This window comes from Triturus cristatus, chromosome 10 (assembly GCF_964204655.1).
Source record: "Triturus cristatus chromosome 10, aTriCri1.1, whole genome shotgun sequence".
Taxonomy (NCBI): domain Eukaryota; kingdom Metazoa; phylum Chordata; class Amphibia; order Caudata; family Salamandridae; genus Triturus; species Triturus cristatus.
Genome location: NC_140593.1, coordinates 3729369 through 4882801, shown reverse-complemented (window position 1 = coordinate 4882801; position 1153433 = coordinate 3729369). Strand labels below are relative to the sequence as shown.

General features: G+C 49.1%; 1 protein-coding gene, 2 long non-coding RNA genes and 1 pseudogene across 5 annotated transcripts; 2 read left to right on the top strand and 2 right to left on the bottom strand.

The window, feature by feature from the left end:
* Positions 1-269183: 269183 nt before the first annotated feature.
* On the bottom strand, positions 269184-270917 carry LOC146788705 (uncharacterized). 2 transcript variants are annotated; one of them, XR_014969700.1, is made up of 5 exons: positions 270869-270917; positions 270199-270314; positions 269951-270080; positions 269762-269860; positions 269184-269510 (listed from the first exon to the last, which is right to left on the bottom strand). It is a non-coding gene; the product is annotated as an uncharacterized LOC146788705 (long non-coding RNA). The 2 variants fall into 2 exon arrangements; XR_014969701.1 differs by lacking the exon at positions 269762-269860.
* Positions 270918-272503: 1586 nt separating this feature from the next.
* LOC146788704 (uncharacterized) lies at positions 272504-274237 on the top strand. 2 transcript variants are annotated; one of them, XR_014969698.1, is made up of 5 exons: positions 272504-272552; positions 273107-273222; positions 273341-273470; positions 273561-273659; positions 273911-274237. It is a non-coding gene; the product is annotated as an uncharacterized LOC146788704 (long non-coding RNA). The 2 variants fall into 2 exon arrangements; XR_014969699.1 differs by lacking the exon at positions 273561-273659.
* A 142990-nt stretch (positions 274238-417227) lies between these two features.
* On the top strand, positions 417228-1069802 carry LOC146788702 (fatty acyl-CoA hydrolase precursor, medium chain-like). Its single transcript, XM_085630085.1, has 14 exons — positions 417228-417418; positions 417693-417728; positions 431280-431418; positions 509958-510091; positions 642805-642958; positions 857158-857262; positions 883503-883607; positions 907519-907659; positions 908431-908511; positions 983296-983325; positions 987123-987270; positions 991178-991327; positions 1068876-1068948; positions 1069571-1069802. Exons 1-14 carry the CDS (start codon positions 417228-417230, stop codon positions 1069746-1069748), a joined length of 1665 nt encoding a protein of 554 aa, XP_085486211.1. The 3' UTR covers positions 1069749-1069802.
* LOC146788703 (5S ribosomal RNA) lies at positions 722429-722549 on the bottom strand (annotated as a pseudogene).
* Positions 1069803-1153433: the final 83631 nt, after the last annotated feature.

Below are 1153433 nucleotides of genomic sequence, written 5' to 3'. Positions count from 1 at the left end.
GTTTACGATGTGTTTATATACATGGTACGGTATTACAGTGCAATATAAGGGGATATATCTGTGTGTAACAAAAACTAGATATGCCCATTGTCCCTACCACTACATGTTTATATTTCTTTCCCCAATCTTGCACTAGGACCTGGTGATTGCTAGAAGAGAGGTGGGTCCTCCATATATCTATCCTGGTATCCCACACAAAGAAATGAGGCTTACGGGCTACAGATATTCAGCCCTGATGAATGCCCGAGACCTCCTTTAGGCTGCATTGAAAGGGCAGAAACATGTTGGCGCTGCGCCTCAGAGGAACGTGAGGGTTATAGTGACCAGGACGTCCCCTGAGACTACCTTATGGTATTTTTATCTAGGCCTAGGGTACCAACGGAATTAAGGATTCATTGTGCTTTACCCTAAGGTTTTTTTAAACACTAACTGGATACAAGTATTTTATCAAGAGAAAAACCTAATTTCTAAGAACTCTCTCAAGCTGGCCCCCCCTTGAGGTTGAGCCCGCCCTGGTGGTACTACGTCACCAGCGTGGGTAGAGGTGGCCTATGATGAAGTGTGTCACATTATGTGAGTGAGCCCACCTCGCCGAATTCTTGGAATTTGCTGTTCTGTTAATTGAGGACGGTAGCAGTAGGTAGGTAGGAATACATAACTAGCATTAGGGATACTGGTCCCTATGCACCTTAACAGGTCATCATGCCATTTTTAGGTCTCGCCTGCAAATGCAGCGCATGCGCTGCTTCGCCTCGGCGAGATCGATTGTTGTTGCTTCTGTGTCTGGGTTCTGTGGAAGTGAGGTTGGTGTCCGCCCTGTCGGCATTAGGCCCCGCTCACCCGGACAGGAGATTTCGCAAGCCTTGCTCGGGCTTTTTACTGTACAGCATTCTCAGCGCTTGTAGCTTTTTACTGTACAGCATTCTCAGCGTTGTAGCTTTTTACTGTACAGCATTCTTGGCGCTTTGTGCAGCACTTAATCTCACCCTGCATGTTAAGGATTCATAAGGCACTGCTCTAAAAAGGTATGCCTACTACTCGGCTTCTCGTGTTCTCATTCATAAATGATCGTGATACCTTAAACACAACTTGCTTGATTTAAACACTACCGCATTTGAAAAGTGTTATGTGAACGCTGCCTCACATTTAAAGTTAATGCATGTTCTGGAGAAATTGAAGAGCCTTCAGCGACACGTTCCTCATGAAGATGTGCCACTTTCAAATATACATGTTTACACTACACTCGGATAGGGCTTTTGCCCACTTTTATGAGATGCCAATCTAGTAGATGCAGCCATAAAAGAAACACAAACCATCACCAACCACCAATCTCCAGGGACCCAACTTTTCACCTGGTGGTGAATATGCTATAACATTGAAGTGGCATTTATAACAGCACTTAGTACCCCGGTGAGGCAATAAAGTGCTACTCTGGAACCAAAGGTGATCGGTAAGACCGGTTGTTTTTGATTATTATTAGATAGTGGAATTAGGTCTTGGAGGTATTTCTTAGAATGAGACTCAGATAATCGCTAGACTAATAATTTGTTTCTGTTGGTGTGCAGATTTGGTGCATGCTCTGTCCAAAGCACATGTAAGTCAGTTGCCGGTGACCAACTGGTTAACCAGTCAGTCCCAAGGCGCACTTTCAAGGTAGGCTGACAGGCTTTTAAATGTAAAAAAAATGTACGCAGATTTTTGAATTTCTTTTTGAACAAGGGACATGATTGTTTTGGAATGCACAACTTTTATTTCTGAGGCAATTTCAATCTGGCATGTGCTTTAAGCACATCTTTTTCAATGCGGATTTCTGCACTCTTGGATCTCTTACGACAGTGCATATGCATTCCCTCTTTACATATTGAACATTTACGCTATTTAAAAGTAGGGACCAGATACCATGTGGTGATGTCCATCTGTCGAGTCTTAATATATGCAAACGAAGTTCACTTGACACGGACATAACCTGAAACAATATGAGGAACGTCGACATTTCAAAAATCATTGGTGTTATTTTCTATTAATACCAGAGACTCCTGACTCAAAGCCCATTCTCCTGAATCCAACAGCAAACATTTCTTTTAAAGAACATTTTTAACTAGAGCATCCAGCAATGAAACAAACTACCTGAGGAGAAGTCTGATTCATTTTTACATGTAAAAAGCATAGGTTTGTACTATAAATATGTATTGCAATATGATGGTCCTTATATGCAGCACTTTCCATCCCACGTAGGAAGCATAAAGCACTTTCCGAATTGTTGAGTAAGTGGCAATTTTGTGTGTATCATTTATACAGTAGTTCATAGCCCTCATGAGGTCACCAAAGCGCTCTAATTTTCACTGAATTCATTGGTTCCCTTTGGTTGTGTGGTTGAAAAGGATCCTGGTTGTAATACAACCCACATACACCTGGTTCACCGACGAGCTCCAGACCTCCAGACCTCCAAACGTGCATGCCGGAACCTGGAGAAGAAATGGCTTCACTAACGCACACCGGACAGCCACGCAGCCCACAAGGACGCCACCCGCAGACATCACCACCTCATCAGATTAGCCAAGAGATCTTCCTTCAAAGACCGCCTGGAGAACAACGCACACGACAGCAAAGAGCTCTTCAGCATCTTGAAGGAACTCTCCAACCCCAGCGCCAACACCAATGACATCCTGCCCTCACAAGAACTGTGCGACTCACTGTACACCTTCTTCCACCGCAAGATCGCTGACATCCACGACAGCTTCAACACCACGACCGCCCCGACTATGCCAGAACCCACCCAACCTGCGAACACCACCCACACTTCCGCCTGACCTCCTGGGCCAATGTCAATGACGACGAGACACGCAAGATCATGAACTTCATCCACTCAGGATCTCCGTCAGACCAGTGCCCACACCATGGGGCAGATCTACAAGAAAGTGACGCATCTGTACAGATGCGTCACTTTCGCTGCGCCACACTTAGAAACCCTTGCGCCACCATAGATGCGCCGTATTTACTATACGGCGCACTATGGCGCAAGGATTGACAGATGCGTCAGAAATTCTGACGCATCTGTTGGCGGAAAAGTCACGCATTTGCTGGAGTCATGTCGCAAGCACGATGCAACTCCAGCAATGCGTGTTGAGGCCTATTCCCACTACACTGCGTCACTACTTACGCCTGCTTGAAGCAGGCGTAAGGTTTTGACGCAGTGGCGTCCTAAAAGTGGCGCAGTGAAATCTTGTAGATTTCACTGAGTCACTTTTACGAGGCCTTCCTGCGTGGGAACGCCCACCCTGCATACATTATACCTGACGCAGGTATAATGTGACGCAGGGCTTTACAACGTGACGCATCTCCCTAGATGCGTCACGTTGTAAATAGGCCGCATTGTTTGCGCTGCTGTTGCGTCAAAAAAGTGACGCAACTGCAGCGCAAAAGTCACGCAAGGGGCTTGTAAATCTGCCCCCATGTATTCAACAAAGCAGACACAGCCATCACACCCCAACTACGAAAGGTCATCAACACCTCCTTCGAAACAGCGGAAAGCTGGAAGCACACCGAAATCAGCGCCCTCCTCAAGAAGCCCAAGGTGGACCCCAAGGACCTCAAGAACTTCAGGCCCATCTCCCTACTCCCGTTCCCGGCGAAGGTCATCGAAAAAATAGTCAACATACAACTGGCCCGCCACCTCGAAGACAAAAACATCTTAGACCCCTCCCAGTCCGGATTCAGACAAAACCACAGCACAGAGACAGCCCTCATCGCCGCCACAGACGACATCAGGCGCCAACTAGACAACGGTGAAACATCAGCCCTCATCCTCCTGGACCTGCCAGCTGCCTTCGACACGGTCTGCCACTGCACTCTAAAGACACGCCTCCAAGAAGCTGGAATCCAAGAGAACGCCCTCGACTGGACCATGTCCTTCCTCTCTGGCAGAACCCAGAGAGTCCGCCTCCCACCCTTCCGATCCAAAGCCACCGACATCATCTGCGGTGTCCCCCAGGGCTCATCCCTCAGCCCAACACTGTTCAACGTCTACATGGCCCCCCTCGCACAAATGGCCCGCCAACACGACCTCCACATCATCTCCTACGCCGACGACATCCAGCTCATCCTCTCCCTCACCAAGGACCTGCACACCGCCAAAACCAACCTCCACGAGGGAATGAAGGCCGTCGCCGACTGGATGAGGAGCAGCCATCTGAAGCTGAACTCGGACAAGACGGAGGTCCTCATCCTCGGACCCACCCCCTCAGCCTGGAACGACTCCTGGTGGTCGACCATGCTGGGAACAGCACCGACACCCACCGACCACGCACGCAACCTAGGATTCGTCCTCGACTCCTCCATCTCCATGTCGAAGCAGGTCAGCACTGTCTCCTCCTACTGCTACAACACCCTCCGCATGCTCCGCAGGATCTACAAGTGGATCCCGACCAAAACAAGAAGAACAGTGACACAGGCCCTCATCAGCAGCAGGCTGGACTACGGCAACGCACTCTACGCAGGAATCCCAGCCAAACACCTGCGTCGACTTCAACGCATCCAAAATGCCTCCGCCCGACTGACCCTCAACGTCCCCCGCCGCAGCCAAATCACCCCCCACCTGAGAGACCTACACTGGCTCCCCGTCGACAAGAGGATCACCTTCAAGCTCCTCACCCACGCACACAAAGCACTCCACAACGCCGGACCAGCCTACCTGAACAGCAGACTCAGCTTCTACACCCCCACCCGCCAGCTCCGCCAGCCTCGCCCTCGCCGCTGTCCCCCGCATCTAACGAACGACCTTCGGCTGCAGATCTTTCTCCTACCTCGCCGCCAAGATCTGGAACACCATCCCGACCCACCTACGGCAGACCCAAGACCTACTCACCTTCAGAAGACTCCTCAAGACCTGGCTCTTCGAGCAGTAGCAGCCCCTCCCCAGCACCTTGAGACCCTAACGGGTAAGTAGTGCGCTTTACAAGTACTTTGATTGATGCAAAACAAGCATTTGCAATGCAATAGGTCCCGCATTTACGTGAGTTTAAGCTATTGGCATTGTAAATGACAATGCCTATTATGTATGTTTTAAAAACCAAAATTTAAATAAAAGGCATTGTCATTTATAATGCCAATAGCTCAAACTCGTGTTAATGCGACACCTATTGCATTGCAAATGCTTGTTTTCTGATGTTTACTGTGGTTTCTGTTATCGTCTGGCTAGGACTTTGCTAATCAGGGCCCCAGCCTCTCTGTTCTCTCTAAACTACATGGAGTCCATATTATGTGCACTAGTGATTGGATACTGTGGTGCCTTATGAATCCCTAGTATAAGGTACCTTAGGTACCAAGAGCATAGGTACTTCACAGGCCTACCAGGGGCTGCAGCATGTATTATGCCACCCCTGGGAAGCAGACTAAATCCGACACCACAGGCCTGCTACTGCAGCCTGGGTGAGGTGGTGCTAGCACTCCTCACTGAGATATAGGTTCACTATATCTCTCCTGCACACACATTTAAACCTATCAGTCACCCCTAAGGCAGGCCCTATCAATCATGAGGGCAGGGTGCTTGATTTCCATGTGAAGGGGTGCCTCTTCCTGAGCAGGGCCCCTCTGCAGCTCTCAGAGTCCATTCTCTGGGGCTCTTTGTGAATGCGGTCAAACCATATACTCTTAAGTGCATTATAACCTCGCAGTAAATGCTAACTTTGGAATGGCTGCATCAAAACATGTCGTGTTTGGTGTCAAACGCTTTGGAATCATACCTCCACACCAGTAACCGGTGTGGGAGTATGATCCCACCCTTCTAGAGGGATAGACATGTACCTACTGTGGAAACGCGGTAGAATCCTAAAGAGCCTTGGCATCACAAAATGAATGCCACCAGTCACAGACACTGGGCTGCCCTCCTGCTGATGACCGAAACTCGCAGTGGAGGAGTCCCAACAATAGGCATCCTGTCTCAGAGAGGTGTAACTACCTTCCAAACAGAATTTAGTGTATTGAGGCTGGGTGGGTGCACTCCTAGAGTGCTTTGAAGTCCTGCAGTGGGGAGCAGTAGGCTCCTCTGTGCATACACCAGTTCAAACCGCCTCAGGGGCTACCTGCCCCTGCTCTGGCACGAAACTGGACAAAGGGAAGTGGGTGTAGTCACCCACTCCCCTGACCCTCCCATAGGTGGGGTCATAGAGCTAGTACCGCCCTTCCTTCCAGTATAAGTTAGGGAACCCTTGCCATTGCAAACTAAATACCCCTGGACGACGCTCTGAAGATGAATCCCGGACCTTCGACGTTCCACTACCTCTGGAAGACTGAAGAATCTCCCTTGGAGTCAAGGAGTGACTCCCCTGCTTGGCAGGCACCAAAAACTGCAATCCACGGTTGCAAACTCCACCGCTCCCGCAGGAGCCCAAAGTTCCTGCAGCCCAGGAAGAGGATTTCCTGACTTCTTCAAGGCCATCATGAGTCCCCAGCGATGCTGAGGCAAGTGGACCCCACGACTGATGAGGAACCGCAATCCCTGGGAACAGTGCACTATTTTCGAGTGCAAGCCCTTCACGACGTTCTACGAACCTGTGCATTGGGCCACATGTGGTCCAAGCCTCTTGCATGGACCCCTCCAGAGATCAGAGGCTTACCCCATCCCAAGTGACCGTGGGCCCCTGTTGAGTGGATCCTCCTGAGGCGTCTTCGCGATCCCTTGCCGGTTGGCTTGTGGGCCCCCTGAAGACTTTCATACAATTCCAAAGGGCTCCCCTGGTTGATCCAGGACTGCTCTGACTTACCCTCACTGGGTGAGTCCCGCAGACCTTGCTGGTCTGCACCGCTGACTTTTTGTCCTTTCCACGAGACTTGCTGGTACCAAGGCTTGTTGGCTCCAATCTGGTCACCGACACTGCAGTACGCTGCGTTCATGGGACACGCCGAATCCAGCTCCTGGTCTTCGTCGACACCTCCTGGACCTCGTGGCTGAAGAGTCAAGACACCTGTGAACTACCTGAAAACACCCGACAACTGTGGGCATCCAGCTTCCTGGCCCCGTGTCACTGCCAAGGGACTTTGAACATTGTCCCCTCTGCTTTCAGGTCTTCCTTCTTCTGAATCCAGGCTTGGATTCCACCGGACACTTCTTCTGTCTTCACAAGCAGCAAGTCTTCATTGGCTCCCATTGAAAATTACGCCACAACCCGACACCAAAAGACACCTATGCACCCGGCTTCCCTGGGTGAGGTAACTCCAGCACTGCAGTGATCCTGTGGGTGTTGGCTCTAGAACTACTTACCCTGTAAGTGACTTGCTTGTAGACTCTCCCGAAGTATCCTAAAACTCCTAATTTCCAACCACGACTTGCGCCATTGAAGTCAACGGGGATTTGCGGCTGTGTTAACACACTGCATGCTTCCCCCGTGGGTCCTTTACTTACCTGCCTTGGGTGGTTTTGTGAGGCCCCAACGTTTCTGAAGGCCCTAGGCCTTGTCCCTTTGCAAGTCGTTGTTCTTAAGTCTCTTTTTTAGTATATGGTCTGGTACGCCCCTAGGGCTTCAGCCATATTTGTGCTTAATTTATAGTGAAACGTTGATTTGTGCATATGTTCCTGACTTCTAATCTCATAAAGAGATTAGTAGAGAGTTATTTAGTAATAAATACATATATATTTGATACATATACCTGTCTGGTGTTCTTTCATTTGGTAATTCAAGATATTATATGGGAAAACAAGCTGCTTTATATTCCTCTAAAGACTTAGCCTGAAGGCTGCTCTCCACAGCTACCACTAGGATAGCTTTCTTTAAAGGTTGTCTTTAACCTACTACCATAAGAGCCGAATTGTACTGGTGCAAGGTGTCCACTTTAATTAGTGAACAGCATATACCAGGCCAACTTCTCACATTGGTGGCAGCGTGTGGGATTCCAGCTTGCCATTGTTTTACCAGAAAATCTCTATTTGAATTGCTAACTGAAAACCACTTGAGGTACTCAAGGTACATATAAAGTCAAGCTTAGTATCAATAAGTTCTACTGAACTTAGAGCTGTGTACCAAGGGATAGCACACCCTTTCTACAGCTCAAGCTAGGATCAGTAGGCCACAAACTAGTGTAGGTAGTACAACACTGCACAACACTAGAATGTCCTTAAGGGTTGGAACCAGTGGGTCCACCCAGCCTCAGTATAAGGGCATGACTTTCTCTGACTTGAAAGCCATGTGTGCTGCAAGGCACCTGAAGCTAGGACAGAGTCCCTCCACACGACACCTGATAGATCTGCTGACAGCAGATGATCTTAGATTAGCTCTAGGAGCTAATGGGTCTGAATCAGGGGCTGGGTCAATTACAGTGTCTGGGTCAGATGATGAACATCAAGATGACCAAGACTCTGTGGTTGAAGGGCCAGATCCCCAAGGGTCTGAAAAGGACAAAGGAATTCTCCCTAAGAGAACTGACAGAGTGGGGGAGAGGCCTAGGACCCTTTCTAGGGAGTCTGACCACTCCTATCACTCTGGCAGGGAATGATGATTCTCCAATTTTCATGCAGAGAGAATCTTGATTTCATAAAAGACATACGGAGGCTAACATTATGCAAATACTTTTATTTGCTGCCCAACATGCAGCCCTTTAAAGAATGTTAATACATCACAATAAATAGAACTTTAACAATAACATGACAGGACTGCGTACACTCTAATCTTCCTCTTAGGCTGCGATGACACAGGAATAAAACGAGAAATTCCACTTTTTCTTAGACGCTGTTATCTGAGAAAGAATCAAAAGAAAAAATTGTGTAGTGAATAAAATAAAGACCTTCTTTGATAAATATAAAATTGGATGAACAATGTATCAAATAACAATATAGATAAATATACTTAAATAAACAAATACTCCCAAACCCAAAACCTCTCAGGGAGAGGCGGGTGGGATGATGTGGCCTCCGTATGTCTTTAATGAAATCAAGATTCTCTCTGCATGAAAATTGGAGAATCGTCATTTCATTACAAGACCAGAGGCTACCATTGTGCATGTTTAAAGCCATGTAGAGCTACACTGCTAACATGCTCAATTGGTCTCAAATAGAATTTTAAGAAGGTGCCTGCATAGACCAATCTGCGGCTTTAAATATTTCAGGCAGGGATCCCCGTGCCCAAAATACTTTGCTAGCCATTGCTCCTCTCGAAGATAGCTCTAGAAAGATCAACACCAGCCTCAGACATAATCAGTCGGACCCATCTGGCTAGGGTGGCTGAAGAAACAGGTCTAAAAGAAATAACATAAGACAGGATAAGTTGATCAGTACCGGTAGGTCTAAACCCTTTGGGCCCGATTCACAGAACTAACTTAAGACAAAATCCTAAACTTACTACCATTTTGGTATTCACAGAATGCACTTACTGCTTTTGGTATTCACAGAATGCACTTACTACTTTTGGTATTCACAGAATGGATTTACGACTACTAACTTTACGTCCGCACTCAGGCTGGAAATTCCGGCCCGAAGGCGGGGCTTCCGGGCCGGAGGCGGAGCTTCCGGCCCAGAGGTGGAGATTTTGGCCATGGCTAAATCTCCGCCACTGGCCGGAATCCCCACCTCCAGCCCGGAAGCTCCGCCTCTGGCCCGGAAGCCCCACCTCCATGCCGGAAGCTCCGCCTCCAGGCTGGAATTTCCGGCCCGAGTGCGGACGTAAAGTTAGTAGTTGTAAATCCATTCTGTGAATACCAAAAGTAGTAAGTGCATTCTGTGAATACCAAAAATAGTAAGTGCATTCTGTGAATACCAAAAGTAGTAAGTTTAGGATTTTGTCTTAAGTTAATTCTGTGAATCAGGCCCTTTCAATTTTTTCGTTACAGCATTTCATACAGTTCACAACACATAACTTCTCACAATCATGAAAAAAGGGATAGAAAATAGATTCAGACATTGTCTTAGTTCTTTTCCAAATATCAAAGTGAACACCATTTGAGGAGTAGAATCTATTAGAGATTTCTAAAGCTTTAATATCTGAAACTGTACGAAATGAGATTAGGCACAAAAGAGTTGTTAATTTCATATAAATCTTTTTAAGTGAAAGTAAATCATTAGCTGGCCAGGAAGTGAAGAGATTGAATATTAAGTTAACGTCCCAAAGTGATTCGTAACGAGCCTTGGGAGGTCTCTTCAATCTGATACCTTTCATAACCCTTTTAATTAAGGGGTTGCTACCAATAGCAAGATCATTAAACAAAGCATGGCCTGAAGAGATTGCTGACCTGTAGCAGTTGATGGTTCTATAAGAGAGACCTAATTCGCAAAGCTGAGCAAGATAATTAGCTACTTGTTCTAAAGAGCTATGTACGGGATCCAAACTCCTTTCGATGCACCAACAAGACCATTTTCTCCAAGCACCCTTGTATCTTTTCCTGGTTCCAGGTTCCCAGGAGTCTTCCAGGAGGCTTTTAGCTTCTCCTGAAAGGTCAGAATATCTGTCTGAACCCCTGAAATCCTCCAGACAAAAAGGTTCATCTTGCCCTCTAGAACCAAAGGATGTTCTTCTCCGTCCGGACCTAGCAGAAGTCATTGAGAGGAAGGGATCAAGCCAGGAAAATCTACTGTTAGTTCCATAACTCCTGGGAACCAAACTTGAGATTTCCAGAAAGGAGTTACTAGAATGATGGAGTAATGTTCCAGTCTCATTTTCCAAAGCAGTCTCTGAATCATTGAGAAAGGGGGAAAGGCATAAGCTCTCATCCCCACCCAAGATTGGAGAAAGGCTTCTACCCCTGATGCGAGCGGGTCCGGTCTCCAACTGAAATATCTCTGAATCTGATGAGTCAATCTGCTTGTTAAAAGATCTATCTGAATCGGGCCCCATAGCTTTTGTATTAGAGCAAAAAATATTGGATTCAATTTCCAATCGCTGGAATCGTGAAGGAAACAGGAATTCCAATCTGCTCTTAAATTCTGAATCCCCGGAATGAATTCTGCTCTGAGAGTAATCTTTTGATCCCAACAAAAGTACCAAATTCGTTTGGCAATATCCGAGAGGTTCTTTGATCTTGCGCCACCTAGGAGATTTATATATGAAACCGCCGAAAAATTGTCTAGGCGGATTAGGATATTGGAATTCTTTTGAGATCTTTGAAGCTCATAAGAGCATTCAGAGCTGCCAACATCTCCAGAGAATTTATGTGGAGGGATTCTTCCACTAAGGACCAACTCCCTCCAGTCTCTAAATTGTTTAGGCGAGCACCCCACCTTCGGTTGCTCGCATCCGATTCTACAGTAAAATATGTGATGTTCCCGGAAATAGCTTTCCCATTCCAGGCCTGGAGGTTCTTCAACCACCAGAAAAGATCCTCTTGAGCGTCTTTCGATAGGGGAATTGATTCCTCGTACCAGAGACCTTTTCTCAACTCATGAGCTTTCAATCTCTGAAGCCCTCTGTAGTGGAGAGGACCGGGGGAAATAGCCTGGATAGAAGAAGATAGCAGACCTAAAACCCTTGCCAGGTCTTTCAGACGAATTAGGTCCTTTGATAAAATAAGAGAGACAAGTTTCTTTATCTTTGTAACTTTTTTGTGAGGGAGGGTTAGGTTGGTAAGGATTGTATTTACTTGAAAGCCAAGAAATTCCAGTTCTTGAGTGGGGACCATGAGAGATTTCTCTGTATTTATGATAAACCCTAGATCCTGTAAGAGGTCTACGGTCATTTGGAGATGATTCAAAATCTCCACTTTGTCTTGAGACATAATGAGGATATCGTCTAGGTAAATAATCAGACGAACCCCTCTTTCCCTGAGATAACTGACCACTGGTCTGAGGACCTTGGTGAAACACTAGGGAGCTGAGGACAGGCCGAAGGGGAGACATTGGAACTGATAGAGAGTCCCTTTCCATGTAAAACGAAGGTATTTTTGAGAGTCTACGTGCATGGGAATAGTAAAATAAGCGTCCTTTAGATCCAATTTTACTAGCCAATCCTTGGCTTGTAAAATATCCCTTAACAGATGGATGCCCTCTATCTTGAAATGTCTGTATGTTAGGAAGTTGTTTAGATATTTCAGGTTTATTACGGGTCTCCAACCTTTCTCTTTCTTTTTGACCAGAAAGATATTGCTTAAAAACCCTTCTGTGATATTGGAAGAGGGAATCTTCAGGATGGCGCCTTTGTCTAGCATTTGGGAAATCTCCAACTCTATCATTTTGGTATTCTCCGAGTCTAGTGATAATTCTCTTGGAATTCTTTTTTGGGATGGTTGTTGCCAGAAATCTATCTTGAACCCAACAATAGTTTCTAGGACCCAGGGATCTTGAGTAACTCTCACCCAATTGTGAGCAAAGTGTTTTAGTCTTCCGGCCACTTTTAAGGGGAGAGAAGACTTTGAACTTACCTTGCAAGGTTTAATTTGAAGCTCTGGATCTGCCACGAGATCTTGCCTCCCTTTTTTCTCTGGGGATAAAAGTTTGAATTATAGCGGTAGCCTCTTGAACGAAAGGAGCCTCTGTCATCTTGGGGATAGAATTGGGACCGATAGAAGCCACGGCCGACAGACCGTCCCTTTCTGTCAGCCCTTCCAAAAAGTTGTCGTCCTCCGAAGACTCTGCGCATGCTAGACTGAGCTCTGCTAAATGCGTTAAGGGTCGAAACGTAATTGCCCAAGGATTTTACAAAATTGTCTCCAAAGAGGAGGCCCTTGGTATCACTCAAATCTTCCTTAGCAGATAAGTCTGCAAGTTTAGGGTTCATTTTGAGGAGAACCGCTTTTTTACTTTCAGCGATGAGATTGGCATTCGCGTTGCCTACGAAGCAGATTGCTCTTTGTGACCAACCTCTTAGTAGGTTGATGTTCACTGGAGTATTGTTGGTCCAAGCCTCTTCTGTCATGTCCAGGTTCTTGGACAGAGGTCCAAGTACGTCCAGCAATTTGTCCTGGCATTGTTTCAGGCATTTTTCGATCCCTTTCCTTGGGTCCCTTCCAGATTTAAATAGGAAGGTAATCAACTCTGGACCCAGATTGGGGGTGTTGCAAACTTTATCCTCCGAAGAGGGGCGAGGGCATTCGTTACGTAATAAATTATGAGTTTCCCTATCTAAGGGTTTCTTAACTCTTTGAGACAGATATTTCCCCACGTGGTCCATAGGCCACCATTCAGTGCTCCGGGGATGGCGAATAGAAGATGGGTTAAACATCTCTCCTCCAAGGGGTCTTTAACAATGCCAGTTGAGGTAGAGGGTTGTTCCAGATCCTCAACAAGAGCCTCCAAGTTATCTTGAGGATAGAAAATAAATTCATCAAACTCTGAGTTTTCAAAATCGTGAAAATTATAGTGAGTAATTGGAGGATTGTACCGTAAAGGTTACTCAAATCTCTCATGCCGCTAAGGGCAACTCTTCTCTCTGTCCCAAGAGAATGGGATCTCTCTTTTGTGTTGCTAAGAACACCAAGATCTATTGTAGCGCGAGGGCTACCATACTCATTGGCATGAGTTAATGCTTCATTCGTATGTTTCCTTTTTTGTGAAACTTTTTTATGTCCAGCGGTAGAGGGCGAATCGCCATCTGAAAGAGAGAAATAAATCTCTTCTACAGGAGAAGTCCTCTTTCTTTTAGTTAGTGCGGCATTGACAGCTTCTTTGACAGAAGACTTAAGTTCTTGCCCCAAAAATGTCTTCAAAGTTTCACCCAGGAGCTCCTTAGGGGGCTGTTGTGGAACTAAAGGATCAATATCCATTTTTATAAAGAGGATCTTTCAATATATATATATATATAAAAAAATATATATAAATGTAAATATAATCAGATATAATGTCCTTCGGGACTACTTACGTTCGCAAGGTTAAGTTAATATCAGAGCGAATGCTGAAAGCTCTCTTGAAAGAAATATTGCCTGCGATATGTAAAGGGGCCACCGGGTGGTGTAATAATCTCAAGTAAACTATTTAAAAGTTCAAAAAATGAGGCAGGAGAGGCTTCGACTCGACAGGCACCGTTACGCGATTTCATTCATAAACATGATAACCTGCCACGTTTGGAAACAAAGCCTCGCGTCTCCAATCCAGTTGCTATCCGGTTGCTAGGAGACGTGAGAGAGAGGCGAGGGGCGTAATGTTTACCAAAATAACTTCCTGTTGTTTGGGGACTTGTGACTTCCCTAAGCGTACCGTTTTTCCCTTACGCTCAAATTAATTCAAGGGATAGGAGGGGCAAGCCTTTCTGTGCAAGAGGCAAATCACGCTCCGTTATGAAATTAATATCAGCGCGTAGGAGGGACTGTGACTCGATCGGATAGCGATCGAGAGGGCAAACATGAATAAACTATTCCCCGCCATAAATTGGAGAGAGAGGGAGATGGTACCTGGAAGAAAGGTTAATTGGTTAATTAACAAAGCGAAATACATAAAGATATCAAGTAAAACGGTACTGAAAAACCAATATCTATAGAATTAAGTACAAAATATTGATGATAGTATTGTCAAAGTGTATAATTAAGTAAAGTGACTGTCACTATAAAAGGGAGTACTTAGCTGTGTCAGGAGCAGCGAATAAAAGAGGAAGATTAGAGTGTACACAGTCCTGTTATGTTATTGTTAAAGTTCTATTTATTGTGATGTATTAACATTGTTTAAAGGGCTGCATGTTGGGCAGCAAATACAAGTATTTGTATAATGTTAGCCTCCAGTCTTGTAATGAAATCTGTCCACCAGAGGACCTCCTACCTTCCTAGAAGGGAGACCTCCTCTGAAAGAATGTACAAACTGCTGCAGTATGAGGAAGCAAGATTTGCCCTCAGAACCAAGCAGTTGGCATTAGATAGAGAAGCCTTTAAGCTCCAGAGAGCTTCTAGAAGAGAGGGGTTAGAACCCCCTGGTGGCAGCAACAGTGTCCCTAGAGTCAGAGAATATATTCCAGACCATAGGAACATGAGCAAGGTTGTTCCTCCCTACCAGAATGGGGATGATATCCACAAGTGGACAACTGCTATGGAAAGGGCCTGTAGAGTGCAACAGGTCCCCCAAAAACAGTGGGCAGCAATCTTGTATCTCTCCTTTTCAGATAAAGGTAGAGACAAGCTCCTCACTGTTAGAGAAGAGGATGTGTCGTACTTTAATATTCGGGACCGCGTAGGGGACAGGGCCCTACCCCTGTCTATCTTGGTATTAGCGAACCGCAAATGGTAAATGCGGCATGTACGAGTGCTTTATATACCGTTCTAGCTATGAATGCACTGTGTACACGTTATTCTGCTTCACTACGCGGGTTCCATTTTGGAAGCAGTGGCCATCTTGTCATTGCCCTCACATAGGCTATAATGGAGTAAATACGGGCCTCACAGTACATGGGCTTTCCCTCTGACTTCTCTGTGACCTGGGCAGCTGGCTCTGCTGCCCCGGGTCAAACCGGTCTCACGAGCTCCCCTTCCTCCGTCCACCTGTGATTAGCATCAGGGCTTGACCCGTCATAAAACCCTTTCATTCTACACAATCCCCCGGCTAATCTCTTCCACACCTGCTTGTTCCTGCTTTATGACTTGTTTCCCAAAACAGGAGATGCTCATGTTTATTGGGGGGTCTATTTACATCAAACGTGGGATCTGAATCTTACTGTGTAAATCATTGTGGGCTGGCCGAACTGGAATGTGGGATGGTCATCATGACTCTGCTTCTTCGTTTGTAATGTATACCTTTATATGGCCATATCGTAAACCAAGGAATGTGTGCCTGGAGCATGATATTTTGTATTTAAGATGAAGTCCGTTCCTATGATTTTCAGCAGTCTCCTGAGAACATACACGCTGTTGTACTTCTAGGATACCTGTCATTGGTCTGCAGCCAATAAACGATTCTTTGACTTCACCCAGAAGACTCTGTGTTTCTGTAGGTCCGGAACAGGGTGAACCCAGAAGTCATAGGGTGTGTGCCCCTGCACCGCTGGGTCTAAAATACCCAGTACTTCAGTTTGGCGCCCAACTCGGGACGATTTCAGCGGTACCAGTCCAAGCCAGAGGTTCGTGAGGAGCTTCGTGTGGAAATTCCGGAGGAAGGCCGCCACTTCATCGACCCCTGCATGTCGACGTGGTCCGAAAGTCTTTTCTGCGAGGTTCTCCGCGTCCCGACGGCTACGAAGGACTGCTGCCCTGATTAATCGACCTGTTTTGGACCCTTGATGAGTTTTGAGAGAGCGAAACAATCGAGAGAGTCTTCTGGTGACGCCATCGATCAGCAATATTCAGTTAAGTATAAGTGGAGCGTCTCCTATTTGTTTTTGGTATCCTTCGGGATCGTTTGCTTTGGTAATTTGATACTTTGGAGTTTGCAAACGCCAAAACCAGAGGACTCGTGTATTCACGAGGCTATCGTAATCGATAATCCTTTGACGTTTGGATCTAGACTAGTGAGCGAAGATGCCTGGTTCTGGACTATTTGGTAGAATATTCTGTTTGGGTTGTGGAAAAGATTTCCAGCTAGAGGAATCATGTCCGGTTCCTCCGGTTGGAACTCCAACTTATGAACTCTATGTAAAACATGGCGTAGGCCCCATTGCATATAACGAAGTGTGGATCCACTACACCAGGAAAGATGGTGTTTTAAAATGGCCCCAAAATGGTAGTTTTGATACCGATATTTTAGATAATTTGGAAATTAAATTGTTTAAGAAGAAAGCCCGGCCGGCGATGTTTGACTCTTTCCGCTTATGGCGTAAGGAAGCCAAACAAAAGGAAATTAAGTTAGCGAAAAAGAATAAGAGAGAGAGAGGTATGTCAGTAATGCAAGCAGCTGTACAATTTAAAGACAATGAAGAGGAGCAGATGAGTGAGCAATTGCACAGGCAGCGTAAGTTAGGGATTGACAAATGTTACCCAGCTTTGCCGCATTCTAAGCAGAATGAGTCCGAAGAAAAGGAGAAAGATCCGCTGATGTCACATTTATTGAGTTCGCCACCCCCGTATGCTCAAACTGCCACGGCGCCTCCCCAGCTTGTAAATATGCCGCCTCCAGTGCATGTACTGCAAGCCTTGCCGCAACCGCCAGTTGCTTTGCAGCCAGTTCCTATTCCTGTAGCGCAGCCCTCTCAAGCGCCGCCAGTTGTGCTTCCCACTGCCCCCGCACTTCCTGCGACTTTGCCTAATACAGTAACTGCCTCCCCTAACACTCTTCCTTCCAACACTCCAGTACCTGTCTCTACATCCTCTTTTCTTCCCTCTGTTTTTCCCCCTGTTCTCGCTTCAGCTTCTCCTTCAGCGCGACAGCGCTTAGCTAATGTGGTTACTACATTAATGTCTCCTCTCTTTGGGTCATCTGGTGCGACTCCTGGTTTACAGCGTAAGCAGTTGCGCAGCCAATTGCCTAACCCCGATGAGAAAAAGGTAATAGATCACATGGCGCGTAGATGGATCGTTTTTCCTTCACTGTATGATGTGGAATCAATTGTCAACACTTTCCATCAATGGGATGCCCCGAAACAGAGATATGTGTTTGAGAAAATGTGCGAAATTCTCTGTGAAGAATTGGAGGATAGTGGTAAAAATCCGAACCCGCAGGAGTTGTGTAGAGTGAGGTTCGATTTTGGAACTGGTATAATTGTGGACCGCGAAGTAGATAAAGCAGTTGCGGTTGTATTGTCCTTTAGGAATGACGATTGCCAACAGTCATTGTTTGAACAAGAGGTCCTTGTGGGGAAAAAGGCAAAAGCGCGACAATACCCTATGAGAGAAGTTCCCCCGGTATGGAAGGAAGCGGTCGCAGCTGCCGGTGGTAACCCCGCTGTGGCAGCGCATTTCCAGCGTGTTTGGGTGCATGTTCCATGGAAGCGCTCTGAGGTGTTAGCGCTTAAGCAGTCCTTGCCTGATCCCCGTAAAAACCCAGCAGGTTATTATAAAGAGTTGTCACAGACGGCAGGGTCATGCATTATGAATCTGGCCGACATAGACATGTTGTTCGGTAATGTTGTTCCACAGCCTCTATGGGGATCAATTCGTAATGTAGATCACAATGCAGAACTAGGGGATACATGGACTAACATTGTTGCTGCTGATGCTAGACAAACTGGTGGTGCGAAACCAGAACCTTTAGTAGCTGAATTGCCTGGTAGAATCATCACGTATATGAAGACAATAATGCCTGCGATGCGCGTAAATTGGGACAAGTTATCTGCATGCAAGCAGAAGAAAGATGAGACAGTGTCAGACTTCTTTACTAGGTTTGAAGAAACATTTATTGATCACAGTGGGCAGGATATGAGTACTGAGGGTGGCCAACGGTTGTTTGTGGACAAGTTTGTGCAGAATTTACTTCCTGACCTGTGTAAAAAGTTAAAAGATTCAGAAAGTTCTTGGGCTGTTTCTTCTTCAGCACAGATACTGGCTACTGCACAGTATTATGAAAATAGAGATAAGGACGAGAAAGATAGAACAGAAAAGAAAACGAAGGAACTAAAGACAAAGGTCCTTTTACAGCAGGCCTATCCGCCACGTGGAGGTCAGAATAATTATAGACAACCCCAAGGTGTCTATCACCAACCCCAACAGTTTCAGAATAACCAGCAAATGACCGGGTATTATCAACCACGTATCCCTGTAGGTCCCAACCAATGTTCATACTGCAAAGAGGAAGGTCATTTTAAATACAGTTGCCCTAAATTAATGCAGCGGAACGGTAATGCGTATGGCGCAAGAGGTAGGGGTGGTCAGCAAGCTCCTAGAGGCCGAGGGCGTGGAAATGCTCCCCAGAACGCGCGTCCTCTGCCGCCTCAAAATACCATTAATAGCTTTGACCAGCAAGCTAACGCGACTAGTAATACGGCCCAGTATTATAATAATGATTATTATGCAGAGGACGGTGATGCAGAGAATAATGATTACTAGGACAGCCATAGACAAAGAGAGGGAGTTGTTTCAGTGCCAGTGGATCAGAGTGGACCGTATGTTGAGGTGACTACAGCAAATGTAACGGAGCCTTTTCTGCTAGACACTGGTGCTGCAAAGAGTTCAATCATGCATTCAAAACTCCCTGGCGCACCTTTGTCTGGCGATATAAATGTTTCAGTAGGTTTTTCTGGCGCCCCGGTTAGGAACCCGATTTCTAGTCCCATGTCACTTTCTGTTGGACCTTGCGAGCTGAAAGCACCCCTGATTCTGACAACAGGTTGTGGTGAGAATTTGCTGGGGTTAGATTTGTTGAAAAGATTGCACGCTACACTGTATTGTTCTCCTTCAGGAGTACAACTTACATTAGGCAAGAAAGTGGTTTCCCCAATGTATTTGTCTAAAAACACGATGCCACCTGAATTGTCATCCCTTCCGGATGCCCTTTGGGCTACTGGTCCCAATGATGTGGGCCTCTTGGAGATACCGCCATATGTGGTGACTTTAAAGGCTAATGTCAGACTACCACGTATTCCCCAGTACAAGATCTCTAATGAAGGGCAGAAAGCATTGTTAGACATTGTCAGCGACTTGATTAATAAGGGTGTGATCGAAGAGACAAGAGGCAACGTTTGCAATAGTCCGATTTTACCTGTCTTAAAAAGAACGGACCCTTCACAGCCACCTGTTTACAGATTTGTGATCGATCTTAGAGAGGTTAATAAGATTGTTTTGCCACAGTTTCCGGTTGTCCCCGATATAACTGCCTTGTTAACGATGATTCCAGCCTCTGCTGCATGGTTTTCGGTGATAGATTTAAAGAATGCTTTCTTTAGTATCCCAATTGCAGAAGAGAGCAGAGATATTTTTGGCTTTAGTTTGGGAGGCCGAAGCTTCCGCTTCAAACGCGCTCCCCAGGGCTACTGTGAGAGTCCATCAATATACAGCCAAGCTTTGAAAGCGCAGCTTGATGCACTTGTTTTACCTAGTGGCGCTATCCTGATTCAGTACGTGGACGATTTACTGATCGCCGCGGATACGGAAAAGATCTGCAAAGAAGCCACATTATCACTGTTGCGCCATTTATCCGCTTTCCATCACAAAGTGTCTCTCTCTAAGCTGCAATATTGTCGACAAGAAGTGACCTACTTAGGTCATCTCTTATCGAAGGAGGGAAGGAAACTGACCCCAGAAAGAATTCAAGCCATTGCACAGTTGAGTGTGCCAAAAACACAGCGGGAAGTACGTGCCTTCTTGGGCATCACTTCATACTGTAGGCATTGGATCCCTAGTTTTTCATTATTGGCAAAACCTTTGTTAGCCTTAACATGCAAAGACACACCGAATCCTATCCCATGGTCTGAAGAGTGCCAGAAAAGTTTTGTGGAATTGCGTAATGCATTATGTTCAGCACCTGTGTTGGGTACTCCTGACTACAGTAAGCCTTTTACATTGTATGTTCACGAGAAAGATGGATGTGCGTTGTCAGTGTTAACACAGCCTTTTGGCGACAGACCGCGCCCATGCGCATATTTTTCATCTACCTTGGACCCTGTAGCGAGGGCATTGCCAAGCTGTCTGAGAGCAACAGCTGCTGCAGCGATGTCTATCCGACAATCTGCTGGTTTGGTAATGGACAACACATTGATTGTCATGGTTCCACATGCTGTAGACACATTATTAAATAGAACTAAGACACAACACTTGACTAGTGCACGATTATCGGGCTACGAACTTACACTGTTAGCTAATCACATACACATAAAGAGATGCAATACGTTGAATCCAGCCACATTGTTGCCAATTCCAGCAGACTCAGATGAGATTGAGCAACATGACTGTCTGTTCAGAACAGAAGAAGAGACGAAAGGGAGAGTAGATCTAAAAGATACTCCCCTGACTGAGTGTGATGGCACTTTATGGGTAGATGGGTCATGTTTCAAGCTCCCTAATGGTGACACGACTGCTGCATATGCTATTACGACTTTGCACACGGTCGTGGAAACTGCACGAGTGCCACATAATTCGGCCCAAGCAGCAGAATTAATCGCCCTCACGAGAGCATGTGTGTTGTCTGAAGGAATGAGAGTGAACATATACACAGATAGCCAGTACGCCTTTGGCGTGGCTCATAATTTTGGGCGACTGTGGAAAGAGCGTGGGTTCCTGACGTCACATGGAGCTAAAATTCAGAATGGTAAGTTGGTGAATGATCTCCTTGAGTCACTGACCCTACCGTTGCAAGTTGCGATCATGAAATGCAGTGCGCACAGGAAAGTCACAGATGATGTTGGACGTGGGAATGCGTTTGCTGATGAGACCGCGAAAGAGACAGCACAGAATGTGAAGACTAGAATGTATGTTGCAGGTCCCGCAAGGTGGGTTAATGATGTGGGAATGTGTGAGAACACAATAGAGAGTGTGAAGTTGCTTCAAGCTGAAGCCACAGAGGACGAGTTAAGCAAGTGGAAAGAAAGTATGGGTAAGTTGGATGAGAATGGTTGTTGGATTGATCTGACAGAACATAGGCGTTGGTTGTTGCCTGATGCATATGTGCTTCCAGTGGTTACTATGGCACATGGAATGGCACATATCGGTACGAAAGGTATATGCAAGTTGTTGGCTCCAGTATGGCAGAATGCTGGGATTCCCAAGTGTGCAGAGAATGTGGTCAAGAATTGCATAGTATGTTTGAAGTACAACCCTGGTAGGGGAACCCCAACTCCGGCTGGTCACTTTGCACCCCCATCATGTCCATTTGAAGTTTTGCAGCTGGACTTTATTCACATGGAAAGATGCAACAACCTGAAATATGTACTGGTGGTTGTTTGTGCTTTCTCAAAATGGATTGAGGCTTATCCTCTGAAAGATAACACTGCCCTATCCACAGCCAAAGCCCTTGTGAAAGAATTTTTCCCTAGGTTTGGGATGCCAAGAATGGTGTGGTGTGATAACGGAAGTGAGTTTGTGGGTAAAGTGATGAAGAATGTATGTGAAGGGCTAGGGATAAAGCAGACGTTCCACGCTGCAAATCACCCCCAATCAGCTGGATTAGTAGAACGCTACAATGGAGCATTAAAGCTCAAGCTGGCCAAAATCCAGGCGAGCACCGGTCTTAAATGGCCTGACGCTCTGCCCCTAGCACTCCTATCCACCAGAGTGACCATACACTCACGAGTGGACTTAGCCCTTATGAGGTCGTCTTTGGCCGCCCGGCTAATGTATGGGGCGTGCCAAGACCGGCGAAATTTAGCGAAATAGAACATCCAGTACTGCTCGATTACCTGTATGATTTGACTGTTAAACTGCGTGTTTTGCACCAACAGGTACATGATACTCTTCCCCAAGCCTCTGAACCTCCTGGACACCCTATCAACCCTGGTACGTGGGTGCTAGTCCGAAATTTCCAGCGTAAGAGCAACGACGAGCCTCGCTGGATCGGCCCTCATCTTGTCCTTCTTTCGACAAGATCAGCAGTGCGAGTGAAAGGGAAGAAGCACTGGATTCATGGTACTCACTGCAAAGTAGTCCCCTTGCCTCTGCCATATGACCAGTGGGTCAAGGAGGGTATCGCCGACTCAGAGACAGACATTGTACCTCGTTTTGCACCATTCAGTGACGCACGCATAAGAGGCACAGTTTCAGACCAAGAGAGTGACGATATTCTGCAGGAAGCTGTGCCACCATCAAGTCGACTGGACACCACTGAGCCTGAACTTTTGTTTCAAGACCAAACAGCACCTGGCCGTCTCCGCTATAATTTGAGACCTAGGTCCATGGACAAATAAAGATTTCCTCACTATTTTCCTTTTGACATTTTTGCTCTCCCATCTGAAGGACTTTCTTGATTTTTGTTTTTCGAACCACCATCCGGGTTCTGCCGCAGGGTCGCGGTGCCAAGACTTTGGGGTACAGGCCGAAGACGCTAGGTCGACGGTTCTGGTTGGTCTAGGGCGTTTCCCTGGACTGACAGGCATACTCCTTAGCAGAAGAAACTCATCCACCGCGAGCGGCCCGAGTAGAGGATGGAGTTTTTTAAGATGGAGAGACCAATTGAGGAAATGAACTTTAACGCAAGGATGTGTAAAATTATGAAAAGTAAATGTTTTGTCTTTTTGTGCCTTTTTACACTGTGTAGTATCATAATGTTTATTGTAGGATTTGTGTTTTTCTCCGCTCAAAAGCCCATTGAACCCACTCAACAGCCTATACCTCTTTCTACTGCCTCCTCTCACTCTTTTCACCCTTTGCCTGAGCACGAACAGACCAGACGATCAGAGTTCGTAAATAACTCGTTTATCCAGCTCTTGCACCAGCACCAACTGGTAATGAATACGACCAATTGCTGGGTGTGTGGGTTAATGCCACATACCATTAACAAGGGTATTCCCTACCTGGTGCTGCCGTATAGTTACAATGGATCATCATGGGCATTCCAAACCATGTTTCTCTATGCTCTAGATACATACTCCCCTCGCCAGCCGCGTTCCATCAGACCTATCACCAATAATAAGGCTTTGATGAAAGGAGTTGCCGATATGAGTAGGGATATTAATGCATACTCATCTATTCCCAAAGAAGAGTTGAGACCTTATGTAGGATGGAACGCGACGGGGTATAGTATTAGTCTGGGTGAAAGACAGCGAAAAATCTCATCTCCAATCTGGGTCGTACCCCACATGGGTCGGTTCTGCTTACAGGGTAATGGTCAGAATCCTAGAGCTCAACTGGGAAGAAGTGACTGTACTGAAACGTACACCTTCCCGTCACAGTTTTCCCCTGCGTTTTTGGCTGCCAAGGGCACATATTTCATCTGTCATGACCGAGCATATACATGGCTGCCCCCTGATTTCTCGGGCACATGTTATATTGCGAACTTGCTACCGCCGACATTTACTGCTGCCTCTGACTATCACAAGACCAGAGTTGTGAGAGGTGTGATTAGTAAGGAGGATACTGCCGGTCAGGAAGCAGGAGACTTCTTCTTGGGTTTCCTGCCGTTTTGGGGACCTATGGTCAATAGTAGGAACCTGAGACAGCTGACACGTGTGGTTGAATCCACTGTCAATGTAACGGCTGGTGCCCTAAGTAATCTGACAGCTGAGCTCCAAGCGGATCGCCTTATGACTTTGCAGAACCGCATGGTTCTAGACGTTATTCTTGCAGACCGCGGTGGAGTATGCAAGGTCATCCAATCCAGTTGCTGCATTTTCATACCAGATAATGCTCCAACAGTGTATCAAGCCATCTCCAAACTCCATAAAATATCTGAAGCCATACACGTGGATAAGGGAGATTGGTCACTGGTGGGGTGGTTCTGGGAATTGATATCTGCCTGGGGTTGGAAAGTTCTGATGGTCATTGGAATGATCTTAGCCATTCTTTTCCTGTTCTGTCTGTGTATACAGTGTGCTCCCGCGATATGTGGTCTCTGTACTACCTTATGTGTAAGGAAACCTGTATCGAGGGACGAGCTAAGCAATAGGATGATGCTACAGCAACATCTCCATGACTTCGTGAACATTGACCTAGACTCGGATTAAGATGAGTATAGTGATTGCCTATGTAAGGGCAAAAGGAGGGTCTGTCGTACTTTAATATTCGGGACCGCGTAGGGGACAGGGCCCTACCCCTGTCTATCTTGGTATTAGCGAACCGCAAATGGTAAATGCGGCATGTACGAGTGCTTTATATACCGTTCTAGCTATGAATGCACTGTGTACACGTTATTCTGCTTCACTACGCGGGTTCCATTTTGGAAGCAGTGGCCATCTTGTCATTGCCCTCACATAGGCTATAATGGAGTAAATACGGGCCTCACAGTACATGGGCTTTCCCTCTGACTTCTCTGTGACCTGGGCAGCTGGCTCTGCTGCCCCGGGTCAAACCGGTCTCACGAGCTCCCCTTCCTCCGTCCACCTGTGATTAGCATCAGGGCTTGACCCGTCATAAAACCCTTTCATTCTACACATTCCCCCGGCTAATCTCTTCCACACCTGCTTGTTCCTGCTTTATGACTTGTTTCCCAAAACAGGAGATGCTCATGTTTATTGGGGGGTCTATTTACATCAAACGTGGGATCTGAATCTTACTGTGTAAATCATTGTGGGCTGGCCGAACTGGAATGTGGGATGGTCATCATGACTCTGCTTCTTCGTTTGTAATGTATACCTTTATATGGCCATATCGTAAACCAAGGAATGTGTGCCTGGAGCATGATATTTTGTATTTAAGATGAAGTCCGTTCCTATGATTTTCAGCAGTCTCCTGAGAACATACACGCTGTTGTACTTCTAGGATACCTGTCATTGGTCTGCAGCCAATAAACGATTCTTTGACTTCACCCAGAAGACTCTGTGTTTCTGTAGGTCCGGAACAGGGTGAACCCAGAAGTCATAGGGTGTGTGCCCCTGCACCGCTGGGTCTAAAATACCCAGTACTTCAGATGCTGATGACTAAGATGTCCTGAAGAGTGCACTGATAGATGGGTTTGGCTTAACCACTGAGCAGTACAGGTTGAGGTTCAGAGACACCCAAAAAGCACAGAATCAGGACTGCACAGACTTTGTAGATTGTGCAACCAAGGCTCTGGAGGGTTGGCTGATTGGTAGTAGATTTACTGATTTTAAGGGATTGTATAATCTTATGATGAGAGAACAGACCCTTAATAATTGCCAAAACCAGTTGTTGCATCAGTACCTGGTGGACTCTGATCTGACCTCTCCCCAAGAATTGGGAAAGAAGGCAGACAAATGGGTCAGAACCAGGTTGAGGCAGAAAACCCAGAACCAATGGGGTGACACCAAGAAGCAGGATTCTAAGGGCTCTGAGAAAGGTGGGGATAAGTCAAAAGACCAGAAGTCTTCACAAGGGCCCCAAAAATCTGCATCTGGTGGGGAGTCACAATCCAACAAGGGAAAAGGCCAAAAGAAGCCCTGGGGCAAATTCTGTAAACAGAACGGGCACTGGACTTCTGATTGTAACAAGTCCAAAGACCAAACCACCACCACTCCAGCCCCTAAGGCATCTGTTCCCCCTAGTTCAGCTACTGGTGGAGGTGGTACACAGAATAAGGGTGTAGTAGGGTTGACCCTGGGTTCTGAAGTAGACTCTGGCCTAGTCAGAGTACCCATTCAGGCATTGCTGATTTGTGATGGAGACATTGATATGTCCTTCCTAGTGAGCCCCAGTAACCTTGGCAAATACAAACAGCAGCCTGTAATAAATGGCAAACAGGCTTTGGCATTCAGGGACACAGGTGCTAGTGTCACCATGGTGGCAGAGGATCCTCTGGACCCAGGACGGATCACCCTGGGCGAAATGTACCAGGTGACCAAAGCAAGCAATGTCAGGACCAACCATAGTCTGGCAGTTGTGAGTTTCCCCTGGGGAGGGGTACCTGGCCTCAAGAAGGTTGTAGTCAGTGCAGACCTCCCTGTACAATTTCTATTGGGCAATGATCTTGAGACTTCACCCTGGTCTGAAGCAGAGTTATGGACTCATGCTGAGATGTTGGGCATCCCTGCAGAGGTATTTGCTGTGACCAGGTCACAAGCCAAAATGCATAACACTGAACCAGCTCTGGATCCTGGAACCATGGACCAGATGCTTCCCAAAAAGAGGAGCAGTAGGGTTAAGGCAGTGCCTTCCCCTCTGTCTCAGATCACAGATTCCCCTCTTGAGGGAGGAGAACCAGATCCTGAAGAAGGAACTTCCCCAGAGGAGGGACTTGAGCCTGATCAGGTTGAGTTCTTGGGGGCAGGGGGCCCTTCTAAGGAAGATCTGAGTAAGGAGCAACAGTGCTGCCCCTCTCTTGAACCCCTCAGACAGCAGGCTGCTGCTGAGGCTGCTGGGAGTGCTAGTGGGTCCCATAAAGTGTATAGGTATGAGGGACTCCTTTATTCTGAGAGTAGAGATCCAACCCCTGGAGCCACCAGGAGGTTGGTAATACCTCAGAAGGTTAGGGGGTTCCTCTTGACCCTAACACATGCTATCCCTTTGGCAGGTCATTTGGGCCAAAACAAGACCTGGGACAGGCTTGTTCCACATTTTCATTGCCCACATATGTCAGAAGACACAAAGGAGTTTTGTCACTCCTGTGTCACTTGTCAAGCCAGTGGCAAAGCAGGTGCCACAAGAAAGGCCCCCCTGATACCACTAGCTGTGGTGGGGGTAACCTTTGAAAGGGTAGGGATTGACATTGTTGGTCCCCTTGACCCTCAAACTGCATCTGGGCACAGATTTATCCTGGTGGTAGTGGATCATGCCACCAGGTACCCAGAGGCAATTCCCCTGAGGACCACCACAGTCCCTGTGGTGGCAAGAGCCCTCATTGGAGTTTTCTCCAGAGTGGGTTTCCCAAAGGAGGCCATCCCTGACAGAGGTACCAACTTCATGTCAGGATATTTGAAAGCAATGTGGAAGGAGTGTGATGTAACTTATAAATTCACCACCCCTATCACCCACAATGCAATGGGTTGGTTGAACGTTTCAACAAAAACCTTAAGGGAATGATTAAAGGACTCCCAGAGAAGCTTAGGCGAAAATGGGACGTTCTTCTTCCCTGCCTTCTGTTTGCATACAGAGAGGTTCCACAGAAGGGGGTTGGCTACAGCCCATTTGAGCTTCTGTTTGGAAGTCCTGCAAGAGGTCCATTATGTTTGGTAAGAGAGGGCTGGGAGTTACCTCTCAAACCCCCCAAACAGGATGTGATGGACTATGTACTTGGTCTCCGCTCCAGGATGGCCAAATACATGAAGAAGGCAACCAAAAACCAGGAGGCCAGCCAAGAATTACAAAAAGCTTGGCATGACCAAAAGGCTGTGCTGACTGTGTACTAGCCAGGATAGAAAGTGTATGTGTTGGGGCCTGTGGTCCCAGCAGCCCTCCAAGACAAATGGAGTGGCCCCCATACAATAGTTGAGCAAAAGGGAGAAGTCACCTATCTGGTGAATCTTGGAACTCCCAGGAGCCCCCTGAGGGTGCTCCATGTCAACAGATTGAAACCATATGTTGACAGGGCTGACATGGGCTTGCTCATGGCAACTGATGAGGAACAGGAGGAGGAGAGTGACCCTCTCCCTGACCTGCTCTCACAGACCCCTGATGATGGGTCAGTAGCCTCACTGAACATCAACAAACTGAGTGCAGACAAGTTCTGCAACAGTACAGACATATGTTTAGCCTGACCCCTAGTCAGACTACCTGGTGAACCCATGAGGTGGACAATGGGGACAGTCTGCCTGTCAAGAGTAAAATCTACAGGCAACCTGACCATGTCAGGGACTGTATCAGGACTGAAGTCCAGAAAATATTGGAATTAGGTGTGATTGAGCCTTCAGATAGCCCATGGGCTAGCCCAGTAGTCCTAGTACCCAAGCCTCATACCCAGAGTGATAAGAAAGAAATTATGTTTTGTGTAGACTACAGAGGCCTCAATGCAGTCACCAGGACTGATGCCTATCCTATACCAAGGGCAGATGAGCTGATTGATAATTTGGCCTCAGCCAAATATCTGAGTACATTTGACCTAACAGCTGGCTACTGGCAGATCAGGTTAGCTGATGATGCAAAAGCCAAAACAGCATTTTCGACCCCTAGTGGGCACCACCACTTTGTGTTGATGCCCTTTGGATTGAAAAATGCACCTGCCACTTTTCAGAGGTTGGTGAACAAAGTTCTGGCAGGGATGGAAACGTATTGCTCAGCTTATCTAGATGATATTGCTGTCTTTACTTCCTCCCCTTAAATGATCTTACCTCAAGGAAAATGCCAAAAAAGGTTCAGTGGACAACTAGCTGTCAAAAGGCATTTGAAGACCTAAAGCAGGCTGTTAGACTTGGGGGTCTCTAGTTGGCACAGGTATGCACTTGTGACAAATAGGGACCCTCGCCTCTAGTCAGGGTAAGGGGGCACACTCCTAAAATAACCCCTGCTCACCCCCTTGGTTGCTTGCCACGAGCAGACAGGCTTATCTCAGAGGCAGTGTGTAAAGCATTTGTGAACACATACAGTAACCAAGCGACAACACTACAAATGGACACCACATAGGTTTTATATAAAAAATAAGTATTCTTTATATAGATTTACCACAAGACCATTAAACGACAAAAACACACAATACTGTTACTTTAGATGGTAGAATTTGGCTTAGTTCTCTTAAGTTCTTAGATGCGACACTTTAAGTCAATGTACCTTTTAGATGCGACACGCAGGGCAAGGAAAGTGTTGCAACGATGTTGATGCGATGAAGATTTTGGTGCAAAGAAATAAAGATGTGAAGATCTTCCATATGCGGTACGCTTCTCCGATGTTGCGAGAAGACTCGAGTCGATGCTTCAGCTGCAGCGGCGACACCCTTTACGCGATGCGACAACAGCGGCACTCTTCTCCGACGTTGCGAGACGCTTCCGCTCGATGCGACGTTGCAGCGGCGACACCCCTTTACGCGATGCGACGACAGCAGCTCCGACGGCGGCACGCTTCTCTGTGGATGCGAGGCGCTTTTCTTGATCCGGTGCAATGTGACAACTACGATGGCTGCGATGGCGACACGCTTCTTCCTCGATGCAAGACTCTTCTCTTGATGCGGTGTAATGCATCAGCTACAATGGCTGCGATGGCGACACGCTTCTCCCGCGTTGCGAGACACTTCCTGGATGATGCGAGACACTTCCGCTTGATGCGATGCTGCAGCAGCGACACACTTTACGAGATGCGACGACACCAGCTCCGATGGCAGCACGCTTCTCCTTCTTGAGTCGCGCTTCCAGTTCCTTGCGACACGCAGTCCCTCAGAAGGCCCAACAACAACAGGAGGCACTTCCAAAGAACTCTGGGAAGCTCGGGGTGAAGTCTGTTGATCCTGAGACTACAGCAGGAATCAAGCTCTTTTCCAAGCCCTTGGAGATCCTTCACAAGTTGAGCAAAAGTACACACAAAGTTCCTTTCTCCTCTCTTTGGCAGTAAGGCAACCACTGCAGGCCAATCCCCCAGGTTCAGGGATAGTTTCCTCCTCAGCTTCTTCTGGTTCCTCCCTCAGCAGAGGTTCTTCTTGTTTTCCCAAAGTGATCTAAATTCTTGGGATCAGGGTCACAATATTTATACCCCAAAATCCTTTGTCCTCTGAGGGCAGAGGGGCCTTTGCCCAGTCCAAACCAGTTCTGGAGCACTCTGTTTATATGACTCCTTCTTTCCTTTCACAGTGCAGGGCAGAAACATCAGACGCCCCACAGGAGGTGGAGCCAGCATTGTGGAAGGCAAGTACAGCCCTGGAGCACTTTGTTGACAGGATTCCTTCTCTTCATTCACTGTGCAGGGCAGAGACATCAGCTGCTCCCCAGGAGGTGGAGCCAGCATTGTGGAAGGCAGGCACAGCCCTATTCAGGTCCCAGGTGCCACTGCTCCCACCCATCTACATGCAGATTTCTCTATTCACCACTGGGACACCTCACCCTGTCTAATGGAATTCCCCCAGCCCTGTCACTCAAACTCCAGACAAGGAATACACAACCTAGCATAGGCAGGTTTGAATGGTTAGACAAGAAAATGCCTACTTTCTAAAAGTGGCATTTTCAAACACAGAATGTTAAAACCAACTTCACTAAAAGATGTATTTTATCATTCTGAGTTCAGGCATACTAAATTCGAATTTCTATAATGTTCCCTGAGTCAGTTAGGATTATAAAACGTAATAACCAAACTGCCCATTCTGGCCTATGGAGAAAAGGGAGCCTTACAATAGTGAAAAACGAAAATGGCTGTAATTCACTATTAGAACATGCCACACACACCAGGGCATGTTCTACCTTATCCTTACAATGCACCCTGCCCTTGGGCCTACCATAGGGTTGTCTGATATGAAGAAAAGGGAAGGTTTAGAGACTGGCAAGTAGGTGCACTTGCCCAGTCAGCATGACAGTACCAGACTGCACGCAGGCTCTGCAATGGCAGGCCTTAGACACACTTTTACAGGCTGCTTCTGTGGGTGGCACAACCAGTGCTGCAGGCCCACCAGCAGCATTTGGATTTACATGCCCTGGGAACTCCTGGTGCACTGTACTAGGGTCTGACAGGTAAACCAAACCAACCAATCATGGACTCACAAATTCATACATTAATTTACAATAGGTCGAGCATTTGCACTTTAGCACTGATCAGCAGTGGTAAAGTGCCCAGAGTCATAAAACAGCCAACAGCAGGTCAGAAAAAATATAGGAGGAAGGCAAAAAGTTCAGGGATGACCCTGCAAAAAGGGCCAAGTCCAACACAGGCCATGTGCACTGCCCCCATCTTACAGAGTCCAGTCTACACCAAAAAGTTCATTGTCCAAACAGATGCTTCTGTGCTGGGTGTGGGAGCTGTACTGTCTCAACTGAATGATGAAGGTCAAGACCAGCCAGTAGCTTTTATTAGCAGAAGGCTGACCCCTAGAGAGAAACGTTGGTCAGCTATAGAGAGGGAGGCCTCTGCTGTGGAATGGCACCTGAAGAAGCTGAGGCCATACTTGTTTGGCACTCACTTCATAGTTCAGACTGACCACAAGCCCCTCCTATGGCTTAAGCAGATGAAAGGTGAAAACCTAAAACTTTTAAGGTGGTCCATTTCCCTACAGGGGTTGGACTATACAGTGGAACATAGACCTGGGACCCAACATGCCAATGCAGATGGACTCTCAAGGTATTTCCACTTAGAACACGAAGACTCAACTGGTCAAGGTTAGTTTAGTGTCCCTGCGTGTGAGGGCGGGTTGTGTAGGAGAGTAGGATCTGCCTCTTATGTTGCCCCCACTTTTTTTCTGATGTTTACACTGGTTTCTGGCTATAGTCTGACTGGGACCATGCTAATCAGGGCCCCAGCCTCTCCGTTCTCTCTAAACGACATGGAGTGCATATGAGTTGCACTAGTGATTGGCTACTGTGGTGCCTTATGAGCCCCTAGTATATGGTACCTTAGGTACCAAGGGCATAGGTACTTCACAGGCCTACCAGGGGCTGAAGCATGTATTATGCCACCCCTGGGAAGCAGACTAAATCTGACACCACAGGCCTGCTACTGCAGCCTGGGTGAGGTGGTGCTAGCAGTCCTCACTGAGATATAGGTTAACTATATCTCTCCTGCACACACATTTAAACCTATCAGTCACCCCTAAGGCAGGCCCTATCAATCCTGAGGGCAGGGTGCTTGGTGTCCATGTGAGGGGGTGCCTCTGCCTGAGCAGGGCCCCTCTGGAGCTCTCAGAGTCCATTCTCTGGGGCTGTTTGTGAATGCGGTCAAACCATATACTCTTAAGTGCATTATAACCTCGCGGTAAATGCTAACTTTGGACTGGCTGCATCAAAACATGCTGTGTTTGGTGTCAAACACTTTGGAATCATACCTCCACACCAGTAACTGGTGTGGGAGGATGATTCCACCCTTCTAGAGGGATAGACATGTACCTACTGTGGAAACACAGTAGAATCCTGAAGAGCCCTGGCATCACAAAATGGATGCCACTAGTCACAGACACTGGGCTGCCCTCCTGCTGATGACCAAAACTCGCAGTGGAGGAAGCCCAACAATAGGCATCCTGTCACAGGGAGGTGTAACCACCTCCCAGACAAGGTTTAGTGTATTGGGGCTGGGTGGGTGCACTCCTCGAGTGCTTTGAAGTCCTGCACTGGGAGAGCAGGAGGCTCCTCTGTGCATACACCAGTTCAAACCGGCTCAGGGGCTACCTGCTCCTGCTCTGGCGCGAAACTGGACAAAGGGAAGTGGGTGTAGCCACCCACTCCCCTGACCCTCCCATAGGTGGGGTCATAGTGCTAGTCCTTCCCTTCCTTCGAGTATAAGTTAGGGAACCCTTACCATTGCAAACTAGATACCCTGGATGACGCTTTGAAGACGAATCCTGAACCTTCGACGTTCCACTACCTCTGGAAGACTTAAGAATCTCCCTTGGAGTCAAGGAGTGACTCCCCTGCTTGGCAGGCACCAAAAACTACAAACTATGGTCGCAAACTCCACCGCTCCCGCCGGAGCCCGAAGTCCCTGCAGCCCAGGAAGAGGATTTCCTGACTTCTCCAAGGCCATCGTGAGTCGCCAGCGACTCTGAGGCAAGTGGACCCCACGAGTGACGAGGAACCGCAATCCCTGGGAACCGTGCACTATCTTCGAGTGCAACCCCTTCACGATGTTCTACAAACCTGTACATTGGGCCACATGTGGTCCAAGCCTCTAGCAGGGATCCCTCTAGAGATCAGAGGACTATCCCGTCCCGAGTGACCGTGGGCCCCTGTTGAGTGGATCCTCCTGAGGCGTCTTCACGATCCCTTGCCGGCTAGTTTGTGGGTCCCCTGAAGACTTTCATGCAATTCCAAAGGGCTTCCCTGGTTGCGCCAGGTCTGCTCTGACTTCCCTTGCTGGGTGAGTCCCCCACACCTTGCTGGTCTGCACCGCTGACTTTTTATCCTTTCCACGAGACTTGCTGTTACCAAGGCTTGTTGGCTTCAATCTGGTCACCAACACCGCAGTAAGCTGCAGACTTTGTGGGACACGCTGAATCCAGCTCCTGGTCATCGTCGACGCCTCCTGGACCTCGTGGCTGAAGAGTCAAGACACCCGTGAACTACCTGGAAACACCCGACGACTGTGGGCATCCAGCTTCCTGGCCCCGGATCACTGCCAAGTGACTTTGAACACTGTCCCCTCTTTCAGGTCTTCCTTCTTCTGAATCCAGGCTTGGATTCCACCGGACACTTCTTCTGTCTTCACAAGCTGCAAGTCTTCATTGGCTCCCATTGAAAACGATGCCGCGACCCGACACCAAAAGACACCTATGCACCCGGCTTCCCTGGGTGAGGTAACTCCAGCACTACGGTGCTCCTGTGGGTGTTGGCTCTAGAACTATTTACCCTGTAAGTGACTTGCTTGTAGACTCTCCCGAAGTACCCTTAAACTCCTAATTTCCAACCGCGACTTGCACCATTGAAGTCAATGAGGATTCGTGGCTGTGTTAACACACTGCATGCGTCCCCCGTGGGTCCTTTACTTACCTGCCCTGGGTGGTTTTGTGAGGCCCCAACGCTTCTGAAGGCCCTAGGCCTTGTCCCTTTGCAAGTCGTTGTTCTTAAACCTCTTTTTTAGTATATGGTCTGGTACGCCCCTAGGGCCCCAGCCATATTTGTGCTTAATTTATTGTGAAACTCTGATTTGCGCATATGTTCCTGACTTCTAATCTCATAAAGAGATTAGTAGAGAGTTGTTTAGTAATAAATACATATATATTTGATTTATATACCTTTGTGGTATCCTTTCATTTCGTAATTCAAGAGATTATATGGTACAACAAACTGCTTTACATTACTCTAAAGATTTAGCCTGAAGGCTGCTCTTCACAGCTACCACTAGGATAGCTTTCTTTAAAGGTTGTCTTAAACCTACTACCATAAGAGTTGAATTGTACTGGTGCAAGGTGTCCACTTTAATTAGTGAACAGCATATACCAGGCCAACTTCTCACAATAACACAGTGCCTAGGTGCTCTTTTCATCTCTCAGCCCCTGCCACTCCTGTTGCTGCATTGGCACTTTCACACGCTGTGAGAAGTTGGCCTGGCATATGCTGGTCACAAATATGGCTGGGGCCCTAGGGGCGTACCAGACCATATATTAAAAAAGAGGTTTAGGAAAGTCGACTTGCAAGGGGACAAGGCCTAGGGCCTGTAGAATCCCTGGGTCTTCACTAATCCACCCAAGGCTGGTAAGTAAAAGACCCACGGGAGATGCGTGCAGTGTGAGAACACAGCCGCGGGTTCCCTATTGATTTCAATGGAGCAGGTCGTGGTTGGATTTTTAAAGGTTTAGGGTACTACGAGGAAGTCTACAACCAAGCCACTTACAAGGTAAGTAATTTGAGGGCCAACACGCACAGGAGCACCAGAGTACACGAGTTACCTCACCCAGGGAAGCCGGGTGCATAGGTGTCTTTTGGTGTCGGGTCGCGTCGCTGTTTTCTATGGAAGCCAAGGAAGATTTGCTGCTTGCGAAGACTGAAGAAGTGTCCGGTGGAAGCCAAGGCTGGATTCAAGATGAAGATGACCTGAAAGCAGAAGGGACAGTGTTCACAGTCACTTGCCAGTGACCCGGGGCCAGGAAGATGGATGCCCACAGTCGTCGGGTGATTTCAGGTGATCTCAGGTGATCAAGGGTGTTTTGACTCTTTGCTCACGAGGGCCAGGAGGCATCGACGATGACCAGCAGCTGGATTCAGAGTGTCCCATGGCGTCTGCAGCTTACGGAGGTGTCAGCAACTGGATTGGAGCCAACAAGCCATGGCAAGTCTCGTGGAAAGTGAATAAAGTCAATGGTGCAGACCAACAAGGTCTGAGGGACTCACCCAGCGAGGGTAAGTGAGGGCAGGCCTGGAGCAACCAAGGGAGCCCTTTGGTTTGATCAGAAAGTCTTCAGGGGAACCACAAGCCAACGGGCAAGGGATCACAGAGACGCCTCATGAGGAAATGCTTTACAGGAGCCCACGGTCACTCGGGATGGGGTAGGCCTCTGATTTTTGGTGCACAGCCTGCTGGAGGCTTGGACCACAATTGGTCCAATGCACAAGTTTGTAGAACGTCATGAAGGGGTTGCACTTGACAATAGTGCACGGTACCCGGGTATTGCTGTTCCTCATCCCTCGTGGGGTCCACTTGCCTCAGCTTTGCTGGGGACTCACAATGGCCGTCGAGAAGTAAGGAAATCTGCTTCCGGGGCTGCAGGGACTTTGGTCTCTAGCGGGAGTGGGAAAGTTTGCGACCGTTGATTCAAAGTTTTGGTGCCTGCCAAGCAGGGGAGTCACTCCTTGACTCCAAGGGAGATTCTTCAGTCTTTCAAAGGTAATGGAACATCGAATGGCCAGTAATCTTCTTGAAAAGCATCGTCCAGGGATATCTAGCTTGCAATGGCAAGGGTTCCCTATCTTATACTAAAGGTAGGGGAGGGACTAGCTCTATGACCACTCCTCTGGGAGGGTCAGGGTAGGGGGTGGTTACACCCACTTCCCTTTGTCCAGTCTCGCACCAGAGCAGGGACAGGTAGCTCCTGAACCGGTTTGAGCTGGCATATGCACAGAGGAGCCTACTGCTCCCCCAAAGCACTCTAGAAGTGCACCCACCCAGCCCCAATACACTAAATCCTGCCTGGAAGGTGGTGACACCTCCCTGTGACAGGATGCCTATTGTTGGGTCTCCTCCACTGCGAGTTTCAGTCAGCAGAAGGAGGGCAGCCCAGTGTCTGTGCTGGTGGCATCCATTGTGTGATGCCAGTGCTCTTTCAGATTTCTACCGTGTTTCCACAGTGGGTACATGTCGTCCCCTTTAGAAGGGTGGGATCATACTCCCACACCAGTTACTGGTGTGGGGGTATGATTCCAAGTTGTTTGACACCAAACACGACATGTTTTGATGCAGTCATTCCAAAGTTAGCATTTACCGGTAGGTTATAATGCACTTAAGAGTATATGGTTTAACCGCATCCACAAACAGCCACAGAGAATAGACTCTGCCAGCTGCAGAGGGATCCTGCTCATGCAGAGACACCCCCTCACATTGTAAACCAAGCACCCTGCCCTCAGGATTGATAGGGCCTGCCTTAGGGGTGACTGATAGGTTTATATGTGTGTGTATGGTGAGATATAGGAACAGGTGAGGAGTGCTAACACTACCTCAACCAGGCTGCAGTAGCAGACCTGTGGTGTCGGATTTAGTCTGCTTCCCAGGGGTGGCATAATACATGCTTCAGCCCCTGGTAGGCCTGTGAAGAACCTATGCCCTTGGTACCTAGGGTACCATATACTAGGGGCTCATAAGGTACCACATTATCCAATCACTAGTGCATCTAGTATGCACTCCAGTCATTTAAGGGAGTAAGCAGATAGGCTGGGGTCCTGGATAGCAGGATCCCAGCCAGACTAGTCAAAAAACATTCAAACACCAGGAAAAAAGTGGGGGCAACCATGTAGTCAGATTCCACCCTCCTACACACGCCCAGTAGTCGGGTGCCATGGTCGCCAGTTAGTAAATCTACCTGTTGCTGCTCTTGACACTTTCACACGCATTAGCCGGGTGTCAAGGCTGCCAGTTAGAGGTTGCCTGGACTGCAGTCCTATACCTCTCCACCCCTTAACCCTGCAGCCCCGCTAAGTAGCCTGCAGGCCTCTCACACAGCGCCCCCTGACTCCTGCTTTTTTCATCCTGCCTCCTTTCCCACATAATGTTTTCCTTGTTTCACCACACCCTATCACGGCGTTTTTTTCTGCCATGTGCTTTGCAACTGGTAGCCAAACGGGGGGTGGTAGTATTCCTCCTTCGCTCCTTGCCACCGTCACCGCACCCTCTCTGACCATTTTGTCCAGCACCCCCCACGTATCATCAATTTCACTATCCATTTAGTGCACGGCACTGCTACAGCCGTACATAACTCTACTTTTAATTAACTAATTCCCTTTACAGAACATCACCGCGACATCCTCTGCCACTTGGGAAATTCTGGGGGTCACCTTCACCCCCAATACTCAGGTCGCCTTCTCTACGCTATCCTTGACTGACTTATTTGCCGCCCAGGCGTATACATCTCTCTCGCCATCTCCGGACACCACTCGCCCTGGCCTGCATTGGCCTGACCACTTATCTAACTCTTCCACCCTATCCACCCCCCACTCCGCTCCTGAGTATTCCACCACCTCCCCGATTGTGATTATCACCGACGGGGAATCTTCACTAGACTCCACACATTCTGTGGCCCTATGCGAAGCAGCCCTCTCCCACACCTCGACGCCCCTGCCTCCCCCACACTCTCCACCTCCACCTCTTGCATTTCATTGTAGCGCGCACACTCTCTAGATAACCCATCGCCCCTCTTAAGAGCACTCCTGCAGGATTATTCACAAGACTTTGCGCCCTTGCCTGCCCTTGCAAGCCCACCCCCTTGCTCCAACTCAATATAAAGGGATGACCGACAACTCCCACAACGATACACCACCTCAACTCACGGTATACCTAATTAACAATAACGTTGTGGGCCATCCAGACGGTCACCCATCTTGCTTCATCCACGTGACACCCTTAACAAGTACTGTCCTCCTCACTATATTCCAAGTATTAGGCATTGACTACACTCACACATGGCAGGTCAAGCTCATTATAGCTACGGCATTTGCTTACCCCATTGCATCAAAAACTTGCGCACCAAGCGCAATAAGAAGTAATGCCTAGTCCTGGTATACCTCTTCACCACCTGCCCTTCGCGACCAAAGGTCTCATGAATACAAAATTCGAAAATAGAATATTGGGCAATTCTGTGCATAAAACACCGGATTACATTTACGTCCATATTCGCCTGATATCTCAAGGCTGAGAAATTAAGCCTGGGCAAAGCACTACGCTACGCTCGCGTAGTTTGCGAAGTTCGCGCTACTTCGCACTACGCGAATTGCACGTAGCACAGTGCGAACACGTGTAGCGTAGTGTTGCGTAGTGCTGCGGTCATTTTTTGCTTGCTTGCGGTCCACAACGTCAAGTTGGCGACCGCGAGCAAGCAAAATGACATCCCGGCGAGACTTTTTCCTTGTACGCGATCAGCAACATCAAGTTGGCGATCGCGAGCATGGAAAATAAACCTCCCGGCGAGATTCCCAACGCGAGGAGGTGAGGTTTCTCATTGCGAGTGGTCGCGTATGCTCGCGACCGCTCGCGATGAGAAACTACCAGTTCGCGTTGAGAAAGCTGCCGCTCGAGTAAAAATCTACTCGAGCAGCAGAAAACTACAGCTCGCACTGTGCAAGATGCCATTTTCAATGATTGCACAGTGCCGGTTGCTTGTCCGCACTGTGCAATCATTGAAAACGACATCTGGCACAGTGCGAACAAGGTACTACGCAGTTCGCGAAGTGCTACGCGTAGCTCGCGTAGTGCGAAGTGCACTTTGCGTAGCTTCGCGAAGTGCTACTTCACGAACTACGCCCAGGGTTAAAAATACCGGCCACATTGACCACTTCGTGGCCACGGAACCCCTTACAAAGTAAGATTATTATTTCCCTTTCCCGCAACAATTTTGAATTCCCTGATTTCTCCCCTGAGGGAATATACACCAGACCAGAGGGATTGGATTTAAGACTGATAATCTACCTTATCGTTATTGACGCCATCGGAGACGAACCAATAGATGACCTACATCCCAGCACTTCCGATATCTAGTCTGAGAAAGCATAAACAGGGTGCGCCTCTCCCCGCAGCACCCACATTGTTCCCCTCAAACTTATTCCGAGCCTCTCTCACACTAGTATCCCCATGAGTAGGATATTGAGCTCTACAGTATATAAAACAACTGTCGGTTTTCACATATATTTTATCTTACAGCTCCCAGGCTGGGAAGGCCCTACCATACTATCGAGCTCTTGGCCAAGGCACCCACTTTAGACTAAAATTGCTGAAGCCTGTTTTGGAGGCCTGCTCCACTTCCTTGGTTGCACTCCTGCACAGGAGCATGAACTACAGGACGGTGTATATCTCCTTGTCCTTTAAGGTGTAGGAGAAGAACTTATACGAGATCTCAACACCAGCCACTGAGGAAGGAAAGCACAGGTAGAGTATATTCGTACCGCAACACCCTTGTTCCATCAAAAGCACTTATCTGGCATTTACGCATCAAACTACGCCATCATGGCCACACCACTCCAGCACATATTGAAAACCTTCGGTGGGCAGGAACAACGCATACTTAAACACTGTAGAGAGCTTCACAAACTCACTAAAAATATGAGCCACCCATGGCCATCAGAAGATAGTTTTGATAAAATTATATTAGATCATGCTAACACCTTCCTAGACACTAAGTACTCCGGCACCAAGCTACAGAAGAGGAAGGCTACCCTAGATCTCTGGCGTATTTTCAAAGACAACACACAGGACCTCCCTACAACGATGCACGTGGTCATGCCCACTGCCCCTCCACCTGCGTATCATATAGGAGGAATGTACCTTGGCAAAGGTTCAGACGTAGAAATAGCATCAGATGTCGAGGACCCAACTAGTCCTGAAGATTTACAACCCACCATCAATAACCTACCAGCCGTCGGGTCCCAACAACTCCCAGATAATACAGACTCCCCTCCACATACATGTAACACACCCCCACTCGCACCATCCTTCACCAACAGCGGTCCAACTATACATGCCACAGTACCAGGAATGTCAGGACAGATAGATGCGCAATGTACCCTGAAGCTCACTCCATGCCTACACCACCACCTGAACAAGATGCTGAAGATTCTGACACTGACACTCACACATCATCTCACCATTCACGCACTTGTACCAACCCCTTTATTAATACAGATGTCTCACAACTCCCTGGGCAGCACCCCGGTCCCCAAGATAGGTTGCCATTCGCAATATAGGCACCAACAACACACCGTTGACATTCTCAACAGTCCAACAGCAGTATAGGGACAGGGAATAGCCGCTCCCCCCAGCCTAGGACCAAGCCCATTACGACAAGTGGAGAACGTCCATCCACACTAGCAAAAGTTTGGAGAGCATTCCGGATGCGGACCCCAACGCGGACGTATTCAATAGAAGTGCATCACCCAGTTCAGATCCCGGTGATCCAGTTAACACACTCATTAAAAATAAAACAATTGCATGACACGCTCAATAACAGCTACAGAAGGATGAGCCTAGGACAATTGGCTCACCAGGCAGCACAAAATACCCCACTCCGACAAACATTACAGACATACATTTCTGGGAATACTGAGGGAAATGGAAGATTGCACAATAGTGAACGCCCCATCAGTATGAGGCCGCTGTGACAGGACTAGCGCATGCAGCTGCCACAACTACTCAGGCCCACACCACGCAACAAGCAGCATCCTCAGAAAAGGCCACAACTGTGAGAGACCCATTCGCCCCACTACTTGCCACAACTATGACAGACCCATCCCGCCCACTACGCAAGGAACACCAAAGTGCAGGTGACACAGGAGCGAGAAGGAAGACTAGGCCAACGGAGATAGAGACGCTCAGGGTACTAGGGTCGCACGGGCGCTCGGACAGCTACATGATGTATGACGTTTCCGGCTCTGCCTCTATGCGCACCACTAGAGCGAGAGACAGCCGCAATATGTGTCTCAGCAGACCATGTGCCCCCCAAAATACCAGTCTAACGCTCCCAATGAAATTGTGATACTTGGGGAAGTCTCTGACTATGCCGTCGATCCTTTCACGGACGAATTGGCAGGCTGGACAGAGGCTAATGCACCACAGATGCTCCCATGGCCAAGAGAGGGGTCTTTCGAACCCCAACATATGGCAACAGCAGGAGAATGCACCCTAGAAGGTGTAGGAGATGAAGACTGGGACTATGACTACATGCGGGCCAGTCTTAGGATTTGGCAGAAATACGCCAGACAATATGACCACACGCGGCCAAAGGAAAGAGGCACAGGAATGAAACACCAAATGCCACTGTTGTATGAAAATACCACTGACCTGCCCCTATAAGTCCCATGGTCTCAGATGGACAAAGAGAACCTCAGAAAGCTTCCACCACCCCTCACGGAGGGTGCTGGCAAATGGATAGCGGCCCTGGAAAAAAGCACTGCAGGTGTCAACCTAGGGATAGGTGATATGAAGAGTCTGCTCATATCCGTCATGGGGGAAGAAGGACATATTCAGAAGCGTCAGTGCTACCAAAATTACTATGACTGAAACGCAGTATGATGGGGAAACATTTAACAAAATCAGGGCACAGGGCTGGGCCAAATTACGTATAAAATTTCCAGATGTCCCGGATGTTGGGTCCCTCATGTCACTGACAATGCACGCGAGTGGGGACCCAATTTACTTTATCTCAAGAAGTAAGGAAAAATGGCATCAGGAGTTAGGAGACAAGTGGAACGCGACAGGAGGGAATAGTAAGCTTTTCTACCACATGGTTAAGAAAGGACTGCCTGCTGACGTACAGGACAAATTGGATGGAAATGTAGCAATGGAAGCAAACCCTTGGCCTGAGATGCAGGATCACATTATACATTACTGCAAAAAGAGGCAAGAACAGGAAAAGAATAGACCGCTAGCTATAGAGAATGACGCTAGCTGCACCTGTCAGTCAGATGACGGCAGTCACCACATTTCCCCAGACTGCCATGAATGCACTCGCAGGCAACATACAGCCTGCCCCCCTACAGATGCAGCCACAACCTGCCGTACAATACGCACAGACCCAGCCACAGCCTGCCGTACAGTATGTGCAGCCACAGCCCCTCGTACAATACATGCCAGCACAACCTGCTTACATGCCAACACAACCTGCTTACAGCATTGGCCAACAACCTTATTACAACAACAGAAACAATATCAATAGGAACTCAGGCATGCAGGGAAGAGGTAGTGGAATGGGACAGCAGAGGTTCCAACCCCAGTCAGTACAGCATACATACCTGTTTCTATTGCCACAAAAGAGGCCACATGCAAAGGGATTGCCGTACTAGATTTAGAGATCTAAATCAACAGTCCATGGGTCTCACCCAACAAACACCACCTCAATTCCAGCAACAGCAGATGCATCCACATCCCCAAATGACATACTCCTATGTCCAACCAGTCCAGCAGCAAAACATGCAGCAAGCACAGCTCCAAGCAACAATGATAGCCCAAGCCCAGCCACCACTCCTGCAGATGCCAGTTCCAATGCAACAGCAACCGCAGGCCCTGACGTACCAGGTGATGCCCCAAACACCCAATGCTGTGCCCCAAGGGGGCATGGTGAGCACCCCCAGCAATCCTTTCACACAAGGCACCATCCAGCAATACCAAGCAGGAGGATGCACTGGTTAGGATAGCCCACAGATAACTCTTGTGTGCCCAGTTTTGTCATGCACCATGGACGGTGAAGACGACCCCACCGTCCTGGTCACGATAAACAATAAAACATACAGCTTTCTCATTGACACAGGCGCCACGTACTCCTGTATTTCAGGCGGACCACTGCCCATTTCAGATCAGATAGTGGACACACAGGGATTCTCTGGGGCAATAGCAAGGGTCCCTTTCACTAAACCAGTACCCATAGAGATAGGATGCCATGTGGTGGAGCAACGACTACTCTACTCACCATGGTCTCCAGTGAATCTCTGAATTGAACATGACCATCCACTTCGATGAGAACAGAACAATGATCTGTTCAATACCAGGTACACCACTGGCTAGAATGATGGCAGTCACAGTAGACTCCTCCTTGAACAGTCAGGTTAGAGCACCCCCAGTGGATGAGCACGCCTTTTCTGTGGCAGTCCACACAATCATTGCCACCACTCCAGAACTAAAAGGTCGCACCATTCAGCTACCAAAAGAGTTCCTTTTCAGGCCCCAAGCATCAGGCTTGCAAATAACCGAACAGCACCTGACTCTTGAAGTATGAATCCTCGAAATAACACCTATATACGGAGCATTTCAAGCGTTTGACGACGATGCTCATACTTGGGCTTGAGTCATCTTCATCGAGCGAGGAGGCTTAGTCAGGGATATCTCAGATGACCAACTCTTTGGACCCTCTGAACACTATTCAAAGAGTGAAATAGTCTATCTGAACTAAGTGCCCCTCTCAGTGACAGTGGAAATGAGAACACCCACTGTCGTAAGAAAATATGACTCTGTACGTAAAGCAGATTTGGCCCAGGTTCCGGGACAACTGTGAACTACAGGTCCAAATAACGTAGGCCTTATTCAGTCGCACCATTCAAAATAACACTGGTGCCATCCTACTCAGAATAAGACAGTATCCGTTATCCAAGGAAGCAGAGGAGGGTATTGCCCCCACCATACAAGCCCTGCTGGAACAGGGAGTCATATACCCATGCATTTCTACTTGTACCACACATGTTCTTCGCGCTGTTAACAGCATAGTCATATCAGAGTTTCCCATCGTCCCAGACCCCTCTGTCATCCTCACAAATGTCCCCCTGGATGCCCAGTACTTTTCCGTCATTGATCTGTAAAATGCATTTTTCAGCGTACCCCTACACCCAGACAGTCAATACCTACTGGCCTTCACGTTCAAAAATGTGCAAATGACATGAATGACGATTGTCCCTTAGCAATATCCCGTTGGGGGCCACTGACAGTTCCTATTTCACGTGCTTGAAGGCAGCGAGATCATTTTTGTCGACCGCACTGTTAGGATCCTCAACTTCCAGATGTCTCCACTCATCGTTTTGCATTCGTCGCTTCACTTCCATCAGCGTGGCATCCTCCAGAGTAGCATCTATGATGGCGTCAACAGGGACAGCGGGTGGCCGGGCTTGATCTGCCACAAAGCATATGTATTCTTCTGCCACAGATGATTTGCACTGTGTTGTTACCTTGGGGTGACATGACATGTAGTCGTCGGGATTCTCCGCTTTTCCCGGCTTGTGCACGATTGTATATGTGTACTCTTGAAGGCGAAGGCCCCAACGTTCTATTCTGGGGTGCATTTTGGCCCGTGGATTGCCGAATATGGTGATGAGGGCTTGGTGATCAGTAATTAACGTAAAGTGCTTGCCATACACAAAGATGTGAAAGTGTTCACAGGCCTAAGCTCTCTTTCTCGGGTTGTGAGTACGCCTTCTCTGCCTCCGTCAGACTCCTGCTCGCGTATGCGATTATATGCCGTTGGTCACCCTCTGATTCGTATTGAGCGAGTATTGCCCCCAGCCCGACTGGACTGGCATCCACCGTGATCTCTGTTTTCTTCTTTTGATCAAAATATGCCATGTTGTCGGCAGAATCCACAGCTGTTTTGATGTCCTTGAAAGCTCGTTCACACTCTGCTGACCACTGAAATGGATAACCAGCTGCCTCAGAGGGTAGCTGATGGTCGCGTAGTTTTGGATGTAACGCGAACAGTAACTGGCCATTCCTAGAAAGGACCGAACGTCCCCTACATCTCGGGGGCTGGGAGTGTCATTCAGCGCCGCCACCTTCTCGGGGTCCGGTCTCATTCCCACTTGCGAGAAGATATGGCCAAAGAACTTTAGCGTGGATTTGTGGAACTCACACTTAGCTTTGTTTAAGGTGAGATTGCCTTCCAGCAACGCGTGGCAAACTCGCTCCAACGCAGTGTCATGCTCCTGTATGTTGGACCCATATACAAGGATGTCATCACTGTAGTTGAGAGTGTTGGGAATGTGGCGAATGACCCTCCTGATGGCTTCCTGAAAGATTTCAGCCGCGGATGAAACGCCAAAGCTGAGCCGCTTATGCCGGAAAAGGCCGACATGAGTAGAAAACGTTGTTATGTATCGTGATTTTTCGTGTAACTTGAGTTGATGATACCCCTTGTTTAGATCCAATTTGGAGAATATCGTGGCTCCATTAAGTGACGCAATCATGTCACTGATGTGCGGCCCTGGGTGTCTCTCTCTCTCAGTGGCGGTGTTGGGCGCCCTCATGTCTACACACAACCTGACTTTGTCAGGTTCGCCCTTCTTTGGCACTACCACCACCGGAGAGACCCATGGTGTAGGTCCCTCTGTCCGTTCGATGATGTCCGCATCGAGCAGATCTTGTAGCGCTCGTTCCACAGCCTGTTGCAAGTGGAAAGGAATCTGTCGGTGATGTTGGGCTATGGGGGCTACCTGTTCATTGATATGTAATCGAATCTGGCAGCGAGTCATCTTCCCCAGGCCAGTGAACAACTTCGGAAATTTCAGTGTCACATCAAGTTCATCATCCACGCGATACAGGATATCCACCAGGCGTAGTCGTTCCGCAGTTGGAAGACTCAGGAGGCAGTCAGCTTCCGGCCCTTTGATGACGTGAATGTATGCGGGAATGGTCCGATCTCTGTATGTAAGCTGCGTTGAGAATTTCCCCAAGCATGGGAGTGGCTTTCTCGACATCCATGTATATACTTTTACATGGGCAGGGCGCAGTGATGGACGAAGCTTAATTTGCTGGTATTCTGCCACTAGCATGTAGTTTAAGGAAGCTCCACTGTCCATGACGAACTTCGTTTGGTGTCTTCCTACTTGTATGCGGAGTCGGGGGTACTTTCTGAGTTGGTCCGGATCCGCTACCATGCAGACATACTTGTCACTATCTTGCGAGATGGGCGATAGTGACCTGGAGTCTTGAGATGACGTGTGCCTTTGTCTGTGGCTTTTGTATGATTGACAGCTGGAATGAGAGGAACCTGTTGAAGAGTCCCGGCGATCCCGTACTGCTTTGGCTTGATGTCTTGTGCCAGCCGATCGAGAATTCCTGTCATGATCTCTTGGTGTGCTTCGTCTGTGATTTCCGCAGACATTTTCAAAGTGATTTTCCCCTCCACACTCACGGCAGTCTTGACCCATGGCGGGACACCCATCGGTGTGAGGAAAATCATACCCACAGCGATAGCACTTGAGATGCCGATCTCTCCGCCTGTTGTTGCGATTGGAGCTGCGATGTCTCCGACGCACTGGCTGTTGATCCCTCTTGGCTCTTGACGACCTGTGTTTCGCCGGTGAGCGTCTACGACCATTGTGGGACTGAATTCTGAAGGCTTGCTTGCGCTTCTCCCCTCTCCCAGCTTCCATTTTTTTGGCATGGTCTTCTGCTTGGTCATGAACACGCGTCATCTCTTCGATCTCATCGAGGGAGTAACTCTTTTTCACCAATTTCCTTCTCAGCGATTCGGATTGACACCCTTCAATGACCCTCAGACGCAGGGCATCCTCTGTCGAGAAAGAATCAAATTCGCAGTAACGGGCCAAACGTCTAAGGCGGGTGATGAATGTGCACATGGGCTCAACTTTTTCCTGAGCAGCGAGATTGAATGTGTACCTCTCATAGTCTATGTTTCATTTGTGAAGGAACTTTCCGTTAAGCGCCGCACACACAGAGGCGTAAGATGCCGCATCCGCAGCCGGTAGTTCTTTTATTATTTGCCCAACGTCTTTGCCTATCAGGTTGCGCAACGCTATTAGCTGTTGGCCGGATCCGCCACCTGCGACCCTTTCATAAAATCTTCGAAGTCCTCGAGCCATTCTTTCCACCGGAGGCCCATGCCCCCGCCAGTTTCAAGAACCAACTGTTCAGGTGGGCGCAGGAATGACACACCAAGCATGCCCATCTGCCCCGCAATGGACGACGTAGACCCAGACGGGCGGACTGGTGACGTCGCCATGGCAAAGACCCAGACTCCAGGCCTGCCGTGAAGATTAGCACAGTGGCGTGGATACAGTTATTCAGTGCTAGTCCGCTTCATCTTGTCGATTTATTTATCTATTTATTTATTTATTTATTTATTTGGGCTGCCACTTGCATGCGGCAATGCTTATTGCCAGTTTCACCTTTTGCCTGACTTAAAGATGGCCGCCGGGGTAGCCTCGCAGGGGATTGGTGCAGGCGCCTGACTTAAAGATGGCCACCTCACTTGCACACACCCTCCAGGCTCGATCTCCACACTCAGGCCACAGCTCTCCAGCCAGTCCACAAAATGCTCCACACGTGTCACTCTCGGGGAAGGCACTCACCACGAGTCCTCAGTGCAGGCAGCACACGACTGGGGTGGGCACCCAGATTGTTATCTCTTCTTCTGGAGCAGACTTCCACACAGCGACTCCACCGAAGGGGGGGCACCTCAACGACCCTCCACTCGACAGCCACTTCGGAGCGGGCAGCACGCAACTGGGGTGGGCTCCCAGATCGTCGTCGCTTCTCTCCACGCGCGGGACCACCACACGGAGTCTCACCCGGAGGGGAGGCACTGCGGCCGCTCACATGCAGGCCGGCTGCACGTTCCACACGCGCCGTCACAGCAGGCAGCTGTCCATGAGTGACCGGGGTAGACACCCGTGTCGCGGCCCTCACACACAGACGCGATCGGGGTAGGCTCCCGACTCGCGCCGAACCGCCGCCCAGAGCGCTCCACACTCACGTAACAAGTCCAGGCAGCTTCTCGTACCGGGCAGGCACCACCCGCTTCGTGGCCAACCCTCGTCGCCAGTTGTAGTGTCGGCGGAGGTATGACGCAGACATGTGTGAGGGTTCACTAACTCTTTATTTCCTGCGACTTACTTCGTCGCTAGCCTGCCTCTAACTAACTTCCTTTCCCAGGCATTTCCTTGCCCCTCCTCAGTCCCGCCCCTCCACGCCTCCCATCCGAGGCAGTCCTAGTGCTCGTCTAACCCAGCACCACATTACACCCGTTTGGCACAAGGTTATTGTGAGTCTCCCAGCGTCTTTAACAGAGTTGTCAAAGAAGATTTATCAAATTTCCAATGTGACAGCACATTGCTGCAATATGTCGACGACATCTTGCTCTGCAGTACCGCAGAACATCAATGCAGGAAGGACACCATTTATCTACTTACTACCTTGGCACAAAGAGGTTACAAAGTAGACAAACATAAACTTCAGTACTGCCAAAAAGAGGTACACTATCTTGGCCAATTACTGTCAGCGTCAAGAAGACGCGCCACGCCAGATAGAGTTGAGGCAATAAAAAGCACCCCGAGCCACAAACAGTCAAGGACATGCAGAAATTCCTAGGACTGTGTCAGGGCTCCAAAAGGTGCCTTAACAATAATAGGCACAGTGTCAGGCGGAAGTCATGGGCCAGGAGAAAGAATACGGGCCAGAAGCAATGGCTGGACCAGGCTGAATCGGAAATGGAACCTAAAGATGGCCGCCGCTTTCTAATCATCGCGGCGGTCCAGTTTATTTTTTCCCCACAGGTGTTCAGAGGCAGTTTGAGGCGCGCGCGCTGGAACAAACGCGCACTTCACCGAAGAATTTACGAAGTACGCAGGTTTAGTCTTAGGCTCCTCAGAATTAGTGCAGAGTATTACCCCGTCGGGTTTCGTCCGGAATTCGTTCGCTACCTCCGCCGGAAGTAGACAGAAACAGAGAAAGCAGTTAAGGATCGTACCTAGTTTTTGACAAGAGGAGAAGTTTACTGAAGTGACAGTTGGTGGCGCCTCTTCCTTAGTAATCTACTTCAGCTGATGAAAGCAACTCGCCGACGAATATCCAACGCTGACAGAAACTGAAGGAAGAAAGAAGATATAAGCTAAGTGACCAAAAGAAATGATTAGTATATGTCAGAACTAATTGTAAACCATTGTATATAGTTAGAGACTTAGACAGTACCTACCTGAAAATAAGATATACGGCAATATTCCTGCAAGGAAGGAAAAGAACGTTAAAACACCCAAAGAGAGGATATTACTGAACAGCTAAGAAAAGACATAGACTTCTACATGTTAGGAAATTAGATACAATTTAAGAAGAGTTCTTTCAGAAATAAAAGCACCACACTCAAGTAAGTAAGATAGACTTATCAAAAGAACAAGAGAGTATAAGGGGTAAATCAGGAAATAAATACATTAAGTGATATCTTGTTTGACAGGTGAATTCCGGGGGTGTTTTCAAAAGAAAAAAGAAAAGAAAGAGAGACAGTAACAAGAATAATAGAGGAGAGGCAGAGTACTTGGAACTAGGGGTAGGTAAAGAACATAGGAGCAGTATAGAATATTGGAATACAGTTAAGTGTAAGAGATTATAACTTAATGCTTGATTTTTAGATTCTCTCAGTTGACACGCAGTCTGCAGATTGAATGAAGAAGCAGACGAAGGAGAGAAGACAAGTTTCGGGACCAGTCTCTTCTTGGTTTATTATTTTATCCACTCCTCCTTCCCCCTTGAGGGTAGATTTGAGGGTCTAGGGGCCTCATTTATGAAAAGTGACGCATCACTGCGTGAAAACAGTGATGCGTCACTTTTCACTGCGCCCTCCCTGCGACTGCAATGATGCGTCATATTTACAGTATGACGCATCATGTCGCAAGGAGTCACAGATACGTCAGTATTTCTGACGTATCTGTAGGCGCAAAAGTGACGCATTGCTGGAGTGTGTCACAAAAGTGACGCAACTCCAGCAATGTGTCCTTTCACATGGGGCAAGCCCCATGTGAAAGGGCCTGCGTCAGTCTTACGCCTGCTGTGAGGCAGGCGCAAGATATTGACGCATTTGCACCCTAGAAGTGGCGCAGTGAAATCTCGTAGATTTCACTGCGTCACTTCTACGATGCTTACTTACGTGGGAACGCCCACCCTGCATACATTATACCTGACGCAGGTATAATGTAGCGCAGGGGTTTACAAAGTGACGCATATAGGTAGATGCGTCACTTTGTAAATATGGCGCATCATGGCGCATGTTTTACGCCACTGGTGCGTCACAAAAAAAAGTGACGCACCGGTGGGGCCTTTGCCCAGCCAGAACCAGTTCCCGAGCACTTTGTTGACATATCTCTGACTTTCCATTCAGGGTGCAGGGCAGAGACATCAGACGCTCCACAGGAGGTGGAGCCAGCATTGTGGTGGCAGAGCACAGCCCTATTCAGAGTCCAGGTGCACTCCTCCCACCCATCTGGATGTAAATCTCTCTATTCATCACCAGGCTACCTAGCCCTGCCCTCTGGAATCCCCCAGCCCTGTCACTCACAGAAACCAGACAGCAGATACACATCATAGCAGAGGCGGGCTGAAATGGTTAGGCAAGGAAACACCAGCTTTCTAAAAGTGGTATTTGCAAACACAGAATATTAAAATAAACTTTACTAAAAGATGTATTTTATTATTCTGAGTTCAGGCATACTAAACTCGAATTTCTACCATGTTCCTTGGGTCTGTTAGGATCATAGAATGTAACAATTCTAACAGCCCATTCTGGCCTATGGGAACAGGTAGCCTTGCAATAGTGAAAAACGAAAATGGCTGTAATTCACTATTAGGACATGCCACACACATCAGGGCTTGTCCTACCTTATGCTTACAATGCACCCTGCCCTTGGGCCTACCATAGGGGTGACTCACATGAAGTAAAGGGAATGTTTAGGGACTGGCAAGTGGGGGCACTTGCCCAGTCAGCATGACAGTACCAGACTGCACGCAGGTTCTTCAATGGCAGACCTTAGACACATTTTACAAGGCTGCTTCTGTGGGTGGCACAACCAGTGCTGCAAGCCCACTAGCAGCATTTGGATTTACAAGCCTTGGGCACTCCTGGTGCACTTTACCGGGGTCTGACAGTAAACCAAATAATCCAATCATGGAATTCAACCAACACAGCAATTTACAACATGGAGCACTTGCACTGTGGCACTGGTTGGCAGTGGCACAGTGCTCTGAGCAGCTAGCACCAGCAAAATACATGAGGCACCGCAACAAAAAGTGGAAGGGAGACTCACGCCAAGGTGCCAGGTTTAACACGTGTCCCCTCCAGCTGAAATGTGGGGAGAACTACCCTACCCCAGGGAGTTCTCATCACTAAGGCGGCAAAATCTGGACAGACCGTCAGCATTGGCGTGATCTGAACCAGGGCGATGTTCCACCGTGAAATCCATTCCCTGTAGGGAGATGAACCACCTCAACACCTTAGGATTCTCACCCCTCATATGCATCAACCAGCTGAGGGGCCTGTGGTCTGTCTGAACCCGGAAGTGAGACCCAAACAGGTATGGCATTAGCTTCTTCAGTGCCCAGACCATAGCAAATGCCTCACGCTCAATAGCACTCCATCTCTGTTCCTGTGGAAGTAACCTCCTGCTAAGGAAGGCTACAGGTTGATCTAGGCCCTCCTCATTAATCTGTGAAAGAACAGCCCCCACACCATGCTCTGAAGCGTCTGTCTGAATGATAAACTCTTTGGAGAAGTTGGGAGCCAAGAGCACGGACGCCGTGCACATAGCAGCTTTCAGGGCCTCAAAAGCTTTCTGACAGATGTCAGTCCAAATCACTTTCTTGGGCTGCTTCCTGGAAGTCAGCGCTGTCAAGGGGGCAACAATGTTGCCATACCCCTTGACAAACCTCCAGTAGTACCCGGTGAGACCTAGGAAGGCTCTCACCTCGGTTTGGGTTTTGGGCGACTCCCAATTCAGGATGGTTTCAATCTTGGGTTGTAGGGGTGCCACCTGGCCACTCCCGACTTGGTGCCCCAAGTACACCACGGAACCCTGCCCGATCTGGCACTTACTTGCCTTGATCGTGAGGCCTGCCCTCCGCAGCACCATCAACACTTCCCAGAGGTGGTGCAGGTGTTCTTCCCAAGTGGAGCTGAACACTGCGATGTCATCCAGGTAGGCAGCATTGAACGAATCCAGTCCAGCCAACACCTGGTTGACCAACCTCTGGAAGGTGGCAGGGGCATTCTTCATCCCAAAGGGCATAACCCGGAACTGGTAGTGCCCATCTGGGGTGGAAAATGCTGACCTCTCTTTGGCCCCATCAGTCAAGGCAATCTGTCATTACCCAGACGTTAAATCAAACGTGCTGAGGTACTTGGCAGCCCCTAGCCGATCTATGAGCTCATCAGCTCTGGGGATGGGGTGTGCGTCAGTCCTGGTGACCGCATTGAGTCCTCGGCAGTCCACACAGAACCAGAGTTCGGGTGTGGCACCCGGCGCTGCAGCCTTTGGGACCAAGACCACTGGGCTGGCCCAAGGACTGCTTGAGGACTCAATTACCCCTAGGGAAAACATCTTGGAGACCTCCTCCTTGATGCAAGCTCTCACCCTGTCAGTCACCCTGTAGGCCCTGTGCCTCACAGGTGTACTATCCCCAGTGTCCACTTCATGGACGCACCAATCAGTGACACCAGGAATCAGGGAAAAAAATCAGAAAACTGTCCCAGCAACTGGCGACATTCATTCTGTTGCTCAGGGGTCAGAGTAGAAGAGAGGATGACACCATCCACTGACCCATCTTGTTCCTTGGCTGACAGGAGGTCAGGAAGAGGCTCGGTCTCCTCCGCCATCCCAGCATCTGTTGCCAAGAGCATGCCCACTTGGGACCTCTCCAAGTGGGGCTTCAGGCGGTTGACATGCAGGACCCTCAAGGGGTTCCTGGGAGACCGCAAGTCCACCAAATAGGTAACAGGACTCTTGTGCTCCACAACCTCAAAGGGACCGGTCCACCTATTCTGGAGTCCACAAGGCTCCACTGGGGCCAAGACCCTCACCTTTTGTCCAGGCTGAAGCTCAACCAGAGTGGCATTCTATTCGTACCACCGTTTCATCTCCTCCTGGCTGGCTTCCAGATTCGCCTCTGCGAGTTCTCTGAAACGCCTAGTCTGGTTCCTGAAGGCCAGCATGTAGCTAAATACATTCTGGGGAGGTTTCCTGGGATATTGCTCCCAGCCTTCCTTGACCAGACTTAGAGGTCCTCTCACTGGGTGGCCATACAGAAGATCAAAGGGGCTGAACCCTAGAGACTTCTGTGGCACATCACGGTAAGCAAAGAGTATGCATGGTAAGAGGACGTCCCACTTATGCCTCATGGGTTCCTCAAGACCCATTATGATGCCTTTAAGTGTCAGAGCTCACCTTCAGCTTCTCGCTGGTTTCTTTAGTCTTGCACAGGAACAGAAGTCGCTAACTTCCCAACTCCCACTACCAACCATTCAGCTCCAGAAAGAATACTTGGCGCTAACTGATCAGTGAGGGGGAAGGGGGAAAAGTGGATAAAATAACAAACAATAAGAAGAGACCGGTCCTGAACCTTCTGGTTTTCTGTCTGGGGATCTTCTTCAGCCTTTGATCAGCCTACCGAAGTCTCCTAGGAAAACTAAACACACAACAATTATATGTTTTCCCTTCTCTACTCTATCCTACTTCTCATTCCTTATTATTTCTTGTGATTAGCTACCTACCCAAGATCCTTAAACACCTTGCCTCTCTTCTTGGCCTGACGTAACTTTTTTTCTTGTTAGAATGTGTCTTTTAACATCTGTAAAACATTTACATAGATTAATCACCAATTCTATTCCTTAGCTCTTATTATATGACTTCTCTACTCTGTAACCTACCAGGTGTGGTTTTATTGGCTAACTTCTTGTAACCTCGTCGGTATTTTTTTTTACATATAGCGATTGTCTACTTAAGTTGTTTCCTTATGCTCTTAATATTTTATTGTTCGCTTTCTCTCCACAGGAATTCTCTGCACAGATATGACTCTGGTAAGTTTTCTGCACAAGTCGTATTTCTCACTCTTTAAACAGGTTTTTTTTGATTTTGTGCCTCTTAAAACTTGCTCACAAAAGTTGTTAATCTTCTCTTACTGTCTTTACAGGTTCCAGTGTATTTTACAACTGCTGTCAACGGTAAGTTTATCTGCTCTCACGATATCGTATTCTTTAACATTTACTTGTCATCATTTACAATTCCTTAAACTCTCTCTGTAAATCACGTAGCTCTTTTTTCCGTTTCTTTTCAGGTGCCAAATGAATCACTGCTCAGCACCAACGTGAAGAGAAATGAAGCTCCGAGCACGGCTCCGGTATTTTCTTCTGCACGGAATTCCGAGTGCTTCTTCTTTCTTTAACTAAATATTTATTGCGATTCTGTGACTAGGAAAGGTCGCTAAGGTTAAGGCTCTCAATACTTTGGACTCTAGGGGTTTTAAACTTCAAAACACTACGGGCGCTCTAATTATCAACCTCCTCTGAGAAAACACGTTAGTGAAGTGCGCAATACTTCAGGTGTGCGCACGTCGCATCAGCCCACTCTAGATTTGCAAATCAACTAGACCACTGACCCCAGCACCTTAGCGGCCATCTTGGAGTTGCGGACATGCCACCAACTCGACCACTGATGCCTGGTTTTCGACCCTGTGAACCCTGTGGCCCCGCAAGAGTCTATCTGATCGCGAACCTCTTTGGGACTTAAGCTAGGGATCCTGACAGTACCCCCCACCAAAGATGGTCCTCCCACTCTGGGTTTGGTTGGATAGCGTTGATAAAAAAGTTTTATTAATCAAGGAGCATGTACATCCGAATCTAGTTCCCAAGACCGCTCCTCTGGACCGTAGCCTTTCAGGGTTGTCAAACCCCAATTCAGGAAAACATTGTTGATAAACACCGTAAGATTAAAATCAAGAGGAAGAATAGGGAAGACTAAAGACCAATGTAAAAGATGGCCCAAGACTGATGCTAAGATGGCCGCCAAGGATCTCCTATTAGGACAGCGAGTTGGCGCTCTAGTGTTTACTCGCAATCAGGTAGATCCAGGTGAAGCGCCCGCTCTGTGGCGCACTTCACCTGAGCATTGAGGGAGAGGAGGTCGCTGAAGGTCGTCGCGGAGTTTCTCAGGGAAAACTTCGTCACGCCTAAGTCTGCTTGTTCCCTGTCCTGGAGTTTCCAGAGAAGAACGTTTGAGGAGAGTTTCGAGCCAGTCCGTGAGGATTCATGTTCACAGAAGAGTGAGGTAAGACTGTTCCGTGAGGAGCAGTGGAACGCGCACTAGTTAAGATAAGGCGGTTGTTTAGACCTCGGCGCAGCTGTAGAGAAAACGCTAAGAGGTTGTTACCAGCAACATTTTCTGTAGTAAAATTTCAGTGAAGAATTTAGCCATGCGCTAGTAAACGAGAGGCAAGCAGGTCATTCTATCTGCAAATTCACAAGGGACGCTTTTGGAGAAAATATTAAGAAGTAAATTTGCATTGAGTATTCCACAACGAATTTCATTCTCAACACAAGGTGTAGACAGTGTCAATACCCAAACAGCAGAGAACTACTAAATATTAGAAGGAGAAGCAAGCCCAAGGACACTTACCTTCACAGAATCCCAAGTATCGCCCAGCTGTAAATCCAATCGATGAGGAACCTGTAAGAGTAGAAAATAGAATTAGAAAGAGAAAATTCCAATAAGAAATTAACACACTATAACTTCAGTTACAGCACATTGAAGCAAGAAAAAGAAAAGATACACAACAGAAGAGAGGCAAGGGTCACACTCAGACAGGGTAGGTAATCTGATGAAGGGTCTAATATATAGAGAGAGAGAGGAGCTAACAGACTTAGGACTAATTGTGTTACTTATATTTACAGTCCCTAAGCTGTCGCGCTAGCCAGAAGAAGACAAGAAAAAGAACTCAGAAGAAAGAAAAAGACGCAGCAGTGTGGCGGTCTCTTCTCTGTCCAATTCCCCTTTCCCCCCTTGGGTTAGTTTGGCACTTGTGCAAATACAGTGCAGTGCTGGAGAACCTAGGAGGGGCATTGGGAGCCTGCGACGTTCTGCTCCTGTGCATTGAATCGAGCGTGGTCTGACACCTTTCCAATCAACTAGATAATACAGTTTTCCTCTAACTAGTTTTGAGTCTAGAATCTCTTTTACCTCAAACTCCACTCCTGTGTCTAGCTGAATTGAGTGTGGAATTGATTCTTTTCTCAGATTTGGAACTGCTTTCTTCAATAGAGAAACGTGAAACACTGGGTGAATTTTGAATTTGGAGGGCAAAGTCAACTTATAAGTCACTGGGTTAATCTGCTCTGCAATGGGGTAAGGACCAATGAATCGGGGTTGGAATTTTCGGTTCCCTTTTAATCTTAGATTTTTAGTATTCAACCAGACTTCATCTCCTATTTCTAAAGGGGGGGGGGGTTCTTTCTCTTCTTGACTGCGTACATCTTATACTTTTCCTTAGCCTGTTCTAGGTTCTTTGATGCTAATTCATGTACTGAACTTAAATGAGACACCAAGTCCTTAACAGCTGGGACTGAAAGCTCAACATCTTGTACTGTGGAATTTGGATGTCTCCCGTAATTTAAATAGAACAGAGAGTACCCAGTGGACACATTCTTCGCGTTGTTGTGAGCAAATTCTGCTGTCCACAAGTAGTCAGGCCATTCCCCATCCTGTTTCAAGGAGAACAATCGTAGATATTGCTCCAATTCCTGGTTCACTCTTTCTGTTTGCCCATCCGTTTCCGGAAGGAAACTGGTGGAATACCGGGTTTCTACTCCTAACCCTTTCATAAAAGCCTTCCAGAAATGTGAGACAAATTGAGTTCCCCGGTCCGATATTATGACCTTGGGTATTCCATGCAATGCAACCTTACAATCTGTGTACTAAAATGACTGGCTAACTGTTTTGCTGTAGGAATTCCTTTTAAGGCCAAAAAATGTGTCATTTTCGTGTATGCATCTACTACTACTAGAATTGTCTTTATTCCATGACATGATGTTAAATCTGTAATTAAGTCTAAGGTGATTGTGTGCCAAGGATGGGGAGGAATGGGCAGGGGTTGCAACAGCCCCTGGGGAGCGTGCCGTTCTGATTTCCCCTGAGCGCATATCTCACAGGTTTTCACATATTGTTCTATATCCTTATTCATTTGTGGCCACCAATATTTTCTTTTGATTAAATCTGCCATCTTGAACTCTCCCTTGTGCCCAGCTAACAGATGATCATGACATTCCCGCAAGGCTTGCTTCTGCAACACTGTAGTTGGCAAATACAATGTACCTTCTTTGTAAGGTAATTCATCTCGAACTTCTCTTCCATCCTCGTGTTGAGCCCAATCCAGCATTTCTTTGGGGGTCAAAGCTTGGATCACCTGCTCCTTGAAATTCAGAATATCTGTGGCACACATAATTTTAGTATCTGGTATGATCGCTTGAGCACTGATTGGATTCTTTTCTTCTCCGGTTCCCATTCTGGACAAGGCATCCGCCTTTCCATTTTGTGTACCCGGCCGGTAAGTTATCACGAAATCATAATCAGCAAAATACAGTGACCAACGAAGCTGGCGAGGTGTCAGATTTCTGGCGGACTTCAGGAATTTTAGATTGCGATGGTCCGTGTAAACTGTTACCACATGGTGAGCTCCCATAAGATAATGTCTCCACTCCTTGAAAGAGTCTTTTATTGCCAACAATTCTTTTTCCGTAATTGTATAGTTAATTTCAGCTGGCGTCAAATTTCTAGATCGATAGGCCACTGGATGTAATTGGCCGGTTTCTTTATTCCTTAGGGAAAGTACTCCACCAACCGCAAAATCAGAGGCATCCGTCTCAACATAAAAGGGCTCCATCAGATCGGCATGAAGGAGGATGGGCGCAGTGGTGAACTCACACTTCAATTCCTTAAAGGCTTGCTCTGCTTCTTCAGACCATTCGAATCGTGTCCCTTTCTTCAGTAATCGCGTCAACGGTAGTATTCGTCGAGAATATTCTCCAATAAATCTCCGATAAAAGTTTGCAAATCCAATAAACGCTTGGACTTCTTTGACACTGGTAGATGACTTCCATTCAAGAACTGCCTGAATCTTCCGTCTGTCCATATGAATTCCTGTTGGCGAGATCACGAAGCCCAGAAATTCAACCTGCAAAACTCCAAAAGCACATTTTTCCAACTTAACAAATAATCTGTTCTCTCGAAGTTTCTGTAGGACTCCTCGAACTTGTGTCTGGTGCTCCTGTGTATCTACTGAGTAAATCAGTATGTCATCAACATACACAATAGAGCATTGATCAATGAATTCACTGAGTACATCATTTATAAAGTGCTGGAACGCTGCAGGAGCATTACACAACCCGTAGGGCATCACTTGGTATTCAAACAGCCCCAAACGAGTCCTGAAGGCCGTCTTCCACTCATCTCCCTCTCTTACTCGAATAAGGTGATACGCTCCTCTTAAGTCCAACTTTGTAAATATCTGCGCTCCCTTGATTTGGTCCAACAAGACGGAGATAAGAGGATATCTGTTCTTTTTTGTTATTCGATTGATGGCTCTATAGTCGATACACGTTCTCAGCTCACTCTGCTCCTTCTTAGGCACGAAAAATAGTGGCGAGGACACAGGGGATTGGGAAGGACGTATAAATCCATTAGCCAAATACTTGTCGATATACTCTCTCAGGTGATGATTCTCTTGTTCTGTCAAGGCGTACACCCGACTGCAAGGCAAATTCGCCCCCGGTTCCAGGTCTATCTTGCAATCGTAAACACGATGAGGTGGCAATTGCTCGGCTTCCTGTTCGTTGAAAACATCTTCGAAATCTTGATATTCCGGTGGTATTGATTGTGTATTGATTACACACACTGAGACTTCTGCCGAACATAAGGCGTGAGCCGGGTTCTGTTTACTCATTTCCTTTAAAGTTCCAAAACAGTTCTCTCTACAATACGCTGAATTCATTTTGATTGTCCTGTCATTCCAATTTATAGAGGGATTATGCTCAGTAAGCCATGGAAGCCCCAAAATGAGTTGAAATTGAGGGGCATCGATTAAATTAAAGTGAATAGCTTCTCTATGCCCATCTTCTCGAATCAACTCTACCAATTCAGTGTGACTTGTTATTGGCCCTGAGGATAGATTGGTACCATCAATTGCTCTAACTGGTTCACTTTTTGCCTTGGCGATTGCTTGCAACCCAATCTTTGCCGCAAATTTCAGGTCGCAGAAATTGCCCGTGGCTCCTAAGTCCACCATAACCGCTACTCCATTCATTGTTTTTTGACGGAATCGTATTGTCATGGATAGAATCAAATGCGGTGAAGATGACTGCAAGGTATTCGCCAACCGATGTTCCTGGGGAGTTGATTTCTGATTCGCATCCACCTGCACAACTCCTTCTACAGGTGGTGCTGCGAGTTTTCCTTCGGCTTAAATGAACCCTTTGACTTCTTTGGACCATTCCGCACAAAATGCCCACTAGAACCACAGTACATACATAAGTTGCTGACTCGTCTTTTCTCTTTTTCTTCTTTTGTAAGTGGGCCCTGAATAGTTCCTATTTGCATTGGTTCTGATCCAGAGGAACTTTCTGAGCCCTTCCAAGCTTCCGTCTTTGCTCTGTCGAAACGTGGAACCGTACCTCTGAACTCTCGCTTTTTCTCTCCTCTCCGCTCCCCTTGCCGGAAATCCAATTCTAAAACCAGGTCTATAAGGGCGGAAATTTCAGTTGGACAGTTCGGTATCTGAGCCAAACCGTCTTTTAGTTCATCGCGCAGGCCTCAATAGAAAATTGCTGTCCTCTTACTTTCTGGCCAATCAGTTTCCATTATAAGTTTATTGAACTGGGCCAGGTAAGCCAAAAGTCTCTATTTCCCTGCTTCAGCTCCAATAGTTCATTATCCACTGCTTGAAAGATCCGTCTTCGGTCAAAGATTCTCAGAAATTCTTCCTTGAACTCGTCAAAATTCTGCAACAATGGATCATCTCGTGAGACTATCGGCATAGACCATGCCGCCACATCTCCGCTTAAGTACCACAAAATAAAGGCTACCTTAGATTGCGAATCAGGGAAGATAGAAGGGCGACACATGAAATGAAGTGAGCATTGCGTGATAAACACCTGTGCTTTTTGTGGGTCCCCACTGAATCTCTCGGGTGCTGCCAAAGGTATAACTGGTGACAAGGAATGTATAACTTGTGTTGTTAGCTTATTTGTGTCTCCCATAGATGTGGTTGGACCCTCCCTTCCAGCAGAGTATGGTTGCCTTATTCTCTGTGCTAGTTCTGCCGTCTCTTTCCGTGAATTCATGACCTCCTGCCTTAGACTTTGATTCTCTTCTTTAACCGCTACCAGTTCCTTTTGTATTGCCTCTAGGACTGACCCTAAGGTCTGCAAATTTATTCCCTCAACCATTTTTCTGTTCGGGTGCAAGATTTAGGACGTGGGCACTTCACTCTGTCAGAGCTCACCTTCCGCTTCGCGCTGGTTTCTGTAGTCTTGCACAGGAACAGAAGTCGCTAACTTCCCAACTCCCACTACCAACCATTCAGCTCCAGAAAGAATACTTGGCGCTAACTGATCAGTGAGGGGGAAGGGGGAAAAGTGGATAAAATAACAAACAATAAGAAGAGACCGGTCCTGAACCTTCTGGTTTTCTGTCTGGGGATCTTCTTCAGCCTTTGATCAGCCTACCGAAGTCTCCTAGGAAAACTAAACACACAACAATTATATGTTTTCCCTTCTCTACTCTATCCTACTTCTCATTCCTTATTATTTCTTGTGATTAGCTACCTACCCAAGATCCTTAAACACCTTGCCTCTCTTCTTGGCCTGACGTAACTTTTTTTCTTGTTAGAATGTGTCTTTTAACATCTGTAAAACATTTACATAGATTAATCACCAATTCTATTCCTTAGCTCTTATTATATGACTTCTCTACTCTGTAACCTACCAGGTGTGGTTTTATTGGCTAACTTCTTGTAACCTCGTCGGTATTTTTTTTTACATATAGCGATTGTCTACTTAAGTTGTTTCCTTATGCTCTTAAAATTTTATTGTTAGCTTTCTCTCCACAGGAATTCTCTGCACAGATATGACTCTGGTAAGTTTTCTCCACAAGTCGTATTTCTCACTCTTTAAACAGGTTTTTTTTTTATTTTGAGCCTCTTAAAACTTGCTCACAAAAGTCGTTAATCTTCTCTTACTGTCTTTACAGGTTCCAGTGTATTTTACAACTGCTGTCAACAGTAAGTTTATCTGCTCTCACGATATCGTATTCTTTAACATTTACTTGTCATCATTTACAATTCCTTAAACTCTCTCTGTAAATCACTTAGCTCTTTTTTCCGTTTCTTTTCAGGTGCCAAATGAATCACTGCTCGGCTCCAACGTGAAGAGAAATGAAGCTCCGAGCACGGCTCCGGTATTTTCTTCTGCACGGAATTCCGAGTGCTTCTTCTTTCTTTATCTAAATATTTAGTGCGGTTCTGTGACTAGGAAAGGTCGCTAAGGTTAAGGCTCTCAATACTTTGGACTCTAGGAGTTTTAAACTTCAAAACACTACGGGCGCTCTAATTATCAACCTCCTCTGAGAAAACACGTTAGTGAAGTGCGCAATACTTCAGATGTGCGCGCGTCACATCAGCCCACTCTAGATTTGCAAATCAACTAGACCACTGACCCCAGCACCTTAGCGGCCATCTTGGAGTTGCAGACATGCCACCAACTCGACCACTGATGCCTGGTTTTCGACCCTGTGAACCCTGTGGCCCCGCAAGAGTCTATCTGATCGCGAACCTCTTTGGGACTTAAGCTAGGGATCCTGACAGTACCCCCCACCAAAGATGGTCCTCCCACTCTGGGTTTGGTTGGATAGCGTTGATAAAAAAGTTTTATTAATCTAGGAGCATGTACATCCGAATCTAGTTCCCAAGACCGCTCCTCTGGACCGTAGCCTTTCCAATCAACTAGATAATACAGTTTTCCTCTAAATAGTTTTGAGTCTAGAATCTCTTTTACCTCAAACTCCACTCCTGTGTCTAGCTGAATTGGGTGTGGAATTGATTCTTTTCTCAGATTTGGAACTGCTTTTTTCAATAGAGAAACGTGAAACACTGGGTGAATTTTGAATTTGGAGGGCAAAGTCAACTTATAAGTCTCTGGGTTAATCTGCTCTGCAATGGGGTAAGGACCAATGAATCGGGGTTGGAATTTTCGGTTCCCTTTTAATCTTAGATTTTTAGTATTCAACCAGACTTTGTCTCCTATTTCTAAAGCGGGGGGGGGGGTTCTTCTCTTCTTGACTGTGTACATCTTATACTTTTCCTTAGCCTGTTCTAGGTTCTTTGATGCTAATTCATGTACTGAACTTAAATGAGACACCAAGTCCTTAACAGCTGGGACTGAAAGCTCAACATCTTGTACTGTGGAATTTGGATGTCTCCCGTAATTTAAATAGAACGGAGAGTACCCAGTGGACACATTCTTCGCGTTGTTGTGAGCAAATTCTGCTGTCCACAAGTAGTCAGGCCATTCCCCATCCTGTTTCAAGGAGAACAATCGTAGATATTGCTCCAATTCCTGGTTCACTCTTTCTGTTTGCCCATCCGTTTCCGGAAGGAAACTGGTGGAATACCGGGTTTCTACTCCTAACCCTTTCATAAAAGCTTTCCAGAAATGTGAGACAAATTGAGTTCCCCGGTCCGATATTATGACCTTGGGTATTCCATGCAACCTTACAATATGTGTACTAAAATGACTTGCTAACTGTTTCGCTGTAGGAATTCCTTTTAAGGCCAAAAAATGTGTCATTTTCGTGTATGCATCTACTACTACTAGAATTGTGTTTATTCCATGACATGATGGTAAATCTGTAATTAAGTCTAAGGTGATTGTGTGCCAAGGATGGGGAGGAATGGGCAGGGGTTGCAACAGCCCCTGGGGAGCGTGCCGTTCTGATTTCCCCTGAGCGCATATCTCACAGGTTTTCACATATTGTTCTATATCCTTATTCATTTGTGGCCACCAATATTTTCTTTTGATTAAATATGCCATCTTAAACTCTCCCTTGTGCCCAGCTAACAGATGATCATGACATTCCCGCAAGGCTTGCTTCTGCAACACTGTAGTTGGCAAATACAATGCACCTTCTTTGTAAGGTAATTCATCTCAAACTTCTCTTCCATCCTCTTGTTGAGCCCAATCCAGCATTTCTTTGGGGGTCAAAGCTTGGATCACCTGCTCCTTGAAATTCAGAATATCTGTGGCACACATAATTTTAGTATCTGGTATGATCGCTTGAGCACTGATTGGATTCTTTTCTTCTCCGGTTCCCATTCTGGACAAGGCATCCGCCTTTCCATTTTGAGTACCCGGCCAGTAAGTTATCACAAAATCATAATCAGCAAAATACAGTGACCAACGAAGCTGGCGAGGTGTCAGAGTTCTGGCAGACTTCAGGAATTTTAGATTGCGATGGTCCGTGTAAACTGTTACCACATTTTGAGCTCCCATAAGATAATGTCTCCACTCCTTGAAAGTGTCTTTTATTGCCAACAATTCTTTTTCCGTAATGGTATAGTTAATTTCAGCTGGCGTCAACTTTCTAGATCGATAGGCCTCTGGATGTAATTGGCCGGTTTCTTTATTCCTTTGGGAAAGTACTCCACCAACCGCAAAAACAGGGGCATCCGTCTCAACATAAAAGGGCTCCATCGGATCGGCATGAAGGAGGATGGGCGAAGTGGTGAACTCACACTTCAATTCCTTAAAGGCTTGCTCTGCTTCTTCAGACCATTCGAATCGTGTCCCTTTCTTCAGTAATCGCGTCAAGGGTAGTATTCGTCGAGAAAATTCTCCAATAAATCTCCGATAAAAGTTTGCAAATCCAATAAACGCTTGGACTTCTTTGACACTGGTAGGTGACTTCCATTCAAGAACTGCCTGAATCTTCCGTCTGTCCATATGAATTCCTGTTGGCGAGATCACGAAGCCCAGAAATTCCACCTGCGAAACTCCAAAAGCACATTTTTCCAACTTAACAAATAATCTGTTCTCTCGAAGTTTCTGTAGGACTCCTCGAACTTGTGTCTGGTGCTCCTGTGTATCTACTGAGTAAATCAGTATGTCATCAACATACACAATAGCGCATTGATCAATGAATTCACTGAGTACATCATTTATAAAGTGCTGGAACGCTGCAGGAGCATTACACAACCCGTAGGGCATCACTTGGTATTCAAACAGCCCCAAACGAGTCCTGAAGGCCGTCTTCCACTCATCTCCCTCTCTTACTCGAATAAGGTGATACGCTCCTCTTAAGTCCAACTTCGTAAATATCTGCGCTCCCTTGATTTGGTCCAACAAGACGGAGATAAGAGGAAGAGGATATCTGTTCTTTTTTGTAATTCGATTGATGGCTCTATAGTCGATACACATCCTCAGCTCACTCTGCTCCTTCTTAGGCACGAAAAATAGTGGCGAGGACACAGGGGATTGGGAAGGACGTATAAATCCATTAGCCAAATACTTGTCGATATACTCTCTCAGGTGATGATTCTCTTGTTCTGTCAAGGCGTACACCCGACTGCAAGGCAAATTCGCCCCCGGTTCCAGGTCTATCTTGCAATCGTAAACACGATGAGGCGGCAATTGCTTGGTTTCCTGTTCATTGAAAACATCTTCAAAATCTTGATATTCCGGTGGTATTGATTGTGTATTGATTACGCACACTGAGACTTCTGCCGAACATAAGGCGTGAGCCCGGTTCTGTTTACTCATTTCCTTTAAAGTTCCAAAACAGTTCTCTCTACAATACGCTGAATTCATTTTGATTGTCCTGTCATTCCAATTTATAGAGGGATTATGCTCAGTAAGCCATGGAAGCCCCAAAATGAGTTGAAATTGAGGGGCATCGATTAAATTAAAGTGAATAGCTTCTCTATGCCCATCTTCTCGAATCAACTCTACCAATTCAGTGTGACTTGTTATTGGCCCTGAGGATAGATTGGTACCATCAATTGCTCTAACTGGTTCACTTTTTGCCTTGGCGATTGCTTGCAACCCAATCTTTGCCGCGAATTTCAGGTCGCAGAAATTGCCCGTGGCTCCTGAGTCCACCATAACCGCTACTCCATTCATTGTTTTTTGACGGAATCGTATTGTCATGGATAGAATCAAATGCGGTGAAGATGACTGCAAGGTATTCGCCAACCGATGTTCCTGGGGAGTTGATTTCTGATTCGCATCCACCTGCACAACTCCTTCTACAGGTGGTGCTGCGAGTTTTCCTTCGGCTTAAATGAACCCTTTGACTTCTTTGGACAATTCCGCACAAAATGCCCACTAGAACCACAGTACATACATAAGTTGCTGACTCGTCTTTTCTCTTTTTCTTCTTTTGTAAGTGGGCCCTGAATAGTTCCTATTTGCATTGGTTCTGATCCAGAGGAACTTTCTGAGCCCTTCCAAGCTTCCGTCTTTGCTCTGTCGAAACGTGGAACCGTACCTCTGAACTCTCGCTTTTTCTCTCCTCTCCGCTCCCCTTGCCGGAAATCCAATTCTAAAACCAGGTCTATAAGGGTGGAAATTTCAGTTGGACAGTTCGGTATCTGAGCCAAACCATCTTTTAGTTCATCGCGCAGGCCTCAATAGAAAATTGCTGTCCTCTTACTTTCTGGCCAATCAGTTTCCATTATAAGTTTATTGAACTGGGCCAGGTAAGCCAAAAGTCTCTATTTCCCTGCTTCAGCTCCAATAGTTCATTATCCACTGCTTGAAAGATCCGTCTTCGGTCAAAGATTCTCAGAAATTCTTTCTTGAACTCATCAAAATTCTGCAACAATGGATCATCTCGTGAGACTATCGGCATAGACCATGCCGCCACATCTCCGCTTAAGTACGACAAAATAAAGGCTACCTTAGATTGCGAATCAGGGAAGATAGAAGGGCGACACATGAAATGAAGTGAGCATTGCGTGATAAACACCTGTGCTTTTTGTGGGCCCCCACTGAATCTCTCGGGTGCTGCCAAAGGTATAACTGGTGACAAGGAATGTATAACTTGTGTTGTTAGCTTATTTGTGTCTCCCATAGATGTGGTTGGACCCTCCCTTCCAGCAGAGTACGGTTGCCTTATTCTCTGTGCTAGTTCTGCCGTCTCTTTCCGTGAATTCATGACCTCCTGCCTTAGACTTTGATTCTCTTCTTTAACCGCTACCAGTTCCTTTTGTATTGCCTCTAGGACTGACCCTAAGGTCTGCAAATTTATTCCCTCAACCATTTTTCTGTTCGGGTGCAAGATTTAGGACGTGGGCACTTCACTCTGTCAGAGCTCACCTTCAGCTTCGCGCTGGTTTCTGTAGTCTTGCACAGGAACAGAAGTCGCTAACTTCCCAACTCCCACTACCAACCATTCAGCTCCAGAAAGAATACTTGGCGCTAACTGATCAGTGAGGGGGAAGGGGGAAAAGTGGATAAAATAACAAACAATAAGAAGAGACCGGTCCTGAACCTTCTGGTTTTCTGTCTGGGGATCTTCTTCAGCCTTTGATCAGCCTACCGAAGTCTCCTAGGAAAACTAAACACACAACAATTATATGTTTTCCCTTCTCTACTCTATCCTACTTCTCATTCCTTATTATTTCTTGTGATTAGCTACCTACCCAAGATCCTTAAACACCTTGCCTCTCTTCTTGGCCTGACGTAACTTTTTTTCTTGTTAGAATGTGTCTTTTAACATCTGTAAAACATTTACATAGATTAATCACCAATTCTATTCCTTAGCTCTTATTATATGACTTCTCTACTCTGTAACCTACCAGGTGTGGTTTTATTGGCTAACTTCTTGTAACCTCGTCGGTATTTTTTTTTACATATAGCGATTGTCTACTTAAGTTGTTTCCTTATGCTCTTAATATTTTATTGTTAGCTTTCTCTCCACAGGAATTCTCTGCACAGATATGACTCTGGTAAGTTTTCTCCACAAGTCGTATTTCTCACTCTTTAAACAGGTTTTTTTTTTATTTTGAGCCTCTTAAAACTTGCTCACAAAAGTCGTTAATCTTCTCTTACTGTCTTTACAGGTTCCAGTGTATTTTACAACTGCTGTCAACAGTAAGTTTATCTGCTCTCACGATATCGTATTCTTTAACATTTACTTGTCATCATTTACAATTCCTTAAACTCTCTCTGTAAATCACTTAGCTCTTTTTTCCGTTTCTTTTCAGGTGCCAAATGAATCACTGCTCGGCTCCAACGTGAAGAGAAATGAAGCTCCGAGCACGGCTCCGGTATTTTCTTCTGCACGGAATTCCGAGTGCTTCTTCTTTCTTTAACTAAATATTTATTGCGGTTCTGTGACTAGGAAAGGTCGCTAAGGTTAAGGCTCTCAATACTTTGGACTCTAGGAGTTTTAAACTTCAAAACACTACGGGCGCTCTAATTATCAACCTCCTCTGAGAAAACACGTTAGTGAAGTGCGCAATACTTCAGATGTGCGCGCGTCACATCTGCCCACTCTAGATTTGCAAATCAACTAGACCACTGACCCCAGCACCTTAGCGGCCATCTTGGAGTTGCAGACATGCCACCAACTCGACCACTGATGCCTGGTTTTTGACCCTGTGAACCCTGTGGCCCCGCAAGAGTCTATCTGATCGCGAACCTCTTTGGGACTTAAGCTAGGGATCCTGACAGTACCCCCCACCAAAGATAGTCCTCCCACTCTGGGTTTGGTTGGATAGCGTTGATAAAAAAGTTTTATTAATCTAGGAGCATGTACATCCGAATCTAGTTCCCAAGACCGCTCCTCTGGACCGTAGCCTTTCCAATCAACTAGATAATACAGTTTTCCTCTAAATAGTTTTGAGTCTAGAATCTCTTTTACCTCAAACTCCACTCCTGTGTCTAGCTGAATTGGGTGTGGAATTGATTCTTTTCTCAGATTTGGAACTGCTTTCTTCAATAGAGAAACGTGAAACACTGGGTGAATTTTGAATTTGGAGGGCAAAGTCAACTTATAAGTCACTGGGTTAATCTGCTCTGCAATGGGGTAAGGACCAATGAATCGGGGTTGGAATTTTCGGTTCCCTTTTAATCTTAGATTTTTAGTATTCAACCAGACTTTGTCTCCTATTTCTAAAGCGGGGGGGGGGGGTTCTTCTCTTCTTGACTGTGTACATCTTATACTTTTCCTTAGCCTGTTCTAGGTTCTTTGATGCTAATTCATGTACTGAACTTAAATGAGACACCAAGTCCTTAACAGCTGGGACTGAAAGCTCAACATCTTGTACTGTGGAATTTGGATGTCTCCCGTAATTTAAAGAGAACGGAGAGTACCCAGTGGACACATTCTTCGCGTTGTTGTGAGCAAATTCTGCTGTCCACAAGTAGTCAGGCCATTCCCCATCCTGTTTCAAGGAGAACAATCGTAGATATTGCTCCAATTCCTGGTTAACTCTTTCTGTTTGCCCATCCGTTTCCGGAAGGAAACTGGTGGAATACTGGGTTTCTACTCCTAACCCTTTCATAAAAGCTTTCCAGAAATGTGAGACAAATTGAGTTCCCCGGTCCGATATTATGACCTTGGGTATTCCATGCAACCTTACAATCTGTGTACTAAAATGACTTGCTAACTGTTTCGCTGTAGGAATTCCTTTTAAGGCCAAAAAATGTGTCATTTTCGTGTATGCATCTACTACTACTAGAATTGTGTTTATTCCATGACATGATGGTAAATCTGTAATTAAGTCTAAGGTGATTGTGTGCCAAGGATGGGGAGGAATGGGCAGGGGTTGCAACAGCCCCTGGGGAGCGTGCCGTTCTGATTTCCCCTGAGCGCATATCTCACAGGTTTTCACATATTGTTCTATATCCTTATTCATTTGTGGCCACCAATATTTTCTTTTGATTAAATCTGCCATCTTGAACTCTCCCTTGTGCCCAGCTAACAGATGATCATGACATTACCGCAAGGCTTGCTTCTGCAACACTGTAGTTGGCAAATACAATGCACCTTCTTTGTAAGGTAATTCATCTCAAACTTCTCTTCCATCCTCTTGTTGAGCCCAATCTAGCATTTCTTTGGGGGTCAAAGCTTGGATCACCTGCTCCTTGAAATTCAGAATATCTGTGGCACACATAATTTTAGTATCTGGTATGATCGCTTGAGCACTCATTGGATTCTTTTCTTCTCCGGTTCCCATTCTGGACAAGGCATCCGCCTTTCCATTTTGCGTACCCGGCCGGTAAGTTATCACAAAATCATAATCAGCAAAATACAGTGACCAACGAAGCTGGCGAGGTGTCAGAGTTCTGGCAGACTTCAGGAATTTTAGATTGCGATGGTCCGTGTAAACTGTTACCACATGGTGAGCTCCCATAAGATAATGTCTCCACTCCTTGAAAGCGTCTTTTATTGCCAACAATTCTTTTTCCGTAATTGTATAGTTAATTTCAGCTGGCGTCAACTTTCTAGATCGATAGGCCACTGGATGTAATTGGCCGGTTTCTTTATTCCTTTGGGAAAGTACTCCACCAACCGCAAAATCAGAGGCATCCGTCTCAACATAAAAGGGCTCCATCGGATCGGCATGAAGGAGGATGGGCGAAGTGGTGAACTCACACTTCAATTCCTTAAAGGCTTGCTCTGCTTCTTCAAACCATTCGAATCGTGTCCCTTTCTTCAGTAATCGCGTCAAGGGTAGTATTCGTCGAGAAAATTCTCCAATAAATCTCCGATAAAAGTTTGCAAATCCAATAAACGCTTGGACTTCTTTGACACTGGTAGGTGACTTCCATTCAAGAACTGCCTGAATCTTCCGTCTGTCCATATGAATTCCTGTTGGCGAGATCACGAAGCCCAGAAATTCCACCTGCGAAACTCCAAAAGCACATTTTTCCAACTTAACAAATAATCTGTTCTCTCGAAGTTTCTGTAGGACTCCTCGAACTTGTGTCTGGTGCTCCTGTGTATCTACTGAGTAAATCAGTATGTCATCAACATACACAATAGCGCATTGATCAATGAATTCACTGAGTACATCATTTATAAAGTGCTGGAACGCTGCAGGAGCATTACACAACCCGTAGGGCATCACTTGGTATTCAAACAGCCCCAAACGAGTCCTGAAGGCCGTCTTCCACTCATCTCCCTCTCTTACTCGAATAAGGTGATACGCTCCTCTTAAGTCCAACTTCGTAAATATCTGCGCTCCCTTGATTTGGTCCAACAAGACGGAGATAAGAGGAAGAGGATATCTGTTCTTTTTTGTAATTCGATTGATGGCTCTATAGTCGATACACATCCTCAGCTCACTCTGCTCCTTCTTAGGCACGAAAAATAGTGGCGAGGACACAGGGGATTGGGAAGGACGTATAAATCCATTAGCCAAATACTTGTCGATATACTCTCTCAGGTGATGATTCTCTTGTTCTGTCAAGGCGTACACCCGACTGCAAGGCAAATTCGCCCCCGGTTACAGGTCTATCTTGCAATCGTAAACACGATGAGGCGGCAATTGCTCGGCTTCCTGTTCGTTGAAAACATCTTCGAAATCTTGATATTCCGGTGGTATTGATTGTGTATTGATTACGCACACTGAGACCTCTGCCGAACATAAGGCGTGAGCCGGGTTCTGTTTACTCATTTCCTTCAAAGTTCCAAAACAGTTCTCTCTACAATACGCTGAATTGATTTCGATTGTCCTGTCATTCCAATTTATAGAGGGATTATGCTCAGTAAGCCATGGAAGCCCCAAAATGAGTTGAAACTGAGGGGCATCGATTAAATTAAAGTGAATAGCTTCTCTATGCCCATCTTCTCGAATCAACTCTACCAATTCAGTGTGACTTGTTATTGGCCCTGAGGATAGATTGGTACCATCAATTGTTCTAACTGGTTAACTTTTTGCCTTGGCGATTGCTTGCAACCCAATCTTTGCCGTGAATTTCAGGTCGCAGAAATTGCCCGTGGCTCCTGAGTCCACCATAACCGCTACTCCATTCATTGTTTCTTGACGGAATCGTATTGTCATGGATAGAATCAAATGCGGTGAAGATGACTGCAAGGTATTCGCCAACCGATGTTCCTGGGGAGTTGATTTCTGATTCGCATCCACCTGCACAACTCCTTCTACAGGTGGTGCTGCGAGTTTTCCTTCGGCTTAAATGAACCCTTTGGCTTCTTTGGACAATTCCGCACAAAATGCCCACTAGAACCACAGTACATACATAAGTTGCTGACTCGTCTTTTCTCTTTTTCTTCTTTTGTAAGTGGGCCCCGAATAGTTCCTATTTGCATTGGTTCTGATCCAGAGGAACTTTCTGAGCCCTTCCAAGCTTCCGTCTTTGCTCTGTCGAAACGTGGAACCGTACCTCTGAACTCTCGCTTTTTCTCTCCTCTCCGCTCCCCTTGCCGGAAATCCAATTCTAAAACCAGGTCTATAAGGGCGGAAATTTCAGTTGGACAGTTCGGTATCTGAGCCAAACCGTCTTTTAGTTCATCGCGCAGGCCTCGATAGAAAATTGCCTATTCTCTGTGCTAGTTCTGCCGTCTCTTTCTGTAAATTCATGACCTCCTGCCTTAGACTTTGATTCTCTTCTTTAACCGCTACCAGTTCCTTTTGTATTGCCTCTAGGACCGACCCTGTAGGAAGGTGGATATCTGACTATGGTTACCCCCCAATTTTTGCCTAGTGTCTAGCTGGTTTTTCGACTTAGTTGGCCTGAGATCCTGCTATTCAGGATCTCAGCCTGGCTGTTCTCTCTTTAAAATGGACTCCATGTACCCTAGGTACATACCCAATTGGTTGGATCACCCTGTCAGCCCCTGTACCAGTGTACACTAGGTACCCAGGGCATTGGTGTGCCCAAGGCCTGCCAGGGGCTGAAGCATGCATTATGCCACCCCAGGCTTGGCCTAACAATTTGACACAACCGGCTGATCACTCAGCTGGGGTAAGTTGGTGTAATCACCTCTTACTTAGGTGTAGTATACCTATACCTAACCTTAAATGGGACACCTGGTAACCTATAAGTCACTCCTATGGCAGGCCTTAACAATCCTGAAGGCAGAGTGCTTGGTTCCATGTGAGATGGTGCTCTGGCATGAGCTGAGCCTGTCTGCAGTGGTCGGAACAACTTCCTCCTACTGTTTCCAGATATCGTCACACCATATACTCTTAAGTGCATTATGAACCTCGCGGTTAAATGCTATCTTTGGTTTGGCTTTATCAAAACATGTCGAGTAAGGTGTCATACGAATTGGAATACTAACCCCTCGCCAATTCTGGCGACGGGGTTAGCATTCCACCCTTCTAGAGGGACACGACATGTACAGTACCTGAAACCCGGGTAAAATCAGACATAGCCTCAGCTCCACAAAATGGATGCTGCCACCACAGACACAAGTCTGCCCTCCTGCTGCTGGGAGTCCTTCCAGCTTGGGAGGTGTGGACAAAGGGTTTCCTGCCAGGGGAGGTGCGTGCACCACCCCAGACAGGATTTTGTGTATTGGTCAGGTAGGGCTTGAAAGAAACCAGACATGCCTGTGGCTCACAAGGAGCCTCGGTGCATATGCCAGTTCAAACCGGTCCTGGGGCACACCAGTCCCGGGCCTGGGGCGAGCTGGACAAAGGATTGGGGGTGTAACCACCCCCCTTCCTGGTCCCACCCATAGGGAGGGACCTAGCAGGTAGTCCGGCCCCTAGAATCCGCTTAAAGGTAGGAGCTGTGTCCTAAGACTTCAGACATCCTGAAATCAACTTAACACTAAGAAGAAGACGGGGACTTCGACGCTCTGCTGCACAGAGGACTGAAGCCAATCTCCCCTGTGGTCAGGGAGTGACCACCTTGCTAACGCAAGCACCATCCAGCGAATCAACGTCTGCTTTGCCGCCGCCTCCCGCCGGAGCCCGAGCCCAGAGACTGACAAGACCTGGACCTCCAGACCTCTCACCGCCCGATCCACAGTCCCTGAAAAGAGGAGACCCGTGGAGGCACCGAGACACGTGGAGCCAGCCATCTTGGATCGACTACGACAAGCTGACAAGTGCAACAACCGAGGCTCCCTCCAAGTTGTGCTTTGGGATCTGAGAAGCCCAACTCTCGAGCAGCATTTGCACCAAAGGTGAGCCCTCCAGCATCTCCACGATCTGCGTGGGGCCCTTCTGCATTTTGCCACTCGACGCGCCTAACCGGTTGCTGGCCCGCTGGCTAGTGGCCATCTTGGCGACGAACTCTACGAAAAACACCGCTGGTCTGGTTGCTCCAGACTGGCCCTTGCTCCTCTCCAAAGGAGCAATCCCTCTGACCTTGCTGGTCAGAACCAACAGCTAATTTCCGAATCCTCCTGCAATTGCTTTTGCCAAGGCTTGTTTGCTTCGACCAAGTCGCCGACACTGCCGACAGCGAGAGCCTGCGTGGGACAGCTCCTGAGCCAACTCCTGGACATCGTCGACCTTCAGGGACCACGTGGCTGCGGAGACAAGCTACCCCTCATCACCTGTTTGCACCCGACATCGCCTGGTACCTACCTGGTGCCACGCCGGTCACTGGCTAGTGACTGTGAACACTGTCCCCTCTGCTTTCAGGTCTTCTGCAACTCCGATCCACCCTTGGATCCACCGCATCTCTCCCGGACCGACCGCCTGCAGCATCTTTGTCCCAGGCTCAACGGAACAGATAGAAGAAACCCGACGCACTTTGAGGCCTATGCACCCGCTTCCTGTGGGTGAGGTAAAGCTGGTACTCCGGTGCCCATGTGTAGTAATACATCTCTAGTGCCTGTGTTCCAAATCTTAAGTTCCTAGTCAACCCGGAAGATCTCCTTTGCAGTAACTTTGTACTTTTTACGCACCCATTGAAACCTATGGGAGCACGCGTGTGACTATTTGCTCTGCACACGCCACCCGTGGACCTCCTGGTCACTAACTGACGTTAGCTCCTTGTAGGCCCAGCGATTCTAGAGGCCTTAGGCCTTTTCCCTTTTCTGTTCGTGGTACTTATACCACTATTTTAGTATATGGTTCGAGTGGCCACCAGGGCCTATCCATATAAAGTGCAACTTCTGTGTATTCTGTGATAATCTTGTTTGACGATTTGTGCTCCTGTGCTCATAAAGAGACTAGGGGTTACTTTGAGAAATAAATACATATATATTTTGAATATATATCTGTGTGGTGTCCTTTCATTGGTATAAAAGGGGGTTGCATTTGGTAAAACAGCTGGCTTAACACGCTTCACGAGTTTAGCCTCAAAGACTGCTTAGCCTACGCTACCACTAGGGCAGCTAGTCCGAAAAGGTTGACTTACAACCACACCATAAGGGTTGCTTGGCATGGTACAAGGTGATCACTTTAACTAGTGAGCATCATATACCAGGCCAACTTCTCACATTGGTGAGCAGCGGTTGGATTTGAGCTTGCTGTGTTTTACCATTGTAATCTCTTGGTTACCAATTGAAAGATCACATAGGTACCTGTAGGTACATATAAAACAAGATTAGATATACTTAAGTTCTACTGAACTTAGTTGTTGTAGAGCAAAGGGAGTAGCACACCCTGACTACAACTGCTAGATAGGTTTAGTAGGTAAACCCAAGTGTAGGTAGATTGCAACACATCCACCCACACTTAAGAGCAATGGCCGGGGCAGAGGGGTCCACTGTACCCATCTCTGTTGAGAGTGACCCCCAGAGGGCACCATCCAACTTTGCTACCCTTAATCAGAATGAGCTCAGGCATTTGGCAACTCTTAGAGGCCTTAAACAGCCCAAGAACCCTACCTCTGCTGAGCTCAGAGAACTCTTACAGAATGATGAGAATCAGAGAGAACTCAAGAAAGCTTCCCAGTTAGCCCCCTTAGGGTCAGGAACAGGAGGCCCCCCTTCTGAAGATGCTACAGAGGTACCCAGTTCCAATAGCCATCCCTTAGATGAGAATCATACTACAGGGGAGGAAAGTGGTGAGGATACAGAAAGTAGTGATGATGAAGGGAGAACTAGCCCAGTGCCAAGTATTATACTTGGCCCAGCTAAACTAAGGCTATTGGGGACTGACAATGGGTTTACCCCATTGGATCTCCCCAGTGGACTTAACACAGGGCTTGGGAGGCAAAGGAATCGCTCAGGTGACTCCAATGCTTCTCATGGCTCTAGAGGCTCTCAAGGTCACTCCAGGAAAAGGATGACCACCCCTCAGAGGAGGGAACATGAGGCCAGAATGCAGGAAGCCCAGCTGAGGATCAGGAAGCAGGAGCTAGAAGTAGCCCTGATGGAAGAAAAACTGAGGAAGGCTAGGCAACCTAGAGAGAGTGGGTCTATACCCACTGGTGGCAGCATTGTCCCTAAGGACAAAGATAGGGTCTTTGATAATAGGAACCTGTCTAAGGTTGTGCCCCCCTACAAAAGTGGGGATGATATCCACAAATGGATAACTGCTCTTGAGAGAGCCTGCAAAGTACAGCAGGTTCCTGAAGACCAGTGGGCAGCAATCCTCTGGCTCTCCTTTGAAGGAAGAGGCAGAGACAGACTCCTCACTGTTAGGGAGGAGGATGTTAGAAACTACAGAGTCCTGAAGAGTGTCCTAGTTGATGGGTTAGGCTTAACCACTGAACAGTACAGGTTAATGTTCAGAGACACCCAGAAGACACAGACTCAGGACTGGTCTGAATATGTTGAATGTGCCACTAAGGCTTTGGAGGGTTGGTTGCTGGGAAGTAAGGTATCTGATTATACAGGATTGTACAATTTGATGATGAGAGAACAGATTTTAAGTAACTGTCAAAACCAGCTCCTCCATCAACACCTGGTAGACTCAGATTTGACCTCTCCCCAAGAATTGGGAAAGAGGGCAGATAAATGGGTCAGGACCAGGATCAGGCCTAAGAATCAGGGTGGTGACCAAAAGAAAGATACCACCAAACCTCAAGAGAAGGGTGGGGATAAAGCAAAAGAGAAATCTTCCTCAGGGCCCCAAAACTCCACACAGGGTGGTGGGTCCCAGGCTCCCCCCTCTACCACAGGTAAAAAGCCTTACTGCCATGAGTGTAAAACTCCTGGGCATTGGAAAACTGACAGCAGTTGCCCAAGGGCTACAAACAAAACTGTTCCTCCAATTACTCCTGTCACACCACCTATTACTGTCAGCAGTAATCCCCCAGGTGGTGGGAGTGCCCCCAAAAATTTGGGTGGGTTTACTTGGGGAACACAGGGGGACCCTGGCTTAGCCAATTCCCCTGCAGCAGATACTCTTGTCTGTGATGGTGGCATGGGGTTTGCCAACTTCACTGCCTGTCCCAACACTTTGGGTAGGTACAGACAGGAGCCCTACATCAATGGTACAAAAGCTGAGGCCTACAGAGACACTGGAGCTAGCATCACAATGGTGGCCCATTGGCTAGTTCCCTCTGAGCAGCTTTTGCCTGGTTTCTCCTACCAGGTGACCAACATTGATGGCAAACAGAACAGTCACCCCATGGCAGAGGTATGTCTCAGCTGGGGAGGTGTCACTGGCCCTAAAAGGGTGGCAGTGTCCCCAACCTTGCCTGTAGACTGCTTACTGGGGAATGACTTAGAACTCTCAGCTTGGGCTGGAGTTGAACAAGACACCCATTCTAAAATGGTAGGCCTTTCACAAAAGGGTAGTGGGGTTGTGCCATTCACAACCCCTGTCCAAATAGATTTCCTCCCTGGAAAGGTTGGAAGGGCAGTGGTAGCCACAGCCCAGGCACAGACAGACTTCCCTGTAGAGACTGGCAGAGCTGTGACAGTCACAGCTCAAACACAAACTGAGTGCCCCCCTGAAAAGGTTGGCAAGGCTGTAATGGTCTCAGCCTATACTCAGACTGACATAGGTGTAGTGAAGCCTGAAACAATGGATCACTCCACACAAACTGAGAGTAGTGGGGAGGAAGAAAAGTCTCCCTCTCCCCAGACATTAGGAAAAGGTCAGCCTCCTCAGGGATCTGACCTCACCCCTTGTGAAGGAACTGCCCCAGAGGTAGCCAGGCCTGGCCTGGCAGAGCCTCTGATGTCAGTGGCCCCTTCCAAGGTGGGACCCAGTCTGGTGCAGGTAGCCTGCCTCTCTCTACCCTGCCTCAGTCAGCCCAGGGCTGCAGAGGTCAGGGAGGCCAGTGGACCCCCAGAGGGCCCCTGTCCACAAGAACCCCCCCATCAAAAGAATGAGGATTGCCTGGCTAGTAGCCCTAGTCAGGTGATGGGTAAAAACATTCCTGAGGGATCTCCTTTACAGGTAGTTAGGGACCTCCCCCAGAGGGATTCTGTTGGGCACAGGCAAACCTGGGACCTTAGGGCCCCAAACCTGACCTGTCCCTCCAGTAAGCCCACAAAAGGGACCCAGCCTCCAGCTTTAGGTAGCCAGAGGCTGACCCTGAGAGCACAGTGCAACTCAGTTAAGGAAAGAAAGGCATCCATGGTGGAGGGGGATTGGAGGAAGGTGAGGCCTCACTTTGAGGACACTCACTTCAGTACTCCATCTCAGCACCAGCCTTTTACTTTGCAAAGACACACCAAAGGTAGAGATTCCCTATGGTGGAGACCCTATGATATCTTTAGGATGAGGGATTGCTTAGTGGACCATGAGACAGGGGGTAACCATGCCAGTGCTGGTTCCTCCTTATATGGCCACTTGGGCAATATAGGCTTACCTGGTCAAGGTCAGCCTTATCTCCCTTCGTTTGGGGGGGGTTGTGTAGGAAGGTGGATATCTGACTATGGTTACCCCCAAATTTTTGCCTAGTGTCTAGCTGGTTTTTCGACTTAGTTGGCCTGAGATCCTGCTATTCAGGATCTCAGCCTGGCTGTTCTCTCTTTAAAATGGACTCCATGTACCCTAGGTACATACCCAATTGGTTGGATCACCCTGTCAGCCCCTGTACCAGTGTACACTAGGTACCCAGGGCATTGGTGTGCCCAAGGCCTGCCAGGGGCTGAAGCATGCATTATGCCACCCCAGGCTTGGCCTAACAATTTGACACAACCGGCTGATCACTCAGCTGGGGTAAGTTGGTGTAATCACCTCTTACTTAGGTGTAGTATACCTATACCTAACCTTAAATGGGACACCTGGTAACCTATAAGTCACTCCTATGGCAGGCCTTAACAATCCTGAAGGCAGAGTGCTTGGTTCCATGTGAGATGGTGCTCTGGCATGAGCTGAGCCTGTCTGCAGTGGTCGGAACAACTTCCTCCTACTGTTTCCAGATATCGTCACACCATATACTCTTAAGTGCATTATGAACCTCGCGGTTAAATGCTATCTTTGGTTTGGCTTTATCAAAACATGTCGAGTAAGGTGTCATACGAATTGGAATACTAACCCCTCGCCAATTCTGGCGACGGGGTTAGCATTCCACCCTTCTAGAGGGACACGACATGTACAGTACCTGAAACCCGGGTAAAATCAGACATAGCCTCAGCTCCACAAAATGGATGCTGCCACCACAGACACAAGTCTGCCCTCCTGCTGCTGGGAGTCCTTCCAGCTTGGGAGGTGTGGACAAAGGGTTTCCTGCCAGGGGAGGTGCGTGCACCACCCCAGACAGGATTTTGTGTATTGGTCAGGTAGGGCTTGAAAGAAACCAGACATGCCTGTGGCTCACAAGGAGCCTCGGTGCATATGCCAGTTCAAACCGGTCCTGGGGCACACCAGTCCCGGGCCTGGGGCGAGCTGGACAAAGGATTGGGGGTGTAACCACCCCCCTTCCTGGTCCCACCCATAGGGAGGGACCTAGCAGGTAGTCCGGCCCCTAGAATCCGCTTAAAGGTAGGAGCTGTGTCCTAAGACTTCAGACATCCTGAAATCAACTTAACACTAAGAAGAAGACGGGGACTTCGACGCTCTGCTGCACAGAGGACTGAAGCCAATCTCCCCTGTGGTCAGGGAGTGACCACCTTGCTAACGCAAGCACCATCCAGCGAATCAACGTCTGCTTTGCCGCCGCCTCCCGCTGGAGCCCGAGCCCAGAGACTGACAAGACCTGGACCTCCAGACCTCTCACCGCCCGATCCACAGTCCCTGAAAAGAGGAGACCCGTGGAGGCACCGAGACACGTGGAGCCAGCCATCTTGGATCGACTACGACAAGCTGACAAGTGCAACAACCGAGGCTCCCTCCAAGTTGTGCTTTGGGATCTGAGAAGCCCAACTCTCGAGCAGCATTTGCACCAAAGGTGAGCCCTCCAGCATCTCCACGATCTGCGTGGGGCCCTTCTGCATTTTGCCACTCGACGCGCCTAACCGGTTGCTGGCCCGCTGGCTAGTGGCCATCTTGGCGACGAACTCTACGAAAAACACCGCTGGTCTGGTTGCTCCAGACTGGCCCTTGCTCCTCTCCAAAGGAGCAATCCCTCTGACCTTGCTGGTCAGAACCAACAGCTAATTTCCGAATCCTCCTGCAATTGCTTTTGCCAAGGCTTGTTTGCTTCGACCAAGTCGCCGACACTGCCGACAGCGAGAGCCTGCGTGGGACAGCTCCTGAGCCAACTCCTGGACGTCGTCGACCTTCAGGGACCACGTGGCTGCGGAGACAAGCTACCCCTCATCACCTGTTTGCACCCGACATCGCCTGGTACCTACCTGGTGCCACGCCGGTCACTGGCTAGTGACTGTGAACACTGTCCCCTCTGCTTTCAGGTCTTCTGCAACTCCGATCCACCCTTGGATCCACCGCATCTCTCCCGGACCGACCGCCTGCAGCATCTTTGTCCCAGGCTCAACGGAACAGATAGAAGAAACCCGACGCACTTTGAGGCCTATGCACCCGCTTCCTGTGGGTGAGGTAAAGCTGGTACTCCGGTGCCCATGTGTAGTAATACATCTCTAGTGCCTGTGTTCCAAATCTTAAGTTCCTAGTCAACCCGGAAGATCTCCTTTGCAGTAACTTTGTACTTTTTATGCACCCATTGAAACCTATGGGAGCACGCGTGTGACTATTTGCTCTGCACACGCCACCCGTGGACCTCCTGGTCACTAACTGACGTTAGCTCCTTGTAGGCCCAGCGATTCTAGAGGCCTTAGGCCTTTTCCCTTTTCTGTTCGTGGTACTTATACCACTATTTTAGTATATGGTTCGAGTGGCCACCAGGGCCTATCCATATAAAGTGCAACTTCTGTGTATTCTGTGATAATCTTGTTTGACGATTTGTGCTCCTGTGCTCATAAAGAGACTAGGGGTTACTTTGAGAAATAAATACATATATATTTTGAATATATATCTGTGTGGTGTCCTTTCATTGGTATAAAAGGGGGTTGCATTTGGTAAAACAGCTGGCTTAACACGCTTCACGAGTTTAGCCTCAAAGACTGCTTAGCCTACGCTACCACTAGGGCAGCTAGTCCGAAAAGGTTGACTTACAACCACACCATAAGGGTTGCTTGGCATGGTACAAGGTGATCACTTTAACTAGTGAGCATCATATACCAGGCCAACTTCTCACAGACCCTAAGGTCTGCAAATGTATTCCCTCAAACATTTTTCTGTTTGGGTGCAAGATTTAGGACGTGGGCACTTCACTCTGTCAGAGCTCACCTTCAGCTTCTCGCTGGTTTCTGTAGTCTTGCACAGGAACAGAAGTCGCTAACTTCCCAACTCCCACTACCAACCATTCAGCTCCAGAAAGAATACTTGGCGCTAACTGATCAGTGAGGGGGAAGCGGGAAAAGTGGATAAAATAACAAACAATAAGAAGAGACCGGTCCTGAACCTTCTGGTTTTCTGTCTGGGGATCTTCTTCAGCCTTTGATCAGCCTACCGAAGTCTCCTAGGAAAACTAAACACACAACAATTATGTTGAATTTAGACATCATTTAGGGCATGGATGGCATTGGATTGAGTTGGGGAAGTGTGTTTTTTGGGGTGGCCTTTGTTATGTTGTTGGGCCTGGCCATGTGGCTGGTGGCCATTTTGAAGCCTAGGCCTGCAAGCTTGCCTGGCCTTGTCTGCCAACAGGCCTGCTTTTTCATCCACTAGGATCAGAGCAGGCAGCCACAGCTTTATTAATCAAGTGTTTTCTGTGTGATCTGTTGAATTTAGACATCATTTAGGGCATGGATGGCATTGGATTGAGTTGGGGGAGTGTGTTTTTCGGGGTGGCCTTTCTGATGTTGGTTGTCTTAAAGACATGCTTTTGTTGTATGTGTCTGGTGTGTTGGTGTGCAATGCATGCACCCTGCAGAGCTTTTTGGGGCCTGTGAATGTTCGTATTTACATTTTGTTGCATTAATAAGGCAGAGCAGTGTGCTTTAGCAGGCATCCTTTACCTGGCTTTTATAGGCCTTATGTCAGCTCCTGGTGTTTCCCAGGCCCCCGGCTTGTTTGTGATTTGTGTGTATCCATGTGGGTGGTGGCCTTTTTTGGTGTTTGGACTGTGAGTTATTAGTGTCCTGCTTTTGCCATAGGGCTGCATGGTTTTCCTATTGGCTCTTTGGCTTACTGCTTCCATCCATCCACCCCCTTTGCCAGCAGCAGCTCCATGGATGCCGAGATGCTCAAATAATGCAATGGTCTACCCCACTTCCATTAAATTTTTATTTTGTTGTTTATTATTAACTTTCCTATCCTTCCTGAGAGTGTAGTGTGTGGCTGTACACAGTACTAGTAGTATAACATAGCTCTAGTTTAAAAAAAAGTCATAAATGGCTAGACTATCTTTTGTTTGCACTAGTACAGTACTAAGTAACTGAACCACAACAACAAATGCAACATTTCACTGATGTTCTTCTCCTGTCTTATTTGCTTTTAGGTTCACAAAAGACAGAGTAGGAGGTGTCATCAGCATCACCCGGCTACCCGTTGTACTGCCAGCCAGACAGAAGTCCTGCTGCGCATCACGTCCACGTGAGACCAGAATTTGTTGTGCATCTGCATCCTGCCTGACATCTGAAGAAGATGGCCCCAAAGAAAGGTACCAGGTCCAGTACCAAGAAAGTTGCCGGTGAGAAGAAGGAACAGAAAAAGGAAGTGCCATTAACCACGACTGGTGGTGTGCCGGCCAATGTTTTTTTGGCACCAAAGCGTTGTCCGGGAACCAAGCTGGGAGCAGCACAGCGGTCCAACCCCACCAACCTAGGCCCAAGGGCTTTAGTGTCGCAGAGGTAGCAAGTCTACTAACGAGCAGCGATGTTGAAGAAATGTCATTACCGCAAAGTAGTACACAATCAAGTTCAACGCAGGCGCAAATTCAGCAGATCAGTGTGCAGCCGCCGCAACAAGAACAGCAGCAGCCGCCGCAACAAGAACGGCAGCAGCCGCCGCAACAAGAACAGCAGCACCCGCCGCAACAAGAACAGCAGCACCCGCCGCAACAAGAACAGCAGCACCCGCCGCAACAAGAACAGCAGCACCCGCCGCAACAAGAACAGCAGCAGCTTCCGCAACAGCCCACCATAGTAGTTGTTGCTCCTGACGTAGGGGCATTTCAGGAAATCGAGCTTCCTGCAGACAAAGTGGAGCAAAGTCAAACCACTGTTTCAGAAGATCTATTGTCTTCCAGACCACCAGCAAGGAAAAGGAGGCTTAGTCCATCATCTTCTTCTTCAAGCCCCGCTTCTGATGATCGTGATGACACTTGGGTCCCACCAGCTCGGTCTGAGAGTGATATACGCCACAAGACAATGCTTCTGAAAAGGAAGGTCCCAGAAAAACTTAGAGTTATGGAGGTAGATGTAGAAGAGGGGGGTGATGATGTTGATGAAGACGAGCCAGTCATCACGCACATTACTCCCGCCCCAAAGGGATTGGAGAACGACATTCTCACCCTATCCAGAAAGGCTGCTACTGAGCGGGATGTAGCACGGATCTCACCAACACAGGTTACACCACCACTACCTCCAGCTGCCATATTTTCCAAGGCCCGGCAGGGACCTACATCCAGCTCAACCATCTCAGTAGGAAGTTGTAGTAAAAGTCACAGTGTAGGTGGACAGGGTCACATATTTTCAAGCACCCCCTCAAGTTCATCTGGTGTTGAAAGTGGCACATCCAGCAGTGCCAGAAAGTTCTCCTCCCCAGTTTGGGACTTCTTTTCTGTTAGCGCCAAGGAGGAGAACGTTGTTATATGCTCAATTTGTCGGCAAGGTGTTCGGCGTGGTAAGCTTGGTACAAACTATGGTACAGGAGGACAAGCAAGTCATCTCAGAATACACCACACTATCGTGTGGGAGGATCACCTACTTAAGTTAAAAGAAAGTAGAAAAACTAAACCCATTGAAGTTGGTCAGGATTCAGAATCAGGGAGCGATATTATTGTGGTGGCAGGTGAAGAACAGGGAGGCATTTCTAGCCCTGTCTCCAGTAGTGCAGTCACTGCAGTGGTAACGCCCACATCCTCCTCAGTAACATCAGAGTGGCACCGCAGTAAGAGCCATACTCAGAGTGTGGGTGAGACACCAAGGCGACCGGCGAGTACCTCAATGAGACAATCTGTGTCATTGAGCCTTAGTGGGTTAATGAAAACAGCACCACTAAGGAAAGTAAGCCAGCCTACCATTGAGAGCATGTTTAGGTTGGAGGGGCAGTTCCAACGCAAACACCCAACGGCACAATTGTACAATGCGAAGCTGGCTAAAATGTTAGCGCTGGACCTTCTTCCTTTTTCATTTGTGGAAGGGGTGGGTTTCCTTGAATTTGTGTCTGCCATCTGCCCAAAATGGAAAGTTCCCAGCCGGTCCTATTTCGCAAGAATTGCTGTTCCGGCACTACATCATGATGTGCTGGAATTGGTTGGTCACGGTTTGCAGCAGAGTGCTGTGCACAATATCCACCTGACAACAGACATGTGGAGCAGTTGCCAAGCCACAGATTACATGTGCATCACTGCACACTGGATCTCTTTTGTGGGGGTTAGAGATAAACTATCTGCACGAGGTGTTGTTGACACAGATGCGATTTTTGAAGGTACTCGGAAACATGCAACTGTAGCCATGTTCGCCATGGAGAAATCTCATACGGCTGAAAACATTTTAGAAGAGTTTCGCACCAAGGTTTTGGAATGGCTGCTTCCCAGAGGGCTTGGTATTGGTTTTGTTGCCACAGACAATGGCAGTAATGTACTTAAGGCCATGGAACTTGGTTCCTATTTCAGGGTTCCGTGTTTGGCGCACTGCATAAACATTATAGTGCAAGACTTTCTGAAAAAAGAACCCATAGTCAGCAATTTACTGGCCATCTGCCGAAGAATATGCACTCATTTCAGCCATTCTTTTAAAGCTCAGAAGCAGCTGAGGATCATCCAACGTGAATTTAGGATGCCAGTCAAGGCACTCATCCAGGAGGTGGCAACACGTTGGAACTCAACGTATTACATGCTTTATCGTCTGTACGAACAGCACAGGTCACTCCATGAATATGTCTGGTACAGAAGCAGTGATGCTAGTGTTAAAGGCATGACCCTTCAGAGGGAGCAATGGACCCTAATTAAATGCCTGACTGAGATGCTGTCTCCTTTTGAGGTCTTCACACGTGAAGTCAGCAAGGAGGACTGTACAATGGGCCAAGCTATCCCATTGTTGCAAATGCTAGAGCATGAGCTGAATAATGTGTCTGAATCCTACAAAGGTGTAGAGGACAGAAGGCAAGCCCATGACTTGGTGGAGAGCTTATCCAGGCGCTTAACTAAAATGTAAGGATACAAAATAAAATTTTGTCACAAGAACATTACATTTGTGCCACAATTCTGGATCCACGTGCAAAATTAGGACTAGTGAAGACATTCCTTGCTTTTTCCGACAATGATGTTGCCCGCTACAAAAGTTGTATAGCTGAAGCAGCCATTAAGTTTGAAAACGAAGGGCTGCTAATTAAAAGCCCGCCACATCAACCCACAACAAGTATTGATACTGAAGCAGGCCATGCAGAATCAAGTGCAACTTCGTCGGCTGAGGGCAGTGCGGTTGGCTCACAATCACAACACTCACCATCACTATCGACTACAGAAACAAAAACTGGATCATTAGGCCGAGTACAATCATTATCATTACAGGATTGGTATGTAAAGATGGGCTATTGTAAGCACAGTGCTGATGCACAGAAAAAACAGCACAAAAGCTTACCATCAGCAACCCTGAACATTGAGCGGATGGTCCAGGCCTATCTGGACGACCCAACAGAGGTGTACGTTGATAAAAACCCATTGCAGTATTGGTATAGGAAAAGGTCTGAATGGCCACAGCTCAGCAGGCTGGCGATAAGCTATCTGGCTTGCCCTGTCGCAAGTGTCTCTTCCGAATGTGTTTTCAGTGCTGCTGGTTCCATTGTAACATTGAGAAGGACCAGTCTATCTCCAAAAAACTTGGAGAGGTTAACAATGATCAAAATGAATCAGCACTTCATACCACCGAATTACACAATACATGAATCAACAGAGGAAGATGAGGACAGCGGCTCAGGTGACGGAATTATTGTGTCAGATGATTACCTACTACTGGAAGAACCCCCAGAGTTTGAGGACGAGCTATACTTCCCTGACAATTAGGCTCGCACTTACTGTCTTCCTCCCTTTTTTCCCCCTTTGTTTATGTGTCTGTCGTTCCGGTCATAAACTTGTGAATCGCAACAAATCCATTATCACCGTCTTCTACTCTTCTAATTTAATATACAAGTTTCAGGTGTCTGCCATTTGACAGTACAGTCCTCCGAATCCAGATCCTCCGCTCGATCATACTGAATCTCCTGCTCAATTCCATTTCCCTCATGAATGATATTTGGATGATGGTAACAACAAATTCAAACTTTCCTCATCCCTCCAAAACAAGTGGACCATGAATCAGATGACTACTATAGCTATCCTCCTTTCAGAGCCGAGAGAGACTGGCCATTAACTGAAAAAGTGAAAATTAGATGGAACAGGTAATGATTGATGCCATGCATTGGCCGCAGAGTCGCAGACTGAATGATGTAGATTTTGTTGTGTTTGTTGTGCATGAATTTATGTAATTGTGCACTGCCACTAATCAACCTCCTACAGAACATACTATTTTTCCCCTTCTTGCAAATACGAAATTTGTACTTCTCCTGCAGCTTGGTGATGCATTGCTTTTAATTCAATACAGGAAGGGGACTCACTCAATCTACGCAATGCGTATGACTGTGACACAACAGCACCGTCCATGATGATGATGGCGAAATAGACGGCCCGTTAACAAGATGACATGGAACAGGTAATGATTGATGCCATGCATTGGCCGCAGAGTCGCAGACTGAATGATGTAGGTTTTGTTGTGTTTGTTGCGCATGAATTTAGGTAATTGTGCACTGCCACTAATCAACTTCCTACAGAACACACTATTTTTCCCCTTCTTGCAAATACGAAATTTGTACTTCTCCTGCAGCTTGGTGGATGCATTGCTTTTAATTCAATACAGGAAGGGGACTCACTCAATCTGCACAATGCATATGACTGTGACACAACAGCACCGTCCATGATGATGATGGCGAAATAGACGGCCCGTTAACAAGATGAGATGGAACAGGTAATGATGGCTGCCATGCATTGGCCGCAGAGTCGCAGACTGAATGATGTAGATTTTGTTGTGTTTGTTGTGCATGAATTTATGTAATTGTGCACTGCCACTAATCAACTTTACAGAACACACTAAACTTAACTCAAGGTGAATTCAATTTTCCCCTTCTTGCAAATAAGAAATGTGTACTTCTCCTGCATCTTGGTGATACATTGCTTTTAATTCAATACAGGAAGGGGACTCACTCAATCTGCGCAATGCAAATGACTGTGACACAACAGCACCGTCTATCATGATGATGGCGAAAGAGATGGCCCGTTAACTTAAGATGAGAAGGAACAGGTAATGAATGATGACAATTAATGGCATGCATTGGACACCTGACTCTGAGCTATTGGTCTTTGTGTTTGCGTTGTTTGTTTGTTGTGCACAAAGTCATGTCAAAGTGTACTAGTAGTAATCTATCTTTCTGTACACAATAAAGAATGACTCAAGTCAGTAATATTTATATTTCTACTCTTGTTGTGTCATAAAAATTATACTTATACTGCAGGCCGATCTTCAGTCAGTCAGTAAAAGTATCAGAGATGATGATGAAGTCAGGAGGATGTTTCAGGAGTGGCATAAAATGGAAAAGCCTAAAGGTAAACACGTCAACAACAACCACAGCAGACCCAAATGTCTGTGTAGAAGTTGAATAGAGTGTAGCGGTGGGATGACTGCAATGCATTGATTTTACTAACTGAAACTGTAAAATGCTATTTTGGAATGGATAATGTGCTTTGCGTTTGTCCAACTCTTTGAGAGAAAAAAAAGGACTCTAAAGTGTTAACGTAGGATGTGCTAATGCTAAGCACTCTGGGCCTGCTCTCTCCTGTTACTGTTGAAGGTCAATGCTGGAAACAGACTAGAGTAGAGATGATGCATACATGCCACCTCGGAAAGTGATCTTGTTGCACTACACCATCACTTGTGCATTTGTTTTTACTTTCTTTCTCAATATCCCCTTTGGTTTTCCATCTACAATTACAGGCCGGGCCTTGCCCAAAACTTTGTAAAACATTACAATGCATATTAATTACCAATCAATCACCTATTTTTTTCCAGCCGGGCAGTGGCGAGTGGCGAGGCGACACACCCAAGATTGATGGACGAGAGGAGCAAAAGGAATGCCGAGATGCAAAAATCCAGTCCACCTTTTTGACCAGGATAAGACAGTAACAGTATCCACTTTTAACTTCTTTTAAATAATTTGATTAATATCTTGTATACAATCTTTACAACAGTGTGTTCTTGGAGTTGTTATTATCAATCATCATTAGGTTTGCTCTGTGTTTACGATTCTTCCCTACCAATATTTAAAATTTCTATTTGCTATCTGTTAAAGTATTAAGGCCGGAACAACAGAACAAGAACTAGAAGTGTATGTAATCCGGGTCTCTCATCATCATGCATGCATTGCCTTTTTCTCCCTTAACATATGGATATGGTAGTCTTCAATGATTGTCGTTTGTTTGTCTATGTATGCATACTGTTTTTCTATGTAAAACCTTTCCCAAAAACCCCCTTCCCATCCATTCAACAAACCCTAACCCTCTTCCCCCGGGCTGTGTGACTTAATGTCGAGGTGTAACTAAATTAAATGTACACCAATACTTAATCACACACTTGCTGGGGCGGATGTGGGGAAAGCAACACTACTTCAATTTCAAGGCAGAGCGATGATCTTCTTCTGCTTGGCCACCCATGAGTAGGATATTTCAGAGGTTATTTTATTTAACAAAGGAACATATACCTCAGCATGAATTGCCGGCATTGATTAGATTTGTTTGTTGTCATTCCTCATATACAGCACTAACTGTTAGACTGTAGGCATAGTCAAGTGACTCGACACAACTATAGTTTGTAACTCTGTCTAGTAGGCTATCCTCCTAACCACCATTCAGTTTTTTGGTCAAATATTTGAGCATATTATTGTTGCTCGGTAAGTTCTGTACTGTACTTCATTCAACTACTCCTCTAACAGTCTCTCAAAGGCGATTGACTGTCTCCTTTTCTTTTTTTGGAAATGCTGCCGCCCTGCCAGTGTATACTACCACCACCACCACCCCAATCATGGCAAGTATGAAAAAGGAAACCATCTTCACCATGCAGCCAGTGCTGTGCCACAGTTGGACATAAACATCAAGCACCGGTAAGAGACAAGTTTGGGGGAGGCAGAATCAATAATGGACATGTTGTCAATGATATCATTTTTACACACCACTCCAAAGAATGCATAGACTAGAGGACAGACTGAAAGTACTAGAAGGACCAGTCAATGAGTGAGGTGTGTCGCATCTATCTGTTTGTGTCTTATACAGTCAGCAAATTATTGAAATCAAACACAGGCTATGGGCGGCCATGCACCAGCAAGGAAACAGTGTGATGTAAAACAGTTACCCCACCTACAAAACATTAACAACATTGCATGTAACATAGAAAAATATATTTAATTTACCCTAACAAAAATAAACTAAACCCACAAAAGCTGACCCACCCCCCTCCCTAACCCCAACCAATGTCCATAGAAGTCCGTAACACCCAAACAAGTTCCCACCCACCCACCCACCCAAACAAGAATTACAAAAGGGGCAGAACAGGTTGACAGGGACTAAGTGGTGGGGCGGGACTGAAGGAGGACACGCATCTGGCGCATTTCGTCCTCTAAACGGGCGACGCGGCGTCTAAGGCCGCGGCAGTTGCAGCCACAGTGGGGGGGGGCACCGGAGAGGGCATGGTGGCGGCGGGTAGCCGCCAGACGGTGGCGCCGTACCGCTGGAGGGCGGTGGCTGGGGCCCGGGGCACTGGAGGAGGCTTGAACAATTGCTGCCGCAGTCTCCTCCTCCTCGGCTAGGACCACCAGCCGCCGGTATTCCCGCTGGATTGCCTCCAGCTTCCGGCGCCGTGCCATGGCGGCCAACTCCTTCCGGTTGAGTTTCGGAGTAGCTGTGTATCAAAAAGAAAAAAACAAGACAATTGTAAAATATAGTCTTAGAAAAACAGTAGGACAAGGTAATTATTTATACACATAGTGGCATGGTAGAGTAGCACTATAAAATAAAGCACAGTAGTACATAACATTTTAAATGTCGCCCGTCCTTCTTCCTTCCACCCGTCTTTCACTTTTTAGTTGAACAGTGCACTAGGTGCTCTTCTCCATTAAACTTTCAAAGCGGAGTTGAAATCAGATAGATGAGGCCATTGTTCACTCAATACTCTGGCTCCTAGTCCTATGCCAATTAAAGGGAATTCTAGTCTTCTAGTTCACTCTTCAAACGTCCCCAACAACTCATACTTACTTACGACATCAGATAGCGGGTGGACTTTGTCCGCCCGCCATCCTCCTGCTAAAAAGGGTGGGGGTCCCGTGGGGACAATTAATTAGGATGATGCGCCCGGCACAGTGGCGGGCGCACCCTGTTTTTTTTTACATTCTGGTTGGCTTTGCTGAAAGCAATGCTAAAATGTTGTGCTGCTTTTCCAAGCACAACATGACGGGCCCCACACGGAGCCTGTCACGTTTTGCTTTGAAAGGCGGGGGGGTACCATAGCATAGGTAGGTACCCTCCATGGGGGCCCCCAAGCATACTCTGCAATGTCTGCATGCCTTTCCGTGGCGGACGGCAATGCCGCCACGCAAAGGCATTCCAAAATGCAGATTATATGGCTGGCGGTGTGTTCAGAGAGACACCACCGCCATATTGAACCCTTTTCCGCCTGGTCGACATGTGGGGGGTCTGAATATTTTCTACAGGGATGGCGGGAGGTTTGCCCCTGTGGTGTCGGCAGTGAATTCCAGCCAGCCCGGCGGGGGCAATACGCCCACCATCCTAATGGGGCCCTAAGTCACAACTGTACCGTATACATATACATACAGTACACCCTTGCAGTGAGTGTGCTGTCAAGTTCAACAATAGTTAAGGATTATGAATCTAACTTACCACCGCCTGCCACTGGTGCTGCCACTCCCCCTACCGCTCCATCGTCGGTATCGGCAGCAACTGCCGCATCCTCTCCCTCCGCGTCGCCTTGTTCGCTGGCCCCGGCACTGGTGTTCGGTAGTACGCCTAGAAAACATTACACATTTATTGGGCGTCATATACACTTCCCCCCTATTGATCAGTTGCAAGGTTGAAAAATGAGTTAATACTAACATACATCACTAGTACAAATCAGGTAGTAGTAGAGTAGACACTATTAGTTATATATGATCATTGTAGCCTTTGCTTAATTAGCCCTAGCCATACTACCATTTTACCTTTGTGGCTTTTATTTTTGCACATGTGACGTTACCTTTACCTTGCAGCTTCTTAAGACACCTTTGAGCCCACATGACCTGCCTCACACTGCTACTGTCTAGTCTACGCGCTGCGTACAAGCGGTCCACAAATATTAACAAGCCACTTTTTTAGGAAGTACTGGTGTACTACTGTTACTGTTAGTCCATATTGCTTATCCATAGATGCTACACTTTTTGGCACGGCTGAGAAATGCTTGCAAGTTGCAATATACTAACGCACACCATTTCTTTTTTCGCATTACAGACGCAAGATTCCCTTCTACGAACCAGAGCTTACTAGGTTCTTCTAAGGTGAGGGGTCCCTTCACTCACATCTTCATTTATAAATTTATATAAACTAAATTGCTATGGGATGGTGGTGCTGCCTTCCACCACTGTTCAGTTATCATGATTTAATTCCCAACTGTATAAGTGTAACAATGTATATTGTTTTAATGTTATTGATTTTCCGGTTGGTGCTGCTAAGAAAACAGTGTACAGACCTTCTCAAATTGAAATAAACATTTTGAACTTACATAGACTTGGTGGTATTTTGGTGTGGACTAACTTAAACGAGTGAGCAAATTAAAGTAAGGGTGTGCATGTGAATTGCTTCCACGACTGAGAGGTTGGGTGTGTTATGTTCTGGGTTGTCTACTTGTTGGGTATCTTGGGGGGAGGGTTCCGAGACCTAATAGTTATGACAAGACAGTACTATAGTCAAGCAGTGGAATTGTGGTGGGTGCGGAATTTCTGATTGAGGTGTGCAAGGAAGGTCCAACCTACCATCACCAACATCCTATTTTCTGGTGCAAATGTATGTGCAAGATCCCTACAACAGTGGTATGTCCTATAGGGTATCATATCAAAATAGTAATACATTTGGTAGGGCTGTTGTTGCTGTGAATTTTCAAAGCCTCAAGATCAATAAGAGTAAAAGTAGTACAAGACGACGACCCAACGGATTGGACTCAATGGCTCGAGCTACTGGTGAAGATGGGTTTTATATTACAACCTTTCACAAAGAGTGGCACTGGCCAACTGGGCAAGACTAGCTACTACAGTACAGACAGATTGATAGGATGTAGTAGTACTCAGAGTCATCATAGCGGAGGCAGGGATAAGATTTTTGAAACCGTACAGATCGAAGGATAATTGGTGGTAAAAAAATAGCATTTGGAAACCAACAATAGTTCAGAAAAAATATGGGGCAGTAAAAGTTATGGAATAAGAAATAATATTAAAAACAAGAAGACTTACTGGGGCCAGCAGAGGAGCCCTCAGCGGTGTCCTCCTGGTGGTGTTGTTCCTGTCCCGCCGACTGCCCAGTCCCTGTCGGTCTGCCCCTGGGTGCTGATGAACAGGAAAGATATAAGAAAGAGACAAACATTGATGGATGGTGTCAAACAAATACAATATTTTTCAACAACGGTCAAAAAACACTTATGTAAACAACAACTGCAATAACTACATTGACCGATCTCATCTGGTCAACATGTAATATCGGGGGATTCGCAGTTCGACTACTTAAGTTACTATTTATCAACAGTAATCCAGTCTTCCATTCTGATTCCAGAAAACTAAGTTACAACTAAGCCTAAGTACAACGTACCACCCAACCTAGCCCACCTATTCCAGGCATGCCAATTGTACATTAAGTATGCATTTCCACTGTATTCCTCAACAATGCGTATGGTCAAATCATGGAGGACACATGAACATGACTACATTTTTTGTATACACCAAATTTTGGTTTGATTGATGCTGATCTGCTACTGCTAAGTAACTGCTAAGCCTACCACCACTCATTGAACAAACTAGAAAAGGTTCTAAAGACTGCCGTACTAGCAGCACGTCACGTAACTGAGTGAGGGGGCATCACGCATACCACTAACAAATTAGAAGCTCATACAAAGTAGTGTACCTAAACATCAATCCACCCCTATCTATTAGTGACGGGACAAAGTAAGGAGTGGACTAGAGTCACTGTAGCATTACGTAACTTAATTTCTCTAAAATAAACTCGTAAAGAATCACGCTAAGCAAGCGCAAACGCTAAGCTGCAAACAAGTAAGATTAGTAGTAGCGCAGAAGAGCACCATAATCACAGAAGACTTTTAAACGTTATTAACCTGGAATGTATTGATTTGTAAGCAGCAACATTCTAGCTGGTTGGAAGGAAAAAAAATATTCGCAATATATAACACAGAGCAGAAGAACAGACACAAAGTTGTAGTAATTAAATATGTACTCACCAAGCCCCGGGACCTCCACTCCTAGCAGGTCCAGCAGGTCCTGCTCACGGTCCAGGATGTCGGACCACCGGTGTGTCAGCTGTGCCTGGGTGCGCCGGTCCCCAGAGATGCGCGACACTGCCCGGCGCACCTTCCTCCACCGCTGCCGACGCTCCCGGAGGCCGTACCCGGACCCAGGCCTGCCACCTGCTGCCAGGGTTGAGGGGAGGTGGCGCTGCACAAAGAAAATTAGTGCAGCCAACTCCTCCTCCCCAAATAAGGCCCGTGCCTGCACCCCTTGTGGGCGCCGCCTTCCGCAAGGAAGGCGGTCGCGGCTCTGGCTGCGCTGGCGAACAGCCCTACCCTTGGACATGGTTCTGGGGACGGGGCGGGAAAGAAAAGGTAAAATAAATAAAGGAGTAAAGGAAATAAATAGCAGGCAATAGAAAGAGAAAAAGTAGCTAAAAAACAAAAAGAAAGTAGACAAAAACCAAAAATATAGAAGCAGGAAAATAGTTAGAGAAATAATAAGTAATAAACATCCAAAAAAAGTGGCTATAAACAAAGGATTGAAAGGATTTTGGGAGGATTGAAAATCAGGCCCCAGAACCATGCAATAGAGTGAAAAACAAGATGGCCGCGCCCATTGCGACCACGTGCGCAAGTTCGCGCGATAGTTTCTCCCCGAGCAAGTAAAAAGCAACGCGATCAAGTAAAAGCGGTCGCGAACAGGAAATTTCGACCGCGAACGGGCGCGAACTTGCATTGCGCGACCCGGAACAGGAAGTAAGCATCGCGAGAGGGCGGGACAAGTGAAAACAAGATGGCCACGCCCTTGAGCAACCGCATGGGTAAGTTGACGACCCGCGATCACGCAAAAAATACCGCGAACAGGCGGGAAAAAAACTTCCGCGTCTTCGCGATATTTCCGGCGGGTTTGCGGAGATTTTTAGCATTTTCGCGATAATTTGCGAAAGTTAATTTCGCAAATTCCGCCCACCCCTAGTCTGTAGCCTGCTGTCGCATACCCACGAGAGAAGGGCATTCTTTCTGCACCTTGCAGAATTCCCCCTGGAGGGGCCTCCTTCTTGCTGCCAATGGGTCAGCTCAGGCAGGTCCCCGAGTTCAGCTATCTGTTCCCCTGTAGGCTCCAGGGCATCCCCCTCAAGGTCTGCCTACTCCTGGACCGTGGGAACATCAGGGGCTGGTTTCCCACTCCCCCTGCCTCTTCTCTCTAAGGCTGGTCCCTGGGCCTCCCTCTCAGGCTCCAGGACCTCTTGAGCACCTCTACTTGCTGCCATGGACCATGTGGTGACACACGCCCAATCAGGCCTACCCAACATCTCCAGGTGAGCACTCCGCTCCACCTTAGCCCAAGGTGAGCTCTACAAATCGTTCCCTAACAGACAATCTACAGGCATGGCGGGCCTCACAGCTACCTGAAGAGTACCAGAGACCCCCCCCCCTCACTCAAAGGGAACCTGAGCCACCTTGCAGTGACTCTCTGTGTTGTCAGCGGCAACAACTGGATAGAATGCTCCTGGGACCACCTGCTCTTGAGACACCAGGTGACACTTGACAGCTGTCACACTGACTCCTGTATCTCTCAGAGCTTCAACTCCATGGCCATTGATGGTCACCCACTGCCTGTATTTTTTAGTGTTATCAGGCAGCTGGGTCTTGGGGACCACCTCAGAGTCTCCTAATGAGACAAGGGACGTCTCTGTGGGACCCCACCCACCTTGGTTGCCCTCTCCTCCCCCAAGGCTACACTAGCCATCTGCCGGGGCGGAGCACCAGGGGGTGCTGGTTTACCAACTAGGGGACACTTGGGATCAGAGGCAAATGAAAATGACCCAGGTTACCACACTTGTAACATTTTAGGGGCCCTCTTTGAACAGGGGGACCTGTCGGGCCCCGGTCGGCTTCTGGTGGGGAGGCTGAGAACCTTTCCCTTGGTTCCCTTGGGGATTACTTTGGGGCCTCTTTTGGAACTCCCTCTGTTTACCCTTGTTCCCTCTTGTTCCCCCTTGTCCTTCTGCTGGGGACCCTGCCCACCTTTGGCGGAGTGTCCCACGTGACCCTTGTGGACCCTGGTACTGACCCAGCGGTCCGCCTCCTCAGCAAGATTCCTAGGGTTAGTCAGCCTACTATCAATCAGGTGCTGGCGTAGCTCAGGAAAACAGTTACTGGACAAGTGCTCTCATGCAATTAAATCAAGAAGCCCTTGAAAATCATCAACCTTGCTACCCTTCACCCAACCATCCAATGCTCTGCAGAAAAAATTTACATACTCAACATACGCACTGTTAGGAATCTTTGTGCAACCCCTGAACCTTTGCCTATACAACTCAGGAGTTAACCCATACCTAGACATCAAAGCATCCTTCATATGGGGATAAGAATTATAAACATCTGAAGGCAAGTCTAGCAGTGTGTCCCACCCCTCACTAAGGAACCGTCCCCACAACCCTGCTCCCCAGTCCTTCTCAGGGACCCGGTGGGAAGACATGGCTACCTCATAGGCCTTGAACCACTGCCCTATGTCATCATTTTTAAAGAATTCCTTTACCACATCTTTTGGTATGTACACCCTTGATTCTACCTGCACTGGCGGTGTGCTGCCACCAGAGGGAGGGGGCTCTACTCTCTGAGCCTTCAGCTCTATCTCCCTCAACCTTGCTTCATGCTCCATTTGCATTCTTCTCTCTTCCAGAGCCAGTTTTTTGCTTTCCAGCTCCAGTTGCCCATTCAATTTAAATTTTGCCATCTCCATTTCATGTGCTCGGGTTTCTTTCCTGTCTGCCAACTCCTCTGGTGACAGGCCTCTGCCAAACCCACTAATGCTGTCTGCTTGTTCAATTTCCACCACATCCTCAGGTGCTCTTGACTCAATCCAGGCCCTCAGCGCCTTGTGGAATTGGGACTTGTTTCTTCACCCAGACTGGGAAACTCCAAACTTTTTGCAGAAGCCCTTCAGCTGGGCTAATGTGTAGTCCTCTAGTTTCTCCTCTTCCCATTCTACTCCTTCATTGTCAGAGACTACAGATGCTGCCCTCTCCCCACTGACTGAACCAGGCATGACTTTCAAAAATGGAGATTTCTTGGCAAACAAAAAATCAAAAAGTATGTAGCTGCGTTATGGTCTGAACTCACTAAGTGGTGTTCACCAATCACTGTAGATGAACCACAAATGCAAATTCAGGATCCCACCGCTGACCACCAATGTTAGAATTGGGGATCTCTGGTTGGCACAGGTAGGTACTTGTGACAAGCAGGGACCCTCTCCTCTAGTCAGGGAGAGGGGGTACACTCCTAAAATAACCCCTGCTCACCCTCTAGGTAGCTTGGCGCGAGCAGACAAGGCTTATCTCAGAGCGTTATAGGTTAAGCATTTGTGACCATATACAGTAACTCAGTGACAACACCACAAATGAACACCACACTAGATTTATATAAAAAATAGTGATCTTTTATATAAAGACTTAGCACAAGACCAAATAACGACAAAAAGGACACACAATTCAAGAATATGATTTCAGAAAGAGTTCTTAGGTTAGCAACAAAATCATTCACCTTAGCGTCAGTTTTAACCCACAGTACCTGGTGATGCGATAAAAGTTTTTAGCGGAGCTCCGGCGTTGAAAATCAAGGCGTAGCTTATCCGGTAGAAATTTACTCGCTAAGGCACGATGCGACAAAATTCAGCCCGCTAACGAGTGGGGCGACAATTTCACCAGCGATTATCTTGGTTGGGTCTGCGACGATTTTCGCAGCGATAAAATTCCTCACGCTAACGAGCGGTGCGATGATCTTGGCTGTTCTGCGACGATTCCACACAGCAGCGGCAGACTCTGCGACGAAGTTCGCAGTGATAGATTTCTTCCCGGTAACAGGCGGAGCGGGGATCTTGGCTGGCTGTGCGGCGATGTCCGCAGCGATCAAATTCGGCCCGTTAACGAGCGGGGCGACGATTTTTCCAGCACTGATCTGACTCAGCGTCAGCAGGCTCAGCGACGATGTTCGCAGTGATAGAATTCTGCCTGCTAACAGGCGGAGCGGGGATCGGGGCTGGTAGTGATCAAATTTGGCCCGCTAACGAGCGGGGCGATGATTTTCCCAGTTATGATCCGGCTCAGCGGCAGCAGGCTTGGCGACGATTTCCTCAGCGATAAAATTCTGCATGCTAATGAGCGGTGCGACGGAAATTTTCTCGCTAAGCTGTCTGTGCGTGAAAAAGTGGAGATCTTTGGTTTCTTTCTTCTTGGCCAGCTTCCCAACAGCAGGCACAACTTCCAGAGGCCCCACAACTGGTTCCAGCACTCTAGGAAGGGCAGAACTCACACAGCAGAGTTCAGGGGGAAGCTGGGGGTGAAGTCCTTTTGTTCCTGGGACTTCTTAACAGGAGGTCAGCTCTACTCAGGCCCTTGGAGATCTTTAAGCACAAATTGAAGTAAAGTCTTTTGTAGTCTTTCTCCTCTCCTTCAGCAGCAAAGCAACCACTGCAGGCCAATCCCCCAGGTCAGGGACAGTACTCCTCCTTACAGCTTTTCCAGTTCCTTCTCCTCAGGCAGAGGTTCTTCTTGTCAAGCAGGATCTAATTTCTTGGGAGCAGGGTCCCAATAATTATACCCCTAATTCCTTTGTTCCTCTGGGGTAGAGGGGCCTTTGCCCAGCCAGAACCAGTTCCTGAGCACTTTGTTGACATGTCTCTGACTTTCCATTCAGGGTGCAGGGCAGAGACATCAGACGCTCCACAGGAGGTGGAGCCAGCATTGTGGTGGCAGAGCACAGCCCTATTCAGAGTCCAGGTGCACTCCTCCCACCCATCTGGATGTAAATCTCTTTATTCACCACCAGGCTACCTAGCCCTGCCCTCTGGAATCCCCCAGCCCTGTCACTCACAGAAACCAGACAGCAGATACACATCATAGCAGAGGCGGGCTGAAATGGTTAGGCAAACAAACACCAGCTTTCTAAAAGTGGTATTTGCAAACACAGAATATTAAAATAAACTTTACTAAAAGATGTATTTTATTATTCTGAGTGCAGGCATACTAAACTCGAATTTCTACCATGTTCCTTGGGTCTGTTAGGATCATAGAATGTAACAATTCTAACAGCCCATTCTGGCCTATGGGAACAGGTAGCCTTGCAATAGTGAAAAATAAAAATGGCTGTAATTCACTATTAGGACATGCCACACACATAAGGGCTTGTCCTACCTTATGCTTACAATGCACCCTGCCCTTGGGGAAGGTTTAGGGACTGGCAAGTGGGGGCACTTGCCCAGTCAGCATGATAGTACCAGACTGCACGCAGGTTCTGCAATGGCAGACCTTAGACACATTTTACAGGCTGCTTCTGTGGGTGGCACAACCAGTGCTGCGAGCCCACTAGCAGCATTTGGATTTACCAGCCCTGGCACTCCTGGTGCACTTTACTGGGGTCTGACAGTAAACCAAATAATCCAATCATGAAATCCAACCGACACAGCAATTTACAACAGGGAGCACTTGCACTGTGGCACTGGTTGGGAGTGGCACAGTGCTCTGAGCAGTTAACACCAGCAAAACACATGAGGCACCGCAACAAAAAGTGGAAGGGAGACTCACGCCAAGGTGCCAGGTCTAACACATCCCATATTGATTATTAGGGCTACAAGAGCTACAAGAGCTTGCAGGGACACCTCAGATAATGTATAGTTAATGTGTGTGACAGATAGCAGAATGGACCAGCCAATTCCAAATTATGCATAGGTCAACATGCCCCACAGAGCATTGTACAGATATGTTGTCGAACCTGATTCACAGGTGAACATGACATTGTTGCTTTGAAACAGCAAAGCAGCACTTTGCATGTCACATTTCTTGCAAGAGCAAAGCTACTGATGCCTGTCAGTGCAACCAGTCCACATGGCCTGGAGAACACGCCATGCTTTTGTATGAGACCCAGGTGGCTAGACACAGATACTGCAGAGTTTCAGCAGACTGACGTTGACGTCAATGCCTGAGTTGTGCATGAGATGGTGGGCCCTGGCTCTTGCCATCGGTGCGTCAACAATGACCATTACCTGGTGACAAGGATTGGCATGTTATAGGTTAAAACATTGCTGACATGAGAAGTACCTTTTTGTGTTGATCATTCAAGGTGCTACTGATCGGGTACAAAGGGTGGTCTGCATTGCATGACACGCACCAAGAGGAGTCTGGAATGACAGGGGAGACTTCCTCAACGTCATTATGCCTGAGTAGGTAGTGCTGTCCATCAAAGTCGAGGATGAGGCCCCTCTACTCTACAAGACTTGTGATGCAGGGACCTGTGAGTAGGCAACTAAGAGGGTCCATTTGCATCTCCTGTTTCTGTAGTTTCACATCCATTCTTAGAGTACCATGCTGTACCCAGGCTTGTATGATCTGGACTGACCAAGGTCTATGCTGGCTGAGTCAGTGACTCGGAGAGGATGTTGTGATTTGAGGCATGGTGTACTATTCAAGTTTGGGAGATGGTTGTGTGTGAAGCAGAGGAGGCCTAGGGGTTATATCTGCACATTAAACGTGAACAAACTGCTTGTGCCAAACGGTTATCCATGGACAGTATGGAACATGTGATCTGCTTGCCAATGTTGCCTTTCAAGAGGCAACCATGGGCTACAGCCTTTCATCCCCACATGTTTTGGAGCTCTTGGGTGTATGTGGGATTTCCCTGGATGCTATTGGGACAGATATTTCTGTCAGGAAATCTCCGGACTGGAGTGGAGTGGCTTGTTTTCCACACTGGACTGCTACATGAACCAGACATGACGGCTAGCCAGCTTGCCCAACACTGTTTCATGAGGAGTATTTGCTTGAGAGATACAACATTGTGTGACATTAATATTTATTTTAGAAGCATGTTTGTCTATGTGTTTAACTGTGCCTGCAGATGTGGGGCTTTTTTTGTTGTTGTAGTTGTGCTAAAGAGCAAAATTGCACACATCATGCAATTGACATGATTAAACTTGTAGTGATAATCCAGTTCTAGGTGGTGCACCCTCTGGGGGCAATAATAAGTCCTTTCATGTCCGTATGACCCAATACAATGTCCATTCAAGTTGTCATAGGGTGCATGTTTGGGCTGTACTTTTTGTATTCACTGTAGCACTTCACTCATGTGTATGTCTGTTCTCTGTCTTGGCGGTGTGAACACAGACCAAGAGTTATTGGTTCAGGATGTAGCCCATTCTACCCCTTCATTACCATGACACACTCATGTTGTTGTGCATGTGACATCAACACTTTACTGACATTGCTTTGGCAGGTACATGGTCTTACATACACGTTGTTGTGTGCTGCTGTCTCGTCACTTGGTCCATGGCTGACCTATGTGTCATTGTTTGTGCTTATGTGACTATATTTTTGTCGGATCAGTGCTGTGTTGTTGGACAACTAATGCAGAGTGTTAGTAATGCATGACATGCGCTTATTGGTCAGTCCAGCGACAGGTGTCGTCTAGGGAGGTAGTGTCACATTCTAATGTTAGATGAAGGGGTTTGCTTGGCGTTCAAATCATTCCCTGCACGGTATTGATACATCTGTTATTCTTGTGGTACTATCCTCTGAATCTTCATCCTCCACACCCACACGTGGATGCAGTCCACATTAGTCATGTGCATTTGTGATAGTTGTCAGTTACCTTTTTTCCTGTGGCATGGAATTCACAGATATGTTGTATCTCAGCTATTTTGATGGTCTATACCTATGTGGCCACAGTTACGATGATGCATCAGACATCCAGTGTATGCTGTACGGCACTCATGTACGAAAACAGACCTGTAGGTGCTCAGATGCCCAATACGTTGATCCATTCCCACTCTTCCTTTAATTGGTGTCATGTCCCCTGCTAGGTGTGAGAGCTGTGTGGCACAGTTGTTTCATTAACTGCTTAACTGCGGCGAGAATTCCGCCGCGGTGCGGAGGTTTGAAAAAGTGGGCGGGGCGCGTCAGCCAACGGACGTGCGCAGCACTAGCCAGGTAGTGCTCGCGGCGGCCGTTGGCCGACGGGAGCACGGAGTGGGATAACTTTAACTTACCAGAAGGATCAACTTCAGAAGTCACAAACTAAGTATACAAGACATTGTTGTGGTGATATTTTATTTACAAAATAACGATCAGTGGACTTTGGTTTTAAGAAATGCTTGTGATGAGACATTTGTTAATGGGAATTAGGTAAACAAATTGCGGATGATGACATTCCACCTTGCTGTTCCAGCAACAGAAGCAATGGTGTGTTTGTCTGTACACAGATGTTGTGCAAAATGCAACAAGCCATTATAATTTTACAGACCAGTTCAGGACTGTACAGGAGTCTCACCCCCCCAAATGTCAATGCACTGGAACGTTGATTTGAGGACTCCAAAGGTCCATTAAACGATGCCCCTGTGTGTCCTAGTGCAACATAATAGTCTGTCTGGGCCAGTGTGTGGGTAACTTTGATGGTGGTCATCAGCCATTGTGGCAGTGCATATCCTTGATCACCTGAAACAGATAATGGAGGGAAGTGTCCATTAGTATGTGTGACACTCTGTGATTGCAGAGCTGCGTGCATTGTGAAACTTTGTACATTCTGCTTTGTCATGTGGTGGTACAGACAATTAACCTGCATCACTGAAATTGACTTGCTTGTACTTAACAGCCTACACATCCCCATAATGCCCTTGGCCAGGTCCTGCGTGTTACCTCCATATTGTGACTGTCAGGAAGTCTGGGGCACTCAAAAAAGATCTGAGTGTTTTTTACAGGGCAGTTACACCAACAGTACATCACTTATGCACAGATTGTTTTGGGGCGCATCATTGGCACATGGGCCTAGTGAAGCAGCCACCGTGACTTTTGGCAGATTCCTATGTTTGAACATCAGCACGATACATCGTTGGGAGTTACTGTGATGAGGGTAGCTGAGAGCGCAAATACTTGGCAGCTAAACGTTGCACTCATTGTGGGTTCTTTACATCCACCTAGCCCCTCAGGTGGGTCAGTGTTTGAGTGACCGCAGCACTGCTACCTGGTGCACTTGACTCACTGGGATCCACCTAGCCCCTCAGGTGGGTCAGTGTTTGAGTGACCGCAGCACTGCTACCTGGTGCACTTGACTCACTGGGACCCACCTAGCCCCTCAGGTGGGTCAGTGTTTGAGTGACCGTAGCACTGCTACCTGGTGCACTTGACTCACTGGGATCCACCTAGCCCCTCCGGTGGGTCAGTGTTTGAGTGACCGTAGCACTGCTACCTGGTGCACTTGACTCACTGGGATCCACCTAGCCCCTCAGGTGGGCCAGTGTTTGAGTGACCGCAGCACTGCTACCTGGTGCACTTGACTCACTGGGATCCACCTAGCCCCTCAGGTGGGTCAGTGTTTGAGTGACCGTAGCACTGCTACCTGGTGCACTTGACTCACTGGGATCCACCTAGCCCCTCAGGTGGGTCAGTGTTTGAGTGACCGTAGCACTGCTACCTGGTGCACTTGACTCACTGGGATCCACCTAGCCCCTCCGGTGGGTCAGTGTTTGAGTGACCGTAGCACTGCTACCTGGTGCACTTGACTCACTGGGACCCACCTAGCCCCTCAGGTGGGTCAGTGTTTGAGTGACCGTAGCACTGCTACCTGGTGCACTTGACTCACTGGGATCCACCTAGCCCCTCAGGTGGGTCAGTGTTTGAGTGACCGTAGCACTGCTACCTGGTGCACTTGACTCACTGGGATCCACCTAGCCCCTCAGGTGGGTCAGTGTTTGAGTGACCGTAGCACTGCTACCTGGTGCACTTGACTCACTGGGATCCACCTAGCCCCTCAGGTGGGTCAGTGTTTGAGTGACCGTAGCACTGCTACCTGGTGCACTTGACTCACTGGGATCCACCTAGCCCCTCCGGTGGGTCAGTGTTTGAGTGACCGTAGCACTGCTACCTGGTGCACTTGACTCACTGGGATCCACCTAGCCCCTCAGGTGGGTCAGTGTTTGAGTGACCGTAGCACTGCTACCTGGTGCACTTGACTCACTGGGACCCACCTAGCCCCTCAGGTGGGTCAGTGTTTGAGTGACCGTAGCACTGCTACCTGGTGCACTTGACTCACTGGGATCCACCTAGCCCCTCAGGTGGGTCAGTGTTTGAGTGACCGTAGCACTGCTACCTGGTGCACTTGACTCACTGGGATCCACCTAGCCCCTCAGGTGGGTCAGTGTTTGAGTGACCGTAGCACTGCTACCTGGTGCACTTGACTCACTGGGATCCACCTAGCCCCTCCGGTGGGTCAGTGTTTGAGTGACCGTAGCACTGCTACCTGGCGCACTTGACTCACTGGGATCCACCTAGCCCCTCAGGTGGGTCAGTGTTTGAGTGACCGTAGCACTGCTACCTGGTGCACTTGACTCACTGGGACCCACCTAGCCCCTCAGGTGGGTCAGTGTTTGAGTGACCGTAGCACTGCTACCTGGTGCACTTGACTCACTGGGACCCACCTAGCCCCTCAGGTGGGTCAGTGTTTGAGTGACCGTAGCACTGCTACCTGGTGCACTTGACTCACTGGGACCCACCTAGCCCCTCAGGTGGGTCAGTGTTTGAGTGACCGTAGCACTGCTACCTGGTGCACTTGACTCACTGGGATCCACCTAGCCCCTCCGGTGGGTCAGTGTTTGAGTGACCGTAGCACTGCTACCTGGTGCACTTGACTCACTGGGACATGTATATTGATGTCCGTGGGCATGAGTTGACTTGGGCTCTGCTTGTGCGCATGTTGGGGTAATACCCATAGATATTGCCGTGTGTGTTCCCAATTGACACACATTTATTTGGCTACATTTGTGCGTCAGATTGCTACACCTCACTAGGGGAGTCATATGGATACACGTCATGTTGTGAGATGTAGATTTCTTTTGGTTTCATGCTCTTTCTATGTCTGCTACATTCTGACATGACCCAGACTGATGTTTAGTCAACGTCTGTGATTTTTTGTGTGCAGTTGGGGCTCCTTTCATTCAGCAATACTAGCACCCCATGAGGCAGACACCCCCTCTACTTGGTGCATGGCTGACTGTGGTTTTGCCTGTCAGCTAATTGTGCACCATTACGGGGGAGAGCAGGGTGATCTGTCAACTTGTTGTATACATGGCACATGTGTTTATTTTCGGATGGATGTGGCCTAGCAGAAGCACATGTCTTGTGTAATGTCCTGCATTGATTAATTTCATTTTTTATCTGAAGAGTTTTGCAACATCTATATTCCGGGAGTAACATAGTGGTTTGTGGGAGATTTTCTGGGCTACTTCCTTGTTGGGCCTACTTACATATGTCTTGATTGTTTGCCATTGGGTGCTTGTGTATTGTAGGTGTACTGTTACTGTTATATTCCATATAGGTACCATTATATAGAACCCAGTAATCTCGTTACCCTTCACCTATATTCTCTCCCTACATTACACTTGTCACGGATTACAGGGACTGACCTTTTACCTAGATATTACACTGCATTCAGAACGCAGGTTTTTTCTAGTTCGAAATCTCATACATTATGCTTGAGGATTCTTGGAAGCACAGCAGGACTACCAGCTCCTGTATAAAATCTATGTGCAAAGTTCATGCCCAATGTCATCCTTAGGCCGACACAGTAACCTCTGGGGAGACCTGTGGGTATATATACATCACGTCTTGCTTTAGAAAGATAGAGGAGACAGTGACTTCCCGGCTGACACACTGACCAGAGACGCTGAGGCTACTGCATGCAGACACTCCAGCTCGCAGTGATCTAACATCCCTTGCGAGGTGTCCAACTCGAGACCAGGACGGGGTCCCATTGTCTTTCACTTCACGTAATGGGGATGACTAAATCCTAGAGGGATTCTTGGCTTAACACCTACACACTGTCTAGGTACACTTAGGTACATCTAGTCAGGGAGGCATCGTAGGAGTACGCATCTTTTATCATGTGTTTTATATATTCATATGTATTCATGATTATTGCAAGATGGTAGAGATATACCATCCGTTTACCTTTATCGTACTGCTAATCATATATATCTTATACGGTTCAGTGACTTAATATCGAGAGACAAAATATCGACTACACAAAATATCGATGCCAAAATATAGAAGGACAGAATATCGACTCCCTATCTACAAACAGGTCAGTACTAAAATATCGATTCCAAAATATAGAATGTTAAAATATAGTTAGCTAAAATATCGAATTTTTTAAATGTATTAATAATAACATAAAAGTAATTAAATATTAAAAACAATTAAATAAAACATACATAATATAATATAAAAAATCTTAAAATGTAAACATAATAAAAGTAATGTAAAAAAAGTAGAGATTTCGTTGGATAGTGAGAGCGTAAAAATTACTATTCCCACTCCAGTGAGTGCAACAGTAGGAAAAGCGTAGGATAGCGTAGGGGTAAAAATTACTATTCTCACTCCAGTGAGTGCAACAGTAGGGAATGCGTTGGATAGCGTAGGGGTAAAAATTACTATTCGCACTCCAGTGAGTGCAACAGTAGGGAAAGCGTTGGATAGCGTAGGGGTAAAAATTACTATTCCCACTCCAGTGAGTGCAACAGTAGGGAAAACGTTGGATAGCGTAGGGGTAAAAATTACTATTCCCACTCCAAAGAGTGCAACAGTAGGGAAAGCGTTGGATAGCGGGAGGATAAAATATACTATTCCCACTCCAGAGAGTGCAACAGTAGGGAAAGCGTTGGATAGCAAGAAGGGAAAAATTACTATTCCCACTCCAGTGAGTGCAACAGTAGGGAAAGCGCTGGATAGCGTAGGGGTACAAATTACTATTCCCACTCCAGTGATTGCAACAGTAGGGAAAACGTTGGATAGCGTAGGGGTAAAAATTACTATTCCCACTCCAAAGAGTGCAACAGTAGGGAAAGCGTTGGATAGCGGGAGGATAAAATTTACTATTCCCACTCCAGAGAGTGCAACAGTAGGGAAAGCGTTGGATAGCAAGAAGGGAAAAATTACTATTCCCACTCCAGTGAGTGCAACAGTAGGGAAAGCGTTGGATAGCGTAGGGGTACAAATTACTATTCCCACTCCAGTGATTGCAACAGTAGGGAAAACGCTGGATAGTGTAGGGGTAAAAATTACTATTCCCACTCCAAAGAGTGTAACAGTAGGGAAAGCGTTGGATAGCAGGAGGGTAAAAATTACTCTTCCCACTCCTGAGAGTGCAAAAGTAGGGAAAGTAATCATTTATTTTTAAAATAAGATTACATTAATTATCAATACCAATAAAAAGTTAATTAATAATTACCAATTAATAACAAATAATTACCATTGAAAAAAATTAATTAGCAATTAATAAAAATTAATTACCAATTAATACAAATTAATTACCGATTAATAATTAATTATCAATTATCAATACACATAAATAAAAAACATATTATTTACTTTATTACAATTAATTTACTTCCCGCCCAATTCCCCTATAAACCCACAACCCACTCCCATTAATAAAAAATACAAATAACATTATCAATTAATCAATTAATAAAAATAATTTTGCAATTAATAAAAATGAATTAGCAATTCATACAAATTATTTACGCATTAATACATATTAATTACCAATTAATAATTAATTATCAATTAATTATCAATACACATAAATAAAAAAAATATTATTTAGTTTTTTACAATTAAATGACTTCCCAGCCAATTCCCCTACAAACCCACAACCCGCTCCTAATAATAAAAGATACAATTAACATAATTATCAATTAATATAAATTAATTACCAATTAATAAAAATTTTTACCAATTAATAATTAATTATCAATCAATTAATTATCAAAACATATAAATATAATTAATATTTAATTAACCATAATTAAACTACTTCCCACCCTATTCCCCTATAAACCCACAACCCGGTACGGAATTAAATTACGCAAAAATTAAATTACATAACATTCATTAGTTTAAATAAATTAAACATACATTACAAAAATAATACATAATTTTAACACATATACTACCATACATAACGCAATTTTTTTCTCGATATTATGGTAATCTATATTTTAAAATTCGATATTATAGAATTCTATATTGTTAAATTCTATATTATGGACATCGATATTTCGTACCCCAATTTCGATATTCTGACCTATCTATATTTTAATAATTCGATATTCTGTCCACTCTATATTTTAACTTCGATATTCTGGGCAGTCGATATTTCGGAATCGATATTTAGGGTGTTCACCATCTTATACTGCCTAATGGTTGTTGCACCTCATCTATTCCAAAACAGAACAACAACTGTTCAATAAATTCTTATTGAAAACGCCCAGCCTATTTATTCTGTATATTTCTCTCAGACAGACTAGGTAAGCACGAGTGACTGAGCGAAAGGTAGTATATTGTTTCTACACTCGTGAGGGATCAGGGATGTCACGTTCGATAGTTGCCAAGAACTATTCTCTCCTTGGTAAGAGGAGGCTCTAGTGGCACGGTGAGCGAGCTGGTACAAAAAGAGCCAACTTACCCGGTGGGGTGATCAGAGTTTGTCTGACACCAATCCTAGTGTATGTTGTCTAAATGCTCAGATCCTGAATATTTCTTACAGGAACTACAAGACATTACAAGGTATGTTGTATTACATTTGCTACATGTGCATTCGCACATATTTGAGCTACAGGATTAGGGACTTAAGGTGTGTGTTGTGTTCAGTTTGTATTAACCAACAAGCCGCCCATTTCCATATGTGCCATTCTCAAACCGCTGGTTGATGATCGGTTGGCGAAAGATGTAGGAGTCATGCACACTCCCTGGAAACTTGGCGACAATATTGATGAACAGGCCCAGGAGGTCCACAATTGCCTGCACATTCATTGAGTGAGTGTGCTTCCGGTTCCTGTATGTATGTGCAGTGTCTGCAGGAGGTGCAAGCAGAACATGGGTTCAATCAATTGCCGCCACACATGCCGAAAACCAGCAATGTCATAGAAGCTTTGCTTGCAGTCAAGTTGTTCCTGCGCAGTGTTGGGGAAGCGTAGGTGCTGTGGTGTCAGGCTCATGATGGCATCCAAGAAAGTGGGGAGGATACTTGAGAAGGATGCCCGGAAGATTCCAGCCCCTCTGGCAGTGGTTTAATGGAAGGTACCAGAGGCCAACATGTGCAGCACTGCTAGGAGCTTTGTCTGTGGAGGGATGTTGGTGCAGCGCTGTGTTGGTGCCTGCAGCCTGGGGGCTATCTGGGTCAGCATGCGGGATGGAGCTCCTTTCCAGCTGTAGTGGGCTATCACATCCTCTGGCGTGCGGTCTATCAGGGTGATGCATTGGCAGTAGACACACTCTCTTCTGCAGCACCGCCTCTATGGTGGTGCCGGTGGAGGTGGTGGAGGTGGAGGAGGGTGTGGTGGTCTTCTTGGAGCGCCAAGTTGCAAGAGTAGTACCTCCATAGCATCCTGGAGAATGCCAATGTGGTTCTGGGATTGTCTCCCTTATATACAGGTGTGTTTGCACCATTTTTTAAACAAGCTATTTTCTGGTCTTAAAAACCTGCCGCTAACTGGACTTAGCAGCAGTTTTTGGGGTTATCGCCGGACAGAAATTTCTTTGTAAATATCGCAAAGTGGGTTTTGCAGCAGTTTTTTTACGGGAACGCCCACCTTGCATCTCATTTTCGTTAAGTCCCTCAAACAAAAGCCATGAACCAGAAAATTCAGGTTAACACTGTAAAAGTGCCACTAACTGCAGTTAGCGGCAACTTGTAAATACAGTGATAAAAAAAGCCGCTGTAACGTCAAAAAATGTACGCTATGGTGGCGTTAAGTTTTTGCACATATGCCCCCCTGTGCTCCAGGACACATTTCTTCTATTATAAACATTTATGTGCCAAGTGTAATGCAAATAGCTAAATCCCACTAGATTAACAGAAGCAACAATCACCCTCCCTCCGTCCTTCACGTGTACAGCGCTTCTTGCTCCCAACCTTGATTTGTGCTATGTAAGGGCAACATCTACATGCAGATTCCTAAGCAAACTTCAGACAATTGAAAACGCTCCACCTTTACAATAAGTTATTTTATATAGCGCTTCATAACGCACTCCGCTGTTTCTGTAAAACAGGCGTTACCGTGAACCAATTAGAATGAAGGGACATATTATCAAGCAGCAGCGATAATTATCGCTGGCCGCTCTTAGCGTGAGATTTGTTATTGCCGGCTATCGCTGGAAATTATCGCCATGCTAGCACTGTATTAACAACACACAGCGCAATGGCGATAATTTTCCAGCGATAGCGGTGTTTTCCATGGAACATCGCTGGTTTTCCAGCGATGTTCCATGGAAAATGGTGATAACCTTGCTGATACGACCCTGTGGTCGTATCAGCATAATCCACCCCCAATGGTAAGTATAGCTAAGTCAGGATTTTAGCAGTCGTTAGTTTTTGGCGAACACCGCGGTTTTTGCCAAAAACCTAACGTCTCCTAAAATCGTGAGAGCCACCTTGTTAATATCGCGAAGGCCCATTAGCGATATTTTACAAAGCGGTATTACGTGGAACGCCTACCTTGCATCTCATTAGCGATGCAAGGCTAGGCAGAAAGAAGCCGGGCGCTAAGGCAAGGAAACACGCGCTAGCGTGTCCTTGCTAATAGAGCAATAACATTATCGCAGCTTTTCACCCTAAAACGGACGCTAAAGCGGCGATAATTTTATCGCGGCCCCTTGATGATATGCCCCAAAATATTTTGCTTAGGATGTAGTCCTCAGCTCTGCGGGAGCTTTCTTGAACCCCAACATGTCACAGTGTCTTCACGGATCTCCCATTTTGGAAAAGCAGGCCAGCACACTACCATGGAGACATCCTTCTTGGACGCCTGCGTGCAGCCTTTGTGGGCACTCGGGCCGCTTGCAGAGCAGCTGAACGAGGGGGGCTCATGCAAGTAGGAAACGCTGTGTTCTAAATCGCAGCGCCTCCACCCACGTAAACATGTGATCTTCAGCGGATTGCATCAGCTCAGTGCCACTGTGTAAAGCGCTCTAAGGCCGTTGATCTAACTTCAAACGCAGTGAGGTGCCGCTGGAGACATCTTTGTTTGACCCCAGGTTGCAGGTTTACATCCGGACATGTCCTCTCAACCTTTTATCATTCCGAGGTCTATAAGTAAGTAACATCGGATAACATTTAACATCTATCTTTTGATTTCTTTTTCGGTACTCCCTGTGGCGTGTGCCGATTTGGCGAACAGACATTTTATTGTTTTTATAAAACTGCCTGTTAAACTTTCTGTCATCCTCTATACATCTACATTTTGAGCTGACCACTGATAACCATGTGGGCTGTCTCCAGCTCCAGACTCACGCCAGACTCATATCTAAGTGCACGGACAGGGTCCTACTGGAACAGGAAATGACACAAGCACCAAAATAAAAGTAGCCACTTAGAGAATCAGATGGCTAAAACACCAAGCCCAATCTCCATTAAAAGGAAGCCCAAAACCAGAAGAATATCCTACCAACAAAAAGTTCATGTGATGGTGGACATCGAAAAGTGAGAAAAGGTGAAAAAAAATGCAGGCAATGGAGTTGGAGACATGGGGGCAGATCTATGTCGGAGATGCGCCACTTTTGTGACGCAGCGGCGGTGTAAACCCTGCGCCACGTTGCGCCATATTTACATCGTGACGCATCTATGGAGATGCGTCACGATGTAAAGCCCTGCGCCACGTAAAACCTGCGTCAGGTTTCACGTGGGCGTGTCGACATAGGGGGGGGCGTTCCGTCGCAGGAACGCCCCTGAAAAGTGACTCAGTCAAATCTATAAGATTTGACTGAGTCACTTTCCCAACGCTGATGCGCCAAAACCCTGCGCCTGCTTGAAGCAGGCGTAAGGCTTGACGCACCATGTTAGGGATAGGGTTGGTTGGAACAGTGCTGGAGTTGCGTCGCGCTTGCGACGCAACTGAAGCACTGCGCCAACCTTACACCATTGGATGCGTCACGCATCTGTTTATCCCTGCGCCATGATGCGCCGCATTATAAATGCGGTGCATCATGTGTGGCGCAAGGGTAAACTTGCGTGACGCATCATTCCTGGCGCATCCTTGCTGATTTGCAGGGATGCGCCAGGCAACATAAATCTGCCCCATGGTGTGCGAGGCTGCACTAACACAACTGTGGCAATAAGAGTAGGTGGAAGGGAGGAATGCTATATTTACATGTAAGCAGCTATGGTGCTAAACCTCAACATAGGCAAACAGTAACAGAGCAGGAAACAAAGAAAGAAATAGACCCTCAAAAAACAGATAAAAACCATAGCGGAATGAGACAGTACTTAGTCCCTGCTCTCCTGGGAGGAAGGGAAAAGAAAATAAATGACAAGGAGGCAGGACTAATCACTAGCAAGAAATGATTTTCAAAGCACACTGAAACAAACAGCTCAAAAGCAGGGGGATGGCTTCAATCTCGCAAGAGATTTATACTAAAGTATACAAGAGATTGTACGCTTACGCTCAACCTACCAACACAGCACTGTAACTGTTTGCATATTGTAAATCTCACATCTGTAGCCACATCTGCTGATTCATGCATTAGCCATGCCAGCTCGAAATCCAGCTCTCTGTCTGTCTGAACCTGAGCAATAGGAATGCACAGGTACCTCACGCCTGCCCGGAAAGCGCTTGACAGAGTCTCCCCCTTGGGAGGCGCGCAGAGATAGGAGCAAGGAATTTGTCCTGCCTTTTTGTTAACTTGTCAACGTTTAGGACCTGAAGCATATCTTACATGTGGCTCCTCGAGTCCTCCATCTACCAAAACAATATGTCATTTTGTGGTGTCAACGTTCTGGGGCTCCTCTGTTCCCAAGTGCGGTTGACGTGTGCTGTGGCAGCGCCACAGCCACAATCTCATCCACAGATAGAAGGTGCGATGCACGCATCATTTTGTTTATAGGTCTTACTGTGAGAGCCTCTCTCCATGGGCTCCTCACACTGCCCAGCAGCAGTGCCACCTTTTCATACTCTTCTGCAGTGAAGGTGGCCGCAACCTGTTTTACCATCCTTAAATGGCTTAACAAAATCATCTGGATGCTCCCTCGTTCCACCCAGAGAACCGTAGTCCCGGCTCTTGTCACCTCGAGACTGGACGACGGTAACATTCTTTACCTAGGGTCTAACAGGGATGTGATCGAAGCTTCAAGTGGTGCTCCGCTGCCAGGCTGCTTTGCCAAGTTCCCAGAGCGGCCTCCATTTCCGGCTCTCTGCGTGATCTTCATTGGCTTAGGCTAGAGATTCAGATTAAATTCAAAGCCTTCTCAGAGTCTGATTAAATTCAAAGCCTTGATTTAAATGTTTAATATCAAATCTACCTCGGCTCCTCAATACCTGAAAGCATTGGTCTGCCCTTACCTGCCCTCCCACTCTCTTCACTCCATCACTCAAGCTAAATTTTCAGTTCCTAGGATCAGACTGTCGCGGATGGGTGACCGATCCTTCGCTTGGTTGGGTCCTTCCTTGTGGAACTCCCTTCCTATGTCACTCCGTAACAAAACTGTGTTTGGAAACTTTCAAAAAAGTGTAAAAACCTGGGGCATATTATCAAGGGGCCGCGATAAAATTATTGCTGCTTTAGCGTCCGTTATCGGGCGAAAAGCGGCGATAATTTTTTCGCATTAGCATCAAGGACACACTAGCGCGTGATTCCTTGACTTAGCGCCCGTTTTTTCACACGCCTTGCATCGATAATGAGATGCAAAGGAGGCGTGGGTGTGAAAACAACATGGGATAATATCGCAAAGGCAGTGGTGGAGCAGGTAAAACGAAATTTTGTATACCTTCTCTATTTTGCATGATAAAATATTAATTACATAACTATTCTAATAATTTACCTTTATTTACTGTTTGGAGCGTTAATACTAACCAACCTTACATTTTTATTGATAAACACGAATTACACGCGGGACTAAATTGCTAATTGCATGGCAAATCATTCTAATGACTAACTGTGGTACGCATGTTAACCGTAGCATGTGTTGTGATAGAAATTGCATGATTTATGTTGCTTTGTAATGGTTTGCGTTCCTGGTATGGCAGAATGGTGAGTATTGTTGCTTTAAATGTTGCTATAAACTAGGAAAATACTAATAAATCATGGGATTAGTGTGGGTTTAAACATTATAATCTTCATTCCCGTATATTAATTACTTTTATGTTTGTTTTGCTAAAGTTGTCATTCGGGCCTACTAGGCCACAATATTCAAAATGGAGTTGAGGAAGTGGCCACCGTCGTGTGAGCGTGATGCCTACTGCGCAGACTCGGGTGGCTCTGAAGATCTCCAGGCGTCCTCCGAGCAGAGCACAGTGTTCCTCGTCACGGATAGGAACGTGGAGGACTGCCAGAATTCAGCTAGCGTGAATGACAGAAAAAACAATACCCACTTATACTCAGAGGTCAACATGTTGATACTTCGGACCCTTGCGCATGAGAACTATACAAGCCAAAGGATGACATATTAGTTTCCCTGAGAACCAAGGAACATGGGAATAACGTACCATATTACAATTTTGAAGGGCTTAGTCAATCGGAGTGTTTAGATTTTTTTAGAAATTGTTGCAGATTATCTTAGAATTTATTATAAAAGGGGAACTTAGACGAGAGTAGGTGTGTGCGTTTCAGGAGTGCGTTTCCGAGACTCTGTCGGTGACTGCTGATCAATTTACTTGCACGATTGCTGGGACTGAGGCATGCCGAGCGAAAGAACTTTTCCGGACTTACTTGGGGTTTAGCCTGCATTCGATTGAGAATTTTGCCAGAGGGAATTGATTTATGCAGGGCTGACAGGTTTTGGAAATGGTCACCAATATCAAAAATTAGGTAAATATACTTGTATGTCAATTTGTGTCAAAGGTTCAATGAAATTATGCACATTTGATTAAAAGCTGACAATGCCAATAAAAGTGAATTAATTAGATAAACTAAACATTGATTAACAGAAAATGAGTTTGTGATTCTTTAAATTAGGTATTGATTAAAATTCCGAAGCTTTAAATGTGTTTTAGCGGGTTCTAAATCACCATTAACCAGTCCAACTAATTGGTCCATCGACCAAGTGGTGGAGTGCCTTGATCTTAAAGTTAGGATTCTATAGGTACTAATGTAAATAATGTATATATTGTAAAGAACTTTCCTCCTATAGGTAATAAGGTACCCCCCCCACATGTCCAGCGGTTCTTTCCTCCTGTGTGCAGATTCGAGTGAGACGTATGAGTGTTGGTGTTATCGGCCCGCCAATGAATGCATGTGTGAATGAGTTAGTGTGGCAACAGGTCTGTGACGCAGGGAGGATATGTAAATTTGCCATTTCCGCTGGAGCAGCAGCTTCGCGATATTATCAACGAGGGGTAGCGATATTTGAAATTGCGTTAAGTATGGCTTAACGCAGGAATTTAACGTCTGTTAAATTCGTAACTAAGGCCCGCTTCGCCTGGTGTGTTACTGCTGCTGAGGAGGTGCTTTCCCTCGGTGTCATCCAAGAAGGGGCTGCCTGTTACCGCTACTGTCTACAAGGAGCCGAGGAGGGCTGTAGCACGACGCGGGACTCTGTGTCCCAGGATCCCGTGCTCTCCAACACCTGTGCTCGCTCCCCGCCCACCCGACCTGGACAGTACTTAAAACCTCGCGGAACCCGCTGGCGCGGGTCCCGCTTCGCCTGGTGTGTTACTTGCTGCTGAGGAGGTGCTTTCCCTCGGTGTCATCCAAGAAGGGGCTGCCTGTTACCGCTACTGTCTACAAGGAGCCGAGGAGGGCTGTAGCACGACGCGGGACTCTGTGTCCCAGGATCCCGTGCTCTCCAACACCTGTGCTCGCTCCCCGCCCACCCGTTCTAGCCCTCCCACCCCTCATAAAGGAGGAGGTGCCATCCGCTACGCGGGACGCGAGCGGGACGCGCCGGACGAAGCCCGGACAAAGGGCGGGCCGTCTGTGGCCGTCAGGGGCTGAAGGAGGCTGGGCTGGGCCACGTCCTTCTCCTCTGCAAGAACTGTGAGTACATATCCCGGCTTTGTATCCAGAAAACCATGTCTACCCGCTCTGGCAAGTTGTTAAGGAATGAAGGCGGAAGGGGGCCAAATGCGGCAAGCCCCATCATTGGAACCATGGACCGCTTTATTACCAGGGTGACGGCGGTGATTGAAAAAGAGATTGCCATGTCTGAGCGGCGTCTGTCTGAGGTTTACCTCCCCTCAAGACGTTCATCCCTGGGGGTCGACGCTCAATCATCGTCCATAATGGCCAGTACCCAGGTTCAGGCCGCTATTTCGCCTAGTGTGTCTAGTACTTCTATAGACCCACCCCAGCTGGTTGGCATTGAACAAAATATAGGCAGGTTAGAAAGTTTGGCTGCTCTCTTTCCAGCAGTCATCGTGGAGGCCGATGGCCTTGGTAAAATGACTACGCCATCGTCCATTAATACCCCAAGTGAAGTCATTAATGATCTGGAGCCCTTAACATTGTCCACTTCGCCCTTGGCTTTACCAGAAGGGGAGATAATTAGGTCCCCCAAAAACCCCCAAACTCCAATCACGAGACAGGAGATTAGGCCCTTAAGTAAAAAGGCTCGTAAACGTAAAAAGGGCTGCCCAGTAAGACAGGCCGCTCTTTACCAAAGCTTAAGAAAGCCTTTTGGAGTAGGAATGAGAACTACAAGGGGTAAAGCTACAGTGAATAAACCGGTCATAGCTGGGGATGTTCTGAACCCTCCCGGGGACTTATACCCTGGTGTAAATACTGTGAAGCCTCTAAAGCTTCCTGACTTAGCAACGGCAGAAAATATTTTTGAGAAGGTTTATAGTCTCTTGAACCCGTTGCTATTTCAAGTTAAAGGCCTTGGGGAAAGGATAGACAAACTCGAGCAATCAACCCTTGACGGCTTTCATTCACTTAAAGCAGTAGTTAAACAAATAAGTAGAGTGACCAATGCTACGGACTTGGTTGCAAATGGGAACGTGCCTTTATCCCAGCGAGTCCCTAAGCACCCAATATGTTTTGATAAGGGAGTTTCCAATAGTTCATTAATTTCAGCTTCCACATCTCCCCCAAGCCCCAAAGCAGGACCCCAGCAAAAGGGTTCTCTATCCCACATAGAGCCCGATAAAAATAAGCTTAAGTCTTCCCAACAAAAGCAGCCACAGGAAGCTAGCGGCATAAAGGAAGTCCCCAAAAAACTAGGGGCATGCACCAATTTTAACAGGTTACCTCTCGAGAAAGCCCCTAGGCCCGTCCCCCATCCTACCATTACATCTACCCCCTCGCTGGTCTCTAGTAAGCAAGTTCGACGGATCCCTCCAGTAAACCTTCCACCAGACTGCCAACCCTTTGTGGCAGTCATGGTTAATGTGCCCCCCTTAAAGGACGGCCAGTTGGAAAATCATCAATCACTTAAGAATAAGTGTATCCACTGGCTAAAGGCAAATAAGCCAATCCCGCTAGGTGTGGATGGAATTATACTAAGTGTCCGTAGAGTGGACTGGGTTGGACAGGGGAAAAAAACGCAGGAGGGGGACTGTATAATTATAAATTTCCGAGATCCAAGAGTGGTACCATCGATCTGCACCCCTATTCCTAACATGGGGGCTCCGGGGGTTAAAGTGGTAGATCTTTCCTTCTTTTACCCCAGGCAAATCGTTGATTTTACCGGTGGAAGCTTAAGTCCCCCGGTCCTTGGCCTGAATTGGGATGAGACTTCAGGGGATACTAGGGAGAATCATTTGTGGCCAGCAGGACCTATTTGACTGGAAGTTGGGCATAGAGCAGATTCAGTGGATCCATTATCACTCAGTAAAAGTAATCCTACATGTGGGATAGATGACCCTTTACTCACCTTGTATGACCCTCGCTCCCCTCACGTTTCCCCGAGGGGCTCTACAGGTGGGGGCATTCCGGCGCCCTGCGACACTCCAGCTGTGGCGGACCCTGTCTTTAAGGTTTTCAGCTGGAATGTCGCAGGGATCGCAGGAAAACTGGCTCTGCCTGACTTTATTGCCCCGGTTGATGAACACTCTCTGTGCCTCTTCCAAGAGACATGGAGTTGTGTGCCGGTCCACAGGGTGGGTTTTTCGTCTTATTTTTCCCCTGCGCAGGTTTCGTCTTCAGGGAGGGGGCGCCCAGCGGGTGGCCTCCTTATTTGGGTTGCGGCATCTCTAGATTGCAGAATTATGGAATTCCCCACAGGTTCTCCTGACATTCTAAACATCACCCTAATAGACCAAAGGGGGAGAGTTGTTTTAAATGTTTATAATGTCTATGCCCGGGGAACTGTGGGCGGGAGAAAGTCTCCTGTAATATCTCTCCTCGAGACTTTGTTAAGTAATACTCCATATAAGCCTCGTATATTGGTTGCTGGTGATATGAACTGTACGTTCGAGCCCTTGGGCTCGGACGTTTCCCTCGACCAAGAAGAGGAGGATACGAGGTGGGGGATTCCGACTCTGGAAATCCCACCGATTAGAAGGTGGTCAGAAGTGGCGCTTCAGTTATATTCTCTGAGCCTTGAATTCAATCTAAGGGCTGCTAATGGGAGGACACCCTCGGATAGGTTGGGCGTCCACACGTACAATAGGCCAGGACATACCTCTAGGTTAGATTATTTTTTAGTAGACGTATGTCTGTGGCCCCATGTAAAGGACATGCAGGTGGTCCCCTCGTCTGAAAGTGACCACAACCTGCTTTCTTTAAGTATGGCCCAGTGGTGGCGACATTCAAGTAAGGATACTATAAACCGGGTAGCAGCACCACCGGAGGTCTCGGAAGTCTCCCCTTGTGGTAGGCGAATCAAATGGGCCAAATTGGTTTTATCAGAGGGGAAGCTAGAAGAAATACAATATCACCTAAACCACACGGTACTAAACCTTGGAATATCCACGGAAGGTGTGGGTAGAGTGAGTGGGCTCTTTGTCTCCCTGACAGAAGCCTTAACTAACGTCTTTACTTTACACCATAACAAATTGGGTAACAAACACTCTAAAAAACCCGCCGACGGCTGGTATACCCAATCATGTAGGGTTTATAAGGTTAAGCTAGTTGAGGCGATTAAAGCTAAGTCCCGTCCTGTGATACAGGAAGCAAGGAAGGCCTACAACAAGTCCCTTAAACTAGCCAGGAGGGAGTGGGAAGACAAATACTGGGATGACCTGCTCCAGGCCAGTAAAACTAGGGACTCAAGGGCATTTTGGCATCTTATAAGTGCACGGAAAAACCCCGATGCACTTGTGAGACCCTGTAACATCCCGCCTCAAAGCTGGGTAAAGCACTTCGGGTCCCTATACCTCCCTCCAGTTGGGGATTGTAATGTGGGGTTGGACCTCACTCGAATAACTGAACCTCATGCCTATGATCTCTTTACTCCGCTAGAGATTGAGGGGGTTATAGGGTGGGTAGCCCCACGTAAGGCTGCGGGCCCCGATGGCCTCCCGGGGGACCTTATGAGGGCATATCCAGCGGAATGGGCACGGGTCATATCAGCACTACTTAATGATATCATGATGGGAGGGGCAGTACCAGAATCCTGGAAAGGGGCGGTGGTGGTCCCGATATATAAAAAAGGGTGCAGGGAAACACCGGGGAACTACCGACCCATAAGCCTGATCGACTCCACCCAAAAGATAGCTGGTAAAGCTATCCTTGGAAGGATTCTCCATTGGGTGGAGGAGAACAAAATTCTCTCAGACTTTCAGGCAGGTTTTCGGGTTGGAATGGGGACAATAGAGCAGGTGTTTAGGTTGGTATTATTGGGGTGGAAGGTGGTGGAACTGGGTAAGGGCAGTCTCTATTTGGCCTTTATAGACCTGAAGACTGCCTTTGACCTAGTCCCCCGGGAAGACCTTTGGAGGGTACTCTATGAGCTGGGTTTACCCCCTTACATCTTGTCACTTCTCATCAGCCTTCACGCCCATACCTTTGCTCAGGTCCGTTGGGGTAAAAACGGTGAACTTACTGAGAAGATCCCAGTCTCTAGGGGCGTAAGACAGGGCTGTGTCTTGGCACCCACCCTATTTTCACTTTATGTGAATGGGGTGGTAAAACATCTTCAACAAGAGCCAGCCGACGCCCCTTGTCTCGGAGGAGTCCGTATCCCCACCCTGCTTTTTGCGGACGACACGCTCCTGATTTCGAAGACCCCTCAAGGCCTCCAGAAATTATTAACGCGATTTCAGGAGTTTTGTGGTGGAAGAGGATTAACAATAAACGTGGATAAAACAAAATATCTAGTCCTAAATCCTCCTAAGAAACTGGGCCGCCCACCGACACTAAACTCGATCCCCCTAGAGAAAGTAGCCGAATTCGATTACCTCGGTATTCGGATTACGGATAGGATGTCTTGGGCTAGTCATATTGATAAAATGGTTCTCAGCCACAAGAGAGTGGGAGGTGCTCTAATGAGGGAGTTCAGGGCCTCTCAAAGAAGATCACTCACCCCAGTAGTTGATATCTACAAGGCTAAAGTAGTGTCATCAGCCTTGTATGGGGCTGAATTGTGGGGCCACTGTTGTTTGAACGCCCTAGAGTCAGCGGAGAGCAAGTTATTGAAATCCCTTATCTCCGTGCCCCTGAGTACTCCATCCGTACCTGTCCGGTTGGATATGGGCTGCAAAAATATTAAAGACCAGGCCCAGCTTCGCCCCCTTTTGTTATGGACACGAATCTGGAGGGGTGAAGAACTAAAATCTTACGCTGATGCCCTGGGGGAAATAATGAGCTTGGGGGGTTGGGCTAAGTTAAAGTGGCTAAGAGATACTAAAAAGCTTTTGGAGAATATCGGTCTAGGAGGCTGTTGGTCATCACGTTCAGCCCCTCCAAAAGAAGTTGTCAAGGCGCTTTATTGGAACTGGTGTGCGGAGCGTTTAATCACAAACTCTAATCACTGCAAGTCGACTGTCACCTTTCTGCAAATCAAGGACACTGTGGCTTTTGAACCCTACCTGGACTTGATAACTCTCCCTTTTGATCGAGCCCTTTACTTCAAATTTAGAGTTGGATGCCTCCCCCTAGGCGCATTGGTATCAAGTTGGTCACCTCTGGCCCGTATTTCTCCCAACTGTGCGTGTTGCCGAAGCAAGGCCGAGACCATTGTACATGTCTTGTTTGTTTGCCCGGATTATGCAAGGCCTAGGAGTGTTTGGTTGAAACCCCTTTGTCGCAATATGGGCACACGCAGCTACCTTGAAGCCCTTCGTATCCTAACTACGGACACTTCCCCCCCTTTAGTGTGTGGAATTGCAAAATTTTTAAAGTGGTCTTGGCTTATTCGTTGTAAGAGACTGTCAGTAGCTGTTTAATTCTCTTTCTAGTTAATTTATTAACGGGCAATTTATGTCCTTTTTATCTTTTTACGAATTTACTACTGGCATCTTGTAGCTTGTGTTTTTATGTATCTATTGTAATCAATTGTATTTTTTATGTGCTTACAAGATATCTTGCATATCGAATAAAAGCTTATGACTGACTGACTGTAACTAAGGCATACCTAACATGCGGGGTGGATTGTGTGGCTAAGACCACAGGCCCTATCATCAAGGATATCGCCGTTTTCCATGGAACATCGCTGGAAAACAAGCGATGTTCCATGGAAAACATCGATATCGCTCGAATAATTATCGCCATTGCGCTATGTGTTGTTAATACAGCGCTAGCATGGCGATAATTTCCAGCGATAGCCAGCGATAAAAATCCTCACGCTAAGAGCGGCCAACGATAATTATCGCTGCCGCTTGATAATATGCCCCCTGGTTGTTTAACCAATAATTCGACTCTCTCTTGATTCCTCTCAGGCTGGCGCCGGGAAACTCTTGTTGGGTAACATAACATAACATAACAATCGTTGATCGCTGTGTTCGCACCGTTTTGCCTGGTTGTGTGAATTATTCCAGAGCACGCACTGCCCTGCAGGAGGTGGGACTGGGCAGGACAGACAGCTTCTGATGCGCACCGACATCAAGGAGCTGAGCGCCGCATCCACTCGAAGCCGAATGAATGATTCATTCAGATGCCCTTCCTCAGTGATAATAGACACATTAATCAGAGTCAAAGGAGACATGGGTCTGAGTCTTTGCATGTGTGCATGGGGCTGTGGGTCGGAGCACGAACCTTCGCTGCCAAATGCTACAGTAGGGTACAGCAGAATCCACAGCTCAATGTTGAAATACCTTCTGATTGAAAAAGGTCTTTGGGGAAAAATGAAGGGGATATGTATGTTTTTATAGGATGCGTAGATGACTTGAAGTGCCACCACCGAGAGCTCTGGAGCGAAGGCTGAAGGTAGTGCCAATTTCTCACAGTTCCCGTCAGCACCTCAAAAAGGTGTCCAGAATACTTGGTCATCCAATCCTTGGCCTCTCCGCTGAACAAACAGAGCAATTGTCACTTATTCCAGTCCCAATTGTGATTCTGTGCAACTGTGTAGGAAGGAGGTACACAGTAGCACATATTTTGAGAAGGCAAAAGTGAATGAAAACACAGTGCCTACAGGTGAGTTTGGGGGTTGGGAGTGAAAGGAGCTGCTTTAGATAAGATTTGCAGGTGGACGAGATGTGGAGAGAAAAGGATGCGCGTGTCTAACATAGAATGAACATAACAGGCATGACTGAGACACCCTGAAGACCACCACCCCCTCCAAACGGCTCAGCAATCTTAAATTCTGAGGGGCATATTATCAAGAACGGCGTTAAAATTATCGCCGCTTTAGCATCAGGAAACTGTCGCTAAAGAGGCGATAATGGGCTTGATAATATGCCCTTGAGAATTCCAATAGAAGACCAGATTCACACCAGAACCTGGGCTTCTATGGGAATTCTCCAGGGCATATTATCAAGCCCATTATTGCCGCTTTAGCAGCAGTTTTCTGCCGCTAAAGCGGCGATACTCTTAACGCCGTTCTTGATAATATGCCCCACGGTCTCACAATGTCAGAAGTGGGACATTTTGAATATGATTTACAACAAAACCATTGTCACTCATTTATCTTAAACAGCAAACAACCATTGACAGAGCCAAAAGTCCTGTCGGGTTTGAGATGTATGTCAGGTGCTGGGTTATTACCTTTTATGTCAAATAACGGAAAACGTTTTGCTCAAACTACATTGTCATTGTTACATTATAATGGAAACATTTTTATCGAAATATGGTTTTAACATTGGCTTGCTTGTTTTATCAAAACCTTTTGCATTAATGTCTTGTTTCTTGAAAAAGTCCATTTTATTCAGTGTCAAGTATTTTCTGCTCCTGCAGGTAAAGCAGCTGCTTAAGTGTTAATCTTTCCTCAGCTCAGCTGTCCTTCTCACTGGAAACCAGCAGAGGGCGCAGCACCACAAGGCTTCTGTTCGCTTGTCAGTCACACAAAAGGAAAAGTTAACCATTTGCTGACACAAGTCTGCTCTCACCAGTGTTCCTTTGCCTTACATTATCATACATGCCAACATTTCAGAAGAGCAAAGTGGGAGATTTAAAAAAAAAAAGGGAGAATGACACCTTGAATCGGGTTACTGTCATGTATGGGCGTTGGAAGCGTGCTTCTGCAGGATAGGACATTTGAAACGCAAATGCACGTTTATTTCTTACCTTTCAGAAGCATGGAGCGCAATGGCTGCAGAGAGAGGGCGATGCAAGTGTTGTGCACTGGCCTGGCAGGTTGCTGGCAGTGCATACAACACCCCCGCTGCCCCCACCCCTTGTGTGTGTCCAGTAGCGGTCCCTGGAGGGAGTTCGGTGGGGAGTGAGGCGGGGCGGGGCAGGGAAATGTAAACACCGGAATATGGATGAACGGAGGTAGGTACACATTTAAATAAATAAAACGAATTTCGTTGCGCGCACTACATCTCATTTTGCGCTGTTTCACCCCGGGCTGAAACAGCTTCCCAGGCACACACGCAGCCGCCCGAGTACTTCACAGGTCTTTAAAAGACCATTCGCTTGTTAATGGGGCTTTGTTGGTTTTTCACCCCTTCTAGAGCCCCTGCATCGCCACTCTGACTATTGCTGGACGAATTAGCACGTTACACAATACAAGCCCTGCCTGCTGAAACCACAAGGAATCCATTTTTTGCTTGCAGGAATCGGGAGGCGGGAGACCAGCCTTGAAATTGGTAGTCTCCCGCCTGAATCGGGAGGGTTGGCATGTCTGCATTAAATAAAATAGGCCCGATATATCATTTGTGTTCTAGTCCAGTGTCAACAGCTCTGAAAAGAAATGGAAGTAAAATATATCAACTCTCAGCATGGTAAACTGTTGTTACCTACAGGAGGGTACACCTAGCGCAGAGAGAAAAGTTACAAAGACAGTGGGGTATATTCACAAGAACGTGTGATAACTACCGCAAAGAGTAGCCTAACGCAACTCTCAACATCGCAGCCTATTGCGGGAAAATTACGCTGTGCCAACCAAGTATTCACAACGCGGCGTTACCATGCGATAGTAACCAGACAATGTGTCAAATGGAAGCGCAAAAATCAACGCCACACCACAAAAATGCGAAAAGCGAACACAAAAAATCATGCAATGAGGCCAATCGCAGTACAAAAATCAGCAAAAACCAACCACAGGCCTGCAAATCCCACGCGTCTGGCAGGAAAATGCACTATAAAAAAAAGAAAAAAAAACACCAAAACCAATTCAAACTGCGTAGCACCATGGATGCACCCGGACCGAGTGCAGAGGACAAGCCGAACTCCACAAGCCCCACGGAGGACCAGCATGGAACCCCGGGGTCAGGGAAGGGCAAGGAGCAGAGGAAGACGGGGTTCAGTGCCCAGGAAGACCAGAGCATCGTCATGGAGGTGACCCAACACCATCAACAACTGTTCGTCACCTCCACTGCGGCACTGGCAACCCAAACGGAAATATGGCAGGCCATCTACACCAACGTCAATGCAGTCGGAGTGTCGAGGAGGTGGCATGGTGTGCAAAGCCAAACCAAGGAGAAACTCGCTGCCAACAGGAAGGCAGCAAAGGCGACTGGAGGTGGGAGTACTGCGCAACAGAAGGAGCTGGATGAGCTGGAGGAAATGGTGGACACAGTCAGCAGTGTGGAGACAGTGCAAGGAGTTGGGGGCCTGGACACAGCTCGATATGACCTGACCCAAAAGCAACAGGGTGAGTAATGACCATAGACTGGGGGGGCGGAGGGATATGGGTACAATGGCACACATGCACAATCATGTGGAGCACACGGCACACCCACAATGACCGTGGAACATGTCCCTGATAGCCTTGGCTCACTGCAGCAGACATAGAAACACCAAGTAGGCCCCCATCCACAGTGTGCACAAAGGGGCTCCTCTCCACATCACCAACATCACAACCGACCCATGCACATGTGCTGAATCCAGCAAAGCAGCGGGTCTGTGACCCACACTGACAATGCAACTGACACTGCATGGCAAATAACAAGGCAGCAGCCAAAAAGCATGACATGGCCCACAAATCGACATGGAGGTGGCCCAGTGCAGATCACATCCGTAAAGGAGCACGTCACACTCTGACATATCCACGTGCACCCACAACCCATGCTGTACAATACACACAGCAGATGAACAATGCACCAGGCCACAAAATTTGTCCGAGAGCACACATGACCCAAGTCAAAAACACTTCAGCCCCCAAAAAGCACACAATTCAAAGCCCCCCCCCCCGCCTCAAAGGGAGAAGGCTACACGAAATCAGAGCTGCAGGGGCAACTTCCCCACAATGCAGCACACACACATAGCAATCTTAGAACATCAGCAATGACGGCAATGTGATACAAAGTGCAACACCAACACCATAGGACAGGGCTTAAAACAAGTTCCGCACGTGCGTAGCAACTGTCCACTCACATCTGGCATTGCCTGACACTGTGTGATGATAATGTACTGGTACTACCACACATCCGCCACACACTGACTGCCATCAAATAGCCAGCTCCATCAAAACAGCCACTGTGAGAAGTTGGCCTGGCATATGCTGTCCACTAGGTCTAGTGGGCACCTTGCCCAGTCCAAACAACCCCTTATGGTGATAGGCTAAAGACAACCTTTATTGAAAGCTATCCTAGTGGTAGCTATGGAGAGTCTTGAAGGAATGTAAAGCAGCTTGGTTTACCAGATTATAACCTCCTGAATCACTAAATGAAAGTAGAACCACACAAGGTATATACAAAAAATGTATGTATTTATTTCTAAACACTCTCTACTAATCCCTTTATGGGATTAGAGAGCCAGGCACACAATAATACAGTTCTAAAACGACAGTAAATAGCACAATATACAATGGACCCTTGAGGCGGACCAAACCATGTATTAAAAAAGTGGTATAAGAACCACGACTTGACTAGACACAGTGCTTAGAGCACGTAGAATCGCTGGGACCCCAAGGACCCACCCAAGGTAGTGACACAGGAGACCCACGGGGGACGTGTGCAGAGTGAGAACACAGCGCGAGCCCCGTACTATTCTATTGGAAAGTCGCGGTTGGAATTTTAGAAGTTAAGGACACTTAGGAGAGGACTTTGAGCAAACAGCTTTAGACTTAGGGGGTTCTCGGGCCAGAACCCACGGGAGCACCGGAGTTCTCGAGGTACCTCACCCAGGGAAGCCGGGTGCATAGGTATCAAATGGTGTCGGGAATCGTTGTTGATTTCAATGGCGATCTGCTGCAAAGTGCTGCTGCCGGGAAGGAGAGAAGTGTCCTGTGTGATCCAAGCATGGATCAAAGATCAGAAGAACCTGAAAGCATAGGGGACAGAGTCTGTGTCACTTGCCAGTGACCAGGGGCACGATAGATGAATACCCACCGATGTCGGGTGTTTCAGGTGCGAAGAGGTGAAACTTGACTCTGCAGCCACGAGGACCAGGGGGTGTTGACAATGGCCAGGAGCTGGATTCGAGCTGTCCCACAAAGGATGTCGAGTGCTGCGGTGTCGGTGCCAAGTTTGGACCAAGCCTTGGCAACAGCAACCCACGCAGGAAGAGAAAAGATGCATTAGGTGCGGAACAGCAAGGTCCTGGGGACTCCCCAAGCAGCGGAGAGTCAGAGCTCATCTGGAGCAACCAGCTAAGCCCAATTAAATATAAAGTTACCTTCACAGGGACCCACTAGTCGACAGACCAGGGATCGCAAAGGGACCTCGAGAGAAAACTCCAAGGGCCAGCTAACGGAAAACTCATGGAGTGTAGGCGGGCAATCTTTGGTGCAAATGCTGCTTGGGGTCAAGACTACAAGTAAACCAAAGCTCAGCTGTAGGAGTCGTTGTAAAGCTGATGCTTCTGCAAATGGTCACGATGTCCAGGGGTTCGGGTTGTACGGTCTTCCACGAGGGATACAGACCTCAGAATTGCTGAGTGCACAGATCGACTTCAGAGACCACGGAAACCCACCTCCTGTGTTGCAAAATTCTTCGGAGTCCGGCGGGAGCTTCGGAGATGCAAACCGGACAGATGCGTCTTTCGTGCCTGCCAAGCAGGGGTGTAACTCTTTTACTCCAAGGGAGATTCTTCAGTCATCTAGTTCAAGGTAGATTGTCGAAGTTCCAGGATTAAGTATTAGAGTTTTGTTTAGGTGTAATCTAAAGTCCTGTAGCCAGGGATTTCTTTCTTATACTCAAGGAAAGGGTTGGACAAACTCTAGGGACCCACCTATGGGAGGGTCAGGAAAGAAGGGTGGCTACACCTATTTCCTTTGTCCAGTTTTGCGCCAGAGCAGGGGCTGGTTTGAACTGGACTATGCACAGGGACACCAAATGTGCCCCCAGTGCTGAACTTCAAACTCTTGGAGTGCACCCATTCAGCCCCAATACATTAAAGCCTGTCTGGGAGGTGGGGGCACCTCCCTGTGACAGGAAACCTATTGTGCAGGCCTCCCCTGCTGGAGTTTCGTCCAGCAGCAGGAGGGCAGGCTCGTGTCTGTGACTGGCAGCATCCATTTTGTGATGCCAGGGCTCTGTTAGCTGGTACCGGGTATACCGATGCTGTCATGTCTCTCCCGCTAGAAGGGTGGGATCATACTCCTACACCAGTTACTGGTGTGGGGGTATGATTTCAAGGTGTTTGAAACCCAACACAACATGTTTCCATGCAGCCATCCCAAAGTTAGCATTTACCGTTTGGTTATAATGCACTTAAAAATATATGGTTTGGCTGCATCACAAACAACCCCGGAATAAAGGTTCTGAAGGCTGCAGAGGGGCTCTGCTCATGCATGGGCACCCTCTCACATAAAACCCAGCACCCTACCTTCAGAATTAGTAAGGCCTGCCATAGTGGTTTATATGTGTCGTGATATGGGGAGATATAGTGAACCTATATCTCAGTAAGGGGTGCATGCACCACCATACCCAGGCTGCAGTAGCAGTCCTGTGGTGTCATTTTGGAAGGCTTCCCAGGGGTGGCATAATACATGCTGCAGCCTCTGGTAGGCCTCTGGGGTACCTATGCCCTGGATACATAGTATACCAGATACTAGGGAATTATAAGGGTACCCCAGAATCCAATCTGGAGTGTAGCTAAAGTACTTGTAATCAATTTAAGGGAGAAAGCAGATAGGCTGGGGTCCTGAATAGCAGGATCCCAGCCACACTAAGTAGAAAACCAGAAAAAAAACAGAAAAAAAGTGGGGGCAACCATGCAGTCAGATTCCACCTTCCTACATAACCCCCCCTCCAAACGAAAGGAGATAAGGCTAACCTTGGCCAGTTGAGCCTTTATTGACTAAGTGGCCATATAAAAAAGAGCCTGCACTAGCATGGCTGCCCCCTGTCTTATGGTCCATTAAGCAATTCCTAACCACAAGGGTATGGGATGATCTCCACCATGGGCAATTACTACCTGTGGTGTGTTTTAGCAAAGTAAAAGGCTGGTGGGGTGTCTGAGTAAAGAAGTGAGGCCCTAATAAAGTTGGTCTCAGCTTCCTCATATCACTGGTCACCATGGAGGCCTTTCTTTCCATGACTGAGTTGTATCTGGCCCTAAGGGCAACCTTTGGTTGTTTACAGCTGGGGGTTGGGTCCCTTTGGTTGGAACATTGGGGGGACATGGTAGGTTTGTAACCTTTAGGTCCCAGGTTTGCCTTTGCCCAACAGAGTCCATCTGGGGGAGGTCTCTACCCTAAGGTAAGGAGGATCCCTCAGTGTGTTGAGGAATTTTCACCTGGCTAGGGCTACTAGACTGGGCAACCCTTATCTGCTGATGGGAGGGTTCCTCTGGACAGGGGGCCCTGTGGGGTCCACTGACCTCCCTGACCTATGCAGCCCTGGGCTGACTGAGGCAGGGTAGAAAGGGGCAGGTTACCTGTTCCAGACTGGGTACCACCTTGGAAGGGTCCTCTACCATCAGGGGTGTGGCCGGGCCACACCTGACTATCTCTGGGGCCGTTCCTTCACAAGGGGTAGGATCAGTTCCCTGAGGAAGCTGACCCTTACCTATAGTCTGGGGAGAGGAAGACTTTTCTTCAACCCTTGTGATCTCTGGTGGAGGAGAGTGGGCCATTCTTTCACTCTCCATCACTCCCAAATTTTCCCTGGATTTGGGCTGTGGTCATCACGGCCCCACTAACTCTCTCAGGGAGGCCTAACATTCTCAACAGAGTCTTGCTGGGGGAGGTCCCTACACAAAGGTATGGGAGATCCCTCAGTGTGTTGAGGAATTTTCACCTGGCTAGTGCTACTAGACTGGGTGCCCCTAATCTGCTGATGGGGTGTCCTCTGGCCAGGGGGCCCTGTGGGTTCCACTGACCTCCCTGACCTCTGCAGCCCTGGGCTGACTGAGGCAGGTTAGAGAGGGGCAGGTTACCTGTTCCAGACTGGGTACCACCTTGGAAGGGTCCCCTTTCATCAGAGGTGTTGCCAGGACAGGCCTGACTACCTCCTTGGCCGTTCCTTCACCAGGGGTAGGATCAGTTCCCTGAGGAGGCTGAGCCTTACCTAAAGTCTGGGGGGATGAAGACTTTTCTTCAACCCTTGTGCTCTCTTGTGGAGGAGAGTGGGTCATTCTTTCAGGCTCCATCACTACACAATTTCCATCAACCTTCTCAGGGAGGCCTAACATTCTTAATTGGAACTGTATCTCAACTTCAGCCCAGGCTGAAATTCACCGACCATTGCCCAACAGGAAATCTACAGGCAAGTTTGGGGACACTGCCACTCTCTTTGGGCCAGTGACCCCTCCCCAGCTGAGATTGACTATGGCCATGGGATGATCTGTCCTGATACCATCTATGTTGGTCACCTGGTATTTAAACTCAGGTAAAAGCTGTTGAGGGGGGACTAGTTTCCCCGTCACCATGGTGACACTAGCCCCTGTGTTCCTAAATGCCAAAGCTTTTTTTGACCATTGATCAAGGGCTCCTGTCTGTATTTGTCCAAAGGGTTGGGGCCCATGGTAAAAGTGGTAAATCCCATAAAACCATCACAGACTAAGGAGGCTTGTGAGGGGGACCTGTCTAAACTAGGGCCCACCTCTGTTGCCAATGAGAATGCACCTAACTTTTTGGGTGCAATACTACCGCCTGGGGGATTACTACTAGTAGTACCAGGAAGAGTGATAGTATTAGTTGGAGTAACATGTTCTTTATTGCCAATCCTGGGGCAACTAGCATCAGTTTTCCAGTGGCCAGGCTTTTTACAAACATGGCAATATGTTTTCTTTTTAGGGGAGGAAGGAGTTTGGGACCCACCCCCAGGGGAGGACTTTTGGGGCCCTGTAGAGGACTTGTCTTTAGATTTATCCCCACCTTTGTCTTGGGACTCGGTAGATACTTTCTTCTGGTCACCACCTTGATTTTAGGCCTTACCCTGGTTCTGACCCATTTGTCTGCCTTCTTTCCCAATTCCTGGGGAGAGGTCAGATCAGAGTCCACCAGGTACTGGTGTAAGAGCTGGTGTTGACAATTATTAAGGATCTGCTCCCTCATAATCAAATTGTACAATCCTATGAAGTCATTTACCTTGCTGCCATTTATATAACCTTCGAGAGCCTTAGTAGCACAATCCACAAAGTCAACCCAGTCTTGAGTCAGAGCATTTTGGGTGTCTCTGAACTGCAACCTATACTGTTCAGTGGTTAGGCCTAACCCATCAATCAGAGCACTCTTCAAAACCTTGTAATCAGCAGCATCCTCTTCTCTAACAGTGAGGAGCTTGTCTCTACATTTGTCTGCAAAGGAGAGCCATAAGATTGCTGCCCACTGAAGGGGGACCCTTTGAACTTTACAGGCCCTTTCCAGTGCAGTTATCCATTTGTGGATGTCATCCCCACTCTGGTAGGGAGGGACAATCGTATTCAGGTTTCTATGGTGATGAGACCTCTCCCTATCTCTAGGGATGTTGCTGCCACCATGGGACTCTAGTCCCAACTTTTTTCTAGCTCTGTAGAGCTCTAGGGCCTCCTTAGCTAGGGCTACCTACTTTCTTCTGATTTCAAGCTGTGCTTCCTCATACTTAAGCAGTCTCTCCCTCCTCTCCTGAGCGGTTTCCCTCCTATGAGAAGAGATAGAGGTCCCTATAGATGAACCAGAATGGTTAGACTCCACTGAGGGAGATCTAGACCTTGGAGGCCCACCACCAACTCTTCCAGAAGGGACAAAGAGGGGGCTGGATTTTCCAAGTCAAAATCATTGTCATCTTCCTGGTCAGCATTAGAGGTCAGGTCGTGGGGAATTTCACCACTAGGCCCTTCCTCATGTGCTGCCTACCCCTTCAGACTCTATATGTCTTCTGAGATCATCCAGCCCGAGTACTTCCATGAGATGCTGGGTGGTTGGGCTTTTGCCTGTCTCCAGTTGCCTAGTTGTGCATAATGTTCTCAATTCCATGTATGAGAGGTTATCATACTTGGAGGGAAGAAGCCCATTGGCTTCTGGCAGGGACCCACTGGTTCCTGGCCTTGAAGACAACACTAGTGAGGTGTGGTGTATTGCACTACCTACTCTAGTGTGGCCAACTAAACTCTCTTGAGTTGTAGAAAGGGTGTGCTAAGCCCTTAACACACAACTCAAAGTTCAGTAGTGTCTGTGGCAGAGGCATCCATTTTGTGATGCCAGGGCTCAGGAAAGTCCTACCGGGTTTAGCCAGTGCGAACATGTCTCTCCCTCTAGAAGGGTAGAATGCTACCCCTGCCACCAGAATTGGCGGGGGGTAGTATTCCAAAGCGTTTGACACCAAACACGACATGTTTTGATGCAGCCTTTCCAAAGTTAGCATTTACTGCGAGGTTATAATGCACTTAAGAGTATATGGTATGGTTGTATCACAGAGCAGCCATAAGGAAGGATTTCTGAAAGCCGCAGAGGGGCTCAGCTCATGCTTGGGCACCCTCTCACACAAAACCAAGCACTCTGCCTTCAGGATTGTCAAGGCCTGCCATAGGAGTGGCTTATAGGTTTATATGTGTCTGTATAGGGTAGTGATATAGATAGACTATACCACAGTAAGGGGTGCAGGCACACCCTTACCCAGGCTGCAGTAGCAGACCTGTGGTGCCATTTTGGAGTACTTCCCAGGGGTGGCATAATACATGCTTCAGCCCCTGGTAGGCCTCTGAGGTACCTATGCCCTAAGTACATAGTATACCATATACTAGGGGCTTACAAGGCACTCCAGAATCCAATTAGATATGTACCTAATGTACAGGGAAAACATTTTAGAGAGGAAGCAGCTAGGCTGTGGTCTTGCTTAGCAGGGCCACAGCCAGACTAAGGTCGAAAAACAGTGAAACACCAGCAAAAAGTGGGGGTACCCATGTGAAGCAGATCCTACTCTCCTATACAACCCCCCATCCCCAAACACAGGGACATTAAACTAACCTTGACCAGTTGAGTCTTCATGTTCTAAGTGGAAATACCTAGAGAGTCCATCTGCATTGGCATGGTTGCTCCCAGGTCTATGTTCCACTGTAAAGTCCATCCCCTGTACGGAAATGGACCACCTAAGCAGTTTGGGGTTTTCACCCTTCATTTGTTTTACCCACAAGAGGGGCTTATGGTCTGTCTGAACAAGGAAGTGAGTACCAAACAAGTATGGCCTCAACTTCTTCAGAGCCCAAACCACAGCAAAGGCCTCCCTCTCAATAACAGACCAACGTTTCTCTCTAGGGGTCAGCCTTCTGCTTATGAAAGCTACTGGCTGATCCTGACCTTCATTCAACTGTGACAGTACAGCCCCTACCCCCAATTCAGATGAATCTGTTTGAACAATGAACTTCTTGGAGTGGTCAGGACTCTGCAGAATGGGAGCAGTGCACATGGCCTGCTTCAGGTCATCAAATGCCTTTTGACAGCTAGCTGTCCACGGAACCTTTTTGGGCATCTTTTTAGAAGTTAAGTCATTCAAGGGTGTCACTATTGATCCATACCCTTTGACAAATCTCCTAAAGTACCCAGTCAGGCCTAAGAAGGCTCTGACCTGAGTCTGGGTAGTTGGAGCATGTATTATGCCACCCCTATTAGGACATGCCACACACATCAGGGCTTGTCCTACCTTATGCTTACAACGCACCCTGCCCTTGGGCCTACCATAGGGGTGACTCACATGAAGTAAAGGGATGGTTTAGGGACTGGCAAGTGGGTGCACTTGCCCAGTCAGCATGACAGTAACAGACTGCACGCAGGTTCTGCAATGGCAGACCCTAGACACATTTTACCAGGCCGCTTCTGTGGGTGGCACAACCAGTGCTGCAAGACCGCCAGCAGCATTTGTATTTACAAGCCCTGGGCACTCCTGGTGCACTTTACTGGGGTCTGACAGTAAACCAAATAAGCCAATCATGGAATCCAACCAACATATACATTTTATTTAGGGAGCACTTGTACTGTGGCACTGGTTGGCAGTGGCACAGTGCTCTGAGCAGCTAACACCCGCAAAAACACATGAGGCAGAGCAACAAAAAGTGGAAGGGGGACTCACGGCAAGGTGCCAGGTCTAACATCTCCTATAGTACCCAGTCAGGCCTAATAAGGCTCTCACCTGAGTCTGGGTAGTGGGAGCAACCCAGTCCATTATGGTCTGGATTTTGCATTGCAATGGTTGAACCTGGCCTCCACCTACAAGGTGGCCCAGGTACACAACCTGACTCTGCCCTACCTGGCACTTAGTAGCCTTGATAGTGAGGCCTGCCCTTTTCAGGGCCTCCAAAACATTCCTCAGGTGGACCAGGTGATCCTCCCAGGTAGAGCTAAAGACAGCAATGTCATCTGGATATGCTGCACTAAAGTCTTCCAGGCCTGTAAGGACTTGATTCACCAACCTTTGGAAAGTGGCAGGTGCATTCTTCAAACCAAAGGGCATTACCACAAATTGATAGTGCCCATTAGGGGTAGAAAATGCTGTCTTTGGCTTTGTATCATCAGCTAGTTTGATCTGCCAGTAGCCAGCTGTAAGGTCAGATTTGCTTAGAAACTTGCCTGAGGCCAAAGTATCTATAAGCTCATCTGCCCTGGGGATGGGATGGGCATCAGTCCTAGTGACTGCATTGTGACTCCTGTAGTCTACATAAAACCTCATCTCTCTTTTCCCACCACTGGTGTGACGTGTTGGTACCAGGACTACTGGGCTAGCCCAAGGGCTAACTGAGGGTTCAATCACACCCAGATCCAACATCTTGTGGACTTCTGTCCTTATACTGTCCCTGACATGGTCAGGTTGCCTGTAGATCTTATTCTTCACAGGCAGACTGCCCCCAGTGTCCACGTCATGAGTGCACCAGGTGGTCTGACTTTGAGTCAGAGAAAACATATGGCTAAAATGACTGAGAAAGTTTCTGCAGTCAGTTTGTTGCTGGACAGTGAGGTTGCCTGCCAAGGCTACACCATCAACTGACCCATCATCAGGGTTCTGAGAAAGCAGGTCAGGGAGTGGGTCACTCTCTTCCTCCTGTCCTTCATCAGTAGCCATGAGCAAGCCCATGTCTGCCCTGTCAACATATGGTTTAAGTCTGCTGACATGGAGTACCCTGTGGGGACTCCTAGGGGTTCCAAGGCCTGCCAAGTAGGTAACCTCCCCTTTTGGTTCAACAATAGTTTGGGGTCCACTCCACTTGTCCTGGAGAGCTGCTGGGGCCACAGGCTCCAACACCCACACTTTCTGTCCTGGCTGGTAAACAGTCAGTACAGCCTTTTGGTCATGCCAGGCTTTTTGCAGTTCCTTGCCAGCCTCAATGTTTTTTATTTGCCTTTTTCATGTACTCAGCCATCCTGGAGCGGAGACCAAGTACAAAGTCCACTATGTCTTGCTTTGGGGGCTTGAGAGGTAACTCCCATCCTTCCTTCACCAAACACAATGGACCCCTGACAGGGTGACCAAACAAAAGTTCAAATGGGCTGTAGCCAACCCCTTTTGAGGCACCTCCCTGTATGCAAATAAAAGGCAGGGCAAGAGAAGGTCCCATTTTCGCCTAAGCTTCTCTGGGAGTCCTTTAATCATGCCCTATAAGGTTTTGTTGAATCTCTCAACTAAACCATTGCATTGTGGGTGATAGAGTGTGGTGAACTTGTAGTTCACTCCACACTCCTTCCACATAGCTGTCAAGTAACTAGACATGAAGATACTACCTGCTTAGGAAAGCCTACTCTTGAGAATACACTCAAGAGGGCTCTTGACACTACAGGTGCTGTAGTGGTCCTTAGGGGAATTGCTTCTGGGTACCTGTTGGCATGATCCACCACCACCAGTATAAACCTTTGCCCAGATGCTGTTTGGGGATCCATGGGACCAACAATGTCAATCCCTACCCTTTCAAAGGGCACCCCCACCACAGGTAGTGGTATCAGTGGGGCCTTTGTAGGGCCACCTGCTTTGCCACTGGCTTGGCAGGTTACACAGGAGCGACAAAACTCCTTGGTGTCTTCAGACATGTGAGGCCAGTGAAAGTGAGGAACAATTCTGTCCCACGTCTTGTTCTGGCCTAGGTGTCCTGCTAGGGGAATATCATGGGCTAGTGTCAATAGGAAACCCCTAAACTTCAGAGGTATAACCAACCTCCTGGATGCACCAGGCTTGGGGTCTCTACTCTCTGAGTATAGGAGTCCATCATCCCAATAAACCTTATGGGTGCCACTAGCATTCCCTGCAGCCTCATCAGCAGCTTGCTGTCTGAGGGTTTCAAGAGAGGGGCAGGTTTTCTGCTCCTGGCTCAGATCTGACCTGGAAGGGCCCTCTGTCCCCAAGAACTCAGCCTGGTCAGGTTCAAGCTCCTCTGGGACAGTTCCTTCTTCAGGTTCATGATCATCTCCCTGAGGAGACTGATCAGCGTCCTGAGACAGGTGGGAAGGCTCTGCCTTAACCCTACTGCTCCTCCTCTTGTGAGGCACCTGGTTCATTATTCCAGAATCCAGGGCCTGTCCAGTTTTAGACATTTTAGCCTGTGACCTAGTCACAGCAAAGACATGAGCTGGGATCCCTAACATTTTTGCATGTGTCCTGAGCTCCACTTCAGCCCAAGCTGAAGTCTCTAGATCATTGCCAAGCAAGCACTGTACTGGTAGGTCTGCACTTACCACAACCTTCTTAAGGCCAGTAAACCCTCCCCATGAGAAGTTTACAACTGCCAGAAAATGGTCTGTTCTGACATTGCTAGCATTGGTCACTTGGTACATTTCACCAAGTATAATCTGCCCAGGATCCACAAGATCTTTTGTCACCATTGTGACACTTGCTCCTGTGTCCCTGAAAGCCAAGGCTTCTACTCCATTTATTAAAGGCTGCGGTCTGTAAGTTACTGGGACTCACAAAGGGGGACATATCCATGCCCCCATCACTGACAAGCACAGCCTGAGCTGGTACTCTGACTAGGCCAGAGTCCATCTCAGAACCCAGGGTCAACCCTACTACACCCTTATTCTGTGTATTCCCACCACCAATTGTAACTGCACTAGGGGGAGCAGGTACCTTACGGGCATTGGTGGGGGCTGGAGGATTTTCTTTGGCATTGGTGCAGTCACTGGTCCAGTGAGTTTTCTGTTTACAGATTTTGCACCAAGGTTTATTTTGGCCTTTTCCTTTTCCTGACTGTAAATCCCCACCTGAAGAAGATTTTTGGGGCCCTTGAGAAGACTTCTGGTCTTTACCCTTGTCCCCACCCATGTCAGAGTTTTTGGAATCTTGCTTCTTTGGGTCACCACCTTGGTTATGTACCTTCTGCCTCACCCTGGTTCTGACCCATTTGTCTGCCTTCTTTCCCAATTCTTGGGGAGAGGTCAGATCAGAGTCTACCAGGTACTGGTGCAACAGCTTATTTTGACAGTTATTAAGAATCTGCTCCCTCACTATCAGATTGTACAATCCTTTGACTTTACTACCCAATAACCAACCTTCCAGAGCCTTAGCAGCACAGTCAACAAAGTCAACCCAGTCTTGATTTTGTGCTTTTTGGGTGTCTGAACTTTAACCTGTATTGTTCAGTGGTTAGGCCAAACCCATCTATGAGAGCACTCAAGACCTGGTAATCATCAGCATCCTCTTCTCTTACAGTAAGGAGCTTATCTCTACCTTTGTCTGCAAATGAGAGCCATGAGATTGCTGGCCACAGCCCTTGGGGGACCTTCTGTACTTTACAGGCCCTCTCCAAGGCAGTTAACCATTTGTGGATGTCATCCCCACTCTGGTAGGGAGGGATAATCTTACTTAGGTTTCTATGATCATAAGACCTCTCCCTATCTCTAGGGAAATTGCTGCCACCAAGGGACTCTAGTCCCTCCTTTTTACTAGCTCTGTAGAGCTCTAGGGCTTCCCTATCTAAGGCCATCTGCTGCTTTCTGAGGTTGAACTTGTCTTGCTCATACCTCAGCAGTCTCTCTCTCCTCTCCTGGGAGGATTCCCTCCCTCTGTGAGAAGAGACAGAGGTCCCTATAAAGGAGTTAGACTGGACAGATCCCCTTGACAGAGACCTATCCCTTCTAGCCCTACTTTCAACTCTACCTGGAGGAATAAAGGAAGGAGCATTGTTGTCATCCTCCTCATCCTCATCCTGGAAGTCTGTGTTCACCAGAGTCTGGTCATTGTCACCAGTCTGGTCAGCATGAGAGGTAGGGTCAGGGGAATTGATACCCCCAGGCCCACCCTCACCTGCTGCCCCACCCACACTGTGATCCCATCGGGCCCACTAGACCCTGTGATATCATCCAGCTTACGTATCTTTATGAGATGCTGGGTGAATGGACTTTTGCCTGTCTTCAGCTTCCTAATGGAACATAAGGCCCTAAGCTGAGCAAAGGAGAGATCCTCATATTCATAGGGAAGGAGCTCACTGGTTCCTGGTAGGGACCCACTGGTTCCTGGCGGTTAGACATTACTAATGTGGTGTGGTGTATTGCACTACCTACACTAGTGTAGCCTACTAAACTCTCTTGAGTTGTAGAAAGGGTGTGCTATCCCTTAACACACAACTCTAAGTTCAGTAGAACCTATTGTAGCTAAACTTGATATTATATGTACCTCAGGTACCTTTAGTGGTTTTCAGTTGATCAATTCAATGGAGATTATCTGGTAAATCAATAGCAAGCTGGAATCCCACACGCTGCACACCAATGTGAGAAGGTAGCCTGATATATGCTGTCCACTAGTTCTAGTGGGCACCTTGTATCAGTCCAAACAACCCCTTATGGTGATAGGTTAAAGACAACCTTATTGAAAGCTATCCTAGTGGTAGCTATGGAGAGCAGCCTTCAGGCTAAATCTTGAAGGAATGTAAAGCAGCTTGTTTTATCAGTCTATAATCTCTTGAGTCACTAAATGAAAGACAACCACACCAGGTATATATATATAAAATAGATGTATTTATTCCTAAACACACCCGCCAAGTCTCTTTATGAGACTAGATGTCAAAACACCTAAGTTACACTTCAAATAGTACAGTAAAATAGCACAAATACACGTCAGGCCCTAGGGGCTAGCAAAACCATATACTAAAATAGTGGTATAAGATCCATGACTTGACTAGACACAAGGCCTAGAGCCTGTAGAATCGCTGGGACCCCAAGGACCCACCCAAGGTAGTGACACAGGGGACCCACGGGTGCCGTGTGCAGTGTGAGAACACAGCCGTGAGCTCCCGTTGGCTTCTATGGGGAAAGTCGCGGTTAGATTTTTAAAGGTTAGGGACACTTAGAGATGAGCTAGGACCAAACCCTTTTGGACTTAGGAAGTTCTAGGGCTAGCACCCACAGGAGCACCGGAGTACTTGAGTTACCTCACCCAGGGAAGCCGGGTGCATAGGTGTCTTTTGGTGTCGGGTCGTGTCGTCAATTTCAATCGGAGCTGGCGAAGAAGTGCTGCTGCCGTCAAAATGCAAAGTGTCCGAAGAGATCCAAGCCTGGATTGAAGATGAAAAGAACCTGAAAGCTGAGGGGACAGAGTCTGGGTCACTAGCCAGTGACCAGGAAGGCGATGAGCAGATGCCCACTGATGTCGGCGATTTCAGGTTAAAGAGGTTAAGCTTGACTCTTCAGCCATGAGGACCAGGAGGCATCGAGGACAACCAGGAGCTGGATTCGAGCTGTCCCACAAAGGATGTCGAGTGCTGCAGTGTCGGTGCCCGGATTGGACACAACAAGCCTTGGCAACAGCAACCCATGCAGAAACGAGAAAGGCTTCGGTGCAGACCAGCAAGGTCTGTGGGACTCACCACTTGGTTGGGAGTCAGGGCATGTCTGGAGTAACCAAGGAAGCCCAAGGAAATACAAAGTTACCCCCTCGGGGACCCACCAGTCAACGAAACAGGGATCGTGAAGGGATCTCAAGAAGAAACACAAAATGGTGGCCCACGGGTCACTCGGAATGACCAGGCCAACAATCTTCAGTGGATTCTGTGCTCGAGGTGGGGGCTACAAGTCAGCCCAAGCACGACTTCAGGAGACATCGAGAAGTCAATGCGCTTGCAAAAGTGCACGGTGACCAGGAGTTCTGGTTCCACGCTACTCACGAGAGCTGCGGGTCTCAGCTTTGCTGGGGACTTGGGTTGGCCTGTGAGATGTCTGGAAAGCCTCTTCCTGGGCTGCAAATGCTTCGGAGTCCGGCGGGAGCTTCAGAAATACAGACCGGCAAATTGTTTCATTGGTGCCTGCCAAGAAGGGGAGTCACTCCTTGACCCCAAGGGAGATTTCTTGCCTTACTTATACCTAAGGAAGGGGTTGGACTAGCTTTGGGGACCCACCTATTGGAGGGTTTGGAAAGAGGGCTGGCTACACCCATTTCATTTGTCCAGTTTCACGCCAGAGCAGGGGCTGGAAGCCCCTGAACCGGTTTGAGCTGGACTATGCACAGGGACACCAAATGTGCCCCCAGTGCAGGACTTCAAAGCACTCTGAGAGTGCTCCCACCCAGCCCCAATACACATCAGCCTGTCTGGGAGGTGGTTACACCTCCCTGTTACAGGAAACCTATTGTCCAGGCTTCCCCTGCCGGAGTTTTGGTCAGCAGCAGGAGGCCAGACCCGTGTCTGTGGCTGCAACATCCATTTTGTGATGCCAGGGCTCTGTTAAGTTTCTACCGGGTATACCAGTGCTGCCATGTCTCTCCCTCTATAAGGGTGGGATCATACTCCCACACCAGTTACTGGTGTGGGGGTATGATTCCAAGGTGTTTGACACCAAACACGACATGTTTTCGTGCAGCCAATCCAAAGTTAACATATACCGTTTGGTTATAATGCACTTAAGAATATATGGTCAGGCTGCACTACTGACAACTCCGGAGAAGAGATTCCGAAGGCTGCAAAGGGGCTCAGCTCATGCCTGGGCACCCTCTCACATATAACAAAGCACCCTACCTTCAGGATTGATAAGGCCTGTCATAGGGTTGACTGATAGGTTACTATGTGCAGTGATAGGTGAGGTATAGTCACCCTATACCTCAGTAAGGGGTGCATGCACCACCTTACCCAGGCTGCAGTAGCAGACCTGTGGTGTCATTGTGGGTGGCTTTCCAGGGGTGGCATAAGACATGCTTCAGTCCCTGGTAGACCTCTGGGGTACCTATGCCCTGGGTACATAGTATACCATATACTAGGGACTCACAAGGGTACCTCAGGATCCAATCTGGGATGTACCTAAAGTACAGGGAATCAATTTATAAGAGAAAGCAGATAGGCTGGGAATTTGAATAGCAGGTTCCCAGCCACACTAAGTCAAAAACCATCAAAACACCAGGAAAAAAGTGGGGGCAACCATGCAGTCAGATTCCACCTTCCAAAAGTTACCCCCTAAGTGACCCACCAGTCGACGGACCAGGGATCATGAAGGGACCTCGAGTGGAAACACAAAATGGCGGCCACGGGTCACTCCAGGTGACTAGGCCGACAGTCTTCGGTGGATCTGCTGCTCGAGGTGGGGCTGCAAGTAACCCCAAGCACGACTTCAAGAGACGTCGAGAAGTCAATGCACTTGCAAAAGTGCACGGGCACCAGGAGTTCCGGTTCCCCGCTTCTCACGAGGGCTGCAGGTCTCAGCGTTGCTAGGGACTCGGGTCGGCCTCTGAGATGTCTGGAAATCCCCTTCCTGGGCTCCAAATACTTTCGAGTCCGGCAGGAGCTTCGGAAATGCAGACCGGAAAAATGCTTCGTTGGTGCCTACCAAGTAGGGGAGTCACTCCTTGACCCCAAGGGAGATTTCTTCAGTCCGCTAATCTAGAGTAGAGCGTCAAAGTTCCAGGATTCACCTTCAGTATTTCGTCAAGGGATATCTAAAGATCTGGTTACAGAGGTTCCTTACTTATACCTAAGGAGGGGGTTGGACTAGCTCTGGGGACCCACCTATGGGAGGGTTTGGAAAGAGGGTGGCTACACCTATTTCCTTTGTCCAGATTCATGCCAGAGCAGGGGCTGGAAGCGCCTAAACCGGTTTGAGATGAACTATGCACAGTGACACCAAATGTGCCCCCAGTACAGGACTTCAAAGCACTCTGAGAGTGCTCCAACCCAGCCCCAATACACATCATCCTGTCTGGGAGGTGGTTACACCTCCCTGTGACAGGAAAACTATTGACCAGTCCTCCCCTGCCAGAGTTTCGCTCAGCAGCAGGAGGCCAGACTTATGTCTCTGGCTGCAGCATCCATTTTGTGATGCCAGGGCTCTATTAAGTTTCTACCGGGTATACCAGTGCTGCCTTGTCTCTCCCTCTTGAAAGTTGGGATCATACTCCCACACCAGTTACTGGTGTGGGGGTATGATTCCAAGGTGTTTGACACCAAACACGACATGTTTCCCTGCAGCCAGTCCAAATTTAGCATGTACCATTTGGTTATATTGCACTTAAGAGTATATGGTCAGGCAGCACCACTGACAATCCCGGGGAAGAGATTCCGAAGGCTGCAGAGGGGCTCAGCTCATGCCTGGGCACCCTCTCACATATAACCAAGCACTCTGCCTTCAGAAATGTTAAGGCCTACCATAGGAGTGACTGATATGTTTGTATGTGCAGTGATAGGTGAGGTATAGTGAACCTATACCTCAGTAAGGGGTACATACACCACCTTACCCAGGCTGCAGTAGCAGACATGTGGTGTCATTTTGGGTGGCTGTCCAGGGGTGGCATAATACATGCTTCAGCCCCTGGTATGCCTCTGGGGTACCTATGCCCTGGGTACATAGTATACCACATACTAGGGACTCACAAGGGTACCTCAGGATCCAATCTGTGGTGTACCTAAAGTACATGCAATCAATTTAGAGAGGAAGCAGCTAGGCTGGGGCCCTGAATAGTAGGGTCTCAGCCAGACTAAAGTCGACAAACAGTGAAACAACAGCAAAAAGTGGGGGTAAACATGTGAAGCAGATCCTACTCTCCTACACCAGGCTTGGGGTCTCTACACTCTGAATGAAGGAGTCCATCATCTCAATAGATTTTATGGGTGCCACTAGCATTCCCAGCAGCCTCATCAGCAGCTTGCTTTCTGAGGGGTTCACGAGACGGGCAGGTTTTCTGCTCCTGGCTCATATCTGCCCTGGAAGGCCCCCCTGTCCCAAGAACTCCACCTGGTCAGGTTCAAGCTCCTCTGGGACAGTTCCTTCTTCAGGTCCAAGATCCCCCTCAGGAGACTGATCTGTATACTGAGTCAGGGGGGAAGGCACTGCCTTAACCCTACTGCTCCTCCTCTTGGGAGGCACCCGGTCCATTCTTCCAGAATCCAGGGCCTGTTCAGTTTTAGACATTTTGGCCTGTGACCTCGTCACAGCAAATACATGTGCAGGGATCCCTAGCATTTCTGCATGTGTCCTGAGCTCCACTTCAGCCCAAGCTGAAGTTTCTAGATCATTGCCAAGCAAGCATTCAACAGGGAGGTCTGTACTTACCACAACCGTTTTGAGGCCAGTTACCCCTCCCCAGGAGAAATTCACAACTGCCAGAGAATGGTCTGTTCTGACATTGCTAGCATTGGTCACTTGGTACATTTCACCAAGTATAATCTGCCCAGGATCCACAAGATTTTTTGTCACCATAGTGAAACTTGCTCCTGTGTCCCTGAATGCCAAAGCCTCTATTCCATTTATCAAAGGCTGCTGTCTATATTTGCCCAAGTTACTCGGACTCACAAAGGGGGACATATCCATGCCCCCATCACTGACAAGCACAGCCTGAGTTGCAACTCTGACTAGGCCAGAGTCCACCTCAGAACCCAGGGTTAACCTGACTACCCCCTTATTCTGAGTATTCCCACCACCAATTGTAGCTGCACTAGGGGGAGCAGGAGCCTTAGGGGCAATGCTGGCTGCAGTTGAGTCTTTGGACTTGGTGCCATCACTAGTCCAATACGTTTTCTGCTTACAGTTCTTGCACAAGGGTTTCTTTTGGCCTTTTCCTTTATTAGATTGGGATTCCCCCCCCCGGAAGAAGATTTTTCATGACCTTGTGAAGACTTCTGGTCTTTACCCTTCTCCCCACCCTTGTCAGAGTTTTTAGAATCTTGCTTCTTCTGATCACTACCTTGGTTCTGGACTCTATCGCTAGTGATGAGATTGCACGAGTCAAACTCCACAAAGATCCAGTGGGGGAGACATGGGCAAATATCTGATGAGTTCCCGGTAGAACGGGGGATCCGCCAAGGCTGTGCCATGGCCCGATGCTCTTCTCCCTTTACATTAACGGAGAGTATGTTGTCTGCTTCTGTAGATGCTCCAACACTGGATGGAGTGAAAACGCCAATCCTATTATTCCCAGACGACACGCTCATTCTATCCAAAACTCCCAGCGGTCTGCAGCGCGCCCTGAATATCTTTGAGGGCTTTTGTATTGATGAAGGCCTAGAAGTAAATGTAGCTAAAACAAAGCTCATGACATTTAATCCCCATTCCAGCTTTAGAGGGAACTTCCTCATGGATGGCCAAAAGGTAGAAATGGTTTCGGATTTTGTCTATCTGGGTATCCACATAGCCAAGGGCGCAAAGTGGGGGAAACACACAGAAATGGCGGCTCTTAAATTTCGCCAAAACACTGGTGCTATAGGTGCTGAACATAAAAGGTCTTTGACCAAACCTATTGCGCCAGCACTTCAAGTATATGAGGCCAAAGCCATAAGCTCGGCGCTCTATGGCTCAGAGCTTTAGGGCTATGGCAATTTAGCACCACTAACGCTCGCCGAGAACCTCATCGGCCTCCCCAAAAGTACACCCATGAGGCCTCTGCGTTGTGAGTTAGGCAGGAAAGCCATTTCAGATATGGCTAGACTAAGACCCATTTATATTGGCGACGCATCTGGGTCACCCCTGAACTCGCTCACTACGCAAGGGGCTTCCTGGATTTAATTAACTGCGATAAGTTCCACAAGATAGGTTGGCTGGGGGATTTGCGTAGAATGCTGGGGATTCTAGGCATGAATGAGCTATGGGAGAATCCAGAGGAGGCCCAGTTCCCAACTAAAGCAATTATAAAAGCAAAGTATTGGGAAATGGTAGAACATCGGGACTGGAATGAAGCCGATCCTTCTACCATGGAGGGACTATTTCTTGAAGTAAAAGCTTCCCCTTTCCTTGAGCCCTATTGGGACACTATAACCAAACCCCTGGACAGGAAGCTATATTTCCAGCTTAGAGTGGGGTCTCTCCCAATTAGATCACTAACTGGAAGATGGGCAGAGGGTAGTTCTCAAGCCTGCCCAGTCTGTAAAACAAGTACTGAGACCATTGCTCACTTACTCTTTGTGTGTGGGGCTTATTCAGTCCCCCGACGTGTCTGGCTGAGGGCTATGTGCAAACAGCTAGGCACGAGAGAGAGTGATATGGCTCTAAGGATTATCTGCACCAGTCCTTCAACATTCATTGCTGTGGCAGTTGCTAAATTTCTGGGTTGGGCTTGGGCCATTAGAAGGAAATCTCTTGCCCAATAGCAGGCTAGGTGAAAAGAATTTAGACCATTGCCCGCTCTCCCAGTCAATGAGAATTTAGTTTCTTCGTGTTTATACTGACTAAACAACTGCATGAACTTTAGTTTTTATTGATGAATTTTAATATCATTGATGTCATGATGTTTTATTATTTTAAAGATTTTTATAAGAGATTATAAATATGTTATAAATGTTTCATGCTTTTATGAGTTTTTACCTCGAATAAAGCAATAAACGAAACAAACCTTCTGCCTCACCCTGGTTCTGACCCATTTGTCTGCCTTCTTTCCCAATTCTTGGGGAGAGGTCAGATCAGAGTCCACCAGGTACTGATGCAACAGCTAATTTTGAAAATTATTAAGGATCTGCTCCCTCATAATCAAATTGTTTAATCCTTGGAAGTCATGCAACTTGCTGCCAAGTAACCAACCCTCCAGAGCCTTAGTAACACAATCTACAAAGTCTACTCAATCATGATTTTGTGCATTTTGGGTATTTCTGAAATTCAAACTATGTTGTTCAGTGGTTAGGCCAAACCCTTCAATCAATGCACTTTTCAGACTGGCATAATCATCTGCCTCCTCTTCTCTAACAGTGAGGAGCTTATCTCTACCTTTGTCTGCAAAGGAGAGCCATTAGATTGCTGCCCAATGCTCCTAGGGGACCCTTTGAACTTTACAGGCCCTTTCCAGTGCAGTAATCCATTTGTGGATCTCATCCCTGCTCTGGTAGGGAGGGACAATCTTGCTTAGGTTTCTATGGTCATGAGATCTCTCCCTAACATTAGAGAGGTTACTGCCACCATGGGACTCTAGTCCCATCTTTTTCCTAGCTCTATGGAGCTCTAGGGATTCCCTTTCTAGGGCTATTTGCTCTCTCTTAATCTTAAACTGAGCGTCCTCATACTGGAGCAGTCTCTCCCTCCTCTCCTGAGAGGTTTCCCTCCTATGAGAGGAGACAGAGGTCCCTATGGAGGTGTCAGAATGGTTAGACTCCTGAGAAGGAGATCTGGACCTTCTAGGCACACTCCCAACCCTTCCTGGTGGAGTAAAGAGAAGACCATCATCTCCATACACATCATCCTCAGGACGAGTTGCATTTTCCAGGTTAGGATCATTGTCATCCTCCTGGCCAGCTCCAGAGGTCAAGTCAGGGGTGTCTGAACCTGTAGACCCTTCCTCATCAGCTGCCCCACCCACTCTACCAACCCCATTAGACCCTGAGGTCTTTCTGAGATCATCTAGGAGGAGTGCCTCAATGAGGCGTTGGGTGTTTGCACTTTTGCCTGTCTCCAGCCTCCTAGTACTACACAATGCTCTCAATTCCAAGAATGGGAGTTTGTCATACTTGGAGAATAGAAGCCCACTGCCTTCTGGCAGGGACCCACTGGTTCATGGCCTTGAAGACAGACATTACTAGTTAGGTGTGGTGTATGTACTACCTACTCTAGTGTGGCCTACTATACTCTCTTGAGTTGTAGAAAGAGTGTGCTAAGCTCTTGACACACAACTCTAAGTTCCATCGAACTTACTGTATTCTAAGCTTGTATTATATGTACCTTAGGTACCTTTAGTGGTTTTCAGTTAGTCACTCAATTGAGATTATCTGGTAAAACAATAGCAAGCTGGAATCCCACCTGCTGCACACCAATGTGAGAAGTTGGCTTGGTATATGCTGTCCACTAGTTATAGTGGGAACCTTGCACCAGTCCAAACAACCCCTTATTGGTTAAAGGTTAAAAACAACCTTCATTGAAAGCTATCCTAGTTGTAGCTGTGGAGAGCAGCCTTCAGGCTAAGTCTTGAAGGAATGTAAAGCAGCTTGTTTTACCACTCTATAATCTCCTGAATGGCTAAATGAAAGGAAACCATACCAGGTATATATATATATATATTCACTGAAAAAACATAGGTTTCAGGGGCGTTATAGTTAGCTGGACTTTTCACTCGTACAAAACCATTGAAATTCTGCCGTTATAGTTAGTTCAGCTAACTATAACTCGCGCGCACGCAATGCACTGCTGATGACGTCACATATTACATCACTCATGACATGGTCAGTGACATCACTCATGACATCACTGATGACATCTCAAATGACATCACTGATGACAACATCCTTGTGATAGCGTGGCAGACCTCCTCTCCCCCTAATATAACCTTTGATACACACATTCAAAAATAGAAACTAAAATTTTCAAAACAATGGACATACCAATATCAGTTTCAACAACCTATTCAGTAATTCTAAGATCCACATACACATCCACTCATTCACCAACAGTCCTATACAGTCACTCATACATGTACTCACTCATCATATGTACTCATACAACTATACATCCTGTTACACAATGCCACTCATCCATAGAGTTACTCACACACATAGTCACTCATGCTAATAAAGAATCAAACATCCATTTACTTGCATATACAGTTATACACACACCACCACACTTACTTCTACAGAAACTTACACATACTTAGTCTTTTAAACAATCACTTATAGAAACACATACTTATTCATACAGGAACTCTTCCAATCTCTCACTCTCACATATACTCACTTATATACACCAATAGTCACATATACTACTTTAAAACATATGTAGTTACTCATAAAGACACTATTGAGACAGTCATTCACTCACTAACACACCCATGCACACACTCATCCACCCATACAGTCCTGCACACATGCTGTCTTCAACACATACAAACAGTGAGTCACTCATTCATGCACCTATGCACTACGTAATACCACTCATACTGATACTCAAAAAAACAACTAATAACCTATATAGACACTCATGTAGCTACTCACCAACCCATGCAGCCACTTATATGCAAAGTGAGAGACTGATACAGATATTTACATATTTAAACATTGCTCACTAAGCCATGTATTCACTAAAATACACTTAATCCGTCAGTTATACAATCAATTTTTCAACAAAAAAATCATCCATTTAAACACTTATATACCCATTTATTCTTCCATCGACCTTGAGATATACATATATAAAACATATGTAATTTTCAGAAAAACACACATTCACTTGATGATGTCATCAGTGATGTCATCAGTGATGTCATTTGAGATGTCATTAGTGATGTCATGAGTGATGTCACTGACCATGTCATGAGTGATGTAATATGTGACGTCATCAGCAGTGCATTGCGTGCGCGCGAGTTATAGTTAGCTGAACTAACTATAACGGGGGAATTTCAATGTTTTTGTACGAGTGAAAAGTCCAGCTAACTATAACGCCCCTGAAACCTATGGTTTTTTCAGTGAATTTCTAAGGTTTTTTAAATGCTAATTCCTAACTATAGCGTGCCTGAAACCTATGGTTTTTTCAGTGAATTTCAAAGGTTTTTTAAATGCTAATTTCTAACTATGCCTACAGAGATAGGACATGTGAAGAAAGAAGAAAAAATGTACAGAAAGAAAAAAAAGAAGTGCAAAAAGAAGCAACAGAAGTCCTCAAAGACGAAGAAAAGTGCAGGAAGAAGGATAACGTGCAGAAAGAACAAAAAGAAGAACAGAAAGAAGCCTTGTTGCAAAATCATCCTGTACCCTCAACTTTTTCAGACGGATACTGGTGGTAAGGTAACTGAGTCTGTCTAACCAGTCACAGAGCCAGTGCTATATTAAAAGACACTCAGAATACAGTGAAAACACCTACATACACTAGGGAACACTATGCGTTGGGGTCCCCCTGTGATCAGCATGACCTCCTCTGTAAGCCCCTAGTATATAATAGGGCAGGGGATTAAAACTACCTCTTAAAACGCGCCACAGGGCGTGTTTGCACTCGTCACCTCAGGCCCTGTCCCCTCACTTCCCCACTGTGTAAACACGCCCTGTGGCCGTTTTAAGTTGGGAGATTAAGTCTCCTTGAATCCTGAGGGTCCCTAGGGTCCAACTAGCCAACCAGGTGCTTCCAGTAAGCGCCACAGAGCTGCGTTGCAGAGAGGTGTAAAAAGTGGCACGGCCTGGACCACCTCTCTGCAACGCAGCTCAGTGGCGCTTACTGGAAGCACCTGGTTGGCTAGTTAGCCCCCAGGGGCCCTCAGGATTGAAGGGGAATTATTTCCCCAAATTAAAACGCGCCATAGGGCGTGTGTGCACACGTCACCTCAGGCCCCGTCCCCTCCCTTCACCACTGTGTAAACGCACCCTGTGGCCGTTCTAAGTTGAGAGATTAAGTCCCCTTGAATCCTAAGGGTCCCTAGGGTCAAACTAGCCCACTAGGTACCTCCAGTAAGCGCCACAGAGCTGCGTTGCATAGAGGTGTAAAAAGGGGCGTGGCCTCAGAAAACCTGTCTGCAACGCAGCTCCCTGGCGCATACTGGAGATACCTGTTGGGCTAGTTGGCCCTCAAGGACCCTCAGTATTGAAGGGGAATTAATTCCCCAACTTACAACTGGCCAGGGGGCGCGTTTGCAGAGTGCTGCACGGAGGGGGCGTGGCCTCCGGCACGATGCCGGTCTTTTATTTATTTTATTTTTTTAAGAAGGAGGGCTGTGTGGCCCCCTTCTTTTTCTAATTTACTGGCCCTGGGGACCCCATACCCCAGGGCCTGCACCCTAATTTTTTTTGTTGAAAAAAATTAACTTGGCCCTCCCAAGGCCTTATCAGCCCCGGGGACCCCAACCCCTGGGTCATGGCCTTTTTTTTTTATTCTTTAGGCGGGGGCTGCGTTGCCCCCCTCCTCAGGCCACTTATGGCCACGGGGAACCCATCCCCCGGGGCCGGCCTTTGTTTTTTATAATTTTTTTAATAAATATATTTATAGAAAAACCTAGGACATGCTGGACAAACCGTATGTACCTATCACCATGATGATTTGCGTGATATTCATTAAAAGGCGACTATGCATAGAATGAATCCACATGGAATGTATTTACACCGCTAGTGAAGCTCTGACGTGTCTGACACCCTACCGTGCCTAATCCCGGCGCCCCCACCTGGGTACTCTCCAAGTAGACACCCTTGTCCTTTATTTATACAAACATGGGTAGCGATTGATGGGCACATTTAATATACACGCACACCAAGCCATTTAAAGCGGATTCGACAAAAATTCGACCAAACTATGCAAGAAACCCCCCTCACGGTTAATAAAACACACATCCACCGCCGGATGTGTAATACTTTTTAATTTACTCTCTGGAAAGGAGACAAACCTCATTTGAGAGTCACAGCGTGCTCCTGGCTGAGCCCAATGCTGTGTTACACCCACCAGTGCCCGCCGAGTGCCTCACACCTCTGTGTTGTATTCCACCAGCTAGTGCGTATGCTATGACACTCTCTAGCCCATGTGCACTGTAACACCACCCCGTGAATATGTCATGCCACACTTGCCTTCGCACGGGTTATATTGCCCCATCTAACGTGCCTTCCTCGATGCCTATGTTATAACGCACAGCGCTATGCCATACATATTACAATCTGGGATCCATATCGTTGTCACAGTGCATATGCAACCTTACACTCCCCAGCACATATTTTATATTACAACTTTAGAGACTACTTAGGTTACACAACACTGCCCTGTGCATATTACACTCCAAGGCGCATAACGCATAGCAAGCGCTAGTGCCTGTGCTATCTCGCGCTCTCCAATGAATCTGTCATTGCGCACAATGTATTGCATATTATATTTCACGCCCCGGTTCATCTTATATCACACTTTTTGATGCATAGTTTATACCATATACTATATCTTGTTTTCATTTTCAATCGTGCTCTCAGGACTATCTTCTATATAACACTGCGTCCACCTACCCTTTTCACGGGCATTACATTTTGCGATGGGGAGTGGAGGGTCAGGGGGTGTTTCTGCCAAGTGAATCCGGAGTCACAGTCACAAACGTCCTCTTCTTCCTGAATAAAAGTGAGATTATGCTGCATACTTGATTATATTTTAAGTAGTTCGCACAGACACACATTTTAAAAACAATAAAGTTCCTAATACCCACCTTCTCTGAACAGTTAGCCTGCTGCCCCATCCACCTCCTCCCTATCCTCTGTTGTCTGAATCCATGGACTAGCCTCCTCCGTCCTGCCATGCATGGTCTGATGTGCTGCCACTGCCCTCCATTTAGCATGATGTACCAGTCCACTCCTCCTGTCCTCCATTGCCCAATTCTATGGCCCATCGTTGACCTCCTGCTTAGCCTCTGTGCTTAGCTTGCTGCCCCTATTCTCCTCCCCCCTGCCCTCCGATGTCTTTGTGCATGCCCCTGCTCCATCCTTTTTGCCCACCATGTTCCATGGACTTGCCACTCCTATCTACTCTGAGTGTTCTGTTGAGCTGCCACTCCCCTCCCACCTGCCTAGCATTGTCAGATGACTGTAACCTTTCCCTGCCACCTCCACACTGCCTGTCCACATGCCATGCCCCTATTCCCTTCCTCCTGTCCTCCATGGTCCATTTTACTGCCACACCCTTCTGCCCTCCCTGGTCTATGTGCTGCAACTGCTCCTCCTGCCTGCCCCGCGTGGTCTGTTGTGAGGCCCCTTCCCCAGAACTCTCTTGTCTGTGCCCAGGTCCTGACCCTCCCTTCTATCCTCCATGGTCCTTTGTGCATGCCCCTGCACCCTCCTTCTTGCCCATCATAGCCATTGTGCTGCCACTAACCCTCCCGCTTGCCATGCATGGTCTTCTGTGCTGCCATGGCCCCTCCAACCTTCCCTGTGTGGTCAGCTAGCTGCCCCTGACCCCCTCCCATCTTACCTCCATGGTCTGTGTGTATGCCATCATAGTCTCATTGTTGCTCTCCATGGTGTTTCTTGTTTCTAGTGCCCATCCTGCCTGACCTCCATGGTCATCTTGCTGCTCCTGCCCTGCCCCCTTGCCCCCAGCCCTCTTTTTCCATGTGCAGACCCCTATTCCCTCCCCCCTGGCTTGTCTTTTCCATTGTAATGCCCCTGATCCGTCCCTCCTGCCCTTTATGGTCTGTTATGCTGCAGCTTTCACTCCTGTCTGTCCATTATGGTCAGCTAGCTACCATTGCCTCTTTCCCCTCTGTTCTCTGTTGTCCATGTGCATGGTCCTGTCCCCTCCCCATTGCTTTCTATGGATTGTTGTGCTGCACTCCCGTCCTGCATGCACTGTGTGGTGTATTGTGCTGCTGCAAACCCTGATGCCTGCCCTGTAGGGTCAGTTTGGTGCACCTCTCCATGTCCCTCCTGCCGTCTGTTATCCGAGTCCATGTCCCTACCCCAATTTCTCCTGCCTACCATGATCCAATGTACCATGCTTGCGAACATTTTGAACTTGGTAAGAGGGAGATTTTGAAAAAAAACTGGGGTATTGATTTTCCCCTTTGAGTTACATTGAAAAAGAGGAGATTGTAGATAGGAGACAGATCAAATAAAGCCCATTTGAGCTTAAAAACATTGGACGTTTCCTGGCTGAAACGGGTCTGTTGGCATGTATGGTTGTACTACCACTGCCTCTTCCTTCTGCCCACAATGGTCTATTATATTGCCACAGCCTCTCTTGCCAGTCCTGTATTGTTGGTTTGTTGCCCCTACCCCCCTTTCCACTGCCCTCCATAGTCTGTTGTGCTGCCACTGCCCTTCCTGCCTGCCCAGTGTGGTCAAATTGTTGCATCTGCACTCTCCTACCTGCCTTCAATTTTCAGAGTCCGTGCCCCTGGCCTCTGCCTCTCAACAGTATCCCAATGAACAACTAGATTGCTAACATTCTATATTTATTACAAAAGTGTGGAACGCCTGACGTCATCTTGATGTAATCAAAACTGTAATACCTAGAGGATTTCCTTTAGAAATTACATATATGAGATTGTCTTATTTGCATCAACATTATGGTTAGTGCTTTAAAAAACTAAAATGAGGACATATTTTCTGAGTTTTCAAATAGCGACAAAGAACTTTTAAATTATTTGTAATTTTTATGTTTTTTTATCCAGTTGACCACTTGATTAAATGTTGCACCTAGGGGAGAGGATGTGGTGTTACTTCCAGAACCGCAGACTTTGCAACTGGGGAACCAGGTTGGAGTTTCTGCTTCAGCTCAACATTCTGTGATTCTGGTCAAATCACTTAATCTCCCCATGTCTACAACCAAAATGAATTTGATCTTGTGTGATGTAACCAATGCTCATGTAAAGCACTCCCAATACCTGACAAGTCTGCACTATATAAAACTGCAAATACACAACAAATAAGTGTTTTGCACACTTCTGTCATTGGGCTATATTTGGGCTACATCTGGGTGATATTTGGGCTACATTTGGGCTCTTTTGTCTCTGGTGGCCATCTTGGGAGATTTATTGTTATGAAGTTTCCTAATTTCCTCATTCACTGCAGTCTCCTCAGGGGAATACTTTCAGTTTTTTATTTTGGTTCCATCAAGAAGGCATTCAGATGTGTCACACATTTGCCATAAATTCTGAATGTTAGCACTCTAGTTGCTCATTAGATCACTGTAGTAAAACTACTGCTCACCAGGGAAGTCTGCTGCTGGTATTCAAAGTGCATGTTTCAGTCTGCATGTCAGAATTTTTTTATGAAATAGAAGAAGATTTGAGAAGTCAAAATGTGCCCTAATTTTTCTTTCTGCAGAACTAATCATAATTTCTATGGCAAAATAAACCCCCCCCCCCCCCCCCCATTTTGTTCCTTTGTAAATTAAATGTTGTAAGTGTTACCACTTTATTCCAATCAAGATGGCTTCAGGTGTGCCATACTTTTGTCATAAGTAAGACTGTTAGCGCTCTAGTTGTTCGTTAGAACACTCTGGGACATTCTGTCATTGGGCTATACTTGGGCTACATCTGGGTGATATTTGGGATACATTTGGGCTCTTTTGTCTCTGGTGGCCATCTTGGGAGATTTATTTGTTTTGAAGTTTCCTAATTTCCTCATTTACTGCAGTCTCCTCAGTAGGAAATACTTTCAGTTTTTTACTTTGGTTCCATCAAGAAGGCATTCAGATGTGTCACACATTTGCCATAAATTCTGAATGTTAGCACTCTAGTTGCTCATTAGATCACTGTAGTAAAGCTACTGCTCACCAGGGAAGTCTGCTGCAGGTATTGAAAGTGCATGTTTCAGTCCACATGTCAGAATTTTTTAATGAAATAGAAGAGGATTTGAGAAGTCACTCAAAATGTGCCCTAAATTTTCTTTCTGTAGCACTAATCCTACTTTCTATGGCAAAATGAACCCCCTCATTGTGTTCCTTTTTAAATGAAATGTTTTAAGAGTTACCACTTTATTCCAACCAAGATGGCTTCAGGTGTGCCATACGTTTGTCATAAGTAGGACTGTTAGCGCTCTAGTTGTTCTTTAGAACACTCTGGGAAGCTGCAGTAGAACACAAAGGAATCAACTGACAATCTCTGCCCTTGTTGGATGTACATGTTTTACTGAGAATGTCAGACTTCATTCTCACATGACTGAGAAAAATAATATGAATTTACAGAAAATATGCTCTCAGTTTAGCTTAAAGATCACCTTCCAAACCTCTGTGGGAAAAGCATGAGAAAATTGTTTTCTCGCAAACATGATTCATGATATCACAGCAGAAGGCTTTTTCACATGGTAAAATCACTTAGAACACACCACAATTCCTAAAATGGGTATGGTACCATCAACAAATGATTTATAATGTAACTAAAGTCTTAACCCCTTGCATGCCCGCCCCTTTCCCCGCCCAGTGCCGCGCTTTTTATTAGCGGGCGGAGTTCATGACGAGCTGGACTCGTCATGGGCACAGCGCCACCGCAGCCCATGACGAGTCCAGCTCGTCATGGGCACTGAAGGGGTTAAAACCTTCTATTACCCGCAATGCTTTTTAATGAGGTGCTATCATGTATATTGATCCCAAGATGGCTGCCAACACTTCTTGGATAAAGTGCTGACAGCCAATCAGATCTCACGATGAGATGTGTGGTTAGGCTCCGCCCAGATATATATGTGATTTTACTTTTGATTTTCTCAGGAACTACTGAACGGATTTACACCATTTAAGCAAAGGGCACGAGTGTGAACCAAGGGCTACCTTTTTGCCACATTCCGTTCAGCCGTTCGGGCTGTACCTTCAACTAAAGGTCCTACGGGAAAATGCATGGGGAAAACGTGTTTTGGGACCCCCTTTTTTCTCAGCCCCCGCTTGACGAATCACCCCGAGACTTTCAGGGTAGGAGCTGATCTGAGCGCCCCATTAGTTTTGAAAATTTCACGAAGATAAGTCAACCGGCGCCAAAGTTATTCAAAATAGAATTTTCATATTTCCTATGGGAACTCGGTCCTAACTATAACTATCTACTGGCGACCGCCAGTAGATAATATATAAAATATATGTATTTATTACTAAACACACCCCTCTAGTGTCTTTAAGAGGGTAGAGGTAAAAGCACATGTTACACTTAAAAATAGACAGTAAAGTAGCATAAATACACTGTAGGCCCCAGGGGCGAGCCAAACCACATACTAAAATAGTGGTATAAGAACCACAACTTAACTGGACACAAGGCCTAGAGCCTGTAGAATTGCTGGGACCCTAAGGAACCACCCAAGGTAGTGACACAGGGGACCCTTGGGGGCCGTGTGCAGTGTGAGAACACAGCCGCGAGCTCCCGTTTGCTTCTATGGGGAAAGTCGCGGTTAGATTTTTAAAGATAAAGGACACTTAGAGATGGACTAGGACCAAACCCTCTTGGACTTAGACAGTTCTAGGGTCAACACCCACGGGAGCACCGAAGTACTCGAGTTACCTCACCCAGGGAAGCCGGGTGCATAGGTGTCAAATGGAGTCGGGTCACATCGTCAATTTCCATGGGAGCTGGCGAAGAAGTTCTGCTGCCGGGAAGATGCGAAGTGTCCGAAGAGATCCAAGAGATCCAAGAATGGATCGAAGATTTGAAGAACCTGAAAGCAGAGAGGACAGAGTCTGGGTCACTTCCCAGTGACCTGGGGCACGATAGATGTATGCCCTTAGATGTCGGGTGTTTCAGGTGAAGAAGGTGAAGCTTGGCTCTTCAGCCACGAGGACCAGGAGGCGTCGAGGACGACCAGGAGCTGGATTTCAGCTGTCCCATGAAGGATGTCAAGTGGTGCAGCTTTGGTGCCAGGATTGGACACAACAAGCCTTGGCAACAGCAACTCACGCAGAAAGGAGAAAGATGCTTCAGTGCAGACCAGCAAGGTCCGAGGGACTCCCCCAGCGAGGAGGAGTGAGGGCACGTCTGGAGCAACCAGGGAAGCCTAAAGAAAGTCAGAGTTACCTTCACAGGGACCCACCAGTCGAAAACCCAGGGACCGCGAAGGGACCTCTAGAGGAATCACAAAATGGCAGCCCACGGGTCACTCGGGGTGACTAGAACGGCAACCTTCAGTGGATTCTCTGCTCAGGTTCTAGCTACTAGTAATCCAATGCACAGCCTCAGGAGACGTCGAGAAGGTGATGCACTTAGAAATGTGCACGGTGTCCAGGGGTTCCTTTTCCACGGTACCCATTAGGACTACAGGTCTTAGCTTTGCTGGGGACTTAGTTCGGCCTTTGGGAAGTCTGGAAATACATCTCAGGTGTTGCAAAGTCTTCGGGGTCCAGCGGCAGCTTCGGAGTTGCAGACCGGACATATGCATCTTCAGTCATCTGACGTTGAACAGATCGTCGAAGGTCCAGGATTCTTTTGCAGAGTTTCATCCAGGAATAGCTAAAGTCCTGTTACCAGGGGTTCCTATCTAATACCCAAGGAAGGGGTTGGACTAACTCAGGGGACCCACCTATGGGAGGGTTTGGAAAGAGGGGTGGCTACACCATTTCCTTTGTCCAGTTTGGCGCCAGAGCAGGAGCTGGTAGCCCCTGTGACCGGTTTGAATTGGACTATGCACAGGGTCACCAAATGTGTCCCCAGTGCAGGACTTCAAAGCACTCTCAGAGTGCACCCACCCAGCCCCAATCCACTAAAGCCTGTCTGGGAGGTGGTGACACCTCCCTGTGACAGGAAACCTATTGTCCAGGCCTCCCCTGCCAGAGTTTCGGTCAGCAGCAGGAGGCCAGACTCGTGTCTGTGGCTGCAGTTTCCATTTTGTGATGCCAGGGCTCTTTTAAGTTTATACCGGGTATGCCGGTGCTGTCATGTCTCTCCCTCTAGAATGGTGGGATCATAACTGGTGTGGGGGTGTGATTCCAAGGTGTTTGACACCAAACATGACATGTTTCCGTGCAGCCAGTCCAAAGTTAGCATCTACCGTTTGGTTATAATGCACTTAAGAGTACATGGTCAGGTTGCATCACAGACAACCCCAGAGAAGAGATTCCAAAGGTGCAGAGGGGCTCTGCTCATGAATGGGCACCCTCTCACATAAAACCAAGCACCCTGCCTTCAGGATTGATAAGGCCTGCCAGAGGGGTGACTGATAGGTTTCCATGTGCAGTGATAGGTGAGATATAGTGAACCTATATCTCAGTGAGGGGTGCATGCATCATCTTACCCAGGCTGCAGTAGCAGACCTGTGGTGTCATTTTTTAGGGCTTTCCAGGGTTGGCATAATACCTGCTTCAGCCCCTGGTAGGCCTCTAGGGTACCTATGCCCTAGTTATGTAGTATACCATATACTAGGGACTTATAAGGGCACCCCAGAATCCAATCTGTGGTGTACCTAAGGTACTAGGAATCTATTTAGAGAGGAAGCAGCTAGGCTGTGGTCCTGAATAGCAGGGGCCCCAGCCAGACTAAAGTCGAAAAACAGTGCTACAGCAGCAAAAAGTGGGGGTAACCATAAGAAGCAGATCCTACTCTCCTACAGGGAGATGTAGTGAACCTATATCTCAGTAAGGGGTGCATGCACCACCTTACCTAGGCTGCAGTAGCAGTCCTGTGGTTTCATTTTGGAAGGCTTTCCAGAGGTGGCATAATACATACTGCAGCCCCTGTTAGGCCTCTGAGGTACCTATACCCTGGGTACATAGTATACCATATACTAGGGACTTATAAGGGTACCTCAGAATCCAATCTGGAGTGTACCTATAGTACATGTAATCAATTTAAGGGAGAAAGCAGATAGGCTGAGGTCCTGAATAGCAGGATCCCAGCCACACTAAGTTGAAAACCAGCAAAACACCAGGAAAAAAGTGGGGGCAACCATGTAGTCAGATGCCACCTTCCTACAGTCACAATGTACATTGGCATGCAGTCTGAATGTAAACATCTGCAAATCTTCAACATACATGTGTGACTCTGTTAACCTGCATCTACCCTTTACATTGCAGAGGGACAAACAGCACCTCCTGCAGAGCACACCACACTTCCCATCATTGATGATGAAGAGGACAACCTGCACATATGTCAAGACACCCTCCAGCGGATAATGGTCAGCCTCCGTACCCCATCCCCAGGAGCAGGGCAGGCCAGCTGCCCCAAGGTGACCCCACCACCTGCACAGACCACACAGCAGGAAACACACACCACCATGGCTGTCTACCAGGACCCCCATGACCAATACATGGAGTTCCAACAGCGCTTGTGGGGTTACCAGGTGAAGTTGGCTGAACAGCTACGGGTGGGTTTTGAGCTCATGGCAGCCAAACCCAATGCCATAGGTGGGTGTCTGAGTCCCATCAGGGACCACATACAGTTCCTATCGGACACCCCCGGTACTCACCATGCTCCACCACAGACCTTGGCTGACCTCGCTGGGGCCATTAATCGAATACAAGAACTGTCTGGTCAGACAGGCACCGGCGATGACAGCACAGAGTTGGCACAGATGCGGAGTTCAATGGAGACCATGGAGCAGATTCAGGCTGGAAGTATGGCTGCAACGGCTGGACACCTGCGAGTGGTAGCTGGGAACTTCAATGCCCTGCAGTTCATCATCTTGCCATTGCTGTCACTGAGCCTGTCCCAGATGACTGAAGCGGGAACATCAACACACACAGCTCCGATCCCTGATGTGTCAGTTGCACACAGTGATGCTGCCCCATCACCTTTGTAGTCTGATGTGTCAGTGGCACACAGTGATACAGCCATTACCCCGCCACACACACCGGACACACCGGACACAGAACCTGTATCATGGGAGTAAGATGGGGATGGTAATTACTGTGTGAGGAGGGAGGCAGTAGCATCCATCTCCGCCAGACGGCCTGTCCCTGCCTGGTTCTGCCCTATGCCTCATGCCCTGGGACAATACCCCCATTAACCCTCGGAACACTCTACTACTTTCACCCGGCCACGACACGGACTGCCATATCTTCACTGCTGGACAATTACATTGCAATCCTGGTGTGGACTGCACTCTCCCTCTTCCTAATGACTTTTCAATCCCCAAAGGACTCTGTTTGGCCCACCACTGGGCTTCCATGTAATGTGGGCTTGGATGGCCATGTACAGCTCCAGCTCCGTCAATCACCTGAATGTGAATAAAACATACTAATTCACACAGATGTGTCATGACTATTGTTGGACTTCGCCCTTTTTGCAGGGCCATCCCTGAACCTTTTGCCTTCCTATTGGATTTTGTCTGACCTGTTTATGTTGGTTTTATGACTCTGGGCACTTTACCACTGCTGTCTTGTGCCAAAGTGCATATGCTCTCCCTATTGTAAATTGATGTATGGATTAGTGATTCCATGATTGGCTAGTTTGGTTTACCTCTCAGACCCTAGTACAGTGCACCAGGAGTACCCAGGGCTTTTAAACCAAATGCTTCTGGTGGGCTTGCAGCACTGGTTGTGCCACCCACAGAAGCAGCCTGTAAAAGTGTGTCTCAGGTCTGCCATTGCAGAGCCTGTGTGCAGTCTGGTTCTACCATGCTGACTGGGCAAGTGCACCCACTTGCCAGTCCCTAAACCTTCCCTTTTCTTCATATCAGACACCCCTATGGTAGGCCCAAGGGCAGGGTGCATTGTGAGTATAAGGTAGAACATGTCCTGGTGTGTGTGGCGTGTCCTAATAGTGAATTACAGCCATTTTTGTTTTTCACTATTGCAATGCCACCTGTTCCCCATAGGCCAGAATGGGCAGTTTTATTATTACATCTTATAATCCTAACTGCCTCGGGGAACTAAATAGAAATTCGTGTTTAGCATGCCTGAACTCAGAATGATAAAATACATCCTTTAGTGAAGTTGGTTATAACATTCTGTGTTTGAAAATACCACTTTTAGAGAGGAGGCAAGATGGCGTCTGCGCGAGCTTCCGCGCCGGCTGTGTGAGCTGACTCTCCTCTGTCCCGCAGCTCTACAATGAGTTTGCTGTGTACCGCCCGCGATCTATGAGAGCGGATGCTTACTCGCTGAGAAAACGCTTTCAGAAAAAACTATCGCTTTATTTACCTCTCGAGCCCGGACTTACGGTTATGCTGAGGGTTTTGTAAAAACGCTGATATCCTTTTAAATGTTGATGCTGGAGGCGGTCACCGCTGTAGCTGCGCTGTGGAGGCTGCAAAGAGCGTGGTGGGCGGTGACCAGCACAGGTGTACCGGCTTGGCTTCGTGGCGAGTATTTCGCCAGTATCGAGACGGATTTGCCGGAGAAAGGTGAAATGGCTCCAAAACAAGCTCGGAAGGGCCGTGGACAGGAACTAAAGACTTCTATCCCTGCAACAAAAAAAGGTGAGAGTGATTCCAGCGTTCATTCAGGGAAAGTTAAACAAACAATTATGACACTGTTCTCCAATACCAACACCGAGCAAAAACGTTCAGTGACGCCGACTAATGAGCTTTTATCGGTAAATAACCGCTCTACACCTCAGCGTGATGCTTCCGCCGCAGACGAAGTTCCGAAAGATGCGGGAGATAACAACATATTGAAAGCGGTGGGCAGAGAAAGAGCCTAGTTGTTTATCACCTCTTGAAGCCTTAATTGTAGCTGACGACTTAATCTTTGAAAAGCCTGTCAGGCTTATGCCACTAGAGGCTGAATCCGGAGATTTTTATTCCGTCTCAGAGAACTCAGCATCCTCGTGCGAGGACTTGGTTACACAATGTACGAGTCAGATGTCTTTTGAGGGGGAACGCGAGTCTTTTGAAGATGAGGTGAATGCTAGTGGCGAGCTTGGGGAAGAGGATACCCCCATCACAGTAAGAGGCCGTGATACACCTTTAGCTGTTGATACCGCCGATTTTCAAGAAACCCAAATGGCGGACATCACTCTCACCACAATTCATCAAACAATTTTGAGTCACATGGACAAGACCGCACTAGATAGTCAGAAGATACAAAACTCCTGTCGGAAGCTACAAGGCTCGATTAGGAGGCTTGTGAAAGCACAATCCGATTTTGGCGAACGATTTACAGAAGTCGAAACACGTATATCCAATATTGAAGATGATATGTCCAAGCAAAAAAAAACTACCGAGATCTTGAGTAGCAACAGAGATGATGTGCTTTGGCGAATGGCCGACTTGGAAAACCGATCCCGACGCAACAACCTAAGGATAATGCAGATCTCGGAAGGTGACGAAGGGCAAGATCCACGGAAGTTTGTGGTGGATCTTTTTCAGAAAGCTTTTCCTGGCTTAAATAAATGGGATTGGGACCGAGAAATTGAAAGGGCTCACAGATTCCCTTTTAATGTTCAGTCTCGACCCGGGCAAAGCATAAGATCTAGACCGAGACCGATCCTGGTCGCTTTTAATAGCTTTCGAGCCAGAGAAGATGTTTACCTGCAAACTCGACTAAACAGCAAATCCATGGCAGAAGGATATACTTTTTTCACGGTGCCTGACTATTCAAAATACACAATGGATATTCGCTGGCAATTGCGACAATTGGTGGATTCATTTAAAAAAGAGGGTGCGCAGGCCTACATCATGAATCCTGCAAAACTTAAAGTGACTTATAAAGAAAGATCAAGATTTTTTACTAATGTCGCTTTAGCAAAAGAGTATTTACATTCTTTGAAGAACCCTTAAACGAACTCTTTTTTTTTTCATTTTTCTGACAAGAAATATCTTGATATTACTTGTGTATGTACGTGTTCATCAGATTACTTATATTTTGTAACATTTAGTTATGCTTCGGGGGGTAAGCATCTGTCTAGGAACGATTGCAAAGACTAGATTAGATAAGATTTCGGGGGGTGCATAGCAGGAAGGGGTTTGTTTCCCCAATACCTGTTTTTTTTTTAGAGTAGATAGAGCTGGTGGGGTTGACAGAGGGGCTGACGCTCACTCCCATCCTCAGGAATGGGTCCTAAAGCCTCGTTTAAGGGAGGGGGGAAGGGGTTACTGGGGTTGGGGAGGGGAAGAGGGGGGGGAGGGGCAGGGGAAGGTGGTGGGGGTAGGTGGGGAATAAGGGGAAAAAATTCCTTGGCGGTTCCAAATGACAGCTTTGAAACGGATATTTTTGAACGATGTACGTATGTCAAGAGCTTATGTTTGTTTAATCCTCTGCTTGATTGGAATGATATTGTATTATGGATATTGATTATTATATTGATTTTGAGAATAATTCTTAATGTCTCGAAGTATAAAAATTTGCTCTTTTAATGTATCCGGGCTTAACTCCAGTAATAAAAGACGACAAATAGCTGCAGAAGTCCGCTTTATCCAACCTGATATCCTCTGTTTGCAGGAAACACATCTTTCTTGGGATAATAGGTTTTTAATAGCTGATCTAGGTTATAAGTTGAATGCAGCTTCCCAACACGTTAATAATGCCAGAGGGGTTATGATTTTATCTAGACCTGGTGTTCTGCTCGATTTTCCCGGCCTTCTTGTGAGGAAAAGTGAGTGAATGTGACTTCAGTCTCTTACCATTCAAGTCTAAAGGGTTAGAGTAGTGAATGGAGCCTATTTACTAGGCACTTCGACATGATCCTGTGCTCTTCCCCATAGATCAGGGCTTGCACACATAGCCTAGGGGATAGATTCGTTAGTATTAGGGATAACCTGTCCTGTAGTGAGGGTATTTCATGGAGCCGTGCTGAATTCAGGCCTGGTAGGCCTCAAACGGGAGAGACTCCATCTTTCTTTCTGCTCCGGCAGCTTGGGATGCTTCTAGGTCAAATGTAATGTTTTAGTTATGAGGTGTTATTCGCTTGGAGAGAACCGGTTCAGGCCGGCCCTTATCGAAGGATTGTATTTTTCTTCATGCCGAAGACACTACATCAGGCCGGCCGGCTGGGAACGTGTCCTTGGTACGGGGAGGTACAAGAATTTGGTGGGCGGCAGGTTACGGGCCGGAATTTTCCATGAGGAAACGCACCTCTATATTAGTGAAAGTCTGAGGCAGTTACATGTTCAGTCCGTAGGCGGCATCTAGCCGTTAGCAGTAAAGCTACTACTTATTCCAGGGAAGACAGACGCCATCTTGAAGGCGGAGAAGAACCGAGAAACAGATACTCTCCTAGCAGAATAGCCAGAGAGGAGAGAGTAGCCGATAAGGAAGAGGTCCCAGTGACTCGGAGAAGGGTGAAGAGAACAGCGCATAGTGGTGCAGACATGTATCCGTGACTGCGGAGGTGTGACTTCCAGGCGAGCCGAGGCACAGACGAGAAGGGAACCTAGATGGCCACTGAGTGCAGGCTACACACTACTAAGGTGATGTCGACCCTTTCTTATTAGAGTGTACAACTTAATCTTTCACTTTTCTTTGCAGGTTATGTGTTATAATGTAATGTTATGTGATTGCGTATGTAATGAGTAATAAAGTACCCAGTTTGTAGTGAACCAACATGTGCTGCGTGTTCTTGTATGAGAGGGTAGCCTATTCTTCTAGTCAGCTGCGGCTACATGAACAGATGTTAACCCTGATCAGGTAAGTGGTAGCTGAATAAGGGAAAGAGGAGCCCCTCGAACCGGAGAACAGGCTATGCTCGAACTGGCAGTCCTTGTGTGATCTGATGAATAGTGAGACTGATTCCCTTTTTGTATGTTATGGTGATCATAGGATGAACTGTTGTATAAGACTGCCGTCTGGGTAGAGAGGTCTGGATTCGTATGGGATCGCGAGCCCGCCACTTGTGATACTGTCGTATGGGCAGAGAGGTCTGGATTCGTATGGGATCGCGAGGCCGCCACTTGTGCTGAGACTGCCGTCTGGGTAGAGAGGTCTGGATTCGTATGGGATCGCGAGGCCGCCACTTGTGATACTGTCGTATGGGCAGAGAGGTCTGGATTCGTATGGGATCGCGAGGCCGCCACTTGTGCTGAGACTGCCGTCTGGGTAGAGAGGTCTGGATTCGTATGGGATCGCGAGGCCGCCACTTGTGATACTGTCGTATGGGCAGAGAGGTCTGGATTCGTATGGGATCGCGAGGCCGCCACTTGCGCTGAGACTGCCGTCTGGGTAGAGAGGTCTGGATTCGTATGGGATCGCGAGGCCGCCACTTGTGATACTGTCGTATGGGCAGAGAGGTCTGGATTCGTATGGGATCGCGAGGCCGCCGATTGTGCTGAGACTGCCGTCTGGGTAGAGAGGTCTGGATTCGTATGGGATCGCGAGGCCGCCACTTGTGATACTGTCGTATGGGCAGAGAGGTCTGGATTCGTATGGGATCGCGAGGCCGCCACTTGTGCTGAGACTGCCGTCTGGGTAGAGAGGTCTGGATTCGTATGGGATCGCGAGGCCGCCACTTGTGATACTGTCGTATGGGCAGAGAGGTCTGGATTCGTATGGGATCGCGAGGCCGCCACTTGCGCTGAGACTGCCGTCTGGGTAGAGAGGTCTGGATTCGTATGGGATCGCGAGGCCGCCACTTGTGATACTGTCGTATGGGCAGAGAGGTCTGGATTCGTATGGGATCGCGAGGCCGCCGATTGTGCTGAGACTGCCGTCTGGGTAGAGAGGTCTGGATTCGTATGGGTTCGCGAGGCCGCCACTTGTGATACTGTTGTATGGGCAGAGAGGTCTGGATTCGTATGGGATCGCGAGGCCGCCACTTGCGCTGAGACTGCCGTCTGGGTAGAGAGGTCTGGATTCGTATGGGATCGCGAGGCCGCCACTTGTGATACTGTCGTATGGGCAGAGAGGTCTGGATTCGTATGGGATCGCGAGGCCGCCGATTGTGCTGAGACTGCCGTCTGGGTAGAGAGGTCTGGATTCGTATGGGATCGCGAGGCCGCCACTTGTGATACTGTCGTATGGGCAGAGAGGTCTGGATTCGTATGGGATCGCGAGGCCGCCGATTGTGCTGAGACTGCCGTCTGGGTAGAGAGGTCTGGATTCGTATGGGATCGCGAGGCCGCCACTTGTGATACTGTCGTATGGGCAGAGAGGTCTGGATCCGTATGGGATCGCGAGGCCGCCGATTATAAGAGGTCTTGGTATGTATAGTAGGAATTCCCTGTCCTTAGGTGGTAGATATATGTGGTTGCACTCTTGTAAATAGGCCCTAGGGAGAGGGTAACGTTCTGGCTGGGTTAGTGAGGCTCTGATGAGCGGGTTCTATCTGATCCGAAAACCCAAGCAGAACATTTGGCGTCACGAACTGTTTACGAAACCTGTGTGCGTTGTGGTTGTATCGTGTTTGCTTTCGGCGCGTGCGTGGTTTCGTTTGTATATTATTTTTATATAATTGTGAGTGTAGTTTTTTTTCTCTTTTTTCTCTTTCTTCTTTCTCTTTTTCTCTTTTTCTTTCTTTTCCGAAATGTTTTCTAGAAAGTCGAAATCTACTTTTAAATTGCCCGTTGATATTCCCGGCTGGGATTCTACGCCTTATGAAGCCTTAGCCCGTGAGTGGGCTGATTCTACTGGTTTGAGTGAGAATTGGAATTCTTTTTTGGAGCTGGCGGAGCCGGCTAATGTGATTACTTGTTTACAGAAGGCGCCGGTATCTAAGGGTGATGAGCTTCCTGTTTTGGGGCGCAGAGGTTGGATTGTTCTGTCTGCGTACAGGATTCTGCATGAGAGGTTGTTGAAGTTACAGAAATTGCATAAGGATGTGGAAGCGAACTTTGTTGAGATTCAGAATGCTCATACCTTGTTGCGGTGTCAAAATAAGTTGCTTGCTGACAAACTTGAGACGTACCAGACTATTGCCGAGAGGGCGGCTGTGCGAATTGCTCGTTATAAATACAGGAATCGGCGTGGTCGGGTTTCGACACGAAAGGTGCGTCTGGTCGTGGCGAAAGCCGGACTGGATTGGAATCCTGATGAATGGGATGGTAATATCTGGAACTCGAGTGATTCTCCTTCCTCGGGTGAGGAGTCTGCCAAGCGCGAGTCCTCTCGCTCCGGCCGTGATTGTAAGTCTGCTTCTTGCGCCTCTGATGGTGCACCCCATGATTGCGCTCGTCCTTCGAGTGGAGTCGATGCTTCTTACACTGATTGTTCCTCTATGTGTACTGGTCGAGCTCCTTGTGTTGCTCGTCCCGCGGTCTCGGTGCATCCAGTTTTTCGGCGGAAGTTGCAGCAGGCTCCCGGTGCTCCGAATGGTATTGCTTTAGACTCTTTGGAGGATTTTACTCAACAAGAAATTTGTGATATTTTACAGAGATTTCGGCAGCGAGCTGGTGAGACCTTACTCACATGGATGGTGCGCCTTTATGAACTGGGCGCTGCTGGCATTATGTTGGATGCTGGCGATTGTTTGAAGTTTTGTTCCTTGAGTTCGGATTCTACTGTACAGGATCATTTTCGTAACTTTAATGTTGGTGGTCAAATTTCTTTGCTTCAATTGGCGACTGAGGGTTGTAATCAAAAATATCCTACTGAGTCTGACTGGCCTGTGTATGACAAACCGTGGTATACTTTGCGCGATGCTGCACAACGTCTCAAAGAGGAGGTGATGAAAACGGCAATTTTTCTGAATACTGCTGACAGGTTGCTTGATGGTTTGTTGACTTCTTCTTTGCGGAATCGTATTATTCGTTCTTCCCCTATTGCTTATAAGCAGGTCATGATGACTTTATTGATTAATCAGACTGGTAACATATTGTCTATGGTGCTGGAATCGGTACGCCAACTCGGTGAGTTGGGTGAGTGGTTTAAACCTGAACGGCAATCCCGGCCTGACACTCGTACTCCTGGTGACATTAAACTTACTAGACGTGATATGTTTTTTGGTCTTATGGCCGATGGTGTGCGGATGGAGGACATTGACGGTGAGACTACTTCTCGTTTGTGGGAAATGTTTCGCAAACGTGGCTTGGATCGAAAGGAGGGTGCCCGGCGTGTTCGGACGACTGAGTGTGATCGTGGTTTTTCTGACGGTAGCGGTGATGACGACCGCCGTGGGCGCTCTGATCGTCGTGATGATCGACGTTATGTACGTGATTTGTCCCCCCGTCGTGAGAGAGACAGGGAGAGAGAGGGGGAAAGAGAGAGGGGGAGAGATGATTATGTTAACAGCAGACGTAGAGATGATAGGGATCAATCCCCTGAGTTGAGAAGGAGAGAGGATCGACACAGATTGGCCGATCGAAACCTGCAGTATGATGCAGAGGACAGGAATCCATTTCGTAATGGAGATGGATATGAACAGGAGGTATCGATACCTGGGAAACGTGAGAGTCTTTATCCTGATATATCCTGGTACACAGAACGCAGTAAAAATGACTAGGAAATAGGTCAAGCTCCAGTACACAGATGGGCTCACAGAGATAATAGACCCTATGTAGATATTGATATTTATTGGAGACATCGTAATATCCAAAGGGCCCGAGCATTGGTAGATACAGGAGCGGAGGCCAATCTTATTCATGGAAAATCAAAGAAGTTTAAAGGTCAGCCTTTTACAATTACCGGATTAGGTGGAAAGGAAACTCCCGCAGTTCAAACTTTACTTGAAATGAGAATAGGTAGAATTCCTAGAAAAGAATACTCTGTATTAGTGGTACCACTCTTAGAATTCATAATTGGAATTGATATTTTGAAAGGAATGACTTTGCACTTAGATGATGGATGTTACCAATTGGGAACTAAACATTATATATCGTCCAGGCCTGTACGGGTTGGTCGTTTAAGAATGCCCCCCATAAAAGTTCCCCAGGCGACAAAAGTGGTTCGTCAGAAGCAGTATCGTATTCCAGGTGGTCATGAAGAGATTAGTACCACTATTCAGGAGTTGGTGGATGCAGGAGTTATAACCCCAGTTACTTCTGCTTGGAATAATCCTGTTTGGCCTGTACGTAAGAGTGATAATTCTTGGCGCATGACTGTTGATTATCGAGAATTGAATAGACACACACCCTCTTTGACTGTTGCAGTACCGGATGTTATTACCCTAATTGAAAGAATCCAAAAACATCCAGGTACATGGTATGCGTCCATTGATATTGCTAATGCTTTCTTTTCGATTCCGATTGCCCCTGAGTGTCAGGGACAATTCAGTTTTACGTGGAACGGGCGTCAGATGACGTTTAGAAGTCTTCCTCAGGGCTATGTGCATAGTCCTACGATATGTCACCGGCTGGTGGCAGAGCATTTGGCTGAGGTACCGGTTCATCCGCAAATTCAGATATGTCACTATATTGATGATATTTTGATCCAAGGCGAAACACAAGAAGTAGTTCAGACCCAATTGGACAGAGTCATTGAGTGCCTGCGTGAGAAAGGTTGGGAAATCAACCCGGACAAATTACAAGGTCCGTCTCAGGCTGTGAAATTTTTGGGTATTAATTGGCATGAGGGGCACCGAGAAGTGATCCCTCAGGTTAAACAGAAAATTCTTGATTTTGCAGTTCCGAGGAATAGGAAAGAAGCCCAAAGCTTCATTGGTTTGTTTGGTTTTTGGCGCCAGCATATTCCTCATTTGAGTCAAATATTGGCCCCTTTGTACCATGTCACTCGTAAAAAGAATGCATTTGAATGGGATAAACCACAGCAAGATGCGTTCAGTCTGGCAAAAGAAGCAATTCAGCATGCTCTGGATTTATGGCCTGTATGTGATGGTGACGTGGATTTGAATGTGTCTGTACAAGGCCTTTATGCGAATTGGAGTTTGTGGCAGAAACAAGGCAAGAGTAGAGTACCGTTAGGTTTCTGGACCAAAAAGTTACCTGATGCTGGTGAGCGTTATACACCTTTTGAGAAACAGTTACTTGCATGTTATTGGGCTCTGGTGGATACCGAGCAATTGACTTTGGGACATGGTATAGTTTTGCGACCTGAAATTCCTATCATGCAGTGGGTTATGAGTTCGCCGAAAACTCACCGAATTGGACACGCTCAAGAGGCGAGTGTGATTAAATGGAAATGGTATATACAAGACAGGGCACGTGTGGGACAAAAAGGAGTTGCATCTTTGCATGAGCAGGTGGCACGGGCGCCATCGACTGAGAATGAGAGTGAATGTTCCGTACCTTTAGTACAGGAGTCTCCTGTTAAGTGGGGTAGACCTTTTGATGATTTGTCCGCGGAGGACAGAAACCATGTCTGGTTTACGGATGGTTCAGCAAGGTTCATAGGGACGAAACGGCATTGGAAGGCGGTGTCCTATAATCCGATCACACAAAAATTGCTGAGTACAACTGGTGAGGGTAAGAGCAGTCAATTTGCTGAACTCTATGCTGTTTATCAAGTTCTGAAACAAGAGTTACCTGGCACATGTCATATTTTCACCGATTCTTGGTCTACTGCCAATGGACTGGCAGTTTGGTTACCGCCTTGGCATTCCCATAGTTGGAAATTGCATTCAAAAGAACTGTGGGGAAAAGAATTATGGCAGGAGATTTGGGAAATGCTCCCACAGAGTACTGTTACAATCTTCCATGTGGATGCTCATACCCCGATAGACTCTCTTGACAAATTTTTCCATAACATTGCAGATGAGGAATCTAAAATTGCTGAGGCAGTGGTGGACAGGCAAGATTCTGATATTGCGGGATTGGCGAAATGGGCCCACCAGAAAGCAGGACACTTTGGAGAGAAAGCCACTAGCAGGTGGGCTGCTGATCGAGGAATTTATATTCCCCTAGATTTAATCAAAAATGTTATTCTACATTGTCCCATTTGTCAGCATATCAGGCAGCGCAAAGTGCCCCAAACTGTTAAAGGTCATTTACATCGCGGGAAATTACCCGCTCAAATTTGGCAGATTGATTACATTGGTCCACTTCCTATGAGTAGGAATTGTCAATATGTTTGCACTATTGTTGATACATACAGTGGCCTGTTGGTGGCCCTTCCCTGTAAGCAAGCTACCCAATTGAATACTATTAAAACAGTGGAATTGATTATGATGTATTATGGTGTGCCATTCCAAATTCAATCTGATAATGCATCCCATTTTCGTGGAAGATTGGTACAGGAATTCTGTGTGGAAAACAATATTGAATGGGTGTTTCATATACCATATTATCCACAGGCCTCGGGTCTTGTGGAGAGGTTGAATGGCCTGCTGAAAGATCAGATACGTAAATTAACAGATGACAAGTATAAAAATTGGCGAGACTTTTTGCCTCAAGCGCTATTGATTTTGAATAACCGTCCTTTTCTAAATGCTGAATCCCCACTTATGCGTTTGTTTCCTCCGAATGTTGATGCTAAGCCCAATGAAATCAGAGAGACTGTGATGTACTGGGAAATTACTCCCGGAGCTTTGGCTCCATGTAGAGCGACCCCAGGGTCGGCAGGTTTAGACTTGCATGCCATGGATGACACCGTTATAAAAAGTAAGGATCGAGTCATCATTGAAACTGGTGTTGGTGTTCATATACCAACTGGGAATTTCGGATTAATCGCCCCTAGATCGGGGCTGGCTGTAAAAGGTGTTCAGGTGCTTGGAGGGATCATTGACAGTGATTATCAGGGAGAGATTAAGGTGCTCCTGCTGAATAGCAGTGAGTTTGACTTACTGATACATCAAACTGACCGAGTGGCTCAATTGCTAATAATGCCTGTTTTCAGTGGTGAGATCACAAAAGGCACTGCCCCAACGTTGCTAACTGTACGAGGCCAGAAAGGTTTTGGCTCCACAGATAATCCTGGGGCCAGAGTTTGGGTGCAGTCGCCTAAGAATCCCCCTGAACAAGCAGAAGTCATTGCAACCGGTCAAGACAACACCATTTTAGTGATGAGACCAGGGAAAGATAGCTGGGAAGCAGTCCCGGCTGACAAATGTTACTTACGAGAATGAATAATGCCTGTATTTGATTCTCTTTCAGATCATTCTTTGGACTGTTGCTGCAGGATGTGTCGGCGTTGGACTCCTTTTGGGCTGGTACGACGAGAGAGAAGGGATCCCATCAACCCGGGCTGAGTTGAGAACCCGAGTGTCGCGTTCCTTCGCTGCGTGGGATTCGTCGTCGAACTTTTGGATTACGTTGGCCAAACGAGTGACTAAAGCCCCTCATTTCTGCTTGACACCGATGAGATCGGTGACTGACATTCTAGCGACTTGTTTAGTTGCTGTCCCTGCTTCATTGGAGACTTTGACTCATATTTTTAATATATCGAATGCTCGCCCCAATGTTCTTCTGGGCGATTTTGATACCCATGAGTATTGCCCCTTGTGTACTGTACTGTCAGACCCGATACCCCCCATCCAGTCCCAAATAGTTACCTATAATATCACACAGGGTGATTTGTGTTTTTTCCTTACTTGTGATCCTAGTGCGATTTCTGAATGTATGCGTTTAAGATTGAAAGGTGCCACTTCATTCACCGCTCATGAACGAACTTTGTGCCTTCAAAGGACACCGAAAACATGTACTTCTGTTCAGAATAACATGACTTGCAAGAGTTTGGTAGTTACCCCCAGTCATTATCGCACGATGTTACTACCTGCCGGATGGCTTTTCTCATGTGGTAATACCTCCTGGCCATATATCCCCGCAAATATTTCTGGAGGCCCTTGTGCCATTACTAGACTGAGCTTGTTGATATTTTCATCACATCCGAATGCCAACTCTCGTGTGATTCGAGATACAGTGAGGTTACAGGAGGATTGTGACTCATCTTTACATTTATATTCCAAGTCTGAATACCTTAGCCTGGCTATTTCAATTGTTGGTGTTCCTGCTTTGGCAGTTTATAATGCCAAATCTATTGGGAAAATGGCCTGCTGGATGGTAAAATCCATTAATGATACTTCTACAGTCCTGTCTGACATGCTATTAGACGCCCAGGGTGAACGTAGAGCTATCTTGCAATATCGAGCGGCCATTGATTATCTTTTGCTTAAACATGGACACGATTGTTCTGATTTTGAGGGTCTTTGTTGTTTTAACTTGTCGGATCATACAAAATCCATTCAAGCTCACATTGATAAACTACATGACTTGACAGAAGAAGTTAGAAAACACATTGACCAGGGCTGGTTTGACTGGCTCTTTAATTGGTTACCTGATTTGCATATGTTACGTCAGATATTAGGAGGTATTCTGATTACTATCGGCATTTTGATTTCTATCTGTTGCTTTATTCAGTGTATTCCTTCACTATTTCAATTCTGCACACCTGGTACTAGACATAGATCAGTTAGTCTTGTTTCATATTATTCTTCCACAGATATTAGTTCTGTTTAATGAATGTATAATAGACTGAAGTCAAGGGTGAAATGTTCTGCTCGATTTTCCCGGCCTTCTTGTGAGGAAAAGTGAGTGAATGTGACTTCAGTCTCTTACCATTCAAGTCTAAAGGGTTAGAGTAGTGAATGGAGCCTATTTACTAGGCACTTCGACATGATCCTGTGCTCTTCCCCATAGATCAGGGCTTGCACACATAGCCTAGGGGATAGATTCGTTAGTATTAGGGATAACCTGTCCTGTAGTGAGGGTATTTCATGGAGCCGTGCTGAATTCAGGCCTGGTAGGCCTCAAACGGGAGAGACTCCATCTTTCTTTCTGCTCCGGCAGCTTGGGATGCTTCTAGGTCAAATGTAATGTTTTAGTTATGAGGTGTTATTCGCTTGGAGAGAACCGGTTCAGGCCGGCCCTTATCGAAGGATTGTATTTTTCTTCATGCCGAAGACACTACATCAGGCCGGCCGGCTGGGAACGTGTCCTTGGTACGGGGAGGTACAAGAATTTGGTGGGCGGCAGGTTACGGGCCGGAATTTTCCATGAGGAAACGCACCTCTATATTAGTGAAAGTCTGAGGCAGTTACATGTTCAGTCCGTAGGCGGCATCTAGCCGTTAGCAGTAAAGCTACTACTTATTCCAGGGAAGACAGACGCCATCTTGAAGGCGGAGAAGAAACCGAGAAACAGATACTCTCCTAGCAGAATAGCCAGAGAGGAGAGAGTAGCCGATAAGGAAGAGGTCCCAGTGACTCGGAGAAGGGTGAAGAGAACAGCGCATAGTGGTGCAGACATGTATCCGTGACTGCGGAGGTGTGACTTCCAGGCGAGCCGAGGCACAGACGAGAAGGGAACCTAGATGGCCACTGAGTGCAGGCTACACACTACTAAGGTGATGTCGACCCTTTCTTATTAGAGTGTACAACTTAATCTTTCACTTTTCTTTGCAGGTTATGTGTTATAATGTAATGTTATGTGATTGCGTATGTAATGAGTAATAAAGTACCCAGTTTGTAGTGAACCAACATGTGCTGCGTGTTCTTGTATGAGAGGGTAGCCTATTCTTCTAGTCAGCTGCGGCTACATGAACAGATGTTAACCCTGATTAGGTAAGTGGTAGCTGAATAAGGGAAAGAGGAGCCCCTCGAACCGGAGAACAGGCTATGCTCGAACTGGCAGTCCTTGTGTGATCTGATGAATAGTGAGACTGATTCCCTTTTTGTATGTTATGGTGATCATAGGATGAACTGTTGTATAAGACTGCCGTCTGGGTAGAGAGGTCTGGATTCGTATGGGATCGCGAGCCCGCCACTTGTGATACTGTCGTATGGGCAGAGAGGTCTGGATTCGTATGGGATCGCGAGGCCGCCACTTGTGCTGAGACTGCCGTCTGGGTAGAGAGGTCTGGATTCGTATGGGATCGCGAGGCCGCCACTTGTGATACTGTCGTATGGGCAGAGAGGTCTGGATTCGTATGGGATCGCGAGGCCGCCACTTGCGCTGAGACTGCCGTCTGGGTAGAGAGGTCTGGATTCGTATGGGATCGCGAGGCCGCCACTTGTGATACTGTCGTATGGGCAGAGAGGTCTGGATTCGTATGGGATCGCGAGGCCGCCGATTGTGCTGAGACTGCCGTCTGGGTAGAGAGGTCTGGATTCGTATGGGATCGCGAGGCCGCCACTTGTGATACTGTCGTATGGGCAGAGAGGTCTGGATTCGTATGGGATCGCGAGGCCGCCACTTGCGCTGAGACTGCCGTCTGGGTAGAGAGGTCTGGATTCGTATGGGATCGCGAGCCCGCCACTTGTGATACTGTCGTATGGGCAGAGAGGTCTGGATTCGTATGGGATCGCGAGGCCGCCGATTGTGCTGAGACTGCCGTCTGGGTAGAGAGGTCTGGATTCGTATGGGATCGCGAGGCCGCCACTTGTGATACTGTCGTATGGGCAGAGAGGTCTGGATTCGTATGGGATCGCGAGGCCGCCGATTGTGCTGAGACTGCCGTCTGGGTAGAGAGGTCTGGATTCGTATGGGATCGCGAGGCCGCCACTTGTGATACTGTCGTATGGGCAGAGAGGTCTGGATCCGTATGGGATCGCGAGGCCGCCGATTATAAGAGGTCTTGGTATGTATAGTAGGAATTCCCTGTCCTTAGGTGGTAGATATATGTGGTTGCACTCTTGTAAATAGGCCCTAGGGAGAGGGTAACGTTCTGGCTGGGTTAGTGAGGCTCTGATGAGCGGGTTCTATCTGATCCGAAAACCCAAGCAGAACACCTGGATACTGCACAGTCGGTCGTAAATTAGCTGATAAATGGGGTAGATGGGTGATTGCAGAGTTCACAGTGCGGGGTAGGATCTTTACAATCTGCTCCATATACGGATCTAATATGGATGAGGCTGAAGTTCTCGAGTTACTAAATATAGAGCTAGCCAATTGGAGAACACCGTTAATCTTATGCGGAGATCTGAATATTAACTTAAGTACCACGGAACTAATGAGAGGCTTAGCAGACTATCAGGGACGAAAACCTCGAGTTTTTAAAGCTTTATACAATCTAGTTGAGGATCATGGTTTAGTGGACATTTGGAGTAAAAAATACCCCTCTCTTCCAGGATACACGTATTATTCTGCACCTCATAAGAAACTAGTCCGATTAGATTACTTTTTTATATCTTCAACCATTCATACACAGACAAAGATACGGACTTTCTCCAGAGTCACTTCGGATCATTCTCCTCTTATGATTGACTGTTCAATCCTGGCCGAGATAAATATTGTAAAAAGCTTTTCATTTGATAGGAAGCTTTGTCTTGATATACAATATAGAAACCATATAACCGAATGGATGACAGAATTCTTTAGTATTAACTTGGGATCGGCTAATATTGCAATAGTTTGGGATACATTTAAGGCCTGTTTTAGAGGAGAAACGACAAAATTTGGATTATACCATCAAAATAAATTACGATCACAAATGAGAGAGTTCTATCAGCAATTAGAGGCAGCAGAAGTGGGTTTTGCTAAAGCTTTGACAAAAAAAGATAATTTAAATCAGATATTGCTTATGGAAGAAAAAATTGCACAATGTAAGGCGACCATCACAGGGGTATGGGCCGAAGAGATATCGCGTAAATATTTGGCAAATAGAAGACATATGTACGAATATGGTGAATCTATAGGCCGCTCTCTAGCTCTGAGACTAAAAATGAAGTCCACCTCTCGGGTGATTTCAAGAGTTCAGGATCAAGCCGGGGTGGTTCGGGAAGCCCCCTCGGAAATTCTAGAAGTATTTCAGCAATTCTATTCGGAACTTTATACTCGGCAATCAAACTCTACCACGGCTCAGATTCCTGATTGTGCCGTGATAAACCAACTAAACAAGGTAGAAGCAGATATTCTAGATAGCCCCTTTACCATGGAGGAACTAGAGGCGGCGGTTAGTCAAATACCTAATGGGAAGGCCGCTGGCCCTGACTTCATTCCTGGGGAAGTCTATAAATGCTTCTTTGAGCCACTAAAGAATGTACTGTTAGCAATATTCAGGACGGCACAAAAGGGAACAGCACCTGCTACATGGAACGACGCTTCCATAGTCGTCTTCAGTAAAAAAGGGAAACCTCCTGAATTACCTGGATCATATCGTCCAATTTCCTTACTTAATTGCGACAGCAAGCTATATTCCAAAATGTTAGCCAATCGTATGTCTAAAGTCATATCTTCATTAGTAACTATAAACCAGCATGGGTTTATACCAAAAAGAGGAACGGTCTCTCATATTAATAAAGTTATCACCTTATTCGACTATGCAGATGTGAAAAAGAGGGACTTAGCCCTGATACTTCTTGATGCTGAGAAAGCTTTTGATCGCGTGGAGTGGGTTTATTTATGGGAAGTGATGAGACGGATGGGTTTTGGGAGTGCTTTTCTAACGGCAATTCAGGTATTATACACCGCACCAATTGCTAGAATCACGGCCATGGGTTTAAAGTCAGAGAAGATTAAAATCACTAGAGGAACAAGACAAGGGTGTCCTTGCTCCCCTTTACTTTTTGCCTTATATATCCATCCTTTTATTATAAACCTACAGGATTCTCCACGCATCAAACCCTTCTCAGTTGCTGGCATTTTATTTACAGTATTTGCATATGCAGATGATATAGCCATAGTGACTACTGATCCTAGGGAGGCAATGGCGGAGATCGAATTATTAGCCAAAAATTTTGGAATTATGTCAGGATATAAGTTAAATGTTGAAAAAACCCAAATTCTTTGCACAAAGAATATACACTTTAATGACTCTCAGGTTACAAACGAAGTCACTTACCTAGGCATTCAAATCAAAACCCAAATGCAAGAAATTGTTGAAAGTAATTGGGAAGCGAGTATAGCTCAAATTAAACACTCATTAGATAAATGGAGTAGACTTCAATTATCCATAATCGGAAGGGGGAATATAGTCAAGATGAATATATTAGCCAAGATTTTGTATTTATTTCGAAGTATATCCTTGGAATTTCCTTTTAAACATATACAGAATTTACAAAATATTTGTGGGAAATTTGTATGGGCTCCTGGTAAACCTCGTAGAGCCATGAAATGGCTTACATTACCGGAAGAAAGAGGAGGTCGTGGTCTACCTGATTTTCTTTCTTATTATTATATCTGTTTTTTACAAAAAATGGGCTATATGTTGACAGGGGAACCTCCAAAGAACGAGGCGGATACTCCATCTATTTTTTTTTTACTTTTAGGTGAACAGGCAAAAGGCTGTTTATTAAAAGAATTAGAGGGCAATTATTACAAACACACACGATTTAAGGTACTAGCCTCAGCATTTAAAGTGTGGAGAAATGTTAAGAAAATGATTAAAATAGGTAAAATTACATATTATACTCCTTTTGATGCTTACAAAATACTCCCCTCTGTGTTTTGGGATGACAATGCTAAGATATGGCTTAAAAAAGGGATTTCAAAAATCGGGGATTTATATCATAAAAATGCTATATTCGTAACATATGCAGAATTATCGGATAAATACCGGCTTTCACAGGTGTTTTTTTTTTAAATACCTTCAAGTTCGCGATTTTTGTTTGAAAAATCAGATTGAGGCTCTTCCTAATGACTTAATCGAGGGAATCCGTTTTCAAAAAAAGGATTGGTCCATTACATGCGATCTTAAATGAATACAGAAATGATGACATGCAAAAACACAACCAGTATTGGATCACCCAATTGGAAGACCCTCAAATTGACATAGGGGAATCGTTATGTCTCGCAAAAAAAATTTGTTTGGCAGCTAATTTAAAAGCTCAAGTTTATAAAACTATTTTTAGGTTATATTATACCCCTAAACGTATGGCGACCTGGGGTGATAAATACGATGGTAAATGTTTTCGGTGTGGAGAACAGGAAGCAGACATGTTACATATTTTTTATAATTGTACAAAATTGGCGCACTTTATTGCTGAGGTTGAAAGATTTATATCATTGGTATTAGCTTGTCCCTTAAAGATTTCCCCGTCACTGATGATATTGGGAAGATGTCAAAAAATATATAGCCATCAGGTCTTAAAAGAACATGCTTATTTTCTATTTCTTGTAATGACGGTCGTCCGGCTATGTATTGCAACAGAATGGTTATCACCTGAGCCTCCGACTTTTGAATTCTGGAGAGCCAAGCTGTATCGTATGTATGAAATTGAAATGCATCTATATGCCTTAAAAGGAATCAGGAAGAAACGTTTAGGCATATTAATTTGGGGAGCCCTTATGAATTTTCTTTCTGATGATATGGGTACATCGTAGTTTGTGTGATCTGCCTGTTCTTTTTTTTTTGCTTTCTGTTACATGAACTCATGTATGTTTATAATTGTGGAACTGTCTTGGAAACAATAAAAAAAAAAAAAAAAAAAAAAAATGAAAATACCACTTTTAGAAGGTAGGTATTTTCTTGTCTAACCATCCAAGCCTGCCTCTGCTAGGTTGTGTATTCCTCGTCTGGAGTTTGAGTGACAGGGGCTGGGGGATTCCAGGAGACAGGGTGAGTCAGCACAGGGTTGAATAGAGAGATCTGCATGTAGATGGGTGGGAGGAGTTGCACCTGGGACCTGAATAGGACTGTGCCTTCCCGCCACAATGCTGGCTCCACCTCCTGTGGTGCATCTGATGTCTCTGCCCTGCACTGTGAAAGGAAAGAAGGAGTCTTGTGAACAAAGTGCTCCAAGATTGACCAGAACTGCTTTGGACGAGGCAAAGGCCTCTCTGCCTTCAGAAAACAAACAGAATATGAGTATGAATACTGGAGCCCAGACCCCAAGGGCCCGATTCACAGAACTAACATAAGACAAAATCCTAAACTTACTACCATTTTCGTATTCACAGAAGGCACTTACTCATTTTGGTATTCACAGAAGGAACTTACTCATTTTGGTATTAACAGAAGGCACTTACTCATTTCGGTATTCACAGAAGTTAGGAGTCCTAACTTTAGGACTCCTAAATGCCTTCTGTGAATACCGAAAGTCTTAAAATTAGGATTTTTCTCAATTTAGGAGTCCTAAATCTAAACTTAGGACTACTAAATTACTGACTGAGGAGAGACTACCCCTAAGCTTGAGGGATTGGCCTGCAGTGGTTGCCTGACTGCCAAAGAGAGGAGAAAGGAAATGTATATGTACTTTATTCAACTTGTGAAGGATATCCAAGGGCTTGAGAAAGAGCTTGCCTCCTGCTGAAGTCTCAGGGACAACAGACTTCAACCACCAGCTGCCCAAGAGTTCTTTGGAAGTGCCTACAGTTGTGTTGGGCTTTCTGATGGACTGCGTGTCACAAGGAGCTGGAAGCGCGACTCACGAAAAAGAAGCGTGTCACCGCCACAGCCGCTGTCATCGCATCACTGAACAAGGGTGTCGCCGCTGTAGCTGTCGAATCGCATAGCAGAAGCATCTCCCAACACCGAAGAAGCGTGTCACCGCCACAGCCGCTGTCATCGCATCACTGAATAAGGGCGTCGCCGCTGTAGCTGTCGCATCGCATAGCAGAAGCGTTTAGCAACACCGAAGAAGGGTATTGCTGCCGCAGTCACCGCATCACTGAACAAGGGTGTCACCGCTGTAGCTGTTGCTTCGCATCGCAGAAGCGTCTCGCATCACCGGAGAAGAGTGTCACCCCTGCAGCCGCTGTTGTCGCATCACTGGACATGAGTGTCGCTGCTGCAGTTGTTGCATCGCCTCGCCAAAGCATCTCACAGCAACGGAGAAACGTATTGAAGGGCCTGTCACGGCTCAGAAGAATCGTTGAGTCACCGCACGGCCGTCGGGCGTACACGCATCGTGTCGCAACAAGAAGAAGACGCCATCTTTGTTTCATTGCACCGGATCTTCATCGCATCACAGCGTTGCGGGCCGCATCACCACGGAAGCGCTGTAAGAAACAGACGCATCACCATTCCTGCGTGTAAGGAACCGACGCATCACCTTCCCTGCAATACTTTCGTTGTATAGCGTTACGCATCCAAAGGTACATTGAACTCAAAGTGTCACATTTTAACATCTAAAGAGAACTAAGCTAAATCTACCATTTTTAGTACAGTATTGTGTATTTTTGTCATTTGTGGTCTTGTGATAAGTCTATATAAAGAATACTTATTTTTGATATAAAACGTGTGTGGTGTCCATCTGTAGTTTTGTCACTTGATTACTGTATGTGTTCACAAATGCTTTACACACTGCCTCTGAGATAAGCCTCTCTGCTCGTGCCAAGCTACTAAGGGGGTGAGAAGGGGTTATTTGAGGAGTGTACCCCCTTACCCTGACTAGACGCAAGGTGTGAGAAAGTGCCATCTTTCTTGCATGGTATGCCCCCACTTTTTGCTAAATTGCTGAATGTACTTTGACTGAGTGTACCCTGGGTTCCTGCCAATCAGGTGCCCAGGGCCTATGTTCCTTCCTTAAACCACACAAACTCCAAATTGGCAAACCCTAGCCACATGTCAGCCCCTAGTAAATGGTACCCCTGGTACCCAGGGCCTTGTGACCAGGGAAGGCCTCTAAGGGCTGCAGCACTCATTGTGCCATCCTCAGAGGCCCTGTACCCTTACACACACACACACTGCCCTTGCAGGCTGAGTGTCTGGGTGCAGGACAAAACAAAGAGTCGACATGGCACACATCACTGTGTACCATGCCCATCACCTACACTGCCAAGGCATATGTCAGCCACCCCTCTTGCTGGGTGCATTACGCCTATGGTGTGGGCACAGGAGCAGGAGCCCTGTGCCCCTACAGTACCCGGGTCCATTCCTGGGCGCTGTAAGTGCAGTGCTGTCATTTAAGAGTACATGGTGCTGAGAGCTCGTCAAACACGAGCTCCACAGCACCATCTTGGCAACACTAAAGCCTGGGAAGTTTGGTATCAAACTTCTCAGCACATTGAACCCACACTGATGCCAGTATGGGATTTAATGTACTAAGCACCCCAGAGGGCATCTTAGAGATGCCCCCTTACAGCTAACTTACAATCCACGTCTGCTCTGAGGCTGCCCAGGCTGCCACACAGCAGACACGTTGCTGGACCCCTGGGTGGGAGAGCTCCTGCTCTCCCGGGCCTGCAACAATGCACATCCTGGGTGAGGTGAGAAATCTCCTCCCCCAGGGCGAGCAAAGGGAAGCTTCAAAGGCATGCCGCCATTTGGAGTTTCCCCAGGCCACTGCAACCCCCCACTCTGGCGGGAAGCTTGGCCGGAAACCCCATACAAGGACAGGGGATGTGCCAGCCTGCCCACCCCACCCCTCAGGTGGGGGAGGCTAGGTGAAGCACATCTCCGGGCTCTCGCCATCTTGAAGATGGGAGGCCCTACCCTATCAGGATTAGGCTACTGCCCCCCCTCCCACAGGAGAGAGGCAGGATAGGGGGTGTACCCACCCCAGGGCAAGGACCCATTGGTCCCTGGCCTTCACCTACCTGTAACGACCCTAAATCAAGTATTTAGGGGCACCCTGAACCTTCCTTCCTCAGATTCCAGATAGAAAACTACAAGAAGAGCAAGAAGAACAAGGACCTGCCCTGCAGCTGCTAAAAAGAGAAGAAGACACCAACTGCTTTTGCCCCAGCCCTACCGGCCTGTCGACTCTCGAACCTGCACCTGGCCATCTCTCGTGGCCAGCAACCTCACCAACCCCGGAGGACCTGGCTACCTTTTGGCTCTAAGCCCCTGGGACTCCCATGAGTAGAGGCTCTACTCAAGAAACCTATTTTTAACCCCTGGCAGCAGCCCGGAACCGCGGACCCAACACACTCTGCACCAGCCAAGCCTGGCCAGTGCCGGAGTGGACAAAGACCCTGAAGACGACCCCACGGCGACTGTGACCCCGAGTCCGGCACCCAAGGACCCCCCTCGACATTCCGGAAGAAGCCTGCAGCCTCGGAACAGAGTGCCACCCCAACCGCGATGAACCAGAGGGTAAGATTTCCGACATCAAAAGGCACCCCTGCACCCGGCGCCCTGCGGCCCCCTGTGCCCAATCCCGGAGTACCCACCTAACCTACAACTATCCGACTTACCTCTCGAAGTGGTGGTGGCACCTGAAGCATCCTCGTCCCCGAGCTTGCAGCCTTTTTCCAAACCGGAACATTCCCATTGATTTCCATTGAGCGCCCGAAGGCTCAAAAGCACCCTGCACCCAGCCGCCCGAGTGGCCCTGGCAGTGCCCTCTCTACACTAACCTACTTCCCCACTTGCCCTGAGTAAGTGACCAGGAGCCCAGCTCCCACAGCCGCGTGGCTTGCCAGACAGCAGCCACCAACCAAGGCCCCCCTATCCCTCATAGGATAACATTGGGCCTAACTCTCTCTGCACCCGGCCGTCCTGAAACCGCTGAGGGTGAACCAACTGTACCTACCTGACACTGGGGGACCCCTGAGTCTATGCCCGGAATTTCAACTCTGCCAGTCGAGTACTTACCCTTAAACCGCTAACTTCATTTTCCTCATAGGGTAACATTGACTGGCTTTTTCTTCAAAAATCTTCTAAGTGTGAACTTTTCAAAACTGCAAATATTCACCAAAAATCAGCCAAGTGACAAAAACGAATTTACTCACCTGTTCCTAGGTGAGCTCCCAGTGCTGGATCTTGGTGCCCAGCCCTGACTCTGAAAAGTGTCCACAACTATACTTACCTCTAACTCGTTTTTCTCCCATAGGAAACCATTGTCTGCTTTTCTGTGAAATTTCTTCTAAGTGTCTACTTTTGCAAATTTGAAATATTCTTTTAAAATCGTACCATTTCTGCAAACAAAATTACTTACCTGTTTTTGATAAGGACCCCAGTCCTGGGTCTAGGTACCCAGTCCTGGATTACTAAAGTAACGATAAAGTACTCTACCTGCAATTTGAATTTCTTGCCATAGAGATCCATTGAATGTTTTCCTTGAAATATTTTCTAAGTGCTAACTTTTGAAATAGCTAAATATTATTTAAAAATCATTACAGTTATTAAGTCGACTTTCATCACTTGATTCTGAATACTGACCCAGGGCTGGATCTAGGAGCCAGACCTGGAATTCCAAAAGTAATCTGAAAAGTAATTTATTACAAATAACCTGAATTTACCATTGAGCTCAATGCATTGTTATGTTTAGGAAATAGGATTGTTTATTGCAACCAACTGTGACTGTTTACAACAATTTATTGCTCAAGACACAAGTATTTATATTCAACCTCTCATTCTGAGAAAGTATATTTTTATCCCCCTTGTGGTTCTAAAAATAAAACAAGCATATATTTTATATATATAAACCATTGACCTAGAGTTCAGTTATTGAGTGTGTGAAACCATTTGCTGACTGAGTGTGTACAATAAATGCTTTACACTGTCCTCTGGTACTGCCTTACTGCTCGACCAAGCTACCACTTTTGTGAGTAAGGCCATACCTAACTTTGACCTCTATCAGCCTCTGGGGGACTGTGGACTCTGTACACCCTGTACCTATTAGGGAACAGTATATACAGAGCCACTTTCTCATATTGGTGGATCAGCAGTGGGATACAAACTTGCATTTGTTGGACTACTTGGTTACCATCTGATCACACGATAGAACTCTTAAAAATTGCCTTTAGAATTCTGATTGGTTTTTCCAAAATTACTAAAAGTCTTCCTTGCTTAAGTCCCATTAGAATTTTAGAAAAATAAAAGTCACTATAGTCAGGGTAGAGGGTTAGAACTGTCAGGTTATAATGTCTCAAACAAACCCAGCTATTAGTGATAATAATAACATGGACCTGGTGGAGGAGCTCGACCTCACACCTTACTTGCACTTGTCTTTCAAGGAATTGAGGTCCTTATGTAAACTCAAAAATTTACAAATGGGTCTGCATCCAACCAAACAAGGGCTCCAGGAGCTCCTGGCTGAGTATGCTAAAGACCACCCATCTGAACATGGTGATGACCAGTCAGATGAGGAGAGGGAAACAGGGGAGGTAGACAACAGCCTCCCCATACTATTCCCTAGGGAGGAGATGGCACCCATACCCTCCCACTCAAGAATTAGCATCTGGGCACCTAGAGACCACACAGGTGGCTCTGGTCCCAGAGACAACACTGGGGGACCCCCCAGTGAAGAGGACAGCCTTGTGAGGCTGGCCAAAAGATTAGATCTAGAGTCCAGGCTCCTGGCTCTAGAAAAGGAAAGGAGAGAGATGGGTTTAGCACCCATCAATGGTGGCAGCAATAATAAAAACAAGGATAGGGAGGAAACTTCTGACCCTAAAATCCCAAAAGGGATTGTCCCTAAATTTGAGGAAGGTGATGATATCACCAAATGGTTCACAGCCTTTGAGAGGGCTTGTGATATCAGGAAAGTAAAGAAACCTCTCTGGGGGGCACTCCTGTGGGAACTGTTCTCTGGTAACTGCAGGGACAGGCTTCTGACTCTCTCTGGGCCAGAAGCAGGATCCTATGACCTCATGAAGAAAGCTCTGATTGAGGGATTTGGATTCACCACTGAGGAGTATAGAATTAGATTTAGGGGGGCTCCCAAAACCCAGACCCAGTCCTGGATTGATTTTGTAGATTTCTCAGTGAAGACACTGGATGGTTGGTTAGCTGGACATGGTGTGCAGGATTTTACTGGATTGTACAATTTATTCATGAAGGAACATATTTTGAGTAACTGCACAAATGAAAAGTTGCATCAGCATTTGGTAGACCTAGGTCTAATTTCTCCCCAAGAATTGGGAAAGAAGGCAGACCACTGGGTCAAGACTAGGGTGACCAAGACAGCCACTGGGGGTGACCAAAAGAAAGTGGTCACAAAACCTCCCCAGGGGAAAGGTGGTGAGAATCCCCAAGATAAAAAGTCTGAGTCTTCCAAAGGGCCCCAAAAACCTGTTCAGGTGGGTGGGACCCAAACTACTCCCTATGTGCCCCAACCATATAGGGGGAAGAACTTTGATCCCTTAAAGGCCTGGTGTAATACCTGTAAAAAGCAGGGGCACCTAACTGTAACTTGCCCCCAAAACAAAGCCCCTAAGGCACCCAGTACAGCTACTCCTGGGGCAGCAAGCATACAAATGGGATCAGAAGTGTACCCTGAGCAAATCTGGGAACACACTGAAGCAAGTTTAGTCTCCTTGGGAGAAGTGGAGTTTGCCACTGTAGCTGTGTGGCCCCCCAACTTAAAGAAATACTTACAGTACCCCTGGGTGAATGGAACTAGGGTAGAAGCTCTGAGGGATACAGGTGCCAGTGTCACTATGGTGAAAGACACACTGGCTTCCCCTGAGCAATACTTGATTGGGAAGTATTACCCAGTCACCAACGCTGACAGTGTCACCACTAGTCATCCCATGGCCATGGTAACATTAGGCTGGGGGGGAGGGTTACTGGCCTGAAACAGGTAGTGGTCTCTCCAAAGTTGCCAGCTGCATGTCTGCTTGGAAATGATCTGGAAACCTCAGCCTGGGCTGAGGTTGAGTTAAAGGCCCATGCAGCCATGCTGGGCATCCCTGAATTGGTGTGTGTGCAAACCAGAGCACAGAGCAAGAGGAAGGGTGAAAAAGTAGGTTTGGAGCCTGGAATAATGGCCCAACCAACCAAGAGGAAGGGCAAGAAGACTGGGGAACCAGCTTCTGTACAGCCAAACACTCAGAACCCCTCTCCCCCTGGAGAGGATGTGGATACCCCTGAGGGAACTGAGTCCATGGAGCTTGACCCTTACCAGGTTGAACTCTTGGGCCCAGGGGGACCCTCTAGGGAAGAGCTGTGCCAGGGTCAGCGAGACTGTCCCACTCTTGAAAGCCTGAGACAACAAGCTGCTTCAGAAGCCAGGGGAGATGTCAGTGGTACCCACAGAGCTTATTGGGAAGAGGGATTACTGTATGCTGAGGCAAGAGACCCCACTCCTGGAGTTACCAGGAGGGTGGTAGTGCCACAGAAGTACAGGGAGTTCCTCCTAACTTTGGCTCATGACATCCCCCTAGCTGGACATCTGGGGCAATCCAAAACTTGGGAAAGGTTAGTGAGTCACTTTTACTGGCCCCAGATGCACCAAAAGGTGAAGGAGTTTGTCAGCTCCGGTGTTACCTGTCAGGCCAGTGGCAAGACAGGTGGCCACCCAAAGGCCCCCCTCATTCCACTACCAGTGGTGGGGGTCCCCTTTGAAAGGGTAGGTGTGGACATTGTGGGTCCACTTGAACCTCCCACAGCCTCAGGGAACAAATTTATTCTAGTAGTAGTGGATCATGCTACTAGGTACCCTGAAGCAATTCCACTTAGGACTACTACAGCTCCTGCAGTAGCCAAGGCCCTCCTGGGTGTCTTCACCAGGGTGGGTTTTCCTAAGGAGGTGGTTTCAGAGAGAGGTTCTAACTTCATGTCTGCTTACCTAACACACATGTGGAAAGAGTGCGGAGTGCAGTACAAGTTTACTACACCCTACCACCCACAAACCAATGGCCTTGTTGAGAGGTTCAACAAGACATTGAAAGGTATGATCATGGGACTCCCTGAGAAACTCAAAAGGAGGTGGGATAACCTGTTACCATGCTTGCTTTTCGCTTACAGGGAAGTGCCACAGAAGGGAGTAGGTTTCTCACCCTTTGAACTTCTGTTTGGTCATCCTGTAAGGGGACCACTGTGTCTTGTAAAGGAGGGCTGGGAGAGGCCTCTTCAAGAACCCAAACAGGACATAGTGGACTATGTGCTTGGCCTAAGGTCCAGAATGGCTGAGTACATGGAAAAGGCATCCAAGAACCTTGAGGCCAGCCAGGAGCTCCAGAAGCACTGGTATGACCAGAAAGCTGCACTGGTTGAATTTCAGCCTGGGCAACAGGTGTGGGTTTTGGAGCCAGTGGCACCAAGGGTACTCCAAGACAAATGGAGTGGCCCTTACCCTATCCTAGAGAGAAAGAGTGAGGTCACCTATCTAGTTGACCTGGGCACTAGCAGGACACCCAAGAGGGTCATCCATGTGAACCGCCTTAAACTCTACAATGATAGGGCTGACATCACCATGCTGATGGTGACTGATGAAGAACAGGAAGCAGAGAGTGAGCCACTCCCTGACCTCCTATCCTACAGCCCAAAAGATGGGTCAGTAGATGGTGTGATTTTCTCAGACACCCTCTCTGCCCAACAGCAGACTGACTGCAAGCAAGTCTTGCAACAGTATGCTAGCCTCTTTTCCCTGACCCCTGGTCTGACAAGCTGGTGTACCCATGATGTGGACACTGGTGACAGTGCACCTGTCAAGAACAAAATCTATCGACAGTCAGATCAAGTCAAGGAAAGCATCAAAGCTGAGGTCAGCAAGATGCTGGAGTTAGGGGTCATTGAGTCTTCAGAGAGTCCCTGGGCTAGCCCAGTGGTTCTGGTCCCCAAACCTCATCAACAGGGTGAAAAGAGAGAGATGAGGTTCTGTGTGGACTATAGAGGGCTCAACTCTGTCACCAAGAAAGATGCTCACCCTATCCCAAGAGCAGATGAACTGATAGACAAATTGGGGGCTGCCAAATTTCTCAGTACCTTTGACTTAACTGCAGGGTACTGGCAGATTGGCAAAGCCCCAGGAGCAAAAGAAAAGACAGCATTCTCCACCCCTGATGGGCATTATCAGTTTACTGTGATGCCCTTTGGGTTAAAGAATGCCCCTGCCACCTTCCAGAGGTTGGTGAACCATGTCCTGGCTGGGTTGGAGTCATTTAGTGCAGCTTATCTTGATGATATTGCTGTCTTTAGCTCCACCTGGCAGGATCACCTGATCCACCTTGGGAAGGTTTTAGAGGCTCTGCAAAGTGCAGGTCTCACTATCAAGGCATCCAAATGCCAGATAGGGCAGGGCACTGTGGTGTACTTGGGCCACCTTGTAGGTGGAGGCCAGGTACAGCCCTTACAACCCAAAATCCAGGCCATCATGGACTGGATAGCTCCAACAACCCAGACCCAAGTCAGGGCATTCCTTGGCTTGACTGGGTACTACAGGAGGTTTGTGAAGGGGTATGGGTCCATTGTGACCCCCTCACAGAACTCACCTCCAAGAAAATGCCCAAGAAAGTTAACTGGACAGTTAGTTGTCAAAAGGCTTTTGACACCCTAAAAGAAGCAATGTGCTCAGCACCAATTCTAAAAGCTCCAGATTATGCCAAGCAGTTCATAGTGCAGACTGATGCCTCTGAGCTAGGGATAGGAGCGGTCCTATCCCAGACCAATGATGAATCCAAGACCAACCTGTTGCTTTTATAAGCAGAAGGCTACTCCCTAGAGAGCAGCGTTGGAGTGCCATTGAGAGGGAGGCCTTTGCTGTAGTTTGGTCCCTGAAGAAGCTGAGGCCATACTTGTTTGGCACTCACTTCCTAGTTCAAACTGACCACAGACCTCTCAGATGGCTAATGCAGATGAAAGGGGAAAATCCAAAACTACTAAGGTGGTCCATCTCCCTACAGGGAATGGACTTTGAAGTGGAACACAGACCAGGGACTGCCCATGCCAATGCAGATGGACTCTCCAGGTTCTTCCACTTAGACAATGAAGACTCCATAGGACAAGGTTAGTCTCATCACCTTTCGTTTGGGGGGGGGGGGGTTGTGTGAGAAAGTGCCATCTTTCTTGCATGGTATGCCCCCACTTTTTGCTAAATTGCTGAATGTACTTTGACTGAGTGTACCCTGGGTTCCTGCCAATCAGGTGCCCAGGGCCTATGTTCCTTCCTTAAACCACACAAACTCCAAATTGGCAAACCCTAGCCACATGTCAGCCCCTAGTAAATGGTACCCCTGGTACCCAGGGCCTTGTGACCAGGGAAGGCCTCTAAGGGCTGCAGCACTCATTGTGCCACCCTCAGAGGCCCTGTACCCTTACACACACACACACTGCCCTTGCAGGCTGAGTGTCTGGGTGCAGGACAAAACAAAGAGTCGACATGGCACACATCACTGTGTACCATGCCCATCACCTACACTGCCAAGGCATATGTCAGCCACCCCTCTAGCTGGGTGCATTACGCCTATGGTGTGGGCACAGGAGCAGGAGCCCTGTGCCCCTACAGTACCCGGGTCCATTCCTGGGCGCTGTAAGTGCAGTGCTGTCATTTAAGAGTACATGGTGCTGAGCGCTCGTCAAACACGAGCTCCACAGCACCATAATGGCAACACTAAAGCCTGGGAAGTTTGGTATCAAACTTCTCAGCACATTGAACCCACACTGATGCCAGTATGGGATTTAATGTACTAAGCACCCCAGAGGGCATCTTAGAGATGCCCCCTTACAGCTAACTTACAATCCACGTCTGCTCTGAGGCTGCCCAGGCTGCCACACAGCAGACACGTTGCTGGACCCCTGGGTGGGAGAGCTCCTGCTCTCCCGGGCCTGCAACAATGCACATCCTGGGTGAGGTGAGAAATCTCCTCCCCCAGGGCGAGCAAAGGGAAGCTTCAAAGGCATGCCGCCATTTGGAGTTTCCCCAGGCCACTGCAACCCCCCACTCTGGCGGGAAGCTTGGCCGGAAAACCCATACAAGGACAGGGGATGTGCCAGCCTGCCCACCCCACCCCTCAGGTGGGGGAGGCGAGGTGAAGCACATCTCCGGGCTCTCGCCATCTTGAAGATGGGAGGCCCTACCCTATCAGGATTAGGCTACTGCCCCCCCTCCCACAGGAGAGAGGCAGGATAGGGGGTATACCCACCCCAGGGCAAGGACCCATTGGTCCCTGGCCTTCACCTACCTGTAACGCCCCTAAATCTAGTATTTAGGGGCATCCTGAACCTTCCTTCCTCAGATTCCAGATAGAAAACTACAAGAAGAGCAAGAAGAACAAGGACCTGCCCTGCAGCTGCTAAAAAGAGAAGAAGACACCAACTGCTTTGGCCCCAGCCCTACCGGCCTGTAGACTCTCGAACCTGCACCAGCGCGGCATCTCTCGTGGCCAGCAACCTCACCAACCCCGGAGGACCTGGCTACCTTTTGGCTCTAAGCCCCTGGGACTCCCATGAGTAGAGGCTCTACTCAAGAAACCTATTTTTAACCCCTGGCAGCAGCCCGGAACCGCGGACCCAACACACTCTGCACCAGCCAAGCCTGGCCAGTGCCGGAGTGGACAAAGACCCTGAAGACGACCCCACGGCGACTGTGACCCCGAGTCTGGCACCCAAGGACCCCCCTCGACATTCCGGAAGAAGCCTGCAGCCTCAGAACCGAGTACCACCCCAACCGTGATCAACCAGAGGGTAAGATTTCCGACATCAAAAGGCACCCCTGCACCCGGCGCCCTGCGGCCCCCTGTGCCCAATCCCGGGGTACCCACCTAACCTACAACTATCTGACTTACCTCTCGAAGTGGTGGTGGCACCTGAAGCATCCTCGTCCCCGAGCTTGCAGCCTTTTTCCAAACCGGAACATTCCCATTGATTTCCATTGAGCGCCCGAAGGCTCAAAAGCACCCTGCACCCAGCCGCCCGAGTGGCCCTGGCAGTGCCCTCTCTACACTAACCTACTTCCCCACTTGCCCTGAGTAAGTGACCAGGAGCCCAGCTCCCACAGCCGCGTGGCTTGCCAGACAGCAGCCACCAACCAAGGCCCCCCTATCCCTCATAGGATAACATTGGGCCTAACTCTCTCTGCACCCGGCCGTCCTGAAACCGCTGAAGGTGAACCAATTGTACCTACCTGACACTGGGGGACCCCTGAGTCTATGCCCGGAATTTCAACTCTGCCTATCGAGTACTTACCCTTAAACCGCTAACTTCATTTTCCTCATAGGGTAACATTGACTGGCTTTTTCTTCAAAAATCTTCTAAGTGTGAACTTTTCAAAACTGCAAATATTCACCAAAAATCAGCCAAGTGACAAAAACGAATTTACTCACCTGTTCCTAGGTGAGCTCCCAGTGCTGGATCTTGGTGCCCAGCCCTGACTCTGAAAAGTGTCCACAACTATACTTACCTCTAACTCATTTTTCTCCCATAGGAAACCATTGTCTGCTTTTCTGTGAAATTTCTTCTAAGTGTCTACTTTTGCAAATTTGAAATATTCTTTTAAAATCGTACCATTTCTGCAAACAAAATTACTTACCTGTTTTTGATAAGGACCCCAGTCCTGGGTCTAGGTACCCAGTCCTGGATTACTAAAGTAACGATAAAGTACTCTACCTGCAATTTGAATTTCTTGCCATAGAGATCCATTGAATGTTTTCCTTGAAATATTTTCTAAGTGCTAACTTTTGAAATAGCTAAATATTATTTAAAAACATTACAGTTATTAAGTCGACTTTCATCACTTGATTCTGAATACTGACCTAGGGCTGGATCTAGGAGCCAGACCTGGAATTCCAAAAGTAATCTGAAAAGTAATTTATTACAAATAACCTGAATTTACCATTGAGCTCAATGCATTGTTATGTTTAGGAAATAGGATTGTTTATTGCAACCAACTGTGACTGTTTACAACAATTTATTGCTCAAGACACAAGTATTTATATTCAACCTCTCATTCTGAGAAAGTATATTTTTATCCCCCTTGTGGTTCTAAAAATAAAACAAGCATATATTTTATATATAAAAACCATTGGCCTAGAGTTCAGTTATTGAGTGTGTGAAACCATTTGCTGACTGAGTGTGTACAATAAATGCTTTACACTGTCCTCTGGTACTGCCTTACTGCTCGACCAAGCTACCACTTTTGAGAGTAAGGTCATACCTAACTTTGACCTCTATCAGCCTCTGGGGGACTGTGGACTCTGTACACCCTGTACCTATTAGGGAACAGTATATACAGAGCCACTTTCTCACACAAGGGCCCCTATTTGGTCAAAGGTACCTACCTCTGCCAACTAGAGAACCCCAAATCTAACAACTATATTCACTCACATATGGAAGTATGGCTGGATATAGGGACAATGATTGCACATGAAGGTACACCCTAGTAACTGACATCTATGCGCATGTGTATCCCTGAGACACATGGCCAATTGGATGACTGTGAAGGTGAGTACTAGCTGTGTCCCCATTGCACATCAACAACAATCTCACAACCCCCAACGTAGGCACACGTCCATGTATTGAATAGGTCTGTGTGTAGGAATGACCAAATTGGTAGCAGGCCAGGAGTGGTGTCCTGCATCACATGTGACAACAGAACTTCACATCGCATACCTACTCACACACATCTGTGTGGACACATTCTGTTATGCTATATGACATTGCTCCACATGGTCAGAGGTTGGACACCATACTCACATTGCTGAAGTCACGTAAGTGCACAGGTCAGCCAGCAACTATCCCAAAACAATGTCTGGCTCACAGAGGTGGAGCTTGCAAAAGGGAGCCACCCCCATTGCACATGCGTCAGTCAGTTCCTCCCTGTGTAGGGATGATGCTCATTGTGGCACACAAGTGGGCACTCTACTCAACACACATCACAGTTAGACACCAGTGGAGTGGCATAGACTTTATTGGCATGTGCGTGTCAGTACGGACAAGGCAATGGCCACAACAAGCAGGGACATGCTTAAGATACTTACACGCAGCATGGGAACATGTCGAGGTGCAGAAAATGGTGAGGCAAAAATGCACAACAATCATCACGATGGCAACGGATGGTAACCTTGCCGTGCTGGATGAGTCATGTGTTGTTTCGCGTCTGCCCTGCCCCGTGTGAGGGGGCACGACTCACTGCTCATGGGATCTGCATAGTGCTCTGCCAACGGAGTGCGCCGATTGTCTGGTCTGCTGACAGTGATCAGGTGAAAGGGTCCGACAGGTTCACATGTCGTGCTACAATGCCATGTTTGTACTCTCCCCCCAACAGAGTGTACGAATTGGTAACGTTGCTAAACAACGCTGTGTTAATCCGACCATGGACCTGCATCACCTTGCACAGGTGTGTTTACACACGCGTAGTTCCACACACATGCATCCAGAGTCCTGAGGATGGCAGACATGTCCTCTGTTGTGGTGGGATATGTGAGCATTCCCCACCATGCAACAAGTTGTTGGGACCTGTGCTGTGGGTGACAATCCAATGTGGCTGCAGGAACGTAGTTACTCGTTCATGAATGCATGTGCACCGTCATGTGCAATGTGTTCCAATAGTACGTCATTGTCGTGTTCAAGGAACACCAGTGTGAGCCAATCCATCAACTGGTCCGGGCAGGTGTGCTCAGCCCACACCGTTTCACCAATCCGCAACACAGCCCAATAGGGGAGCCCCTCGATGTGGCCACTGCACATGAGGAATTGTTCAATCTTCCATGCACAACTGCTGATACATATACAGTATGTCAAGGCATCCCATGCATGGCTGTCTCGGTTACACTCCAACGTGATCCAACGGGGGCGTAGACAAAAGTCATAGTCCAATTCATCTACGGTTGTCTTGGATAGGCAGACATCCATGGGACACTCAAATGTGCATGTTCGGCAGTGGAACCAGGGCTGGACGCAGGTGATGTAAGCAAGGCGGAAGCTCAGCCGGTAACTGATCCGCACCACTGACAGTGGCAGTGCGCCCAGTAAATGCAGCATACGTGCACGGTACTCTTCCACGTGACGGGGGTTGTGCATGTGCCCGGGATGGCCTGCCATTGCGTTGATGTGTCTCGTGGAACCGGCACTCTTCTGAACTGTGGCAGTTGTTTTGAGGATATGCCACAGCTCTGAGCAATGATTCAAATGTGTGTGCCACGTTGCGGAGAATGGGTTGCTGTTTCTGTGAGTGTCAAGGGATTCCCATGCGGGGGTACCTTAGGCAGTGGCTTCTGTGTGTGGGGTGTGGATAAGTCGGATAGTTCATTTGCGCAATGCGTGGTGTGGGAGTCGTCCCCATCTGCCATGGCATCTCTCTCAGGGTGTTCCAGCCGCGTTCTGGACCAAGGTCAGAGGTGCAGGTGTCCTCCTGCCTTCTGGATTGAAACAATGGAGCTTTCATCCCTGATGTTTGTCTGACTACTACTTGCGTTTTTGGAATGTGATGTAGCTTTGGCGCTGAGATTGGGACAAGGCCTTGGGCTCATGGTGTACGGATGGCGATACACACACACATGTTGGCATGTGGAGCCAGGTGCCCAAGAGGCCTTGCGCTGCTTCTGCAATCTCGCTCCGCCTCTCTTCCTTGCTCTCTCCCTCTCTTTCCTTTGTTGGGCACATGACACACCTTCTTCTCTTAGATTTTGTCTTCCAGGCTGTGTCCTACAGATTGTCCAGTGAGGAGCCGCTAGGACTCATCTGAATGGTTGTTTTGGTTTTGTTTGAATGGTGTTTTGTGTTGGTGATTGCATTGCTTTTTGACTGATTCTCCATTTTCTGAACACGCATGTATGTTGATTTTCCTGCTTGTGCGACATGAGGCAAAATATTTGTTTTGGGATTCGTGGTGTTGGTGTGCAATTTCTTTGTACGGGTTTGGGGGTGGGCCCGGGGGGGGGGGTGGTGTTGCGGGCCTGGGTGTGGAGTCAGTGGGTGTTGTTGTGGCCCTCTTGGGTGTCTGCGCTGCATGTTCAGTTGCTCGGGGGCATCTGTTGTTCTTCATGTGTGGCTCTGGGCTGTGCTCCCTTGTCTTGTGCAGGTTGTGGTCCGACTTTGCACCAGATCTGAGCAGATGTTAATTTCCTGGTGCTAACACGCCTTATCGCCTGTTTTGTGTTCTTATCGCAGATCTGGCTGGTCGTTGAGAATGTTGCAGAGTGATGTTGTCGCTGCTTTTTGCTCGGGAACGCCTACTCTCCATCTCATTAGCGATAGCTGCCGGGGTCATTCATGGCGATGTTTTTTGCCAGAAAAGTGGTGCTGTAGGCTGTTTGCACCGTCTTGTGAATGGGGCGGTAAATGTATCACGACTTTGGCTGCGCTAAAGTGCCGTTAAATCGGAGATAGCTCCTTGAGAATATGGCCCAATGTTTTCTGGAAATTCCCTCAACATCAAAGGGCAAACTGTAGGGGACGTGACTGCACTGTTTTAGAAAATTAATGGCGTTGCATGTGAATTTCACCTGTTGTTTTGTTGCTTAAAATTCAATAAATCACTAATGACAATAAATATTTATTCTACTGTTGTTTCAATTGAACTGTGTTTTCATTTAATAGCACCTTTACACCTTTACATTTTCTATTTAACTGGATTTCCATTCAAATGTTTCTACTAATTATCAATGTTTTGGTGTTTCGTTATAAATGACTTTCCTTAAATAAGGTTTTCCATGACTTTGCTTCCTCCAATATGCTTTCTATGTTTTTTTTTTCTATGAATTCCAGAATATATATTTGCATGCAAAAACTGAAATCTCAGACAGAAATCGAGACACTGTTAGGGTGGCACACCATAGGAATGACAGAAATGTAGTTTTGTTGTTTAAGCCATGCCCCAAATTACATAGGTTGCACCCCTCTCCCTCTGGAAGAATCATTGCGGAGACCCAAAACCCCCTCAGCTTGGAGGACTGGAGCGAACTCACCCAAAGCGCGGTATGCATTACCTTGGCACTCTATGGCCCTCTTCGCCACTCCACTCTATGCTGCTCTATGTCTTTTCTACTCTAAACCACTCTTCTCTATGCTACTCCATTTAACTTCACTCTGCACCACTCTGCTCCACACAATGCTATTCCATGCCAGTTTACTCTATGCCACTACCCTCTATGCCACTCAACTCTACGCCATTCCTTGTCACCCTATGTCACTCTACTCTGCTGTACGCCACTCTATTCGTTGCCATCCCACTTCACACAATGCTTCTCTATGCCATTTCACTATACACCACTCTACACCCCTTTTCTCTACTGCACTATACTCTATGATACTCTATGCCACTCTGTGCCACTCCACTCTATGCCACTCTAATCCACTCTGCTGTACACCTCTCCACTATCCTCTCTGCCGCTCTCAGCCACTCCACTCTACTCCATGCCACTTTACTCCACTTCACCCCCGTCTATGCCTCTCTACTCTATGCCACTCAACTCTATTCCACTCTGTATGAATCAAATCTATTCCACTCCATGGTATGTCACTCTATACCACTCCACTCCACAGCACCCCACTTCACTCCAGCCTACGGCACTCTACACCACTCTACATTACGCTATTCCCCACGTTGCATTCCACTCTACACCACTCCACTGCACTCCACACAATGCCACTCTATAGTGCTCTACACCACTCCACTCTATGCCACTCTACACTATGTCACTCTTCTCATGCCACTCTACTCTATGCTACTCTACTCTATGCCACTCTACACTATGCCACATATGCCACTCAAATCTATTTCACTCCATTGTACTCCACTCTACTCTATGTCCGTCCATGTTACTGTACATCACTCTACACCACTCTACGCTACTCTATGCCACACTTCTTTACGCCACTTCACTCTCTGCCACACCACTCTATGTACATCTACTCTACGCCACTCTACTCTAAACCACTTTGCCAATGCCACTCTACTCTACTCTTTGCCTCTCTACACTACTGTACTCTATGCCAGTCTACTCTGTGCCACCCTACTCTTTGCTACTGTACTGTGCACCACACTCCTGTATGCCACTACACTGTATGCTGCTCCTCTTTGTGCCACTCTATGCCACTCTGCAATACTACGCCATTCCGCTCTATGCCACTAAGCCAAGCTGCTTTGCCGCATGAATAGAGCACATTGGACTCTGCTAAGGTTCTCCAAACGTCCAGCGATGTGTGGCAGATCTCTTCAGTGATTTTATGCTTGTTCATTTGTTTAACATATCGAGGTGTGAAAACTGTGCAATGTGACGAGTAATTCGATGGGCACACAATGGAAGATGTGCCTGTTGCTGTCACCAAATGTCTAGTCTGTTTTAGGACCCATTCGCTGCCCTTGCACCTACAGTGATCGGAGACATCTGAGTCCTCATTTATGGGGTTTTGGCATAGGGCAGCACAGCAGGTCACCTTGCAGCACTGCCCTACATAAAAGTGAAAGGGCAGGCATGCGCCGCATTGATATAACACGGTGCATTCCTTTCCTTTTCGCAGCCCAGCACCAGTGCAAGCGCCGCTGCACCATGGCGCAAGGGTGCCTGTGTCGTAGGCAGGATTGTTTTTGTGACGGGAGGGGCACCTTCCTGCACAAAACCAATCCTGGGAAGCTTTTTCCTCTTTCTCTATGTGCTGCAGAATGCAGCTCACATGGAAAGAGGAAGAAACGAGGAGAAATGAAGTTATTTCTCCTCGTTAACGCCTCACCTCCAGAGGTGTAAGGTCGTGGCGCATATCCAGGTTTCCATTTGTAAATCTGGGGAAGCGTCAAAATCCACGGGTGTTGCATGGGACGTCTCAACTCCCATGGAACACCTCCCTAATGCAGAGTGAGGCAACGCAGCGTTTGCACTGCGTTGCCTTACTCCATATCTATGAGGCCAGGCAAAGCCACATAAAGTGGCTTTGCGTGACCTCATAAATATGATTTTGTGATTTGCACCAACGGAGCATCACAAAAAGGGAACTTATAAGTGTTCACTTATGCAGCACATTCTCCTGGGGCAAATAAAATACGAAGTAAATTATGTCATAAAAAAATATATAAATGTGGCCACCTAAGTTCTTTGACATCACCTCTATGAAGTACAGTCCATCTGATTCCCAGTCCCCTCCTTGGCGCTAATATCGGCAACCCAAAATGCACAAGACGAGTCCTGGGCATGTAAACAAACCAATAAAGTCACGCTTTGCCAAGAACTCTATTTTCCCAAAATAGTAAAATAGCGGCATGGTTGAGAAAAAAAACCTATAATGAACAGCAGAGTTTGTGGCTCAGTGTGAGTGAATGCAGGAAGACGTAAAGCAGGGCATTCACTCACAAGCCATGCTCTATGGAGCTCATCAAGTGAACTTGCGCGGTCCTTGCGGGCGCAATAAATGTGGTCCTTTGGTTCTGACCCAATCTGTAAAGGAGTCCGGATACATGGACTCCAGTGCTTCCAGCCAGTTGTGCTGTTCCTCCCGGGAGTTGGTCATGTGTGTGGCTTCTGTCCATGGGGCACGAGGCAGGTGGTGGTGGAGCCCGGCAGCTACTCACAGAGAGAGTGACTGGCAGGCAAGCAGGCAGCATGGGACAAGCGGCCATCACCACTCAGGCATGAATTGCCTTGGCCTGGCCTGGTTAATATGTCACTTGGAATTCCACAAAAACATGAAAATTCAAAATTTGTAAACATTTGTGACAAGAATTTTCATTTCTATTAGGACATGGAGGCGAGGATTATGCTCCTCTTTTCATTACTACTTTATTACATCAGCCAATCACAATATAGTTTTGAAAACACTACATATCCCATGACACCGTATAATCATGTGACCAACCATAGAGCAGGTGCGCTACATAACTCCTTCATCACGGACACGTATCCTCTTTCTTTGTAAAGATCTCAGAAGAAACAGTTAATGCAATTAAAAGCCATCCAACGCTAGAAACATCAAGTCAAGATCCTGTAACGACAGGGAGCCCTTCCTCAGGTACGGCCAATGTAAGACCCAGCGTGGGTCTGCATTATAACTCCGACCAATGGGAAGAGAAGAACATCCAGAATCAAGATCCAGTAACAACAGGGAGCCCTTCCTCAGGTACGGTCAAGGTAAGACTCAGCGTGGGTCTGCTTCAAAACTCCGACCAATGGGAAGAGAAGAACATCCAGAATCAGGATCCTGTAACGACAGGGAGCCCTCCTCAGGTACGGCCAATGTAAGACCCAGCGTGGGTCTGCTTCATAACTCCGACCAATGGGAAGAGAAGAACATCCAGAATCAGGATCCAGTAACAACAGGGAGCCCTTCCTCAGGTACGGCCAATGTAAGACCCAGCGTGGGTCTGCATTATAACTCCGACCAATGGGAAGAGAAGAACATCCAGAATCAAGATCCTGTAACGACAGGGAGCCCTTCTCAGGTACGGCCAATGTAAGACCCAGCGTGGGTCTGCATTATAACTCCGACCAATGGGAAGAGAAGAACATCCAGAATCAAGATCCAGTAACAACAGGGAGCCCTTCCTCAGGTACGGCCAATGTAAGACCCAGCGTGGGTCTGCATTATAACTCCGACCAATGGGAAGAGAAGAACATCCAGAATCAGGATCCTGTAACGACAGGGAGCCCTTCTCAGGTACGGCCAATGTAAGACCCAGCGTGGGTCTGCATTATAACTCCGACCAATGGGAAGAGAAGAACATCCAGAATCAAGATCCAGTAACAACAGGGAGCCCTTCCTCAGGTACGGCCAATGTAAGACCCAGCGTGGGTCTGCTTCAAAACTCCGACCAATGGGAAGAGAAGAACATCCAGAATCAGGATCCTGTAACGACAGGGAGCCCTTCTCAGGTACGGCCAAGGTAAAACCCAGCGTGGGTCTGCTTCATAACTCCGACCAATGGGAAGAGAAGAACATCCAGAATCAGGATCCTGTAACGACAGGGAGCCCTTCTCAGGTACGGCCAAGGTAAAACCCAGCGTGGGTCTGCTTCATAACTCCGACCAGCAGGAACCGAAAAACATCCGGACGTCGATCTGACCTCTCCATGGAGAACCATGTCTTCGCCAAACCAGGTTGCCCATAGCCCCAGAAGCTCCGTCACTCCAGAGATCATTTTCCATCAGAATCCGATAAAGGTGAAAGCAAGCCGTAAAACTGATTTCACCAACATGTCACAAAACCAGGACATTCAAATTAGGGTGGGAACATTTGGAACAGATCCATTACATACACGAGCTGTACGACACATTACACATTGGGTGGGATACTCCTCGCCTCCGTGTCCTTCATAGAATTGAAAATTCTTGTCACAAATGTTTGCACATTTTGAATTCTATGTGAGGTCCGGAGGCTCCGATTATGCTTGGTTAAAGCTTAGCTACCACCAGAGAAGCCACAGCAGCATTAGGTTTACAAAAGGATGTTTTAAAAGGAGACACTGCCGGCCAGTCAGCCCCTTTCAAAATCTCAGAGAGAGTAGAGCCTAAGACGAAAGATTTTGAAACCATTGCACCATGTGCTGAATGGGCCCCAAACATGGATACATCAATGCCTGCTTTGCCCATAAGCCAATGAACCCATCTCGCCAGCATGGTTGGGGTCAGAGGGCGAAAGGATTTCAGCAAGGCGATCAACAATTGCCCTTTTATGTCAGAACGAAACTCAGCAGCACTCAGCAGTACTCGCCAAACATTGTACCATGCACAGCTTGGGATTATCCAGAAATGCAGGATAGGAAACTGAATCAGTATTGAAAATGGAGAAAGTGACCTCTTCAGGGGAGAATGTGCGCCCCGCCAAATCCAATGCACGGACGTCAGACACTCACTTACATAAAACATGAAAAAAAGCATGGTAAGCTTGGCTGACAGCTGCTTCCCCGGCATATACTTATTGTTTGGACACGACTCCAAGAATCGTAGGACAATGGACACATCCCACAACACCGAATACTTAGGACAAGGCGGACGGACCATTTGTAAGCCCCTCAAAAGCTTGCACACTATTGGTAGCTCCTGTATCTGTTTACCATCCACTGGAGCGTTGTCCCGCCGAAATGGCTGATCTAAAGTTATTAATCATCCTGTATGCCGTACCTGCAGAGTTGAGGGAAGATAGAAAATGAATCGTAAAAGAGTAATGTGCTCCAACGGGATCAGTGTCCCGTTCATGGCACCAGCTACCCCATTGTTTCCAAGTGGAGCAATACTGTTTCTGGGTGTTGGCAGACCAGGCCTGACTGATGAACTCGTTAGCCTCTGATGAAAGACCTGGGACACTCCATCTGTGCAGGAAACCCTCCAAGCCACTAGCAGAGGTGTCATGACAAGATCAATGGATATGGAAGTCCCCCTGGATCCAGAAGGAGATTCAAATTAAATGAATCAGGATTGGGCAGGCACAAGTCAGTTCCAGGAGAAACGGGAACCAGGCTTGTGCTCTCCAAAAAGGTGTCACCAACACTAGCTCCGCTCGTTGATGACACACCTGCACCAACACCCTGGGAATCAAGAGCGGGAGGAATGCGAAACACAGCTTGGAAGCCCAATCTTGAAGAAAGGCACCCATGGCCAGGGCTTCTGGGTCTGGGCGCCAACTGAAGAAGGCTGGGATCTCACCATTGAGCAGTGAGGCACACAGGTCTATCATGCAAGGGCCTCAGAGACAATTCAATGCATGGAAAACTTCTGGAGAGAGTCTCCAGTCACTGAAATGCAGCAGACGTTGGGACTGCCCATCCGCCACTGTGTTGCTCTGGCCCCGGAGATATTCTGCCACCACTGAGATCCGATGCTGAAGGCAAAACTGCCAAATGTCTTTGGCAATCTCCACTAGAATGTGAGATTTCGCCCCCCCCCAGCTTTTTCACATAGCGAACCGCTGAGACATTGTCAATGCGCAGCGGGAGGCAACAATCCATCTTTACTGGCAAGAGACTGCGAATGGCAAAGGAGCCCGCCAGGAGCAGAAACAACTGATATGTAGAGAAAGTTTGTCTTGAGATCAGCAGCCCCCATGGAAACTTGCCCCCATCTAGCTCCCCAACCCCAACGGCTGCCGATCACAATTTACGGAGTTGAGCCAAAGATCGCTCTCCATGTGATCCAACCACCAAGACATTCCCGCCCTCGACTCCTATGAGAGGAAAATCTGTTCGGCATAGCTGAGGCCTTTCCAGAGATGCCGAATTTTGAGTCACTGCAGCGCACAATAGTGAAGGGGACCATGAAAAATGGCTTGTACCGATGAGGCCAGCAACACCACTGCCCGGGCAACCGATTGCAATGATACAGTCTGCTTGTTCAGAATCGATCTCAAATTCTTCTTGATATTCTTGACCTTTTGAGGCGGAAGACTCAGGTGGCAGTTGAGAGAGTCTATCTGAAACCCCAGAAACTCTATGGTTTCGGCCGGGGTCAAAAACGATTTCTGTGCGTTCACAAGGAAACCAGATGAGCGACCACTAGACAAGGGCATGATGATGATGATGTCAAAAGGTAAAAAATTAGTCGGACACCCGAGCCTTCAATGACTCTACTACCCGGCGTAGGAGCTTTGTGAAGCACCACGGATTGGAGGACCGGCTGAAGGGGAGGACTTTGTATTCCTAGCAGACGTCCTGCCACATAAATTGCAGAAAGTGTTGGTGGGGCTGGAAAATGTGGACGGAAAGATGCACGTCCTTCAAATCCAGCCAGACCATCCAATCCCCTAGTCGGAGAAGATCTCGCAACACACGGATGCCTTTCATCTTGAAGTGCATGTATACCACCCCGCCATTGAACTCCTTGAGATTTAGTACCAGTCGCGAGCCGCCCTCTTTCTTCTCTACCAGGAAAACACAACTGAGAAACCAAAGAGATGAGGGTCCGTGATTACCAACGCCCCTTTTTGTAGGAGGGCCTGAACCTCGGAGAAGATAAAATCTTGCTTGTGACGGGGAAAAAGACATTACAGGATGGAACAACTGTTCTAGTTTGTAGCCCTGCGCAGTCTCTTGGACCCAAGCATCCTGCCTGATTGCTTGCCAAGCCTGCAGAAAAAACTGAATCCTGCCCCCCAACACCACATCTGAACATAGAATCAGTCTCACCTGTGGTTCCTGAATCCAGAATGGCTCCTTGGGGCCCTCCATAGCAACCCTTCTTGAAGTGGTTTCGGTGGGAGGCTTGGAAGGTAGGGTTGTTCGGGCCCTGATACGCTCCATGCTGTTGTTGATAATAACCCCTCTGAGGGCCCCGCTGCCGCCCACGGCTGAACTGATGCCCTCTAAATCATCCTGCCCTGCCGAAAACCGGTCTGAACACCTCACGAATGGATCCCTGTGTTTGTCCAGGTTGCTGAAGGTAGCAACGAACCTTGAGAGCACCTTCAAAAATGGCTGGCCAAACAGCAACCCCTCCACAATCGGATCGGGCATGCCTCCAAGGATGCTAGCTCGGTGAGCTTGGGGTCCAGCTTCAGTAGAATGGACCTTCGTCTCTCGCTGGATATGGCACAGTTGACATTGCCCAATTGACAGACCGCACGTTGTGCCCACTCCATGAGCTCGTAAACATCAATGGCCTTGGCCAATTCCTTTGCGCGAAATCCTCACTCCAGGATCTTTGTCAGAAGCCCAGACATATGCAGTAACCTGTCTTGGCAGGATGCCCAGGCCCTGTCAATCCCCTTTTACGGGTCCTTCCTAAAAAAAGTTTTAAGATATGTGACCAGTGTAGGGTCTACTTCGGGAGTTTTTGTGACTTTCCCAGGTAAATCCGGTCTGTGGCACTCGGAGCGAAGCCTCGTCCGCTGCACCTCTTTGTTGAAGGCCTGGCACAAATGCACCTGCACATAGTCCACCACCTCCTGAGGCGGGAGCCAGGCTGTGGACTTAGGGTGCACAATGTCGGCTGGCTCAATTGTCAGCAGTTTCGGTTGTGAATGGGCCTTGGCGTGACACGTTTTGTGTTTCCACTTGCTGAGTCCAGGGTGTGGTGACCTGGGGCAGGCCACGTGTGCAGGACACCTTCGTCTAAAAGACCACAGGATACCGAGGTAATTTGCTATACCAGAAAGACCCCGAGCGGTCTTCCGTATCTTTATTTATACCCCGAGGCGAGCCCGCCTCAAGGGGTGGGGAATGCGTGTACAGTGTATGTACATTGTATAGTAGTGGCCGAGTGGCTCCTTACACAGTGGTCTCCTCCTGGTCTGAACCGTGGCTAGATGAAAATGTAGCTTCATTCTCCCGTAAGGGGTACAATACTGATGGTTCACTAGGGGCACTATATGCATGTTCAGAGGTCAGTGAATCGGTCAGTCTTGCAAAGTCCACAGCATGGGGGTGTTGGGGGACTTGCCACTGGACTTGGCAACCACCTTTGCTGCTCTGCATAGACATGGAGGTGACGTCTCAGAGGTCCAATGGCTTTTACCAGTGCCTTTTTTACTGAGTGCTGTACCTCCATTTCTAGTGCCTCAACTAGGCCTTGCTCCAATGACTCAGTAGGATCATCGTAATAAAAATGTTCCTCGTAGTATTCTGCCATTATGCCTGGCGCTGCAAAGCAGAGAAACACTGTCCCAGGAGGTAGATATGTATAGTCAAACCAGCCCCCCCAAAATGGCCGCCGCGCATGCACGGGGATGCCCAGCGTGTAATAATAGAAATAGAAGAGAACCGCGCGTCAGCCAGACCTGCGGCCTTGCTCCCAAACTCCCACTCCAGTCAGATTAAGGGCGGGCTGCAAGTCCCTCTCCAGTCACTCAGCGAAATCCCGCAAAGTGTAAAATTAACACGGTAGGGTCGCGCCGAGTCTACACAAACGAAAGGTAATAAAGTTTGAAGTGCATATAACTGGCTGCGAAAAAGCAAAGAAAGAGGATACGCTTAGGGGTGAAAGGTGCTATGTAGGGCACCTACTTTATGGTTGGCCACATGATTATAGAGTATCACGGGATATGTAGTGTTTTTTCAAAGTTTATTGTGTTTCACTGAAAATAAAGTGGTAAAGAATAGAGAAGCATAATTGGAGCCTCCGGTCCTGACAAAGAATTCCACAAATCACATGAACTTTCAAATTCCACGCAGGTGGGACATAAAATGACAATTGATATTTCTGGGGTGAACTTATTGGGTCTGAAATAGGGAGTCGGATCCAACATGGATGCACTCTTCCCTCAAGCAAATAGAGCACAGCAAGGTCCGCCAATGAATGAGTCCGCCATTTTGGAATGGTGAGGTTTCATCATGGACCTTTGATGCCATCGGGCACAGCCGGATTGCCCTACAGGCCAGTCCGACTTTGAGCTCGGCATGTGCGAGATGTGCTTTTAGCCATTGTCTACATTAGAATTCTGCATAGAACTGTGTTGTGCCCATGTGTGCTTGCGCGGGACACACAAGGGGGTGCACAGGTAGCACATACTACTGCTCCATGCATGTATGTGCTGTGCACACGAGGAGGTGTACAGCTATCACTTACAGCAATGTCATGCCTATGTGCACACAAGATCTGCAGGTAGTGCATAGAACTGCGTGGTGCATATGTGCGCTGTTCACATGAGGCGGTGTGCAGGTAGCACATGGAGCTGCGTCATGCATGTGTGCACACAAGGAGATGTGCAGGTAGTGCATAGAGCTGCGTGGTGCATATATGCCCTGTGCACATGAGGCAGTGTGCAGGTAGCCCATGGAGCTGTCGGAATACGGTGCACCCATGTATTATCCCCAGAGCTGGCGATAAAAAAGCTGCCTTGCGCCAACGCAGACACCCTTGCGCCATGGTGCAAGAGTGCCTGCATTGCAATGATGATTGTTTGGGGCATATTCACAAAGAAATGATGCAACGCGGCAGTGCAGGCAATTTAGCAGCGCCCCGCAGCGTCATTTAAAAAAGGCAGGGATGTGCCGTAGTCACAAGAATATGGTGACACTCTGTGGGGCATATGAACAAGCCCCTATCACCACGGGGACGTGCCTTATGTACAAGGCAGCGTTAAGCCACTTAACGTGGCTTAACACTGCCTTGTACATAAGGCCCCCTTTCACGCTATGGTTAGCGTGAAAGGGGCGTGCAGTGGGTGTTGCGGTAGGCGTTCCACCACAACACCCATTGTATTTGGCAATGCCCCCTATATACAAGGGTGGCGTACATAAGAGGCAGCTCCAAAATGATAATCCTGGTCTTAAGTTGGCGAAACGAGGAGGAATGCGTTATTTCTCCTCATTCTTGCTTTTTCCATGTCTGCTGCCTTGTGCAGCACACATGAAGGTTACAAAATGGCATTTTAGGATTGTTTATGTGCAGGAAGGGACACCTTCCTACACATAACCAATCCTCCCCTGCACACAGACACGCTTGCACTCTGGTGCAAAGGTGCCTGCATTGGCGTTAAGTTGTTATACTTAGCGCCATCACAGGTGGAAATACAAGGCTACACCACATTCTTGTAAATATGGTGCAGCTCTGCATTTCCGCAGTGGCATTGCGTGCCCTTAAGCCCAGGAGGCTAACGTCACGCTCCGCCACTTCATTGTACATATCCCCCTGTGTTTTCCCTAGTGCCTGTGTTAAAAAAGTTGCTGAGCACCAATGCAGACACCCTTGAGCCAGCCATGGTGCAAGGGTGCTTGTGTTGCAGGGAAGATTGTTTATGTGCACAAAGGGACACCTTACTGCACATAAACAATCATTAAAGACAATTGTCTCCTCTCTGAAGAGCACAACATGAGGAGAAATAGAAGTATTTTTCCTTGCTGCACCACTCTCATGCCTGCTTTTCAATGGTGGTACTTTTTGCCTCTGCCTCAGAGTTACACCTCCTTGTAAATCTGGGGCAGCATCAAAAGCAGCCAGTGTTGCAGTGGAGCGCCCACAGCAACACCCATTGCAGCCCCTTTCTCAAAAAGGGATGCATGAAAAGGGTCCGTGTCTACAAGGCCATGAAAAGCCATGCAAAGTGCGGCTTGGTAAATATGGGCATCCGCAGAGCGCCACAGGGGCATAAAACAAAATCACGCTCCAGTGGCGCTAGGCACTTGGAAATATGCCCCAAAGAGTTAAACAAGACTCCTTCCTACTGGAAGACAGGCATGGGGTCACCCAGGGACGACCCCTGTCCTCTCAGTGATACGATCATCAGCTCCATCATTAGGTCGAGCCTACCAGGCTGCATACGCAGTTTGGCTGCGAAAGCCCTATTGTGGGCTTGCCAAGAACTTTAAGTGGGCTTGCAGCCGGACTATTGCTTCCCAAAGGATGGGACATTTTAGAAAGAAATAATAAAGCGTTGTGCTGCAAGCAATTTAGCAGCAAGTCGCTGCATCATTTAAAAAACAAAGGGATGCACCGTATTCACAAGAATACGGCGCACCCATGTGTTTTCCCTTGCGCCGTTGCAAAAAAAAGGGATGATTGTTTATGTGCAGGAAGGGACACCTTCCTGCACATAAACAATCAATGACGGTGATTTGCTCCTTCTGTGTGCGCTGCAGAATGCAGCGCATAGAAAGAGCAAAAAACAAGGAGAAATAAAAGTATTTTTCCTCCTTGCACCACTCTAATGCCAGCTTTTCAATGCCGTTAGTTTTTGCCTCTGCCTCAGAGTTACACATCCTTGGAGTGCCCAGAGCAACGCCCATTTCTCAAAAAGTGATGCATGAAAAGGGTACGATACTTACAAAGTGGAATTAAGCCAGCCAAAGTGACTAGGCGCCACTTTGTTCTTATGGAGCAGGGTATTGCGCCACTGGAGCATCGTAAAAGGGGGCACTCCGCTGGCGCAGTGCCTTGCAAACAGAGAGCAGGGCATCGCGCCACCGGAGCGTCATAAAACGTCACGCTCCTGCAGCACAACGCCATCATGTGTTTATTGTCACTCCTGTTCGCTTGGATCTTTTTCCTTGGCTTGCTTTTCTCTTCTTGTGTTTGTCCCTTCCCGGGAGCATGGCTTGCAGCCTCCAATGCTCACTTTTAGGGAACACATTTTTAGTTTTTGACCAGGCTCTCGATGGGAGTGAATGTGTGCTTCTGCCCCACTGAGTCCCTGGAATCTCTGTTTCTCACTGCCTCCTGTGCTGCCTCGACCCACCTTCCCCTAACTGGCTTTATTTTTATTTTGTTCTCTGGCCACTGCCCTATCTGCTGCTCTGGTTTCCCCCATCCACACTGCAGTGCTGTTTTCTGTTTGAACGACCAGGCAGCAAATTCTCGTTGGGCCCCTTCACCCTAAAACAAAGTACTTTCACACTACCTTAGGGGCATATTAACAAGGACCAGCGATAACTATCTCTGGCCCCACATAGCGGTAGAAATATTATCGCCGCTATCGCAGAAAATTATCACCATGATAACGCTATATTAACAATACATAGCGCTGTGGTGATAATATTTCAGCGATAGCGGTGTTTACCATGGAACATCGCTTGTTTTCCAGCGATGTTCCAGGGAAAACAGCGATAACATTGCTGATACAACCCTGTGGTCGTATCAGCATAATCCATCTACCATTATTAGTATGCCTTAGTCTGAAATTTAATAGACGTTAAATTCCAGCGTTAAGGCTGAGGTAGCGCGATTTTTTTTATCGCTGCACCTCCTTGTTAATATCACGAAGCTGCCTTCACGATATTTTCATTTGTTGTTTTCACAGCCACTCCTTCTTTGCATCTCATTAGCGATGCGAGGCGAGGCTGTGAAAAAACGGGCTCTACATCAAAGAAACACGCGCTAGCGTGTCCTTGATGATATTGCGATATAATTATCGCCCCTTATCGCCCGAAAACGGACGCTAAAGCGGCGATAATTATTTCGGCAGCCCTTGCTAATATGCCCCAAAGTTGCTAGGCGCTTGCATCATGACACAGTAGCAGCGGCATGAATGCACCCTTTTGTTTGTTTTTGTCATACTGCACAACATCAGCAAAACTCGCATTTGTCCAGTGTTGTACAGCATTGCCAAAAGGCATTGTCAAAATCAATAGGTCCCAAAAGTGAGACCCTTTGGCTTTGCCAAAGCTTGTTCTGTCCTGCTTCTGGTAGCCATTTGCAGGAGGGGTGTGTGTTTTGTTGTGGGGGTGGCATCAAGTAGGACAGCCGCTTCAGAGGTGGCTGCTGTATTGCTGACCACAGGTGAAGATTGGAGAAGAGTGTGTCTCACTGGACACTTCCATTGTGCCTGCTCCTTCCTGTAAGCCTGGGCTCCCTGGATGCATGTTTGTAAGATTGTGCCGTGCCGTGAAGAACCTGTCCCCCTTGCTATGTGTGTCCTTGTCCAGTTCACATGATACACTGGCATGGTGATATGGGCAGAGGTGAAGGGAGGCACGCAACACTGACCTTTGGTAAGGACACAGCTGCCTCTACTCCTGACTATCCTGTGTATGGAGTCTGAGGTCCCGAAGTGAAGGCATGACTTAAATCGATGTAACTAGTCTTACTACCGTCAATGGCACAACTGACCTCCTCCCTCTCTGCCTTCATCAAACAAAGGACGGCTCGATAAACATGCACAGGACTAGATATGGCTGAAAGGTGAACCTCTGATATGGAAGATGAGAATAACAGCACTGAGACAAAGGTCCAGAAACTGAGCAGTCAATGCACAATAGGTGTAGGAGAGTAGGTTCTGCTTCACATGGGTACCCCCACTTTTTGCTGGTGTGTTAGACCTGTCAGCCCTAGGGTGGGCTCCCCCTCTATTTTTGATCGTGCCTCATTTTTTCCACCCTCATTTTTAATGTTGCACTTAGGTCTCCGGGCGCCTTTTCATTGACAACCAGTGTTAAGGTGCAGGTGCTCCCTTCTCCCAAGATGGCTGCCACAGGCCCCTGCTACTGCAGAGTGGTCTTTACTAGTAGCACCCTAGCTGCCAGGAGCTGGCTGGGACCCCACAACAATGTTGCGACACCAGCCCGCCTTTTTTTGTCCCATAGGTAGAATGGGGAAGCTCCTGGAATGTGCTGGAACCTTCTAGAAGGGAGGTGTGGTTTTTACTTTTGCTGCCTTGGATAGTGGTCACCTGACCTAGGGCTACTTAAGTGAGGGAGGGAACTTTTTTCTAGTCAGTTGGCCAGTTGGGGTAAAGCAGAGCTGGAGAATCCACGCAGGAGTTTTAGGCGGTAGGGCCTAGCCAGGGACTTATGCCTCTGAAAGTGACGGGACTTAGGTACTGCCTTTTAAGTGAGTGAGGGATCCTGTACAGCCCACTGATCTAGCCCAGCGGTAGGAGAACCCAGGGACCCTCTGCCAAGCTTGACTAGGAGGGAACTAGTCCCCAACTCAATCCCTACCCCCAAGGAACAGAACCCCTAAGGGCGCCGGAGACACCTGCGCCAGTAAGACTGCTAAGACTGAATGCTGAAACTTTATGCTGAACCTTCATGCTGATACTGAATGCTGAGATCTAATGCTGAAGCTCCTTATTGAAACCTAAACTGCAACCGACTGCTGGACTGCTGGGGATCAACCAGGTACTAGCGCTGTGACCCCTGCGCTCTCCGACCTGGCCTGGGATCCCCCGAGTCAGTCCCACGCTGAGCTCCGAGCTCGCTGTCATCCCGCTTAATTTGTAACCCCCCCTGGCGCGGGGACCGGAAGTGCGCTCACCGCCGCGGCCCAGGGACCAGAAGGTGCTCGGCGGGGGACGTCGAGGATGAGTCGGGCTGAGGCGTTCTGGATGCGTTGGAGTCGTCTCAGACGCTTGTTTGTAGTTCCTGAGTAGAGGGCGTTCCCGTAGTCGAGTCTGTTGGTGATGAGGGCCTGGGTAACGTTTTTTCTCCTGTTGAGGGGGATCCATTTGAAGATCCTGCGGAGCATACAGAGGGTGTTGAAGCGGGACGCGGAGATGGCGTTGACTTGCCTGGTCATGGAGAGAGTGGAGTCGAGGATGACCCCCAGCAACAACACTATCTTCCTGGTCCTCCTTGAAGTTGTGCTTTGGGCTTCAAGTAGCCCCTGCCTTGAGCACCTCCTGCACCGCAGATTGTTGGCCTCCACTCCACGAGTGACCCATGGGCCAGCTTCAAGTGCGACAGCTTGAGGCTCCTTCGCGATCACTAGCCCGTTGGCTAGCAGGTCCCCACGAAGGCAACTCCTTTTCTGATTGGGTGTTCCTGGTTGCTCCAGACTTACCCTGACTTACCCTTGCTGGGTGAGTCCCCCAGACCTTGCTGGTCTGCACCGCAGTTCTTTCTATGAATTCCAGTGACTTGCCATTGCCAAGGCTTGTTGGGTCCATTCTGGTCGCTGATACAGCAGCACTCGACAGACTTTGTGGGACAGCTCGAATCCGGCTCATGGACTTCATCGACGCCTCCTGGACCTCGTGGCTGAAGAGTCAAGACACCCATCAACTCACCTGAAGCACCCGACATCTGTGGGCATTGGTCCATCCTGGCCTCGGTCACGGGCAAGTCACCCAGACTCTGTCTCATCTGCTTTCAGGTTCCTTCCATCCTAGATCCGGGCTTGGATCTCTAGGGACACTTCCCCTCTTCACAGCAGCAGCAGTTCTTTGCAGGCTTCCATTGGAATCGACGACGCGACCCAACACCAAAAGAACCTGCACCTGCCTTCCCTGAGTGAGGTAACTCGAGTACTCCGGTGCTCCCATGGGTGCTAGCCCTAGAACTTCTTAAGTCCAAAAGGGTTTGGTCCTGACTCGATTAGAAGTGTCCCCAATCTTTAAATTTCCAACCACGACATTGCCCATAGAAGATAACGGGAACCCGCGGTTGTGTTTACACACTGCATACAGTTCCCGTGGGTCCCCTGTGTCACTACCTTGGGGGGTTCCTTGGGGTCCCAGCGATTCTACAGGCTATAGGCCTAGTGTCTATTCCAGTCGTGGTTCTTATACCATTTTTTTGGTATATGGTTTGGTACGCCCCTAGGGCCCAAACGTGTATTTGTGCTATTACTGATAATTACTCACTTGTAAACAAAGTAGTTCAAACTCCAGTCTCATAAAGAGACTAGAGGGGTGTTTTTTATCTTAAATACATATATTTTGAATATATACCTGGTGTGGTTGCCTTTTCATTTGATCATTCAAGAGATTATAGACTGGTATATCAAGCTGCTTTACATTCCTTCAAGACTTAGCCTGAAGGCTGATCTCCATAGCTACCACTAGGATAGCTTTCAATAAAGGTTGTCTTTAACCTAACACCATAAGGGGTTGTTTGGACTGATAGAAGGTGCCCACTAGAACTAGTGGACAGCATATATCAGGCCAACTTCTCACATTGGTGTGCAGCATTTGGGATTCCAGCTTGCTATTGTTTTACCAGATAATCTCAATTAACCCTGGGCGTAGTTCGCAAAGTAGCACTACGCATAGCTGCGCAAAGTGCACTTCGCACTACGCGAGCTACGTGTAGCACTTCTCGAACTACGTAGTACCGTGTTCGCACTGTGCAAGATGCCGTTTTCAATGATTGCACTGTGTGGACAAGCATCCGGCACTGTGCAATCATTGAAAACGGCAAATTGCACAGTGAGAGCTGTAGTTTTCTGGCGCTCGAGTAGATTTTTACACGAGCGGCAGCTTTCTCAACTCGGACTAGTAGACCACTCGCAAAGAGAAACCTTACCTCCCCGCGTTGAGAATCTCGCCGGGAGGTTTATTTTCCACGAGGAAAAAGCCTCGCCGGGATGTAATTTTGCTTGCTCGCGGTCGCCAACTTGACGTTGATGACTGCGAGCAAGCAAAAAATAACCGCTGCACTATGATACGCTACCCTACGCTACGTGTGTTTGCACTGTGCTACGTGCAATTCGGGTAGTGTGAAGTAGCGCAAACTTCGCAAACTACACGAGCGTAGCGTAGTGCTTTGCCCAGGCTTAATCTCAATTGAATTGATCAACGGAAAACCACTAAAGGTACCTAAGGTACATATAATATCAAGTTTAGCTACAGTAAGTTCTACTGAACTTAGAGGTGTGTGTTAAGGGATAGCACAACCTTTCTACAACTCAAGAGAGTTTAGTAGGCCACACTAGTGTAGGTAGTGCAATACACCACACCACATTAATAATGTCTAACCAGCCAGGAACCAGTGGGTCCCTACCAGGAACCAGTGAGCTCATTCCCTATAAATATGAGGATCTCACCTTTACTCAGCTTAGGTCCTTATGTTGCATTAGGAAGCTGAAGATAGGCAAAAGTCCATCCACCCAGCATCTCATAAAGATACTGAAACTAGATGATATCACAGGGCCTAGTTGGCCTGATGATGGAGACAGTGTGGGTGGGGCAGCAACTGAGGGTGGGTCTAGGGGTGGAAAGTTCCCTGACCCTAACTCTAATGCTGACCGGACTGGTGACAATGACCAGACTCTGGTGAACCCAGACCTCCTGTATGAGGATGAGGAGGATGACAATAATGCCACTTCCTTTATTCCTCCAGGTAGGCCTGACAACAGGGCTAGAAGGGATAGATCTCTGTCAAGGGGATCCATCCAGTCTAACTCCTCTATAGGAACCTCTGTTTCTTCTCACAGAGGGAGGGAAACCTCCCAGGAGAGGAGAGAGAGACTGCTGAAGTATGAGCAAGACAAGTTCAATCTCAGAAAGCAGCAGATGGCCTTAGATAGGGAAGCCATGGAGCTCTACAGAGCTAGTAAAAAGGAGGGACTAGAGTCCCTTTGTGGCAGCAATTTCCCTAGAGATAGGGAGAGGTCTTATGACCATAGAAACCTAAGTAAGATTGTCCCTCCCTACCAGGTGTGGGGATGACATCCACAAATGGATAACTGCCTTGGAGAGGGCCTTTAAAGTACAGAAGGTCCCTCAAGGTCAGTGGGCAGCAATCTTATGGCTCTCCTTTGCAGATAAAGGTAGAGACAAGCTCCTCACTGTAAGAGAAGAGGATGCTGTTGACTACAAAGTCTTGAAAAGTGCACTAATAGATGGGTTTGGCCTAACCACTGAACAATACAGGTTAAAGTTCAGAGACACCCAAAAGGCACAAAATCAGGCCTGGGTTGACTTTGTTGACTGTGCTGCTAAGGCTCTGGAAGGTTGGTTATTGGGCAGTGAAGTGTGTGACTTCAAAGGATTGTACAATATGATAATGAGGGAGCAGATTCTTAATAACTGTCAAAATCAGCTGTTGCACCAGTACCTGGTAGACTCTGATCTGACCTCTCCCCAAGAATTGGGAAAGAAGGCAGACAATGGGTCAGAACCAGGGTGAGTAGTAAGAGGCCTGGATGGGCACAACTGCCTCATTTGAAAAAAAATGGGATTTTGATCAGCCCTATCGTGAATAACAAATAAGAAAGAAAGAAAAAGCATTGATGAATTTGGTTAATAAGGAATAAATCAAGTTTGAAGGAAACAAGTTTGCAAGCAATTCTTTATGGCAGTGCGATCGGTATATGCAGCCTAGTTGCTGCAAAAGGTTGTACATCCAATACCAAGGGCAGATGAGCTTATAGATACGTTGGCCACAGCAAAGTACCTTAGCACATTTGACTTGACAGCTGGCTACTGGCAGATCAGACTAGCTGATGACGCAAAGCCAAAGACAGCATTTTCAACCCCTAGTGGGCACTATCAATTGATGGTTATGCCCTTTGGTTTGAAGAATGCACCTGCTACTTTCCAAAGGTTGGTGAAGACAGTTCTCACAGGCCTGGAAGCCTTTAGTGCAGCATATCTAGATGATATTGCTGTCTTTAGCTCCACCAGGGAGGATCACCTGGTCCACCTAAGGAATGTTTTGGAGGCCCTGAAAAAAGCAGGCCTAACTATCAAGGCTACTAAGTGCCAGATAGGGCAGAGGCAGGTTGTATACCTGGGCCACCTTGTAGGTGGAGGCCAGGTTCAATCATTGCAGAGCAAAATCCAGACCATAATGGACTGGGTTGCTCCAACTACCCAGACTCGGGTGAGAGCCTTCTTAGGCCTGACTGGGTACTATAGGAGATTTGCTAAAGGGTATGGATCAATGGTGACACCCTTGAATGACTTAACTTCTAAGAAAATGCCCAAAAAGGTTCAGTGGACAGCTAGCTGTGAAAAGGCATTTGATGACCTGAAGCAGGCCATGTGCACTGCTCCCATTCTGCAGAGTCCTGACTACTCCAAAAAGTTCATTGTTCAAACTGATGGATCTGAATTGGGGGCAGGGGCTGAACTGTCCCAATTGAATGAAGAAGGTCAGGATCAGCCAGTAGCTTTCATAAGCAGAAGGCTGACCCCTAGAGAGAAACGTTGGTCAGCCATTGAGAGGGAGGCCATTGCTGTGGTTTGGGCTCTGAAGAAGTTAAGGCCATACTCGTTTGGCACTCACTTCCTTGTTCAGACAGACCATAAGCCCCTCTTATGGCTAAAACAAATGAAGGGTGAAAACCCCAAAATGCTTAGGTGGTCCATTTCCTTTCAGGGGATGGACTATACAGTGGAACATAGACCTGGGAGTAACCATGCCAATGCAGATAGACTCTTTAGGTATTTCCACTTAGAACATGAAGACTCAACTGGTCAAGGTGTGTTTAATGTCCCTGCGTTTGGGGGGTGGGTTGTGTAGGAGAGTAGGATCTGCTTTACATGGGTACCCCCACTTTTTGCTGGTGTTTCACTGTTTTTCGACCTTAGTCTGACTGTGGCCCTGCTAATCAGGACCACAGCCGAGCTGCTTCCTCTCAAAAATGGTTTGCATGTACATTAGGTACATATCTAATTAGATTCTGGAGTGCCTTATAAGCCCCTAGTATATGGTATACTATGTACCTAGGGCATAGGTACCTCAGAGGCCTACCAGGGGCTGCATCATATATTATGCCACCCCTGGGAAGCACTCCAAAATGGCACCACAGGTCTGCTACTGCAGCCTGGGAAAGGGTGTGCTTGAACCCCTTACAGTGGTATAGGCTACCTATATCCACACCTATATACAGACACATATAAACCTATAAGCCACATGGCAGGCCTTGACAATCCTGAAGGCAGAGTGCTTGGTTTTATGTGAGAGGGTGCCCAAGCATGAGCTGAGCCCCTCTGCAGCTTTCGGAAATACTTTGTTGTAATCTATGAAGATAAACACCTGGAGCCAGGAAGTATTGTTAAGTCTTCTTTATTCAGTCTCCAGTACAGGTCACATCTGTCTTGACCCCAGCCAGCCTAGTGTGGTACCAGCCCCACCAGGAGCAGCCTGCCTAGCTGCTCAGCCCATCTCTAACTGCCAACACTCATCCACTCAGGCACCCAGGCTTCCACGCATCACAGGCACACCAGCATTCCATGACCATCTCACGCTCTGGCTGAGCAGCTAGAGGCAGCAGGGCTGGAGTACATGTTGTACAAATAAGTAGGGTATAACATACTTCCTTATGGCTGTTCTGTATACAGCCATACCATATACTCTTAAGTGCATTATAACCTCGCGGTAAATGCTAACTTTGGAATGGCTGCATCAAAACATGTTGTGTTTGGTGTCAAACACTTTGAAATACTGCACTCCCGCCAGTTCTGGCGGCGGGGCTAGCATTCCACCCTTCTAGAGGGAGAGACATGTTCACACTGGTCTAACCCGGTAGGACTTTCCTGAGCCCTGGCATCACAAAATGGATGCCTCTGTCACAGACACGGGTCTGGCCTCCTGCTGCTGACCGAAACTCTGGCAGGGGAGGCCTGGACAATAGGTTTCCTGTCAAAGGGAAGTGTGATCAACTCCCCAGACAGGCAGATGTGTATTGGGGCTGGGCGGGAGCACTCTCTGGTGCTTTGAAGTCCTGCACTGGGGACACGTTTGCTGTCCCTGTGCATAGCCCAGTCAAACCGGTAGGAGGGGCTACCTGCCCCTGCTCTGGCATGAAACTAGACAAAGGAAATGGGTGTAACCACCCCTCTTTCCAAGCCCACCCATAGGTGGGGCCTTAGAGTTAGTCCATCCCCTAAACTTACTATAAGTATAGGAATCCAGTCCCTAGGACTTTAGATTACCCTGGACAAAACTCTGCAACGTACCTCCTGGACCTTCGACGTTCTATCCTGACTAGAAGACTGAAGAAATCTCCCTTGGGGTCAAGGAGTGACTCCCCTGCTTGGCAGGCACCAAAGAAGCAATTGACCGGTCTGCATCGCTGAAGCTCCCGACAGACGCTGAAGTCTTTGCATCACCAGAGTGGATTTCCAGACTTCCCTGAGGCTACCCTGAACCCACAGCAAAGCTGAGACCCGTGGCTATCGTGGGTGACGTGGAACCGTGAACCCTGGACACCATGAACTTTTGCAGCAACACTATCTTCCTGGTCCTCCTCGAAGTTGTGCTTTGGGCTTCAAGTAGCCCCTGCCTTGAGCACCTCCTGCACCGAAGATTGTTGGCCTCCACTACACGAGTGGCCCGTGTCCCTGCTTGAAGTGCGACCGCTCGAGGCTCCTTTGTGATCACTAGCCCATTGGCTAGCAGGTCCCCACGAAGGCAACTCCTTTTCTGATTGGGTGTTCCTGCTTGCTTCAGACATGGCCTGACTTACCCTTACTGGGTGAGTCCCTCAGACCTTGCTGGTCTGCACCGCAGTCCTTTCTCTGAATACCAGTGACTTGCCGTTGCCAAGGCTTGTGGGGTCCATTCTAGTCGCCGACACCGCAGCACTCGACAGACTTTGCGGCACATCTCGAATCCAGCTTGTGGACTTCATCGATGCCTCCTGAACCTCGTGGCTGAAGAGTCAAGACACCCATCAACTCACCTGAAGCACCAGACATCTGTGGGCATTGGTCCATCCTGCCCTCGGTCACTGGCAAGTGACCCAGACTCTGTCTCCTCTGCTTTCAGGTTCCTTGCATCCTATGTCTGGGCTTGGATCTCTACGAACACTTCTCCTCTTCACGGCAGCAGCAGTTCTTTGCAGGCTTCCATTGGAATCGATGATGCGACCCGACACCAAAAGACACCTATGCACCCGGCTTCCCTGGGTGAGGTAACGCGAGTACTCTGGTACTCCCGTGGTTGATAGCCCTAGAGCTTCTTAAGTCCAAAAGGGTTTGGTCCTGACTCGATTAGAAGTGTCCCATATCTTTAAATTTTCAACCGCGACATTGCCCATAGAAGATAACAGGAACCCACAGTTGTGTTTACACACTGCATACAGTCCCCGTGGGTCCCCTGTGTCACTACCTTGGGTGGTTCCTTGGGTTCCCAGTGATTCTACAGGCTATAGGCCTAGTGTCTATTCCAGTGGTGGTTCTTATACCACTTTTTTGGTATATGGTTTGGTACGCCCCTAGGGCTCAAACTTGTATTTGTGCTATTACTGATAATTGCTGACTTGTAAACAGAGTACTTCGAACTTTAGTCTCATAAAGAGACTAGAGGGGTGTGTTTTATCTTAAATACATATATTTTATATATATATATATATATATATACCTGGTATGGTTTCCTTTCATTTGATCATTCAAGAGATTATAAGGTAAAACAAGCTGCTTTACATTCCTTCAAGACTTAGCCTGAAGGCTGATCTCCATAGCTGCCACTAGGATAGCTTTCAATAAAGGTTGTCTTTAACCTATCACCATAAGTGGTCGTTTGGACTGATACAAGGTGACCCCTAGAACTAGTGGACAGCATATATCAGGCCACCTTCTCACAATAGGGCCTAACCCGGCCCACTGCCGGAAACTGAAAAATGCAAAAGCTAAATCAAGTGTAGTGCCAAAGCTCTGAAAGGGTCAGCAAACAGTATTAAGCTCCAAGATAAGTATTAGAAGAGAAAGGGAACAGTGACATTTGCCAAGGAAAAAGCAAAGACAGCAAAACATGATAGGCACATGTATCTTCTGCCCGAGCAGCAAAAAGAGGACGTGTGCACTGTCTCTGGACTGTTGATAGGATGGCTCTGACATCATGCAGACTCTTGTGAAGTCATGGAGTTTGGATGGATAGCATGTGTTGCCTCTGAAAGATAAAGCAACACTGGTAGAAAGCTGCAAGAAACGGAGAAGCTTTGGAGCTACTTGGGCTAGGTCTGAAGACTTGAGAGGACAATCAAGGGGAAATAACATTTGGATCCTGGGGGTCACAAAGGCAGCTGTGGACTGGAAGATGGAGATATTTGTAGAATATCTCGTGGCCACATTGATGGGGCACAAATCTTTCTTGGCTATCTTTGTGTTTGGGAAGGCCCATTGGGCACTCCCGGTTTGACCTATTCCTTCCACCTACTGCAGCTCAGTACTGAATGATCAAGACCACAATGTGACACTAGAAATGTTGAGACAAACATACCTCACCCAATATGAGGTGGCTGCTGCTTCCTTTCACACTGATTTTATCTTTTCAGTTCATGATGCTGGACAGTCCTTTCTGCAAGTCCAGAAATGCTTACTGAACCAGTACCTAAAATATGCAATGCTGTGTCCTGCTAAACTTCACTGCAACATAAGGGGACGGGGTTCTTCCTGATGCATCTGGACGGCGCACCTGAATTTGTGATGCTCATTTCAAGAATGGGCAACATGGGGAAGGAGTAGGACAATGAGTGTAGGGTCAACATTGACTCCATAATGAATGATTGTTGTGTAGTTCCTATAATCTCCATAGAGGACCTGCATGTTTGGAGAACATAAACTGTAGGTTTGGTGTCAGATTGACTATGAGCACCCCCACCAAGAATGTTAGCCAGTTTGCTTGAGCTAGCTCACAGTGCCACTAGAATCTCCTCTTATAGGGAAGAGAATAGTTTCTGGCAACCTCAGAACAAGACAACCCTGATCCCTCAGGATCATGGAAACAATATACTACTTTTCGTTCAGTCTCTCGTGCTCACTTATGCGGTCTCAGAGAGTTACACAGAAGAAACAGTTGGGCGTGTTACAATAAGGATTTATTGCAAAGTAGTTCTTCTAGTGTAAAGTATATGTGCTGCAACAACCATTAGACAGTAGCAGATATATATGATTAGCAGTACAGTGAATATAAATGGATAGTACAGTTCTACCATCTTACAATAAGCATGAATAAAATACATGAATATAAAATGCAGGATAAAAGTGCATGTACTCCTATGATGCCTATCTAGAAGTACATAAGTGTCCCTAGCATATGGGTAGGGGTGAAGCTAAGAATCCCTCTAGGATCTAGTCGAACCCCATTACCTGAAGTGTGAGAATGTAGGAGCCTGTCCTGGCCTCGAATTGGACACCCCACAAGGTATGTTTGGACCACTGTCAACTGGAGCGTCTGCATGCAGGAGCCTCAGAGTCTCTGGTCAGTGTGTTGGCCTGGAAGTCTCAGTTCCCTCTAGCTAATACTAGCAAGAGATGCTGTATTTAAACAGAAAGTATCTAGGGTTCCTTTGTTCCTTGTTTCTTGTGTTAGCTATTGTTGGATCTGAGGATGACGTATGGGATGAACTGTGTACGTAGATATGTAAATAAGTAAGTAAGGGCATTTTATTATGCTTGATTAATTGAAACCATATCATACATTAAATACATGTTAAAATCTGAACTCCTTGCTCAAATACAATAAATTAAAATGATGTTAAGAGTATACACATTATATTACACATAAATCAAGTTAAAAGATTTTTGCATAATTGTTTTTTTTCCAATCTACCCAGTTAATACTTAATCTATTAAGACTCACATCAATGAAAAATTAACAATTGAACTGTCTACCCAACAGAAAATCCTTCGCAAACCTTGCTCGTGGGTATGTTAATAGGCTGTTACCAAGTGGTATTTTCCTAGACTTCAGTTAACAACTTCAATACATGTCCGGTTTTAACGTCTTAGGGCCAGATGTAGGTAAAACCGAAATACCGAGTCCTTAATAGCGAATTTTACCGATTCGTAATTAAGGACTCGGTATTTCAGATGTAGATAAAAAATCTGTAAAAATCACCGATTTGTTAAAAATCTGTAAAAATTACCGATTCGATAAAAATTTGTTAAAAATAATACCGAATCCCCATTACCGAATCGGTATTACCGATTCCTTAATACTGATTCGGTAATTAGCGAATTCGGTATTTTGAAAAATCGCTAATTGTTGAATCAGCCAATCCTGTGCTACCTCATTACCCCACAACCAGTAAGTGGCCACACCCATGCAGCTGCACTGATCCTGAAGCTGTTGTAGAGGCAAGAAGCACAGCAAACAAGCCAGGAGCAACTTTTCCAAATTTTTGCTGACATACAAGACCAGAAATGGACAATCAGGATAAGGATAAGGAGGCTGGAGAGCGCAAAAGGAAACACAAGTTCAGTGAGAGGGAACTGGAGGTCCTGATTGAGGAGGTTACAAAGGACCATGATAAACTGTTTGGAAAAAATTCTCTGCACGTCCCTGAATCACAGAAGAGGCAGATATGGCTGGTTATCCAGGAAAGGATTAATGCCATTGGTGTCACCCAGCGCTCCACTGAAGAACTTAAAAAACGCTGGTATGACCTCAGGAAGCGAGCAAAGGAGAGGTTGGCAGAGAGAATGAAGCAAGCCAAGCAGACAGGTGGAGGGAGATACACAGCACCTGCACCAGCTGCCCTGGATCTCCTGGTGGAGTTCACCCTCCTGCCGGAGAGTGTGAGTGGGATTGGGGATGCAGATAGCTCAGCCAGAGCTGGCAGCAGGCAAGGTAAGATGCATGCACAGCATGCTGTGTCCCCCACTCCCTTACCGGCAGAAATTTGACAACTACACTAAGGTGGTGAACCGCCTCTCCACTGCCACCTCTGTGCTCTGCAGGCGCTTGGTGGCCATGCAGGAGGAGATGGCGCACAGCGCTGCCACAGAATAGACCGCCAGTGAGGACAGTGTGCCCAGGGAACGCAGCAGTGCTGCTCGTGGGTGCAGGAAATAATGCCAGCCATCACCTGGTATTGTGAAATGGGTGATGTAACCCATTTCGCCTTTGGAAATTCCATTGCATATTGGCCTGGCATGTTGAGGCCTTCATGTTGTGGCAGTGTGCTATGCTAATGCCTGAGTTAAGGTTAATAAAACACTGTCACTCAATTACAGTAACTGGCTGTGTCTCCTTACTTACTCAGAAATAGTTGCGTGTGATCTCAGCCCATCTGTGTCTCCCATCTGGTGCTGCTGCCACACCTGCTGCGCTGTGCTCTGGCTGTGCTCTAGCTGTGGACAATCCTCACCCTCGTCCTCGGAGTCAGTTAGTTCCACTGCTGGTCCTTTCTTTGTGGCGAGGTTATGCAGCATGGCACATGTTTTAATTATTTTACAACAGATGATGTGCACCTCCACTATTGTGGAGGCAGCGGAACCTGCTTTTTAAGAGTCCAATGTGCGCTCCACAACGTTGCGCGTAGTTCTATGTGCCACATTGTATCTTCTCTCACTTGGGGTGGAAGGGTTGAGATATGGAGTCAGGATAAATGCCCGCACGGCATATGCGCTGCCACCTGAGTGTGAAAGGAAGTGCCATTAATAAGAGTCACCAACACATTCATCCAAGGTGTACATCAGGGTGTGTCACATTGATTTACCTAGCAGGTATCCTTCTCCAAATTAGCCCCCAGCCAGATGTGTGTAGATCCCACTGTTCCTGAATATGTAGGTGTCATGGGTACTCCCTGGAAATTTGGCCACAATGTCAGTGATGATGTGGTTCGCATCGCATATTACCTGCACGTTGATAGAATGTGTAGATTTGTGGTTCCAATATATGTACTCTGTAGCTGCAGGTGGGAAGATTGGTATGTGTGTCCCATCAATGCACCCTATTACATGTGGGAACTGAGCCTTTTGATAAAAATCCATCTTGGTTTTTTTTCAGTTCCGCCTGTGTGCTGGGGAAGCGTATGTAGTGATGCATTCTTTGCATCATGGCATCCAGGAAAGTGTTGAAAGAACGGGACAGGCAACTCTGTGACACACCACCTGCCACAGCTATCACCCCCTGGTAACTACCTGATGCAAGTAGGTGCAGGCTACAAAGCACCTGGACATGTGTTGGTATAGCGTGCGCTCTTGGTGTCTGATGCTCCAGGAGTGGGTGCAGGTCCCGTATCAGGTCTAGGATGGATTGGGGGTCTAGCCTGTACCTCTCATGGATTTCAGCCTCAGTCAGTTGGAACAGTGTAACGCGCAGTCTGTAAACGCATTCCTCCCATCTCCAGATCCTCAGTCCTGCTGCTTGCATACGAAGCCACCTTGCATTGACATAGAGGGCCGCCATTGTGTTCACACTGTTGCATTTTGAGGCTGTTAAATGCAGTGCACCTGATTACCACCTGCTTTAAATCAGTGGTAATTTGCGACTCCTAAATGCAGAAAAATTGGTATTACCGAATTTTGGTACATCGATTTGCAAGTTTTAAAGGATCTCTTATTTAGCGATTCGGTATTTGGGGTTTCGGTGTCTGCTAATCGCAAATTAAGGATTCGGTAACTGGTGTCCCTTATTTTTACCGATTCCTTATTTGCGAGGGCGTTTGGTGTTACCTTCATTGTACATGGCTAAATTCCGGTCGGTAACGCAGAAATTCTGCGATTTTCTGTGTTACCGCCCAGTATTTACCCCCCTACATCTGGCCCCGAGTGCCATTGTTAAAAGGTCTAGTAAGATTTAACAGGCCTGTTTGAGGTGATGCTCAAGTTCGTTGTTGGGGAGTGGTTCCTAACCAAAGGAGAAAGGTATTTTAGGCTCTGTGCTGTAATATCAAGACATTTTATGAAACAGCAGTTTAACTGCACTGACGTTGGATTGAAGCCTGACTCCTTGCTGGTTAAAAAGAGGTTTAAATAGAGAACTCCTTATGTCCCTTAGTTGTCATGAGAGCCTCTGTTCCACAGCCACACAGGCGGCAGGGTTGATCGCCTCCTTTTCTCTCCCAAGGGGGTAAAAAAGGGCTGATTGAACCAACACCCAACGAGCTTTTTTAAAAAAAATTCCTTTGTCGCTAACTTGGTTCCTGCTTTAAGGTAAGGTTGGTGTTTCAGTACGTTGTAATTGTTTAGCACAACCCAGCCATGCGCTCGTTTTGACAGAGTCGTGTTGTCCTTGTGATTTTTTTTTTAAATACCTGAGTGAGCCGTTGAGGTATTCCAGAAGTCTGTCAGGCCTAGGGACTGGATGGATTCCAGAAGGTATTCCTTGGCTGGCGTTTCTACGGCGGGACAACTCAGCCCAGACATGGTTGTCCAGGGTCCCCTCCTCGGCTGCTCTGATCTTATGCCAGCATTTTACATAAGCCCCCCTTCTTTCTATTAATTGATTTTGAAGGCCGAATTCCAACCTTATTTAGTCCGGAGAGACATATTTGGGGAGTTCGAAAATCGCTCGGACAGTAAACCACCATAAGAAGAGGAATTGTTTTTATCTAGCAGAATGCCCAGATAGGTATAACTTGTTACTTGATGTATACGCTTCACGTCCAGAGACCAATTAAAATTCCTCTTCTTATGGTGGTTTACTGTCCGTAGCGAAAAGTTTTGCTGCTTTCAATCTTTGTTTTGGGTGCACATAAACATTTATTGATATTACTGTGAGAAGGTGGCCTGATATATGCTGTCCACTAGTTATAGTGGGCACCTTGTATCAGTCCAAACAACCCCTTATGGTAATAGGTTAAAGACAACCTTATATGAAAGCTATCCTAGTGGTAACTATGGAGAGCAGCCTTCAGGCTAAGTCTTGAAGGAATGTAAAGCAGCTTGTTTTACCAGTCTATAATCTCTTGAATGATCAAATGAAAGGACAACCACACCAGGTATATATTTAAAATATATGTATTTAGGTTAAACACACCCCTCTAGTCTCTTTATGAGACTGGAGTTCGAAGCACTTAAGTTACAAGTGATCAATCATCAGTAATAGCACAAATACACGTTTGGGCCCTAGGGGCATACCAAACCATATACCAAAAAAGTGGTATAAGTACCACGACTGGAATAGGCACTAGGCCTATTGCCTCTAGAATCGCTGGGACCCCAAGGAAACAGGGGACCCACGGGAGCTGTATGCAGTGTGAAAACACAGCCGCGGGTTCCTATTATCTTCTATGGGCAATGTCGCGGTTGGAATTTTAAAGATTAGGGACACTTCTAATCGAGTCAGGACCAAACACTTTTGGACTTAAGAAGTTCTAGGACTAGCACCCACGGGAGCACTGGAGTACTGGAGTTACCTCACCCATTGAAGCCGGGTGCATTGGTGTCTTTTGGTGTTGGGTCGCGTCGTCGATTCCAATGGAAGCCTGCAAAGAACTGCTGCTGCCGTGAAGAGGAGAAGTGTCCGAAGAGCAGAGGTGACAGAGTCTGGGTCACTTGCCAGTGACCTAGGGCAGGATGGACCAATGCCCACAGATGTCGGGTGCTTCAGGTGAGTTGATGGGTGTCTTGACTCTTCAGCCACGAGGTCCAGGAGGTGTCGATGAAGTCCACAAGCCGGATTCGAGCTGTCCCACGAAGTCTGTCGAGTGCTGTGGTATCAGCGACCAGAATGGACCCAACAAGCCTTGGCAACGGCAAGTCACAGGAATTCAGAGAAAGGACTGCAGTGCAGACCAGCAAGGTCTGTGGGACTCACCCAGCGAGGGTAAGTCAGGGCACTTCTGGAGCAATCAGGAACGCCCAATCAGAAAAGGAGTTGCCTTTTTGGGGAACTTCTGGCCAACGGGCTAGTGATCGCGAAGGAGCCTCAAGCGGTCACACTTGAAGCTGGCCCACAGGTCACTCGTGGAGTGGAGGCCAACAATCTTTGGTGCAGGAGGTGCTCAAGGCTGGAGCTACTCGGAGCCCAAAGCACAACTTCGAGGAGGACCAGGAAGATAGTGTTGATGCAAAAGTTCACGGTGTCCAGGGGTCACGGTTCCACATCACCCACAATAGCCACGGGCCTCAACTTTGCTGTGGACTCAGGGTAGCCTCGGGGACGTCTGGAAATCCCACTCTGGGGATGCAGAGACTTCGGCGTCCAGTGGGAGCTTCAGAATTGCAGACCAGTCAGTTGCTTCTTTGGTGCCTGCCAAGCAGGGGAGTCACTCCTTGACTGAAAGGGAGATTTCTTCAGTCTTCTAGTCAGGATAGAACGTCGAAGGTCCAGGATATACGTTGCAGAGTTTCGTCCAGGGTAATATAAAGTCCTACAGATTGGATTCCTATACTTATACTACTAAGTTTAGGGGGTGGACTAACTCTAAGGCCCCACCTATGGGTGAGCCAGGAAAGAGAGATGGTTACACCCATTTCCTTTGTCCAGTTTCGTGCCAGAGCAGGGGCAGGTAGCCCCTGCAACCGGTTTGAACTGGAGTATGCACAGGGACACCAAGTGTGCCCCCAGTGCAGGACTTCAAAGCACCAGAGAGTGCTCCCGCCCAGCCCCAATACACATCAGCCTGTCTGGGGAGGTGGGGACACCTCCCCTCGACAGGAAACCTATTGTCCAGGCCTCCCCTGCCCGAGTTTCGGTCAGCAGCAGGAGGCCAGACCCGTGTCTGTGGCAGAGGCATCCATTTTGTGATGCCAGGGCTCAGGAAAGTCATACTGGGTTTAGCCAGTGTGAACATGTCTCTCCCTCTAGAAGGGTGGAATGCTAGCCCCGCCGTCAGAACTGGCGGGGGGTAGTATTTCAAAGTGTTTGACACCAAACATAACATGTTTCGATGCAGCCATCCCAAAGTTAGCATTTACCGCAACGTTATAATGCACTTAAGAGTATATGGTATGGCTGTATCACAGAACAGCCATAAGGAAGTATTTCCGAAAGCTACAGAGGGGCTCAGCTCATGCTTGGGCACCCTCTCACAAAACCAAGCACTCTGCCTTCAGGATTGTCAAGGCCTGGCATAGGAGTGGCTTATAGGTTTATATGTGTCTGTATAGGGTAGTGATATAGGTAGCCTATACCACAGTAAGGGGTGCAGGCACACCCTTACCCAGGCTGCAGTAGCAGACCTGTGGTGTCATTTTAGAGTGCTTCCCAGGAGTGGCATAATACATGCTTCAGCCCATGGTAGGCCTTTGAGGTACCTATGCCCTAGGTACATAGTATACCATATACTAGGGGCTTATAAGGCACTCCAGAATCCAATTAGATATGTACCTAATGTACATGGAAACCATTTTAGAGAGGAAACAGCTAGGCTGTGGTCCTGATTAGCAGGGCCACAGCCAGACTAAGGTCGAAAAACAGTGAAACACCAGCAAAAAGTGGGGGTACCCATGTGAAGCAGATCCTACTCTCCTACACTCTCCTTTGCAGACAAAGGTAGAGACAAGCTCCTCACTGTTAGAGAAGAGAATGCTGACAATTACAAGGTCTTGCAGAGTGCTCTGATTTATGGGTTTGGCATAACCACTGAACAGTACAGGTTGAAGTTCAGAGACACCCAAAAAGCTCAGACTCAAGACTGGGTTGACTTTGTGGATTGTGCTACTAAGGCTCTGGAAGGTTAGATACATGGCAGCAAGGTAAATGACTTCATAGGATTGTACAATTTGATTATGAGGGAGCAGATCCTTAATAATTGTCAAAACCAGCTTTTACACCAGTACCTGGTGGACTCTTATCTGACCTCTCCCCAGGAATTGGGAAAGAAGGCAGACAAATGGGTCAGAACCAGGGTAAGGCCTAAAATCAGGGTGGTGACCAGAAGAAAGATTCTACCAAGTCCCAGGAAAAAGGTGGGGATAAATCTAAAGACAAGTCCCCTACTGGGCCCCAAAAGTCCTCTTCTGGGGGTGGGTCCCAAGTTCCTTCCTCTCCTGAAAAGACACCCTATTGCCATGTCTGTAAAAAGCCTGGCCACTGGAAAACCGATCCCAGTTGCCCCAGGATTGGCAATAAAGAACATGTTCCTCCAACTAATACTATCACTCTTCCTGGTACTACTAGTAGTAATCCCCCAGGCGGTAGTATTGCACCCAAATAGTTAGGTGCATTCTCATGGGGAACAGAGGTGGGCCCCAGTTTAGACAGGTCCCCCTCACAAGCCTCCTTAGTCTGTGATGGTTTTATGGGATTTGCCACTTTTACCATGGGCCCCAACCCTTTGGACCAATACAGACAGGAGCCCTTGATCAAGGATCAAAAAGCATTGGCATTCAGGGACACAGGGGCTAGTGTCACCATGGTGACAGGGAAACTAGTCCCCCCTCAACAGCTTTTACCTGAGTTTAAATACCATGTGACCAACATAGATGGTATCAGGACAGATCATCCCATGGCCATAGTCAATCTCAGTTGGGGAGGGGTCACTGGCCCAAAGAGAGTGGCAGTGTCCCCAAACTTGCCTGCGGATTGCCTGTTGGGCAATGATCTGGAAATTTCAGCCTGGGCTGAAGTTGAGATACAGTTCCAATTAAGAATGTTAGGCCTCCCTGAGAAGGTTGATGGGGCTGTGGTGGCCACAGCCCAACCCCAAGGAAATTGTGTAGTGATGGAGCCTGAAAGAATGACCCACTCTCCTCCACAAGAGAGCACAAGGGTTGAAGAAAAGTCTTCATCCCCCCAGACTTTAGGTAAGGCTCAGCCTCCTCAGGGAACTGATCCTACCCCTAGTGAAGGAACGGCCAAGGAGGTAGTCAGGCCTGTCCTGGCAACACCTCTGATGAAAGGGGACCCTTCCAAGGTGGTACCCAGTCTGGAACAGGTAACCTGCCCCTCTCTAACCTGCCTCAGTCAGCCCAGGGCTGCAGAGGTCAGGGAGGTCACTGGACCCCACAGGGCCCCCTGGCCAGAGGACACCCCATCAGCTGATTAGGGGCACCCAGTCTAGTAGCACTAGCCAGGTGAAAATTCCTCAACACACTGAGGGATCTCCCATACCTTTGTGTAGGGACCTCCCCCAGCAAGACTCTGTTGGGCAAGGGCAAACCTGGGACCAAAATGTTCCAAACCTGCCTTGTCCCTCAAGTGTTCCACCCAAAGGGACTCAACCCCCAGCTGTAGGCAGGCAAAGGTTGACCCTTAGAGCAAAGTGCAACTCAGTCATGGTGATCAGTACAGGGTGACCAGTGATCTGAGGAAGCTGAGACCAACTTTATTAGGTTAATTGGATATAACCTGAAGCACACCCTTCGTTTTTCCTTTGTTTGAAAACCTTCAACTTTATCTCTCATTTTTTTCTTTTTTAGCGTGCAGAACTCCAATGCGCTCCGTCCCAAACAAGCGCCAACATTCTCATGAATTCATAGAGTGGCACTGCAAGTCCGTGTCACTAAGGAGTTGCACAGCAGTATGCACATCAGTGAACTAGTATTCACAAGTATACCACGATTTACACAAGTTTGTCCAGATTTATGCGTTTTTTATTCCAAAGTTAGTCAGTTTTTTTCAACCATCACGTCAAAGACTTGAAGTTTCTATGTTTTATGCATATTTATACTCTGAGATCGCCAATCCAGGCTTATTCACAGGCAAATTTTGAAACTTCATGATTTCCAGCCGTTTAATTCTACCCAATGCATTTCGGTCCTCACGACCTTCTTCGGGGGTATCTATGGTGTTGAAAAATATTTCAATGAGTTTACCCACTAACAGTTCCTATGCACATTGATTTTACATTGAACATTTGACCCATCCACCCCTTTGTGCCCACCAAAAAATATAATTTATGTGACTCTTAAACGTTATGTTCACCACCCCTTGTTGCACATTGTTACACTTCCCTCCCCAGTTCTCTCTACTCATCATTCAATATGCCCCTCTGGTAAACAACACGCTTGATACCCTTTACAAAACAATGCTAAGCTTAATAATATTCTTATTGTAACCAGTGTTGATTGTTACCCCCTTCTCCTCAACAAAAATTCTCTTTAAACTGCACCCGTATACAAAAACATCATGTCTCCGTGCATACCTGCTAAAACGTCCTGATTTTAACCTCACGTAACACCCTTGCCTTCCTCCTTCATGTTTTCCAATCAAAATGTTTCTAACGGAACGGTTTTTAAACCCAGTACTCCCACCTGTGTTCCAAAGCTATCACGTGCTATCTGCATCTCGCCTTTCTTCTTAAAGTGCACCCAACCGCTAAATCCCTCAGTCGGTGAAAACAAACCCGTTATGCCATAAACATCTCACCCCCTTCATTGAACACAAAAGGAACAGTGTAAATAATCGCATCTCCCCATCATCCATGAAAAATTGTTATTCAACAGACCCTACTGCTGAAACGTGATGCGAACAAAAGTAAATGTGAATTGAATATAAAAGGTCATAGTTCATTGCGAAATCCTCCGTGGTTAGTGCTCCTTCAAATTTGGTGAAAAAGTCTCTGACGTGAAGACATCATGGTAACGATATTCTTTTGTATCCAATTTTGGAGCGGGGTGCTCTAACAGGGTTTGGAACAGAGTTAATATAGGTTAATTGGATATAACCTGAAGCACACCCTTCGTTTTTCCTTTGTTTGAAAACCTTCAACTTTATCTCTCATTTTTTTCTTTTTTAGCGTGCAGAACTCCAATGCGCTCCGTCCCAAACAAGCGCCAACATTCTCATGAATTCATAGAGTGGCACTGCAAGTCCGTGTCACTAAGGAGTTGCACAGCAGTATGCACATCAGTGAACTAGTATTCACAAGTATACCACGATTTACACAAGTTTGTCCAGATTTATGCGTTTTTTATTCCAAAGTTAGTCAGTTTTTTTCAACCATCACGTCAAAGACTTGAAGTTTCTATGTTTTATGCATATTTATACTCTGAGATCGCCAATCCAGGCTTATTCACAGGCAAATTTTGAAACTTCATGATTTCCAGCCGTTTAATTCTACCCAATGCATTTCGGTCCTCACGACCTTCTTCGGGGGTATCTATGGTGTTGAAAAATATTTCAATGAGTTTACCCACTAACAGTTCCTATGCACATTGATTTTACATTGAACATTTGACCCATCCACCCCTTTGTGCCACCAAAAAATATAATTTATGTGACTCTTAAACGTTATGTTCACCACCCCTTGTTGCACATTGTTACACTTCCCTCCCCAGTTCTCTCTACTCATCATTCAATATGCCCCTCTGGTAAACAACACGCTTGATACCCTTTACAAAACAATGCTAAGCTTAATAATATTCTTATTGTAACCAGTGTTGATTGTTACCCCCTTCTCCTCAACAAAAATTCTCTTTAAACTGCACCCGTATACAAAAACATCATGTCTCCGTGCATACCTGCTAAAACGTCCTGATTTTAACCTCACGTAACACCCTTGCCTTCCTCCTTCATGTTTTCCAATCAAAATGTTTCTAACGGAACGGTTTTTAAACCCAGTACTCCCACCTGTGTTCCAAAGCTATCACGTGCTATCTGCATCTCGCCTTTCTTCTTAAAGTGCACCCAACCGCTAAATCCCTCAGTCGGTGAAAACAAACCCGTTATGCCATAAACATCTCACCCCCTTCATTGAACACAAAAGGAACAGTGTAAATAATCGCATCTCCCCATCATCCATGAAAAATTGTTATTCAACAGACCCTACTGCTGAAACGTGATGCGAACAAAAGTAAATGTGAATTGAATATAAAAGGTCATAGTTCATTGCGAAATCCTCCGTGGTTAGTGCTCCTTCAAATTTGGTGAAAAAGTCTCTGACGTGAAGACATCATGGTAACGATATTCTTTTGTATCCAATTTTGGAGCGGGGTGCTCTAACAGGGTTTGGAACAGAGTTAATATAGGTTAATTGGATATAACCTGAAGCACACCCTTCGTTTTTCCTTTGTTTGAAAACCTTCAACTTTATCTCTCATTTTTTTCTTTTTTAGCGTGCAGAACTCCAATGCGCTCCGTCCCAAACAAGCGCCAACATTCTCATGAATTCATAGAGTGGCACTGCAAGTCCGTGTCACTAAGGAGTTGCACAGCAGTATGCACATCAGTGAACTAGTATTCACAAGTATACCATATGCATATTTATACCATGGTGTTGTAAACTCATTGAAATATTTTTCAACACCATAGATACCCCCGAAGAAGGTCGTGAGGACCGAAATGCATTGGGTAGAATTAAACGGCTGGAAATCATGAAGTTTCAAAATTTGCCTGTGAATAAGCCTGGATTGGCGATCTCAGAGTATAAATATGCATAAAACATAGAAACTTCAAGTCTTTGACGTGATGGTTGAAAAAAACTGACTAACTTTGGAATAAAAAACGCATAAATCTGGACAAACTTGTGTAAATCGTGGTATACTTGTGAATACTAGTTCACTGATGTGCATACTGCTGTGCAACTCCTTAGTGACACGGACTTGCAGTGCCACTCTATGAATTCATGAGAATGTTGGCGCTTGTTTGGGACGGAGCGCATTGGAGTTCTGCACGCTAAAAAAGAAAAAAATGAGAGATAAAGTTGAAGGTTTTCAAACAAAGGAAAAACGAAGGGTGTGCTTCAGGTTATATCCAATTAACCTATATTAACTCTGTTCCAAACCCTGTTAGAGCACCCCGCTCCAAAATTGGATACAAAAGAATATCGTTACCATGATGTCTTCACGTCAGAGACTTTTTCACCAAATTTGAAGGAGCACTAACCACGGAGGATTTCGCAATGAACTATGACCTTTTATATTCAATTCACATTTACTTTTGTTCGCATCACGTTTCAGCAGTAGGGTCTGTTGAATAACAATTTTTCATGGATGATGGGGAGATGCGATTATTTACACTGTTCCTTTTGTGTTCAATGAAGGGGGTGAGATGTTTATGGCATAACGGGTTTGTTTTCACCGACTGAGGGATTTAGCGGTTGGGTGCACTTTAAGAAGAAAGGCGAGATGCAGATAGCACGTGATAGCTTTGGAACACTGTGGAAATATGGATTTTTCTGGTCAGTTATGTCCCCTATCTTGGACCCCAACGGTTCCATGTGCATGTTACAAGTACATGAATGTTTCCTCCAGTTCCAGTTATGAAGACGCAAATACATGTGCGTCCACCGTCAACATGTCCTCTGTCAGATCCGCCATGAATAGGCCGGATATTCCATTCCTAAATATGAAAGGCCACCGGCTTTATATGGTTCACTTATGCCATTTTACAGTCCAGGCAAGTAGGCCCTGATTCTGTCATCAAACTCCTCTTGCCTTCTGCCTCTGAAAGCTCGAGTCTGAGCCTGCAACTGTGACCATGAACTTTGTCTCATTCTCTGCGCGGCTCACAAAGCCTGACATCAGCCTATTCTCTGCCAAGAACTGTATTTCACCTTCGAGTTATCTGCTTCCCCCTCAGCCGATGCATTCCTGCCTAGTAGTTTAAGTAAACATTCTTCCAGCTACCAAGCAAAAGGCCCGGCTTCTCTGCCCTCATGCAAGTAATTCATAGTCCTGTTACTATGGAAGATTCCTGCCCTCGCATTTAGTGTAGACACTTAGACGCTTGTACACGCACGCACAGTCAGTATAGAATAGATTCTGTCCGAGAGTCCTTCTTTATGGATAACATAGTTCTTTAAACATAGGATGTTAGATATGATTTGGGATTAGGTTGACTTGACCCCCCAGACTTCTTGTCTCCACATGTAGAGCTAAATGTCAAGTCCCCTTCACCCCCTAGTTACACGTCAATTACACGTCATGCTGCTGCGCGCGCATCTATGCCAAGTATTATCTTATAGATCCACCTATATGTGACATCATAACCAATTATGTTCCTTTTTATTCCTTATTACACCCATTTTTGGTTACACAGATAAATCGTCATTTTCCTTATCAATTGTTACGCCTACTGCATTCGCTTCATTGTAATGTATGATCTATAAAAGTCATTTCATGTCAATAATGTATGTACTTCACTTCCTGAACCTCCGTGGTGATGGAACTTGGAGCAACCGATTATAATCGTTCATTGGAATAAAGCCCATTCCGAACCTCTAATACCACGGATTCTGCCTCTCATTTTACTGAGCTGTTTTATTATGTTTCCGTATCAAATTAAGTCCAGGTAAAGGAAAATTATTTACCACATGAATGGCGCCCGAATAGGGACACTTTCTCATCTCACGCGCCGGCGGTGAGTTGCAGGCCCGGTCTCCTGCCACAGCTGGACGGACAATAACGCGTACCAGCAGGATTTCCTGTATCTCCCTCCGGTCAAGCGGGGGCGACTGAGACTGCGATCAACACCCAGACGAGGCGGTGAGAAGTGCGAAGTATCCCGACCAGAGCCTAGCTGAGAGAGCAAGATCCGAGGTATACAGAGGCCCACCAGTTTCCGAAGTCCCAAGTCGAGTCCAGTTTCCGACGAGTCGAGTCGAGTCCAGTCCGGTCCAAGTCCAGTTTCCGAGGCCTTCCGTTTCCGAAGCTACCCGGTGAGTACCATTACTGGGGAGGCATTTCTGACGTGCACATAGGTTGTGAAGGTCAAGACGGGTTTGGGTACACAAATCCGGTCTGCACTGTTTTAGCAGTGTATATGTACTGTTTTAGCAGTATATCAAGTATTCCGATCATCATTGTTGTTTCAGTTAAAGGTTTAATGTTAAATGTTAAATGTTTTAAGTACGTTCTGCATATTGTGGTATGAATGACTGTTCATTATCGTGTTTATTGTATTAAGTCTGTTCAAAATCAAGTATCAGGTCAGCTGGTCAAAATTGAGTATAAGGTCAGTTCTCAATATGCCGTTCTTTTCGAAACTAAGACAGATCACTACAAGAAAAGGGGTACTCGAAGAAGCCGTTCCTATTCCTCCTAGGGACACTCCAGGGCACTTCATGTATCACAAACATGGCTTAGACGCTATATTATTTCTTGATCTATGGGTAGACTACACCAAGGGATTACCAGAAAGTCAGAGGTGGCCCGCAGCGGGAACCTGGGATGCGGAGTGCATCATGAAAGTCGAGGAAGAGTTATGGAAAAGGAAAGTCAGACAGTCACAGAAAGATGCCGTTGAGTTATGGCGTAAAGAATCACATAGACGAACAGAAAAAGCACGTAGACAGGAGGAGAAGAGTAAAGAGAATTCCAATAAAGTTCAAGAAAATCTATTAATTGAGGAAGGTATCCGAGTGAAATCAGAACAAGTAGACAGACAAAGAAATGCCCTTATGAATGGTATGTATCCCCTTCTGGCCGAAGGATTACCTAAGGCTACTCCAGAAATACCGAAAGACTTGCCACCCCCATTGTTCCCAATAAAGGTACATCCTAAGGGGCATCCTAGAACCGCAGAAGATGTTTTTCTTTCCTCATATTTAGATGACGCAGCTCCCGAGTATGCTAATTCCGCCCCGCATAGACCGCATACCAGGGAGATCCAACGCCAAGATCCAGTACCCGTATCCCTACAGCAACAAATCGAGTCACAAGTTCCGGCAAGCACATCTGTTTCTGCATCCGCTCCTACAGCGACTTCTATAGCTGTGTCCACACCTGTAGTTGCTGTGTCACGTTCAACGAATCCTTTCACACCCGACACCCCAGATGGGGCCACGGGAGGTGCTACCAATATTTTTTCTACACCACCCAGAATGAATAAACTTACTTTTCAAGAGTCAGCACATTCACGTACACCCAAACTCATAAGTGCCCGTACGCTGAAGGAACTTCTTGTAGATTGCAGATATGACCCTGTGCCCGGCAAAGAGGACGAAATGACCCTGACATCATTGCGTATCAGACGAGCCGCAGTGTATTTAGGGAAGTTACCAGGAATGACTGCGCATCTAGATAAAATATATCATTTTGTCCAAACGGGGCGAGATCCAGAATGTATTAGCAGAGCTATGGAATACCAGAAAGTAGAGATACAGGGGGAACTGTTACGTTTCCTCATAAATTGTGTGATCAGAAATCAAGACCGACCGGGGGTAGACCCGGAAGCAATGCAAATTCTTACAAGATGGAGCCAGAATATATCAGAAGGGAGACATGATAAGCAAAATTGTATAATAGCCATGTGCCGAAAGATCCGTAAAGAAATAGAACGCCTACACGAAGAGAGATTAGAGGTAGACGAGTTCGAACAAAGTGAGGAAGAAGGGTCAGGACTGCCCGTGGGACAGTCGGACACCATAGCCTATGTAGGTAGAGGAAGATCTTGTAATAGTAATAGATGTCTTACTGACTCGATACGTCCGATATGTCCAGATAATAACAGGAATTTCCAAATACCTATAATTAATATAAGGTCTAACGAGCATTCGTTCCAAACCGCCGACAAACTACTCCGAGAACGAAGGGGTTATCATTTTCTCGATTCTATGGATGAACAAGATTTAGCCAGGGCAGCTGTCCATTGGGTGGACAGTCCCGGAAAATATAGTGATGATACAGTAGTACGCACATTTTTGAATCTCACCCCAGATGAACAGAGGTTAGCTGGGATTTATATGATTCAACAACTCATTATACTATATCGGAGTCAGCATTCGGACCCTGGTCCCTTACCTGACATATTGACTGAATTGCTTATGAATAGATGGAGAGGTTCAGGTACTAAATTAATTAAAGAAATTCTAGAATCAAGAAAGCAGTATATTCTTTTTGTATGTTCAGACCGTGTCTCATTGCCCGTCAAGGAAAGAACCACGTATCACATGGATAGACAGAATCCCTTACGAGAAGTGCACCCAATAAAGGGCGAGGACAACGAGTTTAAGCGCGTATTTGTATATACGCCCATATCAAAAATAGAATTGTTACAAATGAAGAAAGTGGTACCCAGTCATGACAAAGACCCAGCGGGTTTTCACCGAGAAATTAAAGACATGTTACTCATGGGAGAGTATACCTATCCCGACATTATGACAATATTAAAGGTATTGATGCCTGCTGGCATTTACGAGAAACTCAAGGAAAAAGAGTGGGAGGTAGGAGACCAAAAGATAGAATGGTCAGCATTGGAAGCAGAAGAAAAGGCCCGAGGTCCAGGTTCGGGGCTTGGGGATAGAACTAAAGCACTACCAGGTTTATTAGTACAGGTACTGCCACGTTTATTAACTACGAAAAAGGAAGATTGGGGTACAATTTCAGCCTGTAAACAGAAGCAAGATGAAGACACTAGTGATTACTATGCCCGATTCGAAAAATGTTTTGGTATAAATAGTGGCATAAAAGCAAGTAGCGAATCATACCCGCATCTGTTCGTAACAAAATTAGTAGAAAATGCCCTGCCCCAAGTAAAGAATAGAGTATTAAAATTCGAGAGTACGTGGCAAGGTAACACCCCATCACAAATGTTACAAATGTTACAGTACCATCACAATAGGATTAGAGAGGAACAAGAACATGAACACAGACGCATGAAAGACACGAAAATGAAAATGCTAGTTTCCCAGACAGTTCCAGCTGAAGGACATAAAAAGGGTATGACACATTCCGATTCAGCAGGACCTGTAAAAGGGACATGCAATTATTGTAAAAAGCCAGGTCATTACGTACACGACTGCCCAGTTTTAAAACATAATATCGCCATAGGTAAAACACAAGAAAGATCACGGCCACTCAGACAAGATCAGAATGAACAAGGAGCTCTGCAGCATGCCCAGGCCATGCCAGCCGCACAACAGCCAATACAGTTTGTGCCAGCTGCACCACCGTTGCCTGTTGCTGCCACACAGACAACAACACGACAAATGTATCAGACCGCACAGTATGAATATCCTGAGTACCAGCGTTACGCATGAAAAAGCCTAGAGAGGGAAGTTGACTTACCCCTTATCGAGATCCCTGTAGATCAAGAAGGACCTTATGTACATAGTGAATTATTAGGCCAAGATAGAAACTTTTTACTCGATACAGGGGCAAGTCGAACAACTATAAAACGTAGTGAAGTTCCAGGGGCACCCCTCTCAGGCTCACAGAATATTTCCCTTGGTTTTTCAGGAAAACCTATTGTTAATGAAGTGTCACAACCTCTGCCACTTACGATAGGACCTCTGACCCGAACTACAGATTTATTGCTTACTAAATCATGTCCAGAAAACTTACTAGGAATAAAAACATTGAAAGCTCTAGGAGCTATAATATGTTGTTCTCCGGAAGGAGTAAGGTTGTTTTTACGTGATTTTAAAGGTCACTATGTGTCTAGAGACATGGATCCCCGACTGCAGACTTTACCTACACGTCTATGGGCACAAGGCCCTACTGATGTTGGTTGCATGAATATTACACCATATCGAGTCACATTAAAGGCAGGAGTGGTGCTACCACGAATGCGACAATACAAGTTACCACCAGATGCTGTAGTGGCTTTACTACAAATCATTGACGAGCTCCTTGCCCAAGGAGTAGTTGTAGAAACAGACTCCAATGTATGTAATTCACCGATAATTCCGATTCTTAAACGAACAGATCCAAAGGCCCCGCCAGTATATCGATTGGTTATTGATCTGCGCGAATTAAACAAGTGCATTGTGCCACAATTCCCTGTGGTCCCGGATATCTCGTCATTACTGACAGCTATTGATTCTGAAGCAACATTCTTTACTGTAATCGATCTCAAGAATGCCTTTTTCAGCGTCCCAATAGATCCGGAAAGCCAATATTTGTTCGGATTTAGTTTAAATGGACGTAGCTTTAAATTCTCACGCGCACCTCAAGGATTTACAGAAAGCCCCAGCATCTATAGCCAAGCACTGAAACGAGAACTTGACAGTATCCACATGCCAGTTAACACTGCTCTGCTCCAATATGTCGATGATCTGCTGATCACCGCAAGAAGCGAACCGGAATGTGAAAAAGCATCACTGACAGTTTTACAATTTCTAGCCGAAAAGGGGCACAAGGTGTCCCCTTCTAAGCTGCAATTCTGTGTTCAGCGAGTTGTTTATCTTGGACACTCGCTGTCCAAGGAGGGAAGGCAGCTTACACCGGACCGCATTCAGTTAATAGCTAACATGCCAATACCCAAGACACAAAAGGAGGTGCGGGCTTTCATAGGTCTCACTTCATATTGCAGGCAGTGGATCCCGCAGTATGCATTTCTAGCAAAACCACTCATTCAATTAACAACACAGGAGGCAGCCACATCGACTGTTCTCCCTTGGACTCAGGAACATACACAAGCTTTTGAAAGCCTAAAGAAAGCTTTATGTCAAGCACCTGTCTTAGCAACACCATGTTACAGAAAACAGTTTACACTCTTTGTTACAGAACGCGAAGGTACTGCTTTGTCAGTACTCACACAGGAACAAGCAGGAGCACACAAACCATGTGCTTATTTTTCTAGTACATTAGATCCCGTAGCTCAGGCTTTGCCTGCATGCCTGAAATAAGTAGCAGCGACAGCTTTAGCAATCAGACAAAGCGATGCCATAGTGTTAGGACATCCATTGACAGTACAAGTACCACATGCAGTAGAGGTTCTTGTAAATAGAACGCAAACACAACACTTGACTATAGCGCGACTTACAGGATACGAGCTTACATTGTTTCAGCCACACATAGAAATCAGACGCTGTAACACATTGAATCCTGCCACACTTTTGCCAGTAACCGGAACAGACCCACTAGCTCATGACTGTATTGAAGTTATTACTATAACGACAAAACCCAGACAAGACTTAACCGATGTCCCATTGTCAGATCCAGACCTGACATTGTATGTAGATGGTTCATGTATGAGAACAAGTACAGGAGAGTTAGTGGCCGCTTACGCAGTCACAACAGATACTGAAGTCATTGAAACTAATCGTATAAATACTTTGTCAGCTCAAGCCGCAGAGCTCATCGCTCTGACACAAGCCTGTATTCAAGCCACGAATAAAAAAGTCAACATATACACTGATTCACGTTATGCATTCGGAGTTGTACATGACTTCGGCGTGCTGTGGCGAGAGAGAGGTTATTTAACTTCCCACGGTGCCCACATTCAGCACGGACCCCTCATTCATGCCTTATTAGATGCAATACATCTACCCACTGCAATATCAATTATGAAATGTAAGGCTCACACGAAGGTTACTGATATCATTTCTCAAGGCAATGATCTAGCCGACAGAACAGCTAAACAGACTGCTCAAACACAAACATCCGACATGACAAAGACAATAGTCCCGACACCGACACAGTGTATGACAGTTAAAGATCCTACTCTTGACGTAATTGACATACAGACACATGCTACACCAGACGAAATAAAGAAATGGACTGAATTAGGAGGGATCCAAACGGACCAAGGATGGATGATGAAGGAAAAGTCTGTATGGTTCCTTCCTGATTCAATGGTCCAAGTTATAATTAACACTATACATAGTCCAGCGCATCTAGGAGAAAAAGCTATGCTAGACAGCATTCAACACATTTGGTTCAATAAACATTTACGAGCAGCAGCTAAACAAAAAGTCCGTACCTGTATGATCTGTTGCCAGTTCAACCCAGGAAAAAGCGTTCCCGTAGAACAGGGTGGATTTCATCCTCCTGATCACCCTTTTGAAGCCCTCCAGATGGATTACATCCAGATGGAACGATGTCGAGGATTCAAATATGTTCTCGTAGTTGTCTGCGCTCTGTCCCGCTGGACGGAGGCATACCCGGTTTCAGATTACACTGCCCCGACTACTGCCAAACAGTTGGTTCGAGAATTCTTCCCACGATACGGTTTACCACGTGTTGTTTACTCAGATAACGGCCAGCCGTTCTCATCCGAATTAATGAAACATGTTTCACTTCTGTTGGGATATCAGTGGAAATTCCACTGTGTCCGACACCCCGAGGCAGCAGGTCTCGTAGAAAGACATAATCAGATACTGAAAATCAGATTGTCCAAAATATGCAGAGAGAAAGGTGTCGACTGGATAGTAGCATTACCAGTTGCACTCTTTTACATGAGAATGGTAGCACACTCTCGAACAGGGCTATCCCCGTATGAGGTGATCTTTGGTAGACCACCAAATATGTGGGGGACGCCTATACCACGCAAAATAACTGATGTTGACTGTAATATGCTGACAGATTACTTGGCTTCCTTGATGTCTGCACTACAATCTTGTCGTTCACAGGTAGCTGCAGCCTTTCCCGACAACACTGAGGTGAAACCCCATGACGTAGTTCCGGGTGATCTCGTATTTGTGAGAAATTTCGACCGAAAGACTCAGCTGGAGCCCAGGTGGAGGACACCCAAGTTGGTTCTGCTCACCACAAGGACAGCCGTGAAGATCGAGGGCCGCAAGGGCTGGATTCATTCAAGTCATATCAAGAAATTTCATGGACTATCCTCGGATATAGACATTGTGCCCTGCACTCCCTCACAGACTGATTCAAAACTTCCTTTGGTTGAAAAGACTAAAACGGAACTCTATAAAGTAAAATTGAGGCCTAGAACGTCAGACAATTTGATTGTTTAAGTCCTCTCCAAGGTGAAGCGGTTGAATTTGTCTCTGACATGTATCCTCTAGACCTGAATCATGGACAGTCGCGAAAAATGATGAAACGACAGGCGTATTGTAAATCACTGCGTAGCCATTGCATAGTGACATTAATAATCTTGTTTTTCTTAAGTCTTTTAATAATTACTGCAAGTATATTGTTGCACATATATTACCCTATTGCCAGAAATGTTTACAATGTTACCGCAGAACATTCTTTTAGTGACCTACCGCCGCATGAATTGTCTTATAGACTTGCGCTGCGCAATAACACTTTCATTAGTATGTTACATCATTCCCATCAGACTAGTAATGCAACTAATTGTTGGGTGTGTGGCCGACTCCCTCCCTATCAGAATTATGAAGGAGTCCTGCCATTCTTTCCACACCCATTTACACATAATGGCTCCTGTGGAGCATGGTTTAGTTTAATCAATTCCATAGACTCAGACACAGCAGTTTACCAAGATCATTGGGTATGGGGAAACCTGAACCTAGTTTTACTCAAGGTCTGCTACCCTGACAAGGAGGGTCGCCCCAAAAGAACAGGAACTGATCTAGAAAATGAAGTATATGGATTAGGTAATTTTACACCTAATCTCATGATTCTAAATGTCGTATCCGAAGTTGAACTAGTCTTACCCACCATGTCAGTATTCCCAGCGAAAGGTGAATTGTGTGTAAGAAAGGTTGGTTCCATACATATGGGCCATAGTAAATGCACTACTACAGTAGAATTCAGTGATCAAGGCAAATCTTCATTTAGAGCTTATCGCCACTCCTACTTTATATGTGGTCAGACTGCATATATGCGTCTACCTCTAGATTGGGATGGTACCTGCTACATTGCATTCCTTTTGCCACCTGTTTTCCTAGCTCCTCCTGATTATTACAGAAATATTCATTTAGTACACAACAGAGAGCGGAGAGATCTCCCAATTGTCGATTACACTGAAACAGCATGGGAAAAATACACAGATTTCAATAAAGGCATCTTTCCTTATATAGGTACTGTTACAAATAGTAAGCTGATACGTAGATTAACTAGAACCCTTGAAGCAGTAGTGAATGAGACTATTTCCGCCTTAGGCAATTTAACAGAAGAGCAGTCTGCTATGCGGATTGTTGTGCTTCAAAATCGTCTTGTCCTTGACGTCATCCTGGCTGATAGGGGCGGAGCTTGTAGGGTCATCGGATCAAGCTGTTGCATTTTCATACCAGAAAATTCGCCATCTGTATATAAAGCTATAACTCGCCTTCATAAGATTGTAAGCCAGATACACCAGAATCCAGGCACCTGGACTTGGTCCGGTTGGTTTTGGAGTGTATTATCTACCTTTGGATGGAAGGTCCTATCTTTCCTAGGTATTGGCCTTCTCATACTATTCAGTTGCTGTCTATGTCTACAATGTGGACCAGCGATCTGTGGTCTGTGTGCCACATCGTGTATTCCACCACCAAGATTTCATTCGTCACGGAAGAAGAAAGAAGAACAAATGATGCTATATGAACAGATCAATGGATTAATGAAGATTGATATCTCTTGACGGGCAAGTAGGGGACAAGGAGGGAATGTGGAAATATGGATTTTTCTGGTCAGTTATGTCCCCTATCTTGGACCCCAACGGTTCCATGTGCATGTTACAAGTACATGAATGTTTCCTCCAGTTCCAGTTATGAAGACGCAAATACATGTGCGTCCACCGTCAACATGTCCTCTGTCAGATCCGCCATGAATAGGCCGGATATTCCATTCCTAAATATGAAAGGCCACCGGCTTTATATGGTTCACTTATGCCATTTTACAGTCCAGGCAAGTAGGCCCTGATTCTGTCATCAAACTCCTCTTGCCTTCTGCCTCTGAAAGCTCGAGTCTGAGCCTGCAACTGTGACCATGAACTTTGTCTCATTCTCTGCGCGGCTCACAAAGCCTGACATCAGCCTATTCTCTGCCAAGAACTGTATTTCACCTTCGAGTTATCTGCTTCCCCCTCAGCCGATGCATTCCTGCCTAGTAGTTTAAGTAAACATTCTTCCAGCTACCGAGCAAAAGGCCCGGCTTCTCTGCCCTCATGCAAGTAATTCATAGTCCTGTTACTATGGAAGATTCATGCCCTCGCATTTAGTGTAGACACTTAGACGCTTGTACACGCACGCACAGTCAGTATAGAATAGATTCTGTCCGAGAGTCCTTCTTTATGGATAACATAGTTCTTTAAACATAGGATGTTAGATATGATTTGGGATTAGGTTGACTTGACCCCCCAGACTTCTTGTCTCCACATGTAGAGCTAAATGTCAAGTCCCCTTCACCCCCTAGTTACACGTCAATTACACGTCATGCTGCTGCGCGCGCATCTATGCCAAGTATTATCTTATAGATCCACCTATATGTGACATCATAACCAATTATGTTCCTTTTTATTCCTTATTACACCCATTTTTGGTTACACAGATAAATCGTCATTTTCCTTATCAATTGTTACGCCTACTGCATTCGCTTCATTGTAATGTATGATCTATAAAAGTCATTTCATGTCAATAATGTATGTACTTCACTTCCTGAACCTCCGTGGTGATGGAACTTGGAGCAACCGATTATAATCGTTCATTGGAATAAAGCCCATTCCGAACCTCTAATACCACGGATTCTGCCTCTCATTTTACTGAGCTGTTTTATTATGTTTCCGTATCAAATTAAGTCCAGGTAAAGGAAAATTATTTACCACAACACAGGTGGGAGTACTGGGTTTAAAAACCGTTCCGTTAGAAACATTTTGATTGGAAAACATGAAGGAGGAAGGCAAGGGTGTTACGTGAGGTTAAAATCATGACGTTTTAGCAGGTATGCACGGAGACATGATGTTTTTGTATACGGGTGCAGTTTAAAGAGAATTTTTGTTGAGGAGAAGAGGGTAACAATCAACACTGGTTACAATAAGAATATTATTAAGCTTAGCATTGTTTTGTAAAGGGTATCAAGCGTGTTGTTTACCAGAGGGGCATATTGAATGATGAGTAGAGAGAACTGGGGAGGGAAGTGTAACAATGTGCAACAAGGGGTGGTGAACATAACGTTTAAGAGTCACATAAATTATATTTTTTGGTGGGCACAAAGGGGTGGATGGGTCAAATGTTCAATGTAAAATCAATGTGCATAGGAACTGTTAGTGGGTAAACTCATTGAAATATTTTTCAACACCATAGATACCCCCGAAGAAGGTCGTGAGGACCGAAATGCATTGGGTAGAATTAAACGGCTGGAAATCATGAAGTTTCAAAATTTGCCTGTGAATAAGCCTGGATTGGCGATCTCAGAGTATAAATATGCATAAAACATAGAAACTTCAAGTCTTTGACGTGATGGTTGAAAAAAACTGACTAACTTTGGAATAAAAAACGCATAAATCTGGACAAACTTGTGTAAATCGTGGTATACTTGTGAATACTAGTTCACTGATGTGCATACTGCTGTGCAACTCCTTAGTGACACGGACTTGCAGTGCCACTCTATGAATTCATGAGAATGTTGGCGCTTGTTTGGGACGGAGCGCATTGGAGTTCTGCACGCTAAAAAAGAAAAAAATGAGAGATAAAGTTGAAGGTTTTCAAACAAAGGAAAAACGAAGGGTGTGCTTCAGGTTATATCCAATTAACCTATATTAACTCTGTTCCAAACCCTGTTAGAGCACCCCGCTCCAAAATTGGATACAAAAGAATATCGTTACCATGATGTCTTCACGTCAGAGACTTTTTCACCAAATTTGAAGGAGCACTAACCACGGAGGATTTCGCAATGAACTATGACCTTTTATATTCAATTCACATTTACTTTTGTTCGCATCACGTTTCAGCAGTAGGGTCTGTTGAATAACAATTTTTCATGGATGATGGGGAGATGCGATTATTTACACTGTTCCTTTTGTGTTCAATGAAGGGGGTGAGATGTTTATGGCATAACGGGTTTGTTTTCACCGACTGAGGGATTTAGCGGTTGGGTGCACTTTAAGAAGAAAGGCGAGATGCAGATAGCACGTGATAGCTTTGGAACACAGGTGGGAGTACTGGGTTTAAAAACCGTTCCGTTAGAAACATTTTGATTGGAAAACATGAAGGAGGAAGGCAAGGGTGTTACGTGAGGTTAAAATCAGGACGTTTTAGCAGGTATGCACGGAGACATGATGTTTTTGTATACGGGTGCAGTTTAAAGAGAATTTTTGTTGAGGAGAAGGGGGTAACAATCAACACTGGTTACAATAAGAATATTATTAAGCTTAGCATTGTTTTGTAAAGGGTATCAAGCGTGTTGTTTACCAGAGGGGCATATTGAATGATGAGTAGAGAGAACTGGGGAGGGAAGTGTAACAATGTGCAACAAGGGGTGGTGAACATAACGTTTAAGAGTCACATAAATTATATTTTTTGGTGGGCACAAAGGGGTGGATGGGTCAAATGTTCAATGTAAAATCAATGTGCATAGGAACTGTTAGTGGGTAAACTCATTGAAATATTTTTCAACACCATAGATACCCCCGAAGAAGGTCGTGAGGACCGAAATGCATTGGGTAGAATTAAACGGCTGGAAATCATGAAGTTTCAAAATTTGCCTGTGAATAAGCCTGGATTGGCGATCTCAGAGTATAAATATGCATAAAACATAGAAACTTCAAGTCTTTGACGTGATGGTTGAAAAAAACTGACTAACTTTGGAATAAAAAACGCATAAATCTGGACAAACTTGTGTAAATCGTGGTATACTTGTGAATACTAGTTCACTGATGTGCATACTGCTGTGCAACTCCTTAGTGACACGGACTTGCAGTACCAACTTTATTAGGGCCTCACTTCCCTACTCAGACACCCCACCAGACTTTTCCTTTACCAAAACACACCACAGGTAGCGATTCCCCATGGTGGAGACCCTCTCATACCCTTAGGGTGAGGGATAGCCTAGTGGACCATAAGACAGGGGGTAACCATGCTAGTGCAGGTACTTGCTTATATGGCCACTTAGTCAATAAAGGCTCAACAGGCCAAGGTTAGCCTTATCTCCTTTCGTTTGGAGGGGGGGTTATGTTGAAAGGTGGAATCTAACTACATGGTTGCCCCCACTTTTTTCCTGGTGTTTTGATGGTTTTTGACTTAGTTTGGCTGGGAACCTGCTATTCAGGTCCCCAGCCTATCTGCTTTCTCTTGTAGAGTGAGTCCATGTACTTTAGGTACACTCCAGATTGGATTCTGAGGTGCCCTTATAAGTCCCTAGTATATGGTATACTATGTACCCAGGGCATAGGTACACCAGAGGCCTAAAAGGGGCTGAATCATTTGTTATGCCACCCCTGGAAAGCCCTCCAAAATGACACCACAGGACTGCTACTGGAGCCTGGGTAAGGTGGTGCATACACCCCTTACTGAGATATAGGTTGACTATATCTCATTTAATACTGCACATAGAAACCTATCAGTCACCCCTATGGCAGGCCTTATCAATCCTGAAGGCAGGGTGCTTGGTTATATGTGAGAGGGTGCCCAGGCATGAGCTGAGAGCCTCTGAGCCCCTCTGAAGCCTTCGGAATCTCTTCTCCGGGGTTGTTAGTGGTGCAGCCTGACCATATACTCTTAAGTGCATTATATCTAAAACGGTCAATGCTAACTTTGGACTGGCTGCACGAAATATGTCGTGTTTGGTGTCAAACACCTTGGAATCATACCCCCACATCAATGCCTGATGTGGGAATATGATCCCACCCTTCTAGAGGGAGAGACATGACAGCACCGGTATACCCGGTACCAACTTAATAGAGCCCTGACATCACAAAATGGATGCTGCCAGCCACAGACACGGGTCTGGCCTGCTGTTGCTGACCGAAACTCCGGCAAGGAAGGCCTGGACAATAGGTTTCCTGTCACAGGGAGGTGTAACCACCTACCAGAGAGGCTGATGAGTATTGGGGCTGGTTGGGAGCATTCTCAGAGAGCTTTGAAGTCCTGCACTGGGGGCACATTTCTCCTATTGAGGAAATATGAATTTTTATGGTCAATTGTGTCCCCTATCTGGACCCCAACGGCTCCATGTACATGCTACAAGTACATGTATGTTCCCTCCACTTCAAGCTATGAAGACGCAAATACAATTGTGTCCAACGTTAATATGTACTCTTTCATATCTGCCATGAATGGGCCAGATATTCCGTTCCTAAGTATGCCTTGCCACCGTCTTTTATGGTATACTTTTCACGTTTTCCAGCTCTGTCAAGGTAGGCCCTGAATTCTGCCATCGAGCCTTTTCCTGCTTCTGCCTCTGAATGCTCCAGCCTGGACCTGCATCTGTATCCATGAACTTTGTCTTACTTCCTGCGCGGCTAACGGTGCCTAAGCCCGGCCTGTTGCCTGCCAAAACTAAATTCGGCCTTCAAGTTATCTGTTCCGCTCCTCAAGAAAATGCATTTCTGTCTAAATAGCTTAGGTAAACATCCCTCTAGCTGCAGAGCAAAGGGCCCGGCCTTACTATCTCTGTGCAAGTAATTCATGACTCTCGTTACCATGGTAGGCCCATGCCCCCTCGCATCTTATGTAGACACTTAGACGCTTGTACACGCACTAGCAGTCAGTATAGAATAGGATCTGTCCGAGAAGACCTTTCCTTCCAGATAAAATAGTTCCTTAAACACAAGATATTAGATATGATTTAGGACTAGGTTGTCCTGACACCCCAGACTTCTGTCTCCACATGTAGGGCTAAATGTCAAGGTCCCTTCACCCTTTAGTTACACGTCAATCACACGTCATGCGGCTGCGCGCGCATCTCTGCCATGTATTTTCGCTGACTTTGCAGGATTCTCTTATGGATCCACCCATTTGTGTCATCATCATAACGACGTTTTTAGTATACGCCTCTATGCACGCCTACTGTAATACCTCTCTATTACGTATGTGTATTCTTATCAGTTGTTACGCCTCCTGTATCTGTCTTTACTGTAATGCACTTCAATATAAATATGACAACTTGTCAATAATGTATTGCTGATCCCTTCCTGAACCTTCGTGGTGACGGAACTCGATTGCCTGGTTCGAACCATCATTCCTTTGTAAGGAATAAATACCCTATTATACCCTCGAATACCACGGATTCTGCCTCTTATTTTTACTGAGTTATTCATATTGTATTTTACCGCATAAATTAAGTCTAGGTAATTAAAATTTACCACATAATTGGCGCCCGAACAGGGACACCTCTCACACCCCACGCGCCGGAGGTGCGTTGCAGACCCGGTCTCCTGCCACAGCCGGACGGACAATTACGCGTACCCGCAGGATTTCCTGTATCTCCCTCAGGCCAACGGGGGCGACTGAGGCTGCGATCAACACCCAGACGAGGCGGTGAGGAGTGCGGAGAATCCCGACCAGAGCCTAGCTGAGAGAGCAAGATCCGAGGTATACAGAGGCCCACCAGATTCCGAAGTTCCGAAGTACCTAAGTCACGAGTCGAGTCCAGTCCAGTTTGGTCTAGTCCAGTCCAGACTTCCGAGGCCTTCCGTTCCGTGCTTCCCGGTGAGTACCGTTGCTGGGGACGCATCTAGACGTGCACATTAGTTTATGCCGGTCAAGACGGGTCTGGGTACACAGACCTGGTCTGCACTGTTTTAGCAGTGTATCTGTACTGTTTAGCAGTACATACAGTATATTTAGTATTATGCAGTTAACTAGTTTCATTCTAATTATCATTGTTCATTCTAAAATGTTTCGATATGTTTTAAATGTCGTGGTATGAGTGATTGTTCGATCTTCATTATTGTGTTTATTGTGATTGTTTGTGTTCAAAAGCCGAGTAAGAATTAAGTAACAAGGTTCAAGATGCCGTTATTTTCAAAATTAAGACAGATAAAAACTAGAAAAGGGATACTCGAGGAAGCTGTTCCTATCCCACCTAGGGACACTCCAGGGTACTTTATGTACCATAAACATGGCCTAGATGCCGTATTATATCTTGATCTATGGGTGGACTACACCAAGGATTTGGCAGAGAGTCAGAGATGGCCCACTGCTGGAACATGGGATGCAGATTGCATCATGAGAATAGAAGAAGCGTTATGGAAAAAGAAAGCCAGACAGTCACAGAAAGATGCCATTGAATTATGGCGTAAAGAATCGCATAGGCGCACAGAGAAAGCGCTCAGAAAGGAAGAGAAAAGTAGGGAAGATTCAGAAAAGGCCCGGGAAAACATATTAATTGACGAAGGCACCCGAATAAAAACAGAACAAGTAGACAGACAACGAAACACTCTTATAAATGGTATGTATCCTCTTCTGGCCGAGGGTTTGCCTAAGGCCACTTTGGAGGTACCAGAAGATCTGCCACCTCCGTTACTCCCGATTAAAGTACATCCCAAGACCGCAAAGGACATTTTCCTTTCTTCCTATTTAGACGATGCAGCCCCCGAATATGCTAATGGTGTGCAGCCACGCACACCACCCGTTAACGACACTCAACCCCAAAATCAGCTGCACTCACCTCCGCAGCAACAGACTCCTACTCAAGTTCTAACAATTCCATCTGTTTCTACAGTCCTTCCTGCACCGACACTCTCTACCCTGCACCCAACAAATCCTTTTGGACTTGGCACCTCAGGGGGTGCGACAGGAGGTTTTTCCACACCACCACCAAACACTAGATTGACTTATAGAGATTTAGCATATCGACGTACACCCCAAAGAATATCAGACAGTATATTAAACGAGCCTCTTTCCGATTGTAGATATGATCCCGTGCCAGGAAAACACGACAGAATGTTGCTGTCTTCAGTACGTTTGCGACGAGCTGCAAACTATTTAATGACGTTACCAGGAATGGTTGAACATCTAGACAAAATATACCGCTTTATCCAATCAGGGCAAGGTCCTGAAAGTATTGCCGAAGCCATGGAATACCAGAAAGTAGACATACAAAAATTACTGTTACGTTTTTTTATAAACTGTTTGATCAGGAATAGAGATAGGCCAGAGGTAGATTCGGAGGAAATGCAAGCACTTACCAGATGGGGTCAGAATATAACAGACGGGAGACATGATAAACAGAAGTGTATAGAAGCAATGTGCCGAAGGATCAGAAAAGAAGTAGAACGAATACATGAAAGCAGAGTAGAAGCAGATAAAACTGAATCAGAGGAAGAGGAGGAGGAACAGTCAGAAATGAACACAGGACAATTTGAATTACCAGCTAGACAAGCGATAGCTTATGTAGGAAAAGGAAGATCCTTTAATAAAACAATACGTCCGATACGTCCAGAATGTAACAGAATTTTTCAAACAGTTATTACAAATCCAAGGACCCCTGAACACTTATTCCAGGCTACCGATAAATTACTTCAAGAACGAAGGGGGTACCATGTGCTCGATTCTATGGATGAACAAGAATTAGCCAGGTCAGCAGTACAATGGGCTGACAGCCCTGAAAAATATAGTGATGATGCGCTAGCACACACGTTTCTGAATCTCGCCCCAGACGAACAACGTTTGGCTAGTATATACATGATACAACACCTCCTTATAATATATAAAGGCCAACACTCCGATCCTGGTCCCCTACTTGATATATTGATAGAACTACTCACGAATAAATGGAGAGGTCTAGGTACCGATCTAATTAAAGTAATTCTAGAATACCGACATAGATATAGTGCCTTTTTGGGCCCAGAACATGATCCAGCTCCTTCCATGGAGAGAAACCAGTATTACATAGACAGACAGAATCCCTTACGCGAAGTACACCCAGTCAGGAATGATGACAATACGTTTAGACGCGTGTTTGTGTACACGCCCATAACCAAAATAGAACTATTGGAAATGAAAAAATTAGTGCCCAGCCATGACAAAGATCCAGCAGGTTTCCACCGTGAACTAAAGGACATGTTACTCATGGGTGATTATACCTATCCTGACATTATGAAAATATTGAAAGTATTATTGCCTGCCGGTATTTATGAGAAACTCAAGGAAAAAGAATGGGAGGTGGGAGACCAAAAGATTGATTGGACCGCATTAGAAAATGAAGAAAATAACAGAACTGCAGGCGTAGGGCTTGGGGACAAAACAAAAGCATTGCCAGGTCTATTAGTACAAGTATTGCCACGTTTATTAACTACGAAAAAGGAAGATTGGGGAGCAATCTCAGCCTGTAAACAGAAACCCGAGGAAGACACCAGTGATTTTTATTCCCGATTTGAAAAATGTTTTGGTATTAATAGCGGCCTGAAAGCAAATAGTGAGTCATATCCACATCTTTTTGTAACAAAACTATTCGAGAATTCTCTGCCGCAGGTTAAAAACAGAGTATTGAAAGTTGAGAGCACTTGGCAAGCTAACACTCCTTCACAAATGTTACAAATGTTACAGTATCACCAGAATAGAATTAGAGAAGAACAAGAACACGAAACAAGGCGTATGAAAGACACGAAAATGAAAATGCTCGTCGCCCAGTCAGTTCCAGCTGACGGTCATAAAAAGGGTGCAACACAGTCCAGTAATTCAGCGGTTCCCGTTAAAGGGACATGCAACTATTGTAAACAACAAGGTCATTATATAAACGATTGTGCAGTTCTGAAACATAATATCGCTACGGGTAAAACTAAGGAGAGACCACGTCTGCCTAGACAGGATCAGATCCAACAACAAGCACCTCAGAATGTACAGCCTATGCAAGCTGCACAACAGATCGTACCACAGCAACAGCCACAGCCTATTGCTGCAACACAGAACACGACACAGCAGATGTACCAGTATGCACAAAATGACTATCCAGAGTATCAGCGATACACATGAAATAGCCTAGAGAGGGAAGTTGGCTTACCCCTTATTGAGGTTCCTGTAGATCAAGAGGGTCCCTATGTGCAGAGTCAAGTATTAGGAAAAGACAGAAAATTTCTACTTGATACAGGGGCAAGCAGAACAACTATAAGTCACGATGAAGTTCCAGGGGCACCCCTCTCAGGCTCACAAAATATTTCCCTTGGTTTTTCAGGAAAGCCCACTATTAACGAAGTATCACAACCACTTGCATTTACAGTTGGTCCATTAACACGGACTACAGATCTATTGCTTACGAAATTATGTCCAGAAAACTTGTTAGGTATAAAAACATTGAAAGCTCTAGGAGCTATAATATGTTGTTCTCCGGACGGAGTACGACTATTTTTGCGTGACTTTAAAGGTCACTACGTGTCTAGAGACATGGATCACCGGTTACAGAATCTACCTGCACATTTATGGGCACAAGGCCCCACTGATGTAGGTTGTATGCACATTACACCATATCGAGTCACACTCAAAGCAGGAGTGGTATTACCACGAATGCGACAATACAAATTACCTCCAGATGCTGTAGTGGCTTTACTGCAAATCATTGACGAGCTCATCTCACAAGGAGTGGTTGTAGAAACCGACTCCAATATATGTAATTCTCCGATTATTCCGATTCTTAAACGAACCGACCCAAAAGCACCCCCAGTATATCGATTAGTTATTGATCTACGCGAATTAAATAAATGCATTATACCACAATATCCCGTGGTCCCGGATATTTCTTCATTACTGACAGCTATTGATTCAGAAGCAACGTTCTTTACTGTAATTGACCTCAAGAACGCCTTCTTCAGCGTCCCAATCGATCCGGAAAGCCAATATTTGTTCGGATTCAGTTTAAATGGACGAAGTTTTAAATTCGCACGCGCACCTCAAGGATTTACAGAAAGTCCTAGCATCTACAGCCAAGCACTGAAAAGACAACTTGACAGTATCCACATGACTGTTAACACTGCACTGCTTCAGTATGTCGATGATCTGCTGATCACCGCCCGAAGCGAATCCGAATGTGAAAAAGCATCACTGACGGTTTTACATTTCTTAGCCGACAAGGGGCACAAGGTGTCCCCTTCAAAGCTGCAATTTTGTGCCCAGCAAGTTGTGTACCTAGGGCACTTGCTGTCCAAATGGGGGAGACAGCTCACACCTGATCGCATCCAGTTAATTGTAAACATGCCACCACCCAAGACACAAAAGGAGGTACGGGCCTTCATAGGCCTCACTTCGTACTGCAGGCAGTGGATCCCCCAATATGCATTTTTAGCTAAACCACTCATTCAGTTGACAACACAGGAGGCAGCGACATCGACTGTCCTCCCTTGGACTCCAGAACATACACAAGCTTTTGAAGACTTAAAGAAAGCGTTATGCCAAGCACCTGTCTTAGCGACACCATGTTACAGTAAGTCTTTTACACTCTTTGTTACAGAACGTGAAGGTACTGCCTTGTCAGTACTCACTCAGGAACAAGCAGGATCACACAAGCCATGTGCTTACTTTTCTAGCACGTTAGATCCCGTAGCTCAAGCTCTTCCTGCGTGCCTGAAATCAGTCGCAGCGACAGCTCTAGCGATTAGGCAAAGCGATTCCATAGTATTAGGACATCAATTGACAGTACAAGTACCACACGCAGTAGAGGTTCTCTTGAACCGGACACAGACACAACACTTGACTATAGCACGACTGACAGGTTACGAACTCACATTGTTCCAGCCACACATAGAAATCAGACGTTGCAGTACATTAAATCCTGCCACACTTTTGCCATTAAGCGGAACAGATCCACTGGCACATGATTGTATTGAAGTCATTACTATTACGACGAAACCCAGACAAGATTTGACAGATGTCCCATTACCAGATCCAGACCTGACCCTTTATGTAGATGGTTCATGTATGAGAACAAGTACAGGAAAGTTAGTGGCTGCCTATGCAGTCACGACAGACACCGAAGTCATTGAAACAAATTGTATCGACACATTATCAGCTCAAGCAGCAGAACTTATTGCTCTAACACAAGCCTGTATTCAAGCCAAGAATAGAAAAGTTAATATATACACAGATTCACGTTATGCTTTCGGAGTCGTACACGACTTCGGAGTCCTTTGGCGAGAGAGAGGTTATTTGACTTCTCACGGTGCCAACATTCAACACGGTTCCCTCATTCAAGCTCTATTAGATGCTATACATCTACCTATTTCAATATCTATCATGAAGTGTAAAGCTCATACAAAAGTCACCGATATTATTTCCCAGGGTAACGACCTAGCAGACCGAACAGCTAAGCAAACAGCACAGAATCAGACTCATGCAACTGACTTGACAAAGACAATAGTTCCGACGCCGACACACTGCATGACAGTTAAGGATCCCGCTCTTGATGTAATTGACATACAGACACATGCTACACCAGAGGAAATAAAGAAATGGACTGAATTAGGAGGGATCCAAACCGGTCAGGGATGGATGACGAAGGGAAAATCTATATGGTTTCTCCCCGACTCAATGGTTCAAGTTATCATTAACACAATACATAGTCCAGCACATCTAGGAGAAAAAGCTATGTTAGACAGTATTCAACACATTTGGTTCAACAAGAACTTACGAGCCGCAGCCAAACAGAAAGTCCGAACTTGTATGATTTGTTGTCAGTTCAACCCAGGTAAAGGTGTACCTGTAGAGCAGGGTGGATTTCAACCTCCCGATTACCCTTTTGAAGTCCTCCAGATGGATTATATCCAGATGGAACGATGTCGAGGATTCAAATATGTCCTCGTAGTTGTATGCGCTCTTTCCCGTTGGACAGAGGCGTATCCTGTTTCAGATTACACTGCCCCGACTACTGCCAAACAATTCGTTCGTGAATTCTTCCCACGGTATGGTTTGCCTCGTATCGTGTACTCAGATAATGGCCAGCCATTCTCATCCGAGCTAATGAAACACATTTCACTCTTGTTAGGCTATCAATGGAAATTCCACTGTGTCCGACATCCCGAGGCAGCAGGTCTCGTGGAACGTCATAATCAGACCCTGAAAATACGACTTTCAAAAATCTGTAGAGAGAAAGGTGTCGACTGGATAGTAGCCTTACCGGTTGCACTATTTTACATGAGAATGGTAGCACATTCTCGCACAGGGCTATCCCCGTACGAGGTGGTCTTCGGTAGGCCACCAAATATGTGGGGGACGCCTATACCTCGTAAAATAACTGATGTTGATTGTAATATGCTGACAGATTACCTTGCTTCCTTGATGTCTGCACTACAATCTTGCCGTTCACAGGTAGCTGCAGCTTTTCCCGATAACACTGAGGTGAAGCCCCATGACGTGGTTCCTGGAGACCTAGTGCTTGTAAGAAACTTCGACAGGAGGAGCCCGCTGGAGCCTCGTTGGCAGTCACCCAAGCTCGTTCTTCTCACCACAAGGACAGCCGTGAAGATTGAGGGTCGCAAGGGGTGGTTACACTCGAGTCATATCAAGAAATTTCATGGACTACCATCGGATTTAAACGTCCAGGCCTGCATTCCCTCACCGACTGACTCAAAACTCCCCCTGGTTGAAAAGACAGAAAAAGAGAACTATAAACTGAAACTAAGGTCTAGCAAGTCAGACAATTCGATTGTTTAAGTCCTCTCCAAGGTGAATCGGTTGAATTAAGTCTTTGACATGTATCCTCTAGACCGAATGAGAGAGAAAAATAGACAGAAGCAGCTCAAGAAACATGCATACTGTAAATCACTTCATAGTCACTGTATAGTGACATTGTTGATTATGTTTTTCCTAAGTCTTTTTATTATTGCTGCAAGTATGCGGTTACATATGTACTATCCTATTTTCAAGCGTGCTTACAATGTTACTGCCGAACATTCTTTTAGTGAACTACCTCCACATGAGTTGTCCTATAGATTTGCGCTGCGCAACAACACATTCATTAGTATGTTACATCATTCCCATCAGACCAGCAATGCTACAAATTGTTGGATATGTGGCCGACTCCCTCCCTATCAGAAATACAAAGGAGTTCTGCCTCTCTTTCCATATCCGTTCACACACAATGGTTCCTGTGGAGCATGGTTTAGTTTGATTAACTCTTTAGATTCAAACACTGTAGTATACCAGAGCAACTGGGTATGGGGAAACCTGAACTTAGTTTTGCTTAAAGCCTGTTATCCTAACAAGGAGGGACTTCCCAAAAGAACAGGAACTGATCTAGAAAATGAAGTATATGGATTAGGTAATTTTACACTTAACCTCATGATTCTAAATGTTGAATCTGACGCTACACTAGTCTTGCCTGCTATGTCAGTATTACCAGTCAAAGGTGAATTCTGTGTAAGAAAGAATGGTTCAGTACACCTGGGTCATAGTAAATGTACCACTGTGATCGAATTCAGTGATAAAGGAAAGTCTACATTTAGAGCTTCCCGTCATTCCTACTTCATATGTGGTCATACCGCATATATACGTCTACCTCCAGACTGGGATGGTACCTGTTACATTGCATTCCTTTTGCCACCTGTTTTCCTAGCCCCTCCTGATTATCATAGAAATACCAATCTAGTACACCATAGGCCCCAGAGAGATATCCCGATTGTTGACTACACCGAAACAGCATGGGAACAATATACAGACTTCAATAAAGGTCTCTTTCCTTACATAGGTGTTGTCTCAAACAGTAAACTGATACGCAGATTAACTAGAACCCTTGAAGCAGTAGTGAATGAAACTACCTCTGCCCTAGGCAACTTAACAGAGGAGCAGTCTGCAATGCGGATTGTTGTTCTTCAAAATCGTCTTGTCCTTGACGTCATCCTAGCAGATAGGGGCGGAGCTTGTAGGGTCATCGGATCAAGTTGCTGTGTTTTCATCCCAGAAAACGCACCATCCGTATATAAAGCCATAACTCGTCTTCACAAGATTGCAAATCAGATACATCAGAATGCAGGCACCTGGACATGGTCCGGTTGGTTCTGGAGCGTGTTGTCAGCCTGGGGATGGAAAGTCCTATCCTTCCTAGGTATTGGCCTTCTCATAGTATTTAGTTGTTGCCTATGTCTACAATGTGGACCAGCGATTTGCGGCCTGTGTGCCACATCGTGTATTCCACGTTCAAGTTTTTATTCAAGATCCCGGAAGAAGAAAGAAGAGCAAATGATGTTACATGAACAGATTGATGGATTCCTGAAGATCGATATTTCATGAGGGTCCGTAGGGGACAAGGAGGGAATGAGGAAATATGAATTTTTATGGTCAATTGTGTCCCCTATCTGGACCCCAACGGCTCCATGTACATGCTACAAGTACATGTATGTTCCCTCCACTTCAAGCTATGAAGACGCAAATACAATTGTGTCCAACGTTAATATGTACTCTTTCATATCTGCCATGAATGGGCCAGATATTCCGTTCCTAAGTATGCCTTGCCACCGTCTTTTATGGTATACTTTTCACGTTTTCCAGCTCTGGCAAGGTAGGCCCTGAATTCTGCCATCGAGCCTTTTCCTGCTTCTGCCTCTGAATGCTCCAGCCTGGACCTGCATCTGTATCCATGAACTTTGTCTTACTTCCTGCGCGGCTAACGGTGCCTAAGCCCGGCCTGTTGCCTGCCAAAACTAAATTCGGCCTTCAAGTTATCTGTTCCGCTCCTCAAGAAAATGCATTTCTGTCTAAATAGCTTAGGTAAACATCCCTCTAGCTGCAGAGCAAAGGGCCCGGCCTTACTATCTCTGTGCAAGTAATTCATGACTCTCGTTACCATGGTAGGCCCATGCCCCCTCGCATCTTATGTAGACACTTAGACGCTTGTACACGCACTAGCAGTCAGTATAGAATAGGATCTGTCCGAGAAGACCTTTCCTTCCAGATAAAATAGTTCCTTAAACACAAGATATTAGATATGATTTAGGACTAGGTTGTCCTGACACCCCAGACTTCTGTCTCCACATGTAGGGCTAAATGTCAAGTTCCCTTCACCCTTTAGTTACACGTCAATCACACGTCATGCGGCTGCGCGCGCATCTCTGCCATGTATTTTCGCTGACTTTGCAGGATTCTCTTATGGATCCACCCATTTGTGTCATCATCATAACGACGTTTTTAGTATACGCCTCTATGCACGCCTACTGTAATACCTCTCTATTACGTATGTGTATTCTTATCAGTTGTTACGCCTCCTGTATCTGTCTTTACTGTAATGCACTTCAATATAAATATGACAACTTGTCAATAATGTATTGCTGATCCCTTCCTGAACCTTCGTGGTGACGGAACTCGATTGCCTGGTTCGAACCATCATTCCTTTGTAAGGAATAAATACCCTATTATACCCTCGAATACCACGGATTCTGCCTCTTATTTTTACTGAGTTATTCATATTGTATTTTACCGCATAAATTAAGTCTAGGTAATTAAAATTTACCACACTATCATCAAGCCCCACGCTATGAAGCATAGCACCAGGAAAAGTAGCGATAACCCCTGTTATCGCTACTTTCCTTACGCCTGCTTCAGGACTGACTTAGCCGTGATATCCTATGGAAGGTGGATATCATGGCTAAGTTTGTGAGTCCCTATCAACAAGCTAACGCCACACTTCGTGAGATTATCGCTGGGTTTCCAGTGATAATCTCACGTTAGGCAGTTAGCGCCAGGATTTTTATCGCTTTTGAGATAAGCGTTGCTAATAGCACGCTATCTCAGCGATAAAAATCCACGCTAGCCGGCGATAATTATCCTAGCTCTAAGTGCGCTTAGCGATAGTTATCGCCGGTTGTTGTTGATGTGCCCCATAGTTATGCAGCACAATATCCTTGGTGCAACAACATCAACTGTTACATGGATAAACACTTCTAAGGTCCCAAATGCGAGACCTATTGGCTATGCCAATGCTTGTTTGGCTTAGGGCCCGCCACCCACACGGTTCGTGGCAGGCCTCGGAGCCTTTATTTTGTTTTCAAAATAGCACAATAAAGTGCGAGAAAAATGCCACAAAATGCATATTTGTGTCTCGATACCCTAGGGTCTGATCAGATTTCAGTGACAGCATTGGAGCTTGACGTGCCTGGCAAACAAGCAGGGCGATTGGGAGGCCCCGATTTCCATCTGTAATACCTGATCCCCCGGCACATTATGCAAACATCTGGTTTCATCCACCTATATAATGTGAGCATCTGGTGAATGAAAGTGAGGTCAGAGAAGCGGTCTGTCCACGCGCAGCCTTAGGAGCGAAACCAAGGAGAGGCCGACCCAAGACACATAAGGTTCGCCCCAAGCACGGTGTGACTCCACTAAACCAGCAGTAACCTCACACGCTTACCAGGGAAGGACCATGCTGGATTCACCGAACATTGGAATCTAAATCCCGGCACAGATAGTGGGAACGAATACCTGTCTTTGGGGTTCGTGCCTCAATCTTCAGGCTTTTAAGGATTGGAGAGATGTTACTGTGAGAGGTTGGCCTGGTATATATAGTTCTAGTGGGCACCCTGCACCAGTCCAAACAATCCCTTATGGTGACAGGTTAAAGACAACCTTTATTGAAAGCTATCCTAGTGGTAGCTATGGAGAGCAGCCTTCAGGCTAAGTCTTTAAGGAATGTAAAGCAGCTTGTTTTACCAGTCTATAATCTCTTGAGTCACTTATTGAAAGACAACCACACCAGGTATATATAAAATATATGTATTTATTTCTAAACACACCCTACTAGTCTCTTTATAAGTCTAGAGGTCCAAACACATAAGTTACACTTCAAATATTGCAGTAAACTAGCACAAATACACGTCAGGCCCTAGGGGCGAGCAAAACCATATACTAAAATAGTGGTTGAAGAACCTCGACTTAACTAGACACAAGGCCTAGAGCCTGTAGTATCGCTGGGACCCCAAGGAACCACCCAAGGTAGTGACCCAGGGAACCCACGGGGACCGTGTGCAGTGTGAGGACACAGCAGCGAGCGCCCGTTAGCTTCTATGGGGAAAGTCACGGTTAGATTTTTAAAGATTAGGGACACTTAGAAATGAGCCAGGACTAAACCCTTTTGTACTTAGAGGTGTCTAGGGCCAACACACAGGAAAGCCGGGTGCGTAGGTGTCAAATGGTGTCGGGTCGCGTCATCGTTTTCAGTGGGAGCTGGCAAAGAAGTGCTGCTGTCAGGAAGATCCGAAGTGTCCGAAGAGATCCAAGCCTGGATCAAAGTCGAGAAGAACCTGAAGGCAAAGGGGACAGACTCTGGGTCACTAGCTAGTGACCAGGAGCACGAGAGGCGAATGCCCACCGATGTCGGGTGATTTCAGGTGAAGAAGGTGAAGCTTGACTCTGCAGCCACAAGAACCAGGAGGCGTCAACGACAACCAGGAGCTGGATTCGAGCTGTCCCACGAAGGATGTCGAGTGCTGCAGCGTCGGTGCCCGGATTGGACCCAACAAGCCTTGGCAACAGCAATCCACGCAGAAAGGAGAAAGATGCTTTGGTGCAGACCAGCAAGGTCTGAGGGACTCACCACTTGGTTGTGAGTCGGGGCACGTCTGGAGCAAACAGGGAAGCCCAAGGGAAATCACAGATGCCTTCACAGGGACCCACGAGTCGACAGACCAGGGATCGCGAAGGGACCTCGAGAGGAATCACAAAATGGCGGCCCACGGATCACTCGGGGTGACAAAGCTGACAATCTTCGGCGGATTCTCTGCTCAATGTGGGGGCTACAAGTAACCCCAGGTATGACTTCAAGAAACATCGAGAAGTCAATGCACTTGCAAAAGTGCACGGTGACCAGGAGTTCCGGTTCCACGTTACTCACGAGGGCTGCGGGTCTCAGCTTTGCTTGGGACTCGGGTCAGCCTCTGAGAAGTCTGGAAACACTCTTCCTGTGTTGCAAGGTCTACTGCATCCGGCGGGAGCTTCGGAGATGCAGACCAGCAATTGCTTTGTTGGTGCCTGCCAAGCAGGGGAGTCACTCCTTGACCCCAAGGGAGATTTCTTCCGTCCTCTAGTCTTGAGTAGAGCGTCAAAGTTCCAGGATTCAGTTGCAGAGTTTCGTCCAGGGATATTTAAAGTCCTGTAGTCAGCGTTTCCTTACTTATACCTAAGGAAGGGGTTGGACTAACTCTGGGGACCCACCTATGGGTGGGTTTGGAAAGAGGGGTAGCTACACCCATTTCCTTTGTCCAGTTTCGCACCAGAGCAGGGGCCGGACGCCCCTGAACCGGTTTGAGCTGGACCTCCTGTCATGTCAGGTCAGGAACGCCCACTTTGCATCTCATTAGAGATGCAAAGCTGAGCGTTAGGAATCCTGACGCTAAAGCAAGGTTTCACGCGTTGGCGTGGCCTTGCTGATTAGGCGATAAAATTATTGCCGCTTTTCGCCTCCTTGTAAATATGCCCCTAAATACTTAGAAGGTCCCAAAAGCGAGACCTATTGACTATGCCAATGCTTGTTTAGCTTTCTAATCACTTATGGGAGCTGCTTTTATTTTGGTTCCAGGGCCTATTTTCTGTCCCGGTCCGACCTTGATACTCGTAGATTTTTAAGATTTGTAGGTCCCTCTTATGAGTGTGAGTCAGGATGTGGACTGTAAGTCTGCAAAGTGCTTCTTCTGCAATTGAAGTAAGGGTTTATGGTTGAACCCTGGTTTGGGAGGTGATATTACTGGTTCACCTTCAAAAGGAAAAGTCATGAATTTAGGTCAAAGGACATGAAAAAAGGAGTGCAACAATATGGGAGGTTTAGTGTCACAAAGGAAACTGCAGCCACGAACATCGATCAGTTTACCCCCAAGTAAGAATACATTTGTACTTGGCAGTAACACCCACGTTCCCACTTGGTGTCATCAGGATTACAGTACTTTTAGAAACAGTGGAGCAGATTTACGAGCCCCCTGCACCACCAGTACGTCACTTTTCGTGACGCACTGGTGGCGCAGGGGGCTCCTCCATATTTACAAGGAGAGAAAAAGCCACCCTGCGTGACTTTTCCTCTCCTTGTAAATACGGCCCCTTCACACGCAGCACTGTGCGTTGAAGGGGCGTTCCATGGGCGGTGCTGTGGGTGTTCCCACGCAACACCCATGGAGCAAGACACATCTCCAGATTTACGAGAAGCCTGTGCAATGGAATTTTTAAAGGAATCCACCCGGCATGATAGCCGCCTTATCCCTGGAGGCACTGTTACGCTAGTTGTTGCCCAACCAGGAGCAATGGAGGCCAAAACCCCTGATGGCATCGTGAAGCCACCATTAAAACAAAACATTATGTGGAGACAGACACAATGGGAGCCTAACCCTAGGGGCACCTCTGAGGGTACATTAACAAGCATCGTGGCACCGACGCTTTACTTTTAAAGTTAAGGCTAAGTCTCTGAGGAATGTAAAGCAGCTTGTTTTACCTTATAATCTCTTGAATTACCAAATGAAAAGACACCACACAGGTATATATATCAAATATATATGTATTTATTTCTAAATATACTCTACTAATCTCTTTATGAGATTAGAGCCAGGTAAACATTCAAAAGATCAACAGTTCTCAATAAATTAAGCACAAATATGGCTGTAGCCCTAGGGGCGTACCAGACCATACACTAAAATAGTGGGTTAACAAACTCGACTTGCAAAAGTAAGAGACCTAGGGCCTTGGGAATCGCTGGGGCTTCACTTCTGCAGTGTTAGCAGGTAAGTAATCAGCCCACAAGAGACGCGTGCAGTGTCTAAACACACACGCGGGTTTTCAATGCGTTTCAATTGCAATGTCGCAGTTTGTATTTTACAGTTCTAGGGCACTTCGCAAAAGTCAACAAGCAAGAAACTTACAGGGTAAGTATTTCGAGAGCCAACACACACTTGGGCACCGGAGTGCACGAGTTACCTCACCCAGGGAAGCCGAGTGCATAGGTGTCCTTTGGTGTCGGGTCGCGGTGCTGTTTTCAATGGAGATTCTTGAAGACTTGCCGCTTGTGACGACTGGAGAGGTGTCTGTTCGAATCCGACGATGGATTGGAGTTGCAGAAGACCTAGAAATTGAGGGGATAGAGTTCAGAGTCACTTGCCTGTGACCGGTGGCCAGCGAGATGGATGACCACAGCTGTCGCGTCTCTTCAGGTCGATGATGGTGTTTTGTCTCTTCGCTCACGAGGTCCAGGAAGGCTCGACGATGTCCAGCAGCTGGATTCGGGAGGTCCCACAACGTCTGCAGCTGTCGACTGTGTCGGCACCCGGATTGGAGCCAACAAGCCTTGGCAGCTGCAAGTCTCGTGTAGAGTGAAGATTGGCAATGGTTCAGACCAGCAAGGTCTGATGGACTTACCCAGCAAGGGTAAGTGAGGGCAGGCCCAGAGCAACCAGGCAAGCCCTTGAAGTTGATGTGGAAGTCTTCAGGAGAGTTACTAGCCAACGGGCAAGCAACCGCAAAGACGCCTTTACAGGAAAAGTTTAACAACAGCCCACAGTCACTCGGGACAGGGTAGGCCGCTGAATTTCGGTACTAAACCAGCTAGGGACTTGGACAACAAGTGGTCCAAAGCACAACTTCGTTGGACGTAGATTAGGGCTTGCACTGGAAATCAGTGCCCTGGTATTGCTGTTCCTCGTCACTCGTGGGGTCCAGATGCCACAGCTTCACCGGGGACTCAAAATGGCCATCGAGAGGTCAGGAAATCTGCTTCAGGGGATGCAGGGACTTCGGCGGGAGCGGTAAAGTTTGCAACCGTTGTTGAAGAGTTTTGGTGCCTGCCAAGCAGGGGAGTCACTATTTGACTCCAAGGGAGATTCTTCAGTCTTCCAGAGATAATGGAACGTCGAAGGGCCAGGATTCTTCTTTGTAGAGCGTCGTCCAGGTGTAATCTAAATTGCATTGGCAATGTGTGGTATCTTATAGTGAAAAGATGGGAGGGACTAGCTTTATGACCACTCCTCTATCAGGGTCAGGGTAGTGGGTGGGTACACCCACTTCCCTTTGTCCAGTTTCACGCCAGAGCAGGGGCAGGTAGCCCCTGAACCGGTTTGAGCTGGCATATGCACAGAGGAGCCTACTGCTCCCCCAGTGCAGGACTTCAAAGCACTCTAAGAGTGCACCCACCCAGCTCCAATACACTAAATCCTGTCTGGGAGGTGGTGACACCTCCCTGTGACAGGAAACCCTTTGTTGGGCTCCCTCCACTGCGAGTTTCGGTCAGCAGCAGGAGGGCAGCCCGGTGTCTGTGCTGGTGGCATCCATTTTGTGATGCCAGGGCTCTGAAAGATTTCTACCGGGTAGTACAGTGGGTACATGTTGTCCCCTCTAGAAGGGTGGGATCCTACTCCCACACCAGTTACTGGTGTGGGGGTAGGATTCCAAGTTGTTTGACACCAAACACGACATGTTTTGATGCAGTCATTCCAAAGTTAGCATTTACCGCGAGGTTATAATGCACTTAAGAGTATATGGTTTAACCGCATCCATAAACAGCAGTAGAGAATAGACTCTGCTAGCTGCAGAGGGGTCCTGCTCAGGCAGAAGCACCCCCTCACATAGTAAACCAAGCACCCTGCCCTCAGGATTGTTAGGGCCTGCTAGAGGGGTGAATGATAGGTTTATATGTGTGTGTATGGTGAGATATAGGAACCTATACCTCAGTGAGGAGTGCTAACACTACCTCACACAGGCTGCAGTAGCAGGCCTGTGGTGTCAGATTGTGAATGCTTCCCAGGGGTGGCATAATACATGCTGCAGCCCCTGGTAGGCCTGTGAAGTACCAATGCCCTAGGTACCTAAGGTACCATATACTAGGGGCTCACAAGGTACCACAGTATCCAATCACTAGTGCATCTAATATGCACACCAATCATTTAAGGGGAGTAAGCAGATAGGCTGGGGTCCTGGATAGCAGGATCCCAGCCAGACTAGTCAAAAACCATTCAAACACCAGGAAAAAAGTGGGGGCAACCATATAGTCAGATTCCACCTTCCTACATCAAGTTTCTGTAAATTTGTATTAAATCTTTATATTGTTTGAGTAAGTCTCCTTGTGGCATTGTGTCAATGTCAGGATGTGGTGTGTAGGCCGCTAATATCGGCCATGTTGCCCCTTCTCCTCTGAGCAGGCCGAGTCTTACTTTTCTTCTTATGTGGAGTAGGGCACCTTTAAACCACTATAAGTGTTCCTAGTACATGACAGAATTTCAATGTACTCAAACGGACAATAATCCGCTGGTGCATCTCCTTCTGTGTAGGAGTGAAAGGTTTTTGTTCTTGCATTTGCTGCAGGGAATGTAACCCACAAATAAAATACCTCCGTTTTTTTTTCATTTGTGTGCCTTAATCATAAAAGCTACTATGCCACCCCTGGTTGTAAAACCATGCTCTAGCAGTTACAGGGTGACTGTATTTCTGATTTTTTCTGCAATCGGAATTGCGTCTGCATCTTCTTCTCTGGCTGAGAGGTGCCGATCCACTACTGTCTTATCTCCTGTCTCAGTCATTTTTGTAAAGGAGAAGTTTTTTCCAAGAGAGCTAAGATAAGTTTTTTGTGCACAATTTTAGGAACAGGAAATATGTACCCAACCAATGTTGGCGGTGCCATGTCGTGTGGTTCCTATATTACCTATACAGGATCTGCACGTTTGGATAACATAAACTTTGGGATTGGTGACAAACTGATTCTGTGAACTCCCATGGGATACGTTAGCCTGTCTGTATCAGCTAGCCCACAGTGCCACTATAATCGCCTCATACCAAGGAGAGAATAGATGCTGGCAACCTCAGAACATGACAACCCTGATCCCTCAGAATCGTGGAAACAATATACTACCTTTCGCTCAGTCACTCGTGCTCACTTAGTTTGTCTCAGAGAGATACACAGAATAACCAGTCTGGGCGTTTCAATAGGAATTTATTGAACAATTGTTATTCTAGTGTAGAATAGATGAGCTGCAAAAACCATTAGACAGTAGAAGAGATATATGGGGGCATATCAGCAACAACCGGCGATAATTATGTCTAAGCGCACTTAGCGCTAGGATAATTATCGCCGGCTAGCGTGGATTTTTATCGCTGAGATAGCGTGCTATTAGCAACGCTTATCTCAAAAGCGATAAAAATCCTAGCGCTAACTGCCTAACGTGAGATTATCGCTGGAAACCCAGCGATAATCTCACGCAGTGTGGCGTTAGCTTGTTGATAGGGACTCACAAACTTAGCCATGATATCCACCTTCCATAGGATATCACGGCTAAGTCAGTCCTGAAGCAGGCGTAAGGAAAGTAGCGATAACAGGGGTTATCACTACTTTCCCTGCCGCTATGCTTCATAGCGTGGAGCTTGATGATAGGAGAAGTGTCGCTTAGCAACATTTCTCCTGTCATGTCAGGTCAGGAACGCCCATTTTGCATCTCATTAGAGATGCAAAGCTGGGCGTTAGGAATCCCTACGCTAATGTAAGGTTTCACGCATTAGCGTGACCTTGCTAATTAGGCGATAAAATTATTGCCGCTTTTCGTCCGAAAACAATCGCAAAAGCAGCGATAATTTTTTATTGCCAGGTTGATGATATGCCCCACGATTAGCAGTACTATGAAAGTAAAGGGATGGTCCTATCTTGCTGTCTTACTGTGTCGGCCTGAAGGATGACGTCTGATCTGAACTTTATACAGAGATAATATACAGGAGATGTTAGTCCTGCTGTAAGTCCTACTGTGCTTTCAAGAAACCTCGGGGCATATTATCAAGACAGGTGATAAAATAATCGCCGCTTTAGCGGAAGAAAACTGCCGCTAAAACAGCGATAATGGGCTTGATAAAATGCACTTTGGAATTCCAATTGAAGTCCATGTTAGATGCCCTTCACATCTAACCTGAGCTTCAATTGGAATTCCATAGAGCATATTATCAAGCCCATTATCGCCGTTTTAGCAGCAGTTTTCTGCCGCTAAAGTGGCGGTAATTTTATCGCTTGTCTTGATAATATGCCCCCTCATGCTTAATGTATGAGATTTGAATTAGGGAAAACCCGCGTTCTGAATGCAGTGTCGTATCTAGGTAAAAGGTCAGTGACTAAGAACCGTTAAGTATGTAATGTAGAGAAGAATATAGGTGAAAGGTTGTGATGTTACCTGTGCCTATATAAGGTACCTATATGGAATATAACACCCTATTTACAAGGGTGACGTAAATAGGAGGAAGTACCAAAATTAAGACTAGGGAAAACCTGTTCTTAACAGGGCGCAATGAGGGGAAATGCTTTACTTCTCCTCGTTTTTGTAGTTTTTATGCGTGCTGCATTTAACATTGTTTATGTGCAGGAAGGGACACCTAGGGTGCCAATGTAGGGACCCTTGCATTATGGTACAAGGGTGCCTGTGTTGGCGCTAGGCAGCTGAACTTAGCACTAGCACAGGGGAAACGCAGGGCTGCACCGTATTGTTGTAAATACAGTACTGCCCTGTGTTTCAGAAGTCTCAGAGCGTGGTGTTAAACCAAGAAGGCTAACGCCAATGCCCCATCACTACTTTGTAAATATGTCCCACAATTTTAAAGTCCCTTGTGCCGCTCATACATCACTTTTTGCCAGCTCAAATGTGAAATGCCAGCAGCGCGAGGGGCTTGTGAATAAGCTCCATAGTTTGACAGAGGGTCCCTCAGTTTGGTATGTATCTGTCTACATTGTCACTTATATGTTATGACCAGGTACCATACTTATCTGCACACACTGATGTCAACCAGATCCTACATTGATTGACATGTGCCTAGAACTACAAGAACGTGCATGGGCATAGCCAGACACTTACATGGCAGCCTGTATTAGTTGGCCATTGGTTGAGTGGTACCCCAAATGGTATAGGGGTTGGACATTTACCGAGTAAGGTTTAGCACACTACAGGGTCATTCAACTGAGGCTTCAAATCATCCCTTCCTCAAGGGCTTGGTGGTGACACACTGGGGCATATGTACAAGAACTTAACACTGCCGTAGTGTCGATTTGTTGACGTTACGGCTGCTTTTTTCATTGACTTATTTGCAAAGTGCCGCTAACTGCACTTAGCTGCACTTTTCCGGCATAAATGTGAACTTTTAAGATCGCCACTTCTGTTAGCGGGACTTAACAAAAATGAGATGCAAGGTGGGCGTTCCTGTGCAAAAACTGCTGCTAACCCCACTTCGCGATATTTACATATAAAATTTAAATTTATGATTATATGTACTTATTGCGGTTCTTTATACCCACAGACAACGGCTGTCAATATTGAACTCTGTACCTTTTGATGCTGGACATCAAGCTAGGCCTTGAAGTTTTGGTTCTCTGAAAGACCACTCAAATAAGCCCTGAAGAAGGAGCTTGTAAAAGCTATATAGGAAGTTCCGAAACGCGCGTTGGCGCTGGTCTTATGTTCATACTTCATAACCTATGGTTTTAACTATCACTATATTTTTTTCTTTGTTTATTTTTAGGTCTATTGTCTAAACTTTCTGTAATGTATTTTGTATATATGTCTTTCACTTATGTCATTGTGTTGTGGATTGTTGAAGATAAGTTATAATTGTGGTTTATTATTGTGATGTAATATGCACTTTATGTATGAAAATATACAGTCTCAAATACACATGTATATGTTTTCTAAATAATGAAAAAATGAAAAAAGGAGTAAATAAATGAACTAATGTAATTTTTGTACACCGTTGACTGTGGGGTCTACTTTATCATATTGACATATTGCCTTATATTTAAACTGACTAGTGTAGGAAGTTCTGTTTTGTGTATAGCCTGTATTAGTTGGCCATTGGTTGAGTGGTACCCCAAATGGTATAGGGGTTGGACATTTACCGAGTAAGGTTTAGCACACTACAGGGTCATTCAACTGAGGCTTCAAATCATCCCTTCCTCAAGGGCTTGGTGGTGACACACTGGGGCATATGTACAAGAACTTAACACTGCCGTAGTGTCGATTTGTTGACGTTACGGCTGCTTTTTTCATTGACTTATTTGCAAAGTGCCGCTAACTGCACTTAGCTGCACTTTTCCGGCATAAACGTGAACTTTTAAGATCGCCACTTCTGTTAGCGGGACTTAACAAAAATGAGATGCAAAAACTGCTGCTAACCCCACTTCGCGATATTTACAATGAAATTCCCATTCGGCGATAACCCCCCAAAACTGCCGCTAAGTCCAGTTAGAGGCATTTTTTTGAGACCAGAAAATAGCTGGTCTTAAAATTGATGCAAAGACTTGGGTCCACATATTAGATGTTTGGGTGCTGGACAGCGCTGCAAGGAACATTTCTGCGCTGCCCTGCACCAGAACAAAAGGACAGGGATGCGCCCTATCAATAAGATACGGCGCATTCCTGGGCCCCATTTAGGAAAAGTGTTGCATCGCTACGATAAAACAGTGTTGCAACAATTTTCAGTGTGCCCTCCTTGTGACACCATGGATGCACCGTATTCAATGTATGGCGCTCCATGTCGCAATCAATGACAGATACGTCTGGAATCCTGGCGTATCTGGCAGCACTAAAGTCACGCATTGCAACATTTGTGTTGCAAGCATAACTCAACTTAAGAAATGCATGGGGCCATCCTATCCCTATGGCATTGCACCACCCTCATGGCAGACATAAGGTTTTGACGCAGTGACACCCTTGAATTGTCGCAGTGAAATCTGAGAGACTTCACTGCCCCAATCCTACAAGGCTTTGTTGCGTGGGAACGCCCACCCTGCATACACCATAGCTGATGCAGGTATAATGTGGCACAAGGTCATGCACATACCTAGATGCATCACTTTGTAAATATGGCACAATGTGGTGCAAGATTCATGCTGCAAGTATGTCAAGAAAATGACGCACCAGTGGCGTTAAACTGCCAGAAGGTGCCCAGGATTTAGACCCCCTGTCTTTTTCCCCTACGATGGCACACAATGGCTGCCATGCGCCAATGCAGGTACCCTTGCGCCATGGTGCATGGTTGACAGTGTTGCGGAGTTGATTAATGTTGTGGCTCCATCTCTCCTCGAGATGTATGGAGGTGCGTCTGGACTAGTGAAGGGTGGGAGTGAACTAGTTGGCCTTCTTAGAGTGCTGTTTGCCTGGTCTTTTCTTGAGGGGAGCCAGAGTGTTAGCGCCGTTGGAGATCTATCGGTGGAGGTTGCACGGTGCGGTGTTGTCATCTGTATGCGTTGACAGAGTGGTGTTGCTGAGGGACTTGACGAGAAGTTCTTCAGTGGCCTTGATCCAGCTGCTATGGTGCGATGATGGAGGTGGTGTATGGTGGGCGTGGTGAAAGCATGATGTATACAATGATGGTCGGTCCAGGAAAGTTCTGTTGTGTGGCTGTAGTTGAAGTTCCAAATAAATCTAAGCAGAAGGCCCCCCTTAAAATAATTTGAGGTCCAAGAGAAAGGGGGAAGAACTGAAAATATTAGAGAAAGGCTCTTTCAGGACCTATATTATTTTGTTTGAGACTACAAAGAGTTCTCACCTGCCAACAGCGGAAAAATTAAACAAAGAAATACATATATTTATTAACAATTTTTATTTATATTTTTTTTAAATTTTATAAGCATTCATTGAGAAATTTTCTCCATTGTTTTCATAACTTATCACATATATATTCATTTAATAGTATCCAAAGCCCTAACACATGATCCCGTGGCTAGTCATATAAAAGACGATTCATACTCTCACACATACATCAGTCATACTCATGTTAAAATATAGCACTAAACATTTGATTGTTTGGCATAGTCTCCAGGACAAAGAAATAACAGCAAATACAGTTATATCAGGTAGTATTGAGTCTCTGGGGACCTCTCCTCTGGATGGAAAGGGGCCTACGCGCGTTTCGGTGACAAGACACCTTCTTCAGGGCCACCAACAGGAGGGGCAACAAGCCCTAAATGATGTGGGGGAATCTGTAAGGGGTTAAATATGATAATTATAAATAAGGCAGGTAATGTGTTTTAACAAAATTTATAGACTTCATACTGTAATTTTGGATCTGGGATCACTCGAAGATTTTACAAAGGACCAGCATGATTTAATTCTATGTGTATATAGCTTACATCTTTAGAGTGACTAAAAGGATAGCCCCTACACCAAAAAAATAAGTGAAATTCAATAGTGAGTATTAAAAAAGGAAAAAGGTTTGTAAACAGCAAAGTACCTTGATAACTAGATGCTTCAGTTATGTATCAATCAAAAAGATATATTTTATGACAAAAACCAATCTTGTTCGGTCACTGCTTTTCAGGAACTTCTGCGTCTGTGCAGAAAAAATGTTTATAGTTGGTATTCTGACTAGCTCTGAGTAAGCATAATGTTATACATACTCTCCGTAAAGGGAAATACCTACCTTTACATAAAGACGATACTCTTGGCTTCGCTATTATAAAAGACATGTAGAGGTGCGGATAAGTTGCTAACACTTCTGCCTTGGCGCAGCATCCCAATTGGTCCGAAATATGGGTGTAGTTTATTTGGTTCTATGGTGAATGTCAGAAAATAAGGTAGAATCGGTTGCACCATATAACTTGTCAGCCTGATGTCTTACTTAGCTACGCAGCAGGTAAGCAAATAGTTCAGCTGTGTCTGGTCTCTTACCTCTATGTGGGCTTCATACGTCCCAAATAAAAGTTTCTAGTGGGTCCTTAAAATGTTTATCACTGCGGAGCACTGTTTCCGTTCACTCGGTTAACTCTGGCTGGTAGTCTTGATGTCTATAGGAAAGAAACACATATGTTTGTCACTACCCAAGTCCTTTCGTTTCTAATTGTGGAAATCGGTTGGCTCTTGCTAGTAATCTTGGTGTCTATAGGAAAGAAACACATATGTTTGTCACTACCCCGGTCTTTTCGTTTCTAATTGTGGGAAGATGACTCTTTTATTTAATTTGTACTACTGATGCTTAAATTCTACGCACATTCTGAAGGGCACAGCCTCTATAGGCGCAGAACTTTTCATGCGAGAGACACGTTCCTGTTTAAAAAAACAAGATTATAACAAATAAATACGGTTTGGCATCGGCGAACTACATTCATCACGGATCAGAAGTACATGAGATAGAGTTCTTCACCGCGCCAATAAATCTGGCAACAATGTGATGCCAAATGTTTGGTATATCTTATTGACGAAATCGGAATTTACACTAGGCACCCAGTGTCAGACGCTAAGAGCATTTTACAGCGCTTGCTCGATAGTTACGGAGTAACGACCTCGCTAGAATATCTACGAACTATTGAGTCTTATTAACGAAATGCGTCTTAAGGCTTACCCGATACCCGCAGAGTACGGACCTCGCTAGTACATCCACTTCCGAGAAACAATCGGGGTGTGTGATGTTAGCGCGAGTTTTAAATGAGATACTAGATGGCGATAGGTCAGAGGATGAATCACGTGGACCTGACGATTAAAACTATTGGTGATTGGTCTAACGAGAGATCACATGATATATTACGCGATCGCAGCACAGGTACTTGCAATCTAATACAAAATCTGGTTTGTTGGCGCAGCCATTTTGTAATGTGAGACTGGCTATGCTATAACTGCATCTATTAACTACTTTTAGCGAGTATAATGATTATATAATCTTTACAGATGTCGAATAACGATAACCCCGTTTTTGCAGATATTAGTACACCAGCCAAACAAATTATGTTGTTTGGTGAGACATTTCATAGTTTCTAAGTTTGAATATAAGTACTGAAGCATAGCGAGTATACCGTCATCTGACTCAGGCTTTTAAGAGGATGTGAGTATCCCAATATCGATATTTTTGAGCTCACCACATAGGCAGTATATGTACACAGCCACATATGAGTATATATATTATACTATATTGGTCATCGCAGCTGGTGAGCCATAGGTTATGGGACTGTTCAGAAGATATATGGATACGGTGAAAAACATATCATCCACAGTCGGTAGGGCTCAATTAGATACAATAGCGTAAATGAAGATTAGGTTAGTGGCTCAGCCATATGTCTAGTGAGCAAACTAGGTGACTAACCATATAATTTCTTCATTAAGCCCATGTCGTACTGTTTCAAAATAGAAGATCCAAAAGGATTCTCGTTCTTTCCTTATCTTCTCTGTGTCCCGTCCCGCTTTTGGAGTGATCTTCTCCAATATCAGCCACCAGAGAAGATAAGGAAAGAACGAGAATCCTTTTGGATCTTCTATTTTGAAACAGTACGACATGGGCTTAATGAAGAAATTATATGGTTATTCACCTAGTTTGCTCACTAGACATATGGCTGAGCCACTAACCTAATCTTCATTTACGCTATTGTATCTAATTGAGCCCTACCGACTGTGGATGATATGTTTTTCACCGTATCCATATATCTTCTGAACAGTCCCATAACCTATGGCTCACCAGCTGCGATGACCAATATAGTATAATATATATACTCATATGTGGCTGTGTACATATACTGCCTATGTGGTGAGCTCAAAAATATCGATATTGGGATACTCACATCCTCTTAAAAGCCTGAGTCAGATGACGGTATACTCGCTATGCTTCAGTACTTATATTCAAACTTAGAAACTATGAAATGTCTCACCAAACAACATAATTTGTTTGGCTGGTGTACTAATATCTGCAAAAACGGGGTTATCGTTATTCGACATCTGTAAAGATTATATAATCATTATACTCGCTAAAAGTAGTTAATAGATGCAGTTATAGCATAGCCAGTCTCACATTACAAAATGGCTGCGCCAACAAACCAGATTTTGTATTAGATTGCAAGTACCTGTGCTGCGATCGCGTAATATATCATGTGATCTCTCGTTAGACCAATCACCAATAGTTTTAATCGTCAGGTCCACGTGATTCATCCTCTGACCTATCGCCATCTAGTATCTCATTTAAAACTCGCGCTAACATCACACACCCCGATTGTTTCTCGGAAGTGGATGTACTAGCGAGGTCCGTACTCTGCGGGTATCGGGTAAGCCTTAAGACGCATTTCGTTAATAAGACTCAATAGTTCGTAGATATTCTAGCGAGGTCGTTACTCCGTAACTATCGAGCAAGCGCTGTAAAATGCTCTTAGCGTCTGACACTGGGTGCCTAGTGTAAATTCCGATTTCGTCAATAAGATATACCAAACATTTGGCATCACATTGTTGCCAGAATTATTGGCGCGGTGAAGAACTCTATCTCATGTACTTCTGATCCGTGATGAATGTAGTTCGCCGATGCCAAACCGTATTTATTTGTTATAATCTTGTTTTTTTAAACAGGAACGTGTCTCTCGCATGAAAAGTTCTGCGCCTATAGAGGCTGTGCCCTTCAGAATGTGCGTAGAATTTAAGCATCAGTAGTACAAATTAAATAAAAGAGTCATCTTCCCACAATTAGAAACGAAAAGACCGGGGTAGTGACAAACATATGTGTTTCTTTCCTATAGACACCAAGATTACTAGCAAGAGCCAACCGATTTCCACAATTAGAAACGAAAGGACTTGGGTAGTGACAAACATATGTGTTTCTTTCCTATAGACATCAAGACTACCAGCCAGAGTTAACCGAGTGAACGGAAACAGTGCTCCGCAGTGATAAACATTTTAAGGACCCACTAGAAACTTTTATTTGGGACGTATGAAGCCCACATAGAGGTAAGAGACCAGACACAGCTGAACTATTTGCTTACCTGCTGCGTAGCTAAGTAAGACATCAGGCTGACAAGTTATATGGTGCAACCGATTCTACCTTATTTTCTGACATTCTCCATAGAACCAAATAAACTACACCCATATTTCGGACCAATTGGGATGCTGCGCCAAGGCAGAAGTGTTAGCAACTTATCCGCACCTCTACATGTCTTTTATAATAGCGAAGCCAAGAGTATCGTCTTTATGTAAAGGTAGGTATTTCCCTTTACGGAGAGTATGTATAACATTATGCTTACTCAGAGCTAGTCAGAATACCAACTATAAACATTTTTTCTGCACAGACGCAGAAGTTCCTGAAAAGCAGTGACCGAACAAGATTGGTTTTTGTCATAAAATATATCTTTTTGATTGATACATAACTGAAGCATCTAGTTATCAAGGTACTTTGCTGTTTACAAACCTTTTTCCTTTTTTAATACTCACTATTGAATTTCACTTATTTTTTTGGTGTAGGGGCTATCCTTTTAGTCACTCTAAAGATGTAAGCTATATACACATAGAATTAAATCATGCTGGTCCTTTGTAAAATCTTCGAGTGATCCCAGATCCAAAATTACAGTATGAAGTCTATAAATTTTGTTAAAACACATTACCTGCCTTATTTATAATTATCATATTTAACCCCTTACAGATTCCCCCACATCATTTAGGGCTTGTTGCCCCTCCTGTTGGTGGCCCTGAAGAAGGTGTCTTGTCACCGAAACGCGCGTAGGCCCCTTTCCATCCAGAGGAGAGGTCCCCAGAGACTCAATACTACCTGATATAACTGTATTTGCTGTTATTTCTTTGTCCTGGAGACTATGCCAAACAATCAAATGTTTAGTGCTATATTTTAACATGAGTATGACTGATGTATGTGTGAGAGTATGAATCGTCTTTTATATGACTAGCCACGGGATCATGTGTTAGGGCTTTGGATACTATTAAATGAATATATATGTGATAAGTTATGAAAACAATGGAGAAAATTTCTCAATGAATGCTTATAAAATTTTAAAAAAATATAAATAAAAATTGTTAATAAATATATGTATTTCTTTGTTTAATTTTTCCGCTGTTGGCAGGTGAGAACTCTTTGTAGTCTCAAACAAAATAATATAGGTCCTGAAAGAGCCTTTCTCTAATATTTGTAGTTGAAGTTCCCACTGGCAGAGAAGATGAGCTTGAGTGTGTGTCTGGCTATGTGGGTTGGTGCTGTGACTAGCTGCTCGAGTCCAATGTTGGCGAGGTTCCCCAGGAGGGTTGTGGTGTTCTGGTCACTGTGGTTGTCCAGGTGGAACTTGAGGTCTCCGAGTAGAATGTAGTCAGTTAATGGGAGAGCCTGGAGTGCGATGAGGTCTACAATGGCATCAGTGAATGGAGTTCATGTCCTGGGGGGGCTGTAGACGAGGGTGCCACGGAGGGTGGTGTTGGGGTTGGTCTGGATCTGGATCTGGAAGTGGTGGTGTTCCATGGCAGTTGTTGGGTCATTAGAGTGTGTGGTCAGTTGGAGTGTACTTTTGTGACAATGGCAATGCATCCTCCTGGATGGTCGAGATGGTCCTTGCAGTTGATTTTGTAGCTAGACAGGGATGGTGATGGCGATGTCCGGTCCTGAGCAGAGGTTGGTCCAGGTTTCCATGAAGAAGGCAATATCTGAAGAGGTGGCATTAAGGAGGTCTCAGATTTCTGTGGAGGGACCACACATTGAGGAGAATGCAGTTGAGCTAGTACGGTGCACTGTTGGTCGGCTGGGCGGCAAGAGACACTGGTGTGCTGATGTGGCAGGAGGTGCGTTTGCAGTTTCGGCAGGCGCAGGGTGCAAGGGTATTCTCCGGTGATTGATTGCAGGTGGAATGGCGCCCGGGGTTGAGGGCGAGAAGGGTGCTCGCGTTGTAGCGGTGGAGTGTCAAAGAGGCAGGATCCCTGGAGCTGGACGAGATACAGGGGCGGAGGGACGCAGACAGGCTTGTCTTTGGATTGCCTTCGGTGCACCAGTGGCACGCCTGCTGCACATGGCCTAACAGAGTCTGCCATTAAGTAGTGCTGCAGGAGGCCTGGAGAGCTGGAAGGCGGGGGCACGTGGGAAAGGGCACTGGTGGGGGCGGAAAAGTGGGGGATCCAAGCGGTAGGAGGGAGAGGAGAGGGGAAAAGAAACTGCAAAAAAACACAGGAAAAACAAAGCCAAACAAAGCCAAGATAAAAAAGACAAAGGTAGAGAAGCAACGAAAAGCAGAAAGATTAACAGGAACAACAGAAAAGAGGGATAGGAGGGCAGTCAAGCCGCAGAGCAGTGACGCTCTATTTATTCATTTATTTATTTATAAAGTTTTATATAGCGTGAACGTGACCCACAAGGGTATCGGAGCGCTTTACAATATACAGTTATTAAACATTAGAAGGTTGAGGTAGTAAACAAAGATTTGGTATTCGTCATTCCGCACAAAAGAGGTGTATAGTAGTATATGGAAAACAAAGGTGACTAGTAGTCAACAAAGAATGATCCCCGAGGGAATCAAAACTCACAGTATATACATAGTTATTAAACATTAGGTGGTTGAGGTAGTAAACATACATTCGGTATTTGCCTTCAATACAAAAGAGGTAGGCAGTAATATGTGGACCACTGGACTACCAGGAATGAGGCGCAGAGGAACCTGCAGCATCAGATTGGAACAGCAGCAGCAGCAACCAGATGGACAGTGCTGTGGGAAGAGGGTGTTCACTAAGGGTTAGTCTCCCGTACACACAAAAGTAGCCAAGCAGGGGGCACGGAAAGGCAACACCACCCGGTTGCCTCTTTTGATCTAACAGTGGCGACCAGATTCTGTGTTCCCCGGCAAGAAACAGCGGATCAAGCTGCCTTCCCAAGGGCCTTGGCCAAAACCGGACCAGTGCGCCTGGCACCCACTGCTATCAATGCCCGATCTCAGTGACTTGAGCCAATTAGTGGAGTCCCCCACCAGTCTTGTGCAGTGCCCTCTGTGATATAGGTCTGCCGCAGTGCAGGGATTGCTCAGGGCATGGTGTGTGTCAACCACAGGTGCTAGGCTTGAGACGAACTCACCCCTAGGCCTCCTCTGCTACGCATCAATCAATCAATCAGACCATTTGTAGAGTGCACTACTCACCCTTGAGGGTCTCAAGGCGCTGGGGGGTGGGGGAAGGGTGCTGCTACTGCTCGAACAGCCAGGTCTTGAGAAGTCTCCTGAAGGTCAGCAGGTCCTGGGTCTGTCGTAGGTGGAGGGGGAGTGTGTTCCAAGTCTTGGTGGCGAGCTGGGAGAAGGATCTGATGCCGGCGGTCTCTCATCAGATGCGGGGGATGGTGGCAAGTGTGAGGGCAGCGGAGCAAAGCTGGCGGTTCAGGGTGTAGAAGGTGAGTCGTTCGTTGAGGTACGCTGGTCCGGCGTTGTGGAGTACTTTGTGAGCGTAGGTGAGGAGCTTGAAGGTGATCCTCTTGTTGACAGGGAGCCAGTGCAGGCCTTTCAGGTGGGCTGTGATGTGGCTGTGGTGGGATATGTCGAGGATGAGGTGTGCAGAGTGTAGGAGAGTAGGGTCTGCTTTCTATGTTCACCCCCACTTTTTGCTTTTGCTTCACTGGTTTTCGACTTAGATGTGGCTGTGGGCCTGCTAATCAGACCCACAGCCCTGCTGTTCTCTCTCTAAATTAATACTGTGTACTTTAGGTGCATAACCCATTTGGATAGGATCACCTTATTGGCCCCTGTACAGTGTACCCTAGGTACCCAGGGCATAGGTGTACCCTAGGCCTCCCAGGGGCTGCAGCATGTATTATGCCACCCCTGGCTTGGCCTTCCATTTTGACACAACTGGCTGATCACTCAGCTGGGGCAAGGTCGTGTAATCACCCCTTGCTTAGGTGTAGTATTCCTATACCTAACTTACATATAGACACATGTGTACCTATCAGTCACTCCTATGGCAGGTCTTAACAATCCTGGAGGCAGAGTGCTTGGTAACATGTGAGATGGTGCTCTAGCATGAGCTGAGCCTGTCTGCAGCTTTCGGAACCATGTCCTTATAGCTGTTCTATGATATAGCCTACCATATACTCTTAAAGTGCCTTATAATCTTAGACGGTTATGGTAACTATGGTTTGGCTTTATCGAAACATGTCTTGTAAGGTGTCTAACACTGTGGAATAATACCCCCATGCCATTTCTGGACATGAAGATATTATTCCCCCCTTCTAGAGGGAAAGACATGTTAAAATCATACTTCACTGTTAGCCTCTGACCAAAGCCTCAGCATCACAAAATGGATGCTGCTGCCACGACACAAGTCTGACCTCCTGCAGCTGGGAGTGATCCCAGCCAGGGAGGCCTGGACAATAGGTTTCCTGCTTGGGGAGGTGCTAGCACCTCCCCAGACAGCCTTTAGTGTATTGGGGCAGGGTGGGCTGAAAGGAATGAGACATGCCTGGGGCACACAAGGTGTTCCTTGCATAGTCCAGTTCAAACCGGCGCTGGGGCACTCCAGCCCCAGCTCTGGCGCGAAACTGGACAAAGGGAAGTGGGTGTAACCACCCCCTCCCAGGTCCCACCCATAAGGCGTGACCTAGCAGGTATCCCAGCCCCCCAGATTAGTATAAGAGTGGGAGTTGGGCCTCAAGACTTTAGATTATCCTGAACCTGCAAACTTGAACAGAAACTCTGGACCTTCGACATTCGACAAAAGAAGAAGACTGAAGAATCTCCCTTGTGGCCAATGAGTGGCTACCCTGTGCAAACAGGCACCATCAAGAGACTACCCTTTGCTTTGCCCACGTTCTACGAGGAACCGACTGCAGAGCCCGACCAGAGCCTTGACTTCCAGACTTCTCCGACCCTGATCCACATCCACAGCAAAGCTGAGATCCGTGGAGGCGACGAGCGACGTGGGACCGGCTACCTGGGAAAAGTGGCTAGTAACTTCAAGCGCAGCTTCTGAGGCACCCTCGAAGTTGTGCACCGGGGATTGAGAAGCCCCAACCCCAAGCACCATCTGCACCGAAGATCAGCCCCCCACACTCCACGAGTCCTGCGTGGGGCCCTTCTGCATTTTCCTGCTTGCCGCGTCTGTCCGGTTGCTTGCCCACTGGCTAGTGGCCTTTGTGACGACGCACCCTGAAATCTTCTGCGCTGGTTTGGCTCCTCCAGACTGGCTCCCGCTTCTCTGCAAAGAAGAAGCACCCCAGACCTTCCTGGTCTGCACCAGAAGCAAGTCCTCCGTTCTTTGTGGGTTCCGCTTGCCAAGGCTTGGTGAGTCCTAGTCCAACTTCGACGCCGCCGACAGCAAGAGCCTTCGTGGGACAGCTCGCCTCCTGGTCCTGGTCATCCTCGACGCTTCCTGGTCCTCCTGGCTGCAGCGACAAGCTTCACCTTCACCTGCAATCTTCACGACATCGCCTGGTTCCTTCCTGGTTCCACGTGGTCACTGGCTAGTGACCTTGACTCTGTCCCTTCTGCTTGCAGGTCTCCTCTCTTCTTGATCCCAGCCTTGGGATCCACCGGACACTCTTCACTGACTGCCTGTCAGCATCTTTCTTCAGGCATCCATAGGAGTCGACGACGAAAACCGACGCAACTTCACCCCTATGCACCCGCAGCCTGTGGGCTAGGTAACTTGGGTACTCCGGTGCTCATCAGGATAGTGACTATCCTAGTGTCTAGTTTTCCAGTCTCGACTTCCTAGCTACTCCGGAAGTGTCCTAAATCTATCGTTTTCTAAACTGTACTATTGCTAGTGACTTTTACGCATTACGCGTGAGTGTTTCCACTCTGCACACGAATCCCGTGGGCCTCCCACTTCCTAACTAACGCTAGTGTAGTGTAGCCCCAGCGATTCCCTAGGCCTAGGCCTATTCTATTTCCGTGACAGTGGTCCTTATACCACTTACTTAGTATATGGTTTGCGTGGCCCCTAGGGCCTAACTGTATTACTTACCTGTGTGACTTAATGTATGCTTAAATAAGACTGTGTTGTACTTACCTCTAATCTCATAAAGAGTGCTGAGGGTTTGACTAGAATAAATACACTTTATTTTATATATATATCTGTTGTGGTGTCCTTTCATTTGGTATTCAAGGGATTATATATGGTATCACAGCTGGCTTCACATGCCATTCAGAGTTTAGCCTAAGACTGCTCTTGTCCATGCTACCACTAGGATAGCTGGTCTATAAGGTTGACTTTACAACCAATCACCATAAGGGTATTTGGACTGATATAAGGTGTACACTAGAACTAGTGACATCATACATCAGGCCAACTTCTCACACAGAGGCGTTCTGTATGCCTTGCAGTCGTTTATGGAGTTTGGCTGAGGTTCCCGCGTAGAGGGTGTTGCCGTAGTCCAGCCTGCTGCTGACGAGGGCCTGGGTGACCGTCCTTCTCATTTCGGTGGGGATCCATCTGTAGATCTTGCGGAGCATGCGGAGGTTGTTTAAGCAGGAGGAGGAGACGGCGTTGACTTGCTGGGTCATAGACAGCGAAGAGTCCAGGATGACCCCCAGGTTGCGTGCGTGGTCGGTGGGCGTCAGTGCAGCTCCCAGTGCGGCGGGCCACCATGAGTCATCCCAGGCGGAGGGGGTGGATCCGATGATGAGGACCTCCATCTTGTCCGAGTTCAGTTTCAGGCGTCTGTTCTTCATCCATTCGGCGATGGCCTTCATACCTTCGTGGAGGTTGGTTTTGGCAGTGGTGGGGGCCTTGGTGAGGGAGAGGATGAGCTGGGTGTCATCGGCGTATGAGATGATGTTGAGATCGTACGATCGGACGATCTTGGCGAGCGGTGCCATGTAGATGTTGAAGAGTGTCGGGCTGAGGGACGATCCTTGGGGTACGCCGCAGATGATCTTGGTGTCTTTAGATCGGAATGGAGGGAGGCAGACATTCTGGGTTCTGCCAGTGAGGAAGGAGGAAGGAGGAGGTCCAGTCCAGGGCTTTGTCGCGGATCCCTGCGTAGTGGAGGCGAGTGCGTAGGGTGTGGTGGCAGACGGTGTCGAAGGTGGCCGAAAGGTCCAGGAGGATGAGAGCCGCGGTTTCTCCATTGTCCATCAGGGTTCTGATGTCGTCGTAGCGGCGATGAGGGCTGTTTTGGTGCTGTGGTTGCTGCGGAATCCGGATTGGGACAGGTCCAGGAAGTTGTTCTCTTTGAGGAAGGAGGTCAGTTGCTTGTTGACAATCTTCTCGATTACTTTAGCCAGAAACGGGAGTAGGGAGATGGGGCGGAAGTACTTGAGGTCCTTGGGGTCCGCCTTGGGTTTCTGGAGTAGTGCGTTGATCTCGGCGTGCTTCCAGGTCTCCGGGAAGGTGGCGGTCTTGAAGGAGTCGTTGATGATCTTGCGGAGATGGGGTGTGATGGTGGAGCTTGCTTTGTTGAAGATGTGGTGCGGGCAGAGGTCTGATGGTGAGCCGGAGTGGATGGTGTTCATGATTTTTATGGTGTCTTTGTCGTTGACATGGGTCAAGGAAAGCAGGGGGTCGGTGTAGCTGGGGGGTGGTGAGTCTGAGGTGTCGGTATCTGTCGGGTGGGCCTGGTTGTTGAAGCTGTCGTGGATGTCTGCGATCTTGCGATGGAAGAAGGTGGCTAGGGAGTCGCAAAGGTTTTGCGATGGCAGGATGTCATTGGAGTTGGCGCTGGGGTTGGAGAATTCCTTTATGATGTTGAAGAGCTCTTTGATGCTGTGTGCGTTGTTGTCGATGTGGTCTTTGAAGTTGGTCCTTTTGGTGGTTCAGATGAGTTGGTGGTGTCTGCGGATGGTGCTTTGTAGGCTGCGTTGCTTTCCGAAGTCTGTGTGTGGTGCTACTTCTTCTTGAGCCTGCGACAGGCCTGCTTGGAAGGCTGGAGGTCGGCAGTGAGCCAGGTGGCCTTTCTGTCGGTGCATCTGTTAGAGGGTTTGTTGATCGGGGCAAGAGTGTTGGCGCAGTCGTCTATGCATTCCCTGAGGTTGCGGGCAGCCGTATTGGTGTCGGTGGTGTCAGTAGGTGGGTTTTGGGCGAGGGTGGTGTTCAACTGGTCGGTGACTTTGCTCCAGCAGCGGTGGGGGGGGCTGTTGAGTGTGGTGGTGCTCGGTGGGCTTCTTGAAGGTGAAGTGGATGCAGCGGTGGCCAGTCCAGTGGGGTTCGGTGGTGTGGCTGAAGGTGACGTGGTTGCTGGCAGGGAAGATGAGGTTGTTCGTGTGTCTGGCGGAGTGGGTGGGAGTCGTGACAAGTTGTTTGAGTCCGAGGTTGGCGAGGTTGTCGAGCAGGGTGGTGGAGTTGCTGTCATTGGTGTTCTGTTCTCGAGGTGGAAGTTCAGGTCACCGAGGAGGATGTAGTCTGTGGACTAAGCCTGGGCAAAGCACTATGCCACGCTCGCGTAGTTTGCGAAGTTTGCACTACCTCGCACTACGCGAATTGCATGTGTCACAGTGCAAACACGCGTAGCGTAGTGCAGCGGTCATTTTTTGCTTGCTCGCGGTCCTCAACGTCAAGTTGGAGACTGCGAGCAAGCAAAATTACATCCCGGCGAGACTTTTTCCTCATTCGCGATCAGCAACATCAAGCTGCCGATCGCGAGGGTGGAAAATAAACCTCCCGGCGAGATCCTCAACGCGGGGAGGTCAGGTTTCTCATTGCGAGCGGTCGCGTATGCTCGCGACCGCTCGCGATGAGAAACTACCAGTCCGTTTTGAGAAAGCTGCCGCTCGAGTAAAAATCTACTCGATCGGCAGAAAACTACCGCTCGCACTGTGCAAGATGCCGTTTTCAATGATTGCACAGTGCCGGATGCTTGTCCGCACTGTGCAATCATTGAAAACGGCATCTTGCACAGTGCAAACAGGGTACTACGGAGTTCGTGAAGTGCTACTTCGCAAACTACGCCAGGGTTACTGTGGACGCAAGGGCGTGCGTGCTGACGAAGTCGGCGATGGAGTCGCTGAATTGTGACCGGGGGCCGGGGCGTCTGTAGATGAGGGTTCCTCTGAGGGTGGTGTTGGGCGCGATGTGGATCCGGAAGTGCAGGTGTTCGGCGGTGCTCAGGGTGTCGTCGGTGCTGGTCGAGATTCTGAGGGTGTTTCTGTGGATGATGGAGATTCCTCCTCCTGCTCCATTAGTGCGGTCACTGCGGGTGATCTTGTAGCCATCAGGAATGGCTATGGCGATGTCGGGTGCCGAGGAGGGGTTCATCCAGGTTTCCGCCAGGAAGGCGACGTCTGGGGAGGAAGAGTCGAGTAGGTCCCAGAGTTCGATGGCATGCTTGCGGGCGGAGTGAGTGTTGAGAACTATGCACCAGAGGTTATTGCGGCCTACCCCGGTGGGTGTTGTGGGGGCTTGGAGGCTGGGGTAGCTGCAGTTCTGGCAGGAGAAGGGTCCTTGGTTGCGCTTCGGGGTGGACTGTTAGCAGATGTATGAGCGGCCTGTGTTGAGTGGGTGGAGAGTGCTGGCGTCGTAGTGGCAGCGGGCGTCGTGGCGTTCACGGGGGCCAGGGGGTCTGGCGCTGGGCCGCGGTCGAGGAGCGGACGGGCGCAGATGGGGTTGCCTTAGGCGCGCCAGCGGCGCAGCCGCACAGCGGCTGCCATAAGAAGGGGAGTTGGGAGGGAGGAACAGCTGGGAGGCGGGAGCGATTGGGCAAGTGAGGGGGCGGGGCTGCAGGGGACGCAGCGGCGGGAGAGGAGAAGGCTGAAAACACTAGGAAGGGCTGAAGGGGAAATACGGACAGAGAACGAAATACAGGGACAGTAGAAAACAGACTACAGTGCAATTGTGGTAAATAAAATTCCTTTACCTGGACTTAATTTGATACAGAAACATAATAAAACAGCTCAGTAAAATGAGAGGCAGAATCCGTGGTATTAGAGGTTCGGAATGGGCTTTATTCCAATGAACGATTATAATCGGTTGCTCCAAGTTCCATCACCACGGAGGTTCAGGAAGTGAAGTACATACATTATTGACATGAAATGACTTTTATAGATCATACATTACAATGAGGCGAATGCAGTAGGCGTAACAATTGATAAGGAAAATGACGATTTATCTGCGTAACCAAAAATGGGTGTAATAAGGAGTAAAAAGGAACGTAATTGGTTATGATGTCACATATAGGTGGATCCATAAGATAATACTTGGCATAGATGCGCGCGCAGCAGCATGACGTGTAATTGACGTGTAACTAGGGGATGAAGGGGACTTGACATTTAGCTCTACATGTGGAGACAAGAAGTCTGGGGGGTCAAGTCAACCTAAACCCAAATCATATCTAACATCCTATGTTTAAAGAACTATGTTATCCATAAAGAAGGACTCTCGAACAGAATCTATTCTATACTGACTGTGCGTGCGTGTACAAGCGTCTAAGTGTCTACACTAAATGCGAGGGCAGGAATATTCCATAGTAACAGGACTATGAATTACTTGCATAAGGGCAGAGAAGCCGGGCCTTTTGCTCGGTGGCTGGAAGAATGTTTACTTAAACTACTAGGCAGGAATGCATCGGCTGAGGGGGAAGCAGATAACTCGAAGGCGAAATACAGTTCTTGGCAGAGAATAGGCTGATGTCAGGCTTCGTGAGCCGCGCAGAGAATGAGACAAAGTTCATGGTCACAGATGCAGGCTCGAACTGGAGTTTTCAGAGGCAGAAAGCAAGAGGAGTTTGATGACAGAATCAGGGCCTACTTGCCTGGACTGTAAAATGGCATAAGTGAACCATATAAAGCCGGTGGCCTTTCATATTTAGGAATGGAATATCCGGCCTAGTCATGGCGGATCTGACAGAGAGCATGTTGACGGTGGACGCACATGTATTTGCGTCTTCATAACTGGAACTGGAGGGAACATACATGTACTTGTGACATGCACATAGAACCGTTGGGGTCCAAGATAGGGGACATAACTGATCGGGAAAATCCATATTTCCACATTCCCTCCTTGTCCCCTACTTGCCCGTTAAGAGATATCAATCTTCATCAATCCATTGATCTGTTCATATAACATCATTTGTTCTTCTTTCTTCTTCCGGGACGAACGAAATCTTGGTGGTGGAATACACGAGGTGGCACACAGGCCACAGATCGCTGGTCCACATTGTAGACATAGACAGCAACTGAATAGTATGAGAAGGCCAATACCTAGGAAAGATAGAACTCTCCATCCCCAGGCTGATATCACACTCCAAAACCAACTGGACCAAGTCCAAGTGCCTGGGTTCTGGTGTATCTGGTTTACAATCTTATGAAGGCGAGTTATGGCTTTATATACTGATGGCGAATTTTCTGGTATGAATACGCAGCAGCTTGATCCGATGACCCTACAAGCTCCGCCCCTATCAGCCAGGATGACGTCAAGGACAAGACGATTTTGAAGCACAACAATCCGCATAGCAGACTGCTCTTCTGTTAAATTGCCTAAGGCGGAAATAGTTTCATTCACCACTGCTTCAAGGGTTCTAGTTAATCTACGTATTAGTTTACTATTAGTAACAGTACCTATATAGGGAAAGATGCCTTTATTGAAATCTGTGTATTTTTCCCATGCTGTTTCAGTGTAATCGACAATTGGGAGATCTCTCCGCTCTCTGTTGTGTACTAAATGAATATTTCTATAATAATCAGGAGGAGCTAGGAAAACAGGTGGCAAAAGGAATGCAATGTAGCAGGTACCATCCCAATCTAGAGGTAGACGCATATATGCAGTCTGACCACATATAAAGTAGGAGTGGCGATAAGCTCTAAATGAAGATTTGCCTTGATCACTGAATTCTACTGTAGTAGTGCATTTACTATGGCCCATATGTATGGAACCAACCTTTCTTACACACAATTCACCCTTCGCTGGGAATACTGACATGGTGGGTAAGACTAGTTCAACTTCGGATACGACATTTAGAATCATGAGATTAGGTGTAAAATTATCTAATCCATATACTTCATTTTCTAGATCATTTCCTGTTCTTTTGGGGCGACCCTCCTTGTCAGGGTAGCAGACCTTGAGTAAAACTAGGTTCAGGTTTCCCCATACCCAATGATCTTGGTAAACTGCTGTGTCTGAGTCTATGGAATTGATTAAACTAAACCATGCTCCACAGGAGCCATTATGTGTAAACGGATGTGGAAAGAAAGGCAGGACTCCTTCATAATTCTGATAGGGAGGGAGTCGGCCACACACCCAACAATTGGTGGCATTACTAGTCTGATGGGAATGATGTAACATACTAATGAAAGTGTTATTGCGCAGCGCAAGTCTATAAGACAATTCATGCGGCGGTAGGTCACTAAAAGAATGTTCAGCAGTAACATTGTAAACATTTCTGGCAATAGGGTAATATATGTGCAACAATATACTTGCAGTAATTATTAAAAGACTTAAGAAAAACAAGATTAATAATGTCACTATACAGTGGCTACGCAGTGATTTACAATACGCCTGTCGTTTCATCATTTTTCGCGACTGTCCATGATTCAGGTCTAGAGGATACATGTCAGAGACAGATTCAACCGCTTCACCTAGGAGAGGACTTAAACAATCAAATCGTCTGACGTTCTAGGCCTCAATTTAACTTTATAGAGTTCGGTTTCAGTCTTTTCAACCAAAGGAAGTTTTGAATCAGTCTGTGAGGGAGTGCAGGGCACAATGTCTATATCCGAGGATTGTCCATGAAATTTCTTGATATGACTTGAATGAATCCAGCCCTTGCGGCCCTCGATCTTCACGGCTGTTCTTGTGGTCAGCAGAACCAACTTGGGTGTCTTCCACCTGGGCTCCAGCTGAGTCTTTCGGTCGAAATTTTTCACAAACACGAAATCACCCGGAACTACGTCATGGGGTTTCACCTCAGTGTTGTCGGGAAAAGCTGCAGCTACCTGTGAACGACAAGATTGTAGTGCAGACATCAAGGAAGCCAAGTAATCTGTCAGCATATTACAGTCAACATCAGTTATTTTGCGTGGTATAGGCGTCCCCCACATATTTGGTGGTCTGCCGAAGATCACCTCATACGGGGATAGCCCTGTTCGAGAGTGTGCTACCATTCTCATGTAAAAGAGTGCAACTGGTAACGCTACTACCCAGTCGACACCTTTCTCTCTGCATATTTTGGACAATCTGATTTTCAGTATCTGATTATGTCTTTCTACGAGACCTGCTGCCTCGGGGTGTCGGACGCAGTGGAATTTCCACTGATATCCTAACAGAAGTGAAACATGTTTCATTAATTCGGATGAGAACGGCTGGCCGTTATCTGAGTAGACAACACGTGGTAAACCGTATCGTGGGAAGAATTCTCGAACTAACTGTTTGGCAGTAGTCGGGGCAGTGTAATCTGAAACCGGATATGCCTCCGTCCAACGGGACAGAGCGCAGACAACTACGAGAACATATTTGAATCCTCGACATCGTTCCATCTGGATATAATCCATCTGGAGGGCTTCAAAAGGGTGATCAGGAGGATGAAATCCACCCTGTTCTACGGGAACGCTTTTTCCTGGGTTGAACTGGCAACAGATCATACAGGTACGGACTTTTTGTTTGGCTGCTGCTCGTAAATGTTTATTGAACCAAATGTGTTGAATGCTGTCTAGCATAGCTTTTTCTCCTAGATGTGCTGGACTATGTATAGTGTTAATTATAACTTGGACCATTGAATCAGGAAGGAACCATACAGACTTTTCCTTCATCATCCATCCTTGGTCCGTCTGGATCCCTCCTAATTCAGTCCATTTCTTTATTTCGTCTGGTGTAGCATGTGTCTGTATGTCAATTACGTCAAGGGTAGGATCTTTAACTGTCATACAATGTGTCGGTGTCGGGACTATTGTCTTTGTCATGTCGGGGGTTTGAGTTTGAGCAGTCTGTTTAGCTGTTCTGTCGGCTAGATCATTGCCTTGGGAAATGATATCAGTAACCTTCGTATGAGCCTTACATTTCATAATTGATATTGCAGTAGGTAGATGTATTGCATCTAATAAGGCATGAATGAGGGGTCCGTGCTGAATGTGGGCACCGTGGGAAGTTAAATAACCTCTCTCTCGCCACAGCACGCCGAAGTCATGTACAACTCCGAATGCATAACGTGAATCAGTGTATATGTTGACTTTTTTATTTGTGGCTTGAATACAGGCTTGTGTCAGAGCGATGAGCTCTGCGGCTTGAGCTGACAAAGTATTTATACGATTAGTTTCAATGACTTCAGTATCTGTTGTGACTGCGTAAGCAGCCACTAACTCTCCTGTACTTGTTCTCATACATGAACCATCTACATACAACGTCAGGTCTGGATCTGACAATGGGACATCTGTCAAGTCTTGTCTGGGTTTTGTCGTTATAGTAATAACTTCAATACAGTCATGAGCTAGTGGGTCTGTTCCGGTTACTGGCAAAAGTGTGGCAGGATTCAATGTGTTACAGCGTCTGATTTCTATGTGTGGCTGAAACAATGTAAGCTCGTATCCTGTAAGTCGCGCTATAGTCAAGTGTTGTGTTTGTGTTCTGTTTACAAGAACCTCTACTGCGTGTGGTACTTGAACTGTCAATGGATGTCCTAACACTATGGCATCGCTTTGTCTGATTGCTAAAGCTGTCGCTGCCACTGATTTCAGGCATGCAGGCAAAGCCTGAGCTACTGGATCTAATGTACTAGAAAAATAAGCACATGGTTTGTGTGCTCCTGCTTGTTCCTGTGTGAGTACTGACAAAGCAGTACCTTCGCGTTCTGTAACAAAGAGTGTAAACTGTTTTCTGTAACATGGCGTTGCTAAAACAGGTGCTTGACATAAAGCTTTCTTTAGGCTTTCAAAAGCTTGTGTATGTTCTTGAGTCCAAGGGAGAACAGTCGATGTGGCTGCCTCCTGTGTGGTTAACTGAATGAGTGGTTTTGCTAGAAATGCGTACTGAGGGATCCACTGCCTGCAATATGAAGTGAGACCTATGAAAGCCCGCACCTCCTTTTGTGTCTTGGGTGTTGGCATGTTAGCTATTAACTGAATGCGGTCCGGTGTAAGCTGCCTTCCCTCCTTGGACAGCGAGTGTCCAAGATAAATAACTCGCTGGACACAGAATTGCAGCTTAGAAGGGGACACCTTGTGCCCCTTTTCGGCTAGAAATTGTAAAACTGTCAGTGATGCTTTTTCACATTCCGGTTCGCTTCTCGCGGTGATCAGCAGATCATCGACATATTGAAGCAGGGCAGTGTTAACTGGCATGTGGATACTGTCAAGTTCTCGTTTTAGTGCTTGGCTATAGATGCTGGGGCTTTCTGTAAATCCTTGAGGTGCGCGTGAGAATTTAAAGCTACGTCCATTTAAACTAAATCCGAACAAATATTGGCTTTCCGGATCTATTGGGACGCTGAAAAAGGCATTCTTGAGATCAATTACAGTAAAGAATGTTGCTTCGGAATCAATGGCTGTCAGTAATGACGAGATATCTGGGACCACAGGGAATTGTGGCACAATGCACTTGTTTAATTCGCGCAGATCAATAACCAATCGATATACTGGCGGGGCCTTTGGATCTGTTCGTTTAAGAATCGGAATTATCGGTGAATTACATACATTGGAGTCTGTTTCTACAACTACTCCTTGGGTAATGAGCTCGTCAATTATTTGTAGTAAAGCCACTACAGCATCTGGTGGTAACTTGTATTGTCGCATTCGTGGAAGTACCACTCCTGCCTTTAGTGTGACTCGATATGGTGTAATATTCATGCAACCAACATCAGTAGGGCCTTGTGCCCATAGACGTGTAGGTAAAGTCTGCAGTCGGGGATCCATGTCTCTAGACACATAGTGACCTTTAAAATCACGTAAAAACAACCTTACTCCTTCCGGAGAACAACATATTATGGCTCCTAGAGCTTTCAATGTTTTTATTCCTAGCAAGTTTTCTGGACATGATTTAGTAAGCAATAAATCTGTAGTTCGGGTCAGAGGTCCTATCGTAAGTGGCAGAGGTTGTGACACTTCATTAACAATAGGTTTTCCTGAAAAACCAAGGGAAATATTTTGTGAGCCTGAGAGGGGTGCCCCTGGAACTTCACTACGTTTTATAGTTGTTCGACTTGCCCCTGTATCGAGTAAAAATTTTCTATCTTGGCCTAATAATTCACTGTGTACATAAGGTCCTTCTTGATCTACAGGTATCTCGATAAGGGGTAAGTCAACTTCCCTCTCTAGGCTAGTTCATGCGTAACGCTGATACTCAGGATATTCATACTGTGCGGTCTGATACATTTGTCGTGTCGTTGTCTGTGTGGCAGCAACAGGCAACGGTGGTGCAGCTGGTACAAACTGTATTGGCTGTTGTGCGGCTGGCATGGCCTGGGCATGCTGCAGAGCTCCTTGTTCATTCTGATCTTGTCTTAGTGGCCGTGCTCTTTCTTGTGTTTTACCTATGGCGATATTATGTTTTAAAACTGGACAGTCGTGTACGTAATGACCTGGCTTTTTACAATAATTGCATGTCCCCTTTACAGGTCCTGCTGAATCGGAATGTGTCATACCCTTTTTATGTCCTTCAGCTGGAACTGTCTGGGAAACTAGCATTTTCATTTTCGTGTCTTTCATGCGTCTGTGTTCATGTTCTTGTTCCTCTCTAATTCTATTATGATGGTACTGTAACATTTGTAACATTTGTGATGGAGTGTTACCTTGCCAGGTACTCTCGAATTTTAATACTCTATTCTTTACTGGTGGCAGGGCATTTTCTACTAATTTTGTTACAAACAGATGTGGGTATGATTCGCTACTTGCTTTTATGCCACTATTTATACCAAAACATTTTTCAAATCGGGCATAGTAATCACTAGTGTCTTCATCTTGCTTCTGTTTACAGGCTGAAATTGTACCCCAATCTTCCTTTTTCGTAGTTAATAAACGTGGCAGTACCTGTACTAATAAACCTGGCAGTGCTTTAGTTTTATCCCCAAGTCCTGCTCCTGCAGTTCGGGCCTTTTCTTCCGCTTCTAACACTGACCATTCTATCTTTTGGTCTCCTACCTCCCACTCTTTTTCCTTGAGTTTCTCATAAATACCAGCAGGCATCAATACCTTTAATATTGTCATAATGTCGGGATAGGTATACTCTCCCATGAGTAACATGTCTTTAATTTCTCGGTGAAAACCCGCTGGATCTTTGTCATGACTGGGTACCACTTTCTTCATTTGTAACAATTCTATTTTCGATATGGGCGTATATACAAATACGCGCTTGAACTCGTTGTCCTCGCCTTTTATTGGGTGCACTTCTCGTAAGGGATTCTGTCTATCCATGTGATACGTGGTTCTTTCCTTGACGGGCAATGAGACATGCTCTGCGCATACAAAAAGAATATACTGCTTTCTTGATTCTAGAATTTCTTTAATTAATTTAGTACCTGCACCTCTCCATTTATTCATAAGCAATTCAGTCAGTATGTCAGGTAAGGGACCAGGGTCCGAATGCTGACTTCGATATAGTATAATGAGTTGTTGAATCATATAAATCCCAGCTAACCTCTGTTCATCTGGGGTAAGATTCAAAAATGTGCGTACTACTGTATCATCACTATATTTTCCGGGACTGTCCACCCAATGGACAGCTGCCCTGGCTAAATCTTGTTCATCCATAGAATCGAGAAAATGATAACCCCTTCGTTCTCGGAGTAGTTTGTCGGCGGTTTGGAACGAATGCTCGTTAGACCTTATATTAATTATAGGTATTTGGAAATTCCTGTTATTATCTGGACATATCGGACGTATTGAGTCAGTAAGACGTCTATTATTATTACAAGATCTTCCTCTACCTACATAGGCTATGGTGTCTGACTGTCCTATGGGCAGTCCTGACCCTTCTTCCTCGCTTTGTTCGAACTCGTCTACCTCTAATCTCTCTTCGTGTAGGCGCTCTATTTCTTTACGGATCTTTCGGCACATGGCTATTATACAATTTTGTTTATCATGTCTCCCTTCTGATATATTCTGGCTCCATCTTGTAAGAATTTGCATTGCTTCCGGGTCTACCCCCGGTCGGTCTTGATTTCTGATCACACAGTTTATGAGGAAACGTAACAGTTCCCCCTGTATCTCTACTTTCTGGTATTCCATAGCTCTGTTAATACATTCTGGATCTCGCCCTGTTTGGACAAAATGATATATTTTATCTAGATGCGCAGTCATTCCTGGTAACTTTCCTAAATACACTGCGGCTCGTCTGATACGCAATGATGCCAGGGTCATTTCGTCCTCTTTACCGGGCACAGGGTCATATCTGCAATCTATAAGAAGTTCCTTCAGCGTACGGGCACTTATGAGTTTGGGTGTACGTGAATGTGCTGACTCTTGAAAAGTAAGTTTATTTATTCTGGGTGGCGTAGAAAAAATATTGGTAGCACCTCCCGTAGCCCCATCTGGGGTGTCGGGTGTGAAAGGATTCGTTGAACGTGACACAGCAACTACAGGTGTGGACACAGCTATCGAAGTAGCTGTAGGAGCGGATGCAGAAACAGATGTGCTTGCCGGAACTTGTGACTCGATCTGTTGCTGTAGGGATACGGGTACTGGATCTTGGCGTTGGATCTCCCTGGTATGCGGTCTATGTGGGGCGGAATTAGCATACTCGGGAGCTGCATCATCTAAATATGAGGAAAGAAAAACGTCTTCTGCGGTTCTAGGATGCCCCTTAGGATGTACCTTTATTGGGAACAATGGGGGTGGCAAGTCTTTCGGTATTTCTGGAGTAGCCTTAGGTAATCCTTCGGCCAGAAGGGGATACATACCATTCATAAGGGCATTTCTTTGTCTGTCTACTTGTTCTGATTTCACTCGGATACCTTCCTCAATTAATAGATTTTCTTGAACTTTATTGGAATTCTCTTTACTCTTCTCCTCCTGTCTACGTGCTTTTTCTGTTCGTCTATGTGATTCTTTACGCCATAACTCAACGGCGTCTTTCTGTGACTGTCTGACTTTCCTTTTCCATAACTCTTCTTCTACTTTCATGATGCACTCTGCATCCCAGGTTCCCGCTGTGGGCCACCTCTGACTTTCTGGTAATTCCTTGGTGTAGTCTACCCATAAATCAAGAAATAATATGGCGTCTAGGCCATGTTTATGATACATGAAGTACCCTGGAGTGTCCCTAGGAGGAATGGGAACGGCTTCCTCGAGTACCCCTTTTCTTGTAGTGATCTGTCTTAGTTTCGAAAAGAACGGCATATTGAGAACTGATCTGATACTTGATTTTGAACACACTTAGTACAAAAGCACAATAATGAACAACCATTCATACCACAATATGCAGGACGTTTAACACATTAAACATTAAACATTAAACATTCTTAACCTTTAAAATAACCAACAATGATGATCGTCTGCATAACTAATCACCAAGCATAATTCTTTGACAATAACTAGATACTTCGGAGTACTTGATATACTGCTAAACAGTACAGATACACTGCTGAAACAGTGCAGACCGGATTTGTGTACCCAAACCCGTCTTGACCGGCACAACCTATGTGCACGTCAGAGATGCCTCCCCAGTAATGGTACTCACCGGGTAGCTTCGGAAACGGAAGGCCTCGGTAACTTGAACTTGAACCGGACTGGACTCGACTCGACTCGGTGGAAACTGGACTCGACTTCGAACTGGTGGGTCTCTGTATACCTCGGATCTTGCTCTCTCAGCTAGGCTCTGGTCGGGATACTTCGCACTTCTCACCGCCTCGTCTGGGTGTTGATCGCAGTCTCAGTCGCCCCCGCTTGACCGGAGGGAGATACAGGAAATCCTGCTGGTACGCGTAATTGTCCGTCCAGCTGTGGCAGGAGACCGGGCCTGCAACTCACCGCCGGCGCGTGAGATGAGAAAGTGTCCCTATTCGGGCGCCATTCATGTGGTAAATAAAATTCCTTTACCTGGACTTAATTTGATACAGAAACATAATAAAACAGCTCAGTAAAATGAGAGGCAGAATCCGTGGTATTAGAGGTTCGGAATGGGCTTTATTCCAATGAACGATTATAATCGGTTGCTCCAAGTTCCATCACCACGGAGGTTCAGGAAGTGAAGTACATACATTATTGACATGAAATGACTTTTATAGATCATACATTACAATGAGGCGAATGCAGTAGGCGTAACAATTGATAAGGAAAATGACGATTTATCTGCGTAACCAAAAATGGGTGTAATAAGGAGTAAAAAGGAACGTAATTGGTTATGATGTCACATATAGGTGGATCCATAAGATAATACTTGGCATAGATGCGCGCGCAGCAGCATGACGTGTAATTGACGTGTAACTAGGGGATGAAGGGGACTTGACATTTAGCTCTACATGTGGAGACAAGAAGTCTGGGGGGTCAAGTCAACCTAAACCCAAATCATATCTAACATCCTATGTTTAAAGAACTATGTTATCCATAAAGAAGGACTCTCGAACAGAATCTATTCTATACTGACTGTGCGTGCGTGTACAAGCGTCTAAGTGTCTACACTAAATGCGAGGGCAGGAATATTCCATAGTAACAGGACTATGAATTACTTGCATAAGGGCAGAGAAGCCGGGCCTTTTGCTCGGTGGCTGGAAGAATGTTTACTTAAACTACTAGGCAGGAATGCATCGGCTGAGGGGGAAGCAGATAACTCGAAGGCGAAATACAGTTCTTGGCAGAGAATAGGCTGATGTCAGGCTTCGTGAGCCGCGCAGAGAATGAGACAAAGTTCATGGTCACAGATGCAGGCTCGAACTGGAGTTTTCAGAGGCAGAAAGCAAGAGGAGTTTGATGACAGAATCAGGGCCTACTTGCCTGGACTGTAAAATGGCATAAGTGAACCATATAAAGCCGGTGGCCTTTCATATTTAGGAATGGAATATCCGGCCTAGTCATGGCGGATCTGACAGAGAGCATGTTGACGGTGGACGCACATGTATTTGCGTCTTCATAACTGGAACTGGAGGGAACATACATGTACTTGTGACATGCACATAGAACCGTTGGGGTCCAAGATAGGGGACATAACTGATCGGGAAAATCCATATTTCCACACAATTACAATACAATTACAATTAGAAATACAGTACAATTACAGCTAAGAAATACAGAAAGGAAATAAAGAAAAACAAACAAAGGGACAGAGTGAGCAGACAGATACTTGCGGCTCACCACTGGGCCACCAGGGATGCGGGTGGAGGAGGGCCTCGAACTCGCAGCAGCAGCGAGATCCAGGTGCAGGGACACGGGCGCAGCAGGTGGAGCTGTGCGGTGTGGGGAGTGACCTGCCTGGAACCCACCTTCTCCTCACCTGAAATTGACACCGGGGCTCAATGTGCTGCACTCTCTCAAAATCTGTGACTCAGCCAGCAGGAGCCTCAGGCAGGTGGGATTTCACAAGCCTGGGTACAGTAGTCACCGCCAAGTCCGCTGGGGGACCTCCCCATGCAGGTGATGCAACAGGGAACCCTTGAGCTTGAAGTTGCAGCGCTACCACCACACAAGTTGGGCACAGCTCAGGGTCCTCACCTTCCACAGCATCCGGCCAGCGCTACATCCCCCGGCCTGTGATGCAGAGAGGCACAGCCCACCATTGGTAATCTCCTCTGTGCACCCCTATGTAGTGGTGGCGCCTAGTATGCGATCCAGACCTCCCTACATTGGTGTGCAGGAGCGCCTCTACCGTTCACAGCTCAAAAGGTGCGCCAGGTGGTCTTCTCATACAGGTCAGCTACGTGTCTCCATGCGACCTGCCAGACTTCACCACCAGGTAAGGGCGATCGCCGATGCCTCAAAGTCTACCGCTATGGGCCAGCAATTCCACAGCACCTCTGCCTCCTACTCTGGGTCACAGATGCAGGCCCAGCGAGGCCTGCCATCGTGTTGCAAGGAGGGCGCTATGATAAGTGATGCATCACAGGTTTTCCCCAGCGATGCGCCTCGTTTCATAACTGTAGCCCTGAATCTGCATTTCCTCTTCCCCTGGGACTCTGGCTGGTCATCCTGGCTGTTGGGAGGATTGGGGGGTTTGTTGATCTGTGCTGCACTTGGCTTTGTCTACTCCATTCTGCATTTCATGGGTTTGTTTCATTGGAGGTGGACTTATAGGCTATTTTTGCCTCTAGAGGCAAAAAATGTCACGTTGGGCTGACTAATATGAGTTTTTTTGCCTCTGATGGGCCTTTCGTCACATTTCTCTCACTAATGTCAACATTTTTGATCGTCTTGACGCTAGTGCTAGCAGCAGTATTTGCTGCAGCTAGCTGTTACCATTGCCATGTAGCGACGTATTATAAATACATCGCTAACAGGGTAATGGTTTCTTGTGATAGGCTGCGTTAAGAAAACTGCTGCTAACTAACGCTAACACTAGTTAGCAGCAGTTCTTGTACATATACCCCACAATTTCTTAATGAACCTTGCTTAACCCTGTTTCACAATATCCAACGTTGACATATGTGTCATGGTGAAAATGTTAACCTACAGGCTCCCTCCTACTATATGCCTCATTTGCAAACTAACACGCCTCACATATATGATATGTTGGCCCAATGGACTTTTATCTCTTATGACTTGCCATGTACATCAAAGGCTGACTCTGTCAGACACAACATTGTATATGTTTGTGTGTGGCAACCATGCTGCCCACTTATGCCTTCTCACAACCTTCCTATGCAATGTCTCCACATGCACACACACAGGCCGTTGGATGTGTTCTACCTGCACCTAAAGTACACAGCACTTACTGGAAACCCCAGGGTCAGCAACGTGGCCTCACATACATGGTTTTCACACTGAGCTGGCGATCCAGCTGTACTGCCCTGGGGTAAAAGGAGAAGTGATGATAATGCCTTATGTATGTGAAGGTTCATGTTGTACTCATTTTCCCCTGCACTGGCACACACTGGTGTTACAAGCACAAAAGCAGGCATTCCTGAACCATGGAGTAAGGGTGTCTGTGTTGTAACGGTATTGTTTCTGGATAAAGGAGGGACACCCTCTTACTCAACATAGATTCCCAAGCAGTAATTGAACATTTCTATTTGTCTTGCAGAACGCAACACACCTTACACATAGAAAATCTGGAAATGTAGATATCTCTCTTTGCTACACATCCTTTACAACTTTCCTGGGTCAGCATAGGAATTGTACGCGTTGCAAAGTTTACCACACCTGGTAAAACTTGATTTGCATCCAAATTCATGGCTTTTGTTGTGGGGCACACCTAGCAACACACACAAAAATCACATTTCATACAGTGTAATGCTTATTTGGTGGCAACTGTTACGGGGCGTAACAAACCACAGAGGGTGTCCTTGCATTGCAGTACATATTTTTTTTAGAGGCATAGACCACCAAGATGTGATGAAATGCAAGGTTCACTCAGCACAAGTGTCAGAGGGATGGACGGAAACAAAATCTAGGAGGTCTGATATGTGGCTTAATTTTGGCGTAATTTATTAAAACGTTATTGACAAAGTTATGGGAATATTGAATTTCACAGGGTAGGTATGGTCTTTGATATTTCCACTAGCCACTCTTCTCTTTTCTTTCATCCTTTTCCTGTGGTCTTCTGGTGTCTTTAGTCACTGTGGTCAGAATGATGCCAGGATGATGGTCCCCCGAAGTCGCTCAAAAGAGAATAAAGTAGTGTTAAGTCGGATGTCCTTACTTTTGCACTGTTGTGTTCCCGTCACCACAGCAATTGTGCAACTATACCAGGGTGGATAAAAAAAAAAAATAGCAGTGTTGCCTATACTAGGCAAAATAATGGATGCTGGGTAAATCTTAGGTTCCCGTTCGGTAGGGGCGCTTCTATCCCTTGAATTCAGGGACAATGCTATGCATCCCGTGACGATTCAAGATGTTAGGTTACCCGAACAGCCAAATAGAAGAAAAAAAGAAAGACCACCGTAATAACCCGTGAAACATCAGAAAATGTCAAGGAAAATAACACCACTTTGCACTCATAGTTTTTTTTTTTTATGTTGAGTCCATTCATCCCCATCTTGTATGGCACGGCCTTCTTCCTGTGTGGAGGAGGTGGGGAGCCAGGTTAACTCTTTCTCTCCCATTGGAATCTCACAGTCATCGAAATATAGGAAACCACGGGATACGATGGGTGAGTGTTCGGCTTTGCTCTGATTGTCCCCCTCACATCCCCCTTCCCTAACTTTCTTTCCTGCAAGAAATTAATCAAGGGGATATCGGAAAAGATACTTTGCATTGGTTTGGTCTTTTCCCTTTCGGTGAAGGGTGGTAAATTGAAAGGGTTGGAGAGTAAGGACCCATCTCATGATTCTATCATTGTGACCCTTATTCTTTGAAAGCCATTCCAATGGGGCATGATCAGTAAATAGGACAAACTCTCGACCTTCCAAGTAGTCCGAAGAGATTCAATGGCCCATTTGATGGCTAATGCTTCTTTCTCGATTACTACATACCTCTTTTCTCAAGGGAACTATTTTTGACTAACATACAAAATGGGCCTCTCCTGACCTTGTGGATCCATCTGTGAGAGGACAGCACCCAGCCCATGTTCCGAGGCTTCCATCTGTAAAATGAAGGGTTTGGTGTAGTCGGGACTAAGAAGCACAGGTATTGTGGTTATAGCTTGTTTCAGCTGCTGGAATGCTTGAAAAGCTGAGGGGGAAGGTTGTTTTAATTCTCTTTCTGTTTTCGCTTCTTTTCTAAGGAGATCTGTTAGGGGATTATTTATCTGGGAGGAGTCAGGTATAAATCGCCTGTAGTAACCTAACACACCCAAAAAAGCCCTTAAAGTGTCTTTTAGTTTAAGGCCACTCTCTTTTAGGGTTTGGACAACTGCCTTCAAATGGTGTAGGTGTTGTTCCCAAGTGTGGAAATTTAGCTTGCCACTGAACATTATCTGCGCCATCTTGTCTCTCCCCAGCGCCACACACAGAAAACGCATGGCAGCCATTTTAGGTACCCTGGTCTCTCTCCCCGCTCATTGCCGATCGCCAGCGCGTCCCTCGGGCGCTGCGAACATCCCCCGCACGCTGACCACCCCCCCGCTCTCTCATACATGAGCCATAAAACCTCTCCTTCTGCGCGACCCTGCCATGGAACCGCATCCCGTGCCTGACCAACACCTCCTTTCATCCCATACATGGTCACACATCCTCTTGATAACCCCCTTCCTCTGCACACGATTGTCCGGATCGATCCCAGGCCACCACCTAGCCCTGCGGATGCTGTTTATTGCCCCTACTGTAAAGGAAACACCTCACATCAAAGGGATTACAGTAGATCAAGGCCCCCACCCCTTAGACCCGACCAGTCGCACACACCCCCGGGAATTGGCGGAATGTCCTGCTGTGTGATAGCCATCTCCTACTGTGGGTGGGGTGGGGACTTCCACTGTAGTTATGTGTGGGAGCGGATCCGAGCCAGGGATTCCGAGGATGTTCTTTCATGTATCAAAGCAATCTCAAGAATGTGCCATGTACAATAAACCGATAATAAAACAATAAACCTGTGTATAAGAGACCAGGTCTCAGAGATGCAGTTAGAGCACCTCGTGACGATACCTTGCTGTCTGATCTGATGTGTTCTCCTCCGGAGAGAATAAAAACTTTGTTTTCCTGCCTTCCAGTCTCCGGCGCCTGCCTCTTTCTTGGTTAATTCTCGAATGGTATAAAGGCGATTACCGCCGGGCAATACTTGAAGGTTATCGACTGGAACTGCCGCTACCATTTAACAATTGGCGCCCAATGCGGGGCCCATCAGCGACACGTGGATCCAGTGGGAGAGGTCCTGACGACAAAGCGAACGACTGCAGCGATCAGGAGAGCTCCTGCCTGATAAACCCTCGTCTGGCAGCCGATCATCCGAACTTCACTGGTTCCGAACAGACCTCTCTCGAGTGATCTACGGTCCTGACTGGGAACCATCAGGAGTGCCGCGGCAAACACGGAGAGTAGAGGACGATCGGGCGCTGGAGGCGGAAGACGAGAAACTGTCCATACGGTCCGGGTAAGGTCGTGTAACACGACGAATTACGAAACGATTGATTGATTGATTGAAAATACTAGTATTACTTATTTGAATGTTCTCCTTGAGATATTCGCTGTCTACAAACGGGGAAAAGTAGAAATACTCTCTCTCCCGTTGCAGATAGCGAAGGGTAGGTAACGCGGACTTTTGTCCCCCATTGTAATCTGTCGTGCCTATCTTTCTCCCCACTGATTGATTGTCCGAACATTGATTGTTTTGAAGAGTTGTTCCTCTTTGAGGTATTCGCTGCCTACAAACAGGGAAGAGTAGAAATACTCTCTCTCCCTTTGCAGATAGTGAAGGGTAGGTAACGCCGACTTTTGTCCCCCATTGTAATCTGTCGTGCCTATTTTCCTCCCCACTGATTGATTGTCCGAATATTGATTGTTTTGAAGAATAGTGCTTCTTGAGATATTCTCTGTTTGCAAATAACGTAGAATAGAGATATTCTGTCTAGTCTTTGCAGATAGTGAAGGATAGGTAGTGCGGACTTTTGTCCCCCATTGTAATCTGTCATGCCTATCTTCTCTCCACTGATTGGTAGTTGGTTCTGCCCGGACCGCTTATTAGAGGTGAACCATCCGGCTCCACTGGAGGGCACCCCTAATAAGGACATGTTCACTAAATATGGACTAGTCGCTGTAGCCTATAGCAAGCTATGGCATAAATATACAAAGAAGGACCCCGAGAGTCAGTGGCCACTGATGGGATCCTTTGATGATCATAAAATAGAAACGCTAGAAATAGCTCTACGCAGTAATAAAACGACGCCTACTATGCTTGACAGTATCGGCATGTGGCGCAAAGAAGCAACGCAACGGAAAAAGAGGGAAGAAGTAAAAGCAGAAAAGGAATTGCGTAAGGCAGCTCACCTTGCCGCTAGAAAGTTAGAGGAAGAGATAAAGGAGAGAAAGGAAACTAAACTAAACCAAGAGTTTGAAACATCAGGCCAGTGCCCTGTTAGGACCCCCTCTATGCTCTACCCTGAGTTACCTTCCAAGCAACGAGCGAATGACGAATTGCTATTAGGTCCCCCGATCATCTACATGCCCCCTCCATATGCTCCCTCCCAACCTATAGTGCAGCACCCGCAACCCCCGAACGCAAGCGAAAGCAGTACCAGGGCCTCGGTCCTCACGGCCTCCGCGCCGGCCGAGCCTCTTGTACTGAACACAACGTTAGCAATAACGTTAGATGACCCTGAGATGAGAAAGAGGGATTCCGCCAGAATGAATCGACTAACAAAGGATGAACGAGCCAAAATCGATAAGGTAGTAAGAACACTAGTAGAATGGAAGGAAAGTGAGGAATATGTAACAGACATGTATAACTCGCATGCCGACAACCACAGACGACACTTTGTCGTACGACTTTGTTATCACACCCTGAATGCCTATGAGGATAGGTACCAAGATCGAGGTCCCGAAGGCTTAGCGACCTTGTATAGGAAGGTAGATATTGGGGAGGGGGGAGAGAGCGATGTAACGGACCTCTTCACTCGTACACTCGAAGTCTTCCGGCATCTTAAAGAACACAGACAGACAACCAAGGCAGAGACCCCCATAGCGACTGAACCCCAGGCAGGAAAAACTGATACCATGATGCCCATCAAAGAAGCCGCTCCCTACTGGGTCCCCCCACGAGGTCAGGGAACACACGATGACATCAACCACCAAGATGCGAAGGGAAGGGTTGTATATAACTGGGTCTATCAGCCATGGGACCGACAAGACATCTTGACCTTTAGAAAAACCCTACCCGACTTAAGAAAGAACCCGACTGCCTTTTATACAGAACTAGGTACGGCCTTAGGTTCAACAATAATGACCTTAGCGGATATCGATTTGTTCTTCGGGTTATGTCTGCCGGCTGATGTGTGGAAGCAAATCCGGAAAGTCGACCACGCTGAGCCGTTCGGATATACCTGGGTACAACTCGATACCATTGATAAGCAGCGAGAACCTGGGCAAAAACCCCTAAAGGCCATATTGGAGCTCCCAGACAAGATTGTACAGAAATTAAAGACCCTAATCCTAGAAAGAGAGGTAGACTGGTCGATAGTGACGGCTTGCCGCCAGAAACCCCAGGAGAATGTGTCTGAATACTTCTCTCGTTTCGAGACAGTGTTTTCCGATTATAGTGGCCAGGACATGACCACTGCAACCGGACATCACCTCTTTGTCCAGAATTATGTGAAGGGTCTGTCACAAGAAGTCTCCCAGAAGCTACAGACCAGCGAAAGTAGTTGGGCAGCCTCCAAACCTGCGGCCATCCTCCAGATGGCCCAATACTACGAACACCAAAAGAATGAGAACGATAGGGCGTCCGAGAGAAAGAAAAAGGAACTGAAGGAAAGGGTAATGATAGCACAGTTGCAAGGGGTGACCATAGGAAGGGAGCCTCCCAAAGGAAATTACCAACCGACTGCCCCTAGAAAGCTACCCTCTAGAGACCATGCACCCACACCCTACGCTGGACGAAGGGACTTAGACGAGAACCAGTGTGCGTTCTGTAGAGGGTTCGGACACTGGAAATCCCAGTGCTCGGTCCTTCTGGAAATGAACAAAAATAGAGACACCAGAGACATAGCCTATGGCCCCAGAAGTAGAGGACAGGGACGAGGGTACACGAACGAGGCCACCAACGACAGGCCAGGCAGACCAAACACCTTTGACCGCCCCCGACAGAACCAGTGCCAGCAATCCGACTACGAAGACACCCATGACTTTGCATAGGACCGCCAGGGGCAAGGGAGGGATCCAGTCGAGCTCCGTGTTGACCAGCAAGGTCCTTACGTCACTGCTAAGGTCTTGGGCACAAAGTCTCCATTTTTGGTAGATACTGGGGTGACACGTAGTGCGTTATCTAAACGACTGATTCCTAGGGCACCCTTGTCTGGCTCACACGTAACCTCAATAGGCTTTGATGGAACGCCCTCTACTAACCCCTTGTCCGCGCCGATCTCCTTTGACTTAGAAGATAACACCACTGACACGACATTCCTGCTCTCCTCCAACACCCCTGATGCCATTATGGGCCTCGATTTGCTAAAACATTTCCGAGCCACCATCAGATGTTCCCCAAACGGAGTTCGAGTCATACTGCACGATAATCCAGATCTGTTCAGGCCTTGTCTCACACGACGTATGTTCTCTATAACCGATGCTGACTTGTCCCTACTCGACACGTTACCCTCACACCTATGGGCAAAAACCGACTCGGACGTAGGACGCATGGTGATCGACCCTGTACACATAACTGTCCGACCGGACGCAGTGCTCCCAAAGCTTCCACAGTATCGGATATCGCCCGAAGGCGAGAAGGCATTGGGGGAAATCATCCAGTCCCTAGTCGATGCAGGAGTGGTAGAAGAAGTAGTCAGTAATGTTTGCAACAGCCCTATCCTACCCATTGTAAAGAAGCAAGGCGAGGGAGATGAGAAAGCATACCGCTTCATTGTTGACTTACGAGAGGTTAACAAAGTAGTCATACCTCAGTACCCCGTGGTCTCAGACATCACCACCATCCTCACCCTGATTCCATCCACTGCCACTACCTTCACCGTTATTGATATCAAGAACGCATTCTTTTCCATCCCCATCCACCCAGACAGCCGCTACCTTTTTGGCTTCACCTTAAAAGCCCGTTCGTACAGATTCTGTAGGGCACCCCAAGGCTACACTGAGAGTCCCAGCATTTATAGCCAAGCCCTCAAGAGACAACTAGATGCAGTCCAACTACCAGATGGAGTGGTGTTAATACAGTACGTCGATGACATTCTTTTGGCGGCCGACACCACTCCACTTGCAGTCACAGCCACCATCCACCTCCTCCACTTCCTCGCGGAGAACGGTCACAAGGTCTCCAGGAAGAAGTTGCAATTCTGCCAACCCAAAGTGACATACCTAGGCCACCTCCTATCCAAAGATGGGAGGAAACTTACTCCTGACCGAATTCAGACCATCCTAGAAACCCCTGTCCCCAAAACTCAGAAGCAGGTGCGGTCCCTGGTAGGCCTCACCTCCTTCTGTCGACAGTGGTTGCCAAACTTCAGTCTTATTGTAAAACCTCTGCTTTCCCTGCTAGCTAAAGACGTCCCCTTTCCTCTCCCCTGGACACCCGAATGCCAGTCCTCCTTCAAAGAATTGCGGGATGCCCTTTGCTCAGCACCAGTCCTAGGAACCCCAGACTACACCAAACCTTTCTCCCTCTTCACCCACGAAAGGGAGGGATGCGCGTTGTCTGTTCTAACCCAGTCCATAGGTCCCAAGCAAAGCCCTTGTGCCTACTTCTCTGCCACTCTTGACCCTGTAGCCAGAGCTTTGCCCGCCTGCCTTCGAGCAGTAGCCGCCGCTGCTGTCTCTATCCTACAAAGTGAGGGGATCGTGCTCTCGAACCCCCTCACTGTGCTAGTACCCCATGCAGTTGACACCCTCCTGAACCAGACCAAGACTCAACACCTGACTAGCGCAAGACTGACTGGTTACGAGCTGACTCTGCTTGCACCCCATATCACGCTGAAGCGAAGCACCACTCTGAATCCAGCCACTCTGCTACCTCTCCCTGACACTGACTCCAATGCGTCCCCTATACATGACTGCGTGACCCTCACCGACGAACAGACCAAGAGTAGGGTTGACCTCCGAGATACTGCCTTCCCGGACCCTGACAGAGAACTGTGGGTAGATGGCTCATGCATCAAGCTCCCCGATGGCACCACCTCAGCTGCCTATGCAGTCACCACGGCCCGAACAATTGTTGAAACAGCCCGCATCACACAGCGATCCGCACAGGCGGCTGAACTGATTGCTCTCACACGAGCGTGCATCCTAGCAGCAGGGACAACCGCAAACATTTACACCGACAGTCAGTACGCCTTCGGGGTGGTTCACCACTTTGGACTCCTATGGAAGGAGAGGGGATTCCTGACTTCCCATGGCACACCCATCCTACATGGAGATCTAGTCTCTGCCCTGACCAAAGCAGTCCTCCTCCCCGCACGGCTGGCTGGGATCAAATGCCAGGCACACAAGAAGGTGACAGACATTATAGGACAGGGAAATGCTCTGGCTGACATTACTGCCCGAACCACAGCCGAGAATAGGTCCACGAGACGCATGTACGTGACCAGGTCACAAACTGAGAAATGGAAGGATGCTAGGGAAACGATTAGGGACATCCAATTAGCCAGCACACCACACGAATTGACTGAATGGGCACGGGTAGGATTGAAAGACGATGAAGGCTGCTGGCAAACTAAAGACACGAACAAATGGTTGCTACCTGACTCATACCTGATTCCCATGCTGCCCATGACACACTCCCCCGCACACATAGGGTCTGCCCCCATGATCGAATTTATCTCCAAAGTTTGGCACAACGACAAGATCCCAGACTCAGCTAAACGTCTGGTCCAACAATGCCTGGTATGCCTCCAACACAACCCTGGTAAAGGAACTGCTGTACCCCGGGGAGGGTTTGGGGTTCCTAACCATCCCTTTGAGGTCCTGCAGATGGACTACATCCAGTTAGAAAGGTGCCAGAGCCTGAAGTACGTACTTGTCGTTGTGTGTGCCTTCAGCAAGTGGGTGGAAGCCTACCCAACCCGCGACAACACTGCTATGACTACCGCAAAAGTACTACTGAAGGAATTCTTCCCCTGTTACGGTCTTTGTCGAATTTTATGGAGCGACAACAGCCCCCACTTCGTAGCCGAAGTTATCCAACTCATCTTAAAGGGGTTGGGTGTAAAACAAAAGTTCCATGCGGTCTTCCACCCCCAATCTGCAGGCTTGGTTGAGCGACATAACGCCACATTGAAGCTCAAAATAGCCAAAATAGTTGCCACCACAGGATTGAAATGGCCAGACGCTCTCCCGCTAGCATTGCTATCAATGCGTTCCACTCCCACCAAACACCACTTAACCCCCTACGAGGTCGTCTTCGGGCGGCCCATGAACCTTTGGACTGCACCAAAACCGACATCCATTCGCGACGTCCCGGACGTCCTCATGTCTGACTATTTGTACAACCTAACTAAAACGTTGTCTGTTATCCATCAGCAGGTGCTGCAAGCCATCCCCGATGCTTCCAGGGGCCCCGGACACGACATCCAACCTGGAGATTACGTCCTAGTGCGTAATTTCCAGCGTGCAAGGAGTCTGGAGCCCCGGTGGACGGGCCCCCTGCAAGTCTTGATCACCACCCGAACAGCTCTTCGAGTGGAGGGGAAGCGCAACTGGCTGCACGCACATCACTGTAAAAAGGTATCACCGACCCTGACGACAACCGACAACATCACCGGCCAAGGAGAACCCCCGGACAAAGACCGACCATCCCTGAGCTGCTACCAGAATACAGAGACACTTGAGTTAACGAAATATCCCGATCCCACTGTGCCATCCAAAGAAGGGTATAACCTGCGACGAAAGGAGGGAACTTCGGCTAAGCAGACCACAAACTAAGTTGAGATCTCAGATCGGTAGCCTAATCACCTCAAAGGCTTCCAGGAGAGAAACTAAACAAAGCCAGTGGTCCTGCCTGCTACCGAGTCCCTTGAAGATGATGGAAGCGCCCGACATGAAGGTGATGGAAGCAACCGGACGTCCGAAAATCCACTATCAAAACCCAAAGACTGACAAGATGCACAGCTCAAAGACTATCGCGCTTTTTATTAACCTTCTCTTTTGCCTTCTCCTCATGGTCACCTTCTGGATCATGGAAGAGAGCGCACCCGCTCATAAGACATTGCTGACCACTGTTCAACCTACCACCATGAAAGAACACCATCTGATCTCACTTTCACCCCAACTCCGAGAAAGGCGTAAGGAGTTCTGGAATAACTCTTTCGTGCAGTTGCTCCACCAACACAATCTTGCCGCCAATGCCACTAATTGCTGGATCTGTGGATTGCTACCGCATGCCACTGGACACTCTATCCCTTTCATCCCCTCACCTTTCTCTGTCCATGGCTCCTGCCTCGCTTGGCTAATCCTCCTACAAGAAAGCTACAAGGACAATGCCACTTCCGGCAAAACAGTGTCACACTTCTACCATGGGTTCTGGCTGAACAAAACTGGAAAAACTTCTGCTCCCTTCTCTCCTCTAAGATCAAACACTTCCTTTCATATGGACATCCCTGCCAAAGAACGAGTTGAAATGCAGGTGTTCAACAACCCAGCCAGACCCACCTTCTCTTACCTCCGGAAGCGAGCGCCCGCCACCTTAACAGTGGCCCTATCCGTCGTCAACATCACAGGTCTTGTGTGCCTCGAAGGCCTGGGGACACAGTTGGTGGGCCACAGTTCCTGTCTCATCACCCGAACATTGGACTCAGTTGATCCACCCTCCTTTGTTACATCCCCAAATATGTACTTCGTCTGTGGTACCAAAGCCTACACCTGGCTTCCGAAAGGTTGGGGAGGCACCTGTTACATCGCTTTTATCCTTCCTCCAACATATGTGGCTCCAGCAAACCACCACCGGCAGAAGCGTGCCAAAGACATTGTACAAGCCGACTCCACCGGGGCACAGTTCATGGACGCAGTAAAGGGACTTGTTCCACTTTGGGGTCCGATGGCAAACAGCCGTGCCATCCGGCACTTAACCCAAGCAGTCGAAACAACAATGAACATTACGGCTGGCATCCTCACCAACAACACCGCCAAGCTTCAGGCCCTCCGCCTGGTGGCTCTCCAGAACCGCCTCGTTCTAGATGTGGTTCTGGCTGATCGTGGAGGAGCATGCCGCATCATTGGGTCCGGCTGTTGTACCTACGTACCGGACAACTCACCCTCAGTCTACAAAGCGATCGAACACCTCCACAGACTTTCCTCAGAGGTGCATCAGGAACAAGAAGGATGGTCGCTTGGGAATTGGTTTTGGGACTCAATAAAGAACTGGGGGTGGAGGTTGTTTACGTTTATCCTAATGCCGATTGTGATTCTATGTGGATGTTGCCTGGGGATTCAGTGTCTGCCACCTTTATGTTCACTTCTCACGAACGGCATCTGCCCTAAGACTCTGAACTTTGAAGCAGAGCGAATGAAAGCTCTGTACGAGGTAGAAGTACGTGGTATTATGGGGATAGATCCAAACTAAACAAGCTGACGAGATATGTTCAAAGGGAGGACTGTGGAAATTTAGCTTGCCACTGAACATTATCTGCGCCATCTTGTCTCTCCCCAGCGCCACACACAGAAAACGCATGGCAGCCATTTTAGGCACCCTGGTCTCTCCCCGCTCATTGCCGATCGCCAGCGCGTCCCTCGGGCGCTGCGAACATCCCCCGCACGCTGACCACCCCCCGCTCTCTCATACATGAGCCATAAAACCTCTCCTTCTGCGCGACCCTGCCATGGAACCGCATCCCGTGCCTGACCAACACCTCCTTTCATCCCATACATAGTCACACATCCTCTTGATAACCCCCTTCCTCTGCACCCGATTGTCCGGATCAATCCCAGGCCACCACCTAGCCCTGTGGATGCTGTTTATTGCCCCTACTGTAAAGGAAACACCTCACATCAAAGGGATTACAGTAGATCAAGGCCCCCACCCCCTGAGACCCGACCAGTCGCACACACCCCCGGGAATTGGCGGAATGTCCTGCTGTGTGATAGCCATCTCTTACTGTGGGTGGGGTGGGGACTTCCACTGTAGTTATATGTGGGAGCGGATCCGAGCCAGGGATTCCGAGGATGTTCTTTCATGTATCAAAGCAATCTCAAGAATGTGCCATGTACAATAAACCGATAATAAAACAATAAACCTGTGTATAAGAGACCAGGTCTCAGAGATGCAGTTAGAGCACCCCGTGATGATACCTTGCTGTCTGATCTGATGTGTTCTCCTCCGGAGAGAATAAAAACTTTGTTTTCCTGCCTTCCAGTCTCCGGCGCCTGCCTCTTTGTTGGTTAATTCTCGAATGGTATAAAGGCGATTACCGCCGGGCAATACTTGAAGGTTATCGACTGGAACTGCCGCTACCATTTAACACAAGTATTACTATGAATAACAATATCATCTATATAGGACATCGCAAAGGCAGCGCAAGGCTTGAGAACGGTGTTCATTAATCTTTGAACATGGCTGGGGTCCTGTGCAGCCCAAAGGGGAGGACAGTAAAATGATAAAAACCCTCTGGAGTGGAGAATGCGATCTTCTCCCTGTCTTAGCATTTCAAAGGGACTTGCCAATACCCTTTACAAAGGTCTAGGGTACTTATATAGCGGGCTTTTCCCAGCCTTACAATCATCTCGTTGACTCATGGTAATGGGTAGGAGTTGAATTGTGAACTTTTGTTGACTTCTCTAAAGTCTATGCAGAACCTGATAGACCCATCAGGTTTTGGTACTAACACAATAGGGGAGTTCCACCCACTGTTGGAGGGTTCTATTATGCTCATTTGGAGCATCTGCTGAACTTCTTTCTCAAATGTCTGTCTGCGTGATTCAGGGATACGATATGGACGTAACTTTACTTTTTTTCCTGGGGTGGTATTGATTGCATGTATCATCACCGATGTTTTACCGGGGTTGAGGGAAAACACTTTTTGTAAGGTTTGCAACTGCCTACACAGCTCCTGTTTTTGTACTTCTGATAGTTCTGGGTCTATGCTCTGGTGGTATAGGGGTTCTGTTCGTTTGGCCAATTCTAAAAGAGCTGGTATTGCCCCTTCTCATTTTTTTAACAAATTGATTTGGAATATTTGTGTGTGCGATTGCTTTTTAGGATCCATCTCTAAATGATAGGTTACTGGAGCCACTTTTTCTATTATCTTGAACGGGCCCTGCCACTGTCCTAATACCTTATGATCAGATGAGGGCATCATCAGTAAGGTGTAGTCTCCTATCTCCAGGGTGCGTTCTTTAGTTCTTTTATCATATTGGACTTTTTGAGAGGTCTGGGCCTGTTTCAAGGTGGGTTTTTATACTGCATATTTATTGCAAATGGGTTTTTAAGTTAAGAACTTACTGGCACATGCATCAAGCCAAAATGTGCTCGCAAAATTAGCGATTAGCTAATTGCAAGCGCATTCAAGCGAATCCCCATGCATCAATCAAATAACCAATATTCGCTAAAATACCGACTCGCAAATACCGGGAATCCAGATATAGCGAATTGGAATTAGCGCAAACCTGAATAGCGGGAGCAAATAAGGAGTCGCAGAAAATAATCGCAAATGGATGCATCAAAAATCGCTAATAGCGATTTCCTCAAAATTCGCATTTTAGCAAGTGCAGATTAAGGAGAATCAGAAGCAGGTGGTAAAAATATTTTTCTGCCATTTAACTGCAATACAAATGATGGAGCTGGGGAGGGCCATTGCAACTTACCAATGAGTCCAAAGAGGATGCACACAAAGGCAGCACACTACTTGTTTGAGAGGAGGATGAGGACCCATGCCCCAGGCCAGAAGGAAATTCCAGGAGAGGGCACTCTGCCTGCGCATCACTCAGATGTGACACACCGATGAGGACATATATGAGTAGTACATGATCAATGCTGCCATACAACTCAACCACATAGCCGAATTGGAAACACCAATGCAGCGCAAAACACGTAGGACACATGCCAACAGTCCCCATGTCCAGGTGTACTGTTGCCTGCACCTATGTGCATCAGGAGGTGTCCAGGGGGTAGTGGCATTAGTGGGAGGGGTATCACTAGGCTCCCACTCACGTGTCTAGAGAACCTTCCTGGCTGCCATGATGACTCAGACCCATGACCACATCAGCCTCCTCAAAACCCAAATGGAATTGAACCCACCCAGACTCCATTCATATTGAATTGCACTGTTCCCTAATGTGATATGAATGCCTAGATTGCACACACGACCCATATGTCCACCATCAGTCAATGAGTAGAGCTTCCGTAACCGGAATTGTTATCACTCCATCAACGTCCAACCAATGTGCAATGTGAATGACATCATGTCGGACATCGCAGCGCAATATCCTGGGAGCATCAATGATCGATACATCTTCCGATACATTGGCATACACACACGCCTGCTCAGGGGGAGATATGGTGAGGGACACCTGCTAGCTCAGACAATATACTCATGCACACTAAATCATTCTGTAATGGCAATGCAAACCTGACACATACACATTCCACACTACCCTGTAGGTGACAGTGCACGCGCCGTGAGGAACTATATCATGACTCCATAGTTGAACCCAGGCGCCCAACAGGAGCAGCGGTACAACGCAGCACACACCAGGACAGGTAATGTGATGGAAAGGACATTTGGATAGGTCAAGAGTCGCCTCCACATCCTGCACAGACCTGGTGGTGCGATGCAGGACTAGCCGGTGACCTGCTGTCGGATAGTGGCAGCATGTGCAATGTAGCCCATCGTAGCTCCCACGATACGCATACCCGTAGATGGCCACGGCACTGCGGACAATCAGCCCAATGTACACCCACCACACCCGCATCCTGCAAGCTCTGCGGAGGGGCATTTGATACGTGCCCACATCACCCAACATCACTTCAAAGGTACATAATCATGAGACAGAAACGATCATTCTTCAAATGCAAAGTTTTTATTTGCACTTGCACATGGACTCTTGTGTGTCTAAACATACACGTAGCCTAAGGATACATTCGCGTCATGTACCGAGGCACTATTAGGAATAAGGTTTGGGACTCCATTACCAGTCCCTCTGTATGTCCTGACCATGGTTACGCCACCATGGCCAATTGTCCGGAGGGATGTGAGTGCTCAGCGCTTCCTCCCACGCATACCGAGGCGTCTATCTCCTGCAGCACCATCCCCACCCATTGGTGGAATTGTAGGTGTAGAACGGCGTGCACTACACCTTCTACCGGTGCTGACTGGCGCACACATGCTGCTCAAGCTGGATGCCGCCTCACTCCCCTCATCTCCAGTGGCATTGCTGAGGCCACCTGCACCAGCCTGGATCTGCTGAACAGCTGTGGTAACTTGGCCAAGGGCCCTGGCCACGTCCCCACAACAATGCCCCATGTCAATCTGCATTGCCACTGACCAACGTGACAGCAGTGCAGTGGCGTTGCACAACTTGTGGTCGGAGCGTGTAAATCCAGCCAGGCGCCCCATGAATTGCCGATGCCTCCTCCGTTCGGTGTTCTGTCCCACCTGCATCACACGCACGAGCTCGTGCAATGTGGCGTTGGTGTCCCTGTTGCCCTCCACAACTGCTTGAGTGAGGTCACTCATGCGATCTGCCATGGTGGAGAGGTTTCTGTTCAATTTGGCCATTTGCAGACTGATGGATCCCATGTGGCGTGCCTGCAGGCGCTACACCCTTGTCATCTGCAGCTCAACGGCTCCCCAGACATTTGGAGTCGATGCCTCCTGCGCAGTTGTGTGGCCCCTTGCCCTGCGTCTTCGCATCGTCGGGACGGGTGTCTGCGGGGTGGTGGTGGTGGACCTGACACGAGGCTGGCCTTCTGCAGTTGCTCTTTCAGGTTCAGGAGGGCACTCCATTGGCTGCATGGGAGGGACTGTAGCCCTGCGTCGTGAGCGTGCCTGGGATGTGCTGGTAGGTGTGACTGGTCTGGCAACGGCAGGCTCTGCGGTGGACTGGGTGCTCTCCCTGCATTCGCTCCCATCACTGTCTCCTTCCTCAGCACCTGTGGTGTGAAACAGTGCAGGTTTAAAATTTCATTGGGTAATGTTTTGCTACATGGTGATTATGTCTGCTCTTACGTTCTCTCTCTCTGTATTCGCTGTCTGTAATGCATATTGGGCACAATGGTCACACAAAGTGCTATGTGACTCACTAATTGGTTCAGGGGACTACAACTCCCAGGATGCATTAGTAACTGTATATGGACTGTGGACTGGGGTTGGTTACAGCTTCCTGCCTTCTTATTACTGTATGGGCGCTATTATAATGTACATTGATGGGCATATCATAGTGCCTCTTACCTTCTGTACTGCAGGCTGCGCCGGATGTATCCATCTGCGTCACTCCCACTGCAGCTTCTGGCAGGATTGTGCCCTCTACCAGGTCCTCCAGGGCTGTGTTGTCCGGGACTGTCGAGGGTCTTCCTCCGGTGCTCTTTGCCTCCCTCAGCCTCTGGGCAGTTCGCTCCTTGGCACGGCTCCGCAGATCGTACCAGCGTTTCTTTAAATCATCAATGCTGCGGTGTGTCACACCCACAGCATTGACCCTTGACTTGATCTTGTTACACAGGGGTCTTTTCTCAGCCTCTGGGACTTTTAGGGAGAGCTTCCCAAAGAGCTTGTCATGGCTCTTCACAACCTCTTCAATGAGGTACTCCAGTTCCCTCTCACTGAACTTTATTTTTCTTTTCCTGGCACCTGCCCCCTCCTCTGCTGATGTGTTGGCCATTTCCGGTGTTTGCCGTGGTCTGGATGCCAAGTCTTCCTCTCCACAGCTCTCCACAGGCACTCTGCTTCCTGCTCTGGCTTCCTATGGACACAGACTGCACCATGAGAAGAGTTACTTCCTAGTTGTAATGTCATCAGGCTGTTCCCAATGGGACTCGGTAAAAATGCGAACTCGCAATTAGCCATTTCGCTAATTGTGACCTCGCTAATAGCGTTCTCGTTAATTTGTGAGTTTGCAATATGTGTGTTCCAGTGAATAGCGATTTTTGGGGTATTTTCGCTAACGCGTTTAGCGATTTTTACCGATTAGGTGTATTTTCGGTATCCTTAAAATTCGCAAATAAGGACTCGCTATTTCTTAGCTTGATGCATGTGTACCTCAATCAGGAAGGGGCTTGATCCCATCATGTTGTTCTTCATATTCTCCTCTCATCTTTTTAAGTAGGGTTTGGGGGTGTCTGCCATACAACAGTTCAAAGGGTGAATACCCAGTACTTTTTTGTTGTTTATAGCGGATGGCAAAAAGAGCCAGAGAAAGCATGCCCTCCCATTTGCATGTTTCCAGGTCAAGGAGTTTTTTAAGGGTGATCTTAAGGGTAGTATTGTATCATTCTACCAATTTGTCAGTTTGAGGATGATAGGCGGATGTGCTAATCTGTTTAATGGCACCTTTTGGCAAACTTGGTTCGTCAGTCGGTTATGATTTCCTGAGGAAACCCTACCCGGGCGAAGATGGTTATAGCCTTGGCAATTTGAAGGGCATTGGGTTGTTTGCCTCAGGGAATCGAGTGGCATAATCCACCAGGACAAGTACATACCGACATCCGCTACGAGAGGGAAGGAGGGGTCCAACAATGTCCATCCCTACTCTTGTGAAAGGTTCTTCGATTATGGGTCAGGGTTGCAGAGGTACTTTAAGGGAAAGGGATCGGCTATTCTTTTGACATATAGGGCATTCCTTACAATACCTACGAACCGGTTGGTATATTCTAGGCAAGTAGAATTTTTCAAGAATAGCATTTTCAGTTTTTCCACTCACAAAGTGACACCCCAGCAAATTGCTATGGGCTAGAAACAGTCTTTTTTCTCTATACTTCTGGGGCACTAGTAACAGTGGCGTAGCTAGAGCTTGTGGCGCCCGGGGCTATCCCTCAGATTGCCGCCCCCCCCTAGGGGGGGGGGTGGCATGCACTTCAAAGAGGTCCGAGAGACACCAAGTATCGCCGCTAATAGTTACCTTGATCATGCAACTTACATGCACATACATGACACGGTCCAAGGCTACACAGTTGAATACAGCGGTGACTGGCAGTACAAAAGAGAACACACAGACTGCATGATCTATCTAGGGACTCAGAAAAACCGCATGTGACATCCATCAGAGAGCTGCGTGAACAATTACCTGGTAATCCCCTCAGCACAATGCAAACATGCACATACATGACACTGTTCATGTAACCTTCATCTACAGCTGACATTAAATGACCATACATCATGGTCCCCCCCCATTAAAGCAGTGGGGACCTGCACAAACGTGATGTGCTCTGTGGACCCAAAACTAACTTAACAGTGTCGAAGCCTGTGATTCTTTATCTTTCAAAAACAGCAAATTAATTATTCACAGGGAATGACTCACTGTGTGCCCTTAAAACTAAACGCAGCACAAAGGGGTCAGTCAGCTCCACCTTTCCAACATCCTGTGCTGTTTGTTACGGCTCTCTGAAGGCAATACACACATTCACAGTGACAATTTCATCTAATTTTGGTTGCTATAGAGATGGGCCACACCGAATGATAATGCACACTGACCTGATTGTTTCCTTTCAAATGTTTGGGGAGTCTGAATTTGACTGGAAAATTGTAGTTCTACCAAATGTCCCAGAACAGGATATAAGCTGGCCTCTGAAGCATACCCAGTGTTCACCTTCCAATTGAAGAAGACCTGCAAGTAAGAGGAGGGAAAGGCAAGGGCCAGAAGCAGGATTCATGGCTGCTTCACTTTGAGGTGTAGGGACTATAGCTCTAGGAATTCTAGGAACATGTCCAGTTGTCCCCTGTACTGCCATGAGGCAAGCAATGGGTGTTAGCTTGTTTTTTGAGGGAGTTAGTACTTAGAATCAGTTGTGTTTGTTTACTCTTAGCCCTGATGTAGTCGCAGGCAATATGCCAGTATGACAAAACATGTGCTTGCTATAGGCTAGATGTTTGAAGATTTAATTGAAGGGCAAATATTGGAATCATTCACTGTGTACTCTGATTTTTTGTGCTCAAAGGCATTCTTCAATATTGACTGTTTTGACTTTGCAACTCTACTCAGTTCAGAGCTGTTTTATCCTAGACCTTATTACTTTCTTCAACCTCAGATGATTATTTCATTTGATAAGATAGGTCTCCCATCTGATGGCCCCCTCTCCTTGGTCATCTCTATAAACATGAGAAGGTGTTCAACACATTTTAAGTTTGGGTGTAGATGTGTGTGGTCCTATATGAAACGGGCTCTAGCCCAATGGCAATGGGCTGAATATGTCTCTTGTAAGTATAGGTGGAGCTGGTTGCACATGTGCACACCTGAGCAATGATCTGAAACCAATGGTTGGAAACTAATGGTCGGTGGAACGTGCCAAGAGGCACAGCTGTCTCCTATCGTCTTTGTTGTTCAGTCTGGCTATAGAACCTCTGGCTTGCAGCATCCATCACAGGGGATTCATATAGGGCTTGAACGTAGCTGGTCGACAGCATCTGATATCTCTAGAAGCCGCTACAGATGATGTGCTGCTGTATGTTAGGAAGCCTGGGCTGACCTCTGACTGGTAATAGAGATTGTGGAGGGCCTCAGACTGCTATCTGGTATACAAGAGGTGCAACTTGACCCAGTTAATCCTGCATCATACGTTACAGCTGGAACTGTATTTAGGGCACTTTCCTGTCAGGTCTGAGTACTGCTTTCCTTAACAAATTTAGGATTTGGAAATAACAAAGAATAGGAGTTCCTTCATTGTGGTATTGCCAAAGCTTCAGAAGGCAAGCGTAAGTATTTTTTGTAAGAGGCCTGCCTCTGAGTTACCAGAATTGCGCTAGTCAAGGCGGTGATCTTTCTTCATCTCTTTTTATGTCGTTTCCTATTCTTAATTTTTTTGTCCAGAAGAGAGATACCAAAAATAAGTTCTAGTAGTAAGAAATGTGTAAAATTACTAATTGTCTTCAATCCACTTCTTAGTGCAATAATGCCTTTCATTCCGGCCAGTTGGATGACTGAAACTGTGTGCTATTCTTCTGTCTCTGGTTCTGCCTCCCACAATCTGTGTTGTCCTCTACATTTGATTGGAGCCACTTTCATTTCACACTAACACTGCTACTTAAAATGCATGTCCTTTGGTCCCAGATGATTATTATGGGGCAACTAAAGGACATACGAAAATGGATGCGTTGCCCGTTCTTTTATTGAAAAAAGGACTTTGAGCCTTCACATCACCTGAAATAATGCACTCATTTGGCTTACAAATGAGGTCAGAGTTGCCTGAATTTTAATGTGGCTGGTGTCCCTATTTCTCTTAATATTATACCAAGTACTTCACTGTTTTTATATCTGCTTCTTATTGCTCTTTTTAGTTCGAGTCTACTAGACAGCGCAAGTGCTTTCGGTTGCGAGGCATATTGTGACTTAACCAAAAAGATAGAAGGGCTTGGAGCCTGCCCATTGCTCACCAGTCACTCTAATTTGCATGTTACGTATTTGTGTCCCAGCTTGTCAATCTTGTTGTTGACACTCTCATGGATCATCGTCTTTTTACAATCTCTTTGATTGGCTAGCATCTCTGACTTTGAAGCACTACTTTTTTTCTTTTCTGTTAAGCACTCCATGTGTTTCCAAGCTGTCTTCCTCATGTACTTCTCCCCTGCTGCAGTCCTGGTGCTCTCTGGCGCATGAGTGCTTCTCCCCACCCACTCTGTTGCGCTCACATATGTGCTTCTCCGCATTGCCTCCTGTGCCTTCCGTGTTGCTTGCCCCCACCTCCTGCTCTCTCTTTGTTGTTCCTTGCCCCGTCTGTGCCTCTATGTTGCTTTCCCCTACCACCTCTCTCTCTCCCTGTGCCACTTTAACTTCTCTTTCAACCTCCCCTGTGTTGCTTACGCCTTCCTCCAATCCTTTCCTTGTTGCTACATCATTTCCCCATCCTCCCCTGTGTTGCATTGTCAAAGTCGTGCAGCAATAGGTTAAACAGATGAGACCCATTTCCAATGTTTGTTTCTCCATGTTTACTCTGCTGAGCATTGACAGTGTTTGTGTTCTACCTACACAGCAACTTGGTCTTGTGGGGACCAGTATTTGTGAACTGTGATTTTTTGACCTGTTAAGATAGATATTTTCTTCGCTGAACTCTGTTTTCCTTTCATAGCTACAGAAGCTATCAGAAGTTTCCATTTTCCAGAAGGAATGGTCTCTGATGCCTTTAGTAGCATCCCTCAGGCAGAGGTGTACCAGTAAAAGTGTCATGCAAGGTCCCACTTCTCTGTGTAAAAAATATCTACAAGTTTGTAAACTATGTGGAGCAGTGCTTAATTTGTGAAAGATCAAGTGCTGGTGCCCGAAGTTCTCTGCTCAGGAGCCGGCGGTGGGAGCAATTAACTGTCCGTGCCCCGAGTACCAAGGCTGGCAGTCTGTACTGTAATCCGCTACTAGACACTTTCTGCCGCTTTTTTTCGCCCTTGCAGGTTTCTACTTTCTCCCCTTGTGATGTTTTCGTGGTCTTTCTCATCCCCCGTCTTCCAGATCTGCGTGTTTTTCCCTCTCATCCACTCAGTAAAAATCTGATGTGGAAAAATAAGTGCTGAATCCCAAAAATTAGTGCCGGCAACCACCGTCTCAAATGAATCACTGATGTGGGGTTTGGTGACTTTGCTGATCGAAGCAGCTGTGGGTGTTGGATGCAGCATTTGTCTGCCTGGGACAGCCCTGTTGCAAACACACCACTCTTACTGGTGGAGCCACTGCTGAGACCTCTTTGTCAATGGCGGTCAAGTCTTGATGCAAATCTATACGATGAAGGGCTAGGACCGGACACTCCTGTTTACTCCAATTGTGCAACTTAGACCCAGGTAATAGCTGGGTCTGAACTGGGGTGACAAAGTGAGCTAAACTGAATGATGATGGATTCAACCCCCTAAACTGTTTAAATGAAGCGCACAAGTACGTGTCCTGCTGGGCCTGCGCGCATATTTTTAAAAAAGAAAAGAAACATTCTCTAACCTACTACTACTGCTGCAGCTGCACTGTCTAAAAGGATTTATCCACGGCGGTGACGCTGTGCAGCAGAGACTGCCCGTGCCCCAGGCCACAAGGTCGTCACGAGACTAGAGTGCGTAGCGGTGAAGCGCGTGACGCGTCACCGCTCCGCTACGTTCTCATCGCGACGCGAGGGCCGGGCAAAAATGTAGCCAGGGCCGTCATTGGTAGCGCTGGCGCGCGCCTTCCAGATTGACGGCCCTGGAGCAGGCTGGGGGATGGGCCAGCCGCCAGTCAGCAAGCAACGTATACGCGGCACCGCGCCCGCGGGCAGAGATAACGGTCAGTGAGTCAGTCATCATCATGTGATGTCATGTGGCTGTGGCAATGACGTGTTATTTCAAATTGCAAGTGCAGCAGCAGCGCGCGCAGTGCGCAGCGCGCTGCTTGCACTCAAACGGCCGGGCCGCGGCGGACTTTACAGGGACTTACTTTATTATAATTTATTTTAGTACTGTGTGTGTCCCACTCCCTAAATAAATTATAAAGGCCGCCGCAGGCAGCCGCCCTAAATGTAGTGCCGCCTGGGGCGGTCTGCCCCCACCGCCCCCCCCTAGCTACGCGCCTGACTAGTAACTGAGGAGTTTGGTTCTTCCCTCCCTTTCTGTACACCAGACCTTTCTTGATAAAGAACTGGGGATCTACTTGATCTTCAACATCCATGGCCCTATTCCAGGCCTGCCTTAAGGTCGAATCTTCTCTCAGGGCTGCCAGAACGCCTTGGTAATATTTCCTCATGTTATCTTTCTTGAGCTGAGTTAATGCTACTTGCATCCAGTCTCTCTTGTCTTTTCTCTTTTGATTTTTGTTTTTCCGGGGTTTTCCATGGGGAAAGCTGGCATCCTTTTCTTGTACAAAAAGAGACGGTTTTCTCCACTTGTCTCCATCGTCCCAGTCTCCTTGTAGTAAATGATTCATGTGGGGGTAGTCAGTTCCCAGGACAAAGGGTTCGGGTAACTTAGGGATAAGATCTACTCGCATGGGAACGGGTCTTACCGATGGTGTGTGTTGTATCTGTACTTCCGTGGTGGGGTACTGTTTGTTACCCCCATGAACGCATTGAATGTTTACAAGTTCTGTGGGTTGGTCTCCCTCCTGGAATGGCCTATGGTCTCATGACACCATGTACACAGCCTGTGTCAAGCCTGTGTCAATCAAGGCTGATCTATCCTTCCCATTCACCCTCACTGTTCTAGAGGAGCTTGCCCTTTTGGGGTACAGTGGAAGGAACGAGTAAGCCGTACTTCTATCGGCTCTTCCTTCTGTGGACATACACGTGCTATGTGACCAAATGCTCCACAATTGAAACACTGGGGACCCGGAGGGGGTGGGAGACCGGATAGGAACCGACAATGGTTCAGGCATTAACATAACAGTGTTTTTTTGGGGAGGAGCTGCCTACTGTTTTTGTCTGGAGCTCCCCCTGCCTGTTTCCAAATAGTTTCTTCCCTGCCCCTTTGTAGTTCTTGTGCCCTATTGAAGACGTTAGCTATCTCAGCCGCCCTGGCCAGGGTTAGTTGGGTGTGTTGGCGAACCCATTTTTATTTGGGGGGGTGTAAGGACAGTAAATGCTGCTCCAATACATTTTTTCCATGATCTCTTCTTTGTTAGAACACAAAGGCGTTAACCACCTGCTATATCTATGACACAATAGGAGAGGGCTTGGGAGTTTCCTGGGGCCCCTCCTTAATTTGTCTCAGTCTAATGCGATAATTTTCTTCATCCACCCCTAAACTCTCTATAATATTCCTTTTGATTTCATTGTCAGGTGTGATCCCCAGTGGATTGGTTGCCTGAGAGGCTGCCTGTAGATCCCCAGAAAGGAGTGGTCCGAGAAAATGCCCCGATTGTCCAATGGCCACCCTGCTGCTCTGGCCATCCTTTCGAAATTGAAAAAGAAAAAATCGGGGTCCTCCCAGCTAACATACTTCTGTAGGACCACGGAAGGAAGGGTGGTATGACCTTGTTGCTGACTGAGGGTGTCCTCCAATTTCCCAATCACTGTCTCCTGGGTTGGACTCTGTTCAGGTTTTATGGAGTTTTTCTCAATCTTCTTCAGCCACCGCCAAGAATTCCTCCATAATACTTCCCAATTTTTCCTGGATCTCCGACATTTTCTGCAACTGCGGCCTCCATTTCCTTGGGTTCCACTTCTGACACCGCTTGTCTGCGGGATGGGTGGAAGCAAAGTCTAGGAGCCTGATGTGCGGCTCAATCGCTTGTCTGAGGGATGGGTGGAAGCAAAGTCTAGGAGCCTGATGTGCGGCTCAATCGCTTGACTGAAGGATGGGTGGAAGCAAAGTCTAGGAGCCTGATGTGCGGCTCAATCGCTTGTCTGAGGGATGGGTGGAAGCAAAGTCTAGGAGGCCTGATGTGCGGCTCAATCGCTTGTCTGAGGGATGGGTGGAAGCAAAGTCTAGGAGCCTGATGTGCGGCTCAATCGCTTGTCTGAGGGATGGGCGGAAACAAAGTCTAGGAGGCCTGATGTGAGGCTCAATCGCTTGTCTGAGGGATGGGTGGAAGCAAAGTCTAGGAGGCCTGATGTGCGGCTCAATCGCTTGTCTGAGGGATGGGTGAGAGCAAAGTCTAGGCGGCCTGATGTGCGGCTACATCGCTTGTCTGAGGGATGGGTGGAAGCAAAGTCTAGGCGGCCTGATGTGCGGCTCAATCGCTTGTCTGAGGGATGGGTGGAAGCAAAGTCTAGGCGGCCTGATGTGCGGCTCAATCGCTTGTCTGAGGGATAGGCGGAAACAAAGTCAAGGAGGCCTGATGTGCGGCTCAATTGCTTGTCTGAGGGATGGGTGGAAGCAAAGTCTAGGAGGCCTGATGTGCGGCTCAATTGCTTGTCTGAGGCATGGGTGGAAGCAAAGTCTAGGAGCCTGATGTGCGGCTCAATCGCTTGTCTGAGGGATGGGTGGAAGGAAAGTCTAGGAGGCCTGATGTGCGGCTCAATAGCTTGTCTGAGGGATGGGTGGAAGCAAAGTCTAGGCGGCCTGATGTGCGGCTCAATCGCTTGTCTGAGGGATGGGTGGAAGCAAAGTCTAGGAGGCCTGATGTGCGGCTCAATCGCTTGTCTGAGGGATGGGTGGAAGCAAAGTCTAGGAGCCTGATGTGCGGCTCAATCGCTTGTCTGAGGGATGGGTGGAAGCAAAGTCTAGGAGGCCTGATGTGCGGCTCAATCGCTTGTCTGAGGGATGGGTGGAAGCAAAGTCTAGGAGCCTGATGTGTGGCTCAATCGCTTGTCTGAGGGATGGGTGGAAGCAAAGTCTAGGAGGCCTGATGTGCGGCTCAATCGCTTGTCTGAGGGATGGGTGGAAGCAAAGTCTAGGAGGCCTAATGTGCGGCTCAATCGCTTGTCTGAGGGATGGGTGGAAGCAAAGTCTAGAAGGCCTGATCGGCGGCTCAATCGCTTGTCTGAGGGATGGGTGGAAGCAAAGTCTAGGAGGCCTGATGTGCGGCTCAATCGCTTGTCTGAGGGATGGGTGGAAGCAAAGTCTAGGAGGCCTGATGTGCGGCTCAATCGCTTGTCTGAGGGATGGGTGGAAGCAAAGTCTAGGAGGCCTGATGTGCGGATCAATCGCTTGTCTGAGGGATGTGTGGAAGCAAAGTCTAGGAGGCCTGATGTGCGGCTCAATCGCTTGTCTGAGGGATGGGTGAGGCAAAGTCTAGGAGGCCTGATGTGCGGCTCAATCGCTTGTCTGAGGGATGCGTGGAAGCAAAGTCTAGGAGCCTGATGTGCGGCTCAATCGCTTGTCTGAGGGATGGGTGGAAGCAAAGTCTAGGAGCCTGATGTGCGGCTCAATCGCTTGTCTGAGGGATGGGTGGAAGCAAAGTCTAGAAGGCCTGATGTGCAGCTCAATCGCTTGTCTGAGGGATGGGTGGAAGCAAAGTCTAGGAGGCCTGATGTGCGGCTCAATCGCTTGTCTGAGGGATGGGTGGAAGCAAAGTCTAGGAGGCCTGATGTGCGGCTCAATCACTTGTCTGAGGGATGGGTGGAAGCAAAGTCTAGGAGGCCTGATGTGCGGCTCAATCGCTTGTCTGAGGGATGGGTGGAAGCAAAGTCTAGGAGGCCTGATGTGCGGCTCAATCGCTTGTCTGAGGGATGGGTGGAAGCAAAGTGTAGGAGGCCTGATATGCGGCTCAATCGCTTGTCTGAGGGATGGGTGGAAGCAAATTCTAGGAGCCTGATGTGCGGCTCAATCGCTTGTCTGAGGGATGGGTGGAAGCAAAGTCTAGGAGCCTGATGTGCGGCTCAATCGCTTGTCTGAGGGATGGGTGGAAGCAAAGTCTAGGAGGCCTGATGTGCGGCTCAATCGCTTGTCTGAGGGATGGGTGGAAGCAAAGTCTAGGAGGCCTGATGTGCGGCTAAATCGCTTGTCTGAGGGATGGGTGGAAGCAAAGTCTAGGAGGCCTGATGTGCGGCTCAATCGCTTGTCTGAGGGATGGGTGGAAGCAAAGTCTAGGAGCCTGATGTGCGGCTCAATCGCTTGTCTGAGGGATGGGTGGAAGCAAAGTCTAGGAGCCTGATGTGCGGCACAATCGCTTGTCTGAGGGATGGGTGGAAGCAAAGTCTAGGCGGCCTGATGTGCGGCTCAATCGCTTGTCTGAGGGATGGGTGGAAGCAAAGTCTAGGAGGCCTGATGTGCGGCTCAATCGCTTGTCTGAGGGATGGGTGGAAGCAAAGTCTAGGAGCCTGATGTGCGGCTCAATCGCTTGTCTGAGGGATGGGTGGAAGCAAAGTCTAGGAGGCCTGATGTGCGGCTCAATCGCTTGTCTGAGGGATGGGTGGAAGCAAAGTCTAGGCGGCCTGATGTGCGGCTCAATCGCTTGTCTGAGGGATGGGTGGAAGCAAAGTCTAGGCGGCCTGATGTGCGGCTCAATCGCTTGTCTAAGGGATGGGTGGAAGCAAAGTCTAGGAGGCCTGATGTGCGGCTCAATCGCTTGTCTGAGGGATGGGTGGAAGCAAAGTCTAGGAGGCCTGATGTGCGGCTCAATCGCTTGTCTGAGGGATGGGTGGAAGCAAAGTCTAGGAGGCCTGATGTGCGGCTCAATCGCTTGTCTGAGGGATGGGTGGAAGCAAAGTCTAGGAGGCCTGATGTGCGGCTCAATCGCTTGTCTGAGGGATGGGTGGAAGCAAAGTCTAGGAGCCTGATGTGCGGCTCAATCGCTTGTCTGAGGGATGGGTGGAAGCAAAGTCTAGGAGCCTGATGTGCGGCTCAATCGCTTGTCTGAGGGATGGATGGAAGCAAAGTCTAGGAGGCCTGATGTGCGGCTCAATCGCTTGTCTGAGGGATGGGTGGAAGCAAAGTCTAGGAGGCCTGATGTGCGGCTCAATCGCTTGTCTGAGGGATGGGTGGAAGCAAAGTCTAGGAGGCCTGATGTGCGGCTCAATCACTTGTCTGAGGGATGGGTGGAAGCAAAGTCTAGGAGGCCTGATGTGCGGCTCAATCGCTTGTCTGAGGGATGGGTGGAAGCAAAGTCTAGGAGCATGATGTGCGGCTCAATCGCTTGTCTGAGGGATGGGTGGAAGCAAAGTCTAGGAGCCTGATGTGCGGCTCAATCGCTTGTCTGAGGGATGGGTGGAAGCAAAGTCTAGGAGGCCTGATGTGCGGCTCAATCGCTTGTCTGAGGGATGGGTGGAAGCAAAGTCTAGGAGCCTGATGTGCGGCTCAATCGCTTGTCTGAGGGATTGGTGGAAGCAAAGTCTAGGAGCATGATGTGCGGCTCAATCGCTTGTCTGAGGGATGGGTGGAAGCAAAGTCTAGGCGGCCTGATGTGCTGCCAATCGCTTGTCTGAGGGATGGTGGAAGCAAAGTCTAAGAGGCCTGATGTGCGGCTCAATCGCTTGTCTGAGGGATGGGTGGAAGCAAAGTCTAGGAGCCTGATGTGCGGCTCAATCGCTTGTCTGAGGGATGGGTGGAAGCAAAGTCTAGGAGGCCTGATGTGCGGCTCAATCGCTTGTCTGAGGGATGGGTGGAAGCAAAGTCTAGGAGGGCTGATGTGCGGCTCAATCGCTTGTCTGAGGGATGGGTGGAAGCAAAGTCTAGGAGCCTGATGTGCGGCTCAATCGCTTGTCTGAGGGATGGGTGGAAGCAAAGTCTAGGAGGCCTGATGTGCGGCTCAATCGCTTGTCTGAGGGATGGGTGGAAGCAAAGTCTAGGAGGCCTGATGCGTGGCTCAATCGCTTGTCTGAGGGATGGGTGGAAGCAAAGTCTAGGAGGCCTGATGTGCGGCTCAATCGCTTGTCTGAGGGATGGGTGGAAGCAAAGTCTAGGAGCCTGATGTGCGGCTCAATCGCTTGTCTGAGGGATGGGTGGAAGCAAAGTCTAGGAGGCCTGATGTGCGGCTCAATCGCTTGTCTGAGGGATGGGTGGAAGCAAAGTCTAGGAGGCCTGATGTGCGGCTCAATCGCTTGTCTGAGGGATGGGTGGAAGCAAAGTCTAGGAGGCCTGATGTGCGGCTCAATCGCTTGTCTGAGGGATGGGTGGAAGCAAAGTCTAGGAGGCCTGATGTGCGGCTCAATCGCTTGTCTGAGGGATGGGTGGAAGCAAAGTCTAGGAGGCCTGATGTGCGGCTCAATCGCTTGTCTGAGGGATGGGTGGAAGCAAAGTCTAGGAGCCTGATGTGCGGCTCAATCGCTTGTCTGAGGGATGGGTGGAAGCAAAGTCTAGGAGGCCTGATGTGTGGCTCAATCGCTTGTCTGAGGGATGGGTGGAAGCAAAGTCTAGGAGGCCTGATGTGCGGCTCAATCGCTTGTCTGAGGGATGGGTGGAAGCAAAGTCTAGGAGCCCGATGTGTGGCTCAATCGCTTGTCTGAGGGATGGGTGGAAGCAAAGTCTAGGAGGCCTGATGTGCGGCTCAATCGCTTGTCTGAGGGATGGGTGGAAGCAAAGTCTAGGAGGCCTGATGTGCGGCTCAATCGCTTGTCTGAGGGATGGGTGGAAGCAAAGTCTAGGATTCCTGATGTGCAGCTCAATCGCTTGTCTGAGGGATGGGTGGAAGCAAAGTCTAGGAGCCTGATGAGCGGCTCAATCGCTTGTCTGAGGGATGGGTGGAAGCAAAGTCTAGGAGCCTGATGTGCGGCTCAATCGCTTGTCTGAGGGATGGGTGGAAGCAAAGTCTAGGAGGCCTGATGTGCGGCTCAATCGCTTGTCTGAGGGAAGGGTGGAAGCAAAGTCTAGGAGCCTGATGTGCGGCTCAATCGCTTGTCTGAGGGATGGGTGGAAGCAAAGTCTAGGAGCCTGATGTGCGGCTCAATCGCTTGTCTGAGGGATGGGTGGAAGCAAAGTCTAGGAGGCCTGATGTGCGGCTCAATCGCTTGTCTAAGGGATGGGTGGAAGCAAAGTCTAGGAGGCCTGATGTGCAGCTCAATCGCTTGTCAGAGGGATGGGTGGAAGCAAAGTCTAGGAGCCTGATGTGCGGCTCAATCGCTTGTCTGAGGGATGGGTGGAAGCAAAGTCTAGGAGGCCTGATGTGCGGCTCAATCGCTTGTCTGAGGGATGGGTGGAAGCAAAGTCTAGGAGCCTGATGTGCGGCTCAATCGCTTGTCTGAGGGATGGGTGGAAGCAAAGTCTAGGAGCCTGATGTGCGGCTCAATCGCTTGTCTGAGGGATGGGTGGAAGCAAAGTCTAGGAGCCTGATGTGCGGCTCAATCGCTTGTCTGAGGGATTGGTGGAAGCAAAGTCTAGGAGCATGATGTGCGGCTCAATCGCTTGTCTGAGGGATGGGTGGAAGCAAAGTCTAGGCGGCCTGATGTGCCGCTCAATCGCTTGTCTGAGGGATAGTGGAAGCAAAGTCTAGGAGGCCTGATGTGCGGCCCAATCGCTTGTCTGAGGTGTGGAAATATGGATTTTTCTGGTCGGTTATGTCCCCTATCTTGGACCCCAACGGTTCTATGTGCATGTTACAAGTACATGTATGTTCCCTCCAGTTCCAGTTATGGAGACGCAAATACATGTGCGTCCACCGTTAACATGTCCTCTGTCAGATCCGCCATGAATAGGCCGGATATTCCATTCCTAAATATGAAAGGCCACCGGCTTTATATGGTTCACTTATGCCATTTTACAGTCCAGGCAAGTAGGCCCTGATTCTGTCATCAAACTCTTTTTGCCTTCTGCCTCTGAAAGCTCGAGTCTGAGCCTGCATCTGTGACCATGAACTTTGTCTCATTCTCTGCGCGGCTCACGAAGCCTGACATCAGCCTATTCTCTGCCAAGAACTGTATTTCACCTTCGAGTTATCTGCTTCCCCCTCAGCCAATGCATTCCTGCCTAGTAGTTTAAGTAAACATTCTTCCAGTTACCAAGCAAAAGGCCCGGCTTCTCTGTCCTCATGCAAGTAATTCATAGCCCTGTTACCATGGAATATTCCTGCCCTCGCATTTAGTGTAGACACTTAGACGCTTGTACACGCACGCACGGTCAGTATAGAATAGATTCTGTCCGAGAGTCCTTCTTTTGTGGATAACATAGTTCTTTAAACATAGGATGTTAGATATGATTTGGGATTAGGTTGACTTGACCCTCCAGACTTCTGTCGCCACATGTAGAGCTAAATGTCAAGTCCCCTTCACCCCCTAGTTGCACGTCAATCACACGTCATACTGCTGCGCGCGCATCTATGCTACGTATTATCTTATAGATCCACCTATATATGACATCATAACCAATTATGTTCCTTTTTACTCCTTATTACACCCATTTTTGGTTACGCAGATAAATCGTCATTTTCCTTATCAATTGTTACGCCTACTGCATTCGCCTCATTGTAATGTATGTACTATAAAAGTCATTTCTTGTCAATAAAGTATGTACTTCACTTCCTGAACCCCCGTGGTGATGGAACTTGGAGCAACCGATTATAATCGATCACTGGAATAAAGCCCATTCCGAACCTCTAATACCACGGATTCTGCCTCTCATTTTACTGAGCTATTTTATTATGTTTATATATCAAATTAAGTCCCGGTAAAGGAATTTTATTTACCACATGAATGGCGCCCGAACAGGGACACTTTCTCATCTCACGCGCCGGCGGTGAGTTGCAGGCCCGGTCTCCTGCCACAGCTGGACGGACAATAACGCGTACCAGCAGGATTTCCTGTATCTCCCTCCGGTCAAGCGGGGGCGACTGAGACTGCGATCAACACCCAGACGAGGCGGTGAGAAGTGCGAAGTATCCCGACCAGAGCCTAGCTGAGAGAGCAAGATCCGAGGTATACAGAGACCCACCAGTTCGAAGTCAAGCCCAGTTTCCGACGAGTCGAGTCGAGTCCAGTCCAGTTCAAGTTCAAGTTACCGAGGCCTTCCGTTTCCGAAGCTACCCGGTGAGTACCATTACTGGGGAGGCATTTCTGACGTGCACATAGGTTGTGCCGGTCAAGACGGGTTTGGGTACACAAATCTGGTCTGCACTGTTTTAGCAGTGTATCTGTACTGTTTAGCAGTATATCAAGTATTCCGAAGTATCTAGTTATTGTCAAGAATTATGCTTGGTGATTAGTTATGCAGACGATCATCATTGTTGGTTATTTCAAAGGTTAAAAAAAAATGTTTAATGTTTAATGTGTTAAACGTCCTGCATATTGTGGTATGAATGGTTGTTCATTATTGTGCTTTTGTACTAAGTGTGTTCAAGATTAAGTATCAGATCAGTTCTCAATATGCCGCTCTTTTCGAAACTAAGACAGATCACTACAAGAAAAGGGGTACTCGAAGAAGCCGTTCCTATTCCTCCTAGGGACACTCCAGGGTACTTCATGTATCATAAACATGGCTTAGACGCTATATTATTTCTTGATTTATGGGTAGACTACACCAAGGAATTACCAGAAAGTCAGAGGTGGCCCACAGCGGGAACCTGGGATGCAGAGTGCATCATGAAAGTAGAAGAAGAGTTATGGAAAAGGAAAGTCAGACAGTCACAGAAAGATGCCGTTGAGTTATGGCGTAAAGAATCTCATAGACGTACAGAAAAGGCACGTAGACAGGAAGAGAAGAGTAAAGAGAATTCCAATAAAGTTCAAGAAAATCTATTAATTGAGGAAGGGATCCGAGTGAAATCAGAACAAGTAGACAGACAAAGAAATGCCCTTATGAATGGTATGTATCCCCTTCTGGCCGAAGGATTACCTAAGGCTACTCCAGAGATACCGAAAGACTTGCCAACCCCATTGTTCCCAATAAAGGTACATCCTAAGGGGCATCCTAGAACCGCAGAAGATGTTTTTCTTTCCTCATATTTAGATGACGCAGCTCCCGAGTATGCTAATTCCGCCCCACATAGACCGCATACCAGGGAGATCCAACGCCAAGATCCAGTACCCGTATCCCTACAGCAACAAATCGAGTCACAAGTTCCGGCAAGCACATCTGTTTCTGCATCCGCTCCTACAGCTACTTCTATAGCTGTGTCCACACCTGTAGTTGCTGTGTCACGTTCGACGAATCCTTTCACACCCGACACCCCAGATGGGGCCACGGGAGGTGCTACCAATATTTTTTCTACGCCACCCAGAATGAATAAACTTACTTTTCAAGAGTCAGCACATTCACGTACACCCAAACTCATAAGTGCCCGTACGCTGAAGGAACTTCTTATAGATTGCAGATATGACCCTGTGCCCGGTAAAGAGGACGAAATGACCCTGGCATCATTGCGTATCAGACGAGCCGCAGTGTATTTAGGGAAGTTACCAGGAATGACTGCGCATCTAGATAAAATATATCATTTTGTCCAAACAGGGCGAGATCCAGAATGTATTAACAGAGCTATGGAATACCAGAAAGTAGAGATACAGGGGGAACTGTTACGTTTCCTCATAAATTGCGTGATCAGAAATAAAGACCGACCGGGGGTAGACCCGGAAGCAATGCAAATTCTTACCAGATGGAGCCAGAATATATCAGAAGGGAGACATGATAAGCAAAATTGTATAATAGCCATGTGCCGAAAGATCCGTAAAGAAATAGAACGCCTACACGAAGAAAGATTAGAGGTAGACGAGTTCGAACAAAGCGAGGAAGAAGGGTCAGGACTGCCCGTGGGACAGTCGGACACCATAGCCTATGTAGGTAGAGGAAGATCTTGTAATAGTAATAGATGTCTTACTGACTCGATACGTCCGATATGTCCAGATAATAACAGGAATTTCCAAATACCTATAATTAATATAAGGTCTAACGAGCATTCGTTCCAAACCGCCGACAAACGACTCCGAGAACGAAGGGGTTATCATTTTCTCGATTCTATGGATGAACAAGATTTAGCCAGGGCAGCTGTCCATTGGGTGGACAGTCCCGGAAAATATAGTGATGATACAGTAGTACGCACATTTTTGAATCTCACCCCAGATGAACAGAGGTTAGTTGGGATTTATATGATTCAACAACTCATTATACTATATCGGAGTCAGCGTTCGGACCCTGGTCCCTTACCTGACATATTGACTGAATTGCTTATGAATAAATGGAGAGGTGCAGGTACTAAATTAATTAAAGAAATTCTAGAATCAAGAAAGCAGTATATTCTTTTTGTATGCGCAGAGCATGTCTCATTGCCCGTCAAGGAAAGAACCACGTATCACATGGATAGACAGAATCCCTTACGAGAAGTGCACCCAATAAAGGGCGAGGACAACGAGTTCAAGCGCGTATTTGTATATACGCCCATATCGAAAATAGAATTGTTACAAATGAAGAAAGTGGTACCCAGTCATGACAAAGATCCAGCGGGTTTTCACCGAGAAATTAAAGACATGTTACTCATGGGAGAGTATACCTATCCCGACATTATGACAATATTAAAGGTATTGATGCCTGCTGGTATTTATGAGAAACTCAAGGAAAAAGAGTGGGAGGTAGGAGACCAAAAGATAGAATGGTCAGTGTTAGAAGCGGAAGAAAAGGCCCGAACTGCAGGAGCAGGACTTGGGGATAAAACTAAAGCACTACCAGGTTTATTAGTACAGGTACTGCCACGTTTATTAACTACGAAAAAGGAAGATTGGGGTACAATTTCAGCCTGTAAACAGAAGCAAGATGAAGACACTAGTGATTACTATGCCCGATTTGAAAAATGTTTTGGTATAAATAGTGGCATAAAAGCAAGTAGCGAATCATACCCACATCTGTTTGTAACAAAATTAGTAGAAAATGCCCTGCCCCAAGTAAAGAATAGAGTATTAAAATTCGAGAGTACCTGGCAAGGTAACACTCCATCACAAATGTTACAAATGTTACAGTACCATCACAATAGAATTAGAGAGGAACAAGAACATGAACACAGACGCATGAAAGACACAAAAATGAAAATGCTAGTTTCCCAGACAGTTCCAGCTGGAGGACATAAAAAGGGTATGACACATTCCGATTCAACAGGACCTGTAAAAGGGACATGCAATTATTGTAAAAAGCCAGGTCATTACGTACACGACTGTCCAGTTTTAAAACATAATATCGCCATAGGTAAAACACAAGAAAGATCACGGCCACTCAGACAAGATCAGAATGAACAAGGAGCTCTGCAGCATGCCCAGGCCATGCCAGCCGCACAACAACCAATACAGTTTGTGCCAGCTGCACCACCGTTGCCTGTTGCTGCCACACAGACAACAACACGACAAATGTATCAGACCGCCCAGTATGAATATCCTGAGTATCAGCGTTACGCATGAACTAGCCTAGAGAGGGAAGTTGACTTACCCCTTATTGAAATACCTGTAGATCAAGAAGGACCTTATGTACATAGTGAATTATTAGGCCAAGATAGAAAATTTTTACTCGATACAGGGGCAAGTCGAACAACTATAAAACGTAGTGAAGTTCCAGGGGCACCCCTCTCAGGCTCACAGAATATTTCCCTTGGTTTTTCAGGAAAACCTATTGTTAATGAAGTGTCACAACCTCTGCCACTTACGATAGGACCTCTGACCCGAACTACAGATTTATTGCTTACTAAATCATGTCCAGAAAACTTGCTAGGAATAAAAACACTGAAAGCTCTAGGAGCCATAATATGTTGTTCTCCGGAAGGAGTAAGGTTGTTTTTACGTGATTTTAAAGGTCACTATGTGTCTAGAGACATGGATCCCCGACTGCAGACTTTACCTACACGTCTATGGGCACAAGGCCCTACTGATGTTGGTTGCATGAATATTACACCATATCGAGTCACATTAAAGGCAGGAGTGGTGCTACCACGAATGCGACAATACAAGTTACCACCAGATGCTGTAGTGGCTTTACTACAAATCATTGACGAGCTCATTGCCCAAGGAGTAGTTGTGGAAACAGACTCCAATGTATGTAATTCACCGATAATTCCGATTCTTAAACGAACAGATCCAAAGGCCCCGCCAGTATATCGATTGGTTATTGATCTGCGCGAATTAAACAAGTGCATTGTGCCACAATTCCCTGTGGTCCCAGATATCTCGTCATTACTGACAGCCATTGATTCCGAAGCAACATTCTTTACTGTAATTGATCTCAAGAATGCTTTTTTCAGCGTCCCAATAGATCCGGAGAGCCAATATTTGTTCGGATTTAGTTTAAATGGACGTAGCTTTAAATTCTCACGCGCACCTCAAGGATTTACAGAAAGCCCCAGCATCTATAGCCAAGCACTGAAACGAGAACTCGATAGTATCCACATGCCAGTTAACACTGCCCTGCTTCAATACGTCGATGATCTGCTGATCACCGCAAGAAGTGAACCGGAATGTGAAAAAGCATCACTGACAGTTTTACAATTTCTAGCCGAAAAGGGGCACAAGGTGTCCCCTTCTAAGCTGCAATTCTGTGTCCAGCGAGTTGTTTATCTTGGACACTCGCTGTCCAAGGAGGGAAGGCAGCTTACACCGGACCGCATTCAGTTAATAGCTAACATGCCAACACCCAAGACACAAAAGGAGGTGCGGGCTTTCATAGGTCTCACTTCATATTGCAGGCAGTGGATCCCTCAGTACGCATTTCTAGCAAAACCACTCATTCAGTTAACCACACAGGAGGCAGCCACATCGACTGTTCTCCCTTGGACTCAGGAACATACACAAGCTTTTGAAAGCTTAAAGAAAGCTTTATGTCAAGCACCTGTTTTAGCAACACCATGTTCCAGAAAACAGTTTACACTCTTTGTTACAGAACGCGAAGGTACTGCTTTGTCAGTACTCACACAGAAACAAGCAGGAGCACGCAAACCATGTGCTTATTTTTCTAGTACATTAGATCCCGTAGCTCAGGCTTTGCCTGCATGCCTAAAATCAGTAGCAGCGACAGCTTTAGCAATCAGACAAAGCGATGCCATAGTGTTAGGACATCCATTGACAGTTCAAGTGCCACACGCAGTAGAGGTTCTTGTAAACAGAACGCAAACACAACACTTGACTATAGCGCGACTTACAGGGTACGAACTTACATTGTTTCAGCCACATATAGAAATCAGACGCTGTAACACATTGAATCCTGCCACACTTTTGCCAGTAACCGGAACAGACCCACTAGCTCATGACTGTATTGAAGTTATTACTATAACGACAAAACCCAGACAAGACTTAACCGATGTCCCATTGTCAGATCCAGACCTGACATTGTATGTAGATGGTTCATGTATGAGAACAAGTACAGGAGAGTTAGTGGCCGCTTACGCAGTCACAACAGATACTGAAGTCATTGAAACTAATCGTATAAATACTTTGTCAGCTCAAGCCGCAGAGCTCATCGCTCTGACACAAGCCTGTATTCAAGCCACGAATAAAAAAGTCAACATATACACTGATTCACGTTATGCATTCGGAGTTGTACATGACTTCGGCGTGCTATGGCGAGAGAGAGGTTATTTAACTTCCCACGGTGCCCACATTCAGCACGGACCCCTCATTCATGCCTTATTAGATGCAATACATCTACCTACTGCAATATCAATTATGAAATGTAAGGCTCATACGAAGGTTACTGATATCATTTCTCAAGGCAATGATCTAGCCGACAGAACAGCTAAACAGACTGCTCAAACCCAAACATCCGACATGACAAAGACAATAGTCCCGATGCCGACACATTGTATGACAGTTAAAGATCCTACCCTTGACGTAATTGACATACAGACACATGCTACACCAGACGAAATAAAGAAATGGACTGAATTAGGAGGGATCCAAACGGACCAAGGATGGATGATGAAGGAAAAGTCTGTATGGTTCCTTCCTGATTCAATGGTCCAAGTTATAATTAACACTGTACATAGTCCAGCGCATCTAGGAGAAAAAGCTATGCTAGACAGCATTCAACACATTTGGTTCAATAAACATTTACGAGCAGCAGCCAAACAAAAAGTCCGTACCTGTATGATCTGTTGCCAGTTCAACCCAGGAAAAAGCGTTCCCGTAGAACAGGGTGGATTTCATCCTCCTGATCACCCTTTTGAAGTGCTCCAGATGGATTATATCCAGATGGAACGATGTCGAGGATTCAAATATGTTCTCGTAGTTGTCTGCGCTCTGTCCCGTTGGACGGAGGCATACCCGGTTTCAGATTACACTACCCCGACTACTGCCAAACAGTTGGTTCGAGAATTCTTCCCACGATACGGTTTACCACGTGTTGTCTACTCAGATAACGGCCAGCCGTTCTCATCCGAATTAATGAAACATGTTTCACTTCTGTTAGGATATCAGTGGAAATTCCACTGTGTCCGACACCCCGAGGCAGCAGGTCTCGTAGAAAGACATAATCAGATACTGAAAATCAGATTGTCCAAAATATGCAGAGAGAAAGGTGTCGACTGGATAGTAGCGTTACCAGTTGCACTCTTTTACATGAGAATGGTAGCACACTCTCGAACAGGGCTATCCCCGTATGAGGTGATCTTCGGCAGACCACCAAATATGTGGGGGACGCCTATACCACGCAAAATAACTGATGTTGACTGTAATATGCTGACAGATTACTTGGCTTCCTTGATGTCTGCACTACAATCTTGTCGTTCACAGGTAGCTGCAGCCTTTCCCGACAACACTGAGGTGAAACCCCATGACGTAGCTCCGGGTGATCTCGTATTTGTGAGAAATTTCGACCGAAAGACTCAGCTGGAGCCCAGGTGGAAGACACCCAAGTTGGTTCTGCTCACTACAAGGACAGCCGTGAAGATCGAGGGCCGCAAGGGCTGGATTCATTCAAGTCATATCAAGAAATTTCATGGACTATCCTCGGATATAGACATTGTGCCCTGCACTCCCTCACAGACTGATTCAAAACTTCCTTTGGTTGAAAAGACTAAAACCGAACTCTATAAAGTAAAATTGAGGCCTAGAACGTCAGACAATTTGATTGTTTAAGTCCTCTCCAAGGTGAAGCGGTTGAATTTGTCTCTGACATGTATCCTCTAGACCTGAATCATGGACAGTCGCGGAAAATGTTGAAACGACAGGCGTATTGTAAATCACTGCGTAGCCATTGCATAGTGACATTAATAATCTTGTTTTCCTTAAGTCTTTTAATAATTACTGCAAGTCACCAAGTTCGTCAGAAGCCGCCAGATTCCTTGGAAGCAGCATCTTTCTTCGTTTCCATCCTGAAGGAGAGTGTTCGCGGTGAGCAGGTTTGCTCCTGGCCGGCCGCGTTTTCCTTCGCCTCTTCCCGAGTCCTGCCATCGCAGCCTGCCTGTCTTTCCACATGCTGTGGGAAGGGCACATCCTAAGCCACCTGAGGTTTCAGGTATTCGCGGTAGGATCAAGAAGTGGTGGCGTGGAGCTTTGGTCATTTTACCGTGGCCGAGGAGAGTGTGAGGCGCTTTCAACAGGGGCCAGGACTGCGAGACCCAGGGTTCCGCGCAGGATCAACGCAGCGCACCTGGAGTCTCTTCCCGCCCCCTGCTCCTCCCCGTTTGCCTTGCCTGGCTTGCCCCTTCATAACAGCTCGCGGCCCCCGCTTCGCGGGAGCAGCTCGCAGCTGTGTGCAGAGTTCGTGACTTTGACCTTAACACCCTGTTCGTTTGCCTACAGAAGTGGTGGCGTGGAGCTTTGGTCATTTTACCGTGGCCGAGGAGAGTGTGAGGCGCTTTCAACAGGGGCCGGGACTGCGAGACCCAGGGTTCCGCGCAGGATCAACGCAGCGCACCTGGAGTCTCTTCCCGCCCCCTGCTCCTCCTATAAAATCGTGCCCCTGACGCATAGCGGGACGCGTGTGCGGGACGCCGGACGAAGCCCGGACAAAGGGCGGACAGTCTTAGACAGTCCGAGACAGGCTGAGACTGGACTGGACACGCTACTCAGCCCTTACTGTCTTCGTTTTGCGTGGTTTGCAGTAAGACTATTCATACTTGTTTCTACTTCTTGGATATACCGTCATTCATTATAACACTGTTGTTATTTGGTTATTATTACTAGTTCAAGAAGAATGCCTAAAAAGAATTTAGCGGCGGGAGGTAACTCAATAGAAAACTATATGATACAAGTAGTCTCTAAGATTAACAACGAGAGGCGCGAATCCTTAGGTCTTAGCCTGTCCCCTAACTTATCTCCCCTAAGCCCTTCACCTGATTCACCCTGGATTGATAAACCTTCTCAGGTCGAGGGAAGTGCAGTTTTAGACTCTGATACCTTAGAACATGGCATTTCAAACCTGAGTACTCGTACAACACAGGGTCAAGACATAGCTCGGGCTAATGACTCGGAATGTCAGGTAGTTGACACTGATCAAGACCAAGATCAAATTGTGCAGGAGAGTGAGCAGCCAAATAATGAAGCTGATCCCCCAGTTCTAGATCATGCGCCACGTGCCATCAGAAAATGTAGAAAAACTCAATTATACCGTGGTGGAGTTCTTTTAGGGAAGAAGAGGGTTGCGTCACCCGTGAGAAGTAGGGACAAAAGCAGGGGGAAAGTAGAAGAACCCGAGAAGTATAATGTGGATGAGGAGTTATTATCAAGATTAGCTGATTTAATTGACACTAAACTTAAAATCTTAATTAAACCAGTAGTGACCAAATTGGACAAGCTAACTGCTGATATAAAGAAACTAGGTGCAGATCAAAAAAAGTTAGTAGAAGCTGTGTCTAATATATCAGACACAGTTACCAGCCTAGCTCTACCCGTAAAAGAGGCTCTTTTTCCTTCATCTGAGGGAGGCACTACCTCAAACACTATACACGCAAATTTACAGGAACAGTCCTCAACTACAGCGACACATCATTTACTGCCAGGAGATACATTACCCCCAATTCCGCCTGTAATACCTGCACCTACTACAGAAGAAGTTACGGTACAGTTTCTGGAAGATGCGGCTCCATTAGTACTGGTATTGGCTAACGTCCCCCCACTAGCCCCAGACCAATCAGAATCCCCCCCGGCAGTAACAAGTAAGGCCCTGCACTGGTTATCAGGCAATATGCAGCTGGCCCCGTGGGGGAAACAACAGCTAGCTGGTGACATTAAGTCAGCCAGAAGGGTCCCATGGATAGGTCAAAACCCTAAAAAATTCAAGGGTGACTGCATTATTATAAATTTTGCCAATTCTGCAGTTTTACCAAACATCCTGCCAAATATTTTGCCGCCGCAGCGCAGAAGAGGTACCATCATTCCTCTCACCCTAGAATTTTTCGGCAAAAAACAGCGGAGCATGTCCTATCCTAAGCCTACCCATAATTTCACCAGGCCTATATGGCCAGCGACATCTAATGGCTGGGGTTTTGAGGTACCAACTAATAACTGGGGGTATAGTCAGGATAGAAGGGAACGTCCAATACGTCCACCCCCTCCAGATCAATATTACTCTACTCATTTTAATAATCACTTTAACATCCCCATCTCCAATAGGTATGGCATTTTCTCAGATGAGGGGGGACTGGATGGGGTGGAATGACTACCTGACACATCTTCTAACCTCCTCCCCACCGACCGATTGCCAGAAGTTACAGACTTTGGAGATATTCTTCAAGGGTTAGAACCGCAAGGCAGTAAGGATGGGGGTTTGGTTGGCTGGAATCAAATAGATATACCAGGTTTACCCACTGATATAAACCCAGCCTGTCCTCAAGCTTGTTCTTCGGCTAATCCCGGGACAGATGGGGTACGCTGCTGTACAGGCTTAATACCTATTACTCAAATTGTATGTGGAAATGTGGCTATAATACAACACGAACCAATTAAATATAAGGAGGGGCTATTATCCTGGAATATAGCTGGACTGCAGGATAAATTGTTTAATATAGATTGGTTATCCTTTGTTAAAAATTACCCCGTTATATGCCTCCAAGAAACCTGGGCAGTGGGGAAAAATATACACATTGACGGTTATGAGAGTTTTATAACTTCGGCAGTTCCTTCACCTAGTGGTAGAGCTAAAGGGGGTTTGGCAATCTTTGTTAACTTATCACTAATATGCCTTAAAACTGTACATCACTCTGGCAATAATAATATTCAGGTTGTCGAATTTAAGAGGGGCAGTACAAGTTTTGCTCTGATCAACTTTTATAACGCAGTGAGTCAGTCTGGCGATTGCAATATGGAGTCATTGCGTGAATTCCTAAGGGCCAAAGATGATTCCCTTCCCCGCCTTAAGATAATAGCGGGTGATTTCAACACTCATTTATGTGGGAATCCTAGCCTGAGTCCTGTTGGTCATTTGGGTTGTAACAATCTGGAGGGAATACACTTTGATCACTCGCGAAGGGGTTCATGTTTAAATGACTTATTGAATGAATATAACCTTTTCACTGCTATGTCAATAGTTGAGGAACAAACTGTATTTTCAACCCCTACTTTTAAAGGGCACGCAACAGGGTCATATATAGACCATATTCTATTATCGGCAGAATTTGTTAATTTTGTTGGGGATTTTTCGATTATTTCAAGCATTTTTAGCGATCACAATCCTTTATGTATTACTATGGGTGTGAACTTACTCGAAAAACATAACCCTCGAGAGGACTGTGGTACCACCAAATGTATTAATGGTAAGCGACGCTTAAAGTGGTCAATGGTGGACTGTAAGCAATTTTATTCTTCTATCAACAATGTATGCCATCATGATCTGATAACATGTACATCTACTGCTTCAGCACCATTACAAATTTTGACGTCTTTTAATGAGATTGCTAAAAAGGTGGAGTCACTTTTAACGTTACCTGCTAAGAGGATAGCTAACTCATCCAATAATCCAAAATGGTTTGACAGCAACTGTTCGAAGGCCAGTCGCGAGCTCAAGAAAGCATTAAAAACATACCAGAGAGATCCTTCAACCATCAGGGTGTTGCGGGCTGAGTACAAAAAGTCTCTTGCCATTCGCAAACGTGCTGTCAAGAAAAGCGTTTGGGAGTCCTTGTTAGATCCAGAGATACTAAAAAATAGCTCTAAGTTCTGGGAGATCATTAACAAGCCCTTATTTGATCATCCCAGTATTTCAAGTACAGGCACCAAAATCCCAGAAGAAGTTTGGATTAACCACTTCAGTTCCATTTTTAAAGGTAATGGTTCCCAGGTACAATGCAGTCCAAAAGAAATTAGTGAAAAATCCCTGTTCTTCACAACTGATGAGGTAATAAAGGGCATAGAAGGCCTATCAAACAACAAGGCCCCAGGACCTGACGGTCTCCCTCCTGATCTTTTTAAATCTTGTATAACACTCTGGGCACCGGTCCTTACAGCTGTACTTAATGCTGCTGTGCTTTGTGGATGCCCAAAATCATGGGGGGTATCCACTATTGTGCCTATTTTTAAAAAAGGAGACCGCAGTAGCCCTGCCTGCTATCGACCAATATCTTTAATAAACTCCGTGGTTAAAGTTGTGGGAGGAGTAATATTGAACAGATTGATCAGATGGTCAGAAGAAAATAATATAATATCTTCAATCCAGTATGGATTCAGGCCTGGTCATTCTACGATTTCACAATGTTTAAACTTATACCTCATCATCGCGAAGTATACTAAGGCTCGAAGAGGAACGATCCATATGGCGTTCATGGATCTTTCCTCGGCTTTCGATTGTGTGAGCCGGGGGAAGCTCTGGGACGCCATGCTAAAAATGGGTGTGGATCCAAACTTAGTTGATTTGTTAGATGATATGCACTCGGACACCAATGCAAATGTCAGATTCACCCAAGACCTGAATGTGACCAAAGACTTTGGGGTGCATCGTGGTGTCCGACAAGGCTGCATCCTGGCCCCATTCCTTTTTAACTTATACATAAATGATCTGGAAGAGCATCTTTTAAGCACCAATACGGATTATCCGTACATAGGCCGTAGGGGGCTGCCAGTCCTTTTATATGCGGATGACGCAGTTCTCCTGTCAAGAACAGCAAACGGACTACAAATCTTACTAGACTCCTTCCATTCTTTCATGACCTCAAGAGAGTTAAGCATTAATAACTCTAAATCATACATAATGAAGGTCGGACAGGGAAATAAAAAAGTAAACTGCCTAAATGTAAATGGTGTACGTATTCCTACTACACATACATTTTCCTATCTCGGGGTCCTCTTTGACAGTCAATTAAATTGGGGACCCGTGATTGAAAAAAAGAAGGGAGAAGTCACTAGGGTAAACGCGGCAATAATGGACCTTTCTAAGAAAGTGGGCAATAGTCCAGTTGCCGCCTTGCTCCAACTTTACCAAGCAAAAAGTGTCTCCACAGCGTGCTATGGAAGTGAAATTTGGGGTTATGTTCCTCCGGATCCCTTACAGACTGTTGAAAATAACTTCTTGAAATTAGTATTAAGGGTTCCCAGGGGCACGGCCAACTTCTCCGTGCACGAGGAACTGGGGGTTTCCTTCGTAAGTGACAAGATTGCTGTTAATCCCATGTTATGCTGGATGAATTGTTGGTTAAATGATAACATTCCACTAACCCAGCTTATTTTAAGAGAGTCACTCACATGGGACAACAGGATGAAGGTTCCCTGGTTAAAGTATCTTTTTAAGTGCTTTTCTGATCTAGGTCGCCCTGAACTCTTTTTATCCCCTGAATCGATCACTAAACAGGATGTTATAACGGTCAAGAAAGCTTTTATTGATCTTAGAATCCAAGATAGGGAATCACGTGAGCTAAAAAAAGAAAGTGTTCGTAATCATGTATTAGTAAAAAGCACCTTGCTCATGGAACCCTTTTTATCCTGGCAATTGTCCAGTTATGACCGTTTCTTACTGATCAGGTTCAGGTTTAATCTGTTTCATTTTCTGCTGGCTGTACCTAGGGGATCTCATCGTGGACAAGTGTTGCCGGCTTGCGGCTGCGACGATATGTCTCCGCAAGACCTGGCACACTTTTTTTTCTTTTGTCCCTTTTATACTGTACCGAGGAATCTATACTTAAAACCCTGTCTGAAAAAACTAAATTTTATACAATATCGTCCTGCACTGCACTTCCTACAGCTATTAAGTTGTGAATATACCTTGTATCTATGTAGTTTTTTAAAATTGGCAGTAAAATTTAGAAATAGTATGGAAGGATAAAAATAATATATGAATTGCTATTATCTCTTTTTTATAATGGAATCCACAAAATACTCTGAATGCTTGTTGTATATTTGTCTTCATCTGCTTATCTTACAACTGTATTTTATCTTTATGTATTAATGTGTTCTTTTTAAATGTAGTGTAAATGCTTTTATGGTTGTCAATTCGCACAACCGAATAAAGTTTATTGACTTGACTTGACTACTGCAAGTATATTGTTGCACATATATTACCCTATTGCCAGAAACGTTTACAATGTTACCGCAGAACATTTTTTTAGTGACCTACCGCCACATGAATTGTCTTATAGACTTGCGCTGCGCAATAACACTTTCATTAGTATGTTACATCATTCCCATCAGACTAGTAATGCAACTAATTGTTGGGTGTGTGGCCGACTCCCTCCCTATCAGAATTATGAAGGAGTCTTGCCTTTCTTTCCACATCCGTTTACACATAATGGCTCCTGTGGAGCGTGGTTTAGTTTAATGAATTCCATAGACTCAGATACAGCCATTTATCAAGACCATTGGGTATGGGGAAATTTGAACCTAGTTTTATTCAAAGTCTGTTACCCTGACAAGGAGGGTCGCCCCAAAAGAACAGGAACTGATCTAGAAAATGAAGTATATGGATTAGGTAATTTTACACCTAATCTCATGATTCTAAATGTCGTATCCGAAGTTGAACTAGTCTTACCCACCATGTCAGTATTCCCAGCGAAGGGTGAATTGTGTGTAAGAAAGGTTGGTTCCATACATATGGGCCATAGTAAATGCACTACTATAGTAGAATTCAGTGATCAAGGCAAATCTTCATTTAGAGCTTATCGCCACTCCTACTTTATATGTGGTCAGACTGCATATATGCGTCTACCTCTAGATTGGGATGGTACCTGCTACATTGCATTCCTTTTGCCACCTGTTTTCCTAGCTCCTCCTGATTATTACAGAAATATTCATTTAGTACACAACAGAGAGCGGAGAGATCTCCCAATTGTCGATTACACTGAAACAGCATGGGAAAAATACACAGATTTCAATAAAGGCATCTTTCCTTATATAGGTACTGTTACTAATAGTAAACTGATACGTAGATTAACTAGAACCCTTGAAGCAGTAGTGAATGAAACTATTTCCGCCCTAGGCAATTTAACAGAAGAGCAGTCTGCTATGCGGATTGTTGTGCTTCAAAATCGTCTTGTCCTTGACGTCATCCTGGCTGATAGGGGCGGAGCTTGTAGGGTCATCGGATCAAGCTGCTGCGTATTCATACCAGAAAATTCGCCATCAGTATATAAAGCCATAACTCGCCTTCATAAGATTGTAAACCAGATACACCAGAACCCAGGCACTTGGACTTGGTCCAGTTGGTTTTGGAGTGGGATATCAGCCTGGGGATGGAGAGTTCTATCCTTCCTAGGTATTGGCCTCCTCATACTATTTAGTTGCTGTCTATGTCTACAATGTGGACCAGCGATCTGTGGCCTGTGTGCCACATCGTGTATTCCACCACCAAGATCTCATTCGTCACGGAAGAAGAAAGAAGAACAAATGATGCTATATGAACAGATCAATGGATTGATGAAGATTGATATCTCTTGACGGGCAAGTAGGGGACAAGGAGGGAATGTGGAAATATGGATTTTTCTGGTCGGTTATGTCCCCTATCTTGGACCCCAACGGTTCTATGTGCATGTTACAAGTACATGTATGTTCCCTCCAGTTCCAGTTATGGAGACGCAAATACATGTGCGTCCACCGTTAACATGTCCTCTGTCAGATCCGCCATGAATAGGCCGGATATTCCATTCCTAAATATGAAAGGCCACCGGCTTTATATGGTTCACTTATGCCATTTTACAGTCCAGGCAAGTAGGCCCTGATTCTGTCATCAAACTCTTTTTGCCTTCTGCCTCTGAAAGCTCGAGTCTGAGCCTGCATCTGTGACCATGAACTTTGTCTCATTCTCTGCGCGGCTCACGAAGCCTGACATCAGCCTATTCTCTGCCAAGAACTGTATTTCACCTTCGAGTTATCTGCTTCCCCCTCAGCCAATGCATTCCTGCCTAGTAGTTTAAGTAAACATTCTTCCAGTTACCAAGCAAAAGGCCCGGCTTCTCTGTCCTCATGCAAGTAATTCATAGCCCTGTTACCATGGAATATTCCTGCCCTCGCATTTAGTGTAGACACTTAGACGCTTGTACACGCACGCACGGTCAGTATAGAATAGATTCTGTCCGAGAGTCCTTCTTTTGTGGATAACATAGTTCTTTAAACATAGGATGTTAGATATGATTTGGGATTAGGTTGACTTGACCCTCCAGACTTCTGTCGCCACATGTAGAGCTAAATGTCAAGTCCCCTTCACCCCCTAGTTGCACGTCAATCACACGTCATACTGCTGCGCGCGCATCTATGCTACGTATTATCTTATAGATCCACCTATATATGACATCATAACCAATTATGTTCCTTTTTACTCCTTATTACACCCATTTTTGGTTACGCAGATAAATCGTCATTTTCCTTATCAATTGTTACGCCTACTGCATTCGCCTCATTGTAATGTATGTACTATAAAAGTCATTTCTTGTCAATAAAGTATGTACTTCACTTCCTGAACCCCCGTGGTGATGGAACTTGGAGCAACCGATTATAATCGATCACTGGAATAAAGCCCATTCCGAACCTCTAATACCACGGATTCTGCCTCTCATTTTACTGAGCTATTTTATTATGTTTATATATCAAATTAAGTCCCGGTAAAGGAATTTTATTTACCACAGAGGGATGGGTGGAAGCAAAGTCTAGGAGCCTGATGTGCGGCTCAATCGCTTGTCTGAGGGATGGGTGGAAGCAAAGTCTAGGAGGCCTGATGTGCGGCTCAATCGCTTGTCTGAGGGATGGGTGGAAGCAAAGTCTAGGAGGGCTGATGTGCGGCTCAATCGCTTGTCTGAGGGATGGGTGGAAGCAAAGTCTGGGAGCCTGATGTGCGGCTCAATCGCTTGTCTGAGGGATGGGTGGAAGCAAAGTCTAGGAGGCCTGATGTGCGGCTCAATCGCTTGTCTGAGGGATGGGTGGAAGCAAAGTCTAGGAGGCCTGATGCGTGGCTCAATCGCTTGTCTGAGGGATGGGTGGAAGCAAAGTCTAGGAGGCCTGATGTGCGGCTCAATCGCTTGTCTGAGGGATGGGTGGAAGCAAAGTCTAGGAGCCTGATGTGCGGCTCAATCGCTTGTCTGAGGGATGGGTGGAAGCAAAGTCTAGGAGGCCTGATCGGCGGCTCAATCGCTTGTCTGAGGGATGGGTGGAAGCAAAGTCTAGGAGCCTGATGTGCGGCTCAATCGCTTGTCTGAGGGATGGGTGGAAGCAAAGTCTAGGAGCCTGATGTGCGGCTCAATCGCTTGTCTGAGGGATGGGTGGAAGCAAAGTCTAGGAGGCCTGATGTGCGGCTCAATCGCTTGTCTGAGGGATGGGTGGAAGCAAAGTCTAGGAGGGCTGATGTGCGGCTCAATCGCTTGTCTGAGGGATGGGTGGAAGCAAAGTCTAGGAGCCTGATGTGCGGCTCAATCGCTTGTCTGAGGGATGGGTGGAAGCAAAGTCTAGGAGGCCTGATGTGCGGCTCAATCGCTTGTCTGAGGGATGGGTGGAAGCAAAGTCTAGGAGGCCTGATGCGTGGCTCAATCGCTTGTCTGAGGGATGGGGGGAAGCAAAGTCTAGGAGGCCTGATGTGCGGCTCAATCGCTTGTCTGAGGGATGGGTGGAAGCAAAGTCTAGGAGCCTGATGTGTGGCTCAATCGCTTGTCTGAGGGATGGGTGGAAGCAAAGTCTAGGAGGCCTGATGTGCGGCTCAATCGCTTGTCTGAGGGATGGGTGGAAGCAAAGTCTAGGAGGCCTAATGTGCGGCTCAATCGCTTGTCTGAGGGATGGGTGGAAGCAAAGTCTAGAAGGCCTGATCGGCGGCTCAATCGCTTGTCTGAGGGATGGGTGGAAGCAAAGTCTAGGAGGCCTGATGTGCGGCTCAATCGCTTGTCTGAGGGATGGGTGGAAGCAAAGTCTAGGAGGCCTGATGTGCGGCTCAATCGCTTGTCTGAGGGATGGGTGGAAGCAAAGTCTAGGAGGCCTGATGTGCGGCTCAATCGCTTGTCTGAGGGATGGGTGGAAGCAAAGTCTAGGAGCCTGATGTGCGGCTCAATCGCTTGTCTGAGGGATGGGTGGAAGCAAAGTCTAGGAGGCCTGATGTGCGGCTCAATCGCTTGTCTGAGGGATGGGTGGAAGCAAAGTCTAGGAGCCTGATGTGCGGCTCAATCGCTTGTCTGAGGGATTGGTGGAAGCAAAGTCTAGGAGCATGATGTGCGGCTCAATCGCTTGTCTGAGGGATGGGTGGAAGCAAAGTCTAGGCGGCCTGATGTGCCGCTCAATCGCTTGTCTGAGGGATGGTGGATGCAAAGTCTAGGAGGCCTGATGTGCGGCTCAATCGCTTGTCTGAGGGATGGGTGGAAGCAAAGTCTAGGAGCCTGATGTGCGGCTCAATCGCTTGTCTGAGGGATGGGTGGAAGCAAAGTCTAGGAGGCCTGATGTGCGGCTCAATCGCTTGTCTGAGGGATGGGTGGAAGCAAAGTCTAGGAGGGCTGATGTGCGGCTCAATCGCTTGTCTGAGGGATGGGTGGAAGCAAAGTCTAGGAGCCTGATGTGCGGCTCAATCGCTTGTCTGAGGGATGGGTGGAAGCAAAGTCTAGGAGGCCTGATGTGCGGCTCAATCGCTTGTCTGAGGGATGGGTGGAAGCAAAGTCTAGGACGCCTGATGCGTGGCTCAATCGCTTGTCTGAGGGATGGGTGGAAGCAAAGTCTAGGAGGCCTGATGTGCGGCTCAATCGCTTGTCTGAGGGATGGGTGGAAGCAAAGTCTAGGAGCCTGATGTGCGGCTCAATCGCTTGTCTGAGGGATGGGTGGAAGCAAAGTCTAGGAGGCCTGATGTGCGGCTCAATCGCTTGTCTGAGGGATGGGTGGAAGCAAAGTCTAGGAGGCCTGATGTGCGGCTCAATCGCTTGTCTGAGGGATGGGTGGAAGCAAAGTCTAGGAGGCCTGATCGGCAGCTCAATCGCTTGTCTGAGGGATGGGTGGAAGCAAAGTCTAGGAGGTCTGATGTGCGGCTCAATCGCTTGTCTGAGGGATGGGTGGAAGCAAAGTCTAGGAGGCCTGATGTGCGGCTCAATCGCTTGTCTGAGGGATGGGTGGAAGCAAAGTCTAGGAGCCCGATGTGCGGCTCAATCGCTTGTCTGAGGGATGGGTGGAAGCAAAGTCTAGGAGCCCGATGTGCGGCTCAATCGCTTGTCTGAGGGATGGGTGGAAGCAAAGTCTAGGAGGCCTGATGTGCGGCTCAATCGCTTGTCTGAGGGATGGGTGGAAGCAAAGTCTAGGAGGCCTGATGTGCGGCTCAATCGCTTGTCTGAGGGATGGGTGGAAGCAAAGTCTAGGAGGCCTGATGTGCAGCTCAATCGCTTGTCTGAGGGATGGGTGGAAGCAAAGTCTAGGAGCCTGATGTGCGGCTCAATCGCTTGTCTGAGGGATGGGTGGAAGCAAAGTCTAGGAGCCTGATGTGCGGCTCAATCGCTTGTCTGAGGGATGGGTGGAAGCAAAGTCTAGGAGGCCTGATGTGCGGCTCAATCGCTTGTCTGAGGGATGGGTGGAAGCAAAGTCTAGGAGCCTGATGTGCGGCTCAATCGCTTGTCTGAGGGATGGGTGGAAGCAAAGTCTAGGAGCCTGATGTGCGGCTCAATCGCTTGTCTGAGGGATGGGTGGAAGCAAAGTCTAGCAGGCCTGATGTGCTGCTCAATCGCTTGTCTGAGGGATGGGTGGAAGCAAAGTGTAGGAGGCCTGATGTGCGGCTCAATCGCTTGTCTGAGGGATGGGTGGAAGCAAAGTCTAGGAGCCTGATGTGCGGCTCAATCGCTTGTCTGAGGGATGGGTGGAAGCAAAGTCTAGGAGGCTTGATGTGCGGCTCAATCGCTTGTCTGAGGGATGGGTGGAAGCAAAGTCTAGGAGGCCTGATGTGCGGCTCAATCGCTTGTCTGAGGGATGGGTGGAAGCAAAGTCTAGGAGCCTGATGCGCGTCTCAATCGCTTGTCTGAGGGATGGGTGGAAGCAAAGTCTAGGAGGCCTGATGCGCGGCTCAATCGCTTGTCTGAGGGATGGGTGGAAGCAAAGTCTAGGAGGCCTGATGCGCGGCTCAATCGCTTGTCTGAGGGATGGGTGGAAGCAAAGTCTAGGAGGCCTGATGTGCGGCTCAATCGCTTGTCTGAGGGATGGGTGGAAGCAAAGTCTAGGAGCCTGATGTGCGGCTCAATCGCTTGTCTGAGGGATGGGTGGAAGCAAAGTCTAGGAGCCTGATGTGCGGCTCAATCGCTTGTCTGAGGGATGGGTGGAAGCAAAGTCTAGGAGGCCTGATGTGCGGCTCAATCGCTTGTCTGAGGGATGGGTGGAAGCAAAGTCTAGGAGGCCTGATGTGCGGCTCAATCGCTTGTCTGAGGGATGGGTGGAAGCAAAGTCTAGGAGCCTGATGTGCGGCTCAATCGCTTGTCTGAGGGATGGGTGGAAGCAAAGTCTAGGAGCCTGATGTGCGGCTCAATCGCTTGTCTGAGGGATGGGTGGAAGCAAAGTCTAGGAGGCCTGATGTGCGGCTTAATCGCTTGTCTGAGGGATGGGTGGAAGCAAAGTCTAGGAGGCCTGATGTGCGGCTCAATCGCTTGTCTGAGGGATGGGTGGAAGCAAAGTCTAGGAGCCTGATGTGCGGCTCAATCGCTTGTCTGAGGGATGGGTGGAAGCAAAGTCTAGGAGGCCTGATGTGCGGCTCAATCGCTTGTCTGAGGGATGGGTGGAACCTGATGTGCGGCTCAATCGCTTGTCTGAGGGATGGGTGGAAGCAAAGTCTAGGAGCCTGATGTGCGGCTCAATCGCTTGTCTGAGGGATGGGTGGAAGCAAAGTCTAGGAGGCCTGATGTGCGGCTCAATCGCTTGTCTGAGGGTGGGTGGAAGCAAAGTCTAGGAGCCTGATGCGCGGCTCAATTGTGGCGTAATTTATTTACGTAAACGGAATATTGAATTTCACAGCGTAGGTATGGTCTTTGATATTTCCACCAGCCACTCTTCTCTTTTCTTTCATCTTTTCCTGTGGTCTTCGGTGTCTTTAGTCACTGTGGTCAGAATGATGCCAGCACGACGGTCCCCCGGAGTTTCTCAAATGAGAGTAAAGTAGCGGTAAGTCGGCTGTCCTTACTTTTCACTGTTGTGTTCCCATCACCACCTATTAAGCACCTACCCCAGGGTGGATACAAATAAAAACAAACCAGCAGTGTTGCCTACACTGGGCAAAATAATGGATGCTGGGTAACTCTTGGGATCCCGTTCGGTAGATGGGCTTCTATCCCTTGACTTCAGGGACACTTCTATGCACCTGTGAGGATTCAAGAAGTTAGGGTACCCGAACAGCCACATAGAAGAAAAAAGAAAGACCACCCTAATAACCCGTGAAACTTCAGAAAATGGAAAGGAAAATAACACACCTTTGCACGTATAGGGTTCTTTTTTTGCGTCGAGTCAGTTTTCAGCGTAACGTTAAGGTAGACATAAACACTTTACCAGGGTGAAGTCCCCTCCGGACCCCTCTCCAACCATGTGCCGGACCCTTCCCGTCCCTCCCCACTACCCAAGTCACCCACCGCCACTGCCACCAGTCTCCTGAGCTTTGGGGGCGTCGAGCAACCTTCCCACCGCACCTCAACATCTCCGGTGTCCTCCAGCTCTTTCTCGGCATCAGCGGGCTCCCTCCTCTGTCCGCGCGGCGTCGTCTCTCCTCGTTGCTGTCTCGCTCCTCCGCGGCTCCGGTGTCCTCCAGCTCTCTCTCGGCATCAGCGGGTTCCCTCCTCCGTCCGCGCGGCGTCGTCTCTCCTCGTTGCGGTCTCGCTCCTCCGCAGCTCCGGTGTCCTCTAGCTCTCTCTCGGCGTCACCGGGCTTTCCTCCTCCGTCCGCGCGGCGTCGTCTCTCCTCGTTGCGGTCTCGCTCCTCCGTGGCTCCGGTGTCCTCTAGCTCTCTCTCGGCGTCACCGGGCTTTCCTCCTCCGTCCGCGCGGCGTCGTCTCTCCTCGTTGCGGTCTCGCTCCTCCGCGGCTCCGGTGTCCTCTAGCTCTCTCTCGGCGTCACCGGGCTTTCCTCCTCCGTCCGCGCGGCGACGTCTCTCCTCGTTGCAGTCTCGCTCCTCAGCATCTCCGGTGTCCTCTAGCTCCTCCTCGACGTCACCGGGCTTCCCTCCTCCGTCCGCGCGGCGTCGTCTCTCCTCGTTGCTGTCTCGCTCCTCCGCGGCTCCGCGTCTTCCTCGTCCTCTCCTCCTCCGGGAATCCGCGCTCCTTGCGCAGTGCTGCGCCCTCATTCTTAGTACCTGAAGTCGGCGCCCATCTGTCCCCGTCTTGACTGGCACATCCTTCTTTCTGTGTGGAGAAGGTGGGGAGCCAGGTTAACCCTTTCTTTCCCATTGGAATCTCGCAGTCATCGAAATATAGGAGATCAAGAGTGTTCGGCTTTGCTCCGATTGTCCCCCTCACATTAGGTCTCTGCTGAGAGTAATACTGGGGTGCGCAGCTGGAGAGCTAGTCTTCAAACTGCACTGCCTTGTGGTAATGGCAATGAACAAGAATGTGCCATCAATACAAGATATGGTACATGTTAGACGGACCGGGAGGGTCGGCCGAGGACAAGGGGAGAGGTCTCCGGGGAGAGCCGTCTCCAGCGATCGTACAGACGAATAACTTCCCCCCCACAGAGGTACACCACACAATGATAAGGTTTTGACGTTCTTTATAAGCAATCTTTAGGTACGATAGAATGGTACAAGGAGGTCAGGACTCAGGGGTCCCCTCGATTCTAGTCTCTTGGTTGGGAAAGGGGGTAGCGGGACAGTCTTGTTACCAATCTGGTAGCGGAGATGGTATGATGAATAGCTCACAATCCTCGAGCTCGGCGTTCTAGATGGACGGGCCGCGGCGGCGCCAGCAGGTCCCGGTGAAGGTGGTCGTTACAACGGTCCGCGGCAGCGCCAGCAGGTCCCAGTGAAGGTGGTAGTTACAACGGTCCGCAGCAGCGCCAGCAGGTCCCAACGAGGATGGAGGATGCAGAAGGCCGCGGCAGCGCCAGCAGGCAGGACGATAGTTCGCAAGGCAGGGCTACGGCAGCGCCAGTAGTCCGTCAGGGATGAGTTCTTCACGGTGTCTCTCGACTCCAGGATACAACTGCCTTCCTGCTCTGGAGCTGCCCCAGTTATAGGTCTGGCGCCCTTTGATGTCCGGACCCTCGCACTTGGCGGTCGGGAGGTCCGGGATGAGGGAGTCCAGACACCCAGCAGGGGGGTGGAGCCAGCGCCCGGGGGAGCTGGGGGGCGAGCGGCACCTGGCGGGGGAGAGCCATCGACACTTCTTTCTCCCATCGACCTGCCAAGTGGTCCGTTCACCTCCTGGGTGGATGGTGGTGCCGGGATGTCGGGGCCTGGCCAGGCCCAGGGTTAGGGTCGAGCTGAGGCCACGCGGCCTCGTGGTGCCGTGTCCAAGATGGCGGCCGGGCCGGGCGAGGGAGCCGGTAGTGGTTCGGCCCCATGATACAGAGAGGTCCGGGGGCAGGAGTCCCGTCTGGGGACGGGGTGCGGGTTGTTTCTGTGGGTAACACCTGGAGGGCCGGGGCTCGGGCCCTGTCATGCGGGGAGGGAGCAAGCCCTTCACGTGGCCTGTCGAACATGCGTCCACCCCAGCTGAAGGCGGGGAGAGTCACCCATTCTCTTGGGGACTCTCCTCGTCGAGGCGGAAAAAGCGTGACAGACCATCTGCGTTGGCGTGGTCTTGGCCCGGTCGATGTTCCACAGTGAAGTCCATCCCCTGCAGGGAGATGGACCAACGCAATAGTTTGGGGTTTTCCCCCCGCATCTGCATTAGCCACTGCAGGGGTCGATGATCTGTTTGCACCCGGAAGTGGGTACCGAAGAGATAGGGCCGGAGCTTTTTGAGGGCCCACACCACTGCGAAGGCCTCCCTCTCGATGGTGCTCCAGCGCTGTTCTCGGGCCAGGAGGCGTCTGCTGATGAAGGCCACCGGTTGGTCAAGTCCCTCGGAGTTCAGCTGGGAGAGGACCGCCCCGATGCCATGGTCGGAGGCGTCTGTTTGTACGATGAATTCCCGACTGTAGTCGGGGGCCTGGAGCACAGGGGCAGTGCACATGGCGGCCTTCAGCTTCTCGAAGGCCGCTTGACAGTCTGGGGTCCAGTTGACCTTCTTCGGGTGGTTTTTGGATGTGAGTCCCGTGAGGGGCCCCACAATGCTGCCATAGTCCCTCACGAACCGCCGGTAGTAGCCGGTGAGCCCCACGAAGGCTCGGACCTCGGTCTGCGTGACTGGAGGCTGCCAGGACTGGATGGCAGCGATTTTGAGTTGCAGAGGGGCCACCAGACCGCTTCCCACCTGGTGTCCGAGATAGGTCACGGACCCCTGACCAATTTGGCACTTGCTGGCCTTGATGGTGAGGCCGGCCCGTTGGAGGGCCTGCAGGACCTCTCGGAGGTGGTGGAGGTGGTCGGACCAGTGGCGGCTGTACACAGTGATATCGTCCAGGTAGGCGGCGCTGAACTCCTCGAGCCCCGCCAAGACCTGGTTCACCAGTCGCTGAAAGGTAGCTGGGGCATTCTTCATGCCGAAGGGCATGACTTTGAAGTGGTAGTGGCCATCGGGGGTAGAAAAGGCGGATCGTTCTTTGGCCCGGGTTGTGAGACCGATCTGCCAGTAGCCCGCTGTCAGGTCAAAGATGCTGAGGTAGCGGGCAGCCCCCATGCGGTCGATCAGTTCATCCGCTTGGGGGATGGGATGAGCGTCGGTTCTGGTGACAGCATTCAAGCCCCGATAGTCGACGCAGAATCGGAGCTCAGGAGTGGTGCCGGGGGTAGCAGCTTTGGGGACCAGCACGACCGGGCTGGCCCAGGGACTGTCCGAGGGCTCGATGACCCCGAGCGTGAGCATCTTTGATACCTCCTCTTGGATGCAGGCCCGTACCCGATCTGGTACGCGGTACGCCCGGTGTCTGATAGGGGGACTGTCCCCAGTGTCCACGTCGTGCAAGCACCAGGGGGTGACCCCTGGGGTGAGGGAAAACAAGGTAGCAAACTGCAGCAGGAGGTCCCGGCAGCCTTGGCGCTGTTCCGGGGTGAGGGCATCGGAGAGCCGGACCCCGTCCACGGAACCATCTTTCTCACGAGTCTTCAGGAGATCAGGGAGAGGCTCGGAGTCTTCTTCCGCTCCACTGTCTGTAGCCATCAGGATGCTGAGCTCCAAGCGCACAAAGTGGGGTTTGAGTCTGTTGGTGTGGAGGACCCGGAGGGGGTTCCGTGGAGATTCCATATCGATGAGATAGGTGACGGGGCTCTTGCGTTCGACCACTTTGAAGGGCCCCGTCCACTTGTCCTGCAAGGCACATGGTTCGGTGGGGGACATCACCCACACCTGTTGGCCAGGTTCGAATTCGATGGAGGAGGCATTTTGATCGTACCATTTTTTCATGTCCTCCTGACTGGCCTCAAGGTTCGCTTTCGCCATTTCTCTGAATCGCCTGGTCTGATTGCGTAGGGTCAGGAGGTACTTGAAGACGTCTGGAGGGGTCTTTAGGGGGGCCATCTCCCAAACTTCTTTGACTAGGCTGAGGGGCCCTCGCACAGGGTGCCCGTACAAGAGTTCGAAAGGGCTAAAGCCGAGGGACTTCTGGGGAACTTCTCGATAGGCGAAGAGGAGGCATGGAAGTAGTACATCCCACTGGCGACGGAGGGGCTCTTCCAATCCCCCAATCATTCCCTTGAGCGTGCGGTTGAACCGCTCGACTAGTCCGTTTCCTTGAGGGTGATAGGGGGTCGTGAATTGGTAGGTGACCCCGCACTGTTGCCAGAGGGACTTCATATACTTCGAAATAAAGTTTGTGCCTCTGTCGCTGACGACTTCTCGGGGGAAGCCCACCCGGGAGAAGATCCCCATTAAGGCCCGGCCGACCACCGGGGCTGTTACAGTTCGCAGGGGCACAGCCTCGGGGTAGCGGGTGGCGTGGTCCACCAGTACCAGGATGAACCGATGTCCTTGTGCTGTACGGGGGTCCAGGGGCCCCACAATGTCTATTCCCACCCTCTCGAACGGGGTGGTGACAACTGGGAAGGGTTGCAGAGGTGCTTTGAGTTTGCGGCCGCTCTTCCCGCTGGCCTGGCACGTGGGGCAGGACCGGCAGTGGTTGAGGACGTCGTTTCTCATCTTTGGCCAGAAAAAGCGGGTCACCAGGCGACTGTAGGTTTTGTCCTGGCCCTGGTGTCCAGCCAGAGGGACATCGTGGGCCAAATTTAACAGGAAGTCTCTAAAACGGAGGGGCACCACCAGCACTCGACTGGCCCCTAACTCCGCGATTCTCTGTTCACTGTACAATAGGTCGTTGTCCCAATAGATCCAATGGGCTCCGGTGGTGTCCCCCGCGCTCTGGGCGAGGGCTTGCTGGCGGAGTCCCTCGAGGGAGGGACAGGTCTTCTGTTCTTGACGGAACTGTTCCTGGGTGGGCCCCCCTTCTTGACGCCACTGAGCCAGGTTGGGAAGGTCCTGGGGCTGAGCGAGCCCTTCGGGGGTTTGCTCTGGGGGGTCGGTATGGTCGGTGTCCTCTACTGGAGCGATCGGGGGAGGAGGTGCTGGCCATTCTGGTTCTTCTGGTCGGGGGATGGCACGGGCGGCCATGGACCGGGTGGTTACGCACGCCCAGTCCGGGAGGCCCAACATCCCCAGGTGCTCTCTTCTTTCTACGGCGGCCCACAGGGAACTCTCAAGATCATTCCCCAGGAGACAGTCCACGGGGGCATCATCTCGGACCGTCACCTTCAACATGCCGGAGACTCCTCCCCATTCGAAGGGGACGCAGGCCATCCGACATAGACTCTCCGAATTGTCGGCTGAACGGACGGGGCAGAGAATGTTCGGCAGGATCTGCTCTGGTTTTACCAGGTGACAGCGGACGGCCGTCACACTGGCCCCCGTGTCACGTAGTGCTTCGGCCCGGCGTCCTTTAATGTTCACCCACTGACTATATTTTCTGGTGTTGGCGGGTAGGGGAGCCCGCGGGACCATGTCTCTTCCCCCTAGGCACGCTAGAACCATGGCGGCCGGTTCCCACTCTTAATGTTCTTGCTCGTATTCTTCCCGTTCTGCGGAGATTTGTTCTCCCCCCAGGGCGGCGGCAGCTACCTGGCGGGGTCTCGGAGTTTGGTTCTGTGGACAGTTCGGGTCATTGGCGTAGTGGCCGACTCGCTGGCATCGGTGACACGTGACATTGGCTCGGAACCCCGGGCGCATCGGGGGGTTGCCCCGGCTGGCCGGGGGCGGGGTGCTGGCAGCGGGAGCGGCCGGGACGGTGTCTCTTCCTCGTCCCTGGCCTCCTCCTCCTCCTCGGGGACGGTGCTGACCTTGGTTGTTCCGGTTCTGTTCGTGCGGCCCTCTCCGGCCCACTCGGGTGCTTTCCCACCGGTCAGCTTCGGCGGCGAGTTGCCGTGGGTCAGTCAATTTACTGTCGAGGAGGTGCTGCCTGAGCTCGACGAAGCAGTTGTTAGAGAGGTGCTCCCACACCATGAGATTAAAAAGTTGCTCGTAGGTCGTTACGTGGCTTCCCTTGATCCAACCCTCGAAGGCTCGGCTGAAATAGTTGACATATTCCACCCAAGTTGTACCCGGGATCCGGGTGCAGTCTCGGAACCTCTGGCGGTACATTTCGGGTGTGAGCCCATATCGGGTGAGGAGGGCAGCCTTCATGTGGTCATAGGATGACATCAGATGGTCTGGGAGCTGTAACAGGGCATCGCGGCCTTCATTGACGAACCTCCCCCATAGACCGGCTCCCCAGTCACTTCGATCGATCCGGTGGGAGGTGATGGCGATCTCGTAGGCCTTGAACCACTGTTGTATGTCGTCCTCTCGGACATACTCTCGAACGACATCCTTGGGGATGTGGACTTTCTTTTCTGTCGCTCCCGGGGTGCGCGGTCGCTCGGGCACCTCCAGTTGTTTGTTCTGCTTCCGTAGGTCTATTTCTGCCAGTTTGCGTTCGTGTTCGTACGCTAATCTCTTTTCTTCGAGCTCTCTCTGCCTCTGTTTTTCTTCCCGTTCTTCTCGGAGCCGCAGATGTTCTAGGTTCAGTTTTTGTTCGGCTAATTTCAGTTCACCGTCCATTTTGAGCCGTGCCATTTCCAGCTCATGTAGTCTGCTTTTTTCTCTCTCTTGGATCTCTTCCTGCGAGAGACCCGTTCTTCGCTCCTCGGGAGCCGTGGTGTTCCTCTCTGATGCTGCAATGTTTTGGTCCGGGGATCTGGCGGCCCCGGTTTCTGCCCACGACTCAATGGCGTGCTTGAAATCATCTTTGGTACTCAGGCCGGTGGTAGCAATGCCTAGTTCAATGCAGAATTGTTTCAATTCACGATGGCTGTACTCTTCCAATTTCTCCATCTGGAATTTCTCGGTGGATCCGCTCTCTTTGGTTGACATTGTGGTTTCGTCGTGGGGTGAGTTACTCTCTGTACGATTACGCGTTGATTCGGATCGCGCCGCTGGCCACCAATGTTAGACGGACCGGGAGGGTCGGCCGAGGACAAGGGGAGAGGTCTCCGGGGAGAGCCGTCTCCAGCGATCGTACAGACGAATAACTTCCCCCCCACAGAGGTTCACCACACAATGATAAGGTTTTGACGTTCTTTATAAGCAATCTTTAGGTACGATAGAATGGTACAAGGAGGTCAGGACTCAGGGGTCCCCTCGATTCTAGTCTCTTGGTTGGGAAAGGGGGTAGCGGGACAGTCTTGTTACCAATCTGGTAGCGGAGATGGTATGATGAATAGCTCACAATCCTCGAGCTCGGCGTTCTAGATGGACGGGCCGCGGCGGCGCCAGCAGGTCCCGGTGAAGGTGGTCGTTACAACGGTCCGCGGCAGCGCCAGCAGGTCCCAGTGAAGGTGGTAGTTACAACGGTCCGCGGCAGCGCCAGCAAGTCCCAACGAGGATGGAGGATGCAGAAGGCCGCGGCAGCGCCAGCAGGCAGGACGATAGTTCGCAAGGCAGGGCTACGGCAGCGCCAGTAGTCCGTCAGGGATGAGTTCTTCACGGTGTCTCTCGACTCCAGGATACAACTGCCTTCCTGCTCTGGAGCTGCCCCAGTTATAGGTCTGGCGCCCTTTGATGTCCAGACCCTCGCACTTGGCGGTCGGGAGGTCCGGGATGAGGGAGTCCAGACACCCAGCAGGGGGGTGGAGCCAGCGCCCGGGGGAGCTGGGGGGCGAGCGGCACCTGGCGGGGGAGAGCCATCGACACTTCTTTCTCCCATCGACCTGCCAAGTGGTCCGTTCACCTCCTGGGTGGATGGTGGTGCCGGGATGTCGGGGCCTGGCCAGGCCCAGGGTTAGGGTCGAGCTGAGGCCACGCGACCTCGTGGTGCCGTGTCCAAGATGGCGGCCGGGCCGGGCGAGGGAGCCGGTAGTGGTTCGGCCCCATGATACAGAGAGGTCCGGGGGCAGGAGTCCCGTCTGGGGACGGGGTGCGGGTTGTTTCCGTGGGTAACACCTGGAGGGCCGGGGCTCGGGCCCTGTCATGCGGGGAGGGAGCAAGCCCTTCACGTGGCCTGTCCAACAGTACATTCCTGGCCATCACCCCTGCAGCCGTACACCAGTGGTGGCGCCCTTATGCCATGGCGCAAGGGCGCCTCAATTGCAGGGGGATTGTTGTTGTGCAAGGATAGACACCTTCCTGCAAAATACAAGAACAATGATGGGGTTTGTGTATTCTGATGTGTGTTGGAGATTGCCGCTCACATTCAGGGCCTTATGGTGCAGATCAGTGCCACAAAGAATCTGGCTGCGCTGACCTGTGTCAGGACAAAAGGCCATGATTGTGCCTTGTCAATAAGATACAGAGCATTCCTGTCCTTTTCCCCTGCATCAGTACGCAATGGGCTGCCGTGCAGCAAGCCAGGCACCCTTGTCCCGTGGTGTAAGGGTGCCTGCGTCGAAGGGAGGATGGATTCTGTGCAGAAAGAAAGACACATTCCTGCAAAAAAAACCATCAAATCAGTTTCCTTTTTCTATGTGTGCTGCAGGGGGATATGTAAACATTTCTCCTTGTTGTACCTCAGTAACGCCACCCTGGGGATGGCTTTAGATTCTGAGGCATTCCCAGATTTACAATACCTCCTAAATCTGGGAATGTGTCAGGTTCCATGGTTGTTGCATGGGAACAGTCACAGCAACACCCATGGGAGGCCCCTTTCACGCAGTGTTCTCTGTGAAAGGGGCCATATTTACAAGGCCATTAAAAGCCACGTAAAGTGGCTTTAAGTGGCCATGCAAATTTGTCACTGCACATTGTGCCACGGTACATGTAGAAAGAATGACGTTCAAACGGTACAAAAGTGCTGCAAGGGGCGGCGTAAATGTGGCCTTGAAAGAGGCATATTCATGGAAAGAACCACCTTCTGAGCCTCTTTTTCCCACTCCTCAGCCTGCACAGGGGGCTCTGGGAGTCAGACCCATTTACAGGTTTACAAAGCATTGGCATTGGAGGTATGTGTTGTAGACCATGGATGTTGTGTCGAAACACCCATAGCAACACCCATGGTACAACTCACTCCCACATTGTACTGCTTGGAAGGGAGCCAAGATTGCAAGGCCACAAAAAAGCCACACACGGCGACTATGCATGGCCTTGTAAATGTTTGCTGGACCATTGTGCCCCCGGTACGTCTCCTGAAGGGGTGCACAAGTGTTGATGTGGTATTGTTCAAGAGATGCTATGGAGCTTATTGCCATGTGAAAAAGTAATGTACCAGTGGTGAAAGGGGCTCTAGCTCCACCCCAGGGGATCTAACACCACCCCAGGGGATCTAACACCACCCCAGGGGATCTAACACCACCCCAGGGGATCTAACACTACTCCAGGGGATCTAACACCACCCCAGGGGCTCAAACACCACCCCAGGGGATCTAACACCACCCCACCACCTCAGGGGATCTAACATCACCTCAGGGGATCTAACACCACCCCAGGGGATCTAACACCACCCCAGGGGCTCAAACACCCCCCCAGGGGATCTAACACCACCCCACCACCTCAGGGGATCTAACACCACCTCAGTGGATCTAACACCACCCCAGGGGATCTAACACCACCCCAGGGGTGGCGTTAGGGAGGCTCAATGAGGAGCCTCCTCGTTCTTTCCTTTTTCCATTCTGCAGCACACACAGTAAGAGGAAAGTGCCTGGATTTAATGATTTTGTGTAGGAAGCGGCCTGGCCCTGCACTTCAAACATGTATTTGAGTTACATGATGGATTTAGAGTGAGCTGGGCAACATCTGGCTGTCCAGTGTACGTGACATTTATGTGATACTTCGCTGCGATTGACACACATGGTGTGCCCTTTGCCCTGCACATGGCGTTACGGAGGACTGGTATAGCTATTTTCACTGCACATTAGCATGTTACTCACATTGCCCCTTGTTGTGACCTACCCTGTGGGGCTTGCAGTTCATCATGCTCAGCACTGTCCTGTCCTGGAAGTCCTGCCACCAACTCCTCTGGGATGACAGCTGCCACCCACTCCTCCAGTACATCCAGCTCCTCCTGTTGTGCTGGGCTCCCTCTGGCCTGCATCGCTGCCACCCGCTCCGCCAGGGCATCCAGCGCCTCCTGGTGTGTTGAGCTCCCTCCTACGGCATGCATTGCTGCCATCTGCTCCTCCAGCGCATCCAGCTCCTCCTTTTGTGCTGGGCTCCCTCCTCCGGCCTGCATCGCCTCCACCCACTCCGCCAGGGCATCTCGCTTCTCCTGGTGTGTTGGCTCCCTCCTGTGGTCTGCATCGCTGTCGCCCGCTCCTCCAAGGCATCCCGCTTCTCCTAGTGTGCTGGGCTCCCTCTGGCCTGCATCGCTGCCACCCACTCCGCCAGGGCATCCCGCTTCTCCTGGTGTGTTGGCTCCCTCCTGTGGTCTGCATCGCTGTCGCCCGCTCCTCCAGGGCATCCAGCTCCTCCTGGTGTGCTGGGCTCCCTCTGGCCTGCATCGCTGCCACCCACTCCGCCAGGGCATCCCGCTTCTCCTGGTGTGTTGGCTCCCTCCTGTGGTCTGCATCGCTGTCGCCCGCTCCTCCAGGGCATCCCGCTTCTCCAGGTGTGCTGGGCTCCCTCTGGCCTGCATCGCTGCCACCCACTCCGCCAGGGCATCCCGCTTCTCCTGGTGTGTTGAGCTCCCTCCTATGGCATGCATCGCTGCCACCCGCTCCTCCAGGGCATCCAGCGCCTCCTGGTGTGTTGAGCTCCCTCCTAAGGCATGCATCGCTGCCACCCGCTCCTCCAGGGCATCCAGCTCCTCCTGTGGTGCTGGGCTCCCTCCTCCGGTCTGAATTGCTGGCTTCAGCGTTTTTGTCATTTTTTCTTTGGTCCTGCGCTTGATGTCATGCCAGCATTTCTTCAAATCTGGCACTGTCCTCTTGGCTTGAGTCACACAATTGACCAGTTCCCCTGGGTATCTGACTTGACATCCTACCTGGTGCGGGTGTTGTTCTCTTGAATTTGAATTTGAATTTAAAAACATTTATTGAGCGCACTTATACCATGCGGTTTCATGGCGCTTTAAGTGATGCAGTAGCAGTCGGCAGTAGAGGCTAGACAATGTAGGCTTGCTCAAATAACAGGGTTTTAAGATCTTTCCGAAACTGTATATATGAGGGAGAAGTACGGAGAGTGGCAGGAAGAGAGTTCCAGAAGAGCGGGGCGAGAACAGCGAATTTCGCTCCGCCAGATTTCTTTTTCTTGAAGCGAGGAGTGGTCAGGAGAGCCATGTGGGCAGAGCGGAGTTCGCGACCTGGGAGGTACGGTTTTATGGCAGCGCATATAAACTCGGGAGCTGTACCCGATCTGGCCTGAAAAGTGAGGCAACCGAGTTTAAAAAGAGCACGCTCCCTCACCGGGAGCCAATGCAATGCTTTAAGCAGGGGAGTGGCACGATGGTATTTGGGTAAGCCATAAATCAAACGAGCCGCTTGATTCTGAATGAGCTGCAAGCGATAGAACGCATAGGCTGGAGCTCCATTGTAGATGATGTTACCATAGTCAACTCGCGACAATACCATGGCCAGCACAATAATTTTTAAAGCGGAAAGGGAGAAAAAGCGGGATACTTTCCTAATTAATCTTAGTGAAAAAAAACAAGCAGAAACCACTGAACCAACATGTGAGTGGATAGAGAGTTGTGAGTTAAGAAAAATCCCAAGAGTTTTGACCTTAGGGACGGGAAGAGGGGGAACACCAAGTGACAAGGGCCAATGGGAGGGGGTCCATGGACTGCAACCACCTCCGGTCAGGACTAGCTCAGTCTTGTCCGGATTGAGTTTGAGGTGGTTGCAGTTCATCCAGTCCTGAATGAATGTCATTACAGTCTGAACATTGGAGGCAGATGAAGGGGAATTAGAAAGGTTAAAGATTAGCTGGAGATCATCGGCGTAATTAAACACCGTGACCTCCATCTGCTGTAACGAAAAAATGAGGGGGTGGATGTATAAATTAAATAAAAGGGGGGAAAGTGATGAGCCTTGAGGGACCCCGCATTCCACCTTACGAAAGTCCGCGGTGAAATTGGCCAGATGGACAGCTTGGGCCCTCCCTGTGAGGAAGGACTCAATCCACGAGAAGGCTAAGCCTTCTATGCCCGCCGCCCTGACACGATTGAGGAGAATGGAGTGATCCACCGTGTCAAAGGCGGCGGACAGATCTAATAAAATCAAGGCTTGCGGGAGGTTGGTGTCAATGCCTTCACGTAGCGCATCCATTACCGAGATCACCACTTTCTCGGTGGAGTGCAATGGGCGAAAACTGGCTTGACGGGGGGAGAGACAGTGATTGATGTCGACATGAGTACTTAGGGTGGTTGTGACATGAGTTTCCAGAATTTTTGCTAGGTAAGGCAGTAGGGATATAGGACGATAATTGGAGGGGGAGGAAGGATCAGCGTCAGATTTTTTAATAATAGGTATTACAACCGCTGATTTGTGTATGCCAGGAACATTTCCTTTCCTTAACGAGTCATTAAGGAGGGTCAGAGGGGGAGTGGGGGAGGTTAAGTAGATTTTCCTAAGGATATGGGCTGGGGCAAAATCTAAGGGAGAACCAGATTTGACTCGGTGAAGTAATGGGAAGAAGGTGTCCTCAGTTAGTAGTGGAATGAGATTGAGTTTAGGGACAGTGGGTGGAGGGGAAGGATTGACGAATGTGAGGGAGGGTGGGGGAATGTTAAGTTTAATTTTGGCTACTTTGTCAATAAAAAACTCATTGAGCGAGTTACAGAGGGACTGAGAGGGGGGAATGGTGGCCGTGGTTCTACTGGATAGCGCTAGTTCATGGACCGTGGTAAAGATTTCCTTTGAGCGAGACTCAGCTGCCATAATCCTGCTGGTGTAGAATTCAGTTTTAGCCGTAGGAATGCCCTTTTTATAAGTTTTTAAAACAGACAGATACATTGTCTTTAGCTCTGGACTATAGTTTTTCCTCCAGGCTCGCTCGGCTCTTCTGGCTGCTAATTTCTGTTCTTTTAGTTCTGAAGTGAACCATCGATTGGCTGCATGGGCCCGCTTAACAGTGAGTCGCCTCAGGGGGGCGAATTCGTCGCCCGCCAAAGTCAGCCAGTTGTCAATGGCGGCCAGTTGAGAGGTAGCAGTGAGGTCTGTAAGATCGGGAGCAGTTTTGGCCAGAGTAGAACAAAAGGAGGGCATGTCCGTTTTTCCCCATTTCCTGACCCAGATGTTTTTGGGAAGTGGAGGTTTGACCGACGCGGTCAGTGCAAGGGAAAAGGAAATGATAGAATGGTCGGACCAAGAACACGGGGAAATTATGGGGGATGTAGATGGAATATTTAATGCCCAAATTTGATCCAACATGTGACCGTGTGTATGTGTGGGGCCATGAGTGAGCAATGAGAAATTTAAAGAAATCATAAAGTCTGTAAATTCTTTGGATTGAGGGCTCTCAGCAGGTTCATTGGGCCAAAAGTTGAGGTCCCCTAGAACTAGTACCGATGAGTTGTTAACCACCAGGGTGGCTAAGAGTGCCTGAATGCTAGGAAGGAAGGATGGGGTAGGCTGGGGAGGACGGTAAATTAAGACAAAAGTGAATGGTACCTGATGGAAGGTTGAACGAGCTACAAGGTAATCTACCTCAGGAATGGGTAGGGAGGGGAGAATCTGAAAGCTGAAGTCAGTCCGGGCTATTAAGGCTACTCCACCACCCCGTTTGCCCTCAGGCCGGTCTGCTCGAATGGCAGAGTATGATGGAGGCAGCGCGGCTAATACGTTGGGTAGGGAGTCAGCTTTGAACCTGGTCTCAGTTAAAAATATAAGATCTGGGTTATGGGAATCAATATAGTCAAATAGATCGTATTGATGACTAACCGCGGACCTAGTGTTTAGGAGTATTGCTGTGGTATTGCAAGTTGGTGCTGGGGGGGCTGATGGGGGCAAAAGAGTACAGGATGGTGTTTTGGGTGAAGGAACTAAGTATGGGCCGGTAATGGGAGGACAGTGAGATGGGGGGGAGTATAAATCAAGCTGTCTCAGGTGGGTACTGATCAGAGGGTCAACCGCTCCAGGGACCCAGTAGGAGAGTAGTAGTGCTGGCGAATACGTAAGTAAACGAGTAGCCTTTCGTGCCCCTAGCCCCGGTCGGCCGCGGACGGCCGCAGACGGGCTTAACTCTGGCGCAACTCCGGCGCGCCTACGTCGCGCCCGCTGCGCTCGTCCGCTGCGCTGACACATGCTGCACGATTAAGTAGGGGCGGGGCGGTGGAGGAGGGGCAGGGCTGGGAAGGAAGGCAGCCCGATCAAAGATGGCGCCCGCTGCTGCTAAGAGCCCGCAAATACGCCAACCCGCCCTGGCAGCCCAACTCTGAAACCCCAATAAGGTGAGAGACCTGCACAAACTTTAAAAACAAGTTAATAGCAGTGAAATACAGTACAAGTAAGCATCGCCTGCGCTAGTAATCAGCGGGGGCGGAGAGCAGGGAAATCGCGACCAGTTGTCTAAGCGTTATACCAGCCAGCCCACTGCCACCGGGCTACTAGCAAACACGATAGGAGAACAAGTCCAAGCTCTTAAGTAGGGGCGGGGCGGTGGAGGAGGGGCAGGGCTGGGAAGGAAGGTAGCCCGATCAAAGATGGCGCCCGCTGCTGCTAAGAGCCCGCAAATACGCCAACCCGCCCTGGCAGCCCAACTCTGAAACCCCAATAAGGTGAGAGACCTGCACAAACTTTAAAAACAAGTTAATAGCAGTGAAATACAGTACAAGTAAGCATCGCCTGCGCTAGTAATCAGCGGGGCGGAGAGCAGGGAAATCGCGACCAGTTGTCTAAGCGTTATACCAGCCAGCCCACTGCCACCGGGCTACTAGCAAACACGATAGGAGAACAAGTCCAAGCTCTTAAGTAGGGGCGGGGCGGTGGAGGAGGGGCAGGGCTGGGAAGGAAGGCAGCCCGATCAAAGATGGCGCCCGCTGCTGCTAAGAGCCCGCAAATACGCCAACCCGCCCTGGCAGCCCAACTCTGAAACCCCAATAAGGTGAGAGACCTGCACAAACTTTAAAAACAAGTTAATAGCAGTGAAATACATTACAAGTAAGCATCGCCTGCGCTAGTAATCAGCGGGGGCGGAGAGCAGGGAAATCGCGACCAGTTGTCTAAGCGTTATACCAGCCAGACACCAGCCAGCTCTTGTCTGCTGGTGTCTCCTCCCTGCTCCATGGATGTCTTCTATGCCTCAGAAATGACTTTTATCTGAGTTGCATGTATTTTTTAGCAATTTTTTTCATCATGACGCAATGAAAAATGTTACAAAGCTAGTTTGGCTTGTGCCCAAATTTACGATTCTGCAAAAACAACAATTGATGGACAGAATGCAGAACAATGTCATACATTCACCCCAGTACAGAGATCTGGGCCTAAATCCATCGTTTTTTTGCTCACCATGCCGTTCCAGCTTGAACCCAGCCATATGCAAATCAGTCTTGACCCTGTGCCTCATGGGTACAGTCCAGCCCGAACTGCCAAGCCAGGTCCTCCCTGGACTGGAAACAAGCACCCTAGGACCGGTTTCGGGGTTTCACCCCTCTTCAGCCAGGATAGCTTGATTCCAGTGGCATGGAGAGCAAGGGACCCACGTCTGGGTATACCCTTCCCACTCGCGGTGACAAATGCAAAAACAACAATTGATGGACAGAATGCAGAACAATGTCATACATTCACCCCAGTACAGAGATCTGGGCCTAAATCCATAGTTTTTTTGCTCACCATGCCGTTCCAGTTTGAACCCAGCCATATGCAAATCAGTCTTGACCCTGTGCCTCATGGGAACAGTCCAGCCCAAACTGCCAAGCCAGGTCCTCCCTGGACTGGAAACAAGCATCCTAGGACCGGTTTTGGGGTTTCACCCCTCTTCAGCCAGGATAGCTTGATTCCAGTGGCATGGAGAGCAAGGGACCCACGTCTGGGTATACCCTTCCCACTCGGGGTGACAAATGCAAAAACAACAATTGATAGACAGAATGCAGAACAATGTCATACATTCACCCCAGTACAGAGATCTGGTCCTAAATCCATCGTTTTTTTGCTCACCATGCCGTTCCAGTTTGAACCCAGCCATATGCAATTCAGTCTTGACCCTGTGCCTCATGGGAACAGTCCAGCCCGAACTGCCAAGCCAGGTCCTCCCTGGACTGGAAACAAGCATCCTAGGACCGGTTTCGGGGTTTCACCCCTCTTCAGCCAGGATAGCTTGATTCCAGTGGCATGGAGAGCAAGGGACCCACGTCTGGGTATACCCTTCCCACTCGCGGTGACAAATGCAAAAACAACAATTGATGGACAGAATGCAGAACAATGTCATACATTCACCCCAGTACAGAGATCTGGGCCTAAATCCATAGTTTTTTTGCTCACCATGCCGTTCCAGTTTGAACCCAGCCATATGCAAATCAGTCTTGACCCTGTGCCTCATGGGAACAGTCCAGCCCAAACTGCCAAGCCAGGTCCTCCCTGGACTGGAAACAAGCATCCTAGGACCGGTTTCGGGGTTTCACCTCTCTTCAGCCAGGATAGCTTGATTCCAGTGGTATGGAGAGCAAGGGACCCACGTCTGGGTATACCCTTCCCACTCGGGGTGACAAATGCAAAAACAACAATTGATAGACAGAATGCAGAACAATGTCATACATTCACCCCAGTACAGAGATCTGGTCCTAAATCCATCGTTTTTTTGCTCACCATGCCGTTCCAGTTTGAACCCAGCCATATGCAAATCAGTCTTGACCCTGTGCCTCATGGGAACAGTCCAGCCCGAGCTGCCAAGCCAGGTCCTCCCTGGACTGGAAACAAGCATCCTAGGACCGGTTTCGGGGTTTCACCCCTCTTCAGCCAGGATAGCTTGATTCCAGTGGCATGGAGAGCAAGGGACCCACGTCTGGGTATACCCTTCCCACTCAGGGTGACAAATGCAAAAACAACAATTGATGGACAGAATGCAGAACAATGTCATACATTCACCCCATTCACGATTCTGACATGACATTTTTACAGCAGTTGCGTCACTTTTTTGTACGTCAGGACGGCAGCGGCAACGTCATTTAAAAAAAACTTTACTCACTACTTGTGACATGGTGCGGCAAACCATAAATATGACGCATCCATATCACAAAAAAGTGACACAGAGTTTCGTAAGAAATGTTGACGCATCTCTGCTGCATGCAGAGATGCACCACTTTTCAAAAATGAGGCCCGAAGAAGGAAAACGCCATCAATTATTGTTTTTGTGCAGGATTCAACACAGACACCCTTATGGTGCCTACGTTGGGCCTAGGCATCCAATTCTGTGCCAGCGCAGAGGACAGCACAGGGATGCGTCGTACTGATTTAAATTTGATGCATCCCTGCACTTTCCTAATGATGCAGCTCAGCGCAGCAAGATGGCTGGTAGCGCAGTGCCACGTTATTATCTTGTAAATACACGCCAAAGTCTGGAAGAGACCCCGCCAAGGATGTCAGCTCTAACACTAAATGTGGCTCCGATGAAGCGATCAACTCGCGAAACTCGTGTGGCCTGAAGTTGAAATAAAAGTGTTTGGATTTAACTGTGGATACTGTGTCCTTGAAGAGTTGTACAGAAGCTGATTGTGACATTACACACAGCCAGGCAGCCTGGTACTACCTGGGCAGGAAGGTGGGTGCCCAACAGAGAAGTCCATGTGAGGTTTGGTGCAGGGCCGTGGTTGCAGATAGGGCCAGCTCTAACTGTTAGGATTTCATGGTTAGGTGTCTCTCGGGATCCCGGCTGTCTGTTGCATGTGAGGAGGATGTCTCTTGGGATCCTGGACATCTGTTGCATGTGAAGAGGATGTCTCTTTAGATCCTGGCAGGCTGTTTCATGCGAGGGGGATGTCTCTTGGGATCCTGGTGGTCTGCTTCATGTTAGGAGGATATCTCCCGGGATCCTGGCCGTCTGTTGCATGTGAGGAGGAGGTCTCTTGGGTCCTGGCTGTCTCTTGCATGTGATGAGGATGTCTCTCGGGATCCTGGCCATCTGTTGCTTGTGAGGAGGGTGTCTCTTGGAATTCTGGCTGTCTCTTGCATGTGAGAAGGACGTCTCTCTGGATCTTGGCCGTCTGCTGCATGTGAGGAGGATGTCTTTCTGGATCCTGGCCATCTGTTGAATGGGAGGAGGATGTTTCTTGGTGTCCTGGCCATCTGTTGCATGTGGGGAGGATGTCTCTCTCGAGCCTGGCCATCTTTTGCATGCGAGGAGGATGTCTCTCTGGATCCTGGCCATCTGCTGCATGTGAGGAGGATGTCTCTTGGGATCCCAGCCATCTGTTGCATGTGAGGGGATGTCTCTCAGGAGCCTGGCTGTCTCTTGCATGGGAGGAGGATGTGTCTAGGCATCCTGGCCGTCTGTTGCATGTGAGGAGGATGTCTCGCTGCCTCCTGGCCATCTGTTGCATGCAAGGAGGATGTCTATTGGGATCCTTTCCATCTGGTGCATTTGAGGGGGATGTCTCTCAGGATCCTGGCAGTCTCTTAAATTTGTGGAGGTTGTCTCTCGGGATCCTGGCCGGCTCGTGCATGTGAAGAGGATGTCTCTCTGGATCCTGGCCATCTCCTGCATGTGAGGAGGATGTCTCTCTGGATCCTGGTCATCTCTTGCATGTGAGGGGGAAGTCTCTTGGGATTCTGGCAGTCTTTTGCATGCAAGGTGGATGTCTCTCGGTACCCTGGCAGTCTTTTGCATGTGAGAGGGATGTTTCTCTGGATCCTGGCCGTCTTGCATGTGAGGGGGTGTCTCTTGGGATCCTGGCAGTCTCTTGCATGCAAGGGGGATGTCTCTTGGGTTCCTGGCCATCTCTTGCATGTGAGGGGGATGTCTCTCAGGATCCTGGCCATCTGATGCATATGAGGAGGCTGTCTCTCGGGATCCTGGCAGTCTCTTGCATGTGAGGGGGCAGTCTCTAGGGATCCAGGGTGTCTGTTGTATGTGAGGAGGATGTCTCTCAGTATCCTGGCCGTCTCTTGCATGTGAGGGGGATGTCTCTCGGGATCCTGGCTGTCAATTGCATGTGAGGAGGATATCTCTCTGGATCCTGGCCATCTCTTGCATGTGAGGTGGATGTCTCTCTGGACCCTGACCATCTCTTACATGTGAGGGGGATGTCTCTTGGGTTCCTGGCAGTCTTTTGCATGTGAGGGGAATGTCTTTCTGGATCCTGGCCATCTCTTGCATGTGAGGTTGATGTCTCTTGGGATCCTGGCAGTCTCTTGCATGCAAGGGGGATGTCTCTTGGGATCTTGGCCATCTGCTGCATGTGAGGGGGATATCTCTCTCGATACTGGCCCTATCTTGCATAGGAGGGGGATATCTCGTGGGATCCTGGCAGTCTCTTGCATTCAAGGGGGATTTTTCTCAGGATCTTGGCTGTCTGCTGCATGTGAAGGACTTCTCTCTGGATCCAAACCATCAGTTACATGTGCGGAGGATGTCCCTTGGGATATTGGCCATCTCTTGCATGTGAGGGGGATGTCTCTCAGGATCTTGGCTGTCTGATGCATATGAGGAGGTTGCTAGGGATCCTGGCAGTCTTTTGCATGTGAGGGGGATGTCTCTAGGGATCCTGGGCGTCTGTTGCATGTGTGGAGGATGTCTCTCGGGATCCTGGCAGTCTCTTAAATTTGTGGAGGTTGTCTCTCTGGATCCTGGCCGGCTCTTGCATGTGAAGAGGATGTCTCTCTGGATCCTGGCCATCTCCTGCATGTGAGGAGGATGTCTCTCTGGATCCTGGTCATCTCTTGCATGTGAGGGGGAAGTCTCTTGGGATTCTGGCAGTCTTTTGCATGCAAGGGGGATGTCTCTCGGTACCCTGGCAGTCTTTTGCACGTGAGAGGGATGTCTCTCTGGATCCTGGCCGTCTTGCATGTGAGGGGGAGTCTCTTGGGATCCTGGCAGTCTCTTGCATGCAAGGGGGATGTCTCTCGGGCTCCTGGCCATCTCTTGCATGTGAGGGGGATGTCTCTCAGGATCCTGGCCATCTGATGCATAAGAGGAGGATGTCTCTTGGGATCCTGGCAGTCTCTTGCATGTGAGGGGGCAGTCTCTAGGGATCCAGGGTGTCTGTTGCATGTGAGGAGGATGTCTCTCAGTATCCTGGCCGTCTCTTGCATGTGAGGGGGATGTCTCTTGGGATCCTGGCTGTCAATTGCATGTGAGGAGGATATCTCTCTGGATCCTGGCCATCTCTTGCATGTGAGGAGGATGTCTCTCTGCACCCTGACCGTCTCTTACATGTGAGGGGGATGTCTCTTGGGTTCCTGGCAGTCTTTTGCATGTTAGGGGAATGTCTTTCTGGATCCTGGCCATCTCTTGCATGTGAGGTTGATGTCTCTTGGGATCCTGGCAGTCTCTTGCATTCAAGGGGGATTTTTCTCAGGATCTTGGCTGTCTGCTGCATGTGAAGAACTTCTCTCTGGATCCAAACCATCAGTTACATGTGCGGAGGATGTCCCTTGGGATATTGGCCATCTCTTGCATGTGAGGGGGATGTCTCTCAGGATCTTGGCTGTCTGATGCATATCAGGAGGTTGCTCGGGATCCTGGCAGTCTTTTGCATGTGAGGGGGATGTCTCTAGGGATCCAGGGCGTCTGTTGCATGTGAGGAGGATGTCTCTCGGGATCCTGGCAGTCTCTTAAATTTGTGGAGGTTGTCTCTCGGGATCCTGGCCGGCTCTTGCATGTGAAGAGGATGTCTCTCTGGATCCTGGCCATCTCCTGCATGTGAGGAGGATGTCTCTCTGGATCCTGGTCATCTCTTGCATGTGAGGGGGAAGTCTCTTGGGATTCTGGCAGTCTTTTGCATGCAAGGGGGATGTCTCTCGGTACCCTGGCAGTCTTTTGCACGTGAGAGGGATGTCTCTCTGGATCCTGGCCGTCTTGCATGTGAGGGGGAGTCTCTTGGGATCCTGGCAGTCTCTTGCATGCAAGGGGGATGTCTCTCGGGCTCCTGGCCATCTCTTGCATGTGAGGGGATGTCTCTCAGGATCCTGGCCGTCTGATGCATATGAGGAGGATGTCTCTCGGGATCCTGGCAGTCTCTTCAGGGCTCGAGAAATCTACTCGACCGCTCGCATTTGCGAGGTAAATTTAATGAGGTTGAGCTATTTTTAGGTCCTACTCGCCCTTTCTGGCAAGTAGGAAAACATACTAACTTTTGTCCTCTGTCTTTGAAAACGGAGAAAATGTGACAAGATAACAAGATTTAAAGGCCTTTTTATTGCTCACAAAGCAAATGAGCAATAAAGATGCCTTTAAATCTTGTTATCTTGTCACATTTGCTCCGCTTTCAGAGACGGAGGTCAAGTAGGTTACTGTTAGGTCGAGGACATTTTTCAAGGTACTGGACCTGCAGGACTAGTACAATTTTTCAGATTTTTCGAGCCCTGCTCTTGCATGTGAGGGGGCAGTCTCTAGGGATCCAGGGCGTCTGTTGCATGTGAGGAGGATGTCTCTCAGTATCCTGGCCGTCTCTTGCATGGGAGGGGGATGTCTCTCGGGATCCTGGCTGTCAATTACATGTGAGGAGGATATCTCTCTGGATCCTGGCCATCTCTTGCATGTGAGGAGGATGTCTCTATGGATCCTGACAGTCTCTTACATGTGAGGGGGATGTTTCTTGAGTTCCTGTCAGTCTTTTGCATGTGAGGGGGATGTCTTTCTGGATCCTGGCCATCTCTTGCATGTGAGGTGGATGTCTCTTGGGATCCTGGCAGTCTCTTGCATTCAAGGGGGATTTTTCTCAGTATCCTGGCTGTCTGCTGCATGTGAAGGGCTTCTCTCTGGATCCAAGCCATCTGTTACATGTGAGGAGGATGTCCCTTGGGATATTGGCCATCTCTTGCATGTGAGGGGGATGTCTCTCAGGATCTTGGCTGTCTGATGCATATGAGGATGTTGCTCAGGATCCTGGCAGTCTCTTGCATGTGAGGGGGATGTCTCTAGGGATCCAGGGCGTCTGTTGCATGTGAGGGGGATGTCCCTCAGGATCCTGGCAGTCTCTTAAATTTGTGGAGGTTGTCTCTCGGGATCCTAGCCGGCTCTTGCATGTGAAGAGGATGTCTCTCTGGATCCTGGCCATCTCCTGCATGTGAGGAGGATGTCTCTCTGGATCCTGGTCATCTCTTGCATGTGAGGGGGAATCTCTTCGGATTCTGGCAGTCTTTTGCATGCAAGGGGGATGTCTCTCGGTACCCTGGCAGTCTTTTGCATGTGAGAGGGATGTCTCTCTGGATCCTGGCCATCTTGCATGTGAGGGGGTGTCTCTTGGGATCCTGGCAGTCTCTTGCATGCAAGGGGGATGTCTCTCGGGCTCCTGGCCATCTCTTGCATGTGAGGGGGATGTCTCTCAGGATCCTGGCCGTCTCATGCATATGAGGAGGATGACTCTCGGGATCCTGGCAGTCTCTTGCATGTGAGGGGGCAGTCTCTAGGGATCCAGGGCGTCTGTTGCATGTGAAGAGAATGTCTCTCAGGATCCTGGCCGTCTCTTGCATGTGAGGGGGATGTCTCTCGGGATCCTGGCTGTCAATTACATGTGAGGAGGATATCTCTCTGGATCCTGGCCATCTCTTGCATGTGAGGAGGATGTCTCTCTGGATCCTGACCATCTCTTACATGTGAGGGGGATGTCTCTTGGGTTCCTGGCAGTCTTTTGCATGTGAGGGGGATGTCTTTCTGGATCCTGGCCATCCCTTGCATGTGAGGTGGATGTCTCTTGGGATCCTGGCAGTCTCTTGCATGCAAGGGGGATGTCTCTTGGGATCTTGGCCATCTGCTGCATGAGAGGGGGATATCTCTCTTGATACTGGCCCTATCTTGCATGTGAGGGGGGATATCTCTTGGGATCCTGGCAGTCTCTTGCGTTCAAGGGGGATTTTCTCAGTATCCTGGCAGTCTGCTGCATGTGAAGGACTTCTCTCTGGATCCAAGCCATCTGTTACATGTGAGGAGGATGTCCCTTGGGATATTGGCCATCTCTTGCATGTGAGGGGGATGTCTCTCAGGATCCTGGCTGTCTGATGCATATGAGGAGGATGTTGCTTGGGATCCTGGCAGTCTCTTGCATGTGAGGGGGATGGCTCTCAGGTTCCTGGCTGTCTCTTGCATGTGAGGGGGATGTCTCTCTGAATCCTGGCCATCTCTTGCATGTGAGGGAGATGTCTGTTGGGTTCCTGGCAGTCTCTTGCATGTGAGAGGGATGTCTCTTGGGATCCAGGCAGTCTCTTGCATGCAAGGGGGATGTCTCACGGGATCCTGGCAGTCTCTTGCATGTGAGGAGGATGTCTCTAGGAATCCTGGTCGTCTGCTGCATGTGAGGGGGATGTCTCTCTGGATACTGGCCGTCTCTTGAATGTGAGGGGGTTGTCTCTTGGGATCTTGGCAGTCTCTTGCACGTGAGGGGGATGTCTCTCAGGGTTCTGGCCATCTGATGCATACAAGGAGAGTGTCTTTTGGGATCCTGGCAGTCTCTTGCATCTGAGGGGGATGTCTCTCGGGTTCCTGGCAGTCTCTTTCATGTGAGGGGCATGTCTCTCAGGATCCTGGCTGTCTCTTGCATGTCAGGAGGATGTCTCTCGGGATCCTAGCAGTCTCTTGCATGTGAGGAGGATATCTTCCAGGATCCTGGCAGTTTATTGCATGTGAGGAGGATGTCTCTCAGGATCCTGGCTGTCTCTTGCATGTGAGGGGGATGTCTCTCGAGATCCTGGCCATCTCTTGCATGTGAGGAGGAGGTATCTCTGGATCCTGGCCGTCTTTTGCATGTGAGGGGGATGTCTCTTGGGTTCCTGGCAATCTCTTGCATGTGAGGGGAATTGCTCTTGGGATCCTGGCAGTCTCTTGCATGCAAGGGGGATGTCTCTTGGGATCCTGGAAGTCTCTTGCATGTAAGGGGGATATGTCTCTGTATCCTGGCCATCTCTTGCATGTCAGGAGGATGTCTTTCGGGATCCAGGCAGTCTCTATTATGTGAGGAGAATGTCTCTCGGGATCCTGGCAGTCTCTTGCATGTGAGGAGGATGTCTTTCGGGATCCTGGCAGTCTATTGCATGTGAGGAGGATGTCTCTCGGGATCATGGCTGTCTCTTGCATGTCAGAAGGATGTCTCTCTGGATCCTGGCGGTCTGTTGCATGTGAAGAGGATGTCTCTCTGGATCCTGGCCATCTCCTGCATGTGAGGAGGATGTCTCTCTGGATCCTGGTCATCTCTTGCATGTGAGGGGAAGTCTCTTGGGATTCTGGCAGTCTTTTGCATGCAAGGGGGATGTCTCTCGGTACCCTGGCAGTCTTTTGCACGTGAGAGGGATGTCTCTCTGGATCCTGGCCGTCTTGCATGTGAGGGGGAGTCTCTTGGGATCCTGGCAGTCTCTTGCATGCAAGGGGGATGTCTCTCGGGCTCCTGGCCATCTCTTGCATGTGAGGGGATGTCTCTCAGGATCCTGGCCGTCTGATGCATATGAGGAGGATGTCTCTCGGGATCCTGGCAGTCTCTTCAGGGCTCGAGAAATCTACTCGACCGCTCGCATTTGCGAGGTAAATTTAATGAGGTTGAGCTATTTTTAGGTCCTACTCGCCCTTTCTGGCGAGTAGGAAAACATACTAACTTTTGTCCTCTGTCTTTGAAAACGGAGAAAATGTGACAAGATAACAAGATTTAAAGGCCTTTTTATTGCTCACAAAGCAAATGAGCAATAAAGATGCCTTTAAATCTTGTTATCTTGTCACATTTGCTCCGCTTTCAGAGACGGAGGTCAAGTAGGTTACTGTTAGGTCGAGGACATTTTTCAAGGTACTGGACCTGCAGGACTAGTACAATTTTTCAGATTTTTCGAGCCCTGCTCTTGCATGTGAGGGGGCAGTCTCTAGGGATCCAGGGCGTCTGTTTCATGTGAGGAGGATGTCTCTCAGTATCCTGGCCGTCTCTTGCATGGGAGGGGGATGTCTCTCGGGATCCTGGCTGTCAATTACATGTGAGGAGGATATCTCTCTGGATCCTGGCCATCTCTTGCATGTGAGGAGGATGTCTCTATGGATCCTGACAGTCTCTTACATGTGAGGGGGATGTTTCTTGAGTTCCTGTCAGTCTTTTGCATGTGAGGGGGATGTCTTTCTGGATCCTGGCCATCTCTTGCATGTGAGGTGGATGTCTCTTGGGATCCTGGCAGTCTCTTGCATTCAAGGGGGATTTTTCTCAGTATCCTGGCTGTCTGCTGCATGTGAAGGGCTTCTCTCTGGATCCAAGCCATCTGTTACATGTGAGGAGGATGTCCCTTGGGATATTGGCCATCTCTTGCATGTGAGGGGGATGTCTCTCAGGATCTTGGCTGTCTGATGCATATGAGGATGTTGCTCAGGATCCTGGCAGTCTCTTGCATGTGAGGGGGATGTCTCTAGGGATCCAGGGCGTCTGTTGCATGTGAGGGGGATGTCCCTCAGGATCCTGGCAGTCTCTTAAATTTGTGGAGGTTGTCTCTCGGGATCCTAGCCGGCTCTTGCATGTGAAGAGGATGTCTCTCTGGATCCTGGCCATCTCCTGCATGTGAGGAGGATGTCTCTCTGGATCCTGGTCATCTCTTGCATGTGAGGGGGAATCTCTTCGGATTCTGGCATTTTTTTGCATGCAAGGGGGATGTCTCTCGGTACCCTGGCAGTCTTTTGCATGTGAGAGGGATGTCTCTCTGGATCCTGGCCGTCTTGCATGTGAGGGGGTGTCTCTTGGGATCCTGGCAGTCTCTTGCATGCAAGGGGGATGTCTCTCGGGCTCCTGGCCATCTCTTGCATGTGAGGGGGATGTCTCTCAGGATCCTGGCCGTCTCATGCATATGAGGAGGATGACTCTCGGGATCCTGGCAGTCTCTTGCATGTGAGGGGGCAGTCTCTAGGGATCCAGGGCGTCTGTTGCATGTGAAGAGAATGTCTCTCAGGATCCTGGCCGTCTCTTGCATGTGAGGGGGATGTCTCTCGGGATCCTGGCTGTCAATTACATGTGAGGAGGATATCTCTCTGGATCCTGGCCATCTCTTGCATGTGAGGAGGATGTCTCTCTGGATCCTGACCATCTCTTACATGTGAGGGGGATGTCTCTTGGGTTCCTGGCAGTCTTTTGCATGTGAGGGGGATGTCTTTCTGGATCCTGGCCATCCCTTGCATGTGAGGTGGATGTCTCTTGGGATCCTGGCAGTCTCTTGCATGCAAGGGGGATGTCTCTTGGGATCTTGGCCATCTGCTGCATGAGAGGGGGATATCTCTCTTGATACTGGCCCTATCTTGCATGTGAGGGGGGATATCTCTTGGGATCCTGGCAGTCTCTTGCGTTCAAGGGGGATTTTCTCAGTATCCTGGCAGTCTGCTGCATGTGAAGGACTTCTCTCTGGATCCAAGCCATCTGTTACATGTGAGGAGGATGTCCCTTGGGATATTGGCCATCTCTTGCATGTGAGGGGGATGTCTCTCAGGATCCTGGCTGTCTGATGCATATGAGGAGGATGTTGCTTGGGATCCTGGCAGTCTCTTGCATGTGAGGGGGATGGCTCTCAGGTTCCTGGCTGTCTCTTGCATGTGAGGGGGATGTCTCTCTGAATCCTGGCCATCTCTTGCATGTGAGGGAGATGTCTGTTGGGTTCCTGGCAGTCTCTTGCATGTGAGAGGGATGTCTCTTGGGATCCAGGCAGTCTCTTGCATGCAAGGGGGATGTCTCACGGGATCCTGGCAGTCTCTTGCATGTGAGGGGGATGTCTCTAGGAATCCTGGTCGTCTGCTGCATGTGAGGGGGATGTCTCTCTGGATACTGGCCGTCTCTTGAATGTGAGGGGGTTGTCTCTTGGGATCTTGGCAGTCTCTTGCATGTGAGGGGGATGTCTCTCAGGGTTCTGGCCATCTGATGCATACAAGGAGAGTGTCTTTTGGGATCCTGGCAGTCTCTTGCATCTGAGGGGGATGTCTCTCGGGTTCCTGGCAGTCTCTTTCATGTGAGGGGCATGTCTCTCAGGATCCTGGCTGTCTCTTGCATGTCAGGAGGATGTCTCTCGGGATCCTAGCAGTCTCTTGCATGTGAGGAGGATATCTTCCAGGATCCTGGCAGTTTATTGCATGTGAGGAGGATGTCTCTCAGGATCCTGGCTGTCTCTTGCATGTGAGGGGGATGTCTCTCGAGATCCTGGCCATCTCTTGCATGTGAGGAGGAGGTATCTCTGGATCCTGGCCGTCTTTTGCATGTGAGGGGGATGTCTCTTGGGTTCCTGGCAATCTCTTGCATGTGAGGGGAATTGCTCTTGGGATCCTGGCAGTCTCTTGCATGCAAGGGGGATGTCTCTTGGGATCCTGGAAGTCTCTTGCATGTAAGGGGGATATGTCTCTGTATCCTGGCCATCTCTTGCATGTCAGGAGGATGTCTTTCGGGATCCAGGCAGTCTCTTGTATGTGAGGAGAATGTCTCTCGGGATCCTGGCAGTCTCTTGCATGTGAGGAGGATGTCTTTCGGGATCCTGGCAGTCTATTGCATGTGAGGAGGATGTCTCTCGGGATCATGGCTGTCTCTTGCATGTCAGAAGGATGTCTCTCTGGATCCTGGCGGTCTGTTGCATGTGAAGAGGATGTCTCTCTGGATCCTGGCCATCTCCTGCATGTGAGGAGGATGTCTCTCTGGATCCTGGTCATCTCTTGCATGTGAGGGGAAGTCTCTTGGGATTCTGGCAGTCTTTTGCATGCAAGGGGGATGTCTCTCGGTACCCTGGCAGTCTTTTGCACGTGAGAGGGATGTCTCTCTGGATCCTGGCCGTCTTGCATGTGAGGGGGAGTCTCTTGGGATCCTGGCAGTCTCTTGCATGCAAGGGGGATGTCTCTCGGGCTCCTGGCCATCTCTTGCATGTGAGGGGATGTCTCTCAGGATCCTGGCCGTCTGATGCATATGAGGAGGATGTCTCTCGGGATCCTGGCAGTCTCTTCAGGGCTCGAGAAATCTACTCGACCGCTCGCATTTGCGAGGTAAATTTAATGAGGTTGAGCTATTTTTAGGTCCTACTCGCCCTTTCTGGCGAGTAGGAAAACATACTAACTTTTGTCCTCTGTCTTTGAAAACGGAGAAAATGTGACAAGATAACAAGATTTAAAGGCCTTTTTATTGCTCACAAAGCAAATGAGCAATAAAGATGCCTTTAAATCTTGTTATCTTGTCACATTTGCTCCGCTTTCAGAGACGGAGGTCAAGTAGGTTACTGTTAGGTCGAGGACATTTTTCAAGGTACTGGACCTGCAGGACTAGTACAATTTTTCAGATTTTTCGAGCCCTGCTCTTGCATGTGAGGGGGCAGTCTCTAGGGATCCAGGGCGTCTGTTGCATGTGAGGAGGATGTCTCTCAGTATCCTGGCCGTCTCTTGCATGGGAGGGGGATGTCTCTCGGGATCCTGGCTGTCAATTACATGTGAGGAGGATATCTCTCTGGATCCTGGCCATCTCTTGCATGTGAGGAGGATGTCTCTATGGATCCTGACAGTCTCTTACATGTGAGGGGGATGTTTCTTGAGTTCCTGTCAGTCTTTTGCATGTGAGGGGGATGTCTTTCTGGATCCTGGCCATCTCTTGCATGTGAGGTGGATGTCTCTTGGGATCCTGGCAGTCTCTTGCATTCAAGGGGGATTTTTCTCAGTATCCTGGCTGTCTGCTGCATGTGAAGGGCTTCTCTCTGGATCCAAGCCATCTGTTACATGTGAGGAGGATGTCCCTTGGGATATTGGCCATCTCTTGCATGTGAGGGGGATGTCTCTCAGGATCTTGGCTGTCTGATGCATATGAGGATGTTGCTCAGGATCCTGGCAGTCTCTTGCATGTGAGGGGGATGTCTCTAGGGATCCAGGGCGTCTGTTGCATGTGAGGGGGATGTCCCTCAGGATCCTGGCAGTCTCTTAAATTTGTGGAGGTTGTCTCTTGGGATCCTAGCCGGCTCTTGCATGTGAAGAGGATGTCTCTCTGGATCCTGGCCATCTCCTGCATGTGAGGAGGATGTCTCTCTGGATCCTGGTCATCTCTTGCATGTGAGGGGGAATCTCTTCGGATTCTGGCAGTCTTTTGCATGCAAGGGGGATGTCTCTCGGTACCCTGGCAGTCTTTTGCATGTGAGAGGGATGTCTCTCTGGATCCTGGCCGTCTTGCATGTGAGGGGGTGTCTCTTGGGATCCTGGCAGTCTCTTGCATGCAAGGGGGATGTCTCTCGGGCTCCTGGCCATCTCTTGCATGTGAGGGGGATGTCTCTCAGGATCCTGGCCGTCTCATGCATATGAGGAGGATGACTCTCGGGATCCTGGCAGTCTCTTGCATGTGAGGGGGCAGTCTCTAGGGATCCAGGGCATCTGTTGCATGTGAAGAGAATGTCTCTCAGTATCCTGGCCGTCTCTTGCATGTGAGGGGGATGTCTCTCGGGATCCTGGCTGTCAATTACATGTGAGGAGGATATCTCTCTGGATCCTGGCCATCTCTTGCATGTGAGGAGGATGTCTCTCTGGATCCTGACCATCTCTTACATATGAGGGGGATGTCTCTTGGGTTCCTGGCAGTCTTTTGCATGTGAGGGGGATGTCTTTCTGGATCCTGGCCATCCCTTGCATGTGAGGTGGATGTCTCTTGGGATCCTGGCAGTCTCTTGCATGCAAGGGGGATGTCTCTTGGGATCTTGGCCATCTGCTGCATGTGAGGGGGATATCTCTCTTGATACTGGCCCTATCTTGCATGTGAGGGGGATATCTCTTGGGATCCTGGCAGTCTCTTGCGTTCAAGGGGGATTTTCTCAGTATCCTGGCAGTCTGCTGCATGTGAAGGACTTCTCTCTGGATCCAAGCCATCTGTTACATGTGAGGAGGATGTCCCTTGGGATATTGGCCATCTCTTGCATGTGAGGGGGATGTCTCTCAGGATCCTGGCTGTCTGATGCATATGAGGAGGATGTTGCTTGGGATCCTGGCAGTCTCTTGCATATGAGGGGGATGTCTCTCAGGTTCCTGGCTGTCTCTTGCATGTGAGGGGGATGTCTCTCTGAATCCTGGCCATCTCTTGCATGTGAGGGAGATGTCTGTTGGGTTCCTGGCAGTCTCTTGCATGTGAGAGGGATGTCTCTTGGGATCCAGGCAGTCTCTTGCATGCAAGGGGGATGTCTCACGGGATCCTGGCAGTCTCTTGCATGTGAGGGGGATGTCTCTAGGAATCCTGGTCGTCTGCTGCATGTGAGGGGGATGTCTCTCTGGATACTGGCCGTCTCTTGAATGTGAGGGGGTTGTCTCTTGGGATCTTGGCAGTCTCTTGCACGTGAGGGGGATGTCTCTCAGGGTTCTGGCCATCTGATGCATACAAGGAGAGTGTCTTTTGGGATCCTGGCAGTCTCTTGCATCTGAGGGGGATGTCTCTCGGGTTCCTGGCAGTCTCTTTCATGTGAGGGGCATGTCTCTCAGGATCCTGGCTGTCTCTTGCATGTCAGGAGGATGTCTCTCGGGATCCTAGCAGTCTCTTGCATGTGAGGAGGATATCTTCCAGGATCCTGGCAGTTTATTGCATGTGAGGAGGATGTCTCTCAGGATCCTGGCTGTCTCTTGCATGTGAGGGGGATGTCTCTCGAGATCCTGGCCATCTCTTGCATGTGAGGAGGAGGTATCTCTGGATCCTGGCCGTCTTTTGCATGTGAGGGGGATGTCTCTTGGGTTCCTGGCAATCTCTTGCATGTGAGGGGAATTGCTCTTGGGATCCTGGCAGTCTCTTGCATGCAAGGGGGATGTCTCTTGGGATCCTGGAAGTCTCTTGCATGTAAGGGGGATATGTCTCTGTATCCTGGCCATCTCTTGCATGTCAGGAGGATGTCTTTCGGGATCCAGGCAGTCTCTATTATGTGAGGAGAATGTCTCTCGGGATCCTGGCAGTCTCTTGCATGTGAGGAGGATGTCTTTCGGGATCCTGGCAGTCTATTGCATGTGAGGAGGATGTCTCTCGGGATCATGGCTGTCTCTTGCATGTCAGAAGGATGTCTCTCTGGATCCTGGCGGTCTGTTGCATGTGAGGGGGAGGTCTCTCGGGATCATGGCCGTCTCTTGCATGTGAGGAGGATGTCTTTCGGGATCTTGGCCGTCTCTTGCATGTGAGGGGGCGTCTCTCAGATCCTGGCTGTCTCTTGCATGTGAGGGGGATGTCTCTCTGGGTCGTGGCAGTCTCTTGCATGTGAGGAGGATGTCTCTCTGGATCGTGGCCGTCTCTTGCATGTGAGGAGGATGTCTCTCTTGATCCTGGCCGTCTCTTGCATGTCAGGGGGATGTCTCTATGGATCCTGGCCGTCTCTTGCATGTCAGGAGGATGTATCTCTGAATCCTGGCTGTCTCTTGCATGTGAGGAGGATGTCTCTCTGGATCCTGGTCGTATCTTGCATGTGAGGGGGATGTCTCTCTGGATCCTGGCCGTCTCTTGAATGTGAGGAGGATGTCTCTCTGGATCCTGGCCGTCTCTTGCATGTAAGGAGGATGTCTTTCAGGATCTTGGCAGTCTCTTGCATGTGAGGGGGGTGTCCCTCTGATTCTGGCCGTCTCTTGCATGTGAGGGGGATGTCTCTCTGGATCGTGGCCGTCTCTTGAATGTGAGGAGGATGTCTCTCTGGATCCTGGCCGTCTCTAGAGGAGGATGTCTCTCTGGATCCTGGCTGTCTCTTGCATGTGAGGTGGATGTCTCTCTGGATCCTGACCGTCTCTTGCATGTGAGGAGGATGTCTCTCTGGATCCTGGCCATCTGTAGAGGAGGATGTCTCTCTGGATCCTGGCCGTCTCTTGCATGTGAGGAGGATGTCTTTCGGGATCTTGGCAGTCTCTTGCATGTGAGGGGGGTGTCTCTCGGATCCTGGCCGTCTCTTGAATGTGAGGAGGATGTCTCTCTGGATCCTGGCCGTCTCTTGCATGTGAGGGGGATGTCTCTCTGGATCCTGACCATCTCTTGCATGTGAGGAGGATGTCTCTCTGGATCCTGGCCATCTCTAGAGAAGGATGTCTCTCTGGATCCTGGCCGTCTCTTGCATGTGAGGGGAATGTCTCTCTGGATCCTGGCCATCTCTTGCATGTGAGGGAGATGTCTCTCTGGATCCTGGCCGTCTCTTGCATGTGAGGAGGATGTCTCTCTGGATCCTGGCCGTCTCTTGCATGTGAGGGGGATGTCTCTCTGGATCCTGGCCGTCTCTTGCATGTCATGAAGATGTCTCTCTGGATCCTGGCTGTCTCTTGCATGTGAGGAGGATGTCTCTCTGGATCCTGGCCGTCTCTTGCATGTGAGGGGGATGTCTCTCTGGATCCTGGCCGTCTCTTGCATGTGAGTTGGATGTCTCTCCGGATCCTGTCCGTCTCTTGCATGTGAGGGGGATGTCTCTCTGGATCCTGGCCGTCTCTTGCATGTGAGGAGGATGTCTCTCTGGATCCTGGCTGTCTTTTGCATGTGAGGAGGATGTCTCTCTGGATCCTGGCCGTCTCTTGCATGTGAGGGGGATGTCTCTCTGGATCCTGGCCGTCTCTTGCATGTGAGTTGGATGTCTCTCTGGATACTGGCCTTCTCTTGCATGTGAGGGGGATGTCTCTCTGGATCCTGGCCGTCGCTTGCATGTGAGGAGGATGTCTCTCTGGATCCTGACCGTCTCTTGCATGTGAGGAGGATGTCTCTCTGGATCCTGACCGTCTCTTGCATGTGAGGAGGATGTCTCTCTGGATCCTGACCGTCTCTTGCATGTGAGGGGGATGTCTCTCTGGGTCGTGGCCGTCTCTTGCATGTGAGGGGGGCTGCAAACATGCCAGCACCGCAGACAGGAGTCTGTCACAGCTTCAGGATCCGGTGGGACCTGTTTGTCCTTGTAGTTGTGAAGCCCACAAGCCTGGCATGGACGGGTGGCGGGAAGGGTCACACCGATCCCAGAGTCCGCTGCTGATCGAAGGTGACCCGGGGACAGAGGACTTGGAACTCGCTCCAAAATAAACGAGTGTCTCCAGTTGGAGGCGGAGCGTGCGTCAGGAGAGGGCTGCCGGAAGGGCTGGGGCGGCGTAAGATGTGAGAACGGGCGTCTCATCCCTTGCATCTGCCTGACGCCCGAGGTGAGACACAGAACCTGTCATCTCGTGCCCTGCACGGCGCTTCACCAGGGTGTGACGGCACTGGAGCTCCGTCAGCTGAAGGGGCCGCCCTTCTGTTTATCTTGGCCTTGAACGCCCCGTGACAGCGATGCCAAACCCCGCCTCCTTCTTCCAAGAGACTTTGAGCTCCTTGGTAAACATCTTTGACTCAGGTAGCGCCTTGAAGAAGCGCTGCTCTGGCTTTTATTGGGAGGGGGGGCACCCCTCCACAGGTTAAGGGGGGGGCCTCCAGAGGTCATGGGGAGCCCTCCAGAGGTTCTGGGGGCGCCCACTGGAGGTCAAGGGGGCCTCCAGAGGTCCAGGGGGCCCTCCAGAGGTGCAGGGGGACCTCCAGAGGTTCTGGGGGCACCCACTGGAGGTCCAGGGGGCCCTCAAGAGATCCAGGGGGGGGCCCCTGCAGAGGTCCTGGGGCGCCCACCAGAGGGCCGGGGGGGACCCTCCAGAGGTTTGCCAGTAAGCATGGAAGCACAGAAGCATGGAAGCATGGAAGCATGGATGCATGGAACCACAGAAGCACGGAAGCATGAAAGCATGGATGCACGGAAGCATGGCAGAGTGGAAGCATGGAAGCATGGATGCACGGAAGCATGGAAGCACAGAAGCATGGAAGCATGGATGCATGGAAGCATGGAAGCGTGGATGCACAGAAGCACGGAAGCATGGAAGCTTGGATGCACAGAAGCACGGAAGCATGGAAGCACAGAAGCACAGAAGCATGGAAGCATGGATGCAAGGAAGCACGGAAGCATGGAAGCGTGGTCTAAGCAGGTGCAGGGGAAGGAGGGTCTTCAAGGTTACCATAGATAGAAGTCATCAGAACATCCTAAAGAGGGTCCAGTGAGCGTGAAATGTCACTAAGATGTTTATTGGATAGCCACATTTTGAGTCACTGTAGGAGAGTAGGATCTGCTTCTTATAGTTATTCCCCACTTTTTGCTGATGTTTCACTGTTTTTAGACTTTAGTCTGGCTAGGGCCCTGCTAACCAGGACCCCAGCCTAGCTGCTTCCTCTCTAAATTGATAACCAGTACTTTAGGTACACTCCAGATTGGATTCTGGGGTGCCCTTATAAGTCCCTAGTACATGGTATACTATGTACCCAGGGCACAGGTACACCAGAGGCCTACCAGGGGCTGCAGCATGTATTATGCCACCCCTGGGAAACCTTCCAAAATGACACCACAGGACTGCTACTGCAGTCTGGGTAAGGTGGTGCATGGACCCCTTACTGAGATATAGGTTCACTATATCTCTCCATATCACTGAACATATAAACCTATCAGTCACCCCTATGGCAGGCCTTACCAATCCTGAAGGCAGGGTGCTGGGTTTTATGTGAGAGGGTGCCCATGCATGAGCAGAGCCCCTCTGCAGCCTTCGGAACCTTTATTCCGGGTTTGTTATTTGTGATGCTGTCAAACCATATACTATTAAGTGCATTATAACCAAACGGTAAATGCTAACTTTGGGATGGCTGCATGGAAACATGTTGTGTTTGGTGTCAAACACCTTGGAATCATAACCCCACACCAGTAACTGGTGTGGGAGTATGATCCCACCCTTCTAGAGGGAGAGACATGACAGCACCGGAGTATCCGATTCCAGCTAACAGAGCCCTGGCATCACAAAATGGATGCTGCCAGCCACAGACACAAGTCTGGCCTCCTGCTGCTGACCGAAACTCCGGCAGGGGAGGCCTAGACAATAGGTTTACTGTCACAGGGAGGTGCCACCACCTCCCAGACAGGCTTTAGTGTATTGGGGCTGGGTGGGTGCACTCCAAGAGTGCTTTGAAGTCAGCAGTGGGGCACATTTGGTGTCCCTGTGCATAGTCCAGCTCAAACCGGTTGCAGGGGTTACCTTGAAAAGACCTCCGGCATCGGGCTCATTCAGGCCACGGTGTACCGACGGACAGAGCGGTGCACTCTTTCCTGAGCAGTTGCCAGTGAGAGGTTGGCTGACTTACCCAGTATTCACGGGTGGTCTTTTCTCATGATGCACTTGACTTAAAGTGTTGGACCCAGAGTATCCTTTTCTGGTTGTTTGATACGCAGCAGCTGTTTCGAGTCCTGACGAAAGCCGTGCCATATCTGTAGGCTCTAAGGCTGAAACATGTTGACAACTATCACCATCACCATGGTCTAAAAAATTGTTGACTAGTGGTGCACTTACGTTTTAATTGTAGCCAAGGACGCACTATGAACAAAGCGGTGCTCTGACGCTCTTGAGCTATTTTTAAGATCACTTTCACTTCATATCACATAAATTATAAATAACAAAAATATTTTTTCCTGCGCTGCGCCCTCACTTATATCACTGGCTCGCCATTGTGGATTTAGTACATCCCATTTATCTGAACAACAAAACATCCGTGTGCTCCTCCCTCACAGTGAGGGAGTTGTAGCCCCCAGAGGAACTAGGGGTTTCCTCTGGGATTGGAGAATCCCAATGATGAAGCATGTCACCTCTGGTGAGTGAGGGATTTCGTCCTTTCAAGGGATATGCCCATTAGCATTATTTTTCTTAGGCGGTGTTTCACTTGTTTTACTTGTGTATCTGGGATCTTTTGACCCACCAATGATATTGTAGTTCTTTACATTTTATAAAACTTCAGCGTAGACCCCAGGGTTTCACTTGGTTGTTAAGTATTCGTTGGGGGAACAAACCCTGTGTGGTCTCTATAAAAACTTTCCCTCAGACCCTCTGGTTGTCAAACCATTTTTTGTACTTTGTAATTGAAACAAACTCTGATACAGCGAGTGAGGGAAGATCTATAATTAAGACTTGTTTTTTTCTGTCAGCTCCCCTTGCACAATGCACAGACCCTGTAGAAGGCTTGCGATACCCCAGACTATGTTTAAAAGACTGTCTTAGGCTTGGCGCACAGCAGGCACGCGCTCTTAGGGGAAGATTTATAATAACTGGCGCATCCCTGCATATCAGCAGGGATGCGCCAGTTATTTTGCGCCCCAGCTCTGCCATCATGAATGCGCCGCATTTATAATGCGGCGCACCATGGGGCAGAAACGGCACAGATGCGTCACGCATCTGTGCCGTAAAAGTGCCGCATTGCTGGAGTTGCGTCGCAAGCGCGACGCAGCTCCAGCAAGGCTCTGGGGGGCCCTATCTGCACAATGCTGCGTCAATCCTTACGCCTGCTTCAAGCAGGCGCAGGGTTTTGACGCAGCATGGGCTCAACAGTGACTGAGTGAAATCTTGTAGATTTCACTCAGCACTTTTAGGAGGCGTTCCTGCGCCGGAACGCCCCACCTGCCCTGGAACGCCAACATGTGGCGCAGGGCTTTACAACGTGACGCATCTCCCAGATGCGTTACGTTGTAAATACCCCGCACCATGAGGCAGGATTTGCGCCGCTGCTGCGTCACAAAAGTGACACAACGGCGGCGCAAAAGTGGCGCAAATGCAACATAAATCTGCCCCTTAATGTTTAAATGATTTGTAGATTCAGACACATGTGTTGGAGCTGTCTGCCCCGGATCTGGAGCACTATGTATAACAGGGCTTATTACAAGCACCTTGCGCCGCTGGTGCGTCACGTTTGGTGATGCTCCGGTAATGCAGCAGCATGCTCCATATTTACCAGGCAGCACTAAGCCTGCACATGTCATTAGATTGGTCCTCTCCTTACCTTCCATCCTGAACATGTAATTCGATTGGTCCTCTCCTTACCTTCCATCCTGCACATGTCATTAGATTGATCCCCTCCTTACCTTCCATCATAGACATGTCATTCGATTGATCCTCTCCTTACCTTCCATCCTGAACATGTAATTCGATTGGTCCTCTCCTTACCTTCCATCCTGCACATGTCATTAGATTGATCCTCTCCTTACCTTCCATCCTGAACATGTAATTCGATTGGTCCTCTCCTTACCTTCCATCCTGCACATGTCAGTCGATTGGTCCCCTACTTATCTTCTGTACTGCACGTCTTCTATTTCTGAGTATAGATTAATCCCCTTCTTACCTTCCATCCTGCACATGTCATTAGATTATTCCCCTCCTCACTTTCAATCCTGCACATGTCAATAGATTGGTTCTCTCCTTACCTTCCATCCTGCACGTCTTCTATTTCTGAGTATAGATTAATCCCCTCCTTACATCCCATCCAGCACATTTCTTCTATTTCTGAGTATAGGTTGATCCTCTCCTTACCTTCCATCCTGCACATGTCATTCGATTGATCCCCTCCTCACTTTCAATCCTGCACATGTCATTCGATTGATCCCCTCCTCACTTTCAATCCTGCACATGTCATTCGATTGGTCCCCTCCTTACCTTCCATCCTGCACATGTGATTCGATTGGTTCACTCCTTACCTTCCATCCTGCACATGTCATTCGATTGGTTCACTCCTTACCTTCCATCCTGCACATGTGATTCGATTGGTTCACTCCTTACCTTCCATCCTGCACATGTCATTCGATTGGTTCACTCCTTACCTTCCATCCTGCACATGTCATTCGATTGGTTCACTCCTTACCTTCCATCCTGCACATGTCATTCGATTGGTTCACTCCTTACCTTCCATCCTGCACATGTCATTCGATTGGTTCACTCCTTACCTTCCATCCTGCACATGTCATTCGATTGGTTCACTCCTTACCTTACCTTCCATCCTGCACATCTTCAGCCTCATTTCAGTCTCATGCTAGGCCTGGGTCGAATTTCACTCACGCCGGAGTAATCAGAGTAATTTTGGTAATTCCATGTTACTCTTTGATGTGGAATTACTGATAATTACTCAATTATGTCGGCTTGCGTAGTAAAAGAGTCATTTGTGGGAAATGTTCTACTGCAAGAGCACATTTAGCGAGCACAAGCAGCTGCTCGCTAGTTGTGTTCCGCTGCATTCAGCACTCTTTCTTATAAAAGAATACACCCTCACGCCCATTTTGGATGCAAGGGTGTATTCTGCGATAAACAAACAGCGGTAAATGCCAGTAGTAAGTTTGAGGAAAATCCTACCCCAAGAGCACATTTAGCAAGCGTGAGCAGCTGCTCGCGCTCGCTATTCAAGTTCTGTAGCATTTAATGCCCCCTCGTGTCTAACCTGGACACGAGAGGACATTTCTGTGCTAAGAAATAGCGCAGAATGCAGAATTTCTCTTCTTGCGTAACTCTGTGTAATCTCACACAATTAGATCATTCAGCGTGATTACGCGACACAGAATTACGCAAGATACACACATGCCTGTCTCATGCCTCTCTTCCTTACTCTCTCGTTGTAATTCTGCAAAAGGTTCACACGTCATTTCATATACAACAACTTTTCTTTTTACAAACGTATCCCTTCAAACTCCGCCAGCCTACTTATCTCAACAACCATTGGCCTGGTACCAAGTAGGGGCCACTTATGATGAAACCTAACTGATATTAACTTTAATCTGCCACAGAGCAGCTGGAATAAATGCATGGATTTATTTTTCTTGAGGACACATGGCTACTCCCAATAGCCATAGATCCCACTAGAATAAGCCCTCGGTTCCCCCGGCTGGGGTGTATTACAAGGCAGGTGCACAGCTCACCTGACCCCTCATCCAGGAATGGACATTCCTGAATCTCCGTCTGGTCTGTGGTGATCTAGAAGCGTCACCGCTAGAGGAGTCAATCCATTTTAGAGTGAGACAGGTGATGGGCACTTTAGATCCCGCCTTCTTGGCTGAACCTGTGGAGTTCTTGCTGCTGGTACATATCATTCTTGACTAGAATGGACTGATCACCACTTTACTTGACAGAGGTGAGTTGAGCATGTGGTGAATGTTCATTACCAGAAGTAGATTTTATGTGTCTGGCATGGAACTGACCAGAAGTTCAGGGCTGTTGGAGGATGATTTTAAGTTCTAGACTCAAATCTACACAGGGTTCTCTTTCTCCCTCTCAGTCACCTTTAGTGCTGGGGGAGGTCAATGATCTCACAGACCAGTGCAGAGACTGACAGCCATGCTCCTCTTCGAAGCTAAAGGACCACTAGCGACGCCGTGGTTTAAGGAACCCCCAGTCAACAGCACTCGTTGAGTCTGCAGATCCCATGGGGTGAACTCTTGGTGTGCAGTCCATCCTTCCTTGGGTATCCAGTGGGTGCTGCCCTGGATCCCTGGATGTGATCCCTGGGTGTGATCTCATCTGGTGAACTCATTCTTTGCAGTCCATCCTTGCTTGGGAATCCAGTGAGTCCTGTCTTGGATCCCTGGGTGTGATCACATCACATGAACTCACTCTATGCAGTCCTTCCTTCCTTGGGGACCCAGTGGGCACTGTCCTGGAACCCTGGGGGACATCCCTAGGGGTTAACTCATTCTTTGCAGTCCTTCCTTCCTTGGGGATCTTGTGGGTGCTGTCCTGGATCCCTGGATGTGATTCCATCTGGTGAACTCTGTGAGAAGTTGGCCTGGCATATGCTGTTCCTAGTTATAGGGACACCTTGCACCAGTCCAATTCGACTCTTATTGATGATAGGTTTAAGACCACCTTTAAAGAAAGCTATCCTAGTGGTAGCTGTGGAGAGCAGCCTTCAGGCTAAGTCTTGAAGGAGTGTTAAGCTTATTGTTTTACCATAATAACCTCTTGAATAACCAAATGAAAGAGTAGCCCACACAGGTATATATATAAAATATATGTATTTATTCTAGACAGAATCCCACAGTCACTTTATGTGGCTAGTGGCAAAGTTACAATTCAAACTAGCATTTCTAAACACAATAAATAGCACAGAAATCAATGGGCCCCAGGGGGGGACCAAACCATATACTAAAATAGTGGTATAAGAACCACGACAATTCTACAGGCAATGCCTAGGGCATTCAGGATCGCTTGCCCCTTCAGAATCCACCCACAGTTAAGAGGAAGGGGACCCACGGGAGACGCGTGCAGTGCAAAGAGCTGCTATCGAGATCGCAATGATAGCCTATGGAGAATGTCGCGGTTGAATATTTAAAGTTTAAAGACACTTCTAGCAGTAGTACAAAGTTAAGGCTTGAGACTTAAGGCTTTGGAGAGCCCACCACCACGGGAGTACCAAAGTACCACTGTTACCTGCCCCAGGGAAGCCGGGTGCATAGGTCGATTCAGGTGTCGGGTCGCGGGCTGATTTTCAATGGAAAAGTAGTCCAAACTGCTGCTAGCTGAAAGCGTCGATGAAGTCGTGAAGATCTAAGATGTAGAAAATGTAGAGAAGAACCTGAAAGCAGAGGGGACAGAGTCTGGGTCACGGCACAGTGACCAGGGGGCTCACAGCAAGGAGCCCTTCAATGTCGGGTGCTTCAGGTGAGGAAGATGCAGCTTGGCTCTGCAGTCACGGGCTCCGGGAGGCGTCAAGGAAGGCCAGCTTCTGGAGGGCGACTGTCCCACGTCGGATGAGGGGCGCTGCGGTGTTAGTGTCCCGATTGGATCCACTAAACCTTGGCAACCGCAACCCACGCAAGATGAACAAAGCAGCTGCTGGTGCAGACCCACGAGGTCTGAGGGTGCTTTCCTTTGGAGAGATCGCAGAGCAGGCCTGGAGCAACCAGGGGAACTCTTGGATGTGAAGATTGTCCTCCGCCAGGGCCCGCAAGTCGAGAGACAAGGGACCGCGGAAGGCAGCAAAATGGAGTGCTTAAAAGGGCTCCCACGGGCCACCGGAGCGGACTAGGGAGCTGAGATTTGGCATGGATGCTGCTTGAAGGTTGGCTCAGAAATGGGCCAAAGCACAACTTCCCCACTGGTCGGGGTCGTGTGCTATGCAAGAGGTGGCTGGGGTCTCGGGGTATGCAGGGATCTCGGCACCCACGTGGCTCTGGGGCCAGGTTATTCACATATATCCCCAAGATTAGGGGATGGTCCCAACAAGAGCCTACCAATCAGAGTAGAGGCGGGAAAGGGTGGCTACACCCACTCCCCTTTGTGTGTTTCCCGCCTGGGCGAGGGGCAGGATGCCCCTGAACCGGTTCCAGGCGGTGTATGCAGAATTGGGGCTCTGCAGCTGCCTACGTGCAACTCTGAAAGGACATTTGGTGCACCCACCCTGTTCCAATCCACATATCCTGTCTGGGGAGGTGCTGGCACCTCCCTGCCACAGGAGCCCTATTGTCCAGATGGCGAGGCTGGGGTTTTCCCCAGCAACAGCCAGCCAGAGTCGTGTAGGTGGCGGACAGTAGCCATTTTGTGGTACATGTGCACTTTTAAATTGGTGTCTAAATTCTACCGCTTTTCCCATATCACCCTCCTAGCAAGGGGGAATCGTACCCTCATGCCCATGGCTGGACTGGGGGTATGATTCCTTCATGTTTGACACCAAACACGATATGGTTCTGTGTAGCCATTCCCAAGTTACAGCGATGACGCGATAACTTATAATGCGGTTAAGAGTATATGGTATGGCTACACTACAAACAACCCAGTAATGATTTTACGAAGGTTGCAGAGAGGTCCTACTCACATAGGGGTCCCCCCTCACACATACCTCAGCACCCAGCCCTGTAGGATTACCAGGGCCTGCCATAGGGGTGACCTATGAGAGTATATGTGTTGTAATGGTGTGGGATATAGGGTACCTACATCCCTGTAAGGGGTGCTAGCACCACCTTACCCAGACTACAGTAGTGGTCTGGTGGTGTCAGTTTGTGTGGCTGTCCCAGGGTGGCACAATAAGTGCTGCAGCCCTGGTAGGCCTACTGGGGGACCCATGCCCTGGGTACCTAGGGTACCATCTACAAGGGACTGGTAGGGTATGCCCAGCATCCAATTGGTTGGTACCTAGGGTACTCACATCGTTTACCAGAGGAAGCAGATTGGCTGGGGTCCTGGATAGCAGGATCCCAGCCAGACTAGTCAAAAACCACTCAAATACCAGGCAAAAAGTTGGGGGCAACCATTAGTCAGATTCCACTCTCCTATATAACCCCCCCCCCCCCCAAACGAAAGGAGATAAGGCTAACCTTGTCCAGATAAGCCTTTATTTCCTGAGTGGCCATAGAAGGAAGAACCTGCACTAGCATGGTTGCTCCCTGTCTCATGGTCCACTTGGGAAATCTTACCCCAAGGGGTTCTAGAGTTTCTCCAAAGTCTAGGGAAATTACCTGTATTGGTTTTTGGGTCAGAGGTGGGCTGGTGGGGTGTCTGAGTTTGGAAGTGAGGCCCTACTTGGGTTGGTCTCAACCTCCTCAGATCACTGGCCACTATGGAAGCCTTTCTGCCCATGACTGTGTCATATCTGGCCCTAAGGGTCAACCTCTGGCTGCCTACAGCTGGGGGTCGGATCCCTTTGGCTGGAATAGTGGAGGGCACTGGAAGGTTTGGGGCAACTATGCCCCAGGTTTCCCTGTGCTCAACATCATCCATTTGAGGGGTGCCTATACCTAAGGGTAAGGGGGATCCCTCTGCGGGTTGTCCCTAATCTGCTGATGAGGGGGTTCCTCTGGACAGGGGCCCCCTAAGGGTCCACTGACCTCCCTGACCTCTGCAGCCCTGGGCTGACTGAGGCAGGGTAGAGAGGGGCAGGATACCTGCTCCAGACTGGGTACCACCTTGGAAGGGTCCCCTGCCATCAGAGAGGTGGGCAGGCCAGGCCTGTCCACTTCTGGGGCAGTTACTTCACAAGGGGCAGGATCAGTTCCCTGAGAAACTTGACCTTTACCTGTAGTCTGGTGGGGGGAGGACTGTTCCTCTTCCCCTATGCTCTCTGTTTGGGTAGAGTGATCCATAGTTTCAGGCTTCACTCTTTCTATTTTCTCCTGGGGTGGAGGTGAGGCCCTCAGGGTCTCATCCACTCTCTCAGGGATTCCTACCATTTTCAAATGGGCCTTGTGGTCAACCTCAGCCCAGGCTGAGATTTCCAGATCATTCCCCAGTAGACAATCTACAGGCAAGTTTGGGGACACTGCCACTCTCTTGGGGCCAGTGACCCCTCCCCAGCTGAGATTTACCACTGCCATGGTATGGTCTGTCCTGATTCCATCTATGTTGGTCACCTGGTAGCTAAACCCAGGTAAAAGCTGTTCTAGGGGCACTAGCCTCTTGGTCACCATGGTGACACTGGCCCCTGTGTCCTTATAGGCCACAGCCTTCTGACCATTGATTATTGGTTCTTGTCTGTACCTGCCCAAGATATTGGGGCTCATGGTAAAGTTGGCAAACCCCATGCCACCATCACAGACCATAGTTGCTTGAGTAGGGGACCTGGATAGGCCAGAGTCCCCCTGAGTTCCCCAAGAAATCCCAACTAAATTTTTGGGTGCACTCCCACCACCTGGGGGATTACAACTAGTAGCAACAGGAGGTGTTGGAGCTCCTTTTGGAGGAACATTTTCTTTATTGCCATTCTTTGGACAGCTGGAGTCCGTTTTCCAGTGGCCAGGTTGCTTACACACATGGCAATAGGGTTTCTTGTTATTAGAGGAAATATTTTGGGACCCACCCCCAGCACTGGGTTTTTGGGGCCCTTCAGAGGACTTTTCTTGTTTATCATCCCCACCTTTCTCTTTGGGCTTAGTGGAATCCTTCTTCTGGTCACCAACTTGGTTCTTAGGCCTAATCCTGGTTCTGACCCATTTGTCTGCCTTCTTTCCCAATTCTTGGGGAGAGGTCAGATCAGAGTCCACCAGGTGCTGGTGTAAAAGTTGGTTCTGACAATTATTAAGAATCTGCTCCCTCATTATGAGATTATATAATCCTTGATAATCATTAACTTTACTGCCATTCAACCAACCTTCCAGTGCCTTGGTTGCACAATCCACAAAGTCTACCCAATCTTTGATTTTGTGCTTTCTGGGTGTCTCTGAACTTAAGTCTGTATTGATCAGTGGTTAAGCCAAACCCATCTATTAAAGCAGCTTTCAAGATATAGTAATCATCTGCATCCTCTTCTCTTACAGAGAGGAGCTTGTCTCTACCTTTATCTGAATAGGAGAGCCACAGGATTTCTGCCCACTGCTCTACTGGGACCCTTTGCACTCTACAGGCCCTCTCAAGAGCAGATATCCATTTGTGGATGTCATCCCCATTCTGATAGGGGGGCACAATCTTGTGGAGGTTCCTATTGTCAGGGACTTTCTCTCTAACTCTAGGGGTTTCCTTACTGGCACCAGGGGTCTCTAGACCCCACTTCATTGAAGCTTTCTGAAGCTCCAGGGCTTCCCTGTCCAATGCCAACTGTTCTCTTTTAAGCTGAAGCTTAGCCTGCTCAAATTTGATCAGTCTGCATTTCCTCTCATGAGAGGATTCTCTTCTCTGAGAAGAGGCAGAGGACCCTTTGGATCTCCCAGAATGGTTGGATCCTCCTGAGGGGGATCTGTTCCTTCTTGGACCCACCACTCTCCCTTTAGGGATGGGGGGAGTACCTTTTGGGATGGGGGGAGTACCTTTTGGGCCATCACCTCCATGCTGTGAGTGGTTTGTTTCTTCCAGGTCAGGACTTTCATCCTCTTCCTGGTCCTCATCAGAGTCCCCCACTGGAGGGTCCTCTTCTGATGGATGCCCACCCAACCTGTCTACCCCACCAGACCCTATGGTCTCCATAAAGTCTGCTATGAGCAGGATTTCCCTGAGGCGTTGGGTGTTGGCACCTTTGTTTGTCTTCAGTTTTCTAAGGGTGCACATCTCCCTAAGCTCAGCAAAGGAGAGATGATCATACTTATCGACTGGGACCCTTTGGGGTCCTTCCAGAGCCTTAGTGGCACCTGCACCTGAAGACATGTCTAGTGTAGTGATAGTGGTGTATCTACCTACACTAAGTGTGGCCTACTGAACCCTCTCTTGAGTTGTAGTCAAGGTGTGCTAAACCCTCTACACACAACTCTAAGTTCAGTAGAACTTATTGTATTCTAGCTTGAATTTATATGTACCTTTGGTACAAAGTGGCTTTCACTTTAGAAATTCAATTTGTTATCTGGTAAAACAATGGCAAGCTTGAATCCAACCGCTGCACACCAATGTGAGAAGTTGGCCTGGCATATGCTGTTCCTAGTTATAGGGACACCTTGCACCAGTCCAATTCGACTCTTATTGATGATAGGTTTACGACAACCTTTAAAGAAAGCTATCCTAGTGGTAGCTGTGGGGAGCAGCCTTCAGGCTAAGTCTTGAAGGAGTGTTAAGCTTATTGTTTTACCATAATAACCTCTTGAATAACCAAATGAAAGAGTAGCCCACACAGGTATATATATAAAATATATGTATTTATTCTAGACAGAATCCCACAGTCACTTTATGTGGCTAGTGGCAAAGTTACAATTCAAACAAGCATTTCTAAACACAATAAATAGCACAGAAATCAATGGGCCCCAGGGGGGGACCAAACCATATACTAAAATAGTGGTATAAGAACCACGACAATTCTACAGGCAATGCCTAGGGCATTCAGGATCGCTTGCCCCTTCAGAATCCACCCACAGCTAAGAGGAAGGGGACCCACGGGAGGCGTGTGCAGTGCAAAGAGCTGCTATCGGGATCGCAATGTTAGCCTATGGAGAATGTCGTGGTTGAATATTTAAAGATAAAAGACACTTCTAGCAGTAGTACAAAGTTAAGGCTTGAGACTTAAGGCTTTGGAGAGCCCACCACCACGGGAGTACCGAAGTACCACTGTTACCTGCCCCAGGGAAGCCGGGTGCATAGGTCGATTCAGGTGTCGGGTCGCGGGCTGATTTTCAATGGAAAAGTAGTCCAAACTGCTGCTAGCTGAAAGCGTCGATGAAGTCGTGAAGATCTAAGATGTAGAAAATGTAGAGAAGAACCTGAAAGCAGAGGGGACAGAGTCTGGGTCACAGCACAGTGACCAGGGGGCTCACAGCAAGGAGCCCTTCGATGTCGGGTGCTTCAGGTGAGGAAGATGCAGCTTGGCTCTGCAGTCACGGGCTCCGGGAGGCTTCAAGGAAGGCCAGCTTCTGGAGGGCAACTATCTCACATCCGATGAGGGGCGCTGCGGTGTCAGTGTCCCGATTGGATCCACTAAGCCTTGGCAACCGCAACCCACACAAGATGAACAAAGCAGCTGCTGGTGCAGACCCACGAGGTCTGAGGGTGCTCTCCTTTGGAGGGAACACAGAGCAGGCCTGGAGCAACCAGGGGAACTCTTGGATGTGAAGATTGTCCTCTGCCAGGGCCCGCAAGTTGAGAGACAAGGGACCACAGAAGGCAGCAAAATGGAGTGCGTAAAAGGGCTCCCACGGGCCACCGGAGCGGACTAGGGAGCTGAGATTTGGCACGGATGCTGCTTGAAGGTTGGCTCAGAAATGGGCCAAAGCACAACTTCCCCACTGGTCGGGGTCATGTGCTATGCAAGAGGTGGCCAGGGTCTCGGGGTATGCAGGGATCTCGGCACCCACGTGGTCCACTGTGCTCAGACTCGCTGGGCACGCTCACAGGACTCTGGGATGCTCTGGAGACCCACCTCAAGGTTGCTGGAAGACGTTGAAGTTCATGAGAGCAGCGAAGTTCCAACCGGGTATCTTGCAGTCTTTCAGGTGCCTGCCAAGCAGGGGGATAACTCCTTTATCCCAAGGGAGATTTCTTCAGTCAGCTGGGCAGCAGCTCGTCGAAGGTCAGTTCTGTAAAGTTCTGGATTAATCTGAGGCTCTGGGGCCAGGTTATTCACATATATCCCCAAGATTAGGGGATGAACCCAACAAGAGCCTACCAATCAGAGTAGAGGCGGGAAAGGGTGGCTACACCCCCTCCCCTTTGTGTGTTTCCCGCCTGGGCGAGGGGCAGGATGCCCCTGAACCGGTTCCAGGCGGTGTATGCAGAATTGGGGCTCTGCAGCTGCCTACGTGCAACTCTGAAAGGACATTTGGTGCACCCACCCTGTTCCAATCCACATATCCTGTCTGGGGAGGTGCTGGCACCTCCCTGCCACAGGAGCCCTATTGTCCAGATGGCGAGGCTGGGGTTTTCCCCAGCAACAGCCAGCCAGAGTCGTGTAGGTGGCGGACAGTAGCCATTTTGTGGTACATGTGCACTTTTAAATTGGTGTCTAAATTCTACCGCTTTTCCCATATCGCCCTCCTAGCAAGGGGGAATCGTACCCTCATACCCATGGCTGGACTGGGGGTATGATTCCTTCATGTTTGACACCAAACACGATATGGTTCTGTGTAGCCATTCCCAAGTTACAGCGATGACGCAATAACTTATAATGCGGTTAAGAGTATATGGTATGGCTACACTACAAACAACCCAGTAATGATTTTACGAAGGTTGCAGAGAGGTCCTACTCACGTAGGGGTCCCCCCTCACACATACCTCAGCACCCAGCCCTGTAGGATTACCAGGGCCTGCCATAGGGGTGACCTATGAGAGTATATGTGTTGTAATGGTGTGGGATATAGGGTACCTACATCCCTGTAAGGGGTGCTAGCACCACCTTACCCAGACTACAGTAGTGGTCTGGTGGTGTCAGTTTGTGTGGCTGTCCCAGGGTGGCACAATAAGTGCTGCAGCCCTGGTAGGCCTACTGGGGGACCCATGCCCTGGGTACGTAGGGTACCATCTACAAGGGACTGGTAGGGTATGCCCAGCATCCAATTGGTTGGTACCTAGGGTACTCACATCGTTTACCTGAGGAAACAGATAGGCTGGGGTCCTGGATAGCAGAATCCCAGCCAGACTAGTCAAAAACCACTCAAATACCAGGCAAAAAGTTGGGGGCAACCATTAGTCAGATTCCACTCTCCTACAAACTCACTCTATGCAGTCCATCCTTCCTTGAGAATCCATTTCGAGGTGGTGGCCACGGGGATCTGCCAGCCGGGATCTCTGTGTGGGGTGGCCACGGTCATCAGAGCGTGCCGGCACCCCGGAGGCCCAGGCCCAACGTTCTGCATCCAGACCCTGTAGGTATGGGGGCCGCAGTGGGATCTCTCTTATTGGCTCCCCCCACCCACCAACAGAAATAGTACTGAGGTGGCTGCCGCAGGGATTAAATACCCCTCGACAGCCTGGGACACGGCCTCACATCTCCTGATCCGCCTGCCGCTAAGCGGCCCTGTCAGAAAGTAACAGGCAGGGCCCCAACCCAGCACTCAGTCCTTAACGTAGGGCAGAGAGCCCGCACGACTTGCAGTCTTCAGATCGGAGGCCCGGGACCTACATGATCGATCGGCCTAACGGCAGTGGACCAGCCTGGCAGACAGGTGAGCCACACTGCGACGCAGCAGCTTAATCTGCTTGGGGGGCAATATAACCATGCTACATTCTCGTCAGGCAGCACTCAGGGCACAGCTGGCCCTGGTCCACAACCACAGGGGAAGTGGCACACGCACATTGGGGACGATGCCTCATGGTTGGTAGCCACCGGCTGACATATGCTTCATGGGAAGGAGTTGTGCTTACTGACTAACCCATTTCTGAAACGCTGAGGCCAGGGCACCCTGCGGTTGACAACCATAGTGCGACGGCGCCCTGCTGGCCTCGCGAGTGTTTGACCCGGTGTGCTGTGTGCGAAACCTGAACCACGGGTGCACAGTGCTCCAGGGCGACACTCTGTTTCTGCCGCTCATCATGTCAGGACCAAAAGGATAGCAATCTACACTCCAGACGAAACTGGATAAATGCACAACGCACAAAGGGTGCGAGCAGGGGGGAGACCGGGGGAGAGCCGGAGAAATTGTTGATGCTGTCTGAGAGAGAGCCAACACTGGCGGACGTCATGGCAGCAATAGTGGGGGTGCGTACATCCCTGGAACACAGAATGGACACCATCTCCATCGGAATGGCATTGCTCAGGACCGATTTGAAAAACACCAGTGTTAGAAATGGAGATTTCTGGTTGGCTAAGGCTTGCGCCAAAGTCAGGCAGAAACCACCACTCTAGTCAGGGCAAGGAAGTTACACGCCAAAGATAACCCCTGCTCACCCCCTTGGTAGCTTGGCACGAGCAGTCAGGCTTATCTCTGAGGCGATGTGTAAAGCGTTTGCGCGCGCACCCAGCAACAACACCCAAGGCCCACCACAAAGGAAACTCCACACAAGGTATTCTATAAAAATAACCTTTGTATTATACACAACACATTAGATAAAAACACACACTTTACAAGGTGCCAACAGGCACGGGCAGAATTTACAAGGGATTATGTACAAGACAGGGCCACCTGGACCACTGTCAGGAATTAGCACTTTTTAGATATTTAGCACACAAAATATATAAAATCACTGTAGCACAAAAATAATCTGTATAGCACACAACCAGTACTTACTGGTATCGGGGAAGTACCACCTACGTAACCCTAACTACTTTAGGAGACTGTCACGCAGGGAACCAGAACCTCACTAGCACCACCTGTACTAGGAGAAAGCAACAACCACCTATGTATCACAATACCTGTAGGGGTAATAGAACGTTACACATGATGCCTAAAACATTCAGAGGTGTAGAGCAGTGGCACATGACGCATCAAAACACATTCAGAGGTGCATGGAAGGAACACACATGATGCATAAAACATTCAGAGGTGTAAAAGCAATGGCACATGATGCATCAACACACATTCAGAGGTGCAAGTAGGAACAACTGCGCAAGACTCCACCTGAGCCACCACCTGTGGCAGTCCCTGGGCCAACTGGCCTGGAAGGGGCTAGGACGCCCTGCGTTTAGTCAAGCTGCGCCAGTCAGAAGGTCAATTATCCCCACCTAAACGTTGCAGCTGCCCACTAAGTGCTGGGCAGCTGTAGAACTGAGCGTGGGCACCACTGTGCCTGGGAAAACAAATATGGCCTTTGTGGGAGCCTCGGGGCTCTACACAAACCTTCTCCCACTGGAGCGCACTCGCGCTCGGTTTTGATCAATGAGGGGCACGTTGGAGCCTCACAGGCTCGAGAACCAACGAAGAGTACTGACCCCAATTATGTTGGAGCGGCCCGCTGCCTTCCGGGGCCGCTCTGGTCACACAAAAAGGAATGGCCCCCGTATACGGTGGAGCCTCGTAGGCTCTGGGACCCAATCACTGCCCCCTCAGAACGTTGGAGCCTCACGGGCTCGTAAGCACTGCCCGGGTGCTTTGCGCAGGCACGACAGAGATGCCCCCACTGGTGGAGCCTCACGGGGCTCGTGGACACTGCCCCCGCACCCCCAGCACGCGCGGAGTCCCCCAGCCCTTTTAAACACTCACCGGGCTGTTGCTCTGGGGACTCCCGCGTCGTCTCCTCGTTCTCTCGGCTCCGGGCACAGGAGGGCTCCCGCTCCTCGGGAGTCCTCTTTACTCGCGTCAGCACTCCGGTCGGGGCAGCAGCGTCTCGCTGCCTCGCGTCCTCCTTCCTCACGGTCCAGCGCGGGGTGGGCTCCCGCCTGGATCTTGACTTCCCCGAGCAGACTGCAACCGCGGCGCTTGGTAGGAGGCGGGGTAGGCTCCCGCCCTCCTTCTTTAAGTTCCGGTTGTCCCGGAGGTCCGCCCTCGGCCGCCTGACTTCCTGTTTCGCCGGGGCCGCGGCGGTGACGTTCCCAGCGGCAGTGAGGGGTAGGCTCCCTCGAAATAATCGCAAATAAGCGGGGTGGGCACCCGCTATCAGATTCCAAACGCTCACAGCGCTATAAAGCAAAACAGCGCTCCCAGCGCTATGAAGATAGCAAAGCCCAGAAAAACAGCGCGCACAGCGCTACTAAGTCCAGGAAGCGCTCCCAGGCGCTATAAGCAAGGTCCAGCACCCAAAAAGGTCCTTCAGAGAGCAGGGGGCAAAGGCTGGGCCCAGAGCCAGCTCACAGGGCCCTCCAGCAGGGAGGCAGTCCCCAGTGGCGGTCTCTCCTGGCGCCCAGCAGCAGCAGGCCCCCCCTCAAGTGGATCCTGGAAGAGAACAAAATGTAAGGGGACACAGCCCCTTTTTATACAGTACAAGGCTTTGTCTAAGGTGCAGGGAAGGGGCGAACCAGTTCCAACAGGTTCCTGAGCACTTTGTTTTGCTCAGCCCCTCTCCCTATTCACTGGCAGGGCTAGGGTCATTAGACGCACCACAGGGGCCGGCGCCAGCATTGTGTGGGGGAAGCCCTGTCCTATTCAGGACCCAGGTATACTCCTCCCCAGCCATCAACATGCTAACTCCCCATTCACCACTGGGTGACTCCTCCTGACTCTGGGGAATTCCCTAGTCCATCACCTGACCTCACCAGCCAATCGCCAGACAAGCCACACATTTCAGACTGCACACTGAAGTGCCCACTTCTAGAAGTGGCACTTCCACACCAGGTACATGCACGCCGCACACATCAACGCGCAGCATTCACTCACACGAGTCCGCACATACCAAACACGGGCCTGCACACCCCACGCATCAGGAACTACCGGGACACATACATCCCCCCATGCATTCCTATGGGAGGGCAGGCCAACCTCAACACACGCACGCACTTTACCCTGAGACACAGCGGTAAAGTGCGCAGAAACCAAAATCCATTACACCAAGTCACCCATAAAAAGCAAAAAGTCTCGGGGGTGAACCTGCCAGAAGGGCCAAGTCCAACACGACCCCCTTCCAGCCAAAACGCAGGGTAGACCAATCACCACCGTGATGGTCTTCCCTGCTTGGGGCGATAAAACACGGACGCAGGCCCGCAACGGCAGGGACACTCTCCGGTTTTACGCCACTCTGAACCCACAGGGTTTCCTCTGAAAAAACTCGGCGGACCAACTGGGCTGCCCCCCTGGTACTCCTCAGCTGTCCGTGGCCAGGACCAGGCCCTAGACCACCTAGGCGCCACTGGTCCTTGCCTAACCACAGAGTGGGGGGTAGTAACCCCTGGCACATAGTGACCATTTTCCACTCTACCCCTCATCAGGGCAGTTCTAAACTGCCACTGATCCTCCAGCCTCGGGTCCGTACCCTCAGACTGACCAAAAGTCACGGGTGAGGCTCTCCTCCCCCTACCTCTTCTCCTAGGGTTCCGCCCTCTCTTCCTCTGAGAGGCGACCCCGTAACATAACTCACCAACCAGCTCAGGACCCCTCCCTGAGAACTGGTCTCCCAACCTAGGGTTTAACCCCTCAGGTTGCACCGGGGTCAGAGGTGGGCTCTCCCACCCTCTGCACCCCCTTCCAGAGTCCTGCTCCCCACCAACTGGGGCGGTACCTCTGGAAGAAGAACCGGTCAGGACACTTGTTACAGTAGTCCTACCCTTCAGGTCAGGCTGCTCCTGAACCTGGCCTTCCAACCTCCGGTCTAAAACCTTCGGTGGAATAATTGCCTGGCACTCCAGGACTTCTGGGGATTTACACACCATCCCCCCGAGAGTAACATATGCCTCATATGTTGCATGACCGTCTGCCTGGCGCAGATCTCCCGTCCCCTGTCCACCTGACAGTGCGTGAAGATCCCCCAGGCCAGACGTGTAGTCGCCATGGTCACTTCTAGGAGACTCAGCCCTCCCGGCTGGTCTCTGACCCACTGGCTCCTCCACCGGGGAACACAGCCCCATGCCACTCCTCTCGCTGGACTTCTGTACCCTCCCTACTGGAGCGGTACTGCCAGACACTAGAACCACAGGAGCCCTGTTTACAGGCGCTCCCGGTCCTCTACTCACTAGGTGATCCTCCTCAAATGGGCTAACAGGACAGCCTAGGTCCCCAACTTGGTGTTCCCTCATGAAACCACCCAAGTCCTGAGGCAGGGTTTCGTACGTCTGGGGACCCTCAGTCACCCACTTACTCCCGCTCCACTGAGCCAGGCCGTAAGCCCCTACACCCTCCTCGCTATATTGGGACCTAGCTGGGCTACACGGAGCCTCTTCCACCACGCTGGGCTGGAAGATCCCTGAACCACTACTTTTGGAGTCACACCCTAATGACTCTAGCGAACCTTGGGCCCTTTCCCAACGGTCTGCTTCCTCTGCAAGGTCCCAAGCATCCAAGGCGTCACACCCCAACAGGTGTTGGCGCAATCCGGGATAAAGACTACGGCATAGCTGCTCTTTCATAACCAGACCCAACAGTCCGCAATAACCACCTCCCGGGCTGGCCCTCACCCACTCAGTCAGTGATTTATCGCAATCATCCAAAAACTTCTCCCAAGACTGGTGAGACAGTTTCCTACTGCTTCTGAATTTCAACCTACATTCCTCCTCTCGGGAACTAGGTACCAGACTGGGGGAACTGGGACTTCCTATACTGAAATCTATCTCGCTGCCACCACTGGACTCAACCCTCCCTGGGGAGCCCAGAAAACTACGACTGCGCGCAGGGGATAGTCTACTCTCCAGCGCTGATTTCTCCCTGGTGAAGGCCCTCTCAGCCTCCTCTATCCTCTCCTGCGCTAAGACCCTCTCGGTCTCCAGCTTTTTCTCCTCTATAGTCAGCTGCGCCATCCCCCAGGCATGCTCTAACCTGAGCTTCTCCATGGCCAGCTGATGCTCCCTCTCTTCCCTCCTATCTACCCACTCCTCTGGGGACAGAGAAAGGGATGGGGTGCTGCTCCTGACACTGGACCCAGCAAGGGACTCCCTATCTATGGGGTCTTCACTCTCTACTGGCGTCCCTGTCAGGTAACCTTCCTCCTCCTCAGATTCCTCAGGGCTCCCCTCAGACCCACCACCCTCTCGGCGTGCGGCCCGGGCCCTATCTTCCTCGCTGCGCTCTCGCTCCCACTCCTCCTTTTGCCAAAGGATCAGGTTGTCCCTCAGTTTGGACTGGGTATCTGACTCACCCACCTCTATGTGCCTCTCCTCACAGAACCCTACCAGCTCCAACCTACTGTACCTAAACAGACTACAGAAGTTAAAAGCAGGCTCCATTTTGGCGGACGTTCCTGAGAAGAGTTTAACACAAGGAACCTGGGGGTCGGAGCTAGCACAGGAGTACATGATTCACAAAGGACACCTTTTGGAGAGGAAATAATGGAACTCAAAAACAATAATCCCTAAAATGTGATTATCTAATGCAGAGTTTTGTGGTGTAGCCAGTCGCTGCTGCGGTACAGCGCAAACGCAAGTCCAAATCCCACCGCTGCCACCAATGTTAGAAATGGGGATTTCTGGTTGGCTAAGGCTTGCGCCAAAGTCAGGCAGAAACCACCACTCTAGTCAGGGCAAGGAAGTTACACGCCAAAGATAACCCCTGCTCACCCCCTTGGTAGCTTGGCATGAGCAGTCAGGCTTATCTCTGAGGCGATGTGTAAAGCGTTTGCGCGCGCACCCAGCAACAACACCCAAGGCCCACCACAAAGGAAACTCCACACAAGGTATTCTATAAAAATAACCTTTGTATTATACACAACACATTAGATAAAAACACACACTTTACAAGGTGCCAACAGGCACGGGCAGAATTTACAAGGGATTATGTACAAGACAGGGCCTCCTGGACCACTGTCAGGAATTAGCACTTTTTAGATATTTAGCACACAAAATATATAAAATCACTGTAGCACAAAAATAATCTGTATAGCACACAACCAGTACTTACTGGTATCGGGGAAGTACCACCTACGTAACCCTAACTACTTTAGGAGACTGTCACGCAGGGAACCAGAACCTCACTAGCACCACCTGTACTAGGAGAAAGCAACAACCACCTATGTATCACAATACCTGTAGGGGTAATAGAACGTTACACATGATGCCTAAAACATTCAGAGGTGTAGAGCAGTGGCACATGACGCATCAAAACACATTCAGAGGTGCATGGAAGGAACACACATGATGCATAAAACATTCAGAGGTGTAAAAGCAATGGCACATGATGCATCAACACACATTCAGAGGTGCAAGTAGGAACAACTGCGCAAGACTCCACCTGAGCCACCACCTGTGGCAGTCCCTGGGCCAACTGGCCTGGAAGGGGCTAGGACGCCCTGCGTTTAGTCAAGCTGCGCCAGTCAGAAGGTCAATTATCCCCACCTAAACGTTGCAGCTGCCCACTAAGTGCTGGGCAGCTGTAGAACTGAGCGTGGGCACCACTGTGCCTGGGAAAACAAATATGGCCTTTGTGGGAGCCTCGGGGCTCTACACAAACCTTCTCCCACTGGAGCGCACTCGCGCTCGGTTTTGATCAATGAGGGGCACGTTGGAGCCTCACAGGCTCGAGAACCAACGAAGAGTACTGACCCCAATTATGTTGGAGCGGCCCGCTGCCTTCCGGGGCCGCTCTGGTCACACAAAAAGGAATGGCCCCCGTATACAGTGGAGCCTCGTAGGCTCTGGGACCCAATCACTGCCCCCTCAGAACGTTGGAGCCTCACGGGCTCGTAAGCACTGCCCGGGTGCTTTGCGCAGGCACGACAGAGATGCCCCCACTGGTGGAGCCTCACGGGGCTCGTGGACACTGCCCCCGCACCCCCAGCACATGCGCGGAGTCCCCCAGCCCTTTTAAACACTCACCGGGCTGTTGCTCTGGGGACTCCCGCGTCGTCTCCTCGTTCTCTCGGCTCCGGGCACAGGAGGGCTCCCGCTCCTCGGGAGTCCTCTTTACTCGCGTCAGCACTCCGGTCGGGGCAGCAGCGTCTCGCTGCCTCGCGTCCTCCTTCCTCACGGTCCAGCGCGGGGTGGGCTCCCGCCTGGATCTTGACTTCCCCGAGCAGACTGCAACCGCGGCGCTTGGTAGGAGGCGGGGTAGGCTCCCGCCCTCCTTCTTTAAGTTCCGGTTGTCCCGGAGGTCCGCCCTCGGCCGCCTGACTTCCTGTTTCGCCGGGGCCGCGGCGGTGACGTTCCCAGCGGCAGTGAGGGGTAGGCTCCCTCGAAATAATCGCAAATAAGCGGGGTGGGCACCCGCTATCAGATTCCAAGCGCTCACAGCGCTATAAAGCAAAACAGCGCTCCCAGCGCTATTAAGATAGCAAAGCCCAGAAAAACAGCGCGCACAGCGCTACTAAGTCCAGGAAGCGCTCCCAGGCGCTATAAGCAAGGTCCAGCACCCAAAAAGGTCCTTCAGAGAGCAGGGGGCAAAGGCTGGGCCCAGAGCCAGCTCACAGGGCCCTCCAGCAGGGAGGCAGTCCCCAGTGGCGGTCTCTCCTGGCGCCCAGCAGCAGCAGGTCCCCCCTCAAGTGGATCCTGGAAGAGAACAAAATGTAAGGGGACACAGCCCCTTTTTATACAGTACAAGGCTTTGTCTAAGGTGCAGGGAAGGGGCGAACCAGTTCCAACAGGTTCCTGAGCACTTTGTTTTGCTCAGCCCCTCTCCCTATTCACTGGCAGGGCTAGGGTCATTAGACGCACCACAGGGGCCGGCGCCAGCATTGTGTGGGGGAAGCCCTGTCCTATTCAGGACCCAGGTATACTCCTCCCCAGCCATCAACATGCTAACTCCCCATTCACCACTGGGTGACTCCTCCTGACTCTGGGGAATTCCCTAGTCCATCACCTGACCTCACCAGCCAATCGCCAGACAAGCCACACATTTCAGACTGCATACTGAAGTGCCCACTTCTAGAAGTGGCACTTCCACACCAGGTACATGCACGCCGCACACATCAACGCGCAGCATTCACTCACACGAGTCCGCACATACCAAACACGGGCCTGCACACCCCACGCATCAGGAACTACCGGGACACATACATTCCCCCATGCATTCCTATGGGAGGGCAGGCCAACCTCACAACACGCACGCACTTTACCCTGAGACACAGCGGTAAAGTGCGCAGAAACCAAAATCCATTACACCAAGTCACCCATAAAAAGCAAAAAGTCTCGGGGGTGAAACTGCCAGAAGGGCCAAGTCCAACACCCAGCGAAAAGGTGAGAGTGACCAAGGAACTAAGTAGCGAAACCCACTGAATGGGTAAAGAAATCTCCAGTTGGCACAAAAAAGGTTAGATGCCCAACTGGACAACTATGAAGGAAGCGCAAGGCGTAACAACGTCAGAATTATTTGGGTCCCCGAGCCAGCGGAAGGGCCCGCCGCAGACCTGTTTGTTGAAGACCTAATTATGAACCACCTATGTCCCAAAACGCTGTCAAAAGTTTTCACAGTTGAACGGGCACACAGAGTGCCAGGGGAAAAACCTAAGCCCGGTGCCCCTCTGAGGCTGATCCTAGCATGACTCCTTAACTTCAGAGTGGGACAGTATTTTACAAACAGTACGGGCTGACCCCCTGCCAAAGATTGACAACAGTGAATTGTCCTCTTTTCTGGACTCTACTATTGCGGTTCAACATCAACGTCACACCTTCCTAGATGTTAAAAAACTGATGAGAGACAAGGGCATTCATCATGCGATGTTATTCCTGGCTAAACTGCGAGTAGAAGCGGATGGCAAGACCTGGTTTTTTGACTTGCCGAAAGCAGCACACAACTGGTTGGTGGGCTGGAGTGGAGACCAGCAAATATTCACGACGTCAGATAAGACGTCTGCAGTGGAACTGACCAGGGACTGTTTTGCCAAGCCCAAAGCTGTTACCAGAGGGACTTCTACGTCGCCATCACCCCTACTGACATGGGATTGCCCGAGACGCTGCGATGAGCAGGCCAAGCGAACATTTTCTGCATAATTTGATTGTATTTGTATATGGTGCATGTCCACATATGGGTAATGGCGAGCACAAGATAGTGGTGAGAGGTCCATCGGGCGGGAGACTACTACCTTTCCCCCCCCCCCACTTTCTAGTTAAAGTTTTCTTTTTGGTTATGGCGACAGGCACTCTGCACTATTGGGGTCATGGGCAGTTTCGAGCCCAGAGTGCGGGAGAGCAGGGAGGGCAACAGGGAGGGGGGTGTTGTGAGGTTCGTTCTTGCAAGAATATTTTTCGTTTGTCACAGAATTGTATTTGTCGAGTCTAAGCATGGTGTAGGACGGTGGAATCTGACTGCATGGTTACCCCTACTTTTTTCCTGGTCTTTTGCTGGTTTTCTGACTGGGATCCTGCTAATCAGGACCCCAGTCTATCTGCTTTCTCCCTAAATTGGGTGTTCATGTACTTTAGGTACACTCCAGATTGGATTCTAGGGTACCCTTATAAGGCTCTAGTATATGGTATACTATGTACTCAGGGCATAGTTACCCCAGAGGCCTCTCAGGGGCTGCAGCATGTATTATGCAACCCCTGGGAGACCATTCAAAATGACACAACAGGTCTGCTACACCAGCCTGTATAAGGTGGTGCATGCACCCCTTACTTAGATATAGGTTCACTTTATCTACTTCATATCAGTCACCCCTATGGCAGGCCTTATCAATCCTGAAGGCAAGGTGCTGGGTTTTATGTGAGAGGGCGCACCTGCATGAGCAGAACTCCTCTGCAGCCTTTGGAACCTATATTCCGGGGTTGTTTGTGATGCAGCCAACCATATATACTTAAGTGCATTATAAATGCTATCTTTAAAACGGCTGCATGGAAACATGTTGTGTTTGGTGTCAAACACCTTGGAATCATACCACCACACCAGTAACTGGTGTGGGAGATATGATTCCACCCTCCTAGAGGGAGAAATATGACAACACCAGTACACCCGGTACCAGCCTTCTTGACCCTGGCATCACAAAATGGATACTGCCAGCCACAGACACAAGTCTGCCCTCCTGCTGCTGGACGAAACACCGGCAGGGGAAGGCTGGACAATAGGTTTCCTGTCACAGGGAGGTGTGACCACCTCCCAGACAGGCATTGGTGTATTGGGGCTGGGTGGGTGCACTCTGAGAGTGCTTTGATGTCTGCACTGGGGGCACATTTGGTGTCCCTGTGCATAGTCCAGCTCAAACCGGTTGCAGGAGCCATTTGCCTCTGCTCCGGCGTGAAACTGGACAAAGGATATGGGTGTAGCCACCCCTCTGTCCTGACCCTCCCATAGGTGGGTCCCCAGAGTTTGTCCCACCCCTTCCTTGGGTATAAAGTAGGAGCCCCTGACTACAGGACTTTAGATTTACCTGGATGAAACTCTGCTACAGAAACCAAGTACTTCCACTATCTACACTATGCTGGATGACTGAAGAATCTCCCTTGGAGTAAAGGAGCAAGGCAGGTACCTTAAACACATCTGAGCGGTTTACATCTACGCAGCTTCTGAAGGACTCCGAAGATTTCTGCAACACAGGAGGTGGGTTCCCGTGGTCTCTGGGGTTGATCTGTGCTCTCAGCAATTCTGAGACCCGCATCCCTCTTGGGGACCGTGAACCCGAACCCCTGGGCACCGTGTACATTTGCAGCAGCATATGCTTTTTGTAAACCCCTGAGGCTGTGCTTTGGGCTGCTTGTAGTCCTGACCCCCTGTAGTATTTTCACTGAAGATTTCCGGCCCACACTCCACAAGGGTTCCGTGGGCTGGTATTTTGTGATTCGGCTCGAGGTCCCTTTGCGATCCCTGGTCCGTCGACCTGTGGGTCCCTGTGAAGGTAACTTTGACTTTTGTTGGGCTTTCCTGGTTGCTCCAGATGTGCCGTGACTCTCCATAGCTTGGAGAGTCCCCAGGACCTTGCTGGTCCTCACAGAAGCATCTTTCCTCTGCTCGCGTGGGTTGAAGTTGCCAAGACTTGTTGGTGTTCAATCCGGACACTGACCCCCCAGTACTCTACATCCTTTGTGGGACAGCTCACCTCTGGACTTTGGTTTTCGTCGACGTCTCCTGGTCCCTGTGGCTACACAGTTAAGCTTCACCTCTTCTCACCTGAAACACTCGACATTGGTGGGCACTCGTCTATCGTGCCCCTTGTCACTATGAAGTGACCCAGACTCTGTCCCCTCTGCTTTCAGGTTATTCTCAGCTCCTATCCAGGCTTGGATCACACTGAACACTTCTCATGTTCCTGGCAGCAGCACTTCTTCACATAACGCCATTGAAATCAACAAGCGTTTCCGACCCCACTTGACCCCTATGCACCAGGCTCCCGTGGGATAAGTAACACAGGTACCTTGGTACTCTCAAGGGTGCTCGCCTTAGAACCTTCTATGTTCCAAAGGGTATGCTTGAAGTCCTCTCCTAAATTTCCTTAATCTTTAAAATTCCAGCCGCAACTTTCCCATAGAGTTGTACTGAGCTCGCGTACGTGTTCTCACACAGCACCTGTCCTCTGTGGGTCCCCTGTGTCACTACCTTGGGTGGTTCCTTGGGGTCCCAGCGATATTGCGTGCTCTAGGCACTGTGTCTAGTCAAGTCGTGGTTGTTATACCACTTTCTTAGTATATAGTTTGGTCTCCCCCTGGAGCTCACAGTGTATTGTGCTATTTACTGTCGTTCTAGTGCTTTTATATTGTGTGCCGTGTTCTCTAATCTCATAAAGAGGTTAGTAGAGAGTGTTTAGTAATACATACATGTATTTGATATATACCTTGTGTGGTTCTCCTTTCCGTTGGTCATTCAGGAGGTTATAATCTGGTCAAACAAGCTGCTTTACATTCCTTCGAGACTTAGCCTGAAGGCTGCTCTCCATAGCTACCACTAGGATAGCTTTCAATAAAGGTTGTCTTTAACCTAATCATCAATAAGGGTCGTTTGGACGGGTGCAAGGTGCCCACTATAACTAGTGGACAGCATATACCAGGCCAACTTCTCACATTGGTGTGCAGTGGTTGGGATTCAAGCTGCTATTGTTTTACCACATAATCTCATTGAGTGACTAACTGAAAACCACTAACGGTACTAGGTACATATAAATCAAGACTAGAATAAAGTAAGTTGTACTGAACTTGAAGTTGGGTAAGTCAAGGGTCTAGCACACCCTTTCTCCAACTCAAGAGAGTTTAGTAGTTCCCACTAGGTTAGGTAGGTGCCACACCACATAATACTAGTATGTCTTCTAGGCCAGAAGCCAGTGGGCCTCTGCCAACTAAGTATGACCATATCCTATTCCAAGAATTGGGAACTATCTGTACAGCTAGGAAACTGAAGACAGGGAAAAACCCACACACTCAACGCCTCATGGAGGCTTTGCTTTTAGAGGACCTCAGAAAGACCCCAGGGTGTGATGGGGCAGGCAAGTTGGGTGGGATTGTAGAAGAGAAAAGGCCAGGAGGTGAAAACCTCTATGACCTGGACTCTGATGCTGACCAGGAGGATCAAGATGATTCTAACCTGGACAATCCAGTTCTTCCTGAAGGTGAGGGAGAAGGCCTCAGTGGCCCTCTCTTTACCCCACCTGGAAGCTTTAACAGTTTATCAAAAAGATCAAGATCTCCTTCTCAGGAATCTAATCATTCTGGTACTTCTGTAGGGACCTCTGCTTCTCATAAAAGGGAGTCCTCTTATAAGAAGAAGTGCCGACTGCTTGAGTTTGAGAGAGCTAAGCTCAGGATCAATAGAGAGCATTGGCCTTAGATAGGGAATCCCTGGAGCTTCAAAGAGCTTCCAAAAAGTTGGGGGTAGAGCCCCATGGTGGCAGCAACAGTGTCCCTAGAGGTAGAGAACATACTCATGACCATAGGAACCTGAACAAGATTGTCGCTCCCTACCAGAGTGGGGATGACGTCCACAAATGGATAACTGCACTGGAAAGGGCCTGTAAAGTACAGGGGTTCCCTCAGGAGCAGTGGGCAGCAATCGTGTGGCTCTCCGTTGCAGAAAAAGGTAGATGCAAGCTCCTCACTGTTAGAGAAGAGGATGCTGATGCTTACGAAGTCTGGAAGAGTGCACTGATAGATGGGTTTGGCCTAACCACTGAGCAATACAGGATTAAGTTCAGAGACACCCAAAAAGTTCAGACTAAAGACTGGGTTGACTTTGTTGATTGTGCTACTAAGGCTCTGGAAGGTTGGATACATGGAAGCAAGGTGCATGACTTTTTAGGATTGTACAATTTGATTATGAGGGAGCGGATCCTCAATAATTGTCAAAAACCGCTTTTACACCAGTGCCTGGTGGACTCTGATCTGACCTTTCCCCAAGAATTGGGAAATAAGGCAGACAAATGGGTCAGAACCAGGGTAAAGCCAAAGAATCAGGGGGTGACCAGAAGAACGATTCCTCCAAGAACCAAGAGAAAAGTGGGTATAAATCAAAGGATAAATACACTACAGGGCCCCAAAAGTCCTGTTCTGGGGGTGGGCCCCAAACTCCTTCCTCCCCTGAAAAGAAACCTCATTGTCATGTCTGTAAGAAGCCTGGCCACTCGAAAAATAACCCCATTTACCCTAAGGTCAGTAATAAGGAAACTGTTCCTCCCAGCAATACTACCACTCCTCCTGGTACTACAATTAGTAATCCCCCAGGTGGTAGTTGTGCACCCAAAAAGTTAGGTGGGTTCTCATGGGGAACGGAGGTGGACCATGGTTTAGAAAGGTCCCCCTCACAGGTCTCACATTGCCCACCCTACTCCACCAGAGAGCACAAGGGCTGAAGAAAAGTCTTCTTCCCCCCAGACTATAGGTAAGGGTCAGTCTCCTCAGGGAACTGATCCTACCCCAATTGAAGGAACTGCCCCAGAGGTGGTCAGGCCTGTCCTGGCAAGAACCCTGATGGCAGGGGACCCTTCCAAGGTGGTACCCAGTCTGGAGCAGGTAACCTGCCCCTCTCTACCGTTTCTCAATCAGCCTAGGGCTGCAGAGGTCAGGGAGGTCAGTGGACCCCCAAGGGCCCACTGTCCAGAGGAACCCCCTCATCCACAGATTAGGGGCACCCAGTTTAGTAGCCCTAGCCAGGTGAAAATTCCTCAACACACTGAGGGATCCCCCCTAACATTGAATAGGGACCAACCCCAGATGGACTCTGTTGGGCAAAGGCAAACCTTGGACCAAGTGGTTCCAAACCTACAATGTACCTCCAGTGTTCCAACCAAAGGGACCCAACCCCCAGCTGTAGGACCAGCAGGCATGAGGTGGAAACTAAAGAACTACTGGCAGAGATTCGTCTGCCAGTACTGGCGGATGCTGACATAACTTTGGTGGAGGGGGACATCACCCCAGACGAAATAGCACAGGCTGTTCATTCCCTCCAGACCGGAAAAGCTATGGGCCCTAACGGCCTCCCAATAGAACTGTACAAATGAAGACCGGACAAGATAGCCCCATACCTTAGGGCAATGTTCGATGAGAGTCTTGAGGGGGAGTCCCTTCCCCAGGACCAAGGACTGGCCACCCTGGTAGTGATACCTAAGGAAGGGAAACCAAGAGACAGCTGTCAGTTGTATCGACCCATATCACTTCCGAATGCTGAAGCCAAAATACTGGCTCAATTGCTTGCCACCCGATTGACTAGCATTGTTCCGGAACTTGTTCATCCGGATCAATCCGGCTTTATGCCGTTGCGTAACACGTCCCTGAACTTGAGGCGGGTGCATGGCGTTATGGAAAGGGCTGACTGTGAGAAGGTGGCCTGATATATGCTGTCCACTAGTTCTAGTGGGCACCTTGAATCAATCCAAACAACCCCTTATGGTGATAGGTAAAGACAACCGTTATTGAAAGCTATCCTAGTGGTAGCTATGGAGAGCAGCCTTCTGGCTAAGTCTTGAAGTAATGTAAAGCAGCTTGTTTTACCAGTCTATAATCTTCTGAATGATCAAATGAAAGGACAACCACACCAGCTATATATTTAAAATATATGTATTTAGGTTAACACATACCCCTCTAGTCTCTTTATGAGACTGGAGTTCTAAGTACTTAAGTTACAAGATAGCAATCATCAGTAATAGCACAAATACACGTTTGGGCCCTAGGGGCGTACCAAACCATATACCAAAAAAGTGGTATAAGAACCACGACTGAACTAGACACAAGGCCTGGAGCCTGTAGAATCGCTGGGACCCCAAGGAACCACCCAAGGTAGTGGCACAGGGGACCCACGGGGACTGTATGAAGTGTGTAAACACAACCGCGTGTTCCCGTTATCTTCTATGGGCAATTTTGCGGTTGGAAATTTAGAGATTAGGGACACTTCTAATTGAGTCAGGACCAAACCCTTTTGGACTTAAGAAGTTCTAGGGCTAGCACCCATGGGAGCACCGGAGTACTCGAGTAACCTCGCCCAGGGAAGCCAGGTGCACAGGTGTCTTTAGGTGTCGGGTCGCGTCATCGATTGCTATGGAAGCCTGCAAAGAACGGCTGCTGCCGTGAAGAGGAGAAGTGTCTGAAGAGATCCAAGCCTAGATCTAGGATGTAAGGAACCTGAAAGCAGAGGGGACAGAGTCTGGGTCACTAGCCAGTGACTGAGGGCAGAATGGACCAATGCCCACAGATGTCGGGTGCTTCAGGTGAGTTGATGGGTGTCTTGACTCTTCAGCCACGAGGTCCAGGAGGCGTTGACAAAGTCCACAAGCCGGATTCGAGCTGTCCCACAAAGTCTGTCGAGTGCTGCGGTGTCGGTGACCAGAATGGACCCAACAAGCCTTGGCAACGGCAAGTCACTGGAATTTAGATAAAAGACTGCGGTGCAGACCAGCAAGGTCTGAGGGACTCACCCAGCAAGGGTAAGTCAGGGCACATCCGGAGCAATCAGGAAATCAAAAGCAGAAAAGGAGTTGCCTTCGTAGGGACCTGCTAGCCAACGGGCTAGTGATCACGAAGGAGCCTCAAGCGGTCGCACTTGAAACTGGCCCACGGGTCATTCATGGAGTGGAGGCCAGCAATCTTTGGTGCAGTAGGTGCTCAAGGCTGGGCTACTCGGAGCCCAAAGCGCAACTTCAAAGAAGCCCAGGAAGATGCTGTTGCTGCAAAAGATCACGGTGTCCAGGGGTCACGGTTCCACGTCACCCACGATAGCCACGGGCCTCAGTTTTGCTGTGGACTCAGGGTAGCCTCGGGGAAGTCTGGAAATCCACCTCTGGTGATGAAAAGACTTTGGCATCCGGCGGGAGCTTCAGCGATGCAGACCGGTCAGTTGCTTCTTTGGTGCCTGCCAAGCAGGGGAGTGACTCCTTAACCCCAAGGGAGATTTCTTCCATCATTTAGTCATGATAGAAATTCGAAGGTCCAGGATATATGTTGCAGAGTTTCGTCCAGCATAATCTAAAGTCCTAGGGACTGGATTCCTATACTTATTCTAAGTTTAGGGGATGGACTAACTCTAAGGCCCCACCTATGGGTGGGCTTGGAAAGATGGGTGATTACACCCATTTCCTTTGTCCAGTTCCGCGCCAGAGCAGGGGCAGGTAGCCCCTGCAACCGGTTTGAACTGGACTATGCACAGGGACACCAAGTGTGCCCCCAGTGCAGGACTTCAAAGCGCCAGAGAGTGCTCCCGCCCAGCCCCAATACACATCTGCCTGTCTGACAGGAAACCTATTGTCCAGGCCTACCCTGCCTGAGTTTCGGTCAGCAGCAGGAGGCCAGACCCGTGTCTGTGGCAGAGGCATCCATTTTGTGATGCCAGGGCTCAGGAAAGTCCTACCGGGTTTGACCAGTGTGCACATGTCTCTCCCTCTAGAAGGGTGGAATGCTACCCCCGCTGCCAGAATTTTCGGGGGGTAGTATTCCAAAGCGTTTGACACCAAATACAACATGTTTTGATGCAGCCATTCCAAAGTTAGCATTTACTGCGAGGTTATAATGCACTTAAGAGTATATGGTATGGCTGTATCACAGAACGGCCATAAGGAAGTATTTCCGAAAGCTGCAGAGGGGCTCGGCTCATGCTTGGGCACCCTCTCACACAAAACCAAGCACTCTGCCTTCAGGATTGTCAAGGCCTGCTATAGGAGTGGCTTATAGGTTTATATGTGTCTGTTTATATATGTGGATATAGGTAGCCTATACCACTGTAAAGGGTGCAAGCACACCCTTACCCAGGCTGCAGTAGCAGACCTGTGGTGCCATTTTGGAGTGCTTCCCAGGGGTGGCATAATACATGCTTCAGCCCCTGGTAGGCCTCGAGGTACCTATGCCCTAGGTACATAGTATACCATATACTAGGGGCTTATAAGGCACTCCAGAATCCAATTAGATATGTACCTAATGTACATGGAAACCAATTTACAGAGAAAGCAGATAGGCTGTGGTCCTGAATAGCAGGATCCCAGTCCAACTAAGTCATAAACCAGCAAAACACCAAGAAAAAAGTGGGGGCAACCACATAGTCAGATTCCACCTTCCCACACTGACACCATAAAAGAAGATGCAGTTATGGTGTCTCTAGATGCCACCATGGCATTCAATACCATCAAGTGGCCATACCTGTTCGCCATCTTGGAAAGGGTGGGATTCATTCCTAAAATTATCGGCTGGGTCTGGCTCTTATACACTGACCCACTCTCACAGGTAGAGGTCAGTAACAAACATTCAGCTATATTCCGCCTCCACAGAGGGACCATAGAGGAATGCCCCCCGCCCCCTCTGCTGTTCGCTCTTACATTGGAAACCCTGGCCTGCTGGATCCAACGAGACCCCGTAATAAGAGGGCTGCGCTGGGCTGATGATTGGGAGGACCGGATATCACTCTTCGCAGACAACATTTTGCTATACCTGGCTCCTCCAACCAGATCCCTGCATGGAGTCCTTAATATCTTCACTAATTTTGGTACACACTCCGTGTGTACTATCAACTGGTCAAAATCATACATTTTTGTGCTTCATGGGAAGCCGCCGGTCCTACCAAAGGAATATCAACTTAAGGTAGTAAGGGGGGGGCTTTAAGTATTTGAGGATTTTTATTACTAGGGATTCCAAACTATTTTACAATGCTAACCTCCTACCGCCGCTGCAGCGACTGAAGTCTGACGTGGAACATTGGCAGTCTCTCCCCTTGTCATGGATGTTGCTAACTCGGTTTTTATATGTCCTCCAAAATTCACCTGCCCTGATTCCCACATCACGGGGCATATTAACAAGCAAGGCCATAAAATTATCGCCGCTTTAGCGGCAGAAAACTGCCGCTAAAACGGCGATAATGGGCTTGATAATATGCTCTATGGAATTCCAATTGAAGCCCACGTTAGATGTGAAGGACGTCTAACATGGGCTTCAATTGGAATTCCTTAGAGCATATTATCAAGCCCATTATCGCCGTTTTAGCGACAGTTTTCTGCCGCTAAAGCGGCGATAATTTTATCGCGTGTCTTGATAATATGCCCCCATATTTCAAACAGGTAGAAAGCACACAACGAGCTCTGCTCTGGGGGAGTGGTAGGCCGAAAATCGCGTTCTCGAAATTGGTGCGTTGCTGGTATGATGGCGGAATCGGTTTGCCGAACATTAAGAATTACTACAGGGCAGCACATCTGGCTGCTATCAGCCACTGTATATACCGGCCCCCTACGGATCCTGGCTATGCCAGGGATAGACGGCTCCTCCCAGGGGGAATTATACCTGAGCATTGTATCCCAAACTGGCCGAATTCCCCCTGATGGGTCCTACAAAGCATTCTGTGCAGGTTTGGCACCAGGTCCAGAAAGACATGGGATGGGCAAACACCATGAGGCGGTTCACCCCGCTATGGGACTCTGAACGCTTAGAAGATCTCTGGAAGTCTAAGGGGTTTGATAGGTGGGACATGATGGGGATCTTCCAGTGGGTGATCTCTGGAAAAAAGGAGTAATACCCTTCACGGCCCTCCAACATATGTTCAAGCTCGCAGACACGGAAAGATTTAGATACTTGCAGGTGCGACACTGTTATCCCAAAGGGGGCGACTCCTCTTGAGGCCTCTCCCCTCGAGGACAGCCTTCTGGACGGCTATATGCCCAAAAAGGCAATCTCCCTGATGTATCTAAAACTTACAAACCATTCACATGATCCCCTCCCGCGGCTCCATGCAACGTGGGAAAGTGACTTAACAGAACTTGATGAAAAGGAATGGATGGAGGCGCTGGCCTCCCCGAGGGAGGGGGCGATATCCTCAAAGCTGAAACTGGTGCAGCTGAAAATACTGCACAGGATAAATTTTACTGGTCTGGCCTTGGTCAGGATGGGGTATGGAAATGACGTTACTTGTAGACGGGGATGTGGCCAAGAGGGCCCTTTTTAGGTCGAGGACCACCGGTCTGCCGAAAGGCAGAACCGGAAGTCGGAGATTTAATGACTTGGAGAAGAGGGGCTTGAAACCGCCCCTCTTCTCCCCTGTTCTCCATTGGTTGGCCTCGTAAATGCTGGCCAGCCACTGGAGAAGAGGTCAGTCACTCCGATTAGGCCCCGTCCTTTTCGGATCGGGGGCGTGTTTTTTAAAGAAAGTCTCATTCTCTCCTCCAGCCAATGGCTGGAGGAGAGAAAAGACAAACACGCCCCCGAATCCGAAAAGGACACTGCGTTTCTCCGAGGCATTTCTGCTCTGTCTCGGAGAAAGGCAGTGGTGTGCTTGCCTTTTGCTCTGCCTTGTTCTCCCTGGAAACGCTCAGAGAGAGGGGCATGTCTCCTCCAGCTGAATAAGGCCTGGGGCTCACTGGGTGAGCAAACAGGGTCTTTCAAAACAAGCATTTACAATGCAATGGTCTCGGCATTGGTAAAATTAGAGCTATTGGCATTGCTCATGACATTATTTTTGTTTATGGTTTTGATTTTAAAACATTTAAAGAAACGGCATTGTCATGAGCAATGCCAATAGCTCTAACTTTAACAATGCCGAGACCGTTGCATTGTAAATGCTTGTTTTCCGTTGGCTCTGGGGAAAGAAGGGGTGGGCAGATCAGAAGGGAACTCCGACTGACGGCGTTTGTTTCCACCAGTGCAAACTTATATAACAGATTTCCTAACTTATGTTTGGAATATATGTGGCGCCCACGGGCGCTTCCCATTTCACTTCATTCAACGTTTCCTTAAGAATGGGATTGATACAGAAAGGAACACGTCATGTTGGTATTTTACATGCTAACTTGTTTTTTTATGTTTAGACGCACTCAATGTAATGCTACACACAGACAGCAGTTAGGTAAATTAAGGACTGGTATCCATTCTTTAGATGCGGATACTTCGAGGAAGATGTGAGCAACCCATTGGATGTTTTTGGGGTACGGAATATTTAAGGTAAGGGTTAGATGACAGTTTCCCTTTTACAAAAGTAACTAAACAGTATTAAGCAATGTTAAAAAAAAGAGACGACGGGGGAGAAAAAGTGAGCAAGAAGAGAGAGAGACAGCCTTACATAGAGAAAGTGATAGAGAGATAGAAAAAGACAGAGTCGAAGAAATCGAGAGGGGGCTACATAAGGAAAGAGAGGCAGAGAGAGAAGGAGGAGAAAAACGAGACCGACAGACAGTTAAAAGAAGGTAAACAGAGAGAAGTTGGGAATCAAAGCCACAGAGTTCTAAGCGGTGTGTGCATTTAGTACATAGATAGACAGACAGACGGGCAGACTGACGGTGGGGCGGTCCTGTATGGCATGGGCACGGAAAGTGTTTCAGTTCTTACAAAATGTATTCTCGGAAAAGATCGGCGTCTTCTGATTGGGCCAGAGAGCCACAGTAAAACACCGACGTCACCTAGTGAAGATGACTGCAGGAAGGGGGTGCGATATTCTATCTTTGAGACGAAAAGGTCTCGTTTGCAGGTCGGTCTCTTCAATGCCCCTTGGTTCGGCCCCCCACTCCCCAGAGGGAGGGGGATAGTGGCGGGACCGGGGGCCTCAGCGGAGGCCACCCCGGGGAGCAGAGCCCGAACACCAAGGACCGGATTGGGTAGAGATAAGGGAGGGGAGAGAAGGAAGCAGGAACACCATAAGATAGGGCTGGTAGTAGGGCTGGCCCAGATCAGCCGTAAATCTAGGGTAGGAATGTGTGAGGGAGGCAGGGGTATTTAAAGGTGGGCACCGGGCACAAGGCCCTCTTTCTCCTGGGAAATTTGTAAGGAGAAGAAGAGAGGTGCTGCTGCTACAGAGTGTGAGGTGAGGGGGGGGGGGGGGGTTCAGGGAACAGTGGGCCTTGAAAGGGATGAGGTGCCGTTGCCCAGGGGAGAGGGTGGGAGAGATGTGTGGGGCAGCTGGCGGGGTATTAATATTACAACTGAAATGGTTAATAAACGACAAGAACGTTATGGGGCATTAATAAAGTGTTAAAGGAATTCGTTACAGGATATTTCTGGGTATTAATGTATTCGTCTAACTCACCTTTCACCAATTATTGGCCGGAGAGCGCACAGTGGCTCGTCTAGCGAGGTCCCCACCCAAGGGTGTATTTCCTCCTCGAAGCACATTTGTGAAGGTTGGTGACAAAGGAAGGTTTCCAGAGGTCAGCGGGAGCTGCTTAATTGCCGATCTAGGGTTGGTGCGGTGTTAAAAATGCACGCAATGACTGGCATTGTCATTGCTTTGACCTCTTAATAACTACAAAAAATTTAAAGCCGGAATGAAATTCGGGCGCGGAGAAGATCGCCGGAGGAGCGGGCAGAATTCGAAAATGAAAGCAAGGCGACGCGAGAGGGACAAGGGTGTTGTTCTGGGGATTAGGCGGTATGGGATAGTTGGGTGAAAGGAAGAGGGGAGGCATTATGAGTTTGGGGAATTGAAAGTCAGAGAACTGCCTGAGAATGTCCGAAATGAGGCGTGATGGGGAGGGGGCGCACGATCGGGTCGCTTTGAAGTGTTTGGGATGGGCGTTCTCAAACAAGTCATGTCTGAGCAAATACTGGGAAAGGGCTTAGCGGCAATTTAAGCACAATTCAGAGAGGATGGATGTTTTTACCGGGATAGGATCGGCCTACTAACATGTCACTAGCTGTGAAGGATGAGAAGCAGTACAGAAGATTTAATGTAGGATGGCCGGAATGTCGGCACAAATTTCCATAAGTGGGTAATGTGTGAAAGTCACATGGCACGCGAAGGGGTGCAGGAAGGTTGGTTGCAGGGGTGACGAGTGGGAAGGGAGACTGTTTCTCGGAGGGCTGGAGGCTCACTGTGGAGGTTGCGAAACGAGGATCGGAATGCTATTAAGCAGGCAATAGTAGGCAAGATCGGGATCCCAGGGGGAAGCGACGGGCGGTGTGGGCAAAAACTGTCAACTTTGGGCCAGTTGGACAAGGTGCGGATTTTTTGGTGTGGACTGGTATCCGGTGGTCCTGGGCAAGTTGTTCGATATCCGGCGGAGCTACAAGAAAGGTCGGCCTCCCGTCATGCTGTGCAGAGCACGAGCACGGTGGCGCCTTGATGGGGGGGCGCAGATGAAGCGCTTTTGGCTTGAATATAGTGGTTGTGTTGGAAGGCGGACCCCGAGGAGTCGGTGAGACCACCAAGGGGGGGGCCCTCTCACTGCACGAAGTAGCCGAGCGCTGCCGAGAAGTCTCCTGAGAGATCCTTCTCCTATCCCGTACTAGCACAGTAACACCACCACACCGGACTCAAGGAGGTTGTCTCAAGACAAGCAATTCTTTATCATCAATAAAAGGTTACGAGTTCAATATTTACACGAAGGGATCGAGGGATCCACCAAAAGTCTCAATGTCTCTTTGGAAGGGTAGGGGTAGCGGGACAGTCTTTGGCCGGAATGTGGTACGAGGGTACCTGGGGCCCAGTTCTTATCCTCACGCTGGAGGACCTCCGATCTCGGAGGGGTCGAGCCGCGACGGCGTCAGCAGGGCTCTGGCGTACAGTTCGTGGAGAGCCGCGATTCAATCAGCAGGGCTCTCAAGATGGTTTCTGCTCAGCTCGAGCCGCGACGTCGTCAGCAGGGCTCCGAGGAAGGTTCCAGCGAGGTTGGGCCGCGACAGCGTCTGCAGGGCTCCGATGTTCCAGGTGGTTCAGAAAAGGGTTCACAGGAGGGAGCCGCGACGCAGTCAGCAGGGCTCGTGATGGTTCCGGCAAGAGTTCGTCTCCGTAGGGTCAGCCGCGATTCGATCAGCAGGGCTCTCGACTCCGGGATACAACTGCCGAGCTGTGGTGGGGTCGCCCCAGATATAGGTCTGGAGCCCTTTGATGTCCGGACCTATGCGCCCGAGGGGGCGGAGTGGCCGGGTGCAGGTGGCCAGACGCCCAGCAGGAGAGGCGCCAGGCCCATGGGAGTTTGCAGGGCGATCACACCTCGAGAGGGGAGGACAGTTGGGGGTCCCATCGATACTGTCCTCCGCCGGGGGCGATGAATGGTTCCTGCGGCACCCCCTGGCCAGTTCGTGGTGCCTCGATGTCGGGGCTTCGCTGGGGTCGAGGCTGGGTTGAGCGGGGTCGCGCCGGCTGGGGCACGGTGTGACGTGGATGCCAACAAGATGGCGGAGCCACGAGGAGTATGCGACCACGTGCAGCTCCGGGTGAAGGGCCTTGGTGCAGTCCAGACGGGTGGCCCGTGACGGCCGGGGCGGGGAACGGCCACAATCCAGGGGGTTAAGGACCACGCCACGAGGCCAGGTCCAACAGGCGTCCCCCCCAGCCGAAGGCATGGAGAGTCACCCATCTCCTTGGGGATTCTCCTCGTCAAGGCGGAAGAAGCGGGACAGGCCGTCGGCGTTGGCGTGGTCATTGCCGGGCCGGTGTTCGACGTCAAAGTCCATCCCTTGTAGCGAGATGGACCATCGCAGCAGCTTGGGGTTCTCGCCCCGCATTCGCATTAACCATTGCAAGGGCCGGTGGTCGGTCTGGACCCGGAAGTGGGCGCCAAAGAGGTAGGGCCGGAGCTTCTTGAGGGCCCACACCACAGCGAAGGCCTCGCGCTCAATAGTGCTCCAGCGTTGCTCCCGGGGCAGTAGTCGCCGGCTGATGAAGGCCACTGGTCTGTCGAGCCCCCGTTCGTCAGTTTGGGAGAGGACGGCCCCGACCCCATACTCGGAGGCGTCCGTCTGTACCACGAACTCCTTCTGGTAGTCCGGGGCTTGCAGCACCGGAGCAGTACACATGGCCGTTTTGAGGGTGTCGAAGGCTGTTTGGCAGCGGGGTGTCCAGTGTACCTTCTTGGGCTGTTTTTTGGACGTTAACTCTGTGAGGGGGCCAACAATGCTCCCATAGTCCCGGATAAACCGCCGGTAGTATCCGGTGAGGCCCAGGAAGGCCCGGACAGCGGTCTGGGTAGTGGGGGGTTCCCAGGTCTGGATGGCATCTATCTTCGCTTGGAGGGGGGCCACCTGCCCGCTCCCCACTTGATGGCCCAGGTAGGTCACGGATCCGTGGCCGATTTGGCATTTGCTGGCCTTGATTGTGAGCCCGGCCCGCTGGAGGGCGGCCAGGACGGCCTCCAGGTGGAGGAGGTGCTCGGCCCAGTGGTTGCTGTACACGGCAATGTCATCTAAGTAGGCCGCGCTGAAGGCCTCAAGCCCGGCCAAAACCTTGTTCACCAGTCTTTGGAAGGTGGCCGGGGCGTTCTTCATTCCGAAGGGCATCACCCGAAAGTGGTAATGCCCATCCGGAGTCGAAAAGGCGGATCTTTCTTGGGCGCCGGGGGTGAGCTGGATTTGCCAGTACCCGGCGGTGAGGTCCAGCGTGCTCAAGTAGCGAGCGGCCCCTAGGCGGTCGATCAGTTCGTCGGCCCGGGGTATCGGGTGTGCGTCCGTCTTGGTTACTACATTCAGGGCTCGGTAGTCCACGCAGAATCGCAACTCCGGGGGGTGACCGGGAGCTGCGGCCTTGGGCACCAGAACGACAGGGCTGGCCCACGGGCTGTCGGAAGGCTCGATGACCCCCAGGGCCAGCATCTTCGCTACTTCCGCCTGGATGCAGGCCCGCACTCGGTCAGGCTCTGTGTCGTATGGGGGGGTTCTCCCCGGTGTCGACGTCGTGGACGCACCAGTGGGTCACCCCCGGGGTGAGAGAGAAGAGGGCTGCGTAGTCCCGCAGTAATCGCTGGCAGTCGTTGCGCTGCTCCGGGGTCAGGGACGAGGCGAGTTGGACCCCTTCGATCGATCCATCGTGACTGTCGGATTGCAAGAGGTCGGGCAAGGGCTCGGAGTCGTCCTCGCCCCCCTCGTCGGTCGCCAGCAGCAGGCTCAGTTCGGTCCGGGCGAAGTGGGGTTTTAGCCTGTTCGCATGTAGGACCCGGAGGGGGTTCCGGGGGGACTCCAGATCGACCAGGTAGGTGACGGGACTTTTCTTCTCCACCACCTTGAAGGGCCCGGTCCACTTGTCCTGGAGGGCGCCGGGTTCGACCGGGTCCATGACCCATACTTTCTGACCGGGCTCGAATTCTACCGTAGAAGTGTTGCGATCGTACCACCGCTTCATGTCCTCCTGGCTGGCCTCGAGGTTGGCTTCGGCTATGGCTCGGAACTTGCGGGTCTGGTTTCGGAGGGTCAGGAGGTATCGGTAGACGTCAGGAGGGGCGCCTCGGGGCTTCATCTCCCAGCCCTCCTTGACCAGGCTGAGTGGTCCGCGGACCGGGTGCCCATACAATAGTTCAAACGGGCTGAACCCCAGGGACTTCTGCGGGACCTCCCGATAGGCAAACAGGAGGCAGGGCAGCAGGACATCCCATTTCCGCCTGAGGGGTTCTTCCAGGCCCTGGATCATCCCTTTCAATGTTCGGTTGAACCGCTCAACCAGCCCGTTCCCCTGAGGGTGATATGGGGTCGTGAACTTGTATGTGACCCCGCATTGTTGCCACAGGGACCGCATGTACCTGGAGATAAAGTTCGTGCCACGGTCGCTCACCACTTCGCTGGGGAATCCCACTCGGGAGAAGATCCCCATCAAGGCCCGGCCTACCACAGGGGCCGTTATAGTTCTGAGCGGGACCGCCTCCGGGTACCTGGTGGCGTGGTCCACGAGGACCAGGATGAAGCGGTGGCCCAGGGCGGTTTGGGGGTCCAGGGGTCCCACAATGTCGATTCCGACTCGTTCAAACGGGGTGCTGACGGCGGGAAAGGGCTGGAGGGGGGCCTTGACCCGACCCCCCGTCTTTCCGCTGGCTTGGCAGGTCTGGCAGGACCGGCAGTGGTTGTCCACATCTCTCCGCATCCGGGGCCAGTAGAAGTGGGTCACCAGACGACTGTACGTTTTGTCTTGCCCCAAGTGTCCGGCGAGGGGCACATCATGGGCCAGGTTGAGAAGGAACTCCCGGAAGCGGAGGGGGACCACCAACACGCGGCCGGCCCCGAGTTCTGCCACTTTCTGTTCACTGTACAACAGGCCCTCGGCCCAGTAGATCCAGTGGGTGCCGGTCTGGTCACCGTTGGCTTGCGCGGTCGCCTGCTGTCGGACCCCTTCGAGAGAGGGACAGGACTGTTGCTCTTGCTGGAACTGCTCTCGGGTGGGGCCCCCTTCATGTTGCCATTGCGTCAGTTCTGGTAGGGCGCTCGGAGAAGCCATCTCTTCGGGGGAGGATTCGCTGGGCCCGGGGTCGGTGTCCGCCTCCTCCTCGCTGCTGGCGGGAGGGGGTGTGAGCCCCTCGGGTCGGGCAGTCCCGGAGGTCGAGGAGGGCGGTCATGGACCGGGTGATGGCGCAGGCCCAATCAGCCAGTCCCAACATTCGGAGGTGCTCTCGTCGTTCTACTTGAGCCCAGGGGGAACTCTCCAAGTCGTTCCCCAGGAGGCAGTCGACCGGGGCGTCGTCGCGCACCGTCACCTTCAGCAGGCCCGTCACCCCTCCCCACTCGAAGGGGACCAGGGCCATCTGGCATAGGCTTTCACTGTTGTCGGCCGTCCGCACAGGGCACAGCACATTCGGTAGAATCTGTTCAGAGGTCACCAGGTGGCAGCGGACAGCGGTGATACTGGCGCCGGTGTCGCGAAGGGCTTCGGCCCGTTGTCCGTTGACCGTGACCTGCTGCCGGTACTTCTGGGTGTTGGTTGGGATGGGGGTGCAGGGTACCATCTCTCGGCTACCCAGGCAGACCAGGGACATGGCTGCCGGCTCCCACTCAGTGTTTTCTCGGTCGAGGGCCTCTTCTTCCTCCTCTCCCCCCAAGGCGGCGGCTGTCAGCTGCCGGGGCGGGGGCCCGCCGGCCCCGTTTCTTCGGTTCAGGGGGCAGGCCGGGTCGCTGGCAAAGTGTCCGGTTTGTTGGCAGCCATAGCAGGTCACTGGTGGCCGTGGTCCGGGTCGGGCCGGGCCCACCCTTCGCGCTAGGCTCGGGGAGAGATGTGGCTGCGGTGGCCCTCGAGGGGGGCTCCTGGGGGCCCCAGCGGGAGGGTCTCGGTTCCTGTTCGGCCCTCCCCCCCCACCGCGCTGGCGTGGGGGTCCGTTGGGGTTCCTCTGGTACTCCCCCATTGAGCTCCGGGGGACCCGGGAGTTGACCCATCGATCGGCCTCGACGGCAAGTTTTCGCGGGTCGGTCATTTTGCTGTCGAGGAGGTGCTGTCTCAGTTCCACGAAGCAATTGTTGGAAAGATGTTCCCAGACGATGAGGTCGACCAGTTGTCCGTAGGTGGTTACTTTGCTGCCTTTGATCCACCCTTCTAGGGCCCGACTGAAAAAGTCCACATATTCCACCCATGTGGTACCCGGGATTTTCTTGCAGTCTCGGAACCGCTGGCGGTACATCTCCGCTGTTAGCCCGTAGCGGGTGAGCAGGGCCTCCTTCATGTGATCGTAGGAGGTCATCACCTCCTCCGGTAGCTGGAGCAGCGTGTCCCGCCCTTCACTCAGGAATCGCCCCCACAGGCCTGCGCCCCAGTCTTTTCGGGGCACCCGATGGGAGGTCATGGCCACCTCGTAGGCCTTGAACCATTGTTGGATATCGTCATTCTTGTAATACTCCTTGACGACCTCCTTCGGGATATGCACCTTGGCCTCGGGGGGCGGTAGAGTGTCTCTAGTACTGGGGGTGTTGGTCCCTCCGTTCTTGGCCTTGATCTCGAGCTCCTTGAGACTGCGCTCGTGCTCAAGAGTTAGTTTTTTTTCCTCCAACTCCCGGTGTCGTCTCTTCTCTTCTATTTCTTCTTGAAGGCGTAGCTGCTCGAGGGCCAGTTTCTTTTCTGCCAGCTGGAGTTCGCCGTCCAGCCGCAGTCGGGCGAGCTCTAGTTCGTGGCTCCGGACCTTTTCCCGCTCTCGTATTTCTTCCTCGGAGAGGCCGGTTTCTAGGCTCTTTCTTCCTCCGGTTGCCGGGGTCAGTGCGGTTGCTGTGGTCTCCGTCAGGGGCAAGGGCCCTTCTTCCTGGGAGGGGCCTGCCCCAGCCTCCAACCATGCCCTCAGAGCTTTCTGCATCTCTTCCTTGGTACCGAGGCTGGTGGTTGCAATGCCTTTGTCTCTGCAGAACTGTTTTAATTCTTTGTGCGTATATTCTTCCAGCCGTTCGGGCTGGAACTCCATTGTCGCGTTGTTTTCCTGGCTGCTCATGATGCTATTCGTTTGGATGGGTAGCTAGTGGGTACTGGCTGGTACGTACTGCGTTCGGCTCGGATCCCGTCGCTGGCCACCAAATGTTGGAAGGCGGACCCCGAGGAGTCGGTGAGACCACCAAGGGGGGGGCCCTCTCACTGCACGAAGTAGCCGAGCGCTGCCGAGAAGTCTCCTGAGAGATCCTTCTCCTATCCCGCACTAGCACAGTAACACCACCACACCGGACTCAAGGAGGTTGTCTCAAGACAAGCAATTCTTTATCATCAATAAAAGGTTACGAGTTCAATATTTACACGAAGGGATCGAGGGATCCACCAAAAGTCTCAATGTCTCTTTGGAAGGGTAGGGGTAGCGGGACAGTCTTTGGCCGGAATGTGGTACGAGGGTACCTGGGGCCCAGTTCTTATCCTCACGCTGGAGGACCTCCGATCTCGGAGGGGTCGAGCCGCGACGGCGTCAGCAGGGCTCTGGCGTACAGTTCGTGGAGAGCCGCGATTCAATCAGCAGGGCTCTCAAGATGGTTTCTGCTCAGCTCGAGCCGCGACGTCGTCAGCAGGGCTCCGAGGAAGGTTCCAGCGAGGTTGGGCCGCGACAGCGTCTGCAGGGCTCCGATGTTCCAGGTGGTTCAGAAAAGGGTTCACAGGAGGGAGCCGCGACGCAGTCAGCAGGGCTCGTGATGGTTCCGGCAAGAGTTCGTCTCCGTAGGGTCAGCCGCGATTCGATCAGCAGGGCTCTCGACTCCGGGATACAACTGCCGAGCTGTGGTGGGGTCGCCCCAGATATAGGTCTGGAGCCCTTTGATGTCCGGACCTATGCGCCCGAGGGGGCGGAGTGGCCGGGTGGAGGTGGCCAGACGCCCAGCAGGAGAGGCGCCAGGCCCATGGGAGTTTGCAGGGCGATCACACCTCGAGAGGGGAGGACAGTTGGGGGTCCCATCGATACTGTCCTCCGCCGGGGGCGATGAATGGTTCCTGCGGCACCCCCTGGCCAGTTCGTGGTGCCTCGATGTCGGGGCTTCGCTGGGGTCGAGGCTGGGTTGAGCGGGGTCGCGCCGGCTGGGGCACGGTGTGACGTGGATGCCAACAAGATGGCGGAGCCACGAGGAGTATGCGACCACGTGCAGCTCCGGGTGAAGGGCCTTGGTGCAGTCCAGACGGGTGGCCCGTGACGGCCGGGGCGGGGAACGGCCACAATCCAGGGGGTTAAGGACCACGCCACGAGGCCAGGTCCAACAGGTTGCAAGTAGGGTGCCGCCGTAATTCAACTGGTGCAAGGAATAACGTTTTTTGTTGCCCAAGCTGTTGTTTTGCTGCGTCTTTGACACCGGGATACCCGTGGCACAGCGCGATGGGGTGCAAGAGGGAGCGAGGATGCAGTGCCATCGAGTGGGGGGGGGGGGAGGGGAGTCGTCGCCTAGTGGCTGGCACAATTGGGCGATAGGCCGGTGGGACAATGGGGGCAGGGTTGTCGGTGCTCCGCCCTCGGGTTGAAGGCCGGGCTAGCTTTGCTTTGCATGCGGAGTGGATTCGGGGACCCGCTGGTTCCTCGGATGGGAATGGCGGGTGCAGGACCAGTATTTCTTCCCCGGCCTTGCATCCATCCGATGCAAATTATCTGTGTACAGCTCGTCGCCAGTGGCTACGAGGCCACGGGGCCTAGGGTGGCGCACGGGAGGGCTTGTCTGAGGAGGGATGATGATGGGGGGGGGGGGGATGGAGGTAGGAGGGGGTTTGCGTGGGTGGCTGGGGAGCGGACGGTCGCTTGGGGGTGGTGGTGGGGGGCGAGGCTGTGGTGGCTCTGACCCGAAGGGGAGAGGATTCAGGGAGCCACTAGTGTCCTTCGATGGAGGTTCGAGGCCCAGTCTGCATACACTAAGCCTTTCATCCTCCTGAGGCCAGTAGATAGGTTGCACGTCCTGTCAGCTGCGGTGCCTGCGGGCTCTCAGGTGACATGGGCTGGGGGTCGGGCGATGTCTGCAGGAAGGGGGTGCGATATTCTATCTTTGAGACGAAAAGGTCTCGTTTGCAGGTCGGTCTCTTCAAAGCAGTCGGGATGTAAATAGTTCACTCAAACTTCCCCGGCTGCAGCTGAGTGACTCTTCCTGACACGCGAGGCTGCCAGAGAGACGCCTGAGGCCGAGCATTCTGAGGAGTGAAAAGACCTTATCTAAATTGGTCTCATTAAACTCACAGCTATCTTCCCTGCTCCCAGGCGGCCGCACCGATGACGTGTGGGACGGAGGCTCGTTTCTAAGACAGGACGAGCTCACTTGAGTGGTGGCTGGTGAGTCCGAGGCAGAGCAGAAATGCGTCCTTTTCGGATTCGGGGGCGTGTTTTGCTGTTGTCTCCTCCCTGAGACTTCTCGCAAAAAACATGCCCCCCGATCCGAAAAGGACGGGGCCTGTTTGGAATGACTGACCTCTTCTCCAGTGGCTGGCCAGCATTTACGAGGCCAGCCAATGGAGAACAGGGGAGAAGAGGGGCGGGTTCAAGCCCCTCTTCTCCAAGTCATTAAATCTCCGACTTCCGGTTCTGCCTTTCGGCAGACCGGTAGTCCTCGACCTAAAATAGGGAGCCCTCTGTGTCTTCGTCCCCACCTCAAACAAAGTTCTAACAACAATGCTGCTACTTCGATTGGGGGTGGGCAGGCCACGCCAACAGCCCCACCTCTGGTTTCTTCTCTAAATGTTCGCTGCCAAAGTGGCCCTCCTGACATGTCACTTCCTTCAGAGGGGATCTCGCCACACATTTCCTGAAGTCTCAAATCTGCCTGAATTGACAAAGGGGGAAAAACAGCGGCACAAACCGTGCCTGCAAATTGTCTCACTCCGCCTCATGTTTCAGAACCCACAGAATAAGTACATAAAAGCTTTTTAAACATACACGGGAGGGATATATTGAAGCTCGGTACAACTCAAAACTCTCAGCCAGTACAGCGGCTGCCCATGCTGTGCACTTTTATTACAACTGGAGGGAGACAGCAGCACAGCTGGCCGTGAAAGTCGGGCGCTGGAAGCCTGCCTGCCTCGAAAGAGTAAAAGCATGAAATATGAGTACCCGGCGACTAAAGGCGCGCGAAGGGCGAGCAGTTTAGAAGGAATGCTTCTCAAGAGAGGGGTGGAATTACCATACGTGGCCCAACTCTCAGCCCACGCTCCGGCATGTCACACCGGCTACAAGGGTGCTCAGGCCAGGCCACACCGCTGCAAACACCAGCACACCACATTACAAAATGAGCAGCCAGGCGCGCTACACCCATTGGGCTCACCGGGCTTCAGCCCCCCCCCACCCCGCGTTATGTGTGTCAGCCCGGCTGAGACAGCCTCGCGGGCTGGCGTCCATCTAATTGCAGCCAGACCCGATTACTTCACGGGTCTTTAAAAGACCATTTACTCGTTAATGAGCCTTTTGTTGTGTTTTCACCCCTTCTTACAGCCATTCTGCCTATGGCTGGAAGACTTAGCCCCCTCCCCCCCCCGAAATCTTTTTCAGCCCCCCCCCCCGAAATTTGGCTCTAGTTGCCTGCCTGATACAGTCTACATTTCAGCAAATAAGTTGAATGCCATGCTACCTTACCATTTTTAGATAGCGCTGCATTCCCATTAGTATCGCCTCACAGCGCTGTAGGGCTTGGGAGAACCCTAACGCCCGTCTCTTCTCTCACTATTAACAATACACCAGTGACACACCATGGACCTGTGGAGCTGTGTTTCCATGGCAACCAGTGCACTTTATATTAATTAGACAGTTTATTTCCGGCATATTTCTGATACCTTCTTTGCTTTTTTTAATCACCGGTAATTTCTGGTTGTCAAGAAGAAACTTGCATAGACCTGGAATGAAGACGTGTGATGTCTTTTGAAAATACACTACAGTACAATGCACACTTCTTGTGCTGGACTTACAGCTAGAGTCTGTCATTAATAATAACGCACTCTTAATTCCTCATGCTTTTCGGCGTAGCGGTGGTATTCAGTTTTCATAAAAGCAGGAGGCATGCACATGTACAGGGGTCTTTCAGAGAGGCCTGGTCGATTTAATTAAGGGCGTGGCTTAAAACATTTAAGTGAAAAAAATCTGTGCTTAGCATAGTGTGCTTCCCGACTTGTATTTTGTCTCTTTTTTAATTGTATCTAGATATATAATACAACATGTAACTTACACCTACAACAAGCCATGACTATTGCCTTTGTCAATGGTTGTTAGTTGCATAAGATAAATAAGGAACAACTATGGCTTCGTTGTATATAATGTTGAAAATGCTTCAGTTCTGAAAGGATGAGGCTGTGGAAGAACTATAACAAGTCTCTTTGATGTTACATCACAGACAGTGAGGGATGTTCCTGCTGCAGAGTTATGATTTTGTTTCACCCTGATGGTGAGGGCAAACATGGAGAGCCCGATAGCCTTGCCTCAGCATCTACTGTTTAAAACTACTTGTGCTGACCACCGGCAGGACCTGGCCCACTTAAAGCCCTGCGCTTAGTACAGTTATTGGCAGCGGAACACATAGGCCAATATGTATTCGTAAAGCTGAAGAGGTGACCTGCTCAGGGTGTGATCTTTGCGGTGGAGGCTCAATGTAATTGTTAATAGAGTGTAGCAGGCTGCATTTACTGGAACGCACCATTTGAGAGAGATTAAGCTATTGACATTGTAAATAACAATGCCGTTTCTTTAACCCCTTCCCTGCTCATGACGGAACCGTTCCGTCATGAGCCACGGTTGTCGTGTGCTCATGACGGAACGGTTCCGTCATGACAATCCTGCCGGCGGCCGCTCCGCCTGCGCGGCGCTGTTTCCCCGCCTGTGCGGGGCGACAACGCAAATGGGCGGAGTCATGACGGAACCGTTCCGTCATGAGCACAGCTCAACTGTGGCTCATGACGGAGCGGCTCCGTCATGAGCACAGGCCCGCCGCGCTGCCCCCCTGCCCCCCCCAGCGCTGCAGCGGAATGTCCGCAGCAGCGAAGGGGTTAAATGTTTTAAAAACAAAAACATAAACAAAAATAATGTCATGAGCAATGCCAATAGCTCTAACTTTACCAATGCCGAGACCATTGCATTGTAAATGCTTGTTTCATAATCATTGGGAATGCCCTCAAATAGCGCATTATTGGATTGCAGTCACCTCATGTATGGGGGAAGTTCTGGGGCAGACGATCACAGTGGTGGCCAAGCGATGCCTCCTAAATATATGGGAACCGACAGACTTGAGCAATGAAAAAAAAACCTGGGTGGCACTAGGCTTGATGGTGGCTAAAAGGAACATAGGAAGGGAGCCCACACAGCCCCGACGCTGAGGGAATGGGAAAGAGACATGGACTGGTCCATGTTTCGAGAAAAAAACAGTGTGTGTCACAAGAGGATGTCCTAGAAAATGGATACAAATATGGGGGAAATGGAATGACTATAGAGGTTCCATATATGAGCCACCCATGTTACAGACAGAGCCACCCATAGAGAACCTAACAACTTAATGGTCTAGTGTGAACTGTGAAATATGCATTGCCAGTTACTGTGGAATTGTATATAACGTGTCAGTAATTGCCATGCTTTTTAATCTCTGTTTCAGTATAACTGTGACAGTGCTTTGGTTTAACAATAAAAAGAACTTAATAAAAAGATAAAAAAAGATTTGTGCTGCCAGTCACAAAGGTGAAGGATTCCCCTTCCAGTTTGCGTGTGGCTTACCGCCTAGTTGAAGTAGGTGGTAAACTGCGAGTGTGGTCACAAAACACGTACATTGAAGTGAAACTCGCTATTAGGAAGGGACTCCCTTGGTACACCCCTTCCTAATAGCGAGTCTCAAACCTTTTTTTGCGGGTCGGTAATAGGTTACCGACCCGCAAAATATGTTTTGTGCCTAGGGCAGACCTATTTTGTGGTTGCAAACGTGCCAATTTCCTGCTGGCGACCGCAAAAAATGGTCATACATCTGGCTCATCATATTTACAGGATTACCTCCAGCATGGGATCCCCTGCTTAGCATCGGCCTCAGGGCCGGAAGAGGTTTGTAAATAGGACATTTCTAAATGCAATCAGCTAAAATGACAGGAGGTGTTCTTGTGTACGCAAAGTATTTGTTGGGATGGAAAATGACAAATTAAATAATAAAAAGTCCTCATAATTCATGCAGTAGAGAGAAACCCCCATATCAGAGTGATGGGCCAGAGTTCAAAGGTCACCCTTCTGCTGTGACTGACGCAGTCCTGCCTGGATGATGTGTCGATGTGTTCTTTCCATAGATGCCCACAGACGAGGACGGCGGATAAGATAGTAGAAGAATTATTTAAAACCAAGATTCCAGCTGCGCCTGTTTCTGAAGACTGTCTATACCTCAATCTCTACGCCCCCTCTAATGCCAGCAGGACCTCAAAGCTGCCGGTGAGTGACTTTGGAGTAAAGCGTCCTTCGTTTTACCGCTGCCTACTGGGTGGAGGCTGCCGGTGAGTGACCCTGGGGTCAAGCTCCTCAGCCTTACCTCTTTCCACTGGGTGGAGGCAGCCGGTGAGTGAGCCCTGGAGTAAAATGTCCTCAGCCTTACCACTGCCCACTGGGTGGAGGCTGCTGATGAGTAAGCACTGGAGTAAAGTGTCCTCAGCCTTACCGCTGCCTACTGGGTGGAGGCTGCCGGTGAGTAAGCACTGGAGTAAAGTGACATTAGCCTTACCACTGCCCATTGGGTGGAGGCTGCCGGTGAGTGACCCTGGGGTAAAGCGTTCTCAGCCTTACCTCTGTCCACTGGGTGGAGGCAGCCGGTGAGTGACCCTGGGGGAACAGCGTCCTCAGCCTTACCACTGCCCACTGGGTTGAGGCTGCCGGTGAGTAAGCACTGGAGTAAAGTGACATTAGCCTTACCACTGCCCATTGGGTGGAGGCTGCCGGTGAGTGACCCTGGGGTAAAGCGTTTTCAGCCTTACCTCTGTCCACTGGGTGGAGGCTGTAGGTGAGTGACCCTGGGGTAAAGCATCCTCAGCCTTACCATTGCCCACTGGGTGGAGGCTGCCGGTGAGTGAGCCCTGGAGTAAAGTGTCCTTAGCCTTACCACTGCCCACTGGGGGAAGGCTGCTGGTGAGTGACCCTGGGGTAAAGCGTCCTCAGCCTTACCTCTGTCCACTGGGTTGAGGCTGCCGGTGACTGACCCTGGGGTAAAGCATCCTCAGCCTTACCACGGCCCACTGGGTGGAGGCTGCCGGTGAGTGAGCCCTGGAGTAAAGTGTCCTCAGCCTTAGCACTGCCCACTGGGTGGAGGCTGACGGTGAATAAGCACTGGAGTAAAGTGTCCTCAGCCTTACCACTGCCCACTGGGTGGAGGCTGCCGGTGAGTGATCCCTGGAGTAAAGTGTCCTCAGCCTTACCTCTGCCCACTGTGTGAAGGCTGCCGGTGAGTGATCCCTGGAGTAAAGCCCTTTGGGTGAAGGCTGCCAGTGAGTGAGCGCTGGAGTAAAGCCCACTGGGTGGAGGCTGCCGGTGAGTGAGTGCTGGAGGAAAGTGGCCTCAGCCTAACCACTGTCCTCTGGATGAATGCTGCCGTCGAGTGAGCGCTGGAGTAAAGTGTCCTTAGCCTTACCACTGCCCACTGGGTGGAGTTATGTGTCAATGGGGTAACCCGAAAGACCACTGGACTCAGGTAAATATAGTGGTACACAATGAAAGCTAACGTTAGCTGTCAGATGCTTCGACGCTGCCCTGGAGCCTTGGTTACGTTTGAACCATTGTCCTCCCTTCTGAATGATCAGACGCCCTTAGCCAATCATCTTCTAAGGTGCTTGACCCACCCCCTAAATTGGAGCCATGGTGGCCCATTTTCTCATTTTCCAGCTCGAAGTCTTCCTGCTGATGCTGGTGCGCTAGTAACCCCCCCCCCCCCTTCATCCCTTGGTCCTGATGAAGACCCCGCATCTAAGACATTCACTTTGTTGTTCCAAACAGGGGTCGAAACATCGACTTTCTCTTTTTCCCTCCATCAACAAACCGGATTGACACTGATTCTACAACTGCTTTCTCTGTTTATGTTGTTACATTGATTGTTTATGCCACTAAACCGGCAGGATAGGTCCCTAAATGTATTGTGGATGTATCTATATGCACTACCTTCCCCTTGCACATCACTTGCACTGATCCCAACTCTTGCACTTGTCACCTTACCTGCACCTGTTTTAACTAAAATGATGATGTTGACATATGTTCGTTGAACTGTTGATCTTTTGACCAAAAACTTGTGTAACTGATTAAATTACAGTCATTCATCGCATCTATTGGGTGTTGTCCTAAATTTATATACATTGCCGACATATGTATTCTCTTACATTTTGCAAATCAATTCCACTGTGACCTTTCATTGTGTACCACTGGGTGGAGGCTGCCGGTGTCGCAGTCCAACGTCCTCAGGGTCGCACGATGCTGTAAGGGGTCCACCTCCCGATAGCCCCTTGGTCTGATGTATATATCACAGACACAGAAGGGTGATCAGGCGAGGGAAGGAAAGGAAGGGAACTGCGGGGAGGGAGATCTGAAAGAGAAAGCACAAGCGTTTTGGTTAGGACAACCCCAAAACCCCCACTATTCCAGGTGATCCCTATTTTCCCCTGGTGTACCTGTAAATTAAAGAGGGCACTCTTGCCTGGCGGACCCGAAGAGCCGAGGATCAGACTGTTCAGAACCTAGAGAAAGGGACACGGATTAGCCTGCGATTACCCCCCCTCCAAGCCACGGCCCTCTGGTTCGCTCCCAGAACAAACTGACATACCACAAATCTGGAACCTCGGGTATCACAGGGGGAGGGGATGGACGTATGCCAGAAGTCTCCTCTCCGCCCCTGTTTATAAGATAAAGAAACAATTGAGGTGCAGCTAAGCGTCAGACCATAATGCTGCCTGTTGCTATTCCCACCGTTTCTGCACGCACTCAGAGCGCTAGTCCCATTCTCCTGGGAGGCGCTAGCCAAAGACAAAATCCCTTCAGCTTTCTCGGGGAGGCACTTCCTCCGAAAATCCAGCGGGCGTGCCTTGCACGTTTCCCCTGGAAAGGTTCTCGCTGTTGCTTGAGCAATAAGCGACTCGGATCCTGCGAGTCACTACGTACAACAGAACATGACCATGATCAAAGTTTACACCGCCACAGCGGTTCCGCAATGCCAAGGCAGGCGTCCAACGGAACCGTAGCGGTAAAGTCTCAACTTGCACTCGCAAGGACCGGAAACAATACTGTTCGTTAATAGGTAACACAATCAGCGCAAAAGCAAAGTGGTGCCGAGCACCCCTACCAGTACGCCAATCGTCCTCTCTCGAACACGTCCTCTCTGGAACTGGAACCAAAATAACCGGCACCCGCTCGATGCCGGAAGTTCCCTTTTCTGCTTCTTCGCTACGTGCGTGATGACGTTGGAGCGTCATCACGCAATGCGCACCGGGATTTGTAGTTCTTTCTCTCCCGTGTGCCTCGGACTGTCAGTGCTCTCCTGTGAGCTACAACAGTACATCCCTCCCCCGAAGAGCACTGACACAAACAAGGCTTTTTGGGATGTTTTTTGTGGAACAGGGCGACAAGCCTAGGTGCGTGGATCTGGGATGCAGGTTCCCAAGAGTTTTCTTCCTCACCGTATCCCTCCCAAGCCAGAAGATACCATAGCCTGTTGCGGTATATCTTGGAGTCAAGCACCTTTCGCACTTCATACTCTGCTTCGCCCTGCATTACCTCTGGGGCTGGTTTACGAGTGGGCCCCACAAGAGCAGGTTTCACCAGGGAGACATGGAATGCAGGATGTATGCGTAGCGTAGAGGGTAAAGATAGCTTCACCACCACCGGGTTCACCAGTTTAAGCACTCGATAGGGACCTATGAACTTGGGATTGAAAATGCTGAAACGTTTGAAACGTATGTACTTTATGGACAGCCACACATAGTCCCCCACCTTATACCTAGGCCCTGACCTCCTGTGCTTGTCTGCGAATGACTTGTAGCTGTGTTTTGCGGCCCTTAGATTGCTCTTTGCTATTCGGAGATTTGTCTGTATGCGGTCTATCCTACTCTGCGCCTCAGGTACCTTTGCAACGTGTGCTGGGTTCAGGAAGGGGGAAAACCAAGGATGAAACCCATAAGAGCAAAAATAAGGCGTAAGTTTGGTGGACGTGTGCGTAGCGCTGTTATATGCCACCTCCGCTAACCATAGGAAATCCACCCACTCGTTATCCGAAGCGTTGGAGTAACACCTCAGGTACTGCTTGAGGGTTTGGTTAACCCGCTCTGTTTGTCCATCCGTCTGCGGGTGGAAGCTGGTGGATACGTTGGATTCGATTCCCAAGGCTGAACACCAGGCCTTCCAGAAATGGGCCGTGAACTGCCCGCCTCTATCTGAGACAATCTTCCTTGGCAATCCGTGTAAGCGAACCACGTTCTCCAGGAGCAAGTGTGCCAACTGACCTGACGTGGGCAGCGTCTTACAAGCGACGAAGTGCGCCATTTTAGTTAAGTAATCCACCACCACCGTGATCACGGTGTATCCTTTATCTCGAGGCATGCCCACTATAAAGTCTACTGAGATGTTCTCCCAAGGGAGGTCAGGCGTGGGGAGTGGTTGCAGTAAGCCAGCTTGTTTGGTATGGGTTGCCTTCATTTGATTGCATACCCCACATTCCTGGACCCATGTGGACACGTCTTTCCTTACCGACGGCCACCAGAACTGTCGTAGGATCCTGTCAAGGGTTTTGTCCCGGCCATTGTGTCCCGCGCAGGGCAGGTGATGGCACCATTTGAACGCTTGCAGCCGTAATGATCTGATGGGAAGGAGCAATTGCTTTCCTCGTAGCGGGAGTCCCTGTACCCGTTTCCACTCTGGATTGGCGTGCAGCCAGGTCTTCCATTTAGTTGTTCTACAGTTCAATGCTACACTCCGTAAGAACGGATCCGTGCACGTAGCCCCTATTACATGATCGGGGCTAATGATGGGCCCTGTTGTACCCGCTACGGTGCTGTCCTGGGATGCTTGTCGGGTTAACGCGTCTGCCTTCCTGTTATCCTTTCCGGGTCTGTAAGTGACAACAAAATTGTACCCTGCAAAAAAGAGGGTCCATCTCAGTTGACGGGGGGTGAGATGTCTGGCAGCCGTCATAAACTGTAAATTCCTGTGGTCGGTGTAAACTGTAACCACGTGTCTGGCCCCCATCAAGTGATGCCTCCATTCACTGAAGGCGTTTTTGATGGCTAGCAACTCCTTTTCAGCAATGTTGTAGTTGCATTCAGCGGGGTTCAATTTGCGGGACATGTAAGCCACCGGATGTAATCGTCCTGTTTCGCAATGTCTTTGTGACAAGACGGCTCCCACCGCTGTATCGGACGCGTCTGCCTCCACTATGAATGGGTATTCTGGATGAGCATGAGCCAACACAGGGGCTGTCGCAAAGGCTTCCTTTAGCTCTTCAAACCCTTTTTGAGCATTGGCAGTCCACTGAAACGTCGCCTGTTTACGCAGGAGCAAGGTAAGAGGGGTTGCCAAGTCCGAGAAGTGATCAATAAACCGGCGATAAAAGTTAGCAAACCCCAGGAAACATTGCACATCCCTAAGGTTCCGGGGGATTGGCCATTCTCTTACCGCCAGCACCTTCCTTTCCGACATTTCCTGGCCCCAGGGGGTGAGGTTTACACCTAGGAACTCCACCGTTGTTACCCCAAATTCGCACTTGCTGATTTTGCAGAATAGGTGATGTCGTCTCAGGGCCTGGAGAATGGTCTTGACGTGTTGTGTATGATCTTGCGTATTCGTAGAGTAAATCAATATATCGTCTATGTAGCAGATGACGAAATGGTCCAGGTATTCCCGTAGAACATCGTTCAAGAAGAACTGAAAGGCCGCGGGGGCGTTGCACAGCCCAAACGGCATCACTAAGTATTCATAGAGACCGAAGCGTGTTTTAAATGCTGTCTTCCACTCGTCTCCTCTCCTCATACGGACCAGATGATAAGCCCCTTTTAGGTCAAGGCGCGTGTATATCACCGCCTCCTTTACCTGCTCCAGCAGAACATTGATTAAGGGAAGGGGGTACCGGTTCTTCACTGTTACGGCGTTTAATGCCCGGTAGTCCACGCACGCGCGCAGTTCGCCGTTTGCCTTAGGGATAAAGAAAAGAGGTGACGCCGCGGGAGATTTTGACACGCGTATAAAGCCCAAGCTCAAGTATTTTTCCAGGTACTCCTTGAGATGTTTATGTTCGGGCTCCGTCAGGGCATAGACCCGTCCAGCGGGAATCACTGCTCCGGGAAGTAAATCGATTTGACAATCGTATGATCGATGCGGCGGTAAGACCTCGGCCTTGTCTTCATTAAAGACGTCCTCGTATTCCTTGTATGCCTGTGGCAAGGTAACAGCATGTTCCACTGCAGTGGCCACTTGATAACCGATAGCCAAGGAGGTGGCTGGATTCGAAGACGAGACGTAGCAATTGGATAAGCAATAGGCTGAGGAATATAACAAGGTCTTCTCCTGCCAGTTGATGATCGGGTTGTGAAGACATAGCCACGGCAATCCTAGAATTAATCCGTAATGGGGTGCGGGTATGACGTTGAAGGAAAGAAGTTCCTGATGCGCAGTCCCCTGTCTCATCGCTAAAGGTCCCGTATGGTATCTTACTGGACCGGAATCCAACATCTTCCCGTCCACTGCGAAAACCATCTCAGGCGTGTTTTTCTCCTGCAAAGTGATTCCAAGCCTTCCTACCTGGGCTTGGTCCATAAAACACCCCGTGGCCCCTGAATCCACCAGTGCCTTAACCGGGATCCACTCGTCGTCCACCAGGAGGTGCACTTGGACGAAGAGGTGGTGTTTGTTGTGTGATTGTTCGTCGTCCAAAGAAGGGATATGCATGACGCTCAAAGGACTCCCTTCTTCTACCTTTAAGCCAAGTCGTTTCCCGCAGGGAAGCCTTGTGATCGGGTGACAGCGGCCTTTTGTTCTGGTCGGGAGACCTTAGGCCTTAGGCCACACTCCTGTATGAAGTGTCCTTTTCGCCCACAGTACAGGCACAGCCCTCTCTTCCTCCGGTAGTCTCTTTCTTCCGCTGAGAGTGGAGATCGCACCGCGCCTATTTCCATGGGCTCTGTTTTGTTCGGCATCGCAGAGTTTGTTGATCTGGAGTATTCTGCAATCTGCACGGGTTTCTCCCTCCTTCTGTTTTCCCCTTTTCTTTCGCTCATGCGATGATCCAATCTTAGGACTAAATTAATGAGGGCTTCACAGGAGGTGGGTTGTGGGTCGATCTGCGCCAACACATCCTTCATGTTCTCACTCAACCCCTGGTGAAAGATGACTGCATGTTTCTCTTCCGGCCACTCAGTTTCTGTGATCAGTCTCCGAAAGTCGTTGAGATAGGAGATGACATCCCTATTGCCCTGTCGCAACTCCAGGAGATCTCTATCGGCCGAGAGCGTGGCCGCTCGTCGATTAAAGGTTTTCTCGAATTCAAACAAGAAGGCATTCCAGTCATATAAAAGCTGGTCGTCTCTTCTCACCAAGGGAACAGCCCATTGTGCAGCGTCTCCGGACAAATAAGACAACAAGAAGGCGACTTTCGAATGGTTAGTGTTGAAGGCTCTGGCCTTGCAAGTGAAATGCAGCATCACCTGAGTGAGAAAGACCGGTAATTTCCCGCTGTCCCCACTATACCTTTCGGGGGTGGCTAGTGGAACAGGCGTGGGGATCTCAACTACCACAGGGGCGGCTGGAGATGAGCGGGGGGGGCCCGCGTCAAAAGGATTACGCTCCAAGCGGTTAACCTGCGCCTGTAGTGTGGCAGTTTCTGTTCTCGAGGCGACTACCTCGGCCTGTACTAGGGCCAAAGAAGCCAACACGTCCTCTAAGGTGGCCATCCCACCGTGCGACTGGGAGGACTACTATTCGTGGGCCGGTTATTTTGTCGCAGTCCAACATCCTCAGGGTCGCACGATGCTGTAAGGGGTCCACCTCCCGATAGCCCCTTGGTCTGATGTATATATCACAGACACAGAAGGGTGATCAGGCGAGGGAAGGAAAGGAAGGGAACTGCGGGGAGGGAGATCTGAAAGAGAAAGCACAAGCGTTTTGGTTAGGACAACCCCAAAACCCCCACTATTCCAGGTGATCCCTATTTTCCCCTGGTGTACCTGTAAATTAAAGAGGGCACTCTTGCCTGGCGGACCCGAAGAGCCGAGGATCAGACTGTTCAGAACCTAGAGAAAGGGACACGGATTAGCCTGCGATTACCCCCCCTCCAAGCCACGGCCCTCTGGTTCGCTCCCAGAACAAACTGACATACCACAAATCTGGAACCTCGGGTATCACAGGGGGAGGGGATGGACGTATGCCAGAAGTCTCCTCTCCGCCCCTGTTTATAAGATAAAGAAACAATTGAGGTGCAGCTAAGCGTCAGACCATAATGCTGCCTGTTGCTATTCCCACCGTTTCTGCACGCACTCAGAGCGCTAGTCCCATTCTCCTGGGAGGCGCTAGCCAAAGACAAAATCCCTTCAGCTTTCTCGGGGAGGCACTTCCTCCGAAAATCCAGCGGGCGTGCCTTGCACGTTTCCCCTGGAAAGGTTCTCGCTGTTGCTTGAGCAATAAGCGACTCGGATCCTGCGAGTCACTACGTACAATAGAACATGACCATGATCAAAGTTTACACCGCCACAGCGGTTCCGCAATGCCAAGGCAGGCGTCCAACGGAACCGTAGCGGTAAAGTCTCAACTTGCACTCGCAAGGACCGGAAACAATACTGTTCGTTAATAGGTAACACAATCAGCGCAAAAGCAAAGTGGTGCCGAGCACCCCTACCAGTACGCCAATCGTCCTCTCTCGAACACGTCCTCTCTGGAACTGGAACCAAAATAACCGGCACCCGCTCGATGCCGGAAGTTCCCTTTTCTGCTTCTTCGCTACGTGCGTGATGACGTTGGAGCGTCATCACGCAATGCGCACCGGGATTTGTAGTTCTTTCTCTCCCGTGTGCCTCGGACTGTCAGTGCTCTCCTGTGAGCTACAACAGCCGGTGAGTGACCCTAGAATAAAGCATCCTTAGCCTTACCACTGCCCACTGGGTGGAGGCTGCCGGTGAGTGAGCGCTGGAGTAAAGCGTCCTTAGCCTTACCACTGCCAACTGGGTGGAGGCTGCCAGTGAGTGCGCGCTGGAGTAAAGGGTCCTTAGCCTTACCCCTGCCCACTGGGTGGAGGCTGCCAGTGAGTGACCCTAGAATAAAGCATCCTTAGCCTTACCACTGCCCACTGGGTGGAGGCTGCCGGTGAGTGAGCGCTGGAGTAAAGCCCACTGGGTGGAGGCTGCCGGTGAGTGAGCAGTGGAGTAAAGTGTCCTCAGCCTTACCACTGCGCACTGAGTGGAGGCTGCGGTGAGTAACCTGAGAGTAATGCGCCCTGAGCCTTACCACTGCCCACTGGGTGGAGGCTGCCGGCAAGTGAGTGTTGGAGTAAAGCATCCTAAGTCTTCCCACTGCCCACTGGGTGTAGGCTGCCGGTGAGTGAGCACTGGAGTAAAGCCCACTGGGTGGAGGCTGCCAGTGAGTGGAGTAAAGTGTCCTCAGCCTTACCTCTGTCCTCTGGGTGGAGGATGCCGGTGAGTGAATCTAGAGTAAAGTGTCCTTAGCCTTACCACTGCCCACTGGGTGGAGGCCTCCGGTGAGTGAGCCCTGGAGTAAAGTGTCCTTAGCCTTACCATTGCCCATTTGGTAAAGGCTGCCGATGTGTGACCCTAAAGTAAAGTGTCCGTAGCCTTACCACTGCCCACTGGGTAGAGGCTGCCGGAGAGTGACCCTAGAGTAACGCATCCTTAGCCTTGTCACTGCCCACTGGGTGGAGGCTGGCAGTGAGTGATCACTGGAGTAAAGCGTCCTCAGCCTCACCACTGCCCACTGGGTGGAGGCTGCCAGTGAGTGAGCGCTGGAGTAAAGCCCACTGGGTGGAGGCTGCAGGTGAGTGAGCGCTGGAGTAAAGCCCACTGGGTGGAGGCTGCCGGTGAGTGAGTGCAGGAGTAAAGTGTCCTCAGCGTTACCACTGCCCACTGGTTGGAGGCTGCCGGTGAGTGACCCTAGAGTAAAGCATCCTTAGTCTTACCACTGCCTACTGGGTGGAGACTGCCGGCGAGTGACCCTAGAGTAAAGTGTCCTTAGCCTTACCACTGCCCACTGGGTGGAGGCTGCCGGTGAGTGGGCGCTGAAGTAAAGTGTCCTAAGCCATCCCACTGCTTACTGGGTGGAGGCTGCCGGTGAGTGAGTGCTGGAGTAAAGTGTCCTCAGCCTTACCACTGTCCCCTGGGTGGAGGCTGCCGGTAAATGAGCCCTGGTGTAAAGTTTCCTTAGCCTTACCCCTGCCCACTGGGTGGAGGCTGGCGGTGAGTGACCCTAGAGGAAAGTGTCCTTAGCCTTACAACTGCACACTGAGTGGAGGCTGCCGGTGAGTGAGCCCTGGAGTAAAGTCTCCCTAACCTTACCACTGCCCACTGGGTGGAGGCTGCCGGTGAGTGCGCCCTCGAGTAAATTGTCCTTAGCCTTACCACTGCCCACTGGGTGCAGGCTGCCGGTAAGTGACCCTAGAGTTAAGCGTCCTTAGCCTTACCTCTGCCTACTGGGTGGAGGCTGCTGGTGAGTGACCCTAGAGTAAAGTGTCAAAACCTTACCACTGCCCACTGGGTGGAGGCTGCCGGTGAGTGAGTGCTGGAGTAAAGTGTCCTCAGCCTCCTCAGCCTTACCACTGCCCACTGGGTGGAGGCTGCTGGTGAGTGATCCCTGATGTAAAGCCCACTGAATGGAGGCTGCTGGTGAGTGAGCCCTAGAGTAAAGCCCACAGGGTGGAGGCTGCCGGTGAGAGATCCCTGGAGTAAAGCTCACTGGGTGGAGGCTGCCGGTGAGTGACCCTAGAGTAAAGTGTCCTTAGCCTTACCACTGCCCACTGGGTGGAGGCTGCCGGTGAGTGACCCCAGAGTAAAGCATCCTTAGCCTTACCACTGTCCACAGGGTGGAGGCTGCCGGTGAGAGATCCCTGGAGTAAAGCTCACTGGGTGGAGGCTGCCGGTGAGTGACCCTAGAGTAAAGTGTCCTTAGCCTTACCACTGCCCACTGGGTGGAGGCTGCCGGTGAGTGACCCCAGAGTAAAGCATCCTTAGCCTTACCACTGTCCACTGGGTGGAGGCTGCCGGTGAGTGAGCACTGGAGTAAAGCCCACTGGGTGGAGGCTGCCAGTGAGTGGAGTAAAGTGTCCTCAGCCTTACCTCTGTCCACTGGGTGGAGGATGCCGGTGAGTGACCCTAGATCAAAGTGTCCTTAGCCTTACCACTGCCCACTGGGTGGAGGCCTCCAGTGAGTGAGCCCTGGAGTAAAGTGTCCTTAGCCTTACCACTGCCCATTTGGTAGAGGCTGCCGATGTGTGACCCTAAAGTAAAGTGTCCGTAGCCTTACCACTGCCCACTGGGTAGAGGCTGCCGGAGAGTGACCCTAGAGTAACGCATCCTTAGCCTTGTCACTGCCCACTGGGTGGAGGCTGCCGGTGAGTGATCACTGGAGTAAAGCGTCCTCAGCCTCACCACTGCCCACTGGGTGGAGGCTGCCGGTGAGTGATCTCTGGAGTAAAGCCCACTGGGTGGAGGCTGCCAGTGAGTGAGCGCTGGAGTAAAGCCCACTGGGTGGGGGCTGCAGGTGAGTGAGCGCTGGAGTAAAGCCCACTGGGTGGAGGCTGCTGGTGAGTGAGTGCAGGAGTAAAGTGTCCTCAGCATTACCACTGCCCACTGGTTGGAGGCTGCCGGTGAGTGACCATAGAGTAAAGCATCCTTAGTCTTACCACTGCCTACTGGGTGGAGGCTGCCGGCGAGTGACCCTAAAGTAAAGTGTCCTTAGCCTTACCACTGCCCACTGGGTGGAGGCTGCCGGTGAGTGGGCGCTGGATTAAAGTGTCCTAATCCATCCCACTGCTTACTGGGTGGAGGCTGCCGGTGAGTGAGTGCTGGAGTAAAGCCCACTGGGTGGAGGCTGCCGGTGAGTGAGTGCTAGAGTAAAATGTCCTCAGCCTTATCACTGCCCACTGGGTCAAGGCTTCCGGTGAGTGACGCTGGAGTAAAGCGTCCTCAGCCTTACCACTGTCCCCTGGGTGGAAGCTGCCGGTAAATGAGCCCTGGTGTAAAGCGTCCTTAGCCTTACCACTGCCAACTGGGTGGAGGCTGCCAGTGAGTGCGCGCTGGAGTAAAGGGTCCTTAGCCTTACCCCTGCCCACTGGGTGGAGGCTGCCAGTGAGTGACCCTAGAATAAAGCATCCTTAGCCTTACCACTGCCCACTGGGTGGAGGCTGCCGGTGAGTGAGCGCTGGAGTAAAGCCCACTGGGTGGAGGCTGCCGGTGAGTGAGCAGTGGAGTAAAGTGTCCTCAGCCTTACCACTGCGCACTGAGTGGAGGCTGCGGTGAGTAACCTGAGAGTAATGCGCCCTGAGCCTTACCACTGCCCACTGGGTGGAGGCTGCCGGCAAGTGAGTGTTGGAGTAAAGCATCCTAAGTCTTCCCACTGCCCACTGGGTGTAGGCTGCCGGTGAGTGAGCACTGGAGTAAAGCCCACTGGGTGGAGGCTGCCAGTGAGTGGAGTAAAGTGTCCTCAGCCTTACCTCTGTCCTCTGGGTGGAGGATGCCGGTGAGTGAATCTAGAGTAAAGTGTCCTTAGCCTTACCACTGCCCACTGGGTGGAGGCCTCCGGTGAGTGAGCCCTGGAGTAAAGTGTCCTTAGCCTTACCATTGCCCATTTGGTAAAGGCTGCCGATGTGTGACCCTAAAGTAAAGTGTCCGTAGCCTTACCACTGCCCACTGGGTAGAGGCTGCCGGAGAGTGACCCTAGAGTAACGCATCCTTAGCCTTGTCACTGCCCACTGGGTGGAGGCTGGCAGTGAGTGATCACTGGAGTAAAGCGTCCTCAGCCTCACCACTGCCCACTGGGTGGAGGCTGCCAGTGAGTGAGCGCTGGAGTAAAGCCCACTGGGTGGAGGCTGCAGGTGAGTGAGCGCTGGAGTAAAGCCCACTGGGTGGAGGCTGCCGGTGAGTGAGTGCAGGAGTAAAGTGTCCTCAGCGTTACCACTGCCCACTGGTTGGAGGCTGCCGGTGAGTGACCCTAGAGTAAAGCATCCTTAGTCTTACCACTGCCTACTGGGTGGAGACTGCCGGCGAGTGACCCTAGAGTAAAGTGTCCTTAGCCTTACCACTGCCCACTGGGTGGAGGCTGCCGGTGAGTGGGCGCTGAAGTAAAGTGTCCTAAGCCATCCCACTGCTTACTGGGTGGAGGCTGCCGGTGAGTGAGTGCTGGAGTAAAGTGTCCTCAGCCTTACCACTGTCCCCTGGGTGGAGGCTGCCGGTAAATGAGCCCTGGTGTAAAGTTTCCTTAGCCTTACCCCTGCCCACTGGGTGGAGGCTGGCGGTGAGTGACCCTAGAGGAAAGTGTCCTTAGCCTTACAACTGCACACTGAGTGGAGGCTGCCGGTGAGTGAGCCCTGGAGTAAAGTCTCCCTAACCTTACCACTGCCCACTGGGTGGAGGCTGCCGGTGAGTGCGCCCTCGAGTAAATTGTCCTTAGCCTTACCACTGCCCACTGGGTGCAGGCTGCCGGTAAGTGACCCTAGAGTTAAGCGTCCTTAGCCTTACCTCTGCCTACTGGGTGGAGGCTGCTGGTGAGTGACCCTAGAGTAAAGTGTCAAAACCTTACCACTGCCCACTGGGTGGAGGCTGCCGGTGAGTGAGTGCTGGAGTAAAGTGTCCTCAGCCTCCTCAGCCTTACCACTGCCCACTGGGTGGAGGCTGCTGGTGAGTGATCCCTGATGTAAAGCCCACTGAATGGAGGCTGCTGGTGAGTGAGCCCTAGAGTAAAGCCCACAGGGTGGAGGCTGCCGGTGAGAGATCCCTGGAGTAAAGCTCACTGGGTGGAGGCTGCCGGTGAGTGACCCTAGAGTAAAGTGTCCTTAGCCTTACCACTGCCCACTGGGTGGAGGCTGCCGGTGAGTGACCCCAGAGTAAAGCATCCTTAGCCTTACCACTGTCCACAGGGTGGAGGCTGCCGGTGAGAGATCCCTGGAGTAAAGCTCACTGGGTGGAGGCTGCCGGTGAGTGACCCTAGAGTAAAGTGTCCTTAGCCTTACCACTGCCCACTGGGTGGAGGCTGCCGGTGAGTGACCCCAGAGTAAAGCATCCTTAGCCTTACCACTGTCCACTGGGTGGAGGCTGCCGGTGAGTGAGCACTGGAGTAAAGCCCACTGGGTGGAGGCTGCCAGTGAGTGGAGTAAAGTGTCCTCAGCCTTACCTCTGTCCACTGGGTGGAGGATGCCGGTGAGTGACCCTAGATCAAAGTGTCCTTAGCCTTACCACTGCCCACTGGGTGGAGGCCTCCAGTGAGTGAGCCCTGGAGTAAAGTGTCCTTAGCCTTACCACTGCCCATTTGGTAGAGGCTGCCGATGTGTGACCCTAAAGTAAAGTGTCCGTAGCCTTACCACTGCCCACTGGGTAGAGGCTGCCGGAGAGTGACCCTAGAGTAACGCATCCTTAGCCTTGTCACTGCCCACTGGGTGGAGGCTGCCGGTGAGTGATCACTGGAGTAAAGCGTCCTCAGCCTCACCACTGCCCACTGGGTGGAGGCTGCCGGTGAGTGATCTCTGGAGTAAAGCCCACTGGGTGGAGGCTGCCAGTGAGTGAGCGCTGGAGTAAAGCCCACTGGGTGGGGGCTGCAGGTGAGTGAGCGCTGGAGTAAAGCCCACTGGGTGGAGGCTGCTGGTGAGTGAGTGCAGGAGTAAAGTGTCCTCAGCATTACCACTGCCCACTGGTTGGAGGCTGCCGGTGAGTGACCATAGAGTAAAGCATCCTTAGTCTTACCACTGCCTACTGGGTGGAGGCTGCCGGCGAGTGACCCTAAAGTAAAGTGTCCTTAGCCTTACCACTGCCCACTGGGTGGAGGCTGCCGGTGAGTGGGCGCTGGATTAAAGTGTCCTAATCCATCCCACTGCTTACTGGGTGGAGGCTGCCGGTGAGTGAGTGCTGGAGTAAAGCCCACTGGGTGGAGGCTGCCGGTGAGTGAGTGCTAGAGTAAAATGTCCTCAGCCTTATCACTGCCCACTGGGTCAAGGCTTCCGGTGAGTGACGCTGGAGTAAAGCGTCCTCAGCCTTACCACTGTCCCCTGGGTGGAAGCTGCCGGTAAATGAGCCCTGGTGTAAAGTTTCCTTAGCCTTACCCCTGCCCACTGGGTGGAGAGTGGCGGTGAGTGACCCTAGAGGAAAGTGTCCTTAGCCTTACAACTGCACACTGAGTGGAGGCTGCCGGTGAGTGAGCCCTGGAGTAAAGTCTCCTTAGCCTTACCACTGCCCACTGGGTGCAGGCTGCCGGTAAGTGACCCTAGAGTTAAGCGTCCTTAGCCTTACCTCTGCCTACTGGGTGGAGGCTGCTGGTGAGTGACCCTAGAGTAAAGTGTCAAAACCTTACCATTGCCCACTGGGTGGAGGCTGCCGGTGAGTGAGCGCTGGAGTAAAGTGTCCTCAGCCTCCTCAGCCTTACCACTGCCCACTGGGTGGAGGCTGCTGGTGAGTGATCCCTGATGTAAAGCTCACTGAATGGAGGCTGCCCGTGAGTGAGCCCTAGAGTAAAGCCCACAGGGTGGAGGCTGCCGGTGAGAGATCCCTGGAGTAAAGCTCACTGGGTGTGGGCTGCCGGTGAGTGACCCTGGAGTAAAGCGTCCTTAGCCTTACCACTGCCCACTGGGTGGAGGCTGCCGGTGAGTGACCCCAGAGTAAAGCATCCTTAGCCTTACCACTGCCCACTGGGTGGAGGCTGTCGGTAATTGAGCCCTGGGGTAAAGTATCCTCAGCCTTACTACTGTCCAGTGGATGGAGACTGCCGGTGAGTGATCCCTGGAGTAAAACCCACTGGGTGCAGGCTGCCGGTATGCGACCCTAGAGTAAAGCGTCCTTAGCCTTACCACTGCCAGTGAGTGACCCTGGAGTAAACCTGGTCACTAGTTATAGTGGCCACCTTGCACCAGTCCAATTTGACTCTTATGGTAGATAGGTTTAAGACAACCTTTTAAAGAAAGCTATCCTAGTGGTAGCTGTGGAGAGCAGCCTTCAAGCTAAGTCTCAGAGTAATGTAAAGCAGCTTGTTTTACCTTCTAATCTCTTGAATTACCAAATGAAAGGACACCACACAGGTATATATATCAAATATATATGTATTTATTACTAGACACTCTCTACTAATCTCTTTATGAGATTAGAAGTCAAGGACATGCACAAATATCAATGTTTCACAATAAGTTAAGCACAAATATGGCTGGGGCCCTAGGGGCGTACTAGACCGTATACTAAAAAAGAGGTTTAGGAATGTCGACTTGCAGAGGGACAAGGCCTAGGGCCTGTAGAATCGCCGGGGCTTCACTAATCCACCCAAGGCAGGTAAGTAAAAGACCCACTGGAGACGCGTGCAGTGTGAGAACACAGCCGCGGGTTCCCTATTGATTTCAAAGGAGCAAGTCGTTGTTGGATTTTTAAAGTTTTAGGGTACTTTGAGGAAGTCTACAAGCAAGCCACTTACAAGGTAAGTAATTCGAGGGCCAACACACACTAGGGCACCGGAGTGCACGAGCTACCTCACCCAGGGAAGCCGGGTGCATAGGTGTCTTTTGGTGTCGGGTCACGTCGTCGTTTTCTATGGAAGCCGAAGATTTGCTGCTTGCGAAGACTGGAGAAGTGTCCGGTGGAATCCAAGGCTGGATTCAAGATGAAGATGACCTGAAAGCAGAAGGGACAGTGTTCACAGTCACTTGCCAGTGACACGGGGCCAGGAAGATGGATGCCCACGGAAGTTGGGTGTTTTGACTCTTCAGCCACGAGGTCCAGGAGGCATCGAGGATGACCAGGAGCTGGATTCAGACTGTCCCACGATGTCTGCAGCTTACTGAGGTGTCGGCAACCGGATTGGAGCCAACAAGCCTTGGCAACAGCAAGTCTCATGGAAACTGAAGAAAGTCAGCGGTGCAGACCAGCAAGGTCTAAGGGACTCACTCAGCGAGGGTAAGTGAGGGCAGCCCTGGAGCAACCAGGGGAGACCTTTGGTTTGATAAGAAAGTCTTCAGGGGCCAATGGGCAAGGGATCGCAAAGACGCCTCATGAGGATTCACTTCACAGGAGCTCACAGTCACTCAGGAAAGGGTTACACTTGGCAATAGTGCACGGTACCCGGGTATTGCTGTTCCTCGTCACTCGTGGGGTCCACTCGCCTCAGCTTTGCTGGGGACTCACAATGGCCGTCAAGAAGTTTGCGACCGTTGATTAGAGTTTTTGGTGCCTGCCAAGCAGGGGAGTCACTCCTTGACTCCAAGGGAGATTCTTCTATCTTCCAAAGGTAGTGGAACGTCGAAGGGCCAGGATTCTTCTTGTAGAGCGTCGTCCAGGGATATCTCATTTGCAATGGCAAGGTTTCCCTAACTTATACTAAAAGGAAGGGAGGGACTAGCTCTATGACCCCTCCTCTGGGAGGGTCAGGGTAGGGGGTGGCTACACCCACTTCCCTTTGTCCAGTTTCGCGCCAGAACAGGGGCAGGTAGCCCCTGAACCGGTTTGAGATGGCATATGCACAGAGGACAAAATACAAGAAAACTGCAGGTCTAGAATTATATACAACCGAAATAAACAAAGACTAAACAGGATGTGGAGTCTTTGAGAAAAGGATGAGATCCCATCACCCACCAAAGGTGGCTTGCTTCATCATCTGGGGCACTCTCAGTGAAGCTAACTCTCATATAGAAATTGAGAGTTCTGGTTCAAAAGAGACTGGTGAAAATGCTTCTCACCTATGATAGAGCAAAATAACTGTTTATAGGGTGATGGTTGCAGTGCTAGTGAAAGTGTGTGAAAAGGTGATTTAAAATTGGCTATCAAGACACAAAACAATTTTATTCAGTGCTGTCTTGGTGTAAAAAATAAAAACAGTGTGTCTACAGTTTGAACAAATAACTGTAGGATGGATAGGTCTACATGTTTCAGCCCTTGGATATTAGAATCCGGCTTTCGTCAGGACCTCTGAGTTTTTAGCTACTGCAAAGAGTTTAGTGCTTAAGTGCGAGATAAAACAAAACAAAATACGGTTGGTATTAATACAACGTGATCACTTCTGTAAATCCAAAAATGGAACAGTACAGACAGTAGAACTGGAAAACTACCTAATGGAAAAAATGAAAAGACTTGCGTGAAACCTGGTCTGTATTTCTAGATACATTCACTTATAGTCATTATAGCATTGGGTTGAATAATTCAAAATATGATACTCAAACTGTATCAAAGCACCATTAAGTGTACTGCAAAAACACAAATTAAAATCAATTATAGCACTTACCCGGCTTTGTGCGGGTGCGCACCTCACCTCAACTGGCATCCGCTCTGGACGTGAGGCACCGATCTATATATATAACAAGCATTGAAAATGCAATAGGTCTCGCCTTTGACTAAGTTAAAGCCATTTTCTTTGCTAATGGTATTGTATAACAAAGCAAATGGCTTTAACTTAATAAAAGGCGAGACCTATTGCATTTTCAATGCTGGTTATTAGTGGTGGGTGAAGCACTCGCTTGCACTTTGCGGTAGGTATATAAATCGATCCTAAACCGATGCCCTTGAGCCCTCTGTGCAAGCACTGACCTGAAGACACTCAGTTAACACCCTAACATAACTACACTGTAGTGCTAGGTTATTAATTATACTAATATTTCCCATGCACAGATACAGCTTCTTTTTTGCGTTTAATAGTAAGCATTTATTACTGTAGTATTGTTTACTACCTAATTCAATAGTACTCCGCTTCTTACCCTCAAAAGAATGAAAGCTTCGGTTAGCGCTGTATGCGCGTAAACGTTTCCATGCACAATAGTCCCAGGTCTTTGTGGAGGCTGCATAACCCTCTGATGTGGACTGGAAACAGTTACCTGTGGGTTCCATCTGGAACACAATATTAAATGAATGAACCTACAGACCAAAGTTCTAGGGTTTGGATCTATGACCTGGAGATGATACCTGGTGCTCTCGGCAGCAGGCACATTGAGCACCTGAGCTATTTTATTAGTACTGGAAACTGTGTGCTACTGCAAAACAGACTCACCACTGTGCTAACATACTAGCTGACACGCCTAGTCACCAGATAACCGCATAGCTCAGTCTACTGAACCTCCTACTGTGGAAATCTTAAAGCATTTTAAAACTTTTACAGCCAATACAGCGTCCGAGCCTGCCGACTTGGGAGACTGGCAGCTATTATTATTATTTCTAGTGCAACTGAACAGCAAGACTGGGGTAAAATGCATCATCTACAAAAATATGTAATGTATACACCTATATGTGCATGTATATCGCCCTGGTTGGTTTTTAATTCTGTACTTGCACTGATAATCGGAAAACGAAAACTGAACTAACCACAGCAGTTAAACATAAAACCAACATTCAAAATAATTAAAAAAGAAAATCACCATAAAAATGCTAACAATTGCTGAAAAGGAAAATCAAACCTGAAACTTAAATAGTTACGGCACTTAAACAGAAAACCAAAATTAAAGAAGGTTACCATAAAAATACTAAACGCGTGAGGACGAAAATCAACCCGCGCATTCGGCCCCGGGGTGGAGCAGCATCGTTTGCAAGTTTCTGGGCAGGGCGGGTGCGCCTCTACATTTTCCGGCTGCAGATCCCTAGGTGTTAAGACCAGGATGGGTCGCCATGGCGACCCAGGGGCCTATCGGACGTTTGCATAGCGCGTGGCAGGCAACAGACTAGCCCCAGAGAGGCGGCGCATGTGTGGTGGCCCCCTCAGAGGTGGGTGCATCTGCCTTCTACACTGATCTGTACTGGTCAGCACTTTTGGGGCGCTCAGGAGGGAGGGGGGGGGGGGCGTTCACAGAGGTAGACCAGTCAGGCGCCCCTCCCAGCAGTGCACAGAGGTAGAGAATGCCATGGGGAATATGGAAGGGAATCCGTGCCTCGTGCTGACCCTGCAACCCTGGGTTCGTAAATCTAATCCCGGCATTGCAACTGACTGGCACATCTTGTGATTCTGCGCAAACCAACTGAGGTGCAAATATCTCTAACAGAAGAAAGCACTGTGCGGTGTGCTGCCTAATTCTGCCCAGGTACATATGCCATGCCTCGCTGCCCACTGAACTGTTGATACATATGCCATGCCTCGCTGCCCACTAAAAGGTTTTCTGTGGTCTACTTTAAACAGGACCCAAACTCCCTGCTGCTTCTGCATAGTGACCACACCGTCATCCGCTTCAGTCAACACGCATACACAGACGTCACCCAAAGATTACACTGACACTTTATTTGTGGGTGAAGAACTGCTGCAGGTTTATTTCATACAACACAGTATGATAATAAAATTGGGTTATCTTACGGGCGATCCAGGGCAGGCAGCCCCTTGCTGCTCCGCCCGCCTGGTGAGCCAGCACACACGGTGGGTCGATGCCCGGCAGTGTGGCACATAATTATTTACAGATCATCCACTGGGTCACGTGATCTGTCTCCTACTCCCGCCCCTTCCGGCAGGGGCGGAGCGTGTTGTGGCACACCCCCGGTTGGTCAGGCCCCCCAACCGCCCGAAGGACTAACGGGGCGCCGTCGCGGTCTTCCCAGAACCCCCTTCGGCTCCTGGATCTTGGCTCGGGCACCCTTACTGTGCCGGACAGGGGTACCCTTACTGTACCGCCTGTCGCAGAGGTACCCTTACTGTACCCGTCTGCATCCAGATCGCCCTGTAACTCCGCCTGCAACGCAAAAAGAAAACATTAAAGCATTCCAATAACGCGCTGTGCCTGACACGTGGAGTAAGTGGAAAGGGTGGGAAAACGCGTGTCCAGGCAGGAGCGGCGCGCAGGAAACAGAGGAGGAACTGGGCGAGAGGGCCCCCTAAGTAGGGGGGCAAGCCGCGCCCCCCCCCCGCCCCCAACGGCCCGCCTCCAGCTCGACACTATAGGGGGTCATAACCCAGTGGGCGTAGGCCTCGCGCGCGAGGCAGCAAGTGGGGGGAAGGCTCCGACGGGCGGCCACTAAAATGCTGCCCTGCTGATGTCCCACTGCTTGGGACGCGGGCAGCGGCATAGTGACCACACCGTCATCCGCTTCAGTCAACACGCATACACAGACGTCACCCAAAGATTACACTGACACTTTATTTGTGGGTGAAGAACTGCTGCAGGTTTATTTCATACAACACAGTATGATAATAAAATTGGGTTATCTTACGGGCGATCCAGGGCAGGCAGCCCCTTGCTGCTCCGCCCGCCTGGTGAGCCAGCACACACGGTGGGTCGATGCCCGGCAGTGTGGCACATAATTATTTACAGATCATCCACTGGGTCACGTGATCTGTCTCCTACTCCCGCCCCTTCCGGCAGGGGCGGAGCGTGTTGTGGCACACCCCCGGTTGGTCAGGCCCCCCAACCGCCCGAAGGACTAACGGGGCGCCGTCGCGGTCTTCCCAGAACCCCCTTCGGCTCCTGGACCTTGGCTCGGGCACCCTTACTGTGCCGGACAGGGGTACCCTTACTGTACCGCCTGTCGCAGAGGTACCCTTACTGTACCCGTCTGCATCCAGATCGCCCTGTAACTCCGCCACAGCTCTGGGGAGGCTACCGTCGCTGCCAGAGCCCCCCTCTCCTAATAGGTGTTACTGATGTCCCTTGCTAGCCAGTGCCTCCTGTACGTCAAGCAGGAACATGTCCATCCCTACCCTGGACAGGTGCACCCCGTCCAGGGTACTGACTGACTGAGCTGCCGAAGCATACATCTCTCAGCTCGAGGACTAAATTTGTGAACGTATCCCACCTCCCTGGCTCCAAGGAGAGCTGAGCGAGAAGAGCAACACCTCAATCTGTTTCTCAGGCTGGAAAATATGGCATGGGTAACAAGGCGTTGGTGAAATAGGCGCTCGTGGACCTGCAATCCTAATAAGATTTTTCAATTGGCCAAATTAGGTGCCTTCCTGGCTAGGAATTGTGTTCCCAACAGCTGCAGTACAATAAGCAGGGTGAAGGTAACGTGTGAGTTAACCACTTTACCTACGTATATAAACACAAGCTGGCATCACCGGTGTCTCAATTTCTTCCTTACCCAACTTATTATCCTATTGTTTATTACAAACTGACCCATATCTCTAGCAACATCTCCTTGTTTTAGCCTTTCTACTTGCAAATTATGTTACATTGAATTCGACGATAGCGTCTCATACTAGTCCCGCTGTGTATCCCAATCTTTTCTTACTCTCCACTGGGACAGCGTAACCACTTTCCTTGCCTGTTGGATAGAAGCTAGCTTCGGGACTTTATCGCTGCTGAAAGGAGTTAATAGGTTTGCCTACAGTCCATGTTATACCGTTGTTGCTGTACTATAGGTAATTCGTTGCACCGACATCGTGGCTTGAAAATGAAACGTCTTATTTAATCAAATAATAAGTTGTGAGCCCCAGTGATGATTTCGTTCATATCTTCATAGCAGGCAGTGCCTCTATCACGCCAATACCTGGGTCACGTCCGCCTTAAATGACGACAATACATCTGGCTTTTCCGCCAGCCTTGCCCATTAACCTGTCAAATGTCTGTGGAGAGCAGCACATCTCTGGTCATGCTCATTTCAGAAGGTGTTAAGCCCTTTCCATTACTAGAATGTTTAAGTGCACAATTCAAGAAGTATGGTCGCTCTCTGCTCTCTCAATCATCACCATGTAGCTGAGGGCATGCCGTTCACGGAATCTGGTTGAAGTATGCACAGGTCATTGCCACTCTCCCACGTGCAGTGCCATGAACCATTTGAAGTAGTTCATCAGATTCAGCCAGCCACCCCCTAGGTGGAGGCTTGCACTCCCACACTTCTGCTAGTGTAAAACCCGGCCACACCTCCAGTTCAGTGAGATTTAGTGATTCACGACACTGACAACCCCAGGGGCGATATACTGGGCTGTGTAAAAGCGGCCCAATACCACCAAGAACAATTAGCTTGGAGTAGATGGGTGTTAACCTAGGCTGGCTGAAGGCAGCCAATCTCTTGACTTAAGCGTGGAACTCACAAAATACCTTCAAGACGTTATGTATGATACACAAAACCCAGGCCTACAACTTGCCTCAACACAGCACCGGCTGCTGACTTTTCTATAATACTAAGCTGCTACTATGACTAATTTGCGTGAAACCTTACCCCCAGCTGTTTTTAAATAGCAAGGCAAAGATGAGAGACAGCAGCATCTCTTGACTCAAGCGCTGAACCTACAATAATAACATTGGTCGCTCAATTTCTGTGTTACACCTTTACACAAGCTGACCATTGCATCATGGTTGAGACTGGGTTTTAGGCTGAACCTTGACATATTTGTACACCTGCTGCCAGGGAACATATATCTACATGTATACCTTCCCTTATCCTGTTGCCCCACTTGGGACACAGCTTCGTCCCTTTGTACCCACCGGCATGGAACTAATGCCCACGAGATTCCCCCCTAGTACCGGATAATCCTAATAAATGCTGCATTATGGGCCAAAGATACCAGGGAATAAATGCAAAGGGGGGGGCTCTCGAGTGCGTGTGAACCCATGTCATTGCGATTAGTAACAGTTGCTCTGTTCGAGCTAGACCATGCGACTTTAATCCTTTAATCAACTAATCGGCAAAGCATGCCATTCCCTAACTTGGACATACACACAACCGCCTCTAGTGTCCTGCAATACCAGCTATTCCGAATCTGGCTGACAAAAACTACCATTGGCCCAAAGCTAAACTAGTAACAACTATCACCCTGGCCCCCCCAAACCTTTCCCAGGGAACTGGAGAGAAATGAACTCAAATGAACTTGCACTGCAATTTAGGATTGCTTTTGTTAAACAATGTAACCTTATCTCACCTTTAACCATAACTATCCGTCCAACATATCGTTAAACTTGTTGACTTCCATTCAATTAATTTCAAAATAATGTAAATTCTTTTTTCGTTATTTGTTTATTCCCACAGTACGGCTTGCTGTCACCTTGTGAAACATCCTGTGTGGTTACACAGCTGTTTTCGAATCTCTCAGTTTGAGCAACAAACACATTATGTTCTGCTCCTAAAAGATTATGAAACCAATCCAACATTTGTTATGTTATCCAAATTTGATGGGCCCCGTACCAAATTGGTTCCCTGGCGCTACTCTGAAACCGGTTAGGGTGGTATGTTACTCATGTACCTGTCTAACTAGCCATGTTGTAAAGACTTTGCGGGAAGTCATGAGGTCTGTGCGGACCTAATCTCTGGAGGTGGGGGGTTCCAATATAGGTGACCTGGTGCGCTAAACCTTGTTCCACCAAAGGGTGTCCCTGTAGAGGATCCCTGGGGAAGCCACATGTAGTTTTATTCTTGTGGGTCGTGACGTGGCCAAGGTGAACATTTCACGTCAACACATTAACATCGCTGAATGTATAAGTTAGAGCAGTATTGGTGGGTTACCTAACAAATTGACTTTCTAGATTTTGCACCAGGACCCCTTGATGTGCCATTGGCTTGCCTATTCGGCAATGTCCTATTCGCAGGAGTAAAACTCTCAGATATCATTCACCCCAACACAGTGCATCTCATGAGTGACACCAAATATTTACCGCTCCCCGTGCATACAAAATTGGACCCTATCCTTGGTTCCCAGGACACAATGCACTGGAATGTCATCTGGCCCTGGTGCCTAACCAACGACCGTGTATTTCAAATCCAACCTTTACTAATCTTTGACCACATGTGAAAAACTTAATCACAATCAGCCTGGGCCTACTCCCCTAGTCAAATGGCGAGTGGGCCGCAAAGGAGTACATTAGAAATATAAAGCCATGCATTTTCAACATGAAGCCAGGAACCAAAGGAAAGCTTGGGGACGGGGACAATAGTGTGAATAGTGATGGTGGCCTCTGGGAAAAAACTAATCTGCCGGGCTACCCAGCTTGCTCAGGCACTGACTATGGCATTCAGCCCCGTGGACACCTGGTCGCTCCGCCCTCACTAGCATTAATCTAACGCACATTGTGAGTTACCTATCTATTCTACAAATGTAACGTGTATGTAGATGTCAAGGCATTGAAACGCTACGCATGAGCCCAGGTACATTACATATTCATCGCAGCCATTGCGTCCCTATATTTACTACAAAAAAGGGGGGGGGGGCACTACCTCCAACAAGCCCAATTATTGGTTGATCCCCAACCTGCGGATAAGTAAACAATGCACAGGAAACCAGTGCGCCATGGGCCCGAAGGCCTAGGAGCGCTTGACATATCGCCTCATTTGCACTTACACTCATAGGCGAGGAGGAATATAATTGCCCCCAACAATCATTGGCCCCACATAGTTATAACATCAACACACTCCGCTGCGCAATGTGCTTGTTGTGGGTGGAATGACTCAAGTGTTGTAGGACTCCCGCGGTGAGCGGTGATGCCGACCTGGCGAAAGCGCCCTGTGTAACAATGTTCGTCGCCGCCTCCACCCCAGATTCTCTCACTGTCCCCCTCTACCGTGACCAAGTCTTCATAACCACACTCTCTGATGCACTGAATTCACTGTTGACTATTGGGCTTTAAGATCTACATTGCAAGTCACAAAAGGATGCCTCTTTTGAACACAGTAACCTGCTGGCCCATTTGCATCATACGCACTGCACTCTGCTATCTACTTGGCACACGTTCTTTGCAGCAGGCCTCTTAACACTCTGAACTAACTACACCGAAGTCAAAAGACCTCTCAAATTGTTGATCTCAGAAGAGGTCTAAATCAATGAAATGTATGTGAATTGAATAGAAATGATACACTATACAAATTCCTGGTCTCTCTCCAGGAAGATCACAAACTATCTTGACATTTATGTGTGGCCTGGCGTGAGCGAGATTCGGACAGTTAAAACTGGGCTCTACAAGGGGCCAGCTACCAACTCAAAACCCTCAGTTAAGCGCGGGGGGATGTTCAATGGGACCAAGCTCCCGGATGTCGAACGGCTCTGAGCTCGAACCTGGACTCTCCGATCTAAGGCAGCAGCACACTCACTGCAATCAACCTAACCTATGGACACGGCAGACTGGCGTAATTACCTCATTACCCACGCAGAGTCCCTAATGCATCAGTACCTCTTTTGATGACTGACTAAGAATCATTTCCCCCATTCTAAGTCTTAGGGATCGGGGAGGACTGGGCAATACGGCGCATGTAGTGACTGCCCTCTACAGCGTCCCTTACTGAAGCTGAGTCATCCCGGTCCTCAGGATACAGTATGCTGAACACGGACATAAACATTCGCCTTATCCCTCCGTGCAACCAAAAGTGTACAAAGAACGGAGAAGCCCTAAGATGTCAGGCATTATCGTAAAATTGATAACATTCTTAAAACCCTTCAGGTGTAGCCAAACGTCCACTGACGATGTGTGCTGCCACATCACGGAGCGCGTTGCTTGGCGCCGCATTTAAACTCGCAGCACGCCGTCGCATCTGGGACCTTAAATCAAAAATTTGTATCTGTCAATAACAAGGATGCCTCTCTCACAAGCAACCACCCACTGACCCCCGTGCATGACACGAGCCCAACTATAACCTGCTCGGCACTCATCTCAGCAGGCCCGTGCACAATGCACCCCTGGCTCGACCATCAACCTTCTAAGCAGCCAACCCCTACATGCTGCCTGTTTATTTAGCGCGAATTTGACCAGAAGGTATTGGCCGCTTTACGCCCGCGCCGTATCAAATCTCACATCCCGGCACTAGGAGCTTAGCATCATGCAAGATATATAGCGCGCATTCAGCCGGAAGGCCACAAGGTGTTGGAGCGCTACGCGGGAGCGCCGTATAGAAATCCCCCATCGCGGCACTGGGGGATTGGCATGCTGCATGTTTCGAATGCGCGGAATCGACCAGAAAGGCATCGGCGCGTTTTGCGTGAGGGCCGTGTTAAAAACGCACTTTACAGCACTGGGGGCTGGGCACCACCTCCAATGCTCGAATGTCCCGATCGTAAAGAAGAGATTTGCCAACTTATGACCCACGTGACTATCGCTGTTCCCGCAGCCAGATGAGACCGCTCGCAAACAAAGGCCATCCGGTAGCTTTTAGACGCAGTGCTCATTCCACGGCCATAACAACCCTGTCCCGTCGAACTCCACTGCCACATGGACCCCAAGTCACTTCCTCACCTCCGAGGCAAGCGCGGCTCCGATGGGGAGGCAGCCCGCAGTCGCCAGCAAGTGCCCGGCGCAGCTGCATCCCGCCACGCACAGCTCCCACGCAGGCCCGCTCAAGGCCTCCAGGCGCAGCCGCCGGCCCCTCGCCGGCACGAGGCGCACCCCGGAAGCACCTCCGCCGAACCCACAAACACAAGCCCAACAGCACAAAGAGACATCAGGAACAGGGCTCCACAATGTGCGAGAAAACCACTGCCTCGCTGCGCTAGAATGAGAATGACCAACATGTGCACAGTGTAAACTCAGAAATCTGCCGGGTGTGCCCCTGCACTACAAAAACACGGCGGGCTTGATTTACCTACAGCCAATTCATAATTGCATGGCAGAACACCCTTGGGGAAAACAATGGATAGACTTGTCCAACAAAAAGATGCCCGACCAACAACAAATGCAAGCTGCGCCGTCACACCACTCAACCGTTTCCGCAACCAAGAAGGGCTCCACGTGGCGAGTGATTCCGCCGAAGCCAACGGCGACCAACAACGCCACGGGGTGAGAAACATTCTCCGTGTGGGCGTCCCAAACAAAATGCACAGTAGGCCCCATGACACGCATCGAGGATGTGGGAGTGGGCATTTAGCTGGAGTATATTTACAGCCTCATGTTTGAAACCTCTGTGCTGCCTGTGACTCATTCGGGATTTTACAGGCTTATCAGGATGCACACCTAGATGCCTTTATGCTATTTCTGAAGAGCTGGCACACAATTCCCGCGACCCTGCCTGTAGCCAACACACCCTGCCATGTCTACACTAGGCACCGGGCGTTCATCTCACGGCGCATTCCACAGCATCTACACTATCACAGGTGCTCCAGATCCTCTGTCGATCCCTACCCAAAGGCGCAAGCCCTCTCCGGAAACGACGCCCAGCTGCTCAGCAGAGCCGGGTATTCACCACTAAAACACGCAGATAAACAATTAGCTCGCGGGTCATACAAAGTCTCTCTGCACCGACCCGACGACCACCCCTGCAGTCAACAACAGGGAAGAAATCATCCCCTATAAATATATGCGATCAAACGTGTTCACGACGCACTGGGGGGGGGGGGGCGGTCGAAAAGCGGGCCAGCCAGCCACCAGATGGAGCCTCCAACGAGCACATCACCACGCTCGAACCGGGCGATGTGCCCACCAAACTCCGGACTCACGGAAACCCCTGCATACCCGAGGGAGGCGCCAGACACCGCTGCCCAGGGAGCGCACACAACCACCGGCACCTAGCGCGGGGAAAGGCAGGCCGAACAAAGCATACACGCCTCCCTGCGCCAACCACCGGCAGCGACCACACGCTCCCCCGGCCCCAGACACCTCACCTCGGGATCCCGTTCCGCACCACGCCCCGTCGCACCAACTCTGCCGACCACAATCAAAACGCGACGCCGCCACAAAGGAGACCATGATCTCGCGTGGCAAAACGCGTGTCCAGGCAGGAGCGGCGCGCAGGAAACAGAGGAGGAACTGGGCGAGAGGGCCCCCTAAGTAGGGGGGCAAGCCGCGCCCCCCCCCCGCCCCCAACGGCCCGCCTCCAGCTCGACACTATATGCCGCTGCTATTGGTGGAGCAGGGGATTCGGCCACCCTGCTGCCGGTGTGGGTTTGGCTGTTTGGGGGATGTTGAGAACCGTCATGTCCGAAGAGGCAGCAGCGGCGCTTAGAGCCGTAAGGAGCAGGGTACAAGCGGCGGAGGCCCGAAGACCGCGGGTAAGATATTGAGGTGACAGAGGGCCGGGGATATGGGTAAAATGGTGTTTTGAGATATCAGGCGTTATACGTAGTAAGTGTTCAGGATTAGCGGGGGTAGTGAGATCCGAGAGTTATAAGCAGCGGCCGCGGTGAGACCAAGGAGAACGTTAGTAAAGTGTTAAATGACTTAAGATACTTGAGGATTAATAAATACCTAAGGTATGGCTGTCGAAAAGCTTTAGAGACATTGAGGCGTAGCCAGCATGTTTTGTACTTTGGAATACCCGCCACCTTCCTGCCAGGAGCCGAGGATATTCCGGTGAAGAAGGCGGGGTGATGGGTGCTTCCAAACTGACAAGTGGGATTAGGCCTAGTATGGCACCTTCAGCTAGTTTAGGCAGCCGCGGATGCGGTGAGGGGGGTCGGCAGCGGCGGGGTGTGTGTGCGCGCATGTCTGTGCGTGTGCGTCTGCGCAAGCGCGTCTCAGAAGCGCGTCCACAGACCCCGATCGCTGCGCGTGCCCCGGTCTGTCTCCCTTGAGAGGCATTACGGCCACAATAGTTCTCGTTGGCGGCAGCGCTTCGCGCTGCAACGCCAGCGAGACCTAAAAAAGAGTAACAAATAACCAAGATCACAGTGAACATCGTCTAATCATGGTAACGGTCCACTATATATATTTATTAATCTCTAAGTCACATTGTTAACAACCAATGGCGAAAAAGGAAAGAAACACAGGAGTGCCCGAGTCTATCTGAGGACGGCTGCAAGAAGACTCTCGAATGTCTTGATCAGGACTTGAAATCAGAGCAGAATAGACAACGATTTGAATCGATGTCTACTAAACAGAAGTAGATACATTTAGGCTACTATTAAATTAGGAGACGGAAAATATATCTAACTATGTTAGAAATGGTTCATGAAAAATATGCACGCAATCAAACAATGGTCGCCGGTAAAGTGAAAAGGTAGGCTAGACTCTTTCAAGCGCTCTAGCGTCTTTAGCCGATTGTACTTGAAAGAACATGTTCTCATAATAGTCAGACTTTTCAAGACGTGCCTCTATACAAAGCCAAGTGCAAGAGCAACCCACAGCATTGCGATTATCCCAATCGAAAAATAGATGGGCCCCATAACTAAGCTTTCTGAAAGCGCACTAGCGTTTTAGTCGAATTTCTATCAAAGACATACCCATCCTTTTAAAGCTTCTCTAAACATCCTAAAGTGTCCTTCGCCTTACCACTGCCCACTGGGTGGAGGCTGCCGGTGAGCAACCCTAGAATTAAGCGTCCTTTCCTTACCACTGCCCACTGGGTGGAGGCTGCCGGTGAGTGACCCTATAGTAAAGTGTACTTAGCCTTACCACTTCCCACTGGGTAGAGGCTGTCGGTAAGTGAGCCCTGGGGTAAAGTATCCTCAGCCTTACTACTGTCCAGTGGGTGGAGACTGCCGGTGAGTGATCCCTGGAGTAAAGCCCACTGGGTGGAGGCTGCCGGTAAGTGACCCTAGAGTAAAGCGTCCTTAGACTTACCAGACCTACTAGGCAATGGGCTAGCGATCGCAAAGGAGCCTTGAGCGAAGGCAACTCATTCGCTGCATGGGCTTTCCTGGTTGCTCCATACGTGCCCTGACTTACCCTCGCTGGGTGATTTCCTCAGACCTTGCTGGACTGTACCGCAGTCCTTTCTCTGAATTCCTGTGACTTGCCGTCTCCAAGGATCCAATCTGGTCGCCGACATCGCAGCACTCGACAGACTTTGTGGGACAGCTTGAATCCGACTCGTGGCCTTCATCGACACCTCCTGCACCTCGTGGCTGAAGAGTCAAGACTCCCATCAACTCACCTGAAGCACCCGACATCTGTGGGCATTAAACCATCTGCCCTTTGTCACTGGCTAGTGATCCAGAGTCTGTCCCCTCTGCTTTCAGGTTCCTTCCATCCCAGATCCAGGCTTGGATCTCTTCGGACACTTCTCCTCTTCATGGCAGCAGCAGTTCTTTGCAGGCTTCCATTGAAATCGATGACGCGACCCAACACCAAAAGACACCTATGCACCCGGCTTCCCTGGGTGAGGTAACTCGAGTACTCCGGTGCTCTTGTGGGTGCTAGCCCTAGAACTTCTTAAGTCCAAAAGGGTTCGGTCCTGACTCGATTCTAAGTGTCCCTAATCTTTAAAATTCCAACTGCGACATTGCCCATAGAAGATAACGGGAACCCGCGGTTGTGTTTACACACTGCAGACAGTCCCCATGGGTCCCCTGTGTCACTACCTTGGGTGGTTCCTTGGGGTCCCAGAGATTCTACAGGCTCTAGGCCTTGAGTCTAGTTCAGCTGTGATTCTTATACCACTTTTTTGGTATATGGTTTGTGTTAGACCTGTCAGCCCTAGGGTGGTCTTTCCCTGAGTTTTTGCCCTTGCCTCATTTTTTCCACCCTCTTTTTTGTTGGCCTTAGGTCTCCGAGCGCCTTTCCATTGCTAATCAATGTTAAGGTGCAGGTGCTCTATTCCCCCAAGATGGCTGCCACAGGCCCCTGCTACTGCGGAGTGGCCTTTTTAGTAGCACCCTAGTTGCCAGGAGCTGGCTAGAACCCTACAACATTGTTGCGACACCAGCCCGCCTTTTTACCCCATAGCTAGAGTGGGGAAGCTCCTGGAACTTGCTGGAACCTTCTAGAATAAGGGTGGGGTCTGCTTTTGCCGCCTTAGAGAGTGGTCACCTGACCTAGGGATACTTAAGGAAAGGAGGAAAACTTTTCAGTCAGTTGGGGCGACGCAGACCTGGGCAAACCTACGCAGGAGTTTTAGGCGGTAGGGCCTAGTCAGGGACCTATACCACTGGAAGTGACAGGGCTTAGGTGCTGCCGTTTAAGTTGAGTGAGGGATCCTGAACTAGCCCAGTGATCTGGCCCAGCGGGAGGGGAACCCAGGGACAACCTACCAAGTCTGACCAAGAACTCTCTTCAGTCACCAACTCAACCTACCCCCCCCCCCTCGGGAAACTAACCCCAATGGCGCAGGAATCAACAAGCACCGAAGAAGATCTTTTGAACTCACTACAGAACTGCTGGGGGATCAACCAGGTAATAGCGCTGTGACACCCCTGTGCTCCCTGGCCCCACCTGGGATCCCCCCACCCTTTACCCAAGCACCACCGTCATGTAGCCTGCCCCCCTGGTCTGTCCAGCCTGTAACTGGCGTGCTCGCCCGTGCTGGGCACCAGGGAGCACTGGGCACCAAAACGACACCCCCAAAGACTAAGTTCTAGGCCCCACGGAACTCACCTCCCGGGGCCGCTGCCGGTTACGGGGCCCCGCCGACGCCAGCGCGTTCTGGGCACGATTCGTGCCTCTCGTGGCCGCCCTCAACAAGGAGAGGGCCGCCGGAATCCAGCGGAGGCCTCGTTAGGCCGGAAGACTCCCCATGAAGGCCTCGTTAGGCCTGAACCAGCCAGCGAGGGCCGCGCCAGGCTCCGAAGCCAAGTCTCGTGTCACCTGACGGGGGCGGACTCCTCAACGCCGCCCCCGCCGCTCCGGGATTTGTTGTCCAGGCCGCGCCCCCGCAGGCCGCGCTTTCATTGGCGGCTGCGGGTGTGCCTTCCCGGAACCAGGAGGAATTTCCAAGTCCTGATCGGCCCGGACATCGGCGGGAGACTCGCGTGGCTGGCGGGAGGGGCTTCGAGGAGCGTGAGCCCCTGCCCGGCAGTGGATCTACGCAAGGGCCTGCGGAAGGCCGAAGAGCCAGGTAACCCCCAGGGGAGGAGGGCGGGAGGCCCAAGAGAGGCCCGGAGCTCGCCCTTTCCCCAGGGTGGTCCATCGTAAGGTCTGCTGGGCCCCCTGCTGCCCGGAAAGGGGCCCGCACCGGCCGACGGCCGTAGGATCTCTTGCCCTGTGAGGGGCTCCATGTAAGCCAGTCCCAAGGCGTATTTTGGGCTTAGGGAACGACTGGGGATCTCCCCACCGTATCGAAGGCCTCAGGCCACCGTAACTGAAAATAACTGTCTCCACGGCCAAGACGAGTACTTCAAGGAGGTGCCAGGGTTAATGTCCCAATGAACTGCTCTGAACAAGTACGATGTTTAGCGCTTGGATTCCTTGATTAAATGCCATGTTTGAAGCGCTGTATCGAAGTGCAATGTCTCACGCTCTAATGAAATGCCCAGTTTAGCGCTGTAATGACTTGAAATGTTTAATGCTCTAATGAATTACCCAGTTTAGCGCTGTAACGACTTGAAATGTTTAATGCTCTAATGAATTACCCAGTTTAGCGTGTCCCGGAAATGCAATGGTTAGCGCTTTGCTTCAATGACCTGCAATGTTGAATGCTCTTACGAATTGCCATGTGCAACGCTTTGCTTCAATGCCATGTTGGATGCTTTAATGAATTGCTATGGGCAGCGCTCTGCTTAAAATGCCCTGTGTGACGGTTTATTGAACTGCCAAATCTATTTCTAATGGAATGCTTTGAGCCTAAGGTGGATCTAGATAAAGCTGATTGGTTTTATTCAACCTACCGGTGTGGTGTCAATCATTGCGTGCGCTTCCTGTCTCAGTGGATGTGTGTGCTGTATGGTCACTTTACACGTAAGCCTTTGGATGCCTACCTGCTCGCGCCACGCTACCCCCAGAGGGCCTGGTGACCCCCGGTCCTACATTGGTGGCAGCGGTGGGATAAGGACCTGTGACTATACAGCACCCTCCAGTGAGACGGTGGGCGCCGCAAGTGGACGCCTATTGTGTATTGTATTGCTGCATTAATTGACCCCCACTGTCTAGACTGAGTGTGTGGAGGCCTGGTTAGCCCAGTTCTGTCACCTTCATCCTAGTATTTTTTTTCCTTGATGTCGGGGTCCCCACCTGTCACAATGGAGTTCCAGTTAGCCAACCTGGAAGGGTATACAGTAAGGCAGCTGAGAGAATTCAGGCAGGGGATGGGGGTGCCTGGGGTGCGGAGAGCCCAAGGACCGGAACTCCGTGCAGCCTTGAGGGCATGGGTAGAGGCCCACCCAGAGGGGAGAGGGGATGGGGAACAGGAGGGGCAGGGTGCACCTCAGGAGGCGAGCGCGCAGGAGGAGCTAGACCTACTGTAGGTGGATGTTTCTGAAAACTTGCCGCCAGGGAGACGTTCCGGGGCAAGCAGTAGGGCAGGGTCTAGGAGGAGTGTGTCGCCAGAAGAGTATGAGGACAGGAGGGAGGAGAGGCAGTTGAAGTGGGAGCTTGCTAAGCTGGACCACGAAAGGGAAAGTAGAAAATTTGCGATGGAGGAGAAGAAGCTGGCGCACGACCTTCAACATAAAGAGTTGGAGCTGCGAGCACTACAGTTGAATGCGCCAGGTAATGCTAATGGTGGCAGCGTACCTAAGGCTCAACAGGAGCCTAAATTTTATCTAGCCAAGGATGTGATTGCGAGTTACACGGTGGGGGATGACATCGCCAAGTGGCTGGAGGTGTATGAGGTGGCCTTGACAGCCCATGGGGTGCCTGAAAGCAACTGGGGGGGTGGCCTGTATCGTTACATACCTCCCAATGTCAGGGACACCCCGTTTGTACCTAGCAAAGGTGGACCAAGTCAAGTATGCCCCCATGAAAGAGGCGCTGCTTAAAAAGTTTGGCCTCAACCCTGAAAGGTATCGTCAGAAGTTCCGTGGCAGCCATAAGCTGTCCACGCAAAATTAGGTGGATTTTTTTGATTATGCCCGTAAGGCTCTAGATGGTTGGGTGCGTGGCAGCGAGGTACATGATTATGAGGGCTTGTACAATCTATTTTTGAGAGAGCACCTCTTGGATAAGTGTTTTCCAGAGCTGCGTCAACATCTGGTGGACCGCAAGCTGACCGATCCCCGTGAGCTTGCGGAGGAGGCGGACATTTGGGTTAGCACCCGGGTGTCTCACAAGGGCCCCGGGGGAGATGGCCCGAAAGGCGGACAGGGTTTCCCCCTGAAGAAAGAGGGGGGAGATAAAAAGGTGGAGTTCTCACGAGGCCCACAAACTAGACAGTTTGGGAAAGGAGTAGGTACCCCACCTCAGTCCAATTCCCAAAAGCCCACTTACCCTGACAAGCAGCCAAGGATTGTGCGGTGCTATGAATGTGGGGAGATTGGACACTACAAGGGTGATCATAAGTGTCGCAAGAGACCCCCAGCCCCCACGGGCGGGAAGAGCCCCGGGGTGGCTAGTGTAGCGCTTGGGGTGGAGCTGCCCCTAGATAGGGAAGGGGAGTGGACAGGCCTGACCCTGGATAGAGAGATGGACCCAGTGGCGTCCCTACCCCCTAACACTGCTAAGTACCAGCAGAGGGTGAAGGTTAAACGGGGAGGAGGTGGAGGCTCTGAGGGACACAGGTGCCAGCATGACCACCGTAGTGAGGCGGCTGGTGTCCCCTGAGCAGGTGATCCCTGATGAGTTCCATCCGGCCGTGTTGGCTGACGGCAGTGTGAGTCACTATCCAGTGGCTCAAGTTCCCTTTGAGTGGGGAGGAGTCCAAGGCCTGTTGAGAGTTGCGGTGAGCCCTGCCTTGCCGGCGGAGTGTTTACTAGGAAACGATCTAGAGCACACCATCTGGAAAGAAGTGGAGTTTAGAGCCCATACTGAGATGCTGGGGTTACCAGGATGGACTTGCGTAGTCACGAGGTCAATTGCTGCCCGGCATGGTACTCAACCCGGGTTGGAGCCTTGGATAATGGCCCAACCCAACGCCGATCTTGGAGAGGAGAATGTGGTGGAGGACACGCCTCGTGTGATGGATGGGGAGCCCGCGGAGGTACCCCCGGAGTCCGCGGAGGTGGATGTCGTTCCCGTGGGGGACTTGCCGACCCTTGCCGACTGGCATGTGGAAGGAGGACCTACCCGGGAGGAATGTTGTCGGGCGCAGAGGTAGTGCCCCACGCTTGAGGGCATGCGGCGGCAGGCTGAAGCCCAAGCGGCCAATCAGGAGACAGGCAGCTATCACATATATTGGGAGGATGGCCTCCTTTACAGTGAGCCTAAGGTTCCGGTGCATGGATCTTCGAGGGCCTTAGTGGTCCCTCAATGCTACCGGGCCTTCCTATTGGAATTGGCGCATGAAATATCCTTAGCCGGACACCTGGGTCAGGACAAAACCTTTGCGTGGTTGGTCCCACATTTTTATTGGCCCAGGATGAGAGTTGCCTCTGACAACTACTGTAAGACCTGTAAGACTTGCCAGGCTAGTGGCAAGACTGGGACTAAACTGAAGGTCCCTTTGGAACCGCTCTCAGTGGTCGGGACCCCTTTTGAGCGGGTTGGAATCGACATTGGTGGGCCGTTGGACCCTCCGACCTCAGCGGGACACCGGTTCATTTTGGTATTAGTGGACCACGCCACTCGGTACCCGGAGGCTATTCCTCTGAGGACCATCACTGCACCGGTGGTGGCGCGGGCCCTGTTGGGGATTTTTACCGGAGTGGGATTCCCCAAGGTCGTGTTGTCAGACAGGGGCACGAATTTCATGTCGGCCTACATGCAGGCCATGTGGAAGGAGTGTGGGGTGACCTATCGGTTCTCCACTCCTTACCACCCCCAGACTAACGGGCTCGTAGAGCGCTTTAACAAAACCTTAAAAGGGATGATCCGGAGCCTACCAGAGGACTTGAGGCGGAAGTGGGACGTCCTCCTCCCTTGCCTGCTGTTTTCATACCGTGAGGTGCCGCAGAAGGGAGTCGGGTTGAGCCCTTTTGAGCTGCTCTATGGCCACCCCGTTAGGGGGCCCCTCAGCCTGGTGAAGGAGGGGTGGGAGAAGACTTCGAAGAAGCTTCCCCGTGATGTCGTCAGCTACATGCTGGCATTCCGCAGCCAGATGGCCAAGCTGTGGAAGGCAGCCTCAGATAATCTGGAGGCTAGCCAAGCCGTCATGAAGGAGTGGTATGACCGCAACGCTCGGACGGTGGAGTTGGACGCTGGACAGAAGGTGTGGGTCATGGAGCCTGGGGAGCTTAGTGCCCTCCAGAACCGGTGGACTGGTCCATACGAGATTGTGGAGCGATGAGGCCAGACTACCTATGTCGTCGACTTGAAGACCCCCCGACAGCCCCATCGGGTGCTCCACGTCAACCGCCTGAAGTCACACCCTGAGCAATCTGTGCTTGCTCTCCTCATGGTGACGGATGGGAGCGAAGAGGAAGAGAGTGAGACTCTTCCTGACCTTCTGGCGGCCCAGGAGAAGGATGGATCGGTGGAGGGCGTGATCCTCTCCCCATCCTTGACCCCAGAGCAACAGAGGGACTCCCGCCAGGTATTGGGGCAGTACGACTTGTTGTTCTCCCTCACGCCTGGAATCACTCATCTGTCTACCCATGATGTGGACACAGGGGACAGCCCACCGGTAAAGAACAAGTCTTATCGGCTATCGGACAGAGTGAAGAACAGCATCCAGAGTGAGCTGTCGAAAATGCTGGAGCTGGGGGGTGATCAAACCTTCCAGCAGCCCGTGGGCTAGTCCGGTGGTGTTGGTGCCGAAAGCGGCCCCACCGGGCACCACACCAGAACTTCGGTTCTGTGTGGTCTACAGGGGATTGAACTCTGTCACGAAGACAGACGCTCACCCGATCCCACAGGCAGAGGAGCTGGTCGACCGGCTGGGAGCAGCCCGGTACCTCAGCACCATCGATTTGACATCAAGGTACTGGCAAATTGCCATGGCCAATGGAGCAAGGGAGAAAACAGCGTTCTCCACCCCCGAGGGCCACTTCCAATTTAGAGTGATGCCCTTCGGGCTCAAGAATGCTCCGGCCACTTTCCAGCGGTTGGTGAACCAGGTGCTGTCTGGCCTGGAGTCCTTCTCAGCGGCATATATGGATGACATAGCTGTCTTCAGTAGCACCTGGGAGGACCATCTGCAGTATCTCCAGGAGGTGCTGCAGGCTCTGCAACGTGCTGGTCTAACTATCAAGGCCAGCAAGTGCCAGATTGGACAGGAATCTGTTGTTTACCTGGGACAGCTGGTGGGTGGGGGTAAGGTGCAAACCCTTCAGGCCAAAATTGAAACCATCATGGCCTGGGAGCCCCCAAGACCCAAACTGAGGTCCGAGCTTTCCTCGGCCTCACTGGATATTACCGCCGGTTTGTCAAGGGGTATGGTACCATCGTAGCCCCCTTGACAGAATTGACGTCCAAGAAGCAGCCACAAAAAGTGATCTGGACGGCTGCTTGCCAAGAGGCATTTGAGACCCTAAAGCACGCGATGTGCACCGCTCCGGTGCTTGCAACACCTGACTTTACTAAAGAATTCATTGAGCACACGGACGCCTCTGAGCACAGCATAGGTGTTGTGCTCTCGCAACTCAACGACGACGGCCAAGACCAACCTGTGGCCTTCATCTCTAGAAGACTCCTCCCTCGGGAACAACGATGGAGCACCATCGAGCGAGAAGCCTTTGCGGTGGTCTGGGCCCTGAAGAAGTTGAGGCCATATCTTTTTGGCTCTCACTTCCTGATTCAGACGGACCACCGACCCCTTCGCTGGCTCATGCAGATGAGAGGCGAAAATCCCAAGTTGCTAAGGTGGTCCATTTCCCTACAGGGGATGGACTTTCGGGTGGAACATCGGCCCGGAGTTGACCACGCCAATGCTGACGGTCTCTCCCGGTTTTTCTGCCTTAGCGATGAGAACTCCCTAGAGGTTGGGTAGCTCTCCCCTCTTTCGGCTGGGGAGGACGCGTGTTAGACCTGTCAGCCCTAGGGTGGTCTTTCCCTGAGTTTTTGCCCTTGCCTCATTTTTTCCACCCTCTTTTTCGTTGGCCTTAGGTCTCCAAGCGCCTTTCCATTGCTAATCAATGTTAAGGTGCAGGTGCTCTATTCACCCAAGATGGCTGTCTCAGGCCCCTGCTACTGCGGAGGGGCCTTTTTAGTAGCACCCTAGCTGCCAGGAGCTGGCTGGGACCCTACAACATTGTTGCGACACCAGCCCGCCTTTTTCTCCCATAGCTAGAGTGGGGAAGCTCCTGGAACTTGTTGGAACCTTCTAGAATAAGGGTGGGGTCTGCTTTTGCCGCCTTAGAGAGTGGTCACCTGACCTAGGGATACTTAAGGAAAGGAGGGAAACTTTTCAGTCAGTTGGGGCGACGCAGACCTGGGGGAACCTACGCAGGAGTTTTAGGCGGTAGGGCCTAGTCAGGGATCTATACCACTGGAAGTGACAGGGCTTAGGTGCTGCCTTTTAAGTTGAGTGAGGGATCCTGAACTAGCCCACTGATCTGGCCTAGCGGGAGGGGAACCCAGGGACAACCTACCAAGTTTGACCAAGAACCCTCTTCAGTCACCAACTCAACCTACCCCCCCCTCAGGAAACTAACCCCCAAGGGCACAGGAATCAACAAGCACCGAAAAAGATCTTTTAAACTCACTACAGAACTGCTGGGGGATCAACCAGGTAATAGCGCTGTGACACCCCTGCGCTCCCTGGCCCCACCTGGGATCCCCCCACCCTTTATCCAAGCACCACCGTCGTGTGGCCTGCCACTCTGGCCTGTCCGGCCTGTAACTGGCGCGCTCGCCCATGCTGGGTACCAGGGAGCACTGGACACCAAAACGACACCCCCAAAGACTAAGTCCTAGGCCCCACGGAACTCACCTCCCGGGGCCGCTGCCGGTTACGGGGCCCCGCTGACGCCAGCGCGTTCTGGGCACAACGTTCGTGCCTCCCGTGGCCTCCCTCAGCAAGGAGAGGGCCGCCGGAATCGAGCGAAGGCCTCGTTAGGCCAGAAGACTCACCGTGAAGGCCTCGTTAGGCCTGAACCAGTCGGCGAGGGCCGCGCCAGGCTCCGAAGCCAAGTCCTGTGTCACCTGACGGAGGCGGACTCCTCAACGCCGCCCCCGCCGCTCTGGGATTTGTTGTCCAGGCCGCGCCCCATCAGGCCACGCTGTCATTGGCGGCTGCGGGCGCGCCTTCCCGGAACCAGGAGGAATTTCTGTGTCCTGATCGGCCCGGGAGACTCGCGCGGCTGGCGGGAGGGGCTCCGAGGAGTGTGAGCACCCGCCCGGCTGTGGTTCTACGCAAGGGCCTGCGGAAGGCCGAAGAGCCAGGTAACCCCCAGGGGAGGAGGGCGGGAGGCCCGAGAGAGACCCGGAGCTCGCCCCTCCCACGGGGTGGTCCATCGTAAGGTCTGCTGGGCCCCCTGCTGCCCGGAACGGGGCCCCGCGCCGGCCAACGGCCGTAGGATATCTTGCCCTGTGAGGGGCTCCGTGTAAGCCGGTCCCAAGGCGTATTTTGGGCTTAGGGAACGACTGGGTATCTCCCACCGTATCGAAGGCCTCAGGCCGACGTAACTGGAAATAACTGTCTCCACGGCCAAGACAAGTACTTCAAGAAGGTGCCAGGGTTAATGCCCCAATTAACTGCTCTGAACAAGTACGATGTTTAGCGCTTGGATTCCTTGATTAAATGCCATGTTTGAAGCGCTGTAACGAAGTGCAATGTCTCACGCTCTAATGAAATGCCCAGTTTAGCGCTGTAATGACTTGAAATGTTTAATGCTCTAATGAATTACCCAGTTTAGCGCGTCCCGGAAATGCAATGGTTAGCGCTTTGCTTCAATGACCTGCAATGTTGAATGCTCTTACGAATTGCCATGTGCAACGCTTTGCTTCAATGCCATGCTGGATGCTTTAATGAATTGCTATGGGCAGCGCTCCGCTTAAAATGCCCTGTGTGACGGTTTAATGAACTGCCAAATCTATTTCTAATGGAATGCTTTGAGCCTAAGGTGGATCTAGATAAAGCTGATTGGTTTTATTCAACCTACCGGTGTGGTGTCAATCATTGCGTGCGCTTCCTGTCTCAGTGGATGTGTGTGCTATATGGTCACTTTACACGTAAGCCTTTGGATGCCTACCTGCTTGCGCCACGCTACCCCCAGAGGGCCTGGTGACACCCGGTCCTACAGTTTGGTGTGCCCCTAGGGCCCAAACATGTATTTGTGCTATTACTGATGATTGCTATCTTGTAACTTAAGTACTTCAAACTCCAGTCTCATAAAGAGACTAAAGGGGTGTGTGTTAACCTAAATACATATATTTTAAATATATACCTGGTGTGGTTGTCCTTTCATTTGGTCATTCAAGACATTATAGACTGGTAAAACAAGCTGCTTTACATTCCTTTAAGACTTAGCCTGAAGGCTGCTCTCCATAGCTACCACTAGGATAGCTTTCATATAAGGTTGTCTTTAACCGATAACCATAAGGGGTTGTTTGGACTGATACAAGGTGCCCACTAGAACTAGTGGACAGCATATATCAGGCCACCTTCTCACAGTCTGTACTTTCTCCAAGTGTGTCTGGAGTCAAGGGGTGATGTGGGTCCCGCGGCACCGGTAAAATCTCAGACTCTGTACTTTCTCCAAGTGTGTCTAGAGTCAGGGGTGATGGTGATCCCGTGGCACCTGTAAATCTCTCACCCTGTACTTTCTCCAGTGTTTCTGGAGTCAAGGGGTGATAAGGGTCCCGCGGCAAATGTAAATCTCTCTATCTGTACTTTCTCCAAGTTTGTCTGGAATCAAGGGGTGATGTGAGTCCACCGGCACCTGTAAATACTCTCACTCTGTACTTTCTCCAAGTGTGTCTGGATTCAAAGGGTGACAGGGGTCCTGCGGCACCTTAAATACTCATAGTATGTCCTTTTTCCAAGTGTGTCTGGAGTCAAGGGGTGATGTGGTGCCTGCGGCACCTTAAAATACTGGTAGTCTGCACTTTCTCGAAGTGTGTCTAGAGTCAAGGAGTTATGTGGTCCCTGTGGCACCTGTAAATACTCTCACTCTGTACTTTCTCCATGTTAGACGGACCGGGAGGGTCGGCCGAGGACAAGGGGAGAGGTCTCCGGGGAGAGCCGTCTCCAGCGATCGTACAGACGAGTAACTTCCCCCCCACAGATGTACACCACACAAAGATAAGGTTTAACGCTCTTTATAAGCAATCTTTAGGTACGATAGAATGGTACAAGGAGGTCAGGACTCAGGGGTCCCCTCGATTCTAGTCTCTTGGTTGGGAAAGGGGGTAGCGGGACAGTCTTGTTACCAATCTGGTAGATGCGATGATATGATGGATAGCTCACAATCCTCGAGCTCAGTGTTCTAGCTGGACGGGCCGCGGCAGCGCCAGCAGGTCCCGGTGAAGGTGGTCGTTACACGGTCCACGGCAGTGCCAGCAGGTCCCGATGAAGGTGGTGGTTACAACGGTCCGCGGCAGCGCCAGCAGGTCCCAACGAAGGTGGTAGTTACAACGGTCCGCGGCAGCGCCAGCAGGTCCCAATGAAGGTGGTAGTTACAACGGTCCGCGGCAGCGCCAGCAGGTCCCGACGAGGATGGAGGATGCAGAAGGCCGCGGCAGCGCCAGCAGGCAGGATGATAGTTCACAAGGCAGGGCTACGGCAGCGCCGGTAGTCCGTCAAGGATGAGTTCTTCTCGGTGTCTCTCGACTCCAGGATACAACTGCCTTCCTGCTCTGGAGCTGCCCCAGTTATAGGTCTGGCGCCCTTTGATGTCCGGACCCTCGCACTTGGAGGTCGGGAGGTCCGGGATGAGGGAGTCCAGACACCCAGCAGGGGGGTGGAGCCAGTGCCCGGGGGAGCTGGGGGGCGATCGGCACCTGGCGGGGGAGAGCCATCGACACTTCTTTCTCCCATCGACCTGCCAAGTGGTCCGTTCACCTCCTGGGTGGATGGTGGTGCCGGGATGTCGGGGCCTGGCCAGGCCCAGGGTTAGGGTCGAGCTGAGGCCACGCGGCCTCGTGGTGCAGTGTCCAAGATGGCGGTCGGGCCGGGCGAGGGAGCCGGTAGTGGTTCGGCCCCATGATACAGAGATGTCCGGGGGCAGGAGTCCCGTCTGGAGACGGGGTGTGGGTTGTTTCTGTGGGTAACACCTGGAGGGCCGGGGCTCGGGCCCTGTCATGCGGGGAGGGAGCAAGCCCTTTGTGTGGCCTGTCCAACATGCGTCCCCCCCAGCTGAAGGCGGGGAGAGTCACCCATCCTCTTGGGGACTCTCCTCGTCGAGGCGGAAAAAGCGTGACAGGCCATCTGCGTTGGCGTGGTCTTGGCCCGGTCGATGTTCCACAGTGAAGTCCATCCCCTGCAGACAGATGGACAAACGCAATAGTTTGGGGTTTTCCCCCCGCATCTGCATTAGCCACTGCAGGGGTCGATGATCTGTTTGCACCCGGAAGTGGGTACCGAAGAGATAGGGCCGGAGCTTTTTGAGGGCCCACACCACTGCGAAGGCCTCCCTCTCGATGGTGCTCCAGCGCTGTTCTCGGGCCAGGAGGCGTCTGCTGATGAAGGCCACCGGTTGGTCAAGTCCCTCGGAGTTCAGCTGGGAGAGGACCGCCCCGATGCCGTGGTCAGAGCCATCTGTTTGTACGATGAATTCCCGACTGTAGTCGGGGGCCTGGAGCACAGGGGCAGTGCACATGGCGGCTTTCAGCTTCTCGAAGGCCGCTTGACAGTCTGGGGTCCAGTTGACCTTCTTCGGGTGGTTTTTGGATGTGAGTCCCGTGAGGGGCCCCACAATGCTGCCATAGTCCCTCACGAACCGCCGGTAGTAGCCGGTGAGCCCCAAGAAGGCTCGGACCTCGGTCTGCGTGACTGGAGGCTGCCAGGACTGGATGGCAGCGATTTTGAGTTGCAGAGGGGCCACCAGACCGCTTCCCACCTGGTGTCCGAGATAGGTCACGGACCCCTGACCAATTTGGCACTTGCTGGCCTTGATTGTGAGGCCGGCCCGTTGGAGGGCCTGCAGGACCTCTCGGAGGTGGTGGAGGTGGTCGGACCAGTGGCGGCTGTACACAGCGATATCGTCCAGGTAGGCGGCGCTGAACTCCTCGAGCCCCGCCAAGACCTGGTTCACCAGTCGCTGAAAGGTAGCTGGGGCATTCTTCATGCCGAAGGGCATGACTTTGAAGTGGTAGTGGCCATCGGGGATAGAAAAGGCGGATCGTTCTTGGGCCCGGGGTGTGAGACCGATCTGCCAGTAGCCCGCTGTCAGGTCGAAGATGCTGAGGTAGCGGGCAGCCCCCATGAGGTCGATCAGTTCATCCGCTCGGGGGATGGGATGAGCGTCGGTTCTGGTGACAGCATTCAAGCCCCGATAGTCGACGCAGAATCGGAGCTCAGGAGTGGTGCCGGGGGCAGCAGCTTTGGGGACTAGCACGACCGGGCTGGCCCAGGGGCTGTCCGAGGGCTCGATGACCCCGAGCGTGAGCATCTTTGATACCTCCTCTTGGATGCAGGCCCGTACCCGATCTGGTACGCGGTACGCCCGGTGTCTGATAGGGGGACTGTCCCCAGTGTCCACGTCGTGCAAGCACCAGGGGGTGACCCCTGGGGTGAGGGAAAACAAGGAAGCAAACTGCAGCAGGAGGTCCCGGCAGCCTTGGCGCTGTTCCGGGGTGAGGGCATCGGAGAGCCGGACCCCGTCCACGGAACCATCTTTCTCACGAGTCTTCAGGAGATCAGGGAGAGGCTCGGAGTCTTCTTCCGCTCCACTGTCTGTAGCCATCAGGAGGCTGAGCTCCGAGCGCACAAAGTGGGGTTTGAGTCTGTTGGTGTGGAGGACCCGGAGGGGGTTCCGGGGAGATTCCATATCGATGAGATAGGTGACGGGGCTCTTGCGTTCGACCACTTTGAAGGGCCCCGTCCACTTGTCCTGCAAGGCACATGGTTCGGTGGGGGACATCACCCACACTTGTTGGCCAGGTTCGAATTCGATGGAGGAGGCATTTTGATCGTACCATTTTTTCATGTCCTCCTGACTGGCCTCAAGGTTCGCTTTCGCCATTTCTCTGAATCGCCTGGTCTGATTGCGTAGGGCCAGGAGGTACTTGAAGACGTCTGGAGGGGTCTTTAGGGGGGCCATCTCCCAACCTTCTTTGACTAGGCTGAGGGGCCCTCGCACAGGGTGCCCGTACAAGAGTTCGAAAGGGCTAAAGCCGAGGGACTTCTGGGGAACTTCTCGATAGGCGAAGAGGAGGCACGGAAGTAGTACATCCCACTGGCGACGGAGGGGCTCTTCCAATCCCCCAATCATTCCCTTGAGCGTGCGGTTGAACCGCTCGACTAGTCCGTTTCCTTGAGGGTGATAGGGGGTCGTGAACCGGTAGGTGACCCCGCACTGTTGCCAGAGGGACTTCATATACTTTGAAATAAAGTTTGTGCCTCTGTCGCTGACGACTTCTCGGGGGAAGCCCACCCGGGAGAAGATCCCCATTAAGGCCCCGCCGACCACCGGGGCTGTTACAGTTCGCAGGGGCACAGCCTCGGGGTAGCGGGTGGCGTGGTCCACCAGTACCAGGATGAACCGATGTCCTTGTGCTGTACGGGGGTCCAGGGGCCCCACAATGTCTATTCCCACCCTCTCGAACGGGGTGGTGACAACTGGGAAGGGTTGCAGAGGTGCTTTGAGTTTGCGGCCGCTCTTCCCGCTGGCCTGGCACGTGGGGCAGGACCGGCAGTGGTTGAGGACGTCGTTTCTCATCTTCGGCCAGAAAAAGTGGGTCACCAGGTGACTGTAGGTTTTGTCCTGGCCCAGGTGTCCAGCCAGAGGGACATCGTGGGCCAAATTTAACAGGAAGTCTCTAAAACGGAGGGGCACCACCAGCACTCGACTGGCCCCTAACTCCGCGATTCTCTGCTCACTGTACAATAGGTCGTTGTCCCAATAGATCCAATGGGCTCCGGTGGTGTCCCCTGCGCTCTGGGCGAGGGCTTGCTGGCGGAGTCCCTCGAGGGAGGGACAGGTCTTCTGTTCTTGACGGAACTGTTCCTGGGTGGGCCCCCCTTCTTGATGCCACTGAGCCAGGTTGGGAAGGTCCTGGGGCTGAGCGAGCCCTTCGGGGGTTTGCTCTGGGGGGTCGGTATGGTCGGTGTCCTCTACTGGAGCGATCGGGGGAGGAGGTGCTGGCCATTCTGGTTCTTCTGGTCGGGGGATGGCACGGGCGGCCATGGACCGGGTGGTTACGCACGCCCAGTCCGGGAGGCCCAACATCCCCAGGTGCTCTTTTCTTTCTACGGCGGCCCACGGGGAACTCTCAAGATCATTCCCCAGGAGACAGTCCACGGGGGCATCATCTCGGACCGTCACCTTCAACATGCCGGAGACTCCTCCCCATTCGAAGGGGACGCAGGCCATCCGACATAGACTCTCCGAATTGTCGGCTGAACGGACGGGGCAGAGAATGTTCGGCAGGATCTGCTCTGGTTTTACCAGGTGACAGCGGACGGCCGTCACACTGGCCCCCGTGTCACGTAGTGCTTCGGCCCGGCGTCCATTAATGTTCACCCACTGACTATATTTTCTGGTGTTGGCGGGTAGGGGAGCCCGCGGGACCATGTCTCTTCCCCCTAGGCACGCTAGAACCATGGCGGCCGGTTCCCACTCTTGTTGTTCCTGCTCGTATTCTTCCTGTTCTTCGGAGATTTGTTCTCCCCCCAGGGCGGCGGCAGCTACCTGGCGGGGTCTCGGAGTTTGGTTCTGTGGACAGTTCGGGTCATTGGTGTAGTGGCCGACTCGCTGGCATCGGTGACACGTGACATTGGCTCGGAACCCCGGCCGCATCGGGGGGTTGCCCCGGCTGGCCGGGGGCGGGGTGCTGGCAGCGGGAGCGGCCGGGACGGTGTCTCTTCCTCGTCCCTGGCCTCCTCCTCCTCCTCGGGGACGGTGCTGACCTTGGTTGTTCCGGTTCTGTTCGTGCGGCCCTCTCCGGCCCACTCGGGTGCTTTCCCACCGGTCAGCTTCGGCGGCGAGTTGCCGTGGGTCAGTCAATTTACTGTCGAGGAGGTGCTGCCTGAGCTCGACGAAGCAGTTGTTAGAGAGGTGCTCCCACACCATGAGATTAAAAAGTTGCTCGTAGGTCGTTACGTGGCTTCCCTTGATCCAACCCTCGAAGGCTCGGCTGAAATAGTTGACATATTCCACCCAAGTTGTACCCGGGATCCGGGTGCAGTCTCGGAACCTCTGGCGGTACATTTCGGGTGTGAGCCCATATCGGGTGAGGAGGGCAGCCTTCATGTGGTCATAGGATGACATCAGATGGTCTGGGAGCTGTAACAGGGCATCGCGGCCTTCATTGACGAACCTCCCCCATAGACCGGCTCCCCAATCACTTCGATCGATCCGGTGGGAGGTCATGGCGATCTCGTAGGCCTTGAACCACTGTTGTATGTCGTCCTCTCGGACATACTCTCGAACGACATCCTTGGGGATGTGGACTTTCTTTTCTGTCGCTCCCGGGGTGCGCGGTCGCTCGGGCACCTCCAGTTCTTTGTTCTGCTTCCGTAGGTCTATTTCTGCCAGTTTGCGCTCGTGTTCGTACGCTAATCTCTTTTCTTCGAGCTCTCTCTGCCTCTGTTTTTCTTCCCGTTCTTCTCGGAGCCGCAGATGTTCTAGGTTCAGTTTTTGTTCGGCTAATTTTAGTTCACCGTCCATTTTGAGCCGTGCCATTTCTAGCTCATGTAGTCTGCTTTTTTCTCTCTCTTGGATCTCTTCCTGCGAGAGACCCGTTCTTCGCTCCTCGGGAGCCGTGGTGTTCCTCTCTGATGCTGCAATGTTTTGGTCCGGGGATCTCGCGGCCCCGGTTTCTGCCCACGACTCAATGGCATGCTTGAAATCGTCTTTGGTACTCAGGCCGGTGGTAGCAATGCCTAGTTCAATGCAGAATTGTTTCAATTCACGATGGCTGTACTCTTCCAATTTCTCCATCTGGGATTTCTCGGTGGATCCGCTCTCTTTGGTTGACATTGTGGTTTCGTCGTGGGGTGAGCTACTCTCTGTACGATTACGCGTTGATTCGGATCGCGCCGCTGGCCACCAATGTAAGACGGACCGGGAGGGTCGGCCGAGGACAAGGGGAGAGGTCTCCGGGGAGAGCCGTCTCCAGCGATCGTACAGACGAGTAACTTCCCCCCCACAGATGTACACCACACAAAGATAAGGTTTAACGCTCTTTATAAGCAATCTTTAGGTACGATAGAATGGTACAAGGAGGTCAGGACTCAGGGGTCCCCTCGATTCTAGTCTCTTGGTTGGGAAAGGGGGTAGCGGGACAGTCTTGTTACCAATCTGGTAGATGCGATGATATGATGGATAGCTCACAATCCTCGAGCTCGGTGTTCTAGCTGGACGGGCCGCGGCAGCGCCAGCAGGTCCCGGTGAAGGTGGTCGTTACACGGTCCGCGGCAGCGCCAGCAGGTCCCGATGAAGGTGGTGGTTACAACGGTCCGCGGCAGCGCCAGCAGGTCCCAACGAAGGTGGTAGTTACAACGGTCCGCGGCAGCGCCAGCAGGTCCCAATGAAGGTGGTAGTTACAACGGTCCGCGGCAGCGCCAGCAGGTCCCGACGAGGATGGAGGATGCAGAAGGCCGCGGCAGCGCCAGCAGGCAGGATGATAGTTCACAAGGCAGGGCTACGGCAGCGCCGGTAGTCCGTCAAGGATGAGTTCTTCTCGGTGTCTCTCGACTCCAGGATACAACTGCCTTCCTGCTCTGGAGCTGCCCCAGTTATAGGTCTGGCGCCCTTTGATGTCCGGACCCTCGCACTTGGAGGTCGTGAGGTCCGGGATGAGGGAGTCCAGACACCCAGCAGGGGGGTGGAGCCAGTGCCCGGGGGAGCTGGGGGGCGATCGGCACCTGGCGGGGGAGAGCCATCGACACTTCTTTCTGCCATCGACCTGCCAAGTGGTCCGTTCACCTCCTGGGTGGATGGTGGTGCCGGGATGTCGGGGCCTGGCCAGGCCCAGGGTTAGGGTCGAGCTGAGGCCACGCGGCCTCGTGGTGCAGTGTCCAAGATGGCGGCCGGGCCGGGCGAGGGAGCCGGTAGTGGTTCGGCCCCATGATACAGAGATGTCCGGGGGCAGGAGTCCCGTCTGGAGACGGGGTGTGGGTTGTTTCTGTGGGTAACACCTGGAGGGCCGGGGCTCGGGCCCTGTCATGCGGGGAGGGAGCAAGCCCTTCGTGTGGCCTGTCCAACACTCCAAGTGTGTCTGGAGTCAAGGAGTGATGTGGGTCCAGCGGCACCTGTAAATACTCTCACCCTGTACTTTCTCCAAGTGTGTCTGGTGTCAAGAGGTGATGTGAGTCCTGCGGCACCTGTAAATACTCTCACCCTGTACTTTCTCTAAGTGTGTGTGGAGTCAAGGGGTGATGTGGGTCCCACGGCACCTGTAAATACTCTCACACTGTGCTTTCTCTAAGTGTGTCTGGAGACAAGGGGAGATATGAGTCAAGCAGCACCTGTATATACTCTCACTCTGTACTTTCTCCAAGTGTATCCTGGAGTCAAGGGGTGACAGGGTGTAGGAGAGTAGGATCTACACTTATGTTGCCCCCACTTTTTTTCTGATGTTAACACTGGTTTCTGGCTAGGTCCCTGCTAATCAGGGCCCAAGTCACTCTGTTCTCTCTAAACATCTTGGAGTACATACTAGATGCATTAGTGTTTGGATACTGTGGTACCTACGAGCCCCTAGCATATGGTACCCTAGGTACCAAGGGCATAGGTACTTCACAGGCCTACCAGGGGCTGAAGCATGTATTATGCCACCCCTGGGAAGCAGACTAAATCTGACACCACAGGCCTGCTACTGCAGCCTGGGTGAGGTAGTGTTAGCACTCCTCACTGAGGTATAGGTTCTCTATATCTCACCATACACACACATATAAACCTATCAGTCACCCCTAAGGCAGGCCCTATCAATCCTGAGGGCAGGGCGCTTAGTTTACAATGTGATGGGGTGGCTCTGTGTGAGCAGGGCCCCTCTGCAGCTGGCAGAGTCTATTCTCTGTGACTGTTTGTGGATGTGGTTAAACCATATACTCTTAAGTGCATTATAACCTACCGGTAAATGCTAACTTTGGAATGACTGCATCAAAACATGTCACGTTTGGTGTCAAAGAACTTGGAATCATACCACCACACCAGTAACTGGTGTGGGTGTATGATCCCACCCTCCTAGAGGGGACGACATGTACCCTCTGTGGAAACACAGTAGAAATCTGAAAGAGCCCTGGCATCATAAAATGGATGCCACCAGCACAGACACTGGGCTGCCCTCCTGCTGCTGACCGAAACTCGCAGTGGAGGAGGCCCAACAATAGGCATCCTGTCACAGGGAGGTGTCACCACCTTCCAGACAGGATTTAGTGTATTGGAGCTGGGTGGGTGCACTCCTAGAGTGCTTTGAAGTCCTGCACTGTCAGAGCAGTAGGCTCCTCTGTGCATATGCCAGCTCAAACCGGTTCAGGGGCTACCTGTCCCTGCTCTGGCACAAAACTGGACAAAGGGCAGTGGGTGTAACCACCCCCTACCCTGACCCTCCCAGAGGAGTGGTCATAAAGCTAGTCCCTCCCTTTCTTTTAGTATAAGATAGGGAACCCTTGCCATTGCAAACTAGATATCCCTGGACGACGCTTTACAAGAAGAATCCTGGTCCTTCGGCGTTCCACTACCTTTGGAAGAATCTCCCTTGGAGTCAAGGAGTGACTCCTATGCTTGGCAGGCACCAACACTTTGAATCAATGGTCGCAAACTTTCCCGCTCCCGCTGGAGCCCGAAGTCCCTGCAGCCCCAGAAGTAGATCTCCTGACTTCTCGATGGCCATTGTGAGTCCCCAGCAGAGCTGAGGCGAGTGGACCCCACGAGTGATGAGGAACAGCAATACCAGAGTACCATGCACTATTGTCAAGTGCAACCCCTTCACGATGTTTTATGAACTTATGCATTGGACCATTTGTGGCCCAACCCTCCAGCAGGTTGTGCACCGAAAATCAGAGGCCTACCCCATCCCAAGTGACCGTGGGCTCCTGAAAAGTATTTCCTCATGAGGCATCTTTGCGATCACTTGCCCATTTGCTTGTGGGTCCCCTGAAGACTTTCTGATAAAATCAAAGGGCTCCTCTGGTTGCTCCAGGCCTGCTCTCACTTCCCCTTGCTGGGTAAGTCCCTCAGGCCTTGCTGGTCTGCACCATTGACTTAATTCAATTTCCATGAGACTTGCTGTTGCCAAGACTTGTTGGCTCCAATCTGGTTGCCGACACATCAGTAAGCTGGAAACTTTGTGAGACACTCCGAATCCAGCTGCTGGTCATCGTCGATGCCTCCTGGTCCTCGTGAGCGAAGAGTCAAAACACCCTTGATCACCTGAGGTCACCCGACTTCCGTGGGCACCCATCTTCCTGGCCCCGGGTCACGGGCAAGTGACTGTGAACACTGTCCCTTCTGCTTTCAGGTCATCTTCATCCTGAATCCAGCCTTGGATTCCACCGGATACTTCTTCAGTATTCGCAAGCAGCAAATCTTCTTTGGCTTCCATAGAAAACAGCGACGCGACCCGACACCAAAAGACACCTATGCACCCGGCTTCCCTGGGTGAGGTAACTCGTGCATTCCGGTGCCCTAGTGTGTGTTGGCTCGCGAATTACTCACCTTGTAAGTGGCTTGCTTGTAGACTTCCACGAAGTACCCTAAAACTTTATAAATCCAACCGCGACTTGCTCCATTGAAATCAATAGGGAACCCGCGGCTGTGTTCTCACACTGCACGCGTCTCCCTTGGGTCCTTTACTTACCTGCCTTGGATGGATTAGTGAAGCCCCAGCGATTCCACAGGCCCTAGGTCTTGTCCCTTTGCAAGTCGACTTTTCTAAACCTATATTTTAGTATCTGGTCCGGTACATCCCTAGGGCCCCAGTGCTTAACTTATTGTGAAACTTTGATATTTGAATGTGTTCCTGACTTCTAATCTCATAAAGAGATTAGTAGAGTGTGTCTAGTAATAAATACATATATATTTGCTATATATACCTGTGTGGTATCCTTTCATTTGGTAATTCAAGAGATTATAAGGTAAAACAAGCTGCTTTACATTCCTCAGAGACTTATCCTGAAGGCTGCTCTCCACAGCTACCACTAGGATAGCTTTCTTTAAAAGGTTGTCTTAAACCTATCTACCATAAGAGTCGAATTGGACTGGTGCAAGGTGGCCACTATAACTAGTGACCAGCATATGCCAGGCCAACTTCTCGCATTGGTGGGCAGCGTGTGGGATTTCAGTTTGCCATTATTTTACCAGAAAATCTCTATTTGAATTACTAACTGAAAACCACTAAAGGTACTCAAGGTACATATAAAAGTCAAGCTTAGTATCAATAAATTCTACTGAATTTATGGGCATATCAGCAACAACCGGCGATAATTATCGCTCAGTGCTCTTAGCGTGAGGATAATTATCGCCAGGTAACGTGGATTTTTATCGCTGAGATAGCGTGCTATTAGCAACGCTTATCTCCACAGTGATAAAAATCCCAGCGCTAACTGCCTAACGTGAGATTATCGCTGGAAACCTAGCGATAATCTCACGCAGTGTGGCGTTAGCTTGCTGACAGGTACTCACAAACTTACCATGATATCCACCTTCCATAGGATATCATGGCTAAGTCAGTCCTGAAGCATGCGTCAGGAAAGTAGCGATATGTTAGAAATGAGGGGGCTCTGGTTGACGCAGGTGCGAACCCACAACAAGCAGGGACCCTTTACTTCTTGTCAGGGCGAAGGATGACTCCCCAGAATAACCCCTGCTCACCCTCTAGGTGCGTGGCGCGAGCAGTCTAGGCTAAGTCTCAGGCGTACACGGTTAAGCAAATGCAATTACACATACAGTAAACCCCTTGCATGCACCACAAACGGACACCAATCAGGTAGTATATAAAAATAAGCTTTTATGTAGTTTCAGCAGAGTTAAATACAAGGCCCAGTAACGTTGAACTGATGGGGCCACAATTCTTAGGAGTACGGTAAAGTTCTCTTTGTACGGAAAGTTCTTTAGGCGGGCACAAGGTGACTGCAGGCCTCAGCACACTCCGTGCTGAAGCGGCGACCGGGAAGCACACGGCAGATGACAGGGAAATCAGAACGTTGCGGACCCTGGATCCGATGCGAGCTCGCGGTCGAGGTCGTAAGTACAGTACCTTGTTTCTTGACGCGAAGGTGGGTGCGGGATGTCAGCGGCTCTTCAACCGAAGAGCGAGGCGGCGTCCGGGGCTCCCACACTTCACGATGGGTGTCTGATCTTCAGGCTCACGACAAGAGCGGGGTGTTGCAGGTGGCGGGTGAACAAAGCGGGGCAGCCAGGCACGCAGATACGTCCGGGCCGTCCGAGGCTTGGAGATGCTCACAAACGCCGATTCCGGCGGGAGGGTGAAGGTGCACAGCGAGCCTCCAGCGAGCGAGGTGACAGGGGCAGCCCAGCACAGCGTAGGGGGAGCGGCTCCGATCGAGCGAGGCTCTTCCCAAGGCGGGGGCGGCTAAGCAGTCCTGGTCACGGCTCAGGGAGGGACTGGGCACGAGGGTCACAGCTCCGGCGAGGGAAAGGACACCACAGTCCAGCAGCAGGCGAGTGAAGATCAGGTAGAGCCCAATGGTCCTGGGGCTCAGTTCAGGGGGCAAGCTCAGTTCCAAGCCCTTGGAGATCGTTTTGGAAAAGCACAAGTCTTGAAAGTAAAAGTAAAGTAAAAGTCTTCAGCAACAGTTTCTCTTCTCTCCTTTGGCAGCAAGGTCACCACTGCAGGCCAATCCCCCAGGATAGGGACAGTCTTCCTCCTACAGCTTTCCCGGTGCCTCCTCCTCAGGCAGAGATTCTTTTTGGTCAAAAGCGGATCTAGTTTCTCAGGAGCAGGGCTCCTCCATTTATACCACCAATCTTTTGTTCTCCCAGGCCAGGGGGGCCCTTGCCTAGTTCAGTCCGGTTTCTGAGCACTTTGTTTACGTGATGCAGGCTTCTTCTTTCAGAGCGCAGGGCAGAGTCATCAGACGCTCCGCAGGGGGTGGAGCCGGCATTGAGGTAGCAGAGCACTGTCCTATTCAGAGCCTAGGAGCACTCCTCCCACCCATCTACCTGTCGATCGTCCTATTCACACCAGGCTACCTAGCCCTGCCCATCTGGGTTCCCCCAGCCCTGTCACTCACACCAGCCAGACATCAGATACTCATCACGCAGAAGCGGCTGAATGTTTACGCAAGCAAAGGCCAACTTTCTAAAAAGTGACATTTGCAAACCCGGAATATTAAAATAAACCTTGCGAAAAGATGTACCTTATTATTCCGAGTTCAGGCATACTAAACTCGATCTCCTACCATGTTCCCTGGGTCGGTTAGGATCATAGGGTGTAACAATCCAGGCCGCCCATACTGGCCTATGAGAACAGGGTAGCCTTACAGCAGTGAACAACAAAATGGCGGTCATTCACTACCAGGACATGCCATGCATCTAGGCTTGTCCTACCTCAGGCTCACAACGCACCCTGCCCGTGGGCCTACCAGAGGGGTGACTAACATGCAGCTAAGGGAAGGTTTCAGGGACCGGCAAATGTGGGCACTTGTCGGTCGGCGTGTCAGTACCAGACTGCACGCAGGTGCTGCGATGGCAGACCTTAGACGTATTTTACCGGCCGCTTCTGTGTGTGGCACAACCCGTGCTGCAAGCCCACCAGCGGTGTTTGCCTTTACCTGCCCTGGCGCTCCTGGCGCACTTTACTGGGGTCTGATAGTAAATCAAACAATCCAATCATGGAATCCAACCAACATATACAATTTACAAAGGGAGCACTCGCACCGCGACACTGGTTGGCAGTGGCACAGCGCGCTGAGCGGCCAACACCATAAAATCACATGAGGCACAGCGACAAAAAAGAGGGAGGGAGACTCACGCCAAGGTGCCAGGTCTAACACGTGTCCCCTCCAGCTGAAAAGTGGGGAGAACTACCCTACCCCAGGGAGTTCCTCATCACTAAGGCGGAAAAATCTGGACAGACCGTCAGCATTGGCGTGATCCGTACCAGGGCGATGTTCCACCGTGAAATCCATCCCCTGTAGGGAAATGGACCACCTCAACAGCTTTGGATTCTCACCCCTCATATGCATCAACCATCTGAGGGGCCTGTGGTCCGTCTGAACCCGGAAGTGAGACCCAAACAAGTAGGGTCTTAGCTTCTTCAGCGCCCAGACCACAGCAAATGCCTCCCGTTCAATAGCACTCCACCTTTGTTCCCGTGGAAGTAACCTCCTGCTAAGAAAGGCTACGGGTTGATCTAGGCCCTCCTCATTAATCTGTGAAAGGACAGCCCCCACACCATGCTCTGAAGCGTCTGTCTGAACGATAAACTCTTTGGAGAAGTTGGGAGCCAAGAGCACGGGCGCCGTGCACATAGCAGTTTTCAAGGCCTCAAAAGCTCTCTGACAGGTGTCAGTCCAGATCACCTTCCTGGGCTGCTTCTTCGAAGTCAGCGCTGTCAAGGGGGCAACCATGTTGCCATACCCCTTGACAAACCTCCTGTAGTACCCGGTGAGACCTAGGAAGGCTCTCACCTCTGTCTGGGTTTTGGGCGCCTCCCAATTCAGGATGGTTTCTATCTTGGGCTGAAGGGGTGCCACCTGGCCACTCCCAACTTGGTGTCCCAAGTACACCACGGAACCCTGCCCGATCTGGCACTTACTCGCCTTGATCGTGAGGCCTGCCTTCCGCAGCGCCATCAACACTTCCCAGAGGTGACGCAAGTGTTCCTCCCACGTGGAGCTGAACACGGCGATGTCATCCAGGTAGGCTGCACTGAACGAATCCAGCCCAGCCAACACCTGGTTGACCAATCTCTGGAAGGTGGCAGGGGCATTCTTCATCCCAAATGGCATAACCCGGAACTGGTAGTGCCCATCTGGGGTGGAAAATGCTGACCTCTCTTTGGCCCCCTCGGTCAAGGCGATCTGCCAATACCCAGACGTTAGATCAAACGTGCTGAGGTAGTTGGCAGCCCCTAGCCGATCGATGAGCTCATCAGCTCTGGGGATGGGGTGGGCGTCAGTCCTAGTGACTGAATTGAGTCCTCTGTAGTCCACACAGAACCGGAGTTCGGGTGTGGCTCCCGGCGCTGCAGCCTTTGGGACCAAGACCACGGGGCTGGCCCAAGGACTGCTAGAAGACTCAATGACCCCGAGTGCAAACATCTTGGAGACCTCTTCCTTGATGCATGTCCTCACCCTGTCAGTCACCCTGTAGGCCTTGTGCCGCACAGGTGGGCTATCCCCAGTGTCCACATCATGGACGCACCAATCAGTGACACCAGGGACCAGGGAAAACAGATCAGAAAATTGTCCCAGCAACTGGCGACAATCATCCTGTTGCTCAGGGGTCAGGGTGGAAGAGAGGATGACACCATCCACTGACCCATCTTGCTCCTTGGCTGACAGGAGGTCAGGAAGAGGTTCTGTCTCCTCTTCCATCCCCGCATCTGTGGCCAAGAGCATGCCCACTTGGGACCTCTCCAAGTGGGGCTTGAGGCGGTTGACATGTAGGACCCGTAAGGGGTTCCTGGGAGTCTTCAGGTCCACCACGTAAGTAACAGGACTCTTGCGCTCCACCACCTCAAAGGGACCGGTCCACTTATCCTGGAGCGCACATGGCTCCACGGGGGCCAAGACCCATACTTTCTGCCCAGGCTGAAGCTCTACCAGAGTGGCATTCTGGTCGTACCACCGCTTCATCTCCTCCTGGCTGGCTTCCAGATTTGCCTCAGCAAGTTGCCTGAAACGCCTAGTCTGATTCCTGAAGGCCAGCATGTAGCTATATACATTCTGGGGAGGTTTCCTGGGAGATTGCTCCCAGCCTTCCTTGACCAGACTTAGAGGTCCTCTGACGGGGTGACCATACAGAAGCTCAAAGGGACTGAACCCCAGAGACTTCTGTGGCACCTCACGGTAAGCGAAGAGAAGGCATGGTAAGAGGACGTCCCACTTGCGCCTCATGGGTCCTTCTAGGCCCATTATCATGCCTTTGAGGGTTCGGTTGAATCTCTCAACCAACCCGTTTCCTTGGGGGTGGTAAGGTGTGGTGAACTTGTAGGATACACCACACTCTTGCCAAAGAGATTTCATGTACTTGGACATGAAATTGGTACCTCGGTCAGACACCACCTCTAGAGGGAATCCCACTCGGGAGAAAATTCCCATCAGTGCACGTCCCACCACGGGGGCCGTCACTGTCCTCAGAGGAATGGCTTCCGGGTACCGGGTGGCATGGTCCACCAGGACCAGGATGAACCTATTGCCCATCGCTGTCCTGGGGTCCAGTGGCCCTACAATGTCAATCCCCACTCGCTGGAATGGAGTACCGACCACCGGGAATGGCTGGAGTGGAGCCTTCTGCTTCCTCCCACTCTTTCCACTTGCCTGGCAAGTCTGGCATGTCCTGTAGTGAGTATCCGAACTCCTGCGCATTTGAGGCCAATAAAAGTGGGTGACAAGCCTTTCAAAGGTCTTGTCCTGCCCCAAATGCCCTGCCAATGGCACATCGTGAGCCAGCCCCAGTAGGAAGGCTCTGCAGTCCTGGGGTACCACCAGCGCACGGGCTGACCCAGGCTCAGCAACCTTAGGCTCTGTATATAGGAGGTCGTTCTCCCAGTAAATGAAATATGATCCTGACTGATCACCTGCGGCCTGGTCTGCAGCCTGCTGCCGCATACCCACGAGAGAAGGGCACTCCTTCTGTGCCTTACAAAAGTCCTCCCTGGTGGGACCCCCTTCCTGCTGCCAATGGGTCAGCTCCGGCAGGTCTCCCAGTTCAGCTATTTGTTCCCCTGTAGGCTCCAGGGCATCCCCCTCAAGGTCTGCTTCCTCCTGGACCGTGGGAACTTCAGGGGCCGGCTTCCCGCGCCCCTTGCTCCTTCTCTCTGAGGCCGGTTCCTGGGCCTCCCTCTCAGGCTCCAGGACCTCTTGAGTACCTCTACTGGCTGCCATGGACCGTGTGGTGACACACGCCCAATCTGGCATACCCAATATCTCCAGGTGAGCACTCCGCTCCACCTTAGCCCAAGGTGAGCTCTCCAAATCGTTCCCTAACAAACAGTCTACAGGCATGGCGGGCCTCACAGCTACCTGAAGAGTACCAGAGACCCCCCCCCCACTCGAAGGGAACCTGAGCCACCTTGCAGTGCCTCTCTGTGTTGTCAGCGGCAACAACGGGATAGAATGCATTGGGGACCACCTGCTCCTGAGACACCAGGTGACACCTGACAGCTGTCACACTGGCTCCTGTATCTCTAAGAGCTTCCACCCTATGGCCATTTATGGTCACCCACTGCCTGTACTTCTTAGTGTTCTCAGGCAGCTGGGTTGGAGGGACCACTTCACGGTCTCCTAGCGAGACCAGGGACATCTCTGCGGGACCCCACCCACCTTGGACATCCCTCTCCTCCCCCAAGGCTACACTAGTCACCTGCCGGGGTGGAGCACCAGTGGGTGCTGGTTTACCAAACATCGGACACTTCACATCAGAGGCAAAATGCCCCAAATTGTTACACCTGTAACATCTCACGGGCCCCTTCTGAACAGGAGGACCTGTCGGGGCCCCGGTCGGTTTCTGGGGTGGGGGAGGCTGAGAACCCTTCCCTTGGTTCCCTTGGGGATTATTTTGGGGCCCTTTTTGGAACTGCTTCTGTTTACCCCTGTCCCCCCCACTCTTCTGCTGGGGACCCTGCCCACCTTTGGCGGAATCTCCCACGGTACCCTTGTGGACCCTGGTACTGACCCAGCGGTCCGCCTCCTCAGCAAGCTTCCTCGGGTTAGTCAGCTTACTATCTATCAGGTGCTGGCGTAGCTCAGGAAAACAATTACTGGACAAGTGCTCCCATGCCATTAGATCAAGAAGCCCTTGATACACTAGCAGGCGGCTGACCCTGTGGCAGGGGGTCCGCGCCTGTAGCTAAAGGAAGCTGCACTACCTGACTTGTTTCCCAGGAAGAGACGCTGTTTTAACTAGCGCTCCTGCATAAAGCGCAGAGGCGCGCTTTTAATCTTCTCTGCTCATCTCTTCCCCCACGGAAATCCTGACGCTCACCTTCCACTCCTTCTGAGTGCACCGGCACGGCACAGCGCTGAACACAGCGGCGGCTCGCAGCAGCTGGGGCCGACATCTTGGATTGGGCTGCTCGGGTGAGGCGAGGCCACGGTCATCTTGGCCACACCCCCACGAGTACCGCCCCTACTTAGGAGCACTGTTCATTGCAATCCTTTGGCACTAGCAGGCGGCTGACCCTGTGGCAGGGGGTCCGCGCCTGTAGCTAAAGGAAGCTGCACTACCTGACTTGTTTCCCAGGAAGAGACGCTGTTTTAACTAGCGCTCCTGCATAAAGCGCAGAGGCGCGCTTTTAATCTTCTCTGCTCATCTCTTCCCCCACGGAAATCCTGACGCTCACCTTCCACTCCTTCTGAGTGCACCGGCACGGCACAGCGCTGAACACAGCGGCGGCTCGCAGCAGCTGGGGCCGACATCTTGGATTGGGCTGCTCGGGTGAGGCGAGGCCACGGTCATCTTGGCCACACCCCCACGAGTACCGCCCCTACTTAGGAGCACTGTTCATTGCAATCCTTTGGCACTAGCAGGCGGCTGACCCTGTGGCAGGGGGTCCGCGCCTGTAGCTAAAGGAAGCTGCACTACCTGACTTGTTTCCCAGGAAGAGACGCTGTTTTAACTAGCGCTCCTGCATAAAGCGCAGAGGCGCGCTTTTAATCTTCTCTGCTCATCTCTTCCCCCACGGAAATCCTGACGCTCACCTTCCACTCCTTCTGAGTGCACCGGCACGGCACAGCGCTGAACACAGCGGCGGCTCGCAGCAGCTGGGGCCGACATCTTGGATTGGGCTGCTCGGGTGAGGCGAGGCCACGGTCATCTTGGCCACACCCCCACGAGTACCGCCCCTACTTAAACGGGCCATCATGTGTCAGCGCAGCGGACGAGCGCAGCGGGCGCGACGGAGGCGCGCCTGAGTTAAGCCCGTCTGCGCCCGTCCGCGGCCGACCGGGACCCGAGCCCACTCCTCCTGGCCATTTTTATAAATACTCATCTCAGGAACTCCTGCTTTTACGCCCTCACAATCCTGATGGTCCCTGTAAGCACTCCCTAGCCCCACGCACATTGACTTGCATTCAAAGCCTAGGGCTTTCCTCTTCCATCAATGCTGTGCCTCATGCTCAGCCTTTAAAACAACCTTTTCCTGAGCCTCAAACTGCACCCTCTGTAAAACACAGCTTGCGCTGCTACTACCTCAATACTCGGTCCCTGGTCAAAAACCAGATAGACATTTTTCTTTTCCTGAAGGAGGTAAAACCTGACATCTTCTTATTAGCTGAAACTTGGCTAACCCCTCACTCCCTCCCCGACGTACTCGTGGCTCTTCCTGCAGAATACTATATTCTGACGGCCAACCGTACACCTGGGAAGGCCGGAGGTGGAGTAGCAGCTATAATCTTGAAATCCCTTCAGGTCAGGCAACTGCCTTCTTTGATCCTTCCGGACACTGAGAACTTGGTGATTAATCTCGACACTGAAAGTGGGTCCCTCATTCTGGTCCTGATTTACCGACCCCCCCAATACATGGCCAAATATCCATCCATTCTGGCAGAGCAGCTGGCTTCATATGTAGTCAGCTACTCTAAAATCATCCTTATTGGGGACCTAAATTACTGGCTTGATAGCATAGGCACAGATACTCAAGCTGCTGAATTGATAGATTTGCTAACAGACCTGAATCTAAATCAGCACATCCATGTACCCACTCACCAGAAAGGTCATAGCTTGGACCAGATATGGACGCATAATCTATCTTTATCCAATCCAGTCATCAGCTCATGTATCTGGTCGGATCATTTCATCATCTATTTCACACTAGAAGTAGGCGGAAATGTCAAACCCAAGCCATGCAAGAGCAAAGAATTCCGCAAATGGAAATCTATGGACCTTCCGGGATTTATTGACATTTTAAACAAAACCGTACCACCACCGTACGATGATCTGGACACTAGCGAGAGAGCGCTGTCTAACTGGTTACTTAACGCAGCTGACCTCTCAGCCCCCTTAGTACGGGTCCCCAATGTTAGAGGAAATGAAGCACACAAATGGTTCTCCCAAGAACTGAAAGATCTTAAACTGGGAGTTCGACAGAAGGAACGGAAATGGAGACAAAGCTACTCCCCTCAAGCCAGGACAGTGTACTGTACCGCAAGAAAGGAGTTCCAAAAAATCTTGCTCCAACATAAATCTGACTATTTTTCTCAAAAAATTTTAAATTCCTCAAATAAAACTAAAGATATTTTTAACATAGTCAACGAACTCTGTGACGATGATAGGACAGCCCCATCAATAGCCCCTACCCAGAAGTTGTGTGACTCTCTGAATGATTTTTTCAGAGAGAAAATTGTAAATATAAAACGCAACATTGCTAGCTCTCCTAAATCGTCTCCTTTAGATGATATTTTTAATAACCCCACTACATTAGACACCCTTCCTGCTATAGATGCTAAAACTTTTTCAACTCTCCTGGCACGGGTTAAGTCTGGATCACCCGATGACATCTGCCCACCCCACATTTTTACAGAGATTGGGCACTCTATCCCTCACGGGATCCTCTCTCTGCTTAACGACTCACTTAACCAGGGAAAGGTACCGGCAGGATTTAAGCATGCTCTATTGATTCCCCTGATCAAAAAACCCAGTCTTGATCCTCACGATCCATCTAATTACCGCCCGATATCCCTGCTGCCATTCCTATCAAAAATCCTGGAGGCACACGTTGCTAGCTGTCTTTCTAGCTTCGTTGAAACCACTGGATATCTGGAGCATAACCAAGCTGGGTTTCGACCAGGGCATTCAACCGAGATGGTGACACTGGCGGTCCAGAATGTACTAAGAAGCAATGCAGATAGGGACATTCACCAAGCATTGGTACTTCTCGACCTATCGGCCGCATTCGACACGGTCGACCACACCATCTTGGTCGACCGTGTCGAACAGGCTGGCCTGAGAGGCTCGGCACTTAGATGGCTGAAGTCATTTATCTCGGAGCGTACCCAGGCAGTGAGATTGGGAACTTTTACAGCGCCCAAAATCAAAAATGAATGTGGAGTCCCCCAAGGCTCGTCCCTGTCCCCACTTTTGTTTAATTTGTACTTACGACCCTTGTTATTTTCATTAAAAAAGTTTAGCGCCTTAATTTTTAACTATGCAGATGATCTGCAACTGATCTTCTGTCTGGACTCCCCTGGCGCTGCCACCGAATTTCGGGAGGTCATGGTTCACATTCAGAGATGGATGGGCCTAAATCATCTGAAACTCAACCCAGGCAAAACTGAACTGATTTTGCCTGGGAAGAGTGAACTGCATTGGGGACCACACTTCTGGCCTCCAGAAATGGGAGATCCTCCAGCTAAATCCCAAACAGTTAAGAGCTTAGGTATCACTTTTAATGAAGATCTTTCGCTCAAAAGCCAGGTAGGGACTGTGGTATCTGCAAGTTTCTTCCAACTTTGCAAGATTAAGAAGATCGCCCACCTTTTAACCCACCCTGCTCTGATTCAGGTCATCATTGCTCTTGTGCTGTCCCGTTTGGATTATTCCAATAGTTTATATCTGGGCCTACCGGCGGGGCAGCTCAAGAGACTCCAACTGGTTCAGAACCAAGCGGCCAGGTTGATCTGTAAAATTCCTAAGTGGCAGTCTATTAGACCTGGACTGGCCAGTCTCCACTGGCTGCCTGTAGCGCAGAGAGCAGCATTTAAAGCGGGATGCATTATCTTCAGGGCTCTACAAGGTAAGGGCCCTGGATTCATTAGCTGCCTGCTGGTCAGTTACACTCCCTCCCGTGCTCTCCGTTCTGGCCAAAAGAATTTGTTAGTCGTGCCCCGGATCAGGAAACAACGTCAGGGAGGAGGATCTTTCCACTTCCTAGCTTCCTCCCTGTGGAACTCCTTGCCACTGCCACTAAGACTCCACGAAGATCTGTTAGCCTTTAGACAGGCTTTTAAGACTTGGCTCTTTAAGCAAGCTTATCCTTAGTTAAATTTTCTTTTTTTCTGTCACATGTTATGTTTTGCTAGTCTTCCACAGCGCCATGAAGCCTACGGGCGTACGTGCGCTTAATAAATTTAATTTAACATAACATAACATAACATAATCATTCACCTTACTACCCTTCACCCAACCATCCAGCGCTCTGCAAAAGAAAGTCACATACTCCACATACGTACTATTGGGAATCTTAGTGCAACCCCTGAACCTCTGTCTATATAACTCAGGGGTCAACCCATACCTAGCCATCAATGCTTCCTTCATATGGGCATAAGAGTTACGAACATCAACAGGTAAATCTAACAGTGTGTCCCGCCCTTCACTCAGGAACCTTCCCCACAACCCCGCTCCCCAATCTTTCTCAGGGACCCGGTGGGAAGACATGGCTACCTCGTAGGCTCTGAACCACTGCCCGATGTCGTCATTCCTGAAGAACTCCTTCACTACATCCTTGGGAATATAAACTCTTGGTTCCGCCGGTACTGGCGGTGTGCTGCCACCAGAGGGATTAAGCTCCAAACTTTTTGCTTTCAGCTCCAGCTCCCTCAGCTTCATGTCATGCTCTAATTGTAGTTTCTTTTCTTCCATGGCTAATCTTTGTTTTTCCATATCCATCTGCCCATGAATTTTTGCCATTTCCACCTCGTGTGCCCGGGTTGCGGCCCTGTCTGCCAACTCTTCTGGCGACAGGCACCTGCCAAACTCATGGACACTTTCTGGTGGGACCACTTCCACCTGATTCTCTGGTGCCTTTGACTCATACCAGGCCCTCAGCGCCTTCACAAATTGTTCCTTCTTTTTCAATCCAGTTTGGGCAATCCTGAACTTGGAGCAAAGACCTTTCAAGTCTTCATTGGTACGATTCTGAAGTGCGTCTTCCTCCCAATCTACGTCTTCAAATCCAGAGATTATGGAAGCCGCCCTTCCGGCTGAGAGTGAACCAGGCATGGCTCTAACAACGGAGATTCTTGGCAAAACAAAAACAAATGTTAGCCTTGTGGCTGTGTTACTGGTCTGCTCTCACTACGTGGTGATCAGTGATTCACTATACGCAAACCACAAATGCAAATCCGTAAATCCTCACCGCTGCCACCAATGTTAGAAATGAGGGGGCTCTGGTTGACGCAGGTGCGAACCCACAACAAGCAGGGACCCTTTACTTCTTGTCAGGGCGAAGGATGACTCCCCAGAATAACCCCTGCTCACCCTCTAGGTGCGTGGCGCGAGCAGTCTAGGCTAAGTCTCAGGCGTACACGGTTAAGCAAATGCAATTACACATACAGTAAACCCCTTGCATGCACCACAAACGGACACCAATCAGGTAGTATATAAAAATAAGCTTTTATGTAGTTTCAGCAGAGTTAAATACAAGGCCCAGTAACGTTGAACTGATGGGGCCACAATTCTTAGGAGTACGGTAAAGTTCTCTTTGTACGGAAAGTTCTTTAGGCGGGCACAAGGTGACTGCAGGCCTCAGCACACTCCATGCTGAAGCGGCGACCGGGAAGCACACGGCAGATGACAGGGAAATCAGAACGTTGCGGACCCTGGATCCGATGCGAGCTCGCGGTCGAGGTCGTAAGTACAGTACCTTGTTTCTTGACGCGAAGGTGGGTGCGGGATGTCAGCGGCTCTTCAACCGAAGAGCGAGGCGGCGTCCGGGGCTCCCACACTTCACGATGGGTGTCTGATCTTCAGGCTCACGACAAGAGCGGGGTGTTGCAGGTGGCGGGTGAACAAAGCGGGGCAGCCAGGCACGCAGATACGTCCGGGCCGTCCGAGGCTTGGAGATGCTCACAAACGCCGATTCCGGCGGGAGGGTGAAGGTGCACAGCGAGCCTCCAGCGAGCGAGGTGACAGGGGCAGCCCAGCACAGCGTAGGGGGAGCGGCTCCGATCGAGCGAGGCTCTTCCCAAGGCGGGGGCGGCTAAGCAGTCCTGGTCACGGCTCAGGGAGGGACTGGGCACGAGGGTCACAGCTCCGGCGAGGGAAAGGACACCACAGTCCAGCAGCAGGCGAGTGAAGATCAGGTAGAGCCCAATGGTCCTGGGGCTCAGTTCAGGGGGCAAGCTCAGTTCCAAGCCCTTGGAGATCGTTTTGGAAAAGCACAAGTCTTGAAAGTAAAAGTAAAGTAAAAGTCTTCAGCAACAGTTTCTCTTCTCTCCTTTGGCAGCAAGGTCACCACTGCAGGCCAATCCCCCAGGATAGGGACAGTCTTCCTCCTACAGCTTTCCCGGTGCCTCCTCCTCAGGCAGAGATTCTTTTTGGTCAAAAGCGGATCTAGTTTCTCAGGAGCAGGGCTCCTCCATTTATACCACCAATCTTTTGTTCTCCCAGGCCAGGGGGGCCCTTGCCTAGTTCAGTCCGGTTTCTGAGCACTTTGTTTACGTGATGCAGGCTTCTTCTTTCAGAGCGCAGGGCAGAGTCATCAGACGCTCCGCAGGGGGTGGAGCCGGCATTGAGGTAGCAGAGCACTGTCCTATTCAGAGCCTAGGAGCACTCCTCCCACCCATCTACCTGTCGATCGTCCTATTCACACCAGGCTACCTAGCCCTGCCCATCTGGGTTCCCCCAGCCCTGTCACTCACACCAGCCAGACATCAGATACTCATCACGCAGAAGCGGCTGAATGTTTAGGCAAGCAAAGGCCAACTTTCTAAAAAGTGACATTTGCAAACCCGGAATATTAAAATAAACCTTGCGAAAAGATGTACCTTATTATTCCGAGTTCAGGCATAATAAACTCGATCTCCTACCATGTTCCCTGGGTCGGTTAGGATCATAGGGTGTAACAATCCAGGCCGCCCATACTGGCCTATGAGAACAGGGTAGCCTTACAGCAGTGAACAACAAAATGGCGGTCATTCACTACCAGGACATGCCATGCATCTAGGCTTGTCCTACCTCAGGCTCACAACGCACCCTGCCCGTGGGCCTACCAGAGGGGTGACTAACATGCAGCTAAGGGAAGGTTTCAGGGACCGGCAAGTGTGGGCACTTGTCGGTCGGCGTGTCAGTACCAGACTGCACGCAGGTGCTGCGATGGCAGACCTTAGACGTATTTTACCGGCCGCTTCTGTGGGTGGCACAACCCGTGCTGCAAGCCCACCAGCGGTGTTTGCCTTTACCTGCCCTGGCGCTCCTGGCGCACTTTACTGGGGTCTGATAGTAAATCAAACAATCCAATCATGGAATCCAACCAACATATACAATTTACAAAGGGAGCACTCGCACCGCGACACTGGTTGGCAGTGGCACAGCGCGCTGAGCGGCCAACACCATAAAATCACATGAGGCACAGCGACAAAAAAGAGGGAGGGAGACTCACGCCAAGGTGCCAGGTCTAACACGATAACAGGGGTTATCGCTACTTTTCCTGCCGCTATGCTTCATAGTTTGGGGCTTGATGATAGGAGAAATGTCGCTTAGCGACAGTTCTCCTGTCATGTTAGGTCAGGAACGCCCACTTTGCAACTCATTAGAGATGCAAAGCTAGGCGTTAGGAATCCCAACGCTAATACAAGGTTTCACACGTTAGCGTGGCCTTGCTAATTAGGCGATAAAATTATCGCCGCTTTTCGGCCGAAAACGGACGCAAAAGTGGCGATAATTTTTTATCACCAGCTTGTAAATATGCTCCTTAGAGGGGCATATCAGCAACAACCGGCGATAATTATCGCTCAGCGCTCTTAGTGTGAGGATAATTATCGCCGGGTAACGTGGATTTTTATCGCTGAGATAGCGTGCTATTAGCAACGCTTATCTCCTCAGTGATAAAAATCCTAGCGCTAACTGCCTAACGTGAGATTATCACAGGAAACCCAGCGATAATCTCACGTAGTGTGGCGTTAGCCTGCTGATAGGGACTCACAAATTTAGCCATGATATCCACCTTCCATAGGATATCATGGCTAAGTCAGTCCTGAAGCAGGCGTAAGGAAAGGAACGATAACAGGGGTTATCGCTACTTTTCTTGCCGCTATGTTTCATAGCGTGGGGCTTGATGATAGGAGAAATGTCGCTTAGCGACATTTCTCCTGTCATGTTAGGTCAGGAACGCCCGACGCTAAAGCAAGGTTTCACACGTTAGCGTGGCCTTGCTAATTAGGCGATAAAATTATCGCCGTTTTTCGGCCGCAAAAGCGGCAATAGTTTTTTATCGCCAGCTTGTAAATATGCCCCAGAGTTGTTAGTGAAGGGATAGCACACCCTTGCTACAGCTCAAGCTAGAATCAGTAGGCCACAAACTAGTGTATGTAGTGCAACACTGCATAACACTAGAATGTCCTCAAGGGATGGAGCCAGTGGGTCCACCCAGCCTCAGTATAAGGACATGACCTTCTTTGACTTGAAGGCCATGTGTGTTGCAAGACACCTGAAGCTAGGACAGAGTCCCTCCACACTAGGCCTGATAGATCTGCTGACAGCAGATGATCTGAGGTTGGCTCTAGGAGCTAACAGATCTGAATCAGGGGGTGGGTCAATTACAGTCTCTGGGTCAGATGATGAAAATCAAGATGACCAGGACTCTATAGTTGAAGGGCCAGATCCACAAGGATCTGAACAGGACAGAGGAATTCTTCCTAAGAGAACTGACAGAGTAGAAGAGAGGGTTAGGTCCCCTTCAAGGGAATCTGACCACTCATCACTCTGGCAGAGAATCTGTTCATCAGAGGAGCTCATACTTTACTAGAAGAGAGACCTTCACTGAAAGAATGTACAAACTGCTGCAGTATGAGGAAGCAAGATTTGCCCTTAAGGCCAAGCAGTTGGCATTAGATAAAGAAGCCTTGGAGCTCCAGAGAGCTTCTAGGAAAGAGGGGTTAGCACCCCCTGGTGGCAGTAACAGTGTCCCTAGAGTCAGAGAATACATCCCAGACCATAGGAACCTGTCCAAGGTTGTTCCTCCCTACCAGAGTGGCGATGATATCCACAAATTGATAACTGCTATGGAGAGGGCCTGTAAAGTTCGACAGGTCCCCCAGAAACAGTGGGGAGCAAGCGTGTGGCTCTCCTTTTCAGATAAAGGAAGAGACAAGCTCCTCACTGTTAGAGAAGAGGATGCTGATGATTATGATGTCTTGAAAAGTGCATTAATAGATGGGTTCGGCTTAACCACTGAGCAGTACAGGATGAAGTTCAGAGACACCCAAAAAGCACAGAATCAGGACTGGACAGACTTTGTAGATTGTGCAACCAAGGCTCTGGAGGGTTGGCTGGTTGATAGTAGAGTTACTTATTTTAAGGGATTGTATAATCTTATGATGAGAGAACAGATCCTTAATAATTGCCAAAACCAGTTGTTGCATCAGTACCTAGTGGACTCTGATCTGACCTCTCCCCAATAATTGGGATAGAAGGCAGACAAATGGGTCAGAACCAGGGGGAGGCAGAAAACCCAGAACCAAGGGGGTGACACTAAGAAGCAGGATCCTAAAGGCTCTGAGAAAGGTGGGGATAAGTCAAAAGACCAGAAGTCTTCACAAGGGCCCCAAAAATCTGCATCTGGTGGGGATTCACAATCTACAAAGGAAAAAGGCCAAAAGAAGCCCAGGTGCAAATTATGTAAACAGAAAGGGCACTGGACTTCTGATTGTACCAAGTCCAAAGACCAAACCACCACCACTCCTGCCCCTAAGGCAACTGTTCCCCCTAGTACAGCTACTGGTGGAGGTGGTAATCAGAATAAGGGTGTAGTAGGTTTGACCCTGGGTTCTGAAGTGGACTCTGGCCTAGTCAGAGTACCCACTCAGGCATTGCTGATTTGTGATGAAGACATTGATATGTCCTTCCTAGTGAGCCCCAGTAATCTGGGCAAATACAAACAGCAGCCTATAATAAATGGCAAACAGGCTTTGGCATTCAGGGACACAGGTGCTAGTGTCACCATGGTGGCAGAGGATCTAGTGGACCCTGCACAGATCATCCTGGGCGAAATGTACCAGGTTACCAATGCAAGCAATGTCAGGATTAGGGGTGGGCGGAATTTGCGAAATTCACTTTCGCAAACTATCGCAAAAATGTTAAAAATCTCTGCAAACACGCAGAAATATTGCGAAGACGCGGACGTTTTTTTCCCTCCCGTTCGCGGTATTTTCTGGGTGATCGCGGCTCGCCAACTTACCCATGCGGTTGCTCACGGGCACGGCCATCTTGTTTTCACTTGTCCCGCCCGCTCATGTTCGATATGACGTGCCCGCATCCTCACGCACTCGCTCGCGGTGGAGAATGACGTGTTCGAGATCTCAAGCATCTCATACTCTCGCGGTGCATGATCGCGAGAAGAAAGACGTGATCGCGCGACGAATGACGTGGTCGCGCGACAAATGACATTAATGCGGGCGCGAACTGTCGCGAGACAGCGCAAATGGCTACCAACAATCCAACATCTCGTGGAGAACGCGACCGGATCGGGAAAACTTGTCGGTGAACACGGGGATTCAGGTAAGGCGATCGCACGCATGCGAGAATGTACTTTTTTACAGCGCGAGCAAGAAAAAAAATTCTGGTAAGATGCGAATTGCGGATATTTCGACATTTTCGCGCTCTCTGCGGAACGCAAAAATGTCAAATTATCGCAATTTCCGAGAGCGGAACGGAATTTTCGCCAGGGCCTAGTCAGGATCAACCATAGTCTGGCAGTTGTGAATTTCTCCTGGGGAGGGGTAACTGGCCTCAAGAAGGTAGTAGTCAGTGCAGACCTTCCTGTCGAATGTCTATTGGGCAATGATCTAGAGACTTCAGCCTGGTATGAAGTGGAGTTATGGACTCATGCTGAGATGATGGGCATACCTGCAGAGGTATTTGCTGTGACCAGGTCACAGGCCAAAATGCATAAAGCTGAACCAGCTCTGGATCCTGAAACTATGGACCAGATGCAATCCAAGAGGAGGAGCAGTAGGGTTAAGGCAGTGCCTTCCCCTCGGTCTCAGATCTCAGATTCCCCTCCTGAGGGAGGAGAAGCAGATCCTGAAGAAGGAACTGCCCCAGAGGAACTTGAGCCTGGTCAGGTTGAGTTCTTGGGGGCAGGGGGACCTTCCAGGGAAGATATGAGCAAGGAGCAACAGTGCTGCCCCTCTCTTGAAACCCTCAGACAGCAGGCTGCTGCTGAGGCTGCTGGGAGTGCTAGTGGGTCCCATAAAGTTTATTGGGATGAGGGACTCCTATATTCTGAGGCTAGAGATTCTACCCCTGGAGCCACCAGGAGGTTAGTAATACCTCAGAAGTTTAGGGGGTTCCTCTTTACCCTAGCACATGATATCCCACTGGCAGGACACTTGGGCCAAAACAAGACCTGGTATAGGCTTGTTCCACATTTTTATTGGCCACACATGTCAGAGGACACCAAGGAGTTTTGTCGCTCCTGTGTCACTTGCCAAGCCAGTGGCAAGTCAGGTGGCACAACGAAGGCCCCCCTGATACCACCTCCTGCGGTGAGGGTTCCCTTTGAAAGGGTAGGGATTGACATTGTTGGTCCCCTTGACCCTCCAACAGCATCTGGGCACAGGTTTATCCTGGGGGTGAATGTTTTGATTTGTTCTGCATTCCGTCCATCAATTGTGTGTCTTTTGCTTTCTCGCCCTAAGTGCACCAGGTATGCTCAGACGTGAGTCCTGGGCTCACTGTGCCATTGGAATCAAGCTATCCTGGCTGAAGAGGGATGAAACCCCGAAACCGGTCCTAGGATGCTTGTTTCCAGTCCAGGGAGGACCTGGCTTGGCAGTTCGGGCTGGACTGTTCCCATGAGGCACAGGGTCAAGACTGATTTGCATATGGCCAGGTCTAAACTGGGGTGGCATGGTAAGCAAAAGAATGATGGATTTAACCCAGATCTCTTGACTGGGGGTGAATGTTTTGATGTGTTCTGCATTCCGTCCATCAATTGTGTGTCTTTTGCTACCAGGTACCCAGAAGCAATTCCCCTCAGGACCACCACAGCCCCTCTGGTGGCAAGAGCCCTCATTGGAGTTTTCTCCAGAGTGGGTTTCCCTAAGGAGGTTATATCTGACAGAGATACCAACTTCATGTCAGGGTATCTAACTGCTATGTGGAAGGAGTGTGGTGTAAACTACAAGTTCACTACTCCCTATCACCCACAATGCAATGGGTTAGTTGAAAGGTTCAACAAAACCCTAAAGGGAATGATTAAAGGCCTCCCAGAAAAGCTTAGGTGAAAATGGGACCTTTTACTTTCCTACCTTCTGTTTGCATACAGGTAGTTCCCACAGAAGGGGGTTGGCTACAGCCCTTTTGAACTTCTGTTTGGGCACCCTGTGAGAGGTTCATTGTGTTTGGTGAAGGAGGGCAGGGAGTTACCTCTCAAACCTCCCAAACAGGATATGATGGACTATGTACTTGGTCTCTGCTCCTGGATGGCTGAATACATGAAGAAGGCAACCAAAAACCTGGAGGCTAGCCAAGAACTGCAAAAAGCTTGGCAGGACCAAAAGGCTGTACTGACTGTCTATCAGCCAGGACAGAAAGTGTGGGTGTTGGAGCCTGTGGCCCCAGCAGCTCTCCAAGACAAGTGGAATGGCCCCCATACAATTGTTGAGAAAAAGGGAGAAGTCACCTACTTGGTGGATCTTGGAACTCCCAGGAGCCCCTTTAGGGTGCTCCATGTCAACAGATTAAAGCCATATGTGGACAGGGTTGACATGGGCTTGCTCATGGCAACTGATGAGGAACAGGAGGAGGAGAGTGACCCTCTCCCTGACCTGCTCTCACAGAACCCTGATGATGGGTCAGTAGATGGTGTTGCTTTGGCAAGCAGCCTCACTGACCATCAGCAAAATGAGTGCAGACAAGTGCTGCAGCAGTTCAGACATATGTTTAGCCTGACCCCTAGTCAAACGTCCTGGTGCACCCATGAGGTGGACACTGGAGACAGTCTGCCTGTCAAGAGTAAAATCTACAGACAACCCGACCACGTCAGGGATTGTATCAGGACTGAAGTCCAGAAAATGTTGGAATTAGGTGTGATTGAGCATTCAGATAGCCCTTGGGCTAGTCCAGTAGTCCTTGTGCCTAAACCTCATACCCAGAGTGGTAAGAAAGAAATGAGGTTTTGTGTAGACTACAGAGGCCTCAATGCAGTCACCAGGACTGATGCCTATCCAATTCCCAGGGCAGATGAGCCCATTGATACTTTGGCCTCAGCCAAATATCTGAGTACATTTGACCTAACAGCTGGCTATTGGCAAATCAAGTTAGCTGATGATGCCAAGGCCAAAACAGCATTTTCAAACCCTGGTGGGCACTACCACTTTGTGGTGATGCCCTTTGGTTTGAAGAATGCACCTGCCACTTTTCAGAGGTTGGTGAATAAAGTTCTGACAGGTATGGAAACTTATTGCTCAGCTTATCTAGATGATATTGCTGTCTTTAGTTCCACCTGGCAGGATCACCTGGTCCACCTCAGGAATGTATTGGAGGCCCTGCAGAAAGCAGGCATCACGATCAAGGCCACTAAGTGCCAGATAGGACAGAGTCAGGTTGTGTACCTGGCCCACCTTGTAGGTGGAGGCCAGGTTCAACCTTTGCAGAGCAAAATCCAAACCATCATGGAATGGGTTGCTCCAACCACCCAGACACAGGTGAGAGCCTTTTTGGGCCTGACTGGGTACTATAGGAGGTTTGTTAAGGGATATGGATCTATAGTGACCCCCTTAAATGATCTTACCTCAAAGAAAATGCCAAAAAAGGTTTAGTGGACAGCTAGCTGTCAAAAGGCATTTGAAGACCTAAAGCAGGCCATGTGCACTGCCCCCATGTTACAGAGTGCAGACTACACAAAAAAGTTCATTGTCCAAACAGAGGCTTCAGAGCTGGGTGTGGGAGCTGAACTGTCTCAACTGAATGATGAAGGTCAAGACCAGCCAGTAGCTTTTATAAGCAGAAGGCTGACCCCTAGAGAGAAACGTTGGTCAGCTATAGAGAGGGAGGCCTTTGCTGTGGTGTGGGCCCTGAAGAAGCTGAGGCCATACTTGTTTGGCACTCACTTCATAGTTCAGACTGACCACAAACCCTTCCTATGGCTCAAACAGATGAAAGGTGAAAACCTAAAACATTTAAGGTGGTCCATTTCCCTACAGGGGATGGACTATACAGTGGAACATAGACCTAGGACCCAACATGCCAATGCAGATGGACTCTCAAGGTATTTCCACTTAGAACATGAAGACTCAACTGGTCAAGGTTAGTTTAGTGTCCCTGCGTTTGGGGGGGGGGGTGTAGGAGAGTAGGATCTGCACTTATGTTGCCCCCACTTTTTTATGATGTTAACACTGGTTTCTGGCTATAGTCTGGCTGGGTCCCTGCTAATCAGGGCCCCAGTCTCTCTGTTCTCTCTAAACAACTTGGAGTGCATACTAGATTCACTAGTGAGTGGATACTGTGCTACCTTATGAGCCACTAGTATATGGTACCCTAGGTACCAAGGGAATAGGTACTTCACAGGCCTACCAGGGGCTGAAGCATGTATTATGCCACCCCTGGGAAGCAGACTACATCTGACACCACAGGCCTGCTACTGCAGCCTGGGTGAGGTAGTGTTAGCACTCCTCACTGAGGTATAATTTCCTATACCTCACCATACACACACATATAAACCTATCAGTCACCCCTCAAGTAGGCCCTATCAATCCTGAGGGCAGGGTGCTTGGTTTACAATGTGAGGGGGTGCCTCTGCATGAGCAGGGCCCCTCTGCAGCTGGCAGAGTCTATTCTCTGTGGCTGTTTGTGGATGTGGTTAAACCATATACTCTTAAGTGCATTATAACCTACCGGTAAATGCTAACTTTTGAATGACTGCATCAAAGCATGTCGTGTTTGGTGTCAAACAACTTGGAATCATACCCCCACACCAGTAACTGGTGTGGGAGTATGATCCCACCCTTCTAGAGGGGACGACATGTACCCACTGTGGAAACACGGTAGAAATCTGAAAGAGCCCTGGCATCACAAAATGGATGCCACCAGCACAGACACTGGGCTGCCCTCCTGCTGCTGACTGAAACTCGCAGTGGAGGAGGCCCAACAATAGGCATCCTGTCACAGGGAGGTGTCACCACCTTCCAAACAGGATTTAGTGTATTGGAGCTGGGTGGGTGCACTACTTGAGTGCTTTGAAGTCCTGCACTGCTGGAGCAGTACGCTCCTCTGTAAATATGCCAGCTCAAACCGGTTCAGGGGCTACCTGTCCCTGCTCTGACGCGAAACTGGACAAAGGGCAGTGGGTGTAACCACCCCCTACCCTGACCCTCCCAGAGGAGTGGTCATAAACCTAGTCTCTCCCTTTCTTTTAGTATAAGATAGGGAACCCTTGCCATTGCAAACTAGATATCCCTGGACAACGCTTTACAAGAAGATTACTGGTCCTTTAACGTTCCACTACCTTTGGAAGACGGAAGAATCTCCCTTCGAGTCAAGGAGTGACTCCCCTGCTTGGCAGGCACCAACACTTTGAATCAATGGTCGCAAACTTTCCCGCTCCCGCTGGAGCCCGAAGTCCCTGCAGCCCCGGAATTGGATCTCCTGACTTCCAGACGGCCATTGTGAGTCCCCAGCAGAGCTGAGGCGAGTGGACCCCACGAGTGACGAGGAACAGCAATACCCGGGTACCATGCACTATTGTAGAGTGCAACCCCTTCACATTGTTCTAGGGAACTTGTGCATTGGACCATTTGTGGCCCAAGCCTCCAGCAGGTTGTGCACCGAAAATCAGAGGCCCACCCCATCCCGAGTGACCGTGGGCTCCTGAAAAGCATTTCCTCATGAGGGATCTTTGCGATCCCTTGCCCGTTGGCTTGTGGGTCCCCTGAAGACTTTCTGATCAAACCAAAGGGCTCCCCTAGTTGCTCCAGGCCTGCCCTCACTTAACTTTGCTGGGTGAGTCCCTCAGACCTTGCTGGTCTGCACCATTGACTTAATTCACTTTCCAGAAGACTTGCTGTTGCCAAGGCTTGTTGGCTCCAATCTGGTTGCCGACACCTCAGTAAGCTGCAGAAGTTGTGGGACACTCAGAAGTCAGCTGCTGGTCATCGTCGATGCCTCCTGGTCCTCGTGAGCGAAGAGTCAAAACACCCTTGATCACCTGAAATCACCCGACTTCCGTGGGCATCCATCTTCCTGGCCCCGGGTCACTAGCAAGTGACTGTGAACACTGTACCTTCTGCTTTCAGGTCATCTTCATCCTGAATCCAGCCTTGGATTCCACCGGACACTTCTTCAGTCTTCGCAAGCAGCAAATCTTCTTTGGCTTCCATAGAAAACAGTCACGCGACCCGAAACCAAAAGACACCTATGCACCCGGCTTCCCTGGGTGAGGTAACTTATGTACTCCGGTGCCCTAGTGTGTGTTGGCCCTCGAATTACTTACCTTGTAAGTCGCTTGCTTGTAGACTTCCTCGAAGTACCCTAAAACTTTAAAAATCCAACCGCAACTTGCTCCATTGAAATCAATAGGGAACCCGCGGCTGTGTTCTCACACTGCACGCGTCTCCCGTGGGTCTTTTACTTACCTGCCTTGGGTGGATTAGTGAAGCCCCAGCGATTCTACAGGCCCTAGGCCTTGTCCCTCTGCAAGTCGAACTTTCCTAAACCTCTTTTTTAGTATATAGTCTGGTACGCCCCTAGAGCCCCAGCCATATTTGTGCTTAACTTATTGTGAAACGTTGATATTTGAATGTGTTCCTGACTTCTAATCTCATAAAAAGATTAGTAGAGTGTGTCTAGTAATAAATACATATATATTTGATATATATACCTGTGTGGTGTCCTTTCATTTGGTAATTCAAGAGATTATAAGGTAAAACAAGCTGCTTTACATTCCTCTAAAGACTTAGCCTGAAGGCTGCTCTCCACAGCTACCACTAGGATAGCTTTCTTTAAAAGGTTGTCTTAAACCTATCTACCACAAGAGTCGGACTGGACTGGTGCAAGGTGGCCACTATAGCTCGTGACCAGCATATGCCAGGCCAACTTCTCACACAGGGGTACCGCGGCACCTATAAATATTCGTAGTATGTACTTTTTCAAGTGTGTCTGGTGTCAAGGAGTGATGTGGGTCCCGCTGCACCTGTAAATAATCGTACTCTGTACTTACTCCAAGTGTGTCTGGAGTAAAGGAGTGATGTGGGTCCCGCGGCACCTGAACATCTCTCACCCTGTACTTTCTCCGAGTGTCTCTGGAGTCAAGGAGTGATGTGGGTCCAGCGGCACCTGAACATCTCTCACCCTGTACTTTCTCCGAGTGTCTCTGGAGTCAAGGAGTGATGTGGGTCCCGCGGCACCTGAACATCTCTCACCCTGTACTTTCTCCGAGTGTCTCTGGAGTCAAGGAGTGATGTGGGTCCAGCGGCACCTGTAAATACTCGTACTCTGTACTTTCTCCAAGTGTGTCTTGAGTCAAATGGTGATGTGTGTCCAGCTGCCCCTGTAAATACTTGTAGTCTGTATTTTTTCCAAGTGTGTCTGGAGTCAAGAGGTGATGGGGGTCCTGCGGCACCTATAAATACTCTCACCCTGTACTTTCTCCAAGTGTGTCTGGAGTCAAGGGGTTATGTGGGTCCTGTGGCACCTGTAAATACTGGTAGTGTGTGTGAGAAGGTGGCCTGATATATGCTGTCCACTAGTTCTAGTGGGCACCTTGTATCAGTCCAAACAACCCCTTATGGTTATCGGTTAAAGACAACCTTTATTGAAAGCTATCCTAGTGGTAGCTATGGAGAGCAACCTTCAGGCTAAGTCTTGAAGGAATGTAAAGCAGCTTGTTTTACCAGTCTATAATCTCTTGAATGATCAAATGAAAGGACAAGCACCGGAGTACCCCACCCAGGGAAGCCAGGTACATAGGTGTCTTTTGGTGTCGGGTCGCGTCGTTGATTGCAATGGAAGCCTGCAAAGAACTGCTGCTGCCGTGAAGAAGAGAAGTGTCCGAATAGATACAAGCCTGGATCTAGGATGGAAGGAAACTGAAAGCAGAGGGGACAGAGTCTGGGTCACTAGCCAGTGACCAAGGGCAGGAAGGACCAATGCCCACAGATGTCGGGTGGTTCAGGTGAGTTGATGGGTGTCTTGACTCTTCAGCCACGAGGTCCAGGAGGCATTGACGAAGTCCACAAGCCAGATTCGAGCTGTACCTCAAAGTCTGTCGAGTGCTGTGGTGTCGGCGACCAGAATGGACCCACCAAGCCTCGGCAACGGCAAGTTACAGGAATTCAGAGAAAGGACTGCGGTGCAGACCAGCAAGGTCTGAGGAACTCACCCAGTGAGGGAAATTCAGAGCACGTCTGGAGCCACCAGGAAAGCCCAAGTAGAAAAGGAGTTGCTTTCATGGGGACCTGCTAGCCAACGGGCTATTGATCGCGAAGAAGCCTCAAGCGGTCGCACTTGAAACTGGCCCACGGGTCACTCGTGGAGTGGAGGCCAGCAATCTTCGGTGCAGGAGGTGCTCAAGGCAGGTGCTATTCGGAGCCCAAAGCACAACTTCGAGGACAACCAGGAAGATGCTATTGCTGCAAAAGATCACGGTGTCCAGGGTTCATAGTTCCACGTCACCCACAATAGCCACGGGCCTCAGCTTTGCTGTGGACTCAGGGTAGCATCGGGGAAGTCTGGAAATCCACCTCTGGTGATGCAAAGACTTTGGCGTCCGGCGGGAGCTTCAGCGATGCAGACCTGTCAGTTGCTTCTTTGGTGCCTGCCAAGCAGGGGAGTCACTCCTTAACCCCAAGGGACATTTCTTCCGTCTTCTAGTTGTGATAGAAAGTCGAAGCTCCAGGATATATGTTGCAGAGTTTTGTCCAGGGTAATCTAAAGTCACGAGGACTGGGTTCCCATACTTAAACTAAGTTTGGGGGTTGGACATACTCTAGGGACCCACCTATGGGAGGGTTTGGAAAGAGGGGTGGTTACACCCATTTCCTTTGTCCAGTTTCGCACCAGAGCAGGGGCAGGTAGCCCCTGCAACCGGTTTGAGCTGGACTATGCACAGGGACACCAAGTTTGCCCCCAGTGCAGGATTTCAAAGCACCAGAGAGTGCTCCCGCCCAGCCCCAATACACATCTGCCTGTCTGGGGAGGTGGTTACACCTCCCTTCGACAGGAAACCTATTGTCAAGGCCTCCCCTGCCGGAGTTTCGGTCAGCAGCAGGAGGCCAGACCCGTGTCTGTGGCAGAGGCATCCATTTTGTGATGCCAAGGTTCAGGAAAGTCCTACCGGGTTTGACCAGTGTGAACATGTCTCCCCCTCTAGAAGGGTGGAATGCTACCCCCGCCGCCAGAATTGGTGGGGGGTAGTATTCCAAAGCGTTTGACACCAAACCCGACATGTTTTGATGCAGCCATTCCAAAGTTAACATTTATCGCGAGGTTATAGTGCACTTAAGAGTATATGGTATGGCTGTATCACAGAACAGCAATAAGGAAGGATTTCCGAAAGCTGCAGAGGGGCTCAGCTCATGCTTGGGCACCCTCTCACATAAAACCAAGCACTCTGCCTTCAGGATTGTCAAGGCCTGCCATAGGAGTGGCTTATAGGTTTATATGTGTCTGTATATATATATGTGGATATAGGAAGCCTATACCACGTTAAGGGGTGCAAGCACACCCTTACCCAGGCTGCAGTAGCAGACCTGTGGTGCCATTTTGGAGTGCTTCCCAGGGGTGACATAATATATGCTGCAGCCCCTGGTACTGCCTCTGAGGTACCTCTGCCCTAGGTACATAGTATACCATATACTAGGGGCTTATAAGGCACTCCAGAATCCAATTAGATATGTACCTAATGTACATGTAAACCATTTTAGAGAGGAAGCAGCTAGGCTGTGGTCCGGATTAGAAGTGCCACAGCCAGACTAAGGTCGAAAAACAGTGAAACACCAGCAAACCAGCAAAAAGTGGGGGTACCCATGTGAAGCAGATCCTACTCTCCTACAGTCTGTACTTTCTCCAAGTGTGTTTGGAGTCAAGTGGTGATGTGGATCCCGGGGCACCTGTAAATACTCTCACCATGTACTTTCTGAAACTGTGTCTGGTGTCAAGGAGTGATGTGGGTCCCGCCGCACCTGTAAATCTCTCACCCTGTACTTTCTCCTCCGTCTCACATGCAGGTGATGGTGTGGATGCATGGCGGAGGCTTTACATTTGGATCAGCTTCTTCGTTTGATGGGTCAGCATTAGCAGCCACTGAAGATGTGATTGTGGTTTCCCACCAGTACCGGCTGGGAGTTCTGGGCTTCTTCAGGTGAGCTGTCACTTGCTATGTTTCAAGAACATATCAAGAAAGTAATATGTGATCAGAAGTGACATCATGCATCATTATTTGGAGCTGTGTGTTGGATGTTCAGAATTCAGCAGTCAATAGCCGAGCATGAAATGCGCTGACAGTAGACACCCAATATTGAGGGGCATCTCTTCAGGGGGTGTTTGGGGTGTGACAACCCCCAGATTAATGTGCGAGCCAAGAATGACATATCAAACATTGATGCAAAGGGTCGAGAGGGAAACGAGGCAGATACCCACCGGGGCCCGGTTTACAGAAAGTGCCCCAAGGGGGCGCAATGGGCATGTGCACCTCCTTTGGGAGCCCCCGGGCACTTTGGTGTAACAGAGGGGGTTTCAGACGCTTGAGGGGCCCTTTGTGTCATACTGATAGCACTGGCACACATGTGGACTAGCGCTATCTGAAGAGCACCTTCCGTCACTTCTGTGGGGGTGTGGCCTCTTTGTCTCTGTGACTGCACTGTATTATGGACGTGGGCGCAAAGGCAAAGAAGCTGTCAGGGGGTGCCCTGAAAGTGCGTCACAAAAAGGTGGTGCACTGTCAGTGCGCCCAATGTGGGCAGCTCTCTGGCCGGGTGCGAGGGGGTCCCATGGACCCTTCAGACATATCCCTGCAGGCGAGTAGTCATGTTCTGCACCTGCCTGCAAGGGGATCTCCAACGCCTCTCCAAAGTTCAGGCGGGTTTCGACTACACTGTGAAACACAATACAGCTTTAAAGCAGCCGCTCTGTTTGTCACGTGAAGGGACTGCCCCCAGCACAGGATGAGTTTGTGACTGCCCTGAGGTCAGTAATTCCCTGTAATAGAGTGGACTTTTCCTGTTTATGCACAGCCCACCTGTTAAAAGGTGCGCCATGGTGAAAAACAGCAAAACAACATCCTATGTGTAATGAGGCCCTGATGGAAGAATTTCAAAACGTGAAACCAGATAACCTGGAATGATTCCAACTTCCCCACTTGTCCAAATTTTGTGATCCTAGGCAAATATTTCATTTCACAAAGCCCCCTTTGACTTTATTATCACATATGAGTGCGTTTTTAAATACTTGAGTTCAGGATATGCGATATACAAGTATCTCTTATGCTTAATATTAAAATCTATAATGTTGCTTCTTCTGTAATTAGAATCTCGGCTACATTTAGGGTTTATAGGACTACAGCACGGACTCTTAGAGTCAAGCCAGATCCATGGCTTAGCTCTGGCTTGGCTCGCCCTAATCATTTGCTAGTGTGCCCTCCTTTGATTGTGACTCGGAGTTAATAAATGGGACCATCAGTCACTTGAAAAAATGATTTGTAATAGATGAGGTCTGAAAACCTGGAGCCATGCCCACATGCACTGATTTGGCAACTCTACCATCAAGGCTTCTTGTAGCAGAGATGAAGAAGAGGGTGTGCAGTGAAAATACATTTAAAATAAGTGACCCCAGAGCAGGGTGTGCGTGACCATAATCATGAGCTCCCAAAGAGAACGACCTGGCCCAGGTGGGTAGGGCAGGGGCGTAGCTTCGGTGGAGTGTTTGGGGTGGGACACAATGCATTCCTGGTTTGGTGGTTGGGCTGGGAGCCCTGAGTCGGTCTGCTATGTCAGTGCTTGTTTTCTCATCATTCTCATTTCACTAAGAGTTTTTAACTTGTCAACTTGTTCATTTTTTGCATCAGGATCTTAAATATATATATATAGTGAATGATTTACCTCAAAGGTAGTAAATCGGCACCCATAGATGTACTTGTTGAGGGGGTGCAAATTTACTACTATTTGTAACTCACAAACGTAGGCAGTGGTCATCCCAGCCTTGGCCATCCCAGCCTTGGCCATCCCACCTTGTCCATCCCAGCCTTGGCCATCTTAGCCTTGGCCATCTTAGCCTTGGCCATCCCGCCTTGGCCATCCCAACCTTGGCCATCCCACCTTGGCCATCCCAGCCTTGGCCATCCCACCTCGGCCATCCCAGCCTTGGACATCCTAACCTTTGCCATCCAACCTTGGCCATCCCAGCCTTGGCCATCCCACCTTGGCCATCCCAGTCTTGGCCATCCCAGTCTTGGCCATCCCACCTTGGCCATCCCAGCCATGGTCATCCCACCTTGGCCATCCCCGCCTTGGCCATCCCAGCCTTGGCCATCCCACCTTGGCCATCCCAGCCTTGCCCATCCCACTTTGCCCATCCCAGCCTTGGCCATCCAACCTTGGCCATCCCAGCCTTGGCCATCCCACCTTGTCCATCCCATCCTTGGCGATCCCAGCCTTGGCCATCCCACCTTGGCCATCCCACCTTGGACATCCCAGCCTTGGACATCCCTGCCTTGGCCATCCCAACCATGGCCATCCCACCTTGGCCATCCCAGCCTTGGCCATCCCACCTTGGCCATCCCAGCCTTGGACATCCTAACCTTTGCCATCCAACCTTGGCCATCCCAGCCTTGGCCATCCCATCTTGGCCATCCCAGCCTTGGCTATCTCACCTTGGTCATCCCAGCCTTGGCCATCCCACCTTGGCCATCCCAGCCTTGGCCATCCCAACCTTGGCCATCCCACCTTGGCCATCCCAGCCTTGGCCATCCCACCTCGGCCATCCCAGCCTTGGACATCCTAACCTTTGCCATCCAACCTTGGCCATCCCAGCCTTGGCCATCCCACCTTGGCCATCCCAGCCTTGGCCATCCCACCTTGGGCATCCCACCTTGGACATCCCAGCCTTGGACATCCCTGCCTTGGCCATCCCAACCTTGGCCATCCCACCTTGGCCATCCCAGCCTTGGCCATCCCACCTTGGCCATCCCAGCCTTGGACATCCTAACCTTTGCCATCCAACTTTGGCCATCCCACCTTGGCCATCCCAGCCTTGGCCATCCCAGCCTTGGCCATCCCACCTTGGCCATCCCTGCCTTGCCCATCCCACTTTGGCCATCCCAACCTTGGCCATCACACCTTGGCCATCCCACCTTGGCCATCCCACCTTGACCATCCCAGCTTTGGCCATCCCAGCCTTGGCCATCCCACCTTGGACATCCCAGCCTTGGACATCCCTGCCTTGGCCATCCCAACCTTGGCCATCCCACCTTGGCCATCCCAGCCTTGGCCATCCCACTTTGGCCATCCCAGCCTTGGACATCCTAACCTTTGCCATCCAACCTTGGCCATCCCAACCTTGGCCATCACACCTTGGCCATCCCAACCTTGGCCATCACACCTTGGCCATCCCACCTTGGCCATCCCACCTTGACCATCCCAGCCCTGGCCATCCCGGCCTTGGCCATCCCAACCCTGCTCTTCTCACCCTTTCACTCTGCCGCCCACTGCCTTTTTAGTTGGGAAATGTGAGATTTCACTGATTACTCTCCGCCACTTCTTATATTCCTAAACTATCAGTGTCATATGAAATAATCACAGTTTAGGAGCGCCTTTTTATAGGAACAAGAGCACGCTTCAGCTCTGTGCATCTTGAGGGGCACCGCCTGAGTAATGCTGTTTGTCTAACAGTGCCTGAGGTACAAACTCTTTACTCCACTTTCGATCCGCCTTAGCGGTTGGCTTCTGTATCAACAGATATTCACCTGATGATGGTGTTAAAGGGGCTTCCAGCCTGACCTGAAGGAGATGAAAGAATAATGCATGTGCTCCATGAAGCCTGTAACACAATGCAACGTTGTAGGGTTGAGCCCTGGTATGCAGGGGCACTTGTAGGGTGAATGTGGGTAGGAAAGAAGGCTCTGGTAGGCACAGGTCTTTGTAGAAATATGTTCAGTGATGACAATCCTAGTTAATGTTTATGGGTCTGATTATGCTGGTTTCTGTTGGTTTGGGGAACCCTGAGACATGGGGAACTGTTTTAAATGTGAAAAGTTTTGGTTTAAGTTGGGAGTGTTGTATCTAAAAAAAAGGGGCCTAGGTGGCTTGTAGTCTGAGAGGGCTCAATGGGGAGTTTACTCTTGGTAGACCTTGTGTGCCCTGTTGCTTCGCTCCACGGTGAGGGTCACATGTTGGACAGATGTTGGACACCTTGATACAGAAATGGCTCAATGAGTTCATCGTTCACTGCTGAGTTCTGTATGTGACCTCGAGGTCAAGCACTTGAATCCTGGCAGGGCTCTCTCAGCCTTTCGTCCTAGGGGTCAGCTCTTGAATCCTGGCAGGGCTCTCTCAGCCTTTCATCCTAGAGGTCAGCACTTGAATCCTGGCAGGGCTCTCTCAGCCTTTCATCCTAGAGGTAAGCACTTGAATCCTGGCAGGGCTCTCTCAGCCTTTCATCCTAGAGGTCAGCACTTGAATCCTGGCAGGGCTCTCTCAGCCTTTCATCCTAGAGGTAAGCACTTGAATCCTGGCAGGGCTCTCTCAGCCTTTCATCCTAGAGGTAAGCACTTGAATCCTGGCAGGGCTCTCTCAGCCTTTCACTCTCGAGGTCAGCACTTGAATCCTGGCAGGGCTCTCTCAGCATTTCATCCTAGAGGTCAGCACTTGAATCCTGGCAGGACTCTCTCAGCCTTTCAGCACTAGAACCCTGGAAGGGCTATCTCATCCTTTCATCCTAGAGGTAAGCACTTGAATCCTGGCAGGGCTCTCTCAGCCTTTCAGCACTTGAATCCTGGCAGGGCTCTCTCAGCCTTTCAGCACTTGAATCCTGGCAGGGCTCTCTCAGCCTTTCACTCTCGAGGTCAGCACTTGAATCCTGGCAGGGCTCTCTCAGCCTTTCATCCTAGAGGTCAGCACTTGAATCCTGGCAGGGCTCTCTCAGGCTTTCATCCTAGAGGTCAGCACTTGAATCCTGGCATCCTCTAGGATGAAAGGCTGAGAGAGCCCTACCTCGAGAGTGAAAGGCTGAGAGAGCCCTGCCAGGGTCTAAGTCCTGACCTCCAGGATGAAAGGCTGAGAGAGTCCTGCCAGGATTCAAGTGCTGATCTCTAGGATGAAAGGCTGAGAGAGTCCTGCCAGGATTCAAGTGCTGAAAGGCTGAGAGAGCCCTGCCAGGATTCAAGTGCTTACCTCTAGGATGAAAGGCTGAGAGACCCCCGCCAGGATTCAAGTGCTGACCTCGACAGTGAAAGGCTGAGAGAGTCCTGCCAGGATTCAAGTGCTGACCTCTAGGATGAAAGGCTGAGAGACCCCCGCCAGGATTCAAGTGCTGACCTCGACAGTGAAAGGCTGAGAGAGCTCTGCCAGGAATAAAGTGCTGACCTTTCGGATGAAAGGCTGAGAGACCCCTGCAAGGATTCAAGTGCTGACCTCTGTGAGAAGGTGGCCTGATATATGCCGTCCACTAGTTCCAGTGGGCACCTTGTATCAGTCCAAAAACCCCTTATGGTGATAGGTTAAAGACAACCTTTATTGAAAGCTATCCTAGTGGTAGCTATGGAGAGCAGCCTTCAGGGTAAGTCTTAAAGGAATGTAAAGCAGCTTGTTTTACCAGTCTATAATCTCTTGAATGATCAAATGAAAAGACAACCACACTCGGTATATATTTAAAATATATGTATTTAAGATAAAACACACCCCTCTAGTCTCTTTATGAGGCTGGATTTCGAAGTACTTATGTTACAAGATAGCAATCATCAGTAATAGCACAAATACACGTTTGGGCCCTAGGGGCGTACCAAACCATGTACTAAAAAAGTGGTATAAGAACCATGACTGGGATAGACACAAGGCCTAGAGCCTGTAGAAACATTTGGGCCCCAAGGAACCACCCACGGTAGTGACACAGGGGACCCACGGGGACTGTATGCAGTGTGTAAACACAACCGCGGGTTCCCGTTATCTTCTATGGGCAATGTCGAGGTTGGAATTTTAAAGATTAGGGACACTTAGAATTGAGTCAGGACCAAACCCTTTTGGACTTAAAAAGTTCTAGGGCTAGCAACCACGGGAGTACCGGAGTACTTGAGTTACCTCACCCAGGGAAGCCGGGTGCATAAGTGTCTTTTGGTGTCGGATCGCGTCGTCGATTGCAATGGAAGCCTGCAATGAACTGCTGCTGCCGTGAAGAGGAGAAGTGTCCGAAGAGATCCAAGCCTGGATCTAGGATGTAAGGAACCTGAAAGCAGAGGGGACAGAGTCTGGGTCACTTGCTAGTGACCGAGGGCAGGATGGACCAATGCCCACAGATGTCGGGTGCTTCAGGTGAGTTGATGGGTGTCTTGACTCTTCAGCCACGAGATCCAGGAGGCGTCGATGAAGTCCATGAGCCGGATTCCAGCTGTGCCACAAAGTCTATCAAGTGCTTCGGTGTCGGCGACCAGATTGGACCCAACAAGCCTTGGCAACAGCAAGTCACTGGAATTCAAAGAAAGGACTGTGGCCATCCCTGCCTTGCCCATCCCACTTTGGCCATCCCAACCTTGGCCATCACACCTTGGCCATCCCACCTTGGCCATCCCACCTTGACCATCCCAGCTTTGGCCATCCCAGCCTTGGCCATCCCACCTTGGACATCCCAGCCTTGGACATCCCTGCCTTGGCCATCCCAACCTTGGCCATCCCACCTTGGCCATCCCAGCCTTGGCCATCCCACTTTGGCCATCCCAGCCTTGGACATCCTAACCTTTGCCATCCAACCTTGGCCATCCCAACCTTGGCCATCACACCTTGGCCATCCCAACCTTGGCCATCACACCTTGGCCATCCCACCTTGGCCATCCCACCTTGACCATCCCAGCCCTGGCCATCCCGGCCTTGGCCATCCCAACCCTGCTCTTCTCACCCTTTCACTCTGCCGCCCACTGCCTTTTTAGTTGGGAAATGTGAGATTTCACTGATTACTCTCCGCCACTTCTTATATTCCTAAACTATCAGTGTCATATGAAATAATCACAGTTTAGGAGCGCCTTTTTATAGGAACAAGAGCACGCTTCAGCTCTGTGCATCTTGAGGGGCACCGCCTGAGTAATGCTGTTTGTCTAACAGTGCCTGAGGTACAAACTCTTTACTCCACTTTCGATCCGCCTTAGCGGTTGGCTTCTGTATCAACAGATATTCACCTGATGATGGTGTTAAAGGGGCTTCCAGCCTGACCTGAAGGAGATGAAAGAATAATGCATGTGCTCCATGAAGCCTGTAACACAATGCAACGTTGTAGGGTTGAGCCCTGGTATGCAGGGGCACTTGTAGGGTGAATGTGGGTAGGAAAGAAGGCTCTGGTAGGCACAGGTCTTTGTAGAAATATGTTCAGTGATGACAATCCTAGTTAATGTTTATGGGTCTGATTATGCTGGTTTCTGTTGGTTTGGGGAACCCTGAGACATGGGGAACTGTTTTAAATGTGAAAAGTTTTGGTTTATGTTGGGAGTGTTGTATCTAAAAAAAAGGGGCCTAGGTGGCTTGTAGTCTGAGAGGGCTCAATGGGGAGTTTACTCTTGGTAGACCTTGTGTGCCCTGTTGCTTCGCTCCACGGTGAGGGTCACATGTTGGACAGATGTTGGACACCTTGATACAGAAATGGCTCAATGAGTTCATCGTTCACTGCTGAGTTCTGTATGTGACCTCGAGGTCAAGCACTTGAATCCTGGCAGGGCTCTCTCAGCCTTTCGTCCTAGGGGTCAGCTCTTGAATCCTGGCAGGGCTCTCTCAGCCTTTCATCCTAGAGGTCAGCACTTGAATCCTGGCAGGGCTCTCTCAGCCTTTCATCCTAGAGGTAAGCACTTGAATCCTGGCAGGGCTCTCTCAGCCTTTCATCCTAGAGGTCAGCACTTGAATCCTGGCAGGGCTCTCTCAGCCTTTCATCCTAGAGGTAAGCACTTGAATCCTGGCAGGGCTCTCTCAGCCTTTCATCCTAGAGGTAAGCACTTGAATCCTGGCAGGGCTCTCTCAGCCTTTCACTCTCGAGGTCAGCACTTGAATCCTGGCAGGGCTCTCTCAGCATTTCATCCTAGAGGTCAGCACTTGAATCCTGGCAGGACTCTCTCAGCCTTTCAGCACTAGAACCCTGGAAGGGCTATCTCATCCTTTCATCCTAGAGGTAAGCACTTGAATCCTGGCAGGGCTCTCTCAGCCTTTCAGCACTTGAATCCTGGCAGGGCTCTCTCAGCCTTTCAGCACTTGAATCCTGGCAGGGCTCTCTCAGCCTTTCACTCTCGAGGTCAGCACTTGAATCCTGGCAGGGCTCTCTCAGCCTTTCATCCTAGAGGTCAGCACTTGAATCCTGGCAGGGCTCTCTCAGGCTTTCATCCTAGAGGTCAGCACTTGAATCCTGGCATCCTCTAGGATGAAAGGCTGAGAGAGCCCTACCTCGAGAGTGAAAGGCTGAGAGAGCCCTGTCAGGGTCTAAGTCCTGACCTCCAGGATGAAAGGCTGAGAGAGTCCTGCCAGGATTCAAGTGCTGATCTCTAGGATGAAAGGCTGAGAGAGTCCTGCCAGGATTCAAGTGCTGAAAGGCTGAGAGAGCCCTGCCAGGATTCAAGTGCTTACCTCTAGGATGAAAGGCTGAGAGACCCCCGCCAGGATTCAAGTGCTGACCTCGACAGTGAAAGGCTGAGAGAGTCCTGCCAGGATTCAAGTGCTGACCTCTAGGATGAAAGGCTGAGAGACCCCCGCCAGGATTCAAGTGCTGACCTCGACAGTGAAAGGCTGAGAGAGCTCTGCCAGGAATAAAGTGCTGACCTTTCGGATGAAAGGCTGAGAGACCCCTGCAAGGATTCAAGTGCTGACCTCTGTGAGAAGGTGGCCTGATATATGCCGTCCACTAGTTCCAGTGGGCACCTTGTATCAGTCCAAAAACCCCTTATGGTGATAGGTTAAAGACAACCTTTATTGAAAGCTATCCTAGTGGTAGCTATGGAGAGCAGCCTTCAGGGTAAGTCTTAAAGGAATGTAAAGCAGCTTGTTTTACCAGTCTATAATCTCTTGAATGATCAAATGAAAAGACAACCACACTCGGTATATATTTAAAATATATGTATTTAAGATAAAACACACCCCTCTAGTCTCTTTATGAGGCTGGATTTCGAAGTACTTATGTTACAAGATAGCAATCATCAGTAATAGCACAAATACACGTTTGGGCCCTAGGGGCGTACCAAACCATGTACTAAAAAAGTGGTATAAGAACCATGACTGGGATAGACACAAGGCCTAGAGCCTGTAGAAACATTTGGGCCCCAAGGAACCACCCACGGTAGTGACACAGGGGACCCACGGGGACTGTATGCAGTGTGTAAACACAACCGCGGGTTCCCGTTATCTTCTATGGGCAATGTCGAGGTTGGAATTTTAAAGATTAGGGACACTTAGAATTGAGTCAGGACCAAACCCTTTTGGACTTAAAAAGTTCTAGGGCTAGCAACCACGGGAGTACCGGAGTACTTGAGTTACCTCACCCAGGGAAGCCGGGTGCATAAGTGTCTTTTGGTGTCGGATCGCGTCGTCGATTGCAATGGAAGCCTGCAATGAACTGCTGCTGCCGTGAAGAGGAGAAGTGTCCGAAGAGATCCAAGCCTGGATCTAGGATGTAAGGAACCTGAAAGCAGAGGGGACAGAGTCTGGGTCACTTGCTAGTGACCGAGGGCAGGATGGACCAATGCCCACAGATGTCGGGTGCTTCAGGTGAGTTGATGGGTGTCTTGACTCTTCAGCCACGAGATCCAGGAGGCGTCGATGAAGTCCATGAGCCGGATTCCAGCTGTGCCACAAAGTCTATCAAGTGCTTCGGTGTCGGCGACCAGATTGGACCCAACAAGCCTTGGCAACAGCAAGTCACTGGAATTCAAAGAAAGGACTGTGGTGCAGACCAGCAAGGTCTGAGGGACTCACCCAGCAAGGGTAAGTCAGGGCATGTCTGGAGCAATCAGGAAAGTACAAGCAGAGAAGGAGTTGCCTTCGTGAGGACCTGCTAGTCAACGGGCTAGTGATCGCAAAGGAGCCTCAAGCAGTCACACTTGAAGCTGGCCCACGGGTCACTCGTGGAGTGGAGGCCAACTATCTTTGGTGCAAGAGGTGCTCAAGGCTAAGCCTACTCAGAACCCAAAGCACAACTTCGAGGACAACCAGGAAGATGCTATTGCTGCAAAAGATCACGGTGTCCAGGGTTCATAGTTCCACGTCACCCACAATAGCCACGGGCCTCAGCTTTGCTATGGACTCAGGGTAGCTTCAGGGGAAGTCTGGAAATCCACCTCTGGTGATGCAAAGACTTCGGCGTCCGGTGGGAGCTTCAGCGATGCAGACCGGTCAGTTGCTTCTTTGGTGCCTGCCAAGCAGGGGAGTCACTCCTTCACCCCAAGGAAGATTTCTTCAGTCTTCTAGTCAGGATAGAACGTCGAAGGTCCAGGATATATGTAGCAGAGTTTCGTCCAGGGTAATCTCAAGTCCTAGGGACTGGATTCCTATAATTATAGTAAGTTTAGCAGATGGACTAGCTCTAAGGCCCCACCTATGGGTGGGCTTGGAAAGAGGGGTTGTTACACCAATTTCCTTTGCCCAGTTTCGCTCCAGAGCAGGGGCAGGTAGCCCCTGCAACCGGTTTGAACTGGACTATGCACAGGAACACCTTGTGTGCCCCCAGTGCAGGACTTCAAAGCACCAGAGAGTGCTCCCGCCCAGCCCCAATACACATCTGCCTGTCTGGGGAGGTGGTTACACCTCCCCTCTACAGGAAACCTATTGTCCGGGCCTCCTCTGCTGGAGTTTCGATCAGCAGCAGGAGGCCAGACCCGTTTCTGTGGCAGAGGCATCCATTTTGTGATGCCAGGGCTCAGGAAAGTCCTACCGGGTTTAGCCAGTGTGAACATGTCTCTCCCTCTAGAAGGGTGGAATGCTACCCCCGCCACCAGAATTGGCGGGGGTAGTATTCCAAAGCGTTTGACACCAAACACGACATGTTTTGATGCAGCCATTCCAAAGTTAGCATTTACCGCGAGGTTATAATGCACTTAAGAGTATATGGTATGGCTGTACCACAGAACAGCCATAAGGAAGTATTTCTGAAGGCTGCAGAGGAGCTCAGCTCATGCTTGGGCACCCTCTCACACAAAACCAAGCACTCTGCCTTCAGGATTGTCAAGGCCTGCCATAGGAGTGGCTTATAGGTTTATATGTGTCTGTATAATGGTAGTTGTTAGACCTGGCACCTTGGCGTGAGTCTCCCTCCCTCTTTTTGTCACTGTGCCTCATGTGTTTTTATGGTGTTGGCCGCTCAGCGCGCTGTGCCACTGCCAACCAGTGTCGCGGTGCGAGTGCTCCCTATGTAAATTGTATATGTTGGTTGGATTCCATGATTGGATTGTTTGGTTTACTATCAGACCCCAGTAAAGTGCGCCAGGGGCGCCAGGGCATGTAAATACGAACACCGCTGGTGGGCTTGCAGCACGGGTTGTGCCACCCACAGAAGCGGCGGGTAAAATACGTCTAAGGTCTGCCATTGCAGAACCTGCGTGCAGTCTGGCACTGACACGCCGACCGACAAGTGCCCACACTTGCCAGTCCCTAAAACCTTCCCTTAGCTGCATGTTAGTCACCCCTCTGGTAGGCCCCGGGCAGGGTGCGTTGTAAGCCTAAGGTAGGACAAGCCCGGATGCGTGGCATGTCCTAGTAGTGAATTACCGCCATCTTGTTGTTCACTACTGCAAGGCTATCCTGTTCTCATAGGCCAGTATGGGCGGCCTGGATTATTACACCCTATGATCCTAACCGACCCAGGGAACATGGTAGGAGATCGAGTTTAGTATGCCTGAACTCGGAATAATAAGGTACATCTTTTCGCAAGGTTTATTTTAATATTCCGGGTTTGCAAATGCCGCTTTTAGAAAGTCGGCCTTTGCTTGCCTAAACATTTCAGCCCCCTCTGCGTGATGTGTATCTGATGTCTGGCTGGTGTGAGTGACAGGGCTGGGGGGAACCCAGATGGGCAGGGCTAGGTAGCCTGGTATGAATAGGACGATCGACAGGTAGATGGGTGGGAGGAGTGCTCCTAGGTTCTGAATAGGACAGTGCTCCGCTACCTCGATGCCGGCTCCACCCCCTGTGGAGCGTCTGATGACTCTGCCCTGCACTCTGAAAGAAGAAGCCTGCATCACGTAAACAAAGTGCTCAGAAACCGGACTGAACTAGGCAAGGGCCCCCCTGGCCTGGGAGAACAAAAGATTTGTGGTATAAATGGCGGAGCCCTGCTCCTAAGAAACTAGATCCGCTTTTGACCAAGAAGAATCTCTGCCTGAGGAGGAGGCACCGGGAAAGCCGTAGGAGGAAGACTGTCCCTATCCTGGGGGATTGGCCTGCAGTGGTGACCTTGCTGCCAAAGGAGAGAAGAGAAACTGTTGCTGAAGACTTTTACTTTTACTTTTACTTTCAAGACTTGTGCTTTTCCAAAACGATCTCCAAGGGCTTGGAACGGAGCTTGCCCCCTGAACTGAGCCCCAGGACCATTGGGCTCTACCTGATCTTCACTCGCCTGCTGCTGGACTGTGGTGTCCTTTCCCTCGCCGGAGCTGTGACCCTCGTGCCCAGTCCCTCCCTGAGCCGTGACCAGGACTGCTTAGCCGCCCCCGCCTTGGGAAGAGCCTCGCTCGATCGGAGCCGCTCCCCCTACGCTGTGCTGGGCTGCCCCGTCACCTCGCTCGTGGAGGCTCGCTGTGCACCTTCACCCTCCCGCCAGAATCGGCGTTTGTGAGCATCTCCAAGCCTCGGACGGCCCGGACGCATCTGCGTGCCCGGCTGCCCCGCTTTGTTCACCCGCCACCTACAACACCCCGCTCTTGTCGTGAGCCTGAGGATCAGACACCCTCGTGAAGTGTGGGAGCCCCGGACGCCGCCTCGCTCTTCTGTCGAAGAGCCGCTGAAATCCCGCACCCGCCTTTGCGTCAAGAAACAAGGTACTGTACTTACGAACTCGACCGCGAGCTCGCATCGGATCCAGGGTCCGCAACGTTCTTATTTCCCTGTCATCTGCTGTGTGCTTCCGGGGCGCTGCCTCAGCACAAAGTACGCTGAGGCCTACAGTTACCTTGTGCCCGCCTAAAGAACTTTCCGTAACACAAAGAGAACTTTACCGTATTTCCAAGAATTGTGGCCCCATCAGTTCAACGTTACTGGGCCTTGTATTTGAATCTGCTGAATCTACATAAAAGCTTATTTTTATATACTTCCTGATTGGTGTCCGTTTGTGGTGCATGAAAGGGGTTTACTGTATGTGTAATTGCATTCGCTTAACCGTGTACGCCTGAGACTTAGCCTAGACTGCTCGCGCCACGCACCTAGAGGGTGAGCAGGGGTTATTCTGGGGAGTCAACCTTCGCCCTGACAAGAAGTAAAGGGTCCCTGCTTGTTGTGGGTTCACACCTGCGTCAACCAGAGCCCCCTCATTTCTAACATTGGTGGCAGCGGTGAGGATTTACGGATTTGCATTTGTGGTTTGCGTATAGTGTATCACTAATCACCACGTAGTGAGAGCAGACCAGTAACACAGCCACAAGTCTAGCATTTGTTTTTGTTTTGCCAAGAGTCTCCGTTGTTAGAGCCATGCCTGGTTCACTTTCAGCCGGAAGGGCGGCTTCCATAATCTCTGGATTTGAAGACGTAGATTGGGAAGAAGACGCGCTTCTGAATCGTACCAATGAAGACTTGAAAGGTCTTTGCTCCAAGTTCAGGATTGCCCAAACTGGATTGAAAAAGAAGGAACAATTTGTGAAGGCGCTGAGGGCCTGGTATGAGTCAAAGGCACCAGAGAATCAGGTGGAAGTGGTTCCACCAGAAAGTGTCCATGAGTTTGGCAGAGGCCTGTCGCCAGAAGAATTGGCAGACAGGGCAGCAACCCGGGCACACGAGGTGGAAATGGCAAAACTTCATGGGCAGATGGATATGGAAAAACAAAGATTAGCCATGGAAGAAAAGAAACTACAATTAGAGCATGACATGAAGCTGAGGGAGCTGGAGCTGAAAGCAAAAAGTTTGGAGCTTAATCCCTCTGGTGGCAGCACACCGCCAGTACCGGCGGAACCAAGAGTTTATATTCCCAAGGATGTAGTGAAGGAGTTCTTCAGGAATGACGACATCGGGCAGTGGTTCAGAGCCTACGAGGTAGCCATGTCTTCCCACCGGGTCCCTGAGAAAGATTGGGGAGCGGGGTTGTGGGGACGGTTCCTGAGTGAAGGGCGGGACACACTGTTAGATTTACCTGTTGATGTTCGTAATTCTTATGCCCATATGAAGGAAGCATTGATGGCTAGGTATGGGTTGACCCCTGAGTTATATAGACAGAGGTTCAGGGGTTGCACTAAGATTCCCAATAGTACGTATGTGGAGTATGTGACTTTCTTTTGCAGAGCGCTGGATGGTTGGGTGAAGGGTAGTAAGGTGAACGATTATCAAGGGCTTCTTGATCTAATGGCATGGGAGCACTTGTCCAGTAATTGTTTTCCTGAGCTACGCCAGCACCTGATAGATAGTAAGCTGACTAACCCGAGGAAGCTTGCTGAGGAGGCGGACCGCTGGGTCAGTACCAGGGTCCACAAGGGTACCGTGGGAGATTCCGCCAAAGGTGGGCAGGGTCCCCAGCAGAAGAGTGGGGGGGACAGGGGTAAACAGAAGCAGTTCCAAAAAGGGCCCCAAAATAGTCCCCAAGGGAACCAAGGGAAGGGTTCTCAGCCTCCCCCACCCCAGAAACCGACCGGGGCCCCGACAGGCCCTCCTGTTCCAAAGGGGCCCGTAAGATGTTACAGGTGTAACAATTTGGGGCATTTTGCCTCTGATGTAAAGTGTCCATTGTTTGGTAAACCAGCACCCACTGGTGCTCCACCCCGGCAGGTGACTAGTGTAGCCTTGGGGGAGGAGAGGGATGTCCAAGGTGGGTGAGGTCCCGCAGAGATGTCCCTGGTCTCGCTAGGAGACCGTGAAGTGGTCCCTCCAACCCAGCTGCCTGAGAACACTAAGAAGTACAGGCAGTGGGTGACCATAAATGGCCATAGAGTGGAAGCTCTTAGAGATACAGGAGCCAGTGTGACGGCTGTCAGGTGTCACCTGGTGTCTCAGGAGCAGGTGGTCCCCAATGCTTTCTATCCCGTTGTTGCCGCTGACAACACAGAGAGACACTGCAAGGTGGCTCAGGTTCCCTTTGAGTGGGGGGGGGGTCTCTGGTACTCTTCAGGTAGCTGTGAGGCCCGCCATGCCTGTAGACTGTTTGTTAGGGAACGATTTGGAGAGCTCACCTTGGGCTAAGGTGGAGCGGAGTGCTCACCTGGAGATGTTGGGTATGCCGGATTGGGCGTGTGTCACCACACGGTCCATGGCAGCCAGTAGAGGTACTCAAGAGGTCCTGGAGCCTGAGAGGGAGGCCCAGGAACCGGCCTCAGAGAGAAGGAGCAAGGGGCGCGGGAAGCCGGCCCCTGAAGTTCCCACGGTCCAGGAGGAAGCAGACCTTGAGGGGGATGCCCTGGAGCCTACAGGGGAGCAGATAGCTGAACTGGGAGACCTGCCGGAGCTGACCCATTGGCAGCAGGAAGGGGGTCCCACCAGGGAGGACTTTTGCAAGGCACAGAAGGAGTGCCCTTCTCTCGTGGGTATGCGGCAGCAGGCTGCAGACCAGGCCGCAGGTGATCAGTCAGGATCACATTTCGTTTACTGGGAGAACGACCTCCTATATACAGAGCCTAAGGTTGCTGAGCCTGGGTCAGGCCGTGCGCTGGTGGTCCCCCAGGACTTCAGAGCCTTCCTACTGGGGCTGGCTCACGATGTGCCATTGGTTGGGCATTTGGGGCAGGACAAGACCTTTGAAAGGCTTGTCACCCACTTTTATTGGCCTCAAATGCGCAGGAGTTCAGATACTCACTGCAGGACATGCCAGACTTGCCAGGCAAGTGGAAAGAGTGGAAGGAAGCAGAAGGCTCCACTCCAGCCATTCCCTGTGGTCGGTACCCCATTCCAGCGAGTGGGGATTGACATTGTAGGGCCCCTGGACCCCAGGACAGCGATGGGCAATAGGTTCATCCTGGTCCTGGTGGACCATGCCACCCGGTACCCGGAAGCCATTCCTCTAAGGACAGTGACGGCCCCCGTGGTGGGACGGGCACTGATGGGAATTTTCTCCCGAGTGGGATTCCCTCTAGAAGTGGTGTCCGACCGAGGTACCAATTTCATGTCCAAGTACATGAAATCTCTTTGGCAAGAGTGTGGTGTAACCTACAAGTTCACCACCCCTTACAACCCCCAAGGAAACGGGTTAGTTGAGAGATTCAACCGAACCCTCAAAGGCATGATAATGGGCCTAGAAGGAGCCATGAGGCGTAAGTGGGACGTCCTCTTACCATGCCTTCTCTTCGCTTACCGTGAGGTGCCACAGAAGTCTCTGGGGTTCAGTCCCTTTGAGCTTCTGTATGGTCACCCAGTCAGAGGACCTCTAAGTCTGGTCAAAGAAGGCTGGGAGCAATCTCCCAGGAAGCCTCCCCAGAATGTATATAGTTACATGCTGGCCTTCAGGAATCAGACTAGGCGATTCAGGCAACTTGCTGAGGCGAATCTGGAAGCCAGCCAGGAGGAGATGAAGCGGTGGTACGACCAGAATGCCACTCTGGTAGAGCTTCAGCCTGGACAGAAAGTATGGGTCTTGGCCCCCGTGGAGCCGTGTGCGCTCCAGGATAAGTGGACCGGTCCCTTTGAGGTGGTGGAGCGCAAGAGTCCTGTTACCTACGTGGTGGACCTGAAGTCTCCTAGGAACCCCTTAAGGGTCCTACATGTCAACTGCCTCAAGCCCCACTTGGAGAGGTCCCAAGTGGGCATGCTCTTGGCAACAGATGCTGGAATGGAAGAGGAGACAGAACCTCTTCATGACCTCCTGTCAGCCAAGGAGCAAGATGGGTCAGTGGATGGTGTCATCCTCTCTTCCACCCTGACCCCTGAGCAACAGAATGATTGTCGCCAGTTGCTGGGACAGTTTTCTGACCTGTTTTCCCTGGTCCCTGGTGTCACTGATTGGTGCGTCCATGATGTGGACACTGGGGATAGCCCACCTGTGCGGCACAAGGCCTACAGGGTGACTGACAGGGTGAGGACATGCATCAAGGAGGAGGTCTCCAAGATGTTTGCACTCGGGGTAATTGAGTCTTCTAGCAGTCCTTGGGCCAGCCCCGTGGTCTTGGTCCCAAAGGCTGCAGCGCCGGGAGCCACACCCGAACTCCGGTTCTGTGTGGACTACAGAGGACTCAATTCGGTCACTAGGACCGACGCACACCCCATCCCCAGAGCTGATGAGCTCATCGATCGGCTAGGGGCTGCCAACTACCTCAGCACGTTTGATTTAACGTCTGGGTATTGGCAGATCGCCTTGACCGAGGGGGCCAAAGAGAGGTCAGCATTTTCCACCCCAGATGGGCACTACCAGTTCCGGGTTATGCCATTTGGGATGAAGAATGCCCCTGCCACCTTCCAGAGATTGGTCAACCAGGTGTTGGCTGGGCTGGATTCGTTCAGTGCAGCCTACCTGGATGACATCGCCGTGTTCAGCTCCACTTGGGAGGAACACTTGCGTCACCTCTGGGAAGTGTTGATGGCGCTGCGCAAGGCAGGCCTCACGATCAAGGCGAGTAAGTGCCAGATCGGGCAGGGTTCCGTGGTGTACTTGGGACACCAAGTTGGGAGTGGCCAGGTGGCACCCCTTCAGCCCAAGATAGAAACCATCCTGAATTGGGAGGCGCCCAAAACCCAGACGGAGGTGAGAGCCTTCCTAGGTCTCACCGGGTACTACAGGAGGTTTGTCAAGGGGTATGGCAACATGGTTGCCCCCTTGACAGCGTTGACTTCGAAGAAGCAGCCCAGGAAAGTGATCTGGACTGACACCTGTCAGAAAGCTTTTGAGGCCTTGAAAACTGCTATGTGCACGGCGCCCGTGCTCTTGGCTCCCAACTTCTCCAAAGAGTTTATCGTTCTGTCAAGAATTCCTGTCATACGAGGGGAGGAAAACGGTAACCGGCGAAAACGGACTACATCTCCCAGGATGCTTAGCGGTTGAGAGGTTATGTAAACAGGAGAGCTGTTACATAACTCAAGGGAAACACGCCCTTATGTAAACAGGAGAGCTGTTACATAACTCAAGGAAAACACGCCCTTATGTAAACAGGAGAGCTGTTACATAACTCAAGGGAAACACGCCCTTATGTAAACAGGAGAGCTGTTACATAACTCAAGGAAACACGCCCTTATGTAAACAGGAGAGCTGTTACATAACTCAAGGAAAACACTCCCTATAAAGGGAGGAACCGGGAGGTACAACGCTGTCGGATATTGTGTTCACACCGACGTACCTGCTTCGTGAAGAGCAGTGTTCCGGAGTGGTGCTCCAGTAAGGCAAGAACGGAGGTAGGTCGAGTCGTTACTCCCTGGGCCGTGTCTTGCCCCATCGTCACCTGTGAAGGACCCGGAAGCTCTACCGGTCAACCATTGAGCTTCGCTTTTTGACTCGGCTGAGTCCAAGCGCAGTGGCGCTTTTGCTGGTTGGAGTCGTAACTCCCAGCCCGACCAGAGACACAGGGACTGCCAGCTGTAACGCACACCAGGAGGTGTTTGCCGCGTTACAGACTCGGAAGTCCACAGGATCGATCGAGCGGCTGCTCTCGGTTCAGTCTTCTTGCTTGTGATTGGGGTATCGGTGACGCATCACCAGGAGGTGACTCCGCGTCCCGGTGCAGTCTGAGGAAGAGGTTGAGCGGCTGCTCCCTTCAGGTAGAGACCCCGGCTGGGTGTTTCCCTGACTCCTCAATTCTCCCCAACACTCTTCGTGCCCCTCACAGCCTACCGATTGGCATTGTCGGCCATTTCATTTCTGCCCTCTGTTGGCATACGCCGGGACCGGCGTATATGCAGAGGACGGTTAGGACCATCCGTGCTGTGGGCTGGTAACGTACTTAGCCTGGAGGATTCCAGTGACTATAACTTTTGTTTATTCTTTGTATTATATTTGCCTTCATTAAAACAACTAACCCTTCACTAGTGGTTGCGTCCTCATTGTCGTGTCTGTTAAACGATCCTGAGACGTTCAGGGCGTTACACGTTCAGACAGACGCTTCAGAGCATGGTGTGGGGGCCGTTCTTTCACAGATTAATGAGGAGGGCCTAGATCAACCCGTAGCCTTTCTTAGCAGGAGGTTACTTCCACGGGAACAAAGGTGGAGTGCTATTGAGCGTCTGGGCGCTGAAGAAGCTAAGACCCTACTTGTTTGGGTCTCACTTCCGGGTTCAGACGGACCACAGGCCCCTCAGATGGTTGATGCATATGAGGGGTGAGAATCCAAAGCTGTTGAGGTGGTCCATTTCCCTACAGGGTATGGATTTCACGGTGGAACATCGCCCTGGTACAGATCACGCCAATGCTGACGGTCTGTCCAGATTTTTCCGCCTTAGTGATGAGGAACTCCCTGGGGTAGGGTAGTTCTCCCCACTTTTCAGCTGGAGGGGACACGTGTTAGACCTGGCACCTTGGCGTGAGTCTCCCTCCCTCTTTTTGTCACTGTGCCTCATGTGTTTTTATGGTGTTGGCCGCTCAGCGCGCTGTGCCACTGCCAACCAGTGTCGCGGTGCGAGTGCTCCCTATGTAAATTGTATATGTTGGTTGGATTACATGATTGGATTGTTTGGTTTACTATCAGACCCCAGTAAAGTGCGCCAGGGGCGCCAGGGCATGTAAATACGAACACCGCTGGTGGGCTTGCAGCACGGGTTGTGCCACCCACAGAAGCGGCCGGTAAAATACGTCTAAGGTCTGCCATCGCAGAACCTGCGTGCAGTCTGGCACTGACACGCCGACCGACAAGTGCCCACACTTGCCAGTCCCTAAAACCTTCCCTTAGCTGCATGTTAGTCACCCCTCTGGTAGGCCCCGGGCAGGGTGCGTTGTAAGCCTAAGGTAGGACAAGCCCGGATGCGTGGCATGTCCTAGTAGTGAATTACCGCCATCTTGTTGTTCACTACTGCAAGGCTACCCTGTTCTCATAGGCCAGTATGGGCGGCCTGGATTATTACACCCTATGATCCTAACCGACCCAGGGAACATGGTAGGAGATCGAGTTTAGTATGCCTGAACTCGGAATAATAAGGTACATCTTTTCGCAAGGTTTATTTTAATATTCCGGGTTTGCAAATGCCGCTTTTAGAAAGTCGGCCTTTGCTTGCCTAAACATTTCAGCCGCCTCTGCGTGATGTGTATCTGATGTCTGGCTGGTGTGAGTGACAGGGCTGGGGGGAACCCAGATGGGCAGGGCTAGGTAGCCTGGTATGAATAGGACGATCGACAGGTAGATGGGTGGGAGGAGTGCTCCTAGGTTCTGAATAGGACAGTGCTCCGCTACCTTGATGCCGGCTCCACCCCCTGTGGAGCGTCTGATGACTCTGCCCTGCACTCTGAAAGAAGAAGCCTGCATCACGTAAACAAAGTGCTCAGAAACCGGACTGAACTAGGCAAGGGCCCCCCTGGCCTGGGAGAACAAAAGATTTGTGGTATAAATGGAGGAGCCCTGCTCCTAAGAAACTAGATCCGCTTTTGACCAAGAAGAATCTCTGCCTGAGGAGGAGGCACCGGGAAAGCCGTAGGAGGAAGACTGTCCCTATCCTGGGGGATTGGCCTGCAGTGGTGACCTTGCTGCCAAAGGAGAGAAGAGAAACTGTTGCTGAAGACTTTTACTTTTACTTTTACTTTCAAGACTTGTGCTTTTCCAAAACGATCTCCAAGGGCTTGGAACGGAGCTTGCCCCCTGAACTGAGCCCCAGGACCATTGGGCTCTACCTGATCTTCACTCGCCTGCTGCTGGACTGTGGTGTCCTTTCCCTCGCCGGAGCTGTGACCCTCGTGCCCAGTCCCTCCCTGAGCCGTGACCAGGACTGTTTAGCCGCCCCCGCCTTGGGAAGAGCCTCGCTCGATCGGAGCCGCTCCCCCTACGCTGTGCTGGGCTGCCCCGTCACCTCGCTCGTGGAGGCTCGCTGTGCACCTTCACCCTCCCGCCGGAATCGGCGTTTGTGAGCATCTCCAAGCCTCGGACGGCCCGGACGCATCTGCGTGCCCGGCTGCCCCGCTTTGTTCACCCGCCACCTACAACACCCCGCTCTTGTCGTGAGCCTGAGGATCAGACACCCTCGTGAAGTGTGGGAGCCCCGGACGCCGCCTCGCTCTTCTGTCGAAGAGCCGCTGAAATCCCGCACCCGCCTTTGCGTCAAGAAACAAGGTACTGTACTTACGAACTCGACCGCGAGCTCGCATCGGATCCAGGGTCCGCAACGTTCTTATTTCCCTGTCATCTGCTGTGTGCTTCCGGGGCGCTGCCTCAGCACAAAGTACGCTGAGGCCTACAGTTACCTTGTGCCCGCCTAAAGAACTTTCCGTAACACAAAGAGAACTTTACCGTATTTCCAAGAATTGTGGCCCCATCAGTTCAACGTTACTGGGCCTTGTATTTGAATCTGCTGAATCTACATAAAAGCTTATTTTTATATACTTCCTGATTGGTGTCCGTTTGTGGTGCATGAAAGGGGTTTACTGTATGTGTAATTGCATTTGCTTAACCGTGTACGCCTGAGACTTAGCCTAGACTGCTCGCGCCACGCACCTAGAGGGTGAGCAGGGGTTATTCTGGGAAGTCATCCTTCGCCCTGACAAGAAGTAAAGGGTCCCTGCTTGTTGTGGGTTCACACCTGCGTCAACCAGAGCCCCCTCATTTCTAACAGTAGTAATATAGGTAGCCTATACCACAGTAAGGGGTGCAAGCACACCATTACCCAGGCTGCCGTAGCAGACTTGTGGTGCCATTTTGGAGTGCTTCCCAGGGGTGGCATAATACATGCTGCAGCCCCTGGTAGGCCTCTGAGGTACCTATGCCCTAGATACATAGTATACCATATACTAGGGGCTTATAAGGCACTCCAGAATCCAATTAGATATGTACCTAATGTACATGCAAACCATTTTAGAGAGGAAGCAGCTATGCTGTGGGCCTGATTAGCAGGGCCACAGCCAGACTAAGGTCGAAAAACAGTGAAACACCAGCAAAAAGTGGGGGTACCCATGTGAAGCAGATCCTACTCTCCTACACTCAGGGCCTGTAAATAAATGCTACTAGTGGGCCTGCAGCACTGATAATGCCACGCATGTAAGTAGTGGCTCAAACATGTCTCAAGGCTGCTACTGCAGCCTGTGGGTGCAGTTTTAAACTGCCATTTCCATCCTGTAACATAAACCTTTAACCAGGCCTAAATCTTCCTTTTAAATACATAAAAGTCACTCCTAGGGTTAGTCATAAACAGATCAGAGGAAAGGGTGCAGTGTATTTAAAAATTTGAATATGCACTTTTTAGTTTGACATGTCCTAGTAGTGAACATTTCTTAAATTCATTTTTCACTACTGCAAGGCCTATCTCTCCCACAGGATAACATTGGGTTACCGTACTACATTTAATATGTTGTAACTTTCAATTGGGAGCCAGTAGGACTATCAAGTTTGGACTCTAAAGAATTGCAATTTAAAACCCTATTTAATGGTAAAGTTGGATTTGAAGTCACAATTCTGAAAATGCCACTCTTAGAAAGTTGGCATTTTCTTGTCCCTACCATTGGGCGCTAGCTGCCTGTATCCTGGGTCACATGACCAGATATAGTTGGCATTTGGTCTTTGTGTATTACTCCCACACAGTTAGACAAAGGGGGAATAGATGTTGGCAGGATGGGACATCTCTGACTTAATAGGGAGTAGAGCTGTCACCCCCAAAACCTGCACATCACAAAAACTCTGCCTCAGCACACTCACAAGGGTTTTAACACTAGTCTTTTGTGCCACTAGTCAAGCTGGGGCCAGGGCTGGGAGGAAGGAAATTCCAAACACATTGCGGATGGAAGCCTCTAGAAACGTCATCTTCAAAGCTGACACCAAGGATAAACAGTGGGTCCTCAGACCCAGCTCCTCAGTGAATCTCTGCACCCGTGGAAGACTCAGAAGGACAGCTGTGCTGCTCTGATGCAACCAGGGCCGCCCTGCTACTCTGCTGCCTGAATGAGAAATGCAAAAAGAACAATAGACGGACAGAATGCAGCACAATGTCATACATTAACCCCAGTACAGAGATCTGGGCCTAAATCCACGTTTTTTGGTTCCCCATGCCACTCCAGTTTAAACCCAGCCATATGCAAATCAGTCTTTACCCTGCGCCCAATGGGAACAGTTCAGCCCGAACTGGCAGGCCAGGTCCTCCCTGGACTGGAAACAAGCATCCTAGGACCTTTTTCAGGCTTTCAGCCCTTATCAGCCAGGATAGCTTGACTCCAGTGGCATGGAAAGCACGGGACCCACGTCTGGGCATACCCGTCCCACTCGGGGTGGCAAATGCAAAAACAACAATTGATGGACAGAATGCAGCACAATGTCTTACATTCATCCCAGTACAGAGATCTGGACCTAAATCCATAGTTTTTTGGTGGTGAATGTTTGATTTGCTATTCATTCTGTCCATCAATTATGTGTCTTTTGCTTTCTTGCTCTAAGTGCACTGGGTATGCTCAGACGTGGGTCCCGGGCTCACTCTGCAATTGGATTAAAGCTAGCCTGGCTGATGAGAGGTGATGCCCCGAAACCGGTCCCAGGATACTTGTTTCTGGTCCAGGGAGGACCTGGCTTGACAGATCGGGCTGGACTGTTCCCACGAGGCACAGGATCAAGTCTTATTTGCATATGGCCAGGTCTAAACTGGGGTGGCACGGTGAGCAAAAGAACGATGAATTTAACTCAGATCTATTGACTGGGGGTGAATGTTTGATTTGCTCTGCATTTCGTCCATCATCTGCGCGTCTTTTGCCTGAATGAGAAGGACTGGACCTGTATCATGAACCCAGGACCACCAAAGTGACTGCAAGGGCTAGTTGGTTAGCCTCCTGATCAGTTCCATAGGGACAAAAAAGGCTTCAACCCACTTGAACCTGCACCGTGACTCTGCCTGCCGTGAGTCCTAAGCCTCCAAGTGCTGCATCTAGAGTTCTGGAAGTGAGGATAAAGGTGCAGTGACGTGAAGCCCACAGTGCCTCGCAGCAACGCTGCCAGCCTCATTGGAATTGACGCAGTGTGATAAAAAGCCCTGCAGAGCCTCATTGCACATCTGCCAGCTTCATCAGAACTGATGCCGAGCAACGTAAAGCCCCTCCGAGCTTTGCTGCAAAGCTCACCAGAACTGTTAGAAATGAGGGGACTCTGGTTGGCGCAGGCAAGGGCCAGCGACAAGCAGGGACCCTTTACTTCTAGTCAGGGCGAAGGATGACTCCTCAGAATAACCCCTGCTCACCCTCTAGGTGCGTGGCGTGAGCAGTCAAGGCTAAACCTCAGGTGTACACGGTTAAGCAATTGCAATTAGACATACAGTAAATCCCTTGCATGCACCACAAACGGACACCAATCAGGTTGTATACAAAAATAAGGCTTTTATATGAATTCAGTAGATTTAGTACAAGGCCCTGAAACGGTGAAACGGTGGGGACACAATTTCTATGAATGCGGAAAGTTCTCTTTATACGGAAAGTTCTTAGGCGGACAACAAGGTGAACTGCGGGCCTCCGCGCACTTCGCGCTGAAGCGGCAACCGGGAGGCACGCGTCAGATGACAGGGAAAACAGAACGGTGCGGACCCTGGATCCGATGCGAGCTCGCGGTCGAGTTCGTAAGTACAGTACCTTGTTTCTTTTCGTGAAGACGGGTGCGGGACTTCAGCGGCTCTTTTTAGAAGGGCGAGGCGGCATCCGGGATCCCACACTTCACGAGGGGGGTCTTGTCCTTCAGGCTCACAGCAAACACGGGGTGTTACAGGTCATGAGTGAACAAAGCGGGGCAGCCGGGCACGCTGTCTACGTCCGGGCCGTCCGAGGCTTGAAGATGCTCACAACGCCGATTCCGGCAGGAGGGGTGAAGGTGCACAGCGAGATTCCGGCGAGCGAGGTGACGGGGGCAGCCCAGCACAGCGTCGGGGAGTGGCTCAGATTGAGCGAGGCTCTTTCCAAGGCAGGGGCGGCTAAGCAGTCCGGTCACGGCTCAAGGAGGGGCTGGGGGGCACGAGAGTCACGACTCCGGCGAGGTAAGGAACACCACAGTCCAGCGGCGGGCGAGTGAAGGTCAGGTTGAGCCCAATGGTCCTGGGGCTCAGTTCAGGGGGCAAGCTCGCTTCCAAGCCATTGGAGATCATTTTGAAAAGCACAAGTTTCTTGAAAGTAAAAATAAAGCAAAGTCTCTAGCAAAAGGTTCCTCTTCTCTCCTTTGGCAGCAAGGTCACCACTGCAGGCCAGTCCCCCAGGATAGGGACAGTCTTCCTCCTACAGCATTCCCGGCGCCTCCTCCTCAGGCAGAGATTCTTCTTGGGTCAAAAGCGGATCTGATTTCTTAGGAGCAGGGATCCTACATTTATACTACATTTCTTTTGTTCTCCCAGGCCAGGGGGGCCCTTGCCTAGTTCAGTCCATTTCTGGAGCACTTTGTTTATGCGATGCAGGCTTCTTCATTCAAGGTGCAGGGCAGAGTCATCAGACGCTCCACAGAGGGCGGAGCCGGCATTGTGGTGGCAGAGCACAGGTCTATTCAGCGTCCAGGTGTACTCCTCCCACCCATCTACCTGTCAATCTTTCTATTCACCACCAGGCTACCTAGCCCGGCCCCTCTGGGTTTCCCCAGCCCTGTCACTCACACAAGCCAGACAGCAGATACACATCACGGTTAGGCAAGCAAAGTGTGGTAAATAATTTAATTACCGGAACATAATTTGATGCGGAAAATCTATAATAATAGCTCAGTAAAATAAGAGGCAGAATCCGTGGTATTAGAGGTTCGGAACGGGCTTTATTCCAAAATCAATTCGAATTGATGGACTCCATATTCCATCACCACGAAGGTTCAGGAAGTGAAGGACCATACTTTATTGACAAGTAATCATTTTTATACAATAGGCATTACAGTGAAACAGATGCAGGAGGCGTAACAGTTGATAACAAAGATAAAAACATACATGCGTAACTAAAGTGGGTGTAACTGGGCGTAACTAAAGAACGTCATCAGGTATGATGTCATAAACGGGTGGTTTCATGAAAGAGTTTCGCAATGTCAGCAGAAATACTTGGCAGAGATGCGCGCGCAGCAGCATGACGTGTGATTGACGTGCAACTAGGGGGTGAAGGGGACTTGACATTTAGCTCTACGTGTGGAGACAGAAGTCTGGGGTTATGTCAACCTAATCCTAAATCATATCTTACATCCTATGTTTAAAGAACTGTGTTATCCCAAAAGAGAGGTCTCTTAGGATAGAATCTTATTCTATACTGACTATACTGACTGTTAGTGCGTGTACAAGCGTCTAAGTGTCTACACTAGATGCGAGGGCAGAAATCTTCCATAGTAACAGTGCTATGAATTACTTGCATAAAGACAGAGAAGCCGGGCCTTTTGCTCGGTAGCTGGAAGAATGTTTACTTAAACTACTAGACAGGAATGCATTGGGTGGGGAGCGGAGCAGAGCAGATAATCTTGAAGGTGAAATACAGTTTTTGGCAAGCAGACAGGTCGAGTCAGGCACCGTTAGCCGCGCAGGGAGTAGGACAAAGTTCATGGATACAGATGCGAGCTCAAACTGGAGCTTTCAGAGGCAGAAGGCAGGAAAAGGACTTAATGGCAGAATCAGGGCCTACTCGCCTGGACTGTAAAATGGCATAAATGAACCATATAAAGCCGGTGGCCTTTCATACTTAGGAATAGAATATCCGGCCCATTCATGGCGGATCTGAAAGAGGACATGTTGACGGTGGACGCACATGTGTTTGCGTCTTCATAACTGGAACTGGAGGGAACATACATGTACTTGTGATTTATACATGAAACCGTTGGGGTCCAAGATAGGGGACATAACTGACCATAAAAATCCATATTTCCACATTCCCTCCTTGTCCCCTACTTGCCCTTAAGAGATATCAATCTTCATCAATCCATTGATCTGTTCATATAGCATCATTTGTTCTTCTTTCTTCTTCCGGGATGAATGAAATCTTGGTGGTGGAATACACGATGTGGCACACAGACCACAAATCGCTGGTCCACATTGTAGGCATAAGCAGCAACTGAATAGTATGAGAAAGCCAATACCTAGGAAGGATAGGACCCTCCATCCAAAGGTTGATAATACACTCCAAAACCAACCGGACCAAGTCCAGGTGCCTGGATTCTGGTGTATCTGGCTTACAATCTTATGAAGGCGAGTTATGGCTTTATATACAGATGGCGAATTTTCTGGTATGAAAATGCAACAACTTGATCCGATGACCCTACAAGCTCCGCCCCTATCGGCCAGGATGACGTCAAGGACAAGACGATTTTGAAGCACAACAATCCGCATAGCAGACTGCTCTTCTGTTAAATTGCCTAAGGCGGAAATAGTTTCGTTCACTACTGCTTCAAGGGTTCTGGTTAATCTACGTATCAGCTTACTATTGGTAACTGTACCTATATAGGGAAAGAGACCTTTATTGAAATCTGTGTATTTTTCCCATGCTGTTTCAGTGTAGTCGACTATTGGGAGATCTCTCCGTTCTCTATTGTGTACTAAGTGAGTATTTCTGTGATAATCAGGAGGAGCTAGGAAAACAGGTGGCAAAAGGAATCCGATGTAGCAGGTACCATCCCAATCTAGAGGCAAACGTATATATGCAGTCTGACCACATACAAAGTAGGAATGGCGAGAAGCTCTAAATGTAGATTTGCCTTGATCACTGAATTCTATTACAGTGGTGCATTTACTATGGCCCATGTGTATGGAGCCATTCTTTTTTATACACAATTCACCTTTAACTGGAAATACTGACATAGCGGGCAAAATTGGTGCAGCTTCAGATTCAACATTCAGGATCATGAGATTAAGCGTGAAATTCCCTAATCCATATACTTCATTTTCTAGATCAGTTCCTGTTCTTTTGGGAAGTCCCTCCTTGTTAGGGTAGCAGACTTTAAGCAAAACTAAGTTCAGGTTTCCCCATACCCAGTTGTCTTGATAAACTGCGGAATTCGAATCTAAGGAATTAATTAAACTAAACCATGCTCCACAGGAGCCATTGTGTGTGAACGGATATGGAAAGAGAGGCAGAATTCCCTTATAGTTCTGATAGGGAGGGAGTCGGCCACATATCCAACAATTTGTAGCATTGCTAACCTGATGGGAATGATGTAACATACTAATGAAAGTGTTATTGCGCAGCGCAAATCTATAGGACAACTCATGCGGGGGTAATTCACTAAAAGAATGTTCAGCAGTAACATTGTAAACATGTTTAGAAATAGGATAATATATGTGCAACAATATACTTGCAGCGATTATTAAAAGACTTAAGAAAAACAAAATTAATAACGTCACTGTGCAATGACTACGCAGTGATTTACAGTACGCATGTTGTTTCAACTTCATCTTTCCGTTTCTTTCTCTATTCAGGTCTAAGGGATACATGTCAGAGACAAATTCGACCGATTCACCTTGGAGAGGACTTAAACAATCAAATTGTCTGACTTGTTAGACCTCAATTTTAGTCTATATTGTTCCTTGTCATTCAGTTCAACCAAAGGAAGCTTTGAGTCAATCGGTGAAGACACGCGAGGTGTGTCGTTTACATCGGACGGTAGTCCATGAAATTTCTTGATATGACTTGAATGTATCCAGCCTTTGCGACCTTCGATCTTCACGGCTGTCCTCGTGGTTAACAGTACGAGTTGAGGCGATTTCCACCTAGGATCCAGCTGAGACTTCCGGTCAAAGTTTCTCACTAACACCAGGTCCCCGGGAATTACGTCATGGGGTTTCACCTCGGTGTTGTCGGGAAAGGCTGCAGCTACCTGTGAACGACAAGATTGTAGTGCAGACATCAAGGAAGCCAAGTAATCTGTCAGCATATTACAGTCAACATCAGTTATTTTGCGTGGTATAGGCGTCCCCCACATATTTGGTGGTCTGCCAAAGACCACCTCATAAGGGGATAGCCCTGTTCGAGAGTGCGCTACCATTCTCATGTAAAAGAGTGCAACTGGTAAGGCTACTACCCAGTCGACACCTTTCTCTCTACATATTTTGGACAATCTAATTTTCAGGGTTTGATTATGTCGTTCCACGAGACCTGCGGCCTCGGGGTGTCGGACACAGTGAAATCTCCACTGATAGCCTAACAAAAGTGAAACGTATTTCATTAGTTCGGATGAGAACGGCTGGCCGTTATCTGAGTAGACAACACGTGGTAAACCGTACCGTGGGAAGAATTCTCGAACCAACTGTTTGGCAGTAGTCGGGGCAGTGTAATCTGAAACCGGGTATGCCTCTGTCCAACGGGAAAGAGCACAGACAACTACGAGAACATATTTGAATCCTCGACATCGTTCCATCTGGATATAATCCATCTGGAGGACTTCAAAAGGGTGATCAGGAGGCTGAAATCCACCTTGTTCTACGGGAATGCTTTTACCTGGGTTAAACTGACAACAAATCATACAGGTACGAACTTTTTGTTTAGCTGCTGCTCGTAAATGTTTGTTGAACCAAATGTGTTGAATGCTGTCTAGCATAGCTTTTTCTCCTAGGTGCGCTGGACTATGTACAGTATTAATGATAACTTGGACCATTGAATCAGGAAGGAACCACACAGATTTTTCCTTCGTCATCCATCCTTGATCCGTTTGGATCCCTCCTAATTCAGTCCATTTCTTTATTTCATCTGGTGTAGCATGTGTCTGTATGTCAATTACGTCAAGAGCGGGATCCTTAACCATCATGCAATGTGTTGGTGTCGGAACTATTGTCTTTGTCATGTCAGATGTGTGAGTTTGAGCAGTCTGTTTAGCTGTTCTGTCAGCTAGATCATTGCCTTGGGAAATGATATCAGTGACTTTCGTATGAGCTTTACATTTCATAATTGATATTGCAGTGGGTAGATGTATTGCATCTAATAAGGCATGAATGAGGGGTCCGTGCTGAATGTGGGCACCGTGAGAAGTTAAATAACCTCTCTCTCGCCACAGCACGCCGAAGTCATGTACAACTCCGAATGCATAACGTGAATCAGTGTATATGTTGACTTTTTTATTTGTGGCTTGAATACAGGCTTGTGTCAGAGCGATGAGCTCTGCTGCTTGAGCTGACAAGGTATTTATGCAATTTGTTTCAATGATTTCAGTGTCTGTTGTGACTGCGTAAGCGGCCACTAACTCTCCTGTACTTGTTCTCATACATGAACCATCTACATACAACGTCAGGTCTGGATCTGACAATGGGACGTCTGTCAAGTCTTGTCTGGGTTTCGTCGTGATAGTAATAACTTCAATACAATCATGTGCTAATGGGTCTGTTCCGTTTACTGGTAACAGTGTGGCAGGATTTAATGTATTACAACGTCTGATTTCTATGTGTGGCTGAAACAATGTTAATTCGTAACCAGTGAGTCTTGCTATAGTCAAGTGTTGTGTTTGTGTGCGGTTCAAGAGAACCTCTACTGCATGTGGTACTTGTACCGTCAATTGGTGTCCTAACACTATGGCATCGCTTTGTCGGATTGCTAAAGCTGTTGCTGCCACTGATTTCAGGCACGCAGGCAGAGCCTGAGCTACGGGATCTAATGTACTAGAAAAATAAGCACATGGTTTGTGTGATCCTGCTTGTTCCTGTGTGAGTACTGACAAGGCAGTACCTTCGCGTTCTGTAACAAAGAGTGTAAACTGTTTATTATAACATGGTGTTGCTAAAACAGGTGCTTGACATAAAGCTTTCTTTAGGCTTTCAAAAGCTTGTGTATGTTCCTGAGTCCAAGGGAGGACAGTCAATGTGGCTGCTTCCTGCGTTGTCAACTGAATGAGTGGTTTTGCTAGAAATGCATACTGAGGGATCCACTGCCTACAATATGAAGTGAGGCCTATAAAAGCCCGCACCTCCTTTTGTGTCTTGGGTATTGACATGTTAGCAATTAACTGGATGCGATCGGGTGTAAGCTGCCTTCCCTCCTTGGACAGCGAGTGACCAAGGTAAACAACTCGCTGGACACAGAATTGCAGCTTAGAAGGGGACACCTTGTGCCCCTTTTCGGCCAAAAATTGTAAAACCGTCAGTGAGGCTTTTTCACATTCAGGTTCGCTTCTAGCGGTGATCAGCAGATCATCGACATATTGAAGCAGGGCAGTGTTGACTGGCATGTGGATACTGTCAAGTTCTCGTTTTAGTGCTTGGCTATAGATGCTGGGGCTTTCTGTGAATCCTTGAGGTGCGCGTGTGAATTTAAAGCTTCGTCCATTTAAACTAAATCCGAACAAGTATTGGCTTTCCGGATCTATTGGGACGCTGAAAAAGGCATTCTTGAGATCAATTACAGTAAAGAATGTTGCTTCGGAATCAATGGCTGTCAGTAATGAAGAAATGTCTGGGACTACGGGGTATTGTGGTACAATGCATTTATTTAATTCGCGCAGATCAATAACCAATCGATATACTGGCGGGGCTTTCGGATCAGTTCGTTTAAGAATCGGAATTATCGGGGAAATACATACATTGGAGTCGGTTTCCACAACCACTCCTTGGGTAATAAGCTCGTCAATGATTTGCAGTAAAGCCACTACAGCATCTGGGGGTAACTTGTATTGTCGCATTCGTGGTAGTACCACTCCTGCCTTTAGTGTGACTCGATATGGTGTAATGTTCATGCAACCAACATCCGTAGGGCCTTGTGCCCATAAATGTGTGGGTAAAGTCTGCAGTCGGTGATCCATGTCTCGGGACACGTAGTGCCCTTTGAAATCACGTAAAAACAATCTTACTCCTTCCGGAGAACAACATATTATAGCTCCTAGAGCTTTCAATGTTTTTATACCTAACAAGTTTTCTGGACATGATTTAGTAAGTAATAAATCTGTAGTTCGTGTCAAGGGACCAATCGTAAGTGGAAGAGGCTGTGATACTTCGTTAATGATAGGTTTTCCTGAAAAGCCAAGGGAAATATTCTGTGAGCCTGAGAGGGGTGCCCCTGGAACTTCACTACGTTTTATTGTTGTTCGGCTTGCCCCTGTATCAAGTAGAAATTTTCTATCTTGGCCTAATAGTTCACTGTGTACATAAGGTCCTTCTTGATCTACAGGGACCTCGATAAGGGGTAAGCCAACTTCCCTCTCTAGGCTGTTTCATGAGTATCGTTGATAATCAGGATAGTCATACTGTGCGGTCTGGTACATCTGTTGTGTCGTTGTTTGCGTGGCAGCAATAGGCTGCGATGGTGGAGCAGGCATAGACTGTTGTGGAGCTGGCATGGACTGTGCATGCTGCGGGGCTCCTTGTTGGTTCTGATCCTGTCTAAGTGGCCGTGGTCTTTCTTTTGTATTACCTATGGCGATATTATGTTTTAAAACTGGACAATCGTGTACATAATGACCTGGCTGTTTACAATAGTTGCATGTCCCTTTTACAGGACCTGTTGAAACACTGGACTGTGTCATACCCTTTTTATGACCGTCAGCTGGAACTGTCTGGGAAACTAGCATTTTCATTTTCGTGTCCTTCATGCGTCTTTGTTCATGTTCTTGTTCCTCTCTAATTCTATTGTGATGGTACTGTAGCATTTGTAACATTTGTGACGGAGTGTTACCTTGCCAGGTACTCTCGAATTTCAATACTCTATTCTTAACTTGGGGCAAGGAATTTTCAACTAATTTTGTCACAAACAGATGTGGATACGATTCGCTACTTGCTTTTATTCCACTATTTATACCAAAACATTTTTCGAATCGGGCATAGAAATCACTAGTGTCCTCATCGTGCTTTTGTTTACAGGCTGAGATTGCACCCCAGTCTTCCTTTTTCGTAGTTAATAAACGTGGCAGTACCTGTACTAGTAAACCTGGTAGTGTTTTGGTCTTTTCCCCAAGCCCTGAACCTGGACCTCGAGCTTTTTCTTCGTTTTCTAATGCTGTCCAATCTATCTTTTGGTCTCCCACCTCCCAATCCTTTTCCTTGAGTTTTTCGTAAATGCCCGCAGGCATTAATACCTTCAATATTGTCATAATGTCGGGATAGGTATACTCTCCCATGAGCAACATGTCTTTAATTTCACGGTGGAAACCCGCTGGGTCTTTGTCATGACTGGGTACCACTTTCTTCATTTCTAATAGTTCTATTTTGGATATGGGTGTGTATACAAACACACGTTTAAACTGATTGTCCTCACCTTTTATCGGGTGGACCTCGCGTAAGGGATTCTGTCTATCCATATAATACGTCGTTCTTTCCTTGATGGGCAGTGAGACATGTTCGGGGCATACAAAAAGAATGTACTGCTTTCTGCATTCTAGTATTTCTCTAATTAACTCAGTACCTGAACCTCTCCATTTATTCGTGAGTAATTCAGTCAATATATCAGGTAATGGACCAGGATCGGAGTGTTGGCTTTTATATAATATAAGGAGTTGTTGAACCATATAGATACCAGCTAAACGCTGTTCATCTGGGGTGAGGTTCAAAAACGTGTGCGCTAATGTATCATCACTATATTTTCCGGGACTGTCAACCCAATGAACGGCTGACCTGGCTAATTCTTGTTCGTCCATAGAATCGAGTATATGATAACCCCTTCGTTCTCGGAGTAATTTGTCAGCGGCTTGGAACGAACGTTCGGGGGAGCTTATATTTATTATAGGGGTTTGGAAATTTCTGCTATTATCTGGGCGTATCGGACGTATCGGATCAGTAAAGCATCTAGTATTATTGCAAGATCTTCCTCTACCTACATAGGCCATGGTTTCTAACTGTCCTGTGGGCAGTTCTAATTCTTCCTCCTCCTCGGTTTGTTCAGGCTCGTCTACTGCTAATCTTTCTTCGTGTATTCGTTCTACTTCTTTGCGGATCTTGCGGCACATAGCTACTATACATGATCGTTTATCATGTCTCCCCTCTGATATATTCCGACTCCATGTTGTAAGAATTTGCATCTCTTCCGGATTTACCCCTGGTCGGTCTTGATTTCTGATCACACAATTTATGAGGAAACGTAACAGTTCCCCATGTATCTCCACTTTCTGGTACTCCAAGGCTCTATTAATACTTTCAGAATCTCGTCCTGACTGGACAAAGTGATATATATTTTCTAAATGTGTAGTCATTCCTGGTAGTCTCCCTAAATATATTGCAGCTCGTCGGATACGTAATGATGCCAGCAGCATTTTGTCCCCTTTTCCGGGCACAGGGTCATATCTACAATCTATTAGGAGTTCCTTAAGCATGTCAGGAGTTACTAGTTTGGGCGTACGTTGGTGGGCTAATTCTTGAAAGGAAAGTTTATTTACTCTGGGTGGCGTGGAAAAAATGTTTGATGTACCTCCGGTGGCACCACCTGGGGTGCTGGGTGTGAAAGGATTTGTTGAACGTGATATAGCAACCATAGGTGTGGATACAGATGTAGAAACAGATGTGCTTGCCGGAACTTGTGTCGGAGTTTGCTGTTGCGGAGGTACAGACGGAGGAGGGTCTTGGCGTTGAACCCCCTCGACAGGCGGTCTGTGTGGCGCAGTATTAGCATACTCGGGAGCTGCGTCGTCTAAATAAGAGGAAAGAAAAACATCTTCTGCGGTTCTGGGATGCCCTTTGGGATGTACTTTTATCGGAAATAATGGGGGTGGCAAGTCTTTTGGTATCTCCGGAGTAGCCTTAGGTAACCCTTCGGCCAGAAGAGGATACATACCATTCATAAGGGCATTTCTTTGTCTGTCTATTTGTTCTGATTTTACTCGAGTACCCTCTTCAATTAATAGATTTTCTCGAACTTTATTTGAATTCTCCTTACTTTTCTCTTCCTGTCTGAGCGCTTTTTCTGTACGTCTATATGATTCTTTACGCCATAATTCAATGGCATCTTTCTGTGATTGTCTAGCTTTCTTTTTCCATAATTCTTCCTCTACTTTCATGATGCAATCTGCATCCCAGGTCCCAGCTGCGGGCCACCTCTGACTTTCTGGTAATTCCTTGGTGTAGTCTACCCATAAATCAAGAAATAATATGGCGTCTAGGCCCTGTTTATGGTACATGAAGTACCCTGGAGTGTCCCTAGGAGGAATGGGAACAGCTTCTTCGAGTACCCCTTTTCTAGTTTTGATCTGTCTTAATTTCGAAAAGAGCGGCATATTGAGAACTGATCTGATACCTAATTTTGAACACGTTTAATACAACAAAACACAATAATGAACAGTCATTCACACCACAATATTCAGAACGTATTTAAAACATTTTAACATTTAACATTTAATGAACAACAATGATGGCCATTTAGGGAACTGGTCACTAAGCATAATACTTGGCACTAACTAGGTAATTTCTGAATTATATACTAGACATACTGGATATACTGCTAAACAGTACAGATACACTGCTGAAACAGTGCAGACCGGATTTGTGTACCCAAACCCGTCTTGACCGGCACAAACTATGTGCACGTCAGAACGCCTCCCCGACAATGGTACTCACCGGGTAGCTCGGAACGGAAGGCCTCGGAACTGAACTGAACTGGACTTGAACCGGACTGGACTCGACTCGAAACTTCGGAGACTTCGGAAACTGGTGGGCCTCTGTATACCTCGGATCTTGCTCTCTCAGCTAGGCTCTGGTCGGGATACTTCGCACTTCTCACCGCCTCGTCTGGGTGTTGATCGCAGCCTCAGTTACCCCCGCTCGGCAGGAGGGAGATACAGGAAATCCTGTGGGTACGCGTTGTTGTCCGTCCAGCTGTGACAGGAGACCGGGCCTGCAACGCACCTCCGGCGCGTGAGATGAGAAAGTGTCCCTGTTCGGGCGCCATATATGAGGTAAATAATTTAATTACCGGAACATAATTTGATGCGGAAAATCTATAATAATAGCTCAGTAAAATAAGAGGCAGAATCCGTGGTATTAGAGGTTCGGAACGGGCTTTATTCCAAAATCAATTCGAATTGATGGACTCCATATTCCATCACCACGAAGGTTCAGGAAGTGAAGGACCATACTTTATTGACAAGTAATCATTTTTATACAATAGGCATTACAGTGAAACAGATGCAGGAGGCGTAACAGTTGATAACAAAGATAAAAACATACATGCGTAACTAAAGTGGGTGTAACTGGGCGTAACTAAAGAACGTCATCAGGTATGATGTCATAAACGGGTGGTTTCATGAAAGAGTTTCGCAATGTCAGCAGAAATACTTGGCAGAGATGCGCGCGCAGCAGCATGACGTGTGATTGACGTGCAACTAGGGGGTGAAGGGGACTTGACATTTAGCTCTACGTGTGGAGACAGAAGTCTGGGGTTATGTCAACCTAATCCTAAATCATATCTTACATCCTATGTTTAAAGAACTGTGTTATCCCAAAAGAGAGGTCTCTTAGGATAGAATCTTATTCTATACTGACTATACTGACTGTTAGTGCGTGTACAAGCGTCTAAGTGTCTACACTAGATGCGAGGGCAGAAATCTTCCATAGTAACAGTGCTATGAATTACTTGCATAAAGACAGAGAAGCCGGGCCTTTTGCTCGGTAGCTGGAAGAATGATTACTTAAACTACTAGACAGGAATGCATTGGGTGGGGAGCGGAGCAGAGCAGATAATCTTGAAGGTGAAATACAGTTTTTGGCAAGCAGACAGGTCGAGTCAGGCACCGTTAGCCGCGCAGGGAGTAGGACAAAGTTCATGGATACAGATGCGAGCTCAAACTGGAGCTTTCAGAGGCAGAAGGCAGGAAAAGGACTTAATGGCAGAATCAGGGCCTACTCGCCTGGACTGTAAAATGGCATAAATGAACCATATAAAGCCGGTGGCCTTTCATACTTAGGAATAGAATATCCGGCCCATTCATGGCGGATCTGAAAGAGGACATGTTGACGGTGGACGCACATGTGTTTGCGTCTTCATAACTGGAACTGGAGGGAACATACATGTACTTGTGATTTATACATGAAACCGTTGGGGTCCAAGATAGGGGACATAACTGACCATAAAAATCCATATTTCCACAAAAGGCCAACTTTCTAAAAGTGGCATTTGCAAACGCAGAATATTAAAATAAACCTTACGAAAAGATGTACCTTATTCTGAGTTCAGGCATACTAAACTCGAGTTTCTACCATGTTCCCTGGGTCTGTTAGGATCATAGGATGTAAGAATCTTAACAGCCCATTCTGGCCTATGAGAACAGGGTAGCCTTACAATAGTGAAAAATGAAAATGGCTGTAATTCACTATTAGGACATGCCACACACATCAGGGCTTGTCCTACCTTATGCTACAATGCACCCTGCCCTTGGGCCTACCATAGGGGTGACTAACATGAAGTTAAGGGAAGGTTTAGGGACTGGCAAGTGGGTGCACTTGCCAGTCAGCATGTCAGTACAAGACTGCACGCAGGTTCTGCAATGGCAGACCCAGACACATCTTACCAGGCCGCTTCTGTGGGTGGCACAACCAGTGCTGCAAGCCCACCAGCAGCATTTGTATGTACACGCCCTGGCACTCCTGGTGCACTTTACTGGGGTCTGATAGTAAACCAAATAAGCCAATCATGGAATCCAACCAACATATACATTTACAATGGGGAGAGCATATGCACTTTAGCACTGAACAGCAGTGGTAAAGTGCCCAGAGTCATAAAACAGCCAACAACAGGTCAGAAAAAATGCAGGAGGAAGGCAGAAAGTTTAGGGATGACCCTGCAAAAAGGGCCAAGTCCAACAAGAACCAACGCAGAGCGACGCATAGCCTTACCACATACTTTCATGGTAACTAATACTGGACGACACGAAGCCTTGCAATGCAACGCCGCTCAGACCGCACACCGAGGACGTAATGTATGATCCACAGCAACTTGGTCCTGTGTCCAACCTGTACTCCGTTGCAGTCGCCTGGACTTGTGAGCTTGTCCGGATCTGGCAGAACCAGATAACCACAGTTGGCGCTTTGAACTTTTAAACACTATTTTTACCTAAATCTTTAAGACTGCATATCTCCTGATAGGATTATTGTCATTTTGGTCTTGAACAATTTCTTAGATGTTAGTCTGTTCTTCTAAGCTGGTGTGAGATTTTGCTTGTTTTCTGTTTTCACTTTATAATTGTTTGTGTGCTGTATAAATACTTTAAACATTACCTCTAAGTTCAGCCCCTGGATACCCACATGGGTGATAAGTTGCGCCATACAAATCAACCTAACACAACATAAAACAAGTTAAGTTTGGCTACTTTTGTGCCAAGCTACCTGAGTGTTAAGAAAATATTCATTTGGGTCTTGCTTGTGTTTCACCCTGACAATAATTGTGGTTGCTGCTTGAGGAGGTTGTCAACCCCTCAACCAATAACCCAATTTCTTCTAGACCTTCAGTGCTTTGGTCCAGGAAGGATATTATAGGACTTTTAGACATGGGGTGCTTCATAGATGTTTGGGGCTCTGGTGAATTCTGGGGTTCAGTACTCCTCTAGTGTGGTCTACTTTTGCTGTGTGATCAAGGATAAATTATGTGGGACTTTTAAATGCTATGGTGCATGTAGGAGAGTAGGATCTGCTTCACATGGGTACCCCCACTTTTTGCTGGTGTTTCACTGTTTTTCGACCTTAGTCTGGCTGTGGCCCTGCTAATCAGGACCACAGCCTAGCTGCTTCCTCTCTAAAAGGGTTTGCATGTACATTAGGTACATATCTAATTGGATTCTGGATTGCAGAACGTCGAAGGTCCAGGATATATGTTGCAGAGTTTCGTCCAGGGTAATCTAAAGTCCTAGGGCCCGATTCACAGAACAAACTTAAGACTAAATCCTAAACTTAGTACCATTCTGGTATTCACAGAATGCACTTAGTACTTCTGGTATTCACAGAATGCACTTAGTACTTCTGGTATTCACAGAATGAACTTACTACTTTTGCTATTCACAGAATGAACTTAGTACTTTTGCTATTCACAGAATGGATTTACGACTCCTAAACTTACGTCCGCACTCGGGCCGGAAATTCCGGCCCGGAGGCGGAGCTTCTGGCCCGGAGGCGGGGCTTCCGGGCCGGAGGCGGAGCGTCCGGGCCGGAGGCGGAGCTTCCGGGCCGGAGGTGGGGATTCCGGCCGATTTAGCTATGGCTGAAATCTCCACCTCCGGACCGGAAGCTCCGCCTCCGGCCCGGAAGCTCCGCCTCTGGCCCGGAAGCCCGGCCTCCGGGCCGGAAGCTCCGCCTCCGGGCCGGAAGCTCCGCCTCCGGGCCGGAATTTCCGGCCCGAGTGCGGACGTAAGTTTAGGAGTCGTAAATCCATTCTGTGAATAGCAAAAGTACTAAGTTCATTCTGTGAATAGCAAAAGTAGTAAGTTCATTCTGTGAATACCAGAAGTACTAGGTGCATTCTGTGAATACCAGAATGGTACTAAGTTTAGGATTTAGTCTTAAGTTTGTTCTGTGAATCGGGCCCCTAGGGACTGGATTCCTATACTTATACTAAGTTTAGGGGATGGACTAACTCTAGGGCCCCACCTATGGGTGGACCTGGGGTGGGGATGGTTACGCCCCTTCCCCTTTGTCCAGTTTCGTGCCAGAGCAGGGGCTGAGTGCCCCTGCAACCGTTTTGTACTGGGCTATGCACAGGGACACCTTGTGTGCCCCAGGCAGTGTCTCAAAAGCATTCTCTAAATGCACCCACCCTGACCCAATACACATCTGCCTGTCTGGGGAGGTGGTTACACCTCCCTGTGACAGGAAACCTATTGTCAAGGCCTCCCCTGCCAGAGTTTCCCTCAGCAGCAGGAGGCCAGACCCGTGTCTGTGGCAGTGGCATCCATTTTGTGATGCCAGTGCTTTGGAAAGTTTTAACCGAGTTTAGCCAGTGTGAACATGTGTCTCCGTCTAGAAGGGTGGAAGCTACCCCCGCCGCCACGACTGGCGGGGGGGTAATATTTCAAAGCGTTTGACACCAAACTTGACATGTTTTGATGCAGCCATTCCAAAGTTAGCATTTACCGTGAGGTTATAATGCACTTAAGAGTATATGGTATGGCTGTATCACAGAACAGCCATAAGGAAGTTTTTTTGAAAGCTGCAGAGGGTCTCAGCTCATACTTGGGCACCCTCTCACACAAAATCAAGCACTCTTCCTTCAGGATTGTCAAGGCCTGCCATAGGTGTGGCTTATAGGTTTATATTTGTCTGTATAAGGTAGTGATATAGGTAGCCTATACCACAGTAAGGGGTGCAAGCACACCCTTACCCAGGCTGCAGTAGCTGACCTGTAGTTTCATTTTGGAGTGCTTCCCAGGGATGGCATTATACATGCTGCAGCCCCTGGTAGGCCTCTGAGGTACCTATGCCCACGGTACATAGTATACCATGTCCTAGGGCTTATAGGGCACTCCAGAATCCAATTAGATATTGTTGGACACGGCCTCGTGGCGTGGTCCTTACCCCGTGGATTGTGCCCGTTCCCCGCCCCGGCCTTCACGGGCCACCCTTCCAAACTGCACCGAGACCCCTCATCCCGAGCCGCACGAGGTCGCATACCCCTCGTGGCTCCGCCATCTTGTTGGCATCCACGTGACTCTGTGCACCAGCCGGCGTGACCCCGCTCAACCCGGCCTCGGCCCCAGCGAAGCCCTGACATCGAGGCACCAAGAACTGGCCAGAGGGTGCCGCAGGAACCATTCACCGCCCCCGGCGGAGGACAGTATCGATGAGACCCCCAACTGTCCTCCCATCCCTAGGTGTGATCGCCCTGCAACTCTCTTTGGCCTGGCGCCTCTCCTGCTGGGCGTCTGGCCACCTCCACCCAGCCTCTCCGCCCCCCCCCCGGGCGCCAGGGTCCGGACATCAAAGGGCTCCAGACCTATATCTGGGGCGACCCCGCCACAGATCGGCAGTTGTATCCCGGAGTCGAGAGCCCTGCTGATTGAATCGCGGCTGACCCTACGGAGAAGAACTCTTGTTGGAACTATCACGAGCCCTGCAGACTGCGTCGCGGCTCCTTCTTGTGAACACTTTGAAGCCCCCCCGGAACATCGGGGCCCTGCTGATGCTGTCGCGGCCCAACCTCGCTGAAACCTCCCTCGGAGCCCTGCTGACGACGTCGCGGCTCGAGCTGAGCAGAAACCACCTTGAGAGCCCTGCTGACCTGATCGCGGCTCCCCACGAACTGAACGCCAGAGCCCTGCTGACGCCGTCGTGGCTCGACCCCTCCGAGATCCGGAGGTCCTCCAGCTTGAGGATAAGAACTGGGCCCCAGGTACCCTCGTACCGAGCTCCTGCCAAAGACTGTCCCGCTACCCCTACCCTTCCAAAGAGACACTGAGACTTTTGGTGGATCCCTCGATCCCTTTCGTGTAAATATTGATCTCGTAACCTTTAAATACTGATAAAGAATTGCTTGTCTTGAGACAACCTCCTTGAGTCCTGTGTGGTGGTGTTACTGTGCTAGTACGTGATAGGAGAAGGATCTCTCAGGAGGCTTCTCGGCAGCGCTCGGCTATTTCGTGCAGTGTGAGGGCCCCCCCCTTGGTGGTCTCGCCGACTCCTCGGGGTCCGCCTTCCAACATTTGGTGGCCAGCGACGGGATCCGAGCCGAACGCAGTACGTACCAGCCAGTACCCACTAGCTACCCATCCAGGCGAACAGTAATCATGAGCAGCCAGGAAAACAACGCGACCATGGAGTTCCAGCCCGAACGGTTGGAGGAATATACGCACAAAGAATTAAAACAGTTCTGCAAGGACAAAGGCATTGCAACCACCGGCCTAGGTACCAAAGAGGAGATGCAGAAAGCTCTGAGGACCTGGCTGGAGGCCGAGGCAGGCCACTCCCAAGAAGAAGGTCCCTTGCCCCTGACTGAGGCCACATCAACCGCACTGACTCCGGCAACCGGAGGAAGAAAGAGCCTAGAAACCGGCCTCTCCGAAGAAGAAATACGAGAGCGGGAGAAGGTCCGGAACCACGAACTAGAGCTCGCACGACTGCGGCTGGACGGCGAACTCCAGCTGGCGGAAAAGAAACTGGCCCTAGAGCAGCTACGGCTCCAAGAGGAGATAGAAGAGAAGAGACGGCACCGAGAGTTGGAGGAAAAGAAACTGACCCTTGAGCACGAGCGCAGTCTCAAAGAGCTCGAAATCAAGGCCAAGAACGGGGGGACCAACACCCCCAGTACTAGAGACACCCTACCGCCTACCGAGGCCAAGGAACATATCCCGAAAGAGGTCGTCAAGGAGTACTATAAGAATGACGACATCCAACAATGGTTCAAGGCCTACGAGGTAGCCATGACCTCTCATCGGGTGCCCCGAAAGGACTGGGGCGCCGGCCTGTGGGGGCGGTTCCTGAGTGAGGGTCGAGACACACTGCTCCAGCTGCCGGAGGAGGTGATGACCTCCTACGATCACATGAAGGAGGCCCTGCTCACCCGCTACGGGCTAACCGCGGAAATGTACCGCCAGCGGTTCAGAGACTGCAAAAAAATCCCGGGTACCACCTGGGTGGAATATGTGGACTTTTTCAGCCGGGCCCTAGAAGGGTGGATCAAGGGTAGCAAAGTCACCACCTACGGGCAGCTGGTCGACCTCATTGTGTGGGAACATCTCTCCAACAATTGCTTCGTGGAACTGAGACAACACCTCCTCGACAGCAAGATGACCGACCCACGAAAACTCGCCGTCGAGGCCGATCGATGGGTCAACTCCCGGGTCCCCCGGAACTCAATGGGGGAGTACCAGAGGAACCCCACCGGACCCCCCCGCCAACGCGGTGGAGGGGGAGGGCCGAACAGGAATCGGGACCCCCCCGCCGGGGCCCCCAGGAGCCCCCCTCGAGGGCCACCGCAGCAACAACTCTCCCCGAGCCTAGCCCGAAGGGGGGCGACCCCGGCCAGACCCGGACCACGGCCACCAGTAACATGCTACGGCTGCCAACAAACCGGACACTATGCCAGCGACCCGGTCTGCCCCCTGAACCGAAGAAGCGGGGCCGGCGGGCCCCCGCCCGACAGCTGGCGGCCGCCGCCCTGGGAGAGGGAGAAGAGGAAGAAGAAACCCTCGACCGAGGGACCACCGAATGGGAGCCGGCAGCCATGTCCCTGGTCTGCCTGGGTAGCCGAGAAATGGTGCCCTGCACCCCCATCCCAAGCAACACCCAGAAGTACAGGCAGCAGGTCACCGTCAATGGACAACGGGCCGAAGCCCTTCGTGACACCGGCGCCAGTGTCACCGCTGTCCGCTGCCACCTGGTGACCCCCGAACAGATACTACCCAATGTGCTGTGCCCCGTCCGGACGGCCGACAACAGCGAAAGCCTGTGCCAGATGGCCCTGGTCCCCTTCGAGTGGGGAGGGGTGACCGGCCTGCTAAAAGTGACGGTCCGCGATGACGCCCCCGTAGACTGCCTCCTGGGGAACGACTTGGAGAGTTCCCCCTGGGCTCAAGTAGAGCGACGAGAGCACCTCCGAATGCTGGGACTATCCGACTGGGCCTGCGCCATCACCCGGTCCATGACCGCCCGGGCCCCCCGCTCGTCCTCGGCCCCCGGTGCCACCCCGCCCGAGGGGCTCGCACCACCCCCCGCCGGCGGCGAGGGGGAGGCGGACATCGACCCTGGACCTAGTGAATCCTCCCCCGAGGAGATTGCTTCCCCGTGCGCCCTACCAGAAATGGCACAATGGCGACACGAAGGGGGCCCCACCCGGGAGCAGTTCCAGCAAGAGCAGCAGTCCTGTCCCACTCTCGAAGGGGTCCGACAACAAGCGTCCGCACAAACCAACGGGGACCAGACCGGCACCCACTGGGTCTACTGGGCCGAGAGCCTGTTATACAGTGAGCAAAAAGTGGCAGAACTCTGGGCCAGCCGAGTGTTGGTGGTCCCCCTCCGCTTCCGGGAGTTCCTGCTCAACCTGGCACATGACGTGCCCCTCGCCGGACACTTGGGGCAAGACAAAACTTACAGCCATCTGGTGACCCACTTCTACTGGCCCCAGATGCGGACAGACGTGGACAACCACTGCCGGTCCTGCCAGACCTGCCAAGCCAGCGGGAAGACGGGGGGTCGGGTCAAGGCCCCCCTCCAGCCCTTTCCAGCCGTCAGCACCCCGTTCGAACGGGTCGGAATCGATATCGTGGGGCCCCTGGACCCCCAGACCGCCCTGGGCCACCGCTTCATCCTGGTCCTCGTGGACCACGCCACCAGGTACCCGGAGGCGGTCCCGCTAAGAACTATAACGGCCCCCGTGGTAGGCCGGGCCTTGATGGGGGTCTTCTCCCGAGTGGGATTTCCCCGCGAAGTGGTGAGCGACAGGGGCACGAACTTTATTTCCAAATACATGCGGTCCCTGTGGCAGCAGTGCGGGGTCACGTACAAATTCACAACCCCCTATCACCCTCAGGGGAACGGACTGGTTGAGCGGTTCAACAGAACCTTAAAGGGAATGATCCAGGGCCTGGAAGAGCCCCTCAGGCGGAGATGGGATGTCCTGCTGCCGTGCCTCCTGTTTGCCTATCGGGAGGTCCCGCAGAAGTCCCTGGGGTTCAGCCCGTTTGAACTATTGTACGGACATCCGGTCCGCGGACCGCTCAGCCTGGTCAAGGAGGGCTGGGAGACGAAGCTCCAAGGCGCCCCTCCTGACGTCTACCGATACCTCCTGACCCTCCGAAACCAGACCCGCAAGTTCCGAGCCATGGCCGAAGCCAACCTCGAGGCCAGCCAGGAGGACATGAAGCGGTGGTACGATCGGAACTCCTCTACCATCGAATTCGAGCCAGGCCAGAGAGTCTGGGTCATGGCCCCGGTTGAACCCGGCGCCCTCCAGGACAAGTGGACCGGGCCCTTCAAGGTAGTGGAGAAGAAAAGCCCCGTCACCTACCTAGTCGACCTGGGGTCCCCCCGGAACCCCCTCCGGGTTCTACATGCTAACAGGCTCAAACCCCACTTTGCCCGGACCGAACTGAGCCTGCTACTGGCGACCGACGAGGGGGGCGAGGACGAATCCGAGCCCCTGCCCGACCTCTTGCAGTCCAACGTCCATGACGGATCCATCAAAGGTGTCCAACTCGCCTCTTCCCTGACCCCGGAACAGCGTGACGACTGTCAACAACTGCTGCAGGACTACGCAGCCCTCTTCTCCCTCACCCCGGGGGTGACCCACTGGTGCGTCCACGACGTCGACACCGGGGAGAGCCCCCCCGTGCGACACAGAGCCTACAGGGTACCCGACCGAGTGCGGGCATGCATCCAGGCCGAAGTAGCAAAGATGCTGGCCCTGGGGGTCATCGAACCCTCCGACAGCCCGTGGGCCAGTCCTGTCGTCCTGGTACCAAAGGCCGCAGCCCCCGGCCACCCCCCGGAGTTACGATTCTGCGTAGACTACCGAGCCCTGAATGCGGTGACCAAGACGGACGCCCATCCTATACCCCGGGCCGACGAACTCATCGACCGCTTAGGGGCCGCGCGCTACCTGAGCACGCTGGACCTCACCGCCGGGTACTGGCAGATCCAGCTCACCCCCGGCGCCCAAGAAAGATCCGCCTTTTCTACCCCGGATGGGCATTACCACTTTCGGGTGATGCCCTTCGGAATGAAGAACGCCCCGGCCACTTTCCAAAGACTTGTAAACAAGGTCTTGGCCGGGCTCGAGGCCTTCAGCGCGGCCTACCTAGATGACATTGCCGTGTACAGCAACCACTGGGCAGAGCACCTCCTTCACCTCAAAGCCGTCCTGGCCGCCCTCCAGCGGGCCGGGCTCACGATCAAGGCCAGCAAATGCCAGATCGGCCACGGATCCGTGACCTACCTGGGCCATCAAGTGGGAAGCGGGCAGGTGGCCCCTCTCCAGCCAAAAATCAATGCCATCCAGGCCTGGGAACCCCCCACTACCCAGACAGCTGTCCGGGCCTTCCTGGGTCTCACCGGATACTACCGGCGGTTCATCCGGGACTATGGGAGCATTGTTGGCCCCCTCACAGAGCTCAGGTACAAGAAGCAGCCCAAGAAGGTGCACTGGACACCCCGCTGCCAAGCAGCCTTCGAAACCCTCAAGACAGCGATGTGTACTGCCCCTGTGCTGCAGGCCCCTGACTACAATAAGGAGTTCGTGGTGCAGACGGACGCCTCCGAGTATGGGATCGGGGCCGTCCTGTCCCAGGCCGATGAAAAGGGGCTTGACCGACCAGTGGCCTTCATCAGCCGACGGCTACTGCCCCGGGAGCAGCGATGGAGCACCATCGAGCGTGAAGCCTTCGCTGTAGTGTGGGCCCTTAAGAAGCTCCGGCCCTATCTCTTCGGTACCCACTTCCGGCCCCTGCGGTGGTTAATGCAAATGCGGGGCGAGAACCCCAAGCTGCTGCGGTGGTCCATCTCGCTGCAAGGGATGGACTTTGATGTTGAACACCGGCCCGGCAATGACCACGCCAACGCCGACGGCCTGTCCCGCTTCTTCCGTCTTGACGAGGAGAATCCCCAAGGAGATGGGTGACTCTCCATGCCTTCGGCTGGGGGGGACGCCTGTTGGACCCGGCCTCGTGGCGTGGTCCTTACCCCCGTGGATTGTGCCCGTTCCCCGCCCCGGCCTTCACGGGCCACCCTTCCGAACTGCACCGAGACCCCTCATCCCGAGCCGCACGAGGTCGCATACCCCTCGTGGCTCCGCCATCTTGTTGGCATCCACGTGACTCTGTGCACCAGCCGGCGCGACCCCGCTCAACCCGGCCTCGGCCCCAGCGAAGCCCCGACATCGAGGCACCAAGAACTGGCCAGGGGGTGCCGCAGGAACCATTCACCGCCCCCGGCGGAGGACAGTATCGATGAGACCCCCAACTGTCCTCCCATCCCTAGGTGTGATCGCCCTGCAACTCTCTTTGGCCTGGCGCCTCTCCTGCTGGGCGTCTGGCCACCTCCACCCGGCCTCTCCGCCCCCCCCCCGGGCGCCAGGGTCCGGACATCAAAGGGCTCCAGACCTATATCTGGGGCGACCCCGCCACAGATCGGCAGTTGTATCCCGGAGTCGAGAGCCCTGCTGATTGAATCGCGGCTGACCCTACGGAGAAGAACTCTTGTTGGAACTATCACGAGCCCTGCAGACTGCGTCGCGGCTCCTTCTTGTGAACACTTTGAAGCCCCCCCGGAACATCGGGGCCCTGCTGACGCTGTCGCGGCCCAACCTCGCTGAAACCTCCCTCGGAGCCCTGCTGACGACGTCGCGGCTCGAGCTGAGCAGAAACCACCTTGAGAGCCCTGCTGACCTGATCGCGGCTCCCCACGAACTGAACGCCAGAGCCCTGCTGACGCCGTCGCGGCTCGACCCCTCCGAGATCCGGAGGTCCTCCAGCTTGAGGATAAGAACTGGGCCCCAGGTACCCTCGTACCGAGCTCCTGCCAAAGACTGTCCCGCTACCCCTACCCTTCCAAAGAGACACTGAGACTTTTGGTGGATCCCTCGATCCCTTTCGTGTAAATATTGATCTCGTAACCTTTAAATACTGATAAAGAATTGCTCGTCTTGAGACAACCTCCTTGAGTCCTGTGTGGTGGTGTTACTGTGCTAGTACGTGATAGGAGAAGGATCTCTCAGGAGGCTTCTCGGCAGCGCTCGGCTACTTCGTGCAGTGTGAGGGCCCCCCCCTTGGTGGTCTTGCCGACTCCTCGGGGTCCGCCTTCCAACAGATATGTACCTAATGTACATGGAAACCATTTTAGAGAGGAAGCAGCTAGGCTGTGGTCCTGATTAGCAGGGCCACAGCCAGGCTAAGGTAAAAAAACAGTGAAACACCAGCAAAAAGGTGGGGTACCCATGTGAAGCAGATCCTACTCTCCTACAGGGAGTGATCGGCAGGGGATGCGCAACAACAGTGATCGACAGGGGATGCAGTACAGGAGTGATCAACAGGGGGAGCAGGACAGGAATGATTGGCAGGGGATTCAGGACAGGAGTGATTGGCAGGGGATGCAGGACATGATTTATCTGCAGGGGAAGCAGGGCAGGAGTGATCGGCAGGGTATTCAGGACAGGAGTGATCTGCAGGGGGAGCAGGGCAGGAGTGATCCGCAGGGAATGCAGGACAAGAGTGATCTGCAGGGGGAGCAGGGCAGGAGTGATCTGCAGGGGGAGCAGGGCAGGAGTGATCGGCAGGGGGTGCAGGACAGAAGCGATCGGCAGGGGATGCAGGACAGGCGTGATCGGCAGGGGATGCAGGACAGGAGTGATCTGTAGGGGATGCAGGGCAGGAGTGATTGGCAGGGGATGCAGGACATGAGTGATCAGCAGGGGATGCAGGACGGGAGTGATCGGCCGGGGATGCAGGACAGGAGTGATTTGGAGGGGATGCAGGACAGGAGTGATCAGCAGGGGGTGCAGGACAGGAGTGATCCGCAGGGGATGCAGGACAGGAGTGATCTGCAGGGGGAGCAGGGCAGGAGTGATCTGCAGGGGGAGCAGGGCAGGGATGTATGACGTTACAACGCACACTTTTACAACGCATGCACTTACAACGCATTTTTTACAACGCATAATCCATTACAACGCATGACATTACAACGCAGGACACTACAACGCATTTTAAAAAAATACCTTTACAACGCATTACCATTACAACGCATACTACCTTTACAACGCATACCATTACAACGCATAATATTAAATTACATTTAAGGTAAGTATTAGATAGTATAGGGGTAAAAATTACTAATCTAACTCCAGGGGGTGCAACAGTAGGTTAAGTGTTGGATAGTATAGGGGTAAAAATTACTATTCTAACTCCAGGGGGTGCATCAGTAGGGTAAGTGTTGGATAGTATAGGGGTAAAAATTACTATTCTAACTCCAGGGGGTGCAACAGTAGGGTAAGTGTTGGATAGTATAGGGGTAAAAATTACTATTCTAACTCCAGGGGGTGCATCAGTAGGGTAAGTGTTGGATAGTATAGGGGTAAAAATTACTATTCTAACTCCAGGGGGTGCAACAGTAGGGTAAGTGTTGGATAGTATAGGGGTAAAAATTACTATTCTAACTCCAGGGGGTGCATCAGTAGGGTAAGTGTTGGATAGTATAGGGGTAAAAATTACTATTCTAACTCCAGGGGGTGCATCAGTAGGGTAAGTGTTGGATAGTATAGGGGTAAAAATTACTATTCTTACTCCAGGGGGTGCATCAGTAGGGTAAGTGTTGGATAGTATAGGGGTAAAAATTACTATTCTAACTCCAGGGGGTGCATCAGTAGGGTAAGTGTTGGATAGTATAGGGGTAAAAATTACTATTCTAACTCCAGGGGGTGCATCAGTAGGGTAAGTGTTGGATAGTATAGGGGTAAAAATTACTATTCTAACTCCAGGGGGTGCATCAGTAGGGTAAGTGTTGGATAGTATAGGGGTAAAAATTACTATTCTAACTCCAGGGGGTGCATCAGTAGGGTAAGTGTTGGATAGTATAGGGGTAAAAATTACTATTCTAACTCCAGGGGGTGCATCAGTAGGGTAAGTGTTGGATAGTATAGGGGTAAAAATTACTATTCTAACTCCAGGGGGTGCAACAGTAGGGTAAGTGTTGGATAGTGTAGTGTAATATTATGCGTTGTAATGGTATGCGTTGTAATGGTAGTATGCGTTGTAATGGAATGCGTTGTAAAGGTAGTTTTTAAAAATGCGTTGTAATGGTATGCGTTGTAATGTCATGCGTTGTAATGGATTATGCGTTGTAAAAAATGCGTTGTAAAGGTAGTGCGTTGTAAAAGTTGCGTTGTAAAGGTTGTTCCCCGCAGGGCAGGAGTGATCTGCAGGGGGAGCAGGGCAGGAGTGATCGGCAAGGGATGCAGGACAGGAGTGATCAGCAGGGGATGCAGGATAGAAGTGATCTGCAGGGGATGCAGGACAGGAGTGATCGGCAGAGGATGCAGGACAGGAGTGATTTGCAGTGGGAGCAGGGTAGGAGTGATCTGCAGGGGGAGCAGGGCAGGAGTGATCTGCAAGGGATGCAGGGCAGGAGTGATCGGCAGGGGATGCATGACAGGAGGGATCAGCAGGGGATGCAGGACAGGCGTGATCGGCAGGGGATGCAGGACAGGAGTGATCGGCAGGGGGAGCAGGGCAGGAGTGATCGGCAGGGGGAGCAGGGCAGGAGTAATCTGCCGGGGGAGCAGGGCAGGAGTGATCTGCAAGGGGGAGCAGGACAGAAGCGATCGGCAGGGGATGCAGGACAGGAGTGATCGGCAGAGGATGCATGACAAGAGTGATCTGCAGGGGGAGCAGGGCAGGAGTGATCGGCAGGGGGAGCAGGACAGAAGCGATCGGCAGGGGATGCAGGGCAGGAGTGATCGGCAGAGGATGCAGGACAGGAGTGATTTGCAGGGGGAGCAGGGCAGGAGTGATCTGCAGGGGGAGCAGAGCAGGAGTGATCGGCAGGGGGAGCAGGGCAGGAGTGATCTGCAGGGGAGCAGGGCAGTAGTGTTCTGCAGGGGGAGCAGGGCAGGAGTGATCTGCAGGGGGAGCAGGGCAGGATTGATCTGCAGGGGGAGCAGGGCAGGAGTGATTTGCAGGGGGAGCAGGGCAGGAGTGTTCTGCAGGGGGAGCAGGGCAGGAGTGATCTGCAGGGGGAGCAGGGCAGGAGTGATTTGCAGGGGGAGCAGGACAGGAGTGATCGGCAGGGGGAGCAGGACAGGAGTGATCGGCAGAGGATGCAGGACAAGAGTGATCTGCAGGGGGAGCAGGGCAGGAGTGATCTGCAGGGAAGCAGGACAGAAGCGATCGGCAGGGGATGCAGGGCAGGAGTGATCGGCAGAGGATGCAGGACAGGAGTGATTTGCAGGGGGAGCAGGGCAGGAGTGATCTGCAGGGGGAGCAGGGCAGGAGTGATCGGCAGGGAGAGCGGGGCAGGAGTGATCTGCAGGGGAGCAGGGCACGAGTGTTTGTTCTGCTTGGGTTTTCGGATCAGATAGAACCCGCTCAACAGAGCCTCTCTAACCCAGCCAGAACGTTACCCCCTCCCTAGGGTCTATTCACACCTAAGAAACCACATATATACATACCACCTAAGGACAGGGAATTCCTACTCATATATATATATATATATATATATATATCAAGACCTCTTATAATACAAGTGGCGGCCTCGCGGTCCCAAATGGACCCAGGACTTCCTGCCCAGACGGCAGCCTCAGCCTCGCGGTCCCAAACGGACCCAGGACTTCCTGCCCAGACGGCAGCCTTAGCCTCGCGGTCCCAAACGGACCCAGGACTTCCTGCCCAGACGGCAGCCTTAGCCTCGCGGTCCCAAACGGACCCAGGACTTCCTGCCCAGACGGCAGCCTTAGCCTCGCGGTCCCAAACGGACCCAGGACTTCCTGCCCAGACGGCAGCCTTAGCCTCGCGGTCCCAAACGGACCCAGGACTTCCTGCCCAGACGGCAGCCTTAGCCTCGCGGTCCCAAACGGACCCAGGACTTCCTGCCCAGACGGCAGCCTTAGCCTCGCGGTCCCAAACGGACCCAGGACTTCCTGCCCAGATGGCAGCCTTAGCCTCGCGGTCCCAAACGGACCCAGGACTTCCTGCCCAGACGGCAGCCTTAGCCTCGCGGTCCCAAACGGACCCAGGACTTCCTGCCCAGACGGCAGCCTTAGCCTCGCGGTCCCAAACGGACCCAGGACTTCCTGCCCAGACGGCAGCCTTAGCACAGGTTCATCCTATAATTACCACGACATACAACAAGGGAATCAGTGTTACTATGTATCAGATCACACAAGGACTGCCAGTTGAGCACAACCTGTTCCCCAGTTCGAGGGGCTCCTCTCTCCCTTATTCAGTTACCACCTACCTGATCAGGATTAACATCTGTTCATGTCAAGTCACAGCTGACTAGAAGAATAGGCTACCCTCTCATGCAAGAGCACATGTTGGTTCACTACAAACTGGATACTTTATTCAGTCATTACATCACGAGTTCATCCTATAATTACCAGGACATACAACAAGGGACTATGTATCAGATCACACAAAGACTGCTAGTTGAGCACAACCTGTTCCCCAGTTCGAGGGGCTCCTTTCTCCCTTATTCAGTTACCACTTACCTGATCAGGATTAACATCTGTTCATGTCAAGTCACAGCTGACTAGAAGAATAGGCTACCCTCTTATACAAGAACACGCAGCACATGTTGATTCACTACAAACTGGGTACTTTATTACTCATTACATACGTAACCACATAACATTATACTATGACATATAACCTGCAAAGAAAAGTGAAAGATTAAGTTGTACACTCTAATAAAAAGGGGTTGACATCACCTTGGTCGTATGTAGCCTGCACTCAATGGTCATCTAGGTTCCCTTCTCGTCTGCGCCTCGGCTTTGCCTGGAAGTCACACCTCCACAGTCACAGATTTACTCCCTTCTCTTTTCTCCGAGTCACTGGGACCTCTTCCTCATCGGCTACTCTCTTCTCTTTGGCTATTCTGTTAGAAGAATATCTGTCTCTCGGTTTTTCTCCACCTTCAAGTTTGTCATCTGTCTTCCCTGGAATAAGTAGTAGCTTTACTGCTAACGGCCAGGTGCCGCCTACGGACTAAAAGCAAGTGCCAGTGTCTGCCTCAGACTTTCACTAATATAGATGTGCATTTTCTCATGGAAAATTCCAGCCCGTAACCTGCCGCCCACCAAATTCTTGTACCTCCCCGTGCCAAGGATACGTTCCCAGCCGGCCGGCCTGATGTAGTGTCTTCGGCATGAAGAAAAATACAATCTTTCGATAAGGGCCGGCCTGAACCGGTTCTCTCCAAGCGAATAACACCTCCTAACTAAAACACTGCCTATGACCTAGAAGCATCCCAAGCTGCCAGAGCAGGAGGAAAGATGGAGTCTCTCCCGTTTAAGGCCTACCAGGCCTGAATTCAGCACGGCTCCATGAAATACCCTCACTACAGAACAGATTACCCCTAATACTAACAAATCTATCCCCTAGGATATGTGTGCAAACCCTGATCTATGGGGAAGAACACAGGATCGTGTCGAAGTGCCTAGTAAATAGGCTCTATACACTACTCTAACCCTTAGACTTGGATGGAAAGAGACTGAAGTCACATTAATCACCCTTCAACACAATAAGGCCGGAAAAATCGAGCAGTACATTTCACCCTTGACTTCAGTCTATTATACATTCATTAAACAGAACTAACATCTGTGGAAGAATAATATGAAACAAAGCTAACAAATCTATCCCCTAGGATATGTGTGCAAACCCTGATCTATGGGGAAGAACACAGGCCTAATAAATAGGCTCTATACACTACTCTAACCCTTAGACTTGGATGGAAAGAGACTGAAGTCACACTAGTTAATCACAAGAAAAGGCCGGAAAAATCGAGCAGTACAGTGTTCTGCAGGGGGAGCAGGGCAGGAGTGATCTGCAGGGGGAGCAGGGCAGGATTGATCTGCAGGGGGAGCAGGGCAGGAGTGATTTGCAGGGGGAGCAGGGCAGGAGTGTTCTGCAGGGGGTGCAGGACAGGAGTGATCGGCAGGGGATGCAGGACAGGAGTGATCGGCAGAGAATGCAGGACAAGAGTGATCTGCGGGGGGAGCAGGGCAGGAGTGATCTGCAGGGGGAGCAGGACAGAAGTGATCGGCAGGGGATGCAGGGCAGGAGTGAACGGCAGAGGATGCAGGACAGGAGTGATTTGCAGGGGGAGCAGGGCAGGAGTGATCTGCAGGGGGAGCAGGGCAGGAGTGATCGGCAGGGGGAGCAGGGCAGGAGTGATCTGCAGGGGGAGCAAGGCAGGATTGATCTGCAGGGGGAGCAGGGCAGGAATAATTTGCAGGGGGAGCAGGGAAGGAGTGTTCTGCAGGGGGAGCAGGGCAGGAGTGATCTGCAGGGGAAGCAGGGCAGGAGTGATTTGCAGGGGGAGCAGGACAGGAGTGATCGGCAGGGGGAGCAGGGCAGGAGTGATCGGCAGGGGGAGCAGGGCAGGAGTGATTGGCAGGGGGAGCAGGGCAGGAGTGATCTGCAGGGGAGCAGGGCAGGAGTTTTCTGCAGGGGGAGCAGGACAGGAGTGATCTGCAGGGAGAGCAGGGCAGGATTGATCTGCAGGGGGAGCAGGGCAGGAGTGATTTGCAGGGGGAGCAGGGCAGGAGTGTTCTGCAGGGGGTGCAGGACAGGAGTGATCGGCAGGGGATGCAGGACAGGAGTGATCGGCAGAGGATGCAGGACAAGAGTGATCTGCAGTGGGAGCAGGGCAGGAGTGATCTGCAGGGGGAGCAGGACAGAAGCGATCGGCAGGGGATACAGGGCAGGAGTGATCGGCAGAGGATGCAGGACAGGAGTGATTTTCAGGGGGAGCAGGGCAGGAGTGATCTGCAGGGGGAGCAGGGCAGGAGTGATCTGCAGGGGAGCAGGGCAGGAGTGATTTGCAGGGGGAGCAGGGCAGGAGTGATCGGCAGGGGGAGCAGGACAGGAGTGATCGGCAGGGGGACCAGGGCAGGAGTGATCGGCAGGGGGAGCAGGGCAGGAGTGATCGGCAGGGTGAGCAGGGCAGGAGTGATCTGCAGGGGAGCAGGGCAGGAGTGATCTGCAGGGGAAGCAGGACAGAAGCGATCGGCAGGGGATGCAGGGCAGGAGTGATCGGCAGAGGATGCAGGACAGGAGTGATTTGCAGGGGGAGCAGGGCAGGAGTGATCTGCAGGGGGAGCAGGGCAGGAGTGATCTGCAGGGGAGCAGGGCAGGAGTGTTCTGCAGGGGGAGTAGGGCAGGAGTGATCTGCAGGGGGAGCAGGGCAGGATTGATCTGCAGGGGGAGCAGGGCAGGAGTGATCTGCAGGGGAGCAGGGCAGGAGTGTTCTGCAGGGGGAGTAGGGCAGGAGTGTTCTGCAGGGGGAGCAGGGCAGGATTGGTCTGCAGGGGGAGCAGGGCAGGATTGATCTGCAGGGGGAGCAGGGCAGGATTGATTTGCAGGGGGAGCAGGGCAGGAGTGTTCTGCAGGGGGTGCAGGACAGGAGTGATCGGCAGGGGATGCAGGACAGGAGTGATCGGCAGAGGATGCAGGACAAGAGTGATCTGCAGTGGGAGCAGGGCAGGAGTGATCTGCAGGGGGAGCAGGACAGAAGCGATTGGCAGGGGATGCAGGGCAGGAGTGATTGGCAGAGGATGCAGGACAGGAGAGATTTGCAGGGGGAGCAGGGCAGGAGTGATCTGCAGGGGGAGCAGGGCAGGAGTGATCTGCAGGGGAGCAGGGCAGGAGTGTTCTGCAGGGGGAGTAGGGCAGGAGTGATCTGCAGGGGGAGCAGGGCAGGATTGATCTGCAGGGGGAGCAGGGCAGGAGTGATTTGCAGGAGGAGCAGTACAGGAGTGATTTGCAGGGGGAGCAGGGCAGGAGTGTTCTGCAGGGGGTGCAGGGCAGGAGTGATTGGCAGGGGGTGCAGACAGGAGTGATCGGCAGGGGATGCAGGACAGGAGTGATCGGCAGGGGATGCAGGGCAGGAGTGATCGGCAGAGGATGCAGGACAGGAGTGATTTGCAGGGGAGCAGGGCAGGAGTGATCTGCAGGGGGAGCAGGACAGAAGCGATCGGCAGGGGATGCAGGGCAGGAGTGATCTGCAGGGGGAGCAGGGCAGGAGTGATCTGCAGGCAGAGAAGGGCAGGAGTGTTCTGCAGGGGGAGCAGGGCAGGAGTGATCTGCAGGGGGAGCAGGGCAGGAGTGATCTGCAGGGGGAGCAGGACAGGAGTGATTTGCAGGGGGAGCAAGGCAGGAGTGTTCTGCAGGGGGAGCAGGGCAGGAGTGTTCTGCAGGGGGAGCAAGGCAGGAGTGTTCTGCAGGGGGAGCAGGGCAGGAGTGTTCTGCAGGGGGAGCAGGGCAGGATTGATCTGCAGGGGGAGCAGGGCAGGAGTGATCTGCAGGGGAGCAGGACAGGAGTGTTCTGCAGGGGGAGTAGGGCAGGAGTGTTCTGCAGGGGGAGCAGGGCAGGAGTGATCTGCAGGGGAGCAGGGCAGGAGTGTTCTGCAGGGGGAGCAGGGCAGGAGTGATCTGCAGGGGAGCAGGGCAGGAGTGTTCTGCAGGGGGAGTAGGGCAGGAGTGTTCTGCAGGGGGAGCAGGGCAGGAGTGTTCTGCAGGGGGAGCAGGGCAGGAGTGATCGGCAGGGGATGCAGGACAGGAGTGATCGGCAGGGGGAGCAGGACATAAGTGGGACATTATTAACGTTTTGATGGAGCTGCTGGGCAGGTCTCTGGTGACAATATGAGGGAATCCGGGTGGGGACAGCATTCTATGGAAAACGCTCCTCAGGTTATGAGGTGAATCGGTTTTGGGGACTCATGAAGAGAGTGATACAAGGCTGGGCGGGGATGAATGACAGAAGCTAGGCCATTAAGGGGGCATGGTGGAAAAAGTGATGACCCAGACAGGAGTACATGTCTGCTTCGGAAGCTGGGAGCTTTCGCGCCTTATTTGCAATGATGACGTTTCGGAGTGTTTGTGGTGCCGGACTCACTGGAGGTAAAAATGATGTATGTTTACAGTAGACCCGGAACAAAAAGACGGACCCGAAAAGGAAAGGCTGCTTGAGTGTTCCGAGAACGTCCGGAAGATGTGAGACGTGCAAGGTGCAGGCTTAAAGAGCTGGGGTGGCAGATGGGGTGGCAGCATGTTCATTCGCTAGGGTGGCAGGAGGGGAGCGGCATGCCACACTGGTGCCCCGTGGATGCTTGGCGAGGGGGTGGCAGGAGGACAGCGGCGTGCCACACTGGTGCCCCGTGGATGCTTCGCGAGGGGGTGGCAGGAGGGGAGCGGCGTGCCACACTGGTGCTTCGTGGATGCTTGGCGAGGGGGTGGCAGGAGGGGAGCAGCATGCCACACTGGTGCTTCGTGGATGCTTGGCGAGGGGGTGGAACGGGGGGAGCGGCATGCCACACTGTTGCTTCGTGGATGCTTGGCGAGGGGGTGGCAGGAGGGGAGCGGCGTGCCACACTGGTGCTTCGTGGATGCTTGGCAAGGGGGTGGCAGGAGGGGAGCGGCATGCCACACTGGTGCCCCGTGGATGCTTGGCGAGGGGGTGGCAGGAGGGGAGCAGCATGCCACACTGGTGCTTTGTGGATGCTTGGCGAGGGGGTGGCAGGAGGGGAGCGGCATGCCACACTGGTGCCCCGTGGATGCTTGGCGAGGGGGTGGCAGGAGGGGAGCAGCATGCCACACTGGTGCTTTGTGGATGCTTGGCGAGGGGGTGGTAGGAGGGGAGGGCATGCCACACTGGTGCCCCGTGGATGCTTGGCGAGGGGGTGGCAGGAGGGGAGCGGCATGCCACACTGGTGCCCCGTGGATGCTTGGCGAGGGGGTGGCAGGAGGGGAGCAGCATGCCACACTGGTGCTTTGTGGATGCTTGGCGAGGGGGTGGTAGGAGGGGAGGGCATGCCACACTGGTGCCCCGTGGATGCTTGGCGAGGGGGTGGCAGGAGGGGAGCGGCATGCCACACTGGTGCCTCGTGGATGCTTGGCGAGGGGGTGGCAGGAGGGGAGCGGCATGCCACACTGGTGCCCCGTGGATGCTTGGCGAGGGGGTGGTAGGAGGGGAGCGGCATGCCACACTGGTGCTTCGTGGATGCTTGGCGAGGGGGTGGAACGGGGGGAGCGGCGTGCCACACTGTTGCTTCGTGGATGCTTGGCGAGGGGGTGGCAGGAGGGGAGCGGCGTGCCACACTGGTGCTTCGTGGATGCTTGGCAAGGGGGTGGCAGGAGGGGAGCGGCATGCCACACTGGTGCCCCGTGGATGCTTGGCGAGGGGGTGGCAGGAGGGGAGCAGCATGCCACACTGGTGCTTTGTGGATGCTTGGCGAGGGGGTGGCAGGAGGGGAGCGGCATGCCACACTGGTGCCCCGTGGATGCTTGGCGAGGGGGTGGCAGGAGGGGAGCAGCATGCCACACTGGTGCTTTGTGGATGCTTGGCGAGGGGGTGGTAGGAGGGGAGGGCATGCCACACTGGTGCCCCGTGGATGCTTGGCGAGGGGGTGGCAGGAGGGGAGCGGCATGCCACACTGGTGCCCCGTGGATGCTTGGCGAGGGGGTGGCAGGAGGGGAGCAGCATGCCACACTGGTGCTTTGTGGATGCTTGGCGAGGGGGTGGTAGGAGGGGAGGGCATGCCACACTGGTGCCCCGTGGATGCTTGGCGAGGGGGTGGCAGGAGGGGAGCGGCATGCCACACTGGTGCCTCGTGGATGCTTGGCGAGGGGGTGGCAGGAGGGGAGCGGCATGCCACACTGGTGCCCCGTGGATGCTTGGCGAGGGGGTGGTAGGAGGGGAGCGGCATGCCACACTGGTGCTTCGTGGATGCTTGGCGAGGGGGTGGAACGGGGGGAGCGGCGTGCCACACTGTTGCTTCGTGGATGCTTGGCGAGGGGGTGGCAGGAGGGGAGCGGCGTGCCACACTGGTGCTTCGTGGATGCTTGGCAAGGGGGTGGCAGGAGGGGAGCGGCATGCCACACTGGTGCCCCGTGGATGCTTGGCGAGGGGGTGGCAGGAGGGGAGCAGCATGCCACACTGGTGCTTTGTGGATGCTTGGCGAGGGGGTGGTAGGAGGGGAGGGCATGCCACACTGGTGCCCCGTGGATGCTTGGCGAGGGGGTGGCAGGAGGGGAGCGGCATGCCACACTGGTGCCTCGTGGATGCTTGGCGAGGGGGTGGCAGGAGGGGAGCGGCATGCCACACTGGTGCCCCGTGGATGCTTGGCGAGGGGGTGGCAGGAGGGGAGCGGCATGCCACACTGGTGCTTCGTGGATGCTTGGCGAGGGGGTGGCAGGAGGGGAGCGGCATGCCACACTGGTGCCCCGTGGATGCTTGGCGAGGGGGTGGCAGGAGGGGAGCGGCATGCCACACTGGTGCTTCGTGGATGCTTGGCGAGGGGGTGGCAGGAGGGGAGCAGCATGCCACACTGGTGCCCCGTGGATGCTTGGTGAGGGGGTGGCAGGAGGGGAGCGGCATGCCACACTGGTGCTTCGTGGATGCTTGGTGAGGGGGTGGCAGGAGGGGAGCGGCATGCCACACTGGTACCCCGTGGATGCTTCGCGAGGGGGTGGCAGGAGGGGAGCGGCATGCCACACTGGTGCTTTGTGGATGCTTGGCGAGGGGGTGGCAGGAGGACAGCGGCGTGCCACACTGGTGCCCCGTGGATGCTTCGCGAGGGGGTGGCAGGAGGGGAGCGGCGTGCCACACTGGTGCTTCGTGGATGCTTGGCGAGGGGGTGGCAGGAGGGGAGCGGCATGCCACACTGGTGCCCCGGGGATGCTTGGCGAGGGGGTGGCAGGGATGCAAGTTTGTCGCATTCATTTAGAGAGAGGAGCATTGGCAGAACCTCACAAGTTGGGATGGGGGAAGAAAGCTTGGGTAGATGGAAGTCTGCGAGGATGCGGGAGTATGTGAGGCTGGGAGGAGAAAGAAGAAGGATGCTAGTGCTGGGGATGGCGCCACCCTTCTCCAGCTGGCAGGCAGCTGGTGGGAAGTAAGAAGCAGGCCCTTTATGGTGAAGTGAGCAGGGGGGCACACACAGCAGCTCTGCTATGGTCGGAAAGTGGGACAAGAAGTAAGTTGTCGGTGGCATGGCATGGAGGAGGGAGGGTTAGATGGATATCTGCCACCCACCCCACACTGTGGGAAATTGGGAAGATCCGGCCGAGACCTCATCTGATTGTCCCACGCGAGGACAATGACCTGGTGCAGCTAAGTTGTGTAGAGTTACTAAAAACGACTATAAAAGACCTGATCTCAGTGCAGGACAGGTGGTACGGTATGGGGGTCATGTGCACTCAGCTGTTACCCAGGAACGTATGGAGGGGGCAAGAAAGGCGTCAGACGTTAATAACACAGGGAAAGAGTTGAAGAAAGAGATACCTTGATTCTGAAAGACTCGAGGGACAGGGGCAGTCAGACACAGGCACATTGCATCTGCGTGGCCTGTGTTGCATCTGCGTGGCCTGTGTTGCATCTGCGTGCCCTGTGGTGCATCTGCGTGGCCTGTGTTGCATCTGCGTGGCCTGTGTTGCATCTGCGTGGCCTGTGTTGCATCTGCGTGGCCTGTGTTGCATCTGCGTGGCCTGTGTTGCATCTGCGTGGCCTGTGTTGCATCTGCGTGGCCTGTGTTGCATCTGCGCGGCCTGTGTTGCATCTGCGCGGCCTGTGTTGCATCTGCGTGGCCTGTGTTGCATCTGCGTGGCCTGTGTTGCATCTGCGTGGCCTGTGTTGCATCTGCGTGGCCTGTGTTGCATCTGCGTGGCCTGCGTTGCATCTGCATGGCCTGTGTTGTTCAGGTAGGATGGGGTGCGTTTGTCCCTGCTAGAAACCGTATTCACATAACGATGGGGATGGGGGTAGGACTGGACTGGGAACCGAAGCAGCCCTGGCAAATGTTGTACGACCAGCCCCTGTACGGTACATAGTGAGTGCAGTGAGTGAGCTTGGCCACTATATAGAGGGTTTTGTGGGGGTTCTCCCCAGAAAATTTAGGCAAAAATGGGGTACACTACAACACATATTTCATTATATATTCAATTGTATTAGCTTTTAAAGCATTGTAAACAATGACCTTACAGGGCCCCAGGACAGGACAACCTTTGCTGCGGCCCTTCAACGATTCCCTTACTCTCACCTCCCAACAGTGCCCCCATCTGATCATAGCCCCTCTCTCACATGTATTTCATTTGTTTTATAACACCTCTCATACATGTAGAGGCAATGAATCATACATGTGCAAATCAGTGTATAGAAAATATTACATAAGGCCCAGGGGACTGCCCACAGATCACTGACAGGAACCAATCACAAACCATCACTGCCCACAGATCACTGGCAGGAACCAATCACAAACACAGATCACTGACAGGAACCAATCACAAACCATCACTGCCCACAGATCACTGACAGGAACCAATCACAAACCATCACTGCCCACAGATCACTGACAGGAACCAATCACAAACCATCACTGCCCACAGATCACTGACAGGAACCAATCACAAACCATCACTACCCACAGATCGCTGATAGGAACCAATTATAAACCATCACTGCCCACAGTTCACTGATAGGAACCAATCACAAACCATCACTGCCCACATATCACTGATAGGAACCAATCACAAACCATCACTGCCCACAGTTCACTGATAGGAACCAATCACAAACCATCACTGCCCACAGATCACTGACAGGAACCAATCACAAATCATCACTGCCCACAGTTCGCTGATGGGAACCAATCACAAACCATCACTGCCCACAGATCGCTGATAGGAACCAATTATAAACCATCACTGCCCACAGTTCACTGATAGGAACCAATCACAAACCATCACTGCCCACATATCACTGATAGGAACCAATCATAAACCATCACTGCCCACAGATCACTGATAGGAACCAAGCACAAACCACCACTACCCACAGATCACTGATAGGAACCAATCACAAACCATCACTGCCCACAGATCACTGATAGGAACCAATCACAGACCACCACTACCCACAGATCACTGATAGGAACCAATCACAAACCATCACTGCCCACAGATCACTGATAGGAACCAATCATAAACCATCACTGCCCACAGATCACTGATAGGAACCAATCACAAACCATCACTGCCCACAGATCACTGATAGGAACCAATCACAAACCATCACTGCCCACAGATCACTGATAGGAACCAATCACAAACCATCACTGCCCACAGTTCACTGATAGGAACCAATCACAAACCATCACTGCCCACAGATCACTGATAGGAACCAATCATAAACCATCACTGCCCACAGTTCACTGATAGGAACCAATCACAAACCATCACTGCCCACAGATCACTGATAGGAACCAATCACAGACCACCACTACCCACAGATCACTGATAGGAACCAATCACTAACCATCACTGCCCACAGATCACTGATAGGAACCAATCACAGACCATCACTGCCCACAGATCACTGATAGGAACCAATCACAAACCATCACTGCCCACAGATCACTGATAGGAACCAATCATAAACCATCACTGCCCACAGTTCACTGATAGAAACCAATGACAAATGACGGAATGGAGATGGAGAATGTAGCACATGCGATGGGGGCCAACCCACGCTTTCACGTCCTTAACAGAATTTAATAGTTCCTTCTTTCTTGCCAGTAAGGCTTACCATCTATGGAGACACGGACTGTGCACGTTTAAAGCTTACTCATTGACCAAATTTCGACTGCCAATACCGGTACAAATAAAGCGCCTGATTAAAAGCACTGCAGACAGGTACTTTGTCACAAACATGAGGACTATCCCATCAGCCGAATGACAAGTGACATTGGATCCATGTGCACTTGAAAGACGGTGGATGGAATATCTGTGCTATTTGAGGCAGAGTGACTTGTCCGCCAAACCCTGAATCGGATCCAAACTTTCTTAAAAGTTTACCCTGGACACCGGCCTTCTACAGTCATGATGTCTTCAAGTTGGGGGCTCCAACAAGAAGGCCTTAGATGTCTTTGGGGCATCTTAACAAGGAACAGGGAAAATTAACGCTAAGGCCGCTTAGTGTTAATTTTTTATAACACCCGCAATCGCTGGATAATAACGCCGGGTTATCGCGTTATTAACAACGCTAACCGCCCATGTGATAAAAAATCCAGCGATAGCGGCATTTTGTGAGGTTATCGCTGGTAATGCAGCGATAAAACTACAAGGATAGGGATATCCTTGTTGATAGCCCATGGTGGACTTAGCCATGTAAGCCACCTCCCATTGGATTACATGGCTAAGTCTGAAAATTAGCAGACGTAAAAAAGCAGCGTTAACCGTGGTTAGCGCTGCTTTTTTTGTCTCTAACAGGGTTAGCGTGCAGCTCGATAATAGGAGAGATGTTGCTTAGTGACATTTCTCCTATTATTTTGCTCTGGAACGCCCACTTTGCACCTCATTAGAGATGCGAGGGGAAGCGCAGCGACAAAGGTGCTAACGTGCGATTTTTGCTTCTTTGGCTTTTAAAGCCAAAAAAAGCGGAGATAAAGCCCCTGTTAATATGTCCCATAGTGCCTTGTGCTGAATGCGCCTTCTTTCTACATGACTCAGGAAACCCATCCTGCGATTGAAAGGGAGAGACCACAGCAAAGCGTCTTCTTGGCGCTATAACGAGCTGATGCCCCCAGCTAGCCTGATCCGCCATCTCCTCACAGGCAGAGATGCACGTGACGAAGTGCAGCTTTATAGATTCTGAGAACGCGAAGATGTGATTGAAGAGCTGTTAGATTTTGTTTGCCTGACATTGTAAGAGTTCCTGCGAAGAAGACATTCTTCCAGACACACCCAGCCCCCATACATCAGAGGATCGTCTAGAAAAAAATCAAACGAGGGAGTATGACCAATGTAGTCAGCAGTTGTTTCCTGAGGAAAAGTGTGTCGTCCTGCCAAGGTGGGAGATTCCAGACTGAATTATCGTCCCATAGGAAGGCACGTCAGGGCTTCGAGAGTCTGGGCAACATCACCTCCCACATGAGCTTGAACACCCTAGGGTGTAACCACCAGAATCTCGCTGGATGGCAACTGCCCCACTGAGATGGCGCAGCGCACAGCACTCAGGGGCTTATTTACAAGCCCTTTGCACCGCCCGTATGTCACTTTTTCCCAATTTAAAAGTGATGCACCGTTGGCGCAAGGGGGTTTCACATGAGCCCCTCCGTTTCCTTTCACCCAGGTCTGATTTGACTGAAAATAAATTCAAGAAGTGTGAATATTTTGCTTCCGCTGGACCCAGATCTCTCCCCACACACCTGTGTGACCGCCCTTTCCAGCAGAGACATTCGCTGTGATGGTTGCCACATGCAGAGGATAGCTCTTGTAATCCTCCATGTGTTAGTTCCAGGCTGACATCCAGCTCCACAGGATGAAACGATCCATGGTGGTCTGTCAGGACTCACTGAGACCATGCACAAGCAACTCGCTGGTCCCACACCGGTTCATGCTTGTGACCTTTGAACTGGAGCTTTACGAGCCAGATTGGCCACTTGATGTCTCGCTTGGGCTGGGACTCACAGGTGAAAGGGGTAGTTCCTGCCTCCAGATCACTCCTGCAGGGCAAACATCCTTTACCACGAAGGTAGAACCACGACATGCCTTTACAATGCAGTCACTACCCGACTGCAACATTACCGCGCGTTCCTTCACCCCAAGTCATTACAATGGCTTGGTTAAGGGGGTGCAATGTTGGACTGGTGTTGGATTTTAAGTCCAACACCTTCCCTACTATTGCACAGACTCCTCTGGGTGCCAACCTGCACATTACTATACACATGAAAGCTTTCAAGTGAGTCTTTTACAGGGTCCCAGTTAGGAGAAACGGAGAAAAAACTGCCTTGCCAATATTAGTAGTGCTTGATTGAATATGATGGCTAATACAGGAGTAGACAAGCAAGGCACTAAAACGAATATACGACGTTACTTCGCATGCGTTTACCTTTAACGTCTATTGAAGATGGGAAAGGTGGGAACATTATTCAGGAAGCAGTAGTCACTCCATATAGACTGAAAACGAGGAACAGGAAGTGACGTGACAAGCTGAGATACTCCTCACTTATGGTTAAGAAATATTTATGATGAGAGAATACACTCTAGAGTACCCAAGAGACTGCGGGGCTCCTGTATGAGTCCTTGCGTCACTTTTGCGCCGCCGGTGCATCACTTTTTGTGACGCACCAGCGGCGTAAAAATTGGACCTTGTTGCACCATATTTACAAAGTGACACATCTTGGTGGATGTTTTTGTAGGTAATGTAAATGATGCAAAAACAGAGCAAAAAAAGTAATAACTGACCATTCAAAGTCAGTAATTTATTTAAATACGTTAGTACATCAAAAATCACATCAATCCATATGGCAAGAACATAAACAAGTGTGCAATAGTTTCCAAAAACGTTGACACGCAGTTGTAGAGCATAAATAGCTGTCAACGTTTTTGGAAACTATTGTACACTTGTTTATGTTCTTGCCATATGGATTGATGTGATTTATGAGGTACTAACGTAATTAAATACATTACTGACTTCAAATGGCCATTTGTTACTTTTTGTGGTGCTGTGCTCTGTTTTTGCATCATTTCAATTGATGTGCATGGGGGAAGTTTTCTCCCTACACTTAGTGACACTGTGGATGGCACAGTGTTGACATTGAGCACGCTTGATTACGTATCCCGCTTCGTTGTGCCCGGTTACCTGACTGGTGGTGAGCCTGCCTGCTGCTCTTGAGCCGCCCCAACTGATTTTGACTGCCGTTGTCTGTGTGTGTGTGTGGACGGGACCACAGGGCTGCGAGCTGACCCGCAGGAGTCCCTGCGTGAGGCCGAGACCCGCAACACCTGGGTCGCTCTCCCTGCTTGCCCCGCCCCCGCCACAGCAAATAAGTGTCAACTGCTCTGTGGTAATCGCTGGGATTTTCGTCTTGCCTTGCCTGCATCAGTGTGGAGAGCTCATCTGGACATCCCTTCATTTCTTGCCTTAACTCCTCGCCGGACCCGCTGCGCGGGTCCCGCTTCGTTGTGCCCGGTTACCTGACTGGTGGTGAGCCTGCCTGCTGCTCTTGAGCCGCCCCAACTGATTTTGACTGCCGTTGTCTGTGTGTGTGTGTGGACGGGACCACAGGGCTGCGAGCTGACCCGCAGGGACTCAGTGTACCAGGAGTCCCTGCGTGAGGCCGAGACCCGCAACACCTGGGTCGCTCTCCCTGCTTGCCCCGCCCCCGCCACACCATTGTCCTTATTACTGGCCTTTCTCCCCGCTGCGCGGGAGCGCGCGGGAGCGCCCGGGGCTAAGCCCGGGCAAAGGGCGGGCCGTCTAAGGCCGTCCAAGGACGTACAGGGACGGGCCGGGCCCTTTCTCTTTCATTGCGGACTTGAGGACTTATAGCATGTTTTAATAATCTACGTGAGCAGTTTTTCTTAAGTAGTTATTTTGTGGAATTTAATATTTATTCCTTTTTTTCCTTAGTATTTTAAACTGTATATTCATTTGAATAATGCCGCTATTAACTAGGAAGGGTAGGCAGATCACAGTAAGGTCAGGCAGTGGTAAAGCCACCGGAACTTTAGATGATTTTATTACCCGGGCTACGGGGATACTGGAGAAAGAAATCGCACTTACAGAAAAACGTTTGTCTTTGGATCTTGTCACGGGCAAACGCTCATTCTTGGGACGGATTGGCTCTGTGGTTACTCCTGAAAAAAGCAAAATTAATGATTTGGAAGCTAGCCCCAATCTAGTAGTAATCCCAGACTCCCAAGAAATATCTAGGGGGGATGTTGTAGTGGATTGCCCATTAGAAGATCACACTGCATCGGATATTAGCGGGGACGGTAAGCTGTGTACTAACTCGAGTTTGTTGGAGCCTGCCCCTTTACAACCTCAAGCTCTGGACCATGTCAATGCAGTTATACAAACTAGAAAACGTAAAAGAGGGAGGGGTCAGATGAAGGGAAAGGGAATACGGTCGGGGAATCCCGGTTATCCGCCTATTTGCTGTAAAAATCGCAATAATGATAATGATGATCTGTTAGGACACATTGAAAGTTTGTTAAAAAGCCTCTTGATGCCCCTCATAGAGAGAACACAAATTGTCAATCTAAAATTGGATCAATTAGAGCTCTTATTATCATTTAATACACACTCACTGGATACCTTGGTTAAAAATAGTAAATCTCTTGAGTCCCCGGAGATTTGCATTGCTACAAAGAAGGGTTCTCAAAAAACTTCTTCCCAAAACTCAAGCAAACCATCCCAATCCATCATATCTGGCGATACTCAGCGAATCCCCGTTCAGACAACTTTAACTAAATCTACACTAATGGTTGATGCGGCCTCCCAGCCAATGTCTGAGATAGCTGTAGCAACAACACCGATCCCAACTATATCTATGCCGGTGGCAGCACTGGGAGCTAAACCAACTCTATCAAGTGGACTATTAGTTTCGGATAAAAAAGCTCCTCTAAGTAAACCAATTTGTGTGAACATACCCCCCGATTCCGCCCCTTTTATGGTAATCCTGACAGGGGTCCCGGTGGTTGCACCGAATAAACACGAATCAAGTCAGGACTTATTAAACAAAGTTATATTCTGGCTTAATAATAATAGACCACTTCCCCCAGCCTCTGCCACAAAAATATTAGGTGTAAGAAGGGTTCCTTGGGTTGGCCCAAGCAAGAAGGATTTAGAGGGGGACTGTATTCTTATCAATTTTAGGGACAGGTGGGTTAAAGACCTAATTTGCGATAAAGCAAGGTTTGCTAGAATGGGGGACATCCAATGTATAGGCCTTGAATATTTTTATCCCAACCTATATCATGTTTCACCAAGTAATTGTTACTCTGGGCCAGGATTGCAGGGAAATGGTCACTCTGGGTCAAGACTGCAGGGAAATAGTCCCCCTGGATGGATACAGAACAAAACTATATTTCGACCCCCCCAAAACCATCCTGGTATGAGGTACCAGGGTGATGGATGCCCTATGGGGCCTATACGTTTTAGTAACACTATGCAACTACCCTATGATCAACCAGAGATGAGAGTTCAGGGGGAGTGTTGGACAGGCCACATGAAGGGCTTGCTCCCTCCCCGCATGACAGGGCCCAAGCCCCGGCCCTCCAGGTGTACCCACAGAAACAACCCGCACCCCGTCTCCCGACGGAACTCCTGCCCCCGGACATCCATGTATCATGGGGCCGAACCACTACCGGCTCCCCCGGCCGGACCAGCCGCCATCTTGGACACTGCACCACGAGGCCGCGTGGCCTCAGCTCGACCCTAACCCTGGGCCTGGCCAGGCCCCGACATCCCGGCACCACCATCCCCCCAGGAGGTGAACGGACCACTTGGCAGGTCAATGGGAGAAAGAAGTGTCGATGGCTCTCCCCCGCCAGGTGCCGATCGCCCTCCAGCTCCCCCGGGCACTGGCTCCACCCCCCTGCTGGGTGTCTGGACTCCCTCATCCCGGACCTTCCGACCTCCAAGTGCGAGGGTCCGGACATCAAAGGGCGCCAGACCTATAACTAAGGCAGCTCCAGAGCAGGAAGGCAGTTGTATCCTGGAGTCGAGTGACACCGAGAAGAACTCATCCTTGACGGACTACCGGCGCTGCCGTAGCCCTGCCTTGTGAACTGTCGTCCTGCCTGCTGGCGCTGCCGCGGCCTTCTGCATCCTCCATCCTCGTTGGGACCTGCTGGCGCTGCCGCGGACCGTTGTAACCACCACCTTCATCGGGACCTGCTGGCGCTGCCGCGGACCGTGTAACGACCACCTTCATCGGGACCTGCTGGCGCTGCCGCGGACCGTGTAACGACCACCTTCATCGGGACCTGCTGGCGCTGCCGCGGACCGTGTAACGACCACCTTCACCGGGACCTGCTGGCGCTGCCGCGGCCCGTCCAAGCTAGAACACCGAGCTCGAGGATTGTGAGCTATCCATCATCGCATCTACCAGATTGGTAACCAGACTGTCCCGCTACCCCCTTTCCCAAACCAAGAGACTAGAATCGAGGGGACCCCTGAGTCCAGACCTCCTTGTACCATTCCATCGTACCTTAAGAAATCGCTTATAAAGAACGTTAAATCCTATCCTTGTGTGGTGTACATCTGTGGGGGGGAAGTTACTCGTCTGTACGATCGCTGGAGACGGCTCTCCCCGGAGACCTCTCCCCTTGTCCTCGGCCGACCCTCCCGGTCCGTCTAACATTGGTGGCCAGCGGCGCGATCCGAATCAACGCGTAATCGTACAGAGAGTAGCTCACCCCACGACAAAACCACAATGTCAACCAAAGAGAGCGGATCCACCGAGAAATTCCAGATGGAGAAATTGGAAGAGTACAGCCATCGTGAATTGAAACAATTCTGCATGGAACTAGGCATTGCTACCACCGGCCTGAGTACCAAGGACGATTTCAAGCACGCCATTGAGTCGTGGGCAGAAACCGGGGTCGCCAGATCCCCAGACCGAAACATGGCAGCATCAGAGAGGAACGCCACGGCTCCCGAGGAGCGAGGAACGGGCCTCTCGCAGGAAGAGATCCAAGAAAGAGAAAAAAACAGACTACATGAGTTAGAAATGGCACGGCTCAAAATGGACGGTGAACTAAAATTAGCCGAGCAAAAACTGAACCTAGAACATCTGCGGCTCCGAGAAGAACGGGAAGAAAAACAGAGGCAGAGAGATGTCGAAGAAAAGAGATTAACATACGAACACGAGCGCAAACTGGCAGAAATAGACCTACGGAAGCAGAACAAAGAACCGGAGGTGCCCGAGCGACCGCGCACCCCGGGAGCGACAGAAAAGAAAGTCCACATCCCCAAGGATGTCGTTCGAGAGTATGTCCGAGAGGACGACATACAACAGTGGTTCAAGGCCTACGAGATCGCCATGACCTCCCACCGGATCAATCGAAGTGACTGGGGAGCCGGCCTATGGGGGAGGTTCGTCAACGAAGGCCGCGATGCCCTGCTACAGCTCCCAGACCATCAGATGTCATCCTATGACCACATGAAGGCTGCCCTCCTCACCCGATATGGGCTCACACCCGAAATGTACCGCCAGAGGTTTCGAGACTGCACCCGGATCCCAGGTACAACTTGGGTGGAATATGTCAACTATTTCAGCCGAGCCTTCGAGGGTTGGATCAAGGGAAGCCACGTAACGACCTACGAGCAACTTTTTAATCTCATGGTGTGGGAGCACCTCTCTAACAACTGCTTCGTCGAGCTCAGGCAGCACCTCCTCGACAGTAAATTGACTGACCCACGGCAACTCGCCGCCGAAGCTGACCGGTGGGAAAGCACCCGAGTGGGCCGGAGAGGGCCACACGAACAGAACCGGAAGAACCAAGGTCAGCACCGTCCCCGAGGAGGAGGAGGAGGAGGAGGCCAGGGACGAGGAAGAGACACCTTCCCGGCCGCTCCCGCTGCCAGCACCCCGCCCCCGGCCAGCCGGGGCAACCCCCCGATGCGCCCGGGGTTCCGAGCCAACGTCACGTGTCATCGATGCCAGCGAGTCGGCCACTACGCCAATGACCCGAACTGTCCACAGAACCAAACTCCAAGACCCCGCCAGGTAGCTGCCGCCGCCCTGGGGGGAGAACAAATCTCCGAAGAACAAGAAGAATACGAGCAGGCACAACAAGAGTGGGAACCGGCCGCCATGGTTCTAGCGTGCCTAGGGGGAAAAGACATGGTCCCGCGGGCTCCCCTACCCGCTAACACCAGGAAATATAGTCAGTGGGTGTTAGAAGGTGGTTCTGAAACTATGGGCCGCCCGGATTTTTTGATTTTTGAGCACCTAATTGTTGAGCTTTTACTGTGGGGGAGCCTCATAAGTTGGGACTCACCCACAGTGAACTCAGGATGTAAGAGACTGCATGGGGATTTTACTGGTGTTCCCCTGGCTTGACCAGGCCACTGCGCAGCAGCTGGAGTAAGGGACACCGGGCTGGTTACATGCAGACACATGTGTACATACGTGTGCACACGTGTACGGGCAGCTCAGGGGAGATACCTAGCGTGTGCAGTCTAGGAGCAGCTACAAAGTGAATGGTGTGGCAGGACTTATGCAGTATTGGGTGGAATAGGCTTTATACACTGGAAACATGCCAGGGAAAGTCAGTGTGTTTTACTGTGTTTTCACTTCATTATTTCCCTAAGGGAATGTGGGGCCCATGGCTAAATTAACTTCCACAAGGCCTACAGTTTCCAGACATGCACGAAAGTCCATTGTATTGGAGGTGAAAAGAAGTATTCTGCAGAGTCCAAAGTCATATTTGTACTGCTTTTGGGTCATCCAGAACTGTCATATTTCTGTGAGCCAGCCAGGACCAGACCCAGGCTGAGGGCTGACCTCAGCTGGATGGATTGATAACCTTTCTTCCACAAGCGAGGGCCTCCTCTCCACGAAGGGAAGATGGGAGGGTCTGCAGGCCAATCCATCAACTGCTGTCGCTGGGTGCCAGGCACGGGCTGCACCTAGGAGGGAAGGCAGCAGCCCAAGGAGGGAAGGCAGCGTGGAAGGAGTTGGGTTTCAGAGGCCATGTGGCCAGAGACACTGGACGAGGCCATTTTGCACAAACACAGAGGCTGGACAAGAAGGAGGGAGCAGGGGCAGGAAAAGTGATGTGTCGCTGTTTGATAGGACCAGCAGGCACTTCCTGTCAGCCCCCTACTCAACTTTTAAAAAGTGCTTGCACAGGAAGAGAAGCTCTCTCTGGGGTGTGGTCGGCAGAGGCAGAAGGTGCTGGAGCCTGGCGCAATGGGCAGTTGGAAGGAGAGACCCCCTGACTGCCCCCAGGACCCTACCAGCACCAGAAGGAAAGCCCAGGACCGGTGCGCAGGAGCAGTGGCCCCAGCGCAGGGAGAAGAGGGGCCCAGAGCCAGGCGAACGGCTGGCGCAGGGAGCCAGTGAAGACCGTTCCCTGCAGAAGGCATCCCCTTGGAGACCCTGAGGGAAGAGGAGAGTGTTCCCAGTGGCGGGGGCTGGTGAGTCCCAGAAGGAGAACCTGGCGAGAGGCTGGCGCAGGGAGCCAGCGAAGACAGCACCCTGCTGAATCAGAGACCCTGAGGGAAGAGGAGAGTGTTCCCAGTGGCGGGGGCTGGTGAGTCCCAGAAGGAGAGCCTGGCGAGAGGCTGGCGCAGGGAGCCAGCGAAGACAGCACCCTGCTGAATCAGAGACCCTGAGGGAAGAGGAGAGTGTTCCCAGTGGCGGGGGCTGGTAAAGAGGAGCATGAAGTGCCCCATAATGCCTCGCCAGGAATTTGGAAATCTGCTATTTTGGTGCTTTGTGGCCCCCAGAGGAGAGGGGCCACCCTCACTTGCGAAAAGGTGCTGGGGGAGCGGCTGGGGGAGCACAGTCTTTTCCCCCCCCCCAGCACGAAGAAATCTGCCATTTTTGTGCCTGGTGGCCTCCAGAGGAGGGGGTCAACCTCATCTGTGAAAAGGGGTGCAGGGGGGCGGCAGGAGCACCGCAGTCTCCCCCAGCAGAAAGAAGAACAGTCCACCCCTAAGTTTCACGGGGCATCTGAAAGAATAACCCCTCAAGGGCTCAGCAGAAGGGCCGAGTTGGGGATGTCTGGAGAAGGGCATCCCCTGGAGGTGAAGTGGTGTAATTGCACCGAAATGCATTTACTATTGGTTATTTCTTTTTAGGTGGACTGAAAGTCACATGTGTAAAGTGAAGTACCTGTGTAAGGGGATGTTAAGCTAAATGGAGTTATGTTGCTGGACCCTCCTGCTAGGGGGTCTGGCTGTATTTACGTAATCCCATGCTTTTGTGATTCCTTTTAAAGTGAAGAGGCACACTGCAGGAGAAGGGTAGTTGACAGGAGTACTTCTTTTGAAGGGACTGTAAGGCACATGTGTAAGGAGATGTCATAGGCCAAGTGGGGCTATGTGGCCAGACAGTCCTGCTAGGGTGTCTGGCTGTATATGAGCAATCCTGTGATTTCATCTGTGATGCCCTAAGGGGCTGTAATTGCAATGCATTCAAATGATCAACCAAGGTGATGAGTACTGTCATTCTAAAGTGTGCGTAAACCTGGATTCTTGCTGCTGCGCTTAGGTGAAGACCCCAGACTGCTAGCCCTTAAGATATAGAGGTGCCTACTTTATGGTCAGTAGGAGATGCTTAGTCAGGGTCATGTGTCACCAAGGCAGGTTTACCCCTTTTTTAATGCTTGTTGAGGTAATGGGGTGGGTCGCCACTGGGATGGTGCCAGTGCGCAGGGCCCTCGCTCCAGGTTATGTTCAACTAACTGCATTGGGGGCAAGTTGATGTGCATACATGGGAGTGGTGGTACTAGACCCCACCCCCCCTGCGGGAGGGGTGGAGATGTTATGCAATGTCACAAAGTAATTCCAACAGTTTATGTATATTTGTAAATTGGTGCATGGTATTGAGTAGTGTGTGTGTTTAATAAATGTACTCTTACTTTTATAAAGCAAAGTACAGACTGGACAATCAATTATTGAGTGTTATTTTTGTGCACCTGCAAATGGCGATTACTAGCCCACACCACCTCCCTTGAGTAAGCCTCAGACTGCTCTGCAACGCTACTCTCTGAGAGTCAGGCGCTACAATTGGGTGTTTGGTTCCCAGTGAAGGACAAATGTAGTCATGTTATTTGTGCAGGCCTCACAGATGCTGCCTCGTTCTCCAACATTGGTGTCTAGCGGCGGGAAACATAGTATCCCATTCTGGTGTGCATTTATAGCATTTGATAAGTCCAGTTTTGCCACACATTACCTATGCAGCAATGAGCAAATGGAAGAGCGCAAGGATCGGAGAAGGGTTCATAGTTTTGGTTATGTGAACTAAAGGTATGGGAAAGGAAAGCCCAGCGCCCATATGGGTCATGTGAAGGTATTATGGTTTAAATGTAAGCTGTATTGATATGACTGTGCTATGTTGATTATAATGTGCTAGCGGGATGGTGCTTTCCAGGAAATGATTGCATACAAATGTTCTAAGCCATATTGTACATCTTTGAACCCTAACACTACATACACTACACCTGCATGAGGAGGGTGTCTCCTCAAGAGATAGGGACAGCAACTGATACCTACATCACAGGTGGGGGTGTAGGGGTGGATTGACCTTCAAGGGGGACAGGAGAAGTAGGGGTCCTGGGAGGCTCCCGCGCTTTTTAAGGGCAGGGAGGGTTTACACAGGAGGGGCCCCAGATATCCTTCCCCCACTGGAAGTTTCTTGCTAATGGCGCAGGCCAAAACCACTGGAAGGGTGGGGCAGGAGGTTTCTTTACCCCAGGTAGTAGCGCCCCAGGGGTTCCCATGGTGGGGGACCCCAAGAACCTTTTCCCACAGTGGGAGGAGGGTGTGGTAGAGTTGAGTGTCCGGCAGGTCCCCCCAGGTTAACTGGTGGGGAGGTGAGCAACCCAGGGGTGGCCCCTGGTAGTGGGTGGCCCCCAAGGAGGGTAGTTCTGGAGTGATGGTGTGTAGTGGTAGCCCCTAGGTACCCTAGGTGGGCTAGGTAACTGACCCAGTGGAGATCTGAGTGGGGGCGATGTGCACCCTAGTTTCCAGGGAAAGGGTTAGCAGTGGACCCTGAGGTGTCAGGGTCGGGTGGCCGGTGACCAGTCCGGTAGGTCCGGTGGGACTTGAACTCCAGGACCAGGAGCTGGTGGAGGGAACCTGAAGTGGCGGCTGGGGCGATGCCTAGCCGGTAACCAGTCAGGTAGGTCCTGTGGGACTTGGACCCAAGGACCAGGAGCATGGGGGTGTTCCCTAGCTCGCGGCAGGAGGTGGACTTCTGCAAGGTAGTACCACCCTGGACACAGGTGGGACCTAGCTTAAGTGAAGGGACCCTGTGTTTCCCCAAAGGGGTGGTGCAGGCCTAGCCGGGATCTTTAGGGTCCCTGGCTGATGGAGGTAGTACTGCCCTGAAGCCAGGTGGGGCCTATCTTAAGTGAAGGGACCCTGTGATTCGTGAAGGGGTGGTGCAGGCCTAGCCGGGATCTTTAGGGTCCCTGGCTGAGAGTGGTAGTACTGCCCTGAAGGCAGGTGGGGCCTATCTTAAGTGAAGGGACCCTGCTCTTCATAAGGGGTGGTGCAGGCCATCCAGGGACCATGTAGGTCCCTGGGCGGTCTCCCAAGGCGCTGCAGGGAGACCGGGGAGAGCCATGAGAGGTGGGCCTGGGTCTAGCTAACTCGGGGCCCACAGGCTCTCTAAGGGTACTCCTGGAGGAGAGCGCACCTCTCGGAGGGAAGGGTACATAGGCCCTGTTCTCGCAGCGGAGAACAAGGAAGGGGTCTAGGTTCCCGGGGTAGTTTCCGTGTGGAGCTACTGACGGGGGGAATGAGCTGTAGGATGTCTGATGAGGCACCCTCAGTGTTCCTCCCTGGCACTGCCAGTGTGGTGGTGAGGCCGGTCTGAGGTCCCATCAGGGAGCCAGGCCAGTGGCCAAAGGGTGCTTTCTTGTGTGGGGAAGCACAAGTGGCTGTGCTTTCTTTAGGGAAGACAGTCATCCCGAAAGGGTGGTGGCAGCAAAATGACCTCAGCGGCAGGCTGAGGGTGAGGGTCCAGAGAGATTGCATCTTTGGGGTGCAAGGACCAAACGGAGAGAGGGTACTGGTTGGAACAAACTCTGGAAGGGAGACCAGCTAGTGACCCAGGGGATGGGATTTAGACCTATCCCAGAAGACCGCATCGGTGCTGAGGCACTGGACCCTTGTCCAGAGAAGTGGTAGGCATAGTGTTGCATGCCCAAGGGCAAAGGTGAGCATAGTTATGCTGAGTCCATGTAGACCATGAGTGACCTAGAGGTATCTAACCTAGAGCCCGGAGGGTTCTTAGGGTAGTCTGGGATCCCTGTCATGGGTGGAGATTTCATGGATGGGAGGAGTAGGTGGTCTAAGCGGATAACTGGTCAGTAAGGGGGGTCTGGTCAGAACACCTTATAACTAGTTATCGCTGACTACGGGAAGTGTACCCATGTAGAGTGGCTACTTCTTCCCTGTAGGAATCAGCTGTGCGCGGCGTGTGTTAGAAGGTGGTTCTGACACTATGGGCCGCCCGGATTTTTTGATTTTTGAGCACCTAATTGTTGAGCTTTTACTGTGGGGGAGCCTCATAAGTTGGGACTCACCCACAGTGAACTCAGGATGTAAGAGACTGCATGGGGATTTTACTGGTGTTCCCCTGGCTTGACCAGGCCACTGCGCAGCAGCTGGAGTAAGGGACACCGGGCTGGTTACATGCAGACACATGTGTACATACGTGTGCACACGTGTACGGGCAGCTCAGGGGAGATTCCTAGCGTGTGCAGTCTAGGAGCAGCTACAAAGTGAATGGTGTGGCAGGACTTATGCAGTATTGGGTGGAATAGGCTTTATACACTGGAAACATGCCAGGGAAAGTCAGTGTGTTTTACTGTGTTTTCACTTCATTATTTCCCTAAGGGAATGTGGGGCCCATGGCTAAATTAACTTCCACAAGGCCTACAGTTTCCAGACATGCACGAAAGTCCATTGTATTGGAGGTGAAAAGAAGTATTCTGCAGAGTCCAAAGTCATATTTGTACTGCTTTTGGGTCATCCAGAACTGTCATATTTCTGTGAGCCAGCCAGGACCAGACCCAGGCTGAGGGCTGACCTCAGCTGGATGGATTGATAACCTTTCTTCCACAAGCGAGGGCCTCCTCTCCACGAAGGGAAGATGGGAGGGTCTGCAGGCCAATCCATCAACTGCTGTCGCTGGGTGCCAGGCACGGGCTGCACCAAGGAGGGAAGGCAGCAGCCCAAGGAGGGAAGGCAGCGTGGAAGGAGTTGGGTTTCAGAGGCCATGTGGCCAGAGACACTGGACGAGGCCATTTTGCACAAACACAGAGGCTGGACAAGAAGGAGGGAGCAGGGGCAGGAAAAGTGATGTGTCGCTGTTTGATAGGACCAGCAGGCACTTCCTGTCAGCCCCCTACTCAACTTTTAAAAAGTGCTTGCACAGGAAGAGAAGCTCTCTCTGGGGTGTGGTCGGCAGAGGCAGAAGGTGCTGGAGCCTGGCGCAATGGGCAGTTGGAAGGAGAGACCCCCTGACTGCCCCCAGGACCCTACCAGCACCAGAAGGATAGCCCAGGACCGGTGCGCAGGAGCAGTGGCCCCAGCGCAGGGAGAAGAGGGGCCCAGAGCCAGGCGAACGGCTGGCGCAGGGAGCCAGTGAAGACCGTTCCCTGCAGAAGGCATCCCCTTGGAGACCCTGAGGGAAGAGGAGAGTGTTCCCAGTGGCGGGGGCTGGTGAGTCCCAGAAGGAGAACCTGGCGAGAGGCTGGCGCAGGGAGCCAGCGAAGACAGCACCCTGCTGAATCAGAGACCCTGAGGGAAGAGGAGAGTGTTCCCAGTGGCGGGGGCTGGTGAGTCCCAGAAGGAGAGCCTGGCGAGAGGCTGGCGCAGGGAGCCAGCGAAGACAGCACCCTGCTGAATCAGAGACCCTGAGGGAAGAGGAGAGTGTTCCCAGTGGCGGGGGCTGGTGAGTCCCAGAAGGAGAGCCTGGCGAGAGGCTGGCGCAGGGAGCCAGTGAAGACAGCACCCTGCTGAATCAGAGACCCTGAGGGAAGAGGAGAGTGTTCCCAGTGGCGGGGGCTGGTAAAGAGGAGCATGAAGTGCCCCATAATGCCTCGCCAGGAATTTGGAAATCTGCTGTTTTGGTGCTTTGTGGCCCCCAGAGGAGAGGGGCCACCCTCACTTGCGAAAAGGTGCTGGGGGAGCGGCTGGGGGAGCACAGTCTTTTCCCCCCCCCCAGCACGAAGAAATCTGCCATTTTTGTGCCTGGTGGCCTCCAGAGGAGGGGGTCAACCTCATCTGTGAAAAGGGGTGCAGGGGGGCGGCAGGAGCACCGCAGTCTCCCCCAGCAGAAAGAAGAACAGTCCACCCCTAAGTTTCACGGGGCATCTGAAAGAATAACCCCTCAAGGGCTCAGCAGAAGGGTCGAGTTGGGGATGTCTGGAGAAGGGCATCCCCTGGAGGTGAAGTGGTGTAATTGCACCGAAATGCATTTACTATTGGTTATTTCTTTTTAGGTGGACTGAAAGTCACATGTGTAAAGTGAAGTACCTGTGTAAGGGGATGTTAAGCTAAATGGAGTTATGTTGCTGGACCCTCCTGCTAGGGGGTCTGGCTGTATTTACGTAATCCCATGCTTTTGTGATTCCTTTTAAAGTGAAGAGGCACACTGCAGGAGAAGGGTAGTTGACAGGAGTACTTCTTTTGAAGGGACTGTAAGTCACATGTGTAAGGAGATGTCATAGGCCAAGTGGGGCTATGTGGCCAGACAGTCCTGCTAGGGTGTCTGGCTGTATATGAGCAATCCTGTGATTTCATCTGTGATGCCCTAAGGGGCTGTAATTGCAATGCATTCAAATGATCAACCAAGGTGATGAGTACTGTCATTCTAAAGTGTGCGTAAACCTGGATTCTTGCTGCTGCGCTTAGGTGAAGACCCCAGACTGCTAGCCCTTAAGATATAGAGGTGCCTACTTTATGGTCAGTAGGAGATGCTTAGTCAGGGTCATGTGTCACCAAGGCAGGTTTACCCCTTTTTTAATGCTTGTTGAGGTAATGGGGTGGGTCGCCACTGGGATGGTGCCAGTGCGCAGGGCCCTCGCTCCAGGTTATGTTCAACTAACTGCATTGGGGGCAAGTTGATGTGCATACATGGGAGTGGTGGTACTAGACCCCACCCCCCCTGCGGGAGGGGTGGAGATGTTATGCAATGTCACAAAGTAATTCCAACAGCTTATGTATATTTGTAAATTGGTGCATGGTATTGAGTAGTGTGTGTGTTTAATAAATGTACTCTTACTTTTATAAAGCAAAGTACAGACTGGACAATCAATTATTGAGTGTTATTTTTGTGCACCTGCAAATGGCGATTACTAGCCCACACCACCTCCCTTGAGTAAGCCTCAGACTGCTCTGCAACGCTACCCTCTGAGAGTCAGGCGCTACAATTGGGTGTTTGGTTCCCAGTGAAGGACAAATGTAGTCATGTTATTTGTGCAGGCCTCACAGATGCTGCCTCGTTCTCCAACAGTGGGTGAACATTAATGGGCGCCGGGCCGAAGCACTACGTGACACGGGGGCCAGTGTGACGGCCGTCCGCTGTCACCTGGTAAAACCAGAGCAGATCCTGCCGAACATTCTCTGCCCCGTCCGTTCAGCCGACAATTCAGAGAGTCTATGTCGGATGGCCTGCATCCCCTTCGAATGGGGAGGAGTCTCCGGCATGTTGAAGGTGACGGTCTGGGATGATGCCCCCGTGGACTGTCTCCTGGGGAATGATCTTGAGAGTTCCCCGTGGGCCGCCGTCGAGAGAAGAGAGCACCTGGGGATGTTGGGCCTCCCGGACTGGGCGTGCGTAACCACCCGGTCCATGGCCGCCCGTGCTATCCCCCGACCAGAAGAACCAGAATGGCCTGCACCTCCTCCCCCGATCGCTCCAGTAGAGGACACCGACTATACCGACCCCCCAGAGCAAACCCCCGAACGGGTCGCCCAGCCCCAGGACCTTCGCGACCTGGCTCAGTGGCGTCAAGAAGGGGGGCCCACCCAGGAACAGTTCCGTCAAGAGCAGAAGACCTGTCCCTCCCTCGAGGGACTCCGCCAGCAAGCCCTCGCCCAGAGCGCAGGGGACACCACCGGAGCCCATTGGATCTATTGGGACAACGACCTGTTATACAGTGAACAGAGAATCGCGGAGTTAGGGGCCAGTCGAGTGCTGGTGGTGCCCCTCCGTTTTAGAGACTTCCTGCTAAATTTGGCCCACGATGTCCCTCTGGCTGGACACCTGGGCCAGGACAAAACCTACAGTCGCCTGGTGACCCACTTTTTCTGGCCGAAGCTGAGGAACGACGTCCTCAACCACTGCCGGTCCTGCCCCACGTGCCAGGCCAGCGGGAAGAGCGGCCGCAAACTCAAAGCACCTCTGCAACCCTTCCCAGTTGTCACCACCCCGTTCGAGAGGGTGGGAATAGACATTGTGGGGCCCCTGGACCCCCGTACAGCACAAGGACATCGGTTCATCCTGGTACTGGGGGACCACGCCACCCGCTACCCCGAGGCTGTGCCCCTGCGAACTGTAACAGCCCCGGTGGTCGGCCGGGCCTTAATGGGGATCTTCTCCCGGGTGGGCTTCCCCCGAGAACTCGTCAGCGACAGAGGCACAAACTTTATTTCGAAATATATGAAGTCCCTCTGGCAACAGTGCGGGGTCACCTACCGATTCACGACCCCCTATCACCCTCAAGGAAACGGACTAGTTGAACGATTCAACCGCACGCTCAAGGGAATGATTGGGGGATTGGAAGAGCCCCTCCGTCGCCAGTGGGATGTACTACTTCCGTGTCTCCTCTTCGCCTATCGAGAAGTTCCCCAGAAGTCCCTCGGCTTTAGCCCTTTCGGACTCTTGTACGGGCACCCTGTGCGAGGGCCCCTCAGCCTAGTCAAAGAAGGTTGGGAGGTGGCCCCCCTAAAAACCCCTCCAGACGTCTTCAAGTACCTCCTGACCCTACGCAATCAGACCAGGCGATTCAGGGAAATGGCAAAAGCGAATCTTGAGGCCAGTCAGGAGGACATGAAAAAATGGTACGATCAAAATGCCTCCTCCGTCGAAGTCGAACCTGGTCAACAAGTGTGGGTGATGTCCCCCACCGAACCATGTGCCTTGCAGGACAAGTGGACGGGGCCCTTCAAAGTGGTCGAACGCAAGAGCCCCGTCACCTATCTCATCGATATGGAATCTCCCCGGAACCCCCTCCGGGTCCTCCACACTAACAGACTCAAGCCCCACTTTGTGCGCTCGGAGCTCAGCCTCCTGATGGCTACAGACAGTGGAGCGGAAGAAGACTCCGAGCCTCTCCCTGATCTCCTGAAGACTCGGGAGAAAGATGGTTCCGTGGACGGGGTCCGGCTCTCCGATGCCCTCACCCCAGAGCAGCGCCAAGGCTGCCGGGACCTCCTGCTGCAGTTTGCTACCTTGTTTTCCCTCACCCCAGGGGTCACCCCCTGGTGCTTGCACGACGTGGACACGGGGGACAGTCCCCCTATCAGACACCGGGCATACCGCGTACCAGATCGGGTGCGGGCCTGTATCCAAGAAGAAGTATCCAAGATGCTCACGCTCGGGGTCATCGAGCCCTCGGATAGCCCCTGGGCCAGCCCGGTCGTGCTGGTCCCCAAAGCTTCTGCCCCCGGCACCACTCCTGAACTCCGATTCTGCGTCGACTATCGGGGCTTGAATGCTGTCACCAGGACCGACGCTCATCCCATCCCCCGAGCGGATGAATTGATCGACCGCATGGGGGCTGCCCGCTACCTCAGCATCTTCGACCTGACAGCGGGCTACTGGCAGATCGGTCTCACACCCCGGGCCCAAGAACGGTCCGCCTTTTCTACCCCCGATGGCCACTACCACTTCAAAGTCATGCCCTTCGGCATGAAGAATGCCCCAGCTACTTTTCAGCAACTAGTGAACCAGGTCTTGGCGGGGCTCGAGGAGTTCAGCGCCGCCTATCTGGACGATATCGCTGTGTACAGCCGCCACTGGTCCGACCACCTCCACCACCTCCGAGAGGTCCTGCAGGCCCTCCAGCGGGCCGGCCTCACGATCAAGGCCGGCAAGTGCCAAATTGGTCAGGGATCCGTGACCTACCTCGGACACCAGGTGGGAGGCGGTCTCGTTGCCCCTCTGCAACTCAAAATCGCTGCCATCCAGTCCTGGCAACACCCAGTCACGCAGACAGAGGTCCGAGCCTTCTTGGGGCTCACCGGCTACTACCGGCGGTTCGTGAGGGACTATGGCAGCATTGTGGGGCCAAGACCACGCCAACGCAGATGGCCTGTCACGCTTTTTCCGCCTCGACGAGGAGAGTCCCCAAGAGGATGGGTGACTCTCCCCGCCTTCAGCTGGGGGGGACGCATGTTGGACAGGCCACATGAAGGGCTTGCTCACTCCCCGCATGACAGGGCCCAAGCCCCGGCCCTCCAGGTGTACCCACAGAAACAACCCGCACCCCGTCTCCCGACGGAACTCCTGCCCCCGGACATCCATGTATCATGGGGCCGAACCACTACCGGCTCCCCCGGCCGGACCAGCCGCCATCTTGGACACTGCACCACGAGGCCGCGTGGCCTCAGCTCGACCCTAACCCTGGGCCTGGCCAGGCCCCGACATCCCGGCACCACCATCCCCCCAGGAGGTGAACGGACCACTTGGCAGGTCAATGGGAGGAAGAAGTGTCGATGGCTCTCCCCCGCCAGGTGCCGATCGCCCTCCAGCTCCCCCGGGCGCTGGCTCCACCCCCCTGCTGGGTGTCTGGACTCCCTCATCCCGGACCTTCCGACCTCCAAGTGCGAGGGTCCGGACATCAAAGGGCGCCAGACCTATAACTAAGGCAGCTCCAGAGCAGGAAGGCAGTTGTATCCTGGAGTCGAGAGACACCGAGAAGAACTCATCCTTGACGGACTACCGGCACTGCCGTAGCCCTGCCTTGTGAACTGTCGTCCTGCCTGCTGGCGCTGCTGCGGCCTTCTGCATCCTCCATCCTCGCGGACCGTTGTAACCACCACCTTCATCGGGACCTGCTGGCGCTGCCGCGGACCGTGTAACGACCACCTTCATTGGGACCTGCTGGCGCTGCCGTGGACCGTGTAACGACCACCTTCATCGGGACCTGCTGGCGCTGCCGCGGACCGTGTAACGACCACCTTCACCGGGACCTGCTGGCGCTGCCGCGGCCCGTCCAAGCTAGAACACCGAGCTCGAGGATTGTGAGCTATCCATCATCGCATCTACCAGATTGGTAACCAGACTGTCCCGCTACCCCCTTTCCCAAACCAAGAGACTAGAATCGAGGGGACCCCTGAGTCCAGACCTCCTTGTACCATTCCATCGTACCATAAGAAATCACTTATAAAGAACGTTAAATCCTATCCTTGTGTGGTGTACATCTGTGGGGGGGAAGTTACTCGTCTGTACGATCGCTGGAGACGGCTCTCCCCGGAGACCTCTCCCCTTGTCCTCGGCCGACCCTCCCGGTCCGTCTAACAGGGAGGAATATCTAGGGTGGATGCCAAATAGCAACATTCCCCTAAGAAATCGTTTTGACCCATTGGTGGGAATGGAGGGTCTAGATTGACCATCAGACAAAAAAAAGGAAAATGTATCACCTATATCAGACTTGGCTATAGGGGAAAATGAGGGGGTAAGCCAGAAGGATAATTTGGTGGTGGATGTCACCGATCTCAATGCAGGGTCTAATATACTTTTGGATACACAGGCGATCAGTATCTCAGGCCGCGAGCCAAACCTATTGATTATTGAGCACGATCAGACAAGTCCAAAAGAGCCTGTGGACGATAACCAAGGGGAACCTACATTGTGTCTAATGTCATGGAATATTGCTGGTCTTGCGGGTAGACTAGAGGATGAAGGTTGGTTGGACTATGTGGGTAGCCAGGACATTCTGTGTTTCCAGGAGACATGGAGCAGAACGGGTGAGGAAATTGATGGTTTTCAATCTTTTAACGTCCTGGCGGTACCATCACCAGCGGGGAGGGCTAGGGGCGGGATAATGACAGCACTTTCTATAAAACTTAAGAACTTGATAATTTTAAAGATAGCGGACACTCCCTGGTTCCAACTGTTATTGCTTGAAAATCTGTTCCCCGAGCCCTTGTTGTTAATCAACTGGTACCATAATGTTTTTGACAGGAATGATGTAACCACAATTCAGAGTTTGGAGGACGCAATAAGCAAGGCTCGTAGCGAACGACCTCCATTATTCGTTGTTTGGGTTGGTGATTTTAACTCTTCATTGTGCAAATTTGGTGGTTCAAATGTGTGTGGACTTAAATAAACAGCCTTTGATGCATTTTAAACACACGCCCCAGGGGGATGCCTTAAATAATATTATTGTTCTAAATGATTTATGTATGGTAGAGCCCTGGGTAGCCCCAGATATCTCGCCAATACCAACCTTTCACGGATCAAGAGGCGCAACAAGCACCATTGATTTTATTTTTGTGTCCAGTAACTTCCTGCTTTATGTCAATAGACTTGAGATAATAGCTAACGCTGCAAGCGACCATAACCCCTTAAAGCTATCTCTGTGTATCCCTGCTAGTGGGAAACACCCGGTCTGGGATCAGCCTATAAAATATAATAAGAATCAGGGCGTCACCATGAAGTGGGGTAAAATAGATGCTGTAGGTCTAGAGGCAAAGATCTTTAATGACTGTAAGACTGAAATCGACTTATGTCAAATGTCAATATCAGACCCAGAAAAGGTGATTGGGAGCTTTGAAAAATTATGTGGGCATGTGGCTGGGTATCTTACAAAACCAGCAGGGAAAAAGAATATAAAGTGCTTCAGATGGTTCGACTCCGCATGCTCCGCCTCACACAAATCCCTAAAAGCGGCCCTTATGCAAAAACCAAGGAATAAAGACTTGGTAAGATCAACTAGGAAGGCCTATAAAGAGGCTATTATAAAGAGGAAGCAGGAGCTAAAAAATTGTGCCTGGGAAGATTTAGAAAAGGCCTCTGAGCTAAAAGATAGTAGGCTCTTTTGGGACGTAGTAAATCGTCCCCTGTTTAAAAGTGATACCAAGGAAAGTATAGTGATGCAGGTTACTGGTGAATCCTGGGAAGCTCACTTTGGTAAAATTTTTAATCTCAAGGCATTATCACCCTCGGTTTTGTTGGATGACCCAGGAATTTTGGTAGTACCATCTACAGCTTCGCTTCTCAGCTCCTCGCTCACACTGGAGGAGGTCGAAGAAGCCCTGAGGAAAGGTACATCACTAAAAGCCCCGGGCCCTGATGCCGTTCCCTTGGACTTTTTTAAGCACAATATGGAAGTATGGGCCCCACTGCTGTTAAATGTTTTCAGGGCTGTGGTTGTTGGTAGCATTCCTGTATCATGGAAGAAGGCAGTGGTGGTGCCGATTTTTAAGAAGGGCGATAGGTGTGACCCCCGATGCTATCGACCTATATCCCTGATTGATGCATCATGTAAGTTACTAGGAAGGGTCATTTTGGCCAGACTGGAAACGTGGGCTGATTCTGTTGGTTAAATTGTGAACTCCCAGTACGGATTTAGAAGTGGGAAGGGGACGGTCGAACAGTGTTTAAATTTGGCGCTGATTATTGGCAAGTACATGAAGGCAAGGAATTCTGCAATTTACCTTGCCTTCATGGACTTGTCTAGCACGTTTGACACTGTTTGCAGAAGTAAGCTATGGCAGATGATGGATAGTATGGGCTTTGAAGAACCGTTGGTTACGCTGCTCCGCAGATTGCATGCTGCAACATCCGTGGCCATAAGGTTTGGACCTGGGGGTGAAATAACAAAACCGATTCCCTCAACTGAGGGGGTCCGTCAAGGGTGCATTTTGGCACCTTTTTTATTCTTGGTGTATACAAATGGATTGGAGAAGCATTTGCTGGACCATTGTTGTGATTTTCCAAAGGTAAATGGTAGGAGTATTCCCATATTGTCATATGCAGATGACACTGTTTTAATGAACCTCACTGGAAATAGCATGCAGACATGCTTAGATGCTTTTAACACCTTCATGTTGGACCTTGACCTAAAGGTAAATTTTGCAAAATCCTTTGCTATGGTCTGTGGCCCAAAAGGGTCAAAATCTAGGAAATTTGTGGTGAATAACTTCACCATTGAAAAGGTGGATAACTTTAACTACCTGGGAAATCTCTTCAACAATAAACTAAGTTGGGCTCCATTAATGAAGACTCGAGTCCAGAGTACTACTCGCTCTATAGAAGGTCTTTTCCGTTTTTGTGGCAAGTTGGGTCAAAAACCTGTTGCGCATCTCAAAACCCTATATACATCTAAATGTTTATCTGTGGCCACCTATGGGGCAGGAGTATGGGGGACTGAGAATCCTTCAGTCATACAGGTGATGGAAAACAAATTTTTAAAACGGGTATTATTGATTCCATCGGGTTCATCAAACACCTTCTGCCACAACGAAATGGGAATGACCAAAGTGACTGATATTATCCGTCTGTCGCCTTTATTACTATGGTGCAAAATATGGTTATCGGACGATCTCCAACTTTCTAGAGAAGTTCTTTTAGATTGTATGAGCCTGGATAATGTAAAACAGATTCCCTGGTTGTTATATGTTAGTGACATGTTGCATGAGATAGGTTTGGGCCATGTTTATGAAAATCCTGAAAATATTCAGGGAAACATAAAAGCCCAAATTAAAGCATGTTATTGGAAATTTTTAGATATACCTAGCTTGGGAGGCCCAACAAGTCATGCATCTAAATTTCAGCATCAGTTTTATTTAACTTTTTTGACTAATGTCCAATGGCGGTTTTATCTTACAAGGCTTAGGCTAAATACACTCCATTTCCTTTTTGCCTTCCCTAAACAAGGGGGTTGGTGTGAGAGGCTACCCCCCTGTCCTTGTAACAATAGAGTTAGTCAAAGTACCATACACGTTGTCCTTTTTTGTTCTTTATATCAGGAACCCAGGATTAGATTCATTAAGCCTATCCTGAAGGGGCGGCAACCATGTACCTATAATGAAGGCTATGACTACTTGTTGTCACTATCTTCTGTTGAAGTTTGTTGTGCTATGTTGAACTTCATACGAGTGTCGCTCCGGATTAGGAAACGTTATGGATAATCTAGCTTAGATCTGTAATCTCCCATTGGATTTTTTGTACTTATGCTGTATGATGGTCTCTCAACCAAAATTTTGTTTTATTGATGGCTCATTTTAACTATGTATTTTATGTTTTTAACTTTGTGCTTTTATGATTCTTTGTATGAATCGAATAAAGATATTGAACGAACGAACGAACGAACGATTACGTATGGGTATATACTTGTGCAAACTATAACAGAGGTGCTGACTGTTCTTTTTGTAAGCACTGCCATCATTTGCATATATTACGGCTTGTTAACGTAGGTCATGTGGGTGTGCATCAGATGGGCTTGTTGTAGGTCATTTGCATATATTACGGCTTGTTAACGTAGGTCATGTGGGTGTGCATCAGATGGGCTTGTTGTAGGTCATGTGGGTGTGCATCAGATGGTATTTTGTAGGTCATGTGGGTGTGCATCAGAAGGCACTGTTGTAGGTCAAGTGAGTGTACATCAGAAGGGCTTATTGTAGGTCATTTGAGTGTTCATCAGACAAGCTTGTTGTTGTAGGTCATGTGAGTGTACATCAGATGGGCTTGTTGTTGTAGGTCATTTGAGTGTACATGAGAGGACTTGTTGTTGTAGGTCATATGAGTGTGCATCAGAATGCCTTGTTGTAGGTCATGTGAGTGTGCATTAGAAGTGCTTGTTGTGGCAGGTCATGTGAGTGTGCATCAGAAAGGCTTGTCATTGTAGGTCATGTGAGTGTGCATGAGATGGGTTTGTTGTTGTAGGTCACGTGAGTGTACATCAGAAGGGCTTGTTGTTGTAGTTTATATGAGTGTGCATCATACAGGCTTGTTGTTGTAGGTCATGTGAGTGTACATTAAAAGGGCTTGTTGTTGTACGCTATAAGAGTGTGCATCTGATGGGCTTGTTGTAGGTCAATTGAGTGTGCATCAGAATGCCTTGTTGTAGGTCATGTGAGTATGTATCAGACGAGCTTATTGTAGGTTATTTGAATGTGAATCAGAATGGCTTGATGTTGTACTTCATGTTAGTGTACCTTAGAGAGGCTTGTTGTTGTTGGTCAACTGAGAGTCCATCACACAGGCTTGTTGTTGTAGGCCATGTGAGTGTACATCAGACAGGCCTGTTGTTATAGGTCATGTTTGTGTACATCAGTCAGGCTTGTTGTTGTAGGTCATATGAGTGTGCATCAGACAGGCTTGTTGTTGTAGGTCATGTGAGTGAACATCAGATGGGCTTGTTAATGTAGGTCATGTGAGTGTGCATCAGAAGGGCTTGTTGTAGCAGGTCACATAAGTGTACATTAGACGGACGTGTTGTTGTAGGTCATGTAAGTGTGTATTAGAAGGGCTTGTTGTTGTAGGTCATGTGAGTGTGCATCGGATGGGCTTGTTGTAGGTCATGTGAGTGTGCATTAGAAGGGCTTGTTGTTGCAGGTCATGTGAGTGTATATCAGAAGGGCTTGTTGTTCTAGGTCATGTGAATGAACATCAGACATGATTGTTGTTGTAAGTCATATGAATGTGCATCAGAAGGGTTTGTTGTTGTAGGTCATGTGAGTGTGCATCAGACAGGCTTGTTGTTGTAGGTCATGTTTGTGTACATCAGTCAGGCTTGTTGTTGAAGGTCATATGAGTGCCCATCAGACTGGCTTGTTGTTGTAGGTCATGAGAGTGAACATCAGATGGATGTGTTTTAGGTCATGAGAGTGTACATCAGAAGGGATTGTTATAGTAGGTCATGTGAATGGGCATTAGAAGGGCTTGTTGTTGTAGGTCATGTGAGTGTGCATCAGAAGGGCCTGTTGTAGGTCATGTGAGTGTGCATCAGACGGGCTTGTTGTTGTACGTTATGTGAGTGTGCATCAGATGGGCTTGTTGTAGGTTAATTGAGTGTGCATCAGAATGCCTTGTTGTTGGTCATGTGAGTTTACATCAGAAGGGCTTGTTGTTGTAGGTCATGTGAGTGTGCATCAGACAAGCTTATTGTAGGTTAATTGAATATGCATCAGAAGGGCTTGTTGTTGTACTTCATGTGAGTGTACCTTAGATGGGCTTGTTGTTGTTGGTCAAGTGAGTGTCCATCACACGGGCTTGTTGTTGTAGGCCATGTGAGTGTACAACAGACAGGCCTGTTGTTGTAGGTCATGTTTGTGTACATCAGTCAGTGTTGTTGTTGTAGGTCATATGAGTTTGCATCAGACAGGCTTGTTGTGGTAGGTCATATGAGTGTGCATCAGACAGGCTTGTTGTTGTAGCTCATCGGAGTGTACATCAGAAGGGCATATTGTAGCAGGTCACATAAGTGTACATCAGACGGACGTGTTGTAGGTCATGTGAGTGTGTATTAGAAGGGCTTGTTGTTGTAGGTCATGTGAGTGTGCATCAGATGGGCTTGTTGTAGGTCATGTGAGTGTGCATCAGAAGGCCTTGTTGTAGGTCATGTGAGTGTACATCAGAAGGGCTTGTTGTTCTAGGTCATGTGAATGAACATCAGACAGGCTTGTTGTTGTAGGTCATATGAGTGTGCATCAGAAGGGTTTGTTGTTGTAGGTCATGTTTGTGTACATCAGTCAGGCTTGTTGTTGTAGGTCATATGAGTGTGTATCAGACAGGCTTGTTGTTGTAGGTCATGAGAGTGAACATCAGATAGACGTGTTGTTGTAGGTCATGAGAGTGAACATTAGAAGGGCTTGTCAGAGCAGGTCATGTGAGTGTACGTCAGATGGATGTGTTGTTGTAGGTCATGTGAGTGTGCATCAGAAGGGCTTGCTGTTGTAGACCATGTGAGTGGGCATTAGAAGGGCTTGTTGTTTTAGGTCATGTGAGTGTGCATCAGACGGGCTTGTTGTTTTAGGTCATGTGAGTGTTCATTGGAAGGGCTTATTGTTGTAGGTAATATGAGTGTGCATCAGAAGGGATTGTTGTTGCACGTCATGTAAGTGTATATCAGAAGGGCTTGTTGTTGTAGGTCATGTGAGTGTACATTAGAAGGGCTTGTTGTTCTAGGTCATGTGAGTGAACATCAGACAGGCTTGTTGTTGTAGGTCATGTGAGTGGGCATCAAAAGGGTTTGTTATTGTAGGTCATATGACTGTGCATCAGACAGGCTTGTTGTTGTAGGTCATGAGAGTGAACATCAGATGGACGTGTTGTTGTAGGTCATGAGAGTGTACATCAGAAGGGCTTGTTATAGCAGGTCATATGCTTGAACGTCAGACGGATGTGTTGTTGTAGGTCATGTGAGTGTGCATCAGAAGGGCTTGTTGTTGTAGGTCATGTGAGTGGGCATTAGAAGGGCTTTTTGTTGTAGGTCATGTGAGTGTGCATCAGACGGGCTTGTTGTTGTAGGTCATATGAGTGTGCATTGGAAGGGCTTATTGTTGTAGGTCATATGAGTGTACATCAGAAGGGCTTGTTGTTCTAGGTCATGTGAGTGAACACCAGACAGGCTTGTTGTTCTCTTCCAGGGGATCCTCATCAATAGTCATAAGCACTGAATATTCCCGCCCATGTGCGGGGACCCCGGAAATAATAAAATTATATATGTAAAAAACATACATATATACAGCTCTGTATATGTATAAACATATATCATTTTTTCCAAGCAAATGCAGCTCCCATAAAAGGCTAGGCAATGTAAATATACACATCCAATAACACATATATATATATATGTATATATATAAAGGTATACATCGTGGGCCAGGCCCAGGAGGAGGCTTCGGAAGCGCAGGGGTACCACCAGTACTCGGGCTGCGCCTAGCTCGGCTGACTTTTGTTCGCTGTATAGGAGGCCATTGTCCCAATAGACCCAATGGGTTCCAGTTCGGTCACCGGCGGACTGGGCTTCGGCTTGTTGTCTGAGTCCCACGAGCGAAGGGCAGGTGGCCTGTTCCTGGCAGAACTCTTCACGGGAGGGCCCTCCCTCACAGCGCCATTGGGCCATCTCTGGCAGTTCTCCGAGCTCAGTCAGTGCCTCAGGGGCGGACAGTTTCGGCCCCTCTCCCGGGTCAGTGGCTTCTCCTCCATCCAAAGGAGGGTTGTCCGGCTCTGGTAGGGCGTCCCGGTCCTCAGGGACAGTGTTCGGGGCGCGGCCCTCGCTACCCGCGGCGAGAGGCAATCGCGCGGTCATGGAGCGCGTGGTGGCGCAGACCCATTCTGGTAGGCCCATCATCTCGAGATGGGCTCTTCGTTCCACTTGCCCCCAAGGGGAACTCTCCAGGTCATTGCCCAGGAGGCAGTCTACGGGCTGTGATGTTCGGACGGCTACCTTCAATTCTCCGGAGACTCCTCCCCACTCGAAAGGCACCAGAGCCATCTTGCAGAGGCTCTCAGAATTGTCGGAGGATATGACCGGACAGAGGGCACCGGTTAGGATCTGGCCTTCTGAGATTAGGCTGCGGTGGACCGCGGTGACACTCGCCCCGGTGTCGCGGAGGCCTTCGACTCGGTGGCCGTTGATGGTCACCTGCTGTCGGTATTTCTTTGTGTTGGCGGGCAAGGGTGTCCCGGGGACCATTTCTCGATCACCAAGGGAGACCAGGGCCATGGCCGCTGGTTCCCATTCTTCGGAGTCCTCCATCTCTTCCCCCAGAGCCACGGAGGCCATCTGCCGGGCCGGGGGGTTGGTCGTTGCGGTTCGCTGATACTGGGGACACTGGGGGTCATTGGCGTAGTGTCCGGGCTGTTGGCAGCGGAAGCAGGTGATCCTAGCTCGTGGACCTAGCCGCCCTGGGGCTCCGGCGCTGGCTGGGGACGGAGCTGAACCTGCCGCTGGTGGGCTGCTGGGAGGGCTGTGTGAGGGCCCCCCGGGGAAGTCTCTTGGTCGGCCGTGGTTTCCTCCGCCCCTCTGGCGGGGGGGCCCTTGACTGTGGCGACCGTAGTCCCCCACGGGGCCCCGGGTGGCCCGGGTGTTCACCCAACGATCAGCCTCAGCGGCCAGCTTCCGAGGGTCGGTGAGCTTACTGTCCAGGAGATGTTGGCGCAGTTCTACAAAGCAATTGGCCGCTAAATGTTCCCAGGCGATCAGATCAAACAGCTCTTCGAAGGTGGAGACCTTGCTGCCCTTGATCCACCCGTCCAAGGCCCGGCTGTAAAAGTTCACGTACTCTACCCACGTGGTGCCCGGTATCTTCTTGCAATCTCGGAACCGTTGTCGGTACATTTCGGGGGTGAGTCCATACCGGCCCACGAGGGCTTCCTTCATGTGGCTGTAGGAGTTCATGACCGTGGAGGGCAGATCTAGCAGGGTGTCTCTTCCTTCGCTTAAGAACCGGCCCCATAGGCCAGCCGGTTCCATGATGGAATATCGTTAACATAAATATCGTCAGAAATAAATATCGTCACTAAAATATCGCTTACATTAATATCGTCATCCTATACTTAAACAAGGATTCACACAAATATCGATTTTTTTTTATCGACAACCCTAATATCGTTCACACTAATATCGACAACATAAATATCGACTACTACATTATCGACTTTATTTTAAATAACATTACCTTAGACATATATATCGACTACACTAACATCGACGACCTATCTGTTTATAGAAATATACAAAAAATATCGTCTTTTTATTACCAACTCGATATGCACTATTCTTTTATTGAAACATGTTGAACTTATCAACAACGACCAGAAACTTAGATGTAAAAACATTTATAAACTACCTTATCCATGTCTACTTAGATAGCTGATAAAAATTATTTAAACTTGCTAAGTAAATGTACAATTTACTTCATATGTTAACAACTACTATCATCCAAATACTATAAGTAACACAATGATTAGAAAAAGAAAAAAAAATGCTGCGCTAGGTTGCTGTCCAGTAGCACATGGCGCAAAGGACGATAGTTCAGTTAATCCATGAATGTATAGGCAGCATACGTGGCAACTGCTTCCAACAAAAAATCGTTTGCAGGGCCACTAAAAGTCTCAGCCATCCAATTAATTAAAGAAAAGGAACATACGTGTTCTTCAACCATCGGAGCCTCTAGCACAATCAGAGGGCAACCGGAATGTTCCTCTAAATAGCTCATAGCCAAGAAGTCGTAGGCAGCCGTTGAGATGTCCCAATTACCCAGGATACCATGCGCCGCACCACAGGCCATAATCCGGACACCAGAACAGGCCAACTCGTGAGACACTAAGGGCCTCATCAGTCGATCGAAATCCGGCACCGGAGACACCGTGTTGGTCAAGCACAAATCCAGAGGCCATTCAAAGGGACAAACAAGGCAGTGAAATACAGGTTGCACGCAGGTGAAGTAGGAATACCTGAAGGATAATCCATATGCCAGGCTTAAAGTCGCCAATGGCAGAGTACCATAAAAGTCAAGCATCCTATCACGAAGAAGATGCAGACGGGACAGGTGCTCGTGTGGCTCAGAAAGAGCAGCCATTCCGCAGTATGAAAAGTAAAAGCAGCACACCTGCCACCAGCGCCAGAAGCAGCGGAACACCTCCAAAGATGCTCGAGAAAATCGAATGAAAAAATGCCGGAATCACACCAAAAATAGTTTGGAAAGAGGTCACGAGGCCTGAGCCTACAAGTTTAAAAAAATGAGCCAGGCCGGTCGTGGACGAGGCATTGAAAATAGTTTGGATCAAAGCTCGGAAATGTAGGGGGAGGTCAGTATTCAAAAGCGCCTGTACCTCAGTGCGCGTATTAGCAACGTGAAGGACAAATGTTTCACGAGAGGAAGTCAATGGCACCTCTTTTTGGGACAATAGAGCTCTTATTCTGCTCAACTTGTTGAACTCTGCTTTCAAGGTTGGAATCGAAGGCCAGATGGAAACATCCAGCCGCCCGTGCGGGGGTGGAAAGAGAACATTATTGCAGCAGACAACCCTCTGCGATACAGTTACTATATATGGGATTCCCACTAACATCCCGCAGCAAGCTTTATTATTCAAAATTAAATAACTACCGTTTGCAAGCAGCGTGAAAGAAGGCGTAATCACAGCCACTGGGACACCTCGTAGGACGCAGGCCAAATTCGGGGCTTGTACATTGCATGCACCGTGTAATTGAATGTGCCTACATACCAAGGAATGATCTGGTGTCGTGGTACATTCCTCACCCTTCAGATAAACCTCAGTTCCGTCCCTAGTACATCTATACGTAAAGGGGAGGGACCAAACCTCATGTATGAAAGCGGTGCCCAGCTGTTCAATTCTACCCAGAGCATAATGTTTCATACAAGACGTAAACTTAAAAAGTGCGAACGGGAGAGTTATCAACCCGTGTATAAGCCGCGTGGCTGAATTGATTTCCGCCACAGAGAAAGGTAACGGTTCTAATTTTTCAATATGTAATAATGAATATGTAGCATCTTTCATGGACATAAATCGCTGCTTATCAGTAAGGTTAAAGGGAAGGAATAACGATGTAGTGTTCAAATAGTCCCAAAGGACCCTCCCTGCCTTTAACGTCTGCAATGTCCATGCAAACTGCATAACAGAACGCAACTGGTTTTGACCATGATATAACACAGACATATCATCAAGCACAATAACAACAACTGACGAAACAATATTATCTAATGTATAAATTCTGGAAGAGAGAGTGCTAATGCTGTTATCTATAACGGCTAAACCTTTTCCATGTTTGCTTGGTCAATAGCTCTCAATCTGGAAGCCGCCTCAATTTGCGACAATTTCCACACTTCGTTGTAAATAGCATACGCCCACCTTTTGGTTCTGCCACCCACAGGACCTTTAACAAAATCATTCAAATCTATTTTGTCATGTAACTTCGATAAATGAACTTTGACAGATGCCAAGGTGGAATGTCGCAGCCAGGATTGACATAACTTTCCCACAGAGTATGTAGTTACAGTATGTGACGACTCAAATCGAGGGTCTACGCGTTCCTGAGGACTAAATACCCTTTTGATCAAAAATAAATTGTATTAAATAGCATAATATTTACCATGTTTAGTAATAATTTACTTTTTATTTTTAAAAAACAAATGAATATTGTAAAATATACATTAATATGTTCAATAGAATTATGTATTAATTGTTGATTGTATATTAAAAAATGTTTTTCATTGTTAAATTTTTTTCTCAGATTTTTAAAAATGTAAATTTATGTTATGTACATATCGTGATAAAATCAATAACATAAAACATATGTAATATATTAAATTTTTATAAAAAATATTAAAATTTAATATACTAATTTATGCATAATTGAAACTGTATTTATGTACAAAACTGCAATATAATTTGTTAGCAAAAATTATGTTAAATGTTTTATAAAATGTTCAAAATCTTTGCAGTAACAAATTAAACTATGAATAAAAAAAAAATTTAAAAATGTTGTATTTCTTAATTTAGAAACTTGTCATATGTATGTAAAAATGTTATAAACATTTTTTTAATTTATATTGTTGAAATGAATATTACAACATGACATATATTATTCTTATTAAAAATAGTAAATAGATAATGCTGGATAATAAACCATAATAATTAACTATTCTAACTCCAATCCTACGTAAGTCAGGGTAAATGGTGGATAGTAAACCATTATAATTAACTATTCTAACTCCAAACATAACATAAGTCAGGGAAAGTGCTGGATAGTAAACCATAATAAATTACTATTCTAACTCCAATCCAACATAAGTCAGGGAAAGTGCTGGATAGTAAACCATAATAAATTACTATTCTAACGCCAAACATAACATAACTCAGGGAAAGTGCTGGATAGTAAACCATAATAAATTACTATTCTAACTCCAATCCAACATAAGTCAGGGAAAGTGCTGGATAGTAAACCATAATAAATTACTATTCTAACTCCAAACATAACATAAGTCAGGGAGAGTGCTGGATAGTAAACCATAATAAATTACTATTCTAACTCCAATCCAACATAAGTCAGGGAAAGTGCTGGATAGTAAACCATAATAAATTACTATTCTAACTCCAAACATAACATAACTCAGGGAAAGTGCTGGATAGTAAACCATAATAAATTACTATTCTAACTCCAAACATAACATAACTCAGGGAAAGTGCTGGATAGTAAACCATAACAAATTACTAATCTAACTCCAATCCAACATAAGTCAGGGAAAGTGCTGGATAGTAAACCATAATAAATTAATATTCTAACTCCAAACATAACATAACTCAGGGAAAGTGCTGGATAGTAAACCATAATAAATTACTATTCTAACTCCAATCCAACATAAGTCAGGGAAAGTGCTGGATAGTAAACCATAATAAATTACTATTCTAACTCCAATCCAACATAAGTCAGGGAAAGTGCTGGATAGTAAACCATAATAAATTACTATTCTAACTCCAAACATAACATAACTCAGGGAAAGTGCTGGATAGTAAACTATAATAAATTACCAATCTAACTCCAATCCAACATAAATCAGGAAATGTGCAGGTTAGTAAACAATATAAATTTTTCTATCTAAAATTTTTTTTAGACCCTATTCCCCTATAATACCAAAATAACGCTTCTTCAATATTAATTTAATATTTTTTATTAATATTAAAAAATAAATTTCGTGAAAAATTTTAAATTTCGATGTTAAATTTTGATTTCATGATAAATTTCTAATTTATTAATATTTTATACAATTTTTTAACACTACATTTTTAAATTACTACCCACCCTAATCCCCTATAATACCAAAAACCCGCTCCTAAAATTTTTATTTGAAAATGTAAAATTTAATTACAAATTTCATTTCGTGAACAATTCGAAATTTCAAATTAAAATTTCGATTTCTTAATTATTTTCTAATTTGTTTATATTTTATAAATTTTTTAAAAACCAAATTTTAAATTACTACCCACCCTTATCCCTATAATACCAATAACCCGCTACTAAAATTTTAACAATTATTTTGTAGAAAATATTTTTTTAAACATATTATTACTAGTAGGAGTTTTGTAAGTTTTTTAAAAACATAATACATATTTTTTTTATAAATTTTATAACACCTTATATTTTTGTGTCGATATTATATAAAACGACATTTTGATCAACGATATTCTGTTCATCGATATTTTTTTATGACGATATTTTTGTCATTCGCACGAAACGATATTTTTTACAAAGATATTTTCTATTACGATATTTTTAACAGTCGATATTCTGACCACGATATTAATGCTAGTCGATATTTTCCCGTCAATATTCTATCTTTATACCGGCCAGCCCCCCAATCCTTCTGCGGGACTCGGTGAGAGGTCATGGCGACTTCGTAGGCCTTAAACCACTGCTGGATATCGTCGTTTTTGTAATACTCTTTTACCACATCCTTGGGGATGTGGACTTTGGCTTCCCCGGTGGGAGCGGATGGTAGATTCCCGGACGGCTGTGACTTTTCATTTTTAGCCCGCCACTCGATCTCCTTCAGGCTGCGTTCATGTTCCAGCTGGAGTTTTAATTCGTCATGCTCTCTTTGGCGTCTCTTCTCCTCGAGTTCCCCTTGTAGCCGTAACTGCTCGACGGCTAATTTTTTCTCTGCCAGTTTTATTTCTCCCTCGATTTTTAGCTTTGCCAGTTCAAGTTCGTGGTTGCGGCTTCTCTCTCGGTCCGCTAGCTCCTCGGGGGACAGGTTCCCCTCTGGCCCGTTGTTTCTCACCGGGATGCTTTGTGGTTCATGGGCAGAGTCTCCTTCCGTTTGGGTCGGGGGCGCCCCCGTCTCGACCCAGGTTTTCAATACTTTCTGGAAGTCTTCCTTTGTGCTTAATCCGGTGGTAGCGATGCCAAGGTCCTTGCAAAATTGTTTTAATTCTCTATGCGTGTAATAGTCCAATTGATCCTCTCGGAACGGTGAGCTTATTTCGGTACCTGCGGCACCCAGGGAGGTTTCTCCTCCCATCTCTGTTTGGTAGTGCGTCAGTCGTTCACTGCACGCTCTCTTTCGGTGTCGGCTCGGATCCCGTCGTCTGCCACCAAATGTTGGAAAGGCGTTCGCCGGAGGGGGGTTCGATACCGGTCTTGCCCACCCCTTTGACCTACCTCTCCCAAGTAGGCCGAACCAGGCGCGCACACCCTGAGCTAACACTACGAACAGAGTGACACCACACGTATTCTTTGTAGGACGATAGGTTCGTTTATCGATGGTTTCAAGGGATCTTTATGATCCAAGGTGCAAGCAGTACAGCAGCGGCACAAGGTACCACAAATCGGTAGTTGGGGACTTGGGGTAGCGGGACAGTCTTTAAAGATAGTGTCTCTGCGAAGTACCCTGCGGATAGCTCACAATCCTCGAGCTGGAGGGTGTCGTGTCTCTGGGCGATCTCTTACCGAGTCGTCCTCAAGGGGAGCGCCGCGAGTCTCTCAGCAGGCACAGGTGGTCGGAGTTCGGGAGCCGCGATTCCGTCAGCAGGGCTCAGATGGTTCAATAGCTGGGGGCCGCGAGTCACTCAGCAGGCCCAGGTGGTTCAGCGTTCGGGAGCCGCGACCTCGTCAGCAGGGCTCAGATGGTTCAATAGCGAGAGGCCACGAGTCACTCAGCAGGCCCAGGTGACTTCAGCGTACAGGAGCCGCGACAGCATCAGCAGGCTCGGATGGTTCCAGGTCTTCTCTACATTCGTTCCCCCGGCACCCCTTGTTATACTCCCCCTGCCCTTTGAAGTCCGGAGTCCTCGCAGAGGGGGGCCTGGGGTGACGGAGGGGGTTCGGCGGGATTTCCTGCCGCTCACTTCTTTGATCTTTTCAGGTGGGTCTGGGAGGGACCCCAGACGCTCGGCAGGGGAGGCGCCTGCTCCCCAGGCGCCTGGTGGCCGATCGAGTCTTCCCGGGGGAAGGTGACCCGAGGTGTGACTGGGCTGGCGCCTCTGGGTCTGGCTCGAGGGTTCCCGCTCCCTCGGTCGGACATGCGTGGTAGGGTGTCGAGTCTGTCAGGGCTCTGGCCGGCTCTCGGATCTGGGTGGCTGGGGCGGCCGGAGTCGGAGATGTCGTGTCTTGAGGGTGGTTGCAGGTTGGCTGGATGATCGGGAGGGCAACGCCGTGAGGCCGGTCTCACATAGGTCATGAGAGTGTATATCAGAAGGGCTTGTTATAGCAGGTCATATGTGTGTACGTCGGATGGATGTGTTGTTGTAGGTCATGTGAGTGTGCATCAGAAGGGCTTGTTGTTGTAGGTCATGTGAGTGGGCATTAGAAGGGCTTGTTGTTGTAGGTCATGTGAGTGTGCATCAGACGGGCTTGTTGTTGTAGGCCATGTGAGTGTGCATTGGAAGGGCTTATTGTTGTAGGTCATGTGAGTGTATATCAGAAGGGCTTGTTCTTGTAGGTCATGTGAGTGTACATCAGAAGGGCTTGTTGTTCTAGGTCATGTGAGTGAACACCAGACAGGCTAGTTGTTGTAGGTCATGTGAGTGTGCATCAAAAGGGTTTGTTGTTGTAGGTTATGTGAGTGTGCATCAGAAGGGCCTGTTGTAGGTCATGTGAGTGTACATCAGAAGGACTTGTTGTAGGGCATGTGTTTCTGAATCAGATGGTCCTGATGTTGCAGGTCATGTGAGTGTTCATCAGAGGGACGTGTTTTTTTAAGTCATGAGAGTATACATCAGAAGGGCATGTTGTAGTAGGTCACATAAGTGTACATCAGACAGCCGTTTTGTTGTAAGTCATGAGAGTGTGCATCAGAAGGGCTTGTTGATTTAAGTCATGTAAGTGTGCATCAGAAGGCCTTGTTGATTTAAGTCATGTAAGTGTGCATCAGAAGGCCTTGTTGTAGGTCATGTGAGTGTGCATTAGAAGGGATTGTTGTTGTAGGTCATTAGAGTGTACATCAAAAGGGCTTGTTGTAGCAGGTCACATAAGTGTATATTAGACAGACGTGTTGTTGTAGGTCATATGAGTGTGTATTAGAAGGGCTTGTTATTGTAGGTCATGTGAGTGTGCAACAGATGGGCTTGTTGTAGGTCATGTGAGTGTGCATCAAAAGGCCTTGTTGTAGGTCATGTGAGTGTGCATTAGAAGGGCTTGTTGTTGCACATCATGTGAGTGTACATCAGAAGGGCTTGTTGTTCTAGGTCATGTGAGTGAACATCAGACAGGCTTGTTGTTGTAGGTCATGTGAGTGTGCATCAAAAGGGCTTGTCATAGCAGGTCATATGAGTGTACGTCAGACGGATGTGTTGTTGTAGGTCATGTGAGTGTGCATCAGAAGGGCTTGTTGTTCTAGGTCATGTGAGTGGGCATTAGAAGGGTGTTGGACCCGGCCTCGTGGCGTGGTCTTAACCCTCTTGGTTTGTGCTCGTCCCCCCGCACCGGCCTACACGGGCCGCCCTTTCAGGCCACCAGGGACCTCTCCTTCCTTCGAGGTCCCCCTTGGATTGTATCCATTTGCCTACACCCGCCTCAGCGGCCCCCTTTTCCAGGCCGCACAGGAACCCCTCATCTCTTCGGGGTTCCCTCCATGCTTGCTCCACGCACCAGCCCACGCAACCCGGCTCCCCCCGGCCTCGGCCCCAGCGAAACCCCGACATCGAGGCACCAAGATCGGGCCAGGGGGCACCACGTGGCCACTTCACCTCTCCCGGAGGAGGAGAGTTTCGATGGGACCCCCACCGTTCCCCCACACCCAGGTGCGATCGTCCTCCGGCCACCCCGGGCCTGGCACCTCTCCCGCTGGGCGTCTGGCCTCTCCCAGCCCGGCCTCTCCGCCCCCCCTCAGGCGCGAGGGTCCGGACATCAAAGAGCTCCAGACCTATATCTGGGGCAACCCCGCAAGGGAACGGCAGTTGTATCCCGGAGTCAAGAGCCCTGCTGATGGAATCGCGGCTGACCCTACGGAGAAGAACTCTTGCTTGACCCTATAACCCGAGCCCAGCTGACTGCGTCGCGGCTCCACCTTATTGAGACAAGGAACCTCACGGAACATCGGGGCCCTGCTGACGCCGTCGCGGCCCAACTTCGCTGAAGCCTTCCCCCAGAGCCCTGCTGACGTGGTCGCGCCTCGAGCTGAACGGAACCACCTGAAGAGCCCTGCTGACCTAGTCGCGGCTCAAGCTCCACGAACTGATCACCAGAGCCCTGCTGACGCCGTCGCGGCTCGACTACTCCGGGACACGGAGTCCCTCCAGCTTGAGGAACAAGAACTGGGCCTAAGGTACCCTCGTACCCCGCCACTACCAAAGACTGTCCCGCTACCCCGTCCCTACCAAAGACTTTGAGACTCTTGCGGATCCCTCGATCCCCCCTTGTATATATCGATAACCGTAACCTCCTAAATGCTGATAAAGAATTGCTCATCGTGATAAACAGCCTCGAGTCCTGTGTGGTGGTGTTACTGTGCTGGTACAGTATAGGAGAAGGACCTCTCCTAGGAGGCTTCTCAGCAGCGCTCGGCTACTTCGTACAGTGTGGGGGCCCCCCTGGGTGGTCACTCTGACTCCCCCGGGGTCCGCCTTCCAACAAAGGGCTTGTTGTTTTAGGTCATGTGAGTGTGCATCAGAAGGGCTTATTGTTGCAGGTCATGTAAGTGTATATCAGAAGGGTTTGTTGTTGTAGGCCATGTGAGCGTACATTAGAAGGGCTTGTTATAGCAGGTCATGTGCGTGTACGTCAGACGGATGTATTGTTGTAGGTCATGTGAGTGTGCATCAGAAGGGCTTGTTGTTGTAGGTCATGTGAGTGGGCATTAGAAGGGCTTATTGTAGGTCATGTGAGTGTGCATCAGACAGGCTTGTTGTAGGTCATGTGAGTGTGCATTAGAAGGGATTGTTGTTGCAGGTCATGTGAGTGTACATCAGAAGGGCTTGTTGTTCTAGGTCATGTGAATGAATATCAGACAGGCTTGTTGTGGTAGGTCATATGAGTGTGCATCAGAAGGGGTTTGTTGTTGTAGGTCATGTGAGTGTGCACCAGACAGGCTTGTTGTTGTAGGTCATGTTTGCGTACATCAGTCAGGCTTGTTGTTGTAGGTCATATGAGTGTGCATCAGACAGGCTTGTTGTTGTAGGTCATGAGAGTGTACATCAGAAGGGCTTGTCATAGCAGGTCATATGAGTGTACGTCAGATGGATGTGTTGTTGTATGTCATGTGAGTGTGCATCAGAAGGGCTTGTTGTTGTAGGTCATGTGAGTGGCCATTAGTAGGGCTTGTTGTTATAGGTCATGTGAGTGTGCATCAGACAGGCTTGTTGTTGTAGGTCATGTGAGTGTGCATTAGAAGGGCTTGTTGTTGTAGGTCATGTGAGTGTGCATTAGAAGGGCTTATTGTTGTAGGTCATGTGAGTGTGCATCAGACGGGCTTGTTGTTGTAGGTCATGTGAGTGAACATCAGATGGCCGTGTTGTTGTAGGTCATGAGAGTGTACATCAGAAGGGCTTGTCATAGCAGGTCATGTGAGTGTACGTCAGACGGATGTGTTGTTGTAGATCATATGAGTGTGCATCAGAAGGGCTTGTTGTTGTAGGTCATGTGAGTGGGCATTAGAAGGGCTTGTTGTTGTAGGTCATGTGAGTGGGCATTGGAAGGGCTTATTGTTGTAGGTCATATGAGTGTGCATCAGAAGGGCTTATTGTTACAGGTCATGTAAGTGTATATCAGAAGGGTTTGCTGTTGTAGGTCATGTGAGTGTACATTAGAAGGGCTTGTTGTTCTAGGTCATGTGAGTGAACATCAGACAGGCTTGTTGTTGTAGGTCATGAGAGTGCGCATCAAAAGGGTTTGTTGTTGTAGGTCATATGAGTGTGCATCAGACAGGCTTGTTGTTGTAGGTCATGAGAGTGAACATCAGATGGACGTGTTGTTCTAGCTCATGGGAGTGTACACCAGAAGGGCTTGTTATAACAGGTCATGTGCATGTACGTCAGACAGATGTGTTGTTGTGGGTCATGTGAGTGTGCATCAGAAGGGCTTGTTGTTGTAGGTCATGTGAGTGGGCATTAGAAGGGCTTGTTGTTGTAGGTCATGTGAGTGTGCATTAGAAGGGATTGTTGTTGCAGGTCATGTGAGTGTACATCAGAAGGGCTTGTTGTTCTAGGTCATGTGAATGAATATCAGACAGGCTTGTTGTAGGTCATAAGAGCGTGCATCAGAAGGGTTTGTTGTTGTAGGTCATGTGAGTGTGCATCAGACAGGATTGTTGTTTTAGGTCATGTGTGTGTACATCAGTCAGGCTTGTTGTTGTAGGTCATATGAGTGTGTATCAGACAGGCTTGTTGTTGTAGGTCATGAGAGTGAACATCAGATGGATGTGTTGTTGTAGGTCATGAGATTGCACATCAGAAGGGATTGTCATAGCAGGTCATGTGAGTGTACGTCAGACGGATGTGTTGTTGTAGGTCATGTGAGTGTGCATCCGAAGGGCTTGTTGTTGTAGGTCATGTGAGTGGGCAATAGAAGGGCTTGTTGTTGTAGGTCATGTGAGTGTGCATCAGAAGGGCTTATTGTTGCAGGTCATGTAAGTGTATATCAGAAGGGTTTGTTGTTGTAGGCCATGTGAGCGTACATTAGAAGGGCTTGTTATAGAAGGTCATGTGCGTGTACATCAGACGGATGTGTTGTTGTAGGTCATGTGAGTGTGCATCAGAAGGGCTTCTTGTTGTAGGTCATGTGAGTGGGCATTAGAAGGGCTTGTTGTTGTAGGTCATGTGTGTGAGAAGTTGGCCTGATATGTAGTGCTCACTATTCTAGTGATCACTGTGTATCATTCCAAACGACCCTTATTGATGATTGGTTGTAAGTCAACCTTATAGACCAGCTATCCTAGTAGCGTGGATACGAGCAGTCTTAGGCTAAACTCTAGAGGGCGTGTTAAGCCAGCTGTTTACCATCACATATACCCCTTGAACACCAAGTGAAAGGACACCACACAAGTTGTTATGAAAATAAAGGATATTTATTTATAACAAGACTACCCTGGCTCTTTATGAGTCAGGGCGCTAAGCACAATACATAACTCTTAGGAAAATACTTCTGGTTGCACAATTTACACAAATTTATTTATTTATTTATTTAGCTTGTATAGCGCACAGATACCCCAACGGGGTGTCCCGGCGCTTGTGTGAGAACGTGTACAATGTTAGCTGTAAAGTGAAAAATTAGCAGAATAGAAAAGTTTGCAGGGTTCTCCGAAAGGGAGGTTCGTCTCGAATGCTCCTAATGTACAAGGGTAGGTTGTTCCAGTGGGAGGCAGTGCAAACTTGGAACGTTTTCCCCCCAGATCGAGCCTTTTTAACCCTCGGGGTAAAAAGAAGATGTTGAGAGCTCGATCGGAGTGAGCGAGCGTTACTGTAAGGGTGGAGACATGAGGACAGATGAGCAGAACCCTTCCCATTGATAGCACGGTGGGCAAGGGTGAGGGCCTTAAATTCCGACCTTTTATGTACTGGGAGCCAATGCAGCCTGAGGCGGTGGGGGGTAATGTGTTCTCTAAGGGGGAGACCACAAACCAGACGGACTGCAGCATTTTGAACTGTTTGCAGACGCCTCTGGAGACCTTTGGATAATCCCAGATAGAGGCCATTTGCATAGTCAAGATGGGAGGTGATTAACGCCTGCACAATTGTTTTTCTGGTTTGGTTAGGGATGAAGTTGATGAATTTTTTCATCATCCTCATTTTAGAAAAGCAGGCCACAGATACAGACTGAATCTGCTTCTTGAAGGAGAGATCACTATCCCAAATGACTCCTAAGTTTTTGACGGAGTCCTTAGGCAAAGGAGGGGCACTCAAGTCAAGAGGCCACCACAGAGTAGAATCCAGTGGAGAGGGCTGGTGAAAAAATATTACTTCGGTTTTGCCAGCATTAAGCCGGAGGCAGTTGTTATCCATCCAGTTGGCAATGTTCCGAAGGCAATTTTTGAGTGGGTCAAAGTTAGACTCAGACGGGGAATCATACGAAAAAAGAAGCTGTATATCATCCGCATAAGATGTGGCCTGTATTCCAGATTGGGAGATGATCTCGGCCAGCGGGGAAAAATATACGTTAAACAAGAGAGGGCTTAATGAAGAGCCCTGAGGGACGCCCCACTTAAGGGGACGACTGCATGAAGTAAAGGGGGGAGTGAATACAGCCTGAGTCCGATTGGACAAAAAGGAGGCAAGCCATTCCAAGGCCTTGCCCTGAACACCTTTTGCCTGTAGTCGGTCGAGGAGGATAGGGTGAGAGACGGTGTCGAATGCTGCTGACAAGTCTAGCAGCACCAACACCGCTCTAGAGCCCTCGTCGACTTTCCACCTGATAGCGTCCGCCATTTCCAGGAGGGCAGATTCGGTGCTATGACCCGACCTGAAACCATGCTGGGAGATGTGGAAGGCACCACTCCTCTCAAAGAAACCAGCCAATTGACCATGTACAAGTTTCTCCAGCACTTTGGCTGGGGCAGGAAGCAAGGAGATGGGGCGATAATTCGCTGGTTCAGAGGGGTCTGCGGTTGCCTTTTTGATGATTGGAACCAGTCTAGCATGTTTCCAAGAGTCTGGAAAGATACCTGTCAGAAGAGAGTCATTCCAGATTTCGTTCAGTAAAGGATTGAGCAGAGGAGCAAGGGATTTATACTGCTTCGCTGGCCACGGGTCGAGGGGGGAGCCAGATTTGCACTTGAGTAATTCTGCCAGAGACTGTTCTAAGGAGATCGCCTCAAATTTAGAAAAGACCTTGTCCGGATTGGAGCTGGTTAAATCTGATTTCAGTTGAGGAGGGGTGATGTTACTGGGAAAGGAGTTCTGAATGAGAGCGATCTTGTCTTCAAAATCTTGTCTTCAAAATAGCTCGAAAGATTGTCGCAGAGGGTCTGGGAGACCAGTGGTTGGCGCTTAAGGGCCATGGGGTCGGTAAAGGCTCTGACCGTGTCAAAAATGACTCTAGATGAACTCTTAGCCCGGGTGATTTTCTCCTCAAGGTGTGATCTTTTATGATCAATGATTTTCCTTCTGTACTCCTTAAGGGAGGTTTTGTATTTGGATCTACTATCAGGAGAATAAGATCGCCTCCAGTTTCTCTCCAGCCTCTTGCAGATTGATTTGTGTAGCCGCAGTTCCTCAGAATACCAGGGTGCCGAGGGAGAGGTACGAAGGGATTTAATGGGTCTCATAGGTGCTAAAAGATCCAGAGCCGAAGTGACCCAGTGATTGAAACTGGCCACGCGAGAGTCCAGATCGTTGGCCTCCCCTGGGGAGGTCATGGAGAGATGAGGGCCTAGACTCTCAAGATGAGGGCCTAGACTCTCAAGAGAGATTCTCCTCCAATTCCTCCTCAAATGCCCGAGGGCACGAAACCATTACACTGCAAGTAGAAGGGGAGAGGTTAGAAAGTCTAAGGTAACTGATTCCGGAGTGATCCGATCAGTGGGACTAAACGAAAAAGGAACTGGACACTTGTAAAGCGAACCTGCGATGGAGCATCGAAATGCTCGAGTTACCTAGCCCAGAGGCCGCGGCTCTGGAAGGTTCGGCAAGATGTCGGAAGTCCTCGTTGTAGTCTCGGGAGCCTGAAAGAAGAGTTGCTGGCAGGCGACCAGTGTCGATGTTCAGCGAGATCCAAGCCTGGATCGGTGATGAAGGAAACCTGAAAGCAGAGGGGACTCAGTTCTCGACCGCTAGCCAGCGATCGTGTGGGTACCAGGAGGGTACCGGCTGAAGTCACCTCGACCAGGTGAGTGGATGACGTCGGACTCGGCTGTTCCTCGGACCAGGAGGCGCGGCGGCGACCAGGATGGAGGGCGAGCTGTCCCACGAACGTGTCTGCTGTCGATGATGCTGGGCCCAGGAATGGGGCAGCGGATCTTGGCAGTGGCAAACCCACGCGGTGGAGTCAAGATGGCGTCTGGAGTGGACCAGGAGGGTCCGGGGTACTCCTCTGTTGAAGGGGAGCACGAGCCAGTCTGGAGCAACCAGACTAGTGATGAAACAATCGTGGTGCGTCGTGAAGAGGGCCACAAGCCGGTCGGCAAGTGGTCGAACAACGCGGTGAACAGCAAGGAGCGGAAGGGCCCCCACGCAGATCTCGTGGATGCTGGGGAGGCAGACTTCGGTGCTGGAGCTGCTCAGGGTTAGGGCTTCTCAAACCCTAGGTGCACTCACTCGAGGGTCCCTCGGTGGGCGTGCTAGATAAGCGTCGTGCCGGTTCTGAAGATGGCCGGTCCCGCAGGTCTCGTCACACCTACGGCTCTCAGCTGGGCTGATGAGGTAGGTCAAAGGTCAGAGATGGCAGGGACTCAGGCCTCGTCGAGCTGGGCAGTCTTGATCCGTAGGAGAGACTTACAGCAAACCGCAAGCGCTTAGGTGGTGCCTGCTGGTGCAGGGTGCCTACTCCTTAGCCACAAGGGAGAGTCTTCAGAAATAGTCAAGAGTTCCTTTCGTGGAAAGTAGTTCAAGATTCAGAATTATCCAATTTGGGAAGGGGACTCGCTCCTACCTTTATTCTAAGAAAAGGGGCTGGCCCGTGACTAGGTTCTACCTATGGGTGGAGCCAGGAGGGGGGTGGTTACACCCCTATCCTTTGTCCGGCTTCGCCCCAGCTCAGGGGCTGGTGTGCCCCCGAAACTGGTTTGAGCCGGGCTATGCACAGTGAGCACCGGGGTGCCACTGGCAATCACCTTCCTTTCAGCCCTGCCTACCTGGGATATACAAACCCTGTCTGGGATGGTGCTAACACCGCCCTCGACAGGAAACCCTTTGTCCAAGCTCCCCTCGCTGGAAGGTCTCCCAGCAGCAGGAGGTCAGACTTGTGTCTGGTGGCAGCATCCATTTTGTGATGCTGAGGCTTGAGTCAACTTTAACCGGGGTTCAAGGTTACTTCCATGTCGTGCCCCTCTAAAAGGGGGGAATGCTAACCCCGTCGCCAGAACTGGCGAGGGGTTCGTATTCCAATTCGTATGACACCTTACTCGACATGTGTAGGTGATGCGATGCCAAAGTTAGCAAATAACCGCGAGGATTATAATGCATTTAAAAGTAGTTGGCCCGCGTCACCATGGAACGGCTATTAGGACTTGGTTCCGCAAGCCGTCGACGGGCTCAGCTCGCGCCAGAGCACCGTCCCACATGATTCCCTGCACTCTGCCTTCCGGATTGATAAGGCCTGCCATAGGAGTGATTGATAGGAATCCATGTGTCCATCGTAGGGTTAGGTGTAGGAATACTACACCTATAGCAACGGGTGATTACACCACGTTGCCCCAGCTGTCGTGCAGCCAGTTGTGTCAGATTTGGGCGGCCATTCCAGGGGTGGCATAATACATGCTGCAGCCCCTGGTAGGCCCTGGGTACACCGATGCCCTGGATACCTGGGGTATGCTGAGACAGGGACTGACAAGGCGGCCCAGTTCCAATTGGTGGATGCACCTAATGTACATGTGTGTTAATTTCGAGAGAGAACAGCTAGGCTGTGGGTCTGATTGGCAGGCCTACAGCCGGGGAAAGTCGTAAACCAATGAAGCAAAAGCAAAAAATCTGGGTGATCATAGGATTGCAGACCCTACTCTACTACATGACCCCCCCCAAAACTTTGGGACAATAAGCTAACCTTGACCAGGTGAGTCTTCTTGCTCTAAGTGGAAATACCTGGAGAGCCCATCTGCATTGCCATGATCAGTGCCAGGTCTATGCTCCACTGTGAAGTCCATCCCCTGTAGGGAAATGGACCACCTAAGTAGTTTGGGGTTTTCACCCTTCATTTGATTTAGCCACAAGAGGGGCTTATGGTCGGTCTGAATCTTGAAGTGAGTGCCAAACAAGTATGGCCTCAACTTCTTCAGGGCCCAAACCACAGCAAAGGCCTCCCTCTCAATAGCTGACCAATTCTTCTCTCTGGGGGTCAGCCTCCTGCTAATAAAAGCTATGGGCTGGTCATGACCATCAAAATTCAGTTGAGATAGAACAGCTCCCACACCCAGCTCCGAAGCGTCTGTTTGGACAATGAATGGTCTGGAGTAGTCTGGACTCTTTAGGATAGGTGCTGTGCACATGGCCTGCTTTAGGTCATCGAATGCCTTCTGACAGCTTGCTATCCACTGAACTTTTTTTGGCATCTTTTTACTTGTCAGGTCGTTTAGCGGGGTCACAATGGATCCATAATTTCTGACAAACTTCCGGTAATAACCAGTCAGGCCCAAGAAAGCTCGAACCTGAGTCTGGGTGGTTGGAGGAGCCCAGTCCTGGATGGCCTGTATTTGGCTCTCCAACGGTTGAACCTGGCCTCCACCTACAAGGTGGCCCAGGTATACAACCTGTGTCTGCCCTATCTGGCACTTAGTGGCCTTGATAGTGAGGCCTGCCTTTTGCAGGGCCTCTAACACTTTCCTCAGGTGGACCAGGTGATCCTCCCAGGTGGAGCTAAAGACAGCGATATCGTCCAGATACGCCGCGCAGAAGTCGTCCAACCCAGTGAGAACTCGATTCACCAGCCTTTGGAAGGTGGCAGGTGCATTTTTCAAACCAAAGGGCATTACCACGAACTGATAATGCCCACCCGGGGTAGAAAATGCTGTTTTGGGCTTGGCCTCCTCAGCTAACCTGATTTGCCAATACCCAGCTGTCAGGCCAAACGTACTTAAGTAGCTGGCTGAAGCCAACCGGTCGATAAGTTCGTCTGCTCTTGGTATTGGGTGGGCGTCAGTCTTAGTGACTGCATTGAGACCTCTGTAGTCCACGCAAAACCTCATCTCCTTCTTACCGCCCTGGGTGTGAGGTTTCGGCACGAGAACTACGGGACTAGCCCAGGGGCTGTCCGAGGGTTCAATGACTCCCAGCTCCAACATTTTCTGCACCTCCGTCTTGATGCAGTCTCTGACATGATCAGGTTGCCGATAGATTTTACTCTTTACGGGTAGACTGTCCCCAGTGTCGACCTCATGGGTACACCAATTGGTCTGACTGGGCGTCAGAGAGAACATATGTCGAAAGGATTGAAGAACCTGTTTACAATCCTCTTGTTGATGTACAGAGAGGCTGCCACAAAAGACAACACCATCTACTGACCCATCGTCAGGGTTCTGAGAGAGCAGGTCCGGGAGAGGGTCACTCTCCTCCTCCTGTCCCTCATCTGTGGCCATGAGCAAGCCCATGCCCTCCCTGTCGTCATATGCCTTGAGCCTGTTTACATGGACACCCTGTGGGGGCTCCGGGGAGTTCCCAGGTCTACCAAGTAGGTGACCTCTCCCTTTTGCTCAATGATCGTGTGGGGCCCAGACCATTTGTCTTTGAGTGCTGCCGGGGCCACTGGCTCCAGCACCCACACCTTCTGTCCAGGCTGGTACACAGTCAGGACAGCCTTTTGGTCGTGCCAAGCTTTCTGTAATTCTTGGCTCGCCTCAAGGTTTTTAGACGCCTTTTCCATGTACTCCGCCATCCGCGAGCGGAGACCGAGTACATAGTCCACAATGTTCGATGCCGGCTTTCTGAGAGGTCTCTCCCATCCTTCCTTTACCAAACAAAGGGGTCCCCTTACAGGATGTCCGAACAGAAGCTCAAAAGGGCTGTAGCCAACCCCCTTCTGCGGGACCTCCCTGTAGGCGAACAAGAGGCAGGGTATCAGGACATCCCATCTCCGCCGAAGCTTTTCAGGTAGTCCGTGAATCATCCCTTTTAGGGTCCTGTTGAATCTCTCAACAAGCCCATTGCATTGTGGGTGATAGGGTGTGGTGAACTTGTAGTTGACACCACACTCCTTCCACATTGCAGTCAGATATCCCGACATGAAGTTTGCACCTCTGTCTGAGACGACCTCCTTAGGGAAGCCCACTCTGGAGAACACTCCAAGTAGGGCCCGTGCCACCACAGGTGCTGTCGTGGTCCTAAGTGGAATAGCTTCAGGATACCTAGTGGCGTGGTCCACCACCACCAGTATAAACTTGTGCCCTGATGCTGTCTGGGGTTCCATTGGTCCGACAATGTCGATCCCCACTCGTTCAAAGGGTACCCCCACCACCGGTAGTGGTATGAGGGGGGCCTTTGTCGTGCCACCTGACTTACCACTGGCTTGGCAAGTGACACAGGAGCGGCAAAACTCCTTTGTATCTTCGGACATGTGGGGCCAGTGAAAGTGTGGAACAATCCTGTCCCAAGTCTTATTCTGGCCTAAGTGACCTGCAAGGGGAATCTCGTGGGCCAAGGTAAGAAGGAAACCTCTCAGAGACAAGGGGATGACCAGCCTCCTGGTCGCACCAGGTTTGGGGTCTCTTGCCTCGGAGTACAGGAGTCCATCGTCCCAGTACACTTTGTGGGTACCTGTGGCATTCCCTGCAGCCTCAGCAGCAGCCTGCTGTCTGAGGGGTTCAAGGGAGGGGCAGTCTAACTGTGCCTTCCCCAGGTCTTCCCTGGAGGGTGCCCCTGAGCCCAGAAACTCAACCTGACCAGGTTCAAGCTCTTTCGGCTCAGTTTCCCTCAGTTCTTTAAGGTCAGCCTCCTCAGAGACTTGATCCACGACCTGGGGCAAGGGGGAACGCGAAGCCTTACCCTTACTGCTCCTCTTCTTGGAAGGTGTCTGGTCCGTTCTCCCAGGATCCAGCACCTGTTCAGTGGGGCACCTTTTGGCCTGTGACCTGGTCACAGCAAGGACATGTGCTGGCAAGCCTAACATTTCCATGTGAGTCCTCTGCTCCACTTCTGACCATTGTGACGTTTCCAAATCATTGCCCAACAGACATTCTACGGGGAGGTCTGAACTAACCACAACCTTTTTCGGGCCACTTACCCCTCCCCAGGAGAAATCAACAACTGCCATACTGTGATTGGTAGTGACGTTGCTGGCATTGGTCACTAGGTAACTGGTACCTAGCATGATCTGTCCAGGGTCCACAAAGTTAGGCGTCACCATGGTGACACTGGCACAAGTGTCCCTGTAGGCCTGAGCCACTTTTCCATTAATCAAAGGTGTCTGTCTGTATTTGCCCAAAGTATTGGGACTGGCATCAGGGGACATATCCATATCCCCTGTACAGACAAGGACGGCGTGAGTGAGCGTGCCGACTAAGTCGTCACTCCCCTCGGTTCCCAAGGTTAACCCAACTAATGCCTTGGGAGGCGCACTACCACTGCTGACTGTACTAGGGGGTGCAGGTGCCTTAGGGGCTGCAGTGGCAGGAGTTTGCCCTCCTTTCTTGGTGCACTCACTAAACCAGTGAGTCTTACTTTTACAGTATTGGCACCACCTTTTTGACTGGCCTTCTTGAGTCTTCTTCTTCTGTGAAGCCTGACCCCCACCCTCTTTGGTTTGTTGGGGACCTGTCGAAGACTTCTGGTCATTTTGTTCGTTCTTGTTACTACCCTTTTGGTCTGCTTTCCTCTGACCACCCTGGTTCTGATTCTGGTTCTGCTTGACCCTTGTTCTGACCCATCTGTCTGCCTTCTTTCCCAATTCTTGGGGAGAGGTCAGATCCGAGTCGACAAGGTGCTGATGCAACAATTGGTTCTGACAGTTGTTTAAAATCTGTTCTCGCATGATAAGATTGTACAATCCTGTGTAATCAGTAACCTTGCTACCCAGCAACCAGCCTTCCAAAGCCTTAGTGGCACAATCGACATAGTCAGTCCAATCCTGAGACTGAATTTTCTGGGTGTCCCGGAACAGCACCCGGTACTGTTCCGTGGTTAAGCCGAACCCATCAATCAGTGTGCTCTTCAGGACTTGGTAGTTGTTAGCATCCTCAGCTCCAGTAGTGAGGAGCTTGTCCCTTCCTTTACCTTCAAAGGAAAGCCACAGTATAGCTGCCCACTGACTTGGGGGGACGCACTGGACAGTGCAGGCCCTCTCCAAGGCAGTTATCCACTTGTGGATGTCGTCCCCTTGTTTAAAGGGGGGCACTATTTTACTCAGGTGTCTAGTGTCTATACCCCTGTCTTTCTCTCTATTGAGAATGCTGCCACCAGTGGGATCTAACCCACTTAACTTCTGCTCTCGGGCCAGGGCAAGTCTTTCTTTGGCGAGGGCAAGTTCTTCCCGCTCGATCCTCAGATTGACTTCCCTCATCTTCGCTTCATGCTCCCTTCTCTGAGGGGACGTCATTCCTCTCTGAGAAGATGCCTGAGAGACATGTGTATGAACCGATCTGCCAGAGCCTCTGGAGAGAGACCTAGCTCGTCCGTTCCCAAGGTTAGGCCTGCTTGAGCGTGGGCCCGGGGCTCCCCCAGTTCCATTCTCATGCCTGCTTAAGTTGGTCCTTGTAAGCCTGCCGACTACCACTGGACCTTTGTCTGCCTCTTCTCCTGATAACTCCTCCTCGTCCTCCTCCTCTGTGTGGAGGTCGAGGTCGGGGACACCGAGGGTTCCCTCTAAGGGATGCATGTTCCCATCAGCACTGGGGGGACCTGTATTAGAGGACCTCCTAGCATCGTACGCCTCTAAGAGACCTATCAGAATTGCGATGGGAGGGTTAGAACCCTGGTTTACCTTCCTGGAGGCACACAGTTGTCTCATCTCCTTGAAGCTAAGAGTTGTATATCGTGACACGACCTGTGGAGGGTCACTGACCACTAAGGGAGTCTGCGAGGACTCTCCGTGGACCGACATGCTTTTCTAGTGAGGTGTAAGTGATGCACCTACCTACACTATGTGTTTACCTACTGATCCCTTGCTAAGAGTTGTAGTCAGGGTGTGCTAAGCCCTGTTACACTACAACAGCCGGTTCAGTAGAACTCGGAGTATTCTAAGTTAAGTTATATGTACCTGGGTACTTATGTGATCTTTCACTGCGATATTCTTAGGATACGTGTCTGGTAAAACAACAGCAAGCTCAAATCCCAACCGCTGCTCACCAATGTGAGAAGTTGGCCTGATATGTAGTGCTCACTATTCTAGTGATCACTGTGTATCATTCCAAACGACCCTTATTGATGATTGGTTGTAAGTCAACCTTATAGACCAGCTATCCTAGTAGCGTGGATACGAGCAGTCTTAGGCTAAACTCTAGAGGGCGTGTTAAGCCAGCTGTTTACCATCACATATACCCCTTGAACACCAAGTGAAAGGACACCACACAAGTTGTTATGAAAATAAAGGATATTTATTTATAACAAGACTACCCTGGCTCTTTATGAGTCAGGGCGCTAAGCACAATACAAAACTCTTAGGAAAATACTTCTGGTTGCACAATTTACACAAATGCCCGAGGGCACGAAACCATTACACTGCAAGTGGAAGGGGAGAGGTTAGAAAGTCTAAGGTAACTGATTCCGGAGTGATCCGATCAGTGGGACTAAACGAAAAAGGAACTGGACACTTGTAAAGCGAACCTGCGATGGAGCACCGAAATGCTCGAGTTACCTAGCCCAGAGGCCGCGGCTGTGGAAGGTTCGGCAAGATGTCGGAAGTCCTCGTTGTAGTCTCGGGAGCCTGAAAGAAGAGTTGCTGGCAGGCGACCAGTGTCGATGTTCAGCGAGATCCAAGCCTGGATCGGTGATGAAGGAAACCTGAAAGCAGAGGGGACTCAGTTCTCGACCGCTAGCCAGCGATCGTGTGGGTACCAGGAGGGTACCGGCTGAAGTCACCTCGACCAGGTGAGTGGATGACGTCGGACTCGGCTGTTCCTCGGACCAGGAGGCGCGGCGGTGACCAGGATGGAGGGCGAGCTGTCCCACGAAGGTGTCTGCTGTCGATGATGCTGGGCCCAGGAATGGGGCAGCGGATCTTGGCAGTGGCAAACCCACGCGGTGGAGTCAAGATGGCGTCTGGAGTGGACCAGGAGGGTCTGTGGTACTCCTCTGTTGAAGGGGAGCACGAGCCAGTCTGGAGCAACCAGACTAGTGATGAAACAATCGTGGTGCGTCGTGAAGAGGGCCACAAGCCGGTCGGCAAGTGGTCGAACAACGCAGTGAACAGCAAGGAGCGGAAGGGCCCCCACGCAGATCTCGTGGATGCTGGGGAGGCAGACTTCGGTGCTGGAGCTGCTCAGGGTTAGGGCTTCTCAAACCCTAGGTGCACTCACTCGAGGGTCCCTCGGTGGGCGTGCTAGATAAGCGTCGTGCCGGTTCTGAAGATGGCCGGTCCCGCAGGTCTCGTCACACCTACGGCTCTCAGCTGGGCTGATGAGGTAGGTCAAAGGTCAGAGATGGCAGGGACTCAGGCCTCGTCGAGCTGGGCAGTCTTGATCCGTAGGAGAGACTTACAGCAAACCGCAAGCGCTTAGGTGGTGCCTGCTGGTGCAGGGTGCCTACTCCTTAGCCACAAGGGAGAGTCTTCAGAAATAGTCAAGAGTTCCTTTCGTGGAAAGTAGTTCAAGATTCAGAATTATCCAATTTGGGAATCGCTCCTACCTTTATTCTAAGAAAAGGGGCTGGCCCGTGACTAGGTTCTACCTATGGGTGGAGCCAGGAGGGGGGTGGTTACACCCCTATCCTTTGTCCGGCTTCGCCCCAGCTCAGGGGCTGGTGTGCCCCCGAAACTGGTTTGAGCCGGGCTATGCACAGTGAGCACCGGGGTGCCACTGGCAATCACCTTCCTTTCAGCCCTGCCTACCTGGGATACACAAACCCTGTCTGGGATGGTGCTAACACCGCCCTCGACAGGAAACCCTTTGTCCAAGCTCCCCTCGCTGGAAGGTCTCCCAGCAGCAGGAGGTCAGACTTGTGTCTGGTGGCAGCCTCCATTTTGTGATGCTGAGGCTTGAGTCAACTTTAACCGGGGTTCAAGGTTACTTCCATGTCGTGCCCCTCTAAAAGGGGGGAATGCTAACCCCGTCGCCAGAACTGGCGAGGGGTTCGTATTCCAATTCGTAGGACACCTTACTCGACATGTGTAGGTGATGCGATGCCAAAGTTAGCAAATAACCGCGAGGATTATAATGCATTTAAAAGTAGTTGGCCCGCGTCACCATGGAACGGCTATTAGGACTTGGTTCCGCAAGCCGTCGACGGGCTCAGCTTGCGCCAGACCACCGTCCCACATGATTCCCTGCACTCTGCCTTCCGGATTGATAAGGCCTGCCATAGGAGTGATTGATAGGAATCCATGTGTCCATCGTAGGGTTAGGTGTAGGAATACTACACCTATAGCAACGGGTGATTACACCACGTTGCCCCAGCTGTCGTGCAGCCAGTTGTGTCAGATTTGGGCGGCCATTCCAGGGGTGGCATAATACATGCTGCAGCCCCTGGTAGGCCCTGGGTACACCGATGCCCTGGATACCTGGGGTATGCTGAGACAGGGACTGACAAGGCGGCCCAGTTCCAATTGGTGGATGCACCTAATGTACATGTGTGTTAATTTCGAGAGAGAACAGCTAGGCTGTGGGTCTGATTGGCAGGCCCACAGCCGGGGAAAGTCGTAAACCAATGAAGCAAAAGCAAAAAATCTGGGTGATCATAGGATTGCAGACCCTTCTCTCCTACAATGTGAGTGTGCATCAGACAGGCTTGTTGTAGGTCATGTGAGTGTGCATTAGAAGGGATTGTTGTTGCAGGTCATGTGAGTGTACATCAGAAGGGCTTGTTGTTCTAGGTCATGTGAATGAATATCAGACAGGCTTCTTGTTGTAGGTCATATGAGTGTGCATCAGAAGGGGTTTGTTGTTGTAGGTCATGTGAGTGTGCACCAGACAGGCTTGTTGTTGTAGGTCATGTTTGCTTACATCAGTCAGGCTTGTTGTTGTAGGTCATATGAGTGTGCATCAGACAGGCTTGTTTTTGTAGATCACGAGAGTGAACATCAGATGGACGTGTTGTTGTAGGTCATGAGAGTGTACATCAGAAGGGCTTGTCATAGCAGGTCATATGAGTGTACGTCAGACGGATGAGTTGTTGTAGGTCATGTGAGTGTGCATCAGAAGGGCTTGTTGTTGTAGGTCATGTGAATGGGCAATAGAAGGGCTTGTTGTTGTAGGTCATGTGAGTGTGCATCAGAAGGGCTTATTGTTGCAGGTCATGTAAGTGTATATCAGAAGGGTTTGTTGTTGTAGGCCATGTGAGCGTACATTAGAAGGGCTTGTTATAGAACGTCATGTGCGTGTACATCAGACGGATGTGTTGTTGTAGGTCATGTGAGTGTGCATCAGAAGGGCTTGTTGTTGTAGGTCATGTGAGTGGGCATTAGAAGGGCTTGTTGTTGTAGGTCATGTGAGTGTGCATCAGACAAGCTTGTTGTAGGTCATGTGAGTGTGCATTAGAAGGGATTGTTGTTGCAGGTCATGTGAGTGTACATCTGTTGGACCCGGCCTCATGGCGTGGTCCTTACCCCCGTGGATTGTGCCCGTTCCCCGCCCCGGCCTTCACGGGCCACCCTTCTGAACTGCACCGAGACCCCTCATCCCGAGCCGCACGAGGTCGCATACCCCTCGTGGCTCCGCCATCTTGTTGGCATCCACGTGACTCTGTGCACCAGCCGGCGCGACCCCGCTCAACCCGGCCTCGGCCCCAGCGAAGCCCCGACATCGAGGCACCAAGAACTGGCCAGGGGGTGCCGCAGGAACCATTCACCGCCCCCGGCGGAGGACAGTATCGATGAGACCCCCAACTGTCCTCCCATCCCTAGGTGTGATCGCCCTGCAACTCTCTTTGGCCTGGCGCCTCTCCTGCTGGGCGTCTGGCCACCTCCACCCGGCCTCTCCGCCCCCCCCGGGCGCCAGGGTCTGGACATCAAAGGGCTCCAGACCTATATCTGGGGCGACCCCGCCACAGATCGGCAGTTGTATCCCGGAGTCGAGAGCCCTGCTGATTGAATCGCGGCTGACCCTACGGAGAAGAACTCTTGTCGGAACTATCACGAGCCCTGCAGACTGCGTCACGGCTCCTTCTTGTGAACACTTTGAAGCTCCCCCGGAACATCGGGGCCCTGCTGACGCTGTCGCGGCCCAACCTCGCTGAAGCCTCCCTCGGAGCCCTGCTGACGACGTCGCGGCTCGAGCTGAGCAGAAACCATCTTGAGAGCCCTGCTGATCTGATCGCGACTCTCCACGAACTGTACCCCAGAGCCCTGCTGACGCCGTCGCGGCTCGACCCCTCCGAGACTCGGAGGTCCTCCAGCTTGAGGATAAGACTGGGCCCCAGGTACCCTCGTACCGAGCTCCTGCCAAAGACTGTCCCGCTACCCCTACCCTTCCAAAGAGACACTGAGACTTTTGTGGATCCCTCGATCCCTTCGTGTAAATATTGATCTCGTAACCTTTTAATACTGATAAAGAATTGCTCGTCTTGAGACAACCTGCTTGAGTCCTGTGTGGTGGTGTTACTGTGCTAGTACGTGATAGGAGAAGGACCTCTCAGGAGGCTTCTCGGCAGCGCTCGGCTACTTCGTGCAGTGTGAGGGCCCCCCTTGGTGGTCTCGCCGACTCCTCGGGGTCCGCCTTCCAACATTTGGTGGCCAGCGACGGGATCCGAGCCGAACGCAGTACGTACCAGCCAGTACCCACTAGCTACCCATCCAGGCGAACAGTAATCATGAGCAGCCAGGAAAACAAAGCGACCATGGAGTTCCAGCCCGAACGGTTGGAGGAATATACGCACAAAGAATTAAAACAGTTCTGCAAGGACAAAGGCATTGCAACCACCGGCCTAGGTACCAAAGAGGAGATGCAGAAAGCTCTGAGGACCTGGCTGGAGGCCGAGGCAGGCCACGCCCAAGAAGAAGGTCCCTTGCCCCTGACTGAGACCACATCAACCGCACCGACTCCGGCAACCGGAGGAAGAAAGAGCCTAGAAACCGGCCTCTCCGAAGAAGAAATACGAGAGCGAGAGAAGGTCCGGAACCACGAACTAGAGCTCGCACGACTGCGGCTGGACGGCCAACTCCAGCTGGCGGAAAAGAAACTGGCCCTAGAGCAGCTACGGCTTCAAGAGGAGATAGAAGAGAAGAGACGGCACCGAGAGTTGGAGGAAAAGAAACTGACCCTTGAGCACGAGCGCAGTCTCAAAGAGCTCGAAATCAAGGCCAAGAACGGGGGGACCGACACCCCCAGTACTAGAGACACCCTACCGCCTGCCGAGGCCAAGGTACATATCCCGAAAGAGGTCGTCAAGGAGTACTATAAGAATGACGACATCCAACAATGGTTCAAGGCCTACGAGGTGGCCATGACCTCTCATCGGGTGCCCCGAAAGGACTGGGGCGCCGGCCTGTGGGGGCGGTTCCTGAGTGAGGGTCGAGACACACTGCTCCAGCTGCCGGAGGAGGTGATGACCTCCTACGATCACATGAAGGAGGCCCTGCTCACCCGCTACGGGCTAACCGCGGAAATGTACCGCCAGCGGTTCAGAGACTGCAAAAAAATCCCGGGTACCACCTGGGTGGAATATGTGGACTTCTTCAGCCGGGCCCTAGAAGGGTGGATCAAGGGTAGCAAGGTCACCACCTACGGGCAGCTGGTCGACCTCATCGTGTGGGAACATCTCTCCAACAATTGCTTCGTGGAACTGAGACAACACCTCCTCGACAGCAAGATGACCGACCCACGAAAACTCGCCGTCGAGGCCGATCGATGGGTCAACTCCCGGGTCCCCCGGAACTCAATGGGGGAGTACCAGAGGAACCCCACCGGACCCCCCCGCCAACGCGGTGGAGGGTGAGGGCCGAACAGGAACCGGGACCCCCCCGCCGGGGCCCCCAGGAGCCCCCCTCGAGGGCCACCGCAGCAACAACTCTCCCCGAGCCTAGCCCGAAGGGGGGCGACCCTGGCCAGACCCGGACCACGGCCACCAGTAACATGTTACGGCTGCCAACAAACCGGACACTATGCCAGCGACCCGGTCTGCCCCCTGAACCGAAGAAGCGGGGCCGGCGGGCCCCCGCCCCGACAGCTGGCGGCCGCCGCCCTGGGAGAGGGAGAAGAGGAAGAAGAGACCCTCGACCGAGGGACCACCGAATGGGAGCCGGCAGCCATGTCCCTGGTCTGCCTGGGTAGCCGAGAAATGGTGCCCTGCACCCCCATACCAAGCAACACCCAGAAGTACAGGCAGCAGGTCACCGTCAATGGACAACGGGCCGAAGCCCTTCGTGACACCGGCGCCAGTATCACCGCTGTCCGCTGCCACCTGGTGACCCCCGAACAGATCCTCCCCAATGTGCTGTGCCCCGTCCGGACGGCCGACAACAGCGAAAGCCTGTGCCAGATGGCCCTGGTCCCCTTCGAGTGGGGAGGGGTGACTGGCCTGCTAAAGGTGACGGTCCGCGACGACGCCCCCGTAGACTGCCTCCTGGGGAACGACTTGGAGAGTTCCCCCTGGGCTCAAGTAGAGCGACGAGAGCACCTCCGAATGCTGGGACTATCCGACTGGGCCTGCGCCATCACCCGGTCCATGACCGCCCGGGCCCCCCACTCATCCTCGGCCTCCGATGCCGCCCCGCCCGAGGGGCTCGCACCACCCCCCGCCAGCGGCGAGGGGGAGGCAGACACCGACCCTGGACCTAGTGAATCCTCCCCCGAGGAGATTGCTTCCCCGTGCGCCCTACCAGAACTGACACAAGGGCGGCACGAAGGGGGCCCTACACGGGAGCAGTTCCAACAAGAGCAGCAGTCCTGCCCCACTCTCGAAGGGGTCTGACAACAAGCATCCGCACAAACCAACGGGGACCAGACCGGCACCCACTGGGTCCACTGGGCCGAGGGCCTGTTATACAGTGAGCAAAAAGTGGCAGAACTCGGGGCCAGCCGAGTGTTGGTGGTCCCCCTCCGCTTCCGGGAGTTCCTGCTCAACCTGGCACATGACGTGCCCCTCGCCGGACACTTGGGGCAAGACAAAACTTACAGCCGTCTGGTGACCCACTGCTACTGGCCCCGGATGCGGAGAGACGTGGACAACCACTGCCGGTCCTGCCAGACCTGCCAAGCCAGCGGGAAGACGGGGGGTCGGGTCAAGGCCCCCCTCCAGCCCTTTCCAGCCGTCAGCACCCCGTTCGAACGGGTCGGAATCGATATCGTGGGGCCCCTGGACCCCCAGACCGCCCTGGGCCACCTCTTCATCCTGGTCCTCGTAGACTACGCCACCAGGTACCCGGAGGCGGTCCCGCTAAGAACTATAACGGCCCCCGTGGTAGGCCGGGCCTTGATGGGGATCTTCTCCCGAGTGGGATTTCCCCGCGAAGTGGTGAGCGACAGGGGCACGAACTTTATTTCCAAATACATGCGGTCCCCGTGGCAGCAGTGCGGGGTCACGTACAAATTCACAACCCCCTATCACCCTCAGGGGAACGGACTGGTTGAGCGGTTCAACAGAACATTAAAGGGAATGATCCAGGGCCTGGAAGAGCCCCTCAGGCGGAGATGGGATGTCCTGCTGCCGTGCCTCCTGTTTGCCTATCGGGAGGTCCCGCAGAAGTCCCTGGGGTTCAGCCCGTTTGAACTATTGTACGGACATCCGGTCCGCGGACCGCTCAGCCTGGTCAAGGAGGGCTGGGAGACGAAGCTCCAAGGCGCCCCTCCTGACGTCTACCGATACCTCCTGACCCTCCGAAACCAGACCCGCAAGTTCCGAGCCATGGCCGAAGCCAACCTCGAGGCCTTCAGCGCGGCCTACCTAGATGACATTGCCGTGTACAGCAACCACTGGGCAGAGCACCTCCTGCACATCAAAGCCGTCCTGGCCGCCCTCCAGCGGGCCGGGCTCACGATCAAGGCCAGCAAATGCCAGATCGGCCACGGATCCGTGACCTACCTGGGCCATCAAGTGGGAAGCGGGCAGGTGGCCCCTCTCCAGCCAAAAATCGATGCCATCCAGGCCTGGGAACCCCCCACTACCCAGACAGCTGTCCGGGCCTTCCTGGGTCTCACCGGATACTACCGGCGGTTCATCCGGGACTATGGGAGCATTGTTGGCCCCCTCACAGAGCTCACGTCCAAGAAGCAGCCCAAGAAGGTGCACTGGACACCCCGCTGCCAAGCAGCCTTCGAAACCCTAAAGACAGCGATGTGCACTGCCCCTGTGCTGCAGGCCCCTGACTACAATAAGGAGTTCGTGGTGCAGACGGATGCCTCCGAGTATGGGATCGGGGCCGTCCTGTCCCAGGCCGATGAAAAGGGGCTCGACCGGCCAGTGGCCTTCATCAGCCGACGGCTACTGCCCCGGGAGCAACGATGGAGCACCATCGAGCGTGAAGCCTTCGCTGTAGTGTGGGCCCTTAAGAAGCTCCGGCCCTATCTCTTCGGTACCCACTTCCGGGTCCAGACCGACCACCGGCCCCTACGGTGGTTAATGCAAATGCGGGGCGAGAACCCCAAGCTGCTGCGGTGGTCCATCTCGCTGCAAGGGATGGACTTTGATGTTGAACACCGGCCCGGCAATGACCACGCCAACGCCGACGGCCTGTCCCGCTTCTTCCGCCTTGACGAGGAGAATCCCCAAGGAGATGGGTGACTCTCCATACCTTCGGCTGGGGGGGACACCTGTTGGACCCGGCCTCGTGGCGTGGTCCTTACCCCCGTGGATTGTGCCCGTTCCCCGCCCCGGCCTTCACGGGCCACCCTTCCGAACTGCACCGAGACCCCTCATCCCGAGCCGCACGAGGTCGCATACCCCTCGTGGCTCCGCCATCTTGTTGGCATCCACGTGACTCTGTGCACCAGCCAGCGCGACCCCGCCCAACCCGGCCTCGGCCCCAGCGAAACCCCGACATCGAGGCACCAAGAACTGGCCAGGGGGTGCCGCAGGAACCATTCACCGCCCCCGGCGGAGGACAGTATCGATGAGACCCCCAACTGTCCTCCCATCCCTAGGTGTGATCGCCCTGCAACTCTCTTTGGCCTGGTGCCTCTCCTGCTGGGCGTCTGGCCACCTCCACCCGGCCTCTCCGCCCCCCCGGGCGCCAGGGTCCGGACATCAAAGGGCTCCAGACCTATATCTGGGGCGACCCCGCCACAGATCGGCAGTTGTATCCCGGAGTCGAGAGCCCTGCTGATTGAATCGCGGCTGACCCTACGGAGAAGAACTCTTGTCGGAACTATCACGAGCCCTGCAGACTGCGTCGCGGCTCCTTCTTGTGAACACTTTGAAGCTCCAGCGGAACATCGGGGCCCTGCTGACGCTGTCGCGGCCCAACCTCGCTGAAGCCTCCCTCGGAGCCCTGCTGACGACGTCGCGGCTCGACCCCTCCGAGACTCGGAGGTCCTCCAGTTTGAGGATAAGACTGGGCCCCAGGTACCCTCGTACCGAGCTCCTGCCAAAGACTGTCCTGCTACCCCTACCCTTCCAAAGAGACACTGAGACTTTTGTGGATCCCTCGATCCCTTCTTGTAAATATTGATCTTGTAACCTTTTAATACTGATAAAGAATTGCTCGTCTTGAGACAACCTCCTGTGTGGTGGTGTTACTGTGCTAGTACGTGATAGGAGAAGGACCTCTCAGGAGGCTTCTCGGCAGCGCTCGGCTACTTCGTGCAGTGTGAGGGCCCCCCTTGGTGGTCTCGCCGACTCCTCGGGGTCCGCCTTCCAACAACATCAGAAGGGCTTATTGTTCTAGGTCATGTGAATGAATATCAGACAGGCTTGTTGTTGTAGGTCATATGAGTGTGCATCAGAAGGGGTTTGTTGTTGTAGGTCATGTGAGTGTGCACCAGACAGGCTTGTTGTTGTAGGTCATGTTTGCTTACATCAGTCAGGCTTGTTGTTGTAGGTCATATGAGTGTGCATCAGACAGGCTTGTTTTTGTAGGTCACGAGAGTGAACATCAGATGGACGTGTTGTTGTAGGTCATGAGAGTGTACATCAGAAGGGCTTGTCATAGCAGGTCATATGAGTGTACGTCAGACGGATGAGTTGTTGTAGGTCATGTGAGTGTGCATAAGAAGGGCTTGTTGTTGTAGGTCATGTGAGTGGCCATTAGAAGGCCTTTTTGTTATAGGTCATGTGAGTGTGCATCAGACAGGCTTGTTATTGTAGGTCATGTGAGTGTGCATTAGAAGGGCTTGTTGTTGTAGGTCATGTGAGTGTGCATTAGAAGGGCTTATTGTTGTAGGTCATGTGAGTGTGCATCAGACGGGCTTTTTGTTGTAGGTCAAGTGAGTGAACATCAGATGGCCGTGTTGTTGGAGGTCATGAGAGTGTACATCAGATGGGTTTGTTATAGCAGGTCATATGAGTGTACATCAGACGGATGTGTTGTAGGTCCTGTGAGTGTTTATCAGAAGGGCCTGTTGTTGTAGGTCATGTGAGTGGGCATTAGAAGGGCTTTTTGTTGTAGGTCATGTGAGTGTGCATCAGACAGGCTTGTTGTAGGTCATGTGAGTGTGCATTAGAAGGGATTGTTATTGCAGGTCATGTGAGTGTACATCAGAAGGGCTTGTTGTTCTAGGTCATGTGAATGAATATCAGACAGGCTTGTTGTTGTAGGTCATATGAGTGTGCATCAGAAGGGGTTTGTTGTTGTAGGTCATGTGAGTGGGCACCAGACAGGCTTGTTGTTGTAGGTCATGTTTGCTTACATCAGTCAGGCTTGTTGTTGTAGGTCATATGAGTGTGCATCAGACAGGCTTGTTTTGTAGGTCACGAGAGTGAACATCAGAAGGACGTGTTGTTGTCGGTCATGAGAGTGTACATCAGAAGGGCTTGTCATAGCAGGTCATATGAGTGTACGTCAGACGGATGAGTTGTTGTAGGTCATGTGAGTGTGCATCAGAAGGGCTTGTTGTTGTAGGTCATGTGAATGGGCAATAGTAGGGCTTGTTGTTGTAGGTCATGTGAGTGTGCATCAGAAGGGCTTATTGTTGTAGGTCATGCAAGTGTATATCAGAAGGGTTTGTTGTTGTAGGCCATGTGAGCGTACATTAGAAGGGCTTGTTATAGAAGGTCATGTGCGTGTACATCAGACGGATGTGTTGTTGTAGGTCATGTGAGTGTGCATCAGAAGGGCTTGTTGTTGTAGGTCATGTGAGTGGGCATTAGAAGGGCTTGTTGTTGTAGGTCATGTGAGTGTGCATCAGACAGGCTTGTTGTAGGTCATGTGAGTGTGCATTAGAAGGGATTGTTGTTGCAGGTCATGTGAGTGTACATCAGAAGGGCTTGTTGTTCTAGGTCATGTGAATGAATATCAGACAGGCTTGTTGTTGTAGGTCATGTGAGTGTGCACCAGACAGGCTTGTTGTTGTAGGTCATGTTTGCTTATATCAGTCAGGCTTGTTGTTGTAGGTCATATGAGTGTGCATCAGACAGGCTTGTTTTTGTAGGTCACGAGAGTGAACATCAGATGGACGTGTTGTTGTAGGTCATGAGAGTGTACATCAGAAGGGCTTGTCATAGCAGGTCATATGAGTGTACGTCAGACGGATGCGTTGTTGTAGGTCATGTGAGTGTGCATCAGAAGGGCTTGTTGTTGTAGGTCATGTGAGTGGCCATTAGAAGGCCTTTTTGTTATAGGTCATGTGAGTGTGCATCAGACAGGCTTGTTGTTGTAGGTCATGTGAGTGTGCATTAGAAGGGCTTGTTGTTGTAGGTCATGTGAGTGTGCATTAGAAGGGCTTATTGTTGTAGGTCATGTGAGTGTGCATCAGACGGGTTTTTGTTGTAGGTCAAGTGAGTGAACATCAGATGGCCGTGTTGTTGTAGGTCATGAGAGTGTACATCAGATGGGCTTGTTATAGCAGGTCATATGAGTGTACATCAGACGGATGTGTTGTTGTAGGTCCTGTGAGTGTTTATCAGAAGGGCCTGTTGTTGTAGGTCATGTGAGTGGGCATTAGAAGGGCTTGTTGTTGTAGGTAATGTGAGTGTGCATCAGACGGGCTTGTTGCTGTAGGTCATGTGAGTGTGCATTGGAAGGGCTTATTGTTGTAGGTCATATTACTGTGCATCAGAAGGGCTTGTGGTTGCAGGTCATATATGTGTATGTCAGAAGTGCTTGTTGTTGTAGGTCATGTGAGTGTACATCAGAAGGGCTTGTTGTTCTAGGTCATGTGAGTGAACACCAGACAGGCTTCTTTTTGTAGGTCATGTGAGTGTGCATCAAAAGGGTTTGTTGTTGTAGGTCATGTGAGTGTGCATCAGAAGGGCTTGTCATAGCAGGTCATGTGAGTGTATGTCAGACAGATGTTTTGCTGTAGGTCATGTGAGTGTTCATCAGAAGGGCTTGTTGTTGTAGGTCATGTGAGTGGGCATTAGAAGAGCTTGTTGTAGGTCATGTGAGTGTGCATCAGACGGGCTTGTTGTTCTAGGTCATGTGTTTGTGAATCAGATGGTCTTGTTGTTGCAGGTTATGTGAGTGTTCATCAGAAGGCCTTGTTGTAGGTCATGTGAGTGTACATCAGAAGGACATGTTGTAGTAGGTCACATAAGTGTACATCAGACAGACTTGTTGTTGTAGTAGGTCACATAAGTGTACATCAGACAGACTTGTTGTTGTAGGTCATGTGAGTGTGCATCAGAAGGGCTTGTTGTTTTAGGTCATGTGAGTGTGCATCAGAAGGCCTTGTTGTAGGTCATGTGAGTGTGCATTAGAAGGGATTGTTGTTGCAGGTCATGTGAATGAATATCAGACAGGCTTGTTGTTGTAGGTCATATGAGAGTGCATCAGAAGGGTTTGTTGTTGTAGATCATGTGAGTGTGCATCAGAAGGGCTTGTTGTTGTAGGTCATGTGAGTGGGCATTAGAAGGGCTTGTTGTTGTAGGTCATGTGAGTGGGCATTGGAAGGGCGTATTGTTGTAGGTCATATGAGTGTGCATCAGAAGGGCTTATTGTTGCAGGTCATGTAAGTGTATATCAGAAGGGTTTGTTGTTCTAGGTCATGTGAGTGTACATTAGAAGGGCTTGTTGTTCTAGGTCATGTGAGTGAACATCAGACAGGCTTGTTGTTGTAGGTCATGTGAGTGCGCATCAAAAGGGTTTGTTGTTGTAGGTCATATGAGTGTGCATCAGACAGGCTTGTTGTTGTAGGTCATGAGAGTGAACATCAGATGGACGTGTTGTTCTAGGTCATGAGAGTGTACATCAGAAGGGCTTGTTATAACAGGTCATGTGCGTGTACGTCAGACGGATGTGTTGTTGTGGGTCATGTGAGTGCGCATCAGAAGGGCTTGTTGTTGTAGGTCATGTGAGTGGGCATTAGAAGGGCTTGTTGTTGTAGGTCATGTGAGTGTGCATTAGAAGGGATTGTTGTTGCAGGTCATGGGAGTGTACATCAGAAGGGCTTGGTGTTCTAGGTAATGTGAATGAATATCAGACAGGCTTGTTGTTGTAGGTCATATGACTGTGCATCAGAAGGGTTTGTTGTTGTAGGTCATGTGAGTGTGCATCAGACAGGCTTGTTGTTGTAGGTCATGTTTGTGTACATCAGTCAGGCTTGTTGTTGTAGGTCATATTAGTGTGCATCAGACAGGGTTGTTGTTGTAGGTCATGTGAGTGGCCATTAGAAGGGCTTTTTGTTATAGGTCATGTGAGTGTGCATCAGACGGGCTGGTTGTTGTAGGTCATGTGAGTGGGCATTAGAAGGGCTTGTTGTTGTAGGTCATATGAGTGTGCATCAGAAGGGTTTGTTGTTGTAGGTCATGTGAGTGTGCATCAGACAGGCTTGTTGTTGTAGGTCATGTTTGTGTACATCAGTCAGGCTTGTTGTTGTAGGTCATATGAGTGTGCATCAGACAGGCTTGTTGTTGTAGTTCATGAGAGTGAACATCAGATGGATGTGTTGTTGTAGGTCATGAGAGTGTACATCAGAAGGGCTTGTCATAGTAGGTCATATGAGTGTACGTCAGACGGATGTGTTGTTGTAGGTCATGTGAGTGTGCATCAGAAGGGCTTGTTGTTGTAGGTCATGTGAGTGGGCATTAGAAGGGCTTGTTGTTGTAGGTCATGTGAGTGTGCATTAGAAGGGCTTGTTGTTGTAGGACATGTGAGTGTGCATCAGACGGGCTTGTTGTTGTAGGTCATGTGAGTGAACATCAGATGGCCGTGTTGTTGTAGGTCATATGAGTGTACATCAGACAGATGTGTTGTTGTAGGTCATGTAAGTGTGTATCAGAAGGGCCTGTTGTTGTAGGTCATGTGAGTGGGCATTAGAAGGGCTTGTTGTTGTAGGTCATGTGAGTGTGCATCAGACGGGCTTGTTGCTGTGGTCATGTGAGTGTGCATTGGAAGGGCTTATTGTTGTAGGTCATATTACTTTGCATAAGAAGGGCTTGTTGTTGCAGGTGATATATGTGTATATCAGAAGGGCTTGTTGTTATAGGTCATGTGAGTGTACATCAGAAGGGCTTGTTGTTCTAGGTCATGTGAATGAACACCAGACAGGCTTCTTGTTGTAGGTCATGTAAGTGTGCATCAAAAGGGTTTGTTGTTGTAGGTCATGTGAGTGTGCATCAGAAGGGCTTGTCATAGCAGGTCATGTGAGTGTATGTCAGACAGATGTTTTGCTGTAGGTCATGTGAGTGTTCATCAGAAGGGCTTGTTGTTGTAGGTCATGTGAGTGGGCATTAGAAGAGCTTGTTGTAGGTCATGTGAGTGTGCATCAGACGGGCTTGTTGTTCTAGGTCATGTGAGTGTGCATTGGAAGGGCTTATTGTTGTAGGTCATATGAGTGTGCATCGGAAGGGCTTGTTGTTGCAGGTCATGTAAGTGTATATCAGAAGGGCTTGTTGTTGTAGGTCATGTGAGTGTACATTAGAAGGGCTTGTTGTTCTAGGTCATGTGAGTGAACATCAGACAGTCTTGTTGTTGTAGGTCATGTGAGTGTGCATCAAAAGGGTTTGTTGTTGTAGGTCATATGACTGTGCATCAGACATGCTTGTTGTTGTAGGTCATGAGAGTGAACATCAGATGGACATGTTGTTGTAGGTCATGAGAGTGTACATCAGAAGGGCTTGTTATAGCAGGTCATATGCGTGTACGTCAGACGGATGTGTTGTTGTAGGTCATGTGAGTGTGCATCAGAAGGGCTTGCTGTTGTAGGCCATGTGAGTGGGCATCAGAAGGGCTTGTTGTTCTAGGTCATGTGAGTGAACACCAGACAGGCTTCTTGTTGTAGGTCATGTAAGTGTGCATCAGAAGTGTTTGTTTTTGTAGGTCATGTGAGTGTGCATCAGAAGGGCCTGTTGTAGGTCATGTGAGTGTACATCAGAAGGGCTTTTTGTAGGTCATGTGTTTGTGAATCAGATGGTCTTGTTGTTGCAGGTCATGTGAGTGTTCATCAGAAGGCCTTGTTGTAGGTCATGTGATTGTACATCAGAAGTGCTTGTTGTTGTAGGTCATGTGAGTGTGAATTAGACAGGCTTATTGTAGGTCATTTGAGTGTGCATCAGAAGGACTTGTTGTTGGTCATGCGAGTGTCTATCAGATGGGCTCGTTGTTGTAGGTCATATGAGTGTACATCAGACAGGATTGTTGTTGTAGGTCATGTGAGTGTGCATCAGAAGGGCTTGTTGTTTTAGGTCATGTGAGTGGGTATTAGAAGGGCTTATTGTAGGTCATGTGAGTGTGCATTAGATGGGCTGTTGTTGTAGGTCATGTGAGTGTGCATTGGAAGGGTTTATTGTTGTAGGTCATATGAGTGTACATCAGAAAGACTTGCTGTTGCAGGTCACGTGTGTGTATATCAGAAGGGCTTGTTGTTGTAGGTCATGTGAGTGTACATCAGAAGGGCTTTTGGTTCTAGGTCATGTGAGTGAACACCAGACTTTCTTGTTGTTGTAGGTCATGTGAGTGTGCATCAAAAGGGTTTGTTGTTGTAGGTCATGTGAGTGTGCATCAGAAGGGCCCGTTGTAGGTCATGTGAGTGTACATTAAAAGGGCTTGTTGTAGGTCATGTGTTTGTGAATCAGATGATCTGGTTGTTGCAGATCATGTGAGTGTTTATCAGAAGGCCTTGTTGTAGGTCATGTGAGTGTACATCAGAAGGGCTTGTTGTTGTAGGTCATGTGAGTGTGCATCAGACAGGCTTGTTGTTGTAGGTCATGAGAGTGTGCATCAGACAGGATTGTTGTTGTAGGTCATGAGAGTGTGCATCAGACAGGATTTGTTTTGTAGGTCATGAGACTGTGCATCAGACAGGCTTGTTGTTGTAGGTCATGGGAGTGACCATCAGATGGGCCTGTTAATGTAGGTCATGTGAGTGTGCATCAGATGGGCTTGTTGTAGATCATGTGAGTGTGCATCAGACAGGCTTATTGTAGTTCATCTGAGTGTGCATCAGAATTGCTTGTTGTTTAGGTTATGTGAGTGTACATCAGAGGGGCCTGTTGTTGTTGGTCATGTCAGTGTATATGAGACGGGCTTCTTATTGTAGGTCATGTTTGTGTACATCATTCAGGCTTGTTGTGGTAGGTCATATGAGTGTGCATCAGACAAGCTTGTTGTAGGTCATGTGAGTGTCTATCAGATGGGCTCGTTGTTGTAGGTCATATGAGTGTACATCAGACAGGATTGTTGTCGTAGGTCATGTGAGTGTGCATCAGAAGGGCTTGTTGTTGTAGGTCATGTGAGTGGGTATTAGAAGGGCTTATTGTAGGTCATGTGAGTGTGCATTAGATGGGCTGTTGTTGTAGGTCATGTGAGTGTGCATTGGAAGGGTTTATTGTTGTAGGTCATATGAGTGTGCATCAGAAAGACTTGCTGTTGCAGGTCACGTGTGTGTATATCAGAAGGGCTTGTTGTTGTAGGTCATGTGAGTGTACATCAGAAGGGCTTTTGGTTCTAGGTCATGTGAGTGAACACCAGACTTTCTTGTTGTTGTAGGTCATGTGAGTGTGCATCAAAAGGGTTTGTTGTTGTAGGTCATGTGAGTGTGCATCAGAAGGGCCCGTTGTAGGTCATGTGAATGTACATTAAAAGGGCTTGTTGTAGGTCATGTGTTTGTGAATCAGATGATCTGGTTGTTGCAGATCATGTGAGTGTTTATCAGAAGGCCTTGTTGTAGGTCATGTGAGTGTACATCAGAAGGGCTTGTTGTTGTAGGTCATGTGAGTGTGCATCAGACAGGCTTGTTGTTGTAGGTCATGAGAGTGTGCATCAGACAGGATTGTTGTTGTAGGTCATGAGAGTGTGCATCAGACAGGATTTGTTTTGTAGGTCATGAGACTGTGCATCAGACAGGCTTGTTGTTGTAGGTCATGGGAGTGACCATCAGATGGGCCTGTTAATGTAGGTCATGTGAGTGTGCATCAGATGGGCTTGTTGTAGATCATGTGAGTGTGCATCAGACAGGCTTATTGTAGTTCATCTGAGTGTGCATCAGAATTGCTTGTTGTTTAGGTTATGTGAGTGTACATCAGAGGGGCCTGTTGTTGTTGGTCATGTCAGTGTATATGAGACGGGCTTCTTATTGTAGGTCATGTTTGTGTACATCATTCAGGCTTGTTGTGGTAGGTCATATGAGTGTGCATCAGACGAGCTTGTTGTAGGTCATGTGAGTGTCTATCAGATGGGCTCGTTGTTGTAGGTCATATGAGTGTACATCAGACAGGATTGTTGTTGTAGGTCATGTGAGTGTGCATCAGAAGGGCTTGTTGTTGTAGGTCATGTGAGTGGGTATTAGAAGGGCTTATTGTAGGTCATGTGAGTGTGCATTAGATGGGCTGTTGTTGTAGGTCATGTGAGTGTGCATTGGAAGGGTTTATTGTTGTAGGTCATATGAGTGTGCATCAGAAAGACTTGCTGTTGCAGGTCACGTGTGTGTATATCAGAAGGGCTTGTTGTTGTAGGTCATGTGAGTGTACATCAGAAGGGCTTTTGGTTCTAGGTCATGTGAGTGAACACCAGACTTTCTTGTTGTTGTAGGTCATGTGAGTGTGCATCAAAAGGGTTTGTTGTTGTAGGTCATGTGAGTGTGCATCAGAAGGGCCCGTTGTAGGTCATGTGAGTGTACATTAAAAGGGCTTGTTGTAGGTCATGTGTTTGTGAATCAGATGATCTGGTTGTTGCAGATCATGTGAGTGTTTATCAGAAGGCCTTGTTGTAGGTCATGTGAGTGTACATCAGAAGGGCTTGTTGTTGTAGGTCATGTGAGTGTGCATCAGACAGGCTTGTTGTTGTAGGTCATGAGAGTGTGCATCAGACAGGATTGTTGTTGTAGGTCATGAGAGTGTGCATCAGACAGGATTTGTTTTGTAGGTCATGAGACTGTGCATCAGACAGGCTTGTTGTTGTAGGTCATGGGAGTGACCATCAGATGGGCCTGTTAATGTAGGTCATGTGAGTGTGCATCAGATGGGCTTGTTGTAGATCATGTGAGTGTGCATCAGACAGGCTTATTGTAGTTCATCTGAGTGTGCATCAGAATTGCTTGTTGTTTAGGTTATGTGAGTGTACATCAGAGGGGCCTGTTGTTGTTGGTCATGTCAGTGTATATGAGACGGGCTTCTTATTGTAGGTCATGTTTGTGTACATCATTCAGGCTTGTTGTGGTAGGTCATATGAGTGTGCATCAGACAAGCTTGTTGTAGGTCATGTGAGTGTCCATCAGAAATGTTTGTTGTTGTAGGTCATGTGAGTGTACATTAGAAGGGCCTGTTGTTGTAGTTCATATGAGTGTGCATCAGACAGGTTTGTTGTTGTAGGTCATGAGAGTGAACATCAGATGGGCTTGTTAATGTAGGTCATGTAAGTGTGCATCAGAAGGGCTTGTTGTTGTAGGTCATGTAAGTGTGCATGAGACAGGCCTTGTTGTTGTAGGTCATGTTTGTGTACATCAGATGGGCTTGTTAATGTAGGTCATGTGATTGTTTATCAGATGGGCTTGTTGTAGGTTGTGTGAGTGTGCATCAGACAGGCTTATTGTAGGTCATTTGAGTGTGCATCAGAAGGGCTGGTTGTTGTAAGTCATGTGAGTGTACATCAGAGGGGCTTGTTGTTGTTGGTCATGTGAGTGTACATCAGATGAGCTTGTTGTTGTAGGTCATGTGAGTGTACATCAGGCAGGCTTGTTGTTGTTGGTCATGTTTGTGTGCACCAGTCAGGCTTGTTGTTGTAGGTCATATGAGTGTGCATTAGACAAGCTTGTTGTTGTAGGTCATGTGAGTGTACAAGAGACAGGCTTTTTGTTGTAGGTCATGTGAGTGTGCATGAGAAGGGCTTGTTGTTGTTAGGTCATGTGTGTGTCCATTAGAAGGGCTTGTTGTTGTAGGTCATGTGAGTGTGCATCAGACCGGCTTGTTGTTGTAGGTCATGTGAGTGTGCATCAGAAGGGCTTGTTGTTGTAGGTCATATGAGTGTACATCAGAAGGGCTTGTTGTTGTAGGTCATGTGAGTGTGCATCAGACAGGCTTGTTGTAGGTTATGTGAGTGTGCATCAGAAGGGTTTGTTGTTGGGGGTCATGTGAGTGTGCATCAGAATTGCTTGTTGTTGTAGGTCATGTGAGTGAACATCAGAAGAGCTTATTGTTGTAGGTCATGTGAGTGAACATCAGAAGGTCTTGTTGTTGTAGGTCATGTGAGTGAACATCAGAAGGGCTTGTTGTTGTAGGTCATGTGATTGAACATCAGAATTGGTTGTAGTTGTAGGTCATGTGAGTGAACATCAGAAGAGCTTGTTGTTGTAGGTCATATGAGTGTGCATCAGAAGGTCTTGTTGTTGTAGGTCATGATAGTGTGCATCAGACAGGCTTGTTATTGTAGGTCATGTGAGTGTACATCAGACAGGCTTGTTGTAGGTCATGTGAGTGTGCAACAGAAGGTCTTGTTGTTGTAGTTCATGTGAGTGTACATCAGACGGACTTGATATTTGAGGTCTACCAGTCAATGTTGTTTAATCTTAATATTGCTGACCAGAAATCCTATCTCTTTTTTAGCACTGGCGATGAGGAAGCGCCTGGAAACTTGGGCTTCTTGGATCAAGTTAGAAGCATGGAGTGGGTGAAAGAGAACATTGAAGACTTTGGGGGAGACCCAAACAGTGTCTCCATATTTGGAGAATCAGCCGGAGGAATGAGCACTTCCGCCCATGTGAGTACTGAGCCAGTCACCGATTGAATGTGAGCTGTAGGTCTGTGGAGCCAGTCACTGATTGGCTGTGAGCTGTAGGCCTGTGCAGCAGGTCGTTGATTGGCTTTGAGCTGCAGGTCTCTGCAGCAGGTCCCTGATTGGCTGTGAGCTGTATCTCTGTGCAGGAGGTCACTGATTGGCTGTGAGCTGTCATCTGTGAAGCAGGTCACTGATTAGCTGAGAGCTGTAGGTCTGTGAAGCAGGTCACTGATTGGCTGTGAGCTGTAGCTCTGTGCATGAGGTCACATATTGGCTGTGAGCTGTAGGTGTGTGGAGCCAGTCACTGATTGGGTATGAGCTGTAGGTCTGTGCAGCCAGTCACTGATTGGCTGTGAGCTGTAGGTCCGTGCAACCGGTCAGCTGACATCCTGTAATGTGGCAGCCAGAGTGATGATGCTGCTTGGATATGAATTCACCTTAAATAAATGAAAAGACAAGAGGAGTTTGGCAAAACATGAAGAAGTTGGTTTAATTAGGCGCTGCAGCCGGGAGGGCGTGGACAGTGTATGCTCAAAATCTCTCAATGTACAACGTTTTGGCGATCAATTAATACAGCTCATGAGGTACAATAAAATGTTCTCTACATTCTAAAAGAGCATCTTAGTTGTAAATCAATCACATGTGCTCATCTGATAAGGAACAGTAACAACAAGAGAACTCTTCTTAACATTCAATTATTTTTCAGGATAGTGTTTTATTCGAGTGATATTATCACACCGCGTGATGTGGAAAAAAAAGGAGAAGAGGCTGTGAAAAAATGATCAAATCAAAAAAAAAAAGAAGAAGCATGTGCATAGAAAGAGATAACTGAAGAATAATAAAATGACAAAGAACCTACGTTTTAAAACGTGGTGAGAACGAGGTCTCTCATTCGCTGATCGATTTCAGCTCCAAGAACAGAACATTTCATAGAGGGCATTACCTGGAAAAACAAGACGATGGAGCAGGGTATGGATGTTAAGGGCCATGTTGATACGCAGTGCGTCCAACTAAGGGGCATATTATCAAGAAACGGCATTAAAATTATCGCCGCTTTAGCAGCAGAAAGCTGCCGCTAAAGCGGCAATAATGGGCTTGATAATATGCAGCAGAGAATTCCAATTGAAGCTCAGGTTAGACGTCCTTCACATCTAACATGCGCTTCTATGGGAATTCTCCAGGGCATATTCTCAAGAGCATCATCGCCGCTTTAGCGGCAGTTTTCTGCAGCTGAAGCGGCGATAATTTTATCGCCTGTCTTGATAATATGCCCCTAAGTGTGATAAATCTAATTCTAAACAGGTCTCAATACCTGGAGAAGCAGAAAAAGGAACTATTTAAGGAGGAGTCATGTGAACTGGTCACACAAGAGGCAAGGAGTCTCGCCAAAGTAATTACACCAAGGGGGGACGCTAACAGAAGCCAGCTTATCTTCTAGATCCTGGCAATAGCACACAAATGCGCGTGCTCATAGTTCTTCCCATACGTTGAGCCTTTTCGAGCCTTAGATATGAATACAAAGGTGTGACGTCAAGGGCTGATTGTCGTCTCTATAGAGGGAATGAATGAGGCCTGAACGAGTCCTCAGTACTTACATTGAAAGATACAGTGGGGTATAGAGGAGACGGCTCCCTAAGTAGCAGCATAGATACCCGTCAATCATGGAATGTATGGATGAAGCGTCAGAGCTCTCTGCAGATACTAGAATAAAGAAGTCTAAGAGTGGGCTCCACCAACGGATTCTACAAAAACAGAGAAATTAACAGTCTATGAACTGAAAGGTACAGTGTATGACTTACAAGGTACGGCCTTCTAAGTTTTCAAAATCTTTGAGCTGGTGTAAACCGCGGTCCCGCCGCATACATAAGGAACTAGCCGTGCGTTTCCTGGAGCGCATTTAAAGCCCGAGCGTACACAGTGCGACGGGCTTGGCAGAGTGCTGGAGATCGGATTCACTTTCTCTTCTAGATCATCTGCTTTGGCATCGCAAGGCATGTGTGAGGGTGGTGCATTACTAAGCATGTGTGAGGGTGGTGCATCGCTAAGCATGTGTGACGGTGGTGCATCACAAGGCATGTGTGAGGGTAGTGCATCACAAGGCATGTGTGAGGATGGTGCATCACAAGGCATGTGTGAGGGTGGTGCATCACAAGGCACGTGTGAGGGTGGTAAATCACTAAGCATGTGTGAGGGTGGTGCATCACAAAGCATGTGTGAGGGCGGGGCATCACAAAGCATGTGTGAGGGTGGAGTATCACTAAGCATGTGTGAGGGTGGTGCATCACTAAGCATGTGTGAGGGTGGAGTATCACTAAGCATGTGTGAGGGTGGTGCATCACTAAGCATGTGTGAGGGTGGTACATCACTAAGCATGTGTGAGGGTGGTGCATCTCAAGGAAGGTGTGAGGGTGGTGTATCCGCTATACAGCTGTGAGGATTGATAAAGAATTTACGGATTCTATATTGTTCCCTAGAAGAGTTTCCAGCCTTATCTAGTTGCTGTGAAATGTAGGTTTTACATGCTTTCCTGATACTTCCATGATAGTGTGCTAAGGATTTTTTATAGACTTCTCTGTCGCCAGGGTTGTGGGATGATCTCCGCATCTCTCCAGTTTTTAGGTCGAGCCTACACAGCACTTGTGCTGTGGCGATCTGTTGTATCTACTTCTCCTTTACTTAGGATTGGCTTTTTTTGGCTTCCATGTGTGTCATTTAAAAATGAAAGTGTGCTAATAGCTGATGCTTGGTGCATGTCCCACCTTTCCCTGTAAGTTCACTCCCATGGAGTATAGCTGCAGGAACGAGCATGGACGTACTAGCTGCTTGTTTCAAATGTTAACTCCCATGGAGTATTGCCGCGGGAACGAGCAAGGACACGCATGCTGTTTGTTTCAAATTTTAACTCCCATAGAGTATTGCCGCGGGAATGAGCAGGGACTTGCACGCTGCTTGTTTCAAATGTTAACCCCCATGGAGTATTGCCGAAGGGAACGAGCAGGGATGTGCACGCTGCTTGTTTCAAATGTTAACTCCCACGGAGTATTGCTGCGGGAACGAGCAGGGGCGCACGCGCTGATTGTTTCAAATGTTAACGCTCATGAAATATTGCCCCAGGACCGAGCAGGGATGCCCCCATTACTTGTTTCAAATGTTAACTCCCATAGAGTATTGCTGCCAGAATGGGCAGGGACGTGCACACTGCTTGTTTCAAATGTTAACTCCCATGGAGTATTGCCGTGGGAACAAGCAGAGACTCGCAGACTGCTTGTTTCAAATGTTAACTCCCATGGAGTATTGCCGTGGGAACAAGCAGAGACTCGCAGACTGCTTGTTTCAAATGTTAACTCCCATGGAGTATTGCTGTGGGAACGAGCAGGGACGCGCATGCTGCTTGTTTCAAATGTTAACTCCCATGGAGTATTGCTGCCGGAACGAGCAGGGACGCGCATGCTGCTTGTTTCAAATGTTAACTCCCATGAAGTATTGCTGCGGGAATGAGCAGGGACTCGCAGACTGCTTGTTTCAAATGTTAACTCCCATGGAGTATTGCTGCGGGAATGAGCAGGGACTCGCAGACTGCTTGTTTCAAATGTTAACTCCCATGGAGTATTGCTGCGGGAATGAGCAGGGACTCGCAGACTGCTTGTTTCAAATGTTAACTCCCATGGAGTATTGCTGCGGGAATGAGCAGGGACTCGCAGACTGCTTGTTTCAAATGTTAACTCCCATGGAGTATTGCTGCGGGAATGAGCAGGGACTCGCAGACTGCTTGTTTCAAATGTTAACTCCCATGGAGTATTGCTGCGGGAACGAGCAGGGACGCGCATGCTGCTTGTTTCAAATGTTAACTCCCATGGAGTATTGCTGCCGGAACGAGCAGGGACGCGCATGCTGCTTGTTTCAAATGTTAACTCCCATGAAGTATTGCTGCGGGAATGAGCAGGGACTCGCAGACTGCTTGTTTCAAATGTTAACTCCCATGGAGTATTGCTGCCGGAACGAGCAGGGACGCGCATGCTGCTTGTTTCAAATGTTAACTCCCATGGAGTATTGCTGCGGGAATGAGCAGGGACTCGCAGACTGCTTGTTTCAAATGTTAACTCCCATGGAGTATTGCTGCGGGAATGAGCAGGGACTCGCAGACTGCTTGTTTCAAATGTTAACTCCCATGGAGTATTGCTGCGGGAATGAGCAGGGACTCGCAGACTGCTTGTTTCAAATGTTAACTCCCATGGAGTATTGCTGCGGGAATGAGCAGGGACTCGCAGACTGCTTGTTTCAAATGTTAACTCCCATGGAGTATTGCTGCGGGAATGAGCAGGGACTCGCAGACTGCTTGTTTCAAATGTTAACTCCCATGGAGTATTGCTGCGGGAATGAGCAGGGACTCGCAGACTGCTTGTTTCAAATGTTAACTCCCATGGAGTATTGCTGCGGGAATGAGCAGGGACTCGCAGACTGCTTGTTTCAAATGTTAACTCCCATGGAGTATTGCTGCCGGAACGAGCAGGGACGCGCATGCTGCTTGTTTCAAATGTTAACTCCCATGGAGTATTGCTGTGGGAATGAGCAGGGACTCGCAGACTGCTTGTTTCAAATGTTAACTCCCATGGAGTATTGCTGCCGGAACGAGCAGGGACGCGCATGCTGCTTGTTTCAAATGTTAACTCCCATGGAGTATTGCTGTGGGAACGAGCAGGGACGCGCAGACTGCTTGTTTCAAATGTTAACTCCCATGGAGTATTGCTGCCGGAACGAGCAGGGACGCGCATGCTGCTTGTTTCAAATGTTAACTCCCATGGAGTATTGCTGTGGGAATGAGCAGGGACTCGCAGACTGCTTGTTTCAAATGTTAACTCCCATGGAGTATTGCTGCGGGAATGAGCAGGGACTCGCAGACTGCTTGTTTCAAATGTTAACTCCCATGGAGTATTGCTGCGGGAATGAGCAGGGACTCGCAGACTGCTTGTTTCAAATGTTAACTCCCATGGAGTATTGCTGCGGGAATGAGCAGGGACTCGCAGACTGCTTGTTTCAAATGTTAACTCCCATGGAGTATTGCTGCGGGAATGAGCAGGGACTCGCAGACTGCTTGTTTCAAATGTTAACTCCCATGGAGTATTGCTGCGGGAATGAGCAGGGACTCGCAGACTGCTTGTTTCAAATGTTAACTCCCATGGAGTATTGCTGCCGGAACGAGCAGGGACGCGCATGCTGCTTGTTTCAAATGTTAACTCCCATGGAGTATTGCTGTGGGAATGAGCAGGGACTCGCAGACTGCTTGTTTCAAATGTTAACTCCCATGGAGTATTGCTGCCGGAACGAGCAGGGACGCGCATGCTGCTTGTTTCAAATGTTAACTCCCATGGAGTATTGCTGCCGGAACGAGCAGGGACTCGCAGACTGCTTGTTTCAAATGTTAACTCCCATGGAGTATTGCTGCCGGAACGAGCAGGGACGCGCAGACTGCTTGTTTCAAATGTTAACTCCCATGGAGTATTGCTGCGGGAATGAGCAGGGACTCGCAGACTGCTTGTTTCAAATGTTAACTCCCATGGAGTATTGCCGCGGGAATGAGCAGGGACTCGCAGACTGCTTGTTTCAAATGTTAACTCCCATGGAGTATTGCTGCGGGAATGAGCAGGGACTCGCAGACTGCTTGTTTCAAATGTTAACTCCCATGGAGTATTGCTGCGGGAATGAGCAGGGACTCGCAGACTGCTTGTTTCAAATGTTAACTCCCATGGAGTATTGCTGCGGGAATGAGCAGGGACTCGCAGACTGCTTGTTTCAAATGTTAACTCCCATGGAGTATTGCCGCGGGAATGAGCAGGGACTTGCAGACTGCTTGTTTCAAATGTTAACTCCCATGGAGTATTGCTGCGGGAATGAGCAGGGACTCGCAGACTGCTTGTTTCAAATGTTAACTCCCATGGAGTATTGCTGCGGGAATGAGCAGGGACTCGCAGACTGCTTGTTTCAAATGTTAACTCCCATGGAGTATTGCTGCGGGAATGAGCAGGGACTCGCAGGCTGCTTGTTTCAAATGTTAACCCCCATGGAGTATTGCTGCCGGAACGAGCAGGGACCCTCACGCAATGACACACATGCAAATCTAAGAAACTGAAACATGAGTGCAGTCTGGCACATTATTATTATTACTAGAAGATCTGATCGTGCTCTCCGCACCTTTCCCAGGTCGCTACTTGCTCATTACTAATTTGGCACCCATGGCTGTTTCTTCTAATGTGTTTTAAACGCGGAAGAAGCGAGTAAAAGAAGGCGCGCACACTCCACGTTTTCCCTGCTGTCCATCAGGGTGGGGGGGCATTCTTTCAGCAAAGCACACGGATGTTCAGCAGCTAGCCCCGTCCCCAGGCATCAACACGGATGATGGACACAATGGCCCCGGTGTCTCTGTGGCAGGCTTGCTGCTGCCTGGTCGGAGAGGTATGGTTGTCTTATTCTTCGAAATTACATGGGTGTAAATTGTACTTCCTGGACCACCGTACAAGGCTGGTCAACGTTTTGCTTTAGTTTAGAAGAGAGGTTTCAGATGCCTGCCTATTCAGCCGCACCTTGCTTTTAGTAGCTCTCACTTGTAATCGTCTTCCCTTCATGTGTGTTACCATTCCCTGGCACCTGAATTATTAGCCAGTCGGCGCTTGCAAAACTCTAAAGCATTTAAAGGCACGGATGGCTCCAATGTGTCCTTCAGTTTCCAGCTGCAGTTTTTGGTGGGCTAGTATTCGTTTGCACGCCCTTGGCAACCAGCTATTTACTGAGGACACACTCAGGTAAGGGATACAGCAACTCTCCCCAATGGGTGTGAGTGTTGCATGAATTTAACATGCCCAACCTCTACTTACCCTCCCTTTCATTGTCGCACGCTGGATGTGAATGCATTCTCCTTACCTCCCACCTTGAATCGTACTCGCAATTCTCGCACCTGGTCGTTGACTGGGCCCAGGTACCGGCATCTTCCCATGTGGCTCGAATGCTGGATTACATTGTGATTGTCCTGCATTGCAATGAACGTCAGTTGCCTTTACGTCAGATTTCACTGCTCCTGGTGCTGCGATCGCGCTTTTGATTACAGCTTTTCTCTAATAGGCACTGTCCCACTGCTTAGCATTCCCCAGGGCTTTAAGTGGGATGAAAAAAACTGGAGGGTCTCTTATAGGTATGTGGCCTGTGTAATGAAGGGCGTGGATTAAAACACAAGCTAAAGATCTGTACTCAGCAGAGTGACCGCCCCACTGGCCTTGTGCTTCTTCTGCCAGAGCCTCCAGATCTATAATACAAGTGACATTACACCTACAACAAGCCAGGACTATGGTCAATGGTTGTAAATTGAATAAGATAAATAAACAACAACTATGACTTTACTGTATATAATATTGAAAATGCGGCCCCTCTTGTGGGCGAGGTTGTGGCGTTAGGCTGATACTGCCGACTTATGAGCAGAGAGAGCAGGTATGAGCCTGACATCGGCTCAGCATCATGTGTTTGAAATATGAATATGTGCTTTGTGTTATGTAACTGCCGCTCAAGTTTGCACTATATAATACTGAAAAATGAGTCGTTTTGAAGCTACATCAAAAGCAGTGACGGATGGTACTATCGCTTAGTTAGGCTTTTTTTTCCCACCCTGAAGGTAAAAATGGAGAGCCCGATAGGGACCTGTCTCGGCACCTGCTTTTAAGAACTGCCAGTGCTCTAACACCGGCAGGACCCGGCCCACTTAAAGCACTGGTATTCTCCAAGTAAAACATGTAAGCCATGGTGAAGAAGAGTCTCTGTATTCAGGGCTGCTAATAAACCTTCATTGTCGTAGGCATTGCGTGTGGAGTGTCACCTTACAGTAAGGACATCCACATCGCTATCAGAAGTTGGCTGCTTGCAGTGCACCACTAGTACAGCTGCTCGTTTTTAGGTCGAGCCTAGCGGCAGCGCGCATGCGCTGCTCGCTCTGCGAGGCATGCAGTAGTCACAACATCACAAATTGCCCTTCCAGAGACCCCAGCTCGCGCTCTCGCGAGCCCGGCTGTAGACAGTCAAACCTTCATAGGGTTTTCAAAGGTGAGAACCATTGCCAGGCAGCGAGGGTGGGATGTGTTTTCACCGGGCAAAGCACCACATGCACAGCATTGACCCCCACACAATATTGTATCAGAAAATTTATCATCCTCTAACCAGTGCTTATCACTACGACCCCTTACATTCATTTAACGTGCAATAGGCACATTTTGACTTTGAACTCTGCTAGTTAGGATGACAAGACCTTTTTATGAAAGATCCAATCTATTATGGCAATAGACTTTCTATTGAACGGATTTCAATCTTTTCGTCAAGTGTCCCCGACGTGGGTAATAACTCTACCTTGCAAAGACCTTTCGTAATTGAAAAGTATTGTAGGACGGGTGTAAGAGCAGGCCGATCACGGTGTAATTAGAGGGACAACGTTACTTCTATTCACCTGAAAGTAAAACCAATCAGAATACATTTTTTATTTTCGGTATTATGTAGCGCGAACTCGACCCAAAGGCTTTGGAGCGCTTTACACGAGCACCAGTTACATTGCACAAGGACACATTCATTTTCTGGTAGACAAAAGGAGATTTTGTGATTTGTCCACAATCACAGGATGTATTTCTCTCTCTTCCCTCTACCACAGTTATCTCACCAGCTGTAACAACCAACCTCTAAACACTCTCTCTCTGTCTCTGTCTCTCTCTCTCTCTCTCTCTCTCTAACTCTGCCTTCTTCTAACTCTTTCACTTTCTATCTCTTTCTCTCTCTTCACTCTATTCGCAAATAACTCTATCTCTATATACCATCTCTCTCTCTCTTTCTAGCACTTTCACACTTGCACACACTCTCACATAAGTAAAAAACATTTGCATCACAACACCAATAGCTCTTACTCTAAAACAATGCGAGACCTATTGCATTGCAAATGCTTGTTTACACTGGGTTTTCTCCCTGCGTAGTTCAGAGGTGTACCGGGCCATTGTGTAGTCAAAAGAGATCTTCCACGTGCCTACCTTCTGCTAGCTGGTGCTCTTAATGTCGGGTTCTAGCCCTTCAAACCAGCTGGGATATTCAGCTGCGGAGAGTGAGAGTCCAATCCAGCATCTAATGTGTGCAACTCACTCCTAATGACTGACACTTGAGTTCTCTGCTTGAAGCAGTGGTGGATCAATCAATCAGTCTGGGGTTTATATAGGCGCTACTCACCCGTGAGGGTCTCAAGGTGTGGATGAGACCCCTGATGGCTATACCCTCGCCAGGAACATGTGGACTGTCGCTTCTTGCATAACCGTAAGCTATAGATATCCCATCTTAAGCAAATTGTATCAAGTCTCAGTGCAGCTTTGAATTGCATACATGTTGGTATCATATGGCTACTGAACAACGGACGTGAACCCCTGAGACAAGGTATAGCTACTGACAAACAGATGTGAACCGCTGAGGCATGGTATAGCTACTGACAAACAGATGGGAACCGCTGAGACGAGGTATAGCTACTGAACAACGGATGTGAACCCCTGAGACAAGGTATAGCTACTGACAAACGGATGTGAACCGCTGAGACGAGGTACATCTACTGAACAACGGATGTGTACCGCTGAGACAAGGTATAGCTACTGACAAACAGATGTGAACCGCTGAGGCATGGTATAGCTACTGACAAACAGATGGGAACCGCTGAGATGAGGTATAGCTACTGAACAATGGATGTGAACCCCTGAGACAAGGTATAGCTACTGACAAACGGATGTGAACCGCTGAGATGAGGTATATCTACTGAACAACGGATGTGTACCGCTGAGCCAAGGTATAGCTACTGACAAACAGATGTGAACCGCTGAGGCATGGTATAGCTACTGACAAACAGATGTGAACCGCTGAGGCATGGTATAGCTACTGACAAACAGATGTGAACCGCTGAGGCATGGTATAGCTACTGACAAACAGATGTGAACCGCTGAGGCATGGTATAGCTACTGAACAACGGATGTGTACCGCTGAGACAAGGTATAGCTACTGACAAACAGATGTGATTCGCTGAGGCATGGTATAGCTACTGAACAACGGATTTGAACCGCTGAGATGAGGTATATATACGGAACATTGGATGTGAACCGCTGAGACGAGGTATAGCTACTGAACAACAGGTCTGTACTGCTGAGACAAGGTATAGCTACTGACAAACAGATGTGAACCGCTGAGGCATGGTACACTAATGAACTATGGATGTGAACCGCTGAGGCATGGTATAGCTACTGAACAACAGGTCTGTACTGCTGAGACAAGGTATAGCTACTGACAAACAGATGTGAACCGCTGAGGCATGGTATAGCTACTGAACAATGGATGTGAACCGCTGAGGCATGGTATAGCTACTGACAAACAGATGTGAACCGCTGAGGCATGGTATAGCTACTGAACAATGGATGTGAACCGCTGAGGCATGGTATAGCTACTGAACAACGGATGTATACCCCTGAGACGAGGTATAGCTACTAAAGAATGGATGTGTACCGCCGAGACGAGGTATATCTACTGAACAACGGATGTGAACCGCTGAGACAAGGTATAGCTACTGACAAATGGATGTGAACCGCTGAGGCATGGTATAGCTACTGAACAACGGATGTATACCCCTGAGACGAGGTATAGTTATCGAACAACGGATGTTTACCACTGAGACGAGGTATAGGTACTAAAGAATGGATGTGTACCGCTGAAACGAGGTATATCTACTGAACAACGGATGTGTACCGCTGAGACAAGGTATAGCTACTGGCAAACAGATGTGAACCGCTGAGGCATGGTATAGCTACTGAACAATGGATGTGAACCGCTGAGGCATGGTATAGCTACTGAACAATGGATGTGAACTGCTGAGGCATGGTATAGCTACTGAACAATGGATGTGAACCGCTGAGGCATGGTATAGCTACTGAACAATGGATGTGAACCGCTGAGACGAGGTATATCTACTGAACAACGGATGTGAACCGCTGAGACAAGGTATAGCTACTTGTTGGAGCCGGCCTCGTGGCGTGGTCCTGTTCCCCCTCGCTCAGCCGCACGAGGTCTCATGCACCTCGGGGCTCCTCCATCTTGAATTACACGTCACTCCACGTGACCACCTCCGTGACCCTGCTCTACCCGGCCTCGGTCCCAGCGAGGCCCGACATCGAGGCGCCAACCCCTGGCCCGGGGGATACCACGTGAGCCCTTCCCACCCCCGGCGGAGGGCAGTATCGATGGGACCCCCAACCGTCCTTCCACACCTAGGTGCGATCGCCCCACAGCTCTCTGGGGCCTGGCGCCTCTCCTGCTGGGCGTCTGGCCGCGCCCTACCCGGCCTCTCCGCCCCCCTGGGCGCAAGGGTCCGGACATCAAAGGGCTCAAGACCTATATCTGGGGCGACCCGACAACAAGATGACAGTTGTATCCCGGAGTCAAGAGCCCTGCTGATCGGATCGCGGCTGACCCTACGGAGAAAGACTCTTCCTGAACCTACCTACTGAGCCCTGCTGACGACGTCGCGGCTCCATCGTGCTTACAAGACCTTCATGAACCTTTGGGGCCCTGCTGACGCCGTCGCGGCCCGACCTTGTGGCAACAGACCATCAGAGCCCAGCTGACCTCGTCGCGGCTCGACCGAAGCGGACCTACCACCGGAGCCCTGCTGACTGTGTCGCGGCTCGACCCAAGCGGAACTACCACCCGAGCCCTGCTGACGCCGTCGCGGCCCTCCACGTCCAAACCGCTCCGAGACCAGCATCCAAGGTCTGGCGCAGAGCCCTTCCGTACCTGGCTGGTACTGAGACTGTCCCGCTACCCTATTCCCTCCAAGACATTGAGACTCTTACTGGATCCCTCGATCCCACTGTACATATTGAACGTGCTCCTTTTTTTATATAAAGAACCAAGATAAGCAACTGATACGGAGTCCTGTGTGGTGGTGTTACTGGGCCTAGTACGATTATAGGAGAAGGACCTCTCCTAGGAGGCTTCTCAGCGGCGCTCGGCTATAACTTGGCGGTAGGAAGGTGCCCGGAGTAGTCCCTCCGACTCCCCGGTGGTCCTCCCTCCAACATTTGGTGGCCAGCAACGGGATCCGAGCCAGACGCAATCGTACAAGCAAGTAACGCACCCGCTACCTAACCAGACGGAAAAAGAAAAGGGAACCATGGACGGCCAAGAAGCAACCGTGGCCGCAACCTTCCAGCTGGAAAAACTGGAAGAATACACCCACAAAGAACTAAAACAATTCTGCAAGGACAAAGGGATCCCAACCACAGGATTGGGCACCAAGGAAGAAATGCAGAAAGCCCTGAAAGCCTGGGCCGAAGCCGAGGCCACTCCACCCCGCACCGAAGGGACCTCGGCCCGGAACGAAAACCTGCCGACCACAACCCCGACAGATGGGGGGCGAGGCATTCCCGAAGCCAGCCTATCCCACGAAGAAATACGAGAACGAGAGAGGGTCCGGGCACACGAAATGGACCTCGCACGGCTCTGGCTGGACGGCGAGCTCCAGCTGGCGGAGAAGAAAATAGCCCTGGAGCAACTACGACTGCAAGAGGAAATCGAGGAAAAGAAACGGCATCAAGAACTCGAAGAGAGAAGGCTAACCCTCGAGCACGAGAGGAGCCTCAAAGAACTCGAACTGAAATCCAAAACGGGGGAGACCAGCACCCCCGGGGCCCGGGACGCTCTGCCACTGACCGAGCCAAAGGTTCATATCCCCAAGGATGTCGTCAAAGAGTACTACAAGAACGACGACATCCAGCAGTGGTTCCGAGCCTACGAGGTAGCCATGACCTCCCATCGGGGGAGGTTCCTCAGCGAGGGCCGTGATACCCTGCTGCAACTCCCCGACGCAGTGATGACCTCCTACGATCACATGAAGGAAGCCGTACTCACCCGCTACGGACTATCAGCCGAGATGTACCGGCAGCGCTTCCGGGACTGCAAGAAGCTCCCCGGTACCACCTGGGTCGAGTACGTGGACTTCTTCAGCCGGGCCTTTGAAGGATGGATAAAAGGGAGCAAGGTCACCTCGTACAATGAACTGTTCGACCTCATTGTCTGGGAGCACCTCGCCAACAACTGCTTTGTGGAACTAAGGCAACACCTCCTGGACAGTAAGTCGACCGAGCCCCGGAAGCTCGCCGCCGAAGCAGACCGATGGGTCAACACAAGGGTCCCCCGGAACCCCGTGGGGGACTACCAACGGAGTACCACGGGACCTCCTCGCCAGCGGGCGGAGGAGGGGGGTCCCACCGCAGCCGAGAATTCCCGGCCGGACCGCCCAGAAGCCCGCCACGAGGCCAAGCCGCCAACCACACGTCCCCGACCCTGGGCCGAAGGGGGACCCCCATCGCCCGACCGGGACCCCGACCACCAGTGACCTGCTTCGGCTGCCAGCAGACCGGCCACTATGCGAGCGACCCGGCCTGCCCCGTGAACCGACGAAACGGGACCGCTGGGCCCCCTCCCCGACAAATAGCCGCCGCTGCCCTGGGGGAAGGAGAAGAAGAGGAGGAAAGCCGCGAGGACGGGTCCCCCGAGTGGGAACCAGCTGCCATGTCGCTCGTCTGCCTGGGCTCCCGAGAAATGGTGCCCCGAGCGGCCATCCCAAGCAACACCCAGAAGTACCAGCAGTGGGTCACCATCAACGGACGACGGGCCGAAGCCCTCCGGGACACTGGGGCTAGCGTGACCGCTGTCCGCTGCCACCTAGTGACCCCCGAACAAATCCTGCCACATGTCCTATGCCCTGTCCGGACCGCGGACAACACCGAAAGCATGTGCCGGATGGCCAGGATCCCCTTCGAGTGGGGAGGAGTGTCCGGCACCGTAAAAGTGACTGTCCGCGACGACGCCCCCGTGGACTGCCTCCTGGGGAATGACCTAGAGAGCTCCCCCTGGGCCCAGGTGGAGCGCCGAGAGCATCTGGGGATGCTAGGGCTGCCTGAGTGGGCCTGCGCCACCACCCGGTCCATGACCGCCCAATCCGCCGCTGCCGCGGCCACCGACCAGCCTACGGGCCCAGAACTATCACCCTCCTCCGGCACGGAGGAACCCGACGATGAGGCCGGGCCATCCGAACTGTCTCCCGACGAGGCCGCCTCCCTCAGCGAGATCCCTGAGCTGGCTCAGTGGCGCCACGATGGGGGCCCCACCCGCGAACAATTCCAGCAAGAACAGCAGGCCTGCCCGTCTCTCGAGGGGGCCCGACAGCAAGCGGCCGCCCAGGCCTCGGGGGACCCCACGTGAACCCACTGGGTCTATTGGGACAATGACTTACTATACAGCGAGCAGAAAGTCGCCGAGCTGGGAGCCGGCCGGGTGTTGGTGGTTCCCCTCCGGTTCCGGGAGTTCCTCCTGAACCTGGCGCATGACGTGCCCCTCGCCGGACACCTCGGGCGGGACAAGACTTACAGCCACCTAGTGACCCATTTCTATTGGCCCCGAATGCGGAGAGACGTGGACCACCACTGCCGGTCCTGCCAGACCTGCCAGGCTAGCGGAAAAACTGGGGGTCGAGTTAAAGCCCCCCTCCAACCATTATAGCCGTCCACACCCCGTTCGAATGAGTGGGGATCGACATCGTGGGGCCCCTCGACCCCCGAACCGCCCTAGGACACCGCTTCATCCTGGTACTGGTCGACCACGCCACCCGATACCCTGAGGCCATCCCACTCCGCACGGTGACAGCTCCAGTGGTGGGCCGGGCCCTGATGGGCATCTTCTCCAGGGTGGGGTTCACCCGAGAAGTGGTGAGCGACAGGGGTACGAACTTTATTTCAAAGTACATGAAATCCCTCTGGCAACAATGTGGGGTCACCTACAGATTCCCTACCCCTTACCACCCCCAGGGGAACGGACTGGTCGAGCGGTTCAACAGGACCCTAAAAGGGATGATCCAATGTCTGGAAGAGCCCCTGCGGAGGAGGTGGGATGTCCTGCTGCCCTGCCTCCTGTTCGCCTATCGAGAGGTACCACAGAAATCCCTGGGCTTCAGCCCCTTCGAACTATTGTATGGGCACCCCGTCCGAGGGCCCCTCAGCCTGGTCAAGGAGGGCTGGGAGGCGAACGTCCCAGGTGCCCCCCCCGACGTCTACCGGTACCTCCTGACCCTGCGGAACCAGACTCGGAAGTTCCGGGCCCTGGCAGAAGCCAACCTCGAAGCCAGCCAAGAAGACATGAAGCGCTGGTATGACGCAAATGCCTCGACCATCGAGTTCGAGCCAGGCCAGCAAGTCTGGGTCATGTCACCCGTGGACCCCTGCGCCCTGCAGGACAAGTGGACCGGGCCCTTCAAGGTGGTTGAGAGGAAGAGCCCCGTCACCTACCTAGTCGACATGGAGTCCCCGAGGAACCCCCTCCGGGTCCTGCACGCCAACCGGCTCAAGCCCCACTTTGCCCGAACTGAACTAAGCCTGCTGCTGGCTACTGATGATGGGGGCGAAAGCGACTCCGAGCCCCTGGCAGACCTCCTGGGGTCCTCGGGCCAAGACGGTTCCTTGGAGGGAGTCCACCTCTCCGACACGCTGACCCCAGAACAGCGCCATGACTGCCGGAGGCTGCTGCAACCCTTCGCTGCCCTCTTCTCTCTCACGCCCGGGGTGACCCCCTGGTGCGTACACGACGTGGATACCGGGGACAGCCCCCCTGTGCGACATCGCGCCTACCGAGTACCTGACCGAGTCCGGGCCTGCATACAGACCGAGGTCGCCAAGATGCTCGCCCTCGGAGTCATTGAGCCCTCAGACAGCCCGTGGGCCAGTCCGGTGGTCTTGGTGCCGAAGGCCGCCGCCCCCGGTACTTCTCCGGAACTCCGATTTTGTGTAGACTACCGGGGCCTAAACGCAGTCACCAAGACCGATGCCCACCCCCTGCCCCAGGCAGACGAGCTGATCGATCGCTTAGGGGCCGCCCGCTACCTAAGCACCTTTGATCTCACCGCTGGGTACTGGCAGATCAAGCTCACTCCCGGCGCCCAGGAACGATCCGCCTTTTCCACCCCCGATGGGCACTACCACTTTCGGGTGATGCCCTTCGGTATGAAGAATGCCCCAGCGACCTTTCAGAGGCTGGTAAACAAGGTCCTGGCCGGACTAGAAGCCTTCAGCGCGGCCTACCTCGACGACATTGCAGTCTTCAGCGACCATTGGGCCGCGCACCTGGGACACCTCGGCGAAGTGCTGGCCGCTCTCCAAAGGGCCGGGCTCACAATTAAGGCCAGCAAGTGCCAGATCGGTCAAGGATCTGTGACCTATCTGGGCCACCAGGTGGGGAGTGGCCAGGTGGCGCCCCTCCAGTTGAAGGTCGATGCCATCCAGGCGTGGGAGCCCCCCGCAACCCAGACCGCTGTCCGGGCCTTCTTAGGCCTCACAGGCTACTACCGGCGATTTATTAAAGATTATGGCAGCATCGTGGGCCCCCTTACGGAGCTCACTTCCAAGAAACAGCCCAAGGTGGTACACTGGACGCCCCGCTGTCAGACCGCTTTTGAAGCCCTCAAGGCGGCCATGTGTGCTGCCCCGGTGCTCCAGGCCCCTGACTACAGCAAGGAATTTGTGGTGCAGACCGACGCATCAGAGTACGGGGTCGGGCGGTCCTCTCCCAGATGGACGCCGAGGGCCTCGACCGACCTGTGGCCTTTATCAGCCGCCGACTGCTGTCACGAGAACAGAGGTGGAGCACCATCGAGCGGGAGGCCTTCGCTGTGGTATGGGCTCTCAAGAAGCTCCGGCCCTACCTTTTCGGCACCCACTTCAGGGTCCAGACTGACCACCGACCCTTGCGGTGGCTCATGCAAATGCTGGGCGAGAACCCCAAGCTGTTGCGATGGTCCATCTCGCTGCAAGGGATGGACTTCACCGTGGAACACCGGCCCGGCAACGACCACGCCAATGCTGACGGCCTGTCCCGATTCTTCCGCCTCGGCGAGGAGAACCCCCAAGGAGATGGGTGACTCTCCCTGCCTTCAGCTGGGGGGGACGCGTGTTGGAGCCGGCCTCGTGGCGTGGTCCTATTCCCCCTCGCTCAGCCGCACGAGGTCCCATGCACCTCGGGGCTCCTCCATCTTGAATTACACGTCACTCCACGTGACCACCTCCGTGACCCTGCTCTACCCGGCCTCGGTCCCAGCGAGGCCCGACATCGAGGCGCCAACCCCTGGCCCGGGGGATACCACGTGAGCCCTCCCCATCCCCGGCGGAGGGCAGTATCGATGGGACCCCCAACCGTCCTTCCACACCTAGGTGCGATCGCCCCACAGCTCTCTGGGGCCTGGCGCCTCTCCTGCTCCTGCGTCTGGCCGCGCCCTACCTGGCCTCTCCGCCCCCCTGGGCGCAAGGGTCCGGACATCAAAGGGCTCAAGACCTATATCTGGGGCGACCCGACAACAAGATGACAGTTGTATCCCGGAGTCAAGAGCCCTGCTGATCGGATCGCGGCTGACCCTACGGAGAAAGACTCTTCCTGAACCTACCTACTGAGCCCTGCTGACGACGTCGCGGCTCCATCGTGCTTACAAGACCTTCACGAACCTTTGGGGCCCTGCTGACGCCGACCTTGTGGCAACAGACTATCAGAGCCCAGCTGACCTCGTCGCGGCTCGACCGAAGTGGACCTACCACCGGAGCCCTGCTGACTGTGTCGCGGCTCGACCCAAGCGGAACTACCACCCGAGCCCTGCTGACGCCGTCGCGGCCCTCCACGTCCAAACCGCTCCGAGACCAGCATCCAAGGTCTGGCGCAGAGCCCTTCCGTACCTGGCTGGTACTGAGACTGTCCTGCTACCCTATTCCCTCCAAGACATTGAGACTCTTACTGGATCCCTCGATCCCACTGTACATATTGAACGTGCTCCTTTTTTTATATAAAGAACCAAGATAAGCAACTGATACGGAGTCCTGTGTGGTGGTGTTACTGGGCCTAGTACGATTATAGGAGAAGGACCTCTCCTAGGAGGCTTCTCAGCGGCGCTCGGCTATAACTTGGCGGTAGGAAGGTGCCCGGAGTAGTCCCTCCGACTCCCCGGTGGTCCTCCCTCCAACACTACTGATAAACAGATGTGAACCGCTGAGGCAAGGTATAGCTACTGGCAAACAGATGTGAACCGCTGAGGCATGGTATAGCTACTGAACAATGGATGTGAACCGCTGAGACGAGGTATATCTACTGAACAACAGATGTGAACCGCTGAGACAAGGTATAGCTACTGATAAACAGATGTGAACCGCTGAGGCATGGTATAACTACAGAACAATGGATGTGTATCACTGAGGCGTGGTATAGCTACAGAACAATGGATGTGTTCTGCTTAGGTGAGGCCTCTCTGTCTTCCTCCCTCTCTCTTTCTTTCTCTCACTTCCTTTGTCTGTCTCGATTTGCTTCTTTCTCTCACTCTCCTTCAATCTCTTTCTCTCTGCCTCTCTCTCTCTTTCTCTCTGCCTCTCTCTCTCTCTCTTTGTCTCTCTCTATCTCTCTGCCTCTCTCCCTCTTTCTCAGCCCCAAGCAAGCTGAGACACCCAAGTGTGCATATATTACACAAGTATCAGGCACCAGTTTCTTCCTACCAAGACCCTACATAATAACAGGGTTCAGCATGAGCAGAACAGGCCTGAGCTTGTTGCAGGAGGGTCGCAATGAAGACCCCTGAGATGCACCCTATAAGGACACTGACAGTATGAAGTGCTGCATGTTGCCCGAGGCATCAAGGTGGGCTTTCTGCCTACAGGTGTCTACACCACCATTATGCCACACTAGTTTATATAGGGCTGCTATAAAATTACATATGATTGTGCCCCTACAACGTTGTACATTGCAAAGGTTGCATTCCAGCCTGCGGTTGCAACCCCCCTTTGGTGCCACATGACCGGTCAGCTAAGATGAGGTCACAACCTGGGTCACATCCTCTTCCGGCTCATGGTTTACTCGTGACATCACTGCCGTCACGTGATCGGTCGCCTGACTATAGGGATGTGACACTCCAGCAGCCGCGTCACTGGTCACCTGACTAAGGGGACGTCACACCCCACGTGACCACCCCACAGGTCACATGACTAAGGTGATGTCACATCCTGCATGACCACATCACAGGTCAGATGACCCACACAACCATGTTACCCGGATTTGATGTCATATCCAGAGCAGGCCGCCAGGGCCCAGAAATGCCAGCCACGAAAGTGACGTCACTTGCGAGGTGGGATCACTGCCACTTTTACTTTGATAGAAGATATCATATTATCCTACTGCTGTGCTCAACCCCTGTACCCCTGAAGACATCTCTCCTTCCATTAGTGCCTGTGGTCATCGTGTGGGGTGCAGTCCAGTCCTCTTCCCACCTTAGGCTGAGAATATGCAGTTCCCAGTACAAGGTACCACACTCTGAAGGAAGATACAATCTCCATGCCTACTTGAAGTGTAAAACATATGTACTGAGCAAACATAAGCCCTCAGCAGACAGCACTTTGACCCTCCAAGAGCTCGAGCATTCAGTGCTGAGCTTTGCCTCATTGTATCCGCTTATACATTTAAGCTTCGATGGAAATAAGAAACATGCCAGAAGCCAAACTATATATCATGACAATTTGCAGGTGTACTGATGTTTCTCATGAGGGAAGCCGGGTACATAGGTGTCTTTTGGTGTCGGGTCGCGTCGTCGATTTCAATGGAAGCTGGCGAAGAAGTGCTGCTACCGTGAAGAGGAGAAGTGTCTGAAGGGATCCAAGCCTGGACTAGGATGGAAGGAACCTGAAAGCAGAGGGGACAGAGTCTGGGTCACTTACCAGTGACCAGGGGCAGGATAGACCAATGCCCACAGATGTCGGGTGCTTCAGGTGAGTTGATGGCTGTCTTGACTCTTCAGCCACGAGGTCCAGGAGGCGCCAATGATGACCAGGAGCTGGATTCCAGCTGTCCCCCAAAGTCTGTCGAGTGCTGCGGTGTTGGCGACCAGATTAGACACAACAAGCCTAGGCAACGGCAAGTCACTTGGAATCAGAGAAAGGATGTCGGTCTGCTCCAGCGCTGAATACCAAAATCCCCTTTCTATGTCACAGACCACAGATCTTCTACAACCACATTCATTCACTCATTCACTGGTGGGGTCCATAACACCAATCATACATTCTACTTTAGATCAATGGTCCTCGAGAGAGAGAGGGGAATTCCTTTCACCTATTCCATGCCCTGGAAAATGGGAGGCACAAACGTATAAATTCCCTGATGAGTAACAAGTTCACCTATTCCTCCCTTACCTCACCAGGGTCTCAATACCCTATAAACTAACAGTCCCTCCCATGAATAGGCCATGGATCAGCTAGTTGCTGGGAAAAGCGAAACCTAATTCTTCAACAAAAAAAATATATACATCAATACACTTCAAATAATAACCCGACACAGTTCTTAAATGAATTAAATGTTTTTCTAATTAAAGCATAAGGAAATCATAAAGCATTCAATATTTTGTTTCGCATATTTACCTAATCTGGCTAAATGGCGTCCTCTATGTCAAATTCAGATCTTTTGTCTCTTATGCCCATAAATCGATCAATCAGTTCATAAATGAATTGGGCATCTGATCAGTCCGTCAGAGTCTCTGGCAAGCAGCTGTCCAGCAGTGTCACCGTCCTCTCCATCAGCATAACGTCAGGAAATCAAGTAAAGCGACCAGCCTCAAAGAGTTCAAAAGCATAAGCGTTCTAAGAGGCCCTCTCTAGTCTACTTCTTTTATAGTAAATTCATCAACAAAATGTTACAATGCATGTTTTTAAACAAATCTGATTGGTGGGACCAGGATCATTCTTCCTGATTCCCATGCGTTCAATGTTTCATTAGATGTAATTCTCAATTTATTAATAATTTGCAACTGTTACTAGTCCATTCAGGGCATGTTGATTCCCATGCAGGTTTGTGTCCATGGTGTCATCAATTATAACAGTTCTTAGTTTATGGAAGTTCATTCTTTGAGGATTGGCGGGAGCTTCAGCGATGCAGACCAGTCAGTTGCTTCTTTGGTGCCTGCCAAGCAGGGGAGTCACTCCTTCACCCCAAGGGAGATTTCTTCAGTCTTCTAAGCTAAGTAGAACGTTGAAGGTCCAGGAAATATATTGCAGAGTTTCTTCCAGGGTCATCTAAAGTCGCAAGGACTGGGTTCCCATACTTATACTAAGTTTGGGGTTTGGACATACTCTAGGGACCCACCTATGGGAGGGTTTGGAAAGAGGGGTGGTTACACCCATTTCCTTTATCCAATTTCATGCCAGAGAGGGGCAGGTAGCCCCTGCAACCGGTTTGAACTGGACTATGCACAGGGACACCAAGTGTGCCCTCAATGCAGAACTGCAAAGCACCACAGAGTGCTCCCGCCCAGCCCCAATACACATCTGCCTGTCTGGGAAGGTGGTTACACCTCCCCTCGACAGGAAACCTATTGTCCGGGCCTCCCCTGCCGGAGTTTCCGTCAGCAGCAGGAGGTCAGACCCGTTTCTTTGGCAGAGGCATCCATTTTGTGATGCCAGGGCTCAGGAAAGTCCTACCGGGTTAGACCAGTGTGAACATGTCTCTCCCTCTAGAAGGGTCGAATGCTACCCCCACCGCCAGAACTGGCAGTGGTTTAGTATTCCAAAGCATTTGACACAAAACACAACATGTTTCCGTGGAGCCATCCCAAAGTTAGCATTTACCGCGAGGTTATAATGCACTTAAGAGTATATGGTCAGGTTGCACCACAAACAGCATCAGAGGAGGTACTCCGAACGCTGCAGAGGGGCTCTGCTCATGCAGGGGCACCCTCTCACATAAAAACCAAGCACTCTGCCTTCAGGATTGTTAAGGCCTGCCATAAGAGTGACTTATAGGTTTTTATGTGTGTGCAATGGTAGTGATATAGGTAGCCTATACCACTGTAAGGGGTGCAAGCACCACCTTACCCAGGCTGCAGTAGCAGACCTGTGGTGTCATTTTGGAGTGCTTCCCAGGGGTGGCATAATTCATGCTTCAGCCTTTTTTAGGCCTCTGAGGTACCTATGCCCTAGGTACATAGTATGCCATATACTAGGGTCTTATTAGGCACTCCAGAATCCAATTAGAAATGTACCTAATGTACATGGAAACAATTTTAAAGAGGAAGCAGCTAGGCTGGGGTCCTGATTAGCAGGGCCACAGCCAGACTAATGTCGAAAAAACAGTGAATCACCAGCAAAAAGTGGGGGTACCCATGTGAAGCAGATCCTACTCTCCTACAACCCGCAAAACAGTATCTTTAGAAATGCAGGGCATCAGCCACCTCTCGTTGAGCTTCAAAGAGCCTGCGTTCGCAGGCGTGGGTACCAGAGATCGGTGCAGGAGTCGTCTGGCCCTTGAAGTCACACACATTGCAGATCACACTCCTTGCGGTTGTAGTCGGGGGCACTGGGATCGGTAGGCATCTGGGCTGCGGTGCAAAGTGCAGCAGTGTGCCATGCTTAGCCCTCAGGTCTTGGTGCAGGCAGCGGCTTGGTGACGTTCGGCCAGCGGCGTTGGTGAGACCAGGACTACATTGTGATGCGATGCGATGCAGTGCTCGTCACGGTGCTGCCAGGTCACTGTGCAGTCAGCGCCTCGGTAGCATCATCAGACGGCGTTGTCAGTGAGACCAGGGTTGTGGTGCACAGTGCAGCAGTTCCCTCTGTGATGTCTGCAGGTCACACAGCTGGCAGCGCCGTAATTGACAGCGTCAGGTAAAATGTTTCCTCTGTGGCAGTTGAAACATCCAGTTCCAGAAGCCGGTACCCAGAAGTTGTTGAAGTCTTTGATTTTTCTGAGACTTGTAACAGTGGGCAAGCTCCACATCAAGCCCTTGGAGGTACTTTGAATGCAGATAGAACAGTCCAGTCCTTTCCCTGCCCAAGACAGAAGCAGCAACCACAGGCCAACCCAGTAAAGCACACGGCAAAGGGGCAGCGCTCCTCCTGGCAGCTCTTCCAGCTCGTCTTCGGGCAGGTTCCTTAGTCCAGCAGTAATCTAAAGTTCTGGGGTCTGGGCCCCAATATTTAAACTCTGTGGTCAATCTAATCAAGTTCTGTCCTCTCTGGTCCAGCTTCCTGGCAGGGGGTGGAGACAGCATTGTCCAAGGCAGACTGAGCCTAGTCAGGTGCAAGGAAATCTCCTCCCCCCACTCTAATTGCAGACCAGGCCTATTCAGTCCAGCCTTGACTTATTCAGGAAAGGCAGGACACACCTCAACCGCCCTAGTGGCTGTCTGAGAGAATGCGCATCCCCAGCCCCTGTCACTCCAAAGCTAGACAGTCAATCCACAAACCCAGCAGAGGCACACAGGATGGCTAAGCAAGAAAACACCTACTTTCTAAAAGTGGTATTTTCAAACACAGAACATAAAAATCATCTTTACTCAAAGATGCATTTGTATATTCTGAGTTCAGGCATAATAGACTCCATCTTTCTATCTTGTCTCAATGGGAAGTTATATTTATAAGATATTATAAATAAACTCCCATTCTATCATATGGGGCAGGTAGCCCGTCAATAGTGAAAAACAAAATAAACTATATTTCACTATTAGGACATGTCACACACCTCAGTACATGTCCTACCTTTCACATGCACTGCACCCTGACCATGGGGTGACCTTAGGCCTACCTTAGGGGTGTCTTACATGTAGGAAAAGGGGAGGTTTGGGCCTGGCAACTAGCTGCACTTGTCAAGTCGAAATAGGAGTCACAACTGCTCATAGACACTGCAGTGCCAGGTCTGAGTACACCTTGAAGGGCTGCTTGTGTGGGTGGCACAACCAGTGCTGCAGGTTAGTAGCAGCATTTGATTTACAGGTCCTGGCACTCTCAGAGCACTTTACTAGGGACTTACCAATAAGTCAAATATGCCAATCATGGACACATCAATCCATAATACATTTTACACAGAGAGCATATGCACTTTAGCACTGAATAGCAGTGGTAACGTGCCCAAAGTCCAAAAACCAACAAAAACAGGGTCAACAATAGGAGGCCAAAAAGCGAAAAGTCTGGTGGTGAACCCGCTGAAAAGGCAAGTTTAACAAGGCTGAACAAGTCAGAAGCGGATATGCTGTGCAGGCCCTGGGTGTCTGAACAAGTCAGAAGCGGATAGGCTGAGCAGGCCTGAGGAGGCTGAATGAGATACAAGCGGATAGGCTGAGCAGGCTCGAGGCGGCTGAGCAAGTCAGTAACGGACAGGCTGAGCAGGCCCGAGTAGGCTGAAGACATCAGAAGCAGATAGGCTGAGCAGGCCTGAGGAGGCTGAATGAGATAGAAGCGGATAGGCTGAGCAGGCCCTAGGTGTCTGAACAAGTCAGAAGCGGATAGGCTGAGCAGGCCTGAGGAGGCTGAACACATCAGAAGCAGATAGGCTGAGCAGGCCTGAGGAGGCTGAATGAGATAGAAGCAGATAGGCTGAGCAGGCCTGAGGAGGCTGAATGAGATAGAAGCGGATAGGCTGAGCAGGCCTGAGGAGGCTGAATGAGATAGAAGCAGATAGGCTGAGCAGGCTCGAGGCGGCTGAGCAAGTCAGTAACGGACAGGCTGAGCAGGCCCGAGTAGGCTGAAGACATCAGAAGCAGATAGGCTGAGCAGGCCTGAGGAGGCTGAATAAGATAGAAGCGGATAGGCTGAGCAGGCCCAAGGAGGTTGGACAAGTCAGGAGCGTGCAGGCTGAGCAGGCCTGTTATAACATCGGTGGGAGACAAGGCCTCTGTTTAAAGAACACGGCTTCCTCTAATTTCTAATAAATAACAGTATAAATTGTATGTCAGGACCAGAGGCGAGGATTATGCATATCGTTCTTCACTTTTTATTACCACAGCTGTTTCAAAGTTAAACAAAAAAACACTGTAAAACTTCCACTCCCATGAGTCCTTGGGAAGTGTCCATAGTAACCATTAACCAATAGCAGTACAATCCGTCCGTTGCATATATATCTCTGTTGCCTGCTGTGCTTCCTCTTTCTTCACTGCTGTCAGGTAAGACCCTCTTTCTATTCTTAAGACAAAATCCTAAACTTACTACCATTTTGGTATTCACAGAAGGCACTTACTCATTTCGGTATTCACAGAAGTTAGGAGTCCTAAATGCCTTCTGTGAATACCGAAAGCCTTAAAATTAGGATTTTTCTCAGTTTAGTAGTAGTAAAGTTAGGAGTCCTAACTTTAGGACTCCTAAACTGCGAAAAATCCTAATTTTAAGACTTTCGGTATTCACAGAAGGCATTTAGGAGTCCTAAAGTTAGGACTCCTAACTTCTGTGAATACCGAAATGAGTAAGTGCCTTCTGTGAATACCAAAATGGTAGTAAGTTTAGGATTTTGTCTTTAGTTAGTTCTGTGAATCGGGCCCATGGTGTTTGAGGGATTAAGAGCTTTTGTTGACATTACTAAGGATTTTTTCCGTGTATTAGTCCCTAGACCAAGGGTCTTTAATCTGTGGGGAGCGACCCCCCAGGGGGGCCATGGAATCATAAAAAGGGGGTTGTGCACTTCTGCCTGGAACTGGAATCTAAAACACGCCTTTATTGTCCCGCCCGCCCTTCCCCCACTGCGGTCTTTGGGGGTCCTCTGCTCTGCCCTCGCTGGTCGCTGTTGCCGTTCTCTGACCTCCGCTTGTCCGGCTGGCTTGAGGAGAGTCCACATAGGCTATCCCGGGCTCGGGGTTGGTGAGGGGGGGGGGAGGGGGGGAGGCAGTCACACTCCCACCTGCGCCAATGTAAGGAACAATCTTTTAAAACTAAAATGGGTTTCTTTAAAGACAAAACTAGCCATTCTTAAGAAAACCCAAGGATCAGATCTAAGAGGTAAATGCAGTGACTATGGAAATCCCCGTGTAGCTGACATTTCTCTGTGTGCTTGCTTCCCCTGTTATCAATTACCCCAATCAGCTCAGTTCACCTTAAAACCCCACTGTGCACGGTCCGTCTGGAGTCTGCCAAGCCGGTGACATTTCGTAAATAGCACGGGTTTCACTTACTGATATCTGTTATTCGACTTTTATTGTAAAGTTGTCCTACATTCTTTGAAATGTGAAACTTCCATCTGCGCTTTAAAGTTCCCTAGGGAGGCAGTCACATTCCCACCTGCACCACCGGAAGGGGGCGGGGCGGGGCCTTTTACTCTCTTCCCGAGGCAGGGACCGTGGGCTGCGGTGCCGGCTGCAGGCTGCACGTGCTCTTTCCCCTATAGAAATGGCGCTGCCATCATGCGGCTGACAAAAGGGTAGAGTGCCTGGTGGGGGCTGGGGGAAGGGGAGGGGGGGCTTGGAGGGCGCGTAACACTAAAGGGGTGAAGGGGAAGAGCCTGCCCACACAAAGCACTGTCTGTGTGTGAGTATTAGGCATTGAGAGACAGTGCAAACATACTTCAACCGACAGAGATGTGGGATGGGAGATGAGGTTTGCGAGGCAGATTGTAAGGCAAGGAGAGAGGTGTGGAGCCAGTGGTTAGAGGCTGGATGTGGGTGTGAGAGGGGACTGGAGAGAAGGGATGGTTGATGTGAGAGAAGTGAGGAGAGGCAAGGTGAGAGACTTGGAAGAGTGGGAGGGGTGAGATGGGAGGATGTGAGAGTTGAGGTGAGATGAGGGTGAGAGGAGACAGGATGAGAGGAGACAGCCGAGAGAGGTGAGGAGGGTGGCAAGGGAGTTAGAGAATTTGATTTAAGAGGTCAGGGCTGAGGAGAAATGGGAAGTGGCGAAGGAAGTGCGGAAACGCAAGGGGAGAGGCGAGTGTGAGAGAAAGGTGAAGGTAGAGAGGAGGGCTATTATTAAAGGGTGAAAGAAGCTAGCCGAGAGATGATATGTGAGGTAAAAAGAGAATTTGATGTGACATGGGTGAGGGAGAGCAGCGATAGGAGAATAGAGGAAGTAATGGAGTGGGTGCTGAGGTGACAGAAAAGAGGGACCTTGTTTCAAGAAGGTGTTCAAAAACAAAGGGGAGATGGGAACGATGAATGGGGTGTACTGGAGAGGTGTAAGATACAAATAGATAAGACAGATATTTGAAGGGAGAGACTTGAGATGAATGAGAAGTGCTAAGGGTTGAGAGAGGAGACGGGGCAGGGAGGCCATGAGATAGATGTGAGAGACTGTTAGAGATGAGGGGATTGAAAAGACAGAACAGCGAGAGGTGATTAAAGGTAAAGTGAAAGGTTTAATGGGGAGAGTTCAGAAGTTGTAAAAAGGGGTGAAAGCAAATGGCCTGCAAAGGGAAGAGAGGGATCCGGGGTTGTTAGCTTGGCGAGGGATAGAAGTGAGGTGGTGGGAGGAAAGAGGTGTGGGTGACTTACTTAACTCTGCATGAAACCGCCAGGGTTTTGAGGGACCCTCGCTGCTCTCTGCCAGGGCCAGGTGAGCTTCTAATGTGGCGACATTGCGGAGTGAAAGGCCCTCCACAAAGGATGACTAGACAGTTTTCGGTTGTTTATTGCTGTATTTTGGTTATAAACTGGTACTGATGAGGTGAAATCTTTGCCCAGTGTTACCTTGGGTCAAAAATGTCAATGCCACATCACATAGCATTATTTAATTTGTTTTACAATACAACTTAATCAACCCTGCTGCATAATGTGCTCCTCCCCTGCCTCATAATTCCAGTAGCCCTGCCTTTAGGGCAGGCCGGCAGTGCCCAAAGGGATGGTCAGTCAGGTCAGTGTGTGGGCTTTTTTGTTTTGGGGCTTGCTTGCTTGTTTTATGGTCTGGTGGACTGTTTTTACTATTGGTTTGTGTGCTATGACCACAAATATTGTCTGCAGCAAGCCCAAATGCATGCAGTCTCCCATACCTTGCAAAATACCTATACAACTCGGCCTTTACAAGTTTGAAACTGCAGCATAATTTGGTCCTTCCGTTGACGCATAATTCCAGTAGCCCTGCCTTTAGGGCAGGCTGGCAGTGCCCAAAGGGGTGGCCAGCCAGGTCAGTGTGTGGGCTTTTTATTGGTGCTTGCTGGCCTGTTTTATGGTCTAGTGGACTGTTTTTACTGTTGCTTTCTGTGTAGTTAGCATGTGACCAGTCCCCCACAAACCTATGACTTGCTAAACACTGTTTAATATTTCCCCACCGTGAATCTGATTCGCGGTGCGAACGGGGGGCGTTCATGGTTGTCTATGATGAGGAGGACCAAGTCTCAGAGATATTTGTCCGGAGGGGGTCCTTACATCTGAAAATGTTGACAGGTGGGTCTCGGCATCCAAAAGTTTGAAGACCTCTGCTCCAGACTGTGTTTCAGTTTTGCTCTGTCCGCATTCGCACAAGATTGCTGAGACGCGGCGGGCTCAGACCCCAGGGCCTTTTCTCAATCCACAGCAGGTTCGCTAAGGGCGCTCTTTTGCACCAGGAGTGGCCTGTTGGACGCGTTGTGATCTGTAATGCAGCGCACTGTGCTTTGAAGCGCTTCCCAGACTCGCAATGTGTGACAGGGAGTAGTGGTGGGCGCTTCCCCAAGCACATCACCATGTGGAGCCCCCCTCCCTACCAACCCTCAAAAGACACCGCAAATGCGGTGAGAACTACGGCTTATGGCTGCCTGGGGAGACAGTGTCAGGGTTTCTATGTACAATTAAAAGCCCCTGTGAGGGGACGTCCCCCGATATATTACAAGGGGATTTTGACCGTTTTGTTGCTCTCACCCTCTTTTTTTAGGAATCCCTTCAAGGATCACATTAGTGCCTGGTAGGGTAGGAGTAGTGGCTGGTAGGGTAGGAGTAGTGCCTGGTAGGGTAGGAGTAGTGGCTGGTAGGGTAGGAGTAGTGGCTGGTAGGGTAGGAGTAGTGGCTGGTAGGGTAGGAGTAGTGGCTGGTAGGGTAGGAGTAGTGGATGGTAGGGTAGGAGTAGTGGCTGGTAGGGTAGGAGTAGTGGCTGGTAGGGTAGGAGTAGTGGCTGGTAGGGTAGGAGTAGTGCCTGGTAGGGTAGGAGTAGTGGCTGGTAGGTTAGGAGTAGTGCCTGGTAGGGTGGTAGTAGTGCTTGGTAGGAGTAGTGCCTGGTACAGTAGGAGTAGTGCATGGTAGGAGTAGCGCCTGGTAGTGTAGGAGTAGTGCATGGAAGGAGTAGTGCCTGGTAGGGTAGTAGTAGTGCCTGGTAGGAGTAGGTGTAGTGCCTGGTAGGAGTAGGAGTAGTGCCTGGTAGGGTAGGAGTAGTGGCTGGTAGGGTAGGAGTAGTGGCTGGTAGGGTAGGAGTAGTGGCTGGTAGGGTAGGAGTAGTGCCTGGTAGGGTAGGAGTAGTGGCTGGTAGGTTAGGAGTAGTGCCTGGTAGGGTGGGAGTAGTGCTTGGTAGGAGTAGTGCCTGGTACAGTAGGAGTAGTGCATGGTAGGAGTAGCGCCTGGTAGTGTAGGAGTAGTGCATGGAAGGAGTAGTGCCTGGTAGGGTAGTAGTAGTGCCTGGTAGGAGTAGGTGTAGTGCCTGGTAGGAGTAGGAGTAGTGCCTGGTAGGGTAGGAGTAGTGGCTGGTAGGGTAGGAGTAGTGGCTGGTAGGGTAGGAGTAGTGGCTGGTAGGGTAGGAGTAGTGCCTGGTAGGGTAGGAGTAGTGGCTGGTAGGGTAGGAGTAGTGCCTGGTAGGGGTAGGGGTAGTGGCTGGTAGGGTAGGAGTAGTGCCTGGTAGGGTAGGAGTAGTGCCTGGTAGGGTAGGAGTAGTGCTTGGTAGGAGTAGTGGCTGGTAGGGTAGGAGTAGTGCCTGGTAGGGTAGGAGTAGTGCTTGGTAGGAGTAGTGCCTGGTAGGGTAGGAGTAGTGGCTGGTAGGGTAGGAGTAGTGCATGGTAGGAGTAGTGCCTGGTAGAGTAGGAGTAGTGCCTGGTAGGGTAGGAGTAGTGGCTGGTAGGGTAGGAGTAGTGCCTGGTAGGAGTAGGAGTAGTGCCTGGTAGGGTAGGAGTAGTGGCTGGTAGGGTAGGAGTAGTGCCTGGTAGGGTAGGAGTAGTGCCTGGTAGGAGTAGGAGTAGTGCCTGGTAGGGTAGGAGTAGTGGCTGGTAGGGTAGGAGTAGTGCCTGGTAGGGTAGGAGTAGTGCTTGGTAGGAGTAGTGCCTGGTACAGTAGGAGTAGTGCATGGTAGGAGTAGCGCCTGGTAGTGTAGGAGTAGTGCATGGAAGGAGTAGTGCCTGGTAGGGTAGTAGTAGTGCCTGGTAGGAGTAGGTGTAGTGCCTGGTAGGAGTAGGAGTAGTGCCTGGTAGGGTAGGAGTAGTGGCTGGTAGGGTAGGAGTAGTGGCTGGTAGGGTAGGAGTAGTGGCTGGTAGGGTAGGAGTAGTGGCTGGTAGGTTAGGAGTAGTGCCTGGTAGGGTGGGAGTAGTGCTTGGTAGGAGTAGTGCCTGGTACAGTAGGAGTAGTGCATGGTAGGAGTAGCGCCTGGTAGTGTAGGAGTAGTGCATGGAAGGAGTAGTGCCTGGTAGGGTAGTAGTAGTGCCTGGTAGGAGTAGGTGTAGTGCCTGGTAGGAGTAGGAGTAGTGCCTGGTAGGGTAGGAGTAGTGGCTGGTAGGGTAGGAGTAGTGCCTGGTAGGGTAGGAGTAGTGCCTGGTAGGAGTAGGAGTAGTGCCTGGTAGGGTAGGAGTAGTGGCTGGTAGGGTAGGAGTACTGCCTGGTAGGGTAGGAGTAGTGCTTGGTAGGAGTAGTGCCTGGTACAGTAGGAGTAGTGCATGGTAGGAGTAGCGCCTGGTAGTGTAGGAGTAGTGCATGGAAGGAGTAGTGCCTGGTAGGGTAGTAGTAGTGCCTGGTAGGAGTAGGTGTAGTGCCTGGTAGGAGTAGGAGTAGTGCCTGGTAGGGTAGGAGTAGTGGCTGGTAGGGTAGGAGTAGTGGCTGGTAGGGTAGGAGTAGTGGCTGGTAGGGTAGGAGTAGTGGCTGGTAGGTTAGGAGTAGTGCCTGGTAGGGTGGGAGTAGTGCTTGGTAGGAGTAGTGCCTGGTACAGTAGGAGTAGTGCATGGTAGGAGTAGCGCCTGGTAGTGTAGGAGTAGTGCATGGAAGGAGTAGTGCCTGGTAGGGTAGTAGTAGTGCCTGGTAGGAGTAGGTGTAGTGCCTGGTAGGAGTAGGAGTAGTGCCTGGTAGGAGTAGGAGTAGTGCCTGGTAGGGTAGGAGTAGTGGCTGGTAGGGTAGGAGTAGTGGCTGGTAGGGTAGGAGTAGTGCCTGGTAGGGGTAGGGGTAGTGGCTGGTAGGGTAGGAGTAGTGCCTGGTAGGGTAGGAGTAGTGCCTGGTAGGGTAGGAGTAGTGCTTGGTAGGAGTAGTGCCTGGTAGGGTAGGAGTAGTGGCTGGTAGGGTAGGAGTAGTGCCTGGTAGGGTAGGAGTAGTGCTTGGTAGGAGTAGTGCCTGGTAGGGTAGGAGTAGTGGCTGGTAGGGTAGGAGTAGTGCATGGTAGGAGTAGTGCCTGGTAGAGTAGGAGTAGTGCCTGGTAGGGTAGGAGTAGTGGCTGGTAGGGTAGGAGTAGTGCCTGGTAGGAGTAGGAGTAGTGCCTGGTAGGGTAGGAGTAGTGGCTGGTAGGGTAGGAGTAGTGCCTGGTAGGGTAGGAGTAGTGCCTGGTAGGAGTAGGAGTAGTGCCTGGTAGGGTAGGAGTAGTGGCTGGTAGGGTAGGAGTAGTGCCTGGTAGGGTAGGAGTAGTGCTTGGTAGGAGTAGTGCCTGGTAGGGTAGGAGTAGTGGCTGGTAGGGTAGGAGTAGTGCCTGGTAGGGTAGGAGTGGTGGCTGGTAGGTTAGGAGTAGTGCCTGGTAGGGTGGGAGTAGTGCTTGGTAGGAGTAGTGCCTGGTACAGTAGGAGTAGTGCATGGTAGGAGTAGCGCCTGGTAGTGTAGGAGTAGTGCATGGAAGGAGTAGTGCCTGGTAGGGTAGTAGTAGTGCCTGGTAGGAGTAGGTGTAGTGCCTGGTAGGAGTAGGAGTAGTGCCTGGTAGGGTAGGAGTAGTGGCTGGTAGGGTAGGAGTAGTGGCTGGTAGGGTAGGAGTAGTGCCTGGTAGGGTAGGAGTAGTGCCTGGTAGGGTAGAAGTAGTGCCTGGTAGGGTAGGAGTAGTGCTTGGTAGGAGTAGTGCCTGGTAGGGTAGGAGTAGTGGCTGGTAGGGTAGGAGTAGTGCCTGGTAGGGTAGGAGTAGTGCCTGGTAGGGTAGGAGTAGTGGCTGGTAGCTTAGGAGTAGTGCCTGGTAGGGTGGGAGTAGTGCTTGGTAGGAGTAGTGCCTGGTACAGTAGGAGTAGTGCATGGTAGGAGTAGCGCCTGGTAGTGTAGGAGTAGTGCATGGAAGGAGTAGTGCCTGGCAGGGTAGTAGTAGTGCCTGGTAGGAGTAGGTGTAGTGCCTGGTAGGAGTAGGAGTAGTGCCTGGTAGGGTAGGAGTAGTGGCTGGTAGGGTAGGAGTAGTGCCTGGTAGGGTAGGAGTAGTGCCTGGTAGGGTAGGAGTAGTGGCTGGTCAGGTAGGAGTAGTGGCTGGTAGGGGTAGGGGTAGTGGCTGGTAGGGGTAGGAGTAGTGCCTGGTAGGGTAGGAGTAGTGCCTGGTAGGGTAGGAGTAGTGGCTGGTAGGGTAGAAGTAGTGCCTGGTAGGGTAGGAGTAGTGCTTGGTAGGAGTAGTGCCTGGTAGGGTAGGAGTAGTGGCTGGTAGGGTAGGAGTAGTGGCTGGTAGGGTAGGAGTAGTGCCTGGTAGGGTAGGAGTAGTGCTTGGTAGGAGTAGTGCCTGGTAGGGTAGGAGTAGTGGCTGGTAGGGTAGGAGTAGTGCCTGGTAGGGTAGGAGTAGTGGCTGGTAGGTTAGGAGTAGTGCCTGGTAGGGTGGGAGTAGTGCTTGGTAGGAGTAGCGCCTGGTACAGTAGGAGTAGTGCATGGTAGGAGTAGCGCCTGGTAGTGTAGGAGTAGTGCATGGAAGGAGTAGTGCCTGGTAGGGTAGTAGTAGTGCCTGGTAGGAGTAGGTGTAGTGCCTGGTAGGAGTAGGAGTAGTGCCTGGTAGGGTAGGAGTAGTGGCTGGTAGGGTAGGAGTAGTGGCTGGCAGGGTAGGAGTAGTGCCTGGTAGGGTAGGAGTAGTGCCTGGTAGGGTAGGAGTAGTGGCTGGTAGGGTAGGAGTAGTGCCTGGTAGGGGTAGGGGTAGTGGCTGGTAGGGTAGGAGTAGTGCCTGGTAGGGTAGGAGTAGTGCCTGGTAGGGTAGGAGTAGTGCTTGGTAGGAGTAGTGCCTGGTAGGGTAGGAGTAGTGCCTGGTAGGGTAGGAGTAGTGCCTGGTAGGGTAGGAGTAGTGCTTGGTAGGAGTAGTGCCTGGTAGGGTAGGAGTAGTGGCTGGTAGGGTAGGAGTAGTGCTTGGTAGGAGTAGTGCCTGGTAGGGTAGGAGTAGTGGCTGGTAGGGTAGGAGTAGTGGCTGGTAGGGTAGGAGTAGTGGCTGGTAGGAGTAGTGCCTGGTAGGGTAGGAGTAGTGCTTGGTAGGAGTAGTGCCTGGTAGGGTAGGAGTAGTGCTTGGTAGGAGTAGTGCCTGGTAGGGTAGGAGTAGTGGCTGGTAGGGTAGGAGTAGTGCCTGGTAGGGTAGGAGTAGTGCTTGGTAGGAGTAGTGCCTGGTAGGGTAGGAGTAGTGGCTGGTAGGGTAGGAGTAGTGGCTGGTAGGGTAGGAGTAGTGCCTGGTAGGGTAGGAGTAGTGGCTGGTAGGGTAGGAGTAGTGGCTGGTAGGGTAGGAGTAGTGCCTGGTAGGGTAGGAGTAGTGGCTGGTAGGGTAGGAGTAGTGCCTGGTAGGGGTAGGGGTAGTGGCTGGTAGGGTAGGAGTAGTGCCTGGTATGGTAGGAGTAGTGCCTGGTAGGGTAGGAGTAGTGCTTGGTAGGAGTAGTGGCTGGTAGGGTAGGAGTAGTGCCTGGTGGGGTAGGAGTAGTGCCTGGTAGGGTAGGAGTAGTGCTTGGTAGGAGTAGTGCCTGGTAGGGTAGGAGTAGTGGCTGGTAGGGTAGGAGTAGTGCTTGGTAGGAGTAGTGCCTGGTAGGGTAGGAGTAGTGACTGGTAGGGTAGGAGTAGTGGCTGGTAGGAGTAGTGCCTGGTAGGGTAGGAGTAGTGCTTGGTAGGAGTAGTGCCTGGTAGGGTAGGAGTAGTGCTTGGTAGGAGTAGTGCCTGGTAGGGTAGGAGTAGTGGCTGGTAGGGTAGGAGTAGTGCCTGGTAGGGTAGGACTAGTGCTTGGTAGGAGTAGTGGCTGGTAGGGTAGGAGTAGTGGCTGGTAGGGTAGGAGTAGTGGCTGGTAGGGTAGGAGTAGTGCCTGGTAGGGTAGGAGTAGTGGCTGGTAGGGTAGGAGTAGGGTAGGAGTAGTGCCTGGTAGGGTAGGAGTAGTGGCTGGTAGGGTAGGAGTAGTGGCTGGTAGGGTAGGAGTAGTGTCTGGTAGGGTAGGAGTAGTGGCTGGTAGGGTAGGAGTAGTGCTTGGTAGGAGTAGTGGCTGGTAGGGTAGGAGTAGTGGCTGGTAGGGTAGGAGTAGTGGCTGGTAGGGTAGGAGTAGTGCCTGGTAGGGTAGGAGTAGTGGCTGGTAGGGTAGGAGTAGTGGCTGGTAGGGTAGGAGTAGGGTAGGAGTAGTGGCTGGTAGGGTAGGAGTAGTGTCTGGTAGGGTAGGAGTAGTGTCTGGTAGGGTAGGAGTAGTGGCTGGTAGGGTAGGAGTAGTGCCTGGTAGGGTAGGAGTAGTGCTTGGTAGGAGTAGTGGCTGGTAGGGTAGGAGTAGTGGCTGGTAGGGTAGGAGTAGTGCCTGGTAGGGTAGGAGTAGTGGCTGGTAGGGTAGGAGTAGTGGCTGATAGGGTAGGAGTAGGGTAGGAGTAGTGGCTGGTAGGGTAGGAGTAGTGGCTGGTAGGGTAGGAGTAGTGGCTGGTAGGGTAGGAGTAGTGCTTGGTAGGAGTAGTGCCTGGTAGGAGTAGGAGTAGTGGCTGGTAGGGTAGGAGTAGTGGCTGGTAGGGTAGGAGTAGTGCCTGGTAGGGTAGGAGTAGTGGCTGGTAGGGTAGGAGTAGTGCTTGGTAGGAGTAGTGCCTGGTAGGGTAGGAGTAGTGCCTGGTAGGGTAGGTGTAGTGCCTGGTAGGGTAGGAGTAGTGGCTGGTAGGGTAGGAGTAGTGGCTGGTAGGGTAGGAGTAGTGCCTGGTAGGGTAGGAGTTGTGCCTGGTAGGGTAGGAGTAGTGGCTGGTAGGGTGGTTTTCCGCCTGTCATGGTAGAGGGAGGCTTCAGTCCTGAACGGAACAAGTGTATTTTTGGGAGAAAGATCTAAAAATGAGGGAAATGCAGTTCTCTGTGGAAATAGATTTCAGCCAATAATAGATTTTTGAGCAAGTTATGCAGGAGTAGAGAAAGACGGCAGCACCAGAGCCTATAGCATTGCTTACCAGTGTCCAGGGACCAGTGACCAGTGACCAGGGACCAGTGACCAGGGACCAGGGACCAGGGACCAGGGACCAGGGACCAGGGACCAGGGACCAGAGACCAGGGACCAGTGTCCAGTGACCAGGGACCAGGGACCAGTGTCCAGTGACCAGGGACCAGGGACCAGGGACCAGTGACCAGGGACCAGTGACCAGTGACCAGTGTCCAGTGTCCAGTGACCAGTGACCAGTGTCCAGTGTCCAGTGTCCAGGGACCAGGGACCAGTGACCAGGGACCAGGGACCAGGGACCAGGGACCAGGGACCAGTGACCAGTGAGCAGTGTCCAGTGACCAGGGACCAGTGACCAGTGTCCAGTGACCAGGGACCAGTGACCAGGGACCAGGGACCAGGGACCAGTGACCAGGGACCAGGGACCAGTGACCAGTGTCCAGTGTCCAGTGACCAGGGACCAGGGACCAGTGACCAGTGACCAGTGACCAGGGACCAGTGACCAGTGTCCAGTGTCCAGTGACCAGGGACCAGTGACCAGTGACCAGTGTCCAGTGACCAGGGACCAGTGACCAGGGACCAGGGACCAGGGACCAGTGACCAGTGACCAGGGACCAGGGACCAGTGACCAGTGTCCAGTGTCCAGTGACCAGGGACCAGGGACCAGGGACCAGTGACCAGTGTCCAGTGACCAGGGACCAGTGACCAGTGTCCAGTGTCCAGTGACCAGTGTCCAGTGACCAGGGACCCGTGACCAGGGACCAGTGACCAGTGTCCAGTGTCCAGGGACCAGGGACCAGGGACCAGGGACCAGTGACCAGTGACCAGGGACCAGTGACCAGTGTCCAGTGTCCAGTGACCAGGGACCAGGGACCCGTGACCAGGGACCAGTGACCAGTGACCAGGGACCAGTGTCCAGTGACCAGGGACCAAGGACCAGTGACCAGTGTCCAGTGTCCAGTGTCCAGTGACCAGTGTCCAGTGTCCAGTGTCCAGTGACCAGTGTCCAGTGTCCAGTGTCCAGTTACCAGGGACCAGTGTCCAGTGTCCAGTGTCCAGTGACCAGTGTCCAGTGTCCAGTGTCCAGTGTCCAGTGACCAGGGACTAGTGTCCAGTGTCCAGTGTCCAGTGTCCAGTGACCAGGGACCAGTGTCCAGTGTCCAGTGACCAGTGACCAGTGTCCAGTGTCCAGTGACCAGGGACCCTGCCATCGTTCCCAAGACACTCGCCAGCGAAGACACACAAGTACCTAGAAAGAAAAAAAAAGTTGGTTTTTAGCAAAAGCCTTTCTATAATAAAGACCACAATAATGTTTTCGTCTCAGAAAGAGTAACTAGAGCCTGGATATCAGCGCCTAGAAGCGCCTCTTACAGTGGAGTAAAAGAGGGCAACAGTCAAAGGAGTCCATGGGGTCTGTTGATAGTAGGGACACGCATTGCCTTCACTATATTGTCTCACAAGAATATTACGCAAGAGAACTTGTTAAGAGTTATTCAACGCTGCACACACTTCTTGTCTCTCACATGTTTTTCCTTTTCAATGCTTCATTGAAGTAATTGCCAAACGATATTTAAAACAGCTCAATTGTGGCGATCTGGAGGAAAAGGGAAGAAACGAACCCAGAGATAGAGCAGACTGTCTCTCTCTCTTCTCTCCCCATTATATATATATATATATATATATATCTGATGATAGACAGTGTTGGAGAGGGACATTTTTCTGTGAGAGCGCCTGACACAAGATCTTGCCAGGGAAGGTTTTTGTTGCACTTGAACGCCAGTGGCCCGGTAGAGTTTAGTAGTGTTCTTTATTAGTTCCATGTTGCAGGTAACATCAGTCTTTATTCCAGTTGCCGCCTTCACCCCAGCCCCACCAGGAGCGCCCCCCTGCTGCTCAGCCCATCTCCAACCATCACCACTCATGCACTCAGGCACCAGGCATCCCACCATCACAGGCACAGCAACATCCCGTTACCATCTCACTCTGGCCGAGCAGCTCGGAGACAGCTAGGCTGGGTGCCATGCATAAACATTACAAGGATATAACATGATCCCCTTCCTTGTAAATGAAAACAGAAAAACATGGGAATAACTATAGACAAGAAAATATACAGAAGAAGAAAAAGTACAAACTCAGGGAAGCAAAGCTAAATACAACTCCACAAGAGTAAGAACGCTACGTAACTAGAAGGAAAAGGAAAATAATGGCAAGCAAGACACAACATTGACAAACCATAGACCCATTCTTCACATTGAACAAATTCAAAATGTAGTGAAGGGTGGACAACACCCCAGAACAACAGGCAAGTAGGGTGAAGCCAACCATGCAAGGGCTAAAACCCAGAAGACCAGCCCACAGTAGGGCGAGACAAAACACACGTGTACCACCAGGTGAAGAACACAGACGGTACACACGGTAAAGCGCAGGGTGACTTACACACAACACTAGAAAACGTGAGGCGCAGGGCGACTTACACACAAGACTACAACATGTGAGGTGCGGGCGACTTACACACAAACTGACAAGACGTGCAGAGCAAGGCGGCTCACAAACACATCAGACCAAATGTGCAAACCAAACGTGCAGCGCATGACGACTTACACACATTGATCACGTCACAAAACCTCATACGTAATGTAACCACAAAGAGGTGGGGAACAAGCCATCAAGACCAGAACCACCCTCAAGTAAGGGATTCCATGTGACTACCACCCACCAGAACTCACGAGCCTCCTGTGTGTAATGAAACGTAACCTGTGGCATCACAAAGCACTTTGCAAGAAACAAAATAATCCTTAAAACAATGCAAACTCCAACCCAGAAACTATAGAGTAACCCACGCCGGTGAGCGAACTCTCGCCCGATGGCTGCAGCGCTTGAAGCACCGTTGCATAAGAGAACCTTTGAATGCAACTGAACGAAACCCATGTTGCATAAAAGAGGAGCAGCTGAAACAGCGTAAACATGAATGAAGACCGGCAAATACAGTTCCATTCACATTTGCTAATAACAACACTGTAACCACTATTTGAAGAAGCGAGACCCCCTGTGAACGAGGTCTCCGCACACATACGCTGAAACAGACTCTTATCAAATGTACATTTTCTTTTAGAGAATTCAACTGCCAATCAGTGGCGGCTCCTCGAGCGAGTGCTGCAGGGCGGCGGGGCGGGCGTGGAAGGGGCAGGGCGGGGGGTAGTAAACTCCAGAATACGGCCGAACGGAGGCAAGTAAGTAAATAAATAAAACAAATTACACTGCGCGCGCTGCAGCGCGCGCAGTGTAATTCGTTTTATTTATTTACTTAGCTTACCTACCTCCGTTCGGCCGTATGCTGGAGTTTACTACCCCCCACCCTGCCCCTCCCCGCCTGCCCCACCGCTCCGCAGCAAACCCTCGAGGAACCCCCGCTGCCCCAATGCTGCCGCGGGTAAACGAAGCTGCAGGACGCCCCTAGCAGGAAACGCAACAGAAATAAGGACAAAGACACCAGCCCCCCCACGGTGTCAGCCTCGGACCAAGATAGCGCTGCAGAACGATAAGACAGGGGGTAAGCTCACAGCCATAAGCACACCCGCAGATCATGGCGATGATAAACACAGTTAACCAGTGCCTGGTAGGGTAGGAGTAGTGCTTGGTAGGAGTAGTGGCTGGTAGGGTAGGAGTAGTGGCTGGTAGGGTAGGAGTAGTGCCTGGTAGGGTAGGAGTAGTGCTTGGTAGGAGTAGTGCCTGGTAGGGTAGGAGTAGTGGCTGGTAGGGTAGGAGTAGTGCATGGTAGGAGTAGTGCCTGGTAGAGTAGGAGTAGTGCCTGGTAGGGTAGGAGTAGTGGCTGGTAGGGTAGGAGTAGTGCCTGGTAGGAGTAGGAGTAGTGCCTGGTAGGAGTAGGAGTAGTGCCTGGTAGGGTAGGAGTAGTGCCTGGTAGGGTAGGAGTAGTGCCTGGTAGGAGTAGGAGTAGTGGCTGGTAGGGTAGGAGTAGTGCCTGGTAGGGTAGGAGTAGTGCTTGGTAGGAGTAGTGCCTGGTACAGTAGGAGTAGTGCATGGTAGGAGTAGCGCCTGGTAGTGTAGGAGTAGTGCATGGAAGGAGTAGTGCCTGGTAGGGTAGTAGTAGTGCCTGGTAGGAGTAGGTGTAGTGCCTGGTAGGAGTAGGAGTAGTGCCTGGTAGGGTATGAGTAGTGGCTGGTAGGGTAGGAGTAGTGGCTGGTAGGGTAGGAGTAGTGGCTGGTAGGGTAGGAGTAGTGGCTGGTAGGTTAGGAGTAGTGCCTGGTAGGGTGGGAGTAGTGCTTGGTAGGAGTAGTGCCTGGTACAGTAGGAGTAGTGCATGGTAGGAGTAGCGCCTGGTAGTGTAGGAGTAGTGCATGGAAGGAGTAGTGCCTGGTAGGGTAGTAGTAGTGCCTGGTAGGAGTAGGTGTAGTGCCTGGTAGGAGTAGGAGTAGTGCCTGGTAGGGTAGGAGTAGTGGCTGGTAGGGTAGGAGTAGTGGCTGGTAGGGTAGGAGTAGTGGCTGGTAGGGTAGGAGTAGTGCCTGGTAGGGGTAGGGGTAGTGGCTGGTAGGGTAGGAGTAGTGCCTGGTAGGGTAGGAGTAGTGCCTGGTAGGGTAGGAGTAGTGCTTGGTAGGAGTAGTGCCTGGTAGGGTAGGAGTAGTGGCTGGTAGGGTAGGAGTAGTGCCTGGTAGGGTAGGAGTAGTGCTTGGTAGGAGTAGTGCCTGGTAGGGTAGGAGTAGTGGCTGGTAGGGTAGGAGTAGTGCATGGTAGGAGTAGTGCCTGGTAGAGTAGGAGTAGTGCCTGGTAGGGTAGGAGTAGTGGCTGGTAGGGTAGGAGTAGTGCCTGGTAGGAGTAGGAGTAGTGCCTGGTAGGGTAGGAGTAGTGGCTGGTAGGGTAGGAGTAGTGCCTGGTAGGGTAGGAGTAGTGCCTGGTAGGAGTAGGAGTAGTGCCTGGTAGGGTAGGAGTAGTGGCTGGTAGGGTAGGAGTAGTGCCTGGTAGGGTAGGAGTAGTGCTTGGTAGGAGTAGTGCCTGGTAGGGTAGGAGTAGTGGCTGGTAGGGTAGGAGTAGTGCCTGGTAGGGTAGGAGTGGTGGCTGGTAGGTTAGGAGTAGTGCCTGGTAGGGTGGGAGTAGTGCTTGGTAGGAGTAGTGCCTGGTACAGTAGGAGTAGTGCATGGTAGGAGTAGCGCCTGGTAGTGTAGGAGTAGTGTATGGAAGGAGTAGTGCCTGGTAGGGTAGTAGTAGTGCCTGGTAGGAGTAGGTGTAGTGCCTGGTAGGAGTAGGAGTAGTGCCTGGTAGGGTAGGAGTAGTGGCTGGTAGGGTAGGAGTAGTGGCTGGTAGGGTAGGAGTAGTGCCTGGTAGGGTAGGAGTAGTGCCTGGTAGGGTAGGAGTAGTGGCTGGTAGGGTAGAAGTAGTGCCTGGTAGGGTAGGAGTAGTGCTTGGTAGGAGTAGTGCCTGGTAGGGTAGGAGTAGTGGCTGGTAGGGTAGGAGTAGTGCCTGGTAGGGTAGGAGTAGTGGCTGGTAGGTTAGGAGTAGTGCCTGGTAGGGTGGGAGTAGTGCTTGGTAGGAGTAGTGCCTGGTACAGTAGGAGTAGTGCATGGTAGGAGTAGCGCCTGGTAGTGTAGGAGTAGTGCATGGAAGGAGTAGTGCCTGGTAGGGTAGTAGTAGTGCCTGGTAGGAGTAGGTGTAGTGCCTGGTAGGAGTAGGAGTAGTGCCTGGTAGGGTAGGAGTAGTGGCTGGTAGGGTAGGAGTAGTGCCTGGTAGGGTAGGAGTAGTGCCTGGTAGGGTAGGAGTAGTGGCTGGTCGGGTAGGAGTAGTGGCTGGTAGGGGTAGGGGTAGTGGCTGGTAGGGGTAGGAGTAGTGCCTGGTAGGGTAGGAGTAGTGCCTGGTAGGGTAGGAGTAGTGGCTGGTAGGGTAGAAGTAGTGCCTGGTAGGGTAGGAGTAGTGCTTGGTAGGAGTAGTGCCTGGTAGGGTAGGAGTAGTGGCTGGTAGGGTAGGAGTAGTGGCTGGTAGGGTAGGAGTAGTGCCTGGTAGGGTAGGAGTAGTGCTTGGTAGGAGTAGTGCCTGGTAGGGTAGGAGTAGTGGCTGGTAGGGTAGGAGTAGTGCCTGGTAGGGTAGGAGTAGTGGCTGGTAGGTTAGGAGTAGTGCCTGGTAGGGTGGGAGTAGTGCTTGGTAGGAGTAGTGCCTGGTACAGTAGGAGCAGTGCATGGTAGGAGTAGCGCCTGGTAGTGTAGGAGTAGTGCATGGAAGGAGTAGTGCCTGGTAGGGTAGTAGTAGTGCCTGGTAGGAGTAGGTGTAGTGCCTGGTAGGAGTAGGAGTAGTGCCTGGTAGGGTAGGAGTAGTGGCTGGTAGGGTAGGAGTAGTGGCTGGTAGGGTAGGAGTAGTGGCTGGCAGGGTAGGAGTAGTGCCTGGTAGGGTAGGAGTAGTGCCTGGTAGGGTAGGAGTAGTGGCTGGTAGGGTAGGAGTAGTGCCTGGTAGGGGTGGGGGTAGTGGCTGGTAGGGTAGGAGTAGTGCCTGGTAGGGTAGGAGTAGTGCCTGGTAGGGTAGGAGTAGTGCTTGGTAGGAGTAGTGCCTGGTAGGGTAGGAGTAGTGCCTGGTAGGGTAGGAGTAGTGCCTGGTAGGGTAGGAGTAGTGCTTGGTAGGAGTAGTGCCTGGTAGGGTAGGAGTAGTGGCTGGTAGGGTAGGAGTAGTGCTTGGTAGGAGTAGTGCCTGGTAGGGTAGGAGTAGTGGCTGGTAGGGTAGGAGTAGTGGCTGGTAGGGTAGGAGTAGTGGCTGGTAGGAGTAGTGCCTGGTAGGGTAGGAGTAGTGCTTGGTAGGAGTAGTGCCTGGTAGGGTAGGAGTAGTGCTTGGTAGGAGTAGTGCCTGGTAGGGTAGGAGTAGTGGCTGGTAGGGTAGGAGTAGTGCCTGGTAGGGTAGGAGTAGTGCTTGGTAGGAGTAGTGCCTGGTAGGGTAGGAGTAGTGGCTGGTAGGGTAGGAGTAGTGGCTGGTAGGGTAGGAGTAGTGCCTGGTAGGGTAGGAGTAGTGGCTGGTAGGGTAGGAGTAGTGCCTGGTAGGGTAGGAGTAGTGGCTGGTAGGGTAGGAGTAGTGGCTGGTAGGGTAGGAGTAGTGCCTGGTAGGGTAGGAGTAGTGGCTGGTAGGGTAGGAGTAGTGCCTGGTAGGGGTAGGGGTAGTGGCTGGTAGGGTAGGAGTAGTGCCTGGTAGGGTAGGAGTAGTGCCTGGTAGGGTAGGAGTAGTGCTTGGTAGGAGTAGTGGCTGGTAGGGTAGGAGTAGTGCCGGGTGGGGTAGGAGTAGTGCCTGGTAGGGTAGGAGTAGTGCTTGGTAGGAGTAGTGCCTGGTAGGGTAGGAGTAGTGGCTGGTAGGGTAGGAGTAGTGCTTGGTAGGAGTAGTGCCTGGTAGGGTAGGAGTAGTGGCTGGTAGGGTAGGAGTAGTGGCTGGTAGGAGTAGTGCCTGGTAGGGTAGGAGTAGTGCTTGGTAGGAGTAGTGCCTGGTAGGGTAGGAGTAGTGCTTGGTAGGAGTAGTGCCTGGTAGGGTAGGAGTAGTGGCTGGTAGGGTAGGAGTAGTGCCTGGTAGGGTAGGACTAGTGCTTGGTAGGAGTAGTGGCTGGTAGGGTAGGAGTAGTGGCTGGTAGGGTAGGAGTAGTGCCTGGTAGGGTAGGAGTAGTGGCTGGTAGGGTAGGAGTAGGGTAGGAGTAGTGCCTGGTAGGGTAGGAGTAGTGGCTGGTAGGGTAGGAGTAGTGGCTGGTAGGGTAGGAGTAGTGTCTGGTAGGGTAGGAGTAGTGTCTGGTAGGGTAGGAGTAGTGGCTGGTAGGGTAGGAGTAGTGCTTGGTAGGAGTAGTGGCTGGTAGGGTAGGAGTAGTGGCTGGTAGGGTAGGAGTAGTGCCTGGTAGGGTAGGAGTAGTGGCTGGTAGGGTAGGAGTAGTGGCTGGTAGGGTAGGAGTAGGGTAGGAGTAGTGTCTGGTAGGGTAGGAGTAGTGTCTGGTAGGGTAGGAGTAGTGGCTGGTAGGGTAGGAGTAGTGCCTGGTAGGGTAGGAGTAGTGCTTGGTAGGAGTAGTGGCTGGTAGGGTAGGAGTAGTGGCTGGTAGGGTAGGAGTAGTGGCTGGTAGGGTAGGAGTAGTGGCTGATAGGGTAGGAGTAGGGTAGGAGTAGTGCCTGGTAGGGTAGGAGTAGTGGCTGGTAGGGTAGGAGTAGTGGCTGGTAGGGTAGGAGTAGTGGCTGGTAGGGTAGGAGTAGTGCTTGGTAGGAGTAGTGCCTGGTAGGAGTAGGAGTAGTGGCTGGTAGGGTAGGAGTAGTGGCTGGTAGGGTAGGAGTAGTGCCTGGTAGGGTAGGAGTAGTGGCTGGTAGGGTAGGAGTAGTGCTTGGTAGGAGTAGTGGCTGGTAGGGTAGGAGTAGTGGCTGGTAGGGTAGGTGTAGTGGCTGGTAGGGTAGGAGTAGTGGCTGGTAGGGTAGGAGTAGTGGCTGGTAGGGTAGGAGTAGTGCCTGGTAGGGTAGGAGTTGTGCCTGGTAGGGTAGGAGTAGTGGCTGGTAGGGTGGTTTTCCGCCTGTCATGGTAGAGGGAGGCTTCAGTCCTGAACGGAACAAGTGTATTTTTGGAAGAAAGATCTAAAAATGAGGGAAATGCAGTTCTCTGTGTAAATAGATTTCAGCCAATAATAGATTTTTGAGCAAGTTATGCAGGAGTAGAGAAAGACGGCAGCACCAGAGCCTATAGCATTGCTTACCAGTGTCCAGGGACCAGTGACCAGTGACCAGGGACCAGGGACCAGGGACCAGGGACCAGTGACCAGGGACCAGGGACCAGGGACCAGGGACCAGGGACCAGGGACCAGAGACCAGGGACCAGTGTCCAGTGACCAGGGACCAGGGACCAGGGACCAGTGACCAGGGACCAGGGACCAGGGACCAGTGACCAGGGACCAGTGACCAGTGACCAGTGACCAGTGTCCAGTGTCCAGTGACCAGTGACCAGTGTCCAGTGTCCAGTGTCCAAGGACCAGGGACCAGTGACCAGGGACCAGGGACCAGGGACCAGTGACCAGTGACCAGTGTCCAGTGACCAGGGACCAGTGACCAGTGACCAGTGTCCAGTGACCAGTGACCAGGGACCAGGGACCAGGGACCAGGGACCAGGGACCAGTGACCAGGGACCAGGGACCAGTGACCAGTGTCCAGTGTCCAGTGACCAGGGACCAGGGACCAGTGACCAGTGTCCAGTGACCAGGGACCAGTGACCAGTGTCCAGTGACCAGGGACCAGTGACCAGTGTCCAGTGACCAGGGACCAAGGACCAGGGACCCGTGACCAGGGACCAGTGACCAGTGCCCAGTGACCAGGGGCCAGGGACCAGGGACCAGGGACCCGTGACCAGGGACCAGTGACCAGTGTCCAGTGACCAGGGACCCGTGACCAGGGACCAGTGACCAGTGTCCAGTGACCAGTGTCCAGTGACCAGGGGCCAGGGACCAGGGACCAGGGACCAGGGACCAGGGACCAGTGTCCAGTGACCAGGGACCAGTGACCAGTGTCCAGTGACCAGGGACCAGTGACCAGTGTCCAGTGACCAGGGACCAAGGACCAGGGACCCGTGACCAGGGACCAGTGACCAGTGTCCAGTGACCAGGGGCCAGGGACCAGGGACCAGGGACCAGGGACCCGTGACCAGGGACCAGTGACCAGTGTCCAGTGACCAGGGACCCGTGACCAGGGACCAGTGACCAGTGTCCAGTGACCAGGGGCCAGGGACCAGGGACCAGGGACCCGTGACCAGGGACCAGTGACCAGTGTCCAGTGACAAGGGACCAGGGACCAGGGACCAGGGACCAGTGACCAGGGACCAGGGACCAGGGACCAGGGACCAGGGACCAGTGACCAGGGACCAGTGTCCAGTGTCCAGGGACCAGGGACCAGGGACCAGAGACCAGGGACCAGTGTCCAGTGACCAGGGACCAGGGACCAGGGACCAGTGACAAGGGACCAGGGACCAGGGACCAGGGACCAGGGACCCGTGACCAGGGACCAGGGACCAGTGTCCAGTGACCAGGGACCAGGGACCAGGGACCAGGGACCAGGGACCAGGGACCAGGGACCAAGGACCAAGGACCAGGGACCAGGGACCAGGGACCAGGGACCAGGGACCAAGGACCAGGGACCAGGGACCAGGGACCAGGGACCAGGGACCCATGACCAGGGACCAGTGACCAGTGTCCAGTGACAAGGGACCAGGGACCAGGGACCAGGGACCAGGGACCAGGGACCAGGGACCAGTGTCCAGTGTCCAGTGTCCAGGGACCAGGGACCAGGGACCAGAGACCAGGGACCAGTGTCCAGTGACCAGGGACCAGGGACCAGGGACCAGTGACAAGGGACCAGGGACCAGGGACCAGGGACCAGGGACCCGTGACCAGGGACCAGGGACCAGTGTCCAGTGACCAGGGACCAGGGACCAGGGACCAGGGACCAGGGACCAAGGACCAGGGACCAGGGACCAGGGACCAGGGACCCTGCCATCGTTCCCAAGACACTCGCCAGCGAAGACACACAAGTACCTAGAAAGAAAAAAAAAGTTGGTTTTTAGCAAAAGCCTTTCTATAATAAAGACCACAATAATGTTTTCGTCTCAGAAAGAGTAAGTAGAGCCTGGATATCAGCGCCTAGAAGCGCCTCTTACAGTGAGTAAAAGAGGGCAACAGTCAAAGGAGTCCATGGGGTCTGTTGATAGTAGGGACACGCATTGCCTTCACTATATTGTCTCACAAGAATATTACGCAAGAGAACTTGTTAAGAGTTATTCAACGCTGCACACACTTCTTGTCTCTCACATGTCTTTCCTTTTCAATGCTTCATTGAAGTAATTGCCAAACGATATTTAAAACAGCTCAATTGTGGCGATCTGGAGGAAAAGGGAAGAAACGAACCCAGAGATAGAGCAGACTGTCTCTTCTCTCTTCTCTCCCCATCATATATATATATATATATATATCTGATGATAGACAGCGTTGGAGAGGGACATTTTTCTGTGAGAGCGCCTGACACAAGATCTTGCCAGGGAAGGTTTTTGTTGCACTTGAACGCCAGTGGCCCGGTAGAGTTTAGTAGTTTTCTTTATTAGTTCCATGTTGCAGGTAACATCAGTCTTTATTCCAGTTGCCGCCTTCACCCCAGCCCCACCAGGAGCGCCCCCCTGCTGCTCAGCCCATCTCCAACCATCACCACTCATGCACTCAGGCACCAGGCATCCCACCATCACAGGCACAGCAACATTCCGTTACCATCTCACTCTGGCCGAGCAGCTCGGAGACAGCTAGGCTGGGTGCCATGCATAAACATTACAAGGATATAACATTATCCCCTTCCTTGTAAATGAAAACAGAAAAACATGGGAATAACTATAGACAAGAAAATATACAGAAGAAGAAAAAGTACAAACTCAGGGAAGCAAAGCTAAATACAACTCCACAAGAGTAAGAACGCTACGTAACTAGAAGGAAAAGGAAAATAATGGCAAGCAAGACACAACATTGACAAACCATAGACCCATTCTTCACAAAATGTAGTGAAGGGTGGAGAACACCCCAGGACAAACACCCAAGAACAACAGGCAAGTAGGGTGAAGCCAACCATGCAAGGGCTAAAACCCAGAAGACCAGCCCACAGTAGGGCGAGACAAAACACACGTGTACCACCAGGTGAAGAACACAGACGGTACACACGGTAAAGCGCAGGGTGACTTACACACAACACTAGAAAACGTGAGGCGCAGGGCGACTTACACACAAGACTACAACATGTGAGGTGCAGGCGACTTACACACAAACTGACAAGACGTGCAGAGCAAGGCGGCTCACAAACACATCAGACCAAATGTGCAAACCAAACGTGCAGCGCATGACGACTTACACACATTGATCACGTCACAAAACCTCATACGTAATGTAACCACAAAGAGGTGGGGAACAAGCCATCAAGACCAGAACCACCCTCAAGTAAGGGATTCCATGTGACTACCACCCACCAGAACTCACGAGCCTCCTGTGTGTAATGAAACGTAACCTGTGGCATCACAAAGCACTTTGCAAGAAACAAAATAATCCTTAAAACAATGCAAACTCCAACCCAGAAACTATAGAGTAACCCACGCCGGTGAGCGAACTCTCGCCCGATGGCTGCAGCGCTTGAAGCACCGTTGCATAAGAGAACCTTTGAATGCAACTGAACGAAACCCATGTTGCATAAAAGAGGAGCAGCTGAAACAGCGTAAACATGAATGAAGACCGGCAAATACAGTTCCATTCACATTTGCTAATAACAACACTGTAACCACTATTTGAAGAAGCGAGACCCCCTGTGAACGAGGTCTCCGCACACATACGCTGAAACAGACTCTTATCAAATGTACATTTTCTTTTAGAGAATTCAACTGCCAATCAGTGGCGGCTCCTCGAGCGAGTGCTGCAGGGCGGCGGGGCGGGCGTGGAAGGGGCAGGGCGGGGGGTAGTAAACTCCAGAATACGGCCGAACGGAGGCAAGTAAGTAAATAAATAAAACAAATTACACTGCGCGCGCTGCATTGCATCGCTGCAATGCAGCGCGCGCAGTGTAATTCGTTTTATTTATTTACTTAGCTTACCTACCTCCGTTCGGCCGTATGCTGGAGTTTACTACCCCCCACCCTGCCCCTCCCCGCCTGCCCCACCGCTCCGCAGCAAACCCTCGAGGAACCCCCGCTGCCCCAATGCTGCCGCGGGTAAACGAAGCTGCAGGACGCCCCTAGCAGGAAACGCAACAGAAATAAGGACAAAGACACCAGCCCCCCCACGGTGTCAGCCTCGGACCAAGATAGCGCTGCAGAACGATAAGACAGGGGGTAAGCTCACAGCCATAAGCACACCCGCAGATCATGGCGATGATAAACACAGTTAACCAGCAAAGATCTCCAAACGAAATGTAACAGTCATAGTACCCCCAGGGGCACCCCGCTTTCCCCCCTCCCCCAATTTAGGTTACCCAAAGAAGACACAAGAAACAGTTGTAAATGGGTAACAAATGCTGCAGGATTTATTACATAATTCCAGGATATGTAATAGGTGGGTTATCTTACGGGCGATCCAAGGGCAGGCGGCCATCTACTTCACCTGCCCCGCCTGATGAGCCGGGCAGCACGGGAACGACCCGCAAGTGCTGCCCCCCAAGTGATTCTTTTTTCGATCACGTGCCGTTGAAATTCTACTCACACCCCCCCTCTCGGGGCGGAGCGTCGCATAGCAAGCCCCCGGTTGTTCAGGCCCACAACCGCCCGCAGGCCTAGCGGGGCGCCGACCGGCTTCCGGGACCTCTCTGGAGGCTCCTCGTGTTGGCTCAGGCACCACGTGGTGCCGCGCAGAGGTACCCTTTGTACCGGCCTGCTTCCAGATCGCCCTGTAACTCCGCCTGCAACGAAAAGAAAAACATTAAAACGTTCAGCCAAAAACCCCACCCCACCACACCACGCCGGGTAAGCGGTAGGGAGGGTAAAAAGGCGAGGTGGGCGACAAAGAGGTCGCCAGTGAGGGTGGGGGAAGGCTAAATAGCCTTCCCCTCACACCTGGGCCCGGAAGTGACGCGCCTTGCGCGTCACCTCCGGCCCCCGACACGGAGGGGGGGCAACAATCAGGATCCCTGCCCCCGCCCCCCCCGAAGGAGGGAGTGGGGAGGGGTGACCGGGGCCCCGGGGCCACTAAGGCGCCGACCGCCGAGTGGCCCCCTGCGGGGGCCGCGGTCAGCGGCATAGTACCCCCAGGGGCACCCCGCTTTCCCCCCTCCCCCAAATTAGGTTACCCAAAGAAGACACAAGAAACAGTTGTAAATGGGTAACAAATGCTGCAGGATTTATTACATAATTCCAGGATATGTAATAGGTGGGTTATCTTACGGGCGATCCAAGGGCAGGCGGCCATCTACTTCACCTGGCCCGCCTGATGAGCCAGGCAGCACGGGAACGACCCGCAAGTGCTGCTCCCCAAGTGATTCTTTTTTCGATCACGTGCCGTTGAAATTCTACTCACACCCCCCCTCTCGGGGCGGAGCGTCGCATAGCAAGCCCCCGGTTGTTCAGGCCCACAACCGCCCGCAGGCCTAGCGGGGCGCCGACCGGCTTCCGGGACCTCTCTGGAGGCTCCTCGTTTTGGCTCAGGCACCACGTGGTGCCGCGCAGAGGTACCCTTTGTACCGGCCTGCTTCCAGATCGCCCTGTAACTCCGCCACAGCCCTGGAGGCGGCTAACCGTCGCAGCCAGGGCCCCCCACCAACCTAGCTCTTTACCTGCACCCTCTATTCACCAATGCTTCGCTTAAATCCAATAAAAACAGGTCCATGCCTATTTGGGAGAGGTGTACTCCATCCAAGTCGAAGTACCCCTTTACATTCCCCCGAATCATCTCATGGCGAATAAAGCCCAAACCCCTTTGGGCGGGACTCAAACCCTGTGAGATCCCTTATAACCACAGGCCCAAGACATACCAGTGAGCTATAGCTCCTGGATTGTAGATGGCCCCATCTATGTCCCCAATCCCTAGACGCTATCCCAATCGGATAGGGTCTGTTGAAATAGAGGGGCCTGTGAAGATGTGCGATAACTATTCGCCCCCCAGCGGGAAGGTTACACCTATTCACAATCCTGGGCCTGCCCGCTTTGACTATTATGACGAGAAGGGTTACTTAACATTTGTACAGTCCCCTCAGATAGTTAACCTGGGGCACAGGAGTGCACCTCACTGCCAGCGCGTGACCATGGGCAAGGGGCGACTCTTGCCCCTGCCCACCATCCCTTATACCTTATAGGAATTATGCCCCCACGGATCCCTCAGTGATGATCCCTTAGGCATACCAGCTTCGGGAATCTGTTTGGCTTAAGCGTTGCGCGCTGTCATAATGTCCCCTTGTGTTTGCCCCGCTGACACCCCAGATATTGGGACAGCAGCACCAGTCTCCTGCAGCTGCCGTACGCGACCAGTGATTCCGGTGGGGGGTGCCACCAACCGCAATGGTCCTCCAAGCATTACGGAAAGCCCATTTTTACCTGGGCCTCTCTCCAATTGATGGTGATTACACCCAGCTGAAGGCCAGAGGCCCGCCTAAGGAGCCTATGCACTTGTTTTGCTACCCGGCTCCCTTGTGGGAGGGCCACAGAGTTAGGGCAACGCGTGTGCTCTCAGGGCACGGTGCTGCTGGAAAGCAGATATCTGATACTCACACGCTGGTACCTTATCTGTTGCTAAATGCCCTACTGCAGGAAGTTTCCCAAGAACCGTAGACTTCGCGGTCCCACCTAACTTGATCCCATCACCTGGGGGGAACCCAGTGGTGGCAGGACCTGAATGGTAACTCCATCCCGGCGTAGCTATCGCTTATTTGTGCCGCCGAAGCAGGCAATGCCCCCTTAGTCTCAAGTTCTACCCCTAGAGGATAACCTTGGGAGCAGACAAGTCTGTGGGAACCAACCGGAAACTTTGGTGCAAATACCGGCCCTATTCTGAACGTAGCGAGTGCTGCACGGTCAATAATGCCCTGATGCCCTGGGGCTCTACGTGGTCTTTACCAAACTTTGAACGACCGCACACTTGCTATATAACAACCATCGTTATCAAAAGAAGGAAGGATAAAACGTCAGAGACGGATGGGCTATATTTAATGAGGTCCAGTATACAGGCCCTGAACTGGTCAAACGAAAAGGGTATACAGTTCCTCTGTTCATAGAGGAGAGAGTGAAGGGTAATCTCCTCAGAATTAGACTAAGTGGGGAGTGGTGTTCAATAAGCCCAAAGGGTATAGGACTGTGTGGGGTGGGGGAACCCACATTGGTGGAACTAAAACCCTCACACACCCAGCAAGCTAGGTGTCATGCTTCATCATCTGGGTTTTACTCCTCGTCGGGTCGGCGCTGCAATTCCCGACGGGCACCCAGAGATGGGGCTCTTTGGCGGAGATCTTTTGTTCCTTGCCGAGGGTGAGTGCAGGTGAGGGCCAGGGAGGTGTAGACGTTAGGTGGGTGTGGTTAAAAAGGGTCGGTTAGTCTGGATAAATGATTTTATTTGGTCAGTAAACCACCCTGTTAAAATGAAAAGAGAGGTGGTAGTCTTGACTAGATGGGTCAGGGACTACTCTACTCTACTCTGGTGGTCGACATGTTTCATGCCTTCTAGGTCAGGAGGATCCAACGGCAATTCATCAGGACCAGTGATTAAAACTATCTACAACTATGTGAGGGTGTGGTACTAATTATAAACAGTGATAAGGACTACCCTAAGTAAGTGTCGGAATAACTAGACTCTTACTATCTGGACCGGCCTATAGAAAAGGAAAAAGGGAACAAAACAAGCACCAGCGTACATTAAGACGCACACTTAGTCAAAATAAAAGAAGAAACAGGAGCCAAGGTCTCCTCGTATGCATTAGTGGAATGAACAATATAATTTACATATTGGTGGTCATGCATAGGTGGATGCATGGTGCAGAAACGTGCCAGGTGAGCAAATCTGGAATAACAATATATACAATTCATTAAAACCACTCAGAATCTAACCTTAAGTGCAAAGATGCTCACCTAAAGTATTCGAAAGTGCCGCTCCAGTCGGTACTTGGCGAGCTTCTTGGGGATGCGCACTTGCCTACTAGAGATAAGGGTAAAGGGTGAAGAGGCAAGGGGCTCATGCTAGGGGAGATGCATGCTCCTTGTTCCTGACGATCAAGGAAAAGGAAGGTGTCAAGCTAACCCCCCGGGTCCCGTGATAGGCGAGAGGCTGATGCTCAGATGCGATGCATTCTGCCAGTTCGCTCTGTCATCCAGGACAGAGAAGCTAGTAAACACCCCGTGGGGGCCCGTGAAGGGAGTAACCACGGCCGCGGGACGATCCGTCAAACAGTCCCAGGCGTCTCGAGGGAGACAGCGAGGAGACCGGGAACGGGCCGTCACAGCAGCCGAGGGGCGCCGATCACAGAGACCCGAGGAGTCTCAGCGTCACAGATGGGAAAATAAGATGCTACTCACAGTTGAATCGCCCAAGGGTGGTGTAGAGACCTACCCTGCTCCGCCGAAACCGGGAAGTAGAGTCTGTTTCCCGCTACTCGGTTAAAAGGAATAACTCGTCACGCTAGATTGATGCTGATTGGTTAACGGGCACCGGCTGATGAAATAGACGTAGGATCTAATATCAAGGGTAAACAAAGGTGCCATCTTGGAGAGGGGTATGCCACTGAGATGTGGATAGTGTGTGTGGCGTAATAACGTCAAAGGGTCCTATAGAAACAGACGTAAACATGGGCTTATGAGTGTATGGATATGTACTTTCTCCAAATCAAACATTTATTGGAAAGTAATACTCGTGGATATAAATAGATATGGTAATTTATCACATATACTGGTGATGAAAGAGGTATGGCAAGTTGATGTGGCCTCAAATCATCTGGGTTTACTGCCGGCAGGCTAAGTAAGAAGTTAAATAAGTAGGGGGTTTTTTTTGACAAGAAGTTTAGCGATGGTGGTCTCATCAACGGAGACGACATTGGGCGCCATGTTGAAAAGTAGTTAAACGCCTGGAAACCAAGTATAATGATGAAAAGCAGGGCGCTGCAGAGCATCAATCTCCGGTTCGAATCACACATATGGTGTTATGATGTCATAGGAGAGGCGTGACAGGTAGAGGAACTGTAAGTAAGTTAATTCCAACCTAATGGTGTGTATCGGGGAAGTGTTGCAGGGTAGTCAAGAATTTCCCAATCAATGTCACGAGTTAGCAGATGATACCCCTCCCTTTATGGAATACTACTCGAGGGTGCGATTGCAGTGGAGTAGAGGTGTCAAGGGAAAGTACTCTCAAACTCAGTGTTGTGGGGTATGATCATGGGAAAATTGTGTTTCTCCCTTAGGTTAAACTAACTGATAGGGATTGACATATAAGTGTCGTGTAAATGTCAATGAGTTAGAGAGACCCATGGTATGTCATCGTTAAGACCACGTGTATCAGAAGACAGTTTATGGACCCATCTTTGTTCCAATCTTAGAAGGGATTGTGGTGGCATGCCTGGATGTGATTCAAGGACAACCCATCTCAAGGAGTCTGCTGTGTGATGTAGATCCTTGAAGTGACAGTATAATTTTGTAGTTTCCTTGGAGCATCTGATATTACTTTTATGCTCTGTGATGCGTATCTTAATTGATCTTGTCGTCATCCCTATGTAATACAAAGCGCAAGGGCATTGTAGTAGATAAATGCAATTCTTAGAATTACAATTCGTGTGACGTTTCAATTTCCAGGTTAGATTGTCAGACAAAACCAATTCCTTAACGGTCATCGTTTGTTGGCAAGATGTGCAACTGCCACACGGGAAATGTCCTGTGACTGGCGGGAGGCCCCACAGGGTCGCTTGGGTGTTCTGTGCTGTTTTTTTGGGTCTGGTGTGGATCAAGATGTCTTTAAGGTTTTGCGTTCTCTTAAAGGCAAACCTTGGTTGTGGTAAAGTCAGATCTCCAGCCGCCAGAATCCCCCAGTGTTTCTTGATGACCTTTTTAATGTTGTTAGAAGATGGGGTAAAAGAAGTAACACAGGTCAGGATATCGGTTTGTTCATGGGTCTTTGTCTCTAGTAACACATCTCTAGGGTTATTCCTTGCCCGTTTCATCGCGTTATTGATAGTGACGGGGGGATACCCTCTCTCTTGTAGGTTACTGGCCAGGTTGTTTGCCTCTCTTTTGTAGTCCAACACAGAACTGCAATTTCTCCTTAGTCGGAGAAACTGGCCGAACGGCAGATTGTCCCTCAACGCTTTGGGGTGGTGACTGCTATATAACAACAGGCTGTTTCTGTCCGTTGGTTTTTTGTAGAGACTAGTGGTTAGGACTCCTGCCTCCAATCTGATGTCTAGGTCCAGGAAGGGAATGTGTGAGGGGGAGATGTGATTGGTAAATCTCAGATAAGGATTTTGGATGTTGATCCATTGGCAGAACTCATCACATCTGCTCATTGGACCCTTCCAAAGGATGAGGATGTCGTCAATAAATCGCCTCCATAGCATCAGATTCTCATTGAATGGGTTGTTGGGACTCTGAATGATTTCCTCCTCGAAGGCTGCCATATACAGGCAGGCTAGACTAGGGGCGAATGTGCTGCCCATAGAAGTCCCCTGGCATTGATGGTACAGTTCATTCTTGAAACCAAAAAAGTTCTCAGTTAATGCCAAGGATGCCAAGTCCATGATAAAGGACACCGGGGTGGGTGATGTCCATTCTTCCTTTCGTAGTGCCTCCTCGATCACAGTCAGGGTGGCTTGTTGTGGGATATTGGTGTACAGTGCCTCCACGTCTAGAGTGACGAGGAGGCTAATATCCCCATTAGGTGCCAACCCTTCAATTGTTCTTAAGATATCGCTGGTGTCTTTAATATAAGATGGTATTTTTTGGACCAGGGGTTGTAGGTAGTGGTCAACAAACCTAGATAGGGGCTCCAGGATTGAGCCAATTCCCGACACAATGGGCCTACCTGGGGTGGGAAAGGTTCCCTTGTGGACTTTAGGCAAGGTGTAGAAATATGGTGTTACAGGATTGGGTGTATTGAGGAAGTCTGCCTCTTTTTTAGAAATCCACCCATTGGTCTCAGCCTCGAGAGTTAGGCTATTAATGGTGTCCTTCAGTCTGGGAGTAGGGTCTATAGTAATCGGAGTGTAGTATTTCCGATCACCTAGTTGCCTCTGACATTCTCTCTCGTAGTCAAGGGTGGACTGGATTACTGTAGCCCCACCCTTGTCCGCTTGTTTGATGGTGATTGTGGGGTCATCTGCCAGGGCCCTGGCAGCATTCATTTCCTCCTTTGAGAGATTATAGAAGGTGTTTGACCTCTCTCGTGTCATGGCTAGATCCTTTATTATTGCTTTCTCAAATGTTAGTACTTCTGGGGGAACCATGCCAGAGTTGGGAGTGAAAGTTGAGGGATTATGTAACCCCGTATCTGTGGTATCAGGATCGTTATTTGATTTGTTGTGAAAGAAGGCTTTGAGGCGGATCTTTCTGAAGAAACTGTGCAGTTCGCAAGCTTCCCTGAATTTATCCACTTTAGGAGTCGGTACAAAGCCTAACCCTTTTTGCATCACTCGTAACTCAATGTTGTTGAGTGATCTTTCAGAGAGATTGATCACTAGGTCCTTCTGCCCCTGCGTTGGCTCCGGGTCTCCATTTGTGGCTGTGCTTGGTCTTGCCACTGCACATGTTGTGTTCCTCGCCTTCGCCCTCTTCCTCTGCCCCAGCCTCTGCCTAAAAAAGGTTGGGGGTTGGTTCCTGGGTAGAATTGGGGAGGACACGGGGGAAATGTGGGGTATTGCCAAAATTGAGTTTGTGGAGGTGGGCCAGGGAACATTGGTGCCCCTTGGTTGTAGAATGAGCGATTGTTCTTTCTCCTCTGGTTAGTGGAGTCCCAGCTACCCGAGCTTGAGTTACTGTTGTTAGAACCCCTCCTACTGCTGTTCCCAGATTCTTCATCACTCGAGTAATTGTTCCTGTTGGGTGTGAAGTCAGGTTTTAGGTATGGGAAGATTTTTTCCTTATCGAACCTGGAGATATCCTTTTGTAGTTTAGTGATCTTCTGTTTAAGAAGATACTCCCTATTCTCCGTTATTTCTGAATTGATTTCAGCTAGCTTCGTTTTGTATGTACTGTTAGGCACTGCAGATTTCATATTGGACTCTGCAGCTTGTATCCTTAATAACAAGGCATCTGCGAGTCGTTTTGCAGTGTTAATTATAAGTACTAGGAGGTCACGGGTACACTTCCAAGAGACTGCAGACCAGTCCTTCTTAAAAGGGGGGTCCTCCAGAAATAGCCGGGGAAGGATGTTCACAATCAGTCCATTGGGGGCAATGTTTGCCCTCAAATACTCAGTCATAACAGCGCCATGCATCGTTATCCTGAGCCATTCTTTTTTGAGGGATACCAGATTAGACCAGTCATCTGAGTGGGACACGTTTGCTGTTGCACCTTCTACTCCAAGGAGTGATGGTGTTCTGAGGATGTCTGAGACTGCATCCTCGCCATAGCTAATCCCTAATTCTCCCTCCATTGTGTTGAGGACGGGGGGGACAATGGCTACTAACCCAACGTGGAGGGTTAGTTGGTTGTGGAATGGGCCTACCAGTGTAAATTAACACTGTAGGTAACCTCAATCTTATCCTACGGTTAGCAAACCGCGCAAGGAATCGTTATCAAAAGAAGGAAGGATAAAACGTCAGAGACGGATGGGCTATATTTAATGAGGTCCAGTATACAGGCCCTGAACTGGTCAAACGAAAAGGGTATACAGTTCCTCTGTTCATAGAGGAGAGAGTGAAGGGTAATCTCCTCAGAATTAGACTAAGTGGGGAGTGGTGTTCAATAAGCCCAAAGGGTATAGGACTGTGTGGGGTGGGGGAACCCACATTGGTGGAACTAAAACCCTCACACACCCAGCAAGCTAGGTGTCATGCTTCATCATCTGGGTTTTGCTCCTCGTCGGGTCGGCGCTGCAATTCCCGACGGGCACCCAGAGATGGGGCTCTTTGGCGGAGATCTTTTGTTCCTTGCCGAGGGTGAGTGCAGGTGAGGGCCAGGGAGGTGTAGACGTTAGGTGGGTGTGGTTAAAAAGGGTCGGTTAGTCTGGATAAATGATTTTATTTGGTCAGTAAACCACCCTGTTAAAATGAAAAGAGAGGTGGTAGTCTTGACTAGATGGGTCAGGGACTACTCTACTCTACTCTGGTGGTCGACATGTTTCATGCCTTCTAGGTCAGGAGGATCCAACGGCAATTCATCAGGACCAGTGATTAAAACTATCTACAACTATGTGAGGGTGTGGTACTAATTATAAACAGTGATAAGGACTACCCTAAGTAAGTGTCGGAATAACTAGACTCTTACTATCTGGACCGGCCTATAGAAAAGGAAAAAGGGAACAAAACAAGCACCAGCGTACATTAAGACGCACACTTAGTCAAAATAAAAGAAGAAACAGGAGCCAAGGTCTCCTCGTATGCATTAGTGGAATGAACAATATAATTTACATATTGGTGGTCATGCATAGGTGGATGCATGGTGCAGAAACGTGCCAGGTGAGCAAATCTGGAATAACAATATATACAATTCATTAAAACCACTCAGAATCTAACCTTAAGTGCAAAGATGCTCACCTAAAGTATTCGAAAGTGCCGCTCCAGTCGGTACTTGGCGAGCTTCTTGGGGATGCGCACTTGCCTACTAGAGATAAGGGTAAAGGGTGAAGAGGCAAGGGGCTCATGCTAGGGGAGATGCATGCTCCTTGTTCCTGACGATCAAGGAAAAGGAAGGTGTCAAGCTAACCCCCCGGGTCCCGTGATAGGCGAGAGGCTGATGCTCAGATGCGATGCATTCTGCCAGTTCGCTCTGTCATCCAGGACAGAGAAGCTAGTAAACACCCCATGGGGGCCCGTGAAGGGAGTAACCACGGCCGCGGGACGATCCGTCAAACAGTCCCAGGCGTCTCGAGGGAGACAGCGAGGAGACCGGGAACGGGCCGTCACAGCAGCCGAGGGGCGCCGATCACAGAGACCCGAGGAGTCTCAGCGTCACAGATGGGAAAATAAGATGCTACTCACAGTTGAATCGCCCAAGGGTGGTGTAGAGACCTACCCTGCTCCGCCGAAACCGGGAAGTAGAGTCTGTTTCCCGCTACTCGGTTAAAAGGAATAACTCGTCACGCTAGATTGATGCTGATTGGTTAACGGGCACCGGCTGATGAAATAGACGTAGGATCTAATATCAAGGGTAAACAAAGGTGCCATCTTGGAGAGGGGTATGCCACTGAGATGTGGATAGTGTGTGTGGCGTAATAACGTCAAAGGGTCCTATAGAAACAGACGTAAACATGGGCTTATGAGTGTATGGATATGTACTTTCTCCAAATCAAACATTTATTGGAAAGTAATACTCGTGGATATAAATAGATATGGTAATTTATCACATATACTGGTGATGAAAGAGGTATGGCAAGTTGATGTGGCCTCAAATCATCTGGGTTTACTGCCGGCAGGCTAAGTAAGAAGTTAAATAAGTAGGGGGTTTTTTTTGACAAGAAGTTTAGCGATGGTGGTCTCATCAACGGAGACGACATTGGGCGCCATGTTGAAAAGTAGTTAAACGCCTGGAAACCAAGTATAATGATGAAAAGCAGGGCGCTGCAGAGCATCAATCTCCGGTTCGAATCACACATATGGTGTTATGATGTCATAGGAGAGGCGTGACAGGTAGAGGAACTGTAAGTAAGTTAATTCCAACCTAATGGTGTGTATCGGGGAAGTGTTGCAGGGTAGTCAAGAATTTCCCAATCAATGTCACGAGTTAGCAGATGATACCCCTCCCTTTATGGAATACTACTCGAGGGTGCGATTGCAGTGGAGTAGAGGTGTCAAGGGAAAGTACTCTCAAACTCAGTGTTGTGGGGTATGATCATGGGAAAATTGTGTTTCTCCCTTAGGTTAAACTAACTGATAGGGATTGACATATAAGTGTCGTGTAAATGTCAATGAGTTAGAGAGACCCATGGTATGTCATCGTTAAGACCACGTGTATCAGAAGACAGTTTATGGACCCATCTTTGTTCCAATCTTAGAAGGGATTGTGGTGGCATGCCTGGATGTGATTCAAGGACAACCCATCTCAAGGAGTCTGCTGTGTGATGTAGATCCTTGAAGTGACAGTATAATTTTGTAGTTTCCTTGGAGCATCTGATATTACTTTTATGCTCTGTGATGCGTATCTTAATTGATCTTGTCGTCATCCCTATGTAATACAAAGCGCAAGGGCATTGTAGTAGATAAATGCAATTCTTAGAATTACAATTCGTGTGACGTTTCAATTTCCAGGTTAGATTGTCAGACAAAACCAATTCCTTAACGGTCATCGTTTGTTGGCAAGATGTGCAACTGCCACACGGGAAATGTCCTGTGACTGGCGGGAGGCCCCACAGGGTCGCTTGGGTGTTCTGTGCTGTTTTTTTGGGTCTGGTGTGGATCAAGATGTCTTTAAGGTTTTGCGTTCTCTTAAAGGCAAACCTTGGTTGTGGTAAAGTCAGATCTCCAGCCGCCAGAATCCCCCAGTGTTTCTTGATGACCTTTTTAATGTTGTTAGAAGATGGGGTAAAAGAAGTAACACAGGTCAGGATATCGGTTTGTTCATGGGTCTTTGTCTCTAGTAACACATCTCTAGGGTTATTCCTTGCCCGTTTCATCGCGTTATTGATAGTGACGGGGGGATACCCTCTCTCTTGTAGGTTACTGGCCAGGTTGTTTGCCTCTCTTTTGTAGTCCAACACAGAACTGCAATTTCTCCTTAGTCGGAGAAACTGGCCGAACGGCAGATTGTCCCTCAACGCTTTGGGGTGGTGACTGCTATATAACAACAGGCTGTTTCTGTCCGTTGGTTTTTTGTAGAGACTAGTGGTTAGGACTCCTGCCTCCAATCTGATGTCTAGGTCCAGGAAGGGAATGTGTGAGGGGGAGATGTGATTGGTAAATCTCAGATAAGGATTTTGGATGTTGATCCATTGGCAGAACTCATCACATCTGCTCATTGGACCCTTCCAAAGGATGAGGATGTCGTCAATAAATCGCCTCCATAGCATCAGATTCTCATTGAATGGGTTGTTGGGACTCTGAATGATTTCCTCCTCGAAGGCTGCCATATACAGGCAGGCTAGACTAGGGGCGAATGTGCTGCCCATAGAAGTCCCCTGGCATTGATGGTACAGTTCATTCTTGAAACCAAAAAAGTTCTCAGTTAATGCCAAGGATGCCAAGTCCATGATAAAGGACACCGGGGTGGGTGATGTCCATTCTTCCTTTCGTAGTGCCTCCTCGATCACAGTCAGGGTGGCTTGTTGTGGGATATTGGTGTACAGTGCCTCCACGTCTAGAGTGACGAGGAGGCTAATATCCCCATTAGGTGCCAACCCTTCAATTGTTCTTAAGATATCGCTGGTGTCTTTAATATAAGATGGTATTTTTTGGACCAGGGGTTGTAGGTAGTGGTCAACAAACCTAGATAGGGGCTCCAGGATTGAGCCAATTCCCGACACAATGGGCCTACCTGGGGTGGGAAAGGTTCCCTTGTGGACTTTAGGCAAGGTGTAGAAATATGGTGTTACAGGATTGGGTGTATTGAGGAAGTCTGCCTCTTTTTTAGAAATCCACCCATTGGTCTCAGCCTCGAGAGTTAGGCTATTAATGGTGTCCTTCAGTCTGGGAGTAGGGTCTATAGTAATCGGAGTGTAGTATTTCCGATCACCTAGTTGCCTCTGACATTCTCTCTCGTAGTCAAGGGTGGACTGGATTACTGTAGCCCCACCCTTGTCCGCTTGTTTGATGGTGATTGTGGGGTCATCTGCCAGGGCCCTGGCAGCATTCATTTCCTCCTTTGAGAGATTATAGAAGGTGTTTGACCTCTCTCGTGTCATGGCTAGATCCTTTATTATTGCTTTCTCAAATGTTAGTACTTCTGGGGGAACCATGCCAGAGTTGGGAGTGAAAGTTGAGGGATTATGTAACCCCGTATCTGTGGTATCAGGATCGTTATTTGATTTGTTGTGAAAGAAGGCTTTGAGGCGGATCTTTCTGAAGAAACTGTGCAGTTCGCAAGCTTCCCTGAATTTATCCACTTTAGGAGTCGGTACAAAGCCTAACCCTTTTTGCATCACTCGTAACTCAATGTTGTTGAGTGATCTTTCAGAGAGATTGATCACTAGGTCCTTCTGCCCCTGCGTTGGCTCCGGGTCTCCATTTGTGGCTGTGCTTGGTCTTGCCACTGCACATGTTGTGTTCCTCGCCTTCGCCCTCTTCCTCTGCCCCAGCCTCTGCCTAAAAAAGGTTGGGGGTTGGTTCCTGGGTAGAATTGGGGAGGACACGGGGGAAATGTGGGGTATTGCCAAAATTGAGTTTGTGGAGGTGGGCCAGGGAACATTGGTGCCCCTAGGTTGTAGAATGAGCGATTGTTCTTTCTCCTCTGGTTAGTGGAGTCCCAGCTACCCGAGCTTGAGTTACTGTTGTTAGAACCCCTCCTACTGCTGTTCCCAGATTCTTCATCACTCGAGTAATTGTTCCTGTTGGGTGTGAAGTCAGGTTTTAGGTATGGGAAGATTTTTTCCTTATCGAACCTGGAGATATCCTTTTGTAGTTTAGTGATCTTCTGTTTAAGAAGATACTCCCTATTCTCCGTTATTTCTGAATTGATTTCAGCTAGCTTCGTTTTGTATGTACTGTTAGGCACTGCAGATTTCATATTGGACTCTGCAGCTTGTATCCTTAATAACAAGGCATCTGCGAGTCGTTTTGCAGTGTTAATTATAAGTACTAGGAGGTCACGGGTACACTTCCAAGAGACTGCAGACCAGTCCTTCTTAAAAGGGGGGTCCTCCAGAAATAGCCGGGGAAGGATGTTCACAATCAGTCCATTGGGGGCAATGTTTGCCCTCAAATACTCAGTCATAACAGCGCCATGCATCGTTATCCTGAGCCATTCTTTTTTGAGGGATACCAGATTAGACCAGTCATCTGAGTGGGACACGTTTGCTGTTGCACCTTCTACTCCAAGGAGTGATGGTGTTCTGAGGATGTCTGAGACTGCATCCTCGCCATAGCTAATCCCTAATTCTCCCTCCATTGTGTTGAGGACGGGGGGGACAATGGCTACTAACCCAACGTGGAGGGTTAGTTGGTTGTGGAATGGGCCTACCAGTGTAAATTAACACTGTAGGTAACCTCAATCTTATCCTACGGTTAGCAAACCGCGCAAGGAATCGTTATCAAAAGAAGGAAGGATAAAACGTCAGAGACGGATGGGCTATATTTAATGAGGTCCAGTATACAGGCCCTGAACTGGTCAAACGAAAAGGGTATACAGTTCCTCTGTTCATAGAGGAGAGAGTGAAGGGTAATCTCCTCAGAATTAGACTAAGTGGGGAGTGGTGTTCAATAAGCCCAAAGGGTATAGGACTGTGTGGGGTGGGGGAACCCACATTGGTGGAACTAAAACCCTCACACACCCAGCAAGCTAGGTGTCATGCTTCATCATCTGGGTTTTGCTCCTCGTCGGGTCGGCGCTACAATTCCCGACGGGCACCCAGAGATGGGGCTCTTTGGCGGAGATCTTTTGTTCCTTGCCGAGGGTGAGTGCAGGTGAGGGCCAGGGAGGTGTAGACGTTAGGTGGGTGTGGTTAAAAAGGGTCGGTTAGTCTGGATAAATGATTTTATTTGGTCAGTAAACCACCCTGTTAAAATGAAAAGAGAGGTGGTAGTCTTGACTAGATGGGTCAGGGACTACTCTACTCTACTCTGGTGGTCGACATGTTTCATGCCTTCTAGGTCAGGAGGATCCAACGGCAATTCATCAGGACCAGTGATTAAAACTATCTACAACTATGTGAGGGTGTGGTACTAATTATAAACAGTGATAAGGACTACCCTAAGTAAGTGTCGGAATAACTAGACTCTTACTATCTGGACCGGCCTATAGAAAAGGAAAAAGGGAACAAAACAAGCACCAGCGTACATTAAGACGCACACTTAGTCAAAATAAAAGAAGAAACAGGAGCCAAGGTCTCCTCGTATGCATTAGTGGAATGAACAATATAATTTACATATTGGTGGTCATGCATAGGTGGATGCATGGTGCAGAAACGTGCCAGGTGAGCAAATCTGGAATAACAATATATACAATTCATTAAAACCACTCAGAATCTAACCTTAAGTGCAAAGATGCTCACCTAAAGTATTCGAAAGTGCCGCTCCAGTCGGTACTTGGCGAGCTTCTTGGGGATGCGCACTTGCCTACTAGAGATAAGGGTAAAGGGTGAAGAGGCAAGGGGCTCATGCTAGGGGAGATGCATGCTCCTTGTTCCTGACGATCAAGGAAAAGGAAGGTGTCAAGCTAACCCCCCGGGTCCCGTGATAGGCGAGAGGCTGATGCTCAGATGCGATGCATTCTGCCAGTTCGCTCTGTCATCCAGGACAGAGAAGCTAGTAAACACCCCGTGGGGGCCCGTGAAGGGAGTAACCACGGCCGCGGGACGATCCGTCAAACAGTCCCAGGCGTCTCGAGGGAGACAGCGAGGAGACCGGGAACGGGCCGTCACAGCAGCCGAGGGGCGCCGATCACAGAGACCCGAGGAGTCTCAGCGTCACAGATGGGAAAATAAGATGCTACTCACAGTTGAATCGCCCAAGGGTGGTGTAGAGACCTACCCTGCTCCGCCGAAACCGGGAAGTAGAGTCTGTTTCCCGCTACTCGGTTAAAAGGAATAACTCGTCACGCTAGATTGATGCTGATTGGTTAACGGGCACCGGCTGATGAAATAGACGTAGGATCTAATATCAAGGGTAAACAAAGGTGCCATCTTGGAGAGGGGTATGCCACTGAGATGTGGATAGTGTGTGTGGCGTAATAACGTCAAAGGGTCCTATAGAAACAGACGTAAACATGGGCTTATGAGTGTATGGATATGTACTTTCTCCAAATCAAACATTTATTGGAAAGTAATACTCGTGGATATAAATAGATATGGTAATTTATCACATATACTGGTGATGAAAGAGGTATGGCAAGTTGATGTGGCCTCAAATCATCTGGGTTTACTGCCGGCAGGCTAAGTAAGAAGTTAAATAAGTAGGGGTTTTTTTTTGACAAGAAGTTTAGCGATGGTGGTCTCATCAACGGAGACGACATTGGGCGCCATGTTGAAAAGTAGTTAAACGCCTGGAAACCAAGTATAATGATGAAAAGCAGGGCGCTGCAGAGCATCAATCTCCGGTTCGAATCACACATATGGTGTTATGATGTCATAGGAGAGGCGTGACAGGTAGAGGAACTGTAAGTAAGTTAATTCCAACCTAATGGTGTGTATCGGGGAAGTGTTGCAGGGTAGTCAAGAATTTCCCAATCAATGTCACGAGTTAGCAGATGATACCCCTCCCTTTATGGAATACTACTCGAGGGTGCGATTGCAGTGGAGTAGAGGTGTCAAGGGAAAGTACTCTCAAACTCAGTGTTGTGGGGTATGATCATGGGAAAATTGTGTTTCTCCCTTAGGTTAAACTAACTGATAGGGATTGACATATAAGTGTCGTGTAAATGTCAATGAGTTAGAGAGACCCATGGTATGTCATCGTTAAGACCACGTGTATCAGAAGACAGTTTATGGACCCATGCATGACCACCAATATGTAAATTATATTGTTCATTCCACTAATGCATACGAGGAGACCTTGGCTCCTGTTTCTTCTTTTATTTTGACTAAGTGTGCGTCTTAATGTACGCTGGTGCTTGTTTTGTTCCCTTTTTCCTTTTCTATAGGCCGGTCCAGATAGTAAGAGTCTAGTTATTCCGACACTTACTTAGGGTAGTCCTTATCACTGTTTATAATTAGTACCACACCCTCACATAGTTGTAGATAGTTTTAATCACTGGTCCTGATGAATTGCCGTTGGATCCTCCTGACCTAGAAGGCATGAAACATGTCGACCACCAGAGTAGAGTAGAGTAGTCCCTGACCCATCTAGTCAAGACTACCACCTCTCTTTTCATTTTAACAGGGTGGTTTACTGACCAAATAAAATCATTTATCCAGACTAACCGACCCTTTTTAACCACACCCACCTAACGTCTACACCTCCCTGGCCCTCACCTGCACTCACCCTCGGCAAGGAACAAAAGATCTCCGCCAAAGAGCCCCATCTCTGGGTGCCCGTCGGGAATTGCAGCGCCGACCCGACGAGGAGCAAAACCCAGATGATGAAGCATGACACCTAGCTTGCTGGGTGTGTGAGGGTTTTAGTTCCACCAATGTGGGTTCCCCCACCCCACACAGTCCTATACCCTTTGGGCTTATTGAACACCACTCCCCACTTAGTCTAATTCTGAGGAGATTACCCTTCACTCTCTCCTCTATGAACAGAGGAACTGTATACCCTTTTCGTTTGACCAGTTCAGGGCCTGTATACTGGACCTCATTAAATATAGCCCATCCGTCTCTGACGTTTTATCCTTCCTTCTTTTGATAACGATTCCTTGCGCGGTTTGCTAACCGTAGGATAAGATTGAGGTTACCTACAGTGTTAATTTACACTGGTAGGCCCATTCCACAACCAACTAACCCTCCACGTTGGGTTAGTAGCCATTGTCCCCCCCGTCCTCAACACAATGGAGGGAGAATTAGGGATTAGCTATGGCGAGGATGCAGTCTCAGACATCCTCAGAACACCATCACTCCTTGGAGTAGAAGGTGCAACAGCAAACGTGTCCCACTCAGATGACTGGTCTAATCTGGTATCCCTCAAAAAAGAATGGCTCAGGATAACGATGCATGGCGCTGTTATGACTGAGTATTTGAGGGCAAACATTGCCCCCAATGGACTGATTGTGAACATCCTTCCCCGGCTATTTCTGGAGGACCCCCCTTTTAAGAAGGACTGGTCTGCAGTCTCTTGGAAGTGTACCCGTGACCTCCTAGTACTTATAATTAACACTGCAAAACGACTCGCAGATGCCTTGTTATTAAGGATACAAGCTGCAGAGTCCAATATGAAATCTGCAGTGCCTAACAGTACATACAAAACGAAGCTAGCTGAAATCAATTCAGAAATAACGGAGAATAGGGAGTATCTTCTTAAACAGAAGATCACTAAACTACAAAAGGATATCTCCAGGTTCGATAAGGAAAAAATCTTCCCATACCTAAAACCTGACTTCACACCCAACAGGAACAATTACTCGAGTGATGAAGAATCTGGGAACAGCAGTAGGAGGGGTTCTAACAACAGTAACTCAAGCTCGGGTAGCTGGGACTCCACTAACCAGAGGAGAAAGAACAATCGCTCATTCTACAACCTAGGGGCACCAATGTTCCCTGGCCCACCTCCACAAACTCAATTTTGGCAATACCCCACATTTCCCCCGTGTCCTCCCCAATTCTACCCAGGAACCAACCCCCAACCTTTTTTAGGCAGAGGCTGGGGCAGAGGAAGAGGGCGAAGGCGAGGAACACAACATGTGCAGTGGCAAGACCAAGCACAGCCACAAATGGAGACCCGGAGCCAACGCAGGGGCAGAAGGACCTAGTGATCAATCTCTCTGAAAGATCACTCAACAACATTGAGTTACGAGTGATGCAAAAAGGGTTAGGCTTTGTACCGACTCCTAAAGTGGATAAATTCAGGGAAGCTTGCGAACTGCACAGTTTCTTCAGAAAGATCCGCCTCAAAGCCTTCTTTCACAACAAATCAAATAACGATCCTGATACCACAGATACGGGGTTACATAATCCCTCAACTTTCACTCCCAACTCTGGCATGGTTCCCCCAGAAGTACTAACATTTGAGAAAGCAATAATAAAGGATCTAGCCATGACACGAGAGAGGTCAAACACCTTCTATAATCTCTCAAAGGAGGAAATGAATGCTGCCAGGGCCCTGGCAGATGACCCCACAATCACCATCAAACAAGCGGACAAGGGTGGGGCTACAGTAATCCAGTCCACCCTTGACTACGAGAGAGAATGTCAGAGGCAACTAGGTGATCGGAAATACTACACTCCGATTACTATAGACCCTACTCCCAGACTGAAGGACACCATTAATAGCCTAACTCTCGAGGCTGAGACCAATGGGTGGATTTCTAAAAAAGAGGCAGACTTCCTCAATACACCCAATCCTGTAACACCATATTTCTACACCTTGCCTAAAGTCCACAAGGGAACCTTTCCCACCCCAGGTAGGCCCATTGTGTCGGGAATTGGCTCAATCCTGGAGCCCCTATCTAGGTTTGTTGACCACTACCTACAACCCCTGGTCCAAAAAATACCATCTTATATTAAAGACACCAGCGATATCTTAAGAACAATTGAAGGGTTGGCACCTAATGGGGATATTAGCCTCCTCGTCACTCTAGACGTGGAGGCACTGTACACCAATATCCCACAACAAGCCACCCTGACTGTGATCGAGGAGGCACTACGAAAGGAAGAATGGACATCACCCACCCCGGTGTCCTTTATCATGGACTTGGCATCCTTGGCATTAACTGAGAACTTTTTTGGTTTCAAGAATGAACTGTACCATCAATGCCAGGGGACTTCTATGGGCAGCACATTCGCCCCTAGTCTAGCCTGCCTGTATATGGCAGCCTTCGAGGAGGAAATCATTCAGAGTCCCAACAACCCATTCAATGAGAATCTGATGCTATGGAGGCGATTTATTGACGACATCCTCATCCTTTGGAAGGGTCCAATGAGCAGATGTGATGAGTTCTGCCAATGGATCAACATCCAAAATCCTTATCTGAGATTTACCAATCACATCTCCCCCTCACACATTCCCTTCCTGGACCTAGACATCAGATTGGAGGCAGGAGTCCTAACCACTAGTCTCTACAAAAAACCAACGGACAGAAACAGCCTGTTGTTGTATAGCAGTCACCACCCCAAAGCGTTGAGGGACAATCTGCCGTTCGGCCAGTTTCTCCGACTAAGGAGAAATTGCAGTTCTGTGTTGGACTACAAAAGAGAGGCAAACAACCTGGCCAGTAACCTACAAGAGAGAGGGTATCCCCCCGTCACTATCAATAACGCGATGAAACGGGCAAGGAATAACCCTAGAGATGTGTTACTAGAGACAAAGACCCATGAACAAACCGATATCCTGACCTGTGTTACTTCTTTTACCCCATCTTCTAACAACATTAAAAAGGTCATCAAGAAACACTGGGGGATTCTGGCGGCTGGAGATCTGACTTTACCACAACCAAGGTTTGCCTTTAAGAGAACGCAAAACCTTAAAGACATCTTGATCCACACCAGACCCAAAAAAACAGCACAGAACACCCAAGCGACCCTGTGGGGCCTCCCGCCAGTCACAGGACATTTCCCGTGTGGCAGTTGCACATCTTGCCAACAAACGATGACCGTTAAGGAATTGGTTTTGTCTGACAATCTAACCTGGAAATTGAAACGTCACACGAATTGTAATTCTAAGAATTGCATTTATCTACTACAATGCCCTTGCGCTTTGTATTACATAGGGATGACGACAAGATCAATTAAGATACGCATCACAGAGCATAAAAGTAATATCAGATGCTCCAAGGAAACTACAAAATTATACTGTCACTTCAAGGATCTACATCACACAGCAGACTCCTTGAGATGGGTTGTCCTTGAATCACATCCAGGCATGCCACCACAATCCCTTCTAAGATTGGAACAAAGATGGGTCCATAAACTGTCTTCTGATACACGTGGTCTTAACGATGACATACCATGGGTCTCTCTAACTCATTGACATTTACACGACACTTATATGTCAATCCCTATCAGTTAGTTTAACCTAAGGGAGAAACACAATTTTCCCATGATCATACCCCACAACACTGAGTTTGAGAGTACTTTCCCTTGACACCTCTACTCCACTGCAATCGCACCCTCGAGTAGTATTCCATAAAGGGAGGGGTATCATCTGCTAACTCGTGACATTGATTGGGAAATTCTTGACTACCCTGCAACACTTCCCCGATACACACCATTAGGTTGGAATTAACTTACTTACAGTTCCTCTACCTGTCACGCCTCTCCTATGACATCATAACACCATATGTGTGATTCGAACCGGAGATTGATGCTCTGCAGCGCCCTGCTTTTCATCATTATACTTGGTTTCCAGGCGTTTAACTACTTTTCAACATGGCGCCCAATGTCGTCTCCGTTGATGAGACCACCATCGCTAAACTTCTTGTCAAAAAAAACCCCCTACTTATTTAACTTCTTACTTAGCCTGCCGGCAGTAAACCCAGATGATTTGAGGCCACATCAACTTGCCATACCTCTTTCATCACCAGTATATGTGATAAATTACCATATCTATTTATATCCACGAGTATTACTTTCCAATAAATGTTTGATTTGGAGAAAGTACATATCCATACACTCATAAGCCCATGTTTACGTCTGTTTCTATAGGACCCTTTGACGTTATTACGCCACACACACTATCCACATCTCAGTGGCATACCCCTCTCCAAGATGGCACCTTTGTTTACCCTTGATATTAGATCCTACGTCTATTTCATCAGCCGGTGCCCGTTAACCAATCAGCATCAATCTAGCGTGACGAGTTATTCCTTTTAACCGAGTAGCGGGAAACAGACTCTACTTCCCGGTTTCGGCGGAGCAGGGTAGGTCTCTACACCACCCTTGGGCGATTCAACTGTGAGTAGCATCTTATTTTCCCATCTGTGACGCTGAGACTCCTCGGGTCTCTGTGATCGGCGCCCCTCGGCTGCTGTGACGGCCCGTTCCCGGTCTCCTCGCTGTCTCCCTCGAGACGCCTGGGACTGTTTGACGGATCGTCCCGCGGCCGTGGTTACTCCCTTCACGGGCCCCCACGGGGTGTTTACTAGCTTCTCTGTCCTGGATGACAGAGCGAACTGGCAGAATGCATCGCATCTGAGCATCAGCCTCTCGCCTATCACGGGACCCGGGGGGTTAGCTTGACACCTTCCTTTTCCTTGATCGTCAGGAACAAGGAGCATGCATCTCCCCTAGCATGAGCCCCTTGCCTCTTCACCCTTTACCCTTATCTCTAGTAGGCAAGTGCGCATCCCCAAGAAGCTCGCCAAGTACCGACTGGAGCGGCACTTTCGAATACTTTAGGTGAGCATCTTTGCACTTAAGGTTAGATTCTGAGTGGTTTTAATGAATTGTATATATTGTTATTCCAGATTTGCTCACCTGGCACGTTTCTGCACCATGCATCCACCTATGCATGACCACCAATATGTAAATTATATTGTTCATTCCACTAATGCATACGAGGAGACCTTGGCTCCTGTTTCTTCTTTTATTTTGACTAAGTGTGCGTCTTAATGTACGCTGGTGCTTGTTTTGTTCCCTTTTTCCTTTTCTATAGGCCGGTCCAGATAGTAAGAGTCTAGTTATTCCGACACTTACTTAGGGTAGTCCTTATCACTGTTTATAATTAGTACCACACCCTCACATAGTTGTAGATAGTTTTAATCACTGGTCCTGATGAATTGCCGTTGGATCCTCCTGACCTAGAAGGCATGAAACATGTCGACCACCAGAGTAGAGTAGAGTAGTCCCTGACCCATCTAGTCAAGACTACCACCTCTCTTTTCATTTTAACAGGGTGGTTTACTGACCAAATAAAATCATTTATCCAGACTAACCGACCCTTTTTAACCACACCCACCTAACGTCTACACCTCCCTGGCCCTCACCTGCACTCACCCTCGGCAAGGAACAAAAGATCTCCGCCAAAGAGCCCCATCTCTGGGTGCCCGTCGGGAATTGCAGCGCCGACCCGACGAGGAGCAAAACCCAGATGATGAAGCATGACACCTAGCTTGCTGGGTGTGTGAGGGTTTTAGTTCCACCAATGTGGGTTCCCCCACCCCACACAGTCCTATACCCTTTGGGCTTATTGAACACCACTCCCCACTTAGTCTAATTCTGAGGAGATTACCCTTCACTCTCTCCTCTATGAACAGAGGAACTGTATACCCTTTTCGTTTGACCAGTTCAGGGCCTGTATACTGGACCTCATTAAATATAGCCCATCCGTCTCTGACGTTTTATCCTTCCTTCTTTTGATAACGATTCCTTGCGCGGTTTGCTAACCGTAGGATAAGATTGAGGTTACCTACAGTGTTAATTTACACTGGTAGGCCCATTCCACAACCAACTAACCCTCCACGTTGGGTTAGTAGCCATTGTCCCCCCCGTCCTCAACACAATGGAGGGAGAATTAGGGATTAGCTATGGCGAGGATGCAGTCTCAGACATCCTCAGAACACCATCACTCCTTGGAGTAGAAGGTGCAACAGCAAACGTGTCCCACTCAGATGACTGGTCTAATCTGGTATCCCTCAAAAAAGAATGGCTCAGGATAACGATGCATGGCGCTGTTATGACTGAGTATTTGAGGGCAAACATTGCCCCCAATGGACTGATTGTGAACATCCTTCCCCGGCTATTTCTGGAGGACCCCCCTTTTAAGAAGGACTGGTCTGCAGTCTCTTGGAAGTGTACCCGTGACCTCCTAGTACTTATAATTAACACTGCAAAACGACTCGCAGATGCCTTGTTATTAAGGATACAAGCTGCAGAGTCCAATATGAAATCTGCAGTGCCTAACAGTACATACAAAACGAAGCTAGCTGAAATCAATTCAGAAATAACGGAGAATAGGGAGTATCTTCTTAAACAGAAGATCACTAAACTACAAAAGGATATCTCCAGGTTCGATAAGGAAAAAATCTTCCCATACCTAAAACCTGACTTCACACCCAACAGGAACAATTACTCGAGTGATGAAGAATCTGGGAACAGCAGTAGGAGGGGTTCTAACAACAGTAACTCAAGCTCGGGTAGCTGGGACTCCACTAACCAGAGGAGAAAGAACAATCGCTCATTCTACAACCAAGGGGCACCAATGTTCCCTGGCCCACCTCCACAAACTCAATTTTGGCAATACCCCACATTTCCCCCGTGTCCTCCCCAATTCTACCCAGGAACCAACCCCCAACCTTTTTTAGGCAGAGGCTGGGGCAGAGGAAGAGGGCGAAGGCGAGGAACACAACATGTGCAGTGGCAAGACCAAGCACAGCCACAAATGGAGACCCGGAGCCAACGCAGGGGCAGAAGGACCTAGTGATCAATCTCTCTGAAAGATCACTCAACAACATTGAGTTACGAGTGATGCAAAAAGGGTTAGGCTTTGTACCGACTCCTAAAGTGGATAAATTCAGGGAAGCTTGCGAACTGCACAGTTTCTTCAGAAAGATCCGCCTCAAAGCCTTCTTTCACAACAAATCAAATAACGATCCTGATACCACAGATACGGGGTTACATAATCCCTCAACTTTCACTCCCAACTCTGGCATGGTTCCCCCAGAAGTACTAACATTTGAGAAAGCAATAATAAAGGATCTAGCCATGACACGAGAGAGGTCAAACACCTTCTATAATCTCTCAAAGGAGGAAATGAATGCTGCCAGGGCCCTGGCAGATGACCCCACAATCACCATCAAACAAGCGGACAAGGGTGGGGCTACAGTAATCCAGTCCACCCTTGACTACGAGAGAGAATGTCAGAGGCAACTAGGTGATCGGAAATACTACACTCCGATTACTATAGACCCTACTCCCAGACTGAAGGACACCATTAATAGCCTAACTCTCGAGGCTGAGACCAATGGGTGGATTTCTAAAAAAGAGGCAGACTTCCTCAATACACCCAATCCTGTAACACCATATTTCTACACCTTGCCTAAAGTCCACAAGGGAACCTTTCCCACCCCAGGTAGGCCCATTGTGTCGGGAATTGGCTCAATCCTGGAGCCCCTATCTAGGTTTGTTGACCACTACCTACAACCCCTGGTCCAAAAAATACCATCTTATATTAAAGACACCAGCGATATCTTAAGAACAATTGAAGGGTTGGCACCTAATGGGGATATTAGCCTCCTCGTCACTCTAGACGTGGAGGCACTGTACACCAATATCCCACAACAAGCCACCCTGACTGTGATCGAGGAGGCACTACGAAAGGAAGAATGGACATCACCCACCCCGGTGTCCTTTATCATGGACTTGGCATCCTTGGCATTAACTGAGAACTTTTTTGGTTTCAAGAATGAACTGTACCATCAATGCCAGGGGACTTCTATGGGCAGCACATTCGCCCCTAGTCTAGCCTGCCTGTATATGGCAGCCTTCGAGGAGGAAATCATTCAGAGTCCCAACAACCCATTCAATGAGAATCTGATGCTATGGAGGCGATTTATTGACGACATCCTCATCCTTTGGAAGGGTCCAATGAGCAGATGTGATGAGTTCTGCCAATGGATCAACATCCAAAATCCTTATCTGAGATTTACCAATCACATCTCCCCCTCACACATTCCCTTCCTGGACCTAGACATCAGATTGGAGGCAGGAGTCCTAACCACTAGTCTCTACAAAAAACCAACGGACAGAAACAGCCTGTTGTTGTATAGCAGTCACCACCCCAAAGCGTTGAGGGACAATCTGCCGTTCGGCCAGTTTCTCCGACTAAGGAGAAATTGCAGTTCTGTGTTGGACTACAAAAGAGAGGCAAACAACCTGGCCAGTAACCTACAAGAGAGAGGGTATCCCCCCGTCACTATCAATAACGCGATGAAACGGGCAAGGAATAACCCTAGAGATGTGTTACTAGAGACAAAGACCCATGAACAAACCGATATCCTGACCTGTGTTACTTCTTTTACCCCATCTTCTAACAACATTAAAAAGGTCATCAAGAAACACTGGGGGATTCTGGCGGCTGGAGATCTGACTTTACCACAACCAAGGTTTGCCTTTAAGAGAACGCAAAACCTTAAAGACATCTTGATCCACACCAGACCCAAAAAAACAGCACAGAACACCCAAGCGACCCTGTGGGGCCTCCCGCCAGTCACAGGACATTTCCCGTGTGGCAGTTGCACATCTTGCCAACAAACGATGACCGTTAAGGAATTGGTTTTGTCTGACAATCTAACCTGGAAATTGAAACGTCACACGAATTGTAATTCTAAGAATTGCATTTATCTACTACAATGCCCTTGCGCTTTGTATTACATAGGGATGACGACAAGATCAATTAAGATACGCATCACAGAGCATAAAAGTAATATCAGATGCTCCAAGGAAACTACAAAATTATACTGTCACTTCAAGGATCTACATCACACAGCAGACTCCTTGAGATGGGTTGTCCTTGAATCACATCCAGGCATGCCACCACAATCCCTTCTAAGATTGGAACAAAGATGGGTCCATAAACTGTCTTCTGATACACGTGGTCTTAACGATGACATACCATGGGTCTCTCTAACTCATTGACATTTACACGACACTTATATGTCAATCCCTATCAGTTAGTTTAACCTAAGGGAGAAACACAATTTTCCCATGATCATACCCCACAACACTGAGTTTGAGAGTACTTTCCCTTGACACCTCTACTCCACTGCAATCGCACCCTCGAGTAGTATTCCATAAAGGGAGGGGTATCATCTGCTAACTCGTGACATTGATTGGGAAATTCTTGACTACCCTGCAACACTTCCCCGATACACACCATTAGGTTGGAATTAACTTACTTACAGTTCCTCTACCTGTCACGCCTCTCCTATGACATCATAACACCATATGTGTGATTCGAACCGGAGATTGATGCTCTGCAGCGCCCTGCTTTTCATCATTATACTTGGTTTCCAGGCGTTTAACTACTTTTCAACATGGCGCCCAATGTCGTCTCCGTTGATGAGACCACCATCGCTAAACTTCTTGTCAAAAAAAACCCCCTACTTATTTAACTTCTTACTTAGCCTGCCGGCAGTAAACCCAGATGATTTGAGGCCACATCAACTTGCCATACCTCTTTCATCACCAGTATATGTGATAAATTACCATATCTATTTATATCCACGAGTATTACTTTCCAATAAATGTTTGATTTGGAGAAAGTACATATCCATACACTCATAAGCCCATGTTTACGTCTGTTTCTATAGGACCCTTTGACGTTATTACGCCACACACACTATCCACATCTCAGTGGCATACCCCTCTCCAAGATGGCACCTTTGTTTACCCTTGATATTAGATCCTACGTCTATTTCATCAGCCGGTGCCCGTTAACCAATCAGCATCAATCTAGCGTGACGAGTTATTCCTTTTAACCGAGTAGCGGGAAACAGACTCTACTTCCCGGTTTCGGCGGAGCAGGGTAGGTCTCTACACCACCCTTGGGCGATTCAACTGTGAGTAGCATCTTATTTTCCCATCTGTGACGCTGAGACTCCTCGGGTCTCTGTGATCGGCGCCCCTCGGCTGCTGTGACGGCCCGTTCCCGGTCTCCTCGCTGTCTCCCTCGAGACGCCTGGGACTGTTTGACGGATCGTCCCGCGGCCGTGGTTACTCCCTTCACGGGCCCCCACGGGGTGTTTACTAGCTTCTCTGTCCTGGATGACAGAGCGAACTGGCAGAATGCATCGCATCTGAGCATCAGCCTCTCGCCTATCACGGGACCCGGGGGGTTAGCTTGACACCTTCCTTTTCCTTGATCGTCAGGAACAAGGAGCATGCATCTCCCCTAGCATGAGCCCCTTGCCTCTTCACCCTTTACCCTTATCTCTAGTAGGCAAGTGCGCATCCCCAAGAAGCTCGCCAAGTACCGACTGGAGCGGCACTTTCGAATACTTTAGGTGAGCATCTTTGCACTTAAGGTTAGATTCTGAGTGGTTTTAATGAATTGTATATATTGTTATTCCAGATTTGCTCACCTGGCACGTTTCTGCACCATGCATCCACCTATGCATGACCACCAATATGTAAATTATATTGTTCATTCCACTAATGCATACGAGGAGACCTTGGCTCCTGTTTCTTCTTTTATTTTGACTAAGTGTGCGTCTTAATGTACGCTGGTGCTTGTTTTGTTCCCTTTTTCCTTTTCTATAGGCCGGTCCAGATAGTAAGAGTCTAGTTATTCCGACACTTACTTAGGGTAGTCCTTATCACTGTTTATAATTAGTACCACACCCTCACATAGTTGTAGATAGTTTTAATCACTGGTCCTGATGAATTGCCGTTGGATCCTCCTGACCTAGAAGGCATGAAACATGTCGACCACCAGAGTAGAGTAGAGTAGTCCCTGACCCATCTAGTCAAGACTACCACCTCTCTTTTCATTTTAACAGGGTGGTTTACTGACCAAATAAAATCATTTATCCAGACTAACCGACCCTTTTTAACCACACCCACCTAACGTCTACACCTCCCTGGCCCTCACCTGCACTCACCCTCGGCAAGGAACAAAAGATCTCCGCCAAAGAGCCCCATCTCTGGGTGCCCGTCGGGAATTGCAGCGCCGACCCGACGAGGAGCAAAACCCAGATGATGAAGCATGACACCTAGCTTGCTGGGTGTGTGAGGGTTTTAGTTCCACCAATGTGGGTTCCCCCACCCCACACAGTCCTATACCCTTTGGGCTTATTGAACACCACTCCCCACTTAGTCTAATTCTGAGGAGATTACCCTTCACTCTCTCCTCTATGAACAGAGGAACTGTATACCCTTTTCGTTTGACCTATATAACAACCATACCACTCCTCCTGCAGACCTAACTCTTGGTTATGGTGCCCAGCTCAGTGTTCTGCAGGCCAATCGGCTCAGAGGTAAACCACGGGTTGCAATCCGCTCGCGAGCGGCGCACCCGCCACCACTTGGACAATCACGCCGGTAACCTTGTGCCGTGATTTAGGCCCTAGTGATGCGCTATGTGGCGACCACTTATTCTTTTGCCGCTATGTCAGAGCGTCCCCGAATTCAATGCGATTGGGGCGCTGAGCTGCACCCATATCTAACCCATCTAGTGGCTCAATCCAGACTTCCTTTAGCCTTAGATAATAACTACCATGTTGGCGGGGCCAGTTGCGGGCTTAAGCATACCTCTTTTAGACTGTCGGCAGCGACCCGTGTTTAACTGTTACTAACATGGCAATGACAGTTCTACGTTAGGACTATCCCCACACTGGTCCGCCCTGCCCAAGGACTGATGCACCTGGGAGGGCGAGGCCGTAAGCAATGGGGGTGGGTAACGTGACAACAATGACAAGCGACCCAAGCCCCCTTTCAGCAAAAGGTTGGAGACGAGCGACACGTGGTCACGTGTGGTCAGGATCGGACTGCGCGACCCTTACTGTAATGAGCGGGGGGGATTAGTAATACCCGTAATCGCGTGATGTGGACAGTGCATGTCTTGGTATCATGTGTCCGCCTTATAGGAAGCCTGCAATTACATGATGAATAGTTATATCGCGCGAACTTGACCGGAAGGCATTGGAGCACTTTAACATGAGCACCGTATTTATATTACCTCTTCAGGCAGGGGGTGTTTACGACATTCATACCATATTACCCGCTCCCCGACCGAACCGCGCGAGGCCCGCACCAGATTCTCCATTGAGGTGCGGGGGGTTTATTAATGCCAGTAATCGCGTATGTGAGAATTGCATGCACTTGTATTATTTATCTGCTTTATAGGAAGCCAGCAATACATGTTGCATAATTATATAGCGCAAGCTGAAGGTGTTGGAGCGCCTTACCTGAGCACCCTATTTACATTACCCATTCAAGCACGGGGGGCTTACAAGATTCGTATCATACTAAACGATCCCCGTGCCAGGTCCATTGCGCCTGCCGCACGCAGCCCACTGCATGCCCCCCCACCCTCAACGGCAGCGTAGCCGACGGGAGGGGGGGCGATAACCTTAACCAGGGAGCGCCACATGTGTTGCACCTCCCGCGATCAGCGGGGACCCAGGCAGCTCCCAGCCGTGCAGTGCTGGTGTTTTGGGGCCGTGAACCCACGCTAGTCTCCTACGTGCTCGAGTATATGGAGCAAAATCTTGCGAGCAATGCATGCACTGGTATCATGGATCTGCCTATATAGGCAGCCCGCAATTACATGTTGCATATTTATATAGTGCGAGATCGACCTGAAAGTATTGGAGCGCTTTACATGAGTGCCCTATTTACGTTACACATCCAGGCACTGGGCGCTTAATTCAAAATACAATATTACGTGATCGAGTGTACCAGATAACACGAGCACCGCACCCGATTATCCAGTGAGGTGCGGGGGGTATACTAATGGCCGAATGCGGACGCAACCCCGCGGGCCGGAACTGGTTACCCTAAACCAACAGCCAACTCACAGGTTACAACGCCTACCTCTTGCCCCCGCTCGCCCCAGCCGCGTGGAATACCGAAATTCCTTCAAACCTGTACTGAGTGCGAAAACCCTAAAGCGCCGGGCACTCGCACCGCCCATTCCGGAGCAGGGGGGTGTCATACTGGCCGAAATCACCGAGGATGGGGCGCACCACGAATGCAGATGGGCATAAAAGGATGGGCATGGCCCCCATGCGGACCACCCTGATTCATTTGCTTTTTATGTCAAAATGAGCGAATAAACTATAACTACTACTTCTACTAGTCCCTTTGCAGGCTGACTCGTCAACAGTCTGCATTAAATCACACAGTAGAGACTGTTGATTTCACCCACGACCCAAAAAATGTACATCTTAGCGTCCAACCCTCACATCATAAAAGTTGAATATTATGCATGTGCAGATGCAGATTTAAAGTGTATTGGGTTCCGAGTTGACAAGAAAGATTACAGCGATGTCACCTTCTATGCAGGCAATCCTTGGTCACCCCCTTTGCACAGCCCTTTCAGCGCCTTATATGTGTGATGGTACTAGTGTTTGAACACTACGCCCTCTAGCTACCAGGTTTGCATTTGACGTTTTAGTTAGGTAGGCCAGAAACCAGTGTAAACATCAGAAAAAGTGGGTGCAACATAAGTGCAGAACCTACTCTCCTACATGCGGACTGGTGCCCAGTGCCCATGAAGGCATGAATTCCTCTGGCAATCTCTTGTTAAGGATATCTAAATGACTGCACACAAACCAGTGCCGCTGATTTAAGCAAGAAACAAATCCCAATACCAAACATTTGGGTGCAAGAAATATGGCCCATAATACATAAATGCAAGAATGGTCTGGACTGAAGTGTAAAGGCCCAACACCAGCCAAAGTAATTAACGTCTGAGTGCATTTAGCATGCCCCAAGATGTAGCACAATTTAATATGGTTTGGGTGCACACAAATACCCCATCCCCAGTAACAGAAGTGTCTGGGTGTAACCGGTAAATAAAAGCAAGAATGGTTTGGGCGCAAAGCAAAAGTGCGGTTAGAGTTGCAGAATTGCTGCCCCGAACTGGAACTGTAAGAATAGATTGAGATACACTGAACATGCCCCATCTCAAGTAAAGGTAGGTAACAAGGCCAAAACATTAACCTACAGAAGGTGTAACCTCAGATCCCCGACGGTCTGAATCCAATGATATCTCAAACGTATGCTATCACGGCATAGACAATGCGTGCAGGCAGCAGTTCAGCATAGTAAAATAAATATGCGTACTTGGCTTTTTTTTTTTTTTTTTTTTTTTTATTATAATGCTGCATATTGATATAGTGCGACTCGAACCGCAGGTATTGGAAATGCCCACAACACCTGGAATTCCCAGGCGGTCTCCCATCCAAGAACTGACCAGGCCCGACCCTGCTTAGCTTCAAAGATCGGACGAGATCAGGTGCATTCAGGGTGGCATGTCGGTGCGGACCGAAGGCTCCAACGCGGAATCAGCCAGACCGCAAATGTTCTGGAATCAGCCAGACCGCAAATGTTCTGCACATTTAACAGCGCGGTCTCGACCCACTGCACTGGAGCGCCCGCCTGACAAAGGGTCGCCAGGAGGGTGGGGGAAGGCACTAAGGCGCCGACCGCTGAGTGGCCCCCTGCCGCGGTCAGTGGCATTTCCACTGTCAATTACAGGAACAGCAGAATAAGTCACCCCCCAGAAGAGTTGCAATTCTGACAATTCAGGACCCCAACGTTCAAAGGATGGATGTGGCAGCAGGTATTTGTCTTTTTTAATTTATATTGAATTAATAAACAGCTTTTGTTGTGCTCATCTCTGAATTTAAAAACAGCACCACCGTGTGGCAGATACCATGTGGCAGGTACCGGTTCTGACTGTCATAAGTGCGGGTGCCGAGTACCGAAAACCACAGTTCAAATTAAACGATGGTTTTGCAAGTTCTAGGAGACTGCATGGGTTTGAGCTTGCTGTGGGAAATGTTTATTGTAGTATCCGGTAAATCGACAGTAAAAACCCGGCCCAGCAGACCGTATAACAGGCCCACAAACAGCCCTCCCAGGCCAGCCCACTGGGCAGTGCGTGATTGCTCTGTAGGCCTGTCCAACTCTGGCTGTGGACTGGAGTAGGCATAGTTTGTGCCACCGAGATTCGCGAATTAACTAGTGTCTCGGACAAGGGAGATGCACTATGAACAGTGCCCCATTATAGGCAGAGCCACAGGGCATAGGGTGGGGTGCCTCGGATCAGACGGGTTTCAGAATAGGCTGGGCACCAGAAGAGAGCACGCCTCACAGCAGAACACGCCCCAGAATAGATGGCCGGGTCACAGCATCTCTGGAAGCAGAATATGTATTAAAATAGGGACGGAGGACAACTTGTGCCCCTGAACAGTGTTTCGGAATTGACATTTCCAGCCACAGCCCTGTCACAGGAGAGTGCATGTTAATATATAATGGCTGTTGGTGAGAGATTCCCCACTCCATGGGACAGAGGGCCCCAGAATAAACAGGCTCCCAAAGCACACTTTGTAAATTTGTTTTTATGCTTAGTGCTCTGCCCAGCAACGAGGTGCCCCTCTCTCAGGGCATATTTCGAGCTCTAACTAGTTGCAGGGCCTTATACAGTTACTTTGCAGCGGGTGGCCCCTGAAAATAGCAGGGGGGGGGACCTCGCTGCACCACCCACACGGCAGGCCCCCCGCAGACGAAGGCCCTAGCAACGGTCTGCACGAACGACAGGCGAGAAGGGGGGGGCTCGCAATGCTCACTGCCCCCCCCCCTATGCAACAGCTGGCCGGGGGCCCCAGAGTCGGGTAGATTGGATGGGAGGCTTGGGGAACGAAGCCTCCAACCACTCTTAACCGTTCCGGTGAGGGTGGTAGCAGTGTGTATTGACTCCATTCCACCCTGCTGTCCCGCACGAACAGCTACCTGGGGTGGGGGGGCAAGATCACGTGAAACCCATCGTCGCGTGATGGGATTGATGTACCTTCTACCTCTTGAAAAGAGATGCACATCCTGCCGGCGGCGTAATCTGATTCCAGGCGTGGCTTCCAATGAAGCTCTGGGGATCACGATGGTACTGGACACGACAACGGGGTAACCGACAATGACCTGGTTGCAAATATGGGGGGCAGGGGAGCCTGCCCCAAACCCCCCCCCCCCCGCCGAACCCCTTCTGGGCCTATGCCTTCCCCAGTGCCGTACACTCAGGTGCAGCTTCACGAGCAGGACCTCGCGCCGATCGGCCTATGCCCGGGGAGAAAGTGTTCCGCTGTGGCCTGGGGACACTCGGCGATAAGGAGCACCGGGGCACACCTCGGTCCTAACCACCAGCACTTACGAGCAGGACCTAGCGCCCATCACCTATGCCCGGGTGGAAAATGTGCCGCTGTGGCCGGAGGACACTATGCGATCAGGAATGCCGGGGCATACCCTGGTCCCAACCATCAGCATCTAGTGCCCTAAGCAAGGGATGGAGCCGCTCGATAAGGCTGCCCCCCCCAAACGGCCCCTGAGCGACCGGACCACTCCGGCCGAGGACCCCATTCACCACGTGGGCAGAGGTCCCCCTGAAACCGTTGAGATGCTCTACTCTGCAGCCACCTGCTGGTTGCCCCCCATGCCTGGAGGCAAAGGGAGAGGACCGCCCGTTAAAGGGAGACAATGAAATTGTTCCCCTCAGTTCTGCCCCCTGGCCCGTTAACGGGCTGCCCGTGCCGCCCGTATCTGCAAGTGAGGCCAAGGCCAAGCCCGGGGCAGAGATCCCCAGTGTGCAAGGAGCTACGGCGTACAGACAGACCCTCCCCTCAAGGTACCTCCCGGGGGCCCAGGACCCGATCGACAGTAACCACCCTGCCAGCTAGGCCGCTGGGCAACAGCAGGCCGCCGTCCTCCTCCACCCCCACCTGGATGCCGCCAAAATTTGTCCGTAATGTGGCTGGCGGTGGAGGGTTAGTGTGTCGTGTCCCACACAGCAACAATGGGTTGCACTCACCGCAAATTGTTCAAAGCGGCTCCGTAACCTGACCCGACACGAGGGACACGTCCAGACGGCGTGACGAGCAATGGCGGGGCCGAGATCACAGCGACGAGGACGACGACCGAAGGAGACTGCGACCGATCAAAAGGCGAGGTGGGCGACAAAGAGGTCGCCAGTGAGGGTGGGGGAAGGCTAAATAGCCATCCCCTCACACCTGGGCCCGGAAGTGACGCGCCTTGCGCGTCACCTCCGGCCCCCGACACGGAGGGGGGGCAACAATCAGGATCCCTGCCCCCGCCCCCCCCCGAAGGAGGGAGTGGGGAGGGGTGACCGGGGCCCCGGGGCCACTAAGGCGCCGACCGCCGAGTGGCCCCCTGCGGGGGCCGCGGTCAGCGGCAGAACACTGCAGAGACCCACAAACATGGTACCACGACTCTGCGTGTACCAACGTTATTTAAAATCTGATAATGTTAACAGAGTGAAATGTCACAAGAGAGAGAGACTGTTTTGGGTGTTTGTCTTCGGGTGGGGCCCACCCTCCCTTCACTGCATTTTTTAAAATAGTTTATAGGGAAGGATGGGGATATTGCTTGCTATTGATTTATTCTTGCTTGTCAATATTTTTTCTTTCCTTCAGGTTACGCAGAGTTGCTACTCTTCCAAAGTTGTATTTAATTTTGCTTCCCTGAGTTTGAAACTTTTCTCTGGCTGTATATTTTCTTTTCTTATTTATAGTTATTCCCATGTTTTCCCATACTTTCATTTTTCACTTAAAAGGAAGGGGATAATGTTATATCCTCGTAATGTTTCGGCATGTTACCCTGCATAGCTTTCTCCTTGCTGCTCAGCCAGAGTGACAGATGGTATCGGAATGTTGGTGTGGCTGTGATGTGTGGGATGCCTGGGGACCTGTGAGGATGAGTGGGGACAGTTGGAGATGGGCTGAGCACCAGGGAGGCTGCTTCTGGTGAGGCTGGGGTGAAGGCTGGCAACTGGAATATGGACTGATGTACATATTTACAAGGAACCTATAAAGAAGTCTACAAAACTGTACCTGGCTACCTGTGCAACCTGTCATAGGATACAACAGTTTTCACCAGGGCCGCAGGATGCAGGGGTCGCTCCTTCAGCGGCTCTTCCCAGTCAGGCCTCAACAGAGGCTACGCCAAGCACAATAATGGCTGGAATGATGGCAGACAAGGCACCTTCTATCCAAACCAGGGATCCGGAAGAGGCAGAGCCAACCGAGCCAGAGGGGGGGGCTAATGCCCCTGGACGATCTAATGGTAAGGAATGTCCTTTCTTTCCCTCATGATCCAGGGGAGAGACTACAATTGTTTTCGCACAGGTGAGAGGAGACCATGTCGGACCCGTGGGTCCTAGAGACAGTAAAGGACTTCCACATAAAGTTCTACAAAACTCAGACTGCCCCCTTTGTTTTTTTCAGAAACAGATATGGCACTGATCGACCTAGAGATACAGCAACTACTCTCCAAGGGAGCCATTTGGAGGTCGGTACTGCAGCCTCAGGGTTTCCTCAGCAACCTTTTTCTGGAAAAAAATAAGGAAAAAGGTTACTGCCCGGTAATAAACCAAGGTGGTTTCAACGAGTGCCTGGTGTATCGCCACTTCAAAATGGAGGGCATACACCTCTTAAGAGACCTATTACTACAAAACGACTGGATGGTGCATCTAGATCTCAAGGACGCCTTTCAGATGGTTCCCATATTGACTCCTCACCGCCAGTTCCTGTAGTTTGCTTGGAGGGACTGGGTGTTCGAGTTTCAGTCTCTTACATTCTGCCTATCCTCAGCACTGTGGTGCTCCACGAAGCTCCTCAAACCAGTGATGGAGGTCCTCAGAATGAAGGGCATACGAGTGATCATATATCTTGACGGTATCCTCCTGATGGCTGGTGATCCACCTGAACATGACCATTTCACTCCTGCAGAAGGTGGGGTTTGTGATCAACGCTCAGAATCAGAGTTGACTCCGTCTCAGAGCACGGTATTCCTGGGGTTTTTCATAGACTCCACTTCAGCCACTCTCAGCCTTCTGGAGGGGAAGATAGCAAAGATCGAGAAAGAACTGAACAAGGTAATGCGGAGGGACAGAATCCCCCTCAGGCAACCGACTCAGATAGTTGGACTATTGTCTTCTTCAATCCAAGCCATATTCCCGGCCCGCTCCACTGCAGAGCATTACAGAAATTGAAAGCAGCGCATGTTCGGAGGGTCTCACATATTCGGAACTGATTTCACTGATGGAATTGCACTGGTGGAGGGACCACATGGAGGCTTGGAACTGGAGGGCGATCTTTATTTCCCTCCCAGACCTGGTGATAGAGTCGGATGCCAGCTGTCAAGGCTTGGAAGCAAGATCCAGAGCTGTCTCCACAGAAGGACAATGGATGCAGGACGAACTGAGCTTGTCCATCAACTGTCTGGAACACCTGTCGGGTTCCTTTACAATTTGCTCTCTGATGAAGGACAGAGTCTCCTGCTGTGTGCTATTGAGGATGGACAACACATCATCGGTCCAGTGCATCAATCAACTGGGAGGTACCATATCGACAGTGCTTGCGGAGATAGCCAAAGACTTCGCGGTGGAGTATCTCCCAGGGTCCCTGAATTCATTGTCTGGCTGGAATTCCAGGCATTTCACAGACTCCAGTGACTGTCAATTGGATCCAGAGATATTCCAGGCATTATTGGTATGTGGGGCTCTGCTCCATAGATCTGTTTGCCTACGGACTGAGCACTCAGCTCCCACGATATGTTAGCCGGGGACCGGATCCGGGAGCCTTAGCGGTGGATGCTTTCCTGCCGGATTGGACAATGGGTCAAGCTTTTGCGTTCCTGCCTTTTCTTCTGATCCCCAAAGTGGCAGCTCAAGTCCGACATCAGAAGGTGTCTTTAATTTTGGTGACACCAATCTGGAAATCCCAGACTTGGTTCTTCTGCCTGCTGGAACTTTCATGGATGAACCTGCTACCACTTCCGAATTTCCCGGAATTCTTTAAAGCCCCAACGACCATCTACTTACTATGGTATTGCAGGGCCACTTGCAGCTAATGGTGTTTTGGATTTCAGGTGACGCTGGCAAGGCAGCAGACTTTTAAATGAGGCTGAGGAACCCTTCCAGCAAGCATGGGCCCCAGAGACCACCAAGCACTACAGATTGGCTTGGAGACAATAGGTTCGTTGGTGAATGGAGAGACACCTGGATCCTGCGGGTTAGCAAATTACAGACATCTTGAGTTTTCTTGATGATTCGGCGGCCTTGAGCCTAGCTTATTGCACAGTAATTTATTTCGGCTCAGCGATTTCAGCGGGGCACATGCCCATTATCAACACACCGGTGGAGGAGCCCCCATGGGTGTGTAAATTACTAAAGGGTATCAGGATGTCTCGACCTCCAGAGCCTAGGTACTTGGGCTTGTGGGACGTGACCCAGGTACTGCGCCTGTTGGTAGGTTGGCTAAACAATCAGTATTTGTCTAGGAAAGACATTTCCATGAAGCTATCAATGCTACTCCGTCTCATCTCATATAACAGAGATTTTGATGTCAGAGCCCTGAACATCACAGCACACGTCATTACCCCAGAGTGGGAGGACCAAGACTAATACTAGGTCGGTAACCTGCCCCCTCATTTGAGCTTACTCCTAAACTCTGAGTAGTAATATGCCTAAAAACCTACAAGGAGATAAGTGCAGAGCTGAGACCTTTGGGGGAAAAATAACTTCTAATTGCTCTCAGGAAACCATTCAAGGCTGTCTCTTCACCCTCTATAGCCAGGTGGGTAAGATGGGTTAGGGCTGAGGTCGGTATAGATATTCATCGCTTTGAAGCTCACTCAACTAGGGGGGCGATGGCTTCCAAAGCAGTCCAGGTGGGCGATAGATCAGAAGACATTATGGATGCGGCAGATTGGTCCACAGAATCCACCTTTAAAAGGTTTTACGTTAAACCTATTTATGAGGCGGCCTTCTCTGGTGGTAAGTAAGCTTTGAACATGCATAATCCTCACCTCCAGTACTGACATAGAATGATAAATTTCCTAGCTTTATTGAAGGACACTTTTAAAACTATTAAGGACGCTGAGGCGAGGATTATCCATCTGGATCATGTTAGGAATATCCTACTCTCCCACTGGACTGGATTACAGGAGGTATATGTATGTTTTCTTTGCTGATGATACTTGGTGGGATATCGCCATCTATGGATTACAGGAAGTATCTGGGTGAGGAGGTTTTACCTCTGTTGTCGTCATGGTATGGTTTTTCGTTATGCACTGGTATGCATTCAGATGGTACGAATTGCAATAATCGCAGGCTCTAGTCAGCAATGTCTTGATTCGATAGCTCTTTAGTTTTGCATCCATGAATATGTTCTGGTATCGGTAAAACTTGTTTTGCTGTATAAATAAACTTAATGGGTTTGTTTATTCATAGGATATGATTCCAAAACGGAGTGAAGCGGCATGATTTAACTTTCTGCAGCAAAGAAGAGGAAGGATTTCAGACAACGGAGATATATATGCAATAGACGGGCTGTACTGCTATTGGTTAATGGTTACTATCGACACGTCCCAAGGACTTGGAGTAGAAGTTTTATAGTTTTTTTTGTTTACATTTGAAAGTGCTATGGTAATTAAAAGGAAAGTAAGCATAATCCTCGCCTCCGCGTCCTTAATAGAATAAAAAATGTCTTTCCCTAAAGCTAGGAAATTTTTAATTACAACGCAAGACAAGTTCAGACTCACGTCATGCAACAGTTACATGCAAGCTGGTCAGTCCATCTTCTGGACGTTCTCCCAGACTGGAAGAATCTCCACTACTTGAAAACCTACAGCTACAACCACAAACCAGAGTCCTTCGCTCACATCTTACATATGTGTCCGGCTCTACTGACTGAACGCCAGAAATGTCATCCTTCAGTGCATCGAGAACAGGTGTGCCAGGTCAGCAGTGCCAAGCACCTCTTTTGCTTTTACAGTGTCTAGTTCAAGAAAAAACAGGGGAACCCTACTTACTAAGGAACCAGGGTAATATTTATGGTTCCTGTGGAATAATATACTATGAGGTTATGATACAGAAGCACAATCGCGATATAGAGGGTTAGATAATGGCAGAGCGCGAAGGAACCACTAACACACCGATTACAGAGCAGTATATTTTATGGATTTTTAAACAATAAAGTTAGGAGTAAACATTATACATCAGCTATATACAGTGATGTGTGCTGGGGGATGGTTCGCTTCTTCTGTATGTCGACCGCTTTTCAACCCTCAAAACAATGTGGGGTCTCTTCAGGACTATTGATGAAGGGACATCTGAATATATGGCTGCGCAGCCTTGTGAAAATGATGTGCCACACGCGAAGAAAAGAGGAACAAGGTTTACTCACATGAGGACCCATCCGGGTACTCAATGTGAGGACGGGCTGTCAATCCAATGGGGTATGTAGGTGGGCCAGAGGGGCTCAATTAATTATACGCCACAGCCGTAGCGTTGTAGAATCTCTTTGTGGATTAACAGTGACAATGCACTGAGAGTATTTCTCAGTAGAAGAATGGAAAAGCGCGACAGCGCTCCGCATGTAGATTCAGGAAAAGCCGCGTCAGTCAGCTTGGTTGGGTACAATGACCTACAGTGTCTAGGGCACATATATTTAACTCAGAGTTTCTCAGCTAATGCATGAGCTGCAGACAGCATATTTCATAAAGAAAGTGAGCACCAGCAGCCACTGCTTCTGTGTTGTTTTCGGCTCATGCACTAAGCCAGAGAAATTCTGAGTTAATTATATGTGCCTTAGACAGTTGGAACACAAAAATGGTGCTCTTCTCTGCACTGAGCAGCACAGCTGTTCATGACAAGGCCCCTATAGCTGTCACCGAGACATTACATCTGCCTCAAAGGGGAACATCCATAGGTGATGGCAAGGTCATGCAGGTAGTATTAAGACATCTCAAATATACAGGTTAGGAGAGAAGTGACTTCTTTAAAGGTTCACTGATGCAACATCGACTCTGATAACATCGAACTACAAACTTATCGAGTCAACAATATCGTAAACAAAAATATCAACGCACAATACACAAAATAGAAATGGCACTAACATCGATAAAGAAATATTGTCTAAAAAAATCTTGATTGCAAAAATATTGATAAAAAACATAGTATGTATGTATGTATGTATGGCGTGTTTGTATAGCGCAAAACTATCACCCGAAGGGTATCCTGGCGCTTCAGACAATTATACCAACACCACACAGAGCAGTCGAAAGAAATTAATCAAACCTAGGAAAGAGAAATGTTTTTAGTTCCTTCCTAAAGGAGGAGAAGTCCCTGGAACTTCTCAGCGACAGGGGAAGAGTATTCCAATGTTTAGCTACCACAAATCCAAAAGCTCTCCCACCCATCCGAGCTCTCATTACCTTTGGAATTACCACCAGATGTGCTGATAAAGACCGAAGGGAGCGCGTGGGCACATACCACTGGAACAAATCCTGCAACGGAGCAGGTCCTTGCCCATGAAGTCCTTTAAACACTAAACAAAGTGGTTTGAAGATGACTCGTTGCGGGACAGGTAGCCAATGAAGATCGACTAGTGCCGTAGAAGAAGAAGCGGAACGGCGCCGGGACAAAGCCAACTTAGCCGCCATATTCTGCACACGTTGCAGCTTAGCCACCAGATTAATTGGGGCTCCCAGCAGTAGTGCGTTGCAGTAATCCAGCCTGCTCAATATAGTGCCACGCACTACTTCTGGCCGAACGTGGGCCGGCAGTAGCGGAAGAATCTTCCACAGCATACGTAGCAGCATCATACAAGTGGCCACAGTTTTATTTACAAAAAGGTCCAGTTGAAGATTGGGCCCAAGCACTACGCCCAGATTTCTGGCGGAGACCGCTGCTGAAGGAGCATCCGGAAAAGAGGTAGGCCAAAAATCAAAAGGCAGGGGCCGAGGGACCCGATCCAGCGAGCAGTGTAATACCTCTGTTTTGGAGCCATTGAACTGCAGAGAGTTCTGCCTCAACCATTCTGCAGTTCACGCCATACACTGGTGAAAAGTCACCAGAGGCACCGCATCCTTGCCCTCGATGGAAAAGATGAGCTGTGTATCATCGGCATAGTTAATAACCGAGATGCCGAAGGATTTAATCAGACTCACTAGAGGGCGAAGATAGAGATTGAACAAAATAGGGCTGATGGCAGACCCTTGCGGAACACCCTGCTTAACTGCTTTAATCTCCGACTGGAAGGGTGGCAAGGCCACTACCTGCTGCCTATCACCCAAGTAGGAGATCAGCCAGTCACGAGCCAAGCCCTTCACCCCTACATCCTCGAGTCTTCTGATCAGGATGTCGTGGTTGACCGTATCGAAGGCGGCCGACATATCGAGCAGCACTAAAAAGGCTGCTCGGCCAGTGTCGGCTCGCGAACGAAGATCGTCCAAAACGGTCACCAGGGCAGACTCCGTGCCGTGTGCGGGTCTGAAGCCGAATTGAGACGTGTCCAGGCAGAAGTTGGTCTCCATAAAACTGGACAGATGTCTAGTAACCAGTTTCTCCAGAATCTTAATGGGAAAAGGGAGCAGCGATATAGGTCTATAGTTCGCTGGGCAGGTAGGGTCCAATGTTTCCTTCTTCAATAAAGGTGAGACCACTGCCAATTTCCAACACTCCGGGACACGTGCCAAAGAAAGAGACTGGCAACAGATAGCATGCAACGGAGGAAAAAGCTCCGCCTGGAATACTTTCCAGTATTTATGTGGCAATGGGTCCAACGGGGAACCAGAGGATACACTATTAGACAACAGGCAGAATTCCTCAAAGGATGGAAGAGGAAAGCTATCCAACTGTGCCCGTTTACCAACTACCCTTTTCATCTCTATAGCGGTCACTGATATGGGGCCCTGTGCAGGCTGAATAACAGATGTAGTCGTTAAAGCAAGCTTGCTTAGGATCAGAGCGATCTTATCTTCAAAGGCCTGCGCCAGAGAGGTACACAGAGCTTGGGAGGCAGGGATATCGTTGGCAGCGGAGGCAGGTCGAGAGAGGTCCCCAACAATCTTAAACAAGGCCTGCGTTTTATTCGATGCATTTAAGAGCGACTCCTCCAGGAATCGCGCTTTTGCAGCTTTAATCAGTTTTTTATAGGACAACAAGGCCTGTTTAAAGAGAGCTTTCTCAGAGTCAAGATAGTTTTTTATCCAAGCTCGCTCCGCACGTCTACAGCAAAGCTTCAATTGTGATAGCTCAGCGGAAAACCAAGGCATAGCGATCTTGGATCTATCTCTGATTTTGCGCAGAGGGGCCAGCACCTCTAAGGAATTAACGATTTTCCGGCTGAGGCACTCATAGCTTGCATCCACACTATCTCCTAAGGAGATTTCACCACCCAGCAAGGATGGCAGGCAAGGTTGTTTAAGCAGTTTTGACCACTACCTACCCATCTTAGTCCTAGTGCCGGTTCTTCCGCTCCCAGTTGTTGCCATAGGGAGTGCAACAGAGAAAAGGACCAAGGCATGGTCCGACCAGCACTGAGGGAGGATGTCTCGAACTACTACCTGTCCAGTGTCTGCAAAGATCAGGTCGAGAGTATGGCCCTTAGTGTGGGTCTGTGAGTGTACCAACTGCTGCAAGTGAATATCACTACAGGCCTGAACCAGCTCCGAGAGGGCAGACCTTGTAGGGCCATCAGGACAAAGATTAAAATCTCCCAGAATCAGAGTCCTAGCATGGGTGTTAGAGAGCTCGAAGATAGTATCAATTAGCTCAGGTACTGCTGACAGCCTACTGGCAGGGGGCCGATAACATAACAGCCCAGAGTAGAGAGTACCTCCGTACCCTTTGATGGAAAAGGCCAGGGTCTCACAGCCCAAAATACTCTTAGTGTCAAGCATTGAGACATCAAGCGATTCCCTAAATATAAGGCCCACACCACCTCCTCTAGCTCCCTCCCGCGGGTTGTGTCTGATCTTATAGCCAGGAGGACAGGCTAACCCTAACTCCACCGTGCAGTCCGCTCTGGTCCACGTTTCTGTCATAAACAGAATGTCTAACTTACCAGACTCTATGAGTAATACAATTTCCATATGGTGTTTACTCAGTGATCTAACGTTCAGCAGACCGCACAACAAGGGCTGTACACACCGCTCGGTAGCAAGAGGCTGATGGCACGAGCTCGAACCTAGATTGAGTTTTAGCAGCATGTCTCTAGTATATGTTAACCGAGCATCGGACAATGGAACAGGGTCCCCGGCTCCCGGCGCGACCTGTGCGCGAACGGGCGCAAACGGGCTTACCTCTGGCGCACCGCCGGCGCGCCGCCGTCGCGCTCGCTGCGCGCTGGTACACACATCCCTTATATACTGTGGCGATAATCCGCGCGAGAGTCCTGCGAGGACACACCTCAAGCCCCACCAAAGATGGCACCCGAAGGCAGTCTGATCCAATTGGCCTCACCTAAGATGGCGGCCGGAACGCCGCGATCGCGTCCCAAGTAGTCCCCCCGAATCAAACTAGATCCCGCAAAGTGCAGGTGAGTTGTCAAGTTTTAAATGCAAGTATGACCTAGCTATTCCCTGCAATAATAAGCCTCAGAAAGTACAGAGCGCCAAAGATAGCAGCGCGAGTTGCAATATTTAAAATTTACATAAAAACAAAAGCAACAGCATCAACTACGCATTAGCGCTGAGGTATAAAGTCTACCTGAAGGCACAAGAAGGCGCCTTAAATACACTACTCAGTGCGCGGGAGTCCTGCGAGGACACACCTCTAGCCCCACCAAAGATGGCACCCGAAGGCAGTCTGATCCAATTGGCCTCACCTAAGATGGCGGCCGGAACGCCGCGATCGCGTCCCAAGTAGTCCCCCCGAATCAAACTAGATCCCGCAAAGTGCAGGTGAGTTGTCAAGTTTTAAATGCAAGTATGACCTAGCTATTCCCTGCAATAATAAGCCTCAGAAAGTACAGAGCGCCAAAGATAGCAGCGCGAGTTGCAATATTTAAAATTTACATAAAAACAAAAGCAACAGCATCAACTACGCGTTAGCGCTGAGGTATAAAGTCTACCTGAAGGCACAAGAAGGCGCCTTAAATACACTACTCAGTGCGCGGGAGTCCTGCGAGGACACACCTCTAGCCCCACCAAAGATGGCACCCGAAGGCAGTCTGATCCAATTGGCCTCACCTAAGATGGTGGCCGGAACGCCGCGATCGCGTCCCAAGTAGTCCCCCCGAATCAAACTAGATCCCGCAAAGTGCAGGTGAGTTGTCAAGTTTTAAATGCAAGTATGACCTAGCTATTCCCTGCAATAATAAGCCTCAGAAAGTACAGAGCGCCAAAGATAGCAGCGCGAGTTGCAATATTTAAAATTTACATAAAAACAAAAGCAACAGCATCAACTACGCGTTAGCGCTGAGGTATAAAGTCTACCTGAAGGCACAAGAAGGCGCCTTAAATACACTACTCAGTGCGCGGGAGTCCTGTGAGGACACACCTCTAGCCCCACCAAAGATGGCACCCGAAGGCAGTCTGATCCAATTGGCCTCACCTAAGATGGCGGCCGGAACGCCGCGATCGCGTCCCAAGTAGTCCCCCCGAATCAAACTAGATCCCGCAAAGTGCAGGTGAGTTGTCAAGTTTTAAATGCAAGTATGACCTAGCTATTCCCTGCAATAATAAGCCTCAGAAAGTACAGAGCGCCAAAGATAACAGCGCGAGTTGCAATATTTAAAATTTACATAAAAACAAAAGCAACAGCATCAACTACGCGTTAGCGCTGAGGTATAAAGTACATAGTACACAAAAATATTGATAAAATTAAAGTAAAATGAAACACAACAAAAATACCGATATAAACAATATCGACAACACAAACATTGATAAAAAACATATAAACTATATCGAAAATAACATTTAAACATAAAATGACACTATTTACAATAACATAATAAAATAACATATACCAAATTTTTTAGAAACAATGAAAATAATTACAATTTAATCACATTAATTACAGGAAATAAATTAAAAATATAAAAACAAATAAATAAACAAAAAAAACATTAAAATTATATCACAAATAATGAAAATAAAAAACATAAATATATATAATATAAAAAATATATAACGCATTTATTTACATATAAAATTAAGTAACAATAAACAAAATAGAAACAAGCAATACAACAAGATACATTTTCCTTTTTTTTAATATAAAAGAAACCACGTCGACATACAAACATTAACAATAAACACAACAAAAAAGAATTAAACAACACATAACTACCTCTACATAACACTCTACTCATATCCAACACTACATCAAACACATAAAACACTAAACTACCAAAACAACACCTAACTACACCAAAAATGAACAAATAATATTCTAACAAACCTAATTACACTACTAGTACCTCGCCCCTACCCTAAAACTACCTTAAAAGTAAATTAAATCAAACTTACCTTAAGCGATAAAACGCAGCTCCCAAACACAAGGTTCAATCTTTGAAAATGACCTAAAAACAAAACAAATAGATAGAAAAATGGTCGGGTGATAAAAATGAAAAAAAAACTTACTTCCCATAGGAAAAAATTGAGAAATATTTATGAAATGCAAAAAAAAACATATTTTTCATTTATTGTCAAAAAAATTACAAATGTTGCAAATATATTAGAAATGTTTTAAAAATATATATTAAATATTATATTATCAAAAAACAAAAAATACATTTTATATATAATAAAATGTGTTTATTCCATGTACTGTAAATGTACCAAAAATGTATAAATGAAAAATATATGTGAAAAAATATATTTGTTATACAATTTGTAAATTATTTAATATATTAAATATTATTTAAATAAACATATTTACAATTTAATAAATAATAAAATATGCCAAAATATTCTAAAATACACATTATATAATGATGTTAACAAATTAAAATATATAAAATGTATTTAAAATTTGTTTGCAAAATGAATACAAATATTTATTGCAAACAAAGTCAAACTGTTTATAATAAACTAAAGATATATTTACTTTACTATTACAATTCTATAGTTAAAAAAATGTACCATTTTTTTAAATGCATAAAAAAGTATGTAAAAAATATTGTTAATTTTCCAAGTCCACAAAAAAAGTATGTTAAAAATATATTATACTTAATAATGAATTTTGAACAACATCAAAATGCCTGAATCATGTTTCTAATATTGTGAAAAAAATTATAACAAAACCAAAAAATAACAAAATAAAGTGTAAAACCAAAACAAATGTATTAACCAATAACAATATTCATAATAATAACTGACATACATCTCCTTTCCTATTTACATCTCCAGAAAACTATAAAAATAAATTAACTAATTAACAATAAACATGTTCTATTCCTAACTCCCAAACCAACTTAACTCAGTAAAAATGCTGAATAATAAACCATAATAAAATACTATTCCATCTGCAAAACCAACTAAACTCATGGAAAGTGCTGGATAATAAAACAAATCAAATTACTATTCTATCTACAAACCCATCTAAACTCAAGGAAAATGATGGGTAATAAACATAATTAAAGAACTATTCCAAATTAAAAACCAACAACACCCTGGGAAAATGCTGGATAATGAACCATAAAAAAAATGTATTCAAACTCCAAATGAAAAAAAACACAGGGATTGTGCTGTATAATAAAACATAATAAATTACTATTCCAATCAAAAACCAACTAAACTCAGAGAAACTGCTGGATAATAAACCTAATTAAATTAAAATTCCAACTCCAAAACTAACTAAACTCAGGGAAAGTGCTGGATAATAAACAATAATAAATTACTATTCCAACTGCAAATCTATAATTTTTTTTAAAACATTTGTTACCAACACAATTTTTATGATAAAATTATAAATTACAAAACTAATCATATTTCTCTTTAAATGTAAGTTTTTTTTAAATACATTTTAAAATATATTAAAAAAACAAACATAAATTTAACCTCAAAATCATGGCATTTTTTAAACATTTAAAATTTTTTTTTTTAAAAACTGATTCAAAACTTCTAAAAGTAGGTTAATAAAAGTATATTTTTAAACAACATTAAAAAATTACTCCCTATCCTTATTCTCTACAAATACAACATAACACTACTAAATTTTCTCCAAAAATTCTAAAACATTTAACACTTATAACAATATTTTTAAACTATTCCCCAACCTAATCCTCCATGAACCCAACATCCCACTTCTAATATTGTTTTAAATGTTTAAAAAATGTTACATTTTTACAATTTAGTTTTTTAATTCCCTACCCTTATCCCCTATTAATCCAACATCCCACTACTAAATGTTATCCAAAATGATTTTAATTTTTTTTTTAAATTAAAAAAGATTTTGTTACTCCCCACCATTATCCCCTATAAGCCCAACATCCCACTCCTAAAACTTTATAATTTTTTTTTTAAAAAATCAATATTAATACAATTCTTTTTAATTACTCCCCACCCTTATCCCCTATACACCCAACATGCCGATTCCGATCTGGGTCAGAAAGCACTCCGACCGAGCCGGATCCGGAGTGTTTTCGACCGAGCCGGAGTCCTGCAGTCCGACCGAGCGAGTACGATGCGGCCGTATGCTTTTGGACTCGGTTCGTTCGGACTTCCATAGAAGTCAACGGGAGCCGGCGGTACGACGCGTACATGGACTCCCATTGACTAAATGGGTATGTCGCGGACAAGTGCGCCCCCTACAGTGAGTACGCGTAGGTATCATCCGCACCGTACATGCCTGTGTTGGGGGGACCCTTGGGTCTCCCCCTGTGTCCAAGTCGTAGGGCTGCAGGTGACAGGGGGTCCGACGCGGACCCCCAAAGGCAACCTCCCAGACGATATGCGAGCCGGACACTCCGGCTTGCACAGGCTGTCCGACGCTTGCATCGTACTGACTCGGTCGTGAATCGCATCCATTGCACACCACGGTTAGCTTACGACCGAGACGTATGGAGCGGTTCAGACCCGGAAACGACTCGGTCAGTGAATTTCATGTAGCTCGCATCGTACTTGCTCGCTCGTACAGATGTACGAGTCGGGCGGAAACCACGCGTACGGTCATAGTTTTTCCGGCCGGATCGCGTTCGGTGCCCTTCCGACCCGGATTGGAATCGGCCCCTAAGGGTCCTATTCCGATCCCGTCCGGAAAGCCCTCCATACAGCTTGGATCAGGAGGGCTTTCTGGACAAAACGTGCTCCTAGCATTCGAGCGAGCAAGTACCATGAGTCCTTAAGCATACAGACTCGATTCACCCTGACTTCCATTGAAGTCTATGGGGGCCTGCATACAGACATGTACACAGGCTCCCATTGCAGAAAATGGGTGGGTGGGGAAAAGTGTACACCCTGTGGTGGGCACCACATGGTGCCAGCCTCACTCTGCATGCTTGGACGGGGGGACCCATGGGTAGCACGGGTGAAGGGGGGCCTGTAAAGGCCTCCCGAATTACTTTCCAGGAGCTTTTTGGAGTCGGAGGCTCCGACTTGATCCGGCTGCTCGACGCGTGCATCGTACTTGGTCGCTCGGAAATCAGACCCATTGCGCTGCACGAGTCGACCATGTTGTAGTCATCCGGAGGGCTTCGCTGACAGGTACGAGTCACTTGGAGTGCGAGGCGATATTCACATCATACTTGCTCACACGTACTGCAGTAAGAGTTGTTCAGAAACTGGGGCTACGAATCGGACTTGCTCGCTACGGATCCCGTTCGGAGCCCTTCCAAGCGAGATCGGAATCGGGCCTAGAATGTTTAAAAAAAGTCAAAAATATTTTAAAATTTAAAAATTCTGTGTTTTTAAATTAGTCACCAACCTTATCCCCTATAAATCCAACATACCACTCCTTTAAAACTTTAAAAATTATTTTACATTTTAAAACATTTAATCCAAAATTTTTAAATTACTCCCCACTCATATCCCCTATAAACCAAACATTCTGCTACTAAAACGTCATAAAAAAATAAATGCAAACATTTTAATGACATTTTATTATATAAAATATGTAACAACTAATACTAAATTAATGATAAAAAATACCAACATTAAAAAACAGCAAAAAAAATCGATATTATTAAAACTATGGGGTCGATTCCGATCTGGGTCGGACAGCTCTCCGAGAGCTGTCTGTAGCCTTACCGTGCGACTGACACATACCCGTAGCCGGTCCGTCCTGTAGATGAAGTACGATGCGCATAACTGCCAGAAACACGACCGACACGTAGGCTGTGATTCAAGCTCCGTCTGAGCCGTAACTCCGAACGCTGAACCGAGTTGGCCGGAAGCAGTATCCATAGCAGTTTCCGCCCTGACAAGTACAATGCGTACTTCCTACGCGGCGGACGGGTCGCCACGTATGGCACGTCACAGCATCTGGAAAACAAGCATATCAGCTACGATTCGCGCCACAACTCAATCCACGGCTACGAGACGGACCAGCTTGCAGCGGTTGCGAGACGGAGCAACAAGCAGCTTGTACGACATGAACACATCATGAATTCCATCGCGCAGGTCATACCAGTCCTCTACATCTATGACCAGATCAGGAACCGATGCCGACGGCGCAGACGGTAAGTTAGACACCTACCACCCAAACAAACGACACATACCCACAAAATGGTACACACAGGGGATCCACATCCTGGCCACCAACAACAGGCCACCATGGGGGTTGCATGGCCAGCACCACTACCCCCCCCACCCATAGGGCATATGTCGCCCATCACCCCTGCCACCCCCAGCCATAGGGGACCTGTTGCCCATCACCCCTGCCACCCCTACTCATAGGGCATATGTTGCCCATCACCCCTGCCACCCCCACTCATAGGGCATATGTTGCCCATCACCCCTGCCACCCCCACCCATAGGGGACCTGTTGCCCATCACCCCTGCAACCCCCAGCCATAGGGGATCTGTTGCCCATCCCCCCTGCTACCTCCAGTCATAGGGGACCTGTTGTCCATCACCCCTGCCACCCCCACTCATAGGGCATATGTTGCCCATCACCCCTGCCACCCCCACCCATAGGGGACCTGTTGCCCATCATCCCTGCCACCCCCAGCCATAGGGGACCTGATGCCCCTCACCCCTACCACCTCCACCCATAGGGCTCATGTTGCACATCACCCCTGGCACCCCCAGCCATAGGGGGCCTGTTGCCCATCACCCCTGCCACCCCCACCCATAGGGGACCTGTTGCCCATCCCACCTGCCACCCCCAGCCATAGGGGACCTGTTGCCCATCCCCCTGCCACTCCCAGCCATAGGGGACCAGTTGCCCATCACCCCTACCACCCCCAGTCATAGGGGACCTGTTGCCCATGACCCCTGCCACCCCCACACATAGGGCTCATGTTGCACATCACCCCTGCCACCCCCAGCCATTGGGGACCTGTTGCCCATCACCCCTGCCACCCCCACCCATAGGGGACCTGTTGCCCATCACCCCTGCCACCCCCACTCATAGGGCATATGTTGCCCATCACCCCTGCCACCCCCACTCATAGGATGGGTGATGCACCACGCATCCATCATACTCCAACATTAGGTATGTCAGCAAAATTAATCCCCCCTAACATCATGACAACAGTGTAGTCTGTGACAAATGCCCACAACAGTGATTATGACTTCGAACATACAATGTAACTAACAGCACATGTGTGACCAACAAATGAGTGTGCCCTACACAAGGCAAGCATCACTATAGCACTGTGTCAATGTAAAAAGAACACCCCCTCACTGTGTAGAACAACAGTTAATTGTGGGGTTCCAAACTGCAGCAGATGTTGAGCATTGTGGTGATGGGGTCTAAACCCCCTCATCACAGTGACCAAAAGGTAAGTGTCATCATGGTCAAAGCTGCAAATAACAAACAGCATATATGATCCCTGCTCCCAACACAATAAACACTTCTGGGGCAAACTAGTGGTTGTGTCCCATACCCACAGAGATGTGGTGAGGCTAACAGTGCTGTGAAAACATAACACACTCTTGGCCATATGCAGACAAGCACCACACTTGGGGGCTGACAATGCATATAGTGTACAATGACACAAGAGCAGAAGTGACCATCACAAAGCATGCACTCATCTTGAAAATAGACACACTAATCAAAACAACCTGTGTAGACTGTAGGTGTCAGGTCACAAACTCCCATTCCATGCCAGCAATGGCACCTAACAACCAGGATGAATGTGCACAATGATGTGATATGACTCACAGGGACAGCAGGGAAAATCACAGAAACAGCATCCAGACAAAGGCCCACAACAGCAATACCAATGCACTGGTGCAGATGCACAAACACACTGCACATCTGACACAGCATGTGTGTATGTGTGTCTCAGTATCCCCAGGCAACTACACAACACATGAAGGGGGATGAACCACAGTGACACAGATGTGGACACAGTGCCATACAAAAGTAAACCATCATTGGGACCCCCTTAGTGGGCAATCAGGCATTGTGAGATGAGAGGGAGCACAACAGACACAAATGACACAAGCTGGAATGAACACAAACTAACACAGCCAGAGACTGACACACAAAAGCACTACCCCCAGGGACCAGACATTGGGCTGACACAAGCATGCATGACACCTTCACTGTGATGACAAAGATAGATGTCGTACAAACTGTGAAACGGGAGCTAGGGGCCCATCCATGCAAACATTTACATCAGTCCACCCTCAACACCACACACCCTGAACTGCAACAATGTGCATTTGTGAAGCCCACATGGACAGGTGACATTGCACATGCACCCATGACAAACACAGGAATGTTGGGAGGAACTAAGGTGCACAGACTCATCACACAAGGACAGTCTACAACCCTGGGGAATGACAGACACACTGCACAGTATGCGGTACATGCCATGACATCAAAGCTCACGTAACCTTCAGAATACCTGCCACAGTCACAGGACAATGCAGAAGCCCAGGAGAACCACAAGGCACACATGCTGACAACTGCCAACCTTGCAGCCATGAACCCGACAAGTGGGAGCAGTCACACACACATACACATGTCTCAATCACTGAAAGGTACCACCTACGGACAACTACATGATATTGCGAATAAACAAGTGTACTTGGGGAACCCTGACTATGTCCCATCTGTGTCTGACAACATCATCACCAGTCAGAACTGACATATCCCAATGATGAAACACCAATTAACAGTAGTGTGTCATGCACCCACACATCTGGTGGCCCATGGCAAAGTAGTGGGATTAACCCAGTACCACTCAGCAAGCATCAACAACAGGAACATATCAAAGGAACCCTGCCTGTGTATGAAAAGTGATGTGGACACACACACATGCTCGTACAACATACACCATGGGCCCAGGCTATGTCACGGGACAACACACTTACTTGAGGGGACCCAACTCCTGTGGAAGCCCAGCTGTCCCAAACGTATTCACAGCACGTCTCACTCATGTCAGCAGAACACTTGGTCAATCAGCCATCAGTTACCACAAAATGAAGGCTCTGGTCACAACAGCCTGGGTACGGGAGTCTCCCCTAAGTCATCTGCACATACTCAAAACATATGTCTATCAAGTTGCACAGAGGACCCAGTTGCACCTATACCAATGATGCCCACACCTGTAGGTCCAGTGGTGATGCGCACAAAGTCTGTGAAATTGACAAATTGGACAATGGGAAGCATCATATGTGCATGGGTGCAAGCCAGAGATGTGACCATGCAAATTAAATGTTCACAGAGATGTCCACAAATAGTTGATCGTGACACACCCAGGTAGCTGCAAAGGATGACATGGATACCCACCAGAATAGGACACATATCCCATGGACCACATGAGTACCTCACATCAACACATCAGTATTCAACATTGGAAACCAAGCATTACAGGTGCAAGGGCATGTTAATCATCAACATAATGTACAGCTAAATCAAGTTCACAGGGATAAAGAAAACAGCTTTATTCAGCATATTCAAAGTTAAACGTCCATTCAAACAAAAGCCCAATGGCCAGTCCATTTCCAAATGCCAAGGAGTGAACTAGAGTGACAACTGTCACACCTTGCTTGCCTGCACTGCTAAGGACCGGGGTCATCCCCTCGGAGGGGCATACATGGGGACTGCCCACTCACCTGCTCGCCTGGTTTCCCATAGAGCTTGCTGTACTGTGGAAGGAGCCCGTCCAGCAGGGCCTGGTTCTCCTCCTCAGTGAAGGCTGGGGCCCTCTCCAGAGTACGTGCCATAGCAGGAGCCAGAGGATGCAGAGACAGCAGCAGTGGTAGCAGGGATGTGGTCCAGGAGCATGTGGTGCAGGCAAGTGAGCTCCCTGGGGCCAGCCAGCCTTATATCTGTGCTGCAGAGGCAGAATCTGTGCCATGTGTCCCAAGTGATAGGTCCAACAAGGTTGCATTCTATGAATCTGGCCAATCCATCGAAATGTACGACTCGTACACGCCTTCCTCATCGTTCAAATCTTCACCTTCATGAAACACTAGGAATTGCAACATTGTTGTAGGCATCCAACTGAATTTCCAACGCACAACTCGTACAAGTTTTGAATCCACATCCATCTCCATCACAGTCCAGAGCCAATGGGTGCACACGGATCGGTCAACTGACTGTACAACGCGTATTTTGAAAATACACACACACCCGTCTCCATACGATTCAATGGCCAAGGTGTACGCCTGTCTCGGACCATGCCTGCCCGACGCGCATGAACCGTGCAATGCGTACACATTGTCACCCGCATCGGACCTCATTGCAGTCAATGGCAAAGCGTACGCATGGCTCGGTCATGAACCGTGCAATGCGTACGCATTGCCACACGCGTCGGACCTCATTGGTGTGACTATTCGACGGATTCAACACACAATTACTTGCCAGGGACACCTGCGCACACCTACCACACTACAGCATTGGCCACAAAGTGTCCCATGGCATGTAAGGCTGCATTCCCTGGGTGTTTGGTGGGGGCCACATTTGGTTTGTTGGGTGGCACTTTTGTGCAGCCACTTCCAGGCTGTGCATGTGTACATGGGGGCAGAATCCTTTGTGTGTCGTGCACATTACCACTGTGATGTGCAAATGTACAGTAATGGGCATGAGTCACGGACACAGTTTCATGTTGGATATGTTTGGGGCATGTCACACACACCCTGTGTCCTGGGGGTGATAGCATGTACATCACGTTGAGACCTGTAGCCACAATACTGATGTGCACCCACTGTCTGTGTGCATGTTGTGTCTCAGATGTGTCTGATCAAATGTGCCCAATGGGTGACAGTCTCCACATCCATGTGGTATATGCATCAACCTTGATTGTGTGTGTGTGTCTACGAGACGTACATGTAGGGCCAGCAGGGACAACAGTGGCCACTACCTGTGGGACTCACGCTTGCCTTGTGGTGTGTACGTGATACGCTATGTCCATGCCAGTGTCGATGCGGCAATACAGGGACCCTGGGTTTCTGCATGGCAAAGATCTGAGATGCCTGGGAGACATCAGGCCTCACTTGTCACTGTGGTGTGTGTTTGTAACGTCACAGCAGTACATAGGTCGGGTGACACAGCCAGATGATTGGCCATTGCACTACATGGGACTCATGTGGACATGTGGAATTGAGATGTGAGGTAATGTTCATGTAGGTGACATATGTGTCCATGCCCAACAGCACCCACATGGGTGTCATGATCTATCATGTGATATTGAGCCTGGTCATGGCCACATGGGTGAATGAACCAACAATCTTCCTTTGTTCATCTCTGTTCTGCAGGGCACCAGCTGTCCATCGACTGTTCCCAGACCTTGCAACCATGCAGGAACGCGACTGCATCCGACGGTACCGCTTCACCAGGTCACTGATTGAGGAGTTGGCGGAGCAGTTGGCGCCACATCTGCTTCCAGGCCGGACATACCCTACAGCACTGACCCCAGAGGTGAAGGTGATGGCAGCCCTGCACTTCTTTGCTACTGGTACCTTCCAGTACACTGTGGCTACTGCTGGTGGGATGTCGCAAACTATGTTTAGTCGGGTGCTACGCGATGTCTTGGAGGGGTTGTTGCATTTCCTAGACCTGTACATCAAGTTCCCGAGCCCAGCTGAACTCCCTGAAATAAAGGATGCCTTTTATACACTGGGGAGGATGCTGAACATCATCGGATCTATTGATGGGACACATGTGGCCCTGATACTACCACAGGCACATGAGCAGGCATACCGGAACGAAACATTTCCACTCGATCAATGCTCTGGTGCTATGTCTTGCAGACATGTCTATCACACATGTGTGTGCACGGTTCCCTGGTTCAGCGCACGATGCCTACATAATGAGGAGTAGTCGCATTGCAACGCTGATGTCACAGATGCCAGCTCAGCATGCTTGGCTTGTCGGTGTGTACTGACTGTTTATCATTGTGTGTGTTTGTCAATGTTGTATTCCGCACTCCTACAAAACTCAACTATTTGTTCATTTTTGTGTGTGTAGGTGACTCCGGATACCCCAACATGGCGTGGTTGCTGACACCCCTCAGGAACCCTGTGACACCAGCCGAGATGCGCTACAATGAGGCATATGGTCAGAGCAGGAGGGTGATTGAGCGGACATTCGGCCTCCTGAAAAGCCGTTTTTGCTGTCTGGACAAGACCGGAGGGGCCCTCCCTTATGAACCTGCAAAGATGTGCAAAATAATCCTTGTATGCTGCATGCTCCACAACATGGCAGTGCGGAAGAAGGTGCCTCTCATCCACGATGACGATGACCAACCTCCGTCACCTGTGGAGGATCCCGGCCTGGGCCAAGATGCCAGTGATGATGAGGATGAGGGTGACGTCCGCTCACAGCTCATCAACAACTTCTTCACCTCAATGTGAGTTTCCAGGGTTGTTATGTCAATGTATGGAGTTAGCCTGGAATGTGTTGTGGCTGCTCTGTTGCTGTCTGTGTGCCACTTGACTGGATGCGTGCAGTGATGTATCCATTCAGGTGGTGTGTACTCCACAATAGGGTAGTACTGCTAACTTGTTTTTGTGTAGGTTTATTGTGACATGTTTGGTGCATGTGTATTGCATTTCTCTCCTGTTTTGCTGTGCTTTTGACTCTGTCTTGTGTCTGTCCTTCACAGGGTAATTTGCCTGTTGTTTGTTCAACACTGACCCCCAACACCCAGAATCCGACACCAGTGTGGGAGTAGTCAATTGACATCAAGTGATGTGCCACACACCCCTGGACTACAATTCTCTCACTCTATGACCGTGTGTTCACCGTAACGTCCAATTGCCTTGCAACTATTTTTGAATAAACATGTTGCTGATGTGTAATGAACCTGTGCTATGCTTTGTTAGGTACGTTGTCTGTCTTCCCACATCTAACTGACATTTGCTTACCTCACCTGTGGACTTGTTACCACTGACTGTGGATAGGTGTTGTGGTTGTGCATACCTATGTGTTTCAGGTCACCATCATTGTGTGTGATGAGTTACATGGCCATGGTGAGTATGTGTTGTGTTGCCATAGTGGTGTGTCTCCCTCACATGTGTCACGTCACCATGACTCACCTAACGTTGGTCACATTGTTGCAGTATTTGGCATGCACTGTGTTGTTTAGCAGATCGACCTCTCCATGACACATGACAAGTTGGAAACACAACAGAGGCAAGTATGGTGTACTGGTGAGTTTATTTTCGAACATGTGTGGGGAAAGTGCACAGGATGGTGGGTGCTGTACATTGGTTTTTGAATCCAAAGTTCACAGTAGAGTTGGAAGTGTTGGTAGATGAAATGTTCAGAGTAAAGTCCACAGTCATCTGCTACATTGGCCCAACATGAACCCTCCATGTCATGTGGGCGAGTTGTGTGCGATTGGACAAGGTGAACGGGTTGAGCACAAAGAACATTGTCCAGAACAGGTTTAGAGGCCCTTGGGGATGTGCTGGGATATCTGCCTCTCACATGTCCTTCTTCGGACGACCCCTCTTCTTCCTGGGGGGGATCCTCAGGTGCAGGCCTCTGTGGTGCAGGGGACTCTCCTCCCTCCCTGTGGCGCTGGCAGATGGTGTTGCAACAGATGTTGTGGCCACACAGGGAGGTGTGGACAGGTTTGTGTTGATCTGGCAGAGGCATTGGAGTATGTCACGATGCACCGCAGTAGGGGCATCCCACTTGGCCTCTATGCGGGCATAGTGGGCAGCCTGCTCCTGTTGCATGTCCTTCAGGATCCCCACTACCTGGCCAAATCCTCCGGTGCTATCCTGGTACGCATCTATTATGCGTGCCAGTTGGGGGTCATCAAGCAGTCCAGACCCCTTTGCAAGGCGCGCCCTCTGCCTCCCACCCCTTCCAGCTCCCCATCCACACGGGCAGGACCAGCCGCGGGACGCACAGGTGACACTGGGACCCCTTGGGTGGTGTTGCTGGTGGTGTTTGCTGTAGCTTCCGGGGGGTCCTGTGTCCCTGTGCTGTGGTTGTTCAGTGGCCTTGGTCTGTCCGTGTTCACGGGGTGCCCTGACGGTGTCCAGATGCTGGAGGCATGGGACAGGGGGTGCAGATGTTGATGCTGCTGGTGCTGCATGATGACTCACACCGGAGGGGCCAGGTTGGTCGTCGTCATCCGAAGAGGACAGAGACAGAGTCAAACCAGAGAGCTCAGTGTCCACCAGAGTCTGGGCCAGGGAATCCTCTTCATTTGGTGCTGGGTCTCCAGCACCACCTGTGTTAGGAAGAGACACACAATGTGAGTTATGTTTTTACAGGCATCAATGGTTCACAACCATGACATTTTCTATTGTACGAACAGATGCCTGCCTATACACTGCTTTTTTCCAGGTTGCCACAGACAGAGTTTGAGATTGTTGTTGCCCATTTCCCAGCAGGGCCTTGTGCTCCCCACAACAGAGCCCAGTGTCAGACAGTCCCTTCCCACTCCCTGTGAGGCGAGCATGGTTCAGTGTATTCTTGCTGGGCCATGGGGGTGGGTGTGGATTGTCTGTGACTGCGACTTTCATCATGCTCTTGGCTACACCCCCCTTCCCAGCATGCCCATACTTCCTCCCTCTTGACTCTGCTTCCCTGTGAGTGGGTGTGACAGCAATGGTAAGATGGCTGACTGTGCAGTCCTGGTGTTTGTTGGTGCCCAGTTTCCAGCATGGCCTTGTGCTCCCCACAACAGAGCCCAGTGTCAGACGTCTTTTCAGTCCATTCCCACTCCCTGTGTGGTGAGCATGGTTCAGTGTGAGCTGGCTGGGCTATGTGGGTGGGTGGGGAATGTCTGTGACTGCAACTCCCATCATGCTCTTGGCTACACCCCCCTTCCCAGCCTGCCCATACTTCCTTCCTTTTGACTCTGCTTCCCTGTGAGGGAGTGTGACAGCAATGGTAAGATGGCTGACTGTGAAGTCCTTCACACAGCAGCACCCACAGCGGTGTATCTTTGGGTGATATTTCACTACAGTGTAAGTCAATGCATTCTACCCGGTGAGTTGTGTGGAGTTTGTGTTGAGGGGTGTGTGTCTCCACATGCTGGTCAGAGCTGTCAGTCTTCCTTCCCACCCGGCCAGACATCCCACCATGAAACGTGCTTCCATTGGAGGGCGGGCAAGTTGGTTTTCAGGATGTCAGTCAGTGGTGTCCTGCTTCTGATTTGCGCACAACCCCTAGCGGGGCCTTGTGCTCCCCACAGCAGGCCCCAGTGTCAGCCATCTTCTCTGTCATGTTCCACTCCCTGTGATGTGGGCATGTTTCAGGGAGGTCTTGATGGGCCAATTTTCAGGGGGAGCATTATCTGTGACTACAAACCCCATCATGCTTTTGGATACACTCACTTCATCTGCATCCCCACAATTCCTTCCTGTCAGTCAGCTGCACTGTGAGGTAGTGTGTTTGTGGTGGCAAACTGTCTGGCAGTGTCTATTTAGCATTGTGCCACTGCCTTGCTCTATTTGTTTGTAGGTTGGTGCATGTCATGACACAGTTCCAAGTCACTATGAGATGGCAGGTATTGTGTTTGTCTGACTGGCATACACATCTTGGGTTGATTATCTATTGGTTAGTGTGGCTTTGCTTGCGGTGCATGGTTTCACTGTCCCCTTGCCACACAATCTTGGGTATGTTGTTTGTGTACTCATCAGGCTCTGGTATGTCTGTTAGCGCATGGACGCTCTCTGGTGGTAGGATGTCCTGCACCTTCTCCTCCCAGGTCCTGAAGTAGACTGGTTTGGCAGGAGGGCCACCGCTGGTGCACTGACTCAGGGCGTGATCTTTTTCGATGAGTTTCTTGACCCTCCTGTGCACGTCTTACCACCTGTTCTGGATATTGTCCTTTGTGCGCCTTGCTGGTGCTTGTGCACAATCCTCACCCACATCTTTGTTTTCTGTGACATGGGGTCCTTTGGACCAAGGTACCAAACTAATGTGGCTCTACTCTGATGATCTCATCTACCAGCACTTCTAACTCACTATCTGTGAACTTTGGATTCTTCTTTGGGGGCATGGTGATGGGTGGTGGTGGTGCGGGATGTGTGTGTGAGGGTGTAAGTGAGGGTGGGTTGGTGTTGGTTTTGCTGGCTGTATGTGTGTGTGATGTTGGATGAGGTGCTATGAGTTGTGTGATGGATGAGTTGTGAGTGTGTCTGTGGTTGCTGTGTAATGGTGTTTGCTGCTGGCTGTGTCTCCTCTATTGCTTGTGGGCCTGGTTTTCTGTGAGTGTCGGTCGTGCGGCTTGGTCTCCGTGAGAGTCGGTCTGAGTTTCCACGCATTGCATCGTACTGCGCGGATCGGACATCGTGGGTACGGGTCGGTCAGGTTCATTCCGGGTTCGTGTCGGTCGGTGAAATTTGCGTCGGTTTTCCGGCCGGATCACTATTTTCCCCACGGCTCGGTCGTACGGCTTGAATTCCGTACATGTCAGTTGTAATTCACACTCGTTGCATCGTACTGCACGGGTCATACGGCGCTGGTCCGTGTCGGTCGGTATCCGGTCCGGGTCCGTGTCGGTCGGTACGTTTTGCGGCTGGAATCTGAATCGGCTCCTATATTTTTTAACATTGAAATTTACTAAATCGATATTTCTGCATTACATTAAATTCGATATTTTTAACAACGAAAAAACGTACCTCGATACTTTGCACCATCGATATTCTTGACTCGATATTAAGACAATTCGATATTTCTACGACAATATTCTGTCTCTGCACCTTCTTTAGAAACTAGGGGGTCTATTAGTATTTCGGGCGGATCGCCACAACCTGCATGGCAGTGGCGATCTGCCCGACATATTCCTCCGCCCGCATGCAAATTTCCCCCACCACATTACCATGGCTGGGGGGAGCCCGGCGGACGGAAAGACCGTCCGCCGGTTTTCTGCCTGGTCGATGAGTCGACCGGGCGGAAAAGCTGTTAATATGGTGGCGGTGTCTGGCAGACACCGCCATCCATATTAGAAAACATGCGGGTTGCCGCCAAGGAAAGGCATGCGGTTTTCAACACTGGGGGCCCGTAGCGGGCCCCCAGGGATTCTGGGGGGTGGGGGGTGCACATGGGGGATACCTATGGTAACCCCCTGCATTTGACAAAACAACGTGGCAGGTACCACGCGGTGCCTGTCATGTTGTACTCTCAAATGCACAACTTGCATTTCTGGCATGTTAGAAATGCGGGATGCACCTGCCAGTGTGGCGGGCGCATCCTAATGGGATGTGCCGGACTGCCGCCCGCAATGCTAATGGCACCCTAGTTGTGCTTCCCATGAATAGCATACTTTATTTCTGTATTTACAGTGCCACGGAGGTCACTTTTAATCGTTGTGTTATCTGATTCTCCTTTCAATAATGTAATCTGTTTATTGTTTATATGCCTTGGTTGGCTAGGTTTACATCCTTGAGTTTTGTAAAGATTTTTAATAAATTGGCATTAAATGTATGTATGTTTTCATTGTAAAGTTGCACAGCACTGGCTAAAAAATAAAACTCAATTCAACAGGAAGCCTAAAGTCCAACTAACATTTAATGCAAACAAACAGGCAGCACAGCAAATATGAGACCATTTTTTTTCAGTTTTATATAGTGGAAATGTGGCCCAGAGGCATCATAGCAGTCCATATGCACCAGATTACATTACATAAATTCAGATTTTTTAGGCACAGGGAGATTAAGTGATTTTCCCTAAATCACAGGATCTTGAGTTGATGCCGGGACGCAAATCTAGTTCTCCAGTTCCAAAGCCAGCAGCTCAGGCACCCTAGGGCATATCTTCCCAATTGTCTTTTTAACTGAACCGAGCTATTGCTAGAAAAGGGTCTGTCGAAGCTGAGAGCTAAAACACATTTTAAATCAGCATACATCTTTTACAGTTTTCTCCCAATAGAAGCCAATGTAACATGACCATGTGACCGAAACTCGTGGCTCTCAGCTGAAATGTATCGAATGTGGATCTTCCCTTCAAGGAGAAAATACCCAGAGGTGTAAAACCATAGCATGCAACTGTGCTCTTTAAGTCAAACAGTGTAAGGACAGCAAGGAAAAGAGATGCAATATATGCATAAACTTGGTGTGTCTGACACCATCCCCTCGAAAGAGAGAGGGGGAAGTGTTGCTAAAGACCACTCACCGCCTATCATAGGAAACGTCCAAGAGATTCAGTATTGTGGTCATGTAACCAGACAAGGCGTATCCCCGATTTCTTATCCAGAAAAGATATTTGTCTGGGGGGAGGAGTAACATATAACACATTGAGAATAAGGGAGGGTGGCTATGGTGAGAAACCCCTTGACCTACAGTCCAGCCGCTCTCTCTAGGGGGGCGGAGTTAGTTTACTCATGTTTATTTATGTTTATGTTTATGATTGTATCTCTCGATAGCAACAATACGGACCCGAATGGAACTTCAAACGCTGCCTTTCTAAAGTCGTCCAGTGGATGAGGGAAAACCACCTTAGCTGTAACACCGATAAAACGGAAATCCTCCCCATTGGGAAAGATGTGACTTTCCAGCCGGACATGTGGTGGCCAGAGGGAACGACTCCCCCACCAGACATGGTCAAGGTAGCTAAGAATTTAGGGGTACAGTTTGATACTGCACTCTCTTTTCTCCAGCACACATCGGCTATCGCCGGGACCTGCTTCAGCCTTATCAGATCATTAAAAAAATTATTTGATCTGATTCCACTCCGTGCAAAGAAAACTGTTGCAGTGGCCCTGAGTCTCTCGCGCCTGGACTACTGCAATTGCCTCTTCGCAGGAGCCAACAAATCCACGATAAGAAAATTGCAGGTGGTCCAAAACGCAGCGGCACGGCTTGTCCTGAGGCTCCCACGTAGAGCTTCAGCATCTGCTGCTCTCAAAGCTCTACACTGGCTTCCGATTCACAAGAGAATCCTTTTCAAAATTCTTCTAATTACATATAGAGCCACGCTTAAATCAGGACCTAAGTATCTCTCAGCACGGTTTTACCCCTACATTACTCCTACGACTCTCAGGTCCTCAACAGCTAACCGCCTTAAACCTCCCACCTTTAAACGAATAACAAAAGGAGGAAAAACTGCTGCCGTTCTGGGGACTAAAGCCTGGAATGCACTTCCAGTCAATCTAGGACTACAGAAAACAGAAACTCAATTCAGGAAGGCTCTGAAGACATGGATATATAACACCCCTGATGCTTGCTGTCTTACAATGATCTAACATGGCCACGAGCGAGTACGTCCAGGACCCCCTCTCACCTCCAATCCCTCAGCGCCAGGATACTCCTCGCGGAGTGACAGCGCTTTATAAATTTCAATTTACATTACATTTATTATAAAGGTTTTAGATAGTGCTGGCTAGACCCAGGGGTATAAGAGCGCTTTACAGGAGTGTAAAGAGGTACGGTACTCAAAACATTTGCTCAAAAACATTGCAATGGAACCAATATAACAAAGAAAGCAGATAAATACGAATGCTATTTACAAAAAGTACTATATTAAGCTCAAGTGGGTAGAGAGTAAGTAGGCTGAGGTGCGTGGGTGAAAATGAAAAAGAAGAGATCAAGGAGGGGAACAAAGAGAGTGGGAGTTAGGGGAATGGGAGATCAGTGGGAGGCCGTGCGTAAGGCTAGATGTCATCAGTAAAGATAGAGGCAGGGAGGGGGGTTAGGGGGAGGGGAAAGAGTAACGTGAGAGAGGGCAGTTAGGAGGGAGAATGGGGAGGGGAGAGAATTGGAGGGCAATAGAGGGGAGCCTGAAGGGGGCACAGAGTGGGAGATAGTGGCAGAGGTAGGTATTATGGACCCCAGTATGTGTTGTGGAGGTACAATTTGAGGTCTTTTTTGAAGTTGAAGTAGGAAGGGTTACAGCGTAGGACTTTAGGCAGGGAGTTCCAGATGGAAGGAGCGTTTCCAGAGAAGGAGTGAGCTTGTGTGCATTTCTTCTTTAACAGAGAGGGGATAAAAAAGAGGGCGTTGGTGCTCCTTGTCGGTCAGGTGCAGCCCGCTTTGTGGAGTTTGTCTGATAGGTAACATGGGGTGTTTTGGTGAAGGGCTTTGTGCGCGATACATGCAATCTTATAGGTGGATCTGCCTTTGATGGGTAGCCATTTGAGGGTTTAAGGGCGGGGGAGATGAGGTCGAAACGTTTGTCGTCAGAGATAAGTCTAGCAGCTAGTTTGAGCACAGGTTTGAGTGGTGCAAGATGGACTTTAGGTGTTCCAGCGAGGATAGCGTTACCATAGTCATTTCACGACAGGACCAGCGATTGGACCACAGATTTAAAGTCGTCAGCCGGGATGAAGGGTTTAATTTTCTTGAGATGATGGAGAGTGACGAGTGCTCCTTTGTCTGAGGTTTTTGTGTGGGAGGTAAGGGCAAGGCTATTATCAAGGGTGATGCCTAGAGATTGAACTGAGTTGGAAGTGGTGAGAGAGCAGTTGAGAGTCTTAAGGACGGATATACAGTCTTGTATGGGGAGTGTTTTTTTAGGGGAGAAGAGAATGATTTCGTTTTTTTAGAGTTGAGTTTGAGATGATTGTGGTGGAACCATGATTGGATCTTGGTCAAGGTGTCATTGAGGTATAAGACATCAGAGTGGGATTTAATCTTATAGTAAAGTTGAGTGTCGTAGGCATAGAGGTGGTAATTGATTCCTGCGTGTTTGAGAAGGAGGGTGAGGGGTTCCATGAAGAGGTTGAAGAGAGCAGGAGAGAGAATGGATCCCTGGATCCCTGGGGGACACCGAGGGAGATCGGAGTGGGGTTGGAGAGGCAGTTCTCTATTTTGATTTGTTGTGTTCTGTGTTGGAGAAAGGAGGTGAACCAGTTGAGGACATGGCCATCGAGGCCAAAGCGGACTTTAAGAGTGTTAAGTAAGGCAGTGTGGTTAACTGTGTCAAAAGCAGTGGATAGGTTGAGGAGAATGAGTAGGCAAGACTCGCCATTGTCGAGTGAGTGATGTATGTCATCAACAATATTGAGCATGGCAGATTCTGTGCTGCATCCTTTTCTGAAGCCAGAGAGGTCGAAAGTGTTGATGTGATTATCCAGTTGGAGCAGGGCACATCTTTCAAGGGCTTTGGAGAGAAGAGGTAGGTTAGTGATAGGTCCAAGGTAATTTGGGTCGTTGGGATCTGTGTTGGGATTTTTAGGGATGGGTGTGATTTGGCCCAGTTGGAGGGAGGAGGGAGGAGGGAACACATCCCGTTGCCAGGGAGGAATTTATAATGGTGGTCCAGAGTGGGGTAATGATAGGTTTTAGGTCCTGGACAAGGTTAGAGGGCAGTTGGTCTTTGGTGTGAGAGGATGGTTTTAGCTTAGTGATGATGTTATAGACTTCGTGTTCGGTGACAAGGTGAAAATTATGCCAGGAGGAATTGGTTTTTTGTTTCTGCTGGAGAAAAGGGTTGGATTCAGGTGGGAAGGTAACAGACGATAGATGGGAAGGGACTGGGGGTGGATTTGATTGGGATGGAGATTCAGGAGAAATGTCATAACAAAATAGTGGGTTGGGAGAGAGGGGATTTTAGAGGAAAGATTGATCTTTTTTGGTGATTTTATCAGAGAAGAAATGAGCAATTTCTTTGCAGTTCTCATCTGAGGCCGTCAGCTTTAGGGGGGCAGAGGATGTTTGATTTTTGACGATGCTGAATAATTCTCTAGGTCTATTTTTGGCCCTATCAAGTTGTGTGCGGAAGAAGGAGGCCTTTTCATTGAGGATGTGTTTTTTGTAGTTGGACCTCGCAGATCAGAGGAGGGCTAGATGGGAGGGGGACGGGTGTTGCCTCCAGGTCCTTTCAGACTGTCTAAGAGAGCGTCTTTCGTTGTTGAGGTCAGAGTTGAACCAGGATTTGGAAGGTATGTTTCATTGGGTTTTTAGTTTGGAAGGGGCCACTTGGTCTAAGACCTCAGTAACTAATTTATTATAGTGTTCGGTGAGGATGTTAGCATTTTGCGAGAGGGGAGTGAGCAGGAATTGGGCTTTGAGTTTTGTTTCTAGTTCGCCGGGGGGATAAGATGAAGGTTTCTGGTCAATCACTTGGGTTTGATGCTTTTGGCGAGGAGGGGGCGGGGGCGTAGTGGTGATCGTGAAGACGATGAGGTAATGGTCAGCCCAGTCGATGGGGAGGATGTTGGAAAGGGAGGCCAAATCATTATCAGTGATGCTGGCGTCAAGAGAGGCCCCTTTGGTGTGAGTTGGAGAGTGACGCATTTGTTTAAGGTCACTGATCTCCAGAAGATTCATGAGGAGATTAACTGCAGGCTCTTTGATATCAGTCCAGCAGAGGTTGAAGTCTCCAAGGGAGAGAGTTTTAGAGTTGGAAAGTGAGGATTGGGAGAGGAGGTCGGAAAGTTCCTCTGCGAAGGGAAGGGATTCGCCAGGAGGATGTTAGATATTCTGTAGGCGAATAGGTGGGGCGCCCTGGATTTTGAGTTCTGCTACGAGGTATTCAAAGGTGCTAGAGTCAGAGTTCTTAACAAGCGAGAGTTGAAGTTAGTTTTTAAAGATGATGGCTAGACCACCTCCAATTCTATCTAGTCTATCTTTTCTGAGTATGGAGTAACCGGGGGGGGGGGGAGTAGGTCAAGGATAGATGTAGAGTGGGCATTGAGCCAAGTTTCTGTAAGGAAGGCAATGTCACTGTCTTTGCTGAGGATGGTTTCAGCTATTTCAGTCGCGTGCCGGACAGCTGAGCGTCAGTTAACCAGCATGCATGTGAGGGGTTTCAGGTTGTTTATGGGGGGTGGGCATGATTGGATAGCGGTAAGTTGTGTTGGGGGTCTAGGGGAGATGGGGGAGGAAGGGATTCTGCTCGTCCCCAGGATCACGGGAATGATAGAGTGGAGGGTGGATAGTTAGGGAGGTAAGAGTTACAAAGGTCGAGGAGGTATGAAGGGGAGAGATGTCTCGAGGCCTGGGGGATGTGGGAACAGTTGCAGCGGGGGAAGGTTCTCCACTGTTGAAGGTTGGAGGTGTTTTGTTAGGGCTTGGGAGATCGCACGGTTTAGGAGGATTTTAGAGGAGAGGGAGTTAAAATCTTTCCTGAGTCGAGAGAGTTCGGATGACATGGTAAGATCTTTCCTGAGCTGGGTGTGTTCAGACGACAAGGTAAGGAGATAAGTATCTGATTCGTCAAACAAAATTACCCATTCCATCGTTATGTTTTTAGAAAGGCTCCGAGCCCGTTCATCTAGCCTGAGAAAAAGAACAAAAATACCTTAAAACAACATTCAGCATAATTTTGTGTTTCAATTTAGATATCCGTATATAGGTTTTCCTAACTCATGTCCTTATATAGGCACAATTCGCATTGCCCTTATTTAGGCATAGAATCCCAGTCCTTATCTAGGCATTAGCCATGCTATCCAAATACAGGCATGGTCACCTACATCCGTCCATCCCAACGTCAAAACGAGCTCTTAGAAACCAGACACTTAAGCCTTTGGGACTTTCCCTAGCTAGGATTATTGATTTCTCCAACTCATCTATTATGCATGAACTACTATTCCTTAGCGGTTCATTCATGACATCTTCCTCTACCCGACTTTACATCAATGTTAACATTCCTAAGCACTTTCCAGGTATAAATATACCTTCCCTTACTACGGCAGACCACGGCTAGGCTGAACAGCTTGATAGGGCTCGCCACGGCAAGTTCAGAAGGAATTCGAGTCCCCACCTGACACACTGACCAGACGCTGTCATCCCTGCTCGCAGAGAATCCAGCTTCCAGTTTTCTGGCTCCCTTCGCTGGGTGTTAGAGTTTGAGACCCGGAAAGAGATTCCCACCTCTCTCATTCTAAGGTATGGAGCTGACTAGAACCTAGAGGGACTCTTGGCATATGCAAAACTATAGCTTACCATACTATAGAATACAGCACCTACTTCCTACCTTGTCCTACACTTAGGCTAGGTACAATGGGGTAGAACTATTTAGAAGTATCAAACGAGTATCCACTTTTTAGCCTGTGTTATTTGTGTATGTGTATATGAATGTATGTCATAGCTAGAAGACAATGCTGTTGCAGTATTATTTCTTCTTACTGCTTACGCTGTACGTATTATATCTCGCATACTGTCTTGCAATTGTAACAGCTCATATCTCTTACACGAGAAACAAGACTGTTCAATAAATCCTTTTTATTGAAACGCCCGTCTATCTATTTCTGTGTAACTCTGAAGAAACTAAGCATGCACGATTGACTGAGTGAAACTGTTATCTGTTCTTTCCACGATTCTGAGACATGTTCCGATTCTAAAGGGAAACAAAGTTGTCATGCTTATGCTGTTGCCATAAACTACTCCCTTCTTGTTTATTCAAGGAGATTCTAGTGGCCTCTGAGTTAGCTGGCACACAACGTAATTAAGTTTAATGTACTAGATAGAGGCATACTGACCTCCGTCCTATGCCACAACTATAGTGTATATTATTCCAATGCGCAGAGCCCTATAAGGGAAATAGGAACCACACTACATGGCGCCCAACGTGTTTGGTAAGGCAGTAATTTAACGCTGGATACTGAAGTAACTCACTCGTGCTTTACTCAGAGACCCCTACTCATAATACTTCATAAGACGTCTGGAGTGGGTAGGGTTAATATCCGCCATAACTGAGTAGGACGAAAATCCTATGTATTAGCTGTTTGGTTTGTTCAACGTTGAAGGATACAGTGTTCCAAAATATTGTGCACCTTATCTTTGTTTCCTTGAAACTTGTTTTACATTTTTCAAAAATATTCTCCCAAAACAGAGATAATAATACCGTGACTGGTGAGGCTGCGACTGACCAAGTCGTAACAGCTTTTAATCTTACAGGTTTAAATTAAACCAATGAGGGCGTTATAAACATCCATCCAAATTTAAGGAGAGCCATTACTCTAAAACTTATAAAACAAAAACATGGCCTAATACCAAGAGGTGGTGGAGCAGTTTTCGTGCTAGAGGCACATGAATCTTTTCGGACAGAGGTGTTCTATTCATGGATAGTCTTCCCAGAATCAAATCCAGTAACAATAGGGTTTCACTTCTATAAAGAAGATGACCCACCTGAGGAACATATTCCCTTCGAGGATGTTGAAATTCCACTCACATACCAGGAGCATAATCTCTGGTTTAAAGGCGCCCTAAAACATTACAATCACATTACCAGGCTCGGTCCACTACGTAGACCAGGAGCAACATTGACGATCAGCCGGCTACACACCTCATCCTGATATCGAAGATATGTCAGACGATGAATTACTCACTCAACTCAAAGAGTTAATACAAATTTACAGTTAGTCCAATATGTCATGCGGACTTTCACAGTCCAACCACCATTAACCATTCCAAATCATACCCCTCACCAGGGGAATACACTGAAAATTACTCCACAGACTTTACACGCAGTCATGGGTTAAAATGCCCACAAAACGTGAACAAATTCCATCTAGATAGCTCAAAAAATTACACAAATCGAAGCAGTATTTCCTAATAATAGCCCTTATGAGAAACACAGAATCCTAACTGTGAGAAGGTGGCCTGATATATGCTGTCCACTAGTTCTAGTGGGCACCTTGTATCAGTCCAAACAACCCCTTATGGTGAATTGGTTAAAGACAAACTTTATTAAAAGCTATCCTAGTGGTAGCTATGGAGAGCAGCCTTCAGGCTAAGTCTTGAAGGAATGTAAAGCAGCTTGTTTTACCAATCTAAAATTTCTTGAATGATCAAATGAAAGGACAACCACACCAGGTATATATTTAAAATATATGTATTTAGGTTAACACACACCCCTCTAGTCTCTTTATGAGACTGGGGTTCGAAGTACTTAATTTACAAGTGAGCAAGCTTCAGTAATAGCACAAATACACGTTTGGGCCCTAGGGGAGTACCAAACCATATACCAAAAAAGTGGTATAAGAACCACGACTGAACTAGACACAAGGCCTAGAGCCTGTAGAATCGCTGGGACCCCAAGGAACCACCAAAGGTAGTTACACAGGGGACCCATGGGCACTGTATGCAGTGTGTGAACACAACCGCGGGTTCCCGTTATCTTCTATGGGCAATGTCGCAGTTGGAAATTTAAAGATTAGGGACACTTAGAATCGAGTCAGGACCAAACCCTTTTGGACTTAGGAAGTTCTAGGGCTAGCACCCATGGGAGCACCGGAGTACTCGAGTTACCTCATCCAGGGAAGCCGGGTGCATAGGTGTCTTTTGGTGATGGGTCGCGTTGTCGATTTTAATGGAGCCTGCAAAGAAACGCTGCTGCCGTGAAGAGGAGAAGTGTCAGAAGAGATCCAAGCCTGGATCTGGGATGGAAGGAACCTGAAAGCAGAGCGGACAGAGTCTGGGTCACTAGCCAGTGATCGAGGGCAGGATGGACCAATGCCAATGCCTCAGGGGAGTGGATGGGAGTCTTGACTCTTCAGCCACGAGGTCCAGGAGGCGTCGACAAAGACCATGAGCCAGATACAAGCTGTCCAACAAAGTCTGTCGAGTGCTGCGGTGTCGGCGACCAGAATGAACCCAACAAGCCTTGGCTACAGCAAGTCACTGGAATTCAGAGAAAGGACTGCGGTGCAGACAAGCAAGGTCTAATGGACTCACCCAGCGAGGGTAAGTCAGGGCACATCTGAAGCAACCAGGAAAGCCCAAGTAGAAGAGGAGTTGCCTTCATGGGGACCTGCTAGCCAACGGGCTAGTGATCGCAAAGGAGCCTCAAGCGGACGCACTTGAAAATGACCCAGGGGTCACTTGTGGAGTGGAGGTCAGCAATCTTTGGCACAGGAGGTGCTCAAGGCTGGGGCTACTGGGAGCCCAAAGCACAACTTCGAGGAAGCCCAGAAAGATGCTGTTGCTGCAAAAGATCACAGTGTCCAGGGGTCACGGTTCCACGTCACCTACGATAGCCACGGGCCTCAGCTTTGCTGTGGACTCAGGGTAGCCTCGGGGAAGTCTAGAAATCTACATCTGGGGATGCAAAGACTTTGGCGTCCGGCAGGAGCTTCAGCGATGCAGACCGGTCAGTTGCTTCTTTGGTGCCTGCCAAGCAGGGGAGTCACTCCTTTACTCCAAGGGAGATTTCTTCAGTCTTCTAGTCAGGATAGAACGTCGAAGGTCCAGGATGTACATTGCAGAGTTTCTTCCAGGGTAATCTAAAGTCCTAGGGACTGTATTCCTATACTTATACTAAGTTTAGGGGATGGACTAACTCTAAGGCCCCACCTATGGGTGGGCCTGGAAAGAGGGGTGGTTACACCCATTTCCTTTGTCCAGTTTCACTCCAGAGCAGGGGCAGGTAGCCCCTGCAACCCGTTTGAACTGGACTATGCACAGGGACAGCAAACGTGCCCCCAGTGCAGGACTTAAAAGCACCAGAGAGTGCTCCCGCCCAGCCCCAATACACATCTGCCTGTCTGGGGAGGTGGTTACACCTCCCTTCGACAGTAAACCTATTGTCCAGGCCTCCCCTGCTGGAGTTTCGGTCAGCAGCAGGAGGCCAGACCCGTGTCTGTGGCAAAGGCATCCATTTTGTGATGCCAGGGCTCAGGAAAGTCCTACCGGGTTTGACCAGTGTGAACATGTCTCTCCCTCTAGAAGGGTGGAATGCTACCCCCGCCACCATAACTGGCGGGGGGTAGTATTCCAAAGCGTTTGACACCAAACACAACATATTTTGATGCAGCCATCCCAAAGTTAGCATTTACCGCGAGGTTATAATGCACTGAAGAGTATATGGTATGGCTGTATCACAGAACAGCCATAAGGAAGTATTTCTGAAAGCTGCAGAGGGGCTCAGCTCATGCTTGGGCACCCTCTCACACAAACCCAAGCACTCTGCCTTCAGGATTGTCAAGGCCTGCCATAGAAGTGGCTTATAGGTTTATATGTGTCTGTATATATATGTGGATATAGGTAGCCTATACCACTGTAAGGGGTGCAAGCACACCCTTACCCAGGCTGCAGTAGCAGACCTGTGGTGCCATTTTGGAGTGCTTCCCAGGGGTGGCATAATACATGCTTTAGCCCCTGGTAGGCCTCTGAGGTACCTATACCCTAGGTACATAGTGTACCATATAACAGAGGCTTACAAGGCACACCAGAATCCGATTAGATATGTACCTAATGTACATGGATACCATTATAGAGAGGAAGCAGCTAGGCTGTGGGCATGATTAGCAGGGCCACAGCCAGACTAAGGCAAAAAGTGGGGGTACCCATGTGAAGCAGATCCTACTCTCCTACACAACACCCCCCCAAATGCAGGGACATTAAACTAACCTTGACCAGTTGAGTCTTCATGTTCTAAGTGGAAATAGCTAGAGAGTCCATCTGCATTGGCATGGTTACTCCCAGGTCTATGTTCCACTGTAAAGTCCATCCCCTGTACGGAAATGGACTCCTAAGCAGTTTGGGGTTTTCACCCTTCATTTGTTTTAACCATAAGAGGGGCTTATGGTCTGTCTGAATAAGGAAGTGAGTAACAAATAAGTATGGCCTCATCTTCTTCAGAGCCCAAACCACAGCAAAGGCCTCTCTCTCAATGGCTGACCAACGTTTCTCTCTAGGGGTCAGCCTTCTGCTTATGAAAGCTACTGGCTGATCCTGACCTTCATCATTCAATTGTGACAGTACAGCCCCAACCCCCAATTCAGATGCATCTGTTTGGACAAGGAACTTCTTGGAGTAGTCAGGACTCTACAGAATGGGGGCAATGCACATGGCCTGCTTCAGGTCATCAAATGCCTTTTGACAGCTAGCTGTCCACTGAACCTTTTTGGGCATCTTTTTAGAAGTTAAGTCATTCAAGGGTGTCACTATTGATCCATACCCTTTGACAAATCTCCTGTTAGAATTCGGGGACTCTGGTTGGCACAAGTAGGTACTTGTGGCAAGCAGGGACCCTCTATTCCAGTCAGGGCACGGGGTTACACTCTCACAATAACCCCCGCTCACTCTCTAGGTAGCTTGGCGCGAGCAGACACGGCCTATCTCAGAGTGTACAGGTTAAGCATTTGTGACCACATACAGTAACTCAGCGACAACACCACAAATGGACTCCACACTGGGATTATAAAAAATAAGTATTTTTATATTAAAGATTTAGCACAAGACCAAATAACGATAAAAAGGCCCACAATCCTATTGACAATAAGCAGTTCTTGGTTAAAGCCTAATTTCAAAGTTCTGTGCGGTTCGTTCCTCTTCGTACGGTTCTTACGGGGATGAGAGATGCTTAAGAACGGGTCTCACCAAAGCTGCAGACGCTCCGGTGCGAAGCGTACACCCTGCGGTGCGAAACTACACAGTACCTTGTCTTGGAGAGTTAGTCACAGACGATGCGGTGAAAACAAACGCGTTTTACGTTGCGATGTCCTCCTGTTACGGTGCGAGCTACGGCTCGTTGGGGGCCTCAGTCGCGTTGTTCGAGGGGACGGTGTGTAGGTACGGTGCTCTTGCTATTCGTTGCGGCATACGAGCCGTACCTTGAGAGCGGCGCCTTTTCCGTAAGTGCGGTGCAAAGCAGGCAGTACGCTCCGATTGTGAGCGACGTACCCAGCCACTCTACGCGCCGCAGCCTGCCCACAACAGGGGTAGGGGCCACGCTTGAGCAGTACGGTTCGAAGAGGGGAAGACAAAGTGCGGCACGAAGTCCTTCCTTCACGGTGTGAGCTACGGCTCGTAGGGGGCCACAACGTCGCGTTGTTCGGGCCGGACAGCTTGGCACAGGCTTTCCAGTGTATGTGTCGATCTACGAGACGCACACTTGTCTTGGCTTCGGCGCTACGGTGAGAACGGCGGTTCTCAGCAGCGTTTCTCAAGGCGATGAAGTCCACTGGTCCTGGGACTTCGTTCAGGGGGCAAGCTCACTCACAAGCCCTTGGAGATCTTTAAGCACAAGTTGCAAATAAAAAGTCTTTGAGTCTTTTCTTCCTCTTCTTCAGCAGCAAGGCAACCAATCACTGCAGGCCAATCCCCCAGGTCAGGGACAGTACTCCTCCTTACAGCTTTCCCAGTTCCTCCTCATCGGGCAGAGGTTTCTTCTTGTTAAAGCCGGATCTGATCTCTTGGGAGCAGGGTCCCAATACTTATAGTGCGATTCTTTTGTTCTTGCAGGCCTGGGGGGCCCTTGCCTAGTTTGGTCCGGTTTCTGAGCACTTTGACATGATGCAGGCTTGTGCTTTCAGTGTGCAGGGCAGAGACATCAGACGCTCCACAGGAGGTGGAGCCAGCATTGTGGTGGCAGAGCACAGCCCTCTTCAGAGTCCAGGTGTACTCCTCCCACCCATCCTGGTTTAATCTTCCTATTCACCACCTGGCTGCCCAGACTGTCTCCTGGAATTCCCCAGCCCTGTCACTCACACAAACCAGACAGCAGATACACATCAGCGCAGAGGCGGGCTGAAATGGTTAGGCAAGCAGATGCCAACTTTCTAAAAGTGGCATTTGCAAACACAGAACATTAAAATAAACTTTGCTAAAAGATGTATTTTATTATTCTGAGTTCAGGCATACTAAACTCGAATTTCTACCATGTTCCCTGGGTCTGTTCGGATCATAGAATGTAACAAATCTAACAGCCCATTCTGGCCCATTCTATTAGGACATGCCACACACATCAGGGCTTGTCCTACCTTATGCTTACAATGCACCCTGCCCTTGGGCCTACCATAGGGGTGACTAATATGAAATTAAGGGAAGGTTTAGGGACTGGCAAGTGGGTGCACTTGCCCAGTCAGCATGACAGTACCAGACTGCATGCAGGTTCTGCAATGGCAGACCTTAGACACATTTTACCAGGCCGCTTCTGTGGGTGACACAACCAGTGCTGCAAGCCCACCATCGGTATTTGTATTTACAAGCCCTGGGCACTCCTGGTGCACTTTACTGGGGTCTGACAGTAAACCAAATAAGCCAATCATGGAATTCAACCAACATATACTTTTTACATAGGGAGCACTTGCACTGTGGCACTGGTTGGCAGTGGCACAGTGCTCTGAGCAGCTAACACCAGCAAAAACACATGAGGCAGAGCAACAAAAAGTGGAAGGGGGACTCACGCCAAGGTGCCAGGTCTAACACGTGTCCCCTCCAGCTGAAATGTTGGGAGAACTACCCTACCCCAGGGAGTTCCTCATCACTAAGGCGGAAAAATCTGGACAGACCGTCAGCATTGGCGTGATCTGTACCAGGGCGATGTTCCACCGTGAAATCCATACCCTGTAGGGAAATGGACCACCTTGACAGCTTTGGATTCTCACCCCTCATATGCATCAACCATCTGAGGGGCCTGTGGTCTGTCTGAACCCGAAAGGGAGACCCAAACAGGTATGGTCTGTTGCCGAATAGACCCACCTGTGTGAGCTAGTAGACCCAATAAACAGGAGCGACGAGAATATCCCCCACACTCCCAAGGCTTGTCAACGGAAGCGTGAGCACAATTACACTCCACCAGTAGACAGCCCCTGAGAGATGTGGGGACCCAAAGCTTGGCAGAATAAACTTTAGATCCCCCAGCAGATTTCCTCAGAATGGTCAAGGAAGAGGGCAACCTATAGAAGAGATAATAAGGGAAATATTAGAAAAAGGTCTCTTCTCCCTAGAATAAAAAAAATATCATCCTCGTTAGTGCTTCTGGTAGCTATGACACCCACTCCCTTCTTACCCGCTGGACATCTCTGGAGTCAATAAGGAGTGTAGAATTGACTCAGCAGGGCAGGCATGTTGGATTGGCGTCTCAGCAGGGCAAGAAGTAGTCAGTAGCAGATTGGGCAGCGCAAAGGGGGCTGGCGCCTAGTAGGTGACAGGCAAGGAAGGAGTTTCATTGGGGCTCTGATAATTGTGCTCAATGGGGATTCTCAAAGCGACATACTAACAGACCTCTTAAGGCCGCTGTGCTGTAAAGTAAACGGGCCCCACACACTGATAGAGAACACCTGTCTCCAACAGCAACTAGAAGCCCAGCTCGTTGCTACTGCAACTATATAAATGATGAGTTTCTAAAAATGTGGCTGTTGGACCTGGCCTCGTGGCGTGGTCCTTAACCCCCTGGGTTGTGGCCGTTCCCCGCCCCGACCGTCACGGGCCACCCGTCTGGACTGCACCAAGGCCCTTCACCCGGAGCTGCACGTGGTCGCATACTCCTCGTGGCTCCGCCATCTTGTTGGCATCCACGTCACACCGTGCCCCAGCCGGCGCGACCCCGCTCAACCCAGCCTCGACCCCAGCGAAGCCCCGACATCGAGGCACCACGAACTGGCCAGGGGGTGCCGCAGGAACCATTCATCGCCCCGGCGGAGGACAGTATCGATGGGACCCCCAACTGTCCTCCCCTCTCGAGGTGTGATCACCCTGCAAACTCCCATGGGCCTGGCGCCTCTCCTGCTGGGCGTCTGGCCACCTCCACCCGGCCACTCCGCCCCCTCGGGCGCATAGGTCCGGACATCAAAGGGCTCCAGACCTATATCTGGGGCGACCCCACCACAGCTCGGGAGTTGTATCCCGGAGTCGAGAGCCCTGCTGATCGAATCGCGGCTGACCCTACGGAGACGAACTCTTGCCGGAACCATCACGAGCCCTGCTGACTGCGTCGCGGCTCCCTCCTGTGAACCCTTTTCTGAACCACCTGGAACATCGGAGCCCTGCAGACGCTGTCGCGGCCCAACCTCGCTGGAACCTTCCTCGGAGCCCTGCTGACGACATCGCGGCTCGAGCTGAGCAGAAACCATCTTGAGAGCCCTGCCGATTGAATCGCGGCTCTCCACGAACTGTACGCCAGAGCCCTGCTGACGCCGTCGCGGCTCGACCCCTCCGAGATCGGAGGTCCTCCAGCGTGGAGGATAAGAACTGGGCCCCAGGTACCCTCGTACCACATTCCTGCCAAAGACTGTCCCGCTACCCCTACCCTTCCAAAGAGACATTGAGACTTTTGGTGGATCCCTCGATCCCTTCGTGTAAATATTGAACTCGTAAACCTTTTATTGATGATAAAGAATTGCTTGTCTTGAGACAACCTCCTTGAGTCCGGTGTGGTGGTGTTACTGTGCTAGTACGGGATAGGAGAAGGATCTCTCAGGAGACTTCTCGGCAGCGCTCGGCTACTTCGTGCAGTGAGAGGGCCCCCCCCCCTTGGTGGTCTCACCGACTCCTCGGGGTCCGCCTTCCAACATTTGGTGGCCAGCGACGGGATCCGAGCCGAACGCAGTACGTACCAGCCAGTACCCACTAGCTACCCATCCAAACGAATAGCATCATGAGCAGCCAGGAAAACAACGCGACAATGGAGTTCCAGCCCGAACGGCTGGAAGAATATACGCACAAAGAATTAAAACAGTTCTGCAGAGACAAAGGCATTGCAACCACCAGCCTCGGTACCAAGGAAGAGATGCAGAAAGCTCTGAGGGCATGGTTGGAGGCTGGGGCAGGCCCCTCCCAGGAAGAAGGGCCCTTGCCCCTGACGGAGACCACAGCAACCGCACTGACCCCGGCAACCGGAGGAAGAAAGAGCCTAGAAACCGGCCTCTCCGAGGAAGAAATACGAGAGCGGGAAAAGGTCCGGAGCCACGAACTAGAGCTCGCCCGACTGCGGCTGGACGGCGAACTCCAGCTGGCAGAAAAGAAACTGGCCCTCGAGCAGCTACGCCTTCAAGAAGAAATAGAAGAGAAGAGACGACACCGGGAGTTGGAGGAAAAAAAACTAACTCTTGAGCACGAGCGCAGTCTCAAGGAGCTCGAGATCAAGGCCAAGAACGGAGGGACCAACACCCCCAGTACTAGAGACACTCTACCGCCCCCGAGGCCAAGGTGCATATCCCGAAGGAGGTCGTCAAGGAGTATTACAAGAATGACGATATCCAACAATGGTTCAAGGCCTACGAGGTGGCCATGACATCCCATCGGGTGCCCCGAAAAGACTGGGGCGCAGGCCTGTGGGGGCGATTCCTGAGTGAAGGGCGGGACACGCTGCTCCAGCTACCGGAGGAGGTGATGACCTCCTACGATCACATGAAGGAGGCCCTGCTCACCCGCTACGGGCTAACAGCGGAGATGTACCGCCAGCGGTTCCGAGACTGCAAGAAAATCCCGGGTACCACATGGGTGGAATATGTGGACTTTTCAGTCGGGCCCTAGAAGTGTGGATCAAAGGCAGCAAAGTAACCACCTACGGACAACTGGTCGACCTCATCGTCTGGGAACATCTTTCCAACAATTGCTTCGTGGAACTGAGACAGCACCTCCTCGACAGCAAAATGACCGACCCGCGAAAACTTGCCGTCGAGGCCGATCGATGGGTCAACTCCCGAGTCCCCCGGAGCTCAATGGGGGAGTACCAGAGGAACCCCAACGGACCCCCACGCCAGCGCGGTGGGGGGGAGGGCCGAACAGGAACCGAGACCCTCCCGCTGGGGCCCCCAGGAGCCCCCCTCGAGGGCCACCGCAGCCACATCTCTCCCCGAGCCTAGCGCGAAGGGTGGGCCCGGCCCGACCCGGACCACGGCCACCAGTGACCTGCTATGGCTGCCAACAAACCGGACACTTTGCCAGCGACCCGGCCTGCCCCCTGAACCGAAGAAACGGGGCCGGCGGGCCCCCGCCCCGGCAGCTGACAGCCGCCGCCTTGGGGGGAGAGGAGGAAGAAGAGGCCCTCGACCGAGAAAACACTGAGTGGGAGCCGGCAGCCATGTCCCTGGTCTGCCTGGGTAGCCGAGAGATGGTACCCTGCACCCCCATCCCAACCAACACCCAGAAGTACCGGCAGCAGGTCACGGTCAACGGACAACGGGCCGAAGCCCTTCGCGACACCGGCGCCAGTATCACCGCTGTCCGCTGCCACCTGGTGACCCCTGAACAGATTCTACCGAATGTGCTGTGCCCTGTGCGGACGGCCGACAACAGTGAAAGCCTATGCCAGATGGCCCTGGTCCCCTTCGAGTGGGGAGGGGTGACGGGCCTGCTGAAGGTGACGGTGCGCGACGACGCCCCGGTCGACTGCCTCCTGGGGAACGACTTGGAGAGTTCCCCCTGGGCTCAAGTAGAACGACGAGAGCACCTCCGAATGTTGGGACTGGCTGATTGGGCCTGCGCCATCACCCGGTCCATGACCGCCCAGGCCCCCCGCTCCTCCTCGACCTCCGGGACTGCCCGATCCGAGGAGCTCACACCCCCTCCCGCCAGCAGCGAGGAGGAGGCGGACACCGACCCCGGGCCCAGCGAATCCTCCCCCGAAGAGATGGCTTCTCCGAGCGCCCTACCAGAACTGACGCAATGGCAACATGAAGGGGGCCCCACCCGAGAGCAGTTCCAGCAAGAGCAACAGTCCTGTCCCTCTCTCGAAGGGGTCCGACAGCAGGCGACCGCGCAAGCCAACGGTGACCAGACCGGCACCCACTGGATCTACTGGGCCGAGGGCCTGTTGTACAGTGAACAGAAAGTGGCAGAACTCGGGGCCGGCCGCGTGTTGGTGGTCCCCCTCCGCTTCCGGGAGTTCCTTCTCAACCTGGCCCATGATGTGCCCCTCGCCGGACACTTGGGGCAAGACAAAACGTACAGTCGTCTGGTGACCCACTTCTACTGGCCCCGGATGCGGAGAGATGTGGACAACCACTGCCGGTCCTGCCAGACCTGCCAAGCCAGCGGGAAGACGGGGGGTCGGGTCAAGGCCCCCCTCCAGCCCTTTCCCGCCGTCAGCACCCCGTTTGAACGAGTCGGAATCGACATTGTGGGACCCCTGGACCCCCAAACCGCCCTGGGCCACCGCTTCATCCTGGTCCTCGTGGACCACGCCACCAGGTACCCGGAGGCGGTCCCGCTCAGAACTATAACGGCCCCTGTGGTAGGCCGGGCCTTGATGGGGATCTTCTCCCGAGTGGGATTCCCCAGCGAAGTGGTGAGCGACCGTGGCACGAACTTTATCTCCAGGTACATGCGGTCCCTGTGGCAACAATGCGGGGTCACATACAAGTTCACGACCCCATATCACCCTCAGGGGAACGGACTGGTTGAGCGGTTCAACCGAACATTGAAAGGGATGATCCAGGGCCTGGAAGAACCCCTCAGGCGGAAATGGGATGTCCTGCTGCCCTGCCTCCTGTTTGCCTATCGGGAGGTCCCGCAGAAGTCCCTGGGGTTCAGCCCGTTTGAACTATTGTATGGGCACCCGGTCCGCGGACCACTCAGCCTGGTCAAGGAGGGCTGGGAGATGAAGCCCCGAGGCGCCCCTCCTGACGTCTACCGATACCTCCTGACCCTCCGAAACCAGACCCGCAAGTTCCGAGCCATAGCCGAAGCCAACCTCGAGGCCAGCCAGGAGGACATGAAGCGGTGGTACGATCGCAACACTTCTACGGTAGAATTCGAGCCAGGTCAGAAAGTATGGGTCATGGCCCCGGTCGAACCCGGCGCCCTCCAGGACAAGTGGACCGGGCCCTTCAAGGTGGTGGAGAAGAAAAGTCCCGTCACCTACCTGGTCGATCTGGAGTCCCCCCGGAACCCCCTCCGGGTCCTACATGCGAACAGGCTAAAACCCCACTTCGCCCGGACCGAACTGAGCCTGCTGCTGGCGACCGACGAGGGGGGCGAGGACGACTCCGAGCCCTTGCCCGACCTCTTGCAATCCGACAGTCACGATGGATCGATCGAAGGGGTCCAACTCGCCTCGTCCCTGACCCCGGAGCAGCGCAACGACTGCCAGCGATTACTGCGGGACTACGCAGCCCTCTTCTCTCTCACCCCGGGGGTGACCCACTGGTGCGTCCACGACGTCGACACCGGGGAGAACCCCCCCATACGACACAGAGCCTACCGGGTGCCTGACCGAGTGCGGGCCTGCATCCAGGCCGAAGTAGCGAAGATGCTGGCCCTGGGGGTCATCGAGCCTTCCGACAGCCCGTGGGCCAGCCCTGTCGTCCTGGTGCCCAAGGCCGCAGCTCCCGGTCACCCCCCGGAGTTGCGATTCTGCGTGGACTACCGAGCCCTGAATGTAGTAACCAAGACGGACGCACACCCGATACCCCGGGCCGACGAACTGATCGACCGCCTAGGGGCCGCTCGCTACTTGAGCACGCTGGACCTCACCGCCGGGTACTGGCAAATCCAGCTCACCCCCGGCGCCCAAGAAAGATCCGCCTTTTCGACTCCGGATGGGCATTACCACTTTCGGGTGATGCCCTTCGGAATGAAGAACGCCCCGGCCACCTTCCAAAGACTGGTGAACAAGGTTTTGGCCGGGCTTGAGGCCTTCAGCGCGGCCTACCTCGATGACATTGCCGTGTACAGCAACCACTGGGCAGAGCACCTCCTCCACCTGGAGGCCGTCCTGGCCGCCCTCCAGCGGGCCGGGCTCACAATCAAGGCCAGCAAATGCCAAATCGGCCACGGATCCGTCACCTACCTGGGCCATCAAGTGGGGAGCGGGCAGGTGGCCCCCCTCCAAGCGAAGATAGATGCCATCCAGACCTGGGAACCCCCCACTACCCAGACCGCTGTCCGGGCCTTCCTGGGCCTCACCGGATACTACCGGCGGTTTATCCGGGACTATGGGAGCATTGTTGGCCCCCTCACAGAGTTAACGTCCAAAAAACAGCCCAAGAAGGTACACTGGACACCCCGCTGCCAAACAGCCTTCGACACCCTCAAAACGGCCATGTGTACTGCTCCGGTGCTGCAAGCCCCGGACTACCAGAAGGAGTTCGTGGTACAGACGGACGCCTCCGAGTATGGGATCGGGGCCGTCCTCTCCCAAACTGACGAAAGAGGGCTCGACAGACCAGTGGCCTTCATCAGCCGGCGACTACTGCCCCGGGAGCAACGCTGGAGCACTATTGAGCGCGAGGCCTTCGCTGTGGTGTGGGCCCTCAAGAAGCTCCGGCCCTACCTCTTTGGCGCCCACTTCCGGGTCCAGACCGACCACCGGCCCTTGCAATGGTTAATGCGAATGCGGGGTGAGAACCCCAAGCTGCTGCGATGGTCCATCTCGCTACAAGGGATGGACTTTGACGTCGAACACCGGCCCGGCAATGACCACGCCAACGCCGACGGCCTGTCCCGCTTCTTCCGCCTTGACGAGGAGAATCCCCAAGGAGATGGGTGACTCTCCATGCCTTCGGCTGGGGGGGACGCCTGTTGGACCTGGCCTCGTGGCGTGGTCCTTAACCCCCTGGGTTGTGGCCGTTCCCCGCCCCGACCGTCACGGGCCACCCGTCTGGACTGCACCAAGGCCCTTCACCCGGAGCTGCACGTGGTCGCATACTCCTCGTGGCTCCGCCATCTTGTTGGCATCCACGTCACACCGTGCCCCAGCCGGCGCGACCCCGCTCAACCCAGCCTCGACCCCAGCGAAGCCCCGACATCGAGGCACCACGAACTGGCCAGGGGGTGCCGCAGGAACCATTCATCGCCCCGGCGGAGGACAGTATCGATGGGACCCCCAACTGTCCTCCCCTCTCGAGGTGTGATCACCCTGCAAACTCCCATGGGCCTGGCGCCTCTCCTGCTGGGCGTCTGGCCACCTCCACCCGGCCACTCCGCCCCCTCGGGCGCATAGGTCCAGACATCAAAGGGCTCCAGACCTATATCTGGGGCGACCCCACCACAGCTCGGGAGTTGTATCCCGGAGTCGAGAGCCCTGCTGATCGAATCGCGGCTGACCCTACGGAGACGAACTCTTGCCGGAACCATCACGAGCCCTGCTGACTGCGTCGCGGCTCCCTCCTGTGAACCCTTTTCTGAACCACCTGGAACATCGGAGCCCTGCAGACGCTGTCGCGGCCCAACCTCGCTGGAACCTTCCTCGGAGCCCTGCTGACGACGTTGCGGCTCGAGCTGAGCAGAAACCATCTTGAGAGCCCTGCCGATTGAATCGCGGCTCTCCACGAACTGTACGCCAGAGCCCTGCTGACGCCGTCGCGGCTCGACCCCTCCGAGATCGGAGGTCCTCCAGCGTGAGGATAAGAACTGGGCCCCAGGTACCCTCGTACCACATTCCTGCCAAAGACTGTCCCGCTACCCCTACCCTTCCAAAGAGACATTGAGACTTTTGGTGGATCCCTCGATCCCTTCGTGTAAATATTGAACTCGTAAACCTTTTATTGATGATAAAGAATTGCTTGTCTTGAGACAACCTCCTTGAGTCCGGTGTGGTGGTGTTACTGTGCTAGTACGGGATAGGAGAAGGATCTCTCAGGAGACTTCTCGGCAGCGCTCGGCTACTTCGTGCAGTGAGAGGGCCCCCCCCCTTGGTGGTCTCACCGACTCCTCGGGGTCCGCCTTCCAACAGTGGCATTAAACACGCACCTCAAGTGCAATAGAAATTCAGGTGAGGATCCTCAAATAATTTCAAACGCACATCGCGCGTACAACATAAAATTCTACACAAGCACACACCTAGCGTCGGTGAAATGCTTACGCGGAAACAAGATAGAATGTATCCGCATGTACGCCAGCATCTGCTAACTGCGTAGATTAAAGAGAGGGCGCCACCATGTCAGGGGGGAAAAGGAAATCGGATACTAAGTAGCTTTTCCGACGCGGCCGCGTCTCTCTTTGACTTTAACCCGCGGTCGCGAATTAACACTCGTTATGGAGCGGGGGAATTTTCTCTGTGACTCCGACTCGCTCCTGCGGGGACGGGGCCTGGGGGGGCAGCGAGCGGGAGCCTGGTAACTATGGGCGTCAAGGTGTAGGAGACTCACGAAACAGGAACTCGTCAGGAGGGGCGTGGCAGCTGGATTCAGGACACCGAAATCCAAGCACCGGCTTCTCGGATAGAAGGGCTATTTAAGGAGGGAACGGGAGTAAACTCCACCTACCGGCACTCGGTAAGGGAGCGTCTAAAAAATGTATGCCCCATTTCTCCCCTGAGCCCGTGTGACTACGCAGGAGGCCCGACGTGTAACATGGGCTTAGCATCTTCAGTGCCCAGACCACAGCAAATGCCTCACGCTCAATAGCACTCCATCTCTGTTCCCGTGGAAGTAACCTCCTGCTAAGGAAGGCTACAGGTTGATCTAGGCCCTCTTCATTAATCTGTAAAAGAACAGCACCCACACCATGCTCTGAAGCGTCTGTCTGAACGATAAACACTTTGGAGAAGTTGGGAGCCAAGAGCACAGGCGCCGTGCACATAGCAGCTTTCAGGGCCTCAAAAGCTTTCTGACAGATGTCAGTCCAAATCACTTTCCTGGGCTGCTTCCTAGAAGTCAGCGCTGTCAAGGGGGCAACAATGTTGCTATACCCCTTGACAAACCTCCTGTAGTACCTAGGAAGGCTCTCACCTCTGTCTGGGTTTTGGGCGACTCCCAATTCAGCATGGTTTCTATCTTGGGTTGAAGGGGCGCCACCTGGCCACTCCCAACCTGGTGCCCCAAGTACATCACGTAACCCTGCCTGATCTGGCACTTACTGGCCTTGATCGTAAGGCCTGCCCTCCGCAGCGCCATCAACACTTCCCAGAGGTGGCGCAGGTGTTCTTCCCAAGTGGAGCTGAACACCGCGATGTCATCCAGGTAGGCCGCACTGAACAAATCCAGTCCAGCCAACACCTGGTTGACCAACCTCTGGAAGGTGGCAGGGGCATTCTTCATCCCAAAGGGCATAACCCGGAACTGGTAGTGCCCGTCTGGGGTGGAAAATGCTGACCTCTCTTTGGCCCCATCGGTCAAGGCGATCTGCCAGTACCCAGACGTTAAATCAAACGTGCTGAGGTAGTTGGCAGCCCCTAGCCGATCTATGAGCTCATCAGCTCTGGGGATGGGATGTGCGTCAGTCCTGGTGACTGAATTGAGTACTCTGTAGTCCACACAGAACCGGAGTTCGGGTGTGGCTCCCGGCGCTGCCGCCTTTGGGACCAAGACCACTGGGCTGGCCCAACGACTGCTGGAGGACTCAATTACCCCGAGTGCAAACATCTTGGAGACCTCCTCCTTGATGCATGTCCTCACCCTGTCAGTCACCCTGTAGGCCTTGTGCCTCACGGGTGTACTATCCCCAGTGTCCACATCATGGACGCACCAATCAGTGACACCGGGAACCAGGGAGAACAGATCAGAAAATTGTCCCAGCAGCTGGCGACAATCATTCTGTTGCTCAGGGGTCAGGGTGGAAGAGAGGATGACACCATCCACTGACCCATCTTGCTCCTGGGATGACAGGAGGTCAGGAAGAGGCTCGGTCTCCTCTTCTGCCCAGCATCTGTTGCCAAGGGCATGCCCACTTGGGACCTCTCCAAGTGGGGCTTGAGGCGGTTGACATGTAGGACCCTCAAGGGGTTCCTGGGAGACCGCAAGTCCACCAAATAGGTAACAGGACTCTTGCGCTCCACAACCTCAAAGGGACCGGTCCACTTATCCTGGAGCGCACAAAGCTTCACAGGGGCCAAAAACCACACCTTTTGTCCAGGCTGAAGCTCTACCAGAGTGGCATTCTGGTCGTACCACCGCTTCATCTCCTCCTGGCTGGCTTCCAGATGTGCCTCAGCAAGTTGCCTGAAACGCCTAGTCTGGTTCCTGAAGGCCAGCATGTAGCTATGTAGCTATATACATTCTGGGGAGGTTTCCTGGGAGATTGCTCCTAGCCTTCCTTGACCAGACTTAGAGGTCCTCTCACTGGGTGGCCATACAGGAGCTCAAAGGGTCTGAACCCTAGAGACTTCTGTGGCACCTTGCGGTAAGCAAAGAGAAGGCATGGTAAGAGGACGTCCCACTTACCATGCCCTTGCCTAGTTCGGTCCGGTTTCTGAGCACTTTGTTGACATGATGCAGGCTTCTGCTTTCAGTGCACAGGGCAGAGACATCAGCCGCTCCACAGGGGGCGGAGCCAGCATTGTGGTGGCAGAGCACAGCCCTATTCAGAGTCCAGGTGCACTCCTCCCACCCATCCTGGTGTAATCTTCCTATTCACCACCTGGCTGCCCAGACTGTCTCCTGGAATTGCCCAGCCCTGTCACTCACACAAACCAGACAGCAGATACACATCAGTGCAGAGGCGTGCTGAAATGGTTAGGTAAGCAAATGCCAACTTTCTAAAAGTGGTACAAAAGGGGGTGGTGATGGATGGAGCATCAGAACCAATCAAACACTCACACCCAGTCAACAGATCTGGGTTTGATCCATCACCGTTCTTTAGCCCACTCTGCCACTCCAGTTCAGACATGGCCATATGCAAATCAGTCTGACCCTGTGCCTCATGGGAACAGTCCAGTCCGAACTGCCAAGCCATGTCTTGCCTGGACCGGAAACAAGCTTCCTAGGACCGGTTTCTGGTATTTCAGCCGTCTTCAGCCAGGCTTGCTTGAATCCAGTGGCAAAGTGAGCAAGGGACTCACGTCTGAGCATACCCTGCCAACATATGGCGAACAAAGCGGTACAAAAGGGGGTGGTGATGGACGGAGCATCAGAACCAGTCAACAGATCTGGGTTTGATCCATCACCGTTCTTTAGCCCACTCTCCCACCCCAGTTCAGACATGGCCATATGCAAATCAGTCTGACCCTCTGGGGTGGCAGAGTGGGCTAAAGAACGGTGATGGATCAAACCCAGATCTGTTGACTAGGTGTGAGTGTTTGATTGGTTCTGATGCTCCGTCCATCACCACCCCCTTTTGTACAACTTTCTAAAAGTGGCATTTGCAAACACAGAACATTAAAATAACCTTTTCTAAAAGATGTATTTTATTATTCTGAGTTCAGGCATACTAAACTTGAATTTCTACCATGTTCCCTGGGTCTGTTAGGATCACAGAATGTAACAATTCTAACAGCCCATTCTGGCCTATGAGAACAGGTAGCCTTGCAATAGTGAAAACCAAAAATGGCTGTAATTCACTATTAGGACATGCCACACACATCGGGGCTTGTCCTACCTTATGCTTACAATGCACCCTGCCCTTGGGCCTACCATAGGGGTGATTCACATGAAGTAAAGGGAAGGTTTAGGGACTGGCAAGTGGGTGCACTTGCCCAGTCAGCATGACAGTAACAGACTGCACGCAGGTTCTGCAATGGCAGACCCTAGACACATTTTACCAGGCCGCTTCTGTGGGTGGCACAACCAGTGCTGCAAGACCGCCAGCAGCATTTGTATTTACAAGCCCTGGGCACTCCTGGTGCACTTTACTGGGGTCTGACAGTAAACCAAATAAGCCAATCATGGAATCCAACCAACATATACATTTTATTTAGGGAGCACTTGTACTGTGGCACTGGTTGGCAGTGGCACAGTGCTCTGAGCAGCTAACACCCGCAAAAACACATGAGGCAGAGCAACAAAAAGTGGAAGGGGGACTCACGCCAAGGTGCCAGGTCTAACATCTCCTATAGTACCCAGTCAGGCCTAAGAAGGCTCTCACCTGAGTCTGGGTAGTGGGAGCAACCCAGTCCATTATGGTCTGGATTTTGCATTGCAATGGTTGAACCTGGCCTCCACCTACAAGGTGGCCCAGGTACACAACCTGACTCTGCCCTATCTGGCACTTAGCAGCCTTGATAGTTAGGCCTGCTTTTTGTAGGGCCTCCAAAACATTCCTCAGGTGGACCAGGTGATCCTCCCAGGTGGAGCTAAAAACAGCAATATCATGTAGATATGCTGCACTAAAGTCTTCCAGGCCTGTAAGGACTTGATTCACCAACCTTTGGAAAGTGGCAGGTGCATTCTTCAAACCAAAGGGCATTACCACAAATTGATAGTGCCCACTAGGGGTAGGAAATGCTGTCTTTGGCTTTGCATCATCAGCTAGTCTGATCTGCCAGTAGCCGGCTGTCAGGTCAAATGTGCTTAGGAACTTGGCTGAGGCCAAAGTATCTATTAGCTCATCTGCCCTGGGGATGGGATGGGTATCAGTCCTAGTGACTGCATTGAGACCCCTGTAGTCTACACAAAACCTGAACTCTATTTTCCCACCACTGGTGTGAGGTTTTGGAACCAGGACTACTGGGCTAGCTCAAGAGCTAACTGAGCGTTCAATCACACCCAGATCCAACATCTTTTGGACTTCTGTCCTTATACAGTCCCTGACATGGTCAGGTTGCCTGTAGATCTTATTCTTCACAGCTAGACTGTCCCCAGTGTCCACGTCATGTGTGCACCAGGTGGTCTGACTTGGAGTCAGAGAAAACATATTTCTAAACTGGCTGAGAGGTTTCTGCAGTCAGTTTGTTGCTGGGCAGTGATGGCTACACCATCAACTGACCCATCATCAGGGTTCTGAGAAAGCAGGTCAGGGAGTGGGTCACTCTCTTCCTCCTCTCCTTCATCAGTAGCCATGAGCAAGCCCATGTCTGCCCTGTCAACATATGGTTTAAGTGTGTTGACATGAAGCACCCTATGGGGACTTCTAGTGGTTCCAAGGTCTACCAAGTAGGTAAACTCCCCTTTTTGTTCAACAATTGTATGGGGGCCACTCCATTTGTCCTGGAGGGCTGCTGGGGCCACAGGCTCCAACACCCACACCTTCTGTCCTGGCTGGTAAACAGTCAGTACAGCCTTTTGGTCATGCCAGGCTTTTTGCAGTTCCTGGCTAGGCTCAAGGATTTTGTTTGCCTTTTTCATGTACTCAGACATCCTGGAGCGGAGACCAAGTACATAGTCCACTGTGTCTTGATTTTGGGGCTTGAGAGGTAACTCCCATCCTTCCTTCACCAAACACAATGGACCCCTGACAGGGCGTCCAAACAAAAGATCAAATGGGCTGTAGCCAACCCCCTTTTGGGGCACCTCCCTGTATGCAAATAAAAGGCAGGACAAGAGCAGGTCCCATTTTCGCCTAAGCTTCTCTGGGAGTCCTTTGATCATGCCCTTTAAGGTTTTGTTGAATCTCTCACCTAAACCATTGCATTGTAGGTGATAGGGTGTGGTGAAGTTGTTGTTCACTCCACACACCTTCCACATAGCAGTCAAGTAACTAGACATGAAGTTTGCATTCTCTTGAGAACACACTCAAGAGAGCTCTTGCCACTACAGGTGCTGTAGTGCTCCTTAGGGGAATTGCCTCTGGGTACCTGGTGGCATGATCCACTACCACCAGTATAAATCTGTGTCCAGATGCTGTTTGAGGATCCATGGGACCAACAATGTCAATCCCAACTCTCTCAAAGGGAACCACCACCACAGGTAGTGGTATCAGGGGGGCCTTTGTAGTGCCACCTGCATGGCCACTGGCTTGACAGTTTGCACAGGAGCGACAAAGCTCCTTGGTGTCTTCAGACATGTGAGGCCAGTGAAAGTGAGGAAGAATTCTGTCCCAAGTCTTGTTCTGGCCTAGGTGTCCTGCTAGGGGAATATTATTGACTAGTGTCAATAGGAAACCCCTAAACTTCAGAGGTATAACCAACCTCCTGGATGCACCAGGCTTGGGGTCTCTACTTTCTGAGTAAATGAGTCCATCATCCCAATAAACGTTATGGGTGCCACTAGCATTCCCAGCAGCCTCATCAGCAGCTTGCTGTCTGAGGGGGTTTAAGAAAGGGGCAGGTTGTCTGCTCCTGGCTCAGATCTGACCTGAAAGGGCCCCCCTGTCCCCAAGAACTCAACCTGGTCAGGTTCAAGCTCTTCAGGGACAGTTCCTTCTTCAGGCTCAAGATCAATTCCCTGAGGAGACTGATCAGCGTTCTGAGTCAGGTGGGAAGGCTCTGCCTTAACCTTACTGCTCCTCCTCTTGTGAGGCACCTGGTCCATTATTCCAGAATCCAGGGCATGTCTAGTGTTAGACATTTTATCACAGCAAAGACATGTGCAGGGATCACTAACATTTCTGCATGTGTCCTGAGCTCCACTTCAGCCCAAGCTGAAGTCTCTAGATCATTGCCAAGCAAGCACTGTACTGGTAGGTCTGCACTTACCACAACCTTCTTAAGGCCATTTACCCCTCCCCATGAGAAGTTAACTGCCAGAGAATGGTTTGTTCTGACATTGCTAGCATTGGTCACTTGGTACATTTCACCAAGTATAATCTGCACAGGATCCACAAGATCTTTTGTCACCATGGTGACACTTGCTCCTGTGTCCCTGAATGCCCAAGCTTCTACTCCATTTATCAAAGGCTGCTGTCTGAATTTTCCCAAGTTACTGGGACTCACAAAGGGGGACATATCCATGCCCCCATCACAGACAAGCACAGCCTGAGTTGATAATCTGACTAGGCCAGAGTCCATCTCAGAACCCAGAGTCAACCCTACTACACCCTTATTCTGTGAATTCCCACCACCAATTGTAACTGCACTGGGGGAGCAGGTGCCTTAGGGGCATTGGTGGTGGCTGGAGTATATTCTTTCGCTTTGGTGCAGTCACTGGTCCAGTGAGTTTTCTGCTTACAGATTTTGCACCACGGTTTCTTTTGGCCTTTCCCTATGTTAGCCTGTGAATCCCCACCCGAAGAAGGTTTTTGGGGCCCATGTGAAGACTTCTGGTCTTTACCCTTGTCCCCACCCGTATCAGAGTTTTTGGAATCTTGCTTCTTTGGGTCACCACCTTGGTTCTGTACCTTCTACCTCACCCTGGTTCTGACCCATTTGTCTGCCTTCTTTCCCAATTCTTGGGGAGAGGTCAGATCAGAGTCTACCAGGTACTGGTGCAACAGCTGATTTTGACAGTTATTAAGAATCTGCTCCATCATTATCAGATTGTACAATCCTTTGAAGTCACACACCTTACTACCCAATAACCAACCTTCCACAGCCTTAGCAGCACTGTCAACAAAGTCAACCCAGTCCTGATTTTGTGCTTTTTGGGTGAACTTTAACCTGTATTGTTCAGTGGTTAGGCCAAACCCATCTATCAGAGCACTTTTCAAGACTTTGTAATCATCAGCATCCTCTTCCCTTATAGTGAGGAGCTTGTCTCTACCTTTGTCTGCAAAGGAGAGCCATAAGATTGCTGCCCACTGACCTTGAGGGACCTTCTGTACTTTACAGGCCCTCTCCAAGTCAGTTAACCATTTGTGGATGTCATCCCCACTCTTGTAGGGAGGGACAATCTTACTTAGGTTTCTATGGCCATAAGACCTCTCCCTATCTCTAGGGAAATTGCTGCCACCAAGGGATTCTAGTCCCTCCTTTTTACTAGCTCTCTAGAGCTCTAGGGCTTCCCTATCTAAGGCCATCTGCTGCTTTCTGAGGTTGAACTTGTCTTGCTCATACTTCAGCAGTCTCTCTCTCCTCTCCTGGGAGGTTTCCCTTCCTCTGTGAGAAGAGACAGAGGTTCCTATAGAGGAGTTAGACTGGATAGATCCCCTTGACAGAGATCTATTGCTTTTAACCCTATGTTAAACTCTACCAGGAGGAATAAAGGCAGGAGCATTGTTGTCATCCTCCTCATCATCATCCTCATCCTCATCCTGGAGAGCTGTGTTCACCAGATCTTGATCATGGTCATCAGTCTGTGGAGACTCCTCTTCCATACACAGGTCCGGCGTACTGAGAGGGTGCTAGCAGACCTTTGCTTAAATAGCAGATCATGGAGGTTAATTTGCCCCAGCTGTGTGTGCCGGTGATATTATCCCTAGCACTAGAACGCTAACCCCCCCTTCCATGTTGGAAGTCAGTGCACTGTGTCTCTACGTTGAATAGGTTAGTAGATTATTGGTGTAGCATATGTGATCAGAACTCAGGGGGCACTAGACTGAACTTAGGGGGCCTGCTTGATGGTATTTGAATTTTTTTTAGAGGGGGCCAGACGTAGCCTCTGGGGGATTGTATATACTATTGACAGAGGAGTAATAAGGACATCCCTTGTTCTGTTCATGTAGGGGCAGCGATTGAGCGCCGCCATTACTGTCTATTACTCGAGGTCCTTGGACTTACCATGGGTGTGGACTCAAACACATAGAAGGACAACTTTTTGATTTTGAAAGGTACATGCTTTTTACAGTTTTGTTCTTAAACTAGTAAGTACATGTTGCTTGGACAGGGCACGTCCCTTTGATAATATGAATATATTACCTATCTTATCCTTAGGGATAAGTGACTGGAGTGCTAGTATCTTTGTCTATCTGTGAGGTCACAGGAGGGAATGTGGACCATGACTTGGTATAGAGATCCAAGTTACCTCCATACCAGGAGGAACTAGCCTCACAATCAATAAATGAGAACCTAAGGGAATAAACATAGTGTCTATGAAATAATATAAGAAAACAACTAGGTTTGAGTTTGGGCACGGATGTCTTTGGGCGTACACTATCTGACTAGCTCAGTAAGTAGAATCAATGGTCCACCAACTAGAACATTGTAGGTTTGATACTGCTATACCCACTTCCTTTGTCCAAACCTATACAAACACAACTTTTGATTTTGAAAGGTATATGCTGTTTATAGTTCGTTTTTTAAACCATTAAGTACATGTTGCTTGGGCAGGGCACGTCCCATTGAAAATATGATTATATTACCTATCATTCCCTTAAGGATAAGTGACTGGAATGCCAGTATCTTTGTCTACTGTAAGGTCCTAGGATGAATTGTAGACCAGGATTTGGTAAAGAGACCCTAGTTACTATTGGAAGGTACTTATTATTTCACTTTAACTACCAGCAGATATGGGGTACTCGTCCCTGTGATGTACTATGTCCCTTAATCTGTATGGACAAGTAAGAGATTTGCTTTTTCTCACATCTAGATTGGGCGATTGAGCGCATTCACTTATTGGTGTGGTAGTAGGACCCGCTGAATTGGAAAGAGGAACGTGGACCAGAATATGTGCCTACAGTAACTTTGATACTAGTAGGTATTGTGCCCGTCCGCGCCTGGACCGCACCCAGCGCCAGAATCCCTGGCCCCGTCAGGCCCACCACGTACGACGGACCTTCGACGCCGCCACCCTCCTCGCACTCAACACCGGCCGCTCGACTGTCTGCTACCAAGCCACCCCGAAGCACACTCACGGACCATTCTCCTGCCGAAACTGCTGCTACACCAGGACCCGAACCACCGCCTCCCACACCAACCCAGGAAACAACAACGACCTCAAGTGCATCCTACTCAACACCCGCTCCATACACAAGCACGCCATCGAACTCTGTGACCTCCTCGACTCAACAGCCCCGGACGTCGCGTTCCTGACGGAAACCTGGATGAACGCCTCCTCGGCCCCTGACATCGCCATTGCCATCCCGGACGGCTACAAAATCATCTGGAGGGACCGTACCAACAAGCCCGGAGGAGGAATCGCCATCGTCCACAGGAACACCCTCAAAGTCACGTCCAGCACCGAAGAAACTCTCAGCACCGCCGAGCACCTACACTTCCAGATCCACACCGACCCCAAGACCACCCTCAGAGGAACACTCATCTACAGACCACCGGGTCCACGCCCACAATTCAACGAATCCATCGCCGACTTCGTCAGCACGCACGCCCTCTCCACCACAGACTACATCCTCCTGGGGGACCTGAACTTCCACCTGGAGAACACCACCCTGCTCGACAACCTCTCCAACTTCGGACTGAAGCAACTAGTGAACACCCCGACTCACCACGCAGGCCACACGCTGGACCCCATCTTCTCCGCCAGCACCAGCGTCACGGTCAGCCACACCACCACTCTCCACTGGACCGACCACCGATGCATCCACTTCTCCTACAAGAAACTCACTGCACACATCCAACCTCCGCAGATCCCCCAAAGATGCTGGAGCAAAGTCACCACTGACAAGCTGACCGCCGCCCTTGCCCAAGGCCCCCCGGCCAACGCCTCGGACACCAACACCGCCGCCTGAAACCTCACACAGTGGATCAGCAACTGCGCCGACACCCTCGCCCCTATCAAGAACCCTCCGAAGAAGCACAACATCAGGAGAACCACCTGGTTCACCACAGACCTCAAGGACTCAAAAAAATCCAGCCGAACTCTAGAGAAAGCTTGGCGCCAAGAACGGACTGCGGAAAACCTCGAGGCCCTTAAGACCGCCACATGCAAACACCACCAGTTCATCCGCATCGCCAAGAGAACGGCCTTCACAGAGCGCATAGACAACAACGCACACAACAGCAAGGAGCTCTTCAGCATCGTGAAGGAACTCTCCAACCCAAGCTCCAACTCCATCGACATCCCCCCTCACAGGACCTCTGTGACTCCCTCGCGACCTTCTTCCACCGCAAGATCGCCAACATACACGACAGCTTCGCAAACCAGATGCCTCCACCAGCCGCAGAACCAATGCCCCCACCGCCCTCCTCAGTCGCTGGACCCCCGTCAACACCGAAGACGTCACCCAGATCATGAACACCATCCACTCCGGCTCTCCATCCAACCCCTGCCCTCACCACATCTTCAACAAAGCAGACACCATCATCGCACCCCACCTCCGAGACATCATCAACAGCTCCTTCGTATCTGCCACCTTCCCTGAGAGTTGGAAACATGCGGAAATCAACTCCCTCCTTAAGAAGACGACAGCAGACCCCAAGGACCTCAAGAAATTCTGGCCCATCTCCCTGCTGCCCTTCCCAGCAAAGGTCACCAAGAAAGCAGTCAACAAGCAACTGACCAACTTCCTCGAAACCAACGTCTCCCTCGACCCGTCCCAGTCTGGCTTCCGCAGCAACCACAGCACCGAGACCGCCCTCATCGCTGCCACCGACGACATTAGAACCCTGCTCGACAACGGAGAAACCACAGCCCTCATCCTCTTAGACCTCTCAGCTGCCTTCGACACGGTCTGCCACCGCACCCTAAAAACACATCTCCACAACACAGGGATCCAGGGAAAGGCCCTGGACTGGATCTCCTCCTTACTCACCGACAGAACCCAGAGAGTCCGCCTAACCCCGTTCCACTCAGAGGCCACCAAGATCATCTGCGGCGTACCCCAAGGCTCATCACTCAGCCCGACGCTCTTCAACATCTACATGAGCCCCCTCGCCGACATCGTCCGCGCACACGACCTCAACATCATCTCCTACGCCGACGACACCCAGCTGATCCTCTCCCTGACCAGAGACCCAGTCACCGCCAAATCCAACTTCCAAGAAGGAATGAGGGCCGTCGCCAAATGGATGAAGATCAGCTGCCTGAAACTGAACACAGACAAGATGGAGGTTCTCATCCTTGGACCATCCCCCTCCGCCTGGAACGACTCCTGGTGGCCCGCCGCCCTGGGCACAGCACCAACACCCACCGACCACACACGCAACCTAGGGTTCGTCCTGGACTCATCTCTCACTATGACCAAGCAAGTCAACGCCATCTCCTCCTCCTGCTTCAACACCCTCCGCATGCTACGAAAGATCTTCAAATGGATCCCCATGGAAACAAGAAGGACTGTCACCCAAGCCCTCGTCACAAGCCGGCTCGACTATGGCAACGCACTCTATGCAGGGACAACGGCCAAGCTACAGAAAAGACTGCAATGCATACAGAATGCCTCCGCACGCCTCATCCTAGACATTCCCCGCCACAGCCACATCACCGCCCACCTGAGAGACCTGCACTGGCTCCCTGTCAACAAGAGGATCACGTTCAAGCTCCTCACCCACGCACACAAAGCGCTCCACAATGCCGGACCCGAATTCCTCAACAAACGCCTCTCGTTCTATGCCCCGACTCGCCAACTCCGCTCAGCCAGCCTCGCCCTTGCCACCGTACCACGCACCAGAAGAACAACAACAGGCGGCAGATACTTCTCCTACCTCGCCGCCAAGACCTGGAACTCCCTCCCCACCCACCTCCGACTGACCCAAGACCTTCTCACCTTCAGGAGACACCTCAAGACCTGGCTGTTCGAACAGTAGCAGCAGCCCCCCCCCCCACCCTCAGCACCTTGAGACCCTTGCGGGTGAGTAGTGCGCCCTATAAATGTACTGATTGATTGATTGATTGATTACTGTTTCTTTGTTGAAGTGGGACAAGGAAATATGCGTCACTATGCGTCACTCTGTTGAAATTCAGATTTGCCTTTGGAACTTTTCTTTGCACTATGCACTGTTTCAAATCAATGAAATGTTGTTTCTCTCATCCTCTAGAATTATAAAAGTGTATATCCTAAAATTTGAAAGTGTTTAGAATGAGTATCGGGAAACTCCGAGCCGAAGACTCTGCGAAACATTATAGTTGGTGGGTACTTAACATAATGAGTAGTATCCTTATGCAGTTGACATTTGTATCTCAGTGATCTCATATAGAAATACAGTATTAGTATTTTTAATACATTGTATGAAGTCAGTTCTTTTTCTTCTTTCTCCAAGGTAACGTGCACATCGGCATTTAATTGTATGAGACGTTATACATCCCAGATACATTGTGCATTTTGAAACGTGGTTTGTTCTCCTCCCTTTTTTTCCATTTCCTGATATTTTGCTGTTATGATATCAAAACATGTATACTGTTTGTGATTTCACAACAGAACTTGGTCACTCTTTTTTCTTTTAATTGTGAATAGTGTTTTTTATGTGTATGTATTATGATGGTGTAGAATAAAAGTGTTAGATAAAGTATGTTTATATTGAATTTTTGTATATTGTTTCACAGCCCTGAAGAAGCCTGAAAGGGTGAAACGCGTTGGCTGTTTTGCTGCTATACAAACAAAACTGAAATAAAAAAAGACTAAGAACATTTCCGGCTACAGAAATCATTTATTCTGTCATCGTCTGTGATGAATGAAAGAGATTAACTCTTTGATCATTATAGCATTGCCTCTCCCTTCTTTCTGTAAACCCTTGACACACAACTCTAAGTTCAGTAGAACTTACTGTAGCTACACTTGATATTATATGTACCTCAGGTACCTTTAATGGTTTTCAGTTGATCAATTCAATTGAGATTATCTGGTAAAACAATAGCAAGCTGGAATCCCACACGCTGCACACCAATGTGAGAAGGTGGCCTGATATATGCTGTCCACTAGTTCTAGTGGGCACCTTGTATCAGTCCAAACAACCCCTTATGGTGAATGGTTAAAGACAACCTTATGTGAAAGCTATCCTAGTGGTAGCTATGGAGAGCAGCCTTCAGGCTAAGTCTTGAAGGAATGTAAAGCAGCTTGTTTTACCAGTCTATAATCTCTTGAATGATCAAATGAAAGGACAAGCACACCAGGTATATATTTAAAATATATGTATTTAGCACACAAGTGAGCGAGCTTCAGTAATAGCACAAATATACGTTTGGGCCCTAGGGGCGTACCAAACCATATACCAAAAAAGTGGTATAAGAACCACGACTGAACCAGGCACAAGGCCTAGAGCCTGTAGAATCACTGGGACCCCAAGGAACCACCCAAGGTAGTGACACAGGGGACCCACGGGGACTGTATGCAGTGTGTGAACACAATCGCAGGTTCCCGTTATCTTCGATGGGCAATGTCGCAGTTGAAAATTTAAAGATTAGGGACACTTAGAATCGAGTTAGGACCAAACCCTTTTGGACTTAGGATATTCTAGGGCTAGCACCCACGGGAGCACCGGAGTACTCGAGTTACCTCTCCCAGGGCAGCCGGGTGCATAGTTGTCTTTTGGTGTCGGGTCGCGTTGTCGATTTCAATGGAAGCCTGTAAAGAACTGCTGCTGCCATGAAGAGGAGAAGTGTCCAAAGAGATCCAAGCCTGGATCTGGGATGGAAGGAACCTGAAAGCAGAGGGGACAGAGTCTGAGTCACTAGCCAGTGACCGAGGGCAGGATGGACCAATGCCCACAGATGTCGGGTGCTTCAGTGGAGTGGATTGGTGTCTTGACTCTTCAGCCACGAGGTCCAGGAGGCATCGACGAAGTCCACGTGCCGGATTCGAGCTGTCCCACGAAGTCTGTCGAGTGCTGCGGTGTTGGCGACCACAATGGACCCAACAATCCTTGGCAACAGCAGTTCCCTGGAATTCAGAGAAAGGACTGCGGTGCAGACCAGCAAGGTCTGAGGGTCTCACCCAGCGAGGGTAGGTCAGGGCACATCTGGAGCAACAAGGAAAGCCCAAGTAGAAGAGGAGTTGCCTTCGTGGGGACCTGCTAGCCAACGGGCTAGTGATCGCGAAGGAGCCTCGAGCGGTCGCACTTGAAACTGGCCCACGGGTCACTTGTGGAGTGGAACCAGCAATCTTCGGTGCAGGAGGTGCTCAAGTCTGGGGCTACTCGGAGCCCAAAGCACAACTTCGAGGAATCCCAGGAAAATGCTGTTGCTGCAAAAGATCACGGTGTCCAGGGGTCACGGTTCCACATCACCCACGATAGCCATGGGCCTCAGCTTTGCTGTGGACTCAGGGTAGCCTCAGGGATATCTGAAAATCCACCTCTGGTGATGCAAAGACTTCGACTTCCGGCGGGAGATTCAGCGATGCAGACCGGTCAGTTGCTTCTTTGGTGCCCACCAAGAAGGGGAGTCACTCCTTGACCCCAAGGGAGATTTCTTCAGTCTTCTAGTCAGGATAGAACATCGAAGGTCCAGGATATATGTTGCAGAGTTTCGTCCAGGGTAATCTAAAGTCCTAGGGACTGGATTCCTATACTTCTACTAAGTTTAGGGGATGGACCAACTCTAAGTCCCCACCTATGGGTGGGCCTGGAAAGAGGGGTGGTTACACCCATTTCCTTTGTCCAGTTTCGTGCCAGAGCAGGGGCAGTTAGCTCCTGCAACCGGTTGATCTGGACTATGCACAGGGACAGCAAACGTGCCCCCAGTGCAGGACTTCAATGCACCAGAGAGTGCTCCCGCCCAGCCCCAATACACATCTGCCTGTCTGGGGAGATGGTTACACCTCCCTTCGATAGGAAACGTATTGTCCAGACCTCCCCTGCCGGAGTTTCGGTCAGCAGCAGAAAGCCAGACCCGTGTCTGTGGCAGAGGCATCCATTTTGTGATGCCAGGGCTCAGGAAAGTCCTACCGGGTTTGACCAGTGTGAACATGTCTCTCCCTCTAGAAGGGTGGACTGCTACCCCCGCTGCCAGAACTGGCGCGGGGTAGTATTCCAAAGCGTTTGACACCAAACACGGCATGTTTTGATGCAGCCATTCCAAAGTTAGCATTTACCGCAAGGTTATAATGCACTTAAGAGTATATGGTGTGACTGTATCACAGAACAGCCATAAGGAAGTATTTCCGAATGCTGCAGAGGGGCTCAGCTCATTCTTGGGCACCCTCTCACACAAAACCAAGCACTCTGCCTTCAGGATTGTCAAGGCCTGCCATAGGAGTGGCTTATAGGTTTATATGTGTCTGTATATATATGTGGATATAGGGAGCCTATACCACTGTAAGGGGTGCAAGCACACCCTTACCCAGGCTGCAGTAGCAGACCTGTGGTGCCATTTTGGAGTGCTTCTTAGGGGTGGCATAATACATGCTTCAGCCCCTGGTTGGCCTCTGAGGTACCTATGCCCTAGGTGCATAGTATACCATATACTAGGGGCTTATAAGGCACTCCAGAATTTAATTAGATATGTACCTAATTTACATGGAAACCATTTTAGAGAGGAAGCAGCTAGGCTGTGGGCCTGAGTAGCAGGGCCACAGCCAGACTAAGGTTGAAAAACAGTGAAACACCAGCAAAAAGTGGGGTTACCCATGTGAAGCAGATTCTACTCTCCTACACTAACAATCTGTTTACCAATAGGGATCACACCACATCTGGAAGACTGCACCACTTGGGGCACAGTCTTTGCTGCCATCTCTACTAAAACACATGGTGTTCTGTCTATTGCGGTGATTCCTGATGAACTGAAACAAATTCAAAATGAATACGGGGCAGAGCCTGCTCTGAATTTAGGTATGAAATTACTGAAAAACTTCGACCAGGTCTCAACAATAATATTATCTAATATTAAAGGGGAGGCAGCATCAGTGGCGATCCGCCAACGCTTAAGAGAATTTGATGTAACAGAACATCAACAAGAACTACCCAGAATAATAGAAAAATCCTATGAAGAATTAGGCAGAGATAGTTTGGGTGGAAAACCAGTTAAACCACAACTATCTGAAGGTCCTGAGAAGGACTCTATCAAACACAAGCCTACATCTTCTAAAAAGAAGTGGGAAAATAACAAACAACATTCAGCAAGAGAAACGTTCTCAATCCCGAGGTAGGTCTCCTCAAAAGGAGCCCTCTGAAAGGAGGTATAACCTCAGGAATAGGGATAATTTGAGAAAACCTGACAGATATCAGTATACTGATACATGCTCCTCTCGTACCTTTCAGATACCGTCACAGACTGAAGTACCGGGGATTTTAGGACCCCAGCGGTGCCAGGGATAGCACCCTATGACTTCGGGTTATCCTGTTGCTGTAGTATTATAAAAGACGCTCTCATGGTAATGTAACAAAGAAACTGGCAGAAGAAGCTGAAATATGAAAAAGACATCTTTATTAAACATTAAATGAGTGAGACTACGTCGCACAGAAGCCTTAGCAACTGAATGAGGCAGTCTCCAGAACAGAAACCAGTCTCCTCTTTTATGGAGAATGTTACGCTCTGGGCAACACCGCCCTTCTCTTGCAGTTGGTCATTCACATGTATAAATTGCAAACGAAAAGGCAGAGTCATGATGACCATCCCACATTCCAGTTAAGCCAGCCCGTAATTATTTACCCAGCAAGGCTCAGATCCCACATCAGATATCGATAGGCCCCAATAAACATGAGCATCTCCTGTTTTGGGAAACAAGCCATAAAGCAGGACCAGTCAGGTGTGAAAGAGATTAGCCGGAGGCTTGTGTAGGATGAAAAGACTTTATGGTGTGTCAAGCCCTGATGCTAATCACAGGTGGCCAGAGGACGGGGAACTCGTGAGACCAGTTAGACCTGGGGTGGCGGAGCCAAGCTGCCCAGGTCACAGAGAAGTCACAGAAGGTGTACGTGTCCTTTAGGCCTAAGCATGGCCTATGTGAGGGCAATCACAAAAATGGCTACTGTTCTAACATGGAACCCGAGGGTTCAATATGTAGTATTATATATATATATATACGGTGAATTCTTTGGTTAAACATGACAAAAACACTTGTACATACCGCATTTGTCATTTGCGGTTTGTTAAATACCAAAGTCGGCAGGGTAGGGGCCTGCCTCCAATGTGGTTCCATGTTTTAAAGTACCACAGACCCTCCTTTTGCCTTTACATAGGCAATAACTATTCTCTCATCAATCCGAGTCCAGGTCTACAGACATGAAGTCATGGAGATGTTGCTGTAGCATCATCCTATTACTTAGCGACTCTCACGGGACACGTCTCCTTACACATGTAGTAGCACAAAGGCCACATATGGCAGGACAAAATAAGGAATACCTCTATCTGTAGTAGGCGGCATAAGATCACACACCCAATAATTAGTGATGGTCATTACTAACTAGTGTTGATGCAGAAGCTGTACAAAAGAATTGCTTACGAATTCTGATCTTCTAACCTGCTCATGTTCAGGAAAAGGGTGAAAAGAGTGCAAAGAAACAGTAGTAGGAAAGGACATAGGTTGGGAAGCGGGTGCAGAAGTCAATTGAGTAGAGAAAAACGATCCCACCCATAAATGACAACGTCATGTTTAAAAAGACACTAGAAGACTCGTTATTAAAAACATATAGACAACGGGAGAAAGTAGTGACCACTATTACAAATGAAATAATAATTTTTATGTTCAGGTGAAACAGTGGTGACCCTCATCAATGCTCTGAGGTGAAAATACTCTTTCCACAGACAATTGACTCTATTCTGCTTTTACTAAACAGAATAGTACTTTAAAACAATGCCAGCAAAACAATCTGTCTCCTTAACACCTACTCTATACAATCACACGGAAACCTCTTGTGAAACCACCTATGCCCAGAGTCCGTTCAAAAAGCCTCTCTGGCAGGCTTCTATTGTCCATCAAATCTTCTTCTGTTGTTTTCTTTTGCCTGGGCCTCTTCATTCAAGCCCTTCATGAGAAAAGTACTGCTTAGTTGGAGTGCCCTCCTGGCAAACACCCACAGCTCACTCGAAAAAAAAGTCTCAATGTCTCAAGGCAGTGCGCCAGTATTTTTCCTTTGCGGCGGGCACTACAGGCATTGTGCTCTCCATTGATCAAGGGCACAGGTGATCTCGTGCAGATTCGGGACCATTCTCATACTCCAACACTCGTCATTCAGTGTCAGAGGACGCTCAGACTGCTCTTCTATGGGCACTGGAATGTAGTGCCTTCTGTCAATCTTGGATCCGCCGGTGCACTGCCCTTCCATTGAAGCAAAGGAAAAGAGGGGGGGTGTGTGGCCAAAAACTCAGGCCAAGGGGCTCAAGGGACTGCACACTGTCAGAGGTTACCAGCACATGACAGGCGATCTTTTGCACTGGAATTCTGGTTCTGTGGCAAAACCAGCTCCTCCTTCTTTTCTGATATTGAACGCCTTCTGATGAAGCAAGTGTGATGCTTTAAACAGTTCGTTGTATAACAAGGGGACTGTAAACAGGTGGCCTGTGATTTTCAAAAGAGTGGCCACACGCCATGGGACAATTTTCGTCTAGAATACACTGTCTTTCTCAGGAAGCAATACAAATAAAAAGGCAGTAGGCAAAACAGTGCCTCTAAGCTTTTCAATTGGGTTTCCGTGTGAGAGCCTCCATCATCTAAGGGTAGATAACTACACGAGAATTCTATCTAAATAGATGTCTTCACATATGGTGGCATTGTCTAATAGGGCAAACACATTTTTTTTTTCAATGATTACATATAAGTGTTTCTAAATTCCTTATCTAGGACATCTCAATAGAGAAATCACATGGTACAAATTATCATAGGCATGTAGAAACCTTTCACATCAGGTGCACTAGGCAATACACAGGCTAATAGTCAGATATGAAAACAAAAGACAAGAACTAGAGGGTCCTGATATTTGCATGATTAGAAACTTCTGATCCCACCGGAAATTAAAGCAGCAGGAACAAAAAGGGTAAAAACCACATTAAAAATAGACATTGAAAATTTGTCATGTTCAAAAAGTAAACGTAAGATATCTCCTTTTGAGATGGAAAACTTGTCTTACTATAATATTGAGTCAGTTAGCCAGTCTATCGCTATCCTGACAGTCAGGCTGGAAAACATTGAAGCAGGCCTAAGGAAAATTCTTGGAAACCAGTCTGGTCATACAAAAGGGAATTGTACATAATATGGGGGTTCCTGGTGCATCACTGCAGTTTGGAAGTGTGTACCTGAACAATACACCTACAATAATAAATGGGCTGACTGGTGAAAGGAATACGGAAAAGGGAATTGGAACTAGGACACAACTAAAATCCCCAATCACTAAGCATAATGCGACATTGGGCAGGGAAGAAACAAAAGCAATAAAAAATAAAAATCTATAGGAAGGACAAGAATTTACTTGGGTGGTAGTCAGGCATGTGACAACACCAAGAGTACGGGTGATACACAAAAGGCCAAAGTCACATACGTTTTAACTCTACCGCTGGCGACTACACCATATACGGTAATCTTAGGTAATGTTCCAGTTCCTTCTTCAGGGAAAAATGAAAACCTAGTTTTCTTTTAAGGAACAAAAGCCATAGGCTCCTTAGGAAGCAAAACATCATTAACTACTGTAATATAGAGATTAGGCCACCTTGAGTCACAGATCTATAATTTCATCCTTAGGTCCAATCAAGGATACATAAATGTAGGGCTGCCTGTTCCTTTAAGGGAAGGGCAGTAACGTGACTAACTACAGGTGACACACTTCGATCCTGTAGATCTCTTTTAGTTTTCTGTAATACCATTATAGCCAATTTAGACATGCACTGGTGAAGTGTTGTCTCTCATGCTCACAGCATGAAATATCATTAGCTGTGGAATTTAGTAACCAGAACAAGTTCAACCAACTGTTGCGTAGCGATGGGCATCGTCATGACCATCCCCCTCACAACACAGGTAAACTTGTAATAGTATCAAAAAGCAGCAACAAAAACAACGAAAACATGCAAAAAATAATAAAAACGCACAAAACGTCAAGCCATCAGATATACTTGCTGTATATCAAGCACAAAAAGCATAGACAAAACAATAACATATGTAATAAGCGGTGACACACAAACACCATGTCATGTACTTTATGCACTGTAAAACTGCAGCCCAAAACCCAATATTTGGGCCTGTTTAATTTGGCAGGTTTAAAATACTTACCCTCCTTTTTGACAGTAGATCACCAGGCAATGGAAATCTGCTGTCAAATATAACTTTACTGTTTCTCTTCTAACATACAGGACCAGCAAGAACAATTCATGAGAGAACCAAATACACAAAAATAAATTGCCATTATTAACTGTCAGGCATCATTCTATTTTTTTTTTAGAGCACCAATGTATCTGCAAAGCATTTAACATGATGTTTGGACTTTCAAAGAAAACCCCTTTGCTATATTTTCCCTTTGGAATTGAGTTCTTTAGTTTTAGTGATGCTATGGAGAAACCAGAAACCCCACCTTTAGAGGCCCGTGTAGCAAGGGCATTCTGCGTTCCACAGAGGCAAGGCCCTAATTTAAAAGGTCATAAATGTCAACTCCATTGTTTACGGGAAAGATAGCATCTCAGCAGCGTGACCGAGCCAGCCTCTGCAGCTCTCCCAACCCCCAGCTTCTGACACTCTGAATTCGTCAAAGCCAGAAGGCCTTCGTAATTCCTCCTAACTTGCAATAATTCGCTCTATTTTGAAAAATAATTTCTCCTTTTTAGGCGCTAAAAAATTATCCCTATTCCCAGATTGTTAAACTACATGTACTGTGAATAATTCACCAAACTTAATAACACACATACCAGTTTTTAGAATAAATGCTTGTTGCAATCCTATGCAATGGTACACATTTCATCAACTTTAAATTAATGAACTTCTCAGTAGGTAAACAAGCCGTTGTACTGGCATATTAACTCATTGAATCATAAGAAGGCACAACCTGTAAATATATATCAAACCTAAATGTATGTATTTACTGAAGCCTGAGACACTTTAAAAAGTACTCTGAATGAAAGAAAATGCGGTTTTAATCAAATTCGACTTTGATACTTTAGGCATTAAAAAATGAGTATCCTACAATTTTCTTGCATAATATGCATTACCAGAATGTTTATTACATAACCCATGAGTCAGGCATTGGAAATAATAACTTATACTTTATAGAAATTAGCTTGTTTGCGCCTGCGCCAAGGGAAAATTGTACACGCGAATGCTTGTCCTTTTAGTGATGCAACACAACTTAAATCAAATTTTAATGCTAGGAGGTCATAGTATGAGTATTAAGCTTTATAAATATCAAAAAACGATTTTGAAAAGCACTTATTTTTTTAAAATAATTTTTCCCATGATTAATAATTTTCTTTAAAAAAAATCCCAATTATTCGTTTTTGTGATAATTCCATGTATAAAAAACAAGCTGCATCCCTTGCCTATCATTTTGGACACATTTAACTCACAAGCCTAAGCGCATAAGCCCAATTTGAAACGCGTCACATTTTTGCGCCACTTTCATTTAAAAGGACGGTTATGCAAAATTCCACCCGTGTTTAACTGGGAAAGTGCTGGCTGAATGAACATTCCTATCAAATATACTGCAGCTGAAAAGTTTGCCTGTGAACATCTCATACAATGCATCGAAGGAAAATGCTGTAAATTTATTTACTTTTGCAAAAATAGATAATTTCGTTTTTGGGGCCTTATATATATCTATTGAATGTGGTTCTAATTTTATCCTTGAAGCATTTAACGGCAGTTTTGTATATGTGCACAACTGCTCATTCTATAAATTAAATAGCAACACATAGCTATTTTAGCACATCACATTGTTCATTTCTGGATTTTTTTCTAAGTTTCTACTTGATATTAACTAACCAGCAATTTACTTAACAGACTGAAAACATCAGAAGACCCACAAACACACATTGAGCTCATTTCAGACATAAACGGAAAGGGGGTCAAACAGACAATACAGCGCGCTTTAGCCATTTTTCATAAATAGCACCGTCGAAATTTACTTACGGAAGTTGCACTAATGAGAAAACCACATAGACATTTAAACACACAGTTGACTTACAAATCAATATGGATGACAGAAAGAAAGAACAGCTCACAGACTATACTTGAACCAAACCATTTGCAAATACTAGTTGTAAGTCATATTTACAAGAAACGCTTCTCAATAGTGTTCCAAAAGGCTGCATAAACAGCCCCACAGACAGATGTATGTCCAAGAAGTAGTGAGTGCGCTCAATTCACTAGCTTTGCCTAGCAGAACACCACACAACATCGTTCTGCATATCTTTATTCATGAAACTGCGCAGAACGAAGGATCCTTGTTTTGTATTATGTCATATTTTAATTCCCTGGGGATACAAAATCACCAAGGAAGAAATATGTTTTCAAATCTAACCGATTTTAACTATGGTACCTTCCAAAAAAGCAACACATTTTTCCATGTGAGCTTAAAAACAGGCATGCCAAAAATACTGCGGAAAACGCAAGTATTATAATCTAAACCAAATGGAGAAATATCTCCTCATTACCTGCCTACACAAATTGCAATTCGCATATCCAAACCTATACAAACCAAAAGTTGGCCAACACAAATTTCTACATTTCAAACTTGCTAAGATCAGGCATCTTATAGCTCACTAATCTAACTTCAAACTTCAAGGGGTTATCTCTATCAATACACTCGCAAATATACGAGACCCTTGGCTATGGTAATTGCAATGACCAAATTAAAAACCAAGAAACCAACCCCTCGGCTTTGGTAATTGCGATAACCAAATCAAAGACCCAAAGAACCAAAGGAGTGGGAGCGACCCATTTATACTTAACTCTTACTTTTATTAATCAAAAGGTTATCCAAATTCTAGCTGTCAAGTTCTTCATAACAAAACGTCTTTTATAATACTCACGCCAAAAAGGGTTCTAATCGGGAGTGACATCTTTTGGAGAGTCAAAGTCAGAAAGATCAGAGATATACTGGGCTGCAGAGACAAAGAATCCCCCAGAACCTCGGTACCTGCTTAGTGGATTTCTGTCCTGTTCTCCCCAGTAGATTTCTGTCCTCTGACAAGATCGCTCCTCCAGATAGTCACTTGTATTGATGCCACGCTGTCGGGCGCCAACTGAAGTACCGGGGATTTTAGGACCCCAGCGGTGCCAGGGATAGCACCCTATGACTTCGGGTTATCCTGTTGCTGTAGTATTATAAAAGACGCTCTCATGGTAATGTAACAAAGAAACTGGCAGAAGAAGCTGAAATATGAAAAAGACATCTTTATTAAACATTAAATGAGTGAGACTACGTCGCACAGAAGCCTTAGCAACTGAATGAGGCAGTCTCCAGAACAGAAACCAGTCTCCTCTTTTATGGAGAATGTTACGCTCTGGGCAACACCGCCCTTCTCTTGCAGTTGGTCATTCACATGTATAAATTGCAAACGAAAAGGCAGAGTCATGATGACCATCCCACATTCCAGTTAAGCCAGCCCGTAATTATTTACCCAGCAAGGCTCAGATCCCACATCAGATATCGATAGGCCCCAATAAACATGAGCATCTCCTGTTTTGGGAAACAAGCCATAAAGCAGGACCAGTCAGGTGTGAAAGAGATTAGCCGGAGGCTTGTGTAGGATGAAAAGACTTTATGGTGTGTCAAGCCCTGATGCTAATCACAGGTGGCCAGAGGACGGGGAACTCGTGAGACCAGTTAGACCTGGGGTGGCGGAGCCAAGCTGCCCAGGTCACAGAGAAGTCACAGAAGGTGTACGTGTCCTTTAGGCCTAAGCATGGCCTATGTGAGGGCAATCACAAAAATGGCTACTGTTCTAACATGGAACCCGAGGGTTCAATATGTAGTATTATATATATATATATACGGTGAATTCTTTGGTTAAACATGACAAAAACACTTGTACATACCGCATTTGTCATTTGCGGTTTGTTAAATACCAAAGTCGGCAGGGTAGGGGCCTGCCTCCAATGTGGTTCCATGTTTTAAAGTACCACAAGACATCCAAAAGAAGAGGACGGTCAGAGAACTAAGAAGAACGCGTGAAGTCCAAAGAGATCAACACGTTTAGAAAAACAAACGAAAACCTCAATTCACTAAGAAGAAGGTAGCAGGTCTGAAGATCAGACATGCCGAGAATTCTGAGAACACAACTCAAGAACGGAGAATGGGCTCAGACAATGCTGGACAGTGCAGCAGAAGTAACAATAGCTCACCAGAACCGGAAGGAACTTCTGGAGATAGTGGACTTGAATGAGTACATCACAGTTGAGACTGTAGACACCAGGGTTAGTACTCCACAAAAGTTATATGAAATAACACTCCGAATGGAGGGAGACATACCAAGAAATGTGAAAGCACTCTTTTGGGAGAAACTTTCAAGGGGTTATGATATACTTCTAGCAGAACAGGACTGGCCACCAGAATGTGTCAGGGAGTGCCCACATGGCGAAGACATCATTATGCCAGCCTTCTCCAACCATGTTCCAATAGACCTAAAATATACATATGCCAGGAAATGGGCAGTTGCACAGGCCCCAGCATTATACAAAAATCATGTAGAATGGGATGAGGACTCACCTCACCATAAAATCCAGTTAAAAAGTCAACCTACTGCACAAAGGCAGTACCAAATTAAGCAAGAAGCTAAAAAACAGGTCAGGGAGATCTTAGATCAACTTGAATACCAAGGGGTGATTGAAACATGCACCTCATCAATGAACAATCCTTTGTTTCCTGCATACAAACCAGACAACACATATCGTCTAGTTTTGGATTACAGACACCTGAACACTTGTTCTAAAACATTTGCAGTGCAAAATGCACACAGTACAGCATTAATGAATAACATTTTGCGTAAAAAATATAAAACCACATTAGACATTGCAAAACGGTTTCTTTTGTCAAAACATAGCACCTGAAAGTAGGTACTTGACAGCTTTCTCAATAATGGGGACGCAGAGTCCCTTTTGTCAACTCCCACAAGGGTTCAAGAACAGCCCGGGGTTATTCTAAGCAAGGGTAACAGAGTTACCACAAATGTATGATGCTGAGGCCTTGTCATATGTCGATGACATCTATCTGACAGACGATGACCTGGATTGGCACCTGAACAGGGTGAACACCATTATACTGGGCTATGCCTCTGAGGGCCATAAATTCAACTTTAAAAAATCCAGAATTGCCCATCTCAATGTCCTTTTCCTAGGATATGAGCTTTCAAGTGAAGGCAAAAGCCTAGCAGCTAACTTTTTAGAAAAGTGTGCGCTGCTCCAACCTCCAAAAACGCTGAAAAACTTAGTCGATTTTAGGTTTCCTGAATTTTAGAACAACTTACATTCTAAATCACGCAGAAAGGGTTAAACCTCTCTACAAATTAATCAAACCTGATTTCAAAATCAAAAATTGGACACAGGAACACACAGATATCCTGCGATCACTTCAAGCTGACATGTTAGCAACAAATCACTTACAAACACGCGTAAATACACGCAATTTAGTGATCCAAATAATTTCGGGTCAATGCGGATTCACCTACTTAACTTTTAATGAAGGTGAAAAAGTAGCAATTGCATACAAATCACATTTGTATACACAAGCGGAAATGCGCTTCACTTCAACAGAAAGAATTCTGACAGTTCAAACCGCTGTAGCAAAAGAAAGAGCTCTACCTCAGGGGAAGCGCATTATTGTCGTAACTCCGGTACCAGCCTTAGAGGCAGTTACAAAAGCGAGCATTCCATATGCAAAAGCTTTACATCCAAGATGAATACAATGGGTTAATTCCCTTGCTGCAACGGATGTTGAATACGTTTTTGATGCTCATTCCTGCAAAATTAACTTTAATGTACTCTGCCTATTGAGATTCTCCCTCTTGATCAGTACAAATTTATAATTTATACTGACGGATCAGCAAAACCCGCTACGGAGAGTAAGCAAGCTTACAGTGCAGCGTGCGCAATCGTTAATGGTCGCATGCGCAATGGTAAATTTCGACCAATGGTCACTAAAACACAATCTCTAGGAGATTGTACAGCTCAGCGAGCAGAGCTACAGGCATTCAAATTGGCACTTGAAAATACGAATCGTGAATTCCCCACACTTATAGTGTGCGATTCTTTTTATTGTGTTCAATCATACAATGAATATTTACAGAATTGGCTTCAAAATGGTTTCAAAGATGCGAAAGGTGGCACAATCAAGCATAAAACGCTTTGGGAACAAGTAGTTCAGTTGCAAAACAGACAACAAACATTCATGTGATACGCACGCTGAGTCATCAAAGGGATGGCGTTCACGTTGCAGGAAATTCATTGGCTGACGAAGCCGTGAAGGAGGCTGTGCAAACGGCTTCCGTAGCTGCGATCACTCGTTCAAAAACGAGAATAGACAGGGAGATATTATTGGCTGTCAATGCTTCAAGCACAGGCAGCGGTGCAGTGTTACCTAAAAAGTTTCCACTCAAATACTCGTATATAATTGATGCGAACAGCGTTCCGTTTGCTCGAATCCATGGAGTGAGGGATAGGGTAATTCCAAACATGGAACGAAGAGTAGCTTTGATTTATGAAGCACTTCTAGGAGAGGGTCTGTCACATCAGGGGATCTCTAAAACAATATTAACATTAAAAGAGATATACTGGTGGCCAGGAATGAATACACTGATTCACTGATTCACATCTTCATCAATAATTGCAAAGACTGAAATAGAGATCGCAGTACAGAACACCACCAGACACCAGACTACGAAGTAGCCTGCCCAGTACAGACACCATTGTTAGACAGTATTAGACAATCTACGCGCAGACGTCCTTTTGGACAAATGCAATCCCACAAACACTAAGTCAAGGTTCCTATGGATGTGGCCTCAGCGCTCCGCTGACGCTCAAACTGTTATAAAAGATTTGCGAGTCTTTATCGGCACATAGGCAATTGGCACGCTACATTCTGACCAGGGCCCTGCGTTTAGCTCTCGAGCTTACAAAGAAGCCATGGCTAGTTTGGACGTTTAGCTCTCGAGCTTACAAAGAAGCCATGGCCTGTTTGGGCGTTGCATTGCGGTACTCCTCTCTGTTTCATCCTGAGGGGAATTCTGTTGTGTAAAGGAAAAACCGGGACATAAAGCGGTCTATAACAGCTAGGGTTCTCTAGGGGGGTTCACTACATATGAAATCCTATTTGGGACAAGAATATGGGTTCCAGATCTCGAATGTGAAGGCACAGTGGTGGAAAATAAACCATTTGGAGCCATATGTAGGTAGCATCACATTTACCGATTCATAAATACCTAATTTTACCGATTCGGTATTTATGAATCAGTAAATAAGATGTAGGTAATAATTCAGTAAATTTTACCGAATCGGAAACATTCGGTAATTATGAATCGGTATTTACCGATTCGGTAATGAGGCATACCTCCCCATTGATTCCTATGGGCCTGGAGGCCCATAGGAATCAATAAGAAGCCATTCACCATTACCGATTCGGTAAATACCGATTCGGTAATGGGGGGAGCATATTCAAGGGTGGCAGGGTGTCACATTGACACCCTGTTGCACCCCTGAATCTTGCATGTGTGCACATGTGGCACACATACATGCCCTAAGGGCATGTATGTCTGCCACATGGCACTCTTAAATCTGCAAAATATTACTTTTTGCAAGGTATTCGTTATTTATCACCAACCTATATTTGGTGGTAAATAACGAATTCTTAATACTAATTTTCACTCTTTAGAGTGCTCCCTACATATGATTTCAGGATTCGGTATTTACCGAATCGGTATTTTACCGATTCGGTAATTTACCGAATCCTGAAATTATGCCTCCTACATCTCAAATAGCTAAATACCGGTCGGTAACGGGATATTTACCGAATTTCGGCCGTTACCGACCGGTATTTAGCTACCTACATGAGGCCCTTGATATCAAAGATCGTTTGGCTGTTTTACAGGACTTAAATGAACTAAGATCGAAATATAGCAACGTGTTCTTGAAGCCAACCACCACTGGGGAAATTCCAACCATCCCAGCAAAGCCTGTCTGGATCCCAAAGCTTGGGGATCTAGTCAGAGATAAGATCGTGGACAAGAAGGAATTTGGGCCTTCTTACAGACAACCAGTACCTGTCCTAGCCATCCAAGGAACAAGAACGGTACTTCTGCCGCCCCTTGCTGGAAAAAAGGAGAAAAGATTTGTGTCAATCGACCTCATCAAACCACACTATGTGGCCAATACTAAGCAGTAGGCCTTGTGGACTCCGACCAAGTAGCAGACACACTCCTCTAGCTACTATACAAGAGGTTCAAACTGAAAGATTCATCACCATCGAGAATTCAGCAGTAAGAAATTAAGGACTAAGCAACAATGCTATGGAACTCATTCCTCTTGAAACCCAAATAACAGTTCTTCCTGATATACCTGTTTACACCAACGTAACATGTGATCCACTGGTGCCAACGATTTCAACGAATCCTGATGTAATTTCAACCATTGACAGAACTGCCTCTGGCTATTTCATTAACTTTGATACGTTTTCTGAGGATTCAAGTGAACCGGAAACGACGCCAGCCAAAAGAACTTTTCAAAGAACGAGCACAAGACTTTTTTTATCTCCTGAAAAAGACTTATCTGGTTTCACCATGGATTGAACTATGGATTATTTTTGGAATACTTTTCTTTCTACTTTGGCTAGCTTTAGTAATCACTCTGAGCATGCTGATAAATGGAAGATATATTCACTTGGACACAGAAAGTAAAAATGTGAACTTACTTTTGAAACCACACAAATCATCACATCGTGAAGCAAGAGATTTATCAGCAGTGAACATCACAGCCATTCCTATACAAGATGGTATAGTTTAGGACAAAACAGATTATGATTTCTTCGGCCCGTCGGAACTTTTGAAGATTCCACACTTATTTAAAATGTCATTAAGTGACTTTATTACCTCCAGTACCTATTCTGATGATTGGGACGTCGAGACTGTTAATAACATGGGGCCCGATTCACAGAACTAACTTAAGACGAAATCCTAAACTCACTACCATTTTCGTATTCACAGAAGGCACGTACTCACTTCGGTATTCACAGAAGTTAGGAGTCCTAACTTTAGGACTCCTAAATGCCTTCTGTGAATACCGAAAGTCTTAAAAGTAGTATTTTTCTCAGTTTAGGAGTCCTAAAGTTAGGACTCCTAACTTTACTACTACTAAACTGAGAAAAATCCTAATATTAAGGCTTTCGGTATTCACAGAAGGCATTTAGGAGTCCTAAAGTTAGGACTCCTAACTTAACTACTACTAAATTGAGAAAAATCCTAATTTTAAGACTTCCGGTATTCACAGAAGGCATTTAGGAGTCCTAAAGTTAGGAGTCCTAACTATACTACTACTAAACTGAAAGAAATCCTAATTTTAAGACTTTCGGTATTCACAGAAGGCATTTAGGAGTCCTAAAGTTAGGACTCCTAACTTCTGTGAATACCGAAATGAGTAAGTGCCTTCTGTGAATACCAAAATGGTAGTAAGTTTAGGATTTTGTCTTAAGTTAGTTCTGTGAATCGGGCCCGTGATGTCTGATCTAGAGATGTCTACTTTATTCACAAATCATGAATATTTAGAGGGTTCTACAGACTATGAACAAATGTATTGTTATAACCACTATGGTCATCATTTCTTGCATAAAACTGCAACACCTAGAAATGTATTTATGTATAACCAATGGGAACATTGTCCTACACCTCCAAAGGGTAGCTCAAAAACTTTTGCAATGAAATTTCCATATTTTTTCAGGCTACAATTTGTCTAATCCAGAAACATTTTACTTTAAAAATGTGAACAAGTCAGGAACGAAAAATATTCGGTTTTGGTCTGAGTCCTCTATCTAAGTGGAGGTTGGACGCATGTCCACCATGGGAGGCGAGTGCACATACTGCAAAGACAGCAGGATCCGTAAATCTTGAATATCTTTAATAGTCTTATTGCATTCCGGTGTAGAGAACAAGGGGTACAGCATACTTGGGTTTTTCCTCAAATATTTATTTTTATTCCCAACCACATGTAAATCTATGTATGTCTCTATGCAGTTGCACAAAATCAAGAAAAGAGGTTGCAGACCCCAAACCTTTACAAAGTGCATTGGTTTGTGATGTAGAGGGTGTATAGGTGCTGGTTTGCCTTGTGGTCAACATGTCTTCAGAAATGTCAATAGTTGCCCTCAATTCTTGAGGCTGGGGAGGCAGACCTCATGGTAACTCCTTCCCTCACGCTTGTGTCTGTTGTTCATCCCCCTCTTTCTGGTGGCTTTGGGTTTTGTTTGTAGTCTTTTTTTTATTTTATTTTATTTTTATTTCTAGTGTTTTTTAGAGTGCGAACTTGACCCGTGAGGGTATCAGAGCGCTTTACAAGGTTTACACAAACAAACATTTACAGAGGTGAACAAAAAGGCTTAAAAATACAGCAGTATACAAAACGATTGGAGAGGGGCAGGGGTGCTGGACACTTAGGGGAAAGAGGGACACGTGTGTGTGGCTACAAATACAGGTAATCAGTAGAAAATCCCGCAGTTTCTTGGTGGAGTGAGTAGGTGATCTGAGGACCAACTGATAGTCTTAGATTAGTCAGGCTCTCTGTGGTGGTTGAGGGTAGAGATTAGGCGAGGAATTTTCCCATGAGGAAAGTTTTGGCCTCCTTTTTTGAAGTGCGCCAGAGAAGGTATTCTTCTGATGCCGGGTGGGAGAGAGTTCCAAATTCTTGGTGCGCCCCAGAGAAAGCCCAATTGTAAGGTTTTTTTTTCCGAAAGCGGGCAGGTTGGAGCAAGAGGTCTCTGGTGGAATGGGAGTTCCTGCTTCCTCCTAAGAGCACTAGTTTCTGTGCAAGATAAGCAGGGGAGTTTGCGTATAGAGCTTTGTGTGTAATGCAAGCCAGTTTCAGCCGTATTCTGGCCTCTAAGGGGAGCCAGTTCAAAGCTTTCAGATGTGGAGAGATGTGGTCAAATTTCCTAGTGCCGGTAAGTAGTCTGGCGGCCGCGTTGAGGCAGACTTTTAGAGGTGCCAGGGAGATCTTGGGTAAACCAGAGAGGGTGGAGCAGCCATATTCCAGCCTAGAGATAACTAGTGCTTGGACTGCCATTTTTAGATCGGGAGCATCGATAAAGGGTTTCAGCTTCCTTAGGTAGCTCAGGTGGAACCTGGCTGATTTAGCCATTGAGTTAATGTGGTCCCGCATGTTCAGGTTGCAGTCGAGGATTATTCCCAGAGATATGGCCGAGTCCACAATGGTCAGTGGGCAGTTTAAGGCTGTAATGGCCTTGATCCACATTTGAATCTCCGGGTTGGCTTTTGTAGAGGAGATTAGGAGAAATTCAGTTGTCTTTGCGTTGAGTTTGAGTTGGCTAGAGGCGAGCCATTGGACGGTTAGATTCAGGGCCTCATTCAGGGAGAGGATTTAATGTATATTTGGGTGTCGTCCGCGTACATATGGTAGGAGATGTTAGCGGTGCGAAGTACTTCGGTAAGCGGCTCTAAGTAAAGATTAAAGAGGGTGGGGGACAGGGTTGATCCTTGAGGGACTCCAACCGTGACCGGGGAGGGAGCTGATAGGTTGCTGTTAATTAGAAATCTCTGTGATCTGTTGTGGAGAAAGGACCGGAACCATTCTAAGACAGAACCATCCAAACCCATCCTGAGTTTGAGGCGTTCCAGTAGTTTTTCTTTGTTGACCGTGTCGAAGGCCGAGGATAGATCTAGGAGGGTTAGAAGGCAGGTTTTGCCTTGGTCTAGGGCTTGGAGGGCGTCGTCCACGATGTGGAACATGATAGTTTCAGTGCTGTGCCCTGGTCTGAATCCAGATTGGAAGTCATCAAGTAGGTGGAAGTTGTTGATGTGTTGATTTAGTTGCTGTTGTACACACTTCTCTAACACTTTGGCTAACTGTCAGATTCCTTAGATACTAAATCGATCTTCTCAGGAACAGATGACCGTTCCTCAATTCCCTCCTGCCGAAGCCAATGACAGGTGAGAGCAACTGCCAATAACTTCAACTCGGGGGAAAGGGGAAGTGGAAGACAAAACAAGAGAGACTGCCTCAGGACTCTGGTTCCTCTTCTATTCGTCTGGAATGGGAAACCTGTAATGGCAAGCACAATACGTTAACCCTCCTAACTCCTTAGGCGGGAAATATTGTCATGTATCTTTTTGCCTTATTACCTGTGCTAGTCCTGAAAACTGCTCCTCCCTATACTGTTTTGCCTGAATTGTATTTAGGTGCTTCTTGTCTTATACTTATATCATCTGATTTACTGGAAGAATTCGGAGTTTACTGTTGCTGTCTACTTAGAGGTAATTATTTCTTTTATCTCAATTGAACACAGTGCTTAAGATGTTCTTGAGAGATAGCCTCTAGGACAACAACAAACTATAAATATTTCCTTCGCTGAATGCTGTTAAAATTCCTGAGTGCACACTTTTCCAGAATAGGACTTTATCCTTTTTCTTTCTTGAAAGAGTCTTTCTTGACGTTCAGTCTTTAAATAGTTTTTTCATTCCAAAATAGTAACACAGTCCTGCTCACAATTAGGAAATGAACTGCATACGCTTACTTGAAAGTTGGAACGCTTCTCTTCACAGAAGACGTTCCCTGGACCAGGCGTATTCAGCTCTCACTGCCAAAATTCTGTGACTGAAAATGAACCTGCAGTTCCTGACTAGAATCTTTTCTGTGAAAGAAATTCCTCAGGTTAGAATTATTTGTACATGGAACTCGAAAGAAAAGCTATTCTCACTTTCCTAGTTAAACTCTCCACTACGACTAAAGTTCTTTTCAATTCTCCTCAGAATTGAAACGCGCTTCAAGAAAACGTTGCTGTCCGAATTTTCTCTTCAGTTGAAGTGCGCCGCGCGAGCAGCGCGCAGGCGCATTATCGATTCAAAAACGTCTTGGGCGAGAACAACTAGACCGCGCACCTCTACAGGAAGCGGGAGCGGTCAAGTCTGATCCCGTAATTGCCGCATGACACAATTGACGCATCATACAGCGAAGAGAGGCTCTCCAGGAAGGAGTCAATCTTTTCCAATGTGGGTATCGTCTCACAAGCAATTGAAAAGGGGTAAGAGAATGTCTTTTTGACTTGATGATGCAGCAAGTAGAGAGGTTTCTGACAGTACCCCCCACCAAAAAACGTCCTCCCAACCTTGGTTTTGTTGGGTTTTTTCTGTGGAATTCTCTTATCAGTCTTGGGGCATGGACATTAGCACATGGCTCCCAAGATCTCTCTTCCGGGCCAAAGTTCTTCCAGTCAATCAGATAATACAATTTACCCTTCCTGACAATTGAATCTAATATCTTGTGTACCTCAAACTCCTCTACAGCATCTACTAAAATTGGCTTGGGTGATGATTGAAGTCTTACATTAGGTGGACTCTTTTTTAGTAGAGAGACATGAAATGTGGGGTGTATTTTCAGGTAAGAAGGTAAGTGTATCTTAACTGTGACTGGGTTTATCATCTTGGCTACTTTAAAGGGGCCAATAAATCTAGGCTGAAACTTGCGATTTTCTTTGATTCTAAGGTTTTTTGTGGATAACCATACTTTATCGCCAGGACAGAATTTTGGACATGTTCTCCTCTTTTTGTCTGCTTGTTTTTTATAAGAAACCTTTGCCTTGATTAAATTTTCTTTGGCTCGCATCAAGGAATTTTGTACTTCTTTTACAAACTCTTCCACTGCCGGGACTGGGCCTTCTTCTTTATCCACTATCAAACTTGGGTGTCTGCCATAATTTAAATAGAAAGGGGAATTCCCAGTAGAAGAGTGTTTCGCATTGTTGTACGCAAATTCTGCTGCCCAAACTAACTCTGACCACTCAGCCTTTTGATCTAATAAATAGAGTCGAAGGTATTGTTCTAATTCTTGGTTGACTCTCTCAGTTTGGCCATCAGTTTCCGGATGGAAACTGGTGGAATAACGAGCATCAATTCCCAACCTCTTCGTAAAGGCCCTCCAAAAGTGCGAAACAAACTGAGAGCCACGGTCTGACACCAGAACTCTCGGAATTACATGCAATCTCACTATGTGTTGGGAGAATAACTGAGCCAATTGGCTTGCTGAAGGCACCTTTTTTAAGGGAACAAAATGGGCCATTTTGGAGAAGGTGTCTACCATTACTAAGATAGTATTATAACCTTGACTGGGGGGAAGATCCACAATTAAATCCATTGAAACTGTATGCCATGGATATGGTGGGGTAGGCATAGGCAACAACAACCCCTGTGGAGCCATTCGGTCTGTCTTCCCTCTCAAACATCTCTCACAAGTGGCTACAAACTGTCGTATCTGCGGCTTCATCCTGGGCCACCAAAAATTTCTCTCCACTAAGTCAATGGTCTTTTGAACTCCTTTATGCCCCGCCAACAGTCCATCATGACAAGACTTCAAGGCCTTTTCTCGAAGCTCTTCAGTAGGAAGAAACAGCCGATCTTCTTGATATGGAAGGTCATTTCTAATCTCCCTGCCACCTTGCTCTTGGGCCCATTGAGTCATTTCACCTTTCGTCATAACCTTCTTGATTTCTGTTGAAAAATCCGAATTACTGGTGGTGGAAATGATCTTCTCCTTTGGTATGATTGTCTGTGGGATCATCTCAGATTCTTGGGAATCCGAATTAATTCTGGATAGTGCGTCAGCCTTTGCATTGCTGGCACCTGGCCGAAAGGTAAGCACAAAATCAAAATCCGCAAAAAACAGAGACCAACGCAATTGTCGAGCAGACAAAGTGCGAGCGGACTTGAGAAATTGTAAATTTCTATGGTTTGTGAACACTGTGACCTTATGTTTTGCCCCCATAAGGTAATGCCGCCACTCAAGAAATGCAACTTTAACTGCAAGCAACTCTTTGTCAGCGATGGAATAGTTACATTCTGGGGGAGTTAACTTCCTTGAGTAATAAGCCACTGGATGCAACTGGCCAGTATGTTGATGTCGCTGAGACAGTATTCCCCCAATGGCTACATCGGATGCATCTGCTTCAACATAAAATGGATCTTCTGTTCTTGGATGTAATAAGATTGGAGCCTGAGTAAATAATTTCTTTAGACATTGAAAGGATTCTTCGGCTTCTTCACTCCAAATGAATTTCACACCTTTCTTCAGCAATTTAGTGATCGGGGTTACTTTGTGGGAAAAGTCGGGAATGAATCTTCTGTAAAAATTTGAAAATCCAAGGAAACTTTGGATCTCTTTGACATTTTTTGGGGGGGGCCATTCTTGCACTGCCTTGACTTTTGCCGCATCCATGCTGACTCCCTCCGGGGACAGCACAAATCCTAAAAATTCAATCTTCTTGACATGGAAGGCACATTTCTCCAGTTTTACATATAAATGGTTTTCAAGTAATCTGGTTAAAATGGATCTCACATGAGTAACATGATCTTCCGTGTTCTCAGAGAAAATTAAGATGTCATCAATATAGACAACAGCCACTCGATCCAAAAATTCTCCCAAAATGTCATTTACAAAATGCTGGAAAGCGGCAGGGGCGTTGCACAATCCGTAGGGCATTACTTGATATTCAAATAAACCGTAACGGGTTCGAAAAGCCGTTTTCCACTCATCCCCTGGGGCTACCCGAATCAAATGATATGCCCCTCGCAAATCCAGTTTAGTAAACACTTTGGCATTCTTAACTTGATCCAACAATACTGAGATCAAAGGAAGAGGATAACGATTCTTTATTGTTACTTGGTTCAGTGCCCTATAATCAATGCAGGCGCGAAGATCTCCATTCTTTTTTGGGATGAAAAAGAGGGGGGAGGATACTGGGGACTGAGAGGGGCGAATAAATCCATTGGCCAGATGTTGATCCAAATAGGTCTTTAAAAAGGCATTTTCCGTCTCTGTGAGGGCATATATACGACTGCAAGGTAACACCGCCCCAGGTTCAATCTCGATCTTACAGTCATATGGGCGATGGGGAGGGAGTTTTTCTGCTTCCTTCTTATCAAACACTGTTGATAAATCCTGATACTCCACTGGAATTTCCTTGGTCTCCATGGCACAAATTTGAGCGGGAAATTGAATCAATCCCTGAACTGGTGACTCCTCACTGGGCCCTTGATGCCCGCCAAAGCAATGGTCTTTACAAAATGATGAATCCATAACTACAGTCCTTTTGCTCCAATCAATGCGTGGATTATGTTCAGTTAACCAAGGAAGACCAAGAATTAACTGAAATTGAGGTGCGTCTATAAGATTGAATGCTATCTGTTCGGTGTGACCATTTAATCCTGTCAGTAGAACTCTCTCCGTTTCATGTGTGATCGGCCCCGATGACAGATTGGTTCCATCTACAGCTCGAACCGCCTCCAAAATCTTCTTCTTAACGAACTCAATTCCAATCTGCCGAGCATATTTTATATCACAAAAATTTCCGGTTGCCCCGGAGTCAATCATCACAGAGACCTTGCTTATTTCTTGTTGACGAAATTTTATTGTGAAAGATACCACCAAATGAGGCGCTGATGACTGTAGTGTATTTGCTATTTGCTGTAATTCTGGAGTCGACTTGACCTTCGCTTTCACCTGTGCAACCCCTTCTACAGATGAAGCTGACCTTTTCCCTGCTGAGAAGTCTTGGGTCTTTTTGGACATTCTTTGACAAAATGACCTGCCAATCCACAATACAAACAAAGCTGGGAACTTCTTCTCCTCTCCTTTTCCTCCTTGGTTAAAGGACCTCTTGTGGATCCGATCTGCATTGGCTCTTCTGTTGTGGTATTCTCTGAGGCCTTGTGAACTTCAGATTTGAACCGATCAAAACGAGGAGGTAAAGGGCGAATCTCTTTTCTCTTTTCATTGCGTCGCTCACTCAAACGATGATCCAGTTGTAATACTAAGTCAATAAGTTCAGATACTTCAGTAGGTCTTTTAGGAATTTGAGCTAAAGCATCCTTTAGTTCATCTTTTAATCCTCGGTAAAAAATTGCAGCTCTTTTTTCCTCTGGCCAATTGGTTTCTACTATGAGTTTGTTGAAATGTGCTAAGTATCCCACCAAGTCTCTATTTCCTTGTCTTAGCTCTAATAACTCATTGTCGGTTGCTTGAGAGGCTGAACGACGATCAAATATTCGCAAAAATTCAATTTTAAAATCGTCAAAATTATATAACACTGGATCGTTTCGGGTGACCAAAGACATTGACCATGCCGCAGCATCGCCGTTCAGATACGACAGAATGAACGCCACTTTAGACTGATCCTCAACAAAAATCACTGGTCTGCATAAAAAATGCAAGGAGCACTGAGTTAAGAATATCTGCGCCTTTTGAGGGTCTCCTCCAAACCTCTCTGGGGGGGCAAGGGGAATTATGGGTGAGATAGCATGAATCACCTGAGTGGAGATGTCAGAAGAGGATGGCAGACTTGACTGAGATTGGGCCCCCTTAAAAAACGAACCTGAAGACACTAGCTCATCTAGTTTTTGTCTAATTTGAGTAGATTCTTGACTAGACCTCCTGACTTCCTCCCTCAAGGTTTTATTTTCTTCTAAAGCATTATTCAATTGTTTCTGCATTCCATCTAAGATGTTTGTTAGGGTCTTTAAATCTAATCCTTCCGCCATACTGCTCAGGAGAAGATCTGTAATCCTCAATCAAGAGGAAGGCACTTCAATCTGTCAGATTCCTTAGATACTAAATCGATCTTCTCAGGAACAGATGACCGTTCCTCAATTCCCTCCTGCCGAAGCCAATGACAGGTGAGAGCAACTGCCAATAACTTCAACTCGGGGGAAAGGGGAAGTGGAAGACAAAACAAGAGAGACTGCCTCAGGACTCTGGTTCCTCTTCTATTCGTCTGGAATGGGAAACCTGTAATGGCAAGCACAATACGTTAACCCTCCTAACTCCTTAGGCGGGAAATATTGTCATGTATCTTTTTGCCTTATTACCTGTGCTAGTCCTGAAAACTGCTCCTCCCTATACTGTTTTGCCTGAATTGTATTTAGGTGCTTCTTGTCTTATACTTATATCATCTGATTTACTGGAAGAATTCGGAGTTTACTGTTGCTGTCTACTTAGAGGTAATTACTTCTTTTATCTCAATTGAACACAGTGCTTAAGATGTTCTTGAGAGATAGCCTCTAGGACAACAACAAACTATAAATATTTCCTTCGCTGAATGCTGTTAAAATTCCTGAGTGCACACTTTTCCAGAATAGGACTTTATCCTTTTTCTTTCTTGAAAGAGTCTTTCTTGACGTTCAGTCTTTAAATAGTTTTTTCATTCCAAAATAGTAACACAGTCCTGCTCACAATTAGGAAATGAACTGCATACGCTTACTTGAAAGTTGGAACGCTTCTCTTCACAGAAGACGTTCCCTGGACCAGGCGTATTCAGCTCTCACTGCCAAAATTCTGTGACTGAAAATGAACCTGCAGTTCCTGACTAGAATCTTTTCTGTGAAAGAAATTCCTCAGGTTAGAATTATTTGTACATGGAACTCGAAAGAAAAGCTATTCTCACTTTCCTAGTTAAACTCTCCACTACGACTAAAGTTCTTTTCAATTCTCCTCAGAATTGAAACGCGCTTCAAGAAAACGTTGCTGTCCGAATTTTCTCTTCAGTTGAAGTGCGCCGCGCGAGCAGCGCGCAGGCGCATTATCGATTCAAAAACGTCTTGGGCGAGAACAACTAGACCGCGCACCTCTACAGGAAGCGGGAGCGGTCAAGTCTGATCCCGTAATTGCCGCATGACACAATTGACGCATCATACAGCGAAGAGAGGCTCTCCAGGAAGGAGTCAATCTTTTCCAATGTGGGTATCGTCTCACAAGCAATTGAAAAGGGGTAAGAGAATGTCTTTTTGACTTGATGATGCAGCAAGTAGAGAGGTTTCTGACACTAACAGAGGGATATTGGAGATAGGTCTGAAGTTGTCAGGGGAGGCTGGATCCTGCGATGGTTTTTTTAAAATGGGGAGGACTTGGCCGGCTTTCAGGGAGTCCGGAATCGATCCCTGCTGGAGAGAAGCGTTGATTATCGCAGTCCAGCTAGGAACAATGGATTGTGTGGCAGCAGCGAGGCAGTTGGATGGTAGAGGGTCATTAAAGTGATTATTCGGGTTTAAGGTAGAGAGGATTTTAGAGATGGAGGCTTCGTTATAGTACTTAAAGTCGGTCCAGCGTGCTTGATTTTTAGGTGAGGCCAGTATGGGTGGCGCAGACAGAGGGGGCCGGACAGGAAGGGGTTGAGAATATGTAGCGGCACTGAGTTCATTTCCTAAGGCTGTGATTTTATCAGCGAAGAACGAGTAGAACTCCTCGGATGATATTAAGGACTTAGGAGTTTCTTTCTATGTTTTAGCCAGCCTATTTGATTGGTGTTTAACCCTTTCAAAGAGCTTGCGGGGTCTATTCTTGGCATTCCAGAGTTCCGATCTGAAATATTCTTTTTTGGAATTGAGGATGTTCTTGTTGTAGGCGTTTCTCGCCTGGCGGAGAAGTTTTAGGTGCGCAGCAGAGGGGTGCTGCCTCCAAATTCTTTCCGATTGCCAGGGGGATCGCCTCTTCATGTTGAGGGATCCAGTGAACCATGGATTTCTATCTTTAATTTGTGTTCTTTTTAGTTTTAGTGGGGCAAGCTCATCCAGAATGTTCGATATAGTCGCTGAATAATGATCATTGAGGTCACTGATTGTAGTTATATGCGAGGGGGGGAGGTCAGATTTACATCGAGCCTCCAGTTTCCTGTGGTCAAGGTTCTTGGTGTCTCTGATCCAGCGTTTGGGAATCACTGGTTGCGGTGCCTTTGAAGTAGTAGTAGTAGTTGAAGTAGTAGTCATCTAGTTGTGTGCCTTTCCTTTATCGTTGTAGTTCCAATACAAAGAGGGGCTAGGGTGTGTCAGGGGGAGATTGGTGCCTGATGTTCTGACACTGGACTCCCCTGTCTCGCGCCCTGTGCTGGACTGTCTGACTCGCTTGTTGAGGTGGAAGCAACGGGCGGTTTATTCACCTCACTCTTATTGTTTGGACTAGTTTGGACATTGTCAAACTTTTTTGCAAAGGTGAAGACCCTCCCATTCCGACAATTGTTGTCATCTTGCCTCATTGTTCTCATTCTTTTGTCTTTAATATAGAGTTGATGCGTGTTTAAAACATCTTTCAAGATTGCATAGTTTTTGTCAGTTGCCTCAGACGGATGCCGATCCTTAATTTCTGCTTCTAGTTTTTTAATAGTTAATATTAAAAAGTCTCTTTTCCTTTCATTGTTCTCGATGAGAACAGCCATCATGCCAAAAGACATCGACAGAAGATGTTCCCATTCTGTCAAAAGGTCCCATCTAGATCCTCAAACGACGGAAAATGATGGCCTGTCGGCCACGTGGGACTTGTTTAGGAGCTATGCGATGTTTGAGTATGGTGACGACCCATCATCTTGACAGCTGTTGCGTCGCACTTCATACACCAAATGAAGAGAGTTGGCAAACTTCATAAGGAGTGTAGATTGGTTCTTTATTCGCATAAGCACACAGCATCGAAAGAAGTAGCGGTCAGCTCCGGAGGTCTTAGCACAACTGCCGAACCTCCGAACCTCACCACCAGAACATAGAACCCATAACTACACAATTCCAAAGAAATAACGAATGGGAAGGACCATAGGTAAATACAACACATCTTCCCTCTTAATCAAAAAAGAAACAGAACTAAATAAAGGAGAAAAGAGAATTACCAAAGAGAAAACAGAAAGAAGACAAAAGAAGGAGAAAAGAAAGAAAATATAAAAATAACACCAGAAGAGAATTCAATGTAAAATGTAATCTTTCAAATAATAAGGAGCATGAGTAACTCTTGTGCTTTCCCTTGGGACAATGGTATTATTATCTGAAGAAGAAGACAATTCCGAACTCCCCCTTCTTTCTGAAAAAGACAAATCAGAAGTAGTATTCACAACAGATTGCTCATCATTGACAACATCCTGTGAGACAACAATATCATCACAACCTGTATTAAAAGGTACGATGGATTGATTAGAATCAGACAAATTGAGGTTGGCAGAAAAGTCTTCGTTAGAATAATTTTCAAGATCAGAATTAACATGAATACCATTCTTTATCAGAACCACATTTCTTTTGCTCCACCACTTCCCATTTTCTACTGAGGAAAAAACTTAGACTTTCTGCTTTTTAAACCAAGTGGTCTCCTAATCTTAACTAAATCTCCAACCAAGAATTGAAGGTCTTTAACTTTCTTGTTTGCTTCATAAGTTAATTTCATTTTATTTTGAGCTTTTTCTACAGAAGAACGTACTTGTTTAATATCTGGAATGTTACTAGCAGAATTGGTATGTTCAAGAACCCAGAAAGGGCTGAGTTTAGAGAAACCATAACGCACTTTAAGAAGGACAAAGGGTGGAATCCCTGTGACAGAATGGGGAGTGTTATGATAACTCCAAAATCTTTCTTGCAGCGCTTCGTGAATAAGCTCTCCTTGTAAGGATGCGAGTTGAATAGTTTCTTTAATCATTTTGTTGACACTGTCGACCATGCCATTACCCTGGGGGCTGTAGAGAGCAACGGTCAAATGTTTAATTCCTAAATTTTCCAGAAAATTTGTCACAATTTGAGATTTGAATTGGACACCATTGTCCGACACTATAGTTTTGGGGACTCCTTAACGTCGGAATAAATCACGGAGCATGTCAACTACAGCCATAGTGGAGGGTTGGGAAAGAAATTTGCATTCCACCCATTTGGAGAAATAATCAACAACAACTAAGGCGTATCTTAAATTAATGTGGAGATTATACATGGGGCCAATGAAATCGATGCCTAATTTTTGCCATGGACCATTAGGAAAGTCAACAGAATGGAGAGGTGTATTACGCACTTTCAAGGACTTGTCAGACATGGAACAACTAAGACAATGACCAACAACATTTTTCACCTCAACATCCATGCCAGGCCACCAATAAAAGAGTTGTAAGCGTTTTTTAGTACCCGTCATTCCAAGGTGACCCTGGTGAGCAAAATTGATAAGTCTAAGCCTGAGTTTCCCAGGAGGAATTATTAAGTTACCTCTTAAAACAATATCACCTTCAATGGTAAGATCCTCTTTTACTTTGTGAAAAGACCGTAAGCCTTCGCACAAAGTTCTTTCTTCAGGCCAGCCATTGACAATGAATTTTTTAAAGATACACTGTAAGATGTCTGTCTTAAAACATTGAATCCATTCGGGATAAGTAATAGCCCCTTCTAGCACCACCAAACCACCTACTAAACCCACTACACATTCACTATCATCATCATTGGTAGATGGATTTTCCTCAAGTAAGGGACATCTAGAGAGAAAATCAGCACAAGTATTTTTTTCCTCCAGGAATGTGCCTAAGTGAAAAATTAAACTTGAACATTTTTTAGAGTAATCTAACCAGTCTAGGGCTATGTTTGTCATGATCACTCTTTGATAAAAGAAAAACAAGAGGTTTGTGATCAGTAATTAAAAGAAACTTCCTACCCCAAAGAAAAGTTTCAAAATGTCTGGCAGCCCAAACACAAGCCAACACTTCTCTTTCTATTGTACTGTAATTACGTTCAGATTGAGAAAGTGATCTAGAGGCGAATCCTATAGTGTGTTCAGTACCATCAATCAATTGTGTAGCAGGGGCTTTTAAAATTAGCTTTTTTTAAATTAGCAAAGGCTGAGGATTGGACTTCACTCCAGTTGAATTCTACGTCTTTCCTAAGAAGTTTCCTCAACGGTTCAGTTTGCAAGGAAAAACTATCAATGAACCGTGAATAATATTCGCACAGTCCAAGGAAGGATCGAAGTTGATCCTTATTAACAGGTGCAGGACTGTTCAGAATTGCTTTAACAAGATCAGACTTGGGTTGAATGCCACTATCTTAACTATGGTGTCCTAGATAGTCAATACTATTAAGAAGAAATTTACACTTTTCTTTTTTACTGTAAACCCCTGATTTTCAAGAGTGTTAAGGACATCACGTAAAATTTCAATATGTTTGTCAGACGTTTTGGAGAAAATGAGGATGTCGTCTTGATAAGCCAACACATTTTTGGATTCACCAAAAAGTTTGAACATCAACTTTTGAAAAACCGAAGCGGTCGAAGCAAGGCCAAAAGGCATTCTCAAAAATTGAAAAGCACCATATGGAGTGTTAAATGCAGTGAGGGAAAGTGATTCTTCAGCGAGCTCTACTTGGTGGTAGGCTGATCTAAGATCAATACAGGAAAAGAATTTTGCATCACCTAAACGAGCTAACATTTCTTGTATTTTTGGAAGTGGAAAACAGTCAATTAAAATGTTCTTATTCAGTGATCTCAAATCAATGCAGAGCCTGATGTCATTAGAATCCTTTTTTCTTGGCTACGACGATCGGAGAAATCCACTCAGATGAGTCGATTGGTTCAATAACTTTCTCAGAAACTAATTTCTTCAAATGTAGTTTTAGTTGATCTCTGATTGATAAAGGAACATTTCTTACTTTATGGATGACTGGTATTGCATCCTTTTTTAATACATTTTGGGCCTCATGTAGTGTTGTAGGGATTCTGCGTATGCACAGAACTATGCGCAGGAAACCAGAACCTTAGAGAATTGTGGTGTACCAGAAACTCCCCTCAGAACTAAGAACCCCTTATCCGACTAGCTTAGTGTCCCATTCGTTATCCGAGATTTAGCTCGGCGGTCCCAATGTATAGACAACCCAGAACATGCGACTTAGTTATTCTCAGGAATGGTGGGAACCCGAAATACCCGTTTGCACATATATATCAGTCCACAACAGAATAACTAAGACACAGTAAAGTTTAAAGAATTTATTCATAAACCTCGAGTCCTGTTATACAGTACTTTGGCTAACATAAGCAGACAAATGGTTAAGATCATTACCATTAGCATTGTTACAATACCATAGAAAATGAAAGGAGCGATCATATTAATAATGACAGTGGAAAACAACCACCCTCCTTTCTCTAGCAACTAATAAAATATTATTAGACTATTAGAAGGTCTCATAGGCTTGCATAGGGGACCCCATACCGTATAGATCAGCTTAGGTGTATCACATCACAGGATCAGCTCAGTGTTCTCTGCTTCAGCTCTTCTATCGAATGTGTCTAAAAACCTGCTGCGCTGTAATATTAAAGCCTACGACTTTCTGGTATTTGCAGCTGCGTGCATGTTATGACTAAACAGTGGTACGATCACCCTGAACACAATCAGCCGGCACCGTCTAGTGTCCTAGAACAGTTCTTTACTCGATGTACAGACCAAGGGCACTAGCAACTGTTAACGATGTATAAATAACATTCACTTGAGACAAGAGCGAGTCTGCATTTCTCAAATGAATAACATGTAACAAAAGTGTCGGGTGCAAAGGCAGCAAAAGCAGCAAGATGGCTGTCTAACAGCTAACGTGATTGAGCTAACTTAGCACTGTAAATAGGGAGTGGCCTAAAACCACGTGACATCCCCCTTTGATCGAACCACGGGACTACCAGGGGCGTATTTTTTAATAGAACGCAGAGTTCAAAGTCAACGATGCAGACTAAAGAGCTCGAAATGTGAGTTTCAGAAAATGAGAGAAAAAAAAATTCGAAAAGAAAAATATATAAAAACACAAGCCATAGTCCATAGAGGCCAACGATCGTTTGTGAAAAAAATGCAACTCCACATGACTCGCCACCAGACATTGTGAGCACAAATGTTAGTCTAGGAAAGTATAAGCAGCATATGCAGCCGCAGCTTCCAGTAGAAAATCATTGGAGTCATCCGCAAAATTGTCTGTCATCCAATTCAGCAACGAAAAAGAACACACGTGTTCCACAGGGAAATGAGTATCAAGCACTCCACGTGGACAAGAAGCAGGCATCTCGATGTAACTTTGTGCCAGGAAGTCAACTGCTGCCTTCTCGATATCCCATAAACCAAGGCCTCCATGCGCCGCACCCAAGGCCATAAACCCGACTCCAGAACAGTCAAACTCATGAACCACTAAGGGATACATTAGTCGATCAAAATCCAGGTCAGGTGACACCAAGTTTGACAAACACATATGTTTCATGCACGAACTAAACCTATACATAGAAATCGGGAGAGTGACCATCCCATGGATGAGCCACACTGCATAATCAGACTCAGCCACTGAAAAAGGCAAAGGCTCTAACTTTTCTATATGTAGTAGTGAATACGCAGCATCTTTCATGGACATGAATTGCTGCTTTGCTGTCAGATTAAATGGGCGGAATAAAGAAGAAATATTCATGTAATCCCAAGCTACTTTCCCCGCCTTCAACGTCTGCAAAGTCCAAGCAAATTGCATAATCGATCGTAATTGATTTTGACCATGATATAACACAGACACATCCTCCTGGACAATATCTACAACAGATGAAACAATGTTATCTAATGTATATATTCTTGAAGATAAGGTGTTAATACTATTATCTATTACCGCCAATACTTTTTCCATATTGGCCTGGTCAATAGCACGGAGCCGGAAGAAGCCTCAATCTGCGACAACTTCCAAACCTCGTTGTAAACAGCATACACCCACCTTTTGGATCTTCCCAATGCGGGACCTTTAACAAAATCATTCAAATCTATTTTGTCATGTAAACGGGACAAGTGAATTTTTACAGAATCCAATGTGGAATGTTGCAGCCATGTCTGGAACAATTTACCTACCGAGTAGGTAGTGTCAGTGTGTGAGGACACAAAACGAGGGTCTACTCTATCCTGTATGTATCCGGGAACCAACCCCAAAAATCTGCGTTGACAGGTATCCGAACTTCTCTGCCATACCAACCAACCTTTAGGGTCAAATGCACTAATATTGAAGGTGGAATTCGAAAGAAAAGATTGCAACATAGCAAGGGACAGATCTGTGTGATTCTCCCAATCAGGATAAGCACTCAGATCCGGGATCGAGGGAGAAGTTAATTTTTTAGATATCGCCAATCCAAAACAGGTTGTCTGAAAAATTGTGGAATTTAAAAATAACATGTGGTTTGGGATGAGGCAGGCACGATGTAAAGCTTCTGTTCCTTGTACTTGTCAAGACTTAGTGCCCCAAACCGATTTGAGATCAATAGTATCTTTCCAAACGTCATACCCTCCAATTGCCAAATCGTCCATAAAGGACTTAGAAAACAACAATTTAGTTTGTGTCAAACGCACCTTTGAAATAGGTTCGTCCTTAATTTTAAAATAAAAGGATGCATTATAAATCTGAAAAATATGAAAATTTGTTGACCAAAGTCTTTGAACTACCAATCATCGGGGCAGGGCAATGTTCCCACTGAGTAAAGTTGACTAAACTACGAAATGTGTTAGCCCTATGAAGAAAATGAGTACCATAATGTTGATAATAAAACTGCTCTGCATAGTTTTCAGTATTCAAATACAAATCCTCAGCATCAAATGCGGCATAGTATTTCAAATCAGAAAACAGTGTCTCTATAGTTTTTACATCCCAATCATCAGATCGAATGTTCTGTTTTACCACATCACCCATAGAAACACGATATACAGATGGTACATTAATCACTTCCGTGGGCCCATGAATTTGAAATTTAACTGCATCCCATGCTATTCCATCACGGACAGGCCAGGCGGTGATGTTCACAAAAGTCTGGTCCCTCTTCATGATGTGTGACGATGAATGTGGGGCCAAAGTTCCATTAATTAATCTAATAGTAGAACGTTCATTCAGGTAGTGTCCATTTATAAGCCTAAAAAAACACCACCACAAAGCCAATGGACATGAACAAAAAAATGCAAATGAGCACCAGCCAAATGTAAATCCAGGGGGGAACCAAAAATTGTCTCTTGAACCAGGCAAAAAATTTTGAAAATTTGGAAGGGGCAGTGGAAGTCAATGATTCAGTTCCAAAGGAAGAATTAGACTGGGGAATTTCTGATGAATGCAAAAGGGGCAATGGAACATCAGCAGGATAAGAATACTCAGCATCATCGGGCAAATCACCATCCGCAGGCGATACAGCAGAATCAGAAAGTACTGTTCTATATTCTTTAGAGTAATTCGGTTTGTATAGCGAATGCAGATTTTTTGGGGGCATTTCGAGTTGTTTTCTTGCTGTAAGTATTAGCCACTCGCAAAAGACGCTGCCGCTCTTATCACTTGGGAGCCGTGAAAACAGTGCCTGCGCTACAGGAGTAGCAAAAACATCGCATACTGCGCTGCCAGGACGCCGGTAATCACTGCGTGGTTCCAGAGGAGGGAGAGGCGCTGGCCCCGGGACTGCGAGGACCAGCATACAACAGCTCCAGCTGGTCCTCTTCCCGCGAGAGCCGCGCCCCCTCACAGTGCCACGCCCACAGCCAAGCCCTTCAACTACTCGTGGCACCCGCTTCGCGGGTGCCACTCGCAAAAGACGCTGCCGCTCTTATCACTTGGGAGCCCTGAAAACAGTGCCTGCGCTACAGGAGTAGCAAAAACATCGCATACTGCGCTGCCAGGACGCCGGTAATCACTGCATGGTTCCAGAGGAGGGAGAGGCGCTGGCCCCGGGACTGCGAGGACCAGCATACAACAGCTCCAGCTGGTCCTCTTCCCGCGAGAGCCGCGCCCCCTCACAGTGCCACGCCCACAGCCAAGCCCTTCAACTACTCGTGGCACCCGCTTCGCGGGTGCTACTCGCAAAAGACGCTGCCGCTCTTATCACTTGGGAGCCCTGAAAACAGTGCCTGCGCTACAGGAGTAGCAAAAACATCGCATACTGCGCTGCCAGGACGCCGGTAATCACTGCGTGGTTCCAGAGGAGGGAGAGGCGCTGGCCCCGGGACTGCGAGGACCAGCATGCAACAGCTCCAGCTGGTCCTCTTCCCGCGAGAGCCGCGCCCCCTCACAGTGCCACGCCCCCACAATTTATTCCATCTTAAAAGCGATTACCGGACCGCGCATCGCGGGACGCGCGCGGGTCGCAGCCCGGGCAAAGAGCGAGTCGTTTGAGGCCGTTCGAGAACGTGAGAGTCCGGTCCGGCCCACCCCCTTAAGCTCTATACTCAGGACATTCAAACACAGGTATCTATCACTTCTCTGACTGTCCCTACAAGCCAATAGTCGCCACATAAAGTTCCCTCTACACTCACTTACCTGGAAAATGAATACGAGATCAAGCAAGCAAAAAAAACTTAAAACAAAAAATGGGATAGGAGAAAAACTGCTAGGCCCAATGGATGATTTCCTCGCCAAAGCTAACACATTCATTGACCAAAGTTTAAGTCTAATTGAGGGGAGGGTTTCAACCGAACTTGCAATAGCACGTCGATCCTCAATGGGACTATTAGCAGCCGCAAGAACTCCAGACATACAGCCACTGCCTACTCAAACTTCTGTGGCTGTAAACAGACTTAGCCTCCCAAACAACGTAGACCTTTCAGCTTCCCAATTCAGCGTAACTTTTACAGAAAGCGACCTAGAAAAAACCCCAGACATCTTCCCTGATTCAACCCCCGAAGAAGTAAGGCAAACGAGAGGGAGACGGGAGGGAGCCATAAAGAAAAGGAACGCTAGGAAAAACTTCATCCACCCTGAAAATACCAAAATAACTGAGCACGTAGTTCTGGTTGGTGATACAGACTCAGCAGTATTGCCTCATCACTCTGTCCCCCCAAATAACAACGTAGTAGTAACACATCAGCCACCACAAGACCTCCATGACATCACTATTCCAGAACCCCCAAGCACACAACAACTAGGCAAGGAAAGAGAAGTAGCGAGACTAATCAAAGAGATAGCTTCCCTTCTAAATTCCTATATTCGCCCTTTAGAAACTAGACTCAGTAACATCGAGGGTCAACTAACAAAAATTTCCGGTTCTATTAAACCTATACCCTCTCAAGCCCTTTCAAAATCAGTCTTAAATCCCACTACTACTCTTCCTATACTTAAGCAACCTGTAACCTTACCTCTTCCGCGCACTAAAAAACTACCTACAGTAATACCCCCTACAGTATCAAACACTTCCACTGTAAAAAACCCAATCCCCAAGCCCCTAATCATTCCCCCACAAACTAATCCCCAATCTACATCAATAGCAAATACCCCAATCATAGGCTCATCTGCTTCTAATACCCCTGTCACAACAAACACATATCCAACAAAAATTAAAGGACCCCCGAAAGGGCTTATTGATCAAAGACCTACCTTAAACATGCCACCTGAGGCATGCCCATATGTGGTAGTCATGACGGGGGTCCCCGAACTCACAGGTGAGGGGACGGAACCCAACTGGTCACTGAAGAACAAAGTCCAGTACTGGCTGAACACAAACCGCCCTCTCCCGCCACCCTGGAAAAGCAGAATAGCATCAGTCAGTAGGACCTCGTGGGTGGGCCATAGGAAAAAAACTATTCGGGGAGACTGCATTGTAATCACCTTCGAGGACCCCAGTATAGCGGAGTACATCTGCTCCCGGGAACACATTAACGTCACAGGGGGGATCGCGACAAGATCACTGTCATACTTTTATCCAAAAAAATATAATAATAATAATCACTTACGCGACATCGATAACATCTGGCGGAAACCTATTCCACAGCCGTGGGAGCTAGAGGTCATTGGACCAAAATTACCGCCGCGACATAGTGACCTTGATAACCCCTGGTGGCCAGTAAATCAGAATCACCAGCAAGGAGAAGTCCCGTGGCAGATTATGGGCCCACAAAACAGACCTAGAAACTGGGAGCAGTGGGAGAGACCATCCCACCAACTATATGGATTCAATTATAGAGATACCACCAACGGGCGAAATTGGCCAGGCATACCGACTACGAATCGGTTTAGTGGCCTGGAAATGGTCGATTGACCAATAATTAAATCCCCGGAGCCCCCACAAGCAACCTTGGCTCCATCCATCTCCATTCCAGCCGCTCTACAATCGAAAACCTTAGCCTTAGACAACACATCCTTACAGCTCCTTGTGATCTTTTGGAACGTGGCGGGTCTCCGAAATAAAATAGAGGACGGTTCGGCCGCTGGTTTCTTGAAAGAGGCCCAAATCATTTGCTTACAAGAAACCTGGGCAACGATGCCCCTACACCTTGAGGGATACAGGACATTTACATCCCCCGCCCTTCCTAGCATTTCAGGTGGACCTAAAGGGGGACTGGTAATCTACCTAGCAAACACAATTTCCGACATGAAGATCGTCAAGGTAGACCTTTTATCAAATTTCCAGATCCTCACCTTCATAATTGGGAAAAAACTCCTCATCACATTAATCAACATATATAACAACCTAGCGGATGACAATTTCTTGAACGTTCTTTCCCTAATCCAAGAAAAAATAACCGAACACTGGCACCCCAAACAGAAAAGCGGAAACGCCCGTATAATTTGGGGAGGGGATTTCAATTTACATCCCTGCCCCAACAACGACACCTGTGGAATGGTGGACGAATATGAGAACCTTATAGTCCACTTTATACATTCAGGAGTAGGGCCAGTCATGAACAAAATACTTTCCGATCTGGATCTGCAAATTATAAACCCCATTCAACAGCTAAATACCAAACTAGAACCCACCTATAGAGGAAGGGGCCACGAGACCACTGTTGACTACGTAATAGTCTCAGAAGGCTTCAAAGATCAAATTAATAACTTTAAAATTTTGGAAAACAATTTGAGTGATCATTCTGCCTTAAACATAAATTTCCAAACAAACCAACCAAGAACACTAATGGCAACTATAGCAGAATCTCTAACACAGAACAGGTTAGAACTGGGAAAAATCAACGGATATTCCATCAAATGGGAAAAAGTGGACCCCAATATTCTCACAAAACAGTTAGTTAAATCTACCTATAATAATATTCTGATTTGCCTCGATCCTCATGCAGAGCCGAATCAAATCGTGGAAAACTTTAAGATAATAACAGAGCAAGTCAGAAAACTACTGACTAAAACACCGAAACAAAACAAAATAAGCTCCACAGGTTGGTTTAACCGAGACTGTACCAAGGCACAGACTAACCTGAAGAAAGCTCTCGGAAATCCAAATAGAGACAAAACAAACATCCAATCTCTTCGTCGGGAGTATAACACCGCCAGAAAAGCAAGGAAAAAAGAACTGAAACAATCTTTGTGGAATGCTCTGCACAAGAGTGCACTTCTGAAAGATAGCCAGACATTCTGGAAAATAGTTAAATCTCCCTTGCTAACGGACCTCAACGGCCCAAAAATAGATGTGGCCATTGACGAGGATTCGTGGGTGAACCACTTTTCAAAAATCTTCAAACTGACATCTATGAGCGAAGAACATCATTCTAACATCAACCCAGTAGTCTACCCAATCTTAATGGATGTCGAGTTGCAGGACTTGGAAATGGCGTTATCATTAAGTAAGAGTGGGAAAGCCCCCGGCCCAGATGGGGTCCCAGTCGACTTATTTAAACACCTTCCAGACATCTGGGCACCAATACTCACAAGAGTTTGCATAGCAACAACGAAAATCGGCTTGTTAGAGTCATGGTCATCTTCCATTATGGTCCCAATCTTTAAGAAGGGGGACCGACAAGACATCCTCTCAGATTTACAGTTCGGGTTCAGGGAGGGCTTTGGAACCGTCGAACAGGCCCTAAATCTAAGCCTGTTAACATCAAAATATACCCATGCTAAACCTGGTTCCATCTACATGGTATACGTGGACTTGTCCTCCGCATTCGACTGCGTTTCGCACGCGAAGCTCTGGTCACTGTTGAGCGAAATGGGGGTAGACCCCCCTCTTTTGGACTTTCTGAGGGAGCTATACAGTGAAGCCACGGCGAGAGTGAGGTACGGGACAAAAGGAGAATTGACATCACCATTCAGGGTAGAGCGGGGAGTGAGGCAAGGCTGCGTCCTGGCCCCCTTCCTCTTCTCTTTGTACACCAATGGCTTAGAAGAGTCTATGTTGAGAGGGGGGAGAGACCTCCCTAGAGCAAAAGATCGCTTGATCCCCGCCCTGCTCTACGCGGACGATGCAGTCATTTTAGCACGTACCCCCATTGAACTGCAGAAATCCTTATCCAAATACGCAGATTTTATGGGCGCCTTGGACCTGCACATTAACGTCAAAAAAACTTTTGTCATGGTAGTCGGTGGACCAAGAAAACCAACTAAGTCCATCTTTCTGAAAAATCAAAAAACTGAAAAGACCTCGCAATATCCATACCTAGGCATTATGATCGACGACGCCCTAAACTGGAAAGCGGCGGTCGAGGCCAGGAGACTTCTCTTCAAACGAGCAATCATGGCACTAATGAAATTCTCCAATAAACTCGGGAAAAGACCACCAGTAGAATTGCTACAGATTTATGCTGCGAAGTGCCAAGCTATCGCACTATACGGTGCAGGGATCTGGGGACATACACCGACCGGCTCTATACAAAAAGAGGAGAATATCTTCATGAGATTCCTTTTATCAACTCCAAGAGGCACCTCCACCTATGCCTCACACATAGAACTGGGAATCCCATACATCGAAGATTTAATGAAAATCCAACCCCTTTTACTTTGGAGGCGAGTTTGGCTGTCGGAAAAAAATAGCCTGACCAAAAGCATTCTGCACGACTCTATGGAGCTGGACCACGCTCACAAAATACCCTGGCTCTCTTATGTAAGACATTTTTTTTCCGACCTGGGTCTACAAAAATATTACCACACGCCAGAAAATTTGAAAGAAATATCCAAAAAAGAACTGAAATTAGTTGCGTTGAGCCATTTGGAATCCCTTAGAATGACCTCGCTGATTACGAAAAAATCTGTTACTCACGCAATCACGGGCTGGACTGTTCCCATGGGGCACAGGGTCAAGACTGATTTGCATATGGCTGGGTTCAAACTGGAATGGCATGGTGAGCAAAAAAACGATGGATTTAGGCCCAGATCTCTGTACTGGGGTGAATGTATGACATTGTTCTGCATTCTGTCCATCAATTGTTGTTTTTGCATTTGTCACCCCGAGTGGGAAGGGTATGCTCAGACGTGAGTCCCTTGCTCTCCATGCCACTGGAATCAGGCTATCCTGGCTGACGAGGGCTGAAAGCCCGAAACCGGTCCTAGGATGCTTGTTTCCAGTCCAGGGAGGACCTGGCTTGGCAGTTCGGGCTGGACTGTTCCCATGGGGCACAGGGTCAAGACTGATTTGCATATGGCTGGGTTCAAACTGGAATGGCATGGTGAGCAAAAAAACGAGGGATTTAGGCCCAGATCTCTGTACTGGGGTGAATGTATGACATTGTTCTGCATTCTGTCCATCAATTGTTGTTTTTGCATTTGTTACCCCGAGTGGGAAGGGTATGCTCAGACGTGAGTCCCTTGCTCTCCATGCCACTGGAATCAGGCTATCCTGGCTGACGAGGGCTGAAAGCCCGAAACCGGTCCTAGGATGCTTGTTTCCAGTCCAGGGAGGACCTGGCTTGGCAGTTCGGGCTGGACTGTTCCCATGGGGCACAGGGTCAAGACTGATTTGCATATGGCTGGGTTCAAACTGGAATGGCATGGTGAGCAAAAAAACGATGGATTTAGGCCCAGATCTCTGTACTGGGGTGAATGTATGACATTGTTCTGCATTCTGTCCATCAATTGTTGTTTTTGCATTTGTCACCCCGAGTGGGAAGGGTATGCTCAGACGTGAGTCCCTTGCTCTCCATGCCACTGGAATCAGGCTATCCTGGCTGACGAGGGCTGAAAGCCCGAAACCGGTCCTAGGATGCTTGTTTCCAGTCCAGGGAGGACCTGGCTTGGCAGTTCGGGCTGGACTGTTCCCATGGGGCACAGGGTCAAGACTGATTTGCATATGGCTGGGTTCAAACTGGAATGGCATGGTGAGCAAAAAAACGAGGGATTTAGGCCCAGATCTCTGTACTGGGGTGAATGTATGACATTGTTCTGCATTCTGTCCATCAATTGTTGTTTTTGCATTTGTTACCCCGAGTGGGAAGGGTATGCTCAGACGTGAGTCCCTTGCTCTCCATGCCACTGGAATCAGGCTATCCTGGCTGACGAGGGCTGAAAGCCCGAAACCGGTCCTAGGATGCTTGTTTCCAGTCCAGGGAGGACCTGGCTTGGCAGTTCGGGCTGGACTGTTCCCATGGGGCACAGGGTCAAGACTGATTTGCATATGGCTGGGTTCAAACTGGAATGGCATGGTGAGCAAAAAAACGATGGATTTAGGCCCAGATCTCTGTACTGGGGTGAATGTATGACATTGTTCTGCATTCTGTCCATCAATTGTTGTTTTTGCATTTGTCACCCCGAGTGGGAAGGGTATGCTCAGACGTGAGTCCCTTGCTCTCCATGCCACTGGAATCAGGCTATCCTGGCTGACGAGGGCTGATAGCCCGAAACCGGTCCTAGGATGCTTGTTTCCAGTCCAGGGAGGACCTGGCTTGGCAGTTCGGGCTGGACTGTTCCCATGGGGCACAGGGTCAAGACTGATTTGCATATGGCTGGGTTCAAACTGGAATGGCATGGTGAGCAAAAAAACTATGGATTTAGGCCCAGATCTCTGTACTGGGGTGAATGTATGACATTGTTCTGCATTCTGTCCATCAATTGTTGTTTTTGCATTTGTCACCCCGAGTGGGAAGGGTATGCTCAGACGTGAGTCCCTTGCTCTCCATGCCACTGGAATCAGGCTATCCTGGCTGACAAGGGCTGAAAGCCCGAAACCGGTCCTAGGATGCTTGTTTCCAGTCCAGGGAGGACCTGGCTTGGCAGTTCGGGCTGGACTGTTTCCATGGGGCACAGGGTCAAGACTGATTTGCATATGGCTGGGTTCAAACTGGAATGGCATGGTGAGCAAAAAAACGATGGATTTAGGCCCAGATCTCTGTACTGGGGTGAATGTATGACATTGTTCTGCATTCTGTCCATCAATTGTTTTTGCATTTGTCACCCCGAGTGGGAAGGGTATGCTCAGACGTGAGTCCCTTGCTCTCCATGCCACTGGAATCAGGCTATCCTGGCTGACGAGGGCTGAAAGCCCGAAACCGGTCCTAGGATGCTTGTTTCCAGTCCAGGGAGGACCTGGCTTGGCAGTTCGGGCTGGACTGTTCCCATGGGGCACAGGGTCAAGACTGATTTGCATATGGCTGGGTTCAAACTGGAATGGCATGGTGAGCAAAAAAACGATGGATTTAGGCCCAGATCTCTGTACTGGGGTGAATGTATGACAATATTCTGCATTCTGTCCATCAATTGTTGTTTTTGCATTTGTCACCCCGAGTGGGAAGGGTATGCTCAGACGTGAGTCCCTTGCTCTCCATGCCACTGGAATCAGGCTATCCTGGCTGACGAGGGCTGAAAGCCCGAAACCGGTCCTAGGATGCTTGTTTCCAGTCCAGGGAGGACCTGGCTTGGCAGTTCGGGCTGGACTGTTCCCATGGGGCACAGGGTCAAGACTGATTTGCATATGGCTGGGTTCAAACTGGAATGGCATGGTGAGCAAAAAAACGATGGATTTAGGCCCAGATCTCTGTACTGGGGTGAATGTATGACATTGTTCTGCATTCTGTCCATCAATTGTTGTTTTTGCATTTGTCACCCCGAGTGGGAAGGGTATGCTCAGACGTGAGTCCCTTGCTCTCCATGCCACTGGAATCAGGCTATCCTGGCTGACGAGGGCTGAAAGCCCGAAACCGGTCCTAGGATGCTTGTTTCCAGTCCAGGGAGGACCTGGCTTGGCAGTTCGGGCTGGACTGTTCCCATGGGGCACAGGGTCAAGACTGATTTGCATATGGCTGGGTTCAAACGGGAATGGCATGGTGAGCAAAAAAACGATGGATTTAGGCCCAGATCTCTGTACTGGGGTGAATGTATGACATTGTTCTGCATTCTGTCCATCAATTGTTGTTTTTGCATTTGTCACCCCGAGTGGGAAGGGTATGCTCAGACGTGAGTCCCTTGCTCTCCATGCCACTGGAATCAGGCTATCCTGGCTGACGAGGGCTGAAAGCCCGAAACCGGTCCTAGGTTGCTTGTTTCCAGTCCAGGGAGGACCTGGCTTGGCAGTTCGGGCTGGACTGTTCCCATGGGGCACAGGGTCAAGACTGATTTGCATATGGCTGGGTTCAAACTGGAATGGCATGGTGAGCAAAAAAACGATGGATTTAGGCCCAGATCTCTGTACTGGGGTGAATGTATGACATTGTTCTGCATTCTGTCCATCAATTGTTGTTTTTGCATTTGTCACCCCGAGTGGGAAGGGTATGCTCAGACGTGAGTCCCTTGCTCTCCATGCCACTGGAATCAGGCTATCCTGGCTGACGAGGGCTGAAAGCCCGAAACCGGTCCTAGGATGCTTGTTTCCAGTCCAGGGAGGACCTGGCTTGGCAGTTCGGGCTGGACTGTTCCCATGGGGCACAGGGTCAAGACTGATTTGCATATGGCTGGGTTCAAACTGGAATGGCATGGTGAGCAAAAAAACGATGGATTTAGGCCCAGATCTCTGTACTGGGGTGAATGTATGACATTGTTCTGCATTCTGTCCATCAATTGTTGTTTTTGCATTTGTCACCCCGAGTGGGAAGGGTATGCTCAGACGTGAGTCCCTTGCTCTCCATGCCACTGGAATCAGGCTATCCTGGCTGACGAGGGCTGAAAGCCCGAAACCGGTCCTAGGATGCTTGTTTCCAGTCCAGGGAGGACCTGGCTTGGCAGTTCGGGCTGGACTGTTCCCATGGGGCACAGGGTCAAGACTGATTTGCATATGGCTGGGTTCAAACTGGAATGGCATGGTGAGCAAAAAAACGATGGATTTAGGCCCAGATCTCTGTACTGGGGTGAATGTATGACATTGTTCTGCATTCTGTCCATCAATTGTTGTTTTTGCATTACTCACGCAATCATGACACAGCAGTCCCCGAAAATCCAGCCATATTTGACTCTGGAGATCACAACTTACGAAAAGATGCTCCTAACAAGGTTCAGAATGAATCTTTTCTTCAGACTAGTGACATTTCCCGAACAAAACAACTGGAATACTCAGACGGATCCGTGCCCATGTGATGATCTCTCCCAACAGTCCACCATGCACACAATATTGTTTTGCAAGTTTTTCCATACCCATCGAAAAATCTGGCTAATCCCTTTACTAAAAAAATGGGGCCACAGACAATGCCGTCCAGCTATGCTGGCACTCCAAACTTTGGACTCCGAATGTACTGTTTATCACGTACTGAATTTTTTAAAGGCACAGAAATAATCTGTAAAACTGAGGACTAATTCGCATACCATCTAACCGTCTACATTCCCTCTTTTTTAACTGTATATTCAATTATTCTTTTTAAACAAATTTTACTGTGAATATTTGTATGTTATGATATCTTTTATGGTTTTGCAATGCTAAAAATCCGAATAAAGATTATTATTATTATTATTACTTGCATTTCAATGGCAACCTCAGGCACGATGTCAGATGGTGGCACCACAACAGAACTGCGCATCATTGAAGGGCAAGAAACTGAAGGTGTCAGACTATGGAGTATCGGCCACCCTGTGTAGCTTGACATTGTCAACTGAAATGTACCTGTTGTCTCTGTGACCAGGAAGTGGAGGCAAAACAACTGTACGTGTACCCTCAACTCCAAGCACCGGCACTTGTGCACGATAAGAGGGGCCAAACTCTTTCTTCTTCTCCACCTTCTCACGGACCAGATCACCAACTCTGGGTAGCCAGCCGACTACCGGAATCTGAAGTCCAGCTTCGGACGCAGAGGATATGTGCTCTTTTGCTAGAGTGTCTCTTGCTTCTTGAAGATTCTGTAAGACAGTACAGTGGTCATCTAAGTCAAAAGGCGTGGCCGCCGCCGCCATGTCTAGACCCTCAAGGTCTGGGACAAACATTCGAACCCCGAAGAGCATCATGTACGGGGTCCTCCCACCCAGAGACCTTCTAGGGAGATTATTAAGTTGGACGTCATACAAATGAGCTAGCCAGTTTTTGCCAGTACCTAACACCCTGGCTGTCAATGATTGCTTTAGGTCACGGTTTATTCGTTCCACAACACTATTGCCCTCAGGCCGGTATGGAGACGAAAATTTGACTTGGACCCCCAAACTTCTCATAGCTTCTTTGTACGCCTTAGAGGCGAACGCAGGGCCCTGATCAGAGTGAAGGGTTCCACATGCAAAACTCCCTATAAAGACACGCAATGCTTTGATGACAGTCCGGGCATCAGCACTCCTGTGTGGCCACACCCAAAGAAAACGTGTGCACGAATCCACTGCAACCAAGATATACTTGTACGCAGTGTCAGAGGAAAAAGGACCGCAGTGATCTAAATAAACACACGCTAGTGGTTGATTAGATATATGCAGCTGCGTTTGTGGTGGACGCGCCACAGAAGACGGCTTTATTTGTTGGCAAATACCACAATTGAGGACATAAGTCAGCGTATGTTTGTACAAACCGTACCACCAATAACGCTGCTGTAACAGTGACACAGTTGCGGAAACTCCGGCGTGCGCAGACGCAACACCCTCGTGCGCAGCTTGCACCAAAGCAGGCCTGCAGTCTGCATTGGGAATAACTCTATCCCCAACATCATTAATCCTCACTAACGGGACGTTATCAGGACTTAAGTGATAATGGTATCGAGAAGGGAAACCTCTAGGGAAGTTTGTCCCAGTCTCTGAAGCAGCAATGGCTGCCAAGATGTCATCATCGATCTTACTTTTGGATCTTGTAACTGCTGCTACCAAGTATGTTGCCACTGCTGTTTTAGCTGCCTCGTCAGCCAAACTGTTACCGACAGCATGGACGCCAACTCGTTGGTGACCAAGAGTGTGAATAACATTCACAAGGGGCCGACTGCCTTTTAGTTCAGCCACCCTAGCCCAAAGCGTTTGATGCTTCACTGTGCTACCTTTTGAATCACGAAATCCATTCGCGATCCAAAACATCAGATTGTCGTTGTAAGACTGAACACAATAGTAAGAATCACTCACAATAAGAGTTGTGACTCTATGATCAGCAAACTCCAGTGCAAGCACCAGAGCACGAAGCTCCGCCAATTGTGCGTTACAATCACCCAAAGTCTGCGTATGCACCGCATCCTGTATGAATTCTCCATTCACGAAAGTACCAACAACAATTGCGCAAGCCGCTGAATAAGCGTGCCTTGATCCAGTTGCGGGCTGCGCGGACCCATCAGTGTATATGACACAATGGAACTCCTCCAACGGGCGCAATGTAAGTGGAGCCGGATGAACTAATTCATACTCCAAACTCTCCTGAGTCTGTAGCCCTGCGTCAAAGATGTATTCGACGTCAGGCGAGGCTAAGGAGGTCGCCCATTGTATCCACCTTGGATGCAAAGCTTTAGAATTCGGCACACTTGCTTTAGTGACTGCCTCTAGGGCAGGAAATGGTGTCACCACCATCATGCGTTTCCCCTGTGATAGCGCTCGTTCTTTCAGGATTGCCATCTGAACTGCTGTCAAAACTTTCTCGACAGTGGAGAAACGCATTGCAGCCGAAGTATATAAATGAGATTTGTATGCAATGGGGACCGTGTCGCCCTCATTGTATGTTAAGTACGTGAACCCCTCCACACCCGGTACAATTCTTATGACCAGGTTTGTGTGGTTATAACGAGTTTGTAAATATTTCGCAGTAAGAAGGTCAGACTGCAAAGAGTGCAATGCAGCCGAATGCTCTGGCAGCCAGCAAGATTTGGTAAAAGTAGGTTGCACCAAGGCATATAGTGTCTTGATACGCTGGGCATATTCAGGAATGTAGGTACGACCGAAATTCAGAAAGCCCAGCAATGATTGTAGTTGTTTCAGTGTCGTAGGGATACGAAGGCGTGCGCATTTCTCAAGGAACTGCGGTGCCAAGCCGCGGCCCTCATTGTTGAGTTCGTACCCCAAGAATAATACTGTGTACTCGGCAATGTGGGACTTCTTAAAGTTAAACTTGTAACCAAAGTCCGCAAACATAGTAATTATGTTGTCCACGCGAGCAAGGTGTGGAAGCAACTCGTCGTCTGTTAAGTATATGTCATCAACGTACGAGTATGCCTCCGGGTCTACCATCTCTAAGAGAGAGACCACACGGGCAGCAAATACCCCAGGACTATTTTTATAGCCCATAGGAAGCCTTTTGAACACTTTTTGATTACCACCCGAAGTAAAGGCGGTCCACTCATAACTATGAGGGGATATGTTATGGCAATAAAAGCCATTGGACAAGTCGAGTGTGGTTTTGAACCTCTTTCTCACAAGACTATCGACGAGAGCCGAACTATGTGTATTTTGCACCGCACAATTCCGGCAGTGCGAGTTTAAGTGCCGGTAATCCAAAACTAGGCGGTACGATCCGTCAGGCTTCGTCACAGTGAATAAAGGATTATTCATGGGTGACACACACGTTTCAATTACTCCCTGATATTCCAATTGTTCAAGGATAGACGCGACGTGAGACCTAGCTTCCCGACGCATAGGGTATTGAGGTTGTGGCTGCGGGTCGGACCGCAATGGAATTTCGTGGAGGGCAGAACATTTATCCCACCCCACCTGATTACGATACAACGCAGGTGCTAGCACCCGTGCCCACTCCTCGGCTAACTTCCCAGACTCCTCCTTGGGCACTACGTGTCCAAAAGAAGGAAGAATGACTTCTTCCCGCCTTGGAGCGTTTAGAACGAAAGCCGGGGTCCAATCTTTCTCCGCCAATAGTATATCATAGGTGGTCGTCAGATTATCCCAAAATACCGCGTTAATTTTTCGTTGTATGTCACCCTCAATATTGAGGACTACGTCAAATAATCTCTCAGGGGGGGCTACGCGAGTATCAGCATCACGTAAATCATAAGTGCGTTCAACATACGCCTGAACAGGAGAGGCAGGACGAGTATCCTGTTTCTGTTGCTGTTTATCTTGTTTCTTAGCTCGCCAATTTTGTTTTGGAAAGTTGGGTTTATCGTCCTTTGTAGACGAACTCACTTTAGTGTGCTGTACTACATCAGGAATTTTGATGGTGGGTTTCACGCCTAGTGCACTACGTCCAACCATCCTATAGGCTTTTGCAATAACTTTTGCAAACTCCCTCGGCTTATCTTCTTCCGCAATTAGTTCCATCATGTTTCCCACTTGAAACTGCATGGCATCTCCTTTGAGATTTCCCATAATCATGGAACATACCACATCGAAGCTGTCGATAAGCCGCATTCCCAACTCAATAGCTGCTTCCGCACCATGATCCTCCTGGACTTTTTTGATAACGGAAGGTAGTACCGACATAGACGTAGTGCCGAAGCACTTTGAATAGGTCGCGGCAAAGACCTTGCCCCAATTGTCACAATCGACAATGTCTGGGACTAGTTCTTTCGGCAAAGTAATAGTGAGTATCCTGTGTTTTTCCACAGGACTAGTGTTAGGAAACACGGCTTCTAGTTGATCGAATTTTTCTGCAAGCCAATAAGGAAACTCATCCTTATTCTGGGGGCGCTTGCCAACAACCGCGTTTACCATTACAGGACTGATCACCACCGCATGATGGTGATCAGCCCCGTGTCCCGCAACTGCAGGTGCCCCCACCTGTACAGTGCGTGACACATACTGCACTAAAGCCCTATGGACCGTAATCAGGGTTGTGTGTAGTATACGTAAGCTATACACACCTACCGTCAGGTAGCGTGGATGAGGTGTATGTCCGGCCAGCACCGGCCAAGTAGCTCCTTCAATTGACAAAGGACCCAGTCTCGCCGGGGTGACCGTGTGGGGGAGGGCGCCATTAAACCAAATAGTGTGCTGCCAGGTAGAAATAGGAATTTCTAAAGCCATATATGGGGTATAATGAAGAGGCACCTGCGTAGCAGTGTATTTGTGGAACACCAAATATATGCCATTCTGGCAACATTGCGTAAGTACAAGGAGTAAGTCCAGGGTTACGTCACCCAATAGTCCTTGGCTATGCGGTGCTGCATTAATGCTTGCGTCCACGCGCTACATTGTGGGATGGCACGGATTCAGCCTCCTCACTGGTGCCAGCCCCATGCCGCCTGCTGCTCCTGCGTGTTTCTGGGATGGGGGGTGTGATGCTGCTCCTGCTGCTGGTGTCCATGCTTTCAGCAGCATCCCCTGCACCACTTGTGGCCGCCTGACTGGTCAATAGCACCTCCAGGGCACTGGTGACCTGCACCATCCCCCTAGTCACGTCGCTGCTGCAGTGTGTCAGGCCCTCCTGCATGTTCACTGAGCGCTGGCAGAGTAGTGAAGTTGCAGTTGCCAGGCGGTTGAGTGCCCTGGTGTCCCGGCGCCTTGCAGCTCTATCTGCGTCTAACTTGCTGCACAACAGCTGCATGGACTGTGACACGTCCCGCAGGCCCGCTGCCATGTCAGTAATCCCCGCCGCCATTGCGCTGATGTTCCTGTCCATGTTTTTGAATGTGGTTCTCAGTCCCCGTACATGCCGCTGATCTGACATGACTGCCTTTGTTTGTAGGCGCTGCTGCTTGAGCATGTTGCCCTCGAGTCCCGCAAAGACCCCATGGCTGTCACCGTCTGCTGGTGGACTCTGAACCCGCGACCTGCGGCGCCGTCTTGAACCTGTGTGTGCTCCCTGTGAGGTGGAGGGCACAGTGGCATAGCTCCCATCCTGGGGTATTGTGTTTGGCTCCGGGCCCCTGCTGTCGTCGGATGAGGTCTCTAACGCTGCCAACCTGCCAGCAGCACGCCTCCTCGGCATCACAATTACAAGTGGTGATGTGACAGGTGACTCATGCATGAGTGGTGATGCGGGCTGTGGTGGTGGTGATGCGGCCTGTGGTGGTGGTGATGCAGGCTGTGGTGGTGGTGATGCTGGCTGTGCAGTACTCGTGCTGGCCAGAGCTGACCTGTCTTGCCGGTGTGCCCTCTCTCCTGTACCATGTGCAGTCCTGCGCGATGTTACATCTGTGGACAGAAATGCAACATCAGCTCAGTGTACCTGAAGGACTGCATTGCAAGCATCACAATAAATTCATGCAACACTCTCACATTGTCCTCTGCCTGCTTTTGGCTAATGTGTGTACCATGCATTGTTGTCCTGTGCTATTCACTTCATGGTTGGGGGTTCCCTGACTACATCTCCCATAATGCATTGCCTGTCTGCACTAACACATGTAATGGAGTGGGATACTCATTTCACAATGGGGGATGTGGGATAGGGGTAGGAGGGGCTACATTGCTGTGCATTCGTCTTACCTTGTTGGGTGGCGGCTCTGGCAGAGCTGTCGGCATCTCCATGCCCCACGACGCTCTCGTGCTCTATTGTGGCCTCCACCAGCTCCTCCAGTTCGGTGAGGGCAGGTGCCCTGTTGATTCCACCTCCAGTCTGGCTGGCCTCCTTCCGGATTTCCCCCATCTTCCTCTTTGTCACAATCCTCAGGTCGTACCAGCGCTTTTTGAGTACCTCAATGTCCCTGTGGGTCACTCCCACAGCATTGACCTGCGCCTGGATAGCCAGCCATATAGTGCGCTTCTCAGACTCCGGCACTTGCAGGGACTGCCTCCCAAACAGCTTCTGGTGCTGCTTCACCACCTCCTCCACTAGCACCTGGAGTTCCTTGGGGCTGAATTTCATCTTCCTCCTCCTTTCCCCTCCATCTCTCTGTGTCCTCTGGCTGGACATGCTGATTTTGAGCTGCACAAACAGGTACTGGCTCCCTGCCTCTCCTCTCCACTCCAAGCCTCTCCAGAGTCTGTTGATTGTGTGCACCTGCCTGGGTGTGGCCACTTCCTGGTTGGGTGGGGTGTGGTTGCACAGCATTGGCTGTTTCATCCAGTCATGTGATTTTCTTTTCCCGATTCGGTAAATACCGATTCGGTATTTACCGAATCGGTAAATACCACCTCGGTATTTACCGATTCGGTAAATACCACCGCGGTATTTACCGATTCGGTAAATTCCGATTCTTGAATACCGAATGTTACCGATTCGGTAAATATTACCGAATTATTACCTACATATAACTTACCGATTCTTAAATACCGATTCGGTACGGTTCGGTATTTAAGAATCGGTAAATTGTATTTACCTACATGAGGCCCTTTGTGTTCAAAATTATGCACCAAACCAAGGCTTTCTTGAAAAAGAATGTGATGATCAAGTAACAACTGTCGAAGTTCTCGATTGGGATTGGGAAGATCAACCAACGAGATGGGGCAAGTGTTGCCAGGTCTTAAGATCATTCCGAATTTTCCTTGGTCTCTCCATCCCAAAATATAATATCCTTTCTTTGCCACATACATTTTGGTGAAAATTACTCTGTCCTTGAATTTGATGTTATCAGTGAAAAAACCTAACATGTCGATATTATGTCCACCAAAGGTAATGGTGCCGATATCCAGAGGATTAAGATGAATGTGATTCCAATGTTTATAGAACAATTCATCAGTAATGAAAGTAACAGGAGATCCAGAGTTTACAGTCACTTGTAAGTTAATATCACTGATAGAAATGTCACATAAAGGACCGCCATCAGTAACTTCAGAATCAACAGCAAGAACACATTTTTTTGTACTTCTGATAGCACAAACATTGGAATCAGGAACTTGTACAACATTTTCAACAGTTTCAGCAGTTGCAATCTTGCGAGGCACCTTACACATTCGCGAAAAATGGCCAACTTTGTTGCAATTAACACAAAGTTCCCCCAAGGCTGGAGAGTTTTTTGCATTGGCCCAATGAGAAAGGGACCCACATCTATAACAAACATTCTATTTCTTCACATCTTGAGTTTTAAAATTATTAGTTTCAGGTTTAGTACTTATAGCAATAACAGGTTCATTGAGTGTTTCTTTTTTATTTTTGTTTAACTCCTTCTGTGCAACAACTGACCTCTCAATGCCTCTGGCTAAATCTAATGTTTCTTCTAAGGAGGGATTCCCACAACAGAGGAGTCTTTCTTGTACTTTTTAATAAAACAGTTAACCACTAATTGATCTCTTAAATAAGAATCAATACTCCCATCAAATTCCCATGTGGCTATTAAAACTCTTAATTCAGTTAAGAAAGTGTCAATTGTTTCAAATTCAAATTGGCGTCTGGTATAGAACTTGAGCCTTTCAACGACAACACTTGTTTCATCTTTGAAATGATTGCAAAATCTACAAACAGCTTCTTTATAGACATCCCAATCACTTTCACTAGTTTGATTAATGACTGGTAAATGGTCAAAAATACGTTGCCCCTCGGAACCTAAATTATTGTAGAGAAGTGCTAACTTCCTTACAGGATCAAACTTTGTCCCATCTGAAGCTATGATGTAACTAGCAAACCTTTGAACCATTGTTTCCATTTTATTTTCATGATTCCAGGTTCAGGTAGGAAATGGGGAGGGCAGGAAATATTTTGCATGGTGGGCATAGTTGAAACAAGAAAATAACTTGAAATGGAATAAAATGACTTGAATGAATTTTAAAGGATGTGCAAAAAAATTGTGTGCACATCACAGTGAAGAACGCCTTTAAACAGTGATGAGCTGCAGCAAGAATGGTTAAGGTGTGCACATCACCAAAACTGCTATGAAATGAAGTGCCAATAATGACTGTCAATGAAGTACTAGCGTAAAAATGCTTTAGACTGTACCTTTAAGGTGTGCGCATCACCGAGGAAGCCAGAAATCCAAATGCGCTAATAATGTAATAAGCAAACTTTTGACGAAAGTAAGGCTTTGAATCAAAGGAATCGGTGTGCGCGTCACCGCGCTGAGACTGAAATTAAAGTTGGCGCCTTTAAAATGGAGGCACGTAAGGTCACGTAAAAGTTACCCCGGCATGAGTGCTGACGTCAAATCCTTGAGAGGAAACAGTTCCGTAGGTGAGGAAGATTCCAGTGAGCACGCAAGTAGGGGAAGAAGTAGCGGTCAGCTCCGGAGGTCTCAGCACAACTGCTGAACCTCCGAACCTCACCGCCAGAACCTAGAACCCACAACTACACAATTCCAAAGAACTAACGAATGGGAAGGACCATAGGTAAATACAACAACAGCTCCTGCTCCTTGAAGCATTCAAGCCTGACAGACATCTGCCTGAGGTCTTTTCTGGCTGCTACTAGTATTTTTTTATTAACAACTTCTAAAGCGCACAAATACCTGTAGGTGTCTCGGCGCTATGTACTGGAAGGAAAAGCAGAGAGCTGGCATCTTGCTTAAAGATCCAAGTTTTGACTTGGTTTCTGAACGATAGCAGTGTGGGGCTGGCATTAATCTGCAGGGGGAGCGAATTCCACAGTTTGGATGTGGCCACTATGAAGCTTCTATCACCCCAGTTGGCTTTCTTGGTTCTAGGGATGATCAGAAGGTTAGCGTCTGCTGAGCGCAGGGATCTGCTGGGGGGGAAAGCCAGAAAAGCTCTCTTCAGGTCTTCAGGTCCAGTGCTTTGTAGGCGATACAAAGAGCCTTGAGTTTCGTTCTGCTTCTTATGGGCAGCCAATGGACCTGTCGCACCACATTGGAAATGGGCTTAAACTTCGGGGTACCTGACAGTATCCTGGCGGCTGGGTTCTGTACCAACTGTAGCCTACCCAGAACCCTTTCTTGGGCATTAATTAAAAGGCTATTGCAGTACTTAACCTTAGACATAACCAAAGCGCCGATAAGTGTTCTCCCAGTGCTGACTGGGACGAAAGGTAACAATTTCTTTATTACCCTAAGAACATAAAAGGATGAGGAGACCATTTGCATGATGTATAAAGGATAATCTATTATCAAAAATGACACCCAAGTTTCCGGTCTTTTCAACAGGGATAGGGGGGATCCCAGCTCCACTGGCCACCAGGACCATTACTTCAGTCTTGTCTGAGTTTAATTTAAGGCAATGATTTGACATCCATGAGCTAATATCCAACATGCCATCATGAAAACTTGCCGCGACTGCCTCTCCATCTATATGCACCGCAGGCACCAGTCGCGTATCATCCGCATATGACGTGAGACCCGTCCCAAATGATTCAATTACTCGTGCTAAGTGCGTCACGTATATGTTGAACAGAGTCAGACTTAGTGAGGAATCTTGCGGAACTCCACAAGGGAGAGAAAATACTGGTGAATTGATAGTATTACTCACTCTCTGATTTGAGGGTACTTCAGATAGTCGTCTGTCTCTGCCAATATCAAATTGTGCCATTTCTGAGCTGAGAAAGGTGTAACTACACAAGAGTAGATCCACAGTCAATGCCCCCAACCCCAAGAGAGGAGTGCAGAGCACCACAAAATATAAAAATACAAAAATGGTAGTTGTGGTTTACAAGATCGCACTTCCCATTGTGTAAAAATTTAGTTGGAAATGTTACAACGCCATTAGTAACAAAAAAACACTGTGGTGTTTGTTGTTATCAGACACCCTGCCACCAGTGGCGTTGAAAAAGAGCGATGGATTTGAAGGCCGCCGCTCATAACCTGAATACAAAAGACATCACAGCACTCGGCAGTGTCATATAATGTATAAACTTTAGTCCAATAAGTCAAGGTCAGGAAGAGTTCAATCCAGGTTCTGTTTATTGTTAGAAATCTTCATGTGAAAAAGTGAAGAAGGTACACACGACCCTTGTTTCCTCACTTGCAAAATACGTATAATACAAGAACAGCCAATCAGAAGCTGCACTAATGCACAAACAGCTGCCATGCGCTGGCGCAGGCACACTTACACCATAGAGCAAGAATGCCTGCGTCATGAGGAGATTGTTTTTGTGCAAGAAGGGGCACCTTCCTGTACAAAAACAATCACTACAGTCATTTTCCTCTTTCAATGCGTGTTGTAGAATGCAGCAAGCATTGAAAGAGTAAAAACGAGGAGAAATTAAAACATTTCTCCTCGTTGCACCTGGCTACGCTACCCCTAGGGTGGCGTAGCATTCAGACACATTTCCAGATTTATGATTTCTCTTAAATCTGGAAATGTGTCTGTTTCCATGGGTGTTGCGTGGGAACACCCACAGCAACAGCGCAAGGTGCTTGTAAATCTGCCCTGCCGATGTCAGACCCCTCCTAAAAAAAGCCTCCGCTGACCCCAATGATATCAGAAACTATTGTCCGATCTCCCTGCTGCCCGACCCAGCCACAGTTCTTGAGAAGGTCGTCAACTAGCAGCTCACCAAATTCCTGGACTAAAACCACCTACTGGATGCCTCTCAATCCGGATTCTGTGCCAACCACAGCAGTGAGACCGCGCTGATTGCTGCCACTGACAACATCAGAACACTTCTCTACCAGGGAGAAACTGACCCTAATCCTCCTCGACCTCTCCGTGCCGTACAACACAGGCTCCCACGGCACCCTCATCAACAGACTCCACAAGATAGGCATACAGCAAGACGACCTCAAGCGAATGTCTCCTTTCTCACAGGAGGCATAAAGAGCATTCGACTGCCTCTCTTCACCGCTGTACCCAAAGACATCATATGCTGCGTACCACAGGATAATACCACAGCCTGACCCTGTTCAACATCTACATGAACCCCTCGCAAACGCCGTCAGATCCCATGGACTCAAGATAATCTCCTACGCAGATGGCACTCAGCTGATCCTCTAACTCACAAGGGATCCGTCCAACACCACAACAAACTTCTGCAATGCCATGACCAATGCAGCTGAATGGATGAGAGACAACTGCCTCCAACTCACCTCTCACAAAACTGGAGTGCTGATCTTAGGGAAGAACACCCACGCATGAAACTACAGCTGGTGGCCTGCAGAGCTCAGATCCGCACCCACACCAACTGACCATGCACTCAATCCTAGCATCATCTTCGACAGCCAACTGAACATGATACGACAAGTCAACGCAGTCGCCTCCTCCTGCGTCCACACCCTTTGCATGCTCCATAGAATTTTCAGATGGATTCCAACAAACACTAGGAAGACCGTCACCCATGACCTCATCCCCAGCCGCCTCGACTTCAGCAACGCCCTGCTATGCCGGCATCTCCACCAAGCTGCTCAGAAGACTCTAGACCATACAGAACCCTGCAGCCAGACTCTCGGACCTCCCCAAATGAGCACACATCGCCCCCCAGCTGAAAGACATCCACTGATTCTGCAACCAGAAAAGATGCCAGTTCAAGATCCTCACGCACACCTCCAAAGTCCTCCACGACCTAGGACCTGCCTGCCTCAAGTATTGACGGAACTTCCACCATCCTGCTAGACACCTGCGCTCCTCTTCACTCGCCCTCGCACACTCCCCGCATCCGTCACAGCGGTGGCTGCTCCTTCTCCTACATCACTGCTAAGACCTGGAGCAACATTCCCTACAGCCCCCTCGCTGGCAGATTTCAGAAAGAGACTCAAGGCCGGGCTCTTCGAGGGAGACGCAGCGCCCAGATACCCCTAGGGGTGACAGTCCCTGGGTACCATAGGTAATATTTACCAGGAACTTATAAGGGAGCTAAAGTCTTTGCCAATGGGGTTAAAATTGAGCACATGCACAGTGTTTAGTGAATGAGCACTGGCACCGGGGCCTGCTTAGAAAGAATCCAGTCAAGAACATCAGTACCAGTGGGCCAAAAGGGGGTGACAAAAGGCACGTTCCTATCCCCCCCCCCCAACAGGGGTGGCAACCCATCTACAAAGGGGAAGAATCCCCCTAGGGAACCTCTGCCCCTTTGTGAATGAAGAGAAAGGTTTGTTTTCGAATAGTCAATAGTCTATGGGTCCAATGCTGACTTTCGAACAATTACAAAATAAAACTTTTCTTTTTGAACGCTGCACCGTTTATTTCAAGGAAAATCTGCTGCGTGAAAAAAGTTTACTTGATATAATGCAGCCACAGACACGGTGGACTGCTGACCGCAGCAGGCCACCATCCCCATGATGACATCCAACCATAATGAGTCATCAGTTTTAACCTACCTCAATAACATTCATGAGGTAAGTTGGATCCAAACCCACTATTCTTGGAATATTTAGGAACCGACCTACTAGTATGTGGGCTGATTCTTAAAAATCTTTACTGGTCACAAAAATACGACCAGTGTTTTGCAACCAGTAAATAGTGCATCCGTGCCTGTGTGCCCAGAGCCGACGTTGGGGCAGTGCGACTGGTGCTGCTGCACTGGGCGCTGACATGTGGAGGGGGCGGTGGCCTCAGGGAGTGTGCTGTAACTTCTGATTGGAGCGATGAGGGGTACTTTTGCCGGGTGGCAATGAGTGAATCCAAGTAGGAGGTTACGGGGGTGTGGGCCCAAAAATAATTTTCGCACTGGGCGTCACCAATGCTAAAGCCGGCCCTGTGTGTGCACACCTGTCACCGCAGCAGTATGTGTGGTAAACCTGCACCCACTGGTACCAGTGGATTAATCCAGGTCATCGATCTGCCTACCTGTGCCTTTTGGATGACTTTCTTCTGGAGCGCATGTAATAAGGAATATCTTACACATGTGGTAGACTCGTGTCTACAGAAGCATGCGATTCTTAAGAGCAGGGCCGGCTTTAGCACAGGTGGCGCCCAGTGCGACAATGTTTTTTGGCGCCCCCAACGACCACCTCAGTCATGGATACCCTCACTACCACCCTTTAACAGTCTCCATAACCTCTCTCTCAGATGCATTTAATTAATTTTATAGCGTCACTCATAAAAGTAAAGGGTGTCAAAGCTTTTTAGATAACACACGCATTACACAGAGACAATCAATCAATCCTAGGTCTGTAAATCAGTGTATAGTAAATGTTGCAGAGTACTTGGTCTGGAGAAGCACAAACTCTGAATTTAAAATGTAACACAATGGATTGGGGCTCTCTTTAATAGCAAGAACTGTTTGGACCCAAAATGAACCCTTTTTGCAACATTACAATAATGAAAGTCTGGGGAAAAAATCCATAGCTCTAATTTATACCTTGAAGTCTGCACTCAGTTCTTTGATGACAGTTAAAAGCTCACTGTAAACTGAAACTAACAAAAGGAAGTCTCTGACAAAAGCAGTAACCCACTGACCTGCTTACATTATATTCACTTTGTTATGTGCTTGGTGCATTATTTGCAGCAGGTATATTAACCCTCTGCGCTACCTTCACAGCTTCCACGAGTCAAAACTTCCACTAAGACAAAAACTCCGATCTTGCCTGGAAGAACATTAATCACTGGACTTTTCTTGACATTTTAATTGTTGACTGAAAATTGCTTGAGGCCAGGAACACAGCAGCAGGTGTTTTTAGGCAAACAGGCGCCCCCATGTGAAGTCAGCACCCGGTGCGGTGGCACCGGTCGCACCGCCTTCGTCCTTCTTCAGGCCCTGCATATGTTGTGTAATTTAAATAATTTAATTACCGGGACTTAATTTGATACAGAACATAATAAAAATAGCTCAATAAATAAGAGGCAGAATCCGTGGTATTAGAGGTTCGGAATGGGCTTTATTTCAATGGACGATTCGGAATCGTGGCCTCCAGGTTCCATCACCACGGAGGTTCAGGAAGTGAAGTACATACATTATTGATAATTAATCACTTTTATACAATAGGCATTACAGTGAAGCAAATGCGAGAGGCGTAACAATTGATAAGGAAGATAACATTATACATGCGTAATGAAAATGGGCGTGATTGGGCGTAACAAAGGAACGTCATCAGGTATGATGTCATAATGGGGTGGTTCCATAAAAGAATTTCGCAATGTCAGCAGAAATACTTGGCAGAGATGCGCGCACAGCAGCATGACGTGTGATTGACGTGCAGCTGGGGGGTGAAGGGGACTTGACATTTAGCTCTACATGTGGCGACAGATGTCTAGAGGGTCAAGTCAACCTAATCCCAAATCATATCTAACATCCTATGTTTAAAGAACTATGTTATCCAAAAGAGAGGCCTTCTTGGAGTAGAATCTTATTCTATACTGACTATACTGACTGTTAGTGCGTGTACAAGCGTCTAAGTGTCTACACTAGATGCGAGGGCAGGAATCTTCCATAGTAACAGGGCTATGAATTACTTGCATAAAGACAGAGAAGCCGGGCCTTTGCTCGGTAGCTGGCAGAATGTTTACTTAAACTACTAGACAGGAATGCATTGGGCAGGGAGCGGAGCAGATAATTTCGAAGGTGAAATACAGTTCTTGGCAGGCAGCAAGCTGATGTCAGGCATCGTGAGCCGCACAGAGGATGAGACAAAGTTCATGGTCACAGATGCAGGCTCGGACTGGAGCTTCAGAGATAGAAAGCAAGAAAAGCTTGATGACAGAATCAGGGCCTACTCGTCTGAACTGTAAAATGGCATAAGTGAACCATATAAAGGCGGTGGCCTTTCGTACTTGGGAATGGAATATCCGGCCCATTCATGGCGGATCTGAAAGAGGACATGTTAACGGTGGACGCACATGTATTTGCGTCTTCATAACTGGAACTGGAGGGAACATACATGTACTTGTAACATGCACATAGAACCGTTGGGGTCCAAGATAGGGGACATAACTGACCAGAAAAATCCATATTTCCACATTCCCTCCTTGTCCCCTACTTGCCCGTCAAGAGATATCAATCTTCATTAATCCATTGATCTGTTCATATAGCATCATTTGTTCTTCTTTCTTCTTCCGGGATCTTGAACGAAAATCTTGATGTGGAATACACGATGTGGCACACAGACCACAAATCGCTGGTCCACATTGCAGGCATAGACAGCAACTGAATAGTATGAGAAGGCCAATACCTAGGAAGGATAGAACTCTCCATCCCCAGGCTGATAACACGCTCCAAAACCAACCGGACCAAGTCCAGGTGCCTGGATTCTGGTGTATCTGGCTCACAATCTTATGAAGGCGGGTTATAGCTTTATATACAGATGGCGAATTTTCTGGTATGAAAATGCAACAGCTTGATCCGATGACCCTACAAGCTCCGCCCCTATCGGCCAGGATGACGTCAAGGACAAGACGATTTTGAAGCACAACAATCCGCATAGCAGACTGCTCTTCTGTTAAATTGCCTAAGGCGGAAATAGTTTCGTTCACTACTGCTTCAAGGGTTCTAGTTAATCTACGTATCAGCTTACTATTAGTAACGGTACCTATATAGGGAAAGAGACCTTTATTGAAATCTGTGTATTTTTCCCATGCTGTTTCAGTGTAATCGACTATTGGGAGATCTCTCCTTTCTCTATTGTGTACTAAATGAGTATTTTTGTGATAATCAGGAGGAGCTAGAAAAACAGGTGGCAAAAGGAATCCAATGTAGCAGGTACCTTCCCAATCTAGAGGCAAACGTACATATGCCGTCTGACCACATATAAAATAGGAATGGCGGGAAGCTCTAAATGTCGACTTGCCTTGATCACTGAATTCTATTACAGTGGTGCATCTACTATGGCCCATATTTATGGAACCATTCTTTCTTACACATAATTCACCTTTTACTGGAAATACTGACATGGCGGGCAAACTTGGAGTAGCTTCGGATTCGATATTTAGGATCATAAGATTAAGCGTAAAGTTACCTAATCCATATACTTCATTTTCTAGATCAGTTCCTGTTCTTTTGGGAAGTCCCTCCTTGTTGGGGTGGCAGACTTTAAGTAAAACTAAGTTCAGATTTCCCCATACCCAGTTGTCTTGATAAACTGCAGAAATTGAATCTAAGGAGTTAATTAAACTAAACCATGCTCCACAGGAGCCGTTGTGTGTGAACGGGTATGGAAAAAGAGGTAGAATTCCTTTATAGTTCTGATAGGGAGGGAGTCGGCCACATATCCAACAATTTGTAGCATTGCTAACCTGATGGGAATGATGTAACATACTAATAAAAGTGTTATTGCGCAGCGCAAATCTGTATGACAATTCATGCGGAGGTAATTCACTAAAAGAATGTTCAGCAGTAATATTATAAACATGTCTAGAAATAGGATAATATATGTGCAACAATATACTTGCAATAATTATTAAAAGACTTAAGAAAAACAAAATTAATAACGTCACTGTGCAATGACTACGCAGTGATTTACAGTATACATGTTGTTTCAACATTTTTCGGGTTTTTTCTCTATTCAGATCTAAGGGATACATGTCAGAGACAAATTCAACCGCTTCACCTTGGAGAGGACTTAAACAATCAAATTGCCCGACTGATTAGATCTAAGTTTTAGCTTATATTGTTCGTGACTGCTTGAGTCAACCAAAGGAAGTTTTGAGTCAATGGGTGAAGACACACGAGGTGTAGTTTTTACATCTGATGGTAGTCCATAAAATTTCTTGATATGACTTGAATGTACCCAGCCTTTCCTGCCTTCGATCTTCACGGCTGTCCTTGTGGTGAGCAAGACCAATTGCGGCGACCTCCACCTAGGATCCAGCTGAGTCTTTCGATCAAAGTTCCTCACTAAAACGAGATCCCCCGGAATTACGTCATGGGGTTTCACCTCAGTGTTGTCAGGAAAAGCTGCAGCTACCTGTGAACGACAAGATTGTAGTGCAGACATCAAGGAAGCCAAATAATCTGTCAGCATATTACAGTCAATATCAGTTATTTTACGTGGTATAGGCGTCCCCCACATATTTGGTGGTCTGCCAAAGATCACCTCATACGGGGATAGCCCTGTTCGAGAGTGTGCTACCATTCTCATGTAAAAGAGTGCAACTGGTAATGCTACTACCCAGTCGACACCTTTCTCCCTGCATATCTTGGACAATCTAATTTTCAGGGTCTGATTATGTCTTTCCACAAGACCTGCTGCCTCGGGGTGTCGGACACAGTGGAATTTCCACTGATAGCATAACAGAAGTGAAACGTGTTTCATTAGTTCGGATGAGAACGGCTGGCCGTTATCTGAGTAGACAGCACGTGGTAAACCGTATCGTGGGAAGAATTCTCGAACTAACTGTTTGGCAGTAGTCGGGGCAGTGTAATCTGAAACCGGGTATGCCTCTGTCCAACGGGAAAGAGCACAGACAACTACGAGAACATATTTGAATCCTCGACATCGTTCCATCTGGATATAATCCATCTGGAGAATTTCAAAAGGGTGATCAGGAGGCTGAAATCCACCCTGCTCTACGGGAATGCTTTTTCCTGGGTTGAACTGACAACAGATCATACAGGTACGAACTTTTTGTTTCGCTGCTGCTCGTAAATGCTTGTTGAACCAAATATGTTGAATGCTGTCTAGCATAGCTTTCTCTCCTAGATGCGCTGGACTATGGATAGTGTTAATAATGACTTGGACCATTGAATCAGGAAGGAACCACACAGATTTTTCCTTCGTCATCCATCCTTGATCCGTTTGGATCCCTCCTAATTCAGTCCATTTCCTTATTTCGTCTGGAGTAGCATGTGTCTGTATGTCAATTACATCAAGAGCGGGATCCTTAACCATCATGCAATGTGTTGGTGTCTGGACTATTGTCTTTGTCATGTCGGATGTTTGAGTTTGAGCAGTCTGTTTAGCTGTTCTGTCAGCTAGATCATTGCCTTGAGAAATGATATCAGTAATTTTCGTATGAGCTTTGCATTTCATAATCGATATTGCAATGGGTAGATGTATTGCATCTAATAAGGCATGAATGAGGGGTCCGTGCTGAATGTGGGCACCGTGAGAAGTTAAATAACCTCTCTCTCGCCACAGCACGCCGAAGTCATGTACAACTCCGAATGCATAACGTGAATCAGTGTATATGTTGACTCTTTTATTTGTGGCTTGAATACAGGCCTGTGTCAGAGCGACGAGCTCTGCTGCTTGAGCGGACAAGGTATTTATACACTTGGTTTCAATAATTTCAGTGTCTGTTGTGACTGCATAAGCGGCCACTAACTCTCCTGTACCTGTTCTCATACATGAACCATCTACATACAACGTCAGGTCTGGGTCTGACAATGGGACATCTGTCAAGTCTTGTCTGGGTTTCGTTGTTATTGTAATAACTTCAATACAATCATGAGCTAGTGGGTCTGTTCCATTTACAGGTAAAAGTGTGGCAGGATTCAATGTGTTACAACGTCTGATTTCTATATGTGGCTGAAACAATGTTAATTCGTAACCTGTAAGTCTTGCTATGGTCAAGTGTTGTGTTTGCGTTCGATTCACAAGAACCTCTACTGCATGTGGTACTTGGACTGTCAATGGATGTCCTAACACTATGGCATCGCTTTGTCTGATTGCTAAAGCTGTCGCTGCCACTGATTTCAGGCACGCAGGCAGAGCCTGAGCTACGGGATCTAATGTACTAGAAAAATAAGCACACGGTTTGTGTGATCCTGCTTGTTCCTGTGTGAGTACTGACAAGGCAGTACCTTCTCGTTCTGTAACAAAGAGTGTAAAATGTTTTCTGTAACATGGTGTTGCTAAAACAGGTGCTTGGCATAGAGCTTTCTTTAAGCTTTCAAAAGCTAGTGTGTGTTCCTGAGTCCACGGGAGGACAGTCGATGTGGCTGCCTCCTGTGTTGTCAATTGAATGAGTGGTTTTGCTAGAAATGCATACTGAGGGATCCACTGCCTACAATATGAAGTGAGGCCTATGAAAGCCCGCACCTCCTTTTGTATCTTGGGTATTGGCATATTTGCAATTAGCTGGATACGATCTGGTGTAAGCTGCCTTCCCTCCTTGGACAGCGAGTGACCAAGGTAAATAACTCGCTGGACACAGAATTGCAGCTTAGAAGGGGACACCTTGTGGCCCTTTTCGGCTAGAAATTGTAAAACCGTCAGTGATGCTTTTTCACATTCAGGTTCGCTTCGGGCGGTGATCAGCAGATCATCGACATATTGGAGCAGAGCAGTGTTGACTGGCATGTGTATACTATCAAGTTCTCGTTTCAGTGCTTGGCTATAGATGCTGGGGCTTTCTGTAAATCCTTGAGGTGCGCGTGTGAATTTAAAGCTACGTCCATTTAAACTAAATCCGAACAAGTATTGACTTTCTGGATCTATTGGGACGCTGAAAAAGGCATTCTTGAGATCAATTACAGTAAAGAACGTTGCTTCGGAATCAATAGCTGTCAGTAATGAAGAGATGTCTGGAACTACGGGGTATTGTGGTACAATACATTTATTTAATTCGCGCAGATCAATAACCAATCGATATACTGGGGGAGCCTTTGGATCAGTTCGTTTAAGAATCGGAATTATCGTTGAATTACATACATTGGAGTCGGTCTCCACAACCACTCCTTGGCCAATAAGCTCGTCAATGATTTGCAGTAAAGCCATTACAGCATCTGGGGGTAACTTGTATTGTCGCATTCGTGGTAGTACCACTCCTGCCTTTAGTGTGACTCGATATGGTGTAATGTTCATGCAACCAACATCTGTAGGGCCTTGTGCCCATAAATGTGTGGGTAAAGTCTGCAGTCGGGAATCCATGTCTCGAGACACATAGTGACCTTTGAAATCACGTAAAAACAATCTTACTCCTTCCGGAGAACAACATATTATAGCTCCTAGAGCTTTCAGTGTTTTTATACCTAACAAGTTTTCTGGACATGATTTAGTAAGCAATAAATCTGTAGTTCTGGTCAAGGGTCCTATCGTAAGTGGAAGAGGCTGTGATACTTCATTAACAATAGGTTTTCCTGAAAAACCAAGGGAAATATTCTGTGAGCCTGAGAGGGGTGCCCCTGGAACTTCACTACGTTTTATAGTTGTTCGACTTGCCCCTGTATCAAGTAAAAAATTTCTATCTTGGCCTAATAATTCACTATGTACATAAGGTCCTTCTTGGTCTACAGGGACCTCGATAAGGGGTAAGTCAACTTCCCTCTCTAGGCTGGTTCATGCATATCGTTGATAATCAGGATAGTCATACTGTGCGGTCTGGTACAGCTGTCGTGTCGTGGTTTGTGTGGCAGCAGCAGGCAACGCTGGTGCGGCTGGCACAAACTGTATGGACTGTTGTGGAGCTGGCATGGGCTGTGCATGCTGCGGTGCTCCTTGTTCATTCTGATCCTGTCTAGGTGGCCGTGGTCTTTCTTTTGTAATACCTGTGGCGATATTACGCTTCAGGACTGGGCAATCGTATATGTAATGTCCTGGCTGTTTACAATAGTTGCATGTCCCTTTTACAGGTCCTGCTGATTCACCGGAATGTGTCGTACCCTTTTTATGTCCTTCAGCTGGAACTGTCTGAGAGACTAGCATTTTCATTTTCGTGTCTTTCATGCGTCTTTGTTCATGTTCTTGTTCTTCTCTAATTCTATTGTAATGGTACTGTAACATTTGTAACATTTGTGATGGGGTATTACCTTGCCAGGTACTCTCGAATTTTAATACTCTATTCTTCACTTGGGGCAAGGAATTTTCAACTAATTTTGTCACAAACAGATGTGGGTATGACTCGCTACTTGCTTTTATACCACTATTTATACCAAAACATTTTTCGAATCGGGCATAGAAATCACTAGTGTCTTCATCTTGCTTTTGTTTACAGGCTGAAATTGCACCCCAGTCTTCCTTTTTCGTGGTTAATAAACGTGGCAGTACCTGTACTAGTAAACCTGGTAGTGCTTTAGTTTTGTCCCCAAGCCCCGAACCTGGACCTCGGGCCTTTTCTTCATTTTCTAATGCTGTCCAATCTATCTTTTGGTCTCCTACCTCCCACTCTTTTTCCTTGAGTTTTTCATAAATGCCAGCAGGCATTAATACCTTTAATATTGTCATAATGTCGGGATAGGTATACTCTCCCATAAGTAACATGTCTTTAATTTCTCGGTGGAAACCCGCTGGGTCTTTGTCATGACTGGGTACCACTTTCTTCATTTCTAACAATTCTATTTTCGATATGGGCGTATATACAAATACACGTTTAAACTGATTGTCCTCGCCCTTTATTGGGTGCACTTCTCGTAAGGGATTCTGTCTGTCCATGTAATACATCGGTCTTTCCTTGATAGGCAGGGAATCATGTTCTGGACATACAAAAAGAATGTACTGCTTTCTGGATTCTAGTATTTCCTTAATTAACTTAGTACCTGAACCTTTCCATCTATTCGTGAGTAATTCAGTCAATATATCAGGTAAGGGACCAGGATCTGAATGTTGGCTTTTATATAGTATAAGAAGTTGTTGAATCATATAAATCCCAGCTAAACGCTGTTCATCTGGGGTGAGGTTCAAAAATGTGTGTGCTACTGTATCATCACCATATTTTCCGGGACTGTCAACCCAATGAACGGCTGACCTGGCTAATTCTTGTTCATCCATAGAATCGAGTAAATGATAACCCCTTCGTTCTCGCAGTAATTTGTCAGCGGCTTGGAACGAATGCTCGGGGGACCTCATATTTATTATAGGTGTTTGAAAATTCCTGTTATTATCTGGACATATCGGACGTATCGGGTCAGTAAAGCATCTAGTACTATTACTAGATCTTCCTCTACCTACATAGGCTATGGTTTCTGACTGTCCTGTGGACAGTCCTGATCCTTCCTCCTCCTCGTTTTGTTCAAACTGGTCTACCGCTAATCTCTCTTCGTGTAGGCGTTCTATTTCTTTACGGATCTTTCTGCACATGGCTATTATACATTTTTGCCTATCATGTCTCCCTTCTGATATATTCTGGCTCCATCTGGTAAGAGTTTCCATTGTTTCCGGGTCTACCCCCGGTCGGTCTTGATTTCTAATCACACAATTTATGAGGAAACGTAACAGTTCCCCCTGTATCTCCACTTTCTGGTATTCCATAGCTCTGTTAATACTTTCAGAATCTCGCCCTGTTTGGACATAATGATATATATTGTGTAAATGCATAGTCATTCCTGGTAGCTTTCCTAAATACACCGCGGCTCGTCTGATACGTAATGATGCCAGGATCATTTCGTCCTCTTTGCCGGGCACAGGGTCATATCTACAATCTATAAGAAGTTCCTTAAGCGTGCGGGAATTTATGAGTTTGGGGGTACGTGGATGTGCTGACTCTTGAAAGGTGAGTTTATTTATTCTGGGTGGCGTAGAAAAAATATTGGTAGCACCCCCAGTAGCCCCGTCTGGAGTATCGGGCGTGAAAGGATTCGTAGAACGCGATACAGCAACTATAGGTGTGGACACAGCTATAGAAGTAGCTGTAGGAACAGATGTGGAAACGGACGTGCTTGCCGGATTTTGTGTCAGGTTTTGTTGTTGTAGAGATACAGATACAGGATCTTGGCGTTGAACCTCCCCGGCCGATGGTCTATGCGGGGCGGGGTTAGCATACTCGGGAGCTGCGTCATCTAAATATGAGGAAAGAAAAACATCTTCTGCGGTTCTAGGATGCCCCTTAGGATGTACCTTTATTGGAAATAATGGGGGTGGCAAGTCTTTTGGTATCCCCGGAGTAGCCTTAGGTAATCCCTCGACCAGAAGGGGATACATACCCTTCATAAGGGCATTTCTTTGTCTGTCTACTTGTTCTGATTTCACTCGTGTACCTTCTTCAATTAATAGATTTTCTCGAACTTTATTTGAATTCTCTTTACTCTTCTCTTCCTGTCTACGTGCTTTTTCTGTGCGTCTATACGATTCTTTACGCCATAATTCAATGGCGTCTTTCTGTGACTGTCTGGCTTTCCTTTTCCATAACTCTTCCTCTACTTTAACGATGCAATCTGCATCCCAGGTCCCAGCTGCGGGCCACCTCTGACTTTCTGGTAATTCCTTAGTGTAGTCTACCCATAGATCAAGAAATAATATAGCGTCTAGGCCGTGTTTATGATACATGAAGTACCCTGGAGTGTCCCTAGGAGGAATGGGAACAGCTTCTTCGAGTACCCCTTTTCTAGTTGTGATCTGTCTTAGTTTCGAAAAGAGCGGCATATTGAGAACTGGTCTGATACTTGGTCTTGAACAAACTTAATACAATAAAACACAATAATGAACAGTCATTCACACCACAATATGCAGGACGTATTAATACATTTAACATTTAACATTTAAATGAGCAGCGATGATGATGACGATCTAAGAAAACTTAATCAAAAAACATATTTCTCGACATTAACTGAAATTATTCTGAATTTATGTACTTGATATACTAGATATACTGCTAAACAGTACAGATACACTGCTAAAACAGTGCAGACCGGATTTGTGTACCCAAACCCGTCTGGACCGGCACAACTTATGTGCACGCCAGAACGCCTCCCCAGTAATGGTACTCACCGGGTAGCTCGGAACGGAAGGCCTCGGAACGGAACTGAACTGAACTGGTCCGGACTGGACTCGACTCGACAACTTCGGACACTTCAGGACATCGGAAATCTGGTGGGCCTCTGTATACCTCGGATCTTGCTCTCTCAGCTAGGCTCTGGTCGGGATACTTCGCACTTCTCACCGCCTCGTCTGGGTGTTGATCGCAGCCTCAGTCGCCCCCGCTTGACCGGAGGGAGATACAGGAAATCCTGCTGGTACGCGTTGTTGTCCGTCCAGCTGTGGCAGGAGACCGGGCCTGCAACGCACCGCCGGCGCGTGAGATGAGAAAGTGTCCCTGTTCGGGCGCCATTTATGTGGTAAATAATTTAATTACCGGGACTTAATTTGATACAGAACATAATAAAAATAGCTCAATAAATAAGAGGCAGAATCCGTGGTATTAGAGGTTCGGAATGGGCTTTATTTCAATGGACGATTCGGAATCGTGGCCTCCAGGTTCCATCACCACGGAGGTTCAGGAAGTGAAGTACATACATTATTGATAATTAATCACTTTTATACAATAGGCATTACAGTGAAGCAAATGCGAGAGGCGTAACAATTGATAAGGAAGATAACATTATACATGCGTAATGAAAATGGGCGTGATTGGGCGTAACAAAGGAACGTCATCAGGTATGATGTCATAATGGGGTGGTTCCATAAAAGAATTTCGCAATGTCAGCAGAAATACTTGGCAGAGATGCGCGCACAGCAGCATGACGTGTGATTGACGTGCAGCTGGGGGGTGAAGGGGACTTGACATTTAGCTCTACATGTGGCGACAGATGTCTAGAGGGTCAAGTCAACCTAATCCCAAATCATATCTAACATCCTATGTTTAAAGAACTATGTTATCCAAAAGAGAGGCCTTCTTGGAGTAGAATCTTATTCTATACTGACTATACTGACTGTTAGTGCGTGTACAAGCGTCTAAGTGTCTACACTAGATGCGAGGGCAGGAATCTTCCATAGTAACAGGGCTATGAATTACTTGCATAAAGACAGAGAAGCCGGGCCTTTGCTCGGTAGCTGGCAGAATGTTTACTTAAACTACTAGACAGGAATGCATTGGGCAGGGAGCGGAGCAGATAATTTCGAAGGTGAAATACAGTTCTTGGCAGGCAGCAAGCTGATGTCAGGCATCGTGAGCCGCACAGAGGATGAGACAAAGTTCATGGTCACAGATGCAGGCTCGGACTGGAGCTTCAGAGATAGAAAGCAAGAAAAGCTTGATGACAGAATCAGGGCCTACTCGTCTGAACTGTAAAATGGCATAAGTGAACCATATAAAGGCGGTGGCCTTTCGTACTTGGGAATGGAATATCCGGCCCATTCATGGCGGATCTGAAAGAGGACATGTTAACGGTGGACGCACATGTATTTGCGTCTTCATAACTGGAACTGGAGGGAACATACATGTACTTGTAACATGCACATAGAACCGTTGGGGTCCAAGATAGGGGACATAACTGACCAGAAAAATCCATATTTCCACAGCTTCATCGCTACTACAACTAATACTATTAATAAGAAAAACAATAGTACTACAAGGTCTACTACTATTACTAGCACTACTACAACTAGTAGTAATAATAAGACTGTTAATGCTCATGGTTTCACGTTGTTTCAGCTCCTGTCCCCGCTGTCCAAGGGCTTGTTCCACAGGGCCATCTCCCAGAGCGGCGTCCTGGGTGCGGTGATTGACAACAAGAACACTATTCGTAGCATCGCCCACGTAAGTCCTTCCTGTTCAGATGCAGGGGTGAGTATAGACATGTTGGAAAGTGCAGGAGGATGGGGATGGGGGATGTGTGAGAGCAGAGCCTGGTGTGGGAGGATAGGATACAGCTACCATTGATATCACACTCAGTAGAGCATCTTGGGAGGTCTATTTTCAATGTCTGTTTCACCTCCTTAAACCCCTAGACTCACTGCAGCCCTAATCCCAACACTAACTCAATCTTTACTCTATGCCTAACTTGGAAGGTAAACCACAATCCTAAATCTAATCTATAGTGTGAGTCTATAGCTGGGCGTCACTCCAGGTGGATTGTAGAAAACCAGTCATTAACAACAATACTAGTTTTCACAGTTATCCAACAGTAAATAGTCATGCGGTTGTTGAGTTTCTCAAGGATGCCAAGAGAGGCCTGGGGCACATCCTTACAGCCTTTAAATCACCCTCCATCAGGGTTCAGCCTACTTCAGTTTAAGGCAGATTACTACTGGGTGACAGAGTACCCAGCCTGCCCTTCTGGGACCCTGATGTCTGTTCTCTGTTGGTTTTCCTCTTTGTCTCTAGCACCTCAGAAGCCTCCTAGGCGCTGGTCATGGAACAGAGGACGGACAATGGGTGGGAACATTAACTTTCCCTTGGATGTCACCTGGAAGTCGCACAGCCATTCCAGCCAGAGAGAAGTCTTGTTGTGATGGCATTCTCCTCCAGAGAGCACTGACGCCTGACCCTCCCTCTGTCCACACCTGACAGGTGGCACCAGAGCAGTCTTGTTGTGATGGCATTCTCCTCCAGAGAGCACTGACGCCTGACCCTCCCTCTGTCCACACCTGACAGGTGGCACCAGAGCAGTCTTGTTGTGATGGCATCCTCTGCCATGGAGCTCTGACGCCTGACCCTCCCTCTGTCCACACCTGACATGTGGCACCAGAGCAGTCTTGTTGTGATGACATCCTCTGCCATGGAGCTCTGACGCCTGACCCTCCCTCTGTCCACACCTGACAGGTGGCACCAGAGCAGTCTTGTTGTGATGGCATTCTCCTCCAGGGAGCACTGACGCCTGACCCTCCCTCTGTCCACACCTGATAGATGGCACCAGAGAAGTCTTGTTGTGATGGCATCCTCTGCTCTGGACCACAGACGTCTGACCCTCCACTGTCCACACCTGACAGGTGGCACCAGAGAAGTCTTGTTGTGATGGCATCCTCTGCCCTGGACCACAGACGTCTGACCCTCCACTGTCCACACCTGACAGGTGGCACCAGAGAAGTCTTGTTGTGATGGCATACTCTGCACTTGAGCTCTGACGCCTGACCCTCCCTCTGTCCACACCTGACAGGTGGCACCAGAGAAGTCTTGTTGTGATGGCATTCTCCTCCAGGGAGCACTGACCCCTGACTCTCCCTCTGTCCACACCTGACAGATGGCACCAGAGAAGTCTTGTTGTGATGGCATCCTCTGCCCTGGACCACAGACGTCTGACCCTCCACTGTCCACACCTGACAGGTGGCACCAGAGAAGTCTTGTTGTGATGGCATACTCTGCACTGGAGCTCTGACGCCTGACCCTCCCTCTGTCCACACCTGACAGGTGGCACCAAAGCAGTATTGTTGTGATGGCAGCCTCTGCCACGGAGCTCTGACCCCTGACCCACCCTCTGTCCACACCTGACAGGTGGCATCAGAGCAGTCTTATTGTGATGGCATCCTCTGCAATGGAGCTCTGACGCCTGACCCTCCCTCTGTCCACACCTGACAGGTGGCACCAGAGCAGGCTTGTTGTGATGGAATCCTCTGCCATGGAGCTCTGACGCCTGACCCTCCCTCTGTCCACACCTGACAGGTGGCACCAGAGCAGTCTTGTTGTGATGGCATCCTCTGCCATGAAGCTCTGACACCTGACCCTCCCTCTGTCCACACCTGACAGGTGGCACCAGAGCAGTCTTGTTGTGATGGCATCCTCTGCCATGGAGCTCTGATGCCAGACCCTCCCTCTGTCCACACCTGACAGGTGGCACCACAGCAGTCTTGTTGTGATGGCATTCTCTGCCCTGGAGTGCTGACACCTGACCCTCCCTCTGTCCACACCTGACAGGTGGCACCAGAGAAGTCTTGTTGTGATGGCATTCTCCTCCCGGGAGCACTGACCCCTGACCCTCCCTCTGTCCACACCTGACAGATGGCACCAGAGAAGTCTTGTTGTGATGGCATCCTCTGCCCTGGACCACTGACTTCTGACACTCCACTGTCCACACCTGACTGGTGGCACCAGAGAAGTCTTGTTGTGATGGCATACTCTGCACTGGAGCTCTGACGCCTGACTTTCCCTCTGTCCACACCTGACAGGTGGCACCAAAGCAGTCTTGTTGTGATGGCATCCTCTGCCATGGAGCTCTGATGCTTGACCCTCCCTCTGTCCACACCTGACAGGTGGCACCAGAGCAGTCTTGTTGTGATGGCATCCTCTGCCATGGAGCTCTGACGCCTGACCCTCCCTCTGTCCACACCTGACAGGTGGCACCAGAGCAGTCTTGTTGTGATGGAATCCTCTGCCATGGAGCTCTGATGCCAGACCCTCCCTCTGTCCACACCTGACAGGTGGCACCAAAGCAGTCTTGTTGTGATGGCATTCTCTGCCATGGAGCTCTGACGCCTGACCCTCCCTCTGTCCACACCTGACAGGTGGCACCAGAGCAGTCTTGTTGTGATGGCATCCTCTGCCATGGAGCTCTGATGCCAGACCCTCCCTCTGTCCACACCTGACAGGTGGCACCACAGCAGTCTTGTTGTGATGGCATTCTCTGCCCTGGAGTGCTGACACCTGACCCTCCCTCTGTCCACACCTGACAGGTGGCACCACAGCAGTCTTGTTGTGATGGCATTCTCTGCCCTGGAGTGCTGACACCTGACCCTCTCTCTGTCCACACCTGACAAGTGGCACCAGAGCAGTCTTGTTGTGATGGAATCCTCTGCCATGGAGCTCTGACGTCTGACGTAGTGTGAGTCTATAGCTGGGCGTCACTCCAGGTGGATTGTAGAAAACCAGTCATTAACAACAATACTAGTTTTCACAGTTATCCAACAGTAAATAGTCATGCGCTTGTTGAGTTTCTCAAGGATGCCAAGAGAGGCCTGGGGCACATCCCTACAGCCTTTAAATCACCCTCCATCAGGGTTCAGCCTACTTCAGTTTAAGACAGATTACTACTGGGTGACAGAGTACCCAGCCTGCCCTTCTGGGACCCTGATGTCTGTTCTCTGTTGGTTTTCCTCTTTGTCTCTAGCACCTCAGAAGCCTCCTAGGCGCTGGTCATGGAACAGAGGACGGACAATGGGTGGGAACATTAACTTTCCCTTGGATGTCACCTGGAAGTCGCACAGCCATTCCAGCCAGAGAGAAGTCTTGTTGTGATGGCATTCTCCTCCAGAGAGCACGGACGCCTGACCCTCCCTCTGTCCACACCTGACAGGTGGCACCAGAGTAGTCTTGTTGTGATGGCATCCTCTGCCATGGAGCTCTGATGCCAGACCCTCCCTCTGTCCACACCTGACAGGTGGCACCAAAGCAGTCTTGTTGTAATAGCATTCTCTGCCATGGAGCTCTGACGCCTGACCCTCCCTCTGTCCACACCTGACAGGTGGCACCAGAGCAGTCTTGTTGTGATGGCATCCTCTGCCATGGAGCTCTGATGCCAGACCCTCCCTCTGTCCACACCTGACAGGTGGCACCACAGCAGTCTTGTTTTGATGGCATTCTCTGCCCTGGAGTGCTGACACCTGACCCTCCCTCTGTCCACACCTGACAGGTGGCACCAGAGAAGTCTTGTTGTGATGGCATTCTCCTCCCGGGAGCACTGACCCCTGACCCTCTCTCTGTCCACACCTGACAAGTGGCACCAGAGCAGTCTTGTTGTGATGGAATCCTCTGCCATGGAGCTCTGACGTCTGACCCTCCACTGTCCACACCTGACAGGTGGCACCAGAGCAGTCTTGTTATGATGGCATCCTCTGCCATGGAGCTCTGACGCCTGACCCTCCCTCTGTCCACACCTGACAGGTGGCACCGGAGAAGTCTTGTTGTGATGGCATCCTCTGCCATGGAGCTCTGATGCCTGACCCTCCCTCTGTCCACACCTGACAGGTGGCACCACAGCAGTCTTGTTGTGATGGCATTCTCTGCCCTGGAGTGCTGACACCTGACCCTCCCTCTGTCCACACCTGACAGGTGGCACCGGAGAAGTCTTGTTGTGATGGCATTCTCCTCCCGGGAGCACTAACCCCTGACACTCCCTCTGTCCACACCTGACAGATGGCACCAGAGAAGTCTTGTTGTGATGGCATCCTCTGCCCTGGACCACTGACGTCTGACCCTCCACTGTCCACACCTGGCAGGTGGCACCAGAGAAGTCTTGTTGTGATGGCATACTCTGCACTAGAGCTCTGACGCCTGACCCTCCCTCTGTCCACACCTGACAGGTGGCACCAGAGCAGTCTTGTTGTGATGGCATCCTCTGCCATGGAGCTCTGACGCCTGACCCTCCCTCTGTCCACACCTGTAATGTGGCACCAGAGCAGTCTTGTTGTGATGACATCCTCTTCCATGGAGCTCTGACGCCTGACCCTCCCTCTGTCCACACCTGACAGGTGGCACCAGAGCAGTCATGTTGTGATGGCATTCTCCTCCAGGGAGCACTGACGCCTGACCCTCCCTCTGTCCACACCTTACAGATGGCACCAGAGAAGTCTTGTTGTGATGGCATCCTCTGCTCTGGATCACAGGAGTCTGACCCTCCACAGTCCAAACCTGACAGGTGGCACCAGAGAAGTCTTGTTGTGATGGCATACTCTGCACTGGGGCTCTGACGCCTGACCCTCCCTCAGTCCACACCTGACAGGTGGCACCAGAGCAGTCTTGTTGTGATGGCATTCTCCTCCCGGGAGCACTGACCCCTGACCCTCCCTCTGTCCACACCTGACAGATGGCACCAGAGAAGTCTTGTTGTGATGGCATCCTCTGCCCTGGACCACTGATGTCTGACCCTCCACTGTCCACATCTGACAGGTGGCACCAGAAAAGTCTTGTTGTGATGGCATACTCTGCACTGGAGCTCTGACGCCTGACCCTCCCTCTGTCCACACCTGACAGGTAGCACCAAAGCAGTCTTGTTGTGATGGCATCCTCTGCCATGGAGCTCTGACGCCTGACCCTCCCTCTGTCCACACCTGACAGGTGGCATCAGAGCAGTCTTGTTGTGATGGAATCCTCTGCAATGGAGCTCTGACGCCTGACCCTCCCTCTGTCCACACCTGACAGGTGGCACCAGAGCAGTCTTGTTGTGATGGAATCCTCTGCCATGGAGCTCTGACGCCTGACCCTCCCTCTGTCCACACCTGACAGGTGGCACCAGAGCAGTCTTGTTGTGATGGCATCCTCTGCCATGGAGCTCTGACGCCTGACCCTCCCTCTGTCCACACCTGACAGGTGGCACCAGAGCAGTCTTGTTGTGATGGCAACCTCTGCCATGGAGCTCTGATGCCAGACCCTCCCTCTGTCCACACCTGACAGGTGGCACCACAGCAGTCTTGTTGTGATGGCATTCTCTGCCATGGAGCTCTGACGCCTGACCCTCCCTCTGTCCACACCTGACAGGTGGCACAAGAGCAGTCTTGTTGTGATGGCATTCTCCTCCCGGGAGCACTGACCCCTGACCCTCCCTCTGTCCACACCTGACAGATGGCACCAGAGAAGTCTTGTTGTGATGGCATTCTCTGCCCTGGAGTGCTGACACCTGACCCTCCCTCTGTCCACACCTGACAGGTGGCACCAGAGAAGTCTAGTTGTGATGGCATTCTCCTCCCGGGAGCACTGACCCCTGACCCTCTCTCTGTCCATACCTGACAAGTGGCACCAGAGCAGTCTTGTTGTGATGGAATCCTCTGCCATGGAGCTCTGACGTCTGACCCTCCACTGTCCACACCTGACAGGTGGCACCAGAGCAGTCTTGTTGTGATGGCATCCTCTGCCATGGAGCTCTGACGCCTGACCCTCCCTCTGTCCACACCTGACAGGTGGCACCAGAGAAGTCTTGTTGTGATGGCATCCTCTGCCATGGAGCTCTGATGCCTGACCCTCCTTCTGTCCACACCTGACAGGTGGCACCACAGCAGTCTTGTTGTGATGGCATTCTCTGCCCTGGAGTGCTGACACCTGACCCTCCCTCTGTCCACACCTGACAGGTGGCACCAGAGAAGTCTTGTTGTGATGGCATTCTCCTCCCGGGAGCACTGACCCCTGACACTCCCTCTGTTCACACCTGACAGATGGCACCAGAGAAGTCTTGTTGTGATGGCATCCTCTGCCCTGGACCACTGACGTCTGACCCTCCACTGTCCACACCTGACAGGTGGCACCAGAGAAGTCTTGTTGTGATGGCATACTCTGCAATGGAGCTCTGACGCCTGACCCTCCCTCTGTCCACACCTGACAGGTGGCACCAGAGCAGTCTTGTTGTGATGGCATTCTCCTCCTGGGAGCACTGACCCCTGACCCTCCCTCTGTCCACACCTGACAGATGGCACCAGAGAAGTCTTGTTTTGATGGCATCCTCTGCCCTGGACCACTGACGTCTGACCCTCCACTGTCCACACCTGACAGGTGGCATCAGAGAAGTCTTGTTGTGATGGCATACTCTGCACTGGAGCTCTGACGCCTGACCCTCCCTCTGTCCACACCTGACAGGTGGCACCAAAGCAGTCTTGTTGTGATGGCATCCTCTGCCATGGAGCTCTGATGCCTGACCCTCCCTCTGTCCACACTTGACAGGTGGCACCAGAGCAGTCATGTTGTGATGGCATCCTCTGCCATGGAGCTCTGACGCCTGACCCTCCCTCTGCCCACACCTGACAGGTGGCACCAGAGCAGTCTTGTTGTGATGGAATCCTCTGCCGTGGAGCTCTGGCGCCTGACCCTCCCTCTGTCCACACCTGACAGGTGGCACCAGAGCAGTCTTGTTGTGATGGCATCCTCTGCCATGGAGCTCTGATGCCTGACCCTCCCTCTGTCTACACCTGACAGGTGGCACCAGAGCAGTCTTGTTGTGATTGCATCCTCTGCCATGGAGCTCTGATGCCAGACCCTCCCTCTGTCCACACCTGACAGGTGGCACCACAGCAGTCTTGTTGTGATGGCATTCTCTGCCCTGAAGTGCTGACACCTGACCCTCCCTCTGTCCGCACCTGACAGGTGGCACCAGAGAAGTCTTGTTGTGATGGCAATCTCCTCCCGGGAGCACTGACCCCTGACACTCCCTCTGTCCACACCTGAAAGATGGCACCAGAGAAGTCTTGTTGTGATGGCATCCTCTGCCCTGGACCACTGACGTCTGACCCTCCACTGTCCACGCCTGACAGGTGGCACCAGAGAAGTCTTGTTGTGATGGCATACTCTGCACTGGAGCTCTGACGCCTGACCCTCCCTCTGTCCACACCTGACAGGTGGCACCAGAGAAGTCTTGTTGTGATGGCATACTCTGCCATGGAGCTCTGATGCCTGACCCTCCCTCTGTCCACACCTCACAGGTGGCACCAGAGCAGTCTTGTTGTGATGGCATCCTCTGCCCTGGAGTGCTGACGCCTGACCCTCCCTCTGTCCACACCTGACAGATGGCACCAGAGAAGTCTTGTTGTGATGGCATCCTCTGCCCTGGACCACTGACGTCTGACCCTCCACTGTCCACACCTGACAGGTGGCACCAGAGAAATCTTGTTGTGATGGCATACTCTGCACTGGAGCTCTGACGCCTGACCCTCCCTCTGTCCACACCTGACAGGTGGCACCAAAAGCAGTCTTGTTGTGATGGCATCCTCTGCCATGGAGCTCTGATGCCTGACCCTCCCTCTGTCCACACCTGACAGGTGGCACCAGAGCAGTCATGTTGTGATGGCATCCTCTGCCATGGAGCTCTGACGCCTGACCCTCCCTCTGTCCACACCTGACAGGTGGCACCAGAGCAGTCTTGTTGTGATGGAATCCTCTGCTGTGGAGCTCTGGCGCCTGACCCTCCCTCTGTCCACACCTGACAGGTGGCACCAGAGCAGTCTTGTTGTGATGGCATCCTCTGCCATGGAGCTCTGACGCCTGACCCTCCCTCTGTCCACACCTGACAGGTGGCACCAGAGCAGTCTTGGTGTGATTGCATCCTCTGCCATGGAGCTCTGATAATAGACCCTCCCTCTGTCCACACCTGACAGGTGGCACCACAGCAGTCTTGTTGTGATGGCATTCTCTGCCCTGGAGTGCTGACACCTGACCCTCCCTCTGTCCACACCTGACAGGTGGCACCAGAGAAGTCTTGTTGTGATGGCATTCTCCTCCCAGGAGCACTGACCCCTGACCCTCCCTCTGTCCACAGCTGACAGATGGCACCAGAGAAGTCTTGTTGTGATGGCATCCTCTGCCCTGGACCACTGACGTCTGACCCTCCACTGTCCACACCTGACAGGTGGCACCAGAGAAGTCTTGTTGTGATGGCATACTCTGCACTGGAGCTCTGACGCCTGATCCTCCCTCTGTCCACACCTGACAGGTGCCACCAGAGCAATCTTGTTGTGATGGCATCCTCTGCCATGGAGCTCTGATGCCTGACCCTCCCTCTGTCCACACCTGACAGGTGGCACCACAGCAGTCTTGTTGTGATGGCATTCTCTGCCCTGGAGTGCTGACACCTGACCCTCCCTCTGTCCGCACCTGACAGGTGGCACCAGAGAAGTCTTGTTGTGATGGCAATCTCCTCTCGGGAGCACTGACCCCTGACACTCCCTCTGTCCACACCTGACAGATGGCACCAAGTCTTGTTGTGATGGCATCCTCTGCCCTGGACCACTGACGTCTGACCCTCCACTGTCCACGCCTGACAGGTGGCACCAGAGAAGTCTTGTTGTGATGGCATACTCTGCACTGGAGCTCTGACGCCTGACCCTCCCTCTGTCCACACCTGACAGGTGGCACCAGAGAAGTCTTGTTGTGATGGCATACTCTGCCATGGAGCTCTGATGCCTGACCCTCCCTCTGTCCACACCTGAGAGGTGGCACCAGAGCAGTCTTGTTGTGATGGCATCCTCTGCCCTGGAGTGCTGACGCCTGACCCTCCCTCTGTCCACACCTGACAGATGGCACCAGATAAGTCTTGTTGTGATGGCATTCTCCTCCAGGGAGCACTGATGCCTGACCCTCCCTCTGTCCACACCTGACAGGTGGCACCAGAGCAGTCTTGTTGTGATGGCATCCTCTGCCATGGAGCTCTGACGCCTGACCCTCCCTCTATCCACACCTGACAGGTGGCACCAGAGCAGTCTTGTTGTGATGGCATCCTCTTCCATGGAGCTCTGACGCCTGACCCTCCCTCTGTCCACACCTGACAGGTGGCACCAGAGAAGTCTTGTTGTGATGGCATACTCTGCCATGGAGCTCTGATGCCTGACCCTCCCTCTGTCCACACCTCACAGGTGGCACCAGAGCAGTCTTGTTGTGATGGCATCCTCTGCCCTGGAGTGCTGACGCCTGACCCTCCCCCTGTCCACACCTGACAGATGGCACCAGAGAAGTCTTGTTGTGATGGCATCCTCTGCCCTGGACCACTGACGTCTGACCCTCCACTGTCCACACCTGACAGGTGGCACCAGAGAAATCTTGTTGTGATGGCATACTCTGCACTGGAGCTCTGACGCCTGACCCTCCCTCTGTCCACACCTGACAGGTGGCACCAAAAGCAGTCTTGTTGTGATGGCATCCTCTGCCATGGAGCTCTGATGCCTGACCCTCCCTCTGTCCACACCTGACAGGTGGCACCAGAGCAGTCATGTTGTGATGGCATCCTCTGCCATGGAGCTCTGACGCCTGACCCTCCCTCTGTCCACACCTGACAGGTGGCACCAGAGCAGTCTTGTTGTGATGGAATCCTCTGCCGTGGAGCTCTGGCGCCTGACCCTCCCTCTGTCCACACCTGACAGGTGGCACCAGAGCAGTCTTGGTGTGATTGCATCCTCTGCCATGGAGCTCTGATAATAGACCCTCCCTCTGTCCACACCTGACAGGTGGCACCACAGCAGTCTTGTTGTGATGGCATTCTCTGCCCTGGAGTGCTGACACCTGACCCTCCCTCTGTCCACACCTGACAGGTGGCACCAGAGAAGTCTTGTTGTGATGGCATTCTCCTCCCAGGAGCACTGACCCCTGACCCTCCCTCTGTCCACAGCTGACAGATGGCACCAGAGAAGTCTTGTTGTGATGGCATCCTCTGCCCTGGACCACTGACGTCTGACCCTCCACTGTCCACACCTGACAGGTGGCACCAGAGAAGTCTTGTTGTGATGGCATACTCTGCACTGGTGCTCTGACGCCTGATCCTCCCTCTGTCCACACCTGACAGGTGCCACCAGAGCAATCTTGTTGTGATGGCATCCTCTGCCATGGAGCTCTGATGCCTGACCCTCCCTCTGTCCACACCTGACAGGTGGCACCACAGCAGTCTTGTTGTGATGGCATTCTCTGCCCTGGAGTGCTGACACCTGACCCTCCCTCTGTCCGCACCTGACAGGTGGCACCAGAGAAGTCTTGTTGTGATGGCAATCTCCTCTCGGGAGCACTGACCCCTGACACTCCCTCTGTCCACACCTGACAGATGGCACCAAGTCTTGTTGTGATGGCATCCTCTGCCCTGGACCACTGACGTCTGACCCTCCACTGTCCACGCCTGACAGGTGGCACCAGAGAAGTCTTGTTGTGATGGCATACTCTGCACTGGAGTTCTGACGCCTGACCCTCCCTCTGTCCACACCTGACAGGTGGCACCAGAGAAGTCTTGTTGTGATGGCATACTCTGCCATGGAGCTCTGATGCCTGACCCTCCCTCTGTCCACACCTGACAGGTGGCACCAGAGCAGTCTTGTTGTGATGGCATCCTCTGCCCTGGAGTGCTGACGCCTGACCCTCCCTCTGTCCACACCTGACAGATGTCACCAGATAAGTCTTGTTGTGATGGCATTCTCCTCCAGGGAGCACTGATGCCTGACCCTCCCTCTGTCCACACCTGACAGGTGGCACCAGAGCAGTCTTGTTGTGATGGCATCCTCTGCCATGGAGCTCTGACGCCTGACCCTCCCTCTATCCACACCTGACAGGTGGCACCAGAGCAGTCTTGTTGTGATGGCATCCTCTTCCATGGAGCTCTGACGCCTGACCCTCCCTCTGTCCACACCTGACAGGTGGCACCACAGCAGTCTTGTGGTGATGGCATTCTCTGCCCTGGAGTGCTGACACCTGACCCTCCCTCTGTCCACACCTGACAGGTGGCACCAGAGAAGTCTTGTTGTGAAGGCATTCTCCTCCCGGGACCACTGACCCCTGACCCTCCCTCTGTCCACACCTGACAGATGGCACCAGAGAAGTCTTGTCGTGATGGCATCCTCTGCTCTGGACCACAGACGTCTGACCCTCCACTGTCCACACCTGACAGGTGGCACCAGAGAAGTCTTGTTGTGATGGCATACTCTGCACTGGAGCTCTGACGCCTGACCCTCCCTCTGTCCACACCTGACAGGTGGCACCAGAGAAGTCTTGTTGTGATGGCATCCTCTGCCTTGGAGTGCTGAGGCCTGACCATCCCTCTGTCCACACCTGACAGGTGGCACCAGAGAAGTCTTGTTGTGATGGTATACTCTGAACTGGAGCTCTTACGTCTGACCCTCCCTCTGTCCACACCTGACAGGTGGCACCAGAGAAGTCTTGTTGTGAGGGCATACTCTGCCATGGATCTCTGATGCCTGACCCTCCCACTGTCCAGTCCTTGGACTCGGAACAAGAGGGCATCAGTGTCTTCAGTGGCTGCTACTTGACCACAGGAGGCAGGAAAGGTGGGGCAGCACCAGTGGAGGGGCTAGAGACCCTTGATTGGTAACGTGAGAAAGTAATTAGGCACCTGGGGTTGTACCTGGGCATTTGTTGAGCCAGAGCATGTGACTATAGCTTGGTTCAAAATGGCAGCATTTCAACACCCTGGCCATGAAACCACTCTTGTTAATATTTGGGTGTTATCTTAAACACATTGAACTGTTTTAGAATATGTTTCTTATTGTATTGATTCATTCTCAGGGTCTTATTTACAAAGCATTGGTGTGGGGCAGGGCCGCAACTTATTCTGCAGCGCTGCCCTTTGCCAATTTTAGAGGGCAGGATATATTTACAAGATATGGTGCATTCTTTTCTTTTCAGCCAGCTCTGGCACACAATTTGCAGCCCAGCACCAACGCTGGCACTCTTTAACCATGGTGTAAGGGTGTCCGTGTCATTGGCATGATCATTTTTGTGCAGGAAGGGGGATCTACCTGCACAAAAACAATCACAAGAGGCATTTTCCTCGTCCTATGTGTGCTGAAGAATGCAGCACACGTGGAAAAGATGCAAATACAAGAGGCAATGTAAACATTTCTCCTCATTACACCTGCTCTGGGGAGGTGTAAGATTTTCTTACTACCACAGGTTTATGGAATGTTACAAATGTCGGGCAGTGCAGAAATCCATGGAATACTGTGAGCAGGTGGCCTGATATATGCTGTCCGCTCGTTCTAGTGGGCACCTTGTATCAGTCCAAACAACCCCTTATGGTGATAGGTTAAAGACAACCTTATGTGAAAGCTATCCTAGTGGTAGCTCTGGAGAGCAGCCTTCAGGCTAAGTCTTGAAGGAATGTAAAGCAGCTTGTTTTACCAGTCTATAATCTCTTGAATGATCAAATGAAAAGACAACCACACCAGGTATATATTTAAAATATATGTATTTAAGTTAACACACACCCCTCTAGTCCCTTTATTAGACTGGAGTTCGAAGTACTTAGGTTACAAGATAGCAATCACCAGTCATAGCACAAATACACGTTTGGGCCCTAGGGGCGTACCAAACCATATACTAAAAAAGTGGTATAAGAACCACAACTGAACTAGACACAAGGCCTAGTGCCTGTAGAATCTCTGGGACCCCAAGGAACCACCCAAGGTAGTGACACAGGGGACCCACGGGAACTGTATGCAGTGTGAGAACACAACCGTGGGTTCCCGTTATCTTCGATGGGCAATGTCACAGTTGGAATTTTAAAGATTAGGGACACTTCTAATCGAGTCAGGACCAAACCCTTTTGGACTTAAGAAGTTCTAGGGCTAGCACCCATGTGAGCACTGGAGTACTCGAGTTACCTCACCCAGGGAAGCCGGGTACATAGGTGTCTTTTGGTGTCGGGTCGCGTCGTCGATTTCAATGGGAGCCTGCAAAGAAGTGCTGCTGCCGTGAAGAGGAGAAGTGTCCGGAGAGAGATCCAAGCCTGGATCTAGGATGTAAGGAACCTGAAAGCAGATGGGACAGAGTCTGGGTCACTTGCCAGTGACCTAGGGCAGGATGGATCAATGCCCACAGATGTCGGGTGCTTCAGGTGAGTTGACGTGTGTCTTGACTCTTCAGCCAAGAGGACCAGGAGGCATCGACGAAGTCCATGAGCCAGATTCGAGCTGCCATATGAAGTCTTTTGAGTGCTGCTGTGTCGGCGACCAGATTGGACCAAACAAGCCTTGGCATCTGCAAGTGACTGGTAATCAAAGAAAGGACTGTAGTGCAGACCAGCAAGGTCTGAGGGACTCACCCAGCAAGGGTAAGTCAGGGCACATCTGGAGCAACTAGGACAGTCCAAGCAAAAAAGGAGTTTCCTTCGTGGGCACCCGCTAGCCAACGGGATAGTGATCGCGAAGGAGCCTCAAGCGGTCGCACTTGAAGCTGGCCCACGGGTCACTTGTGGAGTGGAGGCCAACAATCTTTGGTGCAGGAAGTGCTCAAGGCTGGGGCTACTGGAAGTCCAAAGCACAACTTAGAGGAGGACCAGGAAGATAGTGTTGCTGCAAAAGTTTACCGTGACCAGGGGTCACGGTTTCACGTCACCCATGATAGCCACGGGCCTCAGCTTTGCTGTGGACTCAGGGTAGCCTCAGCGAAGTCTGTAAATCTACCTCTGGTGATGCAAAGACTTCAGCGTCCGGCGGGAGCTTCAGCGATGCAGACCGGTCAGTTGTTTCTTTGGTGCCTGCCAAGCAGGGGAGTCACTCCTTGACCTCAAGGGAGATTTCTTCAGTCTGCTAGTTAAAGTAGAACATCGAAGGTCCAGGATATATGTTGCAGAGTTTCGTCCAGGGTAATCTAAAGTCCTAGGGACTGGATTCCTATACTTATAGTAAGTTTAGGGGATGGACTAACTCTAAGGCCCCACCTGTGGGTGGGCTTGGAAAGAGGGGTGGTTACACCCATTTCCTTTGTCCAGTTTTGTGCCAGAGCAGGGGCAGGTAGCCCCTGCAACCGGTTTGAACTGGACTATGCACAGGGACACCAAGTGTGCCCCCAGTGCAGGACTTCAAAGCACCAGAGAGTGCTCCCGCCCAGCCCCAATACACATCTGCCTGTTTGGGGAGGTGGTCACACCTCTCTTCGACAGAAAACCTGGTGTCCAGGCCTCCCCTGCCGGAGTTTCGGTCAGCAGCAGGAGGCCAGACCCGTGTCTGTGGCAGAGGAATCAATTGTGTAATGCCAGGGCTCAGGAAAGTCCTACCGGGTTTAGCCAGTGCGAACATGTCTCTCCCTCTAGAAGGGTAAAATGCTACCCCTGCCGCCAAGCAGTGCAGGTAAATTAAATCACACCTACTTACAGTCCAGGTGAATTAACTCACACCTACATACGGTCCAGGTGAATTAACTCACACCTACATACGGTCCAGGTGAATTTACTCACACCTACGTACGGTCCAGGTGAATTTACTCACACCTACGTACGGTCCAGGTGAATTAACTCACACCTACATATGGTCCAGGTGAATTAACTCACACCTACATACGGTCCAGGTGAATTTACTCACACCTACGTACAGTCCAGGTGAATTTACTCACACCTACATGCGGTCCAGGTGAATTAACTCACATCTACGTACGGTCCAGGTGAATTTACTCACACCTACGTACGGTCAAGGTGAATTTACTCTCAACTACGTACCGTCCAGGTGAATTTTCCTCAAACCTACATACGGCCCAGGTGAATTTACTCACATCTACGTACGGTCCAGGTGAATTAACTCACCCCTATGTACGGTCAGGTGAATTACTTCACACCTACCAACGGTCGAGGTGAATTAATTCACACCTACATACAGTCCAGGTGAATTTACTCACACCTACATACGGTCCAGGTAAATTAATTGACACCTACGTACGATCCAGGTGAATTAACTCACACCTTCATACGGTCCAGGTGAATTAACTCACAGCTACGTATGGTCTAGGTGAATTAACTTACACCTACGTACGGTCCAGGTGAATTAACTCACATCTACGTGCGGTCCAGGTGAATTAATTCACACCTACATACAGTCCAGGTGAATTAACTCACACCTACGCACGGTCCAGGTGAATTAATTCACACCTACATATGGTCCAGGTGAATTAACTCACACCTACATACGGTCAAGGTGAATTAAGCAGTGGCGGCTGGTGACTTTTGAAAGTGGTGAGGCGTAAACGTTAGTGATGAGTGGGATTCTCCCCCTGAGAAAAGAATGGGTAAATTATGCCTTTTCACGCATATTTGAGAAAGCAAGAAGGTTAATTAAGCAATTATGAAAGTGTGGTGAAGCACAGGGAAGCATTGGAGAGGAAGGGTTCATTGAATAAATACCACCAAGAGGCACGGGTATGGCTCTGAGTATCTTATATAATAGATACCAGGCTGCATCAAACATCACGCTTGCTTGTGACGTGTTTCATGACAAGCTACAGCTCTGCCTGTGGCCTCATCCTATGCATTGTCAGAATCATTCTCTGCAGACAGACATGCATCCTACAGTTCCAGGGACATTAATATGTGTCGTCATCACACTCACAGAGCTGAAGTGGGACAGCCACAGAAGGGAATCCTAAGCATGGGATCTACAGTTTGTGTCGTTTTCAGAGTGTAACACAGTAATAGCATTACCAATGGCCTGTGTTCTCACGCATTAATTATTAATCAACACATAATTAGCCTTAATGACGTCCATGCTGAGTTCATGTGCTTGGAGGTGGCATTATATAATCTGTACGGATGGGATTTGTTTGCGCACTTTACCGGCCTTTGACGTGTGAAGCACGGCAGGACTTCACCAGGCACCTGCACAACGCATAGATTGAAAAAAGGCCGTTCAACCGTAGTACAGTTTACCAGTTTGTGACTTTTTTTGGAAGCTGTGTTACAGATAATTTAACAACAGTAAGCACTAATTTGAATGAATGCAAAACGTTTGTTCGATTTTCTCAGTTGCACACAACTTCATGAAAAGCTGATTATTTAATTAAAAAAATGTAATGTGTACATTTGTGCTATTGGGAAGGTGGGCATGTGACCAAACAGATGACCCGGAGTCAGCGTAGTACACAGGAACTGCCAGTTGTGTGTGCCTGGAAGACAGGAGGAACGGGCACTGTGTTCGTTTACAGGGGGTGGGTAGCGGAGTAGTGTGAAGGAACAGGGGACTATGTAGGTGTTGTTGTGCAGCTTCGGCTTATAGCACAGAAGGTGAGAGCACTGATATGTGTGAGGCCGCATGTCCCTTTCTGACAGCTAACAATGTAGGGACCGGGAGCAGGGAAGGACAATGTGGAAGAAACACTAAGGGAAAACATGGCGAGAACTGGCACTGAAAGGGCAATTTTTTCATGTAATTCCACGAAAACATGGAAAACCCGGTAACCCCCCCCAGGAAACACTGAGGCCTCCTCTGTCAGTAATTCCTGGTCAACTTACCAGGTGACCTTTTGTGCCACTCCTGAGAGACTGTTTTTGAAAATACAAATAATGGTTTCACTGCCTTTCCAACATCACTGGGTGTAAGTGGTTTCAATAATTGCTGGTCATCGTATTTCATTGACTTGTTGCAGGTGTGCCAAACAGCTACCCAGAAATAGTACCTAGTAATCCCTTTGCTTGTAGAAGGTGTGCCAACATTGCAGCCGATGCAACAGCAGGATAAATTATTCACACAGCTTGCTAAGTATGACAAAGCATTTATTTTACAAACCGCCGCATCCATTATGACAAGCATCTTTCTGTGCATTAGGAAGTATAAAGAGTTCATGTAATGAGAATTGTGGAACGTTAATAATATACATCAAGGAGGAAGTTGAGCTTGGAAATGTTTCTCCAGACTGTAAACAATATCGTTTTGTTCATGACATGATTATGAACATTACTAAATTGGCTTTCTTGATTTTTTTTATGATTGCAAGACAGTTTCAAACTATTAGCAGGTATAAATGTCTACATAACTGATGTTGGAACAAAAAAAAACAAAAAAATGTATACAAACATAATAAAAACAATTCGTAATCTTTTCTTATGACAAAAATAATTATTTTAAACATTTTATATTTGACTGCATGCCTAAAAAAGACAACACTTATTAATAATACAATACCGATGTGGTATTTAAGGGCTTGTATAGTACGACACATGCACGTTGAAAAACCAGTGTTTAACGTGCACTCGTCTGAAATGTACTCTGGTTGAAAAGACTAACGGTAGAGCAGACAAGATTTTCATCACCCGATTTACAGGTAGGTAACCCGTGGCGCTAGTAACTCAAAGGTCACCCTTCTAATGGAGTTTGTCCAGGCACGGCCGGCATGACTGGAGAGGGTAGGGGGGGAAAGTTAATCAATAATAAAAAGAACTTACCAGTCATCTTCTCCGGTCCCGCGTCGCATCACGTCTGCTGCTCTGACTACAACGTGGAAGTAACTTCTCCCCGCTCTTTTCTTTTGCCAATGAGGAGACTGGGGGGCCGGGCGGTGGGCTGAACCTTTACTTTCCTGTTATTTGATAGGGCATGGGGCGACTTTGCGCAAAACGCGTCACCGCCCGAGCAGGAGCCTACCTTCAAACTCCTGCTCTACACAGGGCATGCGCAGCAAACCTAATGGTTTGTGAATGTGAGTGAGGGGCTTTGCTCCTCTCTCACATGCGCAGACCATCTTTTTAACTCCTGCTCGTCTCTGCCTGCGTGCGCTGTGCGTGACATGCGCACAGCGCACTTTCACCGGTAATGAAGCGCACAGGCGGCCCGGAAATGTAAACAGACGAATTGTAAGCTGTCAATTCGTCTGTTTACATTCCATCCTGTTCACTGGCCGATTCTTTTGTGGGGCGCTGCCCCAACGCTCCTAATGGACCAGCCGCCACTGGAATTAAGTCACACCTACGTATGGTCTAGGTGAATTAACTAACACCTACATACGGTGAGGTGAATTACTTACGTACGGTCCCGGTGAATTAACTCACACCTACGTATGGTCCAAGTGAATTAACTCATGTCTACGTACGGTCCAGGTGAATTACCTCACACGTACATACGGTCCAGGTGAATTAACTCACACCTACGTGCGGTCCAGGTGAATTAATTCACTCCTACATACTGTCCAGGTGAATTAACTCCTACGCACGGTCCAGGTGAATTAATTCACACCTACATTTGGTCCAGGTGAATTAACTCACACTTACATACGGTCAAGGTGAATTAACTCACACCTACGTATGGTCTAGGTGAATTAACTAACACCTACATACGGTGAGGTGAATTAACTCACACTTACGTATGGTCCAGGTGAATTAACTGGTTGTATGACATAATTTCGACAGACAGAAAATCGACCTACAAATATATCGCAACAAAAATATCGATGTCAAGAATATCGACATCCTATCTACAACATGGTAAGTACAAAAATATCGAAAATTAAATATCGATGTCAAAAATATCGTTATTAAAAATATCGTTTTTCTTTTACTTTAAAAATATATGTAAAATAAACCAAATTATACTTAGAAATTTAATAAACATACTTAAATATATTGTATAATATTTAAAATGTATAATTAATATATATAATTTAATACAACTTTAATTAAACACATACATATAATATATAATATATATACTTACTTAATAATTAATTTTACTAATAATTTCTGTAACGTATAAATTATTAAATGTTTTAAAAAATTACCAATACATCTATACACATAAAATAATAACATTAATAAATATTTAATAATTACATATAGCAAATAATAATCAATATTTTTAATGTGAATAATTTTTATTATTAATGATATATTACAATAGCAAAAATAATACAAAACATATGAAATATCAGACACAATAAAACTACTAGTCCAACTCCAACAAAAACAACAGTAAGGAAAATGTTGGATACCGTAGGGGTAAAAATTACTATTCCAACTCCAAAGAGTGCAACAGTAGGGAAAGCATTGGATAGCGTAGGGTTAAAATTACTATTCCAACTCCAGAGAGTGCAATAGTAGGGAAAGCGTTGGATAGCGTAAAGGTAAAAATTACTATTCCAACTCCAGAGAGTGCAACAGTAGGAAAAGCGCTGGAAAGCGTAGGGGTAAAAATTACTATTCCCACTCCAAAGAGTGCAACAGTAGGGAAAGCGTTGGATAGCGTAAAGGTAAAAATTACTATTCCAACTCCAGAGAGTGCAACAGTAGGAAAAGCGCTGGATAGCGTAGGGGTAAAAATTACTATTCCAACTCCAGAGAGTGCAACAGTAGGGAAAGCGTTGGATAGCGTAGGGGTACAAATTACTATTCCCACTCCAGTAAGTGCAACACTAGGTAAAGCGCTGGATAGCGTAGGGGTAAAAATTACTATTCCAACTCCAAATAGTGCAACAGTAGGGAAAGCATTGGATAGCGTAGGGGTAAAAATTACTATTCCAACTCCAAAGAGTGCAACAGTAGGGAAAGCGTTGGATAGCGTAGGGGTAAAAATTACTATTCCAACTCCAGAGAGTGCAACAGTAGGGAAAGCGTTGGATAGCGTAGGGGTACAAATTACTATTCCCACTCCAGTAAGTGAAACAGTAGGGAAAGCGCTGGATAGCGTAGGGGTAAAAATTACTATTCCAACTCCAAAGAGTGCAACAGTAGGGAAAGCGTTGGATAGCGTAGGGGTAAAAATTACTATTCAAACTCCAGAGAGTGCAATAGTAGGGAAAGTGTTGGATAGCGTAAGGGTAAAAATTACTATTCCCACTCCAGAGAGTGCAACAGTAGGGAAAGTGTTGGATAGCGTAGGGAAAAGAATTACTATTCCAACTCCAGAGAGAGCAATAGTAGGGAAAACGTTGGATAGCGTAGGAGTAAAAATTACTATTCCCACTCCAGTGAGTCCAACAGTAGGGAAAGTGTTGGATAGCGTAGGGGTAAAAATTACTATTCCCACTCCAGAGAGTGCAACAGTAGTGAAAACGCTGGATAGCGTAGGGGTACAAATTACTATTCCCACTCCAGTAAGTGAAACAGTAGGAAAAGCGCTGGATAGCGTAGGGGTAAACATTACTATTCCCACTACAGTAAGTGAAACAGTAGGGAAAGCGCTGGATAGCGTAGGGGTAAAAATTACTATTCCAACTCCAGAGAGTGCAACAGTAGGAAAAGCGCTGTATAGCGTAGGGGTAAAAATTACTATTCCAACTCCAGAGAGTGCAACAGTAGGGAAAGCGTTGGATAACGTAGGGGTACAAATTACTATTCCCACTCCAGTAAGTGAAACTGTAGGGAAAGCGCTGGATAGCGTAGGGGTAAAAATTACTATTCCAACTCCAAAGAGTGCAACAGTAGGGAAAGCGTTGGATAGCGTAGGGCTAAAAATTACTATTCCAACTCCAGAGAGTGCAATAGTAGGGAAAGCGTTGGATAGCGTAAGGGTAAAAATTACTATTCCCACTCCAGTGAGTCCAACAGAAGGGAAAGCGTTGGATAGCGTAGGAGTAAAAATTACTATTCCCACTCCAGAGAGTGCAACAGTAGTGAAAACGCTGGATAGCGTAGGGGTACAAACTACTATTCCCACTCCAGTAAGTGAAACAGTAGGGAAAGTGCTGGATAGCGTAGGGTTAAAAATTACTATTCCAACTCCAGATAGTAAAACAGTTGGGAAAGCACTGGATAGCATAGGGATTCTATAAACATAATAACCAATTAAATAATTAGTTATAAAAAAATAGCATATTAATAATTAATTTACAAAATATGTATTATTAAATACCAATTATTTAAAATAAATATTTATATAAATAACTTTAAATTACATCCCACACTATTCCCCCTTTAACACACCACACTACACATACAAAATACACAATACATTTAAATATAAGTTTATCTATTATTTACAATTAATAATACATTCTTTATAATTAATATACTTATTATTTACAAATTTATACATATTAACTACCAAATTACAATTATTCACAAATTAATTATTAATTAACAATACATTAATTAGCAATAACAACAAATAACATGGAATAATAAATTATTTATATTTACTATATTTAACGTACTAATAACAATTAAATACCAATTAATAATTAATTAACAATTAATTATTATTAATTACAAATAAATAAAAATTATCAGTAATTATTTGAATTTAATTACATCCCACCCTATTCCCCTATAAACCCACAACATATAAAAATTCACATAATTAATTTAATCATCAATTAATCACTTAATAAAATTAAATCACCAATTAATTAGTAATTAACAATTAATTAATTAACAATACCAAAAAATAAATATTAATATTAAACTAATTATAACTTAAATAATTAACCAATTAATAAAATTAATTAACAATTAATAATTCATTAACAATTAATTAATCAATTAATATATTTAATTAACAATTAGTAATTAATTAACAATTAATTAATCATGAATACCAATTAAACAATACATATTAATTAATTATAATTAAATTACTTCCCACCCTATTCCCCTATAAACCCACAACCCGCTCTGATACTAAAACGCTAAATTATATTTTAAATAATTATTAATCTCTAAACATTTATTTTTAAATGTATTAAAATACATTACAATAATCTTTAACATACAAATAAAATACATATTAAAATACATTACACTAATAAAATATCGATATTTTTGACATCGAAATTTTTGATTACGATATTACTTACATCTATATTAATGACTTCGATATTATTAACTTCGATAATACTTACCTTGGGGTCGATATTCTGTCCATCCATATTCTTGACTTCGATATTCTTTACCTACGATATTTACAACTCGATATACTTGTAGTTCGAAATTTAAAACTCGATATTTAGACTGCTCACCGAATTAACTCACACCTACGTAGGGTCCAGGTGAATTAACTCACACCTACATACAGTCCAGGTGAATTACCTGCATGTGAACTATCTATCCCCACTGCGCATGTAGTGGGTGTTCTCTACTGCCCAGGGTGCATGCGCATGCTGCGCACCCCCCACTGCTGATTGTTTCCATGTGGCATGGGACTGCCATGCGAGGCGATCCTTTCGCGATATGGTGGGCCAGGAAATCTCGACGGTTCTGGGACGCCTGTTTGATCTGGGCCCCCAAACTGCATTGCTGGGGCTTGTGGAGGAGCTAGGAGGGTCCACGCACTGAAAGGACCTTTATAGGGGGACCTCCCTGGCAGCCAAAAGGGACGTTGCCCATCTGTGGAGGCAACCTCCAACTGTGACAAAAAGGAGTTTATTTGTGCGTGCAGCAAGAAAAGCCGTTCTATGAGGCGTGCGGATGTCCTCGTAAGCATGATAAAGTGTAGGGGAAGTGGTGGTCCTACTATGGACTATCACCATGAAAGGAATAGCCCCTGCAGGGGTCGTATCATGCATGATAAAGTGTGGGGGAAGTGGTGGTCCTACTTTCGAGTATCACTATGAAAGGACTGGCCCCTGCAGGGGTCATATCATGCATGATAAAGTGTGGGGGAAGTGGTGGTCCTACTTTGGACTATCACCATGAAAGGACTGGCCCCTGCAGGGGTCGTATCATGTATGATAAAGGGTGGGGGGAGTGGTGGTCCTACTATGGACTATCACCATGAAAGGACTGGCCCCTGCAGGAGTCGTATCATGCATGATAAAGTGTGGGGGAAGTGGTGGTCCTACTTTGGACTATCACCATTGTATCATGCATGATAAAATGTGGGGGAAGTGGTGGTCCTACTTTGGACTATCACCATTGTATCATGCATGATAAAGTGTGGGGGAAGTGGTGGTCCTGCTATGGACTATCACCATGAAAAAACTGGCCCCTGCAGAGGTCGTATCATGCATGATAAAGTGTAGGGGAAGTGGTGGTCCTACTATGGACTATCACCATGAAAGGACTGGCCCCTGCAGGGGTCGTATCATGCATGATAAAGTGTAGGGGAAGTGGTAGTCCTACTTTGGAGCATCACCATGAAAGGACTGGCCCCTGCAGGGGTCGTATCATGCATGATAAAGTGTGGGGGAAGTGGTGGTCCTACCTTGGACTATCACCATGAAAGGACTGGCCCCTGCAGGGGTCGTATCATGCATGATAAAGTGTGGGGGAAGTGGTGGTGCTACTTTGGACTATCACCATGAAAGGACTGGCCCCTGCAGGGGTCGTATCATGTATGATAAAGGGTGGGGGAAGTGGTGGTCCTACTATGGACTATCACCATGAAAGGACTGGCCCCTGCAGGGTCGTATCATGCATGATAAAGTGTGGGGGAAGTGGTGGTCATACTTTGGACTATCACCATTGTATCATGCATGATAAAATGTGGGGGAAGTGGTGGTCCTACTTTGGACTATCACCATTGTATCATGCATGATAAAGTGTGGGGGAAGTGGTGGTCCTACTTTGGACTATCACCATGAAAGGACTGGCCCCTGCAGGGGTCATATCATGCATGATAAAGTGTGGGGGAAGTGGTGGTCCTACTTTGGACTATCACCATTGTATCATGCATGATAAAGTGTGGGAGGAGCTAGGAGGGTCCACGAACTGAAAGGACCTTTATAGGGGGACCTCCCTGGCAGCCAAAAGGGACGTTGCCCATCTGTGGAGGCAACCTCCAACTGTGACAAAAAGGAGTTTATTTGTGCGTGCAGCAAGAAAAGCCGTTCTATGAGGCGTGCGGATGTCCTCGTAAGTAGGATAAAGTGTAGGGGAAGTGGTGGTCCTACTATGGACTATCACCATGAAAGGAATGGCCCCTGCAGGGGTCGTATCATGCATGATAAAGTGTGGGGGAAGTGGTGGTCCTACTTTGGAGTATCACCATGAAAGGACTGGCCCCTGCAGGGGTCATATCATGCATGATAAAGTGTGGGGGAAGTGGTGGTCCTTCTTTGGACTATCACCATGAAAGGACTGGCCCCTGCAGGGGTCGTATCATGTATGATAAAGGGTGGGGGGAGTGGTGGTCCTACTATGGACTATCACCATGAAAGGACTGGCCCCTGCAGGAGTCGTATCATGCATGATAAAGTGTGGGGGAAGTGGTGGTCCTACTTTGGACTATCACCATTGTATCATGCATGATAAAGTGTGGGGGAAGTGGTGGTCCTACTATGGACTATCACCATGAAAAAACTGGCCCCTGCAGGGGTCGTATCATGCATGATAAAGTGTAGGGGAAGTGGTGGTCCTACTATGGACTATCACCATGAAAGGACTGGCCCCTGCAGGGGTCGTATCATGCATGATAAAGTGTGGGGGAAGTGGTGGTCCTACTTTGGACTATCACCATTGTATCATGCATGATAAAATGTGGGGGAAGTGGTGGTCCTACTTTGGACTATCACCATTGTATCATGCATGATAAAGTGTGGGGGAAGTGGTGGTCCTACTATGGACTATCACCATGAAAAAACTGGCCCCTGCAGGGGTCGTATCATGCATGATAAAGTGTAGGGGAAGTGGTGGTCCTACTATGGACTATCACCATGAAAGGACTGGCCCCTGCAGGGGTCGTATCATAAATGATAAAGTGTAGGGGAAGTGGGGGTCCTACTTTGGAGTATCACCATGAAAGGACTGGCCCCTGCAGGGGTCGTATCATGCATGATAAAGTGTGGGGGAAGTGGTGGTCCTACTTTGGACTATCACCAGGAAAGGACTGGCCCCTGCAGGGGTCGTATCATGTATGATAAAGGGTGGGGGAAGTGGTGGTCCTACTATGGACTATCACCATGAAAGGACTGGCCCCTGCAGGGGTCGTATCATGCATGATAAAGTGTGGGGGAAGTGGTGGTCCTACTTTGGACTATCACCATTGTATCATGCATGATAAAATGTGGGGGAAGTGGTGGTCCTACTTTGGACTATCACCATTGTATCATGCATGATAAAGTGTGGGGGAAGTGGTGGTCCTACTTTGGACTATCACCATGAAAGGACTGGCCCCTGCAGAGGTCGTATCATGCATGATAAAGTGTGGGGGAAGTGGTGGTCCTACTTTGGACTATCACCATTGTATCATGCATGATAAAGTGTGGGGGAAGGGGTGGTTCTACTATGGACTATCACCATGAAAGGACTGGCCCCTGCAGGGGATGTATCATGTCTTGTAGCCCTGAATGCTCAGCTCCTACTAATTGAAAGGTCTGGATGGTGCTTGCTGCATAAACGAAATAAAATTGCTTCTAAAAAACATACTTGATAGTTTTCTAAATGGGTGTGGACCTCCCTCTTGAGTGTGTGCAACAAGTGTCTAACACTCCCCTCTGATACGTATAAAGCTGCACCACCACACTACCACAAATGAAGCACCTTGGGATCGTTCAAGCAACGCCCGGTCCACTTATAAGGTATACTTGGACTCTTTACACAGCATACCTCTTTCGGGATACTATATTGAGAGCCAGCTTCCTACACTCAGAGTTTGGAGAAAGCCAAGGCAGCTTGGGGAGGGTGGGATCATGAGTGGTGGTAACCAAAGCTCTAGGGCAAGAATGGTAGCTAACACTTGGATGTAGGCTTGGGGCTGCAGAGGGATGTGCTCTGATTGGATGTAGTCTAGGGGTCATGGATAGCATGGTACATGAAGACAAGTTCTTCCTGCAAGCTTCTGAGTTACACAGACAGTGGGGGGGGGTAGTTGTGCCTTTAGGCAGATGCAGTACCATGTCACATGCAACCCTAGAAAGTGGTGGTCATGTAAATTGTGAGCGTAGTCAACGATCTGCCAAAGAGAGGTGTTTCGGGTAGATTAAACGTACTCAGAATTGACATTTGTTCTCATTTTGTCACATGTCAACAGATTATTGCAAATAAATCGGGCTGTGAGAGCACAGATTCTGCCTCCATCGTGGCGTGTTTAAGGCAGAAACCTGAGGCGCATTTTCTGGACCTTCAGACACGAGAGGTATGTGTTGTATTGTGTTATGCTGTGTTGTGCTATGTTGCGCTGTGTTGTGCTGTGTTGTGTTGTATTGTGTTGTGTTGGCTTGTGCTGTGCTGTGTTGTGCCATGTTGGGCTGTGTTGTGTTGTGCTGTGCTGTGTTGTGTTGTGCTGTATTGTGTTGTGTTGGATTGTGCTGTGTTGTGTTGGATTGTGTTGTGTTGTGTTGGATTGTGCTGTGTTGTGTTGTGTTGTATTGTGTTGTGTTGGATTGTGTTGTGCTGTGCTGTGTTGTGTTGTATTGTGTTGTGTTGGATTGTGCTGCGTTGTCTTGTGCTGTGTTGTGTTGTGCTATGTTGCGCTGTGTTGTGTTGCGTTGGATTGTGCTGTGCTGTGTTGTAGTGTGTTGTGTTAAATTGTGCTGTGCTGTGCTGTGTTTTTCTGTGCCGTGTTGTTTGAGCTAGATCAGAGATCCTGACAGTGAAAGAGGTGTAACCGATGGCTCAGCCTGGGCAAGCATTTGAAAAATGCATCAGCCAGTGTTCACAAACATCTGAGAGAGATTTGGGGAATATGACTTGCATCGTGAACCTTTGTTGCTGCTTGAATCTGTCAGAACCTCTTGCCAAATTACAAGTTTTATTGGAGGGTTTGGAAACTTTAGGAAGTGCTGGTAGTTGTGGATGTGTGTTGGAGACAAAACCATAGTCAAGTTAAAGCCTCAAGGAGAGGAATACTGCAGAAAGATGTGAGAAGTGTCAGTGGAAAAGGAGTCTGGGATAAGACAGTCTTCTAAATATTTATTGGCCACGTACTTAATAAGAACACGCCAAACACCCATGATGCAATGCCTCGCCCTTGTGTACCTAATAACAACACGCCAAGCACCCATGATGCAATGCGTCACCCTTAAGTACTTAATAGGAACATGCCAAGCACCCATGATGCAACGCTTCACCATTGTGTACTTAATAACAACACGCCTAGCACCCATGATGCAATGCGTCACCCTTATTTACTCTACTAAACTGAGTACTAGCGAGAGGCGCTGCATTAACGCCAAGCCTGCCCGTCTGACAGGCATCAGTGACACTTTAGTAAGTTTGTCTTTCCAGATGAGAGAGCTACTCATGCCAGGACTGATGCCAAGTGCTATTGTCTGAAACACCAACAGATGCCTACAGGTGGCACAAATGCCCAGGGCTACTTGGTAGCTGTGAAAAGGCCTGTGTGTGCAGATCTCTGCTCTGTGGTTCACAGACACTTGCAGCAGCTGCAGGAAGCACAGCGTGTAGCAGGAAGCGGTGAGACCATGCACTGTGCTTCACAGACACTTGCAGCAGCTGCAGCCAGCACGGCGAGTAGCTGGAAGCGGTGAGACCATGCACTGTGCTTCACAGACACTTGCCGCAGCTGCAGCCAGCACAGCGTGTAGCAGGAAGCGGTGAGACCATGCACTGTGCTTCACAGACACTTGCAGCAGCTGCAGCCAGCACGGTGAGTTGCTGGAAGCGGTCTGACCATGCACTGTGGTTCACAGACACTTGCAGCAGCTGCAGCCAGCACAGCAAGTAGCTGGAAGCGGTCTGACCATGCACTGCGGTTCACGGACACTTGCAGCAGCTCCAGCCAGCACAGCGTGTAGCAGGACGCGGTGAGACCATGCACTGCGGTTCACGGACACTTGCTGCAGCCAGCACAGCGGGTATCAGGAAGCGGTGAGACCATGCACTGTGCTTCACAGACACTTGCCGCAGCTGCAGCCAGCACGGCGAGTTGCTGGAAGCGGTCTGACCATGCACTGTGGTTCACAGACACTTGCAGCAGCTGCAGCCAGCACAGCAAGTAGCAGGAAGTGCTCTGACCATGCTCTGTGGTTCACAGACACTTGCAGCAGCTGCAGCCAGCACAGCGACTAGCAGGAAGTGCTCTGACCATGCACTGCTGTTCACAGACACTTGCTGCAGCTGCAGCCAGCACAGTGGGTAGCAGGTATGCGCATCTGACCATGCACTGCGGTTCACAGACACTTGCAGCAGCTGCAGCCAGCACAGCGGGTAGCAGAAAGCGGTGAGACCATGCACTGCAGTTCACAGACACTTGCAGCAGCTGCAGCCAGCACGGCGAGTAGCTGGAAGCGGTCTGACCATGCACTGTGGATCACAGACACTTGCAGCAGCTGCAGCCAGCACAGCGAGTAGCAGGAAGTGCTCTGACCATGCACTGTGGTTCACAGACACTTGCATCAGCTGCAGTCAGCACGGCGAGTAGCTGGAAGCGCTCTGACCATGCACTGCTGTTCACAGACACTTGCAGCAGCTGCAGCCAGCACAGCGAGTAGCAGGAACCGGTGAGACCATGCACTGCGGTTCACGGACACTTGCAGCAGCTGCAGCCAGCACAGCGGGTAGCAGGAAGCGGTGAGACCATGCACTGCGGTTCACGGACACTTGCAGCAGCGGCAGCCAGCACAGCGAGTAGCAGGAACCGGTGAGACCATGCACTGCGGTTCACGGACACTTGCAGCAGCTGCAGCCAGCACAGCGAGTAGCAGGAACCGGTGAGACCATGCACTGCGGTTCACGGACACTTGCAGCAGCTGCAGCCAGCACAGCGGGTAGCAGGAAGCGCTGAGACCATGCACTGCAGTTCACAGACACTTGCAGCAGCTGCAGCCAGCACAGCAGGTAGCTGGAAGCGGTCTGACCATGCACTGTGGATCACAGACACTTGCAGCAGCGGCAGGCAGAACAGCGAGTAGCAGGAAGTGCTCTGACCATGCATTGTGGTTCACAGACACTTGCAGCAGCTGCAGCCAGCACAGCAAGTAGAAGGAACCGGTGAGACGATGCACTGCAGTTCACGGACACTTGAAGCAGCTGCAGCCAGCACAGCGGGTAGCAGGAAGTGGTGAGACCGTGCACTGTAGCTCACAGAGAATTGCAGCAGCTGCAGCCAGCACGGCGAGTAGCTGGAAGCGTTCTGACCATGCACTGTGGATCACAGACACTTGCAGCAGTGGCAGCCAGAACAGCGAGTAGCAGGAAGTGCTCCGACCATGCACTGTGGTTCACAGACACTTGCAGCAGCTGCAGCCAGCACAGCGGGTAGCAGGAAGTGCTCCGACCATGCACTGTGGTTCACAGACACTTGCAGCTGCTGCAGCCAGCAAAGTGGGTAGCAGGAAGCGCATCTGACCATGCACTGCGGTTCACAGACTCTTGCAGGAGCTGCAGCCAGCACAGTGGATAGCTGGAAGTGGTGAGACCATGCACTTCGGTTAACAGACACTTGCAGCAGCTGCAGCCAGCACAGCGGGTAGCAGGAAGCGGTGAGACCATGCACTGCGGTTCACAGACACTTGCAGCAGCTGCAGCCAGCACGGCGAGTAGCAGGAGGTGGTGAGACCACGCACTATGGTTCACTGATACTTGCAGCAGCTGCAGCCAGCACAGCGAGTAGCAGGAAGCGTTGAGACCATGCTCTGTGTTTCACATACACTTCCAGCTGTTGCAGCCAGCACAGCGAGTAGCAGTAAGTGGTGAGACCATGCACTGCAGTTCACAGACACTTGCAGCAGCTGCAGCCAGCACAGCGGCGACTAGCAAGAAGCGGAGTGCCCATGCACTGCAGTTCACAGACACTTGCAGCAGCTGCAGCCAGCACGGCGAGTAACAGGAAGCAGTGAGACCATGCACTGCGGTTCACAGACACTTGTAGCGCTCTGAACAGGCACTGCAGTTCACAGACACTTGAAGCAGCTGCAGCCAGTACAGCGAGTAGGAGGAAGAGCTCTGACCATGCACTGCGGTTCACAGACACTTGCAGCTGCTGCATCCAGCACAGCCAGTAGCAGGAAGCGCTCTGACCACGCACTGCGGTTCACAGTCACTTGCAGCTGTTGCAGCCAGCACAGCGAGTAGCAGTAAGTGGTGAGACCATGCACTGCAGTTCACAGACACTTACAGCTGCTGCAGCCAGCACAGCGGCGACTAGCAAGAAGCGGAGTGCCCATGCACTGCAGTTCACAGACACTTGCAGCAGCTGCAGCCAGCACGGCGAGTAACAGGAAGCAGTGAGACCATGCACTGCGGTTCACAGACACTTGTAGCCCTCTGACCAGGCACTGCAGTTCACAGACACTTGAAGCAGCTGCAGCCAGTACAGCGAGTAGGAGGAAGAGCTCTGACCACGCAGTGCGGTTCACAGACACTTGCAGCAGCTGCAGCCAGCACGGCGAGTAGCAGCAGGCGGTGAGACCATGCACTGCGGGTCACAGACACTTTGAAGGACAGGACCCTCTAGGGCCTCACGGGTTCTTACGACCACCTGCTATGCCTTCCCAAAATGAAGAGTCAGTCAGACAGTAGAGAATGAAATCTTACAATTATTCAGGTATGTACTCTGCAGAGTAGCCCAGTCAGACCTTCACCCTAAGATGTCTGAGAAGGGGACTGTCTCCCCAGGGTACGCTAATACATAATAAACCCTTCTGAAGACGTCGGTCACGCCACTGATGGAAAATTCCCGGCTTGAGCCGGGCATGAACAAAGGAGGTACAGAGAGATCAGCTAGCACCTGCCAGAGGGGTGCACTACCAGTATTTCAAGGCCACTGTGCCGAGTCTCAGCGTCTCCTAACGTGGGAGCAGAACTACATGAAGAGATTGAATGTGCAATCAGAATAAAAGTCAATTAGCAAGTCGACTTACAGCCTTGGACAAAAGAGAATAATAACAAAGTACAGTTTCCTGCTGAGGCAAGCGTGTTAGGGAAGTAAGGCCTAATGTGAGCACAGCCTAAGCAGTCTTCTAGTGGTAATTTGAAACGACCAAATGCGGCTGACCAGGGCTCAGCACCTCAGCTTCTAAATAAACAAATTCATAAAATGTCTGTGCAAACACATCCGGAGCACACCGCTCTTTTACTCCACTGGAAACCAGATAGATCGATTCAACGGAAGAAGGACGGTGCACCAAGAAGAAGTCAAAAGATTCCGAGTATATTCCAAAATATATTCTTTATTGAATTTTCAATTTAAAATTTGGGCATCAGCCAACGCGTTTCGTTCCATAAGGAACTTCGTCAGGGCTGGAAAAGGACACAAATAAAAGCATACTGAGTACATCTGCCACAAAAGACAACACATAAACATATCAACACAACATGTACATTAAATATTAAAACATGTAAAAATCCATGGATTCATTACATTGAAAGAATGGCAAAACAAAACAAAGAACAACTATTGAGCATACTAAAAGAAAGACATATAATACGTAAATATACAAAAGATTAAGTACACACACATAAAAAAGTATAATTTTATCATCAAAATAATACCCTATTTTTAATAGAGAAAACAAGATAATCCTTCATCACCATCTGAAACTTTATAAAACCTTGGAAAATCGGAAGACCCAGAAATAAACCGAACGTGCATAGTAAAAAGACCACATTAAATACCAAAACCAATATTAAAAAAGGAAAAGAAGAAAAAGCGCATAAAAGTAAGCGCCAAGAAACAAGAAAGTTAAACAAGAGAAAAGGGAAGGCGAAAAAGAAGAGAAAGAAAAAAAGTGAGAGATTTTGTTCTTCTCTTTAAATCTAAATGAATATACCACAAGAAGTGCCTGCAAAGGCCATCACATATTCTCACCAAGAGTTTCTTTGTCTTGATCCACTCAACCAGTGTCCGACAATCAAATGGTTCCAAAATTGCAATATAATCATTAAAATCCTAGGTTCTGATTTGAAAGAAATACCAAAGCTACAATTACAATCAGAAAGCAAAGCAGCATAGTACCACCCATAGTCACATCCATCAATCACGCCCAATTTAAGTATACCGCCCCAAGGTCAGGGTCCTGACACAATTTATGTCCCCTACCTAGGCCTGTTATAAGTCACAGCTTTATACACAACTTAACAAAAATCATAAACACTTTCAGCATATCACAGTCTTTCAAGTAGGTCGAATCGTCTCGAGAATAAAACTCAGGTCCTAGTCACAATAAAAACGATGAAAATCAGGCAATGCCACTGGATACTAGCACATCCCAATTAATGCAGTTTGTCACAAATACAATATGTCCGGGGGGACCTTTCATAAAGTCTCCCATATCTTCCGTAACCAGGATATTCAATAAACAAAATATATAACAAATGGGATCTTGCAATACCAAAAAAAGGGGCTACCTAGCACTCTTAATCAGGATAGGAGTAATCAATCCAATCAATCAATCAATCAAGGACATTTATAGAGCGCACTACCTACCCATAGGGTCTCAAGGCGCTGGGGGGAGGGGGGTGCCGTTACTGCTCGAACAGCCAGGTCTTCAGCTTCTTCCTGAAGGAGAGGTGGTCTTGGGTCAGGCGCAGGTCGGTCGGGAGGGAGTTCCAGGTCTTGGCGGCCAGGTAGGAGAAGGACCTTCCTCCTGTTGTCGCTCTTCGGATGCGGGGGACGGCGGCGAGGGCGTGGTTGGCTGAGCGGAGGTGGCGTTTGGGAGCGTAGAAGTTGATTCGGTTGTTGAGGTAGCTCGGGTCTTGGTCGTGTAGGGCTTTGTGTGCGTGGGTGAGGAGGCGGAAGGTGATTCTTTTGTTGACGGGGAGCCAATGCAGGTCTCTGAGATGTCTGGAGATGTGGCTGGTTCGCGGGATGTCGAGGATGAGTCTGGCTGAGGCGTTCTGGATCCGCTGGAGTCTCTTCTGGAGCTTGGCGGTGGTGCCGGCGTAGAGGGCGTTGCCGTAGTCCAGTCGACTGGTGACGAGGGCCTGGGTGACGGTCTTCCTGGTCTCGGTGGGGATCCACCAGAAGATCTTCCGTAGTATGCGTAGGATGTTGAAGCACGCCGAGGAGACGGTGTTGACTTGCCTGGTCATGGAGAGAGAGGAGTCCAGGATGAAGCCCAGGTTGCATGCGTGGTCTGTCGGTATGGGTGCGGTGCCCAGGGCGGGGGGCCACCAGGAGTCGTCCCAGGCGGAGGGTGAAGAGCCTAGGATGAGGACCTCCGTCTTGTCTGAGTTCAGTTTCAGGCGGCTGGTCGTCATCCACTCGGCTACCTCTTTCATCCCTTCGTGCAGATTGGCTCTGGCGGCGGCGGGGTCGTTGGTCAGGGAGAGGATCAGCTGGGTGTCGTCGGCGTAGGAGATTATGTTGAGGTTGTGTTGGCGTGCGATGGCCACGAGGGGGCTCATGTAGACGTTGAAGAGGGTGGGGCTCAGCGAGGATCCTTGAGGGACGCCGCAGATGACTACGGTGGCCTCTGACTTGTAGGATGGCACAGTGTGAGAGGTAGGCTACCTCTCTCTCTTAGCCAAAGGGCATATGTGGAGAAAAGGCTACCTAGCATTATTGAGCCAGGATACAAGTGGAATATCACAATACTCAAGATAGGCTCACCTATCACTCTTAGCCAGAGAATATTCCTCATTATGGTTCTACAGTGAAATATTTGAGAACAAAATGTAATATAGTCACCATATAGCGTAACACAGGGAGCTAATATCTATCCCGTATTAAAGACCCTATAAACCATATTAATGAGGTCAAGTCTCAAACGGAATACAAGATGGTCATCAATCGACACCTCGTGTATCCTCTAGATCACGCAGCACAGGTGTCAGTATCTAGCTTCATTTAGAAAAACAACACGTACCCGGAGACCCAGGATTCCCCCCGTTACAGAGTTTTATACGCAAATTTACATCAGACTGCAATTCCAAAAGAAACGCGCACCGGGAGACCCAAAAGCCCCCCAGCCGCCCCACCATCTTACCTTGTCAGTGTCGACACTCGCAGTAACGATACCAGCCCCTCATCCGGACTCACAGCAAGAAGCGCCATAATCGGCCGAGTTTAAGTAGAGCGTTCATGACCCGTTATCCGCCCCACGTGACTCCGTCATCGATCATGTGATTGTGTTTACAAGTACGGGCGTCATATTTGACTGGTAACACAATACGAATCAAGCAGGTTGTTATAAAAGGACATGTCCCTAAAGCGATCAAATAATCAATCCACACATATTTAGGATTGACAAATAGATCACTAATGCCTATTACTCATCAAATAAATTAATAACCATTTCAAAAAGAAATATTTATAAAAGCGATCCACTATAACAAAAATCATATGTAAAAATAGTCAATTCACTAGACTTGCCAATGCATTGCCAATTGCTACACAGTGCGGCGAAAAGTAACTTATGCTACACATCGCATAATCCGCTCTGTCTACGACATAAGCAAAATTGCATGGGGCCATCTTTAAAGTGTACTCAACGTGGTGTAAATATATAATTCCAGGTGTTTTAAAAAAACATACTGTAGCTCCACCCAAATGTAGAGCTAAAAGTATGAGAGCTGCAACTTAAAAGACCACTTACTTATTATACAAAATACCTGTACCAAATTTTGAAAGAAAGGCAACATCCATACAATATAGCACTGTCACAACCTATAAACCAATGTATGCAAAATGCACCTATGTGGAGCTGCTGGCCACGGTATTTGGATATACACTCGATGACGCAATCCCATATTAGTATTATCTGTAAAGATGGGACGATACATCGTCTGCCTCCAATAACTAGCTCAAGCATTAAAGCGTATAGTTGAGTGAAAAAGCACGGTACCATAACTGTATAAAAACAAGAAGGTGAGACTGAGAGGTATACTTGTATTGCCAATGATCGGTTCCCAATAGCCAAGAGTCATTACTGTCTAACAAACAGGATGGTACCATATGTGTCTAATAGACTAGATTGTACTATGCATATTATATAACACATATTTCATAACTGTAAACTAGAGGGTGGGACATTTTAAATAACATGTATTTCATGAGAGTAAAAGCTCATCCATCACCTCAGATTAGTCCAAGATCTCTCAGACCAAACATATCTAAAGAAAATAATGCATTTCCCCATCGGTGTTATGCCCCAGACGGGTAGCCCTCAATCAGCAAATCCATCTTGCCTCCATCTGTCTAAGTAACAGGTCCCTGTTACCTCCTCTTGTTTGTACTGGTACGTGCTCTATTGCGTGGAACCAAAAAGTTAAATCATCCGGATGTTCGCTAGAAAAGTGATTTGTAATTGGATACCTAACATCCTTACATTTAATGGCTCGTCGGTGCTCCTGAATCCTCAACTTAAGGCAGCGATGGTACTGCCAACATACATGATATTACATCTACACCCCAAAATATAGACCACATGTGTGGTGTTACAGTTCAAGAAGTGGCCAAATTAAATCTTTTTGGTGTGTTGTAACTGAAAACAAGGGTCTTGTTTCTTCCTAAAGGGCATACGTTGCACATTCCACACACATAGAAACCTTTCGGTTTAGCCGGTAGCCATGTAAGTATTGTTTTAGGTGTCGTCACATAGCTTGGACATAGAGAGTTTCTTAACGATACCCCCCTCCTGTATGTAATGAATGGTCTATTCTCAGTACAGTCCTTGAGTCCCGGAATTTCAGTCAGTAAGTGCCAATGTTTCCGAAAGATGTTAAAAATGGCACCACTATGTGCTGTGTACTGAGTTATAAATCTTGCTTTTGAGTTGATTCCATCAACAGGAGATTTCTCCTTAAGTGTGTCATTCCTATTTAGATTAAGGACACTTGATTCTGCTTTGTCTTCTAGTGGTCACCAAATACAAGATGGAGTCACACGGGCTAACTAAGGCCTACATGTGGCAATGATAATTCAGTGGGTTACATTAAGTGAATACAAATGGTGTCTATTTTAGCTACACATTGCTAACCCAACATAGCATAACGGGTGCACAGTGGGAAAAGGAATTTCAAACCTAACAGACCCTCCTTTTAGCATGAGCGGCTAAAAGCTTTATTGCTATCCGGCAGGGTCTTTACAATTCTAGGTGGGGAGAGAGGTTTTACCTAGCCATTCATTGGTCAAAGTGAAAACACAGCAAATGCGAGCATCAAAGAAATGTTATTCAGTATTCAAATATTCCCTCGTCTATTAACACGATTTACTGAATTTCTTGCATCATCATGGGGAGCACTTACTGTCACGTTTGGGCAACGGGACACTAGAAGTCAGTTTGCTTATGCAAGAGGTGCAGCAGGCTGGGAGACAATTTATGGTTAGACAACATGTGAAGATGACCCCTGCAATGGCTATCAGGACAAGAAGTATATTCCAACCCCATGACGTCAACAGACCCCAGAGCCATCCCGAGAGGGACCATGAGCCATTTTCTTTGTGAATTTCTGAAGCAAGTCTGTGCAATTTCTGTATTGCAGAGTATACAGTCAGGGCACTGTCAGGTATGTACACACAGCAACTGCTGCCGATGACGGGGCAGGCTCTACCCCTATCAGCTAAGATGTCTAAAAACATGGGGTTTTGAAGCGAGACAAGTCTTGTAGCCTGGAGCTCGCCTGTGATATTGGTCAGTATACCTGCAGTGGTATTAATGATTCCCTCGACTACTCTGGCTAGGCGTCGAATATTGCGGGCATTGAACATGGGACCCCAGAACGGTATGGAACCCTTCATTATGTCAGTAAACTGCTGCAAGGAAGTATCTGTTTGGTCAATATCATCTGAATCTTTAACCCTTTTAACACGGAAAACTGGAGCATCCCTACGCTGCAGGCGATGAGTTCTGTGGTAGTTGGAAGGAGCTATATAAACTGGGGGAAGGAGGTAAGAGTGGTAACATCGCCCGGACCATCCCTCAGGCAGCCACACATAACCACGATCACCACAAACGGAACCAGCATTGGCATAGCCTATAGGTCTCCCTTTTGGGACCTTATAAGTGTTTAGTTATCCAGCACAATATCCTTGGTGCAACAACATCAATTTTTGCATTGCTAAACACTTATAAGGTCCCAAAGGCGAGACCTACTGGCTATACCAATGCTTGTTCTGCAGTGTTGCTGACGTAGGATTTGCAAGTAGGGCTACAACAATGCTGAAGCAGCGAACTCCACAGTGACATGGTCTTCACAATTTCCACTGTCCATTGGCCATATTATACAGTGTCATCTTAAGGCTTTTGGGGGCCCTGGGCAAGACATACTTTAGGGACCCCTGTGTGCAATAGCTTGGATTTTATTACCCATTTTTTTGCTAATCAAACCCTATGATGCTAAACAAGCAGAAACAACTGCAGTAACTGTTTTGTTTTAAAGTTGATGGGACTTGCTACCTAGGCACACATATATTAAATGTTAGAGGGCACGCTGAATGAATGAAATACATTTCTACATTTTTGACCAAATGTCAAACCTTAAGAGATATCTTGGGGCATATTATCAAGGAAACGCGATAAACATCGCATTTCCCATTTGCACGAATCTGTGTAACGACGCTTATCGCAGGATTTAATCGCCAAGATATTCCGTTATTATCAACGCATATCTCCACGGCGATAATAAGTCCTGCAATGGTGGCGAATACCACTGACATCGCTGGAAATCCAGCGTGAAAACGGAAGCGATAAGCCCACCCTTTGTAAAAGGTAGATCTTGTCTCAGCCATACAATCCACTTGCCATTATAAGTATGGCTAAGTCAGTTTCAAACCTGCGATAAGCTCGGTTAACGCGATTTGTTTTATCGCATCGCGGGTTTTCTCATGGCTTGCTAATATTGCGCTGCCGTGTCAGCGCAGGATTCCATGGAGAAATGAGGAGGAATGCCTACTTTGCATGTCAGTAGCGATATTCATCGCTGACATGCACAGTGGAGTTGAAAGGGCTGTTTACGCAAGGAAACACGCGTTAGCGTGTCCTTGATAATTGAGCGTAAAAAATATTGCCGCTTTTCGGTCGAAAACGGCCAATAAAGTGGCGGAATTCTGCTTGATAATATGCCCCCTTGTCTTCTAAAGTGTTTTTCAAATCCCCATTCAGCTGATATTTTTACTGCAAAAAAGTAAAAGTTTAATTCTGCAAGCAAGGGGAGATGCAATGATCACACTGACAAACCTTTTGATCCTTCCAAAAAGGTTCTGATGTCCTCCTTCAGCAGGGAAAGGGCAGCCCTAGGGCCTGAATCTGAATGGCAGGGCCTGGCAGGAGACACATGTCCAGCACCAGTGGCCAATGAGTGCATCTTACTGCTGAGCAGCTCCAGTGCCACTTCTGTTCATTGAGTCTTTTGAGAAGGGCATGTTCCAGAGGTCCTCAAACGCTGACTCAGAAACCTTCCTAGAGCTCTCTACTGCCTGTGGCCACCGGAGCCGAGCATCCTTGACTCTTGCAAAGAGGCTAGCACTGGGTGGAGTCACAACAACGACCAAACCTTGAGATAGACATATATCTGCAGCTCTAACTGTCCGCTTAGGGACAGCAGTACGGTTTTCGGACACTATTTGATAGCAGGTAATAATATCTGACAGATATTGGGATTGATACGGGAACCTGACAGACAAGTGGGAAATTACAGGTACTTGGGTTTGTTTGCAATTCTGATCACACCGCGTTACAGAATCAGTATGGGGGATATTATCAAGCACGGCGTTAAAATTATCGCCACTTTAGAGGCAGAAAACTGCCGCTAAAGCGGCAATAATGGGCTTGATAATATGCCACAGAGAATTCCCATAGAAGCCCATGTTGACACCAGAACATGGGCTTCTATGGGAATTCTCAAGGGCATATTATCAAGCCCATTATCGCCGCTTTAGCAGCAGTTTTCTTCCGCTAAAGCGGTGATAATTTTAACGCCGGTTCTTGATAATATGCACATAATTTTTTTTATTTTTTATTTTTTGTAAATTCTCTGAAAACTGCATGATCCACATACAATGGCCTTTAATTCAGTGAATTGCTGGGCTCGATTGAGCTAAGCCATATCCTTTTCCCTTTAAATATATCTGCTCATATTTATGATATGCAATTTAAAATAATTGTGGCCCAATAAAATATGTCTTTGAAAGAAATGTATTAATAATCATACTTTCACACTTTTATCACTGGAGCGCAAAGGTCAAATTCCGTGTGATTATCATAGTATAGCTTAATTAACTTGAGAAATGGCGGTTTCATGTCTCACAGATGTTAAGTTACAATCTCTTTACAGAGGAAAACTGAACTCTTAATCAGAGGACCAATTTAAGACGATTTTGTCTCGCTGCACAGATTTAACTCACGAGCTCTGGTTTGAGAAAAATGCTTTGGTCTATAACTTCTAAACACTAACAAGCGCGCGCGCCTCGCTCTGAAAGTAAAAAAAACAAGTTTGACAAGGAGAGGAGGAGGCAGCAGGGGGAGGGGAGAGAGGAGGGGGCCTGCATCTGATTCCCTTGCGGGAGCAAGCAGGAACCATCTGTTAAATACAAACAGATGGTTTCAAGGTCGCTCCCGCAAGGGAATCGCCAAACGTGCACGCGTTGCCATTCAAAGCGATACAATGCGAGTCGTTTTTGCCTGAAAAACGGAATCGATTTTGAAAGATCTCCTCCTACGCAGCGCGCATGAGACCTAAAAAACATTAGGTGGAGGGGTCAATGGCGAGCTCTTGGGCATTCTCAAAATGGAAGTGGCGTTGCATCTACTGTTCCCTACCTCTATGTCTCCCGTCCCCTGACGACAAAAGGGTACCGGTACATCCATCACCGCCAGAGGTATGGACTTTTCTTCAGTGACATTCTGGGCTTGGAAGGATTGGTAATATTCAGATATATAGAACTGCGAGAACCTATCTTCGTCCACCCCTGTTCTGTTTGCCTTCCTAACTCCATTTGCCGCTCTGAGGCAGGAACTCAAGAATACTCGTTCAAATCGTCTATCTCCAGGGTAAACACTATGTGGGGATCTATGCTGAGGATACTCATTCATTGTCAGAAAACGGGAACTGGTGCTCCGGTGTTCCAAAGAGTCAGGCTGGGAGAATGAGCGGATGAACTAACCCTCACAGCTATCAACATAGGACAGAGGCATAGGCAGCAAGTTCTCACTTTGATGTGACAATCCGCACACCCGACATTTCGTTGTGTTATAAACAGCATGTGTCTGATGCAGCGTCTGAATTAAAACATTACCTTGATAGGACCTCCGGTGCGCTTCTTTGTGAGGTGTAAAGTGTGAATAATATGTTCAGGAGGAGTTTACGTGGTACTCATCTAAGCACGCACAGGATATTTCTGTTCTAGGAAGAACCGCACCCCAAATACGAATAGCAGAGAAAGCAAAATTATTACCACAATCACTATTTTAGTCTTGGGGGACCTGGAGGACTAAACAGGAACATGCAGAGTGGGACACGGAGCTGCAAAGGGCTGCTCCTCATCAGGAACGGGACGACCAAAGGGATACATTTTTAGAAAATACTTTTAGGAATTGGAGCCCCACTACAACGGGCCAGAGGGGTATTCTTCTTTTCTGTGTCCGTTATGAGCCTCACAGGCAGGCTCCTATCGTTCATGAAACACTCCCACTGTGGAGCTGCACAATTGCAGCCCTTGCTGGAAAACAATCTCGGCCCTTAATGAGAAACAAATCTTTCTTCTTTCAGGATAGAGCAACCTCCCTACAGGGCAAATACCCTCAACGGTCCTGTCCAGTGTCCAGGGCAGTGCACCAGTGTACTTCACTCTAATCTAAAGCAAGCACCAGAGGCACAGCACCTACAACCTAAGCTCAAGTCCTTTCCTAACTCCTGGATTGCCCTGCAGGTGCACTGTCCTTCCGTCGGGCTGCAGATTGTACCTGGTGCGCCCAGGCTCCTCCTCGTTAACAAATAGGGGCAAAAACCCAGATTCATTTGGGGATCGGGACTCAGATGTTTGCACGCCAGGGGCTGGAGTATCCGGGGCGGCCCTTATATCGGGGTATCACCTCGAATAAGGCCTCGTCACTCTCCTTGTCTGTTCGCACCCCTCCCAGCTGGACATCAGAGAAAGGGACGAAATGGGGAACCAGCTCCTCTTCCTGGTCAGCGATCCCGTCCCGCACCCAGGTGTCGTATGGAAGCGGAAGGAGCACCCATTCCACATGGGAGGCATGGACCCAGTGCTTTCGACCATTGATCTTCACTCCAGTGCGGGTGGCCAAAAGCACCTGGGCAGGCCCCTTCCACCTCGGCTCCAAACAGGTTTTGTGCTGAAACTGCTGAACCATAACAAAATCCCCGGGCTGGATCTGGTGCTCTGGGCCCTCTGGTTGTAGAGCGGCGTGTATCTGTTGGTGGAGAGAACGGACATCTTTAGACAAGTCATACAAATAGTCAATCAAAAGAGGGTACTCTATCTCAGAAAAATGCTTGGGTCTTGGGACGCCCCAGACATTGGCAGGGCGTCTGAAGACAACCTCATAGGGTGACAGCCCAGTTCTAGAGTGTGATGTCACCCTTGTGAACAATAATGCTAAGGGCAACGCATCTGGCCATTGCAATCCTGTACTTTCATGAATTTTCGCCAGCTTCAGTTTGAGATTACCATTGTACTTCTCAACAAGACCTGCTGATTGGGGGTGGTTTGCTGCATGAAATTTCTGCGTAATTTGTAAGCCCTTACACACCAGATCAATGACTTTGGCATTGAAGTGGCTTCCATTGTCACTCCAGATCACACGTGGTAATGCGTAGTGTGGGAAGTACTCTTTTAAGAGGGCCTTTGAAGTTGCCTTGGCTGTATTCTCTGTGATCGGGTAGTCCTCGATCCATGTACTAAATGCACAAACTACCACTAGTTGCATATTTCAAGTTATTCACTCGTTCCATTTCGATTAAATCCATTTGGAGGACCTCAAAAGGGAAGGAAGGCGGTGCAAAATTACCAGCAGGTGTAGGGGTGCCCTTCCCAGGATTGTGCTCTAGGCAACAAATGTGGTTCTTTACCGAATGTGTGGCAACCTTAGGGATATTCCCATTCTGCCATACTGGGTCTAGCAGCTTGCATATCCCGTTGGCACTAATGTGCGCCGGGCCATGAGCCATGGTGACTACGGGGAGGATGAAAGCATTTGGCAACAACAATCTCTGCTCCCCTGACAAATCAGTCCAGCACCCATCCTCATCCAAACGTCCTGTCCTCTCCTCCCACATCTCCAGTTCGTCTACAGTTATCTCTCTTTCTATTTCCTTTCCACTTTCCACTGTATCCTCAAACATCCCATTGTCTGGAACCCATCTAGCAGGACCTGCAACAAACATTTTATTCATTTTTCTTCTAGTTGTCTCCTTAGCTGTTTGGTCAGAAAATGCATTACCCCTTCCAACATCATCCACAACAGCCTCGTATGCGCTGCACTTGATTATAGCCAACTTGTCTTGAAGTGTCTATGCTGACAACAATCTAAGTATTAGGGGACCGTGCTGTATCCTTTGCCCATGGGACGTCAGGAACCTTCTCTGTGCCCAGAGGCGCCCAAAATTATGTGCCACCCCAAAAGCGTACTGGCTGTCAGTGTAGACATTAACCTCCAGTCCTTCACTCAATTCACAGGTGCTCAGAAGGGCGACTAACTCTGCAGATTGGGCCGACTGGTATGGAATGCGAGATGTCTCAACTACAGTGTGTAACATGGTGATTGAATAGGCTGCAGTAGTAGTGCCATGCAGCAGTTTGAAACAAGAGCCATCAACATATATTTCCCTTTGGGGGTCAGATAAGGGAACATCGGTCAGGTCTACCCGTCCCTTTGTTTCCTCCTAAGTCCGAAATAAACAATCATGGACATCATTGTCCTTTTCTTCCAAAGGGAGGGGTAGCAACGTGGCTGGGTTCAAAGTGGCACTTCTTTTGATGGTAATGTGTGGAGCAAATAGTGTCAGCCCGTGTCCAGTAAGACGCGCACTGGTGAGGTGCTTTGTCTTTGTCTTGTTCAAATGCATATCCACAGCATGAGGTACCATAACTCTAAGGTCAGTATCAAGGATGAGCCCTGCCGATTGTCTGATAGAAACTGCCGCCGCCACGGCAGCTCTAAGGCAGCTCGGAAGCGCTCTTGCGACATTATCCAAAATGGCGGAGAAGTAAGCACAGGGTCTCTGCTTACCATCGAAACCCTCTGTTAGAACAGAGAGCGCGCAACCGTCCTTCTCATGTACAAAAGGCTTCTGGTAATCTGGAGTACCAAGCACAGGAGCAGAGCAAAGCACAACCTTTAATTGTTTGAAAGCTTGCTGGCATGCAGGTGTCCAAGGCAAAGGCTCATGCACGTCTTTGGTGGTGAGGTAAAGAAGGGGTTTCGTTAGTAAGGAAACATTTGGGATACAGTGCCAACAAAACGAAGTTATCCCCAGGAACACGTGTACCTCACATTGGGTCTTAGGAACAGGCATGTTAGTGATAGCAGCTATGCATTCAGGTGTTAGTCTGCGACCCTCCTTCGACAGTAGATGACCTAAGTAGGTGAACTCCTGTCCACAATATTGAAATTTCGATATGGACACCTTGTGTCCATGGTGTGCCAAATGGAGCAGTAATTTAACCGTGGCCTCTTTACAGCCTGTTGCAGTGTCTGACGCCACTAGGAGATCAACATATTGCAGCAACATATTACTAGAGGGGAGTTCCAAGGCATCTAATTGCGTTTTCAAAGCCTGACTATAAATACTGGGGCTTTCTGTATAGCCTTGTGGAGCACAACAGAATCTAAAGCTCAGACCGGCTATTGCAAATCCAAACAGATGACAACTGTCTAGGTGGATTTGGATGCTAAAGAAAGCGTTTTTTAAATCAATCACTGAGAAACATTTAGCTGTCGGGAGAATCATTGTCAGGATCCTTCTAATGTTAGGGACCACAGGATATTGGGGTACCACAATTTTATTGACCTCACTAAGATCAATAGTGAAACGGTAAACATCAGGATGGGTGTCAGAACAGTCCAAGGGTGCCTTTTTAAGAATAGGGAGAATAGGGCTATTGCACACATTCGCTACTGTCTCTTCAACCATGCCAGACTTAATCAATTCCTGTATTATTTGCCACAAGGCCTTTTCTCCTGCCTGGGATATCTTGTATTGGGGATTGCGGGGCAGTCTAGCATTGTCCTTTATCTGTATAGAGATTGGTGGGATCTGAAGCAACCCCACATCTGTGTCACCTGTAGCCCATAATGTGCGTGGCACATCACAGAACTGGAGGGAGGGGGTCATCCATTGCGAAGCATTGTTTGGCATAGGCAACTCGTGGTTCAACTGTGATGTAAACGCCGTCTGGGGAACAGTAAATTGTTGCATGCAGTCTTTTTACCAGATCCAGTCCTAGTAAGTTCTCCCTACAATTTGACGTCAGTAGAAATGGTGAGTCAACTGTAAAAGGGCCAATAGTCAAAGCAAGAGGCTTGGAAATGGGGCTAAAACCGGCACGCCTGAGAAACCCACTGAAACATTGTTTTGGCCAGACAGGGCTGCCCCTGGGACCAGTGAACGGGAAACAGAGCTATTGTTAGTTCCTGTATCAGCTAGAAATTTCTCAGTGGTACCTTGTAAATCTGCAGTAATGTATGGTCCACGCTGATCTACAGGCGCTGGAACTGGTCCATTGCCCTGCCCCTGGCTGTCCTAGCTGTGGGACAACCCCGTCACCTCATCCATGTCATAGTCGTCATGATAGTACTGTCTTCCTCAAGGGTCGTCAAAATAGTTCCCACTCTGCCCATTGTATGATGTGTCCATGCCTTCTGACTGCATTCCCCCTCAGCCTCCACCTCCGCAGCTTCAAAAACCCAGACCTCTCGGAGCACCCCCTTTCTGTAACAGTTCCGGGCACTCATTCTGCCAATGTCCCTCCTTCTTGCAGTACGCACATTGATTGGGCCCCACGGGCGTACTCAATGTACCACCCCTATTTGTTCGAGATGGCCGGGGACCCAAACCTCGTCCTCTTCCACCTCGCCTCGCAACTTGCTGCATCAACACTCTCGTCTTCAAATCTTTCGACTTCTTTTCCACCCTTTCTTTGTCCTCTTTGTCTCTATGCTTATAGTAATGTGCCATACTCAATATGACCAACGGAGAGGTTGTCGTCCATGTACTTTCCGAAGTAAGCAACCTAGTTGCAACCTCAGGGAGCAGGTTAGTGACAAACCTGTTCACGAATAAACGAACACCACCCTCTGGTGACAAATCCTGACCACCAAAGTCGAGAAACAACCCTTCAAATCTGGTGAAATAATCCGACACACTCTCATTCGTCTTCTGACGACACGCAGTCAACTTATCCCAATCCACTTTCTTCGGTGGGATGAGGGAGTGCATATAGGTGATAACACGCCCCGGTAAAGCCAATAACTCTGCCTTTGGCTTCTCCCTGGGCTTGCGCTCCTTATCCCATGCTCTAATCTCATCCCATGTGCCACCAAACTCCAGGGCATGGTCCTGCGTATGGACCTGTCTCCATATATCCACCGGCCCCAGCAATCCAAAAAATAACTCTATGTCAGCTAACGTCATCACCGTGGAGTAGGCCGCATCCGTCAATTCCTTATAGTATGCAGTGGGGTTTTTCCTTGGGTCCAGCAACTGGCTCTTTAGGGAAAGGACCTCACTCCTTTTCCAAGGAGTGTAGATCCATTGTTCTTGAAACTGGGCTTCGACTTGCGGTCTGATTACAGTATTTTTGGAGTTGCGCAATTCTGGTATTTCAGGATGATAAATAGGATGGACTTCCATCATGGGGAGTTGCATCCCTAGCGATGGGACCTTCTGAAGTAATCTGCCTCGATAACCCACCAATGTAGTCATATTACTAAAAACCTCATTTGGGGCATATACTCTGTCTCGTATGTTATAGCTAATCTGCGGAGCGGTACCCTGGAAACACTAGTCCCACAAATCTATTAGAGTGGCCGACATGTGCTTAAGGGCATGCTGTTGTATGAAGGGCTCATAATCTTTCATCACACTCCACACATCCTCCACGCCCATTGAGCTGCCTGATTCGCTACCATCTGTTTCTCCTCAGTACCCACAGCAGAGCGCATCAATACTTTCTCCATGCGGTCTCGCACTGCTGCCAAATTGGCTCTGGTAACTCTGTGCACAGGCGTTTCAGCATTCAATGGTGTCTGTGGTGTCACACTCACAGGGGAAAAGGCAGACACAGAGACAGGCACCATCATGTAGGGGGACAGAGTTGTAGGAGTAAAAGGGAGCATAGTGGTTGAGGCAGAACCATGGGGTGGGGCAGGAGAGGGAAGGGGTTGAACTGGGGAAGCGGTAGTGTCTGCCCCTGTGGCTGGCAGGAATGCAAGGGAGGCAAGTGGGGCCGAGGTTGTAGAAGCAATTGGGGCCGGAGCTGAGGCAACGGTACCAGAAGCATCAGAGGGAACAGCCCCAGAGGTCGAGGATGGGGATATGGTGGCCGTAGCATATATCCGTTGTGGGGCATAAGGTGGCGGGGGACGAGAGTCCAATAAATCTTCGACAAGCTCATCTCTCTCCTCCCTAGCAACATAACTTTTGTCAGTCTACAAGCGAAACTTCCTATCTGCACACTCCATGCCTTTCCCAGTCTTTTCTCTGTCATAGGCTACTGCTTTGTGTGTAATAGTTTGTGTCTGCTTTCTTCGAACCTCTTTCTCCACTCGCATGCGTCGCTGCTTTGCTTCTTTCTGCCGCACTCTCAAAGAATCAAACATGGACTGCCCCCTCCTCTTAGCAAACAATTTGTCCTACAGGAAATTTATTTTCTGCTCATCAAACGAGCCAGTAAGTGGTCATTGCAGCTCAACACTGTCCCTCATATATTTATTCCACAACTTGGTAAACATAGTAGGGCCAATACCATGCTTGACATATATGTCAAAATTCGGGGTACTCCCCGGAGGTGCAGGCTGGCTCTCTTCCAACCTAGCGTTAGTAGAACAGCATCGACATCCAAAACATGCTAACTTACTTAAACAAGGCATCTTAAAATAGGACACAGACACTGTCCCTAATGGACAAACAACACCCACAATTATAACCCAAGAAAAATAAAACAACAAAATCACCCATGAACCAAAGCTAACTGTCCGGAAAGCACAGTCACTCCTCACTCAAACAAGCATTTCATCAGCATCCTCCCCAGCGTCGGTCCACAAGCCGCGCAGCACTCAAACACACAAACACATCACAAGTCATCCCGGAGGCTACATCATGTTCAAGACAACAAGTCCAAAGACCATATCATCTCAAGAAGACAGTTTCAAGCCCCAGACCTTTTTGAAGATACGCCAATTACCAGTTGGTCTGGCAGATTGTTCACAAACACTCTGCGCCTTTCACCAGGGTTCGTAAACCCATCAAGTACAAACCAAGACGGTGATAAAACCGTACCAAGACACAGCCCATCGACTCGTGTTGTTTAAGCAGGGCAATTCATAAACTGCAGTCCCGACAGTCAGGTGACTGCATCAAGACACAGCTCAAAGGCCCTTGCCGACCAAGAATGGTGCCATTTTTCCAAGAAACAAGTCACTCACATGGTGCACACAGGTCAAGTCAAATTATTCTCCACTGCCGACTCTTCAGACCACACGGTCAGCTCCAAGGTTTCGCCAGCCGGTGACCACTAGCCGAGGATCCGCCCGAACGGAAGGGCGGGGCAGCTGTGAGAGCCAAGTTCGGTCTTGTGTGTGTGGGTCCCCAATCCGCCCGACCGACCAGACACCACCCCGGCCCCTGTGACCCGATTACGGGTGAGGGGGTGACACTTCGCGGGGTCCCTGTTCGGGTGCCAACTGAAGGACGGGGCCCTCTAGGGCCATGCGGGTTCTTACGACCACCTGCTATGCCTTCCCAAAATTAAGAGTCGGTCAGGCAGTAGAGAATGAAAACTTACATTTATTCAGGTATTTACTCTGTAGAGGAGCCCAGTCACACCTTCACCCTAAGGTGTCTGCCGAGGGGACTGACACCTCATGGTACGCTAATACATAATAAACCCTTCTGGAGACTTCGGCACACGTCTCTGATGGAAAATTACCGGCTTGAGCCGGTCATGAACAAAGGAGGTACAGAGATCAGCTAGCACCTGACAGAGGGGTGCACTACCAGTATTTCAAGGCCACTGTGCCGAGTCTCAGCGTCTCCTAACGTGGTAGCAGAACTAAATGAAGAGATTGGAATGTACAAACAGAATAACAGTTAATTAGCAAGTCGAGTTACAGTCTTGGACAAAAGAGAATAATAACGAAGTACAGGTTTCTGCTGAGGCAAGCGTGTTAGGGAAGTAAGGCCTAATGTGAGCACAGCCTAAGCAGTCTTCTAGTGGTTACGAAATTCAAAATGGAGTCACACGGACTAACTAAGGCCTACATGCGGCAATGATAATTCAGTGGGTTACATAACGTGAATACAAATGGCTTCTATTTTAGCCACACATTGCTAACCTAACATAGCCTAACGGGTGCACTGTGGGAAAGGGAATTTCAAACCTAACAACTTGCAGCTGCTGCAGCCAACACAGCAAGTAGCAGGGTGTGCTCTGACAATGCACTGCGGTTCACAGACACTTGCAGAAGCTGCAGCCAGTAGCAGGAAGCGGTGAGACCATGCACTGTGGTTCACAGACACTTGCAGCTGCTGCAGCCAGCACAGCGAGTAGCAGGAAGTGCTCTGACCATGCACTGCGGTTCACAGACACTTGCAGCAGCTGCAGCCATTTGTAACCAATGCGTGGTTTCCTAAGAATGAAACAAGAGTAACCAATGGCTGAGGCCCTAACAATGTAATGTCTAACCAATGTGTGGGTTCCTAAGAATGAAACATGAGTAACCAATGGCTGAGGTCCTAACAGTGCCATTCGTAACCAATGTCTGGGTTCCTAAGAATGAAACATGAATAACCAGTGGCTGAAGCTCTAACAGTGCCATTTGTAACCAATGCGTGGGTTCCTAAGAATGAAACAAGTGTAACCAATGGCTGAGGCCCTAACAATGTAATGTGTAACCAATGTGTGGGTTCGTAAGAATAAAACATGAGTAACCAATGGCTGAGGCTCTAACAATGTAATGTGTAACCAATGTGTGGGTTCCTAAGATTGAAACATGAGTAACCAGTGGCTGAAGCTCTAACAGTGACATTGGAACCAATGTGTGGGTTTCTAAGAATGAAACATGTGTAGCCAACGGCAGAGTGTCGACAGTGGAGCCAATAGAAACGCAGACTGACATCCTGACAGTGAAATGATTAGACAATGGCGGGGGTCACTAGAGGTCCTGATGATGAAACCATGTAACCAATGACTGACGTCCTAATATTGAAATGCAGAACCAATGACTGAGGTCTTGATGATGAAATATATAAGTAGTGACTGAAACCCCGATGATGACTATGGAACCAGCTACAGAGGTTCTGAACGTGAGGCAGTGGTAAGCAGGTACAGGTGTCCTTCTCGTAAAGCATATATAACCAATGGCAAAGTTTCTAACAAGGTAAATGTAGTACAACTCTCCTACCATACTGGTCAGAATAATTGATGCACTTTTGCGTTAACGCCTGTGATAAATCATTGTGGCCTGTATTGCTCACATGGCTTTGCAATAAATGCTTTTAGACCCTTCGGTCATCCATTGCCTCAACCCCTACATATATTCTCTCAGTCTTTACCAACTCTACACGTCAGCCCACTGTTGTCCAAACTCTCAAAACGCTTGTTGACACTCAGTGGATTTCTTCTGCTTCTAGGGTCTCCTCCCCCCAACCCATAGTGCTGATCACCTCTCCATAGAGCATTCCAGGAGTCTTGGGTTGGTGTAGAGCTTCCATTTGCCAAAGCACAGTTGTATAACTTGCTTGGTTTGGGCCGCATGACTGGGATCCAAGGCCTGCAGGAACTTCATGTAGAGCCTCACTCCTAGACGGTGACTACTTTAGAGCAGTCAGTGAGCAGGGACTTTCCATTTGTGTGCCTTTGCCTGTGACTTTACCTCAGTCGCAGAATTGATGACCAAGGAGATGATGTGTTGCATTGGGTACAATGCTCAGGAATACTGACACCTGGTTCTCTCTCCCCACAGAGGATAGCATTTGTTCCAGCAGTTGTAGATGGCTACTTCCTTGAAGAGAGCCCTGAGAAGCTCCTGAAAGCGAAGAAAATTAATCCACTCCCACATCTGCTTGGATGCAACAACAATGAGTTTGGGGGGATTCTACCGAGAGTAAGACCTTCTGGTGCCTTGTCTGCAATAAGCAATAGAATCTATTACTATATCGTCCATCCCTGCGTAGGCTCATAAGTTTCCTTACTTCTCCACACAGTATGCATTGCATGTTTCATCTCATAAGATCCATCCCTCCACACGGTATGCATTGCATGTTTCATCTCCTGAGATCCAACCCTCCGCATTGTATGCATCGCATGTTTCAGCTCATGAGATTCAACCCTCTACACTGTATGCATTGCATGTTCCATCTCATGAGATCCAACCCTCCACACGGTATGCATTGCATGTTTCATCTCAAGAGCTCCAATCCTCTGCACAGCATGCATTGCATGTTTCATCTCATGAGATCCAACCCTCATACGGTATGCATTGCATGTTCCATCTCATGAGATCCAACCCTCCACACGGTATGCATTGCATGTTTCATCTCAAGAGCTCCAATCCTCTGCACAGCATGCATTGCATGTTTCATCTCATGAGATCCAACCCTCATACGGTATGCATTGCATGTTTCATCTCATGAGATCCAGTTCTCCACACGGTATGCATTGCATGTTTCATCTCATGAGATCCAACCCCATCCACAATGTATGCATTGCATGTTTCATTTCATGAGATCCAACCCCCCACATGGTATGCATTGCATGTTTCATCTCATGAGATCCAAAAAATGTACCAAACAAAAGTTTCATAACAAGGAAAAATGAGATTGCTTTCTTCTGAACCGAGACTAGATTTCACCGTGTGCATCTTTTTATCCTGCAGTCAATGAATCTGACAGATTTACAGAATGGATTGGATAAGGAAGATGTGGACATGGTAATGGAGGCAGTCGGGGGATTGCTGGTAAGCGCTTCCATCCTTTGAAAATCAACATGCCTGCAATGGTCTACGAATTCTATGTTCTCAAACTTTGTGTCCCTTTTATAGTAGTTTCATAGACCAGGTACACTATTAGGCCATCAGGCATTCATTTCACTTTGAGTTGATCTGCTGTTTTTGTATACAATAGGTGTACGTTGAGAAACATCAGTGTCTCTTGTTATTAGCATTGAAGAAACGCCAACCCCGCCCCCTTAGTCCCACCCATCAGGGAAACCAAGAGATGCATTTTAATGAGAGAAAAGGAAATTACATCATGAGCATCCAGTTTGTAGTTTGGGGTCCAGCAATAATTTGAGCCGAGTCTAGGTTAGCCAGTGCTCCCATTAGTAGGCATGCACCCTCTCTTTCTCACCATTAACAGTGACATGGGACTTCTAGTTCACAGCAGCTGCAGGGCCTCAGTCATGGCAGGTAGGCTTTAGGGAGTCCCCTTCTAGGAGATGGTCCATCAGGTGTTACCAGAGGGCTATGAAGTCTCTGGCCATTTCTGGTTTAGTGTCAATTTTTCCATCGCCGTATCTACTTTAGGCAGGAGTGCAATTGAATGCTATCTGGGGAATCTTTATACTTCCAGGTGCCAGAATAGCACTATCTGTGGCTCCCAAGCAGCTCTAGGCTGTTCATTTGTCACCTCTTAATTGATACTCCAGGTCTTGCGTCCTGGTAGATTTGGGGGTCTCTAGTTGGCAGAGGTACCTTTGACCAAATAGGGACCATTGCGTCTAGTCAGGGTAAGGGCCTACACTTCTAAAATAACCCCTTCTCACCCCCTTGGTAGCTTGGCACGAGCTGGCAGGCTTATCTCAGAGGCAGTGTGTAAAGCATTTGTGAACACATACAGTAATACAGTGACAACACTACAGATGTGTCAACAAAATAGGGACGTAGGGGTAAGTTTAACAAGGTCCAATGTACATACCCCGTCAAGTAGTAATGCAAAAAGTTACAGAGTTCCTCTAACAAAGACAAGAAGGGGGAGAGAGCAATGTATTGTCATATGTCAAGGGAAAAGGTGGACCTGGCTGTCAGTGACGCAGGTCGAAACAGGCAAAGGGGGAAAGGGAAAGGAAAACCTTGTTGGAACTAGGGCTCTCACACACCCAGCAAGCTAGGTGTCATGTTTCATCATTTGAGCCTGCCCCCCGTCAGGTCGGCGCTGCAATATCTGACGGGCACCCAATAATGCGGCTCTTTGGCGGGGATCTTTTGTTCCTGCCGGTGGGTGCAGTGGGGGTAAGGGGCCCTAGTGTGTGTAGATGTGAGTGATAAGTGTGTGAATATAAAATAGGTACTGTTAGTCCACAAGCAAAGAGTTTTTATTATGGTGGTAAACAGCCTAAGTAAAAATAGGTTGAGGTGGGTATTGAAACTAGTGATTTATGTAACTAGTTATGCAAGCCCTACTCTCAAAGAGATCAACATGTCTCATGCCATGGTAGCCATAATGGTCAGGGCACTTCCTCAGGATCTGTGTAAAGAACTATCTACAGTAGAGGGTACGTGAAGAATCTACATACCTAACAGGTTTCAGCAAGGTAACCTGTCAAGGAATTCTTGCAGCAGTTGCATGGTGCACCATCCCAGGTCCGGCGGCAGGGTAGGTTCACTAGCCGCAGCGTCTTTCTACGCTGGACCCACATCGGAGTCCGCATATGCCGCCGGCCACTGCTGCAAGAATTCCTTGATAGCAATACAGGTTACCTTGCTGAAACCTGTTAGGTATGTAGATTCTTCACGTGGATTCGAGCTGTGCCATGAAGTCTGTCAGGTGCTGCGGTGTCGGTGACCAGATTGGACCCAACAAGCCTGGGGACTTACCCAGTGAGGGTAAGTCAGGGCACGTCTGGGGCAACAAGGAAAGCCCAAGTAGAAGAGGAGTTTGTGGGGACCTACTTCGTGGGGACCTACTAGGCAACGGGCTAGCGATCGCGAAGGAGCCTCAAGCGGTCACACTGGAAACTGGCCCATGGGTCACTCGTGGAGTGGAGGCCAGAAATCTTCGGTGCAGGAGATGCTCAAGGCTGGGGCTACTCAGAGCCCAAAGCACAACTTTGAGGAAGACCAGGAAGATGATGTTGCTGCAAAAGTTCACGGTGTCCTGGGGTCATGGTTTCATGTCAGTTGCTTCTTTGGTGCCTGCCAAGCAGGGGAGTCACTCCTTGACCCCAAGGGAGATTTCTTCAGCCTTCTAAGCAAAGTAGAATGTCGAAGGTCCAGGATATATACTGCAGAGTTTCTTCCAGGGTAATCTAAAGTCTCAAGGACTGGGTTCCTATACTTATACTAAGTTTGGGGGTTGGACATACTCTAGGGACCCACCTATGGGAGGGTTTGGAAAGAAGGGTGGTTACACCCATTTCCTTTGTTCCGTTTCACGCCAGAAGATAGTGTTGCTGCAAAAGTTCACGGTGTCCAGGGGTCATGGTTTCACTTCACCCGAGATAGCCACGGGCCTCAGCTTTGCTGTGGACTCAGGGTAGCCTCGGGTAAGTCTGGAAATCTACCTCTGGTGATGCAAAGACTTCAGCGTCCGGCGGGAGCTTCAGCGATGCAGACAGGTCAGTTGCTTCTTTGGTGCCTGCCAAGCAGGGGAGTCACTCCTTGACCCCAAGGGAGATTTCTTCGATCTTCTAGTCGTGATAGAAAGTCAAAGGTCCAGGATATATGTTGTAGAGTTTCATCCAGGGTAATCTAAAGTCCTCGGGAGTGGATTCCTATACTTATGCTTAGTTTAGGGGATGGACTAACTCTAAGGCCCCACCTATGGGTGGGTTTGGAAAGAGGGGTGGTTACACCCATTTCCTTTGTCCAGTGTCGCACCAGAGCAGGGGCAGGTAGCCCCTGCAACCGGTTTGAACTGGACTGTGCACAGGGACACCAAGTGTGCCCCCAGTGCAGGACTTCAATGCACCAGAGAGTGCTCCCGCCCAGCCCCAATACACATCTGCCTGTCTGGAGAGGTGGTTACACCTCCCTTCGACAGGAAACCTATTGTCCAGGCCTCCCCTGCCAGAGTTTCGGTCAGCAGCAGGAGGCCAGACCCGTGTCTGTGGCAGAGGCATCCATTTTGTGATGCTAGGGCTCAGGAAAGTCCTACCGGGTTAGACCAGTGTGAACATGTCTCTCCCTCTAGAAGGGTGGAATGCTACCCCCGCTGCCAGAACTGGTGGGGGGGGGGGTAGTATTCCAAAGCGTCTGACACCAAACATGACATGTTTCCGTGCAGCCATCCCAAAGTTAGCATTTACCGCAAGGTTTTAATGCACTTAAGAGTATGTGGTCAGGCTGCACCACAAACAGCATCAGAGGAGGTACTAACACTGTAGAGGGGCTCTGCTCATGCAGGGGCACCCTCTCACATAAAAATCAAGCACTCTGCCTTCAGGATTGTTAAGGCCAGCCATAGGGGTGACTTATAGGTTTTATATGTGTGTGCAATGGTAGTGATATAGGTAGCCTATACCACAGTAAGGGGTTAATGCACCACCTTACCCAGGCTGTAGTAGCAGACCTGTGGTGCCATTTTGGAGTGCTTCCCAGGGGTGGCATAATTCATGCTTCAGTCCCTGGTAGGCCTCTGAGGTACCTATGCCCTACGTACATAGTATACCATATACAAGGGGCTTATAAGGCACTCCAGAATCCAATTAGATATGTACCTAATGTACATGCAAACCATTTTAGAGAGGAAGCAGCTAGGCTGGGGTCCTGATTAGCAGGGCCACAGCCAGACTAAGGTCGAAAAACAGTGAAACACCAGCAAAAAGCAGATCCTACTCTCCTACATCCCCTGACATCTGCTAAAAAGGGGAGGACACTAGTTTTGTAGAAATCTGGTATGAGCGCTGGTAATTTGACCCCTAATTAGGTGATATTTGTTGTAGGCCATCTAAACAAGGTGCAGGTCTTGAGTCTGCTTTCGGAGTTGAGGTTTCGTATCTCTGATTTATTTATATTAATCATGAACCCCTACACTTGTTGAAAACCCTCTAAGTGTTGGTCCAATTCAGAGATGGCCACCTCTGCTTTGGTTAGGACTAATAGTACATCATCAGCGAATAGCATAAGTTTGTGCTCTCACCCATTTACAAGCCCCCTGTGCCACCACTATGTCACTTTTCGTGACGTACTGGTGGCGCAGGGGGCTCCTTCATATTTACAAGCAGAGGAAAAGCCACCCTGCGTTACTTTTCCTCTCCTTGTAAATACAGCCCCTTCACACGCAGCACTTTGCGTTGAAGGGGCGTTCCATGGTGTTGCTGTGGGTGTTCCCACTCAACACCCATGGAACCAGACACATATCCAGATTTACGAGAAATTGTTAATCCGGAGATGCGTCTGAATGCTATGCCACCCTAGAGGTGGCATAGTGAGGCACAACGAGGAGAAATGGTTTCATTTCTCCTCGTTTTTTCCTCTTTCAATGCGTGCTGCATTCTACAGCACGCATTGAAAGAGGAAAAGGCCTGTTGTGATTGTTTTTGTGCAGGAAGGTGCCTGCGCCAGCGCATGGCTGCAGTTTGTGCGCCAGCGCAGGGGAAGCACAGAGATGTGACATATTCGTGTAAATATGTCGCATCCCTGTGCTTCGGAAGTGCCAAAGCGTGGCGCAGCCAAAGAACTTGCGGTGCCACGCTGCGGCACTTCCTTGTATCTCTGCCCCAGGATTTTTTTAGATGTCCATCTTCGTAGTAGGCTCTTTCGGTGATCAAGGCTGTTTGGAAGGTGATTTAATGGACATGCTCGCAAGCCTGCCTGTGCCACTGTCAAGGTGTCCTGTGTTCAAACCCACAGAAAGTGGTGGGAGGAAGGCTTGCAAACAGTTCCAATCACTGGCTATTGCTCTAAGTAGCCTTCCAACCCATCGTTTTCCACCCACCATGCCACTACAGACAAAGGCCGCCTTATGCAAATCAGTACTGACCTTTCCCCTCATGCGATCAGTCCATACCAAAATGCCAGACGGGGCTCCCCCAAAAGTGGCTAGAAGCAACCGAAGAGCGGTACCAGCCTGGTTAGGCCTCATGAGGTGTGATCCAAGCCTGTATCAAAGCTGAGAAGAACCTGAAAGCATAGGGGACAGAGTCTGGGTCACTTGCCAGTGACCAGGGGCACGATAGACGAATGCCCACCGATGTCGGGTGTTTCAGGTGCAAAGATGTGAAGCTTGACTCTGCAGCCACGGGGACCAGGAGATGTCAATGATGACCAAAGTTCACAGGCGAGCTGTCCCACGAAGGATGTTGAGTGCTGGGGAGTCAGTGTCCGGATTGGAGACCAACAAGCCTTGGCAACTGCAACCCATGCGGTTGGAGAAAAGATGCTTCGGTGTGGACCATCAAGGTCCTGTGGACTCCCCAAGCAATGGAGAGTCAGGGCACGTCCTGTGCAACCAGGAAAGCCCACTGAAAGTTAAAGTACCCTTCTCAGGGACCCACAGGTCGACGGACCAGGGATCGCAAAGGGACCTCGAGATGAATCACTAAATACAGCCCACGGAACACTCGTGGAGTGTAGGCCAGTAATCTTCGGTGGAATCACTGCTTGGGGTGTGGACTATAAGTAGCCCAAGGCACAGCCTCAGGGATTGCCAAAAAGCATATGCTGCTGCAAATGTGCACGGTGTCCAGGGGTTCGGGTTGCACTGTCCCCATGAGGGCTTTGGGTCTCAGGTTTGCTGAGAGCACTGGCCAGCCTTGGGGGAGCTTGGGAACCTACCTCCTGTTTTGCAAAGTCTTCGGAGTCCATCAGGAGCTGCGTAGATGCAAACTGGTCAGAAGCATCTTTGGTGCCTGCCTTGTCATCCAACGTAGTGTAGATAGTTGAAGTACTTGGTTTCAGTAGTAGTTTCGTCCAGGTAAATCTAAAGTCCTGTAGCCAGGGGTTCCTACTTTATACCCAAGGAAGGGGTGGGACAAACTCTGGGTACCCACTTATGGGAGGATCAGGACAGAGGGGTGGCTACACCCATGTTCTTTGTCCAGTTTTGTGCCAGAGCAGGGGCTGATAGCCCCTGCAGCTGGTTTGAACTGGACTATGCACAGGGACACCAAATGTGCCCCCAGTGCAGACATCAAAGCACTCTCAGAGTGTACCCGCCCAGCCCCAATACACTAAAGCCTGTCTGGGAGGTGGTCAAACCTCCCTGTGACAGGAAACCTATTGTCCAGCCATCCCCTGCTGGAGTTTCATCCAGCAGCAGGAGGGCAGACTCGTGTCTGTTGCTGGCAGCATTCATTTTGTGATGCCAGGGTCTGTGAAGCGGTGTAGTCATATTTCTCCCTCTACTAGGGTGTAATCATACCTCCCACACCAGTTACTGGTGTGGAGGTATGATTCCAAGGTGTTTGACACCAAACATGACATGTTTCCACGCAGCCATTTTAAAGTTAGTATTTACTGCGAGGTTATAATGCACTTAAGAGTATATGGTAGGCTGCATCACAAACAACCCCGGAATAGAAGTTCCAAAAGCTGCAGAGGGGCTCTGCTCATGCATGGGCACCCTCTCACATAAAAACCAGCACCCTGCCTTCAGGATTCATAAGGCCTGCCATAGGGGTGACTGATAGGTTTACATGTGCAGTGATATGGATAGATATAGTGAACCTATATCTAAGTAAGGGGTGCATACACCACCTTACACAGGCTGCTGTAGCAGACCTGTTGTGTCATTTTGAATGGTCTCCCAGGGGTGGCATAATACATGCTGCAGCCCCTGAGAGGCCTCTGCGGTACCTACGGCCTAGGTACATATTATACCATATACTAGGGACTTATAAGGGTACCCCAGAATCCAATCTGAAGTGTACCTAAAGTACATGCAATTTGGATAGCAGGATCCCAGCGAGACTAAGTTAAAAACAGTGAAACATCAGAAAAAAGTGGGGGTAACTATAAGAAGCAGATCCTACTCTCCTATATATGCCCACGCATCCAGGAATTGTGGGTTTCGCTGTGATTTGAAGTCCGAGACTGCACGGAAAGACCCGCTCACTGTAGCTTAGTCTCCGACACCACACGATCTTGAACACATGCAGTGAGACGTCAATGAGGACCAGGTTGAGGAGCCTTGTGCTGCGAGGACACTGGGACAATTCTAAAAACTGCACTATTCACTTTTGTTCACTGATCACCAGCACTCACCACGAGTTACAATAAGGCGACAGAAACGCTTACCTGATGGCCGGGATGGTGCCTTCTGGGAGTCGCAGTCTGCCGAGGGATGCTGTGAGATGGCCAGTAAACAATTGCCTTAGCTGGGCTTCCACCAATGGAAGTGAAACGGGTCATATGAAAGGCGGCAGTTGTCAGTTTGCAGTGTTTGATATTTGAAGAAGGCAATCAGCCAAAACGCGTCATGCCTCCTGGGCAGCAATAAAGTTGTTCTTCCTGGTCCCCTGTTATGTCCCTCTGGTTTATATATATAAATATATATATATATAGATCTCCACAGGTTTCAGGGACGTTATAGATAGTTGGACATTTCACTCGTACAAATCCAGTAGAATTCGGCCGTTATAGTTAGTTCAGCTAACTATAACTCGCGCCTCTCAATGCACTGCAGATGAAGTCACATAATACATCACTCATGACATGGTCAGTGACATCACCGATGACATCACTGATCACATCTCAAATGACATCACTGATGACATCATCCAGTGACTGTGTGTTTCTGTCAAGTTTAAATATGTTTAATATATATAGGCCAAGGTGTATTGAAGAATGAGTGGGTGTATGAGTGTCTGAATGGATGATTTAGTAGGTGCGTGACTGACCCTATAAGTGAGTGATTAAACGTATCTTCCTGAATGCATGTGTTAGTGACTAAACTGTGTGAAAGTCTGTATCAGTCTGTCTCTTGGTGTGTAAGCGGCTGCATGGGTTGGTGAATAGCTACATGAGTGTCTATATGGGTTATTGATTGTTTGTCTGAGTATCTGTATGGGTGCCTGAGTATTTTTGTGGGTGGGGGGGTGACTCTGTGCATAGATGTGTGAGTGGGTGATTCACTGGGTGTATAGATTCAAGAGTGCATCTGTGAAGGACTGTATGGGTGCGTGAGTATGTGTATGGGTATGTTGGTGAGTGAATGGATGTCTCAGTGGTACATGTGTGAGTAACTACATCTGTGAAAGGCAATATATCTGAGTGTTGGAGTATATAAATGACTATGGGGCATATTCTCAAGGATCTATCACCGAGTTAACGGCACTTTATCTCAGCCAAAGTCGCGATAAAACTTTCACACCATTCCCAAGCTGGTGCTAACAGCCAATAACACCAGTTTACATGCGATAGCAGCCGCAAAAACATCGCCACAGATGACCCCGGCAACTATCGCTAATGAGATGCAGAGTAGGCGTTCCCGAGCAAAAGTCCGCGACAACACCACACCTCAACATTCTCAACGACCAGCCACATCGGCGATGAGATCTCAAAACATGTGATAAGGCTGGTTAGCAGCATGAATCTAACACCTGTTCTGACCTGGTGCAAAGTCGGCCGACAACCTGCAACATCAAAGGGAGCCCAGCCCAGAGCCACACATGAAGAACAACAGATGCCATGGAGCCACTCACCATGCATCCGGGAGGCCCAAGAGGGCAACAACACTCACCACCATCACCCCAAGAACCCCCCCTGGGGCCCCACTCCAGGCACCCCCCACCCATCCCCGGACAAAGACATGCCACATTAATGTCACAAAATCATAAACAAAACAATGTGCCTGATGTCGCACATTTACAACACCTAACATACATGTGTTGTCCGTAAAATGAGAATCATACATTCATCTTAGAATTTGGAAATAATTTGTTTTGTTCAGAATAAACACAAAACAACTATTTGAAGAGTCATGGCAGGTCCTCTCAGGACAATATTTAAGTCACAGCCTGCAAAACAAAATTCCAGATAAGAAGGTGTGTCATGCGCTCATCAAAGGACAGAGAGAGCGAGCGAAAGAGAGAGAGACAGAAAGAGAGAGATTGTACAAGGAGCGCAAGGCCAATTGAGCTCTTGGCTCATACATGCCAACTGGTGTGTGTGTTTCGCTATTGGTGCACACTAAGTCAAAGGCCTGGCATCAATTGCAACCCGAAGGCCACATCACATTTAAAAAATGCAAGCAGTAGTCAGACTAACATTAGGAATGAAAGCTCCTTTGTCTCAATACACAAGGCGGAAAGATGTCTGAACCACCGACCTAGGTCTTGAATGCGGCTAGCACTCCCTGCGAAAGATACCACACCAGAACTTGACGACTCCCACACCAAGAACTGCGCGAATGAAAGACCAACATGTCCACACCCCACACACACTTGTCCCTGCTTGAGGTACACCTGAATGGGATGCCCCTGACACCTAAGTAAAGAACAACCCATACGCCCAAACGTTGCACACAAATACAACTCATTGCTCCGAGTAGTGGCATATCATCCACATAACTGCCGCCTGTCAGAAGAGTGCCGTTGCTACGAGACCAACAAAGGCAATGGCTGGCAATCCCAGGCACATGCACAACCCCTGTCACGTGGAACTGTACCGTGCACGAATGCTGCATCGGTTGGGATCAAGCTCATCCGTCTGAGTTTCCGTCTTGCGTACGTCACCTGCGTCCAGCCCTGGTTCCACTGTCGATCATGCACATTTGAGTGGCCCATGGATGTCTGCCTATCCAACACAACGGTAGCTGAACTGGATTGTGACTTGTGTGTGCGCCCCCTGTTGGCCCACGAACAGGAGTGTAACCGCGATACCCGTGCATGGGATGCCTCGATATTTTGCGTATGTGCAGGCAGTTGGGCATGGAAAATTGCACAACTCCTCGGTGCAGTGACCACATCGAGGTGCTCCCCTATTGGGCTGTGTTGCGGATTGGTGAAATGGCATGGACGGAGCACAGCTGCCCGGACCAGTTAATTGAATGGATCTCCCTTGTGTTCCTCAAACACGACAACGATGTACTATTGGAACAGATTGCCCATGAAGCTGCGCTCGCATGCATGGATGAGTAACTACATTCCTGCAGCCACAACTGATTGTCACCCACAGCACAGGTCCCCACACCTTGTAGCATCTTGGAGGAATGGTCACATATCCCACCACAACAGTGGACATGTCTGCCTTCACCTGGACTCAGAATGCTTGTGTGTGGACGTACGCGTGTTTACACACACCGGTGCAAGGTGATGCAGTCCCATGAGCGGAGCTGCATAGCATCGAATGGCAACGTTCCAAAATCAGAGAAACTGCTGGGGGGAAGAGTACACACATGGAAATGCAGTACTATATGTGACCTTGTTGGACACTTCCACCTGCTCACTGTTGGCAGAGCAGACAGTCAGCGCAGTCCGGTGGTACAGCACAATGCAGATCCCATGTGCTGTGAGTCGTGTCTCCTGACACGGGATAATAAGCAGACGCCAAACATTACGTAACGCGTCCAGCAATGCAAGGTGGGCTGTGACCGTTGACATCCGTGATGCTTTGGGTTCATTCTTGCCACCCCATTTCTTGCACCTCAACATGTGCCTGAGCTGTCTGTAAGTGGTTTAAACATTGGTCTGCATGTCGTGGCCCTTGCCCTCTCCGTACTGACACGCACATGCTAATAAAGTCTACGCAACTATACTAGTGTACAACTGTGATGAGTGTTGATTATAATGACAAATCGTGTGCCTACATGTGCATTGTCCGTATACAGGGAGGGATTGACTGACACTTGTGAATTGGGGGTGAGTCCCTATTGCCAGCTCCACCTCTGTGAGCCAGACATTGTGGTTGGGATAGTTGCTGGCAGACCTGTGCTCTTACGGTCTTTAGCAATGTGAGTATGATGTCCAACTTCTTGCCATGTAGATCAAGGTTATCCATCAAAACAGACTGTGTCCACACAGATGTGTGTGAGTAGGTATGCGAAGAGACGTTCTGTTGTCACATGTGATGGGGGACACCACTTCAGGACTGCTACCGAATTTGACATTTCTACACACAGCCCTATTTAATACATGGACGTGGGGCTACGTAGGGGGTAACGAGATTGTTGTTCATGTGCAATGAGGCCACAGCTAGTTCACACATTCACAGTCATCTAATTGGCCATGTGTGTCAGAATCAAACATGCACATTGATGACATTTACCAGGTTGTACCTTTTAGTGCAATGAATGTCCCTACATTCATCCAAACCTTTATATGTAAGTGATCATAAACATGACGCGTCTGTGTGATTTGGAATGTTTTATTCACATTCTGGGGAGTGTGAGAGCTGGAGCAGTACATGGCCATTTCAAGCACACATAACATGGTTGCTAATTATACATCAGAGGGTCCCTGTAATATCCATAAGGAAGGGGAGAGAACCAGGGAAATGCAATCAAATAAACAACACAAACCCTTTCCAATTATAGCGAAAAACTGTCCCACAAAGGAGCTAACCAATTCTCTCATGAGTTAATATTTTATTTTCAAAAATATATTTCTTTTTCATACAAAAATATACATCACTAGATCAGTAAATACATATCACTATATTTTTCATCCATATACGGACAATCTCAAAACAAGACGAAGCAACAAAGTTAATCCAAGTACATGATTCAACAACAAATGACATACAGAGAACAAACATATGGACAATTAACCAGAACAAACAAAAACAGTTATTGTGCAGAATACATATAACAATAATATACATCAAAATCAATATACAAAACAAAAACAGACAATTGCGCTGAGGCGCGTTTCGGAATCCAATGAGCCGTCCTTCCTCAGGGTGCTGATGGTATAGAGAACCAATACTTCATAATAACTGATATATTTCTTTAATATACTCAAAGGTTCAAATTCAGACATTAATCGAAGCTTCGTGAATAGCATTTGTCAACCCACACGTTGTAAACATGGGGTACTATAGGTCACAGGTGTAGATTATATCACTGACATTCTTATCCAAAGATTGGGATTTGTAAATGCGTGTCCTGGGTAGAGAAATCGTTTTAACCATGGATAAAGCCCACCAGTCACTATGGTTATTTAAATGTTTAAGTCCTCTTAGTACGTCGCTCAAAAAAGTTGATGTCCAAGTGTATCCAAAATAGAATATCATAAAATTTGAATGGCATAAAATACATGAAACGCTCTGTTTCCACAGGAAACTTAAGTAATCGCAGATTATTCAAATTTGTTACATTTTGGGAGTGGTAAATAATCCAATCGCTCAACCTAGATTCCTCTCTCTTACAATAAATAAAAAGTAGATTAGAGAGAGAGCTTTCTTCGTGGGTCCTAGATCCACCGTCTATCCTCTTCTCGTACAATACGGAAGTCTATTAAAGAAATATATCAGTTATATTTGTTCTCTGTATGTCATTTGTTGTTGAATCATGTACTTGGATTCCGAAACGCGCGTCGGCGCAATTGTCTGTTTTTGTTTTGTATATTGTTTTTGATGTATATTATTGTTATATGTATTCTGCACAATAACTGTTTTTGTTTGTTCTGGTTAATTGTCCATATGTTTGTTCTCTGTATGTCATTTGTTGTTGAATCATGTACTTGGATTAACTTTGTTGCTTCGTCTTATTTTGAGATTGTCCGTATATGGATCAAAAATATAGTGATATGTATTTTCTGATCTAGTGATGTATATTTTTGTATGAAAAAGAAATATATTTTTGAAAATAAAATATTAACTCATGAGAGAATTGGTTAGCTCCTTTGTGGGACAGTTTTTCACTATAATTGGAAGGGGTTTGTGTTGTTTATTTGATCACATAACATGGTTGCCCAGTGGTGGGCCAACCAGAGTCCTTGGGGGAATGCAAAGTTAATCTGAAGCGGAAGAGTTCAGTCCGCAGCCGGATTGCTGTGTCATTGGTACCGAAGGAGATATGGCAGTCCATGTTGGGGTCCAGGTGAATGTCGCAGACTATTTAGGGGGACAGTGGGAGGTGTTGTGCCAGGGCATAATGCAGAGGGCAGAACCAGGCAGGGACAGGCCATATGGTGGGGACGGATGCTACTACCTCCTTCCTCACACAGTCATTACCCTCCACATCTTACTCCTCTGAGACGTCTTCTGTGTCCAGTGTGTCAGGTGTGTGTGGTGGTGTCATGGCTGCATCACTGTCTACCACTGACACATGAGGGTGCGAAGGTGATAGGGCTGCATCTCTGTGTGCCACTGACACATCAGGGTGCAAAAGTGATAGGGCTGCATCTCTGTGTGCCACTGACACATCAGGGTGCGAAGGTGATAGGGCTGCATCACTGTGTGCCACTGACAACTCAGGGTGCAAAGGTGATAGGGCTGCATCACTGTGTGCCACTGACACATCAGGGGGCGGAGATGTGTGTGTCGAGGTTTCTGCAGCAGTCATCTGGTACGGGCTCAGTGGCAGCAGTGGTAAGATGAGGATGTGCAAAGCTTGGAAGAACCCAACTACATCTTGCTGGTGTTCCGCCGTGGCAGCCATACTTCCAGGCTGCATCGGCTCCATGGTCTCCATTGTCCTCCGCATCTGTGCCAACTCTGTGCTGTCATCGCTGTAGCCTGTGTGACTAGACAGTTCTTGTATCCGAGTAATGGCCCCAGTGATGTCAGCCAAGGATTGTTGGTGAGCATGGTGTGGACAGTGGGTGTCCGTTAGGAACTGTAAGTGGTCCCTGATGGGACTCAGACACCCACGTATGGCATCGAGTTTGGCTGCGATGAGGTTGAAGCCCACCCGCAGCTGATCAGCCATCTGCTCCTGGCACCATAAAAACCGGCATTGGAATTCCATGTGTTGGTCATAGGGGTCCTGGGAGCCAGCCGTGGTGGTGTGTGCTTCCTGCTGTGTGGTCTGTGCAGGGTGTGGGGTCACCGCGATGCAGCTGGGCTGACCTGGTCCTGGAGGTGTGGGGTGGAGGCTGTCCACCACCCATTGGAGGGTGTCTGGGCAAATGTGCAGGGTGTCCTCTTCATCATCACTGAAGAGATGTGTGGTCTGCTCTGCAGGAGGTGTTTATTATCCCTGTGCAATGTAAAGGGGAAATGCAGGTTAACAGTGTGTTCCATGTATGTTGACGCATTGTAGATGTTTACATTCAGACTGCATGAAAATGTACATCATGACTGTTTTGGGGGAGCTGTCTATTTGATGGGAGACAGTGGAAATTTTGACTACATGACGGATGTGTGGTTGTACTCGTACATTATCATCTCACAGTATCATGCAATGCCAGATGTGTTTGGCCAGTTTCAACGCACGAGCGGCATCAGTTGTTTCCTCTGTCCTGTGGTGTAAGGGTTGTACTTTGTACCACATTGTCGTCAATGTTGATTTACTGTGATTGCTATGTGTGTTCTACATTGTTGGCGAGTTGCCCCTGCAGCTCTGATTTGGTGGACCCTCATCCCTTTGAGTCAGTGTGCCTTTGACTTGTGTTCTTTTCGGGTGCTGGGATGTTTGCGACTTGGGTCATTTGTGCTCTTGGACAAATTTTGTACTCTTGTGCATTGTTTGTCTGCATATGTGTGTTTGACGTCATGGGTTGTAGGTGCACGTGGATGTGTCAGAGTGTGACCTGCTCCTTTACAGATGTGGTCCACACTCAGCCACCTCAATGTCATCTCGTGCACCATGTCATGTATTGTGACTGAAGCCATGCTATCTGTCATGCAGTGTCACTTGCATTGTCAGTGTGGCTCACAGTGCCGCTGCTTTTCTGGATTCAGCACATGTGCATGGGTAGGTTGTGGCATTGGTGATATGGTGGGGGCCCCATTTGTGCACATTGTGGATGGGGCCGACTTGGTGTTTCTATGTGTGCTGCAGTGTGCCAGGGGTATCAGGGACATCTTCCACACTCATTGTGGGTGTGCAGTGTGCTGCACATGATTGTGCATGTGTGCCATTGTGCCCATCTCCCCCAGTCCCCCCAGTCCCTGGTCGTTACTCACCCTGTTGATGTTGGGTCAGGTCATATCAAGCTGTGTCCAGACCCCCAACTCCTTGCACCGTCTCCACAGTGGTGACTGTGGCCACCATTTCCTCCAGCTCATCCAGCTCCTCCTGTGGCGCAGGACTCCCACCTCCAGTTGCCTTTGCTGCCTTCCTGTTGGCAGCGAGTTTCTGTTTGGTTTGGCTGTGCACTTCATACCAGCGCATCTTCACCTCCTCCATTGACCTCCTCGACACTCCAACTGCATTCACGTTGATGATGATAGACTGCCGTATTTCTGTTTGTGTTGCCAATGACGCAGTGGAGGTGACAAACAGTTGTTGGTAGTGTTCTATCACCTCGGTGACGATGATCCGGTCTTCCTGCGGACTGAACCCCGTCTTCCTCTTCTCCTTGCCCTTCGCCGAACACGGTGTTCCTGGCTGGTCCTCCGTGGGACTTGTGGGGTTCGCGTTGTCTTCTGCACTCGGTCCAGGTGCCTCCATGGTGCTCCGCAGTTTGATTTGGTTTTGGTGTGCTTTTTTCGTTGCTTTTATAGTGCATTTTCTCGCATGACGCGTGGTAATTGCAGGCCTGTCGCTGGTTGTCGCTGATTTTTGTATCGCGATTTGGGGCATCGCTGGATTTTTCACGTTCGTGTTTTGCATTTTTTCAGCGTCATGTACATTTTTGGGTGGTCATTTGGCGCGTTATCCTGCTACTATCGCATGGTGCCGCCGGGTTGGGAATACCACGTTAACACGGTGTTAATTTCCCGAGATATACTGCGATGTGAAGAGTTGCGTTAAGCAACTTTTGCGGTAGTTATCACACGTTCTTGTGAATAAGCCCCTATATGTGAGAGTGAGTGATTGTGAGACTGGCTGTATGGATGAGTGTGTGCTTGTGTCAGTGATTGTATAACAGAATAAGTATGTTTTAGTATCTGTATGAGTAAGTGAGTTAGTGTGTGTATAACAGTCTGGTGATTAATTCTTTGCATGACTGACTAGGTGTGTGAGTAACTCTATGGATGAGTGGCGGTGTGTAGGTGTCTATATAGTTGTATGAGTGAATATGATAGTCCTGTACTGATGAGTGACTCAAAGTATGAGTAACTGTATGGGTGAGTGATTGGATGTGTGTGTAGAACTAAGAATCAGTGAGTGGGTATGTAGTTATTGTTGTTGGAGTGTCTATGGTTTTGACAATGGCAGTTCTGTTATTTAGAGTGGGTGTATCAAAGTTTATATTAGGGTGTGAGAAGATGCCTCAGATTATCACATGGATGATGTCATCAGTGATGTCATTTGAGATGTCATCAGTGATGTCACTGACCATGTTATAAGTGATGTAATACGTGATATCTTCAGTATTGCATTGCGGGGGTGCGAGTTATAGTTAGCTGAACTAACTATAACGGCCGAATTTCACTGGTTTTGTACGAGTGAAATGTCCAACTAACTATAACGCCCCTGAAACCTGTGGTTTTTTCAGTGAATTTCAAAGGTTTTTTAAATGCGAATTTCTAACTATAACGTCCCTGAAACCTATGCTTTTTGTCAGTGAATTTCCAAGATTTTTTAAATGATAATTTCTAACTATGCCTACAGAGGTAGGACATGAGCAGAAAGAGGAAGAAAGGTGCCAAAAGAAGCAAGAGATATGCACATGGCACCAAGAGAGGAGCAGAAAGAGGCCTTGTTGCTAAGTCGTCCTGTGCCCCCAACTTTTTGATGACGGATACTGGTGGTAACTGACACTAACTAACCAGACCTAGAGCCAGTGTATGCTAAAATACACTTAGAATACAGTCAAAACACCTACATACACTAGGGAACACTATGCATTTGGGTACCCCTGTGATTGGCATGACCTCCTCTGAAAGGCCCTAGTACATAATAGGGCAAGGGGATTAAAACTACCTCTAAGTCAGAGGTGCAGAAAGATGCTTCTTTAAGTAGTAGTCAAGTTTGCAGAGTGGTGGAGAAAGGAAGCTGGACTGCAGACCAGCACTCAAGAATTCCGCTGCATTGGAGTTACAGGAGGTACCAGGAGGGCTTCTTGGCCCCCAAAGTCCCTCAGAAGTAAATTGGACTTCATCTCCCATCCCGTAGTCTGCCAGGAGATGCATTTACAGAGTGGTGGAGAAAGGGGGGCTTGGCCTCCGAAGACGTCTTAGCAATCCCACTGTGTGGGTCTTACTGGAGGTAACAAGAGGGGTTGTTGGCCCCCAAGGACATCCTTGGAGGTCCACTACCCCTCCTATTACCTCCAGTAAGTCCCACACAGCAGGATTGCTAAATTCTTATAGTAGGCCACACCCCCTTTGCCCACCACTCTTCAAATGCGCTCCCTTGCGCACTCATGGATGGGGATTGAAGTCCCCTTCGCTGCTAGGGGTCCTTTAGGGGCCAACTAGCCTACCTCTTACCTCCAGTAAGCCCCACACAGTGTGATTGCTGAGAGGTGGACACGGGCCACGCCCCCTTTCCCCACCACTCTGCAAACGCACTGTCAGGATCCCTTCCCGGTTACGTGCTGGCTGTACCGCTAGCGCGAACCAGGAAGTAAACAGCTAAAGAACTACAGCTCCCGGCATCCTCCGCGAGTCACGCCCCACGTGACCGTGAGACAACGCCAGAATTCGCATAAAGGCAGCGGCCCGGGAAGAGGGCGCTGCCGATGATTCAGGTTGTTTGCGGTCTCCTGCCGTCACCAGAGGACTGCAGGCTCAGGCGGTAAGAGTGCTGTAAAAGCACATTCCAGGTACCGCTATTTCTTGAGGTCTTGAACCCACGAGAGGTGGAGCTCTGCTTCCTTGTTCGGCGCTCCTCCTCTGTTGGAAGAGCCCAGAGCTGGGCTCGTGCAGAGGGGACATTAAGCACCCTCTACAGGGGACTTCGCTACAGGTTGTTGTGTATGGGGAAAGAGACCAGTACACAACAGTCGTTTGTTTTGATGTGACAACATTATTTATGGGCATTTTGATGAACTTTTGTGCCACAATCCTACGTCTTGTCTATCGGCAGCAAGCAGGCAGCTTTGGCCGCGCCCAGACAGACAAGTCGTTAACAGTACCTCATTGCCCGAGGCGTGGGGCAGGACGCCTGATTGGTGAACCCCTTCCCTGACACTCAGGCAGCTACATTGGCATCACGGGGGTTGTAGAGGAACCCAGCGATTAAGAGGTGCATGTTCTTGAGCCACAGGGCATTGAGGAGTATCAATGTTCGGCGCTACTTACTTAAACCTATAAACTGTGAATGCACTGCCACCCTTCAGGATACTCAGCAAGTTGGTTGTCCTGTGTTTGTTCCTTTTCTTTCCTTATCCAGAAGAGAGAGAGAGCATAGGGCGAAGCCCGCAATATTCGCCTAAAGCCATACCAGCATGTTTCTGTGGTACGTGTTACATGAGTTTCTGTGAAGTGGACGATCCATTGAGGGTTTGGGGAACAGGGTATCACTCAACGTATTTGTTCTTCTTTGTCCTCCCTAGTGCCAGGCAGATGAATACAAACGCCCTACTCTCTTCTGGTGCTTATGGTTCTGGTTATTTTCCTTTACAGGTAGGGGGAGGCACATTGTTCTAGTGTTAAAGTTACACACGCATCTGTTTTGAAACTGGGCAGGGAGGTTGTGAAACACCTACTGATATTGTTTTTTTCCTGTGTCATTTTCAGGTCTCCCTCCCTGCTGTACCTACCGTTTCCTTCCCCCGCTTGATAACTCCAACAGTCTGTGAGTATTACATTCCGGACTTGGTTTTATCGGGAGGTGGGCCCCCATAGAGCATCGACACCACTCCGAGGATCTGGGAAGGAGGTGCCTGACAGAATCATCGGTCCACGTATATTATATCCTCCTGGTGGTGTCAAAGCTAGAGATGGCCACACTAGAAGACGTGATGGCCGCTCTTGTGTTAGTCCAAACCGAGCTTGCGGCCTCACGTCAGGAAACGGCTGTGTTACAGAATAGGATAGATAGGATGCAAAGGAATCCGTTTGACGCAGGGGCCACACACCCGACACCGGTGGTAGTAGAAGTACCATCACAAATACCCTTAGCCCCTCCTGAGAGGTTTCATGGGGACATAAAAAAGGTTCAGGTGTTTATGACCCAGGTGCTTTTGCACTTCACCTGCAAACCCAAAATGTTCACATCCAACCAGGCTCAGGTAGCCTTCCTGATCTCTTACCTTTGGGGGGGAGGCGGCACAGTGGGCAGTTCCCATAGTCCGTAGAGACGATCCCTTGCTTTACGATTGGGAGGAATTTAGGGTTCAATTTGAGAAAACGTTCGACCGGCGAGCAGAGACCTTCTCCGCTGACAGGGATCTTCTTGAGCTGCGGCAAGGCTCCTCGGACCTGGTTAGTTACCTTAATAACTTTCGCAGGCTAGTAGCAGAAACTGATTGGCCTGAAGCCAAACAGTCAGCCATCTTCTATCAAGGTCTCACCGACGAGCTGAAAAACGTTCTTGCCCAAATTGTACCCCAACCCCGTACATGTGCCGCGTTAGTTGAGCTCACCTTACGTCTTGACCATCGATTAAGAGAAAGAAAAGGGGACCACAGACGAAGGGATAGACCCCTACCTGATCGAGGGTTTACCCCAGAAAAAGCCCCTGTGAAAGCAGAACCTATGGAGATCGGGGCATTGAGAGCTTCCTTAACGCTTAGTGAGAGGGACTACCGACGCAAACAAGGGTAATGTTTGTATTGCGGCAAAAAAGGACATTTCCTGCGTGACTGCCCTGTTAAACCCAAGTATAACCGTCCTCGCTTCAGTCAAGCAGCAGCAGCCACGGCGGAACAAGGGACGGAAAACCGCAACGCTTGAGGCAACCAGAAGGGAGACCCTCAAGCACAACTTCAGTAAACTTCTTCACCGTATCCAAAGCTGATCACTTTTTTGTGTCCTTAAGTCTGTGTGTCAACCAGGAGCAGAAAGACATCAAGGCCATGGTGGATTCCGGAGCCACGTGCTGTTTTATGGACCGGGACGAAGCAGATTGACTAGGGTTACACCTGGTTGGCAAACCCAATCCCGAACCGGTATATGCGGTGGATAGAAAGGAGCTCGAAGCTGGACCCATCAGGTACAACACGACTGAGTATGTGGTTACGTATAAAGGATACCACCAAGAATGGCTCTCTTTTAACATCATTCAGGCTCCACAGTATGGTGTAATCCTGGGCCTCCCATGGCTGCTAAAACATGAACCGACCATAAACTGGTCCACTAAGTCATTGTGCCTGAATTCTCTCTACTGTCAGGACCATTGCCACCACCCTCTACAGAGACCCTCTGAAACCTTAGCAGCAAGGCATCACATCGCCACAGCCGCAGAAAAGAACGTAGACTTACCTGCATGCTATGAACGGTATCGCAGCGTGTTCAGCGATTCCCAAGCCGCGGTGCTTCCGCCGCATAGGGAGTACGATTGCAGGATCGACCTCGTCCCCGGCGCTGTGATTCCCAGTGGGCGCTTATACGCTCTTACGCTACCCGAGAATGAATACCTCCGCAGTTATCTGGACACCCACCTGGCGATGCGATTCATACGCCCCTCCAGGTCTCCGGCCGCATCACCTCTCTTTTTCATACCGAATGCCAGTGGAGATCTACGTTGCTGTATAGACTATCGAGCATTGAATACTATCACTATAAAAAATCCATACCCGCTACCATTGATTTCTGTTCTGTTGGAGCAGGTAAGAGCAGCAGGCATATACACAAATCTGGACCTCAGAGGGGCATATCACCTTTTGCGGATGCGCCATGGGGACGAACGGAAAACCGCCTTTAAGACCCGGTACGGCCTTTTTGAATACCTCGTTATGCCCTTTGGACTATGCAACGCACCGGCGGCATTCCAGTTCTTCCTCAACGAAGTCCTTAGAGAATTTCTGGACCGTTTTGTCGTAGTATATATAGACGACATATTGATATACTCGTCCAATGAGGAAGAACATGTCATCCATGTATGTCAGGTATTACAGGCTCTACGAAATCACTGGTTATTTTGTAAAATCACCAAATGTGAATTCCACGTCACCACGGTTGAATTCTTAGGGTTTCTGCTTACCCCCTCAGGACAAATCATGGCAGAAAGAAAGATCCGGGCGATCATAGAGTGGCCACGTCCGACTACAATCAAGGAAATACAAAGCCTGTCTATAGGACGTTTATCCAACTCTTCTCGGACCTAGTGGCACCCTTGACCCGGTTGACACAGAAGAATACACCCTTTCTGTGGACCACGAAAAAACAAGAAGCGTTTGATCGCTTAAAGGAGGCCTTTACGTCGGCACCTATACTGATACACGCCAATCCACGGTTACCGTTCATAGTGGAAGCCGACGCCTCTGACATTGCGGTGGGGGCCGTGATATCCCAAAGGCACAAAACCACCGGGTACCTGCATCCAATCGCGTACATGTCCAGAAAGCTAAATACAGCCGAACAAAATTACACCATTTCTGAAAAGGAGCTTTTGGCCATAAGGGACGCCTTTCCAGAATGGAGACACTGGTTGATGGGAACGGTCCGCCAGGTAACGGTCTATTCTCACCATCGGAATCTTCAATATATGAGAGCCGTACGACATTACACGCCTCGTCAACTCCGGTGGACATTGTTTTTCGCAGAATTCCACTTTATTGTCACCTTTCGGCCAGGCACAGACAACAAAAAGGCCGACGCGTTGTCTAGGCAAGAAAACCTGGATCAACCGATCTCGATTCCTAAAAAATCCATCATCGAACCAAGCAAGGTACTCTGTGTTGTGCAGATGGACACTGTTAGAATCCGGGGTCTCTGGTTGGCGCAGGTATGCACTTGCGACAAGCAGGGACCCTTTTCATCTAAGTCAGGGCGTAGGATCACCTCTTTAAAAATAACCCCTGCTCACCCTCTAGGTAACGTGGCGCGAGCAGCTAGGCTAGATTCCAGAGGGCATTAGGTTAAGCGTTGCAAGTTGTCCCACACAATAATCACCACCCCACCACACAAAGACACAAGGCTGTAGTTATATCAAAATAAAGTTCTTTATATAAAAGCTTTCTTTGTAGGCAGGTTGATAAAATCCAGTTCTCTTTAAATGCTTAAAATGTAGTCCACAGTTATTAAAAAGGGCATAGTTCTGATCAAAATAAGCTTTTTGGGGGTTCTGCGTTCTTCGTAGCGCCTTTGTTATGCTTTGTACAAGTTTTTAGAGGTGGCTTGCCGTTTCTCACGCTTCTCGCGTGAGCACGAGTACGCTTGCCGAGTCTCACGCTTCCCGCGTGAGCACCGGCAATAGGTTTCAATGCTGTTCGGCTCAAAGCAGGTACGGTTCGAACTACGCTGCTTCAGAGGCCAGTACGGTTCGAACTAAAGGCAGGTACGGCTCAAACTTTAATACTGCAGGGGCCAGTACGGTTCGAACTAAAGGCAGGTACGGCTCGAACTATAATATTGCAGAGGCCAGTACGGTTCAAACTGAAGGCAGGTACGTCTCGAACTATAATATTGCAGAGGCCAGTACGGTTCAAACTAAAGGCAGGTACGGCTCAAACTATAATAATGCAGAGGCCAGTACGGTCCGTACAACGGCAAGTACGGGCCGTATTTCCGCGCACAGCTCCCAAATAGTTCCAAAGCAGGTACGGCTCGTACGTAGGCAAGTACGGGCCGTACTTTTAGCGCGATTGTCCCAAATACCTTCTTTTCCTCCTCACGGGGATGGTCACGGCAGCCGCAGGTTTCCACGGGGAGGGGTTGTTAAAAGGATAGTTCCTTGATGAGAAGAATAAGAATGAAGCTTTATGAGGGAGGTTATTGGTTTATTCTCAGTTGTAGGTTATATCAGCTCATCCACCCAACTGCCACCAGGTTAATGCTCCCTTCCTCTTACAACATTCTAGATCCAGCTTGGCCCTGACATTCCAGAACACAAGCATCTCAGAGTGAGAAGAAGAAAGCCATTACAACATATCTCCCTCCTTTACATTTTTACAGCAAAACCATCTTACACATATTCTATATACACAACTAACATCATGTGACATTACTTAAGTGACATAATCCTTCAAATGAGAGGGAAAGCAGGAGTTTCTCCTGGGCCTCATAATAACCTCCGGAGCTCCTTCTCCCTCCGTAACAGTATGAGGAAAACTAGGTCTCACAACAGTATTGCAAATAGCAACACGACCCAGATTCCATACCCTGTGATCACTTGTTTTTATAGCATTGTTGAAAACTTTAATAACTTTTAACGGTTCAGTGAACTTAGATCCAGAAACAGCAAAACCTGGTCTTTTAATCCGAACCGAATCACCCACCTTAACCTTTGTGGACTTAACAGCATGACGAACATCATAGTTTTCTTTGCTCTTAGAACATTTCATATCTTCCTTCTCTTGCCATGAAATAGGATCAACTTCTTGAGACCTGTTAGAAAGAAACTTATTTACCCATGGTGGATCTAAAAAAGTATCAGGTTCTCTTTCACGAAACAAAAGAAAAGGAGACTACCCCGTAGTGGTATGCGGGGTAAAGCGGTACACACACACCCTTTTCAAAACTTCATCTTGCCAATTAAGACCATTAGATTTTGCTAAAGACACCTTTTCCTTCAAGACCCTGTTGAATCTTTCTACTGTCCCATTGGATTCTGGGTGATACAACGAACATTTTTTATGAATAATGCCACAATCACCAAGAAAAGTCTCCATTTCTCTCAAAACAAGTTGTACACCATTGTCTGTTAGTAAGGTCTCAGGAATTCCCTCCCTGGCAATAATGTCTTTTAAACATTTGATAACTGTATTTGAATTTACATTCTTCACAAAAAACACTTCTGGCCACCTTGAAAACAAATCCATGACCACTATAACAAACGTGTCTGAACCCTCTCCATGAATAGGCCCTAAAATATCAAGAGCCGTATCCTTCCAAGGACCACACGGTCGAACTCTTTTCTCCATGGGCTGTGTTCTAGTTTTCAAAACCTTCTCGCTGAGAGTACATTGAACACATTCCCTGACCAAATGTTCAATCTGTGTGTCCAGACCTGGCCACCAATAGCAAGAGCGCACTCTCTCTTTAGTTTTGGAAATACCTAAGTGTGCCTCAAGTGCCAAATCCAAGATCTCCTTCCTTAAAGAAACCAGAGGTACTAGCTTGTGACCTCTCAACAACAACCCCTCACAACTTGAAAGTTGATCCTTGACCAACCAGAAATCTCTCACCAAGTCACCACCTTGACCTTTATGGTGCCATCCATCACAAATCAATTTTGAGACCTCTTGAATGGTAGTATCACCCTTGCAAGCATCTAACCACCTCTCACGAGAAATCACTTTACAATCCACTCCACAGACAAAGTCTTGTGGAAGACTAAAAGACGGATCTGAATTAGTGTCTTCTATGTCTTGTTGTTCATCAGGAACCAACCTCGAAAGAGTATCTGCAACAACATTATCTGACCCAGGAACATGTTTAACAATAAAATTAAACCCTTGCAAGCCAACCACCCATTTTGAGATTCTAGAAGATATAGAGTCAATCCCTTTATTAGTTAACACCTCACAAAGAGGCTTGTGGTCAGTTCTTATGACAAATGAAGTGCCCCACAAAAACTTTTTCAACTTCTTAATCGCCCAATATACCGCAAGGGCTTCACGTTCAATTACTGAATAACGACATTCAGCCCCTTTTAAACACCTAGATATAAACATGATGGTATTCTCAGGCAGGACACCCCCTTGATACAGGACTGCACCTATCCCTTTCAGGCTTGCATCCGTAGAAATGATAGAGCTCTTACTCGGGTCAAAATTCTTAAGATTCGGAGCATTCTGCAATTTCAATTTTATATCATTAAATTCTCTGTCACACAAACTATTCCAACTAAATGTTTCCCCTTTCTTTGACAAATTTCTCATGTTGAACGTGACCTCCGCAAAGTTCTTTATGAACTTATTATAGTATTCAGCCATTCCTAAAAATCTCATTAACTCCTCCTTGGAAGAAGGAACGACAAGGTCTTTAATGGGGTTTACCAGATCCGCTTTAGGAACTACACCTTCCGCACTTATAGTATGGCCCAGATAGTCAATTTTATTGAGACCAAATCTACACTTTTCCTTTTTTATAGTTAGGTTGTGAGAAGTAAGCCTGTCCAGCACTTGCCTAACTCTTCTTTCATGCTCTGCATCAGTAGACCCATGTACCAAAATGTCGTCTTGATACACACAGACTCCAGGGATATTAACTAGAACTTTATCCATGACTCGTTGAAAAACCGAGGCAGCTGATACTAACCCAAATGGGAGTCTAATGAACCTAAAAGTTCCAAACGGAGTGACAAAGGTAGTCAAATCCCTTGAGGACTCATCAAGCAAGATTTGATGGTACGCTGATGTTAAATCAATCGTACTGAATATTTTTGCCCCCCCCACCATACTTAGCAGTTCAGAAATGTTAGGGAGAGGATACTTATCCACCTGAACACATTTATTGAGTTGTCTAAGATCAACACAGAGCCTCAAGGAATTATCCAGTTTTCTTGCGGCCACCACCGGAGCAAGCCATGATGTTCCCTCTACCTCTTCAATAATGCCCTGGGACTTTAGTTTATTCAATTCTTTGAGCATATCTTCCTTGACCGTGCACGGAACATTTCAGACTTTACAGGAAACTGGAGTTGCACCAGGAGTAAGTTTAATCTTATGACAGTAGCCCTTAAGACAGCCTAGCTTATCTCCAAAAACACCTGGATATTGACTTATCAACTGAGTTTGTAGTGAAGAACTCTCCACCACAGACTCAACACTCCCTCTCTCTTTTAAAATGATGGGAGGATTGCTGTTCGGATCTAACATGACACCAAGATCTTTTTGATGCCTCCAGCTGATAATGCTATCACCTTTTTTTGAAACATAAACTTTCCCAGAAGTGAAACGCTCTCCATATTCAATCAGACCATTAAAAAATCCCCTTAATTCAATAGGATCTCCGCCATATGCTGTAGGACGGATGTCTGGTTTCAATAGTTTAACTTTCCCATACAAATTATTTTCAAAAAATTTGCTGGAAACTATAGTCATTTTGGCTCCAGAATCAAACAATACTTTAGTTTTGTGACCTTCCACCAAAATGAAATCAAGAGGTCCCTCAGCCCCAACCTGGACCACAATTTGTCCACACTCAAAATCATGTTGATCTGATGTGTTACCATCAGAGATCTCATTCACTTTTTTCTTTGGATTTTTGAACCTGCAGGCACTCACAAAATGGCCCTTCTTTTTACAATGTGAGCATGTAACATTTAGGGCAGGACACGATTTGTCATTTGCCCAATGTGAAGTACTATTGCATCTGTAGCACTTCCCACCCTTGATAGGATAGTCACGAGGTTTGTTTGCACCACTTTCTTTAAACCGTGACTGTCCATGAGAGTCACCCTTATCTGCTTCTTTTTTTGAAGCTAAATTGGTATTAATCAACGACACTTCTTTATTAAGATCTTTCTTGATCACCTTTACACATTGCAGAGAGTGTTCTATTCTCTTAGCTATTACTAGAACCTCATCCAAAGAAGGTTCATCCTTCAACCAGAGTTCATCACGTACCTTCTCAGATACGCAACCAAGCATAAACTGATCACGTATTCTTTCATCCGTTAGAGCATCAAACTTACAAGTGGACGCTAAGCGTCTAAGTTCCGTTATATAATTCTCTATGCTTTCTTCCTCTTTTTGCATACGCTTGCCAAAATGGTATCTTTCTAAAATCGAGCTAACCTTTGGCAAGTAATGAGCATCTAACTTATAGATACACTGTTCATATTCATTAAGACTAGAACTATTTCCACTTGGGACATCTGGCAGATGGTCAAAAACATCTTGGCCCTCCGATCCCAGACAGTGCATCAACAAAGCAGTTTTTCTCTCTACACTTAGAGAAGTCCCACATACTCGAGCATAGCGCTCAAATACTTTCTTCCGTTTGGACCATTTAATGGGAGGATCACCTGGGGATTGTAGAAAGAAAGGAGCTGCAGTGACGTTTTGCATGGTAAAAGGTGTTTAAAAATATTATTTAAACTAGAGAGATAAAGAAATTCTAAAACCTTGGAAATTTCCAGTGAAAATAAACAAAATACAAAATTAATATTGGTGCATGTACTGTACAAAACCCATTATGGTGATAAAGCACACTCGTAATTGCGAATTATCTCTAATAATGTTCAAGGTTTAAGCCGTGCTAGGAAAGCTGTACAATGTCAGGTACCAAAACAAAATATTTTGCACATCCAAGTTGCTGTAAATTACAATGTTCAGTAAGAGCACCTGAGTAATGAAATCGTGCTGCTATTGGTTCCTAACACAGAAATGTTGGGCTAAACTTACGATAAAAATCAGCTGTGCGTTAGCCCTGTTGAGTAACCTGAACAAACTTGAGATTTATGGAACCCGCTGTGCATGTCAGCGCTATTTAGCAAATGGCCCTCGACACGCATCAACAAGAACATTAACTGTGCGTGTCAGTGATGTGACCAAATACGATGAAGCAAAGATTTGACACGCATTGATTCAGAAAAGATAAGATTGAGAACACAGCTGTGCGTGTCAGCGCTATTTGACAAGTATTCCTCAACACGCAAATCAATGAGAAATTAACTGTGTGTGTCAGTGATTTGAACAGATGTACAGAAGCAAAGATTTGACACGCTTCGATTACAAAGTTCTCACACCACTGCCTTACTTGGGTGTTAATGTCGAATGTCCAGCTTGACTTCTCCGTTAAAAATAATCTTGTCAATCTTGTCAATTATCACATGTTGTTGCGGGCTGAGAGTAAAGCTCAACATTCAACCGTGAATATTTCAGCGAACGAAATAGCCCTTAAGCCAATCAGGAACCAGTACACAAGAAGCTTTGTGATTCCACCAATACGGGCAAGACTTGGTGAGTAGCCAATCCAGGGTCAGATAAGCAACGTCAGCGTTGCGTTCCACATCTTCTCCTGATGCGTTTCAAATGCCTTGGATCGTGACTCGGAACAATGCAGCGCTGCTACCATGGAGATTAAATTTTGAAGACTCCGCGCGTGATAGCGCGAGGGTTAACGTAAGCTTCCTTCTTCTTCCTTTTTATATTTTCCACATTAAATTATTACGAGGAGCCGCTACAATCGACCAAAACTTCTTTATGTGCCAAGTCTCCACATCTACTACCAAATGAACCACGCTCAGCACCGAACAGACAGTAGACACAACGCAAAAGATATATTGAGGCAGAGCGTGCTATCAATAAAGTTTTAGAATAAGCGACGCTCTGTGTGGAAAGTCAAAGATAAGAGACCAAGTCTTTCTTGGGTCAAAGTAGTCAAATATCGTACTTGAAGTTGTTTTCTTCTTTATGTATAGAAGATGAATGTAGTTGATAATATCAGGTTAGGAGTTGGAGTTGAGCTGATGCTAATCCCAGTCGTCGCCAATGTTAAAAGGATAGTTCCTTGATGAGAAGAATGAGAATGAAGCTTGATGAGGGAGGTTATTGGTTTATTCTCAGTTGTAGGTTATATCAGCTCATCCACCCAACTGCCACCAGGTTAATGCTCCCTTCCTCTTACAACATTCTAGATCCAGCTTGGCCCTGACATTCCAGAACACAAGCATCTCAGAGTGAGAAGAAGAAAGCCATTACAACAGGGGTCCCAAGTCGCGGTGTAGTCCCTCAAGGTCAGAGGGCGGCGGTGCTTCGTGGCACCCTCGCAGAAGGTCTCAGCCACACGATAGAAGGCAGAGAAGGGGAAGGCAGCTCCGGGGCAATCCTTAGCGTGTTGCAGCGCCGACGGTTTCTCAGTAGATCACAAGTAGATGCAGGTCCTCGCGGTGATCTCGGCGGCACGGGGTCGTTAAGGCTCGGTGCGCAGACACTCAGGGTCCTTTCCTTGCGGTGCGAGCTACGGCTCGGAGGGGCAGGTACTTGCGGTGCTGGGACCAGTTGGACAGGTCCTGGCGGTGCTCGTGGTAGACCCAGGTGGCAGATGTCGCGGTGCTGGGAAAGGGGTAGAGGCACACAGGTTTTCTGGGAGTCAGCTTCACAGGATTGCTTCCAGGCACTTCTCCTCTTCTGAGGGACAGGTAGCGCCCACTGTTCCTGGGGCGCAGATCAGGGGGCAAGTTCACCAGCAAGCCCTTGGAGATTGTTTAAAAGCACAAGTTGAATCAAAGTCTTTTTCTGTAGTCTTTTCCTCTCCTTCCAGCAGACAGGCACCCACTGCAGGCCAGTCTCTCAGGCAGAGAGTCAGTATTCCTCCTTCAGCTTCTCCAGGTCCTTCTCCTTCAGGCAGAGGTTCGTCTTGGCGTAAACAGGATCTGATTTCTTAGGAACAGGGCTCCTTCTTTTATACACCAATTCTTTTGTTCTTTGTCACCAGGGGGCCTGGGCCTGACTCAGTCCAGTTTTGGAGCACTTTGTTGTGGTGACTCTGCTCTTTCCTTTCAGCAGCAGGGCAGAGACATCAGCCGCTCCACAGGGGGCGGAGCCGGCATTGTGGTGGCAGAGCACAGGTCTATTCAGAGTCAAAGGTGTACTCCTCCCACCCATCCTGGTGTAATCTCTCTACCCACCACCTGGCAGCCAGCCTGTCTCTGGGGATTCCCCAGCCCTGCTCCTCACTGTTGCTAGGCAGAACACACACACACAGCAGAGGCGGACTGAAATGGCCAGGTCAGTAAATACTAACTTTCTAAAAGTGGTATTTACAAACACAGGATATTAAAATAAACTTTACTAAAATAAGTATTTTATTATTCTGAGTTCAGGCATACTAAACTTGACTTTCTACCATGCTCTCTGAGTCCACTGGGATTACAGCGTGTAGTAATTCCAGCAGCCCATTCTGGCCTATGGAGAGCAGGTAGCCTTCAATGGTGAAAACCAAAAATGGCTGTAATTCACTATTAGGACATGCCACACACATCAGGGCATGTCCTACCATATGCCTACAATGCACCCTGCCCTTGGGCCTACCAGAGGGGTGACTAATATGTAGCTAAGGGAAGGTTTAGGGACTGGCAAGTGGGTGCACTTGCGCAGTCAGTGCGACAGTACCAGACTGCACGCAGGTTCTGCAGTGGCAGATCCTAGACACATTTTACTAGGCCGCTTCTGTGGGTGGCACAACCAGTGCTGCAAGCCCACCAGCAGCATTTGCATTTACAAGCCCTGGCACTCCTGGTGCATTTTACTAGGGGCTGATAGTAAACCAAATAAGCCAAACATGGACACCAATCAATGTATACATTTTACCATAGGGAGAGCATATGCACCTTAGCACTGATCAGCAGTGGTAAGGTGCCCAGAGTCATAAAACAGCCAACAACAGGTCAGAAAAAATATAGGAGGAAGGCAAAAAGTTTAGGGATGACCCTGCAAAAAGGGCCAGGTCCAACACAACCCCCTTCCAGCCAAAACCCAGGGTAGACCAATCACCACCGTGATGGTCTTCCCTGCTTGGGGCGATAGAACAAGGACCTGGCCCGCAACTGCAGGGGCAGACTCCAGTTCTACGCCAATCTGAAACTATTGGAATTCCTCTGTCCATACTCTCAGGGCCCACCAACCCAATCCATGGCGAACCCTTCCCCTCACCTGTGGACACCACCTGTACAACACCTAACCTTAACTGGCCCACAGGTGTGTCCCAACAGACAGACAGCAAAATGCTACAGTGGCCACTGACAGTAGTCAGGGATGAGACCCAGGCCGTATGCCTCTCAGAGCTCTCAAACCTTTGTGGCCCCAGGAAGCGGGGGGCAGTAGCCCCAGGTGCTTGGCACCCGTTGTCCATTCTCCCTCCTGTCAGGTCAGGTATGACATCCTGGCACTGACCCACCAGCCCCAGGACTGTACCCGGTGGCTGGACCAAAGACTGGGGTGGCCTCTCCCACACCCGGTCCTCCTCCTTGGGGCTCTGTACCCTCCCACCTGGAGTGGTACCCCCTTCCAGAATTGCCAGGGCACCTGGGGCAGGTGTCCTGCGCAATTCGCCCACCAGTTCAGGGGTTTTATCCTGCAACTGGCCACCCAGGTCAGGGGGGACACCCTGAACCTGGCCCTCCAACCTAGGGTCTAAACCCTTCAGTTGAGCCGGGGTCAGAGGCGAGGACTCCCTCCCTCTGCACCCCCTTCCAGAGTACTGCCCACTCCCAACTGGCGTGGTACCCCTAGAAGCAACATGGGTCAGGACACTGATTACAGTTGTCCCACCCTCCAGGTCAGACAACACCTGAACCTGGCTTCCCAACCCTGGGACCAACCCATGCGGTTGAACGCTCGCCTGGCGCACCAGGACTTCCCGGGGAGCACGCATGCCCCCCCTGAGGGCGACACATAACTCATGTGTCGTGTGACAGTCTACCTGGCGCAGATCTTCCGACCCCTGTCCATCTGACAGTGCATGAAAATCCCCCAGGACAGAAGTGGTGTCACCATGGTCATTCACTGGTGATGCAGCCCTTCTGGCTGACCCCTGGCCCACTGGTTTTTCCACTGGGGACTCTTTCCCCCTCTCACCCCTCAATCTGGACTTCTGCACCCTCCCAACTGGAGCGGTACTGCCAGACACCAGAACTGAAGGAGGCCTGCTTACAGACACTCCCCGTTCACCAGACACTAGGGGATCCCGCACAACCGGCAGCCCCTCAGGACAGACTAGGCTACCCACCTGGTGTTCCCTTAAAGAACCATCCAGGCCCTGAGACTGAGGTTGGGCACTACCGGGACATAACCCATTCTCACTCCTTCCCCTTAAAGACAGGACGTGAGGCCCTACACCCCTCTCACTACTACAGGACCTAGCTGGGCTACTCTGAGCCACTTCCACCACACTGGGTTTGAAGATTCCTGAACCACTCCTCTTGGGATCACTCCCCAATGCCTTTCCAGACCCTCTGGACTCCACCAAAAGGTCTGCCTCCAATATGAGCTCGCTGCGGTCAGAGAACTCAACCTCACACAGGTGTTGGCATAGCTCTGGAAAACAGGGACTTACAATATGCTCTCCCACAATTGGATCACACAGCCCCCTAGCAGGGTTAACCAAACTATCCTTCACCTAACCATCCAGTACCTCACACACGTACTCCACACCACTCTCCTGAGACTGGCAAGACAGTATCTGACTGTCTCTGTCACACAACCCACACTCTTCTGGGCGGTCTTCACACTCACCCACCAGGACTTCAGTTTTGGGGGAACCCCTCTCCCTGCACCTCTCAGCTAGAGTCAGTAGAGTGTCCCTCCCTCCACTAGGACTATGAACCCCTGCGCCAGTTACGCTATTCCCTTCAGGGATACTGCGCACTACTGGAGCGACCTCATGCCCTTGAACCTCCTGGTGTATGTTAACCCCCTCCTTCAAGTCAGGCGCCACATCTCTGCGTGTGCGTACTACTCTCTGAGCACTAGAAAATTCAATATGGCTGCCACCATCTGAGCTGGATTCCTCCTCCCACTCAGAAAGCTCAATCTCTGAGCTACGCACCTTTCTTGCTGCTGGGCTGAGACACTCATGGCCTCCAGCCTCTCGAGCTCCATATCATATTTCCTCATTATAAAGTCATGCTCCATTTGCATTTTCTTTTCTTCCAGAGCCAGCTTCTTGCTTTCTAGCTCCAATTGGCTTTTTACTTCCAGCTCTGCCAACTTCAATTCATGATCCCTGGTGGCCTGTCTGTCTGTCAGCTCCTCTGGCGACAGGCCTCTGCCAAAACTGCGAACGCTTTCCGCTGGTTTCAATGGTGTAACTTCCTTAGTTGCACCCCTTTATTCAATCCAGGCTTTCAGCGCCTTGTAGAGATCTGATTTGTTCTTGCATCCTGCATGTGGAACCTTGAGCTTCCTGCAGAAGTACTTGAGTTCAGTTCTCTTGTAGCTGTCCAGTTTTGACGCCTCCCATTCCATTCCTAGGATTTCAGAGGTTTCAGAGATTGATTTCTCAATGCTGTTTGGGCCAGGCATGACTCCAAACACAAGGGATCTTCTTTCTTGGCAAGCAAAAATAAAAAGTTCTGTGGCTCAAGCTACTGGACTGTCCTCACTGTGCCATGGTTAGCAATCACTGCGCAGACACCAAGAGCGCAAATCCGTAAATCCACACCGCTGCCACCAATATTAGAATCCGGGGTCTCTGGTTGGCGCAGGTATGCACTTGCGACAAGCAGGGACCCTTTTCATCTAAGTCAGGGCGTAGGATCACCTCTTTAAAAATAACCCCTGCTCACCCTCTAGGTAACGTGGCGCGAGCAGCTAGGCTAGATTCCAGAGGGCATTAGGTTAAGCGTTCAAGTTGTCCCACACAATAATCACCACCCCACCACACAAAGACACAAGGCTGTAGTTATATCAAAATAAAGTTCTTTATATAAAAGCTTTCTTTGTAGGCAGGCTGATAAAATACAGTTCTCTTGTAAGTACTAATCCAGTTACTCTTTAAATGCTTAAAATGTAGTCCACAGTTATTAAAAAGGGCACAGTTCTGATCAAAATAAGCTTTTTGGGGGTTCTGCGTTCTTCGTAGCGCCTTTGTTATGCTTTGTTCAAGTTTTTAGAGGTGTCTTGCCGTTTCTCACGCTTCTCGCGTGAGCACGAGTACGCTTGCCGAGTCTCACGCTTCCCGCATGAGCACCGGCAATAGGTTTCAATGCTGTTCGGCTCAAAGCAGGTACGGTTCGAACTATGCTGCTTCAGAGGCCAGTACGGTTCGAACTAAAGGCAGGTACGGCTCAAACTATAATACTGCAGGGGCCAGTACGGTTCGAAATAAAGGCAGGTACGGCTCGAACTATAATATTGCAGAGGCCAGTACGGTTCAAACTGAAGGCAGGTACGGCTCGAACTATAATATTGCAGAGGCCAGTACAGTTCAAACTAAAGGCAGGTACGGCTCAAACTATAATAATGCAGAGGCAAGTACGGTCCGTACAACGGCAAGTACGGGCCGTATTTTGGCGCACAGCTCCCAAATAGTTCCAAAGCAGGTACGGCTCGTACGTAGGCAAGTACGGGCCGTACTTTTAGCGAGATTGTCCCAAATACCTTCTTTTCCTCCTCACGGGGATGGTCACGGCAGCCTCGGGTTTCCACGGGGAGGGGTCCCACGTCGCGGTGTCATCCCTCAAGGTCAGAGGGCGGCGGTGCTTCGTGGCACCCTCGCAGAAGGTCTCAGCCACACGATAGAAGGCAGAGGAGGGGAAGGCAGCTCCGGGGCAATCCTTAGCGCGTTGCAGCGCCGACGGCTTCTCAGTAGATCACCAGTAGATTGCAGGTCCTCGCGGTGATCTCGGCGGCGCGGGGTTGCCAAGGCTCGGTGCGCAGACACTCAGGGTCCTTTCCTTGCGGTGCGAGCTACGGCTCGGAGGGGCAGGTACTTGCGGTGCTGGGACCAGTTGGACAGGTCCTGGCGGTGCTCGTGGTAGCCCCAGGTGGCAGATGTCGCGGTGCTGGGAAAGGGGTAGAGGCACACAGGTTTTCTGGGAGTCAGCTTCACAGGATTGCTTCCAGGCACTTCTCCACTTCTGAGGGACAGGTAGCGCCCACTGTTTCTGGGGCGCAGATCAGGGGGCAAGTTCACCAGCAAGCCCTTGGAGATTGTTTAAAAGCACAAGTTGAATCAAAGTCTTTTTCTGTAGTCTTTTCCTCTCCTTCCAGCAGACAGGCACCCACTGCAGGCCAGTCTCTTAGGCAGAGAGACAGTATTCCTCCTTCAGCTTCTCCAGGTCCTTCTCCTTCAGGCAGAGGTTCGTCTTGGCGTAAACAGGATCTGATTTCTTAGGAGCAGGGCTCCTTCTTTTATACACCAATTCTTTTGTTCTTTGTCGCCAGGGGGCCTGGGCCTGGCTCAGTCCAGTTTTGGAGCACTTTGTTGTGGTGACTCTGCTCTTTCCTTTCAGCAGCAGGGCAGAGACATCAGCCGCTCCATAGGGGCGGAGCCGGCTTTGTGGTGGCAGAGCACAGGTCTATTCAAGAGTCAAGGTGTGCTCCTCCCACCCATCCTGGTGTAATTTCTCTACCCACCACCTGGCAGCCAGCCTTTCTCCTGGAATTCCCCAGCCCTGCTCCTTTACTGTTACTAGGCAGAACACACACACACAGCAGAGGCGGACTGAAATGGCCAGGTCAGTAAATACTAACTTTCTAAAAGTAGTATTTGCAAACACAGGATATTAAAATAAACTTTACTAAAAGAAGTATTTTATTATTCTGAGTTCAGGCATACTAAACATGACTTTCTACCATGCTCTCTGAGTCCACTGGGATTACAGCGTGTAGTAATTCCAGCAGCCCATTCTGGCCTATGGAGAGCAGGTAGCCTTCAATAGTGAAAAACGAAAATGGTTGTAATTCACTATTAGGACATGCCACACACATCAGGGCATGTCCTACCCTATGCCTACAATGCACCCTGCCCTTGGGCCTACCAGAGGGGTGACTAATATGTAGCTAAGGGAAGGTTTAGGGACTGGCAAGTGGGTGCACTTGCACAGTCAGTGCGACAGTACCAGACTGCACGCAGGTTCTGCAGTGGCAGATCCTAGACACATTTTACTAGGCCGCTTCTGTGGGTGACACAACCAGTGCTGCAAGCCCACCAGCAGCATTTGCATTTACAAGCCCTGGCACTCCTGGTGCATTTTACTAGGGGCTGATAGTAAACCAAATAAGCCAAACATGGACACCAATCAATGTATACATTTTACCATAGGGAGAGCATATGCACCTTAGCACTGATCAGCAGTGGTAAGGTGCCCAGAGTCATAAAACAGCCAACAACAGGTCAGAAAAAATATAGGAGGAAGGCAAAAAGTTTAGGGATGACCCTGCAAAAAGGGCCAGGTCCAACAGACAGCTTCTTACAGAAGACCAGAAGAGGGATACAAACCTTTCTCTGGAGAACCTGGCTTAGGTACCATTCAGAATGGTGTCTGAAACAAGGGCTCCCCATGAAAGGCGCACAGTTACTGATTCCTACCCAAGAACTTCGTAAGCTGGTCTTCTCATGGTGCCATAGTCTCCCATGTGCAGGACACACTGGCGGACGCAAGACCCTGGAAAAGGTTTTGAGATACTGCTGGTGGCCCACCGTCCGTCCCGATATCCTGCAGTGGGTCCGAGAATGTCCCATCTGTGTTCAGAGGAAGACAGATCACCAATGACCTCAAGGACTGCTGCAACCTTTGCCCACTCCCGACATGCCATGGGAAAGTTTCTCTGTTGATTTTATCGTCAGGTTACCCCGGGATCAAGGCAAAACCGCGATTGTTGTGGTCGTGGATTCTCTCACCAAAATGGGACACTTTATTGCCTGCAAACAAGTCCCCTCAGCAGGACAATTGGCTCACATCTTGCTGACACACATAGTCAGATTACATGGCCTTCCCAAAGTCATAGTGTCAGACAGAGGGGCCCAGTTCACAGCCTTTTTTTGGAAAACCTGGTGCTCCGAGTTGCATATTTCCTCCTCCCTTTCCACTAGCTACCACCCTCAGACAGACGGGCAGACGGAAAGACTTAATCAAACCCTCTAGCAATACCTGAGATGTTATGTAAAGAGCAACACTGAAGCCTGGGTGGAGTGGTTGTGGGCGGCGGAAATTGCGTATAATAGTACCACACATTCCTCAACACAACACTCTCCTTTTCTCAGTAACTATGGCTTTCACCCTAGGTTTCACCCCTTCCTACTCCCTAGCAAAAGACACAAAACTCCTGAAGTGGGGGTGAGGCTATCACGCATCCGCAAGATATTACTTGCGACACGTTCCAATCTGCTGAGGGCAAAGACGGTTTACAAGGCACAGGCCGACAAACACAGAAGACCGAGTCCAAGATATAAAAAGGGTGATAGGGTGTGGCTATCAACTAGATATATTCGATTCAGGAAATACAGTGTTTTTAACCCTAAGTCCATTGGCCCCTATCGAGTGGTTAAACACATCAACCCTGTGGCTGTGAAACTACAGTTGCCAGCCCATTTCCGAATCCAGCCTGTGTTTCATGTTTCGCTTCTGAAACCGTCCCACTGCCCCGCGCGGCCACGGCCTGACCCCATATGGGTACGCCAGGAGCAGAAATACAAGGTTAAAACAATCCTGGACGCCAAGATGGTGCGGGGGCAGCTCTGGTATTTGCTCGCATGGAAGGGATATGGTCCCGAGGAGAACACATGGGAACCGGCCAGGGCGGTACACGCCCCTCGGTTGGTGGCTCGGTTCCATAGCCTGCATCCCGACAAACCCTCGGCCAGCCAGCGCCTTCCGAAGGAGGGATGTTCTGTCAGGAACCCTTCCCGGTTACGCGCTGGCTGTACCGCTAGCGCGACCCAGGAAGTAAACAGCTAAAGAACTACAGCTCCCGGCATCCTCCGCGAGTCACGCCCCACGTGACCGCGAGACAAAGCCAGAATTCGCGTAAAGGCAGCGTGCCGGGAAGAGGGCGCTGCCGATGATTCCGGTTGTTTGCGGTCTCCTGCCGTCACCAGAGGACTGCAGGCTCAGGCGGTAAGAGTGCTGTAAAAGCACGTTCCAGGTACCGCTATTTCTTGAGGTCTTGAAACCACGAGAGGTGGAGCTCCGCTTCCTTGTTCGACGCTCCTCCGCTGTTGGAAGAGCCCAGAGCTGGGCTTGTGCAGAGAGGACATTAAGTACCCTCTACAGGGGACTTCGCTACAGGTTATTGTGTATGGGGAAAGAGACCAGTACGCAACAGTCGTTTATTTTGATGTGACAACATTATTTATGGGCATTTTGATGAAATTTTGTGCTACAATCCTACGTCTTGTCTATCGGCAGCAAGCAGGCAGCTTTGGCCGCTCACGGACAGACAAGTCGTTAACAGTACCTCATTGCCCGAGGTGTGGGGCAGGACGCCTGATTGGTGAACCCCTTCCCTGACACTCAGGCAGCTACATTGGCATCACGGGGGTTGTAGAGGAACCCAGCGATTAAGAGGTGCATGTTCTTGAGCCACAGGGCATTGAGGAGTATCAATGTTCGGCGCTACTTACTTAAACCTATAAACTGTGAATGCACTGCCACACTTCAGGATACTCAGCAAGTTGGTTGTCCTGTGTTTGTTCCTTTTCTTTCCTTATCCAGAAGAGAGAGAGAGCATAGGGCGAAGCCCGCAATATTCGCCTAAAGCCATACCAGCATGTTTCTGTGGTACGTGTTACATGAGTTTCTGTGAAGTGGACGATCCATTGAGGGTTTGGGGAACAGGGTATCACTCAACGTATTTGTTCTTCTTTGTCCTCCCTAGTGCCAGGCAGATGAATACAAACGCCCTACTCTCTTCTGGTGCTTATGGTTCTGGTTATTTTCCTTTACAGGTAGGGGGAGGCACATTGTTCTAGTGTTAAAGTTACACACGCATCTGTTTTGAAACTGGGCAGGGAGGTTGTGAAACACCTACTGATATTGTTTTTTCCTGTGTCATTTCCAGGTCTCCCTCCCTGCTGTACCTACCCTTTCCTTCCCCCGCTTGATAACTCCAACAGTCTGTGAGTATTACATTCCGGACTTGGGGGCATATAAACAACAACCGGCGATAATTATCGCTGAGCGCACTTAGCGCTCGGATAATTATCGCCGGCTAGCGCCGATTTTTATCGCTGAGATAGCGTGCTATTAGCAACGCTTATCTCAATAGCCATAAAAATCCTGGTGCTAAGTGGCGAACGTGAGATTATCGCTGGAAACACAGCGATAATCTCACGTTAGCTTGTTGATAGGGACAGACAAACTTAGCCATGATATCCTCCTTCCATAGGATATCATGGCTAAGTCAGAAAAATACCAGACGTAAAAAAAGCAGCGTTAACCGTGGTTAGCACTGCTTTTTTTGTCTCTAACAGGGTTAGCGATATTCTTGATAATAGGAGAAATGTCGCTTAGCGACATTTCTCCTATTATTTTACTCTGGAACGCCCCCTTTGCATCTCATTAGAGATGCAAGGGGAAGCGTAGAGTAAAAGGGTGCTAACATGCGAATTTGCATGTTAGCACCCTGTTGTTGATAGGGTGCTAGTTTTATCTCTGCTTTTTTGGCTTTTAAAGCCAAAAAAGCAGAGATAAAGCCCTTGTTGATATGCCCCTTGGTGTTATCGGAAGGTGGGCCCCCATAGAGCATCGACACTACTCCGAGGATCTGGGAAGGAGGTGCCTGACACGCACCTCCTGGCGCGTTCTAAGTTGGGGTATTAAGTCCCCTTCATTCCTGAGGGTCCCTGGGGGCCAACTTGCCCACCAGGTAATTCCAGTAGGTGCCACACACCTGGAATTCTGAGAGTGATCAGAGGCCACGCCCCGTTTTTACTCCACTCTGCAAACGCAGCTCCTGGTGCACTGCTGTTCGAGTGATGAAGTCCACTTGTGTCCTGAGGTCCTCAGGACACAAGTGGAACTCATCGCCCCACCACCAGTGCGCCAAGAAGCGCGTTTGCAGAGTGGTGTAAAAAAGGGGCATGGCCTCAGACCACCTCTCTGCAACACAGCTCTGGTGCGCAGACTAGAGGTACCTGGTGTGCTAGTTGGCACCCATGGGCCCTCAGTATTCATGGGGAATTAATTCCCCAACTTACAACGTGCCACTGGGTGCGTTTGCAAAGTGGTGAAGGAAGAGGGCAGGACTCCGGCGAGATGCCAGCTTTTTATTCATTTTATTTTTTAGAAGGGGCGCTGTGTGGTCCCCCTTATTTTACCATTTTTGGGGCCCTGGGGACCCGGTCCCCCAGGGCTGGACCCCTATTTATACTTTTTTTTTAACGGGAAGGGGGCCCCCTCACGAGGCCAATTTCGGCCCTGGGGACCCCATCCCCCAGGGCATGGCCAGTCTTTTTTTAATATATTTTATTTAATTCTTTGGAAGCGGCCGCATGTGCAAAAGCAATTCTGCTTTGGTTTTTGAAAGCAAGAGCAGGTCTCACGTCCAAAAACCACAGCAGAGTTTGCTATGACAGGGCAGGAGCACCCCGGGACATTGCAGGATCCGGCCCTGGGGGGTGGCGGTCCCCAGGGGCATCAAGGGCTCCAGGAGGGGGGCCACGAGGCCACCCCTGATTAATAACAGAAGCCCCAGGGAGGTGGTGGTCACCGGGGCTTGGGGGGCTCACAAAGCCCCCCCACTAATCAAGAGGCCCTGGGGAGGTGGTGGTCCACGGGGCAGCATCAGGGGGTTGGGACCCCCCACGCATTTATTGTTGAAGCCCAGGGGAGGTGGCAGTCCCTGGGGCTGCGGAGGGTCCATGCCCCCAGCACACTATTAACTAAGCCCCAGGGAGGTGACGATCCCTGGGGCTGTGGGGGCCCCGCTGACCCGCAAATTAATTACACATTGCCCCTGTGACCTGGCCCACCCGGGGCTTAAGCAAAAACCAAAGAAAATGATGGACGGAGTGCTGAACATTGCAAGCACTCACCCCTAGTCAACTGATCTGGGTTTAATCCATCACCGTTCTTTAGCACACTCTGCCACCCCAGTTCAGACATGGCCATATGCAAATCAGTCTGCCCCTGTGCCACATGGGAACAGTCCAGCCCGAACTGCCAAGCCATGTCTTCCCTGGACCGGAAACAAGTTTCCTAAGACCGGTTTCTGGCATTTCAGCCGTCTTCAGCCAGGCTTGCTTGAATTCAGTGGCAAAGTGAGCAAGGGACTCACGTCTGAGCATACCCTGCCAACTTATGGCGAACAAAGCAAAAACCAAAGAAAATGATGGACGGAGTGTTGAACATTGCAAGCACTCACCCCCAGTCAACTGATCTGGGTTTAATCCATCACCGTTCTTTAGCCCACTCTGCCACCCCAGTTCAGACATGGCCATATGCAAATCAGTCTGCCCCTGTGCCTCATGGGAACAGTCCAGCCCTAACTGCCAAGCCATGTCTTCCCTGGACCGGAAACAAGCTTCCTAGGACCGGTTTCTGGCATTTCAGTCGTCTTCAGCCAGGCTTGCTTGAATCCAGTGGCAAAGTGAGCAAGGGACTCACGTCTGAGCATACCCTGCCAACTTATGACGAACAAAGCAAAAACCAAAGAAAACGATGGACGGAGTGTTGAACATTGCAAGCACTCACCCCCAGTCAACTGATCTGGGTTTAATCCATCACCGTTCTTTAGCCCACTCTGCCATCCCAGTTCAGACATGGCCATATGCAAATCAGTCTGCCCGTGTGCCTTATGGGAACACTCCAGCCCGAACTGCCAAGCCATGTCTTTCCTAGACTGGAAACATGTTTCCTAGGACCGGTTTCTGGCATTTCAGCCGTCTTCAGCCAGGCTTGCTTGAATCCAGTGGCAAAGTGAGCAAGGGACTCACGTCTGAGCATACCCTGCCAACTTATGGCAAACAAAGCAAAAAGCAAAGAATATGATGGACGGAGTGTTGAACATTGCAAGCACTCACCCCCAGTCAACTGATCTGGGTTTAATCCATCACCGTTCTTTAGCCCGCTCTGCCACCCCAGTTCAGACATGGTCATATGCAAATCAGTCTGCCCCTGTGCCTCATGGGAACAGTCCAGCCCGAACTGCCAAGCCATGTCTTCCCTGGACTGCAAACAAGCTTCCTAGGACTGGTGCCTGGCATTTCAGCCGTCTTCAGCCAGGCTTGCTTGAATCCAGTGGCAAAGTGAGCAAGGGACTCACGTCTGAGCATACCCTGCCAACTTATGGCGAACAAAGCAAAAACCAAAGAAAATGATGGACGGAGTGTTGAACATTGCAAGCACTCACCCCCAGTCAACTGATCTGGGTTTAATCCATCACCATTCTTTAGCCCACTCTGCCACCCCAATTCAGACATGGCCATATACAAATCAGTCTGCCCCTGTGCCTCATGGGAACAGTCCAGACCAAACTGCCAAGCCATGCCTTCCCTGGACCGGAAACAAGCTTCCTAGGACCGGTTTCTGGCATTTCAGCCGTCTTCCGCCAGGCTTGCTTGAATCTAGTGGCAAAGTGAGCAAGGGACTCACGTCTGAGCATACCCTGCCAACTTATGGCGAACAAAGCAAAACCAAAGAAAATGATGGACGGAGTGTTGAACATTGCAAGCACTCACCCCCTGTCAACTGATCTGGGTTTAATCCATCACCGTTCTTTAGCCCACTCTGCCACCCCAGTTCAGACATGGCCATATGCAAATCAGTCTGCCCCTGTGCCTCATGGGAACAGTCCAGCCCGAACTGCCAAGCCATGTCTTCCCTGGACCGGAAACAAGCTTCCTAGGACCGGTTTCTGGCATTTCAGCCGTCTTCAGCCAGGCTTGCTTGAATCCAGTGGCAAAGTGAGCAAGGGACTCACGTCTGAGCATACCCTGCCAACTTATGGCGAACAAAGCAAAAACCAAAGAAAATGATGGACGGAGTGTTGAACATTGCAAGCACTCACCCCCAGTCAACTGATCTGGGTTTAATTCATCACCGTTCTTTAGCCCACTCTGCCACCCCAGTTCAGACATGGCCATATGCAAATCAGTCTGCCCCTGTGCCTCATGGGAACAGTCCAGCCTGAACTGCCAAGCCATGTCTTCCCTGGACCGGAAACAAGCTTCCTAGGACCGGTTTCTGGCATTTCAGCCGTCTTCAGCCAGGCTTGCTTGAATCCAGTGGCAAAGTGAGCAAGGGACTCACGTCTGAGCATACCCTGCCAACTTATGGCGAACAAAGCAAAAACCAAAGAAAATGATGGACGGATTGTTGAACATTGCAAGCACTCACCCCCAGTCAACTGATCTGGGTTTAATCCATCACCGTTCTTTAGCCCACTCTGCCACCCAAGTTCAGACATGGCCATATGCAAATCAGTCTGCCCCTGTGCCTTATGGGAACAGGCCAGCCCGAACTGCCAAGCCATGTCTTTCCTGGACCGGAGACAAGCTTCCTAGAACCGGTTTCTGGCATTTCAGCCGTTTTCAGCCAGGCTTGCTTGAATCCAGTGGCAAAGTGAGCAAGGGACTAACGTCTGAACATACCCTGCCAACTTACGACGAACAAAGCAAAAACCAAAGAATATGATGGACGGAGTGTTGAACATTGCAAGCACTGACCCCCAATCAACTGATCTGGGTTTAATCCATCACCGTTCTTTAGCCCACTCTGCCACCCCAGTTCAGACATGGCCATATGCAAATCAGTCTGCCCCTGTGCCTCATGGGAACAGTCCAGCCCGAACTGCCAAGCCATGTCTTCCCCGGACTGGAAACAAGCTTCCTAGGACCGGTTTCTGGCATTTCAGCCGTCTTCAGCCAGGCTTGCTTGAATCCAGTGGCAAAGTGAGCAAGGGACTCACGTCTGAGCACACCCTGCCAACTTATGGCGAACAAAGCAAAAACCAAAGAAAATGATGGACGGAGTGTTGAACATTGCAAGCACTCACCCCCAGTCAACTGATCTGGGTTTAATCCATCACCATTCTTTAGCCCACTCTGCCACCCCAATTCAGACATGGCCATATACAAATCAGTCTGCCCCTGTGCCTCATGGGAACAGTCCAGCCCGAACTGCCAAGCCATGTCTTCCCTGGACCGGAAACAAGCTTCCTAGGACCGGTTTCTTGCATTTCAGCCGTCTTCAGCCAGGCTTGCTTGAATCTAGTGGCAAAGTGAGCAAGGGACTCACGTCTGAGCATAACCTGCCAACTTATGGCGAACAAAGCAAAAACCAAAGAAAATGATGGACGGAGTGTTGAACATTGCAAGCACTCACCCCCAGTCAACTGATCTGGGTTTAATCCATCACCGTTCTTTAGCCCACTCTGCCACCCCAGTTCAGACATGGCCATATGCAAATCAGTCTGATCCTGTGCCTCATGGCAACAGTCCAGCCCGAACTGCCAAGCCATGCCTTCCCTGGACCGGAAACAAGCTTCCTAGGACCGGTTTCTGGCATTTCAGCCATCTTCAGCAGGCTTGCTTGAATCCAGTGGCAAAGTGAGCAAGGGACTCACGTCTGAGCATACCCTGCCAACTTATGGCGAACAAAGCAAAAACCAAAGAAAATGATGGACGGAGTGTTGAACATTGCAAGCACTCACCCCCAGTCAACTGATCTGGGTTTAATCCATCACCATTCTTTAGCCCACTCTGCCACCCCAGTTCAGACATGGCCATATGCAAATCAGTCTGCCCCTGTGCCGAACTGCCAAGCCATGTCTTCCCTGGACCGGAAACAAGCTTCCTAGGACCAGGGCTTAAGTACAAGGAAGCACGGGCCCCCGCTTCCTTGTTTTTTATTTTCTCGGCTCAATTCGCGAACCCAGCTCGAATTCGGCTGTTTTTTTATTTTTACTTTTTGCCAAATTTGGTGTAATTCCGTTCAGCAGTTCGGGCTGTAGCCAGTTCCAATTTTTCTTATGGAAATTAACATGGGGAAACGTGTTTTGGAACCCCCCTTTTTTCTTGGCCCCCTCTTGATGAATCACTCCAAAACTTTCAAGACAAGAGCCGACCACAGCGGGCCATTAGTTTTGAAAATGTTGCAAAGATTCGTCAACCGCTGCCAAAGATATTAGCAAATCAAAAGACGCCTTTACTATGGAAAATAGGTCCGAACGATAACTACCTACTGGCGAATATACATTCACTGAAAAAAACAAAGGTTATAGGGATGTGATAGTTAGGCTGACATTTCACTTGCAGAAAACAAGAGAATTTCAGCAATTATAGTTAGCGACCTAACTATAACTCATGCCCCGGCAATTCACTCCTTATGACCTTACATATTACACCACTCATGACACTGTCAGTGACATCACTGATGATATCTCAAATGACATCACTGATGACATCTCAAATGACATCATCCAGTGATTGTGAGTGTTTTATAAAAGTTACTGAGTGTCAAACATATGTACTAATGTAACTCGCTGAGGGTGTATGCATGGGTGAGTGAGTTGGTGTGCAAGTGGTGTATAGAAGAGTGACTGGGATATGAGAGACTGTATACATGAAATAGTGGGTGGTTGAGTTTTTTTATAGGTCAGTGCGTGTATGAGTAAATTAGTGACTCTTTATGTAACTGGGTTCATGACTCTGGGTCTGTGAGTAGGTGCATCAATCTATAAGTGGATGAGTCAGTGGAAGCATACGTCTTTCAGTGGGTCTGTGAGTCAGTGTATGAGTGTCTGAGTGGGTATGTGACTGGGTGTATAAGTCTCTAAGTATGCATGTGAGTGGGTGCATGAGTCTCTGAGTGCATCTCTGAGTGGGTGCATGAGCCTCTGAATGGGTATGTGAGTGGGTGTATGAGTGTCTGAGCAGATATGTGAGTAGGTACATGAGTCAGTGAGCAGCAAGTGTGTGTATAGAGCTATAGTTTTTGTTTTATATTTTCACCAAATTCACGATCTCGACACGATAATGCCTACTACCCCGTGACGGTACAAATTGGGCTGAACTGACGGTTGCCATGTCATCATGAATATTGTGTGTGATTAAAAAAATATATGTTGGACACATAACTTGTGTCACTACCACTACCATTTCTCAATCGTGGGGTCAGAGTACCTCCACTCTGACCCCTTATGTTAGATTTCACAGAAATGCTCAGTCCCGTGAACCTTTCCAGATCAATAAAATGGCGGCTGCAACTTTCTGTTCAGGTTGCATCCAGTTAATCAGAGCATTCCTGTTGGCGCACGCATTCACGATTAATTGGGAATTCCCATGAAATATCCACAACCAGAGATATCACTATAGCTTACTACCTAAATTTCACAAGAACTACTGAATGGATTTGCACCAAATACCAAAAAAGCCCAATCTACGAAACAACATCTGCCTTTCTGCCAAATTTAGTGTAGTTCCGTTCAGTGGTTTGGGCTGTAGTCATGTTTACAGGTTCCTTTGGGAATTAAAAAATTGCAAATACACCCTTTTTTCAATCCCATTTTTCATCATCACCAGAGCACTTTTTTGGGGAAGATTTCGTGAAGATTCGTCAAACGGCAACAAAAGATACAGCTTAGAAAAAAACGCTTTTCCTATAGAAACTCGGTCCTAATTTTAACTACCCACTCGCGACCGCCGGTAGGAAATATATATATATATATAGCTGTGGTTAGGATCGGTTAGGAAATTCTTGTAAAATGACCATGTGGTTACAAACTGAAACATAATAATCATAGAAATGTAGCAGTTATGTTTAGCTGCACAATCTTTAACTTGAACAACAGCCATGCAAAACCATAACTCCCACATCAGGGACCACGGCCAACCCCGCAGCACAGCCCCCTGGTTTGGATTCGGCATTTAACATGGTCACTTTGTATTATCATTTTTATTTTATTTTTTGTGGGGGTTGGTTTGCTAGCCCTCAGGGAACCTTGGACCCTCTCGGCCCACTCTCTGGTTCATGCACCCAGTTTGAAGACCATAAATTGGACAAGAGGTCCCAACAAGGCCCCAATAGCCCTTCCCGCCTGGTTTGCACAGGGGTTCTGGGAACTCGTAGCCTAGCTGGGGGCTGCAAACCCTACCTCAGTGCCAGAAAACCCCAAAGAAAAATCTGTATTGTTTTGGGATTTAACGCCAGTAGCAGTCCCTTTGGGACACCCCCACGCTAGGGAGCTGTGGGACGGCCAGTGCACTCTCTCATGGATCCTTTGTGGGGGGTTTTCGTGGACATGTTTACTCAGCCTTGCCTCCCGTAATGGCAGCCCCCCAAAAAAACATCTCAGCTGTGACAGTCAATCAGCTCCTTAAGGTCTGAACTCCGAGCCTTGGGTTCATGAACCGGAAGGCTGACTGCACAAATAAACTCCTGTATTATCTTGTTTATTTTCTTCATTTGGTTCCACAGACCAGCTGCGGATTATGGCCCAGATATCTCTAACCTTTTAACCATTCGAAGCCCACCCAACACATGTGTAATAGTAATTACTTAACTTCTCGAAAACTAGCAACTAGTTCATACCAGACCAAGCAAAGGTACTTCCTTTGGTAAAGTTCTACTTTTTGCCAAGTTCACTGTAATTCTGTTTATGTGTCCTCTCCTGTAGAGGAGACCAAATAATCATATGGGAAATAACGCGAGAAAGCCATTTTTTTTACCCTGCCACTCTCCTCCCTTGATGACCTTGCATGCAGAATCCAAACCAGGTGATATTTTTTGTAAAGTTTTGAACAGGTTTGTCGATCGGTGCTAGCGCAATTAAGAAAACAAAGAACATATGTGTGTGTATAGATTTGTATATATAAATATTCACTGAAAAATACTGAAAAAACCAAAGGTTAAAGTAATGCTATAGTTAGCTGAAAATGTTGCTCAAAACAAACCATTTTAAATTCCATAAAACATTGAAATTCACGGGTTACAATTGTCTGAGCTAAATGCAACTTGCTTCTTCGCCATGGACTGCTTATGACTTCACAGTTTCAATGACATCATTGATGACATCAAATGACCCAGCTGCGGGTATTAAGGAGCACAATTTAGCATCCTGCATTTTAAAAACAAATGTTGTTGGCTGGTCCTAAGTGACTCCCGCAGGACACCGGGTCAGATTAAGAAAGAAAATTAATATTGGGACCTGGGGCTAGGGGCTACATACCTTGCACCCTTATGTACTTTTTTTAAACCATTTTCTTGACGGGGACTGTAAGAACGAAGGATCTGCGTTCATGGCTATCCCCACATTTTTGCTTATGTTAATCTGTTTTATGACTAATCTGACTGGGATCCTGCTAATCAGTACCCCAGTCATTGCGCTCTGTCCCTAATTTGGACTATGGTAAGTATTTTAGTACCTCCCTAATTAGTGTTGGGGTACTCTTGTAAGGCCCTAATATATGGTGCTATGGTACCCAGGGCATAGGTACACCAGGGGTCTCCCATGGGCTGCAGCATGTATTGTACCAACCATGAGAGACCATTCAAACCTTGACTATAGGCCTGCCATGGCAGCCTGTGCATGTTGGTGCTAGTACCACTTACAACGGATATACGTTTTCTTATATCTGAGATCACTGCACTTAAAACCTATAAGTCACCCCTAAGTTAAGAATTTCAATCCTAAAGGCAGGATGCTGGGTTATAAGTTTGAGGGTGTCCTGCACGAGCAGGGGCCCCCGACAAACCCTGGAGTCAATTCCACAGGCTATTGATCTCCTTCTGTACTTGATCTATTCATTGAGTCTGATCTTTTGCTGTTTTAAATTTGTCTGTACAGTCTCCTTTTCTTTTTAATTGTGATGGTTGTTTTTTTCTCTTTTAAAAAATGCTTTTATGGTGATATATTTTGCACCGAATAAAGCTTGCGTTGACTTGACTACAAGCTTTGTAAGTGCGGTCAGCCATTTTTATACTTATAGTGGCCACACGTCATTACATGATGGATAACTATATATTGGATGTGCCAAACCAAGGAAGACACCTGCTGCTCCTGGTCTTGCTGTTTTGCAAGTCTTCGTCTTCCTTTTGTCCCTGTGCTTCATCCAGAATCCTCTCCAGGCCTGTGGACATTAAAGACACCCGAAAGAATCTCTCTTGGAGTGAAGGAGCTACTCGCCTGCATCTGCAGGCACCACAACAAAGCTGGCCAGTCTTCTGCTCCCGACATCCTACAGAATCCAAAAGGCTCAGCAACACAGGTGGCAGTTCTGCAACTCCCTCAGGGCCTGACCGGTCCTCTCAGCAAGTTTGAGGCCAGTATCCCTCGTCGGAACCACGGAAACAGAATCCCTGTGCACTGCACCGACTTGCCATTGTCCAGGCTTGTTGGCTCTGTACTTCTGGGCTACAAGAAGCTCCAGCCTCCAGCATCTCTTTCTGCCAAGATCGTCATCCTCACGGCATCCTCTGCACTGTGGGCTGCATCTTTGGTGAGCTGCTCGAGGTTCTCTAGCAACTCCTGTGCCTTTGGCCTGTGGGTTCTCTTGAGGGTCTTTTGGCTTCAGTTGGCTCCCCTGCTTGCTGTGGGCATGCTCTGACTCTCCTGCAATTGGTGAGTCCCTAGAACCTTGCTGTTCCTAACGTTACACCTTTTTCCTTTACCACGTTTGTTGTTGTTGCCAAGGCTTCTTGGTGCTCTTGCCGGACACTGACCTCCTGGTTCTCGACTTTCGATGTGGTACAGCTCGTGAATGGCTCACGGTCTTCCACAGCATTGCCTGGTCCTCACAGCTACAGCCACAAGGTCACCGTCATCACTCCTGCATCTTCTGTCATCGGTGGTTGTTGGTCTTCCCTGCCTCTTGGTCACCTTTGAGCGACATAGACCATGTCCCTACTGCTTGCAGGTACTCCTCTTCAAGAATCCATCCTTGGATTCCATCGGACTCTTCCACCTTCTTTACCAGCGGCATCTTTCCTGAAGTCCTCCATGTGGTCTACAGCTGTTTCCGATGTCACTTTGCACCTATACACCCTGTTTCCCTGGTGTAGGTATCCTGGTTTCTGGGGTACCCACAGGTGGGGTGACTCTCCAACCTCCTGTCTTCCACAGGGTTTCTTCTGGGTCTATTGGGAAGGGTCCTTCTTATTGAAAACTGCAATCTCAACTTTCCTATTGACTTGCCTTGAGTACACAGCTGTGTTTCCACGCTGCACACGGCCTCCGTGTGGTTCCTGGGTACTTACCTTGGGTGGTGTCTTGTGTCCCTAACTCTTCTGAGTTTTCTGGTCCAAGTCCCGACTTTAGTCGCAGTTCGCATCACACTTCTTTAGTACATGGTTTGGTCTCCCCCTGGAGACGACTGTGTATCTGTGCTTACTTACCTGCTTCCATTTGAGATATTGTGTGTATTGCATTGATATCTTGGGGAAGGAGATATACCAATGTGTCAGTGAATGTGTATAATAAATATCCCTATTTTTATACCTACATTGTATTGTTCTTGTTTTGTTTAACCTAAAGTATATGATTAGTTCTGGTAAAATAAGCTGCTTTACACTCCTTCTGGACTATGCCTGAAGTCTACTCTCCACATTTACCACTTAGAGAGTTTATATGGTTATCTAAGACCTCCTAAATCACCATAAGGGTATCAGTGCAGGTTGCTTCACTTAAATAAGTGTGCATCATATACTAAGCCAGCCTCCTACAGGGACCAAGTCCCTAAGTCCTGTAATAGTCACCCTAGCGTTTCATTTCATGTTGCGGGCAGCCAATCAGAGCACTCACTCTGAAAAAGACCCCTCAGCCAATCAGCATGCCTCAATATTTCAATTTCGGCTCAATGGTCCAGATATCTATACATTTTTAACTTTAGTTTCTCAAAAGCTATTGAACGGATATGCCCCAAACCACAAAAAACACTCTTTCTGGGGAAAGGTCTAGCTTTGTCCCACATTTGATGTAATTCTTTCAGCTATTTCGACTGTAGCGCTGTTCAAAAATCTCTTTGGAAATTGCATGGGTGTTAGACTTGGCATCTTTTGTCGTGTTTCCCCTGAGTTTTTGCTGTGAGACCTCCCGGTTTTGACTCTGTTTTGCTGGTGTAATGATTCTGCGCACTTTTCTCACTGCTGATCAGTGGTAAAGGGCAAGTGCTCCTGTAGTAAAAGGTGTTATGGATTGGTGTTTCCATGATTGGCCTATTTGATTTATGTGTCAGTCCCTAGTAGAGTGCACTGCGAGTGCCAGGGCCCATAAATCAAATGCTGTTGGTGGGCTGCAGCACTGGATTTTGCCACCGGCGCAAACAGCCAGTAAAGTGTAACTCTGGCCTGCCATTGCAGAGCATGTGTGCATCCTGGGGCTGCCATGTCGACTTGGCAAGTGCACACACTTGCCAGTCCCTAAACCGTCCCTTTTCTACATGTTAGTCACCCCTAAGGTAAGCCCAAGGTACCCCCATGGGCAGGGTGCATTGTATGTGAAAAGTAGGACATGCCTTGGTGTGTGTGGCATGTCCTGATAGTGAATTACAGCCAATTTCATTTTTCACTATTGCAAGGCTACCTGTCCCCATAGGCCAGAATGGGCAGTTTAATTATAACATCCTATAATCCTAATTGACCCAGGGTAGAAATTCGAGTTTAGTATTCCTGAACTCAGAATGATAAAATACAACTTTTAGTGAAGTTAGTTATAACATTCTGTGTTTGAAAATACCACTTTTAGAAAGTAGGTATTTTCTTGCCTAACCATCCAGCCTTCTAGGTTGTGTATTGCATGTCTGGTTTGCGAGTGACAGGGTCTGGGGAGACTCCAGGAGACAGGGTGAGTCAGCATTAGGCTGAATAGACCTATATGACTGTAGAGTGGTGGGAGGAGTAGTACCTGGGTCTGAATAGGGCTATGCCTGACTTCCACAATGCTGGCTTCACCTCCTGTGGTGTGTCTGATGGCCCTGGCCCACACTGACAACGGAAGAAGGTGCACACTGGCAAAATGCACCCAGAACTGGTTTGAACTAGGAACAGGGCCCTCTACCTTCAGAGGACAAAGGATATGCTAGTATAAATATTGAACCCCAGACCGTAAGACTTTAGAACTCTTTTGGATCAAGAAGACTGCCAAGAAGAAGAGCAGGAGAAGCTGTGAGGTGGAACTACCACTTTGCTGTGTGCTTTGCTGTGTTGCCCTGCAGTGGCTGCTTCTGTCTTGGGCAGTGAAAGGACTGGGCTGAACTTTCTGCAATCTACTTTTGTGAGTTTCTCCAAGGGCTTGAGGTAGAGCTTGCCCCCTGATCAAGAAGTCTCAGGAACAGCAAAGACTTCAAGCTCTTCTGCCCTCAGCACTGGGGACTGTGTGTTTTGTGTTGCAACAGAAGAAAAGCAACCCGACAACATCGACGACGCCACTGCCGAGTCTGTGTCTTGACGGCACCGCAGAGGGCACCGTCGCAACGCTGCACCACAACCCTGGTCTCACCGACGATGCCTGCTGATGCCGCCATTAAGCCACTGCTCGCACCGCGACCTGTGGACACCGCACTGCGCACCACCTCGCTTCACACCAGCGACGTGGTATCCCTGACGACAATGCTCCACGCTGGAATCGACGCCGCTTCTTGCCCCATGGTTCGAGGGCACCACTCGTAAAGTTACATGACGCACCGCCCTCATCCCGCACCGCAGCCTTGGCCTACCGACGCCGGTGCCATCGACTCCAGTTCCTCAGCCGACGACAGCGTTTCAGCAATGACGACGCTGCTGCTTGCACCGTGACCTGCCAGCACCGTGACGAGCACCGCCCTTATCTCACTCTGCGACCCTGGTCTCACCGACGATGCCATCCGACGCCGCCACCGAGCCGCTGCTTGCACTGCGATCTAAGGGCACCGCACGCCGCACCGCTGCACTTTACACCGCAGCACCCGACGCCTGCCGACACCAGCGCTCCTGACTTCAACAAAGAGAAGTTCGATCTGCAACGCATGTGACTTCGAGGGCCCCAACGACTCCTGCACCGACCTCCAGAACTGACGCCTGCAGACACCGTGTTTTTGGAAGGTCAACGAGAGGTCATCGACGCCCTGCATTTCTGAAATGTACTGTTTGCGGGTCGTCCCGACACCGTAGCTGGCCTTCGGCGCTGCGGTCAGCCAGAACTATTTCGATTTGTTTGCTCACGATGCCGTGATAGCCCCAGAGGGAGCTATCGACATCAAGGAGCTGTTTTTCAAGGGTATTTTGATAACTGAAGATTCTTAAGTACTGTTCTGTGGATTTTTATCGTGTTGGTCTTGTTTCAAGTATATAAAAATATTTAATATTTTTCTAAACTGGTGTGGTGTCCTTTTGTAGTGCTTACACTGTATTACTGTTGGTTATGTGCAAATGCTTTACATACTGCCTCTAAGATAAGCTTGACTGCTCATGCCAAGCTACCAAGGGGGTGAGCAGGGGTTATTTTAGGAGTGTAACTCCCTTATCCTGACTAGGAAGAAGGGTCCCTATTTGGACAAAGGTGCAAGCCCTTGCCAACTAGAGACCCCCATTTCTAACATTGGTGGCAACGGTGGGATAGGACTTGTGTTTGCACTTGACTTACAGTGATTGGTGTGCTCTACTACCATATCGCAGACCACTACGTACCACATACTGGTTCTTTTTCCGGCGAGCAGTCTGGTGGTCTCAGTGGAGAGACGGAGGAACCTATTCCTAGGGTGGATGTGCTTTTGGAAGGGGGGGAACCCTCCAGGCCAGGCAGCAGTAGCTTGTCCCCAGAGGAGCTGGAGGACAGGCGGGATGCAAGGAAGGTAGTGACTGAGTTAGAGAAGCTCAAGCTAGCCATGGAAGAGAAAATAATGTTGCTAGATTATGAGATCAGAATGAAGGAGCTGGGTCAAAGGAGTAGACCCAGCTCAGATGGTGGCAGCAATTCATCAGGACAGGCAGACAGAATCGTACACATCCCTAAGAATGTGGGCAGAGAGTTCAAAAAGGGAGATGACATACAGAGGTGGTTTCAGGGTTATGAGGCAGCGATACACATGAATGGGGTCCCTGAGAAGAATTGGGGAACAGGATTGTGGCCTCTGTTTCCAGAGGAAGCCAGGGATACTTCGACGGCTTTGGGTAAGGGGCCTAACATCACCTATGCTGATATGAAGGAGGCCCTCCTCATTATGTATGGTCTCACTCCTGAGAAGTACAGGGATCAGTTTAGGTCCAATAAAAAGTCTGAGGCCAATACTTGGTTGGAATGTGTGGATATGTTTTGCAGGTCGCTGGATGGCTGGGTGAATGGCAGTAATGTGACAGATTTTCAGGGGCTCTACAATTTGATTGTGTGGGAGCATTTGTATAGTCTCTGTTTTGAAGATCTGCTCCAGCACCTAGTTGATAGTAAGCTGACTGACCCCAGGAAGCTTGCTATGGAGGCGAACCGCTGGGTGAGTACCAGGGTCCACAAGAAAGCGTTTGGGGGAGACTCAGCCAAAGGTGGGCAGGGTCCGCAGCAGAAAAGTGGGGGGACAAGGGTAAAGCACAGGAGTTCTCTAAAGGGCCCCAAACGGATACCCAGGGTAAAGGTACCCATCCCCCAGGAGATAAGAAGAAAGGGGTCTCTACAGGAAAGCCTACTGAGACCGGCCCCCTCAAGTGTTTCTCATGTGACCCGGTGGGTCACCGGAGGGGGACCCCAGGTGCCCAAAGGGGATGCAGCAACCCACTGGTGAGCAGACCAAGGTGTTGGCTAGTGTAGCGCTTGGGGAGGAGGGGTACCCACAGGAAGGTGGAGATCCCGCAGAAATGACCCTCATCTCACTGGGGGACAGTGAGATGGTCCCAGGAAACCAGGTGCCCCCTGACACAAAGAAATACAGCACCTGGGTGACCATCAATGGGAAAAGGGTAGAGTCTCTCAGAGATACTGGAGCCAGTGTGACTTCAGTCCGGTGTCACCTGGTCTCTGAGTAGCAGGTAGTCCCAGGGGCATTCCACCAAGTAGTTGCTTTGGACAACTCAGAGCGCCAGTGTATGGCGGTGCAGGTTCCCTTTGAGTGGGGGGGGGGTCTCAGGTCCCTTGAGGGTGGTTGTGAGCCCTACCATGCCTGTAGATTATCTGTTAGGTATCGACCTGGAGCAGTCCTTATGGAAAGATGTTGAGCTCAGGTCTCACTTGGAGATGCTTGGGTTGCCAGAGTGGGCATGCGTGTCTACTCGGTCAATGGCAGCCAGAAAGGGTGATCAAGAGGACTTGGAGCCTGAAACAGTGGCATGGGAAAGCGGCCCCTGAAGTCCCCACGGACCAGGAGGAGGCTGACCTTGAGGGGGACGCCCCGGTGCCTACAGGGGAACAAGTAGCCGAGCAGGGGGACATCTCTGAGCCGACCCATTGGCAACAAGAAGGGAGTCCAACCATGGAGGAATTCTGCAAGGAGCAGAAAGAGTGCCCTTATCTGGAGGGTCTGTGGTGGCAAGCTGCAGACCAGGCAGCTGGTGACCAGTCCGGATCACATCTGATCTACTGGGAGAATGGCCTCCTGTATAGTGAGCCTAAGATTATGTCTTTTAGTTTCCCCGCCCAAGCTCGGTCTACTAATAGGTAGTCTAATCTGGAGAAGTGGGAGTATTTTTTACTGTGGAAGGTGTACATACATCCACCAAACCCATTTCGTAAATCATGTGTTTCAGTGTCTGCCTTGTTCTAGGTGCCTGAGCCTGTCCAGCTCATATCTCAGATCATGCCCCGGTAAGCACTACTTTAGTTGGAGTGAGAATAGGGTTAAGTACAAGGTGGACCTTAAAAAGATCAATTCTATTAAAGGCAGAGGTGTCCACCATAGTAGGGAAAGGGCTAAGAAGTTTTTTCAGGAAAATACCCGATCCACTTCTTTAAATATAATATGGGACGCCTTTAAGGCATATATGCGAGGGATATTACAAAATCAAGCATCGTACCTAAATAAATGCGATAAAACCGAACTGAAGTATCGGGTAGGAAGAGTTGGGGAGCTGGAATAAAAAATGCAATCTCTTGAGACCTCCCAAAATGCAGAGTCTCTAATTGAACATTTGGAAGAGGCAAGACTAAATTATAGGATGACCCTTGAGACCAAGTGCCGAGAGAAGTGGGTGACCGGTAATATGGATTTATTCGAGTATGGGGAGAAGGCCGGTGCACTGTTAGTCTGGAAGTCCTGGGCAGATAGGTCCCAGAATCATATTCAAGAACTAGTTATTAATGCCCAGGGGGACATCTCAAATAAGGCAGATGAGATTAAGGCCCGCCTGGTCTCCCTCTTCACGGAACTATACACGGAGGAAACTAGACCAGCAGAGGGGATGACAAAAAATTGGCTGGACAAATTAGATTTCCCAGTTCTCTCAAGCAAAGGCAGGGAGAGGCTCTATGACCCCACCTCATAGGATCTGCACTTATGTTGCCCCCACTTTTTTTCTGATGTTAACACTGGTTTCTGACTAAAGTCTGGCTGGGTCCCTGGTAATCAGGGCCCCAGTCTCTCTGTTCTCTCTAAACAACTTGGAGTGCATATTAGATACACTAGTGATTTGATACTGTGGTACCTTATGAGCCCCTAGTATATGGTGCCTTAGGTACCAAGGGCATAGGTACTTCACAGGCCTACCAGGGGCTGAAGAATGTATTATGCCACCCCTGGGAAGCAGACTAAATCTGACACCATAAGCCTGCTACTGTAGCCTGGGTGAGGTGGTGTTATCACTCCTCACTGAGGTATAGGTTCCCTATATCTCACCTTACACACACATATAAGCCTATCAGTCACCCCTAAGGCAGGCCCTATCAATCCTGAGGGCAGGGTGCTTGGTTTACATGTGAGGGGGTGCCTCTGCCTGAGCAGGGCCCCTCTGCAGCTCTCAGAGTCTATTATCTGTAGCTGTTTGTGGATGCGGTTAAACCATATACTCTTAAGTGCATTATAACCTCGCGGTAAATGCTAACTCTGGGATGGCTGCATCAAAACATGTCGTGTTTGGTGTCAAACGCTTTGGAATCATACCCCCACACCAGTAACTGGTGTGGGTGTATGATCCCACCCTTCTAGAGGGATAGACATGTACCTACTGTGGAAACACGGTAGAATCCTGAAAGAGCCCTGGCATCACAAAATGGATGCCACCAGCACAGACACTGGGCTGCCCTCCTGCTGCTGACCGAAACTCACAGTGGAGGAGGCCCAACAATAGGCATCCTGTCACAGGGAGGTGTCACCACCTTCCAGACAGGATTTAGTGTATTGGGGCTGGGTGGGTGCACTCCTAGAGTGCTTTGAAGTCCTGCACTGGGGGATGAGTAGGCTCCTCTGTCCATATGACAGCTCAAACCGGTTCAGGGGCTACCTGCCCCTGCTCTGGCGCGAAACTGGACAAAGGGAAGTGGGTGTAACCACCCACTCCCCTGACCCTCCCATAGGAGTGGTCAGAGAGCTAGTCACCCCTTTTCCTTTAGTATAAGATAGGGAACCCTTGCCATTGAAAACTAGATATCCCTTGACGACGCTCTACAAGAAGAATCCTGGACCTTCGACATTCCACTACCTTTAAAAGACTGAAGAATCTCCCTTGGAGTCAAGGAGTGACTCCCCTGCTTGGCAGGCACCAAAACTTTGAATCAAAGGTCGCAAACTTTCCCACTCCCGACGGAGTCCGAAGTCCCTGCAGCCCCAGAAGTGGATTTCCTGACTTCTCGATGGCCATCGTGAGTTCCCAGCAGAGTTGAGGTGAGTGGACCCCACGAGTGACGAGGAACAGCAATACCCAGGTACCGTGAACTATTTTTGAGTGCAATCCCTTCACGACGTTCCACGAACTTGTGCATTGGACCACGTATGGTCCAAGCCTCCAGCAGGATTGTCACCGAAGATCAGAGGCCTACCTCATCCCGAGTGACCGTGGGCTCCTGTGAAGTGAATCCTCCCAAGTCGTCTTTGTGATCCCTTGCCGGCTGGCTTGTGGGTCCTCTGAAGACTTTTCTATTAAACCAAAGGACTCCCCTGGTTGCTCCAGGTCTGCCCTGACTTACCTTTGCTGGGTGAGTCCCTCAGACCTTGTTGGTCTGCACCGCTGACATTCTTCACATTCCACAAGACTTGCTGTTGCCAAGGCCTGTTGGCTCCAATCCGGCTGCAGACACCTCAGTAAGCTGCAGACTTCGTGGGACACTCCGATTCCAGCTCGTGGTCATCGTCAACGCCTCCTGGACCTCGTTGGTGAAGAGTCAAGACACCCGTGATCACCTGAAATCACCCGACGACTGTGGGCATCCATCTTCCTGGGCCCGGGTCACAGGCAAGTGACTTTGAACACTGTCTCCTCTGCTTTCAGGTCTTCTTTCTTCAGAATCCATCCTTGGATTCCACCGGACACTTCTCCTGTCTTCACAAGCAGCAATGCAACCGGCTTCCCTGGGTGAGGTAACTCGTGCACTCCGGTGCTCCTGTGTGTGTTGGCTTTAGACCTACTTACCCTGTAAGTGACTTGCTTGTAGACTCTCCCGAAGTACCCTAAAACTTTAAAATTCCAACCGCGACTTGCTCCATTGAAGTCTATTGGGATCCGCGGCTGTGTTCTTGATGTACCATAAAAATAAACTAAAGGACTATACCTACCAATAGTCCCAACACCATTACCAAATAATCAGACAGCTGGCAGTGAAGAAGGTTCAATCGTTTATTAGACAAAATACTCTATAGAGGAGCCTCTCCGAACCTCACCAATCAGGTGCGCCGAGGAGACTGTTGGCTCGTATTCAAACATGGGGTTACATACTTTTCAGTTCAACACATACAATCACTGTAAAAGGAAAAAATACCAGTTGGCCCTGGAGCTCCAGGGAAGGACCATATATGGCACACATCAAATCAGTACAAAGGCTTGACTATCTATTACAGATGAGCAGATGAGGTCAGGAGGGGTGACTCCCTTTCGTCTTGGTGCCTGGGAGTGTAGACACGGCCCCTCCAGGAATGCGCTTATCGCCCCCAAAGCCAGATGCGACCTTGAGTCTTAGAACAGTAAAAGTAAAACAGCCTACCGTCAGCTGCTACCAGTAACTCAAATGAACTGGGGCCTGACAATTGCATGTGATCAACACGTGATCATGGCCCGTGCTCAAGCTTATGTTCAGAAGATGGCGTCTGTATGGATCTCGGCCTACTCTTTTAGCAATAAATATACAAGGAGGAAAAACGAGTTTCCTCCGAGCAAAAGTATATATGTCAAACAGGGAGTATACGCATAGATGCATCATGCTAACATAATATAGGTCCGATACTCCTTATACACAGGAAATATACTTTTTATCCCTCATTCTCACACTGCATGCGTCTCCCGTGGGACCTTTACTTACCTGCCTTGGGTTGATTATTGAGGCCCCAGAGCTTCTGAAGACCTTAGGCCTTCTCCCTTCTCAAGTCGTTCTTCTTATACCTCTTTTTTAGTATATGGTCTGGTACGCCCCTAGGGCCCCAGCCATATAAGTGCTTAATTTGTTGTGAAACATTGATGTGTGCATATGTTCCTGACTTCTAATCTCATAAAGAGATTAGTAGAGTGTGTCTAGTAATAAATACATATATATTTTATATATATACCTGTGTGGTGTCCTTTCATTTAGTAATTCAAGAGATTATAAGGTAAAACAAGCTGCTTTACATTCCTCAGAGACTTAGCCTGAAGGCTGCTCTCCACAGCTACCACTAGGATAGCTTTCTTTAAAAGGTTGTCTTAAACCTATCTTCCATAAGAGTCGAATTGGAGTGGTGCAAGGCGGCCACTTTAACTAGTGACCAGCATATGCCAGGCCAACTTCTCACATTGGTGGGCAGCGTGTGGGATTCTAGCTTGCCATTGTTTTACCAGAAAATCTCTATTTGAATTACTAACTGAAAACCACTATAGGTACTCAAGGTACATATAAAGTCAAGCTTAGTATCAACAAGTTCTACTGAACTTAGAGCTGTCTGTGAAGGGATAGCACACCCTTGCTACAGCTCAAGCTAGGATCAGTAGGCCACAAACTAGTGTAGGTAGTACAACACTGCACAACCCTAGAATGTCCTCAAGAGATGGAACCAGTCGGTCCACCCAACCTCAGTATAAGGACATGACTTTCTTTGACTTGAAAGCCATGTGCGCTGCAAGGCACCTGAGGATAGGACAGAGTCCCTCCACACTACACCTGATAGATCTGTTGACCACAGATGATCTTATATTGGCTCTTGGAGCTAATAGATCTGAATCTGGGAGTGGGTCAATCATAGTCTCTGGGTCAGATGATGAAAATCAAGATGACCTGGACTCTGTGGTTGAAGGGCCAGACCCACAAGGGTCTGAAAAGGACAGATGAATTCTCCCTAAGAGAACTGACAGAGTGGAGGAGAGGCCTAGGACCCTTTCTAGGGAGTCTGACCACTCATATCACTCTGGCAGGGAATCTGTCCAGCAGAGGAACTTACACCTTCCTAGAAGGGAGACCTCGTCTGACAGAATGTACAAACTGCTGCAGTATGAGGAAGCAAGATTTGCCCTTAAGGCCAAGCAGTTGGCATTAGACAAAGAAGCCTTTGAGCTCCAGAGAGCTTCTAGAAGAGAGGGTTTAGAAACCCCTGGTGGCAGCAACAGTGTCCCTAGAGTTAGAGATTACATTCCGGAACATAGGAACCTGTCCAAGGTTGTTCCTCCCTACCAGAGTGGGGATGATATCCACAAATGGATAACTGCTATGGAGAGGGCCTGTAGAGTACAAGAAGGTCCCCAAGAAACAGTGGGCAGCAATCTTGTGGCTCTCCTTTTCCTTTTCTGATAAAGGTAGAGACAAGCTCCTCACTGTTAGAGAAGAGGATGCTGATGATTATGAAGTCCTGAAGAGTGCTTTGATAGATGGGTTTGGCTTAACCACTGAACAGTACAGGTTGAAGTTCAGGGATACCCAGAAAGCACATACTCAGGACTGGACTGACTTTGTAGATTGTGCAACCAAGGCTCTGGAAGCTTGGCTGGTTGGTAGTAGAGTTACTGATTTTAAGGGATTGTATAATCTTATGATGAGAGAACAGATCCTTAATAATTGCCAAAACCAGTTGTTGCATCAATACTTGGTGGACTCTTATCCGACCTCTCCCCAAGAATTGGGAAAGAAGGCAGACAAATGGATCAGAACCAGGGTGAGGCAGAAAACCCAGAACCAAGGGGGTGACACTAAGAAGCAGGATTCTAAGGCCTCTGAGAAAGGTGGGGATAAGTCAAAAGACCAGAAGTCTTCACAAGGGCCCCAAAAATCTGCATCTGGTGGGGAGTCACAATCCAACAAGGGAAAAGGCCAAAAGAAGCCCTGGTGCAAATTCTGTAAACAGAAAGGGCACTGGACTTCTGACTGTAACAAGTCCAAAGACCAAACCACCACCACTCCTGCCCCTAAGGCAACTGTTCCCCCTAGTTCAGCAACTGGTGGAGGTGGTAATCAGAATAAGGGTGTAGTAGGGCTGACCCTGGGTTCTGAAGTGGACTCTGGCCTAGTCAGAGTACCCACTCAGGCATTGCTGATTTGTGATGGAGACATTGATATGTCCTTCCTAGTGAGCCCCAGTAATCTGAGCAAATACAAACAGCAGCCTGTAATAAATGGCAAACAGGTTTTGGCTTTTAGGGACACAGGTGCTAGTGTCACCATGGTGGCAGAGGATCTTGTGGACCCTGGACAGATCATCCTGGGCGAAATGTACCAGGTTACCAATGCAAGCAGTGTCAGGACCAACCATAGTCTGGCAGTTGTGAATTTCTCCTGGGGAGGGGTAACTGGTCTCAAGAAGGTAGTAGTCAGTGCAGACCTCCCTGTTGAATGTCTATTGGGCAATGATCTAGAGACTTCAGCCTGGTCTGAAGTAGAGTTATGGACTCATGCTAGGATGTTGGGCATACCTGCAGAGGTATTTGCTGTGACCAGGTCACAGGCCAAAATGCATAAAACTGAACCAGCTCTGGATCCTGAAAGTATGGACCAGGTGCTACCCAAGAGGAGGAGCAGTAGGGTTAAGGCAGTGCCTTCCCCTCTGTCTCAGATCTCAAATTCCCCTCCTAAGGGAGGAGAAGCAGATCCTGAAGAAGGAACTGCCCCAGAGGGACTTGAGCCTGATCAGGTTGAGTTCTTGGGGGCAGGGGACCTTCCAGGGAAGATCTGAGTAAGGAGCAATAGTGCTGCCCCTCTCTTGAACCCCACAGACAGCAGGCTACTGCTGAGGCTGCTGGGAGTGCTAGTGGGTCCCATAAAGTTTATTGGGATGAGGGACTCCTATATTCTGAGGGTAGAGATCCTACCCCTGGAGCCATCAGGAGGCTGATAATACCTCAGAAGTGTAGGGGGTTCCTCTAGACCCTAGCACATGACATTCCTTTAGCAGGACACTTGGGCCAAAACAAGACCTGGGATAGGCTTGTTCCACATTTTCATTGGCCACATATGTCAGAGGACCCCAAGGAGTTTTGTCGCTCCTGTGTCACTTGCCAAGCCAGTGGCAAGTCAGGTGGCACAACAAATGCCCCCCTCATACCACTACCTGTGGTGAGGGTACCCTTTGAAAGGGTAGGGATTGACGTTGTTGGTCCCCTTGACCCTACAACAGCATCTGGGCGCAGGTTTATCCTGGTGGTAGTGGATCATGCAACCAGGTACCCAGAAGCAATTCCCCTGAGGACCACCACAGCCCCTGTGGTGGCAAGAGCCCTCATTGGAGTTTTCTCCAGAGTGGGTTTCCCAAAGGAGGTTATATCTGACAGAGGTACCAACTTCATGTCAGGGTATCCAAAAGCAATGTGGAAGGAGGGTGGTGTAACATATAAATTCACTATTCCCTATCACCTACAATGCAATGGGTTAGTTGAAAGGTTTAACAAAACCCTTAAGGGAACGATTAAAGGCCTCCAAGAAAAGCTTAGGTGAAAATGGGACCTTTTACTTCCCTGCCTTCTGTTTGCATACAGAGAGGTTCCACAGAAGGGGGTTGGCTACAGCCCTTTTGAACTTCTGTTTGGGCATCCTGTAAGAGGTCTATTATGTTTGGTGAAGGAGGGCTGGGAGTTACCTCTCAAACCTCCCAAACAGGATGTGATGGATTATGTACTTGGTCTCCGCTCCAGGATGGCTGAATACATGAAGAAGGCAAAAAAAACCTGGAGGCCAGCCAAGAACTACAAAAAACTTGGCATGACCAAAAGGCTGTGCTGACTGTATACCAGCCAGGAAAGAAAGTGTGGGTGTTGGAGCCTGTGGCCCCAGCAGTGCTCCAAGACACATGGAGTGCCCCCCCTACCATTGTTGAGCAAAAGGGAGAAGTCACCTACTTGGTGAATCTTGGAACTCCCAGGAGCCCCCTTAGGGTGCTCCATGTCAGCAGATTGAAGCCATATGTTGACAGGGCTGACATGGGCTTGCTCATGGCAACTGATGAGGACCAGGAGGATGAGAGTGACCCTCTCCCTGACCTGCTCTCACAGAACCCTGATGATGGGTCAGTAGATGGTGTTGCTTTGGCAAGCAGCCTCACTGTTCATCAACAAACTGAATGCACACAAGTTCTGCAACAGTTTAGACATATGCTTAGCCTGACCCCTAGTCAGATTTCCTGGTGCACCCATGAGGTGGACACTGGAGACAGTCTGCCTGTCAAGAGCAAAATCTACAGGCAACATGACCATTTCATGGACTGTATCAGGACTGAAGTCCAGAAAATGTTGGAGTTAGGTGTAATTGAGCCTTCAGATAACCCTTGGGCTAGTCCAGCAGTCCTGTTGCCCAAACCTCCTACCCAGGGTGGTAAGAAAGAAATGAGGTTTTGCGTAGACTACAGAGGCCTCAATGCAGTCACCAGGACTGATGCCTACCCAATTCCCAGGGCAGATGAACTGATAGATACTTTGGCCTCAGCCAAGTATCTGAGTACATTTGACCTAACAGCTGGCTACTGGCAAATCAAGTTAGCTGAGGATGCCAAGGCCAAAACAGCATTTATAACCCCTGGTGGGCACTACCACTTTGTGGTGATGCCCTTTGGTTTGAAAAATGCACCTGCCACTTTTCAGAGGTTGATGAACAAAGTTCTGACAGGTATGGAAACTTATTGTTCAGCTTATCTAGATGATATTGCTGTTTTCAGTTCCTCCTGGCAGGATCACCTGGTCCACCTCAGAAATGTTTTGGAGGCCCTGCAAAAAGCAGGCCTGACTATCAAGGCCACCAAGTGCCAGATAGGGCAGAGTCAGGTTGTGTACCTGGGCCACCTTGTAGGTGGAGGCCAGGTTCAACCTTTGCAGAGCAAAATCCAAACCATCATGGAATGGGTTGCTCCAACCACCCAGACACAGGTGAGAGCCTTTTTAGGCCTGACTGGGTACTATAGGAGGTTTGTTACGTGATATGGATCGATAGTGACCCCCTTAAATGATCTTACCTCAAAGAAAATGCCAAAAAAGATTTAGCGGACAGCTAGCTGTCAAAAGGCATTTGAAGACCTAAAGCAGGCCATGTGCACTGCCCCCATCTTACAGAGTCTAGACTACACCAAAAAGTTCATTGTCCAAACAGATGCTTCTGAGCTGGGTGTGGGAGCTGTACTGTCTCAACTGAATGATGAAGGTCAAGACCAGCAAGTAGCTTTTATAAGCAGAAGGCTGACCCCTTGAGAGAAACGTTGGTCAGCTATAGAGAGGGAGGCCTTTGCTGTGGTGTGGGCCCTGAAGGAGCTGAGGCCAAACTTGTTTGGCACTCACTTCATAGTTCAGACTGACCACAAACCCCTCCTATGACTTAAACAGATGAAAGGTGAAAACCCAGAACTTTTAAGGTGGTACATTTCCCTACAGGGGATGGACTATAGAGTGGAACATAGACCTGGGACCCAACATGCCAATGCAGATGGACTCTCAAGGTATCTCCACTTAGAACACGAAGACTCAACTGGTCAAAGTTAGTTTAGTGTCCCTGCGTTTGGGGGGGGTTGTGTAGGAGAGTAGGATCTGCACTTATGTTGCCCCCACTTTTTTTCTGATGTTAACACTGGTTTCTGGCTATAGTCTGTCTGGGTCCCTGCTAATCAGGACCCCAGTCTCTCTGTTCTCTCTAAACAACTTGGAGTACATATTAGATGCACTAGTGATTGGATACTGTGGTACCTTATGAGCCCCTAGTATATGGTACCTTAGGTACCAAGGGCATAGGTACTTCACAGGCCTACCAGCATGCATTATGCCACCCCTGGAAGCAGACTAAATCTGACACCACAGGCCTGCTACTGCAACCTGGGTGAGGTGGTGTTAGCACTCCTCACTGAGGTATAGGTTCCCTATATCTCACCTTACACACACATATAAGCCTATCAGTCACCCCTAAGGCAGGCCCTATCAATCCTGAGGGCAGGGTGCTTGGTTTACATGTGAGAGGGTGCCTCTGCAGCTGGCAGAGTCTATTCTCTGTAGCTGTTTGTGGATGCGGTTAAACCATATACTCTTAAGTGCATTATAACCTCGCGGTAAATGCTAACTCTGGGATGGCTGCATCAAACATGTCGTGTTTGGTGTCAAACGCTTTGGAATCATACCCCCACACCAGTAACTGGTGTGGGAGTATGATCCCATCCTTCTAGAGGGATAGACATGTACCTACTGTGGAAACACGGTAGAATCCTGAAAGAGCCCTGGCATCACAAAATGGATGCCACCAGCACAGACACTGGGCTGCCCTGCTGCTGCTGACCGAAACTCACAGTGGAGGAGGCCCAACAATAGGCATCCTGTCACAGGGAGGTGTCACCACCTTCCAGGCAGGATTTAGTGTATTGGGGCTGGGTGGGTGCACTCCTAGAGTGCTTTGAAGTCCTGCACTGCGGGAGCAGTAGTCTCCTCTCTGCATATGCCAGCTAAAACCGGTTCAGGGGCTACCTGCCCCTGCTCTGGCGCGAAACTGGGCAAAGGGAAGTGGGTGTAACCACCCACTCCCCTGACCCTCCCATAGGAGTGGTCATAGAGCTAGTCCCTCCCTTCCTTTCAGTATAAGTTAGGAACCCTTGCCATTGCAAACCAGATATCCCTGGACGACGCTCTGAAGAAGAATCCTGGACATTCGACGTTCCACTACCTCTGGAAGACGGAAGAATCTCCCTTGGAGTCAAGGAGTGACTCCCCTGCTTGGCAGGCACCCAATCTTGCAATCAATGGTCAGTGAAGTATCTATGCCCTTGGTACCTGAGGAACCATATACTAGGGGCTCATAAGGTACCACAGTATCCAATCACTAGTGCACCTAATATGCACTCCAAGTTGTTTAGAGAGAAGAGAGAGGCTGGGGCCCTTATTAGCAGGGTCCCGGACAGACTATAGCCAGAAACCAGTGTAAACATCGGAAAGAAAGTGGGTGCAACATAAGAGGCAGAACCTACTCTCCTACACTTTGGATCACAGGTTTGCAGAGAGGATGGATCGGCCTTGAGGAAGCTTTTAAACTCACCTCCTGCATTGCAAAAACTTTGGAGTCCTTCAGGAGCTGCGTAGTTGCCAACCGAACAGATGCGTCTTTGGTACCTGCCTTACAAGGGAGTAACTCCTTTACTCCAAGGGAGATTCTACGGTCATCCAACGTCGTGTAGATAGCAGAAGTTCTGTGATTCTGTAGCAGAGTTTCGTCCATGTAAATCTAAAGTCCTGTAGTCATGGGTTCCTCCTTTATACCCAATAAAGGGGTGGGACAAACTCTGGGGACCCACCTATGGGAGGGTCAGGACAGAGGGGTGGCTACACCCTTATCCTTTGTCCAGTTTCGCACCAGAGCAGGGGCTGGTAGCCCCTGCAACCGGTTTGAGCAGGACTATACACAGGGACACCAAATGTGGCCCCAGTGCAGACTTCAAAGCACTCTTGGTGTGCACCCACACAGCCCTAAAACACTAAAGTCTGTCTGGGAGGTGGTCACACCTCCCAGTGACAGGAAACCTATTGTCCAGGCATCCCCTGACGGAGTTTTGTCCAGCAGCAGGAGGGAAGACTTGTGTCTGTGGCTGGTAGCATCTATTTTGTGATGCCAGCTGGTACCGGGTATACCGGTGCTGTCATATTTCTCCCTCTAGTAGGGTGGAGTCATACCTCCTACACCAGTTGCTAGTGTGGAGGTATGATTCCAAGGTGTTTGACACCAAACACAACATGTTTCCATGCAGCCATTCCAAAGTTAGCATTTACATCGAGGTTATAATGCACTTAAGAGTATATGGTCTAGCTGCATCACAAACAACCCAGGAATAAAGGTTCCAAAGGCTGCAGAGGGGCTCTGCACATGCATGGGCACTCTCTCACATAAAACCCAGCACCCTGCCTCCAGGATTGATAAGGCCTGCCATAGGGGTAACTAATAGGTTTATATGTGCAGTTCTATGAAGAGATATAGAGAACCTATATCTCAGTAAGTGGTGCATGCACCACCTTACCCAGGCTGCAGTAGCAGACCTGAGGTGTAATTTTGGAGGGCTTCCCAAGGGTGGCACAATACATGCTACAGCCCCTGGTACGCCTCTGGGGTACCTATGCCCTGGGTACATAGTATACCATATACTAGGGACTCAGAAGGGTACCCCAGAATTCAAACTGGAGTGTACCTAAAGTACATGCAATCATTTTAGAGAGGAAACGGCTATGCTGGGGCCCTGGATAGCAGGGTTCCAGCCAGACTAAAGTCGAAAAACAGTGAAACATCAGCAAAAAGTGGGGTTAACTATAAGAAGCAGATCCTACTCTCCTACATGGGGTTCCCCAGAGAGGTGGTTTCTGACAGGGGGACCAATTTTATATCCAAGTAAATGACACCCCTGTGGAAGGAGTGTGGTGTAACCTACAAGTTCACCACTCCTTACCACCCACATGGGTCTAACGGAACCCATGAGGCGTAAGTGGAACGTCCTCTTGCCGTGTCTTCTCCAGTCCATTTGAGCTCCTGTATGGCCACCCTGTCAGAGGACCTCTGAGTTTGGTGAAGGAAGGCTGGGAGGCAGCGCCCAGGAAATCTCCCCAGGATGTGTTTAGTTACATGCTGGCCTTCAGAAACCAAACTGCCCGCTTAAGGAAACTCGCTCAGGCAACCCTAGAAGCAAGCCAGGAAGAAACGAAGAAGTGGTATGACCAGAATGCCACTCTGGTCGAATTTTCGAATTTCAACCTGGGCAAAAAGTGTGGGTCATGGCCCCAGTGGAACCTTGTGCTTTGCAGGACAAGTGGACTGGACCATTTGAGGTGGTGGAGCGCAAAAGTGACGTCACCTATCTGGTGGATTTGCGGACTCCAAGGAACCCTTTGAGGGTCCTCTACGTGAACCGCCTCAAGCCCACTTCGAGAGGTCCGAAGTGAGCATGTTCTTGGCAACAGATGATGGGGTGGAAGAGGAGAGTGAGCCTCTCGCTGACCTCCTGTCTACCAAGGAGCACGATGGGTCAGTGGAAGGCGTGATCCTCTCCCCTACACTGACCCTAGAGCAGCAGGGGGACTGTCACCAGTTGTTGGGTCAATTCGCCCCACTGTTCTTTCTGACCCCAGGTGTTACTCACTGGTGTACCCATGACGTGGACACTGGTGACAGCCCTCCTGTAAAGCACAAGATTTATAGGTTGACTGACCGGGTCAGGGCCAGCATCAAGGAGGAGGTCTCTAAGATGTTCGCGTTAGGGGTGATCGAGCCCTCCAACAGTCCTTGGGCCAGCCCAGTGGTCTTGGTCCCAAAGGCTGCTGCACACAGTGCCACTCAAAACTACTGTTTTGTGTGGACTACCGTGGGCTCAATGCCATCACCAGGACTGACACGCACCCCATCCCCAGAGCTGATGAGCTCGTTGATCAGTTGGGAGTTGCCCGGTTCCTCATAACGTTTGACTTAACGTCTGGGTACTGGCAGGTTGACTTAACCGATGGGGCCAAGGAGAGGTCAGCATTCTCAACCCCAGAAGGTCATTACCAGTTCCGGGTGATGCCTTTTGGGTTGAAGAATGCCCCTGCCACCTTTGGTGTTGGCTGGACTGGAGGATTTCAGTGCCGCCTACCTGGATGACATTGCTGTGTTCAGTTCCAGCTGGGAAGAACACTTGCAGCACCTCATTAAAGTGTTGAGGGCTCTGCAAGGGGCAGGCCTCATGATCAAGGCCAGTAAGTGCCAGATCCGGCAGGGTTCTGTGGTGTACTTGGGACACCAGGTAGGAAGCAGACAGGTGGCGCCCCTACAACCCAAGATTGACACCATTCTGGCTTGGGAGCCCCCCAAGACCCAGACAGAGGTGAGAGCCTTTTAAGGTCTCACCGGTTACTACAGGAGATTTGTTAAGGGATATGGCACCATTGTTGCCCCCTTAACAGAGCTGACTTCCAAGAAGCAGCCCAAGAAGGTGATCTGGACTGAGTCTTGCCAGAATGCTTTTGATGCCCTGAAGGCAGCCATGTGCACGGCGCCCGTGTTCAAGGCACCCGACTTCCCTCAGGTATTTGTTGTGCACACTGACGCTTCAGAGCATGGTGTGGGAGCAGTGCTCTCACAACTGAACGAAGATGGTCTAGACCAGGGAAAAGAGGTGGAGTGCCATGGAAAGGAAAGCTTTTGCTTTGGTCTGGGCACTGAAGAAGCTGAGACCATACCTGTTTGGGACTCAGTTCCGGGTTCAGACAGACCACAGGCCCCTCAGATGGTTGATGCAGATCAGGGGTGAGAATCCAAAACTGCTGAGGTGCTCCATCTCCCTACAGGGAACGGACTTTACGGTGGAACACCGCCCCGGCACAGAACACACCAAAGCAGATGGTCTGTCCAGGTTCTTCCCCTTAGTGAAGAGAACTCCCAGGAGGTTGGGTAGTTCTCCCTACTTTCAACAGGAGGGAAAATGTGTTAGACTTGGCATCTTTTGGCGTGTTTCCCCTGAGTTTTTGCTTTCTGACCTCCCGGTTTTGCTGGTGTAATGATTCTGCGCACCTTTCTCACTGCTGATCAGTGGTAAAGTGCAAGTGCGCCTGTAGTAAAACGTGTTATGGATTGGTGTTTCCATGATTGGCCTATTTGATTTACGTGTCAGTCCCTAGTAGAGTGCACTCCGAGTGCCAGGGCCCATAAATCAAATGCTGTTGGTGGGCTGCAGCACTAGATTGTGCCACTCGCGCAAACAGCCCGTAAAGTGTTACTCTGGTCTGCCTGTGTGCAGCCTGGGGATGCCATGTCGACTTGGCAAGTGCACACACTTGCCACTCCCTAAACCTTCCCTTTTCTACATGTTAGTCACCCCTAAGGTAGTCCCAAGGTACTCCCATGGGCAGGGTGCATTGTATGTGAAAGGTAGGACATGTCCTGGTGTGTGTGGCATGTCCTGATAGTGAATTACAGTCAATTTAATTTTTCACTATTTCAAGGCTACCTGTCCCCATAGACCAGAATGGGCAGTTTGATTATAACATCTTATAATCCTAACAGACCCAGGGAACATTGTAGAAATTCGAGTTTAGTATGCCTGAACTCAGAATGATAAAATACATCTTTTAGTGAAGTTGGTTTTAACATTCTGTGTCTGAAAATACCACTTTTAGAAAGTAGGCATTTTCTTACCTAACCATCCAGCCTGCCTCAGCTAGCTTGTGCACAGGACTTTGTTTTGTCTATCGAATGCTATCTTGATGATAGATATGCTTGTTATTCTATCATAATACCTTTGTGTTAATTTTCATTATTAGAATTTTACTTTTACTCGTGTTGGTGATTCGACCTTTTGCCTTTTTCTCCTCTTCTTCCTTTGTCATTTACTCTTCTTTTCCCTACCCCCATATTCTGTCCCCTTTTTCATTCTGACGCCCCTTGCATGTTTGCGTTTTTCTCCGTTCTCGCTTTCTATTTTAGTCTTTTCACCCTGTTCACCCCGCATTATGTAGATTCGTACTTACGTTGTTATTTTGACGGTTAGCACACCTGTGTTTTTTTTTTGCTAGCTCCACACATCCGTTTCCCTTTCTTACTTCCTGTCAGGGATGATCTCTACTTTACCGCCCGAGCGTTTTACGCTCTAGTTCTTTTTTCTATCCTGTATTTAACTTTCCCGCCCCTGCCGCCCCTTCCGAATCACTGGAACTCTAAACGCGACGACTATTCGCGTTCATGCGGGAGCCGAGGTAAGCCTCTACACACATGCCATTTATCTATGGCACTCCACTCTCGTTAGCTACCCCACGCTTCTCTCTTTACAGGTCTCCTGCTTGCACGGACTTGCTTGTCCATTCTTTGGTGTTTCCAGACTACCTCTGGAACACGTAGGAAGGACGACCCTTCCCTTCCTTTCTGATCCATACTTTCCGATGTACCCTTGTCCGCACCTGGTTGAGTTATTTTCACCGGGACTGCGGTGAGTAATTTTCCCTTGGGCACAGTCCTTATTTTTATCTTTACTTTCGTTCCGTCTTTTTCTTGCACCATACTTCCTTTACAATCCTCTATTTGTTAATTTTTAGACTCTTGCTCCAAGATTCCCTTGTACAGGTATATATATATATTTCCTAGCACTGCGTCCGTAACTCGATCGCATGCTTAGATGTGACCACTCTCCTTTTTCATCACTTAGGTTAAGACGTACGGGTTCCCATTCCCCTTTTCCCCATTCTTGCTATTTTCTCTACAGCTCGTCCTCTAACTTTCTATTTTAGTGCTTTTTGCCGCCCCCACCACAGCGCCTTTTTCTGTCTACTTAGGTTCTGATTCTGTCACTTACCATTACTTTCATTTCGCATGCATTTAGTAACTTGGATATACTTTTCGGTCACCTTGGATGCACACACTCACAATTTTGTTGCGCATAGTGTTTTTTACCGTGTTTTATGTACTAAGCAATGTATAGACTTTGTCTACGTGTTTGACACTTTGTTGAAGACATGAATCTTAGATTGTCCACTATTTTTAGTTTCCGGATGTCTTGCCCATTTCGTATCCACTTTAAATGTTGTGGTGATACCGTGTCATTTTTACTCTTCTGCTATGGAATAACAGTTCTATACGCTTTACACCATAGGGTATCCGCGAGATCAGGGGTGTTCATACTTTATATATCAATTTAGTTTTCTTGCTTTGTTACCATTTCCCAAACAATTTAGTTTTGTTTTTTGTTTTAATTCTGCCTTTATTTTATGTTATGTTTTATTATACCTTATGCTTGTTGTCCTTTCCAGCCCTGAAGAGTCACAATTGTATCACGTTGTGACGAAACACGTGTCGGCTGGTTTTCATTTCTGTATTTGATTTGGTTTGATACATAAATATCTTCAGAAAGATTTGTTTGATGTCAACTCTCACAATTTTTGTTACACAAAGAACACACAAGTAACGGTTCCTACACTGGAACCACGAAACCCTGAAATGTGTGCACAGGACTTTGTTCTTAACTCCCTAATCCTGACTAGGAAGTAGGGTCCCTATTTGAAGAAAGATGCAAGCCCTTGCCAACTAGAGACCCCCATTTCTAACAATGGGGAAATTGTGTTTTGAGATCCCCCCTTTTTCCTCAGCTCCCGCTTGACGGATCCCCCCAAATGTTTCAGGAAGGAGCTGAGGTGGATGAACTTTTTGGGGGGAAAGTTTCATAAAGTTTAGGCAAACCTTACCAAAGTTATTAGCAAAACAAAAAATCCATTTCTGATTGTAACTAGTATTCACTATAACTGTACAGTGGTGACCACCACTGTGTAAATCATGCTCCACAACAAGGATAAACAAAGCAGCAAGGGTCAAAGGGCGAGTAAGAGAGGATTACAGATGATCAGTTCAAGCTGCGTCTCCTACATACAAGTCAAAGATCAGAAGGTTGGTTGCTGAATTAAGCTAGGATTACCCCGGTGATGACCTTATCCCTGTCTTTCATGTTTCACCTCCTCCAGACCATGCATCACTGTAGTTTTGCCTCTAATATCAAATCAGGTTTAGGTGTCACACAGGCAGGAGCCAGACTGCGCCTCTGACCTCACAAGGTGCCCAATGCTGCAAGACATGTTATGAAAACCGGCGATTGCTCAGCCCCAAGGGCACACAGAATCACCAGGAGCTACACAGTGAAGCCGAACACCCAGCCTAGGTTACAACCATCCAAATGACACCCTCAAGGCTCACACGGAGAAAACGGGTGAAGTGGAGCTAGAACTTATTTATGAGAGCCCTGCGTCCCTTTAGCACCACGTAAAGTGGTACATGAGTGATGCAGGGCTCTCATAAAGAATTATGAAGCCACGCAAAGTCACCCGGTGTGGCTTCAAGTGGCCTCATAAATCATGAGTAAGGCGATGCAGCGTAAATAGCTGTGCTGCTATATTCGGCAACCAGGAGGCGTTCCATGGGTGTTGCGGTAAGTTTTCCCACTCAACACCCATGGAATTTGAAGCTGCCCCAGATTTACAAAGTGATATAAACCTAAGGCAGCGCTAAATCTGAGCGCCTCCCGAGGTGAGGCGTAATAGAAGAAATATGTTCATTTCTTATTGTTTTTTCCTCTTTCTATGTATGCTCCATTCTGCAGCATACATAGAAAGAGGAAAACGCCTCTCTGGATTGTTTTTGTGCACAAAGGTGTCCCTTCCTGCACAAAAGGAATCCTGCATGCAACGGAGACACCCTTGCAACATGGTGGAAGTGTGCTTACGTTGGCACTAGGCTGCTGAAAAGGCACCAGCGCAGGCACAAAAGACAGGAATGCGCCGTATATCATAAATATGATGCGTTCCTGCCCTTTCAGACATAATGTCAAACGAGTGGACTTCACCCTTACCCAGAACACAAATAGAATGTAAGCACTGAGAGGCACTGTGAGATGAAAAGGGACAGCCTCTCACGATGCTGCTGGTCACGTGCCTTTCCCTCATGCCACCCAGAGGGTGGCCCTCTCCTGTCCCTTCCAGATGTCTGTCAGCACCACAGGGCTTGGAGAAGGGGGTCTGATAGTAGGATGTAATCCATGCTGGGGCACTAATTGCTAAATCTAGGCTGTTATTGTGTCTTCCACACCCAGGATCTAGGCTGATCTGTCAGTCAGCAGCTGAGAGCGATTCTGACCCTTGAGCCCCCCACTCAAAGCCCACTTGAAGCCATCATTTCATTAGGAAACTGCAGGAATGCTCTGTATTTACAGCAATACCGCGTATCCCTGTACTTTCCCCTGTACCGGTGCTATGACAGCAGCCGTGCGCCAACACAAGCAACCTTGCTGCATGATGCAAGGGTGCCTGCGTTGCAGGGAGGATTTTGCACGAAGGGATAGCTTCCTGCACAGAAACAATCATCATTGGTGTTTTGCTATTTCTGTGTGCCGCAGATTGCAGCACACATGGAAAGAGGAAAAAAACAAGGAGAAATAAAAAATATGTCTTTTCGTTGCCCCTCTCTAGCGCCTCCTTTTAAAAGGCCTTAGAGGCATATTTACAAGGCGGTGATATAAAATTATCGCCGCTTTTGCGGCCGTTTTCGGCTGAAAAGCGGAGATAATTTTATCGCCTAATTAGCAAGGCCACGCTAACACGTGAAACCTTGCATTAGCGCACCTATTCTTAACGCCCAGCTTTGCATCTCTAATGAGATGCAAAGTGGGCGTTCCTGACCTGACCTGACATGACAGGAGAAATGTCGCTAAGCGACATTTCTCCTATCATCAAGCCCCACGCTAAGAAGCATAGCGGCAGGAAAAGTAGCGATCACCCCTGTTATCGCTGCTTTCCTTACGCCTGCTTCAGGACTGACTTAGCCGTGATATCCTATGGAGGGTGGATATCATGGCTAAGTTTGTGAGGCCCTATCAACAAGCTAACGCCACATTTCGTGAGATTATCGCTAGGTTTCCAGCGATAATCTCACGTTTGGCAGTTAGCACTAGGATTTTTATCGCTTTTGAGATAAGCGTTGCTAATAGCATGCTATCTCAGCGATAAAAATCCACGCTAGCCGGCGATAATTATCCTAGCGCTAACTGCGCTTAGCGATAATTATCGCCGGTTGTTGCTGATATGCCCCTTAGTTTTTGGCACTGCCTCGGATTTACCGATCCTTGTAAATCTGGAGCAGCGTCAAAAAACCATTGGTATTTTCAAGGCCATAAAAAGCCAAGCATGGGCAGCACACAGCGCCACCAGAGCATCAAAGAAGGGACACCTTCCTGCACACACACAATCAATGGCAATTGGTTGTTTCCATGTGTGCTGCATAAGACAGCACACATGGAAACAGCCAAAACGAGGAGAAATGACCTGAAGAGGGTATCCTAGAACATAGCTGGGCTCAAGCAAGAACGTTTTGAGCCAGATTGGCAGGAATGTATCGGAATATATTGGTAACTTTGATCTTTTATCTCTTTCAGGAGACCTGGCTAAGAGAGGCAACACACAAAGTAGGTAATAGAACGTGCGGCTCTACCCTCAAACGTTGATTATTTGGATAAAAAATAATATAATGGTTACCATAGAAACCTTGCATACCGCCTCCCAAGATATCTTAGGGTTAAAATTTAAATTTCCAAACATGACACAGATACATCTTTTTAATACATATATATGAGAGCAAGGGAGCGCTCAAAAGAATCACCAGCAGTTTGAAGAAGTCTTCGAATCTATTGAATCTAACTGAGTTGTTCTTGTGGGGGCGATTTTAATTGTTGTTATGAACCAATTACAGGAATAGACAGTATTTCTGAGGAGGACGATCTGGCCAGGAGGATCCCCCTCCCTGCCACAATCTACCTGTGATGCAGAATTTCCTCTGGAAAAAGTATTTGAACATTTAATATCTGAAGGGACTCGGCCATTACATGCCCTTAGGCCTCTCTCTCTATAGTGAGATGGAGTATGCGGAGTTAGGCCCAGAGTCCATACCCATCATACAAATTCATCAAAGACTGGTAGAGAACATAAAAATGTACTTAACCAAACCTCGGACGGGAGTTGGTAAACCTAGACTTAAGACCCCGTCTTCGAACTCTTGGTTGATAAAGAATGTGCCGTGGCCAATTGAGGGCTCCTTCGGGCCACAAACATGACTCAGATTAGACATGAAAGAGCAGAATACAGAAACGCACAGAAGGCAGCACTAAGGAACTGGGAAGATTCTGGTTGGGGTAATCTTATAATAGCTGCAAAAACCAGGGACCAGCGTATGTTCTGGAGAATAATATCCCATGGCCATAAATCGAGTAAGACGGCTACAGATCATTTTCTGGACCCTTGCACTTGGCATAAACACTTTTCAAATGTATATGCCACCCCCAGTGACCCTGGTTTAGACCCTTCCATCCTTACTAAGGGGCCCCTGCTATTAGCACAAACTGTACCTTTTCAGTTTAGTATCGAGGACACTGCATTAGCTATAGCTACCATTAAGTCATCAAAGGCGCCAGGCCTGGATAAGATACCAGAGAACCTTCTGCAACATGCCCAGATGTGAATTTGCTGTGCAATGCAGTAGCCAGGGGAGAGCCCATTCCGGAATCCTGGAAGGGGGCAGAGATAGTTCCTATTTATAAAAAGGGCAGTTGGGATGACCGCTCAAATTACAGGCCCATAATCCTGATAAGACATTCTGCAAAACGTTTATGCTAAACAAATCCTGGCCAAGCTAAATCATTGGATGGGGAGAATGACATACTCTCACCTTGCCAGGCTGGCTTCAGACGGAAAACAAGTACAATTGATTACGTTTTCAGACTCTTGAGCCTGGCCCGGAAGTACACACAGGTACAATGTAGACATTTATATGTCGCTTTCATTGATTTGAAAGCAGCATTTGATTCAATCCCAAGAGACGTTTTATGGAAAACCTTATACCAACAGGGAGTGCCAGAGGAGATTGTAAACCAAATTATAAGGCTACATGATGGTAACTTTGCCAAGGTACGCTGGGGCATAGAAGGGGAGCTCACAGATGAGATTCCGGTCCGGAGGGGCATGCGCCAGGGTTGTGTCCTGGCACCGACTCTGTTTTTATTATATGTGAATGATCTGGTCCAGTATCAGCAAAAATCTTCTCACGACTCACCTAAGCTCAGAGGGACTCATATCTGCGCCTTAACATTCGAGGATGACGCAATCTTATTGTCCCGAAACACCAATGGGGTTACAAAACCTACAATGACTGCACATTAAAGGGTCTCGAGATAAACCCTACTAAACCAAATACATGACCACTAGACCACATAAAAGCTTCAAAAACAAAATAGTTTTGAATGGGGTGCCGTTGAAGTGTGTTTCCAAATTTGTATATCTGGGGGTTACCCTCGACTCAAAACTTTTATGGAAGCCACAAATAAATAAATCTTTGACAATCCTAAGGCAAAGGCTATTCCCATTGTAAAGAAACAATACTCGACTGTGTCAAAGGCGATCACCCCAGCCCTGGAAGTCTACAAATTTAGAGCCTCAGCTGCTGCCATTTTTTGATCAGAGCTACAGGGGGCGAAATCTCGCAGCCTTTAATTGTTGAGGAAAACAAAATTCTGAGAATGTTTATGTCCCTCCCCAAAATACACTGGTGATCCTGCTAACATACGATATTGGTATAAAAAGACTGGAACATTTAGCCGTATGGAGATCGCTGTCTAATTGGGTAAGTATTGGGACTACCAGAGAATTAGAAACGTAGAGGCAGACCTTGAGTGAGCTGCTGGAATGGATGCTCATGTCAGCTTCCCTTGGTTGGCACATATCCAAAAATGGCTCCTTGACCGAGATCTGAGTAGGTTCTGGGTAAACCCCAGCCTGCCGACGCCAGAATCAAAGAGCGAGATCGAGTACATTGATTGGAATTTTATCTTGCACAAAGTCACTCTAAGCTGTGCACCAGGGAGGCTCGCTACACAATTGTTGTCTTTTAAAATGGCCCGAGCTTTGAGCCATGTTTGGATGAAATTGAACCTCAACTAGCAAAGACACTCTGTCTGAAATGCAGATGTGAGAGACTCCAGAGAGAGGCCTTTACGGCCGAATGGGCCAAGTGGCAGACTCGGGAAAGGGACCCTAAGTGTACCTTATGTGACGTCTATTAGGTGCAAACGAAGACATCGCACTTGTTTTATTTTTTTGCACAGCAGATGTAATGCCTAGAAGAACATGGATTAAGCCGCTATGTAGAAGTTTGAACATCAGGAATTTCATAGAGATACTGAGAATACTAAAATCAAATAGCTCACAACTCTTTGTATTCGGCGTTTGAAGATTTTTATTGGCTTCTAGCTATATAAGGAAAATGAGAGGGCAACCATTGTAATGCAAATATACTAGATTCATGCCTGATTATTTGACTTCTAATATATAATATGAATTATTTGGCCCAGTTTAGTTCACATAAAGGCAAGAATGTGTTTCATTGATACTTAATGAATGTTTTATTTTATTCGTAGCATAATTTTAGCAAATGTTATTGTCGGCACGGGTTAACTGAGTATGCATTTGGACTTTAAACGTACAATATTTTAAGCAGACCAACGCTTTTTAGTACCGTGACAAAATGGAAATCTTAATTTGTACGACCTTTTCCCCTTATTCCTTGGTGAACGTGCGCCCAATGTTTGACCTGATGAGATTTTTAGTGAAATGTTTTTAAAGATTCTATGAAATGCTTTGAGGATTCTTTGAATCGAATAAAGAGACTTTGATTTGACTTGAGGAGAAATAAAGCATTTCTCCTCGTTGTGCCAGGGTAAGAACAGGTTTTTCATGGTCTTAATCTTGGCACTGCCTCCTGTTTACGCCACCCTTGTAAATAGGGGGCAGCGTCAAAGTCAATGGGTGTTGTGGTGGAACGCCCACCGCAACTCCCATTGCCCCCCCTTTTCACGTGAAGTATAGAGTGAAAGGGGGCATTATTCACAAGGCGGCGTTAAGCCACGTTAACGCCGCCTTGTACATAAGGCGAAGCCCCTATCGCTATCACAATGTCACTGAAAGCGACGTTTTGGTGGTGATAGGGGCTTGTAAATATGCCCCTTGGAGTCCCTTTAGCCGTCTCCACCAATAACATGAATGAGTTCTCCCGAGAAGAGAGGGCACCGATCCCATCTATAAAGCATGAGTGGGTTTTCCTGTGGGCCTACGGGTCAGGAACCGGAACGGCTGCCAAACAGGAGTCCCTCTGGCAGTGAATTAACGCGGCTGATATTGCGGCTGTTCCTTGATATCTCCTTTGCTTCTTCATCAGGGAGTTGAGCCTGAAGCATTTCACCTGCTCACAGAAGAGTATCTGGATGATGCGAAGAATTCTTCAGAACGCAGAGACAGCTTCCTGCAGATGGTCGGGGATTCCATGTTTGTTGTTCCTACTGTGGAAAGAGCAAGGTGCCACCGAGGTGAGTCTGAAGCGTTCAGAGAACCGGGAGCAATGGATATACTTTCAAAATGTTCTATGAGCCACAAACAAAAAAAAGGTGAACTTTAAATGTTTCTATGCACCAAGGGTTGAAGAGGTGAACGTCAAAGTGTGGTATGCACCAGGGCCTAAACTGGTGAGCTTCAATGTGTCGTATTCTCCAGGGGCTGAAGAGGTGAGCTTCAACGTGTTGAAGACACCAGGGGCTGAAGAAGTGAGCTTCAATGTGTTTTACTCACCAGGGGCTGAAGAGGTGAGCTTCAAAGTGTTGAACACACCAGGGGCTGAGGAGGTGAGCTTCAAAGTGTTGAATACACCAGGGGCTGAGGAGGTGAGCTTCAAAGTGTTGAATACACCAGGGGCTGAGGAGGTGAGCTTCAATGTGTTGAACACACCAGGGGCTGAGGAGGTGAGCTTCAAAGTGTTGAACACACCAGGGGCTGAAGAGGTGAGCTTCAATGTGTTGAACACACCAGGGGCTGAGGAGGTGAGCTTCAAAGTGTTGAACACACCAGGGGCTGAAGAGGTGAGCTTCAATGTGTTGTACTCTCCAGGGGCTGAAGAGGTGAGCTTCAAAGTGTTGAACACACCAGGGCCTAAACAGGTGAGCTTCAATGTGTTGTACTCACCAGGGGCTGAAGAGGTGAGCTTCAATGTGTTGAACACACCAGGGGCTGAGGAGGTGAGCTTCAATGTGTTGAACACACCAGGGGCTGAAGAGGTGAGCTTCAATGTGTTTTACTCACCAGGGGCTGAAGAGGTGAGCTTCAATGTGTTTTACTCACCAGGGGCTGAGGAGGTGAGCTTCAATGTGTTTTACTCACCAGGGGCTGAGGAGGTGAGCTTCAATGTGTTGAACACACCAGGGGCTGAGGAGGTGAGCTTCAAAGTGTTGTAGGCACCAGGGGCTGAAGAGGTGAGCTTCAAAGTGTTGAACACACCAGGGCCTAAACAGGTGAACTTCAAAGTGTTGAACACACCAGGGGCTGAGGAGGTGAGCTTCAAAGTGTTGAACACACCAGGGCCTAAACAGGTGAACTTTAATGTGTTCTACTCACCAGGGGCTGAAGAGGTGAGATTCAATGTGTTTTACTCACCAGGGGCTGAAGAGGTGAGCTTCAAAGTGTTGAACACACCAGGGGCTGAGGAGGTGAGCTTCAAAGTGTTGTCCTCATCAGGGGCTAAAGAGGTGAGCTTCAATGTGTTTTACTCACCTTGGGCTGAGGAGGTGAGCTTCAATGTGTTGTACTCTCCAGGGGCTGAAGAGGTGAGCTTCAAAGTGTTGAACACACCAGGGCCTAAACAGGTGAACTTTAATGTGTTCTACTCACCAGGGGCTAAAGAGGTGAGCTTCAATGTGTTGTACTCTCCAGGGGCTGAAGAGGTGAGCTTCAAAGTGTTGAACACACCAGGGCCTAAACAGGTGAACTTTAATGTGTTCTACTCACCAGGGGCTAAAGAGGTGAGCTTCAATGTGTTGAACACACCAGGGACTGAAGAGGTGAGATTCAATGTTTTTACTCACCAGAGGCTGAAGAGGTGAGCTTCAAAGTGTTGAACACACCAGGGGCTGAGGAGGTGAGCTTCAAAGTGTTGAACACACCAGGGGCTGAGGAGGTGAGCTTCAAAGTGTTGTAGGCACCAGGGGCTGAAGAGGTGAGCTTCAAAGTGTTGTCCTCATCAGGGGCTAAAGAGGTGAGCTTCAAAGTGTTGTAGCCACCAGAGGCTGAAGAGGTGAGCTTCAAAGTGGTGTAATCACCATTAGTGGAAGAGGTGCACTTCAAATTGTTGTATGCACCAGAGGCTCTTAATGTAAGCTTGGAATGCCCCAAGAGCCAGGAACCAAAGGGGTGAGCTCACTTGTTTCGAGAGTCAGGGAGCTGCGAAGCATTGTTTGTGCCAGGATCTGAGGCAGTGATCTTTAAAGTGCTCCGTGCACAAGGAGCTGCGAGGTGAGCTTCAGTTGTTCTGGCAGCCAGGAGCTCAAATGCAGGGTATTGTAAGGTCTGGCTGGAGACAGCTTCAGTGCATATGTGTGACCTCATGTCAGCTGAAACATCCAATAACAATAAGTATATAGGGTAGGTATGGTTCAGCCCCTTTCAGCCATTGGCTTTCCTGTGGCAGTCATGCTGGGCTGTCTTGTGATGGGCTGTCGATCAAGGAAGTTTGACTGTCCAATAAGAGCTCCTATTGGTTCTGGTCAGTGCGCATCAGGCAGTCTTTATGTCAGGCTGCAGGTATGAGCAGAGGTGTGGGGAGAGCTGCTAGCCTGACACAATGCACTCTAACATGACACAGCAAAGCAAGCCTGATTCAACATATACCCCCTATCGCAGCACAGCACGGGATATCACACCATAGCATAACACAGCATAGCACGACACAGCACAGCACGACACAGCACATCACGACACAGCACAGCACGACACAGCACAGCATGACACAGCACAGCATGACACAGCACAGCATGACACAGCACAGGACGACACAGCACGACACAGCACAGCATGACACAGCACTGCACGACACAGCACAGGACGACACAGCACAGGACGACACAGCACTGCACGACACAGCACAGGACGACACAGCACAGGACGACACAGCACAGCACGACACAGCACAGCATGACACAGCACAGCATGACACAGCACAGGACGACACAGCACAGCACGACACAGCACAGCACGACACAGCACAGCACAACACAGCACAGCACGACACAGCACAGCACGACACAGCACTGCACGACACAGCACAGGACGACACAGCACAGCACGACACAGCACAGCATGACACAACATAACATTAAGCATAAAATATTACAGCCTCACCCTGTATGATAGAACGTAACACACCCTAACGTAAAACGGCATGACATGCACATGCCCACATAGCATACTATAAACTAACACAGCCAAGCAGAACAAAACGTAGCACACCATAACACAGCACAGTATGGCACAACATAGCACAAGTATCATAAAATCTTACAGCCTAGCACTGTATGATACAACATAACACACCCTGACTTAAAACTACCCAGCATTGGGCAAGACAACATAACACACCATAACTAAGCATAGCACATCATGAGAACAAAAAACATTCTGCCATAACAGGATAGCCCAGCATGCCACAGCATATCACACATTATCATAATACAGCATAGCACAGAATTACACAGCGTGACACACTTCCAGATATAACATAGCATAGCGTGACACAACTGTAAACAACACACCATAGCATAATGACCAACACCCCATAAGACACCCTAACAGAACATATCACGTGAGAGGATAACACAATAATAACACAATAGACCATAAAATATTATAGCACTCACTCACATAAATATCCCAACACCCTGCAACATGACCCACCCACCACAGACTAACATATCACAGCCCCGCATGTCAGAACACGGCAGCATATATACGGTTCAGGGATCTCTGCCCCAACTGTGGGATCTCCCTATGATAAAGTATAGGAAAAGTTAACAAGTTTATTTAACTCAAACAAATTGCTAAATATTTAGATTTTTATTTAATTAAACAACAAAATAAAAAATGCTACATCACTATTAACTTAATTTTGAATTAAATGTTCAATTCATTTAAGTTTATTAGTTTAAAAATATTTTATGCAATTTAAATCAAAAAATAAATTCTTCCTTATAGTAATCTTTGTATTCTGCATTAACAATTAATTAAAGTGATATATAGAATGAATTAAACGTAATTTAATTATATTTCATAGCAAATAATGTTACATTAATAGATTATGAATTAAAAAAGTTTATAACATATTTCACAATTAAATAATAAATATGTATTATTTATTTGGAAGACAGGATGTGCTGACTGCCTTTGTCCCCACAGATGCGGGTCTCCCAACGTACCTGTATGAATTCCGGCACCCGCCCAGCTTTCTTCAAGGTTCCAGACCGTCATACGTGAAGGCTGATCATACGGATGACGTTTTCTTTGTCTCTGGCACCGCCTTCCTGGATGGCCCTTCCCCCATACGAAGTAAGGATGTAAAGTGCTCTATTACAGGCCTTCTGACATTAGGGTCACAGAACCAGAAACATAACGGTGACTGTGGTATCGGATCAGTTTACCAAAATCATGGGTGTCGCGGAACTGGCGTTGCGTTCTCTTTTAAGAGATCATAACATGAGGGGAATGGCCACTCATTGGGGTATATGTATAAGCCGCTACCGCCACGGGAACTTCACTTTTAGTGACGTTGTGGTAGCGATAGAGGCTTCCTCTCATTCACAAGACAGCGTTCAGCCACTTAATGTGGCTTAACTCCGCCTTGTGAAGAAGGCACTCTTTCACACTAGACTTAGCGAGAAAATGGTGGGCAATGGTTATTGCGTGGGAATTTCACCACAACACCCATTGAGTCTGACGCTGCATCCTATTTACAAGGGAGGCGTAAATAGAAGGCAGTGCCAGAATTAAGACCAGGGAAAACCTGGTCTTACCCTGACGCAACGAGGAGAAATGTTTCATTTCTCCTCATTTTTGCTGTTTTCATGACTGCTGCGTTGTGCAGCACACACGAAAACAGCAAATGGCCTTTGATTGTTTATGTGCAGGAAGGGCCCCCTTCCTGCAAATAAACAATGTATTTATAATGCTGTTTTGCAACTCCTATGTGTGCGTCATTTAAAGATTGTTTATGTGCAGGATGGGAGACATTCCTGCACATAAACAATCCTCCCCTGCATGCAGACACCCTTGCACTCTGGTGCGAGGGTGCCTGCGTTGGCGCTAGGCTGCTAAACTGAGAGCCAGCGCAGGGGGAAACGCAGAGCTGCACCATATTCTTGTAATTATGGGGCAGCTCTGTGTTTCTAAAGTGGCAGAGTGTGGCGTTAAGCCAAGGAGGCTAAAGCCTCACTCCGCTACTTCGTTGTACAAATGCCCCATTATCTTTTACTTTAATAAGTCGCAGATTCTTGGGCTCACTGAGGAGAAAATCCCTGGATCGGCCAGTAGATGTGGAAATGAGTGCCACAGAATTCACCTTTTGGCTCGTTTTGTCCATACTTCATCTCCCCATGGAAGTTCTGCTCGCTCACTTGTTAAACAATCTTTGGCAAAGCCAACAGATCTCAGCTGCAACCGCCTGAGCTACTGCCTTTGCCAATGCTTGTTTGCAAGTAATGCCAAAATATCCTCCACTGGGCCACAGTACATATCCATGCATGTATCATGGTGCATGTGCCCAAATGCGCATTCATGGGTTGGCCATCTTGGAATGAGATTTCTTGTAAAGGTTTCTTTTAAAGATGGCTGCCGATGAGTGTGCATGCATCGTGACACGTACGTGTGCATGTGTTGTGATTCATGCAAATGCACAAAGCCATTCTAAGGTAGCTGCCAATATGTACCAACGTTTGCACATGCATCGCGACGCACCAGTGACTATTTTGGTATTTTTTAAATTTATCTATCATTTCAGCATAGCCGACAGCCAATTAAGAGCGATAAGTTAAAAGAAAGTGGACAGCAGTGCAAACAAGCAAGCGAGTGGCCAAGAAGTATTTCGCTGTTTACAAGCCCCTGGAAAACAAAAAAAACATTACACATTGAAAACGGAGAGCAAAAAAAGTCAAAAAACAAGAAAATTAAAATTGATAATGGAGATCAAGTTGGGGAGCCACCAAATGAGCAAAGTAAAAAGAGAGGGTGGATGGTGGGGGCTCAGGGCGATGTTTTAGAGGAAAAGAAACAAGCATTTGCAATGCAATCAGTCTCGCCTTTGGGACCTTGTAAGTGTTTAGCCAGAGCTATTAGCACTGCCAATCTGTTTAAATTATATTATAAAAAAATACTTAATCTAAAAGCTATTAGCGATCCCTATCGGTGATGCCTCCATCCACGATAGTGCAGCAGAAGGCAGCAACTTATCCCTGCCCGGCATTGTCACGCATTTTGCCACTGACCGGGCTGCCAACGCCAGCCTGCCTGATGCTAGCGCGCATGCCGGCGCCTCTGCACCTGTGTACCGTGCGCCCGGCCCGGGCCGCAGCAGACTTCAGTTGCGGCTGCCAGCAGGCTCAGTAACAGTTATAAAGATCGTGCTTGGCTCTGCTACAATGAATCAATCTGCCCTGCTGCCGGGATTGAAATTCCTGCCCGCTGCGCAGGGCCGCGGCTGTCACACAGACTAGTCATACAGACGGCCCAATACGAGAGACCCGGCGAGGTCTTCTCTCGTTGCGTAGAGACTGTTGTGGCGCCGTGGGGGAGGGGTGTGACCTCACGTGCTGAGCAGGAAGGAAGTGAGTACCCGGTCAGAAGCGGCAGGGCCTGGTAGTCGAGGAGTTGTGCTCGTCCGTCGGCAAGGAATAGGTCCCTCTCTGTGAGTCTGAGAGTCAGAGTGCGCTGCTGCCTGCGCAGGAGGAAATCATTTATAGGATGCATTTTACTGAGGTCAAGTCACTGCACGGCAAGGGTTCGTACCGAGCCATTTAGGCAGTGAGATTAGGAGTGTGAGTTTCCATCAGACTCACAGATATAGGCGAGTGCGATGAGTCCGTAGGCTGCCGCCCGCCCGTTGCGTAAGCGGGCAGCAGTTGAATTTAAGATTAGTAGCTATGCTGCCCATAGCTGCCAAGGTGTCAGATTGCCATGTGTGACATTTTCATAATTTCAGTGTAATTATGAGTGACATTTCAACGACTATGAGTGGCACTTTCTTGCGAGCAAAAATCATTGAAGACAAGGGAAATACATAAATATCAGAAATTAAACCCATTTGAGCAACGAGAAACTCTAAAAAGATCTTAAAACTGCTGCAAAGTATGGGAAATGGAAGGGCACTACGGGGCCCGACTGTACCAAACAGGATGTTAGAGGTCATACTGCCGGCAAATGAGGCTTGTGTTCTATAACGCCCCATCCACCTCACTGGCCACAAAAACAGGATAGAACCACATGCCTCCTCCTCCCTCTGCATGGACCGATCAAACTGTGCTGAGAACCCCAGCACGAACCGGCACAAACTCCTGTCCCATGAGACCCTCAAAGCCACCTTCTGACACAAATGTTACCTTATAAGCAGCTTAAGGCCTTAATAAGAAGTGACAAACAGGCCGCACATTCTCCTCAGTCCCAGTAATCAGCACCTGTGTCTGCCCGGCTGCGCTGGCCTCTGTGGGATATTAACTGCAGCAGATCACAGGTGCGTCCTCCTGAACTGACCACTCACCAGTAGAGTTACACCTGCTTGTCTTTTCATTGGCATGAGGAGTGACACTTTCTCGCGAGCAAAAAGCAGGAAGTAAAGATGAGGGAAACGTACATTCCGGAAATGACGCCCATTTGAGCGAGAAGAAACCTCGGGGCATATTATCAAGCACGGCGATAAAATTATCGCCGCTTTAGCGGCAGAAAACTGCTGCTAAAACGGCGATAATGGGCTTGAGAATATGCTCTATGGAATTCCAATTGAAGCCCAGGTTAAATGTGAAGGGCGTCTAACCTGAGCTTCAATTGGAATTCCGTAGAGCATATTATCAAGCCCATTATCGCCGAACTGCTGCTAAAGCGGTGATATTTTTATCGCCTGGCTTGATAATATGCCCCCAAGAACATCTTAAAACCGCTACGAGTCACAGAAATGGAAGGGCTCTAAGCTAGTGCCCTGTAAACTGATCGGAATTTTGGAAATATGCAATGTGTCATTGGTGCAGTCAAGCGCTTTCAACAGGGCTATCGAACACCTGCGCTGTGATGAATGTCTGCGGGAGCATTCATTTAATAACGACTTACCTTTTCTCTAGTAAAGTCATAACACTACACTGCATAAGCTAGGAAAGGAATTTTTTTTGTTTTTAAATGTAGCTGCCACTGTCCTTGAGAAGTGTCTCTGGGGCATATCAGCAACAACCGGCGATAATTATCGCTAAGCGCACTTAGCGCTAGGATAATTACCGCCGTCTAGCGTGGATTTTTATCGCTGAGATAGCGTGCTATTAGCAACGCTTATCTCAAAAGCGATAAAAATCCTAGCGCTAACTCCCTAACGGGAGAATATCGCTGGAAACCTAGCGATAATCTCACGAAATGTGGCGTTAGCTTGTTGATAGGGCCTCACATACTTAGCCATGATATCCACCTTCCATAGGATATCATGGCTAAGTCAGTCCTGAAGCAGGCGTAAGGAAAGTAGCGATAACAGGGGTTATCGCTACTTTTCCTGCCGCTATGCTTCATAGCGTGGGGCTTGATTATAGGCGAAATGTCGCTTAGTGACATTTCTCCTGTCATGTCAGGTCAGGAACGCCCACTTTGCATCTCATTAGAGATGCAAAGCTGGGCGTTAGGAATCCTGACGCTAAAGCAAGGTTTCACGCGTTAGCTTGGCCTTGCTAATTAGGCGATAGAATTATCACCGCTTTTCGGCCGAAAACGGCTGCAAAAGTGGCGATAATTATGTCGCCTCGCCTTGCTGATGCCCCTCAGTGTGTGTTGCACTCACTGGCTCAGCCGGCAGCATGCACTCCCAGCTGCTGTACAGAAGAAAAGTCAGTCTCTCGCTCGTCGTGACGCTGGAGAAGACCTCTGAATGCAGAACTGGTCCGTGGAAAGCATATTTGTGTTTGTGTATTAATGAGAACCTTTTCTCTGAATTAGCGAGCCTCAAACCTGCATGGATTCTGCTGTAATTCGATATGCAGTCCCTGGCTAGGGACTTTGAGAGGCGAGCCTGCCTGCCCTACATCTCCTGCTCAGCCTCTCTGGACCCGGAGCTCGGGTTGAAGGGGAGTTTGAGAGGCGAGCCTGCCTGCCTGCCCTAAACACCTGCTGCTCAGCCTCTCTGGACCCGGAGCTCTGGTTGAAGGGGGTTTGAGAGGCCTGCCTGCCCTAAGCATCTCCTGCTCAGCCTCTCTGGACCCGGAGCACGTGTTGAAGGGGGGTTTGAGAGGCGAGCCTGCCTGCCCTACATCTCCTGCTCAGCCTCTCTGGACTCGGAGCTCTGGTTGAAGGGGACTTTGAGAGGCGAGCCTGCCTGCTCTAAACACCTCCTGCTCAGCCTCTCTGGACCCGGAGCTCGTGTTGAAGGGGGGTTTGAGAGGCCTGCCTGCCCTAAACACCTCCTGCTCAGCCTCTCTGGCCTCGGAGCTCGGGTTGAAGGGGGGTTTGAGAGGCGAGCCTGCCTGCCCTAAACACCTCCTGCTCAGCCTCTCTGGACTCGGAGCTCTGGTTGAAGGGGACTTTGAGAGGCGAGCCTGCCTGCTCTAAACACCTCCTGCTCAGCCTCTCTGGACCCGGAGCTCGGGTTGAAGGGGGGTTTGAGAGGCGAGCCTGCCTGCCCTAAACACCTCCTGCTCAGCCTCTCTGGACTCGGAGCTCTGGTTGAAGGGGACTTTGAGAGGCGAGCCTGCCTGCTCTAAACACCTCCTGCTCAGCCTCTCTGGACCCGGAGCTCGTGTTGAAGGGGGGTTTGAGAGGCCTGCCTGCCCTAAACACCTCCTGCTCAGCCTCTCTGGACCCGGAGCTCGGGTTGAAGGGGGGTTTGAGAGGCGAGCCTGCCCTAAACACCTCCTGCTCAGCCTCTCTGGACCCGGAGCTCGGGTTGAAGGGGGGTTTGAGAGGCGAGCCTGCCCTAAACACCTCCTGCTCAGCCTCTCTGGACTCGGAGCTCGGGTTGAAGGGGGGTTTGAGAGGCGAGCCTGCCCTAAGCATCTCCTGCTCAGCCTCTCTGGACTCGGAGCTCGTGGGGGGTTTGAGAGGCGAGCCTGCCCTAAACACCTCCTGCTCAGCCTCTCTGGACTCGGGGCTCGTGTTGAAGGGGGGTTTGAGAGGCCTGCCTGCCTGCCCTAAACAGTGGTCGAAGTGGGGAAAAAAAAGTAGGGGAACTGTGGGCGGAGACTCAGGTGGCGAGAATAACCCAAGGATTGGATTAGTGGGCGGAGTCGGAGCTGTGGCTAGAAATAGCAAAACATACCAATTTTTGAACGTTTGGCATTTCACTGACCAGTTACAGCTTATAACGTTATTTAATTCAAAGAATCAATAAACATGTTTATTTGAGGTTTAATATATAAGTTGTTTATATTTAATTCATTTACAATGTGGGACATGTTTCCAATCACAGAATATTCCAAATACGCTTATAAGTGGAATCATAAGCCATTTGTCTCCGAGCCATGCAGTTTCTTTCATCTGCACTTCTCCTCCCTTTTTCTAACCATTTCTGAACATAAAATTCAGGTTTAAATTCTATGACAGGTGGCCCCACGATATTTATGAACATTGTAGAAGACAGACGATTGATTGATATTCTGTTCTGCAGTGGTGTGAGCACATCATTCATTACACTAAAGCCCCGTTCACATTCAGCAGTTGAGGTACAAAAGGTGTTTATAATGTGCATTAATGGTTTCAGGCTTTCAGAGATGCAATTTTTATTTTGTTTGTACTCTCTGAAACCAAGGATGTACTGCCTGGTATCAAATACATGCAACCTGCTACAAAGGTTTTGTAATTCTCCCTCACCGTATAAGATGTCTACTGGATCTGGCCAATAAACTGGTTGTAGGAGTTTCATTCTATGTACTAACTCTTTGTGTTCCATTTCATCATTGTTTGTGGTTGTGCATCTAGAAACATTTGATGCATTAGACATTGTCATCCTTTTTCTCAGGTTATTTGCTAAGCTCCTAAAGAACTGTGCCCTATTGATGCTAACACAGCCTTTGTTCTGTTGCAGTCCTACACCAGCAAACTGCATCCGTTCAGCAGCATCTAATGCAGTTGTAGCAAACAAAGGGCCCAGGTGCATCAGCCATTGATTCAAACACTAAAATCTGCATCTGTATTGAACGATCGGCCTCATATATGGTCATATCACGCCGCTGCAGCCTTCTGGATAGGTCACCCAATTCTGTGAGAGCATCATATAAAATGCCCATATTTTCAACAAACACCAGGGAGGTTAATAAACGGTTTAAACCAGCATATTTCCTCTGCTCAATGTCACTCCTCGTTGAGTCTTCGGAAGATTCCATGAAATGTTTAATAAGTCCTTTGTAGTTATTCCAAACAGCTCTCACAGATCTTTCACTTGAGGACACCCAACGTACATCTAGCACCTTTCCAATTGCCAGAAGTCTTACTTCTACCTCCAGAGCACATTCCCCAAGCTCTCTCTGATTTTTCGGAGAGGCATGGTAGGTGGTATATAGTTTATCCCCAAAAAATTTGAGCTGATTAATGCCTGCGACTTCTTTACAAACATCACCCACAGCAAGCTCCAGCTTGTGGTTAGCACAGTGCCATACACTCAACTGTGGATATTTCAGTTTCAGAAGAGTTGCCACACCAGATTTCCTACCTATCATATTGGAAGCACCATCTGTTACAAGCTGAACCAAATGACTTTTTAAATACTCATCAGTAAAACCGTGTCTCTAAGCATGCAAGTAAGGCATCTAAGATTAGATCTGCTGCTGTGCTTGGCAACTCAACAAGGTCCAAGAAAAAGGTCAGTGGCTCATTGTGTTTATCAATACATGCTCTTACACAGATAATTAGTGTGGTCAATTTACTATTTGTGGGCTTAGGGACATATTTATGGGAATGGTGGCGCAGGGCAGCACAGCAAGTTACTTTGCTGCGCTGCCCTGCGTCACAGGGAAAGGGCGGGAATGTGCCGTATTTATCCAATATCGTGCATTCCGGTCTTTTCCTCCTGCACTGGCGCCATTTCGACAGCCTAGCTTCAACGCAGGCACACTTGCCCCATGGTGCAAGGGTGCCGCCTTTGCATGCAAGATTGTTTTTAAACAATCTTGAGAGGCTTTTTCATCCTTCTATGTGGGCTGCAGAATAAAGCACAGTTTGAAAGAGGAAAAAGCAAGGAGAAATAGATATTTCTCCTAGTTATGCCTCCTCTGGGGCAGCGCAAGATTTTGCAGCATTCCCAGGATTACAAGTCCTTGTAAATCTATTAATGCGTCAAAAACCGTGGGGGTTGTGTGGGAGACTTTTATTATTGCAGGAAAACTACTGCGTGACAAAGCCACTGCTGCTCTAGGGTGTGCTGCTTTGTAGACCTGCCCGCAAGACTGGTGGTGAACCTGGGTATGAATTGTGGTGGACAGGGCTTCAAGTTTACCCAACTGGCCGCCGGTAGGGTTCACCTGCTGGTGCTAAGAGACCAGGGCTTCTACGGTCTAGTGGGGCCTTCTAAAGTCTATCATGGGTGCTCCCTCAGGAGTGGTCTGATGGACAAGGCATGAAGGCTGAACCAGGTTCCCCAGTTCCAAATTTGGTAGCTCTGGCCATAATGCCACATCCTATCCCCACCGAGCACCCTTCTGCCCCACTGAGTGAAACTCGCACTGTCTTCACCTACAACCCAATTCTGCCCCATTATAAGCACCTGGGTGGGACTCATTTCAAATTAGGCAGTGCCTGAAAAAAAGTAAGAACATTCTGGGAAAAGCAAATACTCATAGGGAATGCAGGATTATGTAAAGCATGCAAAATATAAGCAGGAACGACATGTTACCTTAACGCTTTTACTCTTGTTCAGAAATCAATGAGTATTTTTTGTCTCAAACATTGAGGACATGAATATAGGGCTCCTCCTGTACACATGTGTTAAGCAGGGCTCAGAGACAAAGGAACTCTTAAAGAGAATCTGATCTGACTCACGGAAACCCACAAGGGCTCCTTCTTATCCACAAATTGTGCACTCTTGATTGTCAGCACCAGGAGGCCTGTTAGGTGAAAGTGCGCTTTACAAGTGAGATAAATAAATAAATAATTCTTATTCATGTCAGCCAGCTAGCTGCTCAAACATAGTATAGCACATATGTATTCAAGTGTCCTGCAAAGAAGAATGAGTGTGAGTAAGTAAATGTGGGTGTGAATGATTGAGTGCCTGAATGTAACTGAGCATGAGTGAAAGAGTGTTTGTCGATGAAAGTGAGAGAAAGTGAGTGAGAATGAGTCACGTAGAGTAAGTGAAACTGTAAGTTAGAATGAGGTAATCAGAGTAGGAAAAAGTGGTGAGACTGAGTGAGTGAGAATTTGATACCGAATGTTGAAGAGTGAGTGCAAGTGAGCAATTTTGAGTAAAAGGGAAAGTAAATGAGAATGAATAATGGGGGTAGTGAGCCTGAGTGAGATAACATGTGAGCAATCTGGACAAAACACAGGCCTTGGCAAAGTGGAGGTAAATATTTACTTATGGGAGGAACATATTGTGCATCTTGAAAAAAAATGTGGTCAACTCCTGGGGATGTTGTCCTGGCACAGTAATGGCTTTTGAGAGAATTTGTGTAAAAATGGGGTGTTGAAAATAAAATGCAGTATTTGACCCTATAGTTTTTTTTTCAAAATTATCTTGGGAGTAGCAACACCCAGACTGCAAATCCTCCGGGCCCTCCTTTATCTCTTCTTAGTCTTACAAGGCCCAGTAAATCGCACTCTTTTCCAAATCTCTTTCTAAATATTATCACTCTCAAAAACTGTTTTTTCTATGTAATTTTCCTTTGATGGGAAGAGGAGGTTTCTGAGGTGGTAGTATCAGGCAAGTGACACTACTTGGGCTCCCTCTGTTCGAGCCTTCATGGAGGATCCCTCTTCATTGCTACCTCCACCTGACCTCAGACTCCGCAACGCACTCCCTTACAGGGTTGATTATCCACTACTCCTCTCCAGTGCACCTTATCTCACAGCTGACCTTGGGCCCCAGCCCCATATCAGGCACCATCGGGCTCCACTTTCATTTTTCACGGTAAAAACATTAGTAAAATCACCTTCAAACTTAAAACATTGAATATAGCAGTAAATATAATTAGCACACACTTTAAAGTATGTTCCACAGTAGCCCTTATGACCCGACTGCTAATTAAATAACCAAAACAGAAAGGCCATGACAAGGCCGGCTTTAGGCCATGACAAGGCCGGCTTTAGCGCTGATGCGAAAGTCTTTTTTGGCGCAACACCAATAATCACTGCCATACGCCACAAGTGCTCCTCATCTCCCCATAGCCCCTCCCCCTCATGACCTCCTCCTCGGATTCCCTCACTGCCACCCTCCACCAGTGCCCCTCATTTCGCTGTAGCCCCTCCCCCTCATGACCTTCTCCTCAGAATCCCTCACTACCATCCTCCAGCAGTGCCCCTCATCTCTCCCTAGCTCCCCCCTCCCCTCTTCCTCAGATTCCCTCACTGCCACCCTCCACCAGTGCCCCTCATCTTTATGTAGCCCCTCTCTCATATGCATTTCATTTGTTGTGTAGCGCTACTCATATCAGTGTAGTGTGTGTCAGTACTTTACACCACGCACACATTATACAGAGACAACGAATCATACAAGTATGTAAATCAGCCTACAGGGGATGTCACATAAGCCAATGAGGATTACAAGGTGTATGAATCACATGTCATCCATACTGGTGGACAGTTATTTTAAGAGGGTTTGGTCTGGAGAAGCACAAACTCAGGATTTAAAGAGTACTCCAGTGGTTAGGGGTTGGCTTTACTGATAAAAATGTATATCTGCCCAAAGATACTCATTTTAGCAACATTAGAATAATGAAAGACTGGGGAAGTTCTAACTAAATCACAAAACAAAAAACGCGAAGTTCTAACTATATCATTCAGGTTTGCATACAGCTCTTTGATGACAGTTCATTGGTCACTGTCCTATGTGTGGTAAATAAAATTCCTTTACCGGGACTTAATTTGATATATAAACATAATAAAATAGCTCAGTAAAATGAGAGGCAGAATCCGTGGTATTAGAGGTTCGGAATGGGCTTTATTCCAGTGATCGATTATAATCGGTTGCTCCAAGTTCCATCACCACGGGGGTTCAGGAAGTGAAGTACATACTTTATTGACAAGAAATGACTTTTATAGATCATACATTACAATGAGGCGAATGCAGTAGGCGTAACAATTGATAAGGAAAATGACGATTTATCTGCGTAACCAAAAATGGGTGTAATAAGGAGTAAAAAGGAACGTAATTGGTTATGATGTCACATATAGGTGGATCCATAAGATAATACTTGGCATAGATGCGCGCGCAGCAACATGACGTGTAATTGACGTGTAACTAGGGGGTGAAGGGGACTTGACATTTAGCTCTACATGTGGAGACAAGAAGTCTGGGGGGTCAAGTCAACCTAATCCCAAATCATATCTAACATCCTATGTTTAAAGAACTATGTTATCCACGAAAGAAGGACTCTCGGACAGAATCTATTCTATACTGACTGTGCGTGCGTGTACAAGCGTCTAAGTGTCTACACTAAATGCGAGGGGATAGGAATATTCCATGGTAACAGGACTATGAATTACTTGCATAAAGACAGAGAAGCCGGGCCTTTTGCTCGGTAGCTGGAAGAATGTTTACTTAAACTACTAGGCAGGAATGCATCGGCTGAGGGGGAAGCAGATAATTCGAAGGTGAAATACAGTTCTTGGCAGAGAATAGGCTGATGTCAGGCTTCGTGAGCCGCGCAGAGAATGAGACAAAGTTCATGGTCACAGATGCAGGCTCAGACTGGAGCTTTCAGAGGCAGAAGGCAAGAAGAGTTTGATGACAGAATCAGGGCCTACTTGCCTGGACTGCAAAATGGAGTAACTGAGCCATATAAAGCCGGTGGCCTTTCATATTTAGGAATGGAATATCCGGCCTATTCATGGCGGATCTGACAGAGGACATGTTGACGGTGGACGCACATGTATTTGCGTCTTCATAACTGGAACTGGAGGAAACATACATGTACTTGTAACATGCACATAGAACCGTTGGGGTCCAAGATAGGGGACATAACTGACCAGAAAAATCCATATTTCCACATTCCCTCCTTGTCCCCTACTTGCCCGTCAAGAGATATCAATCTTCATTAATCCATTGATCTGTTCGTATAGCATCATTTGTTCTTCTTTCTTCTTCCGTGACGAATGAGATCTTGGTGGTGGAATACACGATGTGGCACACAGGCCACAGATCGCTGGTCCACATTGTAGACATAGACAGCAACTGAATAGTATGAGAAGGCCAATACCTAGGAAAGATAGGACCTTCCATCCAAAGGTAGATAATACACTCCAAAACCAACCGGACCAAGTCCAAGTGCCTGGGTTCTGGTGTATCTGGCTTACAATCTTATGAAGGCGAGTTATAGCTTTATATACAGATGGCGAATTTTCTGGTATGAATACGCAGCAGCTTGATCCGATGACCCTACAAGCTCCGCCCCTATCAGCCAGGATGACGTCAAGGACAAGACGATTTTGAAGCACAACAATCCGCATAGCAGACTGCTCTTCTGTTAAATTGCCTAAGGCGGAAATAGTTTCATTCACTACCGCTTCAAGGGTTCTAGTTAATCTACGTATCAGCTTACTATTAGTAACAGTACCTATATAGGGAAAGATGCCTTTATTGAAATCTGTGTATTTTTCCCATGCTGTTTCAGTGTAATCGACAATTGGGAGATCTCTCCGCTCTCTGTTGTGTACTAAATGAATATTTCTGTAATAATCAGGAGGAGCTAGGAAAACAGGTGGCAAAAGGAATGCAATGTAGCAGGTACCATCCCAATCTAGAGGTAGACGCATATATGCAGTCTGACCACATATAAAGTAGGAGTGGCGATAAGCTCTAAATGAAGATTTGCCTTGATCACTGAACTCTACTGTAGTAGTGCATTTACTATGGCCCATATGTATGGAACCAACCTTTCTTACACACAATTCACCTTTCGCTGGGAATACTGACATGGTGGGTAAAACTAGTTCAACTTCGGATACGACATTTAGAATCATGAGATTAGGTGTAAAATTACCTAATCCATATACTTCATTTTCTAGATCAGTTCCTGTTCTTTTGGGGCGACCCTCCTTGTCAGGGTAGCAGACCTTGAGTAAAACTAGGTTCAGGTTTCCCCATACCCAATGATCTTGGTAAACTGCTGTGTCTGAGTCTATGGAATTGATTAAACTAAACCATGCTCCACAGGAGCCATTATGTGTAAATGGGTGTGGAAAGAATGGCAGGACTCCTTCATAATTCTGATAGGGAGGGAGCCGACCACACACCCAACAATTGGTGGCATTACTAGTCTGATGGGAATGATGTAACATACTAATGAAAGTGTTATTGCGCAGCGCAAGTCTATAAGACAATTCATGCGGCGGTAGGTCACTAAAAGAATGTTCAGCAGTAACATTATAAACATGTCTAGAAATAGGGTAATATATGTGCAGCAATATACTTGCAGTAATTATTAAAAGACTCAAGAAAAACAAGATTAATAATGTCACTATGCAGTGGCTACGCAGTGATTTACAATACGCCTGTCGTTTCAACATTTTCCGCGACTGTCCATGATTCAGGTCTAGAGGATACATGTCAGAGACAAATTCAACCGCTTCACCTTGGAGAGGACTTAAACAATCAAATTGTCTGACGTTCTAGGCCTCAATTTTACTTTATAGAGTTCGGTTTTAGTCTTTTCAACCAAAGGAAGTTTTGAATCAGTCTGTGAGGGAGTGCAGGGCACAATGTCTATATCCGAGGATAGTCCATGAAATTTCTTGATATGACTTGAATGAATCCAGCCCTTGCGGCCCTCGATCTTCACGGCTGTCCTTGTAGTGAGCAGAACCAACTTGGGTGTCTTCCACCTGGGCTCCAGCTGAGTCTTTCGGTCGAAATTCCTCACAAATACGAGATCACCCGGAACTACGTCATGGGGTTTCACCTCAGTGTTGTCGGGAAAGGCTGCAGCTACCTGTGAACGACAAGATTGTAGTGCAGACATCAAGGAAGCCAAGTAATCTGTCAGCATATTACAGTCAACATCAGTTATTTTGCGTGGTATAGGCGTCCCCCACATATTTGGTGGTCTGCCGAAGATCACCTCATACGGGGATAGCCCTGTTCGAGAGTGTGCTACCATTCTCATGTAGAAGAGTGCAACTGGTAACGCTACTACCCAGTCGACACCTTTCTCTCTGCATATTTTGGACAATCTGATTTTCAGTATCTGATTATGTCTTTCTACGAGACCTGCTGCCTCGGGGTGTCGGACACAGTGGAATTTCCACTGATATCCTAACAGAAGTGAAACATGTTTCATTAATTCGGATGAGAACGGCTGGCCGTTATCTGAGTAGACAACACGTGGTAAACCGTATCGTGGGAAGAATTCTCGAACCAACTGTTTGGCAGTAGTCGGGGCAGTGTAATCTGAAACCGGGTATGCCTCCGTCCAACGGGACAGAGCGCAGACAACTACGAGAACATATTTAAATCCTCGACATCGTTCCATCTGGATATAATCCATCTGGAGCACTTCAAAAGGGTGATCAGGAGGATGAAATCCACCCTGTTCTACGGGAACGCTTTTTCCTGGGTTGAACTGGCAACAGATCATACAGGTACGGACTTTTTGTTTGGCTGCTGCTCGTAAATGTTTATTGAACCAAATGTGTTGAATGCTGTCTAGCATAGCTTTTTCTCCTAGATGTGCTGGACTATGTATAGTGTTAATTATAACTTGGACCATTGAATCAGGAAGGAACCATACAGACTTTTCCTTCATCATCCATCCTTGGTCCGTTTGGATCCCTCCTAATTCAGTCCATTTCTTTATTTCGTCTGGTGTAGCATGTGTCTGTATGTCAATTACGTCAAGAGTAGGATCTTTAACTGTCATACACTGTGTCGGTGTCGGGACTATTGTCTTTATCATGTCGGGGGTTTGAGTTTGAGCAGTCTGTTTAGCTGTTCTGTCGGCTAGATCATTGCCTTGGGAAATGATATCAGTAACCTTCGTATGAGCCTTACATTTCATAATTGATATTGCAGTGGGTCGATGTATTGCATCTAATAAGGCATGAATGAGGGGTCCGTGCTGAATGTGGGCACCGTGGGAAGTTAAATAACCTCTCTCTCGCCACAGCACGCCGAAGTCATGTACAACTCCGAATGCATAACGTGAATCAGTGTATATGTTGACTTTTTTATTCGTGGCTTGAATACAGGCTTGTGTCAGAGCGATGAGCTCTGCGGCTTGAGCTGACAAAGTATTTATACGATTAGTTTCAATGACTTCAGTATCTGTTGTGACTGCGTAAGCGGCCACTAACTCTCCTGTACTTGTTCTCATACATGAACCATCTACATACAATGTCAGGTCTGGATCTGACAATGGGACATCGGTTAAGTCTTGTCTGGGTTTTGTCGTTATAGTAATAACTTCAATACAGTCATGAGCTAGTGGGTCTGTTCCGGTTACTGGCAAAAGTGTGGCAGGATTCAATGTGTTACAGCGTCTGATTTCTATATGTGGCTGAAACAATGTAAGTTCGTACCCTGTAAGTCGCGCTATAGTCAAGTGTTGTGTTTGCGTTCTGTTTACAAGAACCTCTACTGCGTGTGGCACTTGAACTGTCAATGGATGTCCTAACACTATGGCATCGCTTTGTCTGATTGCTAAAGCTGTCGCTGCTACTGATTTTAGGCATGCAGGCAAAGCCTGAGCTACGGGATCTAATGTACTAGAAAAATAAGCACATGGTTTGCGTGCTCCTGCTTGTTCCTGTGTGAGTACTGACAAGGCAGTACCTTCGCGTTCTGTGACAAAGAGTGTAAACTGTTTTCTGTAACATGGCGTTGCTAAAACAGGTGCTTGACATAAAGCTTTCTTTAGGCTTTCAAAAGCTTGTGTATGTTCCTGGGTCCAAGGGAGAACAGTCGATGTGGCTGCCTCCTGTGTGGTTAACTGAATGAGTGGTTTTGCTAGAAATGCGTACTGAGGGATCCACTGCCTGCAATATGAAGTGAGACCTATGAAAGCCCGCACCTCCTTTTGTGTCTTGGGTGTTGGCATGTTAGCTATTAACTGAATGCGGTCCGGTGTAAGCTGCCTTCCCTCCTTGGACAGCGAGTGTCCAAGATAAACAACTCGCTGGACACAGAATTGCAGCTTAGAAGGGGACACCTTGTGCCCCTTTTCGGCTAGAAATTTTAAAACTGTCAGTGATGCTTTTTCACATTCCGGTTCGCTTCTTGCGGTGATCAGCAGATCATCGACGTATTGGAGCAGAGCAGTGTTAACTGGCATGTGGATACTATCTAGTTCTCGTTTCAGTGCTTGGCTATAGATGCTGGGGCTTTCTGTAAATCCTTGAGGTGCGCGTGAGAATTTAAAGCTACGTCCATTTAAACTAAATCCGAACAAATATTGGCTCTCCGGATCTATTGGGACGCTGAAAAAAGCATTCTTGAGATCAATTACAGTAAAGAATGTTGCTTCGGAATCAATGGCTGTCAGTAATGACGAGATATCTGGGACCACAGGGAATTGTGGCACAATGCACTTGTTTAATTCGCGCAGATCAATAACCAATCGATATACTGGCGGGGCCTTTGGATCTGTTCGTTTAAGAATCGGAATTATCGGTGAATTACATACATTGGAGTCTGTTTCTACAACTACTCCTTGGGTAATGAGCTCGTCAATGATTTGTAGTAAAGCCACTACAGCATCTGGTGGTAACTTGTATTGTCGCATTCGTGGTAGCACCACTCCTGCCTTTAATGTGACTCGATATGGTGTAATATTCATGCAACCAACATCAGTAGGGCCTTGTGCCCATAGATGTGTAGGTAAAGTCTGCAGTCGGGGATCCATGTCTCTAGACACATAGTGACCTTTAAAATCACGTAAAAACAACCTTACTCCTTCCGGAGAACAACATATTATGGCTCCTAGAGCTTTCAGTGTTTTTATTCCTAACAGATTTTCTGGACATGATTTAGTAAGCAATAAATCTGTAGTTCGGGTCAGAGGTCCTATCGTAAGTGGAAGAGGCTGTGATACTTCATTAACAATAGGTCTTCCTGAAAAACCAAGGGAAATATTCTGTGAGCCTGAGAGGGGTGCCCCTGGAACTTCACTACGTTTTATAGTTGTTCGACTTGCCCCTGTATCGAGTAAAAATTTTCTATCTTGGCCTAATAATTCACTATGTACATAAGGTACTTCTTGATCTACAGGTATTTCAATAAGGGGTAAGTCAACTTCCCTCTCTAGGCTAGTTCATGCGTAACGCTGATACTCAGGATAGTCGTACTGTGCGGTCTGGTACAGTTGTCGTGTCGTGGTTTGTGTGGCAGCAGCAGGCAGCGCTGGTGCAGCCGGCACAAACTGTATAGACTGTGGTGGAGCCGGCATGGCCTGTGCATGCTGCGGAGCTCCTTGTTCATTCTGATCCTGTCTAGGTGGCCGTGGTCTTTCTTGTGTTTTACCTATGCTGATATTATGTTTCAAAACTGGACAATCGTGTACGTAATGACCTGGCTTTTTACAATAATTGCATGTCCCTTGTACAGGTCCTACTGAATCGGAATGTGTCATACCCTTTTTATGTCCTTCAGCTGGAACTGTCTGGGAAACTAGCATTTTCATTTTCGTGTCTTTCATGCGTCTGTGTTCATGTTCTTGTTCCTCTCTAATTCTATTGTGATGGTACTGTAACATTTGTAACATTTGTGATGGAGTGTTACCTTGCCAGGTACTCTCGAATTTTAATACTCTATTCTTTACTTGGGGTAGGGCATTTTCTACTAATTTTGTTACGAACAGATGCGGGTATGATTCGCTACTTGCTTTTATGCCACTATTTATACCAAAACATTTTTCAAATCGGGCATAGTAATCACTAGTGTCTTCATCTTGCTTCTGTTTACAGGCTGAAATTGTACCCCAATCTTCCTTTTTCGTAGTTAATAAACGTGGCAGTACCTGTACTAATAAACCTGGTAGTGCTTTAGTTCTATCCCCAAGTCCTGCTCCTGCAGTTCGGGCCTTTTCTTCCGCTTCTAACACTGACCATTCTATCTTTTGGTCTCCTACCTCCCACTCTTTTTCCTTGAGTTTCTCATAAATACCAGCAGGCATCAATACCTTTAATATTGTCATAATGTCGGGATAGGTATACTCTCCCATGAGTAACATGTCTTTAATTTCTCGGTGAAAACCCGCTGGGTCTTTGTCATGACTGGGTACCACTTTCTTCATTTGTAACAATTCTATTTTTGATATGGGCGTATATACAAATACGCGCTTAAACTCATTGTCCTCGCCTTTTATTGGGTGCACTTCTCGTAAGGGATTCTGTCTATCCATGTGATACGTGGTTCTTTCCTTGACGGGCAATGAGACATGCTCTGCGCATACAAAAAGAATATACTGCTTTCTTGATTCTAGAATTTCTTTAATTAATTTAGTACATGCACCTCTCCATTTATTCATAAGCAATTCAGTCAATATGTCAGGTAAGGGACCAGGGTCCGAACGCTGACTCCGATATAGTATAATGAGTTGTTGAATCATATAAATCCCAACTAACCTCTGTTCATCTGGGGTGAGATTCAAAAATGTGCGTACTACTGTATCATCACTATATTTTCCGGGACTGTCCACCCAATGGACAGCTGCCCTGGCTAAATCTTGTTCATCCATAGAATCGAGAAAATGATAACCCCTTCGTTCTCGGAGTAGTTTGTCGGCGGTTTGGAACGAATGCTCGTTAGACCTTATATTAATTATAGGTATTTGGAAATTCCTGTTATTATCTGGACATATCGGACGTATCGGGTCAATAAGACATCTATTACTATTACAGGATCTTCCTCTACCTACATAGGCTATGGTGTCTGACTGTCCTGTGGGCAGTCCTGACCCTTCTTCCTCGCTTTGTTCGAACTCGTCTACCTCTAATCTCTCTTCGTGTAGGCGTTCTATTTCTTTACGGATCTTTCGGCACATGGCTATTATACAATTTTGCTTATCATGTCTCCCTTCTGATATATTCTGGCTCCATCTGGTAAGAATTTGCATTGCTTCCGGGTTTACCCCCGGTCGGTCTTGATTTCTGATCACACAATTTATGAGGAAACGTAACAGTTCCCCCTGTATCTCTACTTTTTGGTATTCCATAGCTCTGTTAATACATTCTGGATCTCGCCCTGTTTGGACAAAATGATATATTTTATCTAGATGCGCAGTCATTCCTGGTAACTTCCCTAAATACACTGCGGCTCGTCTGATACGCAATGATGCCAGGGTCATTTCGTCCTCTTTACCGGGCACAGGGTCATATCTGCAATCTATAAGAAGTTCCTTCAGCGTACGGGCACTTATGAGTTTGGGTGTACGTGAATGTGCTGACTCTTGAAAAGTAAGTTTATTCATTCTGGGTGGCGTAGAAAAAATATTGGTAGCACCTCCCGTGGCCCCATCTGGGGTGTCGGGTGTGAAAGGATTCGTCGAACGTGACACAGCAACTACAGGTGTGGACACAGCTATAGAAGTAGCTGTAGGAGCGGATGCAGAAACAGATGTGCTTGCCGGAACTTGTGACTCGATTTGTTGCTGTAGGGATACGGGTACTGGATCTTGGCGTTGGATCTCCCTGGTATGCGGTCTATGTGGGGCGGAATTAGCATACTCGGGAGCTGCGTCATCTAAATATGAGGAAAGAAAAACATCTTCTGCGGTTCTAGGATGCCCCTTAGGATGTACCTTTATTGGGAACAATGGGGGTGGCAAGTCTTTCGGTATTTCTGGAGTAGCTTTAGGTAATCCTTCGGCCAGAAGAGGATACATACCATTCATAAGGGCATTTCTTTGTCTGTCTACTTGTTCTGATTTCACTCGGATCCCTTCCTCAATTAATAGATTTTCTTGAACTTTATTGGAATTCTCTTTACTCTTCTCTTCCTGTCTACGTGCCTTTTCTGTACGTCTATGAGATTCTTTACGCCATAACTCAACGGCATCTTTCTGTGACTGTCTGACTTTCCTTTTCCATAACTCTTCTTCTACTTTCATGATGCACTCTGCATCCCAGGTTCCCGCTGTGGGCCACCTCTGACTTTCTGGTAATTCCTTGGTGTAGTCTACCCATAAATCAAGAAATAATATAGCGTCTAAGCCATGTTTATGATACATGAAGTACCCTGGAGTGTCCCTAGGAGGAATAGGAACGGCTTCTTCGAGTACCCCTTTTCTTGTAGTGATCTGTCTTAGTTTCGAAAAGAGCGGCATATTGAGAACTGATTTGATACTTAATCTTGAACACACTTAGTACAAAAGCACAATAATGAACAACCATTCATACCACAATATGCAGGACGTTTAACACATTAAACATTAAACATTAAACATTAAATATTTTTAACCTTTAAAATAACCAACAATGATGATCGTCTGCATAACTAATCACCAAGCATAATTCTTTGACAATAACTAGATACTTCGGAATACTTGATATACTGCTAAACAGTACAGATACACTGCTGAAACAGTGCAGACCGGATTTGTGTACCCAAACCCGTCTTGACCGGCACAACCTATGTGCACGTCAGAAATGCCTCCCCAGTAATGGTACTCACCGGGTAGCTTCGGAAACGGAAGGCCTCGGAAACCGGACTTGGACCGGACTGGACTCGACTCGACTCGTCGGAAACTGGACTCGACTTCGAACTGGTGGGCCTCTGTATACCTCGGATCTTGCTCTCTCAGCTAGGCTCTGGTCGGGATACTTCGCACTTCTCACCGCCTCGTCTGGGTGTTGATCGCAGCCTCAGTCGCCCCCGCTTGACCGGAGGGAGATACAGGAAATCCTGCTGGTACGCGTTATTGTCCGTCCAGCTGTGGCAGGAGACCGGGCCTGCAACTCAACGCCGGCGCGTGAGATGAGAAAGTGTCCCTGTTCGGGCGCCATTCATGTGGTAAATAAAATTCCTTTACCGGGACTTAATTTGATATATAAACATAATAAAATAGCTCAGTAAAATGAGAGGCAGAATCCGTGGTATTAGAGGTTCGGAATGGGCTTTATTCCAGTGATCGATTATAATCGGTTGCTCCAAGTTCCATCACCACGGGGGTTCAGGAAGTGAAGTACATACTTTATTGACAAGAAATGACTTTTATAGATCATACATTACAATGAGGCGAATGCAGTAGGCGTAACAATTGATAAGGAAAATGACGATTTATCTGCGTAACCAAAAATGGGTGTAATAAGGAGTAAAAAGGAACGTAATTGGTTATGATGTCACATATAGGTGGATCCATAAGATAATACTTGGCATAGATGCGCGCGCAGCAACATGACGTGTAATTGACGTGTAACTAGGGGGTGAAGGGGACTTGACATTTAGCTCTACATGTGGAGACAAGAAGTCTGGGGGGTCAAGTCAACCTAATCCCAAATCATATCTAACATCCTATGTTTAAAGAACTATGTTATCCACGAAAGAAGGACTCTCGGACAGAATCTATTCTATACTGACTGTGCGTGCGTGTACAAGCGTCTAAGTGTCTACACTAAATGCGAGGGGATAGGAATATTCCATGGTAACAGGACTATGAATTACTTGCATAAAGACAGAGAAGCCGGGCCTTTTGCTCGGTAGCTGGAAGAATGTTTACTTAAACTACTAGGCAGGAATGCATCGGCTGAGGGGGAAGCAGATAATTCGAAGGTGAAATACAGTTCTTGGCAGAGAATAGGCTGATGTCAGGCTTCGTGAGCCGCGCAGAGAATGAGACAAAGTTCATGGTCACAGATGCAGGCTCAGACTGGAGCTTTCAGAGGCAGAAGGCAAGAAGAGTTTGATGACAGAATCAGGGCCTACTTGCCTGGACTGCAAAATGGAGTAACTGAGCCATATAAAGCCGGTGGCCTTTCATATTTAGGAATGGAATATCCGGCCTATTCATGGCGGATCTGACAGAGGACATGTTGACGGTGGACGCACATGTATTTGCGTCTTCATAACTGGAACTGGAGGAAACATACATGTACTTGTAACATGCACATAGAACCGTTGGGGTCCAAGATAGGGGACATAACTGACCAGAAAAATCCATATTTCCACATATGTTAGGATTGTAACTTCTGAACTGCACGTAACACAAGGATCTCTGTCACAATGACAGTAACCCACTGAGCTTCCACATAAAATACAGTTCATCTGCACTTAACTACTAACAGAGAAATGATTGCTCTCCAGCAGGATCATTAATACCCAGCGTTATCTGGGCATTTTTTTATTGTCCTATTGTTGTTCTGCATCAGCCATGATAACGATAAAAAGGGATTAAATGAAGCACACACAAAGTACATGTCCTGCTGCGCCTGTGCAGAATTTAAAAAGAAAAACAAATAGTGACACATTCTCCTACCTACTCCATTAGTCAATCTTAGTGTCGCAGCCTGAAGTGATGAGCAGCTGCAGGGGTTGGGAAAGGTGAATCAAAATTAACAAACTTCTTTTCTCCTGCGCTGCATAGAAAAAGAATATCCACGCAGCAGGACAGTAGGCAGAGGTTACCAGGGTCAAAGAAAGGATTTGTCGCCTTTCGCCATGCCCCTGTTGGAGATGAAGGTGTGAAAAAATAAACAAAGCCTCGTTAACATGTAAATGGTCTTTTAAAGACCTGTGAAGTACTCAGGTACGGCTGCGATAATCTCTGAAACTGTCTGTGTGCGCGCGCCCGGGCTTTGAAGCACTTTGAGCCCCATGGCATTTCGCGCCTGCCTTCAAGCCCTTACTAGAACCGGGCCTGAATTAGGGCAGTCCCGGGACGCTTTTTTTAAATCAAGAAGTAGGGGAACGGACTAGCATAATTTTTAAAAGTAGGGGCACGCCGTGCCCTTCCGTTCCCCCCCACTTCTAACACTGGCCCTAAACATCTCCTGCTCAGCCTCTCTGGACCCGGAGCTCGTGTTGAAGGGGGGTTTGAGAGGCGAGCCTGCCCTAAGCATCTCCTGCTCAGCCTCTCTGGACCCGGAGCTCGGGTTGAAGGGGGGTTTGAGAGGCGAGCCTGCCCTAAGCATCTCCTGCTCAGCCTCTCTGGACCCGGAGCTCGTGTTGAAGGGGGGTTTGAGAGGCGAGCCTGCCCTAAACATCTCCTGCTCAGCCTCTCTGGACCCGGAGCTCGTGTTGAAGGGGGGTTTGAGAGGCCTGCCTGCCCTAAGCATCTCCTGCTCAGCCTCTCTGGACCCGGAGCTCGTGTTGAAGGGGGGTTTGAGAGGCGAGCCTGCCCTAAACATCTCCTGCTCAGCCTCTCTGGACCCGGAGCTCGGGTTGAAGGGGGGTTTGAGAGGCCTGCCTGCCCTAAGCATCTCCTGCTCAGCCTCTCTGGACCCGGAGCTCGTGTTGAAGGGGGGTTTGAGAGGCGAGCCTGCCCTAAACATCTCCTGCTCAGCCTCTCTGGACCCGGAGCTCGGGTTGAAGGGGGGTTTGAGAGGCGAGCCTGCCCTAAACACCTCCTGCTCAGCCTCTCTGGACCCGGAGCTCGGGTTGCAGGGGGGTTTGAGAGGCGAGCCTGCCTGCCTGCCCTAAGCATCTCCTGCTCAGCCTCTCTGGACCCGGAGCTCGGGTTGAAGGGGGGTTTGAGAGGCGAGCCTGCCCTAAACATCTCCTGCTCAGCCTCTCTGGACCCGGAGCTAGGGTTGAAGGGGGGTTTGAGAGGCGAGCCTGCCCTAAACACCTCCTGCTCAGCCTCTCTGGACCCGGAGCTCGGGTTGAAGGGGGGTTTGAGAGGCGAGCCTGCCCTAAACATCTCCTGCTCAGCCTCTCTGGACCCGGAGCTCGGGTTGAAGGGGGGTTTGAGAGGCGAGCCTGCCCTAAACACCTCCTGCTCAGCCTCTCTGGACCCGGAGCTCGGGTTGAAGGGGGGTTTGAGAGGCGAGCCTGCCCTAAACACCTCCTGCTCAGCCTCTCTGGACCCGGAGCTCGGGTTGAAGGGGGGTTTGGGAGGCGAGCCTGCCCTAAACACCTCCTGCTCAGCCTCTCTGGACCCGGAGCTCGGGTTGAAGGGGGGTTTGAGAGGCGAGCCTGCCCTAAACACCTCCTGCTCAGCCTCTCTGGACCCGGAGCTCGGGTTGAAGGGGGGTTTGAGAGGCGAGCCTGCCCTAAACACCTCCTGCTCAGCCTCTCTGGACCCGGAGCTCGGGTTGAAGGGGGGTTTGGGAGGCGAGCCTGCCCTAAACACCTCCTGCTCAGCCTCTCCGGACCCGGAGCTCGGGTTGAAGGGGGGTTTGAGAGGCGAGCCTGCCCTAAACACCTCCTGCTCAGCCTCTCTGGACCCGGAGCTCGGGTTGAAGGGGGGTTTTAGTGTTGCCAGGCGACTGCAACAATTACTGGGGGCCGGGCTGGTGCACGGGCTGGGGGAGGAAATAAACATCGGAAAGCACCAGAAATGAAAGTGCGCACAGCTCAGGACTGGAGCAGCAACTTATACATGGCAGCTACGGAGAATTACTTTTAAAAAGATGCCATTGATGATTTTTATTTAATACATGACCTGCTTTCTCAGGCACTGGGCAGCGGACCCCCGCTGTGCCGTTCAACATCCTGCGCCCTAAGCGTCGGCTTGCTGCACCCCCTCACTGCGACGGCCCGGCGCGGCCTCTACTGTAACACTGGCTCGTGCAAGTGCGCTCCGATTCCATTTCTCGACCCTCGGCCGGCCCGGGCTCCGGTTTGGAAATAATTATTCGCTGGCGGGGGTGCCATAGATAATTTAGCCCCACCGCTCAGGCAGCCTGGCAGCAGCAGGTGCGATCAGTAGTTCAACCTTTCTAATTACGCTCCTACCGAACACCGCTCCTGCCTGTAGAGAGCCACCGGGCTCTCCTCTAAAATGTAACCACTTTACACGCATGCATACACCCCTGGGCGGGCTCGTCCTGAGGGGATAAATAAACGGCGGAAGACCGCTCGGGGTCTTTCGGCCACGAAAGTAAAAGCACTGGTGTCATACCTTTTTTTAAGCACAGCAGCGGCCTAGTTACCCGTGGCTCCGCCACGCTACATTGGTGACGAGGCCGGTCGCACCCCATGCTTGTCTTGCCGCTCACTTGGCAACCTGCTGGGAGTTCGCGGAGCCCACCCGCATCGCCCTGCTCTGCCTGCTGTTGAAAAACTGCCTGGTGTCTCCGTGGGCCTGCGCGACGTCCGCGGCCTGCATTGCCTGCCTGTGTGAGGAGTACCGCTGTGATCGCGCCTGCCCATGCGTCTCCCTGTCCAGCGGGAGCGCGTTCAGCAGGCGGCGCGTGCTGTGGCCGTTACCTGGGGTGAGTGCCCGCTGCGCGAGGTTCTCCCCGCTGTGTGCCCCCTGGTAGCGTGATCAGCCACTCCTGCTCCCTGCACTGACTGCACCAGCACATGGCCTTTCCTTCCTGCCTTCAGCCCCCACCAACGTCCATCAGCGTCTGGGCCGAGTGCTAGGCCCCAACACCTTCCTGCTGCAAGGCCCCAAATCTAAGGCTGCCCAGCTTGCTGCCTGCACTCGCCAAGAAGAAGGACAAAGGGTGTGAGAGAGGGCAGGACTCAACGGCCTTCATCACACACAAAAAAAAGAAATAGAAAGGAGGACATACTGGGATCCCAGCAAGGCCCACCAGCACGCACAAAGGTTTTGGCACCCGGTTTGATTCCCTGCATGCGCGCCGGGGAGATATCATCGCCACAGTCAGCGCCCAAGAGCAAAACTCGCCTCTTCTGGGCCAAAAGACAGTACGTCGCGCGTGGCCAAGCACTAGTGCGCATGCCCACCCACAGATCCACGCCACCAAAATCACACCCTCACACTGGTGTGCTGATGTACGGTCGCCATGAGAAACCCACCCACGTCAGGCCGGGGGAAGCAATCCAGACAGGGGTGCCAATGCACCACCCGCCAGACATAGCCACATGTCCGTGGCACCTCTGCCACCATTCAGTGAAGCCTCAGACCCTGCCACGTCTGAACCACGATGGAAAGCGTGGGTTGGACGGCTCAACCACTACTTCAAAGGGACAAGGGAGGCCGATGGCACTGTGAAATAGTCGCTTCTCATCTACTACGGAGGCTAGGATATCTATGACCTCTTCGAAACACTCCCCAACACGGCAACGATGACGACTGCGAGGCGGCGGTCGCCGCGCTCAACTGGCACTTTGACCCCCAACTCAACCCCGACTTCGAAAAGTTTAAGTTCCGGAGGGCGTCGCAGATGGACTCGGAGTCTGTCGATATGTTTTACTCACGGCTGCGCCGGCTGGCCAGCACGTGCACCTTCACGGATCACCGGGAGGAGATACAGGACCAAATCATCCTGGGATGCCACTCCAAACTCCTGCGGAAACTGATCCTTCGTCAACCTGGGATCTCGCTGGACGAGATCCTTGTCCTGGCCCGCTCCCACGAGCTGTCAGACGTCTGTGCTGAGGAAATGAAGGCTGCCTTACACACGCCAGTTGCCGCCTCACATGTAACCGGACACCCCCCAATCAAAGAAGAGAGGGTTGTGGCAATCCAAAGGCGCCCCAACACAGCTCTCAAGCTCCAAGACTGCCACAAGGAGGGCAGTGTGGAAACTGTGGAGAAGACCACTCAGCAACAGCCGTCTGTGGGGCGAAGGGGAAGACATGCTCCCGCTGCAGGAGGCTCAATAACTACACCAAAGTGTGCCGTGGCTGACGGTTCAGACAGACTCCGTTGAAGCCAAGGAGCATGTCGCAGCGTGTTCGCCGGATCTCCCTTGATGATCCGCTGTCGACATCGGAGGCTCAGCAGCAGGAACGATATCCTGTGTTTGAAGACGATGAGGTGTTTGTGGTGTCATACGTCAGCAGGCCGGACCATCTCCGAAGACCACCTCCAATGTGCTCCGTCTCAGTGGGAGGCACGGCTGTTCAGGCCCTCATCGACACCGGCGCCTCTGTCAACATGATGGACTCCGAACAATTCGATCGCCTGCCACCACGGCCCCCACTTGCACCCTCTAGGGCCCGGATCTGCACCTACGGAGGGACTGATCCATTTCCTCTCCAAGGAGTCATCCAGGCCAAGGTCACCGGCGGAAAATACACCACCGATACCAAATTCCACATCACCGAGGGAAGAAAAGGGACCCTGCTCAGCTGCCACACAGCGGAAGACCTGGGACTCATTTTTTTGCCAACCCGGTCCATGATTCGCATGCCGAAGCCATTCTGAAGGAGTTTCTGGCTCTATTCACAGGACTAGGAAACCTCAAGGGCAAGAAATTCAAACTCCACATTGACCCCTCTGTGAGACCAGTTGCCCTCAGGCACCAGAGAGTGCAGTTCAATCTTTGCCTGCAGGTGGAAGAAGAGCTGAGAAAACTTGAAGATCTCGATGTGATTGAGAAGGTCTCTGGCCCCACCCCCTGGGTGTCCCCGCTGGTCATGGCTCCCAAACCCAAGCAGCCCGGAGCCATCCGGCTCTGTGTGGACATGAGGCTACCAAACACGGCCGTTAAAAGAGAACGTCACATTACCCCCACCATGGATGATATAGTGGCTGACCTAAACGTGGCCAAATGGTTCTCCAAACTGGACTTGAACGCCGAGTATCATCAGCTGGAACTTGAACCCGAAAGCAGGTATATCACCACCTTCTCGACGCACGTTGGACTCCGAAGGTACAAGAGGCTCAGCTTCGGGGTGTCGTCAGAAGCCAAAGTCTTCCAAAATGCCATCAGAGAGACACTGTCAGGGCTGCAGGGCGTGATTAACCTCGGTGATGATATCTTGGAATTCTCAGACACGTTAGAGGATCATCACAATCATCTTCGGGCCACCCTAAGGAGACTAGGAGACTGCGGATTGACCCTTCACAAGTCCAAGTGCTCATTTTACCAAGAATCTGTCGATTTCTTTGGATATACCTTCACCCGAGAGGGACTGCTAGTAGATCCCAAGAAGGCTGCAGCTATCCGAACTGCCAGCACTCTGAAGAACCCCACAGAAGTATGGAGTTTTCTCGGCATGGCCACCTATTGTGGGCGCTTCATTACAAACCTTGCTGCCATGTCGGAGCCACTCCGGGCCCTCACATGCAATGATCACAAGTGGGAGTGGACTGGGATCGCCCACAAGGCATTCAATGACATCAAGGCAGGACTGCGCGACAAGACAGTAATGGCCTACTTCCATTTGGGGCAGCGCACTGAACTGATCCTTGATGCCAGCCCAGTGGGTTTGGGAGCGGTCCTCCTTCAGGAACACGGCCCGAGGTCTGGAGGCCAGTAGCCTACGCCAGCAAGGCCCTTACCGACACAGAGACAAGGTACGCCCAAATTGAGAGGGAGGCCCTGGCCATCAAGTGGGTGTGTCAACACTTTCACCTGACCTATGCAGCCAAGAATTCCAGGTGGTGACTGACCACACACCTTTACTCCCGCTCTTTGCAGGCTCATCCAGACTGGCGCCCCCGAGAATCGAGCGATGGGCAGTACAGCTGCAGTCTTACAACTTCAAGTTCGTGTTCCGTCCTGGGGCCCACAACCCAGCTGATTACTTATCCCGCCACCCAAAGTGCACGTCACCTCCAGACCCGTCAACGGACACATGCAACGCTGAAGCATTCGTGAAGATGGTGTCGCAAGGTGTGTGCCCCACAGCCATGACACTCGAGAAGATTGGCTGTGCTACGAAAGAAGATGAGACACTGTCACGGGTGAAGGCCGCACTGGACACCAACGGATGGGCACACTTTATGGATGGAACCCGCTCTCTCCGAACGGAGATCAGCCACGCCCGACAAGAGCTCTGGCAAGTATGCCACGAACTCAGTGTGGGGGATTAGGGAGTTGTTCTGAGAGGACACCTGATTGTAATTCCAGAGAGGCTAGAGAAGCAGATTCTCACACTGGCACATGTCGGCCACCAGGGGATGGCCAAGATGAAGGAAGGCTGTGAAACAAGGTCTGGTTCCCCGCAATGGACTCCATGGTGGAAGAGATGGTGAGACAGTGCCATGCCTGCACGATCACAGACGGAGATCTGGCACCGGTGATTACTGAAGAGTCTAGTGAGACCCCCTGGGCAAAAGTCAGCCTGGACTTCGGGAGCTTCCCTGATGGACGTCACATGCTGGTCATGGTTGACTCATTTTCGAAATTCCCTATTGTGGAGGTGGTAGCGTCCAACACGTTCACTCATGTGAAGCGAGTTCTTGAGAAGAAATTTGCAATGATGGGGATGCCCGAGGAGGTCAAGTAAGACAACGGCCTGCCATTCCAGGGCCGAGAATTCCAGGAGTACCTCGAGAGCAAGGCGATTCGTCATCGGAAGATCACCCCGTTGTGGCCTCAAGCCAATGGGGAGGCGGAACGTCTGATGTGGACACTGAACCGAGCGCTGCGCATCGCCGTAGACCAAAGTAAAGATGCCGAGACAGCTCTGGACCAATTCCTTGGCGCCTATCGCAAGACGCCTCACAGCACCACCAAATGTGCCCTGTCTCATCTGCTGTTCAAGCGGCCCCCGCGAGAAAGCATCCCGTCAGACCCGATGTTGGAGCCCTCGGAGCGAGATAACGAAGCGGTTCAGGCCAGAAGGGAGATGACGAACCGCAAGGCCAGCGAGGCCCGTCGGGCACAAGAGCCCCAGCTAAAAGTGGGAAACCGAGAGGTGATCAAAGACCGACACCCCGGTTGGAAGTTCCAGACGCCCTATGAGCCGGAGGTGTGGACCGTCGTGGGCATTCAAGGGACAATGGTCACTGCTCGGAGAGGACAGCACTCCGTCACGAGAAATGTGTCTAGCTTCAAGAAGACGGGCGAGAAAGAGTCTGGCCACGAAGAACTCGATCATCCGGAAACAGCCCCAAGTCTCTCCCCACCTGCCTCACCACGTACATTGAGTCAGTCTCCGTGGGAATCCAGAAGTGTGAGCGAAGGTAGTGTCCCCGTGGCTGGGTCAGCCTGTTCTGGTGAAGCGCTTGAGTCGTCTCCGGATGTTTCGTCCAGCGCAGTGGTCAGTTCCAGCTCCCGGAGCCAGAAGTATGGTCTCCGGCCGAACCCTGCGCCAAGTCAATGAATGAAAGACTTTGTATACACGTCTCCATGAACTGGTGTAACCCTATGGTCTGTTCCTAAAAGAAAGGAGGAATGTAGAGAACCACCCGGGCTCTCCTCTAAAATGTAACCACTTTTCACGCATGCATACACCCCTCGAGCGGGCTTGTCCCGAGGGGATAAATAAACGGCAGAAGACCGCTCGGGGTCTTTCGGCCACGAAAGTAAAAGCACTGGTGTCATACCTTTATTTAAGCGCAGCAGCGGCCTAGTTCCCCATGGCCCCGCCGCGCTACACTGCCATCAGGCACGGCAGGCTCTGAGTATATTGTACAGATCATGGATGTCCTGCACCACACGGAGAGGTCGACGGTGTTCAGTCTCTAAGACCGTTAGTAACTAGTGCAGCACTGCAGTCTTTGCATGTAATGCTAAATTTTCACGTCAAATGTGTGTGGCTGCAAGTGCGGTTAGTGTGTGCGTGGAAGCACATTTGGAGTTTGAAGAATTATCCTGCGGTGCACTGGCAAATGATTTATTGTCTCTCACTCTAGACACACTTACTTTTGCAGCAGCGGCACCAGTGAGAGCAGGTACGGCTGCCGGGCTCGCCCCTCTCCTTGTGCCTGGGGACCTACTGTTCTGAGCGGCCCAGCTGAGCTGCCAACATACCACCCTCCGGCCACCGCAGGGAGTAATCCATTAGCCCCGGTGGGCCCGGCTGGTTCGGGTTGGTCATGGTTTCGGTCGCCCATTATCACAGCAAGATCATTGCAGGCAGGTGGCAGTGAACAAAGAGTGGGATCATGGATGTCACCGGCTGAGCGGGAGCTCTGAGACAGGCAGGCTCCCGCGAGTGGTGTGTGCGGCGGCCGCAATTGTAAAACAACAATGAAAGTGAAAGCGCGCACGGTGCGCAGAAAATAACAAGCATTGGCAAAGCTGTAATGCTGCTCCTGGCCACCTCTCTCCGTAGAAACAATAATGAAAGTGAAAGAACGCACAGTGTGCAGAAAATAACAAGCATTGGCAAAGGTGCAACGCTGCTCCTGGGCACCTCTCTCCGTAGAAACAACAATGAAAGTGAAAGAGCGCTCAGTGTGCAGAAAATAACAAACATTGGCAAAGGTTTGCAATGCTGCTCCTGGGCACCGCTCTCTCCCTAGAGTGCCTGTGGCGAGCGGGCAGGGAAGGGAGGAGGGTTCAGAGAAGTTACGGACTGCCGTGGGGGGGGGACATGGAAGAAAATAGTGCAGGAGTAAATGGGCCAATAGCTGTGGAAGGATACAAATGACGACATGCTCGTCAGGAGGAGGGACCAACAATGCCCAGATCCAATCAGAAGGCAGCATTTAGGACCCAAGCCAATGAAAAAGATGGGCCGGAAAGTGTGCGGAGCTTCCACGAAGCTTCCACACTATAGTGTATACTGCATGCCTCACAAAGTGATGGCAGCGCTTTCGCGCTGCATCCCTAGGCGAGACCTAAAAAGAGCCCTCAAGCCAGTAGCGAAGGGATATAGTTTATCCAATCAGAACACTGTGAGACCCAAAGGCTCCTGGGTGGGACAAACATAAGAACAGCAAAGAAAGTCCTTGCATCAAGAACAATCTTACAGAGACCTGGGAGAGACAAGAAGGGGTGAGTGACCCAGAGCCCAGTCCATGCACACTTCACGCACCTGGAACAATTGCAGCTAGATCTGTCTGTAGGCAGGACCTGGACATGCGGCCTGTGTGGGTTATAGTGTCACACACATCTGCCTCAGATCACACCCTTCATGGGGGCATCACAGTGGGCCATTGGCTGCCCCAGAGCACCGTCCCACTGATGGCCAGGCAGTGTTTGGGGTGTTCTGGCCACTCGGAGGAGACACAGCAGAGGATCTCCTGTGAATCCGTAGGTTCATCTTCTAAACTCCCATGTGGCGCGCGTGTTTCTGATGTGCTCCCACTATAAGAACCCGTAGAGGGTAGCACTTTTATGGGCTACTTATACCATTCGCACAGGGGTTCAACTGAGCTCAAAACTCACTATTTATTTATTTATTTATATTTATATAAAGTTTTATATAGCGTGAACAAGATCCCGAGGGATATCAGAGCGCTTAACAATCACAATAATACTGGAAGGCAAATAAAGTAACAATCCGAAATAACATACACAAGAGGATCATAAAGTGCACGCAAAATCACATGGATGATAAGATAAGCACAGTACAGTGTAACGCCAAGGAAGAAAGAATACTGTTCAGAGGGTCCCGGAGTTAGACCAATTATTGAAGGAACTTATTCAACAGGAATCTTTTGACTTCCAGCTTGAACACCGTTGTTCTGGTGATTCTGCGTATTTCTGGAGGAAGAGAGTTCCATATCCTTGGAGCCGCGCCAGAGAAGGCTCTGTTAGAGGTTCCTTTTTTGTTAAGGATAGGTGGTTTCAAAAGAAAGGTAGAAGCGCTTCTCGAGTCTCTTACACCACAAGATAGTTCAAGTTTTTGCGCCAGATACCTGGGCGTCTTGAAGTGGATAGCTTTGTGTGTCATTATGGCAATTTTTAGCTGGATTCTTGATTCATAGGGGAGCCAATTTAGAGATTTTAGGACTGGCGAAATGCGCTCATTACGTTTGGTGCCTGTAACCAATCTCGCAGCAGCATTCAATGAAGCCCTAAGCGGGGCCAGAGTGTATTTGGGCAGACCACACAGGGTAGCACTGACGTAATCTAGCCTCGGTAGGACAAGCGCTTGGACCACCTGCTTGAAATCTTTAGGTGGAAGGAAGGGTTTGATGTTTCTTAGTGTCCTTATCAAGTGGTTTGCTCCTTTACATGAGTTGCTGATATGATTTTTCATATTCAGGTTCTTGTCTAAGGTGATTCCTAGAGATTTGGCAGAGTTTACGATGAGCGGAGTGCCGTTGAACGCAGTAAGGTGACTCATCCAGAGGTCAAGGTTGGGGGTGTGATTCAGAGGGGAGACGAGCAGGAATTCCGTTTTTGAGGTGTTGAGCAGGAGATGGTTCTCGGTTAACCAGTTTTGAGTATAAGTTAGGATGGAGTTAAGAGATATTAGGTTTTCGAGGGATGATATTTTCAAGTAGAGTTGTGTGTCATCGGCATACATGTGGAAATGAATATCCATGGAGTTCAGTGCGTTAGCTAATGGTTCCAAGAAAAGGTTGAAGAGGATAGGGGATAAGGCTGATCCTTGGGGGACCCCCATGAGAACAGACGAGGGCTCAGAGAGGGAATGATTTGCCTTGACTCTTTGCGTTCTGTGATGGAGGAAGGACGAGAACCACTGTAGCACCTGATTGCCAAAACCCATCCTGTTTTGTAGGATGGTTAAGAGGTTGTCATGGTTGACCGTGTCGAAGGCAGAGGAGAGGTCTAGGAGGATCAAGAGGCAGGATTCATTTTGATCGAGAATCTTTAGAATGTCATCAATCACAAGAATGAGTGCCGATTCAGTGCTATGCCCCTTCCGAAAGCCAGATTGATGTTGGCCCAAGAGCTGGTAGTTCTCAATGTGAGCACAGAGTTGGAATTGAACGCATTTTTCAAGGAGTTTCGCAAGTGTGGGTATGTTGGAGATAGGTCGGAAATTGTTGAGGTCTGTTCTATCCGCGTTAGGTTTTTTTAGTATGGGGGATACTTGGGCGGCTTTAAAGCACTTAGGGATTGTGCCTTGTGATAGAGACGCGTTTACAATCCTTGTCCAGGTGGGAATGAGTGCGTTCTTGATTTCCTTGAAAATGGATGGGGGTAACGGGTCACTGAAGTGATTGGAAGGGTTGATACTCAGGAGAATCTTTTTGATGTCTTGTTCACTGAGTGGGGTAAAGGTGTCCCAGGCCGCGTTGTTCTTAGGGATCAGGGGGGTATAGTTGAGCTTTTCAAAGAGGACAGGAGACGAGGCTGCCCTGGCGGAAAGGAGACCAGTATTCTTAGCAGCGAGGTCGGAAGAAATGCGTTTAGATTTCTCAATGAAGAAGGAGGCGAGATCGACACATGAGGGTGGACTGCTTCCATGTTCCGATAGGTTAGGACCTCCAATTGATTGTTGTTTGACCAATTCGAAGAGTTTCTTGGGGCGGTTTGAAGCTTGATCTAATTGGAGTCTGAAGTAGTTAGACTTGGCGTTCCTAATTTGTTTATGGTAAACGCTCCTAGCCTCTCTTAGGAGTTTGAGTTGGTGCGTGGAGGGATTCGATCTCCAGGCGCGTTCAGATGCCCTAAGATTGCGACGTTCCGAGTTTAGGTTTTCGTTAAACCAAGGTTTGGATATTTTGGAGGAGGCATTTTTGAGTTTGAGTGGAGCAATGTCATTCATGATGTTGGAGATGGTCACATTATAGGAGTCAGTGAGTAATTGCACTTCCGTCAAGTCCACAAGAGCGTCAAGGGTCGATGTACAGAGGGCTGCTAGCTCACCAGGATTTACTAGTCTGATGTCCCTTTTCCATATCTTTGATTTTGTTGGTTGGGCCCTCCACACCTGTACCTCCTTGTTAATAAAAAAGAGGATGCAGTGGTGGTCAGACCAGTCACATGGGGTAATGGAGTCCAATGAGACGGTTTGCCCCTTCGAGATAATGAGGTCAAGAATTTTCCCTTTGTTATGGGTTGCTTGGTCACAGTGCTGGGTCAGATCATGATCATTTAGAAAGGATTTAAGGCTTGAAACTGCCGGGTCTATGGAGTTTGCCCAGTGAAGATTAAAGTCACCGAGGAAGATGTGGGGCACGGCTGAGTCTAAATTGCTAGAAATGATTTCAAATAGTTCATCAATGAAGGGGAGATTGTCTCCCGGGGGGTGGTAGAAAGTGTGGAGTTTGCAGACTGGAAGGGTCTTACTTGAACTGTTGAGACAGAGGTATTCACAGGAGGAGGGCGCAGAGGACTCAACGGAAGAGATCGAAAGTGAGTTTCTATGAATACAGGCTAAGCCCCCACCCAGTTTCCCAACTCTATCTAACCTAATAATATCATGAGTGGGAGGTGCTAGAATGTCGAGAATCAGAGTTGAAGCGGGATTTAACCAAGTTTCAGTAAGGATGATAACATCTAAGTCCAAGTGTTGTATGAGATCAAAGATGTCATTGGCGTGTCTACTGGCTGATCTGCAATTTAGAAGTACACATTTAATTCGTAGTGGCTTTGTGGAAGGAGGAGTCTGGGTGATATTCACGTGAGTGAGGTTGATCTTATTACTGCCTCTGGGATTGACAGGCGGTCCTCTATTTGGGTTGGAAAGAATGGACTGTATTTGTCTCGGCGGGCTCCTACTAGGGTTAGACCAGGTAGGGTAAGAGTTGATCATGTCTTGTAACTCAGAGGCCGCAAGGTAAGTATCATATCTTCTCGGGCGGGAGGAATCATTAGGTAGGGGAATGGATCTCAAGATGGAGGGAGGTAATGGTTTGGCCAATGAGTGACTATCGCAAGCTGGGGCCTTGGACCGGTTGGGAGCGGTGAGGAAAGCTCTTAGCATGGGGAAAAGGTCATCTGAGAGGGCTTTCAAGCCATGTAGCTCAGACGTTAGCAGGTGTAACTGAAGATAAATCTCGTCTAGGTGCGCCACCAAATCATTGTGTTGAGCGAAAGGAGGAGAGTGTGAACGGGAGTCAGTCCGTGGAGGGAGGTCTCTGTGACTATCAGCAAGGTCAGAGGAGGTGGGCAGGAGATCCTGTGGAGGAAGATGTTCCACTGAGTCTGAGTGAGATCCAACTGCTTTTAAAATAGCGGAAGGTGTCTTGGTGTGGGGGGAGTGAACAATAGTCAGAGGGTTAGGACAAGGACTCAAAAGATTGCTTGGCTTTGACTGGTCATGTTCGGTGGAGGGCATTTGCTTAGATTTTATCCTCTTAATGGACAACGAGGGGGGATGGGGGAAGATGCCTCAGTACTTGGTGGCCTGGCCAGATGCGTAACAGGGTTGCTCGTTATTCGTGGAACCGATAGGCACGGACTGGCTGGATGTGCGTCGGGACTCGATCGTTGGGGTGCAGCCATCTGAGATGAGGACTCAATGATTGGAGGCAAGGCAGGATGAATATCATGGGTACCCTCTGCTCTGGTGACCGCTAGGCTCGTCCTGGCCAGCTGGGCCTCTGGACTCAATAGTTGGGGTGTAGCAACCTGGAGAGAGACCCCTCTGTGGTGAACAGGTGGAGAGGCCTGATTTAGAGGGAGGTGTGGAGAAAGACTTCCTAACGTATCAGGGCGTGGACTCGCCGGTACCTGAGAGATTATAGGGTGTGTCTGGGTGACATTGGGTTTCGAGGAGGCCGCGTTTTTGAGTAACGGGAAGATGTTAGATATCTTAAGTAGATTGACATTAGACGCTTGTATTAGGATGATACCATTGTTATAGAGGGTTATGATGGAATTAGCGTTGAGGGAGGACGAAGGGGCTGATGAGAGCTTGATACCATGCGGTGTTTTCCTGTCACTTGTTATTCGGAGCAAAGAGTAGAAGACTTTTCGCCAGCAGGCTCTTTTCCTGGTGTAGAAAATAAGGTCATTAACTTTTGTACCGCTGATGGTAGAGAAGTATACGTCAGAGATTAGGGTTTCAGGCCAGGCCTTGAGAAGGTGATGCTTATATTTCTTGGCAGCATTTTTCGATAAGTTGGGTGGATAGTTGATGATAGAAGCGTTGGAACCCGATGGATCTGGAATCAAAACCATTGTGAGGCAAGTGACTATGGACCGCAGGATATGAATTGATGGTAGGTTGGTGGAAACAGTAGACGAAAGGTGTGGTCAGGGATATGATCTAATGTAAAAATGACTAATGGAAAAGTCGTTCCAACATGGCTGCCTGTTTGGATCCGGTGTAAAGTCCTATCACTCTTTCTGTGTAATTTTCTCTCTTGGTGAAGTCCTCTGTTTCTTTCTAGTGGCTGCAGTTGATAGTCCTCTCTCTCTCATTTAGTATTGGGTAGAGCGCGGTGGTCCTATGTCTATGTTCATGACTTGATGTGTAGGGAGTATTACGACATACACTCTATCTAGTGAATAAGCCTGCCATTTTGAGGGAGGAATGCAGCTGTTTAAAGCTAGATTACCAAATGGCGGATTAGCAGACTGAGGTGGGAGGAAAAGGATTCTCATATAACGGACAATCGGGGAAGGCGCCCCAGTTAATCAATAAACCCCTACACAGTCCAAATAGCCTGTACCTTGGAGCAGTAAACAATTTAAGCAAGAGAATGTTGCTGCTTGCCCGTATTGCTAAAAACGCTGCATGAGTCATAAGTTGTATTATCGTCGGTAATAATAGCTGTGTGTATCGTCTTGTGAATGGGGGTGCTGAAAGTACCTTCACGTCGTTAATCCTGTCCCTGCTGCGATGAACGACCTGGGTCAAAGGATGCTTCTAGCCTCTCAACCGATACATTGGAGGAAGCTTTCAGAGCCGCTGCAGTGAGAAGGACGTAGTGGGGGAGGAATCGGAGAGCCCCGCCCAACACTAAAAGCTCGTACCGAAGTGTGTGCCTTCTCCGGCACACCCGCTTTCCTTCGACGATGTAGCCGCTCCTCCATTCGTCTCCTCAGTCGCGCGAACCCGGCGATTCAGGCTCCAAGCCCTCTGCCGATCTGGTACCAGCCTCGACGCCGTCTCGAGGCGGCCACCCTCCGCTCCCGATCAATCTGCAGGACAGCATCCAGAACACGGTGACATCCACCCTCGGCGATGTGTGTGTGCCCAGTCGCGCAGTGGGTCGACACCAGTCCGATCTACTTCCTCCCCTTTCCGCTCCAGGTGAATCCTGATCTGAATCCAGTCTGAGCTCCTGTGAATCAGGACCACCACCTCAGAGGCTGGTGACAGTGGCACTTTAATCCCACCCTCCACCACTTCAGAGGCTGGGGACTGTGGCACTTTAATCCCACCCTCCACCACTTCAGAGGCTGCCAACTGTGGCACTTTAATACCACCTTGCATCACTTCAGAGGCTGCCAACTGTGGCACTTTAATTCCACGCTCCACCACTTCAGAGGCTACTAACTTTGGCACTTTAATCCCACCCTCCACCACTTCAAAGGCTGGTGACTGTGTGCACTGTAATCCCACCTTCCACCATTTCAGAGGCTGACGACTGTGGCACTTTAATTCCACACTCCACCACCTCAGAGGCTGGTGACTGTAGCACTTTAATCCCACCCTCCACCACTTCAGAGGCTGTCAACTGTGGCACTTTAGTCCCACCCTCCACCACTTCAGAGGCTGCTAACAGTGGCACTTTAATCCCACCCTCCACCAGTTCAGAGGCTGCCAAAATCTCACCCTCCACCACTTCAGAGGCTGTCAATTGTGGCACTTTAATCCCACCCTCCACCACTTCAGAGGCTGCCAACTGTGGCACTTTAATCCCACCCTCCACCTGTTTGCAGGCTGGTGACAGTGGCACTTTAATCCTACCCTCCACCACTTCAGAGGCTGCCAACTGTGGCACTTCAATCCAACCCTCTCCCACTTCAGAGGCTGCCCACTGTGGCACTTTAATCCCACCCTCCACCACTTCAGAGGCTAGTGACAGTGGCACTTTAATTCCACCCTCCACCACTTCAGAGGCTGCTAACTTTGGCACTTTAATCCCACCCTCCACCACTTCAAAGGCTGGTGACTGTGGCACTTTAATTCCACACTCCACCACCTCAGAGGCTGGTGACTGTAGCACTTTAATCCCACCCTCCACCACTTCAGAGGTTGTTGATTGTGGCACTTTAGTCCCATCCTCCACCACTTCAGAGGCTGGCAACTGTGTCACTTTAAGCCCTCTCTCCACCACTTCAGAGGCTGCCAACAGTGGCACTTTAATCCCACCCTCCACCAGTTCAGAGGCTGCCAAAATCTCACCCTCCACCACTTCAGAGGCTGCCAATTGTGGCACTTTAATCCAACCCTCCACCACTTCAGAGGCTGCCAACTGTGGCACTTTAATCCCACCCTCCACCTGTTTGGAGGCTGGTGACTGTGGCACTTTAATCCTACCCTCCACCACTTCAGAGGCTGCCAACTGTGGCACTTCAATCCAACCCTCTCCCACTTCAGAGGCTGCCCACTGTGGCACTTTAATCCCACCCTCCACCACTTCAGAGGCTAGTGACTGTGGCACTTTAATCCCACCCTCCACCACTTCAACGGCTGCCAACTGTGGCACTTTAATCCCACCCTCCACCACTTCAGAAGCTGGTGACTGTGGCACTTTAATCCCACCCTCCACCACTTCAGAGGCTGGGGACTGTGGCACTTTAGTCCCACCCTCCACCACTTCAGAGGCTGTCAACTGTGGCACTTTAACACCACCCTCCACCACTTCAGAGGCAGCCAACTGTGGCACTTTACTCCCAGCCTCCACCACTGCAGAGGCTGCCAACGGTGGCACTTTAATCCCACCCTCCACCACTTCAGAGGCTGCCAATGGTGACACTTTAATCCCACCCTCCACCACTTCAGAGGCTGGTGACTGTGACACTTTAAACTCACCTTTCACCACTTCAGAGGCTGGTGACTGAGGCACTTTAACCTCACGTTCCACCACATTACTCAGAGGTCACCACCTGAGTACCTCATGGGATCAGAGGTGGCCATGGCACTTTAACACTCAAATTTCCCACTATATATCGCCTGAAATGATGAACACCCCAGCAACATGCTAAAGCCTCCAGTGACAAAAACCCATCATGTCCCTTCTTTTAAACTCCCTTAAGCAAAAGCTGCCGCCTTATCCTGCTCTCTTCCCGTGCGCCCCGGGCCCTGTGACTGCATCGCATGGGTTGATGGTTTCGAATCCTACGGGTGAGTTCCACTTACAATATTCACTTTCACTTCTTGAATTGCTTGGCCCAGTCACTCTCCCCCACTCACATCTCCAATGTTGTCTCATCAGTGATACTACGAGACGTATTTACTCTGCACACGAGGCATAAAACTCTGCCGGGGGTGGGGTTGGGCCCCATTCTAGAGAGCCACCTGCGAGTGTACCATAGCTCAAGAGGGGGTTCAGAAAGGAACTGATCCGCACTTCGACACTCAAGGGAAGGAGTTGGAGGCGGTGAGCCTCATGCATCCAAATGAGACCTGGCTGTCCACTCTCACAGAGGACTCAATGGAGTCCAGTAATACCCACAGTAGGAAAGCCAATGGCCCCCAGTGTGGCTACACCCGGTGCTGAGACCCCAGTGTGGATACACCAGGTCTTGAGACACCTACAAGGTGTGGGGGCCCCAGTGTGGCTACACCAGGTCTTGAGACACCTACAAGGTGTGGGGGCCCCAGTGTGGCAACACCAGGTCTTGAGACACCTACAAGGTGTGGGGGCCCCAGTGTGGCTACACCAGGTCTTGAGACACCTACAAGGTGTGGGGGCCCCAGTGTGGCTACACCCGGTGCTGAGACACCTACAAGGTGTGGGGGCCCCAGTGTGGCTACACCCGGTGCTGAGACACCTACAAGGTGTGGGGGCCCCAGTGTGGCTAACCCAGGTCTTGAGACACCTACAAGGTGTGGGGGCCCCAGTGTGGCTACACCCGGTGCTGAGACACCTACAGAGGATGGCAGTTCCGCAGTGTGTCTACACCCGGTGCTGCGACAGCTACGGAGGGCGGGGGTTCCCCAGTGTGACTACACTCAATGCTGAGACACCTACAGAGGGCTGGGGTTCCCCAGTGTGACTACAGCCAAGCTGAGACACCTTAGAGGATGGGGGTTCCGCAATGTGGCTTCACCCGGTGCCGAAACACCTCAGAGTGTGAGGGGTTCCCCAGGGAGTCTATATCCGGTGCTGAAACATATAAAGAGTGTTGGGGGTTCCCAGGTATATCTACACCCAGTGCTGACACATCTACAGAGGGTGGGGTTCCCCACCATGGCTACACCCAGTGCTGAGACACCTACAGAGTGTGGGGGTTCCCCAGTGTGGCTGGGTCCAAACTGGGGTGGAATAAAGAGCAAAAGAACATTGAATTAAACCCTCATCTGTGACTGGGGGTGAGTGGTTGAAAAGTTTCAGCACTCAATCCATCATCTTGTTGTGTTTGCTATGTTAGCCCTAAGTGGCTATGGTTATGTATGCCCAGATGTGGGTCCCTTGCTCACTGTGGCACTGTACCCCTCACCAGCTAGCCTGGCTGGTGAGGGGTAAAACCCCAAAACCAGTCCTAGAATGCTTGTTTCCAGTCCAGGGAGGACATGGCATCCCAGTTTGGGACAGGGTCAAGAATGATTTCCACATGGCTGGGTCCAAACTGGGGTGGCATAGTGAGCAGGAGAGCAATGTATTAAACCCAGATCTGTGACTGGGAGTAAGTGGTTGAAAAGTGTCAGCACTCCATCCATCATCTTTTGGTGTTTGCTATGTTCACCTAAATGGCCAAGGGTATGCCCAGATGTGGGTCCCTTGCTCGACGTGCCACTAGATTCAAGCTAGCCTGGCTCATGAGGGGTGGAACCACGAAACCGGTCCTAGGATGCTTGTTTCCAGTCCAGGGAGGACCTGGCCTGGCAGTTCGGGATGGACTTTTCCAATGTGGAACAGGGTTAAGATGGATTTGCATATGGTTGGGTCCAAACTGGGGTGGCATAGTGAGCAAAAGAACGATGGATTAAACCCAGAGCTGTGACTGAGTGTGAGTGGCTGAAAACTTTCAGCACCCCGTCCATCATTTTGTTGTATTTGTTCTGTTCGCCCTATTTGGCCAAGACTATGCCCAGAAGTGGGTCCCTTGCTCACTGTGCCACTGGATTCAAGCTAGCCTGGCTGATGAGGGGTGAAACCCCGAAATGGGGCCTAGGATGCTTGTTTCCGGTCCAGGGAGGATGTGGCCTGGCAGTTTCGGCTAGACTGTTCCCATATGGAACATGGTCAAGACTGCTTTGCATATGGCTGAGTCCAAACTGGGGTTGCATAACGAGCAAAAGAATGATGGATTAAACCCAGAGCTGTGACTGGGGGTGAGTGTTTGAAAAGTTTCAGTACTCTGTCTATCACCTTGTTGTGTTTGCTGAACCCAGTGCTGAGACACCTACAGAGGGCGAGGTTCCCCAGTGGGGCGACACCCATGCTGAGACACCTACATAGTGTGGGGGCTGGTCAACAGTCTGGCTACACCCGGCGCTGAGACACTTACAGAGAGCAGGGGTTCCCCAAATGTGGCTTCACGCAGCGCTGAGACACCTATAAAGGATGGGGGTTCCCCAGTGTGTCTACACCCGGTGCTGAGACAGCTACAGAGGGCGGGGGTTCTCCAGTGTGGCTACACACAGTGCTGAGACTCCTACAGAGGGTAAAGGTGGTCCCCAGTGTGTCTACACCCGGTGCAGAGACACCTACAGAGGGCAGGGGTTCTCCAGTGTGGATACACACAGTGCTGAGACCCCTACAGAGGGTGGGGTTCTCCAGTGTGGATACACACAGTGCTGAGACCATTACAGAGGGTGGGGTTCTCCAGTGTGGATACACCCGGTGCTGAGACACCTACAGAGGGCAGGGGTTCTCCAGTGTGGATACATACAGTGCTGAGACCCCTACAGAGGGTGGGGTTCTCCAGTGTGGATACACCCGGTGCTGAGACACCTACAGAGGGTGGGGTTCTCCAGTGTGGATACACCCGGTGCTGAGACACCTACAGAGGGTGGGGTTCTCCAGGGTGGCTACACACAGTGCTGAGACACCTACAGATGGTGGGACGGGTCCCCAGTGTGGCTACATCTTGTGGGGAGGTACTACTAATTCCAGCAGACAGACACTGACACTCCTCCCTGGCTCCACCTAAGGAATATGCTGGCGATCCCATAATGTTGTCAACTACGCTCTCTATCACATCGCTCACAGTTTACAAAAGACGCCGCTAAAATGTCCTTCAGATTGTTGTACTTAATCAAGACCTTCTCACTTGGACCAGGCCACTTTTTATCAAATGAAGTCCCTGGTTATCTAATAACAGTCATTTTTTCTACACAATTCAAGACAATCTTTGGCAAAAGACAGCCCCAACAGATGGCAGACACTGGTGTCCTCACTAGTAGCTGCTGGCAAGGAACGGCAGTGGAGGGGAGAAAATAAAAAAATAATTAAAAAAAATACCACTTACCTTTTTGATGGCCACCGCCTCACCTCCATCTTGCTCAGCTTCCTTTTTCCTGTTGTCCTGTCAGCAGGAAGCATTCTGTTCCCAGGCTCCCCCGAGCCAATCACAATGCTGCAATGCAGCGTTGTGATTGGTCTGAGTTCTGAAGTTCGGCACTCAGACAAGAACAGGGAGGCTTTGCATGTTCCTCACACGGCTGTGTAATGCAGCCTGGTGCGGAACATGCAAAGTGTGGGTGGCTGTTTGGTCGGCCCAAGATGGCCGGCCAAACAGTCATGTCCACTTGGGGAGTGTACAAACCACTCCTCCCCCTGTGCCATCAGCCCCACCCTAACCCAGCCCGCAGCGAAAAAAAAATATTATGATAATAACGTTATTATAATTTTAATTTTGCTGCTCTGCTCTAAGAGCAGTGGGGCGGCGTCCGCCGCCAAGGCGGAGGATCCGCCCCTGCTCCTCACTTTAAAACAAAGTCTGTCTTATATTAATCACTATCAGCAATTAGTAGCTGAGGAAGCGTGGATTGGCAAAGCTGCCACCCTGGTGCCCTGTCAGGGATAAAGAGAAGAACTAAAGGATGTTCTGTCTTCGGATGGTGAGTGATCCTGCACATGCTCCAAACGGATGCACAACAGAAATGTCGAAGAGCTGAAATAGGGAAATATGTTTACAAACATGTGTAGATCCGTCAGTTTTGAGGCTTTTTAAGGTTTTTTTTTTATATAGTGCAAACTCAACCCGAAGATATCAGGTATCAGAGCGCTTTACATGAGCACCAGTTTTTTTACAGATAGACACATTCATTTTTAGGTCTCGCCTATGCAACGCACATGCGCTGCATAGGAGGAGACCTTTAGAAATCGATTCCGTTTTTCAGGTAAAAACGTGCACGCATTGCATTGCTTTGAATGGCAACGCGTGCACGTTTGACGATTCCCTTGCGGGAGCGAGCTTTGAAACCATCCGTTTGTAATTAACAGATGGTTCCTGCTCGCTCCCGCAAGTAATAAAACAGGCACAGCCCCCCTCCTCTCTCCCCTCCGCCTGCTACCTCCTCCTCTCCTCGTTAAACTTGTTTTTTTACTTTCAGCGCGAGGCACACACGCTTGTTACAGTTTGTAGTAGCCCAGAGCTACAGTGGATCTGGAGGGTCATGTTGCAACATTGCGATATAATGATTATTTTGTTTTGTAGAGCATCTGTTGTCTAGAGGCATCTCTGACTTCAAATTCATCTTGCTGCCTCTGGGAAACGCGTTACAGCAAACAAATGATGGACGGAATGCTGACAGTGCAAACATTCTCCTCCAGTCAAAAGATCTGGGTTAAATCCATCCTTCTTTTGCCGACTACGCCACCCCAGTTTGGACCCAGCCATATGCAAATCAGTCTTGACCCTGTGCCCCATGGGAACAGTTCAGACCGAACTGCCAGGCCGGGTCCTCCTTGGACCGGAAACAAGTATCCAGGGACCGGTTTCAGGGTATATCACCCTTCTTCAGCCAGGCTAGCTTGAATCCAGTGGCACAGTGAGCCCAGGACTCACGTCTGGGCATACCCATCCCACTTAGAGCGAAAAGTGTTACAGCAAACAAATGATGGAAACGCAGCATTGCATTTTATCTCAAAGACAAAACAGCACCTTGTCTCGCTGTCCTAAAAAGATCTGCAGTTTGTCTTCTCATGTATTATGTGGGATGTTGAGCTCTCTCCCTCGCTCTCGGTGGGGGGGCAATGCACGCACCTTGTCAAAAAGTCTACGCCTAGTATTAGTGGATGGTTAACACCTCTTTTGTCATATGGTTAACATGCAGTGTATAAACTCTAATGTTAATGCTACAGAGTAAAAAAATACTAGCAATAGAGTAAGATACTAGCAACCTCCTTCCATCGGCACGGGCAAGTTCTTAATCCGAATGTGCCCTTCATTTTCCGCAGGCTGGTTTGAGTATGGACCCTATCCTGGTACTCTTGAGTTAAAAGAGCGTGAGCGTGTTCTGATTTTAGCACAGGCGTTATTTTACAGAGGTTCTTGGCTCACATTTTTTCAGTCAGCGTATGATGTGCAAACTTTGGAATGTCTGTTTATTACACAGAATACAAAGGAAAGAGATCAAGGCTCAACAGTTCTTTTTTGCCAGCCTAGTCGGGAATGCATTTACATAGCCTGTTTTGCACCTTCTTTTGGAGTTTTCCAGCTCCCTGTCTCAGTGCTTCATTCTTGTCTTAGTAGCCGGTGACTCCAGAGTGTCTGAAACGTGATGTGCTCCCCAACTTCTTTTTAATTATGAGCGCCATCTCTTCCAGTAAGGTGTCTCGGCACAAGAGACTGAACATACTGCTCAGCAAAAGCACCTCACTCCTGACAGGGAGCAGCCCTGCCAGATTTGCTTGTTAATAATATAATATTTTTTTCAATAAATAATGACACATTTGTAGGCACAGAAAACTGGCTCGCAGCGCCTTTCGTCTTCATTGTATCAGGAGCAGTAGAACTCTGCCGCAGCACCTCAGTTCAAACAGCGACGCCTCCCCAGTGAAACTACCCCGCCTGCTCTCTCCTGAACTATCCTTCATTGCCTGCAGTTCCTAGGGCTATGCCATCGCCAGGAACCAAGAACCAGGCGCAATCAATGCATCTCGCTTTTGACCTACAGCTCTCCGGCGTGCCTCTACAAGGAGTGCCCATTTAAACACTGCGGGGCAGATTTGCGTTTCCTGGCGCATCCCTGCAATTCAGCAGTGATGCGCCAGGAAAGATGCTTGACGCACGTTTACCCTTGCGCCACCACAGATGCGCCACATTTACAATGCGGCGCATCATGGCGCAAGGATAAACAGATGCGTGTCGCATCTGCCGGCGCAGTGCTGGAGTTGTGTCGAACCTGGCCTATCCTCAACATGGTGCGTCACGCCTTACACCTGCTTCAAGCAGGCGCAAGGTTTCGACGCAGCGGCGTCGGAAAAGTGACTGAGTGAAATCTTGTAGATTTCACTCAGGCACTTTTCCGAGGCATTCCTGCGACGGAACGCTCCCCCCCGCGCCGGAACGCCCACATGAAACCTGATCCAGGTTTCATGTGGCGCAGGGCTTTACAACGTGACGCATCTCCCTAGATGTGTCACGTTGTAAATAGGGGGCAACGTAGTGCATGGTTTACGCCACCACTGTGTCACAGAAGTGACGCAACGGCAGAGCAAATGTGGCGCATGGGGCTCGAAAATATGCCCCTCCCTGCTCGTGGTGGGCGCAGAACCTGCGGGGGACGGAGTATGTATCACCCTTGTTGGACCCGGCCTCGTGGCGTGGTCCTTAACCCCATGGATTGTGCCCGTTCCCCGCCCCGGCCTTCACGGGCCACCCTTCTGAACTGCACCGAGGCCCTTCATCCAGAGCTGCACGAGGCCGCATACCCCTCGGGGCTCCGCCATCTTGTTGGCATCCACGTGACTCTGTGCACCAGCCAGCGCGACCCCGCGCAACCCGGCCTCGACCCCAGCGAAGCCCCGACATCGAGGCACCACGAACTGGCCAGGGGGTGCCGCAGGAACCATTCATCGCCCCCGGCGGAGGACAGTATCGATGAGACCCCCGACTGTCCTCCCCTCTCTAGGTGTGATCGCCCTGCAACTCTCTTGGGCCTGGCGCCTCTCCTGCTGGGCGTCTGGCCACCTCCACCCGGCCTCTCCGCCCCCCCGGGTGCCTGGGTCCGGACATCAAAGGGCTCCAGACCTATATCTGGGGCGACCCCGCCACAGATCGGCAGTTGTATCCCGGAGTCGAGAGCCCTGCTGATTGAATCGCGGCTGACCCTACGGAGAAGAACTCTTGTCGGAACCATCACGAGCCCTGCTGACTGCGTCGCGGCTCCTTCTTGTGAACACTTTTGAAGCCACCTGGAACATCGGAGCCCTGCTGACGCTGTCGCGGCCCAACCTCGCTGAAACCTCCCTCGGAGCCCTGCTGACGACGTCGCGGCTCGAGCTGAGCAAAAACCATCTTGAGAGCCCTGCTGATTGGATCGCGGCTCTCCACGAACTGTACGCCGGAGCCCTGCTGACGCCGTCGCGGCTCGACCCCTCCGAGATCCGGAGGTCCTCCAGCTTGAGGATAAGAACTGGGCCCCAGGTACCCTCGTACCGCACCTCTGCCAAAGACTGTCCCGCTACCCTTACCCTTCCAAAGAGACACTGAGACTTTTGGTGGATCCCTCGATCCCTTCGTGTAAATATTGACCTCGTAACCTTTTTATTGCTGATAAAGAATTGCTTGTCGTGAGACAACCTCCTTGAGTCCTGTGTGGTGGTGTTACTGTGCTAGTACGTGATAGGAGAAGGATCTCTCAGGAGACTTCTCGGCAGCGCTCGGCTACTTCATACAGTGTGAGGGCCCCCCCTTGGTGGTCTCGCCGACTCCTCGGGGTCCCCCTTCCAACATTTGGTGGCCAGCGACGGGATCCGAGCCGAACGCAGTACGTACCAGCCAGTACCCACTAGCTACCCATCCAAACGAACAGTATCATGAGCAGCCAGGAAAACAACGCGACAATGGAGTTCCAGCCCGAACGGCTGGAGGAATATACGCACAAAGAGTTAAAACAGTTCTGCAAAGACAAAGGCATTGCAACCACCGGCCTAGGTACCAAAGAGGAGATGCAGAAAGCCCTGAGGTCATGGCTAGAGGCCGGGGCAGGCCCCTCCCAGGAAGAAGGTCCCTTGCCCCTGACTGAGACCACATCAACCGCACCGACTCCGGCAACCGGAGGAAGAAAGAGCCTCGAAACCGGCCTCTCCGAAGAAGAAATACGAGAGCGGGAGAAGGTCCGGAACCACGAGCTAGAGCTCGCACGACTGCGGCTGGACGGCGAACTCCAGCTGGCAGAAAATAAACTGGCCCTAGAGCAGCTACGGCTTCAAGAGGAGATAGAGGAGAAGAGACGACACTGGGAGTTGGAGGAAAAGAAACTGACCCTTGAGCACGAGCGCAGTCTCAAGGAGCTCGAAATCAAGGCCAAGAACGGAGGGACCAACACCCCCAGTACGAGAGACACTCTACCGCCTTCCGAGACCAAGGTACATATCCCGAAAGAGGTCGTCAAGGAGTACTACAAGAATGACGACATCCAACAATGGTTCAAGGCCTACGAGGTGGCCATGACCTCTCATCGGGTGCCCCGAAAAGACTGGGGCGCGGGCCTGTGGGGGCGGTTCCTGAGTGAGGGTCGAGACACGCTGCTCCAGCTGCCGGAGGAGGTGATGACCTCCTACGATCACATGAAGGAGGCCCTGCTCACCCGCTACGGGCTAACCGCGGAAATGTACCGCCAGCGGTTCAGAGACTGCAAGAAAATCCCGGGTACCACATGGGTGGAATATGTGGACTTTTTCAGTCGGGCCCTAGAAGGGTGGATCAAAGGGAGCAAAGTAACCACCTACGGGCAGCTGGTCGACCTCATCGTGTGGGAGCATCTCTCCAACAATTGCTTCGTGGAACTGAGACAGCACCTCCTCGACAGCAAAGTGACCGGCCCGCGAAAACTCGCCGTCGAGGCCGATCGATGGGTCAACTCCCGGGTCCCCCGGAACTCAATGGGGGAGTACCAGAGGAACCCCACCGGACCCCCCCGCCAGCGCGGTGGGGGGGAGGGCCGAACAGGAACCAAGACCCTCCCGCCGGGGCCCCCAGGAGCCCCCCTCGAGGGCCACCGCAGCAACAACTCTCCCCGAACCTAGCCCGAAGGGGGGCGGCCCCGGCCAGACCCGGGCCACGGCCACCAGTAACGTGCTACGGCTGCCAACAAACCGGACACTATGCCAGCGATCCGGTCTGCCCCCTGAACCGAAGAAACGGGGCCGGCGGGCCCCCGCCCCGACAGCTGGCGGCCGCCGCCCTGGGAGAAGGAGAAGAGGAAGAGGAGATCCTCGACCGAGGGACCACTGAATGGGAGCCGGCAGCCATGTCCCTGGTCTGCCTGGGTAGCCGAGAAATGGTACCCTGCACCCCCATCCCAAGCAACACCCAGAAGTACCGGCAGCAGGTCACGGTCAATGGACAACGGGCCGAAACCCTTCGTGACACCGGCGCCAGTGTCACCGCTGTCCGCTGCCACCTGGTGACCCCTGAACAGATTCTACCGAATGTGCTGTGCCCCGTCCGGACGGCCGACAACAGTGAAAGCCTGTGCCAGATGGCCCTGGTCCCCTTCGAGTGGGGAGGGGTGACGGGCCTGCTGAAGGTGACGGTACGCGACGACGCCCCTGTCGACTGCCTCCTGGGGAACGACTTGGAGAGTTCCCCCTGGGCTCAAGTAGAGCGACGAGAGCACCTCCGAATGCTGGGACTATCTGACTGGGCCTGCGCCATCACCCGGTCCATGACCGCCCGGGCCCCCCGCTCATCCTCGGCCTCCGGGGCCGCCCAGCCCGAGGGGCTCGCACCTCCTCCCGCCAGCAGCGAGGAGGAGGCGGACACCGACCCTGGACCTAGTGAATCCTCCCCCGAAGAGATGGCTTCCCCGTGCGCCCTACCAGAGCTGACACAATGGCGACACGAAGGGGGCCCCACCCGGGAGCAGTTCCAACAAGAGCAGCAGTCCTGCCCCACTCTCGAAGGGGTCCGCCAACAAGCATCCGCCCAAACCAACGGGGACCAGACCGGCACCCACTGGGTCTACTGGGCCGAGGGCCTGCTATACAGTGAGCAAAAAGTGGCAGAACTCGGGGCCAGCCGAGTGTTGGTGGTCCCCCTCCGCTTCCGGGAGTTCCTGCTCAACCTAGCACATGATGTGCCCCTCGCCGGACACTTGGGGCAAGACAAAACGTACAGCCGTCTGGTGACCCACTTCTACTGGCCCCGGATGCGGAGAGACGTGGACAACCACTGCCGGTCCTGCCAGACCTGCCAAGCCAGCGGGAAGACGGGGGGTCGGGTCAAGGCCCCCCTCCAGCCCTTTCCAGCCGTCAGCACCCCGTTCGAACGGGTCGGAATCGATATCGTGGGGCCCCTGGACCCCCAGACCGCCCTGGGCCACCGCTTCATCCTGGTCCTCGTGGACCACGCCACCAGGTACCCGGAGGCGGTCCCACTAAGAACTATAACAGCCCCTGTGGTAGGCCGGGCCTTAATGGGGATCTTCTCCCGAGTGGGATTTCCCCGTGAAGTGGTGAGCGACAGAGGCACGAACTTTATTTCTAGATACATGCGGTCCCTGTGGCAGCAGTGCGGGGTCACATACAAGTTCACGACCCCCTATCACCCTCAGGGGAACGGACTGGTTGAGCGGTTCAACAGAACATTGAAGGGAATGATCCAGGGCCTGGAAGAGCCCCTCAGGCGGAGATGGGATGTCCTGCTGCCGTGCCTCCTGTTTGCCTATCGGGAGGTCCCGCAGAAGTCCCTGGGGTTCAGCCCGTTTGAACTATTGTATGGACACCCGGTCCGCGGACCGCTCAGCCTGGTCAAGGAGGGCTGGGAGACGACGCCCCAAGGCGCCCCTCCGGACGTCTACCGATACCTCCTCACCCTCCGAAACCAGACCCGAAAGTTCCGAGCCATGGCCGAAGCCAACCTCGAGGCCAGCCAGGAGGACATGAAGCGGTGGTACGATCGGAACTCTTCTACCATAGAATTCGAGCCAGGTCAGAAAGTATGGGTCATGGCCCCGGTTGAACCCGGCGCCCTCCAGGACAAGTGGACCGGGCCCTTCAAGGTAGTGGAGAAGAAGAGTCCCGTCACCTACCTGGTCGACCTGGAGTCCCCCCGGAACCCCCTCCGGGTCCTACATGCTAACAGACTAAAACCCCACTTTGCCCGGACCGAACTGAGCCTGCTACTGGCGACCGACGAGGGGGGCGAGGACGACTCCGAGCCCCTGCCCGACCTCTTGCAGTCCAACGTCCATGATGGATCGATCGAAGGTGTCCAACTCGCCTCTTCCCTGACTCCGGAACAGCGCAACGACTGCCAGCAACTGCTGCGGGACTACGCAGCCCTCTTCTCCCTCACCCCGGGGGTGACCCACTGGTGCGTCCACGACGTCGACACCGGGGAGAGCCCCCCCGTGCGACACAGAGCCTACCGGGTACCCGACCGAGTGCGGGCCTGCATCCAGGCCGAAGTAGCGAAGATGCTGGCCCTGGGGGTCATCGAACCCTCCGACAGCCCGTGGGCCAGCCCTGTCGTCCTGGTGCCGAAGGCCGCAGCTCCCGGCCACCCCCCAGAGTTACGATTCTGCGTGGACTACCGAGCCCTGAATGCAGTGACCAAGACGGACGCCCACCCTATACCCCGGGCCGACGAACTCATCGACCGCCTAGGGGCCGCTCGCTACTTGAGCACGCTGGACCTCACCGCCGGGTACTGGCAAATCCAGCTCACCCCCGGCGCCCAAGAAAGATCCGCCTTTTCGACCCCGGATGGGCATTACCACTTTCGGGTGATGCCCTTCGGAATGAAGAACGCCCCGGCCACTTTCCAAAGACTGGTGAACAAGGTTTTGGCCGGGCTTGAGTCCTTCAGCGCGGCCTACCTAGATGACATTGCCGTGTACAGCAACCACTGGGCAGAGCACCTCCTTCACATTAAAGCCGTCCTGGCCGCCCTCCAGCGGGCCGGGCTCACAATCAAGGCCAGCAAATGCCAGATCGGCCACGGATCCGTGACCTACCTGGGCCATCAAGTGGGGAGCGGGCAGGTGGCCCCTCTCCAGCCGAAAATAGATGCCATCCAGGCCTGGGAACCCCCCACTACCCAGACCGCTGTCCGGGCCTTCCTGGGTCTCACCGGATACTACCGGCGGTTTATCCGGGACTATGGGAGCATTGTTGGCCCCCTCACAGAGCTGACGTCCAAAAAGCAGCCCAAGAAGGTGCACTGGACACCCCGCTGCCAAGCAGCCTTCGACACCCTAAAGACCGCAATGTGTACTGCCCCGGTGCTGCAGGCCCCTGACTACACTAAGGAGTTCGTGGTGCAGACGGACGCCTCCGAGTATGGGATCGGGGCCGTCCTGTCCCAAGCCGATGAAAAGGGGCTCGACCGACCAGTGGCCTTCATCAGCCGACGGCTACTGCCCCGAGAGCAACGATGGAGCACCATTGAGCGGGAGGCCTTCGCTGTAGTGTGGGCCCTCAAGAAGCTCCGGCCCTACCTCTTTGGTACCCACTTCCGGGTCCAGACCGACCACCGGCCCCTGCGGTGGTTAATGCAAATGCGGGGCGAGAACCCCAAGCTGCTGCCGTGGTCCATCTCGCTACAAGGGATGGACTTTGACGTTGAACACCGGCCCGGCAATGACCACGCCAACGCCGACGGCCTGTCCCGTTTCTTCCGCCTTGACGAGGAGAATCCCCAAGGAGATGGGTGACTCTTCATGCCTTCGGCTGGGGGGGACGCCTGTTGGACCCGGCCTCGTGGCGTGGTCCTTAACCCCATGGATTGTGCCCGTTCCCCGCCCCGGCCTTCACGGGCCACCCTTCTGAACTGCACCGAGGCCCTTCATCCAGAGCTGCACGAGGCCGCATACCCCTCGGGGCTCCGCCATCTTGTTGGCATCCACGTGACTCTGTGCACCAGCCAGCGCGACCCCGCGCAACCCGGCCTCGACCCCAGCGAAGCCCCGACATCGAGGCACCACGAACTGGCCAGGGGGTGCCGCAGGAACCATTCATCGCCCCCGGCGGAGGACAGTATCGATGAGACCCCCGACTGTCCTCCCCTCTCTAGGTGTGATCGCCCTGCAACTCTCTTGGGCCTGGCGCCTCTCCTGCTGGGCGTCTGGCCACCTCCACCCGGCCTCTCCGCCCCCCCCGGGTGCCTGGGTCCGGACACCAAAGGGCTCCAGACCTATATCTGGGGCGACCCCGCCACAGATCGGCAGTTGTATCCCGGAGTCGAGAGCCCTGCTGATTGAATCGCGGCTGACCCTACGGAGAAGAACTCTTGTCGGAACCATCACGAGCCCTGCTGACTGCGTCGCGGCTCCTTCTTGTGAACACTTTTGAAGCCACCTGGAACATCGGAGCCCTGCTGACGCTGTCGCGGCCCAACCTCGCTGAAACCTCCCTCGGCTCGAGCTGAGCAAAAACCATCTTGAGAGCCCTGCTGATTGGATCGCGGCTCTCCACGAACTGTACGCCGGAGCCCTGCTGACGCCGTCGCGGCTCGACCCCTCCGAGATCCGGAGGTCCTCCAGCTTGAGGATAAGAACTGGGCCCCAGGTACCCTCGTACCGCACCTCTGCCAAAGACTGTCCCGCTACCCTTACCCTTCCAAAGAGACACTGAGACTTTTGGTGGATCCCTCGATCCCTTCATGTAAATATTGACCTCGTAACCTTTTTATTGCTGATAAAGAATTGCTTGTCGTGAGACAACCTCCTTGAGTCCTGTGTGGTGGTGTTACTGTGTGTGATCTTCGGGATTCGGCGGGCTGGAAAAGCAGGCAAGGAGGCCGTATATAGTGTGCAATAGTCTATTTTATTGTGTCCAAGGTACGGTGTGCAACAGGATAGAATACAGGTCTTCTTCAGGAGGAGGGGTAGAAACGATGTGGGGCCCCGTCGGTTGCGGTCGTCGTCACCGAAGGTCTTCTGCTGTCCAAGTCGCCGACGTTGGTCCCAGGAAGGGGGAAGGACGGACACCTCGGAGGGCAGTGAGACAAAACACAGAAGGAGCCGTTAGTCCTGCGGACACTCTATGTCGCTGCCGTAACCTTCACCGGGAGTGATAAAAGTGGAGGGGAGTGTGAGGAGAAGGGACGAGGAAAAAGAGGGATAAGTCGAAGAAAGATAGGTGTTCGGAAAAGGGGTTGAGTGGGGTACTATTTACAAAGCGTGAGGTGCTGTACAATGGATACGGAGAGATCCTATCAGTGTGCAGGGGTGCTAACAGGAGAGAGGCTATATACATCTATCTACAGAGAGTCTAGGGTACACACGGGTACTGTAGAGTACTATACTGAAGGAAAAGCTGGTACTCACGGGCTCCGCCGTAACTCACATCCGAGTTACGGCCGCTCTTCAGCCTCCTCCGGGGGACTCCACCAGTCTTCCGACCACTCTTCTGGTTTGCCGCTCTCGTCCTCTCCTGTCGACGTATCTCCTGCCGAACTCTCCTGCCACGATCCTTCGACGACTTCTGCTTCCTGTCTTCCGGCTTTTCTGTCTCCGGCGGGGAACGGGTAGGAGGGACTTCCGGGAATCAGGGGTTGTCCTTCCGGTGGGTCGCTGTTCGGGATTGGCTCCTGTAAGAAAAAGAGGGGCGGGATTCCGGGGGTCACCGAGGTTGTGGTTGAAACCCTGGATGGACTGTCCGGGCAGGGAGGATTGAGCGGAAAGGACGCCCCGGACAGGGTAAGTAAGGGGGGCCAGATCCGAGGTAGGGAGTCTCCGTTACATTCCCTTTCCCTAGCTGTCTTTCTTGTATCCGGTGTGGACAGTGGATAGCGAGAGAGGAAGTCCGCGTTACCCTGTTCTATGCCTTTTCGATGTACTGTTTTGAAGCGGTACGGTTGGAGGGCCAGGAACCACCGCAGGACACGGTCATTGTGTCCCTTGTTCCGGGCCATCCACTCAAGGGGGGCGTGATCGGTGAAGATGGTAAAGTCACGCCCTTCTAGGTAGTATCGGAGACTGTCCACTGCCCATTTAATTGCCAAAGCTTCTTTCTCCACGACGGCATAATTCCGTTCTCGAGGAAACAGTTTCCTGCTGAGGTAAAGAATGGGTCTTTCGTTCCCCTCGTGGTCCTTCTGTGACAGTACTGCCCCTAAACCCTGTTCTGAAGCATCTGTCTGAAGTAGGAAGGGTTGTGTATAATCCGGACTAACTAGCACGGGATCGGAGGTCAAGGCGTTCTTCAGATCGGTAAATGCATGCCACAATACGGGAGTCGGGTTTTTCAGGATGGCCTCTGTTTTCGTGGCTTTCTTCAATAGGTCAGTGAGCGGGGCGGCCCTTTGGGAGAAATTGGGCACAAACCTGCGATAGTAACCCAGAAGGCCCAGAAAGGCCCGCAAGTCTTTTCTGGTCTGGGGGAAGGGGAGGGAATGGATGGCTTCTGTTTTGCTTCTCTGGGGCCGTATGAGGCCCTCACCCAGGAGGTATCCCAGATATTTAACGGTTTGGGCTGCCAGGGTGGTTTTGGCTGGATTAATCGTGAACCCATAGGAGCCCAAAGAGGAAATGACGTTGTGGAGATGCTCCAAGTGTTGTGACCAGGTGTCGCTGTAGATCACTATATCGTCGAGGTAGGCCCCTGCATACTGAGTGTGGGGTCGTAAGATATGATTCATGGCCCGTTGGAATGTGGCGGGCGCGCCATGGAGGCCAAAGGGGAGGACGAGGAACTGATATAAACCTTCAGGGGTCGAAAATGCCGTTTTCTTTCGGTCTTCTTTTCTAAGAGGTATCTGCCAGTACCCCTTACAAAGGTCCAGAGTGGATATGTACTGGGCTTTCCCTATACGCTCGACCATCTCGTCTACTCGGGGTAACGGGTAGGTGTCAAAGGATGATATCTTATTGACTTCGCGGAAATCAATACAAAATCTCACAGACCCATCAGGTTTGGGTACAAGCACTATTGGAGAATTCCAGTCACTTACAGAGGGTTCTATAATGCCCAGCTTTAACATCTGTTCTATTTCTTGGTGTATGATCGCTCTACGGGCTTCAGGGACCCTATAAGGCCTTTGCCGGACCACCTTCCCCGGACTCGTCTGTATGGCGTGCTCAGTGATGGAGGTATGACCCGGCAAAGAGGAGAACACCTGTTGTAAAGGGGAGAGACGATGCTGGAGGGCTGCACTCAGGGACGGAGGTAGGGTGGGGTCTATGCAAGGGGAGAAAGAAAGAGGTTCCAGACCAATAGAGCCGACTAGGACGGGACGAGGACCTTCCCATTTTTTTAGTAAGTTGACGTGATAAATCTGGGTGGTACCCCGTGTGGGGTCTAGTTGTACTTCGTAGGTGACAGGGGTTATTTGTCGGAGTATGGTATAGGGACCTTGCCATTGTCCAAGGAGCTTTTGGTCGGAGGAGGGCATCATTAAGAGAACTAGATCTCCCACTGAGAAGACCCGGTGTTTTGTGCCTCTGTCATACTGACCCTTCTGTTTCTCTTGTGCCTGTGTAAGATTCTGATGTACGATGTCCCTTATTAGAGACAAGTGGGTTTTGAGGTTCTCCATATATTCCGGGAGGGGACGGGTGCGATCTGGTTCCGCCTCCCAGGCTTCTTGAGCCATGTCCAATAGAGAACGAGGGGGTCGGCCATACAACAGTTCGTAGGGTGAATATCCTGTGCTGCTCTGCGTCTTGCAACGTATTGCAAATAAGGCAAGGGGTAACATATCCTCCCACCTCCTCGCCTCCAGCCCTAATAGTTTCTTTAGGGTTTGTTTTAATGTGGCATTGTATCGTTCCACTAACCCATCGGTTTGTGGATGATACGCCGAGGTGCGTATCTGTTTAATCCCTAGTTGGGAGCAGACCTGTTTCATAAGGGACGAGACGAAGGGAGTGCCCTGATCCGTCAGGATCTCCCGGGGAAATCCTACCCTTGAGAACACAGCGATGAGAGCTTTCGCAACGTTTTGGGTGGTGGATTGTCGCAGGGGAAGGGCTTCGGGAAAGCGGGTGGCGTAGTCCACGATGACTAGGGCGTATCGGCAGCCACTTCGGGAAGGTAGTAAGGGTCCTATGATGTCCATACCTACCCTGCTGAAAGGGACGTCAATGAGGGGAAGGGGTTGTAGGGGTACCCTTGGAGGTTGGTATCTACTGTGTTTTTGACAGACCGGGCACTCTCTGCAGTATGTTTTGATGGTTTGGTGTACCCCTGGCCAATAGAACCTGTCTAGGATCGCTTGGCTAGTTTTCTTGTCTCCGAAATGTCCCCCCAGAAGGTGGCTGTGGGCCAGAAAGAGCACCTTCTCCCGGAAGGGACCAGGTATGAGTAATTGAGGTTTTTGGTGGGTCCCTCCCTTCCGATATAGCAACCCATGTTTCTTAAAGAAGTAGGGACCTACTATAAGAGGATCCTCGTGGTCTACTGCCTTGGCCCATGCTTCCTGCAGCACCGGATCCTCTCGCTGGGCTGCCCTGAATTCTCTGTCGGTCTGCCACGGGTGTTCTTCGAGTGTCACTGGGAATACACCGGTGTATTCACGTCTCTCCTTCTTTTTCTGGGCTTTGGGTTTCGGTGGTTTGGGTTCAGTCCTAGGGGAAACAGGTCCTTGAGGGAACGGGGCTTCTCCCCACCAACGGGTCAGGGAATCAGTTGTTTCTTGCAGAAGTCCTGGCAGTCCCATATAGTCACTTCCCAGAATAGCCTGTTCCGGTAGAGTGGGGACAAGACCAACAGAGAGGGTGGTTCCAGGATCCTTGGGGTGTTGGACCCGAACTTGGGTAGTGGGGTACTGTTTGGTGTCTCCATGGACACATTGAATGGCGACCGTACCGGACGTCGGCCCCACAGGTTGAGGCAAGAGCTGGGGCCGGATAACGCTCTGTCGACACCCCGAGTCAGCCAAGGCCATAAGTGGTTGTCCATCAATGCTTACAGGGCAGTGGAACGACGGAGGTGACATGCCTGGGACCGAACACACATAATTCCTGGCGAGTCCCACCTCCATGGGTTCCTCCTTCTGGGGGCACAACCGAGCAATATGACCAAAACCCCCGCAATGGTAACACTGGGGTCCGGGGTTATTAGGTCGGGGAACTACGGGGTATGGGAGCAGGGGGATTGGTTCCGGTCGCCTCTGGAAAGAAGGACGGGGAGGTCGGAGGTTTATGGAGGGATGTGGTTTGTGGGGCGGATCTTCCTTGCTTCGTTGGGTCTCTTGTGCCCGACTGTAGGCATTTGCGATTTCCACCGCCGTGTCTAGGGTAAGGTGGGCATGTTGTCGTACCCACCTTTGGGTGCCGGGCAACAATGACATCAGAAATTGTTCCAGGTAGATTTTTTGTAACACGTCGTCCATGGTGGAGGATTCCGGTCTCAACCACCTATTAGCCAGGTCCTTAATCCTAAAGGATAGAGCTCTCGGGGTTTCCTGGGGTCCCTCCTTGATTTGCCGTAGTTTCCTGCGATAGGTTTCATCGTCGATGCCCAACCGTTCAAGGATGCACTTCTTTATGTCCCCATAAGGTGTGGTACCCTGTACGTTCGCCTGTTGGTACGCCGCCTGTAATTCGCCGGTTAATAAGGGACCCAGGTAGTGACCCCAGCGGTCGGCAGGCCATGCTGCAGCCTGTGCCAATCTCTCAAAGTTGGTAAAGAAAAAGTCGGGATCCTCCCCGGGCACATATTTTTGCAGTACCACTGATGGTAGGGAGGTGGCTGGTCTCTGGTGCTCCAACACAGTGGTCAGTTTCCCCATAGCTTGTTCATGGGTGGTCCTCTGACCCCGTAACACATCGTGTAGTTGGCCGCGATCGTCCTCGGCCGTCTTCAAGAACCGCTCCATCATTATCCCCAACTGCTCCTGATTCTCCGCCATTTTCTTTATTACGGCCTCCATGCTTCCAGCTAATCCCACTTCTGACACCACCTGTGATCTTCGGGATTCGGCGGGCTGGAAAAGCAGGCAAGGAGGCCGTATATAGTGTGCAATAGTCTATTTTATTGTGTCCAAGGTACGGTGTGCAACAGGATAGAATACAGGTCTTCTTCAGGAGGAGGGGTAGAAACGATGTGGGGCCCCGTCGGTTGCGGTCGTCGTCACCGAAGGTCTTCTGCTGTCCAAGTCGCCGACGTTGGTCCCAGGAAGGGGGAAGGACGGACACCTCGGAGGGCAGTGAGACAAAACACAGAAGGAGCCGTTAGTCCTGCGGACACTCTATGTCGCTGCCGTAACCTTCACCGGGAGTGATAAAAGTGGAGGGGAGTGTGAGGAGAAGGGACGAGGAAAAAGAGGGATAAGTCGAAGAAAGATAGGTGTTCGGAAAAGGGGTTGAGTGGGGTACTATTTACAAAGCGTGAGGTGCTGTACAATGGATACGGAGAGATCCTATCAGTGTGCAGGGGTGCTAACAGGAGAGAGGCTATATACATCTATCTACAGAGAGTCTAGGGTACACACGGGTACTGTAGAGTACTATACGGAAGGAAAAGCTGGTACTCACGGGCTCCGCCGTAACTCTCATCCGAGTTACGGCCGCTCTTCAGCCTCCTCCGGGGGACTCCACCAGTCTTCCGACCACTCTTCTGGTTCGCCGCTCTCGTCCTCTCCTGTCGACGTATCTCCTGCCGAACTCTCCTGCCACGATCCTTCGACGACTTCTGCTTCCTGTCTTCCGGCTTTTCTGTCTCCGGCAGGGAACGGGTAGGAGGGACTTCCGGGAATCAGGGGTTGTCCTTCCGGTGGGTCGCTGTTCGGGATTGGCTCCTGTAAGAAAAAGAGGGGCGGGATTCCGGGGGTCACCGAGGTTGTGGTTGAAACCCTGGATGGACTGTCCGGGCAGGGAGGATTGAGCGGAAAGGACGCCCCGGACAGGGTAAGTAAGGGGGGCCAGATCCGAGGTAGGGAGTCTCCGTTACACTGTGCTAGTACGTGATAGGAGAAGGATCTCTCAGGAGACTTCTCGGCAGCGCTCGGCTACTTCATACAGTGTGAGGGCCCCCCCTTGGTGGTCTCGCCGACTCCTCGGGGTCCGCCTTCCAACAACCCTTCTGTGAGAAAGTGCCATCTTTCTTGCATGGTATGCCCCCACTTTTTGCTGAATTGCTGATGTACTTTGACTGAGTGTGTCCTGGTCTCCTGCCAATCAGGTACCCAGGGCCTGTGTTCCTTCCCTAAAACTGCATTGAAGCCTAAACCCAATTGGCATCTCTGGCCACATGTCAGTCGCTGGTAAATGGTACCCTAGGCACCCAGGGCACTGTGACCAGAGAAGGCCCCTAAGGGCTCTCAGCACTTATTGTGCCACCCTTAGAGGCCCTGTACCCTGATACACACACTGCCTTTGCAGGCTGAGTGTCTGAGTGCAGAACAAAACAAAGAGACAACATGGCACACATCCCTGTGTGCCATGCCCACAAACCACTGCCCTGGCATACACCAGTCACCCATCTAGCAAGGTGCCCTATGCCAGTGGTGAGGGTACAGGTACATGGGCCCTGTACCCCTACAGTGCCCAGGTCCATTCCTGGGCCCTGTAAGTGCAGTGATGCCATTAAGAGTATATGGTGCTGGGAGGTCGACATTACAAACTCCACAGCACCATGGTGGCAACACTGAAGACTGAGAAGTTTGGTATCAAACTTCTCAGCACATTAAACCCACACTGATGCCAGTGTGGGAATTAATGTAAGATGCACGACAGAGGGCATCTTAGAGATGCCCCCTAAAACTAACCAACAACCAGCGTCCTGACTGAGAGGCTGCCTAGGCTGCCACCCAGCAGACATGTTGCTGGATCCCTGGATAGAGAGCCATCCGCTCTCGTGGGTCTGCAATAATGCACATCCTGGGCGAGGTGCTAGGTCTCCTCCCCCAGGATGGGCAGGGGAAGCTTCAAAGGCATGCCGCCTTTGTGAGCCTCCCCAGACCACTTGCTGTACTCAGCAACTGGTTCCCACCGGTTCTGATCTCCACTCCGGCGGGAAGACTGGCGGGAAAACCTAAGTGAGTAAATGGGGTGTGCCAGCCTCTGCCAACCCCACCCCTCAGGTGGGGGAGGCGAGGTGAAGCACAACTCTGGGCTTTTGCCATCTTGGGGATGGGGAGCCCTGCCCAATCAGGACTAGGCTCCTGCCCCCCCCCCCCACTGGAGAGTGGCAGGATAGGGGGTGTACCCACCCCAGGGAAGGGACCCATTGTAGTGTAGTTCCTATATCCCTGATAGGCTCTGGGCATTGGAATAACATACACTATAGATTTGACATAGGACTAAGGTCAGTATGTCTCTATCGAGTATATTAAACTATATTACTTGTGTGTGCCAGCTAACTCAGAGGTCACTAGAAACTTCTTGAATAAACAAGAAGGGATTAGTCTCTGACAACCGCATAAACATGGCAACTTTGTTTCCCTTAAAGTCGGAACAATCTCAGAACCGTGGAAACAATAGATAACAGTTTCACTCAGTCAATCGTGCGTGCTTCGTTTCTACAGAGTTGCACAGAAATAGAGAGACGGGCGTTTCAATAAAAGGGTTTATTGAACAGTCTTATTTCTCATGCAAGAGATATGAATTGCCACAATCGTAAGACAGACTACGAAGTACAATATGTACGAGGTTAGCAGTAAGATAAAATAATACTGCAATAGCATGGTTTGTAGCTATGACATATATTAATCGAAATACATACATAAATAACATACGCTAAAATGTGATACTCATCTGATGCTTCTAAATAGTTCTACCCCAGTGTACCTAACCTAAGTGAAGTACAAGGTAAGAAGTAGGGGCCGTTCCTAAAGTATAGCTAGCTATATTTTAGTTTAGCCAAGAGTTGCCAAATGTTTCTCTAAGTTCTAGTCAGCTCCATACCTGAGAATGAAAGAGGTTGGAATCTCTTTTCTGGACTCGATAGTCTAACCCCCCGCAAGGGAAGTGAGAGAGCACTGGAGCTGGATTCTCTGTAAAGAGGATAACAGCGTCAGGTCAGTGCATCAGGCCGAACTCGATCTGCTTCCGAACTTGCCGTGGCGAACCGCGTGGTCTGGGTCAGATCGAATCCTCCGGGAACCGTAGTTTGCTAGGGCAAGTGCAGGTATATTTATACCTTGAAGGTGTTTAGGAATGCCAGCATTGACATAAAAGTCGGGCAGAGGAACGTCATGAATGAACCCCTAAGGAATAGATGTTCATGCATACTAAAGGAGTTCTTGGAGAAATCAATATTCAAGCTGAGGGCTTAAGGGTCTGGTTTTCCAAGATTTTGTTGTGACGTGGAAGGACGGATGTAGGTGGCTATGCCTGCATTTGGTTTGTACGGACAATGTCTAAATAAGGGCCGTATTTCTATGTCCAAATAAGGGCAATGTGAATTGTACCTATATAAGGGCATAATATAGGAAACCTATATACGGAATCTAAATCTGCACACAAAACCCACTCCAGTTTAGTATGAACGATGTTACTAAATCCTAAACGTTCTAAACATATCTTAAAACAGAGTATCGCATGGGTTGCTAAAAATAAGCTAAAAACATATCCAAAAACATATGTCTAAAAAATGCAGTACAAAACCATTGCTGAGCATAAGGTGCTGTACATAAAAAACACTCTACTGTGAGTGGTGTCCCTCTTGTAGCACAGCGATAAAGGTGCGACGAAGTCGCAATTAATCCAGAAAGAGTTCAACAAGGTAAATCTTGAGTTTTTATTTGACGATAATATCCATTGTCACCATGAATATTTAAATGATAAGGCTGCTTTGGCAATTCAAAATAGCGTTTGAAGGTTAATAAAGGAAAATCCCCGATGCATTTCGGGTGGGTAACCCTTCCTCAGGAGGAATCCTAAAAAATGTAAAGGTAGGAGTGAGTATCACGACCCCTTAACAAATGACTGTCTATAATCAAGGTTGTGGCTGCCTAAGAGAGATATACGTGTGTCAAAAAGCTCAAAGTGAGAGAAACAAATCAAAACAAAAGGTGATGGTGAGGTTGAAATGCCACACGGGTGAACAATAAAAAATGAAGGATAAACGATAAAAGATGAAAAATGAAGGATAAACGATACCTGGCAACATGCCACAGGAGCTGTGATCATTCAACATAATGTAACTCCCATTAGAAAGTTGGCCAAAAATTGGATTAATGACTGCAGCCGGTGAACCTTGCAGGTGATAGGATAAGTTTGTAGTGGAACCATCACAGGCCCCGTGTAAGTTACTACCCTGACAAAGGAGACAACCGCTTAGTGTGTGTTCACAGTTTTCACTGCTAAGAAACACTTCACGTTCCCCACTCCAACATCTATGTGTGTAAGGTAAATCCCAGGATGTCTTGATGTATCCTTTACCCAACCTTTCATTTTGCCAACTGGTATATGTTTTAGACAATATTGAAAGTTGCAGAACAAGTTTCAAGGCAACAAAGATAAGGTGCACAATATTTTGGAACACTGTATCCTTCAACGTTGAACAAACCAAACAGCTAATACATAGGATGTTTGTCCTACTCAGCTATGGCAGATATTATCCCTACCCACTCCAGACGTCTTATGGAGTATTATGAGTAGAGGGTCTCTGAGAAAAGCACGACTGAGTTACTTCAGTATCTAGCGTTAAATAAGTGCCTTACCAAACCGTTTGGCGCCATGTAGTGTGGATCCTATATCCCTGATAGGCTCCGAGCATTGGAATAACATACACTATAGATTTGACAAAGGACTACGGTCAGTATGTCTCTATCGAGTATATTAAACTATATTACTTGTGTGTGCCAGCAAACTCAGAGGTCACTAGAAACTTCTCAAATATACAAGAAGGGATTAGTCTCTGACAACCGCATAAACATGACAACTTTGTTTCCCTTTAGAATCGGAACAATCTCAGAATCGTGGAAACAATAGATAACAGTTTCACTCAGTCAATCGTGCATGCTTCATTTCTACAGAGTTGCACAGAAATAGAGAGACGGGCGTTTCAATAAAAGGGATTATTGAACAGTCTTATTTCTCATGCAAGAGATATGAACTGCTACAATCGTAAGACAGACTTCGAAGTACAATATGTACAGAGTAAGCCGTAAGATAAAATAATAGTGCAATTGCATGGTTTGTAGCTATGACATATATTAATTAAAATACATACATAAATAACACAGGCTAAAATGCGATACTCATCTGATGCTTCTAAATTGTTCTACCCCAGTGTACCTAACCTAAGTGCAGTACGAGGTTTGAAGTAGGTGCTGTTTCTAAAGTATAGCTAGCTATATTTTAGTTTAGCCAAGAGTTGCAAAACGTTTCTCTAAGTTCTAGTCAGCTCCATACCTTAGAATGAGAGAGGTTGGAATCTCTTTTCTGGACTCGATAGTCTAACCCCCCGCAAAGGAAGTGAGAGAGCACTGGAGCTGGATTCTCTGCAAAGAGGATGGCAGCGTCAGTTCAGTGCATCAGGTTGGAACTCGATCTCCTTCCGAACTTGCCGTGGCGAACCGCGTGGTCTGAGTCGGATCGAATCCTCCGGGAACCGTGGTTTACTAGGGCAAGTGCAGGTATATTTATACCTTGAAGGTGTCTAGGAATGAACCCCTAAGGAATAGATGTTCATGCATACTAAATGAGTTCTTGGAGAAATCAATATTCAAGCTGAGGGAAATTCCTAAAGGCTTAAGGGTCTGGTTTTCGAAGAATTCGTTGTGACGTGGATGGACGGATGTAGGTGGCCATGCCTGTATTTCGTTTGTACAGACAGTGTCTAAATAAGGGCCGGATGTCCAAATAAGGGCCACTGTGAATTGTACCTATATAAGGGCATAATTCGGGAAACCTATATACGGAATCTAAATCTGCACACAACACCATTGGTCCCTGCCCTTTAGCTACCTTTAATGTCCCTAAATTTAGTATTTAGGGGCACCCTGAACCTTCCTTCCTCAGATCCCAATTCCTAAACAAGAAGAAGAACAAGAAGAAAGAAGACCTGCCGTGCAGCTGCTAACAAGAGGATGACACCAACTGACTTGGCCCCAGCCCTACAGGCCTGTTGATTCCTTGAACCTGCTCCTGCTAAACCCCGGCGTATCCAGTGGTCAGCAACCTCGAAAACCCCGGAGGACCTGACTGCCTTGCTCCTCTAAAGACTGGGACTCCCACGAGCAGTGGTTCTGCTCAAACAGCAACAACCCCTGGTGCCAGCCAGGAACCGCGAATCCAGCACACTCTGCACCCGCCGAGCCCGGCCTGTGCCTGAGTGAACAAAGACCAGGAGGACTTCCCCCGGCGACTGTGACCAAGAATCCAGCACCCAAAGACCCTTCTCGACGCTCCTGATGACGCCTGCAGCCTCAGAACCAGGGACCCCTCCAACTGCGACCAATAGAGGGTAAGATTTCCCGACGCCAAAAGACACCCCTGCACCCGGTGCCCTGCGGCCCCCTGTGCCCAACTCCGGGGTGCCTACTTAACCTACAGCTTCCCAACTTACCTCTCGAAGTGGTGGTCGCACCTGAAGAATCTCAGTCCCCGAGCTTGTAGCCTTTGTTCATCTTGCAGCTTCTCCATTGAAATACATTGAGCTTCCGACGGCTCAAAAGCACCCTGCACCCAGCTGCCTGAGCGCCCCTGGAAGTGCAACATCTATCCTTTCTTACTTCCCCACTTGCCATGTGTGAGTGACTAGGAGCCCAGCTCCCACAGCCGCGTGGCCTGCCTGCTAGCAGCCACCAACCAAAGGCCCCCTGCCCGCCTTAGGCTAACATTGGGCCTAACTCTCTCTGCACCCGGCCGCCCCTGTGCCGCTGAGGGTGTAACAACTGTACCTACCCGACCCTGGGAGACCCCTGAGTCAGTGCCCAGAACGTTAACTCTGCCAGTCGAGTACTTACCTTAAAGCCGATAACCTACATTTTCTCCATAGGGTAACATTGACTGGTTTCACTTGGAAATTCTTCTAAGTGTCGAGTTTTGAAACTTTTAAATATTCACTAAAAATCAACCGAACAACGAAAATGAAATTACTCACTTGTTACCAGGAGAGATCCCAGTGCTGGATCTTGGTGCCCAGCACTGACCCTGAAAAGTAATTATAACTGTGATTAACCGATAACCAAACTTTCCTCAATAGGATAACATTGACTGGTTTTTGCCAGAAATTCTTCTAAGTGTCGATTTTTGAAACATACAGATATTCCTTAAAAATCGCCTGTATAAAAAAATGGTTTCCTTCAACTGTTTACAGGAGATGCACCAGGGCTGAATCCAGGATCCAGCCCTGAGTAAGAAAAACCTATGCAAAGTAATTTAAATTGCCTTTACTTAAAAACTCCCATTGAGCTCAATGTTATAATTGTGTTTAACTTGTGTTGCCTATTGCAACAACTGTAACTATTGCATTTAAAAGTCTATTGCTTATTGAAAGTATACAACTAGAGCATCTTATTCTGAGAAAGTATTTTGATACCTATCGTTGGTTCTAAAATAAAACAACTATATATTTTTATATACAAACCATTGGCCTAGAGTTCAGTTCTTAAGTGTGAGACCATTTGCTGACTGAGTGTGTACAACAAATGCTTTACCCTGTCCTCTGATACTGCCTTACTGCTCGACCAAGCTAACACTTTAGAGACTAAGGTTATATTTAAATTTAACGTCTGCCAAACCTCTGGGAACTGGGGACTCTGTACACACGGAACCTTACTTTGGTACAGTATATACAGAGACACTTTCTCATATTGGTGGATCAGCGGTGGGATACAAACTTGCATTTATTGGACTACTTGGTTACCATCTGATCACACGACAGAACTCTTAAATTGCCTTTAGAATTCTGATTTTCCTAAATTGGACTTTCCAAAATACTCTGGGGCAGATTTATGTGGGACTTGCGCCCCTTTCACGCCGCCGTTGCGGCGGCGTAAACCCTGCGCCACGTTGTGCCCCATTTACATCGTGACGCATCTATGGAGATGCATCACGGTGTAAAGCCCTGCACCACGTGAAACCTGCGTCAGGTTTCACGTGGGCGTTTCGACACAGGGGGGGGCGTTCCGTCGCAGGAACGCCCCTGAAAAGTGACTCCGTGAAATCTATAAGATTTCACTGAGTCACTTTCCCAACGCTGATGCGTCAAAACCCTGCGTCTGCTTGAAGCAGGCGTAAGGCTTGACGCACCATGTTAGGGATAGGGTAGGTTGGAACAGTGCTGGAGTTGCGTCGCGCTTGCGACGTAACTTTAGCACTGCGCCAACCTTACGCCGGCAGATGCGTCACGTATCTGCTTGTCCTTGCGCCACGATGCACCGCATTGTAAATGCGGCGCATCTGCGGTGGCGCAAGGGCAAACTTGCGTGACGCATCTTCCCTGGCGCATCCCTGCTGATTTGCAGGGATGCGCCAGGGAACATAAATCTGCCCCTCAAAGTCTAGTCAGGGCCTTGCTTAAGTCCCCTTAGAATTTTAGAAAAATAAAAGTCACTATAGTCGGGGTAGAGGGTTAGAACTGTCAGGTTAGAATGACTCAAACAAACCCAGCTATTAGTGAAAATAATAACATGGACCTGGTGGAGGAGCTCGACCTCACACCTTACTTACACTTGTCTTTCAAGGAATTGAGGTCCTTATACAAACTTAAAAATCTACAAATGGGCCTGCATCCAACCAAACAAGGGCTCCAGGAGCTCCTGGCTGAATATGCTCAGGACCACCCCTCTGAACATGGTGATGACCAGTCAGAGGAGGAAAGGGAAGAGGATGAGGGGGATAGTGACCCCCCTCCAGTAATCCCTAGGGAGGAAAGGGCTACCATACCCTTGACTCCAAGAATCAACCTCTGGGAACCTAGAGACCACCTAGGTGGACCAGGTACCATGGAACTCCCTGGGGGACCCCCCAATGAAGAGGACAGCTTTTTAGCAAAGCTGGCCAAAAGATTGGACCTAGAGTCCAGGCTCCTGGATCTAGAGAAAGAAAGAAAGGAGATGGGTTTAGCACACATCAATGGTGGCAGCAATACTAAAACTAAAGACAGAGCGGAAACTTCTGATCCTAAAATCCCCAAAGGGATTGTCACTAAATTTGAGGAGGGTGATGATATCACCAAATGGTTCACAGCCTTTGAGAGGGCTTGTGATAGCAAAGTAAAGAAACCTCTCTGGGGGCACTCCTGTGGGAACTGTTCTCTGGTAACTGCAGAGACAGGCTTCTGACCCTCTCTGGGCCAGATGCAGGGTCCTGTGAGAAGGTGGCCTGATATATGCTGTCCACTAGTTCTAGTGGTCACCTTGTATCAGTCCAAACAACCCCTTATGGTGATAGGTTAAAGACAACCTCTATTGAAAGCTATCCTAGTGGTAGCTATGGAGAGCAGCCTTCAGGCTAAGTCTTGAAGGAATGTAAAGCAGCTTGTTTTACCAGTCTATAATCTCTTGAATGATCAAATGAAAGGACAACCACACCAGGTATATATTCAAAATATATGTATTCAGGATAAAACACACCCCTCTAGTCTCTTTATGAGACTGGAGTTCGAAGTACTTAATTTACAAGTTAGCACTCAACAGTAACAGCACAAAGGGTCCTAGGGGCGTACAAAACCATATACCAAAAAAGAGGTATAAGAACCACGACTGAAATAGACACAAGGGTCCCGATTCACAGAACTAACTTAAGACAAAATCCTAAACTTACTACCATTTTGGTATTCACAGAATGCACTTACTGCTTTTGGTATTCACAGAATGCACTTACTACTTTTGGTATTCACAGAATGGATTTACGACTACTAACTTTACGTCCGCACTCGGGCCGTAAATTCCGGCCCGGAGGCGGAGCTTCCGGCCCAGAGGCGGAGCTTCCGACCCGGAGGCTGGGCTTCTGGGCCAGAGGCAGAGCTTCCGGGCCGGAGGCGGAGCTTCCGGCCCAGAGGTGGAGATTTTGGCCATGGCTAAATCTCCGCCACTGGCCGGAATCCCCACCTCCGGTTCGGAAGCTCCGCCTCCGGTTCGGAAGCTCCGCCTCCGGCCCAGAAGCCCCGCCTCCGGGCCGGAAGCTCCGCCTCCGGGCCGGAATTTCCGGCCCGAGTGCAGACGTAAAGTTAGTAGTTGTAAATCCATTCTGTGAATACCAAAAGTAGTAAGTGCATTCTGTGAATACCAAAAGTAGTAAGTTTAGGATTTTGTCTTAAGTTAATTCTGTGAATCGGGCCCAAGGCCTAGAGCCTGTAGAATCACTGGGACCCCAAGGAACCACCCAAGGTAGTGACACAGGGGACCCACGTGGACTGTATGCAGCGTGTAAACACAACCGCGTTTTCCCGTTAGCTTCTATGGGCAATGTCGCGGTTGGAAATGTAAAGATTAGGGACACTTAGAATCGAGTCAGGACCAAACCCTTTTGGACTTAAGAAGTTCTAGGGCTAGCACCCACGGGAGCACCGGAGTACTCAAGTTACCTCACCCAGGGAAGCCGGGTGCATAGATGTCTTTTGGTGTCGGGTCGCGTCGTCGATTGCAGTGGAAACCTGCAAAGAACTGCTGCTGCCATGAAGAGGAGAAGTGTCCGAAGAGAGCCAAGCCTGGATCTGGGATGGAAGGAATCTGAAAGCAGAGGGGACAGAGTCTGGGTCACTAGCCAGTGACCGAGGGTAGGATGGACCAATGCCCACAGATGTTGGGTGCTTGAGGTGAGTTTATGGGTGTCTTGACTCTTCAGCCACGAGGTCCAGGAGGTGCCGATGACAAGCAGGACCTGGATTCGAGCTGCCCACAAAGTCTGTCGAGTGCTGCTGTGTCGGTGACCAGATTGGACCCAACAAGTCTTGGCAACGGCAAGTCACTGGAAAGCAGAGAAAGGACTGCGGTGCAGACCAGCAAGGTCTGAGGGACTCACCCAGCAAGGGTAAGTCAGGGCACCTCAGGAGCAACCAGGAAAGCCCAAGTAGAAGAGTAGTTGCCATCGTGGGGACCTACTATCCAACGGGCTAGCGATCACGAAGGAGCCTCGAGCGCTCGCACTTGAAACTGGCCCACGGGTCACTCGTGGAGTGGAGGCCAGAAATCTTCGGTGCAGGAGGTGCTCAAGGCTGGGGCTATTGGGAGCCCAAAGCACAACATCGAGGAAGCCCAGGAAGATGCTGTTGCTGCAAAAGATCACGGTGTCCAGGGGTCACGGTTCCACGTCACCCACGATAGCCACGGGCCTCAGCTTTGCTGTGGACTCAGGGTAGCCTCGGGGAAGACTGGCAATCTACCTCTGGTGATGCAAAGAATTTTGTGTCCGGCAGGAGCTTCAGCGATGCAGACCGGTCAGTTGCTTCTTTGGTGCCTGCCAAGCAGGAGAGTCCCTCCTTGACCCCAAGGAAGATTTCCTCAGTCCTCTAGTCAAAGTAGAACGTCGAAGGTCCAGGATATATATTGCAGAGTTTTGTCCAGGGTAATCTAAAGTCACATTGACTGGGTTCCCATACTTATACTAAGTTTGGGGATTGGACATTCTCTAGGGACCCACCTATGGGTGGGTTTGGAAAGAGGGGTGGTTACACCCATTTCCTTTGTCCAGTTTCAAGCCAGAGCAGGGGCAGGTAGCCCCTGCAACCGGTTATAACTGGACTATGCACAGGGACACCAAATGTGCCCCCAGTGCAGGACTTCAATGCACCAGAGAGTGCTCCCGCCCAACCCCAATATACATCTGCCTGTCTGGGGAAGAGGTTACACCTCCCTATGACAGGAAATCTATTGTCCAGGCCTCCCCTGCCGGAGTTTCCGTCAGCAGCAGGAGGCCAGACCCGTGTATGTGGCAGAGGCATCCATTTTGTGATGCCAGGGCTCAGGAAAGTCCTACCGGGTTAGTCCAGTGTAAACATGTCTCTCCCTCTAGAAGGGTGGAATGCTACCCCCGCCGCCAAAACTGGCGGAGGGGCATAGTATTCCAAAGAGTTTGACACCAAACACGACATGTTTCCATGCAGCCATCCCAAAGTTAGCATTTACCACGAGGTTATAATGCACTTAAGAGTATATGGTCAGGCTGCACCACAAACAGCATCAGAGGAGATACTACGAATGCTGCAGAGGGGCTCTGCTCATGCAGGGGCACCCTCTCACATAAAAACCAAGCACTCTGCCTTCAAGATTGCCAAGGCCTGCCATAGGAGTGGCTTATAGGTTTATATGCCTCTGTATATATGTGTGGATATAGGTAACCTATACCACAGTAAGGGGTGCAAGCACACCCTTACCCAGGCTGCAGTAGCAGACCTGTGGTGTCATTTTGGAGTGCTTCCCAGGGGTGGCATAATACATGCTTCAGCCCCTGGTAGGCCTCTGAGGTACCTATTGCCTAGGTACACAGTATACCATATACTAGGGGCTTATAAGGCACTCCAGAATCCAATTAGATATGTACCTAATGTACATGCAAAGTATTTTAGAGAGGATGCACCTAGGCTGTGGTCCTGATTAGCAGGGCCACAGCTAGACTAAGGATGAAAAACAGTGAAACACCAGCAAAAAGTGGGGGTACCCATGTGAAGCAGATCCTACTCTCTTACACAACCCCCCCAAACGCAGGGACATTAAACTAACCTTGACCAGTTGAGTCTTCATGTTCTAAGTGGAAATACCTAGAGAGTCCATGTGCATTGGCATGGTTACTCCCAAGTCTATGTTCCACTGTAAAGTCCATCCCCTGTAGGGAAATGGACCACCTAAGCAGTTTGGGGTTTTCACCCTTCATTTGTTTTAGCCATAAGAGGGGCTTATGGTCTGTCTGAACAAGGAAGTGAGTACCAAACAAGTATGGCCTCAACTTCTTCAGAGTCCAAACCACAGCAAAAGCCTCCCTCTCAATGGCTGACCAACGTTTCTCTCTAGGGGTCAGCCTTCTGCTTATGAAAGCTACTGGCTGATCCTGACCATCTTCATTCAATTGTGACAGTACAGCCCCAACCCCCAATTCAGATGCATCAGTTTGAACAATGAACTTTTTGCAGTAGTCAGGACTCTGCAGAATGGGAGCAGTACACATGGCCTGCTTCAGGTCATCAAATGCCTTTTGACAGCTAGCTGTCCACCAAATCTTTTTGGGCATTTTCTTAGAAGTTAAATCATTCAAGGGTGTCACTATTGATCCATACCCTTTGACAAATCCCCTATAGTACCCAGTCAGGCCTAAGAAGGCTCTCACCTGAGTCTGGGTAGTTGGAGCATGTATTATGCCACCCCTAAGAAGCACTCCAAAATGGCACCACAGGTCTGCTACTGCAGCCTGGGTAAGGGTGTGCTTGCACCCCTTATCGTGGTATAGGCTACCTATATCCACATATATATATACAGACACATATAAACCTATAAGTCACTCCTATGGCAGGCCTTGACAATCCTGAAGGCAGAGTGCTTGGTTTTGTGTGAGAGGGTGCCCAAGCATGAGCTGAGCCCCTCTGCAGCTTTCAGAAATACTTCCTTATAGCTGTTCTGTTATACAGCCATACCATATACTCTTAGGTGCATTATAACCTCGCGGTAAATGCTAACTTTGGAATGGCTGCATCAAAACATGTCGTGTTCGGTGTCAAACGCTTTGGAATACTACCCCCCCCCGCCAATTCTGGCGGCGAGGGTAGCATTCCACCCTTCTAGAGGGTGAGACATGTTCACACTGGCTAAACCCGGTAGGACTTCACTGAGCCCTGGCATCACAAAATGGATGCCTCTGCCACAGACACGGGTCTGGCCTCCTGCTGCTGACCGAAACTCCGGCAGGGGAGGCCTGGACAATAGGTTTCCTGTCACAGGGAGGTGTAACCACCTCCCTAGACAGGCAGATGTGTATTGGGGCTGGGCGGGAGCACTCTCTGGTGCTTTGAAGTCCTGCACTGGGTGCACACTTGGTGTCCCTGTGCATAGTCCAGTTCAAACCGGTTGCAGGGGCTACCTGCCCCTGCTCTGGCGTGAAACTGGACAAAGAAAAAGGGTGTAACCACCCCTCTTTCCAGGCCCACCCATAGGTGGGGCCTTAGAGTTAGTCCATCCTCTAAACTTACTATAAGTATAGGAATCCAGTCCCTAGGACTCTAGATTACCCTGGACGAAACTCTGCTACATATATCCTGGACCTTCGACGTTCTATCCTGACTAGAAGACTGAAGAACTCTCCCTTGGGGTCAAGGAGTGACTCCCCTGCTTGGCAGGCACCAAAGAAGCAACTAACCGGTCTGCATCGCTGAAGCTCCCGCCGGACACCAAAGTCTTTGCATCACCAGACATGGATTTCCAGACTTCCCCGAGGCTACCCTGAGTCCACAGCAAAGCTGAGGCCTGTGGCTATCGTGGGTGACGTGGAACCGTGACCCCTGGACACTTTGACCTTTTGCAGCAACACTATCTTCCTGGTCCTCCTCGAAGTTGTGCTTTGGGCTCCCAGTAGCCCCAGCCTTGAGCAGCTCCTGCACAGAAGATTGTTGGCCTCCACTCCACGAGTGACCCGTGGGCCAGCTCCAAGTGCTACTGCTCAAGGCTCCTACTCGATCACTTGCCCGTTGGCTAGCAGGTCCCCACAAAGGCAACTCCTTTTTCTGCTTGGGCTTCCCTGGTTGCGCCAGAAGTGCCCTGACTTACCCTTGCTGGGTGAGTCCCTCAGACCTTGCTAGTCTGCACCGACGTCCTTCTTCTCTTTGCACGAGACTTGCCTTTGCCAAGGCTTGTTGGGTCCATTCTGGTCGCCGACACCGCAGCACTCAACAGACTTCATGTTACAGCTCAAATCCGGCTCGTGGACTTCGTCGACACTTCCTGGACATCGTGCCTGAAGAGTCAAGGCACCCGTCAACTCACCTGAAGCACCCAACAGCTGTGGGCATTGGTCCATCCTGCCCTTGGTCACTGGCTAGTGACCCCGACTCTGTCCCCTCTGCTTCAGGTTCCTTCCATCCTAGATCCAGGCTTGGATCTCTTCGGACACTTCTCCTCTTTACAGTAGCAGCAGTTCTTTGCAGGCTTCCATTGAAATCGACGACGCGACCCGACACCAAAAGACACCTATCCACCTGGTTTCCCTGGGTGAGGTAACTCGAGTACTCCGATGCTCTTGTGGGTGCTAGCCCTAGAACTTCTTAAGTCCAAAAGGGTTTGGTCCTGACTCAATTAGAAGTGTCCCTAATCTTTAAAATTCCAACCACGACATTCCCCATAGAAGATAATAGGAACCCGCGGTTGTGCTTCCACACTGCATACAGTTCCCGTGGGTCCCCTGTGTCACTACCTTGGGTGGTTCCTTGGGGTCCCAGCGATTCTAGAGGCAATAGGCATACTTCCTATTTCAGTTGTGGTTCTTATACCACTTTTTTAGTATATGGTTTGGTACGCCCATAGGTCCCAAAAGTGTATTTGGGCTTTTACTGATGCTTAAACACTTGTAACTAAAGTACTTTGAACTCTAGTCTCATAAAGAGACTAGAGGGGTCTGTGTTATCTTAAATACATATATTTTAAATATATACCGGGTGTGGTTGTCTTTTCATTTGATCATTCAAGAGATTATAGACTGGTAAAACAAGCTGCTTTACATTCCTTCAAGACTTAGCCTGAAGGCTGCTCTCTATAGCTAACACTAGGATAGCTTTCAATAAAGGTTGTCTTTAACCTATCACCATAAGGGGTTGTTTGGACTGGTACAGGGTGCCCACTAGAACTAGTGGACAGCATATATCAGGCCAACTTCTCACAGTGGATGCAGCTCAGCTGGGCACCAGTCTCGCACGGCCGTAGAGCCAACTGCACATTGGTTTTTAATGCAGGGCCCAGTGTTCAGGATTGCCTGGTGTTCAGTTCCCTAAGCCTGAGACTAGGTCTTGGACCATTCACAGCAATCGCTGTACATATGTCTCCAGTGTAATCGCTTGACTTGGAGCTTTGATGTAGTGTGTTTACCAGACCTGGATGTGGTGTAACTGTTTGATTTAGACTTTCTGCGCTCTTCAGAGTCCGTGGCGATGTTACCAGTTTGTTAGGCCTGATTTAGAGGTGGGTGGCGATGGGAATCTGCCAAAGAGAGTCAGGGGTCCCACCCACTGCTCCTCTTGCCCTATCCCACCACCCAATGAAGAGGACCGTGGATGGGGCATGCTGTAGGACCAGCAGGCAGACCCAGCTTGGTCCGCACCATCAGCCTCGTCATGCAGTAGTATCCGTGCGGCCAGAACGGTGGCAACGTGGCTTCCAACCACAGGGTTTAAGTCTGACCTCCATTTTTGCAAGCGGCCCCACTGTGGAAGTCCACCATGGAATGATGGTGGTCTGTCATGGAGGGCCTGATGGGGTGCACCAAACATCAAGGGTCACTCCCCCCAGTGTGCTTGGGAGATATGAATTTGGATACTGTGTAGCCTGAATTTGTGGGCACACTTTCAGTGCACATATAAGGTGGTAGCAACTCTACCATCTGCCATTGGCATCATGGAGCTGCCTCACGGACTTCTCAAATGGCGAAATAAAAGCACCCCACTTACTGCAGAAAATCTTTGAACTCTGCCATAAGTGATGTCCACCATCAAAACCATGACCGTACCCTACATTGTACTGCGTGTTACGTACCCCAAAGGCGACTCCACCTGGGTGGATAGAACTATACCCGCTGAATGGTAAAGCTATATCTGTGCAGTATGGAGACCAGCTGTGGCCGAGGCGGGTCTCTTACAGATGTGGTGCACACTCAAGTGACGCCATGTGTGCTCTGTGCATCTGACTGTCCTGCGGGTATGCCATCTTAGCCAATGGATGCATAGAACACACATCACACAACACCTGCGCCTTGTACTCTTAGGTCTCGGATTCAATGGCAGGAGATGAAAGTACGCAAAGAATTGAGGGGCATATTTACAAAGGCTTTATCTCCGCTTTGTTGGCTTAAAAAGCCAAAAAAGCGGATATAAAACTATCGCCCTATTTACAAGAGGGTGCTAACATGCATAATCGCATGTTAGCACCCTTTATCCCAACGCCTCCCTTTGCATCTCTAATGAGATGCAAAGTGGGCGTCACTGGGCATACCCCGGATGGACTACCTTGCAAATATCACTGATGTTCACATCGCGATATTTAGAAGGCAGCCCCAGCATTTTGGCACACGTTAGTTTTTGGATAAAACCGCTGTTTTCCTCCAAAAACTAACGGGGCTTATCAGCAACAACCGGCGATAATTATCGCTAAGCGCACTTAGCGCTAGGATAATTATCGCCGGCTATCGCTGGATTCTATCGCGGAGATAGCGTGCTATCAGCAACGCATATCTCCAAAGTGATAGAAATCCAAGCGTTAGCTACAAAACAGTGCGATTATCGCTGGAAAACCGGCGATAATCGCACTGCGACAGGCGATACCTTGCTGATAGGGCAGGGTGGATTTAGCCATGTAATCTACCTCCCATTGGATTACATGGTTAAATCAGATTAAAAGCAGGCGTACAGAAACCTGCGTTAAGCGCGGTTAGTGCTTCTTTTAGTATCGCTAAGCAGGTTAGCGATTTCCTTGTTAATTGGAGAAATGTCTTTTAGCGACATTCTCCACGTAAGCTTGGCAAGGTACGCCCACTTTGCATCTCATTAGAGATGCAAAGCTGGGCGTTAAGGGAAAGGGCGCTAAGACAAGGATTCACGCGATACCGTGACCTTGCTGATAAGGCAATAAAATTATCGCCCCTTTTCGGCTGAAAATGGACGCAAAAGCAGACTTACCAATCGCTAACATTGGGGTGGATTATGCTGATACAACCCTGTGGGTCGTATCAGCAAGGTTATCGCCGTTTGAAGGGAACATCGCATGCAAAACGGCAATAACCTCTCTATCTCTGGAATTTTTATCGCCCTGGAGAAACGTGTTGTTAATAACGCGCTACCAGGGCGATAAATTCCAGAGATAGCCTGCCATAACAAAATTATCGCTAAGCTCAGCAGCGATAATTATCGCTGGCCATTGATAATATGCCCCAGAGTAAGATCCGCTCCCTCGTGCTCTTCAAAATCATATTCAACCCCAGACTCTGGGAACACGTGACGTGACCTCAGGAGGTGAGAGGGACAATGAGGCTGGCATTGTGTAGGTTTCTCGTGATGGTCTGAGCAGCCATCTGAGCTCATATTATTCTGTCCTAGGCTGCCGTATATTTTCACATACTTAAAAATTCACGTCCCCTGGACTACACTTCTCTTCTTGGATTATTTAAGTTATGTATTGTCCAATTTTGTATTCTTATGCTATTTCCTATGCTTGTCTGTTGTGTTGAGAGTTAATTTTACATCACTCATGGGACGAGGAGACATCTTTGGCTTGAAGAGTCCCTGATGGTGAGGCAGAGGTCTTTATCCAAGCATACCCTCTCGTTCCTGCTCTGACTCAGACATAGTCAGCGGACTGAGGCAGTGCTTAATTTGAGCAGGCGGTTTCAGTAGCTCGGCACCTGCACTTTATTGTCAAGACCATTGCTTATGAAATCCTGCCACATGGTGGCGCTATGTGTCTAACTTTATGATGATCACAACTGAAGGTGTTTAAAAAATCAATATACATTAAAAATGACAAACACTTGCCACCCAAAGCTGTAAGAGCAGCTTAGACGGAAGGTATGTTATTTTAATGTATATTAAACGTTTGAATCGTCAAACTTGTAGGAGTGGGATGGTTAGTCGTATTGGTTCTGTCATTGGCAGCACTGTCAGGGGTAATGGGCGGTGCAAGGTGAAGCCTCGGGACAAGGGTCCTGCACTTATGTTTTTTTTTCTCAAATTAAGCCCTGGCTAAGGGCAGGTCTGAGTCCTTTGAAACAGGGGTGCCCTCATGATGCTCACCTCCCATCTGTGTCCTAAAACTAGGAATTGACAAAAAGATAGACAGCCATTCCATAAAAAGAACAAACGCTTGGAATGTGTGAGACAATTAACATTTTCATCATTGTGTCTTATTTTAGTTAATTTCACAGAAGAGGAGAAAACCCTTAGCAAGACCATGATGAGGCAGTGGGCGAACTTCGCCCGCAGCGGGTAAGGGTTAACCATGGTATACGAGGGCCACCCGTAAATCAACCCTATCTTTGGGCTCTTTGGGGGTTGTAACATCTAAGTGACAGCAGGCACCCCTCTTTCCTTCCGGGAACTCTTTGGGGGTCATTTCACCACAGTGACAGCAGGCACCTCTCTTTCCTTCCAGGAGCTCTTTGGGGGTTGTTACACCTCAGTGACAGTAGGCACCTCTCTTTCCTTCAGGGATTTCTTTGGGGGTTGTAACACCTAAGTGACAGCAGGCACCCCTCTTTCCTTCCTGGAGCTCTTTGGGGGTTGTTACATCTCAGTGACAGCAGGCACCTCTCTTTCCTTCCAGGAGCTCTTTGGGGGTTGTTACACCTCAGTGACAGCAGGCACCCCTGTTTCCTTCCGGGAGCACTTTGGGTCTTGTTTCACCTAAGTGGCATCAGGAACCTCTCTTTCCTTCCAGGAGCTCCTTGGGGGTTGTTTCACCTCAGTGACAGCAGGCACCTCTCTTTCTTTCAGGGATTTCTTTGGGGGTTGTTTCACCTCAGTGACAGCAGGCACCTCTCTTTCCTTCCAGGAGCTCTTTGGGGGTCGTTACACCGCAATTACAGCAGATACCTCTGTTTCCTTCCAGGAGCCCCAATGGCGACGGTCTGCCCGAGTGGCCACTCTATGATGGCGACGAGAAATACCTGGCGCTGGACCTGGAGCCTGAGGTGGGCACGAAGCTGAAGGACCGCAGGGTGGACTTCTGGACACAGACTCTCCCGAAGAAGATGGCAGAAGCCAGGAAACAGCGCAAAGGTGCTTAATGCCAAGATGTGAGACAATCATGTTCAGAATCTCCCATTAAAATTAAATGAAGCATATTTTCTGAGTTGTTACTAAGTTTGTATAATTACAAAAGTCACTTAATCAACGTGTGACCATTGAGCACATCAGACAGTAAAGGATCACATAGAAACAGTGGGGAAAACTTACAAGAAAGTGACTTAGTGCATTCCACAAGCTCGTTGGCTGCGCCGCACTGAGTCAGTTCCAAAGCACAGGAATGCGACATATTTACAATGACATGTCGCATCTCTGTGCTTCCCCCTGCGCTGGCGCACAAGGATGCCTGCGTCATAGGGAGATTGTTTTTGTGCAGGAAGGGAGACCTTCTTGCACAAAAACAATAACAACAGGCATTTTCCTCTTTCAATGCGTGCTGTAGAAGGCAGCACACATTGAAAAAGGAAAAAACAAGGGGAAATGGAAGCATTTCTCCTCGTTGCACCTCGCTTCGCCACCTCTAGGGTGGCGTAGCATTCAGACGCATCTCCAGATTTATGATTTCTCTTAAATCTGGAGATGTGTCTTGCTCCATGGGTGTTGCGTGGCAACACCCACAGCAACACCCATGGAACGCCCCTTCAATGCAAAGTGCTACTTGTGAACGGGCCGTATTTACAAGAACAGGAAAAGCCACCCCGGGTGGCTTTTCCTGTCCTTGTAAATATGGAGCATTAAAAAGCACCAAGGTACAACACAAAAAGTGACGTACTGGTGGCGCAGGGGGCTTGTAAATCTGCCCTAGTGTCTTCAGTTCTGACCATCAAGAAGTTGCTGTTGCTGGGGGCAAGATGGCGGCTGCGTGAGCTGTGCGGTAATCACTCCCTTACCGCCGCGGCTATCGTACGGTATAACGAGCATCGAAAGCCCTGCTGAGCCTTGAGGATTTGCAGGGAACTGAAGCACGAAATCCCCCTCCGTTCCATATGGTTAGCTTCACAGGATTAAACATCTTCTTGCAGCAGCGGCGGAATTCCATTTCCTCGTTACAAGCAGCCAAACGTATCTGGCTATCTGGCGGGCGTGGCTGGCAGGCAAGTTGCTGGGGGAGAACGCGAGCGCGAGCTCGAGCAGGATGGCCCCACGGAGAGTGGCACCAAACGAGGGAGCTACTGGCATGAAGGGGGCTGTGATGCCCAAAAAGCTGCCTGCTACAAAGGAACACGAGGCGGCTCACACCCCCATCCAGGATAACGCGGAGAAGGCGGGGAGCAGGAAAAAAACTCCCGATATGGAACGGCATCTTCCGGGGGGGGGGCTCGGAAAAAGACCCCTACTGTTCCAGGGATGTATTCAGGCAAACCGGTAAGCGGGAAACCGTTTAAGCAACCCAATCCATTGTTGGAGAAAATCCCTAGCACATGTACAGGCACCGGGGCTGTAGTTGTTTCTGCTACTGTTATTAACAAAGCCTGTAACAGTGAAGCGGCTGCAGAGGACCCACTCTCTACTAGGGAGGTTGACAGTGTGCACGACACCCCAGATGTCCAAACAGTGGGTATAAAAGGAGTACTTATCAGGAGAGAAGAGGAGGGGCGGCAGGTGTAATGATATTCTCACCGAGGGTGTTGGGGACTTTCAGGAGCTGGGAGATGCGGTGCCATGTACTCTAGACGGGGAAAACTTTTTTTCGCTGGCAGAAGAGTCAGATCTAAATGTTAGTGACCCCGATAATACGGATGTAGACGCCTCGGGGGGTGATAGCGATAGCCCCCCTATGACTGCCGATACACTAAGGAGGGCCGCTAACCGACCTAGAAAGAAAAACCATGTGGGCTCCTGGCATGAAAGCTCTCACTCTGATACCAATGAACATCTTCAATGGGACTATTCTACCACCAATTTGGAGGCGGAGGGGGGCCTGGGCCAGGGCCCGGGTTTCAGGAAGAAAATCTTAGTGTTTCGGGTAAAAAAGCGGTGCCTGCTCCCTCAATCAGCTTAATATACACGACCCTTAAGGCCATGCAAAGTGAGGCTCGGCAGGAGCACAGAAGGTCACAACTGGCGACCAAACAAATCCAGGGCGCTATTCGCAAGACAACTAAAGCTTGCTCAGAGGTGGTAGCAAGAACCACTGCCCTGGAGGAGCGCGTAGTGGAATTGGAGGCCGTCTTGGAAAGCACTGAACAAAAAACATCTGTGAATGATACAAGAATGATGGATATCCTCTGGAAATTGGAAGAATCCGAAAATAGGCAGCGAAGGAACAATCTACGCTTGCTGGGCATCGAAGAAAAGACCGAGGGGGCGACATACGTGGCTTTGTGTTAAAGCTCTTTAAATCGTCTTTCCCAGAATTATCTCATTGGAACTAGGAAACAGAGATCCAGCGTGTACACAGATTCCCCTTAATGGTAAAAAGCAATCCTGGTCCCAACCCAAAGCCCTGAGCAATCTTAATATTCTTCGGTATCTTTTTATTGCGGTAAGCGATATTTGAAAAGGCCAGACCAGACGCCAAAAAATCAGCAGGGGGGCAGACTTATTTCGTCCGGCCTGACTTCCTGCCACACTACCGTGGAAAGGAGGTGGCGTCTGCGGCAGCTGATCAGCCCCTTCCAAAAACTTGGATGCGAAGTGTATTTGATGAACCCTGCCCGGTTGAAAGTTATCTATCAGGGGCGGGTTAGGGTATTCACTTCTGAGATTCAGGCTGAGAATTATTTAAAGGAGTTATCTGATGGCTGACTGAGCTCGTGACTCTCGGGGCTTCCTTTTTCCCCCTTTTCTCCCCCCCCTTTTTTTTATTTTTCTTTATTTTATTTAGCTCAAAGGGGGTGCCAGCTAGAGTCAAAGGTTGTTTTTTTTAAAAATGGAAAATGTGTAAATAGTGTTGCTTGTTTTGGCTATTGTGAATCTGGAATCGTGATTTTTGAGGATTTAGGCGGGGCTGGCCTACTCGTTTATTACTGATTGGGGTTTGGTTCTTTTGCGGTGGGATGGGGATTGACATGGGGCGCACATTAACGCAGGAGGCATCACAAGTGGACATTTGGGGGTATAGGTATATGCTTGTTGGGATATATTATTTTTTTCTCTTTTTATGATGCACAGGGTTACATCATACTCGGATCTGTTCAACATATTCAATGGGGTGTATTAGGATAGTCTCTGTCAATATTTGTGGACTAAATGACCCTGCCAAACGCCGTAGGATAAGGGAAGATATTCGAATCTTGAGGGCAGATATCATCTGCCTCCAGGAAACACATGTAGAAGCCACTAGAAGTAAAATTATGGAGTTAGACGGGTTTCAATTATTTTGTTTACCAAAGAGGAGGTTAAGACAAAGGGTGTGGCTATATTTGCACGGCGGGGTTGGCAAACTTTACTCGCTCTGTCTCTGACAAATATGGGAGGTGGGCAATGACGCAATGTACTATTAATATCCGCATGTTTACATTATGCTCTGTCTACGCGCAAGTATTAGATGATCCCGAAAGGTATAATTGGCTTGTTTTAGAACTGGTCAATTAGCCGATCATACTTTATGGCGACTTTAATATTAATTTGGGCTGTGCGATATCCAATCATCCAGAAATATTATATCAAGGGCGGAAACCGAAAGTGTTTAGATCTCTTAGTCAATTGAAAGAGTTGCATGGGCTGGTAGATATATGGGCAGTAGCTGAAGGGAATGATCCAGGGTTCACCTATTTTTCAGCTCCGCATAGGCCACATGCTAGGCTGGATTATTTTTTCATTTCTCACTGTTTAGTGCAGGGCAGTAAAATCATTAAGTTCCCCAGGGTAATGTCCGACCATAACCCTCTGGTTTTGGAAGTAAACATTATGTGCCAGAAACAAGTAACTTGCTGGACCTTTAACAGGGCGCTTTTAAGCGACAATACCTATATTGAACATGTGGCCAGGTGGATCACTAGGTTCCTTATTGAAAATGGGGGAAGTGCGGGTATTCAAAATGTGTGGGATACCATGAAAGCTGGAATTAGGGGCGAGACTACACAGTTTGGGTGGGAATTGCAGAAAAAAGAGAGAAATAAGACCAAGGAACTATATGAAACACTGGTCAAAGCTGAGAATCATTTAGTGAAGGTTTTATCAGAGGGGGGGGACGCTGAAATGGCTCAAACTGGGATCTCACTTGTGAAATCCGCTATAACGGAGATTTAATTTGCTAAATCCGCGGGTAGATACCTAACTTGGCGGTCCAGGCTCTATGAGAGCAACGAAAGGGTGGGCCATATGCTAGCTGTGCGGATTAGAGAAAAAGAAGCACAAAATCGGATTACAGGCATTTCAGACCCAGACATTGGTTTAGTAACTGACCCAGGGGAAATTCTTTCTGCGTTTCAGAAATTCTATCAGAAGCTATGTTCGGAAGAGATAAGGGATAATTGTAGTCTACAGGGTAAAATTTAGAGATACCTTGAAGAGGTTAGATTAGATCAACTGTCCTCTGTAGACCGGGATATTCTGGATGCCCCGATTAGTCTGGGAGAAATAATCCGGGCATTAGACTTATCACCATCCGGGAAAGCTGTTGGCCCTGATTTCCTCCCAGGTGAATTTTTTAAGATCTTCCGGACACAGTTGGCACCAACAATGCTTGAGATGTTTCGCATTGTTCATAGAGGAGACACACACCCCAAGTCTTGGCAGAATGCTAAGATCGTTGTATTTTTAAAAAGGGAAAGTGGCGACTGACCCTGGGGCATATAGGCCGATCACATTAATAAATAGTGATATTAAGATCTATTCTAAGATCTTCGCAAATAGATTGGCGTCAGTTATCAAACAAATGGTACCTCCCCAACAACATGGTTTTGTCCTGGGTCACGAAACTATAGATCATATACGACGGGTAATAACATTGTTTGATTACACCAAGGTTACAGGAGACCCTATGGCCTTAATTCTATTAGATGCCGAGAAAGCTTTTGATCGTGTCTCCTGGCCTTTTTTATGGACTGTCTTGAAATATTATGGAATTGGGGATGGATTTTTAAGAGCAATACAAGGTATGTACAAAGATCTTATTGCTAAAATTGCTCTGATGGGGATACAGTCCGGGGAGATCAATATAAGGCGTGGAACGAGACAAGGATGTCTGTGCTCCCCCTTATTATTTGCCATCTATATTGATCCACTAATTAGGAAGATTCAGGAGACTCAAGCAATTCAACCTATTCATGCCAGAGGGGGAGACGTTAAAATCTTGGGTTATGCAGACGACTTAGCCATTACAACAGCTGCTCCTCGTCAGGCATTAGAAGAAATAACTATTTTAACATCGCAATTTGGTAAGATATCTGGCCATCGTCTGAATGACAGCAAGACTCAAATTGTAGTTAATGATAAGGTTACACTGGTCGACCAGCGGATAGTATCAAGTGCCAGATGCTTAGGTATAGAAATAAGCTCCAAACCTGATGAGATCGCTGATATTAATTTTAAACCGTTACTTCAGAAAATTAAATCAGACTCCCGAAGAATAAACAACTTACATCTAACGTAACTTGGGAGTAATAATGTTTTAAATATGATCTTCCTGCCCAAAATTCTTTATTGATTTAGAGCAATTCCTCTAGACATACATAACGTTTGGTTCCAGAAGTTAGATCAGCTAGCCTCATGGTTTCTATGGGCAGGACGACGTCCAAGAAGGGCTCTTAGATATATGACTCTATCGAGAGACAGAGGAGGCTGGTCTTGCCCTAATTTTCAAATCTATTATTGGGTAACCATGCTTAAACAGATGGGAGAGTTGTTAAATGGGGGGATATCGGGATGTTCCGAGATTTAAATCTATCATCTAATTTATGGGATCGAAGCTAGAGGACTTCTACTGCGCCAGATAGATTTTTCCTATTTTAAGAGGGTCAAATTCAAGGTTTTACTTGGTGCTTACAGGGTCTGGACCGCTGTTAGGAAAAAGTTTGGGATTCGGCGACTTCATTTATATTCCCCTTTATCTAATAATATCTTACTTTTGGCAATTTTTCAAGATCCATATTTTAAAATCCGGGCTGAGAAAGGTATTCAGTGCATGGGGGATTTCATACTGAATACCGAAATGCTTACTTTTGAGGCCATCAAAGAGAGATTTGGGATAGAGAATAAGTATTTTTTCAAATATTTACAGATAAGGGATTTTGTGGCCAAAAGACTTATCAATCGGGAGCGGATCCCTCTATTGGATCTAATTCAAGGTGGCCAATACACAGCACCCTCTCTATATAAACTCATTAACGAGAAGATGGGCGATGACTTGGCCAAGCTCCTTGAGAGATGGCAAACGAGTTCACTAGCTGGGCAAGGTGAGTGTGAAGACTCAATTTTGTTTAGCCAAACAACATGTATCTCTGCCAATTTGCAGGTACAAAGTTTAAGACTTGGTGTAACTTATATATTACTCCAGCGCGTATCCAACAATGGGGGGGGACGTCGGGGACACGCTGCCCGCCGTGTGGGTTGCTGGCTGCAGATAGCACACATATGTTCGCCACCTGTTCTGGTCTTTCTCAATTGTTGGCCAAAATTGAGCAGCGGTTAGAATCCATACTGGGATATGCAGTATCATTGACTCCCCAGGTTATCATGCTAGGGATTTCCCATCAAGAAATGGAGGAAGCTGACCGGAAAAGGGTGTATATAGCAATGGCGGTGCTTCGGCTTTGTTTGGCCACGGCGTGGCTCGATCCAAATCCTCCCTCGATTCATGTTTGGTTTAGCAAACTATTATTTACATACAATTGGGAGATATTTGTGTTTAGAAGAAGGGGGAGAAGGGCAAGGGCCAAAGGTGAAAAGATCTGGTATTCTTTAACTAAATGGCTGAATAAGGGGTAATTGTATATATGATTGTAAGTACTCCCAAGTTTGTCATGTTAGTGTTAGTTTTGTCTTACAATTTTGTGTTCCTTTTTTTTCCTCCTATGTGGTGATCCTCTGTGGGTGGGGGGAGGGAGGGGTAAAAATGCAAAATTTGGCCATCAGATACGGTTTTCTCTTTTTCTTCTATGTGAATATATGTCACATTGATTCCCTTTTTCTGCATTTGATGTCCAATAAAAAATTGGAAAAAAAAAAGTGACGTACTGGTGGTGCAGGGGGCTTGTAAATCTGCCCCAGTGTCTTCAGTTCTGTCTCCTCCCACGGTCTGCAGCAAACAGTCGAACCAAGGCGTGCATTGCTGTGTGGTCGCCTCTGATCTCTGAAACTGTCCGGGTCTAAATAACGGCGTCACTGAAGTTAAACTGAGGTAGGCAAGAACCTGCCCGCCCATGTGCTCTCCTTTCATATAAGAAGTTCTGTGCTACTTAATCCATAAAAATCCTTTTACAACATCATTTGACCTATTTTGTGTATTTAAAATGGCACTAAACAGACCCCTTTCCTCATGGTCACTAAAAATAATTTTGAAATGCTCCGTAAACCAGTGCTTTCCAGGAGTGAATGCGACTGATTGTCTCTACAAAGTAGTTTGAAGAAATGGTGCCCCAAATGGTGGATTTGATCACTCGACAAATATTGTAATGTGACCGCTTATCATTTTAAAATGCATGAATCTGCATTTGTCACTTCCTGCCTGTTGCATCCTGCCTGTCACTTCCTACCTGTCGCATCTTGCCTGTCACTTCTTGCCTGTCACTTCCTCCCTGTTGTATCCTGTGAGAAGTTGGCCTGGTTTATGCTATCCACTATTTCTAGTGGGCACCTTGTATCAGTCCAAACAACCCCTTATAGTGATAGGTTAAAGACAACCTTTATTGAAAGCTATCCTAGTGGTAGCTATGGAGAGCAGCCTTCAGGCTAAGTCTTGAAGGAATGTAAAGCAGCTTGTTTTACCAGTCTATAATCTCCTGAATGACCAAATGAAAGGACACCCACACCAGGTATATATTTAAAATATATGTATTTAAGATAAAACATACCCCTCTAGACTCTTTATGAGTCTGGAGCTCGAAGTACTTAATTTAGTTAGCAATCAACAGAAATAGCACAAATACACGTTTGGGCCCTAGGGGCATACCAAACCATATACCAATGAAGTGGTATAAAAACCATGACTGAACTAGACACAAGGCCTAGATCCTGTAGAATCACTGGGACCCCAAGGAACCACCCAAGGTAGTGACACAGGGGACCCACGGGGGCCGTGTGCAGTGTGTAAACACAACCACGGGTTCCCGTTAGCTTCTATGGGCAATGTCGCAGTTGGAAATTTAAAGATTAGGGACACTTAGAATCAAGTCAGGACCAAACCCTTTTGGACTTAAGAAGTTCTAGGGCTAGCACTCATGGGAGCACTGGAGTACTCGTGTTACCTCATTCAGGGAAGCAGGGTGCATAGGTGTCTTTTGGTGTCGGGTCGCGTCGTCGATTACAATGGAAGCTGGCGAAGAACTGCTGCTGCCGTGAAGAGGAGAAGTGTCTGAAGGGATCCAAGTCTGGATCTAGGATGTAAGGAACCTGAAAGCAGATGGGACAGAGTCTGGGTCACTAGCCAGTGACTGAGGACAGGATGGACCAATGCCCACAGATGTTGGGTGCTACAGGTGAGGTGATGGGTGTCTTGACTCTTCAGCCACGAGGTTCAGGAGGCATCGACGAAGTCCATGAGCCGGATTCGAGCTGTCCCACAAAGTCTGTCGAGTGCTGCGGTGTCGGCGACCAGAATGGACCCAACAAGCCTTGGCAACTGCAAGTCACTGGAATTCAGAGAAAGGTCTGCCGTGCAGACCAGCAAGGTCTGAGGGACTCACCCAACAAGGGTAAGTCAGAGAACTTCTGGAGCAACCAGAAAAGCCCAAGCAGAAGAGGAGTTGCCTTCATGGGGACCTGCTAGCCAACGGGCTAGTGATTGCGAAGGAGCCTCGAGCGTTTGCACTTGAAACTGGCCCACGGGTCACTCGTGGAGTGGAGGCCAGCAATCTTTAGTGCAGGAGGTGCTCAAGGCTGGGGCTATTTGAAGCCCAAAGCACAACATTGAGGAAGTCCCAGAAGATAGTGTTGCTGCAAAAGTTCACGGTGTCCAGGGGTCATGGTTTCCTTTCACCCACGATAAAAACACCATCCAGGTAAGCCAGGCAGAGCTGTGGCCCTGCACCAACTCCTCCCGGTGCCAGATGTATGGTCTCCGGCCGAACCCGGCCCCCAACCGGAGACTCTGAGACTTTTTTCCTTTGCTCTCACCTTTGTTTTTCACTCTTTCCCTCTGCTCTCTCCTTCATTTTTTCACCCTTCCCCTCTGCTCCACCCATTGTTTTTCACCCTTTCCCTCTTCTTGCTCTCTCCTTCCTTTTCTCCCACCGCTGCTGCCCCCACAGTCTCTCCTCCCTTCAGTGTGTCCTTCCCACTCCCGCCTCCCAGCTGACCGACCCTCCCCGACCCCTACCTAATGGTGGCCGCTACGCGGCAAGAAGAGCAAGGCCACTGACCTAGCCTGTGTGTCTGCTCTCCCCCGTGCAGCTCACCACTAAGTATTGCCACTGAGATCGGTTGCAGGGTGTTCTAGGCCCTCTCCACCCACAGGCTCCTGCCTGCACCTCATCCCTGGTGGTCCTGTGGGAGAGCACTCTGCTTTTCTGCTGCTCTTTCTCTGCCTCTCTTGCTTCTTCTTTGTGCCCTTTGCTCTCTGCTTCATTTTTCACTCTTACCACCTGCTCTCTCCTTTGTTTTTACACTTGCCCTTTGTTTTTCACTCTTTCCCTCTGCTATCTCCTTTGTTATTCACTCTTTCCCTCTGCTCTCTCCTTTGTTATTCACTCTTTCCCTCTGCTCTCTCCTTTGTTTTTCACTCTTTCCCTCTGCTCTCTCCTTTGTTATTCACTCTTTCCCTCTGCTCTCTCCTTTGTTTTTCACTCTCTCCCTCTGCTGTCTCCTTCCGTTATCACCCTTTCCATCTTCTTGCTCTTTCCTTTGTTTTACCCCGCCGCTGCTGCCCTCTCCAGTGTGTCCTTCCTGCTCCCACCTCCCAGCTGACCCTCCCTCCCCCGGCCCCTACTTAACGGTAGCCATGCCGCTTCCGCCCCAAAAGTGCACCAACGACAAGCCCATCTGCGCCTATCCCCAAGGCGCCAGGTACCCTGATACCCTCACTCGCCTATGCTACAACTCCAACACCCTCCATGATCTCTAACTCCAGATGCAACAACTGCCAGCTCGTGACGCTGACCAACACCCACGGCCCTTTCTGCTGTCTACACTGCCGCTGCACCTTCACCCACCTCCTGACCCCAGCCCCAGCAACATTTCCCAGCCTACCGGAAATCACTGCTCACAAACAAGTCAACTGCATCCTGCTCAACGGAAGCTCTCTACACAAGCACGCAATAAAAATCTGGGACCTCCTCAACACCTAGTCACCCGGTGTCACCTTCCTCACAGAAACCTGGACCAACGTAAAATCAGCACCCGACAAGATCTGGCATAAGGACGACATCATCCACACAGGAGGAGGCATCACCATCGTTCACAAAAGCACCCTCCGCTTGACCACCCTTCCAGATGACACCATGAACCTCATGGAGCGCCTCCACTTCCAGATCCAGAACAACCGCAAAACCACTCTCCGCGTAACCCTCATCTACAGGCTGCCCGGCCCCTGCACACCCTTAACCGACGCCATCACCGACTTCATCACACCCCACGCCCTCGCATCCACAGACTACATGCTACTCAGAGACATAGACTTACACCTGGATAACCACCAAGACTCAAACACCACCTCTCTCCTAGAGACCCCCTCCAACTTAGGACTGAATCAACTAGTCCCCATGCACACAGCAGGACACACGACCCTGTCTTCATCAGAGGAAACAGCGTCTCTTACAGCCACATCATGGAAATCCTCTGGACAGATCACCACTGCATCCACTTCTCCTTAAAAAAAAACACCATACACAGGCACGCCCACTGCCTCACCCACAAAAGCTGGAACAAAGTCACAGAAGACCAGCTCACATCCACCCTCACCAGAAAACTCCCACCGACTACATCAGATGCAAACTCCGCAGCACGGTACCTCCACTGCTGAATCACGAACTGAGGCGACACCCTAACCCCCCATCGAGAAAGCAAGCTGGTCCATCCCTGTACTCCAAGAATCCAGACACTCCCGCAGATGACTCGAAAAGACATAGAGGAACAATGAAACCCCGTAAACCTGTGCCGCCTACAAAGCAGCCATCACCGCACATCACCAACTCATCAAATCAACCAGGAAGAAATCCCTCCAAGACAGAATCCTCACCAGTGCACACAACACCAAGGACCTCTTCTCCATCATCAAGGAATGTGCCTAACCTTGCAGGAAGCAACAGACATCCCTCCCTCCCAAGACCTCTGCAACAGACTCACCACTCCAGACCCCCCTCATGCGACGTCACCCAACAGATCCTGCTCAAATGTATGCCGCTCATGACAAAAGACACCTTGAAAATCATGAAAAGCGTCCAGTCCAGAGCACCGTCAGACCCCAGACCAAACCTTATCATATACAGAGCTGTCTCTGCCATTGCACCCGAACTACGTCAGACGATCAACTACTACTTTGAGACCGTCACCTTCCCTGTCAACTGGAAATAAACCAAAATCAACCCACACCTGAAGATACCCTACGCGGACCGCTTGGACCTCAAGAACTTCAGGCCCATCTCCCTTCTTCCCTCCACAGCTAAGGTCATCAAAAAGCCCATCAACACCCAGCTAGCAAACGTTTTTTTTCTTTTTTTTAAATCTTTTATTTATATTTTTAATCTTAGAACAGAACAGTACAGCTGGACATCTACATTACAGTTACAGTAGATCGAAATATAATTCCATATACATTCTTCTGATTAGCAGGACAAGGATCATGTCAAACATATATTGTTCGAGGCTGCTATCAATTCAGATCCATACCCGATACATGGATACCTAAAAGAATACTAATAAGGCTTAGGAGTCCATCGTCCATCATTAGCAGAGCTGATCATTAGTACCATATCCTCACACAGCCACAGGGGGGGAGCACCACCCACCCAGAAAGGGAGTGCTAGGGCTCCAGAAGAATCCACACATTCCACACATCTCTTATGAGCCACCTGCAGTGGAGAAGTCCATGTCCCCCGCCCCCTGCGGAAGGAGGAAGGTCTGAAGCGGACCCCAGATGTCCCTGGGTCTGAAGGCAAGCGGCTGTGTCTCAGCATAGACCGAAAGCTGTTCCTGACAGTATAATAGATCTGTTAACCTCTCCTTAAACTTTGGGACTCGTCCTCTGCCCCACCGGCAAGCCACCTTGTGCTTGGCCAGCAACAAAGCCACTGCACAAAATTTCCTGTACTTATTGGGTATTTGTGCAGTGTAGCCCAGCAGCGCTATCAGTGGATCCCTCACCAGTGTACTATCTGTCATTTTGTCGAGTGCGTCATAGACCTGCATCCAATAAGTCCACACCGCTGGGCATTCCCACGCCAAATGCATAAAGCCCACCCCAGTCCGGCCACGCCTTTCACACCTATCATTATCGGACAACTTCAATCGACTTTTTGGCAGGTGTAAGATATAGACGCTGCAAGAATCTATAATGTATCACCTTCAGTCTACAGCTAGCAGAAATTTGCCGAGTTTGTGTGCAGCGATACAACCATTGTGCGTCCGTCACTTCCCGCCCCAGCACCTCACTCCAAGATTTACGCACCAGGCTATTGGCACCCTTTTGCTGTGTCCGTATGCTCCGAAATATACCCGATACCAAATGCTTACCATCCGAAGAAGTTAGCATGAAGTGCAACGGGACAAAATTCTTCGGTTCTCGAGGGAAGTCAGGAAGAACCACCTACATCCCCTGCCGCAAGCGCACATATAAAAATTCATCTAAGGGCGTAGGCTGCGTTGCCTGAAACATGTGCTCGAGAGATCGAAACACACCTTCGTGAAATAGGTCCCCCCATGTAGCGATATGCAGTCGCTGACACATATTGCGAAATCCTTTTTCCTGCAACAACGCCATATCTGGGTGATATACGAGCGGGAGACGCGAGGAATACAACAAAGGGGGTGACTGAAGTAGACCTACCATACGCCTCCATGCGTCTACCGTGCTGGTGACCATTGTGGGTGGTGTCCCACGCGCGCTTGCGAGTGCATGAATACAGCCATTGAGTGGAATAGGATGTGCAAGCCAATCCTCAGCAGCCACCTGCGGCATATAAGCTGTAGGTCGCAGCCAATGGTATGCGTAATGGACATAATACACCTCAAAATCTGGGATATCAAAGCCACCTTGGTCATACGGCTTTGTGAGTACTGACCATTGAAGTTGTGACTTCTTGCCTCCCCAGAGTAATCGTATCAGTTCAGTACGCAGGGTTCTGAAAAAGAACGACCCGGGATGGTAGGTAATATTAAGGAACAAGTAAAGAAATTGGGAAAGGGCTATCATTTTGATAAGGGAAGCTCTACCTGCAAATGATAAGGTCGGAGATATCCAACGCGTGACATTGCTGGCCAATCGTGTGATGGCCACCCCATAATTCAATCGTAAAGTGTCTTCCTTATCTTGAGTCACCTGTATGCCGAGATAGCGGAGGTCAGAGTCGCACCACTCAAGCGGGAAGTCCGGCTGGAACCTAGGACTAGGAACCACAGACGCAAGAGGAAATATCTGCGACTTCCCCCAATTAATATGAACACCGGACATTCTACCAAAGACCAGAAATTCCTTTAACAAGGGATTAATATTTTGTTGGGGATCTCTGACGTATTAAGTAACATCATCAGCGTACAGTGATATGAGAAGCTGACGCTGATAGCACCGAAAAGCCTTATCCTGATGTTTCTGGCGTATCCGACATGCCAGCGGCTCAATCGCAATAGCGAACAGTAGTGGAGATAGCGGGCACCCCTGCCGGATGCCCCGTGATATAGAAAATGCAGGGGATATGTGTGTGCCCATTTATCAACACCTTTGCAGTGGGTTGATGATACAGCAATTGTATCCACGAAATGAATAATTTGGGGAAACCCATCTTTTGTAGCACACCGAATAAATAGTCCCACTCCACAGAATCAAAGGCCTTGGTGGCATCTAAAAATACGGCAGCAAGTGGGAAGTCCGGTGCTACAGTTTGTATCAGCGAGAACAAAGAGTGCAAGTTATGGGTAGTGGCCCGGCCAGGGACAAAACCGGATTGGTCAGGGAGAACAATCCTCTCCATCAATAGCGATAAGCGATTAGCCAAAACCTTGGCCAGAATCTTGGTATTGCAATTTATGAGCGATAGGGGTCTAAAGGACTCACAGGAGCTGCGGGGTTTGCCCGGTTTCAAAAGTGATGTTATCAATACTTCCCTCATCGAGGGCGGGAGTATGCCGACCTCCAGGGACTCCTCGAAGACTTCCTTGAGTACTGGCGCCATAATGTCTATGTAACTCTTATAAAATCCGCGGGTAGGCCATCCAATCCAGACGCCCTCCCGTTCTGCAAGGACATAATTGCATCCCTGATCTCATCAATCTCAAACGGTGCACTCAAGAATTCCCTATGCGCATCACTGAACCAACATAATGCAACATCCCCCATAAATGCATCCAGGTCCACCGTTCCATGGCGCTGCGAGGTATATAATGTACCATAGTGCGAGGTGAATGCTGCAAGGATTCCAAGAGTATCCTGACAGAGCAGACCCCCAGGCTTCTCTATTTCGTATACCTGTGTGTTAAAACGCGGACACCGTGTAATTTCGGCCAATGCCTTCCCAGGACTCTCTCCCTTGCCATACCTAAGAGCCACCCAATATCGTCCTTTAAACTTAACCTCCCTAGCAGCAATGTCTTCGCACTCAGATAGCTTTTCCCTGAAATTTTTGTGTATCTGACCTGCTTCTCCTCGCCCCATTCGGTCCTCCAGCCCCTTCAGATCTCGCTCAAGTTTCTTAAGTGTGCGTTGTATATCACGTAGGATGCCGAAACTTTTGGAAATACAGTACCCCCGGATAGTGGCCTTAAATGCCTCCCATATAACCTCCACGCTATCTACTGACCCTTTGTTACGAAGAAAAAAATCACGTATTTCTTCCCCAAGCTCAGATTGAAAAACTTGGTTTACAAGGACGTTCGGCTGCATCCGCCAAGTAGGTCTGGGTCTGTCGTAGCCAGGAAGGACAAGCGTAAGACTCACAGGGCAGTAGTCTGAGTAGGTTCTGGCCAGATGTGTGACACTGCGAATACTAGTTCCCAACCCCCTCGATAGCAAGCAGTAGTTGAGCCTAGCCCACGTTCCAGTGCAGGAGGTAAAATTAGTCCCTTTTGAAGTACTCCAATTTTTGAGACCCCAGAGGTGCTAGGGGTAGCACCCTATGACTTCGAGTACTTCCTGATGTGGTATTATAAAATTCTGCATATCTTGATAATATAACAAAGAACTTGGCAACAGAAGCTGAAATATGAAAAGACATCTTTATTAAACTCAAATGAGTGAGACTACGTCGCACAGAAGCCTTAGCAACTGAATGAGGCAGTCTGCAGAACAGAAACCAGTCTCCTCTTTTATGGAGAATGTTACGCTCTGGGCAACACCGCCCTTCTCTTGCAGTTGGTCATTCACATATTTTACTTCAAAGAACAAGCAGAGTCATGATTACAATCCCACATTTCAGTTCAGCCAGCCCGCAATTATTTACCCAGCAAGGCTCAGATCCCTCATCAGATATTAACAGGCCCCAATAAACACGGGCACCTCCTGTTTGTAAATCAAGCCATAAAGCAGGAAGAGTCAGGTGTGAAAGAGATTAGTCAGGGTTCGTGTGGGAAGAAGGAATTTATGATGCCTCGGGCCCTGATGCTAATCCCATTTGGCCGCAGTAAAAGGAACCGGCCGGACAGGGCTGACCTCGGGCAGTGGAGTCAGTTTGCACAGGTCACAGAGAAGTCAAAGTAAAGTGTAGCCTATGTGAGGGCAACTATAAGATGGCCACCGCTCCAAGATGGAACCCACGGAGTCAATGTACAATAACGTATACATAGTGCATTCATAGCTAAAACGTTACACAAAGCACTTGTACATACCGCATTGACCATTCGCGGTTCGCTAATACCGGGATAGACAGGGGTAGGGCCCTGCCTCCTACGCGGTCCCAAATTTTAAAGTACGACACTTTCATCAACTGTGTATGAGTGTGACGCCACCCGTCTATTAAACCGCCCTCCTCCATAATACCCTGCAGCACCTCCGAGATCTAGTGTAATGGTATGCGGCAGGATTGGACCTGTCCTGCGTAGGATTCAAGGCAACATTGAAGTCTCCCCCCCCAAATAATGTGAGTAGATCCCAGAGCTACGATTTTCCCACATAGGTTAGTAAAGAACCCAGGCATATCAACATTGGGGCCAAAACAATTTGCGATCGTCACTGAGTCTCTACCCAGTCTCCCCCAGGCAATTACATATCGCCCCTGTGGGTCCTCCATTGTGCCAACCAGCACAAAAGGCGTCTGTTTTTTAACCAGTATTACAGTGCCACATGCATAGGATGAGTAAGAAGAAAAGGCCCTGACACTCGCCCATTTGGAAGCAAAGGTATTAGGGGAACGTGGATTTATGTGCGTTTCTTGTAGCATTGCCACTTGGACCCGCTGCCTGTCCATATAAGCCAGTATCTTTCTGCATTTTCTGGGATCCCCTAACCCCCTAACATTCCAGGATAGGACCCTCAAGACCCAATCATCCTCCTGCGCCGCCATAGCATTTTATTCCACAATAACAACAACCCTTGAAGTACTGGGTATTTTTAGACCCAGCGGTGCAGGGGCACACACCCTATGACTTCTGGGTTCACCCTGTTCCAGACCTACAGAAACACAGAGTCAAGCCCTGATGCTAATCACAGGTGGACGGAGGAAGGGGAGCTCGTGAGACCGGTTTGACCTGGGGCAGCAGAGCCAGCTGCCCAGGTCACAGAGAAGTCAGAGGAGAAGCCCATGTACTGTGAGGCCCGTATTTACTCCATTATAGCCTATGTGAGGGCAATGACAAGATGGCCACTGCTTCCAAAATGGAACCCGCGTAGTTGAAGCAGAATAACGTGTACACAGTGCATTCATAGCTAGAACGATATATAAAGCACTTGTACATGCCGCATTTACCATTTGCGGTTTGCTAATACCAAGATAGACAGGGGTAGGGCCCTGTTCCCTACGCGGTAACAAAGATTAAAGTACGACAGACCCTCCTTTTGCCCTTACATAGGCAATCACTATACTCATCTTAATCCGAGTCTAGGTCAATGTTTACGAAGTCATGGAGATGTTGCTGTAGCATCATCCTATTACTTAGCTCATCCCTCGATACAGGTTTCCTTATACATAAGGTAGCACAGAGACCACATATCGCAGGAGCACACTGTATGCACAGACAGAACAGGAAAAGAATGGCTAAGATCATTCCAATGACCATCAGAACTTTCCAACCCCAGGCAGATATCAATTCCCAGAACCACCCCACCAGTGACCAATCTCCTTTATCCACGTGTATGGATTCAGATATTTTATGGAGTTTGGAGATGGCTTGATACACTGTTGGAGCATTATCTGGTATGAAAATGCAGCAACTGGATTGGATGACCTTGCATACCCCACCGCGGTCTGCAAGAATAACGTCTAGAACCATGCGGTTCTGCAAAGTCATAAGGCGATCCGCTTGGAGCTCAGCTGTCAGATTACCAAGGGCACCAGCCGTTACATTGACAGTGGATTCAACCACACGAGTCAGCTGTCTCAGGTTCCTACTATTCACCATAGGTCCCCAAAACGGCAGGAAACCCAAGAAGAAGTCTCCCGCTTCCTGACCCGCAGTGTCCTCCTTACTAATCACACCTCTCACAACTCTGGTCTTGTGATAATCAGAGGCAGCAGTAAATGTCGGCGGTAGCAAGTTCGCAATATAACATGTGCCCGAGAAATCAGGGGGCAACCATGTATATGCTCGGTCATTACAGATGAAATATGTGCCCTTGGCAGCCAAAAACGCAGGGGAAAACTGTGACGGGAAAGTGTACGTTTCAGTACAGTCACTTCTTCCCAGTTGAGCTCTAGGATTCTGACCATTACCTTGTAAGCAGAACCGACCTATGTGGGGTACGACCCAGATTGGAGATGAGATTTTTCGCTGTCTTTCACCCAGACTAATACTATACCCCGTCGCGTTCCATCCTACATAAGGTCTCAATTCTTCTTTGGGAATGGATGAGTATGCATCGATATCCCTACTCATATCGGCAACTCCTTTCATCAAAGCCTTATTATTGGTGATAGGTCTGATGGAACGCGGTTGGCGAGGGGAGTACGTATCTAGAGCATAGAGAAACATGGTTTGGAATGCCCATGACGATCCATTGTAACTATACGGCAGCACCAGGTAGGGAATACCCTTGTTAATGGTATGTGGCATTAACCCGCACACCCAGCAATTAGTCGTATTCATTACCAATTGGTGCTGGTGCAAGAGCTGGATAAACGAGTTATTTACAAACTCTGATCGTCTGGTCTGTTCGTGCTCAGGCAAAGGGTGAAAGGAGTGAGAGGAGGCAGTAGAAAGAGGTATAGGCTGTTCAGTGGGTTCAATGGGCTTTTGAGCGGAGAAAAACACAAATCCTACGATAAACATTGTGATACTACACAGTGTAAAAAGGCACAAAAATACAAAACATTTACTTTTTACAATTCTACACATCCTTGCGTTAAAGTTCATTTCCTCAATCGGTCTCTCCATCTTAAAAAACTCCATCCTCTACTCGGGCCGCTCGCGGCGGATGAGTGTCTTCTGCTAAGGGGCACGCCTGTCAGTCCAGGGAAACGCCCTAGACCAACCAGAACCGTTGACCTAACGTCTTCGGCCTGTACCCCAAAGTCTTAGCACCGCGACCCTGCGGCAGAACCCGGATGGTGGTTCGAAAAACAAAAATCAAGAAAGTCCTTCAGATGGGAGAGCAAAAATGTCAAAAAGGAAATAGTAAGGAAATCTTTATTTGTCCATGGGCCTTGGTCTCAAATTATAACGGAGACGGCTAGGTGCTGTTTGGTCTTGAAACAAAAGTTCAGGCTCAGTGGTGTCCAGTCGATTTGATGGTGGCACAGCTTCCTGCAGAATATTGTCACTCTCTTGGTTTGAAATTGTGTCTTTTAGGCGTGCGTCACTGAATGGTACAAAACGAGGCACAGTGTCTGTCTCAGAGTCGGCGATACCCTCCTGGACCCACTGGTCATATGGCAGAGGCAAAGGGACTACTTTGCAGTGGGTACCATGGATCCAGTGTTTCTTCCCTTTTACTCGTACCGCTGATCTTGTCGACAGGAGCACAAGGTGAGGGCCGATCCAGCGAGGCTCGTCGTTGCTCTTACGCTGGAAATTTCGGATCAGGACCCACGAGCCAGGGTTGATAGGGTGTCCAGGAGGTTCAGAAGCTTGGGGAAGAGTATCATGTACCTGTTGGTGCAAAACACGCAGTTTAACAGTCAAATCATACAGGTAATCGAGTAGTACTGGATGCTCAATCTCACTAAACTTCGCAGGCCTCGGTACACCCCATACGTTGGCCGGGCGGCCAAAAACGACCTCGTAAGGGCTAAGTCCCACTCGTGAGTGTATGGTCATTCTGGTGGACAGGAGTGCTAAAGGCAGAGCGTCAGGCCATTTAAGACCGGTGCTCGCCTGAATTTTGGCCAGCTTGAGCTTTAAGGCTCCATTGTAGCGTTCTACTAGTCCAGCTGATTGGGGGTGATTTGCAGCATGGAACTTCTGCTTTATCCCTAGCCCTTCACATACATTCTTCATCACTTTACCCACAAACTCACTTCCATTATCACACCACACCATTCTTGGCATTCCAAATCTAGGGAAAAATTCTTTCACAAGGGCTTTGGATGTGGATAGGGCAGTGTTATCTTTCAGAGGATAAGCCTATATCCATTTTGAGAAAGCACAAACAACCACCAGTACATATTTCAGGTTGTTGCATCTTTCCATGTGAATAAAGTCCAGCTGCAAAACTTCGAATGGACATGATGGGGGTGCAAAGTGACCAGCTGGAGTTGGGGTTCCCCTACCAGGGTTGTACTTCAAACATACTATGCAATTCTTGACCACATTCTCTGCACACTTGGGAATCCCAGCATTCTGCCATACTGGAGCCAACAACTTGCATATACCTTTCGTACTGATATGTGCCATTCCATGTGCCATAGTAACCACTGGAAGCACATATGCATCAGGCAACAACCATCGCTTATGTTCTGTCAGATCAATCCAACAACCATTCTCATCTACCTTACCCATAGTTTCTCTCCACTTGCTTAACTCTTTCTCTGTGGCTTCAGCTTGAAGCGACTTCACACTCTCTATTGTGTTTTCACACATCCCAACATTGTCAACCCATCTTGCGGGGCCTGCAACATACATTCTAGTCTTCACATTCTGTGCTGTTTCTTTCGCCGTCTCATCAGCAAACGCATTCCCACGTCCAACATCATCTGTGACTTTCCTGTGCGCACTGCATTTCATGATCGCAACTTGCAACGGTAGGGTCAGTGACTCAAGGAGATCATTCACCAACTTGCCATTCTGAATTTTAGCTCCATGCGACGTCAGGAACCCACGCTCCTTCCACAGTCGCCCAAAATTATGAGCCACGCCAAAGGCGTACTGGCTATCTGTGTATATATTCACTCTCATTTCGTCAGATAACACACACGCTCTCGTGAGGGCGATTAATTCTGCTGCTTGGGCCGAATTATGTGGCACTCATGCAGTTTCCACGACCGTGTGTAAAGTCGTGATAGCATATGCAGCAGTCGTGTCACCATTAGGGAGTTTGAAACACGAACCATCCACCCATAAAGTGCCATCACACTCAGTCAGGGGAGTATCTTTTAGATCTACTCTCCCTTTCGTCTCTTCTTCTGTTCTGAACAGACAGTCATGTTGCTCAATCTCATCTGAGTCTGCTGGAATTGGCAACAATGTAGCTGGATTCAGCGTATTGCATCTCTTTATGTGTATGTGATTTGCTAACAGTGTAAGCTCATAACCTGATAATCGCGCACTAGTCAAGTGTTGTGTCTTGGTTCTATTTAATAATGTGTCTACTGCGTGTGGAACCATAACAATCAATGTATTGTCCATTACCAAACCAGCAGATTGTCGGATAGACATTGCTGCAGCAGCTGTCGCTCTCAGACAGCTTGGCAATGCCCTCGCTACAGGGTCCAAGGTTGATGAAAAATATGCGCATGGGCGCGGTCTGTCGCCAAAAGGCTGTGTTAACACTGACAACGCACAACCATCTTTCTCGTGAACATACAATGTAAAAGGCTTGCTGTAGTCAGGAGTGCCCAACACAGGTGCTGAACATAATGCATTGCGCAATTCCACAAAACTTTTCTGGCACTCTTCAGACCATGGGATAGGATTCGGTGTGTCTTTGCATGTTAAGGCTACTAAAGGTTTTGCCAACAAAGAAAAACTAGGGATCCAATGCCTACAGTATGAAGTGATGCCCAAGAAAGCACGCACTTCTCTCTGTGTTTTCGGCACACTCAACTGTGCAATGGCTTGAATTCTTTCTGGGGTCAGTTTCCTTCCCTCCTTCGATAAGAGATGACCTAAGTTGGTCACTTCTTGTCGACAATATTGCAGCTTAGAGAGAGACACCTTGTGATGGAAAGCAGATAAATGGCGCAACAGTGATAATGTGGCTTCTTTACAGATCTTCTCAGTATCCGCGGCGATTAGTAAATCGTCCACGTACTGAATCAGGATAGCGCCACTAGGTAAAACAAGTGCATCAAGCTGCGCTTTCAAAGCTTGACTGTATATTGATGGACTTTCACAGTAGCCCTGGGGAGCGCGTTTAAAGCGGAAGCTTCGGCCTCCCAGACTAAAACCAAAAATGTCTCTGCTCTCTTCTGCAATTGGGATGCTAAAGAAAGCATTCTTTAAATCAATCACTGAAAACCATGCAGCAGAGGCTGGAATCATCGTTAACAAGGCAGTTATATCAGGGACAACCGGAAACTGTGGCACAACAATCTTATTAACCTCTCTAAGATCGATCACAAATCTGTAAACAGGTGGCTGTGAAGGGTCCGTTCGTTTTAAGACAGGTAAAATCGGACTATTGCAAACGTTGCCTCTTGTCTCCTCAATCACACCCTTATTAATCAAGTCGCTGACAATGTCTAACAATGCTTTCTGCCCTTCATTAGAGATCTTGTACTGGGGAATACGTGGCAGTCTGACATTAGCCTTTAAAGTCACCACATATGGCGGTATCTCCAAGAGGCCCACATCATTGGGACCAGTAGCCCAAAGGGCATCCGGAAGGGATGATAATTCAGGCGGCATTGTGTTTTTAGACAAGTACATTGGGGAAATCACTTTCTTGCCTAATGTAAGTTGTACTCCTGAAGGAAAACAATACAGTGTAGCATGCAATCTTTTCAACAAATCTAATCCCAGTAAATTTTCACCACAACCTTTTGTTAGGATCAGGGGTGCTTTCAGTTCGCAAGGTCCAACAGAAAGTGACATGGGACTAGAAATCGGGTTCCTAACTGGGGCGCCAGAAAAACCTACTGAAACATTTATATCGCCAGACAAAGGTGCGCCAGGGAGTTTTGAATGCATGATTGAACTCTTTGCAGCACCAGTGTCTAGCAGAAAGGGCTCCGTTACATTTGCTGTAGTTACCTCAACATACGGTCCACTCTGATCCACTGGCACTGAAACAACTCCCTCTCTCTGTCTATGGCTGTCCTAATAATCATTATTTTCTGCATCACCGTCCTCTGCATAATAATCATTATTATAATACTGGGCCGTATTACTAGTCGCGTTAGCTTGCTGATCAAAGCTATTAATGGCGCTTTGGGGCGGAAGAGGACGCGCGTTCTGGGGAACACTTCCACGCCCTCTACCTCTAGGAGCTTGCTGACTACCCCTACCTCTTGCGCCATACGCATTACCGTTCCGCTGCATTAATTTAGGGCAACTATATTTATAATGACCTTCCTCTTTGCAGTATGAACATTGGTTGGGACCTACAGGGACACGTGGTTGATAATACCCGTTCATTTGCTGATTGTTCTGAAACTGTTGGGGTTGGTGATAAACACCTTGGGGTTGTCTATAATTATTCTGACCTCCACGTGGCGGATAGGCCTGCTGTAAAAGGACCTTTGTCTTTAATTCCTTCGTTTTCTTTTCTGTTCTATCTTTCTCATCTTTATCTCTATTTTCATAATACTGTGCAGTAGCCAGTATTTGCGCTGAAGAAGAAACAGCCCAAGAACTTTCCGAATCCTTTAACTTTTTACACAGGTCAGGGAGTAGATTCTGCACAAACTTATCCACAAATAACCGTTGGCCACCCTCAGTACTCATATCTTGCCCACTGTGATCAATAAACGTTTCTTCAAACCTAGTAAAGAAGTCTGACACTGTCTCATCTTTCTTCTGCTTACATGCAGATAGCTTGTCCCAATTTACGCGCATCGCAGGCATTATTGTCTTCATATACGTGATGATTCTACCAGGCAGTTCAGCTACTAAAGGTTCTGGTTTTGCGCCACCAGTTTGTCTAGCATCAGCAGCAATAATGTTAGCCCATGTATCCCCTAGTTCTGCATCGTGATCTACATTACGAATTGATCCCCATAGAGGCTGTGGAACAACATTACCAAACAACATGTCTATGTCGGCCAGATTCATAACGCATGACCCTGCCGTCTGTGACAACTCTTTATAATAACCTGCTGGGTTTTTACGGGGATCAGGTAAGGACTGCTTAAGCGCTAACACCTCAGAGCGCTTCCATGGAACATGCACCCAAACACGCTGGAAATGCGCTGGCACAGCGGCGATACCGGCACCGGCATCAGCTGCAACTGCTTCCTTCCATACCGGGGGAACTTCTCTCATGGGGTATTGTCGCGCTTTTACCTTTTTCCCCACAAGGACATCTTGTTCAAACAATGACTGTTGACAATCATCATTCCTGAAGGACAATACAACCGCAACTGCTTTATCTACTTCGCGGTCCACAATTATACCAGTTCCAAAATCAAACCTCACTCTACACAATTCCTGCGGGCTCGGATTTTTACCACTATCCTCCAATTCTTCACAGAGAATTTCGCACATTTTCTCAAACACATATCTCTGTTTTGGGGCATCCCATTGATGGAAAACGTTGACAACTGATTCCACATCATACAGTGAAGGGAAAACAATCCATCTACGCGCCATGCTATCTATTACCTTTTTCTCATCGGGGTTAGGCAATTGACTGCGCAGTTGCTTACGCTGTAAACCAGGAGTCGCACCAGATGACTCAAAGAGAGGAGACATTAATGTAGTAACCACATTAGCTAAGCGCTGTCGCGCTGAAGGAGAAGCTGAGGCGAAAACAGGGGGATAAACAGAGGGGAGAAAAGAGGATGTAGAAACAGGTACTGGAGTGGTGCAAGGAAGAGTGTCAGAAGAGGCAGCTGCTGTATTAGGCAAAGTCGCAGGAAGTGCGGGGGCAGTTGGAAGCACAACTGGCGGCCCTTGAGAGGGCTGCGCTACATGGATAAGAGCCGGCTGCAAAGCAGCTGGCGGTTGCGGCAAGGCTTGCAGTATATTCACTGGAGGTGGCATATTCACAAGCTGGGGAGGTGCCGTGGCATTTTGAGCATACGGGGGTGGCGAACTCAACAAATGTGACATCAGGGGATCTTTCTCCTTTTCTTCTAACTCATTCTGCTTAGAATGTGGTAAAGCTGGGTAACATTTGTCAATCCCTAACTTGCGCTGCCTGTGCAATTGCTCACTCATCTGCTCCTCCTCATTGTCTTTAAATTGTACAGCTGCTTGCATTACTGTCATACCTTTCTCTCTCTTATTCTTTTTCGCTAGCTTAATTTCCTTTTGTTTGGCTTCCTTTCGCCATAAGCGGAAAGAGTCAAACATCGCCGGCCGGGCTTTCTTCTTAAACAATTTAATTTCCAAATTATCTAAAATATCGGTATCAAAACTACCATTTTGGGGCCATTTTAAAACACCGTCTTTCCTGGTGTAGTGGATCCATACTTCGTTATATGCAATGGGGCCTACGCCATGTTTTACATAGAGCTCATAAGTTGGAGTTCCAACCGGAGGAACCGGACATGATTCCTCTAGCTGGAAATCTTTTCCACAACCCAAACAGAATAATCTACCAAATATTCCAGAACCAGGCATCTTCGCTCACTAGTCTAGATCCAAACGTCAAAGGATTATCGATTACGATATTCTCGTGAATACACGAGTCCTCTGGCTTTGGCGTTTGCAAACTCCAAATTACCAAATTACCAAATCAAACGATCCCGAAGGATACCAAAAACAAATGGGAGACGCTCCACTTATACTTAACTGAATATTGCTGATCGATGACGTCACCAGAAGACTCTCTCGATTGTTTCGCTCTCTCAAACTCGTCAAGGGTCCAAAACAGGTCGATTAATCAGGGCAGCAGTCCTTCGTAGCCGTCGGGACGCGGAGAACCTCGCAGAAAAGACTTTCGGACCACGTCGACATGCAGGGGTCGATGAAGTGGCGGCCTTCCTCCGGAATTTCCACACGAAGCTCCTCACGAACCTCTGGCTTGGACTGGTACCGCTGAAATCGTCCCGAGTTGGGCACCAAACTGAAGTACTGGGTATTTTTAGACCCAGCGGTGCAGGGGCACACACCCTATGACTTCTGGGTTCACCCTGTTCCAGACCTACAGAAACACAGAGTCTTCTGGGTGAAGTCAAAGATTCATTTATTGGCTGCAGACCAATTACAGGTATCCTAGAAGTACAACAGCGTGTATGTTCTCAGGAGACTGCTGAAAATCATAGGAATGGACTTCATCTTAAATACCCTTTTTCTTGCCTCAAGCATACATTCCTAGGTTTATGATATGGCCATTACAAGTATACATTACAAACGAAAAAGCAGAGTCATGATGACCATCCCACATTCCAGTTCGGCCAGCCCACAATGATTTACACAGTAAGGTTCAGATCCCACATCGGATGTCAATAGACCCCCCAATAAACATGAGCATCTCCTGTTTTGGGAAACAAGTCATAAAGCAGGAACAAGCAGGTGTGAAAGAGATTAGCCGGAGGATTGTGTAGAATGAAAGGGTTTTATGATGGGTCAAGCCCTGATGCTAATCACAGGTGGACGGAGGAAGGGGAGCTCGTGAGACCGGTTTGACCTGGGGCAGCAGAGCCAGCTGCCCAGGTCACAGAGAAGTCAGAGGAGAAGCCCATGTACTGTGAGGCCCGTATTTACTCCATTATAGCCTATGTGAGGGCAATGACAAGATGGCCACTGCTTCCAAAATGGAACCCGCGTAGTTGAAGCAGAATAACGTGTACACAGTGCATTCATAGCTAGAACGATATATAAAGCACTTGTACATGCCGCATTTACCATTTGCGGTTTGCTAATACCAAGATAGACAGGGGTAGGGCCCTGTTCCCTACGCGGTAACAAAGATTAAAGTACGACACCCTGCAGCATGAAGTGACACCACATATAACCAAGACATGCATCATTTGTTCCTGTTACATAACAGATGTCAGTGATGTCCAAGCTGTAAAGCGCCCCTTCCCCCCTCCTCCCACCCACTGGAGCATCCCAACTATGCCAGTATCATTCAACCCTCCCCCAATCCCCCCGCCAAAAAACCAATCAAACATGATCATCATGACAGACCCAGTCCAATAAGGAGCTGGTCTAAGAAGAAGTAAACAACCAACCCAAAAGTGACAAAAAAACAGGGGGACACCCATTAGGGGGATATCACTACTGGGTGACCCACGAGTACCTCTCACCCATCCAGGAGACCCCCACGCTCAGATGGTACACTCTTTTGCTTTTTTAGCGTCTTGAGAAAGTCTTCCACCTGCTGCGGCTTCGTGTATATCGTTTGGGTACCCTGGTGAGTGACTCGGAGGCGCGCAGGATACAGTAGGGCATAATCAATCTGAGCCTGTCTCAGTTTCTGTTTGACTTCAATGAATTTACGCCGCTCCTCCTGCACATGCATAGTAAAATCAGGAAAAAGAGCAAAGGACACCCCATTATAATTCAGTTGCTTTTTCTCCCTGGCCACTCGTAAGACTGTATCCCTATCTCTATAATTTAGTAGTCGTGCGATGATGGGCCTAGGCGCGCTCCCAGGGGGAGGTTGTGGGCCGAGGGTGCGATGAGCCCTCTCCACAATTAAATGGGAAGACAGGGATTCCGCACCAATCACCGCAGTAAGTAACTGTTCGACGTATGTCTCCATCTGGCCCGTATTCGTACTTTCTGGTATACCCAACAAGCGAACATTATTACGTCTGCTGCGCGCTTCTATATCCTCATTCTTAACAGCTATAAGCTTCATAAGCTTATCCATCTGATTCAATGCGCTTTGCATTTGGGCCGTAGTGTCTTCGGTCTCTGAAATTCTCTGCTCCGCCTCTTTTAGACGAGTTTCATGGCCATCGATCCTGTGGGCAATAGCATCCATACGATTAGAGAGCGTGTCCATCTTGTCCGCCATCGTTGCGAACCCCTGCCTCACTTCCGATAGGATCGACTTCACGTCGCCACTGGGCCCATCATGCTTATCATGTGGCATCTCTTCTACTCCGCTCTCTACCTCTGCCACCTGTTGTCGAGCACCCTACGTGGCCTCGAAGGTAAGTCTCTGTTGGCGCGCAGGGTCGCTACAACTAGTAATATGGTCCAGTGATCCCACTCTCAGGCTCAGTCTGGCCCACAATCTCCCGTTATTGTTATAAATCAGAGCTGTTGTCAGTAGATCTCCGCTGGGAGCCTTCCCCTTAGGCCGCCACCAATTGTGTCAGACAGCGCTGTAAGGCCCGACCTGACCCGTGCCCCATATCACCATCCGTGCCACCAGGGGCCCAAAACCATGAAGGAGTAGTATGCACCTCACGTCACGGAAGGGGTGCTGCCAGCCGCTCTCGCCAAGCCACTCGAGGCGCTCCTCGCTGCAAGTACTCTGGGCGTCAACCGCCCACCGCCACCCCAGGCCACCGGCCTTCTCTCACCTTCAAGCAGTAGCCAAGTGTACCCGCTCCAGGCGCTTCTTTAACAGCGTGGCGGCAGAGCGGCGGGCCGCCCAGGGCAAGTCCAAGAGCTGAGCAAGGGAATTCCCATCAGAGAAAATAATGACAGGACCCAGCAGCACCAGAGCCGATGTTACACCGCCGATCTCACAGTCACCAGTATGTAGATTGTGCCTGCCCTTTGCTCACAGTCCCTGTCCATACAATGTTTATGCCTTGAATAGCGCTGATGCCTGCATCCGTCTCAAGGGCCCCTCTCCGCGCAGCCCCCACCAGCCACCGTCCGCTGCCCAGGGCCGCCTCATGCAGTCAATCTTTAGTATGCCACCTTGCCCTCACGCAGTGCGCCAGTATTACTTGCCAGCATCAACAATCATAAAAGCGGGGGGGGGGGGGGGTCCGTGCAATGCAGACAGCCACATCCGACGCCTCGTTAATATCAATGCAGCGGGCGACGAACCTCCGGCCCGCTGCCCACGTGGGATCCTCGGCACTCGCATGCCTTTCGCAGCCCAGTCGCAGCACCAGGACTCTCCGAGGGAGCCCCCGCTCAGCGCATCATCCCGTCCGCTGCCGCCGCAAATCACGTCATGCCCCGCTGCAACTAGCACCGATCGTGCGCCAGACTCTGATCCTCCTCCTCATGTAGGTTGCGGGACCACAGCAACAGCAGGATAAAGGATAAAGGAAGGATTGTATAGTCAGAGTGCGGGAGCCTCACCAAATGGCAGCCATTCCTCTCGTGCGCCACCTAGCGCCCCCACCCAGCTAGCAAACTTCATCTAAGCTAACAACATCCTGGACATTTCCCAATCCGGATTCTGAGGTAACCACAGCACCGAGACTGCCCTACTCGCTGCCACCGACGACATCTGCTCCCTCCTCGACATAGGTGAAAAGGCAGCCCTCATCCTCCTGGACCTCTCGGCGGCATTCAACACTGTCACCCACTGCACCCTAGCCACCAGACTCTACCATGCCAGCATCCGCGGCAGGGCCTTTGACTGGATACGTTCCTTCCTCACCTGCAGTACTCAGCGGGTTAGACTCCCTCCCTACCTCTCGGAAGCAACAGAGACCAATTGCTGAGTTCCCCAGGGATCCTCCCTCCGCCCACCCTCTTCAACACCTACATGGTCCCCCCTCACAACCATCGTCAGGAACCACAGGCTCAACATCGTCTCTTACGCCGATGACACCCAGCTAAACATCTCCCTCACCAATAAACCCAACATCACCAAACACAACTTCCAAGAAAGGATGAAAGCCGTTCCCACCTGGATGAAGAACAGCTGCCTGAAACTCAACTCAGAAAAGACAGAAGTTCTAATTCTTGGCTCCACCCCCTCCTCATGGAATGACTCCTGGTGGCCCTCTCCCCTTGGAAATCCCCCCACCCCAATGGACCACGCTCAAAACCCTGGCATCATACTAGTCTCATTGCTCACAATGAACCACCAGATCATCCCCATATCCTCGACCTGCTTCAACACACTCCGCATGCTCCGAAAGACTTTCAGATGGATCCCAAACAAATCCAGAAAAAATGTCATGCACACACTCATCAGCAGCAGACTGGGTTACGTCAATGCTCTCTATGCCGAAATCAATAAGTAACTCCTTCGCAAACTCCAGACTGTCCAGAACGCTGCAGCCAGACTGATCCTCGACATCCCCCGTTGCAGTCACATCACCCAACACCTGCACGATCTCAACTGGCTTCCTGATGAAAGAAGAAAATCCTTCAAACTCCTCACCCACAAATACAAGGCCCTTCACAACACCAGACCTGCATACCTAAACAGTCGACTCTCCTTTCACGAACACAAAAGACACCTGTGATCAGCCCATCTCTCACTGGCCACCGTTAATCACATCAACAAGACTAGAACGGGAGGAAAGTCCTTCGCCTACCTCGCAGCCAAAGCCTGGAACACCCTACCCATCCACCTTCGGCAATCTCCCACATTGCCCCAGTTCAGGAAGGACCTCAAGACCTAGCTCTTCAGATTACCTCAGTACACTACAGAACTGACCCCTCTATCCCCTAGCACCTTGTGACCCCCAAGGGCGAGTAGTTGCGCTTTACCAATCCCTGATTGATGGATTGATTGATTGATTGATTGATTGATTGATTGATTGGGACTTTGTGTGCTTCCTGCATGTAGAGAGCCACCCATCCTCTCTTATACTTTGCTGTGACCTGTTAAAACTTCCTGGGCTGGGTATGGAACGAGGACATAAATAAATGGGCGCAAGACTGAATGAGGTCTTCGCTGGCAGTAATCCACTGCGTGTGTGTCACTTCTTACAGTATACCCCGAGGCTGATGAGGCCGGAGTGAGGGAGAGGTCGAAGCACCCTCGCCACAGATGTGTTAGTTACAGCCTTTCAGGGGCGGCTCCTCTGCTAAGGCGGAGGAGCGTAGCCCCACCGAGCAGTGCAGATGAAAAATAAAATGATAATAACTAAATGTTATTATCATTTAATGTTTCTGTCCCTAGGTGTGGGTAGGAGAGGGGCTGGCCAGAGCAGGGTCCAGGGGAGAAGTGGTGAGCACACTCAAGGTGCGCATAAATGCTTGACCAGTCCTCTTGGGCCGGCCAAACATTGATCCGCACTTTGTATGTTCCACACCAGGCTGCATTACACAGCCTGGTGGGGAACATGCACAGGCTCCCTGTCCCCGTCTGAGCGCCAAACCACGGCGCTCAGGCCAATCACAACGCTGCAATGCAATGTTGCGATTGGCTTAGGGGAACTTTGGGGAACCCTTCACAATGCTGCATTGCAGCGTTGTCATTGGCTTAGGGTGCCTGGGAGCCTAGGTGCTTCCTGCTACGATGAGGGGAGGCAGCGGAGAGGCGATGGCTGGTGACGCGACCAGCAGGTAAGTCTCTGGCCGAACCCGGCCCCCAACAAGAGAATCTGAAACTTTTTCCCTCTGCTCTCACCTTTGTTTTTCACTTTTTCCCACTGCTCTCTCCTTAGTTGTTCACCCTTTCCATCTTCTTGCTCTTTCGTTTGTTTCCCCCCGCCGCTGCTGCCCTCGTGGCCCCTCCACCCTCCAGTGTGTCCATCCAGGTCCCACCTCCCAGCTGACCCACCCTCCCCGACACCTACTTAATATTGGCCGCTGTGCGGCAAGAAGTGCGAGACCACTGACCTAGTCTGTGTGACTACTCTCCCCCGTGCAGCTCACCACTAAGTGTTGCCCCTGAGCTCTCCACCCACAGGCTCCTGCCTGCACCTCATCCCTGGTGGTCCTGTGGGAGAGCACTCTGCTCTTCTGCTGCTCTGCCACTCTTGCTTCTTCTTTGTGCCCTTTGCTCTTTTCTTCATTTTTCACTCTTTCCCTCTGCTCTCCCCTTCGTTTTTCACCCTTTCCATCTTTTTGCTCTTTCCTTTGTTTTCCCCCACCGCTGCTGCCCCCGCAGCTAATACCCCACCAGTGTGTCCTTTCCGCTCCCAGTTGACCCTTCCTCCCCCGGCCCCTTCTTAATGGTAGCCGCGCCGTTGGCACGCCACAAGCGCACCAAAGGTAAGCCCGTCTGTGCCCATAAGCAACCTGCTCTAGGTACCCTGGTGTCCTGACCGGCCTCCACTACAACTCCAACACCCTCCATGATCTCAACTCCGGGTGCAAAAACTGCCAGCTCAGGACACTGACCAACACAGGTAGAAGAGGGCTCTAGTGAGGTAGAAGAGGGCTCTGATGAGGTAGAAGAGGTCTCTGATGAGGTAGAGGTGCTCTCTGAGGAGGTAAAAGAGGGCTGTAGTGAGGTAAAAGAGGGCTCTGGTGAGATGGAAGAGGTCTCTGGGGAGGTAGAAGAGGGCTCTAGTGAGGTAGAGGAGCTCTCTGATGAGGTAGAAGAGGTCTCTGATGAGGTAGAGGTGCTCTCTGAGGAGGTAGAAGAGGGCTGTAGTGAGGTAAAAGAGGGCTCTGGTGAGATGGAAGAGGTCTCTGAGGAGGTAGAAGAGGGCTCTAGTGAGGTAGAAGAGGGCTCTGGTGAGATGGAAGAGGTCTCTGATGTGGTAGAGGCGCTCTCTGAGGAGGTAGAAGAAGGCTCCAGTGAGGCAGATGAGGGCTCTGAATAGGTATGAGAGGAATCTGATAAGGTGGAGGCGCTCTCTGAGGAGGCAGAAGAGGGCTCTAGTGAGGTAGAAGAGGTCTCTGATGATGTAGAGGAGCTCTCCGAGGTAGGTAAAAGAGGGCTCTAGTGAGATAGATGAGGGTCCTAGTGAGGTGGAAGAGGGATCTAGTAGGGCAGAAGAAGGCTCTGGTGAGGTAGTAGAGGGCTCTAGGGAGGTAGAAGAGGGCTCTAGTGAGGTAGAAGAGGGCTCTGGTGAGGTAGAAGAGCTCTCTGGGGAGGTAGAAGAGGGCTCTAGTGAGGTAAATGAGGTCCCTGGTGAGGTGGAAGAGGGGTCTAATAGGGTGGAAGAGGGCTTCGGTGAGGTGGAAGAGCTCTCTGATGAGGTAGAGGAGCTCTCTGAGGTGGTAGAAGAAGGCTTCAGTGAGGCAGATGAATAGGTATGAGAGGGCTCTGATCGGATGGACGCAGGCTCTGGCGACGTGCAAGAGCTCTCTGCTAGGGTAGAAGGAGGTAGAAGAAGGCTCCAGCGAGGCGGATGAGGGCTCCCAATAGGCATGAGAGGGCTCTGTTGAGATGGACTCATGCTCTGGCGAGGTGGAGGAGCTCTCTGCAAGGGTAGAAGGAGGTAGAAGAGGGCTCTAGGGAGGTAGCTGAGGGCCCTAGTGAGGTGGGGGAGGGATCTATTAGGGTAGAAGAGGGCTCTGGTGAGGTAGTAAAGGGCTCTGAGGAGGTACAAGACGGCTCTAGTGAGGTAGAAGAGTGGTTTGGTGAGATAGAAGAGGTCTCTGCTGGGGTAGAGGAGCTCTATGAGGAGGTAGAAGAGGGCTCTGAGGAGGTAGAAGAGGGCTCCAGTCAGGTAGAAGAGGGCTATTAAGAGGTATGAGAGAGCTCTGTTAAGCTAGATGCAGTCTCTTGCGAGGTGGAAGAGCGCTCTGAGAGGGTAGAAGGAGGTAGAAGAGGGCTCGAGTGAGGGAGATGAGTCCTCTGATGTGGTAGTATAGGGCTCTGAGGAAGTCGAAGAGGGCTCCAGTGACGTACATGAGAGCTCCTCTGAAGAGGTAGGAGAGGGCTCTGGTGAGGTAGAGAGCTCTTTGAGGAGGTACAAGAGGGCTCTTGTGAGGTAGAAGAAGTCTCTGATGAGATAGAGGAGCTCTCTGAGGTAGGTAGAAGAGGGCTCTAGTGTGGTAGATGAGAGCTCCTTCGAAGAGGTAGGAGAGTGCTCTGGTGAGATGAAAGAGTTCTATGATGAGGTAGTAGAGGGCTCTGAGTAGGTAGAAGAGGGCTCTAGGGAGGTAGAGGAGGGCTCTGGTGAGGTAGAAGAGCATCTGATGAGGTAGAGGAACTCTCTGAGGTAGGTAGAAGAGGGCTCTAGTGAGGTAAATGAGGGCCCTGGTGAGGTGGAATAGGGATCTAGTAGGGCGGAAGAGGGCTCTGGTGAGGTAGTAGAGGGATCTGGGTAGGTAGAGGGCTCTAGTGAGGTAGCAGATGGCTCTGGTGAGGTGGAAGAGCTCTCTGAGGAGGTAGAAGAGGGATCTAGTGAGGTAGAAGAGGGCTCTGGTGAGGTAGAGGAGCTCTCAGAGGAGGTAGAAGAGGGCTCTAGTGAGGTAAATGAGGTCCCTGGTGAGGTGAAAGAGGGATCTAGTAGGGTGGAAGTGGGCTCTGGTGAGGTAGAAGAGCTCTCTAATGAGGTAGAGGAGCTTTATGAGGAGGTAGAAGAAGGCAAAAACCAAAGGAAATGATGGACGGAGTGTTGAACATTGCAAGCACTCACCCCCAGTCAACTGATCTGGGTTAAATCCACCACCGTTCTTTAGCCCACTCTGCCATCCCAGTTCAGACATGGCCATATGTAAATCAGTCTGACCCTGTGCCTCATGGGAACAGTCCAGCCCGACCTGCCAAGCCATGTCTTCCCTGGACCGGAAACAAGCTTCCTAGGACCGGTTTCTGGCATTTCAGCCGTCTTCAGCCAGGCTTGCTTGAATCCAGTGGCAAAGTGAGCAAGGGACTCACGTCTGAGCATACCCTGCCAACTTATGGCGAACAAAGCAAAAACCAAAGGAAATGATGGACGGAGTGTTGAACATTGCAAGCACTCACCCTCTAGTGAGGTAGAAGACGGCTCTGGTGAGGTGGAAGAGCTCTCTGATGAGGTATAGGAGCTTTCTGAGGAGATAGAAGAAGGCTCCAGTGAGGCAGATGAGGGCTCTGAATAGGTATGAGAGAGATCTGATGAGGTAGAAGAGCTCTCTGATGAGGTAGAGGAACTCTCTGAGGTATGTAGAAGAGGGCTCTTGTGAGGTAAATGAGTGCCCTGATGAGGTGGAAGAGGGATCTAGTAGGGCGGAAGAGGGCTCTGGTGAGGTAGTATAGGGCTCTGGGTAGGTACAGGACTCTAGTGAGGTAGAAGATGGCTCTGGTGAGGTGGAAGAGCTCTCTGAGGAGGTAGAAGAGGGCTCTAGTGAGGTAACTGAAGTCCCTGGTGTGGTGGAAGAGGGATCTAGTAGGGTGGAAGTGGGCTCTGGTGAGGTAGAAGAGCTCTCTAATGAGGTAAAAGAGCTTTATGAGGAGTTAGAAGAAGGCTCCAGCGAGGCAGATGAGGGCTCTGAATAGGTATGAGAGGGCTCTGTTGAGATAGATGCAGGCTCTGGCGAGGTGGAAGAGCTCTCTGCGAGGGTAGGAGGAGGTAGAAGAGGGCTCTAGTGAGGTAGATGAGGGCCCTAGTGAGGTGGAGGAGGGATCTAGTAGGGTAGAAGAGGGCTCTGGTGAGGTAGTAGAGGGTTCTGAGGTGGTAAAAGAGGTAGAAGAGGGCTCTAGTGAGGTAGAAGAGGGCTCTGGTGAGATAGAAGAGCTCTCTGAGGAGGTAGAAGAGGGCTCTAGTGAGGTAGATGAGGGCTCTGGTGAGATGGAAGAGGTCTCTGATGAGGTAGAGGCACTCTCTGAGGAGGTAGAAGAGGGCTGTAGTGAGGATGAAGAGGACTCTGAGGCGGTAGAAGAGGGTTCCAGTGAGGTAGAAAAGGGTTCTAAAGAGGTATGAGAGGGCTCTGTTGAGCTAGATGTGGCTTCTGATGAGGTGGAAGAGCGCTCTGAGAGGGTAGAAGGAGGAAAAAGAGGGCTCTAGTGAGGTAGATGAGTACTCTGGTAAGGTAGTAGAGGGCTCTGAGGAGATAGAAAAGGGCTCCAGCGAGGTAGATGAGAGCTCGTCTGAAGAGGTAAGAGAGGGCACTGGTGTGGTGGAAGATCTGTATGATGAGGTAGAGGGTCTCTCTGAGGTAGGTAGAAGAGGGCTCTAGTGAGATAAATGAGGGCCCTGGTGAGGTGGAAGAGGGATCTAGTAGGGCGGAAGAGGGCTCTGGTGAGGTAGTAGAGGGCTCTGAGTAGATAGAAGAGGGCTCTAGTGAGGTAGAAGAGGACACTGGTGAGGTGGAAGAGCTCTCTGAGGAGGTAGAAGAGGACTCCAGGGAGGTAGAAGAGGGCTCTGGTGAGGCACAGGAGCTCTCAGAGGTGGTAGAAGAGGGCTCAGGTGAGGTAAATGAGGTCCCTGGTGATGTGGAAGAGGGAACGAGTAGAGTGGAAGAAGGCTCTGGTAAGGTGGGAGAATTCTCTGATGAGGTAGAGTAGGTCTCTGAGGAGATAGAAGAGGGCTCTAGTAAGGTAGAAGAGGGCTCTGGTGAGGTGAAAGAGCTCTCTGATGAGATAAAGGAGCTCTCTGAGAAGGTAGAAAAGGGCTCTAGTGAGGTAGAAGAGCATCTGATGAGGTAGAGGAACTCTCTAAGGTAGGTAGAAGAGGGCTCTAGTGAGGTAAATGAGGGCCCTGGTGAGGTGGAAGAGGAATCTAGTAGGGCAAAAGAGGGCTCTGGTGAGGTAGTAGAGGGATCTGGGTAGGTAGAGGGCTCTAGTGAGGTAGAAGATGGCTCTGATGAGGTGGTAGAGCTCTCTGAGGAGGAAGAAGTGGGCTCTAGTGAGGTAGAAGAGGACTCTAGGGAGGTAGAAGAGGGCTCTGGTGAGGTAGAGGAGCTCTCAGAGGAGGTAGAAGAGGGCTCCAGTGAGGTAAATGAGGTTCCTGGTGAGGTGGAAGAAGGGTCTGGTAGGGTGGAAGTGGGCTCTGGTGAGGTGGAAGAGCTCTCTAATGAAGTTAAGGAGCTTTATGAGAAGGTAGAAGAAGGCTCCAGGGAGGCAGATGAGGGCTCTGAATAGGAATGAGAAGGATCTGATGAGGTGGAGGAGCTCTCTGAGGAGGTTGAAGAGGGCTCTAGTGAGGTAGAAGAGCTCTCTGATGAGGTAGAGGAACTCTGAGGTAGGTAGAAGAGGGCTCTAGTGAGGTAAATGAGTGCCCTGATGAGGTGGAAGAGGGATCTAGTAGGGCGGAAGAGGGCTCTGGTGAAGTAGTATAGGGCTCTGGGTAGGTAGAGGACTCCAGTGAGGTAGACAATGGCTCTGGTGAGGTGGAAGAGCTCTCTGAGTAGGTAGAAGAGGGCTCTAGTGAGGTAACTGAAGTCCCTGGTGTGGTGGAAGAGGGATGTAGTAGGGTGGAAGTGGGCTCTGGTGAGGTGGAAGAGCTCTCTAATGAGGTAGAAGAGCTTTATGAGGAGGTAGAAGAAGGCTCCAGCGAGGCAGATGAGGGCTCTGAATAGGTATGAAAGGGCTCTGTTGAGATAGACGCAGGCTCTGGCGAGGTGGAAGAGCTCTCTGTGAGGGTAGGAGGAGGTAGAAGAGGGCTCTAGTGAGGTAGATGAGGGCACTAGTGAGGCAGAGGAGGGATCTAGTAGGGTAGAAGAGGGCTCTGGTGAGCTAGTAGAGGGTTCTGAGGTGGTAAAAGAGGTAGAAGAGGGCTCTAGTGAGGTAGATGAGGGCTCTGGTGAGATGGAAGAGTTCTCTGATGAGGTAGAGGCACTCTCTGAGGAGGTAGAAGAATGCTGTAGTGAGGATGAAGAGGACTCTGAGGCGGTAGAAGAGGGTTCCAGTGAGGTAGAAGAGGGTTCTAAAGAGGTATGAGAGGGCTCTATTGAGCTAGATGTAGCCTCTGACGAGGTGGAAGAGCGCTCTGAGAGGGTAGAAGGAGGACAAAGAGGGCTCTAGTGAGGTAGATGAGTGCTCTGGTAAGGTAGTAGAGGGCTCTGAGGAGGTAGAAGAGGGCTCCAGCGAGGTAGATGAGAGCTCCTCTGAAGAGGTAAGAGAGGGCTCTGGTGTGGTGGAAGAGCTGTATGATGAGGTAGAGGGGCTCTCTGAGGTAGGTAGAAGAGGGCTCTAGTGAGATAAATGAGGGCCCTGGTGAGGTGGAAGAGGGATCTAGTAGGGCGGAAGAGGGCTCTGGTGAGGTAGTAGAGGGCTCTGAGTAGGTAGAAGAGGGCTCTAGTGAGGTAGAAGAGGGCTCTGGTGAGGTACAGGAGCTCTCAGAGGTGGTAGAAGAGGCCTCTAGTGAGGTAAATGAGGTACCTGGTGAGGTGGAAGAGGGAACGAGTAGAGTGGAAGAGGGCTCTGGTGAGGTGGAAGAATTCTCTGATGAGGTAGAGTAGGTCTCTGAGGAGATAGAAGAGGGCTCTAGTGAGGTAGAAGACGGCTCTGGTGAGGTGGAAGAGCTCTCTGATGAGGTAGAGGAGCTTTCTGAGAAGGTAGAAGAAGGCTCCAGTGAGGCAGATGAGGGCTCTGACTAGGTATGAGAGGGCTCTGTTGAGATAGACGCAGGCTCTGGCGAAGTGGAAGAGCTCTCTGCGAGGGTAGAAGGAGGTAGAAGAGGACTCTAGTGAGGTAGATGAGGACCCTAGTGAGGTGAGGGAGGGATCTAGTTGGGTAGAAGAGGGCTCTGGTGAGGGAGTAGAGGGTTCTGAGGCAGTAAAAGAGGTAGAAGAGGGCTCTAGTTAGGTAGAAGAGGGCTCTGATGAGATGGAAGAGGTCTCTGATGAGGTAGAGGTGCTCTCTGAGGAGGAAGAAGTCTCTAGTGAGACAGACACGGGATCTGGTGAGATGGAAGAGCTCTCTGATGGGGTAGAGGAGCTCTCTGAGGAGGTAGAAGAGGGCTCTATTGAGGTGGAAGAGGGCTCTGGTGAGGATGAAGAGGGCTCTGAGGAGGTAGAAGAGGGATCCAGAGAGGTAGAAAAGGTCTCTAAAGACGTATGAGAGGGCTCTGTTGAGCTAGATGCAGGCTCTGGCGAGGAGTAAGAGAGCTCTGAGAGGGTAAAAGGAGGTAAAAGAGGGCTCTAGTGAGGTAGATGAGTGCTCTGGTGAGGTAGTAGAGGGCTCTGAGGAGGTAGAAGAGGGCTCCAGCGAGGTAGATGAGAGCTCCTCTGAAGAAGTAGGAGAGGGCTCTGGTGAGGTGGAAGAGCTCTATTGTGAGGTAGAGGAGCTCTTTGAGGAGGTAGAAGAGGGCTCTAGTGAGGTAGAGGAGGTCTCTTATGAGGTAGATGAGCTCTCTGAGGTAGGTAGAAGAGGGCTCTAGTGAGGTAAATGAGGGCCCTGGTGAGGTGGACGAGGGATCTAGTAGGGCGGAAGAGGGCTCTGATGAGGTAGTAGAGGGCTCTGGGTAGGTAGAGGGCTCTAGTGAGGTAGAAGAGGGCTCTGGTGAGGTGGAAGAGCTCTCTGAGGAGGTAGAAGAGGGCTCTAATGAGGTAGAAGAGGGCTCTGGTGAGGTAGAGGAGCTCTCAGAGGAGGTAGAAGTGGGCTCTAGTGAGGTAGAAGAGCATCTGATGAGGTAGAGGAACTCTCTAAGGTAGGTAGGAGAGTGCTCTAGTGAGGTAAATGAGGGCCCTGGTGAGGTGGAAGAGGAATCTAGTAGGGCGAAAGAGGGCTCTGGTGAGGTAGTAGAGGGATCTGGGTAGGTAGAGGGCTCTAGTGAGGTAGAAGATGGCTCTGATGAGGTGGTAGAGCTCTCTGAGGAGGAAGAAGTGGGCTCTAGTGAGGTAGAAGAGGACTCTAGGGAGGTAGAAGAGGGCTCTGGTGAGATAGAGGAGCTCTCAGAGGAGGTAGAAGAGGGCTCCAGTGAGGTAAATGAGGTTCCTGGTGAGGTGGAAGAAGGGTCTGGTAGGGTGGAAGTGGGCTCTGGTGAGGTGGAAGAGCTCTCTAATGAAGTTAAGGAGCTTTATGAGGAAGTAGAAGAAGGTTCCAGCGAGGCAGATGAGGGCTCTGAATAGGAATGAGAAGGATCTGATGAGGTGGAGGAGCTCTCTGAGGAGGTTGAAGAGGGCTCTAGTGAGGTAGAAGAGCTCTCTGATGAGGTAGAGGAACTCTGAGGTAGGTAGAAGAGGGCTCTAGTGAGGTAAATGAGTGCCCTGATGAGGTGGAAGAGGGATCTAGTAGGGCGGAAGAGGGCTCTGGTGAAGTAGTATAGGGCTCTGGGTAGGTAGAGGACTCCAGTGAGGTAGACAATGGCTCTGGTGAGGTGGAAGAGCTCTCTGAGTAGGTAGAAGAGGGCTCTAGTGAGGTAACTGAAGTCCCTGGTGTGGTGGAGGAGGGATGTAGTAGGGTGGAAGTGGGCTCTGGTGAGGTGGAAGAGCTCTCTAATGAGGTAGAAGAGCTTTATGAGGAGGTAGAAGAAGGCTCCAGCGAGGCAGATGAGGGCTCTGAATAGGTATGAAAGGGCTCTGTTGAGATAGACGCAGGCTCTGGCGAGGTGGAAGAGCTCTCTGTAAGGGTAGGAGGAGGTAGAAGAGGGCTCTAGTGAGGTAGATGAGGGCACTAGTGAGGCAGAGGAGGGATCTAGTAGGGTAGAAGAGGGCTCTGGTGAGCTAGTAGAGGGTTCTGAGGTGGTAAAAGAGGTAGAAGAGGGCTCTAGTGAGGTAGATGAGGGCTCTGGTGAGATGGAAGAGTTCTCTGATGAGGTAGAGGCACTCTCTGAGGAGGTAGAAGAATGCTGTAGTGAGGAGGAAGAGGACTCTGAGGCGGTAGAAGAGGGTTCCAGTGAGGTAGAAGAGGGTTCTAAAGAGGTATGAGAGGGCTCTATTGAGCTAGATGTAGCCTCTGACGAGGTGGAAGAGCGCTCTGAGAGGGTAGAAGGAGGACAAAGAGGGCTCTAGTGAGGTAGATGAGTGCTCTGGTAAGGTAGTAGAGGGCTCTGAGGAGGTAGAAGAGGGCTCCAGCGAGGTAGATGAGAGCTCCTCTGAAGAGGTAAGAGAGGGCTCTGGTGTGGTGGAAGAGCTGTATGATGAGGTAGAGGGGCTCTCTGAGGTAGGTGGAAGAGGGCTCTAGTGAGATAAATGAGGGCCCTGGTGAGGTGGAAGAGGGATCTAGTAGGGCGGAAGAGGGCTCTGGTGAGGTAGTAGAGGGCTCTGAGTAGGTAGAAGAGGGCTCTAGTGAGGTAGAAGAGGGCTCTGGTGAGGTACAGGAGCTCTCAGAGGTGGTAGAAGAGGCCTCTAGTGAGGTAAATGAGGTACCTGGTGAGGTGGAAGAGGGAACGAGTAGAGTGGAAGAGGGCTCTGGTGAGGTGGAAGAATTCTCTGATGAGGTAGAGTAGGTCTCTGAGGAGATAGAAGAGGGCTCTAGTGAGGTAGAAGACGGCTCTGGTGAGGTGGAAGAGCTCTCTGATGAGGTAGAGGAGCTTTCTGAGAAGGTAGAAGAAGGCTCCAGTGAGGCAGATGAGGGCTCTGACTAGGTATGAGAGGGCTCTGTTGGGATAGACGCAGGCTCTGGCGAAGTGGAAGAGCTCTCTGCGAGGGTAGAAGGAGGTAGAAGAGGACTCTAGTGAGGTAGATGAGGACCCTAGTGAGGTGAGGGAGGGATCTAGTTGGGTAGAAGAGGGCTCTGGTGAGGGAGTAGAGGGTTCTGAGGCAGTAAAAGAGGTAGAAGAGGGCTCTAGTTAGGTAGAAGAGGGCTCTGATGAGATGGAAGAGGTCTCTGATGAGGTAGAGGTGCTCTCTGAGGAGGAAGAAGTCTCTAGTGAGACAGACGCGGGATCTGGTGAGATGGAAGAGCTCTCTGATGGGGTAGAGGAGCTCTCTGAGGAGGTAGAAGAGGGCTCTATTGAGGTGGAAGAGGGCTCTGGTGAGGATGAAGAGGGCTCTGAGGAGGTAGAAGAGGGATCCAGAGAGGTAGAAAAGGTCTCTAAAGACGTATGAGAGGGCTCTGTTGAGCTAGATGCAGGCTCTGGCGAGGAGTAAGAGAGCTCTGAGAGGGTAGAAGGAGGTAAAAGAGGGCTCTAGTGAGGTAGATGAGTGCTCTGGTGAGGTAGTAGAGGGCTCTGAGGAGGTAGAAGAGGGCTCCAGCGAGGTAGATGAGAGCTCCTCTGAAGAAGTAGGAGAGGGCTCTGGTGAGGTGGAAGAGCTCTATTGTGAGGTAGAGGAGCTCTTTGAGGAGGTAGAAGAGGGCTCTAGTGAGGTAGAGGAGGTCTCTTATGAGGTAGATGAGCTCTCTGAGGTAGGTAGAAGAGGGCTCTAGAGAGGTAAATGAGGGCCCTGGTGAGGTGGACGAGGGATCTAGTAGGGCGGAAGAGGGCTCTGATGAGGTAGTAGAGGGCTCTGGGTAGGTAGAGGGCTCTAGTGAGGTAGAAGAGGGCTCTGGTGAGGTGGAAGAGCTCTCTGAGGAGGTAGAAGAGGGCTCTAATGAGGTAGAAGAGGGCTCTGGTGAGGTAGAGGAGCTCTCAGAGGAGGTAGAAGTGGGCTTTAGTGAGGTAAATGATGTCTCTGGTGAGGTGGAAGAGGGATCTAGTAGGGTGGAAGAGGGCTCTGGTGAGGTGGAAGAGCTCTCTAATGAGGTAGAGGAGCTTTCTGAGGTGGTAGAAGAAGGCTTCAGTGTGGCAGATGAATAGGTTTGAGAGGGCTCTGTTCGGATGGACGCAGGCTCTGGCGACGTGCAAGAGCTCTCTGCTAGGGTAGAAGGAGGTAGAAGAGGGCTCTAGTGAAGTAGATGAGGGCCCTAGTAAGGTGAGGGAGGGATCTAGTTGGGTAGAAGAGGGCTCTGGTGAGGGAGTAGAGAGCTCTGGTGAGATGGTAGAGCTCTCTGATGGGGTAGAGGAGCTCTCTGAGGAGGTAGAAGAGGGCGCTAGTAAGGTGGAAGAGGGCTCCGATGGGGTAGAGGAGCTCTCTGAGGAGGTAGAAGATGACTCTAGTGAGGTGGAAGAGGGCTCTGGTGAGGATGAAGAGGGCTCTGAGGAGGTAGAAGAGGGCTCTTAAGAGGTATGAGAGGGCTCTGTTGAGCTAGATTCAGGCTCTGGCGAGGTGGAAGAGCGCTCTGAGAGGGTAGAAGGAGGTGAAAGAGGGATGTAGTGAGGTAGATGGGTGCTCTGGTGAGGTAGTGAAGGACTCTGAGGAGGTAGAAGAGGGCTCCAGCGAGGTAGATGAGAGCTCCTCTGAAGAGGTAGGAGAGGGCTCTGGCGATGTTATGCTGGTCTAACCACTCACCTGAAATCCATGCAGTCGACAGGGGCAATGACAATGCCCCAAGCCTTCCAGACTATATCCCAGTCTCACTGATGTATTAAACAGTGGTCCTGGCCAATACTCTGAAAGGGAAGGGGTTTGGGAAGAGAAACAAACACAGAAAAAAGAAGAGACACCGTAACTCTGCTACCTGGACCAGCCGGGTTCTTAAATGCAGAGTCGTCGACTTCTTTTTATCTTAACCCCTTCACTGCTAGGCCTTTTCCCCCCCTGTGCTAAGCCTTTTTTTGGCTATTTGGGGTAGTGCGCGCTTAGGCCCCTGTAACTTTTTGACCACATAAGGTATCCACGTCAAATTTGCGTCCTTGTCTTCCAACATCATTGGGATTGTAATGGTACCCAGGGTTTGTAGATTCTCCTGGAGGGGTCCCAGAAATTAGCCAAAATACAGCTAAAATTTGTTTTTTTGGGGAAAAATTGGAAAAAAGGGCTGCTAATGAAAGCGTCTCGGTTTTTCCCTGCAAACGGTATCAAAAAAGGGTTTGTGGGGCTGAAATCACCATTTTCCCAGCTTTTAGGGAATGACAGACTTTTTTCAGAGAACCAACATTTTTTACACAGTTTTGGTATTTTTCTGGGAATTAGCCTATTTTTGCTATTTTTTGTGCTTTCAACCTCCTTCCAGTTAATGGGAGAAATGGGTATGAAAGCAATAATGGATCCTGGAAATCTGTATATTTTAGAAAGTAGACAAAATTCTAAATTCAGCAAGGGGTCATTTGTGTAGATACATCAAGGTTTCTTTACAGAAACTAACAGTTAAATATAGGAAAAATTGACAATTAGTTGAAAAAAACAGCCTTTTGTGTCAACGTTTTCACTTGCAACTTCTTCTAATTATGACAGCTCTTTGAAAGCAATATACCGTTATATCCGCTGGACCTTTCTGGTTGTGGGGATATATAGGACTTGTAGGTTCACCAAGAACCCGAAGAACCCAGAGTCAAAAACTGAGCAACAATTTGCAATGGCTTTTTATTATGTACCGGATATATATCAATTATTGTGGGAAAATGTATACATGGAAAAATCGGTTTGAAAGACACCTATGTATTTCTGAAAAAATCTCAGCTAAAATTGAGGTTTGCAGGGGATTCTGGGTAAGGAAACATTGGGGGATCCACGCAAGCCATACCTCCCTGGAAGCCCACGGGTGTCTAGTTTTCAGAAATGTGTGGGTTTGGTAGGTTTCACTAGGTGGCCGCCGAACACCGGGCCAAAAACCCAGGGTACCCCTTTGCAAAACCAGGTCGTTTTGTGATAGGCATTTTTGATGTCGCCTCACTACGTTTTGGGCCCTTGTCTGTCACGGGTACTTGTGCCTCCCACACATGTGAGGCACCGTTTTTATTGGGAGACCCGGGGGAATACTGTGTGGTAGGAAATTTATGTCAGCCCGGTGATGCCACATCTTTCCCACAGAAAAATGTGTGGAAAAAGTGATTTTTTCAGCTAAAATTGAGGTTTGCAAGGGATTCTAGGTAAGGAAACGTTGGGGATCCACGCAAGCCATACCTCCCTGGAATCCCCCAGGTGTCTAGATTTCAGAAATGTGTGGATTTGGTAAGTTTCACTAGGTAGCCGCCGAACACCGGGCCAAAAACCCAGGGTACCTCCTTTGCAAAACCAGGTCGTTTTGCGATAGGCATTTTTGATGTCGCCTCACTACGTTTTGGGCCCTTACCTGTCGCGGGTACTTGTGCCTCCCACACGTGTGAGGCACCGTTTTTATCGGGAGACCCGGGGGAACACTGGGTGGTAGGAAATATGTGTCAGCCCGGTGATGCCACATCTTTCCCACACAAAAATTAGTGGAAAAAGTGATTTTTTCAGCTAAAATTGAGGTTTGCAGGGGATTCTGGGTAAGGAAACGTTAGGGGATCCATGCAAGCCATACCTCCCTGGAATCCCCCGGGTGTCTAGTTTTCAGAAATGTGTGGGTTTGGTAGGTTTCCCTAGGTGGCCGCCGAGCACCGGGCTAAATACCCAGGGTACCCCCTTTGCAAAACCAGGTCGTTTTGTGATAGGCAAATTTGATGTCGCCTCACTATGTTTTGGGCCCTTGCCTGTCACGGGTATTTGTGCCTCCCACACGTGTGAGGCACCGTTTTTATCGGGAGACCTGGGGGAACACTGGGTGGTAGGAAATTTGTGTCAGCCCGATGATGCCACATCTTTCCCACACAAAAATGTGTGGAAAAAGTGATTTTTTCAGCTAAAATTGAGGTTTGCAGGGGATTCTGGGTAAGGAAACGTTGGGGGATCCCCACAAGCCATACCTCCCTGGAATCCTCTGGGTGTCTAGTTTTCAGAAATGTGTGGGTTTGGTAGGTTTCCCTAGGTGGCCGCCAAGCACCGGGCCAAAAACCCAGGGTACCCCCTTTGCAAAACCAGGTTGTTTTGTGATAGGCAAATTTGATGTCACCTCACTACGTTTTGGGCCCTTGCCTGTTGCGGGTACTTGTGCCTCCCACACGTGTGAGGCACTGTTTTTATTGGGAGACCCGGGGGAACACTGGGTGCTAGGAAATTTGTGTCAGCCCAGTGATGCCACATCTTTCCCACACTAAAATGTGTGGAAAAGGTGATTTTTTCAGCTAAAAATGAGGTTTGCAGGGGATTCTGGGTAAAGAAACTTTGGGAGATCCATGCAAGCCTTACCTCTCTGGAGGCCCCCGGGTGTCTAGTTTTCAGAAATCTGTGGGTTTGGTAGGTTTCCCTAGGTGGCCGCCGAGCACGGGGCCAAAAACCCAGGGGACCCCCCTTGCAAAACCAGGTAGTTTTGAGATAGGCAACTTTGATGTCGCCTCAATACGTTTTAGGCCCTTGCCTGTTACGGGTAATTGGGCCTCCCACACATGTGAGGCACCGTTTTGATCGGGAGACCTGGGGGAACGCTGGTGGTAGGAAATTTGTGTCAACCCGGTGATGCCACAACTTTCCCACACAAACATGTGTGAAATAAGTGATTTTTTCAGCTAAAATTGAAGTTTACAGGGGATTCTGGGTAAGGAAACATTGGGGGATCCACGCAAGCCATACCTCCCTTGAATCCCCCGGGTGTCTAGTTTTCAGAAATGTGTGAATTTGGTAGGTTTCCCTAGGTAGTCGCCGAGCACCGGGCCAAAAACCCAGGGTACCCCCTTTGCAAAACCAGGTCGTTTTGTGATAGGCAATTTTGATGTCGCCTCACTACGTTTTGGGCCCTTGCCTGTCGCGGGTACTTGTGCCTCCCACACGTGCGAGGCACTGTTTTTATTGGGAGACCCGAGGGAATTCTGGGTGGATGGAAATTTTTGTCAGCCTGGTGATGCCACAACTTTCACACCCAAAAATGTGTGAAAAACGTAAATTTTTCAGCTAAAATTGAGGTTTGCAGGGGATTCTGGGCAAGGAAACGCTGGGGGAAGCCATACCTCTCTGGACTCCCCCTGGTGTCTAGTTTTAAAAAATGTATGGGTTTGGTAGGTTTCCCTAGATGGCCGCCAAGCCCGGGGCCAAAAAGTCATGTGACCCCCCTTTCAAAACCAGGTTGTTTTGGGATAGGTAATTTTGATATCTCCTCAATAGGTTTTGGGCCCTTGCCTGTTGCCGGCACTAGGGCATAGGCCTACCCACATAAGTGAGGTACCATTTTTCTTGGAAGACTTTGGGGAATGCGGGGTGGGTGGAATTTTGTGGACCCACGCAGATTCCAGAACTTTCGACCAGAGAAATGTGAGGAAAATGTGTTTTTTTGGGACAAATTTTTAGGTTTGCAAGGGATTCTGGGTAACAGAACCTGGTGAGAGCCAGTCAAGTCACCCTATCCTGGATTCCCCTGGGTGTCTAGTTTTCAAAAATGTATAGGTTTGCTAGGTTTCCCTAGGTGCCGGCAGAACTAGGGTTCAAAATCTACAGGTAAGCACATTGCTAAAAAAAAGTCTGCGCCTTGTGGGCTTTCTGCCACCCTGGGGGTGAATCGGGGGAGGGGGGTTCATCCCGATATGCCCGCAAAGGGAGCAGAAAGACTGTGGCTATTTGTTGTGGGGGTGGGGGCATTGGTATGAACTTTTGGGGAGCCCCCACCAAAAAGGCATAAAAAAATCCTGCGTACTCGCTGGCGCCTAGCGGGCTTTCTGCCCCCCCAGAGGGCAGATCAGGGGCCACTGCCATCATCTGCCCTCCCGGAGGGCAGAAACACTGGAATTTCTCTGGGGGGTGGGGTGGGGGTATTGTCATGCCCATTTTGGGCAGCCCCTGCCCCTACACTATTAAAACAAAAAAAAGGTGCTTGCCCAAGGGGCCGCTCCCCCCTCCCTGGTGTCTAGTGGGTGGATCCCTGCTTGGGGATAGTCCTCCTGTGGCGATCCCCAAGCAGGGATCCACTGGGGAGGTGTACCATTGGAAAGAGGAGATTCTCTCCTTTCCAACGATACCTCTCCAGTCTTTCTACGTGCTCAGGGGGCTGAGATAGCCCCCTGAGCACGTAGAAAGTGAAACTGAAATGAGCCTCTTGGCTCATTTCAGTTTCGGTTTCACTGTAATGACGTCGGCGCGACGTGCGCGCCGATCGTCATTACAGGGAAAGCAGTGGGGGTGCCTCCGGAGCTGGGGAAGCTCTTCCCCAGCTCCCGAGGCTCTTTCAGCAAGAAAGGCAATCCCTCTGGTGCCCGCACCAGAGGGATGCCATTGCATGTTTCATGACGAGCTGGACTCGTCATGAGCACACGAGCACTGTGTGCCACGACGAGTCCAGCTCGTCATGAGCATGCAAGGGGTTAAAAGAAGAACAAACCATCAATGAAACCCAAATTATACCAGAAATAATAAACCAACTAAAGTTACTGCGCTAACAGTGTTAGTCACCTGTCGTTCAGGCACGAGAGTCACGCGTACGTGGTGCTATGTTTCCTTGAGTCTTTGTATTCCAAATAAGTTTAACATAAAATCAGCACCTTTTGAACAAGCTAGAGTAATTAAAAGAAGAAACAAAATGTGACGTGTAAATTCAATCTACTTATTTCCTTCGAAGCTTTCTTATCGAAATATATATATATGATAATGTATCTCACCTTTGTGTCACTTGTGTAATGCCTTTTCTTGATTTTCTCAGAGTACTTCCTTTCTCAATGCACTTATTCTCAACATCAATGTCCATAGCGTTTTCAGTAAAATGCCTGCTTAATTCTCCACAATTCTTCTAATCATACTTTATCAAAAACTATAATTATAACTCTCACAATATGCTCAATATAAAAAATATGTCTTTTGAAATGTGTGTTGCATAAACTAGTGTTCAAAACAGGATTAAGGCACTGTTAAATGTCTACTGCACGTGCAACCTCACGTCGATAATAACATCCACTGGAGCGCTAAACAAACAAAGAAATGCGCTACAAATTCTTTCTCAGCGAGTTCAGGAATGTCAATAAAAGCAAAAGAATGCCATGAGCATTCATCAGACTTAGCTTCTTAATCGTCCTTTGTCCCACGTTGGAGCCGGCTCTGGAAGATCAGGAAGGCTTCAACTGCATGTTGCTAGGCGATGACACAATCCGATTCCCAGACGAAGGAGAAACGAAGTCAAGCATGGAATGCTTGTCTCGTGGATATTTATAGCCACGTCAGGGCGTTGTCAGGCGCGTGTCAACAACAGTTTTAAGGACACGTGTTTCCTGGCAAATTGGCTGCTGGTTACCTAGCAACCATATTAAGCCTTCGATTGCACTTTTAACCAGCGCGTGGAGAGCGCGAGAAAAGAAAAAACAAGTCCTCATGGAAAATAAATGCCCATTTTTAAAAGAAATAATACACGCACCTCAAGATGCAGATTACCAGCAATGTCAAGGCACTTTATAGAGGGCAAAAAGAAAACAGAAAATGCTAAATAACAGGGCACAAAATAAACAGACACAGAATACAGATTAAACACATGTGCTAACATCTTGGGGAATGCGAACATGATTTATGTATGTATTTTGTGCAGACAAACGAACAACACAGTTTGTAAAACCTGCTGCTGCTGTGTATTGATTCCTGACAGTCCTCCCCCGCAAAACCCTTGATACTGGGCGTGGTTTCGAGGCATGTTGTTGGTGGAATTGTCTAACTAAACGAGGAGCATGGACTGAGGACGCTGGTTCCCAAGAATTTCCCTCTGCCCCATACCCCTTCCATCCTAACTGGTAGTATAAGATACCGTAGTCTTGTTTGGAGTCCAAACTTTTGGCGACCTCATACTCCCACTGACCATTGACTTTTACTGGTGGAGGAGGTGGGCCTGGTCTGGTCTGTGTTGTGTAGGGTTGTAAAAGAGAAACATGGACCACAGGGTGAATCCGATAATCACTGGGTAGGGACAATTCCATTGTGACTGGGTTGATGACTTTCTTAATGGTGAATGGTCAAAAAACCGGGGCTGTGACAACCAAAACATGTCCCCTATAGCATACTGAGGAGTGGGTCTTCTATGTTTGTCTGCTTGTTTTTTGACCTGTTGTTGATACTGTTGTAGATGAGAGCATACTTGATCTTGTATTTTATGGAATTGTGAATGATGAGTAGAGACGGCTGGAACTTTTTCTGCAAGTGCAGATTGTGGAATAGGTAACATACGTGGATGATAACCTAGTAAACAATAAAATGGAGAAACTCCTGTTGCTGAGCGGACAGAGTTATTATAAACAAATTCAACTAAAGGCAGGGATTTGTCCCATTCTGTGGTCCACATAAAAGAGAATCAACTCAGTAGTTGTTCCATGGTTTGATTGAGGCGTTCTGTCTGCCTATCAGTTTGTGGGTGGTAAGCGGAGGACAGACGAACGTCTATGCCCATTGATGAACAAAAGCTATGCCAGAACCTGGAAACAAATTGAGGATCATGATCGGAGACAATTGTAGTCGGTAATCCATGTAACCTGATTATGTGTTGTACAAAAAGGTTTGTGAGTTCTTTGATGGAAGGCATATGTTTAAGTGGGACAAAGTGAGCCATCTTGGTTAAATAACCTATGACCACCCAGATGATATGATAATCAATTGAAACAGGGAGATTAGTGACAAAGTCTATGCTTAAAGTATGCCATGGTGCATGTGGTATAGGCATTGGTTATAGGTAACTGGCTGGAGCAACATGAGGAGTTTTTGATTGTACACAAACGGGACAGGTTTGAGCGTAATTCTTGACATCATCAATGAGCGTAGGCCACCAAAACCGTCTTTGACATAAGTTGATATTCTTTTTAATACCAGGATGACCAGCAAAAACAGAATCATGTGTCCAGAAAAACGCTGTTTGTTCTAATTCCTGAGTTGGAACATATAAGCGATCATTATGATACAAAAAATCTCCCTTTTTAACTAGCTCAGGTAATGCTGTAGCCTCCCCTTTTGCTTTTTGTAGGTGTGTTAAAACTCTTGTGGAACACAGATGGCAACAACTTTGTTTTCTGGGATAATTGGGTTTATTTGTTCATTATCTACCTCAGAACTCTGATAACTCAAACAAGACAGTGTGTCTGCTTTCTGTTGTTCCTTACCAAGTCTATAGGTAATAATAAAATCATATTCATTGAAAAACAGAAGCCAACATGGTGTTTGAGCTTTTACATTTTGGTAGAATTGCAAGTTGCAATGATTTGAGTAAATGGTTCCAGTGTGACGAGCCCCCAACAGCTGCTGACGCCATTCTTGAAAAGCCAATTTAATTGCAAGCAATTCGCGTTCTGCCACCGTGTAGTTCTGTTCAGCCGGCAATAAACTTTTTGAAAAGTATGCTACAGGGTGAAGGTGACCTGAACTAGGATCTCTTTGGGACAAGATAGCTCATACAGCCACCTGTGAAACGTCTGCCTCAACATAAAATGGTTGTGTCGGGTCAGGGTGATGCAAAATAGGTGTTTTAGTGAAAGCCCTTTTAAGATGTTGAAAGGCCTTTTCTGCTTCCACAGAAAAATGAAAGTGGATTCCCTTTTTTAGTAAGTGAGTGATGGGAGACACTATGGTAGAGAAATTTGGGATAAAACGCCGGTAAAAATTGGCAAACCCCAAGAATCTCTGAATGTCTTTGATAGATCCTAGAGTGTCCCAACGCAAAATGGCCTGCACCTTTGATTGGTGATGCCATGTGGTGAGAGAACATAACCCAAGAACTCTACAGTAGTGGCATGAAAAACACGTTTGTCTAATTTAACAAACAACCGATGTTCCCGCAGACGTTGTAACACTGCTCTTACATGATCGGTGTGCTCATCAGTGGAGGTGGAATAAATCGAGATGTCATCGTTGTAACAAATGACAAAGATGTCTAGGAATTTCTGTAGGACTTAGTTATAAAAAACTGGAACGCTGCAGGAGCGTTACAAAGTCCAAACGGCATCTCGGTATATTCAAACAGACCGAACTTGGTCCGAAACGCCGTTTTCCATTCATCCCCGTCGTTTACCCTGATGAGATGATAAGCACCTCTCAGATCCAGTTTAGTGAAGATGGTGGAATTACGTACTTGGTCCAATAAAACAGGTATGAGTGGAAGAGGGTACCTATTTTTTACAGTGTTGACTACACAGTAATCAATGCAGGAACGAAGCTCTTTGTCTTTCTTTGGGACGAAGAACAAAGGAGAACTCACAGGGGAGGTGGAGTGATGAATAAATCCCTTCATCAACAAGTCGTCAAGATATTCTCTCAGATAACGAGTCTCTGCATCAGATAAGGCATACACTCTGCTACAAGGCAGAGTAGCTCCAGGAACTAGATCGATTCGGAAGTCATATCACCGATGTGGTGGAAGTTGAGTAGCTTGAACTTCTGAGAACACATCATGAAAGTCTTCATAGAATTATGGTACTTTGGATACTTTTGATTCTTGCGTCTCAGCGTTCACACAAACAGAGGCGCAATGTAGAGGTGTAATGGGTTGTTGCCGCTGTTGGTAAGAGGACTGAGAACAATAAGAAGAATCTAGCATAAAGGTCCTTTTGATCCAATGAATTTTGGGATTATGTACCTGAAGCCATGGTATTCCCAATAAGACTCCAAATACTGGGGTGTCGATTAAATCAAATTGAATTAGTTTGGAATGGCCGTCAGCGCAAATCATGGTCAAGGGTTGTGTCTGGTATTGAATTAACCATGAAGTCAACTCGGAACCATCTACGGCTCGAACAGGTTCAGGAACGATCTTCCTCAAGGTAGGGATGTTTAAAGTGTTAGCTAAATCAATATCTAAAAAGTTAACAGTGACTCCTGAATCAAGAAGAATCGGAATCACTCTTCTAGTTTGAGCCGCCAAAAGCAAGGTGACATTGAGAGTTAAGTGTCGGGGAACGATGGAAACAGTATTTGCCAAATGATGAGGAGAGACCCTTGATTCTAATGTGCTCGATAAGGAGGTCTCTTTCCTTATTGGGCTGATAAGTTTCCCGACTGATCTGCCTCAGTGATTGATGAGTCATTACACCCCACCACTTTTTAAGGTGTTGTTGGTTTCATGGGACAGTCCCGGGCGAAATGTCTGGGCTTTCCACAATACAGACACAATCTAAGTCGACGTCTGCGATCTTTTTCGTCTTTGGACAATGGTCCTTTAATTCCACCTATTTTCATCGGTTCAACACCATCTGATGGAGAATGGGTGGTTTCCTTTTTCTCTTGTTTTAAAACAAGTAGTCTAGGGACATCACTCTGAGTCCTCTCTCCCTTGCGTTCACCCAAACGATGGTCTAAACAAACCACTAGGTCAATAAACTCAGAAAACTCAGTAGGAAGATCAACGATTTGAGCAAGTACGTCTTTAAGCTCGTCTTTGAGCCCCCGATAAAACAATGACATTCTTTTTTCATCCGGCCATTCGGTTTCAGGAATGAGACGATTAAAAGATGTAATGTACATTAATAAATCCTTGGTACCTTGACACAGGTTCAGGAGCTCATTATCACTAGCCTGAACAAACTGATACCTGGCAAACAATTTACGCATCTCTGCTTTAAACCGTGGAAAATTGTGTAACAAGGGATCGTCTCTTTCCAAAAAAGGAATAGACCACGTGGCAGCTACTCTGCCCAAATAGGACAAAACAAAAGCAACCTTAGCCTCATCATTGGGAAAAGCTGCAGGGCAGCACATGAAGTGTACTTGACATTGATTTAAGAATATATTGTATTTACTATGATCTCCGAAGAAGCGTTTTGGGGGAGCTAATGGAACCGGTGTCGGAATGACGACTGAGACATTAATAGGTTGGGCCACTGGAGCCTCAGCGTACGTTAGATTCAAATTAAAATGAGGGGGCTGCACAACTACTTTGGGTTTTACTGTTGTATCCCATGGATTGTCATGCTATTTATATAGTTGCAAATCAGTTTTTAGAATGGTATTTTCTTGTTTCAATGTTACTACCTCCTGTTGTAACTCTTGGAGTTATCTAGATAAATCCTGCATGGAGAGGGGGGCATGCCCTCAAGCTAAGGAACCAACTGTAGAGGTGTCCATCGCCCAGGCCGACTTTAAATGTTGTGGCTTGACTTTCTGTTATGCTGTTCTAACTACTCACCTGAAATCCAGGCAGTCGACAGGGGCGATGACAATGCCCCAACCCTTCCAGACTATATCCCAGTCTCACTGATTTATTAAACAGTGGTCCTGGCCAAAACTCTGAAAGGGAAGGCGTTTGGGAAGAGAAACAAACACAGAAAAAAGAAGAGATACCTGGACCAGCCAGGTTCTTAAATCCAGAGTCGTCAACTTCTGTCTGTCTTCAAAGAAGAACAAACTATCATTGAAACCCAAATTATACCAGAAATAATAAACCAACTAAAGTTACTGAGCTAACAGTGTTAGTCACCAGTTGTACAGGCACGAGAGTCACGCATGCGTGGTGCTATGTTTCCTTGAGTCTTTGTATTCCAAATAAGTTTAACATAAAAACAGCACCTTTTGAACAAGCTAGAGTAATTAAAAGAAGAAACAAAATGTGACATGTAAATTCAATCTACTTATTTCCTTCGAAGCTTTCTTATCGAAATAAATATATATATGATAATGTATCTCACCTTTGTGACACTTGTGTAATGCCTTCTCTTGATTTCCTCTGAGTACTTTCTTTCTCAATGCGCTTCTTCTCAACATAAATGTCCATAGCGTTTTCAGTAAAATGCCTGCTTAGTTCTCCACAATTCTTCTAATCATACTTTATCAAAGAACTATAATTATAACTATCACAATATACTCAATATGAAACATATGTCTTTTGAGATGCGTGCTGCATAAACTAGTGATCAAAATAGGATTATGGCACTGTTAAATGTCTACTGCACGTGCAACCTGACGTCGATAATAACATCCACTGGAGCGCTAAACAAACAAAGAAATGCGCTACAAAGTCTTTCTCAGCGAGTTCAGGAATGTCAATAAAAGCAAAAGAATGCCATGAGCATTCATCAGACTTAGCTTCTTAATCGTCCTTTGTCCCACGTTGGAGCCGGCTCTGGAAGATCAGGAAGGCTTCAACTGCATGTTGCTAGGCGACGACACAATCCGATTCCCAGACGAAGGAGAAACGAAGTCAAGCATGGAATGCTTGTCTCGTGGATATTTATAGCCACGTCAGGGCGTTGTCAGGCGCGTGTCAACAACAGTTTTAAGGACACGTGTTTCCTGGCAAATTGGCTGCTGGTTACCTAGCAACCATATTAAGCCTTCGATTGCACTTTTAACCAGCGCGTGGAGAGCGCGAGAAAAGATACAACAAGTCCTCATGGAAAATAAATGCCCATTTTTAAAAGAAATAATACACGCACCTCAATATGCAGGTTACCAGCAATGTCAAGGCACTTTATAGAGGGCAAAAAGAAAACAGAAAATGCTAAATAACAGGGCACAAAATAAACAGAGACAGAATACAGATTAAACACATGTGCTAACATCTTGGGGAATGCGAACATGATTTATGTATGTATTTTGTGCAGACAAACAAACAACAAAGTATGTAACACCTGCTGCTGCTGTGTATTGATTCCTGACAGGTGAGGTGGAAGAGCTCTATGATGAGGTAGAGGAGCTCTCCTAGGAGGTACAAGAGGGCTCTAGTGAGGCAGACGCTAGCTCTGGTGAGATGGAAGAGCTCTCTGATGGGGTAGAGGAGATCTCTGAGGAGGTAGAAGAGGGCTCTAGTGAGGTGGAAGAGGGCTCTGGTGAGGTTGAAGAGGGCTCTGAGGAGGTAGAAGAGGGATTCAGAGAGGTAGAAGAGGGCTCTAAAGAGGTATGAGAGGGTTCTGTTGAGCTAGATGCAGGCTCTGGCGAGGAGGAAGAGTGCTCTGAGAGGGTAGAAGGAGGTAAAAGAGGGCTCTAGTGAGGTGGAGGAGGGATCTAGTAGGGTAGAAGAGGGCTCTGGTGAGATAGTAGAGGGCTCTGAGGAGGTAGAAGACGGCTCTAGTGAGGTAGAAGAGTGCTCTGGTGAGATGGAAGAGGTCTCTGCTGGGGCAGAGGAGCTCTATGAGGAGGTAGAAGAGGGCTCTGAGGAGGTAGAAGAGGGCTCCAGTCAGGTAGAAGAGGGCTCCAGTCTGGTAGAAGAGGGCTCTAAAGAGGTATGAGAGGACTTTGTTGAGCTAGATGCAGGCTCTGGCGAGGAGGAAGAGTGCTCTGAGAGGGTAGAAGGAGGTAAAAGAGGGCTCTAGTGAGGTAGATGAGTGCTCTGGTGAGGTAGTAGAGGCCTCTGAGGACGTAGAAGAGGGCTCCAGCGAGGTAGATAAGAGCTCCTCTGAAGAGTTAGGAGAGGGCTCTGGTGAGATGGAGAGCTCTGTAATGAGGTAGAGGAGCTTTCTGAGGAGGCAGAAGAAGGCTCCAGTGAGGCAGATGAGGGCTCTGAATAGGTATGAGAGGGCTACTCAGGCTCTGGCGAGGTGGAAGAGCTCTCTGTGAGGGTAGAAGGAGGTAGAAGAGGGCTCTAGTGAGGTAGGTGAGGGCCCTAGTGCGGTAGGTGAGGGCCCTAGTGAGGTGGGGGAGGGATCTAGTAGGGTGGAAGAGGGCTCTGCTGAGGTAGTAGAGGGCTCTGAGGAGGTTAAAGAGGGCTCTAGTGAGGTAGAAGAGGGCTCTGGTGAGATGGAAGAGCTCTCTGATGAGGTAGAGGAGCTCTCTGAAGAGGTTGAAGAGGGCTCTAGTGAGGCAGACGTGGGCTCTGGTGAGATGGAAGAGCTCTCTGATCAATCAATCAATCATTCATTTGTAGAGTGCACTACTCACTCTTGAGGGTCTCAAGGCACTGAGGGGCAGGAGGGAGGCTGCAGCTTCTGCTCAATCAACCAGGTCTTGAGAAGTCTCCTGAAGGTCAGCAGGTCCTGGGTCTGTTGCAGGTGGATGGGGAGGGTGTTCCATGTCTTGGTGGCGAGGTAGGAGAATGATCTGCCGCCGGTGGTTGTTCAGTGGATGCGTGGGAAGGATGGCGAGGGCGAGGTCAGCGGAGTGAAGCTGGTGGTTCGGGGTGTAGAAGGTGAGTCGTTTGTTGAAGTATGTTGGTCCGGTGATGTGGAGTGCTTTGTGAGCGTGGGTGGGGAGCTTGAAGGTAATCCTCTTGTTGACGGAAGCCAGTGCAGGTCTATCAGGTGGGCAGTGATGTGGCTGTCTTGGGGTATGTCGAGGATGAGGCGAGCGGAGGTGTTCTGTATGCTTTGAAGTCTTCTCTGGAGTTTGGCCGTGGTTCCCGCCTAGAAGGTGTTGCCGTAGTCCAGCCTGCTGCTGATGAGGGCTTGGGTGACCGTCCTTCTGGTTCCGGTGGGGATCCATCTGTAGATCTTGCGAAGCATGCGGAGGGTGTTGAAGCAGGAGGAGGAGAGGGCGTTGACTTGCTGGGTCATTGATAGTGTTGAGTCCAGGATGAACCATGGTTTGTGAGTGTTGGTGCAGCTCACACCATGGCCGGCCACCAGGAGTCGTCCCAGGTGGAGGAGGTGGAGCCGAGGATTAGGACTGTGAGAAGTTGGCCTGATATATGCTGTCCACTAGTTATAGTGGGCACCTTGTATCAGTCCAATCAACCCCTTATTGGTTATAGGTTAAAGACAACCTTTATTGAAAGCTATCCTAGTGGTAGCTATGGAGAGCAGCCTTCAGGCTAAATCTTGAAGGAATGTAAAGCAGCTTGTTTTACCAGTCTATAATCTCTTGAGTCACTAAATGAAAGATATCCACCCCAGGTATGTATATAAAATATATGTATTTATTACTAAACACACCCTCCTAGTCTCGTTATGAGACTAGTGTTCAAAACACATAAGCTACACTTCAATAATCACAGTAAAATAGCACATATACACGTCGGGCCCTAGGGGCGAGCCAAACCATATACTAAAATAGTGGTATAAAAACCACGACTTGACTAGACACAAGGCCTAGAGCCTGTAGAATCGCCTGGACCCCAAGGACCCACTGAAGGTAGTGACACAGGGGACCCACGGGGGCCGTGTGCAGTGTGTGAACACAGCCGTGAGCTCCCGTTAGCTTCTATGGGGAAAGTCGTGGTTAGATTTTTAAAGTTTAGGGACACTTAGAAATGAGCCATCACCAAACCATTCTGAACTTAGGAAGTTCTAGGGCTAGCACCCATGACAGCACCGGAGTACTCGAGTTAGCTCACCCAGGGAAGCCGGGTGCATAGATGTCTTTTGGTGTCGGGTTGCGTCGTCGATTTCAATGGGAGCTGGCGAAGAAGTGCTGCCGCCGTGAAGATGCGAAGTGTCCGAAGAGATCCAAGCCTGGATCAAAGATGAGAAGAACCTGAAAGCAGAGGGGACAGAGTCTGGGTCACTAGCCAGTGATCAGGAAGGCAATAGACAGATGCCCACCGATGTCAGGTGATTTCAGGTGAAAGAGGTGAAGCTTGACTCTTCAGCCACGAGGACCAGGAGGCGTCGAGGACAACCAGGAGCTGGAATCGAGCTGTTCCACAAAGGATGTTGAGTGCTGCAGCATCGGTGCCCGGATTGGACACAACAAGCCTTGGCAACAGAAACTAGAAAGATGCTTCGGTGCAGACCAGCAAGGTCTGTGGGACTCACCACTTGGTAGGGAGTTGGGGCACATGTGGAGCAACCAGGGAAGTCCAAGGAAATTCAAAGCTACCCCCTCAGGGACCCACCAGTCAATGGACCAGGGATCACGAAGGGACCTTGAGACAAAACACAAAATGGCGGCCCACGGGTCACTCGGAATGACCAGGCCAACAATCTTCGGTGGATTCCGTGCTCGAGGAGGGAGCTACAGGTCAGTCCAAGCACAACTTCAAGAGACGTCGAGAAGTTAATGCATTTGCAGAAATTCACGGTAACCAGGAGTTCCGGTTCCACGCTACTCCCGAGGTCTGCGGGTCTCAGCTTTGCTGGGGTGCTCGGGTCGGCCTCCGAGATGTCTGGAAATCCTCTTCCTGGGCTGCAAATACTTCGGAGTCCGGCGGGAACTTCCATAATGCAGACCACCAAACTGCTTTGTTGGTGCCTGCCAAGCAGGGAAGTCACTCCTTGACCCCAAGGGAGATATCGTCAGTCCTCTGGTCTTTAGCAGAGTGTCGAAGGTCCAGGATTTGGCTTCAGAGTTTCGTCCAGGGTAATCTAAAGTTCTGGTTACAGAGGTTCCTTACTTATGGTAAACGACCAAAATATAGAATCCAAAATATAGACAGGACAGAATATCGACTCTAAAATATAGATAGCACAGAATATCGAATTACCAAAATATAGATACGACAGAATATCGAAATTGGGGCATGAAATATTGATTTCCATAATATCGAATTTAAAAATATAGATTTCCATAATATTGAAAAAAAAATTGCGTTATGTATGGTAGTATATGTGTTAAAATTATGTATTATTTTTGTAATGTATGTTTAATTTTTTTAAAGTAATGAATGTTATGTAATTAAATTTTTGCGTAATTTAATTCCGTAGCGGGTTGTGGGTTTATAGGGGAATAGGGTGTGAAGTAATTTAATTATAGTAAATTAAATATTAATTTTTATTTATATGTATTGATAATTAATTGATTGATAATTAATTATTAATTGGTAATTAATTTTTATTCATTGGTAATTAATTTTATTCATTGTTAATTAATTTTTATTAATTGATTAATTGATAATAATGTTAATTGTATTTTTTATTATTGGGAGTGGGTTTTGGGTTTATAGGGGAATTGGGTGGGAAGTAAATTAATTGTAATAAAGTAAATATTAATTTTTATTTATATGTATTGATAATTAATTGATAAATATTAATTGGTAATTAATTTTTATTAATTGGTAATAAAAACAATTCAATCGTAATTAATTTTCATGAATTGGTAATTATTTTGAATTAATTTTTTATTGGTATTGATAATTAATGTAATCATATTTTAATATTAAATCATTACTTTCCCTACTGTTTCACTCCCAGCAGTGGGAATAGTAATTTTTACCCTCACGCTATCCAACGATTTCCTTACTGTTGCACTCACTGGAGTGGGAATAGTAATTTTTACCCTCCCGCTATCCAACGCTTTCCCTACTGTTGCACTCACTGGAGTGGGAATAGTAATTTTTACCCTCCCGCTATCCAACTCTTTCCCTACTGTTGCACTCTTTGGAGTGGGAATAGTAATTTTTACCCCTACGCTATCCAAAGTTTTCCCTACTGTTGCACTCACTGGAGTGGGAATAGTAATTTTTACCCCCACGCTATCCAACGCTTTCCCTACTGTTGCACTCACTGGAGTGGGAATAGTAACTTTTTACATTCCCGCTATCCAACACTTTCCCTACTGTTGCACTCTCTGGAGTGGGTATAGTAATTTTTACCCTTACGCAATCCAACGCTTTCCCTACTGTTGCACTCTCTGGAGTGGGAATAGTAATTTTTACCTTCCCGCTATCAAACGCTTTCCCTACTGTTGCACTCTTTGGAGTGGGAATAGTAATTTTTACCCTCCCGCTATCCAACGCTTTCCCTACTGTTGCACTCTCTGGAGTGGGAATAGTAATTTTTACGCTCTCACTATCCAACAAATCTCTATTTTTTTTTACATTACATTTATTATTTTTACATTTTAAGCTTTTCTATATTATTTTAAGTATATTTTATTTAATTGTTTTTAATATTTAATTACTTTTATATTATTTTTAATGCATTAAAAAAATTCGATATTTTAGCTAACAATATTTTAACATTCTATATTTTTGGAATCAATATTTTAATACTTACCTGTTTGTAGATAGGGAATCTATATTCTGTACTTCAACATTTTGGAGTCGATATTTTGGGCATTCTATATTATGTCCCTCGATATTTAGTCACTGAACCCTTACTTATACCTAAAGAAGGGGTTGGACTAGCTTTGTGGACCCACCTATGGGAAGGTTTGGAAAGAGGGTTGGCTACACCCATTTCCTTTGTCCAGTTTCGCGCCAGAGGAGGGGCTGGAAGCCCCTGAACCGGTCTGAGCTGGACTATGCACAGGGACACCAAATGTGCCCCCAGTGCAGGACTTCAAAGCACTCAGAGAGTGCTCCCACCCAGCCCCAATACACATCATCCTGTCTGGGAGGTGGTTACACCTCCCTGTGACAGGAAACCTATTGTCCAGGCCTCCCCTGCCGGAGTTTCGGTCAGCATTAGGAGGCCAGACTTGTGTCTGTGGCTGCAGCATCCATTTTTTGATGCCAGGGCTCTATTAAGTTTCTACCGGGTATACCAGTGCTGTCATGTCTCTCCCTCTAGAAGGGTGGGATCATACTCCCACACCAGTTACTGGTGTGGTGCTATGATTCCAAGGTGTTTGACACTAAACACAACATGTTTCCGTGCAGCTAGTCCAAAGTTAGCATTTACCGTTTGGTTATAATGCACTTAAGAGTATATGGTCAGGCTGCACTACTGACAACCCCGGAGAAGAGATTACGAAGGCTGCAGAGGGGCTCAGCTCATGCCTGGGCACCCCCTCACATATAACCAAGCACCCTGCCTTCAGGATTGTTAAGGTCTGCCATAGGGGTGAATGAGAAGTTTGTATGTGCAGTATATGGTGAGATATAGTGAACCTATATCTCAGTAAGGGGTGCATGCACCACCTTACCCAGGCTGCAGTAGCAGACCTGTGGTGTCATTTTGGGTGGCTTTACAGGGGTGGCATAATACATGCTACAGCCCCTGGTATGCCTCTGGGGTACCTATGCCCTGGGTACATAGTATACCATATACTAGGGACTTGTAAGGGCACCTCAGATCCAATCTGAACTGTACCTAAAGTATATGGAATCATTTTAGAGAGGAAGCAGCTCGGCTGGGGCCCTGAATAGCAGGGTCCCAGCCAGACTAAAGTCGAAAAACAGTGGAACACCAGCAAAAAGTGGGGGTAAACTTGTGAAGCAGATCCTATTCTCCTACAACAGAGGTTTTCAAACGTTTGGGTGCCGAGACCCCACTGTCAACATTTTCAGTCATAAGGACCCCCTCCTGACAAACATTTCTAAACCTGTAGGCAGGGCTTCTGGGATTACGAGGCAGGTGAGGACCAAATTACACGACTGGCTTGACTAAATTGTGTGGGAAGAAAATTTAAATAATGTTATGTGATGCCGCGTTATTTTGGGATAGAATTGCTTCATTATTTTGACATTTTTTGCACACAATAACACAGAGGAAAGATTTCACCTCATCAGTACCAGTTTATAACCAAAATACAGCAATTAACATCAGAAAGATGTCTAGTCAACCTTTGTGATGGGCCTTCCACTCCGCAGGAATACGTGCTGCCACGTTAGAAGCTCACCTGGCCCTAGCCGGGAGCAGCAGGGGTCCCTTAAAACCCTGGCAGTCTTGTGCAGAGTTAAGCAATATACCCATGCCGCTTTCCTCTCACCCCTCCCTTCCATCCTTCTCTCCTCTCCCAATCCCGGATCCCTCTCTCACTTTGCAGGCCATTTTCTTTCACCCCTTTTTACAACTTCTGAACTCTCCCCATTCAACTTCTCACTTTACCCTTAATCGCCTCTTGCCATTCTGTCTTTTAACTGCCCTCATCTCTAACAGTTTCTTGCATTTATCTCATGGCCTCTCTGGCCCGTCACTTTCCGTGCCCATCTGCACTTCTCATTCACCTCAAGTCTCTCCATTCAAGTTGTTGTCTATTTGTATCTTACACCTCTCCAGTCCCCCAATTCATCTTTCACATCTCTCCTTTGTTTTTAAACATCTTCTTGAACCCATGTCCCTCTCCCCTGTTACCTTAGCACCAGTGCTTAATTTGAGCAGGTGGTTTCCGGTGCTCCGCACCGGCACCTGATTGTGCACACTGGCACTATGACCGTCTGCTACATGGTGGCTCGGCCTGTGTAATTTAGAGATGAGCAGAACAGCTGTTTATTAATTCAATATACATTAAACACAATCAACTCCTGACTTCCATGCCATTCTTATAGCCTTGGGGGCTTGAAATAGTCACACTTGTACAGTGTTATGGTTGGTAGTTGCATAGGTATTGTCACTGGCCGCACAGGCAAGGCAATGGGTGGGTGGTTAAAGTTGCAGTGGCCTACTGGTGAGGTCCCTGGCACATGTTTTATTACAAATTAATCACTGCTCAGCACCCGCCCCAGTACTCCCTCTCTTCCCCGATCGCTGCTGTCCCTCACCCCTTTCACATCAAATTACTTTTTAGGTCACAGATCATCTCTCAGCTATCTTCTCTCACAGTCTGACAGCAGCCCTCCTCTGTGCCCTCAACTTTCCCTCACACTCACTTCTTACGTGTTCGCACTTCCTTTCGGCACTTCACATTTTTCCTCATCCTTGACCTCTTCAATTAAATTCTCTCACTCCCTTGCTGTCCTTTCTCATCCTCTCATCTCTCCACATCGAGCACACGGGTTGGACCCGTATGCTCCTCTTTGCCTGTGCCACTCTGCTTATTGTTCCCTAATTCAGGAAGGCACGAATTGTCTGTCTTGCTGTTTTGGTGCAAGACGAACAGTTATGGAACGTGCATCCTCCTTTGCTTCGCTCCACCAAGAATCTATTATCCTTTAGGAAGATATAAAAACCTGGCTCTATGCGCTGTAGGTCACCCCATTTGGCTGGTTCTCCTTCCCCTTCTGTATGTTTCTCATTTGCCTTCTGGCAGCCGATGGCTATTATCCCCAGCACACCTTTTGGTAACAGTAGCGCACTACAAATGTAAATAATAATAGTAATAGGCAGAAGCATGGGAGCCACTAGACCCAACCTTCGCGGGGGGCCTACACTCCCAGGCAGGGCTGGCCATAGCACTGGTCACACACGGCGCAACATTCTTTTTTGGTGCCCCATCCCCCGTTTCCTCCTTCTCCATAAATTCCCTCACTATCACTCACCAACAAAACACCTCATCTCTCTGTAGCACCTTTCTGACAAACATTTTTTTTATAGTGCTACTCATAGTTTACTCACACTAAGTTCTGTGATCCGCATAGTACATGTTCTTTGTAGCAGGCACATTAACCCTCTGCACTCTGTGGATGAGAAGAGTGCCCATGTAAGTGCACGGTGAGCGATGCAACAGTGTGAGAGTAGGGAAAGAGGAGTGACTGCAGGATGAGTGAGGTGACTATATGAATTTGGGTGCGGATGTAAGTGCAGAGTGGGACGAATGAATGCATGGTTAATTATGGGCTTGTTTGAGCGAGTTGCAAATTGAGCATTGAGGGGGCAGGTGAATGAGGTGTCACATGAGTGCAGATGAGTGGTGTGACTGCAGGCTGAGGTACAGGGTGAACAACGCAAGTGCATTGTGATTGCAGAGTGCTCACTGTGAGTGCAGGGTGAGAGGGTGAATGATGTGAGTGCATGGTGATCAGTATGAGTGCATTGTGATCGCTGTGAGTGCAGGGTGAGCGTGAAAGTGAAGTGTGAGAATGAGAAGTGAGTTCTCTGAATGCAGGGTGCATTCCCAGACACATGAAGTAACTCAGCATATAATTGACGGCAGCGTAGGGTTTAAAGATATAAGTTAAACTATTGCTATTATGACATTAATCAGGGATCGAGGGTGGAGGAAATAAATAATATGCTGATTCTGCTTCACACTTCCAGTCCTATGGTTAGGGTTGCCTGCTCATTATTTTGATGTCCCAGACGGTACAAAAATAAGAAGTCACCTAAAGCTGTATATTTCAGCACTCATCTGTGCGTACTTGGAACAGCAAATATAAATAGTGATAATTAAAGGGAACAAAGACAGAAGAAAAGTTACATTACGAATGAATGCATATGATTTTATTTACAATCCCATTTAGGTGCCGATTCCGATCCTGTAAAGCCCGGGTACGAATGGTCGTACGGAGCGTATTCTCCGTACGACTCGTACCCGGGAAATCCTCCTTACAAACCAGCAAGTACGATTCGTACAGAAATACCATTTCCGTATGAATCGTAAAAAACTACGTGTGCCGAAAAAATACCCACAATTCCGATCCGGGACATCGCGTACGTGACGTCCGGACGGAGTCAGGCAGCGTTCTACGGACCAGCAAGTACGATTCGTGCCTACGTCATTGTTGTGGTGACGTAGGGGTACGGCCCGTACCCACGCTCTGAGGGCGTGGGTACGGGCCGTACCACCATTGTTGTGGTGACGTAGGGGTGCGGCCCGTACCCACACTCTGAGGGCGTGGGTACGGGCCATACCACCATTGTTGTGGTGACGTAGGGGTACGGCCCGTACCCATGCCCTCAGAGCCTGTGTACGGTCCGTTCCACCATAGTTGTGGTGATGTAGGGGTACGGACTGTACCCACGCTCTGAGAGCGTGGGTACGGCCCGCATCACGCGTACCCCTAGGGCACCAGTACATTAGTGATACAAGGCGTACACACGCCACGAATGTTGGCTTAGGGCCTGGTGCAGCATATAACCAGTATATTGGGGTGTGTTCATGGCCAGGACAGCAGTGTACAGCACCAAGGGTGCGGGTGGGTGGGTGGGTGTCTGCCTAGGAGTCCCAGCAGTGGACAAAGACATGTGAGGGGTGGGTGCATATCACTCCCAGCAGTGGACAGAGACATGTGAGGGGTGGGTGCCTATCACTCCCAGCAGTGGACAGAGACATGTGAGGGGTGGGTGCATATCACTCCCAGCAGTGGACAGAGACATGTGAGGGGTGGGTGCCTATCACTCCCAGCAGTGGACAGAGACATGTGAGGGGTGGGTGCCTATCACTCCCAGCAGTGGACAGAGACATGGGGGTGGGTGCCTATCACTCCCAGCAGTGGACAGAGACATGTGAGGGGTAGGTGCCTATCACTCCCAGCAGTGGACAGAGACATGTGAGGGGTGGGTGCCTATCACTCCCAGCAGTGGACAGAGACATAGGGGTGGGTGCCTATCACTCCCAGCAGTGGACAGAGACAAGTGAGGGGTGGGTGCCTATCACTCCCAGCAGTGGACAGAGACATGGGGGTGGGTGCCTATCACTCCCAGCAGTGGACAGAGACATGTGAGGGGTGGGTGCCTATCACTCCCAGCAGTGGACAGAGACATGGGGGTGGGTGCCTATCAGTCCCAGCAGTGGACAGAGACATGTGAGGGGTGGGTGCCTATCACTCCCAGCAGTGGACAGAGACATGTGAGGGGTGGGTGCAGAGGAATACCAGCAGTGGACAGAGACATGTGAGGTGTGGATGCCTATCACTCCCAGCAGTGGACAGAGACATGTGAGGGGTGGGTGCCTATCACTCCCAGCAGTGGACAGAGACATGTGAGGGGTGGGTGCAGAGGAATACCAGCAGTGGACAGAGACATGTGAGGGGTGGGTGCCTATCACTCCCAGCAGTGGACAGAGACATGAGGGTGGGTGCCTATCACTCCCAGCAGTGGACAGAGACATGTGAGGGGTGGGTGCAGAGGAATACCAGCAGTGGACAGAGACATGTGAGGTGTGGGTTCCTATCACTCCCAGCAGTGGACAGAGACATGTGAGGGGTGGGTGCAGAGGAATACCAGCAGTGGACAGAGACAATGGGGTGTGTACATCATGATCAGATGACCACAACTCGATGGGTGTATGTACGCATCCCTAATGTTCGACTATGTTGATAGTGCCATAACAACACATCACTGACAGCAGTGTCCCACTCCCATGAGGATGGATGTCTTTCCCCCACTGCATGACACAACACATGTGGGTGTGAGGACAAATGACACATGCATACCCACCCATGGCGGATGCAGCACAATACACACACAGAGATCATGCCACAAGACTGTATAGTCATGTCAATGCCTACTAAACTAAGAGAGCCAAAGGGGTCACACACTGTCACGCACATCCCAGGACTGATAGGAATGTACAGGTGCTGGGACAGCCACCAAGATGTTGCCTCTCATGGAAGGAATAGGGTGGAGTTCCCACAGATACAATGCCCACAATTGTCAGTCAGGTGCCCAAATACCTTGCAGAACAAGTACCAATTGTGTGCTAGGCTGGGATAACACACATGCATAGTGCGGAAAATGGTGAATTTCGCCATTAAGGCATTACAACATACTCAATACACAAGTACAGTGACTAGCAAGGATGGCACAGACGATGCAGCCGGAGACATTGCTGAGCAGGCATGGCCATAGTTGAAGGGATCCGTCACCAACAAAGGAAATGTAGACAGAGGTCAGCACAACAATTGTGAAACTCCCTGCAGGGAAGATGTCAGGTGCCACAGAGGAAGGAACACTCCTTGGGACAATGTCTCCAAACACAAATAGCACACGCGACCAAAGATTCTTTGCAGAGACCTTGTGATGGCACGCAGATACCATGGTCCACCCCATGAGCATCAGACTACAACATTTTCCTGAAACACATTACCACAACCCCAACTCCTGGAGCATCGGCACCCACATCAATACCTGAAATGCAATAGTGTTCAAAGTGAAAAGAAAATGCTTTATTCAGCCTTAAATGAAACATTATAAAAGGACACTATTTACAAAGGCACATGGCCAGTCCAGATCAGAAGTCCTTGGGGGGGACACATGGCCACGCGTCTCCCCTAGCTTGCCTGCACATTAGAGCCCTCAGGTTCGTCGACTGGGGGGTGGGCATCATGTGGGGAAGGACCAGGCACCGCAGGAGCAGGAGGTGTAAGGGTAGGTGTGGTGGGTGCAGGGACGGACGCCTCCACCACATGGGGTGGGGCAGCACCAAAGGTGGAGGTCAGCTCGGTGCTGCTGCCAGGTCATCCAGCGTATCCCCTGCACCCGAAGAAAACGCAGGCTCAAAGGAGGGGGGGTTCGGAGTGATGGGGTGCATCGCTACTGGGGGAGGGGGTGGACAGGGGGGGAATCAACTCCCCTACCCGTGGAGTGCCGTTCCCGTTTGCAGGCTGGAGAGCCAGAGGGGCTGAGGCCCAGCACAGCCAAGTAGGCCTCTTTCTCTGGAGGTGTGGTAGGGGAGCCGAGGGGAGTGCCATTGGAGGGACTGGGTAGTGCGGCATGCGGACTCGGACTGTGGCTGCGTGTATGCCTGTGTGCCCCAGACCCAGTGGGTGTGCCTTCATCCCCCTGAGTGTGCGTGCCAGGAGGAGTGCGCTTGCCCTTACGTGTTGGTGTGCTGCCTGTGTCTGGTGGGGTGCGTGCTTGGGAATGTCTGTGTGTGCTTGGGACAGGCATGGGAGTGGGAAGTGTGGATGGTGCAGGTGTAGGGGGGACGAAGCGCTGCAGGAGACTCACTGCTGCCGTCAGTGAAGAGTCCATGGACCTCAGCAACATCCATTGGTCAGACATCGCTGATGACATGCCCTCCATGTACGACACCATCTGTGTCATCATTCTGGTGTGGCCATGGAGGACATTCAGCATTGATGTCTGGCCAACCTGCAACTGCCGCAGAATGTCCACAGACTCTGCAGTGAGGACAGCAGGGGGGAAGGGGGCAGGGGGTGCGGTGCCTGGCACGAACGAGACACGGTGTTGCCTAGCACGGACAGAAGGGACCGGAGCAACTGGGAAGGCGGTGATGGGAATGGAGGGGGCGGTGACAGATGTAGTGCTGCTGCCAGGTGTCGTAGCAGCCTCTGCCCCCTCGAGGAGTTCAGCCTCGGACCCGTCAGCGTCGTAGTCAGTGTTGCCACTAGACAGGTCCTCCGCCTGACTCCCCTCGCCCTCCGTGCCACTTGCTCCCGCAGACTCGCCAGCAGTGGTGGCAACGGTGCTGGATCCCTCCTCCAGGTCCGTGCAGGTGTCTCCCTCTGTGTCCTCCGATGATGCTGTGGGCAAGGTGAAGATACAGAAAATAATCAGTCACCTGTACACATCTGACACATGAGTCCAACTAAAAAATGTCACAGTGCATATCAGGAAATGCATCATGAGTAACATCTAGAATACTCCACACATATGTAACCCTGCACTCCCCAGTTAATTGACCCACCATGGCACTTGGAAACAATGGAGATTATGACACAACAGCAAATAACTTGATATTGAATTATACTGAGAAGCTAGTGTCTGGGAACAGTTGAGCACAGCAAGACTATGAAGGCATGCCACCTCTTGTTCACTGTGAACGAAACAGTATTGGTGAACCCAAGGCTAAATAACAGACCTCAATGCTGAAGGTGTCCCCACACTCAGAGACCTGTGAGTACTTTGGAAACCCAAACGAAAAACATTGCGATCCCTTGGGACTCACAACACTTTACACAATGTGCATGTTTAGAATGTGTGAATGTGCCACTTTGTGAACAGAACACACATGTGCCTGTATAACAGAAGTCACACAAGGAGGTGCACACAAAACTACATTTACACAGTCATTGTATGAGCTGCCAGCCGAATTTAAAGAAGCCACTGTAAAGAAGAAATGTGGTATCAGTAAGTACATATACATGGCACCACGGTGGTCTGGGTGACTTGACACTCGTAAGTTGGTATCAGCAACAACCAAGGACTTACCGAAATGCAAACACACTGTGGGAACATGGATATGTATAATCAGCAAACAAGTGGTAATCGAACTGTGCCTTTCTTTAAAATGTGCCAGCGTGTCCCCGGAAAGTGTAAAGGTACTTTCTTTTGCACTTCCCTGGGAGACATCTGTCATGAAGGCACATTATTGTCCTTCACAACAAACTAGCTAAGTCAAGCATATGAAAAATTGAGACAGGTTGACAAGTGTAGTGAGTGCCAAGGTACAATATTTCTTGACTAACAACTTGAATCATGTCACCTGTCACATGGCCATCCGTACCATGATGACATAGTTGGCAACACATCTGACCCACTGCCTGTCATGTGGAGTGGCACACATGTCCAAACACAGGACAATGCATTAGCTAATGGGCCTGCAATTGTGTCGGGATAAGGAGCACCTGCACTGAGGAGACACCCTCATGGCAAGCAAGAATGTCCACACAGATGTCAGCACACAAAGACCAAACTACGTAAGCATCTGGACCACACACTGGTGGCAAAAATGGATGAGCATGTGCCATGTATTTTAAAATTTGACACATGCTGCAAAGCACAAACATTAAACCCTGCACAACATAACTGGGTCACTGCATGTTGAGTGTCTGTCCAGACAATTATCACACACAGGTCAGACCTGGCAAGGAGACATAAGGTTTGGACATGTAGGCCTTGCCCGCACAAACCCCCATACCTGAGACAATGTTATTGAGACAGATCAAGAAGTTACACCTCTTAATCTGGGTTTACTAAAATGTGCATCAAGAATTCCTAAATGTACTCAACATCACCTTGTGAGGCTGCCAACACATATTTGTGACAAACAACCATCAACAGATAGTTGTACATAGACACACAGGCACTGCCCAGTGTGAGGATGCACAAGCCAAATGGGGTCAGCCTGTACAATGGGCACATGTAGCACACTTTAGATAAATACAGATGAGGCCAGGGAACAATGCCACAGAGGCCAACCTATGCTGAACACACAGAGAATGGGCACAGTGTTGGATGACACACATGATTCCGAGGCAAGGGTGTCTTAGGGGACTGTAGTGGGCACACTGCTCCATGGTCCTGGAATGATCTGACTGTAACATGAGCTACCATTCCGGCACTATGCATATCTCCCACTCATGCACATCATGTCTGAGGCCACATCGGTCATGCATGCTGCAAGTCTGTTCATTTGAAAACTCACACTCCTATGTTGAGACTCAGCATCAGTGCCAACTAATATGGACCCCCAAATGACTGAACAGGACAGGGCACAGGCAAGGTACCAACACATGTCACAGACCACCCCCACACATGATGCTGAAAGCAGTGTGCACCTTGATTAACTGGCAGCCTAGATGACCATGTGCAATAGCGATTACACACAGACCAGGGAACACATGTCAAGGAGGGGAAGGGAGGAAGAACAGCACCGTTTGACTTTGGGGAACAGGATATGCACTGCACAAATTAACCCTCGCAGTGTATCCAGGCGACTGAGCACTTCCAAAAGCTGGTGACACACAACAAACACACATGTACCTACCCCCTTCCTGCTGCTGCAACTCCTGTAACCGCCTATCCAAGTCAGGGAAGACCACCGGGTGGATCTGTTGCCTCCTCCATGCAGCTGTGGTGCAACACTCCACATAGACACTCACCCACATGACAAGGAACATTCACACACATCAATGTCCAGGGGGCGTACACATCATTTGGACACTCTCACCACTCTCACCACAGCTCCAATCAACTCACACACATCTGTGGGTACAGTCACCTGTCACACCGGGGGGGGGGCACTGAATCACCTCTGGACTATAGAACAAAAATGGCCCAAAGGATTGGGCAGGCTGAATGTTCCATGCACTATGAAGTGAATGTCACAGTAAGCACAATGCAAGTGAGGAGTGCTCACAGGAACTACATCATGCTCTGCATGGGAGACATAAGCTATCCCCCCCTCCCCTGGGACCCACTCTAAACAACATTGCATGTCTGTCACACCTGGACACAATGCCAGAAGTGACAGTCACAAAAAAGGTGCACAGTCAAAGGTAGTGGAGTCAGCACTCACCTGCTCCCCTGGGTGAATGGCTGGGCCTCACCACAGACCTTGACATGGTGCCAGAGGAAGCACAGGCAGCAGCAGTGGTGTCGACTGAAAGATAGTGCAGGCAAGTGCCCTCTCATTGGGTTCTGGCTGACTTATATCTGCCTTGCTGGGCTGTTTCATTTACAGGAGTACAGAGTGATTGGTCAGTCTCATTTGCATCCTACGTTTCCTCCAATCCCTTTAAACATACACCAGTGAGTGCCTTTGCATGGTTCAAAATTTGAGCATAATGTGAAGTCAACAACCACTTTGCAACATTATATTTAGTTGCCAACTGCCTTTTACAGGCCACCTGATGGAAAAATTTGAACAGGAAACTCGGTATCCATGACAACCAGCATGCATTTAGGCCCTAATACTTGTCCCTCATGTGTCCCTATGTAATTTAGCAATCCACACACAGGTACAGTGCGTTTCACACGTACCCCTACGGCACCAGTTGCACAGTTCGTTACACGTACGTGTACGACCAGTGTGTACACGTACGTGTACGACCGACCAGTGTGTACACGTACGTGTACTACGGTCGTACACGTACATGTACGACCAGTGTGTACACATACGTGTACGACCAGTGTGTACACGTACGTGTACTACAGTCATACACGTACGTATAAGACCAGTGTGTACACGTACGTGTACGACCAGTGTGTAAACGTATACGACCAGTGTGTACACGTACGTGTACGACCAGTGTGTACACGTACATGTACTACGGTCGTACACGTACATGTGTGCGACCAGTGTGTACATGTACGTGTACAACCAGTGTACGCGGCATCTCTGGCATAGTTGTCAAAGATTGTGCATATAAGTCTATGTGTAGTTTAGCAACATGCATGCAGTTCTTCAGGGATTAGAATCTCTATTGTGCATGATGTCCATGGTTGTGTATGTATTTGGGCATGTTGGTGACCAGAACGGGCCGTCCACACCTGATGAGGGTGTGTATCCGGTGCGCAGCTCGGCCTTCAGTTTCATGATCCGGTGTCAGTCATCGTTCGTGACTTTGCATCCATTGTCTCTGGGTGTGCCATGGGAAACCGGACACTCCTTCCTTTACATACGCCTGTTGCAGTTGTCCTTTCTGACATCCTTGTCTTTGTGTGCAACTTGTGGCATAGTTTCCAGGACATGCTGCCTGCTGCTGCGGCCCCTGCAGCAAGGGCCCACAAAGTTTACAGATTTGTCAACATACACACCTCAAAGATGCTCCTCCCTTCCTCCCTTCACCCATTCATTTGGATGGCATCAGCTTGTCTGTGCCACTGTTGCGCCCACGCTGTGCCAAAGGCTGGACCGTCAGCGTATGCAACGTGCACATTGCACGACCCTCATGTCCTTACATGACCCACATCACACTACACTCTGATGTTGCAGCCACCCTCCAAGCATTGTCCAACCGAAAAGCTACCGCCTGCTCTCAGGCATACCCTAGGTGCACACACGACACCTTTGCATGATGAGTGTGCAACTCCAACTGCCTACACAGCACTGCCCCGCCTTCCAGGCCCTGTCACACCAACCAGGTCATGTCCCTCCTACTCCCCACCGGCTCCGTACACCAGCAAGGCCATGGGAGTGGGACTCAAGCCGTCAGCATGTAGTATAGTGGCATCATCTGGCACATGGCCCAGGTATCATCTCTCAGCGTGTCAATCTTCAATGTGTCCAGGTCCCCCTCTCCAGCATCACATGTGCACAGCATCTCAACATCAGCTCGTATGCCATTGACAGCCAGGTGCTCCTCACCCTCACCAAAGACGCAGCCATTGCCAGTTCCAACATTCAAGAAGGCATGAGATCCATTGATGAATGGCTGAACATCAGCCACCTGAGGCTGGACTTGTACAGGACTGAGGTAATCATCTTAGGATTGTCCCCTTACAGCTGGGTCAACTGCTTGTGTCCCACCCGCAGGAGCCCTGCACAAGCACCCAGTGCCCACGCACACAAGATGGTGTGCATCATGGATACGTCACTCACATTTGCCATGCTAATCACCAGCATCTGTACCTCAGGGTGCAACACCCTCTGCATGATGCACATGATCCACAGATAGATCCACTCCAAGGAAAGACAGACCATCCCCCAGGCCCACGACACCAGCCGTGTCAACTACTGCCCCGCCCTCTACGGAGCAAGTACATCCTAACTCCCGGGAAACTTGTCCACATCCAGGCTGCATGTGCACACCTCAGCTTCAACATCCCGCGTCCCAGCCACATCACCATCCACCAGAGATAGCTGCAATGGATCACTGTGTGCTGCAGGATGACCTTCAGACTCCTCACCCACACTCAGTTGGCAGGCCACAACCCCAGACCCCAAACCAACCTTGGCCGTCTGTCATCCGAGACCCCGTTGTGCCAACTCCGTGCATCCAACCTTGCCCTGGCCACCATTCTTCACATCCACCGTACTCCAGCATGCAGGACATAGTTCTCCCACCTGGCAAGACATACCTGCTACTCCCTCCCCGGCAACATCCACATGAGCCATGACCTCTACGCCTTCAGGATACTCTTCCCAATTGGTCTGTCCGCACAGTATTGCATGCCCCCCCTCAGCAGCTTGAGGCCATCACGGGTGAGTATTGTGCTCCATGTCTGTATTGTATGATACATTGTGACCCATGTGTGTCGTGTCCCAGACTCAGATTCCAGGGTATGGATGGCTGGAGTTAGTTCAACACTCAGGCATCGTTTGACATTTCCCCACACGTAGGTTGTGTACTCATGCAAAATGAATGCAACATGTAATTGTAGAAATTAAGATTTATTCTCGGTGGGGGTCTGTTGAGTGTGGACAAATAGGTGCTATTCAGTGTGCATTGAATCCAAAGTTCACAGGGGGAGATGGGATCCTTGTTATTTGGAGTCATCAGAGTCCAGACCACAGTGTTGGTCATCATTGGTCAGACTGTGACCAGCAAGTCCATGTGGCAGAGAATGTCATTGGATGAGGTGCTGCTGTTGTGCATGAGGGCCAGGTGCCAGGCCAGGTGACCTGGGAGATGTGGATGGTCCGCTGCCTCTCACGGTCTTTTCCGTGGACGACCTACCTTCCTCGCGGGACCCTCAGATGCAGGCCTTGACGATGCTTGGGACGCTCCATCGGACGAATCCTCCTCCTCCTCCCTCCCTGTGGCTGGTGTTTGTCTTCGCCTGGTGGCACAGGGAGGGTTGCCCATGTTGTCGGCGATCCGACGGAGTGAACGGCTTATGTCCGTTTGCACCGCCAGGAACTCAGCCAGTCTTGCCTCCATCCGTCCTTGGTGTTGTTGTTGACTGGCGTGTTGCTCGGCCTGCTGGTTCTTAATCTCGTTGAGGGTACCCACTACCTGGCTGATGCCCCTGGTGTCACGCCGGTATGTGTCCAAGATGTGGCGTATGTGTGACATACCGGTTCCCGCAGCTGGCTGGTCAGGTTCGTGCCTCCGCCTGCCTCCACTCCCACCACCCCTGCTCACGCGAGCCTGGCCTGCCGTTGTGGGCACATCGGGTCTACGGGACCCCTGAGGGATGGCATTTGCAGGGTTGTCTGCCTCCTCCCGGGTGGCCGGAGAACCTTGTCCCTCCAGGTCAGACTGGCTCAGTTGTTCTGTGCGGGCAGGGCTCCTGGGTGTCTCCTGGGATGTGGCAAGAATGGGGGTGGTGGTTGGCACAGATGTACCTGACGCAGGTGATGCAGGGGGTTGGGCACCAGAGGGTCCAGGTTGGTTGGGGTCATCCACAGAGTGCTGAGAGTCGTCGCTGCCGGTGGGATCATCCTCCTGCCGAGCCTGGGCCTGTGATTGTTCCCCCCGAGTGTTGGGGGGAGATCCATGATGTTGCCCTGTGTGTGAGAGAGAGACAATGTTAATGCTGTTTCATGTGACATCCATGTTTCATACATGTTCTAGTTGCCACAGTTCCTCCAGGTAGTTGTATGTGCCTAGCATTCACATCAATGTTCACTTGTGGATGGGTATGTTGCAGGGGACTGATTGAAATGGTATCCAGGGTCTTTGACATGTCGCATTTGGCCCTTGATGCTTTTTTGGCTGTGGCTTGATCTTGTTGTGTCACATGTCCATTGTGAGAGTGTGTGACTCCATTGGCTGCCCCGGGGGTGTGTGCTTGTGTAAGGGGTGAGTGATCATCCCTCAGCCCGACGCTGTTCAACATCCACATGGCCCCCCTCACACAAATGGCCCGCCACCACAACCTCGAAAACATCTCCTACGCTGACGACACCCAGCTCATCCTCTCTCTCACCAAGGACCCTCACACCACCAAGACAAACATCCACGAGGGTCTGAGGGCCATCGCCGACTGGATGCGGAGCGGCCATCTGAAACAGAACTCGGACAAGATGGAGGTCCGCATCCTCGGACCCACACCCTCAGCCTGGGACGACTCCTGGTGGGCGATCGCTCTGGGGACATCACAGACACCAACCAAACACGCATGCAACCTAGGATTGATCATCGCATCCTCCCTCTCCATGTCCAAGCAGGTCAACGGCGTCTCCTCCTCCTGCTACGACACCCTACGCACGCTCCGCCGGATCTACTGGTGGATCCCGACTTAAACAAGTAGAACAGTGGCACAGGCCCTCGTCAGCAGCTGACTGGACTATGCCACTGCACTCTACGCAGGACTCCTATCCACACACCAACGGCGGCTACAGCACTTCGGAAACACCTCGGCACAACTGATCGTCAACGCCCCCCGCCACAGCCACATCACCCCCCCTCCTGAGAGACCTGCACTGGCTCCACATCGACAAGAGGACCACCAGTAAGCTCCTCAGCCATGCACACAAGGCACTCCACACCGCCGGACAAGCCTACCTGCCCATCAGACTCAGCTTCTACACCCCCACCCGCCAGCTCCGCTCCGGCATCCTCGCCCTCGCAGCTGTCCCCCGCATCCAACGTACGCCCGCCTGCAGCAGATCCTTCTCCTACCTCGCCGCCAAGACCTGGAAGACCCTCCCAACCCACCTACGATTGACCCAAGTGCTACTTGCCTTCAGGAGACTCCTCAAGACCTGGCTCTTCGAGCAGTGGTGGTACCCCCCCCCCCCCCCAGCGCCTTGAGACCCTCACAGGTAAGTAGCACGCCTTACAAGTACCCTGATCGATTGTTGATTGATTGACGGTGCCTGCTGGTGGATGTGGTGTGATTTGGCAGTGGGTCTCCCAGGTGATGTATCTGTCCCACCATGGCGCATGCTGCCATGTCAGTGAGTGTGAGTTCCTGTCCTTAGATTTCTGAGCTTGTTGTGTTTGTGTTAGAGTTTGCAGTTGTCACAGGAGCGCCTTGTGCTGCCTACAGCAGGGCCAAGTGTCAGCTACCTTGTCAGTACTTTGCCAGTCCCTGTGCATTGCGCATGGTGCATGGGTATGTACCTGGGCCATATGGGCTAAGGGCAATGGTGTCTGTTTCTGAGTTGTACAATATGTTTAGTGATCCCCACCCTCCCAGCATCCCGCACATCCTGTCTTGGGTTTGTGGTTTGTGTAGGCTGGGACATGGCATGGCCTTGCTTTGTGAATGGGGCATACTCATGTTAGTGGCATGAGCGTTGTTTAGAGTGTGGTTGTGTCAAGTGAGGGCTTGGGGGTAGGTGAGTGCATTTGTTGTAGTTGGGGTGTGGATGCCATTACCCCCATGTTACGTGAGTTGTTTGTGTACTCACCAGGCTCTCGAACTCCTTCGACTCCGTGTACTCCCACCGGCGGAAGCAGGGCCATCACCTTCTCCTCCCAGGGATGGTAATGTACCGGTCTGCGGGGCAGCCCACTTCCTGTGATGTTACTCTTGGCGTATTCCTCGTTCATTTTGCGCTTGACTGCCCTGCGCAGATCGTACCACCTGGCTTGACATTCATTCCTGGTCCTTCTGATGGGTGCAACAGCATTCACCCGATCGACGATCCTCTGCCACAGGCTAGTTTTTTGGGATATGCTGGTCTGTCTGACCAATGTTCCAAAGAGCTGTGGCTCGACTCTGATGACTTTGTTGACAAGGATGTCCAGCTCCTCCCTTGTGAACTTTGGATTCTTGTCTGTGGGCATGGTGTGGAGTGTGGGTGTGGATGGTTGTGGGTGTGTGGGTGTAAATGTGTAGGTGTGTATGTATGTGTAGAGGGGGTCTGTGTGAAGGAGGTTGTGTGAAGGTGTGTAAGTTAAGGTATATGGGTGCAGTTGTTTGTGTGTGATGTCTGTCAGCAGTGGGTCTGTTGCAAAGGCTCATGGTTTGTGATTGTGGGCCCTTTTTATTGGTCCATTTGTGGGTGTGGCTGGGTTTGAAATTTTGGTGGGTGTGTTATAAGAGGTGGTTGTGAGTTTGGGCCTCTGTTTGACTGTTTGGATGTGCCAGGTCAGTCTTTTAGTTGTTTTTTGTCCTGTAGACGTGTTTTGTGGTGTTGTGCGAGTCAAATTGACCCTCCTTGTGCTGTTTTACAGTGTCCTGGTTCAGTACGAGTCGTCTTCGCGTATTTAAGATGCGTCCATAGCTATGTTGTTGTACAGTGATCACATATGCAATGGTGTTGTACGATTTGTACATACGCGATGCTGGGGTACGGTGTTGGGGTATGGTGCGTCCAAGTACGGGGCTGGGTTGGGGTACGGGGCATACATACGCGGGTGCTGGGGTGGGGGGTACGGCACTTACATACGCGTGTGCTGGGGTGGGGGGGTACGGCGCGTACATACTCGTGTGCTGGGGTACGGCGCGTACATATGCGGGTGCTGGGGTGGGGGGTACGGCGTGTACATATGCGGGTGCTGGGGTACGGCGCGTACATACACGGGTGCTGGGGTGGGGGGTACGTGGCGTACATACGCGGGTGCTGGGGTGGGGGGTATGGCGCTTACATACGCGTGTTCTGGGGTTATGGCACGTACATGCGTGGGTGCTGGGGTGGGGGGTACGGCACGTACATACGCGGGTGCTGGGGTACGGCGCGTACATGCGCGGGTGCTGGGGTGGGGGGGTACGGCGCGGACATGCGTGGGTGGGGTGGGGGGGCCATACGACTCGTACCCCGGGCCCAAGTGTACCCGGGGTAGGGGTCGTACAAAGTTCGCTCCGTACGGGATGTTTTCCATACACTTGTGTATTCGGGACGCCGGTACGGATCGGACTTGTGCGCTCGGACTTCAGTTTTACGACTCGTACGTAAATCTGTCCGGGGACGTCTCGTAGACTTTTCCCGATGCAATTCGTATGTATTTTTACGGTACGAATCGTACTTCGCCGTTTGTACGGGACTTGTACGACTCGTACGTAAAAAAATACGGATACGAGTCGTACGGGAAATTATTTTACCCGATCGGAATCGGCACCTTAGTGTCAAGAGGAGGCCTTTGCAGGCTCTTTAAACATCAAATGGCTGGTATTTTCCTTCTTGCAACCCTACTTTATATTTCTTTTCATGAAATGCATTCTAACACACTGCTGCAGTAAATGTAAAATACAAATGTAAGGAAAAGGCAGAGTTGGGGCCCAGGGGGTATTGGAACTAGAAAAAAAAACTAAGCCTCAGTAACTAGTTTACAAAAGGTATGTAAACATGCAAATGGTATTTAACGACCTGTGAAAAACTCAGGCCTGCCAGGCTGTGCTGGAGATAAGACTGCAGACACAGCCCAGCGGAGCCCACAGCAGCTCGAGCTGAGACACACTACGGGGGAGGAGGGGGGCTGAATCCCTTGTTGTCCGACGGGCCTGGGCAGAAGTGTGACCGGGAATGCGCGACCCCCTTTCCATCACTTCACGGCCCCCCTGGGGGTCGTGCCCCACACTTTGAAGACCCCTGTCCTACAAGGACCTCCGTCTTGTCAGAGTTCAGTTTAGTCGACTGTCCTTCATCTATTCTGCGACGGCCTTCATTCCTTTGTGGAGGTTGGTTTTGGCGGTGGCGGGGTCCTTGGTGAGGGAAAGGATCAGCTGGGTGTTGTCGGCATATGAGATGATGTTGAGGTTGTGCGATCGGATGATGTTGGCGAGTGGTGCCATGTAGATTTTAAAAAGGATAGGGCTGAGGGATGATCCTTGGGGTACGCTGCAAGTGATCATGGTGTCTTCGGATCGTAATGGGGGGAGGTAAACTCTCTGGGTTCTGCCGGTGAGGAAGGAGTGATCCAGTCCAGGGTTTTGTCGCGGATCCCTGCATCGTGGAGGCGTGTGCATAGGCTGTGGTGGCAGACGGTGTCGAAGGCGGGCGAGAGGTCCAGGAGGATGAGGGTCGCAGTCTTGCCGTTGTCCATCAGGGTCCTGATGTCATCGGTGGCTGCGATGAGGGCAGTTTCGGAGTTGTGGTTGCTGCGGAATCCGGATTGGGACAAGTCCAGGATGTTGTTCTCCTCGAGGAAGTGGGTCAGTTGCCTGTTGACAGTCTTCTCGATGACTTTCGCCGGGAACGGGAGCAGGGAGACGGGCCGGAAGTTCTTGAGGTCCTTTGGGTCCACCTTAGGTTTCTTGAGTAGGGCGTTGATCTCGGCATGTTTCCAGCTCTCCTGGTAGGTGGCGGTCTCGAAGGAGCTGTTGATGATCTTCCGGAGTTGGGGTGCGAAATTTGAGCTCGCTTTGTTGAAGATGTGGTGAGGACAGGGGTCGGATGGTGAACTGGAGTGGATGGTGTCATGATTTTGACAGTGTCAGCGTCGTTGACGTGGTTCCAGGAGAGCAGGAGGCCAGTGTGAGACGTTGGCCTGGTATATGCTGTCCACTAGTTATAGTGGGTACCGTGAACCAGTCCAAACGACCCTTATTGATGATTAGGTTAAAGACAACCTTTATTGAAAGCTATCCTAGGGGTAGCTAAGGAGAGCAGCCTTCAGGCTAAGTCTCGAAGGAATGTAAAGCACCTTGTTTTAACAGTATATAACCTCCTGAATGACCAAATGAAAGGAGAACCACACCAGGTATATATATAAAATATATGTATTTATTACTAAACACTCTCTACTAACCTCTTTATGAGATTAGAGAACAATGTACACAATATACAATCACTAGAATGACAGTAAATAGCACAATACACGATGGGATGGATGGGTTGGTGGATAGATAGATAGATAGATAGATAGATAGATAGATAGATAGATAGATAGATAGATAGATAGATAGATAGATAGATAGATGATAGACAGACAGACAGACAGACAGACAGACAGACAGACAGACAGATAGATAGATAGATAGATAGATAGATAGATAGATAGACAGACAGACAGACAGACAGACAGACAGACAGACAGACAGACAGACAGACAGAGAGACAGATAGATAGATAGATAGATAGATAGATAGATAGATAGATAGATAGATAGATAGATAGATAGATAGATAGATAGATAGATAGATAGATAGATAGATAGATAGATAGATAGATAGATAGATAGATAGATAGATAGATAGATAGATCGCGGACTTCTTCAGGGCGCAAAAAACTACTTTTTTTTCTTGCGGTCTGCGCTGAATTCATTCACAAATAGGATTTCTCCTTACTAAAACCTCATAAAGTCTCAGAGTATCTGAAAAGTTTGAATTTCATATATGGTGATTATTTGTGAGTTTGATTGAATTTCACACTGCATGGGATTAGTCAGTATCAACCATCCTCCGCTATGATTTCCAACTTGTCAAACTCACAAATAATCACCATATATGAAATTCAAACTTTTCACATACTTTGAGACTTTATGAGGTTTTAGTGCGCTGTTTGCGATTATTGCACAGTGCCGGATGCTTGTCCGCACTGTGCAATCATTGCAAACGGCATCTTGCACAGTGCAAGCGGTCGTTTTCTGCAGCTCGAGTAGATTTTTACTCGAGCGGCAGCTTTCTCAAAGCGTACTGGTAGTTTCTCATCGCGAGCGGTCGCGAGTATACTCGACCACTCGCAATGAGAAACCTGACCTCCCCGCATTGCGAATCTCGCCGGGAGGTTTATTTTCCACGCTCGCGATCGGCAACTTGATGTTGCTGATCGCGAACGAGGGAAAAGTCTCGCCGGATGTCATTTTGCTCACTCACGGTTCCCAACTTGACGTTGAGGACCACAAGCGAGCAAAAATGCCAACTACGCTATGCGATTTTGCACTGTGCTACATGCAATTTGCGTAGCGCAAAGTAGCATAAACTACGCAAACTTCGCGAGCGTAGCGTAGTTGTCCGCCCAGGGTTAGTCCAGGGGTTTGGGTTGCACGGTCACCACGAGGGAAATGGGCGTCAGACTTGCTGTGGTCACAGATTGACCTCTAAGACCTTGGGAACCCGCCTCCTGTGTTGCAATATTCTTCGTAGTCCTCAGGAGCTTCAGCGATGCAAACCGGTCAGATGCGTTGAAGGTGCCTGCCTTGCAGGGGAGTAACTCTTTTACTCCAAGGGAGTGTTAGACCTGGCACCATTGGTGTGGGTCTCCCTTCCATTTTTCACTTTTGTCTCCTCTGTGTTTGCTGGTATTAGATGCTCTGGGCGCTGTGCCACTGCCATTCAGTGCCACATCACGAACGCTCCCTATTGTAAATTGACTGTATTAATTAGTATAATCCTTATTGACCCAAAGAACATGATAGGAAAGTCGAATTTAGTATGCCTGAGCTCTAAAAAGTAAAGTGCATCTTTTAGTGGTGATTATTTTTACATTCTGTGTTTGAAACTACCACTTTTGGGAAGTAGGTATTTTCTTGTCTATGCCTTCCCGTATGCTCTGCTGTTATGTGTATTGGCTGTTTGGTTTTGGAGGGTCAGGGCAGGCTGGGACTGACCTGGATTAAATAGAGAGATCTGCAGTTGGAGTATGGGGAGGGGTGACCCTTTGATCTGAGCAGGGCTGTGCCGGGCATGGTGAATGGTGGCTCCACCTCCCACTGTGCATCTGATGGCAGACCACCTCTCCCTGAAAGGCAGGGGGTCGCCTCGTAAATAAAGTGCTCCAGGACAACACCAAACTGGTTCTGGCAGGGTTCGGTGATTTGTGACTTTTTGAGAACAAAGACTTTTGGGGTATAAAGATCTGTGCAAAAACACCTACACGGTGTGTTACTTCTGGATGTCAAGACGAACCTCTGTCCATGTAACGAGAGGGAAAGGACTTTGAAACTTTTATCCATCTGACTGAAGCAACTATCCAAGGGCCTGATTTGAGCTTGCCTCCTGCTGAAGTTTCAGGGACATTAGACTCCACCCATCAGCCATCCGGATTCCTATTTGAGAGGGATTCTACTTGCAGGTGAGGCCTCTGTTGAGAATTCCAGAGCCTCTTGTTCTACTGCAAGGAACGCGGGCTGAAAGTCATTGCATCGCTATCGTGGGCCGCAGCCGCTGAGGAGCTGTAGCCGCTGAGAGCCCGCATTTGACTGTGTTACCAAAGTCATCATGTTTGCTATTGTGGGCCGCCGCAGCTGAGGAGCTGTTGCCGCTGAGAGCCCGCATTTGCCTGTGTTACCAAAGTCATTGTGATCACTATTGTGGGACGCCGCAGCTGAGGTGCTGTTGCCGCTGAGTGTCCGTATTTGCCGTCCTAGGAGAATCATCGCTATCGCTATTGTGGGCCACCGTACCTAGGAGCTGTTGCCGCTGAGTGCCCGCATTTGCCGTCCAACGAGAATCATCGCTATCGCTATTGTGGGCCGCTGCAGCTTAAGAGCTGTGCCGCTGAGTGCCCGCATTTGCCGTCCTACGAGAATCATCGCTATTGTGGGCCACTGCAGCTGAGGAGCTGTACCACTGAGTGCCCGCGCTAGTCACCAATTCCAGGATCTTGCTATCACCTGTGGGTGCCCGCCTTTAAGCCCCGTCCCAGGATTATCGTGAGTGCACGCCGCCGACCGCTACAGCAGGGAGCTGTGGCCGCTGCGAGTCCGCCTGTCATCAACGCGGCTTCCTTGTGAGGCTGCGTGCCGTGCCCCTTAAAATCTCAGGTACATCGGCATAACCGGGTTGCGTGGGCCCCGGCCTCGAACTAAGTTCATTCCACATGCTTTTTGAGTGCCTCTATTGCTTTGAAGTGAATCTGTAATTATGTGCATTGTGGTTTCTTGACCGCTTTTGAGCCTTGTGTTAAGCCTATATAAAGATACTTATTTTTCTATAGCTACTTGTGTGGTGTCCCTTTTGTAGTGTCTTCACTGCGTTGTTGTGTATGGTCATAAATGCTTCACAACCTGCCTCTGAGACAGGCCTGTCTGCTCATGCTACGTTACCACAGGGTTGAGCAGGGGTTATCAAAGGGTGTAGCCCCCTTACTCTGACTTAGGAAGAAGGATCCCTATTTGGACATTGGCGCCAGCCGCTGCCAACTAGAGATCCCCATTTCTAACATTGGCGGTCAGCGGTGAGGATCAGGACTTGCATTTATGATCCACATACAATAACTGGTGGACGCTACTAGTGAGTGTAGGCCTAGGCGCAACCACATTCGGTTTGATTTTTGTTCTATTGTTGATTGTAATTGCCAGTTATGCCTACAATGGGTAGGCCAACGTCCAATGCTTCGGAGGATCTCGTCTTTTTGCAAGCGATTCACACTCCCTGTTGCGGGTCTCTCTAGGAAGGAGGAGTATCAGAAGGCCCTTAAGGCCTGGTTAGAAGCCAGAGAGTCCGCTAGGAATGAGGGAGAGAATGCTGGAGGGCAGCAGGATGACGAAGTGGATTTAGTGGGAGGTAAAGCACTTTCCAATACAGGTACTAGTTGTAGGAGAGTGGGTTTGCTTCACATGGTTACCCCCACTTTTTACTGGTGTTTCACTATTTTTAGACTTTAGTCTGGCTGGGGCCCTGCTATTCAGGACCCCAGCCTAGCTGTTTCCTCTCTAAATTGATTCCATGTACTTTAGGTACACTCCAGATTGGATTCTGGGGTACCCTTGTGAGTCCCTAGAATATGGTATACTATGTACCCGGGACATAGGTACCCCAGAGGCCTACAGGGGCTGAAGCATGTATTATGCCACCCCTAGAAAGCCCTTCTAAATGACACCACAGGTCAGCTACTGCTGCCTGGGTAAGGTGGTGCATGCACCCCTTACTGAGGTATAGGTT

Coding starts and splice junctions, on each gene's coding strand:
- LOC146788702 (XM_085630085.1), top strand. CDS start 417,228: ATGGGCACGGAAAGTGTTTCAGTTCTTACAAAATGTATTCTCGGAAAA. Junction 417,419..417,692: donor GGTCTCTTCAATGCCCCTTG/GTTCGGCCCCCC, acceptor GAAATTTGTAAG/GAGAAGAAGAGAGGTGCTGC. Junction 510,092..642,804: donor GGAGTTCTGGGCTTCTTCAG/GTGAGCTGTCAC, acceptor TCTCTTTTTTAG/CACTGGCGATGAGGAAGCGC.